This window comes from Carcharodon carcharias, chromosome 3, assembly GCF_017639515.1.
Source record: "Carcharodon carcharias isolate sCarCar2 chromosome 3, sCarCar2.pri, whole genome shotgun sequence".
NCBI lineage: Eukaryota > Metazoa > Chordata > Chondrichthyes > Lamniformes > Lamnidae > Carcharodon > Carcharodon carcharias.
The window spans coordinates 67,775,633-68,929,065 of record NC_054469.1 but is presented as its reverse complement, the minus strand read 5'-3'; the positions used below and the strand labels follow the sequence as shown (position 1 = coordinate 68,929,065).

The window sequence follows — 1,153,433 nt, the reverse complement described above, 5'->3', positions numbered from 1 at the left end:
ATTCAGAACAAAATTAATGGTCACTTGGGCAAATGTGGGTTAATTAAGGAAAGCCAACATGGATTTGTAAATGGCAATTCATGTTTAACTTGAGTTTTCTGCTGAGGAAACAGAGAGGGTTGATGAGGATAATGCCGTTGATGTGGTGTACATAATCTTCCAAAAAAGGCATTTGATAAAGTGTCGCACAACAGACTTGTGAGCAAAGTTATAGCACCTGGAATAAAAGGGAAAGTTGCAACATGGATACAAAATTGGCTGAGTGACAGGAAACAAAGACTAGTGTTTCAGACTGGAGGAAGGTTTGTAGTGGAATTCCCCAGCGATCAGTGTTAGGATCCCTGCTCTTCCTGATAAAAACGAATGACCTAGAGCTTGATGTACGGGGCACAATTTCAAAATTTGTAGATGAAAGGAAACTTCGAAGTATTGAGAACCATTGGGAGGATTAGGTAGAACTTCAAAAGGACATAGGCAGATTGGTGGAATGGGTGGACAAGTGGGCCGTCAAGTGGCAGATGAAATTTAATGCAGAGAAGTGTGAAGTGATGCATTTCGGTAGGAAGAACATGGAGAAACAATATAAAATGAAGCATACATTTCTAAAGGTGGTGTAGTGCAGAGGGACCTGGGTTTATTTGTGCATAAATCATTGTAGATGGTAGGACAGGTTAAGGGAGCAGTTAATAAAGCATATGGCATCCTAGGCTTTATCAATAGGGGCATAAAATACAAAAAAACAAGGGAGTTATGTTACATTTCTTTAAAACAACAGTTTAACCTTAACTGGGGTATTGCATCCATTTCTGGGTGCTACGCTTTAGAAAGGATATGCAGGCATTAGAGAGGCTGCAGAAAAGATTCACAAGCATGGATTGAGGAACTCCAGATACATAGGAAGATATGTTTTTCTTTATTTATGGAACATGCATGTCACTAGCTAGGCCAGCACTTATTACTCTTGAAAACTGAGTGGCTTGCAAGGGCCATTTCAGGGTCAACCACATTGCTGTGGGTCTAGAGCCATGTGTAGACCAGCAGATTTCCTTCCCTAAAGGACATCCATGAACGAGAAGGGTTTTGCTGACAACCATTTCATGGTCATCATTAGACTTTTAATTCCAGATTTTTGGTTTTTCACTGCTGTGTTGGGATTTGAACCCTGGTCCCCAGAATTATCCTAGGTATCTAGAGTACTAGTCCAGTGACAATACCCCTATGCCACCACCTCCCCTTGAAGATGATGGGACCGTTCTGCTTATTGAAGAGAAGGCTGAGAGGAGATCTGGTACAGACATACAAAATCATGAGGGGTCCAGACAGGGTCGATAGAGAGAAATTGATCCCATTGGTAGAAGGATTGAGAACCAGAGGCCACAGATTTAAGATAATTGGCAAAAGAAACAATGGCAACGTGAGGACAACCTTTTTCACTCAGTGAGTGATTAGGATCTGGGATGCAATGCCTGGGCGTGTGATTGAAGCCAGTTCAATTCAGGCTTTCAAAGAGGAGTTTGATCATTACCTGAAAAGGAAACATTTACGGGGATATGGAGAAAAGGCGGAGGAAAGGTGGAGTAAAATCACTAATGTAATCCCACTGTTTAAGAAGGGAGTGAGGCAGAAGATGGGAAATTACAGGCCGATTAGCCTGACCTTGGTGAGATTTTAGAGTTCATTATTAAGGATGAGATTTCAGAATACTTGGAAATGCATGGTAAAATCGGGCAAAGTTAGCATGGTTTCATCAAGGGGAGATCATGCCTGACAAATTTGTTAGAATTCTTTGAGGAGGTAACAAGTATGTTAGACAAAGGAGAGCCAATGGATGTTATGTACTTGGACTTTCAGAAGGCCTTTGACAAGGTGCCACACAGGAGGCTGCTCAGTAAGATAAGAGCCCATGGTGTTAGAGGCAAGGTACTAGCATGGATAGAAGATTGGCTGTCTGGCAGGAGGCAGAGAGTGGAGATAAGGGGGTCCTTCTCAGGATAGCGGCTGATGACTAGTGGAGTTCTGCAGGGGTCAGTTTTGGGACCACAACTTTTCACTTTATACATTAATGATCTAGATGAAGGAACTGAGGGCATCCTGGCTAAGTATGCAGATGATACAAAGATACGTGGAGGGACAGGTAGTATTGAGGAGGCAGGGAGGCTGCAGAAGGATTTGGACAGGTTAGGAGAATGGGCAAAGAAGTGGCACATGGAATACAACGAGGGGAAGTGTGACGTCGTGCACTTCGGTAGGAAGAATAGAGGCATAGACTATTTTCTAAATGGGGAGAGAATTCAGAAATCTGGAGTGCAAAGGGACTTGAGAGTCCTAGTCCAGGATTCTCTTAAGGTTAACTTGCAGGTTGAGTCGGTAGTTAGGAAGGCAAATGCAATTTTGGCATTTATTTCGAGAGGACCAGAATTTAAAAGCAGGGATGTGCTGCTGAGGCTTTATAAGGCTCTGATCAGACCACATTTAGAATATTGTGAGCAATTTTGGGCCCCGTATCTCAGGAAGGATGTGCTGGCCCTGGAGAGGGTCCAGAGGAGGTTCACGAGAATGATCCTAGGGATGAAAGGCTTAACATATGAGGAACGTTTGAGCACTCTGGGTCTATACTCGATGGAGTTTAGAAGGATGAGGGGGGAACCCGAATGAAACTTACAGAATACTGAAAGGCCTGGATAGAGTGGACGTGGGGAAGATGTTTCCATTAGTAGGAGAGACTAGGACCCGAGGGCACAGCCTCAGAGTAAAGGGAAGACCTTTTAGAACAGAGATGAGGAGAAACTTCTTTAGCCAGAGAGTGGTGAATCTATGGAATTCATTGCCACAGAAGGCTGTGGAGGCCAGGTCATTGAGTGTATTTAAGACGGAGATAGATAGGTTCTTGATTGGTAAGGGGATCAAAGGTCATGGGGAGAAGGCAGGAAAATGGGGTTGAAAAAATTATCAGCCATGATTGAATGGCGGAGCAGACTCGATGGGCCGAATGGCCTGATTTCTACTCCTATGTCGTATGGTCTTATGGTCTTATGGACTGGCAGTAGGTGAATTGCTTCTTCAGAGAGCCAGCACAGGCATGATGGGCTGAAAGGTCTCTTTCTGTGCTGTAATCATTCTATGATTCAATGAAGATTTTTAAAAAACTTATAATTTGTCATTTTCAGCACCCCAAAGACAAATCACAACCTTAAGAAACAAGACTCCAAAATTATAATTGTTCACTTTCTTGGCAAGCGAGGTTGATTTGACAGTCATTAACAATTATCAAGTTATTTAAAGAGTCCTTGAACTGTTAATCAATTGACTTAATTTTTTGTGGTGAGTTTAATGGGTAGTTAATATACAAATGCAGCATCTTCATGAAAATTAGATGGGAGGTTTACTTGTTAAACAAATAGCAGATTAGCGCAAATCAACCAGCAATTTGAGGTGGTTTGCAATTCACAAGGTATCTCTTTCTTGCAATAGGTTGCTGGCAAATTTGCCCATCAATAACAGTGTGTTTCATTCATTCACCATTGTTTCTTCATTAAATTCTGCAGTCCTCCGCTGTAGTAATAAATTGCCTTACAATGCAAATTGCTTTACCTACATTAGCATTTGCTACAACATTTCAGCCAGAAGTGCCGAATGGATGATCCATCTCGGCCTCCTCCCTAGCAAAACTGAAGTCGATGGGAGTCAAGGGGAAAACTCTCCACTGCTTGGAGTCATACCTAGCACAAAGGAAGATAGTCATGATTGTTGGAGGTCAGTCATCTCAGCTCCATGACATCACTGCAAGTGTTCCTAAGGGTAGTGTCATCAGCCCAACCATCATCAGCTGCTTCTTCAGTGACCTTCCTTCCATCATAAGGTCAGAAGTGGGGATGTTCACTGATGATTGCACAATGTTCAGCACCATTCAAGACTCCTCAGATACTGAAGCAGTTCATGTCCAAATGCAGAAAGACCTAGACAATATCCAGGGCTGACAAGTGGCAAGTAACACACGTGCCACACAAGTGTCAGGCAATGACCATCTCCAACAAGAGAGAATCTAACCATCACCCCTAGAGGTTCAATGGCATTACCATCACCAAATCCCCCACCATCAACTTCCTGGGGGTTACCATTGACTAGTACTGAACTGGACTAGCCATATAAATATTGTGGCTACAAGAGCAGGACAGATGTTAGGAATCATGTGACGAGTAACTCACCTCCTGACACCCCAAAGCACAAGTCAGGAGTGTGATGGAATGCCTGGATGAATGCAGCTCCAACAATACTCAAGAAGCTTGACACCATCCAGGGCAAAGCAGCCCGCTTGATTGGCACCACATCCACAAACATTCACTCCGTCCACCACCGATGCACAGTAGCAGCAGCGTGTACCACTTACAAGATGCACTGTAGGAGTTCACCAAGGCTCCTTAGACAGCACCTCCAAACCCGCGATCACTACCATCTAGAAGGACAAGGGCAGCAGATAGATGGGAACACCACCATCTAGAAGATCCCCTCCAAATCACTCACCAGCCTGACTTGGAAATATATCACCGTTCCTTCACTGTCGCTGGGTCAAAATCCTGGAACATCCTCTCGAACAGCACTGTGAGTGTACCTACACCACATGGGACTGTAGCGGTTCAAGAAGGCAGCTCATCACCACCTTCTCAAGGACAACTAGGAATGAGCAATAAATGCTGGCCTAGCCAGCGAAACCCACATCCTGTGAATGAGTAAAAAAAATCCTGGCTAAAAAACAAAGTTCAAATGACAATATTTGCCAAATGATGACTCACAAAGAGTGATATTCAGTTAAGTGAGGTTTGCATCAGTTTTTAACTGACCACTAGGGATATCTGGCTATTGCAGAGCACCAGCGTAAAGCCGATTTAGTACTTTTCAGGGTTGTTGAGTATTTTTGCATATAAAATATTTTAGGACTAAGATAGAGAGGCATAAAGTTAGTCAGCTGGTTATTTTTTCAAAAAAAATTATTTTCCTCCATCGGAACAAGCAGACAGTGACTGAAAAGTATCTGGGTAGTAGACATAGCTGCAGATAGTGACAGATAAACTCTACTTAAGACTCAGATTGATAAGCATGAATGAAACAAATTGATAAGTTATTTATTTATATAGATATTTTGGAAAGAGTTAGGTGGAATTAATAAGTTAGTTCTTTGCAACATTATGTCCACTTCCCTCCTTCTTACCTGAAGGTATTGATTCATTCCTGGGGTATGATTCCTCCAGGCATTAAGTGCAGGATCAAGTTTGCTAAAGTTGCTCCATGGCTCGTAACTCCTCAGGCACTGAAGCAGTTTGTGGCCATATGCAGCAAGACTTGGACAATATTCAGGCTTGGGCTGATAAGTGGTGAGTAACATTCGTGCCACAAAAGTGCCAGGCCAACATTTCCAACAAGAGGGAATCTAACCATCTCCTCTTAACATTCAATGTCATTACCACTGCTGAAACCCTGACTATCAACATCATGGACACTAGCAGAAGTGTGTACCATCTACAAGATGCACTGCAGGAATTCACCAAGGCTCCTTAGACAGCACCTTACAAACCCATGACCACTACCATCTGGAAGAACAAGAGCAGCAGAAGTTCTCTTCCAAGTCACTTGCCATCCTGACTTGGAAATATATTACCGTTCCTTCACTGTCGCTGGGTCCAAATCCTGGAACTATCTCTCTAACAGCACTGTGGGTGTACCTACACCACATGGACTGCAGCAGTTCAAGAAGGCAGCTCATCACCACCTTCTCAAGGGCAACTAGGGATGGGTGGCAAATGCAGGTCTAGCCAGTGGTGCCCAGATGTAAATGGATAAAAAAAAACAAACAGCTTATATTTGGGGAAGCTCTTTCAGTCAAATTGCCAGGTATAAAATTTCTCAGCACAAACATTAAGCAGGTTGCTAATTCTATTTAAGTATAGATGGCAAACATTTGTAAAATGATAGACTAAGATAAAACCAGAGAGTCAATCTTTTATACGATATAAAATAAAAACTGAAATTGCTGTAAATACTCTTCAGATTTGGCAGTAGCTGAAGAGAAAAACAAAAGTTAACATTTGGGATTGCTGAAGAGTGGTCAACCTGACTCAGCCTGTAATGTTAATTTGGTTTCTCTCCACAGATGCTGATCTGCTGGGTACTTTTTTTATTCATTTATGGGATTTGAGCATTGCTGGCTAGGCCAGCATTTAATGCCCATCCTTAATTGCCCTTGAGAAGATGGTGGTGAGCTGCTTTCTTGAACCGCTGCAGTCCATGTGGTATAGTGGTGTAGGTACACCCACAATGCTATTAAGGAGGGAATTCCAGGATTTTGACCCAGCAACAATGAAGGCACAGTGATATAATTCTAAGTCAGGATGATGAGTGGCTTGGAGGGGAACTTCCAAGTGATGCTGTTCCCAGGTATCTGCTGCCCTTGTCTTCTAGATGGTAGTGGTTGTGGGATTGGTAGGTGCTGCCTAAGGAGCCTTGATGAGTTTCTGCAGTGCATCTTGTAGATGGGACATACTGCTGCTACTGTGCGTGGTGGTTGAAGGAGTGAATGTTTGTGGAATGGGTGCCAATCAAGTGGGCTGCTTTGTACTGGATGCTGTCAAGCTTCTTGAGTATTGTTGAAGCTACACTCATCCAGGTAAGTGGAAAGTATTCCATCAAACTCCTTAATTGTGCCTTGCAGATAGAGGACAGGCTTTGGGCGAGTCAGAATTGTAGGATTCCTAGCTTCTGACCGGCTTTTGTAGCCACAGTAATTAATGGTTAGTCCAGTTCAGTTCCTGGTCAATGGTAACCCCCAGGATGTTGATTGTTGGGGATTCAGTGATCGTAATGTCATGGGGCAAAGGTTAGATTCTCTCTTGTTGGTGATGGCCATTGCCTGGCACTTGTGTGGCACAAATGTTATTTGCCTCTTGTCAGCCCAAGCCTGGATATTGTCCAGGTCTTGCTGCATTTTGACATGGATTCTTTCAGTACATGAGGAGTCGCGAATGGTGCTGAACATTGTGCAATCATCAGCGAACATCCCCACTTCTCACCTTATGATGGATGGAAGGTCATTGATGAAGCAGCTGAAGATGTTGGGCCTAGGTCACTACTTTGAGGAACTCCTGCAGTATGTCCTGGAACTGAGATGATTGACCCCCAACAACCACAACCATCTTCCTTTGTGTTAGGTATGGCTCCAACACTTCCTGTTTTTATTTCAGATTTTCAGCATCTTCAGTGTTTGGCTTTTGAGTTAGCAATTTTTTACCCTTATGAACATTTTTGGCAAAATGATTAACTAGGATTTAACAATATTTTAAGCAGCATTTTATATCTGATACAAAAGTAGGAAGTCTAGTAACATGGGCCATCATTTTAAAATCTAGTCTGAATATGAAGTTTTTCTCACAGGAAGATTTGTTTAGTCATAGAGCCATAGAAGTCTACAGCACAGAAAAAGGCCCATTACCCCATCGAGTCTGCGCTGGTCAAACAAGTACCTAACTATTCTAATCCCATTTTCTAGCACTAGGTCCATAGCCTTGTATGCCATGGCATCACAAGTGCACGTCCAAATACTTCTTAAATGTTATGAGGGTTTCTGCCCCTACCACCCTTTCAGGCAGTGAGTTCCAGATTCCCCCACCCTCTGGGTGAAAAAATTCTTCCTCACATCCCCTCTAAACCTCCTGCCCCTTATCTTAAATCTATGCCCCCTGGTTATTGATCCCTCTACCAATGGAAAAGTTCCTTCCTGTGTACCCTATCTATGCCCCTCATAATTTTATATACCTCAATCATGCCTCCCCTCAATCTCCTCTGCTCCAGGGAAAATAACCCCAATCTATCCAATCTCTCCTCATAACTAAAACCCTCCAGCCCAGGCAACATCCTGCTAAATCTCCTCTGCACTCTCTCTAGTGCAATCACATCCTTCCTATAATGCGAATTCCAGAACTGCATGCAATACTCTAGCTATGGTCTAACCAGCATTTTATACAGTTCCAGCATAATCTCCCTGCTCTAATATTCTATGCCTCGGCTAATAAAGGCAAGTATCTCATATGCTTTCTTAACCACCTTATCTACCTGTCCCGCTACCTTAAGGGACCAGTGGACATGCACACCAAGTCCCTCCGATCCTCGGTACTTCCCAGGGTCCTACCATTCATCGTATATTCCCATGCCTTGTTTGTGCTGTGCAAGTGCATCAGCTCACTCTTATCCAGATTAATTCCATTTGCCACTGATCAGCCCATCTGACCAGCCCGTCTATATCCTCCTGTAATCTAAGGCTATCCTCCTCACTATTTACCACCCCAATAATTTTCATGTCATCCGCAAATTTAGTGATCAACCCTCCTACATTCAAGTCTAAATCGTTTATATATACCACAAACAGCAAGGGACTCAACACCGATCCCTATGGAACCCCAATGGACACAGTCATCCAGTTACAAAAACACCCTTCGACCATCACCCCCTGCTTCCTGCCACTCATCCAATTCTGGATCTAATTTGCCAAATTGCCTTGGATCCCATGGGCTCTTACCTTCGTTATCAGTCTCTCTTGTGGGACCTTATCAAAAGCCTTGCTGAAGTCCATGTAGACCACGTCAAATGCATCAAATGCTTCAAAACAGATTAAATGTAGCTTGATCTTACAAAGCAAACTGAGGGTTGAGGAAAATCCTGAAATAAAAATTTGTTGTATTATTAACAATCAGTTGATCCCTTGGGGCTTGTTACTATGTTAAAGATGCCATTTAAATGCAAGTTGTTATTGTTGTCTAAACTTTTACCTCAACATTTGTGGCTCAGTTGTAGCACACTCCCCTCTGAGTCAGAAGACTGTGGATTCAAGCTAAAGCAAAATACTGCAGATGGTGGAAATCTGAAATAAAAGCCAAAAATGCTGGAAATACTCAGCAGGTCAGGCAGCATCTGGGGATAGAAAAATTGGAACATTCGAATTAGGTGCAGGAACAGGCCATTCAGCCTCTCGAGCTTGCTCCCTCATTCAATACGATCATAGCTGATCTGATTGTGACCCCAACTCCACATTCCTACCTACCCCTGATAACCTTTGAGTCCTTTGTTAGTCAATAATCCATCAACATCTACCTTAAAAATATTCAATGACCTTGCCTCTACCATTCTCTGGGGAAGAGAGTTCCAAAGACTCACAACTCTCTGAGGGAAAAAAATCTCTCCTCATTTCCGTCTTAAATGGGAGGCCCCTTATTTTTAAACTGTGTCCCCTAGTTAGTCTCTCCCACAAGGGAAAACATTCTTTCAGCATCCACCCTGTCAACTACCCTCAAGGATCTTATATGTTTCATTGAGATCACTTCTAATTTTTCGAAACTCCAATGGATATCTGCCTAACCTTTCCTCATAAGATTAACCCCCATCCCCCATCCCAGGTATCAGTCAAGTAAACCTCTGAATTGCTTCTAATGCATTTATATCCTTTTTTAATAAGGAGACCTAAACTATACAATACTCCAGATGTGGTCTCACCAATGCACTATGCAACTGTAGCAAAACGGCTACTCTTATATTCCATTCCCCTTGCAATAAATGTCAATATTCATGATTAATTATTATTTATTATTAATTATTATTCACAATTAATTATTTGATATTGAATAATATTTATTAAACATTATTGAATATTAATAAATAACACAACAAAATTATAATTATTAATTATTCAATGTTAACAACAAGTAGAGTTAACGGCCTTGATCTTTCAGTCAGCAGCAACGTTGGGGCATTGTCACTGTTCACAAAGTTTTCTGTGCCCCAACAATATTGGACATTTTCAGCCAGGACCTCAAATGCAGAAATTGGCCAGCACAGACTTTCCAGGGCAAGACCAGTGAGCATAAGAGAAGTTGGAGGAAGGGAGGACACGGTCCTTTTAAGGGCATTAGCTGCTGTATTCAGGTAAGTTCGTAAAGCTTTCAAGTCTTTCAGTGTGTTAGTGAGTAGATGAGTGAGCGACTGGGTGAGTAGGTGAGTGAGGGATTAGTGAGTGAATGGGAGAGTGGGTGAACGTGTGAGCAGGTGGGTGAATGAGTGAGTGAGTGAGTGAGAAAGTGGGTGGGTGAGTAAGTGGGTGACTAAGTGGGTGAGTGGGTGACTAAATGGGCAAGTGAATGAAAAGGAATTCGGTCAGGAAAGTAATCAGGTTTGTGAGTAGTCGGGTAGAGAGGGTATTCTGGGTTGGGTGGGTAGTCAGATCGGGGTGATAGTTGGGTTGGGGGGGGTAGTCAGGTCATGTGGGTGATCGGGTTGAGGGGATGGTTGAGTTGGGGATTGGTGGAAAGAGAATCAGGTTGGGTCAGGAGGCTGATTGGGGGGTGGAGTCGGATGTGGTACTCAGTTCAGTTATGTCAGCTAATCACTGAGTTATGCCAAGTTCCAGGTTTAGTATATCTCGCATATCTAGTCCAAGGGGAATTTTACACTGGCTGGATTTTACGGTCCTGCTAAAGTCAATGGAGTTTAGAATGGCTTGCTGCATATTAAGGCCCCATTGCCGCTGTAAAATCCTGGCCCAAGTCTCTGATACTGAAATCAGTATCAAAGACTTTTGCAGAAGCTCCAGGGTAGCACAAATCAGCCCATCGGAAGCTTAAACTTCCCGTGCGATTACAGCACATGTGAATGCACCAGGACTTTGCCGGATCACAATGCCCAAGAGCAACTGAGGTCCAGATTTTACTGTCCTGGACATTGGAAGATTCGGGCCACTGTTTCAGGTCTGTGACTTTTCAACGTGATGAAAGTCCCACTCCAGACCTTCAGCACACAAATCAAGCTGATACCTGTTCTGAGGAAGTGCTGCACTGTTGGAGGTGCTGCTTTTTGGATGCACTGTTAAATTGAGGTACTGTCTGCCCTCTCAAGTGGATGTAAAGGATCCATGGCACTGTTTCATAAAGTGGCGGGGCCAATATTTATCTCCCAATCAACATTACAAAAATAAATTATCTGGTCATTATTACATTGCTGTTTTTGAGAGCTCACTATGTGCAAAATCAGCTGCCATGTTTCCCACATTACATGAAGCGACTACACTTTGAAAATGCTTAATTGACTATAAAGCACTTTGGGACATCCTGTGGTTGTGAAAGGCACTTTCTACATGCGAGCCTTTCTTTATAAAGCATGTGCGCTCAATTCATGATGCGATAAATTACTTTAAAGTGCAGTGACTGTTGTTACGTAAAGAAACATGGTAGCCATTTTGTGGTGTTGGTTGAGGCTAGGGTCCCTAATCCTCCCAGAACAGGAAGGTTCCCCCACTAAGCACTGCCTCCAGCAATCTGGGAGATAGGAGGTTTAAACTTCCCACTGCAGCACACCCACCACCTGGCTCCATTAAGTCATCTGCAGAGAACCAGGATTACATGTACTGCAGTTGGGATGGGGCAGGAAAGTCGGGATTCGGAAGGCCTTGGGATTCGCAGCTGGCAGCAATCCTGTTTCAGCAATCAGGGAATCTCGGTGTGACCCACAGTGTCAACTCATTGTTGTGTCTAAGGAACTTGAACAGCTGTCTCCCATTAAAGCAATGTTATTATAGAGTTCTTAAAGAGTGGACTGCCATGTGTGGATGAACTGCACTGGAGTGCTGCTTTGGGCTGCAGTAGAGTGCTTAAGTTGGAGGTTGGTGACTGAAGGAGTTCGTTGAGGAGGGAACGAGGTGATCCTTTGAGTACCGTGAATATGGTCGGTTAAGTATTTACTATTTTTATCATTTGTAGCTATTAAGGTCTTATTTTGTGGTTCATTGGGAAGTGTCTCCAGCTGCAGCTCCTGGAAGCCCGGGTTTCAGAGCTGGAGCGGCAGCAGGGGACACTGTGGAACATCCGTGAATCAGAAAGTATTGTGGATAGCACGTATAGAGAGGTGGTCACACCACAGGCTAAGGGTCCACAGGCAGGAAGGGAATGGGTGACCACCAGGCAGAGCAAGAGGACCAGGCAGGCAATGCAGGAGTCTCCTGTGGCTATTCCCCTGTAAAACAGATATACCCTTTGGATACTGTTGAGGGGAATGGCCTCTCAGGGGAAAGCAGCAACAGTTAAATTTGTTGCACCATGGTTGGCTCTGCTGCACTGGGGAGGAGTAAAAAGTGTGAGAATGCAATGGTAATAGGGAATTCAATTGTAAGGGAAATAGATAGGTGTTTCTGTGGCCGCAGATGAGACTCCAGGATGGTATGTTGCCTCCCTGGTGCTAGGGTCAAGGATGCCTCAGGGTGGCTACAGGACATTCTGAAGGGGGATGGTCAACAGCCAGTGGTCATGGTACACATTGGTACAAATGACATTGGTTAAAAAAAAGGGATGAGGTTCAAAAAGTAGAATATAGTGAGTTAGGAAGTAAGTTGAAACCTCAAAGGTAGTGATCTCAGGATTACTACCAGTGCCACGTGCTAGTCAGGGTGGAGATAGCAGGATATATCAGATGAATATGTGGCTGAAGAGATGGTGTGAGGGGGAGGGTTTCAGATTCCTGGGACATTGGGACTGGTTCTGGGGGAGGTGGGACCAGTACAAACTGGATGGGTTACACCTGGGCAGGACTGGGACTGATGTCCTAGGGGTTGCTAGAGTGGTTGGGGAGGGTTTAAACTAAAATGGCAGGGGGATGGGAGCCTATGCAAGGAGTCAGAGGAGGGGGAATCAAGGACAAGAAAAAAGACATAAAGGGGAATAAGATAAGTGATAGGCAGAGAAATCAAGCCAAGAATCAAACAGGGCTGCAGTGGAAAAATAGTGGGAACGGGACAAGTAATGTTAAAATGACAAGCCTTAAGGCTTTGTGCCTTAACACAAGGAGCATTTGCAATAAGCTGGATTAATTAACCACACAAGTAGATGTAAACAGGAATGATATAATCGGGATTATGGAGACATGGCTGCAGGGTGACCAGGGGTAGGAACTGAATATCCAGGGGTATTCAGTATTTAGGAAGGACAGACAAAAAGGAAAAGGCGGTGGAATTGCATTGCTGGTGAAAGAGGAAATTAACACAATAGCGAGGAAAGGTATTAGCTCTGACGATGTGGAATCTTTTTGGGTAGAGCTGAGAAACACTAAGAGGCAAAAAACATTAGTGGGGGTTGTATATAGAACCCCAAACATGTAGGGAATGGCATTAAACAGAAAATTAGACATGCATGCATTAAAAGAACATCTGTAATTATGGGTGACTTTAATCTGCATATAGATTGGGCAAATCAAATTAATAACAATACTGTAGAGAAGGAATTCCTGGAGTGTATACGGGATGGTTTTCTGGATAATACATTGAGGAACCAGCTAGAGAACAGGCCATCCTAGACTGGGCATTGTGTAATGAGAAAGGAATGATTGGCAGTCTAGTTGTGCGAGGCCAGTTGGAGATGAGTGGCCATAATATGATAGAATTCTTCATCAAGATGGAGAGTGATGTAGTTGATTCTGAGACTAGGGTCCTGAATCTTAATAAAGAAAGCTATGATGATATGAGGCGCGAGTTGGCTATGATGGATTGAGAAACGTTACTTAAAGAGATGACAGTGGATAGGCAATGGCAAACATTCAAAGAGCGCATGGGTGAGCTGTAACAATTGCTTATTCCTGTCTGGCGCAAAAATAAGACAGGAAAGGTGGTCAAATCATGGCTTACAAGGGAAATTAGAGATAGTATTAGATCCAAGGAAGAGGCATACAAATTGGCCAGAAAAAAACAACAGACCTGAGGATTCGGAGCAGTTTAGAATTTAGCAAAGGAGGATCAAGGGATTGATTAAAAAGGGGAAAATAGAGTACGCAAGTAAGCTTGCAGAAAACATAAAAACTGACTGTAAAAGTTTCTATAGGTATGTGAAGAGAAAAAGATTGGTGAAGACAAATGTAGGTCCCTTACAGTCAAAAACAGGGGAATTTATAATGGGGAACAAAGAAATGGCTAACCAACTAAATATACACTTTGGTTCTGTCTTCACAAAGGAAGACAAAAAAACATACCAGAAATGTTGGGGAACACAGGGTTTATTGAGAGGGAGGAACTGAAAGAAATCAGTATTAGTAGGGAAATGGTGTTGGGGAAATTCATGGGATTGAAGGCCGATAAATCCCCAGGGTCTGATAATCTACATCCCAGAGTACTTAAGAAAGTGGCCCTCAAAATAGTGAATGCATTGGTGGTCATCTTCCAAAATTATATAGACTCCAAAACAGTTCCTACAGATTAGAGGGTAGCTAATGTAACCCCACTATTTAAAAAGGGAGGTAGAGAGAAAACAGGGAATTATAGACCAGTCAGCCTGACGTCGGTAGTGGGGAAAATTCTAGAGTCCATTATAAAAGATTTAATAGCTGAGCACCTGGAAGACAGTGGCAGAATCAGACTGAGTCAGCATGGATTTATGAAAGGGGAATCATGCTTGACAAATCTACTGGAATTTTGCGAGGATGTATCTAGTAGAGTTGATGAGGGGGAGCCAGTGGATTTGGTTTATTTGGACTTTCAGAAGGCTTTCGACAAAGTCCCACATAAGAGATTAGCGTGTAAATTAAAGCTCATGGGATTGGGGGTAGTGTATTGAGATGGATAGAAAACTGGTTGGTAGACAGGGAACAAAGAGTAGGAATAAATGGGTCTTTCTCCAAATGGCAGGCATTGACTAGTGGAGTACCGCAGGGATCGGTGCTGGGACCCCAAGTATTCACAATATATATTAATGATTTAAATGAGGGAACTAAATGTAATATCTCCAAATTTGCAGATGACACAAAGCTGAGTGGGAGGGTGAACTGTGAGGAGGATGCAGAGATGCTTTAGTGTGATTTGGACAAACTGAGTGAGTGGGCAAATGCATGGCAGATGCAGTATAATGTGAATAAATGTGAGGTTACCACTTTGGTAACAAAAACAGGAAGGTAGATTATTAACTGAATGGCTATAAATTGAGAGAAGGGAATGTGCAATGAGACCTGGGTGTCCTCGTACACCAGTCGCTGAAGGTAAGCATGCAGGTGCAGCAGGAGGTAAAGAAGGCAAGTGGTGCGTTGGCCTTCATAGTGAGAGGATTCAAGTACAGGAGCAGGGATGTCTTGCTGCAATTATACAGGGCCTTGGTGAGACCATACCTGGAATATTGTATGCAGTTTTGGTCTCCTTTTCTGAAGAAGGATGTTCTTGCTATAGAGGGAGTGCAGCGAAGGTTTACCAGGCTGATTCCTGGGATGGCAGGACTGACATATGAGGAGAGATTGAGTCGGTTAGGGTTATATTCGCTGGAGTTCAGAAGAATGAGGGGGGATCTCATAGAAACCTATAAAATTCTAACAGGACCAGACGGTAGATGCAGAAAGGATGTTCCCGACGGTGAGGGAGTCCAGAACCAGGGGTCACAGTCTGAGGATACAGGGTAGACCATTTAGGACTGAGATGAGGAGAAATTTCTTCACCCAGATAGTGGTAAACCTGTGGAATTTGCTACCACAGAAAGTAGTTGAAGCCAATACATTGTACGCTTTCAAGAAGGAGTTAGATATAACTCTTGGGGTGAAAGGGATCAAAGGATATAAGGAGAAAGCTGGAGCAGGCTGTTGAGCTGGATGATCAGCCATGTTCATAACGAATGGCGGAGCAGGCTCGAAGGGCTGAATGGCCTACTCCTGCTCCTATTTTCTATGTTTCTATTTTTCTATAGCTCACTGAGATTGAAACATTAGACTCTCCTCTAAAAGTTTCCTATTGGGTCAGGTCAGCAACTGTGAGCTTTTGGACCAGACTTCTGCTTTTTGTAATCATGGCTTGGAATTATCTTAAATGCAAATCAGATAGCCAACGGGTCACAGCTTGATGTGATATCCTAATATGTCTTAGTGGCTCTCTCTGTAATATTCTGTTGCATCCCCGACGTCACTTGTGACTCTTAAATGGAGAGGGAGAGGGAGCTCTCTGAAACGGGGATCTGAATAAAGAGGGGTTCCTCACTTTCCCATCTTCCCAATTTCCTGTCTTCCCCACCCTCTGTATCCCTTTCCCCAATTTCTCTCCTTCCTTGATCTCGGTTTAACCTCCTCTTTGATCTTGGTTTCCCTTATTCGCATGCTTCCGGGTGGCCTCCTGTTTCTTGGGATTTGTCACCTATCTACTGCTGGTACAAAATCACAAGCAAAAATACTCAACCTCAGGCTTCCATCCTTTTTAAGATAATTGCAATAACGTTTTTAGAAATCATGTGATTAATATTGTCTGATAAGACATCACATGGACAAAAGTGGAAAAGCCTCTTGTGTATATTTGTATATAAATCAAAACTGAAATAAACCAGTTCAGTTGGGTACTTGATTTCTATGCAGCACAGTCTCTTTTGTCCTGCAAAGATATCACAGGCCAGAATTTTCCCGTCGGTGATTTGGGGGTGGGGCCCACTCACCGATGGGAAAATGACATGGAATGACCTAAGGAGGAACCCCCAACGTCAGCCCGGTCCCTTTAAATTTTTAGGAAGGCGGGTGGACAGCGAAATGAGCTGTCCGCCTGCCGTCCTGTCAATGGCCCAGCGGGCTCCTGATAATACATGAAACCTCATCCGCTGGCAGGATGAGGTTTCATGTCCATTTTTAAAAAGTTTAATAAAGTTTATGTCATTTTTATTAACATGTCCCATCTCGTGTGACATTGTCACGCCCACTCAAAATGGTGGCGAGCCCCGTTTCGGCGGCAGGGGTCAGCTGTCCGCCCACCGCCAAACCAGTGGGGCCTGCACGCCCACCAAGGGCAAAATTCTGCCCACAGACTGGTGATGAGAATAGGATTATGGATTCTCTAGCTAAACAAATTTGGCTAGGGAACAGTGAAGTTTTTTTTGCTGAGAAATGGGCTTAAAAAAATCAGTCTAAGAGAAAAGGCTGTTTGTACTCATGGGTGGATTAAACTTTGAAGATGGCTGCATCAACAGATATTATTACATGACAGGGAGATTACAGCCATGCCTGTGCAGTGGCTCAAGATGTTTCTCACTGCTAATAATATCCCCAAATATCCTGATAATCCAACTGTTAATCAGGTGGTGAGGGACAGAAAAAAGGCAATATTTTTGACTGAAGCAGGCCCACAAGTGAATGAAATGCCCAAGAATTTGCTCACCCCAGTAAAGCCAAAAGACATGCTGCTGTCAGACATTTTGGATAAACTTGAACAGCACTACAGTCCCAAGCCATTGGAGATTGCTGAAAGCCATCGCGTTGGAACAAGGAATCAGTTGCCCAGTGAGGACATTGCAGAATTTATTGTGGCTTTGAAGAGCTGTCCATTCATTGTAATTTTGGATAATTTCGAGAGAGCATTGCTTAGCAGATTTGTGTGCTGTTTAAAAAGTTAATGCATTCGCAATAAGTTGCTGACATTGCCAAAGGTAACTTTCAACATAGCTTGCCAAACATCATTGTCCGTGGACATAGCAGAAGTTGACAGGAGAGAAATCAGAGTTAACAACCACCAGTCATCTGCTGAAGTAAATAAGCTGCAGCTTGATAGGCAGAAGACCTCAATGACAGCAGTTAGTAGTAGCAGAGGTAGGAAAAAGCCCTGTTACCAGTGTTCAGACCAACATTGGGCACCGTTGCATGCAGAAGAGTCATTTTGCTAAGGTATGTCGAAAAAATGTAAATAGAGAAAATGCTTGTTAGAACAAATGGCAATCACTTGTTATGAACAATGTATCATTTTAATTATAATTTTATATATATATTTGTGTGTTAAGAAAGGTAAAAATGGTTTCAGTTTCACTTAGGTTGTTTGTGAGCCTTTGTGCCTGGGAGTCTGGAGAAACTCTTCACTAAAAGTCAGATCTTTTGAGTCTGTTTGAACACATACACTTTTAGTGAGGTTTTGCAGCCTCTGAAGTTAAAGAGATGGGTTAAAAAGGGTCAAAAGTTCAGTAAAAAGGAGGAAAATAGAAAAGCTTTACTGTTGCCCAGCAGTGACACAGACACAGAAAAAACAGGAGTAGAGAGAGAGTATTCAGTGCGTGTGTCAGAGAGAGAAGCTCTCTGAGGAGAAATACTGTAAAGGTAGTGCAACAGTAGTTAACAGAATAATCAGTTATAAGACTCAGTAAAGTGATTAGTTTAGCAGAGGTGCTACCAGAAGTCTAAGTTAAGGGAACATATTTGTTTCCTCTGCAGATGAAGAAACAGTATTATTTTTGGGTGCCTTGGGGACAGATATGAGTTGGATGAGAAGCATTAAGTGAATGCTCAGGAATTCACTAGAAGAAAACCATTTGAACTGTGCCAGTCCCAAGTGAGAAGCCTTTGTGTTAAGCTAAAGGTAACTCTTCACTGGTTTCTGGGTATGTGAAGATATTGCTGGGGTAAAGGAGTAGTGGGAATTTGAATCATCTTTTTGTGTTTGTATTGAGATCTTTCCAACCTTTTTGTCCAGTGTAATGTAGTTCATTTTTCTTGTTTAATAAATATTTTATTCTCTGTGTTAAAAGTTCATCAGTGGACTCCTGTGAATTTGTTCAAGAACTTTCCTCCACAGTTTCTAAAAAAGAAGGTTAGGATCTATCAAGCCAGGTTTCACTTTGGGATCTGACTTGTTAACATTTATTAACATGTATTAACAGCAGCTGGGATCGTAACACACTGTATATAGTTGTCAAACAGCATCAGGTTGGTGAGGAATTGGTTGAATCCCATAAGACCATAAGACATAGGAGCAGAAATAGGCCATTCAGCCCATCTAGTATGCTCTGCCATTCAATGGGATCATGGTTGATCTGATAATCTTCAACTCCGATTTCCTGCTTTTTCTCCATAACCCTTGACTCCCTTACTGATTAAAAATCTGTCTGTCTCAGCCTTGAATATACGTAACAACCCAGCCTCTACAGCCCTCTGCGGTAAAGAATTCCACAGATTGACTACCCTCTGAGACAAGAAAATCCTCCTCATCTCTGTTTTATTCTGAAATTATGCCCTCTAGTCCCAAACTCTCCCACAAGGGGAAACAACCTCTCAGTATTTACCATGTCAAGTTCCCTAAGAATCTTATATGTTTCAATAAAGTCACCTCTCATTCTTCTAAACTCCAAATGAGTACAGGCCCAACCTACTCAACCTCTCCTCATAAGACAATCCCTCCATCCCCAGGATCAATGTGATCTAGTGAACCTTCTCTGGACTGCCTCCAATGCCAGTATATCGTTCCTTAGATAAAGGGACTAAAACCTTTCACATTATTCTAAATGTGGCCTAAATAGTGCCTTGTATAGTTTTAGCAAGGCTTCCCTATTCTTATACTCCATTCCCTTTGAAACAAAGGCCAACATTCTACTTGCCTTCTCTATTACCTGTTGAACTTGTATGCTGGCTTTTTGTGATTCATGGATGAAGATCCCCAAATCCCTCTGTGCTGCAGCTTTCTGCAGTCTTTCTCTATTTAAATAGTATTCAGCTCCTCTATTCTTCCTGCCAAAGTGCATAACCTCACACTTTTCCACACTATATTCCATCTGCCATGTTCTTGCCCACTCACTTAACATGTCTATGTCCCTCGGTAGACTTTTTGTGTCATCCTCACCACTTGCCTTCCCACCTATTTTTGTGTCATCCACAAACTTGGCAACAGTAAATTCATTTCCTGCATTCAAGTCATTAATATACATTGTAAGTAGTTGTGGCCCCAGCGCTGATCCCTGTGGCACTCCACTAGTCATAGGTTGCCATCCTGAAAATGCCCCCTGTATCCGAACTCTCTGGCTTCTATTAGTTAGCTAGTCCTCTATCCATGCTAATATACTACCCCCAACACCATGGGCTCTTATCTTATTAAGTAGCCTTTTGTGTAGTACCTTATCAAACGTCTTTATCTATCCTGCTTTTTACCTCCTCAAAGAATTCTAATAAATTTGTCAGGCATGATTTCCCTTACATAAGGTCACCTCTCATTCTTCTAAACTCCAATGAGTACAGGCCCAACCTACTCAACCTCTCCTCATAAGAAAATCCCTCCATCCCCAGGATCAATGTGATCTAGTGAACCTTCTCTGGATTTCTCCTTCATTCCCCTTTACCCTCTGGGTAAAAAAGTTTTTCTTCACATCCCCACTAAACCTCCTGCCCCTCACCTTGAACTTGTGTCCCCTCGTGACTGACCCTTCAACTAAGGGGAACATGCTGACTCTGCTCGATTAGATTATGCATTTCTAAATGCTCTGCTATTACATCCTTTATAATAGACTCCAACATTTTCCCAATGATAGATGTTAAGCTAACTGGCCTATATTTACCTGTTTTTTGTCTCCCTCCCTTTTTGAATAAGGATGTTACATTGGCAGTTTTCCAATCCTCTGAAACTTTTCCAGAATTTAAGGATTCTTGGAAGATTACTACCAGTGCATCCACTATCTCTGCAGCTATTTCCTTTATTATCCTAGGATGCAACCCATCAGGTCCAGGTGACTCATCAGCCTTTAGTCCCATTAGTTTCCCTAGTACTTTTTCTCTAGTGATAGTTATTGTATTTATTTCCGCCCCCAACCACCACCCCCCAACCTTTGCCCCATGATTATTTAATATTTTTGGTATGCTATTAGTGTCTTCTACCATGCGGACTGATGCAAAGTATTTATTCAACTCCTCTGCCATTTCATAGAATCACAGAATCACACAGTGCAGAAGAGGCCCTTCGGCCCATCGAGTCTGCACCGACACATGAAAAACACCTGACCTACCTACCTAATCCCATCTATTAGCACTTGGCTCATAGCCTTGAATGTTATGACATGCCAAGTTCTCATCCAGGTACTTTTTAAAGGATGTGAGGCAACCCATCTCCATCACCCTCCCAGGAAGTGCATTCCAGACCGTCACCACCCTCTGGGTAAAAAAGTTTTCCCTCACATCCCCCCTAAACCTCCTGCCCCTCACCTTGAACTTTTGTCCCCTCGTGACTGACCTTTCAACTAAGGAGAACAGCTGCTCCCTATCCACCCTGTCCATGCCCCTCATAATCTTGTACACCTCGATCAGATCGCCCCTCAGTCTTCTCTGCTCCAACGAAAACAACCCAAGTCTATCCAACCTCTCTTCATAACTTAAATGTTTCATCCCAGGCAACATCCTGGTGAATCTCCTCTGCACCCTTCTCCAGTGCAATCACATCCTTCCTGTAATGTGGTGACCAGAACTGCACACAGTACTCCCGCTGTGGCCTTACCAAGGTTCTGTGCAACATGACCTCCCTACTTTTGTAATCTATGCCTCGATTGATAAAGGCAAGTGTCCCATATGCCTTTTTCACTACCCCACTAACATGCCCCTCTGCCTTCAGAGATCTATGGACACACACGCCAAGGTCCCTTTGTTCCTCAGAACTTCCTAGTGTCATGCCGTTCATTAAATACTTCCTTATCAAATAACTCCTTCCAAAGTGTATCACCTCACACTTTTCAGGGTTAAATTCCATCTGCCACTTATCTGCCCATTTTACCATCCAATCTATATCTTCCTATAGCCCATTCTGGTTCCCCATTATTATTTCCCCAGCCTCATTCTCGAAGGGGCCTATATTGACTTTAGCCTCTCTCTTCCATTTTATATGTTTAAATAAACTCTTATTCCATTTTTATATTACTTGCTAGTTTACACTCAAATTTTATTTTCTCCCTCATTATTATGTTTTTGGTCATCTTCTGTTCATTTTTAAATCTTTCCCAATCCTCTGGCTTACTACTAATTTTTGCCACATTGTATGTTTTTTCTTTCACTTTGATGCTATCGTTAACTTCCTTGGTTAACCATGGTTGGTTTATCCCCTTCCTACAATCCTTCTTCCTCACTGGGATACATCTTTGTTGTGAGTCCTGAACTATTTTCTTAAACATTTGCCATTGTTCATCAGCCATCTTTTCTGCTAAACTCCTTTCCCTGTCCACTCCAGCCAATTCTCCCTCATTCCTTTGTAATTACCCTTAGGGCAGAATTTTCCTGTCAGCGAGCAGGGGGCAGGGCCTAGTTGCCGATGCGTAAAATGGCACATGGTGATGTCGGGCGAGCACCCCAACGTCACCGCATGTAATTTAGATTTTCAGTTCAGCGGGCACACAGCTGAGTTGGCTGAGCGCCCGCCGAACTGTCAAAGGCCTATTGAAGCCATTTAAAACCCAATTAACTCAATTTAATGAGCTGCCTGTCCAACCTTAATGTTGGTGGGCAGGCGACGAGCCCAGGCAACTTTCACATTTTTCATGAAACCTCAACCATGGACGGGATGCGTTTTCATGAACTGGTTTAAAATCTAATAAAAATTTATACATTTATTATTTATTCTTTGACATGTCCCAGCTCATGTGATAGTGTCACATGAGGGGACATGTTTTAAAAGTTTAAAAATCCTTTATGTAAAAGTAACACTGAAACAAATCTCCCTGAGGCACCACTCTGCCTCAAGGAGATCTCTGTGCTCTTTCACGCACATGCGCGAAAGAGCACAGGGAACAACTCAGGGAATGTACCCCTGCCAGCACAGGGAGAGCACAGCGCATCTAGGCGTGCATCACAATGGGCGGGCATTATTTGGCCTGCCCATGTAAAATGGCGGTGCGGACCCGATCAGGGGTGCCAATCAGATTCATGCCCACCCCTGCCCGCCCCCATACAAGCCCCCTTGATGGGGGGAAATTTCTGGCCTTATTTAAGTTTAGCACAGATACTTCTGAACTAATTTCTCACTCTCAAACTGAATGCTAAATTCCACCATGTTATGGTTACTGTTTCCTAGGGGATCTTTTACTCTGAGATCATTTATTAAACCTGTCTCATTACATATTACCAGATCCAAAATAGCCTGATCCCTGGTTGGACCCCAATATATTATTCTAGGAAACTGTCCCGAATATAATCTATGAATTCTTGCTCGTGGCTATCTCTGCCAATTTGATTTTCCCAATCTACATAGAGATTAAAGTCATCCATGATTAACATACTGCCTTTTTTACATGCCCTCATTATTTCCTGATGCATTCTCTGTCCGACAGCTTAGCTACTGGTAGGGGGCTATAGACTACTCCCGCCAGTATCTTCTTACTTCTGTTATTTTTCACATCAACCCATATGGATTCCATATCTTCCGATCCAAGATCATTTCTTGCTATTGTACTTATTACATCTTTTACTAACAAAGCTACCCCAACACCCTTTCCTTCTTGCCCATTCTTTTGAAAAGTCAAATACCCCTCAATATTTAGTTCCCAGCTTTGATTTTCTTATAACCATGTCTCCGTAATGGCTATAAGATCATAGCCATTCATCTCTATTTGTGCCGTTAATTCATTTTTTTGTTCCGAATACTACATGCATTTAAGTAAAGAGCCATTAACTGTGCCTTTTTTACCATTTTCCCCACTTTGACCCTATTTGCTGCTGTTTTTTATGTGTGTACATTCTGTCCCATCCTGTCACACTCTGGGTATCATTACCTAAGTAGCCACCTGGCAATGCTGCCATATCCTTTTGCTTTGTAAGCCCATGTATCCCCTCTCCAGAACCACAACCCCCCTATTTATTTTAAAGCCCTCTCTACATCCCTAGTTATTTGATTCACCAGGATACTGGTCCCAGCATGGTTCAAATGAAGCCCATCTGACCAGAACAGCTCCCTTCTACCCCAGTACAGATGCCAGTGCCCCATGAACTGAAACCCATTCCTCCCACATCAATCTTTGAGCCAGGCATTTAACTCCTTGACATTATTTATCCTATGCCAATTTTCTCTGGTTCAGGTTGTAATCTCGAGATTATTACCTTGGAGGTTCTGCTTTTTAATTTAGCTCCCAACTGTTCAAATTCTTTCAGCAGAATCTCCTTTCTAGTCCTATCAACGTTGTTGGTACCAATGCAGACGACAACAACTGGATCCCTGCCCTCCCACTCCAAATTCCTCTCCAGCCCTGAGCAGATGTCCTTAACCCTGGCCTTGGGGACTCATGCTCATGGCTGCAGAGAACAGTATCTACCTCCCTAATTATACTGTCCCCCACCACTACTACATTCCTATTTCCTCCCTCCACTTGAATGGCTCCCTGTATCACAATGCTGTGGTCAGTTCGTTCATCGTCCTTCCAGTCTCTGCACTTGTGCACACAGCTTGCAAGAACCTCGTAACTGTTGGACAATTTCAGAGGCTGAGGCTCCTTGAACGCTAACCCCTGGGCCCCGTACCTGTCTCACCTGCAGTCACACCCTCCTGCCCCGATCACTGACCAAATTCGAATTATCTAACCTATGGGGTGTGACTGCCTCCTGGACCAAAGTGTCCAGGTAACTTTCCCGCTCCCTGGTGTGGCACAATGTCTGCAACTCAGAGTCCATCTCCTTAACTCGGATCCAAAGTTCCTCGAGCTGCAAACACTTACTACAGATTTGTTTGCTCTGGATCACTTTGCTGTCCAGCAGCTCCCACAAGCTGCAGCAGCAACACATCGCCCATCCTGCCATCGCTATCTTATTTTATTATATTTATTAATTAATTACTTTAGTATCCCTGCTCTTTACACTTTATTGAAATTAATTATTTACACCAGTATCGACTTATACTTAATGAGCTAATTTTAAGAAAGAGAAAATAAAGACCAGAGATCTAAGCACTAAATATTGACTGTAATTTTAATCTAAAGACTAGAAATGCTCACCAATCCAACTTACCAATCAACTGCTCTCCATGCTCTATTTAAATGAAGTCTCCCTGCTCTCTCACCCTCTGTTTTAAATAAAGTCCACAGCTCACCCACTCTCTGTTTTAAATAAGGTACAATCCAAAGCACAAAGATTTTCAGTACAAAAATAGGGAAGTCTTGCTAAAACTATACAAGGCACTAATTAGACCACACCAAGAATACTGTGAACAGTTTTGGTCCCCTTATCTAAGGAAAAATATACTGGCATTGCAGACAGTCCAGAGAATGTTCATTAGGTTGATCCTGGGTATGGAAGGATTTTCTTCAGAGAAGAGTTTGAATAGGTTGGGCCTGTACTCACTGGAGTTTAGAAGAATGAGAGGCGACCTTATTGAAACATATAAGATTCTTAGGGGGCTTGACAGGGTAGATAGTGAGAGGTTGTTTCCCCTTGTGGGAGAGTATAGGACCAGAAGGCATAATCTCACAGTAAGGGGTCACCCACTTAAGGTGGAGATGAGGAGGTATTTCTTGCCTATCTGCAACTTGAGTTAGACAATAAGTCTAAGTCAGGCTTGTCCAATGTACAGCCTGTGGGCCAGATGCGGCCCTCCCAGGGCATTTTGACCCAGTCCACCACGTCTTTGGACTTAACTGTTAAACACTTAATGGACGGAAGTTTGAAAAATGCTTTGAACCTGCTCAGCCAATGGCAGGCTGCGGGGTTTCTCCATGCATTGGCTGGTGATAGGCTACTGGTGATTGGTCGAGTGCCACAGTAAGGTTGCCAGGTAAATTTGAAACTTCAGTTTCTGCCAGCAGAGCTCAGGGCAATTGCTAAGTATAGCAGGGATTGGAGCAGCTGCAGTGATCCCGGTGGGGGGTTGTGGTGGGGGGGGTAGGTGGGAGTGGGGGTAGGGGGGAGTCACAACACCGCAGCCTGGCGTGGTCTGACCCCCCCCCCCACCCCATCTGAAAATGAGTAAAAGGCCACCTGAGGCCTCCCAAGGTCCAGCCCAATGCAGTCCGACCCCAATCCCACCCCCCTCCAACTGGCTGAAAATGAGTAAGAGGCCGCCTGAGCCCCTCAGGACACCCTATGGGCAAGAAAAGGAGAATTGACTTGAAAGGCCAAGCCTCCAAAGCCCCCTGGATTGATGACTTCTTTGCAATTGAGCACAGCATGTCCATAATGTGCCTGATATGTCAAGAGAAGGTAGCCATTTTCAAAGAGTGCAATATCAAGCAACATTATCTTACAAAACATGCTGGCAGATTTGACAGCCTCAGAGGTCAGGTGAGAACGGACCAAGGAAAATCACTGAAGCAAAATATTATCGGGCAGCAATTTCTCTTCAAGACTGCAATCTAGAATTCTAAGGCAGTGACCAAGGTCAGTTTCTTGATTGCCAAAGTGATAGCCAAGAGAGGGAAACCATTGTCCGATGAGAAATTTGTAAAAGACTGCTTGCACCTGTTTGTGTTGTGGTAAGGCCTGATAAACAGTTGATGACAGAGAGAACTAGACTTTCACACCAGACCATTGCTAGAAAGTGTGGATGACCCAGCAGCCAACATTCAGAGTTACCTAATCAAAAGACTCAACGCATGTAAATTTTACAGCCTGGGACACGATGACAGACGGATGTGAGTGATACAGCTCTATTTGCAATCTTTGCAAGAGGAGTCACAAAAGCTTTCAAAGTTGCTGAGGAGCTGCTGGACGACCTCTGTCCAATGAAAGGCACAACAACAGGGGAAGACATTTTCAATGAAGTATGATGTGTCTTGGTGAAATTCAGTCTTCCAGAGGACAAACTTTGTGGCCTGACAACTGATGGAGCTCCTTCTATGACAAGCAAGCACAATAGATTCATCAGCCTGATGCTCAAATCAGTGCTTCAGGAAGTCATCACACATCATTGCACCATCCATTAAGAGCAGCTACATGCAAATACCCTGAAAATGAATTTTGAAATGGAGAAGGCTCTCTTTCAAAGAACAAAGAACAAAGAAAAGTACAGCACAGGAAAAGGCCTTTCGGCCCTCCAAGCCTGCGCCAATCATATTGCCTGTCAACTAAAACATTTTGCACTTCCAGAGTCCATATCCCTCTATTCCCATCCTATTCATATATTTGTCAAGCTGCCTCTTAAACACCACTATCGTATCGGCTTCCACCACCTCCTCTGGCAGCGAATTCCAGACACTCACTACCCTCTGTGTAAAAAACTTGCCCCGCATATCTCCTCTATAGTTTTCTCCTCTCACCTTAAATCTATGTGCCCTAGTAATTGACTCTTCCACCCTGGGAAAAAGCTTCTGACCATCTACTTTGTCCATGCCACTCACAATGTTGTAAACTTCTATCAAGTCACCCCTCAATCTCTGTCGCTCTAGTGAGAACAATCCAAGTTTCTCCAACCTCTCCTCATAGCTAATAACCTCCAGACCAGGCAGCATCTTAGTAAACCTCTTCTGCACCCTCTCCAATGCCTCCATATCCTTCTGGTAATGTGGTGACCAGAATTGCACGCAATATTCCAAGAGTGGCCTAACCAAGGTTCTATACAGCTGCAGCATGACTTCCCAGCTTTTATACTCAATACCCCTGCCGATGAAGGCAAGCATGCCATATGCCTTCCTGACTACCTTTCATAAGGTCCAAAGGGCTTAATCACAAGCAGTTCTGAGCCTTTCTCACAGGGGTAGGCTCACAGCATGAGGACGTCATTTATTTCAGCTAGGTTCGCTGGCTCAGCAAGGCGGCCACACTGGCCAGATTCTGAGCACTACTTGAAGAGATAAAAACCTTCATGGCTGGCAAAGGAAAAGATATGAGTTTTATGGATGATAATGAGTGGCTGAGTGACTTGGCTTTCCTAGCTATCATCATTAAGCTTCTTGCGGACTTGATTTTGAAACTGCAAGGAAAGGATCAGTTCATCAATAGACTGTATGAGCATGTCCATGTGTTCTTTTAGAAGTTGGAATTGCTTCAGATACAGCAAACATGAAGAAAGTTGTCCATCTCACAACACTCTCCGCAAGGCATGCTGAGACAGTGGACCATGAGAAGTATGCTGCCCTGATCAGCGGCTTGAGAGGTGAATTCATGCACAGAATTGCAGATTTCAGGGGGCACTGCGAATGAGATGAAGCTGTTTGCACATTCAATTGGAACTGCATGCCACTGATGCCCCGGATGCGTTCCAGGTGGAGCTAGTTGAAATGCAGAATGACAGTGCCTGGGCATCATGATGCCTCTCATTCATATCCAAACCTGTCAAGACAGGCCCATCGTTTCATTGCATTGTTTGGTAGCGCATAATGCTACCTGCAGCTATTCTCCATAATGAAAAGCATCAAGTCCAAATCAAGATCACTGCTGACAGACATCTATCTGGAATACTCTGTATCAGCATCTCAAGTGTGCAGGCGGACATTGACTTCTTGTACAAGCAAAAGCAATGCCAGGTGCCTCACTGAATCCGCACTTACTGTGGTGTGGAGAGCGTAAGGCAACAAATGAGTCTTCTCACGTAACCCTCGCTTAAAAAGATGCAAATTTCATTTGTTCAATATAAAATCCAAATTATCTGGTTGTTTTCCTTCCCTCCAAGGTTTTGTGCATGGGGACCCCTGTAAGCGAGGAGAGAATGGAAATGTGGTTGCTCATGCAAAGAGGCTGGCCAAGAATACAAAATCGGGATCACTCCTGATGGACGGGCATCAGGTCTGGGACACTCCATGGCGCTACATCAAGTGCATAGGCTGGAAAAACAAGGGCAGATGCCTCAATGAATTAGTGCCCAATGGGCAGAGAAGGGAAGGTGGCAAATTAGTCTTCTCATCTGAAGCCTATTCATAAAGGTGCAGATTTTTATTTGGATACACAGCAGGATATGTAATGCCACTCATTTGATTCTATTACCCTTTCTTCCCAAAACGTACATACTGATCCCTGCAAGTGAAGAAAGAATGGAAATGTAGTCACTGATGTGAGAAGATTGTCTTGCTCAGAAGCTTTCTTGTTCAGGAATACAAAATCAGAATCACTCCTGCCGAGATGGGCATCAGGTTTGGGATACTCCTGGGTGCTGTATCAAGTGAATACAAGTTGTCTCACTGAATCAGTGCTCAGATGCAGAGAAGGTAAGGAGATAAGTTTGACTTCTCATCTACAGCTTGTTTATAGTGGTGAAGGTATGTGCTATTCACACAGCAAGTTCAATTTCCATTCCCCGAGTCTGTTCCCAGAACTTGTACATTGCCCACCACCCCCCCCCCCACCCCCCCAAGTGAGAGAAAATTTAAAATGTGCCCCGCCAAGTGAAAAGGCTGGACAAGCCTGACTAAGTCATATTTGACTATTAATACACAAGTGGGTCTATTTCAGTTTCATAGGTTGCTGTCACAACAGTGCTTTCATGACAGTGTTATGAATTTCAAAAGAACTGTATTTTAAAGTTACCTTTAAAAAACCTTGTTGTTTTTAAAAAAAAGTCTGAAACAAAATAGATTCTGATGATCACATAACTTTTCTTGTGGATTTGACTCTTACCAACCAGATGTGGACAAACTATGTTTACCTTACGAGGATTCACCAAAGACATTTGGAATTCAATGGTTCTCAAACAGACAATGGCTAAGGTAGGCCTCAGGCCTGGGTTAACCAGTTTCCGTACATAATTCAGTATTGTTGAGACAGTGGGCTTCAAAAGGCAGATCCATCATGAACCACCCTGAAAACAGCTCAGTGCAGCAGAAAAGAAACGGCTTGCAACAGGGACAGAGAAGGCATCCAGAAATAACCAAGTGGTTCTACCGTAAAGTATCGAGGCAGCTAAGAGCGCTACGTCTGCAGAACGAGAAGCAAAGAATCTTCTCTCCTCTCTGTAAACCTGATTCTACCTTTCAAGCTTACCTGTTAAAGCAACCTCCAGCAGTTCGATTGTGGAAGCCATCGCAGTGGCAGAGACAATTCTACAACCTCAAAACCTTCATTTCAGAAAATGCAACCTCCCTACTTCAAATGTCTGTGTGTGTATGTGTTGGTAACTTTATCTTTTCTTAGGTAACTTCCAGAGCAATAGCGTGAAATAAGCTGACCTTTACCTTTTAAGTAAAAAGGCTTTGCTGCTGGATTATGTTAAATTGAATTTCTCACTCCACAGTAAGAAAAAATACACACAAATATAAATGCATTGTTCACTGCGACTTTGGGGAAACACCCTTTTAAAGCCATTTGGTGTTTCTTCAGCCCCCAGAATTTCTCAAAATGTAAAATTTTGCAAGGAATTCAGGGAGTAGTGCGCTATTTGGATGACATACTTAATTCATCTCCAAACAGGCTGATCCATGATGACATACTGAAAAAACTGCTCCAACATTTGGAATGGAGGTCGGGCGAAGGCACACAAATATAAAATGTTTCAAAACTCTGCAAGGTATTTGGGTCAGAGAGTAGACAGAGATGGGTTACATCCTACCATGAATAAGCTTCAAGACATAAGAAATGAGCCACATCCACAAAATATCTCTGAGCTCAGATCTTCTTTGGGTTTAGTGAAATATTAGGCAGAATCACCGCGCGTCATTCCTACCTTTCGTACTGCGGGCGTGCACCAGAGTCGGCTGTGCGCCTACTGAACTGTCAAAGGCCTGTTAAGGCCATTAATAAATAAATTAAGCTATTTGACAGGGCTGCCCATCCAACCTTAAGGTTGGGCGAAGAGCCCAGGCAGCCTTTGGATTTTTCATGAAACTTCATCCACGGGCAGGATGAGGTTTCATAAAAATTTTATTAATTAAATAAAAAATTTTATGAGGGGACATGTCCGAATAATTTTACTTTCTCTTTTTTTTTCCAACTTTTCAACATTTACTTAATCTCCCTGAGGCAACTCCATGCCTCAGGGAGATTTCTGCACTCTTTCGCGCGCATCCGACTCTCCCTCCTCCCCCCGCCCGCACAGGTAGCAATGAGTGCTACTGGCCTTAATTGCCCCCCACCCCACGTAAAATGGCAGCGCGCAGCCAATCGTGGGCGGCAATTGGCTCCGCGCCCCCAACCTGCTCCCAACTGGCCCGCCTGATAGGGAGGAAATTCTCCCCATTAAATTCATACCAACATTTGCAACCTTATTGCACCCATCAGGTGAACTCTTGAGCAAGGATCTTCTGTAGAATTGGACGGGGCGTGTGATAAGGCATTTCAGTTGTGGAAAAGTAAATTAGTAGTTGGTACAATTGTACATTACAATGTGTCCAAAAAGATTAAGCTAGAATGTGATGCCTCTCCAAGTGGAGTAGGTGCTGTGACCTCTCATGTGTTGGATAATGATGAGCATTTGCCTCACGCACCCTCAGTGCCAGTGAGCAAAATTGTGTTCAGATAGAACATGAAGCATTACCTTCGATTTTTGGAATAAGAATTCGTAAATTCGTAAATATGGTAGTTGTTTCATAATTGAAACTGATCATAAGCTACTGATGGCTGTTTTGAATCTAAAGTCTCCAGTACCCACTTTAGCTGCAGCCTAAATGCAGAGATATGTTTTGATTATGGCTGCTTATTAGTACAACATTAAGAACAGATGATTGGAAGATCATCGTAATGCTGATGCAATATCTAGATTACCCTCGCTATCAGAGGTAGACCCAATAGAGAAGATTTTTTTTCCACACATAAATGAGTTGTAAGTCACAGCAGATGGCATTGGTAGAACAACTCACAGGGACTCTGCATTGGCAAGGATATATGACTATATCACAAATGTGGCCAATGCAGATACTGGATTTAGAAATCAGACCATTTTTTATGTGTAAGAATGAGTTGTCAGTTAATAAAGGTTGTGTTATGTGGAGAGCCACAGTTGTAATTCTTGAAAGGTACAGATCATAATTGCTTTGTGATCTTTATGATCAACACTTAGGAATGAGTTTGACAAAGATTCTAGTAAGAGAATAGTTTTAGTGGCCAGGGTTAGATAAGGACATAGAAGACACAATGAAACATTGTGGAGCTTGTCAAGCAGTAGAAAAGCCACCACTGGTGCCTTTGCAACCATGGAAATTACCAACAGAGTGTGGCAGAGGCTGCATATAAATTTAACAGAATTTGAAGTACAACAATGAAGTATTCATTGTGATAGATAGCCATTCGAAGTGGGTTGAGGGGTTTCCAATGAATCAAGCAACTTGCAAAACTCTAGATATTTTGCATAATTTGCTTGCTGTTTATGGGTTCCCTGAGGAAATTGTGTCTGACAATGGACCTCAGCTTTGTTCGGAATAATACGTAAAGTCGGTAAGAATGAATGGGGTAAAATATATCAGAGTTCCACCATATCACCCTGCTTCAAACGGAGCAGCAGAGCACACTGTATCAATTGCTCACTGTGCTCTTGTTAAACAAATGCTAGATACAAATCGGAAGAACCGTCTGTTGTCACTAAATAACAAGCTGGCAATTTTTGTTTATTTTTCATGACACACCTCACATGACTACTGTCAGAACACCAGCTGAGTTATTACTTAGAAGACAACCTAGAATGAGGTTTTCATTTCTAAAGCCACATTTAGCACAGTTAGTGGAAGAAAAAGAATCCAGGCAGAAAAAGAGTCAGAGAGGCAGAGTGAGAGAAAGAACCAGAAGGTTAAGATAAAAGAGTATTACCATAAGTGGTTAAAGTGATTACGAGAGCCAGAAACTTGCCTGTATCAGGCAGGCTGAGCTGGAGCAGGCAGGGGCAGGTGTGGAGCCGCAATTGGCTGCGCGCCATCATTTTACATGATCAGGTCAATTAGGGCCCACTCAGCCTGACGCACGGCTGGTAGCTGCCTAAGGGAGGCCAAGTACATAATAAAAGTTTATAAATAATAAAGGTAAAAATTCTTTAGACATGTCCCCTCGTGTGACTGTGTCACATGAGCTGGGACATGTTTATGAATTATGCAAAAAATAATTAATAATTTTTTAGATCCTTCAGGAAACCTCATCCCGCCCGTGGATGAGGTTTCCTGAAAAAGGTGAAGGCCACTTGGGCTCCTCGTCTGCCCATCAATGTTAAGGTTGACGGGCAGCGCTGTTAATTATCTAAATTACTTCCCTAATGGCCTTAGCAGGCCTTTGACAGTTCGGTGGGCACGCACCCACCAAAGAAAAGATCTAAATGACATGCGATGACGTTGGGATACGTGCTCGACATCATCTCACGTCATTTTGCGCATCGGTGTGTCAGGTCCGTCCCTGCACGCCGACGGCAATATTCAGGCCAAGGAAGAATCTTCGAAATATTTGATCTGTGCATATGTTTGGTCAAGATGTTTGGTAATAGAAAGATTAGATTTTTAAATACAGATCATCTTTTACCTTCAGGTGTTCATGATAAAAAAAGGGAGTTGGGAAGAATCAAGTGAGTCTGATGAATTGTATAGTTAGGGTATGAATACAGTACCGATAGCTACTCCACCATAAATTATGCCTGAAACCAGTTCTAATCCAAGTCAGAGTCAGACATACATGTCTGATGAAGTGGAAGATTCAATTGAAGGTCAAGATCAACATTTGTCTTGTTTCTCTGACTCAGGTCCAAATTGGTCAAGGTCCTTACTGCAGTTTTGAAAGTTTGGGTCAAGAAAGGAAGTATCGTCTTAGGAATTGGAAACCAGTGGTTAATTTAGATTTGTAAATAATTGAAAAACAAGTAATATATATAAGTTGTGTGGATTTTGAACTTTGTGTGTCTTCTTTATGTATGTTTGTGTATGAATCAAAACTGGAATAAACCAGTTCAGTTGGGTACTTAACTTCTATGTGGCACAAAATCTCTTTTGTCCTACTAGGATATTTCAAAAATGAATGTGGTCAGAATGTCATATGATCAAAGCTCTAGTATTACCTCCAACCTGAGTTGGCGACTCTAGTTGAAGTAGCATCATTGGTTGGGCTAGAGGCAGAACACCATGCTTTTCAACTAGTGCCATAGAATTTTTAAGGAATATTTGTTTCTTTAAATTAGTGCTTTAAATTTGGAGCTTCAGCTGCCACGAGCACACAGGAGCAGAACCTTATGGCCCTGTTTCAGCGGGGATGGGGCCGTAAAATGTGGCGAGCCGTTATAAATCCCATTGACATCAGCAGGAATGTAAAATCCCACTGCTGTAAAATTCTGCCCCATGAATTTGGAGGCAGAATTAATTAGGCCCAGGAGGTTTTTGAACATGGCAAAATTGCACCTTAATATCTACCTGAGCAGGCAAACAGGAAAGCTGCTCTAACAGTGCAGCACCATGTGTCAACCGAGTTTATGGGCTGAAGTCCTGGAGTGAGGCTTTAACTCACAACCTAGTGATAAGAGTTAGAAAGAGTCAGACTGTCAACTAACAATGCCAATGTCCTGTTAAGGTTGCACTGAATCACTCTGGCAGATCAGAGTAAAGGGTACTTTTCTATCAAATCTGCACTGCATCTCATCCAGAAATGATTGATGCAATGGAAAAGATTTAATTGCCCAACAAGACTTTTCCTGAACTTCCTGAAAACTAAATGTCTAAAGACAAATTTTTTAAAGCACAGGGAAATGCTTCCTGGGTCAAAAAGGTAAAGTTATTACTCATGTAATTTTTAACTTATTTCTCCTGATAGATTTGTTGTCAGTTTACAGCAGCTTCTGCCAAATCACATGTCTATTCTGTAATTTAAATTTCATTATCTGCCAGTTTGTAAATCAGGGACCTAAGTATGTATAAATCCCCTGGGACTGTTGGACTCTTAAAGCTTAATATGCTCATGACATTCCTATTACATTTCTCATCCTCTGTCGATTTGCCAGCCAATAAAGATCACTGGATTCAAATAGTTGAAAGATCCTTGACTGATTGTGTGTGGTTTTAGATACTTGTGTCCCTTATAGAGGGCCATATTTTCAATGTTGAATACAAACTCAGATTATGGCCTAAGATTTAGATTCACTAAAAGTAAAAGTTTGTTCATAGTTTTAATTTTCCCACAGTTTGTGAAAAATATTGCTTATCCTGAAAATATTGCAGCAGATATCAGTTTAATCCACATCATATAATCATACAACATTTGCCTGTGCTGACTTATCCCGACAGCCCTGCAATTTTTTCATGGGCAGAATCTTCTGTTTGGTGAGCGAGGGGCGGGACCCTCTCGCTGACGTGTAAAATGATGCGGGGTGACCCCTCGTCATTTAAATTTTCAGTTCGGAACCGCCGAACTGTCAAAGGCCTATTAAGGCCATTAATAAAGTTAAGGTTGGCGGGCAGGCCGGGAGACCAGGCTTCTGAAAAACATGAAACCTAATGTGCATAGTGCTTCCTGGCGGACGTCACACTGGGCGGGTCTTAATTGGCCCACCCATGTAAAATGGTGGCGCGCCCCCAACTGGGGTCGCCGATCAGGAACCCGCCTGCTTCCGCACATCTCCCCCCCCAATGGGGGAAAGTGTTGCCCCATGTGTACATTCAATTTTCTTTTGAAAATTACTACTAAATCTGCTTTCACCACTGGAATGTAGCGTATTCCAGTTCCTAAGAACTAACTGTGTGAAAAAAAATCATCTCTCCACCTGGTTCTTTTGCCAATTATCTTAAATCTGTGTCTTCTGATTACCAGTCCTCTTATCAGTGGAAACAGTTTCTCTTTATTTACTCTACCAAAACCTTCCATAATTTTGGACAGCCCTATTAAATCTCCCTTTAACCTTCTTTGCTCTAAGGAGAACAATCTCAACTTCTCTTGTCTTTCTAGTTAAGTGAAGTCCTTTTCCCTCATCCCTGGTATCTTTCTCTTTAATCTCCTCTGTACCAACTTCAAGGCCTTGACAGTACTATAGTTTAAAGCATTTAAAAATTCTGTTGGTTTACAATGTTTATTCAGCTCTAAATCTGGTGCTACCTGAGTTGCTTCACTATTTTCTACATTAATGCATGCACAATGATACACTCACAATTATGCTAGCGCAAAATATTATGGTTGTTGTTGTCGCATCTCTTTCAGTCTTAAACAGCTGCATCCTTGCAAATGTTAAATTTGAACACAATTCCTTTTGGATTCAGTACTGCATTAGTTGAATTCTAAGTACAAATAACTACCTGGAACCTAACTTGAACACAGTGCTGGATTCATTAAAATGCTGCCAAATATGATCAGTCCATTCTCCTATTATCAGCGGAACTCACTGAGATTGTTTTGAAGAAGGTAACCAACTTTCTTCCAATCTAACAAACAAAATATAAGTACAGATCCCCTTATTTCAATAATTTTACAATCTGCTTTTTGGTTTCTTTTTCAAAATCTCATGGTTGATGGTTAAAGGCACTTGCTTTTCAAATGATTTAATAGTTACTGTAGCATTCCACTAATCCAGTTGGTTTGGCCAATGTTAATTTAGCCAGTGACAACTATAATGTACGTCACTTTTGCTGACAGGAAAATGGGATAATTAGCTAGAGTTTAACAACTATATTAAATCCCTTGGCCTAGAGTTTTCATTGGTTTGCGCAATTCATTTGTTTGGTTTGACCAGTACAATCCAGCTGCAATTGGCCAAACTTGTATTAAAAAAATCACGGAATTTTAAACAAAAGTTACATCAAGTGTAATTCAGGATTCCACAATCTTTAAGCAAAATGGATGCAGTCATCCAATCTGCTTTTGGTTTCCCCAGTGCAAAGGAGATCGCATTGTGAGCGGCGAATACTATAAACTAAATTGAAAGAATATATGTAAATTGGTTCTTCACTTAGGAAGGATGTTTGGGGCCTTGGACTGTGAGGAGAGAGGGAGTAAAAAGGCAGGTGTTTCAAATCTTGCGCTTGCATAGAAAGGTGCCATGAAAAGGGGTCGGGTATGTAAGGGTGACTGAAGAGTGGGCCAGCTAGGATGTTGCCCAGGGAACAGTCCCTTCTGGATGCTGAAAGGGGAAAGGAAGTGCAGATGTATTTAGTGGTGGCATCACAATAGAGTTGGCAGAACTGGTGGAGGGTGATCTGTTGATTATGGAGGCTGATAAGATGGAAGGTGAAGACTTCCATTTGAGGACGCTCTTCAAGTTGAAATAGTTTTTCATTTTAGGCACCTAAGCACTATTAAGCATGTTTCAAATATTGAAAGAAATAATTTACTGACTAGTGTACAACAATGAAATATTAGTTCAGCATAGTTTTCTAAAGTTGTTTTCAGTGACTTAAAAACAGGTTTCTCACAGGTAGAGGAGTAGACAATCTTTTTAAAAATGCTTATTTTTTTGTGATAAATCGATTTTCAGCTGTATTAATAAAACTGCAGCAGGTTACCACTCTTAATTCATGAATGAACATTTTTAATGCCAAGGGAAGAAAAACAGTGATGCCCTATTAGGCTGCCCAATTGAGCTGGCTCATGGAAAATTTTACATTTGTGGTTATGTAAAACAGTTTGAGTGGAAACATTACTTCACTTCAGAAAAGCAGCATAATTTCAGGTGCAATTTGATGATTGCACCAAAAGCATAACCTCGATCCATGTGCCTATAGTAGAAGAGATACCATGCTTGAAATTATTACTTTGAACCATTTTCAGTTATACTTTTGCTTGACAATTTGTTTGATGATAGAACTGGATGATTATTAATTCTATCAGCAACAATAACAATTATAGCATGTAGCTCCTCATAAGTGTGAGGGAGGGGTTATTATTGATTATAAAATCTCAACATTTTGCAATTCATACAGCGCTTTACATTGGAATGAAATGTAACATAAAATGCTAAATCTAATCTCTAATGACAAGATCCATGAAAGAAAACTAGCCTAAAATGTTTCCTTCCCCTTTGGCCTACTGCTTAACTTGGCTCAAATGTAAAAATGTCAAAATCAAAGCCTCAGTTGATCAAACGTGCATTGTTCTGCAGAATCTCAGCGGATGAAATTATACGAGAGATCTGAATGTTCCAGCGATTGCTTGACCCTCTGTGCTATGCAACTGCTTGTAGAAAGGTGCAGAGTAATCAAAACCATATGACAGTCTCAAACAATCCATGAAATATAAGTGTTCCAGAGAAAAAGTAAATCACTTTAAAGGACATGTGTTTTTGCATACCTGATGCAAGAATGTAAAGCTTGTGGGGCTTTTTTCCTTCCTGAAAACAACATTTGGAGAGAAGCTGGAAAATGTCACAAGATGGTTTTGTAATCAATTAGGGGTATCACAGAAACAGACTTCTCCTGTGTAGCTGTGGTTACAGTACAATGCGTACAGTGCCAGATTTAATATACCTTGTCTATGTTTCTGTTTTTATTTCATTCTCAGGATGTGGCCAGCATTTAATGGCCATCCTAAAAAACTCTTGAGGACATGATGGTGAGCCACCTTCTTGAAGACAACTGAGTGGCTTGTTGGACCATATCAGAGGCCAGTTAAAAGTAAACCCTATTGCAGTGGGTCTGGAGTCACATGTAGGCCAGACCAGTTAAGGACAGCAGATTTCTTTCCCTAAAGGACCTTAGTGAACCAGATGAACTTGTACATCAATTCAGTAGTTTCATGGTCACCATTACTTACACCAGTTTTTTTTTTAATCCCAGATGTATTTAATTTAAATTTCCTAGCTGCTGGGAGTGATTTGAACTCCTGTTTCCAGATTATAAGCCCAGGATACTGGATTACTAGTCCAGTAAAATAGCCACTATGCTTTTATACCCTAACCAAGTAGCTGTTTGGAATATTCAGGTGTTAACGCCAATTCAACACAGTACAGTTTGTTTTTTGTCCTTTTTGATGTGTAATTGTATGCTTATAAAACTGATGTAACCTCTAGCATCTGTTACTAATTTCTGCTGGCTTTTGCTAGCATAAACTTTCTCGAATCCATGTAGTTTTATGTGCATCTTTTAATGTGACATTGTACTCATTTTAAAACATTGCAAGATATTTTACCATAAAGAGCATTGTAGTGACTTGCCTTGGAAATAGGATTGAACTTTAGTACAATCAGAGTCAATAAGGTGAAATCATGTGTTTTAAAACTGGTATCTCTAGATTCCAGGAAGTCTTGAGTTTAAGTCTCTCCATGGCTTTACCTCTCCCCATCTCTGTAACCTCTTTGCACACCTTTCTGCCTTCATTCCAACTTTGACAGCTGTGCCTTCAACTGCCTAGGCCCCATGATTCCTTCCCTAATTCCCTCGGCCTTTCCAACTCTGTCTCTTCCTTTAAGCTCCACCTTAACACCTAGTACCCCTACTAACACCTCCTTCTTTGGCTCAGACTAGTCTTTGAGAAGCACATCGAATGATTTCCTACATTAAAGGTACCATATAAAGGTAGCTTGTAGCTGTGATGACAGATGATCCATTGTGTCATCCAATTTCTTGATCATTTACCAACAGATTTTTTAAACTTTCCTATATTTGTTAATTTGTTAGCTTATTATTCTGGTTGTTGTATTGTTAGAAAATGCTCAATACAATGTTGTCACTATTTTGCTTTGGGTGGCTGATAGTGTCTTTCAAAGGTCAGGGCAGGAGGTCATTGGGAATAGATGGATTGATGGCACAGACAAAAATAAATGGGTATGATCTGATAGCCATTCCGGAGACGTGGTTGCTAGATGGCCAAGGCTGGGAACTGAATATTCAGGGTACGTGACATTACAGAAGAATAGGAAGGAAGGAAAAGGAGTTGCAGCAGATTTTTGTGATCAAGATGTAGAATCAGTTTGTGTTGTAGAGTGGCCGAGTTGGTACTAGTGATAAAGTTAACCCACAGATACTTTTTGGGTGGAAACTTTAAGTTTATTTACAAGGTACTCAGCAGCGACTACACATGTATCTCTATACTACTAACTACTAAGGTAGCCTGCACTACTCTCCTATTGGTTACTAAAGATCATGTGATCATCCTTAACAAGCATTATTCTTAAAAGTATATTGCAAACTAAATAAAACCATAATTACTACAGTTTGGGTTTAGAACTTTGAGTTCTTTGAGGATGTAGTCTAGAGGCCCCCCTAACACTAGACAGAGTATAACTCAAGAAATAACGAGGGTTTGTGAAAAAGGATACTACAGTAACTTCAATCTTCATATAGATTGGGAAAATCACATTGACAAAGGTAGCTCTAAGAATGAGCTCAAAGAGTGTTTTTGGGATAGTTTCTGAGAACAATACATCCTGGAACCAACCAGGGAACAGGCTAATTTTGACCTGGTAATGTGTATTTTTAAAATTCTTTTGTAAGATATGGGCATCGCTGACTTGACCAGTATTTGTTGCCCATCTCTAATTGCCCTCGAGAAGATGGCAGTGAGCTGCCTCATTGAACTGCTGCAGTCCATGTGGTGTAGGTACACCCACTGTGCTGTTAGGGAGGAACAGGGTTAATTAATTATCTCATTGTAAAGGATCCTCTAGAGAAGAGTGATCATGGTATCATGGAATTTCATATTCAGTTTAAGGGTGAAAAACTTGGGTATGAAACCTGTTTTTTAAACTTAAATAAAGACAATTACAAAGGTATGAAAACAGATTTGGCTAAAGCATACTGGAAAAATAGATTAAATAGATAAGCAGTGGCAGACATTTAAAGATTCATTTCAGAATTCTCAACAAAGATGTATTCCATTAAGGAAGGAGTTTGAACCATCTGTGGCTAACTAAAGAAGTTAAGGATGGTATCATGTTGAAAGAAAAAGCATACAATGTTTCAAAGGTTAGTGGTAGGCTAGAAGATGGTGAAAATATTAGAAACCAGAAGAGGATGACTAAAGAAGTAATAAAGAGGGAGAAAATAGATTATGAAACCAACAAGAAATATAAAAACAGACGAGAGTTTCTAGAAGTATAGAAAAAGCAAGAGAATAACATGAGTAAACATTGGTTCCTTAGAGGATGAGACTGGGGAATTAATAATGGGAAACAAGGAAATGGCAGAGACTTTGAAAAAATATTTTGTATCTGACTTCAGGATAGAAGGGATTTAAAACATTCCAATAACAGCAGAAAGTCAAGGGGCAAAAGGTAAGGAGAAACTTAAAACAATCATGACCACTAGAGAAAAGGTACTAGGCAAACAAATGGGACTAAAGGCTGACAATTCTCCTTGACCTGCTGGCCTGCATCCTAGAGTTTTAAAAGGAATGGTGGAAGAGATAGTGGATGCATTGGTTGTAATCTCCCAAAATTCCCTAGATTCTGGAAAGGTCCCAGTGGATTGAAAAACCGTAAATGTGATGCCGTTATTCAAGAAGGGAGGTAAACATAAAGCAGGAAACTATAGGCCAGTTAGCCTAACATCTGTCATTGGGAAACTGCTGGAATCCATTATGAAGGAAGTAGTAGCAGGACAATTAGAAAATCATAACATAATCAAGCAGAGTCAGCATGGATTTAAGAAAATAAAATTGTCTTCAAAAAATTGATTAGATTTCTTTGAGGATGTAAAAAGTAAGCTGGATAAAGGGGAACCAGTAGATGTAGTATGTTTGGATTTCCAAAAATGATTCAATAAAATGTCACAGAAAAGGTAAAGTGATTGTAGGTATAACCTTTCCTACTGCCTTTAGCGGTTATGTGGTTGTTCTGACAAATGAGTGCTAAGCGTGGGTAGTCTTAGGAGCGGAGCTTTCTAGTCATGGACCTGGTTCAAGCATGAAGCTTCTAAAAGAGCTCTGCAACAACTTTATTTGTTTCAAGTAAAAATCTTGTCCGGTACATCAAGTTCATTACATTTGGCAACGAGAATAAATAGTTCCGATACTGCACCTCACCTCGAGAATGTGAGTACATCAGTTCTTAAGGAAAGAAAGAAAAGTATACTCACCAGTCATGCCACTTTTCAGCAGAATTGACACTTATGACTCATCCATGGAAGACTGGAGCCAGTACATAGAGCACTTAGGCTTTTATTTTGTGGCGAATAAAATAACAGCAGAGGAGAAGCAGAATATATTCTTTTAAGTGTCCATGGTAGTGTGGTAGCAAGACATATAACCTCATCCATAGTCTGACAGCCCTGAATGCATCCAATTCTAAATCTTTTAACAAGTTGGTAAACCTTGTGAAAATGCATTTTCAGCCGAAGCCATCGGTAATTATGCAGGGATTTAAGTTCAACTCCAGGGTAAGGGCCCCGGGAGAGTCCATCAGAACTTATTTAGCCAAGCTGAAGCAGTTGACTGAGTACTGCGACTTTGGAGATACACTTAGCAACATGTTGCAGGACTGGTTAGTATGTGGTGTTTACGACAACACCATTCAGCACCGTTTGCTTGCAGAAGTTACCATTGACCTGAAGCACGCCATGGAAATAGCGCCAGCAATGGAGAGTGCTGAGAGGGACCGCAGACTTTACAAAGTGTGCAACATGGCGCCGTTCTTCAGTTGGGGTGGGAACCTACTGCTGGGCATGACACGAAAACCAGAGAGACAGCTACGAAGTGAGAGACAGTCTCTGCTGCTCAAAAAGAAAAAGGCATAGTGGAAGCATTTCAGCAGCGATTCAGAAGTCAGTCTGTTACAGATGTGGGGGTAACTATGTACCAGAAACCTACTGATATAAGGAGGCAGAATGCCAATACTGCCACAAAAAAGGGCACATAATAAAGCAGTGCAGGGTGAAATTGAGACAGCTAATCAGCAGCAGACAAAGATGATTGAAGTGTACAATATAACAGAACCAGAAGCTGCTGATACTGATATCTATTCCCTATACAATGTCAAAGCAGTAAAAACTGAACCAATAACTGTCACCCTTCAAATGAATGGGAAGCCTCTGGTCATGGAGGCAGACAAAGGAGCCTCAACCACTGTGGTGGGAGAACACACATTTAAATACATAAATGAAGATACCCAGCCACTGAATCTGGAGCAAATCATGGCTCAACTGAAGACATACACTGGAGAGTCAATACAGGTAAAGGGCATCACTACAGTACCTGTGTCCTACTGGCAACACACAGCTCAGTTTCCAGTGATAATAGTAACAGGTGAAGGACCTAGTCTTCTGGGCCACAATTGGTTACAAAAAATTAAGCTCAACTAGTCAAAAATCTTTCAAGTGAGAAGAAGAGGAATTCCTGAGCTGTTAAGGAAGTACAGCAGCGTATTTTGTGATGAATTGGGAAAGATAAAGAGATTACAAGCAAATTGATATTTAGATTCGGAGGTGACACCCTGGTTGTTTTAGGCCAGACCTGTGCCTTATGCCCTAAAGGAGAAGGTGGATGCAGAATTGTGCCACTTAGAGAAGACAGGCATAATCCAGCCAGTCCAATTTTCAGAATGGGCAGTGCCTATAGTCCCTATGATGAAACCAGATCAAACTTTTCACAATTGTGGAGACTACAAATTAACAGTGAACAAGGTTGCTAAAATAGATAAATATCCTACCCCGAAGATAGAAGACATGTACACTAAACTGGTGGAGCAAAATCCTACACCAGATTGGACATAAGCCATGCATGCCAACAGCTAGATCTGGACAGCACATCCAGAGGCTTTGTAACCATCAGCACGCACAAGGTCCTAGGCCAATATACACACCTACATTTTGGTAATCATCTTCATCTGTAATCTTCCAAAGATCATGCAAAGCCTTTTGCAAGGATTTCCCTGAGTAATAGTATACCTGGATGATGCCCTGATCAAAGGATCAATGGAAGACAAACATTTGGCTAACCTAGAAGAGATTTTAAGAAGATTTTTGGAAACTGGTGTATGATTGAAGAAAGGGAAATGTACATTCTAAGCAACAGAAGTCACTTACTTGGGTCACTGAGTGGTTGCCAAAGGATTGCATCCAGTAGGGGAGAAAGTCAGGGAAATCAAAGAGGTCTCCTACTAGTGTCACTGATCTCAACTCTTTTTTGGGCATGATAAGTTATTATAATCGCTTCTTGCCAAACTTGTCAACAGTGTTAGCACTTCTACACTTATCATTGAAAAAGAACCATCGTTGGTCATGGAATGCACAGCAAGAAGAAGCCTTTGTAAAAGTCATGAAACTATTACATTCAGCATGTCTGCTATTACATTATAACCCATCCAAAGAATTAATATTAACCTGTGATGCATCCCATTATGGTGTGGGAGTTGTGTTGTCACACAGGATGGAAGATGGCTCCAAAAGGCCAATAGGCTATGTCTCCAGATCCCTTTCTGCAGCCGAGGAAGGTTACTCACAACTAGAAAAGGAAGGTTTGTCAGTAATATTTGGAGTGAAGAAATTCCATCAGTATCTGCATGGATGGCCATAAACCACTAATGGGTTTATTTAGCAAGGATAAAGCCATTCCGCCCATAGCCTCAGCAAGAATTTAATTTTGGGCTTTGATTTTATCAGTGTGTGAGTACAGCTTTATGCCCCGTCCTGGTGTGCATATTGCAAACTTAGACACACTCACTTGTCTACTGTTACTAGATAACATTGTACATGCTTCAGTGCCACAACAAGTTGTGCTTGTGTTGAATTTCTTGGCCTCTTTGCCAGTCTGTGCAACACAGATAGGGAATTGGACAAACAGGGATCCAATTTTGTCAAAAGATTGAGACCAGGTATTACAAGGATGGTCAAATTCACCAGTGTTTGAAGAGAGAAGACATTCTATGCCCATAAAACAGAGTTACGTTGTCAAGATGGAATCTTGTTGTGGGGATTAAGAGTCATCCTCCATTCACAAGGAGGAGAACCACTCTTGACAAAGCTTCACAGTGCGCATCTAGGCATTTTGAAGATAAAGATGCTTGTGCAAAACTATATCTGATGGCCAGGCATAGACAGTGACATTGAAAGCATGGTCAAGCACTGTCTCCAGTGTCAGCAACAACAAAAGTTGCCCCTTTCAGCTCCACTGCATGTGGGAGTGGCCTGGTTGACACTGAGTTAGACTACATGTAGACTATATAGGTCTATTTTTAGTTACCATGTTTTTATTGAGCATCAATTCACATTCTAAGTGGATGTTTGAAGTTAGATCACTGACATAGTGTGCAACTATTGAAAAGCTGTGCCAATGTTTTAGTATACATGGCCTATTGCAAGTCATTGTTTCGGATAATGATACTGTCTTCACTAGAACGGAATTTCAGAGATTCATGAGTTTAAATGGAATTAAGCATATTAAAACAGCACCATGTCATCCCTCATCAAATGGGTTAGCTGAAAGAGCAATGCAAACCTTCAAATTAGGAATGAAGAAGTTATCCGAAGGTACTTTAGAAACTCGCCTTTCACATTTTCTTCTCAATTATTGTATGACTCCTCATGCAACTACGGGTTCAACACTGTCTGAATTACTGATGAAACGTTCCCTTTGTACAAGGTTAAGTCTGGTGTTTCCAAATTTTGAGGGGAAGGTAGAGAAGAATCAGAGTAGTCAGAAATTGAATCACGATACTCATAGCAAAGTTCAAAGATTTACTGTAGGATATAGAGTTTTTGTGTGGAATTTTGGAAATGGTCCTAGTTGGGTTCCTGAGGAAATATTTTCCGGTAGGTGAGGGTCCATGGGGGCAGGGCCTGTTCACCGACACGCAGTGACGTCAGGTGGGCGTCCAGGCGTCACCAAGTTGGCTGCACACCCGCCGAACTGTCAAAGGCCTATTAAGGCCTATAAAAAAAACTAATTAAAACAGTTAAAAGAGCTGCCCATCCAACCTTAAAGTTGGCGGGTGAGTGAATAGGCCAGGTGGCCTTTGCATTCTTCATGAACCCTCATCCATGGGTGGCATGAAGTTTCATGAAATGTTTTAAAATTCAATAAACATTACTTTAAAAATTCATTGACATGTCCCAGCTCATGTGACATTATCACATAAGGGGACATGTTTTAAAAGTTTTTTTTTCCTTTATTTAAAATTTAGAACCTTAAACTGATCTCCCTGGAGCACCTCTATGCCTCAGGGAGATTTCTACGCTCTTTCACACTTGCACCAAGAGCGCAGGTCCCAACTCAGGGAATCCTCCTCTGCCCGCACAAGGAGCGCTCAGCGCTTCTGGGAAAGCATCACGCTGGGCAGGCCTTAATTGATCCTTCCACGTAAAATGGCTGTGCGGATGCGATTGGGGGCGCCAATCAGGTTCATGCTTGCTCCCGCCTGCCCCCACACAACCCCCCTAACGGGGGGAAAATTCAGCCCCTGGTATAATTGTCTCTGAAACTGGATCCTTTTCATTCTAAGTGGAAGTGGAAGACCGAATTGTTTGAAAACATGTAAGAAGTAGAGAAACATTCCAGCAACCAGCTATTCTGTCTATAATTGATGTTGAACCTTTAATCCCTGAGGTGACAGATCAACCTAGAATAGACATACCTGATGTCTCTGTTAAATTAACTAATCCTGAACTGCCATTGTCCAAGGATATCCCTGATGCTCCAGTTCCTGATCATATCAATCCAGTGGGAGAATCTCATGTGGTAGAGCTATGCCGCTGTAGCCTAATTAGAAAACCACCTCAGAGACTTAATCTTTAATCACATGACCTGTATATATATATTTATATGTTGTGGATTAAAACATTCTTTATAAATAGTAAATGTAAAATAAAGCTAAAGGGGGAGGAAGTGTAGTGATTGTATGTATAACCTTTTCTACTGCCTTTAGGGATCACATGATTGTTATGACAAATGAGTCCTAATGATGGGTAATCTTAGGGGCGGAATTTTCTAGTCGTGGACCTGGTTCAAGCATGTAGCTTTTAAAAGAGTTCTGTAATAAAGTTATCTGTTTCAAGTAAGAAACATGTCCAGTACCTCAAGTTCATTACAAAAGGTTGATATGTAAGATAAAAACTCACGGTGTTGGGGGTAATATATTAATTGGATAGAGGATTGGCTAACTAATAGAAACAGAGAGCTGGAATAAATGGATCATTTCTAGGTAGGCAAACTAACTAGTGGGGTGCCACAGGGATCAATGCTGGAGTCTATTTACAATCCATATTAATGACTTCGATGAAGTCATAGAGTGCATAGTGGCCAAATTTGCTGATGATACAAAGAGAAGTGGGATGACAAGGTGTGAGGAGGACACAAAGAGTCTTCAAATGGACTGAGATAGGCTAAGTGAGTGGGCAAAAATTTGGCAGATGGAGTATAATGTAGGAAAATGTGAGGTTATCCACTTTTGAAGAATAGGAAGGAAAATAGAAAAGCAAAATATTATTTAAAGGAGAGAGACTACAGAATGCTATGGTACACAGGGATCTGGGTGCCCTTATACATGAAACAGAAAAGGTTATCATGGAGGTATGGTAAGCATTTGGAAGGCATGTGGAATGTTGGCCTTTATTGCAAGGGGGATGGGACACAACAGTAAGGAAGTCTTGCTACAACTGTACAAGGTGTTGGTGAGACCACATCTGGAGCTCTATGTGTAGCTTTGGTCTCCTTAATTAAGGAGGGATATACTTGCATTAGAGGCAGTTGAGAGAAGGTTCACTAGGTTGATTCCTGGGATGAAGGTGTTGTCTATAAAAGGTTGGGCAGGTTGGGCCTTTGCTCATTGAAGTTTAGAAGAATGAGAAGTATGATCTTCTTGAAACATGTAAGATTTTCACAGGTCTTGACAGGATAGATGCTGAGAGGATGTTTCTCATGGTGGGGGGCGGGGGCTCTAGAACTAAGGGGCAACATTTCAGAATATGGGATCTCCCATTTAGGTTGGAGATTAGGAGGAATTTCTTCTCTCAGAGGGTCATTGGTCTTTGAAGTTCTCTTCTAAAGACAGCAGTGGAGGCTAGGTTATTGAATGTTCTTAAGGCTGAGTTACACATATTCTTGACCTATCGGGGAGCAAAGGATGAGGAACAGGCAGGAAAGTAGAATGGAGGCCAAGTCAGGTCAGCCCTGATCTTATTGGCTGGCAGACGTCAAAGGGCCATAAAAATTAGGAGCAGAGTAGGATACATATTCTTATTTGTCAGTATTTGCAGGCCTCTCCTCAAACAGAGAGGTTGGAAAAGCATTGGGTTAAGTAGATATATGTGAGTCTTGATTGGGTATCAGGGAGAAACATTGCAGAACTTCTTACCAGTGAATTGCATGATCTAAATGTATGAGTGATAAAATGGTCAAATGGTCCTAATGGGCACTTCAATAAAATATGCTAATGACTTGGGACTACCATTACAAAGCTTTGAGTGCCTTTTACCCTCTTTCTTTCAGCTGCAGACAGCTTCAAAGGCAGATAGCAGCCCTTCAAGAGCTGCTGACTCACTGCTGCTTGATGATATGCCCCTTGATCCAATATTCCTAAACTATGTGACTCCCTTCCTAATTTTTTCTGCCTCTCTACCTCTCTTTCCTCCTTTAAAACATCCCTTAAAACCTTCCTATTTGACCAAGCTTTTGGGCATCTTCCCTAATATTGTTAATTGTATATTAATTGTCTGCAGGTAGTGGGCATTAACTGAAGATTCACTTAAGTTCATAAATAGAAATAGACAGAAACTCTGGTTGTTGGGTTAGGAGGTATGTGCTTGTAAGGTAAAACTCTATTAAAATGCTTATAAAAGTGTCTAAAGATTGGCTCCAGTTCTATCCTTCAACTGGTTTTCTGGAATACTAACAAATATCTCCTAATGTGGCTCAGTGTTAAATTTTGTTTGATAATGTTCCTGTGCCTTGGAATGTTTTACTGTGCTAAAGGTGCTGAGTAAATGCAAGTTATTGGTGCTGGTGCGTGGAGCGGGTTGTGGGCTGGATGGTTACAGCACAAAGTATTGTATCATGAAGTCAACAGGAAACACAGGCTGCACTGTACCTGCATTATCAACCATATTACTTTGTAAACTTTTAAGATAGGTGCTCATTTTAACATCACATCTAAAAGATGGCACCTCTAATAGTACAGCACTCCCTCAGTGTCAGCAGGGTTTATGAACTCAAATCTCTGGAATGGGTTTTAAACCCATAACTTTCTGATTCAGATGCAAGATGCGACTATTGAGCCATTGCTGTCTTCTTGCAGGCAACTCTGGAAGTTTCTACTATGCACACTTGGGTAACCCAAACACTAACAGATTTAATACAGGGTAGGTTGGTATTTAAAATCGTAGTCCATCAGTTGAGACATTCCTAACTGATTACATCAATACTGCAGCAAAGAAGAGATTGAAATGTTGGGGGTTATCATGCTGCTGGTTACTGCAAAGTCATCGGACCTCACCACAGGTAAAACACGGTCAACTATGCCATCATGTAGTAGGCACAGGATTTTGACAAATTGTTCAGATGTCCTAGCTTGGAGAGCAAATGCCATAGACTGGTCAATTCAGGCAGTCAAAAGCTTCACTTAGGTCCATTAACCAGATATATAAATCCTGATGTTGCTCTCTGCACTTTTCTTGCAGATGTCTTGCTGTAAATACCATTTTGGCTGTCCTATGGTTAGCCCTAAAATCACATTGTGATTGTGGGAGAGCAGCATCTACGAGGCTGTCTAGTAGAAGGCTTAATAGGATCTTTATAAGGATCTTTTCTGTAACTGAGACACTTATTCCTCACTAGTTGCCATGCACATTTTATTAGATCCTTTCCACGCCCAGATGCTGACTATGATGGCATCCTTGTGATGCTGTGGAACTTTCTCCTGATCCCAGATACTTTTGATATTGGCTGTAAGCTTGTTAACAAACTCCATGGGCTTAACTTTCCCACCATCAGGGGGGAAGTTGATGGGCGGGTGCATGCGGGTGCTCTTCCAATTGGTTCCCCCGATCGGAGGCACGGCGCCATTTTATGTTGGCCCGCCCAGAGTGATATCCACACAGAAGCGCTATGTGCTCCCTGTGCAGGCAGGGGGAATCCCAAAATCAAGAGTGCGCTCTTTTGCGAATGTGCATGAAAGACCGCATTCATCTCCCTGAGGCTAAGTGCAGCCTCAGGGAGATTGGCTGTAAATGTAAAAAAAGACAAAAATAGAATAGTAAAATTTCCTTTACATGTCCCCTCATGTGACAATGTCACGTGTTGGGACATGTCCATAATTTTTACAAAATCTTTATTAAAAATTTTTAAAGCCTACATGAAACCTCATCCCGCTCGTGGATGAGGTTTCATGTTTTTTCTAGTTCCGCCGGGGCCCAACCTTAAGGTTGGACAGGCAGGTCCTTTAATTACATAATTGATCCTGTCAATGGCCTCAATTTGCCATTGACAGGTCGGCGGGCACACAGTTGATTTGGCTGCACTTCCACCTTCCTGAAAATTTCAATCAGGTGCGGTGACATCGGGAGATCCCCAATGCCCCCCACCGACATCACCTCGCATCCCTGCTCACCAACTCGTAAAATTCTGCCCCATACTATTACAGTCTCAAATCTCTGCTAAAATGCCATCTGAGAGGGGCGTTGCCTTGTTCGATTGATTTGATTGCCTTTGTAACCTCTTTAGTGGAATGAGGAAGATACAGACTTTCTTTTTCCGACATCTACTGAAGTCTTCAGGATCTGATTACAGAGCTGTTTCAGTTTCTACATCACTTGGGGGAGGGAGATCAAACTGCAGAGTGGTGTCAAGTTGTGTAGCAAGGTTTAAGATAATAGTAGGGCTCTTGCGCAGTTTGGCATTTAACTTTTGCCATGCCTGGCAAGATGATATGCTTCTTGGCTGGATTTTTAAACAACATACCCCACAGCACAATGACATGTTAGGTACAAATAGAGTTTTAAATTATTGGCTCTGGTGTGTGGTGTGTGGTAACAATTAAGTAGTGATTAGTTAATCAATGATTAAATTAGACAGCTTTTGCTGGAAAGCAGACCTACTGCCTCCACACAATGTTTTCTGCAATTCTATGGGGATTTTGGATGAAGTGAAATAAAAGTATTAATTAGGTTTACAATAGTTGCACTGATTTCTTTTTCCTTTTTATGCTTGTTTATAACAATTTTCCAGAAATTAAACCGTAATAACATGCAGATGGCAAAGGCCAATCATTGCAAATAAACAACTTAAACAATCCAAACAGGAAAAATAATCAAAATATAACAAATAGAAAGCCTGCAGAAGGCAGGCAACAAATAAGCGACATCTAAACCCCTGAAATTGGCAAGCAAAGGGGAAATCAATGTACAAAAGCAAAATACAGCGGATACTGGAAATCCAACATAAGAACAGAAAATGCTGGAAATACTCAGCAGGTCAGGCAGCATCTGTGGAAAGAGAAACAGAGTTAATGGGCAGAATTGTTGGGGCCGCCCAAGGTTGGGAATAGAGGCGGACAGGGCCTGAAAATACACGTGCCAGCCAGTGTGCTGGTTTCCCAAGTCCATTCCTGGCACCAGCCATTTTAGGGGAGGTGGGATGGGGGCCTGACAGGACTGCCCATTCCCATAAGGCAGGCAGCCAATTCAGCTTATCTTAAGGGCAGTTAAAGGAGGTTGATTTGATTTTTCCAGTTGCTTACTCGGTGCCTTTCATCAGTGCTGGCAAAAGTTGGGGATGTGACAGGTTTACAGCAAGTATAGAGGTGGAAAAACAGGGAGGGGAGGATGGGGCAAAGGGAAGGTTTATAATAGGACGAAAGATGTTGTAAGGCAGTAGGGGGTGACATTAGGACAAGTAATCAAACAAAATATGTGTTTTGAGAAGGTGTAAACGAAAAGCAGAACCATTACCAATAACTGCCATCCAAAAGCAAAAAAAAACAAAATGGAAGCAAAGGTTATGGTCTGAAATTGTTGAATTCAGGAGTCCTGAAGGCCGTAAAGTTTCTAATTGAAAGATAAGGCGCCGTTCCTCAAGCTTATGTTGAGTTTCATTGGAACAATTTAGGAGACCATGGACAAAGAGGTCAGAGTGGGACTGAAACTGAAGGTTTCTGCCTCTACCACCCTTTCAGGCAATGTGACCATCATCACCCTCATCGTACTTACAAACACTGGATACGCATTCAGGTGCTGTAACCTATGGGGCTACAACCAAAAGCTGGAAAGTGGGATTAGACTAGTTAGTTCTTTGTAAGCCAGTATGTACATGATGGCTGAATGACCTTCCTTCTATGTCATAAATCTTTCTATATTTCTATGTTTCAGTTACATTGTGAATGGCAAATACAGTATACTTAATTGAAAGAAGTGCAAGTAAATTGTTTTTCACTGGGAAGGTGTGTTTGGGTCCTTCAACAGTGAGAAGGGAAGCAGCAAAAGGGCTGATGTTGCATCTCCTGTGCTTGAATGTGAAGGTGCTGTGAGAAGGGAAAGGAGTGTTGGGGGCAATTGAGGAATGGACCAGGGTGTCAGGAGGGAACAGTCCCTTTGGAATGCTGAAAGGAGAGGGGAAGAAAAGACCTATTTGGTAGTGCCATCAGCTGGAGGTGCTTGAAATGGTAATGGATGATGCTTTGAATGTGGAGGCTGGTGGTGTGGGAAATGAGGACAAGGGGAATCCCTAGCATTATTTTGGGGAAGGAGAAAGGGTAGAAGTACAAGAAATGGAATAAACATAGTTGAAGGCCCTGTCAACCATAATAGGGGTAATAAAAGGAAAGACATACAGGAAATACTAGTATGGAAGATTGCATTACCAGAACAGTTGTGAGAGAGATGGAGAAACTGAGAGAATGGAATGGTGTCCTTACAGAAGCAGAGCGTGAGGAAATGTAGTTGAGGTAGCTGTGGGTTTATAGTGGATATTGGTCAATAGGCTATCTCCAAAAATAGTGGCAGAAAAGTCAAGTAAGTGAAGAGTCAGAGATGGACTGTGTGAAGACAAGGAAAGGGTGAAAAGTTGGGGCAAAGTCGATCAAATTTTCTAGTTCAGAACCATATAGGCTTTTTTTTGGAGGAAGTGAGTTGAGTTAAAGGAGAAGTTGTTTAATATGAAAACAAGTTCAGCCAGGCAGAAGAGGGTGGTGGTAGATCAGAATTGTTTGGGTCTCCATTCAAGCAAGAAACATCCTGCTAGGGGCGAGAGGTGAATGGAACAGAACACTGCAGTCATCAGTTCAGGGCTGTCACTTTCACCTCACCTCTGGAATTCAGCTCTTTTGTCCATGTTTGGACCAAAGGTGTAATATGATCTGGAGCCAGCAGTCCTGGCAGAACCCAAACTGAGCAGTCATTTATTATGCCATCTCAATGACAACACTGACTTAGTACTGCACTGGACTGTCAGCTTAGATTACATGGTTAAATTCACCGATGAGCTTAAAAGCCAGTATTACTTGGCTGAAATGGGAGTTGTGCGGCACGGATGTGATTATTACTTGACATATGTGATGAGCCACAGAGCAAATGCATTTCTAAGATAACAATGCAGGGTGCCCTGGCAAAACACAGTCATAGCTATAAATTTTGAAAGTGCATGATGCGTATTTTCCTTTTGATTCTACTTAAAGCTGTTATGGTACCTTGTAATTATTAAGCTAAGTGCAAGGAACATATTGTGGAATCTTACTGTGACCAGCTTCCACCACCACCAACCAACCACCCACCCCGCCCCCCCCCCCCCCCCCCCCACCCCCCACCCCCACCCCCACCCCCACTTCATTTGCTATCTATTTTAAAGCACAGAGGTAAGATAACATTCACTCCTTCAGTCACTTCCATCCAAGTTTTCCTATCTCTGCCCTTCATGGTCTGCGACTCTAAACCAGACTACTCTTGTTCAAAAGACCCCTTTCCAAAGCTGCTTCATTAAATTATGCAATTCTGCCATGTGCATTTGCAGCCCTCTCTCTTCAAGAGCCAGCTAAATTTAATAGTGACCAGCTGCCCTTTAAAAGCTTTTATATAAAAGTGTGAAATGAAAGACAAGAATAAATGCTACTAAATCCCAGGGGAGTTGATGTTTTTAATGTTGAACTGGAAGATGAATACTCTTCATCATTAATTAGCTATAAACTGTTTTGATTGCATTCTATTTTATCTGCAAACAACAAACTGTTAATTGAGTTTTTTAACAGCAGGTGGCACTACATATTCATTCACTTTAAGGTTAAGCCCACTTGTATAGTTTCACTCAAAGTCCACCTTTCTTCCTGGAAACAGTTGGAAACAGCTCCATTCTTAACACCCTCATGATTAAATGATTCTGCTTAGATTGACCAATTAAAACAAGTATTTAATTGCCACTTTATAGTTGATGGCAAGGCAATCATTTTAGTTGTGAACAAGTTGAAGGTCTTGAAATAATCAGAAGTCACTTTTGGATGACACAATGCATCATGTACTTACCGGGTGCAGGCTATAACTGAAGAATCTTAAGAGCCCTAGATGTATCTTTTAAACAATGTTGAGTGGTGCATTACATCCCTTACCCAACTTATGTTCTGAGTTCATGATTTAAACAAGCTTATTTCTTCACGGGCAGGCGGGGGTGGGGGTATGAATTTCCCTCTCCCTCTCCCTCTCCATTCCCACCTTCAGCTCATCTGCTGCTGAAAAACTTCTCCATTCTTCCCTCACTCCAGACTTGACTACTTCAATGTTCTGCTGCCCAGCCTTCCACCTTCTATATATTTGAACTCATCCAAAACTTTGTTCCTCATATCCTAATTTATTCATCACTCCTGTGCCCATTGGCCTATATTGGCAAAATATATTGGCAAAGAAACAAGGGACGGCTGCCTGCCCCACCCCCACACCCACCCTCCTCCCTATATGGCAAAACCATGATTTTAAAATGCTCATCCTTGTTTACAGAACCCTCCATGGCTTTGCACCTCCCTATCTCTGTAATTCCCTCCAATCTTACACCCCTCCAAGATCTCTGCACTTTTCCAGATTTGTCCTCTTGCACTTCCCCAGTTTTAATCACTGCACCAGTGACAACCTTCAGCCTTAGCCAGTCTCTGCCAGAGACTTCCTATCTCTTTCAAATGTGTTCTTGATGATTGGTGAAGTTGCACTAATTATTTCAACGTAAAGTGGAACATCGGATCATGTAATCAAAATTATGTGTATTTGTTGGTGCCAAAACTGGTGAGAAAAAATATTTTAAAGAACTAAGAATTGCTGAATTCCTAACATCGCTAAATGCCTCAGTGATTAAACTGATCCATCACAATATTGGTGAATGTTTGCTAATGCACAGAATCTCTGAGGTATTGACTGAGCTCCAGTTGAACACCTTAAAATGTGATTATTTTGTCTTCATATTACAATATGCTTTGAAGAAAATAAAATGCCATACTACACATATAGATATTACCACACAATTCCTGCTCGGTCATTTTTGGTAGGGATCTGCTCATTTAATAATCCTTTCAAGAATTCCCTTGATTGTTTTTTATTAGGTATCTATAGTGGGCCATGTATTCTTATATTTTATTTATTTCACCAGTTTGGAAACCTTGAAATAATTTCATTTCAGATAAAATGTTTGTGCGGGATTTTGTACCTACATCCCCGGTACATAATTAAGCCAGTGGAACTTTTGGTTTCAGAATGGGAATTTGTATTTCCTTTTGTTATTTTTATTGTTCAAAACATATTTTGTACAGTTGCATATAATAATTGAAATGAAGACTTGCTATGGTATTCGTGAAATGGTAAACATTCTGTAAAATAACATGGTGCTCTAGTAGTTAACAACTAACTGAATTTGGCAAGTCCTACATATGAGTTACAGCAGTGTTAATCCAGTTGCTAAGTAGAGTGCAATGAAGAACTAGGGTGATTCATTTCCAGGCAGAGGAAAATAGACTTGTCCTTCAGCTTGATCTTCTTTATTATGAAAAAGCAAAGAAGATTTTTTAGTACTTTATCTAGTAAAACATACTGCTCTAGGAAGATTTTCACCATCATAATTTAAAGGTAAACATTTCCCTTCATAGAATCATAGATGGAAGTTTATTGCAGCAGACCCACCCGAGGGGGACATGGTGACAGGGAGCGAGTTGGGAACCCATTTATTTTAGAAGTGGCCTTAACTCAGCCATGCCATTAGCCTCCGGCTCCTGTGTTTCCCGACTGATCACAAAGTGCGGGTGTGATCACTACCTGCACCTGTCAGTGAAAAGCTTTCTATTTAAAGAGACCCCCAGGGAAAGCCAGAATGGCTGCATCCTGTATTCTTTGTGAAGGCAGAAGGAAGAAGAATTTTGGCAAAGAAACAAGAGAAGGCTGCCTGCGCCACACCCCCCCATCCCCCCTCCCACCCCCAACTCCCACTGGGTTCTTTGACTATTCCCTGAAGGTGATGCTAGAGATGGGGAGGGACAGAAAGGAAGTGTTGTTTCCTACAGATGGGAGGAAGAGATCAGCCACTGGGACCAAACAGACATGGCTGAAGTTCGCAGAAGTAGTGAGCAGCAGGAGTGTGGTCCCTTGCAGCTGGATGCATTGTCGCAAAAGGTTCAATGACCTAATAAGGGAAGGAAAGGTGAATGGCCTAAAAAGTGCCAAACCCCATACTCTGGCTTCACCAGCATTCTCCTGCACAGCATTCCTCAGATCAACACACCTTGCAGCTCTACTCATCTCTTTCCCTCAAGGTGTCTCCACACATCCCCATCTGAACAGTGAACCCTTAGTCATTCTCACCCTATTGCCCTCTCACACCCATCCCACACAGACACCCTCCACAAATGTTATCATTTAATCCTCTCCACTCATTTCACTTCTCATGCTCATAACACAAAGAATTGGGAGAAACAGATAGCACTAGAGTAAGAAGTAGGAAACAAGAAGAAATGCAATAAGGTCTAAATTAGGTTTACTGAGCATGTATATGAATACATGGAGAGTGGTAAATAAGGTTGGTGAGCTACAGGCACAGGCAGCCATGAGAACATAATGGTGACCTGGCTTAAAAGGGGCAGGATTAGGGACTAAATATTCCTAAATACAAGGTGTTCAGGAAAGATAGGGAAGGAATGAAAAGTAGCTGTAGCAATATTGATTAAGGAGAACATGATAGTGCTGCAGAACAATATGTCCCAGAGGGCAAAGACAGAATCTATTTGATCAGAGCTAAGAAACAGTAGAAGTGCCATTGCACTACTGGGTGTATTCTATAGGTCAGCAACTAGTAGGAAAGATATAAAGGAATAAATTTGCATGGATATTACGGAGAGGTGCAAAAACTATAGTCTAGTTATAATGGGGAATTTTAATTATCCTCATCTAGACTGGGATAATAGTCTAAAGGACAGAGAGGATCAAAAGTTTCTGAAGTGTGTTCAGGAGAATTTTCTACATCAGTAAGTTTTCAGGCCAATGAGGAATGCGGCATTGCTGGATCTGATTCTGGGGAATGGGTCAAGTGGTTAAATGCTCAGTCAAGGAACATTTAAGGGACAGTGATCACAGTACCATAAGGTTTAGGTTAGCTATAGAAAAGGACAAGGAGTAATCCAGGGTGAAATTAGGGGAAGGGTCAATTTCAGTGTGGGTGAGAATGGATCTGGCTCAGGTAAACTGGAATCATAGATTGGCAGACAAAGGTTGTGGTGATTACAGTCGAGGTACATTCCCATGAGGGGGAAAGGTAGGACAAACAAAGCCAGGGTTCCATGGATGACAAAAGAAGTAAAGAGTAAGATGAAGCAGAACATACATATGACAGATATTAGGTTGATAATACAAATGAGAACCAGCCTGAAGATAGAAAATTCAGAGGGGAAGTGAAAAAAGAAATAAGAGAAACAAAAAAAAAATGAAGAGAGACTGGCAATTAACATAAACGGGAATCCAGAGGTCTTATGTAACTCTTTCGAGTAAACACGTTTCCATGTGTTCCTATTCAGATGAAGTTACATTGTTTCATAGTTTGCCATTGTGAGATTTGAACTCTTGATCTTGGGGTTGTAAGCCCAGTACCATAACCACTTGGCTATTTAGGCCAAACCAGAGGTCTTATGTAGGTGTATAAATAGTAAAAGGGTAGTAATTAGAGGAGTGGGGCCAATTAGTGACCAAAAAGGTGATGGAGGAAGTGGACCTGGCTGAGGTATTAAATCAGTACCCTGCATCTGTCTTTATCAAGGAAGAAGATGCTGCCCAAAGTGTAGTGAAAGAGGAAGTAGTTAAGGCACTGGATGGGATAAAATTTATAAAGAGAATGTATTAGAAAGGCTGGCTGCACTTAAAAGTTTATAAATCACCAGGACTGGATGGGATGCATCCGAGGACGTTGAGGGAATTAAGGATGGAAACTTGCAGAAATACTAGTGATAATTTTCCAATCCTCCTTAGATGCAAGTGTTGTACCAGGGGACTAGAGAGTTGAAAGTATTAAATACTTGTTCCTAAAAGGGTGCAAAGATAAGGCTAGCAATGTGCCAGTCAGTTTAATTTGAGTTCTGAAGAAGTCATATTGGACTTGAAACGTTAATTCTGTTTCTCTCTCCACTGATGATGCCAGGCTTTCTGAGTTGTTCCAGTACTTTCAGCTTATATTTCATATTTCCAGCATCAGCAGTATTTTGCATTTAATTTAATTTAAGTGGTGGGAAAACCTTCAAAATGATAATCTGGGACAAAATAACAATCACTTGGACAAACATGGATTAATTTAGGAAATCCAGCATGGATTTATCAAGGGAAAATTGTGTTTAAATAACTTGATTGGGATTTTTGTCAGAAAGGGTTGATAATGTAGTTGAAGTGGCATACATGGACTTTCAAAAGGTAATTGATAAAGGTTTATAAGCAAAGTTAAAGCCTATGGAATAAAAGGTATAGTCACAGCATGGATAAGAAGTTGGTTTAATGACAGGAAGCAAAGAGTAGAGTGAATGGTTGTTTCTCATACAGGAGGAAGATATATAGTGGGGTTTCCCAGGGGTCGGTACCAGGACCACTGCTTTTCTTCATCTGCATCAATGACCTACAATGAGTGCACAGAGCAGAATTTTAAAATTTGCAGATGATACAAAACCTGGAATTATTGTGAACTGCAAGTAGGACAGTGATAAACTTCAAGAGGACAATGACAGGCTAGTGGATGTAGGAGGATGTATATAGTTGGGATAAAGTCTTGGGCAGAGATGTAGAGTGAAGAGTTAACATCAGGAGCACCTGATACTGATGTAACTAATGATATAAAGATGATGCAATGTCATATGACTAAAAGACTGAGATCTGGTGGAAAGCAAAAGTACAATCTCACGTAGATCTGTAAATAAACAAGACCCACAGCAATGTGGTTGACTCTTAACTGCCCTCTGAAATGGCCTAGCAAGCCACATAGTTCAAGGGCAATTAGAGATGGGCAACAAATGCTGGCCTTTTAAACGATGCCTACATTACATGAAAGAATAAATAATAAAAAAACACAAAGGAGAGATAGAGACTGGGAGTAAAGAAATTCAGGGCTTTAAAATATATTTTATGCATAAAACTTGTGAAAGTGTATTTCAAAACATTCCGACTTCAAAATGACAGCAAATGCATTAAAAATCAACTTTTCTGCAAAGCATGTTAATGTGATGATTATGGTGAATTTGAACAGACTTTCAACGGCCAGAAAGCCCATCCCCTATCCACGCGCAATGTATGCCCACCTGGCCCTCTTGGAAGGGGGAAAAGGGTTTTGAATCCATTGAGCAAGGGGATCAACCTTTGTTCAATGAGGAGTGCAGGTAGCATGCAAGGAGTAGCATCAGGCATACATAAAAGTGAAGTGCCAATCCAGTGAAGCTACATGCTAAACAGCGGAAGCAACATGTGATAGATAGAACAAAGTGATCCCACGACCAACAGATCAGATGAACCCTTTGCAGGCCTGCCACATCCAATCATGAATGGCAATGGACAATTAAACATCTAACTGGAGGAGGAGACTCTTCAAACTTGGCAATCATAAGAACATAAGAAACAGGAGCAGGAGTAGGCCATATGGCCCATCGAGTCGGTTCCACCATTCAATATGATCATGGCTGATCTTTTGCCTTAACTCCTTGTTCCCATCAGCTCTCAATATCCCTTGAGACCAAAAATTTGTCTATCTCAGACTTAACTATACTCAACAATGGAGCATCCACAACCCTCTGGCTTAGAGAATTCCAAAGATTCATAACCCTTTGAGTACAGAAATTTCAGCACATCTCAGTCCTCAATGATCAGCCCTTACCCTGAAACTTTCCCCATGTGTTCTAGATTTCCCATCCAAGAGAAACAACCTTTCAGTGTCTACCCTGGCAAGCCCTTCAGAATCTTGTATGTTTCAATGACATCACTTCTCATTCTTCTGAACTCCAGAGAGTATAGGCCCAACTTACTCAGCCTGTCATCATAGGACAATCTCGCCTCCTAGGAACCAATCTAGTGAATCTGCTGTACTGCCTCCAATGCGAAAATATCCTTCCTTCTATTGAGAGAACAAAACTGCATGCAGTACTCCAGGTGTAATCTCACCAAAGCCCTGTACAATTGTAGCAATATTTCCTTATACTTGTACTCCAATTCCCTTGCAATAAAGGCCAACATGCCATTTGCCTTCCTAATTGCTTGCTGGTCCAGTATGCTCACATACAATGTTCCTTGTATGAGTACATCTTCAAAGGCTCTTTGAGCATCAATATTTACAAGTTTAGTGCCTCATAAAAATCTTTGCTGCTAATTCAATGTTCTCATTCTGCAGCAATGATCTGTCACCTCCCTGGAAAATATGCAACACAAATGTTCCGTGATTACTTTGTTGTACTTTATGAGCAACTCTATCAAATCCAGGAAGTTCCTATTGTTCGCTGCAAAGAGCCTGTCGAATGAATCTTGGAAAGCAATGTTATTTTTGGAAGGATAAAGTGTTATTGTCAGGAACTTCTCTAGAGCATTCTGCCATTGTTTTGTCTCTTGGTTGATCACAGGTTGAAGCTCCGTGTCAAGGTATGTACAATGTCCTGCTTTGCTCCGCTTCAACCCATATTCAGGAGGAATTGAAATAACTAGCTGACTTTTCATGAGGCACAAGAATCTTTGACGTGATTCCAATCATTCGACCCTTCAAATCCTAGAGATGATTTTGAATTCAAGTCAAAGAGCTTACAGTGGCAACAGAAAAACCTTGTCAGTGGGTTCCAAGTAAAGCACCCAGTGTCACCCCAGGACTTTGCTGTTTTTAAGCTTTCTGTATAAAAGTGTTAAGAAATGGTAATTCTGCTCATCCAGAGGAAAATCCATTTGCTTTACTTTTGGCCACTGTTGATCACTAGCGGATCTTGAAATGTGAGCGTTAGATTGGGCCATAAATCAGGTTCAGAAATTGCATTACCAATGCCTATGAGAATCATGGAGGTCTTGTCATGCAATGAGCAATATCCCTACCTCTGAGCCAGAAGCTCCATGGGTTTGAGTCCCATCTGAGGACTTGATGGCCAAGGAAAATGTGTTCATAATACAGCCAAACAGGTTAACGTCAACCTGGAAATCCTTCCAACACATGTCAATGGCAGATGGTAAGAGTGGGTGAGATTCCTTGTCAGCCTTCACTATCCATAGCTCCGGGCTACAACATGCATATAAAAGTACATGTTACCACAGCAACATGGACTCCCTGAGTGAACTGTAGCACACCATTACCATAATGGGAATTGTTTAATCTCTATCACTGGTGACATGGCCCTTGCTCTGGCCCAGGTGAAGGGGTCTCTTTGTTCTCCTTGGAATGATTCTTGGAAGTCATCATCTATGTAGTTTTCCTCTGATGTTTCTAATGTGACTGCTTTGAAAAAAATGTTCATGGGATCTGGGCATTGCAGGCAAGGCCAGCATTTATTATCCATCTTTAATTGCTCCTGAGAAAGTGGGTAGTGACTGCAATCCATGTTGTGTTGATACACCCATGGTGCTGTTAGGAAGTAAGTTCCAGGATTTTGACCCAACGAAAGTTAAGGAATGGTGATATAGTTCCAAGTCAGGATAGTGAGTGATTTGAAGGGGAACTTGCAGGTGGTGGTGTTCCCATGCACCTGCTGCCCCTGTCCTTCTAGGTGGTAGAGGTTGTGGAAGTTTGTTGTTAACAGATTACAAGTATATTTGCATCATGTCTGCCCCTTTCTTTGGCAGGTCCTGTAGTCACAAAAGACACACTATAAATGCTCGTCTTCCAAGAAAAACTAATTGCACAACTCATTCAAAAATAGAAATGAAAACAGAAAATGCTGGAAAAATTCAGCAGGCAGAGAAACGGAGTTAACGTTTCAACTCCAATAGTCGATCGAGTCCAGTTCCATAATGGACTCGAAAGGTTAACTCTGCTTCTCTCTCCACAGATGCTGCCAGCGTCTTTTCAGCATTTAATGTTTTTAATTTCAGGTTTCCAGCATCTGCAATATTTTGTTTTTATTCTTTCAAAGACAGAATGGGCCGGATGGCCTTCTGTGCTGGGTTCCGTGATAATAAATCGTGCTCCCTGTGACTTGTGGTGTCATGAAGTACGGAGGGCTCGGCATCAGAGTGTGTCCAAGCCCGTCTTTCCCTCTCTCACTCCCAAGCCCGGCTCCTTGTGCAGGGAAAGTGCAGAATGACCTGTGGATGGCGCCACAACTCAAGCAGCTGAGCCTGACCGCGCTTCTCGGGGCGGAGGTGGGAGACGGACAGGAAAGGGTTAAAGCGCTGGGGAAGCTGGTTTGAATCGGGCTGAGGCTGGAGCTTCGTGCAGGCGGCAGCTGGAGATGTAGAGCGCGGGGCAGCAGCAGCAGCGTTAAATATGGACGGCCTGTCGGTTGGACTGGTCTTGGCGTCCGCCTCGTCTCACTGAGAAATTCAGTAAATGATGAGCCAGTTTTCCCGGTCCGCCGCTCTCCTGCTCTGCTTACTCGGCTGTAATGTGTGGAAAGCGGTTACTAAAACCTTACGCGAGCAACGTGCACAAGGTAAGTGGTGCCAGAGGGAGTGAGGGAGGGAGGGAGAGAGAGGAAAATAACTCGCTGTGTTTTTCTAGCGGGTTTGGCGAGTCCTTTTATTGTCATTTTAAACAAAAAGCCCCGGGAGGAGGAGGAGGAGGATCGGGTGAGGTGGGAACAATAAGCATCGTTTCTCCCTGTCTGTTAGCGGGTTGTTGTCGGTAGCTGAACCTTTTAAAATGTTCGTATTCAACCCCTTTTCCCCTCAAAAACACGAAGGGTTTTTTTATGAAGTTGCAGCAAAAGCGCTGAAATATGAGAGATTAGGATGCTGCAGGGATTCGCTTCACTCCGGGAAGTCACTCAGTTGGTACAACCATTTCACCTTTTAAAAAAAATTGTATCATTCGTTTCTTTTAAAGGGCGGTGTGAGGAATATTTCTAAGAGATCAAGCATTGTGAATTATATTTAGGGGAATCCAAATGTGCAATTTTGTAAATTCTTGATGTATATGGTAAAAGACAGCAATTGCTGGATGTTAACGGAGGATCACAGCCGCATTTCCTGAGCCTCCGTGCAGCAGCTTTCATCTTTTAAATCCTAATCTCCAGCGCCTTGTTAACACCATTGATTCCTGATCTTCTAACACGTCTTGTGTCGGAATGGAAAACAGCCACAGACCAATATAATTTTTTAGAAGAAGTTTGTGCTTGTTTTGTTTCTGGCTTTGCTGTGAAGCTTTTTGACAAGGATACGGATGGGGGAATCCAGCCACACTGTCATAAATGTGATGTGTTCTTCCACACATGCAATAGCAGAAGAATACTGTACATGAAATATATAAATCAAATCGGTTTAAACTAAAGTATTTATGTATTCGAGACATCCTGTGTCTTTTATTGTATGTAGAAGTTAGACACTGGCAAATATACATCTGAAAATTAAAAATGAATGTCTTTGACTTTGAAAAGATATTTAGGGCCTAGCATTGTTTGGTTTTCCTGCATCATGATGGATACTGGTGAGATTGTATCCCTGGGTCTTATGACGTGTCTTCTGCAGGTGAATCTTGAGAATTTCTTAGTATCAGTTATGAATTTATTATACAGTATGTGTATTGAAAAGATGAATGTTAGTCTAAGTTAGTTTATTCTGCTGCTGGTATTTATCCCGCATTATATATTCTCCAGAGTAACAAGTTAATGGCAGGACAGCAAATTCCAATATAAGACCCATTTTGGTTTTTCGCTATCCCTTTTAGCTAAATTATTGTTGTAAATGAATTTGCAGAAAATTTGTGGAAAAGTACTATTTCAAAATGTTTAATTTCTTTGACATGCATGCCATTGGGAGTGACAAACCTGTCATGGGTAATGAAATATAAAACAATTAAATATTTAACAGTCTTCATAAAGACAGGGATGAATCATAGCCTATAGCAAGAAGACATATTGTTGGTCATTTGCTGAACATTTTAGGCATTAATGCCCATAAATGGCTAACAGCTGGGCCAGTTATGCAGGTAGAACATATGCAAAGCTCTCTGGTACTTTCCATTTCAGCAGTCCGTTATTGAATGGAGTCTGTTTCTTAAATTTGTTCTTGGGAGGCAGCAAATGTTTATTGTCCATTGCTGAAATGTTATTGCCAAACTATAATTGCTTTTGATAGGCCTCCTGGAACTGCTGTTGGTGTTAGTAAGAGAATACTGTGACATTACAATGAAAGGTCAGTGGTATCTGGCCAAGTCAAATGATGATGCTTGACTTGGAGAGAAACTTGGTGGTGATGGTTTTCCATTGGTGGTGTTCTTCCAGGTTGTGGATCTAATTAAGCTTGGTGGATGGTAGCAGTGTATCCTGTTTATTACCTACAGCAGCCACAGTGTGCTGCTGATAGGGGTGGATTTAAAAAAATTCATTCACGGGATGTGGGCTTTTCTGGCTGTGCCAGCATTTATTGCCCATCCCTAGTTGCCTTGAGAAGGTGATGAAGGGCTGCCTTCATGAATCGCTGCAGCCCATGTGGTGTAGGTACAGTCCAGTGTCCAGTCAGGGGAAACACTGTGTATGATAATTGCACAATCTGAAGTGAGGGACCATGAAGTGAAGTGAGGCTCTTGGGCATGAGCCCAAAGTCAATAAATATAACACGTATCTTTCCCATTGCGTTTCCTGGGAGCAGGCCACCATTAAAACAAACCAAGTAACCTAGTCAATTAAAAGCGCATGCAAATGTTAAGGAGTAATTCCCATTGTCTCATCAATGATGAGAATGACCTGTGGTGCCCACCAATTGTTGAAGGTTTGGATTGTATATTGGCAAATTAAGTCAAGGGGAATTTTAAAATAATGGATAAATAAAAGTTCTCGTTCCAAGAACTGTTTGAATTTCCCTGGTTGACTGTAGAGCATAGTGCAATTTTCTTGGAGAATGAGTAAAATACTTCCACTCCCCACCCTCAAACATCATGCAGATAAGTGGTTGATGATAGCATATAGAGAACTGCGAGTCTGAATCTATATCCTCTAACTGTGTCACTCCCCTAAATCCCTTTTTCTCTTCTAAAGTGGAATGAGGTTTCCTCTGAAGCTCCCAAACACTGTGATATTTTTAAAATGGCTTCCTTTTAAGATAATATTCATGATAATGTAAGAAACTCTATTTTATTATCCACTTACTAAATACTTTGTGAGATCTTGGTGCAATTCTTGTCAGGCAATAGTTTGAAATGGATGATAATGAATCAGAAGGCCATTTTACACTCCACATGCTTTTCTTTTCCATTCACTTGAAGACAAATTTCACCTCACTGTAGGGTTGAAAATAAATGGGGACGGTGGAAGAATTCATCCTCGAAAGCCTCCAAAGGGCCAGTGAAAAATCAGTGACAGGAGCAACAAATGAGAGAAAATTTGCCCCCTCCCTCTCCACACATGGGAGGGACATAATGCTGCATGTGTGAGACCCAGCTCCTGGCACATGTGGCAACCTCACAGCACTGGCAGCTTGAGTCTGAGTTCAAGCTGCTGCCATTATGTCCAGGAAGGAACTCCATCGTGCTGTCTTGATAAGTGCCCTATTTCTATAAAACAACTATTTTTAAACTCACCATGAACATTTTTTTTATTCATTCACTGGATGTGGGCTTTGCTGGCTGGGCCAGCATTTATTGCCCATCCCTAGTTACCCTTGAGAAGGTGCTGGTGAGTTGCCTTCTTGAACTGCTGCAGCCCATGTGGTGTAGGTACACCCACAGTGCTGTTAGGAAGGGAGTCCCAGGATTTTGACCAAGTGACAGTAAAGGAACGGCAGTATATTTCCAAGTCAGGATGGTGAGTGACTTGGAGGGGAACGTCTAGCTGGTGGTATTCCCATGTGTCTACTGTCCTTGCCCTTCTAGATGGTAGTGGTTGTAGGTTTGGAAGGTGCTGTCTAAGAAGCCTTGGTGAATATTGCTATGACAGAATGAAACAAAATCAAAAATAAGCTGGAAGCAAAGAATAGGTTAGTCATGATTATTTGGAGAGAACAAACAATTCAACTTTTCAGTTGGGTCTTCCTTCACGGCTGAGAAATAAGTGACAAACAAGCATATTAACAGTATCAGAAAGGAAGTGAAGTTCAAGGGAGAAAAAGAAACGTAAGAACACAGAAGTATAATATAAAAAGAGAATCAGAGAGGGATTAGGAGTGGAAAGATGTAATAGGCTATACTAGATCTGGTACTGTGCAATGAGACAGTGAAGGATGCAGTGATCATAATATGATCGAATTTCACGTTCTGTTTGAGGGAGAGAAGGGTGAATCTAAAACTAGTATTTTAAATTTAAGTAAGGACAATTATGAGGGCACAAAGGCAGAGCTGGCTAAAGTAAACTGCCAAACCGGTTAAGGGATAGGTCAATAGAGATGCAGTGACAGACTTTTAAGGAGATCTTTCAGAATACTCAAAAGACACATTCCAGTGAGAAACAAAGATTAAGGGAAGGATGCTTCATCCATGGCTTAACGGAACTTAAAGATGGTGTCAAATTGAAAGAAAAAGCATATAATTCCACAAAGATTTCAAGCGGCAGGTCAGAAGATTGGGCAGAACATAAAGAACAGCAAAGAATGACCAAAAGATTAATAAGATGGGAGAAATTAGAGATTGAGCAAAAGCTAGCTAGAAATATAAAACAGATTGTAATAGTTTCTACAGGTATTTAAAAAGAAAAAGAGTAAGTAAAGTGAGTGTTGGTCCTCTAGAGAGAGTCTGGGGAGTTAATAATGGTAAGGCGGTTGCGCAGTGTTATTGTCACTGGACTAGTAATCCAGAGACCCAAGGTAATGCTCTGAAGTCCTGGGTTTGAATCCCACCATGGCAGAATTTGAATTCAATGAAGATCTGGAATTAAAAGCCTGATGACCATAAAGCCATTGCGGATTGTTGTAAATATCTATCTGGTTCATTAATGTCCTTTTTAGGGAAGGGAATCTTCCATCCTTACCTGGTCTGGCCTACATGTGACTCCAGACTCACAGCAATGTGGTTGACTCTTAATTGCCTTTGTTCAGAGGACATTTAGGGATGGGCAATAAATGCTGTCCTAGCCAGTGATGTCCACATGCCATGAAGGAATTAAAAAGTAAGGAAATGGCAGATGAATTGAACAGTTATTTTGCATCCGTCTTCACTTTAGAGGACACAAATAACATGCCAGAAATAATGGTGAATTGGGAGGTGAAAGGAAAGAAGGAACTTAAAACAATCGCAATCACCAGGCAAAGGGTACTGAAAAGATTATTAGAACTGAAAGCTGACAAGCCCCCAGGTCCTAATGAATTTCAACCTAGGGTCTTAAAAGCACCCTGGTCCACTCCTCCATCACCCCCTACTCCTCAACCCCCTCCTATGGCACCACCCCATGCCCACGCAAAAGATGCAACACCTGCCCCTTCACTTCCTCTCTCCTCACCGTCCAAGGACCCAAACACTCCTTTCAAGTGAAGCAGCATTTCACTTGCATTTCCCCCAACTTAGTCTACTGCATTCGTTGCTCCCAATGTGGTCTCCTCTACATTGGAGAGACCAAACGTAAACTGGGCGACCGCTTTGCAGAACACCTGCGGTCTGTCCGCAAGAATGACCCAAACCTCCCTGTCGCTTGCCATTTTAACACTCCACCCTGCTCTCTTGCCCACATGTCTGTCCTTGGCTTGCTGCATTGTTCCAGTGAAGCCCAACGCAAACTGGAGGAAGAACACCTCATCTTCCGACTAGGGACTTTACAGCCTTCCGGACTGAATATTGAATTCAACAACTTTAGGTCGTAAGCTCCCTCCCCCATCCCCACCCCCTTTCTGTTTCCCCCTTCCCTTTTTTTTCCAATAAATTATAAAGATTTTCCTTTTCCCACCTATTTCCATTATATAAAAAAAAAACCCCACTAGAGCTATACCTTGAGTGCCCTACCATCCATTCTTAATTAGCACATTCGTTTAGATAATATCACCAACTTTAATTTTAACACCTATGTGTTCTATTGTACTATTGTCGTTGACATCTTTTGATGATCTGCTTCTATCACTGCTTGTTTGTCCCTATAACCACACCCCCCCCCCTCCACCTCTTTGTCTCTCTATCTCTCCGCCCCCCACACACACACACCTTAAACCAGCTTATATTTCAACTCTTTCTTGGACTCGAACGCAAGTTCTGTCGAAGGGTCATGAGGACTCGAAACGTCAACTCTTTTCTTCTCCGCCGATGCTGCCAGACCTGCTGAGTTTTTCCAGGTAATTCTGTTTTTGTCTTAAAAGAAGTGGCTGCTGAAATAGTAGATGCATTGGTTTTAATTTTCCAAAATTCCCTAGATTCTGGGAGGGTACCATCATATTGGAAAATAGTGAATGTGACTCATCTATTCAAGAAAGGAGGGAGACAGAAAGCAGGAAGCTACAACCAGTTAGCTTAACATCTGTCATAGGGAAAATGCAGGAATCTGTTATTAAGGAGGTTATAGCAGGGTACTTAGAAAATCTCAATACAATCAGGCAGAATCAAAGTGATTTTATGAGAGGAAAATCATTTTTGACTATTGGAGTTCTTTGTTCCTTCCTCAAACGATGTGGTTGAAAGGAGACCTGTGGATATGCTATACTTGGGTTTCCAGAAGTCATTTGATAAGGTGCTACATCATAGTTTACTATGCAAAATAGGAGCTCATGGTGTTGGGGGTAACATACTAGCATGGATAGCGAAATGTTAGCTAACAGGAAACAGTGTAGGTATAAGTGGGTCATTTTTAGGCTGGCAAGATGTAACGAGTGGAGTGCCACAGGGATCAGTGGTAGGACCTCAACTATTTACAATTTATATCAATGACTTGGATGGAGGGACTGAATGTATGGTTGCTGAATTTGCTGATGACACAAAGGTAGGGAAGTAAGTTGTGAGGAGGTCGTAACCTATGTCCCTTTGCAGACCGTTTAAGTGAGTGGGCAAAATTTTTGCAGAGGGAGTATGATATGGGAAAATGTGAACTTTTCCACTTTGGCAGGGAGCACAGAAAAGCAGCATATTATTTAAATAGAGAGATTGCAGAACTGTGTACAGAGGGGTCTGAGTGTCCTGGTACATGGATCTCAAAAAGTTAGAATGCAGGTACAGCAAGTGATCAGGAAGGCAAACGGAATGTTGTTGTGTATTGCAAGAGCATGGAATATAGAAGTAGAGATGTTTTGCTACAGGATGTTGGTGAGACCACATCTGGAGTACTTAAGAAAGGATATAAATACATTGAGAGGCAATTCAGAGAAGGTTCACTTAATTGATACCTGGGATGGGTTGGACAGGCAGGGCCTGTAGCCATTTGAAGTTTAGGCGATCCTATCAAAACATATAAAATCCTGATGGGGACTTGACAGAGTGGATGCTGAAAGGACGTTTCCCCTTGTGGGAGAGACTAGAACCAGGGTACACAGTTTAAAAATAAATAAGAGGTCACCCATTTAAGATGGAGATGAGAATTATTTTCTGAAGGTTGAGTGTCTTTGAATCTCTCTCCCTCAGAGAGCAGTGGAAGCAGGGTCATTGAATATTTTTAACACAGAGGTAGATGAATTCTTGACTAACAAAGGAGTCAAGGGATAGGTGGGAGTTGAGGCCACAATCAGATCAGCCATGATCTTATGAAATGGCGGACCAGGCTCGAAGGGGCTGAATGGCCTACTTCTCCTAATTCATGAGCAGAATTTCCCCCCCGTTAGGAGGGATGTTCAAGAGCGGGCGTGTGGAGGCGTGCCTCTGATCGGTGCCCTCAATTGACCCGCCATTTTATGTGGGCGGGTCAATTAAGGCCTGCCCAGCATGACGTCCGCAAGGAAGCACTATGCACTCCCTGTGCGGGTGGGGAGAGGATTCCCTGAGCCGAGAGTGCGCTCTTTCACGCATGGGCACAAAAGCGTGCACTCATCTCCCTGAGGCAAAGTGCTGCCTTAGGGAGATTGGCTACACATTAAGAAATTTTGAAAACAGAAGAAACAAAATTTCCCTGAAATGTCCCCTCATGACACTGTCACATGAATTGGGACATGTCCATCACTTTCAGTTTCACTTTTATTAAAAATTTATGAACATACATGAAACCTCATCCCACCCGTGGATGAGGTTTCATGCTTTTTTCAATGCCCACTGGGCTCCTGGCCTGCCTGCCAACCTTAAGGAAGGTCCACTAATTGCATGAATTACTTTGTCAATGGCCTCAATTGGCCATTGACAGGTCGGCGGGCGCGCAGCTGTTTCGGCTGAGCCCCCGCCTACCTGAAAATTAAAATGGGGTGGGGTCATCCCACTTCATTTTACGCGGTGAGCGGGCCCCGCCCCCCCCGTTCGCCAACTGGGAAATCCTGGCCCATACGTTTGTAATAGATAATCTCAGTTAAATAATAAACAGAAATATTAAGACATTAAAAAAATTGTTTTAACTTGTTTTAAATGTCAGATTGTATGGGGTTAATTGCTTTAAACTTGCCAAATAGGATTGAATTGTAAAATTGTACTTTTTAACACATAAGAGAGATACCAGAAATAGCTATTTTATTTAAGTGCTTTATTCTGAGTAATTCAGTTACTGCAGTAGTCAGATTGAGCCTTTTCTTTGTACTTCAGAGTGCCTCCACCATCTTGTGATAATTAAAATTATTTTTCTTTAAAGGTGGTAAATTGAAATTTAACAGTGTAAAATCTCATGCCATGTAACAGATAACAAACTTGTTTTTAAAGCTTTAAAATCAGATGTGAGTTGAAATGGATTTGAGAATGAGGGTGTTGCTGAAGTCTAAAGTTATTTGGGCCAAAGGGTTGCAGGATGCCTGGCAGAGAGATGAGACATATTGTCCTTGAAGTTCAAAGTGAGCTTTAAACTTTTAAGAAAGAATAAGGAACTTCTCTGTGTCCGGACTATTATTTGTACCTCGATCAATACGACTGCAATAGATTAGATTAGATTAGCTCGTTTTTCTTAGTCTTTGGCACTTGTGCTACCTTATCTATCTGAAGAAGAAAATCCTTTTAAAAGTTTGACACGTATGGAAGGTAATGCCATTACATGATTGCATCAGGTGATAAAGGAGTTAGTGAGAATTAAAATGGAGCCCCTGAAAATCAAAGCGTAGCCCTCGAGAAAATCTCAAAAGAGACCTCTATGGGAGGATGAGTTGGGGGAATTATTTTGACCGCTGCCCCAATACTCTTCTCAGAAGCAAAAGCCCAATGAAAATGCTGGCTTGTATGATGGTTGGTTCTTCCATGATTGTTTCCACACTATATCCAATTGCGTGAGCTGTGTTATTAGTTTTGCTGCTACTTATTGTTACCTTGGTTATCTTGTACGTGTATATTTTTCCCTGTTGTATAAAAAACTTTTTCCCTAATTGAAGCCAAGAGGGAAGCAAACAGGACAAAGGGTGCGGATTGTTGCAAATATTTAAAAACAGAAAGTCAAAGAAAGCTGTAAGGGGCTAAAGAGAAACAGCTAAATGACGTGTGATGAATTGGAAGGAGAGGATCAGAAGGACAGTATACAGAAACCTTTCCAAACAGTTCAATCAATTACATGAAAGTTTCAACCTCACCTGCATTGCATTGTCAGCTTCTGGCAAGAATGAAACAGGTGAAGAAAATTGCTGCACGATGGCATGCACACTGAGTACCTTGGTGAGTTGGAATTTAAAGACCAAGTTGAAAATGAGCCTCTTCCACTTGGAGCTGAGGTACAGCAAGCAATTGATCAGATGGTCAGCCACAATGCCACAGACCCGGCTGACATACTGGCAGAATTACTTAAGGGAGGGGAATGCATAGTGGACAGGATGTATAGAATATGTGCAGCACTGTGGGAGACTAGCGATTAGCTGGAGGACTGGACTTGACTCTACCTTTATCCCTCTTCTGAAAAAAGATGATCTAAAACAATGCACAAATTATAAATCAGTTGCTTTGATCTCCCACGCTAGTAAAATCTTGCTCGGGATCATCCTGGAATGGTTCCGGAAAAAGACAGTGAGATTGCTGATGAGTAAGCTGGATTTTGACTTGGAAGAGGAACCCAAAATAAAGTGACTAATCTTAGAGTCACAATGCGCGAAGTCCAAGAACATCCACAACCAATACGCATGTGTTCATTGATTTTGAAGAGAAATTCGATTTGGTCAGAGTCTCTTGTGTGGGACCATGTTAGACATGGGATATCCACCACATTTAATTGACTTGATAACCAAGCTTTACCGTAAGCAATGAGCTAGGATCAGAGTTGCCAGCATTCCCTCAGAATGGTTCAGAGTCAAACAAGGGTTTTTATTACTTATTCAACATTCTAACAGAAATGGTTATAAGAGATGGATACAAAGATTGGCTACCGATTGGCGGGTGATGAGTTTCGAATCTTTGATATGCTGATGACATTATCCTGCTCCCTAACTCAGTGGAGGAGCGACAGATGTTGGTGGATTGGCTTGATCAATTTAACCGGAAATAGTTTCCTGATCAATGTCAAAAAGACAAAGGCAATGGCAATGGGTGGAAAGGTCTGCAAGATTCTTATTGGGTCACTCATCACGGAAGATGCAGAGTCTACCAAAGAAATTCCAGCTAGACTTAACAAGGGTCATGGCGTTGTGAACTTCAAAGAGTATGGACTAACCACAGCATCTCACTCTCAATGAGAATTTGTCTTCTGAAAGCCCTTATGTGGCCAGCGACAATGTACGGCTGTGAAAGTTGAACCATCAAGAAGAGTGACGAAGCTTGAATAAGAGTATTTGAAATGAAAGGACTCAGGCTGATGTTATGTGTGTCATGGATGGCCAAGCAGACAAATGAGTGGAAGCTTGAGAAAGCTGGTGTTAAAAGGAACTTGTTTGAGGCAGTGATATCAAGGAAGCTCACATATTTTGGACATGTGATACAAACAGGAGGGGAGTATTTGGAAAAAGAGGTAATGTAAGGAAAAACACCTGGAAAACGTGCACAAGGAAGACCCAAGATGGCATGATTGGATAATATCAAAACATGACTGGCCTCTATGGGACAGTCAGTGAGGGCAGCAGAGGATAGAAATCAGTGGAGAAAGATTATTTACAGTGCAACTAACCCCGAAACAAGGACAGATGAAAGGCAAGTATAAAGACAGTTCTATTTAGTTCAATTTTACAAGATGCACCTCAACCGCTTTTAGTAAATTTGGGTAGTCTTAAAAAAAAAATCACTTTTTTTAAAACTATCAGTTAATAACAACTAGGAATGGTTACTGTTTCAGAATTAAGTGGTGGTAACAGTTACAGTTCTCACATTTTGGCTAGAGTAATGATGATATGGTTGGAAGTTGAAAGTCATGCGCTATTTCAGATAGAGACCTTCTGAGAACGTTTGTTTCCTATTGGTGTGCAAAACCATTTTGTGTGTTAATAAATAGGAACGGCAGTCGCACCAAATTGCTGCTTATCTAGGATGTATGCAATGTGCCTTACAGCTTTGCAGTGAATTTCAGCACAATCTACAGTGGCCATTTTATCACTACTGTGGTACCAGATATTCATCCACTATGCAAGAGGTGGACAGGATCATTCAACAGCTAGAAAATTGATAGCACAATAAGATTGTATGAGAGGAGAATGTTTTAAATTTGCCAAATAGTTTTGAATTGTTAAATTTGTGCTTTTTAGCGTGCAAGAACAATACCACAAATGGCTGTTTCAGTTAGTTAAGTTCAATTACTGCAGTGGTCAGATTGAGCCTATTGTCTGTACTTCAAAGGGCTTCCACCATCTCATTCTAATTAATATTGCCTTTTAGCAGTGTAAAGAAAGATAGTTTACCACCTTTAAAATCTTATGCCCTGTAACAGATAACAAACTTGTGCCTCTGGGGTGCTGTTTATATGAAGTATATAGTGTGATGTCAGAAAGGAATGTAATCTCCCAATGGTGTTTTGTGATCAAAATGTCTAGTAGTTGTGTGTGGAAAGTTGATTCTAGTGACTTCCTACAATAAAATGCCTCTCCAATGCATCATAGACGGATGATATTGTTTTAAGATGTCTATGTATGGACATTAGTGAAATTCGTTTCTACATCAAAAACCTAAGGGTATAAAAGCAGTGAATCGTACTGTTATTTTTCCAGGTCTTCTAGAGGACGTTCAAATTAAAAAAAAAACATGCCTTTCACAGCCTTAGGATGCTGTGAAGCTCCTTATAGCCATTAAAGTGCAGTCACTAATGTGGCGACCAATTTGTGCACATCAAGTTCTCGAACAACGTTGAGATAAATGACCACGTAATCAGTTTTAATGATGTTGATTTAGGGATAATATTGATCACAACACAGGGAGAACTACCCCTGTTTTCCTTTGAATAGTACCATAGGAACTCTTTTATTCACCAACAGAAAATATTCTATTGGTGCCTGAACTCGTATCTGCCAGACAGTGACTTTTTAAAAAAAAAGAAATAGCATTTTGTGACACTCCCTTCATGACCTCACGGTGCCACACAGTATTTGCAATCCAGATTAACCTTTAAAATACAGACATTGGGCAGAATTGTCCCAGATTCGAGCGAAGTGTGGCACGGGCCAGTAAAACGGCATTTTATCCACTGGCTGCAATGGTGGGTTTTCACGCCGTATCATCCCAAACCCGCCACATTAGTTATGCATTCCTGGGAATCATGCCATTTCAATGGTGCACGAGCTCTAATTTGCCCGCCATGCCATCACCTCACTGCTTCATCAAGCTGGACGCCATATTTAAAGTCCAGACGCATGCACACATCTCAGTGCTTCCAGCCCACGACTACTGCAGGGAAGATGTCCACGAAAGGCAAAAAGACTGCAGCCCCCAGGTTTAGTGACACTTCAATGGAATGCCCTTTGGATGCTGTGGAGGCCCGCCGCGATGTCCTCTACCCTCGCTCTGGCCACAGGATGGGCAGTGGCGTGGCCAACCAGGCTTGGTAGGCAATGGCAGTGGTGATCAGAGCCAATACTGCAGAGAAGACATTAACCATCCAATGCAGATAGAGGATGAATGGCCATCCAATGCAGATAGATGATGAATGATCTCATCCATGCTGCCAGGGTAAGGCAACCTCTCATCACTCTAAATTCACACACTCAAGCCCATCACACATTCACTGGCATCTCTCACTGTCAGCTCAAGGGACATCACCACCCATACCCTTTCATGTCCATCTGGCCTTATCTCCTCTGGAGACTGCCTCCTGAGGCCACTTGCACAGATCAATATGTGCCCCCAACACACCCTGGGATACCCTCCTTCCCCAGCACAGCCCTCATCCTGCAGCCTCTTCCCTTGCCTGAGGCCACTTCTCCCCCTTCGCCAAGCGAGCCCTAGCCCTGCAGCTATTGAAAAGCCAACCACGTATGGCTGGTCTGCTAGGTAGACACCCACCCGTGAGCCCTGCTAAAAGTGATGTGGTGCTGTATGTGAAGCCTGGTGCTGATGACTGCAAGTGCTGACTAAGTAAAGTAGGCAAATAAACCTTGAAGTCCTGAGTGAAGTGCAGCCTGTCAAGTGCATGTTGCTTATGTGCTTTTGTGACACACGTCGGTGTGTTTTCCCACCAACATAGATGTAGGAGACAATTTGGGCTGGCAGGCCTAATAATGATATGCTGATATATTATAATGAGGTTCCTGACGTCCGATGGCAGAGAACACAGCCCGCCATTGGCACGCTGAGGAGATGATTGCAAAATGGTTTCATGCCGTCATGAAACTGATCACGCCATATTGTCTGCTCATGCCACCGAGCGCGCTCGACACCTCTGTGGGCGTGGAAAATCCCAGCCATTGTTATGTAGGCAGATGTGGAATCAATTTATGTACAGCATAATTCTGCAAACTGCAATAAGATAAATGACTAGTTAATTTGTTTTATGGTGTAGGTTGATGATTATTGTTGGTTCAGAGGATACTGGGAAAACTGCTCTTTAAATAGTGCTATGGAATCGATTACATACATCTGAGCAGGCAGATGGCATCTCTGTTTCAAATAGAATTACAGTAGTATATGCGACACCAAAACGGGCCATTCAGCCTAACCAGTCCATGCTGGTGCTCCACTTGAGCTTCTTCCCATTTTTCCTCGTCCAAATCTACCGTTGTAACTCTGTTCCCTTCTTCCTCATATTGTTGAGCATACCCTTAAATTCATTTCAGCCGCTCTCTTTGGTAGTGAGTTCTACATTCCCAACACTCCTTTTTGGGTAAAGAAATTTCTTCTGAATTCCATATTTGGATTTCTTGGTGACTTTCTTATACTTCTGGGGAGAGCATAACTAAAGACCACAAGAGGAAAGATTCTGCCTATATTCACTCTCTCAAAACCTTTTTCATTAATTTTAAAGACCTCTATTAGGTCACTCCTCAGCCTTCTCTCGAAAAAAGAGAACCCAGCCTTTCCTGATATGTATACCCACAGGTTTCTTGTATCATCCTTGTAAATCTTCTCTACACGCTCTCCACTGCCTTCATAACCTTTTTACAATATGGCGACCAGAACTGCATGCAGTACTTGAGTGTCATCAAGCCAATGTATGATACAGGTTTAGCATCATTTCCCCACTTTTCAATTCTATCCCTATAGAATTAAAGCCTTGTGCTTGGTTTTTCTTTTTATGGCCTTGTTAACATGTGACCCCACCTTTAGTGATTTGGCGTATTTATACTCATTCTTTTGCTCCTCTTCCCTACCTAGATTTGTACCTTCCAATTAGTAAATGGCGCCTCTTTTTTTCTAACAATGCACCACCTCATATTTATCTGTGTTGAACTTCATTTGTCAATTATTTGCCCGTTCACCAAGTTTACTCATGGGAAGAATCCACCCCCCCCCCCCCCCCCCCCCCCCCCCAGGGGTGGGGGGAGTGCAGGAGCGGGTGTGCTGCCATTTTAGGTGGGCGGGCCAATTAAGGCCTGCCCAGCGTGATGTCCGCCTGTGCGGGCAGGGAGGAATTCCCTCAGCCAAGAGTGCGCTTTGTCGCGCGTGCGCACGAAAGAGCGCACTGATCTCCCTGAGGCAAAGTGCTGCCTCAGGGAGAACAGCTCCAAATTTAAAAATGTTAAAGAGATGAAAACAAAATTTCCCTGACATGTCCCCACATGTCACATGAGTTGGGATATATCCATCACTTTCAGTGAAACCGTTATTAAATATTTGAAAACCCTAATGAAACCTCATCCTGCCCGTGGATGAGGTTTCATGCTTTTTCTTAAGCCTGCCAGGGCTCCCGGCCTGTCCACCAACCTTAAGGTTGGACGGGCAGGTCCATTAATTATGTTAAGTACTTTTTAAATGGCCTCCATAGGTTGGTGGGTGCACAGCTGATTTGGCTACACCCCTGCCGATCTGAAAATGGAAATGACACGGGTTGATGTCGGGAGTTCCGCCTGACGTCATCCCATGTCATTTTACACGTCGGTGAGTGGGCCCCGCCCCCTGCTCGCCGACCTAAAGACCCTGCCCCATGTTTTTCTGTGATTTGTTGATGTACTCCTCAGTATTGAATATCCTCCTCACCCGCCCCCCCCGCCAACCTAAGAATGTGTTTTTAAAACCTGTTTAATTGTGAAAACTGTTTAATAATGAAAATTGTTTCAGTACTTACTTAATTTTGCTGATTGATTTTAAGCTGGAATGCATATTACTGCCTGGATTCTATTGACAAGAAAACTCCCTGTTTCAGCCCTTGAAGTTGGATAGGCACTATAGTTGGCCTTACTGTCCATGGGTTAGGGGATTAAAAAAAATGATTGGTTTCTTGGTTCTACTTTTTATGGAAAGTGCATATGTGAATGTTAGGGGAGGAAAAGTTGGGAAAATAAAATTCTATTCTATAGATGTAGAAAAAAAATGAACAGGGACTGGGGAAGTGTGAAATGTGGCAAAACCCTACATCAGCAATGTTTTTGCTTCCTAAACCCACGTGTAAGACTAAAAACTTAGGCCATTGGGAATCAAAAGTACTGGAGCTCATCTAGTCATTGTGATGGAAAGTATTGTAACTCTGGGAGTACTTTATCTGCTCTGGTCTTGTCCCACTTTCCTACCTATTTGAAATATTCCATCCAGCTCAAGGCTATCTGGCAACCAGTCTGCTGCTCACTATCTACTTGCATTAAAATCGAATGTCTAGTTCTTTGGGAAGCTGTAGTGGCTGATGATCATCTTGTATGTAGGTTATGGACTTCTTTTCTTGTGTTTGAGATGTAAGGGGTCAGCCTTATAAAGGATTTTACGTGGTGGCTAAGAGAATTTAACAATTTTCCTTTTAATTATAATGTCAAAATGATTACTTTTCTGTTCATGCTGATCTTTGATCCCAAAGCCGATAACTTTTATTAGTACCTAAATTTTGACAAATTATTTTTAAACTATTATGAAATGGGGGGAGAGGAGTGTTAATGAAACTTAATTGCTTTTGACTTGAATCTACTTGACTTATGGGGTTAATGACAATGAAAACTCTATCCATGATGTGAAGTAGTTCGGTATCTTAAGCTTTACTGTCTTGAGGAATGAACTTGTAATTATTTGACAAGTTGTGCTTAAAGTGTAGTTACTGAAAACTAATAGGCTTTTCTAATCATGCAATGTCTGTTTCACTGTTCTGGAAATCTAGATCCAAGAACTAGTTCATCTGCTCTCAGAATGGAAGTTTATTTGTTTTTGCATATTTGCATTGTGTACAATGTTTAATGAAGACAGTTATGATATTTGGTAGACAATCAGTTACTTGATTTAGCTGCATATTTAAATGGTAAGATCTGATTTTTGAATGTTGTGGGGAGTGACCAAAAGCAAACTACTGCAGATGCTAGAAATCCAAAATTAAACAGAAAATGCTACAAAAAAAACCTCAGGTTTGGCAATATCTGTGAAGAGAGAAACAGTTGGCATCTCAGGTCAATAACCTTTCCACAACTGAGTCTGAAATGTTAACACTTTCTTTCTCCACAGATGCTAGCAGACCTGCTGAGCATTTCTATAATTTTCTGTTTATATTTCTCCTTTAGCAAGTTGTTTGACTTAAAGCTGGAAGCAACAACTTAGCTTAGTTAATAGTTCAACTGGATTCCAATTTAAATTGTATTCTCAACACTAATTCAAGTAAATTCTATTCTATTCTAAAGAACTCACTGTTATTTCATTTTACTTTTTGTTAATTGTCTGTTTGTAGCTGTGTTCTTTAGTTTAAAAGAAAATATTATTCAGGTAAATAAACTGGAACGAATGCTCTCAAAATGTTTCTATCCCATGTAGAAAGGGAAAAAAAATACATTTATGTAGTGCCTTTTATCTCTTCAGTATCTGCCAGATTTCTTTATAGCCAGTTAATTACTATAATGCGGCTGTATTAAAAGCTATGGTTTTAAAGGAATATATGTATGTATCTGAAAGTATTTTTGATCATTATCTTAAAAACTGCACTTTTGTTTAACCCTACTAGTTTTAGAATTAGTAGGCAAATCAATATTATCCATGTATAGGTTATGTACACAACTTGGATGGGTGGTCAGTGCTAGAAAATTACAAGGAAATAACAAATGTAAAATATCATTTTGTTCATTTTGATGTCATGAGGGTCTTTAACAATTTTTCATTCTGAATGGAAATTGGAGTTCACTATAGGAAAATTCTATTTCACTGACCTGCTGAGGAAAATTCTATTTCACTGACCTGCTGAAGTGCAGTCACTATCCCAGCACGTCAGTTTACAATTTGATTGTTTTGTTGTCTTTGGAAACCGTGGGTGAGGTTTGCAATCCACTCCAGTAACAGGAGCTGTAGAAAATATAGTTACTTTTGAACTAGTGGTAAATCCAAGAATAACTCTGAGGAGCTGCCCTATCCCTATATAGGTTCACAATCTTATTGAATGCAACAAAGGAACATAAAAGTCCTTTCTCTCTGCTGATCTGTATACTTTGTTTCCAAGTATAATGTTTGAAGATTTATTTTGTGTGTTTGTCATAAGCACTCTTTGAAAAAGGGCTAAATTATTGAATGGCAAACTGGATCTATCCTTCCAAACTTTCTGATTCAGTCCTTCTCCACATCTTCATTTCACTTCAGTTAGGAAGTTGCAACAATCACTTCAAAACAGATTACATGATGTAAAGAAGCTGCAAGTACTTGAAAGCTGAAATCTACACAGCCTGTTTGTCACAACTGGCCCAATTTCTGTTTAAGTTTAGCACTAGAAAAGCTACTTCAGTTCTCCTGGGGTGCAAAAAAAATTTAAACCAGATTAGGATAGGAAGGAGTAAGAAGCCCAGAGAACCATGAATGACCAGAGATATTCACGATATGATGAGAAGGAAAAGAAAGGCTTTTAGTAAGTACAAGGGGAGCAAATCAGTGGAGGCATTAGTGGAGTACAGAAAGTGCAGTGTGGAGCTAAGTAAGCAATAAGGAGAGCAAAGAGGGGATATGAGAGAGCTCTGGCTGGTAAAAGTAGGGAAAATCCCAAGATATTCTATAAGTATATCAATGGGAAGAGGATAACCAGGGAAAGAGTAGGGCCCATTAAGGGACCAAGGGGGTAATCTGTGTGTGGTGCCAAAGGATATCGCTAGAGTGTTGAATGAATACGTCACATCCATCTTCACTCAAGAGAATGAGGATGAAGGTATCGAACTCAGGGAGAGAGACTGCGAGGTTCTTGAGCAAATTGATATAGGGAGTGGCAAGATATTGGAGGTGTTGGCAGGCTTAAAAGTGGATAAATCTCCAGGTCTAGAGGATTTGTGTCCCACACTGCTGAGGGAGGCAAGGGAGGAGATCGCAGGGGCTCTGACCCAAAGTTTAAATCTTCTGTAGCCATGGGGGAGGTGCCGGAGGACTGGAGAACAGCTAATATGGTTCTGCTATTTAAGAAGGGTTGTAGAGATAGCCCAGTGAGTCTCAGGTCAGTGGTAGGGAAACTGTTGAAGAAAATTTTAAAGCAGAGCATCTATCTCCACTTGGAGAGGCATGGTTTGATCAGGGATAGTCAGCATGACTTTGTCAGAGGGAGGTCATGCCTAACAAATCTGATTGAATTTTTTGTGGTGGTGACCAGGTGTGTAGATGAGGGTATTGTAGTTGATGTAGTTTATATGGATTTCAGCAAAGCCTTTGACAAGGTCCCACATGGGAGACTTATAAAGAAGGCAAATGAACATGGGATACAGGGTAAATTGATAAAATGGATTCAAAATTGGCTTAGTTGTAGGAAACAGAGGGTGATGACAGAAGGATGTATTAGTGACTGGAAGCCAGTGTCCAATGGCGTACCACAGGGATCTGTGCTGGGTCCCCTGTTATTTGTCATTTATATAAACGACATAAATGACTATGTAGGGCATAGGATTAGTAAGTTTGCAGATGACACAAAGATTAGCCATGTGGTTAACAGTGAGATTGAGTGTCTTGGGCTACAGGAAGATATAGCCAGAATGGTCAAATGGCAGATAAATGGCAGATGGAATTTAACCCTGGAAAGTATGAAGTCATACACTTTGGAAGGAGTAATTTGACAAGGAAGTATTCAATGAATGGCATGACACTAGGAAGTTCTGAGGAACAAAGGGACCTTGGCGTGTTGTCCATAGATCTCTGAAGGCGGAGGGGCATGTTAGTGGGGTGGTGAAAAACGCATATGGGACCCTTGCCTTTATCAAGCGAGACATAGATTACAAAAGTAGGGGGATCATGTTGGAGCTGTATAGAACCTTGGTGAGGCCACAGGAAGGATGTGATTGCATTGGAGGGGGTTGCAGAGGAGATTCAACAGGATGTTGCCTGGGATGAAACATTTAAGTTATGAAGAGAGGTTGGATAGACTTGGGTTGTTTTCATTGGAGCAGAGAAGACTGAGGGGCGACCTGATCGAGGTGTACAAGATTGAGGGGCATGGACAGGGTGGATAGGGAGCAGCTGTTCCCCTTAGTTGAAGGGTCAGTCACGAGGAGACACAGGTTCAAGGTGAGACGCAGGAGGTTTATGGGGGGATGAGGGGAAAAACTTTTTTACTCAGAGGGTGGTGACGGTCTGGAATGCGCTGCCTGGGAGGGTGGTGGAGGTGGGTTGACTCACATCCTTTAAAAAGTACCTGGATGAGTACTTGGCATGTCATAACATTCAAGGCTATGGGCCAAGTGCTGGTAAATGGGATTAGGTAGGTAGGTCAAGTGTTTCTCACGTGTCGATGCAGACTCGATGGGCCGAAGGGCCTCTTCTGCACTCTGCGATTCTGTGATTACACACTTTTTTAACATAAGTGAATAATTGATCAACATTATGACTGTACTGAGAAGATGCTGCTGTTGGGAGTGGGTAATTGAGCATACTGCACAGGTTGACATTTGGCTCAGTAATGGAACCAAGGAGAATTTTCTTGGCAGAGGAGATTGCGTTCCTTTTTTCACCCTCCTATCTTTGCAAAACTGTTCATGCAGTATTTTTAATGTTTTTGTGCTGTGGCAGCCAGCACAAATTGGTTTGTGGTGACTGAATCATATTTTTGCTTCAAGCTGCTGATCCTGCCCCATAATCCTGAATTCAGCAATATTAGCTTTCTGCTCTGACCCCATCATTCTCAGAGAAATAAGTGTGCCCTGCCACTTGAACGAGCCACAACCAACCAACCAACGAGACTTGAGTTGTTTGGATGTTGAGTAACCTCAACCTCAGCTAGACGCCTTACCAACATAATAAAAATTCTAGTGATGCAATGGGTATGTTTTGCTATTGTGTAAAAGACCCCCTAAGGTGGTACCTTGGGAATGTCACACTGATGACTTTCTCTTGCCTATTCAGTCTTTTAGATATATCACCATTTCCACCATTTTCTTGTTTGTTAATACAGCACTGGTGGCATAAGAAATTTAATGTATTGGTTACATTGATCTAGATACTATAATCCAATTTTAAATTTCAGTTATGTTGATGTTGCTGATATGAATTTGATCTGTTTGGCGTCCAAGACCATGGGGAAATTAGACTTGTTCCTTTGATCTTGAGGGATTTGAATGTAATCAAGCATACAATCCCAGAGTCAGTGACCTAGTTACGACAAGCTCAATAGAACATGTAAGCAGTAATTCCTTGGGCGTATGTAAAGGTTGCTAATTATCACATTGTCTACGCCCTAATTTTACGTACTGGACAATGAATGCTAGAGTATTAAACATCTATGAAGGACCAATGATGAATTTATATGAGACCTTAGTCCAAAATTAGAGTATTGTGTGCAGTTTTGGTCACCCCATTATAGAAAGCATACATATCAGATTGCGCAGGGATAAGAAACATTGGAGCAGAGAAGGCCAAGGGATTTAATAGAAGTTTCTTAAATGGGAGGGGAAAAGTAGACTATTCCTAGAATTGGGTAGTCCATGATGAAATGTCATTAATTTTAATATAGGTATCACTGAATTTGAGGCAAAAAGTTTGAAATTTCTTGTACAGGGTATTGGAAACTTTTGTTACAGGGAGTGGTTACAGATTCCTTCAGTGTTTTTAAACTACTACGGCTTTGTGTATGGAAATCAAACTAATTGTGGTGGTGAGAGTTGTAATAACAATGGAAGCAATATTGGAGAACAATGATAAAGAACAGCAATGAAACATTTAAAACAGTATAAAACAGAGCAAAGACATTAGGAGAGAAATTTTAAAAAAACATTAGGAAGGCAAAGAGAAACATGAAATTAACAAAGAACATGAAACAAAATAGTGAAATATTTCACAGGCACACTTTTTTTAAAAAGGTGGAAGGCAGTTGGGCAACTAAGAACCAGAGAGGGTAACATCATGATAGTGATAGCAAAATGGCATAAAGATTAATTATTTTGCATCAGTATTTACTAAGGAGATGGATCAGGTTGACATGACCATTAGAAGATGAGATTAGAAATGATATATGCATCGAAAGTAAGGAGGAAGGATAGTAAATAAGCTAATCAAACTCAGGATAAACCTCTTGATCCATTTGGATCGCTTTCTTGCATTTAAAAGGAATTAAGGAAGAGATAGCAATGTTATAACATTTAGAAACCTGTGGAGCAACAGAGAACTAGCAGTTAGCGAATGGTATCTCTATATTTCAGGGAATAGAACATGTGTAGGGAACTATAGACCAGTTAGCTTAATATTAGTGATAAGATAGATTATGGAATCCCTATAAAAAGAAAAAAATAGGAAAACACCTAAAAACCACAAATATAATAATGAACAGTCAGCATGGATTTCTAAAGGGAAAATCTTGCTATATCAACCTCATTGAATTCTTTCACCAAGTACTGTAGTAGATGTAGTTTAGTTTCCCAAAAGACCTTGATAAAGTACCACAATAGACTAATGAATAAGGTTAGAATATGTGAAGTCAGTGGACAAGCAGCAGAGTGAATGGCTATGTTAATTGTATATCAGTTGGGTGTTTAATTGTATTCGGGTGGTGAGCATTAATTGGAGTATTTGGAGGCTTGCTTTTGTCTGTTTATGTATAAACAGACTGAAACTGTGGCTATTGAGTTGGAGGTGCATGATATGTACATCTCTCACTTTAGGCTTTGACACTGCATCTACACAACTGCAGGACCTGCTCCTAGTGTTGTAGCAAAAATAGTCTATTATTAAAAGAATATAGAGACACTGAGAAGATTTATAAGAATTATAAATTCTGGAGGAGGGTGACCAGCCAGAGACCATGGTTCGCATTGGTACCAATGACTTGGGTAGGAAGGGGGATGTAGTCCTGCAATCGGAATTTAGGGAGCTAGGTAGAAAATTAGCAAGCAGGACCTCAAATGTAGTAATCTCCAGATTACTCCCAATACCACATGCCAATGAGTACAGAAATAGGAGCACAAGGCAGATGAATGTGTGGCTGGAAAGATGATGCGGGAGGGAGGGCTTTAGATTCCTGGGATACTGAGACTGGCTCTGGGGGAAGATGGCACCTGTACAAGCTGGACTGGTTGCACCTGAACAGAGCTGGGACTGAGTTCCTTGCGGGGTGTTTTGCTAGTGCTGTTGGGAAGGCTTTAAACTAACTCGGCAGGGGTGTGGAACCAAGAGAAAATATTAGAGAGGGATACCAGGGTGCACAAAATACCGGGAGGGACAGATAGCACTTATACAGAGATTAGTAAGTTAATAGGTAAAGTTGAGGCAAGGGAGAAAATAACAAAATCTAAATAAGAGCTATGATGCATGTATGTGAATGTACGGAGTATAATAAATAAGATTGGGGAATTACAGGTGCAGACTACCATGTGGAAATATGATGATGTGGCGATAGCAGAGAATCTGGCTGGCAGAACTGGGTGTTAAGTATTCCGGGGTGAAGGTTTTCAGCAGAGAAAGGAGGGGTGACAGTATTGGTTAAGGAGAGCATTGCAGTGCTGAAGAAAGAGGAGGTCCTAGAGGGTTCAAGGACAGAATCAATTTGGCTAGAGCTAAGGAACAAAAAGGGTGCAATTACATTGCTCGGTGTATTCTATAGACTGCCAACTAGTGAGAAGGGTGTAGAAGAACAAATCTGCAGGGAAATTGCAGAGATGCAAGCATTATACAGTAGTTATAATTGATGACTTTAATTACCCAAATGTAGACTGGGACAGTGGTAGTGTAAAAGGTGGGGAGGGGCAAAAGTTCCTAGATTGTGTTCAGGAGAATTTTCTACAGCAGTATGTGTCCAATCCAACAAGAAAAGATGCACTGTTGGAACTGGTTTTGGAAATGAGGTGGGCCAAGTAGGTCAAGTGTCAGTAGGGGAGCATTTAGGAGACAGTAATCATTGTATTGTATATTTTAGGATGATGATAGAAAAGGACAACAGGCAATCCAGAGTAAGAATAATTAACTGGACGAGAGCCGACTTTGAATGGGCAAGAACAGAGCTGGGCCAGATAGACTGGAATGAAAGATTGGCGGGAAAAACTGTAATTGAACAATGGGCTACCTTCAAAAAAAGAATTGGCTCAGGCACAGTCAAGGTGTATTCCATCAAAAAGGAAATGTAAGCTAAATAAATCCAGAGCTCCCTGGATGAAAAAGGAGATTGAAATTAAGATAAAGAAGATAAAATGTACTTATGACAGGTGTCAGGTAGAAAATACAACTGAGAATCAAGAAGAATGCAGAAGATTCAGAGGGGAGGTGAAAAAGCATATTAGAGAAGCAAAGAGGGACAATGAGAAAAGACTGGCGGCCAGCATAAATAGGAATCCCAAAGTCTTCTATAGGCATATAAATAGTAAAAGGGTGGTAAAAGGAGGAGTAAGGCCGATTAGGGACCTTAAATGGAATTTACACATGGATGAAGGGGCCATGGCTGAGGTGTTAAAATGAATACTTTGCATCCATCTTTGCCAAGGAGGTAGATGCTATCCAGGCCCATGGCGACAGACAAGGAAACTCTTGTCACTAGAAGAGTTCAAAATTGACAAGGAGGAAGTGTTGAATAGACTGTTGGTACTTAAATTTGACGAGGCACCGGGACCAAATGAGTTTTTTTATTCATTCATGAGATGTGGAATTCACTGGCTGGGCCAGCATTTATTGTCCATCCCTAGTTGCCCTTGAGAAGGTGGTGGTGAGCTGCCTTCTTGAATCACTGCAGTCCATGTGATGTAGGCACACCCACAATGCTGTTCGGAAGGGAGATCCAGGATTTAGGAACAGCAATATATTTCCAAGTCAGGATGGTGAATGACTTGGATGGGAACTTCCAGGTGGTGGTGTTCCCATCTATCTGCTGCTCTTGTCCTTCTAGATGGTAGCAGTCGTGGGTTTGGAAGGTGCTGTCTAAGGAGCCTTGGTGAATTCCTGCAGTGCATCTTGTAGATGGTACACACAGCTGCTACTGTGCGTTGGTGATAGAGAGAGTGAACGTTTGTGGATGTGGTGCCAATCAAGTGGGCTGCTTTGTCCTGTGACTGTGTCAAGCTTCTCGAGTCTTGTGGGAGCTGCACTCATCCAGGCAAATGGGGAATATTCTATCACACCTTGACTTGTGCCTTGTAGATGGTGGACAGGCTTTAGGGAATCAAGAAGTGAGTTTCTCGTCACATGATTCCTAGCCTCTGACCTGCTGTTGTAGCCACAGTATTTATATGGCTAATCCAGTTCAGTTTCTGGTCAATGGTAACCCCCAGGATGTTGATAGTGGGGGATTCAGTGATGGTAATGCCATTGAATGTCAAGGGGCGATGGTTGGATTCTCTCTTGTTGGAGATGGTCATTGCCTGACACTTTTGTGATGCGAATGTTACTTGCCACTTGTCAGCCCAAGCCTGGATATTGTCCAGATCTTGCTGCATTTGGACATGGACTGCTTTAATATCTGAGGAGTTGTGAATGTGCTGAATGTTGTGTAATCATCAGTGAACAACCCCACTTCTGACCTTATGATGGAAGGAAGGTCATTGATGAAGCAGCTGAAGATGGTTGGGCTGAGGACATCCCCTGAGGAACTCCTGCAGTGATGTCATGGAACTGAGATGACCGACCTCCAACAACCACAACCATCTTTTTTTAAAGTTTCATTCAGCGGATGTGGGTACCACTGGCCAGGCCAGCTTTATTGCCTATCCCTAATTAGACCATAAGACATAGGAACAAAAATTAGGCCAATCGGCCTATCGAGTCTGCTCCGCCATTCAATCATGGCTGATAAGTTTCTCAACCTCATTCTCCCGCCTTCTCCCCATAACCTTTGATCCCCTTACCAATCAAGAACCTATTGTATATCTCCAGGGTGGGAGGCCTAACGCCTGATCCCCGGTGGGCGGGTAAGGTGGATTGTTTGTAAATAGGGGTTAAATAAACCTAAGAATTGTCTGGCACGTTGATTAGTTATTCTACTCTGTTTAACCATTTGTTAGTGTTACTTAAGGTTGGTTACAGTTATGTTAACTTAATTACGGCTTTTTCCTTTGTTAATGTAAATAAGTAATTAATAAAGTAACACACATCAGATGATGTAATTCAGGGTAGGTCTTCGGACCACTAACTTTGTGACCGGCTTCCTGGTTTCATCGCTACCTAAGTGGCAAACATCCACGCTTGCCAAATTTTATATTCGGGCTGAAAATCAAGACCAAGTGACCTCGAGCTCCGTTTCCACCCGATCTGCGGCCCTTCTCTCAGTTCCTTCGCCTCCGTCGCATCTGTTCCGATGATGCTACATTCAAAAACAGTTCCTCTGACATGTCCTCCTTCTTCCTTAACCGAGGTTTTCCACCCACGGTCGTTGACAGGGCCCTCAACCATGTCCGGCCCATCTCCCGCGCATCCGCCCTCACTCCTTCTCCTCCCTCCCAGAAACATGATAGGGTCCCCCTTGTCCTCACTTATCACCCCACCAGCCTCCGCATTCAAAGGATCATCCTCCGCCATTTCCGCCAACTCCAGCATGATGCCACTACCAAACACATCTTCCCTTCACCCCCCTTATCGGCATTCCGTAGGGATCGCTCCCTCCGGGACACCCTGGTCCACTCCTCCATCACCCCCTACTCCTCAACCCCCTCCTATGGCACAACCCCTTGCCCACGCAAAAGATGCAACACCTGCCCCTTCACTTCCTCTCTCCTCACCGTCCAAGGACCCAAACACTCCTTTCAAGTGAAGCAGCATTTCACTTGCATTTCCCCCAACTTAGTCTACTGCATTCGTTGCTCCCAATGTGGTCTCCTCTACATTGGAGAGACCAAACGTAAACTGGGCGACCGCTTTGCAGAACACCTGCGGTCTGTCCGCAAGAATGACCCAAACCTCCCTGTCGCTTGCCATTTTAACACTCCACCCTGCTCTCTTGCCCACATGTCTGTCCTTGGCTTGCTGCATTGTTCCAGTGAAGCCCAACGCAAACTGGAGGAACAACACCTCATCTTCCGACTAGGGACTTTACAGCCTTCCGGACTGAATATTGAATTCAACAACTTTAGGTCGTGAGTCCCCTCCCCCATCCCCACCCCCTTTCTGTTTCCCCCTTCTTTTTTTTTTTCCCAATAAATTATAAAGATTTTCCTTTTCCCACCTATTTCCATTATATAAAATAAAAAAAAATAAATAAAAAAAAAATAAATAAAAAAAAAATAAAAAAAAAACCCACTAGAGCTATACCTTGAGTGCCCTACCATCCATTCTTAATTAGCACATTCGTTTAGATATCACCAACTTTAACTTTAACACCTATGTGTTCTATTGTAGTATTGTTGTTGACATCTTTTGATGATCTGCTTCTATCACTGCTTGTTTGTCGCTACAACCACACCAACCCCCTCCACCTCTCTGTCTCTCTATCTCTCCGCCCCCCACACACACACCTTAAACCAGCTTATATTTCAGCTCTTTCCTGGACTCGAACTCAAGTTCTGTCGAAGGGTCATGAGGACTCGAAACGTCAACTCTTTTCTTCTCCGCCGATGCTGCCAGACCTGCTGAGTTTTTCCAGGTAATTCTGTTTTTGTTTTGGATTTCCAGCATCCGCAGTTTTTTTGTTTTTAAGAACCTATCTATCTCCGTCTTAAATACACTCAATGACCTAGCCTCCACGGCCTTCTGTGGCAATGAATTCCATAGATTCACCACTCTCTGGCTAAAGAAGTTTCTCCTCATCTCTGTTCTAAAAGGTCTTCCCTTTACTCTGATGCTGTGCCCTTGGGTCCTAGTCTCTCCTACTAATAGAAACATCTTCCCCACGTTCACTCTATCCAGGTCTTTCAGTATTCTGTAAGTTTCAATTAGATCCCCCCTCATCCTTCTAAACTCCATCGAGTATAGACCCAGAGTCTTCAAACGTTCCTCATATATTAAGCCTTTCATTCCTGGGATCATTCTCGTGAACCTCCTCTGGACCTTCTTCAAGGCCTGTACATCCTTCCTGAGATACAGGGCTCAAAATTGCTCACAATATTCTAAATGTGGTATGACCAGAGCCTTATAAAGCCTCAGCAGCACATCCCTGCTTTTATATTCTAGTCTTCTCAAAATAAATGCCAACATTGCATTTGCCTTCCTAACTACCGACTCAACCTGCAAGTTAACCTTAAGAGAATCCTGGACTAGGACTCCCAAGTCCCTTTACACTCCAGATTTCTGAATTCTCTCCCCATTTAGAAAATAGTCTATGCCTCTATTCTTCCTACCAAAGTGTATGACTTCATACTTCCCCACATTGTATTCCATCTGCCACTTCTTTGCCCATTCTCCTAACCTGTCCAAATCTTTCTGCAGCATCCCCGCCTCCTCAGTACTACCTGTCCCTCCAACTATCTTTGTATCATCTGCAAACTTAGCCAGGATGCCCTCAGTTCCTTCATCTAGATCATTAATGTATAAAGTGAAAAGTTGTGGTCCCAACACTGACCCCTGCAGAACTCCACTAGTCACCGGCCGCCATCCTGAGAGGGACCCCCTTATCCCCACTCTCAGCCTCCTGCCAGACAGCCAATCTTCTATCCATGCTAGTACCTTGCCTCTAACACCATGGGCTCTTATCTTACTGAGCAGCCTCCTGTGCGGCACCTTGTCAAAGGCCTTCTGGAAGTTCAAGTAGATAACATCCATTGGCTCTCCTTTGTCTAATCTACTTGTTACCTCCTCAAAGAATTCTAACAGATTTGTCATGCATTACCTCCCCTTGATGAAACCATGCTGACTTTGTCCTATTTTACCATGCACTTCCAAGTATTCTGAAATCTCATCCTTAACAATGGACTCTAAAATCTTACCAACGACCGGGGTCAGGCTAATCAGCCTGTAATTTCCCATCTTTTGCCTCACTCCCTTCTTAAACAGGGTGGTTACATTAGCAATTTTCCAATCATCTGGGACCCTCCCTGACTCCAGTGATTCCTGAAAGATCATCACTAACGCCTCCACTATCTCTTTAGCTATCTCCTTCAGAACTCTGGGGTGTAATCCATCTGGTCCAGGTGATTTATCCACCTTCAGACCTTTCAGTTTTCCTAGCACCTTCTCCTTGGTAATGGCCAGCATTCTCATCTCTGCCCCCTGACTCTCTTGAACTTTGGGGATGAAGACTGACGCAAAGTACCTATTCAGTTCCTCCGCCATTTCTTTGTTCCCCACTACTACTTCTGCAGCGTCATTTTCCAGCGGCCCAATGCCCACTTTTGCCTCTCTCTTACCCTTTATATATCTAAAAAAACTCTTGCAATCTTCTTTTATATTACTGGCTAGTTTACCCTCATATTTAATCTTCTCCCTCCTTATGTCTTTTTTAGTTTTCCTCTGTTGGTCTTTGTAGGCTTCCCAATCCCCTGGTTTCCCACTGCTCTTCGCCGCATTGTATGTTTTCTCTTTAGCTTTTATGCTGTCCCTGACTTCCTTTGTCAGCCATGGTTGCCTCGTCCTCCCTTCTTCTGAGGGCATTTAAGATTCAATCACATTGCTGTGGGTCTGTAGTCACATGTAGGCCAGATCAGGTAAGGACAGCAGATTTCCTTCCCTAATGGAAGGAAACAGAAAACTAAAGGAACCAGATGGATTTTTGCAACAATTGACAATGGCTTCATGGTCATCATCAAACTTTTAATTCCAGATTGTTATTGAATTCAAATTCCACCATCTGCTGTGGTGGGATTCGAATGCAGTTCCCCAGAGCATTACCCTGGGTCTCTGGATTACTTGTCCAGCGACAATACCTCTACACCATCTCCTCCCCCTCTTCCTTTGTGCTAGGTATGACTCCAACCAGCGGCAAGTTTTCCTTCTGATTCCCATTGACTCCAGTCTTGCTAGGGCTCCTTGATGCCACATTCGGTCAAATGCTGCCTTGATGTCAAGGGCAATCACTCTCACCTCTGGGGTTCAGCTCTTTTGTCCATGTTTGAACCATGGCAGTAATGAGATCAGAAGCTGAGTGCCCCTGGCGGAATCCAAACTGGGCGTCAGTGAGCAGGTTGTTCCTAAGCAAGTGCCACTTGATAGCACTAGTGTTGACCCCTTCCATTACTTTACAGATGATCAAGAGCAGACTGATGGGGAGGTAATTGACGAGGTTGGATTTTTCCGGCTTTTTGTGTACAGGACATACCTGGGCAATTTTCCACATAGCTGGGTAGATGCAGGATCAATGCATCCATAGGTAGGTGCATCCAAGGATATCGAAAGATGTGAGTAGAAATTACAGGGGCATTGGCCATTATCTCTGTCTTGCCTGGACTTGGATGGTGCCGGGGACGGGAGAATTGCAAACATTATGCCTTTGTTCAAAAAAGGTTGTAAGGATAAGCCCAGCTATTACAGACCAGTCAGCCTGTAACTTCAGTGGTGAGCAAGATTCTAGAAAAAAATATTTGGGATAGAATTAATGGTAACATGGAAAAATATGGGTTGATGAGGAAAAACCAGCCAGGATTTCTAAAGGGGAAATCGTGTCTATCTAACAAGCTGGAATTTTTTGAAGAGGTAACAGAACAGGTCGATGAGGGTAATGCTGTTGATGTGGTGTACATGACTTTCAAAAGGCATTTGATACAGTGCCACACAACAGATTTGTGAGAAAAGTTATTGCTCATGGAATAAAAGGGACTGTCGCAACATGGACACAAAATTGGCTGAAAAATAGGAAGCAGAGTGTTATGGTCAATGGATATTTTTCGGGCTGGAGGAAGGCTTGTAGTGGAGATCCCCAGGGGCAGGGAATGGTACCCTTGCTTTTCCTGATCAAATTAATGACCTAGATCTTGGTGTTCAGGGGACAATTTCCAAATTTGCGGATGATACGAAGCTTGGGAGTGTTGTGAACTGTGTGGAGGATTGTGTAGAACTTCAAGAGAACATAGACAAGCTGGTGGAGTGGGCAGATGGGTGGCAGATGAAGTTCAATGCGCAGAAGTGTGAGGTGATGCATTTTGCTCATGATGCTCATTTGGAGAGCCAGTGCAGACATGATGGGCCGAATGGCCTCCGGTGCCATTAAAATTCTGTGATTCTATACTGGAGCTGCAAAGTTGTACATATCAGGAATAAATGAACAGGCTGGGGGTCTCTGTTTTCTCTTCAAAGAGAAGACTGAGAGGTGACCTATTCGTGGTTGTTAAAATTATGAAAGATTTTTGATAGAAAAGGTACAGAGAGAGTATTTCTATTTTTGGGATAGGGCAATACTGGAGGCTATCTATATAAGTGACCACCAAAAAATCAAATGTGATAGTTACCAAGAGAGGGGTGGGAAGATGGAAGCCACTACCACAGGGAGCGGTTGAGACAAATAATATAGATGCATTAAAGTGGAGGTTAGATAAGTCTGTGAGGGAGGAAAAAATAGAAGGTAATGCTGAGAGTTAGATGAGGAAGGATGAGAGGAGGAGTGAGTGGAGCATAAAAGCCAGCATGGATTGGTTGAGCTGAATATCCTGTTTCTGTGCTGTATATTCTGTGCATTTTTCTGTAATACAATTCTTTGGATTCCAAGTTAAGCCTGCATAAAGATATAGGTGCATCAGATTTTTCAGAACCTGTTTATGGAAAGGGTGGATCACATTATAAGATTATAATATGCATTTGTGTTGACAGTGATAAATCAGAACTGCATCCATTAATTACATTTTGTAACCTATGCACTTTCTGATCTTGAAACCGTGGTTCTTAATGAAGAGCGGGGCTTGTTTAATCAGAATATAAAATGATGTAGTGAAGTTGTTGAAGAATCTCTAGATAATCTGCCAGTAACTTAGTTACAGTATTTGGTTCAGCTTACTAACTCTAAAACGGTGAGCTCCCTTACACTCAAATCCTTTCAGGCGGAAAGAAGTCTAATTTCCCTGTAGTTCTGGAGGTCAGAAGCTCCATATTTACATAATTCAGCATGGAATTTAGCATTTAATTATTCACTGCACAATAGCTGCTCCAAGAAAATCACTTTTAGCTATTACCATAGGGGAAACAATCTTCTATAATGTTCCACAGGGACTGGAAAACTTGAGGCCCAGCAACATCATCTGTTGTAGGCTGTTATCTACTCACTTGATCTGTTTGTATCCACAGCTCCCTTCTGTCAAAAAATCCAGAGATAAATGCAGGTAGCAGTCATTTCTAGTTGTCAGATATAAGGTTGTTTTCTATTTGGTTTATAATCACCTTGAACTCTGGATTGGGGGAGGGCATTTTTTTTGTTGTTGTTTTGTGTTGAACATCTCTCTCCCTGCCTCCACCCAATCATTCTGGAGAGAAAAAAAATCATGGTCACATGCTTATAAAGCTTGCATCCTATCTGAGGTAGGTTGTTCGTTGTTTGATCATTAACTTGTTTTCTTTGTTGACCATTTGTGATTTACTAATACCTCAGACACTCTGAGAAATATGCAGCCGGTGTATGATGAGAAAAATAAAGTCCTTGGTCTACCAGCTATTATGTCATTGTCTTTTTGTTAATTAAAACTTCCTCAAAATGTTTCCAGGTCTTTTTGACTTGAGGGTCTAAAGAAAAGATTGGTGCAGACGGCTGTCCACTCACTTGGCAGCTGTAGTATTTATCTTATTTTTGTTTCTCCCCAAATAATGATATTGATTATGGTTTCTTGCTTGTTTTCTATGTCTCCTGAAATTTCCATTCTTATCTGCCCATCCATATTTTGAGTTTGCATAGTTTGGACCTACTTGGAATAACATTAAGATTGCAACAGAGGATGAGGTTCACATTGGTCTTTATCCTCCATGCAATCAGTACTCCTAATCTTGTATTCCGACATCTCCCATATGGTCTCTAAATGACGACACAAAGATTGCAAACACAGTTGTGAAGAGGACATAAGGAGGCCACAAAGGAACAGAGATAGGTAATTGTGTTGTCAATGATCTGGCAAATGGAATATAATGTGGGAAAATGTGAAATTGTCCATTTTGGCATGAAGAATAAAAAAGAAGCATATTATCTAAAGGTGAGAGATTGCAGAGCTCTGAGATGCAGAGGGATCTGGGTGTCTTAGTGCATGAATCTCAAAAGGCTAATATGCAGGTACAGCATGTAACTAAGAAAGCTAATAGAATGTTACCATTTATTGCAAGGGAAATTGAATACAAAAGTAGGGAGGTTATGCTTCAGTCGTACAGCACCCTGGTGAGATCACATTTGGAGTACTGTGTACAGTATTGGTCACTGTATTTAAGGAAGGATGTAAATGCGTTGCAAGCATTTCAAAGAAGGCTTATCAGACTAACATCTGGAATGAAAAGGTTGGACAGACTAGGCCTGTATTCGCTGGAGGCAACTTGATTGAAACATATAAGATCCTGAGGGGTCTTGACAGGATGGATGTGGAGAGGATGTTTCCTTTTGTGGGAGATTCAAGAACATGGGGTCACTGTTTAAAAAATAAGGGGTCATCCATTTAAAACAGATGAGATGATTTTTTTTTCACTCGGAGGGTCATGAGTCTTTGGAACTGTTCTGAAAAAGTGGTGGAAGCAGAGTCTCTGAAAATTTTTAAGGCGGAGGTGGATAGCTTCTTGGTAAACAAGGGTGTGATAGCTTGATAGTTTATCGGGATAGGTGGGATGCAGATTTCAGGTTACTATCTGATCAGCCATGATTTTATTAAATGACAGAGCAGCTTTGAGGGGCTGAATGGCCTACTCCTGCTCCTTGTTCATATTCATACCTGAACCCATAAATTCTGCTGCTCTTCCTCATCACCCAAATTTCCTCATTTAAAAGTGAGTATTTTTTAATCAAATAACCTTGCAGTTAATGCCACATGCTATTTTCACTATCTCCTCACAGTTTCCTTTGCCCTTGACATTATTTACAGTGCCTGCTATTGTAGTAACATATTAATTGAATATTTGGACAACACTGCCTTTAATCATTCAGCCATATCTCATTTGATTTACACAGTGAACAGAAACAGTCCCAGAATAGACATCAATAGCAATTTCCAAGTAACTCTGAAACTCTCCTTAACTGCTAATCAATTTATAATCCAATTTGCTCTACCCTTCACTAATTTCATACCTTTTAACCTTTTCCAATAATGTTGTATATCAAATCATGGTAAAAGTGTTCTGAGAGTCCATGTACACCACATCCACTACATTTTCTTTCCCTATCCAAAGTATCTGTCAATTCCTTCCTGAAATCTATGTTGTTGCCTTCTAATTATGTTCTTCTCGTATAGAAATGTACTCCTTCAATTAGACAGTACAAACTTTTCACACCACAGAGATTAAACTAAATTATTCTGTTGTTACTCCCTTCTTGAAAATGGGGGAAAAATTGGTCCCTCTCCAGTCCATTAACACTCTCAATCCAACCCTGAAATTAACTTATTCCACAATCCCTCTGGAGTCTTGGGTGTAATGCAGGCTTGTCTAACCTTTTTTGCATGGGGGACCATATTTCCACTTTTTTTCCTCTCTCAAGGGAGAGAGAGGGAGAAGAGAGCAAATTTTAGAAAGGTAAGGCACAACATTAAACATGAATTGCAAAACAAAATTGAGATATGAACAGTGTCCAAGCAATAAATTGATAATTAAAGAAGTAATTAATGTAGATAACCTTTTAGAGTGAGAAAAAGTGAGTGTGTGCGTGTGCATGTGTCTCACACTTGGGCTCGGGGGCTCACTCGCTCATCTTCACCCACTGAGAGAATGGGTGTGAGCATGTATTGGTATTTGGAGATGAGGGTCAATGAGAATCCTCAGACTGGGAGTGACTCAGACATACACTCTCATTCTTTCACAAAAACACACTCTCTCTCACACACTCTCTCTCTCTTCCCCTCGCTCTCAGAGACACATATACACTTTCTCTCTCCCCCCCCCTCACATATACTCTCTCTCTCTCTCTCTCTTTCCCCCCCTCTCAGAGACACACACACACTTTCTCTTCCCCCCCCTCTCTCATATATACTCCCTCACTCCCCCACTCTCTCTCTCCTTCTCTCTCTCCTTCTCTCTCTCCTTCTCTCTCTTTCTCTCTCTCTTTCTCTCTCTCTCTTTCTCTCTCTCTCTCTCTTACTCTCTCTCTTACTCTCTCTCTTACTCTCTCTCTTACTCTCTCTCTTACTCTCTCTCTTACTCTCTCTCTTACTCTCTCTCTTACTCTCTCTCTTACTCTCTCTCTTTCTCTCTTTCTTACTTTCTCTCTTTCTCTCTCTCTTACTCTCTCTCTTTCTCTCTTTCTCTCTTTCTCTCTCTCTTTCTCTCTCTCTTACTCTCTCTCTTACTCTCCCTCTTACTCTCCCTCTTACTCTCCCTCTTACTCTCTCTCTTACTCTCTCTCTTACTCTCTCTCTTACTCTCTCTCTTACTCTCTCTCTTACTCTCCCTCTTACTCTCCCTCTTACTCTCTCTCTTACTCTCTCTCTTGCTCTCTCTCTTGCTCTCTCTCTTGCTCTCTCTCTTGCTCTCTCTCTTGCTCTCTCTCTTGCTCTCTCTCTTGCTCTCTCTCTTGCTCTCTCTCTTGCTCTCTTTCTCTTTCTCTCGCTCTTTCTCTTTCTCTCGCTCTTTCTCTTTCTCTCGCTCTTTCTCTTTCTCTCGCTCTTTCTCTTTCTCTCTCTCGCTTTCTCTCTCTCTTACTCTCTCTCTTACTCTCTCTCTTACTCTCTCTCTTACTCTCTCTCTTACTCTCTCTCTTACTCTCTCTCTTACTCTCTCTCTTACTCTCCCTCTTACTCTCCCTCTTTCTCTCTTACTCTCTCTCTTACTCTCCCTCTTACTCTCCCTCTTACTCTCCCTCTTACTCTCCCTCTTACTCTCCCTCTTACTCTCCCTCTTACTCTCCCTCTTACTCTCCCTCTTACTCTCCCTCTTACTCTCCCTCTTACTCTCCCTCTTACTCTCCCTCTTACTCTCCCTCTTACTCTCCCTCTTACTCTCCCTCTTACTCTCCCTCTTACTCTCCCTCTTACTCTCCCTCTTACTCTCCCTCTTACTCTCCCTCTTACTCTCCCTCTTGCTCTCTCTCTTACTCTCTCTCTTACTCTCTCTCTTACTCTCTCTCTTACTCTCTCTCTTACTCTCTCTCTTACTCTCTCTCTTACTCTCTCTCTTACTCTCTCTTACTCTCTCTTGCTCTCTCTCTTGCTCTCTCTCTTGCTCTCTCTCTTGCTCTCTCTCTTGCTCTCTCTCTTGCTCTCTCTCTTGCTCTCTCTCTTGCTCTCTCTCTTGCTCTCTCTCTTGCTCTCTCTCTTGCTCTCTCTCTTGCTCTCTCTCTTGCTCTCTCTCTTGCTCTCTCTCTTGCTCTCTCTCTTGCTCTCTCTCTTGCTCTCTCTCTTGCTCTCTTTCTTTCTCTTGCTCTCTTTCTTTCTCTCGCTCTTTCTCTTTCTCTCGCTCTTTCTCTTTCTCTCGCTCTTTCTCTTTCTCTCGCTCTTTCTCTTTCTCTCGCTCTTTCTCTTTCTCTCGCTCTTTCTCTTTCTCTCGCTCTTTCTCTTTCTCTCGCTCTTACTCTCTCTTACTCTCTCTCTCTTTCTCTCCCTCTCTCTTTTTCTCTCTCTCTCTCAACCCTCTTCACGCTCCCAACGCCGGTCCCTCAACCAGTTGCTTCGCCCCTGCCCCCTCCTCAATGGGCCCGGCAGCGTGTCTCTGTCCATCCTTTCCTTTTCCCTCAATAACAGACTGTTTCTCTCCCATCTACCACTGACTCGTTAGTGCTCACCAGTCAGCACTAATCAGCAAATGCAGGGGAGGAGCAGCCTCTTGCAGAATCTTCAATTTCACTTACCCATCTTACTGGCATTTTGAACAATGGCTCTGGGGGCCACATAGAATTGCTTTGGGGGCCACAATCTGCACCCCCCACCCCCACCCCACCCCCACCTCTTGCAGGCTGTGGATTAGACAAGCCTGGTGTAATGCATCAGGCCCTGACATTTTGAGCTCCTTTAACTTGATTAAATTCTCCAATAGTTCCCATTTTATTTATAGTGCTCATATTTATGTGTAGTGTTGTTTATAAACACTTGATATAGTATGGCTTATCTCCATTTCATCAATTCATTTTTCCCTCCTCCCTAATATTGTCTTTTGTAAATAATGAAGTGAAATATGTCTTAAACATCCTTGCTGGTTTCCATGTATCCTCATTATTTTTCTCCTGAGGTTCCATCTAACAATTCCTTTTTCCTGATGTATTTGTAGAACACTTTACCTTTTCCTCAATTCTATCCTTGTAGTCTCACCTTGCTTTTCTTGTCCTTCACTCAACCTCATGTTTTTTTTCTTCTTTTTATCATACCCGTTAAGCCCTATGTCCTGTTCTTTCCACATGTATGCTGATGACACCCATCTCTACCTCACCTACCCTTCTCGACCCCCTTCATAATCTCTAAATTGCCTGTCTGTTTGTCCAACATCGAACACTGGATGAGCAGCAATTTCCTCCCAACTAAATCTGGGAAGACCAGTCACTGGGTGGAATCTTTTGCCTTCCCCTTGGTGAATTTGATGGTGAGGGGGGCATTTAGTCAGGTGCGAGTGGGGACCCCACCATCTTCCCATCTCCACCCCCCCTTGAGTGTGTACTAGGAAGGCCCGTAAGCAGCCATCTACTGACTCCATCCCTCTCCCTAGCAACTATGAGGTTGAACCAGCATGTTCGCAACCTGCAACCTTGGGTGTCATATTTGACCCTGAGCTGAGCTTCTGATCACATGCTGTACCATCAATAACCTATTTCCACCTTTTCCCCATTTTGCTGTGCTTAAGACTTTTTACAAAAATTATAGAAATTAAAGCCTGTGACCTTGCTTAGACCTCACTACTGAACTTAATTCAGAATGGAATGGGCATTTCTTATCTTTCACTCAGTCACATAATAGACCTGCTGCAGCGCTGTGCTGAAACCACTTATGGTAGGGAAGAGGAAGCATAAACCTACTCTGTTAAAATTAGGAGGAAAGATTCCATTAATGTATAGTGTTTTATAAGGAAAATAGATTAACAATTTAAAAAAATTAAATGAAACAGATAATTTTGCAAGTACAGTATACTTAGTGACTCCTAGCTTTAGCTCAGCCAGAAGCTTCAGTACATGAGTTGAGGAAATTTGTTTAAGTTTGAATTGCACATAATGCTGAGCTATCATCTCAGTGGCTAGCAAGACAGAGCAAAACTGGAACGTTTCCATAGCAGCCTTCCAGCTAATGTTAATGTGAAGTGTGTTTTTCAAGGAACAAAATCAGCCTGTGCTGAATTCCAGATGATCTTTTTAGGTTTTATGATGGGATGTATTTTTCTTGCAACGGCTGAATGATCTGAGCTGCACTTAACAGGAGGTGCAATGATTGAAAACACAAAATGTTATTGTTTAGGGATCGTTGATAACTGCCTGCAGATGACCTTCTCTCCTTTTCAGTTCAGCATCCAATTCTATGACTAACCTGACATCATCATAATCAGCTGTATCTGTGTCACAAATTGCTAAATATGTAAGCTCCAAAGGGAACAAATACTTTACCATTTGACTTTCAAGAAGAAAGACAGAATCATTCTAATTCTTCACAACAAATACTAAGAAGTGTCCTTGATATAATGGGCTCATGCTTTCTATTTTGACTGTTACATTAGCTTTTTAGAACAGGAGTGGGAGATTCTCATTCCTGACAATGGAGCAGTAAAGCATTTTTTCATTGTGTGAAATGAGCATGAGTATAAATGATACTAGATGTAATTTCTAGGCTTTTGTTCTGCAGAGCTGTTATCCAATTGACAATCACGTGCAGAAGTCTGATTCAGGTGCCCATATGATTAGAATCTGTACAATTCAATATAGAAGGTAGATTTGGTGAAATTCACGTGCACTGGAAGTTCCTTGAACTCTATTGCTCTAAGAACAACTTGAATTTTATACAGCCCCCTGTTGTACCTTGAATACATCCTAATATTTGCAGTGAGGAATTAGAATGACCCTCTCTGTTACTTTTAATGACAAAGCATTTGCTCTGTTTGGAAGGCTACACATCATGGGATCTTGCATATTTAGTAATTCTTCATAAATACAGCTGCACTGGAGATGTTAGATTGGTCATAAAGTTGGATGCTGTGTTAAAAGCTGAGGGGGTCATCTGCAGTCATTTACTAGCTAGTCATGACCTATAGCATTTTGTGCTTTCCTCTATTCATCATGACCCCCTTAGGACCACCTCCAATTCAAATCAGCTTTTGTCACTATGCATACAAGAAGCTGAACTGTGGTATAAATAAATTCTAAGGATCTTTTGTTCTCTCCAACTCCCTTCTCTAATCCAAAAAAAATAACAAATTGACCTGATTTGTGCGATGTAATTGATAGGGCATCTAGGTGGCCCTGTGAGCACTAATCAGCAATGATTCAGGCTTTCAGGCTTGTGCAACAATTTTGTGGAGCATTCGCACATTTAAAGTGTTGGACATCAGAGTTTCACAGGTGTTTCACAGTGGATTCTTGTGTTTTTTGACTTAATTTCCCCATTGGTCAAATGGAATGTTATAATAAATGTGAATTACTTTTTTTTATCATTGGGGAGACAGTGGAGTAGTTAGTGGTAATGTCACTGACTAGTAATCTAGAGGTCCAGGTTAATGTGGGACATGGGTTCAATTCCCACATGGTAGCTGGTGGAATTCAAATTTAGTTAATAAATCTGGAATATAAAGCTGGTCTCAACTTCATGGTCACCCATTACTGTCATAAAAACCCATCTGGTTCATTCATGTCCCTCTAGGGAAGGAACTCTGCCATCCTTACCTGATCTGGCCTACATGTGAACTCTGGGATGACTCTGAAATGGTCTAGCAAGCCACTTATTTCAAGGGCAATTAGGGATGAGCAACAAATGCTTGCCTTGCCACATCCCATGGTAGAATAAAAACTGAGACAGTAAATAATAATGGTTCCAATTCTAAGGAAAGATTTTCAATGTTTTCTATTTACCGTTACAATTTTTGTATAAATATTAAACCCAGAATATTTCCTGGTCCTTCTGATTTTATTTTGTGGACTGGCATTTAAACATCAGTAGCAGTTGCTTTTGCAAAGCCTGTGTTCCTCATAGCTGTAAAATTTGTGCTATCCCTAGAATAGTTGAGTGGAAAGCCGGGAGAATAGAAACAATCTCAGTCCAAGTCCAAACCATTTTTTACAGTTATTATGACTGCTTCAGTGTGAAGAAAGATACTTCACATCTTTACACTGGAGCCAGCCTTCCAGCACCAATGTATGTGACAATTAATTACACATGCAAAGCTGTGACGATAATGCTTCCTGTGTACATGGCTGAGTGCTCTCCTCAGTGTAACATCAGTCTGCAATGACCCAGTTGAAACAGATGACCAGTAAAAACATTGAACTATTCTACTTCTTGCTGGATTAGATTTGTGGTATTTTCTTTGCGATCTAATTCTTTGTGCAATCATGACTTTCGCACTCTGTTTGCCAGGTTACAAAGATAAAACTTTTTTGGTTTGGTTGTTAAATTCAGATCTGAGGTAAAATATACAGTAGCTTTTTATATTTCAACTTGTTATATAAATGTTTTTAACCAAATTGTAACTAACTGAATACTATTATTGTACAAATTTTCCTGCAATTTCATTTTGTTTTATAGCTTATTTTATAAGACAATATTTTATTGTCTTTCTAGATATACAATTTATAGGTATGCTGGTGGTTAAAGAATTAAAGAAAAATTGGGTGCAAAATATTCCAGCACTAAATAGGAAGCTTTAGTGATGCAGATGTTAAATGTTGAAGATGAGTTAAATCCAGACCATTACTTCAAACTATGTCAAGAAATTAGAAGCAAAAATTATAATGAAACTGATCAATTCTAAGTTTACAATGATTGCTAAAGTTTTAGGACTCTGTGACAATGAACTTTCCCATGAGTGAGGATTAGCTCCCACAAAGCAAACTGTGATATTATGCAAACACTATCTGGTAATGTTTTATTGCCTGGGGTTGGACAGAATATTCTTGTTACTGTAATTCACTCATCAGGATTGACACAAGCGCTCTTGTGTTTTCATAGCTTTCAGATAGTGAAAGAATGTACAATCTGTTGGGTAGTTTGACTTGAGCTATAAACTATGAATCAGGTTTACTGAAAATTAAACAGAAAATCAATGCAGGAGATTTTCTCAATTACGGAACCTGTAATGCACCTTAGGTGCAAGAAATAATATAGCAAGTGACACTTCAATAACCCTTCTAATCATGCCAAACCTCAGCTGACAACTGAACCATCAATTTATTGAAGAGGTCAGTTAGCCCCCTCGGAGTCTTGTGGTGTTTCACCCCATATCATTGGAACCAAAGGAATAGAGATCTTGTTGAATGGGGTCTGATATGCCCCTGTCCCCTTTGTAGTTCAAACTGGGACAAAAGGCAATAAATGAGCAGCATTCACCATTTAAATATCTGTAGCATTTAAAGGATGTAGTTGCATCCACTGATGAGTTCACAGAAGAATTGATTAGCTTATCTCCTTCATTTGAACAGGTTTAAATTTCTGACACTTGGATGAACTACGAGACTTTTCCTCATGCGGTGAATAATATATCTTGATTTAATTTCAAAATAAATTAAGTAGTCTGTCTCGATAGGTCTACAGGAAGGCTGGAATCGGAGGATTGAATGTGAATTCAGTCTGCAGTAAAATGAAGTCATTGCACCTAAAGGTATTGGTGCAGACCCTTGCACTTGCTGTGCCACTGTCCTGCACTCCTGACCTTGCTGAAGTATTCAAAGCCAGGGCGAGGTCAACTATTTTAAGTATTTCCCAGGCATCTATGCCAGTATAAACACAAAAATATGTATCCCCTACTGGGTTGGTGGAGGGGGGTTGGGGGTTAGAGGAAGATGTGGCACTGATGAGCTGTTTGTGGACACAAGCCAGTGCAACTGATTCTCAAATATTTTATAGTGTTGCCAATCAGCCAGCTTTCAGTGGACTGTTTTTCTTGATGTTGCAAACAACCTTGGTTACTTGGGCACCCAAGTGGTCTTCCCACGCCTCTGCGTGGACCTTGCCAATGTCCAGATTGCTGAATGCCTATGAGATGAAAGCTGTGAGAATTCCAGTGAGGAAAGCCTTTCCACTGGCCTTATCCCCTTCTGTCAGTGGTGGCTCAGTTGGTAGCATGCTCGCCTTTGACTCACAAGATTCAAGACCCAGCAGGGTTTGAGCATGAAAATCAAGGCTGACTCTCCAGTCCTGAGGAAACATTGCACTGCCATCTTTTGGGTGAGACATTAAAACCGAGGTTCCATCTGCTTGCCCAGATGGATGTATAAAATCCTATGGCAGGGAGTGAACCCAGTGTCCTGACCAATATTTATGCCTCAATCACCTTCACAAAAAGCAAATAGCCTGGTCGTTATCACATTGCTGTTTCTGGGAGTTTGCTGAGTGCAAGTTAGCTGCTATGTTTTTCTGCATTACAACAGTGGCAAACACTTCAAAGGTGCATCATTGGCTGTGGCTGTAAAGCTCTTTGAGACATTGAGTGGCCATGAAAAGCGCTACATAAATGCAAGTCATTTTTTTCTCTTTGATAATGTGGCCCTTTTATGAGATAGAGATAGATGTTTTCTAAGTCTTGCCCATTTGTCCTGCTTGGTCTCTTCCATCCCTTTTTAACACTTCATTGCACTTCAAACTTTTTGATATTTGCTATCAGAGCTTTTTGTTTAGAGACAGTTTGTTAATCTGCTATGGTAAATTAAGAGGAAAGGAATCCATCTATGATAAATGTTGAAATCGGCTATGAAGGCTAAAACATTAGGAATATTATTGATTGGGACAATTATGTTTGAGTTGGATTTGATGGGCTAAATGACTTTTTGACATCCCAGAAACCCTCAATGCCCCATGAGACAAAATTTGAGAGATTCTGGGCTGAAACTGTTGCCTTGCCTGTTTTGGTTTTTCGATGCCAGACTTTTTAAACTAAAAATATTTTCCATTTAAGTAACTACTTGCGTGTTTACTCCAAGATATTATAGTTTTGTAAGTTTTTTGAGCTTTCTTACCTTGGTTGAGAGAAGTTTTACCTCTGAGGCTGGTGAAGCTAATACTGTTTTATATGCAAGCTGCAGTAATTGTGGGGTTGTCTTCTGATTTAAACTCTAAATCTGTGGAGATAAAAACAAAACCAGGACTTTTATTTAAGTGTAAAAATTGTGAAATCTGTTGTAAGCTTAATTTTATGTTTAATGTGCATTGTTTTCAAATGATGAGTTAGACCACAGCTGTCATCTTGATCTGGTAGTTCAGTTAACGCTCAAGACCCCATGGCACTATTCCCAAAGGAGTATAGAGCTTTCCTGCTGTCCTGGGCAGCATTCCACCCTTGACTGTCTAAAATAGATATTCTAGTCATTCATTCAAAAGCTTTTTGTGAGCCTTTGCTTAGCTTATGTTGACTGCCATGTTTGATTATTTACTAAGATTATAAACATATTAGTTTTCTTGTAAAACTGAATACTTGTATGATCTGCCCCCAGACAACATTTTAAAAACGGCAGAGGTTCCATTTCATTCATTCAGTAATTATAAATGAGTAGGTCTGGTAATACGTTGTGTAGTACAAGGCATAGCATCTCTATTCCTATAAAGTCACACACTTGATTACTTAATCTATTTATGAATTTTTTAATAGCCACACTGCAATTCAGCATTTGGGCTGCAAACATATTTCAAGCAACATGTATAAAGGGGAACCTGTGGATCTGCTATACTTAGTTTTCCAGAAGGCATTTGACAAGGTACCACATCAAAGGTGACTACGTAAAATAAGAGCTCATTGTGTAGGGGGTAACATACTAGCATAGATAGCAGATTGGTTAGCTAACCGGAAACAGTAGGCATAAATGGGTCATTTCCAGGCTGGCAAGATATAACGAGTGGAGTGCCACAGGGATCAGTGTTGGGGCCTCAACTATTTACAATTTATATCAATTAATTGGATGAAGGGACTGAATGTATGGTTGCTGAATTTGCTGATGTCACAAAGGTAGGAAAGTAAGTTGTGAAGGAGACATATGGTGTCTGCAAAGGGACATAGGTAAGTGAGTGGGCAAAAATGTGGCAGATGGCGTGTAATATAGGAAAATGTGAACATGTCCACTTCGGCAGGAAGAATAGAAAAGCTGCATATTATTTAAGTGGGGAGAGATTGCAGAACTCTTGAGGTACAGAAGGATCTTGTGTCCTGGTACATGAATCAGGAAAAGTTAGTATGCAGGTACAACGAGCAATTAGGAAGGCAAATTGAATGTTTTTTGTTTATTGTAAGGGAGATGGAATATAAAAGTAGGAATGTTTTGCTATGATTGTACAGGGTGGTGGTGAGAACACATCGAGAGTATTTTGTACAGTTTTGGTCTCCATCTTGTAAAAAGAGAGGCATAAATATGTTGTTAATTCAGAGAAGGTTCATTCAGCTGATACCTGGAATGGGGTGCTGGTTAGGGGGCATGGGGGTAGGGGTGGGTGCTGGTTGTTGGGGGGTGTGGGAGTAGGGGTGGGTGCTGGTTGTTGGGAGGGTGGGGGTAGGGGTGGGTGCTGGTTGGGGGTAGGGGTGGGTAGTGGTTAGAGGAGTAGGGGTGGGTGCTTTTTGTGGGGGGGTAGGGGTAGCAGTTTATTTTATGAGGAAAGGTTGGACAAGCTGGGCCTGTATCCATTGCAGTTTAGAAGATTGAGCAGTGATCTTATTGGAACATAAGATCCTGAGGGGAATTGACAACTTAAACTATGTTTCCCCTTGTTGGAAAGACTAGGACTAGGGTACATGGTTTAAAAATAAGTGGTCCCCCATTTAAGACTGAGATGAGAGAAATGACCATCTCCAACAAAAGAGAATCTAATACCTCCCTTAAACGTTTGATGGCATTATCATCACTGAATCCCCCATTATCATAGTCCTGGAGGTTGCCATTGACCAGAAACTGAACTGAACTTCTATATACATACCGTGGCTGCAAGAACAGGTTAGAGGCTCTGAATTCTGCAGCTAGTAATGCCTCCTGACTTCCCAAAGCCTGAACACCATCTACAAGATACATGTTGGGAGTGTGAGGGGATATTCTCCACTTGCCTGGATGAATGCAACTCCAATAACACTCGAAGCTCAGCACCATCCAGGACAAAGCAGCCTGCTTGATCACCCCATCCACCAATACTTGATCCACCACTGGTACATAGTGGCAGCAGAGTGAACCATATAAAAGATGCATTGCAGCAACTCACCTAGCTCCTTCAGGACCTTCGAAACCCACGACCTCCACCACCTAGAAGCATAGTGCAGCAGATACATGGAAACAATACCAACTGCAAGTTCCCCTGTAAGCCAATCACCTTCCTGACTTGGAACCTTCACTGTCATTGGGCACATTGACCCGCAGGACTCACCACCCCCCTCCCCTCAAAACCTTCAAAGTGGCTGGATTGTTAAACCTACCTGGTTTACGGCAGCTAGTGCCATTAAAAAGGAGCTGCGACCTTCTTGCAGCCAACTTTGAATCCCTCAACTGAGGGCCTCAGGAGCGTGCTGCCCTGCACATTCTCTCTTGGCTTCAGTCAGAAGGTTGGGCGCGAAAGTATCAACGGTATTCGGTTTAAAAAACAGTGGCGATCTGATTTCGATTGCCACACTGTGAACTTCAGGCGTCATTATGTTTGGACAGACCTTATCCGCTCTTAAAGCATGTTTATGTTTTGTCCATAAATTTGTGACCCTCACGTTATAGTTTAAGACCTGTGAAACAGCAAAAATGGGGTCTGTTTGACCTTGCTACTAATTTCAAATGGCCATGCTGAGTTTGGGTTCCCGCCTGTGTCTTTCATGCCCCCCCCGCCGCCCGCCCCGCCAGCAAAAGTAGAATCAGTTGGAAATGGGAGGTGGGCCTCCTGCAACCAGATTTCGCCTGCCATTTTTTTAAAGGTGTCCGATGTTGGCTCAACTCTGCAAATATTTGGTCTGAAATCTTTCCCATGAACTCTCTCAAATACTGCTTTGCGTTGTACCTCCATTTTTACTGTTAAAAGACTTTCATTCTATTAAATGCTCTCTTAATGGTACAATGGTATGTTATTCTAATACTTCCAATTAGTTGGATTGGTGCTAGACTTAATTTATTCTGCAATCAATCATCTGAAGCATGATCCTTTTTAATTTTTCTTTTATTGTTGGGCCATCTCCCTATTGGGTCACACTGTTTAAATAATAAAGTTTGTTTCTTTAGTTTGTGAATAGTATTGAAGATGCTTTTTGAGGACATTGGACAACTGTGCTGACGACTAATTTAAGTTTCAATTGGGCTCGCAATGTGGCGCATTTGTGTGTACTGGAAACTATGTATATTAATACACTGGGCCCTGTTCTTTGCAGACAGAAGGAACATGTACATACATTGTGCCTGTTTCAGCTAAACAAAATAAGTGATAGCCATCCACTGACTCATTGGTCAAGGCATTGCCCTGAGCAATCAGGGTCAAGCTGCCCGGTGTAAATTTCAGACAGTCTTTGGCAGTTAACTGCCAGTCACCATCAGTGGTGTATTCTGCATGACGATGCCACTTGCCAATCGATCAGCACTCTCTTCACATACAGTATTAATTGTTGTTTTCCCCTTTATAATAGTATTCCTGCAAGTGTCCTGATGACTGCAAGACGAAAAGCTTAGACATGTCTCTTTTTATTTCAGCAATACTTAGTGAAGATGTAGATCTGGATCCTAGAAATTTTTAAAGGAGCCATCAAATTGGGTGATTGGCGGATTGATTTTTTTTAGAATGCTATGGAATTTGTCACAGCTGACAAAGTGTGAGCAGAAATTTCAGAGCAGCTTGTTGGATGGTAGAATGGCCTGAAGCCTCCTCAGTGAGATAGAGGCTCTTTAATAAAAATATTTATTTTTTTCAGCTTTGTAGTTAGAGTATCAACCAAGCAGGAAAAAACCTCAAGGAAGAACTTTGCAATTGTAATAATATTGAATTAACACAGCATAGCAGGGGTATGTGCTCTACTGAGTGGCCTCTTCACTTGTTTAAGCAGTTCTTTTTGTATGGATCTTTTCTGCACCATTCTGTGCTTTTTTTTAATCATATTAATTGATTACTTGTTAAGCATTATCTTTTATATTATACCTTGCATGACATTATACAGCTTCTCCTGTGATCAACCATGAGAAATGTTACAAGATGTCCATTTACTTTGTGTCCAGTGTCGATCTCTTCAGGCTGTGTGTGGCTTGGGATACAACTCTTCTATTATGCTTCAGTGGTTTGACAAACTGGAGACACTACAGTCACTTTGTGGCCTCCACAATCTTACTGATGCTGCATTTTTGGTAGAGGGTGCTTGTTTTTTTGTTTATTGTACCCTTCTATCCACCCTAAACTGGATAAAGATAGTAAAAGTTCATTTTACAAGGATCCTTGAAATCAAGAAATATCGTAGTGAATCTGCATAATACCTGCTCTAAAGCTTCGAAGGAACTCATGCCTTGATCTTTCCATTGTCTCTAAATTGTCAGCCTGCTTCTTCAACATCCACTACTAGGATGAACAGACATTTCCTCCAATTAAATATTGGGAAGACTAAAGCCATTGTCTTCAGTCCCTACCACAAACTCCATTATCTAGTCACCAACTATGTTCCTTTCCTGGGCAGCTCTCCTAGGCTGAGCCAGACTGTTCGTAGACCTTAGTGTTGCGTTTGTCCCTGAGATGAACTTCTGACCACGTCTCACCATCGCAAGACTGCCTGAATCAGCTCAACTGCTGCTGAAACCCTCATCCACGCGTTTATTACCTCAAGATCTCCATGGGTATTCCAACATCCTCTATCCTCCATCCTCCACATTGCATAAACTTGAGCTCATCCAAAACTCAATGGCCCATATCCTAAATCGCAACAAGTCCTCTTCACCCCATGCCCTGTTGACCTACATTGGCTTCAGTTTAGTAATAACATGATTTTGTTCTTAATTTGCATTCTTGTTTTGGAATCCCTTTATGGTCTCATTCCTTCCTACTTCTGTAAGCTCTTCCAGCCCTACAGCTGCCCAAGATCTCTGTGCACCTCCGCTAATCTCCTTGTGTGGCTCGAAGTCAAATTTTGTTTGATAACACTTCTATGTAGTGTTAAGGGATGTTTGACTCTGTTCAGAGTGATATATGAATGCTTGTAGTTGTTGGAGGAGGAGGAAGGCATTATGTATCATGATGTTTAACTGCATCAGGGATGAGTGCAGCAATTTTTTTTCACATCTATTTTCTTACATTCGCATGTAAATGCGTGTTCTGCAAAAGTAACTTTCAAGTAGTTACTTTCTTAAACTGATCAAAATTTTGAGCTTTTAAGAAAAGGCCACAGTACATTTTGAGAAATCACTTTAATCTGAAACATTTGGATTACACATTTTACACAACTTTTGAGTCTAAATATCCCATTATTAGAATATTTAAAAGGTGAATTATCCTAATTCACCACAACGGTGATATATTGACTTTGTCTAACCCTATATTTTTAAGTAGAATGAGAGGAAGTAGAGAGGCTTTCAGTAATCTTTCCTTCAACTGTTTCTGCCAACTACTGTTAAGCAATTTTTCTGTACACTTTGCCAATTTTTCATTTAGATTTAAAACTTTGCTCATTTTAGCTCATAGCTAAATGGCTGAGTGACAGCTTTACATTGTAACTAGCACATGACAAACCATGTACCTAAGGAAATGGCCCAATAGCAAAATCCATCCTTTCTGTCTGGAGGCTGGTATGCCCTGTGGAAAAGCTGCTGACAGGTTACATGTGGAGAAAATTCAATATTCAGTAACTGTTGGCCAGCTGGCGTGTAGCCGACACTAGCAAAGTTTTACCAGTGAAATCAAATCTTTGGCAGTCTGCTTCAGCTGTAAATTGAACCAACTGTATTGCAAAAATGGTTTCTAGTTGACATCATGCACATTTTGTTTTTCTTTCCTGCTCCCTGGATCCAGTTTCAGATACCAACTCCTGCACATTTAATATTCATGGAAGAATCCAGTTTACCATTATATGAGGCAAATCTTTTGTCTCCTGACTTATTTCTGAAAGTGATATCCCATGTGAAGAATGAGTGAAATTTAATAGTGCAGTGAATGATTCTGAAGTACAGGATCAGTTTCTACTTTCCTTGTTATGTAGTTGAAGTGATAATTTGTTTTTTGACTTGGGATTGTTTTTTTAAAAAAAATAATTGCTGCAGCTCAAGCATTTTAAACACTGTTTCTATTGTGATAGTTTTATCTGTCTCACTGCTGATCAGGTAGGGAATGTGCTGCGTTGCAGAGCCCAGAGTTAACATTTACCCTCCTAGTAGCAACATTGCAAAGGAACTTAAGTGATATTTTCAGTGTTTCTGGTCAATTTTTAAAAAAGCATTGAAGCACTAAACCCACTCCATCCAAATTAAGGTAACTAATCTAATTTCTTTGTTTTTCTTAAAGCAAGGATATTGGACAAGATCCACATGGAGTCAGTTTACCCATTTCAGGCTTGAAATGCCCCTCAGTTGAGCCAATAACTGATTACCAGCCACGTCTTTATCTCCGAAGCCTCTCCATGAGGATAGTATTTGTTGTGGAGTTTCTTTATTTGCATACACTCAGACTGAGAAGGTGAACTGGTGAACAATGAAAAGGATGCTGTTCCCTTCTAAGAAAGAATTACCCATCAATCTTGGTTAAAATAGGTACCAAAGCAACAATGTTGTTCAGTAGCTATGCTACAATTAGAGATTTTCATATCTCCCATAGATTAGAATACAGCTGACTGCTATAGAACATTAATTTACAATATATCACATGGAGAATAAATGTCAGGTCAGGATAGTTGGGTTGGGTGGCCTGTTTATCTGCTCTATATTGTATATAATAACAGCTCAACTTGCAGTGGAGTTGCCACAGTGGTGGTGTGTTGGAGTGTATCATTTGCATTTTAAATTGAATTGAGCAACTTGGAATTAAGAATAGGATTCAAAGTTCCAAGGGGTTTTGATAATAGATAGGAACAAGATTTTTCTTTCTATTTGCAGGAGAATCAGTAACCACAGATTTAAGATAAATGCAAATAAAATAAGTGGATGAGGAGAAAATTGTTACAATCTGGAGTGTGTTGCCTAAAAGGGTAGTAGAAGCAGGTTCAATCACAGCTTTCAAAGGGGAAGTGGATATATACTGGAAACATCCACTTAGTGGTACTAAAAAGCTGGTACAATTTTGATGGGAGAAAAGGCCTCAGTTTGTGCTTTTTAATTCTGGGAGTAAACTCTATTGGGTTATTTGAGGCCCCTGGCTAGGCTCTATCCAATGATCTCCAGCATTCAGTCCATTGTGCCAGTGCTGTCTCCTCACAAGAATTTCTCTTCAGAGAAATATGGTTAGAGCAGACAGTTTCTAGGTGGGGTAAAGATACATACAGGCCTGTGCATGATACCACCTCAGGTTGAATAGCCTTCTGATGCTCTTGGTGTTGTGGCTCATGTGTGGAGCTACCTAGCAAGAAAATGGAGAAATACATGTACTTGCCCTTTCTATGCTGACTGATTTTTTTTTCAAAAATTATTTGTTAGCTCTACTTTTGAAAGGTAAGCACATTAATGTTTCAGTGATGAGGGACCTTTTGAACATTGGGTGGTGGGTGCTTGCAAACTGTCCTGCCTATTGAGTATGATCCACTTAGTTGGGAGGGGGCAAATGTTTTGGCAATTGGATGTTTATTGTGCGAGTCAAAATTTTTGCGAAGGCCATTGAGAAAGACCGGAAATTGGAATACCACAATGCCTGTGGGGAACTAATGGATGAATTTTCTTCTTTCTTTTAATGCCTACTCCATAGGTTGTCATGGACATTCCTTAAGCATTGTTTGAACATTAGTTTAAGATAGAAATGAGGCTCAGTGCATTTCAGTCACAATTGTACTATGCAATCTTTCAACACGTTTCATTATGATTTTGAGTGGGAAGAACCTCATTTTTAATTCGTAAAGTGAAAAATGCTTTGCCTGATGTTTGGTTGAGTCTATGGATTGCTGTTGCCTTAATGGAGATTAGTTTGGGAATTTGTTAAAAGTTATGATAGTTGTAATTTGTAGCCATGTGTATACATTTTAACCTGTGTAAATTAATAAAATGTTTCATTTAGTTTAATGTAAAACCTCGAACTAGCGGTCTGATTCCTGAGTTTAGAGTCGCATCTCAAACTTAACACTTTAAACAACTGTCATAATCAATGATTTTAAGTTTCCCACTGGGAAATAACTCGCTTTACCAACTGCATCGGTCATAACAATTGTTAACAGTAACTTAGTGGTAGACCCTGTGGGTACAATAGCTTTGAGTTCTTTGGTATTGTAGAGCACTGAGGGCATGTGATTTCCTCATATGCTGATCCCATTATTATTTCTGAGGAGGATCTATGGGAAAACCTAAAGACAATGAAACTGGATTACTTTCTTGTCTTTGAAATATTCGCACAACAGTCTTGGTTTACAGCAAAAAAATTTTGAAAGCCTGGGATAAGGTGTGACATTAAGTGAGCTCATTAAGGCCATTTCTGCCAGCGGTATTCTGAATTGGGCTGCTAGGATGCGCACGAGTGCATGTGCCTTTTTTAATCATGGCAATCCACATCTCTGCATTGTGTGCCAATCGGTCTTCTTTCACTAATTAGATGAATCTATTAGTGCATTGAATGTTTACTTTTGTTACAGAAATATCTAACTGTCCCATTCCTTTCCTCGAGAGATTATTTCATTATTATTTAGACTAAAGAAAGAGGTGTATAATTTTAAATGCGGTTTACTGCTGGAAAGATACAAGGCAGACCAACAAGGTGATTTTAAAATGGTTTTTGCTGTACCAGCATGTAGACAGATAGTGAAGATGACTACTGATTGTAATGAAACATGCCTTTGTTCTATATGATATGATGTGATTTTGATTTTTCAATTCTATTATGCAATAGGACCTAATATTATTTATTAACTGGCCAAAGGCTTTTAATTGAGGGAGAGTTTTAATTTAATTCCAAAACATTATTGACTGACTGGAATTGAGAGCTGAAAGTTTATTGAGAGACTAACAGGGTTACTTGAACCGTTTCTATTTGCCAGCTTACTCTTTAATTTGAGCTACTGAAAATGAACTGCTAACAAAGCTAATGCCACTAAACAGAAGAAAAATCTGTGCAAAGCAATAAAGACGTAATTAATGAATAATGTAAAGCATGAGAATCAATTACTTTCAACGAAGATTAAGCCCCTCCTTAAGCATAAAATGCAGGGTAGTAGCTCACCAGGAGTAGTAATGTTGAGCTTATTAACATATCAAGGGCACTGATACAGAAAAGAGTTATGGATCTCACTCACTTGGTTTATCAAGTAACTCATTAGTTCCTTTCCTTTCTCTTTTTTATTGGATTATTATATCCACAATGCAGCCTGGGGAGAAAGGGGTCCTGCATACTTGCTGGTGGCCATGTTCATTGTGATCATTGCCAGTCCTGGCAGGTGGGATAGGTGATGTGCTGGAAAGGGTATGCTACGTATTTCTGCTGTGTGCAGTGTGTTACATTTTTAGCAGGAAAGCCAATTTTTGATCATGTAGTTTTGCTGTACTAGATGCACAATCCTAAGATTTATTTCTTGAGTTCAGGGAAAGCAGCAGTATGTAGCTTAGTAGAGACGGATGCAGTGGTGGGAAATAATATAAAATACATATAATTAAAAGGATCAAGTGAGGTTACAGAAAACCTAATTCTGAAGTTTGACTCCAGATCCTGATATAAAATTTATTTTTTATTTCTCGTAGTTGTGCTGCACATTGTTAATTTGAATTTTTGTATTGACCACTTGAAAGATTTGGTTTTAGAAATCAAGTACTGGATGTGAACTGGAGTCTGACTAACACAAAATTAATCTTTATTGTGATTTTAAAAACTTGGGCGGTTTGTCAAAATTCCAAAATAAATGAGCTGACAGAATACCCTCTTCTCTTCTAATATTCAGTATGTCACAAACACAAGTAGGGAGCAAATCCTCAAGAAGTGGTTTGAGTACAAAAGCAAAGTGCCTTATCTTTCCCCAGGCTAGTAGAGGTGTATGTGTTAACTCAGTGATACCTGCTCACCAATAATGGTGGCATTATCATTCTCATTCTGATATGCACAAGATATTTTGCTGAGCGGCAGTGAAGTAGGGAAGATATTTTGCTCAGTCCCTCTGGACTACTTGCTGAATACCAGCCTCTGCTGGTAGTAGCAAGAAAAAAAAAGTTGATTAAATCCATAACTGTGGAGTAACATGTGGTTAATTTTTCAAAAGCTTTTTATTTTATTCTTTATTTTTGTAGTATTTTGATGGTTTTGTTGGTGTCTCTGTTGATATGAATTTTGAATTCGTCTTGAATGTATTTCTTTCTCTATTCTGCTGGCTCTTCGGAGAATTTGGAATTTACGTCTTAATCCAGTTGTCCTTGCCAGGAGTTATTGATTTGTACCATTGTTATTAACTGCTAGTAATAATTCATTAGGATCTTGTACTGTGCATTGGTAAGTATTAATGCAGAGCTACTTTGCTCAACAAACATTTTATGGAGGCTTGATGACGGATAGTGCATAGGTTTCCTGCTGTGTTTTGAAATGGAAACTAGTCTGAACACGCACTGTAATGGGAGAGTGTTGTTCATTCAAATTGAAATTTGCGACCCCCTTTTTTATCTTTTATGGTGATTTTGATTTATAGGGACCATTTTAACTGAACCCGTCTGGTGGGAAACTGATACAATTAGATCAATCATCCGTTTTACACCCCATTCAATTTTACTTTCCCGTGACTTCCATCAGCTGGTGTGTAAAACAGGTGGCAGTCCAATTGCCTGGTGAGAAACTGAGGCAGAATAAATTCAAACAACCTCATCTATTCTTATTTAGTTGTTCAGTCTTGATTGAAATTGTTTTTTTTTTTAAAATAAACAACTCTCATTGGTTAGCTTGAATTAAAACTCACACCATAAGTAAGTCATAACCAGAGAAATCAGCTGATGATTCAAGCAGACTAGAGAAGCGAACCAACCTCGTCTTACCAGAGAAGGCAAGTTAAATTTACTGCATAATTGGGAATTGACCCTACTTCTGCATTGTAAATCTGCCTTGCAGAAAAGCCGAAGTCCACAGATAGGGAGGTAAGCAAAATTGCCATAAGAAGCTTTGGGTGTGTACACATTCAATGCCACATTATTTTTACCTTCAGTGATCCTATATGTAACACCAAGGAGCTTATTCTTCTTTTCTAATTTCTTTCCTACCTTTTAAAAATTCTAGATTTCTCTCTCCCTCTATCTTGTTGCAAATCTTGTCATTCAGGACCTATTTCTTTGGAATATTATTTTCCACAAGGTATATCACTTCACATTTCTCTGCATTGAACTGTATCTGCCCACTCTACTACTTTTGCATTCTTCTGCACTGTTTGCCATGCCCCCAGTTTGACTTTTTAAGCATAGAATGGGGAGTGATTTCCAATCCTGTACATTTGTGGTTCATCTAGCCAGTCCAGATGCCACAAAACATAATCTTGTAGAAGACCTCTGCTTATTGTTTTTTTTTTGTCTCTAGGTATTTATCTAAATCCCTTGCATTTGCAGATGCAATCAGTCTCTGTTGGCAGCCTTTTCTAAGCTAGAGCCTATGGCTGCTTGGCGTAGTTATCATTCTTCTTATCCCTATCTAAATTATTATTTATATAAATTGAAAGAGCTCCAACAGAGATCCCTGGGGCACACGACTGACTATATGCCTACTGATCCAAAAACATCCATTTACTGTACCCCATCATGTTTGCCATATGATTCCCCTCTCTCTCTCTATACAGTGACATCCCACCTAATACCTTTGATTTCATAATACATCTCCTGTGGCACTTTATTAAATGCCTCTTTTAAAAAATATATAGCAATATATATAAAATAACTCTTAAGTTGCTGAGATAGGACAGGTGAATGGGATTAGAATAGGCAGTTCCAGTTTAAGAGCTTGTGGCAGCAAAGGCACAATGGATCGCATGACCTCTTTCTGTGCTGGAAATTCTATAAGAACATTGACTGCATTCTTTTTACTTATACATCCTTTGTGGTTTCCTCAAAATCAATTAAGTAATTGAGCATGACTTGCCCTTTTACATATCTGACCCAAATTTTCCTCTGCCTTTCTAAATGTTCATTAATTTCATCCTGTTTTGTGGACTTTAGTTCTCCCGCAATTGAGATGTGGTTATATAGCCTTTATTTTCAAACAATTATTGACTTTTTTTTAGTAACTGGAAATAATGCTAATAAAAATATGAGATTCTGTTGATGTTAATATTTCCATTCTGATAACTTTTTAATAAAATGTTTTCATATATATTAATTCCTAGATTGGTCAAAAATCTTACATTAAAAAAAATTACCTTAAATTTATTTTGTTCATTAACTGAACAAAAGCATATGTTCTTGAGCAGCCAGGCAAATGACATAATGAGAGACTCAATGCACTGGTGTTAAATCTGAGATGACTGGGTTTCAAATTGAGCAAGCTCTCCAATGTTCTTGGTAGCTTTTGCAAAGGGCAGTTAAAAGAGTAGATGTGTATTGTACTCCAATCCAATCCATAAAAGGGAATGCTGTAATATTTGGCCTGAAACAATATTTGATCTGTTCTTCATCTGAGATAGTAAACTAAGGCCACATCTGCCTCTTCCAGTGGTTCAGCCAAAGATTAACAAAAATTTTATGGCACTTTTTAAAGACGAATAGGGTGTTAGCTGTGACCTGCAAATATTCCTGTCTTGGTGAACTCTTTTAAACATAAAATTATTTCTCATAACTGTCACAGAATAGTCACTGTTTGCCTAAACAATTCATTGCACTCCTAGCAAGTCATTGTGTGAGATACTTTGAGATATTTTAATGTGATGAAACTTGAAAGCAGGATTTGTTTTGGGAGAAGGTTGTGGAGATGCCTAGCTTCACGGCATCTGGATCAATTTAGTACATTTGCTATTATCATCAAATTTGGTTATAAATTTTACTAAGTTAGCACAAGGAATTGAAAGATTGTTTTCTTGACAGAAATTGTGAAGTTAACACTCCTGTAATGCAGGCTAAAATAGATTATTTCATAAATCTTTAGGTTATGCAAATTTTTATTCTGAAAGCTAGTGTGTGTTGTATTGGTGCTGCTTTGTTGTTTGGAAATCATGCAAAAATGAGGGGTTGTAATTTTTTTTGTATGTTGTTCAGGCCAAGGTTGAGGAGAAATTTCATGCCTGCCTACGTCGTAATGAAGCTCATTCTCCATATGTCATGTCAGCATGGCAGACTGGATTGAATGAACGTGTGTTTAAGTATGGAAAGTGTATCCTATTACAATACATGGGTGAAGTATCACCATCTGTGCCTCTTTTGAAAACAATGCAGGATGTGCGTTTTGATGTTTTGAATATTTTTGCCTGACCAACTTGGACTCTGTTTCAACAAGCAAGCTCTGGAGTTAATATGTTGCTGGTAAGAGGAAGCTGAAAATCAACAGTGAATTGTTATTAATGACAGAATTGGTAAAGCACAGAAGGAGGCCATTTTGGTATCTCCGCTGGCTCTTCGAATGAGCAAGTCAGCTACGGCTATTCCCCTGCCTTCTCCCTAATGTGCTAATTAACAAATTCATGCTAGCTTTTCTGAAGGGCAAATCATATTTAACTAACTTGGGAGTGTTTTTTTGGGGATAACCCTGCATATTCTTCCTTTTTCAGATAATCCAATTCCGTTTGGAATGCCTCATTTGAATCTGCCTCCACCACAGTCTCAGGCAGCGCATTCCAGACCTTAACCACTCGCTGTGTGAAAATGTTTCTCCTCGTGTCCCCATGGCTTCTCTTGCCAATTACCTTAAATCTGTGCCCTCGTGTTCTCGATCCTTTCAGCAGTGGGAATGGTATCTCCCTATTTACTCTGTACCAACCCTTTGATTTTGAATACCTCTGTAAAATCTCCTCTCAAGCTTTCTTCTCCAAGGAAAACATTCCCAACTTCTCCAATCTATCTTCATAACTGAAGTTTCTTATTCCTGGAACCATTCTCGTGAATCTTTCCTGCACTCTCTCTGATGCCTTCACATCTTATTCTCTCATAGGGAGACAGCGGCATATCAGTAATATCACTAGACAAATAATCCAGAGGCCCAGGCTCTGGGTGGCACAGGTTTAAATGTTCCCACAGTAACTGCTGGACTTAAGTTCAATTAACAAAAAAAAATTAAATTTAGAAGAAAATCTACAATTGAAAGCTAGTCTTTGTAATCCTTTCTTGGTACTCGAGTCACAGAAAGTTAATATGCAGGTCAGCAAGTGATCATGGGATTGGGGGGGGGCGGTGTTCTCTTATGAGGAAAGATTGAAGAGGTTGGGCTTGTACTCATTAGTGTTTATAAGAATGAGAGATGATCTTATTGAAACATATAAGATCCTGAGGGGATTTCTTAGGATAGATACCTCAAGGATGTTTCCTCCTTTCGGGAAACTAGAACTAGGGAGCACAATTTAAGAATAAGGGGTCTCCCTTTTAAGACTAAGATTAGGAGAATTTTTTTCTCTGAGGGTTTTTCGTCTGTGAAGTTTTCTTCCCCAGAAAGCATTGGAGGCTGAGTGATTGGATTTATTCAAGGCTGGGTTAAATTGATTTTTATAGTCAAGGGTTGTTTGGGCTGGGGTGGGGGGAGACGACGACGAGGAGGACGACGACGACGACGAAAAGCAGCATTAAGATCACAACCAGATTAGCCATAATTTTATCGAATGGTTTTGTAGGTTCAAAGGGCCGAATGGCCTACTCCTGGTCCCAAATCCTATATGTTCCTATCTTCCTAAAGTGTGGAGCCCAGAACTGGATGCAATACTCCAATTATGGCCAAACCAGTGTTTTATACTGTTTTAGCATAAACCTCCTTTCTCTTGTACTCTATTCCCCTATTAGCAAAGGCTGTAATACTGTTTGCTTTTAACTGTGTGCTCAACCTGTCCTGCCACCTTCAATGATTTATGTAAGTAGACATGCAAGTCTCTCAGCTCCATGTTCTTCTATCAAAATGAATCAGTTTGCACTTCACTGCATTGAATTTCATCTGCCACTTGTTTGCCCATTCTGCCAACTTGTCTATGTCCATTTGAAGTTCTACACTGTCCTCCTCACAGTTCATAATGCTTCCAAACCTTGTTTTTTATGCACGAATGTTGAAGTTGTACTCTGTACACAAAGCTCTAGGTCATTATATATCAGGAAAAGCAAGGGTTGCAGCACTAACCCCTGCGAACTCCACTACAAACCTTTCTCCAGTCTGAAAAACATCCATTAACCGCTACTCCTATTTCCTATCACTCAGCCAATTTTGTATACATGTTGCTACCATTTTTTTATTCCATAAGCTATAACATCCTTCACAAGCCTGTTGTGCGACACTGTATCAAACGCCTTTTGGAAGTCCATGTACACCACATCAATGGCTTTACTCTCACCAGCAAGCTCAAAAAAACCTCCCAAGTTAGTTAAATATGATTTGCCCTTCAGGAAAGCTAGCATGAATTTGTTAATTAGTACAGTAGACGACATTGACTTGCAATTTCAAATAGAGGAACTGCAAATGTCTAATCTAGAAATGCTGGAAATACACAATAGCTTCAGCATTGGTGAAGTGAGGAGTATGGCCTCCTCAAAACTGGAAAATAAGTGAATTGTTTCAAGCAAATCAATTAAGCAAAGGAGGGTGAAAGGGATAGACATAATAGCTGAAAAATTGTGCTGGAAACTGACACGAAATAAGCAATGTGCCTGGAAAATGTGTCTAGGGCTTGCTGGAAATTGGGCCTTAAGCCTCACCTGTATAAAATCAGTGAGCTCTGGGTACACCAGACATGTTGATGCAGCCATGAAACCCAGCAGCTAGGCCCTGAGAGGGAGAAGCAGGTATCCCATCTGGGTTCATGCCCAGGCTGCCAGCATCTTGCAGTATTCTTTGGTACCAAAATGACTGGTTTTGAGTAGTTCTGTTCCTACTGGCTCCACATGTGTTAGCCCTGGCTTAGCAGTTAGTACTTTTGCCTCTGAGTCAGAAGGTTGAACGTTCAAGTATAGGCTGAAACTCCAGCGTTGCTAGTCCTCAATTTATCCTCCTGTTTCAACCCATATGCTCTGTTGGACTCTTGAACAGTCTGTTCCTCCCTCTACTCTCTTGTCTTGTGTCTTCCACCATAATCAAATATCTACAGCAAACTTCTCCTTTCACCCTGCCTAATCAGATGTCATAAAGCCATGAAAAATTATAATTTAACATCTCCAAGGCAATTTTAAACTGAGATTTGTGAAATTTCCAAAAAAACCAATACTCCATTTTTCTTTGGAGCTGACCATTCTAAATTAACTTTAGTAATCTCAGGAAAACAACAATGCACTTCTCCAAATTAGTGTATATGTCCATTAGCTTCCCTCCATTTATGGCCTCTAGACCTTACTATTCTCTCCTGGTTCAAATAGCTTATCCAAGTCTAATCCTTTCACTTTTAAAGACCTCATTCAAGATTCCTTGAAGTTTATAATTTTTTTAAAAGTTAAATGTGTCTGCTCTTTTAGCCTATTGAGGTGTCTAAAGGGTCTTATACCAGGTTTCAATTTAGTCCATTCCTGAACATTTTCCAAGTATTATATCTCCCAGCATGTAAGGTTACCAAAACCTGATTTCACGTATTAGCTGACCATGGCCTTGTATAGGGAATAAATTCCATAATTTTAATATTTACTATGATCATTTTATTTCCTTTTATTCTGAAAAATGTTTACTGTTTTGGTAACCATCCTAATAATTCTCATCTGACTTTTACTCAGAACTGAGGGGCCATCTGACTGCTGACTCTACTGACGGCTGCTTTGTCATCCGCCAACTCTGGGTGTGATGACAGTTAATTCTTTCCCAGAGGGGAAGCATTTACAATGAGTCATTCCACCAGCACACTGCATATAAACATAACTCATTAAAATTGAGACTGGCAGGTCATGTAACTTTTGTATTTGAGCCCAGAATATAGTGTGGGTACCCCGAGACCCTCTTACCCAGCCAGTGGGAGAGCTTGGCAAGATCAACATTGGAAGTAAAGACTTTCAAGATGCTAAGTGTCCTTGTGTTCCAAAGAACAAAACAATTTAAATGCTTTAAAACTGCTTTTTGAGAACTGCAGTGGCATAATTTTACACCACCTGCCCCCGCCCCAGAAAATAAGTTTCAAAATTACTGTAAATTTAGAAATTTGCTTCAGCTCTGTGATGGCTGTATGCATTCAAATTGGAAATGGTGTTTCCCAAAGTGTTAAATGCCAATTGTATTGTACTCTGTGCTATCAAGTTAAACGCTTGGGTTGTCCACTGTCTTTTTCCCTATGGGAACTGTAACAGCTTGTTAAGATTTGTGTACAGAGCTTTTTTTGTCGAAAGCACAGTCCAATAGTCAAGCTAAAACAAAGTTATGCATAGTTCCACAATACAGCATTGTCTCATTTTCCTGAGAATGTAAGTGATTAGTGGCTAGAAATGAGATGATAGGATATTTAATGCTGCAGTGAAATTATATTTCATGGAACCCATCAAACTGAGCAGGCTCAGAAAAGTCTGATGTGTTGTTAAATGAATGTTGGTGCACTTTTGAGACTTATCATTTAGTAAGGTTTATATTTCATTAGTAATCCTTGATAGTCAAGAAAAGCAAAATTGTTAAGTGGAATTTCACAACTGACATAGGAATAGAGAAAGTTGCCAAACTCCAATATCTTAATTCACGAAACAGCAGAGGGCCTACATCGCTACAAATAACGAAAGATCACTGATAATTATAAAATGGCTAGATGCTCTTAAAATGGACTATGTGTTTGCTCCAGTCACCATCTACCAATGACATAAGGGAGATGGAGAGTGAAATCAGTGACTCTTTGACATGCTTTTTTAAAGTTGCTACATTTAATAGGTGTGGAATGGAAACTAGTTATTGTAACCCCATTTATAAAGATATTAAAACAAAAATCACTATACTTGGATGAGCATGGAGGAGCACAACCAATTACTGGGTGCTTATTCTGATTTGTGCTTCTTTCAGTGGAGCACCAGTAATCCCTGCTGGGCAGTAGTTCTGATGTATAGCCATTGACCTGAAATGTTGACTCTCTTTCCCTCCCCACAGATACTGCTGGGCATGCTGCATATTTCTCGCATTTTCTGTTTTTGATTTCCAGCATCTGCAGTATTTTGCTCTCATTTTAACTCTTTTCTTTAAGGAAGATGTTGAAACATAATTGGTTGTTCTTTAATCATGTTAATGAGTATCGTACTAAAGATAGACACTTTTAGTCCCTTTTAAAAAAGAAATGCCAGTCTTCCACTTTTAATTCCTTAGAAAATGGGAATAGAATCCTATTTGGAAACCAATCAACTTGAACTTTTTGGCAAGCGTATTTGCAGTAAAACAAATATCTTAACTAATTGGGCACATGTTTGCAGCATTGCTAGATGAATATAATCAGTTGACAGTACATTTGCATCAAGGTGCTGGTTTATTTAAATAGTCATAACTTAATGCATCTATTTTTCAAAATCCAGTAGCTACAAAGCATAGTCAAACTTAAAAAAACCACAAACTCCTACATGCACTCATGCATATTAATATCATTTCCACATGTTTTGAAAAGGATCCCTATCAGGCCTCCAAAAGCTTATTTGTTTGGAATGAGACCCACTTTGTGTGATTTAGAAATGTAACTTTTCAGAATTCATGTTAATATAAATTAACAATCTGCCATATATTGAGACAAAAACAAAAAATGCTATAAAAAATCAGTAGGTCTGTCAGCATCTGTGGAGAGAAAGACCGTTAACGTTTTGAGTCCATATAGCTTCTTCAGAGCTAAGGGGAGTAGAAAAGTGGTGAAATATATACTGTTTAAGGGGGGTGGAACAGGTGAAGCTGGATAAAAGGCCAGTGATAGGTGGAGGCAAGGGAGAGATTGCGAAAGATGTCATAAACAAAAGGTGAAAGGGTGGTGCTAGCTAAGGGAGGTGCTAATGGTGACATTAAGAGTGGAAAGCAGAATGTGATAATGGCAGGACCAGGGTAAGCACTCTGGAAAGTGACAGATGGCCCTATTGGGGGGGGAGGGGACGGTGGTGGGAAAAAATTGAAAAGGCTAAATGCTGGGATAAGACAACGAGTAAAAATGGAAATATGTTTTAAAAATAATGAAAATAAGTGGGAAAAGGAATAAATAAATAAAAATGAAAAATATTTAAGGAAAAAAGGGGTGGGGTCAAAAAGGGGTGGCGATGGAGGAGAGAGTCTGAAGTTGTTGAACTCAATGTTAAGTCTGGAAGACTGTAAAGTGCCTAATCAGAAGATGAGATGCTGTTCCTCAGTTTGAGTTGAGCTTCACTGGAACATTGCTGCAGGCCAAGGACGGACATGTGGGCATGAGAGCAGAGTGGTGTGTTGAAATGGCAAGCGACAGGGAGGTCTGTGTCATGCTTGCATATAGACCAAAGGTATCTCCAATGTAGAGGAGACTGCATTGGGAGCAGCAAATGCAGTAGACCAAATTGAAGGAAATGCAAGTCACTTGAAAGGAGTGTTTGGGTCCTTGGATGGTGAGGAGGGGGGAAGTAAAGGGGCAGGTGTTGCACCTTCTGTGATTGCATAGGAAAGTGCCGTGGGAGGGGGTTGAGGTGTTAGGGGTGATGGAGTGGATCAGGGCATCATATATTGAAATGGTTTTGAACTCTGCCTTGCTTATATTGATTATAAATCTTACTCCCTGATATGGTAGATATCTCAGGTGGCAGCATCGTGAGAGATCATTCTGGTGGGCAGGGACATGGTGGTAGAAAGAGTGATCAATGTTAGAGAGAAAGGAATGAGAGTGAAGGGTTTGTATAAGCACCTGGGGGTGAAGGAGGTGCTAAGGCAAGTGAATAAAGATCTGGAATTGTTTTGTATACTATGAGGAGCCATTGGACTTTTGCTAGATATGGGATGAAGAAGATACAAGCTTTTGAGCAGTTTAAGGACACGAGCTACAACAGTGAAGATGGGTTGTAGCTTATGGAGGGTAGAAATAGGGAGACAGGCTCTGACCAGGAGAAATTGAATATTAGAGTCTTGGTCAAGGTGGATTTTTTAATTGTGAAGTTGGTATTCGTGATGGTATAGATGTGGGGGAGTAGACTCTCAGCTTGAGTTGAGTATCATGCTGAAGTCTTACGTGATCAAAGTTAACCTGAAGTGAGTGTTGAAGTGATTGGTGAAAACAGTAGCTGGTAGTTGTGGTGCCCAGAGATATTGAGTTCAAATCCCACCATGACAAGTTGTGAAATTGAAAGCCATTAATCTGGTAATTAGTGGGATAACACCAGAAAATAGCCATGAGAGCTGCTGGGTTGTTACAGAAACCCAAATACTTCCCACATCCTTTAGAAAAAGAAACCTGTGATCCATGTAAAACTTAATTCTCAGGATATGGGTCCACGTTTATTGTGCGCACTAGTTGCATTTGAAGCAGTGGGCTGCTCTCTTGAACTGTTGCAGTTTATTTGGTAGGTATGACACATTGCTATTAGATAAGGAGTTCCAGGAGCTGGACCCAGTAATGTGACTCCAGTTTCGCACTTCACAGTTGGCTCCTAAAGCTTTCGGGGCAACTTCCAGTACTGCTCATCAGCGTTGACCACGTCCCAATGAGAATTTTTTTTTAAAAATGCTAAAGGGATCAGGTTGCAGAAATTGAGCTAAAAGTTTAAGTTTTGTATACGCCAACTTGTAGGAAATTTTGATTCATCAAACACAAAGGTGGGAGTTTTAACTCTGAGGTGGGAAGCAGCCTAGCAAGTGGTTGGCATGTCTAGGACCAGCAGCAGGAGGCTCAGCTGATTTTAACAGACAGGCCTCATTAACCTGTCACTGGTCAACTTCGCAACTGAAACATTGACTCGATCAGATCAGGAGCTGATTTTTCTAGAATGCCCAATTTTACTTCTGATTTGACTTACTTTTTTGTTTACAAAAAGTTATACTTTACTCACAACATATGTTAATATACATTATGTGACAGTTCCAATTTGACATCGCCACAGAGAAACATAGAAAGTAAGAGCAAACGTAGGTCATTCGAACCTTCAAGCCTGTCCATTCATTATGATCATTGCTGATCCTCTATCTCAATGTCACAATCCTACTCTCTCCCCATGCCCCTTGATGCCTTTGGAGTCTAGAAATCTATCTATTTCCTCCTTAAATATATTAGTGACTTGGCCTCCGCATCCTTCTGTGGAAGAGAATTTTACATGTTCAACACCCTCTGAGTAAAGAGGTTTCTCCTCATCTCAGTCCTAATGGCCTACCCTGTATGCTGAGACTGTGACCCCTTGTTTTAGACCCCCTCCCACCCCTTAGCCAGAGGAAACATTGCCCCTGCATCTAGTCCGCCCAGCCCTTTCAAAGTTTTATATGTTTCAATGAGATCCCCTCTCATTCTCCTAAACTCCAGTGAATACAAGCCTAGTCAACACAATCTCTCCTCATATGGCAGTCCTGCCATCCCAGGAATCAAACTGGTGAACCTTCGGTGCACTCCAAGGCCCTGCACAACTGCAGTAGGACATTCTTGCTCAAGTCCTTTCGCAGTGAAGACCAACATACCATTTGCCACCTTAATTGCTTGGTGCACCTGCATGCTTACTTTCAGTGATTGGTGTACAAGGACATCTAGGCCCCTTTGCACATCAACATTTTCCAATTTATCACCATTTAAATAATGCTCTGCCATTCTGTTTTTCCTACCAAAGTGGAGAACTTCATACTTATGCATGTTATACTGCAACTCCCATGTCTTTGCCCACTCTCTTAACTTATCTAAATCATCTTGAAGCTTCTTAACGTCCTCTTTGCCACTCACACATTCCCACCAAGTTTCATGTCATCAGCAAACTTGGAAATATTACGTTTGGTTCCCTCATCCAAATCATTGATATATACTATGAATAGCTGGGGCCAAAACACTGATCCCTGCAGTACCCCACTAGTCACCGCCTGCCACTCTGAAAAAGACCATTTATTCCTACTCTGTTTCCTGTCTGCAGACCAATTCTCAATTCATGCCAGTATATTACCCCCAATTCCATGTGTATTAATTTTGCTTACTAGCCTTTAATGCGGGACTTTATCCAAAGCTTTCTAAAAATTGAAATACACGCATCCATTATTTCCATAGCTACCTCCTTTATTACACTGGGATGTAGGTTATCAGGGCTTGGGGATTTATCAGCTTTCACTCCCATTAATTTCTCCAGCACTTTTTTTTTGGTAATACTGAGTTCCTTCAATTCCTCCTTCTCACTAGATCCTTGGTTTCCTAGCATTCCTGGGAAATTATTTGTGGTGTCCTCTGTGAAGGCAGACAAAAGTACTTGTAATTGCTCTGCCATTTTCCTGTTCTCTATTATAAATTCTCCCATTTCAGACTATAAGGGACCTACATTTGTCTTCACTAATCTTTTTCTTTTTACATACTTATAGAATTATGCAGACTTTTACAGTCTGCTTTTATGTGCCTTGCAAGTGTACTCTCATACCCTATTTTTTCCCTCTTAATTAATCTCTTGGTCCTCCTTTGCTGAATTGTAAACTGCCCCCAGTCGTCAGGCTTGCTACTTTTTCTAGCAACTTTATATGGCTCTTCTTTGGATCTAATCTTATTATTATTTTGTTAGCCATGGTTGGGCCGTTTTTCCTGTTGTGTTTTTGCAGTGCATACATTCGTTCCTTAGATATTAGCCATTGTCTATCCATTGTCATGCCGTTTAATTAAGTTCCCCAATCTATCTTAGCCAACTCACGCCTCATACCTTAATAGTTTCCTTTGTTTAGAGTTAGGACCCTAGTTTTGGATTGGACCACTACACTTTCCATCCTAATGGGCAATTATATCATGTTATGGTCACTGTTCCCTAAAAGTATATATGTAAGTGCAAGGAGCATAATAAATGAAGCCGATGAGCTGAGGGCACAGATAGACATATGACAGCATGATATCACCACCATAATGGAAACTTGGATTAAGGAGGGGCAAAAATGGCAGCTCAACATCCCTGGATATAGAGTTTTCAGGCAGGATAGGAAAAGGGATAAAAACATGGGGGTATAGCAGTATTGGTTGAAGAATCAATTACAGCTGTGAGGAGGGGCGACATACTAAATGAAGCATCAAATGAGGCCATATGGATTGAGCTCAGAAATAAAAAAGGGGCAGCCACACTGCCAGGAGTGTACTACAGACCGCCAAATAGTGGAAGGGAGTTAGGAAGAGCAAATATGTAGACAGATTTCTGAATATAAAAACAATAGAGCAGTAATCATTGGAGCCTTCAACTACACTAATATAAATTGGGATACAAACAGTGTGAAGGGCACAGCAGGTGGAAAATTCTTAAAGCGCATTTAAGAGAACTTTTTCATCCAACACACAACAAGCCCAACCAGAGGGGACACAGTTCTAGATTTAGTCTTACAAAGTGAAGCTGGGCAAATGGATGAAGTAGCAGTGGGGCACTGTTTTGGAGATAGTGACCATAATATTGTTGGATTTAGCATCATTATGAAAAAGGACAAAGATAGAATCAGAGTAAAAGTTCTAAATTGGGGAAAGACAACATTTACAAAGCTGAGAGGTGAGCTGGTGAGAGTGGACTGGATACAACTATTATAAGGAAAAACTGTCAAATCAGTGGGAGGCATTCAAAGGCAAGATTCTACAGGGACAGTGTAGACATGTCCCCACAAAGAAAAATGGTAGTACTGCCAAATCTAGAGCCAAGATAAAGCAGAAAAAGAAAGCTTATGGCAGTCACAAAAGACTTAATACTGTAGAAAGCATAGAGGAGTACAGAAGGTACAGGGGTGAAGTAAAAATGGAAGTTAAGAAAGCAAAGAGAGGATATGACAAAATATTGGCAGGTAAAATCAAATAAAATCCTAAGAATTTTACTAGTACATTAAGAGCAAGAGAATAACTAAGAAAAAACTAGGGCCTATCAGAGATGTACATGATAACTTGTGGGTTGATGCAGAAGATGTGGGCAGGGTTCTCAATGAGTACTTTATCTGTCTTCACTAAGGAGAGGGATGATGCAGACATTCTAGTTAAAGAGGAGTTGAATATTACATACCATAGCATAGCAAGAGAGGAAGTACTGCAGGGACTAGCATCCTTGAAAGTGAATAAATCATGATGGATTGTTTCCCAGGCTATTGAAGGAAGCCAGGGAGGAAATAACGGATGCCCTGAGGATCATTTGGGAAATTTGCAGATGACGCAAAAATTGGCTGTGTAGTTGATAGTGAAGTGGTTAACTGTTGACTCCCCAGAATGATATCCACGGCATGGTTGAATAGGCAGAGAAGTAGCAAATGGAATTCAGTACCAAAAAGTGAGGGGTAATGCATTTGGGGAGGGCAAACAACGCAAGGGAATATTCAATAAATGGGAAGTTGTTGAGAGGGTTTGAAGAAGTGAGACACCTTGGAGTGCATGTCCTTGAATGTGGCAGGACAAGGTGGTCAAGAAAGCATATGGAATGCTTTCCTTCATTTGATGAGGTATTGATTAAAAAAGCAGGGATGTATGATGGAAGTGTAGAAAGTGCTGGTTAGGCCTCGGCTGAAATTGTGTACACAGTTCTGGTCACCACATTATAGGAAGGACATAATTGCTCTGGAGAGAGTGCAGAGGAGATTTACAAGAATGCTGCCAGCGCTTGAAAATTGCAGCTATAAGGAGAGCTTGGATAGGCTAGGGTTGTTTTCCTTAGAACAGAGGACGCTAAGGGGTAACTTAGTTGAGGTGTACAAAATTGAGTGGCCTGGTTAGGGTCAACAGGAAAGACTTGTTTCCCCACCTGAAGGGTCAATTACCAGGGGGCATGGATTTAAGGTGATTGGTAGAAGGCTTAGAGGGGACATGAAAAACATTTTCACCTAGGCGGTGGTGGGTGTCTAAGTTGGGGGTTGAGGCTGAAACATTCAATCCATTTAAAAGGTACCTGAATCTACATCCGAAGTGCTGTAACCTGCAAGGCTATAACCAGCTGTTGAAAGTGGGATTAAAATGAGCGGCTAGTTTCTTTGTTTCTCTTTTTGGCTGACACAGACACAATGGGTTGAATGGCCACTTTCTGCACCATAACTGTTCTATGGTTTTAGGACCCCACACAAGATTATTAGTTAAATTAAAATAAAAGCAAAATACTGTGGATGCTGGAAATTTGAAACAAAAACCGAAAATGCTGGAAAAACTCAGCAGGTCTGGCAGCATCTGTGGAGAGAGAAACAGAGTTAACGTTTTGAGTCTGAAGAAAGATTATTAATTAACCCCTTCTAAGTGCACAATACCAAATCTAGGATAGCCTGATCCCTAGTTGGCTCCTTGACATTCTGGTCTAAAAGAAACTCATACACACCCCAGGAATTAATCCACCGCAGTATTAGTGCGAATTTGCTTTGCCCAGTCTGTATGTAGATTAAAGTCACCCATGATTACTGTAGCATCCTTATTACATGCATCTCTAATTTCATTTTTAATGCTGTCCCCTACCTTACCACTACTCCTTGAAGGCTTATAGACAGCTCCCACTAATGTTTTCTGCCCCTTATTGCTTCTTAACTCCACCCACACTGATTCTACATCTAGTTTTTCTGATCCAATATCCTCTCTCTATTGAACTGATTTCATCCTTAACTAACAATGCCACTCCACCTCCTTTTCTTTTTTGCCTAAATATCGAGTCCTTCCCAAATATTGAGTACCCTTGGATATTCAATTCCCAGTCTTGGTCACCCTGCAACTATGTCTCCTTAATCGCAATCATATCGTGCCCATTTACATCTGTTTGCACTGTTAATTCACCTACCTTATTTCGAATGCTCCGTGCATTCAGATACAATGCCTTTAAATTTGTCTTTTTAACATTTTTACACATGTTATTTGTACTATGGCCCTATTTGTTTCCTCTGCCTTCCACTTTGTTTTCTACTTTTTTGTCTTTCATTCCAACTTTGTTCCCCTCTTTTGTGTCTCCCCGCTCAAGTTCCATCGCCCTGACACTCTAGTTTCAACCCTCCCCCACAGCACTAGCGAATACCCCGGGGAGGATATTGGTCCCGGTCCTGCTGGAGTGCAACCCGTCCAGCTTGTACAGGTCCCATCTTCCCCTGAATCGGTCCCAATGCCTCAGGAAGCTGAATCCCTCTCTGCTACACCATGTCTCCAGCCAGGCATTCAACTGGTCTGTTCTCTTATTCCTGGTCTCGCTAGCATGTCACACTGGGAGCAATCGTGAGGTTACCATCTTTCAGGTCCAGCTTTTTAATTTATTTCATAGCTCCCTATATTCTGCTTTCAGGACCTCATCTCTCTTACCTATGTCATTGGTACCAATATGGACCACAGCCTCTGGCTGTTCACCTTCCCCCTTCAGAATGTCCTGCCTGCAGTCACTCAGTGACACCCTTGACCCTGGCACCAGGGAGGCAACATACCATCCCGGTGTCATGTCTGTGACTGCAGGAATGTCTATCTGTTCCCCTTACAATAGAATCCCCTATCACTGTAGCTCCCGCACGCTTTTATTCTTTTTTTCTTCTCTCTCTTTCTCTCTTTCTTTCTCTCTCTCTCTCGCTCCCCCCCCCCCCCCATGCAGCTGAGCCACTCATGGTGCCATGGACTTGACTGTTGCTGCATTCCGCTGAGAAACCATCTCCCCCAGCAGTATCCAAAATGGAAAACCTGCTAGCGAGGGAGATGGAGCCAGGGGACTCCTGCACTTACCTGCCTAGTGATTTTCCTCTGTCTGGCAGTCACCCATTCCCTTTCTGCCTGTGTACTTTTTACCTGTAGTGTGACCACCTCACCCCACATGCTATCCACAAAAATCTCACCTTTGCAGATGTTCCACAGTGACACTAGCTGCAACTCCAGCTCTGAAATGTGGATTTCGAGAGCTGCAGCTGGGGACGCTGGAAGGGTCTCTGACTTCCCACATTGTACAGGAGGAGCATTCCATGTGGCCGAGCTGCCATGACTTACACTTAAGTTACTCCCTTTACTTCCTATAGTTTAGAGAACATTAAGAACAGTAGAAATACTCAATAAGCCCTACTTACCAAGGCCATCGCTCTTTTTTTCTGAAGAAAGGTAGAAAAAGAAAGGATCACCTCCTTCCCTCTTCATCTAAACTACTCACTCAAACTCCAACTTAAGCACTCTGATGCAGCCCAAAGCAGCACTCTAGGACAGACAAAGCAGCACTGTAGATGGCCTGCTTTTATGCTCTTTGTATCTAGCTTCTGAAAAACTGTTTAAGCCAGTTATCTAATTAACTAGCTGCAGCTTCATGCGGAGCTGTATAACTCCGGTTTTAAAGCTGTACTAAAACTTACTTTTTCTGAACCCAAAGAGCAACTTTTAGTTAATTGCTAAATTAAAGAAAGACTGGAAAGTCCCTCACTCATCAAACTCCAACTTAAGCACTGTAACACAGCCCAAAGCAGCACTCCAGTTCAGTTTCTTCTAATACAGTATGAGGCACTCTTGAGGTATTTCAGTACACTTGCATATTAGATTTACAATTTTCATTTCATTTCAAACATTGTACTGTGTTTGGGGAAAAAAAATGACACAACAGAAAATGATGCAAGGGGAAAATGCACAAATACTGAGGGAAACCAGATACACAGCAGCAGCAGCATGAATGCCAGTCTCACTCACCTGTACAGGTACAAAAATCTACGCTCTCTCTCCACCACTTTGTCCCCAGGGCAGTAGGTGTTTCATACTGGGCAGTCACAGCCTGCGCTGAAGGGGAGTCTCTCAATTTTACTTTTGATTTGACTTCACTGGCAAGGTCGTCATGTCACTGTGTGCGCGATTACTATTGATTCCAGGTAGCTCTACAAATCAGTAGCTTGACTTGCAAGGTAGTCCTAGCTAAACAGAGAGCATGAAACTCCCTGCTTGCGGCTGGTGAGGTCCACTGTTTCAAGCTGTTCAGACTCTGGAGAGCGTTGAATATTGATGATAGCTTCACATCAACAGAAGACATTCAATAGCTAGTGAATATGGCTTAATATTCAGTGAAACATACTTTACTATTGATTGCTGGATTTTATAAGTAACTGCTGCATCAGGTCAAACTCTATTTGGCTGCATAAATTAAGGAATTCTCAGTAAATTTTTAACCTTTCCCTACTCCTTTCCCATGCACTTCCAGAACAGTGTTTTAATCAGCAGAGAGTCCATATTCATTTTAATGGAAGATTTTTTTCTTATCATTCAAGTATGATGTGTGTTTATCCTGAAAACATGGTACATGTCATCCTCAACTGAAGCCGTGGTGCATTGCAACTCATTATAATGCACTTCATTTGCTACTGATATTTAACATATCCATAGTGAAAATTCTATCATGCATCATAACATACACATCTCCAATCTGACTTTGGCTTGGCTCAATCTGATGGAGTTCAGATTCTGTCGCTAAAACCAAACATGCAAATCCATGTATCTGTTTTAATTTCTTTTAACCATAGTGATGATTAGTAGGAAGGGGAAACGGTGGAGAAAAAGTGCTAGTTTGTTTTCAATAATTCATTGCTGATCCAACTTTCTCCATAAAACCGTAAGAGCAAAAGTGGGCCAACCGGCCCATCGAGTCTGCTCCACCATTCAATGTGATCATGGCTGATCTGATAATCTGCAACTCCACTTTCCTGCCTTTTCCCCATAACCCTTGGTTCCCTTACTAGTTAAAAATCTGTCTGTCACAGCCTTGAATATACTTAATGACCCAGCCTCAGAATCCCACAGATTGACTACTCTCCGAGAGAAGAAATTCCTCCCCTGTTTTAAATGGGCACCCCCTTACTCTGAGATTATGCCCTCTGGTCCTAGATTCTCCCACAAGGGGAAACAACCTCTCAGCATCTACCCTGTCAAGCCCCCTAAGAATCTTGTTCCAATAAGGTCACCTCTCATTCTTCTAAACTCCAATGAGTACAAACCCAACCTACTCAACCTCTCCTCATAAGAAAATCCCTCTGTACCCGGAATCAACCAAGTGAACCTTCTCTGGACTGCCTCCAATGCCAGTATATCTTTCCTTAGATAAGGGGACCAAAACTGTTCACAATATGCTAGGTGTGGTCTAACTAGTGATTTGTATAGTTTTAGCAAGACTTCCCTATTTTTATACTCCATTCCCTTTGCAATAAAGGCCAACATTCCATTTGCCTTCCCTATTACCTGTTGAACGTGTGTTAGGTTTTTGGGATTCATGCATAAAGACTCCCAAATCCCTCTGTGCTGCAGCCTTTTGCAGTCTTTCTCCATTTAAGTAATATTCAGTCCCTCTTCTTCCTGCCAAAGTGCATAATCCCGCATTTTCCCACATTATGTTCCATCTGCCAAGTTTTTGCCCACTCTCTTAACCTGTCTATATCCCTCTGTAGACTCCTTGTGCCATCTTCACCATTCACCTTCCCACCTATCCTTGTGTCACCCGGAAACTTGGCGATAGTACATTCACTACCCTCTTCTAATTCATTAATATATATTGTAAATAATTGTGGCCCCAGCACTGATCCATGTGGCACTTCATTAGTTACAGACTGCCATCCCAAAAATGGGATAAGGGAGGCATTTTCGGCAATTTCTGCTTTGTTACCTGAATATTTTTTTTGTTTTAAATCTAGGTCTTATGTTTCATTTCATCTTCCGCACATACCAGAACTATATGCTTTCCATATCCATTTAACTGTGCTATCCTTCAATTTAAAAATGTACCAAATTTGTTCCTCCATCCTATAAAAACATCTAGTCAATGGGAAATGACCTAAGCAAATTCAAATTATCTCAACTTTTAGATCTGAACCCATATTGAACTGAACCTCTCGGTAACCCTAGAAAAGTGTAGTCAAAAAGTGAATAACTCAATGACTTGTAATAGACTAACAGTTAATTACTACATCAATCTGAATTTTCTTTTTTTGCAAGGTATTTATTTATGGCTAGCAGTAAATCAATTAGACATGAATCAATTGAATTCACACGGCCAGTCATTAACATGAACCATATCCAAATTGCTTTTTCTACAGGGGAAAGGATATACAAATATGGTGGGCTGAATTTTCTGGGGGCCCTTGAAGCCCTGCTGCCAGGGTTGAAAGCAGGAGTCAGCCCTGCTCCAGTGGGCTGAGAGACTGTAGGGCAGCATTTAGTCAGAGGGAGCCAATAAACAAGTTCTCTCTAGGGCTCCTATCCAATTGAGGGCAGTGGCTCACCCTCAAGAGCTGCTGGCCTAATCAAGAGGGCCAGCGGATCAGCAGCATTACCCATTAGCAGTGGCCAGTGCTGTGCTTGCATCACCATGGAGAGGGTACCTCAATGACTGGCTGCCCTTAAAGAAAAGGTGACATTTTATGGGAAAGCTGGGGCCAGATAGGCAGGCCCAGGTGATGTGAGGGGGTCATGCTGCCAGAGGGGTCCCTTTGTGGGCCATGGAGTGCCCAAAGAGGAGGCCTTCCATAGGAACCTGCCTGGAGGCTGCCAGGGTTTATTTGACAATCTCCCCTCACAGCGATGGGCTCTCCTAAAGTGGTCAAAATGCCCATGGAGGCAGGACGTGATCATTAATTGGCTATTTAAGTGGCTCAGGCGGCCAAGCCACCAAGCTTTCTGCTACTGGCAATATGCCTTGTTGGCGGGAAAGCATCATGCTCCTATCCCAGCCTGACATCTTCCCTTTCTGTTTTGCCAACCCTCCTGCCTCCCAGCTCATCGCCAATAGGCTGGGAAAATTCAGCCCAGTATTTTCTGACCCTTTTAAGTAATAGTTCACAATTTTGACTATGCTGACAAGGACTATGAGAGTGGCTAGACATTTCCCTTGGTTTAAGCATTGGCAGGCTTCCAGCAGGTCACCTTACCAGCAATTGGGCTTGGGAATTCTTCACTTAAGAAATACAACATCCCTAGGGTTAGTTATTAATTGGCGAGTAGAGAATTAGCTATGTTTTTGTTGCAGCAATTGTGAAAATTATTCTCTCTCCCTCCCTTATCAGTATCCCCAAATTATCCTAACTCATTCCCTAACTTGACCCTCGTTGCTGAGCTCACTTCCTGCACTTTGATGCTATTGAGATCAAACTATGCTGCACATGGGCAGGATTTACCAAATCAGGTAAGATTAGGTGTTCACGATCACAGCGTGCAGTCCATCTTGACTTTCTCAAGTGGAAACAATAAGTATCTGTAATGGCGATCGAGATGTGAATTGAGGTCGAATTATTCTCTGAACCAGGAAAGTAGGGAAAGTGGGATTAGTGTTCTGCTACATTGGTATATTAATTTATTTTGGCATTATATTATTTCTGTGTCACTCAAACTCTGACCATCAATCATATAGAACTTATATGTAGGTTACTAATGTAATATTTAACCTCAAGTCATATATTACGGCCATTTGTAGGTGGTGTTAAGTCTGTTTTTGTAATGTAACTTTGTTTTAAATTTTTACCAATTTTAACTATTGACTTAAACTACATATGGAATTGGGAAAATGCTGAATACAGACAAACTCAGTCATGAATGGATTTTGTTGATTTATGAACATAACCGAAAAGGGTCTGTATTTTCACCCCTTTCAATACCAGCTTCCGTTTTTATAAAATCTCTTAATGTATGAATCACAAAGTTTCACAAATCATCAGGGAGAATGTCAGAAAGGGAGAGGGTAGAAATTAATGTTAATTGGAGGTGTGGGAAGACTTTTAAAGCTGTAGAGAGAGTTGAAGGTGTGAAGATCCTTTTATTGAGGGAATGCACAGAAGATCAGAAACAGAAGCATTGGGGACTGGGGTAATGGTATACTGGGAGCAATGGAATATATGTCTGGAGGAGATTGTGGATATGAGGTGAAAGCAAATAAATGTGGTGCCAGTGTAGATCAGCAAGGGCAGGGATATAGGGCAAGTGGGACAGGATACTTGTGGCAGAGTTTAGCACAAGTGGAATGTTATGGGTGGAGCGAGGGAGGCCAGCAAAAATAATAGCCAAATCCAGAGGTGCTGAAAGCATGTATGGTAGGAAGATTTCTCCAGTAAAGGGCTCAGAGGTGGAGGTAGAGGTGCAGAATGTGGAAGTGCTGTTACTAACTTATTTGCTATTCAGTACTTTTTTTTTGTAGCATCTGTGCTCATTTATTTCTCTCTCTCCCTCTTCTTTCAAGAAAAGTGGCTGATGTTACATCAGTACGCTCCTTGGTGAGTCTGTTGATGAACACTAACAAGTGTCAGTGAAGTAAGAGGAATGTCGCAAATGCAAAATGGAAGGAAAATTTGCATATAAGTTTTAAGGATGTGCCTGGAAGGGATATGAAACTGAAAATTGCACGTGCTTTACGTTATAATGCAGTGTCTTCTAAAGAAGGGATTTACGTAATAAATATTTTATGAACACTTTAAATTAGCAGGATATATTGGATGCCAAGAGTTAAATCAATGGTTAGAATATTTTGTTGACTCTTAGTACCTCAACATAAACCTGCGATTAGACCTCGAATAATACCTTTAGGTCTGGGATATTTCTTAGCACGTTACTATTAATCCAGGTAATTATGTACGTATTTGCTTCATGTCGATCATTGGATACATAAAGGATACTTCATTGACTCCACTGCCACAGTATATTTCGACAGCTTGACAACATAACCACTTATTTGTTATGTATAGAAATAGAGCTCTCTCTTTTATATTCGTGTAAGTCATTGCAGATTAGATACAGCATTTGCTCACAGTCATGCGACTGCAGTTGTTTTGCTGCCAGTTAAGATTTTTGAGCTGTAAGGATGTTGCGCAGTTTGTGGAACTGGCGAGCCTAAAACCTGGGGCTGGATTTTATTTTAAATCTTCCTGTAGTCAGGGCAAGCTAGCATTAAGGTTGGAAAGGGACATTATTATTTGAATTATTGAAGCTATAAAAACAGTTTGGCAACAAATTGATGGCAATAAAGCTACAGATGTATATTCAATGTAAAATTGACTTTTAAAGCTGGGAGGATGTAGCTCAGTAGAAATGACCTTGCTTCTGTTCTCAAACATAATTTTTGCATAGGACTGATATGCTGGATTAATGCTGTTCTCTGTCTAACAGAGTTCTTAATTTTAGTTGTCCCTCATTCCATAAATTCCATTTCTTATCAAGAGTCCTCTGTCCATCAGAAACAGTGTGATCTTTCCCTCTGACTTGTTGACTTATCTTAGAATTTTGACACATGGTAAAAGGACAATCTTTTATATCTTTATATCAAGTCGCCTTTGTCATGTTAGCCAATCTGAATGATATCTTATTGCAAGGATCCTTGGAGTCAATACTGTATCATGTTTTAATTACTTGATAAAAACTGAGTTTAGTCATTAGTTCCTTCAACTTCTTTTTTGTTTTAAATAACCATGCTAAGACAATCATGATAACCACTGGTTCTTCTCGGTATCCTTATCTCATCAACAGAACGTGACCAAACATTCAACCTTGACAACAAGCCTGGGTGTACTTGGCTCCAGCCACTAATTGGAAGCAGATGCTAACTGTGAAAGATCATTTTTCTTCACCGTGCTGTCTGGAAGCACCCATAATTCTTAGCGTTAGTTCCTTTTTGTTTTCCCGAAGTCCAATAAGATGTTGAAAACACATACAAGTGACACTTTGGGACACTTTAGCACCTTGTACTGCTGCTAATTTCCACTTGTGACTTTGTGCCACATGTAATGTTTGCATCGAATATTGTTGTGGAGAACAGGCTAAGGGAAGCCCAGCAACCAGTTATAACATGAAAACAATTCTGTACAATAATACCAGATGTTCTGCAAAGGCTTTTAATGGTCGGGAAAGACAGTAAGGTAACATGGTTAGGGAGCGATTTTTCAGAATGAATGAAGGCCCTGGCACTGATGGAGCTGAGGCTGGGGAGTGTAGAGTAGAACTGAAGATGTGTACAAGACCGTAGAACTTAATATTGCAAAGATAGTCTGCTATCTGGCTTCAGAGGAGGAAGATAAGGGAGAGCATTTTAAAGTCAATATTCCGGTTGATGTGAAGGTAACTAAGGACAGCGAATGTAGATATGCAGGGTAGGATCCAGACTGCAGACTTGTGGGCGAGGATGTGTGTAGGGTAGAGTTAAGAAGGCCAGAAAGAAAATCAAAGCAGAAATTGAACCTTATGATGATTTTAACAACAGATGGTGAGAGATTAAGGGTATAGGTTGGGAATGTTCTCTAGTTCGCAACAAGCGGTATTTAAATAAACTGGACTTGGGGTTGCAAGCACAGCTGAGGGTTATAAGCACAGTTCCTGTGTTTCTTATGATCAAGCAACCAGGCAAGGAGATGGAGAGAGGTGCCAAGTTTCAGTTGAAAACCAAACAGGATAAGTTTTGCTTGTGCCAAACATTAGGTTACTAAATGTGGTCAGGTTGAAAATCTTTTTTACATTGAATTTATTTTAGTTAATGTAGTTGAATTTATTTTAGTTAATGTAGTTATTTATGTATCCTGGTAAACCATGGAATGCAGAAGAAATCTCTCTGAACATAGCCACTCATATCTTTGTCATTTATGAATTATCAATGTAGCCTGTCTGTGCTTTTTGAATGGTCTTCCTCCCAGTTCCTGGTCATGTATCCTGTTACTCTTTATTGCCTGGCACTGTGCATTTCCTTTGTACAATTTCAGCACATCACAGTTGAGATCTGTTTAAATCTGAAAAGTAGAACCAGAACTATAGGGGTCTTGTTCCATATTTACAGGTCTAGTATTCACTATCTTGTTTTAGGTCCATTCTATCATGTTGAGCATTTTTTGTTCATTCTTGAGATGAGAACATTGTTGCCCAATTCAGCATTTATTGCACACCCCTAATTGCCTTGAGAAGGTAATGTTGAGCTGCAGCTTTGAACTGCTGCAGTCCATGTGTTGTAGGTACATCCACAGTGTTTTTAGGAGTTGGGGAGTTCCACAATTTGGACCCAGTGATGATGAAGGAATGGTGAAGTAGTTCCACGTAGAATTGCAAATGACTTGGAGGGGAACTTACAGCTGATGGTATTCCCATACATCTGTCCTCGTCATCCTAGGTAGTAGAGGTCCCAGGATGGAAGGTGCTGTTGGAGGATGTTTAGTGAGTTGCTGCAGTTTATCTTGCAGATGGTACATGCTGCTGCCACTGTGTGCTGGTTAGGGACAGAGTGAATGTTTAAGTTGGTGATTGGTGCTGATCAAGTGGGCTGCTTTGTCTTGGATGCTGTTGAGCTTCTTGAGTGTTATTGGAGCTGCACTTCATCCAGGCAAGTGGAGAATATTCCATCATGCTCCTAACTTGTGCCTTGTAGATGGGGGACAGGCTACATGCTGAGTATTTGCAGCATTTTCTGTTTTCATTTGTCTTCAAATAATAAGTCTACATTTGTTGCCTACCCATTTGTTGTACTGCCAATACAAAGTTGAATAGAATTTCCTCTATATGAATAAGTATCTTAAGTCGAAACATGGGATCCTATCTGCATATCCAGCGAGAAGAAATTTTTCAAAGAAGAAGCTCCTAGGGTCAGGGTACGTTAAGTACTTGCCTCCCCATGCTCTATATAAATTGTACTAATGAAGACCTTGTTCCTTCGCTTCACTACAGTTGTTTAAGTGAATCCCTTCATGAGTTTTTGTTTTGTCGTTCCTTATGTGAGAAAATAATTCCTAGCACAATAGGAGCTTTACCTTTTTTATTTTTGGGTTTACTTCTCATTTATAGTTCTGCTGAGAATGTGATTCCATTCATTAACACAGCTTAAGCTTCTTGTCACTGAAGTGTGTTTTCTTTGTTCCCATAAATAAGACAGGTCTTAGATAAGATTGACTTTTAAAAAAAAACGCAAGTTATTAAAGGGTTGTATGAATTCTACTGATTGCTTGGTGGCCAAATGGATTATGCATGATATCAAGCCATGCAGGTTGAGAAGTTCTCTTGGTCTGTACTGAGTTACCTGATTTCCACTGGATGACAGTTTGGGCACTACTGTTGGATGTAACCGGGGGTGGAGGGGGGGAAGCAGTATTTGCACCCTGATCACATTTCAGTGACTTGTTTTTTTTAAAAGTCCATAAGTGCGGGTGAGGATGGGATCAACCTTCACTAATACCTATCTCACCACAGTTGAGACCCAGCTAAAACCTATTCTCTAGCCTCAGTCAAAAGAATGGCATTCAGTACATGATAGGTGTTAGTACTCATGGAAATCTGTTCCAGATTAGCCCCCAACTTCACAGAATTATTCAGTGGTAAAGCAAGAGAGGCCAACCTCCAATGTGACTTTTGCAACATTGAATGGAATATGATGTTAGAGGTCCACTGATGGCTGCTAAGACTTTCATAGTTTGTTCCCTCATGTTTTGACTTAATCTAGTTTGATAGTCAAGGTTTGCTTTTGTCAAACACTTCCCACCCTCTTGTGCACCTAATTTATTATGGTGTTGTATAGTTTTAACAGCAATACTAGGAACTGAGATTGAAGTTCAGATATCAGTTGAGGTCCAGCAGTGAAGTCCAATGCTCCTTTCATAGCCTGAATTCTACTTGAGATGTCTTCATATATTCCTTGCACTAGCCGAATTCAAATTATGATTAAACACAAGCTCCCTGTTTGTATCAGCATGGTCAAAAACTTTAAAGCTTTTGTCACAACTGAAGCAGTAGTGGGGTGGAAAGATATTGGGGTTCTTATCCAGAGATTTAATGTTAAAAACTTGCTCTGTCTCTGAGGAAAAAAATAATATTTTGAGTTCTAGATTTGGCTGTGATGCTTATTTTTGGCTTTAAGTATTAGTTCTCTTCATTTGACAGTGTGGTAATGGAATGTTCAGACCCAAATATTTTTTCCATATGAAGACGAAATGCTTGTAACTGGAAGAGAAATCTCTGCCTTATTGTCCCAAGATTGTAATTCTGGCAGACATTATATTTAATTGACTCTAGTGACACAGAACTTGACCTTTTTTTTCAAAAGTGACTTGGGTTTGGCACCAACACCATTATTGGTTTAGGATTGGTTCATCCAAAATGATGGAAGGTGTCGTCGACTGCGCTATCAAGCGGCACTTACTCAACAAAGCCTGCTCATTGACGCTCAGTTTGGGTTCTGCCAGGGTCACTCAACTCCTAACCTCATTACAGCCTTGGTTCAAACATGGACAAAAGAGCTGAACTCAAGAGGGGAGGTAAGACTGAGCACCCTTGACATCAAGGCAGCATTTGACTGACTATGGCAACAAGGAACCCAAACATACTGAAGTCAATGGGAATCAGGGGGAGAAAACTCCATTGGAGTCATACCTAGCACAAAGGAAGACGGTTGTGGTTGTTGGAGATCAATCATCTCCATCCCAGGACATAATTGCAGGAGTTCCTCAAGGTATTGTCCTAGACCCAATCACCTTCAGATGCTTCATCAGTGGCCTTCCCTCCATCATAAAGTCAGAAGTGGGGATGCTCGCTGATGATTGCACAATGTTCAGCACCATTTATGATTCTTCAGATCCTGAAGCAGTCCAAGTCCAAATGTAGCAAGAACTGAACAACATTCAGGCTTGTGTTGAGAAATGGCGAGTAACATCTCTAACGAGAGAAACTATCCTCCCCTTGACATTCAATGACATTACCATCACTGAATCCCAATTATTAACACACTGGAGGTTACCATTGACTAGGAACTGAACTGGACCAGCCATATAAATACTGTGGCTACAAGAGCAGGCTGGGAAGTCTGCAGAGAGTAACTCACCTCCTAACTCCCCAAAGCCTGTCCGCCATCTACAAGGCACAAGTCAGGAGTGTGATAGAATGCTCTCCACTTGCCTGGATGAGTGCAGTTCCAACAACAATCAAGAAGCTTAACACCACCCAGGACACAGCAGCCTGCTTGATTGGCACTAACACTAGCACTACCACTTTAAACATTCACTCCCACCACCACCAATGCACAGTGGCAGCAGCATGTACCATCTATAAGATGCACTGTAGCAACTCACCAAGGCTCTTTCAACGGCATCTTTTCAAACCCACAACCTCTTCCACCTAGAAAGACAAGAGCGGCAGATGCATGGGAACACCATTACCTGCAAGTTCCCCTCCAAACCATGTACTATCCTAAATTAGCACTAAATATTGCCATTCTTTCACTGCCACTGGCTCAAAATCCTGGAACTCCTTTCCTAAAAGCACTACCTACACCACATGGACTGCAACAGTTCAAGAGGCAGCTCACCACCACTTTTTCCCAAAGTCAATTAGGGATAGGCAATAAATATTGGCCTAGCCAGTGATGCTCTCGTTCCATGAAAGAATGAATAAATAAAGACGCCCAGAGATCCAAGATGGTTATGTTGTTTAACGATACTATAAAAGCAAAATAAAGTGCTGGAAAATTCAGCAGATCTGGCAGAATCTGTGGAGAGAGAAACAGAGCCCAATATGATTCTTTGGAACTCAAGAGTGCTGTTTAGCTATAGCTCTCACCTCCATCACACTGTGGAGTGGAATGCCTTTGTATAAATCTGTTCTTGTAGATGCCTATTTGGAGATTTGTTGATATACTGTTAAAATTACGATCCTCGTTAAACATATGGTTGAAAATGCCTTTTACAAAAGACTTACTCATGTGAATTTGTTGATTTGCTCTGAATACTTTTTAAAATTCTCATTTTGCAACTTTGGTCTACCTGTTCTGATATGTGATGAGGCTAAGGGTAGTGACCAGGGAACAATTTAGCAATGACTCCTAATCTGGTTTTTGAAGAGAGTAGTCAGTAATTAAGATGTGGCAGATACAAAGATTTAATCCTTCAACAAACAGTTAGAGGTTGTAAGAATGCAGCTGCCCTGGGCAGATTCACCTGATGGATCCCCAAAGACATGGCATCTGCTTTTTTGATTGAGACAGTTAGCGAACAAAGTGATGCAAATCTGCCAGAATGTGTCAACTGCAAGTTTTTAAATAACAGCATTGAGAATTGCAAAGGTTAGTAATCTCCATATCCTGTATTTAACTTTGAGTGGTAGCAACGATCCTGTTAAAGTCTACGACATTTCAGTGCAACGACTCTCAGCTCTGTATTTCATTGTAGCATCTTTGGATTTATCAAATATTAATCCACAAATGCCACTCAAAGTAGTTTCAAGTACCATTCAAAGCGGAATAACATTGTGAGATGGGCGATGGTTGTCATGGTTTGTTCTGCAACCTCCCCTTCCCTCTTTGTCACTTGAGTGCACTTGATTTCATGAGCAATCTGCTCAGTTGTCAACCTGATATTCACTGACCTACAAATGGAGCTCCTTTTATTCGAACTTTATTTACAGATGTGAAGTTTTTTTTTCCTTTTGATCCATTTTGCTGAGCAGCAGACTGCAAAGAAAAGAACACTGATTTTGACAGTTCCAAACAAAATTCTGTTCCACTATTAAACTTACATGTCTGGAATGCAGATCATGTCAAACGAAAGAGTAATGTTTGAGTGGTTTGTTAGCACTCTGTGAACTGAGAGATTGTTCTGAAAATTTTTATTTATATAACATATCACTTCTGGTCATTTTTGTACTTGCAAGCTGTTTTCGGGGCTGTGCATGTCACACAAGTTGCTGCAGGCAAAGCGTTTTTACAGTTCTGATGTCAAGAAGAAACTATGCTCACACTATAGAAGTGAAAAAGATCGAAAAATGTGAGTCAAGACGACAATTAGATGATGACCAGTGGAAAGTTGTAAAATTGAGGAAAGACTCTGAAGATAAGGATTTCTAGTTTTGATACCTGGGGTAAAGAATTAATTAAGGGTGTATTGTGTTCCTAAGTATAAAACCCAGAACCTCCCTTTTTATTTATCATGACTCTTATTTTATTTGCATTCTTACCAAGAGCTGTATGTGGGCATCACTAGCCTTCCCTCCGCTCCACTCTGAAAGTCTTGCGCCCAGATTTTTAACCCATGGTGAGAGCTATGCAGGCAGAGCTGGCCTTGAGCATCAAAGCTTTTGGAGCAACCCATTGACGTTCCTCTCCACAAAACAATCTTGTGTGTAGAGAATTAAGTGCATTTAGAGATTGAGAAGGATTAACCAAATTGAGCATCAAAACATTCAGGCAGATATTGAAAATTAATTTTTCTTTTGTTTTAATGATATTTCTCAAACTTCCACAACGGTTTAAATTAATTCTGACTCGTGTTTATTGTTGTCATTGGAAAGACTGTAGGAAACATACTGGGATTAGTTGTGCTCGTTAATGGATCAAGATGATGTGACAGATGCTCATGCAGCTAAATTTGGAATGAGGCCGAAAGTGGGATGTGGCTGATCTCCATATGAATGAATGCGCCAGATGTGTCTCGAGTTTAAAAAAAAATTATTGAAGGCTGTTAATCTAACCAAAAATGCTGTAGATAAACAAGAGTTAGCTGCAAATCGCGTTTAAAAAGAAAAAAACTAAGCTGATACTGCCAACCTGGTTTCTATTCTTGCAACACAGTGGCTCACTCTGACTTCAGTAGATGTGGTATTTTTGTAATTATTAATGTACTCCCTCATTAGGGTGAAATTCCTCTAACAAAGCACAAGATTGCTTGATGCCTATAATTAAAGATTTGCTAGTTATATGAACTTGTGATTTCAAAACACATAATTAATAACTGGATAATGAAATTGAGGAAATAGTTATTCTCTTTTATTCCAAAAGAGGAATTTCACACTTACGCATCAAAATGCATCAAAACAAGTAATTGCCACTTATAGAATAGTTGGTAATTTGAAGTGGGGAAAAAGGAACATGAAACTTAACAATGCACCAGGGAAAATGTTAATGCATCCTTTACATTGAGTAATGGAGTGGGGGGGTGCGGTGGTGGGATGCAGAAAGAATAAAAGAAAATAGACTTTAGATTTGCTGTATGTCTTATTTATCTAACTATGTACTTCCATCCTTCAAGGGTGCATTAAATTAAACTCATTTTAGCTGGTATGCCTGTAACCCTGTAAGTCCCAGCTCTCAAAATTGAATGAAGTGACAACTGTGATTGTGAGGCTGTTGCTTTTCTTTGGGTTGTGGATGGAATAGTCTTTTTCTGTGGCTGGTGGGATTGCTCAGCAGCATCAAGTTAGCCAGATTTCAAATGTAGCTTTTGCAGTGTAACCTGTAGCCTGTAACCTCAATATTATATTGCCATTTGAACAGTGTTTAAAGTGTTCATAAATAAAACAGACAATGGAAAAGCAGTTTTAGGAACATAGGATCAGGAGTAGGCCATTTGGCCCCTCTAACCAGCTCTGCCATTTAACCAGATCATGCCTGATCTTCTGCCTCAACACTATCTTCCTGCACTATCCCCCTATACTTGATGTCATTGGAATCTAGAAATCTATTGACCTCTGCTTTGAACATACTCAGTGACTGAGCCTCCACAGCCCTCTGGGGTAGAGAATTCCAATGCTTTACCAACCTCTGAAGAAATTCCTCCTCGTCCCGGTCCTCTAAATGGCTTACCTCTTATTCTGAGACCACCATTGAAGTGAACTTGTGAATCAACAAGCTATCTGTCTTTATTCTGTGTCCTGCATGCATCATGTAACCCAGATGGCTGTTCCAACAAAACCACATATTGAGAACAGATAGTAGAATGGTGTCATGGTGTTACACTAGTGTGGCATTGGATCTCACTCTTAATATTAAGAAAACACTAGAAACTATTTGATTTGCATAATGAGAGGAATTTTATCCTAATGAGAGAATGCATTGATAGATTTGTTTAATTTTCCTCCAGTTATCAATTCTTTCTCTTCATGTCTGTCTTATTGTCAGTAAGAATTTGGAACCGTGGTTGTAGTCTATTTACAGGGCTCTATGTCAATCTTGTCTTGCTTCCAGTCCTGTGAAATTCCCCACAATATTAAAGGTGCTATATAAATTGAAGTTGTTCCAGGTAGGAATAAACAAACAAGTGAAAATACTGTTCTATGGGAAAGTTGGAGAAAATACTGAAACCACCTTTTTTAAAAATTCATTCATGGGATGTGGGTATCACTGGCTAGGCCAGCATTTATTGCCCATCCCTAGGACATTGATCCAGTGACAGTGAACAAATGGCGATATATTTCCAAGTGAGGATGGTGTGTGTGGCTTGGAGGAGAGTTTCAGGGTAGTGGTGTTCCCATTGTCTGTTGCCCTTGTCCTTCTAGATGGTAGCGGTGGTGGATTTGGAAGGTGCTGTCTAAGGAGCCCTGGTGAGTTCCTGCAGCGCATCTTGTAGATGGTACACACTGCTGCCAGTGTGTGTCGATGATGGAGTGAATGTTTGTGGATGAGTTGCCAGTCAAACAGGCTGCTTTGTCCTGGATGGTGTCAAGCTTCTTGAGTGCTCTTGAGTGTTGAGCTGCACTCATCCAGGCAAGTGGAGGGTATTCCATCGTGCTCCTGACTTGTACCTCGTAGGTGGTGGGCAGGCTTTGGGGACTCAGGAGGTGAATTACTCGCCACAGGATTCCTAGCCTCTGACCTGCTCTTGCAGCCACAGTATTTATATGGCTGGTCCAGTTCAATTTCTGGTCAATGGTAACCTCCAGGATGTTGATAGTGGGGGACTCAGTGATGGTAATGCCATTGAATGTCAAGGGGTGATGGTTAGATTCTCTTTTGTTGGAGATGGTCATTGCTTGGCACCTGTGAATGTTACTTGTCAGCCCAATCCTGAATATTGTCCAGGTCTTGTTGCATTTGGACATGGACAGTCTCCGAAGAGCCACAAATGGTGCTGAAAATTGTGCAATCATCAGCAAACATCCAAAATTCTGACCTTATGACGGAAGGAAGGCCATTAATGAAGCATCTGAAGATGGTTGCGCTGACCCTGAGGAACAACTGCAGTGATATCCTGGAGCTGAGATGATTGACGTCCAACAAGCAAAACCTTTGTGCTAGGCATGACTCCAACAGATGGATAATTTTCCCCCTTTATTCCCATTGACTCCAGTTTTGCTAGGGCACTTTGATGCCACACTGTCAAATGCTGCCTTGATGTCAAGGGCAGTCATGCTCTCTTCATCTCTGGAGTTCAGCTCTTTTGTCCATGTTTGAACTAAGTCTGTAATGAGATCAATATCTCAGCGATCCTGGTGGAACCCAAACTGAGGGTCAGTGAGCAGGTCATTTCTAAGCAAGTGTCACTTGCTAGCACTGTTAATGACCCTTTCCAACACTTTTACTGATGATCGAGAGTATACTGATGGGGCAGTAATGGGCCGGGTTGGATTTGCCCTCTTTTTGTGGATGGGATATACCTGGGCAATTTTCCACATTGTCGGGTGGATGCCTGTTTTGTAGCTGTACTGGAACAACTTGAATAGGGGCGCAGCAAGTTCTGGAACACAAGTCTTTGGTACTTTGCTGGAATATTGTCAGGGCTCATAGCTTTTACTGTATACAGTGCCTTCAGTCGTTTCTTGATATCATATGGAGTGAATTGAATTGACTGACAACTTACATCTGTGATTCTGGGGACTTCGGGAGGAGGTTGAGATGCATCATCCACTCTGCATTTGTGGCTGAAGATTCTTGCAAATGCTTCAGCCTTATATTTTGCACTGATGAGCTGGGCTCCCCCATCATTGAGGATGGGGATATTTGTGGAGCCTCCAATCCAGTGAGTTGTTTAATTGTCCACCACCATTCACAACTGGATGTGGCAGGACTGCAGAGCTGGGATCTGATCCGTTAGTTGTGGGATCGGTTAGCTCTGCCTATTGCATGCTGCTCACATTGTTTGGTACGCAGCTGGTCCTGAGTTGTAGCTTCACTAGGTTGACACCTCATTTTTAGGTATGCCTGGTGCTGCTCCTGGCATGCCCTCCTGCACTCTTCTTTGAACCAGGGTTGATCCCCTGGCTTGATAATGGTAGAGTGGGGGAAATGCTGGGCCATTAGGTTACAGATTGCAGTTGTGTATAACTCTGCTGGTGATGATGACCCATAGCACCTTATGGATGCCCAGTCTCAAGTTGCTAGATCTGTTCAAAATCTCTCTCACTTAGCATGGTGGTAAGCCACACAACACGATGGAGGGTATACTCAATGTGAAGATAGGACTTCGTCCCCACAAAGACTGTGCTGTGGTTACTCCTACTAATACTGTCATGGACAGATGCATCTGCGACAGTAGATTGGTGAGGATGAGGCCAAGTATGTTTTTACCTCTTGCTCGTTCCCTCACCACCTGCTGCAGACACAGTCTAGCAGCTATGTCATTTAGGGCTAGGCCAGCTCGGTCTGTGGTGGTGCTCTCGAACCCCTCTTGTTGATTACGTTGAAGACCCCAATCAAAGCACATTCGGCGCCCTTGCTACCCTTGGTACTTCCTCCAAGTGGCATTCAACATGGAGGATTACTGATTCATTAGTTGCGGGGGTGGGGGAGGCGGGGCGGTACATGGTAATCAGCAGGAGGTTTCCTTGCCCATGTTTGACCTGATGCCATGAGACTACATGAGGTCCGGAGTCGACGTTAAGGACTCCCAGGGCAACTCCCTCCCAACTGTATACTAATGTGCCGCCATCTCTGCTGGTCTGTCCTGTCAGTAGAACAGGACATACCCAAGGATGGTAAAGGTGGTGTCTGGGACATTATCTATACGGTTTGATTCTGTAAGTATGACTATGTCAGGCTGTTGCTTGACTGGCCCATGAGACAGCTCTCCCAATTTTGGCACTAGACCCCAGATGCTAGTGAGGAAGACTTTGTAAGGTTGACGGGGCTGAGTTTGCTGTTGTCGTTTCCGTTGCCTCGCTTGATTCTATAAGGAAAAGTGCAGTGGAAGGCATGCAGGTTCTCCTTTTTTAAAGGGAATCTTGTCTGGTCCCTCTTATTGCCAGTGGTAACAAATATAAATAATGGTCATCGATGGCATCAAGGTAGATCCATCATTTAGGTTTACCTACGGGTTGACTGAGAAATCTGATGGACCAGCACTGAAAGCAAATACTGAATGGGCCTTCCAGTAGCACTAAGGTTGCAGTTAAAAGATACAAATGGAAATTCACATTAACTGCACATGCAGACTTATCCACATATTTACAATAACAGCACATGCAAAGCTAGATGCAAAGGTCTGCCCTACAGACTCTTGACCAATTTGCAGTCAGAGGAATAACATGTACTGCAGCGGTTCTGTAATATGAAGGGGAATTACAATGCAGCAAAACAGAGGAATCTGAACGAAACCTCCCTGTTTGCCTGACTATATTGCAATTCACAACAGCCTTGTTTCCTCAACAGAGAATGTAATTTACAATAAATCTACATTCCCAACTAGAAAATAATATTGTCATTGTGCAATACAAAGTAAATGGAACTGCTTGATTTCCTATTTCTTGTTTGGTACCTTATATATTTGTCAGGTTACTGTTATCACAAGGCTATGCCTCTTTATTTTTGAAAATATGGCTGTCCCACTTCCAGCTGACTGGAAATTTCACAATTTGAAATAAGAGAACAATCTACTTAGTGCAAGGCTACCTTCCAAGGTGAAGGTGAAAAAGCAAACAAGACACCCTCAGGAGTGTGAAGAGAGGGACGTTTCCTAAAACTCTGAGACCACAAAACTTATCACTAAGGAAGGGAAATTAATTTTTAATGCGGGTGTTGCTGGCTAGGCCAGCATTTATTACCCATCCCATGAGAAGGTGGTGATGAGCTGCCTCTTTGAACCACTGCTGTTCCTGTGGCGTAGGTACACCCAGGGTGCTGTTGGGGAGGAAGTTCCAGGATTTTGACCCAGCAACATTGATGGAACAGTGATATATTTCCAAGTCAGAATGATGAGAGGTTTGGAGGGGAACTTCCAGGTGGTGGTGTTCCTATGTATCTGCTGCTCTTGTCCTTCTAGATGGTAGTGGTCATGGGTTTGGAAGGTGCTGCCTAAGGAGCCTTGCTGAGTTTCTGCAGTGCATTTTGTAGATGGTACACAATGCTATCACTGTTTGTTGTTGATGGAGGGAGTAAATGTTTGTAGAAGGATTGCCAATCAAGCAGGCTGCTTTGTCCTGGATGGTGTCAAGCTGCTTGAGTGCTGTTGGAGTTGCACTCATCCAGGCAGCTGGAGAGTGTTCCATCACACTCCTGACTTGTGCCTTGTAGATGATGGACAGGCTTTGGGGAGTCAGGAGGTGAGTTGCTTGCCGCAAGATTCCTAGCCTCTGACCTTCTCTTATAGCCACAGTATTTATGCAGCTAATCCAGTTCAATTTCTGGTCAATGGTAATCTCCAGAATATTGATAGTGGGGGATTCAGTGCTGGTAATGCTATTGAATGTCAAAGTGATGGTTAGAATCTCTTGTTGGAAGTGGTCATTGCCTGACACTTGTGTGGTGTGAATGTTACTCACCACTTGTCAGCCTAGGCCTGGATATTGTCCAGGTCTAGCTGCATTTGGACATGGACTGCTTCAGTATCTGAGGAGTCGTGAATGGTGCTGAACATTGTGCAAATCATCAGCAAACATCCCCACTTCTGACCTTAAGATGGACGGAAGGTCATTGATGAAACAGCTAAAGATGATTGGGCCTAGGACACTACCTTGTGGAACTCTTGCAGTGATGTCCTGGGACAGAGATGATTGATCTCCAACAGCTACAGCCATCTTCCTTTATGCTAGGTATGACTCCAATCAGTGGAGAATTTTCTCCCTGATTCCCATTGAATCCAGTTTTGCTAGGGCTCATTGATGCCACGCTTGGTCAAATGCTGCCTTGATGTCATTGGCAATCACTCTTGCCTCATCTCTGGAGTTCAGCTCTTTTGTCTATGTTTGAACCAAGGCTATAATGAGGTGAGAAGCTGAGTGATCCTGGTGGAGCTCAAACCATCAGTGATTGGTTTGGATTTGTCCTGCTTTTTGTGCATAGGACATACCTGGTCAATTTTCCACATTGTCGGAAAGATGCAAAGTGCTGAATATTGAAACAATGGCCATTACAGACCGACCTACCCAAAACCCCTTAGAAATACAGAATGGGTGAAGTATAACAGGTCAGGCTGCATCCACTGCAGAGAGATTGCAAGAAAGACTGGAACAGAAGAGACAGACTGAAAGCGCTCTCCTGCTCTACCTCTCTTTTGAAACAAGTGTATTACCCAGTTCAGAAGGCAACCTTACTAGAAATCTACCAGCGAACCAAGATCTCATAACAATTGCAACATCATCTACATCTGACCGTATCCACGAAATCTACTGATCCAAATCTGCCGCAATGTTTAAAATTCTATGCCTGAACAACAATCAAAGGACGTTTAACTATATATTCTTTTAACTTTTTATTCGACTCTAACTTCCCTTAGCTGTGATGAATGTGTGTCTGTCTGTGTGCGCCAAATGCTTGATGTTGCGTTTTTATTATTTTTCCTAGGGTTTAGCAGTTAATAAACTTGCACTTTCATTAACTCAAGAAAACCTTGTTTGATTGGCAGCTCATTGCTCGCTACATAAATGGTTAAATACTAAATAAATTCTGAATTGAAAAAGGCATATCTTCATGAAAAAGACCTTTTTGTTGTGACCAACCGAGAAGGTTGAATAGAGGGAAGCTATTTCAACCCTTCTCTCCTGCTCATACCAATTATCTTATATGTCTGATTTATCTCAGAGCAAGGCAGAGATGGTACTAGTTCCAAATCTACAGCAGGTTCATATACAATACTTCAAAACATCTCAGAACATGCAGGGTTTTATACAAACACATACATGGTCACAGCCAGAACCCAGGTTTTTTCTGGAATCTTCTCAAGTTTGCTTAGCTCTCTTGCTGCACCCACAGGCTTAAACAATCAAGTACAGTTACATAGATCAGTTACCAGAATAACATAATCAAACAGAGATCAATGGTTTGATCGACTGCTACATCTCTCCCCCCCCACCACCCCACCTTTTTAATTAAAGGCATTAGTTTCAATTAAATCATTTCTTAAAGGAAAACAGACAAGCTGAACTCTAAGTACAGAAATAGTTCTTGACATATGAAGGTCTCTTTGATCTGCAATTATATCTAAGAATTTGATGTTGTGGTTGTGTGTGATCCATCTCATGAGGCAAGAGATCAACTTCACTCATAGGAAAAGGAAATGTATCCTCAGTTGCTGTCCTTTGAATATCCTGGTGTGCTCATGAGCAAGCATCTTGTGTTCCACTTAGTATTGTCATCCAACAGATAAGCATTGGTATGAACAAGCACTTGATCTGCTTTGGATGTGATAACAATTGATGCAAATTTGTGGTTGTGATTTTGGCCATTTTATTTGAACCTAATCTCCAACCTAGTGGTTCCTTTGAGCCTGTTTGTTAAAGTATGCTTTTGCTTCATCTTGTCACTTTGCAATTTCATCTGCTTTCGCTTTGACATTCGCACGAACTAGTTTTGATGGCCTAAGAATGGTCAGTGGCATGTGAAAGGAGCGACCTATCATAAGTTTGACTGGTGTCTTTCCAGTCCAGTATGTGGAGTGGATCAATGTGTGTCAATCAAGGTCTAAATGGATTGTTCAAATGTTTTTGCTCCATCATTCCAGCACACAGACTGTCCTTGATCACCCTATTGAATCATTCAAATATCATCATTTGATTGCAAATTGTAACGCGATGTCAGATGCCGGTAAATTAACAACATGCGGATAACTTTTATGGGCAAGATGCAATACGGCTCAAGTTACGTGTACAATATAGTCATTACCAAAAACGCAAATTCATTGCATACTCTGTAGTATGGGATCAGTTCTTCCCCTGTTTCACAAGGCCACTCAGTTTTTAGGTACTGGCTTTCTGCTGTAATCTGTTGACTGCTGATTCTGCTGCCAGATCCTCACACAACGGGATCCGTAGTCGCGCACAAATTCACCACCACCACATAGTCTTCAATGTCATAAGTTGCTTCACTATCACTGATGCTGCCTGCGATAGTAGTACAGCTCAGCACTGCAGCTACTTCGTTGTGTGAACCTGCAAGATACTAATGAAGACAATTTGACCATCTGTAGATGACCTTATCCTAATGTAGCTAACAATGCAGTCAGTGCTTGGTGATTGGCAGGGAAAGTAAACTTATTACTATAAAGATAAATGTGCCAATGTTCACAAGCATAGATGCGGATTAATGCTTCTCACTCTTTTTTGAAGAGCATTTCCATTCAGTTTCTGACAACGGGCATGACACAAGTGATTGGTCATTCCAGTCATGTTTCCTGACACCATCTGTTGCGACATACATTTCCGCTTGTGGACTGAAATGCGCTAGGACTCATGGAGATGCTTTCTTCACCTTACCATTTCAAATGCTGTTTACTGTGTGATTATCCATTCCCGTTGTGCATCTTTGCGCTGTAGCTTCCAAAGAGGCTTTACGATCTCGCGCACTTAAAAAGTTGGTAAAACTGAGGATTTATGCTTACTTTTTTGCATTAGACAGTGTTGTTATTGCATGAATGGCTCTGACAATATCATGTGTAGGCTTTACTCCAGCTGATGTCAGTTTGTACCCTAGAAAATCAATCTTGGATTCCATGAATGTGCATTTGCCTTTGTTGAGTATCAAATTGTGTTTTGCGAGTTGTATGAAAATTGCTGATAAAGGTTGATCTGGTTCTGCTTGTTCCCTTCCATGGAAAACAATGTCATCAATTAGGTTGAACGTCACTTCAACACCTGTCAAGAATGAAGAAACTATCTTCTGTAATGCTGAACTTAGTCCACATGGTGTCCTGTGGTACTGCAACATACCTTCCTAAGTAATAAAAGCTATAAGATATTGGCTTTGCCTTCTGTAGGTATCTGAAGATAGCTCCATTGCATGTCAAGCTTTATTAAGACCTTGAAGTCATGAAATGATGCTGATAGTTCTTGGATTGTTGGAAGTGGATACTTGTCTGGAATGATAGCTTTGTTGACGGCCTTAAGGCTGATGCATTGTCTAAGTTCGCCATTTTTTAATTGTGCTATGACTAAATTTGATATCCTTATTGAGGAGCCGAAAAGCTCAATGATTCTGTCTGCTTCTAATCATTTCAGCTCCTCTCACACTTCATAATGGATTGCAAATGGCTACCGTTTCATGTTTGGTGGAATTGACGTGCCAAGGCGATGAGCATAACAATACCCCTTAATCTCTCCAAATTCAGTAAATAGGGAAGTATACTGCTATGTATAGTCTGGGCCATCAGTCAAATTAATGTGTGCTCCAATAAGGTCTGTGATTGCTCCCAAAACTGGAATGATAGAGTCGCATAAGCTTGGAGTGTCTGTCACAGGTATGAGTGAGAATTGTGAAAAATATTGTTGATGGAGTTTGTCAGTTTGATACTTTCATGCCAATGTTGCTAAGTGTCACCTGAGATGCCCGTGATCTTAACTGAGCACTCCTTGAAGTGACCTGGTGCTTTACCTTTTGTAATGATTTATACATGTCATAACTTGCTCTCGGAAAGGGACTCTTCTACATGTCTCTGATCTGCACATCTTTGCAAAATGTTCCACTTAAACAGAGAGTTGCAAAGTTTCCCTTGAGCTTGACATGGTGTTGTGACCCACTGAGCCTGCCACAATTTGGGCACAGTTTTGAAGGTATCTGACTGTCATGGGGCACATGTTGATGAGATTACTGAGATATCCTTGTCCATAATCCTCCGACCCTGAGCCTAAGGGTGCGTTGCTGTGTAACCTTTTCAAATCTAACATGGCAAATTCGATTTAAACAGCCAGGGGCAAGGCTTTTTCCAAGGCTAAGTCATCATTCTCCATGAAGAGATGTTCCTTAATCTGTGGATTTAAGTATTTTCAATTAATTGGTCATGAATTAGTTCATTGCTTAGTGTACCAAGTTTACATGTAGAAGCCAGTTGCCACAATGCTGCCACCTATTGTTTGATGGAATCAGCATTTTCCTGGCATCTCTGACAGAATGTATATCGTTTGATCATCATACTTTTTGGCCTGAAGTATTTTTCAAGAACACTTATTGCTGTATAAGATGTAAGCCTATCTTTTGTGAGCTGCTCAAATATTCACTGGTCTTCTGCTGTAAGACAGTGTACAAGTATTGCCTTCTTACAGAAAGCTGTTACATCCAGACTGTCCATACCCATAGCAAACAAGTCGGTCTTGAATCTTGAAATCCATTGCTTCCACGATATGGGAGGATTTCCTGGCATGAAAGAAGTGGTTCTGGAGCTGGTAGAATTAAACTTTTACCAACCATCCTTAATGCCAGTTTTGTTATTTATTCACCAGGTTGTGGGTTAAAACATCTCTGGACTTGCAGGATTTTGAGGGACAGCCTGCCTGTGGGGTCTGTACGAGTAAGCGGAGCTGTGTTGCCAGAGCTGTGGGAGGGTGGGGGGTTGCTGCCAGAGCTGAGAGCAAGTATTGCACATGCTCAAAATTTAAAGGTCCAAATTACAGGACAAATAGCACCCAGATACCATGCAGCATGGGACAGTGGACTCGGACATGGGACAATGCCGTAAAATAAGGGATGGTTGGGCACTGTGTTGTATATGCACATGGTCTCAACCAGAACCCAGGTCTTTTCTGGAATCTTTTCAGTTTGCTAGACTGTCCAGCTCCACCCATAGGGTTAAGCAATCAAGTATAGTTGCCTAGATCAGTAATCAGGTTACCAGACTAATATAATCAAACAAAGATCAATCAAACCATTGAACACTGTAGTAACTGTTTTGATTTAATTGCAATGTGATGAGAAGATATGTAATTTGATGGAGAATTTTAACTAAATTGGTAATTCACTATTACTGCCTAAGGTATCTCGCTTCTTTTGGTCTGAAATGAATGTATTTAACTAGTGCTTAAAACTTTTCTGCCTCCCCTATCAATAAAGGAAAAATGGCTTATGGCAACTTGTTCACAGTTGACATGATTTTAAATTGCTGTAACTTTTTAGCATTAACAATGTGGTTTCAAAGCAACTATTTAGTCCAATTAGCTTCCATCAAAAACTCTTCTAACATCCAAGGATTTCCTTTTTCACAAGTTTAGTTCTCGGTCAACAATTTAATTTGATGCAGCCAACAGTATAATGGACAAAAAGGAGAAATTCAGTTTACTCCTTTGTTTAGGGTGAGGATTTTTGTATGTTTTTTTGATATGGGAAACTTGCCTGAGTATTTTTAAACCATATCAGTAATTAGTTGCTGTTTTCATTAAATAAACCTTTTAATGGAAGGGGCACTACACACGAGCAACTTCACTGGCTGCGTTTGCCTCGCCCTTGCTGATGATCATGGGTGAACCAGGAATAGAGACAAAACTGTGACTTTCTGCACTTCGTTTTATTAGAAATCTCACCGGAAACAGGAAAATTACCAGCCTAATAACTGGAAATTAGCTACTGAACGAGTGTGACCAGTGTTGCACAATGTCCCTGGAAAATGGAATGGAAAACTAAACTTGTTAAACAATGTTTTTCACAGTAGGTAACTTATTACACCTTTTTTTAATCAATAAAGCACATTTTAAGTTACAACACGTTATATATTTCTGCAGTGTTGTGGAGTATCTAAAGACACTCAACATGAGTCAACTGTAAGATGAAACAAGCAGCAGTTTATTGATCAGTACAAATATGCATACAGGAGACATAGCCCTCAGAATACTCCGAAGCACCCCAGCAATACAAGTTTTCTCTCATGCATTTATAATATTCTTGTGGCATTACAACATTAATCACATACCCTTGTTTATACTTTCAGTTCTGCACATACATGACTATGTAGATATAATTCACACCTGGACCACCTTCCTCTATTATTCTCCTCCTCCTCACGTCAAGAACATCCTGTCCCTTGCTCTGACTTTCTCAACTTTCCATTTCCCTCTTTTTGGCTCTCTTATCAAGAATCAACAATCTATGAAAAGTAGCAATGTCCTAATCCATCTAACTTTATAACCTTTATTTTCAGCAAAATTATCTTCCCAATGTCATCTTCTGACAGCTGCATCCAGTTACTCATACCCTAATTATTCTGTTGTTCCTAAATTGTTTCTGCAAGTTCAGCAAATATGTAATCTTGTGCATATGTGTAATCTTGTGCATTGGCCCCTTCAGCGAAGTATTGTGGATCAAAATTGGATTAAGACTAGTAAAAGGGCAGAAAGAGATAAAGGGTTGCAATGGAATCTATAGATTGAGAAGAAAGCTCAAAGGTAAGAGTGTGATACCTTAGAAAAATAGCTGGAGAAGGGAAGTTGTTGCTTCAACAGTGTGAGAGGAGTAACTTTATCTACTGATTCTGGGAGTCCAATAAATTTATTGCAGCATTTTAAAATTGCCAAAGATGGGCTAATTCTGCCATGTGTATTTTGAGGTTAGATTGAGAACTTTCTGAAGCAACTGATGCTGAGTACAAGAATAAAAATTAGGTTAAGGTATAACTCATCAGGTTTAGAAAAAAAATCCTGTACATAAGTGGATTTATACTTGATGGAAATTGCTTTTGCTCTCAACAGTTCTGTCTGTTATTAATTGTACTTAACACGTGCATTTGAAAAGAAATCTAGATTAATGGGTTCAGTGTGAAATTTTGCACCATTGTGTTATCTAGGTCCTAATGCACAATTAATGAGATGCTAATACTATAATGCCACATCAATGTGACTCAATCACGGCAAACGTTTGGAAGACAACATTTACATTGAAGCCTTCCATCAACTGAACACCTTTGTGTAGAAGAACTGGTATCCAGGAAATTGATTGCATCATCAGCCCATGAAAATCTGGTTTACATCTTGCCCTCTGTTCCTCTAAAGTAAAGGTAGAAAGCTTGTACCTTACACTAGCTCTACATATTATCAGTAGCGTCCAGCAGTGCAGAAGGAATGCATAAATGGCAAATATTCTTCTAAGACCAAGCAATTTTTTTTTAAAGTATTGTAAAAGTGCCTTTCTATTTGCATTCAAGTTTTGTGATCTAACTCTGCAGATGGTGGCAGTATTTGAAGTAGCAGAGCTTGGCAGTTATAAGTTGCTGTAGTTGGCAGCCGTCTAAAGGTAAAGCTGTTGATTGAACACCAGAGTAGACCCATAATGTACATCTTGCTTTCTGCCATTGCTACGAAAACCCTGCGTAAGCTTGTTGAGTTTGCCATGATGCAAAATTATGTTATGATGTGAGCTCGCATGAGATTGAGAGCCGGCTGGCTTTTTACTCTCGTGACTCATCTCACATGGAAGAATAATTCTGTTTTAAAATAGAATTACATTGCAAGTATCTGCAAAAAGAAAAAAACATAGAAATACAACATGGAAATAAGCCATTGGCCATTCCATGTTGGCATTTATCTTCCATGTGAGTCTAATCACATTTTCTGTCCCATCCCTATGTTACTTCAGTGCATTTTCCATCATCTGCAAGTCTAACCTAATCTTGACATTAGAATTTCTGCCTCAACCACAAACACTGGAAATGAATTCCATAGCATGACAACCTTGTTATTCATTCATGGGATATGAACATTGCTAGTAAGGCCAGCGTTTATTGCCCATCCCTAATTGCATTTATTGTGTAAAGATGTATCTATGTAAAAGCTGCATTTTATGTTCAATTATGGATTCCACACTTTAGAAAGGATGTCAAATTCATAAGACGTAAAGGATATTTGCTAGGATAGTGTGGATGCAGGACAGTTAAGTGCTAAGAATGTAGAAGCTGGTGTTGTTCAGCTTAGAGCAGCGAAGGTTAAGGGAGATTAATAGAGGTGTTCAAAAATCATGAATGGCATTGATAGAGTAAATAAGGAGAAACTGTTTCCAGCAGCAGAAGAGCCGGTAACCAGAGGACACAAATTTAAGCTCAGTAGCAAAAGAACCAGGAGCAAGATGAGATTTTTTTTCTACAAAGTGATTTAGAAACATAGAAAGTAAAAGCAGGAGTCGGTCATTCAGCCCTTTGAGCCTGCTCTGCCACTCAATATAATCATGGCTGATCCTCTATCTCAACACCATACTCCCGCTCTCTCCCCATACCTCTTGGTACCTTTTAGAGCCCAGAAATCTATCTACCTCCTCCTTAAATTTATTCAATGACTTCTGTGTTGGAGAATTTCACAGGTTCACCATCCTCTGAGTGAAAATGTTTCTCCTCATCTCAGTCCTAAATGGCCTACCCTGTATCCTGTGACCCCTTGTTCTAGACCCACCCAGCCAGAGGAAACATCACCCCTGCATCCAGTCTGTGCATCACTGTCAGGATTTTATACGTTTCAGAAAGGTTCCCTCTCATTCACCCAAACTCAATACAGGCCAAGTCAGCCCAGTCTCTCCTCATACAACAATCCTGCCATCCCAGAAATCAGTCTGGTGAACCTTCGCTGCACTCCCTCTATGGCAAGTATATCTTTTTTTAATTCATCCATGAGACCTTTTTTTTTATTCATCCAGCATTTATTGCCCATCCCTAGTTGCCCTTCAGAAGGTGATGGTGAGCTGCCTTCTTAAACCACTGCGCTCATGTGTTGTAGGTACACTCACAGTGCTGTTGGGAAGGGGCTTCCAGGATTTTGACCCAGCGACAGTGAAGGAATGGCGATATATTTCCAAGTCAAGATGGTGAGTGACTTGGAGGCGAGCTTGCAGGTGGAGGCGTTCCCATCTATCTGCTACTCTTGTCCATCTAGATGGTAGTAGTCATGGGTTTGGAAGATGCTGTCGAATGAGCCTTGTTGAATCTGTTCTTGGGTAAGGAGACCAAAACTGCGCGCACTACTCCCAGGTGTGATCTCACCAAGGCGCTCTACAGCTGCAGTAAGACATCTTTGCTCCTGTATTCAAGTTCTTTTGCAATGAAAGCCAACATACCATTTGCCCCAACTGCTTGGTGCACCTGATGCTTACTTTCAGGGATTGGTATACAAGGACACCCAGGTCCCTTAGTACGTCAGCATTTCCCAATCTATCACCATTTCAATAATACTCTACCATTCTGTTTTTCCTACTGAAGTGGATAACTGCACACTTAGCCATGTATTTGCCCACTCACTCAACCTGTCTAAATTGCCTTGAAGCCTCTTCATCCTCCTCATCACTCATATTCTCACCAAGCTTTGTGTCGTTAGCAAACTTGGAAATATTACATTTGGTTCCCTCATCCAAATGATTGATATATATTGAGAATAGATGCGGCCCCAAGCACTGATCCCTGTGGTACTCTACTAGTCACCACCTGTCAAAAAGATCCATTTATTCCTATCCTCTGTTTCCTGTCTGCTAACCAATTCTCAATCCATGTCAATATATTACTCCCAATCCCATATGCTTTAATTTTACGCACTAACCTCTTATGTGGGACTTAATCAAAAGTTTTCCGTAAATCCAAATACACCACGTCCACTGGTTTTCCCTTATCCCATAGAACCATAGAAAAGTTACAGCACAGAAGGAGGCCATTTGGCCCATCTTGTCCATGCCAGCCTGAGGACACCGAGGTGCCCTTTCTAATCCTACCTTCCTGCACCCGGCCCATAGCCCTGCAGTTTACAGCACTTAAGATGCAGATCCAGGTACTTTTTAAAAGCGGTTAGAGTTTCTGCCTCAAGCACCAACTTGGGCAGTGAATTCCAGACACCCACTACCCTCTGTGTAAAAAAAGTTCTTCCTCATGACCCCCTACACCTTCTGCAACTTATGTTGAATCTATGTCCCCTGGTTCTAGAATTCTCCACCAAGGGAAACAATTTTATCCTGTCCACTCCATCTATTCCCCTCATAATTTTGTACACCTCAATCAAGTCACCTCTCAGCCTTTGTTCTAAGGAACATAACCCCAACCTATCCAATCTCTCCTCGTAGATACACTTTTCTAACCCTGGCAACATTCTTGTAAACCTCCTCTGCATTCTCTCCAAAGCTATTATGTCCTTCCTGTAATGTGGTGACTAGAACTGCACACACTACTCCAATTGTGGCCTCACCAGTGTTTTATACAAGTCCAACATTATATCCTTACTTTCATATTCTATAACTCTGCCAATGAAGAAGAACATAACATATGCCTTCTTTACAACCTTGTCTACTTGAACTGCTGCCTTCAGGAACCTGTGTACTTGTACACCAAGATATCTCACTTCATCTACCCCTCTCAGTATATTCCTATTTATTTTGTAATCCCTGTAACTGTTTGACCTCCCTAAATGTATGACCTCTCACTTCTCTATGCTAAAATCCATCTGCCACTTTGCCACCCACTCCACCAACCCATCTATATCGTTTTGGAGATTATGGCTATCCTCTACACTATCCACTACTTGGCCAATCTTTGTGTCATCTGCAAATTTCCAAGTCGTGCCCCCCCACGTTCACATCCAAATCGTTAATATGTAACGCAAACAGCAAGGGTCCCAACACCGAGCCCTGTGCAACACCACTTGAGACAACTTTCCATTCGCAAGGGCATTCATCGACCATTACCCTTTGTTTCCTATTACAAAGCCAACCTTTTATCCAGTTTGCCACATTACCATGAATCCCATGGGCTTTTACTTTCTTGACCAATCTGCCATGTGGGACTTTGTCAAATGCCTTGCTAAAATCCATGTACACAACATCCACTGCACCACCTTCATCAACCCTTCTTGTCACTTCCTCAAAGAATTCAATCAAATTTGTGAGGCAAGACCTTCCTTTAACAAATCCATGCTGACCATCCCTGACTAGTCCATGCCTTTCCACATGACAGTCAATCCTATCACTCAGGATTGATTCTACTAATTTGCTCACCACTGATGTAAGACTAACTGGCCTATAGTTGTTTGACATTTCCTTTGATATCTTTTTAAACAATGGAACTGCGTTTGCATTTCTCCAGTCTTCCGGTACCTCCCCTGTATCTAGTGAAGATTGGAAAATCATCCTCAGAGAATCTGCTATCTCCTCCCTGACTTCCTTCAGCAGCCTCGGAAACAATCCATCTGGCCCCGGTGACTTATCAACTTTCAAGGATTTCAACCCTTCGAGTACTTCCTCTCTCTTTATGACTATCCTGTCCAATATCTCGCAATGTTCCTCCTGGACTACTATATCTACATCCTCCCTTTCCTTTGTAAACACGGAGACAAAATATTCATTCAAAACCCTTCCCACAGCCTCTGCATCTACACGCAAGTTTCCATCTTCATCTCTGATAGGTCCCACTTTTTCCTTAACTAACCTTTTAGCATTAATGTATTGGTAAAACATCTTTGGGTTATCTTTAACTTTACTTGCTAATCTTTTTTCATGCCCTCTCTTTGATTTCCTTTTTTACTTTGTCCCTGCACTTCCTATATTCGTCTAGGCTATCTGCCGTGCTTAGTTCTTTGTGCCCATCGTATGCTTTCTTTTTCTGTTTGATCTTCCCCTGTATTCCTCTAGACAACCAGGGAGGTCTAGATTTGGCAGTACCATTCTTTTATTTTTGTAGGGGACATGTCTACTTTGTACAATTAGGATCTCACTTTTTAGTGCTTCCCACTGGTTTTCCACTGTTTTATCCTCCAGCAGTGCTGTCCAGTCCACCTCAGCCAAGTCCCTTCTCATTTCTGCAATATTTGCCTTCCCCCAGTTCAAGACTTTCACTCCTGCCTTATCTCTGTCCTTTTCCATGGTAATGCTAAATCTAACTGAATTGTGATCACTGTCCCCAATATGGTCGCCAACTGTCACTTCACCCACTTGCCCTTCTTCGTTCCCCAAGACTAGGTCTAGAATTGCATCTCCTCTCATTGGGTTTGTCACTAATTGGTTGAAAAAATTTCCCTGGACACACTGCATGAATTTTTCTCCCTCAGTGCCCCTTATATTTTTTTGAATCCCAGCTGATATTAGGATAGTTGATTCTGATGGTTACATCCTCAAAAGACTCAAGTAGGTTTGTCAAACATGATTTCCCTTTCATAAATCCATGTTAACCTTCTCTAAAACAAAAACAGAATTACCTGGAAAAACTCAGCAGGTCTCAGCAACAACAACACTCCCCCCTCCACTTCTCCCCCCACCCCCCTCCCCACAACCTTAAACCAGCTTATATTTCACGCCTCTCCTTGTAAAGAAAAATCAGTTCTGTTGAAGGGTCATGAGGACTCAAAATGTCAACTCTTTTCTTCTCCGCCGATGCTGCCAGACCTACTGAGTTTTTCCAGGTAATTCTGTTTTTGTTTTGGATTTCCAGCATCTGCAGTTTTTTGTTTTTAACTTTATCTAATCCCTTTGATACTTTCTAAGTGCTGTGTTATCACAGAGAAGAAAAGAGTTGACGTTTCGAGTCCTCATGACCCTTCAACAGAACTGAGTGAGAGGGGTGAAATATAAGCTGGTTTAAGGTTGGGGGTGGGGGGGGGGGTAGAACGGGGGTGGGGAGGGGGTGCGGGTGTGGTTTGTTGTGGGGACAAGCTTTTCTCAACTCTTTTCTTCTCTGCCGATGCTGCCAGACCTGCTTGTCCATACAACAACACTCCCCCCTCCACTTCTCCCCCCACCCCCCTCCCCACAACCTTAAACCAGCTTATATTTCACGCCTCTCCTTGTAAAGAAAAATCAGTTCTGTTGAAGGGTCATGAGGACTCAAAATGTCAACTCTTTTCTTCTCCGCCGATGCTGCCAGACCTACTGAGTTTTTCCAGGTAATTCTGTTTTTGTTTTGGATTTCCAGCATCTGCAGTTTTTTGTTTTTAACTTTATCTAATCCCTTTGATACTTTCTAAGTGCTGTGTTATCACATCCTGGACGCTAGCATTTTCCCTACTACCGAGGTTAGGCTAACTGGTCTGTAACTCGCTGTTTTCTCACTCCTTTTAAATAATGGGGTAACATTTGCCCCATCCAATCTCCGAGGTGTACATTATCAGGCCCTGGGGATTTATCGGCTTTCAGTCCCAATAATTTCTCCAGCACTATTTTTTTAGTAATACTAATTTCCTTCATTTACTCCATCTCACTTAGACCCTTGGTTCCCTAGCATTTCTGGGAAGTTATTTCTGCCTTCCCCATGAAGACAGAACTAAAGTAGTTGTTTAATTGCTCTGCCATTTCCTGGTTCTCTATTATAAATTCTCCCTTGTTATAATCTGAATTAATCTACCTGAAAGGACAAAAGAAATTGGATAAATAGTTGAAGGAAGAAATTTGCAAGACCATTGGGAAAGAGCAGAAGAGTGGGACCAATTGGCTAGCTCTTCCAAAGAGCCGGCACAGTCACAATAGGCCAAATAGCCATCTTCAGTGCTATATCATTCTAGTCTATGATCCCATAAGTTTCTCTTGCTCAATCTTCTAAATCTTCCATGTTCAATCTTTTACATAGCTCTTGGTCTAAATTGCCACAAATACTGGAAACCTTCTGCTTCTAACTACCCATTCCACTCTTTTTAATTTTTAATATAATTGAAGTGTTTACTTATATGCATTCCAAAAAAAGGCCCTAACTGGACAAGTCCTTCTTCAATGAGAAAAGTTAACATTTTGAGCATGTGTCTTCCGTATGTTTTCATTTTTTTGGTTATAATTTGACACCTTTTGAGTTTTTTCAAAGAGCCCTTTGGAAGAAAAAAGGAAGGTGTCCTTCTCATGCTGCCTACAATAGCTACTTGTGTTATCTATTTCTCCTGCCCTTTACCTGCACCCTCAAATTTTATTTTGCAATTACTTATCGTTATAGTTGTGGCATTGGAGGCTAATCTTGTTCATTATCTATTTGCCATTGCTATCCTGCAACAGCTAATCAGTTTGCAATATGGAGATCTGATCTCCTATGCATGCTTCTTTTTCCCAAATGGACCTCCAGCTGCTAAGAGAGTGGGGGCAAAGTATAATGCAAATACAAGGGAACAGTCCACAGAAGTTAGATTAACATTGCACTTTTGTAATCAACGTTTCATGTAAAAGGGCCTGCAAATCGTTATAGCCCTGTCTACAGTACATAAATGAGTCTATAAAGCTTCAATGTCAACTCCTGACCTTCATAGTCAAGACCCTTTCGGTGCCACTATATTGCTGTGCTGGCCTTTTGTTTATATGTGATCACTGAAGCAAAATTAAATTACTGTTGTGAGGGGATTGAGCTTCGCAGGAAACAGGCTTTGAAACTTTTATGTTAAGCTTTGTGATGAACTTCTAATTGAGAATAGCTACAAATTCCAACTACTTACTCTCCACTGAATTAACTGTGCCAAATGGACCCTTGTTCTTTTTGGACTTTTAAAAAATTCATTCACGGGATGTGAGCTTCGATGGCTGGGCCAGCATTTATTTCCTGTTCCTTGTATCCCTTGAGAAGGTGAGCTGCCTTCTTGAACCACTGCAGTCCAAAGGTACACCCACAGTGCTGTTAGAAAGGGAGTTCCAGGATTTTGATCCAGCGACAGTGAAGGAACAGTGATATATTTCCAAGTCAGGATGGTGAGTGACTTGGAGGGGAATTTCCAGGTGGTGGTGTTCCCATCTATCTACTGTCCTTGTCCTTCTAGATGGTAGTGGTTGTGGATCTGGAAGATGCTGTCTAAGCAACGATGGTGAATTCGTGTAGTGCGTCTTGTAGATGGTACACACTGCTGCCACTGCCGTTGGTGGTCGAGGGAATGAATGTTTGTGGATGTGTGCCAATCGAGTGGGCTGCTTTGTCCTGGATGATGTCCAGCTTCTTGAGTGTTGTGGGAGCTGGTCTCATCCAAGCAAATGGGGAGTATTCCATCACACTCTTGACTTGTGCTTTGTAGATGGGGGGAAAGGCTTTGGGGAGTTACTCATCACAGAATTCTTAACCTATGACCTGCTCTTGTAGCCACATTTATATGGCTAGTCCAGTTCAGTCTGTGGTCAATGGTAACCTCCAGGATATTGGAAGTGGGGAAGTCAGTGATGGTAATGCCATTGAACATCAAGGGGTGATGGTTGGATTCTCTCTTGTTGGAGATGGTCATTGCCTGACACTTGTGTGGCGCAAATGTTACTTGCCACTTGTCAGCCCAAACCTGGATATTGTCTAGGCCTTTCTGCACTTGGACATGGACTGCACCAGTATCTGAGGAGTCACGAACTGAGAAGTTGTGGAAATGCACGAAGATCAATTAAAATTCATGCCTGGAAGAAACACTAATGGTGCTATTTTTGTTTTGAGACAAGTGATGGTGAAATATTGGTAAGGCCAATGGAACATGAACCTTGTATTCATTGATCCAGAGAAGACTGTGTGCCTGAGGAAGAAATCTGAAGATGTGATGGAATTCTTGGAGACCCTGAGAAGTATGTGTGACTATTAAAGGACATGTACAAGGAGTAGTATCAGACAAAAGTAAGGAGCAGTGTAGTGGAGCGTGAGCATTTTGAATTCAAGGTTAGATTGCACAAATATCGGCCCAGAGCCTGCTCTTCTTCCTAATTCTCATGGATGTTCTCACTGAACAAGTGAGATGGGAAGTGCCGTGGTCAATGATGTTTGCAGATGACATTGAACTATGGTGGGGATGGTGAGGACATGACCGAGTATCCAGAGAACTGGAGAGAAACACTGACAGACAGGAGTATGAAAAGACCCAATTTATGGACAGTCCGTTTGAGCCTAAATAAGAGGGTCAGAGTGAATGACGATTATGGGTGAAGGCTCGGAGAAACTGAGTAGTCTCAATTACCTGGAGGGGAGTCAGTGATGGCAGAAGATGGGATTTTGGAAGTGGAAATTAAGGAATGGATTAGCTCTGGTTGAAGTAATTGAAGGAAGTGCAGTGGAGTGTTATGTAAGAAAATATTGCTGAAGCTGAAAGGAAGACTCTACAAGACGCTCATGAAACTAGCCTCTGCTATGTATTGCAGAAACTTGAGCAATATCAAGGAGAGGAACAGCGGCTGGATACTAATGAACCGCGGATGCTGAGATGGATGCATGGAGTACTGAGAAAGGACAAAATCAGGAACCAGCACATCAGGGGTTTAAGGAAGATTGTCAGAGCATTGAAGAAAGTAGCCGTGAAGAGATTTAAATGGTATGGTTATCTGTTGTGGAGAGAGGGAGGAAATATGGTGAGATGGGGCTGCCAGAAAGAAGAAGAGGGCCAAAAATCAGGTGGAGAATGCGGAGGCAAGAGATTTAATCACAGTTGGAATGGAAGAGAAATGGGTGATCGATAGGAGGAGATGAAGAAAAGGTTGATCAACCAGCATTGTGGTGACCCCAGGTAAAGTGAGAAGCCTAAAGAAGACGATGGAAGCCGCTAGCAGTAATGCCGATCATTGCTTTGTTTCTGTTCCTTTTCAGACTTTGAAGGTAGAAACTTGAATACATAGGCATGTGAAGACTGATGTTCTGATTTTGATTAATTCAGCCTCTAGAATCAGTGAGTGCAATTGTTTCTTCACTAAATACATTGGTTGATTGTTGGTTTTAATATTGCCCCCTGTAATTTGTCTCCAATGGTTGCAACATCAAAATGTTATTTTTCTTAATTCTGTAAAGTAACTATTCTTGCACTCTGAGCTACCTAGTTTATATTAGTGCTAGACTTGTGGGTTGCCATAGAATAAAAATCAGTTTTTTAATTTAGCTTATGAAAGCAGCTTTTTTTACTGCCAGTATTACAATGGTGATACAGTACAAGTTCATTGATATGAAGGATGGGACAGGCTAGATGGAAGCAGGGGAAACAACCGATCCATGTCTACCCTATCAAGCCCCTTCAGAATCTTGTATATTTCAGTATCACCCCTCATTCTTCTAAAATCCAGAGAATATAAACCCAATTTACTCAGTCCTCATCCTAGAAAAACCCTCTCATCCCAGGAACCAGACTAGTGAAACTTCGTTGTACCTCCTTCCTTAAATATGGAAGCCAAAGCTGCTCACGGTGCTGCATGTGCAGCCTCACCAAAGCCCCTACAATTGTAACGAGGCTTCCTTCTTCTTGTACTCCAATCCCTTTGCCAAAAAGGCCAACATACCATTTGTCGTCTTAATTGCTTGCTGTAACTGTATGCTAACATTGCGTTCCTTGTATGAATCCCTCCAAGTCCAGTTAAAAGTTTCACACCTTTCTTTAAAAAAAAAAGTCCTTTTTTATTCTCACATCCAAAGTGAATAACCTCACATTTCCCCACATTAAAGTCTATCTGTCACCTTGTTGCCCACTTACTGAACCTTTCTATATAGCAGCTGCTTTGTGTCCTCCTCGCAGCTTACATCCCCACCAAGCTTTGTATGGTAGCAAACTAAGTTACATTACTCTCGGTCTCTTTGTCTAAGTCATTAATGTAGATTGTGACCAGCTGAGGCTAAAGCACTGATTCTTGTGGTATTCTACTAAACATAGCCTGCCAACTTAAAAATGCTCTGTTTATCCCTACTCTGTTTCCTGTCCGTGATCCAATCCTCCATCCATTCTGACGTAGCATCCCTAACTTCAAGCCCTTATCTTGCATATTAACCTTTTGTGTGGTTCCTTATTGAATGCATTTTGGAAAACCAAGCATACTACATCTACTGGTTCACCTTTGTCTACCCTACTAATTTAAAAAAACTCTCAAACACAAAAAACTTTAAATTTGTCAAACACTATTTCCCTTTCATACAACTGTGTTGTTGTTGTCTGACCACACCATGATGATAGTATGATTCCGTGATAATAGATTCCTCCATTTTCCCCAACTGATATTAGGCTAACTGACATGCAATTCCCTCCTTTCATGAATAGCAATGTTGCGTTAACTTCCAATTTGCTGGGACTGTTCTAGGATCTGGGGAGCTTTTGAAAATCACAAGCAGTGCATTCACTATCTCTGCAGTGACATCTTTTTGAACCCTAGGATCTAGGTCATTAGGTCCTGGGCATTTGTCAGCTTTTAGTCCCTTAAATTTCTCTCATACTTTGCTGATATTAATTCAAGTTCTTCACCCTTGGTTACCGTCTATTTATCTTTGCTGTGGTTAAAGTATACATAGGTCTGAAATTTTGTCTTGGGGATAGCAGCAAGTTCACTAAACATTATTGCAATGGTTTCTTTCCACATACTTTCTACATAATTTGATGCAACTTCTAAACCACAGTGAATGTCTGTTTTTCAGGAATGTGGTTAAGCTCACCTTCTTCTCCAGGCACACACAAGTTAGCAGATTGTGCCCACATATGTAGGAGCCCCCTTCCTCTCTATGAGAAGCACAAGGCCAACCAGTGAGGAAATGTTTCTTCCACTTGCCTTTTTTTTCTTAAGGCAGTGACTTATGTTAGGATTAAACAGTTGTTAACAACTCTCAGATTCTTTGCTTAGGAAGTCATCCTTTTGCATAATTTTGGAGTTTTTGTCTGTGGGAGGACCATCAACAGTTAAATCTGATCTTGCTATTGCCTCGCACGCATGAACTCGACTTATTTATCAGCAATCATTGAATAATTATCAGGATTATTTTTGTTGTTTTTTGCCTACCGTGAGAATTTTGCTGTCCTTTAAGAGATCAGCTCATTCAGCAAGGGTTTAGGATCAAACTCAGATGCATATGGCATAGTGCAACATTGTGGGCCATCAGGATAGTTTCCATAGAAATACTAAGTCTCACAGCAGTTTCCTTTACTCACTGTTAGATGTCATCATATCTTTGTGCTACCTATATGTGTCACACAAATGAGGTGACGCTCCCCCCTTTGGAGTTGAGGCCGAAATGAGATCAGCCATGATTGTCATGAATGGTAGGGCAGGCTCAAAGGGCTGAATTGCCTACTCCTGCTCCTAGTTCTTATGTTCTAAATGCAACTGGAAAATTTATGCTTGCTATCTCATAACCATTGATTAAAGAGAAAACCACTCCACATTTTCAATCTTCAGGAGCCTGCACATAAAGTTGCCTTAGCAGACAGACAGCTGTGTTAGAGCATTTTTACCCAGATTAATAAACTAACAGGAAACAAACATGACATTAGAACCTTAACATATCCCAACTATAGTTCATAATTTCACACTGAATTTATTTCAAGGTGTTGATTACAAAACTTGCTGCCAATTCACAGACGCTTTGTAGATGCTGTCTTGAGATCTATGCTGCTTAATTCAATAGCTGGTATTTAGAAAGTTACAATCTGAAGGCTAGGTGATCATGGTCAAATAGCTATAATACAAATGATATTTAGATATATGGTGTAGTAGGCCATTTCCTCCCCCCCACCCCCTGCCCTTGAGCCTGCTCTGCCATTTAATAAGATCATGTCTGATCTGATAGTAACCTGAAATCTGCATCCCACCAACCCCCGATAACCTATCACCCCTTTGCTTACCAAGAATCTATCCATCTCTGCCTTAAAAATATTCAAAGGCTCTGCTTCAACCACTTTTTCAGGGAGAGTTCCAAAGACTCTGAACCCTCTAAGTGAAAAAATTTCACCTCATCTGTTTTAAATGGGTGATCCCTAGTTCTTGATTCTGCCATGAGGAAACATCCTCTCCACATCTACCCTGTCAAAACCCCTCAGGATCTTGTATGTTTCAATTAAGTTGCCTCTTACTCTTCTAAACTCCAGCGGATACAAGCCTAGTCTGTCCAACCTTTCCTCATAAGACGACCCATTCATTCCGGGCATTAGTCTGGTAAACCTTTGCTGAACTGCTTCCAATACGTTTACATCCTTCCTTAAATAAGGTGACCAATACAGTGCACAGTACTCCAAATGTGGTCTTACTAGTGCCCTGTACAAATGAAGCATAACCTCCCTAAATACTTTTGTATTCAATTCCTTTGCAATAAATTAGCTTTCTTAATTACTTGTTGTACTTGCATACTGGCCTTTTGTGATTTATGTGCTAAGACTCCCAGATCTCTTTGCACCTCAGAGCTCTGCAATCTCTCACCATTTAGATAATATGCTTCTTTTTTATTCTTCCTGCCAAAATGGACAATTTCACATTTTCCCACATTATATATATATCCATCTGCTGGATCTTTGCCCACCTATTTATATCTGTTTGTAGCCTCCTAATGTCCTCGTCACAATTTAGTTTCATGCCTATCTTTGTGTCATCAGTAAATTTGGCAACCATCCCATCAATCCCTTCATCCGAGTTATTTATATAAATTGTAAACAGTTGAGGACCCAGCACTGATCCCTGTGGCACACCACGCGTCACATCTTGCCAACCTGAAAAAGACTCATTTATGCCTACTCTCTGCTTCCTGTTAGTCAGCCAATCTTCTATCCATGCCAATATGTTACCCCCTATAACATGAGCTTTTATTTTCCACAATAACCCTTGATGTGGCACTTTATCAAATACCTTCTGGAACAGCGTAACTCATTGATGTTACCTGGGACCCTTGCACAATATATGTGGAAAGTCTTTGAGTTGCCTTGGTATAGCACTAATTGCATTGTAAGAGAATAAAGATGTGTGAGGCAAAGTTGTATTGACTGTAATGAGGTAAGAGGTAAGAGCAAAATAGTCTCGAATGTTTCAAGCAAATCATAGCATTTACAGTTCAGTGAGTTGTTATGAAATAGAACTAGTTCTTATGTCGCTTGGCTTGGTTGCAATTCACTGCAGAGAATGTTATTGTAGACTAAAGACTATACCCAAGGTTGATGTTCAAAATAACTTGCTAATTGGACTATTGGTGTTTCCTTTTCTACAAGTATATAAGATTCTAAATATGCTGTTATTTTTAATTCTTGTATATAAGTGTGCTTTGCATTAACTATGCAGAGTACTGCACCTGTACAAACAAAATAAATACTGCTATTGATTCTTTGAGATTGAATACACTATTTCCACAGGATGTAGAACAGGATAATAGGATTTGGCAGACCTACACTCTGATTGTTAGTGTTTTATTTATATTAGCTGGGTGTGTTCAATTGTGCAGTGTTTATAATTAAGCTAACTGATGCGGGGTTGAAGGTTAATTGCACTACACTTTCAAATGATTCTAAGTATCTTGTACTACATCTATTATATTACACTGTAAATGCTTATTTGACTCTTGCTTTTGATACTAATTTTATCAGAATAATTGATAGAAGCAGATTACATTTTTGTAGCCCAGTTTGGACCTGTTGAGGTAGTAGATTTGAAGGTCCCATATAATACTACATTGTTCAAATCTTCATAAATCATTTTGGTTTCTGTGCAGCGATGTATTGTGCCACACAGTAGATTTGCCCCTTGATTCTATAAATCACAAGTTTGAGATCCTGACTCTCAGCCAAAGAAGGTACTAAGCATGGTCCAGGCTGTCCCTCTTCAGGACAAAGGGGAAATTGGAGTGAGAATTATCTCAGGCTGTTTTTACAAATGCCAAAAGCAGCTGGAAATAGACTTTCTCCCCACCCCTCTCATGGAGAATGATGTATGCCACAGGTGGGGAGGGAGGATTTTATGAAGAGGGAGGCAAAATTTGAATTGTTTTCCATGCCCAGAGGCATAGAAGCCAACTGTAATACCCTACTGACACTCAGCTAAGATCAACTGACACAGATGGGAAATCAAACTAAGGACATTCCTGTTGTTATAAGCTCAGTGCCACAGCAGATGGTGTATTTTCCAATCAAATCATTGGGGAAGAATTTTGTTTTCCCATTTTATTCCCAATCAGGTTGTATAAGTGTCACAATCAATTGAAACTTGGTGGTTTAACTGTCATTCATCAGTTAGAGCTCTACAAATCTGGTCTAAAGTGCACACTGGATATGGCTGGGAAGTTTTATAATGAATAGTAATCAACTATTTTTGGTATTTATAAACTAATTGCTGGAACAAAGGTAGAAGCATAGATTTATGGCACAGAAGGAAGTTGTGCGGCCCATCGCATCTGTGCTGGACAATATCAATCTATCCAGTCTAATCCCACCTTCCAGCTCTTCATCCATAACCCGTGGGTTACGGCATCTCAAGTTCCTATCCAAGTTTTTTTTTAAATGTAATGAGGGTTTGTGCCCCTCAGGCAGTGAGTTTCAGACTTCCTCCACCCTCTGAATGAAAAAAATTACTTAACTCCACTCTAATCCTTCCACCAATTACTTTAAATCTGTAATCTGTCATTTGTAATTAGCCATAGTCCATAACGAATCATAGGCATCTCTTACCTTTGGAGAGCGACAGTTGGTTCTATATAGCTTGAGGGACACTACTCCTCAAGCGTGGGCCAAGGTAAGGAGGCAGCCCCCCTTGAACCACTACAGCCGGATTGAACCTACACCCTTGGCATTATTCTGCATCACACTCTAGCCAACTGAGATAACCAACTCTTGTTATCGGTCCTTCCTCTCCCCTCTTGTCTAGGCTCCTCCATAATTTTATACATTTCAATTAAATATCCCCTAGCCACCTCTGTTCAAAAGACAACAACCCCAGACTGTCCAACTTTCCTCATAGCTAAAATTACCTATTTATGGCAATATCCATGTAAATCTCTTCTGCAACCTCTCTTATGTGATCACGTCCTTTCTGTAATGCGGTGACCAGAACTGTAATGCTGTACTCTAGCTATGGTCAAGCTAGTGATTTATACAATTATAGTATAACCTCCCTGCTCTTGTACACTGGGCAGAATTTTACAGGTGGCAGAATTTCCCACCCCGTCAACTGAAGAGTCAGTGATGTTGGCTACTTGGCAGCTACTTAATGCTCCATGAAGCATTAGTTGGCCAAAGTCTGATTTCCTCCTCTCACTTGTGAGGAAGACCTGTCTCAGAGAGCTGCCATCAATCTGATTGACCAGCAGCGCCGTTGGGAGTGGTGGCCACTGCTGAGGCTGTAAGTCCCCAGGTTCTACGTCCCAGAGCCAGGATGATGGTAAGTGTGCAGGGTCTCGTGGCAGGGATAGGAGGGGAGGCCTGGGGTGATGGGAGGAAGGGTGGGGAGGCAGCACCTGGTGACTGAGGGGGGTTAGGAGGGAGGGCAGACCTTGTTGGCGGCGGGGTGTTGGGGTGGGGGGGGGGGGGGGGGGGGGGGGGGACAATGGGGGTGAGCACCCGATCTGGGAAGGAATCCAGCTACTGAGGTGCCCACCAACCTTCCTGTCCAAGGCCTGAGCAGGGCGACACACCCACCACCTTCGACCACCCCCCCCCCACCCCAAACACCACCACCACCTTCGACCCCCCCCCCCCACTTTAAAAACTCCTCTTGCCAGCTGAGAAATTGTGGTTGAGTGGGAATTGGCCCTTAAGTGTGCAATAATTATCCCCAGGCCCAGCTCACCCCTCTGTAAAATTGTGGAGGCAGGCAGAAAGGTGATGTGAAGGTCGCCAGGGGAAGTTTACATTCCTGCTGCTGAGGAACCATAAAATTCTGCCCAATGTCTCTGTCAGTAAAGTTAAGAATTTCATCCGCCACCTTGACTACCTTATTGACTTGACCTGCCACTGTCCAAGGTCCCTCTGTTCCACTACATTTCTTAGAATGCAACCATTTCTTGTATATTCCCCTTTGTCCTCCTCAAATGTACTAGTTCATATTTCTCCTGATGGCATTACATTTGCCCACCTTGCCAGTCCATTGATACCTTCCTGCAGTTCTGCAGCATTCTTCCTCACTATCAACCATATGGATAACTTTCATTTTATCTGAAACCACCTTAATCATGCCCCCTAAATTTAAGCCTAAATCATTGAAATGTACCACAGCATATGTAAACAGCAGGGATCTACAGGGCCTGGGGAATGCCATTGGAAACGGCCTTCTAGTAATAAAAGCACCTGTCGACAATTACCCTTTGCATCCTGTCACTGAGCCAATTTTGGATTCACCTTGCAACTTTCTCTTGGATTCCTTGAGCTTTTCATTTTCTGACCAGTCTGCCATGTGGGACCTTGTCAAAAGCCTTATTAAAATGCATGCAGACCACATCAAATGTGTTATCCTCACTGACACTCGTTGCTACTCAAAAAATCCAATCAAGTTAATCAGGCATGACCTCTTAACAAATCCATGCTGACTGTCCTTGTTTAATTTGTGCCTCTTTAAATGATTTATACTGTTTCTCAGAACTTCTTCCAATAATTTGTCCATTACTGAGGTTAGGCTGACTGACCTGTAATTACTTGGGCTATCCTTTCTTCCCTTTTTTTAAACAGTGGTATAGCATTAATACTCTTCCATTTCTTCAGCCTATAACTGGAGAGAGTTGAAACATGATGATCAGAGCCCCTGCTATTTCTGTCCTTGCTGTGGTAGAAGTGTGGCTGAATTTTTTATAAGTAACTTTGTAAAGCTTTTCGCAGTATTAGTGTGGACTGTGACCTTTATCAGCTGATGGTGCTGCTCATTTCTTCAAAGTCAGCAGTGTTTTGCCATCAGTATGTTGCACTAACCTCCAAACTTGCATTGTTTTCAAACCCTGCTTAGGCATTAGTAGGTCAGGGTTTTTTGTGTTATGCTGCATCTTCACAGCCTCAATTGTAGTGAATGTTTCCCCACTGTCAGTTTTTCTTTGCTCAGTGTTTCTCTGCAGGCTTTCCCTTTGTTCTAGTGGCAATCTGTCATCTTGCAGCTCCTATTACAGCTCCTGCTTTGTACTTTGTGATAATTAACCTTTATGTTGCTATGGTTATAATAACCCCCCCTCCCTTGAGTGTAATCTGGCCTCAGCATATCGAATGGAGAAGGGTAAGTTGAGTGGAGCCACCCTGGTTATGTTGCATGTGTTCTCCATGGGGTCTTTTTCATTCACACTTCCATATTCCAAGAGTGTTGCCATGGTTACACCAATTTTGTCTGTAAGCGCTGCTAAAATTTATTTGCAAATATTGAATGGATTAGATGGGAAGACCGGGGTACAGTTATAATTTACGAATTACATTTAATTGTCAAATCAGCAACCTGTATTTTTCCCCTTATAGCAATGTGCATAGCGAATGGGTTGGTAGAAGCCAAACAAAGCCAAGGAGATAAAAACAAAAAAAAACTGCAGATGCTGGAAATCCAAAACAAAAACAGAATTACCTGGAAAAACTCAGCAGGTCTGGCAGCATCGGCGGAGAAGAAAAGAGTTGACATTTCGAGTCCTCATGACCCTTCGACAGAACTTGCCAAAGTTCTGTCGAAGAGTCATGAGGACTCGAAACGTCAACTCTTTTCTTCTCCGCCGATGCTGCCAAAGCCAAGGAGATTGGCTGGAGGAAACTACATGATTTGAAAGGAGAAGCTTTTTTTTTAGGTTCGATGAAGGATGCACCGTTGGGAAGAAAGTACAACAACATTAGATATCCTGACCTGCATGACCTCCTGGTCTATCAGCCCTCTCTCTTTGTCACCCGACATCGATTACTGACTCCTAATGCATCGAACATAAAAGTTTCATCCTTCGGTTTTAAACTCTTCACCCCCACCGCCAACCCCCGAAACACTGCCAACCTCTGCCACCTCCTGTTCTTGTACCTCCTTGTTGCCTCGCTGCAGTCATTTAACTCTTTTTTTATGCACCCCCTCTCCCCTTTTCCTAACATTGGTAGCAAAGCTTTCAGCTGCACTGGCCCTGTTCCATCACTATATTACTCTTCTCACTTCATCTTTAGTCCATAGCCAAATCCACAGTCTGAGTGTATGTTTTCTCATCTTCTATAATTACTGAAATCGAATCAGAATGTGTGCATGTCTAATAAGTCGGAATAAACTAAGCTATACTAAAATTTCCTAATTCGCTTGACTCTTTGGCTCCTACATTTACCCAGATAGTCAGAAAGTACAGGCTCATTTACCGGGCTGATGCTGAACCTGGGGAAAATATCTAGTATAAAAGCCCAAATTAACAACCAGTGTCCTAAGTGTGGTTCAGGGATGGTGCAGTGAGGAATACAAGAGAGACAGGTCGATGTTCTTGATTTTAAATATGAAGGAGTCAATGAACTCTTCAATTCTGTAATGGTGGTGGTGTGAAGGGGAAACAGATTGCTCATGCGAGCAATAATAAGGATGGGATTTGCCTTTTCTTTCAAGAATAATGAAGTAATGGGGTTTCGTATGATTGTTTAAAGTGGTCAATAAGATGAGGCAACGACTGTCAGGCCACTTTTATACCACGTGTGCTCCAGTCCCCATTGTAAGACTTGAGACCACTGATCTGCCTGTTGCTGATCTGCCTGTTACATGATTTGAATATTGGAGACCTCTGAATGTTGCTGAGAGGGGTATCAAAAAAAGAGGCAAATCATTTAGTGCCCTGATACCATTGTGGAGACTGGTCAGAGGAGAGAGTTGGAGAAGTTTCTGGAGATGACGTTTGTTTCCTTCCATGACCACCCTGCCCCCAAAAGCCAGAGGTATCAGGTAGGCTGGGGATGTGTGCAGCAGAAGTGATTGTGACCTCGGAGTGGTTTGTATGCCCATGCCAAGCAGGTGGAAGAATATGTTGTGAAGAGTGGGGCTAGGGAAAAAAAAGCAGGTCAAAGAAATATGGAAAATGGGCAAGTTGAGATTTATAGAGGATGAATAATCATTTGGTGCCTCCCTTGCCAAAATCACCTTTGTGTGTCTTTTCTCACCTTTCATTGAGCTGACAGGATTCAGGATTATTTTCAGATTTTTGGCATAAATAAAAAAAATGCATCCAAAAATACTTAATATGCTGCTGTAGAGGAAGAATATCTCAGGCTGTGAGGTTACAGGTTGTGGCAAAATGCAAATCTTCTGGTAGCAAATAGTGCCTCATGGATGTCCAGCGTTGAGCTGCGAGATTGTTCTGATTCTGTCCCATTTAGCATGGTGTAGTGCCACACAACACAATGGAGGGTGTCCTTATTGTGAAGATGGGGCTTGTCTCCACAAGGGTTACTCCTCCCAGTCATGTTGCAGTCATTATTGTGATACAGGGCACAACATTAGTGCTGAACTATGGAATATTCCTATGCTGTGGACTCTTAGCCATTAGGAACTAGGAACATAAGATACATATCTGCAATATAGCCTTATATCTCTATTGTGACTTAGCAGACTAAAAAAATATTTTTCAAATTTATTTTACATTGGCCATCCTGGAAGGAACAAAAATGTTCATCAGCTGGGAAATTTCCATTGGTTGGATTCATCCTAGCACAAAGGAAGATGTTTGTGGTTGTTGGAGGCCAGTCATCTCGGCTCCAGGACATCACTGCAGGAGTTCCTCAGGGTAGTGTCCCCGGCTCAACCATTTTCAGCTGCTTTGTTAATTACCTTCCTTCCATCATAGGGTCAGAAGTGGGGATATTCAATAATGATTGCACAACGTTCAGCACCATTCGTGACAACTCGGATACTGATGCAGTCCATGTCCAAGTGCAGAAAGGCCTAGACAATATCCAGATTTGGGCTGACAAGTGGCAAGTAACATTCGTGCCACACAAGTGCCAGGCAATGACCATCTCCAACAAGAGAGAATCCAACCATTGTCCCTTGATGTTCAATGGCATTACCATCACTGACTCCCCCACTATCAACATCCTGGGGGTTACTATTGACCAGAAACTCAACTGGACTATATATACTTACATACACACACACACACACACACACACACACACACACACACACACACACACACACACACACACACACACACGCTACAAGAGCAGATCAAAGGCTCAGGGTCGTGTGATGAGTAACTCACCTTATGACTCTCCAAAGCCTGTCCACCATCTACAAGGCACAAGTCAGGAGTGTGATGGAATACTCTCCCCTGCCTGGGTGAGTGCAGCTCCCACAACTCTCAAGAAGCTTGACACTATCCAGGACAAACAGCCTGCTTGATTGACATCACATCCACAAACATTCACTCCCTCCACCACTGATGCATAGTAGCAGCAGTGTGTGCCATCAAAGATGCACTGCAAGGATTTGCCAAGGGTCCTTCAACAGTATCTTCCAAACCCACAGCCACTACCATCTAGAAGGACAAGGGAAGCAAAAAGATGGGAACACCACCAGGAAGTTCCCCTCCAAGTCATTCACTATCCTGACTTGGAAATATATCGCCGTTCCTTCACTGTCACTGAGTCAAAATCTTGGAACTCTCTTCCTAACAGCACTGTAGGTGTACCTACACCACATGGACTGCAGTGGTTCAAGAAGGCAGCTCACCACCACCTTCTCAAGGGCAGCTAGGGATGGATAATAAAGGCTGACCCAGCCAGCAAAGCCCACATCGGTGAATGAATAAAAGTTTCTAAAAATTAAAATTGCAATTGTTTATGGCCTCAGTATGCATCTTGTATATTTGCCATTTTCTTCATAGGTGTCTGTTTTTGGGGACTGTCTCCTTTACAGATTTCACTGTACATGCAATAAAATCAGATTTGATAAAAATGAATGCTGAAATTTCAGTGAAAGTTGTATTCAGACTTTTTACACTTATTTTATGAATCACAAAAATGCAGAAAATGCACCAAAAATAACTACAATGGTACAGCTACAGAGTTCAAATTTAAGTCTGTTGGACCTCAGGCAGTAAGACCAACGGTTTAAAGAAAAAAGTAATTGAAACAGAAAGTAGTTGAAAATAGAAGACATTTAGGAATGTGCAGTAAGTGCTGGACTAGCCAGCAATTCCCACATCCGGTGAACAAGAATAAATAAAAAAGAACTTGGTGCACTTGATACAATGTGGCTGAACTGCACGAATTTTTGCTCTTGACTAAATAAACCGACCAGTTGTTTAGCATGGATGGTTATTCCAAAAACTAGCAAGAAATAGCAGTAGATTGTGTTAGGAAATGAAGAGAGATTAAGTAAGTTATATTGGTATTTGTTAGGAATAAGCTTTAGCTTTAATATTTAAGTTTGATATGTATTTCTGTGTCTGTGTGCTAAGAAAGGTCAAATTGAGTTTTATTTTCACTTTAAAAGGTGCCTGCATTTCTAACGAGAGGTTTATGACTGTTGCAGCTAAGTTTAACACACAACTGTAGAGAAACTAGGCTGTTGCCTAGCAACAGGGATCAAGAGAAGCAGGTCTCCCCCCCACCCACACACACACACACACACACACACACACACACACACACACACACACACACGTCCTAAAACTACAGAAACAGCAGTTTTAAGTTCAGTTTGAAGCCAGGACTCCAGAGAGACTGGGCACTGGGAGTGGGAACTGCAGGGTGAGAGCAGATTTCCCCAAAAAAAACAAAATGTTGCAAGATCAAAGGAGTGAGACAGAAACAGGGGAAAGCCCCAAACAGACATTCTAGTCCAAGGGAAGGACAGGAACCAGGAAATGGTCCTGTTAAGAGTGAGGGGCAGAGAGAAAGGCTCCAAGCTTCAGATTTAAAGAGACAAAAGCTGCAGAAAGCAGATTTAAAGTGAGAACAGCTTGCATGAGGCAAGAAGGTCCAAAGAGACGGCTGAAGGTAGCACTTTGCCATGGGTATGTGAAACAGTGGTGTACTGCTAACAGCTGAGTTGGTGAGAGAGCGTGCGTGGAAGACAGCATGAATGCATGTGGTGACCCAGGGGAGAGGAATATTTGAAGGAGAGCTGGAAACCCTGGAGGTGAACCCTCATGAAAGGTGTCTGAGCGAAAGTGTCGGTTTGGGAGAGGATTCCAAAGCGAATCCTTGGAGAGTGGAGATTGGAAACCCTCATGTGAAAGACCGAGTTCAGTGAGACTGGTTGGCTCACAGTGTGACAAGCATCTGAAAGTAGTTGAGGAGAGATCCATAGCATCTGGTTGAGGTAACATCTGTCACTTGGTTTCAGAGTGTAGGGTGTCTGACCACAGGGTACCATAGGTTTACATGGATTGTGTACTTACTATGAACATTAAACTATAAGATAGCTTTTGTAACTTTTGTTATCCTTACAAATCTGTATATATCTGTAAAGGTATAGTTGTGGGTGAAGGAGTATTGCAATATAGTTCACCTTTTCTTGTTTAATAAGTGTTTTATTCTTTTGTTAAAAGTTCATTAGCTGACTCTGATGACTCTGTTCAGTGGCCACACTCCACATATCTAAGCAAACAAATTAAAAGTTAGGATATATCAAGCTTGGTTCCACTTTGGGATCAGGCTTGTCCAGGGTGACCTCAGCTGGGACCATAACAATTGCCAGAGCATAAAGTGCAGGGACACTGCCCCTTTGAATGTAGTAATACTGTTTAAACTTTCTGTTATTATAGGTATATTATTATCGCATGTAGTGTTTTCATTATTGCACCCTTTTAAGAAAAGCACACTAATTGCTGTCTCACTTATGCTGTGTTACACATCATATTTCTGAGCACCATAATAGTAAGCAGGTACAAGTTGTGCCTCTGGCCTACAACATGTTATAAGCTAAAGTGGATAATTAATGTTTTGTAATAAAAACAAAAATGCCTTTGCAATCTAAATTTTTGGTGATGAGTGCTTTCTGACTCTATCCTCTCTTTTATTTTCAGAGGTGACATTAAAAGTCCATGTGAGTGATTCCAGTACACATCAGCCTTTGGGTAAAGCCTTCATTGAGATTTTTACCAACCAGACCTCATTTGCCTCAGGATATTCAGAAGCAGACGGGGTAGCCTTCATCACGTTCCACTACACACTTGGAGTTCAACTGCTTATTGCTGCAACAAAACGTGGTTACATCCCAAATTCCTCACCATGGCTAGCCACCAAACTGCCCTGTAAGTTTGATATTGGTATTCTCAATAATTGTAAAAAGGCCCTTGTATACATTTCTCTCCCCCTTTGTGAATAAGGAAAGGCCAAAGAGGAGGGACAGTGCATTATTGAAAAGAGTTGCTTCAATTTGCTCATGCTTTTCAGTCTCTGCATGATGTAGATGCAACCATCGTAAAATCTGATGTATACCAGCAAGATTTATACAATATCCAAACAATGCACACATCTCTGGATAGGTTAAATAGTGAGCAGGAAATTGTTGTGTTCTCAACCTGATTTTACTTTACAGAAAAAGTGGTTTTGATACTGTTGTTGATTTAAAATTTACCACTTTTTAAAATGTAAAAATTCCCTACTACTTTATTGATTCACGTAGCCATAATGAGCTCTGTGGAATTTTGCATCACTGCTGCCTTCAAGAATAATAAACGCAAGCCTTGGCATTTGTTCTCTCACAACATGACAAACTTACAGTAAGGGATCACTCATTTAAGATGATGAGGAGGAATTTCTTCTCAGAGGGTCATTTTTGTAGTGTACTAAGACATAATTAATGCTGAACACCCTCTCCTGCCCTGAAAAACTAATTTTATAAGTGTGGAGTCACATTGCCTCAGAAGAACCTTTTTTAAAAATTCAGGATTTTAATTTATTTTCAAAAAAATTTTTGTTCTGTGATTTGCATTTTTTTCTTAATCTCACGTGTATCCCACTGTCAACTTTCTGGGAGTTACCAAGTGACCAGAACTAGACTAGCCATATAAATACTGGTTATAAGACCAGGTCAGAGGCTGGGAATTCTGCAGAGGGTAACTCAGCTCCTGACTCCCCAAAGCCTATCCACCACACAAGGCACAAGTCAGAAGTGTGATGGAATACTCTCCACTTGCCTTGATGAGTGCAGCTCCAAGAACGCTTGACACCATTCAGCCCTTTTTGATTGGCACCCCATCCACCACCCTAAACGTTCATTCCTGCCACCACTGATGCACAGTGGCAGCAGTATTGCATTTTAGATATTGATATGTCTCTTTTCAGCAACATGCTGACTACTAGGCAAATGGTGGATCCCAAATGAGAGTCAGGAGTAGCAATTCTTGTCTATGGAAATTCATGCCCATGACTCCACCCCTTGCCTATAAAGAATGGATGGAACTTTTGCTTCTGTAAATAGCTCAGTTCAAGCATAACCAGATTTCCTAGGGGTTCTCTCGGTTTCCCACCAGTGTTGTGGCAGGAAATTGAATGAATTTTTAGGCCTGTGTAATTTTTAAACTACACAATTTTAAACTGGTTGAAAGTCTGATTGATCTGGCATTGACGATCTGAATCTGCACTACTTAAATTTTTTTTAAAGAAATGTTGCAGAATTGATTCTGCACCAGCAATCTCTTTTTTGCGATGTGGAAGGGGGAACATTTACAATATCAATTGCCAAGGACTTTTCTGTTGGCACTGATGAGATCTATATTTGAATGAGTGACAAGAAATCCAGGCTTCTTTTCCATTTTTGAATCTTCTGCTGAAGGTCATGTAGAAATTTGTAAATCCCATTCTCAAAACTCTTGAACAAAATAAATTGTACAACAAGTTTTTTAATCTGCCTTTTGAGCAAAATTTAGCATTGCTGGGTTAGTGTAACATCTTTTTGGGACATTCATTTTCTTTGGCTGCTATACTAGCTTGAAATGTCTGGAGGGATTGATGCTTCTCTCTCTCCTTTTTTGGAAGGCGCTGCTCAGCATGTCTCAGCAAAAGAGAACACTCAGCAATTTTGCATACACCATCTATATTTATAAGTTAGTAATTAATATATAAACTATAGCAAATTTGGCACAAGAGCAGCCAGTTGCTAATGAATTTGGCGAGAAGCATAACATTTGATTCATTCATGTACTTGTATCATGAACTTGACCTTGAATGCCTTGGGTTATATTGGTTTAACTCTACTCAGTCTTTTGTTTTGATAATCAGAATTGTAATGCAAAGGAAAATACAAGTGCAAATGAGGTTAACTTTAGTAAACAGAAGAGCTGATTTTATTTCTGCCTGAAGATATGGTATCCATGATGTCTTTGTTTCGCTGCATGGTGTTGCAAGCTGTGCTTTCACCTGTTGGGACAGTTTCAAAAGAATTGTAGCAGATACTGGTGATAGTCCTTTGCTTCTCCATTGCTCTGCTAAATATACTTAAGCACCAATTTCATTTTATTTTTGTTTTCATCAAGTTAAAAATTAATTTAACACTCTAGCACAGGACGATCAATAAGAGTGTCTTCTCCAAATCATGACACTGAATGCCTGAAGGTACTACACTTATGTGTAATTATGTTGTATAAGCTACAGTTATTCTTTAAGGTATTCTAAATGGAGAATAATTCCATGCTGTCCCCTGGCAATGTACCTTCAGTGTAGAATGATCTTGTTTTTAATATTAACAGTAACTTTTGTTTAACATCTGCAACATACAGGAAATTCACCAATAATTAGCACCACCGTCCCAACTTCCCTCCACAAGTCAAATAATTTACTCTATTTTTTGCATCATTATTATATTAAAATAGTAAGCTTTTAATATTTAAAATGTTAACCATTGGAACCAAATGTTTATAAGACATCTTTGATAGACTGCAGAGGTCTATCCCTCTCAGACTGTAAATAACATAAATCCCTCTTTAGCTCTGAAGAAGTCATATGGACTCAAAACGTTAACTTTTTTTTTCTCTCTTCAGATGCTGTTAGACCTGCTGAGTTTTTCCAGCATTTTCTATTATTGTAATATAACCCCCTTGCTACTTGACAAAACTTACTGATGTGCATAAAATGCACTATAAGAAGCAGCTTCTTAGATTATAACAGTGCATAGTCAATTACTTTATAATTAAATATAGTGCTTCCACAAAAGTCTGAAAGGCTATCTATGAGTAGTGGCTATTTATCAAAATAAATTTATTAGTACACTGTCAGGCTCTAACGCTATGTAAGTAACATTTTGGAATCATATATCTAGAGTAAATTGCAAACCTACTGTGCTGTTGGAATGATGATTGTCTGGATTGTTCAACTTGTATTAATGTTGCATTTTCCACCCTTTCCCAGTCACAATAGCTTAAAAATGCTCATTCACCAATTCCCAAAATTGTTTTAGTCTACTTCTAACACTTATGCCAAATTATTTAGAACCAATCCCCTGATATTTACACATCTTCAAGTAAAGAAGAAAAGAAATATTTGCATTTATATAGTGCCTTCCACAATCGCAGGATATCCCAAAGTGCTTTATAGTCAATGAAGTGTAATCGCAGTGGAATGCTGGCCTTTATAGCTAGAGTACAAGGGAGTAGAAGTTATGCTACAGCTATACAAAGTCCTGGTCCCACCACACTTGGAGTGCTGTGAACTATCCTTGGCACACCTGAGGAAAGATATATTGGGTTCTGTTGAAGGGTCATGAGGACTCGAAACGTCAACTGTACTCTTCTCCGCCGATGCTGCCAGGTCTGAGTTTTTCCAGGTTTTTTTTTTATTTTTGTTTTTTATTTTTTTGTTTTGGATTTCCAGCATCCGCAGTTTTTTTGCTTTTATAAGGATATACTGGTCTTGGGAGTGCAGTTTGAGTTTACTAAAATGAGACCTGGATTCCAAAGGTTAGATTATAAGATTAAATTGCGCAAGCTAGGGTTGTATACCTTGGAATTTACAAAATTGGTGCTGATTTCATTGACGTTCTTAAGATATTAAAACGAAACCGATAGAGGAAACTCTATTTCTGCTGATTGTGGAGTCAAGGACTGGGAGCATGGTCTAAACATTAGAACCAGAGTTTTTCAGGTGTGAAATTAGGTAACACTTCAACATGAAAAAGGTGAATGAAGTTTGGAAACCTCTTCTACAAATGGTAATTGACGTTTTGACCAATTGTTAATTTTAAAACTAAGACTGATAGATTTTTGTTAACAGAGATACTATGGAATATGAAGCAAAGGTGGGTATTTGAAGTCAGGCCACAGACCAACCGTGATCTCATTAAATGGTGGAACAGGCTCAAGGTAAATGGCCTACTCCTGTTTCTATTTTCCTGTTTGATGTAGGAATCTTGGTTTTCTTGTTGGCAGTTAATTTATCAGTTGTTTCACTCGCATTTATTCACTTATTACACTTGCTTCAGAACCCAATCAACTGTAAATGAGATGGTAAAATACTGCACCCCCCCCCCACCCCCGACCTTTAATTATCTTAAGCATCAAATGTTAAAACAGTAATTATTTATCTTTTTGCATAATGTTTAAAATCAAAAGAAGTATCCTTTCAATTTTATGAGGTGTTGAATGCCAGGCACCGAAGTCTAACCAACTGTTAACAAATTTTGGAGCAGTGGGAATTTCAGGGGGCAGGGTTGGTAGTGTTTAGAATATAATGAAAACTTCTAGTAAAGAACTTGAAAAAGTATAGAGTGATCCAACAAAAAGCAACTATTGCTAAGTGCTGAAGCGAGAATATATAAGCAGGCCAGTGTGGTAGTGAATTTAAGGTTGGCAGCTCTGCTGAGTTCGCTGATGGTAGAGGCTGTTGATAGGATCATTGGAAATTGGTTCAAATTGGCTTTGTTCACCTCTGTGAATCCATTGTTAGCTTTGGGAGAGTGTTTTTGACTAGCTCATTTGGATGTATGACTGTTCCAGCAACACAAATTGCAGGCAGGTTCATGGGGCAGCTGGGAGATCAGTTGATTTGATCAGCTCTGAAAAAGAGTCATACGGACTCCAAACCTTAACTCTGTTTCTCTCATCGCAGATGCTGCCAGACCTGCTGAGTTTTTCCAGCATTTTCTGTTTTTATTTCCAATTCCCAGTGTCTGCAGTATTTTGTTTTTATGATGGGGGAGGCGATGGCATAGTGGTGTTGTCGCTGGACTAGCAATCCAGGGATTTAGGGGAATGCTGTGGGGACCTGGGTTTGAATCCCACCACGGCAGATGGTGGAATTTGAATTCAATAAAAAACCAGGCATTAAAAGCCTAATGGTGACCACGAAACCATTGCCGATTCACTAATGTCCTTTAGGGAAGGAAATCTGCCGTCCTTACCTGGTCTGGCCTTGGTATGATTGCAGACCCATAGCAATGTGTTTGGCTCTTAAATGCCCTCTGAATAAGGACATTTAGGGATGGACAATAAATATTGGCTTAGCTAGTGATGCCCGCATCCAATGAATATATAAAAAAATTGTTCTTCAAGCTCATCTTGCTGACAAGCTTAACTGATGTGCTTCTGTAGTTACCTCTCAATATTTTACCGCTGTTTTTGTTTTATGGAGATGGCGGAAGGAGACAAATACTTTTCAAACCCCATCTCTTGTAGGGATATAGGCTTATGCTTCCTGTTAGAGTAATTGGCATGGTTTAAATTTTCTTGCTGTCATTTAACTACATTTTTTTTATTATTCACTCATAGGATGTGGGCGTCACTGACTAAGCCAGCATTTATTGCCCATCCCTACTTGCCCTTGAAAAGGTGGTGGTGAGCTGCCTTCTTGAACTGCTGCAGTCCATGTGGTGCAGGTACACCCACAGTGCTTTTAGGGAGGGAGTTCCAGGATTTTGAACCAGCAACAGTGGAGGAATGGCGATATATTTCTAAGTCAGGATGGTGAGTGGCTTGGAGGGGAACTTCCAGGTGGTGGTGTTCCCATGCATCTGCTGCCTTTGTCCTTCTAAATGGTAGTTGTTGTGGGTTTGGAAGTTGCAAGCTCAGGAGCCTCGGTGCGTTCCCGCAGTGCACCTTGTTTATGGAAACACACTGCTGCTACTGTGCATTGGTGGTAGAAGGGGTGCCAATCAAGCAGGCTGCTTTGCCTTGGATGGTGTCAAGCTTCTTGAGTGTTGTTGGAGCTGCACTCATCCAGGCAAATGGGGAGTATTCCATCACACGGAAGACTTGTGCCTTTAGATGGTGGACAAGCTTTGGGAAGTCAGGAGATGAGTTACTCGCTGCAGGATTCCTAGCCTCTGACCTGCTCTTGTAGCCACAGTATTTATATGGATAATCCAGTTCAGTTTTTGGTCAATGATAACCCCCAGGATGTTGATAGTGGGGGATTCAGTGATGGTAATGCCATTGAATGTCAAGGGGTGATGATCAGATTCTGTCTTGTTGGAGATGGTCATTACCTGGCACTTGTGTGGCATGAATGTTACTTGCCACCTGTCAGCCCAAGCCTGGATATTGTCCAGGTCTTGATGCATTTGAACATGGACTGCATCTACATTTCAAAAGTAATCGGTTGTGAAACACTTTGGTACTTCTGAAGATGTGACAAGAAGCTAGATTTATACAGGTTCTTTCAATTTTTACTTGGTTATAACAGCTGGTGCTCACTGGCTTTCAGAGTTTGTATATGTCACTAGTCTTTCCCTTTGTGCTATTGATAGTCAAGGTAAATCATCATTTTTCAATGCTCCTGGAGCTAAATTAAAATCATTGGATGGAAAATATAGGCCACGTGCTCAAGTTTTTAAATAAAAACAAAGTTCTGGAAAAATTCAGCAGGTTTGGAAGCATCTGTGAAGAGAAGTAGAGTTAACATTTCAAGCCCAATATGACTTCTCTTCAGAACTTTATTTTAGTGGTCAAGTTCTTGAACTGTGCTCTGCAGCAGAGGACCTGAAGATGAAAAATTGTTACCAGCAATATTTTCTCTTCTTCAAATAGTGCCAGTGTATTTTCTTTATGCCCATCTGACCCGCAGACTGAGCCTCTGTGACGTTAGTTCATCATTTGGAAGATGGCACATTTGACAGAGCAGCAGTCCATCACCTTAGATTATGAGTTGAAATCTGATTATGTGGTTTAAATCAGCAAGTGTCTGACCGAGAGATGAGTATGCAGCTAACTGAGCCAAGCTGACCTTGGAGACTGTGCTGTCAAAAGATTGAGTAGACAGCTGCTAGGAGATCCAGCTTGTGATCAGTGAAGGATGACTTCATGATCAATGAGGGATAAGTATGAATAAGCTTCTAACCCAGTAGGTGAGCCTGGAAGTCTTGGCACTTGAAAGTATTTAACTTGGTGAAAGTGCTCAATACTGTTGCAATTCATTTTGACCGTTGACCATCTGTGACGTTTTTTCTTACAGGTTATAATCTTGTTATAAAACTTTGTTAAATAAAATAATGGTTTACAATTTATCTTTTATCTCTGATCATTCTTTCACCATCTTCAGTGCACCATCCTTAGCAGAGATCATCCTTCTCTGGTAATGCTCAGCAAAAACTAATTTTTATGAGGGTAACCTGTTCTCCAAAATGCTCACAAGCATCTAATTATATCGTTACATTCCTGTCCCTGGTGAAGTATCTCATGAATATATGGACCTATAGAACTGAAGCAGAGCTGTGCCCCCCTCACCACCTGTTCAATCCATTTCTGCCAGTATACGAGCACAGCACTGTACTGGCTTTCTCATTTCGCCAATGCATTTGGGAACATTGGAACTTAGAACTGTTGACTAGATCAACTTGCTGCAGCCTGGCAATGAAATACATCACCTGAACTTAAATTAACATTAAGCTAATTGAAAGACAGGCTCTGAAAACCATGCATCTGTGTCAACTTTTGTACCTTACTTGCCAGCACCTATTGTTATAGTATATCTGCCAAATGCATGTTGAACACTTTCCCTCACTTATCGGATAGTGCTGCGACTTTTAATACCTCAGTGTAATAGGATATGGGTTCTTTCTCATAATTTTCCATATAGGTGTACCCAAACTCAATCAAGTTGACAAAGGAGAAGCTGAGTGCTTTTGAGTAAAGATTGGGGGTGGATGGGGAGATTATTTTTGGCTGCATGATTCTTCTCTCATTTTGGCACTTGTTCTCATTCTCACACAGGTTCTTGCTCTCTCACAATCTCTCTTCCTCTCTTTTTCTATCTGGCTCTCTCTTTTTTCTGTCTGACATTAGTGATTTCTTTTCCATGTCAATCTTGAATGAGGTATGACTTAAGGAGATCTTAAGAGATGTGAATGTAGTGGTCTAATTTATGATTGGCAAAACCTAACTTTATAGTGATGCTGATCTTCCTTGAGCAGAGATCAATCCACAAAATCATAGAAAGCAGCCATCAAACTAAGTTGATATAAATGCTGACCATCTAACAATATAAGTTTCAAATGACATGTAAATTGAGAATCTAGACAATCCCTGAAATCTGGACAAGCTTGGCTTATGAGCAAGCTCAGTTGGCAAAGACTCCCCTGTTTCAATTTTATATAAATACTATCGGCCAACAAGTGTTTAAAATTTTGGAAGGTTGGGTGGAGGTAAGAGCAAATTGAGTCATTCCAAGATGCCTTCTGTCGGTAAGAATATTGGCACTATTTGCAGCCCTTGCTGCTGTTGACAATACTCTTCAAAGTTTTCCATTAGGCACACTAGCTTTACATATTAAACAGCTGCAGCTGGAATAATACAAACCTAAAACATTTCTCTGCTAAGCAAGACCAGATTTTGTGACTTTTTAAAGGAAAATTCCAGAAATTGAGAGAATAATATTGGCATAGCAAATGTATTAATTAGATGGAACAACTTATGTACCATTTCAGTTTCACCCTTGAATTAGAGAGAGTGTGTGGTGATGATTACCTTGGGAGTGGGGAAAACTGGGAATAATTAAAGGTGATCCTGAACTTATTTTGAAGCAAATTTCAATAAGGACTTTAGGAACAACTGTTTTTCATGTCATTTTAAGAATTATTTTTGAAATACTGCATATTTTCTCAAGGAAAAAAATTGTCAGTTGCTGGTTATCTCTTGCATTATATTATCCCAGGAGGGGGATATCAGATTTAGAGAGTGCATTGTAATCTTTTTCATTTTGTGATTTTATATTTGCAAAATGTTGGTCAGGTAGATCCATTATACCAAAGATAGCCTGGAGTCTACAAAACAATGGCTTTATAGCCTGTTTCATTAAAAATTAATTGACTGGAAAACATTAATTCACGGGCTGAAAAGAGCTTGTCTAGAGTCACTGTTCTAAGAATGGTTATTCATACAATTATGAGTTGCCAATTGTCCATGATGCTGTCATGCCCTACAGTTGTAAATTGCAAGATTGTGTGAAACACTTCCCTAGACTGCAGTCTGATCATTTAGGCACCTATTTACCATCCAATTTAATAACCATTCTAAAATTAATGAGCTAGAAGTTTGTAAATTATAACGACGCAGCTTTTGCAAAATAGATATTTTTTAAAGGTCTGTACTTTCTAATTTCTCGCAAAACAGCGAGGACCCAATTAATATACATATCTTTTTAAATTTATTTCTTTATCAGTGTTCTCATCTGTGAGCCTGCTTCTACATCCTGAACGGTCAGCAACCCTAATGGTGTATGAAGACGTTGTTCAGATTGTCTCAGGATTTCAGGGTATGTACAAGAGGAAAATGACAAATAATTTCAAATGATTTCTTAAACATTAGTATTATCAAAGTCATGCCTGCACAACGGAGATGATTTCAAATGACTTATATCCTATTAGAGTTTGCTTTCAAGTTTGAAAGCTATTTGGGATTTTAAAAATATATTGTGTAAAGGCACCTTATTCCCTTGCATTTTTTAATAAATGACATCCTTATAAACTGAAATTTATGATGTAAAAACAGATATCATAGTTCAGATCTTGTGGCAGTAATGATGGTGAAACTGTTAGAGTTCACCATTGTTACTCCTCTGAAACTGATGATAAATTCTTGAGTCCACACATGCGTTGTTAAATACAGAAATTCAGAAGTACTGCCAGTGATTTTATGCTTCACTGTAGCTTGCATTGTTGAAGCCTTCATAGACTGCAATAAATTAGAAATTATTGTACTGACGAGAATTTCCACCCTTGTGCTGTAATACCACTGTCAAAAACATCCCTGAAAAGGTTACATGTGTTAATGAGGTGTAACTGGGTTTTTATTAGCTTACTTAGTCATAACTACAGAAGACAGAAAGCGCTGAAAATACTCAGCAGGTCTTGCAGCATCTGTGGAGAAAGAAACAGGGTTAACGTTTCAAGTCTAATATGACTTCTTCGGAGAGTTTTTTCAGCATTTTCTGTTTTCATTTCAAATCTCCAGCGTCTGCAGTATTTTGCTTTTGCATAACTGCAGAAGAATCCCTCTGGCCCAGGAAATCCAATTTCAGAATAGTGTAATGTCAAATTTTTCATTTTGATAATTCTAAGCTTAATATCTTTTAAAAGTTTGATAGTTAAGCTTCTAATATCTATGTCCTAATCATTTATTTTAATCTCTATAAAATGTGAAGGATGAACTATGCAATTTACTTCCTGGTTGCTGTCCCTGAGAATACTTAAATGTGATTGGCTGCTTACCCTGCTTGATGATATTACTGTTGCTGTACACTGGGAAATCCCTTTGAGGGCGAATGCCATTGCTGACCACAAAATCTTTGTTTTCCTCTAGTTTTATACTTCCAAATTGTAATCCATGGTGTTTTTCCCTCTGAAATCATATTTTCTGAAACCATGTCACTGTTCCTTCTTAGCTGAGTGGGTCAACATAGTCTGATGACATCCATTGTGGAAGATCATCTGTTTATTTGGCATATGCACATTATGGATGTTTTTGTAGTTGCAGGTGAGTTAGACATATTGTGGGAGAGGGCGTTCCTCTAATTTTGGATTGCATGTGCACACGTGTCACATTAGTACCAAATTGTTTTTGAGCTGCATCGAATTGAACTGCAACAAAGATGCTACAAGTCATTTTAATATCTCTTCAAATGTCTTAAGACTTTGATATTCTTTTGTTACATTTATAAAATAATGCAATATACTTGTAACATATATATGGTCGAACTTTGTATCTAAAATTAATTCTGAGGTGTGTAAAATAAAATTCAAAATACAGTAAAATTGGGAACATCTAGAGATATATTCCATAATGCTAAAAGTGGATTTTGTTTCAACTGCTTCATGGTCTCCAGGAAAGTTCCTTCATTTGCTCATTTTGGATTTCAGATGCCTGAAAAGAGTTCTCAAAGACAAATTCAAGCTGTTCACGATTCAAGGGTTTTTCCACAATTTGAGCTACCAGCCATTAGGGCATTCATGGTTCATATTTTTGTTTGGCTTCACTTCTCCAATAATCTTCATTAGATGATTCATGTACTTATTTATCCAAGGAATGGGTGATGATGGAGGACAGAAGAGCTTTGGACCTGGATTTGCAAAAAAAAAATACTGATTGGTGAAATTAGGCTTTCTTGTAGCCAATACGCTGTGTGCCTATATCTCCATTTAGGGACTTCAATGTCTGCAGTACCAATTTAGACCACTCTTTTTACACCTTTTAAGAAAGACCTGGATCAATAACTCTTTAGAAGTAGGATTGAGTGTTATAGTAAAAGCTGATAACACTGCTTGTTTTTCTTCGGGGTCAATCAAGGAAGGAAATTAATCTCCCTTAAAGTAGGGATTGGTGGTAGTGAGAGGGGGAAGTCAATGATAGCAATTGTACCTCAACTCTGTATGAACTAGGTTTGATGAGCCAAATAACCTATTCGCAGTGTGGGTTTTCTTTATAGATTAGTATTTACCCAATTGTGTGTGCTTTTTATTTCCATGGTATTTCACACGTTTGGTTTTGATTATGCATTTACTGTACATTGTAATACGCTGTGCAGTTTTGGTCACTTTATTTTGGGGAGGATGAAACAGATGTGCATTTAGGCTTCTTTGATTCTTGCGTTGATTTTAAAGTAATGTTCACTTAACTTGCCCTGATGTATTTATTCCTTACGCTTGTCTCCAAATGCAAAATTCACTAAGGACTTTCACTGCAGTCAAGGTGAGATGGAAAACTAGCAAGTGAGTCAACTCCTCTCTCCACCCTGCCCCCTGCCAACCCTTGGCACCACACCCCTCCCATCCCTCTCCTTCAGGAGCAGCTCATCTGTCCATCATGAATGATGCTTTAGTAGGAAGAGAAAACTCCTTTTTAAAAAAAAAAGTAAATTTTGTTGCCTCCTGAAATGCTATATAGTTCTTGCTTCTATTTACAAGGTCGAGGCACTAAACGTACCCTTGCACAATTAGCAGTGACATGTTGATTAGCAGCAATTTTCGTGGTGGCATACACGTAGTCTCCATGTACCCACTTCCACTGAAAATGTGGAATGTGCTGTCTGACCCACAACAACACGTTTTCAGATGTTATGGGTTTGAGGGCGAAGGTGCACATCATCTCAAGTCTGGCACTGGAGGTCCTGGTGAAGGAGGTTCAGAGGAGGAGGGATGTCTTCTACCCTTAGGAGAGAAGATGTCCACTTCACCCATGTGACCATCTCTCCAGTAGCAGGAGCTGCTACTGCTTGGCCTCATTTCCTCCTCCAAACCAAAGGGGACCTAGCATGATGCTCATGTCCAAGCACTCCCTTTCTCCGGTTGATGTAGGGTAGCATAGCCACTCGCTGTCTTTCAATAAAGTACTTGGAAGTCCTGGAATAAATGTTGATAGCATGTTGAAGTCTTGACAAGTGTGCCAGAAAGTATCTCTATGAACATCAAAACCTCCAGCAGCAATTGAACAGTGAAAGCTAAGTGTACCTTTATGTAATTCTGGAAATCCTCAACAACAACTTGTTTATTCCTGTTCAGCTGGTTGCTGTTGGAAGAGTGCGTTAGTTGAACACTAGCATCCATGCTGCCTCTTTAATCAGCGCTAGCATGTAATTTAATTGTCAATCAGATCCTTAAATCTCCTCCAAGCTGCCATTCCAAGCACATGCTTCAGCTGCTTTATCAAGATGCTATCTTATGCTAAAAGTGGGCTAAGCCAGCATTGAAGCTGAAGTCCCCATCTTGGACACCTTGGAGGCTCTTTAAGCACCTAATTTATCCAAGGAAAATCGCCCCATTATATTTTTAAGTACAGTAATTTTTGTCGACAGAAACTTCTCACACCTGAACTTGAACTCTTCAAGTAGAGAAAGAAATGGCAACCCAGCCCAATTAACAATTAAATGGCAGAATTCTCATTATTGTCCTGAGCATTATTGAATTTTAGGCATTATTGAACTGTCAGTAAGGTTAGGAAGTACAGTATACATTATAAGTATACACAAATTTCTGTGAAAGACTTCCCCAAGTGAAGGGGATTTTGTATCTTGCCTTGTGTTAGGAAATAGAGACAGTTTAATGAGTTATATTTATATTTTTTGAGTGTTAGGAATGAGTTTTAGCTTTGGTGTTTGAGTTTGATTTGCATTTCTGTAGTGTATTAAGAAAGGGCAAATTTAGTTTTAGTTTTGCTTTAAAAGGGTGCTTGCATTTTTAGTGAGGTTTTTTAGGACTGTAAGCTAAGTTAAGCAAACAAGAGTAGAAGAATTGGGCTGTTGCCTAGCAACAGGGGTCCAGAGAGATAGGTCTCTCCCACAGACACATATACAAGAGAAACAGTAGTTTTGATTTGGAAGCTGTGGAGCTCAGCTAGTTTTGAAGTTGCTGCCAGGAGAAACTGGAGCAAAGGGGACATATAGCCAGTCCCAAGCTAATGATAAATCCCAAAAATCCAGGGGGGTGGAAGAGGGGAAAGTCCAAAGAAGACCTCCTCATCGAAGAAAGGACAGGAACCTGGAAAAGATTCCATTAAGTGAAGTAAAGAGTGAGGGGCAGAGAGATAGACTCCAAGCTTCAGATTTAAAGAGGCAAAAACTGCAGAAAGCAGATTTAAAGAGACACCTGAAGGTCTGTAACTCTTTGCTATGTGCACATGAAGCAGTGGTACTGTTGATGGCTGAGTAAGTGAGAGAGTGTGTGTGGAAGACAGTTTGAATGCATGTGGTGTTCCAGGGGAGAAGAACAATGAAAGTAGAGTTAGAAGCCCTGGAGATGAACCCTTACAGAAGGTGTCTGAGAGAAAGCATCTGTTTGGGAGAAGATTCTAAAGCGAGGCCTTGGAAAGTGGAGATTGGAAACCCTCATGTGAAAGACCAAGCTCAGTGAGACTGGTTGATTCACGGTGTGACAAGTGTCTGGGGGAGTTGAGGAGAGATCCATAGCATCTGGTTTAGGTGGCATCTGTCACTTGGTTTCAGAGTGAGGTGTGTCTGACCACAGGGTGCCATAGATTTACAGGGACTGTGTATTTACTGTGAACATAAAGTATAAGATAGCTTTTTAACTTGTGTCATCCTTACAAATCTGTATATGTCTGTAAATGTATACTTGTGGGTGAAGGAGTATTGTAATATAGTTAATCTTCTCTCATTTAATAAATGTTTTATTCTTTTGTTAAAAGTTCATTAGCTGCCTCTGGTGACTTTGTTCAGTGGCCATTCTCCATGTATCTAAACAAACAAATAAAAGTTAGGATCCATTGAGCTGGGTTCCTTTCTGGGATCAGGATTGTCCAGGAGTAACCTCGGCGGGGATTGTAACACTTGAAATACCAAAGTTAAACTCATTGGATTTGATAATGCCAAATGCCTCTTTTAGCTGGTTTTAAGGGTGCAATTTGGCGATAGCGTGGATGTGGTTTTAATGCCTCCAGCTATTGTATCAGTTCTTCTAAACGTTGCAGCTGGGCCAGAAGGCACATAAGATTGGGGTGAAATTTAGCAGGGATGCCATTTTTTTTTGACTTTGAAGGGCATTACATGCAGTCATTGGAAAAAAATATTTTTGTGCAAATGGTGGTATATGCATGTTTTGAAGGACGGTCCTGCCTGCAGCTGCATTAAAATACTTCAAAGGAACAAAAATGAAAACATTAAATGAGTAGCATTTGAGATAGGTTACTTATTTACTTTGTTGCCAACTGTTACAACCACAGCTGATGGTCTGGCTTGCACAGCAATAACCAGAGTGGTCTGCTTCACTGATCATAAACTTTTTTTTTATTGTGAAAACGGGGAGGAAGAGCTACTGGCCTCAAAAGCATAGAACTCCAGTAACACCTTCAGATTTTTAAAATTTAAAATATTTATTAAAAGGGAAACAAGAAAACTTAAGCACATAAGATAAAAGTTACACACAATTGAAACAGGCTCACAGAACAACCCCCAAAAAACATGCTTGGACATAAGTACACAAACTCCTTTCTGGCAACAACCTCTTATAAAAATCCAGTTAATATTACCCAAATCAAGGAATTGTTGTTCCTTTAATAAAGGTACACCTCACAACTTTTCAGACATTTCCGCCCTGATGTGGAATTCAAAAAGAAGGTTCAGAAACAAATTGTTTCCTAAAACAAAGACTTGCTTAACATTGGGTGGCTGCTTTCAATTCAAAACTTTCACAGCTTCTCAACACCCCACACACAAAGTTGGCCTTCTTGGGTTCCCTCACAGCCACTCCCAACAGTTAAACATCCCTTTCCTTAAACATCTTTTTCCCCTTACATCTCAGGTTCCGTTGTCCTCGAACCTCTTTGAAAATTGGATTCTTCAAATATAAAAATCTTTCTTGTTTTCTATTTTGCCGCTGCTTTCAGGTCAATAAAATTTAATATACCTTCCCTGTTTACTCATGGAACCCTTGTAAGGTGAAAATGTTCCTTGTCATCTCTGAACTCCATTTTGAAATTCAACAGCTGAAAAATCCAATTTCTAAACTTATCTGAAAATGCAAATTCCAGATTCAATCTATTGTAATTCAAACCCACTATAACCTCTCACTACAAATGCACAAACCTAACAGCTTTAACCTTTCACCCCTTGGACTTCACAGACAACCTATCTCTAGTAACCTTCCTCCTGTTTAATTAACCCTGGACACACACATACAGCTCCCACAGCTTTCTACACAGACAGCATAGCCATAAAAATATGTCTCTCTCATCACAAGCTGCAGAAAATTCTCTAGGATATGGCTCAACTACTACGTTGTCACCTGTGTCAGCAGCATGAAGCAGGTGGCCCTTGGGATCAGATTTAGCCTGCAAATTTCTTTAAACCAGCCCATGGATTCCTTAATTCCTTTGCACATTTTAATTGTAACATTGCAAATTGTACATTAGGAAGACTTGCTGAGTTTTAGTATAAACTTGTCCCTGATTGGTTCAAAAATGCTGCCTTTTCATTGGGTCATTTAAAATCAATCGGGAAACAGCCTCAGGTCCAGGAGGCTTAAAAGGCTTGAGGAATATATGTGGTGAATTTTAATTCTAGGCTACATTTCCCATAAAATTTTGTTGTGCACAGCCAGCTTTTTCAATGCCAACTTTCTTTGTTTTTTTTTGCACAGCTGTACATGCACTGTATTTTACATGGAAGAAGGTCTGCATGGTGCCTCCCAGGCTATTGCATGACCATGCACACATGCAGCTTACGGGAATGTTGATTCCAGCTTAAGCTTTTGACTTCTTTTATGGCTGGGAAAGAAAATTAATCTGAATTAGTATTTTTTAGAACAGGTAGAGAGGTAGACGACTCTTGGGGCAGAATTTTCTCCCCATTGGGGGGAAAGTTGATGGGCTGGTGCATGCGGGCGCACTTCCGATCGGTGCCCGGCGCCATTATATGTGGGTGGGCCAATTAGGGCCCGCCCAGCGTGATGTCCACAGGGAAGCGCTGTGTGCTCCCTGTGCACGCAGGGGGAAACCCCTAAAACTGAGAGTGCACTTTTCCGCGCATGCGCACAAAAGAGCGCACTCATCTCCCTCAGGCTAAGTGCGGCCTCAGGGAGATCACCTCTACTTTCAACATTAAAAATAGAAAAAAAAATGTCCTTACATGTCCCTTCATGTGACAGCGACACATGAGTTGGGACATGTTCATAATTTCCAATAACAACTTTATTAAAATTTTTAAAACCCTGCATGAAACCTCATCCCGTCGGTGGATGAGGTTTCATGTTTTTTCTAGTTCCCGCCGGGGCTCCTGGCCTGTCCACCAACCTTAAGGTTGGACGGCAGGTCCTTTAATTACTGAATTGATCCTGTCAATGGCCTCAATTGGCCATTGACAGTTGGCGGGCACGCAGCTGAATTTGCTGCGCCCCCACCTTCCTGAAAATTTAAATGGGGCGGGGTGACGTGGTGAGTTCTACCTGACGTCATCCCGCGTCATTTTACGTGTTGGCGAGTGGGCCCCGCCCTCTGCTCGCCGACAGCAAAATCCTGCCCTTGGTTTCTCTTTAGGGATGTGGCAAATTCAGGTTTGAGGCACGACCACGTGTGACCTGCAATAAGAAAAATCAGTACCAGTCTGTTTGAGGATTGCCAACCTAAGTTAATTTAGCCCAGAAACAGGAATAGAATGGCTTAATGTTTTTGATTTTGATTAACGATATGAAAGAAGGAAAACTTGCTTTGAAAATGGTATTCTGCTTGTGTTTTTCACATGAATTGAACGAGGTGGTATGCCAAATGCATATGGGAAGAGTACAAAATCACAGTATCCAGCCCACACGCTGAGTTCTTGCAGCCTCTAGGTTACCCTATGGTAAAACTCGATATAGTTTTGGACTTTAAAGGTATATTCCTGAAATAAAAGCAGAAAACGCTGGGAGTACTGAGTAGCTCAAGCAGCATCTGTGGAGAGAGAAACAGAATTAGCATTTCAGTTCATGACCTTTCATCAGAACCTGGTGATCCCACTGAAACCTGTAAGGTTCTGAAGGAGTTTGATGGGGTAGGAGCTGAAAAATTGTTTCTGTTGGCCAGGGAATCTAAAACGTGGGCACCGTCTCTCAGGATAAGGGCCGACTATTTAGGACTGAGATGAGAAAATATTTCATTGAAAGGATTGTGAATCTTTGGAACACTACCCTGGAGGGTTGTGGATGCTCATCATTGAATACATTCCAGACTAAGACAGACCAATTTTTTGGCTTCAGGGAATCGAGGGATATAGGGAATGGGCAGGAAATTTATTCTTCTGAAGAGTCCGCAGATGCTGTCAGACCTGCTGATTATTTCAAACACTTTGTTTTTATTTCAAATTTACAGCATCTGCAGCATTTTGCTTTTTATTTTTAAATAAATTCCAATTGTTTTATATTTCATTGTTTTAACTTGAAATTTAATGCTTACACGATGATCACTTATGATAAATGATTGATAAATCCTAACTTGTTTTAATCCATAGGTACATTAATTCAGCCTAGAATCCAGTTCCAGAGAAGGTCTCTCAACTTGCCAAAGAATGCAACCTATAGAAACCTGATAGCTTTTCTTACTGTAGCTGTCACCCCTTGGGAAGTCGGCAATTTCCCATATTTGCAAGGAATTGATGTAAATCGAACAGGTAAGGCACAGAGATTAGGCAATGCAAACTCTATGTAGAGTTAAAATGCAGTGGGTCGTCTTAATATTGCTCCCTTTAAATTTAACCTCTCCCACTTCACAAATAGTGCTGTTATGCCTGCCAAGTACTTTGTTGCTCTATACTGCTGTTATGATTTTAGTTAGGATGATCATAATATATTTGTAAGCTTCCTCAGTAAAGATTCTAAACTACCTTCACTTTGGTGTTCCCATGAATGAAAATAATATGAAAATAATTAAGATGCCAAAGTGAACAAGTAATATAATCCCTGATACTCAATGGGGACATTTTATTTCTCACTTGTAAGACTATCGGTATGCAATCATGGCTGCTCCTTGTGGTATAAATTCATATTCCGGTCTTCCCCATTTTGTGGTTTGTAATATCAGCCATGAAGATTTAGAGCAGTGGTATTCACTATAAAAATAGTGAGGGCCAATTAGGATGTTGAAAATTTAAACCAGGCTAAAAGTAGAATTGTAAAGAATACAACTAGTGGCGGGCAGGGCAACTGTCACATGGGGAACTGAAAAAGCAAAGCCCTGCTGTGTTTGTTTGTGGGCTCCCAGAGCGTACCTGGTTGTCTGACACCCGGTACCTGATCAAGGAACCTTGCATCAGGAGGCGGTTGGCGGGATGGAGGGTTCCTGCTAGAGCCAAACCCTGCCCTTTCTTTTGACTCCCCTTCCCCATCCCCATAACTCTTATCCCTCCCTCAGTAATTGGTGACCTGGCCCTTGACTGATCCTGGGCCTCTGATGGGTGCATTATCGGCAGTGGACCTGATGGCAATGACGCACTAATCCCCTTTGATTGACCGTCAGCTTTCGGAGGATGGGATTTGCGCCTTTGGGATCTTTGATCCAGAAAAAGCCCACCGCTAGCCATTAAAGTGCCTGGCTGGCATCTAATGCACCAGACCATTCCCAAAAGAGGCAACATGTGTCTCTCGCCAGCTTGCCAGGTGGTGGGCAAGACCCGCGTCACCTGGATTTTTTTTTTTCTCCTCTCTTCCAGGCCACAGGAATGACACGTGTCTGAGGGCCCCATAGTGATATCACTGATTTAGAGATTATACCCAACACTAGTAAAATGCTTATTAGCTAAGCATCTGTTTTAATATATCGCAGAATATAAGTTAATTGATACTGTGCATGTTCTGCTAAATAGTTCGAGGTAAACAGGTCAATATGTAACTCTGTCCTTTCTTGTCTTGCCTAAATTGCCAATATTGTGAAAAAGGGCAACAGTGAGAATATTTCTCTGCACCACATAGTTGAATAAAAATGCATTTTGCATAAATAATATTGTAAACTGTGGGCAGAATTTTACATCCTGTGGGTGGGCGCATGCCTGAGCCAATCAGGCGTAAAATAATGCACGATGATGTCGGGTGAGCGCCCTGATGTCACGACGCATTCACGTGATATTTCGGTCGGTGGGCGTGCTCAAGAGTCAGCGTGCCCGCCGACAATTAAGAGGCCTATTAAGGTCATTTAATGTAGTAATTGATCTGGATTTTTCACTGCCCGTTCAACGTTATGGTTGGCGGTAGGGCGAATCGGCCAGGAGGCCTTTGGAGTTTTGAGGAAATTTCATCCAACGTTGAGATGAGGCTTCCGATATTAATTAAAAGAAAATAAAAATGTTTGGGCAGAATTTTTATCATCAGTATGTTTAGGTGAGTGATTCTTATGGGTGGAAATTTCTTTTTGGAATTTCATAATCTTTATTTTTGGCTTTATAATTCTTCAGCTCCCTGAAGCAGCTCCCTGCCTTCAGGGAGCTTTCATTGCGCACTGCCCCGTGCCCGCGCCGACTTCAGCGCTCGGCCTCTTCCTGCCCCCACCCCGGCAGTGCTGAGCCTTTCAGCGCGCCTTTCACGCTGGCTGGCCGTTAATAGGCCAATCAGCGTGAAATCGCGGTCGGGGGCTGATCACGAGCAGCGGCCTATAACCCGGATGCTCCTGGGCCCGCCCACCACACCTGCCTGACAACCCGAAAACCCTGCTCTGTGTTAGTTCAACATAATCACAGCTTTGCATTTATAATTTAAATTGGATTACAAAGCTAGTTAGCGTTGTTATACTGGGTCTGTGATGTGTTTAAGAGGCAAAGCCTACATTGATGCATTTTTGAGAGTGCACATTCTTTGGTTGCTGTGGCATTCATTTGGCTGCAACTCAGCCTTGTGACCATTTACGTCACTAGTAAAATCAAGCAGCGGCCACCTATAACTGCCATAAGCAAAACTGGATGAACAAGTGTTCGAGGTTATGTAATTTAAAAAGGAACATTTATTTTTCTTTTTGAGGGGAGTGGGGTGGGGGCAAGGTAAAACTCTTTTTGGGCTTGCGAGCAAAAGCTCTGCAGGGGCACTCCAAAGAGCATTACCAGGTTCTCATTGGTTAGCTGGAATGTAGAAATCAGTGGCCATTTTTTATTTCTCTGAACGATTCTTAGCAGACAAGCTCTTTTGAAGCCAGCAACTTCAAACTTATTAGATAGGAAGTCTATGAATTTCCTTGCAGAATTTGCCTTCTCATACTGTAAACTAGTTGGAACTTCATGAGAATCTAGAATGGTCTTATCTTCCTGTTCCTGCTGTGATTGTTTGGGTAATAAACAGCTTCAGAACTACTACAAAAGAAAAATTCTGTGGATGCTGGCAATCCAAAATAAAAACCAAAAATGCTGGATACACTCAACTTATCAGGCAGCATGTGTGAAGAGAGAAACAGTAAAGGTTTCAGGCAGATGACTTTTTGTCAGATGAAAGGCCATCAGTCTGAAACATTGAGATGAATTTTAGTTTGAACGCCTTATCCTATTGCTGTACCGAATTCCGGGTCGCAAACCCAAAAGTGTCCATGGCAGAACCCTGGAGGAGATTTTCCAAAGAGGTGACCAATTAAGAACCCCATCCAATTAGGTTGGGAATTCCAATGAGAGGGCCCGAAGCTGTGGGTGGCTGCCAGCCCCACTAGGAGAGCTGGGCTCTGTTGCTGTAGGTTGGTGAGCAAAAGGGTGTCCCAAACTAAAGGTGCCGTCTGAAGCTTTGTAAATGATACAAAATATATTGTGGCCAGAGCTGCCAAGCCATCATTGCAGAGGAGAAACCCCTTCACAGGATGGTTTGCGAACACTGCTGTGACCCTCACGCCCCAGCGGATCCATGCTGGGTTGCTTTTGAGGGTGTTCCTCTCGTCTCCCCTGGCCTGCTGCCAGGAAACCACCACTATTCAATCGAATGGGCCCAACCATGTCTGGTGGGAATGGGGGGCACCGTGGAAAGTTCAGATGGCGTGTGAAGTTCCCTCAGTTGACACTTAATTGGCTACACATCAAGCCTGCATCCCTGGAAAGAGGCCGGAGGCAGGAACACACCAGTAGACTGGCATGCTGGCTGATAGCAAGAAATTGCCTGCATACCTCCATCACTGAATGAAAATTCAAGCCATTAACTCTGTTTATCTCTCTGCAGATGCTATTTGATCTGCTGAGCATTTCCAGCATTTTCTTTGGGCAGCATTTTCTGCTGGCGGGCAGGCCTGGCCCAATCTCCAGCAGGTGGGGAGCCGATCCCCGCCAGTGAAGCGGGCTGCACCGCCATTTTACGTGGGCAGGCCAATTACGGCCCACCAAGCGTAACGTCCAGCTATGCGTCCCTGTGCAGGTGGGGCGGGGATTCCCTAAAAGCGAGAGTGCGCTCTTTCGTGCATGTGCACGAGTGCTGCCTCAGGGAGATCGTCTCGACTTTTAAAATTATTAAAAATAGAGAAAAGAAAAATCCCTTACATGTCCCCTCATGTGACAATGTCACATGAGTTGGGACATGTTCATAACTTACTGAACAACTTTATTACAATTTTTAAATCCCTACATGAAACCTCATCCCACTGGTGGATGAACTTTCATGTTTTTTCTATTTGCCTCCGGGGCTCCTGGCCTGCCCACCAACCTTAGGTTGGATGGGCAGGTCCTTTAATTGGTTAATTGATCCTGTCAATGGCCTCAATTGGCCATTGACAGGTCAGCGGGCATGCAGCTGATTCTGCTGCGCCTTCCTGAAAATTTAAGTGGGGCGCGGTGACGTCGGGGGCTCCACCCACCGTCATCCCGCGTCATTTTATGCATCGGCAAGCAGGCCCCGCCCCCTGCTTGCTGACGGTAAAATTCTGCCCAATGTCTTTACAATTGAGAAACACCTCTGATATATGGATTATTTTTTGTCAGTTAGTAGATGGCATGCAAGAATGCCTATAACTGATGGTGGCACAACTTTAATCAAAAACATTACACTTTTAAGTGGTTGACAAAGATGGAAAAATTGTTAACTCCACAGTGCCCCGTGTAAGAACAGTTGACATACTAGTGCCAATTAAATAACCACATAAATAATTGTGACTATGTTATGTTGTGGTAGGATGAAAAACAAGAGAATTCATTGCAACGAAAATTAGTACATGGCTGATATCCAGTAGACCATGTAAGAATATGTATTCATAAATCATAAACTGCTCAGTTTGGAAAAAAAAAATCCCTGGATTTCAATTCTAAAGTATTTTAAGTAATGGCTTGGTGCATGATCAGCACTTGCAGAATCCTCTGCTGATTCAATGTGGATTTTAAAGCATTTAAAATGCTGCCAAAAGTGAAACAAATACACTAAGATCACCTAAGTTGCTCCTCCTTAATAGGCTATGCTCCTTTATTTCGGAAAATATGATTTTTCAACTTTGAACTGACTGGAAATGTTTCAATTTGAACTGAGACAGTGCAAACTGGAGACATGTTCAAATTCCAGATATTTGAATTGTTGGAGACAGCCCATGCACAATGGACAGCAATGGATAAGGTCATGGATGTTCACCTGGTTAACTGCAAGTTGTTAAGAGAAATTGTAGACAGCAGGTTTTCTGTTGTGAATAAAAGCAACCAAAAGATAGAAGGAGAGAAGACATTTAATGCAATAAATCTAGATTTTAGTAAAGCCATGTTATTTTCTTGGTGAATAAAACAGTAAGAAATTTTAAAGAGTCCCACTAGAAAGTTATCCTTGAGAATTGAATGAGTTGCGCACACACATGTAACAGTTTCTACTTGAGTTTGAACTTGAGAGATAATGAATTATTGAAAAAGGCCAGATATAATGGGCAGAATGGCTTCATTATTTGCTGTATGATGCTGTGTATTTTCCTGGGTCAGTTTTGACAATTACTTCTGTCACCTTCAAAGTTTCATTAGATAATCTTTAAAACCTCTTCCAAAAAAAAGCACACTTTCCTCACCTTTGCTCATAATTTAAAATTTCTGATCCCAGAATTATCCTCGGTCCCAGGGGTAATTTTTTTTTATTCGTACATGGGATGTGAGTGTCACTGGCTAGGCCAGCATTTATTGCCCATCCCTAATTGCCCTTGTTCAGAGGGCATTTAAGAATCAACCGCATAGATGTGGGTCTGGAGTCGCATGCAGGCCAGACCAGGTAAGGACGGCAGAACATTAGTGAACCTGATGGGCTTTTACAACAATTGGCAACAATAATATTCGTGATATGCTTAAATAATACACACAAGGCAATATTAGGACAGATGGCTAAAAGCTTGTTGAGAAAGGTAGGCTTTTAGGAGCACCTTAAAGGAGGATAGAGAGAGAGACCGAGAGATTTAGGGAGGATAGCCTAGAGCTTAGGGTCTAAATAGCTGAAGGCACGGCCACTAATGGTGGAGTAATTAAAATCAGTTTTGTTGAAGAGGCCAGAATTAGATGAGTGCAGATATTTCAAAGGGCTGTGGGGTTGGAGAAGATTACCATGATGGGGAAGGGTGAGGCCATGGAGGGATTTGAAAATAAGGATGAAAATTTTAAAATCGAGGTATTGGATGACCAGGAAGGAATGTAGACCGGCATTCATTAGGGTAATGGGTAAAGGTTATTTGAACAAAGAGTGCAACCTTTTTCTTAATTTACATTCTGTCCCTCTGCTGATCCAAACCAGTCTCTTATTGCCTTTTATATTACAGCTAAGCATAGTGATCCTCAAGAACAATTCTTTTCCTGATCAGCATGCTGTTCCATTTAGCACAAACTTCCTTCTTTTTGTTCTTGGTTCCTGTACTCAAATCTTTTACACGTACCCATGTTCATTATATACAATCTAGTGTAGTTGGCCTCACAGTGTGGATGAGAGTAGCTGAGGATCTGAGATTGTAAGTTTTTAACTAGTATTCTACAATGAAGTCTCGCTCTGCCCTTAAGCTCTTTGTTCTTTCTTTGACCTTTTATTTTCTATCCTAACCTTCATATTCTACCCTATCAAGTTCCAGCATGATTTATAACAAGGAAACCTGCCAATTTTGCAAAAAGAACCAATCCTTTATTAAGACAAGTAATTATAGTTTAATTTGCAAATCACTTTTAACTGACATTTTTAACCTGATGCCCACTGTTATTGAGTACTACTTTCTCCCCACAGCAGGGTATACATCTTCAAATTTGAAGAGATACAGCATGTACTATTGGAACGTTAGCATGGCTGTGTTAACATTGCCCAATTTATTTTTCATGTTAACAAATGTTAGCATACTGGTTTAAAACTGTTTGCTTGTTAACATTGAGCAAAAAATATGTGCAAGCATTTGCTGCAGTTGATAGTGGAACTTTGCTTTTCTTAAGATGAAATTAAATCAAGACTGTGTTGTCTCCTCCTTATGGCTTGAATTGTCTTTTTTGTAATTTAGTCTTTCATGGGGTGTGGGCATTGCTGGCTAGGCCAGCGTTTATTGTCCATCCCTAATTACCCTTGCGAAGATGTTGGTGAGCTGCTGCCTTGAAATGATGCAGTCCATGTGGCATAGGTACACCCACAGTGCTTTTAGGGAAGGAGTTCCAGGATTTTGACCCTGCAACAGTGAAGAAACATCAATACGTTTCCAAGTATGTGGAATGTGGCTTGGATGGGAACTTCCAGGTGTTTCCATGCATCATGCACTGTACTTTCTTCCTACTCAGGAATGATAATTCTTCAAATTGTAGGAGAGAGAATTTGCATTTCTATCACATCTTTCACAATGTCAGAAGTTCCCAAAGCACTTTACAACTAAAGATGTGTCTTTGACGTGTAGTCGCTATTGTAATATAGGAACTACTGTAGCTAATTTGCAAACAGCAATGTTCCACAAACAGCAATGAGCTAATACTGAGAGTCTGTTTTAGTGATGGTTGAGGGATATCTACTGGCCAGGACAAGCACCTTGTAAAGTATGCACCTTGTTCATTTATTTATTTTCAGTATTTGATTTGCAAGAACCATAAGGGCTACCAGCAACTGTCCAACTGGAACTTGTGATCCAAGCAATGCCCACTTGGATGATGGCTGCCAGTTTAATTGCAAATCCTAACATCGCTACTATATCCTTAATTACTTAGAATTGAAGAGTGAATTATTTCTTTCTGTTTAAAATATGCATGAAATTGTGTAAATGTGCAGTTTTTGGTATGTACACTGTGCTATTAATACAATGCTGTCAAGTTTTTGTAATTTGGTATTTTTTTGACTACCACAGCAGTTGCGCAACTTAATGTGGTATTGAATTCACGGGTAAATTCTCTTCAGATTTTACTTGTTATTTCTCTCATGGTTGTATGGTACTATTTTTCTTTATTTCAGGAGTTGTACTATAGAAAATAGATAGATCTGTAAGTTAAATTTAGCAGTTTATTTCAGCATCAGTACTGATTACCTTTCATCATCAATGGGCCATTTGCTTTTTGTTCCAATATGGATCTAATTTGTATAAAACAGCAAGCGATTTTTTTTTTTAATTGGTCCGATCAATGAAATGGGAGATTTGATTTGACTGTATTTACAGGTGGGGATCCTCCATAATCTTTTTGAATGTTAATTTTCAGCTAACTGAAAATGTTAACGCTGTTGCAATTTAAGTTTGTAAATAATGTCTATATTGATCACATGCATCTGGTTTAGTGAGTTAGTCATACATCCACTGCAGAGTGGAGCATTATTGAGATCTGCAGCATTGTACAAATTTACGTTGTGTGTCTTATGAACAGTATCTTCGTCTGGCAGAATTTTATTTTTAGTTTCAAGTAGAGAAGATGGATAATGAAAACTAGTACTTGTTATCCATATTCTGATCATTGAAGGTGACTTGCTTCCCTAATCCTACAAACAGTTTGCCTGATCAATGCTAAGATAACAAAACGTTATAGCTACACCGATTTTCTTTATTTTTCCATTTTGTACTATGATACGTTTGATCTTTTTATTACTGCTAATGCTTTCTTCCATTTTACAGGAAACAGCAGCAGGTTACAGCTGACCCCTGTCACGGCAGTGAGTGTACATCTGTTGGATAGTGATGGAACTGAAATCCAAGTGAATGGTCCTATCTGTGTGACCATTCCCCTGCCAAACAAAAATTCCTTGAAGCATAATGATGCTCTTCCAGCATGGAAGTTTGATAAGAAAATTGGTAAGCGTTCCGGATGATTTGTCAAAATTTGGAAAACTGAACAGGAGAGCTAACTGTTTGTCTAATCTCCAACTGCAGTGCCAGGATATTATAGAAGCTTATACATTTGTTTTTCTTATTAAGAATTTTTCTTGGCAAGTAGAAAACAAATCCTCTTTTTGGCCTTCCTGCAAGTTTACTTGTTTCCATTGTCATATGCATTGTTCTTCCTCTTGGTTCTGCTTATTTTTGTCCTATTTTCCAAAGACCATTACCTGTGTTTTCCAATTAGTACAATTTGTTTATAAATTTGTCCATGAATACTTGTATCCTCAAATACTTTTTTCCCTAGTTAATGCAGCTTTAACAGTGACTGTGAAACCTTATCACCTACTTGGGGCTGCTCTCTATGAAAAATAATCTTGGTCATAGGAACAGGAGTAGACCATTTAGCCCCTTGAACCTGTTCCGCCATTCAGTGATCATGGCTGTTCTATGATCTGACTCCATATACCCGCCTTTACCCCATTCCCTTTCCATTGATTAATCAAAATCCATCAAACTCAGATTTACAGCTAATGGTTACTCTTGTATCAATTAAGAAAGTTCAAAGCTTTGTGTGTTTTCATGCCTGACAGACCTGACTCTAATTTTTAGATTATGCTCCTGAGTCCTAGACTCACCACTCAGCACTCTCCTTAAATCTTGAAATCGTCAATCAAATCACCCCTTAATATTCTAAATTCCAGGGAATGCAGCCTTATTGTGCAATCTCTTCTTGTAATTTAACTCCTGGGATCCAGGTATCATTCTGGTAAACCTGTGCTGCATTCCTTCCCAGGTCAATATATCCTTCCTAAGATGTGATGCCCAGAACTTCTTACAGCCCTCCAGGTGTGCCCAACCAGGGCTTTATAAAGCTGATGCTTGACTTGTATCTCCTTGTGTTCTAGTCCCTTCTAGATCTCGCGTTCCATTAGATTTTTGACTGTTTTGTACCTGTTCATGACATTTTAATGCTCTCTGTGCCTGAACTCCCCAGGTTTCTTTGGACCTCCACTGCTTTTAGCCTTTCACCATTTAGAAAGTAGCTTGTCCTATCCTTTTAAGGTCCAAAGTAGATGACTTCAGATTTGCATATCTTGAAATCCATTTGCCACAGTTTTGCCCATTCTCTTAATCTATCAATATCTATCAATTGTATAGCAAGATGCCTCACCCAGGAGGTGAAACACCAACTACTACTCCCTCTCCATCAAGCATATCTCATCGTGGGATATTTCAATGATATTGCTGATAGTTACAAAGGATTGCATTCTCCGGACTGTCTCACTCGCTCTACTTTCTGAAGGAGACTACAAGAGGGCATATTAACGAAAGAAAAGGAAAAAGATGGAATTGAAAGTGCAGTTTGTTTGAGGCATGTCCTATAATTCTTTCTTACTGAACAAATGCTTCTAGGTGTTCTTGGCAACTAAATTGTGCTGCACTTTTCCTAAAATCTAAAGATCAACAAGCCTAAAACCTTGCCTAACATTAACTTGGAGATTTCCATTTCCTCATGATATTTGGTTGTCCCAGTATTCTTATTTTTTATGCTGTAGCATAAGCTAGAATGTCAAGATTCACATTATTTTAAATGGTAAAAAAAGTGCCAGCGATGCTTAACATGCTAGTAATTTTAAACAGCATCATTATGTGTTTGCAAGTTTGGAATTAAGCTGGGGTAGGCATAAATATGCAGTTGACTGTGAAGTAATTCAGCTTCAGTGCATGCTGTACCTAAAGGTAACAGCATTTAGTTGTACCCAAAGGTTGTTTATATCTCAGTTCCATATTGTTGTACTTCACATTTTGACCAGATGCATTAGATGCTGTTTGGGTGTCAGTAAAATGGTGCATTATAATGAGGGTCCAATTAATCATTGCACCACCTTCATACGGAATATACTACAGACTCTCCCTGGGACCATAATTTCATCAGCTCTTGTCCCTTTAGTTGTAGGAATCTATATGATGCTGAGGTTTTTTTTAAGAAGGAAGCTTTTCTTGGTGCCCCAATTAAATGTTTAAATATGGTTGCTATTTTTGTATACTTTTATTCTTTCAATAGTTGCTACTTCTGGTATTTTCTATCTTTTCAGTCATTCCGATTGCTCTGTTTTCTAGTAAGCATTGTTTCTTGCTTGTTTCTGTTCTTGGTGTTTTTCCTTTCTGCCCAGCCCTTCCATAGCTAACTCCAGTAAATTGCCAACTTTCCATTTGAAATTGCCAGATGAAGTGAGATTAATTAATTGGTTATGTCACTAAGGATGTGATTTTGAATGCCCTTTTGAATAATGTGAAGAACAGGAAATGTCGAGCAAAAGTGTTTTCAAGTACAACAATAGAAAATAGTGTATATTACATTTCAAGCCAAGCTAAACAGCTTGCTAAGTAAAGGTTGCACTGGTAAAAGATCAGTGTTAATATGTGCAATTAGATTTCCACCGTTCTGTTGAGTTTAATTGCATCGTAACTGAAGGTGAAAAAAACTACTGTCACTCTAAGCATTTGTAACTTAACTTCTGTTAGGGAATTGATTATAGTAAGCATAGAATTCAAAGAGTACTTTTTTTTTCTTGCTCCTGAGCTTATTTTGCACCTAAAGGGAAACAAGGAAGCCAGTAGATGCTGCATTGCATCCAGAGTTGCAGAATATTTTGGCTATAGTGCAGCATTTGCTTGCTTCCAGTCTTAAGAACTGACAAATCAGAGCAGAAATTGGATGATTGTTTTTCCACTGCAGTAAGCTGCCCATTTAAGCTGACTTGTAACCTTGAGATAAAAACAAAAAAACTGCGGATGCTGGAAATCCAAAACAAAAACAGAATTACCTGGAAAAACTCAGCAGGTCTGGCAGCATCGGCGGAGAAGAAAAGAGTTGACGTTTCGAGTCCTCATGACCCTTCGACAGAACTTGAGTTCGAGTCCAGGAAAGAGCTGAAATATAAGCTGGTTTAAGGTGTGTGTGTGGGGGGCGGAGAGATAGAGAGACAGAGAGGTGGAGGGGGGGGGTGTGGTTGTAGGGACAAACAAGCAGTGATAGAAGCAGATCATCAAAAGATGTCAACGACAATAGTACAATAGAACACATAGGTGTTAAAGTTAAAGTTGGTGATATTATCTAAACGAATGTGCTAATTAAGAATGGATGGTAGGGCACTCAAGGTATAGCTTTAGTGGGGTTTTTTTTATAATGGAAATAAGTGGGAAAAGGAAAATCTTTATAATTTATTGGAAAAAAAAAGGAAGGGGGAAACAGAAAGGGGGTGGGGATGGGGGAGGAAGCTCACGACCTAAAGTTGTTGAATTCAATATTCAGTCCAGAAGGCTGTAAAGTCCCTAGTCGGAAGATGAGGTGTTGTTCCTCCAGTTTGCGTTGGGCTTCACTGGAACAATGCAGCAAGCCAAGGACAGACATATGGGCAAGAGAGCAGGGTGGAGTGTTAAAATGGCAAGCGACAGGGAGGTTTGGGTCATTCTTGCGGACAGACCGCAGGTGTTCTGCAAAGCGGTCGCCCAGTTTACGTTTGGTCTCTCCAATGTAGAGGAGACCACATTGGGAGCAACGAATGCAGTAGACTAAGTTGGGGGAAATGCAAGTGAAATGCTGCTTCACTTGAAAGGAGTGTTTGGGTCCTTGGACGGTGAGGAGAGAGGAAGTGAAGGGGCAGGTGTTGCATCTTTTGCGTGGGCATGGGGTTGTGCCATAGGAGGGGGTTGAGGAGTAGGGGGTGATGGAGGAGTGGACCAGGGTGTCCCGGAGGGAGCGATCCCTACGGAATGCCGATAAGGGGGGTGAAGGGAAGATGTGTTTGGTGGTGGCATCATGCTGGAGTTGGCGGAAATGGCGGAGGATGATCCTTTGAATGCGGAGGCTGGTGGGGTGATAAGTGAGGACAAGGGGGACCCTATCATGTTTCTGGGAGGGAGGAGAAGGCGTGAGGGCGGATGCGCGGGAGATGGGCCGGACACGGTTGAGGGCCCTGTCAACGACCGTGGGTGGAAAACCTCGGTTAAGGAAGAAGGAGGACATGTCAGAGGAACTGTTTTTGAATGTAGCATCATCGGAACAGATGCGACGGAGGCAAAGGAACTGAGAGAATGGGATGGAGTCCTTACAGGAAGCGGGGTGTGAGGAGCTGTAGTCGAGATAGCTGTGGGAGTCGGTGGGTTTGTAATGGATATTGGTGGACAGTCTATCACCAGAGATTGAGACAGAGAGGTCAAGGAAGGGAAGGGAAGTGTCAGAGATGGACCACGTGAAAATGATGGAGGGGTGGAGATTGGAAGCAAAATTAATGAATTTTTCCAAGTCCTGACGAGAGCATGGAGCGGCACCGAAGTAATCATCGATGTACCGGAGAAAGAGTTGTGGAAGGGGGCCGGAGTAGGACTGCAACAAATTATAAAGATTTTCCTTTTCCCACCAATTTCCATTATAAAAAAAACCCCACTAGAGCTATACCTTGAGTGCCCTACCATCCATTCTTAATTAGCACATTCGTTTAGATAATATCACCAACTTTAACTTTAACACCTATGTGTTCTATTGTACTATTGTCTTGACATCTTTTGATGATCTGCTTCTATCACTGCTTGTTTGTCCCTACAACCACACCCCCCCTCCACCTCTCTGTCTCTCTATCTCTCCGCCCCCCACACACACACCTTAAACCAGCTTATATTTCAGCTCTTTCCTGGACTCGAACTCAAGTTCTGTCGAAGGGCCATGAGGACTCGAAACGTCAACTCTTTTCTTCTCCGCCGATGCTGCCAGACCTGCTGAGTTTTTCCAGGTAATTCTGTTTTTTTTTTTTGACTTGTAACCTTGTTGGCTTTAGTTTCAAGATGTCACCTAATACATGTTGGGTATGCCACCTGCTCAGTTGCCTGATGACTTAAAGTTCAAAACCCAATGGAGTAGCCATGGATGATTGACTGGTGAGGTTACATTTTTTTTCACTTCATATTCCTCTATCATGGGAATTTAGACAACGTTGATTGGTTCTGGTTATACCTTGTCCTGCAAACGCCATTTAAAAATTAGAAACCAGTTTATTTTCAAACCGATTTTATTCTAAAATCTCTCCCAATTCCAAAACAAATCCTTCGTGGCCTGAGAGGATGGTCGGAAGGAATCATAGATTATGGCATATATGGTGATTCAAAGAATTCCAAAGATGTTAAAGGGTAGGTAGGTAACCTTGCTTTCTTTGTCACATATTCTAGGAGCCATGCCAGAATAATAAAATTTAGAAAAAGGGAGGTCCTAGGAGTGATGTTTCAACCCCTGCCAAGCCATATCTGTTGAAAACATTGTCCTGGATACTGGCCACATTTAAACAATAATGCCTGCGAAACATACAAGTATTATTCCAAGTAGCAGCCTTGCTGGCATTGTTAATGGATACCTAACTGAAGTAGGCATAAGAAGTAGTCGCAAAATGATTAGAATGGCCCTTAACTACCACTAGAAAAGTTCCTAGTGGAATAACAAGAATGGAGAATATAGGCCAGGAGACCGGGAATTTTTTTAGAAACCAGCAAAGGATGGCAAAAAAAAGAGGGAAAAATTAGAGCATGAGAGAAAACTAGCAAGAAATATAAAAACAAATAGTTAAAGCTTCTATGAACATGATAAGGAAAAGAATAGCCTTAAGTAAATGTTGCTCCCTAGCAGGATGAGACCAGAGAATTAATAACTGGAAACAAGGAAATGACAGAGTTTGAAGACGTATTTTGAATCTATCTTCAAAGTGGAAGGCACAAAAAACAGTCCAAAAATAGTCAGTCAACAGGCAAAAGGGTGGGAGGAACTTAAAACAATCACGATCACAAAAGAAAAAGTACTGGGAAAGCCCTTGGGACTAAAGGCTGACAAGTCCTCTGTACATGATGGCCTGTGTCCTAGGGCTTTTAATGGCAGCATAGATAGTATGATAATCTTCCAAAATTCTGTCGATTCTGGAAAGGCCCCAGCTGATTGGAAAATCACAAACATAACACTTCAATTTAAGAAAGGAGGGAGACAGAAAGCAGGAAACTGCAGGCCAGTTAGCCTAAGGTTTGTCATTGAGAAAATGCTAGAACTCATTATTCAGGAAGTGGTAGCAGGACATTTAGAAAATCATAATACAGTCAGGCAGAGTCATCATGGTTTTATGAAAGGATGTAACAAGCAGGAGCCAGGTTGTAACGAGCAGGAACAAAGGGGAACCAGTGGATCTGATGTATTTGGATTTCCAAAAGGCATCTGATAAGGTGCTGCAAAAGGTTACTGCAGAGGATAAGAGCTCATGGTGTTGGGAGTAATTTATTAGTGTGGGTAGAAGATAGCTGCAAGAAGCGGAGACACAATATAAATGGATCATTTTCAACTTGGCAAACCGTAACTAATGGATCAGTGAATATTTGGGTCCTCATCTATTTATGATCTGTATCAATGACTTGGATGAAGGATTCAAAAGTAATCCTAGTGTATCATAGCCAAATTTGCTGGCAATTTAAAAATAGGTAGGGAAGCAAGTTGAGGATGATACAAAGTCCGCAAAGTGATATAGATAGGTTAAGTGAGTGGGCAAAAATTTGGCAATACTATAATATGGGAAAATGTGAGGTTGTCCACTTTGGCAGGAAAAATAGAAAAGCAGAATATTATTTAAATGGAGAGAGACCACAGAATGCTGCAGTAGAGGGATCTGGGTGACCTTGTACACAATTCACAAGAAGTTAACATGCAGATACAGCAAGTAATTAGGAAGGCAAATGCAACATTAGCCTTTATCCCAAAGATGGAAGGAGTATAAGAGTAAGGGAGTCTTGCAACAACTTAGCAGGGTATTGGTGAGACCACACCTAGAGTATTGTGTGCAGTTTTAGTCTCCTTACTTAAGGAAGGATATACTTGCATTGGAAGCAGTTCAGAGAAGTTCACTCAGTTGATTTCTGGGATAAAGGGGTTGCCTTATGAGGAAAGGTTGACCAAGTTGGGACATACTCATTGGAGTTTAGAAGAATGAGAGGTTATCTTATTGAAACACGCAAGATTCTGAGGGCGCTTGAAAGGGTAGATGCCAAGATAATGTTTCATCTCCAGGGTGAGCGGAGATCTAGACGGCACAGTTTAAAAGCGAGATGCGTTGAGGAGAATTTTTTTTCTGAGGGTTGTTAGTCTTTGGAGTTCTCTTTTCCAGAGAGCAGCAGAGGCATCATCTAACTCGGCCTTGAATATATTCAGATTTCTGATCAACAAGGGAGTTGAAGGCTATAGAGGGCAGGCAGAAAAATGGTGTTACAGCCACAGTTCAATCAGCTTTTGAATGGTGCAGCAGGCCTGGAGCAATACAAATAACCTATTCCTGCTCCTATTTCTTATGTTCTTATTCCATTATACTATATGCTGCTTAGTCATCATCAACTGTCCCTCAATTTGAGAATGAGGTCTACTCGATCGTGAGTTTCCGCCATGGGTCTTCATGTGACTGAGGGGATATGTGTGTGTATGTAGTTACATTCTCCGTTGAGATTGATGACTTTTAAAAAGAGATTTGAACTTGCAGTTACTAGCCGAAAGAATGACATGACTTTACATTTTAAACTTTTACTGAAACAAATGACTAAAACCACTATTGATTGATGCTATTTTCTTTTTGTAGGCAATTTGCATTTCAAACTACAGAAAGGAATGTTCACCGTTTATACTTGTCACACATTGTGCTTCCTGCTGAATTATACTCCTTATAACAAAATGGGCTTCATCCTATGGTCCTAAAAGAAGTGACTGCGGAGATGGTAGATGCATTGGTTTTAATTTTCCAAAATTCCCTTGATTCTGGAAAGCTTCCATCAAATTGAAAAATAACAAATGTAATTGTATTCAAGAAAGGAAGGAGACAGAAAGTAGGTAACTACTGGCCAGTTAACCTAACATCTGTCCTAGGGAAAAATGTTAGAATCTATTATTTAGGAGGTTATAGCAAGATACTTAGAAAATCTTAATGCAATTAGGCAGAGTCAATATGATTTTGTAAAGGGGAAGTCATGTTTGACTGATTTATTAGCATTCTTTGAGAAAGTAACAAGTAATGTGGATGAGGGGGGGACCTGTATCCATAGTGTACTTATATTTCCAGAAGGTGGTTGATAAGGTGCCATTTTAAAGATTGTTACAAAAGATGTACTCCAGATGTGGTCTCACTGACACCCTCTAAAACTGTAACAAAACACCTCTACTTCTATATTCCATTTCCTTTGCAATAAACAACAACGTTCCATTTGTGTTATGGCACAGCCGATGGTAAATGCTGAGTTGTTCAAATCCCAGGTGGAAACTTGAAACAACTGCCACAATTTGTTTTGCAATTTGTATAATTTTCAAGATGTGTGTCTTAAATTCAGCAGTAATAAGACCCCCAAGTCTTATAGGTTTTTATAAAACTGCATTAAGCATTTATTAACAAGAAAAATGATTTTTTAGCACATACATAGCTATACAAATTACCACTGATAATTTTGAAATCCCCTAACCAAACTAACTCGCAGTTATATTTTCGTTAAGGCAGCAGTAAGACATACAGATTTTAAAAGGCCCCGGCAAAGAAACATGATAGCCTGAAAAAGTCGAATTCAAAGTGAGTTTTCTTAACTTCAGGTCTGTGAAGACAACAGCTTGAGGCATAGATGCTGAAGGCTTTCACACTTGTTAATCTTAAAAATAACTACCCTTACACATAGCCTTTACTCTATATATATTTTCCCTTTTGAATGCAAATTCCCATTGTTTATCCATGTCTTTGGGCATAATGGGCAGAATTTTCTGCCTGCTGGGCAGGCAGGCCCGACCCAATCTCCGGCGGGCAGGGAGCCAATCCCCGCCAGAGAAGTGAGCCCAGCCGCCATTTTAAGTGGGCGGGCCAATTAAGGCCAGCCCAGCGTGATGTCTGCTGGGAAAAGCTATGTGCTTCCTGTGCGGGGGGGGTCCCCAAAAGCGAGAGTGCGCTCTTTCGCGAATGTGCACGAAAGAGCGCACATCTCCCTGAGGCTAAGTGCCGCCTCAGGGAGATCGCTGACAGCTGTATACACGTTAAAAATAGGAAAAAAAATCCTTTAACATGTCCCCCTCAAGTGACAATGTCACATGAGATGGGACATGTTCATAAATTACACTAAAACTTTATTAAACTTTTTAAATCCCCACATGAAACCTCATCCCGCTGGTGGATGAGGTTTCATGTTTTTTCTATTGCCAGCCAGGGCTCCTGGCCAACCCGCCAACCTTAAGGTTGGACAGGCAGGTCCTTTAATTGTTTCAATGACCCTGTCAATGGCCTCAGTTGATGATATCGGGGGTTCCGCCCGACGTCATCCTGCATCATTTTACACGTCGGCGAACAGGCCCTGTCCCCTGCTCGACGACAGCAAAATTCAGCCCAATATTTCTGATAGTCTCTGATAGCACTACGTTTTACCAGTGAACTTTGGGAAAAATACACATACTGGGCAGGATCTTTCGAGCGGGGAGCGTGGCCCACTCACCGATGCGTAAAATGACGCGAGATGATGTCGGGCGAAACTCCCGACGTCATCCTGCGTCATCTCTATTTTCAGGTCGGGGGGGCACAGCCAAATCAGCTGTGCATCCGCTGACTTGGCTATTGAGGCCATTGACAAAGTCATTAACCTAATTAATGGACTTGCCTGTCCAAACCTAGGCCGGGAGCCCTGGCGGGCTTCAGAAAAAGCATGAAACCTCATCCACGGGCGGGATGAGGTTTCATGAGGGTTTTAAAATTTTTGTTAAAGGTCAGGGAAATTTTAAAATGTTTATGTTAAAAGTTTTAATTCTGAGCCGATCTCCCTGGGGCAGCACTTAGCCTCAGGAAGATCAGTGTGCTCTTTCGTGCATGTGCACAAAAAAGTACACTGCCAGCTGAGGGAATCCACCCCCCCCCCCGCCGGCGGACGTCACACTGGGCGGACCTCAATTGGCCTGTCCATGTAAAATGGCAGCGTGCCCTGATCAGAGGCACGCCTGCTCCTGCACTCCCTCTCTCTCTCCCCCCGCCACCCCACCACAAACAGGGGGAAAATTCTTCCCACTGTTTCTAAACTTCACCAGGCTAGATGACACATTTCACTGCTTCTTTTGAGAACAATCTAGTTTATTTAAAAATGCAAATGTCATTTTACACTTTATATTCTAAACTTCCCCCATGTTTACCACGTTTACTTCAAATCCTTCAGACCAGCTGCCTTTTAATGCATTTTAGTCTCACTCACATGCACACACACACAGATGCCACTATTTTTACAGTAGATTCCAATAACTTTAAGAATTATTATATCTTCCTGACATTTGCCTTCCCATTCACTTGCTATATCTGCATATTAACATTTTGTGATTCGTGTACCAGGACACCCAGATCCCTCTGTACATTGGAGTTCTGCAGTCTCTCTCCATTTCAATAATATTCTGCATTTCTATTCTTCCGGCCATAATAGATAAGTTCACATTTTCCCACATTATACTCCATCTGCCAAATTTTTGCCCACTCACTTAACCTATCTATATCCCTTTGCAGGCTCCTTATATCCTCGTCACAACTTACTTCCTTACCTATCTTTGTGTTATCAGCAAATTTAGCAGCCATACATTTGGTCCCATCATCCAGGTCCTTGATATAAATTGTAAATAGTTGAGGCCCCAGTACTGATCCCTGTTGCACTCTACTTGTTACATCTTGTCAAGGCAAAAATGACCCATTTATGCCTACTCTCTCTTTCCTGTTAGCTAACCAATCCTCTGTTCATGATATTATGTTACCCTCTACACCATGAGATCTTATTTTGCACAGTAATCTTTGATGTGAAGTTGTCAAATGCCTTCTGGAAATCTAAGTACAGCAGACCCACACACCCTTTATCCGTGTTGCTTGTTACTTCTTCGAAGAATTCCAGTAAATTAGTCAAACATGCTTTCCCTTCCACCAAAACCAAGTTGATTCCACTTGATTGCATTGAGATTTTCTAAGTGCCCTGCTATAACCTCCATAATAATAGGTCCAAGCATTTTCCCAATGACAGATGTTAAACTAACTGGCTTGCAGTTTCCCTCCTTTCTTGAATAGCGGGTTACCTTCACTACTTTCCAATCTGATGGAATGTTTCCAGAATCTAGGGAATTTTGGGAAATTAAAAACAATTCATCTACTATTTCAGCAGCCACTTCTTTTAAGACCTTAGGATGAAGCCCATCAGGATCTGGGGACTTGTCAGCTTTTAGTTCTAACAATTTTCTCAGTACCCTTTCTGTGGTGAACATAATTGTTTTAATTTCCTCCCTGCCTTTCACCTCCTGATTTAAATTATTTCTGGGACATCATATGTATCTTCTACAGTGAAGACAGATGCAAAATATCTGTTCAATTCATCTGCCATTTCCATATTTTCTATTAATTCCCAGGATTCTCTCTCTCTCGAGCTCCTTTCACTTACTCTTTCCCTGTTTTCTTTTACTACCTGTAGGAACTCTTACAATCTGTTTTTAACTAGCTTTCTCTTGTGCTCTAATTCCTCCCTCCTTATTAATCTTTTGATCATTCTTTGCAGCTCTTTATATTCTGTCTAGTCTTCAGATCTGCCACTCATCTTGCAGAAGTTTTTTCTTTCAATTTGGTACTATCTGTAACTTAGTTAGCCACAGACAGTGAGCCCTTCCCTTAGAATCTTTTTCTTCTCACTGGAATGTATATTTTCTGAATATTCTGAAATATCTCCTTTAATGTCTGCCAATGCATCTCTACTGACCTACCCCTTAACTTAATTTTCCAGTTCACTTTAGCTAGCTCTGTCTTCATGCTCTCATAATTACCCTTATTTAAGTTTAAAACACTGTCTTAGGTCTACTCTTCTCGCCCTCAAATTCACTCGCAGTCACACCCTCCTGTCCATGACCACTGACCAAATCAGAAGACTCTATTGTAAGGTGTGTGACCGCCTGGAACAAAGTGTTCAGGTAACTTTCCCCCTCCTTGATGCAGTGTTTGCAGCTTGGCCTCCAGCTCAATGATTCTGAGCCAGAAATCCTCGAGCCACAGACACTTAACTGCAGATGTGTTTTCCATAGACCTCACAGGCATCCAGAAGCTCCCACATTCTGTGCTTGCAACAGATCACCTGCCCTGCCATCTTTATTACGTGTTAACTAATTTATTTTTCTTAATTTATAGTTAATAAACCCAACTACTTCTGATAAGCTTCATTAACACTAGTAAAGTTTACTAATTTATTAGAGGGGAGGCAATGGCACTGGACAAGTAATCCAGACACTCAGCTTAATGCTCTGGAGACTCTGGGTAGAATCCCACAATCTGGAATTAAAAGTCTAATGATGACCATGGAACCATTGTCGATTGTTGTAAAAACCCATCTGGTTAGGGAAGGAAATCTGTCATCCTTACCTGGTCTGGCCTACATGTGACTCCAGACCCACAGCAATGTGGTTCACTCTTAAATGCCCCCTCTGCAATGGCTAGTGCCAAAATTGGGGAGCTGTCTCACAGACTAGTCAAGGAACAGCCTGACATAGTCATCCTCACGGAATCATACCTTACAAATAACGTCCGACCATCATCATCCCTGGGTATGGCTCATGGCATCAGGTCAAACATGGGCAAGGAAACCTCCTGATTACCATGTACCCCCCCCCCCCCCCCCCCCCCCCCCCCCCCCCCCACTACAGCTGATGAATCAGTGCTCCTCCACGTTGAACAAGACTTGGAGAAAGCATTGAGGGTGGCAAGGGCGCAGAATGTACTCTGGGTGGGGGACTTCAATGTCCATCACCAAGAGTGGCTCGGTAGCACCACTACTGACCAAGCTGGCCGAGTCCTAATGGACATAGCTGCTAGACTGGATCTGCGGCAGGTGGTGAGGGAAAAAACATCCCATCCTCATCCTCACCAACCTGCCTGCCGCAGATGCGTCTGTCTATGACCGTATTAGTCGGAGTGACCACCACACAGTCATTTTGGAAAAGAAGCCCAGCCTTCACATTGAGGATACCCTCCATTGTGTTGTGTTACCACCATGTTAAATGGGATAGATTTTGAACAGATCTAGCAACTGAGCATCCATGAGGTGCTGTGGGCCATCAGCAGCAGCATAACTTTACTCGAAAACAATCTGTAACATCGTTGCCTGGAATATCCCCCACTCTACCATTACCATCAAGCCAGGGGATCAACCTTGGTTCAATGAAGAGTGCAGGAGGGCATGCCAGGATCAGCACCAGGCATACCTAAAATTGAGGTGTCAACCTGGTGAAGCTATAACAGAGGACTACATGCGTGCCTAACAGCAACTGATAGACAGAGCTAAGTGATCCTACAACCAATGAATCAGACCTAAGCTCTGCAGTCCTGCCACATCCAATCGTGAATGGTGGTGGAGAAGTAAACTCACTGGAAGAGGATGCTCCACAAATATCCCCATCCTCAATGATGGAGGAGCCCAGCACAGCAGTGCAACAGATAAGGCTGAAGCATTCGCAACAATCTTCAGCCAGAAGTGCCAAGTGGATGATCAATTTCGGTCTCCTCTGGAGGTTCCATCATTACAGATGCCAGTCTTCAGCCGATTTGATTCACTCCACGTGATAACAAGAAACGGCTCACCAAGGTCCCTTAGACAGCACCTTCCAAATCCATGACCATTACCACCTAGAAGGACAAGGGTAACAGATACATGGGAACACCACCACCTGGAAGTTCCCCTCCAAGTCACTCACCATACTGACTTGGAAATATATCACCATTCCTTCACTGTCTCTGGGCCAAAATCCTGGAACTCCCTTCCTAACAGCATTGTGGGTGTATCTGCATCACATGGACTGCAGCGGTTCAAGAAGGCAGCTCACCACCACCTTCTCAAGGGCAATTAGGCATGGGCAATAAAATGCTGGCCCAGCCAGCCAAACGCTCATCCCATGAATGAATTTTTTATAAATTATGAATAAAACCTTACAATTACAAATAAATTACATGAGTTTTGAAAGAGAAATGAGCAAAAGTACTTACCAGCCAATCACTTAACAGTTTCCCCTGTGATGTTACTTTATATTTTTTCTCCGAATGCGGTTGCTCCACAGGCTGGACTGGATTGGATAGCTTGGGTCTCTCTATAGTCTCTTTCCTCTCAGTGCCTCTCCTGCTCTTTTAGCCTCTCATCGAGTTTCTCAAGTGTAACTCGAGTGACTGTCTCAAGGTTCTTTCCTCATTTTTCAGAACTTCCTAAATCCACCACCAGCAGTTGAAGCCTGTTCCATTGATTCTTCTGCTGCTGTCTTTCAGCTGTGGTAGCTCACAAAGCCAAGCAGCTTTTTCTCTCATGACCACAGAACTGATCTCTGCCTGAGATATTCATTGATTTGTCGGGAAGCCTTTAACCTGATCTCAAAATGGCTTCCTCTGCCCTCTTCCCCATGGCAACATGAAGCACATTAACATTCTGTCCATTCTAATTAGCTGTGCTTGACCCCAGCTCGCTTTCATCTTAGATGTAAATGGACAGTTTACAGCATAACATGTTTACAACACAGCACCTTCAATACTGTACCTTTCTAGGATCTTGGAAGCCTCAGTGTCTACCCATTTTAAACTCAAAGAATGCTGACATTCTGTCCAAGCAAGTATTTACCCTGCATTTATTTCGCAGTTTTAAAAAAAAATCTGAGCCTTCCTTTGATTTCTAACAATCAAACCTGATTTCAGAACAAGTCACGTGACCCCCTTAATTTACCCTAAATTTAAAGTTAGTCCCAAAGCACAATCTTATAAACCTCATAATTGTAACTGTGTGTGTGTGTCTAACCTTTGGTTTGACCCCTTTCTCTGAGGTATTGCCTCTCTATTTCATTTCAATTTTAAAGGAGACTGAAATATCTAAATATGTATATTAGCACTAATGGTATTATTTCTTTGCCCTCCGTAGTTTGAGGTAGTGAATTGGAACTTCAAGGTTTCCCAAGTGGTTTGTTGAAAATCAGCACTAGATTTTGTATCCTGTAGCCCAGTACAATGACTTTATTTATGGAACTCCTAAATATTAAGTCGAGTTTCACGGACCTCCTCATTCAATTGTTTTGTATCCTGATTGTGTTCAGTATGATTATGGTCTGTGTTGTTATATTTACAAAGAATGCGATAACTGTATATACTGTGTAAAAGTCTTGTTTTTAGACCAATGTTTTAGGCAGAAAGCAGGAGGTTGATTTATATATGTGTAATATATTCGAGGGGTTAAAATCCATGCATGTTGGAAGAAACTGGTGTCTTAAAACGTGAAAAATACCAATCACCGGTATGCCATGCTATGCTTTCAGTAGACGAAGCAACAGTCGCCATAGCCTAGATTTCTTCTTGGGTTTGATGTGTGCAAAACCACACTCAAACACCAAAGTGCATTTTAAATCTACAAATAAAGATTGACCTCACACTTTAATTTATGTAAATTGTAGTGTCATCCTGTCCCATCATCTGGCCAATTAACTCTTTACAATAGTATGTTAACTGATTGTAGGTTTGCCAGGTGGAAGACTGTTCAGATCAACACTTCCCATACCAGCCCCTGCACCCACCACCAACACCCCCCCTGCCCCGCATTCCCCAAAACGAGCCAAAAAGTACTTGATGCATTTTGCCGCTTCATTTTCCAACTGCTGCCTCTTGCTAGACTTTCCTCAGTTTTCACATTTATTGTTGGGCATCTGCCTAAATTCCGTAGAGAGCTTCCTCCAAACTCTAATGTTCTTCTCCGATATCTTGAACTCTCTAGCTACTGCACAATTATTTTTTATGCTCTGCAAACTCAATGACTTTAATTTTGAACTGGGCTATGTATCTGCTGTTCCTCCTTTTCAGAAAATATGGACCTGTATTTATACAGTTAACAGCACTTAGGGTGGCATGTACATGCCTTGTTCATGACTGGCAGCAGTTGCCAGTTTCTAGATTTCCCAGTTCAATTTTCAAGTTTTCTCCCCCTCAACAGTTTTAAAGGAACAAATCATTGTAGCAGAGGAAAATGTACATAATCCAAAAGAATTAGTAAATAGGACCATAATATCAAGAAATCAAAATTACCGGTAGTAACAGGTTATGTGTCATAGCATCATCTGGTTTGATGAGCAGGATTGGTGGAATGCAGTTTCCGACCTCACTTGGTAGCATCTTTTGTTGGTTTGATGGCAGGCCATCTCTGAATGAATTCATAACTGACGGTATTTCTCATCTCAAATAGCTTTATAAGATAAAAAAAATGGAGCATGGAGCCAGAGGATATTGTGATCAAAGTGTAGGTAATTTAATAGTATTGGTAGAATGACTATAACATCAGGAAATGATAATTTCCTAGTAGTAACTTGTGTTTTCGTTATTTTGGTGTAACGTTGCTAGAACTACACTGTAGAATTACACTAGGTTGTTATGGTAAGATGTTCATTATTTAATTCCATCCTCTTCTGTCATGAGATTGCTAGACAACCTGTTCTCACACGCCTTTGTTAACAGTGCTGTATAAATGACTAGTAAAAAGTACACAGCAGAATTTCTGAAAATGGCTTGGCCCCCGAGATTAGTTACCCAGCCACTGGGGTTAGTGAGCAAGAGCGTGATGGAATATGTTGGTGCAGCAGCATGCTGGAACCACGATTTTTACATCTATTTTAAAAAAGCCTGTTTTTACAACTAAACATTGAAGATTAAAATCAGAAGGATGCTCTGCGTTTTAAACTTCATCTTAGGTGTACTGTGAAAATAAAAAGGGAAGAAAGTTCTTTGCAAGAGCTGGCACAGGTCTGATGTGTCGAATGACCTGTGATATGAGAGTCTATAATTCTAATCTAAATTTGCATCACAAGTTTTGTGTAAATTGGTCTAAATTTAGATTATGAAATATAAAATATTTTTCACATGCCTGAATAACTCAACTATGCTTTTATGCTGAAATAATGTACATTGACTCTGTGTAATTTATATTATTAATAGATTCCTTGCCAAATGCTCTAAAGCGCGGCATTAACATATCTGTTTCTAAACTGTTTTAATATCCAGATCAAGCATTCCTTTTAGGATTTGTGCGCTTTATTAGGCCAACTTGTTCAAAAATCAATGTTATTCCCATTTATTTAAAAAGAAATGGTTTATTGACAGAATTGTCTTTGATACTGCAATGTCTAAAGTAGTTACAAAACAAAAGGAATGCACCTTTAGTTGCTTTACTGAAAAACTGTTTAAATTTTTGCGTCCTATGCCGAGTCCGATTTCCAATTGGGGACATGATATATGGAGCTATAAATTAGTTGACACAGCACCACTGACCTCAATCAGTAGTGCCTTGTGAGATCAATGGTGTGTTAAAATTGATGAGCATTTTGGGGGCAGGTTTGGAGACCAAAGTAATTTGGTTGAGTGTTTGGAAACACAAAGCAAAAACATGTAGCAGAAGGGACCAAGAAAAGTGGAGATAGTATGGGGTGTTTTCCACATTCTCTGGGATTGAACACTGCCCAGCTGTCACAGACAGCAGTTTGCATGCCACCATAGATGCTGCATAGAACAATCTCCATTGCATAAATGCAAAGAACTGCCAGTCTGGAGGAAGAGAGTAGGAATTGAGGACCTTGAAATTACAGAATGGGAGCAGCCATAGCATGAACTGGGGGTGGGGTGGGGTGGGGGCTTGAGTAGGAGGAAGGCTCAAGCTGGGCGAGAAGTAACTGAAGGATGAGGCGGGGGGGCCAAACATTGATACTGGGAATTTGTGTGAAGAGAAAAGTTTCTCCATTATCCCCAACCCCCACCCCCAAATCCCCTGTTTCTCCTCTTTGCCTGCTTTGGGGTAGTCTCATGGTCTTGGGAACTTCCATGCAATACCTGTTGACACAAAGCCACAAATAAAGATTTTCAACTACGGTGAACCCATTTTTATGTGATCCAATAACAATTGTATATGACAAGCACATGTTCAGTTGTATATGACAAGCACATGTTCAGGTGTCTTGTGATCAGACCATCACACGGTCAAACCTTCAAGAACACTTCCAACCAGAGTTGATGACTATGTTGCACCAGTATGTTTGCTACTGCTGTAGAACTAGAAGCCTCTGCCCACTCATTAGGACTTGAGACATGAGAAGTTGCAGCATGTAGAGAAAAGGTCTGGTTGGGAATCTGCAAGACATTTAATCCCACATGCCCCACCTCCCTCAATTGGACTGCAATCTGCCAGTCACTCTGGCCCTACAGCAACCATCTTGCCTAGTAAATGATGCCAATATAGCAGATCCCAGGATCAAAACATCCTTACAAAAGCAAAACACTGCAAATGCTGGAAGTCTGAAATAAAAACAGAAAATGCTGAAAATGTGCAATGGGTGAGGCAGCAATTAAGGAGAGAGATCGATGTGAAATGTGAACCCAGGATATCCTTCCCTCATTGGAAAAAGACCAGGAGATAGCAATGAACTGGGAAAGTCAGCAAAAAAAAACTGGAATCATATCCTGGCAGGGGTCCAAAATTAGCCACAATTTCAAGTGAAAGTGAAAAAGAAGCTGGAAACCTGCAGAAGATGTAACCAGCCTTGAATATTTGACTCATCCAGTTTTCTGCACATAGAATGTCTATTTGGAAAAATAAGGACACCTTCAAGTAAAAGACACCGGATGCAGGACCTTTAGCTATCCCTAATTTGCAGGTGTAATTTTACTTGCCCTCCTTTGTGTGCTGATTTCCTCTTTTTTAAAACATGATCTCTTTCAGACAACTTCTAACTGCAAAAACTGACCAACCAGATTTGGGTCAAAGGCTGTGTGTCACAGGCTTCGGAATCCTGTCCTACCCCTGTGTTGTTTTGTTCATTTTCTCACTGTTAGTTATGACTCTCGGGGTTGGATTTAATGCAGCCCAGCCTGGTAGTAAATATGGCGACTTAATTGTGGCCCATGTCAGTCTCCCCACGGCGGCAAAACTTCCGCTAATTAAGTTGGAGGGTGGAATGCGCTGACAGAGATTTCCAGCTGCTGCTGGTGAAATGTTATTTGCCTCATTAATGAGACAATTGATACCCATTATCCCTGAGCGCACCGCGATTTGGTGATGACCACAAGATTAAATGGGTGCCGCATGGATTTCCCATGCCACCTGAAGGCCACCCTGACTCTGTTGGGTGTGCTAGCGGCCTCTTGACAGAGTTCCTCGTAGACAGGCACTCCGTGCCTGATCAATGGATCTAAAAGCCGCCTTCCTGCCCTTACCTCTGACATGCCTCTTACATCCCCCACCCCCTCTCCCTCCTGAGACCCACACCCTACCATTCCTATCCCACCCTCACATACCTTTTGGCCTGAGATCCCTCAGCAATCCTGGAACTCTGGCATGTGCATTGCTGGTAGCTGTTACCGCTCCTGCTGGTGCTTGTGGAATGAAGAGCTGCTGGCCTCTGATTTGGTTGGCGGCTCTCTGTGGAGGGGACTTCAGTTGCTGGAGACCTTGATCACTGAGAAGGCCTGACAGTGGTCGCTTAAGGGCATGAGGGGCACTTGATTCCATCGAGCCTCCCTGTGGAACTGAAATAGGTTCCTCAAGGATTCTCAGACTGGTGGGCGAGACCTCCATCGGCCTGACAGAATCCCGGCCTAGGAAGCAGAGGGGCAGCATCTCCAAAGTAGTCCCATGCTGGTATTTTCCAGTAGGTCTTTGAACCAAAATGACTATCCTCCCTCCCAGGAGTATACTTTCCACAACACCTATTGTACCACATACAGAATTATCCTCACCACAATGGATGTGAATATTTGGCCACCTGAAATGATATGACAAATTGCTTAACTCCACTGTTCATTACTGAATCTGGGAAGAAGCAATAGCCCTTGTTGTATCCATTTGAAATGGGCTGAGAGTTGTGACATCACTCAAGTGACTTCAGTACACATTTACAATACCTCTAATCTTTCTCTTTTTAAATTTGTGTTAAATCACTTCATGTTAGAACATAACTCAACTCCAGAACCCTCCCTGTTGAACGGAAAAAGAAATCTTCCAAAATCTTGAAACAACAATTTTCTGTGCCCATGGAGCTTCCCTTGTTCCCATTCCAAATGGTCATCAAAAACTGCACAACTACTACTGACAAAAGCAAAAAAGTGCAGGTGCTACAAATCTGAAATAACAGCAGAAAATGCTGGAACCTCATGGCAGGTCAGGCAGCATCTTTGGAGAAACCGATTTAACATATTTCAATTCTGAACTGTGCTGGGTGTTCATTTGCATTAAGTCTGGTGCCAAAGTGAGACTGATGGAGAAAATGGGTGCAAGTGCTTAAGCTTAGCAAGAATGGAACACAGAGGGTGAACAACAATGAAATTGGCACAGGGCATGAGCTAAAAATTTCTGGGCAAGTTGTCCATGTGGTCTCCCAGTGCACATGATCATAGAATAAGACCTAATAGCCCATTTAACTGAATGATCTGGGTGGGTGATAGCTAATCTGGGTTCAAGAGTGGGTGCATTGCCCAGAGCTATCCCACCCAGATTGAGTGGGTGTAGAATCCACAATGGGATATATGTTACATGTGATCACATGTGCCATGTGATAGTCCAAATGAGCTTTTCTTATTTCATGTCATCATTATGCAATATCTAGAAAAGCACAGATGTTTGGTGAATTTTCCCATGACTACATAAAATAGTTCATAGCAAAGACCTACTGACACAGTATGTTGTGAACATATTTAACAATTTGTTAAGACACTGGGTCTCAGCTGCACCTCCATCTGATGGTCACAGAAAGGGATTGTTGAGGCCTGAAACTAGGTTGTCCTAGTTACGCTGTTGCCCACAGAGTTGTCAGTGATGGGGGAGAAGAGAGAACCTAGAGAAATTAATAAAAGTTGCACTTCTCCCTCCTCCTCACCTTAGGGGGAAGAAAGACATGAAGAAGGAATAACTGAACAAAAATAGAGCTTTAGAATGGAGATGTAAATACAGTTTGAAATAGCTGAGTCAGAGAAATTTTAATTACTCTACGTAACTGTTCATAAACTAATTAAAAGGAGATGGACTCTGTTCTGGACTTGTAGGTTCTCTCAAGGCATTTTTTTTAAAGCAGTGTCTGATTAAGACGTTATGAAGAGACTATATTTTATATTACAGAACTGTTGTGAAGAATTGCTATAAAAAGAAAAGTGAATGCCTGAGTTCAATGCAGTATCCTATGGACAAGACAGCCCTCTGTTTACATGACAGTCAACAAATTTTGCTTTATGCTAACATTTACCAAGACTTTTCTTAAATTTGTTTTCACAAGGTGGGAGTAGACTGTTGAAATCTGTTTTTTCGTGCCATGTTAAAATATTTAACAAATTTCAGTATTCTTACAGCTTTACTAGCAGGTTTCGATAAGATTGGTTCAAAATTAAACCATTTCTTGAAAACAAAACCATGTTAGTGTGTGAATAGGGTGGTAATCATTCTGGAATAATTGTGAAATTGCAAATGCCCCAATCTCGCCTACATCTGGTTAAACATGCTTTATAAATAAACTTATGGCTCTCCCTGAAATTCATGTCTGATGCCTGCAAACGCTTTCCTGATTTATATCCAAATGAAACCAGGCATAGTGATTCATGTAACTCCTGGGATCAGTAATTTGAGTTAAGCAGGAAGCCATCTGTGACCAGAACCTAGGAGAATCATTGAGATGCAGTGAGCAGTCTGTCGTAAATGACGTTGCCTGAGGTATGAACAAGTACTTCGAAGTAAAGCGGCATTCATTAAAGGTAACACTTAAATTACACCGCTCCAGTCTCAAAATAAGCATGGTTTAGAATTTTTTTGAAAACTCATGGTAAATTGTTTTGTAGATTTTTTTTTGCTTGTTATTGTATATTGGCCATTAATTTTCTTCTGTCAATTGTTCAGAAAACTCTTTGTAAAAGTGATCAACTTCCTAAAGAATTAAATTCAAAGTTGCTAAAGATGTTTTTTTTTTAATAAGTTTTTGGGACTAAGTTGTTAAGGGACAGACCAGTGAATTCTCAATTTCGTTTGAATTGCAGGATTTAGTCAAAATTTAAGTGCTACAGCAAGTACTTAAGAGGAGCTTGATGGTTTTTCAGTTAGCTTTGCATTTTCACGAAAGTCAGTACTGGCACCAGTACAGAGTGGAAATTGTGAATCTATTTCACTGTGGTAAATGTGTACCTGACTGCCCAGAAAAGAGTCACATGTTTACCTCTTGGCCTGCATGATTGCTAAATTCTGGAGTTGTGTATCATGAAAAGTGATTTCCTAGGATATTATCAAGGATGAGAGAGGGCAATTAATTAGAGAGAGATGAATAGAGCTTTTTGCATTTGAGCTGACAATGTTGACAGGTGGGCTAACTTGGGTCTTCAGATTAATGAAAGGTTATATTACAACACAGGAGGTCATTCTCATTTTCTTCAGTCGAAAAATCCAAATCTAACCCCATCCTCTGCTCTCAAGGAGTCATTTATGGCCCAGAAGGAAGCCATTCAACCCATCGAGTGTATGCTGGATCTCTGTAGAGCACTCCTCTGCTGTATCCCCATAGCCCTGCAAGATTATTTCCTTTAAGTGCCCATCCAGTTTTCTTTTGAAATCATTGAACATCTCTACTTTCACCATCTTCATGGGCAGCGACTACCTTCTCCCCATTTGTTTCCATACTAAACAATTTTTCTGCTGAAATATGCATTGGTCTCTGTTCTAACAATTCAGTGCCATAAGAAAGTTTTCCTAAAAGCTCCTTCCTCTCTTTCTGACAGTTTTAAATTGATGGCCCCTTCTTGGGCCCAGTCATAAGAAATAGGCTCTTCCAATTCACTACAAAAATCTCTATCAAATGAGCCAGCGGGCAACATGTGGAAAAAGTCTTTCTTGATTTATTCACAATGTGGGAGGAGCTGTCGAAGAAGCTTTGGTGAGCTGCTGCAGTGCGTTGTCCAGATTAGGCTTCTCCCGCGGGCAGCCAGATTGTGGCCCGCAAAGGCACGGATCAAAATGCCAGTAAGATCGGTCAGTGAAATTAAAGGTTTCTGCGAGGGGTGCTCCTCTAATCACGGGTTATTCCTCTCCTGTGTTTGCTGCTGATAGGCTCACTTATCAGCAGGAAACATGAGAGAGAAACTGGCTGTGATTAGAGGAGCAACGAACACCGCAGCTGCAGATATGTTGAGTGAGGCGCCCCATCTCTTTCTCCCCACCCCCCGCCAACTCCGCTTTCCCACGGCTTTCAGTTTCCACCCGCTTTCAGGCACTTCTAGACCTTGGGCCTTGCTCCAGGTCTCTCTCCTTCCCCTCTTATCACACCACCACCCCGAGCCACGCCACCAGTTTAAGTGAGGGAGGGTGGCTGGCTTACGTACACACACGCAAACACACAATGCCCCTGAACCATGCAGTGGATGGATTTTCAACACAATCCAGTTTGTCTTAGCAAAACTGTCATGCTGAATATCAGTCCAGATACCTGACATATCTAATGTTATGGCCCATCCAAATACAGGACTGACCACTCTTAGAATGTTAATTGTCTGTGTGTGAGAGGGGGCTGTGTGTGAGGGGTGGGGGAGGGGGTGCTGGGGGGTGAGAGAGTGAGGGGGGTATGTGGGTGAGGGGGGGCGTTATGGGGTGCGTGTGTGAGCAAGGGTGCGCGCAAGGTGTGTATATGCCTTTATTTGTTACGTTTTTTAATTTATCAATTTATTGTTTTGACTTTTTTTGCTCAGCAAATTGTTTCTTTTCGTATGTTTGCTTTTTTTTTTGGAAATTCATACTTAAAGTGCCAATCCTTATATTTTCGAAATTTGCTCATTGGCCCCTTGAGTGCATAAAAAAAATTGAAATTTACCCCAACCCCAGCATGAAAAGATAAAAACAAAAAACTGCGGATGCTGGAAATCCAAAACAAAAACAGAACTACCTGGAAAAACTCAGCAGGTCTGGCAGCATCGGCGGAGAAGAAAAGAGTTGACGTTTCGAGTCCTCATGACCCTTCGACAGAACTGGTTCTGTCGAAGGGTCATGAGGACTCAAAACGTCAACTCTTTTCTTCTCCGCCGATGCTGCCAGGCCAGCTGAGTTTTTCCAACATGTAAAGGTTGGACAAGCCTGGTGTCTCTGATACTGGCAGTGGAGGGACTGAATGTTTGAGGTGGTGGATGTGGTTTCAAACAAGCGGGCTGCTTTTTCCTGGAAGATGTCGAGCTTCTTGTGCAGTGTTGGAGCTGCGCTTGTCCAGGCAGCTGGGAGGTTATTCTATCACACGCCTGACTTGTCTTTGTAGATGGTGGAAAGATTTTGGGGAGTCAGGCAGGAAGCAAGCTACTCACAACAGAACATACTGCCTCTGGCCTACTCTTGTAGCCACAGTATTAATGTGTCTGGTCTAGTTAAGTTTCAGGTCAATGACAACCCCCAGGATGATGATGGTGGGGGAATTCAATGATGGTGATACAATTGAATGTCAAAGGGAGTTGGTTAGACTCTTTTTGGAGATGGTCACTGCCTGCCGAATATATTTCTTATCACTTATCAGCCCAAGCCTGAATGTTGTCCAGGTTATGCTTAATGCGGACATGGACTGCTTCAGTATCTGAGCAGTTATAAATGGTACTGAATATTTAAGCAAACCTCCCCACTTCTGATCTTACAATAGAGGAAAGTTCATTGATAAAGCAGATGAAGAAGGTTGGTTAGCCCTTGGCCACTGCTTCTGAGGAACTCCAGATGCAACATTCTAGGGCCAAGATGATTAGCCTTCAATAACCACAACCATCTTCCTTTGTATTAGGTATTACTCCTGCCAGTGGAATGTTTTCCCTGATTTCCATTGACTCCAGTTTTGCTAGTATTCCTTGATGCTACACTCGGGCAAATGATGCCTTGGGCAGTCACTCTCATCTCACCTCTGGAATTCAGCCCTTTGTCCAAGTTTGGACCAAAGCTGTAATGAAGTCTGAACTGAGTGCTGAGTGGTCCTGGGATGAAAAAATGTCTCTTGATAGCATTGTTAATGACACCTTCCACTACTTTGGTGATTGAGGCTAGACTGATGTGATAGTAATTGACCGGATTGGACTTGTCCTGTTTTTGTGGACAGGACATATCTGGACAACTGCACTGGGATGGCTTTGCTAGAGGCATGGTTAGTTCCAGAGCACACTCTTCAGCTCTACAGCCAGGTTGTTGTCAGGGCCCATCATCTTTGCTGTATCCATTGCACTGAGCCATTTCTTTCCCAATGGTGTGAACTGATTTGGCTGAAGGCTAGCATTTGTGATGATTTTTGGAGGAGGCTAAAATGGATTATCCTTTAGATCCTTATGGCTGCAGATTGTTACAATCAGCCTTGTCTTTTACACTCACCTGCTGAGCTCACCACCATTGAGGATGGGAATGTTCATGGGAATGTTGGGGAGGCGGTGGCATAGTGGTATTGTCACTGGACTGGTAGTCCAGAGATCTAGGGTAATGCTCTGGGGACCTGGGTTCAAATCCCACCAAGGCAGATGGTGGAATTTAAATTCAATAAATATCATCGAATGATGACCACAAAATCATTGTTGATTGTCGTAAAAACTCATCTGGCTCACTAATTCCCTTTAGGGAGGGAAATCTGCTTTAGGGAGGGAAACCTACATGTGACTCCAGACCCACACCAATATGGTTGACTCTTCAAAATTCCCTCTGAACAAGGGCAATTAGGGATGGGCAAAAAATGCTAGACTAGCCAGCGACACCCATGTCCCACAAATGAATAATTTTTAAAAAAATGTAGCCTCCTGCTCCCATTATTTGTTCAGTTGTTGACCACAATTTGCTGACCACTGAATGTGGCAGGACTGCAAAACTTTGATTTGATCCATTGATGATGGAATGGCTTAGTTCAGTCTTCTGTTGTTTAGCATGCATGTGATCCTGTGTTGTAGCTTCAACGGTTCACACTTCATTTTCAGGCGCACCTGGTGCTGGCATGTTCTCCTACGTGTCCCTTGTCTACCCATTTTTAGGCAACAAGTTATTTTTAATTCATACATGGGATGTCGGTATTGCTGGCTAGGCCAGTATTTATTACTTATCCCTAATTTCCCTTGAGAAGATGGTGGTGTGCTTCCTTCTTGAACCTCTGCAGCCCATGTGGTGTAGGAACACCCAAAGTGCTGTTTGGGAGGGAGCTCCTAGTGACAGTGAGGAACAGTGATATATATTCACATCCGGACGGTGTGTGGTTTGAAGGGGTGATGTTCCCATGTGTCTGTTGCCCTTGTTCTTCTAGATGGTAGCGGCTGTGGGTTTGGAAGATGCTGTCTAAGGAGCAAGTTGTGGCAATCTGGGGTGCACTGCCTGAAGGGATGTTGGAGGTAGGATCTCTAAAATGAGAAATTGATAAATACTTCAGGGGAAAAAGTTTAAAAAGCTATGGGGGCAGAGCAGAGGAATGAGAATAATTGGAAAGTTGTACCAAGGCTCAGGATGATGAACCAAATGGCCTCTCTCTGTGCTGATATTATGATGCTCTAATAAATCTCCTCCTAGACTTCTGTACGCCAATGGAAATATTCCCTTCATTTCCTCATAACTATATAATTTGTTATGCTGACTTCATTCTGGGGAACTTATGCTACACATTCTATAATCTGAATGACCTTTCAATATTAGGGCATCCAAAACTACATACAGTACCTAACTGTATTCTTGGTGCTGCCTTGTGAAAATTTATCATAAGACCAAAAAAATGCTTTGATCCTTTACTTAACCTATAATTGCAGTTTCAGGGAATTATGCATCAGAACCTCAAGTCTCTGTTATTAAATGAATACTCAAATTCCTGGTTTTTCCTTCAAAATGAATTGCCCAACACTTCTCCATATTAACTTGATTTACCCCTTGTCTGCCCATTCCATGATCATTTCCATGTCCTCCTGATCACCTCCCCTCTGAAGCCTTTATTTTCTTGGAATCCTCTTCAATTATTTTCATTTCTGCCTACCTGAACATAGCCATGACATTTTCAACAACTCCTTTCCATACCTCCAGAGACTCCATGATTTTTCCTTCACCCCCTCCTCTTCCTCATTTACATGCAACTTTGCTGTGACCTCAGCAGATACATTTATGCCAAAGATGCCCAAATCTCCCATCTTCCTTGATCACCTCTGTGTTGTCAATCTTCTTTTCCAACATATAATTCTGGATAAATCTAAACTTCAGCATGTTTAACATGGAATAAATAAATACATCTTCTTGAGCTCCTGCCACAATGTCTGTTCATTTGCCACTTGTTCCATTCCCCTCCCCCAGCCATTATTTCAGGCTAAAGCAGACTGGAACTTCAAAGTCCTATTTGATCCTGATCTGAATTTCAAACCACACAGCTTCTTTATCAAACACTGCCTACACCCAGTAATACAACACTGCTGACCTCTTTGCCACCTCTACCTGCTGCCACTCAAACCTTTACACTTGCCTCCAGAACTAACTACTACAACACTCTCTGTTGACCTCACATCCTCAGCTTTCCATAAAAATACATGGTTATCCTAAATTCTGTTGCACGCGTTCAACTCCACACTAATCTCCAATCACCCATCAATCCTTGTATGTTTCCCTGTTCTTCATCTCCTCGCTGTTAACAATAAAGCCTCCAGTTACATTGGTTTGCATCTTGGAAATTCTCTTGCCAAGTCTTCACTCTCTACTTTTTTCTCCTACTTTGAAAGTCCCCTGTGTGTTTTCTTTTTATGATTGGCCATCAGCCCTATGCCAGAACACGTTAGTGTTCCAGCGCCCCATCCTACACTAATATGCAAGGTACACCTCCAACTCTGGTACCCACCAAATAGATTCAAAGTCTTTGCTATAACTCAGCAGGACTGATGCTGCATAATGAAGCCATCTCTGTACAGCCAGGTGAGAGGAAATCAAGCTATACTTCATGAAACATTACAATTCCTGGCTTTTGTTTAACTATAAGTGTAATAGCATACTATAATATCTTAAACTCTTGCCCATCAAAACGATGTAATCCTTCACTAGCGGATTTCCTACAAGTTGGTGAAACAGAAATAAATTTAATTGAGTTTCTGGTGTTCACTTACTGCATTTATAAAAAGAAGCACATCTGCGTCCCTGATGTGGCCTACTTCAAATGTGAATGTTACATGCTTGTGTTTCACATAGGGACAAAAAATCCAGGAAGGGATGATTACTTAAATGGAAGGAAAATAATGTGTATGGAAAATGAATGCAGTCTGAGGCCCCTGATTGACAGTAAATTGAAGCTATGGCAACAATGTTCAATGGCAGTGGGTAAAACAAATCAGATGTTGCGATGTATTAAAGGTGAATATTGAGCCAAAATTGTGAGGTAATCCTACCACTTCATAAATCATTGGTACAGCTGCACTTAAAATACTGTGTACAGTTATTGCCACAATACAAAAAGGATATTACAGCTATTGAAAGAATATAGAACAGAGCCAGCATGTTCTCATTGGAAAATCGAGAAAATTGAGAGGTGATATGATTGCTATTTTAGGATTCCAAAGGATTAGACAATATGGGCCATGATGAACTGCTTCATTTTGTACAGAGTAGTAGATTCAGAAGACTCTGCTTGAAGGGAGCAAATTCAAAACTAATCTGCAAAAACACTGGTCCTGAATTTATTGGAGTGGATTATCTTGTCATGAGCTCCATGAGTTGGATTTTTTTCCCTTTATCTTCAGTTCTAATTTTCCCAATTGCTAAAAATGCAAATATATTAAAGGCACAGTGAATGCAGCAGCCTATCTGGGACCTTGGTGAATGATGTGACTCCAAATGTCTATCTCCTTAACCAGTGAAATTTTCAGGATTCAAAAACAAAAAAATGCTGGAAAAACTTAGCAGGTCTAAACAGCATCTGTGGAGAGAAAAAATACCAGAGTTAATGTTTCAAGTCCTTATGACCCTTCTTCAAAGCTAAAGAGAAGTATAAATGTAATGAAATGTATACTGTTTAAGGTGGAGCAGGTGAAGCTGGATAGAAGGCCAGTGATAGGTGGAAAGGCAAAGGAGAGATTGCCAGAGATGTCATGGACAAAGGGGTGTTAATGATAGTGGTACTGGCTAAAGGAGGTGCTGATGGTGGCATTAAGATCAGAAAGCAGAATGTAATAATGCGATAAGGACAAGAGTAAGCACTCTGGAAAGAACAACATGAACAAGTGACAGATGGTCCTTGTGGGGGGTGGGGTAGGAGGAGGGGACGATGGTGGAAAAAAGACTGAAAATGAGATAAAAGGTGGGGATAAAACAATGAATAAAAATGAAAATAAAAATAAGTGGATAAAAAATAAAAATTAAGAAATGAGAATGAATATTTGAAAAAAGAGGAAAGAAAGGGGGTGAGGATGGAGGAGAGAGTGCATGATCTAAAGTTGTTGAGCTCAAAGTTAAGTCCGGAAGGCTGTAAGGTGCCTAATTGGAAGATGAGGTGCTGTTCCTCCAGTTTGCGTTGGGCTTCACTGGAACACTGCAGCAGGCCAAGGACGGACATGTGGGCATGAGAGCAGGATGGGGTATTGAAATGGCAAGCGACAGCAAGGTCTGGATCATGCTTGCGGACAGACCGAAGGTGTTCACCTGAAAGGCTTGAACATCTGATTATTAAATAAAAGTTCATGAAAATATCACTGAATTAAATGCAGTTCTAAGTATTTTTGCCTGTGGACCAGTGCACACAGCCTTCTCCCAGGGTGCAGATTGTTTGTCCTTTAATTGATGAAATTAAGGAGTATTTATGAAACAGTGATACCAAAATACTAACTGGAGGAGCACTAATTTCAGTGAACTAATAAAAAGAACCTGACCCAGGTGGACTGGAATCAAAGATTGTCAGAGTTAAGTACAAATTAGACCCATTGCCTCAAGGAGGAACAGAAGGGCATTCAAAGCTAGCGCACCCCTGGATGACTGAAGCTATAAAGATTAAAATAAAACAGAAAAGCAAGGCTTCTGATAAATGCTAGACTCTTAGTTCAATAGAGAGTGCAAAGGAGAACTGAGAAATGAAATAAGGGGGGCATCAAGGCATGTAAGAATAGATTGGGTGACAGAAAAGGAAAATTCAAAGTATTTTTTATCAACCTATAACTAGTAAAAGGAAAAGTGGGGTCAGTTGGGTATCCTAAAGGTGATCGTCTTGTGGAGATAGAGGACATGGTTGAGGTACTAAGTGAATACTTGGCATCTGTTTTCACTAAAGCAGACGATGCTGCCAATGACGCATTAGAGGCATAGGAAGTAGAGATGTTGGATAATGTTGCAAATATTTAGTTCATGATTGAAGTGTTTTAGAATATAATTTTTAGTTTTATGAATTAGAGTTTAACTGAAAAAAATGGGATAAATGCAATTAAAGCAAACTTGAAGCCTACTACGCTTCAAAGGTTGGGAAACATCTTGCCTTAAGAGGTTAAGAGCTAGAAATTAAAATGCTGGGTTTTAGAGATTGCCAAAAAACCTCAATGGCAGTTCAAAAGGTGACCCATGTTTGCTTAATGATGTCAGAAAAGAGAGAGTGCTATTAACCAGGAGGTGGGCTTACTTAGCTAAAGAGCTGGAGATGTGATGTCTGCAAAGCTTGCAGCATTGGTACCCTCTGGTGTTTTTGTTTTAGGACTTGGCTCTAAATCAATTTAAAAGAATTGAATAAACCCTGAAAGGTGGTTTTTAAAAAAAAGTTTATCAGATCAGCGAAGCAATTGTAAATGAGGGACAATTAACTTAGAGGTTGATTTTAAGACAGTCCAGAGCAGTCTATGTCATTATGCAGGTGGATGGGGCTTAGGAAGGTTCTCTGATTTCAATTTACCTGGATGTTTGCTGAGAGAGTTTCTAGTTGCAGTTGGTCCTTGTACAGTTTGCAGCTCACTGAGAGAAGTTAACTTGAATAAATGACAGTTCGGTAGACCTGCACTGTAAGCAGAGTAAATAACTAACATCATCATTGACCATATGGAATGTGAGTGAGACTTAACCTCAGTCTGAATTTTTGTGAGCAACAGAAGCTGAAATATTGTCTTGTTTGAAGCTAGTGGAAGAATCTGCAGTGGTCTCATAGAGTCTTGTGAAATAGAAAGTAACCAGTTAAATTAACTGGGAAATATTGGAAAATTAAGCAGAACAAGGGACTAGGGTATCTAAAGTCAGGGGATGGTAAATAAAAGTTTTACTTATGAGAATAGCTGGAGCTGAGGTGAATTCTCCAGAGCCTCTACCAAAGTATATAACTTCAAGATTGATGTGTATTATAAGAGAATTCTTGAGGAAGTAAGAAGTAAACCTGAATGCATAACACACCATGTTGTTAAATTAATAATGGTTGTTTCATTTAATTTTTTTATATACAATGAATTTTGTTTCTTAAAAAAATGAAATCTTGTGGCGTAGTTCTGTTGATTAAAACGAGGTATTCGGATTTCTTTTTTAATGTTAACGGTCCCTAACCAGGTCGTAATAATAATAAGAATAAGGCGGGGTTACTTAAAAGGTTGACAATGCTCCAAGTAGAAAAATCACCAGGTCCAGGTAGTGCGATTGATGTTGTACACATGGATTTTCAAAAGGCATATGATAAAGTTCATTCATTCACATGTGCTCTGTTCGAAGGTAGGTCCTTGGCTTATTGTCTGCTGATGTTTCATTCTATGCCATTTCCTTGGCAGATTTTGTCAGTGGTGGTTTTCCATTGCCTTCCACTCTTAGGCAGGGCAAGGAGGCAGGTCCCAAGTCTATCTCAGCCAGAATGGGAATCAAAACTGTGCTGATAGCGTTAATCTGAACCACAAGCTGGCTGTCTAGCAACCTGGCCCCCACAGTAAGTCTGTGAGGTTAAAATCATAGAGGTTGTGTTGATAAAATGTTTGCTAAAGAGAATAGTGCTAAATGGTTGTTTTCCAGATTGGGAATAAGTTTAGTGGTCAGTGTTGGGACCATATATTATATATATTGAACTATTCCTGCATATACAGGGCATAATTTCAAAGTTTGCAGATGACATGAAATTTGGCAGTGTAGTAAACAGTGAAGAGGATAGTAGCAGATTTCAGGAGAGCATAGACTGCTGAAATGGCAGACACATGGCAGATGAAATTTAATGCAGAGAAGTGTGAAATGATTCATTTTGGTTGGGAGAATGAGAGGGCAATATAAGCTAGATAGTACAATTGAAAGAGTTGCAGGAGCAAAGATACCTGTTAAGAATGTTTTAAATAGGATATGAGATTCGTGGTTTTATAAATAGATGCATAGAATATAAAGCAAGGAAGCTGGGCTAATTCTTGATAAAACAACAGTTAAGCCCAGGTTGGAGTATTGTGGCCAATTCTGGGCACCACATTTAAGGATGTCAAAGCTTTCAAGAGGTTACTAGAACGGAAACTGGGATGTAGGACTTCAGTGATATGGAGAGACAAGAAGAGCTGGGATTGTTCTCCCAATGCAGAAAAGCTCGAGGAGAGATGAAATATAAACATCCAAAATCTACAAGGTTTCGATAGTAAATTACAGAATTGGTAAAGCCCAAAAGCAGGCAGTTTGACCTGTCATGTCTGTGTCAGCTGGATAGGAACAATTTACCTAGTGCCTTCTCCCTATAACCCTGCACAGCCTTCCTTTCCAGATAATAATCTGATTCCCTCTCAAATGCCTTGATTGAACCTGCCTCCACCACACACTAAGGCGGTGTATTCCAGGTCCTAACCACTCGCTGCGTGAAAAAAGCTTTTCCTCGTGTTACCGTTGCTGCTTTTGCCAATTATCTTAAATCTGTGCCCTCTTGTTCTCGATCCTTCCACCAGTGGGAACAGTTTCTCCCTATCTACTTTGTCCAGACCCTTCATGATTTTGTATACCTCTATCAAATCTCTCAACCTTCTTTTCTCCAAGGAAGTCAGCTCCAATCTATCTATGTAACTGAAGTTCCTCATTCCTGGGACCACTCTCATGAATCTTTTCTGCACTCTCTTTAATGCCTTCACACCCTTCCCTAAAGTATGATGGCCAGAACTGGATGCAGTACTCCAGTTGAGGTTGAACCAGTGTTCTATACAAGTTTAACTTAACTTCCTTGCTTTTGTACTCTGTGCCCCTGGTATACTGTGTGCCTTATTAACCACCCTCTCAATCTGTTCTGCCACCGTCACTGATTTATACATCTATACATCCAGGTCCCCCTGCTTTTGCACTCCCTTTGGAATTTTACCCTTTATTTTATATTGTTGTCTCCATGTTCTTACTACCAAAATGATTCGCTTCACACTTGTGTGTGTTAAATTTCATTTGTCACTTGTCTACCCATCACACCAACCTGATATGCCCCTTTGAAGTTCTAAACTGCTCTCCTCACAGTTCACAATACTTCAGTTTTCGTATCATCCACAGATTTTGAAATAAGGAGAACCTGTTCCCAGTAGCAGAAGTGTCAGTAACCAGAGGATATGGATTTAAGGTAATTGACAAAAGAACCAGATGAAAAATAAATTACATGGCAAATTATGATGGTCTTTCACACACTACTTGTAAGGGCAGTGGAAGCAGATGTAATAATAGCTTTCAAAAGGAATTGCATAAATACGAATGGAATAAAAGTGATAGGACTATGCAGAAAGAGCAGAGGAGTGGGATTAATTGAACAGTTCTTAGAACCGGCATTGGCACAGTGGGCCCAATGGCCGCCTCCAGAACTGAATCATTCAATGATTCTATGAACTGAAGGCAGCTGCTGCCAACTTGTGAAAGCTATATACTTTATAGCAATTGACAACAAATCAAATTTGATGATTTCCTCTGATTTAGAAACATGTCTTACTTTACCAGCCAGTTACTGGTCCATGTATTTTCAAACAGCAACATTCCCGTTCAGCAAAGCACTTTCCAATCTGTGCGTTCTTATTTTCCTTTCAGTTCTATAATTTATTTGTATTTCTTAACACATTTTTCACTGTGTAGGATTTGTTCGTCATAATTTCTCCAAATTTAATTTGTATCCAGTTATGTACTTTATGTGAAGAAAATTATTTAATTACTAACTTGTATTAATTTGTTAATGGGATGTGGATGTTGCAGGCAAAGCTCATATTTATGGCCCACCCCTAATTGCCCTTGTGAAAGCTGTGGTAAGCTGACTTGTCAATTGCAGTCAGTCACCACCCCTTGGGAATTGAGCTCCTTTGTCCATAATTCGACCAAAGCTGTAATGAGTTCTGGGGCTGAAGAATCCAAAATGAGCATGGGTGAGCAGGTTATTGGCGTGAAAGTGCCACATGATAGCACTGTCAGCAACATCTTCCATCCTTTTGCTGATGGCAAAGTATCAGCATGGCATTAGATAACATCAGTTTACTGATGGGACACTAATTAGCTGGAATGGATTTGCCCTGCTTTTTGTCAAGATGTTCCTGGTCAATTTTTCACATTGTTTTGATAGGTGCCAACATAGTAGCTGCACTGAACAATTTTGCTAAAGGCGCTCTTGTTCCAGAGCCCAAGTTTTCAACACTATAGCCAAGATGCTATCACGGCTCATAACCATTACTGTATCCATTCATTTCTTGATGACATGCTCTACTTGGCACTTCTGGCTGATAGTGGTTGCAAATGCCTCGGCTTTGACTATTCCATTTGTACTTGGCCCCACCATTGTTAAGAATGGGAACATTCATGGTACCTCCTCTGTCCATTAGTTATTTACTTGTCCGGCACTTTTCATGTCTGGATGTGGCAACTCTGCGGAACACTGATCTGACCCATTGACTGTAGAATCATTTGGCTCTGTCTATAACAAGCTGCATCTGCTGTTTTAGCACGTGTGTAGCCTGTGTTGTAGCTTCACCTGGTTGGTTGCATTATATGCCTGGTGCTGGTCCTGGCACGCTCTCCTGAGCTCTCCTTGAACCAGGGTTGATTGTAATTTTGGAGTGAGATGTGCTGGGCCACAAAGTTAAAAACTTAAATACAATTCTACTGTTGCTGATGACCCACAGCACCTCATGGATGCCCAATTTTGAGATGTTGGATCAGTTCTGAATCTATTTCATTTAGCATGATAGTAGTGCCACACAACACAATGAAGCATGTCCTCAGTGTTAAGACAGGAATTTGTCTCCACAAGGACTCTGCTATGATCACCACTACAAATACAATACCTATGCATCTATTAGGTTGGTGAAAACAAGGTTAAGTAGGATTTTTTCTTCATATTGGTTCTTTCACCACCTGCTGCCTTCCAAGTCTGGCAGCTATGTCCTTCACAGCTTGGTCAATAATGGTGCTACCAAGCCACTCTTGGTGATGGACAATGAAGTTTCCCACCCAAAGTTCATTGTGCCCTTGTTACCCTCAGCCCATCTTCCAAGTGATGTTCAACTTGAAAGAGTGCTGATTTATCAGCATGCAGCAGAGCAGTAGATGGTAATTAACAGGAGTTTTTTTGGCCCATATTTGACCTGTTGCATTGAGACTTCATGGGGTTCAGAGTCAATATTGAGGACCCCCAGGGCCACTCCTTCCTAACTGTTTACCACTGTATTGTCACCCCTGGTTGGGCTAACGGACTGTTGGAATAGGGCATACCCAGGGATGGTGACAGATGAGTCTGGGACATTGTCTGAAATGTATGATTCTGAGTATGGATATGTCAGGCTGTTGCATGACTGGTCTGTGGGACAGCTCTCCCAAGTTTAGTACAAGTCCATAGACTGGAGAAAAAATGGCAGACTTGGTTAACTAGCAATGACAAAAACAATCATATTATCATCACGCAGCCAGCTAACTGTACACCCTTAGAGAAACGAAGAAAGTCGGTCTTTTAGAATTCAAGAGCAGTGCCAAGTTCAAGATTCATGAAAAGGCACAACTTGGCCTTCCATCAGAAAATGAAAATTTCAGCGCCTGATACCTGAACTCAATGATAATCTCACCAATTTCCACTAATTTGTCATCTGAAATCCAGGGAAGAATGTGTATTGATTGGCCTGCATTGGAAATACGGATGAAACACCAAACAACTTTAGTGTGCCATCAAACAAGACTGTTCAAAACTTTTTATCTTGTACACAGCAGGACAGATTCACAAGAATGCCAAATATCCAAGGAAACACAATTTATACTGATGAGAAGAGGGTGCTGATTGGTTGACAAGTGGATTCTGATAGAGGTGTTTCCCTGGAGAATGCGTTAGGGAACAGTTAACTGCTCAGCTTTTGTTTAAATTCAAACCAGGTTGGTCAACTCTGATCAAGACATTGCCAAGGGAATGAATCAGGGGATGGCTGTCCGCCAAGTACTGCAAGCTCAACTGATAATATCAAATTGGTTGTCAGTATATTTCTTAACAAAATAAGGATTGTTTAACGTTGTCCAATTGCAGAATCATATCTAATGTTGGACACCATTTTAAGTTTTGCAAGCATGATCTAGTTTAGTATAATCAGTGCTTTGTCTGTTGCAAGCATTAAGGAACATGCTGTTTAATACGATCCCCAGTTGTTTGGATATATACAGCCTACATACATGGCATTACACCGGCATTGAGATTTATATATGACAATACTCATTTGTGTGGTAGGCAGAACAATTTTTCGGCTTGCTGGCAACATCCTGCTATTGGAGGATATCACTCACATTGCTACTGCATAGTAGCATTGTGAAATGGCTAGCTTCCCTATTGCTCAAATTCTTAAGATACCTTTCTCTTCCGGGGTAATCTGAGGTAGACTGGGCACTTTTCAGGAATGAAAGTGACAGCCTTAGGTCCATTCATGAGTTTGCGTGATATATGGCGAGCAATGATCTGATTGGGGTAGCCATTATCCCTATTTGTGACGTGCCCTATTTCAGCATCAAGCTTGCATGGTGAGCAAATGACTCGAGCCTATTTATGAGATTGCCGATAAGGCCAGTTTTATAGCACTTTGGACTATAGGAATCCCAAAGCATATATTAACCAGTGGGCTACCAGTAGACAGTAGTAGAGAACCCATTGACAGATTTCTCAACTAGCATGTTGAGGAATTAAGAATTGTAAGAATTTCCTTACTCACCTTAATTGGCTCCATCCTGCACTCAAATTCACCTTTTGAAAAGGAGAAGTCAAATGAGCTCCCTTTCCTTGATGTGCTAGTATTCAGGCTTACACGGTGAGAAAATGGCTTGGGCCCTATTTAGGAGGTTACCGATAAAGTCAATCTCATAGCACTTGGAACTGTAGGAATCCCAATGCATATATTAGCCAGTTTTTGGCAGTCAAGCCAAAAAGGTCTTCTGCCAACCACACAATGAATAATGTTATATCTGAATTTCAATGCTGGCGTGATGTCAGGTATGTCAGTTGTATATGTCCCAATGAAGGGGACTCGCATCAAATGGCACCTTCATGTTCACAACAGGCTAGTTTTCTCAACTAGCACATTGAGGAATTAAGAATGGTAAGAATTTCCTTACTCACAATGGGCTCCATCCTGCACTCAAATTCACCTTCGAAATGGAGCAGTCAAATCAGCTCCTTTTCCTTGATATGCTAGTTGAAAAATCTGCCAATGGGTTGTTGTCTACTGTTTACTGCAAGCCCACTTTCACTGGTTAATATACGTATTGGGATTCCTACAGCTCCACGTGCTATAAGATTGGCCTTATTGGCAACCTCCTAAATAGGGCCCGAGCCATTTTCTCATTGTGCAAGCTTGATGTCGAAATAGACACACCAAAGCATCCTGCAGGACATTGGGTACTCCAATCAGATCATTGTTTGCTGTATATCGCATAAACTCACAAAAGGACCTAAGGCTGCTGCTTCTGATCCTGAATAGTGCCCAATCTACCTCAGAATACCCTGGTAAAGGCAAAGTGTCTTAAAAAACTTGAGCAACAGGTGAAACTAGCCATTTCATGTTGCTACTATGCAGTAGCAATGCGAGCAGTATTATCCACTAATACGATGTGCTGCCTTCAAGCCAAAAAGACATTTCTGCCTACCAAACAAATGAATGAAGTGATATATAATTTTCAATGTTGATGTGATGCCAGGTATGTAGGCCTTATGTCCCAATGATTGGGGATAGTATCAAATAGAATGTCTCATCATCTGTTTGCAACATGCAAAGTACTGATCATACTCAACCACTCCGTGCTTGCAAAACTCCAAACATAAGTGTTCAACATTAGATGTGATTCTGTGATTAGACAACACTTGTTAAAGAGTCCTGGCTGTGCTAAGAATTAAACTGGCAACCAATTTAAAATTATCAGTCAGGTTCGCAATGTGGCTCACTAATGCATGCGAGAAGCTACATATGTTCACAAACAGGGCCCTGTCCTTTGCAAGCAGAAAGCATATTTCCATGCTTTGCACCTTTTTCAACTAAAGTTTGGGAAACAGCTATTCACTAATTCATTCGCCATGGCAATGCTTTGACCAATCAAAGTTAACCTGCCTGGTTTGAATTTAAGCAAAAGCTTGGCAGTTAACTTTTCCCTGTTGCATTCTCCAGGGCAATGCCTCTACCAATCAGCGCCCACTTGTCAACCAACCAGCACCCTCATGCAGTGCGAATTGTTGTTCCCTTTGATATTTGGTATTCTTGCGAATCTATCCTGATGTGTGCAAGATGAAAAGATTTGACAGCATGTCTTTCTTTTTCAGCAATACTCAAGTTCTATACTACCAAACAACTATTTTACTTAAATCAGTTTAAGTATAATAAAGCTAATTTTTTTCATTGTTAAAATCAAGAAAACCTGTCCAGTTTGGTTCTTTTATGAACACCGTGCATAAACAATTCAACACTGACTGAATTGGCAAATATATCCTTAAAAAAAAACTGATGCAGTTAAACGAGGAGAGGGCAAAGAGGGGAGCCATTTAACCCCCCTCACCTGATCATAACATCTTGTATGACGGATGGCATAAAATTCAAGCTCATCATGATATTCAAGTGGAAAAATCTGGAAGAGGAATTTCAGAAAGGTGTGTCGTCATCCATGTTTACGAGGAAGGCTGGATGGATGAAGGCAGTTGCAAGAAATGGATCAAAGAATTGTGGAATTTGAGACCAGGAGGACTGCACACACGAAAAAGATTGTATGTCTGGTACATATTCAAATTCTGCCTTGTTAACAACGTAGTCCGTGATATGAGCTCAACCAACACAGATGTTATTCCAAGCCATTCTGCGAGTGTTATTCAGCCCTTGGATGTGTGTATAAAGAAATCTCTCAAGGCCAGTATTTGAAAGATGTGGAGCATTTGGATGCTGGAAGGTGAAAAATCATTCACTAAAGTTGGAAGTACGCGAGCAGCCTCACTAGCAACATTGTGTCAATGGGCCATAGGCAAGTGAAATAAATTTGATCCCAATATTGTCAAAAAAATCATTTCCTAATGTGGGATATACAACGTGCACAGCAGTATAGAAGATGTTTGCTTGTGGAATGATGCCAATGTTATTATCAATGATTATGAAGACAGAAGGTCCATGTGAAGATGTTATACAACCAGGTGATTGAGATAAATTGTCTGGCAATTCAGATGGTGATTAGAATGTTTTGAAGGATTTCAGCATGCAGTGTTAATTAATAACTAATTTGTTTATATTGCATTGAATGAAATATGTATAATTCCTAATGTTATAAAATGTATATTGATTTCACTTGGGCCCAAGTCAAGCGCATGTGTCAACCACTCAAACATTACCCATGTAAAAGTCGATCCCAAAAAATTGGTCTCAAAAATTCAACTTTTACATGATGTATATCCAGAAACATCTACACCATATCCATATTTCTAAGTGGAAAGCCTTTGGAAACATGAATTACCCCACTAACTGGTTTGTTACACCCCATAATAATAGCCTTAATTTTATGAAGTGTATACAAGGACAAGAATTTTAAATACAATGCTTTGGCAGATTTCCATAGTCCATTGGTTATCACTTGGCTACTTCTCAGAAGGGATTCTCATGATTCTCAAAACATCAAGGAACAAATGCTTAAGATAGATCAAAATACCTTCATCAACATCACAGACGAGGGAACTGTGTGAGGATCTTCTGGGTCTTCTAAGAAGGGAAATTACAGGCCGATTAGCCTGACCTCGTCGTTGGTAAGATTTTAGAGTCCATTATTAAGGATGAGATTTCAGAATACTTGGAAGTGCATGGTAAAATAGGGCAAAGTCAGCATGGTTTCATCAAGGGGAGGTCATGCCTAACAAATCTGTTAGAATTCTTTGAGGAGGTAATAGGCAGGTTAGACAAAGGAGAGCCAATGGATGTTATCTACTTGGACTTCCAGAAGGCCTTTGACAAGGTGCCACACAGGAGGCTGCTCAGTAAGATAAGAGCCCATGGTGTTAGAGGCAAGGTACTAGCATGGATAGAAGATTGGCTGTCTGGCAGGAGGCTGAGAGTGGGGGTAAGGGGGTCCTTCTCAGGATGGCAAGCGGTGACTAGTGGAGTTCTGCAAGGGTCAGTGTTGGAACCACAATTTTTCACTTTATACATTAATGATCCAGATGAAGGAACTGAGGGCATCCTGGCTGAGTTTGCAGATGAGACAAAGATAGGTGGAGGGACGTAATATTGAGGAGGCAGGGAGGCTGCAGAAGGATTTGGACAGGTTAGGAGAATGGACAAAAATGTGGCAGATGGAATACAATGTGGGGAAGTGTGAGGTCATGCACTTTGGTAGGAAGAATAGAGGCATAGACTATTTTCCAAATGGGGAGAGAATTCAGAAATCTGGAGTGCAAAGGGACTTGGGAGTCCTAGTCCAGAATTCTCTTAACCTTAACTTGCAAGTTGAGTCGGTAGTTAGGAAGGCAAATGCAATGTTGGCATTTATTTTGAAAGGACTAGAATATAAAAGCAGGTATGTGATGCAGAGGATTTATAAGGCTCTGATCAGTCCACGCTTAGAATATTGTGAGCGATTTTGGGCCCCGTATCTCAGGAAGGATGTGCTGGCCTTGGAGAGGGTCCGGAGGAGGTTCACGGGAACGATCCCAGGAATGAAAGGCTTAACATATGAGGAACGTTTGAAGGCTCTGGGTCTATATTCGATGGAGTTTAGAAGGATGAGCGTGGATCTGATTGAAACTTACAGAATACTGAAAGGCCTGGATAGAGTGGACGTAGGGAAGATGTTTCCATTAGTAGGAGAGACTAGGACCCAAGGGCACAGCCTCAGAGTAAAGGGAAGACCTGTTAGAACAGAGATGAGGAGAAACTTCTTTAGCCAGAGAGTGGTGAATCTATGGAATTCATTGCCACAGAAAGCTGTGGAGACCAGGTCATTGAGTGTATTTAAGACCAAGATCGATAGGTTCTTGATTGGTATGGGGATCAAAGGTTACGGGGAGAAGGCGGGAGAATGGGGTTGAGAAATTTAACAGCCATGATTGAATGGCAGAGCAAACTCTGGGCTGAATAGCCTAATTTCTGCTCTTATCTTATGGTCTATAACCTACACCCACACAATGTATTATATTCATAGATTCAGCTAATAATTGGAGCCTGATGTTCTGAATCATAAATTTATCATCTACACATTGGATTAACTTGGAATTTTGAATACATATCTCTTATTTCTCCACGTTGTTTTAAAGTTGGTGTCAATGATTTTGATTGGAATTTAAAGTCCTTTTCTGTTCACCAATTTATATGCTGATTACGCCTGGTTCAGAAAATTGCTGATTAGTAAAAGTAAACTTTCATAATTGGCCAGGAATTTTTATTCAAAAGCAATATCATAGCTGTTGGCTAGCAATTTTACTCGTTATTTTTGCAGTCTCTCAAGCTTTTCTGGAAGAGATTACAGTGTTTGCTTTTTTGGAAAATAAATAAGCTTCAATTATTCTGTGAAGGCCTTATCAGAAAAGATGTCAATACTGTGTGCAAGAAACCAAATTTTCTGATAGATGTGGGCCCAGGTATACACCGTGAAGAGAATTGCATAGAGTGAATAAATTTATAGGACAAACAACCTGGCTTGGTCTGATTGCCAATTTATCTCCAGGTTCCATCTCAAAGTTGAGCAAGGGAGGTTAGCTTCTATCTTAACCTCTGATTCATTTTCTGCATTGTCCAAACTCAGATGCAGAGACAAAAGGACTTATTTAAGCTACTATAGGCTGAATCTAATTCATAACTCGCATTTACAGTGTCTTTCTAAAGTCATAGAATTATACAGGGCAAAAACAGGCCCTTTTGGCCTATCATGTCCATGCTGGCCATCAAGCACCTACCTATTCTAATCCCGTTTTCCAACATTTGGCAGTAGTCCTGTATGCTATCGCGTTTCAAGTGCTCATCTAAGTGCTTCTTAAATGTTGTGAGCGTTCCACCCTCTACCACTCCCTCTGGCAGTGTGTTCCAGATTCCAAGCACCCTCTAGGTGAAATAAACTTTTCCTCAAAACCCCTCTAAACCTTCTGTCCCTTAGTGCAGGTGTCAATAACCAGAGGGCATTGATTTAAGCTAAGGAGAAAAGTTTCTTCCTATTTCCTGATCTATGCCCCTCATAATTTTGTATCCCTCTTATCAGGTCCCCCTCAGCCTTCTCTGCTCTAAGGAAAACAACCCTAGCTTATCCAGTCTCTCTCCATAGCTGAAACGCTCTAGCCCAGGCAACATCCTTGTGAATCTTCTCTGCACCCTCTCCAGTGCAGTCACATCCTTCCTATAGCGTAGCGACCAGAACTGCACGCAGTACTCCAGCTGTGGCCTAACTAGCATTTTATACAGCTCCAACATAACCTCCCTGCTCTTATATTCTATGCCCCAGCTAATAAAGACAAGTATCCCATGTGGGGGAGGTGGTGGCATAGCGGTATTGTCGCTGGACCAGGGTAATGCTCTGGAGACTCGGGTTCGAATCCCACCACGTCAGCTGGTTCAATAAACATCTGGAATTAAAAGTCTAACGATGACCATGGAACCATTGTCGATCAATGTAAAACCCTAGTTCACTAATGTCCTATAGGGAGGGAAATCTGTCATCTGTCATCCTTATCAGGCCCAGCAGAGGTGGTGGCACAGTGGTATACAGTTGCCCTGGGAGTCCTTAAATTTCACTCCAGACCCCATGAAGTCTCATGGCATCAGGTCAAACATGGGCAAGGAAACCTCCTGCTGATTAGCACATACCACCTGCCCTCAGCTAATGAATCATTGCTCCTCCATGTTGAAGACTACTTGGAGGAAGCACTGAGGTGGCAAGGGCACAGAATGTACTCTGGATGGAGACTTCAATGCCCATCACCATGAGTAGCTCAGTAGCACCACTACTGACAGTATATGAAATAAGGTAAATGAGCTTGTGGCGCAGATTGAAATTGGCAGGTATGATGTGGTGGGCATCACGGAGACATGGCTGCAAGGGGATCAGGACTGGGAGTTAAATATCCAAGGATATACATCCTATCGAAAAGATAGCCAGGTTGGCAGAGGGTGTGGGGTTGCTTTGTTAGTAAGAAATGAAATTAAGTCGATAGCAAGAAATGACATAGGGTCAGATGATGTAGAATCTGTGTGGGTAGAGTTGAGGAACCGCAAAGGTAAAAAAAAACATAATGGGAGTTACGTACAGGCCTCCGAACGGTAGTCAGGATGTGGAGCACAAGATACACCAGGAGATAGAAAAGGCGTGTAAGAAAGGCAAGGTTACAGTGATCATGGGGGATTTCAATATGCAGGTAGACTGGGAAAATCGGGTTGGCAATGGATCCCAAGAAAAGGAATTTGTGGAATGTCCACGAGATGGCTTTTTGGAGCAGCTTGTGGTGGAGCCCACTAGGGAACAGGCAATTCTAGATTTAGTAATGTGTAATGAGGCAAATTTGATAAGGGAGCTTAAGGTGAAGGAACCCTTAGGAGGAAGTGACCATAATATGATAGAATTTACCCTGCAATTTGAGAGGGAAAAGCGGGAATCAGATGTAACGGTATTACCATTGAATAAAGGCAACTACAGAGGCATGAGGGAGGAGCTGGCCAGAATTGACTGGGAGATGAGCCTAGCAGGAAAGACAGTGGAACAGCAATGGCAGGAGTTTCTGGGAGTAATTTGGGAGACACAGCAAAAATTCATCCCTAGGAAGAAGAAGCATACTAAAGGGAGGCCGAGGCAACCATGGCTGACAAGGAAAGTCAGGGACAGCATAAAAGCTGAAGAGAAAGCTTTAAGGAAGCTAAAAGAAAGCTAAAGGAAACCAGGGGATTGGGAAGCCTACAAAGACCAACAGAGGACAACTAAAAAAGAAATAAGGAGGGAGAAGATTAAATATGAGGGTAAACTAGCCAGTAATATAAAAGAAGATTGCAAGAGTTTTTATTAGATATATAAAGGGTGAGGGAGAGGCAAAAGTGGACATTGGGCTGCTGGAAACTGACGTTGGAAAAGTAGTAGTGGGGAACAAAGGGATGGCGGAGGAACTGAATAGGTACTTTGCGTCAGTCTTCACAGTGGAAGACACGAGTAACATACCCAAAGTTCAAGAGAGTCGGAGGGCAGAGGTAAGTATGGTGGCCATTACCAAGGAGAAGGTGCTAGGAAAACTGAAAGGTCTGAAGGTGGATAAATCACCTGGGCCAGATGGATTACACCCCAGAGTTCTGAAGGAGATAGCTGAAGAGATAGTGGAGGCGTTAGTGGTGATTTTTCAGGAATCACTGGAGTCAGGGAGGATCCCAGAGGACTGGAAAATCGCTAATGTAACCCCCCATTTAAGAAGGGATTGAGGCATAAGACAGGAAATTACAGGCCAATTAGCCTGACCTCGGTCATTGGTAAGATTTTAGAGTCCATTATTAAAGATGAGATTTCAGAATAGTTGGAAGTGCATGATAAAATAGGGCAAAGTCAGCATGGTTTCATCAAGGGGAGGTCATACCTGACAAATCTGTTAGAATTCTTTGAGGAGGTAACGAGTAGGTTAGACAAAGGAGAGCCAATGGATGTTATCTACTTGGACTTCCAGAAGGCCTTTGACAAGGTGCCGCACAGGAGGCTGCTCAGTAAGATAAGAGCCCATGGTGTTAGAGGCAAGGTACTAGCATGGATAGAAGATTGGCTGTCTGGCAGGAGGCTGAGAGTGGGAATAAGGGGGTCCTTCTCAGGATGGCGAGCGGTGACTAGTGGAGTTCTGCAAGGGTCAGTGTTGGGACCACAATTTTTCACTTTATACATTAATGATCCAGATGAAGGAACTGAGGGCATCCTGGCTAAGCTTGCAGATGAGACAAAGATAGGTGGAGGGACAGGTAGTATTGAGGAGGCAGGGAGGCTGCAGAAGGATTTGGACAGGTTAGGAGAATGGGCAAAGAAGTGACAGATGGAATACAGTGTGGGGCAGTGTGAGGTCATGCACTTTGATAGGAAGAATAGAGGCATAGACTATTCTCTAAATGGGGAGAGAATTCAGAAATCTGGAGTGCAAAGGGACTTGGGAGTCCTAGTCCAGGATTATCTTAAGGTTAACTTGCAGGTTGAGTTGGTAGTTAGGAAGGCAAATGCAATGTTGGCATTTATCTTGAGAGGACTAGAATATAAAAGCAGGGATGTGCTGCTGAGGCTTTATATGGTCAGACCATATTTAGAATATTGTGAGCAATTTTGGGCCCCGTATCTCAGGAAGGATGTGTTGGCCTTGGAGTGGGTCCAGAGGAGGTTTGGGCATGGACTGCTTCAGCATCTGAAGAGTCATGAATGGTGTTGAACATTGTGCAATCATCAGCAAACATCCCCATTTCTGATCTTATAATAGAAGGAAGGTCATTGATGAAACAGCTGAAGATAGTTGGGCCTCGGACACTACCCTGAGGAACACCTCCAGTGATTTCCTGGAGCTGAGATGACTGGCCTCCAACAACCACAACCATGTTTCTTTCTGCCAGGTTTGACTTCAACCAGCGGAGAGTTTTCCCCGATTCCTATTGACTCCAGTTTTGCTAGGGCTCCGTGTTGCCACACTCGGTCAAGGGCAGTCACACTCACCTCACCTCTGGAGTTCAGCTCTTTTGTCTGTGTTTGAACCAAGGCTGTAATGGCGTCATGAGCTGAGTGGCCCTGCTGGGACTCAAATTGAGCATCACAATGCATGTATTTTTGCTGCCTCTAGCTTGTAATGGAGGTTCTTTTTTTGGTCATGTGCGTTTTAATAAGGCAGCAATGGATTCATTGATAACTGAGCAGTAAGTGCCTTCATTTGTAGTTAATATCGAGGCAGGTAGATCAAGTCGGAAAAGTTATCCACTCCACAGACCTACCTGGGTTTAAAGGGCTTTGTTAGATTAAATTTTTCACTCCAGGGAGCCAGAAGTGGGATCGAGTCATACCGGACAACCCTGGAAGCAGGTCCTGAGCGACCAAGGGGTTGGGTGAGTGTTGAAGCAGGCTGGTTAGGTGTCCCACTTCCGTTCTCTGGGACCTTGTCCCAGTTGTTTTAGAAGTGGTTAGACCCTCTAGCCCTGACCCCTCACACTCTGTCACACCCCATGCCATCCCACTGTGGCCCCTGCATGCCAACTCATCACCCACCCACCCCTATGACACTCGTAACCCCATACTACCTCCATGTCAACCCATGCCCCCCTCATATACCCCATATATCCAACCTTACCCAGTATCCACTATGGGCAGAACTGTGGAGCCATGCAGAGATGAAAAAAAACTAACAGTTAAATACAGATCTCACTCATACAAATAACTCTAAATCGTGCAACCCATTCAAATGTTTTAAATCTCCTCAAGTGGTTAATCTCTTATTTTTAAAAAAAGCAAACTTCTGATCAAAGTCCACAACAAAGACAGCTAATCCTTTCATCGCCTCTTTAAACAGTGGATCAAACTGCGAACCCGAAATCCCCTGCTGAGATAATTGTAGCCTCTGAAACTCGGCCAAACATTCATAATGAACTAATAACCCTCTGGGAAATATCAATTAGGACAGCTATTGAAATGGCATTACCAAATGGCCTATTAATCAAAGCAGTCCAGCTGGGTTTGTTTAAACTCACTGACAGCTTGAACTTGTACTTTTCATGTTGAAGGAGCATAGGATTTAAAAAAAACTTCAGACCACAGCACTTAAGCAGATCTTATATGTCTTTCAAGAGAATTTACGCCTGCTCCATCAATTTGTGACTCCCATGCTATGATTTAAGATAAACAGCAAAACTGGGATCTGTGAGATCTTAGCCCTAAGTCCAAATGGCCCTGCTGTGTTCAGGTTTCCCTCCTGTGTGAATCATACCCCTTTCCCCTGCCCACAAAAATGTGATCTTATGGAAATGGGGGTGAGACTTCTGCATCTGGGTCCCACCCAGTATTTTTAAAGGTCCTCAATTGTTTCTGTCCAGATGGTACAGTCTTCTTCAAATAATTTAGTAATGGAGAAGGGGATGCGGAGTAATGAATGAATGATTTCAAGGCATGAGCGTTTGCTATTTTAGTAACTTTGTAACATGAAAACAGTCCTGTAACATAAATCCAGAACAAAGCAAAATTAATTACCCTTGTGTTCAAGTATCACTGACAAGGATATGTTTTCATAGAATTAATTCATGTCGTCCTCTATAATTAATGCATTTTGAGCAACTAATCAAACTGACAAATCAGTCACAATGGACAATCGATCGATCACTAAGAATGACACCTGTATTCCAAACATTCATAGCTATGGGTTTATATATGCTGCATCATAAGGTATTGCATTACAAAATTAAAGATAAATATATTGAGAAAGGTCACACTTATTTATGGAAATGCTATATAATGCATTGGTGAGAGTTATATTGCAATCTGATGTTGGAGCTGTGGCCTCCTGATATTTACCTTGTATAAACCTGTTAAACGTACAATTGAGAGCAAATTTTAATATCGGTAGGTGGCTGTGCTTATTTCATGGAAGGGCTAGGAAGAAGACTGGCAAGGTACCCTTTGTCAAGCTTGGTTTGTCTTGTTGACTGCGTGCATCGCCCATACACCCTTTGCTCACTTGAGAATATCTTGTGGTTTTGAATGTTGAATAAACGGTTGTGCAGCTACCTTGATTTGGTATTTGGCCTTAATTATCAAGAAATGCGAACAATACATTCTTGTTCTTTTATACAGTGTATGTACTATGCATATGTGCCATCTAGTGATTGGTGAGAGGTTTGCACAAAAGTGAAGCATTTTTGAACAATTGAGATTGGCAAATATAAATGATGAGAAATAATCTATGAAGTATTCATTTCAGTTACAAAATAGATGTTGAATTGCCTTTATTTAATGATTTATGTTAAGCTGGATCTCACACAGACCATAATGCCATATCTGAAGAGAAGAAGCTGCAGAGAAGACAAATTTTCAAAATACTGTTTTCCACCCACCTTTTCAGTGCCGCTAAAAACAACATTGGTTCCTTTTAAATTATTAGAGCAAATTGGGTGTGTTTCTTTACAAGGGTGCCCAATTTTCAAGTATTAGCTTAATAAAGTAAATTATTTTTGGAATAAATGTGACTATAATTTGAATCAAAGTTTCCTTTTTGATTACTGTTTCTTTAGGTGCTTGGTTAAAGAGTGGATTGGGCCTTGTACAAAGAGAAGGGGACTATCTCACTTGGACATACTTCGCTCCACAGTTGGGTTACTGGGTTGCAGCCATGTCCCCTCAAAGCCCAGGTAAATCATTTGGGAGAATTGTAGCCAAGTTTGAGGATAAAAATAGATGTTGGAGGTTGAAAATAATGGACTAGAACACTGAAGTACTGTATTGACATTTGAACGATATTGAAAATGAAGATGGTTGATAAATATCGGTGCTACTTTCCTAAGTACTCTATAGTGAATAGACTTTTTTTAAAATTTTACATATACAGTAGAAAGGGCATGCTGTCTCCTTCATAAATGTACTCTGGTGATGTTTGCTAAATTATGCATCTCAACCAAAATAAGAAGCTATTTGATATGATTTAATTTGCGTATTTCAGGTAATATGGGTCCTGTTGGAGCCAGTGACTTCTCTGTCTATCATACAGCCTTCCTGTTGGCCATCCTTGGAGGGATGACTGTCATTCTGCTGGTCCTGCTTTGCTTACTCATCTATTATTGCAGGTAACCTTTCAAAGGAAAATATTTTCCAAAACTAAAGCAGAGCACCTCAAAATAATCCATTTCCAAAGGATGAGGTTTTTTTTATTATCTAAAGAATTTTTAGTCTTCAGTTATATTAATGTATTTTATCCAATATGTTATACCACAATTTAGTAGGAAATTGCTCCATGCTGTGACTCTTCATTGAGTTCCCAATCTCAGCCATGCTCTCAAGGAAGCATCTGTTGGTTGAGAAACTGTGTTTGGATTGGGAAATTAAAATACATAGTGGAGAAACAATGATAATTTTTTTTGTACCAAAAAAGCTTTATTGAAACATGTTTATTCATTATAGTAAACACAGTTGATGTGAAAATTTTAGCATTAATACAAAAATCTCAATTATAATTAAAAAGGAAAACTATTGGGAGCATTTTACAGCCCTGGAGATGTTCTTTGAGAGATTTTTTTAAAGAAAACGTGTGGAACTTTTTTGCATTGTCTGTTGCAACAAATGTTTTTGTGATGATTGGGATTTGTTTACTTACCAAGTATATCTCTTTAATGCTATTAGATTTGTGTTTGCGAAGTATAAAGAGCTAAAATAACAGCCATTGCAAGTGAGTTTATTTAAGTAATCACTAGTTGCTTTTTAAATTGCCAGGTAACTTTTCAAGGAAAACCTTTGATGTATTTAGTTTATTCTTAAACATATTTCAGATTAAACTTTATTTTTGTTATGTAAAGTTATTGCCAATACAACCTGAAATATTGTTTCCTTTCCACCCCACTCATTTTTCTTACAGGAGGAAATGCTTAAAACCCCGTCAACACCATAGGAAAATTCAGCTGCCTTCTGCATTAGACAGTTCTAAGAAGGACCAAGCAACTTCCATGTCTCACCTCAATTTAATTAGTGCAGTCCACATGGAACTGGTATCAGCCAATGGAGAGGCAGATGTTCATACACCAATGCTGAAACCCTCATATAGTACTTCACGAGAATTCAGTTCTAGAGAAGAATTAATTTTACATAAAGACCCATCTTTGAGAGAGACCTTAAAGGAAGACTATTGTAGGTCCCCTCCTAATAACTATCACCTCAAAAAGACTAGATCAATTGATGCTTCTGAGGATTTTGAATCTCCTATGAGAGAAGACTATAGAAAAAGCTACAATTCAATTGCTTCCCAGCCATTACTGGATAAAAGAGATAAAGAAGTTCAGGCTTCAATAAGCCTTCTTACCACTGACAGTAAAAGTAGTATCCGAGAACCAGATTATCAACTGACATATGTTCCTGACAAAGCACAAAAAGTGGATAGAAAAACAACTGATTACATGATGTCCCGGTCAGTTGACCATCTTGAAAGACCAACCTCTTTTCCTCAGCCAGGCCAGTTGCTCTGTTGCAGTTCAGCAGATGAGGTGAATGACAATGTTTATAGAAAAGTGCTACCTACATTGGTCATTCCTGCCCATTATATGAAGTTGCCTTTGGATTATCCGTCCTTGGGGCAGCCTTTGACGGCACCAGCAGAACAACAGCTAGAGTTGGAAAGGTTACAGGCAGAGCTTTCTATTTCTCAACAACAGGTGCACCCACATTCTCAACAGCAACAGCAAGTGACACCACAAACTTTATCACAGCAGCAGCTTCAGGAAACAGAAGGTGGAGATTGGAGTCCACAATCATCCACCATGTCAGAATCAGTATCCATCCCAGCATCACTAAGTGAAGCTGCAATGGCTCAGATGAATGGAGAAGTTCAACTCTTTACAGAAAAAGCACTGCTGGAACTAGCTGGAGGGAAGCCTCTCCCTCACCCTCGAGCTTGGTTTGTTTCCCTAGATGGCCGGGCAAACGCCCAGGTTAGACATTCTTACATTGACTTACAGAAAGCTGGAAAAAATGGGAGCAATGATGCAAGTTTGGATTCTGGTGTGGACATGAATGAACCAAAACCTTCCCGAAAGGGAAAAGAAGCACGAGAACGGAATCTTTCTGGCAGTATGACGTACACAAGGCTGGTATACGTGGATGACATGGAGCAGAGTGGTAGTGAAAGTGGGACAGCTGTCTGCAGCCCAGAGGACGCTTCGATGAAGCCGCTAGTGGATGGATCAGCTGAAAGAGATAGTGGCACAACTGTAGGATTACAGAATGAAAACATACAGAGAATTGAAGAAATTGAGGAGTGTCTTCCAACTAATCCACAACACACAGAGAATGCTGATACTGATGATAAAATGATGAATAATGAAAATGACCGTATTAATGACAATGATCAAATCAATGAGAATGATGACAATGACAGCACTGAAGACCAAGACGAGGATAAAAAAAGCCCTTGGCAGAAACGGGAGGAAAGACCTTTAATGGCTTTTAATTTGAAATGATCACTTACAAGTTTACTCTCACTGGAGTAAAAAATAGATTGCCAAATATTTTATGAACGTGCTTGTTCAGTTGTGAAAATTTGAGATATTTGAAAGAGGAAAAATCATGAATATATTTCAAAGGAACTGTGAATGCTGTGCTGGTCTTTCAGATATTATTGGAAAAAATTCAGAGAGTTTTCCAAGCTTTTGTTGCTCAAATGAAGGCCTATGAGACAGCCAGATGATTATAGAAAGACAATAACTTCAAATTTATTTTTGCCATAAATGACCTATTGTATGAAATAATCAATTTCATGCCAGATATTTTACCTGAATATCCCAGTAGTGGTGGCAGTTGATGGGTTTCAACTTATTTGCCAGAATTATACTGTAATAGTGTGTTAAAGGGAAACATACTGTGTCCACAATTATAGAATATTTGAAAGAAAGGCTATGCATTGCTGCTTTTAAAATTATGTTGCTTAACTTACTTGTCACGTCTAATATTTGTTGTAAACTATTTTCTTTAAGATTGTTTATTCCATTAGACTTAATATTGTTAGAGCATTTAGCTACCAGTATGCTGTGAATGACCATACTCAGTGATGGCACAAGCCACTGATTAAAACCAAACTCCTCTTTTTTTAAAAAAAAAATCTGGTCCGGTATTCTCCAAGTGCCTTCATGTTTTCCACTAAACAAACCCTATTTCAATAGTTCTTGTCTCTGGACCCTTGAAATCCTGCTTTTCATAATTGTCAGTTTTTTGACAGTTCCTTATTGACTTGCATGCAATTATCAACCAGTTGTGCTTTTTTGACATGCTTAAAATACAACAGTATACTGTAGTTAGTAACGTGTATTGTATTACTGGTTTTGCTGTTGAACTACAGGTAGATTAGAGAACTTTTACAGAGACATGAAGAAAGTAGCCATGACTGGATGTTCTGTATATATTGTATGTTTGGCTGCAGTTAAATATTTTAATTGCTAGCATTCCCAATGTCTTTCCAATCTGGGATAATTAAGTGGTCAAGACTGAGTGATCAATGTGTTTAAGCCAACATTTTATCCTTCTGTATCATTTTACAGTGCCAGGATTCCTTTTCTGTACAACCTTTTGGATTGGTTGCTTGTTTCTATAAAGCTGATTATTCGAAATAAATCTTGGGTAAAAGCTGAACTTTGTTGTATTTATTTTTTGAAAAGTTTCCCAGTTAGTCTTTTTTTAGTCCTTTTATATACCTTTCATTAAATACATAGGGCAGAATTTTGCATTTGATGGGTGGGCGGGTCTTGTCTCCGGAGGACGGGAAGAGGAGGGCCCCCCCCACGTCACCAGGCAGGAGTGGCAGGAGGTGGCGGAGGCTGTAAGCTCCCATGATGCTGTACGCACACCAGAACGCAGTGCCACAAGCGCTTCAATGATTTGTTGCGCTCTGGAAGAGTGAGTACCATGCCAGCCTTGGCCATTTGACCCAGCAGGTAGCCTTAGCCTTTGAGCCCCCCCAATCCCCGCAACCCTCCCCCACGCTTTTGTGTCGTTACTGCACTGCGCATTTGGAGCAGGCTGGGTGGGCAAATAGATAGTGACCATGCTTACATCAGCCTTAGTGGTTGAGGAGAAGATGGGTTCTCCCTACAGCATATGTTGGTGTTTGTCGCATTTGAATAGTCTGGGGGCAACCTGCAGGGGAGGCAGCCAGACACATACTCAGAACTCCAACACGTCTTATTGATGGTGTTGAGATGGTGGAAGGGGAGCCTCAAGGTGTCGTGGCCAAGAGCCATCTCCTGGCCTCAGCGCCGCACCTAGTTGCGCCTCCTTGCCATGGGCGCTAAGACCCGTGTGTTATTCAAAGTGATGGACGCCAAATGTGTCCAAGGTGGCCGTTGTGGGAGAGGGTTGGGACCAGCCATACTATCTTCTGGGGACTGATTACCAGTAGTGTGGACAGGAGCTGCTGGAGGCCTCAGATAGGCCACTGTGGTTGGGGTGTGGCGTGCGTGTGCAGAGTACATGAGCGATCAACCCCAATAAATGCTCTTCTCTGTTCTGCAGGCAAAAACTGAGAGCAATATGCGGGAACGTCAGTGGACTGGTGGTGGGCACACCGTGTTGCAGCGCCTCGCCACGTATGAGGAGCAGGCCATGGAGCTGGGGAGGAGGCACGCAGCCAGGTATTTGAGGGCCACAGTCACATCCACTCTGTCTCCCCACCATCCAAAGCACTGATAGTTGCTGCAATTGTTAATGCAGCAACACTGCTCATTCACAGACTGATACAGTCAGACGTGTGCGTCATACACAAAGGTCCCTCGGCCCCTTGAGGATGCGCGTCTCTAGCACCTTCCAAAGTCGCCTTATCCCATTTCTGACCACTATCCCCACGGCCTTAAATGCCATGGCATCGCTGCTGCACATCCAAATACTTATTGCATCTTAGGAGGGTTTGTACCTCCACCACCCTTTCAGCCAGTGCGTCCCACATTACTCTGTCCGAAAGGTCCTCAGCACCTCACCTGTCAACCTCATGGCCCTCAACTTAAATAAATGCCACCACGTTAGTCATCCATATGCCAAGGGTAAATGTTGCCTTCTGTCCACCCATTCTATGCCCCTCATAACGGTATGAAGATCAATAATGTGACCTGTCGATCTCCTGTGCTCCTCATCAATGTCTCCTCATCACTCCAACTCTCCAGGCCAGCATGCATCCAGGTCAGGTACCTCTGCACTCTCCCCACTCCAGTGCCATCCCACCCATGAAGCGCAGGTCACAACTCAACGCAGAAGTGTAGATGTGGCCTCGACAGCGTTTTCTGCACTTGCAACATGACCTCCCTTTTCCTACATTCTATTCCTCGGCTAATGAAGGCAAGTCTGGCTTCGACCTTGTTAAACGCCTTATGTTCCTGTTCTGCTACCTTAACGGGTCTGCCCAGCAAGGTCCCTGTAATCGTCGTGACTTCCCACGGTCCTACCATTACTCATGTATTCCTGTACCTTGCTTGTCTTGCCCAAGTGCTTAACCGAACGCTTATCCACATAACTTTCCATGTGACATTCCTTAGGCCATCTGACCCGCCTGTCTGTATGCGCATGTAATGTCTGGGCGTCCTCTTGACTATTTACCATCCCACCAATGTTCGTCTCCTTAGGTTCTTGAAGGGTGAGCAACTTATGAGGTTTGGGGGGGGGGAAGGGATGAAAGGTGTTATTGACTGAATGCTAACTGATGCTTGTCCTTGTTAATTTCAGTATCACACCACATGGCTGCCCCCAACACGTCCGGAGCCCCCCCCCTTCATACCTGAGGGCCAAGACTTGCAACTTGCGTCACATCCTTTCAGCCAGCCAGGTACCAGCGCAGCAACAAACACGTCGGTGGGGATTATGACGTCGGCTAGTGTCCCGGGGCACAGTGGATAGGGCCCTTCACAATCGCTGGAGGAGATGGCACAGACAGAGAGTGCCGATGGCGCCAGCAGCCGGAGGACTGCAGGGGACCAGGCACATACTGACTCCGGCAGTGATGATGTGCCTCTGGAGATGTCACCAATGCAGCAGCTGCATGACAAGCCACAGGGTGCGCGGGAGCATCTGGCAGGGTTGCATGAGGGTGTGTTGGTCTCTGTGGTGGAGGAATCCAGGCAGAGTGTCAGTGATGGCATGAACCTCAGGACTGAGCTTCAGGCTTCCTCCATTGAGAGATTGGCGACTCTCATGGAAAAGGGCTTCCAGCAGATTGAGACTCTTCTGACTGGGTTATGCTCTGACCTGCAACTCCTCACAGGTGGTCATTCGCAATGTGGGAGATGTTCTGGGCACCAAGTGTCGCTACTCGGTGCCCATCCATCTGTGGTGAGCAGGGAGATCCAATGTGACCTCACATTGGAGCAGCAGCTGCCAGTCGTCGCTGTGAGCTCCTTTCAGGGTGCTCTGTATGAGGGCAGCAGTTCCTATGCCCCTCTGCCAGTGACGTTGCATCCATTGAGACTGCGACAATTGGGGAAGTGCCAGTTCTGGAACTAGCCACCCCCTCCCAGGTGGGGCCAGCACAGGCTCCACAGGCCAGAGGGTGGCCGCTAAGGTCAGAGGCCAACAGGACAGCAGAGTCAGTAGGCTGTCTCACAAGCCACTTCGAGCGATGGGGCGGCACCTAGATGTAGCAACCACAAACAAAAGCATAAGGCACATTAGGCACTCACCGGGTTTGTCACTGGTGATTTTGTGTTGGCCCTAGATTAGGGAATATATCATTATGTATGTCAGAGCGATGTTTGTGGTTTATTTTGGTGGGAATAAAGTCCACTTTTCTGACCATGGCTGAGGGTGTTTCCTTTGTGCTGCATTTGTATGCTTCACAGACATCTCAAGAGTGTTTGAGTGGACATTAATGTTTCTGTACTAAGCCCTTAGTTGCAGCTGATGAGGTGGAAGATATAGCACCTAAGTGCCACGTGTGGAAGCGCCAGGCAATGCTGGTCCTGCTGATCCATGTGTGTGGAGCTAGCTGAAGGTTCGTTGGATTAAATTGTCCCGGGTGTCCCTGCCTCCTTGGTGTAGTAATGGGTCAGCGTGCTGCCCCTCATCATTGCCCTGTGCTTCCTCATCCTCTGAACCACTGCTGGATTCATCATGTGCAGCCTCATCCACTGCGTCAAGGTCTTCACCGTCAACTGCATCCCCCCTTTCCAGCGCAAATCGTGCAGATCGCAGCATGCTACCACTATCACAGAGATACGATCTGGGGGGTTTTGGAGTGTGCCCCCTGAGTGGTCCAGGCAACGGAAGCGCATCTTGAGAAGACCAATGGCTGTCTCCACCACAACCCTTGTGGTGCCGTGGCTTCTATTGTACCGCTACTCAGCTTCTGTTCTTGGATGGCGGAGAAGAATCATGAGCCACCTTCTGATGGGATAGCCCTTGTCACCCAGCAGCCATCCATCCAGCCGGGCTGGAGCACTGAAGAGCCTCGGCACCTGAGAGTTTCTGAGGATCTAGGCGTCGTGGGAGCTGCCTGGGTACCTTGCAGAATCTGCATCCTGTGATCACACACTATCTGCACGTTCATGCAGTGGAAGCCCTTCCTGTTGACGAAGGCACCGGGCTCACCTGCTGGCGCCTTGATGGCCACGTGTGTGCAGTCTATTGCACCCTGGACGCGGGGGAAGCCAGCAATGGCCACGAAGCCTCTGGCACACTGTGTCTGGCTTGCCTGGTCACAGCAAAATTGGATGAAGGTCAAAGCCCATCTGAACAGAGCATCTGTAACCTGCTTGTCACAAGTGTGGACAGCTGACTGGGAGACACCGCAAAGATCACCCACTCAGCCCTGGAAGAAACCAGATGCATAGAAGTGGAGGGCAACTGTGACCTTCAGAGTCGCTGGCATGGGGTGTCCACCCACGCAGTTAGGGGACATCTCATGGCCCATCATCTGACGGATATAGTTGACTGCTTCCCTTGACAGATGGAGCCTCCTTCGGCACTGCACCTCAGTCATATTGAGGTAGCTGCTTCATCGCCTGTCTACCCTGGCAGTGGGATAGTGGCATCCTCTGTGGCCCCTTCCACCTTGGACAACCTCTTGGCCTTGTGCCTGCGCCTGGCCTCCCAAAGGTGGCTCCCCTGGAGGCTGATTGTCCAGTCCTGGCCTCCTCCTTATTCTATCCCTCCCTTCCTCCTCAGAGGAGCTGCCTCCAATGGAGATGTCAGAACCCATACCCTGGCTAAATGGAGGCCTCCGGAAAGCTGCAGGCCTGATAAAGATTACTGTCTGCAGACTGCTGAGCTGAAGCTTCAAAGTACAGAGAAAGCTATTGGAAATCGATCTGAACTGGTAACAATCACTAGGCAAGTTTAAAACACTTCCTGCATTAAATACTTCAGAACAAACATTAACAACCCCTCTGAACCCACATATCTCCCCCCCCCCACCCCCGTGGATGAGGTTTGTTAAAGAATCAGTTACCCCCCCTGCCCATTGGGCCTGTGCGCCAAGGCCAACATCGCACGGGCTCCTCAAAATAGACTTCAATTACTGAGTTAAGGGCCTTAACAAGGCCTTTAATTAATGGCGGGCACACGTCGTGCTGCATAGCACGGCCGCCCACCTCAATATCGCGATGCCGCGCACTGACGTTGGGACACACCCTCTGCCATCCACACGTCAGCCATGAAATTCTGGCCATAGAAACCAATTTCTATGTGGGTTTTTTTTTTTGTCCTTCATCTGCAGGTTGAATGAGAAGTTTTGTTGAACATTTGCTTACTCAGTGACCACATTAACCTTTTTAAAAGATTATAATAAATTAACATCTGATTTATGTTCTCCTTTGTCTCACTGAAATCAATAGTTGTTTAAAATATTGTGATTTCTGCATTATATGGATTGTCGGTTAATACATGTGTAAAGGTAGCTACCCACATGGAAAAAGCTGAAAGTGTCATGGTTACTCGACTCTTCAGGCAGCAATCCTGGTGACAAATATGCCAAATGGCTTCCAAGCACTGATTCTGCCAGAATAGGCAGGGTCATCAGGACCCTTAAGTGGCATGACAGGCATCACAGCATGAAAGTGTATCTTGAATGTTTGCCAGCTCCCACAACCTGGAACGTCTGGGGTCTGCTGTTATTTGGAGGTGGCATTGCCAGTCTCTTTCCACACTATCCCAGAAAGAATATTCTTAGAGATTTCCATCCCTTTTATAATGGAGTCAGTAACAGAAAATTGGTTGGCTTGTCTTCAGAGTTCCAAGTCATGGTGCAAGCCTGCCTAGTGAGGTGAGCTGTACTTCAGATGGGCCTATATACCATTTCTCACTGGGCATATTGACCATAACTTCAACCCAAGACTGGGGCCTGGGATATCCCCAACTAGGGCGTCCCTGCTCTCTTTTCTACATGCCATCCCCTCTGACCCCAAAATGGGTGACTATATAAGAAACATCCTTTATATGGACCTATGAATACTGGCAACACACATCTGAGCTTGATACATTCACTTCTCAGCCTATTTTCTGGTCCTTTTAGCTCAGTACTGGAGATATACCTGCAATGTGGCAAATTTATATTTAATAAAATTTACAGTCTGCTGCTGGAGCATTGCTCCTTTCTCTCAAATGTATAGAACTTTAATAACACATGTTATCTGACAGTTATAAAACACGGAAGCCATAGTTCCCTGCTTGTATAACATGTGTTTAAATTTATACACAAAAAAGCTAGACACTAAATTACCTATTTTGTCGTTCATGGTAATTTGTGATCTCTTGCATCATTACTAATGTATGTTTCTGTTACTAGGGAAAAATAGCTGAAAAAGATATTTCCCTAGCTGCTATTGGTTAAGTAATACACAAAAATTTGTAGTTGCTATGTTTATCAGCCAGTCTCACCACCACAAATTGTTAGACATAAAGCAATTGTTAAAATGTATTGATATAAAGGCATAGTCAAAAACCACTGTCCTATAAGCATATCGCAGTTCAAATGAATGATACACCCATATCATTCATTTCATAGAATCATAGAATGGTTACAGTATGGCAGGAGGTCATTTGGCCCATCACGTCATCATCTCTGTGCCAGCTGTCTGCAAGAGTAACTCAACTGGTCCCACAAGCCTGCCCTTTCCCCATAGTCCTGCAAAATTTCTTCAGGTGCTTCCTGAATCCAATCCCCATTTGAAAGCCACAATTGAATCTGCTTCTACCCCACACTCGAGCATTGTATTTCAGATCCTAACCACTTGCTGCCCAAAAGAAGGGGCAGAATTTTGCCCTTGGTGGGCGTGCGGGCCCCACCGGCTCAGCAGCGGGTGGGCAGCCGACCCCTGCCACTGAAATGGGGCCCGCTGCCATTTTGAGTGGGCGGGCCAATTAAGGCCCCGCCCAGCAGCCTGCCCGACAGGAAGCGCTTCCTGTGAGGAAGGGAAGGGAATCCCCAGTTGTCTAAGTGCTGTCTCAGGGAGATTACTGACAGTCCAAAAAACTTTAAAAATAGAAAAATTTTTAAATTGTTAACACACGAGATGGGACATATTAATAAATATCACATAAAATGTATTAAAGTTTTTAAAAACGGACATGAAACCTCATCCCACCAGTAGATTAATCGGTCATTGACAGCTGATTTCGCTGTCCGCCCGCCTTCCTAAAAATTTAAAGGGACCGGGATGTCGTTGGGGGTTCCTCCTGACGTCATCCAGCGTCATTTTCCCATCGGCGAGTGGGCCCCGCCCCCAAATCGTCGACTGGAAAATTCAGGCCAAGGTTTTCCCTCGTGTTTCCATTTGTTCTGCCAGACGTCTTAAATCGGCAATCTCTGGTTCTTGACCCTTCCACCTACGAGAACAGTTTCCCTCTATCTAAGATCTGGACCCCTCATGATTTTGAACACCTCTATCAAGTATCTTCTTAACTTTCTATTTTCTAAGGAGAACAGCCCCAACTTGTCCAATCTATCCACATCTTTTCTGTACCCCCTCTGAAGCCTTCAGACCCTTCCTAAAGTGCAGTGCCCAGAACTAGACGCAATATTCCAGTTGAGGCCAAACTGGTGTTCTATAAACGTTTGCCCTTTCTCTGTACAGATCCTGACTTGCCTGCTGTGCATTTCCTGTTAGCAAGATCCTTTAACAGTACAATATTCTTTACATGGTTGTCTAAGGTGTCAGCTGTGACCCAGTGGTAGCACTTTTGTCTGAGTCAGAAGGTTGTAGGTTCAAGTCCCACATCAGAGACATGGGGCAGAATTTTCCCCCCGTTGGGGGGGAAGTTGATGGGCGGGCGCGTACAGGCACGCTTCTGATCGGAGGTGCAGCACCATTTTAGGTGGGCGGACCAATTAAGGCCCGCCCAGCGTGACGTCCACAGGGATCGCTATGTGCTCCCTGTGTGGGCAGGGTGGGAAATCCCTAAAATCGAGAGTGCACTATTGTGTGCATGCGCATGAAAGAGCGTACTCATCTCCCTGAGGCTAAGTGCTGCCTCAGGGAGATCAGCTCTCCTGTCAACAATATTAAAAATAGAAAAAAAAATGCCCTTACATATCCCCTCATGTGACAATGTGACATGAGTTGGGATATGTTCAGAATTTCCATAACAACTTTATTAAAATTTTTAAAACCCAACATGAAACCTCATCCCCGTATGAAAAGAAATGAACAAGTTATAATGTATGAACAGACCTGCAGGTGTGAGTGTACTGCTGAGGATTGTCTTTTGAATCTTTGATGTTATCATCACTTGAGTTTGCTAAGACCTGTTGAATGCAGTCAATGAGACAGGACTGTGCATTCAGTGCTCAAATTAGTCATTGCTGCAAACCATCCAGTAACAGGTTCCCCCCCTTCCACTCTTGCCACTCTTGCAATTTTGATAAAGTTAATCTACAAGCACATTTCTAGTATGTGTACTTTTTAAGAATGCTGTAGATATGGTTTGACACTTTGTCAAATGCGTATTAAAAGTTCAAATAAAATGTCACATGAAAGACCTATTGTGAGAACTCCTTTCATGACATTATGGCCAGCAGATGGGCAAAACATTCATCGCAAATCTGGGCAGAATTTGAAACCAGGCTCCAAAGGTGAAAGACAACAGTTATTCTTTCACAACAAAAACAGAATTACCTGGAAAAACTCCACTGTTGCCATTCTTCCAGAGACAGAATCTATGATTGGAGGAGCAGCCAGGGGAGGAAGGAGGAAGCCTGTGATTAGAGGAGCTGGAGCAGTTGCTCTGGCAATTCCTACTGGCCACCATGCAGGAATTTTCCAGTTGCGCTAACCAATTTATGACAACATCTTTCGGAAGGTCAAAGGGAAAAAAACAGAAAATGCAAGTTCTCTCAGGTCACGGTAGGATCACATATAGGGTGCACACAAACTAACATCGCACAATATTGTTGCTGCTCTTAATATTAAAGACCCATGCTGCATATATATCAGATGATATTTGGAATCAGATGCCAACAATGCGCCTTATAATTTTACTCAGACTTTTCTATGATTCTTTGGTGAATTGATTGGTGAACCTTGAAAGGGGAAAATAATAACATGCATGATTGAGGGGTGGGGGAATAAGGGGCCCAGAAACAGGAGAAGCATCAAGGTCCATGAATCCTGTCCCTGGTCCTGCTTGTATATACTTATTATAAATAATATGGAGTTCAATCTTACCCCATATTTGCTGTCTTACAAGAAATAGAATTCCTTTTTACAAAGTGTAAGGAAGGTGAAAGAATAACTTTTGTCTTTCACCTTTGGAGTCTGGTTTCAAATTTTGTCCAGACTTGTGATGAGTGTTTTGCCCATCTGCTGGCCATAATGTCATGAAAGGAGTTCTCACAATAGGTCTTTCATGTGACACTTTGTCAAATGCTTATTAAAAGTTCAAATAAACCATATCCACAGCATTCTTAATATGTACACATACTGGAAATGTGCTTGCAATTTTGATAAAGTTAATCAGTGACCTACCTCTTATGCATTGCCCTGTTATAAGTCTCTGGGAATGATTAACATATACCCTTCTGTAATTTTTTATATACTTTCACAAATGTGGGAGTCGCTAGCTAGGTCAGTATTTGTTGCCCATCCTTAATTGCCCTTGGGAAGATGGTGATGAGCCACCTTTGTGGAACCACTGTAGTCCATCTGATGCATGTATACCCACGGTGCCATTAGGCAGGGTGTACCAGGATTCTGACCCAGGGACTGTGCAGGAACAGCGATTATAGTTCCAGTTCAGGATGGTGCATGGCATTGAGGGGAACTTGCAGGTTCCTATGCATCTGTTCCCTTTATCCTTCCAGATGGTAGAGGTTGCAGGCTTGGAAAGTGCTCCCAAAGGAGCCTTGGTGAATTCCTGCAGTGCATCTTGCAGATGGGGTACACTGCTGCCACTGTGCATTGTGGTGAAGGGAGTGAATGTTTGAGGTGGTGGATGGGGTGCCAATCAAGCAGGCCATTTTCTCCTGGAAGATGTGGAGCTTCTTGAGTATTGTTGGAGCTGCACTCATCCAGGCAAGTGGAGAGTATTCCAGCATATTCCAGACTTGTGCCTTGGACAGGCTGTGGGGAGTCAGGAGGTGAGTTACTCACCGCAGAATTCCTAGCCTCTGACTTCTTCTAGCCACAGTATTTACATGGCTAGTCCAGTTTCTGGTCAATGTTAACCCCCAGGATGTTGATTGTGTAGGATTCAGAGATGGTAGTGTCTTTGAATTTCATTGAATATTGGCGATGGTCGTTGCCCAACACTTGTGTAGCACAAATATCATTTGGCACTTATCAGTCAAAGTCTGAATGTTGTCCAAGCCTTGCTGCATATGGGCATGGACTGTTTCAGAATCTGAGGAGTCGTGAATGGCACAATCATCAGCAAACGTCTCCACTTCTGACCTCACGATGCAGGGAAGATCATTGAAGCAGCTGAAGATGATTAGACCTAGGACCCTACTCTGGGGATCTCCTCAAGCGATGTCCTGGAACTGCAATGATTGACCTCTAACAACCACAACCTTATTCCTTTGTATGAGGTGGGACTTCAACCCATGGAGAGTTTTCCCCTGATTCCCATTGACTTCAGTTTTGCTCGGGCTCCTTGATGCCATATTCGGTGAAATGCTGCCTTGATGTCTCGCCTCATTTCTCAAGTTCAGCTCTTTTGTGCAAGTTTGGACCGGCTGTAATGAGGTCAGGAGCTGAGTGGCCCTGGTGGAACCCAAATTGAGCATCAATGAGCAGCTTATTGCTGAATAAGTGCCGCTTGATAGCACTGTTGATGACATCTTCCATTACTTTGTTAATGACCAAGAACAAACTGATGAGCTGGTTGGATTTGTCCTTTTTGTGAAAATGACATACCTGGTCAATTTCCCAACATTGTTGGGTGGAATTCAGTGTTGTAGCTGCAGTGGAACAGCTTGGCTAGGGGCATAGAAAGTTCTGGTGCACAAGTCTTCAGCACTGCTGCTGGAATGTTGTCAGGGCCTATAGCTTTTGCAGTATCCAATTTCTTGAGCTATTTCTTGATATCATTGAGTGAATCGAATTGGTTAGAGACTGGCATCTGTGATGCTGCGGATCTTGGGAGTAAGCTGCTTTGGATCATCCATTCGGCACTTCTGGCTGAAGATGGTTGCAAATGTTTCAGCCTTGCCTTTTGCACTGAAGTGCAGGGCTTCCCCATTCTTCAGGATGGGGATATTTGTGGACCCTCCTCCAGTTGGTTGTTCCTTGTCCACCACTATTCATGACTGAATTTGGCAGGACTGCAGAACTTAGATCCGATTCGTTCGCTGTGTGTTCGCTTAAATTTTTCTGAGTGGCAGGCAGTGGGGTACCGTGAGTTGGCTATGATGGATTGGGAAACATTACTTAAAGGGATGACGGTGGATAGGCAATGGCAAACATTCAAAGAGCGCATGGGTGAACTGCAACAATTGTTTGTTCCTGTCTGGCACAAAAGTAAAACAGGAAAGCTGGCCACACCATGGCTTACAAGAGAAATTAGAGATAGTATTAGATGCAAGGAAGAGGTATACAAATTGGCCAGAAAAAACAACAGCCCTGAGAATTGGGAGCAGTTTAGAATTCAGCAAAGGAGGACCAAGAGATTGATTAAGAAGGGGAAAATAGAGTACGAGAGTAAGCTTGCAGGGAACATAAAAAATGACTAAAAGCTTCTATAGGTATGTGAGGAGAAAAAGATTGGTGAAGACAAATAAGGGCCCTTACAGTCAGAAACAGGGGAATTTATAATGGGGAACAAAGAAATTGCTGACAAACTAAATACATACTTTGGTTCTGTCTTCACAAAGGAGGACACTGATAACATACCAGAAATGTTGGGAAACACAGGGTTTAGTGAGAGGGAGGAACTGAAAGAAATCAGTATTAGTAGGGAAATGGTGTTGGGGAAATTGATAAATCAGGTCGATAAATCCCCGGGGCCTGATAGTCTACATCCCAGAGTACTTAAGGAAGTGGCCCTAGAAATAGTGGATGCATTGGTGGTCATCTTCTGAGATTCTATAGACTCTGGAACAGTTCCTAAAGATTGGAGGGTAGCTAATGTAACCCCACTATTTAAAAAGAGAGGCAGAGAGAAAACAGGGAATTATAGACCAGTCAGCCTGATGTCAGTAGTGGGGAAAATTCTAGAGTCCATTATAAAAGATTTAATAGCTGAGCACTTGGAAAACAGTGACAGAATCGAACAGAGTCAGCATGGATTTATGAAAGGGAAATCATGCTTGACAAATCTACTGGAATTTTTCGAGGATGTAACTAGTAGAGTTAATGGGGGGAGCCAGTGGATGTGGTTTATTTGGACTTTCAGAAGGCTTTCGACAAAGTCCCACATAAGAGATTGGCATGTAAAATTAAAGCTCATGGAATTGGGGGTAGTGTATTGAGATGGATAAAAAAACTGGTTTGCAGACAGGAAACAAAGAGGTCTTTTTCCAAATGGCAGGCAGTGACTAGTGGGGTACCGCAGGGATCAGTGCTGGGACCCCAGTTATTCATAATATATATTAATGATTTAGATGTGGGAATTAAATGTAATATCTCCAAATTTGCAGATGACACAAAGCTGGGTGGGAGGGTGAGCTGTGAGGAGGTGCAGAGATGCTTCAGTGTGATTTGGACAAGCTGAGTGGGTAGGCAAATGCATGACAGGTGCAGTATAGTGTGAATAAATGTGACATTATCAGTTTTGGTAGCAAAAACAGGAAGGCAGATTATTATATAAAAACAAAAAACTGCAGATGCTGGAAATACAAAACGAAAACAGAATTACCTGGAAAAACTCAGCAGGTCTGGCAGCATCAGTGGAGAACAAAAGAGTTGATGTTTCGATTCCTCGTGACCCTTCAACAGAACTGAGTGAATATAAGGAGAGGGGTGAAATATAAGCTGGTTTAAGGTTGGGGGGGGCGGTAGGGTTAGGGGAGAGAAGTCGGGGGGGGATGGTGTGGTTGTAGGGACTAGCAAGCAGTGATAGGAGCAGATAATCAAAAGATGTCACAGACAAAAGAACAAAATTGTAAAGTGCCTAGTCGGAAGATGAGGTGCTGTTCCTCCAGTTTGCGTTGGGCTTCAGTTGAACAATGCAGCAAGCCAAGGACAGACATGTGGGCAAGAGAGCAGGGTGGAGTGTTAAAATGGCAAGCGACAGGGAGGTTTGGGTCATTCTTGCGGACAGACCGCAGGTGTTTTGCAAAGCGGTCGCCCAGTTTACGTTTGGTCTCTCCAATGTAGAGGAGACCGCATGGGGAGCAACGAATGCAGTAGACTAAGTTGGGGGAAATGCAAGTGAAATGCTGCTTCACTTGAAAGGAGTGTTTGGGCCCTTGGACGGTGAGGAGAGAGGAAGTGAAGGGGCAGGTGTTGCATCTTTTGCGTGGGCATGGGGAGGTGCTATAGGTGGGGGTTGAGGAGTAGCGGCGATGGAGGAGTGGACCAGGGAGTCCCAGAGGGAACGATCCCTACGGAATGCCGCCGGGGGGGTGAAGGGAAGATGTGTTTGGTGGTGGCATCATGCTGGAGTTGGCGGAAATGGTGGAGGAAGATCCTTTGAATGCGGAGGCTGGTGGGGTGATAAGTGAGGACAAGGAGGACCCTATCATGTTTCTGGGAGGGAGAAGAAGGCGTGAAGGCAGATGCGTGGGAGATGGACCGGACACGGTTGAGGGCCCTGTCAGCGACCGTAGGTGGAAAAGCTCAGTTAAGGAAGAAGGAGGACATGTCAGAGGAACTGTTTTTGAAGGTAGCATCATCAGAACAGATGCGATGGAGGCAAAGGAACTGAGAGAATGGGATGGAGTCCTTACAGGAAGCGGGGTGTGAGGAGCTGTAGTCGAGATGGCTGTGGGAGTCGGTAGGCTTGTAATGGATATTGGTGGACTATCACCAGAGATTGAGACAGAGAGGTCAAGGAAGGGAAGAGAAGTGTCAGAGATGGACCATGTGAAAATGATGGAGGGGTGGAGATTGGAAGCAAAATTAATAAATTTTTCCAAGTACCGACGAGAGCATGAAGCAGCACCGAAGTAATCATCGGAGAAATAGTTGTGGAGGGGGCTGGCGTAGGACTGGAACAAAGAATGTTCCACATACCCCATAAAGAGACAGGCATAGCTGGGGCCCATGCAGGTACCCATAGCCACACCTTTTATTCGGAGGAAGTGAGAGGAGTTGAAGGAGAAATTATTCAGTATGAGAACAAGTTCAGCAGACTGAGGAGAGTAGTGGTGGATGGGGATTGTTCGGGCCTCTGTTCAAGGAAGAAGCTAAGGGTCCTCAGACCATCCTGGTGGGGGATGGAGGTGTAGAGGGATTGGACGTCCATGGTGAAGAGGAAGCGTTTGGGGCCAGGGAACTGGAAATTTTTGATGTGACGTAAGGTGTCAAAGGAATCACGGATGTAGGTGGGAAGGGACTGGACAAGGGGAGAGAGAAGAGAGTCAAGAAGAAATAAGTTCCGTGGGGCAGGAGCAGTCTGACACAATCGGTCTGCTGGGACAGTTCTGTTTGTGGATTTTGGGTAGGAGGTAGAAGCGGGCCGTCCGAGGTTGGGCGACTATCAGGTTAGAAGCTGTGGGAGGAAGATCTCCAGAGGAGATGAGGTCAGTGACAGTCCTGGAAACAATGGCTTGATGTTCAGTGGTGGGGTCATGGTCTAGGGAGAGGTAGGAGACAGTGTCTGCGAGTTGACGCTCAGCCTCTGCAAGGTAGAGGTCAGTGCGCCAGACAGCAACAGCACCACCCTTGTCAGTGGGTTTGATGACAATGTTGGGGTTGGACCTGAGAGAACGGAGTGCAGTAAGTTCAGAGAGAGACAGATTAGAATGGGTGAGAGGAGCAGAGAAATTGAGACGACTAATGTCACGCCGACAGTTCTCAATGAAAAGATCAAGAGAAGGTAAGAATCCAGAGGGAGGGGTCCAGGTGGAGGGAGAATATTGGAGGTCGGTAAAAGGATCCGTTGAACAGGGAGAGGACTCCTGCCCAAAGAAGTAAGCACGGAGACGAAAACGGCGGAAGTAGAGTTCAGCATCATGCCGAGCCCAAAATTCATTGAGATGAGGGCGTAAGGGTATGAAACTAAGTCCTTTGCTGAGCACTGAACGTTCAGCGTTGGAGAGGGGAAGTTCAGGGGGTATAGTGAATACACGGCCGGGGCTGGGATTGGAAGATGGGGTGGGGACGGAGGGACAGGCAGGAGTGGAGGGTCCTAGATGGGTGTTGGTGTCGATGAGTTGTTGGAGCTTGCATTCCTTAGCACTCGAGAGAAAGAGAAAAAGTTTCTTGTTGAGGCGTCAGATGAGACGAAGAATAAAATGAAACTGGGGGCAAGCGCAACTTTGAAAAAGGGTGCGGCGGTGCTGCTGGTGGGAGAGGTCGAGTGTGTTCATATGGCAGAGCATGGTACTGAGTGTGGATCTCAGAATGTGATGGGATGCTATAGAGGGAGTGCAACGAAGATTTACCCGACTGACTCCTGGGATGGCGGGACTGACATATGAGGATAGATTGAGTTGATTAGGATTATATTCACTGGAGCTCAGAAGAATGAGGGGGGTTCTCATAGAAACCTATAAAATTCTAACAGGACCAGGCAGGGTAGATGCAGGAAGGATGTTCCCGATGGTGGGGGAGTCCGGAACCAGGGGTCACAGTCTGAGGATATGGGGTAGACAATTTAGGACTGAGATGAGGAGAAATTTCTTCACCCAGAGAGGTGAGCCTGTGGAATTTGTTACCTCAGAAAGTAGTTGAGACCAAAACTTTGTATGTTTTCAAGAAGGAGTTAGATATAGCTCTTAGGCCGAAAGGAATCAAAGGGTATGGGGAGAAAGCGGGAGCAGGCTATTGAGTTGGATGATCGGCCATGATCATAATAAATGGCGGAACAGGCTCGAAGGGCCAAATGGCCTCCTCCTATTTTCTATAATGCTGTCTATCACTTGCTGCTTTCGCTGTTTGGCATGCAAGAAGTCCTGTGTTGTAGCTTCACCAGGTTGACATCTCATTTTTAGGTATGCCTGGTGCTGCTCCTGGCATGGCCTCCTGCACTTGGCATCAAACCAAGATTGATTTCTCAAACTGGTAATGGTAGCGTGAGCAATATGCCAGGCATGAGGTTACAGATTCTGGTTGAATACAATCCTACTGCCAATGGCCCACAGCACCTCATGTTTATCCAGTCTTGATTGACTAGATCTGCTCTAAATCTACCTTATTTAGCATGGTGATCATGCCAGACAACACAATGGAGGGCATCCTCTATATGAAGATGGACTTAGTTTCCGCAAGACTGTGCAGTGATCACTCCTACTAATACTTTCATGGACAGATTAATCAGCAACAAGTAGATTGAGGATGAGGTCACGTAAGTTCTTCCCTCTTTTTGGTTCCCTTACCACCTGCCACATACCCAGTCAAACAACTATGTCATTTAGTGTGGTGGCATTATTTAGATGGCGTAGTGGTATTGTTGCTGGACTAGTAATCCTGAGATCCAGGGTAATGCTCTGGGGATCCAGGTTTGAATCCCACCACAGCAGATGGTGGAATTTGAATTCAATAGAAATCTGGAATTAAAAGTCTAATGATGACCATGGAATCATTGTAGATTGTTGCAAAAACCCATCTGGTTCACTAATGTCCTTTAGGGAGGGAAATCTGTTGTCCTTACCTGGTCTGGCCTACATGTAATTCCAGACCCACAGCAATGTGGTTGACTCTTAAATCCCCTCGGAATGGCCTAGCAAGCCACTCAGTTGTAACAAACTGCTACAAAGTCACAAAAAAGGAATGAAACTGAATGGACCACCTGGCACCGACCTAGGCACTGGAAACGACTGCAGCAATCTCGGCCCTGCAAAATCGTCCTCCCTAATCTCTGGGGGCTAATGCCAAAATGGAGAGAGCTGTCTCACAGACTAGTCAAGCAACAGCCTGCCATAGTCATACTCATGGAATCATACCACAAAGATAATGTCCCAGATACCACCATCACCATCCCTGGGTATGTCCTGTCCCACTGGCAGGACAGACCCAGCAAAGGTGGGGGCACAGTGGTTTACAGACAGAAGGGAGGTGCCCTGGGAGTCTTCAACATTGACTCCGGACCCCATGAAGTCTCAGGGCATCAAGTCAAACATAGGTAAGGAAACCTCCTGCCAATTACAATGTACCACCTCCCTCAGCTGATGAATCAGTGCTCCTCCATGTGGAATGCCACTTGGAGGAAGCACTGAGGGTGGTAAGGGTGCAGAATGTACTCTGGATGGGGGGCTTCAATGTCCTTCACCAAGAGTGGCTCAGTAGCACCACTACTGACCAAGCTGGCTGAGTCCTAAATGACATAGCTGCTAGACTGGGTCTTTGGCAGGTGGTGAGGGAACCAGCAAGAGGGAAGAACATATTTGACCTCATCCTCACCAATCTGCCTGCTGCAGATGCATCTGTCCATTTCACTGTTGGTAGGAGTGACTGCTGCACAGTCATTGTGGACACAAAGTCCCGCTTTCATATTGAGGATACCCTCCATCGCGGCACTACCACCATGTTAAATGGAAAGACTTTGAACAGATCTAGCAACTCAAGACTGGGCATCCATGAGGCACTGCGGGCCATCAGCAGCATCAGAATTGTACTCAAACACAAGCTCCTCAAGTGTTGTAGGAGCTGCGCTCATCCAGGCAAGTGGAGAGTATTCCATCACACTCCTGACTTGTGCCTTGTAGATGGTGGACAGGCTCTGGGGAGTCAGGAGATGCGTTATTCATTGCAGGATTCCTATCCTCTAACCTGCTCTTGTAGCCATAGTACTTATATGGCTAATCTAGTTCAGTTTCTGGTCAATGGTAACCTCCAGGATATTGATAGTGGGGGATTCAGTGATGGTAATGCCATTGCACATCAAGAGGCGATGGTTAGATTCTCTCTTGTTGGAGATGGTCATTGCCTGGCACTTGTGTGGCGTGAATTTTACTTGCCACTTGTCAGCCCAAACCTGGATATTGTCCAGGTCTTTAGCATTTGGACATGGACAGCTTCAATATCTGAGTTGTTGTGAATTGTGCTGAACGTTTTGCAATCATCAGTGAACATTCTCGCCTCTGACCTTCTCATGGAAGAAAGATCATTGATGAAGCAGCTGAAGATAGTTGGGCCTAGGACACTAACCTAAGGAATTCCTGCAGTGATGTCCTGGAACTGAGATGATTGACCTCCAACAACCACAGCCATGTTCCTTTGTGCTAGGTATGACTCCAACCAGCGGAGAATTTTCCCCCTGATTCCCATTGAACCCAGTTTTGCTAGGGCTCCTGGATGCCACACTCAGTTAAAAGCTGCATTGATGTCAAGGGTAGTCACTCTAACCTGACGGCTGAAGTTCAAGCCCAGTCTTGAGTTGCTAGATCTGTTCAAAATCTATCCATTTAACATGGTGATAGTGCCACGATGGAGGGTATCCTCAATGTGAAAGCGGGACTTTGTGTCCACAATGACTATGCAGCGGTCACTCCCTCCAACACTGTTATGGACAGATGCATCTGCGGCAGGCAGATTGGTGAGGATGAGGTCAAATATGTTCTGTGTTTGAACCAAGGCTGCAATGAGGTCACAAGCTAAATGACCCTGGCAGAACCCAAGAGCAGGTTGTTGCTAAGAAAATGCTGCTTGATTTCACTGTTAATGACCTTTTCCATCATTTTACTGATGATTGAGAGTAGACTGATGGGCCAGTAATTGGCCTGGTTGGATTTGTTCTTTTTGTGTACAGGACATAGCTGGGCAATTTTCCACATAGCTGGGTAGATGCCAGTGTTGTAGCTGTATTGAAACAGCTTGGCTAGGATCACAGCAAGTTCTGGAGCACAAGTCTTCAGTGCTGTTGACAGAATATTGTCAGGGCCCATAGCCTTTGCATTATCCAATGCCTTGAGCTGCTTCTTTATCACATGGACTGAATCTAATTGGCTGAATATTGGCATCTGTGACGCTGGCGACGTCCGGAGGAGGCCGAGATAGATCACCAGCCCTTCTGGTGAAGATTGTTGCAAATGCTTCAACCTTGTCTTTTGCACTGATGTGCTGGGCTCCTCCATCATTGAGGATGGGGATATTTGTGGAGCCTCTTCCTCCAGTGAGGTGTTTAATCATCCCTCACCCTTCACGACTGGATGTGGTAGGACTTCAGAACTTAGATCTGATTCATTGATTGTGTAATCGCTTCGCTCTGTCTACCACTTGCCATTTATGCTATTTGGCACGCAGCTTCATTAGGTTGACATCTCATTTTTAGATATGCCTGCTGCTGTTCCTGGCATGCCCTCCTGTACTCTTCATTGAACCAGGGTTGATCCCCTGGCTTGGAGGTAATGATAGACTGGGGGATATGCCAGGCCATGAAGTTACAGATTATGGTTGAGTATAATTCTGCTGCAGATGGCCCACAGAGCCTCATGGTTTCCTAGTCTTGAGTTGCTAGATCTGTTTGAAATCTATCCCATTTAGCATGGTGGTATTGCCACACAATGCAGTGGAGCTTTTCCTCAATGTGAAGATGGGACTTCGTCTCCACAAGGACTGTGCGTTGGTCACTCCTACCAATACTATCATTGACAGATGCATCTGCAGCAGGCAGGTTGGTGAGGATGATGTCAAGTATGTTTTTCTGTCTTATTGTTTCCCTCACCATCTGGCACAGACCCACTCTAACAGCTATGTTCTTTAAGGTTTGGCCAGCTCAGTCTATTGTTGTGCTACCGAGCCAATCTTGGTGATGGAAGTTGAAATTCCCCACTTGGAGTACATTCTGCACCCTTGCTGCCCTCATTGCTTTCTCCAAGTGGTGTTGAACATGGAGGAGCACTGATTTATCAGCTGAAGGGGTGGTGGCACGTGGTACTCAGCAGGAGGTTTCCTTGCCCATGTTTGACCTGATGCCACTTCATGGGGGCCGGAGTCAGGCCAGACTCCCAGGGCAACTCCCTCCTGACTGTATACCACTGTGCTACCACCTCTACTGGGTCTGCCAGTGGACAGGACATATCCATGAACAGTGATGGTGGTGTCTGGGCCATTATCTCTAAGGCATGATTTTGTGAGGATGACTATGTCAGGCTGTTGCTTGACTAGTTTGTGAGACAGCTCTCCCAATTTTGGCACAAGCCCCCAGATGCATGGTCTGAGTTTGCCGTTGTCATTTCCAATGCCTAGGTCGATGCTGGAGGGTCCGTCTAGTTTCATTCTCCGTTGGTTTTTTTAATGGTTTGATACAACTGAGTGGCTTGTCAACCATATTGCTATCACATGTAGGCCACAGGTCCAGATTTTTACTGAATTCAAATTTCACCATCTGCTGTGATGGGATTCGAACCTGGGTCCCCAGAGCATTAGCCTGGGCCTCTGGATTTCTAGTCCAATGACAATACCACTATCTCCTGCTATGTCTGAAGAGCATCTAGCTTCATGAAAGGATGGACACAGGACATCCATCTTGAAGCTGCTGCTGCATAGTAGGCTTACTCATTACTAATTGCTTATTCCAGTTCTTCCTATAAGAGGCTTCGCCAAAAAGACAGGTACAAAGTCATTTCAGAGCTTAGTCTTGAATTCAAGATGGATATGCAAGTTGTCCTGTGTCAATTCTTTCAGCATGCTAAAGTCAAATGTTCATCAGACTTTACTGGAAAGTCTGTTCTGTGCCACTTTATCAGACTTTTTGGAAGTCCATATATACCTCATCAACTGCATTACCCTCATCAACAATCTGTTATTTCTTCAAAACTCAATCAAATTAGACAAACATGCTTTGCCTTTAACAAATATGTGCTGGTTTTTCCTGATCATTTTTTATTAATGATTAATTAATATTTTGAATCCCTTTCTTTCTCTCCCCACCACCACCCCCCCCCCCCCCACCCCCCACTGTCCTTTTTCTCTCTCTTTCTCTCTCTCTCTCTCGCTCTCTCTATTCCCTCCACCCTCCCTCTGCCCTCTCTCTCAACACTTTCTCTCTCTCCTCTTGCCCCAGTCTCTAATCCTCCTCTCTCTCTCCCCCCTCACTCCAGCCCTTTTTCTCTCCCTCCTCTCTCTACCCATCTCTCATTTTCTGCCCCTTCTCTCATTCTCTATCCCTTCTCTCTACCCCGTCCCCCTTCTCTGACCCCCTCACTAACACCCCCAGTCTAACATCCACTCCTCTCTGACATGTCCTACCTGCCGTCTGACTTCCCCCTCTTTGACACCTCCCTCTCCCTCTCTATGAACACCCCCTCTCTGAACCCCAACCCCCCACCCTCATGTCCCTCTCCCAGTCTTGTCCCCTCTCTCTACTCCCCTCCTATGCAATCCTCCACCCCCAGCTCTTGCCCTCTCATCCCCTCCCTCCACGTCCCCTCCTCTGCAACCCTCTGCCCCTCTCCTCTCTTGTCCCTCTCCCGATCTTATCCCCTCCCTCTACGTCCCCTCTCTTTACGTCCCCTCCTCTGCACCCCTCCACCCCTCCCAACCCCCCAGGTCCTCTTCTGGTCTCATCTCTTCTCTCTACATCCCCTCCTCTGTGCCACTCCGCACCTTCCTTCCCGCTATTCCTTTCACCGCTCTTCCTTTCCCCCCTTCCCCTCCCCTGTCGCCCCTGTGCCCCTTCCCCTCTCTACAGCTAGTGTGTTTTACACTAGACTGCTTGAAAACCGAACCACTCACAAGAATCTATTGTCCCTGTAATTAACTTCTTTTCACCTCTTTGCTTTACAGTTATTTATCTCCCAAGCTGCTTAGTCGCATGTTCAGTTACTGGGAGCAAGTTTTTTTTAAAAAAATCATCTTCCATCAACTTCAACACTCCATTGACTTAGGTGAGACTGAACATTCCACCAGCAGAAAATCCATAAAATTCTGCCCTGAGTTTTAAAGGGGCCACCACCTGACATAACATATAATTTCTTTTCCTAAAAGCACATGGTCATCACAATTTACAGATGCAGTCTGACCTGCTTCAGTATTTCCTGTTATATCAGATTTCTAGCAGCTGCAATATTTTGCTTTTCTCCTATTTTTATTAATTTACTGGTTTTATTACTCATTTCTTAATTGCTGCTAATTGTTTGGAAAGCTGGAGAGGTGACAGTAATTGTTGTTTTCAAGATATGGATGTTAATGCAAATTTTCATGCATTTTTCTTTAAGCTCTTTAGCAGGCCCCTGGTCTTTGAAACAACCACCTTAGCAGGGTGGCAAAATACAATGTGTTATAATCTAACTATGCCCAATTGCAAACCAGTCATACTCACTGGCCTTTTCAAATGTTATATCAAATGTTACATCATATAACTGCCATGCTGCCTTCTAAAAAAATATAATGTCATGCTATCTTTCCTTGGGTTTTTTTTTGGAAATTGAAGATTGGCCTGGACAATAATCCCTATCAGAAATAGCATTAGTTGAAGGAATGAATGCAAATGTGAAATAATTCATTCTAATACAAATATACAATTTTAAGCTAAATTAAGTACAAATAGAGTAGCATGAAGCATAACTAATGCTAATGGTTATTGCAATGAATAATGGAATGCAAATCATACACTTATGAATCCATTCAAAAATAGCATCCAAAACAACATATGATTAAGTACAAGTAGATAGATAGCAGGCAGCATGTTTTGGTGATCTGTTAATCAATCCTCAATGCTATCATTGTTCTTGTACTTTGAATATTCTTCTTTGTCTAAACCCTTGTATTTGATGTTATAAGATGTCTTAGCAAAACAGAATGCAGTCAGTCACATTCAAGAGATGTGCTTGACATAGACCACTGGCATCTGGATGAAAAATGAACATTAGTTAAATATTCTCTGCCCTTGGTCAAGATTTTGTAAAAAGAAGAATTAAATGTGTAGAGTCTTGTTTGATTAGAATGAGATAAGTTGACAATTTAGGCAAAAAAATTGGCAAGATGTGCCTTATCCTGACAAACTCTGCAATGTTTTGCATTCACCGCAAGTAATGAAATTTGCTACCTGATTACCCTCAATTTTGCCTTAAAAGTATGAACGCGTCAGGTTCCATACAACATCACATCACTTGCTCTTACTGCACTGTTCTACAATTTTTTCCACAGTTCATTATAAATTAATCTCAATTGTAAAGCATCTATTCACTTCAATGGAAATGGACTGGTTTTGATCATTTAAACCACTATCATTACATATGCATCTGAAAGTCTAACACCATTAATAAGAATTTCAATACTAGATCGCCTCATCAGACTTCAAAAAATAAAATGAAAGATGTTTTAAACTCGAACTACATTGATTCATGCCTATCAAAAAACATAACTGTTTCAATTTACCAAATAAGTTATTTTATACAAGTCAATAATTTAAGTGATAATCTGTCAACATAAAGATGTAAAAATGCAACGTTTATTTTACTTTAGTAAATTCATAACATTTATTGATCATCACTGATATTTTACAATGAATTTGGTATATTTCAGTGCTACATGCACCTTTCCTGCAGTAGTGCCTTGGAGTCAGAGATGTTGTGTATGCAGAAACATAGGAACAGGAATAGGCACGACATACATGCCAAGCAAGGTATATATATAACCAGTACATTTTAAAAAGAACGACCCCTAACTATATCAAATAGCATGTTTTGAATGCTGGATGTATAATTTATTTTAAACCAGCAAGCTAATGGCCCAATCTATTCAAAATGATGCAACATAAATTTGAAAATGCTGAATGGATGGTAATTCATATTTTAGCAAGCAGTGTGACACTATAAGGAAATCAATTTGGTCGCAGTATATTATCACTACAAACCACTTTTAATGTTAAGCAAACAGTCTGTCAGATCTTCAACAATATGAGATTCAAATGTCATTCACAAGATGTTGCCTTTTCTAACTAGGTAGTGTTGGAGTATGCATGGCACATCCAGTTGTGAATGGGAAATTAATTAAAGAGCTAACGAGAGAAGGTGGCTCCACAAACATCCCCATCCTCAATGTTCAGGGAACAGGCGGAAGCATTTGCAACCATCTTCAGCCAGAAGTGCCAAGTGGATGATTTATCTCAGTCTCCTGCTGAAGCCCTTTGCATCACAGATGCCAGTCTTCAACCAATTCAATACACTCCATGATATAAAAAATTGGCTGAAGGCTCTGGATACAACAAAGGCTGTGGGGCTTGATAACGTCACAGCAGTGGTACTGAACAATTGTGCTTCACAATGAGCTGTGACCCTAGCCAAGGACTAGCCAAGGATTCTGTAACATGTTAGACAATAGGATTTTCCAAAAGAAACAATTATTTAAGATTTTTCATTTTTAAATAAATTTCCAATGTTTAAAATCCACACTTGTAAACATTAATTTTTGGTGCCATTCTGGTTGTTTGGCAGTAATTAAGATTTATCATGGGCTGAATGCTATGCCCTGGCGCGGTGCATGGGCTGTGCACCTGGAAGCGGCTGGCATTCAGACTTCTGAGTCCACTGCCCAAAGATGCCAAATAAAGCATCAGTTGGGCCAATTAAGAGTAGTGGGCGGGTTCCGGGGCCACAGGCTGAGAGTATCCCAGCCAATCAGAGCAGTACAGTGGGATATCCTGTGTCGGAACTTGTTGCTCATGACCCGAATCGAAGATACAGCCCATAATTTAAAGGGCCACTCTGGTCTCTTTTGCAGTGTAATGCAGAAATGGACCTCTCTGCATGAGGTCTCAGGTTCCTAAATCATGAATTTAAGTCAGTATACGCCTACTTTTCCACGAGGCACTTGCAACGGCCAAAAAACACCGATCAGCCAAAATTTAATTCTGCCCTCAGACAACCCACCATTATAGCCTGCCTGATGAAAAGAACAGGATATACGACTGGTGTAAATCCCACTCAGAAAGCGTTTTATCCTGATATTGCAGTCGATTAACTTTTCAATGAGCACAACTAGCCTATTACTTTCAATTTGCATAGCGTAAGCCGGCTCCTGATTTCCAGACCCACCCACTAACAATATTATCCCATGCTGGGGTGATGACACCAGGAAAACGACCCGATATCTTTGTGCCCAATAATACGTTGGTACATGGGCATTTCACTCCCGTTTTTGGAGTGTGTCATCCAGGCCCATGTTATTTAAAAAATAGTACTGAAATGAGGAAGTCCTAACTTTTTGTGGCATATTTAGTCAACATCTATCATGCAAGCTACAACACTGGCATCTACCCAACAATATGAGTAGATTGTCCAAGTATGCCTTGTTTACAAAAAGCAGGACAAATCCAATCTGGCCAATTAATACCTATCAGTCTACTTCTACACATTAATAAAATCATGTTATCAACAGTGCTATCACCAATAACCTGCTTACTGGTGCTTAGATTAGGCCAGGACCACTCGACCTCATTACAGTCTTGGTCCAAACATAGATGAAAGAGCTGTAGTGTAGAGATGATTTGAGGCATCGAGACAGCATTTGACTGAGTATGGCTTTAATGAGCCCTAGCAAAATTGAAGTCAAAGGAAATTGTGGGGGAATGGCAGAGTGGAAAACTTCCTACTGGCTGATTGTGGTTGTTGGAGGCTAATCATCCCAGTCCAAGGATATTGCTGCACGAGTTCCTCAGGGTAGCGTCCGAGGCACAACCATCTTCAGCTGTTTTATCAATGACCTGCTTTTCATCATTAAGTCAAAAATGGGGATGTTCACTGAGTGTTCAGTTCCATTCACAATGTCTCAGGTAATGAAGCATGTCCCCATTCAACAAGACCTAGACAACATTCAGGCTTGGGCTGATATTCGTAAGTAACATTTATGCCACACAAGTGCCAGGCAATGATCATCTCCAACTAGACAAAGTCTTTCCTCTTGACACTCAAAGGAATTACCATCACCAAATCCAGAAACTTAACTGGACCAACCATAAAAATACTGTGGCCACAAGAGCAGGTCAGTGGCTGGGAGTTTGCAATGAGTAACTCACCTCCTGACTCCCCAAAGCCTATCCACCATCTACAAATCTCAAGTCAGGAGTGTGATGGAATACTCCCCACTTGCCTGGATGAGTGCAGCTCCAATAACACTCGAAGCATCCAGGACAAAACCTGCTTGATTGGAACACCATCCAGCACCGACACACGGTGGCAGCAGTGTATACAATCTACAAGATGCACTGCAGCAACTCACCAAGCCTCCTTCAACAGCGCATTCCAAACTAGGGCCTCTATCACCAAGAAGGACAAGGGCAGCAGATGCATTGGAACATCTCAAAGAGACTTTCACCTCAGTCCCTGGACATCACTGCTGGAGTAATCATCTCAGTGCCAAGACATCTCTGCACGAGTGTCTCAGGGTATTGTCTTAGGCCCAACTATCTTCTGCTGCTTCATCAATGACCTTCCCTCCATCATAAGGTCAGAAGTGGTGATATTCGCTGATGATTGCTCAATGTCCAGCACATTCACGACTCTTTCGATATTTGAAATAGTCTGTGCCCCATTAGCAGCAAGCAGACTTGAGCTGATAATTGGCAAGTAACATTCATGCCGCACAAGTGCTAGTGTGATGATACGTGTATATTTTTGTGTTTACATATATATTGTCTAGGTAAGGGCAGATCTGTGTCTTGTTTGTGTCCAGGGTTAATCAAAGGCGAGATTGTTGGAGTTATATTGACCATGGAATCTAAGGGATGAAAGACTAAAGATGTCACCTTCTTGCATTTTGTGAGAGACTTATGTGGGTCTTAACTTACAAGTAAACAGAGTAGATCTGAAATTTGCATTTGGGGATGTGTTGAAATTGATGTGCAGCTGTTGCATTTCAAAAAACCCTCAAAGGTAAAAAAGAACAGCCACATTTTACAGGAGATTCATCAGCAAACAGAGGCAGGCTTTTTAAATTTTATTGACCTGGAATAGAGGAAAATTAGGAAGACTTTAAATTTGGGAATCTGAGTTTTCAAAGGGATATTTGAAGACAATGGAGAACTAAGATGAAATGAGTGAGAAGGGTATTTATGAAAATGGGTTTTCAGCTGCAGTCAGTTGCTGTGGGGGGAAGTCCTGCTGAAGGCCAATTCCTGTGTGTTTGGAGTGTGCTGGAAAAGTCTTTTAATTGGAAAAAGCAACTCAGTTTTGGAACAGGAGACTTCAGCCTGCGAGAGTTTTTTTTTAACGTCCCTTTGAAAAACCACACCAGTGTGGAGTTGTTCCATGAAGCCATGCAAGTCATGAAAGCAAACTCTCAGTTTGGGTCATACTTCCTGGATTTTATGGTTAAGACTCTGTAAGGGCTGTTGAGAAAAAGATAGTTTATTGTATACCTTTGATAAAGTATTTTAGGAGTTATTTTTGTCAGGTTTTTCTAACCATGCATCTTTTATCTTGTGTGTGTTTATGTTTTACCTTTTCTTTCTCTTAAAATTTGATGAATGAAATGTTTATTAAAAGTTATCACTGGAATCCTGCACTTATGTGTTCAGTGGCTTTCCCTCCTTAACTACAATGCAAAAAAGATTATAATCAGAAGAGGCGGATTTCAATCTGAGATCTGGCTTGTTCAGCTTCATCAGCTGCAGTCATAACACTAGACAATGACCATCTCCAACAAGAGAGAATCCAACCACTTTCTCTTAAAATACATTGGCATTACCATCACTGAATCCCCCTTTATCAACATCCTGGAGGTTATCATTGACCAGAAACTGAACTGGACCCACCATATAAATACTGTGACTACAAGAGCAGGTCAGAGACCAGGAATCCCAAGGCATGTAACTCAGCTTCTGATTAGCCAAAGCCTGTCCACCATCTACAAGGCACATGTCAGGAGCGTGATGGAATACTCTCCTCTTGACTTGATGGGTGCAGCTCCAATACCACTCCAGTAGCTCAACACTGTCCAAGACAAAGTAGCCCACTTAATTGGCATCCCACCCACCACCTTAAACATTCACTCTCTCCAGCACCAGCGCACAGTGCCTGCAGTGTTTGCCATCTACAAGATTCACAGCTACAAATCACCAAAGTTCCTGCAATGGCATCTTCCAAATTTGTGACTTCTACTACTTAGAAGGATAAAGGGTGGCAAGTACTGGGAACAACACTACCTGCAATTTCCCCTCCAAGTCACACACAAACCCAATGCGGACGTATATATTGCTATACCTTCATCATTGCTGTTTTGAAAACCTGGTCTACCACCCTAAAAGCACTGTCAATGCACCTACACAATATGGACTGCAATGGTTCAAGAAGGTGGCTCACCATGACATTCTGAAAAATAATAAAGGATGGGCATTAAATTTTGTCCTTGCCAGCAATCCCCGCATCCAATAAATGAATAAAAATATGTAAAATGACCACACAACTTAATGTATTTCAATGTCAAGTTTCTCAGCGAGATACTAGTGTAGTGCAGTTTCTGTGTGTGTGTGAAATAGTTAAGTGTAAAAAAAAATGCTGATAATTCTTAAATTAACCTTTCCTTTAGACTTTCTCGGCCAACCTTTAATAAAAAATGGTCCTTTTCATTTGCTGCTCATCATGCTGCTGGGCAGGGTGATGGCTAGGTATGGGAGGTTGGCACTCTAGTATTCCCCTCCTGCTGACATACCAGGCACCCATGCTTGTTGAATTGCCAGTGTGTGAACACGGATCACCGTAGATGGACAATTAAGTACTCAATACTTGCAAAGTGGTAGTACATACTCATTGAAATATGTTGACAGCTCACTTTGTCTAACTCTTTTCAGGCTTTCAGCAGTATGAATGAAAGCATAAATTACTGAAGGGACAATATCAGCTTGGCTGAAGAATGGAGAAAGCATTAAAAGAGAACCACACGTGCACACAAGACAGAAAGATTGAAAATGTAGGATAGGAATAGAACAAATAGAGAATTTAGAAAAAATGAGATGGGCACAAACTGAAAATTCAAGGCAAATAAAACAGACAAAATTAGAGCTAACAATATATAGAAAAAATATATAAGGAAAAATAATATAAGGGAAAGAAAAATTGTAATCAAGCTCTCCAGAGAAACCCTCTGACTGTGGCTTCGTCAGGAGACAATTGATGAACTTTGGCACCTCGAACAGGACAAGAAGCAGGGTCCGAATGTGGGTTTACAAATGGTAGGAAAGTAGCAGGTGAATTTAAATTGATACGTTTAATATATGCAGCAAAGGAAATGTGTTCCCAATATTATGCTGCAGCAAGGATGAACGGTCAGTCATATTGGTAGGATATATAAAGTAATGGAATATATTACATAGTATTACAAAGGATATACAGCATAGAAACAGGCCATTCAGCTTAACCAGTCCATGCTAGTATTTATGTTCCACTCAAGCCTCCTCCCATCTTTTTTCATCTAAATCTATCACCATAGCCATCTATTCCCTTTTCCCTCAAACACTGTCTAGCTTCCCCTTAAATGCCTTTACACTATTCGCTTCAACAATTCCCTTTGGCAGCAAGTTGCACATTCTCATCACTCTTTTGGTAAATAAGTTTCTTCTGAATTCCCTATTGGATTTCTTGGTGACTATCTTATATTGATGGCCTCTAGTTATGCTCTTCCCCACAGAAGGAAAGACTCTATCTATATTCACTCTATCAAAACTTTTCATATTTTAAAGATTTCTATTAGGTCACCCCTCAGCTTTCTTTATTGAAAGGAAAAGAAACTCAACCTCTCAATCCTTGTGTGATTTGTATATCCACACATTTCTGGTATCTTCCTTGTAAATCTTCTCTATACCCTCTCCAGTGCCTCTATATCCTTCTTATAATGTGGCAAACAGAACTGCATGCAGTGCTCTAAGTGTGATCTAACCAAAGTTCGATACAGGTTTAACCTAGCTTTCCTACTTTTCAATTCTATCCTCTGGAAATAAAGCCTAGTGCTTGGTTTCCTATATTTTTTTATGGCTTTGCTAACCTGAGGGGCAAGTTTTAGTGTTTGATGTATTTGTTCTCCGAAATCCTCTTCTTCCTCTACCCCAACTAGGCTTGCACCTTCCAAGTGATAAGTGACCTCCCTATTCTTCCTCCCAAAATTAACTGCCTCACATTTATCTGTGTTGAGCTTCATTTGCCAACTATTTTCCCATTGCACAGTTTATTAATGTCCTTCTGTAACTTGTTGCAGCCCTCTTGGTTGTGACTATCCCCCTGCCCTCAATTTGGTGTTAACTACAAATTTTAAGTGTTTTTGATTCCAAAGTCCAAATCATTAATGTAAATTGTAAACGACAGTGGTCCCAGCACTGATCCTTGTTGAATCCTACTTCGCACCATCTGCCACTCTGAATAACTCTCACTTACTCCCACTCTCTGCTTTCTGTCCTGAAGCCAGTTAGCAATCCATTCTACCACTTGTTCCCTGACTCCACATTCTCTGACTTTATTCATTAGTATATTATGGGGAAACTTATCAAAAACCTTTTGAAAGTGCAGATAAATGACATCTACTGCATTACCATTGTCCCTCTCTGTTCTGTCCTCAAAAAAATTCAATAATGTGTTCAAACAAGATTTTCCCTTTTAAAAGCCATGCTGGCTATTCATTGTTATATTTTTCATTTCTAGATGATCTTCTAGAGGTTCTTCTGGAAGAGCAATAGTGATAGGGTGTTCGATAGTTAGGAGAACAGACTGGCATTTCTACAGCTGTAGATGTGACTCCGGGATGGTATGTTGCCTCCATGGTGCCAGGGTGAAGGATATCACTGGACAGCGGCAGGGCATTTATTTTTATGGGGGACAGTGAACAGCCAGAGGTCATGGTCCACATCGGCACCAACAACATAGGTAGAAAGAGGGATGAGGTCCTGAAAGCAGATTTTAAAGAGCTGGGAAAAAGATTAAAAAGCAGGACTTCTAAGGCAGTAATCTCAGGATTACTCCTAGTGGCACATGCTAGTGAGTACAGAAAGAGACGATAGAGCAAATGAACTTATGACTAGAGAGATGCTGCAGCTGGGAGGGCTTTAGATTTTAGACATTGGGATAGGTTCTGAGGCAGTTGGAACCTGTACAAGGAGTATGGGCTACACCTTTGCAGGACCAGGACAAATATCCTCGCAGGGAGATTTGCTAGTGCTGTTAGGGAGAGTTTAAGTTAGCATGGCAAGAGGCTGGAAACCTGAGAGGGAAGTCAGATAGGAAAGAAACAAAGCTTGTAATGGTAGGAAAAAAAGTAATAAGTGAAATTGGAAGGCATCAGAAACAAAGGCCAGCATCAACTATGGCCAAAATATGGAAAAATGTTAAAAAGGCAAAATTAAATGCACTCTATCAGAGTGCACACAGTATTCGCAAATAAGTAGATGAATTGACCGCAGGTATGATCTGATTGTCATTACTGAGAGGTGGCTGTAGGGTGACCAAGGCTGGGAACTGAATATTTGACATTTAGGAAGGATAGGTAGAAAAGAAAAGGAGGTCAAATAGTGCTGTTAGTAAAGGATAAGATCAGTACATTAGTGAGAGAGGATTTAGATGAGAAGATCAAGATGGAAAATCAGTTTGGCTGGAGCTAAGAAACAGCAAGAGGCAGCAAACATTAGTGGGCCACTAACCAGTGGTGGTAATGCTGGGCATGATATAAATCAGCAAATTAGAGGTACATAGATAGCCGTTTGTTAGTACAGAACTTGAGTATTGCTGAAAGAAGAAACATGTCAAAGCTTTTCATCTTACTCTCATCAGGACATCTGCAAGAATACTAAATGTAAAGGGAACAACAATTTATGCTTCATGAGAAGAGACCACTGAGGTTGACAAGTGGACTCTGATTGGTAGAGGCGTTGCCATGATAACTGATGACTGACAGTTAACTGTCAGTTTGTTTAAATTCAAACCAAATAGGTTGATTCTTATTGGTCAAGGCATTGCCCTGGGGAATGAATCAAAGTTGAAACAGGCACAACATGTGCACATGTTCTTTTTGTTTGTAAAGAACATGCCTTAAATGTGGAGATGATAACAAGCTGCAGGGAGGTATGAAAGCCTATGCTACTCAATGATGAATACCAGTTCTTCCAAAAACTCACTCTCATAATATAAACAGCATTGCAAGTTACGCTTTGGAGCAATTTCTATAACATTCATTGTGAAAAATGCTTGTGCCATAAACAAACAACAAATATCAGTGCAACAACAACAGGATAACCACTAACCTGGATGAGCAATTCTCCTGAGCCCAAGTAATGGCTGCCTGAGATTTAAGGTTCCCAGGTGTATTATCCCACCATTATTGTCACATTTGCCCATCCCTAGTTGCCCTTGAGAAGGTGGTGGTGGGCTGCCTTCTTGAACCGCTGCAGTCCGTGTGGTGTAGGTACACCCACAGTGCAGTTGGGAAGGGAGTTCCAGGATTTTGACCCAGTGACAGTGAAGGGAACATCCAGATGGTGGCATTCCCATCTATCTGCTGCCCTTGTCCTTCTGGATGGTAGTGATCATCAGTTGGAAGGTGCTGTCAAAGGAACCTTGTGAATTCCTGCAGTGCATCTTGTAGATAGTACACACTGCAGCTACTGTGCATCGGTGGTGGAGGGAGTGGGTGTTTGTGGTTGTCAAGCTTCTTGAGTGTTGTGGGAGTTATCATTTATTGCGAGGGGAATTGAATACAAAAGTAGGGAGGTTATGCTTCAGTTGTACGGGGCACTAGGAAGACGTGGGTACAGTATTGGTCATCTTATTTAAGGAAGGATGTAAATGTGTTGGAAGCAATTCAGAAATGGTTTACCAGACTAATACCTGGAATGGGTGGGTTGTCTTCTCATGAGGAAAGGTTGGACAGACTAGGTTTGTAACCACTGGAGCTTGAAGAGTAAGAGGGGTCTTGATTGAAACATATAAGATCCTGTGGGGTCTTGACAGGGTGGATGTGGAGAGGATGTTTTCTCATGTGAAAGAATCTAGAACTAGGGGTCACTGTTTCAAAATAAGGTGTTGCCCATTTAAAACAGAGATGAGGCAAATTTTTTTCACTCAGTAGGTCGTGAGTCTTTGGAACTTTCTTCCTGAAAAGGTGGTGGAAGCAGAGTCTTTGAACATTTTTAAGGCAGAGGTGGATAGATTCTTGGTAAGCAAGAGGGTGATAGGTTATTGGGGGCAGATGGGATGCAGATTTTAGGTTACTATCAGATCAGCCTTGATCTTATTAAATGGCAGAGCAGGCTCAAGGAGCTGAATGGCCTACTTCTGCTCCTTGTTCATACATTTTATGTCGGAAGTGCTGTTTTGAAAGGTAGCATTGTCAGAACAGATGCGACAGAGGCAGAGGGACTGAGAGAATGGAATGGAGTCTTTACAGAAAGCAGGGTTTGAGGAGCTGCAGTTGAGGTAGCTGTGGGCGTTTTTGGGCGGGTAATGAATATTGGTAGACAGTCTATCACCAGAAATGTAGACAGAGAGGTCAAGGAAGGAAAGTGTCGGAGATGGACCATGTGAAGGTAATAGAGGGGTGGAAATTGGAAGCAAAATTGATAAACCTTTCCAGGTCCAGATGAAAGCATGTACCAATAAAAGAGTTGTGGGAGGTGGCCTGACTAGGACTGGAATGAAAGAATGTTCCACATATCTCAGAAAAAGACAGATATAACTGAGGCCCATGCAGGCACCCATAGCCACACCTTTTATTTGAAGGAAGTGAGACAAGTTAAAGGAAAAATTGTTCAGTAAGAGAACAAGTTCAGCCAGAGTGATGGTAGATGATGATTGTTTGGGCCTCTGTCTAAGGAAGAAGCAGAGAGCCCTCAGATCATCCTGGTGGGGGATGGAGGTGTAGAGGGATTGGGCGTTCATGGTGAAGAGGAGGCAGTTAGGGCCATGAAACTGGAAATTGTTGATATGATGTAGAGCATCAGTGGAATCACGAATGTAGGCGGGAAGAGACTGGACAAAGGGAGAGAAAATGGAGTCAAGACTGGAAGAAATTAGTTACATGGGGCAGGAACAGGCTGACACAATGTGCCTACCAGGACAGTCCTGTTTGTGGGTTTTGGGAGACAGGCTCCAGAGGAAATGAGGTCAGTGACAGTCCTGGAAACAAATGCTTGATGTTCAGTGGTGGGGTCATGTTCCACGGAAGGTAGGAGCAAGTGTCTGAAAGTTGGCACAGGACTCTGTAAGGTAGAGGCCAGTATGCCAGACAACAACTGCACTACCCTTATCGGCTGGTTTGATAACAAAGTCAGGTTGAGAGAACAGAGTGCAGCAAGTTCAGAAGAAGACAGGTTAGAGTGGATGAGAGTAGCAGAGAAATTAAGATGGCCGATGTCATGCCAACAGTTCTCAATGAAAAGATCAAGAGCAGGTAAGAGGACAAAGGGAAGGGTCCAGGTGGAGGGAGAATACTGGAGGCGGATGAAAGGACCTGCTGAACAGAGGGAGGACCCTGCCCAAAGAAGTGAGTATGGAGACGAAGGCGGCAGAAGAAGAATTCAGCATCGTGCCGAGCCCAAAATTCATTGAGGTAAGGGCATTAAGGGGATGAAACTTAATCCTTTGCTGAGTACAGAATGTTCAGCATTAGAGAGGGGAAGATCAGAGGGTATGGTGAATACATGGCAAGGGCTGGGGATAGAGGAAGGGGTGGGCTCAGAGGGATGGAAAGGGGTGGAGGATCCCGGACGGGCGTTGGTATCAATAAGTTGTTGGAGTTCCTTAACACCTGAAAGGAAGAGAAAAAGTTTCTTGTTAAAGTATCAGTTGAAACGATGAATAAAAAGAAACTGGGGACAAGGGCAGCTTTGAGTTAAGGTGAATCAGTGCTGCTGGAGGGAGAGGTTGAGTGTGTTCATATGGTGGTGCACCGCACTGAGAGTGAATCTCTGGATGCAGCATGAACAACAGCCCAAAGAATGTCGTATGTCCCAGAGATACCTCTAATTCTGGGTAGATTTGAAACATGAGGGATGGAACTTCAGTTGGAATCCACGTGGGGTAAGTTGTAGATGGAGACAATCACTGAGGAAGGAAATATGGCTGTGGAACTGAGTTTTGGTAAACACCTTGTCAAACACCGGGAGGGAATTGGAAAGCAATGAAAGTGAACAGGGTGAAAGAGACAAATGGAAATCCTGTCAGAGAGAAGAGCAGTATTTCTTCAAGGTAGGCATTGCTGGAAAAGAAGTGGCAGTGAATTAAACACTAAGATGAAAGCAAAATACTGCAGATGCTGGAAATCTGAAATAAAAACAAAAAATGCTGGAAAAACCCAGCAGGCCTGGCAGCAACATGGAGAGAGAAACTGAGTTAACGTTTCAAGTCTGTATGACACTTCTTCAGAGCTAAAGAGAAGTGGAAATATGATGGATTTTATACTGGTTAAGGGGGGGGTGGAGCAGGTGAAGCAAAATAGAAGATCAGGGATAGGTGGGAGCTAAGGAGAGATTGACAAAAGGAATGCTAATGGTAGCGGTGAAGACTAAAGAAGGCATTGATAATGGCAGAATGTGTTAATAGCAAAACCAGGGTGAGCGGTCTGTGAAAGCATAACATAGAAACAAGTGACAGATGACCCTGTGTGGATGGGGGATTGGTTGGGGGAAAAAGAATTTAAAAAAATTAATGAATAAATAAAAATAAATTAATAAAAATTAAAAATGAAACAATTTTGAATTTAAAAAAATTAACATTGAAATTAAAATAAAACAATAAAAAAATTGGATTAAAAAAGGAATAGAGATGGTGGAGAGAGTTCATGGCCTGAAGTTGTTGAGCTCAATATAAAGTCCAGAAGGATGTAAAGTGCCTAATTGGACAATGAGGTGCTGTTCCTCCAGTTTGCCTTGGGCTTCACTAGAACATTGCAGCAGGCCAAGGATGGACATGTGGGCATAAGCAAGATGGTGTGTTGAAATGGCAAACGACAGGAAGGTCTGGTAGAAAAATATGTTGGTAGGTAGGTTGTCACGCTCCTAGCCAAGCTGTTCCAGTACAGCTACAACACTGGCATCTACCTGGCTATGTGGAAAATTGCCCAGATATGTACAGTATACAAAAAACAGGACTAATCCAACCAGGCCAATTACTGCCCCATCAGTCTACTTTCCATCATCAGTAAAGAAATGGAAGGGGTTTTCAACAGTGCTATCAAGCGGCACTTGTTCACCAATAACCTACTCACTGATGCCCAGATTGGGTTCTGCCAGGGCCACTCAGCTCCTGACCTCATTACAGCCATGGTTCAAACATGGACATAAGAGCTGAACTTCCTGAGGTGAGGCAAGAGTGACTGCCTTTGACATCAAGGCAGCATTTGAACGAGTGTGGCATCAAGCTGCCTGAGCAAAACTGGAGACAATGGGAATTAGAGGAAAACTCCAGTGGTTGGAGTCATACCTAGCACAAATGAAGAGGGTTGTGGTTGTTGGAGGTCAGTCATCTCAGCTCCAGGACATCACTGCAGGAGTTCCTCAGGATAGTGTCCTAGGCCCAACTATCTTCAGCTGCTTCATCAATGACCTTCCTTCCATCATAAGGTCAGAAGTGGGCATGTTCACTGATGATTACACAATGTTCAGTACCATCCACGACGACTCAGATACTGAAGTAATCCGTGTCCAAATTCAGCAAGACCTGGACAATATCCTGGCTTGGGCTGACAAGTGGCAAATAACATTCGCACCACACAAGTGCCAGGCAATGACCATCTCCAACAAGAGAAAATCTAACCATCGCACCCTGACATTCAATGGCATTACCATCACTAAATCTCCCACTATCAACATCCTGGGGGTTACCATTGACCAGAAACTGAACTGGACTAGCCATATAAATACTGTGGCTACAAGAACAGGTCAGAGGCTAGGAATTGTGTGACGAGCAACCCACCTCCTGAATCCCCAAAGCCTGTCCGCCATCTACAAGGCACAAGTCAGGAATATGGCCCACTTGCCTGGATGAGTGCAGCTGCCACAACACTCAAGAAACTTGACACCATTCAGGACAAAGCAGCCTGCTTGATTGGCACCGCATCCACAAACATTCATTCCCTCCACCACCGATGCACTGTAGCAGCAGTGTGTATCATCTTCAAGATGCACTGCATGAATTCACCAAGGCTCCTTCAACAGCACATTCCAAACCCACGACCACTACCATCTAGAAAGACAAGGGCAGTAGATAGATGGGAACACTACCACCTGGAACTTCCCCTCCAAGTCACTTACCATCCTGACTTGGAAATATATCACCGTTCCCTCACTGTCGCTGGGTCAAAATCCTGGAACAGTACTGTAGGTGTACCTACACCACGTGGGCTGCAGTGGTTCAAGAAGGCAGCTCACCACCACCTTCTCAAGGGTAATTTGGGATGGGCAATAAATGATGGCCCAGCCAGCGAAGCCCATATCCCATGAATGAATTTTAAAAAAAGGTAGGAAAGTATATTGTAAGAAGGACATAAGGAGGTTGCGGATGGATATAGATGGGTTGAGTGAGTGAGCAAAAATCTAGTAGATGGCGTAAAATTTAGGAAAATGTGAAGTTGTTGGAAGAACAAAAAGGCAGAGTACTACTCAAACAGAGAACGGCTGCAGAATCCCAAGGTACAAAGAACCTAGTTCATGAGTCACAAAACGTTAGTATACAGGTATAGCAAGTAATTAAGAAGGCTGATGGAATACTACCCTGTATTACACGAGGAATTGAACATAAAAGTAAGGATGTTATGCTTCAGCTATCCAGGGCATGGGTGACACCACATATCAAATACTGTGTGCGTTTTGATCTCCTTATTCAAGGAAGGATGTAAATGCGTTGGAGGCAGATCATAGGATGTTTACTAGGTTGATGCCTGGAATGAGTGGGTTGTCTCATGAGGAAAGGTTAGACAGATTGGGCTGGAATTTAGAAGCGTAAGGGGTGACTTGATTGAAGTTTATAAGATTCTAAACAGTCTCAACAAGGTGGAGGTGGAAAGGATGTTTTCTCTTGTGGGTGAGTCCGGAACTAGGGGGCACTGTTTTCAAATTTTTCCTTTTAGGACAGAGATGAGGAGAATATTTTTTCTCACAGAAGGTTGTGCGACTTTGGAACTCTGTTCCTCAGAAGGTGGTGAAGGTTATTAAATGCTTTTAAGGCAGAGGTAGATAGATTCTTGTTAGGTAAGGGAATCAAAGGTTATCAGGGGTAGATGGGAATGTGGAATTTGAAGCACAAACAAATCAACCGTGATCTTATTGAATGGCGGAGCATGGCTCAAGGGGCCAAATGGCCTACTTCTGCTCCTAGTTCGTATGTTCATATGTCCTTAACTCTGGGGGTCTCCCCTCTGATCTTGGATCTCTCCCTTTTGTTATGGGAGATCTCGTCCTTGCATAAAGACAAATGGATTGACTGTGAGTGCTATGAATGAAAGAGCAGTTCAGAGACATGCATGTCTGTTGTGAATGCTGAGCCTTCCCCAGTAAGGAATTCAGATGCCATCTGTGCAGGATCTTACATGAGATTGTGACCTTAAAGTGGCTGGTAGGCATTCAGTGCCGATGTCCTATCTTCACATAGTGTGTGACATTCCTGTGGACTCTAACCCTTACACTGCCTCATCCCCTTATGAGAGTGTGAGTTTGGAGTTAGTACAAGTTTCACTTACCCTGGCCAGCATGCATCAGATCCTTTTTTGGCATAGCAGAACAGTTCTTTTTTTGTTTTCCATGAGTGCTAACCTCCTTGTCAGCCTCCTCCTAGGTCAGAGTAGTCAGATGTTGGGACCTCCTGCTCCCATCCTGAGGGAAGAGGACCTCCTGCCTCTCCTGGATGGCCTGGAGGAGAATCCCCAAGGAGGCTTTGCTGAAACTTCATGCTGACTATTTGGATCTTCTCAGTGCTATGGATTACCTGTGTGACAGAAGACCAGGGTTGCAGGGAGTGAATGGCTGTATGGGTGCTGTTTAAATATGGCGCCAGGAACTTAGAGCCCATGAGGGAATGGCATTGCGGACAAACCTCTGCCCTCCCGCCACAAAATTTGCCGAGCTCCTTGCCGATATGTAATTAATAAGCTGAAAAACAGAAGACTGCACCTATTCAGTAGACCCACCGCCTAGCTGGAATCATGCCGACTTTGCCACCCTCCACCACACTTAGTCTTAATAGGAAATTCTACCCTTTGTGTGTGGTTACTGTTGCAGTAACTCTTCACTAACATTTAAAGTATAACATTCATACAGCAGATTACCCAAGATCATTTTAAATTTCTAAATTTAACAAAATGTCTTTTAACCAATTGCTGTTATAGACCAGTGCAAAACCCAAGTCATGAGACTATCTCCTCAAAGTGTTGTAGTGACTGCAAAAACTGAAACACACACAGCACTTCAACTCTTAGTAATAAATTTAACATTTTCTGTTGGCAAAGTTTACAAAATGGACCTCCTTTTTCTAAGTTTTTACTATTGACCATTATGGGCAGCAAAATGAAGAGACCGCTTCTCTAGACAATTATACTCATTGTCCAAAATCAAATGATAGGAGAGGTGAGAAAACTGGACAAAACAGGGAGAGAGGTAATAACTGAGGTATCTTTTTGTATCCTAGTCCTGCAATATAACTTAGTTCCCCTTGTACATTCCCTACATTTTATACCTTGGCTCATTTCCAACAAGATAACTGCACATATTTGAACTTCAGCAGACACAGTTGCCAAACTCATGACTGAAAATTTGAGCTAGAATTCCATGCCATTTTTGGTATATTTCCCATGCATAATTGAAAGAAGGAATTTACTTTAGTTACAAAATGGAGCAAAAGCCATTTAGAATTATAGAAACTTAAAGCACAGAAAAAGGCCATTTGGCCCATCATGCTTATGCTGGCCCTTTGAAAGAGCAGCCATGCTTAGTCTCACATTTCCTCATTTTATCCATAACCCTGTTAAGTTTCTCATCTTCAAACATCTGTCCAACTCCCTTTTAAAATTACTTTTAGAATCAGCAACAACCACCTTTTCAGATTCCTATAACTCTCTTAAGTGATAAAAATCCTCCTCATCTCCCCTCTAGATCTTTTTCTAATAATTTTGAATCTATAACCCACTCACCAGCGGAAATATTTTTTCTCTACCTAATCTATCAAAGACTCTCATCATCATCTTGAAAACCTCATTGGGTCAGCTCTTAACCTTCTCAGTTCCAAGGAGAAAACTCCTATTTTTTTCCACCTTTCTCTGGCTTTCTGATTTCCCAACCCACTATTTCCCTGATACTTTTAATCTCTTGCTTACTGAATGGACTAATTTGCATATATTAAAAGGATAGTCAGTATTGCTATAGCTCTGATTTTACACTATCAAAGTAATCAGGGGAAATTAGGCTCAGAATTATATGGTGCAGCTGTTGACATGTTGAACTGAGACAGACCAAAGTGAGGGGTTTATGAGCCTGAAGAGAGTGAAGTGTTTCATAATGATTTCTGCAGCTATGAACAGCATTTTACAGATATTCTGGCAATGCAAGATATCCATAAGATTTTCGCACATTCCGATCCCCAACTCACAGTGAGGGCTTCTCAGAAGGTCAGAATATATTTCTTATGAACTTATGCCTATCTTTATATGATATTATAATGGGGAAGGAGGAAGGAAGAAGAGGTTTTTTTATTCTTTCACAGGAAATGGGCATCATTGGCTAGGCCAACATTTGTTGCCCATCCCTAGTTGCCCTTGAGAAGGTGGTGGGGAATGGGGAAGCATTAGTTTTGAGTTGGGAAGCATTTAAGGATGAGTGACTCCTCCCGATATTACCCCTCTTCCAAAGCATATATAATCAACATCACGGTCATGTGAAGACCTGAATGAAGAGATTTATATAGAAACATAGAAAATAGGAGCAGGGGTAGGCCATTCGGCCCTTCAAGCCTGCTCCGTCATTCATTATGATCATGGCTGATCATCTAACTCAGTAGCCTGCTCGCGCTTTCTCCCAATATCCATTGACTACTTTCACCCCAAGAGCTATACCTAACTCCTTCTTGAAAACATACAATGTTTTGGCCTCAAATACTTTCTGTGGTCGCAAATTCCACAGGTTCACCACTCTCTGGGTGAAGAAATTTCTCCTCATCTTAGTCCTAAATGGTCTACCCCGTATCCTCAGACTGTGACCCCTGGTTCTGGACTCCCCCACCATTGGGAACATCCTTAGAAGAAGTAACTACACCGTACAGGCCATCAGACAGTTCTACGGATCTGAATGAGGATCTGCAGCTACAGTTATCTGCCTGCACTGCTTTCTGAAAGAAAGATTTGCATACCCATTACAGATTTCAAAACCTCAGGAGAGCCCAAAGCAGGTCCAATGTTATTTTGATCCTTTTAGCGCTGAACAATATTTCTGTTGTTTTTTTTTATTTTTGGTTCACATATTTCTCGTGTGTGCAGAAATTGCAGCATGACCGGCTTAATTGAATCAATTGAACTGGCATTTTACCAATTACTTCAGAAACCTATTTCTGACATCGGGTACAAGTTTCCATTACTAGTTTTCAATGTACAAACATGTAATTCTGCAGCTTCCTCCAGGGCTCACCCCACCGTCAGAAAATTCAACTCCAATATAACTTACACTTGTGCATCAGCATGGGGAAAGAAAGGACAGTTGAGGAAACCGATTCCATTTCTTGACAACCATGTTGCCATCTATGCTTTCAACTGAAGCACAGAAAAACTGAGGACTGAAGACAAAAAATACAGAGCATCTGAGTTTAATATTTAGCACCCACTGCTGGCCCTGATATGGACATTGAATAACAGTGCAGAACTGAAATACAAGCACCCTCTACTGGTTGAAGATAGAAAAGAGCATGAAGCAAAAAAAACATTCCAGGCTATGAAAAATTACATTTAACACATAAAGCTGTAATACCTAGTCCTTAGCTATATTTCCTTTAGAAATATTTATTCTTTACCATTCTCAGAATTTCAAGGTTCATGATCTTACATTAGAACTGAGGTGATGATGTAAAATGAATGATTTTAGGGTCAGTTGCCCATTTACTGTAATGGTCAGTTAATTAGATGTTGCCTGTTTTACACCATTGCCCAAAGTTATAATTATCTCTAAAGTCTATAAAGGTAAATAACATAAGCCAAAAGCCTTTGACTATTGAAGCTACAGAGATACTCAAGTATTGGTGGTTGGATATTTAAGGGTAATTTCCTTCTGGACCTGGAAATAAGCATTGTGCAAAAGGTCCAGGGTGAAAATACCCCCCCCCCCCCCCCCCACTTAGGAGAGTCTCTCTGACTAATTGGCCATGTTCTAATCTCAGAGGCAGCCTGGTGACCACAATGATGAACTATTCACTGGAAGCCTTCTCTAGTTGCTGGGCACAGTGGGATAACAATTGTTTAATGACAAAACTAGCTAAAATTGTTACTTAAGGCTATTATCACATATTTTTACTTTTGACAGGCTGTCTGTTCTTTATTGATAATGTCCCCTTTCTTGGGGGGGACACTTGTAGTGGTTCTGGTGATAATAACACGTGCCCAAAGGCACTATCAACTCTAATAAAAATATTTTATTTAAGGACAATAATGATTAAGCACACTTTTGAACAAATTGTTGTTAACCAGTATTATAAACATATTAGCAAAATCATAATGACAAAGTTTAAATATGTGTTGTCAATTTATTAATTTTTTATTGCTTATTCCACCTAATTAATTGCAATCAGATATCTATGGGAGGCACTAAGATCTTGTTTTTCATAGCATTCAATGGCGTGATAAATATTAACTTGATGCAGAATAACATAATAACAAGAAATATAACCCTGGGTTATATGGACATAAAGGAAATTATGATGTTTATGATAAGTTACAACCTAAAACAATGAAATGGCTGAAAAATTTAAGGTCAAAATTGCGGAGTCTAGAGTTACGATAATATATATAATATGCATTGATTTTTGAAATTCCCAAGAAAAACAATTTAATAGTGCATTTCCTGTCATTTTTACAGTTTATAATAACTACATAAATAGCAATAAAGTACTATCAAATTTACAAGTAGTTTGCTACTTTGAGAAATTTTGTAGGGTTCTCACCACTTGGATGACCAACACTTACTTAACTTAAGATTATTTCAAATTGACATTTCTGATTATATCACTATGCTAAAGAGTAGATTGTGGGATGGACTTCGGAAAGGATGAGGATTTATAGCAAATAGCTGAACTTCCACAGAGTGCCAATCAGAGTTGGATTGCCAGTCTGCTCCTAGTTACTTACCTGGAAATCCAATTGCTTCTTTCTCGCTCAACCTTCCAACAAGCGAGAACTGTGCAAGGCGGTGAACTCATAAGACCTTCAGTCGAAGGCGGAACAGTTGGAGGTAAGGAAGCTACGCACTCTTATTTGGCAGCAATAGCTGCCTTAAAGAAGCTATGTTTAAAGCTCCAGCCACTTTCAGACGTGAATGCGTGGGGGTCCGGTGGGTCAGTAGGGGTCGGGTGGTCGGTGGAGGTTGGGGTCAGGTGGTCAGGTGGGTGGTCAGTGGGGGGGTTCAGTGGTCAGTCATGGGGTCCGTGGGGATGTGGAGGTCCGGGGTTGGTCAGTTGGAGGGTGTTCAGAGTGGGTCCAATGGAGGGGTTGGGGGTTGTCCTGTCGGGGGCACTCACTACTATAGATACTCAGGAATTATAAGTGATTTTAATTCTTCTAACTTTTCCTGGGTAACTATTCTGGTAAGACAGCTGGGACCATCCAAAGTTTGCAATTTAATTTGTGCTTTTAGATGGTTCCCATTGCAGGGAAACTACCCAATGGAAATTTGAATGTCCCAGGTAATTGCTGGGCAATCTTCACCTGGAACTTCCGTAAGGGGGTTCCCCAGCACATCTTTGGAGTATCCCCCAGTAATGACACCCCAGTAGCTCAGAAGTTACGGGCTATAATATTTTTGTATACCCTAAGTTAAACATAGTATATATTTGATCACTTCATTTCACTGCAAGGGAACATAAGGGAAGCTTGATTGGCATAAGGATCTCCAAAGCTTATCCACCATCTTCAAGGCACAAGTCAGTAGTATGCTGAAATACCCTCCACTTGCCTGGATCAGTGCAGCTCCAACACACTCAAGAAGCTTGACAGTTTGACACCATCCAGGACAAAGCAGCCCGCTTGATTGGCACCACATCCACAAACATTCACTCCCTCCACCACCAATGCACAGTAGCAGCAGTGTGTACCATCTACAAGATGCACTGCAGGAACTCACCAAGGTTCCTTAAAGAGCACCTTCCAAACCCACGACCACTACCAACTAGAAGGACAAGGGCAGTAGATAGATGGGAACAGCACCACCTGGAAGTTCCCCTCTAAGCTACTCACCATCCTGACTTGGAAATATATCACTGTTCCTTCATTGTTGCTGGGTCAAGATCTTGGAACTCCCTCCCTAACAGCACTGTGGGTGTACCTACACCACATAGGCTGCAGCGGTTCAAGAAGACAGCTCACCACCACCTTCTCAAGGGCAATTAGGTATAGGCAATAAATGCTGGCCCAGCCAGCGCAATCCAAATCTCGTGAATGAATTAAAAAAAGGGGATGGGTGCCGACGGTGAGAAGTTTCATTGCATTCTATTCGTCTGTCACCACCCAACTCAAACTGGGCAGCTCTCTGTCAATAATGTACTGAACCACCAATATCTTCCTTTTCTCTATGGCCACATGAAGATTCGGGATCCTATCTTGACAAGCAAATGGTAAGTGGGTACCCAAGAACAAAACGTGAAGATTCTCTCAAGACTTAACTCAAGACAGTTGGTGGAGTTACAGAAAGAAGATTTGCAAATAACATTTACATCAGACAGCTTACTCAGAAACAGAGGCAAAATGTATTCCCAAATGTTTTTACCTTAAGGATAATGTTTTAATGAGAAAATGGAGGCCTTATCATGTTTCAGCAAATGAAAGCTGGAGGGAGGTACTCAGATTGCTATCCCAGTTAGATATAGAAATGATATTCTGAGGATAGCTCATGAAATTCCAATGGGGGGGACATTTAGGAATTAGAAAGACACAGGTGAAGATACAAAAACATTTTTATTGGCCTGTATTTCATAGGGATGTAGTCAAATTCTGCAGAACACATCATACATGTCAGGTGATAGGGAAACCACAAGCAGTGATTAAGCCAGAACATTTAATTCCAATTCCAGCATTTGACAAACCTTTTACTAGGGTCATTATTGATTGTGTAGGACCCCTCCCTAAGACTAAAAGTAGAAATCAGTACTTACTAACAATAATGGATGTGTCAACTAGGTTTCCTGAAGCGATATCTTTGAGAAATATTACAACAAAGAAGATTGTGGGAGAGTTAACTACATTTTTTACATTTTAAGTGGGCGGGTCAATTAAGGCCTACGCAGTGTGACGCACGGCCAGTAGCACTCAGCTGTGTGGGTGGGGGAAGGAGGGAGAGTCGGTCCTGCGACTCTTTCACGCACGATAAAGTGCAGAAATCTCCCTGAGGCATGGAGCTTTATGGAGTAAGTTCCGTTTCAAAGTTTAAAATAAAGACAGTTAAAAATCATTTACACATGTCCCCTCATGTGACAGCATCACATGAGCTGGGACATGTTTATGAAATGTTTAAAAAATATTTATTATTTTAATAAACCCTTCATGAAACCTCATTCCGCCCATGGATGAGGTTCCATGAAAAATGTGATGGCCACCTGGGCTCTTTGCCTCCCACCAACCTTCAGGTTGGACATTAAGGCCCGCCCCCACACGCCAAGCAGAAAATGCTGCCCTATGTGTCTTACTGTTGCCTTAACGAAAGCATAACTGGGAGTTAGATTGATTAGGGGATTTAGAAGTTATTATCGTAGTAATCTGTAGGTCTATGTGTTTAAAGTCATTTCTATAATTAATAAATGTTTAATCTAGTTTTGTAAAATCTATAAGACATGGTGGTCTTATTACTATTGAATTCAAGGCAGGCATTTCAAAATTTATTCAAACCGCAAAACAAGTTGTGGCAGTTGTTTCAAGTTTCCCTTTGGGATTTGAACAACTCAGCATTTACCATCAGCTGTGCCATAAAACAATGCCAAAGATAAAGATCACTTCTATGGCAATCTAGATGATATTCTGGAGCATCTGCCACATGGAGAAAAGTAATTCTCCTGAGGGACTTTAATGCAAGAGTTGGATCAGACAGAGTTTGATCCAGTGGCCAGTAGAATTTCATGTAGAGCATGGACTTTGCATTAGCAACACTTTTGTCCAGGGTGGACATCAGCACTGCAATGATACCATCTGAGATCTGACCACTGGCATCAGCTTGACCTGATAATCACCAGAAGATGTGATCTGTCGAGGGGTCTTCACACCTACACATATCACTGCAGATTGTGATACTGATCACTCACTTATCAATAGTTGGGTGAAGATGCAACCACGGAAAATACACAAGTCCAAACACTATGGCATACCACACATCCAAATTCCATGCAGGAGGGATGATGACAGCTGTCATAAGTTTTCAGAAGCTCTCAGGCAGTCCCTTCCATCTGAGGGCTAACCAGAAAACACTGATGAAGCATGTAAGTCTCTGTAGGCAATCTTCTATGAAGCTGCAGTAACCATGCTTTTCAAAGGAAGGACAAGAGCAAAAATTGGTTCAAGACCCACCTATGACTGCTGTCATTGAAACAAAGAGTGCGGCTCACCTTTTTTACAATATGCCTCCTTACTTAAAGCATGTGACAATCTCATGTTAACCAAAGCAGTTTTGCAGAAGACAGTGATGTACTGTGCAAACAAGTATTGGACCAAAACAAAAACAGAATTACCTGGAAAAACTCAGCAGGTCTGACAGAAACGAGAAATGAGTTCTGTGGGGCAAGAGCAAGCTGACATGATCGGTCTACCGGGACAGTTCTGTTTGTGGATTTTGGGTAGGAGGTAGAAGCGGGCCGTCCGAGGTTGGGCGACTATCAGGTTGGAAGCTGTGGGAGGAAGATCCCCAGAGGAGATGAGGTCAGTGACAGTCCTGGAAACAATGGCTTGATGTTCAGTGGTGGGGTCATGGTCCAGGGACAGGTAGGAGGAAGTGTCTGCGAATTGACGCTCAGCCTCCGTGAGGTAGATGTCAGTGCGCCAGACAACAACAGCACCACCCTTGTCAGCAGGTTTGATGACAATGTCGGGGTTGGACCTGAGAGAATGGAGTGCAGTAAGTTCAGAGAGAAAGAGATTAGAATGGGTGAGAGGAGCAGATAAATTGAGAAGACTAATGTCGTGCCGACAGTTCTCAATGAAAAGATCAAGAGAAAGTATTGGACCAATCTATGTAAAGAAATACAAACTGTTAGTGACAATGGTAACAATGATAACCTTTGTGCTATGTATGATGGTATCAAAAGAGCTCTCGGCCCCATCATTACCTAAGTTACTACTTTGAAATTTGCAGATATGGCAGTACTCACTGACAGGAACAAACGAATGGCCTGTTGGATAGGATGCTACTCCAAGCTACGCTCATGTGAAACCAATATCTCTTTGCGTGTGCTTGATGATTTTCTGCAGCTACCCATCATGTATAAGCTGGATGCAGAACCCTTAGCTTGAAAAGGCCACTGATTCACTAGGAGTAAGGAAAATATCTGGAAAGGATAGAAAACCAGCTAAAGTACTCAATAATGGAAAGCCCCACCTGCTGCTATACATTCATGACCTCTTCCTCCTTTGCTGGAGAGAAGGCACTGTCCCACAGGGTATGTGTGACTTAAACACCAGCACTTTATACAAGAACAAAGGTGATTGAGGGGATTGCAACAACTACCATCTCACTTTCAGCACATCAGAGCCACAATGTTACTTCAGAATAGGCAGTCCAGGTAATTCTGTTTTTGTTTTGGATTTCCAGCATCCGCAGTTTTTTGTTTTTAGATCTACGTAGATGTCATCTTCTCATCATGTCAGCTTCAAGAGAAGTGCAGAGAGCAGCAATACCACTCAACCTTGCTTTTGTGGATCACACAAAAGCATTTGACACGAGAGAAAATCAGCTGTCCTCCCAAGCTTCTCAGCTTCATATAGTTCTTCCATAATAACATGCATGGCACCATTCAGTCCAGCAGTTTCATGGCTGATAGTTTTGAAAATATTAACGTATATAATATTTTGCAAAATATTTTTCTTTTAAAATAGAGGTTTAATCTGCAGGTGTATCTTAATTGGATTAAAGCCAGCTAGCCTGGGTGCTTTGATGGGTACTAGTTTTGATATGGAAGAGAGATAGCATGCATTTGCATTTTTTGAATGAGCATTCAAGAAGTGGGGTGAAAACTTAACACCTATCCAGCAGATACCAAGCCATATGTTTTTATTACTAATAAAAATGGTACTATGAAAGGGGTTTCATTGTTAAAAGGTGAAGTTCAAAGAGGCTGGTGAGACAATGAGAATTTGAATTAAATCAGTGGTGGTAGGTATAACTTTAGCAGTTTTCAGGTGTGCAGAGCAGAGGCAATGTGAGATCAAAAGACAGCTGTAAGCCTCCAATTGGCTCCAAATGAACCAAAGTGAAAGAACCTCATTTTGAATTCATAAGGTGAAAATGCTTTGCCTGGCATTTGGTTAAGTTTATGGGTTGCTATTGCCTTAATGGAGATTAGTTTGGGAATTTGTTAAAAGTTATGATAGTAGTAATTTGTAGCCATGTGTATATATATTTTTAACCTGTGTAAATTAATAAAATATTTCAATTAGTTTAATGTAAAACCTCAAGAACTGATGGTCTGATTCCTGAATTTAGAATCACAATTCAAACAGAAGACATAAACTTATAAGTTATGGCAGTTGTTTAAAGTTTCCCTCTGGGATTTTTAAATAACTCCACTTTACCAACTGCATTGGTCATAACAACTGGGGGCTGTGCCAGGATAAATCATACTTCTAATTCCTTGATTGGTTTGGAATTGGTGAATCTTAAGCTTACGAGTACGAGAGGCACTTTGAATTCAGGAGTTGGTGAGGTATTTTAGAAGTGGTGAGACTGCAAGATGTTTTTGGCCATTGAGCTTGAAAGCATAAAACAAAGTAATTTAGACCGGTGGATATGGGTGTTAAAAATAGAGACAACCTATGCAGCTCTTAGGAGAGTTATTCTTTTGGAAGAATTTAAAGATTCAGTTCTTTTGGTAGTGAGAACTCATATGAAGGAACAGAGGGTTGATTCTGTAAGACAAGCAGCTCAGATAGCTGATGCTTATGAGTTAGTTCATAGAGCTAAACCTTTTTCCTGTCACCCTTTCAATTTGGAAAAGGATAAAAAGTGTGAAGGTGAAAGGAAGGTAGGTAGGCAGGGAAGAGAAGGAATAGCTGGAAGTTCCCAGGAAGTTATTTCTCAGAATAAAAAGGCAGGTGCTGAAGGTAGAAATGACATTCGAAAATTGAAGTGTTTTCATTGTAATAAAGTGGGGCACATGAAGTCAGTGTGTTGGAGGTTGCAGGAAAAATCTGCAGGAATTATTGGGGTACAGGGAAAAGCTCTGGTAGTAAAAGTAATGTGGGTTGGGTTCTGTGGTTCAAGCACGGAGAAACCAATGGTTTGTGTACAGGTGAAACAAGGAGAATCAGTGAAAGGTAAAGAAGTGAGAATGTGTTCACAGTTTACTGAAGAGAATTTTGAGGAGCAGGTTGCAGAAATGTTTAAACACTTTGCATGTGAAGGGAAAGTCTTTCCATGTGTACAGGATTGAGTAGGTAAAGATGTTAAAATTTTAAGAGACACGGGGGCTAGTCAATCCTTAATGTTGTGGGATAGTGATATTTGTTGTTCAGAAGGAGTGTTACAGGAGAAGGTAATAATAAGTAGGGTTCATGGAGATGCTAAATCTATTCCATCGTGGAAGGTAAAATTAAAGATGGGAGACTGGTGAAGTTATAGTTGGATTGGTGGAAAGATTGCCCATTGCAGGGGTTCAATTTATTCTGGGTAATGATATAGCTAGTTCACAAATGTGGGTGACGCCTATGGTAGTTGAGCAGCTTGTATAAGTGTTTTCCACAGAAGTGCTACAGAAGGAATATCCTGGATTGTTTCCTGATTGTGTTATAACAAGATAAAAAGCCCATAGGGAAGACCAAAATAAACAACATAAGCAGGCAGTTCAAAGGCAAGAAGAAGGTGTCGAAATCCAATTAGCTGGCATTGTATTTGATAACATTGATCAGGAGGAAGGAACAGTTCAGTTGAAGTGTTTAATTCAAAAGAGTTTAGTGGAGTTACAGAAAAATCATTTGCAATTAAAACAGTTATATCAGAAAGCTTATTCAGAAACCAAAGCAAAATGTATTCCAGTATCTTCGAGGGAATATATTAATGAGAAAGTGGCAGTCAGATTACGTCTCAGCAAATGAAAGCTGGAGGGAGGTGCATCAGATTGTTATCCCATTAGGTCATAGAAATGAAATTCTGAGGATTGCTCATGAAATTCCAATGGGAGAACATTTAGGAATTAGGAAAACACAGGAAAAGATACGACGTTTTTTTTTGGCCAGGATTGCATTGGGATGTAGTCAAATTCTGTAGAATCTGTCATATATGTCAAGTAACAGGAAAATCACAAGCAGTGATTAAATCGGCATCTTTAATCCCAATACCAGCATTTGAAGAACCTTTCACCAGGGTCATGATTGATTGTGTAGGACCCCTCCCTGAGACTAAAAGTGGATATCAGTATTTATTGACAATAATGGATGTGTCTACTAGGTTTCCTGAAGTGATACCTTTAAGAAATATTACAACTAAGAAGATTGTGGAGGAGTTAATGAAATTTTTCACAAGATATGGTTTACCTAAGGAAATACAATCAAATTGCATGTCACAGCTGTTTAAGGAAGTAATGAACAGTTTGGGATAAAACAGTTTAAGTCAACAGTTTATTAACCAGAGTCACAAGGAGTTTTGGAAAACTTTAAAAACTATGATAAGAGCATAGTGTCAGAATTATGCACAGGATTGGGATACAGGAATTCCATTTTTGTTATTTGCTATTAGATATGCTCCTAATACATTGACTAGTTTTAGCCCTTTTGAACTCGTTTATGGTCATGAGGTAAGGGGACTCGTGAGGTAAGGGGACCACAGAAATTGATTCATGAGAAATTGGTGGGTCAAAATTCAGAAACTGTTCTCCTGGATTATGTATCAAATTTCAGGAAAAGATTGAACAGAGCATGTGTGTTGGCTAGGGAACGTTTAGAGATTTCAGAACAAGTGATGAAAGTGAAAGCAGATAAGAAGGTTAAAATCCATAGTTTTGTTTCTGGAGAGAAAGTATTAGTTTTGTTACCAGTATTAGCGGATTCATTAAATGCAAGATTTAATGGGCCTTACAGGATTGAAAATAAATTGAGTGAAGTAAATTATTTAATAAATACTCCATATAGAAGAAAGAAGCAGAGGTTGTCTCATGTAAATATGCTTAAAAGTACTTTGACGGGAAGAGGAACAAAAAGAGGTGTTAGTGATGGTAGATGATGAGAAAGAGGTAGAAGTGCAGGACTCTGAAATTGATTTCCCTCTAATCAAATTAGATAATGAGGGATGCTTGAAAATTTAAATGCAATATTAAGTTATCTTCCAAGCAAGTGTCAAAGTGATTTGGAAAAGCTATTGCAGTCACACAAACCTATTTGTGGAAATAAGTTGGGAAAGACACATTTAGCTTTACATCATGAATGTATAGAAATGTCATTTTCATTGCGACAACAACCATATAGATTAAATCCAGCAAAGTTATCACAAGTACAAAAAGAAATTGATTTCTTGCTTCAAAATGATATTGAGTCTAGTTGCAGTAACTGGAGTTCGCCTGTTCCACTGGTACCGAAACCGGATGGAACACATTAGAATTTTGCGTTTGTCGGTCGGGCAGGATCGACCGACTCGGGAGCAGGCAGGCAGCCGATTGCCTCTGGAGAAATGGGCTGCGCCGACATTTTCTGCAGGCAAGCCAATTAAGGCCTGCCCAGCGGGTAAACGACTCCCGTGGAGAACGGGGAAATAGTCGCGGGGGCGGGCGTGTTCAGACCGCCGGTTCCACTGGGGAACCAGCAGCCTGTATAAAGAGTAGCCAGGCAGCCTGCTTGAGGCAGTGCGCCATGGCCACTCATAGAGAAGGATATGCTGGATTGAGGGCAGAGGAGGAGGAGGAGGAAGGGGGCAGACTGCAGGACAGGCCAGCGGGGGGCCACTGTGCTCCCCGGTTTTCAGATGCATGCCTTGCTGTCCTCCTGCAAGAGGTGGCTATCCGTCGGCACATTCTGTATCCTGAGGATGGGAGGAGGGACCCCATGTCACCAGCCAGGTATGGGAGGAGGTGAGTGACACTGTAAGCGTTCATGATGATGTGCGGCGCACTGGCACCCAGTGCAGGAAAAGATTCAATGATTTGCTGCACTCTGGGTGAGTGAGTACCATGTCTGTCTTGGCCATTTGACCCAGAAGGCAGCCTTAACCTTTGAGCACCCCCACCATGTATTGCTTTCGTTACTGCATAGGGCATCTGTCACACACTTGGTGGGCAAATGGGTACTGTCCATGCTTACACCAGCCTTAGTGGTTAAGGAGAAGAAGGGTTCTTCCCGCAGCATATGTTGGTGTTTGTGGCAGTTGAGTAGTCTGGGGGGCAACCTGCTGGGGAGGCGGCCAGACACATACTCAGAACTCCAACACACATCATATTGATAGTATTGAGATGGTGCAAGGGGTGCCTCAAGGTGTTTTGGGCAAGTGCCATCTGCTGGCATCGGCGCTGCACCTAGTTGCGCCTCCTTGTCATGTGCGCTTAGACCCATGTGCTATTCAAAGTCATGGACGCCGAATGTGTCCAAGGTGGCCAATTGGGGAGTGGTTTGGGACCAGCTGTACCATCTTCTGGGGACTGATCACCAGTAGTGTGGACAGGAGCCGCTGGAAGCCTCAGTTGGGCCACTGTGATTGGGGTGCAGCGTGCACATGCAGAATACATGGGCGAGCAGCCCCAATAAATCCTCTTCTCTGTTTTGCAGGCAAGAGAGTCACCACAATGCCCTGGAGCACCAGAGGACTGGAGGTGGGCACGCCCTCCTCCAGCGCCTCCCACCCTTTGAAGAGCAGGCCATGGAGCTGGGCAACAGTCAGGAGGCCAGAGCGGCCGGGGGCAGCGAGGCTGGGGTCAGGCGGGCAGGTATTTGAGGTCCATAGTCCCATCCACTCTGTGTGCCTACCATCCAAACCACTGATGGTTGCTGCAATTGTTAATGCTGAAACAATGCTCATTCACAGACTGAGACACTCTGACGTGTGGGTCATACAGAAGAGACCCTCATCCCCTTGAGGAATCGCGTCTCCACCACCTTCCAAAGTCACCTTATATCATTTGTGACCATTATCATCATGGTCTAACGTACCATTGGATCGCTGCTGCACGGCCAAAGACTTATTCCATCTAAGGGGGTTTGGGACCTCCAGCACCCTTTCAGCCAGTGCGCCCCATGTTACTTTGTCCAGAAGGTCCTCAGTACCTCAGCTGTGAACATCATGGCACTCAACTTAGATGAATACCACCACGTTACTCATCCCTGCGCCAAGGGGAAACGTTGCCTTCTGCCCACCTGGTCTATGCCCCTCCTTACGGAATGAAGGCCAATAATGTGACCTCTCAATCTCCTATGATCGACGGCAAATGTCACTACTGTTTGCGATGTTTCCTCAGCCCCGCAACTTTCCAGGCCACAATGCATCCAGGTCAGGTACGTCTGCACTCTCCCCACTCCTTTGGTTTATAACATGCCATGTGGTATTCCTGAGGCCATCTGACCAGCCTGTCTGCATGTGCGTTTAATGGTTGGGGCTCATCTTGACTCATTTCCACCTCACCAATGTTCTTCTCCTTAGGGTCTTGAAGGGTGAGCGACATATGAGGCTAGGGGGGAAAGGGATGAAAGGTTGAATTGAATGAACGCTAACTGATGCACTGTCCTTGTTGTTAATTTCAGCATCACCACCAAACCGACCTGCACGTCGACACCGCAGCCCCCACTCCACACCTGAGGGCCAACATGTGCAACTTGCAGCACATCATTTCAGCCAGCCAGGCACCAGCACAGACACACACAACTGGGTGGAGACTTTACCGTCGGCTAGTGTCCTGGATCACAGTGGAGAGGGCACATCACAATCGCTGGAGGAGATGGTAGGGACAGAGAGTGCTGATGGCGCCAGCAGCTGGAGGGCTGCAGGGGACCAGGCACATGCTGAGTCAGGCACAGATGACGTGCCTCTGGAGTTGTCACCAGTGCAGCAGCTGCAGGACAAGCAGCAGGAAGTGCGTTTGCATCTGGTAGGGTTGCATGAGGGAATGGTTCAGTTGCTCTCTGCGATGGAGTCTAGGCAGAGGCACGTGAAGTTTTGGCCCTCTGGGCAGAGCGTCAGGTTTCCTTCAATGAGAGATTGGTGACTGTCATAGAGAGGGGCTTCAATTGAATGGAACATTTTATGATTGGGATATGCTCTGACCTCTGACCTTACAGCAGTACTGACCATGGGTGGTCTTTCCCAATGTGGGAGATATTATGGACACCAAGGGTCGGCACTCGGTGCCCATGCATCTGCGGTGAGCAGGGAGATTGAAAGGGACCTCACATTGGTGCAGCAGCTGGCTGTCGTCGCTGCGATCTCCTCTTAGGGTGCTCCGGATGAGGGCAGCAGCTCCTCTGCCCGTCCACCAGTCAGTTTCTTCCATTGAGGCTGCGACAACTGGAGAGGGGCCAGTTCAGGAACTGGCCACTCCTTCCCAGGTGGGGCCAGCACAGAGGACGCCCGCAAAAGTCATCGATGCCAACAGGACAGCAGAGTCAGTACGCTGTCTCACAAGCCAATCCAAGCGATGGGGCAGCACCTAGACGTAGCACCCAAAAATATAAGCATAAGGCACTTTAGGCATTCCCCGGGTATGTCACTGGTGATTTTGTGTTGGCCTTAGAATAGGGACCCATATTTTTCTTATCGCAAAAAAGTGCTGTGTGCTTTTCTTTTGAACAGAATAAAGTCCACCTTTGTTCCCATGGCTGAGGGTCTTTTGTTTGTGGTGCATTTTTCTTTTTCACATATTTATCATGAGTGTTCGAGTGGACATTGATGTTTCTGTACTAAGCCCTTATTTGCACCTGAACAGGTGGAAGATGTGGCACCTAAGTGCCACGTGTGGAAGTTCCAGGCAATGCTGGTCCTGCTGATCCATGTGTGTGGAGCTGGCTGAAGATTCTTTGGATTAAATGTCTGAGGATGTAGGCGTCGTGGAAGCTGCCTGGGTACCTTGCACAGACTTGCAGAATCTGCATCCTGTGATCACACACTATCTGCACGTTCATGGAGTGGAAGCCCTTCCTGTTGACGAAGGCACCGGGCTCACCTGCTGGCGCCTTGATGGCCACATGTGTGCAGTCTATTGCACCCTGGATGCGGGGGAAGCCAGCAATGGCTGCACAGCCTCAGGTTCGCTGTGCCTGACTTGCCTGGTCACAGCGGAAGTGGATGAAGGTGGATACCCGTCTGAACAGAGCGTCTGTAACCTGCTTGACACAAGTGTGGACGGCTGATTGGGAGACACCGCAAAGATCACCCACTGAGCCCAGGAAGGAGCCAGAGGCATAGAAGTGGAGGGCAACTGGGAGCTTCAGAGTCGCTGGCATGGGGTGTTCTCCCACATAGTTAGGGGAGATCTCAGGGCCAATCATCTGACAAATATAGTTGACTGTCTCCCTTGAGAGTCGGAGCCTCCTTCGGCACTGCACCTCAGTCATATTGAGGTAGCTGCTTCGCTGCCTGTATACACTGGCAGCAAGATAGTGGCATCTTCTACGGCCCCTTGCACCTTGGACAACCTCTTGGCCAAGAGCCGCTTGTGCCTGCACCTGGCCTCCCAAAGGTGGCTCTCCTGGAGACTGATTGTCCAGTCCTGGCCTCCTCCTTATTCTATCCCTCCCTTCCTCCTCAGGGGAGCTGCATCCAGTGGAGAGGTCAGAACCCATACCCCCAGGCTAAATGGAGGCCTCTGGAAAGCTGCAGGCCCGAGAAAGATTACTGGTCTGCAGACTGGTTTCAAAGTACACAAGAAGCTCTTGGAAATCGATGAGAACTGCTAACAATCACACAGGCAACTTTTAAACACTTTCAGCAATTAAAACTTCGTGTAAAACATGAGCAACCCCTCTGAGTCCACATATCCCGAAGTTGCATGAGTTTTCTTAAAATATCTCCTACCTGACTGCCCATTGAGCCTGTGCTCCGACCCGAAGTTCACATGGGCCCCTCAAAATCCAAGACAATTGGGAAGTTGAGGGCCTTAACGAGGCCTTCAGTTAACGGCAGGTGAATGCCCCGCTGCTAAGCGCATCCGCCAACCAAAATATCGTGTGACATTTTAAGCGCTGATGTGTGGGCTCCGCCACCCGCACGTCAGCCAGAAAATTCTGGCCTGTGTCTGGACTATTGAAAGGTGAATGCGGTGGCAAAAGTGGATTCACATCCCATATCACGGGTGGAGAATTGCATTGAGAAAGTGGGACAGTCAAAATTTATCACAAAGGTTGACTTGCTAAAAGGATATTGGCAGGTACTATTGTCAGAGACGGCAATGGAGATATCAGCTTTTCTAACATCGGGTGGACTATATCAGTTTAAAGTCATGTCATTTGGTATGAAGAATGCACCTGAGACATTTCAAAGACCGACAAACAAAGTAATTGTGGGTCTAAGCATTTGTGCGGTTTATATTGATGACCTAATCGTTTTCAATCAGACATGGGAGGAACATTTACAGCATCTGGAAGAATTATTTACTCGACTACGAGAAGCTAATTTGGTGATGAACTTGGCTAAAAGTGAATTTGCAAAAACGCAAGTTACGTATCTAGGCCATACCATTGGACATGGTAAGGTGGCTCCGAGAGATGCAAAAGTCAAGACTATCGTGGATTTTCCAGTGCCTACATCAAAATGAGAAGTTTTGAGATTTCTGGGCGTATGTGGGTTTTACCGGAAATTTGTACCAAATTTTAGCCAAGTGGTTGCTCCACTGACTGAACTACTAAAAAAGAACAAGAAGTTTCAATGGACACTGGAGTGTCAGAAGTCATTTGATAATTTGAAAGGTGTATTAACTATGACACCCAGTGTTGGCAGTACCCAATTATGCCAAGCAATTCAAGTTGGCTGTTGATGCAAGCAACATAGGCATCGGGGCTATATTGTTACAAGAAGATGACACTCGAATTGAAAAACAGATAGGGTATTTTTCACAGAAGCTGAATGTACAACAGAGAAGATATTCAATGATCAAAAAAGAGATTTTGAGTTTGGTGTTAGTATTGCAGCATTTTGAAATTTATGTTGCAAACAATTGAACAGAAACAATCGTTTATACAGACCATAATCCTTTGATGTTTTTGGACAAATTTCGAGACAAAATTGCAAGGCTTTTCAGATGGAGTCTTTTATTATAACCATTTAATCTACATTTTATACATATTGCTGGAAGACAAAATCTGTTTGTAGAGGCACCATCAAGAGTTTGAAGCTTAAAGGAAATTGGGACATTAAAAAAAACCTGGATGCTGAACTAGAGTGATTTCTAGTGATCCCAAGGGCTTGTATATATATTTATGCTAATGCATACATCTGATGATGTAATAGTCTAATAAGTATAGGAGATGGAGAGAAATAGGTTGTTAAAATGAAGCCATCTTCTAGGATTATGATGATTCATTTTTTGATAAGGAGGGGAATGTCATTAAGCTACTACTGTATATAATGTTTTGCAAAATATTTTTCTTTTAAAATAGAGGTTTAGTCTGCAGTTATGTCTTAATTGGATTAAAGCCATCTAGTCTGGTTGCTTTGATGGGTACTAGTTTAGATATGGAAGAGAGATAGCGTGCATTTGCATTTTTGAATAGAGCATTCAAGAAGTGGGGTGAAAAACTGACACCGATCTAGCAGATACCAAGCCATATGTTTATATTAATAATAAAATTGGTACTATGAAAGAGGTTTCATTATTAAAAGATGTAGTTCAAAGAGGCTGGTGAGACAATGAGAATTTGAATTAAATCAGCGGTGGTAGGTATAACTTCAGCAGTTTTCAGGTGTACAGAGCAGAGGCAAGCCGGGAGGTTCAGAGCTATGTCACGAAAATTTAATAATTCTCATAATATTATTGTGATTTATTGTAAAAGTAGATTAATAGTGGTTTTTGGATAGTTTCTGTGTGTGTGTATGAGATTTAATTGAATTGGAGGTAGCTGGCCTGGAGGCTTTGACTCAGCAAAAGAAGCTAGATTTGAAATGCTAAATAGGTAAGCATGGCTGAAGTTTTACAATATGAGGTGAGGAGAATTTGCATCTTTAGATAAATCAGGGTAGTTTGAATTTCAAAGGGATGGTAGGATGTTACACCTAGCCAGAGAAGCTAGGCCAAGCAGTGTGATTGTTTTTCCCAAAGGTTATTGATAATATTAGCACCCATATGCAATGGTTTACATTATGAGAAAAGTAAAGTTCCAAAAACATGGGAACAATGGAATTTGCATTCAAAGGGAGAAACATGTATAAAGGGAAATGAGGCTATGTGTTGGAAGGTGTTGTGAGATCTATTATAATTGTGAAAAGCCTCTAGTAGTTGTGTATTAAGCTGTTGTCTACAGAAACTGAGGGCAGAATTTCTGGGCCAATTAAGGCCCGCTCAGCGTGACATGCAACTGGAAGCAGTGTGTGCTCCTTGTGTGGGCAGGGGGAGTAGGCTAAGTCGGGGCCTGCGCTCTTTCACACGGAAATCTCCCTGAGGCACAGAGCTGCCTCAGGAAATTAGTTTGATTTTTAAAAACTTTAATAAAGAAAAAAAAAATTAAGAGATGTCCCCTCATGTGACAGTGTCACATGAGCTGGGACATGTCAATGAATTTTATAAAAATTTTTTATTAAAAACCTTCATGAAACCTCATCCCGCCTGTAGATGAGGTTTCATGATAAATGCGAAGGCTGCCTGGGCTCTTTGCATGCCCACCAACCTGAAGGTTGGACGGGGAGCTCAGTTAATTAGTTTAATTGCTGTTTAAATGGTCTTAATAGACCTTTGACAGTTCATCAGGTGTGCAGCCAACTCTGGTGCATCCCCGCCAAACTCAAGATCTGAATGACGAGTGGTTATGTCGGGACGCACGCCCGACGTCACTGCGCGTCATTTTACATGTCAGCGAGTGGGCCCCGCCCCCCCTTGCCGACCTGTAGATTTTGGCCTGAAGTTGGGTAAAGCCACTTTGAATTCTACTGTCCAGGGTACTGTGTTGACTTGCCTGGATCTGTTTAAATCTATTTTTTAACCGTTCTCTTAACAAGGGTGTAACTGGAAGGCAGATTAATTAGGCGTTTTAGGAGTTATTGTAGTAGTAATTTGTAGCCTTATGCATGTGCTTGGAATCTTTTCTTTTGTTAATAAATGTTTAATTTAGTTCTGTAAACAAAAATCTCTAGAGTCTTGGTGGACTTATTACTACTAAATTCAGGGCATTCATCCTTAAATAAACTACAAAATCATTGTGATCACATGATTGTTCCGTTGTGGGTTTGATCCGCCTGGCACACATCATCTGCCATGTCATTACAGCTAGGAGCACTGATTTTTTGATATATGTCAAAATTTCAAAATTTGCTGTTTTGAAATTTCAAAATTTGGAGGTGTGGCAGACAGTAAGGGTAATAGCAATCGAGTGCAACAAGACAGATAGGCTAGCAGAATGCGCAGACAAGTGGCAGATGGAATTTAATATAGAGAAGTGTGATGTGATACATTTTGGCAGAAATAGAAATAAAGGTGGTGGGTACGGGGCCAATCCAGCAAGCTGCATTGTCCTGGATGGTGTCAAGCATCTTGAGTGTTGTTGCAATTGCATTCATCCAGGCAAGTAGAGAGTACTCCAATACATTCCTGACTTGTGCCTTGTAGATGGTGGACAGGCTTTGGGGAGTCAGGAAGTGAGTTACTTGTTACAGAATTCCCAACCTCTGACTCACTCTTGTAGCCACATGTATTTATATGTCTGGTCCAGTTGAATTTTTGGTCAGTACAAGAGAGTATCAACATATCAAGAATAGTTAGCAAAGCATATTGGATTTTGGGCTTCAAGAAAGAGATATTGAGTACAAAAGCAGGGAAGTTATGTTGAACCTTTAGCTTTGGCTAAATAAGCGCTAAATAAAGTATTCCATTCCATTCTGGCCACTTTAGAATGGATGTGAGGGTCCTTGCGAAGGAGGAGATTTACCAGAATGGTCACAAGGTTAGGTTGAAGAAGCTGGGGTTGTTCTCCTTGGAGAAAAGGAGATTGAAAACAATAGAACATAAGAAATAGGTGCAGAAATAGGCCATTCGGTCCCTCAAGCCTGCTCCACTATTCAATAAGATCTGATTACAGCCTTAGCTTCCCATTCCTGCCTGTTCCCCATAAGCCTTGACTTCCTTGTAGGTCAAAATTCTGTTGAACTCAGACTTGAATATATTCAATAACACAGCCTCCAATGCACTCTAGTACAGAATTCCAAAGATTAACAACCTTCTGAGAGTAGAACTTCTCCCTTATCTCTGTTATAAATGGGAGACCCATATTTTGAAAAATTTGAGATTTGATAGAAGTGTACAAGATAATGATAGGTTTAGATAAGATAAACTAAGAAAAGCTGTTCCCGTTAGTTGATGGTACAAGGACCATCCGTAAAACAATCCAATTAGTCCCATTCCACTGCTCTACCCCTGCAGGCAACAGGGGTAGAGCAGTGGAATGGGACTAATTGGATTGTTTTACGGACAGCCGACATTGACTTGATGGGCCAAAAGGCCTCATTTGTGCCGTAATGACTCTATGACTCTAGAAGGTTGTGGCTTGAAATACTACTTTTGAGACTCAAGTACAAAATCTAGGTTGATAATATTCTCACTTTGGGAATGAGGGAGTGCTGAACTGATAGAGGCATACCTTTCAGTTGAGAGGTTAAACCTGGGTTGATTTCCAAGCCAGTATTTATCCCTCAACCAACATCACTAAATTCAATGATCTGATCATAAACACATTGCTGTTTGTGAGTGCCTGCTGTGCAGAAATTGGCTGCTGTCTTTCCTACATTAAAACAGTGACTACATTTCAAAAATACTTCATTGGTTGTAAAGCACTTTGGGACATCTTGAGTTGTAAAAAGTGCAATGTAAGCACATTGATTTCCCTCAAAATTTGATGGCTCTCCTCAATTATCCGCCCTCATTTGGTTCCACCCTTACCTATCTGATTGTCCCTAGTACATCTCCAATAATGGAGCCATAGCCTCCCTCACACCACCTGCCTCATCTCCCACAGTCACCTCCCTCGCCTTCCACACTCCACCTCCCTTGCCTCCCACTTTGTTACCTCTGGACTTCCAAAAGAATCTATGATTGGCCGTCTTCCTTTTCCTTGTTTAAATGCTGTTGCTTGGCAAAATTACCCTCAGACATGGGATCAGCTCCACATGTATGCTGATATCACCACCTCCCCTCTAATTTTCCACTTTCTTGACCTCTTCACTATTGATATGTTATTATATTGCATGTCTAACATTCAGTCTTGGATGATCTGCAATTTCCACCAGATTAACATTGGTAAGACTAAAGCTATTCCCATATAATTTGCTGTCAAAATAATGGCGCTCTCCATAATTTATGCACAAATGTTTCAGTCACTTTAGGCGAGAGACAGATGCAGAACTCTAAAAGTCGCTGTCTGAGATATGCCATTCTGTTGTTAGCCTCACAGAAGTGGTATCTCACTGTCCAGCTCACCATTGAATGCACTGAATGGCATTAAGTTGTTGTACATGAACTAAATACCTCACAAAAAGTTAGAGTTGATCCGAAGAGATGTGTGGCGCCTCTTTCAGAACTATTTAAGGTCCATGTGTCTTTAATTAAGCCTGGATTAGTTGTTAGAGATGCTTTTAATTACGTGCTCATTGATAATTATTGCCAATTATTCTTTCTGGCATGGACTGATTGGGCCAAATGGTGAGCATATGCTATGCTCTGAAAATGAACTATTATACGTGTTGAATCTCCTTTCTTGAGGATTCAAGTGTTGTTAGATATTTTTAAAATGTGAAATGTGAAAGTAAAAACTTTGTGCCATAACTTTTGAGCTCCAGGGCAGTGTACCTGACCGGAGACCACAAAGATGCACCGGGGAACCCTCCTCCCCACTAGAGGTTCCCAGGTAAGGTTTACATGGCAATTGCTTGGGAAGTGCAAACCTCCCCTGGGTAATTGTCCTGCACTAGGAACCATCCAAAAATTGTGATTTAAATCGCAAACTTCGAATGTCCAGACTGTGTTACATCAATAGTTACCCATAGAAGATTGAAAGAATTAAAACCACTTCTAGCTTCTCGGCAACTATTGTACAGACCCAACCAACATCCCCCACCCCCACACCAACAGGAATCCCCTCACTTCCCTGAACCCCCGGCTACTTCCCCAACCCCCCGAGTACTCAACCCCCATGGGCCCCTCTAAGCCCCACCACAGCCCGCCCCCCCCCCCAACCCGGGTCTCCCCCAGTTGCCCCCATGGGTCACATCCCCACCTGGACTCTCCCCCCGCCAATTCCATGGGCTCCCCCCGGCCCCCACAGAACTTTCCCCAACACCCGATTACACCCCAGGCCCGACCTGACCACCCCCCCGAGACCTGGCCTGACCTGACCACAGCCCCCCCACTCCGCCCAAGGCCGGGCCTGAATCAACCAGACATCCCACATCCCCCCCATCCCCACAAGGCCTGATCCAACCAGATCCCTCCCCCCGCCATAAGGCTTGACCTGATCCCCCCTCCCCTAAAGTCCTATCTATATACTTTATACACTTAGCTTGTCAAAGACCTTTAATCCTAGCTGGACCTTTAAACTTACCTGCCTTATAACAGCTAGTGCCGTACAAAAGGGGGCATGGCTTGTTTAACTACAGCTGAGCCACCCTCGAAGCTAGGCTTCAGGGATGCGCTGTACTGCCCAGAGCTCACCCAGCCTGAATTGGAAGGTTCGGCAACATAGGATGGGTTGGTTTTTCAGGTAAGAACTTTCGAGCAGAGTGCCACTCCATCAGCAGTTACGGCCCTTTTTCTTTTACATTTCCCTTCTGTTACTTTTTCTCTCACTCTCTCTCAATCCAATCTTTCTTTCATTCTCTTTTTTTCCTTTCTGTACTTTATTTGACATTGAATCCACCTATTCTGATTTACAATTTCTTCTCACACCATACGCTATTAATTTTACTATTCTTCAATCTTATTGGTTAAGGAGATACACAGTTACTTGCCCTATTCATTCAAGTCTAAGATATCCAGTTTCCTTTGCTTGAGTTTTTCATCTCACACTTTCAGCAATTTACAGTGCAAAGTATTGTCAAGATTAAACAGACAAAGGCAAGTCTACTAATGGTAGATACAGTAGATTCACTCCTACAGCAAATATAACCTACTGTCTACACTGCCTGCCACAAATTCTGTACCCTTAATGATTCCATCTCCCTCCATGGCCACAATCTCCAGCTGCAGCAGGCTGTTGATATTCTCAGCAATTTGACTAAGATGAAATTCCAACCAAATATTCATGACATGATAAAGACCACGTACTTCCACCACTTTCCTTCACCCGTACCTCAATCCATCTGCAGCTGAAATGCATGTTTGTCACTTCAGACTTGACAATTCCAATGATCTCCTGGCTGACCTCTCATCCTCCATCCACTGTAATCTGCAACTCATCAAAAACTGTGCTACCCATATCAAATCACATGTTTTCCTTATCACAATTGTTACAATTATCAGGTTTATAAGATTGTTATGTTTTTAGACTGTGTCTTTAATCTAGGGTAAAATGAAAGGAGTCATGTGACCTGTTCTGAAGTTTGATAACAGACCTTGGAGATGTGTCTATTAAAGATTAAAGTGAGGCCCGGGTTGTTTTGCTGGGAAGAAGGTATAAGGTGCTCATACTTGTATAGACAATGGCAGCAGCATCTGCTTATAGTGGTTAGATCAATGGTCTCCAGAGTTCCAGGAAGGTGTTGCGAGTGTCAGGTTGTAAAGAGTTATGATTTAAACTGTCCATTTATTTCCAAGATAAAAGAGAGTTGGGATCTCATGGACAACTAATTAGCATTTCTGGCTGGATACAAGGCCCATGTGATTCATGTTGCCATGGAGACAGCTTTGAGAGGGGAAAGCTTTCTAAGATATCTCTGAAACTCTCAGGCAGCCAGTCTGCTGGGATCCAGGAGATAATGAGCAGCTAGAGGCTGGAAGTCTCTATGGTTCATTGAGCAGCAATGCGGGTGGTAGCTTGTACACGGATAGGAACAGAAGAGTAGAGCAGATGGATGCATGGCTGGAGAGATGGAGCAAGAGGGAGGGCTTTAGATTCCTGGGGCATTGGGACCATTTCTGGGGGAGGTGGGACCTGTACCAGTTGGACAGATTACATCTGAACAGGAACAGGACCAACATCCTCGCAGGGAGGTTTGCCAATGCTGGTGGGGATGGATTTAAACAAAATTGGCAGGGGGATGGGATCCTGAAAAGTAGTTCAGAGGGGAGAGAAGCTGAGATGGAATTAGAAGTTAAAATGCGAGTAAGTGAGTCTGGAAGGCAGAGAAAACATAAGCTAGACAAGAAAGAAGTGAGTTTAGCAAGGCTAAATGGAATATATTTTAATGCAAGGAGCCTGAGGAATGAGACAGATGAGCTGAGGGCACAGATAGGCACGTGGGAGTATGACATCATAGCTATGACTGAGACTTAGCTAGAAGAAGGGCAGGATTGGCAGCTCAACATTCCTGGTTATAAGGTATTCAGATGAGATAGAAGGGGGATAGAAGTGGAGCGGATGGGTTGCAATATTGCTCAAGGAATAAATTATAGCAGTGAGGAGGGATAATATCTTGGGAGGATCATCAAATGAAGCCATATGAGTAGAAATAAAAAACACAAAAGGGGCAAACACACTGTTGTGTGTGTACTATAGGCCCCCAAACACTCAGGAAGAGATAGAGTATCAAATATGTAATCAAAATTCAGAGAAGTATAAGAATAATAGGGCAGTAATATTAAAGGGATTTTAACGACCCAAATATTAACTGTTTTAGTGTGCAAGGTAGGGAGGGAGCAAAATTCTTAAGTTGCATCCAGAACTTTTTTAGACAGTATGTAGAAAGGCCAACAAGGGAGGGGGCAGTTCTGGACTTAATATTTGGAAATGAGCCCAGGCAGGTAGAAGGCATATCAGTAGGGAAGCATTTTGGAGATAGTGACCATGACTCAGTTAGATTTAGGATAGTTATGGAAAAGGATAAGGTTGGGCTGGGAATAAAAGTTCTAAACTCGGGAAAGGCTAATGTTATTATGGTGAGATACAATTTGACCCCAGTGGACTGGAAGCAGCTACTTGCAGATAAAACTGTGTCAGAGCAGTGGGAGGCATTCAAGGAGGAAATAGCAAGAGTACAGGGCAAATGGGGCCAAGTCCAGAGAACCCTGGATGTCAAGGGTCATAAGGTTTAGGATTAAGAAATAAAGAAAATCTTATGGCAGGTGCCAAGGGCTCAATACGGCAGAGTCCTTAGAGGAGTATAAAAAGTGCAGGGGGGAACCTAAAAAAGAAATTAGGAAAGCTAAGAGAGTACATGAGAAAGCATTGGTGCATAGAATAAAGGTAAACCCAAAGGGTTTTTTTAAATATATAAAGAGCAAGAGAATAACTAGGGAAAGAGTAGGACCGATTAGGGATCATAGAGGTGACCTGTGTGTGGATCCGGAAGACGTGGGTGCATTCCTCAATGAATATTTTGTGTCAGTCTTCACAATGGAAAAGGATGATGCAGGGTTATATACATCACGGTGGAGGACTGTGAAATAGTGGAAATTAACATAGAGAGAGAGGAGGTACGAGTGGGTTTAGTGGCCTTAAAAGTGGATAAATCTGCAGGCCCAGATGAGGTGTACCCCAGGCTGTTGAGGGAGGCAAGGGAAGGGATAGCAGGGGCCCTGGCAGTAATTTTCAAATTCTCTCTGGCCACAGGTGAGGTGTCAGAGGACTGGAGTACTGCTAACTTTGTCCCATTAGTAAAAAAGGGAGGAAGGGATAGACCAGGAAATTACAGGCCAGTAGGTCTAACCTTGGTGGTGGTTAAGTTGCTTGAAAGAATTCTTAGGGACAGAATATATCTGCACTTGGAGAGACATGGATTAATCAAGGAAAATTAGCATGGATGTGCTCAGGGAAGGTTCTGTTTGACAAATTTGATTGAATATTTTGAGGAGTTAACCAGGAATGTTGATGAGGGCAAGGCATTTGATGTGGTCCACATGGGCTTTAGCAAGGCTTTTGCTAAGGTCCCTCATGGCAGACTGATCAAGAAAGTAAAAGCCCATGGGATCCAAGGCAAAGTGGCACGTTGGATCCAAAATTGGCTGAGAGGCAGGAAGCAAAGGGTGATGGTAGAGGGACATTTCTGTGATTGTAAGACTGTTTCCAGTTGGGTTCCGCAGGGCTCGGCGCTGGGGCTCTTGCAGTTTGCGGTGTACATAAATGATTTGGACTTGAATGTAAGGGGTATGATCAGGAAGTTTGCGAATGACACAAAAATTGGTAGGGTGGTAAATAGTGAGGAGAATAGCCATGAACTGCAGGAGGATATCAATGGTCTGGTCAGGTGGGCAGATCAGTGGCAAATGGAATTCAACCCAGAAAAGTGTGAGGTAATACACTTGGGGAAGGCTAACAAGACAAGGGATTACACTATGAATGGTAGGGCCCTGGAAAGTACTGAAGATCAGAAGGACCTCGGTGTGCATATCCACAAATCCCTGAAGGTAGCAGGGCAGGTGGATATGGTGGTTAAAAAGGCATATGGGTTACTTGCCTTTATTAGCCGAGGCATAGAATACAAGAGCAGGGAGGTTATGCTGGAACTGTATAAAATGCTTGTTAGGCCACAACTGGAGTACTGTGTGCAATTCTGGTCACTACACTATAGGAAGGATGTGATAAAAGCAAAATATTGAAGGATGTGATTGCACTGGAGAGACTGCAGAGGAGATTTACCAGGATTCTACCTGGGCTAGAGGGTCTGAGCTATGAGGAGAGATTGGATAGGCTGGTGTTGTTTTCCTTGGAGCAGTGAAGATTGAGAGGGGATCTGATATAGGTGTATAAGATTATGAGGGGCATAGATAGGGTAGATAGGAAGGCACTTTTTCCATTAGTAGAGGGCTTAATAACCAGGGGGCACAGACATAAGGTAAGAGGTAGAAGGCTAAGAGGGGAGCTGAGGAGAAATTTTCTCACCCAGAGGTGAAAATAGTGCTTGTAGTCTGGTTGTTACAATGAAAGTGTTAAAGCATGAAATCTTGTCATGTCATGCTTTCAGCTGGAGGTTCTAATTTATTTTTAAAAGTTAATGGTCTCTACAGAAATAATAACACATTTCCTGTCTGTCTTCTCTAGCCTATGTTGGCTCCCCAATGCCTCAAACTTAAAATTCTCATCTTTGCATGTGACTCCCTTCATGACCTCCCTTCCTCCACCACCTACCCCCACACCCTTCTCTCGCTCAACAATTTGTTCTGTGTTCTCCAGAGCTCTCCATTCTTCTGACTCTGATAGCTTGTACTTTAGCAACATAGCAACTGGATTAGGCCATTCAGCCTGTCAAACCTCTTCCACCATTGAATCGTACCTTGACTGTTACGTGTCTCTACTTAATTTATCTTTCATTGTTCCATAATCACATGATAGCACCTGATAGTCACCTGACCAATAAAAATTTATCAATTTCAGTCTTGAAAATTTCAATTGATGTTACATCCAAACAGTTTTGGGGAATCAGCTCCAGATTCTCACTACCCTTTACTTGAAAAAGTGCTTCCTGATTTCACTCAGAAATGGCCTCACTCTAATTTTAAGATTATGCCCCCTGATCTGGATTCTACTAATTGAAAATATAGTTTCTATCCACTTGTCACATCTTGTCAATCAGAATAGGTTCGGTTACACTGATTCTCTGAATCTGGCCTCTCACCAATTACCAACCAGGGCCCAAGATTGTCTCCAAGTCTTTGTGCTTTCATTTTCGTCAATAAGGCCTGGTGCAGAATCCTATCAAATGCCTTCTGGAAATTCATACAGAGAACATCCATAGATACTCCATTACAATGGTTAGTGCCTCAAAAAAAAATTAAACTAGATTAGTCAGACATGGGCTACCCTTCAAACATTCATGCTGACTCTCCTTCATCAGTTTACATTTGTCCAAGACCTCAGTTACTCTTACCCCTTACGGCAAATTCCTGTAATTTCCCCATAACCGATGCTAGACTGGATAGGTCTGTCATCACATATTGGGCTGGATTTTATATTCCTGTATTCCATGATCTGGCCCCCCACCCCCACCAACACCCAGCTAAAATCAGGTGGGAGTTGAGTCCAGATTATTTGTGATTTGGGTGCAGATTATTTGCGGGTCAAATCCAGATTATTGGAGGATCCTTTATGAGTCTCTTCTGGATTATTGGTGAATTAGTGTGGGTCTGATCTGGATTATTTATGGATTGGGTCCAGATTACTTGTGGGTCAGGTCTGGATTATTTATGGTTCTTTTAGTCCGGATTATTTAGGCATTATTTGCAGATTATTTTATTGGTCAGTTATTTAAGGATTTTTTGCGGATCAGATCTGGATTATTTGCGGGCCAGGCCCGGATTTTTTGGGGGTGGACTCTGGGTTATTTGTGGGTTCTTTTGCAGGTCGGCTCCAGTTTATTTGGTCTGGATTATTTGCAGGTCGGGTCCGGATTATTTGCGGGTTAATCGCGGTTCGAGTCTGGATTATTTGCGAGTCGGGACCGGGTTGTTTGAGGGTCTGGTCCGTGTTATTTGTGTCTTCACTTGCGGGTCAGATCCGGATTATGTGCGATTTGTCTGCGGCTCCGGTCCAGGTTATCTGCGGGTCGAGTGCGGGAGCTGTGCCAGCCGGGTGGGGGCGCTGTTTGCGGCTCCCTCCCTCCCTCGCTCGGTGGCGGGCGGGCGGTTCAATGATGGCGGAGGACAGCGAGTCGGCGGCCAGTCAACAGAGTCTGGAGCTGGACGATCACGACACCTGCGGCATCGACGGAGACAACGAGGAGGAAAATGAACAAACGCACAGGTAGCGACCGGGAGGGGAGCGGCCCGGCCCGGTGCAGCCCCCGCCACCAACGCCCCCCTAACTGGGCAGAGGGATGATCTCTGCTTGGGGGGCCAGGGCCTGGCCGGCAGGCAGGCAGGCAGCAAGCCGGGGTTATTGGGGGGGAGAGGGAACTCCTTAATCCTGGGGGTGGGGGGGGGGCGAAGCGGTGAGACTCACCAGGCCAAAGCTGCGAGTGAGGATCACCGGGGCAGCGCTGGAGCCTGCAGCCCAGGCAGGGGGCCGAGCCCCTGGACCAGGCAGGTTCACAGGGAAATGTGGAGAGAGCTGGAAGGGGTCCTCGGACCCTATATTATTCAATAGACGGGGGATCATTGCTTTTGAGCCTAGCAGGTTTGACAGGTCAATTGCATAGCTAGGTCAATCACCTACCCCTTAGATGGGTACATCAGGAGGAGAGTCAATTCCCTGCACCGTGCAAGATTGGTAGGCAAATCACAAGGAATTGACCCCCTGCACCATGTACCCTTGGCAAGTAAATGGGGATTGGTACCTGTCTGAGGATTGAAACCCTGGGCTGTGTAAATTGGCAGGTACAACCCCCTGTAGGTTTGGTAAGTAAAGGTGGAGGGGATGCTTGGTGGAGTGAGGTCAGGGGATCAGGCCCTTGCACTTGCACAGTTTCTCTGAAAGCTTGCAAGGAAAGAACATTAATATAGCTTTTCTTATCAAGACGGTAGTGTAAATGCACCTTCCTCTTCTGTCACAGCTTCTGCCTCCAGTCTGTTGTTCATATCATGAAAGTGATCATGAGGCAAGTTAACTGGGATGTAACTAGAAGTTGACCCCACAAATGCAGATGATGTTGCCAAAGGGCAAGCAGATGAGGAGGTGGAAGGGGTCAAGAACAGATCCTTGAGAGGTAATCCAGAGGTAACAGTGCAGACTCTGGAAGAGAAGCTACTGCTGGAGATGCTCTGGTTATGATAGGTGAAGAGTGCATCCAAACGAGGGATGTTTCCATTGAGCTGATATGTGGAAGAAGATAACAGATCCCAGTTAGATACTGTCATTGGAATCACTGTATCTGGTCCGGCTCTACTAAAATATATTTAGATTTACAACAGCAACAATTTATAATTGCATTGTATTAGCTATCATTTGAATTGTATAAGTAAAAATATTACTTTTTCATTTTGTACAGAACTTGAGTAATGCTGAAAATAGAGACATGCTATCAAAGCTTTTCTTGCACTCATCAGTATAGCACACAAGAAATTACCAAACTGTAATGGGGGAACAAAAATTTATACTGCATGAGAAGAGAGTGCTGATTGGTTGGCAAGTGGACTCTGATTGGTGGAGGTGTTGCCATGGAAAATGCAGCATGCAGTAGTTAGCTGCCCAGCTTTGTTCAAATTCAAAACTGGGCAAAAACAGAATTACCTGGAAAAACTCAGCAGTCTGGCAGCATCGGCGGAGAAGAAAAGAGTTGACGTTTCGAGTCCTCATGACCCTTCCACAGAACTCAGTGGAAGGGTCATGAGGACTCGAAATGTCAACTCTTTTCTTCTCCACCAATGCTGCCAGACCTGCTGAGCTTTTCCAGGTAATTCTGTTTTTGTTTTGGATTTCCAGCATCCGCAGTTTTTTGTTTTTATCAAAACTGGGCAAGTTGACTCTGGCCAAGGCATCGCTCTAGGGAATGAACCAGGGAATGACTGTTCCCTAATCTTTTGTTTAGATGACAAAGGTGCAAAGTATGTGCATGTTCTTTTTGTCTGCAAAGAGTAGTGCCCTGTGTATGAATATATGTGGCTTCTAGCATGTGTAAATACTGTGAGCCTGACTGACGATCTTAAATTGGTTGTCTGTGTAATTCTTAGTACAATCAGGATTGTTTAGCAAGTGTTGACCAATTGCGGAAGCACATCTAATGTTGGACATTATATTTAGAGTTTTGCAGGCACAGGCTGGTTGGGTACAATCAGTACTTTGCCTGTTGTGAACAACTAAAGGGACGTGCTGTTTGATACAATCCGCCAAGCGAACAACTAAAGAGACGTGCTGTTTGATACAATCCGCTAATTGTTGGGGTGTACGGCCTATATACCTGGCTACACTCCGACATTGAAAATCATGGGGTGAGTTGATATAGAGTGGGAGGGTGGGAAGGGCCATGCTGGAGTGCAGGTGGTGACGGGGGAGGGGGTGTTCCAGGTGGTTATGCAGGTGATATTGGGCATGGAGGGGAACTGAGGCGTGGACGGTCATGGGGGAGTAGAGGGGAAAGGGGTTCAGAGGCAGGAGTCTGCAGAGTCAGTGGAAGACTTTTGGGCGGATACTCAGGGTACTGGTGATAGGACGGGATGGTGATGATTAAAGGGGGCAGTGGGAACCAGTAGGGTGGGAGGATGAGGCACCAGGATGGCCGGTGAAGCCGCGCTGAGGGTTGTTGGAGGGGATGTGGAAGATGATGTGGATTCTGGGGGTCAGCAGGATGAGGGGAGCATATCAATTATAATGGGGGAATTATATCTTCGGGAAGGTAGGGAACTTCTACATTTATTTGCATGCGATGGAAGGTGATAGGGGAGGGTTGAAGGGTGATGGTGGGCAGGTTAATTGTAACACCTGGGGTGGTCAATGGTTATGGTGGGTGTGGGTGATGGGGGGAGTGGAAAAGGTATTAGGCTCCACTTCAAATGTTACTTGCACCATGGCTGCTTGTAACTGTGCAGGGCCTCATGGTGGAGATCTTGAAATGCTATATGGGAGCTGGGTCATCAGGGGTGGGGAGATGCAGATCAACTCAGTTGGAGAACTGAAGGGGAACCCCAGCATGTAGCACTGACAATGCTAGTATTACACCCAGGATGGGAAGAGTGCGTAGTTGATCTAGTCCCACCACTGCACAGGCCGTACCATTAGTTTAAAAGTTTCATGTACTCACCAATGCGGCCAATTGTTTACCTTCACTACTGACACTCAGAATAAAAGAGACTTTAACCAGGCTTCTTTCAATAAACAGCAAACTTATTAGTTTATTATAAAACCAATCTTAACTAACAGAAAGGCAGAGTTTATCAACATACAGTATGGAATATGAAATTATACTAAATACTCTTTTGAGATGCCCTTGGCATCTCTCTCTCTCTCTCTCACTCTCTTATACATACACGCACACACACACACCCACACACAAAAACTGTGGAATATAAATAAAAAAGGTGGAATTTGGCCACAGGTTAAAAGTCAATGGTTCAAAGGCAAAGGATAGATGATGGAATTCTTGAAATGGCATGTGTTTTACGGTTGATGTCTCAGCACTGATCCGTGAAACAGTCAATGACTCTGGCGTTGCTTTTCAAACAGATTAATGGAACACTCGAGGGTACTCTAAGCTGCTCTACATGCTGTACATATGTACACTTCTGGCTGTGGACTGCAAAAAGGCTGCTGTCTTCCTTCTCAAGCAATTGGTCCTTCTTTTCTCAAAGCAAAACCGAAGCCCACTTTTTAAATTACAGTCTTCCAGGCATGGCTTTTTTTCCAGAGCCATAAAACCCATGAGACCGCCCCCCCACCACCTTTTGTACAGAGTGCCCCAGGGCCAAGAGGTTGACAGTTTTTTTTCAACTGCTCAATTACCTTTTTTTGTAAAAGGATGCTTTTCCCAGAAATAGCATTTGGAATCCTGCATTAACCCGTTAAGGGATGGTGTCTTTTAAAACACAAATTCTTCCAGAATGTCCTAAGTCTCTGTTCATGACATTTCCTGCCTTGGAGAAATGAAGCACCATATTTATATGCATTTCATTACAGAGTGTAATAAAACATAAACAAAAAATACTAAAAAACACACTCTCATCCATTCACTTTTTATACAAAGCTATCATTTTGGCCTTTAGCAAATTTAAGGCAAAGTTAAATTCTAAACAAAGTGCCAGAAATTACATTGTTTTTCCCTGCAATGTGGACAATCTGGTATCTCACTGGCCTTTCTGTGCCCAGTTCATCATCTTGTAACAGCTACCCTCAGGTCACTAGCATCAATTGCTACTTTGAAGGGTTTAGTGAAAGTTGGAGCAGTTAACACTTGTTCATTGATCAAAATTACTTTCAGTCTTTCAAAAGATGTTTTGCACTCTTTCGTCCACACTACCTTGGCTTTCTTTTCTAACAAATCCATCAGGGGATCAGCTGTAGTACTGAAATTTGGCACAAATTTTTGGTAAAACCCACACATCCCCAAAATCCTCATGATCTCCTGTATAGTTTTAGGGGCAGGGAACTCCACCAATGCCTGTTTTTTTTTGCTGTTCTTGGCAGCACTTGTCCTTGCCCGACCTTATGCTCTAGATAAGTTGCTCGAACTTTTGTGAGTCCACTTTTGGCAAAGTTTATTACCAAATCAGCTGACTGTAGTTTTTTAAACAGGGCTTCTAGCTGTTTCAAGTGATGTTTCCAAGTGTCACTATATATCAGTACATCATCAAGTTAAACCACACAGTTGGGAACACCAGCCACCAATTGGCTCATTAGCCTCTGAAAAGTTGCTGGGGTGGCTTTTGGTCCGATCGTCATCACTCAGCATTGGAAAAGACCGTCTGGCATGACAACGGCTCTTATTTCTTTAGCTTGGGGTGTTCAAGGAACCTGCCAATATCCCGTTAACAAATCTATTTTGTTAAGAAACAGCACTGGCAACTCTGTCAATACATTAATACATTGGATAGGAATCTGCTTTTGTTACCACAACGACCTTTCTGTAGTCTATACAGAATCTAGTCGAACCATCTGGTTTAGACACAAACACAACAAGGGAACTCCAGCTGCTTTGGCTGTGTTCAATGAGGTGATTTTCTAACATGTACTAGATCTTTGCTTTCACCTGAGCCTGTTTCTCTGGCCCTAAGCAAGAAGGATGCTGTTTCACAGGAGGGGGGAATTCCCCTACATCCACATCATGTATGGCTAAGGTTGTACATCCTGTCTTCTGCCTACAGATCTCTTTAGATTCTGTAAGTAACCTCACTAGTTCCTCTCGTTGTCCTGCCTCTAAATATGAAATATGGTGACTAACTGTCCTAAAATTTCAGTGTTCGCTAACCGGATAGTAGGAGGTTCAATTTGGGAACTTTCCAAGTCTCCTTCTGCCTCACTCTCACTGTCTCTTCCATCCTCCACTGTGTTTACTACTTGACATACCTGCTCCTTTTTATCCTCCTCCCTACAATGGTATTTTTCAAAATATTGATATGACACAGCCGATTCTTTTTCCTACGATCTGGTTTGTCTATCCAACAATTTATTTTACCAACCCACTTAACTACCTTGCATTAACCACTGAAACCGTGCTTTCAGAGGTTCCCCCTGTTAAGACAATAACACTAACACTTCATCCCCTGGTTGTGATGTTCGGGTCATAACTTGCTTATCAGCCCATTCTTTCATCTTTGTTTGAGAAACTTTAAGATGTTCTTGAGCCACTTTGCAGGCTTCTGTGAGCTGTTCCTAGAACACAGACATGTAATCTAACATAGAGGATTTTCTTGGATTCATTTCTGAGGACCTCTTATCTCATGTCCATAAATTAATTCAAAAAGGCTAAAATCAAATTCATTTGGTGGATCTAGGGTAGCAAATAAAAGAAAATCCAGTCCTTTGTTCCAATCATGGGGATGTTCATGACAATATGCTTTAATCATTGTTTTGAGAGTTTGATGGTACCTCTCTAAAGTTCCCTGTGTCTGTGGATGATATACTGTGAACTTTGACAGTTTTATATCGAAACTACTCATTATGTTTTGAAAAATTTTAGACATAAAATTGGAACCTTGATCTGACTGGATCTCCACCGGTTATCCATATCAAGTAAAAATATTGGGTTAACCTCTCTACTATTACTTTAGCTGCAATTATTCTTAAAGGGATGGCCTCTGGAACTCGAGCTGTCATATCCATAATAGTAAGGATATACTGGTGTGCTGCTTTTGTTTTTTGGCAACGGTCCCATACAGTGTACTAACACTCTACTAAATGGCTCCTCAAAACCTGATTTGGGAATTAAGGGTGCCAGTTTGATTGTATGTTGTAGTTTCCCCACATTCTGGCACATATGCATGTTTTGCAAAACTGCACCATGTCCTTATGAAGACCTCGCCAGTAAAACTGTTGGTTTATCCGCTCTTGAATTTTCCGTATCCCTATATGCCCTTTCATTGGAATTTCATGTGCTATCCATAATATCTCTTTGTGATATTTAGGTGGTACCATTATTTGATGAACAACCATCCACTCTTCATCTGCAGGACTGTGAGGAGGTCTCCGCTTCCTCATTAGAATTCCATTTTTATTATAATAACATTCTGGAGCTTCCTCAGTTTCAGCTTGGGCTGATTCTGCTACGTTACTGAACTCCAGATCAATTTGCAGTGCCTCAACTAAAGAAGATTTATTCAAAATCTCTTTTGGATTATCTAAGTCTTTAAAGAAAGTTTCAGCTAGCCAAGTATCTGTCTGCGGTATCACTTTAACTTCCGATGATGGACTTTGCTTCAGCCATTGCACACAAAGGAAAATTCCCGGAACCTTTTCCTCTAACTGTTCAGTTTCTTTAACCTCACTTGAGCTTTCTGTAATTATGGGAGAAGCTACTGCCTTCACTCTGGCTGAATCGTTTCCCAAGAGTAAATCAATTCCTTCTATGGGTAATTTCTAAACAATCCCTACCATCACTGGCCCAGATATTAAGTCACACTCTGAATGCGCCTGGTACAAAGGTATGGGCATATACTCCCCACCAATACCATTTATTAAAACTTTGGCATTTAATATGCTTTCTGGTAGATAAGTTATGCCTTTCCCCAGCAAAATTGTTTGAGTGGCTCCCATGTCTCTTAATATGATTATAGATTTAGCTGTCTCATTTAAGGGATAAGGAGTTACTTTTCCTCTTGATAAGAATTCTTCATGGCTCTCATATTTCATTCACCTCTCCTGAATTCACAGCAGTGTTTATCCTTGGTTTCACAGCTGTAGTTAACACTACAACTTGATCAGTTGTATTTTCAGTCAGGGCCCATTCCCTGAATCACCCTTATGTACCCCAATAAGTCCCATGGATTTCCTGCACAACTTCCAGAAATCTGTATGAACATGTCCTACTTTGTTACAATGGAAAAACTTAGGCCTCCGAATATCACTTCCACCTTCAGCACCTTCCTTTCTAGTCTGAGGAGTTGGTTCTGGGGAATTCCCAACTGCCCCTTCTCTTCCCTGGCTACTTGCCTTCCTGTCACCTTCCCACCTTCTATCCTTCTCGGGTTTGCGGGCGTGACAGAAAAAGGGTTTAGATTTATGGACCATCTCATAATTGTCAGCCATCTCCGCTGCCTGTCTAGCTGTTGCAACCCTCTGGTCTCCAACATGTGTTCTAACTACTGGAGAGAGTGAATTTTTAAATTCTTCTAGGAGAATTACTTCCCTAAGTGCCTCATGTGTTATCTCTACCTTTAATGCCCATTTCCCACAGTCAAAATGACTTTGCTTTCCCCTCTCAAATTCAATATAGATCTGCCCAGGCTGTTTCCTTACATTTCAAAATTTCTGCCTGTAAGTCTCAGCGACCAACTCACTTGCACTAAGGGTAGCCTATATTACTGCACGATACTCCATAGAAAAGTCTTCTGTAAGTGATGCATAAACGTCATGAGCTCGACCCACCAATCTACTCTGTAAGAGCAATGTCCGGACTTGTTTTGGCACTTCATTTGCTTAGCCATCTTTTCAAAAGAAATAAAAAATGCCTCTACATCCCTTTCCTCAAACTTTGGGAGGGCTGTTGCAAATTTAAACATCTCCCCACTGGGCTTTGGGTTGGAAGTGTTTTTTTCATCATCAGAACCTTCCTCAGCATCTGAGGCCTCTCCTAATTTCAGCCTTTTAAGCCAGTATTCCCTTTCTCATTCCTGCTCCCTTTCCTCCATTGTTAACTTCTCTCTCTGGAGGTCAACTTTTTGCATTTCAAATTCTCTTTCTCTTTTCTTTTCTAATTCAAACTTTTTCATTTTTTTTTTGCTTCCAATTCAAGTTTCTTTCAATTGCAACTGAATCTTAGCCAGTTCAATTGACTCACCCCCTGGAGAACGTGGTCTCTCTGGGATCCCTTCCACTTTCAAGTGCCGCCCTATAACCTCAGCTATTATCTGCCTTCCTCGCCCCCTAAGGTTAATTCTAACTCCAACTAATCCATCAATTCCATTAGTTTAGTCTTGGTTACTTTATGTAAACCAGTCAGTTGAATCTTATATCTCTAGAAAAGTCTTTGCAACTTCCAAAGCCATTTTGGTTTACTAATGTATAAGAAACCTGGCATTTGTCCTTTTATCATTTTTTACCGATTATTATTATTCCATGTCCAGTCACCTGTTGTCCATGTTTCAAATCCTGCAAAAGCTCCCAATCTATGTTATGGAGGGATGGGAGGAGTGTGCAGTAGATCTAGCCCCACTACTCCACAGCCCTACTTTTAGTTTAAAAGTTTCATGTACTCAGCAATGTGGCCAATTGTTTACCTTCATTACTGGTACCCAGAATAAAAGAGACTTTAACCAGGCATCTTTCAATAAATAACAAACTTATTAGTTTATTATAAAACCAATCTTGTCGAATAGAAAGGTAAAGCTTATCAACCTAGAGTATGGAATATGAAATTATACTAATTATTCTTTTGAGATACCCCAGGGGGGTCTCACACACAAAAACAATGAAATGAAAATAGAAATGGAGGAATTCGGCCAAAGGTTAAAAGTCAATGGTTCAAAGGCAAAGGAGAGACGGTGGAGTTCATGAAATGGCGTCCGCGTTACACGGCTGGTCTCTCAGCACTGATCCACGAAACAATCAGTGACTCTGGCACAGCTTTTCAGGCAGACTCATCGAATACTCGAGGGTACTCCATTGCAGCATGTAGAGCATCTCAGGAGCAGTTTATATTCACTTCCGACTGTGAACTGGCTCTGGACTGCAAAAGGCTGCTGCCTTCCTTCTCTAGCAGTTGGTTTTGCTTTGAGAAGAGAAGGACCAAAACCAAAGCCCACTTTTTCAAACACAGCCTTCCAGGCATGGTATTTTTTCAGAGCCATGAAACCCATGTGACCCTCTTTGTACACAATGCCCCAGGGTCAAGAGGTTGACAGTCTTTTTCAACTGCTTAGTTACCCTTGTAAAAGGATGCTTTTTCAAGGAATAGCAGTTGGAGTCCTGCATTAACCCTTTAAGGGTCAGTGTCTTTTAAAACACAAATTCTTCCAGAATGTCCTAAGTCCTTGAAGATGAACCATTTTCTATGATTAAAGTGTTAGTGACATTAGGGCCTAAGGACAGAAGAGTGCATGAAGGGCAAAGGCTCAGCTTGCGCAGGAGACTTCTTGCACATGGCTTGTAAGGGCCCTGGCAAAGATCTTTGCCTCCTTGCACATTCCTGATTTGGAGGGGGCATGGGATGTCCCTTGGAAGATGGTGGGGTAGGTGCGCACAGGTTTAGGGACTATTCAAATAAACCACATCAGACATGATTAAAGTGCAAGTGAACCATATTTACAAAAGTGTGATAAGTGTAACAATCATAGTGTACCTGTGTAACCGTTTGTGAATTTAGAACTTCTTAATTTTTCTTTCGCTGACATTTCTTCTAAGTGCCCCCTTTCATGCAGCCACTGCAAAAGCTCACCCATGGCTAAAGCAATGGAGTGCAGATCTGCGCGCATCTCCAGCAGAATCTGCTGGACCAGGTTCTCCATGGAGTCCACCACCCTCCCCATGGAGACCTTTATGTGTGCACAGGTCAGCAGATCTTCATCAGCCAGTAGGTGGACAGGCTCCACCTCATGTGCCACTCTGTTGAGAGCCTCTGACACCTCTGCCTGATTTTCCCCCATCTCTTGCTGCATCTCCAGCTTCTCTTGGAAGGCCGATTCCAGAGGCCCGTCACCAGGTGCGAACCTTGCAGATACCCCTTCCCCACAAGTGCCCATGAGCTTGGCTGACCCTGTCTGCGCCTGCTGTGGGCACATGTCTGTGCAGTGACCACCAGAATGTGAGACCCTTCCTAAACTAAATCTAATACCCACAGTTTTGTCTCTGGGCTCGTGGAGGGTGCAGATGTCTGCTGTGATGCCTCTACAGGGGATGGGGCACCTGGAAGGAGGTCCGCGATGTCCTCGCTTGTCTGCTGTCTTGTCCGAGTACTTGACAGAGCTTCATGACTTTCGGCTTCGCCCTCTTCCTGGTGGCACCTGTACGTGAGGGAGGAAAGAGCGACTGACTGCATGAGCTGCCTCCAACATGATTCTGAGCCAGCAACCTTCAGAGCAGTGAGCCATGTAGATCTAAGGTTAAGGCTGAGGGAGACATGTCATTAGCAGTGCTTGCTGGTGCCCTCAATGCTTAAGCCCACCCCCCCATTCCCCCGCATCCCAGACAGCATTTGAGCTCTCTGTGTGGAAGGGTGAGGGACCCACAGTGGCCTCTCTACCTGCAGACAATATGGACTGCAGTGGGGCTATGAGAAATCACCTTATCAAGTTACCACTGAGGCCCATGTCCCCTGTACAATTCAGTGAGGTGAGTGTGAGCAGTTGAGGGTTCACTTATCCTGGTGGTGTGGATGAGCTCATTCATCCTTTTTTTGGCATTGGAAGGTAATCCTCTGCTGGAAGCCATGGGCACTGTCTGCCTGGAGACTTGCTCCCATGCATGGTTCGTTTCCCTGCTCGGCTGCCTCCTCTCATCTGGTGGATAGAGGACATCCCTTCTGGCCTCCACTTGGTTGAGCAAGATACCCAGGGAGATGGCGTTGAATTTGGGTGCCAAGGCTCTCTGTCCTCTTCTGGCCATCTCTTCAATCAGCATTTTGTAGGCTATTTTAAATACGGCGCCTGGATATGATAGTAGGGTGCATGCCATCCTGCTCACCCTGCCACGCAAAATGTTGGCAAACCCCTGACTGCATAATTAATGAGGCTGGATCGCACAATACTGCGTGAATTCCCAGTGGCCTCCTGAGGTGGAAAACAATCCCTGACCCCATCCACGCCATGGGGCTTAGCTCTGGAAGTGAAAATTCTGCCCATAATGTCCAAAGTTAGATGTGATTTCATGATTGGACAACACCTGATAAACAATCCTGATTGTGCTAAGAATTACACTGAAAACCAGATTCAGATTGTCAGCCAGGATCACAGTGTGGCCCATTTATACATGTCAGAATCTGTATATGTTCACACACAAAGCCCTATAATACACAGGCCATGTTCTTTACAGACAGAAAGAACATGTACGCTCAGTGCACCTGTTACAGCTAAATAAAATAAGTGATAGTTGTTCACTGGTTCATTCTTCAGGGTAATACCTTGACCAATCAGAGTCAAGCTGCCAAGTTTAAATTTCAAACAATGCTTAGCAGTTAACTGTCATTCACCATTAACTGGTGCATTCTCCGTGGCAACGTCTCTACCAATCAATCAGCACTATCTTCTCATCCAGAGTAAAGTTGTTGCTTCCCCTGACGTCAGTACTCTTGCAATTGTCCTGATGAGTGCAAGATGAAAAGCTTTGACAACATGTCTTTTTTCAGCAATAATTGAGTTCTGTACTACCAAAAGACTAAATATTTACCTGAGTCATAAATCAGTAATAAAACATTATAAAGCAGAAATAAAAAATGTTTTACCTATCCAAATACAATATATTGTTTTTGCTCCACAAATTACTGTACTAAAATGATGCCGGTGACATCGAGGGAACTGCTTCGGTCTGCACAAAGAATTTCTGGACAACTGGATATTTCCGAACAAATAATTTCTGGACTAGAGAGATTACAGAAACATTATTTTATGTTGGTAAAACTCTTAATAGAAATTGAGCTTACATTTTTAAAAGTCTACAGTAGCATGCTAACCGTGTATATTTATTTCATACGTACATACAAACATATGAATTAGGAACTGGATTAGACCACTTGGCCCCTCAAGCCTGCTTCGCTATTCAATAAGATCATGATTGTAACTTCCACTGCACATTCCTGCCTACCCCCGATAACCTTTCACCCCCTTGTTAATCAAGAATCTATCTAGCTCTGCCTTAAAAATATTCAAAGACTCTGCTCCAGTTGCCTTTTGAGGAAGAGAGTTCCAGAGACTTCTGAGAGAAAAAAAATTCTCCTAATCTCTGCTGTAAGTGGATGAACTGTGATCTCTAGTTCTAGATTCTCCCGCAAGAGGGAACATCCTTTCCACATCCACCCTATCAAGACCCCTCAGGATCTTAAAGGTTTCAATCAAGTCATCTCTAACTCTTCGAAAAGCCAACCCACCCATCCCTGGTATTAGTCTAGTACACTTTCTCTGAACTGCTCCTAATGCATTTACATCCTTAAATAACGAGACCAATACTGTACACAGTATTCCAGATGTGGTCTCACCAGTGTTCTGTATAACTGAAGCATAATCCCTCGATTCCCCTCACAATAAACAACATTCTATTAGCTTTCATAATTACTTGCTGTACCTGCATACTAGTCTTTTGTGAGTCATATACTAGGACACCCAGATCCCTCTGATTCACATAGCTCTGTAACCTCTCACCATTTAAATAATGTTTTTTTTATTTTTCCTGCCAAAATGGACAATTTCACATTTGCCCACATTATACTCCATTTGCCAGATCTTTGCCCACTTAATTAACTTATCTATTTCACTTTGTAGCCTGTTTACATCCTCATCACAGCTTACTTTCTCTTACTCTTTGTGACGTCAACAACTTAGCAACCATACCTTTGGTCCCTTCATCCAAGTCATTTATATACATTGTAAAACATTGAGACCCCAGCACTGATCCCTGTGGCACACTACTCGTTACACCCTGCCAACCAGAAAAAGACCCATTTATGGCTACCTGTTTCCTTATAGCTAGTCAATCTTCTATCCATGCCAATATGTTACCCTCTACATCATGAGTTTTTATTTTCTAACTGTAGCCAAACATATGGTTAACTTCGTATTTTGTAGAGAGCTTTGGTCAAAAGTTACAACTGAATTACATGACCTAGTTATCTGCATGCCAAATGCAAGATGAAAATCTTTCAGCCACGATTGTAAAGAGATCTAGAGAAGTACAGAATAATAAAAATGCCGGGTTCTGTTGTTTCATGCAGGTGAGAAGAACAGGGGTTTGAGAAAGTATGTTTGAAATACTAGATTGTTAGAAGTAAGTAGAGCAATAATCTAATCAAGAAGTTTAGGTAATGTAATAACCTACAACAAATAATTCTGTCATTCAGGTGGCAGTTAAATTCTTGGTTTGAAATTGGCCCTGTGTGTTGTGTTTTAGTTTATATCATTAACATGTTATGGAGTGATTGTTTTTACTTTTGTGTTTACTTTTGTGAAGATTGTCTGTTCCGTCTGATTATGATGTAGAAGGATTCTTATTCCACAGATCACTAGCTTAACAAGAAATAATTTGCAGTTGATTGCCAAGTTAGCTATGACCAATTGATTGACTTCTTTGTCACAAGAATTCAGACCACCCTTTGAGCTCCTCCACTGCTTACCTTTTCCCACCAAATCAAACCTTGCCGTAGGCATTCCTTAGACCCATGCTTTTTCTATTATCTCTCCAATCTTCCATTCCTTCTTTGAGTTGAGCTCTGCCATGAAACCCATCTCCTGTTTCCTTGAACAGTTGCTGCTAAACTGCTGACCACCAAACTTACTTTCCTGGTCTTCATGCCAGCTGACATCCTAAAGGGTCCCCTCTCAACTCTTCTCCCCCACCCTTTCAAAACAACTATCAGCACTTCATCCTCAAAAATATAACATTCTTGACCCTTCTGTTCTTGCAGACTGCCCTCCCATTTCCGTCTTCCCTTTCCTCTCCAGAGTCCTTAAACATGTCACTTTCCAAATCCATATCTGAACTCCATGTTTGAATCTTGCCAGTTTCTGCCCATGTTGCAGCATTGAAATGGCTCTAATCAAACTCATACTCTCTGACCTTGGTTGTGATGCAAAAGGCTAGTATGCAGGTACAGCAAGTAATTAGGAAAGCTAATAGAATGTTATCGTTCATTGTCAATTCCAGTGCACTCTTGGCTGGTTGCCCACATTCTACCCTCCGAAAACTTGAGGTCATCCAAATCTCTGCTGCCCGTATCCTAATAATTCTCACCAAGTCCCGTTCACCTTTCACCACTGTGCTCACTGACCTGCATTGGCTCCTGGTCCAGCAATATCTTGGTTTTAAAATTTTCATACTTGTTTTCAAATCTCTTTCTAGTCTCACCTCTCTCTATCCCTTTAATATCTTCCAGCCTTACCACTCTCTGAGGTATCTCTGTCTATCTAATTCTGACCTCTTGTTCATCTAGTTTTAATGGCTCTATCTTTAGTGGCTGTGCCTTCAGTTGCCCAGGCCTTAACCTCTGAAATTCCCCCCCTTTTGTCTCTCTGCCTTTTTACATTGCTTTCCTCCTTTAAGATGCTCTTTAAAACGCACCTATTTGACCAAGCTTCATTATGTTACTCCTGTGAAGAGCCTTGGAACATTTTATTACATTAAATATAAATTGTTCTATCAACCGAAAGGTATTAAACTTTATACCAGTGCTTCAATAATTCTTTGAAAAACTCAAATCTTCTGGCTGTGGGCTTTGTTCAAATGGGAGAAAACATAAGAAATAGGAGCAGGAGTAGGCCATTTGGCCCCTCAAGCCTGCACCACCATTCAATAAGATCAGGGCTGATCTGCCCCAGGCCTCAACTCCTCTTTCGTGCCAGCTCCTAATAGCCCACAACTTCCCAATATTTAAAAAATCTATCTACTTCCTCTTTAAATACTTTCATTGATCTAACCTCCACAACTCTCTGGGGTAGAAAATTCCAGACCATCACTACCCTCTGAGAGAAGAAACTTCTTCGCATCTCAGTTTTAAATGAGTGTCCCCTTATTCTGTAATCATGTCCCCTAGTTCGAGATTCCCCCACTAGTGGAAACGTCTTCTCAACTTTGACCCTGTCAAGCCCCCTCAGAATCTTGTATGTTTCAATAAGATCACCCCTCATTCTTCTACACTCTAATGAATAAATGCCTAACCTACTTAGCCATTCTTGATAAGTCAACCTCTTCATCCCTGGAATCAGCCTAGTGAGTCTTTTTTGAACTGCCTCCAATGCCAGTATATCCATCCTTAAATACGGAGACCAAAACTGCCAGTATTCCAGGTGCGGCCTCACCAACACCCTGTGCAGTTGTAAAAAGACTTCCCTATTTTTAAGCTCCAACTGCCTAGCAATACAGGCCATTTTTTTTTTGCCTTCTTAATTACTTGCTGCACCTGCATGCTAACTTTTTGTGTTCCATGCACAAGAACACCCAGATCCCTCTGTGAGTTCTTGTGCATGAAGCATAAAAAGGTTAGAAGAGGTTGCAGTGGTAGGGTGGGGTGTGGCAATGGAGGAATTTGTAAACAAGGTTAAGTAGGTGACTGACTGCAAATCTTAGAGGACAAGTTTTTAAGGTAAATGGGATGAAATACTTGTTAAAATGCAGGGGGGAAGAGCTTGAACAAGTTGGTTTGTATTGGGTGAAGTTGACAAGGCGAATGTTAAATAAATGAAGCCTGGAAATGAAGAAGATCCAGATAAGTTTCAGTTGCTGCATGGTGGAATTAGGATAAGTTAAAATAGATGGAGAAGGAAAGGATGTGGGATTGGAGCTCAGATGATTGTTATTTGCTTATAAGGTGTGTTAATTGATTAGGTGTGAGATTTCTGGCAGAAGCTGAGAGGCTGGTTTTGGTTTTGTTAATATTAAACATATTAAGAATGTTTTCGCCCAACTGAAAATTAATGTCAGGCAGCTTAGTAGCAAGGGAACTAATGGACCAAGTTGAATATCATCATCATACACATGGGGTCGTTGAGGTGAAATAATCCTTTTGATCTCTGCTCCTTACCTATAGGAAATACAAGATGTTAAGTTAGAGATTTGATGTTGCCATGCTGAACCTTAATTATATTTCAGAGGGTCTGTTGATAGTGCGAATACTGTGAACCACAAAGACCAATTTCAACCTATAAATACTGAATGATTGATTCTCTTGATAAGTTTGGGGTAGTCGGAAGTTAATCCTAGTCATCAATACTCCCGTTTCCTTTGAAACTTGAAGTGGTGCAGTAGTGCTATTCAGTTTTAGAAGATATTACATTGGCTAATGTGTGAAACCTCTTTGAGTGAAATATCTTAAGTCTAACCTCTGATGAGTAGACCGACAGTAATATAGTAACAGTTTCAGGCAGGAGAAAACCTTTGGCAATCTAGCCCATATATCCACAGTATCCCTATGGTGCATTAATGATAAAAGCAAAATACTGCAAATGTTAGAGTTCTGAAATAAAAACAGAAAGTGCTGGAAAAACTCAGGTCTGGCAGCATCCGTGGAGAGAGAAACTGAGTTTACATTTCGAAACCAATATGACTCTTCTTTGGACTTTATGATATACAATTTATATTGGTGACTTGGCTTGGATGAAGGGACTGAGTGTGTTGTAGCCAAATTTGCTGATGATAAAAAAGACAAGTGGAAAGCTAGTTTTGAGGTGAGCACAAAGTGTCTGCAAAGGGATGTAGATAGGTTAAGTGAGTGAGCAAATATTTGGCCAGGTGGAGCATAATGTGGGAAAATGTGAAATAGAATAATAATTAAATGAGAGAGACTGCAGAATGCTGTGGTACAGAAGGATTTGGGTATCCTTGTACATGATACCCAGATCCCTCTGTACCATAGCATTTTGCAGTTACTCTCCATTTAAATGATAATGTATGTTGCTTCTAGTAGGCATAAGTGAGCCACGTTAAGACCTCAGCTGATTATCTTAAATTGGTAAAAACAAAAAAACTGCGGATGCTGGAAACCCAAAACAAAAACAGAATTACCTGGAAAAACTCAGTAGGTCTGGCAGCATCGGCGGAGAAGAAAAGAGTTGACGTTTCGAGTCCTCATGACCCTTCGACAGAACTTGAGTGAATCCAAGAAAGGGTTGACTTGTCACCCCTTTCTTGGATTCACTCAAGTTCTGTCGAAGGGTCATGAGGACTCGAAACGTCAACTCTTTCCTTCTCCGCCGATGCTGCCAGACTTGCTGAGTTTTTCCAGGTAATTCTGTTTTTATCTTAAATTGGTTGTTGGTGTGGTGCACTCAGGATTGTTCAGCAAATACTGCCCAAAAGTGGAATCACAGCTAACATTAGATGTTTTGTTTTGGGTTTTGCAGGCATGGGCTGGCTGAGTGGTCTGCACGTGCTTGCAAAATGCGGGCCTTAGTGGACAGGTCACTAAAATCATCACAATGTTCCCATTGCTAAAAAGCAAACAATGTTGGGATGCGTAGCAAGAGGTCTAACATATAAATACGGTTGTAAAACTATCATAGAATGATAGAAACCTACAGCACAGAGGGAGGCCATTCAGCCAGTCATGCCTGTGCTGGCTCTTTGAAAGAGCAGTTATGCTTGGTCCAATGCATTTTCTGCATAATCATCTAATATTCAACTCCCTTTTAACAGCACAAGAAATAGGAGCAGAATTATGTCATTGGCTCCTTGAGCCTGTCCCATCATTCAATATGATCATAGATTCCCCATAACCATTGACTTCCTTGTAGATCAAAAATCTGTCCAACACAGCCTTGAACATATTCAATAAGCCAGCCTCCACTGTCCGCTTGGGAAGAGAATTCCAAAGATTAACGACCCCTGTGAGAGGAAATTTCACCTCATCTCCCTTCTAAATGGGAGATCCCTTCTTGTTAAACTGTAGCCCCTAGTTCTAGATAGAGGGGAAACATCCTCTCAACATCTACCCTGTCACCCTGCCTCAGAATCTTAAATATCTCCATAAGACCACCTCTCATTCTTCTAAACGCCAATGAGTAGAGACCCAACCTGCTCAGCCTTTCCTCATGAGACAACGCCATCATCCCAGGAATCAAACTGATTTATTCTCTGAAATGCCTCCTATGCAAGTATACATGTGCGCAGTTCTCTAGGTGCAATCTCACCAATGCACTGTACAGTTGTAGCAAGACTTCCCTACTTTTATACTATATCCTCTTACAATAAAGGCCAACATTCCATTTGCCTTCCTAATTTCTTGCTGTACTTCTTGTGATTCATGTACAACCAACACCCGGACCTCTCTACAGCAGAATCTCCATTTAAATAATCATCTTCTATTTCATTGTTTCTGCCAAAGTGGACCCATTCTCTGCAAACAAAAAGACTATGTTCAAGTCATATGTGTTTTTTGAATTATCCGAGAGCATGAGGAACCTATAGTTCTCTGTCACTTTCTCCATGGCAATGCCTTGGTCAGTCAGCGTTGACTTGCCAGCCAATCAGCACCCCTTCTCTCCTATGGTACAAATTGTTGTGAATCATGTGAAATTTGGCATTCTTGCCAAATTGTCTGAGTGCAAGATGAAAAACTTCGACGACATGTTTCTCTTTTCAGCAATGTTCAAGTTTTATACTACCAAATGACTGTGTGTTATAAGGACTATTTTCCCCTTGTGTTTTTTAAACTTGCAGAAGTCCTGGAGGAGATACTGGAGCCAGAAAGAAGAAAAAAAAACAGAAAAAGAAGAAAGAGAAGCCTAGTTCTGCTAGCACCAAGTCAGACTCTGCCTCAGATTCACAGGAAATCAAAGTTCAACAGCCTCCTTCAAAAGTGATTTTTTTTTAAGATGTTATTAATTTGTTTACAATATCTGCAGGGTAAAAAAGAAAAACTCAAACACTTGATTCCTTAAGTAAAAGTTCCTATAAGTATGTTTTAACATAAACACAGCTTGCAAAACTTCAAACAGACCAGTGCTTAGAATTGAGATAATTTACCTGCTATTTTACTCCTGACTAGTAAGTGAGATGACTGCTAGCGCAGATGCTGTACGCATCAATAGCAATGTTCTCTTGACAGCATGATTTGGTGTTAACCTAATACAGGCTTTTTTTTAGTTAGATTCACTGCCTAGACTCAACCATTATTTTCCAATTTCATTCAGTTGTGTACCAAATAAAATATGTAGGTTAAATGCAAGCAATATTGGGATTATTTTGCAGTCCTTATCTGTCAGAGTGCTATTTGATGTAGAATTTGACAGTTTCTTTTAAAAATGCCGCTTTTGTTTTATATCAGTTGTTGTGCTGTGTGGGTTAGGAGATGCACCATTTCAGCAACAAATCCAATTTAATTTTCTTGAACTGCATGTAACTCCAGGCAAGCTCTTTAAGCCTCAAGGGATACCAAGTGATTATTTTTTCTTCAATTTTTAAAGTAACCATATTTACAGATGATTTTGCTGAAGCTCCGTATATTTCCATTTCCACTGTTGAACTATGCCACGTACACACTGGGATGACTGCCTTTGGGCTTGGCCAGTTCTTTTTAAATGCAGACTTGAGCTGGTTTTTATTTTACCTCCACTGGATTTTGAATATAGCCACTTGCTAGATGATGTTAAGAGTTTTTTTTCACCTTTCCTTTTCGTTCAGCAAGAAACTCTTTTTTTAAACTCTCCTTCAAAATCTATTTCTAAGAAATCATTTCCTTGTTGAAATTTTCAGTTTGCTGGTTGTAACAAGCAAAGCAACCTGTTAAGAAAAGGTTGTTGAGCAGTGCTGTACCTGAATCAATGCAGGAAAGTACAAAATTATATGGACAAGTTATGTTTAATTTACTGGACTAAGAAGTCCACGTTGTAACTTTTTAAAAAAAAAGTCAGAATTCCAAACTCTTAATTAGGTGACTTGCTAATCACTTTCAAACTGTGAAAATGACAGTGATTGCTGGGAGAGTGGAAATTCTTTAAAAAGTTTGTCCATTTGATCACAATCAGCGCCTTTTATTCCTAGCCCACCCCTTTCTTTCTTCCTCTTTTGATTAATGCTGTGCATGGTTTCACGGGTTCTCGAAGCTCATGGCTACCCCAGTGTTATGCTTACTCTGGATGTGAGAGTTTAAGTAGCGAATCCTAGGAGCCTATTTCCATGGGGTATGCCTCAACCGTGCACAACCCTTTCCCATCTGGTTTGATTAAAGTTTGCCCACCCCATTCGTCTATAACATCACTTATGTAGTCTGGCTTGGCAGAGTTAAGGCCAGAAGAACACCACAGTGGTTGGCACCTAAGACAGGTCCTGAGTTTTCATGATTATGTCAATAACACATGCCACTGGAGCCACAATCCAGCATTCTATATCAATATAAAATCTCATTGGTTACATTGTTTAAGACAGCTTTACTCTGACAGTATCATCACTCTGGAAAGGTTAAATTGTAGAATGTTAATTTTTGCGCTTATGTCTGACTAACATGATTGAATTGTTTGAGGAGGTGGCAAGTAGGGTTGATGGCCAGACTGCATTTTGAATACTGTATCTGTTTCTGGTTTTTGAGACACAAAAGAGGACCTTCAGGTGCTGGAAGTAAGGCAGAGAAAAGTTTAAAAAAAAAGGCTGACCTGAATGATAAGGCAAGACAGAAATGTAAGCTATTCATTCTGTGAATAATAGTCAGGGAAATAATCTTAGAGGTACATATGATGGTTATGAGAATGGAAATGATAAATCCAGAATAATACTTCAAATTTGAGTTAAATTGCCACAGTAGGACAATGGGGCACTGGTTCAAACTAAAAATTTAGGATTGGAAATTCTTCACACAAAATTGTCGTGTTAAATGGACTTTCATGTGGTGTACTGGAGGTAAAAATGCCAGTAACATTTAAGAAGCTATTAGATGCTGTAATGGCAGATGTTAGGATCCATCTGGATGAATGAACCTACATGGACTGAATGGGTTTCATCATCTTTAACTGTCCTGTTGTGTTATGGGGCAATCTATTCTACTCCCCAGATTCATGAAATACATATGTTAAATCCTGCAGCCTGACCCTGATGTGCTACGGCCTGCTGCAATGATTTTCCTTCTCCGCTGAAGCAGGTTCTCCAAGCTGGAATCCCACCAGGAGCCTAGTGATATTATTTTATGAATTGTACACTGGAAAGTTAAGTCAAATGTAGATCATTAGAGAGGATAGAACTCGCACTTCACCAAAGATATGCTAAAGTTCAGCAAGGTGATAACTTAATGTGTTCTTTACAGGGAGTCACCTAGAAATGGATTTGCTGATAAGAGTTTGATATTATTAGCCTCTTAATCCAATGAGCTTTATTTCTCTATAACTTTATAACACTGGACCTGTTTGCGTATTTTGAAAAACGTGTAGTGGCTAGAAGTGAGTAATTGTAGAATATTTAAAACCTTTTGCTGCAACGATTGATATATTACCTTGGAGAGCTTGATGTTACTGGAAATCAAGCAGGCAAATGTTCCAAACCTAATACATACCAAATTTTGTTCAATTTTGGCCAAGCTTGATAAGGAATTTATTCGTATTTGTTCTCTTTAGAAAACAGAAGCTCTGTATATTCACATACACTGATGTGTCATTTCAGTATGTCAAAATTCTTTATTAGATTTTAAATTGAATAGAAGAAAAAAGAAAGTCATTGTCAAAGTGGTGCTGATTTTCTTTTTCATTTGTTCATGGGATTTAGGTGTCGTTGGCAGCACCGGCATTTATTGCTCATCTCTAATTGCCTTTGAGAAGGTGGTGAGCTGCCTACTTAGAGCTGCTGTAGTCTGTGTGGTGTCGATACACCCACAGTGCTGTTAGGTAGGAAGTTCCAGGCTTTTGATCAGTGACTGTGAAGGAACGGCAATATATTTCCAAGTCAGGATGGTGTATGAGTTGAAGGGGAACTTGCAGGTGGTATCGTCCTGGTTTGGAAGGTATTGGCAAGTTGCTGCAGTGCATTTTGTCGATAGTACATACAGCAGCCATGGCGCATCAGTGATGGGGGGGAGTGTATGTTTACGATGATGACACATTAAACAAACATAAGGTGATTAAACCAATGTTATTCGTTATCCCAAATTTTCTGTGTGCAGTGACAAAATATTCCAGCACAGATCGGAATATTTTGGGTACATCGTTCAGTCACTGAAAGACTTTAGAGTTACATTCATTTTTGATTTTCCTTTTGAAAGCCTAAATTTAGTGCTTTTAAACTTGTAGTTGTTCAAAACCTATTTTAGTAGATTCCTAATCCTGGGTTTGGCATTGTAGTAGCTTTTCAGGAGCAAGTTAAGTCCCAAGTTCCAAAGTATATAACCACTAGCATCCTCAACGTTCTGTCTTATCCCCTTTCCCAACACAGAGTTAACCTTGCTTTGAATGGACATCAGCTGCTGAAATTTGCATATATGAACACAATGTATGATATCCCTTCTTCAGTTTTACAACTTTCCTCCTCTTACTCTCCTTTGAATGGAGCAGATTTATGTTAAGAGTGGTTTCACAGACAACAGTGATCTCAACTTTGCTGATGTGTTCATTCCTCATAAATGAACTTACCGATAATGGGACTAAAGTAGTTACACCTGACCATAATTTCAGCTAACATCTGGATGCGCACTTTAGTGAAGGAAGGGAATAGAGAGAACTTGTTGGATTGTGATCATGAACATCCCATGGTTGCTGAGGTTAATTATAGAATTCCATTTCTGTTCAGGCAACGACCACCTAATTCATATAGAAATTGAATTTTATAGCCTCCCAGATTATTTGTGCCAGTAGAGGATGGTCATTATGGGAGTGGATCTGAATGGGATCTGGTCAAAGTGGATTCTGTACTACTCTATGTTGGCTTCATTGCTGTTTATTATTTTCATTCATGATTTGAATTAAGACATTAATGGAGCTTTTTGTAAATTTGCAGATAACATGTAAATGTTTGCATAAAGAAGTTAATATAGACAAAATAAGTAGATTGAAGGATTATTTAGACAAAACGTTGCATTTATATAGTGCCATGAATATAGGAAATTGTCCCAAGGCACCCAACTCTTTTTAAACATCTATTGGTTTTAAACTGATGTTTTTTCTCATTAGAATCCCACCGTTCCAATGCAAAAACTACAGGACATACAAAGAGCCATGGAATTGCTGACAGCATGCCAAGGCCCTGGCAAGAGCCTGGAGGAGGCAAGCCAACACAGATACCACTTCTGGGACACCCAACCGGTACCCAAACTTAGTACGTTTAACACATATTCTGACTGACTACAGTACATGTAGGAGTCTTCTGTTGTCATGAAGGGTGCAGTTTTAGCTCACACACTTTTTTAGTAAAGGGAGGATTCCTAAGCAAGTATCACAGAACAGGTCTAATGTTTGTTGGTTAAGACAGTTTATTAACAACGTAAAGTTACTGGATTAGGAATTCAGAGAAGAATTTAAAACCCACCATGACAGTTTGAGAATTTAAATTCTGAAAATCAAAAGCTTGTGCCAGTAAAAGTGACAGTGAAGCTGTTGGATTGTTGTAAAAGGTTTATTGAAGTCCTTTAGGGAAGAGAACCTGCCTGCTTTGGATTGTATGTAATTTTAGTCTCACCAAGGTGGTTGACCCTTAACTACTCTCTGAAATGGCATAACAAGATACTCTGTTACCACCACCACCACCTCAGAGCAACTGGGCAGTAAATGCTGGTATTGCTGATGATGGCCACATCTTGAGAATGATTTTGTTTTACTAAAAAGAGTGGCATCAAAATAACAATTATCCCGAAAATAGATTGATGTAGTCATATGTTCCTAAAAAGTATGTTTTTTTCTAACATATCGAAGCAAGTTTCTACCTTATTAATGCATCTACTACATTTTTATATTAAAATGGTTTCACGAGAGGTAAAACTCATTGTTTAGGGAAGCACAAAAAATAGTGGACTTCTGTAGCGTTAATATGATTACTCTCATGACTAGAACTTAATCTCAAAATGCTTTTATTAAACTTAAAGCTGTTTTTGTTCAAGTATGTTGATATTCATAATGCATACAGAATATTGAAACTAGCATAATCTAACTGATAGGCTAATGACAGGTTAAAAGACTCCTTGATTTGCTATGTTATTATAAGACTGATTCTAGAACATATGTAACTTGGCGTTAGCGAGAGAAACTAATAATGAAACTACATCAACTGAATAGCAATTAGTTCCATATCTCATTATCTCAAAACTTTCCTCAGAAATGCCATCTTAATTACAATTTTCTAATTTGAACTGATGTTTTAGTCCTGTTTACTCTATATTCTGCCTTTCCATCAATTTTCAACTCTTGTCAAAGTTTATAGGGAAGAAAAGCAACCATTCAAGCAGTTGAGTCTATGCTTTTTTTTCCAGCGAATTTCAGTACCAGGGGAGCACTGCTTTCTCCCCATATCCTGTATCCTCCCTATTTAAATACGTAATCTGGTTTTTTAAAAGGTACATGGTTACTGCCTCAATCATGCACTGTGGCAAAGCATTCAATGTTCCAATGATCCATTTAAGCAACAGAATTTGTTTCAAGATCTTTTTCTGACTTTCTTAGTGACTATTTTAAACTAATGGCCTTTCATCACAGACTCCCAACTAAAGGAAATTGTCTTTGTCTATTCAATCTGTCAAAACTCTTCATAATTTTAAAAATCTTCATTAAATCTTTTCTCAGCCTTCTGTGCAACAGTAGAAAAAAGCCTCTATATTTCAAGACCCTCATAAATGTAATTATAGTTCCCCGTCTCTGGGATCATTCTGGCAAATTTGCATTATAAATTCTCCATATCTTTAATGCCCTATCTACAATACTGTGCCAACTAAAGTATTGTACCCGTCTAACTTTGAGTCCACCACTGTAGCTGTATTTGGAATTCAGATTTTTTTTCCTCTGGTGCTTGCTTCCTTGATTTTCAAACGTATTGGTCGTTTTTATTTAGAGATAAAAACAACAAAAACTCATTACACTCCAACAGTTGAATGACTGAACTAACTTGCTTAGAATTTAGTGCAGTGCTGCTATTAATGCAGCTTAGTACTTGATTTCCTTTGTTAACTACTATTTTGCACCCTTTGGGTTTTAAGGACTGGTTTGTTACCATTCTTGCATTGTATTGTCAATCCTTACACTTAACATATGACAATATCAAACATAGTTATTTTATTTTTATGATTCAATCTTCGTGTACCAAGTTCGGAAAAGTACAATATATACATTTAAATACTGTAAGCCTATTATAGGTAAAGTGCAAACACTCCATATTTTTTCTACACAGGATTATTTGTTATTGGTGAATTAATTTTTAATTTATCATTTCAGTTTTCCACAGCTTCATGATCTATAAAGTGTTGAACATATAAATGGTTATTTACAGTGCTGTATATTCCCATGAAGAAAATAGTGGAACTGACTTTTGAAACTTCTGCAAAAGGAAAATCATGTCTGCACACTGACTCCCTTATGTTTCTTACATTACTAAAATGGCTGCCTTGATAGCAGTATTGTAGACTGAAACAAAATGGGATTTGTCATTTAATCATTTGGTTAAGGGAGCTAATTTTAATACTAAACAAGATGGGGAAAAGAAGAGAACGCCATTTGAGTGCCACTCTCTCTCTCTCTCTCTCTCTCTGAAATACAGAAGCACAGAGTGTAAAGAGTTCATAAAAACTTGCAGATGCTATCAAATTGAACATTCTACTTTTACAAGTAGAATAAGATTAAAAGCCTGTTGATTGGAAGATTTAATTGTGTAAAATAACTTGTCCAAATTTAATTCTATGATTTAACAACTTGTCAGGAAAATTGCTGTTTATTTACTCTCCTTTACATCTCTATCTAAGCACAGTTGATTTATGTTAACATCTACATTAAATTGCTGATACATTGTGTTTGCAGTGAATTTATGAAAGAATTCTCTGTTTTGGTCCCTATAGATGAAGTTGTGACAACTCATGGTTCTATTGAACCAGATAAAGAGAATATCCGTCAAGAGCCATATTCTTTGCCTCAAGGCTTCATGTGGGATACTCTGGATATGGGCAGTTCTGAAGAGGTTTGTAATTCAAACATTTTAAATTTTTACTAGGTCACTGCTGGTTTGCTTTCTTCTTTAAAATATGATCATTCTATCCAAAATTCTGTTTATAATTTATTGGTACGTTATCCTCTCCCCTTGTTGCAAGCTGAGAGAATAAGATAATGTGGGTAATTTGCTTTACCAGCCTTCATCAGCTGGGAGGGGCATGGGGCTTGATATTGTAGTGGACTAGTTTGGGAGGAGGTGTGGAGCACAATTTGAATCTAATCCCAACTTGAGATGAAAGGCTTTTCTTTCTGCCTGGAAAAGTCCTGTTGAAATGAGTCTGAGAATTGCTCCAACAACTCATTGACACCAACACCCATCTAGGACCCTCCACCCCTGCCTGTCCCTCCGTCCCTACCCCATCTTCCAATCCCAGCCCTGGCCATGTATTCACTATACCCCTTGATCTTCCCCTCTCCGACGCTGAACGTTCAGTGCTCAGCAAAGGAATTAGTTTCATACCCTTATGCCCTCATCTCAATGAATTTCGAGCTCAGCACGATGCTGAACTCTACTTCCGCCGTCTTCGTCTCCTTTGGGCAGGTGTCCTCTCTCTGTTCAGCAGATCCTTTTACCCACCTCCAATATTCTCCCTGCACCTGGACCCCTCGCTCTGGATTCTTACCTTCTCTTGATCTTTTCATTGAGATCTGTCGGTGTGACATTAGTCGTCCCAATTTCTCTGCTCCTCTCACCCATTCTAATCTGTCTCTCTCTGAACTTACTGCATTCCGTTCTCTCAAGTCCAACCCCAACATTGTCATCAAACCCGCTGACAAGGGTGGTGCTGTTGTTGTCTGGCGCACTGACCTTTACCTCGTGGAGGCTGAGCATCAACTTGCTGACACTTCCTCCTACTTCTCCCTGGACCATGACCCCACCACTGAACATTAAGCCATTGTTTTCAGGACTGTCACTGACCTCATCTCCTCTGGAGATCTTCCTCCCACAGCTTCCAACCTGATAGTCGCCCAACCTCGGATGGCCCGCTTCTACCTCCTACCCAAAATCCACAAACAGAACTGTCCCGGTACACCGATTGTGTCAGCCTGTTCCTGCCCCACAGAACTCATTTCTCGTTATCTTGACTCCCTTCTCTCTCCCCTTGTCCAGTCCCTTCCCATCTACATCCGTGATTCCTCTGACACCTTACATCACATCAACAATTTCCAGTTCACTGGTCCCAACCGCTTCCTCTTCACCATGGACGTCCAATCCCTCTACACCTCCATCCCCCACCAGGATGGTCTGAGGGCCCTTAGCTTCTTCCTCATCAGAAGCCTGAACAATCCCTGTCCACCACTACTCTCCTCCGTCTGGCTGAACTTGTTCTCACACTGAACAATTTCTCCTTGAACTCCTCTCACTTCCTCCAAATAAAAGGTGTGGCTATGGGTACCCGCATGGTCCCCAGCTATGCCTGTCTCTTTATGGGGTACGTGGAACATTCCTTGTTCCAGTCCTACTCCGGCCCCCTTCCACAACTCTTTCTCCGATACATCGATGATTACTTCGGTGATGCTTCATGCTCTTGTCGGGACTTGGAAAAATTTATTAATTTTGCTTCCAATCTCCACCCCTCCATCATTTTCACATGGTCTATCTCTGACACTTCCCTTCCCTTCCTTGACCTCTCTGTCTCAATCTCTGGTGTTAGACTGTCCACCAATATCCATTACAAGCCTACCAACTCCCACGGCTACCTCGACTACAGCTCCTCACACCCTGCTTCCTGTAAGGACTCCATCCCATTCTCTCAGTTCCTTCGCCTCCGTCGTATCTGTTCTGTTGATGCTACCTTCAAAAACAGTTCCTCTGTCATGTCCTCCTTCTTCCTTAACCGAGTTTTCCACCCATGGTGGTTGACAGGGCCCTCAACCGTGTCTGGCCCATCTCCCGCGCATCCGCCCTCATGCCTTCTCCTCCCTCCCAGAAACATGATAGGGTCCCCCTTGTCCTCACTTATCACCCCACCAGCCTCCGCATTCAAAGGATCATCCTCCGCCATTTCCGCCAACTCCAGCATGATGCCACCACCAAACACATCTTCCCTTCACCGCCCACGGCGGCATTCCGTAGGGATCATTCCCTCTGGGACACCCTGGTCCACTCCTCCATCCCCCCCTACTCCTCAACCCCCACCTATGGCATCTCCCCATGCCCACACAAAAGATGCAACACCTGCCTCTTCACTTCCTCTCTCCTCACCGTCCAAGGGCCCAAACACTCCTTTCAAGTGAAGCAGCATTTCACTTGCATTTCCCCCAACTGAGTCTACTGCATTTGTTGCTTCCAATGCGGTCTCTTCTACATTGGAGAGACCAAATGTAAACTGGGCGACCACTTTGCAGCAGAACATCTGCGGTCTGTCCACAAGAATGACCCCAACCTCCCTGTTGCTTGCCATTTTAACACTCCACCCTGCTCTCTTGCCCACATGTCTGTCCTTGGCTTGCTGCATTGTTCCACTGAAGCCCAACGCAAACTGGAGGAGCAGCACCTCATCTTCCGACTAGGCACTTTACAGCCTTCTGTACTGAATATTGAATTCAACAACTTTAGGTCTTGAACTCCCTCCTCCATCACCAGCCCCTTTCCGTTTCTTCCCCCTTCCTTTTGTTTTTTCCAATAATTTATATGGATTTTTCTTTTCCCACCTTTTTCCATTATTTTTAAATCTCTTATGCCCTGCAAGTCTTTCCACCCGACCCCCACTAGAGCTGTACCTTGAGTGCCCTACCATCCATTCTTAATTAGCACATTCGTTTAGATAATATCACCACCTTCAACATCTGTGTTCTTTTGTCTGTGACATCTTTTGATGATCTGCTCCCCAATCACTGCTTGCTTGTCCCTATAACCACACCCCCTCCCCCCCGCCACCCCACCATTCTCCCCACCCACCTTAAACCAGCTTATATTTCACCCCTCTCCTAATATTCACTCAGTTCTTTTGAAGGGTCATGAGGACTTGAAACGTCAACTCTTTTCTTCTCTGCTGATACTGCCAGACCTGCTGAGTTTTTCCAGGTAATTCTGTTTTTGTTGAGAATTCACAACCTGTGTCCCAGAAGATATGAGCCTACCACTAAATTGAAGGTGCCATTGGGACAATTGATGTGGGAAATTGAAATACAACACTTGTGAAATTGTGTAAGTGAAGTTGGATCAGGATTTGCCATTTATGTTTAGGGGTGTCTGCAATGGTACCTAAAGTGGCTTTATAAATTATTTCAAGGAATTGTAATAGCCAATATAACGTAGGACTACTGAATTACATCTGTCCCCTCCATAATTATCCTTCAAACAGTACCACTGAAAGATTATCTGATCATTAATCTTTTTGCTGTTTGTGGAACTTTGCTGTAAGCAAATTGACTGCTGCACTTCCTTATACTATAACAGTAATTCCCTTCGAAATACTTCATTGGGTACTACGTTCTAACAAAATTAAAGCAATCTGCGATAGTGGTAATGACTTGAAACTTATAGCTGATGAGGGTAGTGGAAGCAGAGACGACCAATGATTTTAAAAGGAAAGTTGATGGGCATTTGAAGGAAATTAACTTGCAAGGTTACAGGGATAGAGTGGAGGAATGGGACTGGCTGGCTTCCTCTAGAGATCCAGCGTGAATTCAGTGGGCTGAATGGCCTTCTATTTCGTAAATTAGTCTATGACTATAATCTGACCAATTGCACCAAATAAATCCAATTCTAGTGGATTGTTTGAGGTATAGTTCATTTTATAAACATGTTCTGAAAACATGGCTGCAGAATTAATTTCATCTGCATAAACCTACCACCAATGCTTTTGAGTGCATGAGTAGGAAGGTATGCCATTGCTAATAAATTTTGTCTCAAAGATTTTAATAGACAATGTTATTAGCCAAATGCTCAATCAGCAATATCTTGTTATTGTGTAAATAGCAACTGAAGGAATTTGAAATGATTCATCCTTTAATGTGAATTTCTTCCTACGATTTTATGATTGGGCAGTGAAGGGAGTTTTATCTGTACCATGCCTGACATTGTTTGATCCTTGTATTAGTGCACAAAGTAGAAATTGTGAGTTTCAAGCACCAGGATTCCTTGTTGATTATAGCATTCATACCGATTTTTATAAAAATGAACAAGACCATCTGTAATAGCTCAAACATCAGTAATAATCTATAATAAAAACTGATTTGGCATTTCCTTTCTCTACAGGACTCAGTAGTAGTGAACATGACCCATATGCAACTTTTTTGTCATGAGCTAACATAATTATGCCTTTCAACTGCCATCATGGAAACTATTTATCCATTTCACTTTAAATGAAACCTGGACTTGCCCCACAGCTTCTGACTAGTGTTATAAGATTGTTGGATCTGAACATTTTTCATAAATTAAAAAAATTGAACATTCAGTGACTGATATGAAGCATAAATAATTGTTTCTGTTTTTGAATCAAGCTTTACCCAGCTGTTTTTGCTTGCAGCTGAAAGAATTGTATACATTGTTAAATGAAAATTATGTGGAAGATGATGACAATATGTTTAGATTTGATTACTCTCCTCAGTTTTTACAGTGGTGAGTACACAATTCTACTTAATGCTGTCTTTTAGAATTTTTATTTTAATTTGGGATTAGTTAGGATTGTTTATCTAAAAGATGCATATTCTTTCAGGGCTCTTCGTCCTCCAGGCTGGTTACCACAGTGGCACTGTGGAGTTCGTGTATCTTCAAACAGAAAATTAGTGGGGTTTATTAGTGCCATTCCTGCCAATATTCGTATTTATGAAATGTAGGTTCTCATTTTATTGCATTTGTTTCAAATATCCTTTAATTGTTTCACAGGCTATTTTATTTGTGAAAGCATCTTCTTACAATTGAACAAAAAATTGATTGCTACAAAATTGCCATCATTTGTTTATTGTTATGACATGGCAGATGATGTGTGCCAGCTGGACTAAATCCACAAGGGAAACTTGGCCACACTATCACAACGGCTTTGCAATTTGTATTTATTACGAGATGTGTGCACTGAATTCAGAAGCAATGAATCCACTATGACCTTTAGAGATTTTAAAAATTAAGTTAAAATATTTAAAAACAAAAGAAAAGATTTCAAGCACATACATAAGACTACAATTGCTTACTACTATAACAAATCCTAAAATTCCTAATTAACCTGACTCCCAGTTACACACCCCCTTTAAGGCAACAATCCAAAATAGATTTTAAATCAAAAATAAAACAAGCTAGCAAGTTACCACAGTATCTACTTGACAGTGGAATTCCAAAAGCTTGCCTCCAACTTTAGTTCTTGGACATGTACAAATGGCTGGAGGCTTTCCGAAGGCTGCTTCATACACTCCTGTTAGATCTTAAATGGCTCTCCAACATAGCCATACCTTCTCCTTTATTTATCTTTCTCTCTCTTTAAAATGTAAATTCCATTGTTCGCTATGTCTTTGAAACTTTACCGTTCCCATAATATAAAAATCTTTCATGTTGCCAATATTGTCAGTAACCTTTGGGAAAAGTAAACACACTGCTTAGCCTTGCTTATCTGGCTAATTGTAAACATCCTAACACCTCTTTGAAATCCAAACAACCCCTTCACTTATCTAAAAATGCAAATGCCTTCACACTTTACATGCTAAGACCCCATTCATGTTTACTCATTAGCATTCCAACTACATTTCTACACCTAACTTTTTTGATAATTTCAAGCTTAGAGCCTACCTGACTCCAAATGTAATTAAATCACACAGACTGAACTATCTACACTCACATCCATAAACCTACTTTACAATAAACCAGAATAATATGAAAATTATTATACTTTGTAATATTATCAAATTCTTTTTAATTTTTCTTTGCCTTTTGAGAGATGAAATAAGTTGTTTGTTTGAAATTTTTGTAATGTGTGTTTATGTTTAAGGCCTCATACAAGCTGGGGTTGTTATTTTACTTTCCTGTTACAGAATATTTCCTAATATAACTATTTTCCATATGCATGAGCATTTGATACTGCTACTAAAACAATTACCAATTGCCAGCATGCATTTCAAATCATCTGTAACTGTAGATTATGCAGATCACTTTAATTCAGTGGAAATAATGCTTTGATAAATTGATTGTTTAAAATGCTTATCTGTACAATATCTATAAATTGGTTTTCATTGGCAGTACAGTTGCCTGGCTGGTGCTCATGTAGCGAGATTTACACTGTTTTCAGTTTTCTTTGAAAGAGCACATGAAATGAATGTCTTAATTCCATAATACTAATATAATCCTATTTTTAGATATTTACTAGCAGAGTCACGCAAAACATTTGCAGTGGAGTATCTCTGTTGCAAGCTTCTTTAAAACACTTCCCATGTCATCCTTCACTTTCCATGCCCATCCCATTATTTTCAGCCCACTAATATCATTTCCATTCCACCTCTTCTTCATACAAAATCGTCATCCCTCATTCCATACCTCCCACACATTCCGCTCTTCACATGCTGTCCCCTGCCCCCCCCACCCCCACCAGTTCCATTCCAATACTCTCATCCTCTGACGCTGTCTGCGTCCCTCCCTCCCCAACACACCTAAGAAGGGTATATTGCATTGCTCCTTTTCAATGCGCCTCCGCCATCCTGCTGCCATTGGCAGCCGCATGTGTCTCACACCCTCCAGTTGACACCACGCCAGAGCAGCTGTGTCTCAAAGTAGCAACCACTAACTAAAGATCATAAAAAAGTAAAATTCTTTGTATGAGGGGGGTGTTAAAAAAACATTTGGACAGACATAGCTTTGAACTCCGCTTCACATATTTTCTGATCTTTCAGCTCACGTTTGTGGGAAGAAGTTGAAATGTCTCCCATTTGTGGGTGGTTGGGGTGGGGTGGGGAAGTAAAGCATCAGAGCTCTGATGGAAGATCAGGCTCTGGCCTTTCTTGGCTGCAGGGGCTTTGGTAATGGCTAGGTTGCCAGTTTGAGGCCTGCCTGGCCTGTCAGCTGAGAAAGAGACGGAATTATTCAAAACAATGGGGCAGTTTCACAATGTCTGAATTTAGCTGCTTCTGTTAATTAATACAATACCTGCCTCACGCACTCCACTCCTTTGCTCGCCCACATGCAAGGGGCTCCATCCACCAAATCAACCCACTGACCAATCAGAAAATCCAAGAAGTTATTTTTTTATTATTAATATTGATTCATCATTAGAAAGTGCTTAATTGCATTTATTTAAAGTTGATTCATTTGATAAGCTAAAAATTGATAACGAGGAGGTATTAGATAAGCTTGGTGTGCTTAAGGTTGTTAAGTCACCTGGATCAGTTGACAAGCATCCAAGGATACTGAGGGAAGTAAAGGTGGAAATTGTGGCGCTATTAGCCATAATTTTCCATCCTTATTCAATGCAAGGGTTATACCAGAGGATTGAGAATTGCAAATCCTTGTTGAGAAAGGATGTAAAGCCAACAAATTCAGCCAATCAGTTTAGCCTCAGCGGTGGGGAAGCTTTTAGAAATGATAATTCAGGACATTATTAACAATCATTTAGGCAAATGCAAATTAACTAAGGAAAGCCAATGCGGATATATGAAGGGCAAATTGTGTTTAACAAATATGCTTGAATATTTCAGGTAACAGAGAAGGTGGATGAGGGTAGTGCATTGATGTGGTGTATGTGAACTTCCAAAAGGCATTTGATAAAGTACCACATAACAGACCTGTGAGCAAAGTTACAGCTCATAGAACAAAAAAGACAGTAGCAACATGGAAACAAAATTGGCTAAGTGATGGGCAAAAGAGAGCAGTGGTGAATGGTTGTTTTTCAGACTGGAGGAGTGTTTATGGTGGAGTTTCTCAAGGGTTGGTGTTTGGACCCCTGCTTTATTTGAGATATATTGATGACCTAAATTTGGCTGTAGAGGGCACAGGACCATAATATGTTGTGCCTTTTATTGGAATATTTAAGATTACTGTGGTGAAGGCAACTAGAATTTTATGGTCAGTTTCCTAATACTTTTCACATCAAATGCATAATTTAATGTTTTCTAATTATTTCTGTCAGCGAGAAGAAGATGGTAGAAATCAATTTTCTTTGTGTGCACAAGAAACTGCGATCGAAACGTGTTGCACCAGTTTTGATCCGTGAAATTACACGAAGGGTGAATTTGGAAGGGATCTTCCAGGCAGTGTACACAGCAGGAGTGGTTCTTCCGAAGCCTGTAGCTACGTGCAGGTAGCATATCATTTTTGTTAATCTAAATTGTACTTGATAACAAAATGGTATGTAAGCATATTTGTTAGATTTAGAGCTAACGTTACTGATTGTTCCTTAAACTTCTTTGTCTGTATGGAAGTATCTGATTTTATTTTCAATATTTAATGTGAGTATTGCTGAAAAAAGAGACGTCGCAGCTTTTTGTCTTGCACTCCTCAGGATACTTTGCAAGAATGCCAATATAAGGGGAAAACAACAGTTTATACTGCATGAGAAGAGAGTACTGATTGGTTGGCAAGTGGACTCTGGTAGTTGCCATGGAAAATGCACCAATTGATGGTGACTGACAGTTAACTGCCAAGCATTGTTTAAAATTTAAACCAGGCAGCTTGACCCTGATTGATGAAGACATTGCTCTGAGGAATAAGTCAGCAAATGGCTGCCACTTATTTTGTTTAGCTGAAACAAGTACAATGTGTATCCATGTTCTTTCTGTCTGCAAAGAACAAGGCCGTGTATTTTATTATATGTATCTTCCAGTGTACGCAGATGTGCCACTGTGAGTCTGACTGACAATCTTAAATTGGTTGTCAGCGTAATTCTTAGCACACTGAGGATTATTTAGTAAATAAAAACAAAAACAAAAAACAAAAAACAAAAACAAAAAAAAACAAAAACAAAAAACAAAAAAGTTCTGTCGAAGGGTCATGAGGACTCGAAACGTCAACTCTTTTCTTCTCCGTCGATGCTGCCAGACTTGCTGAGTTTTTCCAGGTAATTCTGTTTTTATTATTTAGTAAATGTTGTCCAATCGTGGAATCACATCTATTGTTGGCCAACCAATCAGCACTTTTCTCATGCAGTATAAATTATTGTTTTCCCCTTATATTGGTATTCTTGCGAAGTGTCCTGACGAGTGCAAGATGAGAAGCTTCAACATGTCTCTTTTTTTCAGCAGTACTCAAGTTCTGTACTACCAAATGACTTTTATTAATTAGTAGTGGATTTAACTTCAAAGCATTTTCAAGTGAATTACTTTCTGATGTGCAGGAATTGCTGTGTCGATAAATGCATCTATTCTTCACCAGCAGTCCCATGAATAGATATGAAGTGAATAAACCAATTTATTTCTAAATACAAAGGTTAATTGGTCCATCTATCTTTAAGTTATTGAGATAGGTGTACTCCATACTCTTCTTTGGCACCATAAGACCTTTAATGATCACCAGAACAGACAATGGTACCTATATTTAATATTTGTCTGAAAGATGGCACCTCTGACAATGTAGCATTCCCTCAGTACTGCATTAGAGTGTCAGTCTAGATGGTTTAATTGGAAATAAGTAATTTAGATTGAAGGTTTTTGGAAAAAAGCGACATTCAACCAATAACTCTTTTTGCTTCTTTGATTTCAGCATTTGACTTGCTTGTTACTAGATTTGTGTACCTTGATTATAAATGCTTATATCATAAAACAACAACTTGTATTTATATAATGCCTTTCATGTAGAAAAATGTCCCAACACACTTCACAGAAGCATAGTCAGCAAGAATCAAAACCAAGCCAAAGAGGGAGATATTAGGATGGGTGACGAAAATTTTGGTGAAAGTGGTGGATTTTGAAGAAGACCTCAAAGGAAAAGAAGGAAGTGGACATTTCAGGGTGGGCTTCCAGAACTTGGGGCCGAGATGGCTGAAGATATGGCTGCCAATGGTGAGGCAAGGAGAGAAAGAGTTGCACAAGAGGCCCGAGTTTGAAGAACACAGTTCTTGAGGGTTGTAGAGCTGGAGATGATTACAGAGAAAGGAAAGGGTGAGGGCTTGAATGGCTTTAAATGTGAGGATAAGAATTTTAAATTTGAGGTATTGGATAATCAACCTTTCAATATATAGTCAGTGAGCACAAGGTGAGTGGGATTTGGTGCAGGACAGGATATGGATAGTTTTGAATGAGCTGAAGTTTATTGAAGATGGAAGGACAGCAGGAGAGCATTGGGATAGCTGAATCCGAAGGTGACAAAGGGTTTCAGCAGCAAGTGGGCTGAGACTGGTGCAATGGCAGGCAGTTTTGTAGAGGTGCAAGTTGGAACTGTTTAGTGTTGGGAAATGAAGCTGGAAGCTCAGTTCGGGATCAAATTGGATGCCAAGATTACAAACGGTAGTTTCTATCTGAGATCGTAGTTGGGGAATGGATTGGAATTGGTGGCAAAAGTATGAATTTGGGGTGGAACCAAAAGGCTCATCAGGACAATAAAGGGGGCTGGTACGATCAACATATCATCAAGAGCTGCAGAGAACTCAAAATGATGGCAAGGGATAGTGCACCACAGTCACAGAGGATGCTATTCGTGACTTTAATTGGGATTATTTCAATGCTGTGGCAGGGTGGAAAATGAAGTTTGGAGATGACAATTTATTCAAGAATTTTGGAGAGGAAAGGGAGATTGGACAATCAAGTGACAGTTGTAAAGACAGAAGGGTTGAGGGGGGGGATTTGAGGAGGAGTGGGATGACTGGCTTTGTAATGGAATGGGCCAGTGCCAGAGGAGACTGAAATATTTGCAGCATGGGGGTCAGGAAGGGATGATGGATTGTCAGTTTATTAAGAATAGAGTTAAGAGAGCAGGAAATGGGCCTCAGGGACAAGATAAGCTGAGAGAGTGCATGTGGGAGATAGCAGAGAAATTGGAGAAGTATGGTGGTTGAGGACTGCAGTGTTGGTGGGGGGGTGGGCAGGGAGCGATAGTGGAAACCTTGGAGGAGGCATGCTAGGAGAGGAGGATATGACAGAGGCAGTTGGGCAGATGTTTTTAGTGTTACACACAACGCCATGCATCTTCACACTTGTTTTTGCAGGTTATAGTGGAGGAGATAGGGGATGGTAGAAGCAGTTGGTAGAGGAGAAAAGAAACTGGGATTATCTTTGCTTTTTCGGACGATCCTGAAGTAGAGAGTGGTTTTGATAGAGGAGAGCAAGGCCTTATGGTGCTTAATGTGAATCAACCAGAAGTGCCGACAGATGTCTAAATCAGTCGTTTGCCAGATATTACCAAGATTGCATCCTTGGAAAAGAGGGAACAAAGATTGGTGGTTATATCACCTGAGAAATTAGCCAACATGGAAGAGAGTTAACATTAAGGTGGAGGTTAGAGAACAATTGAGCAGATTGACAACAGCAAAGGATGGGAGCTAAATAGATGGGAGTTTGTAAGTGGCTTGTGGGGAGAGTTTATTCCTGGGAGAAATTATTTCAGGGCAGATACAGAAGGAAGTGGGGTTGGAAGGGGTTAACTGAATATGGATGAGGAGAGATACAGGGAAGCGGTTGGAGATGTTCTTGCCTAAGACTCAAAGTTCAACCAAGTGGCTTGGGTGTCTTGGCCTACAATTTATGATGGAGTGCTTGAAAATCACTCAACTTCTTTCTGAGGCCAAGTTCATATGCATGATTAGAAACTCTCATCCTACCATTCTGGCATAGAACCAGGCTATATTTACTTTGCTACTAATACGCTTGGATCCAAGTGCATTGATGTTAGAATATCACAGATTTTTATTTGGTTTAAATTTAATAGTGCTGTTGTGTTCCAAGGTATTGGCATCGATCTCTGAACCCCAGAAAGCTGGTGGAAGTGAAGTTCTCTCATCTCAGCAGAAACATGACTTTACAGAGAACTATGAAGCTCTACAGGTTACCAGATGTAAGCAGCTCAAACCATTTGCTTCCTAAAATAAAACTATGGAAGTCGTGAAGCCTTTTCTAATTGGTTTCTTGTCACTTTCCTACAGTATTTGTTTCAGTGAGGGAAGAATTGAATGGTTTCAGGTCAATAATATTTTGCAATTTTGTTCATCTTAAATTGTATTGTACACTGCAATACCTGTTACATCCTTGTGCTAAAATAATCCTCTTTTAAAAAATATTCTGTGGTGCAATTGTTGGAAAGTCAGTATTTGTGCATTTTAATTAAATATCAGAATTATGCTTATTGCAGTTAGTGGCTATGCTTATATTCCCGTGGGTTCAAATAAAGGTATGTTATGGAGCAGCAGATGATGTGTGCCAGGCGGATCAAATCCACAAGGGAAACTTGATCATGCAGTCGTAACTGTTTTACAATTTGTATTTTATTTCGAGATTCATTCCTGAATTCAGAAGTAACGAGACTACCAAGACTCCAGAGGTTTTTTAGAAAACTAAATTAAACAATTATTAACAAAAAAAAAATTTCCAACATATACATAGGTCTGCAAATTACTACTATAATAACTCTGAAAACCCCTAATTAATCTGACTCCCACTTACACCTCCGTTAAGGCAACAGTAAAAACAAATATATTTAAACCGACCTGGGCAAAGCCTGGATAGTCAAATTCAAAGTGAGTTTACTCGACTTTGGTTCCTGTGGACAGCAACTTGATGTGCTGAAGCTGGAGGCTTTTCACACTTGTGTTAGATCTTAGAATTCCTTCTTCTCTGACACAGCCTCACCTCTCCTTTATACGTGTTTCTCCATTTTTAGTGCAAATTCCATTGTTCCCATATGTTTTTGCAACTTTATTTCTCTCATAATATAAATCTTTTCATAGTACTAATTTTATCAGTAATCTTTGGGAAAAATAAACACACTATTTGGCCTGGCTTCTTCTGGCTAGGTGCAACATCTTTGAAATTCAAACTAACCTAATTTATCTAAAAATGTAAATGTTCGTTACACCTCACATTCTAACACTTCAACCATGTTTACGTATTTAGCATTTCAAACCTAGCTTCGCTTTTGTAACTCAGCCTCTGGATTAGCTGTCTCCAATTCAATTAAATCCCACTATTAACTCACTTTTCAATAAATCACAATATTATGAGAATTATTATATTTTCATGACAGGTATAACATAGACTGATGGTAAGAAAGGAGGCTAAACTGTATTTTAGTTAGAAGTGGCAATACCAAATTCTGTTTATCTCAATGATAATTCCATTATATTTCTTTTCTGCTAGACCCCCAAGACAACAGGTTTGAGGCCAATGGAGCAAAAGGATATAAAAAGAGTACAAGAGCTGCTCTTTAATTATCTAAAGCAGTTTGAGCTTGCTCCAGTGATGAGTGAAGAAGAAGTGGTCCACTGGTTATTGCCCCGTGAAAACATTATTGACACTTATGTGGTAGAGGTAATGCAATGCTGTTGTGTGCCTGTATGCATAATGACATTCTGTTTTGAAAAAAAATTATAACAAAACTTTTCAACTACCCCTCCATCCCTTGACAGTCACCTAGGCTGAACATGAAAAATAGCCACTTGAGTGAGAGTTGGAGGCCTTTTATCACTTGTGAAATGTTATCCTAGCACCAGTCATGGTCTTTTTTGGGGAAAGGAAAGAAAAGTTTTACGAAGGCTAATCAGAATTTTTTGTTGAAATAGGTACTGACTTTTGTTTTTGAAAATTGTAAGTTATACGCTTAAAAAGAAGAATGGCTCATAAAGCAATCTTATTGTGCTTCACAGGTAATGTTTAAAATACAATCAATTACTCAGAATTTGTTTCAAAAACTTAGCCACTGCTGAAACTCATGCTGAGAATATTTGCAGGAAATCAAGTTATGTTGTCAGTGTACCATATAGAGCATGCAAGAGTATTTTCAAGTAAGTTTTTGCAACATGTTTTAAAACAGTTTGATAGAGAACATGGGATATTTTTAGCATTTGCTGTTTTTCCCTATCTTATGCTGGTATGTTAACAATATTGAAATGAAGTGAGTAATAAATTGTATATTAATGGGTTAGGAATTTCTGCACAAGAATGGAAAGTACTAGAATTTTATGTACCTCAAATATTTTAAATGGTGCCTCTAACATGCAGGAAAAGAATATTGCAGATTCACTGTACTTCTGTAAAATGTATTCTTTGAAAGAGGAAATGGACTTTCCATCTTCATTAGTTTAATAGTATAACCCAGTAAATCGGATTAGGAAATTTAAGAACCTTTTAAACTATTTTTTTGTAATTAAGAATATTAATTAAAGCTTAGTTTTATCTTTCTGTTAAGTATCTCCATATTGAACATAGCAAAACTAATTGTTATTAAGAAATGAACTCAAGATATTGGGTTGTTTTTGTCCATCAATGGCAGATTATAAGGAGGGGCGCAGGACAAATGAGATGGCTGCCTACCGCAGTTAGTGGGGAGCTGTCATCGATTCTGCTTTATCTTTCATTTGCACAGTTGAAATGAGCTATTAGTATGAAAAATGCTTCCCATAGACAATATGCCAAATAGGGGATTGGAAATCAGGTGCTGCTGCATAATTTAACCCTCAATACTTGTTCTTGTGAATCTGCACTGCACCCCTTCCAAGGTCTTTTTGATTATCTTTGTACCTGTCTGCTGGCTATTAATGTTTTGTGTGCTTGACTCTCAAATCTCTTTGTTCTTTTACAGTTACAGTTTTCCCACTATTTAGCAAATACTCCAATTTACCTTTCTGGGGTCCAGAGTGCATGACCTCACACTTGAACTCTATCTGTCCACTCACTTAATCTATCTATGCGCCTTTGTAACTCTGTGCCCCCATCTGCAGTATTTACTGCCCCTCTTAACTTAGTGACATCTGAAAACTATCAACATCCTGGGGTGACCATTGACCAGAAACTGAACTGGACTAGCCATATAAGTACTGTGGCTACAAGAGCAGGTCAGAGGCTAGGAGAATTGTGGCAAGCAAATCACATCCTGACCCTCCAAAGCTTGTCCACCATCTACAAAGCACAAGTCAAGAGTGTGATGGAATAACCTCCACTCGCCTGGTTGAGTGCAGCTCCAACAACACTCATGAAGCTTGACACCATCTAGGACAAAGCAGCCCATTTGATTAGCACCCTACCCACAAACATTCACTCCCTCCACCACCGACACACAGTGGCAGCAGTGTGCACCATCTACAAGATGCACTGCAGAAGCTCACCAAGGCTTCTTAGGCAGTACCTTACAAATCCACGATCACTGAAGGACAATAGCAGCGGACACATAGGAACACCACCATCTGGAAGTTCCCCTCCAAGCCACTCACCATCCTGATTTGGAAATATGTTGCCATTCACCATCCTGACTTGGAAATATATCACCGTTCCTTCACTGTTGCTGGGTCAAAATCGTGGAACTCCCTCCCTAATAGCACTGTGGGTGTACCTACACCACATAGACTGCAGCAGTTCAAGAATGCAGCTCAAGGGCAATTAGGGATGGGCAATATATGCTGGCCTAGCCAGCAATGCCCATATCCCGTAAATGAATTTTTAAAAACTTGGACAAACAACACTTTATTCCTTCATCCAAGTCATTAATAAATAGTGCAGAATTGAGACGTCAGGCCAGACTCCTGAGGAGCACCCCTTGTCACTCCCACCAATTAGAGTACAAATGCTTTATCCCCACTCTTTGCTTCCTCTCTCCCAACCAACTTCGACAACAGAATAGTGAAATATTGGGGAAAATTAAAAAGTTTCTTTTTAGAAGTCAAGTTAGCTTATAAAAAGCACAGCATGAATGCTTCACTGCTGTCTGAGTATCAGAATCCACTGTCCTGAAAACACTGGATAGTGATGTTTAAATGTTAATATTTTCTTCCATATTTCAATATTCTGCACCCTGGCTAAGAATGCAAGTTCCTGACCAGCTCTGTTGTCTATCAGCATTACTTTTGAAGCACTATGAAGACAGTTTAAGTTTACTTACTGAGCTTCTTTCCCTCCGCCTGCTAATAGCTAGTTGGAAATTAAGAACCAAGGTAAGTGATTCTCCAGGAAAATAATTTGGGAGTGATTATTGATCATACTCCGAAATGAGTATAACATAATGCAGAAACACAATAAAAGGGTGATCTGTCTCTTTAAGTATCTTGGCTTCTTACACAGGCATTTTGACTAAGAAACTTGTAGGTGGCAAATCACACCTAGTTCACATGCAGTTTTACATCTCTGAGCTAGAAGCTATTGAACATGCGTGGAGTTGACTCAACTTTCTATCAGCCTGTTATCTATCCTTCTACAAATCTCTCCATACCATTGTTTAATTGAGTTTTAATGCGATTTTAGCCAGATATGAGATGAGAAGAATTGTTTTACTCATAGGAGGTCGTGAATCTTTGGAACTCTCTTCCCCAGAGAGCGGTGGAGGCAGAGTCGATGAATATTTTTAAGACAGAGGTAGATAGATTCTTGATTACCAAGGACGTCAAAGATTATTGGAGGCAGGCGGAATGTGGCGTTGAGGCTACAATCAGATCAGCCATGATCTTAGTGAATAGTGAAGCAAGCTCGAAGGGCCAAATGACCTGACATTGCTCCTAATTCCTATGGAGATATAAATATCTTCAAGCTTTAGAGAGTGCAGGTGGAATTTGTCTCCTAAAAATGTTGTTGAGGTTGAGAATTGAATCTTTTGGCTGCATTTGGGTGCTATTTCTTTAGAATACCGGAGTTAGCATTCTACATTTTAATCCTTGTTCACCTTTCTAACAAGGAGACAGAGGTTCAAACTAGTGAAAGGGAAATCTATGGATGACATCAGGAAATTCTTCACGCAGAGTGATCATTGTATAGAATAGACTACCAGACAAATAGCAGAGGTGAAAATCCTGGAAGCATTTAAGGTATAATTGGATACTGCAATGTGGAGATGGTAGCATCTTTTTAGAAGGCTGAATTTGAATGGACTGTATGGATGGGTTTTACGTGTCTGCATGTTGCAACTGTTTGAAAGCATCTGGTCAAGTAAGTTAGGTACTGGGTGGACATTGGGACTGAAGTCAAGCCAAGTTATACTGACATCGCACGCTCAATGGTGAGGCCAATTCTGGAATACGGGGCGTAGCTGTGGTTGGACTAGCTCAATATATAGATGCTTTAAAGTGGTTCAGAGAACTGCCCAGGATATTTCCAGGCTTTGAAGGGGCTAATTTATAAAAAGAAGCTGAAGCAACCAAACTTAAGTTTCACTTGAAAAAAAGACTGAGAGGAGACATATATAGGCCTTCCAAATAATAAAAAGTATAGTTGAGGTGGAATTAAACAAATTACTTACCTTGGATAATGAATATAGAACAAGAATACACTACTATTTGTATGTTATATAGTCTCAATTTGGTTCAAATTACTTTGGTTATATCAAACTATTTTATATTTTTCTCTTTGTTTTCTTTGAAATATTCCATTAAAATTTGCCTTTAGAAAATTGGGTTATGTTAGACTGTTTAATCTGCTATGGAAATAGGAAGGTTTTCCAGAAATTGGCAAGAAAATTAATATGCCCACAACTTGAGACAAAATGGTCTGGCAAATTTTCAGTCTGAAAAACAAAAAGTAAAAACAATCAATTTTGGAAATGCAAAATTTAAAAAATGGGCTACAAAATACTAAAAGCGATAAGATGGGTTATGATGTTGCAGCTGTATAACCCAAAGAAATCCTTCATCAGAATTGTGATTTTAATGAAAGCTTATAACACCTAATATATGAATAATTAATTGTTCCTCTTCATGGAAATTGACCTACTTCCAGATATTTGAATGTGTTTTAATTTAATTGTGGAAACATCTTTTTTTCTTTGACATTATGTTGTTGCTAAAATATGCCCATTACAGAACAGATAATGGTTGGTATATTTATAAGGTTGGCATATTTATAAATTACTGCCTAATAGCTAAATTCATATCCATGTTTCAAATCTATTTTGTCTAGTTCTTTGTAGCCCAATAGCACAAAAATTGTCTTAAAAATCTTTTCTTGCCTCGAAGCACTAACACTTCTGGTTCGGTTTTGTTCTTTTCATATGTTATTTTTTAAATTCACTCACAGGATGTGGGCTTCACTAGCTGGACAGCATTTATTGCCCATCCCTAGTTGCCCTTGAGAAGGTGGTGATGAGTTGCCTTCTTGAACCGCTACAGTCCATGTGGTGCAGGTATACCCACAGTGCTGTTAGGAAGGGAGTTCCAGGATTTTGACCCAGTGACAGTGAAGGAATGGCAATATATTTCCAAGTCAGAATGGTGAGTGACTTGGAGGGGAACTTCCAGTTGGTGGTATTCCCATCTATCTGCTGCTCTTGTCCTTCTAGATAGTAGTGGTCGTGGGTTTGGAAGATGCTGTTGAAGGACTCTTGGTGAATTCCTGCCATGCATCTTGTAGATGGTACACACTGCTGCTACTGTGCGTTGAAGGTGGAGGGAGTGAATGTTTGTGGATGTGGTGCCAATCAAGCTTTGCCTTGGACGTTGTCGAACTTTGAGTGTTGTGGGAGCTGCACTCATCCAGGCAAGTGGGGAGTATTTCACACGCCTGACTTGTGCTTTGTAGATGGTGGACGGTCTTTGGTGAGTCAGGAGGTGAGTTTGTCGCTGGATTTCTAGCCTCTGCCCTGCTGATGTAGCCACAATATTTATATGGCCAGTCCAGTTCAGTTTCCAGTCAATGGTATCCCCCCCAGGATGTTCATAGTGGGGAGATTCAGTGATGGTAATGGACATCAAGGGACGACGGTTGAATTTTCTCTTGTTGGAGATGATCATTACATGACACTTGTGTGGTGCGAATGCTACTTGCCACTTGTCAGCCCAAGCCTGGATATTGTCCAGGTCTTGCTGCATTTGGACATGGACTGGTTCAGTATCTGAGGAGACATGAATGGTGTTGAACATCATGCAATCATCCCCCCTTCTGACCTTATGATGGAAGGAAGGTCATTGATGAAGCAGCCGAAGATGGTTGGTCTGAGGACGCTATCCTGAGGAACTCCTGCAGTGATGTCCTGGAGCTGAGATGACTGACCTCCAATAACCACAATCATCTTCCTTTGTGCTAGGTATTTCTCCAACCAGAGGAGAGTTTTCCCCCTGATTCCCATTGACTTCAGTTTTGCTAGGGCTTCTTGATGTCACACTTCGTCAAATGCTGCTTTGATGTCAAAGGCAGTCACTCTCACCTCACCTCAGGAGTTCAGCTCTTTTGTTCATGTTTGAACCAAGGCTGTAATGAGGTCAGGAGCTGAGTGGCCCTGGCGGAACCCAAACTGGGCATCAGTGAGCAGGTTATTGCTAAGCAAGTGCCGCTTGATAGCATTGTTGATGACCCCTTCCATTACTTTACTGATGATGGAGAGTAGATTGATGGGGCAGTAATTGACCAGGTTGGATTTGTCCTGGGTTTTTGTTGTGTACACAACATATCTGGGCAATTTCCACATAGCCGGGTAGATGCCAGTGTTGTAGCTGTGCTGGAACAGTTTGGCTTTGGGTGTGGCAAGTTCTGGAGCATAAGTCTTCAGTGCTATTGCCGGAATATTGTCAGGGCCCATAGCCTTTGCTGTATTCAGTGCCTTCAGCCGTTTCTTGATATCATGTGGAGTGAATCGAATTGGCTGAAGACCAATTGTGATGCTGGAGCCTCCAGACGAGACCGAAATGGATCATCCACTTGGCACTTCTGGCTGAAGATTGTAGCAAATACTTCAACCTTATCTTTCACACTAATGTGCTGGGCTCCTCAATCATTGAGGATGGGGATATTTGTGGATCCGCCGCCTCCAGTGTGTTGTTTAATTGTCCACCCCGTTCACGACTGGATTTGGCAGGACTGCAGAGCTTAGATCTGATACTTTGGTTGTGGGATCGCTTAGCTCTGTCTATCACTTGCTTCCTAAGCTGTTTGGCAAGCCCTGTGCTGTAGCTTCACCAGGTTGACACCTTATTTTCAGGAATGCCTGGTGCTCCCCCTGGAATGCCCTCCTGCACTGTTCATTGAACCAGGGTTGATCCCCTGGCTTGATGGTCATGGTAGAGTGTGGAGTATGCTGGGCCATGAGGTTACAGATTGTGGTCAATTCCACTCTGCTGCTGCTGATGGCCCACAACGCCTCATGGACGCCAAGTCTTGAGTTGCTAGATATTTTTGAAACCGATCCATTTACCACGGTGGTAGTGCTACACAACACGATGAAGGTATTCTCAATGTATCTCAATGTAAAGGCGGGACTTCGTCTCCACAATGACTGTGCGGTGGTCTCTCCGACCGTTACTGTCATGGACAGACCCATCTGCAGCAGGCAGGTTGGTGAGGATGAGTTCAAGTGTTTTTCCCTCTTGTTGGTTCCCTCACCACCTGCTGCTGACCCAGTTTAGCAGTTGTGTCATTTAGGACTCTGCCAGTTCGGTCAGTAGTGGTGCTACCGAGCCACTCTTGGTGATGGACATTGAAGTCCCCAACCCAGAGTACATTCTGCACCTTTGCCACCCTCAGTGCGTCCTCCAAGTGGTGTTCAACATGGAGGAGCACTGATTCATCAGCTGAGGGACGGCTGTACGTGGTAATCAGCAGGAGGTTTCCTTGCCCATGTTTGACCTAATGCCATGAGACTTCATGGGGTCAAGAGTCGATGTTGAGGACTCCTAATGCAACTCCCTCCCGACTGTATACCACTGTGCCGCCACCACTGCTGGGTCTGTCCTGTTGATGGGACAGGACATACCCAGGGATGGTGATGGTGGTGCCTGGGTTGTTATCTGTAAGATTTGATTCCATGAGAATGATTATGTCTGGCTGTTGCTTGATTACTCTGTGAGACAGCTCTCCCAATTTTGGCATTAGCCCCTAGGTGTTAGTAAAGAGGAGTTTGCAGGGTTGTGGCTGTGATACCATTGTTGTTTCCGGTGCCTAGTTCAATGCTGGATGGTCCATCTGGTTTCATTCCTTTTTTGTGACTTTGTAGCAGTTTGATACAACTGAGTGGCTTGCTAGGCCATTTCAGAGGGCATTTAAGAGCCGACCACATTGCACTGGGTCTGGAGTCACATGTAGGCCAGACCAGGTAAGGACGGCAGATTTCCTTCCCTAAAGAACATTAGCGAACCAGATGGGCTTTTACAACAATCTGCAATGGTTTCATGGTCATCATTAGACTTTTAATTCCAGATTTTTTTGAATTCAAATTCCACCATCTGTTGTGGTGGGATTCAAACCTAGAACCCCAGGGCATTACCCAGGGTCTCTGGATTACTAGGAAAGTAGTCTTTCTGAACTTGATTTTATCTGTTATAAAATTTGTGTTAGGAATACCTCTGTGCTACTAAAAGCATTGTGGATTTCATTTCAAAAGTTGCTAGTTTTAAATATACCCTATGTGGAATTCTGATTCCCCAGGGGAAAATAAATGCTTTTTATGTCCAGTTTTTGAGTGTTCTGGAGAAACGTCTTATGGGTAGAAAGGGAGAGGACTTGTAGAGTGGGTGTTTTTTTGTTTCTATATTAGCCAGAAGTAACTTACAAAACTTGGTTTCATGGGCATGATATGTAAATATCCTAGTACACTTTTGTACATTGCTTTGTACTATAGGATGTAGTTTAAATTACAAAACGACCAATTCTCTCAACATTAAGCATGCCTTTGACAAAGAATTATGCCTAATTAACCATTTTCCATTTTGATTTTCAAATATTTTTATTTTAAATATTAATTAACAATTCATCTTTGGAAAAATGACTGAGTAATATAACTTATTCAACAATCATATATTTGTGTAAATTAATTCAGCTTTCTTATGACATCAGTTACAGTGACATTATGACATATATGTTCCCCTTCCCTCTACCCTCTGAGGTTTAAACTCATTTGCAATTATACTTTTAATTTGTATTAGTTAGCTATTGTATTTGTTGTCAGTTTTCAATTGTCCTTATATTTGTGGACAGGTTTTGCCTTCAACTTTGATATTTAAAGATGTTCAAAATGCTTTTTAACTTTTCTTCAATTAACTCTTTGAAACAACTATTTATTTTCTTTCAGGGTCCTGATGGTGAGCTGACAGACTTTGTGAGCTTCTACACTTTACCTTCTACGGTTATGCATCACCCCATTCATAAGAACCTTAAGGCTGCCTATTCCTTTTATAATGTCCACACTGAAACCCCACTCATTGATCTTATGAATGATGCACTAATAATTGCAAAATCGGTAAACTTTTCATTATGTAATCTCTTGAAGTGTAAGGTCTAGTGTAACATGTATAACAGTTACAGCATAATAAAATTATTCATGGTTAACTGAGTTACAAAAATGTTTTGAGGACAATACAGCAGTTATAGCATGAATTGTTCATGTAAACTGTATAGGACTGAACACCGTTAGATTAACAGCGCTTGTTTCTAGAATAAATGAGTTGAAATATGTATCAGAATTAACTACCACTGAACAAAGGGTCTCAAATTGCCAGCTACAGTTTGCTGAAAGTGCAACTCTGTGTGCACTGCAACTCTGTGTGCACTGCTAGCTCATGCATGGCTGGAACTTTGAATTGTTCTCTTTAGGAGCGAGCTCTTTACATACCTCGATAGATGAAGGAGTAGAGCCAAAAATTTAACATTTAAATATTTAGAGAAGCGTAGTGAGGGGCAAAGAACGTGCCAGTGCATCCTAAAGTAGACATGATTTGGTTTTCCATTTTAGACTTACTTGAGACAACACTTGTTCTGACTACAAGGATTTGGAGATACCTGTATGTTTGCATTTATTGCTAATATGCATCTGTTGACCTATCATAAATTTCTTGTTATGGAAATTGGTACCTATGGTTAGGGAAGGAGCATTAAAAGCAGTTTTTTTTAAAAAATCGCAAACTCCTGGTACTACATTTTGCAATGCCAGTGGCCAGGCCACAATTATAAAATTTTACAGATTTTATAGAATCATAAAAGGTTTATGGCACAGCAAGAGGCCTCTTGGCCCCTCGTGTTTGCACCAGCTAAAAAATGAGCCACCCAGCCTAATCTCACTTTCCAGCATTCGGTCCATAGCCCTGCAGGCTATGACACTTGAGTTGCAAATCCAGACTTCTTTTAAATGGGTGAAAAAACTTTTCCTCATCTCCCCTCTAATCCCTTAACCAATCACTTTAAATCTAAGCTCCCTAGCCACTGACCTCTCTGCTAAAGTAAATAGGTCCTTCCAATCAACTCCCGTACATCTCCATCAAATCTCCCTTCACCCTCCTCTGTTTCAAGGAGAACAACCCCAGTCTATTCAATCTTTCCTCATAGCTGTAATTTTCCAGTCCAGGCAACATCCTTGTAAATCTCCTCTGTATTCTTTCTAATACAATTATATCCCTCCTGTATTGAGGTGACCAGAACTTCACACATTACTCAAGTTGCAGCCTAACTAAATAACGTTTTATATAGTTCCATCATAACCTCCCTGCTCTTATATTCTATGCCTTGGCTAATGAATGAAATATGCCGTCTTAACCACCTTACCACCTGTCCTGCTATCTTCAGGGACCTGTGGACATTCACTTCAAAGCCCCATACTCCCTCTACACCTCTCAGTATCCTCACATTCATTGTGTATTCTCTTGCCTTATTTGACCTTCCAAAATACATCACCTCACACTTCTCTAGGTGCCACTTTCCTGCCCACCTGACCAGTCCATTGATATCCTCTGAAAGTGCTAACCATTTCAGACGAGCATGAGCCTGCTGAAGCGTGGTGGGAATCTTAACAGAGACAATGCATTTATATGAGATTAGATGAAGGCACAATTAGGCTCAACCATTAATTAGTAGCCTGTTGGCAACCACTGTCTGGATAAACTCACAGAAAGAAAAGCTACTTGGGTGAGCTACTAGGGAATAGCAAATGGTTGGCACATAAAACTGTACCCTGGCAACAGTGAGCATTTTCAGGACAAGAGTATAACTATAACACTTATAAAATATTTTTCTTAATTAAACTTCACAATACAGTACAGTATTTAATTTCAGTAACTATGTCAACTTACCACTTAGAATAACCATTGTAAAGCAGAACAAAAGTGCTCTGTTTATGTAAAAGGAGTTAGAAAATTCCTCTCTCAGCTACACAAGGCTGAGATATTTTCAAGCTTAAGTTAAAAAGTAGAAACTCACTAGGCTTTAAGTAGTTTCAAGTGCTAGGTTTCAGGTGCAGTGTCCCAAATCCAGCACCCTTGGGACTGAGACCTTGCCAGATTTCGGATTTTTCCAATTTTTATAACTAACTCCTTCACACAGGCTGTTTCTGTAGCGCACTCTGTGCTGATCGTTAATGTCATAAAAATAACTAGGCTGTAGATCATGGAAAGAAGAGTGATCATAAGATATAAAGAAATTTGAATTGAAGATTTTATTTGAAGATTTAAAAGTTTGATTGGACAATTTAAAAAAAAATCTATTAATCTCTCAGTGGAGTGACAGCATTTGCTTGGCCTACAATAACTGGAATAGAGAAATGCTGATTTCTGATCCTCTCACCTGAAAGTGACCAGGAGTGTTGAAATCAGAATGTTCCCACTGGTGGAACAGACAGCTTTGCACCCAGAAAATAGGGAGGGCTGGGGGGAGGCTGTTTTTAAAGGGCTTTAATGAACTCAGGTCCTGTGTGTAGGCAACTGTCGCTAATTCCACCCTCTGGGTTCAGCCTGTGAATGGCTTCTTTATTGCTGAGTTTACTCCATTCCAGGAGTGGCACCCGAAAGAAAAATGTCCAGTTTTTGAACAATTCCGGCTTTGGGATAGCCAGATTTGAGAGACTGTACCTGTATCACTATCATGTTTATTCCCCGATCTTCAGTCCTTCATTTTTTTTCTGCTTTCTTTCTACAGTTGATTCTTGTGGACTGTTGCAGGTATCATTTACCCGCTAAATAGTTACTCATCAATATCTAAAAAATATTGTAGTATTCTTGTAACCCCAAATAAACATTTGGTAAGTGAGATTAGTCAGACAAAGTGCAAGAAAAGCCCTTGGCATATGAGGAAATAATTTCTAAAGGTTTTATTTTTCTGGCACTGTCAACTCTCATTTTCCTAATAAATATTTTATTTTCCCTTCACAGAAAGGATTTGATGTCTTGAATGCACTCGATCTGATGGAAAACAAAACATTCCTAGAAAAATTAAAATTTGGTATAGGTGATGGCAACTTACAGTACTATCTGTACAATTGGAGGTGCCCAGATATGGAACCTGAAAAGGTGAGAAACATTTGATATCTTTATTGTAAATGCTGAGGCCACAAATTTTTGGGCCTGTTCTAAGCTTGCTAGAAAATTCAGTTAGGGTGGGCTCTGCTATTTTAGATACCTCCAGTCAGTATGAGTGCCAATATGGGTGTAACTTAGGCAGGAGAGGTGGATGGCATTAGGTGGAAGGAGGGGAGAGCACACAAGCCAGTTATGTTGGTTTAAAGGTCTTTTCCGATCATTACCAACACCTACTCCCCTGTGTAAGAAGGTTGATTTTCCCGATAATGCCATCAGTCTTCTAAGTTATCGAGGCCGCACCCCAGTTTGCCGGTTGTACCCTTCCAAAGATTTGGATGGCCAAGGCCATCCAATTTTCTGCTGCTTTTATGCCAGCAGTGTGCTTCAGACCCTGGGGACACAAGCACACAATATGTGCATTAATATTTAGTTTGTCACAGCCATTGCCTCTGTCTTTGCTGATGGATGTTGGCTTCCAGTCCTACAGTGTCTCAAATTTAAAATTCTCATATTCATGTTGCGTTCCCTTCAAGGCCTTGACCTCCGATCTCTAACCTGCAGCTCTATAACACTCCTCTCTATTCCTTTGAGTCTGGTCTATTTTGCATTCCCCTCCATTCACACCACCATTGGTGTCTATGCCTTCACCCATCTAGGCCATATGCTCTGGAATTCCCTCCAAAACCAGTGCTATCCACCTTCTTCTCCTTCCAAGCTCTTATTAAAATACAACACTTTTGCCAAACTTCTGACACCTTTCCTAACATTTCCTTTACCTTGGCATTTATTTTCATCTGATTACTCTTGTGTAGCACTTTGGGATGCTTTCCTATCTTAAAAGTGCTATATAAATCAAAGTTATTGTTGATAGAAGAACAAGTAATTTTTTCAGTAACATTGAGTATTACTGACCAAATATTTATTGAGATATTTCGCTGGTAATTTTTCATAAAAATTGTCTGGGGATCTGACTTTTAAGGGAAAATAATTTGTTAAAGCAGTTTAAAATAAGCCTCCCCTACTCAATTTGAATTTGATGGTGAAGGGCATTCAGCCCATCTTACAATATCCGTACAAAAAGGTCTTTAAGCTCATCACTGTCCTATTTGTAACATTGAAGTTTTTGAGGTGGACAGAATTAGGTAACCAGTTAATCTTCTGCATTAAGCTAGTAATAGTTAATTTTTTTTGCTAAACCTGAATAATATGGCAACATGATTGAAGATGGCAACACAGATCTTCTCCAACTTCATACTTACTTTGGGTAGCCCATAGGTACATATTTTGAAACATGATAGTTATGGATATATAATAATGGAAACAATAGTTTTTCTAGTTTTACAGTATCCAGCAGTAACACTAGTTCTAGACTTAACATTTAAGTTCCTAACTGTAAATGTTTATTAATTAAATAAATAAATAAACCACAGTTATATAGGGAGGGCAGTGAAAGTCTTGTGCCACAGCTACAGCATGTGGGAGTTTGGAGAGCGTAGTAATCCCGGACAACAATGTTTGCAATAAGTGTCTGCAACTTGCGGAACTTCAGCTCAGAGTTGTTGAGCTGTGGTCTGAGGCACTAATATTGCTGGGCATCAGAGAAAGGGAGAGTTCCCTGGGCACTTGATCCAGGAACCTGGAACCTGTGTGGGAGACAGGGATTTTGATTTATGGGCACTGGTACCAGTACTGGGAAAGAGGGATGGACTCTATTTAAACCAGGCTGAGAACAAAATTGGTAAATTGAATATCGAGGGCTGTGGCTAGGGCTTTAAACTAATGAAGCAGTGGGGCAGGAGAATTCAGGAAAGAGTAATTTCAAAAGCATTAAGAGAAATGTTAAGGATGTAAAGCAGATCAGCAATTTGGGTAAATAACCACAAGAGTGGGTCAAACAGGGACAGAAAGCTTAACAAAGGTAATGGAGTAATAATGACTAGAATGGCATCAGTGGAAAAGATAAAATAAAGCTAAAGGCATTATTTTTGAACGCTAGATGCAATCACAACAAAATCAATGAATTAATAGAACAGATGAATGGGTTTGATATAATAGCCATTGAGGAAATGTTGCAGTGTGACCAAGGTTTGGAATTAAATATTCTAGGATCCTTGACCTTTAGAAGAGTTAAGCAAAATGCGAAAAGTGAAGGGATTGCCCTGATAATAAAGATGGGATAAAGACAGTGTAGGATCTTAGTTCAGAAAATCAAGATGTAGAATAAGTTTGGGTAGAGCTAAAAAACAGTGGGTGTAGTTTACAGGTCCCCTGAGAGTAGTTGTAGTGTAGGGCCAAGTGTAAATCAGGAAATTAGAAGGTGCATGCAACAAGGGTAATATAATAATTAGATTGGGAAGTGGGGGGAGTGTTTAATTTTCTTATAGACCGGGCAAACCAAATTTGCTGTAATGGTGTTGGGGACAAGTTCATTGAAAGCATTCACAGTTTACTTGATCAGTTATCTAATTTGTAAAATGAGACAGGATTATTTAATAACCCTGTAGTAAGGGAAAGATTGATCATAACATAACAGAATTTTATATTGAGTTTTAGTGTGATCTAATTAAGTACAAAACTAGGGTCTTAAATCTGAACAAAGCAAACCATGAGGGTCTGAGGGGTGGGTTGGTTAAAGTAGATTGGGAAACTAGGTTAAAAGATACGATGACAAATAGGCGATGGTAAACATTTAAAGAATTAATTCATAGTTTGCAACAGGTATACATTCCCTTAAGGAATAAAATGCCACTGGTAGAGTGAAGAAGGCAGCTCACTACCAACTTCTCATGGGCAATTAGGGATGGGCAATAAATGCTGGTCTAGCCAGCGACGCTCACATCCTGTAAATGAATTTTAAAAAGGAAGAGGCTTATAATGCTGCCAAACAGAGTTGTAAACCTGAGGATTGGGGGGATTTTAAAATTCAGCAAAGGCTGACAAAAAATGAGAAATGAGAGTAAACTAACTAAAGACTTTAAAACGCATTGTAAACATTGTAATGGGTATGTAAAAAAAAAAGGGAAGTGATTAATGAAAGTAAGTGTGAGCCTATTAGAGGCAGAGACAGGAAAAATTATCATGGGGAATAAGGAAAAGGCAGACGTTAAACAAATAGTTTGTATCTGTTGACATGGTGGATAAAATAATCTCAAAGTAATGAAAACCAAGGATCTAATGAAAATGAGGAACTTAGTATTAGTAAAGAAATAGTAGTAGAAAAATTAATGGAGCTGAAAGCTGACAAATGCTTGGGACTGATGGCCTACACCCTAGAGATTTTAAAATGGCCACGGAAGTAGTGGTTGCATTGGTTTTGATCTTACAAAGTTCTTTAAATTCTAAACTGATTCCTCTGTTTTGGGAGATAACAAACATAATGCTATTCATTTGAGAAAGGAAGGAGAGAATAAACAGGGAACCATAGCTCATTTAGCCTGACATCAGAGGTAGGGAAAATACTAGAATTATTACAGGCGTGATAACTGGGCACTAAAAAAAATATCAATATGATTAGGCAGAGTCAACACAGAATACTGAAAAGAGTATCATGTTTGATAATCCCTGGATTTTTTTTGAGGATATAACTAGTCGTTTAGATAAGAGGGAGTATAGGAATATAGGAGTTGGAGTAGGCCATTCAGCCCATCGAGCCTACTCCACCATTCAATATAATCATGGCTGATCATTCATTTTAGTGCCTTTTTCCCACATTATACAAATATCCCTTTATGTTATTGGTATTTTGAAATTTGTCAATCTCTGCTTTAAACATACTCAGTGACTGGAATTCTCCACCCCAGAGGGCTTTGGAAGCTTAAAGATTTACAGCCCTCTTGAGTAAAAAAAAATTCTCCTCATCTCGGTCCTAAATGGCTTCCCCCTTATTTTGAAATTGTGTCCCTTGGTTCTAGACTCCCCAGCCAGGGGAAACATCTTACCTGCATCCACCCTGTCCATCCCTTTTAAGTATTTTGTAGGTTTTAATTGAGATCACCTCTCATTCTTCGAAACTCTAGAGAATACAGACCCGGTTTCCCCAATTTCTCTTTACAGAACAGTCCCACCATCCCGGGAACAAGTCTGGTGAACCTTTGTTGCACTCCCTCTATAGCAATAATATCCTTCCTAAGGTAAGGGGACTAAAGCTGCACACATTACTCCAGGTGTGGTCTAACCAAGGTTCTATACAATTGAAGCAAGACTTTGCTACTCCTGTACTCAAATCCTGTTGCAATAAAGGCTAACATACCATTAGCCATTCCTAATTGCTTACCGCAGTGGAACCATGGATATAGTCTGCTTTAATTTCCAAAAAGCATTTGATAAAAGGTTATTATATAAAACTTGGGTTTGGGGTTAATATACTAGCATGGATTTGAGGAAATCAGAGTAAGAATACCGGATCATTTTCAGGCTGGCAGGGCGCTGCAACGATCGGTGATTGGGCCTCAGCTACGTACAAGCTATATTGATGACTTAGATAAGGGGATTGAATGTAATGTATTCCATGATTGCTGATGATACAAAATTAGGTGGGAAAGTAAGCTCTGAAGAGGATACAAAGAGGCTGCAAAAATAATTAGGTTAAATGAGAGGGCAAGAATGTGGCAGATGTAATATAATGTAGAGAAATGAGAAGTTTTTCATTTTGGTGGGAAGAATAGAAAGGCAGAATAGTTTTTTAAATAGTGAGACTGGGAAATGGTAGTCAGAGGTATCTGGATATTCTTGCAACACATCACGGAAAGTTAGCATACGGTACAGCAAGCAATTCAGAAGACAAATGGAATGATAGCCTTTATTTCAAAAGGATTGGAGTATAAAGAAGCCTTACTGCAATTTTATAGGGTGTTGGCGAAACCACACCTGGAGTACTTTGTGTAGCTTTGGTCTCTTTACTTAAGGAAGAAAATACTAGCCTCAGAGGGAGTGCAAAAAAGGTTTACTAGACTGACTCCTGGGATGAGGAGATTGTCCTGTGAGGAGACGAGGCCTGTATTCCCTAGAATTTAGAAGAATGAGAAAAGATGTCATTAAAATGTATAAAATTCTTAAGGAACTTGACTTGTAGGTGCTGGGAGGATGTTTCTCCTGACCTGGGAGTTTAGAACATGGGGATACAAAATAAGGGATCTTTAGGACCGATGTGAGAAATTTTTCATTCAATGGTTTATGAAACTTTGCAGTTCTCGACTCCAAGGAACTGTGGATGCTCTGTCTTTAAGTATGTTCAAGTCAGAGATCAGCATGTTTTTGGATGGTAAGGAAATCAAGGGAAAATGTGGGAAGATGTAGCTGAGGTACAGGATCTGCCATGATCTGATTCCGTGGCAGAGCAGGCTTGAGAGGCCAAACTACCTACTTCTCCTATCATGTTTTTATGCTCTTAACTATGAGAACTTCAGATGTCAGTTCTGGTGTGACAATTCATTACAACTGGAGCAAGTAGCTGAAATATTTGAGCAGTTTCAGATGGTCACCTTGTGACTTACTGAAATTCAACAAATCTTAAAATTCAGAACAATGTTAATTTAGTTTAAAAGCAAAAAACTGCGGATGCTGGAAATCCAAATCAAAAACAAAAATACCTGGAAAAACTCAGCAGGTCTGGCAGCATCTGTGGAGAGGAGCACAGTTAACGTTTCAAGTCCGAATGACCCTTCAACAGAACTAAGTAAAAATAGAAAAGTGGTGAAATATAAGTTAGTTTGGCCGGGCGGGGTGGGACACAAGAAGAGCTGGATAGAGGGCCAGTGATAGGTGGAGATAACCAAAAGATGTCACAGACAAAAGGACAAAGAGGTGTTGAAGGTGGTGATATTATCTAAAGGAATGTGCTAATTAAAGGTAGAAAGCAGGACGAGCAAGGTACAGATAGCCCTAGTGTGGGTGGAGTTAAAGTTTCAAGTCCGAATGCCCCTTCAACTCCACCCCCACTACGGCTGTCTGTACCTTGTCTGTCCTGATTTCTACCCTTAATTAGCACATTCCTTTAGATAATATCACCACCTTCAACACCTCTTTGTCCTTTTGTCTGTGACATCTTTTGGTTATCTCCACCTATCACTGGCCCTCTATCCAGCTCTTCTTGCCCCATCCCCCCTTAAACCAACTTATATTTCACCTCTTTTGTATATTTACTTAGTCCTGTTGAAGGGTCATTTGGACTCGAAACGTTAACTGTGTTCCTCTCCACAGATGCTGCCAGACCTGCTGAGTTTTTCCAGGTATTTTTGTTTTTGTTAACTTAGTTTACTTGTTTTGCAACATTGATGGCTTTTGGTGATATTTAAAACTAATTGGGAAAGAGTTTACACAATAATTCTGAGTTTACAAATGTAATTTCATGGCAATCTGGGATGAGTTGTTGGAGTCAATCTTGTAAATACTGGTGAATAGCTGGAACGATAAATTTCATGAATATATAAGTTCAAGCTCAGGTGATTGCTCTCCGTTTTAGTATCTATCTGCAGTGAAACCCTCATTGAAGTGTTTTGGCACTGCCACCACGCCTAGCAAATTATTCTAAATATTTACCACTATATTAAGTATAGAATAACATATAAAATGCACTTCCTGACCTTTTTAAAATACTGTGGATGTATTTCATGCCATTTAATACTGTTAAATATTTCAATGATGTCCTCAATTATTGCATTTTAAAATTTCTATAGCCTTATCCATCAAAACTTATCCATGTTCCCCCCACTTTCACTGAAAGTCTTGATTTCTTTTTCTTTAGGTTGGTCTCGTGCTACAGTAAAATGGTCTACTACTGCTGTAGAATCCTCTTCATTGAAGCCCAGGGTCCAATATCATGCCTTTGTTCAGTGACAAGAATCTACCAGCTCAACACAGAATTCTGTAAAAGGAGCTAGTAGTTCCAACCACATTTTGTTTTCATCAGAATGGAGACGATTGATTCTTTGCTAGGATTTGATTTTATTGTGCAGAAAAGTGTTCCATAATTCTGTGTTATTTGTTGGGAATTTAAATCACTATGAACTTTGTCTTCTAACTATTTGCAACCTGAATGAGAATTCTCATCAATGCCTAAGATGATTTTGAATGCACTTTTGTTAGTTTCAAGAGGCAAATCTACATTTAGACATTCATGAAGAATGTTACTGCTACGTTAGGTAGTGAGGAACTGGAGGCTTTTTTTGCAGAATGACAACTCAGTCTTTTGTACAAATGAGGTACAGTAGTAAATTGTGTGAAGAAGAAAATTGTTACCGTTATATCTAGTGGGTGGTCTTGTACTGCCAGACAGATTTCTATTTATTGACCAGTGTTTTTTTAAGTGTTCGCTATGGGAACATTGAAGGACCTATGGTACAAACTAATTTTTACCCATTTGCGCCATGTTTGTAACAGAATGTGGGAATTTTTGCAATAATGCTTTAGTGTAAATTCCAGAATTTCCGGCAATGCAGATAAATTGGAAAATGTCCCACTCTATTCATATGCACCCGCAATGTCAACAATGCAATCTGGCTGCTCATAGGTAGTGTTCATGGCTTATTTGTGAAAGAGGCTACATTCCCCACATGTTTTTTATGTAAGGCTGGGGCAAGGCTTTATTTGTCACTTGTTAGTTTTTAAGCTTTTTTTAAAAGCCACCTGGTGTGGCCCAATCAGTGGAGTCAGTGGTAAAAGTGCTTGCTTTACAATTCATAGATCAGGGATTGAAATCCTGGAGCTGCTTGACATTTGAGATGTGAGCCTGGTTTGTGACTAATTTTCAGGTCTTTGGGCAAGCCATAACAGGAGTAGCTGAGTTGGTGATGATTAAAGAACACAGCTGAAGGCTACATGTAGAGGCAACCACACATATACATGTAGATTTAAAATATTTTAAAAATCATGATGGATTAGCATCTTTCTCCTGCCAAATCTTTTTTCATTCTCTACACATGAAAATTTGGGTATTTCTTTTTTTCTCCAGATACCTGGATATGGAGTCAGATATGTATGTTTTTTTTTTCAGCATAAACTGCACGTGAATACCTGACAAAACTAAATCAAAGGGAAATAGTTTTTTTTAAAAAAGAGTGAAAACTGAAAGCTTTGTTCTATGTTGTGTTTTGCACAAATTATGTTAAAAGGAAGGATTTGGGCCTTGTTTGTTAAAGCATGTTTAGCTGTTCAGCAGCTTAAAACTTTGCCTGGTCAAGTGGCGGGTTATGTACAGTTTACTATTATCGCTATGCATGCTTCACTGAAAAGGTCCCACACTAGAAAATGTGCGAGAAAAATTACCTATTCATAAATCGGTCCGGGAATGGTTTAAATGTTGCCAGAGGAAGAATATACTTTTTGATTTCAGTAATGTTTTAAGGTCACCAGCATGACTGTTTGATGTCTGAATTAATAAAAGTCATTACAACTTTGCTATTATTTGTGCATGCTTTGATTCTTTCAATTAGTGTAAGCTTTGAATATGTTTAATGATGTCACTTAGAATATATAAACTTTAGAGTTTAATACCGTAGTCATCCTATAAGCCTAACATCATTTGTATGTATTTCCAAATGGATGTTTTTCTTTTGTTGCTTTTTTTTCTCTAGATCTCCCTTCACAATTAACTAGCCTTGCTGAGAGAACAAATTGCTCTGCGTGGACTGATTTTTAAGCAGTTTGGGGTCAATTGTCCTCCAATTTTTCATTTATCTTGATGGTAATTGGTCTATTTCTGCCAGACATCATGGCTGTGATATGAATGAGTTTTGAAAATTGAGAGTAATTATGGATGTAAACCTGCAACATCTCCATGTTCTATTTGCTATTCGGTAAAATCTGCTAGAAAATTATGTTCTAGAGGTTAGAATAAGGGCATTAGACATAAATCCCATCCCTTTAATGAATAAGTTGGTAAAAATCTTAGTTCATGTATGTAAACTGTCTACCTCAGTGAGATGCTAGGAACCAGAAACCAGTAAAGAGCTACTGGCTGCAAAAATTTTTGGAAGAATGGGGTAGGAAATAGAATGGAAAACGAAGGAATAGTTTTACAGAGGGGATATTTTCAGATCCATAAAAGAGGTGGGAGAAACTAGAGCCAAGTGTCTGGGTACTGATTTTTATTGAGGTTTTTAGTGGTGGAGAGGAACTGTTTCTTGAGTATTTACTTTTTATTGTAGAATACTTTGTTGGTGTGCAAGTTGAAGTTACGTAAAATATTTTATGCAATTTGGTGCTTTATGAAATTAGAAAATAATATTTCAGACAAGATCTTCAACGAAAGCAGGAAATTGATTCTCAGTGATGATCAGAGGCTGAGAAATTTTTGAAAACTTGGAACTGGTGCTTCTGAACTTTGGTTTCTATAACCCACACTTGGTGCTTCTGAACTTCGCTTTCTTATAGTCTACACTTTGTGAATTTTGAAAGATCTTACATTAAGTTATTAAAAGTCAATCATTGTTGAACAGCTGCCACGTATTTTATTCACATAACAAAACATACAAATTATAAATTTAAAATGGAACGAATATTATTTCCTAAAGCAGTTCTTATTTGATTTCCATTGAAACAACAGAATCTTATTTTACAAAACTGATAAAACAGCAAGAATCTAGATTTGATTTCCAGTATTTGTATTTTTTTCACTTTCTATAAGAACTTGCTAGAAAAGTTCAACTTTATAATGTGGATAATGTTACTTCTCCTCCTGCTCCAGAAATGCCATAAATTGGTCCCTTCACATGCTTGTTTTACTAAAATCTTTCTTAGAATATGGCCTAGTTATCTGATTTTAACTCTTTCTAGTATGTCCTTTCTTCTGGATATGTTACCTAGGTGTTCGTGCACTACAACCACAGAAAGTAACAACATTGTTCTTTAAGCTGTATGTTGATACATACACAATTTAAAATCATGTACCAGTATTTGTGCATGTAATGAATAATGTGCAGAATAATGGTGTGAATTTAACGCGTGCAGTTCTAAATGAAGTTTCTGTCATTCGTATGTTATTAAGTCCTGATCTCCCTCTGTTACATATATTGTTACAGTATGTTACCAATACTGACTTACTTGTTTTTTTTTTGTTTATGTACAGGGTTACCTGTTAGAGTGAGAAGTGCCCATTACACTAAATGGCCCAACAGCTGTGCTGAAGGGGTGTGAGGGATTCTGGAGGTGCAAAGTTACAGGTAAATGCAGACATTATAACACATGTAGACTTACACAACATCTAATTTTAATAAGCAGCTAGATATGTAGGTGGTATTTAAGCATAATATCAATAGTGCCATGATGTCAGATTTAACTGTTGCTATGTATCTGGCTACTTAGGTATGGTAGAGTGTGGTTCTGAAATAGTAACCTTGTTTTAAGTTCAAATCATTATCATGGAAAGTTGGTGATCGACTAGACACTTGGGGAGGACAAAAATTGGATAAGACCAGAAAATGGGCCCAGGAATCACTATGGGTCAATTACTCATTCATGTTGATGCAAAATGTGTGCAGCCCAACACTAGGTAGGAAGAGCAAGATCCTTTTCCTTTAGGAGGCCTGCCAGCCACTACAAAGGCATTGCGCGACTTCACCCCTGCCTCAGCTCATCTGCTGCTGAAACCCTCATTCATGCTTTTGTTAACCTTAGACTCAATTATTCGAACATGCAACTGGTTGGTCTCCCACATTCTACCTTCTATAAAGTTGAGGTCATCCAAAACACTGCTGTCCCATCTTAACTTGCACCAAGTCCCTTTCACCTATCACCCTGTGTTTGCTGACCTGAAGTGGTTCACGGTCAAGCAATTGTATTTCATTTTAAAATTCTCATTATTGTTTTCAAATCCCTCCATGGCTTCACCCCTTCTTGTGTAATTTCCTCCAACTCTGAGATACCTATGCTGCTCTGATTCTGGCCTCTTATGCATCCATGATTTTAATCACTCCATCATTGGTGGCTGCACCTTCAGTTACCTAGGTTCTTAGTTCTAAAATATCCTCCCTGCACACCTCTGCCTTGCTTTCCTCGTTTAAAACACTCAACTTTTTGACCAAGCATTTGGTCATCTGATCTAAAATCTCCTTGCTGAGGTCAGTGTCTTTTTTTATTCTTTCATGGGATATGGGCATCACTGGCAAGGCCAACATTTACTGCCCTTGAGAAGAAGGTGGTGAGTCACCTTCTCAAACCACTGCTGTCCATCTGGTGCAGGTACACCTAGAACAATGTTAGGAAGGGAGTTCAGGATTTTGATCCAGTCACAGTGAAGAAACAGTGGTATAGTGCCAAGTCAGGATGGTGTGTGGCTTGGAGGGGAACTTGCAGTTGGTGGTTTTCCATAATCTGCCCTTGTTCTTCTAGATGGTAGAAGTTTAAAATAACAAAACAGGGGCATTATACAAGGCACTATATAAATAGAAGTTGTTGTTGGCAGGTCTGACAATGCACCAAACAAGAGGCCTGATGTCATTGTCACGCAATATGGAGGAGTCTAGCTCCAACTTGGCAGAGGGCTTTGCGTAGAGCTTGGATTCCATCCTTTCCAGAGTAGAAGTGATTGTGATTCCGATTCCATGAGACCCTTGGAGATTCAACCGTAATGCAATGTCTGATGTCTCAGTTTCAGCAGCAGAAGGCACCCAATACCTGGGTCTACAATGGAAGACCAGACTGAGGTCATGAATTCTTAGCTTGTTGCTATGCAAGCTCAGGCTGCTGCTATTGTGGCTCAAAGGGGCTTTCAGGGTTTTTCAGCAGTCCAGCAATCTGTGCTCCAGCAAATTATTAGTATCGCTGAGGTAAAGTCCCAGGGAAGTGGCAGTGGCTCTGCAAAGCACAAATCTGCTCTTCTCTCAGGATGACAGCATTCTCACCCAGCACAGCTCCACTGTCAGCCAACCCAGACTACTGCCACCCATGTTCAGGTTTTGCAATCCAAAGCCGGGCAGCTGCTCCAGAGCAACCTATGAGACCATTTGCAGCCTCCCCTACAGAATCAGCAGCCTCCCACCACACATGCTGCAGCCACTGAGGTGGCACTTCCTAGAAGCACCATGACACACACAGGCACCCACAAGACAGGTACTAAGGGCATATACAAGGGTGAATAAGTTTACTTTTGTATGAAATATTGAATGGGTTTCTTGGATAAAGTTGGTATATGTTGGCTTTTATGCCAGCATTGTGGGCAACAGGGTACTGGGATGGACCACAACAGATGGGAAGGTGAAGTAAAATGAGAACTTGAGGTTGCGTGTGGGGGACTGGGGTTGAATGATTTGATCTCACAGACAATTTACAAAAGGGAATTTACTGGTTGTTTACTTCTCCCGAGATGCTTTCCACATTCCTGCTGATGAGGGCTGTGCCAGATTGTGGAATGCCACGAATCAGGCCCTACCACTCCAGCTCATACCACAGGGCTCCACCAGAGCAGTCCAATCAGCAGAACCATTACTTCAACTAGTCTGAACAATGAAGCTCCATATGTAAAATGAGAGCCATGATGACATATATTGGCCATGTGTGGTTGGGTTGTGAAGCAAAATCAGACCACATCTTAAGCAGATAACCCTTGGTGCCTAGGAGCCACCCTCGAGTTTGGCTGAGGGAATGGCAGACTGGTGCAAAATGCTTTTAGGATAGCATGCATTCACCATGATGTGGTGAGCATAGTCAAGTACCCACTACAGATCAGGTGATAGATCAGTATTTAGATGCAGCACCCACAAAGCGATGCGTGCGCAGCCTACACCATGGAGCCTGTAATACAGCAGAGCCATACCCAGACTCTGCCTGCTTGTGTCTGGTCAGCAAGAACACAATGAGATGTAAATGGTAACTTGTACATTGATGCTGAAGATGTGGGCAGAGTTCTCAATGAGTACTTTGGCTTTACTAAGGAGACGGATGACGCAGACATTTTAGTTAAAGAGGAGTGTGAAATATTAGATACCATAAGCATAAATGAGAGAAATGCTGGAGGGATGACATCCTTGAAGATTTATAAATCACCAGGCCATTAAAGGAAGCCAGGGAGAAAATAGCATATGCTCTGATCATTTTCTAGATATAGATACTAGACACTAGATACAGATGAGGTACCAGAGGATTGGAGGTCTGCGCACATTGTACCATTATTTAAAAAGGGCGTGAAGGATAGGCCAGAAAATTATAGGCTGGTCAGTCTGACTTCGGTCGAATCAATTCTGAGACACAGGATAAATTTGTCACTTAGAAAGCACAAATTGATCAGGGATAGTCAGCGTGGTTTTGTTAGGGGAAGATCATCTCTTATTAACTTAATTTTTTTTGAGGAAGTAACGAGGAGGATTGATGAGGGCACTGAAGTGGGTGTTGTCTATATGGATTTCAGTAAGGTATTTGACAAAGTTCCACATGGCAAACTGGTCAGGAAAATGAGATCTCATGGGATACAGGGGAAGTTGGATCCAAAAATGGCTCAGTGATAGGAGACAAAGAGTAATGGCTGTTGGATGTTTTTGCGAATGGAAAGTGGTTTCCAGTGGCATTCCACAGGGCTCAGTGTTGGGGCCCTTGCTATTTTGTGTATATTACTTTGTGGGAGGCATGATTGGGAAATTTGCAGATGATACAAAAATTGGCCGTGTAGTTGATAGTGAAGAGGATAGCTGTCGACTCCAGAATTATATCAATGATTTGGTTGTGTGGGCAGAGAGTGACAAATGGAATTCAATATGGAAAAGTGCAAGGTAACGCAGTTGGGAGGGCAAGCAAAGCAAGGGAATACTCAATTAATGGGAGGATATTGAGATGGGTTAAGGGAGTACATGTCCACAGGTCCCGGAAGGTGGTAAAGCAAGCACATGGAATGCTTTCCATTATTGGACGAGGTATTGAATATAAAAGCAGGGATAAAACATTAGTCAAGTCACAGCTGAAGGAAGGACACAATTACTCACTCTCTCGTGTAGAGGAGATTTACGAGAATGTTGCCAGGGCTTGAAAGTTACAGCTATGAAGAAAGATTGAATAAGCTAGGGTTGTTTTCTATAGAACACACATACGCCCCCTCCTGGCTCAGATGAAGGCAAGAGAAAAGCTCTTGAAAGAACCTAGATGGATAAAGTCTCCTGCTGAAAGCCATTCTCCTCCTGCTCCTGCCGGCAGCAGCATGCCCTCCTCTTTCCCCTACTACAAGCCTAGAGGAATAGTAACGATAGCACCCATGATCAGGAGTTAAGTGGTCTGACCAAAACGCTTGAAATCACAACCAAGACCTTCTCCATGTGCTGCACCACTGCCTGTCAACTTCAACCAACTGCATGAAGCACTTCCACAAACTTAAACAGAGCCTGTAGAAAGTAATCAGCAACTAACCTGCAATTTATTGATGACCCTTTAAATGGGGCAAGGGGTGTCCTTCCATAAGCTAAGCACACTGCGTGTTTTACAAAGGGCAGATTTGAAATTCAATCTTTCCTTTTCATGGGACGTGAGCATCGTTGACAAGGCCAGCACTTGATGCCCACTTCTGGTTGTCTTGAGAAGGTGACAGTGAGCTGCCTTTTTAAACCACTGCAATCCACCTGGTATAGCCACAGTGCTGTTAGGGAGGTAGTTACAGGATTTTGACCCAGCAATCCTATCTCTGTAGTGGATGATTTTAAAACTTGTGCTCAGTGATTCTATTACATACTGTTTAGTAACATTTTTTTGACACTGCCCTGATGTCAAAATGGCAGTGCTAGCATCAAATCAGTGTTACACGCTGACTGACGTCACAATCTGCCTTTCTGCAGACTTCCAACATACACTTGAAGATGGTGACCAGCATAAATCACACCGACGCTGTGCGCATCTATCGCATAAAACATTTTGATAACTAAGATAAAACATCCAAAGATACTTTAGAGAACAGTAGTAATAGAAGCTTAGGATGAGACACAGAGGACTGATCCAAACCAGAGTAGAGGCGCAGCAGGGTTGAGAAGGAATTCCAGAGAGCAGGGCCTAGGTGGCTAAGAGCTCTGCCACCAATTTTGGAGAATGGAGGATGCACAGGAACCTAGAATGAAAAATACAAGAAGGAAATTCTGGAAGAGGATGCTGCTAGGCCCTGGAGGGATTTGCATCAACTTTAAATTGCAGGTTTGAGAGGATGAGTGTGATAAGTGAATGGACAGGATAGGGACATAGTTGAGGGGAGTGGGAATCCATGGGGCAGGAGTTAAGTTTCATAAAAGATGAGGAATGTGGGAAAAAGGCAGGCAAAACAGTAAAGTGATCAGATCAGGGCTGGGGCTGATAAAGAAGGAAACAGATGCACAGATGCTCATTCAAATAATCTTTTTAAAATTGATTAGTTCCTCACAATTCGTATTAGAGGGAACGTTGGAAGGAACAGAAGAGGGATGTTTGAGGAAATTCAAAAACTACTAAATTTAATTCTTGTTAAAAACTGTTCCAACATGGTGAAAAATTTGAAAACCAAGCAACCCGTTGTGATGTAAAACATGACATTGACAGAATTACATTACTAACACAAGAAAGCCACTCCTCACATCAGAGCAGTTTCATTCACCAAATTTATCATGCTTAAGAATTACCCTCACTAAAAAGGAAAAAAAATCTAATCTTTTGCATGACTCGGTTTTCCACACACTGTGGTGATGTCTGTGCTACTAAGCAAATACAGCAGAAACAAATATAGCATCCTTTAAAAAATGCAACAGTTGGAAAACCATGTAAGTAATAGTGTCACAGCAAATAATTTTAAAATCCAATCCATCCACGATTGATGAGTCAAAATCCTGTAACTCCTTCCTGCCAGAACTATGGGTGTACCTATACCAGATGGACTGCAGCGGTTCAGGAAAGCAGCTGACCACCACCTTTTCAAGGATACTAAGGGTTGGGCAATAAATGTTGGCCTCGTCACCGATGCTCACATCCCATTAAAGAATGAAAAATGTCAAATTTGCATGGTTTAAAAAAAAGCACTTACATGAAATATTTAGTTAAAAAACAATTTCATAAAGTACTGTCAAAGTATTTTCCCCTCCTCTTTGTCTTCCTTCTGTTTCTTTTTATAGCGCTCAATTTAGTTTTGGTTTTTGTTCCAAGTTTCCAGCATCCGATGTTTATTTATTTTTCTTATTCTTTTTTGGCTTCCGAATTTTATTTGGATTTGGAACTACCTTCTTTATTTTTAAAGGAAGCAATGTCACCCCTGTCTTTTTGCTTTTATCACTATCTAATTCTAAGGAAAAGTCACTTGATGTTACTTCACAGAATTTACGCTTCTGACTTGGTGGAAACACAGCCTCCGCTAATTCAGGCTTTGGCATGTCACTAGTGCTATCTTGCTCCCTTGTCTCCAATCCTTCAGCATTCTCAATCATCTTACTTTGACGTATCCAGGAAACATTTAAAGGAGGTATTTGTGGAGTAATGGCATTAACTGTCTCACCAAAAGCCTCTGAATTCTTTTTAAATCCCAGTGCGAGTGTAGATTTTAATCCCAGCACCGGTGCCACAGTTTCACTTAGACGGGGAACTTGACATGCAGGCACCTCCCGACTCTTACTCAGTTGAATGAGATGTTGAGCCATCAAAGAAGGCTTCACCGACTTACACACCAGAACCAAACACAATGTGTTTTTCTCCAAAGCCCGAGTGACCTCGTTGATTCCAATGGCCAACTGTTTCCTAAGTTCCACATTAGTCCATCCTTGTTTAAATTCTTGAATCCTGTTCATCATATGGTCTTCCTTCATTTCTTTGACCGCCTCAGACTTCTGTTGGTCTTCTTCGATTTCTTTGATATTCCCTTCCCTATTCCTCTTTTCTTGACCTTTTGGTCCCTTAGAAGCTCTCGGTTTCCTGGGCCTTAAAGTAGGTTCTATTTTACACAAGCCAGTCTGTTGAAAAGTTTGCTTTAACTTCTCCAGGATGAATGTCATGCTTTCCCCATCCAAACGAATCCATCCTATCGTATAAGGATTGTTGAAGGAAGTTTTAGTAGGCGGAGGTCTCGCTTTCCGTACCCCTCCTCCTTTTACAACTTGTGCTGGACTTTCCATGTTTTGATTTATGTACGATATACAAAACTTGTCAACCTGTAACAAAAAAAAGTGCATTAGAGAAGCAAGCAAACCCACAGACTAATATTTTGATTTTAGCAAACTGAAATCAAAGATTAGGCAACAATAGGATTATTATCCTGCATTTTATAACAGCATTTCACTCAATCATAGCTATGAGAGCTATGCTTAAGTGTAAAATGTGTCACAAAACACCTCTACCATTGTAGCAGTTAATATTTTCTTACACAATTTGAGTTTTTGCCTCGGATTATAGTCTCTCTGATCACTCTAAAGAATTTCCTAATGTATGCTCTAAATTAACCCTTGGTTAGTTTAAACTTGTGTCTCCTACTTTTAGTCCCGCAGTTTAATTTAACACAAGCCTTTTCTATATTCTTAATAATCTTATATATCTCCAAGATCATCATTCTGCTATAAATCCTCCATCTATAAATCAGCTACAAATCCTCCAGCATTTCTTCATAGCTCATACCTGTCAGTGGGCATCAGCCCCTCAACTCCTCTGTTTTTAGAATCTCTCTCTCATTTCTTGACAACTAGAATTAGATGCACTATTCAAGTACTAAAGAATGTGATGACTACCTCTTCTAATGTATCCCTGTACAGTTCAGCATGAGCTTTGTTAATTATTGCTCTGCACTGGTTGGATATATTTAGCATTAAGTTCACTAAAACTCAACATAATTCATATTGAATCTCCTCTTTCCTGCATGTCGCGCTTTACACTTAACCACATAAATTTAATCTGCCACTTACATGTCTTGTTCAATTAATTTCTGAGCTGCTTTTTCCAATTCCATCCAAGATTGGTATCATCTGCAAATCTGATCAATTTGCATCAAGTTTCTGAATTAGAAATAGTAATGGAGCCAGCAGTGAGCCGAGGCATTCCACTCAGTATTTCCATTGCCAGCCATTCCAACATGGCTCCTTTAGCCGGAGTACCTAGTAACCTCCAGACAGTTTCCTATCCATTCCCAGGAATTTACCTCGAATCTCCACAGCTTTGAATTTAATTAATAGCCTTTTGTGAGGAACTTTGTTAAATGCCTTTTAGAAAACAAGATAACCACATTATTGGGCTTACCACAAACTACTTGGGCCATCAGCTCCAGGGTCAAACAGAATCCTCACCTTCAACAACAATGTTATCTTTGTCTTAATTGTAGATGTTCATTTGATTCAGTCTTGATAATAGATTCCATTTTACATTGAATAAGAGTAAAATTAATGGGCCTGCAGTTGTCAGTGTCTGTTTTGTCCTCATTTTTGAATGCTCCACATTATACCCATATTAGCCAATCTTCTGGAACCACCCCAGTATTTAATGACTCCCTCATAATCATACTACATGTATCACAAATTTCCACCCCCCCAAAAAAAACCTTTTCAACACTAAATTCCCTGGGGGTTTCTGTTTTGATCTAGATTAAGTACCTTAATTAGAACAGTCGTTAATTTTACTTGTTATATTTTTGTCTGACAACAGCATATTGCTCATGTGTTCACTAGTGACTACATGGCAGTAGTTATTCCAAATACTTACAATTTTATGCTCAACCTCAATGTCAAGCTTATTTGCATTTTTAGGATTTTCACATCTTCCATGTTTGCCCTCTCGCTATTGGGTACTGTTATCCTTAGCTGCAACTGTTATTTCTTTTGCAGATCTTCCTTTACTGCTTTGATCACATCTTTTAAGAGTCTTGGCTTGGCTTAATAATTAACAGCAGGCTCACCTCTGAGACAGTGTCATGGGTTCAAGTCTCACTTGAGTCTTGAACACAATCTAGGCTAACACTTCAGTACAGCACTGCTTCTTTTGAACCAGGCATTAAAGTTCATATGATCATAAGAACACAAGAAATAGAAGCGGGAGTAGAACATTTGGCTGTTCGAGCCCGTTCCACAATTCGATAAGATCATGACTGATATGTTTGTGGTCTTAACTCCACTTTCCTGCCAACCCCCAATAACCTCAACTCCCTTGTAGATCAAAAATCCGTCTAACTCAGCATTGATCCTATTCAATGATCGCAGCCTCCATTGCTGTCTGGAGAAAAGAATTCCATAGACTAAGGACCACCCGAGAGAAGAAATTCCTCCTCATTCTGTCTTCAATGGGAAGCCACATGTTTTAAACTGTGCTCCGTAGTTCTAGATTCTCTGATGAGCAGAAACATCCTCTCAGCAACTACCCTGTCAAGTCCCCTCAGAATCCTGTATGTTTCAATAAGTCCACCATTCGTTCTTCTAAATTCAAATGAGTATAAGGCCAACCTGCTCAACCTTTCCTGATGAGACCACCCCTTCATCCCCGGTTTCAGTCAAATGAGACTGATATCCAATGCAAGTATATCCCTGCCAAGTAAGGAGACTAAAACTGGACACAGTACTCTAGGTGTGGTCTCACCAATGCCTTGTACAGTTGTAGCAAGGCTTCCCTACTTTCATACTCCATACCCCTTTACAAAAAAGGCTGACATTTCATTTGCCTTCCTAATTATTTGCAATAACTGCATACCAGCTTTGAGAGTCATGAACAAAGACACCTGGATCCCTCTGTACTGCAGTATTCTGCAGTCTCTCTCCGTTTCAATAATTTTCTATTCTTCCTTTCTAAGTGAGCAATTTCTTATTTTTCTACATTATACACCATCTGCTAAATATTTGTGCATTCACTTATCTTGCCTATAATCCCCGTGTCCTCTTCACAACTTGCTTTCCTGCCTATGTATCAGCAGCAAATTTGGCTACAATACAGTTGGTCCCTTCATATAAGTCATTGATGTAGACTGTAAATAGTTGAGGCCCCAGCACTGATTCCTTTGGCACCCCACCAGCTAGTGTGCCAACCTGAAAATGACCCATTTATCCCAACTCTGCTTCCTGTTAGTCAATCCTCTACCAGTGCTAATATTTTACCCCAATGTCATGAGCTCTTATCTTGTGCAGTAACCTTTTAAATGACACCTTATTGAATGGCTTTTGGAAATCCAAATACACTACATTTACTGGTTCCCCTTTATCCAACCTCCTTGTTACACCCTGAAAGAACTCTAATAAATTTGTCAAACATAATTTCCCTTTCATAAAACCATATTGATGCTACTTGATAGTATTATGGTTTTTTTTAAAACATCCTCATGCTACTCCTTTAATAATGGATTCCAGCATTTTCCCAATGACAGATGTTGAGCTAACTGGCCTTTAGTTTCTTGTTTTCCCTCCTTTCTTGAGTAGTGGTGTTACATTTGTGGTTTTCCAATCCACTGGGACATTTCCAGGATCTAGGGATTTTTGGAAAGTTATAACTAATGCATTTACCTTTATCTGCAGTCACTTTTTTTACGATCTTTGGTTGCAGGCCATTGGGTCCAGGGGTCTTGTCAGCCTTTAGGCCCATTAGTTTGCCTGGTACTTTTTAATCTAATGGTTGTTTTAAGTTCCACCCTCCCTTTTGCCTCTTGATTTTCTACTAATCTTGGGATGTTTCTTGTGTATTCCACTGTGAAGACAGATACAAAATACTTGTTCAAAGTCTCTACCATTTTCTCATTTCCCATAATTTCCCAGTCTCACCTCTAAGGGACCAATGTTTACTTTAGCTACTCCATTTTTATATACTATTCATTTTATATGGTATAAGCTTTGACTAGTTTTATATTTCTTGCTATTTACTCTCCTATTCTAATTTCTCCTTCTTTGTTTTTTTTAAAGTCATCTTTTGCTGGTTTCTAAAATTTTCCCAAACTTCTGGCCTACCATACTCTTTGGAGCACTGTAAGCTTTTTTAAAAATTTGATACCATCCTTAATATGCTTAGTTAGCCACAGATGGTGCATTCTTCTCATATGGTCTTTCTTTCTCAAATGGAATATATTTTTTTTTATTCATTCACGGGATGTCGGCTTCACTGGCTGGGCCAGCATTTATTGCCCATCCCTAGTTGCCCTTGAGAAGGTGGTGGTGAGCTGCCTTCTTGAACAGCTGCAGTCCATGTGGTGTAGGTACACCCACAGTGCTGTTAGGGAGAGAGTTCCAGGATTTTGACCCAGCAACAGTGAAGGAACGGCAATATATTTCCAAGTCAGGATGGTGAGTGACTTGGAGGGGGAACTTCCAAGTGGTGGTGTTCCCATCTGTCTGCTGCCTTTGTCCTTCTAGATGGTAGTGGCCATGTGTTTGAAAGGTGCTGTCTAAGGAGCCATGGTGAATTCCTGCAGTGCATCTTGTATATGGTACACACTGCTGCTACTGTGCGTCAGTGATGGAGGGATTGAATGTTTGTGGATGTGGTGCCAATCCAGCAGGCTGCTTTGTCCTGGACGATGTCAAGCTTCTGGGGGATTGTGGGAGCTGCACTCATCTAGGCAAGTGGGGCGTATTTCATCACACTCCTGACTTGTGCCTGTAGGTAGTGGACAGGATTTGGGGAGTCAGGAGATAAGTTCCTCATCGCAGGATTCCTAGTCTCTAATCTGCTCTTGTAGCCATAGTACTTATATGGCTAGTCTGGTTCAGTTTCTGGACAATGGTAACCTCCCCCCCGCCCCCCCCAGGATGTTGATGGTGCCATTGAACGTCAAGGGGCAATGGTTAGATTCTTTTGTTGGAGATGGTCATTGCCTGACACTTGTATGGCACGAATGTTACTTGTCCAGGTCTTGCTGCATTTGGACATGGACTGCTTCAGTATCCAAGGAGTTGCAAATGGTGAACATTGTGCAATCATCAGTGAACATCTCCACTTCTGACCTTATGATGGAAAGAAGACAAAGCAGGTGAAGATGGTTGGGCTAAGGACACTACCCTGAGGAACTCCCGCAGTAACATCGTGGAGTTGAGATGACTAACCTCCAACAACCACAACCATCTCCCTTTGGATTCATACCTAGTACAACCAGCAGAGTTTTCCCTGATTCCCACTGACTCAGTTTTGCAAGGGCCCCTTGATGCCACACTCAGTCAAAAGGAGCCGAGTGGCCCTGACGGAACCCAAACTGGGTGCCAGCGAGCAAGCTATTGCTAAGCAAGCGAAACAGCGAGAGAAGAGCGAGGATTTTCACAGTTTAAAACAGCAGGAGGAGAGTCAGGAGCACACGGAGAGCAGCTGCGTGAGAAGGGCAGCGGTGGCGGGAGATAAAAACTGACAGCAGAAAGCTCCTTCAACCTGTTAGGGCCAAAGTGTGACGTCACAGGAAAACAGGTAAGCAATTGGTGGGTATCTCTTCCGTTTCTCTCTTGATTATTTAAGTGGTTTAAATCAGGAGATGTTATTACAGCTGAAGAGTACAGTTAAGAAATTCACATTTAAAATATTTAACATCCAAATTAATTAATTAAATGGAATAGAGATGGCTGGGCAGGTGATAAGTTGCAGCTGTAGCATGCGAGAACTGTTGGACACCAGTGCGATCCACGGTGACCACATCTGCAGCAAGTGTTGGCTGCTCAGGGAACTTCAGCTCAGAGTTGATGAGCTGGAGTCCGAGCTGTGGACACTGCGGCACATCAGGGAAGGGGGGGAGTTACCTGGACACTGTTTCAGGAGGTAGTCATACCCCTTAGATTAATTATATAAAATTTGGTCTGTAGTCAGGGATAGGAGGGTGTGACTGCAAATGAGGCAGGTATGGGGATCCAGAATTTAGATTTGGAGGAGCCTCAGTCAGTGCCCTTGTCCAATAGGTACAAAGTTCTTGCTCCTGGTGTGAACAAGGGCACAGACTGCATGGAAGATGAGCAAACTGACCAGAGCACCATGGTACAGAGCACCATTCAAGTAGGGGGAGAAAAGAGAAATGTAGTAGTAATAGGGGGCAGCATGGTTAGGGGAATAGATACTGTTCTCTGCAGCAAAGACAGAGTTCTGAAGGCTGTGTTGCCTACCTGGTGCCAAGGTTAAGGACATCTCTTCTGGGCTGGAGAGGAAGTTGGAATGGGAGGGGGAGGATCAAGTTGCCATGGTCCACGAAGGTACCAATGACATAGACAGGACTAGGAAATAGGTTCTGCTGAGGGAATACGAGCAGCTCGGCTAAATTAAAAAGCAGAACCACAAAGACAGTAATCTCCGTATTACTGCCTGAGCCACGTGCAAACTGGTGTAGGGTAAATAAGATTAGCAAGGTAAGGATGAAAGATTGGTGTGTGAGAAATGGGTTCCGATTCATGAGGCACTGGCACCAGCACTGGGGAAGGAGGGAGCTGTTCCGTTGGGATGGGCTTCATTTGAACCATGCTGGGAGCAGTGTCCTGGCGAATCGTATAACTAGGGTTGTAGATAGGGCTTTATACTAATAAGTGGGGGGAGGGGTTCAGTTGAAGGGAAATTTAGAAAATCAAAAATAAATTGAGAGCAGAGGTGCAGGGTAATGAAGAGGCAAACAATAAGCAAAGCGTGACAGGAAGGGGCAGAAAATATAAGCAGAAGAATGTAACAGAAATTAGAACCAGATAGAGTAATAATGGTAAAAAGTCAAAGCTTAAGACTCTCTATCTGAACGCACGTAGCATTTGTAACAAGATAGATGAGTTGATGGCACAAATAGAAAAGAAATGGATATGACTTGATAGCTATTACAGAGACGTGGTCGCAGCGTAACCAAGATTGGGAAATCAATATTCAAGGGTATTCAATGTTTCGGAAAATAGGCAAAAAGGAAAAGGTGGTGGGGTAGCTTTGTTAATAAAGGAAGGTATCGGTGCAGTGGTGAGTAGCGATATAGGTGCAATAGATCGTGATGTGGAATTAGTTTGGGTGGAAATAAGGAATAGCAAGGGGAAGAAGTCACAGGTGGGAGTCATCTATAGGTGACCGAAGAGTTGCCTCACTGTAGGACAAAGTACAAATTGGGAAATAACACAGGGGTGTAAGAAGGGCGCTACAATTGTCATGGGTGATTTTAATCTGCATATTGACTGGACAAATCAGATTAGTAGGGGTAACATGGAAAATGAATCTGTAGAGTGCCTCAGGGATTGTTTCTTAGAGCAATATGTTGCAGAACCTACCAGGGAACAGGCTATTTTAGATCTAGTAATGTGTAACGAGGCAGGATTAATAAGAGATCTCGCAGTTAAGAATCCTCTAGGGGGTAATGATCACAACATGGTAGAATTTCAAAGTCAGTTTGAAGGCGAGAAATTCAGATCTCAAACTAGTGTCCTCAGCTTAAATAAGGGCAATTACAGAGGTATGAAGAAAGAGTTGTCTAAAGTGGGCTGGGAAAACAGACTAAGGGGAAGGTCAGTGGATGAGCAGATATTTCATAATGCTCAGCAAAAATTTATCCCAGTCAAAAAGAAGGATGAACCACCCGTGGTTAACAAAAGGTGGTCAAGGAGAATATCCAATCTAAAACTAAAGCATACAAAGCAGCAAAAACTAGTGGTAAGCCAGAGGATTAGGAATTTTTAGGAACCAGCAGCGGATGACTATAAAGCTAATAAAGAAGGAGAAAATTGATTATGAAAGTAAATTGGCAAGAAATATAAAAACAAACAAGAACTTCTATGGGTATATGAGAGAAAAGCTAAAATGAGCATGGGATCCTTGGAGGATTGTGACTGGAGAATTGATAACAGGGAACAGGGAAATGGCAGATAATTTAAATCAATATTTTGCATCGGTCTTCATGGTGGAGGACACTATAAACATCCAAAGATATCAGATAAGCTAGGAGCTAATGGGAGGAAAGATACTGTAACAGTCTCTCACAAGGGACAAAGTATTTGAGAATGGGACGAAAGGCAGACAAGTCACTGGGATCTGATGGCCTGCGTCCAAGGGTTTTAAAGGAAGTGGCTGTAGAGATGGTGGAGGCATTGGTCAAAATATTCCAGAACTCGCTGGATTCCAGGAGGGTCCAAGTGGATTGGAAAACCGCGAGTGTGACGCCCCTGTTCAAGAAGGGAGGGAGATAAAAAAGCAAGAAACTATAGGCCAGTCAGCCTAACCATAAGACCATAGGAGCAGAAATTAGGCCATTTGGCCCATCGAGTCTGCTCTGGCATTCAATCATGGCTGATAAGTTTCTCAACCCCATTCTCCTGCCTTCTCCCTGTAACCTTTGATCCCCTTCCCAATCAAGAACCTATCTATCTCGGTCTTAAATACACTCAATGACCTGGCCTCCACAGCCTTCTGTGGCAATGAATTCCATAGATTCATCACTCTCTGGCTAAAGAGGTTTTTCCTCATATCTGTTCTAAAAGGTCTTCCCTTTACTCTGAGGCTGTGCCCTCAGGTCCTAGTCTCTCCTACTAATGGAAACATCTTCCCCACGTCCACTCTATCCAGGCCTTTCAGTATTCTGTAAGTTTCAATCAGATCCCTAACATCTGTTGTTGGGAAAATGCTAGAGTCCATTATTAAAGAAGAAATAGCAAGACATTTGGAAAAGCTTAACGCAATCAAACAGAGTCAACATGGTTTTGTGAAAGGGAAATCATGTTTGACAAATTTGCTAGAGTTCTCTGAGGATATAACAAGCAGAGTTGATAAAGGGGAACTGGTAGATGTAGTGTATTTGGATTTCCAGAAGACATTTGACAAAGTGCCACATTAAAGGTTATTGCACAAGATAGGAGCTCACAGTATTGGGGATAATGTATTAGCATGGATTGGGAATTGGTTAACACACAAAAGACAAAGTCGGGATTAATGGATCTTTTCCAGGTTGGAAAGACGTAACTAGTGGAGTCACTGAGGGAGGCAAGGGAGTGATCACAGGGGCTCTGACCCAATTTTTTAATTCCTCTCTGGCCACAGGGCAGGTGCCAGAGGACTGGAGAACAGCTAATGTGGTTCCACTATTTAAGAAGGGTTGTAGCGATAAGCCAGGGAACTACAGGCCAGTGAGTCTCACGTCAGTGGTAGGGAAACTATTGGAGAAAATTCAGAAGGAGAGAATCTATCTCCACTTGGAGAGGCAAGGTTTGATCAGGGATAGTCAGCATGGCTTTGTCAGAGGGAGGTCGTGCCTAACAAATTTGACTGAACTTTTTGAGGAGGTGACCAGGTGTGTACATGAGGGTAGTGCAGTTGGTATAGTTTATATGGATTTCAGCAAAGCCTTTGACAAGGCCCCTCATCTTATGGGAAACTTATAAAGAAGGTAAATGCACATGGGATACAGGGTAATTTGATCAGGTGGATTCAAAATTGACTTAGTTGTAGGGGACAGAGGGTGATGACAGAGGCTGCTTTAGTGACTGGAAGCCAGTGTCCAGTGGCGTACCACAGGGATCTGTGCTCGGTCCCCTATTATTTGACATTTATATAAACGACATAGATGACTATGTAGGAGGTAGGATTAGTAAGTTTGCGGATGACACAAAGATTGGCCAGGTGGTTAACACTGAGGTTGAGTGTCCTGGGCTACAGGAAAATATAGACGGGATGATCAAATGGGCAGATAAGTGGCAGATGGAATTTAACCCTGAAAAGTGTGAGGCGATACACTTTGGAAGGAGGAATTTGAGAAGGAAGTATTCAATGAACGGCATGACACTAGGAAGTTCTGAGGAACAAAGGGACCTTGGCGTTTGCGTACGTAGATCTCTGAAGGCGGAGGCATGTTAGTGGGGTGGTGAAAAAGGCACTTGCCTTTATCAATTGAGGCATAGATTACAAAATTAGGGAGGTCATGTTGGAGTTACATAGAACCTTAGGTGAGGCCACAGCTGGAGTACTGTGTGCAGTTCTGGTCGCCACATTGTAGGAAGGATGTGATTGCACTGGAGAGAGTGCAGAGGAGATTCACCAGGATGTTGCCTGGGATGAAACATTTTAAGTTATGAAGAGAGGTTGGATAGACTTGGGTTGTTTTCGTTGGAGCAGAGAAGACAGAGGGGCGACCTGATCGAGGTGTACAAGATTATGAGGGGCATGGACAGAATGGATAGGGAGCAGCTGTTCCCCTTAGTTTAAGGGTCAGTCAGGAGGGGAGATAAGTTCAAGGTGAGGGGCAGGAGGTTTAGTGGGGATGTGAGGACAAACCTTTTTACCCAGAGGGTGGTGACGGTCTGGAATGCGCTGCCTGGGAGGGTGGTGGTGGAGGCGGGTTACCTCACATCCTTTAAAAAGTACCTGGATGAGCACTTGGCATGTCATAACATTCAAGGCTATGGGCCAAGTGCTGGTAAATGGGATTAGATAGGTAGGTAAGGTGTTTTTCACATGTCGGTGCAGACTCGATGGGCTGAAGGGCCTCTTCTGCACTCTGATTGCCACAAGGATCAGGTCTGGGGCCTCAATTATTTACTACCTATATTAATGACTTGGAGGAGGGGGCAGAATGTAATGTATCCAAATTTGCTGACGAAATAGGTGGGAGGGTATGTGGTGATGAGGACATAAGGAATCTGCAAGGGGATATAGATAGGTTGAGTGAGTGGGCAAAAAACTTGACAGATGGGGTTTAATGTAGGAAAGTGTGAGGTCGTGCACTTTGGTAGGAAAAAAATCAAAAGGCAGACTATTATTTAAATGGAGAGAGACTCCAAAAAAGTGCAGCACAGAGGATCTGGTAATTCTTCTACATGAAACACAAAAAGTTAGCATGCAGGTGTAGCAAGTAATTAGGAAGACAAATGGAATTTTGGTCTGTATAGCTAGGGGGGTTGGAGTTTAAAAATAGGGAAGTCTTGTTACAACTGTACAGGGTGTTGGTGAGGCCGCACATGGAGTACTGTGTAGTTTTAGTCCCCATATTTAAGAAACACTAGCATGGGAGGCAGTTCAAAAGAGATTCACTCAGCTGATTTCTGGGATGAAGGGGTTGACTTATCAAGAATGGCTAAACAGGTTAGGCTTTTATTCATTAGAGTTTAGAAGAATGAGGGGTGATCTTATTGAAACGTACAAGATTCTGAGGGGGCTTGACTGATTAGATGTTGAGAAGATGTTTCCAATAGTGGGGGAATCTTGAACTAGTGGACATACAGAATAAGGGGGCAGTCATTTAAAACTGAGATGTGAAGGAATTTCTTCTCAGAATATAGTGAATGTCTGGAATGCTCTACCCCCCCAGAGAGTTGAGGAGGCTAGATCACTGAAAGTATTTAAAGAGGAGGTAGATAGATTTTTGAAATATTGGGGAGTTGAGAGCTATGAGGAGCTTGAAAGAGCAGTTGAGGCCTGGGGCAGATCAGCTATGATCTTATTGAATGGCAGGGCAGGCTCAAGGGGCCAAATGGCCTACTCCTCCTATTTCTTATGTAAGTGCCGCTTGAGAGCGCTGTTGACAACTCCTTCCATTAATTTACTGCTAATCAAGAGAAGACTGATGGGGCGGTAATCGGCCAGGTTGGATTTGTCCTACTTTTTCTGTACAGGACATATCTGGGCAATTTTCCACATAGCCAGATAATTGCCAGTGTGTTGCAGCTATACTGGAATAGCTTACCTAGGGGTTCAGCAAGTTCTGAAGCACAAGTCTTCAGTACAAGTCTTAAGTACTATTGCTGGAATATTGTCAGGGCCTATAGCCTTTGCATTATCCAGTGCCTTCAGCCGTTTCTTGATATCAAGTGGAGTGAATCAAATTTGCTGAAGACTGGCAACTGTGATGCTGGGGACCTCTGGAGGAGACCAAGATGGATCGTCCACTCATTGCTTCTGGCTGAAGATTATAGCAAATCTTTCAGCCTTATCTTTTGCACTGACGTGCTGGGCTCCCCCATCATTGAAAATGGGGATATTTGTGGAGCCTCCTCCTCATCCAGTGAGTTGTTTAATTGTCCACCACCGTTCACGACTGGATGTGGCAGGACTGCAGTACTTACATCTGATCCACTGGTTGTGGGATTCCTTAACCCGGTCTATCACTTGCTGTTTAGGACTATTTGTGTGCCAAACAGCATGTGTTCTAGCTTCACCAGGTTGACACCTCATTTTTAGGTATGCCTGGTGCTGCTCCTGGCATGCCCTCCTGCACTCTTCATTGAACCAGAGTTGATTATCCAATTTGATGGTACTGGTAGAGTAGGGAGATATGCCAGGCCATGAGGTTACTACTGATTGCCCACAGCACCTCATGGATGCCCAACCTTGAGTTGCTACATCTGTTCAAAATCTATCCCATTTAGCATAGTGGTAGTGCCACACAACATGATGGAGGGTATCCTCAATGTGAAGGTGGGACTTCATCTCCACAACGACTGTGTGGTGGTCACTCCTACGATACTGTCATGGACAGATGCATCTGCGGCAGGCGGGTTGGTGAGGATGAGGTCAAGTAAATTTTTCCCCCTTGTTGCTTCCCTCACCACCCGCTGCAGACCCAGGCTAGCAGCTATATCATTTAGGACTGGGCCAGCTTGGTCAGTAGTGGTGCTACCCTCTTGGTGATGGACATTGAAGCCCCCATCCAGGGTACATTCTGCACCTTGCCACCCTCAGTGCTTCCTCTTTTCCAGATGAGAGGAGCACGGATTTATCAGCTGAGTGTGGGGTGAGGAGGTGGGGGGGGGAGATGCACAGCGGTACGTGGTAATCAGCAGGGGGTTTCCCTGCCCATGTTTGACCTGATGCCATGAAACTTCATGGGGTCCAGAGTCTTTGTTAAGGACACCCAGGGCAACTCTCTCCCAACCATATACCACTGTGTCACCACCTCTGCTGGGTCTGTCCTGCCAATGGGACAGGACATCTATTTACCTATAAGTCCGAGACGCATGGCTCTGAGTGTGGCCATTGTTTCCAGGACTGACACTGACCTCATCTCCTCTGGGGATCTTCCTCCCACAGCTGCCAACCTGATAGTCACCCAACCTCGGACAGCCCGCTTCTACCTCCTACCCAAAATCCACAAACAGAACTGTCCCTGTAGACCGATCGTGTCAGCTCGCTCCTGCCCCACGGAACTCATTTCTCGTTATCTTGACTCCCTTCTCTCTCCCCTTGTCCAGTCCCTTCCCACCTACATCCGTGATTCCTCTGACACCTTACGCCACATCAACAATTTCCAGTTCCCTGGCCCCAACCGCTTCCTCTTCACCATGGACGTCCAATCCCTCTACACCTCCATCCCCCACCAGGATGGTCTGAGGGCCCTTAGCTTCTTCCTCGAACAGAGGCCCGAACAATCCCCATCCACCACTACTCTCCTCCGTCTGGCTGAACTTGTTCTCACACTGAACAATTTCTCCTTCAACTCCTCTCACTTCCTCCAAATAAAAGGTGTGGCTATGGGTACCCACATGGGCCCCAGCTATGCTTGTCTCTTTATGGGGTATGTGGAACATTCCTTGTTCCAGTCCTACTCCGGCCCCCTTCCACAACTCTTTCTCCGGTTCATCGATGATTACTTCGGTGCTGCTTCATGCTGTCATCGGGACTTGGAAAAATTTATTAATTTTGCTTCCAATCTCCACCCCTCCATCATTTTCACGTGGTCCATCTCTGACACTTCCCTTCCCTTCCTTGACCTCTCTGTCTCAATCTCTGGTGTTAGACTGTCCAGCAATATCCATTACATGCCTACCGACTCTCACAGCTACCTCGACTACAGCTCCTCACACCCCGCTTCCTGTAAGGACTCCATCCCATTCTCTCAGTTCCTTCGCCTCCGTCGCATCTGTTCCGATGATGCTACCTTCAAAAAAAGTTCCTCTGACATGTCCTCCTTCTTCCTTAACCGAGGTTTTCCACCCACAGTCGTTGACAGGGCCCTCAACCGTGTCCGGCCCATCTCCCGCGCATCCGCCTTTACGCCTTCTCCTCCCTCCCAGAAACATGATAGGGTCCCCCTTGTCCTCACTTATCACCCCACCAGCCTCCGCATTCAAAGGATCATCCTCCGCCAACTCCAGCATGATGCCATCACCAAACACATCTTCCCTTCACACCCCTGTTGGCATTCCGTAGGGATCGTTCCCTCCGGGACACCCTGGTCCACTCCTCCATCACCCCCTACTCCTCAACCCCCTCCTATGGCACCTCCCCATGCCCACGCAAAAGATGCAACACCTGCCCCTTCACTTCCTCTTTCCTCACCGTCCAAGGGCCCAAACACTCCTTTCAAGTGAAGCAGCATTTCACTTGCATTTCCCCCAACTTAGTCTACTGTATTCGTTGCTCCCAATGCGATCTCCTCTACATTGGAGAGACCAAACGTAAACTGGGCGACCGCTTTGCAGAACACTGCGGTCTGCCCGCAAGAATGACCCAAACCTCCCTGTCGCTTGCCATTTTAACACTCCACCCTGCTCTCTTGCCCACATGTCTATCCTTGGCTTGCTGCATTGTTCCAGTGAAGCCCAACGCAAACTGGAGGAACAGCACCTCATCTTCCGACTAGGCACTTTACAGCCTTCCGGACTGAATACTGAATTCAACAACTTTAGGTCTTGAGCTCCCTCCTCCATCCGCACCCCTTTCTGTTTCTTCCCCCTTCCTTTTGTTTTTTTCCAATAATTTATATAGACTTTTCTTTTCCCACCTATTTCCATTATTTTTAAATCTTTTATGCTCCTCCCACCCCCGCTAGAGCTATACCTTGAGTGCCCTACCATCCATTCTTAATTAGCACATTCATTTAGATAATATCACCAACTTCAACACCTCTGTGTCCTTTTGTTCTTTTGTCTGTGACATCTTTTGATTATCTGCTCCTATCACTGCTTGCTTGTCCCTACAACCACACCACCCTCCTCCACTTCTCCACCCTCCTCCACTTCTCCCCCCCCCCACCTTACACCTTGAACCAGCATATATTTCACTCCTCTCCTTGGATTCACCTAGTTCTGTTGAAGGGTCATGAGAACTTGAAACGTCAACTCTGTTCTTCTCCGCCGATGCTGCCAGACCTGCTGAGTTTTTCCAGGTAATTCTGTTTTTGTTTTTTTTTTCCATCTATTTACCCAGTCCACTTTAGCCAACTCTGCCTTCATACCTTTTATTTAAGCTAGTATCTTGGGTGAATATAAAACTTCCAATGGCTCAATTCCAAGCAGGGAATTCTTATTATGTCCTGGCCTAAATTATCCCTGGACCTTGTTGTAGTTATCAGAAAGATTTTGCTGTGTTTCTCTAGATTACTTGGACTTCCAAAAGGCCTTTGACAAGGTGCCGCACAGGAGGCTGCTCAGTAAGATAAGAGCCCATCGTGTCAGAGGCAAGGTTCTAGCATGGATAGAAGATTGGCTGTCTGGCAGGAGGCAGAGAGTGGAGATAAGGGGGTCCTTCTCAGGATGGTGGCCGGTGACTAGTGGAGTTCTGCATGGGGTCAATGTTGGGACCACAACTTTTCACTTTATACATTAATGATCTAGATGAAGGAACTGAAGGCATCCTGGCTAAGTTTGCAGATGATACAAAGATAGCTGGAGGGACAGGTAGTATTGAAGAGGTGGGGAGGCTGCAGAAGGATTTGGACAGGTTAGGAGAATGGGCAAAGGAGTGGCAGAAGGAATACAACGTGGGGAAGTGTGAAGTCTTGCACTTTGGTAGGAAGAATAGAGGCATAGACTATTTTCTAAATGGGGAGAAAATCTGGAGTGCAAAGGGACTTGGGAGTCCTAGTCCATGATTCTCTTAAGGTTAATGCGGTGGTAAGGAAGGCAAATGCAATGTTGGCATTTATTTTGAGAGGACTAGAATATAAAAGCAGGGATGTGCTGCTGAGGCTTTATAAGGCTCTGGTCAGACCACATTTAGAATATTGTGAGCAATTTTGGGCCCCGTATCTCAGGAAGGATGTGCTGGCCCTGGAGAGGGTCCAGAGGAGGTTCACGAGAACGATCCCAGGAATGAAAGGCTTAACATATGAGGAATTTTTGAGGACTCTGGGTCTATACTCGATGGAGTTTAGAAGGATGAGGGAGGATCTGATTGAAACTTACAGAATACTGAAAGACCTGGATAGAGTGGACGTGGGGTAGATGTTTCTATTAGTAGGAGAGACTAGGACCCGAGGGCACAGCCTCAGAGTAAAGGGAAGACATTTTAGAACAGAGATGAGGAGAAACTTCTTTAGCCAGAGAGTGGTAAATCTGTGGAATTCATTGCCACAGAAGGCTGTGGAGGCCAGGTCATTGAGTGTATTTAAGACTGAGATAGATAGGTTCTTGATTGGTAAGGGGAGAAGGCAAGAGAATGGGGTTGAGAAAGTGATCAGCCATGATTGAATGGCAGAGCAGACTCAATGGGCCGAATGGCCTAATTTCTGCTCCTATGTCTTACGGTCTTATTACAACAGTAACTTCTAATTGTTATATGCTTGTAACCTGTAATACAATTCATGTCCATAAGACATAGGAGCAGAAGTAGGCCATTCAGCCCATCAAGTCTGCTCCGCCATTCAATGAGATCATGGCTGATCTGATCACCCTCAACTCCACTTTCCTGCCTTTCCCCCATAACCCTTGATTCCCTTACTGATTAAAAATCTCTCTATCTCAACCTTGAATATACTTAACGACCCAATCTCCACAGCCCTCTGCGGTAAAGAATTTCAGAGATTGACTACCTTCTGAGAGAAGAAATTCCTCCTGTTCTCGGTTTTAAATGGGCGACCCCATACTCTGAGATTATGCACTCTGGTCCTAGACTCTCCCACAAGGGGAAACAACCTCTCAGCATCTACCCTGTCAAGCCCCCGAGACTCTTATGTTTCAAAACGGTTGCCTCTCATTCTTCTAAACTGCAATAACTACAGGCCCAACCTACTCAATCTCTCCTCATAAGAAAATCCCTCCATACCCAAGGTCAACCTAGTGAGCCTCCTCTGGGCTGCCTCTAATGCCAGTATATCTTTCCTTAGATAAGGGATCAAAATTGTTCACAGTGTTCTAGGTGTGGTCTAACTAATGCCCTGTATCGTTTTAGCAAGACTTCCCTATTTTTATACTCCATTCCCTTTGAAATGAAAGCCAACATTCCATTTGCCTCCCCTATTACCTGTTGAACGTGTATGTTAGCTTTTGAGATTCATGCACCAGAACTCCCAAATCCCTCTATGCTGCATGCCTTTCTCCATTTAAATAACATTCAGCTCCTCTATTCTTCCTGAAGTGCATGACCTCACATTTTCCCACATTATATTCCAGCTGCCACTCTTTGCCCACTCACTTAACCTGTCTATATCCCTCTGTAGACTCCTTGTGTCACCTTCACCACTTGCCTTCCAACCTATTTTGTCATCCGCTAATTTGCAATAGTACATTCACTTCCCTCATCTAAGTCATTAATACATATTGTAAATAATCAAGGCCCAGCACTGATCCCTGTGGCACTCCACAGGTTGCCATCCTGAAATGCCCCCCTTATCCCAACTCTGTCTTCTGTTAGTTAGCCAATCTTCTATCCATTTTAATATGTTACCCCCAACACCATGGGCTCTTAAACAAAAACAGAATTACCTGGAAAAACTCAGCAGGTCTGGCAGCATCGGCGGAGAAGAAAAGAGTTGACGTTTCGAGTCCTCATGACCCTTCGACAGAACTGACAGTTCTATCGAAGGGTCATGAGGACTCGAAACGTCAACTCTTTTCTTCTCCGCCGATGCTGCCAGACCTGCTGAGTTTTTCCAGATAATTCTGTTTTTGTTTTGGATTTCCAGCATCCGCAGTTTTTTTGTTTTTATAACCATGGGCTCTTATCTTATTAAGTAGTCTTACATGGTTCAGTTCAGCTGTGGTTCAGTTGGTAGCACTCTCGCCTGACACAGAAGGTTATGGGTTTAAGTCACACTCCAGGACTTTAGCACAAAAATCAAGATTAACATTCATAGTGCTGAGTGACTGCCACACTGTTTGAAAGGCTGTTTCTCCAATGAGACATTAAATCAAGGCCCCATATGCCCTCTCAGGTGGATGTTAAAGATTTTATGGCACTGTTTCTATTCCTAAAGGGAGTAGGGAAGCAATCCCTGGTGACCTGGCCCATACATACCCCTCAATCAACATCACTAAAGTATTATCACACTACTGTTTATGGGAGCTTATGGCTGCCACCGGACTGGGTTTCCAACATTACAGCAGTGACTAGGCTTCAAAAAAAGTACTTCATCCGCAGCAAAACACTTTGGGCCTTCTGGTGGGTGGTCATGAAAGGCGCTATATAAATGTAAGTCTATAGCCTATCTCAAGTACCGACTTCGATTTTTTTAAAATTGCTGATGTCCAGCCACAGTGGTCCATTTTAATTTTGCAATCTTATCTACCAGACCCCGCTATGCCTTTCTCAACCGGCCATTTAGAGACAAACACCATGGCAATTGTTGAGGGCCAAGGTGTTCTCGGCTGAGTAATAGTGAAGGTGCGAGAGAGGGGAGAAAGGGAGCCGTCCCTCAGTCTGACTGGGTCTCGACAAGCCGGCGTTGCCAAGAAAAAGCGATGCATTTCCATTGTAAAGATACAAATTAACCGCAAATCAACGACCACGGGTCCAATTTTCCCCATCCCCTTCTTACACGATTTGAACTGCAGTAATGCAAATTATGTTAAAAAAAAGTCTGAGACGGTCGATTAGATATTAATAGGAAAGCACAGTCACCAAATTCAAAACGCAGATTTCCAAGTCTCCTGATAATTAACGACACCAAGATTACCCCTAAAGCACCAAATGTTCTTTACCGCACCGTGCAGTATTAGTTATAAAGAACGTGTGGCTACTGCCCATTACTCACCCTGCAGCACCTCTTCCGGCCTCAGGGACACGCAATCCGGCTGACACAACGTTCCATCCGGAGGCCGACACATACTCACAGCGACCACTCAGCACATCGCAATTATAATCAGGAGCGCAAGTCCCGCCTCCTGCCTCCTTTTCAACAAACCAGAGAACAAAAAAAGAGCGGCGTGCGAGCGTACGGAGATTTACTAATCTGAAATTAAAGCTCAGCCGCTGGAAACGTGCAGCAGCTCAATGGGCAGTGACTCTTCTGCTCAGAGTCGGATTGTGCCACACCACCTGACCCCCACGGAAAAAATTGTGCAGAAAAACATCTTTGACCACCAGTCCAGTGGTCCACATGTAATATGTTCCTTGAGACCCAGCGGGAAAAGGAGATGGTGGATCCTGTCGGATGGTTCCCGAGAAGAGTGCTGAAGTCATTTTGCAGAATGCCTCATTGCCAGAACTTTCAAACCAGCACCAAGACATAAACAATAAATTATAAAGATTTTCCTTTTCCCACCTATTTCCATTATATAAAAAACACCCCACTAGAGCTATACCTTGAGTGCCCTACCATCCATTCTTAATTAGCACATTCGTTTAGATAATATCACCAACTTTAATTTTAACACCTATGTGTTCTATTGTACTATTGTCATTGACATCTTTTGATGATCTGCTTCTATCACTGCTTGTTTGTCCCTACAACCACACCCCCCCCCCCACCTCTTTGTCTCTCTATCTCTCCGCCCCCCACACACACACCTTAAACCAGCTTATATTTCAACTCTTTCTTGGACTCGAACGCAAGTTCTGTCGAAGGGTCATGAGGACTCGAAACGTCAACTCTTTTCTTCTCCGCCAATGCTGCCAGACCTGCTGAGTTTTTCCAGGTAATTCTGTTTTTGACCAAGACATAACATGGCTGGTGGTGAGAAGGGCCCTTCCGATCAGATCCTTCCTGCACACAGAGTCTCAAGGTGCATGAGTCCTCACAATGCCCAACTCCTTCTGGAATGTGTGTTTGCAAAGCACATCTGGAAAAAGATGCATTTTAAAAAATTCGTTCACAGGGTGCAGGCATCACTGGCTAGGCCAGCAGTCCATGTGGTGCAGAGGACCCAGAGTAATCTGGGGGAGGGAGTTCCAGTATTTTGACCCAGTGACACTGAAGGAACAGCAATATAGTCCAAGTAAGGTTGGTACGTATGGTTTGGAGGGGAACTTGCATGTGATGTTTTTCCATGCACCTTCTGCCCTTGTTCTTCTACATGGTAGAGGTGCAGTTTGGAAGGTGCTGTCGAAGGAGCCTTGGTTTGAGTTGCTGCAGTGCAACTTTGTAGATGGTACACACTGCTGCCACTATGCGTTGGTGGTGGAGAGAATTTTTAAGGTGGTGGATGGGGTGCCAATCAAGAAGGCTGTTTTGTCCTAGATAGTGACAAGCTTCTTGAGTGCTGTTGGAGCTGCACTAATCCAGAGAGATAGAGTGTTCCATCACACTCCTGACTTGTGCCTTGTAGATGGTGGATAGGCTTTTGAGAGTCAGGAGGTGAGTTACTTGCCACAGAATTTCCAGACTGGCATACTCCCAAGTTCCCGGACTATATGCTGAAGAAGATCGGAACAGCCAAGTGGGGAACTAAAAGAATAGTCACCTGCTTCTGGAATTCTTTCAGTGACAGGTTTTGAAATACAAAAAAAAAGCTCTTTCAGTTTAAATAGATTTTGAATTGTAAGTTAGATGTGTTTTTACTGCAGTGATTATTATAGGGCTCTATCCCTTGTTGACCCGTAATAGACTTGAGATCCCAAGCAGTGTTTTCTCCAGTTTTGAATGTATAAGAGCACTTATGCATTCAAAACTGAAAAATACATTGATATCTCCAATGTTATCATCTGAAGTGAGTTAAATGCCCAGAGCCCTTTAAAAATGAAATAAAACCTTCAGCAGCTTTCATTTAAAGCCTCCACCTGCTCCTGGATTGCTTTGATTGTGAGGACATTTGATGTAGCTTAGAAAAAAAAAGGCCATTTGCTTTTTCTGTTTCAATTAACTTTATTGTTTATAGTTCCCAGGATTTGTTATTATAGCTGAGCCCATTATGAATCCTTGGCTAAATTTCAAAAGGTTCAGAACTACTTCTCAGCAGAGGCCTGTGTTCACATTTTGACTCATAGTTTTAAGGGTTATTAAAGGATTATGTGTCTTTGATGTAGTTAGTGAATTAGATGTTTGTTTTTGCAACAGATTGACCACCTGAGGGGATTTAAATTTTTGAATGGGTTTTAGCAATGGGATTTTTTTCAGTTTCAAGTCTGGTTGAGTGAAAGCTGTACTAGATTGTTATAATTGTTTGTTCATCTTCACCTAGCTCCTGAGGTCTGTCCATAGTGTATACTTGCTGAGTGGCTATGGACGATGCATGGGACCACAGAGATGACATGGGGAATTTCAGGAGGCATGGGGGTTTAAAGGGGCATGGGGAATATAAGGGGGCATAGAAGGGGCATGGGGAATATGAGGAGGCATGAGGAGATAAGGGTGGTGGGGGTTGAGGGCCTGACATTAATCATTAAAACTGTATTGATAGCCCAATGAAGAGAGACCGACATTACAACTTACTGATCTGGCCATCCACCTACCTCCATTGTCACCTTGAGCCTGCCTCTGAAAGCGGCGGTCCCAACATCATCTCACTCCGCCTCTCCAAAATGAAGACAATGGCATTTTTAAAGGAGATGTGTCTGCCAAGTTGGGAAGTTGCCTAACTTGACCTTCCTGTTTCCTCCATGAAAATCCGGCCACAAGTGTCTCTGCTGCAGTTACTTTAAATTTTCCATGACTTTGCATGAACTCCAGGAATTGGATAGTTGCTACTATGCTTCCTAGTAAAGGCTGTTACAAATTAGGCTTTTTCTGAAGTACACTATTCAGTTTTTTATAAGCAGGCCTGTGCTTACTATGATCTGAAAAGAATCAGCAAATTCACACAGAGAATAGAATAAATGGAAGTTGCCTGTGATATTCAATATGAGTATTAGGAATGTGAATTTTGTAATTTGTAATAACAGGGCAAAAGATTACAGCCCTGTGCTAATATTTCAAGAATGAATTCAACATGCTTAAAGATGTACTGAAGGTCAAATGAACTTGATCATATTCACAACTAACACCTGAGATTACAAAGGATGCTTTGCCACAAAAGATAGCATAGAGTCAGATGAGTTCAACTCCTTCTGGATTTTGTGTTAGCAAAGCACTTCTGGAAAAAGTTGCATTTTTAAAATATTCCTTCACAGGGTGCAGGCGTCACTGGCTAGGCCAGCACTTATTGCCCATCCCTAATTGCCCTTAAAAAAGTGATGATGAGCCGCCTCCTTGAACCACTGCAGCCCTCCTTCTTCACCTCCCAACCTATGGTTATGATATCATTTCATTTATACAGTTTCTAGCTGCACCACTCCAAAGGCATTTGCATACCATAACTCTTTACCCATTCTCAATCCTGCCGGCTTGTGGTCTTGAGTCTTAAACGTCAGTGTTTAAGATCAGAATGACGCAAAAGGAGACATTTGCCAAGACAAAGATATGAGTCTACAGTTTAGAGTGATGAAGAAATCTAAATGTAAACATGTGTCTGCTGGTCCTCAACAATGCTTCAAGCATAGATATTATACTGTTAGTTGCTTTTGAAGACTTTCATTCTAATATTTGACCACAGAATATAAAATGGAACCTATCACAAGTGATTCTTTCACTTATGGTCTCCCTTACTACTTCTCAATCTTAATCTCTAGCACAGAACTTCTGACGACTTCAGTAGGTGGAAAACGTCACAATGTCTGATCATATTGTTCATGTTGAATTTTACTCATTGGACTTATTTCCAGAACGAAGTTCACATAGAGCAAAAGTGTGTGCAGAATAATAATGTTAGACTTACACACACAACTTACATCCATAGTTGAAAAATAAATAGTGAGGCCTGCTATTCGTTAGAACGTTTCTTGAACTAATTCTAGTGCAGCAGTCTCTCTTGCTGTATTGCTAGTTTGACAGTTAATTCCTCACCACCTTATCTTCTGCCCTTCCACATCTTTCCCAACCAAATTATTCAAGCTCTCTGGTGAGGTCTTTTTTCACAGTGAAGCTATGAAGAATACAGTAAATGGCAATTATTTGTGAGATCTTGTAGTGTCAATCCTTCTCTTTTGTTTGGCATATTGGAAGAACACCCTGTTTTAAGATCGCAGTGGTATGTCTGATGATTCTGATTGTCAAGTTTGTTTCATTGCATCTGCACTTTGTTTCTGTCAGTGATTGGTGCTGAACCATGGCTGCATAGGGCCTCCCATGAGCCAAACTTCTACTCTTGCTTCTCTTTCAGATAAGGGTTGTACAGCTGAATGTCTTAGAATGAGGTCAAGACTAGAACTGCCTGAGTAGCATGTATTTAACAGCCAATGTTAATGCTGGTAGACACTAGGTGGAAATTGAGACTTTACTTCATATCAAACAAAACTGTTCACAACCTTGACATCCTGTCGGCCCTGAGCTGAATGCCTGATTCAACGTCCTTTCTATCTCAACATACATCTTAGATAAAAGCAAAAAACTGCGGATGCTGGAAATCCAAAACAAAAACAAAAATACCTGGAAAAACTCAACAGGTCTGACAGCATCTGCAGAGAGAAATACAGTTAACGTTTCAAGTCTGTATGACTCTTCAAAAAAACTAAGGAAAAATAGAAGAGAGGTGAAATATAAACTGGTTTAAGGAGGGGTGGGACAGGTAGAGCTGGATAGAGGGCCAGGTGGAATTGCCAAAAGATGTCATAGACAAAAGGACAAAGAGGTGTTGACGGTGGTGATATTAGCTAAGAAATGTGCTAATAGGTGACATTAAGGGTAGAAAGCAGGACAAGTAAGTTACAGATAGCCCTAGTTGGGGTGGGCAACTCTACCTGTCCCAGCCCCCTTTAAACCAGTTTATATTTCACATCTCTTCTATTTTTCCTTAGTTCTGTTGAAGAGTCATATGGACTCGAAACGTTAACTGTATTTCTCTCTGCAGATGCTGTCAGACCTGCTGAGTTTTTCCAGGTATTTTTATTTTTGTTTTTGTTTTGGATTTCCAGCATCTGCAGTTTTTTGCTTTTATCTAAGATGTATGTTGAGATAGAAATGACATTGAATCAGGCATTCAGCTCAGGGCCGACAGGATGTCAAGGTTGTGAACAGTTTTGTTTGATATGAAGTAAAGTCTCAATTTCCACCTAGTGTCTACCAGCATTAACATTGGCTGTTAAATACATGCTACTCAGGCAGGTCTAGTCTTGACCTCATTCTAAGACATTCAGCTGTACAACCCTTATCTGAAAGAGAAGCAAGAGTAGAAGTTTGGCTCATGGGAGGCCCTATGCTGCCATGGTTCAGCACCAATCACTGACAGAAACAAAGTGCAGATGCAATGAAACAAACATGACAATCAGAATCATCAGATATTTTTATTTTTGTTTTTGTTCAACATACAACTTCCTCTGTAACATCAGCTGTTTCCGTCCCTACCTCAGCCCATCTGCTGCTGAAACCCTCATTCAGGTCATTGTCACATCCAGCCGGGGCATTCCAAAAATGACCAAGCTGTTTTTCCATCCCGCTCTCCATAAACTTCAACTCATCCAACATTCTGCCACTCATACCTTATGACACATCAAGTAACATTTACCCATCACAGCCATCCTGCCTGATGGACATTGGCTTCCAGCTGCCCAGTCTCTCAAATTTAAAATTTGAATCCTTGTGTTAAAATCCCACCATGGCCTTATCTCTCCATACTTCTGCAATCTCCTCCAGCCCTGCAACCTTGTCCCAAACCCTCAGTGGCTCTTGTGCATTCGCTCCCTACTGAGACAGAAGGCTGTGTGTTCAGGTATTACTTCAGAGACAAGCATGAAATGCAGGCTTACACCCCAGGGCAGTGCAAAGGGAGTGATGAACTTCCAGCGAAGACATTAAAACCAAATCTATCCTCTCAAAAGAGCAGAGCAATTCTTCCTGGTGCACTGAACATTTATTCCTCAACGCAGAACTACTTGTGTGCCAAACAGCATAAGCAGCAAGTCATAGACAGGGCTAAGTGATCTCACAACCAACGGATCAGATCTAAGCTCTGCAGTACTGCCACATCCAGTCGTGAATGGTGGTGGACAATGGAGGCTCCACAAATATTCCCATCCTCAACGATGAAGAAGCCCAACACATCAGTGCAAAAGACAAGGCTGAAGCATTTGCTACAATCTTCAGCCAAAAGTGCCGAATGGATGATCCATCTCGGCCTCCTCCAGAGGTCCCCAGCATCACAGGTGCCGATCTTCAGCCAATTCGATACACTCCACTGATGTCAATAAACAGCTGAAGGCACTGGATACTGCAAAGGCTATGGGCCCTGACAATATTTTGGCAATAGTACTGAAGACTTGTGCTCCAGAATCTGCCATGCCCCTAGCCAAGCTCTTCCAGTACAGCTACAGCACTGGCATTTACCCGGCAATGTGGAAAATTGCCCAGTTATGTCCTGTACACAAAAAGCAGGACAAATCCAACCTAGCCAATTACCGCCCCATCAGTTTACTCTCCATCATCAGTAAAGTAATGGAAGGGTTCATTAACAGTGCTATCAAGCGGCACATGCTTAGCAATAATCTGCTCACTGATGCCCAGTTTGGGTTCTGCCAAGGCCACTCGGCTCCTGACCTCATCACTGCCTTGGTTCAAACATGGACTAAAGAGCTGAACTCCCAGGGTGAGGTGAGAGTGACTCCCCTTGACATCAAGGTAGCATTTGACCGAGTGTGGCATCAATGATCCCCAGCTAAACTAGAGTCAATGGGAATCAGGGAAAACTCTCTGCTGGCTGGAGTCATACCTAGCACAAAGGAAGACAGTTGTGTTTGTTGGAGATCAGTCATCTCAACTCCAGGACATCACTGCAGGAATTCCTCAGGGTAGTGTCCTCAGCCCAACCATCTTCAGCTGCTTCATCAATGACCTTCTTTCCATCTTAAGGTTAAAAATGGGGATGTTCACTGATGATTGCACAATGTGCAGCACCACTCGCGACTCAGATACTGAAGCAGTCCATGTCCAAATGCAGCAGGACCTGGACAACATCCAGGCTTGGGCTGACAAGTGTCAGGCAATGACCATCTCCAACAAGAGAGAATCCAACCATCACCCCTTCATGTTCAATGACATTACCATCACTGAACCCCCACTATCAACATCCTGGAGTTACCATTGACCAGAAACTTAATTGGACAAGCCGTATATATACTGTGGCTACAAGATCAGGTCAGACAAGTAACCCACCTCCTGACTCTCCAAAGCCTGTCCACCATCTACAAGGCGCAAGTCAGGAGTGTGATGGAATACTCCTCACTTGCCTGGATGAGTGCAGTTCCCACAACACTCAAGAAGCTTGACAGTGTCCAGGACAAAGCAGCCCGCTTGATTGGCACCACATCCACAGACATTCACTCCCTCCATCATCGAGCAGCAGTGTGTACCATCTACAAGATGCACTGCAGAAATTCACCAAGGCTGCTTCGACAGCACCTTCCAAATCCAGGACTACTACCATCTAGAAGGACAATGGCAGCAGATAGATGGGAACACCACCACCTGGAAGTTCCCCTCCAAGTTACTCACCATCCTGACTTGGAAATATATCCCTGTTCCTTCACTGTCGCTGGGTCAAAATCCTGGACCTCCCTTCCTAACAGCACTGTGGGTATACCCATGGACTGCACTGGTTCAAGAAGGCAGCTCATCACCACCTTCTCAAGGGCAACTAGGGATGGACAATAAATGCTGGCCCAACCAGCGAAGCCCACATCCCATGAATGAATTAAAAAACCAACATCACCAAACTAGATTGTCTGGTCATTATCTCATTCCTATTTGTGGGATATTACCATGTGTAAATTGGCTACTATGTTTCTCATATTACAGCAGTGACTTCACAAGTATTTCAGTACCACTATGGTACAAAACACAGCTATAAGTGTTGAGTTTTTATTTAAATTAGTCAAGATCCTGGTGTTTTAAAGCCTCTTGGTTACTGGAGCTCCAGAAGATTTTTCAGACTCAGAACTTATGTTCTATTAGACACAGCTTCCTTAAAGTTTCTAGCCATGGATCATGGATTTCAGATTTTACATAATCATAGAATTATTATGGTGCAGAAGGAGACTGTTCAGCTCATTGTGTCTGCACCAGCTCTCTGAATGAGCATTATGACTTGGTGCTATTCTCTTGCCTTTTCCCCATAACCCTGCACACTGTTTCTATTTAAATAATCATCTAATGCCCTCTTGAATGCCTCGATTGAACCTGCCTCCACCAGACTTCCAGGCAGTGCATTGCAGACTCGAACCACTCGCTGTGTGAAAGTTTTTTCTCATTTGCTTCTTTTGCAAATCACTTTGAATCTGTGCCTTCTCATTCTTGATCCTTTTACCAGGGGGACCATTTCACCCTATCTACTCTGTCCAGCCCCCTCATGATTTTGAACACGTCTATCAAATTTCCTCTTAGCCTTCACCTCTCCAAGGAGAACAGTCCCAACCTCTCCAATCTATCTTTATAACTAAAGATTTTCTTTCCTGGAACCATTTTTGTAAACCTCTTCTGCACTGTCTCCAATGCGTTCACATCCTTCCTAAAGTGTGGCACCCAGCACTGTACACAATACTCCTGCTAAGGTCTAACTTATGTCCTATACAAGTTCAGCATAACATCCTTGCTATTGTACCCTACGCCCCTATTAATAAAGCCTAGGATACTGTATGCTTTATTAACTGCCATTTCCACCTGTCCTGCCACCTTGAATGACTTATGCACATATACACCCAGGTCCTTCTGCTCCTGTACATCCTTTAGAGTTGAACCCCTTATTTTATACTGTACCTCCATGTTCTTCCAATCAAAATGAATCACCTCACACTTCTCTGCATTGAACTTCATCTGTCACCTATTTGCCCACTTCACTAATTTGTCTATGTCCTTTTGAATTTCTACACTGTCTTCCTCACAGTTTACAATACTTTCAAGTTTTATAACATCTCCAAACTTTGAAATTGTCCCCTGCATTACAAGATCTAGTTCATTAATATATATCAGGAAACTGAAGGGTCCTCATACCAACCCCCGAGGAACTCCATTACAAACCTTCCTCCAGCCCGAAAAATATCCATTAACCATTACTCGCTGTTTCCTATTACTCAGCCAATTTTGTATCCACATTGCTACTGTCCCATTTATTCCACGAGCTATAACTTTTCTTACTAGTCTGTTGTGCAGCATTTGTATCAAATGCCTTTTGGAAGTCCATGTACACCACATCAACAGCATTACTCTCATCACTCCTGTTACCTCCTCAAAAAACTCTAGCAAGTTAGTTAAACACGATTTCCCTTAAGAAATTCATGCTGGTTCTTCCTAATCAACTCATATTTTTCCACGTGATTATTAATTCTATCTCGAATAATTGTTTCTAGAAGCTCCCCCACCACTGAAATTAAACTGGTCTGTGATTGCTGGGATTATCCTTACAACCTTTTTTGAACAAGGGCATAATGTTTGCAATTCTCCAGTCCTTTGGCACCTCCCCTGAGTCTAGGGAAGACTGAAAGATTATGGCCAGTGCCCCTGCAATTTTTACTCACTTCCTTCAATATCCTTGGATGCATCTCATCCAGTCCCGGTGCCCTGTTAATCAGCAGCTTGTCCAATACTCCCTCCTTATCAATTTTGAACCCTTCTAGTGAATGAGTCTTCTCATCTGTCACAAAGACCTGGTCAGCATCGGCTTCCTTGGTAAAGAAAGATGCAAAGTATTCATTTAACACCTCAGCCATATCCCCTGCCTCCATGTGTAAATCCCCTTATTGGTCTCTAATTGGCCCTGCTCTCCCTTATCCTCACCCTTTTACCATTTATGTGCCGACAGAAGACTTTGGGATTCCCCTTTATGTTGGCTGCCAGTCATAATCCCTCTTCACTTCTCTTATTTGCTCCTTCCCCTCTCCTCTGAACCTTCTGTTCTGCTGAAGTGTCATATGGACTCAAAACGTTAACTGTATTCCTCTCCGCAGATGTTGTCAGGCCTGCTGAGTTTTTCCAGGTATTTTTATTTTTGTTTTGAATTTCCACATCCGCAGTTTTTTTGCTTTTATCTTCTGTAATCAGCTTGGTTCTCAATTGTATTTTCTACTTGACACCTGTCGTAAGCACACTTTTTCTTCTTTATCTTAATTTCTATCTTTTTCATCCAGGGAGCTCTGGATTTGTTTGTCCTACCTTTCCTTTTTCAGGGAATATACCTTGACTGTGCCCGAACCATTTCTTCTTTGAAGGTAGCCCATTGTTCAGATACAGTTTTTCCCACCAGCCTTTGGTTCCAGTCTATCTGGCCCAGCTCCGTTCTTGCCCCATTGAAGTCAGCTCTCCCCCAGTTAATTATTCTTACTCTAGATTGCCCATTGTCCTTTTCTACCATCATCCTAAACCTTATGATACAATGATCACTGTCCCCTAAATGTTCTCCCACTGACACTTGAGCTACCTGGCCCATCTCATTTCCAAGAACCAGGTCTAGCAGTGCCTCCTTTCCTGTTGGACTGGACACATACTGCTGGAGAATATTCTCCTGAACACATTTTACAAACTCTTGTCCCTCTCTGTCCTTTACACGATCACTATTCCAGTCTATATTCAGGTAATTAAAGTCCCCCATTATAACTACTTTGTAATGTTTGCACCTCTCTGTAATTCCCCTGAAGGTTTGTTCCTCTACATCATTCCCACTAGTTAGACCACACAGAGCAATGTAATTGCACCCTTTTTGTTCCTTAGCTCAAGCCAAATTGATTCTGTCCTTGAACCTTCTGGGACATCCTCTTTCTCCAGCACTGCAATGCTCTCCTTAACCACTACAGCCACCCCCCCTCCTCTTTGTCTGCCCAATCTTTCCTGGACCCCTTGTGCCCAGGAATATTTAACACCCAGTCCTGCTCTTCCTTGAGCCAGGTCTCTGTTATCACCTCAACATCATAATTCCGCATGGCAATCTGCGCCTGTAACTCACAAATTTTATTTACTATACTCCGTGAACTCTCATACACGCAGTATAACCCCAATTTAGACTTCATTACTTTTTCCCTTACTTTGACTCCATTTATTAAATTACTATTCTCTATTCTAGTGCTATCTGTCTCTCCTAGTACTTTGTGCACCTTGTTAGTACTCTCCACTATTCTCTCCTTGTTCCCACACCCTTTCCAAGTTAGTTTAAAGCCCTTCAACAGCACCAGCAAAACACCTTGCAAGTCCCAGCTCTGTTCAGATACAACCCATCGACTTGTACAGGTACCATCTCCCCAGAGCCAGTCCCAGTGTCCCAGGAACCTAAAACCCTCCCTCTTGCCAGCCGCACATTCATCTGCCTTATCCTCCTATTTCTGTACTCACTTCCATGTGGCACTGGGAGTAATCCGGAGATTAATATTTTTGAAGCCCTGCTTGCTAATTTTCTACCTAGCTCCCTAAATTCTGTCTGCAGGACAACATCCCCCTTCCTACCTAAGTCATTGGTACTAACACGGACCACGACCTCTGGTTGTTCACCCTCCCCCAGAAGAATGTCCTGCAGCTGCTCCACAACATCCTTTTGACCCTGGCACCAGGGAGGCAACATACCATCCTGGGGTCACGTCTATGGCCACAGAAACAACGACTTGAACCAATTGCTTTTAGGTGGTTGACAGATAACTGCCACTCCAGGCAGTTCTCTGCTTAACAAGCTAACTTAACATACTTATGTCAGATCTTGATTCTTAATCTACTTTTTAAAAAATAATACGCCTTACCAATGTACTATGATTTCAAACTCAATAAGATAATTAAGTTTCACTGAATATGCATGATTTAAAGTGTAAATCGTGCTGTGCACAAATTAATTGCTGTTTCCTATATTACAGTAGTGGCTACACTTTAACACTACTTCTTGAGCTGTAAAGTGTTTTAGGCTGCCCTGGTGTTATAAAATATGTTATATAAATGCAAGCCTTTCATTAAAAAGTGAAATTTTTTTTAGACAAAATCAATTTTGATTTTACTCCATGCCTGCAATGATTATCTTCACTGCATCAATGGATACTGAGTCATGCAGAGCAGGAATGTTCCTGATTTGATTCCTGGTCTGTTCTACATTAGCAAATCACAGTTGGGGTATTACCATTGGCTTCTATTCTTGGCTTGGAGGGGAAGGAAAAGCTCCCATGTTCACTGACTACTATTTCATGGGACGTACTTGAATGGGTATATGAGGTCAAAGCTGCAGCATGTTGGAGCTCCTGGATAACGTTGTGATCCAAGGCAAACAAGTCTGCAGTGTTTGATGCTTGAGAAACTTTGGCTCAGAATCATTGAGCTGGAGACTGAGCTGCAGACTCTGCGACACATCAGGGAGGGGGAAAGTTACTTGGATGCTTTGTACCGGGAGGCAGTCACGCCACTTAGGATAAGGTCTTATGATTTGGTCAGTGGTCAGGGACAGGAGGGTGTGACTGCGAGTGAGGCAGGTGTGGAGGGCAGGAGTGTGAGCCTCTGCAATTATCCAACAGGTTTGAAGCTTTTTCAGCCTGTTTCGATGAGAATGGGAGCTACAGAGTGGATGAGCGAACTGACCATGGCATCGTGGTACAGGAAGCCATTCAAGTGGGAGGAGCAAAAAGGAACGTAGTGGTAGTAGGGGTTAGTATAGTGAGGGGGTTAACACTATTCTCTGTAGCAAAGAGTGAGGGTCTGTGTTGCCTGCCCAATGCCAGGGTTCAGGACATCTGGTCAGGGCTGGAGAAGAACGTGCAGTGGGAGGGGGAGGATCTGGTTGTCATGCTCCATGAAGGTACCAATGACATAGGTAGAACTAGGAAAGAGGTTCTGCATAGAGAGTATGAGGAGCTAGGCACTAAACTGAAATGCAGAACCTCAAAGGTAATAATCTCTGGATTATTACCTGAGCCACATGCAAATTGGCATAGGGTACATAAAATTAGAGAAATGAATATGTGGCTCAAAGACTGGTGTGGGAGAAGTGGATTCTGGTTTATGGGGCACTGACTCCAGTACTGGGGAAAGTGGGGGCTGTACCATAGGGATGGCCTACACCTGAATCATGCTGGGACCAGTGTTCTTGCGAACCACATAACTAGGGAAGTAGAGCGGGTTTAAAACTAAATAGTAGGATCAAGGGATCAAATGTGTAAGGATGTGGTATATCAAAGAGTAGAGACAAGGTGAGAGAAAAAAATAGTAATATGGGAAATGAGGGTCAGAGAATGCCAGGAAAGGACAGAGAGAAAAAAAATCCTAAGAATGCACAAAGAATCAAGACTTGATGTCACAAAGATAACAAAAAGATTAAAGTAAAGGCTCTGTATCTGAATGTACATAATATTCATAACAAAGTAAATTAATTGATAGTGCACATTGAAGTAAATAAATATGATCTGATAGCTGTTACGGAGACCTGGCTGCAAGATATCAAGGATTTGGTCCTGAATTTTGAGGGGCATATGACCTCCAAGAAGAATAGGAAGCTAAGTAAAGGTTGAGGGGTAGCACTGTTAATCAAGGATAGTATTTGTGGCAATAGCTAGAGATGAACTTGGCTCAGGAGATCAGGTTGCAGAACCAGTTTGGGATACGAGGAATAGTAGGGGAGAGAAGCCACTACTGGGAGTGGTCTACAGGCCCCCTAACAGTAACCACAATGTAGGACAAAGTATACAAGAAAAAAATATTGTGTGCTTGTGAGAAAGGGATGCCAATAATCGTTGGTGACTTTAATCTACATATAAACTGGAAAAACCAGATTGGCAGTAGTAGCCTGGATAAGGATTTCGTAGAATGCTTTCAGATAGTTTGCTTAGAGCAACACATTCTGGAACCAGTTAGAGAGCAGGTTATTATATTTGGTATTGTGTAATGTGACAAGATTAATTAATTACCTCAGAGTAAAGGCACTCCTGGGTAGCAGTGACCACAATATGATTGAACTTTACATCCAGTTTGAAAGGGAGAAGAGTTGGTCTAAGATTAGTATTTTAAACTTAAAATCAGGGTAACTATGTGGGCATGAAAGCTAAGCTAGCTGAAGTGAATTGTAATACTAGGCTAGGCAATAGATCAACAGAGAAGCAGTGGCAGACACTTAAGGGAGTTTTTCAGAATACGCATATTCTGACTGTAAGCAAAAATTCTAATGGGAGGACCCACTATCCATGGTTAACTAAAGAAGTTAGGAAAAGCATCAAACTTAAGGAAAAAGCAATAAACTGTGCAGAGATGAGTGGCAGTTCAGACAATTCGTCAGAATATAAAGAACAACAGAAAATGACCACAAGGTTAATCAGGAGAAGGAAATTAGAGTATGAGAGGAAGCTATCTAGAAATGTAAAAATGGATCACAAGAGTTTCTACAAGTATTTAAGTAGGAAAGGAGCAGGTAAAGTGAGTGTTGGTCCTCTAGAAAGTGAGAATAGGGAGTTAATAAGGAAATGGCTGATGAAATGAACAAATATTTTGCTTCTGTCTTCACTACAGAAGATACAAAAAACATTCCAGTAATAGCTGTAAATCGGGGGAAAGAGGAATTTGGTGAAATTACAATCACTAGGGAAGCGGTACTGAGCAAACTGATGGAGCTGCGGGCTGACAAGTCTTCGGTCCAGGTGGACTTCAGCCTAGGATCTCCAAAGAGGTGGCTAATGAGGTAGTAGATGCGTTGGTTTTAATTTTCCAAAGTGCCCTAGATGCTGGAAAGGTTCCATCAGACTGGAAAGTAGCAAATATAACTCCTCTATTCAAGAAGGGAAGGAGGCAGAAAACAGGAAACTATAGGTCAGTTAGCTTGACTTCTATCGTGGGAAAGGTGTTAGAGTCGATCATTAAAGAGGCTATAACTGGGCACTTAGAGAAACTCAAGGTAATCGGGAAAAGTCAGCATTATTTTATGAAATTAAAATCATGTTTAACCAATTTATTAGAGTTCTTTGAAATAGTAACATGTGTGGTGGATAGAGGGGAGCCTGCAGATGTGCTGTATTTGGATTTCCGGAAAGCATTTGATAAAGTGCAACATCAAAGATTATTGTGGAAAAATAAAAGCCCATTGTGTATGGGGTAAAATATTAGCCTGGAAGGAAGATTGGCTGGCTGGCAGAAAACAGAAGGTATGCATAAATGGGTCTATGTCTGATTGGCAGGATGTGACAAGTGGAGTCCTGTAGGGCTCTGTTCTGGGGCTCAACTTTTTACAATTTACATCATTAGATGAGGGGAGCAAAGACCTGGTGGCTAAATTTGTAGGCAACACAAGGATAAGTAGGAAAGTATGTTGTGAAGAAGATGTAAGGAGTTTGCAGATGGATATGGATAAGTTGAGTGTGGGCAAAAATCTGGCAGCTGGAGTATAACATGGAACAACGTGAAGTTGTTCACTTTGGCAGGAAGAATTAAAAAGCAGAGTATTACTTAAACAGAGAACAACTACAGAATTCCAAGGTGCAGAAGGATCTAGGTGTTCTCGTGCACAAGTCACAAAAAGTTTGTATGCAAATACAGCATATAATCAAGAAGGCTAATGGAATGCTATCCTTTATTACGAGAGGAACTGAACATAAAAGTAAGGATGTTATGCTTCAGTTATACAGAGTATTGGTGAGACCGCATCTCAAATACTGTGTGCAGTTTTGGTCTCCTTTTTTAAAGAAGGATGTAAATGCGTTGGAGGTGGTTCAGAGGAAGTTTACTAGATTGATACCGGAAATGAGCGGGTTGACTTATGAGGAAAGGTTGGACAGGCTGGGCTTGTTTCCACTGGAGTTTAGAACAATGAGGGATGACTTGATTGATGTATATAAGATCCTGAATGGTCTTGACAAGAGGATGTCTCCTCTTGTAAGTGAGTCCAGGGGACACTGTTTAAAAATTAAGGGTCGTCCTTATAGGACACAGAGGATAATTTTTTTCTCTGAGGGTTGTGCAACTTTGGAATACTCTGCCTCAGAAGGCAGTGGAGGCAGGGTCACTGAATATTTTTAAGACAGAGGTAGATAGATTCTTGTTAGGCAAGGGAATCAAATGTTATTCGGGGAGGTAGGTGGGAATGTGGAACTTGAAACACGAACGGATCGGTCAAGACCTTATTGAATGGTGGAACAGACTAGAGCAGCCAAATGGCCTACTTCTGCTCCTATTTTGTATGTTTGCATGTTTGTAGGTCATTGGCTGAGATGGGGTTGAGTGTCTGTGTTCCCATTTTTGATTGCTATCTAGTTGCACATGTTCAATTGTGTACATGTGGATGCCTGGCATAGATGGACTGATTGTGCATCAAGGAATCACCATTTGGATGAGGTTCTAGAGGGCTACAGCTCATTAAACCGTATTTTACTTTGAATTAATTCCTACAAGAGAGAACAAAATTAGAAAAAAGTCTAATTAGGGGGAGGTAGTGGCATAGTAATAATATCACTGGACTAGTAATCCAGAGGCTCAAGGTAATGCTACAGGGACATGGGTTCAAATCCCACCATGGCAGCATGTGAAATTTAAATTCAATTACTAAATCTGGAATTAAAACCTAGTCTAATGGTGACAACTAAATCTTTGTCATAAAAGCCCATCTGATTCACTCATACCCTTTAGGAAAGGAAATCTGTCATCCTTACCTGGTCTGGCCTACATTTGACTCCAGACCCACAACAATGTGGTTGACTATTATATGCCCTCTGAAATGGCCAATCCTATAAGGAATGAATGGATGGACCATCCAACATCAACCTAATCACCGGCACCAGAAACAACAATGTCACACCCAGTCCTGTTGAACCTGCAAAGTCTTCCTTACTAACATCTGGGGGCTTGCGCCAAAATTGGGAGAGCTGTTTCAGAGACTAGTAAACAATAGCCTGCCAGTCACAATCATGGAATCATACCCTCCAGACACCATCACGATCCCTGGATATGTCCTGTTCTACCAACAGGAGAGACCCACCTTGGTGGCGGCACATTGGTATACAGTTGGGAGTTGCCCTGGGTCCGGTTCATGAAATTTCATGGCATCAGGTCAAACATAGGCAAGGAAACATTCTGCTGGGTACCACCAGCCGACTGACACCCCCAGGCCCCCCCCAGCTGATGAATCAGTGCTCCTCCATGTAGAACACCACTTGGAGGAAGCACTGATAGTGCCAAGGGCACAGAATGTGCTCTGGGCAGGGGATTTCAATATCTATCACCATGAGTAGCTCAGTAGCACCACTACTGAATATGCGTTTTGCGGCCTTGTGGAGTCTATGGCCCATGTTTATGTTTCATGTTGCAGACTGCAACCCCTTTTTGGTTATTTAAAATTTATTTTACTTTTTTGCACTTGTTTGCACTTCAGCCCCACACTACTGATCATCAGACACCCGGTGCAGAGAGGGGCAGGGAGGAGGACCTCCTCGTGAACCTGCTTCTGGGCCTGGCCAGGCTGGCCTTCAACAGGTCCAGACAGCAGGTGATTAAGGGTCGTCTGGCCTGACTGTCTGCCCCTCTTCCATGGCTATGTTCACAACTGGGTATCCCTGGAGAGGGAGCACGCGGTGTCCACTGGCACAATAGAGGCCTTCCGTGCTTGGTGGGCACTGAGGGGACTGGGGTGTTTTACTGACCCCTTTAATCCCATTTTGGTTTAATGTTTGTAAGTTTCCTTTACACTTTGTCTTTGCAGTTTCCCTTTAAGGGGCTGCATTTTAATTTGTCCCTGATTTTGTTAATTTAGTTTATTTGGTTTGACTCAAAAGAATTACTGATTGAGCCGGTTGAGTCCTAAAGGACATAGCTGCTAGACAGCGTCTTTGACAGGTGGTGAGGGAACCAACAAGCACCGCCAACTATTAAGAGGCCTGTTAAGACCCTTGTGCGAGTAATTCATTTGTATTTTTCACTGCCCATCCAACCTTACAGTTGGTGAGCAGGCAAATAGGCCAGGCACCCTTTGCATTTTTATGAAACCTCATCCAAGGGTGGGATGGAGTTTCCAAGAGTAATTTAAAAAAAATTAAACATAATTTTTTTTACTATGTCCCTGTTCATGTGACTGAGTCACATGTGGGGACATGTTTCTCTTATTTTTAAAATCTTTATTTTTGATTGTAAAATTCTTCTCTGTGCCTTCAGGAAGCATTCATTGCATGCTTCCCAGCACATGCACAGACTTCAGCACTCACGCTCCTCCCACCCCCAACCTAGCAGCGCTGAGGTTCTCAGCATGCATTTCACTTTGGCTGGCTGTTAATTGGCGGTCGATGCCCGATCACGGGCAGGTGTCCGGTTCATGGCCGCTCCTGGGCCTGCCTGCCGCGCCGGCCAGATGAAGGGAAAATCCTGCCCCATGAATTGGTGGTGAAGGTGCAACTTGAAGTCCAGAAGGAATTACATTTTGTAACATTTCTCCAAATCAGTTCCATAAATACTAAGATTGATTCTTTGAGACTCAAATCAACATTGCCCACTCCTGGAATTTGAACTTGGACCCTGACTTCAACACAAAGGTCCAAAGTACACCGAGGAATCTCAGTCCCATTGAAAATAGGAGACATGTGGCAATTAGGAAAAAAAATAAAGTTATTACATTTCAAGGCAAAACTCCAAATTGCACTTCACCGCCAACTAATGATGTCCTCTAGAATTGTTTGCGTAATGTGCTTTGTTGAGTCAATCAATGTTAATAATTCCAATCATCTTATGTTTGAGTGTTTCAACATATTGTTGATAGTTTTCAGGAATCGTAATGTTCAGACTGATTAAGGGCAACATTTTCCCTCCATCGGGGGGGTGGGGGATGGGGGGAGGGTGAATGTGCGGGAGTGGGAGGGTTCCCGATCAGCTCCCCTGGTCGGGGGTGTGCAACTATTTTACTTGGGCAGGCCTTGGCCCACCCAGCGTGATGTCCGCTCAGAAGCTTGCGCCTCCTGTGTGGGGATATTCCCTGAGCCGTGAGCGTATGAAAGATTGCACAGATCTCCCTGAGGCAAAATGCCGTCTCAGGGAGATCACTGGAAGTCGCAAAAATTTTTGGAAGTATAAAAAAAAAATCCTGACACCCCTCATGTGACACTGTTAAATGAGCTAGGACATGTCAATTTCTTCTATTTCAACATTTTATAAACATTTTAAATCCCTCATGAAACCTCACCCCGCCATGGATGAGGTTTCATGTTTTTTCAGAAGCCCGCCTGGGCTCCCAGCCTGCCCGCCAACCTTAATGTTGGACAGGCAGGTCCATTGCTTAGTTGAATTACTTTATTAATGGCCTTAAGTGGCTGTTGACAGGTCGGTGGGCGCGCAGCTGACTTGGCTCCACACCCACTGACCTGAAAATGTAAATGACACAGGTGACATCGGAATGCCCGCTCGACTTCACCCCGTGTCATTTTACACATTGGTGAATGGGCCCTGCCTGCCGACCGGAAGTTGCAGCCTTAAGTGTAGGAGTGTACCGCTGAATAACTGTTTTATGACCAGTCTGTTAAAATTCCATTTGCTGCTCCTTTGAAGGTGATTCAAGGGAAAAAATCTCATCCTCTCAGTCTCAGCAGTATAATATGTTAAAATAGTACTTCAGCTTCCAAGGATTTTCATAGTGCAATAACAGCAGGTGGAAAATATTATGCATGCATTGAAGGAACATGCCAATATTAGTCTATAACCTTGTTTTAAAACATTGCTCAGTTTTACTTCATCTTTATATATTTGCTACCAGTATGAAAACTGCAGTAATTTTTTTCACATCAGGCGCACTTGTACATTATCTTGATCTCCATGTTTATCCAACTCCTCTGTACCCATTTTTGAAACAATAACAATTTCAGAGAATGCTGGTGAGATTCAGGAGGGAAGGAATCTACTGTTGTTGAACAGCTTCCACGCAAGGAGCAGAGTTCACATTGTTTTAGTGACATTAAGATCCCATGATCCTGCATGCTCCACACAATCTTCTCTGAGTCACAATAAGTATGCCAGGAGAAAGCAGACAAGGGAGATATTAATTACTTAAGGCAGATGCAGACCATTCGATATCCACAGCTTTATGGAGGACATGAGCCTGATTAAACAGGTCATTGATAATGTCCATGTCAACTGTCGTGATAATAGTCTAATGTTTTCAGTTAGGTGTACTCAGTTGGCAGAACAGATGGGCTCTCTAATTAACCTTCTCATTGAACTAGCACAGAAGTAGCAATCCTCATCATTCACTCTGCCTCATGATTAGTTGATCACAGTTTCCATAAGCTATCTGAAGATCTTTCAGCAGGGATTCAGGTACCATTACTTTCTAGCAGCTGAGATGGTCATTGTATCCAGAGATTCATCCAGTGTGCAGCATCCTTGAATTAAAGGGAACCTCTCAATATCAACTTGCCAAAATAGAAATGTAAAACCATATTTTAGCTCTGGCACCATCGGTGTGACAATACTCTTCATTGTATTATTTATCTAATTGTTGAAGTCTTACCTAGTATTCCAGATGTTGCAGTGGGAAGCTTATCTTTCTACATCATTCAATTATTTAGTTACTACCTAGGTTGCAACAAAATTAAATAGTTTCTCATTTATAATTTTTATACTTTACATTTCTGTGTAATCATTTTTGTGAAATAAAGTAATTTGTTTTTCTCCAGTGTTTTCCTTTAACATACATGCCAGTCTTTGGTTCACAGTTCAAGTATAGATAGGGCCCAATAGCATGCTGGCTTTTTAACTCCTTAATGTAACTGTAACTGGTTCCTAAACAGTTGGCTCTTAATTGTCCTCTGAAATGGCCTAGCAAGCCAATCAATTGAATGCCACCTTTTCCCTTTTCAAGGCAACTAGGGATGGGCAATAAATGACAGCCTTACCAACATCCCCAAGAACGAATTTTAAAACTATTTAGTAGAATTATTCAGCTTGTGACTTTGTAATTTTTATGCTAACTCTAAATAAGTTTTCTTACAGCTATAAAAACATGTAGATTTTCCACAAATGTCATGCTAAGACTTTCTTTTGGAGATTTGTCATGCTGAAAAGGAGACTTCAGAAATATGGAGAACATCACTTCATTTTCAATAAAATGATTCAGCTTCAATGTTACTTTCATCTTTTTTTGATACAGATTATTACTACAGACTTGACACTATGTTTGATACCTTCTACGGGACATGCTTAAAAAATGAAGGTGTTATTCTTTTCTTTGCAGGTATGAATAACAAGATTCCATGAAAACTTATTTTAATGGGATTCTAAAGAAATACAGGAAATTAAACAGCATTATGGATTAAGTAAACACCTTGGTCCCAAAATCCGTGAAGGGTGGAATGGTGGTGTAGCATCCAGTGAGGGAGCTGCAACCTGGTGCAGAACATGAATCTCCCATGCTTTCACTTAACATGTCCTGGGAGTTGAACCATAGAGAGGACAGTCTTCTGCCTTAACCCTTATGCCTAAGGACACCTATGATGGTATGCCTGGGGGAATTCCTGCATTCCCATGGCGGAATTCTGCCCAGCTTGTCACCTGACAGGCACAGCTTGTGCTAAAAATAACAAATGAAGGAATTTCTTCTGAACCTATTAATTAGGCCTTCATATGGTACTGTCCCCAGGTGTAGTTTCAAGTTCACAGTGCTTAAATGTGGAACAAGAACACATTATAGTAAGTTTACAAAAAGGCAAAAAAAACTTTGTTAAACTTGATACAATATTATAGACGTTCCTAATGCTGAAATGAAATCCTTCTGCAATGTTCAGTGTTATGTCTATACAGATTGGTTGCAAGATATACGGAATTAAAATTCAAACAGCTGATGCACTCATTAAAAAAAACATTTAGTTATGGTGTCATCTGTTCAACATTACTTTGAAAACATTGCATTTCAAAGCTGCCTCCATTTTCTATCCTGTTGATGCATTTCATTTTCTTCGAAAAATATTGTAAAGGGAACTGAAACTTTAATATTAATGAAACATCTGAGTTCGAGTTAAAAGTTTTACAGTTGTAGGCAGCACAATGATTCTGCATCAACTCCCCAAGTTATAAGCTCCCTATCACGTAGGGTGAACATTCAGAATTTACTCAATCCAAAGCTATCTGGCCTTTAAAGATAGTGGACATCCGCTGTTTCTAAATGCTTTGTAATGTAAGTTACTAAAAACTTTTCATTATCTGGCTCTTTGAGGTAAAAATGGCCTCCAGGAAGCTTGTGGATGGTAAATTCTCCACTTGTTAAGTCGTTCCAGGCTGCAGGATTAAAACAAGAAATAATTTTAATCCTTTCACCATTGTAGAATTTAATTACAAAACACAAAATATAATTTGAATCCTCATTTCTTTGCTGAATTTTCATTAAAACTGAACTGCCTTCCTGAATGCTCTTCAGGAAAAAGAAAATGCCACTCCATTTGCTCAGGCCTACATATGATTCAAGTCCCATATTATGCAGTTGACTCATGGGGAGTATTTTTAACCCCTAAGTACAAGTGGATTTGGGTCAGGTACAAGGTTAAAATTTCAAACTGGACCCCAACCTGTCCACTTCCAGTTTTAACAGAAGTGGGGCAGCCAACCAATCTGCTCTCAGGATGTCAAGGCAGTCTTGCTCTCCTAATCTTTGGAATTCAGCTCTTTTGTCCATGTTTAGACCAAGGCTATAATGAGATCTGAAGCTGAGTGGTTGTGGTGGATCCCAAACTGAGCATTGATCTGATAAGTGCCACTTGATAGCACTGTCAACGATACCTTCCATCACTTTGCTGATGATTGAGAGTAGACTGATGGGGCAGCAATTGATTAGATTTATCTTATTTTTTATGGATAGGACATACCAGGATAATTTTGCCATTTGTCATGTAGTTGCCAGCTAATGTGGCTAGCTCTGGAGCATGTCCTCAGCACTAAGGTCACTGCTGTTCCCTGCCACCTGTTAGCCAGGCTTTTCACCCAGTTGCCTTTAGGTTTGGTAGCACCTCTGCATCTCTGGCCTAGCCAGTCTTCTGCCTCACCTAATATCCTCCCAGTAAATATTGAGGCCTTTATTTCTAAGACATCAGGCGGCTAGTGATTTATACTGATATATACAGTTAAGACTAATAAAATTTGATGCATGTATGAACAAAACAGAAATATTTTGAGAGAAAGTAGGTTTAATGCTGGAACATTATTGAAATTAATCTCACCTCCAAGGTCATGTGGTACATCCTCTTTTCCATCAAAGCTGCTGATAGGACAAGAGAAGAGCTTGTTCTGAGGTTTTTCGTATCTGTATCAGAAGCAAACTCACTTCAAAATCATTCAAAAGTCATTAACTTCACATTAAACAAGAATAACTTGCATTTTTATAATGCCTTCAACATAATAAAATGTTTCAAGATGCTTCACAAGAGTGAAATGAGACAAAAATTGACACCTCTCATCGGAAAAAATACATCAGCAGTGTCAATGCTTCATGTTTCTTAAAGAAAGTAAAAAAAACAATTTAATTCTGCCCTCTCTTCAGTTCTACATTACACATGATATTTTACAGACATGGGGATGATTGGCTACTAAGCTGTCTTGAGGATAGCCTATAGGAATTGCACAAGGGAAGCTTGGCATCCATCAGTTATGGAATTCCTCTTCTACAAAGTCAACGCCTCCCTGAAGGAACAAAGAGGTCTGCAAACCCATCAAATGGCATAGTGCTGAAATTGCTCCATGGATTTTATTCCCTTATTTTCTTTAACTCTAAAACTGAAGTTCGTTACTACATAAATATTTTTGACAATGTTGCTCATTTACCTTGTCTGAAAGAATGCTGTCTGTAGTTTACCTACTGTAAAATGACAGCTGAAGACAAGAAGAGTTTAATCCAGCTGGATTCTTCCATGTTTACAACATGAACTACACTGTTATAATGTTGCAGCCAAACGATAACACCAAAAAGGATCGTATGAATATCAATTTGAGTGTGAAAAACAAATCAAAAATTATAATCCTAATCTTATATATTATTTAGATTTACCTAATTAATTCCACAAGTCTAAGATCTGCTTTTAAAACTGGGACAAACAGTTGCAGAATGTCTTTATTGGCAAGAATTTCAGATGGGGTACCACCAATGGATGTCATCCAGGCCAAGAATTCAGCATCTGGGAGCTCTGATCTCTTCTGAATGGGGTAGCGAGCTGCTGACTAAATTGTAGAAAAATTGTGAAACCATTATTTAGTCTCATTTCAACAATTACACTTTATTACAAAAGACTAAAGTTGGGTAAAAACAGTCCAAATTCATTTCTGTACTTTGCATTTTTTATGGTTGTGTGTGTAGTGGAGCTCCCCAGGTGCTTTTTGGAGTCGTTTCTTGATATCATGTGGAGTGAATCAAATTGGCTGAAGACTGGCACCTGTGATTCTGGGGACCTCCAGAAGAGGCAAGATGGATCTTCCATTCAGCAGTTATGGCTGAAGATTGTAGCAAATGCTCTAGCCTTATCTTTTGCACTGATGAGCTGGGCTCCCCCATCACAGATTTTTGTGGAGCCTCCTCCTCCTTGTGAGTTGTTTAATTGTCCACCATCATTCACGACTGGATGTGGCAGGACTGCAGAGTTTAGATCTGGCCTATTGGTTGTTGGGTCACTTAGCTCTGTTTATCACTTGCTGCTTATGCTGTTTGGCATGCAAGCAGTCCTGTAATATAGCGTCACCAGGTTGGCACCTCATTTTTAGGTATGCCTGGTGCTGATCCTGGCATGCCCTCCTTCACTCTTCATTGAACCAGGGTTGATCCCCTGGCTTGATGATAATGGTAGAGTGGGGATATGCCAGGCCATGATGTTACAGATTGTATTCGAGTACAATTCTGCTGCTGCTGATGGCGTACAGTGCCTCATGGATGCCCAGTCTTAAGTTGCTAGATCTGTTCAAAATCTATCTCATTTGTCATGGTGGTAGTGCCACACACGATGGAGGGTATCCTCAATGTGAAGGTGGGCCTCGTGTCCACAACGACTGTGCGGTAGACTCTCCTACCAATACTGTCATGGACAGATGCACCTGCGACAGGCAGGTTGATGAGGATGAGGTCAAGTATGCTTTTCCCTCTTGTTGGTTCCCTCACTACCTGCCGCTATGTCCTTTAGGATTCAGCCAGCTCGGTTACTAGTAGTGCTGCCGAGCCACTCTTGGTGATGGGCATTGAAGTCCCCCATTAGAGTACAATCCGTGCCCTTGCCACCCTCAGTGATTCCTCCAAGTGTTGCTCAACATGGAGGCTAAGGCAGGCCCTATAGAAGGCCTGCCTTGGTTCTCCAACACAGTATCCCAGCTCCCAATAGAGGTTAAAGGCCCCCTAAACCTCACCCAACCCCTGCCCCCTTGCTCTCACCCAACCTGCCAGGCCAGCCCATGCCTCTTCATATTGCCCATGTTGCTCCATGCCATCTCTATGCCCATGTATCCTCCATGCCTCCTTGGATCACCCATGCCACCTCGATGCTCCCCATGTATCCTCCATAGCCAGCCACCCACCCACTATGCACAATGTACAGGCCTCAGATTACATGCAATATCAATGGAAAATATTTTACATTCCTTAGGGAAAAAATAAACCTCTCACCATTGAATAAAAGCCTCTATAACATTGATACTGAGAGAATAATGCATTCCGCCACGTGAAAAAATATTGTAATACTTGTAATCCTATTAGCTTCTGTCAACAAACCAGAAACCACATCAAAGGGACAAACTATTATTAAAATTTCTTGAAACTGTCATTTATTTTCAGATGAATTGAACACCTATTATGTTAATATCCATTAGCATTTGAAATTCAGCCAAACTGAATGGCTAGAATGGCCACAGCTGTCCAAAAAATTTCTATAGGAAAGAAAGAACAGAAGGTGCTCATTTCAATTTCAAAGCAGAGTGCTTGTCAATCAATGAAAGGGACCTGGTAGTTAGATTTTTTCCAAGTGTAAATCTATTTTTCAAGTGTCAAAACCATTTTATTTTTAAATCAGCCAAAACCATTTAAATCACAGTAGAGAAGTTCACAGCACAGGCTGACAGGACATTGTGCAACATTTTTACTGCGTTATGGTGCTTTCTTCAATGTAACAATTCTATGATTCTGCTTTTCCAAAGCAGAAGGCGACCATTTGGCCCAGTGCGTCTTCACCGGTTCGCTGAATGAGCAACTCAACTTGTGTCACTCCTCCATAGTGGTATTGTCACTGGACTAGTAATCCAGAGGCCCAGGCTAATGCTCTGGGGACATGGGTTAAAATCCTACCAATGCAACTGATGGAATTTAAATTCAATTAATAAATTTGGAATTGAAAGCTAGTCTCAGTAATGGTGACCATGATAACTATCATCGATTATCGTAAAAACCTACCTAGTTCACTATTATCCTTTAGGAAAGGAAATCTGCCATCCTTAGCTGGTTTGGCCACAGCAATATGATTCTTAGCTGCCCCTCTGAAATGGCCTAATAAGCCTTTCAGTTCAAGGGCAATTAGGGATGGGAAACAAATACCGACCTTGCCAGTGACACCCATGTCCCCCATGAAAGTCTAAATTAGAAAAAAAGATAACAGTATAATACCCCTTTGAATGCCCCGATTGAACCTGCCCCCACCATAGTCACAGGCAGTGCATTCCAGATCTTAACCACTCGCTGTGTGAAAATGTTTTATTATAGACTCTATAAGAGATTAAAATTGATAAGGTCATATTGGATAGGCTGCCTGCACTTAAAATAGATAAGCCAACAGGACCAGATGAGATGCATTCAATGACTTATACACATATATATCCATGTCCCTCTGTTCCTGCGCCCCCTTTAAGGTTGTACTTTTATTTCATATTGTCACTCCATGTTCTCCCGAACAAAATGAATCACTTCACATTTCGCCGCATTGAGCTTCATCTGCCACTTGTCCATCCACTCCAACAACTTGTCCATGTCCTTTAGAAGTTCTACACTATGCTCATCACAGTTCACAATGCTTCCAAGTTTTGTATTATCTGCAAATTTAGAAATTGTGCCCGTACACCAAGGTCTAGGTCATTTATATATATATCAGGAAGAGCAAGGGTCGCAACTGATCCCTGGGGAACTCTACTACAAACCTTCCCACAGCCTGAAAAACATCCATTAACCACTACGCTGTTTCTTGCCACTCAACCAATTTCATATCCATGTTGCTACTGTCCCATTTATTCAATGGGCTATAACTTTGCCCTCAAGTTTGTTGTCTGGGACTATATTGGGTGCCTTTTGGAAGTCTGGGTACACCACATCAACTGTATTGCTCTCATCAACCATCTGTGTTACCCCATCAACAAACTCAAGCAAGTCAGTTAAACAAGATTTTCCCTTAGCAAACCTCTTTCCTTAATTAACCCACATTTGTCCAAGTGACTATTAATTTTGGTTCCTAGAAGTTTACTCATGACTGAAGTTAAACTGACTAACCTGTAGTTGCTGGGCTTATCTTTACATCTTTTGAACAAGGATGTAAAGTTTGCAATTTTCCAATCCTTTGGCACTACCACAATTTCCACTCTCACTTCCCTCGGCACACTTCGATGCATCTCATCCAGTCCTGGTTCCTTATGAGCTTTTAAGTACAGATAGCCTATCCAATACCACCTCCTTATCAATTTTAAACCCTTCTAATGTCTGAATTACCTCCTCTTTCATCATGGCCTGGGTAGCATCTTCTTCCTTAATAAAGACAGATACAAAGTATTCATTTACTACCTCAGCTATGGCCTCTGCCTCCAAGTGTAAATCCCTTTTTTTGATCCCTAATCAGACATACTCCTCTTACCACCCTTTTACTATTTATATGTCTCTTGAGATTCCCTTTTATGTTGACTGCCAGTCTCTTTTCTTACTCCCTGTTTGCTTCTCTTTGTTACTTTCTCACCTCCCCTCTGAACCTTCTATATTCAGCCTGGTCTCCACCCCTCCACCACCCCCCCCCCCCCCCCCGCCCCCAACCTCCACCCCCCCAGCCCATGCAGCTGAGCCACTCACAGTACCATTAGCGTGGCTGCACTCCCCAGAGGGACCGTCACGCTCACCGTTTTCCAATACAGAAAAACAATTCTCGAGCAAGATGCATCCTGGGGATTTCCTGACTATCTGTCTGACATCTTTCTTCTGACTGAAGGTCACCCATTCCCTCTCTGTCTGCACTTCCATACACTGTGGGGTGAACATGTCTAAAAACGTTTTATTTATGAAGCTTTCTGCCTCGCGGATGCACCTCAGCGCCTCCATCTACTGCTCAAGCTCCGAAACCCGGAGCCAAGTAGCTGCAGCTGGTGGCACTTCCTACACACGTGGTCGGTCAGAGCGCAAGGAATGTCCAGGACTTCCCGTATGCTGCAGGCGGTACATAACACAGGACTGAGCTGCCCTGCCATGCCTCTAGTTGAAAAAAATTCCTTACTTTAAGTTAAATACAGTAAAAAAAAGTTAAATTATTTATGTGCTTTAAGTAAAAACTAGAACTCGTACCTTTCCTTAATTTAATCTATTTTAAACTGGAGAAAAACACTTACCCACTATTCACCAATCAGCTCTCACCTTTGTGCTAATGTCACTTTTTGAAGCTTCCCCACACTTGCGCTGGTTCTGATCTCTCCGCCGCTGTATCGCGTTGTCTTGTGATGTCACTCTTGTTATTTTCAACAAGAACTGACTGCAGGACACTCTTCCCAGACTGCTTCACCACGATGCTGACTACAGGACGCCCTTCCCAGGCTGCTTCACCGCGATGCTGACTGCGGGATGCTCTTCCCAGACTGATTCACTGCAATGCTGACTGCAGGACACTCTTCCCAGACTGCTTCACCGCGATGCTAACTGCAGGACACTCTTCCCAGACTGCTTCACCGTGATGCTAACTGCAGGACACTCTTCCCAGACTGTTTAACTGCGATGCTGACTGTAGGATATTTTTCCCAGACCTGTGGTGCTGCTGAGCACAAGGGCTGCCCTGCCCCCAAGGTCTTGATTCCAAGGGAAGGCCCACCAGTAGCCTTGCCACTATCTGATTGCCATGTGCTTTGGAAGGCCTTCCCAAAAAGATGCGTCACAGGTTTCTCGCTGGCTCTCCAGCCGCCAGGCAAGACCCCCGATTCTGTCCTAAGTGTGGCCATAAGAAGAATAAAAAAATGCTGGAAAATCTCAGCAGGTCTGGCAGCATCTGTGAAGAGAAACAGAATTAACATTTCAGGTCAATGGCCTTTCATAAGAACAGATGCTGCCTGACCTGCTGAGTTTTTCCAGCACTTTTTGTTCTGATTTCAGGTTTCCAGCATCCACAGGGTTTCCCTTTTGTACTAAATGTGGCCACTAGTGGAACAGAAACAAATTCAGCCCCTTGTATTCAAGGATATTTAGTACCCAGCCCTGCCTGCTTTGAGCCAGGTTTGTGTTACTGCCACATCATCATATTTCCACATGGCTATTTGTGTCTGCAGTTCAGCAATCTTATTTACCATGTTTCATGTGTTTACACCTAAGAACTGTAATCTAATTTAGAGTTTATTGCATTCTGACCCACCTAATACCATCTTATTCTTACTTTAGTGCTATCTGCTTTTCCCAATCCTTTGTGCACCATGCTCATCCTTCCTAATACTACATCCTGGTTCCCAAGCCCTGCCAAGTTAGTTAAACCTTTCCCAGCAGCACAACAAACTGCCCTGCAAGAACATTGATCCCAGCTCTGTTTAGGTGCAACCCTGTATAGGTTTCACCTCCCCCAGAACCGGTCCCAATGTGGCAGGAGTCCAAAGCGCTTGCTCCTGCACCAGCTCTCCAGCCACACATCTGCTCTATCATCTATCTGCTCTATCCACCTATTTCTGTACTCATTAGCATGTGGCATTGGAAGTAATCAGGAGATTACCACTTTTGAGGTCCTGCTTGCTAGTCTCTTTCTTAGCTCCCTAAATCTGATTGCAGAACCTCACCTTTCTACCATTGGTTCCATCGGGAACATGACTGCTGGCTGCTCACCCTCCCGTTAGAGCGGCCTGCAACTACTCAGTGGCAACCCTGACTCCAGGACCAAGAAGGCAACATACGATCCTGGATTCACATCTTCGGCCGCAGAAAAGCCTGTCTTGTTCCCCCTAGTTATGGAGTCCACTATCACTATTGCTTTCCTAATCTTTCTCTTGCCCTTTTGTTCACTGAGCAGCCCCTGGTGCTGTGGGCTTGGCTCCATCTGCACTCTCCAGATGAACCATTATGCTCACCAATATTCAGACCGGAATACTGATTGGAGAGCAAGAGGCACTGAGGGGACTCCTGCACTATTTTCCTCGTGCAGTTTAATTACCTGGCAGTCACCCATTCCCTTTCTGCCTGCACACCCGTAAGCTGTAGGATGACCAGATCCAGAGGCATGCTATCCAGATGGCTCTCAGCTTTCCAGATGCACCTCAGTGAGACCAGCTGCTGTTTGAACTCCAAATCCCGGAGCTCCTCCAGCTGATGACACTTCCTGCAAATGTGGTTATCCAGGACACGAGAAGTGTCCAGGAGTTCACACCTGGAAAATGATGTACACTCCATGAGACTGAGGTGCCCTGCATGCCTCTATTTATTAAAATAACTAAACTTAACAGAAATAAACTAAAGACATTTTACAGCCTTATTAAAGGAAGAAGACAACACACAACTAAAACTGCTACAATGTGAAAGCATCAGGGAAAACATATCTTTCCCCAACAGCAGTTAGTGTGATGATGATTTGGGATCACTAGCTGCCATGAGTTTTTTTTGTTGTGAGGCAGATTAAAGTGGTTAGTGAGAGATCCTGATTTTACGCTCAGTGATCTAATACTTTATTGGATGAGCTATTGATTATATAACATAAAGAGGATGATTCTGAAGTTTACACAATCCTAAAACCATGTTTGCAAGTCATTTAAGTAACGGCAACAGCTGTGTCAACCACAGTCAAGGTTCTTGGGTTACTCAGTTGGAGAATACAAGAATAAAACAGAGACCCACCCAGTTGCTCCTTCCAAAGCAGCATACAGACATTCATTGCTAATGAAAAACAAATATACTGTTCAGATAAAGTAGATATCTTCAATAAGTTACATAAACTTCCTTTCTCCAAATAAAATATAGCAGAGAGGCAATGAAAGACAAACAACTGCATAAAAATCAAGGACCCAATTGAAGTGAAGAGGCAAGTCAAGCAACACTCTTCTTTCAATATCTTTCAAAACCTGGTGCCTTACTGAACCTACTAGGTAACAGCTGTGAAAACTGTAAGTATCACAGGGTCTTCAGACTTACATTATGATGTCCACACGCATTAGGTATCTGTACCCCATAGTACAAAGGAGTCAGTGCCCAAGGGGCATAGAAATTCATATGGTCAATCTCTAAATAATCAAGTATGTACAGACTGCTTTATTTCTAAATTATTTTACAGAAAATTCCATTGTGATAATTTCATGGTGAGTCTTCCTCCAAGCTGCCCTAGATGGAATTGTTTAACCTCCATTCATTGTCACCTCATCATGTCATGGCGTAGGTCAGGAATTCATTATTTGCAAACTGCTAGCACAAATCTGCCTCTGACCACACCATGACACATCATGAGTTAGTGCTTTTTAGGTTCCCATTACCCAATGGTTGTACAGAGCTCCATATGTTTGTTCAGCTCAGTCAGATTAAGAAATGAGGTTGGGAGCGCACCATTTAAAACTGAAGAAATAGGCAGTATACTCCATAGCATATTTTCTAGCATAAATGTTTTGATAAAAGATAACTTTAAAAATTTTAATCTATTTTACTTACATGTGGTGCTGAAGCACCTGATACAAAAAGGTGCACAGGCTCCAAACCGTGATTTCTTTTTATGTACTCTGCTGTAGCAAAGCTGAGATATGCTCCAAAACTGTAGAGGAAAACATCTGGTTAAGCCGTTTTTAGCCTAGATCTTGTATTACTGATCCTGCACTGATTTCTTGTAAAATCTGTATCAGTGTTATTATTGTCCATTATGGATCAAGCTGGTATATTTACTCAGATGATTTATTTAACACCATAATTACTTCTGCACACCCAGCATATATATTCTGCCTACTGCCAGTGTAACTGTTAGAAACGTGAATTTAGAGATCAAACACAAGGCAAAAGAAGATAAACTGATTTTGCAGAAGCCTACAAACAAGACAGAACCTCAAAGGCAGTAGATGCAATTCAGAAGATTTGGTGTTCAGCTTCATGTGACTGGCTTGCAGGGTTCCCAATTTTTCAATGGGATAACTTGGGAGTTATCTTATTTCAGCATTTAAGTCCCCTCATTAAGTGTCCCTCACAAATTTTCTGTCTCAGGGCCAGATTCTGGCCAAGACACACACACTCTTGTATGTAAAATCTAGGTGCAGGTGGGTTACAGGAGCTGCCTGCTCAAATAGGCCTCTTAGGCTGAATAGAGAAGGTTCAGAGGGGAAATGAAAAAGCAAACAAGAGAAGCAAAGAGGGAGTATGAAAAGAGACAGGCAGCTAACATAAAGGGAATCCCAAGAGGCATATAAATTGTAAAAGAGTGATAAAAGGGCTGATTAAGGATCAAAAAGGGATTTACGCTTGGAGGCAGAGGCCATAGCTGAGGTATTAAATGAATACTTTGCATCTGTCTTTATTAAGGAAGAAGATGCTATCCAAGCCATGATGAAAAAGGAGGTAATTCAGGCAGAAGAAGGGTTCAAAATTGATAAGGAGGTAGCATTGGATAGTATATCTGTACTTGAAGTTCAAAAGGAACTTATGGACATAAGGACCTGATGAGATGCATCCAAGGATACTGAGGGAAGTGAGAATGGAAATTGCAGAGATACTGGCCATAATTTTTCAGTCTTTCTTAGACTCAGGTGTGGTGCCAGAGGACTGGAATTTTCAAATGTCACACCCTTGTTTAAAAAAGGGTATAAAGATAAGCCTATCAACTACAGGCCAGTCAGTTTATCTTCGGTGGGGATGGTGGGTGGGGGGGCAGAGAAACTTCTAGAAACAATAATTAATAGTCACTTGGACAAATGGAGGTTAATTAAGGAAAGCCAGCATGGACTTTTTAAGGGAAAATCGTGTTTAACTAACTTGGGAGTTTTGTTTTTGAAGTGGTGACAAAGGGGGTTGATGAGGGTAGTGTTGTTGAGATGGTGTACATGGATTTCCAAAAGGCATTTGATACAATGTCGCACTACAGACCTGTGAGCAAAGGAATAAAAGGGATAGTAGCAACATCAATACAGAATTGGTTCAGTGACAGGAAACAAGTGGTTAATGGACGTTTTTTGGGCTGGACGAAGGCTTGACCTGGAGTTCCTCAGGGGTCAGTGTTGGGACACCAGCAACATCAGTCAATCCACAGTGCATAGATGCATCAAGAATCTTATTGACAAGTTTTTCACCAGAGCAAATAAGTTTACAATTCTCCTTAGAAACATGGAGAAAAAGAGGGCTCTACAATTTTCTCTCAATGTATATCTTAAATCTGGGATTTATTTATGCATTTGTGCTCACCTCAGCCTTTTATACACAGTCATTTGGCTTTCATACAGTACATGGAATTCCACTCCATCATCAGGTGTAGTGCTTCAGATGCCTGGACAGATAAACTGCTTTATATTACAGGCCCTGCATGATCTCCTAGATTATCACATTATCAACATATGTGCTACATAGATAGGACTAGTTATGGTGGAAGAAGAGGAGAGTCATTTGCAAACAATGATGAAGCAAAATAATGAGGTAAAGCCAGAAAATATCACTATTTCAAACCTGTTGTACATAACAAAGCAAATGCAGGATCTCATACAGCTAAATGACACCATTGCCCAATGCAATCAATCCTCCCACACATATGCCAATACGGTGATTCAAAACTTCTTCAGCAACATCGGCTTTAGCCTTGTCTCAACCAGCCTGCATACCAATCTTTTAATCTGTAAAACCTGTTCTATGCTATATTCAAGAATACTGGTGAAATTAATTAGTGAATGTGGCTGGTATTTCCATTCCCTCTCATCCCTAGCAGTCCCCTTGGTGATAGTGTGTGCTTTATATTCTGATCTTGTGCTCCTACTATGTGTCTACAGTTTGAACAATAGTAAGTAAGTTGGCTGACTGCTGAGTGCGAATCAACTCCTGGGTTTGAGGTGACCATTTTTGTGTTAGGACATGGCGTGGCTCTGTAATTTCTGCTACCACGTCTGATGATGCTTGTTGGCCCTAAATGCTTTATACCACATCTGCCATTAAAGAGCTGGTAGAGGTGGAGGGGTGGTAAACTGGATAGACTTGAAGTGGACGACAGTGCACTACTCGTTCTTATCACACCCAGAAAGCCCAATTCAGACCAGGGGTTTTCTATATGCTGTTAACAAGACAGATCTTGCAAAAGAACGCTAACAAAATTGCTATAACCAAATAACCAAACTGCTCCTACATCAGTACCAGAAAATATCCCTAAGAAGTCAAATGCACAACTGGAGTTTTAACATATCACATTAAAACAATTAAACAAATAAAAGTGTAAATCATTACTTTTGTGTTGTTATTTCAGAATTACCACAGAATAGTTAATGCAATTTTACTAAATAATACAAATGAAGAAAGCAATAAACCTGTTTATGGGATTAGGTTCTTGTTAAAACGTTAAGCTTTAAGGCTGAGATGTGCATTTATTTAAACATTTACTATTTTTTATAATTGATGACTGCATCGTAAAATTTCAAGCTCCATTTATGGCAACATCCATTAAAAGAATGTCAATATTTAACTGCAGTACCTATTATAACTGTTGATTAATGCTGCAATAGGGTTTCTTAATGTTAAATCTAAGGCAACATTAGCTGCAAAACCAATAGTTGCTACATTGGATAACACACCTGTGTTGAGCAGCGAAACTGTTCGACTAACACTATTAACTATTCAGACATCCTCCACCCCTCCTCCCACTGTAGAGTCATAGAGGTCTACACCACAGAAAAAGGCCCTTTGGCCCATTGAGTCTGTGCCGGTCAAACAAGTACCTAACTATTCTAATCCCATTTTCCAGCACTAGGCCCATAGCCTTGTATGCCATGGCATCACAAGTGCACATCCAAATATTTCTTAAATGTTATGAGGGTTTCTGCCTCCACCACCCTTTCAGGCAGCGAGTTCCAGATTCCCACCACTCTCTGGATGAAAAAATTCTTCCTCACATCCCCTCCAAACCTCCTGCCCCTTACCTTAAATCTATGCCCTCTGGTTATTGATCACTCTACCAAGGGGAAAAGTTCCTTCCTGTCTACCCTATCTATGCCCCTCATAATTTTATACACCTCAATCATGTCCCCCCTCAATCTCCTCTGCTCCAGGGAAAATAACCCCAGTCTATCCAATCTCTCATAACTAAAACTCTCCAGCCCAGGCAACATCCTGGTAAATCTCCTCTTTACTCTCTCTAGTGCAATCACTTCCTTCCTATAATGCGAACTCCAGAACTGCACGCAATACTCTAGCTGCGGCCTAACTAGTGTTTTATACAGTTCCAGAATAACCTCCCTGCTCTTATATTCTATGCCTCGGCTAATAAAGGCAAGTATCCTACATGCCTTCTAAAGCACCTTAAGGGACTGGTGGATATGCACACCAAGGTCCCTCTGATACTTGGTACTTCCCAGTGTCACCATTCATCGTGTATTCCCGTGCCTTGTTTGTCCTGCTCCAGTGCATCACCTCACACTTATCCGGATTAAATTCTATTTGCCACCGATCAGCCCATCTGACCAGCCCGTCTATATCCTCCTGTAATCTAAGGCTATCCTCCTCACTATTTATCATCCCACAAATTTTCATGTCATCTGCTAACTTACTGATCAACCCTCCTACATTCAAGTCTATTTCGTTTATATATACCACAAACAGCAAAGGACCCAACACCGATCCCTGTGGAACCCCACTGGACACAGGCATCCAGTCGCAAAAACACCCCTCGACCATCGCCCTCTGCATCCTGCCACTCAGCCAATTCTGGATTCAATGTGCCAAATTGCCTTGGATCCCATGGGCTCTTAGCTTCATTATCAGTCTCCCATGCAGGACCTTATCAAACGCCTTGCTGAAGTCCAAGTAGACTACATCAAATGCATTGCTCTCATCTACGCAGCTGGTCACCTCTTCGAAAAATTCAATCAAATTGGTCAGATATGACCTCCCTTTAACAAAACCATGCTGACTGTCCTTGATTAATCCCTGCCTCTCCAAGTGTAGATTAATTTTGTCCCTCAGAATTGCTCCCAATCGTTTCCCCACCACTGAGGTAAGACTGACTGGCCTGTAGTTCCCTGGTTTATCCTTTCCTCCTTTCTTGAATACTTTTCTGTTCTTTTCTCTTTTGGCATCTTCTTTGTCTATGTCTCCCCTTCCTCTCCCCATCTTCCTCCAGCCAATTTGCTTTCCATGTCCCCCATTTTCTCTTATCCCTCTTCCACATACTCCTCTCCCTCCAACCTTGTCCTCCTCTATCTCCTCTTCCTGCTGATCCTTTCTTTCTTCAATTACTCCCCATTCACCACCCAAACCTAAAAACATTTTGATTCACCTATTTACTGCCCATTTTTCTCAATGCAAGGGTGATTTAACTAGCAAAGGAACAGTTTGAGACTGACATTTGTTCACTTCTTAAACAAGCAATAATTTTTATATTAAATAATCCTAATTTTTTCCCTTGGAATAAGCAATGCTGTGGCTCAAGTTGAAGCTGCAATGGGTGAACTCGAATAGACAGGCACTAGCATCTTAAAATTGGCATTTTCATGAATATCAGCTAAAAAATTTAAATGCTGTTTATGTAAACTATCTAACAACATTAAAAAAATTCTCCTTGTCCGAAATATTTTTGGTTCTTTGCAACCCAACATAATCCAGACTTATCTTCCATACCTGTGACCAAAAAATGCAAAGGGCTTCTCTTTAAGGCTAGGCAGCAAGGTGCTGGAAATTTCCTCAATAAGTTGCTGAAGGTTCTGTGTAATAGGTTCCTTAGAACGAGTTTCTCTTCCAGGAAGACGTATAGAGTAAACTGAAATTGAAAGAGCTTGATTAATCGTGTCAGTCTCTCTTCAAATTCCAGAATCTGGGATAATTTTATTTATAACAGATAAGCTGTCAGAATGAAATTAGCTAAACATTTCATACTGCCCTTCCATACAAAAGGGATATTATCAGACATTCCTTCTTTATCTCAGGTACCACTGTCATTCCTCTCATGGTCAACCCTGGGGCATGGGGAAAGGAAATCAGACAGGTTTCCAATCCCACCTCCCTCCCTTTATCCACATGTGGCAAAGTGGTGACAAGACTGCTATGTCTTCCAGGTGAGTGGAGGAGGAGGAAAATAAAGGTCAGACAGGAATGTGATAGTAGGCTTCACCACCAATGTTCCTGCCAATTTAGCCCCTGATTAGGGGCGGTATTGCAAAGGAAAGTCCAGGCCCAGTTCTCTGTCAGCATGGTCATAGAAACATCCCTGTAAGTATGCAGATACACAGAATCAGCTATCTTTCCATTCTGATATTGAACACTCAATGTTCAATGAATTCATGGAGCTCAAGGCAGCTTTAAGTTTGAAACTCTTCCTGTTACAGGTGGACAGTTTCACTTCCCTTGAATTACTGAGAGTTCAGACTTTCCTAGAGTAGAATTTGTTGCTGTTTTATTGAAAGTCCAGTTAACAAGCAGGTAACACTACTGTTCTGTCACCTAAGGAAATGATGTCAGCATTCTACTCATTTATACATGCGCAGCTGTAAATAAAAATCAATGATTTTCTGGTCCACATGAAAAATAGCCTCCAAAAGACCTTTGCTTGGAAAAGCACTACTAACTGGGGCAAATAAGTGGGCAGTTCTCTCTTTCAATGCTGCTTTCTGAGGCTCCCAACTTGAGGGTCTTGGATAAAAACAGAAAATGCTGGTAAACTCAGAGTTCTGGCAGCATCTGGAAGAGAGAAAGACAGAGTTAATGCTTCGAGTCCAATATGATTCTTCTTCAGGCTTCCGAAGAGGAGGCATATTGGACTTGAAATATTAACTCTGTTTCTCTCTCCACAGATGTTACCAGCTGCCAGACTTCTGAGTTTTTCCAGCACTTTTTGTTATTTCAGATTTCCAGCATCTGCAGTATTTTCCTTTCACTTGAATGTCTTGGGTGTATCCTCTTGTAATTCAATAAGCATTGAGGCAAATAATTGGCATAGTAACTGGTTTCAGGCAGGAATGCAGTACCTGTAACACAATTGCCTTCAATCTTCTCCTGGCCAAAGAGGGATAGAAAACGATTAGCCAGAGCTCAAGTTCCTTATTGCTATGCAATGGTCCAAACTGTAAAATGTCTGTGTATGCTTATCTAATAAGGACTGAATTGAGATCAGTTGTGAGCATATATTGTCAAATCGCCTACAGACAATCACACGAACATACCAAATTACTACTAGCAACGATGAGGGCAATTTAGGGCAATTCTCTGACAGGTGCTGCAGTGTCGCAGGCCTATGTCCAACCTATCTTCCCTGGGAGCACAAGATCATGAAATTATTGCTTCAATCCTTAGCATGAGTCACTGGGCAAGATTTTTGGGCCCCAACAAGGTTGGGAATGAAGGTGGACGGGACCTGACAATACCGGCACCAGCTGGCATGCTGGTTTCCTGACCACACCAGGGGGCAGCCATTAAGAGTCTTGGTAAGGCTGTTAAATGAGGCCAACAGGGATTTTTCAGTCATCCTCCAGTTTCCATGTATGACAGAGTGGAGGTTTGGGGTAGCAATTCAACTACCTAGAGACAGACATCCAGTGGTAGGTGGGGTGCCAGTGCTCCAGGCAGGCCTAGAGGCCCTCCCTGTGCAGCCAAAGGCCACCATCTAAAGGGGTTTCCATGTTGAAGTGCCCTCTCACTTAACCAACATTCATTTCAGCCTACTGCTCCTCAAGCCGAAAGGCCCTCCTGCTTCGAGAGCCTGCCCACAACCTTTAATTGGACAGGAATGTGTCTCTAAGTCAATTAAAGGGTCATCCAGTCAAAATCCTAAAGAGTGACTGTTTCCTCATGGGGTCAGGTCTGGGACCAGGAAACAGGCTTGGCTCCTGTTTCCCACCTCCAAAGCAAAAATTCGGCCCATTGCCTCAAAGTACAGGAAAACAGGAAGAAAATTAGAAGAAAAATCACCATGAGATTGAATTGCTGAAAAGTACTTTCAATAGTTTTCAGCATTCTATGGATTAAAATTATACACAAGCACATGCGTACCCACTAGGAAACAACAAATGGAGGAGAATTCAAAGTGTGACACAAATAAAAACAAATCCCTTCATTCAAAGGCTCAGACACCAGTATCTGGGCTAAGCTAATGCTCTTAGCTGACGCCAAATGGACTTTTGTTCTATTGTGGAATTTGGAAAACTGCCAAAATATTTATCTGACTTTTGCTCACTGTTGCTTCAGGGGATTTTTAAAATCTAAACGCTAGGTGGCTCCATGCCCCCAAGTAACGCAAGTATATTTTAAAATAAAAATAAAAATACCTGGAAACACTCAGCAGGTCTGACAGCATCTGCGGAGAGGAACACAGTTAACGTTTCGAGTCCGTATGACTCTTCAACAGAACTAAGGAAAAATAGAAGAGAGGTGAAATATAAGCTGGTTTAAGGTGGGGTGGGACAGGTAGAGCTGGATAGAGGTGGAGTTAGCTCTACCTATCCCACCCCCCCCTTAACCCAGCTTATACTTCACCTCTCTTCTATTTTTCCTTAGTTCTGTTGAAGAGTCATACGGACTTGAAACGTTAACTGTGTTCCTCTCCGCAGATGCTGTCAGACCTGCTGAGTTTTTCCAGGTATTTTTATGTTTGTTTTGGATTTCAGCATCCACAGTTTTTTGCTTTTGTCTCTATACTTTAAAAAGGTTGGTTCCTAATTTAGATTATGTGAGTCACCATTCTAAAAATGAGAAACATGTTGTGCATTTCCTCTCTCATCATCCAAAAGTTTCTTTCAAAGTTTACTAAATGACTTCAAAATCAAAATGTTAAAGCTGCATGGAGAGGGATAGATTGCTCTGGTCATTATGTAGAGTGACCTTAGGAACCAGTTTTAATAGAAAGTATCCCAACAACGCAAGGCAAAGTGCATTCTGTTTTCAGAAAGATGGCCAGAATATTTTTTTTAAATTCAGGTTCGGTTCTAAATTATATCTTAAAAGTTGTACTTCTCTGAAGCCAGAGCATGACAAAACATTCCAATCAAATTAGCACTAGTTTGGACACCCACAATTCACAATCTGGCTGCCAGTTCCTATATGAACTGCAAAATAAAGCAATGCAGAATAGCAAAGTTTCTGTTCTCAGGAATAAGAAAATATTTTAAATCAGTTCCTTTCATTTTGTAGGCCCAGCCTTTCAAACACAATTTTGTAGCCAGGGAGACGGAATTAATTTCTACCCAAATTTGTCAATGCTTTGATGCATCCAACTTCAATTATTCAAATGCTCTGCTGGCCAGTCTACCATTTTCCACCCAGCGCCAATCAAAATCCCTGCTGCCCATATCCCATTTTATGCAGTCACTGACCTAGGTTGGTTTTGGATCTAGAAATGAATTGATTTTAAATTTCTCATCCTGGTGCAATCTTCAGCCAATTTGATTCACTCCACATATCATCAAGAAATGGCTGTGAAGGCACTGGGCCCTGACAACATTCAGCAATAATGCTGAGGACTTATGCTCCAGAACTAGCTGCACTCCTAGACATGCTGTTCCAGTACAGCTACAACACTGGCATCTACCTGGCTTTGTGGAAAATTGCCCAGGTATGTCCTGTCCACAAAAAGGAGGATAAATCCAATCCGGCCAATACCGCCCCATCAGTCTAATCTCGATCATCAGCAAAGTGATGGAAGGTGTCATCAACAATATTACCAAACAGCACTTACACAGCACAACCTGCTCACTGATGATCAGTTTGGGTTCCACCAGGGCCACTCAGTTCCTGACCTTATTGGTACAAATGTGGACAAAAGAGCTGAACGCAAGAGGTGAGGTGAAAGTAATTTCCCTTGACATACAGGCACCATTTGACTGCATGTGACATCAAGGACCCCTGGCAAAATTGAAGACAATGGGAAGCAGGAGGAAAACTCTCCATTGGTTGGAGTCATACTTAACACAAAGGAAGATGGTTGTGATGTTGAAGGCCAATCCTCTCAGTCCAAGAACATCACTGCAGGAGTTCCTCAGGGTAGTGCGCTAGGCCTAACCATCTTCAGCTGTTTCATCAATAACCTTCCTTCTATCATAAGGTCAGAAGTGGGGATGTTTGTTGATGATTGAGGAGGATTGATGAGGGTTCTAGAAAGACTTTTGACAAGGTGCCACATAGCAAACTGGTTAAAAAATAAAAGCCCATGGGATCCAGGGAACGTAGCAAGCTGGAAACAAAATTGGCTTAGTGGCAGGAAACAAAGCGTGGTTGTTGATGGGTGTTTTTGTGACTGGAAGGCTGTTTCCAGTGGGGTTCTGCAGGGATCAGTCCCAGGTCCCCTGCTTTTTGCAATACATATTAATGATTTTGGATGTAAGTGTAGGAGGAATGATCAAGAAGTTTGATTGAGGTGTACAAGGTTCTGAGGGGCCTGGATAGAGTGGATGAGGAGAAGGACCTATTTCCCTTAGCAGAGAGGTCAGTGATTGGTGGGCATAGATTTAAAGTGTTTGGAAGAAAGAATAGAGGACAGATGAGGAAAACTCTTTTCACCCAGAGGGCAGTAGGGGTCTAGAGCTCACCGCCTGAAAGGGTAATAGAACCAGAAACCCTAAACTCATTTAAAAGCTATCTGGATATGCACCTGATGTCCCGTATCTTCCAGGGCTATGGGCAAAAGTGCTGGAAAGTGGGATGAGGCTGGGTGGCTCATTTTTCAGCCAGGACTGACATGATGAGCAGAGTGGCCTCCTTCTGTACCATACATTTTTCTATATTTTCTAAATTTTCCAAGTATCTGAAAGGAGGAATATGCAGGGATGTGGGAGGAGGGCAGTGGAGTGGCAGAACATGAATTCCTCTTTAGGAGAGACACCACGGACACGATGGGTCGAATGGCCGCCTTCTGTGTTGTAATGATTTTATAATTCTATTCTCTTCTGTGATTGCTGAATGCCCAGTGCCATTTGCAATTCCTCAGGTACTGAAATAGTCCGTGCTAACATGTAGCAAGATCTTGACAACATTCAGCCTTGGGCTTTCTTACTTTCTTTCACAGGGTGTGGGTATCGCTGGCCACACCAGCATTTTTATTGCCCTAGAGAAGATGCAGCCCATGTGGTTTAGGTACACCCACAGTGCTGTTTAGGAGGGAATTCCAGGATTTTGACCCTGAAGCAGTAAAGGAACGGTGATATAATTTCAAGTCAGGATGGGGTGTGGCTTGGAGGGAAATTGCAGGTGGTGGTGTTCCCATGCATATGCTGCCCTTGTCCTTCTAGGTGGTAGAAATCACTGGTTTGGAAGGCGCTATCAAAGGAGCCTTGGTGAGTTGCTGCCGTGCATCTATTTATGGTCCACACTGCTGCCATTGTGTGTTGATGGTAGAGGGAATGAATGTTGGAGATGGTGGATGAGATGCCAATCAAGTGGTTGCTTTGTCCTAGATGGTGTTCTTGATTGTTGTCAAAGCTGCACTCATCCAGGCAAGTGGAGAGTATTCCATCACATTCCTGACTTGTGCCTTGTAGATGGTGGACAGGCCTTGGGGAGTCAGGAGGTGAGTTACTTGCTGTAGAATTTCCAGCCTCTGACCTAGTTTTGTATCCACTGTATTTATATGGCTGATCCACCACCCCCCCCCCCCACCCCCCCCAAAAAGTATGTTGATAATGGGGGATTCAGAGGTGGTAAAGCCATTGAATGTCAAGGGGAAATGGTTGGATTCCCTCTTGTTGGGAGATGATCATTGCCTGGCACTTGTGTGGCACAAATGTTACTTTCCACTTGTCAGCCCAAGCCTGGATGTTGTCCAAGTCTGGCTGCAAATGGGCACAGACTGCTTCAGTTCTGAGGAGTTGCAAATGGTGGCGAACGCTGTGCAAACATCAGCGAACATCGCCACTTCTGATCTTATGATGAAGGGAATGTCACCGATGAAGTAACTGAAAATGGTTGGGTCTAGGACACTACCCTGAGGAACTCCTGCAGTGAAGTACTGCAGCAGGGATGATTGACCTCCAACAACTACAACCATCTTCCTTTGTGCTAGGTATGACTTCAACCAGTAAAGAGTTTTCCCCCTGATTCCCATTGAATTCAGTTTTGCAAGGGCTCCTTGATGCCACACTCGGTCAAATGCAGGTATGATGTCATGGGCAGTCACTCTTACCTCAACTCTGGAGGTCAGCTCTTTTGGCAATGTTTGAACTATGGCTGAGAAGAGGTCAGGAGCTGATTGGCCTTGGCGGACCTCAAACTGAGCATCAGTGAACAGATTCTTTCAGTAAGTGCTGTTTGATAGCATTGTGTCCATGAACGCTTCCATCACTTTGCAGATGATTGAGCATAGGCTGATGGGGCGGTAATTGACTGTGTTGGATTTTTCCTGCTTTTAGTGGACAGGATATATCTGGCAGTTTCCCACATTGCTGGGGAGATGCCAGTGTTGTAGTTGTATTGCAATAGCTCGGCTAAGAGCGCAGCTAGTCCTGGAGCACAAGTCTTCAGTGTTATTGCTGCAATATTGTCAGGGCCCATCATCTTTGCAGTTCATAGCTATTTCTTGATATCATGTGGAGTGAATCAATTTGGCTGAAGACTGGCAGCTGTGATGCTGGGAACCTCAGGAGGAGGCCAAGATGGATCATCCACACAGCACTTCTGGCTGAAGATTGTTGCAAACGCTTCAGCTTTGTCTTTTGCAGTGATATGCTGGGCTCACCCATATTTAGGATGGGGATATTTGTGGAGCCTCCTCCTCCAGTGAGTTGTTTTATCATCCACCATCATTCACAGCTGGATGTGGCAGGACTGCAGAGCTTAGATCTGATCTGTTGTTTGCGAGATCGCTTAGCTCTGTCTATCGCATGCTGCTTTTGGTTGTTTGGCGCGCAAGTAGTCCTGTGTTATAGCTTCACCAGGTTGACAACTCATTTCCTGGCATACTTTCCTTCACTCTTCATTGAACTAGTTTGAACCTGATTATCCAGTTTGATGGTAATGGTAGAGTGGGGGATATGCTGGGTTATAAAGTTACAGATTGTGGTTGTATACAATTCTACTGTTGCTGATGGCCCACAGCACCTCACGGATGCCCAATTTTGAGTTCCTAGATCTGTTCGAAATCTATCCCACTTAGACTGGTGGTAGTGCCGCAAAGTACGCTGGAGGATATGAATGTGGGAGTTTGTCTCCACAAGGACTGTGTGGTGGTCACTCCTTCCAAGACTGTAATGGGCAGATGCATCTGAAACAGGTAGATTGGTGAGCATGAACTCAAGCAATTTTTCCCTCTTGTTGGTTCCCTCACCACCTGCCGCAGATCCAGTCTAGCAGCTATGTCCTTTAGGACCCAGCCAGCTCTGTCAGAAGTGGTGCTACTGAGCCACTCTTGATGATGGACATTGAAGTCCCACACCCAGAGTCCATTTGTTGCCCTAGCCACCCTCAGTGCTTCCTTCAAGTGGTGTTCAACATGGAGGAGCACTGATTCACCAGCTAAAGGAGGCCGGTGGGTGGTAATCAGCAGGAGGTTTCCTTGCCCTTGTTTGACCTGATGCCATGAGACTTCATAGGATCCAGAGTCAATGTTGAGATTTCCCAGGACAAATCCCTCCTGACTGTATACCATTGTGCTGCCACCTCTGCAGGGATGGTGGTGTCTGGGACATCACAGGTATGATTCTGTGAGTATGACTAAGTCAGGCTGTTACTTCACTAATCTTTGGGACAGCTCTCCAAATTTTGGCACAAGCTCCCAGATGTTAGTGAGGGCAACTTTGCAGGGTCAACAGGGCTGAGTTTGCCGTTGTCTCTGGTGATTAGGTCGATGCCGTGTTATCCATCCGGTTTCATTCCTTGTTGATATGTTTTTAGTAGTTTGATACAACTGAGTGGTTTGCTCGGCCATTTCAGATGGCATTTAGGATTCATGTTGTTGTGGGTTTGGAGTCACATGTAGACCAGACTGGATAAGGACAGCAGAATTCCTTCCCTAAAGGACATTAATGAACCAGATGGGTTTTTACAACAATCGACAATGGTTTCATGGTCATTAGTACTGAGACTAGCCTCTTAATTTTAAATTTATTAACTAAATTTAAATTCCACCAGGTGCTGTGGTGGGATTCGTACCCTGGACCTCTGGATTACTAGTCCAGTGACATTAACATTGCGTCGCCACCTCCCCCTTATAAGTGGCAAGTAACATTCTCGCCACACAGGTGCCAGGCAATTATCACCTCCATCAAGAGAGGATCTAACCATCTCCCCTTGGAGTTCAATGGCATTACCATCACTGAATCCTCCACTATTAACATGCTGGGGGTTGCCATTGACCCTAAACTGAACTGACCAGCCATATAAATACTGTGACTACAATAGCAGGTCAGAGGCTTGGAATCCTGAGGCAAATAACTCACCTTTTGACTCCCTATCTAAAAGGCACAAGTCAGGAATGTGATAGAATATACTCCACTTGCCTGGACAAGTGCAGTGCCAACAACACTCAAGAAGCTTGACACCATCCAGGACAAAGCAGCCCATTTGATTGCCAACCCATCCACCAATTTAAACATTCACTCCCTCCATCATAAACAAGATGCACTGCAGCAACTCACCAAGGCTCCTTCGACAGCATCTCCAAACCCACGACCTCTACCACCTGGAAGGACAAGGGCAGCAAACACTGGGAAAACCACCACCTGCAAGTTCCCCTCCAAACCACACACCATCCTGACTTGGAAATATATCACTGTTCCTTCACTATCATGGGATCAAAAGCCTAGAACTCCCTTCCCAGCAGCACTGTTGATGTCCCTGCACCAGGTGGACTTCAGTGGTTCAAGAAAGCAGTTCACCGCTACCTACTCAAGGGCAATTAAGGATGGGCAACAAATACTGGCCTTGCCAACCATGTCCACATCCCATGAAAGAACATTAAAAAAATCCCTCCATGGCCTCACCCTTCTGTACCTCTGTGCTCTAGCTCTATGACCCTCTGAGATCTTTGCGCTCCTCCAATCCTGGCTTATTGCAAATCTCTGATTTTATTTATTCCACTGTTGGCCATACCTTTAGTTGCTTGGGGACCCTAAACTCCAGAGTTCCCTCGCTAAACATCTCCATTTCTCTACCTCTTCCAAAATCCTTATTTAAGATATTTCTATTCATGAACTATAATTGACTGGGCATCACTAAGCAGTTAATAAGGGAAAGGAGAGAGAGAGATGGGGTAAAACATATAAACCCATATAGATTTGGTGGTATTAATAATATTTATAAAACTATAAAAAATGCTATAGTCTCATGTGGAATCCATTAGCAAGTTGAAAAAAAAATGCTTCAAAGGCATTCTGAAGTTCCCTTGAAACATGGCAGAATTGACTTTAATGCCTGCTCGGCTCTTACTACCAATCATAAAGAATGGCAACAGCTTGTCCATCATGCTTTGACTTCCAAAGCCTTAATGTTGAAGCAGAGTGATGGCAGAGATGGAAAGAAAAGGAAACAAATCCTGCACTCTGTATCCCACTACCTTGTCAGAGATCCTACCCCATGTGCCCAAAGATCTGCGAACTGGCTTGTTCAGTTATCCCCGAATCAAGGGTGGGCGGGCGGGCGGGCACTCACTCACTCACTTTATATTTAACAGAAAAGATATATCGCAACATTGATAGATATTACCTTCTACTGAATTGTTGAAGTGATTTCCCCACTGGGCATAATGAATGGATCCACCTCCAGCCCAGGGAAAGCAGATAAGTCTGTAAAGAGCTTCAGGTCTTTTATATAGGCAGTTCACTACTTTATCCATTTCTGCAACATAATACACAATTTTCAAAATAAAGATCTGATTATCCCATAAAATGCGATCATTACATTTCAACTTTAGATATTTTAGCAGTATGCTAAAACATTGCTCTTTTTATTTTGGGCATCTGAGCTCAAATCATATTACGCATTATGAATTCAGGGTTGGATAGTCAAGAAACATTGGGTAAAACCTCCATATATAATTAAAAGCAGGGAATGGTACTACTACTGGACTTGTAATCCAGATGCCTGGAATAATGCTCTGGACAGGTGAGTTCAAAACCCACCACAGTAGCTAGGGGAATTTAAATTCATTTTGTTGAATAATTTTTCAATAAAAAGCTAATCAGGATATCAATCTACCACTCCCTGTTTACACAGGATGCCATTCAGCCCATTGTGCACACACCTTATCCCTGTAACCCTGCACATCCTTCTTTTTCATTTTTCATGTCCAATTCCCTTCTGAATGTCTCAATTGAATCTGCCTCTGCCACATTCTCAGATGCTGCATTCCAGACCTTAATGACTCACCCTGTGTAAAAGTTTTTCCTCATATTGCTTTTGCTTCTTTTGCCAATTACTTTAAACCTGTGTGTGCCCGCTCATTCTCAATTCTTTCACAAGTGGGAACAGTTTCTCACTGTCTACTCTGTATAGATACCTAATGATTTTGAATGCCTCTATCACATCTCCTCTCAGCCTTCTCTTCTCCAAGGAAATCAGTCCCAACTTCTCCAATCTATCTTCATAACTTAAGTTCCTCATGCCTGGAACCATTCTTGTGAATCATTTCTGGACTCTTTCCAATGCATTCACATCCTTCCTGAAACGCAGTGCACAAAACTGTACGCAATACTCCAACCGAGGCTGAACTAGTGTTTCATACAAGTTCAACATAACCTCCTTGCTCTTGTGCTCTTATACAACTACTAATAAAGCCTCGGAGACTGTGTGCTTTGTTAATCATGCTCTCAATCTGTCTTGCCACTTTCAATGATTTATGCACATATACAGCCAGGTCCCCCTGCTCCTGCACTCCCTTTAGAGTTGTGCCCTTTATTTTATATTGTCTCTTCATGTTTTTTCTACCAAAATGAATCACTGCACGTTTCTCCGCATTGAACTTCATCTGCCACTTGTCCGCCCATTCCACCAACTTGCCTATCCAACTACACCCAACTGCATTTTGAAAACTGCTAATATTCATGCCTCTATTATGTTACCTGCCAGATTATTCCATAAATTTGTCATAATTTTTTCCTAATCATTTGCAAACTCACGAATATAATTTTACATCCTGCAGTCCTACCAGCCTGTTATATTTTGCATAATGTCCAAGTTTTCTAATTCATCACATATTTCCTCATTGACCAAACCACTTGCATTTGGGATCATTCTTATAATGAACATGCCTAACAATATTATGGCTGTAATATCCATACTAACATATAACAAAAACACAAATGTTGGAAATATCTTTGTAGACAACAGAAAAGTTAACAATTTCAGCACACCCGAAACAATGTTCTGATGAAAGGGTCTATGCCTGACACCTTAACTTTTGTTCTTGCTACAGAGGCTTATGTGACCTACTAAGCATTTACTGCATACGGTATCCTATTGTGGCTGCACAATTTTATTTTTTCACATTTTCCCTTGTGGCATCATCACGTTTGTCATTTAATCTTTCCTGCACTCCACCTGAACACAGACCTTCCTCTTTCTTTCTTCCTTCCTTGGAAACAAACTTCTTCCTTGGCTCTGCACTTGTTTAAGGACCATTCACAGAATCAAAGAATTTTACAACACCGAGGGAGGACTGTATACTCAAGTCCAGGTCATTCATATACGGAATATGAAAAAAAGCTGCAGTTCCAAATACCAACCTCTAAGAAACAATACTGTATATTTTCCCTTCAGTCTGAAAAAGATCCATTCACCACATTTTTTTGTAAACTTAACCAAAATTTTGGGTTCTCATTTTTAATCCCGGCTTCAATTTTGCTAACAAAATATCATAAGTCATGGCACTTTATCTTTTAGAGTCCACATACACAATATCAACCAGACCACCCTCATTAATCCTCTAGATACTTCTAGCCCTGATGAAATTCATCAACTTGAAAAGTTAACTGTGTTTTCTCTCTGCAGGTGCTGCCTGATCGCCAGCATTCCCTGTTTTCATGCCACCATATCCTGCCAGTTTTTTTTTTTGCTTTTTTTTTTGATCACACCGCTTCTCACATTTACTCGTACAACTTTTAGCAGCAACTTTAAGACAATACATATAACATATTGGAAACATTTACACGATACAATTAGGCATTGTGTGAATACTAGTCTTTCAGGAAATAGACGGACTTGCAGGTGCTATTAGTAACATTGTACATGAGCAGTCCCCCATACAGCTGAACAACTCTCAGGAGAGCGGGTATATAAAACCACGGCAACACAAAAATAAAAATAGCTGGAAAAACTCAGCAGGTCTGACAGCATCTGCAGAGAGGAACACAGTTAACGTTTCGAGTCCGTATGACTCTAACAGAAATAAGGAAAAGTAGAAAAGAGGTGAAATGTAAGCTGGTTTAAGGGGGATGGGACAGGTAGAGCTGGATAAAGGGTCAGTGATAGGTGGAGATAGCCAAAAGATGTCACAGACAAAAGGACAGAGGTGCTGAAGTTGGTGATATTATCTAAGAAATGCGCTAATAGGTGACATTAAAGGTAGAAAGCAGGACGAGCAAGGTACAGATAGCCCTAGTGGGGATGGGGGTGGGGATGTGGGGAAGGGATCAAAATAGGCTAAAAGTTAGAGATAAAACAATGGATGGAAATACATTTAAAAATAATGGAAATAGGTGGGAAAAGAAAAATCTATCTAAATTATTGGAAAAAAGGGGGATCGGAAAGGGGGTGGGGATGGAGGATCTAAAATTGTTGAACTCAATATTCAGTCCGGAAGGCTGTAAACTCCCTAGTTGGAAGATGAGGTGCTGTTCCTCCAGTTTGCATTGAGCTTCACTGGAACAATGCTGCAGGCCAAGGACAGACATGTAGGCATGAGAGCAGGGTGGAGTGTTGAAATGGCAAGTGACAGGGAGGTCCGGGTCATGCTTGCGGACAGACCGAAGGTGTTCCGCAAAGCGGTCACCCAGTCTGCATTTGGTGTCTCCAATGTAGAGGAAACCACATTGGGAGCAGCGAATGCAGTAGACTAAATTGAGGGAAGTGCAAGTGAAATGCTGCTTCACTTGAAAGCAGTGATGTGTTTGGTGGTGGCATCATGCTGGAGTTGGCGGAAATGGCAGAGGATGATCCTTTGAATGCGGAGGCTGGTGGGGTGATAAGTGAGGACAAGGGGGACCCTATCATGGTTCTGGGAGGGAGAGGAAGGTGTGAGGGCGGATGCGCGGGAGATGGACCGGACACGGTTGAGAGCCCTGTCAACCACTGTGGGTGGAAAGCCTCGGTTAAGGAAGAAGGAAGACATGTCAGAGGAACTGTTTTTGAAAGTGGCATCATCAGAACAGATGCGATGGAGGCGAAGGAACTGAGAGAATGGGATGGAGTCCTTACAGGAAGTGGGATGTGAGGAGCTATAGTCGAGGTAGCTGTGGGAGTCGGTAGGCTTATAATGAATATTGGTGGACAGTCTATTACTAGAAATTGAGTCATAGAGGTCAAGGAAGGGAAGGGAAATGTCAGAGATGGACCATGTGAAAATGATGGAGGGGTGGAAATTGGAAGTAAAATTAATAAATTTTTCCAGGTCCAGACACGAGCATGAAGCAGCACCGAAGCAATCATCGATGTACCGGAAAAAGAGTTGTGGGAGGGGGCCGGAGTAGGACTGGAACAAGGAATGTTCCACATACTCCATAAAGAGATAGGCATAACTGGATCCCATACGGGTACCCATAGCCACACCTTTTATTTGGAGGAAGTGAGAGGAGTTTAAGGAGAAATTGTTCAGTGAAAGAACAAGTTCAGCTGGAAGGAGGAGAGTAGTGGTGGATGGGGATTGTTTGGGCCTCTTCAAGAAAGAAGCGGAGAGCCATCAGACCATCCCGGTGGAGGATGGAGGTATAGAGGGATTGGACGTCCATGGTGAAGAGGAGGCAGTTGGGGCCAGGGAACTGGAAATTGTTGATATGATGTAGGGTGTCAGAGGAATCACCGATGTAGGTGGAAAGGGACTGGACAAGGGGAGAGAGAATGGAGTCAAGATAGCAACAAATTAGTTCCATGGGGCAGGAACAGGCTGACCTGATCGGTCTGCCAGGACAGTCCTATTTGTGGATTTTGGGTAGGAGGTAGAAGCGAGCCGTCCGAGGTTGGGCGACAATGAGGTTGGAAGCTGTGGAAGGAAGATCCTCAGAGGAGATAAGGTTAGTAACAGTCCTGGAAAAAATGGCTTGATGTTCAGTGGTGGGGTCATGGTCCAGGGGGAGGTAAGAGGAAGTGTATGCGAGTTGACGCTCAGCCTCTGCGAGGTAGAGGCCAGTGCGCCAGACAACAACAGCACCACCCTTGTCAGCGGGTTTGATGACAATGTCAGGGCTGGACCTGAGAGAACCGAGTGCAGCAAGTTCAGAGAGAAACAGGTTAGAGTGGGTGAGAGGAGCAGAGAAATTGAGACACTGATGTAGGACAGTTCTCAATGAAAAGTGCAAGGGAAGGCAAGAATCCAGAGGTACAGGTGGAGGGAGAATGCTGGAGGAGGATAAAAGGATCCGTTGAACGGGGAGAGGACTCCTGCATAAAACCACGGGTTGTTAAGCGATGGAGGTAATCGGACTGTTAGCCTTTCGGAGCTGAACTAAGTGCAAGGTGGACGATTAGAAGCGCCGATCGCTGACCTGCCTCAGCCGCCCTGAGCTCTTCCTCTTCTGGACTAGGAGAGCATGTGCGGCGGACAGATCAGAAGCCGGATTTCCAAAGACCAGGAAAATATTCCCCAAAGAGTCAAGAAATCACAAATCAAACGGAAATCCCGAACCAGACAAAAAATACATAACGAGAAACAGACATTCCTTTTGGTAAAAACAAACTAAGAATGCACAAGGAAATAAAAGAAAATTACACCCATAACTGCAAACTATCCGGCCCCCCAGAACTGACCAAATTATAATTGAGGTTTATTTTACCATGAGAAGGCCAAACATGAACTGTTGCAAACATTTGGAGCTGCGTTTATCATTAAACGGATTTATATTCATTATAACGCCTTTAATGTAAAATAACTACAAATAGACAAGGGTGTGAACACCGAGCCAAGAGCCCAGGTTAAAGAGGGTTTAAAATTCATCAAAATAGGCGATATTTTTTAAGCAGTGTGAATGTGGTGATCGCTCCACCTCCCTGTTGCTGCTGGTTCGTACATTTACCTAGGCGCCTGAAATGAGTTACGAGTGTTTTCCTTGCATTTGCTGCTGTGGCGATCTGAGCCCCCAGCGCTCGCTTTCTCCGCTAAAACCCTGCCACCGTCCGCGGTGCGAGAGTGGGGGTGGCCCGCTGCCACCCGGCCTGCGGGCCGGAAGTGGCGAGAGTGGGGGACGGGGGGGGGGGTAAAGGGCCGCTGCCACCCGGCCTGCGCACAGGAAGTGGCGAGAGCGGGGGATTTGGTGGGGGGGGGTAAAGGGCCGCTGCCACCCGGCCTGCGGGCCGGAAGTGGCGAGAGTGGGGGACGGGGGGGGGGGGGGGTAAAGGGCCGCTGCCACCCCGGCCTGCGGACCGGAAGTGGCGAGAGTGGGGGATTGGGGGGGGTAAAGTGCCGCTGCCACCTGGCCTGCGGGGCGGAAGTGGCGAGAGTGGGGGATTGGGGATGGGCCGCTGGCACCCGGCCTGCGGGGCGGACGTGCGGACAGTGGGGGAAAGTTCACCATCACCGCGGAGGGGGAAAACATTGGAGAAACAGCAACTGCTCCTGATCGGAACAATCCTGTTGTCACCAAAAGGAAACGAATCATTCATAAGGGAAATTAGACCAGGAAATCACCGAGTAAGTGACTAATCTGAGAGCATTGAGACAAGAGTCGCTGTTCTTTATTATTGCTGATGTGCTTTGTGCTTCTCGGGCAGTGGTTAAATACATTAGCTCTTAAAATCTTGTGCATGGGTATATTTTCTGTTGTCACCATTTTGTACTCGCGTTTGTGTTATAATGAAAAGGGAACTCCTGGATGCAGACAGGCCCCTGCAATTGTCGGCTGCAGCCAGAAAGTTGTGGGTTCAAGCCCCACTCTACAGGTTTGCGCACACAATCAGGGCTCACACTTCAGTGCATCACTGAGGGAGTGCTGCATTGTCTGAGGTATCGTGTTTCTTTGAGACATTACACTGAGGTCTGCCCTCTAAGGTAAACGATCAGGAGAGTTCGGCCCGGTGTCCTGGCCAATATTCATTCTTCATCCGTCATCTAAAAACAGACATTTGTTTAATTGCCGCTGGTGAAGCTTTTTGCTGTGTTTCCTCCAGTTCAGCACCTTAAACGTACATCACTGATCAAGTACTTTGGGATGCCCGGAGGCTGAGAAAGTACTGTATAAATGCGAGTTTATTCTTCATTTATGAACCCAATCTTCAAGACTGAGATGTGTTACTAGTAGCATTGATAAATTTGTAAAACTTCCGTTACTGCTCAGAAATAAGTGACAACTTCATGGACTTACATAAATACAAATATAGAAAAGAATAATTCTTGTGATGTAAATGCTTCTGCTCTGCTGCACTTCCTACTGCAACTAAACTGAATGCACGCGCTGACTGAACATTATAACACTTTCTCCAAAAGGCCATTGAATACAGCACAATAGTCACAAAATATTTACACAACTTGGGCAAGTGACGGGGAGCAAAGTTTAGTTGAAGATGATGCCAATACTGAATGACTATCTCTACTATGTGACCTGTGTTAGCCTTGAACTCTTTCTGAATTCCCTTTTCTGGCTACCAGCAAACATAGGTCAATCTTAGAAATTTTGGTATTGCTTTTCTCTTTTGATCTCGAGTTCGGCCGCCGATTTTCTAATAGATCTTATTCCTCCAATTCCTCCTTTGCCATGAATTAAGTTTCTTCTACCTTTCCCCTGTTAGGGAACCTTCTGCCAATTCAATCCATCAACAACAGCTTGCATCTGTACAGCACCCTTTTAACATAAAAAAGGCACAAGGCACTTAACAGAGGAGAAACAAATGCTGAGTGGTATTGAGAGAGTTTGGGTTAATGACCAAATGCATAGATGAAAAGATAGTTTGAAGAGACTTTTAAAGGAGGAGAAAAAAAAATCATGCTAGACCACTTTAGGGAGTGAATGGCAGAAGGCAGAGCCAAATGGTTGAAGTTGTTACAACTGATTGTAAAGTAGTGTGTGGGAGGCCAGAGTTGGAGGTCCAAATGGCATGGCTGAAACATAAGGATGGAGGAGGTTGCAAAGGTAACATGGAATGAAATTTTGGAGGGATTTGTAAATGAGGGGAAGGATTTTGAATTTGCTGCACCTGGACGGGGTAGGGATTGTAGGGTTGTGTGTGAGGTGTGGGTGGGGGAGGGGGTGCTTAGGTTGCACAGAGAATCCATGGGAGTAATGAGAGAGAAAGGCTTTATGTAAGAAAACATGGATGAGAGCCTTGCACTCGTTGTTGCATGAGGAGGGTAGAGCTTAGGAATCTGATAAATAGGACATTAGAAAAATTGAGTCTCATAGTAAGAAAAGTGTGGGTAAGGGTTTCAGTGCTGTGCGAATGAACTATTGACAGACCTGTGATGCACAAATAGAAGTATGCAACCTTGGTCTCCTCACAAGGTGAGGGATCTTTAGGCTGTGGAAAGGGTTCAGAGGAGGGCTCCAAGATAAATTCCCAGTTTAAAATTCCTCAGTTTCCCAGATAGGCTCAACAAGCTAGATTTCTATACTTTAAAGAAGCATGTATTCAGTCATTTTGATTAAGGTTTATAAAGTAGTGAGGGACTGGGTTGTGTTTATATAGACAGATATTTCAGCCGAATAGGCTAGGGAGGACTATATGTCATGGTCACAAGTTATATACAAGCAGACATTGATCAGATGTTAGGAGATTCATTCCTAAAGAGAGAGACCCAAACCTGTTTCTGGATTAGGTAGGTCAGTTCATATCATAGTATTGCACAATGTTCAGCACCATTCGTGACTCCTCAGATACTGAAGCAGTCCACGTCCAAATGCAGCAAGACCGGCACAATATCCAGGCTTAGGCTGACAAGTGGCATGTAACATTCACACCACACAAGTACCAGGCAATGACCATCTACAACAAGAGAGAATCCAATCATCGCCCCTTGATGTTCAATGTCATTATCATCACTGTATCCCCCACTATTAACATCCTGGGGGTTACCATTGACCGAAAACTGAACTGGACTAGCCATATAAAAACTGTGGCTACAAGAGCAGGTCAAAGGCTAGGAATCGTGTGATGAGTAGCTCACTTCCTGACTCCCCAAAGCCTGTCCATCATCTACAAGGCAGAAGTCAGGAGTCTGATGGAATACTCCCCATTTGCCTGGATGAGTGCAGCTCCAACAACACTCAAGAAGCTTGACACCATCCAGGACAAAGCAGCCCGCTTGATTGAGACCACATCTACAAACATTCACTCCCTCTACCACTGACACACAGTAGCAGCAGTGTGTACCATCTACAAGATGCACTGCAGGAATTCACCAAGGCTCCTTTGACAGCACCTTCCAAACCCACAACTGCTACCATCTAGAAGGACAAGGGCAGCAGATAGATGGAGACACCACCACCTACAAGTTCCCCTCCAAGTCACTCACCATCCTGACTTGGAAATATATTGCCGTTCCTTCACTGTCGCTGGGTCAAAATCCTGGAACTCCCTGGAACTGTGGGTGTTACAACACCACATGGACTTGCAGTGGTTCAAGAAGGCAGCTCACCACTACCTTGTCAAGGGCAACTAGGAAGGGCAATAAATGCTGGTCCAGCCAGCGAAGCCTACATCTCAAGAATGAATAAAAATAAATTAATAAAAGAGGTAAGTGTGCTATACCATAAATCAGGGTTGATGTGATTTACAGGATTAGTTTTGATCACCTAAAGGGATCAGACTGGAAATTTACTGTTTTCTCCCTTCTAGTTGGTCTATGGTTTTATCTGGCTTTTAGCCAGTCTAGAAGATTACATGGCTTTAGGTGGACTGGGGATTGTGGGCAAAGATATTACATCTGTGCGAGATAGGCTGGAAGGACCGGTAGGTCTTTTCCTGACCCTTCTATTTGTATGTTTCTACTGGCTTTATATCATAATATTAACTTCTGAAAGGAAGAGGAAATAATCAGGGAAGAGTGTTCCGTGCACTTTGAATGAGGGCGAAATGGAGGTTTGGGGGGGAAGTGAAAGATGCAGCAACCTGGGCCATTTAAAGTGAGTAGTTCTTATCTACTTCTGTTTGGAAATATAGAATTCCTATTGGAATGCCTGTCCTTTTCAAACTGCCCTTTGAGAAATTTCTGACCTGGATCACAGGTCAGAAATATGTGCATCTATATATTTAACTATATTCCTTAGTATTCATTGTTTCATTTCCCAAATAGTATGTTACAAATGTATAAACTGTAAAGCCTATTACTTGAACTGAGAATGCTTCATGAGAATGGCCTGTGAGAGAGATGCTTTTGTTGTGTCTTGCACTTGTAACTGAGCTGTACTGAGATTTTTTTTCCCTCTCATGTCTTTGGTGCTCAGCACAATGAATGGCTAAGTCTGTTCATGTGATCCACTAGTTGCCTTTGTGTGGCCTAGTTTGTCACATGATAACAAATTGTCTTTGTACTTCCACCAGTAGTTTCCCTATTCAGCAGGCTTTCTGTTTTTATTCACCAAATTTAGTGTTTTGTAAAATGTTAGTGTCATGAAGGTATTAATGTATTTAATGTTATTGGAAATTACTTTAAATTGGACTTGTAGTAGGGTCTGTGTCTGTGGCTGTGAGTGTTTGTGTTAGTTGGATTAAAGCCAGCTAGTCTGGGTGCTTTGATGTATTACAGTTTTGAGATGTTAAACAGTAAAGCAGAGGGTACATTTGCATGTTGTTGAATAAATCATTCAAAGACAGGGGGTGAAATCTTGCACCTAGCTAGGAGACACCAAGCAATATGTTTATATTACTAATAAAATTGGTACTATGAAAGGGGTTTTATTGTTAAAAGAGGTGGAGTTCAAATGGCCTGGTGATACAATGAGAATTTGCATTCAAAAGGAAGGCAAGGTATATACAGGGAAGAGTTTTGTGTGTGTGGGTCAGAGGCATGTAATATCTAAGCAGCCTGTAGGCTCTACAACTGTCTGCAAAGGAAACAAATTGCAAGGGACCTCATCTTGAATTCGTAAGATAAAACGTGCTTCGCCTGGTGTCTTTTTAAAGTGTATGGGTTGTTGTGCCTTGCTGAAGATTAACCTAGGAGTGCTTAATTTGGGGGTTTGTTTAAAAGTTATTGTAGTAATTTGAATACATATCTATGTGTTTAATTCCTTGTTAAATTAATAAATGTTTAATTTATCTAAAAAATCTCTGGAGGCTTGGTGGTTTCATTTCTGAATTCAGAGCTGCACTTCAAACATATCAATTGAAAATATAGGTTATGAAAATTGTTTAAAGTTTCCCTGTGGGATTTTAAATAACTCAGCTTTTACCAACTGTGTCATAACAGTTAGTAAAAATGAATGTAACATTGGGTAACAATATGATGTGATTCACCAAGAAAAGGGAATGAGAGCATCTTGAACCATTAGGTCATAAGTTTGATGATTGTGATTGTGTGGGAAGGAATTGCAAAATCAGGCTGATTGTTCCTCATAAGTCAATGAGAGTACCATAGATCGCGGCATATAAGTTGACCTTTGAATCTTCAAAAAATCCTTCCCAAAACAGGGATTGACTATTATGTCAAGTATAAAACCTGAACTGCTGATGTTGGTGCAGGAGAACCCATTTATGTTTGTCAGTAGCCATTTGCAGTCTACTCTCTGTGGCCTGTCTCCTGCTTATCTTCCTGGCAACACGGCCTCTATCACCTGCTTCATCCCATGCGCCAACTTGTAAGGCAAGTATAAATTTAAACATGTTAACTCTGAGCTGGAAAATTGATGCCAACTCCTAATGTGAGTATAGCTTTAAAAAATGCATGTATTAGCTAAAAGGTGGGGTGTTAGGGTGGGCGACTTATACGCTGATTATAGGCCTATCCATGCACTTCGGTGCTGAAAAAAATGGGGTTGTCTGATACATCGTACTTATGTGCTGTGAACTATAGTATTTTGTTCCAGTGCATATTCAACAGAACTTTCTAGCTTTGAAAAAATTTAAGTGGTGTTTTGTCAAGTAAGCCATGAATCTGGGAATTGTGTATATCGTCAAAACTCTTTTTAAAAAAATGTTAACAATAGTAAAACAATGGGATTTATAGGCCAATAAATTTTCACAAATTTCTCATTGCACTTAGGCTAGCTATTAGAATAAAAGCAAAATACTGCGGATGCTGGAAATCTGAAATAAAAACAGAAAATGCTGGAAGTACTCAACAAGGCAGGCAACATCTGCGGAGAAATAATCAGTTAACATTTCAACCAAACTGTTTGTGTAATAGAATGGCTTGGTTGTCATACCCCAGCTTTCATTTACTCATCCAGTGTAAGGTTTATACTTACAAGAAGAATGGCCTGCAATATCTCCTTTTACTTACAAATAACTTGTGGGGAAAGGGTTACCTTTATTAGAATTTTGTATGAATACTTCATTTGCTGCTATAAATATGTAGATTTGTGCTTGTACTTTTCGTAGCAAATACTAAATAGAATTCAGGCATGTCTTGCTCGCAGATGAGAGGGATGTTAACATGGTATTATAAGACTTTTGTAATACAATCATACCTGAGGAACACAATACTGAACAAGGATAGAAAGATCTATTTACATTCAGTGTATCAGTACTAAAGATCAAAGACTTTCTGTCCTATTTTACCCTTCTCATGTTTGAGAATAACTTACTCACCACTGTTGCAACTTTATTACATTTTCCATTTCTTCTTGTGTAGATTTTTTAAAAAATTCTTTCATGGGAAATGAGCACTGCTGGCTATGCCAGCATTTGTTGCCCTTAAGAACGTGGTGGTGAGCCATCTTCAGGAACTGTAGCAATCTGTCAGGTGTAAGTACACCCACAGTGCTATTAGGATATTTCACCATTCCATACAGGAGAAAAGTGTAATTTGTGTGCCTTTTACAATTCAAGCTTGAATTCATGCTCACTTTTCTCATAGCTGGTTAAACTAGAGAAAAGCGTTGATATTATCTACATCTGCTAAGTTAGGATCATGTCTAAACCATTGATTTCCCACTGTAAGCCTCCCCAAGTATCCTGATCTTCTCATAATACTGATGCCCAGACTCAATTATCAACCAAATTATCTATACTTTACACTGATTTCCCCCTTCAAAGCTGGAGCAAACGATTATTTCATATAAGCTAATTATTATTTTCTAGGATTTGAGCCTAAGCCTTGAGCTATATGTCTTAAAATGTATCTTTAAGGTCCTGTAACAAGTAAAGTACCTATTTACTGACTTAACAGTATTAAAATGGAGCATAAAATAATAAAATGTAGATTAATTTAAATATAACCATTGGACCATAAGCTTTTAACAATTTATAGACCATATGATTATTTACATTTATTGCATCACCTTTATCCTTGTTTTCATTCTGACTTATGCATTCTTGCTGGGTCATTGCACTTGCTTGATACCAGCCACTCTTTGTGAATATGTACCCAATGTACTGAGACCAAAGGATTTCATTGTAATATTCTCCCACTTAAAAAAGTGGAAACCTGCCCATGACGTTTTTTTTTCCTTCAGAAGTTCAATTCTTTGACTGTTCGTTAAACATTAGCAATTTAACTGCATCAGCAGCCAGATATACTGATAAAGTTCCATTTAATGTTTTGTGGTTCTCAAACAAAAACTGAAAATTGTATTGGCGAGAATAGAATGAAACACCATGGGAAGTGCAGAATAGAATGTTTTGCATATCAGTCTTTTTTAAACTAGCTCGCTGGAATTTTCTGTTAGAATTTATGAACAAACATTTCCCCAGCATCCCTTGCAAACTCCCCAATACATGATCTTTCAAAATACTAGGTAAATAGAACTTCAAAATCAGTTCTTCGTTTTTAAAGTTCTGGCTGCACTGCAAAAGCTAGAAATATCAATATGTAACAGGAGGTTATTTTAACATTTTATCAGAAGTAGAATACTCCGTATTGCACACTGTGAGGGGACTAAGACATCACACTGGATACTTTTATAATATAAATTATTCTCATGGCTAATTTATAAAATTTTAAAAACTGGGCAAAGATTTTTTAAATGGCTGAAGCCTTGTCTGTCTGTGACCCTGAACAAAAGGAGCTCTCAGGGGTAGTGTCAGAGAAGTTTTCACCTTGTTATCTCTGAAGAGACCCTAATAACCAACACCCCACCCCCCCCCCCGCCCAAGTTAATTTTCGTGAAGGGGATGCAGTATGTGTGAGGATGAGGACATAAATAGTGGATGCACAGCAGTCATTGGGGGAGGAGGAGCAAGAAATGAGGAAAGGAACCAAAGCAGAAAAGTGGGGGGGTGCGGAATAGCTTGGTCTCAATCAACAAGGATAATGTGCAAACAGAGGGGAAACCAGCAACCGTTACAATATTGACAACAATTTAACTATTTGAGAAGTACTGACTGAATTAAAATTGATTTACAGTTGACTGAGTGACTGACACCTCCCTCCCCATCTCCCCTTCCCTCCATTATAATTCCTGAAAGTATGTTGCTTCACTCCAAAAGAGTATAATTTGTTTTGACTTGTTCTAGCTAAAGACTTTTCGGTTTTCAAGCTCAATCCCACTGACAACTTGCATTTAAGTAGCACCTTTAACATAGGAAAATATCCTTAGGTGTTTCACAAGGACATGAGAGTGGAACTGAGCAGGCTGAAGATGCTGTGACAGATTGGAGGTGGTGGTGGTGGTGGGGGTGGTGGGGGTGGGGGGGGCATAGATGCACAGAGTCCAGAGTAAGAGGAAAGGAGAGTTTGGGAGCTGGTGTAGGACTTGTGGATGAACAAGGCCATAAAAGGATTGAATCCTTTCTCTGACAGGATTTCCATTTGTCACATTTCCATTTCTCTTCAACTCTGAAGAAGGGTCATACGGATCAAAACGTTAACTGATGCTACCAGACCTGCTGAATTTTTCCAGCATTTTCTGCCATTGTTTCAGATTTCCAGCATCTGCAGTATTTTGCTTTTAACCAATATGTATAGGCCTAACTTGCTCAACCTTCCCTTATAAGACAACCCCTTCATCCCAGGAATCAGTCGAGTGAACATTCTCTGAACTGCTTCCTATGCAAGTTTACCCTTATTTAAGTAAGGAGACCAAAACTGTACACAATACTCCAGGTATGGTCTCACCAGTGTGCAGTACATTGTAACAAGACTTACCTACTTTTATACACCATCTCCTTTGCAATAAAGGCCAACATTTCATTTGTCTTCTTAATTACTTGCTATACCTACATGCAAACTTCTTGTGATTCATGTACAAGGACACCCAGTCCCTCTGTACTGCATCATTCTGCAGACTCTCTCCATTTGAATAATATTTTGCTTTTCTATTCTTCCTGTCAATGTGGACAACTTCACATTTTCCCACATTATACTCCATCTCCAAATTTTTACCCTATCTATATCCCTTTGCAGACTCTTTATATTTCCCTCACAACTTGCTTTCCTACCTATCTTTTTATCATCAGCGAAGTTGGCTACAGTACAGTGGGCAAATGGTCTCCCATTGCAGTATTCCCCTCCCACCCCTAACCTCATCTTTCTTAAATAACAAAGTGACATTTGTCAATTTGGCTTCAATACAGTTGATTCATTCATCCAAGTCATTAATATAGATCATAAATAGCTGAGGCCACAGCACTGGTCCCTGTGGCACTCCATTAGTTATGGTTTGCCAACCTGAAAATGATCCATTTATCCTGACTCTTTGTTTCCTGTTAATTAGCCAATCCAATTTACACTTCTATATTTCATAGAAACTAGGAGCAGGAGTAGGCCATTCAGCCCTTGGAGCCTCCTCTGCCATTCAGTATGATCATGGCTGATCCTTTATCTCAATGCCATATTCCCATTTTCTCTCCATATCCCTTGATGCCCCCAATATCCAAAAAATTGTCAATTTTTTTCTTGACTATATTCAGTGACTTGGCCTCCACAGCCTTCTTTGGTAGAAAATTCCATAGGTTTACCACTCTCTAAGCGAAGACATTTTTTTCTCATCTCAGTTCTAAATGGCCTGCCCCATATCCTGAGGCTGTGGCCCCTGGTTCTGGACTCCCCAACCAGGGGAAACATCCTCCCTGCATCTAGTCTGTCTAGTCAGATTCCATCTCATTCTTCTAAACTCTAGTTAAGACAGGCCCAGTCAAACCAACCTCTCCTCATACGAAAGTCCTGCCATCCCCGGTATCAGCCTAGTGAACCTTTGCTGCACTCCCTCTGTGGAAAGTATATCCTTTCTTAGGGAGGGAGACCAAAACTGCATGCAGTAATCCAGGTGTGGTCTCACTAATGCCCTGTATAACCGCAGTAAGACATCCCTACTTCTGAACTCAAACCCTCTTGCAATGAAGGCCAATATACCATATGCCTTCCTAATTGCTTGTTGCACCTGCCTGTTCACTTTCATTGACTGGTGTCAATATTCCTTTTGTATATCCACATTTCCCAATAAACCATCATTTAAATAATACTCTGCCTTTCTGTTTTTCATATCGTAGCATATAATTTCACATTTTTCCATGTTATACTGCATCTTCCATGTATTTGATCACACACACAACTTGTTTAAATCACCCTGAAGTCTCCTTAGACCATAAGACATAGGAGCAGAAGTAGGCCATTCAACCCATCGAGTCTGCTCTGCCATTCAATAAGATCATGGCTGATCTGATAATCCTCAACTCCACTTTCCTGCCTTTTCCCCATAACCCTTAATTCCCTGACTGATTAAACATCTATCTCAGCCTTGAATATGCTAAACGACTGAGCCTCTACAGCCCTCTGTGGTAAAGAATTCCACATATTGATTACCCTCTGAGAGAAGAAATTCCTCCTCATCTCTGTTTTAAATGGGTGCCCTCTTATTCTGAGATTATGCCCTCTGGTCCTAAACTCTCCCACAATCTCTCAGCATCTACCCTGTCAAGCTCCCTAAGAATCTTACATGTTTCAGTAAGGTTGTCTTTCATTCTTCTAAACTCCAATGAGCACAGGCCCAACCGACTCAACCTCTCCTCATAAGAAAATCCCTCCATGCCCAGGATTAACCTAATGAACCTTCCCTGGAATGCCTCCAAAGCCCTTGCACCCTCCTCACAACGCACAACCCTGCTCAGTTTTCTGTCGTCAGCAAACTTGGGAATATTGCATTTGGTTTCCTCATCCAAGTCATTTATATATATTGTGATTAGCTGGGACCCAAGTGCTCATCCCTGCGGTTCACCACTCGTCACCTCCTGCTATCCAGAAAAAAAACCCATTTATTCCCACTCTCTGTTTCCGTTCTGTCAACTAATTCTCAATCCATGCCAGTATATTACCCCCAATCCCATGTGCGTTAATTTTGCCCACTAGCCTTTTATCTGTGACCTTATCAAAAGCCTTCTTGAAATCTGAATACACCATATCCACTGGTTACCCCTTATCTATTCTACTAGTTACATCCTCAAAAAAACTTCAGTAGATTAGTTAAGCATGATTTCCCTTTCACAAACCCATGCTGACTTTGTCTAATCCTGTTAATGCTTTCCAAGTGCTCTGTGTTTCTCTCCTTCCTTTTTTAAATAGTGGGGTTACATCTGCCACCCTCCAATCTGTAGGAACTGCTCCAGAGTCTATAGAATTTTGGAAGATGACCACTAATGCATCCAATATTTCCAGGGCCACTTCTTTTAGTACTCTGGGATGTAGATTATCAGGCCCTGGGGATTTTTCAGCCTTTAACCATATTAATTTCTCTAGCACCATTTTTTACTAATACAGATTTTCTTCAATTCCTCCCTCTCACTAGAGCCTTGGTTCCCTAGCATTTCTGGGAAATTATGTGTGTCCTCTTTTGTGAAGACAGAACCAAAACGTGTTGAATTCTTCTGTCTTTTTTTTGTTCCTCATTATGATTTCCCCTGTTTCTGACTGTAAGGGACCTACATTTGCCTTTGCTAATCTTTTTCTCTTCACATATTTATGGAAGTGTTTACTATCAGTTTTTATGTTCCCTGCAAGTTTACTCTCATATTCCATTTTCCCCTTCTTGATCAATCTTTTTGTCCACTTTTGCTGAATTCTAAACTGCTCCCAATCCTCAGGCTTGCTGCTTTTTCTGGTAATTTTATATGTTTCCTCTTTGGATCTAATACTATCCCTAATTTCTTTTGTAATCCATGGATGAGCCACCTTTCCTGTTTTATTTTTGTGCCAGACAGGAATGAATAATTGGAAAAACTCAGCAGGTCTGGCAGCATCGGCGGAGGAGAAAAGCGTTGAAGTTTCGAGTCCTCATGACCCTTCGACAGAAGGGTCAAGTTCTGTCGAAGGGTCATGAGGACTTGAAACTTCAACTCTTTTCTTCTCCGCCGATGCTGCCAGACCTGCTGAGTTTTTCCAGGTAATTCTGTTTTTGTTTTGGATTTCCAGCATCCGCAGTTTTTTTGTTTTTATAGGAATGAATAATTGTTGTAATTCAGGCATACCTTCCTTAAATACTAGCCATTGCCTATCCACCATCAACCCTTTTAGTCAGGTTCCCCAATCCATCAGTGCCAACTCGCACCTCATACCCTCGTAGTTCCCTTTATTTAGAGTCAGGACTCTAGGGCAGAATTTTGCCGTCAGTGTGCAGGGGTGGCCCTGACACGCTGACGCGTAAAATGATGCGCAACGATGTCGGATGTGCGTCCGGACGTCATTGTGCGTCATTTTGATATTTCACTCGGCGGGTGCGTGCGAGGTGGCTGGGTGCCTGCTGAACTGTCAACGGCTGTTAAGTCCATTAATTAAAGTAATTAAATTTGTTAACAAGGCTGCCTGTCCAACCTTAAGGTTGGTGGGCAGGCAAAGAGCCCAAGCGGCCTTCGTGTTTTTCAGGAAACCTTATCCATGGGCAGGATGAGGTTTCCTGAAGCTTTCATAAAATGAATAAATAAATTTTCCAAACTTCACAAACATGTCGCAGCTCATATGACATTGTTTCATGAGGGGACATGTTTAAATAAATTTTAACTTTATTTATTAAAAAGTTTTGTAACCCATTCAATCTCCCGAAGGCAGCTTTGTGCCTCAGGAAGATTGTTGCGCTCTTTCATGCGCGAAAGAGCGCAGGTCCCGACTCTCCCTCCTCCGCCCGCCTGCACAGGTAGCGCTGAATGCTACTGGCCGCGCGTTACACTGGGCGGGCCTTAATTGGCCCACCCATGTAAAATGGCGGCGTGTAACTGATTGCGGTTGGCGAACAGCTCCCCGCCCGCTCCCGCCTGGCCCACCCGCCATAGGAAAAATTCTCCCCTAGTTTCGGGTTCAACTTCTTCATTTTCCATCTTAATGAACAATTCTATGATTTTATGGTCACTCTTCTCCGAGGGACCCCGCACAACAAGATTGTTAATTAATCCTTTCTCATTGCACAATACCCAGCCTACGATAGCCGGTCTCTAGTTGGTTCCTTAATGTATTGGTCTAAAAAACCATCACGTACACGATCCAGGAAATCCTCCTCCACAGTATTATCGCTAGTTTTGTTTGTCCAATCTATATGTAGATTAAAGTCACCCATGATTACAGTTGTACCCTTATTGCGTCTCTAATTTTCTGTTTAATGCCTTCCCTTACATCTCTGTTACTGTTTGGGGGCCTATAGACAATCCCCGCCAATGTTTTCTGCCTCTTGGTGTTTCTTATCTCCGCCCAAATAGATTCCATTTCATGATTTTCCGAGCCAATATCCTTCCTCACTATTACATTGATTTCCTGCTTTACTAACAGTGCTACCCCAACTTCTTTCCTTATTTGTCAGTCCTTCCTAAATATTGAATACCCCTAGATGTTCAGTTCCACCCTTGGTCACCCTGCAGCCATGTCTCTATAATTGCAACCATATCATAACCGTTTATATCTATTTGCGCTGTTAATTCACCTACCTTATTGCGAATGCTCCACGCATTAAGATACAATGCCTTTAGTCTTGTCTTTTTAACTTTGTTAGTCATCTTAGCTTTATTTTACACTATGACACCATTTGTTTCTCGCTGTTGCTTTTTCTGCTTTCCACTTTTGCTTCTTACTTTTCTGTCTTTTGTTTCTAACCTTGTTTCCCCCTCCTCTGTCTCCCTGCTCAGGTTTCCATCCCCCTGCCATTCTAGTTGAAACCCTCCCCGACAGCACTAGCAAACACTCCCTCCACCAAGGACATTAGTCCTGGTCCTGCCCAGATGCAACCCATCCTGTTTGTACTAGTCCCACTTTCCCCAGAACTGTCCCCAATGTCCCAGGAATCTGAATCCCTCCCCTTCACACCATTTCTTCAGTCACATATTCATCCAATATATTCTACTATTTCTACTCCCACTAGAACATGATACTGGTAGTAATCCTGAGATTACTACCTTTAAGGTCCTACTTTTTAATTTACGTTCTAACTCCCTCTTTTCAGCTTGTAGGACCTCATCCTTTTTTTTACCTATGTTGTTGGTACCGATATGTAACACGGCCACTGGCTGTTCACCCTCCCCCTTCAGAATACCGTGCAGACTCTCTGAGACATCCTTGACCCTGGCACCAGGGAGGCAACATACCATCCTGGAGTCTCTTTTGCAGCACAGAAACGCCTGTCTGTTCCCCTTACTATTGAATTCCGCATCACCACAGCCCTGCCACTCTTCTTCCTCCCCTCTGGTGCAGCAGAGCGACCCATGGTGCCATGGATTTGGCTCCTGCTGCTTTCCCCTGAGAAATCATCGCCCCCCCCTTCCCAAACAGTATCCAAAATGATATATCTGTTAGAGAGGGGGATGGCCACAGGGGACTTCTGCACAACCTGCCTTTCTCTACTCTGCTTGGTGGTCACCCATCCCCTTTCCGCCTGTTCAGTCTTTACCTGCGGTGTGACCACCTCACTGAATGTGCTGTCCACAAAAATCTCAACATCGCATATGCTCCAGAGTGAAACCATCTGCAGCTCCAGCACCAAAATATGGTTAGCCAGTAGCTGCAGCTGGACACACTTCCTGCACACATGGTCGCAAAGGATACTGGAAGTGTCCATGACTTCCCGCATAGCACAGGAGGAGCATATCATGGGTGCAAGCTCTGCTGCCATGACTCCCCTTTAGATTAAGCTTGTTACTTACTCCGTTTTAAGAATACTAACTATGCTAGGGGCCTTATTCTACTCTAAACACTCCCACTACAGTCTGAAGCTCTCACCTTATTTTGTTCAAGCTAATGGACTGCAGCAGTTTAATTAGTCGAAAAAATAAAAGTAGAAGTGCTCAACTGACCCTACTTACCAATCAGCTGCCTCCCCTGCATCTCATCGCTTTTTGAATCGTGACATCACTTCGAACTCCACTGCCTGTAGGTCTTGAGGGTGCGCCTCTCCTCTCCGGTCTTGGCCTCTGTGTTTTGCGCCCTTTTATACTGATCTCACTAGCCTCTCCTCTACGGACTAAAACTCACCTTCTTCCAACCCTAACAAGAACTTTTAGTTAACTGCTAAGTGAAAGAAAGACTAGACTTTAGGTAGAATTTAACTCTTAACTCCCTCAGTCGTCAATCTCCAACTGAAGCTCTTTACTGCAGCCAAACACGGCACTATAAGATAGCCCACTTTTATACTCTCTGAACTTAGCCTTTGAGAACCTGATTGAGCCAGTTATCTAATTAACTAGTTACAGTTGCAAGCAGAGCCCTGTTTTAAGGCAGGACTAAAACTCACCTTCCAACCCTAACAGCAACTTTTAGTTAATGCTAAATTAAAGAAAGACTAGACTTTAGATAGAATTTAACCCTTATTTTAACACTTAAACTCCCTCAGTCACCAATCTCCAACTGAAGCTCTCTACTGCAGCCAAACACAGCATTCCAGTGCAGACGTTGATCATCAACAGAATTGTAGATCAGCTTTTGCTGGGTATAATCTGCTGCCTGCTGGTTCTTTTGCTAATTACCTTTGTTGTGAGATTGTGTATTTTGAAGATATGATTTCTATTTTTTTTTTATTGGCTAGATTTTAAACCGGAACCCTGTACAGACAATTGTGTTCTTTTAAGAAAGAAACAGCCCAGACAGACTGAGCTGCTACAAAACACAATTTCGTATTCCGCAAAGTTGGAATGAAGACAAACACTCAGCCCCTGAGGAGCACGAAAGACCCCATCTCCTGACTATTCACACCACGCTGAGACTTTGCAAATATTTCTGAGATGAGACATCAAAATTCAGTTACCTGTTCTGAAGCCATAACTGCAGCAGACATGAACTAATCAAACTCCTCTGGAATATACAACCAGCAAATTATTTCAAGGGAAACTCTGTTGAGCAAGAGAGAGGAAGTGAAAAGGACAATGTTCTACTGAATTTCTCTCTCTCTCACTCTCTAGAAGTATTGTGTCTGGTTTGTAAAGTGACTACCCTGAGAAGAAAACAACCACTAACCGCTAATCTTTTAAATTAAAATGTGCAAATCTGCTCTGTATAACTGCATCCAGGAGAATAATTAAACTAAACAGCCACAACATTGAATCGCCGCATCGAGGAACAGATAACTGTATACTCCACTTTTTCTTTCATGGAATGTAACATCCTTTATAAGCCTATCGTCTGCGATCTGTTCTTGTGCGTGTGTAGGCCCAGACGAATGTGTGTGACTGTATGAATAATGTCATGTTTTTCTTTTTTAGCTCAGGAATAATTTCAAAAAATTTACCGCATTCCTGTTTAACTTAAGTCAACCTGTCTGACTAATCCTCTACAACCTTGACACGTAAATAGTGGGACACTTACAGAATTGGCAAAGCACATTCTATCTAAATCCTTAGAAAAGAAAAAAAACAAACCCTGTTATGGTCAAATGAGGAGTGGGAGGACAGTGAAGTCATTTCACCCTTCCTCACTCGGTCATAACACCTTAAACGTGTGTCCTCTGGTTACTGACTGTTCTGCCGACAGAAACAGATTTTCCTTTTCTGTCGAAGGGTCATGAGGACTCGAAACGTCAACTCTTTTCTTCTCCGCCGATGCTGCCAGACCTGCTGAGTTTTTCCAGGTAATTCTGTTTTTGTTACAGATTTTCCTTGTTTACCTAATTAATGCTCATCATGATTTTCAACATTTTTGTGAAATGCTAACGTTACAAATGCATTGCTTTATAAGATTATGTTTCCAGATTGTGTCTTTAATTTTGGATAAAATGGAGAAAGTTATATGATCAGTTCTGAATAATGCTGACAACAAACCTGGATGGCTTGGGTCTTAAAGATTAAAGGGGAGCCCAGTTTGTTTTACTGGGAAGAAGATGCAAGGTGTTTACGCCTGAAAACAATGACCAAAACATCTGTGCTGATAGTGGATAGACTGTTAGTCTAAAAAGTCCCAGAAAGGTGTTAAGAATGCCAGGTTTTTAAACAGTTATACTTTAAGTTGCCTATTTACTTCAAGATAGAATTAAGTTGGGAGTTTAAAAGATAACAAATTAGCATTTCTACTTTGATATGAGGCCTGTGTGATTCACACTGCCATGGAAATGGGTCTTGAAAGGGAGAGAGTCAATAGGAAGTCATTGTAGGATCAGCTTACATGGTGTTTTCTTAAAATACCACTGAACCTCACAGACAGGATCAGTCTGCCAAAATCTGAGAGAGAGCTGAGAAGTAGAGGCAGCAAGTCTCTATGGTTCACCACCCAAGAAGATTCCACATCTGTGGTGCTGTTATAAATGTGGCTATCGGAATTTATAATGTAAAATGTTGATAGAATGTACAAACAGATGCAAAATTTTTAATAGATCATAGATATATAACCTGTTATGAATATCTAGCTCATAATTCATATGTTTTGGAATATGACTTTTAGATTTAGAGGTTAATGCTTTAACTGTAGAAAATGGGGTATCTGGAGCATCCTGAGGGGTCTTGACAAGGTGGATATGAAGAGGATGTTTCCTCTTCTGGGAGAATCTAGAACTAGGGGTCGCTGTTTAAAAATAAGGGGTCACCCATTTAAGACAGAGCTGAGGAGGAATTTTTTCCCTTGACAGTCATGAGTCTTTGGAACTCTTTTCCTCAAAAGGCAGTAGAAGCAGAGTTTTTGAATATTTTTAAGGCAGAGCTAGACAGTTTCCTGCTAAGCACGGGGGTGAAAGGTTATAGGGGAGGCGGGAATGTGGAGTTAAGGTTACAATCAGATCAGCCATGATCTTATTGAATGGCAGAGCAAGCACGAGGGACCGAGTGGCCTACTCCTGCTCCTAATTCATATGTTCGTATGTCCAGCCTCTGATCATTGGCCAACTCCAACTTGCCTTGAAGTACCGACATTGGAATCCCCTGATACAGCCGAGAGCTGGATAAGAAGCTCCCGCAGGCATGTTACGTCCCACGGGCCATAGTCTGCCCAGATCTGCGCAAGTGCCTTTTTCAATAGCCTCCAATACTCAGCTAATCTACGATTATGCAATCCTAGTCCTCTCTGAACAAAGGCCCCACTTTTCACCATCACCCTACCATAGCTGACTCCCTATGCACCAGTAAATTGTCTTAATTTTGAATTCCATCTTTGGCTTTGACTTTTTAGTGAACTTTTTTTCAGCTATAGATTCTAGTGCGAACCCTTTAGACTGAGGATTACTGCTTGCCCTCTATTTCCTACACTGTACTGGCAATTGATGATTTTCAGCCCCCTTTGGTTCTCTTCAAAACCATTTTTTCCTTGTAATTTCTCCTGCTTATTTTCTGCCTTTGAAACCTTGTTCACTATGCCTTCATGTACTCTTCCACCCCCACCTATATATTTTGGGAGATAAAGAGGGTCAAAATTCTGCACCTGAAGCATTCTTTTAAGCAAGTAGTACAATATAAATCTATATTGTTGCAGTAGAGTGTACTTCATCTGTGGAAGGGGAGGTCTTTATAGGCTTTTTTTCTAATTCCATGTTTTCTTGTGTTCTTATTAGAAATAAAGTGAAACTTTGATTAAAAAAAAATGGAACATCAAATGTTTGAGTCAAAAGAAGAGTGTACTTTCCAGTACCAGGACTCATTACCACCACTACCTGTTCCCCCTCTTGAGGAATCATTGATGAAATATTTAGATGCAGGTACAGTATCATCATCATAGTTTACTTAGAGATTTGTGCCTGTCTATCTACTGCAGTTGAGTCTCTTTTGTGGTCAAAAAAGGAACTATCTTTTCATATAGACATAGACCAGACTCATTAAAATTGTCGGGAGTGTGGCAGTAACTCAGCATGCTGGTCTTAATATTGATGCAAAGATCTAGTTGGATTTAATATTTTTGGGTAAATTTATTTTTGTTAATTTATTTTGGTTTTTTATAGTTTGTATCGATCAGGTTTTGATTTTTGTTTCCAAGCATAGGATTTTAATCTTCTCCTGCCCTCTGTTTTTTGTCACAACAATACTGACTCTTGCTGGTGTCTAATTCCACAGATGCCTGTAGTTTTTGGATATCGTCATTTTTTTCTATAAAAGTATAGATAGTGAGTGTTATCAGGTTGTTTCACCACATTCATGACCCTATTTAACGCTTTCTTTGCTTAATTAATTCAAGTGGACTTGGATAAGAAGGGTTACTGGTCTTTACCCTCACCAGAAACTGTTGATTACTTTTGAACTGGATTTCTCCCATGGCAGTTCCACTCTGTATTGCCAGAGTCTTGAGTCTCATATGAGACCCATGTCCTTCCTGATGCCTGATTCCCTGCAATACAAACATTTATTTTTTGCATTATCCTGTAGGTGAATAGGGAGTAGAAAAGCCCTGTGATCTTCTGCAAGATTTCGAACAGATCTAGCAACTCAAGACTGGACATCCATGAGGCGCTGTGGGCCATCAGCAGCAGCAGAATTGTATTCGAACACAATCTGCAACCCCATGGCCTGGCATATCTACCAGTCTACCATCACCATCAAGCCAGGGGATCAACCCTGGTTTAATGAAGAGTGCAGGAGGGCATGCCAGGAGCAGCAATAGGCATACCTAAAAATGAGGTGTCAACCTGGTAAAGCTACAACATAGGACTACTTGCATGCCAAACAGCATAAGCCGCAAGTGATAGACAGGGTTAAACGATCCCACAACCAACGGATCAGATCTAAGCTCTGCAGTCCTACCACATCCAATTGTGAATGGTGATGGACAATTTAAACAACTCACTGGAGGAGGAGGCTCCACAAATATCCCCATCCTCAATAATGGAGGAACCCAGCACCTCGGTGCAAAAGATAAAGCTGAAGCATTTGCTACAAACTTTAGTCAGAAGTGCTGAGTGGATGATCTATCTTGGCCTCCCTCTGAAGGTCCCCAGCATCATAGGTACCAATCTTCAGCCAATTCAATTACTCCACGTGATATCAAGAAACGGCTAAAGGCACTGGGTACTGCAAAGGCTATGGGCCCTGACAATATTCTGGCAATAGTACTGAAGATTTGTGCTCCAGAACTTTCCGCGTCCCTAGCCAAGCTGTTCCAGTACAGCTACAACATTGGCACCTACCCGGCCTTGTGGAAAATTGCCCAGGTGTGTCCTGTACAAAAAAAGCAGGACAAATCCAACGCAGCCAATTACCGCCCCATCAGTCTACTCTCCACCATCAGTAAAGTAATGGAAGGGGTCATTAACAGTGCTATCAAGCGGCACTTGCTTAGCAATAACCTGCTCACTGACGCCCAATTTGGGTTCTGCCAGGCACTCAGCTCCTGACTTCATTACAGCCTTGGTTCAAACATGGACCAAAGAACTGAACTCCCGAGGTGAGGTGAGAGTGACTGCCCTTGACATCAAGGCCACATTTAACCAAATGTGGCATCAAGGAGCCCTAGGAGAATTGGAGTCAATGGGAATCGAGGGGAAAACTCTCCGCTGGTTGGAGTCATACCTAGCACAAAGGAAGATGGTTGTGCTTGTTGGAGATCAGTCATCTCAGCTCCAGGATATCACCGCAGGAGTCCCTCAGGGTAGTGTCCTCGGCCCAACCATCTTCAGCTGCTTCGTCAATGACCTTCCTCCCATCATAAGGTGAGAAGTGGGGATGTTCGCTGATGATTGCACGATGTTCAGCACCATTGGCGATTCCTCAGAAACTAAAGTAGTCCATGTCCAAATGCAGCAAGACCTGGACAACATCCAGGTTTGGGCTGACAAGCAGCAAGTGACATTTGCGCCAGACAAATGTCAGGCAAAGACCATCTCCAACAAGAGAGAATCCAATCATTGCCCTTGATGATCAATGGCATTACTATTACTGAATCCCCCACTATTAACATCCTGGAGGTTACCATTGACCAGAAACTGAACTGAACTAACCATATAAATACAATGGCTACAAGAACTGGTCAGAGGCTAGGAATCGTGCAACAAATAACCCACCTCCTGACTCCCCAAAGCCTGTCCACCATCTACAAGGCACAAGTCAAGAGTGTGATGGAATACTCCCCACTTGCCTGGATGAGTGCAGCTCTCACAACACTCAAGAAGCTTGACACCATCCAGGATAAAACAGTCCGCCTGTTTGGCATCACCTGCAAACATTCACTCCCTCCACCACTGACACACAGTAGCAGCAGTGTTTGCCATCTACAAGATGCACTGCAGGAATTCACCACTGTCACTACTATCTAATTTACTTACTGGTTGTCTGTCTACATATTTTTATCTGAACGTAGTTGCTTTGCTCACATTTTTGAAAGGTTTTCTCCTTCGACATCCTCCAAACCCATGACCACTACCATCTAGAAGGACAAGGACAGCAGATAGATGGGAACACCACCACATCCCATGAATGAATTAAAAAAAGAGAGATAATGAGAAGGCATGTCATTAAGCCAGGGAGTGGGATGGAAATTTTGACGTCAATTTCAACATATATAACACATAGTAAATTGTTATTTGGTTCCTACCAAAGATTTCAATTGTTTAGAAACAAAACTTGATTGAAGTATTTAAGATCCTGAATGGTTTTGACAAGGTGGATTTGGATGAGTCTAGAACTCGTGGGGCACAGTTTTAAAATTACGGGTCGCCCTTATAGGACATTGCTGAGGAGATTTTTTTTCTCTCAGAGGGTTGTGTGACTTTGTAGCTCTCTGCCTTAGAAGACGATGGAAGCGGGGTCATTGAATATTTTTACAGCAGAGGAAGATTCTTGTTAGACAAAGGAATCAAAGGTTATCGGGGTAGGTGGGAATGTGGAACTCAAAACACTGATGTAGCCATGATCTTATTGAATGGCGGAGCAGGCTCGAGGGGCTGAATGGCCTACCTCTGCTCCTATTTCATATGTTCGTATGTACCTAAATATTTTCAGATTGTGTTGTTATGATTGTACATTGCAATGTTTAATTTGGTGTTGAGACGCTCCTTCAAGCGGCAATAATATCTTGCTGCCTTGGATTCTTTGTTTTTGGCATATGAGAGATGTGGACAGTTGTACATTCTTGAATTTTATCATGTTTTGATTAATTGTATAGACAGTGGCATAGAGTGATCATACAGAATAGGGCATTGCCATAGACTGTTGCACAGTTTTTGAACCCTAGTGAGTTTATTTCTCCAATTTTGCTTTTTGATTTGTATTATTAGAACTGGTGTGTTCTATCTTTAAAATTTAATCCTTTTGTTTTAATATTCATCTGTGCGAAACTAGATATTGATACAACCCTAAAAATTCTGTGCCAGATACTGATTATTACGTGTAAACTTTCATTCAACCATTTTTACTTCCTCCAGACATCTATCTGTCATTCACTAAGATAAAAGCAAAAAACTGCGGATGCTGGAAATCCAAAACAAAAATAAAAATAAAAATACCTGGAAAAACTCAGCAGGTCTGGCAGCATCTGCAGAGAGGAGCACAGTTAACGTTTTGATGCCGTATGACTGTTCAACAGAACTAAGTAAAAATAGAAGAGAGGTGAAATATAAGCTGGTTTAAGGGGGGTTGGGACAAGTAGAGCTGGATAGAGGGCCAGTGACAGGTGGAGATAGCCAAAAGATGTCACAGACAAAAGGACAAAGAGGTGTTGAAGGTGGTGATATTATCTAAGGAATGTGCTAATTAAGGGTAGAAAGCAGGACAAGCAAGGTACAGATAGCCCCCAACGCAGATGCTGCCAGACCTGCTGAGTTTTTCCAGGTATTGTTATTTTTATTTTTGTTTTTTTTTTATCTATCATTCACATTGTGCCATATTTGACATACGGTGACAGTGTTTGATTATAAAATAGTTTTTTAGATCTCTAGGGTCCTTCAGAATTCAGCCTTGTATGTTTATAGTTGCACTATCCCCATAATTCTCAAGATGTTACATTTTATGCTGTGAAATCAGTGAAAACCTGTTATAGTAGGCTTGTCAATATTGTTTAGTTGTAATTATACAGTTGAATTTTTTAAAAATTATTTTAGTGAAGCCATTTTTGAATGAAGAAGAACTGCAAAGAAGTACAGAAATTGTTAAAACATTTGGACAAGGGATTGGTAAACAGCTGCATCAAAAACTTCTGGAGAGGGCCAAAGTTAGGAGAAACTGGGTAAGCAGGAGCACAGATGCTGTTGGTATTAACATAATAATGAAGTAGTGTAGTTGGTTGGTTTCAACTAATTTACTTATTGGTTATCTGTCTACATATTTTTACCTGAACGTAGTTGCTTTGCTTTCATTTTTGAAAGGTTTCTATTTTAATTCTTGCATTTTTTTGCATTTAAAAGGCATTTTCTGTCCATTCCATCTGTCTGTTTTCATTTCTAGCCCCTTGCACCATCTACACCTGAAAAGGTGGCTGATCCTCCAGGGTTAGAGTCATAGATGTCTGCAGCACAGAAAAAGGCCCTTCGGCCCATCAAGTCTGCGCCAGTCAAACAAGTACCTAACTATTCTAATCCCATTTTTCAGCACTAGGGCCCCTAGCCTTGTATGCCATGGCATCGCAAGTGCTATACCCATGTTTTTCAGAAGGATTGCTAGGAAGCATATGAGATCAGCCCAAGTGTTGACTCTTCCTCTTTTTGATATGATATGATTGAGATTATGAACTTGGCTATATGGAGGAATAAAGATCCACCTCCTTTCTGTGGGCTTACTCTGTACCATCACATTGCTATAAATATTTTATTTCACCAAATTCTACGTGACTTCATTTTTATTTCAAAACCTCCCTTTTTTGCATGCCAAGAATGGGATTGCTACAAGATTGTTCTTATACTATGAGTTGATAGAAGTCTGTGCTCATACTGCAGCTGACCACAATTATTTGAAAATAATTTTGCCCAGGAATTTCACAAGGAGGCTATGCACTTCTGTCGTTATCACTCTGCTGCATGGGGACAAGTGATGTTTGGTGGTGTTAAGCCCAAACCTGAAATCTTTGTCATCCATAATTATGGAACCACACCTCGTGCCATCTTTATTTGCCCAGAAATAAAGCCTTAGAGAAAGTGGTATTAAAGTGACATTGAAGTAGTTGTTTAATTATAATAGTCAATATTATATGGTATTATGTTATAATTGCCAGTATTTCGTCCATTATCCTTTTTATTTGCTGGGGAATACTTGACTGTGATGCAAGGTGGACTTTAAAACTCTGAGAAGCATTGTAATGTATTGAACTGGTGCTTTGAAGCACAAGAATTTGATTAATTTACAATTAACTATGACTTCTGGATAAAATGCTGTGACATTCCTTCAGATGCCTGTACAGTTTCAGAACATTTCAATGTAATCTGTTTCTTGTGTGAATGTATTACTTTTTTTTAAAACGATCATAACTACTATTGTTCTGTGTCTTTTGATCAGCTTGAGGAATGGTGGCTGATGAGTGCCTATCTGGATGTTCGGATGCCATCAATGTTGAATGTAAACTTTGGAGGTCCTGGTCCCTACTTAGAACATTATTGGCCACCAAAAGAAGGCACACAGCTTGAACGTACTGCTATGGCTGTATTCTTCATGCTACAATTTTGGAGACTACTTAGAAAGTAAGGTGAATTATATGTAGTGGAAAAATTGTAAAACATATTTTCCTGAAATTAAATAAGGAAAATAATGTATAATCCCATTTCTGATAGGATAGTAGAAAGTTTGGGGTAGATGGGAGAATTTAGTTGAGAATCATTTACAACATTTTTCAGTGCCAAGGCGCTCCTTAAACAGTGACATTGTATTGATGAATGGCTTGTAGAAATTGCATCCAAATTAAACCTTTTGGATTTTGGTGGCCTTGATTTGGAATCAGTTTTTCCATTTGTACCTGAACTAGTCCATCATTCTAAAGCTTACAATATGTACTCTCTGCACCGAAAGCACAAAGTGCATGTTCAATATTTTTATGAGATTTAGTGCAAGTTCATCCAACTTCCTAATTTTGATCCCACACACTGCTCTGAGTACCTTTAGACATTATAGAAATTATAAGACCATAAGGCATAGGAGCAGAAGTAGGCCATCCGTCCTATCAAACCTGCTCTGCCATTCAATGAGATCATGGCTGATCTGATAATCCTCAACTTCACTTTCCTGCCTTTTCCCCATAACCTTTGATTCCTTTACTGATTAAAAATCTGTCTATCTTAACCTTGAATATACTTAACGACCCAGCCTCTTCATCCCTCTGTGGTAAAGAATTCCACAGATTCACTACCCTCTCAGAGAAGAAGTTCCTCCTCGTCTCTGTCTTAAGTGGGCGACCCCTTACTCTGCGATTATGCCCTCTGGTCCTAGACTCTCCCACAAAGGGAAACAACGTCTTAGCATCTACCCTGTCAAGCCCCCTAAGAATCTTATATGTTTCAATAGGTCGCCTCTCATTCTTCTACACTCCAATGAGTACAGGCCCAACTTACTTAACCTCTTCTCATAAGAAAATCCCTCCGTACCCAAGATCAACCTAGTGAAACCTTCTCTGGACTCCAATGCCAGTATATCTTCCCTTAGATGGGTGAACAAAACTGTTCGCAGTATTGTAGGTGTGGTCTAACAAGTTGCCTTCCCTATTACCTGTTGAACTTGTATGTTAGCTTTTTGGGTTTCGTGCACGAGGACCCCCAAATCCCTCTGTGCTGCAGCTTTCTGCAGTCTTTCTCCATTTAAATAATATTCAGCTCTGTTCTTCCTGCCAAAGTGTGTAACTTTACATTTTCCCACGTTATGTTCCATCTACCAATTTTTTGCCCACTCACTTAACCTGTCTATATCCCCCTGTAGACCCTTTGTGTCATCCTCACCACTTGTCATCCCAATTATTTTTGCGTCATCCGCAAACTTGGTGAAATTATCAAGGAATAGCTTATATTAGATTTGTCAAAAGCACATTGCCAGTCCATGAAAGTTCAGGCCAATCAGTTGTAGCACTTTAAGTTTGAAAAATCAGATGCTTCTTGCTTGCTGGAATAGCTATTATATTCCACCCTTTTTCTTTATGTGTGTGGGGAGTCCCCTGGTGGGTTCAGGGGTTGGGGGGGTGGGGGAGTCCCATCGGGGTAGGGTAGTCGGGGATGTTGGGTAGAGTTCCCACAGGGGGTTGGGGGACATGTGGGGAGTCCCATGGGGTTTGATGTAGGTCTGTACAATAGTTACCCAGAAGCTAGAAGTGGTTTTAATTCTTCTAACTTTTCTGGGTAACTTGGTGTAAAGACAGTCAGAACCATCTGAAATTCGTGACTTAAATCACATTTTTGGTTGGTTCCCAATGCAGGACAATTGTCCATCGTAAGTTTGAACTTCCCGGGCAATTGCCATGCAAACCTTATCTGGGAACCTCTGGTGTGGTGTGGTGGGGTGGGGTGGGTGGGGATCCCCAGAGCATCTCTGAGATACCCCCCAGTTACACTGCCCTGCAGCTCAAAGTTAAGGCCCATAATTTCAAACTAGTTTATTACTAAATAATGTAATTTATATTTTGTTAAATGTCTATCCTAGGACAAAAATGTATGCTTACAGTAAAAATTAGTAAATGGAGAAATGATAAAGTGGCTTTTGTGAAATGAAATGGCACAGCATATATTGATTTGGGCACCACAAGATATGCTGATGATCTGATGTAGAGGTTTTTTGTTAACTGTTTAGTGCTGGCCACCAGTCTTATAATGTTGACTTTTTTGTCAATGCACATGCTAGGTGAGAAAAACAATCCTCATTTTTGTTTTTTTTCTCGTAGACAGCGCTTGGCTGTACACAAAGCTGGTAGTGTGCCATTAGACATGGACCAGTTTCGTGCATTGTACTGTACCTGTAAAATACCTGGAGTAACCAGAGATTCCCTTGTCAGCTACTTTAAGACAGGTAATTATTTTGTTGAAAGCAACTGTTACAAAAACAGTAAGGATCAGATTCTATCCATTATACATACAAAAAACAGTGAGTGGCCAAAAGTACTGTGCCTGTAGATGGCATTATGAATGTATTGTCACATGACAAATACAGAACAATAAGGCGCCACCTAAGGTTAAATGCCAAATGCAAAAACTGAACTTATCATAATGTTCATGTCCTGTACTCTGTTCCAAAGATAATAACTATTCTCAGGAACCGGTCAGATTATCTGTGAATTTTGGGTAGGCAGTTTTGGAAATCAGTGGTAATGAAAACCCTAGTACAAACATGCCAATTTTTTCTCACAGTGAAACATGAGAAAAGATGAAAGACTATTCAGAAGCAGCATATTGGATAGCAGAGTGAACACAAAATTTACCTGAGCCCCTTCCCTCACTGAGCACTTCAAACTCCCAATAGCTCCTCAAAAGCATCCCCAATCTCAGCAGTAGATTTGTTGAGCAGGGACAAAGCCTGTCATGCCAACGTTCCATTCAGTATCCACCAAATCAGAGAAGATCCTGGCCAGATCAATCATCTGTGAGACAGAACAAGGATTTTTTTGGAATTATTTAAGAAAGATTCTGGCCTATCTGAAAAGTTTTAATCGGGAATAAGACAACTTGGAACAGAGTGATCAGCCCAACACAAAGATTGCCAGTAGGTAGAAACTGGAGAAAGTATGGGAAATGGACCAGAATCCAACTTTGAAAAGTTGAGACTGGTGGTGAGCCTGATGGTAATAAAGCTTATTTTAAGTTCAGATGGAAATAGTTACATTGTGTATTAAATCTGGCGTTCTGAATTTGTCTTTTTAATGCAAAATATTGTTAGGACATTGGATGGTCTATCAGAAATAGTGATGGAAACAGAGTTCATGCAACCTTTATAAAGGGTTGTGTGTAAATATTTGAAAGAGACAATTTTAGTAGGAATGGAGAAAGGGCAGGAATTGATAAATGGATACCTTTCTCTGAGCTGTGAAAAGGGCCAGATGGTCTCCTTCTGTACTCCAAAATTCTATGATTCTAATTCTATTGCAGGACAGAGTTTGTGGCAGCAACACTGAGGCAACTGCACATCTGCAGCTTGTGGCCCGTTCACAGTTGTTGCTAAATTATTTTTACAAGTTGAAATTTCTAGCTGTGGAGTGTTATTTTTATGAAAGCAGTCATGCTTTTTTTGATTTTTTTTAAGATTGACGAATGAATGACTGATACATGACATGTTCCGTTTAATCTCTCTCTAGAAGCTGAAGGGCCGTGCCCCTCCCATTTAGTGGTTCTCTGTCATGGGCGAATATTTATCTTTGATACCATGTATGAGCATCATATCTTAACGCCACCAGAGCTTTGCAGGTTTTTGTTTGCTTTATCTTATTACACTATAGATGTGGTTTAATGGAGATGTCACAAACTGTCCTTTCAACTTTTAAAACGTACATATTAAATTGTGCATGTGCAAGTTCACAGGATTAATACTCAGAAGAAAGACAGTGAAAGATCTGCAACACAGGCTTTTGTTTACAATATTACTAGAAGATGTGAAAATTTTGATTTTTAAAAATATTCCCTACTTTCACTATTTAACACGATCTGCTTTTTTTATTCTTTCACAGGATGTGGGTGTCACTGGCTAGGCCAGCATTTGTTGTCATCCCTAGTTGGCCTTGAGTGGGTGGTGGTGAGCAGCTTTCTTGAACCACTGCAATCTATGTGGTGTAGATACACCCATAGTGCTGTTAGGGAGGGAGTTGTAAGATTTTGATTCAGTGAAGGAATGGGGTATAATTCTAAATCAGGATAATGTGTGGCTTGGAGGGGGTGCTTGCAGGTGGTGGACGTGCTTTGCGTCTGCTGTCCTTGTCCTTCCAAGTGGTAGAGGTCACAGATTTGGAAGGTGCTGTCGAAGAAACCTTGGTGAGTTGCTGCTGTGCATCTTGTAGATGGTACGTGTTATGGGATGATGGCATGTATCTTTATGGCAAGCATATCTTAAACTACTGTCAATCATTACACACCTCAACAGGAGGTGATGTATTAGTCCCATGACTTGTTGTAGAGATCAGATGTATCATACTTTGTCTCCCAGTTAACTATTTGTACATAGTCTTATCCTCAAATAAAGAACCTGCATTATTGTTTCACCAATCCTTGTGAATGATTGGTATGGTTGTCTCAAAGAGAAGAGGAGCGTAACTGTACACACTGCTGCCACTGTGTCTCGGTGGTGGAGGGGGTGTGTGTTTATGGGGTGGCAATCAAGCAGACTCCTTTGGCCTGGATGTTGTTGAGCTTCCTGTGTGTTGTTGGAGTTGCATTCTTCCAGGCAAGTGGGGAGTATTCCATCACACTCCTGACCTGTGCCTTGTAGATGGTGGACAGGCTTTGGGGAGTCAGGAGGTGAGGTACTCATTGCAGAATTCCCAGCCCCTGAACTGCCCTTGTAGCTGCAGTATTTATATGGCTAGTCCAGTTCAGTTTCTGATCAATGGTAACCCCCAGGATATTGATAGTGGTGGACTTTTTGGTGCTAATTTTTTTTCTTTATTCTTTAATGGGATGTGGGCATCTCTGGCAAAGCCTGCATTTGTCACCAATCCCTAATTGCCCTTGAGTTGATTGGTTTGCTAGGCCATTTCAGAGGGTAGTTAAGAGTGAACCACATTGCTGTGGGCCTAGAGTCGCATTTAGGTGAGACAAGGTAAGGATGGCAGATTTCCTTTCCTAAAGGACATTAGTGAACTAGGTGAATTTTTATGACAATTGATGATAGTTGTCATGATCACTGTTACTGAGACTAGCTTTCCATTCCAGACTTATTAATTAAATTTTACTTCCACTACCTGCCATGTGGCATTTGAAGCCTCTGAATTGCTAATCAAGTGACATTATCACTACATCACCATCTCCCCTCAAATGATAATGCCATTGATTGTCAAAGGGAGATGGTTCGATGCTCTCTTGGTGGAGATGGTCATTGCCTGGCACTTGTTTGGCACAAATGTTGCTTGACATTTATCAGCCTAAGCCTGAATGTTGTCCAGCTCTTGCTGCATATTGACAGGGACTGCTTTAGTATCTGAGGAGTTGCAAATGGTGCTGAACATTGTGCAATCATCAGCGAACATCCTGACTTCTGACCTTATGATGGAAGGAAGGTCATTGATGAAGCAGCTGAAGATGGTTGGGCGCTACCCTGAGTAGTGCAGCGATATCCTGGGACTGAGATGATTGACCTCCAACAACCATCATCCTTTCTTTTTTTGCTTTATCCTTTTATGGGATGTGGGTCACCAGCAAGGCCAGCATTTGTTGCCCATTCCTGAGTGGCTTGCTAGGCCATTTCAAAAGGTAGTTAAGAGTCACTGTGGGTGTACCTACACCACATGGACTGCAGCGGTTCAAGAAGACGGCTCACCACTGCCTTCTCAAGGGCAAGTAGGGATAGGCAATAAATGCTGACCCAGCCAGCGAAGCCCACATCCCGTGAATGAATAAAATAAAATATATTGTAGATCTGGAGTAGGCCAGTTGGCAGATTTGCTTCCCTAAAAAGCATTAGTGAACTAGGTTTTTATGACAATTGCTGATAGTTTCATGGTCACTATTACTGAGACTATTCCAGATTTTTCTTTTAATTAATTGAATTTAAATTCCACATGTCGCTATAACGGGATTTGAACCCGTGACCCCAGAGCATTAGGCTGGGCCTCTGGATTATTAGCCCAGTGACGTTAGCACTATGCCACCATCTCCCCTTTTGTTACCCCTATGTCTTTGTGTTAGGTATAACTGCAGCCCATGGAGAATTTTCCCACTGATTCCCATTGATTTAAACTTTGCTAGAGCTCCTTGAATGATATGTGAACAAACAATGTTCTGTATCATTCGTAACTCTTCAGATACTGAAGCAGGCCATGTCCATATGCAGCAAGACCTGGACAACATTCAGGCTTGAGCTGATAAGTGGCAAGAGACATTTGCACCACATAAGTGTCAGGCAATTACCATCTCCAACAAGAGAGAATCTAACCATCTCCCTTGACATTCTGTAGCATTACCATCGCTGAATTCCCCTAACAGCAACATTCTGGAATTACATTTGACCAGAAACTGAACTCAGTCAGCTATATAAATACTGTGGCTGCAAGAGCAGCTCAGTGGCTGGGAATTCGGCGCATAACCCACCTCCTGACTCCCAAGCCTGCCCACCATCTACAAGGTTCAAGGCGGGAAAAAGATGGAATACTCTCCACTTGCTTGGATGAGTGCAGCTCCAACAGCAGTTGACACCTTTCAGGAAAAAGCAGCCCACTTGATCGGCACTCCATCCACCACTTAAACATTCACTCCCTCCACCAGTGGCAGTTGATGACTGCAGAGTGTACCATCTACAAGATGCTCAGCAGCGACTTAACAAGACTCCTTTGACAGCACCTTCTTAAGCCACGACCTCTACCAACTAGAAAGTTAGCAGGCACATGGGAACACCACCACCTGCAATTTACCTTCCAAGTCATGCACCATCCTGACTTCATAATCATAGAATGGTTAAATCACAGAAGGAGGCCATTTGGCCCATCATGCCCGTGTTGGTTCTTTGCATGAGCAATTCGCCTACTCCCACTCATCTACCTTTTTCCCATAGCCTTGTAATTTTTTTTCTGCTCCAGATAATTGTCCAATTCTCCTCTGAAGGCTTAGAATCATATGATTGCTCCTATACTGTCCCTGGGTCAAAATTCTGGAATTCCCTCTTTAACAATACTGTGAATGTTAATGGACTGCAGTGATCCAAACAGGTGGCTCACCATCACCTTTTAGAGGCAATTAGGGATGGGCAATAAATATAGGCCTTGTCAGTGGTGCTCACACCTCATGGATAAATTTTTAAAAAAGGACTGGGAAGGAAGTGCAATTTAAGCTGTGTGAATGCAATATTGAATCTGGTACAGAAAGAGAAATAAAGACTACCGTTAGCCTGAATGTTATTTTGAAAGCTAATTATAGGCCATTAGATATCAAATTTGCAACTCAATAGAAACTACAAAGAAATACATAGATATTACAATATAGAAACTGGCCCAACCTGTGTGTTGGCATTTACCCGCCATCTGAGAAAATAGTCTTCTTCATAGTTAATTGCTATGTTCACATATCCTTTTGTCCACCTTCCTTCATCTCGCTGTCCAAACTAATGGTGACATTGTAGTGTTAGCTGTTATTTAGTGGTAGCACTTTAATCTGAGTCAGAAAGTTGTGGGTTCAAGTCCCAACCCAGAGACTCAAGCACATAATCCAGGCTGTACTTTTGGAGGTGCTGTCTTTCGGATGAAGTCCTGACTGCCCCCTTGACTGGATGTAAAAATCCATTTATATGTTTTGTGGAATAAATTGAGGTAACCATGGTTACTGTAGTATAAGGATCTGGCACTTACAGAGTTAATGTAGGACTGCCTACAGTATTGACCACACAGTGATGTAAGAAGGCACAAGACCTAGACCTAGGGTCAGTGTGATGATGAACAGGGACGTGTTAAGACTTAGACATGGAGATAGCTTCTTGCCTGTACCCTTTAGTGTATATATGTATATAGTTACAAGTAGTTAAAAAAGACTTGCTGTTAACATACAGAAGACTGCAAACACTTCCTTAATAACATGTTCTGTAACCAACACCATCCCAACAGTTACCATGAAATAAATCAACTGTTAGAGTTCTGCAGTTTACATTTTTAGTTTTAGCTTCTCAATGGTAACAAAAATTCTGTTTAATATTTGTTTAAAAAAATTATTTTCTGGCACAACCCAAAAGAACCATAGTACTGTTAGTAATGTCAGTGTTAATTGTACTTGTATAAAAACAAAAAACTGCGGATGCTGGAAATCCAAAACAAAAACAGAATTACCTGGAAAAACTCAGCAGGTCTGGCAGCATCGGCAGAGAAGAAAAGAGTTGACGTTTCGAGTCCTCATGACCCTTCGACAGAACAGTTCTGTCGAAGGGTCATGAGGACTCGAAACGTCAACTCTTTTCTTCCCTGCCGATGCTGCCAGACCTGCTGAGTTTTTCCAGGTAATTCTGTTTTTGTGTTGTTAATTGTACTTGCGTTCTGAGAGTACTTTATGAATGGAATGTGCACTTGTAGAAATAATTGTCAATTTGAAAAATACACTAGATTTTGCTGGCTGTATGGCATGCATTGGTTATTTGCTTCCATCAGAATACTTGTAGTATCTTACATGTATCATCGAGGCTGCAAGGCAACTCAAAGCAACATATTTGAATATTTGCAACTTCCATATTTTTTAAATGATATAATAAAAAAGCAGTGGAATTGGATATAAACCCCCATGCGTGAATGAATATAGCTTTTTATTCCCTTTAATCATTTGGTATTCTGCCCCTTCTCTGTGCCACCCCCGCCCCTCCTCCACCCTTAGCTATGCATTTGTGACCTGCCAGAATCACTATCCATCGTTCTCTTAGCTAACTACCAGGAAACTATTGAAAGTGGCTTATTGGAACCTGATCCTCTTTTCTCTCTCTTTCTCCTCCCACCATGAGGAGATGCCTCTTCTATACTCAGCATCTCCCTGCAGCAGAGCAGGTGAGATAAAGCAGAAGAATTAAACTTGTGCCCATGACACCTAAATTTCTCAAGCTTTCCCGATAGTGTTAAGTTGTCTTCCATCCTGTTTCACACTTGTTACTATGTTAAATTATACTATTAAAATACTTAATTGAGCTGAATGTTTAAAGTACTTTCTGGTGGCTAACTTGTGTAAGATGACTATTAGCAGCTCCTGTTTATTTTTGCCCTGTCTGTGTAGACAGTTGACTTACATCCGAGAAAGATGCAACAGTGAACCCGAAGGACCAGGTGTGTCAGCATTAACTGCTGAAGAAAGAACACGTTGGGCAAAGGTAGGTTGTACAGATTTCAGTTATTATTAGTAGCAGTAAACTCCTTGTTGTTCAAGTCAATCCAAGCTGGCGGTGATTTCATTATCTTCCGTGGGTTCTCTCATGACTAAAGAGTGAGATGTAAGAATCAGCATGGACATCCACAGAACCGGTTCATGTTACTGTTGATGGTGCTGGAGGAAACGTCTGCAACTGCGCCACCTGTTGCCTTCCTCTGGGCACGTTGCAAGTTTGGCATAGGTGGTCCTCGAAATATGCTCAACCAAATTTCAGTACTTGCCTCTACATGAGCCGGTTAGTTGCAGTGCTCTCCCATGGGAAGTAGTCTGCAATGCAGAAGTTTGTAAGGCTCTTTTATAGGCTTTTCTTGTATTGGTTATACTAACCACCTGATGTTGTTTGCCCTGAGGAAATTCCCCATATAAGATCTGCTTAGGGATTCTATAGTTATTCAGGCGAGACACATGGCCTACCCATATAAGTTGAATTTTCTGGAGTGTTGTCTCCATGCTGTTGAGCCCAACACATGAAGGACTTCGTTGTTTGGGTTTTTGTCCTGCTATCGAATTCTCATGATGGATATTGTTGGTAACAGTAACTTTTTTCAGAGGTAAACAGGTTGGGGATTCAGTTTGTAATTGGTTTATAATCCAAAGTTACAATATTAGACTTTTAACTTGTAGTAGGAATTGTGAGGTCCACTGAAATACCTACGTATTGCACATTCTTTTTTATGGTATGGCATGTGTGCTCTGCCCGAAGGCAGGTCCTAGGCTCATTGTCTGCTGATGCATTTATCTTCTGAGCTATTATCTTCTTTCAGTGGTGGTTTGTCATTGCATTCCACTCTCAGGGGCAGGGCAAGGAGGTAGGTCCCAAGTTTACCTCTGCCAGGCATAGAATTCAACATTATCGTATACATTGGCATTATTTTGAACAATGTGGTAGCTATTTAGTCAACTAAGCTAACTGTGCCCCCTGTTCTTTTATGTGTTTATGGTTTATCTTTTGCTTGTTCTTGGATATGGATGAGACTCGTACAACACTCAAAAAGCTTGACAACATTCAGGACAAAGCAGTCCACTTGGTTGGCACCCCATTCACCAATTTAAAAATTCACTCCCTCCACCATTGATGCACAGTGGTAGCAGTGTGTACCATCTACAAGATGCACCACAGCACTCACCGAGACTCCTTCAACAGCACCTTCCAAACCTGTGACTTCTAGAAGAACAAGGGCAGCAGATGCATGGGAACGCCACTACCCCCAAGTCACACACCATCCTGACTTAGAACTATATTGCTGTTCCTTCACTGGATCATAATCCTGGAACTCTCTTGCTAACAGCACTGTGGGTGTACCAGCACCATATGGACTGCAGCGGTTCAAGAAGGCAACTCACCACTAGCTTCATATTTTGCAGCAATACAGATTTAATGCATTAATAATAAGCAGTTAGATTAATACCCTAAAATTAATCATCTGATACAGATTTATGCTTGCAACAAAAGGTAAATGGATTAGAATGGTTTGGCAACAACCTGAAGGCGTGCAAATAAATGTTCATTACAAAGCTCAAACAGGTGAAAATGTAGTGAAACTAAAAGAGTAGGTATGTCCTAATGAAGCTAAGGGATGCCAGTGCTGGCGAATGGAACAATTTCCTTTATAGATGGCCATTGTCAGTATCAAGCATCCCTGTGGCTGAACAAAGCTCACATGACTCAGCCCCAATAATGTGGCTTAGCCTCAGCCTCAGAGGAGCACTCCTTTTGTCCTGTCTGCATGGTACAGGCACTGGATCCCCTATTCGGGAAGCTCTTTACCGGTTGTGTGCTGGATTTGGGGATTTTGCAGATTTTGGGTTCTAGGCCTAGCATGTACACTGTACTTATAATACATAAAATAAAGCATGAAAAATAAAGAATAAAAGGATTTTATTTTACTTACCAAATCATCATCCGTTTTTCCACTTCCAAATGAAGGCCTGTTGGATTTTTTTTTAAAATAACTTCTTTGGATGAGATGTAATCATCAGAAGGAATGCCTGGTGTACTAGCTGGTGTAGAGACACAGGCTGAGGTAGTTGAAGGCTGAAGTTCTGTTGTAATTCTTTTAAACCTGCTAGGTTGTTTCAAATATTTGGGCTTTTCTTTCAGGGACAGCTCTTGTATGTTGTAACCACATAATATACTGCTTTGATGGAGCTCTTCTGCTCCATCCCAAAAATCAGTTCCTCTATAATGCTTATGCACCTGTCAATGGACACTTTTTCCTGTTCATCCAACGCACCATTTTCATCATCATCATTATCACTCTCATTCTCTTTATTCTTGTTCATGATCATGTTGCATATTTCACTGTCTGTGAGTTGGAGGTGAACCAGAGCATCATTGTCAATATTCAGACAACCCTCAACAGCTTCTTTGTCCAACAACTTGGCTTCATCACATGTGTGAGAGGACTAAGACCTCTCCCTTTATATTTTTTTAATGAAACATATAAAGAAGTATGCTCATTGCTATCTCTAAAAAGTTAAAACTGGACAAAGACCTTTGAATGACAATCTATGTGTGTCTGTAAGCCCTGGATAAAAGGAGCTACCTAGCAATATCGGAGAAAATCACACCTCATTATCTCTGAAGAGCTACTAACGACACATTGTGGGCTGCACAGACCAAATTCAAAGAAAGCTATACAAAGGCCATCTGCATTTCATAACCCAGGTTGGTTAATCAGAGTCTACTCATCTGCTAGGACTAAGGGCCCTGCAACCTTACTTTCAATTCTTAATGGTTGAGAATGGTTAACAATCTTGGGGGCCCAGACAAGAGACACACACTCTATGTCAAAGACATTGTGAAGAGGTGGGAGTCATGTGATATGGGCTTCTAGTTTGTGGAACCAGTAATATTGCCTTGTGGAACTGCAGTCAGCCCCCATCCTACAAGCAGCCTCACAGAAAAGGACCTCAGGCCCAGGTTTGGACATCGGGTCCCATCTACACTGCTTCTGCTGGAACTTCTGTACCATTGCCTACAAGACTGATTTTTCTCTGCCTATTTCATCACGTGAAGTTAACACCACTGGAAAAGTAACCAGCATTGGCTTTCAGAGTACAGACTTCCATGAAGAAATACCTCACTGGGCTTTGATTCTGGACTCTGGAACCAAGGTGAAACACTATTTCTTTTCTCTGTGGTTATTGCACTGTAAATTTTTCTTTTCTCTATCACGGTATGAATGTAAGGAGGCAACGTTGCGACCCTTCTCCTCCCACATTTTGAGTGTGTACAAATAAACACACCCTTTGAGTTCACCCTATCTTGAGTTTGCTTCGGGATTATTAATAGAAATTGGATCACGCAAAACCAAGGGGTTGGGAAATACGCCACCATTTATAAAGGGGGAAGGAAATCAAAAACGTCTTTCTGTTTACGGACAGGTGGTGAGAGGAAAAATTAGTGCTGTTTAAGTTAACCGCTTGCCCCTCCCTTTCCATAACAATAACAAACTTTCGCATATGCCAATAATTTTCAACAGCTTTTTTCTCCTTAGACACACGAAAACCAACAAAATTAGACCCAATTTCATCTTCTCCATTTAGGAATGTGGTAAATAACTACAAGTTGTCCAATCCATTTATCAAAATACTTTGGCATACATTGGCCCAGGCCTTAGCAGCACTCCAGAATGCATCTTATACATTAAATTCTTTTTGGAATTCCTTAAATCCCAAGCCTCTTTTACATGCAGTGAGCATTTTGCGCATGAATTCAGTCTTGTACCTGGTCTTGAATGCCCACAGAATGCCTTGGTCCATGGGCTGGACGAGGGATGTACAGTTTGGGGGTAGATAAACACTTAAAAGATTGACTTTGATGAGGAGTTCTGCATCTGGGTGTGCAGTACAATTACCAAGGAGTAACATAATTTTTCAGTCCCTGGGAAGACCCACAGACCGACAATGAGCATTGGCTTCGGGTACAAAATGGTTATTGCACCAATCAAGGAAAATTTGTCTGGCCACCCATGCACACTTATTGGCCTTATAAACAACAGGAAAAACACTGATCCCCTTGAAAGCCCTAGGATTCTGGCTTTTACCAATAACAAGCAATTTATACGTTTGTGTACTTGCTGCACTTGAACATCTGAGTACAGTAAGCCGTTCCTTAGAATCTTTCAATCCCGTTGATGCTGCCTCATCCACTGTTACATAGCTTTCCCTGGTAGCATACCTGCGATATAATGAAGTCTCATCAGCATTGTACACTTGCTTCACTGCTAAACCTATGGGGTGCTGGGGTGAAGTGCCACCCTGCCACAGATGTGACTGTTGTTGGGGGAGGGGGTTGTCTGGGGGCAACTGCTGCCCAGCCTTGGAGGCGACTGTTGCTGTTGTTGGCGGGGTGGGGGGGGTGCAATTGCTCCAAGGCATTGGATCCCGCGCTCAAGAACTCGAAGTGGGGGCAGGGTAGGTGAGGGAAGTGGCCATGCATTAGGGACACCTGTATAAACTGACCATTCCTCTGCAACTGAGACAGATCAGGTGCAGCCACAGTGACATGATTGGGATCAAGCTCTTAGCCTGCCCGCCCATGCAAAACAATGCGGAGGTGCCAAAGTGCCACCAAGGGCTCCAGTTTTAGCAAACCCCCCCCCCCCCTCCACCAGTTCCTTACCTGCTGCCCCCCCAACCCCCACCCTGACACAGACTGCAAGCCTGCAACCACTTTTCTGGACTGCAGAGCAGTTGGGCTGCACATGTTGTGCAATCTCCTCACCAACACTGGCCATGTAGCAGCCACTGCTGGAGGCACTCACAGCCCCTTACAATCTCAGCGATCCCATTAGGAGCTGTCTCCCCGATGTCGCAGGCTGACAGGGCAGCCAGGCAGCACACTCACCTATTGCTATCCGAGGGGTGGCCGACACTCTCTGGGAAGCGTTAGGGGGGCGTCACACAGGGCTAGGTGCTAACCATGTCTCTCTCTCTTTCACGGAGGACCACATCAGAGCATGGAGCTTGGTGACCTAGCTGTATGCGTGATGGCCTACAGAGAGTGGAGAAGATGGAGGAGAGATTGACTGAGGCTCCTGGCCGTGCAAAGGCAGGAACAGCAACGCAGGAAGAAGGGGCTTCTGGGGTTCTCGCATATGCTGCCCAGGAGCGACAGTGAGCTGTGGCTGGTCAGCACCTAGTGACAGCCAGGGTCTACGGATGCCGCCTGTCATTCCTGCAGACGACCAAGAACCAGTGTTGTCGCCGACTGCGCATATCTAGGGACCTGGTTGCTTGCATGTGCCACTTACTGCAGGACTTTGTGCCAAGGGGACATGGAAGCCATCCAGTGCCAGTAGCTGTGAAAGTGACTGTGGTGCTCAATTTCTATGCCAGTGGCTCCTTTCAGGGTACCACAGGTGACCTCTGTGGGATTTCACAATCCACCTCCCACAAATGCATCCATGAGGTCAAGGATGCCATCTTCTCCATGGCTCACAACTTAGTGCATTTTACCCGGGACCGGGACAGCCGGGATGCAAGGGCCATTGGATTTGCCCTAATCTGAGGATTCCCACAAGTACAGAATGTGATCGACTGCACCCATGTGGTGCTCAGGTCTCCGTCACTGCACAAGGTGGACTACATCAAGTGTTAGGGCTTTCACTCACTGAACCCACTAGAAACAAATCCTGCAGGCGTGCACATATTTTCCAGGGAGTATGCACGACACCTACATACTTAGTCGGTCACAGATCCCCTGAGTCTTCCAGGGTCCACAGAACCTGAGGCGATGTTTCCTCGGAGACAAGGGCCACCCACAGAGGCTGTGCCTGATCACATCCATGCAGTAGCCTCAGACTGCAGCAGAGCGACGTTATAATGAGGCTCATGCTGCAGCTCGCACAACTTGGTGGAGCAGAACATCGGGATACTGAAGGTGAGGTTCCGGTGTCTGGACTGGTCTGATGGAGCCATGCAATACAGTCCGCAGAGGGTGTCACGCATCATCATCCGCTGCGCCCTTTACAACCTGGCACTGCAATGGGGAGACGAGCTGGCTGAGGAGCTGAAGGAGTTGCACATCTCTTCCAATGAGGAGGACACATGAGGGTGAGGAGGTCCTTGGAGGCAACAATGATGGGGATGAGGCCCTTGCATTGGCTAGATGAGGCAGGCATGCTTGGGAGGCCCTCATAACTGCTAGATTTGTGGAGGATGGTAACGGCTTGCAGTGAGGTGACCCCATAGATCCTCACAGCACAGTTGTGAACATTTGACTCCAGTCTGGCTTATGGCAGCGCAAATACCCTCTGAGAGAATGCTCCTGTCATGGAGTGAAGGTCCTAATAGTCACTACATTGCAGGAGGATGACGACGACATGTAGTGAGGACACTTCATAAATCTTCACATAGCCTCTGAGAATGTCTGACTCTTATCATAGCGATGTGGCCAAGAAACATTACAAGCATCTGATGCTTTGTCTGCCTTCAGCACCTGAGCCCTTCAGGAGCTGGAAGCTGGAGCACAGCATTAATGGTCACAGATGCTGAAGAGATGGGGGCCAGCCCCACCTTAAAGGCGCTGAGAGCACATCGAGAGAATGAGAGAACTCTGTGGCACCTACCCACTACATTCTGGCAGCAATGACCAGCACAGCCCGGTTGCAGGCAACAGTAATGTTTCCATCACTTTGGCCTGAAGGCCGCACGGAAAACCGGGAAGTGGCCCTGAACTGAGACACCTGCCTTTATCTTGTGCAGAAAGTTTTCACATCTGAGTGACACGAACACTGCTCATCAGAACAAAAAGCCATAGACAGGGAGACATTCTTAGGAGTTTATTGACGATAGTGAACAGTATGTACAAGTGATACCCATGCCCGGGCTGCGCAACTAATTCTCCTTAACTTTCCTAACCCTGCCTGTATGCTTAGCGCTCCCCGGACATCCACAGCAAAGGTGGACACAGCCTGCTGGCTGCGACGCCCTGGTGTGATGACTTTGGCAGGCGTCCTCTGGAGGGCTGAGATTTAGAGGGCCCTGGACTGCTTTCAGGGTTCTGCTGTGTGACAGTGGCACCCTCCTCAGCCTGTGAATCTGGAGCTGCTGAGGTTACAGGAACAGGAGATTCGGAAGAGCTGGTCACTCCCAGAGTCACCTGGGTGGATGGCCCCAGAGTGTGCACCTAATGATGCTCCTCCCGATGGGTGCCCGCAGGCCCCTGGCTGACTCCTTGAGGGGAAGGGGTAGCTGGAGTGAGACCAAGCTGCCCTGCACCCCTCTCGCATACACTCTTTTCTAGGCAAACTATGGCATCAGTGATGAAATTGAGCCCATGCAGCAGTGCAGGAGCGACGTCCTGGACCAAGGTCTCCATGGCAGCTGCTATGCTACTAGTGTTGACCTTGGTGCATTGCAATGTCGGCACGAGCACCTCAGCCTGAAGGTGGACAGACTCCTCCATTGTGCCTTGCAATCTGAGGAATGCAGCGGACATCCCTTCCTGATTTTCCCTAGCTTGCCTTTGCAGCTCCAGCAACAGTGACATGACTAAGTCCAGAGGCTTGTCATCTGACACAGACTCAGCAGATTTCTAGCCTCCAGCAGCCCTCCGAATGCCAGACACCTGGGAAGTCCCTGCCTGCTGCCTGCTGTAGATCAGACAGTGTGATGTGCTCACCAGATTGTGATCCTGTGTCTACTCCAAAGCTAGGTCCCACTGGGGTGTGTGTATCTGTGCTGGTGGAGGGTGTGGGTGAGCACTGTGACGGAACTTTGAGGAGGGTTCCTTCAGATTCCTCTTCAGAGGTTTCTTCGGGGCTTGATTGGAGGCCCTGGGTCATGAACTCTGTTGCTGTTTGGCAGATGCGCCTGCGAAAGCAAGGGGAGATAATTAGTGCATGGCAGTGGCCTGTGAAAGAGGACACATCACTCATGGCATGGTTGTCTGATGGATGTTGCACCGCTGAATCTTCACTTGGTAGAGCAGCGCCAACCTCAATGTCAGCACAGGACTGGTCCAGGTCCTCGCAGGTCAGCTGGATGGCTTTGTTTTCAAAGTCTGTGAGACCCTGATTTCAGGCATTCAGGCATTCCGCCACCGGTCTGTGACCTCTGTCTTGCTGTGTGCCAGCTTGTCCTGCACGGATAGAGATGGAGAAAGTATAAACAGGACGTCTGCCGGATGATAAATGTGAATGGACGGGTCGTGAGCGGTCCCATGGATGGGCTGTGAGGGAGTGAATGTGATGTCATTTTAACTGGCAGTGAATGAGGGCCCTGTGCTGGGTTTGTGAGTGTGTGAGTTAAGAGTGATAAAAAGAGTGACTTACCCTGGCCAAACGGAGGAGATCATTCATCCTCTTGCAGCACAGGGTGGCTGTCCTCTCCTGAGGGACATTGGCACTGACCACCACTGCCACCGCTTCCCAAGCCGGGTTGGTCACGTTGCTGCCCATCCTGCAGCCAGAGTGGGGGTGAAGGAGACCCCACGGCATCCAACAGTCGCTCAAGGGACCCATCATTTAACTGAAGGGCTGCGGTCTTTTTTCCTTTGCTGGCCATGTCTCCCGGGCAGTGGTGGCGAGCTGGCGGCTGCCTTTTAAACATGGCAGCTGGCGTGATGCAACAGCGGGGTGATGGAGGGAGGGTGAATGAGGAGTGCATAAATAATGAGGCGGGTTTGGGATGTTTCGGCATGAAAACCGGAAAATTCTGACCATTGCTTTGTTCATTCGTCTATCTATTAGAATATTAAGTATGTTGCAGCCTAAGCCACAGTCTAGTGAAGTATTATTCTAATCGCTTCCACGATATAACCAGTAGTTGAAATATATTAACGAAAGGCTTTTGCTCAATCACTGGGGCAGCGGTGGGAACTGGACTGGCCACAATGTTTTTTCAGTATCAACTTTTACATGGCATTTTGGTGTTGATCATCTGTGGAGTCTCTCTATAACTAGTTACCGTTCTTTGATTACATCAAACGGACAACATATTTTTTACAAAACAGAAAAATACTTTCTCCTTCACTTGATCATTTTTAATTAAACTTAATTATCTGTCTTTCAAACTCAAAGCGTAACCAATCACAAATATGCGCAAGCAAAATTCAGACAAGGCTTTTTCCAGTTGTTTGGCTTGCCGTGAGTGTACCTGACTTGTACCATGACAGAAAGAAAAGAAAGCAAAACCATGATTCATTATTGAGATAACTGCTACATTTTTGTCATAGGGATTTTTTGAAGCGGAGGCATTTTCATTTCTGTCAGGATAATTTTCTTTTCAACATTTTGGTGTAGATACGGGAATATCTAATTGACTTGGATCCCAAGAATTTGACTATATTGGAACAAATTCAGAGCTCCTTGTTCATACTATCATTGGATGATGCCAGTCCCCATGGAACGCCTGAAGATTACTCTCAAGTGAGTAGGTGAACCATCTATCTATATAGAAAAACAAATCATACATATATAGGAGCTTCTAAATGAAAACCGACTGAATTCTTTGGGATTTGTGCATGCAGCCGATACAGAAATAGAAAATCAGAGTCACTTGTGCTATCCATGGTTTCTCCCTTTATTCGCTCTGTAATTTCTTTGACAGCACCTTCCAAACCTGCAACCTCTGCCACCTAGAAGGACAAGGACAGCAGCTGCGTGGGAACACCACCACCTGCAAATTCCCCTCCAAGCCACGCACCATCCTGACTTGGAGCTATATCACAGTTTGTGCAGTGTCGCTGGGACAAAATCCTGTTCCTAACACCACTGTAACTCTTTCGAGTACAAACACGTTTCCATCTATTCCTATTCAGATGAAATTACATTGTTTCATAATTGCCATGGTGAGATTTGAACTCTTGATCTTGGGGTTACAAGCCCAGTACCATAACCACTTGGCTAGGTGCACCTATATCAGATGCACTCCAGCAGTTCAAGAAGGCGGCTCAACACCACCTTCCCAAGGACAATTAGGGATAGGCAACATATGCTGGCCTGGCCAGCGACACCCAAATCCCATGAATGAATAAAAAGAAATCTCCTCCAGCCCCACAATCCTCCAAGGTATCTGTGCACCTCGAATTCTGATCTCTTCCACTCCCAATTTTAATTGCTCTGCCATCAGTGACCATGCCTTCATCATTCTTAGCCTGAAGTTCTGGAATTCCCACACTAAACCTTGCTGCCTCTACCTCTCTTTTTCTCCTTCGACATGCTCCTTAAAACCTACTGTTTTGATCAAGCTTTTGGTAAGCTGTCCTAATATCTCCCTATGCGGTACTGTGCCCTATCTTGTTTTACAATGTTCCTGTTTTTGTTGTCTTAGATTAGTTGCCATTTTCCTGTGATTTCAGTGTGCCACTAAAGTATAAGCTCATATTGAAAAATAGTGGCTTTACGTTGATTTAGCAGATATAATATTTGGATACATTGTGTATGCATAAAGAAGCATCCAATATTGTGTTTTGGTTACTGCTTTCAGATATGTTTATCGGCACTAACTGGAAACCCAACTGTCCGATGGGGTGACAAGTCATACAATTGCCTCAGTTTCTCCAATGGAACTTTTGGTTCAAACTGTGATGTAAGTGAATCAGAAAAAAGATGCCTACATCTTAGGTAGGGAGTTCCAAGATTTTCATCCTGAGGCAATGAAGGAACGGTGATATATTTCTAACTTGGGATGCTTTGTGACTTGGAGGGGACTCTGCAGCTGATGGTGTTCCCATTTTGCCTGCTATCTTCACTTTTTTTTTGGTGGTAGAGGTCACAGGTTTGGAAAATGCTGTCAGAGAAATCATTGGTATCTAGTACAATTTACTAATCAGACAGCTTCAGAGCCTCAATCAGACAGCTTCAGAGACTCAGCCCTTTTCAAATTAGTAGTATTTGGCTTTGTTGCTGGACCAGTAATTTAGGGGGCTGGACTAATGATCTGGAAATAGGAGTTCAAATGCCAAATGGCAGCTGGGAAATTTACATTCAGTTAATTAAATAAATCAGGAATAAAAAGCTGGCTTAATAACAGTGACCACGAAACTACCAGATTGTTGTCAAAGCCTGCCCAGGGAAGGTAACCTATGGTCCTGACCTGGTCTGGCCTGCATATGATTCTTAACTGCCTCTGAAAAGACCTATCAAGCAACAGCGTTGTATCAAAATCCACTACAAAAAAAAGAGTAAAACTGATGGACCACCAGGCGTTGACCTAAGCACTTGTTTGATTTGATTTGCCAATTGTTGGGATGGATGGCCTATGTACCTGGCATTGCACTGCCACTGAAATTCATACATGTCTTTGCTCAGTTGTGTGGTAGGCAAGATGTCCTTTTGGATAATCAAATCAACAACATGTTCCCCTCTCTGTTCATAATAGGCACAGCATAGCCTACACTTGCAAAACCCAATACAAAATGTCTACTATTAGATGTGATACTGTGATGGGGCAGCACTTGCTGAACAATCCTGAGTGCACTAATAGCTACACTAATGGCTAATTTAAGATAATCAGTCAAGCTTGCAATATGGCTCATTTACACTTGCTAGAAGCGATACACATTCATACTCGGGGACTCGTTCTCTGCAAACAAAAGGAATATGTCCAAGCATTGTGGTTTTTTTCAAATTACCCTTGAGCTTGGGGAGCCTATTGTTCCCCATTGCTTTCTCTAAAGCAATGCTTCGGCCAACCAGAATCGACTTGCCAACCAATCCTGTATTAGAAATTGTTGTGATCTTTGGAAATTTGGCATCCTTGCATTTGTCCTGATGCGTGCAAGATAAAGAGCTTCGGCAACACATCTCTCTCTTCAGCAATATTCAAAAAAATCTCTAGTGATGTCAAATAACCCGAAAATTATTGTGTTAAAACAGATAATGTATTTGGTTCTGTTTTGTCTCAGCATTCTCCTTACGATGCCATGGTCATGGTTTCCATGTGTTATTACCTTGATCAGACTATCAAGTCGGTGGAAGGCAAATGGAAGGTAAGAAAACAATACATGCCTTTCATCAAAAGCAAAATATTGCTGATCCTGGAAACCTGAAATAAAAACCAAAAATGCTGGAGATATTCAGCAGATCAGGTCACATTTGTGGAGCGAGAAACAGGTAACACTTCAGGTCGATGACCTTTCATCTATTCTGACACCATTTATCAGCTTGAAACATTAACTCTGTTCGTCTTTCCAGAGATGGTGCCTGACCTTCTCAGTATCTCCAGCCTTTCTGTTTTTATTTGACTGTCACCAGCAGTACTTGGTTTAATACAAAGTTAAATATTTTGTGTCTGTAACAGCGATGATTCGTGTGACAGTTTTTGCCAATTCGATATAACTACGTTTTATGACGTATTAAAGCTTTTATAGTAAAGTTTTTCCTCAACACTCCATTTATTTAGGAAAAATCAGTGATGATAATGTGAGAGATGTTACATGACTGTACCGTGGGCATGACACTGTAGATTATTTTTCTCTGTCGTTTGGTTGCTCATCACGTTTGAATACCACTGTCAAGGCAGTAGCTTAAATGTATTTTATATTTTAAGCAAATAGAATATAAAAAAAAAACCTGGCATCCTGTTATTAAACTCAATTTCCTTCTTATCTGGAACTGCTGAGAAGTAATTGCAGGTGTATAATATACATAAACACTGAATTTTCATCATCTTAACCTGAATCACCTTCAGTCTACATTCTTCTCATATATTGGGTTTTCAGCCTTCCTCTCTAGGGAAGATGGTGGCATAATGGTATTGTCACTGGGCTAGCAATCCAGAGGCCCAGATTAATGCTTTAGGAACATGGGTTCAAATTCTGGAATTAGAAGCTAGTCTCAGTAATGGTGACCATGAAACTATCATTGATTGTTATAAGAATCTATCTGCTTCACTAATATCCTTTAGAGATCAAAATCTACCATCCTTACCTAGTCTGGCCGACATGTGACTCCAAACCCACAGCAATGTGGCCCTCTGAAATGGCCTAGCAAGGCACTCAGTTCAAGGGCAATTAGGGATGGGCAACAAATGCTGGCCTTGCCAGCAATGCCCACATCCCATGAAAGGATAAAAATAAAACTACAGGCTGGTCATGCATGTGAAAATGTTGCAGATGATTGGTTTTCTATCCCAGCATCATATAATGACCCAAGCATGGTGACCCTAGCTAAATATCTTTGCCTCTTAAGTTGGACCCTTTTTTGCCAAAGAGTCAGGCCTCCTACATGAGTAGGTTAGGTTGGATAAATATCACAAACTAATCTATTGGGGAAACAAATCTTTATTAGTCTGAAGTAGTTATTAGAATAATATTTGTGTTCTATAATAGTTTTTAAGAAGTTGAGGCATACTTGCTTATAAACTAAGGGGATAAAATTGAATTTTACTTCGTAGATAGCCACTAAGGGTTGACTACATACCTTCTAATTTGAAGCCATAATTTACCACTTTTCTCTCAGGGATCGACTGCAGTACGTGACCTGGCTTTGCCAGAGGAGCTGGTTTTTGCGTTGGATCAGAGGGTTCTAAATGACATAGATCAAGCTAAGCAGCAGTATTACAAGCAGGTAAGAGTCAGTTCTGTAAAGATAAGTGAGCTACACCTATATCCTAATAAGCACATAGCTACTTTTCCAATAAATGTAGGGGCCAATAATGCAATGTTTATCTGATATGTCTTTGACAACTTTGTGCCTCTTCATGATTCAGGAGAGTCATCAGCCATAGAATTGGCCCCCACTAAGATCCAGAAAATAGATTTTCTCATCCCTATATTATGATCTCATCCTGGTCTTACCCTTCCCTACTACTGTAACCTCCTCAAGCTGTATAGTCTACCATAATCTCTGCACTCCTGTAGCCTAAATATTCCCAATTTTCATCACGCCACCATTGGCAGCTATGTGTTCAGCTTCCTAGACTTTAAACCCTGGAATTCCCACTCTAAATCTCTCTCCTCCTTTAAAATCATTCCTTAAAATCTACCTCTTTGACCAAACCTTTGGTCATGCCTTGATATCACTGTGGTGCCAGATTTGTCTGATAACACTTTTGGGACTTTTTGCTATGTTAAAGTTGCCCTATAAATGCAAGTTATTAAACCAATTATTCATTGCAGAAAGGAATTTTATTTTGGTGTCATATGGGTTAATTAGTTGGCATAGTTGTTCTCTTCCAATGTGCCAGTTTAGCTAGTATTCACACTTTGTTGCAGAATGTTGCAAATGAAAATATGTTTGTTGAATTAGGAGTGTGCTCACTGATTCAACCTAATTTACATTATGAACCCTATTTCAATAGATCATAACAGCTGCACTCACAGTCCTCTCGCATTTAAAAATCCCTATCACGGAAGTTTGGAAGGAGGCCTGTTCTGTTTCCATTTGAATAAATATTTAATTGTTAGTAGAACCACAGCATTAGTTACACCATCATATATGCCACTTAAACCTAAAAGACTTGTATCAAGCCCTCTGATTAACAAGACTGTCTCACTTGTTATTTCTGATCATATTCCAACCAATGTCAGAAGATGTACACTTATGTAAAGTATCTGGCTTTTAGTTTATAGTTGTATTTGATCATCCAGGACCACACAAACATGGCTAATTTGGATACTTGCTGTCATTTTTGTAGGAGATTAAACTGGTTTCATAGAAAAATGATCTTACCAGGGTGAAATTCTAAAGGATGGCTGTGCTGTGTTGTATTTTCTAACAAGTTGATTATTATACATTTGAGCATACATTTCTGGCCAGCATGAAGTTGCACTTTGAGTTAAAGAACAGTTAGCATTGATTGAAAATACTCCGATTTTTTTTATTTTACCCCTCGGTCTAGGGCTAAATAACCGATCAAGAGGTGAAGAAGACCTCCTCTGTGCGCTATGTAAAATAAGTTTGGGCAGTCTCCATCCAATTCCTCATTGACATTGCCTTAAAATTTCAACACTAATGGAAGCAGATGTTGCACCACTGCAGGAGAACGTGCTTTTGTAAAGTTGGAGCTAAGTTCCATCGGGCAGGATTTTCCGCACCCACCCGCTGTTGGGATCTTCCGGTCCTGCCACAAGTCAGTGGACTTCTGGCTGAGGCGCTGCCTTGTCCGCAACAGGTCCCACCTGTGATGGAGCCAGAAAATCCTGGCCATTGTTGGGCAGAGTGGAGGAAGCATTATTCTGAATCTAGCTGTACTATATCTGACCCAGGAATGAGTGCTTTTGCTAATATGGGATGTCCACAATCAGAAGACTTCTTTAGTACTATCCTCCCTCATCTTGATGAGCACATTGAAAACAAAAAAAAAATCCTTTCTCATGGTGTTGTGATAGATAGCCTGCTGAATTGAAGTACTTGGAGGTGGAGGAAAAGCTACATGTATAAATTACAGTAATTACCTTTGGAATGAAAACATAAATCTATTTATGGTATAATTTTAAACCTTATGTAATAAATTATGTAATAATTTTCCATGATTTTAGTAACTCGTTTGGTTTTCCAGGCATTGGATGTCCAAATTGTCAGTTATGCCTTCACTGCATTTGGAAAATCTCTAATCAAAAGCAAGAAGCTTCACCCAGACATCTTTGTACAACTTGCACTTCAGTTAGCCTACTACAGGTTTCATCGACGGTAAGCATCACGACCTGGTATAAAGCAAATATCATATTTCTTCCACAGCCACACTTCCACTGCAAGGCACTGAGTTATTAAACTGAAAACAACTATCACATAATAGTAAAAAACTGCAGATGCTGGAAATCCAAAACAAGAACAAAAATACCTGGAAAAACTCAGCAGGTCTGGCAGCATCTGTGGAGAGGAGCACAGTTAACGTTTCAAGTCCGAACGACCCTTCAACAGAACTAAGTAAAAATAGAAGAGAGGTGAAATATAAGCTGGTTTAAAGGGGATGGGACAGGTAGAGCTGGATAGAAGGCCAGTGATAGGTGGAGATAACCAACAGATGTCAAAAACAAAAGGACAAAGAGGTGTTAAAGGTGGTGATTCGGACTCGAAACGTTAATTGTGCTTCTGTCCGCAGATGCTGCCAGACCTGCTGCGTTTTTCCAGGTATTTTTGTTTTTGTATCACATAATAGTCACTGACATTAAATAATATTAGATAATCTGAATGTAAGTTCTTTGGTTTTACTTTCTTCTGTTTTGTTCAAGTAAGGCAGATGTGGTTCAGTGATAGCATTCTTGCCTCTGAACCAGAAGATTGCAGTTTCAAGACACCACTCCAGAGTGTATATTTCAGCACAAAATCTAGGCTAATGTGCCAAATGCAGTACTGAGGGAGAGCTGTAAAGTCGGTGGTGCCAGATCTCAGATTTCAATCAAAGCTCTATCGGGTTGATGAAAAATATCAAAGAGCGGGGAAGTTTTTCTCAATGTCCTGGTCAATACTTACCCCTTTATTAACATCAGTAAAATACATTATCTGGTAATTTGTCTCATTGCTGTTTATGGGACCTTGCTGCATGCTATTTGACTGCTGTTCTCTGAAATTAGAACTGTAGCTGCATTGAGTGGGGTTGTGAACTATATTATATAAATGTAACTTCTTTCCTTCAACAGTAATGTTTTGTTAACCACCCTGTTTTAAAAGGAAAATATTTAAGGTGGAAGATTTTTATTAACTTTGTAAACATTCTTTTGTATGATGAGCAGATTGGTACATCAAACAAACTTTTATTGTGGGCTGAAATTCCATTTACTCATCGACAAACGTAAACTGCAGCTGCACTCAGACTGAGGGGTTATAATGTTGCAGGATTCCATTTGTCATGTATTGGCATTTTCTCAAAGTCCAGGTTTAATGAAACACTTTGAAGCACTAGTCAATTAAGGTCCCATTCTTACCTCTTTCAAGAGTACAAAACTGATTAGCTCCAAATCCTGCCATTGTCGAGCTCCAAGGATTAGTGGGAAAACTACATTCATTGTCAAACATGTTCTGTTGGAAAAGATTTTTACAGACTATGGGCTGAATATTATAGTGGGTGCGGACGACTTGTCCCCAGAAGCAGTCGGCATAGAGCCAACCTGCTCCATTCTGGTTCGCCCCACAGTCATAATGCACCAGTGGGCTAAACAAGGGCCAGTGGGACTTCCGACCCTCACTGGGGAGGTAATCTCACCCTTGGGAGTTGCCGGCCAATCAGATTGCTCGGCAGCTCCATCGTTCCTGCAGCACCAAAAGCATGTTAGTGGGTGCTGCCGGGACTGCAGGAGGAGGAGGAAGGAGGCCCAGGGACCTATGGAAACAGGTTAAGTCCAGGTACTTGGACAAGGAGAGTTTGGGCAGGTCAGGGAGGAGGTGTGGGGACCGGTGAGTTTAAAGCTGCAGGTGGCTAGGAAGAAAGGGAGGGGGTTTCTATCTTTGGGGGCTGCCCCCCGATCGGCAAAGGGCAGCCCCTGAAGTTAGAACCCCCTTTCCTTCCCACCTTTGGAAGAGATTATTTTTAAAAATCAGGTTGCCCATTCCTGCCTGACTGCCCAAGCCAAACGTTTTACGGTGTGGGCTGCATATTATCAGGGTCAATTGGATATTATCAATTGATAATAAGCCTAATTGACCCTTGATTACCTATTTAATTATGGTAGGCAGGTTGCTGATTTTGGAGCCCAAAAACATCCACCTTCGCCACCTCTGTATTATGGGGGTGAATTCTGGGGTGGGTGGGTGGGAAGGTGGTGGGGTGGACAAATGCCAAAAACACACCTGGCCAGGGCAGATAAAATGCAGCCCTCTGTCTGTGCAGTGAAGCTACATCCAGAATTGCTATTGGCATTAATAATCCAAATGCAAATTCGCAAACAAGAAACGTCAATATTATTTTCAGAAGCTTGATCTTTGGAAAGCTCCTAGCCAAGCAGCTTAGTTTTTGGAAGTCATATCCAGGATTTTGCCTTCTTCAGCTATTTCAAATTCTCTTTTGAAGAGAACACTAAGCATTGCCCCCATCTACAGGATGATGTCACAAGCGCTGCCACCAGCATACGCATTGTTAGTTACCTTACCTGACGGAAACCATAGTTGATGTAAAGCTTTTGCATTGAGTAAATGATACTTTAAGAGTGATGCTGGAAATACTCAGCAGGCCAGGCACAATCTGTGAAGAGTAACAGAGTTAACATTTCAGTTCACGATGACCTTTCGTCAGCACTTATCTCAACCTGAAAATATTTACTCTTTTTCTCTGCACAGATGCTGTGTGACCCCCTGAATATTGCCAGCATTTTTTGTTTTGTTTTAGTTTTCAGGCATCTGCAGTATTTTGCTTTTTTATTAAGGATATGACACCACTGGTTTTAGTGTAGTAGACTCATCTTCTCGAGAAACAGGCAGCAGTTTTGAGTCCAGCCAGGGTGTTTGAAGTTTACTTTACAATCTTCACTGTTGTTTTAATTTCCGTTAATATTGTCAGGTTTAACTAGTCTTTTTCTGGTCCGCTGGATGGACTATAAAGGCAGAATCACTGTCTCAGAGAAACATTATTGGTTTAAAAATACTGGAAGGTTAGCGAGTTCCTGCACCATTCTCTCTCTCCAATTAATTTCTTGTTATTTTGTCATATATAACCTCACTTCAATTTCAATTTATGTTTCAAAAGTTTGCAACTAAAGAGGTTTGCTATAACTTTAGTCTAAAAGCCAATGAGTTGTAACCATCAGGTAACACAGTGTTTGCCATTCTATTTTTGCATGCCTTTAATTTCAGCTGCATGGTTTAGGCAAGAGGAGTGGTGGAACATGCATTTGTGAAATATTGCAGTATACCAGTGTTTCTACATTGCACTTTTCTTTTTAATCCAAGGGAAAAATTTTCCCCCCGTTGGTGGGGGAAGTGCAGGAGCAAGTGCGGGCAGGCACACCTCCGATTGGTGCCCCCAATTGGGGACGCACTGCCATTGTACATGGCCGGGCCAATTAAGGCCCACCCAGCGTGATGTCCGCTCGAAAGTGCTATGCGCTCCCTCTGCGGGCGGGGGCGATTCCCTCAACCGGGAGTGCGGACTGATCTCCCTGAGGCTAAGCACTGCCTCAGGGAGATTGGCTCAGAATTAAAATTTGTCATACAAATGATAATGCTGTCACATGAGTTGGGACATGTCCATAACTTTTATTGAAACCTTTAATAAAATTTAAATACCCTCATGAAACCTCATCCCGCCCGTGGATTAGGTTTCATGCTTTTTACGAAGCATGCCAGGGCTCCCGGCCTGCCCGCCAACCTTAAGGTTGGACGGGCAGGTCCATTAGTGACCTTAATTGGTTTTCCAATGGCCTCAATAGGCTGTTGTTAGGTCGGTGGGTGCGCACCTGACTTGGCTGCGACCCCACCGACCTGAAAATGGAAATGATGCGGGGTGACGTCGGGAGTTCCGCCCCCGCTCGCTGACTGGAAGATCCTGCCCCAAGAGTGTGGGCTCACCTGACAATATCTGAGATGTTTATAATTTTTTAATAACTACGCCAAGTAACATGCCTCTCCAAATCAATTCTTCACAGACCTGGCTGCTGTTACGAGACTGCAACAACGAGACGATTTTATCATGGCCGAACTGAGACAATGAGGCCCTGCACTGTTGAGGCTGTGGAATGGTGTAGTGCAATGCTGGATCCAGCAGCTTCTGTAGGTGTTCAATTAATTAAACAATACTTTATAATTAAATATATAATTAAATAATATAATTAAACACAAACTAGCAGAAAGGTGCTCAACTCAGCAAACCTCCTTAGACGCCATTTTCCAAACCTATCACCACTACCACCTAGAAGGACATAAGTAGTAGACACATGGGAACACCACCACCTGGAAGTTCCCCTCCAAGTCACTCACCACCCCGAGTTGGAAAAAAATCACTGTTCCTTCACTGTAGCTGGGTCAAAACCCTGGAACTCACTCCCTAACAGCACTGTGGGTGTATCTACACCACATGGACTGCAGCGATTCAAGAAGGCAGCTCACCATCCACCTTCTCAATGGCAAATAGGAATGAGCAATAAATGCTGGCCTAGCCAGCGATGCTCACATCTCATAACTGCATTAAAAAAAACTGTTAGATAATCTGTCCAAACTGGATTCATTAAAGGTGGCATTAGATGTGTGGTGCAAAGTTGATAGCAACTATACACATATATACATGATAATTTTATGCAATGTCTAAAGTTACTTCATTGGGTTGACTGACAGCTGTTCTCTTTATTGTGCGTTGTTATTTGGGAAAATATTTCTTGTGCTCCAGCTGAAGTTTAATTTTCAAAACTAACATTGTGACATGAAAATGTAATTCCTGATATATTTTATAAAGCATAATTCCAATCATGAGGTTCAGGTGATATCCTGAACAGGAGCAAATGGTTTATCTTCCTCTTCTGAAGCCTGAAGTTGAGTTGCCGTTTTAAATTCATTGTTAGTTAACCTTTGTATGTAACCTATACCATTACAGTTCATCTTTAAAAGTAATTTTCCTGATATAGTAATTATATGAAACTGAGCTAGGAATGTTCATTTTATACCTGAAGGTGAATTGGATTTGTGTCGTAGGATTTTTTTTTAACCAGCTGATTTTTTTTTTACAAAGTTAATCTCTGGAGTGCATGCTGATTGCCTGTGGATTGCCCTTGTTGTGAATGTTATGTCTAAAATCATAAAATGATGTGTAACATAGAAGGAGGCCATTCGGCCCAACATACTCAAACCAGTCCTTTAGTTGACCTATCCAATTAGTCCTAATCTCCAGCTATTTCCCCATAATAAAGTAATACATACATTAAGATTTGAACTTTGTTAAAAATTATAATCATTGTGTAATCACCGAAGTTCAAGATACAGTGTTTGTAAACTGGGGCTCCAGCACTACTGAACAGCTGTGGGTAGAGCTAGATTGCTCTCATTTTACCAGCACAATTTGTCTGAAACTGCCCAAAGAGCATAAAAGATCAGGAAAGTTTAAGCACAAGTTAGGTCGTGCCTAAGTTGAGTTTCTGTGATCATTACCGCTGGTTTAAAAAAAAACATTGTTCCTCCCACAAAACTGGCCATGCCCCCAGAACAAAATAATGAGCATGGCAAGATTCTGCTGATTACTTCCATTTGAGGAGGCTCTCCTAATTTAACTTTTTAAGCAGATTTTGAACTTCTTTAAGTATTAAGGAATACATAATTTACTAAGAAATTGTCTAATGTACACTAGTAATTTTTTATAGCTTATAACTTTATTTAGTCATTTTCAGTTATTTGAAATCAAGTTACTCAGGTGAGACACTCTTAAAAATGCTTATTTTTGTGATATTCCCAATGCATTAGATTAGTGCGTTAAATACACCAATAAATATTTTTTGATGCAGGGCAAAAAAAAATTGTGCTACCCAATTGCATCAGTTCACAGAAGATTTTACATTTGTGATTATGCCAAAAGGTTTGAGCGGAAGCTTGAATCATAACTCTACTTTGGAAAACCAGCACAATTTGAGCCCAGGTTGCTGATTCCTCTCAAAGTACAAATTGATGTTGGTACCTTGGCAAAAAAGATGGGCAGCAGGTCAAAGCTGCCACCCACAGGAATATGGGTATACTGCAGCTGTTTATTCACAAATTCTACTGAACCCACTCATTTGCCTTGAGGAAGAGGCCTAACAGAATTCAAATTGCAAATAAAGCTCTGCTAAATTTTTTCCTGTCCAAAAAGAATAATTAAGCAGAATATCAAGATATCAGTCCAACCTTGCATTTCATATTATTCAACACTCACCAGTTACATCTCATAAGTGATGTATTCGTTATTCCAGTGGCATAAATATTCCTCGGAGTATTGAATGATCTGTTTCAGTCCTTTTCTATATAACCTTCAGTCTCTTTCAAGATACTTATTCAGTTTCATTTTTGAAATGAGTAATTGGCATGACATTAACTGCTACAGTTGGGAATGTATTTCACAAATTTCCTAGGAAGGAGTTTCCTTCAAATCTTAAGACTCATTTGAGGCTGATTGTTGGACTACAGTCCTTCAATTCTACAATTGTAGTAAGCTTATATAGAATGGTACAACAGAAGAGGAAGCCATTCAGCCCATCATGTCTGGTGAGCTATCCCAATTAATTCCATTTCCTGATAACTCTAATTTTAATGAATTTGATTTGGTCATCTTGTCACTCCTTTTTTTTTCAATAAAAGTACCTTCAGCTTTGCAACCTGCTTTAGCTTTACCTCCTGGAGCCCTCCCTGTTTCTTTTCTTTAAACTGTACCACTGCTTGCTAATAGCAGTTTCGTGCCGTGTTGAACCTTTAAACGTTTAATTCATTCTTCCTACCCTTTGGTCAGAAGTAACCAATTCTTATCTATGTTTATTATGTGTTTTAAATGATTCCTAACTACTAAGGCTTTGTGCCTTATTTCTTCATCTGGTACTTGCAGTCCAATTTTCCTAACCCTTATATCTGAGTTCATTACTTATTTACTAAATCATTTCAGTCATGTATGCATTTAAATGTCAATCATTAAAGTCAATGACCCTGCATTTTCTTTTTATGTGCCTAGATAATACAGATACTATAATATCTAAAATCTTTACTTTAAACTTTTGGGGTACATTTTAATCTGTTCATTAATACTAATGTAAAAAAAATCAGTGTGAATGTAAGGCAGACATCACCATTTTATATTCACAATATTTTGCTAAAACAAATAGATGAAAATATACACCTTTGTATCGTTATTGCTTCTTCAGCTCAGTCAGGCCTTTAATCAAAGGTATTATTTGTTCTCCTTCGTTAACTGCTAATTTTAAACTATTTAGAAGTTGAATTTAATGACCACGTAATATGTACTGAATTTTAAAAAGGCTTCCTTCTGAACGGATGTAAATGAGTAATTTGTAAATTTACTTTGATACATATGTGTGGGTTTAAATTGGCAAGAAGTATAGCCACGGGAACTAAGATTGCACCAAATTATTCTTTCCAAACTATGCTAAAATAAGGATAAGACTATGGGTTCTTCAATTGTAAATGTTTTTCTTTAATCTGTTTCCAACTCACAATGTTGAGAAACCTTTTGTGCTTTAATTACTTAATGCTCCATCCTAGAATATGAAACGTCAACAGCTGATGATGAAATCTTTTGCAAAGCATTACAAACTGATGAATGACTGCCAGAATGGCAGGGGTAAGTAGCTTGGTTTCATTGATTTGGTATTTACTGAGTTTCTAAATTAATACTTGCAGATTTTATGTATAATTAATTAAATGCTCCAATTACATTAATACTTTAGGTTTTGACCGACATCTGCTGGGTCTGCTGCTTGTAGCTAAACAGGAAGGTCTTCCTGTGCCAGAGCTCTATTCAGATCCTGCCTTTACTAAAAGGTAATTCTTGTTCCCTGTTTCACAGATTACAATAAAAATAACATGACCTGTTACAGGTAAGATGTGGGTTAGCTCACTGTATGCTTTCATGACAATTTGCCATTAAGTTGCTTTCTTTGTTTCTTTTGTTTTAACAGTGGTGGTGGAGGAAACTTTGTTCTTTCAACTAGCCTTGTTGGATATACTACAATCTTGGGTGCTGTCCTTCCTATGGTCCACAACGGCTATGGATTTTTCTACCGTATCCGAGATGACAGGTGATTGTCATAGTGCATATTCAGGGTATCTGTAGAATATAAGAAATGTGGCAATAAAATGCATGGGAGAAATCTTTATTCAGTGACGATCAGATTCTACTGACATACTTGAGCACCCCAGTTTTCATTGCCCCACCATGGTGATTGTGCCTTCAGCTACGTAGGCCGTAAACTCTAGAATTCCCTCCTTAGGCCATCTGGCCTAATATTGCCTTATTTGGCTCAGTGTCTTAATTGTGTTTTATAATGTTCCTGTCAAGTGCCTTGGGACATTTTGTTATATGAAAGTCATTAAATACAGGTTGTTGTGTAGAGATTTTTGTTATGCTTTCTTTTTTAGTTCCCATGAGAATGACAAATAAATGTTGTACGGTATTCAGAAGACATATACATTGTAGTAAAAGCAAGCAATGTAATAACTCAATCCTTGAATTCCATACATGTAGATAAATATACGACTGTGCAACTTTTCCAAGGGCGAAATTTTCCGTGCCTGCTGGCAGCAGGAATGATAGGTGGCGTGTGCGGACAATATGGCGCGATTAGTTTCACAACGGTGGGAACGCAAGTCACAACCTCCCGCTCAGCTCGCCAGTGGTGGAATGTGTTTCCCGCCAACAGTCATCGGGGAGCCCATTGTAATACATCAGCATATCATTGAAAGGCCATCCCGCCAGGTTCCTGGACCCCACCGGACTGTCCATCCACGTCAGCGGGAAAGCAGGTCGGCATGTTTCACAACAGCACACAGGTGACGTGCACTTGGCGGCCTTCACTTTGGGGGAAACTGAGGTGAGTGAACAGCATCATTTCCCACAGCTCGCCAGGGTCTTCTGTTGCTTTGCAGGCTTCAAAGGCACCAGGGGGCCTGGGTGAAGTGCCGCCCTGCCACAGAGGCGACTGTTGCTGTTGCCAGAGGGGTTGGAGGGGGGCAACTATTGTCCAGACTCGGAGGCAACTGTTGCTGTTGTTGGAAGGAAAGGTGCTAAGTACACCCATGCTAACCACATCTTTCTTTCTTTCTTTTATGTAGGAGGACCACATCAGGATCATGGAGCCTGGTGACCTAGCTGTATGCCTGATGGCCTACAGAGAGTGAAGAAGACGAAGGAGAGAATGACTGAGGCTCCTAGCCGTGTAAAGGCAGGAGCAGCAACGCAGGAAGAAGGGACTGCTGGGGCTCCCACACACGCTGCCCAGGAGCCACAGTGAAACGTGCTGGTCGGCGCCTAGTGACACCCAGGGTCTACGGACGCCACCTGCCATTCCTGCAGATAACCGGGAACCAGTGTCACCAATGGCTGCTCATGTCACTCACATGGTGGCTCACATCTGCCACTTGCTGCAGGACTTGGCGCCAAGAGGACATGGAGGGCATCCACTGCCAGTGGCTGTGAAAGTGACTGCGGCGCTCAATTTCTATGTTAGTGGCTCCTTTCACGGCTCCATAGGTGACCTCTGTGGGATTTCACAAACCGCCACCCACAAATGCATCCATGAGGTCACGGATGCCATCTTCTCCATGGCACACAACTTTGTGCATTTCGCCTAGGACCGGGACAGCCAGAATGCAATTGGATTAGCCCTGATCTCTGGATTCCCACAGGTGCAGGGTGCGATTGACTGCACTCATGTGGCGCTCAGGTCTCCGTCGCTACACACAGTGGACTTCATCAACCACAAGGGATTCCACTTACTGAATGTGTGACCACCAGAAACACATCCTGCAGGTGTGCACACGGTTTCCAGGGAGTGTGCATGACGCCTACATCCTCAGTCGGTCACAGATTCTTGGAGTCTTTCAGGGTCCACAGAAGTTGCAGGGATGGCTCCTTGGGGACAGAATATGATTGATGACACCCGTGGGGCGGCCTCAGACTGCAGCAGAGCGATGCTATAACGAGGCTCATGTTGCAACTTGCAACTTGGTGGAGCAGATCATCAGGATGCTGAAGATGAGATTCCGGTGTCTGAACCAGTCAGGTGGAGCCATGCAATACAGTCCGCATAGAGCGTTACGCATCATCGTCGTCATCTGCGCCCTTTACAACCTGGCACCCCAAAGGGGAGATGAACTAGCTGAGGAGGAGATGGAGGAGCTACACATCTCCTCCAATGAGGAGGACGCCGATAGGGATGAGGGTGAGGAGGTCTTTGGAGTTGACAATGACTGGGATGAGGCTCACGCACTGGCTAGACAAGGCAGGCACGCTCGTGAGGCCCTCATAGCTGCTAGATAAGTGGAGGTTGACTCCAGTCTGGCTTATGCGCGAATACCCTCTGTGAGAATGCTCCTGTCATGAAGATGCAGTGGAGGCCCTAATAGTTGCTCGATTGCAGGAGGATGATGACAACATCTAGTGATGACACTCCATAAATCTTCACATAGCCTCTGAGAATGTCTGACTCCTATCTGGCCAAGGGCAGCTCGCTTGCACTCCTTGATCCGGGCCACATCATAGAGACGCGGCCAAGAAACTTTAAAAGCATCTGATGCTTTTTCTGCCTTCAGCACCTGAGCCCTTCAGGAGCTGGAGCACAGCACCAGTGGTCACAGATGCTGAAGAGACGGGGGCCAGCTCCTCCTTAAAGGTGCTGAGAACACAGCGAGAGAATGAGAGAGCTCTGTGGTGCTTGCCCACTATATTCTGGCAGTAATGACCTGCACTGCTGAGTTGTAAGCATCAGTAATGTTTCCAGGGTGTGTGAGGCTGGACCATCACTTTGGTCTGAAGGCTGCACAGAGAACAGGGAAGAGGCCCTGGACTGAAACACCTGCCTTTATCTTGTTCAGAACGTTTCCAAATCTGAATGACAAGAGCATTGCTCATCAGAACAAGGAGCCATAGGCAGGGAGACATTCTTGAGAGCTTATTGACAATAGTGAACAGTATGTACAAGTGATTAACACCCGTGCCCAGGCTGTGAACCAATTCTCCTTAACTTCTGTTAATTTAGTTTATTTGGTTGACTCCAAAAGAGTTCATTCTCCTTAACTTTTGTTAATTTAGTTTATTTGGTTGACTCCAAAAGAGTTCATTCTCCTTAACTTTCTTAACACTACCTCTAAGTCTTGGTGCTCCCTAGACATCCACAGCAGAAGTGGAAGCGGCCTGCTGAGTGCGACACCCTGTCCATGATGCCTTTGGTGGACGTCGTCTGGACGGCCGAGAGTTAGTGGGCCCCGTACTGCTTTCGGTTCCTGCTGTGTGGCAGTGGCATCCTCCTCGGCCTGTGGAGCTGCAGCTGCTGAGGTCACAGGAAGAGGGGATTTGGATGGGCCTATCATTCCCGGAGTCACCTGAATGGATGGGCCCGGAGTGCACACCTGCTGATCCTCCTCCCTATGGGTGCCCAATTGCCCCTGGCTGACTCCTTGAGGGGAAGGAGTAGCTGGAGTGAGACTGAGCTGCTTAGCACCCCTCTCGCGTACACACTGTTGGAGGCCAACTATGCTGTCAGTGATGAAGTTGAGCCCACACAGCAATGCAGGGGCAACATCCTGGACCAAGGTCTCTATGGAGGCTGCATTCCTACTAGTGTTGACCTCAGCGCATTGGCATGCCGGCACTATCACCTCAGCCTGAAGGCGGGCAGACTCCTCCATTGTTCCTTGCAATCTGAGGCATGCAGCAGACATCCCTTCTTGATGGTCCCGGGCTTGCCTTTGCAACTCCAGCAACTGTGACATGACCGAGTCCAGAGGCTTGTCATCTGACTCGGACTCAGCAGATTCTGGCCTCCAGCAGTCCCCTGAGTGCCTAGGACCTGGGAGGTATCTGCCTCCGCCTGCTGTGGATCAGACAGTGTGATGTGCTCACCAGATTGTGATCCCATGTCTATTCTAAAGCTAGGTCCCACCGAAGTGTGTGTCTCTGTGCTGGTGGAGGGTGTGGGTGAGAGCTGTGACAGAACTTCGAGGAGGGTGCCTTCAGATTCCTTTTCAGAAGTTTCTTTGGGGCTTGATCAGATGCCCTGATCATATACTTTGTCGGCTGCTTGGCAGCTGTGCCTGCGGAAGCAAGGGTAGATAATTAGTGCAGTGGTTTATGAACACATCACTCACAGCATGGTTATCTGATGGATGTTGCACTGCTGGATTCTCACATGGTAAAGCAGCGCCAACCTCACCACCAGCATAGGACCGGTCCCAGTCATTGCCGGCCAGCTGGATGTCTCTGTTTTCAAAGTCCGTGAGGACCTTGATTTCAGGCATTCCGCCACCGGTCTGTGACCTCTTCCTCTTGTGTGCCAGCTTATCCTGCATGGATAGAGATGGAGAAAGTGTAAGCAGGACATCTGCCAGGCCAGATGATAGATGTGCCTGGCCTGTGCGGGTGGTGAGTGGTCCCATGGATGGGCTGAGGACAATGAAGTTGTGGAAAAGAGGGAGTGAATGGTGATGTCCCTTAAACTGGCAGTGAGTGAGGGCCCTGTGGATGTGTGCTGGGTTTGTGAGTGTGAGAGTTGAGAGTGATGAAAAGAGTGACTTACCTTGGTGGAACAGGAGACATAATTCATCCTTTTGCGGCACTAAGTGGCTGTCCTCTTCTGAAGGGCATTGGTGCTGACCACCGCTGCCACCACCTCCCAAGCCCGATTGGCCACATTGCCACCCCTCCTGCAGCCAGAGCAGGGGTACAGAACATATCGGCAGGCCTCCATGGCATCGAACAGTCACTCGAGGAATGCGTCATTAAACTGCGGGGTCTGTGGTCCTTTTTCCTTTGCCGTCCATCTCTATCGGGCAGCGGTGGTGAGCTCATAGTGATGAGTGGCGTGCTGGCAGCTGCCTTTTAAACATGGCGGCCAGCGTGATACAGTGGCGGGGTAATAGTGGGAGGAAATGGCGTGTTTCCCAGGAATGCATAAATAGTGTGGCGGGTTTGGGATGAAATGGCGTGAAAATCCACCATCGCCGTCGGCGGGTAGGACGCTATTTTGCCCACCCGCTACTGCACTTAGTGCATATTTGGGAAAATTCCGCCCCAAGTCTTCAATACAAGTTCAGATTCAGGATGTTAATTTTAAAATATGTTTTATTTCTGGGTTTAAAAATCATTTGATGTCTTGAGCAGTGGAGTTCTAGGTAATGAAGTCAATTTAGGTGTAAGGCTCTTGATGCCCACTGAGTATCTGGAAAAGACACCATTATTTTCACAATGCCCAGAAAAGGTTGCATAACTCATGGAATAACACAGATAAGAAAAACCATGTAACAAGTCTTTCAGCATCTGCAATTGATAAAAGGTTACCCTTTCATTGTTTAAATTATTAACCACTTCTTTCAGTTGCAAAAAGGCCAGCTATGCCTTTCTATAATTAATTATATTTATATGGTATGTTATGATCTGGCAGGTGGCATTTGCCAGGCTGGCCAAAACCACAAGGGAAACCTGGCCAAGCTATCACAAAGATTTTGCAATTCACGTTGATTTCGAGAAGGCTTGTGCACTGAAGTCAGAAGTAATGAGTCCGCTGCCATCTTTAGAGATTTTAACGATTAAATTAAAACATTTGTTAACAAAAAACTTAAACACACACAGGATTACAGTTACACGGTTATAATAGTTCCCAAAATTTCTACTTAACCAGACTGTCAAGCACACACCTCCTTTAAGGCAACAGTCCAATTAGATTCCAAATTTATAAAGTCATCCAGCAATATTACCACAAGCACCCACTGGACAATGGACTTCCAAAGGCTTTTAACACAACTTTGGTTACTGGAAAGCAAACTTCTTCAGGGTGGCTCAAGGCTTTTTCCCCAAGCCTGTTTCACACAATCACCTTTCCAGATCTCACACGGCCAACCCTCACATAACCTTCCATCCTTCATTAAATATATTTCTCCCTTTTTGATCTGTAAATTCCATTGTTTCAACCTTTAGAAGTTACTTTTTCCAGAATATAAAATCTTTCATGTTCTCATTATGGCCAGCACTTTTGGGAAAAAAAATCAAAGTAATAACTTCGCCTTATTTATCTTGCCAGTTGTAAACATTTTCTATGTCCCTTTGCCAATCAAACACTTCTCCACTTATCTAAAAATGCTAATTCCATTCACACCGTATCTGCTGAGAACTCACCCCTAGCTTACTCATCTCCATTTCAAATGCTGATTTTACACCTCACTTCTTTGATAATTTAAACCATGCAGTCTACCGTTTCTAGTTAGCCACAGGGATGGAACCAAACACATACCCGAATAAAAAACAAAAACAGAATTACCTGGAAAAACTCAGCAGGTCTGGCAGCATCGGCGGAGAAGAAAAGAGTTGACGTTTCGAGTCCTCATGACCCTTCGACAGAACTTGAGTTCGAGTCCAAGAAAGAGTTGAAATATAAGCTGGTTTAAGGTGTGTGTGTAGGGGGCGGAGAGATAGAGAGACAGAGAGGTGGGGGGGGGGTGGTGTGGTTGTAAGGACAAACAAGTAGTGATAGAAGCAGATCATCAAAAGATGTCAACGACAATAGCACAATAGAACACATAGGTGTTAGAGTTAAAGTTGGTGATATTATCTAAACGAATGTGCTAATTAAGATTGGATGGTAGGGCACTCAAGGTATAGCTCTAGTGGGGTTTTTTATTATATAATGGAAATAGGTGGGAAAAGGAAAATCTTTATAATTTATTGGGAAAAAAAAAGGGAAGGGGTAAACAGAAAGGGGGTGGGGATGGAGGAGGGAGCTCACGACCTAAAGTTGTTGAATTCAATATTCAGTCTGGAAGGCTGTGAAGTCCCTAGTCGGAAGATGAGGTGTTGTTCCTCCAGTTTGCGTTGGGCTTCACTGGAACAATGCAGCAAGCCAAGGACAGACAGACATACTAGGGACTTTACAGCCTTCCGGACTGAATATTGAATTCAACAACTTTAGGTCGTGAGCTCCCTCCCCCATCCCCACCCCCTTTCTGTTACCCCCTTCCCTTTTTTCCCCCAATAAATTATAAAGATTTTCCTTTTCCCACCTATTTTCATTATATAATAAAAAAAAAACCCCACTAGAGCTATACCTTGAGTGCCCTACCATCCATTCTTAATTAGCACATTCGTTTAGATAATATCACCAACTTTAACTCTAACACCTATGTGTTCTATTGTGCTATTGTCGTTGACATCTTTTGATGATCTGCTTCTATCACTGCTTGTTTGTCCTTACAACCACACCACCCCCCCTCCACCTCTCTGTCTCTCTATCTCTCCGCCCCCCACACACACACCTTAAACCAGCTTATATTTCAACTCTTTCTTGGACTCGAACTCAAGTTCTGTCGAAGGGTCATGAGGACTCGAAACGTCAACTCTTTTCTTCTCCGCCGATGCTGCCAGACCTGCTGAGTTTTTCCAGGTAATTCTGTTTTTGTTTTGGATTTCCAGCATCCGCAGTTTTTTTGTTTTTATACATACCCGAATAAAGCCTGTTTTAAAGTATCCCACAGTAATATTAGGAAAAATATGATAGTTCCTTGACACACAATAAGATACTTGGATTGGCATGAATTCCTGGTTGCGTTGCATTCAACTCAGGATTTTAATATATTCTAATCATGCTATTGTTTGGATCTCCATCTTGGACATACTGCAGTTAGTCAGCAGAAACAGTCACTTTTTGACATGAGTCACCACCTACCTTTAGAAATGTATTTAAACATTTGTCCCACTATAATTTTCTCTTACAGTTCTGAAGTGGCTAATTGCACATAGTTCAAACTGACTTTTTAAAATCTAGGATTCCTTTCAGAAACATTGATATTCACTAGTATAACTAGTCCTTTTGCCAGCTCTCTGAAAGCTTTTGTCTCCTCCCAACCCCTAAACAAATCTTAATCTATGCCTTACAGTCAGCTCATTAACAAAGTAAGTTACTCAGCGTGAGAGATTTTGCCCACTAAATGCCTAAATCTCATCTATGTTGCATAAAAATTGAATAGTACACTAGGAATAATTATGTTTTTGAAATAACAAGTATTAATTTACATTTTGAGAGGCATAACATGTATGTGCAGGTTCAATTTTCTACATTTTTGTGGATAAAAATTATGAATGAAAGGTGGCATAATGGAATAGTGTGTTAGAAATGCTGGCACCGTGTTATGAAATTGCACAATGCAGCCATGTATTCATAGCACCTTACATGCTGACTCCTTGCTGAAAGAGAGGCTAATCTTAAATTCTAAAGGTGGGGCAGAACTTTGGTACATCATACCATAAAATGTTTCCTGAATCATCTAGATTAAAAAACCTTTAACTAAATCGCCACTCTCCTTTAGTGTGGCGGGGGTGGGGATGGTAGTGGTTGTGGTGGGACATCACAATGTTGTGTGGCTTTTTTATGTGATTGCTTCATGATGAAAATAATATTCCATTCTTCTCACTCCAGGCATGAACATGGTGTTGTTTTTGAAAAGTGAAGACAGTAATGTTCTTATAACAGTGCAGAATTTTGTCCTTTGCCCTAACAGGATTGTCGTAGCTTGTTCCGCCTGGAAGTCGTGTCCAGAGACTGATGCAGAGGAACTGTACAAGGGGCTAGTTCAGTCCTTTCATGAAATGATCAAGTTAACAATAGCGGCCCAGCTTTAAGCAATACCAAAAAGGAGTAAATGCTGCTAAAATGTTCTGAAATGCTAATTCTTTACATATTTGCATTAATATGGTAGTAATTAATGTATGATCTCCTATGAAGTCTATGTTACAAAATTTTACTTGAAGTAACAATGTTTTTTGAATCATTACTTTGCAATATCAATGCAATATTTTTGAAACTATGCACAGTACAATGCAAAAAATGCAGACCTTTAAACCACAGAAGTAAAAATAGAATAATTACAAGGCAATTTTCACATTGTATTTTTAGATTCAGCTTTTAATTGTGTTGTAAAGGAAAACGTCACAAATAATTATTCATTTTAATTAATCCTTGACAGAACTAGTCTGTTTATTTCATAGAAACATTTTTTGGCTCTAGGATTCTGAAAGTAGGAGTGAGATTCTTAATGTCTAGAATTTAAAAAATGTTTTTAAGATATGTAAATATGAAGTAAGGATTTGTTTAATGTTTAGTATGTAAAGTAGAACATCAATATTGGACTAATCTTTGAATTGTATCACTAGGATGCAAAATTTGGGCATCTTTTGCTTAACTCTGTAGTATCCATTGGATAATTGCCAAGGTGAAACATTGGCAAGAAGCTGACTATAGTGATTGCTGCCCATTCTAAAGAAATAGTTTCTCTCTCAACAGATTGAAATGTGTCGAGGGTCTGCATGGTTGTTAGTCGCCAATTGGTACGGGTTGAACATGCAAGCAGAATTAGCAAAATAACTTTGTGCATACTAATCAAATGTGATTTTTTTTCAAAACTGAAATATACTAGCTTGCAGTACCTGTGAAAGATTGTCTTAATCCACGATGGATAATAGGCTCTTGTGATAACTGAAGTGCTAATTGGATAACTGGTGAATTTTGTTTAGCGTCAATTTTATTTTCCCATTTACCACAGTTCAAATTTAAGTGTATCAAATGTTTTACTTAATTTCTACCTCTCGTACCTCACTGCACATATTGTCCATTGGAAGTGGAGAAGTTATTTTTAAAAAGGATTTAGCAGCCAGTGAGAGAGCCCCAAATTCTGCAGGTTAGCTGCATTGCTTCCTATGTTAATACTTAGCGCTGCCAAATGAACTCATCTGGGTCCCTGCAGTTTATTTTTTTGTTTGTATTTAGCACTATTCCTTTTCCCTTTGATTTTTTTCCCGAGCTAATGCCTTGTTCTGCTTATACCTGGTCAATTTGAGTTTTCTCTTTCATTCCCTTCATTCCTTTTCGCAAGATTTTCTTGTGTGCGTTTGCCTCATCTATTTTTCCCTTTTCTTCTGGTTTTTATTTGCTTGCATTTCTTTGGAACCCCTTCCTTCCCAGTTTAAATGATTTATCCCTATTTACCCATCATTCCAGTTCATTAGTATTCTTCCTGTTGGCAAGTAACCTGTTGCATTAGAGTTCCTTCTTCCCTGGAATTAGTGCGAGGGTCCTCTGAAACACTTACTTGCACCTTTGAATGAAGTGTTAAGCTTTCTAACCTTCTTATCCTTCCCCATTCTAGCATGTAGCAAGGGAGCAATCTAAAGATGTTCACCTTTTGAAGTCCTGCACCTAAATCTGTTTTGTAATCCCCTTTTTTGGGTCTTTCCTATATCTTTGGCTCCACTTACATAATCTGCATACTCTCCAAAATGCCCTTTCCCTACCACTTGGGAGACAAAAGACCTGGGGCTCTTCTCTAGACTGTGAAAAAGAACGGCACCTTCTCCCTAACCATTAGTACTCTTTTATTGGTGTTGCACTTCTAATAGACTTACTAATCTTTCTCTCTCTACATTTAAAAAATAAGACTATAGGATTGAAGCCTCTTCATTACTTACTGAAATTAAATGCATGCATTCTGCTCCTGGAGAAATACTGCTGTACTTGAACAATGTGGAAATAGACAATAATTATTCATGAAGAATAAATTGACCTTTAACAATAGGAGATCTCCAGTGGTATTGCTTACAGTATAAGGCCATGCTAATTTGCAAATAATGCTTGTTTAGTTACAGGATAAAACGGATCACCTGCAGCAGTGGTCACAGAGTTGTATACATGGGTGTTACCCAAGGTGGGGTTGGAGGTTTACTGTTCAGTGAAGGTTGTACAAGATTGTAATTGTGGAATGAATAAATAAGTGATAAAGCAAGAATGCTTTGGAAAGAAAGAAAATGCTGTATACAGGCTTGCAGCGACAAATGGATAGGAATAGCTAAGGGAAGGTAATTAGCAAAAAGATCGAAGGATTGGTGGAGGCAAAAGTAAGAAACAACATGGGCTTCATTATTAAAGAGCAGTACTCTTTTGACAGTTAATCATTGCAAGTTCCTCTCCAAGTTATGCCCCAACTGACTTGGAACTAAAGCGCCGTTCCTTCACTGTCACTGGGTCAAAATCCTGAAACTCCCTTCCTAACAGCACTATGGACTGCAGCTGCTCAAGAAGGCAGCTCACTACCACCTTCTCAAGAGCAGTTAAAGATGGGCAATAAATGTTTGCTTGGCCAGCAATGTTGATAACCCAAGAACAAATATTTGAATAAGTACCCAGCAACAGTGGTGTAAAGAGTTGGTGAAGTAAAGAGAGATAGAAATTGCTGAAAAATAGAGACATGCTATCTAAACTTTTCGTGTCTCACTCATCAGGATAGCTCACAAGAAATTACCAAAATGTAATGGGAGAACAACAATTTATACTTCATGAGAAGAGAGTGCTGATTGGTTGGCAAGTGGACCACAGGACTTGCATATCGATAGCAATGCTGTGTCCACGTGCTCGTTTGACATTGCTAATTTGTTCACCAATGTACCATTCAAAGAAGCCATAGACATTTGCACCTTGTCACTATACCAAGGCGATCTAGACACCACCAATATCTGAATGTATATTCATTGAACTTATGAATTCAGCAACTCATGTGGTGGAGTTCAGTTTTAATAACAGCATATATGCCTAAATAGATGGTGTTGCCATGGGATCCCGTCTAGGCCCAGCTCTCGCAAACATCTTCATCGGTTTCCATGAGAAACACATCTTTGATAGAATGACCCCTAACCTCCTATCCTTTGCATATTTCTAATACGTAGGTGATATGTTTGCTATATATGAATCTGCAGCTGAATTTTCTTACACACCTTTGTGGGCTTCATCATGTGCTCAAATTAACCTTTGATATGAAGCAGTCAAACGAGCTCCCTTTCCTCGTTGTTTCAGTTGAGAAATCTGCTAATGGGTTCTCTATTACTATCTGCCATTAGCCTACTTCACTGGTCAATATACTCGTTGGAGTTCCTACAATTCCACGAGCAATTAGACTGGCTTTATCAGCAACATTGTACGTTGGGCCTGAGCCATTTGCTCACCATGCAAACTTGATGCTGAAAATAGGGCACATTAAAACCATCGTGTGGGATAATGGCTACCCTGATCAGGTCATCACTTTCTGTATATCATGCAAACTCATGAATGGGCTTAAGGCTTTCTCTCCTCTCCTTTCTCTCTTGAAGAGTTCTCAGTCTACCTCAGATTACCCTGGAAGGGTAAGATGCCTCAAATATTTCAGCAACATGTGACATAGAAAATAGGAGCAGGAGTAGGCCATTCAGCCCTTCACCCCTGCACCGCCATTCATTATGATCATGGCTGATCATCCAACTCAATAGCCTGCTCCTGCTTTCTCCCCATATTCTTTGATCCCTTTTGCCCCAAGAGCTATATCTAACTCCTCCTTGAAAACATGCAATGCATTGGCCTCAACTGCTTTCTGTGGTAGCAACCTCCACAGCCTCACCACTCTCTGGGTAAAGAAATTTCTCCTCATCTCAGTCCTAAATATATCTTCAGACTGTGACCCCTGGTTCTGGACTCCCCCACCATCGGGAACATCCTGCATCTACCCTGTCTAGTCCTGTTAGAATTTTATAGGTTTCTGTGAGATGCCCCCTCATTCTTCTCAACTCCAGCAAATATAATCCTAACCGACTCAATCTCTCCTCATATGTCAGTCCCGCCATCCCAGGAATCAGTCTGGTGAAGTTAGCCATTGCACGCTGGTACTAAACAGGAGCAATATGAATGGTGTTTTCCACTAACTGGATGCTGCCATCGAGCCAAAAGGATGTTCTGCCTATCACACAAATAAACCATGTGATATATAAATTTCAGTGCTGGTGTGAAGCCAGGTATATAGGCCGTACATCTCAAAGATTGGCATATCGTATCAAACTGCAGTCCCTTCAGCTGTTTGCAATAGTACTGACCATGCCCAACCAGCCTGTGCTTGCAAAACTCAAAACATAGTGTGTAACATTATATGTAATTCCACAATTGGACAACACCTAAACAATCCTGATTGTACTAAGAATTGCACTGAAGACCAATTTAAGATTGTCAGTCGGGCTAGCAGTGTGGCTCACTTATGCATGCTAGAAGCCACATATATTCACACACAGGACCCTGTCCTTTGCCGACAGAGGAACACGTATAAAGAAATTTCTAAACTGTAATGGGTGAACATATATACTGCATGAGAAGAGAGTGCTGATTGGTTGGCAAGTAACCTCTGATTGGGGAAGGCATTTCCATGGAGAATGAAGCATGGAGCAGTTAGCTGCCCAACTTTGGTCAAATTCAAACCAGGCAGGTCGACTCTGATTGGTCAAGGCATTGCCCTGAGGAATGAACCAGAGAATGATTGTATCCCTAACCTTTGTTTAGATGAAAAAGCTACAAGGTGTAAACATGTTCCTCTGTCTGCAAAGGGTCCTGTGTGTGAATATATGTGGATTCTAGCATGCATAAGTGAGCCACACTGCTAGCCCGACTGACAATCTTAAATTGGTCTTCAGTGTAATTCTTAGAACAATCAGGATTGTTTCGCAGGTGTTGTCCAATTGTGGAATTACATCTAATGTTACACACTATGTTTTGAGATTTGCAAGCACAGGCTGGTTGGCATGGTCAGTACTATTGCAAACAGCTGAAGGGACTGCAGTTTGATACGATATGCCAATCTTTGAGATGTACGGCCTATATACCTGGCTTCACACCAGCACTGAAATTTATATATCACGTGGTTTATTTGAGTGATAGGCAGAACATCTTTTTGGCTCGATGGCAGCATCCAGTTAGTGGAAAACACCATTCATATTGCTCCTGTATAGTAACAGCGTGCAATGGCTAACTTCACCAGACTGATTCCTGGGATGGTGGAACTGACATATGAGGAGAGATTGAGCCAGTTAGGATTATTTTTGCTGGAGTTGAGAAGAATGAGGGGGCATCTCATAGAAACCTATAAAATTCCAACAGAACTAGACAAGGTAGATGCAGGATTTTCCCGATGGTGGGGGAGTCCGGAACCAGGGGTCACAGTCTGAGGATATATTTAGGACTGAGATGAGGAGAAATTTCTTCACCCAGAGATTGGTGTTTGCTACCACAGAAAACCCCACCCCAGGCACTTAAGCACAAAATCAAGGTTGGTGCTCCAGTCTAATACTAATGGAGTGTTGCACCGTCAGAGATGCAGTCTTATGAGATGTAAAACTTTTTCCCTCTTGGGTGCATGTAAAAGATCCCATCGCACTACTTCAAAGAAGATGGGGACGCGATGCACCAAATGGCCTCCTCCTATGCTGGAAATTTCTTTGTTTCTAGTTTTTTTCTCTGGAGTCCTGGCTGATATTTATCTCTCAACCAGAATCATTAAAAGTAAATTACCTGGTCATTATCACATTGCTGTGTGTGGAACCTTGTGTACAAATTAGCTGTTACGTTACACCAGTGACAACATTTCAAATGTACTTCATTGTGCAGTGCTTTGGGACATCCCCAGGTCGTGAAAATCCCTATATACACACGCAAATCTCTATTTCTTTAAGCCCACCCTTCAATCAAGAAACTTAAAGAGAAATCCCCTTCCTAAATATACGCAACAGCAACTTTTGCAGGCAAATGAGAGCTTTAATTTTTCTAACTTCACCCTTCAGTTCTGAATAAGTCATATATGACTTAAAATATTAACTCTGTTTCACTCTTCACAGATGCTGCCGGCCCTGCTGAGTATTTCCAGCAGTTTGTTTTTATTTCAGATTTCTGACAAATGCAGTATTTTGCTTTTGGATCTGGGTGTTGCTGCCATTTGTTGCCCATTACAAGTTGCCCTTGAGAAGGTGATGGTGATGTGTGTTAATCTAGGTTGCTCAGAAATGTACCAATTCTAACTGGGCACTAGGGTACATTAACAGTAACCTTTTAAATAACTAATTTTAGGCTCTACGTCATATCCGTATTAGTTTTTCTATAATTAGTTTATTGAGCATCAGTGAAGGGATAGGGGCAATAGGTGAGCTTAATACTGTTGTGAAATATTACCAAAGTGGCTTCACAGGATGCAGTCCGATTCAGAAAACATGAAAGAAGGGGTAAAGAGAAACATTTATATTACCACCATTGTACTAAAGTTAAGATTCTTCATAACAAAAACAGAATTACCTGGAAAAATTCAGCAGGTCTGGCAGCATCGGCGGAGAAGAAAAGAGTTGACGTTTCGAGTCCTCATGACCCTTCGACAGAACTTGAGTTCGAGTCCAGGAAAGAGCTGAAATATAAGCTGGTTTAAGGTGTGTGTGTGGGGGGCGGAGAGATAGAGAGACAGAGAGGTGGAGGGGGGGGTGTGGTTGTAGGGACAAACAAGCAGTGATAGAAGCAGATCATCAAAAGATGTCAATGACAATAGTACAATAGAACACATAGGTGTTAAAGTTAAAATTGGTGATATTACCTAAACGAATGTGCTAATTAAGAATGGATGGTAGGGCACTCAAGGTATAGCTCTAGTGGGGTTTTTTTTATAATGGAAATAGGTGGGAAAAGGAAAATCTTTATAATTTATTGGAAAAAAAAAAGGAAGGGGGAAACAGAAAGGGGGTGGGGATGGGGGAGGGAGCTCACGACCTAAAGTTGTTGAATTCAATATTCAGTCCGGAAGGCTGTAAAGTCCCTAGTCGGAAGATGAGGTGTTGTTCCTCCAGTTTGTGTTGGGCTTCACTGGAACAATGCAGCAAGCCAAGGGCAGACATGTGGGCAAGAGAGCAGGGTGGAGTGTTAAAATGGCAAGCGACAGGGAGGTTTGGGTCATTCTTGCGGACAGACCGCAGGTGTTCTGCAAAGCGGTCGCCCAGTTTACGTTTGGTCTCTCCAATGTAGAGGAGACCACATTGGGAGCAACGAATGCAGTAGACTAAGTTGGGGGAAATGCAAGTGAAATGCTGCTTCACTTGAAAGGAGTGTTTGGGTCCTTGGACGGTGAGGAGAGAGGAAGTGAAGGGGCAGGTGTTGCATCTTTTGCGTGGGCATGGGGTTGTGCCATAGGAGGGGGTTGAGGAGTAGGGGGTGATGGAGGAGTGGACCAGGGTGTCCCGGAGGGAGCGATCCCTACGGAATGCTGATAAGGGGGGTGAAGGGAAGATGTGTTTGGTGGTGGCATCATGCTGGAGTTGGCGGAAATGGCGGAGGATGATCCTTTGAATGCGGAGGCTGGTGGGGTGATAAGTGAGGACAAGGGGGACCCTATCATGTTTCTGGGAGGGAGGAGAAGGCATGAGGGCGGATGCGCGGGAGAGGGGCCGGACACGGTTGAGTGCCCTGTCAACAACCGTGGGTGGAAAACCTCGGTTAAGGAAGAAGGAGGACATGTCAGAGGAACTGTTTTTGAATGTAGCATCATCGGAACAGATGCGACGGAGGCCAAGGAACTGAGAGAATGGGATGGAGTCCTTACAGGAAGCGGGGTGTGAGGAGCTGTAGTCGAGATAGCTGTGGGCGTCAGTGGGTTTGTAATGGATATTGGTGGACAGTCTATCACCAGAGATTGAGACAGGGAGGTCAAGGAAGGGAAGGGAAGTGTCAGAGATGGACCATGTGAAAAGATTCTTCATATCTGTTCACCCAGCTTGGATGTGTATTTAGTCACATCCACTTATTCCACTCAGAGCTGATGTGTATATGTTCTAAACCTGTATATGTTTCAAGCACGATCAACTTTACAGAGCTCACCTATATCCAGAAGGCATTTGATAAGGTGCCACATCAAAGGTTATTGCAGAAAATAAAAGCTCATGGTGTAGAGGGAAACATAGCAGCATGGATAGAAGATTGGCTAACTAACAGGAAACAGAGTGGGCATAAATGGGTCTTTTTCTGGTTGGCAGGAAGTGGTGAGTGGTGTGCCACAGGGATCGGTTCTGGGGCCTCAACATTTTACAATTTACATAAATGATTTTGATGAAGGGACCAAAGGTATGGTTGTTAAATTTGCTGATGACCCAAAGATAGAAAAGTAAGTTGTGAAGAGGACATGAGGAGACTACAAAGGGGCATAGGTAGGTTAAGTGACCGGGCAAAGATCTAGCAAATGGAGTATAATGTGGGCAAATGTGAAATTGTCCATTTTGGCAGGAAGAACAAAAAAAAGCATAATATCTAAATGGTAGGAGGTTGCAGAGCTCTGAGATTCAGAGGAAACTGTGTGTCCTAGTGCATGAATTACAAAAGGCTAGTATGCAGGTACAGCAAGTAATTAGGAAAGCTAATAGAATGTTATCGTTTATTGAGAGGGGAATTGATTACAAAATTAGGGAGGTTATGCTTCAGTTGTACAGGGCACCGGTGAGACCACATCTAGAACTGTGTACAGTATTGGTATCCTTATTTAAGGAAAGATGTAAATGCATTGGAAGCAGTTCAGAGAAGGTTTACTAGACTAAAACCAGGAATGGGCAGGTTGTCTTATGAGGAAAGGTTGGACAGGTTAGGCTTGTATCCACTGGAGTTTGGAAGAATAAGAGGCAACTTGATTAAAACCTTTAAGATCCTGAGGGATCTTGACAGGGTGGATGTGGAGAGGATTTTTCCTCTTGTGGGAGAATCTAGAACTAGGTGTCACTGTTTAAAATTAAGGTGTCACTCATTTAAGGCAGAGATGAGCAGAATTTTTTTCTCTCAGAGGATCGTGAGTCTTTGGAACTCTCTTCCTCAAAAGGCAGTAGAAGCAGAGTCTTTGAATATTTTTACGGCAGAGCTAGATAGATTCTTGATTAAAAAGAGGTGAAAGGTTTTTGGGGGTAGGCAGGAATGTGGAGTTGAGGTTACAATCAGATCAGCCATGGTTTTATTGAATGGTGAAGCAGGCTCGAAGGCCCGAGTGGCCTACTCCTAATTTGTATGTTCATACATATCCCCACGTTCAGGTCTTTCCATGGCATCTTCCCACCATATCTTAGTGATTCTCTTCTCATATATTCTTTCATGCATCTGCTTTATTCCACATTCCCCATTTCTCCATCAGCCACCATGGCCCCAATATGGGAGTATTGAGGTTTGTGGGGGGAGGTTAAGTATCCCATGAACAACTAAGAAGCACGTTTAGTGCAACTGTCAGTGTCACTTCAACTCAGCCATCTTGTATAATTTTACTTCTGGTTTTCAGTTCAATCCCCGGTAGTGCATGTGAGGAGGACTCATGTGCTATGACCTTAGCGCCAGTATTTAAAGGGACAATGCAAAGATGCAATTTAGAGGAGTTGGAAATGGGAAGAGGAAGTTCTAGAATGGAATTATGATGTTCAAAGGCTGCACCCCAGTTCATTGCTCCCTTCCTTGATGCAATACCGGGGGGCTGTGAGGTGCTGAAGGGATATACTATTTCTTAACAATAAGAGGGATCCAGTGACAGAAACAACAGAGGCATGGTTGGATGTTGCCCAGGAGGTCTGCAACAGGAGCATACTGTCACTGTCCTGGATACAGTGCAAGGAGTGGTTTAATGATCTGACAAGATTATGAAAAGTGTGTACCATGCACATAGACTAAAGTCAATGGGAACAGTGAAAACTGTCCACTGGCTGGAGTCATACCAAGCAAAAAAGAAGCTGGTTGTTGTTGTTAAAGGCTAATCATCTCAGCCCCAGGACATTGCTGTAGGAGTTCCTCAAGTAATGTCCTAGGCCCAGCTGCTTCATCAATGACTATCCTCCATCTTAAGGTCAGAAGTAAATAATATTGCATAGTAATCAGCACCATTAGTGACTTCTCAGATACCAAAGCAGTCTGTGGACATATGCAGCAAGACCTGGACAACATTCAGGCATAGGCTGATAAGTATCAAGTAACATCTGTGTCACACAAGTGCCAGACAATGACCATCTCCCCTTGAGATTTATCAGCATTACCATCACTGAATCCCCTACTATCTTGAGGTTTACCACTGACTAGATACAGAACTGGACCAGCCATATAAATACTATGGTTACACAAGGTCAGAGGCTGGGAATCCTTTAACTCGCCTTCTGACTCCCCAAAGACTGTCCAGCTTCTACAAGGCACAAGTTAGGAGTGTGAGGGAATACTCTTCACTTCACTGGACCTAACAACACTAAAAAAGCTCCACACCATTCAGGACAAAGCAGCCCATTTGAATGACACTCCATCTAACACCTGCAATGTGCACTCCCTCCACTGCTGATGCACAGTGGCAGCAATGTGTGCCACATACAAGATGCACTGCAGGAACTCGCCAAGGCTCCTTCAACAGCATCATCCAAACCCGCAGCCTCTACTGCCTAAAAGCACGAGGGCATCAGGCTCATGGGAACACCACCAGGTGTTCCACTCAAGTCACATATTTCTTGAATTGGAACTTTATCACTGTTCCTTTACTGTCATTGAGTCAAAAACATGGAACTCTCTTTCTAACAGCACTGTGAGTGTACCATCAACAGATGAACTGCAGCATTTCAAGAAGGCAATTCACCACGATCTTCTCAAGGACAATTACAAATAGGCGGGTAATTCTTGCCAGCAACGATCCCATGAAAGAATACAAAAAGTCCTGTGTGCATCACTTCAATCCCCTCACTTTGCCTTCTCCAACTACTTGTCACATCGCTCCTTACGCACACTTACCTTGCAGGTAAACCTATCCTTTTCTGTCTAGATTGGGCCCTGAAATGAGAGAGTTGTGTTATGAGAGATAATGTGGGCCTATATTCTCTGGAGTTTAGTAGAATGAGAGGTGATCTCATTGAAACATACAAGATTTTGAAAGGGCTTAACAGGATAGGCACTGGGGTCATTTCCCCTGGCTGGGAATCTAGAACACAGGGGCTATGTCTCAGAATAAGGCACTGATTATTTGTGACTGAGATGAGGAGAAATTACTTCACTCAAAGCGTTGTGAATCTTTTAAATGCTCTATCCCAGAGGGTTGTGGATGCTGCCTCCCTCTCTCTGCTTCTCCCCTCTCTCTGCTGCTCCCCTCTCCCTCCCGCTCCTGCTCCTATCTCTCTGCTGTTCCCTTCTCTGCTGCTCTCCCCTCTGATGCTCCCTTCATCAAATTTGGAAATATTACAATTGATCCCCACATCCAAATCATTTATATAGATTATGAACAGCTGTGGACCTAGCACTGATCCTTGCGGTACCTCACTAGTAACAGTCTGCCATCTGTTCATTCCTACTCTCTGTTTACTGTCTGTTAACCAATTCTCAATCCAAACTAGTAAATAACCCCCAATCCCACATGGTCTAATTTTGTTTACTAACCTCCTATGTGGGAGTTATCAAAAGCCTTTTGAAAATCCAAATGTGCCACATCCACTGATTCTCCTTCATCTATGCTATAAGTACCTTCTCAAAAAACTTCAACAAGTTTTCCAAGCACGATTTCCCTTTTATAAATCCTTGGTGACTCTGTCCAATTTTACCATTCTTTTCTAAATGTCCAGTTATCATATCCTTTATAACAGATTCTAACATTTTCCCTACTAATGATGTCAGACTACATGTCTCTGGTTCTCCATTCTCCCTCTTCCTCCCTTCTTAGGTTACATTTGCTACTTTCCAGTCCACAGGAACCTTTCCAGAATCTATAGAATTTTGAGAGATAACCACCAATACATCCATTATCTCTCTAGCCATCTCTTTCAACACTCTGGAATGAAGCTCATCTAGTTACTTGAAGGAATGACAGTGGATAGGCAATGGCAAACGTTCAAATAGTGCATGGGTGAACTGCAACAAATATTTATTCCTGTCTGGCACAAAAGTAAAACAGGAAAGGTGGCCAACCATGGCTTACAAGGGAAATTAGAGATAGTATTAGATGCAAGGAAGAGGCATACAAATTGGCCAGAAAAAACAACAGACCTGAGGATTGGGAGCAGTTTAGAATTCAGCAAAGGAGGACCAAGGGATTGATTAAGAAGGGGAAAATAGAGTACGAGAGTAAGCTTGCATGGAACATAAAAACTGACTCTAAAAGTTTCTATAGGCATGTGAAGAGAAAAAGATTGGTGAAGACAAATGTAGGTCCCTTACAGTCAGAAACAGGGGAATTTATAATGGGGAACAAAGAAGTGGCTGACCAACTAAATACATACTTTGATTCTGTCTTCACAAAAGAGGACAAAAATAACATACCAGAAATGTTGGAGAACACAGGGTTTAGTGAGAAGGAGGAACTGAAAGAAATCAGTATTAGTAAGGAAATGGTGTTGGGGAATTTGATGGGATTGAAGGCCAATAAATCCCCAGGGCCTGATAATCTACATCCCAGAGTACTTAAGGAAGTGGCCCTAGAAATAGTGGATGCATTAGTGGTCATCTGAGATTCTATAGACTCTGGAACAGTTCCTACAGATTGGAGGGTAGCTAATGTAACCCCACTATTTAAAAAGAGAGGCAGAGAGAAAACAGGTAATTATAGACCAGGCAGCTTGACGTCAGTAGTGGGGAAAATTCTAGAGTCTATTATAAAAGATTTAATAGCTGAGCACTTGGAAAACAGTGACAGAATCGGACAGAGCCAGCATGGATTTATGAAAGGGAAATCATGCTTGACAAATCTACTGGAATTTTTCGAGGATGTAACTAGTAGAGTTGATGAGGGGGAGCCAGTGGATGTGGTTTATTTGGACTTTCAGAAGGCTTTCGGCAAAGTCCCACATAAGAGATTAGCATGTAAAATTAAAGCTCATGGGATTGAGGCTAGTTTATTGAGATGGATAGAAAACTGATTGGCAGACAGGAAACAAAGAGTAGGAATAAACGGGTCATTTTTCGAATGGCAGGCAGTAACTAGTGGGGTACCGCAGGGATCAGTGCTGGGACCCGTTATTCACAATATATATTAACGATTTAGGTGAGGGAATTAAATGTAATATCTCCAAATTTGCAGATGACACAAAGCTGAGTGGGAGGGTGAGCTGTGAGGAGGATGCAAAGATGCTTCAGTGTGGTTTGGACAAATTGAGTGAATGGGCAAATGCATGGCAGATGCAGGATAATGTGGATAAATGTGAGGTTATCCATTTTGGTAGCAAAAACAGGAAGGCAAATTATTATCTGAATGGCTATAAATTGAGAGAGGGGAATGTGCAATGAGACCTGGGTGTCCTTGTATACCAGTTGCTGAAGGTAAGCATGCAGGTGCAGCAGGTGGTAAAGAAGGCAAATAGTATGTTGGCCTTCATAGCCAGAGGATTTGAGTACAGGAACGGGGATGTCTTGCTGTAATTATACAGGGCCTTGATGAGACCACACCTGGAATATCGTGTGCAGTTTTGGTCTCCTTATCTGAGGAAGGATGTACTTGCTATAGAGGGAGTGCAGCGAAGATTTACCCAACTGATTCCTGGGATGGCGGGACTGACATACGAGGAGAGATTGAGTGGATTAGGATTATATTCTCTGGAGTTCAGAAGAATGAGGGAGGATCTCATAGAAACCTATAAAATTCTAATAGGACTAGACAGGGTAGATGCAGGAAGGATGTTCCCGATGGTGGGGGAGTCCAGAACCAGGGGTCACAATCTGAGGATATGGGGTAGACCATTTAGGACTAAGATGACGAGAAATTTCTTCACCCAAAATGGTGAGCCTGTGGAATTCGTTACCACAGAAAGTAGTTGAGAACAAACCATTGTATGTTTTCAAGAAGGAGTTAGATATAACTCTTGGGGCGAAAGGGATCAAAGAGTATGGGGAGAAAGCGGGAGCAGGCTATTGAGTTGGATGATCAGCCATGATCATAATGAATGGCGGAGCAGGCTCAAAGGGCCGAAAGGCCTACTCCTGCTTCTAGTGTCTATGTTTCTATGTCCAGGGGATTTATCAATCTTCAGTCCAGTTAACTTTTCAATTATACCTCTTCACTAATACTAGTTCATCTTAGTTCCTCAGTTTAACAAGTCCTTTGGTTGCCTAGTATTTCTGGGAGATTTTCTTCCATGAAGACAGAGCAAAGGAACTAAAACAAAAACAGAAAAAGAAATAACTGGAAAAACTCAGGCGGTCTGGCAGCATCGGTGGAGAAGAGCACAGTTGACGTTTCGAGTCCTCATGATCTGTTGAAGGGTTTTTCTGTTTCTGTTTTTGTTTTGGATTTCCAGCATCCGCAATTTTTCGTTTTTATCTCTGAGCAAAGTAACTGTTTAGTTTCTCCACCATTTCCCGTTCTTCTCTAAAAACTCTCCCATCCCCACCTGTAGAGGGCCCACATTTGTCCTAGCTAATCTTTTCCTTTCCACATACCTAAAGAAGCTTTTACAGTCCGCCTTTATGTTTCTCACTAGTTTGCATTCATATTCTCTTTTCCCTTTCTTGGTCCTCCTTTGCTGGGTTCTAAACGGCTCCCAGTCCTCAGGCTTACCATTTTCTCTGGCATCCTTATAAGCCAATTCCTTTGATTTAATGCAATCTTTAACTTCTTTCGTTAACCACGGTTGATTTAACTTTCCCTTCAGCTGTTTGTGCATTAGAGGAATGTTATCTTGTAGACTGTGTAGTATTTTTAAAAAATACTAGTCATTGCCTGTGTACCATCAAATCTTTGTGTATTTTCCCAATCCACCATAGCCAACTAGTCCCTCATACCGTCATAATTTCCTTTCTTCAGATTTAAGATCCTAGTTTGAGAATTAACTATATCACATTCAAACTTAATGAAAAATTCTATCATATTATGGTCACTATTTCCCAAAGGCTCTTTTACAGCAAGGTTATTAATTAACCCTTTCTCATTATATAGCACGAAATCTGAAATAGCCCAATCCCTAGCCAGCTCCTAAACATACTGTTCCAGAAACCCATCTCGTACACATTCCGGGAATTCCTCCTCCCCAGCATGAGTGCTGATTTGGTTAACCCAGTCTATGTGTAAATTGAACTCGCCAATTATTGCTGTATTACCCACATTACATACACCTCTAATTCCTGATTTATATCATGCCCAACATCACCACTACAATTTGGCAGCCTAAAAACATCTCCCACCAATGTTTGTTGCCCCTTGCTGTTTTATTTCTTAGCTCCCCCAAAGCGATTCTACATTTCCATCTAAGATTCTGACTTACCAATGCACTGATCTTTTCCCTTAATAAGAGTACTACCCCATCTCCTTTTTACCTATCCCCACTGAATGCTGAATATCCTTAGATATTCAATTTCCAATCTTGGTCACCATGTAGCCATCCGTAATGGCATTTAAATCAAACCCATTTTCCTCAATTTGTGCATTCAAAGCATCAGCTTTTTTGTGAATGCTATGTGCATTCAGTTAGGGTACCTTTAATTTTTTTTTAAACTTTATTTTCTACTCTGACCCTATTTAATGTTTGCCTATGCTTTTTCTGTCCTCTATTTTTGCTTTCTACTTTTCTACTGCCTTTTACCAGTTTTGCTTCCCTCGAATCTGAAATCCTACTTGGGTTCCTATCCCCCTGCAAATCTAAACCCTCAAGTTTAAACCCTCCCTAGCAGCACTAGCGAATCTTCCTGCGAGGATGTTAGTCCCCATCCTGCTAAGATGCAGCCTGTTCATTTTGTACAGATCCCACCTGCCCCAGAGCCAATCCCAATGCCTCAGAAATCTCATGCCCCCCCTCCAGCCATGTGTTCAATTGGTCAATTTTCCTACTTCTATGCTTACTAGCATGTGGGACTGGAAGTAATCTTGAGATTACTGCTTTAGAGGTCCTGCTTTTCAAACTCCTTTCTAGCTCCCTGAAATAGGTGTTCAGGATCTCATCCCCCTTCCTATCTAAGTCATTGGTACCAGCATTAACCATGACCTCTGGCTATTCACCCTCCCTCAGAAGAGTGTCCTGCAGCTGCTCCATGACTTCCTTGACCCTGGCACTAGGGAGGCAACATACCATCCTGGAGTCACGTCCACAACCACAGAAATGCTTGCCTGTTCCCCTAATGAATGCCCTATCAAAACTGCTCCCATCCTCTTCTTCCCTTCTCTACAGCTGAGTCGCCCCTGTGCCATGAACTTGGCTCTGACTGCACTTCTCCAAGGAATCAATGCCCTCACCAGCATCCAAAATGGAAAACTGCTTAGTTAATTGGGCCTCAGGGGACTCCTACACTACTTACCTGGTTCTCTTGGACTGCCTGGTGGTCGCCTATCCCTTTTCTGCCACCATGCTGTCCACGTAGTTCTCAGCCTCGCAGATGCCCCACAGTGACTCCAGCTGCCGCCCAAGCTCTGAAACCCAGAGCTCAAGTTTCTGTAGCTGGTGACACTTCCTGAATATGTGGTCATCTAGGTCACTGGTAGCATCCACAACTTCCCACATATTACAGGACATGCATTCAATGCGACTGAGCTGCCCTGCCATGCCCATACCTTAACTTTACTTCAGTTACATTAACTTCATTTGACTTTGGTTTACTTATATTTACTTTATTTTACCTGGCCTTAACTTAATAAACCTTACAACTTTGATAAACCTTACTGGTACTGATAAATCCAACTAATACTGAACACACTTTAGCTAAATAACAATTATTTAAAACATTACATTTTTCTAATTTGCAGCAATTTCCACATCCTCCCTAAGAGCAGTTACTCACCAGCCAATCAGCTTATGGTTTTCCTGTGACATTACTATTTACTTTTCTTTCAAACTCAGTGTGCTTCCGGACTCTAGGGAGCTCCTCTCCCTGCTCCGTATCTCCCACAGGTCTGCCTCTCCATTCCTCTTCCTGAAGGTGCTTCACTGATGCTTCCCTCTCTCTGCCACTTCCCTATCTCCCAGAGGAAGCCACACTTGTGCAGTTCAGAGAATTTATGCTTCAGTTTGATTCTGCTCTCCTCAAACATGCAACACCTGCTGTGAGTGCTGGACTGTTGAATTTACTCTACCTACCTAGGATATTTGAGAGTAAGCAATCTTCACTTTGTTGTTTTTCACCCACGATATCTCACATTTTCTAACATAAGAAATAGGAGGAGCAGGCCATTTGGCCCCCTCAAGCTTGCCCTGCCATTCAATAAGATCATGGTTCATCTGCCCCAGGTCTCAACTTCTCTTTCATGCCAGCTCCTCATAGCCCTTAACATCCCGATATTTCAAAAATCTATCTAACTCCTCTATGAATACTTTCAGTGATCTAGCCTCCACAACTCTCTGAGGTAGAGAATCCAGACATTCACTACCCTCTGAGAGAAGAAATTCCTTTGCAACTCAGTTTTAAATGAGTGCCGCTTATTCTGTAATGATGTGCCCTAGTTTGAGATTCCCCCACTAGTGGAAATATCTTCTCAACATCTACCCTGTCAAGCCCCCTCAAAATCTTGTACGTTTCAATCAGATCACCCCTCATTTTTCTAAACTCTAATTAATTAAAGCCTAACCTTTTTAGCCGTTCTTGATAAGTCAACCCTTTCATCCCAGGAATCAGCCTGGTGAATCTCTTTTGAACTACTTCCATCTTTTCTTAAATATGAGGATCAAAACTGTACACAATTCTCCAGGTGTGGCCTCACCAACGTCCTGTGCAGTTGTAACAAGACTTCCCTATTTTTAAACTACAAAACCCTAGTAATACAGGCCAAAATTCCATTTGCCTTCTTAATTACTTGCTGCATCTGCATGCTAACTTTTTGTGTTTCATGCAGAAGAACATCCAGATCCCTCTGTGTTGCACTTTTTTGGAGTCTCTCTCCATTTAAACAACAGTATTCCTTTTGATTTTTCCTACCAAAGTGCATAACCTCACACTTTCCTACATTAAACTCCATCTGCCAAGTTTTTGCCCAGTCACTCAACCTTTCTATATCCCCTTGCAGATTCCTTATGTCCTCATCACAGCATGCCCTCCCACCTAATTTTATATCATCAGCAAATTTGAATACATTACACTCTGCCCTCTCCTCCAAGTCATTAATATATATAGTAAATAATTGAGGCCCTAAGACTGATCCTTGTGGCACTCCAATAGTTATGTCTTTCCAACCTGAAAAAGACCCATTAATCCCAACTCGCTGTCTTCTATGTGTTACCCAATGCTCAATCCACGCTGATAGTTACCCCAATTCCATGAGCTCCTATCCTGTGCAATAACATTTTATGTAGTGCTCTATTGAATGCCTTCTGGAAATCCAAATACACTACATCTACCAGTCCCCCTTTATCAACCCTGCTTGTTATATCCTCAAAGAGTTCTAGCAAATTTGTCAAACATGATTTCCCTTTCACAAAACCATGTTGATTCTGTTTGATTGCGTTAAGCTTTTCTAAATGTTCTGCTATTTCTTCTTTAATAATGGATGAACAACCAGGAAACCATGTTCACTCCATTACTTTGGTATAAATGCAATTTGGGATAGAAATCTGTATTTAAACGAATGTCCAATTAGCTGAAATCCTTTTAGGACATTCTTGCTATGTTAAAAGCACTATATAAATAAAATATGGTGTTGTTCCATGGGTTTATTTTTATTGGTATTTAACAGAAATTACAATGAAACTACAAATGATACTTTTTGAATAATTGCATTGGTGGTTATTTCATATTCTATTACTTTCCTTAAGTCACTCAGTTTCGTCCCATTTGTGCCATCACTAGACTGTGATAAAGAGCCTGGTTAGCAATAAGTTGATGGTGAGTTCCTTCTTCTGCAATCCGGCCGTTATTAAGCACTGCTATTTTATTGGCATTTTGGATGGTGGACAGGCGATGAGCTATTACAATGCAGGTACGACCCTCTCTTGCTTTGTCCAGTGCCTCTTGAACAACCTGTTAAATTGGATGAAGTGATAAAAGTTTGATGAATGATTTTGACCATGTTGAGATTTTTCAAAATATAGCTGACCAATGTTTGTTAAAATTGATAGCTTTGCAATTATATATTTGGATGGAATGCACACAGGCTATTTACTAAGGAAAATGAGATCACATTTGCAGCATTACTATCAAAAGCTGGAAAAGAGTTATGCCCAACATCCACTTTGCTGCCTCTGTGAACTTCACTCAACCCAAATCCCAATTCCAAAAAACTACTACTGACATCCTAATCTGCAGTAAGTCCTTCTTGCCCATTACCTCTATCTTCACTAAACTCCACCGACTCCTTGCCAAAATGGAATTGAAAATCCTTATCCTTGTTTACAAGTGCCACTATGATCTTGCCCTACATTACTTGTACAGCCATTTCCAACTCTACATTCCAACCTATCACTTTCTGTCCTCTGAGTTCTTGTACATTCACTCTTCTTCCAATCAGCAATCAACTAACTTGGCCCTACTTTGGAATCTTCCTCCGTACTGAATTTAAATGAAGTTAATGACATAGGTATGAGAGATGAGCTGGCGAAGGTAAATTAGATTAAAATATATTATGGCAGAAAAATGATGGTGAATATTTAAAAAAACGTATCATAATTATCAATGAGTCTTCAGTCCATTGAGAAATAAAAACGCTATAAGAGATCTGTCCACGGGTACCTAAGAGTTTAAAGATAGTATCAGATTAAAATAAGTGTAGAAAGCCTGAGGACTTGGAGAACTTTAGATATCAGCAAAGGATCACCCAAAAATTGATAAAGGGGAGAAAACAGAATATGAGAGTAAACAAGCCAGAAATATTTTTTTATATTGTAAGATAAGAGTTTCTACAAATATCTAAAAGGAAAAGGATAAGAAAAGTAAACATGGGTCCCTTAGAGACTGAGACAGGAAAAATTACAATGGATCTAAGGGAATGGCAGAAATGTTAGATTTTATATCTGCCTTCAGAGTAAAAGAAATAACACTTCAGAGTAAATGGGAAACTGAGGGTCTAATGAACAGGAGAAACTTAAGGTAATTAATATCAGTGTAGAAAAAGTAATGGACAAGTTAATGGTGCTTAAAACTTACAAATCCTGACAGTCTGATGCCCTACATCTTTGAGTTCTAAAAGGTGGCTGCAGAGATGCAATGGCTGTGATCTTCCAAAAGTTCCTAGTTCTGGAACCGTTCAAGTAGATTGAAAGGTAGCAAATATAGCACTGCTATTCAAGAAGGGAGGGGCAGGGAACTACAGAGCAAAAATAGATATGATCTTATTAAAAAGTGAAGCAAGTTTGAAGGTGTCCTGACCGCTTATGTTCTTATGAGAGGGTCAAATTTTCTTGCCCCCTTGACAGGATATCAAATGTGTTGGCAGAGGAGCAGAATATCATAGGCACAAAGCAAATTGTGAAGAAAGGTTAAGAAAATTCAGAAAGACAACCAGAAAGCACAAAAAACACTCAGCAGGTCAGATAGCATCTGAGGACAGAACAGACAAGAAGTGTTTTCTATGACCCTTCTTATGAACTAAGAAAATTGAATTTAAGAAAACTGGGCTTATACTGGCTGGAAAAGACATTCTGGGCTGGATTTTATGGGCCCAGGCAGCAGGTTTACAGATAGGGGGCCCATAAAATACCATGGGCATCTTGCCTGCTGCCTATACACCCGCCCCTTTTCCTGCTGCAGTTTTACCTGTTTGTGCCCCATTCACTCATGGGCCAATTTAGGTCCTTAAGTAAATGCAGGTCTATATGCAGCCTAACAGGCTATTTCCGAAAAGCCACTGGTAGTCGTTTGGTAATACTGAACCTGAGTACTGCTTAAAAAAGAGACATGTCTAAGCTTTTTGTCTTGCGCTCATCAAGGCACTTGTAAGAATGCCAATATAAGGGGGAAAATAACAATTTATACTAGATGTGAAGTAAGTGCTGATTGGTTGGCAAGTGGCGTTGCCATGGAGAATGCACCACTGATGGTGACTGAGTGTTAAGCATTGTTTGAAATTTAAACCAGGCAGCTTGACCCTATTTTGTTTAACTGAAACAGGCGCAATGTACGTACATGTTCTTTCTGTCTGCAATGAAAAGGGCCCTGTGTATTAATATACGCAGCTTCCAGTACACACAAATGCGTCACATTGTGAGCCTAACTGACAATCTTAAATTGGTTGCCAGTGTAATTCTTAGCACATTGAGGATTATTTAGCAAATGTTGTCCAATCGCGGAATCACATCTAATGTTGGACACTGTGTTTTGAGTTTTGCAAGCATGGACTGGTTGGGTAAGGTCTGTACCCTGCCCATTGTGAACAACGGCTGGGACATGCTGTTTGATACAATTGCCAGTCTTTGGGACATACGGCCTACATAGCTAGCATCACACTGGCACTGAGTTCATATACCACAAGACTCATTTGTGTGACGGCCCAGCTCTCACAAACATCTTTGTTGGGTTCCATGAGAAACGTGTCTTCGATGGAATGTCACCTAACATTCTACCTCTCGCATATTTCTGATATGTGGGTGAGATGTTTGCTATATTTAAATTCGCAGCTGCATGTAACAATTTTCTTACATGTCCTATTGGGCCCCATCCTGTGCTCAAATTCACCAAGAAATGGCAGTTAACTGTCAGCCACCATCAGTGGTGCATTCTCCATGGCAATGCTACTTGCCAACCAATCAGCATTCTCTTCACATACAGTATAAATTGTTGTTCTCCCCTTTATATTAGCATTCTTGCGAGTGTCCTGATGAGTGCAAGATGAAAAGCATGTCTCGTTTTTTCAGCAATGATAAAATTATCTGACATTAAAATCATGTACCATTGCCATCCACTGCTCAATTCTCAATTTGATTGTGACCTCAAAGCCTCCCCCAACCACTGCCAGCAACACCCTGCCCTGTTCTGGTTACTGCTACCTTCCAAGATTCTGGCCCGCGATAAATTCCCAGTCTTGGATGCTGCTACCCCACCTTTCCCCGATCACAACCCTTCCTCCCCTCCGCCCTTGCAAAAGACAATACAAACAACAGTTGCAGCCTTACCATTTCACTTTCTGCATCAAGTGCTGAAGTAGCTTCATCTAGGAGAAGGATCCTGGGGTTTCGGACTAATGCTCGGGCAATGGCAACACGCTGTTTCTGACCCCCAGATAGCTGGGCACCCTTATCTCCTACACATGTATCATATTTCTAAATAAATTTAGTGAAAGAAACAAAATTAGTATTTTAGCATTTATACAAATAATACAAATGCTGCATTTTATGCTATTTGCATAGATACTTCATTTGCAGCTTCTGTGTCTAGATTAACAGCAATCTAGTACTTTTTGACAGTAATTTAATAGCTTCAGGATGAGTAGTACTGACTTTCAAAATTGAGAATAACTTCATTTTTGCACGTATAAAGTGTCACTACTTCAGAAAAGACTAATCTACTAAATACTGTGGCAATACAGAGGGTGACAACCTGTTTTACAGCACCTGGCATGTTATAGCCAGTAACATAACGTAGTATAAGGGGAAAGAATAAAGTTCCTTCCCTCTCTCCTTATAGGGCAGCATTTTCCCAATCCCATAGAGATAGGTCAGGAGGCGGAACCAGGAAACAAAGTTGCAAATAGCAGGTCATGTTCCTGACATGTTCCTATCTCAAGAGGAATTGTGCTGGAGGCAGGGTCAATGTGGCAATGTCTACCCGGTAGTGGAGGATAACCAATTAAGACCATTAATGGGTCAAATGGGGAGGCATTTTTGTGTTGCCGGGATATTCCTAATGATGGATGACCCACCTCCACCTCCCCACCGCTGAAGTCAGAGCCCAGCAGACAAACGGAAGTGGCTTCCTGGCGGCAGGCAGGGGATGGGGTGGGATAGGGTGGGCGGTTGCATCTCAATCACCCCAGAATGGACTCGCTGGGATGCGGCCAAAAGCCATCCTGTGGAGGTGTTTCTGCCCCCACACGGATTGCCTGACAACGGTGGTGATGCGTGATTTTTTTTAAGTTTTCAGAATATTGCAGAGAATGCCTCTATTTTGACTCACCCTTGCAGCCTCCTGTCTGCCTCAGCAGTGCTCACATCTCCTGGTGGGGCTGCTGGCTGGACATCACTGTAAATCTTTCAACTTGGCACCCTACTTCCCTGGCCCGCCCACCTTCCATCATTGGTCAGTAGCTGCTTAATTGATCACATTCGAGAAGATTGTGATCAATGCTTTCCATGGCTACTTCCGGGTTCCCAGCCTTGAATTGAAGCCAACATTGGGATTATGACCCAAATGGGAGAATTCAATCCATAAGGTGTGCAAAACTATTGGAAAACAATAAAATAAGGAAATACACATAATGCTTCAGATTGTGGATATCATTTACCCCAATGAATGAATATACTTTATTTTTTTGCTTGGTCCCTAATCTCATAGAAGAAGCTACCAACCTCTACAATAAGCAGCTGGTCTTATAGTCAACATGTGCTTCTCTCACCAGAACTGTATGGTAAACAAGCTGTTCTTACTGAGCTACTGCATGATTATATTGAGTGCCACCATGCAGAAACTTACCTGCGGGAGTCTTTCAACAAAGGAATGTATGTTTGCTGCTCTGGCTGCAGCCTCTATCTCCTCCTGGGACACAACCCTACTGTTGTCTCCATAGGCAATGTTCTCAGCAATACTGTAGGCAAACAAAACAGGTTCTTGGGACACAATACCAATCTGTGCCCGAGTCCACTGGATATTGAGGTCCTTCAAATTGTGCTCATCTAAAAGCTGGAGAAAAATTATTTCAATAAGCAATGCTTTAATTTGTGCCATTGAAGTAGATTTACATTGTAGATTGGATGCAGGAGGATCAAAAGATGATCATGGGTCTAGCTAACAAGCTAAGCATCTACAGTTATTGCATAGCAAAATGCAGGATTCCTACATAACAATATCATGGGTGCATATGACAAAATGATTATTAATGCCTATCACATTCACATGACAACAACAAGAAAGGCTATTAATGGTTGAGTCCTGCAACAATATTAACAGACACTGTTAATATTAATATTAATTCAGGCACCAGGTCTGAATTATACCGTGGCAAATATTGACTGATCATACTTCAATGCAGTGTATTGATTGTTGCATTTTTATATACTCTTTGTAAATAAACATTTGTTTTCATATTATCCTCATTGAGAAAGCAGAAGATAATGCACCATGTGGGCAACTATGTGGATGCTGTCAGGCTCTATGAACGATGAGCCAGGGCCATTGACTTCAAGTAACTGAAAATAACACATTCTGTTTCACACACATAGGACTGAATTGTGTACTTCAGTAAATTTGTCTGTGGGAGAATAAAATCCATGATCTCACCCATGCTGTAATTAAACTGTATAACTATTGACATTTCCTTAAGAAATAGAATTTTAAGAAATAAATGTAAAAGAAAATTCTTTCAAATCATTTGAGAAATTGCAGATGCCTTTGAGATGTGTCTATCTAGTGCTGTAATGTGTAGTTTGCAATTTTGTAAGATATGCTATTTTGAAAAAAAAACATGATTTTCTAAGTGTGAGAACAAATATGTTCAAATGTCAGGGGAAAAGGAGGAGGGACATCATTACCTCCTCCTTTGTATAATGTATAAACACTCCCCCACCCCTGCTCATTTCCTGGGTTATTTTGTTTATCAGCTTCAAAGTGTGGTATTGTTAACATGCACAAGCACCTGCTAGCAGTGTTTCGCAAACATCAGCATTAACTCTCAAAAGCTTTTCACATTTCTAATGCATCAGTTTGAATTGCATGAAGCACTACATCTCAGGTGAAAAACATCAATGTTAAAAATCTAATTCTTTCCACCATGCATTCCATGATGAGTATTCTCAAGAATATGAAAAATACTTAAAAAAAACAGGCACAACTGTAAGATTATAACTTCAAATGCATGGATTCAAGCACTATTTGATGTGTACTTTGGATGGGGGACTTCCATGTCCATTACCAAGTGTGGTTGGTAGCACCACTACTGACTGCTTGAGTCCTGGAGGACAGGTCTCCCTCATTGAGTGTGCAGGAGTTGGTGAAAAAACAAAGGAAAAACCTGCTTGACCTGCTTCTCACCAATCTGCCTCTTGCAGATGCACCTGTCTATGATGGTGTTGGTAGGAGTGATCACAACACAATCCTTATGGAAGCTAAGTCCAGTCTTCACAATGAGGACACGCTTGTTTGTGTTGTATGGCACTGCCACTGTGTTAAATAGATAGATTCAGAATAGATCTAGCAGCTCAAAACTGCATCCATGAGGAACTGTGGGCCATCAGCATCACAGAATTACATTCCACCACAATGTGTAACACCATGGCTTTGCATATCCCCCACTTCTACCATTACCGTCTAGCCAGGGCACTAATCTTGATTCAATAAGGAGTGTAGAAGAGCATGCCAGGCACACCTAAAAATGACGCACCAACTTGGGGAAACTACAAACCAGGACTACGTGAATGCTATAAACAAAGCTAAGCGATCCCGCAAACGATGGATTAGATCAAAGATCTGCAGCTCTGTCACATCCAGTTGTGAATTGTGGTGGACAATTAAACAGCTAACCAAAGGACGAGACTCCATGAACCTCCCCATCCTCAATGGCTAAGCCCAGCCTGAGAGTGCAAAAGACAAGGATGAAGCATTTGCAACTATCATCAGCCAAATGGATGAAATATTTTGGCGTCCTCCTGAGATTCCCACCTTCACAGAATGTAATCTTCAGCTAACTTAATTTTCTTCATGTGATATCAAGACACAGCTGAGTGCACTGAATACAGAAAACACCATGGATCCTGACAACATCCTAGCTGTAGTGCTGAAAATTTGTGCTCCAGAACTAGCTACATTGTGAGCAAAGCTGTTCCAGTACAGCTACAATACCGGTATCTAGCTGACAATTTGCAAAATTGCACAGGTATATCCTGTCCAAAAAAAGGACTAATTTAATCCAGCAAATTACTGTCCCATCAGTCTACTCAATCATCAACGAAGTGATGGAAGATGTTGACTTCAGTGCTATCAAGTGGCACTTACACAGCAATAAGCTGCTCACTGACGCTCAGTTTGGGTTCTGCCAGGACCACTTAACGTGATCTCATTCCAGCCCCAATCCAGACATGAACAAAGAGCTGAACTCAAGTGGTGAGGTGGGAGAAACTGCCCTTGACATCAAAGCAGCATTTGCTGATGTGTGGCATCAAGGAATGCTAGCAAAATTGAAGTCAATGGGAATTAGAGGGAAAATTCTCCACTGCTGGGAGTCATACCTAGCACAAAGGAAGGTAACACCTTCAAAACCTGCAACCTTGGCCAGAGAGCAGAACAGGCACACAGAAACACCTTCAAGTTCCCCTCCAACTCATGTGTCGCACTGACTTGGAAATAACTCACAGTTCCTTTATTGTCACTGGCTCAAAATCCTGGAACTCCCTCCCAATCAGCACTGTGGGAGTACCAACACCACATGGACTGCAGAGGTTCAAGAAGGCAGCTCACCACCTCCTTCTCAAGAGATTGGCAAGAAATGCTGACCTGGCTAGTGGAGCCAGGTTCCATGGAGGAATTTAGAAAAATAGAATTCACTTGCAAAGTTACTTGATAAAGTGAATAGGATTAATTAACCTGTAGACACAGGGCTGGGTTTTCTTGAGATTGGAGGGTTAGTGGCAGAGCTTCATCCTGCCTACATGACTTTCAGTTTTTCCACTTGGGGCCCTAATTATGTTTGTAGATTGGGCTAGGAGTGGTAATACCTTCGTGTCACTGCTGCATGGAGGAAGGAAAATAGAGTGGTACAGCAGTGTCTAAAACATTGTAGGGTCTAATTCCCAAGGGAATAGCAAGCTGAAGGGAATTCAAGAGGCTTCAGTAAGGACTAGAAGGAAAAGCCTTTTGGAGACTGAGGGCAGCTCCTTTGGAAGGAAGTTCCTGAAGCAGTTAGTGTGGTTTTCACCACCCCAGGATTCAACAAATAGTGCAGAGGAGGTTTAATGACTTCGCAATAGATTGGTCAAGGTGCCAAGACATTAAACATAAGAATGCAAGAAATAGGAACAGGAGTAGACCACATGCCCATTGAGCCTGCTCTGCCATTCAATATGACCACGGCTGACCTTGGGCTTCAACTCCATTTTCCTACCCGCTCTTCACATCCCTTAATTTCCTGAGAGACCAAAACTCTGTCTATTCCCAGCCTTAAATGTATTCAACAATGGAGCATCCATAACCCTCTGGGGTTAGAGAATCTTTGAGTGAAGTAATTTCTCTGCATCTTAGTCTTAAATGATTGTCCCCTTATCCTGAGACTGTGCCTGTGTTTTAGATTTCCCGACCAATGGAACCAACCTCTCAGCATCAATGAAATTGCCTCTCCTTCTTCTAAACTTCACAGAATATAAGCCCAATTTACTCAGCTCCTCATCATAGGACATCCCCTCATCACAGGTACTGCCTCCAATGCAAGTATATCCTTTCTTAAATGTGGAGACCAAACCTGCATACAGTATTCCAAATGTGGTCTCACCAAAACCATGTACAACTGTAGCAAGACTTCTTTATTCTTGCACTCTAATAAAAACTAACATGCCATTTGCCTTCCTAATTTGCTGCACCTGCATGCTAATTATTCACTGCCTGCCAACTTGCAAAAGCCCCATTTATGCCCACTCTGTTTTCTATCCATTAACCATTCCTCTATCCATGCTAATATATCACTCCCAACTCCATGAGCCCTTATCTTAACTATTTACCTTTTGTGTGGCACCTTATCAAATGCCTTTTGGAAATCCAGGTAAACTACATCTACTGATTCCCTTCCATTTACCCTAGATACATCCTGAAAAAGCTCTAATAAATTTGTCAAACAAGATTTCCCTTTAGTAAAACCATGTTGACTAGTTCTAGTCATACTATGCTTTCTAAGTAAAGGCAAAATGCTGCTGATGCTGGAAATCTGAAACAAAAACAAAAAGTGCTGGAAAAACTCAATGCACTTAGAAAGCATGAAACAAAAACAAAAAGCGCTGGAAAAACTCAACAGGTCTGACAGCATCTGTGGAGAGAAAGACAGAGTTAACGTTTCGAGTCCGCGTGACTCTTCTTTTGCAATGACATCTTTTGCAATCTCTCCTTTGCCTTCTATCCAGCCTTCATCTATCCCACTCCCCCCCCACCTTAAATAAATTTCACTGTATTTTTACTTCTCTTTAGTTCTGAAGAAGAGTCATACGGACTCAAAACATTAACTCTGTCTTTCTCTCTAGAGATGCTGTCAAACCTGTTGAGTTTTTCCAGCGCTTTTTGTTTTTGTTTCATGCTTTCTAAGTGCATTGTTAAGACCTTCTTAATAATAGATTCCAGCATTTTACCAATAACTGTTGTTAGACTAACTGACCTGTAGTTTACTGTTTTCTTGCTCCCTCCTTTCTTGAAAAGCAGTGCAAGGTCAAACAACTTTCAACCTAGTCAGAGTGTTTCTGAATCTGAGGAATTTTGGAAAATCATAGCTAGCACAACCACTATCTCTGCAACTTTCTCTTTTAGAATCTTAGGACGTATAACAGTTAGGTCCCGGGAATTTGTCATATTTTAGTCCTGTAAGTTTCTCCAATACTTTATCTCTGCTGATATTAATTTCCCTAATTATTATCTATATCTGGTATTGAACATGTGTCTTCTATTGTGAAGACAAGCACAAAATATTTGTTCAATGCCTCTGCCATTTCCTTATTTCCCATGAAAATTTCTTCTGCCTCTGCTTCTACGGGACCAATGTTTACTTTAACTACTCTCTTACTTTTTATATACTTATAAAAGCTCTCACAATCTGTTTTTATGTTCCTGGCTAGTTTACTCCCATATTCTATTTTTTTCCCTTTTTATCAACATTTTGGTGGCCTTTTAATGGTTCCTAAAACACTCCCAATCCTCAGACTTTCTACTGTTTTTGCAACATTGTAGGCCTCTTCTTTTACTCTAATACTATCCTTAACCTACTGAGTGGATAGTTCACTGGGGACAGTTTTAGTGTCTGAAGTTCTTTGGGTTGATTATTTCGACAGGAGGAGGCTTCCATTAATTTTCCTGCTCAGGCCTCATTCGAATACTTTCATCAAAATCCCTGCAAATGCAATAACTCTTTTCAAGAAAGGAAAGAAACTGAAAACAGAAAACCATATGCCAGTTAGCCTAACTTCTGACATGGGAAAAATGCTAGAATTCATTATTAAGGAGATAATAGCAGCAGGATAATGAGAAAATCATAATACAATCAGGCAGAGTCAACATGGTTTTGTGAAAGGGAAATTGTGTTTGATTAATTTATTAGAGCTCTTTGAGGAAGGTGGATAAAGGCAAACCATGGCATATACTTAGATTTCCAAAAGGCAATTGTTAAGGTATCATATAAAATGTTACTACATAAAATAAGAGCTCATGGTATAGATGGTAACATATTAACATGGATAGAGGATTGATTAGCTAACAGGAATCAGAGATTAGGATAAGTTGGTAATTTTTGGGTTGGCGAGCTGTAACTAGCGAAGTGCCACATTGAATTAATGCTGTGGCCTCAACTATTTACAATCAATATCAAAGACTTGGATGAAAGGACTGAATGAATGGTAGTTAAGTTTGCTGACATGAAGGTAGGAAAGTAAGTTGTCAAGAGACATAAAGAGCCTACAAAGGGATTTAGATCGGTTAAGTGAATGGGCAAAAATTTGGCAGATGGATGTGAGAAAATGTGAACTTGTCTACTTTGGTAGGAAGAATAAAAAAGCAGTATGTTATTTCAATGGAGAGAGACTACAATACAGTACACAGGGATCTGGATGGCCTGATAAATTAATCACAAAAATTAGTATGCTGGTACAGCTAGTGATTAGGAAGGCAAATGGTATTGAGTGTAAAAGTAGCGAAGTGTTATTACAGCTGTCCAGGGCCTTAGTGAGATCACATCTGGAGTATTATGTACAGTTCTGGTTTCCTTACTTAAGAAAGGATATAACTGAAGTAGGCAGAGTAGGATCATTCGACTGATTCCTGGGATGAAGGGGCTATCTTATGAGGAAAGGTTGAGCATGTTGGGCTTATACATTAGAATTTAGAAGAATGAGAGGTGATCTTTTTGAAACACATAAGGTCCTGAGGGCGCTGATATGGTGGATGCTGAGAGGATGTCTCTCCTTGTGGGGGGCTCTAGAACTAGGGAACATGGTTTAAAAAGTAGGGATCTCCCATTTAAGACAGAAATTAGAAGGGTTTTTTTCTCTCAGGAATTCTCTTTCCCAGAGAGCAGTGGAGACTGGCTCACTGAATATATTCAAGGCTGAGTTAGAAAAATTTTACCTGACAAGGGAGTCAAGGGTTATGGGGTCCAGACAGGAAAGTGGAGTTAAGGCCACAATCAGATCAGCCATGATCTTGTCGAACGGCAGAGCAGTTTTAATAGCCAACTCCTGCTCCTAACTCTTGTGTTTCTGTGTGTTCTTGTGTCCCTGCAATGAATCAGCACTGACAGATATCTCACCAATTGAGGAAATTCTCATATGAAGCTTTGAATGTCACATATGTTTCTCATTGCCCCTGTGGGAACCCTCTTAGTCAGTAAAACTTTATTAATCTGGTTCCATTGAGAAGAAATAGTTGCATGGTCCATTAATTGCAGCATCAGTGGCTTTCCCCATACAATCATCAGGTGCTGCGTGACTACTATATGAAAGGTCATCAGATGCTACCTGGTAGGAGGTAATTTCAAAGAAATTCAGGGCAGTGATGACTTTGGTTCAGACAATACTTGTTCTCCTGGTGGAAATGGGTTGCAGGCCTTCAGCCAGCAGCTAGTAAATATCCTCAGTTATCTCTGGGAGGAACAGAGAGCTTTCACGGGCAATGAATGCAGAGAAATCTAAGTAAGGACTATTTATGCTGCAAACCCTTGACAACTGACCACCATCTTCTCAAGGGCAACACACGCTGGCCTTGCTAGTGACGCTCACATCCCATGAAAGAATGACAAAAAAAGATCAGGTGTGTAGGATGCAAACATGTTCCATGATTTCTCACATTAAGTGCCTCTTCCATATCTCCATTCTGCATGTCCCTAGCATGAAACTGTACTTTCTGCAGAGCAGACTAAATAAGGCAGAAAAAGTGCTAACAGCACCTCCAAAGTTTTATTTTTTTTTATTTATTCACAGGATGTGGGCTTCGTTGGCTGGGCCAGCATTTATTGCCCATCCCTAGTTGCCCTTCAGAAGGTGGTGGTTGAGCTGCTTTCTTGAGCTGCTGTAGTCCATGTAGTGTAAGTACACCCACAGTGCTGTTAGGGCTTTTGACAGTGAAGGAACAGTGATACATTTCCAAGTTAGGATGGTGAGTGACTTGGAGGGGAACTTCCAGGTGTTGGATTTCCCAGGCAAAGCAACACAAACCTCCAGCTCCAGCAAACAAAATGACCTCCTTAATGCAGTTACCAATGCAGGGATACCACTCTGCTGCTCATTCAGCTACACACACAGTGGTGGTATTACGTTGGTTCGGAGATTCAGTGGTGAAATTGGGCACACCCACCCAAAATCGTTTAATATGATTCAAGTGTTAAATGGGAATGGCTAGACTCTAGGAAGGAAAATCCCAATGAAATTTTGGGGGGCCGAATTTGAGGTGATGGGTCTGCCAATACATTTTACTGTGTAGAGCACAAAAACTGCCTACAAACGAATGGAAATTCTAAGAAGAATTCAGACCAAAGTTTCCAATGTCAGGACTTTCCTTCATAAAAGATGGTTCAGCAAAATATGTTTCAAAATACTGATCCAATTAAAAAGCAGTAAATCACCTACCACTTTTCCATATAGAGGGTCGTAGTACCTCTCCAGCAGCTGAACAGTGGTGCTTTTCCCACAGCCACTACTGCCCACTAGAGCCAAGGTTTGTCCCTTTTCAATTGAAACTGTCAAACCTTGCAACACAGTCACATCAGGGCGAGTAGGATAATTAAAGCCAACACCTTCAAACTTGACTACTCCATCAAATGAACTCTGAAAAAAAAAATAAGAATAATATTTAATACCATTTTAAGATGAACACTTCCTGAATTATTTATGCAAAGGTATATTTTTCAGGTGTTCTGGTATCTATTTACAGTCTTAGAAAGCAAACAGGGATGTACAATGCAAAAATTTACATTCTGTAATATAAACATTTTATCAGAACATTTATGCTCACATTTGTGAGATAAAATGTCAGAACCTACTTTTATCCCTCAGGTGTTAACTATGAAGAATTTTGCAGATTCTGCAATGGCATTCCTTGGTTGAAGATCTATGAACAAGAACTGGTTAAGTTGTCATTTTAAAAAAAATTCAATCTTGGGAAGTGGATGTTACTGGTAGTGCTTTAATAGAACTGAAGAGGGGAATTAAGAATCAACTATCCATGTGGCAAGGGAGTCAGAAAATGGCCAGACCGGGTCAGGATAACAGGTTTCCTCCCCTAAAAGACGCTCATGAACCAGTTGGGTTTCTTTCGACAATCCAACAACTTCAATTTAAAGATGCCAGCTTTTGTTTCCCAGATTTTTAATTGACTTCAAATACACTATTTTCCTTGGTAGGATTTGGGCTTGTGTTTTCTGGGTTATTAGCTGGTCCTCTAGAAAACTAGTCCAGTAAAATAACCACTATGCTAATGTTGCCTGGTCAAATAAACAATAATCCATCACCAGAGATCATGATCCCAATATTTTCAGGAGATAATCTTTTGTATCTGACCCAATACTAACTGTCAAGTAAAAACTGATAATTCTTCGGAGAAACAATTTCATTAATTTAAAGGCTGCAGCTGAAATATAAATGTCCACAATCCAGTAAAAAAAATTCCAGCTTTTTGACCACAAGGAAAGGAAACACCCTATAAGAATGGACCAGGATCAGTGAAAGGCAACACACTGCAACCTTGAGGAACCCCATTGTTGCTCAATGTTGGAAGGACTTCTCCAATCTTTCTAGGGCAACCAATATTGCAACAAGCTTTCTCACTTTGTAATAACGTGTTGTAAAAATCATACTTGCCACCTGCACCTATTTTGCCCTCACAGTTATGTGCACCTCCACCGCAATGCTGAACAGACAGTACAGTACATTTCACACCACCTTCTTTCTATTGCAAGCATTCATTTACAGCTGAACACACAGCAACAGTAGAAGACCACTGAAAGGTATTTCATTGTCATTATCTGTTTTCACCTCCATTGAGGAATCCTTTTTGCCTCCTAGGTTTTGTCACCCCCATTTTATGGAGCATAGAAGGCCTCCACTTACTCTTCTGCTAGCCAAGGAAGTGGCACTTTCTACACAAAGCAGAGAACCTATGACAATGATATTCATGATCTGGGCTTTCAAAATACCGTACGCTCAGGCAACCGCAGTTTCATTATGTGTAGAAACCCACATGATGTGGCTCTGGTAGCTTTTATGCAGGAATTGCAAAATCAGCCCTATTTTACCTAACTCCTGGTGCTGATGGGATTACCCACATCTTCCTTTGTGGATTCAGGAAAGTTGCTACTCATTCATGCTTTCAGTAGCAATACGAGACGTTGGATTAAGATTTGGAGACTCTAAATCTTAGAGTTACTAAACCCAAAGAGAAGATTTCTGAATGTTCACCCTGATAAATTATCAGGATAAAGTCTACTTTACAAAAATAATTTCAGCAGATTAGACTAGAAATCCATTAACCCCTCTTTTAAGTCTCTAGTGAAAAATAAAGATTTCCATAATATAAAACGAAAATGCTGGAAATACTCAGCAGGTCTGGCAGTATCTGTGGAGAGAGAAACAGAGTTATTGGGCTCAATTTTACAAAGGGTCAGGAGAGGGTGAATTGCTCCCAACAACCCCCCCCCTCCCGACCCCAGAACAAATGTCAGCTGGCAGCCGATGTACCCAAAAGAAGCCTACAACCATAATATGCTGTGGGTGGGCTACACAAGGAAAGAATGGGACTTTGGTCCCTCAGTGGGAGAAAGTTCTGCCCTTGCGAGCTGCCAGCCTATCTGATTGGCTGGCAGTTCCAGCTGTCCCAGCAGCGCCAGAAAATGGTAGTGGGTGCTGCTGGGACTGCAAGCAAGCCCATTAGGAAGAGAAGATGAATGCCGGAGCCAGGTAAGTTGGACCTTTTTGCAAGGGGATGGATCGGGCAGCTTAGGATTGTTTGCAGGGGGGCAGTGGGGTGGGCGCTGGCTTTGAGACCAGGCGGGAAGTTACAAAGTGGGGGTGACATCTTGGGGCAGGGTGGGGGAGTTGCCCCTGGTGCACACAGGGCAAAACCCAAATGATGTGCCCCCTTTCCTTCACACCTTTTTTCAACTTGGGCTCAAAAAACAGACTGCCCACCCCACCTGCTTATTATGTCGTGAGCATTGGAATATCCCAGTCAATTGGCTTGGTGGCAAGCTCAATTAACCATTAATTATTTATTTAAGAATGGCGGGCGGGGTGCCAGCCCTGCCCACCTACCGTATTATGGGGATGGCTTGGGGGTGAGTGGGAAGGGGCGGGGCTGGGCATTTTACATGCCGCGCCCCCACTGCCAAAAAGCACGCCCGCAGAGTGCCATAAAATCCAATGTTTCAGGTTGGTGATCTTGCATCAGAATGTGAAAGCATTACTGATGTAACAAGCTTAAGCATGTTAGGACATTGACTTGCTTTGTGAAAACTGTTTTACTTCCTCCACAGATGCAGCGTGAAAATATTGAGCATATCCAACACATCTGTTTATATTTCAGATTTCCAGCAGCCAAAGTATTTTGCCTTTGAAAACATATCCATTGTTCATGTTATACATTTGTCTCAATTCTTGGAATCTTACAAACATTTCTGACCTTATTATCCAAACAGATGAATGTTTGTTTCATAGTTTTGTGCAAACTGTTTGGCGGGAAACGGCTTCTGAGTAGCCCAAGATTAAAGCATTTCACAGACTTACATTTCCTAATTTACTACTTAACAAGACAGTCAAATACTTACGGGAACACTACCAGCATCACTATAGCTGTCTATAGAAGGCATTTGCTCAAGTAGCATCCTGATGTGGGCTGCTGACATCTTGGCCTTTGCATAGTCAGGTGCAAACGAGCTGGTCTGTCCCAAAGCCATAGCTCCAAATACAATTGCTGAAAATACGCTGGAAAAGTTACAAATAAAATTAAGCAACCTACAGTCTTACCTTTAATAACATGTTATTGCGTAAATATTGATCATTCAAAAAGGAATTTATCAAAATCTTCATACAGTACATAAACATTTAATTCCTTCATCTTAAATTATTGTATTACATGTCAGGTGTAAATATATTGCAAAGCAACATAGAGCAGAATTTTGCCTTGTTGGGCGGGCTCAACTGGGGCAAGCGGGAGCGTTCAGGAAGCCAACCGCTGCCCATGATTGGACTGTGACTGTCATTTCATGCTGGCGGGCCAATTAGGACCCGCCCAGCGTGAAACGCATGCTGCAGTGCTTGGTGCTGCCTGTGTGAGGGGGGAAGGGAGGAGGGCGAGCAGGAAACTTTGCACATGTGCGCAAGTGCATGCCGGAAAAGCTCCCTGAGGCACAGAGCTGCCTCAGGGAGCTGAAGATTTTAAAAATTAAAAATATAGCATTTAAAAACATTAAAAAATATGTCCCCTGATGTGACTCTGTCACATGTGCAGGGACGTGTTATTCATGAAATGTTACAATTAAAAAAAAATTTAAGTTGCTGTTGGAAACCTCATCCCGCCCGTGGATGAAGTTTCCTAAAAAATCCAAAGGCCACTTGGCCTTTTCACCTGCCCACCAACCAAAAGGGGAGACAGGCAGGGAAAAATTTATTTTAATTATGGCCTTAATAGGCCTTTTAATTGTTGGTGGGCACTCTACCGACTCCCATGTGCACCCGAAATATCACGCGAGGGATGCTTGCCTGGCGTAATCGTGCATCATTTTACGCTCGTTTGGGTCAGGCGCGTACATGCCCGCCCAACGAGCGAAAAATTCTGGCCATAGTCTCTTTTAACAAAATACATTTAATAGGTGTGACATTGGCACCAAAGGGCTACTTGTTACAAACTTATTTAAAAGCAGAAAGGTGCTAATCATACCAGTGTACAGAGACAGCCAGGCAGTATTCAGAAAGCCTCCACCAATAGTGTCCTTTGGCAGTCACCCAGGAAGAACATTACAACTGTCCGAGTATATTTTTTCCTGAACTCAGCTCAGGAAATGGCAGTGGGGGAAAGAGAACCTGAGTCTTTCTTCTCTGTGATGAGCCACACCACCAAACAGTGAGAGAGATGGAAACAAACAGAAAATATAGATGGGAAAAGCATAAAATCATGTTCGAAAGAAAACATATAGAAGATAGACAGAGGAATAGATAGACACTTTGAGGAAAAGACGGAAAGAAGACTAGAAAATATCGGAGACACTCATTAGTTTGAAATTGTAATGTGGAAACAGACCATTCAGCCCAACCAGTCCATTTTGGTGTTTAACCTCCACATAAGCAATTCCTTATGCTCACCCTACTTCCATTTCCCTTCACTATCATTTTCTTCAACCACCTGTATAACTGATTCTTAAATTTTGATAAGGCCTCTGCTTCAATCACTGTGGTAGTACAGGTACTGGACCCTTTATCTGAGAAGCTCGGGAGCAGACGTATACTGGGTCCTGTGGTGGAGAGGTGGGAGAAGCTGTCAATCTGTTTTTCTCTGAACTGTCTTTTACTGAGTAGTGTTTACGTAATTTAACATCTTTACTCCTCGATGGCTGGTGTATCTGTTAGTGGTCTCCTCACTGCTCACCATTTTTTCTTGCATATTCCAACTGTATTAAAATACAAAAGCAAGATATTGTACATGTTTTCTCATAATCATCAGTTTCCAGCACAGGACCCGGTTTTCAACTTTCCGGAATTTGGGACACCGGACAAGGGGTCCGATACCTGTATACATTTCACAGCCTCGCAACCGTTTCTCCTGCTCTCTGTTCTAAATCTCTGTTTAATTTTAATTCAATGTCTTCTCATTCTAGACTCCACAATCACTGAAAGTGGTCTATTTCTCTCTACCCTGTTCCATTCTGTCATAATTTTAGCCCATTGTCAAATCCCCATATTCTACTCTGCTGCAATAAAAACAGCCGCAATTTTTAAAAAAAATTTTGTTTTTGAATTTCATCATTTGCAGCAGCATTCTAGTGAAACTGCACAGTCCCATCTCTATTGCCTCAACATCTTTCCCATAATATGAAACCCCAAACTGCACCAAAGTATCCCAATTGTGGTCTTACTAAGGTTTTATCTAGATGCGTATTATATCTTAAAATTATTAACAGATTTATGTCTGGAGCGGTAATTTTTCTTCTCACAGATACAGGTTGAGTTGTTGAGTGTTTCTAACATTTTCTGTCTTAATTTCTTGGGGGAGCTGCTACTATAATTCACTGAGAAACATAATAACATGCTTCAAGGAAACTCCCCAGGAAGAGAATGAAGGGGGCTAGATGAGGTGTACAGGCAGGTTGAGTCTCTGTGTTGTTGTCCCACAGAGGGTTTGGGACTATATTGACTCCATTTGAGTATTTTACACAGTTCAAGCAGTTATCTCAGCAATGACTTACTCTAATTATCACATTGTAAAAGTATTGAGCAAAATTTTCCCAGAAAGGTCTGAGTTCTCACAGCGATTGGAAGTGCATGTTGGTAACATGACAGACTCCTTGATTTTACAAGCGGCACCTCCTGAATAAGCTGCCATTGGGGTTGCCGCCCTGTGCAGGGTGGCTGCCTGTCCGCTACAGCTGCCAGTCCAAAAAGAGGGCTCACAGCTTAGCAGCACCAGCAGGAATGGTGTGAAAAAACTTAAAAATTTTGTTGATAGAGGAGAAGCCCCTCTGAGGTAATCGTTGGGGCTGCGAGGACTGCCTTTCCTGCCCGCAGCACCCTCTTTGAATAAAAAAAACTTCATCCTCAGGCTACTGCTGGAAGGCTGCCTGCGCTCAGCTGGCTGCCTCCCCACCTATCGGGGTGTCAATCCACTGTTGACAAAAAGGGCCTGGTTAAAATGGCCCTTCATGAGACATTTGAATATTTAAATTTGCCTCCAAAGCCAGTGCTGCTGTCGGTAAAATTCCCTGTAGGCAGGACATAGATAGGAGCCAGCCCTCCATGGATACTGAATGTTTGCAACAATCATTTATACTTACAGCATAACATCCCGGAAAACCATATGATTATTTGTGACCAGCCAGGCCCCAAACTGAAAACATGCTGCATAAGCGAAGTATAGAATTGCTTGTGAAAGTGCAAAGGTGATTCCATAAATGTGAGCCTTCTTTTTTGCATTCCTTGGAAAATAAGAAGGAAATTACATGACAATCCTGCTGCCTCACACAAAACATTACAGGCGCAATTTTAAAGCAATACACCTGGTGGGAATAAGGGTGGACAGTGCAGGGGACATAGTCGCTATATTAACTATGCAGTTTTTTTAAGAACATAAGAAATGGAAGCAGGAGAATACCATATGGCCCGTCCAGCTTGCTCCACCATTCAAGCTGTTCTTGGGCTTAACTCCATATTCTTGCCCACTCCCCATACCCCTTAATTCCCTGAGAGACCAAATATTTGTCTATCTTAGCCTTAAGTAGCACATCCACAATCCTCTGGGGTACAGAATTTGAAAGATCACAACCCTTTGGGTAAAGAAATTGCTTCTCGTCTCAGTCCTAAATGATCGGTCCCTTATCCTGAGACTATGCCCCCCATGTTTTACATTCCCCGATCAGCAGAAACAATCTCTCAGCATTTCTCAGTGAATGGGCAACAAGGTGGCAGGTGCAGTATACAGCGGGGAAGTGTGAGATTCTTCAGTTTGATCACAAGAATAGAAAAGAAGAATATCTTTTACAAGGAATGAAACATGTAAAGTTTGATGTTCAGGGAAACTTGGGTGTACTCATACACGCAACATAAAACATTAGCATGCAATTCGGAAAGCACAGGATCACAGAATTGTTACCATGCAGAAGGAGGCCAATTGGCCTATTGTGTTTGCACCAGCAATTAACTTCGTGCCATTCTCTAGCCTTCTCTCTGTAACCCTGCACATTCCTCCTTTTCAGATACAGTCTAATTCCCTGTTGAATGCTTCGATTGAACCTCCTCAGGCAGTGCATTCCAGACCTTAACTATTCGTTTTCCCTCATATTGCTTTTGCTTCTTTAGCCAATTACTTTAAACCTGTGCCCTCTTGTTCTCAATCCTTTCACGAGTGGGAAAAGTCTTTCCCTATCTACTCTGTCAAGACCCCTCATGATTTTGAATATTTCATTAAATATCCTCTCAGCCTTCATTTCTCCTAGGAAAACAGTCCCAGCTTCTCCAGTCTATCTTCATAACTTATGTTCCTCATCCTTGGAACCATTCTCATGAATCTTTTCTACACTCTCTCCAATGCCTGCATATCCTTCCAAATGGCAAATGGCATATGGCCTTTATTTAGAAGTCTTGCTACAATTGTAGAAAGCTTTGGTGAAGCAACACCTGGAGTACTATATGCAATTTTGGTCTCCATAATTAAGGAAGGATATACTTGTATTGGAGTCAGCACAGCAAATGATCACTGGATTGATCCCTGGGATGAGAAGATTGCCTTATGCCTGAATAAATTGGGTCTATACTCTCTGGAAGTTAGAAGAACAGGAGGTGACCTCACTGAAACATTCAAGATTATGAAGGGTTTTGACAGGATAGATAGTGAGGAGAAATTGCTTCACTCAAAGGGATGAGCATCTTTGGAATTCTCTACCCCAGAAGGTTGTGGATGCTTCATCATTGGATACATTTAAGGATGGGATAGACAGATTTTTGGTTTCTCAAGGAATTAAGGGATACGGGGAGTGGGCAGGAAAATTGAGCTGAAGCCCCAGTTCAACCATGATCGTATGGAACGGCAGAGCAGACTCGATGGACCATGTGGATTACTCCTGCTCTGATTTCATGTGTTCACTTAACCTGCTTATATCTTTTTGCAGCCTATTTATGTCCTCCTCATGGCTTGCAAAGCCTAGCTAGCTTTATATCATCAGTAAATTTAGGTATATTATTTTCTGGGCAGGGATTACCGGCCCCACCCGCCGCCAAAATTGTCTGATCCCGTCAAAAGTCAATGGACTTTTGGCTGGGCCGCCAAATTTCCCACGGCGGATCCCACCACAATGCGGCCAGAGAGTCCCAGCCTCTGCCCCTTCACCTAAGTCATTAATATGGGGTGTAAATAGCTGAGCCCCCAGAACTGATCCTTGCAGCACTCCACAAGTCACAGCCCGGCAACTTGAAAATGCCCCATTTATCTTGATTCTCTGCTTCCTGTCAATTAACCATTCCTCTATCTATGCTAATATATCACTTCCAATCCCATGAGTCCTTATCTTGTGTAAAGGCCTCCAACCCTCTTGGTTAGGCCACAGCTAGAGTAGAGAGGCAGATTAGTGACAAGTAAGTGAAGTTTAAAAGTAGATACATTAAAAAGATATTAACATGTCCCCCGCATGTGACAATGTCACATGAGATGGGACATGTTAAACCAAAACACATCAACTTTATTAATTTTTCAAAAATCGGTCATGAAACTTCATCTCGCCAGTAGATGAAGTTTCATCAATAATCTGGAGCCTGCTGGGGCTCCTGGCCTACCTACAAGCCTTAAGGTTGACTGGGCAGGTCTTTAATGACTTTAATTAGCCTGTCAATAGCTTCAATTGGCCATTGACAGGTCGGTGGGCGGACAGCTGATTTCGCTGTCTGCCCGCCTGCCTAAAAATTTAAAGAGACCGGGATGACGTCAGGGGCTCCTTCTGACGTCATCCCGCTTCATTTTCCCCTTGGCAAGCGGGCCCCGCTCCCAAATTGCTGAGGGGAAAATCCTGGCCACAATAACATGTACTATCTACAAGTTACACTGCAGCAATTCGCCTAGTCTCCTTCGAAAGCACCTTTTAAACCTGCGACCTCTTTAATTGGTTTAATTGGCCATCCGTTCCTGCCCCTGGAAATATCCCCGGCAACGGAAACAAATCAGGCTTCCCTCCCAATACCTTTTGCCACCATGTTACCATCCCTCCTGCCTCCCAGCTCATCTCCAAAGCCCTGAGAAAATCCTAGCCCTGCTTTCCAGAACACTGGTTAAAATCCCTGAATTTGTCTTATTCAGCCCTAGTAAAGATCCTTTCACTGTTAACCAGAAGCCACTGTCAACTAGGGAAGTCTGACTGTCATTACCTGCTAGGAACTTGCAAGCTTTCTTCATACATTTGTTCAAACCTCCTTTCTCTTGTTAGAGCTACAACTGTTCGAATGTTTTCAACTGCCTCTGTAGCAATCTGTTTAAAATGGAGAAAACAACATTGTTAAATAGAGCAGAATTAAGCGAGCTCTTGCAAAACAATGAGGAAATTTTTAGTGATGGGTTTCAAAGCCCCAATCTTGAAACTCAACTTTTCCCATCAATTGAGTTTGATAAACTTGACCTGGTTGTCTAGGCAACCTAAAAAGCAGTAACATCTATGAAGATTTTAAAAATAAGTTATTTTATCATTCCAACACAGCCTATGGCACTGCTCAGTTTTCCAAGACTTGATTTTTGCAACAGTCCAGCATACCCATGTTATTTGAAGGAAAAGAGAAACTAGTTGGTTGGCTGCTGCAAGACCAGGCACCTTCATCCATTGCAAACCTCAGAACAGTTGCTGAATAGAAACGCAAAGCATGTTTTTCAGCCAGAATTAATCCTGAGCACAATATCTGAATGTTTGAGCATTTGTATATGGGAGCTCATTAGTCCTCTGGGGCTTCCTTTGAGATCTCCATTAAATTGCCACACTTGAAAGTGCACTGCACTTTTGTGTAGAAATGTCAGAAGTACACTGCTATGGACTCTGTGATAACCCTTGTAATGTGCTCTGCACATTTTCAAATGACATCATGAATGCATTTATTCATTTCTCCTGAAGGCACGACCAGTGGGGATCAATTTGGGGAGATGGGAGGCCTAGACAGAGGGGATCGCAGGTCCCTATCGGGTATGGGGGAGGTTGGAGATCAGTAAGGGATGATGGGCTGTCCAATTTTGAGGAGTTGGCTAAGCAGGAATGTTGGATCCTGCAGCGAAGAGAAGAGGCACTTACCTTCTGAACCAGCAGTCTCTTGTCTCGTTTATCTGGTGAGCTTTCCCAGGCCCAGGGAACCCTACCAACCAGGTTTAAATTTCAAGTGGTGAACACAAACAAGGCACACAGTCTCATTATAATATTTGAAGTGTCAACCTGTCTCTGGGAATTGGTTGGTCACCAACCTGACCTTGGTCCCAGCTCCATAAAAACCAAAAGTGGATGGGTGGAGATCAGGATTTTATAACACTTTAATTCCCATCCCCACCTGACCCAAGCTGCCCATTATTTTTAATTTAATATCCCCCTCTGTTTGTTTGTGTGCACTAGCATAAAAGTGATTGCAACAGTCTCCTGTGATTAACTTTTCATCAAGAAACAATATGTTATTTATAACTCTTGCTGTAAAAGCAAACATCTAAGAGATCTTTTTACAGTTAAAGCCCAACTTTCCAGAGCACATTGAGCTTATACTCCTCCCAAAAAGAACGTGCTCCACGTAGTTTTAAAGATAACTTATCCAAACCTTAGAAATTTGCTCAAACTGTCCCCATAACTTTTAGGAAGCAAATGATGAAGAAGCATACTGAATGAATTCTCCTTATTATAATAATTGGTGTAATCATGAACTTTTTTGAATGTTCTCCTTGTAAAAGAAACATCCCTCAATGAAGAAGAACATGAAAGCTAAATTTGCAGCAAGCTGAGAGTGCAAAGTGTTAGGACAAAGATTACATAGGAGAGGCAGAGGTACTTATCGCTTTCTAACATTCTACAGAACCAGAAGACGAGATGGGGAAAAAGTGCAAAATAAGGAACTATTTTGGTGAATGGACATGCAATAAGACATTGCCTTGGCTCTTGTATGGTTATGTATCTCCCAATGGGATATTAATCAATGCTCAACTGTGTAAGCTGAGAAAACAAAACCAGTGCTCTCAGTCTTGAACAGAGGAACTTCCTGCCAATCTGAAACACAGGAGAGGCCTCAGGATCACAAAGGATCTGAAGCTTTGGATCTAACCACCTTTGACAGTAGGACAGTAGCATCAAGATAGCAAAAGGTTTACGTGGGCTGTGCACATGTGTAGTTAACAGGAAGGTTGTTAACCTATTCAAAAGGTCTTTCAAACTGGTAGTAAATGGGATGCCAGCTGGCACACACCATGGAGATCATTTTAACCCCCCCAAACTGAGAAGGTTTGGGTTGGGTGGGAAGTGTTTGCTCCAGGATCAACAAAGTACCCTGGATCTCTGAGTCCATGAGATTACTGACCTCCCTCCCATTCCATCATCCTTGACCCCAACACCCCTTTCCATCTATGATCTGTTCAAATCCCACCACCTCTAACCTCTACCATCTCCACCTCTGATTTTTCCTGAGCACCCATGCATTCCAACACTTGATCTCCACCCTGAAGTACCACTCCCTGGTATCACCATCCCTCTCCCTCAAACCCTCCCCCTCTCACCACAGTTACACATACCTGCTCTTCAGGCTGTAACCTTTACCACCTGAGGGGCAATCAGGCTATCAATCAGTCTAGTTGTTGGTTGGGGAACCTGGAAAAGCCGGGTTCCCTGTCCAAGATTCCGCCCACACACCACCCCCATCCTCAACCTCCCTATGAATGCATGCTTCAGTAAATAGCCGTGTCTGTGCATTGTTTGCAGGCCTACGGAGTGCACAGGTAAACCATCCATTGTGTATAGCAGCAAATTGCATAGTACCAATGCATCTGCTATAAATGGTGGGGGCTTAGTGTATGTATTTTGCTACATAACAATCCTATTCTCTATCTGCTCCACCCTATCCCCAAAATTTCCATCCTCTCCAATGATATAAAAATAAAGATCTGGATTATTTTTAGGGGCTGAATTATAGGAGCCAATGTGGTCCCCACCACACAATCCACCCAGGCTAAAAGGTTAGCAGAGAGGTGGGGGGTGGGGGGCTGGGGGTGGGGGGTTGCGAGCCTACACGTGTGAGGAATGGCTGCTCGTAGTCATTTAACAGCCAATTGGCTGTTAATAGGTTGGAGGTGGGATTTCAACCCTTAGGGACAGGGAGTCCCACCTCAGAGAACTTTTGGCCAGTCAGAGGGAATGGTGGCCACTGTCAATACTGCACTTGGGCCATGAGGAGGTGGAATTGGAACATTGTAAGTGTTTGGGTGTTGGTGACGGGAGTTGGCAAGGGTGGTGGGGCCGAGGTTTCAGATGCCATGGGAAGATGGCAACCCAGGGATGCCCTCCAATGGGTACAGTGAGGGTCAGCTCACCACCACCTTCTCAAGGGCAATTAGGGATGGGCCTAGCCAGCAACACCAACATCCCATGATAAATAAAAAAGAGTTAGGTAGGGCCCCCCCACACCCACCATCAGCCCACTCTGGGAAACCTGCCAGACTGGTCATTTGGTGTGGGCCTCTCCCACAGCTGGTTAAATGCTGGCGGCAATGAGATGAGGCCTTTAAGTGGGCATTACTTGCTACTTTAGGGCTTCAATTGGCCCATCGGCAGGTGGCCCACCAGATGCCACCCAGCAAATTGCGTAAGTGCACTCGGGGCAGCAGCAGGCAGGTAGGTGGTGGGCCTGCCCAATGGATTAAACATGCCTCCCCACATTCAAACCCACCAGCAGGAGAGCATTAAATCTCATTCTAGAAGTTCAAATTAAAATGCCATTGCACCACCCCCCAACCTTCTAAATCACCCACCTTTCCAGATTTCTCGAGTTCTTCCTTGTCCTTGCTGGCATGTCCAGTGAGCATCCTCATTTGTATCAATCCTGCTACTGCCAGGACTGGCACAATGGCCAAGATCAATAGTGTCAGCTGCCAGCCATAGATGAAAGCAATAATAATTGCACATCCAAGATTAGCTATATTCTGTGCCATCAAGCCAAGTCTGACACCAGTAGCCTACAGCAAAGACATGAATTGAGGAAATTGTTCATCAAAAATCAACCTTATAAAAAAATCTATCTATTCTCTTTTGTGGTTCAATTTAGGTTAATTGCCTGACTTTCAACAAACTTATTATATCTTTCTGAGAATTAGTTTTACAGTTTATGTGAGACTTGATGTGTATTGTCTAGAGTGCTTTAGTTGATCTGAAATAAATTGAAAATACAGTTACACTACACTTGACATCTATGTGAAAATCCTATAAGTCACTCAGCCTAGTGGTATTAGATCAGGAACTGCACAAGGAGCAATATTAATATTCTACACAATAACCTGATATATGTTAGCTACTTTTATTATCAAGAAATTAATCCTTTGTCCTAACCAGACCATCAACAAGCCCAGAGTCAAAGTGAGCATTTGCCAGAGAGATATGATTTATGAATTAAGATGTTGTCATTGCTTCTTAAGACATTTCAAATAAGTGTTTAATTACAATATAATAATTATCTAAAAGATCACATTACCTTCCCTTTAAATATTCACGTAGGCTATCTGATCATCTAACTGTACAGCATTTGATATCTCCAAACATGCTTTTCTAACAATTACAAACAGGATTACATAGAATCCTTTGTCTCTTAAATTATTGAAATAACACAATATTTATTTGATTAAAAAACTAAATGAAAGACATTTTTCTCCTTCAAGTACTTGAAAGAGAAAAAATGAAGGGATAAGGGGAAATAGCAAGGGGGTAACTGGATTGAATTTTGTAAGAGCCAGCACAGACTAGATGGACCACATGGCCTTGTTCTGTGCTGCACTATTCTATGAATCCAACATTAACTTTAGAACAATTCCATTAGATTTCATTACAATTTTTCACTCCTATGGCAGCTAGGTCAACTTCTGTAGATACTTACCCCCTTAACTTGAGACGCATCAGTAGACAGTCTGGTAGTCAATGCTCCAGTGTTGTTCTTAGAATCATCAAACCAGCTGATATCCTAAAAAAATATATAAAAATGAACTTAGGATGAGAAAAGGCTCTTTGGCTGGGCTTGAATTGTATGCAATGTATTTTGGAGCATTTTTTTATTCATTCATGGGATATGGGCATCGCTGGCTAGGCCAGCATTTATTGCCCATTCCTAATTGCCTTTGAGAAGGTGGTGGCTGCCTTTTTGACTGCTGCAGACCATGTGATGTAGGTTCTGGGCATTTAAGAGTCAACCCCATTTCTGTGTCTGGAGTCACATGTAGGCCAAACCAGGTAAGGAGAGCAGATTTCTATCCCTAAAGGGCATTAATGGACCAGGTAGGTTTTTACAATAATCCACAATGGTTTCATGGTCATCATTAGACTTTTAATCCCAGAGCATTACCCTGGGTCTCTGGATTATTAGTGCAGTGACAATGCCACTATGCCACTACCTCCCCCTATGGTGTCAATCTTCTTGAGTGTTCTTGGAGTTGCACTCATCCAGGCAAGTGAAGAGCATTCCATCGCACTCCTGACTTGTGCCTTGGAGCTGGTGGACAGGCTTTAGGAGTTAGGAGTCACTGCAGGATTCCTTGCCTCTCACTTGCTCTTGTAGCCACAGTATTTACATGGCTAGTCCAGTTCAGTTTCTGGTCAATGGTAAGCCCCAAAATGTTGATAGAGATGGTAATGTCATTGAATGACAAGGGGCAATGGTTAGATTCTCTCTTGTTGGAGATGGTCAATGCCTGGCATCTTTGTGGTATGAATATTACTTGCCACTCATCAGCCCAAGCCTGGATATTGTTTTGCTGCATTTGGACATGGACTGCTTTAGTATCTGAGGAGTCACGAATGGTGAACATTGTGCAATCATCAGCAAACATCCCACTTCTGATGGAGGGAAGGTCACTGATGAAGCAGTTAAAGATGGCTGGGGCGAGGACATGACCCTATTGTTAGAATGTTAAATGAGAAGAGTTCATTAATTGCTGAATGGATACAGAATATTACTATATCTGAAAACCAATGGAAAGATTTGCTGGAGTTGAATTGTGGTGGGTACACCTTATAATTAATATCAATTAACTATTTTCTTATAAATTATTCCTGCAGGAATTACCCCCTTTATTTGTAATTAGTGCAGAATCAGATTCCTATCCCAGTACATTGGTAAATCAGGCCACTTTGACGAACAAGTCCAGTCTTTACTGACAGTCTAGGGGATTCATACAACCTATTTTATGGCAGGTACATCAATTAACCTGAGAGTTATTGGTCATACTCTTTGCAGTCCAACAGCTATTTATTGTCTCCCTTGATCCCATTGCCACTAAATTGCTGTCCACCCAACTCCGTTTCCTGGTTCTCATACCAGGTGACAACGTCAATGATTCTCTCTCCTCAGGCATCATCCTTTTCAAAACAACCATCATTATCACCCTCCTTAAAAAAATCTCAGCCGTGACCCTTCTTGAAAACTACCCATCCACAACCTCCCTTTACTGTGAAAAGTCCTTGAACAGGTCAGCATCTCCACATCATTGCCAATCTTTCCCACAACTCCATGTTTGAATCTGTCAAATCTGAATGCCCACCCCTCCACAGTACAGAACTGACTAATCAAAATTACAAATGAGTGCTTTATGGGTGGTATCGGCCATGATGGCGGGTTTTCACGTCGTATTGCCCAAAAGCCCACCTCATTATTTATGCATTCCCGGCAAACATGCCGTTTCTAAGGTGGGTGGGCTCCGATTCGCCTGCCACACCGTCACCTTGCTGCTTCATCATGCCAGGCACCACATTTGAAGTACAGCTACGCTCAGTGCTTCCAGCCCAGGACTGCAGCAAAAAAGATGTGTTCCCGAAAGGCAAGAAGACTTCAGCCCTCGAACGCCCTTTGGACTCTGTGGAGGCCCGCTGTGATGTCCTCGACCCCCACTCTGGGCACAGGAGGGGCAGCAACATTACCACTCCGGCTTGATATGTGAGGGCAATGGTGATCAGTACAAATGCAGTAGAAAAGAGGTAGGCAACCCAATGCAGATGGAGGGTGAATGATTTCATTCGTGCAGCCAGGGTAAGGCAACCATTTCAGCACTTTAAACACACACAAGCCCATCATCGAGCCCATCACACATTCACTGGCATCTCACTCACTGCCAGCTCAAGGGACATCACCACTCATTCTCACACAAACACCCTCTCATGTCCATCTGGCCTCATCTCTGGAGACTGCCTCCTCAGACATTACCATCTTGAGGCCACTTGCACAGATCAACATGTACCCCACATACACTCTGATACCCTCCTTCCCCAGTACAGCCCTTGTCCTGCAGCCTCTTCCCTTGCCTGGGGCCACTTCTCCCCCTCTTTAATAGACTTAGTAGGCCTTTAATTGTCTGCGGGCGTGCTGCCAACTCCGGCGTGCGTCCGTTGATCGAAATATCACGCGAGTGCACGATGATGTCAAGACGCTCGCCCAATGTCATCGTGCGTCATTTTAAGTTTGGTTGGGTTGGGCCCACGCCTGCCCGCTGAGCTAAAAGTTCAGCCCTAAGTCCCAGAAAGATGTAAAAGGTTGTAAACAGGTTGTAAGATTGTAAACAGTTCTGCTGTAAACTGTAAACATTTACTTTTCAGATAAAAGAGAGTTGGGATCAAGGATAATTAATTAGCATTTGTACTTAGATACAAGATCAATGAGTTTCACGTTGCCATGGGAAAGAGGGCAGAGGAAGCCATGTTTTGATCAGGTTAGAATCCCCACAGATCAGTGAATATTGCAAACAGACAGCAGTTCTGTATGGCTACCAGGGAAAAGTGGCTGCTTGGCTTTGAGATACCACAGCCAGATACAGGAGGGAGGTGGTCTCTAGTCGAAGAGTTGCATCCTGCAACCGTCTAAGGATTTCAGAAGATTTGCTCTGGCATGGCCAGTTGGAAGAAGAATTATTGGAACAGGCTTTCCTGCTGGTGGTGGATTTAAGAAATTCTTGAAAATCTGAGTAAAGTGCCTGGAGACGGTCACTTGAAGTTATTACTCAGCAAAGCAGGGAAACAGGAGCCCAATGAAAGCTGTGAGCAACTCTGGACTGTTTGCCAAAAAGACTGCAATTCCCTGGGGATATCATGTATGATAAGCGTAATATGGGAATGCGCTCTACAGTTTAAAGTACAAGTTGCCTACAAAAAGAAAATAGTGTTTAGTCAATAGTGCTTTTAAAACATGAAATTTTGCCATGTCACTGGAACTGCAAGCAAATTAAGATTTTAGCTGTAAAATAGTTACAAACATATTACTACTGATTTGACTGAATCCAGTGATTTTTTTTTCTTTCTGTACAGGGTTTAGTGAGTACAAAGTAAATATAACTAATTAAATTTGTAAAGTATTTAATCATACATTACAAAATAACAAAGAAACAAAACCAAATATTAATATACATGGTTCTTACCTGTCTCATCATTGTCTTAAAAGCCATGTATCGTAATCTCATTGTCAGTATCTCTCCAGATTTGCCAAATGTGAAACCCTAAGGAAAAGTAATGATATTATGTAATGGGCATTACATAAAGAATAGCATAACCACACAAATCAATTTTGAAGAGTTAAAATAATGTAGAGTTTTTATTGAATAAATGTTCCATACAAAAACTTGGACTCATCGTCCGATTTTTTAAAAACTTGGATACAGCTGTGTAGAACTTCCTTTTGTTAAAGTCCAGGAACACACACCTTAAAGCAGCTTTATTCCTGTCTGTGCTATTTTTATGTAGGCATTGTCCTAAGTGGGTTCAAAGCTGCAAACACAAAAAGCAGCACGTAGAGGATTCTATAATGAATATGTTAAGCATTCTTCAAAATGCCAAATTGATTCCCAAATTCAATTGAGCAAAACTCCAAGAAATCACCCAGAGCTGCATGAGTCCTTCTGTAAAGCACCAAACCTTTAGGAAGTAAAATGATGGGTGAAATGGCAGCGTGGATGCTTGTAATGTGCCCTAGCATGTACCAGCAGCTTGTTCTGTTCATTTGGATAACTCAGTTCCAGGCCTGTTTATGTGGGAACATTATGGTTTCCACTCTATCATTCCTCCAGCAGAGCAGCTCTGTAGGAATTTCAGGACCATATAGTGTTCTTCAGGGTCTCTCAAAATTTCCCATTTACAGAATTACTCAAAAAAGGAGAGAAACCTTTTGGATGCTATGCTATGATAGTTTTTCATTCCCTCTCTTCTTTATTCTCCCCCTTCCCATCCCACCATCTTATAAACTTCTGACATAGAAGTGTCACTATTTATTCATGTGTCATTTCTTCAGCAACCTCCAGCTGTTTTTTTTATATCTCAAATACTTATCCTTCTCTTTCTTATGAGCTCTTTTCTCTATTCCCAGAGCTCCTTTGTTTATTTATTTATCCTTTTGTAATGGTTTTAGACCACCACACCTTTATGGGGCTTTATTTTGATTTTTTTATCCGCTGACTAACCAAGTACACTGATCAAATGCCCATTCCACTGGTGAGGAGCCCCGGACAATTTTGATTTAAAATAAGCAGTACTAATACTGGAGATTAGTACCTCCCCGGTTTGGGGTCCTTACTTCTCCATTAACACCAGGTGAAGGCAATGATGTTTCAGTGCTGTTTGCTTGTGTGGTTTTCCTTGATAACAAACTATATAAGGTATGAGCCAAGTTTTTGCTTGGCTTTGCTCCTTTGGTATATAATGCTATCTGAACCCCTCAGTTGGATTACTTTAATGCAATCCTGTCCAGTATCCTATTTATTCAAAGATTTCAGTAAACCTTACCTGGATAAAAAGTGCGATGAAGGTGATACCTCCAAGTGCCAAAAATAACAGAGAAAAAAGTGTACTCTGATGGCGAACATAACCCTTGTCCCTATTAGCAAAAACCTGTATTGGGTAGAAAAAATCCAATTGTAACTATTGTACAACAACAAATTTAGTAAATTTACTATTGCAAGATAAGAAAGAAGACATTCATGATTGCGATAAAAAAACAACTCTTACTTTATTAGGAAATGCATTTTGGTTTTATAATAGGGTAAATTTTCAGCTTGCTGCCTGTATGTAAAACAGGTGTCGCAGATTTGCCACCCATTGTAGAAACTATTTGCATTGAAATCAATTGAGATACAAATTGAGCTGTTTCTGTAAAAGGTAGTCAAGCCACAATGTTTGCTTTACACCTGGGTGGCAAATCTCATTCGCTGTGGTAATAAATCCTCTTCTTGCTATGTGTAAGCACATAAGGCTTTTGTGAAGACTTCTGCAATTTTGCTAAACATAACAGAAAATGTTTATACATCATACATACAGTGTTAGCACATCTGCCTCTGAGTGAGAAGCTTTTGGGTTCAAATCTCACTCCAGAATCTAGAGTACACAATTTAGGATGACACTTCAGTGCAAAATGGAGGCAGTGTTTGCTGTGAGAAATGACGTCTCTTGGATGAGATGTTCAACCAAGGCTCTATCTGCACTCTTCATTTAGATGTTAAAAAATGCTCATGGCATGACCGAAGAGGGCAGAGGGGTTCTCCCAGTGTTCTGCCAAACTAAGGAAGCTATTAGATCAGCTCAAAGGTTATTGGAAAAGAGAAGTGTGGGTAACCATGGTAGTAATGGGAAAATCTTCAGCTATATCAAACATCAGAAGACATAGACTTTATTGGGCCATTGAACGGTGTTCAAAAACAGACTGTAGCAAGGGATAGTAAAAAAAAAATTTAAATTGGTTTTCCTGTTGAAAATGAAGCTCAATTGACAGTATTAAGTGATGCTGTTATGATTAAAATTATTAACATTAAGATAGATGTCAATATCACCTTGGAATGAAACACCTTAAAATATATCAAGCTGCTGCCCATGATGATATCAACCCAAAGGTCCTGAAGTGAATAGGATGGGTGTTATACAAGTCGCTTGCCCAATAGCTTTCTGGAGTCTAGAACTGTTCCCCTAGGTTGGAAGAATGCTAATGTAATTTCAATTTTTCAAAAGGCTGACAAAGTACAAGCGGATAAACGATGGCCAACTAGCTTGACTTTATTAATGAGTAAGATGCTGGAAAGAATAACTATTATATAGTGCTTTTAATGTAATGAAATGTCAGAAGGCACTTTACAGGAGCATTATAAAGCAGGTTGGCAATGTTTACTTGGACATTCAGAAAACTTTTGATAAAAAGAAGCCTCTGGTGCTGTACTTATGGTAAAATCTTATGGAATTAATGGTAACCTGGAGGACAAAGTAGCTTGTCGCTTTACCTTACTGGACTTGTCATCCAGAGCCCTGGATTAATCATCCAGAGTTATGGGGCAGAATTTTTACTGAGCTGACTCATAGACAGTGGTCAGTCAGAAAGTCAGGCATATCCATCATTCAGATTCCCTCACGTACTGTGGAAGTATTGGTTCCCTGTCTGGAGGCGCAGCCTGATCTAGTTTGGGGAGTGGTGTTGGGTGTTGAGATGATGTCAGAGGCCTCGGGGTAGTGGGATTGGAAAGTGGTGGGGGGGTGAGAAAAGATCATGGAGGGGTACCCAGATGCAGAGGCTTCACAGGCAGGTACCTGGATTCAGCAGGTGGGTGCGACAGCATTTACCTCCTGAATCCACCAAGTCCTTGCCTTGAGGAAGCTGCTGGCTTCCCAGGCCAAACAAAACCAAGTCACCCGTTGTTAAAATTGAAAAATAGAACGACAATGAGGCTCGCAGTCTCATTAGCATATTTAAAGTTCTAATGTGCCTCCTTGGATTGAATTGGCTGCCCATTCACCTTTTGGCCTCAAAGTCACATAGGTTAAAGGCAGGTCTGGGCCAGGAAACAGATTTCTGAGATGTTAACCGTACCTCCCCCATAACCGACCCAAACCTTCCATTCTTTTTTAAGTTAAAATTCGACCCATGATTTCAAATCCCACCATGGAAGTTGGGGAATTTAAATTTGATGAATTAAATAAACGTGGAATAAAAACTAGGGCCAGATTTTGCCATCCCTATGTGGGCAATGCCACTTTGGGCAGAGGGAAAAAACAGGCGGGCAGGGCCCAATTCCGTAATGGTATCCTGTAGATTTTTTTTAAAGGGTATGGGATAAGGGTGCAGGTTGTAAGTTCCTAACGCTGACAGCTCCATTGAGGGGATGATATCAGATCCCTGCAATTTTCATGGAGTTGGACAAGCTTCTGAAAGAGACATAGACCATGCTAGCTTTGAGGTGTCATATACTATGGGTGAAGATTTTTCTGTACTTGGGAACCTTTTGACCAATAAGTTTAAAAGGTGTTGTTAACTTCACATGTCATAATGTAATGCTGTTATAAGCTAAGTATGTTTTTAATGCAGTGATTGATAACGGGGCTTTGTTTAGAAAAGGTAATTGACTATTAAATTTATCAGCACTGTGGAAGTGGAAAAGTCTTCAGATGTATTGGGTTAATTTATCTGTGGATAAAGTGCTGTTCTGCATTGAACAGTACTGAGATTCAGACTTTGCTATGTCAATTGTACTCCGTGCTTTGATCTTTTTATTGATTGAAAGATCAGCCATCTGTTCAGTCTTTGAAGCAGTGGATTCACAAATAGATTCAGCTCAGCAGGGGTTGTTGATACAGCTGTCAAGGTAACTTTGAACTTGTTTAGATTGACAGTTTTATGAGCTCCTGAGGGGGTTTTTTTGAAGTGGTTTCTGAATGGCTATTTGTTTATTTTGACAGTGTTATGATCACTTAGTATGGTTAAGGTTTATTCAAGTGGTGTTGCAATGGCTGTTTGTTTATTTTGACAGTTTCATGAGCATCTCAAAGAAATCCCAATATTATTTTAAGGCTCATGAGTTCCATAGAGGATATTGGGTGAATAGGCATGGGTAGATATGGGGGTATGGAGGGAGTGGAGGTGTGAGGGGGTTAGGTGGGTATGGGGGAGGGTGGAGATTGTGAGCTGTGAAGGCTAGGGTGCCTAACCCTCATGTACAGGACTGGACTCTGTTTACCCCCTCTGGCCTACTTCCAGAAGCAGTTGCCCTGTCTCCAGCCTGTCCCCATCACCCCACCATGAATATAGGTGGGCAGGCACTGCAGGGGAGGAGGTGGGAACACAACAAAGGGAAATCTCCTAGCTTGCAATTTCTGCCTCAGAGGAGAAAATCCGGCCCCTGGTATTCATAATGGTGTGCGTGAGACTAACAGATAATCGCAAAGACCCATCTGATTCACTAATGTTCTTTAGGCAAGGAAATCTGCTGTCCTTACCCAGTCTGGCTTACGTGCAACCCACAGCAATGTGGTTGACTTTGAACTGCCCTTTGAAATGGGCTAGTAAGCTACTGAGGCTCACCACCACATTCTCTAGGCAATGTGGGATGGGCAATAAATGCCAGCCTTACCAGCGATGCCCACATCCCATAAATTAAGAAACTATTGCAGTGGGAATTAGGAATAAATTAAATACATATAGTCATAAAATTGTAACCCATATAATCGTATTTACTTGGAGACCAATTATCAATAGTATCCTGCAGGGATTGGTTTTCCGACATTTGCTGTTTTCATTAATGATTTTGATATAGATGTTGCAGAAAGATCTGCAAGTTTATGGATAATATGTATGAGTATTAGTACTGTTGAGGATACCCAACTTCTGCAATTAGATCTTGGTGTGTTGGAAAAATTGACTTGAGCTTGGTGAATGATGTTTAACTTTAACTTAGAAAAGCATAGTGCTTTGCATGTAGGAAGATCATGTGCTGAGTATTCTTACACCCCACAGGGCACTGATTTAATGCCAGTGCTGAAAATAAAAGATCTAAATGCTTTAGTGCACCCCTCTCTAAAGGTACCATGCCATGACATGAAGCTATAGTTAAAGCAAACAGAGATGTAGGTTGTATCCACTACAAAACAAAACATAGTATTTTGGCCTTCCCAAGACTCTGGTTAGGGCTTAGCTAAAACACTGTGTCCAGTTTTGGTTTCCTTGCATCTTGGAGGCTATGGAGGTTCTGGAAGGAGTGTAGAGGAGATCCTTAAGGTTAATAAGTTTAAAACACCTTAGTTACCTCAGATAGGCTCAAAAATTTGGGTCTGTATAACGCTAGAAAACCATGGAGATGGGAAATTTGAGGTTTATATGTGGACCAAATATTTCAATAGGTTAGGGAGGACCAGGGATCATGCTTTTAAGTTGCATATTGGCAGAAATAAGTTGGATGTTAGACGGTCCTTCCTTTCTCAGAGAATAACAGATCTTTCGACAGGTTGCCAGCTTATGCAATGAATTTCTGATTCACTGTAGAGCTTCATGTAAGAGCTGGACTCGTTTCTGATTTCAGCGTACAAGAGTTTGGATTCCTAGAATATAAATCAGGGCCTTATGAACTCTATGCTTCTAAATCTTTATGGGCTGCTTAATACTTTCTGGTCCCTGGGTCTTTATGTACTGGCTATGAAGGATTATAGAATTGCCATTAATTCTTCTTCCAAGTGAGTATTTTAAAAATGCAGTTTCTTAAAAACATTTATTTCATCATGTGACCAAAATATAAATGAAAATTTAAAACTTACTGCTATAATTTCTGAAAATATCACAGCAAAGGCTGGCTGCAGGAGACCATTTATAAGAGAACAGAAAGTTCCCACAAGTATATAAGGCCATTCAGTCTTGTTCATCTTAAGGATATGCAAAAAGGACATGTTGGGAAGTTTTTCATTCTGAAAAATAGAATGTAATGGTAACATGGAATGTTCTTATCAAATCTGTAATCTGCATATGATGGAACTTCACTCTTTTCACCTGTTGAAACCTAAAAAAAGCTAAGGAAAGGCATTTACATTAAAAAAAAGAAAATGCTGGTAATACTTAGGAGCCCTGTGAGCGTCTGTGGGGAGAGAAACAGAGTTAATGTTCGATGACCCTTAATCAGAAGGGTCAGAAACACTGGGCAGAATGTTAAATGAGCTGATCCGCTCATAGTGGAGGTCCTAGCAGCCCAGTTTGGCTTGGAGCATTTGGAGTAGAGCATTTGCCATGGCTGTTATATTAACATTCCGTTTCCGGGTTTTTCCAACCAACCACACATTGTGGGTGCGGTGATGACCCACGCCAATTAATTGAAGGATTTCTATTCTAAGGGACACAGCAAGGTCAGATGGCTCCATTACAGAATTATTAATGAGGCTTCAGCAAACCAAAAAATGGAAGTGGCATGTAGGAAGCCTGCCCTACCCCACCATCCCCTCTAACCCTGGGTTCTCTAATTCCTTGGAGGTCCTGCTGTGGGCTCGGAGGGCCCGCAGAGACGCATTGCTCCCTGCGGAACAATGGGAAGAAGAGGTCAGCCTCACAAACCAAGCAGGTGTGGCTGGAAATGCCTGATAAGGTGAGCAGCAGGAATGTGGTCCCTCACAACTGCATTCAATGACCTCATTGAAAGGTGAGTGTCAACTCAAATTCAGGTGCCAAGCCCCACACTCTGACTTGCCAGCATTCTCCTGCACAACTCCAAATTCAATACACGTTATCACTCTGCTCAGTCCCTCCTCTTGAGGTACCTCCACACCCCCATCTGAACAGCCAACCCTGTTGCTCACCTTCATATCACACGCATCCCTCTGTCACCCTCCATAAATGTTGTCATTCCATTTTCTCCACAAAATCTATTTCTCACACTCATAAATCTCTACTTTCTCTCCTTGCAAAAGAACTGCATAACTTCAGGGAGAGATAGACTAACAGTGGTGGCCCTTGATTGATACCTGGCCCTGACCATTGCAGAGGAGGAGGCCATGGAGATCAGCAAGATGGGAGAATGCATGGCCATTGGCAATGGAGAGATGGTGTGCTCCTAGAGACAGAGAATTACATACCGTACTGCCACATGGCACACAGCACTCATGTTGAATTGTCATCACCACTAATTTAAATATAAGCACCTACACCATGACTGTGAACGCTTTCCCCATGTCAGTAGTAATTCATGCCTTTTATCTCCCTCAAGTGTGATCTAGGAGCTGGATTTGTTGCCTGTCACTATTTTTGCGTCATATGACTTCACATACACAGGTTATCAAACCGTGCCTGGATAAATCCATTGTGGGCTTCTTTGGCAGCTAGATGAGTGGTTCCAGACACCCTGCCACACCAGGTTCCTGCTCATTCTCAAACCTCCTCATCCTCAGAGAATGCAGAGTACTCCCCACTTTCCTCTTCCTGCAACTCCAATCCTCTCTATAGCGCAATGTTGGAGAACGTATAGCAGACCACTGCCATTTGGCACACCCTTGCTGGTAAATACAGAAAGGTGCATCTTCAACAATCCAATGTTTTGCTTAATGAGCAACCTTGTGCATGTGGCTCCAGTTGTATCTTTCCTCTGCAGCAGTGGTAGGGCTCCTCACTGGTCTCATCAGCCATGTCCTTAAAGGATAACCCCTTGTCTCTAAAGAGGCACCCACTGACTCTGTTTGAGCAGGAAGACCTCTGGGAGATGTGACTGCGTCCTAATGAAGGCATCATAGCAGCTTCCAGGATATCTTACATAGATATGAATGAGAACCTCTGGCAGTCACATACCAGCTGAACATTAATGAAATGGAATCCATTTTATTTGACAAAGACTGCTGCTTGATCGGTGAGCATCTTATTGCCCCATGTGTGCAGTCCATAACTGCCTGTAACTGTGCGAATTCAGCTACTGCAGCAAACGCTAGAGCCCTTTAGTTCCAGCTGGCCTCATGCTATCAAAGTGGATGTAACTAGCAGGCATTATAAACATGACATCGGGCACCTGGCCGATGCATTTGTGGGCAGCAGTTTGTGCAATTCTGCAGATGTCACCAGCCTGGAAGGAGCTAGAGGCAACAGAATTCATGGCTGTGGTGACCCTGCTGACCACTGACAATGCATGCACATTTAATCCACTGGGAAGGGGGTCTTGTTTTAAGAAGGGCTGCAGATGTCAGCAATGGCCTGCCATGGAAGTCTGAACATTCTGAGACACTTTTGTTTCATTATGTCCAGAAAGGTGATCCTCTGCTGTATCCTTCAGTTGGACCTCTGTGCCCATCCTCTCTGTCTTGTGGAGCGGCATGTGGCTGTGGAGAGGGCTGCTGCTGTGTTGCTCCTGCTGTTGCTGCTCCTCCTCAGAGGTCCAAGGTAGAGCTGCATAAGCTGCTCCCATGATGCAGTAAAGGCTGATAGCAGGGATGTGCAAATCAAGGTTAGTAAAGTCCAAGGTAGCAGAAATGACTTTGAAAGTGTTGGAAATCAACTGTAAAACTGAAAAATTCCTGTGAGGAAAAGCTTTTTACTTAGGCAAAGAAGCAGCTGTGCAGTTTCAGTCTTTATAGGCTTTTTAGCCTGTCAATTTCACAGATCCATCAATCCCGAATGTGTTTTTGCTCGTTGACCCTGGCAAGTTTCAGACAGCTCGGGAAACTCATACATTGGCTATTAAAGCCAGAATGCTGGATTAAATTTCAATTTAATATCTTCTTAACACATGAAAATAACAGACCTGACATCTTCACTGGGATTTACTGTGAACTCCTAAACACAGGCCAGTTAAAGGGGAATTGAATGGGATCGTGCCAGGTTTCCGAACACTGGCATTTTTTAATGAGTTGATCCCTCGCACCAAGCCTGCACTAGCACCTGAGTCCCACATCCTGCTCTCCCCACTCTTGCATGTTAAAATTCTGCCCATTAACTCTGTTTTTCTCAAACAGAAGCTGCCAATCCTTCTGAGTGTTTCTAGCATTTTCTGTTTTCATTTCAGATTTCCAGCATCTGCAATATTTTGCTTTTGCAATTTGTTTTAAACTTCAAAATTGATTTCAGATCGTAGAATGACAATGGATACAATTAAAATAATTCAGATTAATTACTTCAATAACTAACAGTTGAATTATTTGGCAGACATTTTAAAATGAATAAGATAATTCAAAAACAGCATTTCCCACATGGTGGCCTCTTAAATCTGTTAAGCCATTGCAACACCATCATAGTTTTGTGCTCTGCAATTGTGCAGGAACTGGATCTAATTCTAAAGTTGCCTAATTCTATTCTCCTATGACTCTTATAGTCAGCAGGGAACACATTTTCATCTCACTGGTTAGAGGTGAATTTGAACCCAAATCCCCCTGAGAAAAGTAGTGTTCTAACTCCTTGTGTCACCACTCTAGGTTATGTGGATAATAGACACTTTACATGAATATAAACATTTGAAACCCATATTATATAGTCAGCCTAAATATCACTGAACTGAATCAGCAAAGAAACATATTAAACTCATTTCTCATTTATCTGTGAATTATTAACTTTTAAACAAGGGTAGAAACACAATACAAGATGAAGATAAGATTTATATACCACACAAAAGCTGACAAGAGAGATCTTATCTATAAAATTTAGTGTCATATTATTGGTGCACTATTTAAAACAAGATTGAATAAAGCACAAAGTGTATTTTTCTTGACTAAACTGAAGCAACTTATACCTGCTGAATGACATCGGTGTCCTTTTTGTCTGTAGCTGTTTCTGTCTTTTTCATGCTAACTCGTGTTGACTGCCTTCGCAGTGGCTTCGTGGTTCTAATGATCTCAAGTTCAGGTTCATTATTCTCAATAATCAATTCATTTTCCCCATCAAACAACTCATTGTCTTCACTCTTAAATGTCTGCAAGAAAACAAATTCATATTTTCAGTTTTGCTTTTAAACAAATTAAATGTACATGTATGCATTTATTGATCCTAAACTTCAAAATCTTATAAATTTTAATCAATGGTTAAAGTCATCTATGAGTTAAAAAAAGGTAATTGGCTCCCAAGAAATACCTGCAAGGTGACTAATGCATAATAAATTCCCTTTGCCTCCATCAGTTCTTCATTGGTTCCTATCTCTGCAATTACACCATCCTGCAATGCTGCAATGATGTCTGCATTTTGGACTGTTGACAGACGGTGAGCAATAACTATAGTAGTGCGGCCTTTCCGTACCTTTGAGAAAATACAGAGAGTATGTTTAGATTGGGCACATGTCCACATTCAAGCTTCCACCCCAGTGTCTGTGTAGTTTCCTTTGAGAAAGAAATATACTTCAGTATATTAACTTCCTGAAAATCTTTGCAATAACTTAGTAGCATGCCTACCTCCAGGTTTGAAGATGGTAAATTTGAGCCCCACACCAGGAGCTGAGCTGATAGTGTAGTAGGAAATGTCTTGACAGCGTTCACAGAATTATAAAATCATACAGCTTAAAAGGAGTATATCTGGCCCACGAATGTCAACTCTGTCAAATAGCTGTCCAATTTTTCCCGTGCCCCAATTCTTCCACTATAACCCTTCAATTATATGGTCTGAATTTTTAGTCTGTCAGGCACGTGCGATCGGCAGGACTGGAAGCAGATGTGAAATCCGCTCCCACCTGCAATTGGCTCCTGACGTCAATTTCATGCTGGCTGGCCAATGAACTGCCAGCCAGCATGAAACGTGCGCTGAAACAGGCTCAATGCTGCCAGCGGAGGTGGGAAGTGGGCGGGCACCAGGAGCAGTAAGGGTGTGGGCAGGGGATTTAAAGGAGCTCCCTGAAGGCTGGAAGTCTGCGCTCAAAAGCCTCAGGGAGCTGCTTTGGAAATCACATTTTTTGACACATCACTTGAGTTACAGTGTTGCTACTGTCTCCAGGATGCCATTGTTTCCTGGAACCCATGTCAGGTGTGACTGAAATGCCCAAAGCCAGTCTGCCCGTTTTTCCAATAAGTGCCTTAGGGTTTTGCTGGAGGCAGTTAGTGATCAACGCAGCATCTTGCTGCCCCAATACAGTAAAAGGAGACTACCTCAGGTGATGAAGGAGGCTTGGACAGAGGTGGCAGGCCTGATCAGTGGCCATGATGTCACTCGCAGAACCTGAATCCAGCGCAGGAAAAGGTTCAATGACCTTCTGCGCTCTGACAGGGTCAATACCGATTCCAAATGAAACCTTGGATAGATGTTTTTGTGGATGGCAGTACTTGTTGGTGCTCACGGGTGTGACACACCGAGTGTAATGTGCACTTATTAATGTGTCTTGAAAGACCATGGCGGGTATGCATGTCAGGCTGAGGTGCAACATTGTGAAGGGCAACTGAACCTGCATCTTTGAGGGGAGGCTGGGTTTATCTGGTATGTAGGGGGGAAACTAATTAAAGCATTTTTGTCCTTACAGGAGGAGAGAAGTCACAATGCGCAGGAATGAGGATGGGTCGTGGGATCCCAAACCCTCTTTTCCTAATTCACGCAGAGGAGCAAGCATTGAGAATGCCCTGTGACTGTGGAGCCAGGTCCACTGGTCGCGGAGAGGCAGGGGTGTCGGATGAGGGAAGAGATTGGTAGAGCGTAAGCAAGATGTAGGGCAGCAGTTGTAAGACTGACATGTGAAATCCACTTATCCCTGTTGCTCATCCATTCAGAAGTTTTTACTCAGCTAGATATCTATTCTGAGAAGCAACTGGACTGCATGCACTCTGAGTTTGTAATGATGTTCGAGACTGACGCTTTTTCTTCCTCCCTCAGATGCAACATCATCACATCCCCAGAAGGACCCCTAGAACACTCCCTTGACCTCCGAGGATGGCCAGCTGCAAGATGCACCTGTATCACATCCTCCCTCTTCACCATGCACCAAAGCAGATACAGGCACGTCCTGGGGTATATCTGTACCCGAGCAGATGGTAGTGCACAGTGGTGAAGACACGTCACACACGCCTGAGGAGCTGGCAGAGGCAGCTGGCGGAGGCGGGTCCCCAGAGCACCAGAAGCCGGAGAATTGCGGGATTCCAGGACGGTGTTGAGCCCAAGGCAGATGACGAATCTCTGGAGTTGTCTATCGGGCAGCAGATGTGAAGATCTGGCAGAGGTCTCTGAGGTTCTGGGTGCCATGACCTTTAGTGTTGAAAGAGTCAGTGTGGAGCATGGGCATTACGATGGCCAGAGCTCAGAACACATAGCCTCCTCCATAGAGAGGGTGGCGACTCTCATGGAGAGGTAGCTCCAGTAACTTAATCAGGGGTTTCTGAGGTTGTATTTCGACCTGAGAGCCCACACACTGGCAGTGACCTCACAGGTCACTGCCAGTGTGAGAGATGGATGAGGCACCTAGCGACTCTGCTAGCTGCCCGTCCATCTATAGTGAGCAGCGAGGTTCAAATCAACCTCATGTTGGCAGATGACCCGATGCTCTCATCTGGGGGCTCCTCTCAGGACACTCCTGATGATGGCAGCAGATTCTCTGTCCCTCTGCCAGTGACCATCGCATCTGAGGAGATCACAAAGACTGAGGAGTGCCCAGCCATGGCACTGGACTCTCCTGCCCAGTCGGTGTCCACACAGGCTCCGGTGACTACAGGACGGCTGCCAAAGTCATCAAGGCCAAAGAGGCACCAGAGTTAGCAGCCTGAATCCAATGCAGCTACCAGTGACGGTGAAGCACCAAGTCAGCAATCGCAAATGGAAAATTAAGTCACAATGGTCACATAAGGGGTCTCACGGATATATATATATAGGGTGGCAGGATGGCCTCATCAGCACCAATCAGTAAGGTGGCATTTCCCTTGCCATCACCTTGACTCCTTGTTTTGGATTCCTTACTGAAAATCCCCTGAATCAAGGCCTCCCCAGTTTCCCTGCCTCCCCTAAGGATCCTCACATCGGGATCCTGCTTTTTACCCGGCGGGGGGGGGTCCTCTGGCTCCTCCTCAGACTCGGCACTTGAATCATCCTCTGCAACCTCTGGAACAGCATCACTGTCTTCATCTTGACAGAGCAAGATTGTATAGTGCAGACCAGACAACAATGATAAGGGAGGTGCGCTCAGGAGGATATTGATGTGACCCCTCCTGAGCGGTCCAGGCAGCAAAACCTCATCTTGAGTAGGCCTATGTTCCTCACAGTTATTGCCCTTGTGGAGGCACGGCTGTGGTTGCAGATCTCCTTGCTTGCAGTCCTTGGGTGTCTCAGCGGCTTCATCAACCAATTTTCAGTGGATAGCCTTTGACCCCCAGGAGCCAGCCATCGAAGCATGTTGGAGCACTGAACAGCCTTGGCCCTTGAGAGTGACGTGGGAGGTAGGCCTCTGGCGAAATTTTCCATGCTCGCTGGCGTCAGGCGTCATGGTGGGCGTGAGCGGAAGGGCAAAAATCGGTTTTGTGAAACTATTTTGCAATCGTCCGCTCCAACCATCAATGGCAAGCCACATTTCCTGTCATCGGGAACGTCATTGTAATACAGCTGCATATCATTATAAGCCCAGCTCACCGGAATCATCCCCCCACGCTGGATCATCCAGGCATCACGCTGACAAGTTTCACAACTGTACATATGCAACGTGCACCTGGCAAGCTGCACTTCACTCGGGACTTCGAGGTTTGTTTTACCTTGTTTCGGGCAGCACTCACAGTCATCAGCACCAGACTTCACATACAGCACCATCACTTTTAGCGGGGTTCACAAACAGGTCTCTACCTACCAGACCAGCAGTAAGGCTTTTCAAGGTCCAGGGCTTCTTCGAGGAAGGGGGAAAAAGTGGCCTCAGGTAAGGGAAGAGGCTGCAGGGTGAGGGCTGTACTGGGGAAGGGGGGGTATCCCATGGTGTGTGTGGGGGGGGGCACATGTTGATCTGTGCAAGCGGTCTCAAGATAGTGAGGGTTGGGGAAGCAGCCTCCAGAGGAGATGAGGCCAGATGGAGACGTGAGGGTGTGCGGCAGATTGAGTGGTGATGCCCCTTGAACTGGCAGTGACTGAGGTGCCGGTGAACGTGTGATGGCCATGTGAATGAGTCTAGAGTGATGAGATGGCTGACTTACCCTGGTGGCACAGATGAGATCATTTGTCCTCTTTCTGCACTGGATGGCCAACCTCTTCTGTGCAGCATTGGCACTGACCACCACTGCCACTGCCATCAAGCCAGAGTGGTGAGAGTGATGGACCTCGTGTGGCCAAAGCAAGGGTAGAGGGCATCATGGCGGGCCTCCGAAGGGCATTCCAGTGACGGGTCATAACTCTTTTTGGCTTTAAGGACCATGTCTTCACTGGACCATTGAGAACTGCAGGTGCATATCTAAACCGCAGCTGCACAGAGAGAGAGGAAATGGCGAGGTAATGGCGTGACGGCTACTCAGAGGCCACCCGCCAGCGTAAAATGTCTTTTTCCCGTCTGCTACCGCACAGTGCAAATCTGGGACAATTCCTCCCATCACGGCAGCTTCCTGGATGCCTGGCACAAACATGCAGGATCTGGCTCTTGTGGTCACACACAGCCTGGACGTTGAGAGAATGGAAGCCCTTTCTATTTACAAAGACATCCGACTCCCCCGCTGGTACTTTTATGGGCACCTGCATGCAGTCAATGGCTTCCTGAATGCAGGCAAATCCTGCGATTGCAGCCAAGCCTCTGGCTCGCTCGACCTGGCTGGCCTCGTTACTGAAGGTACTGACCCTTTAGAACAAGGCGTCAGTGACCAGCTGGATGCAGCTGTGGGGGGCTGACTGGGAGATGCCACCCACTGACCCCCTGGAAAGAACCTGAGGCATAAAAGTTCAGGACAGCTGTCACCTTCAGGGCCATTGGCATAGGGTGGCCACCTGCACAGCTGGAGGCTATTTTGGGCTGATCATTTTGCATATAGAGGTGACGGTGTTCCTGGGGAAGTGGCGACTTGTCTGGCACTGAACCTCAGGCATGACCAGGTGGCATGATCGCTGCCTGTACGCTCTGCCTGCTGGGTAATGGCACCTTCTCCGGACCCTTCTGCCTTGCACTTCCTGTTGGCCCTGCACCCCTTCTGGCTGCGCCTCTCGGTCCATAGGGCTGACTCTGGGACAGTGCCTGTGGGTAACTGTCCTCTTCTCCCTTCTGGCCCACTCCTCCTCAGGAGTGGAGGTCCCTCCAGCAGAGTGCACAATCCCCATTTCTGTACAGGTGATTGCACAAGTTCCTGCAGAGAAGGAGCCTCTTAGCAGAAAGCCTCTGCAAATTCTTAAAAATCAGAGAGTTAGCCTAAACACAAAAAAAATGCCAGACACGATCTATAAACTAATTCCGGACAACTAACAGCCAAACCCCTAACTTCTCACCTTACCAACATCCTGAGGGCCTTTTATCTGGACATAGAATGTATGAATAACCCAAACGCAGCCTGGCCGAGGGGCCCACGCGCCGAGTGTAAAAGCGCACAGGCCACTCAAAATTGCTGTCAATTGCTCTTTTAAGGGGCTTAATTGGCCCTTTATCTGTCGGTGAGTGCGGTTCCAACTTCTGCACGTGCCTGCCGACTGAAATATCGTGAGCGGCGCGATGACATTGGGACATCCTCCCAATGTCATCGCACCCCATTAACTGGTCGTTCATCTCATTGCTATTTGTGAGATATTACTGCGTGCAAAATGGCTAGCATATTTGCCTATATAACAATAGTCACTGTACTTCAAAATAATATATTTTTAATTCTTTCATGGGATGCAAGTGTCACTGACAACATCAGCATCTGTTGCTGAACCCTAATTGCCCTTGAGAATGTGGTGGTTAGCTGCAGTCTATGTGGTCTTGGGAAGGGAGTTCCAGGTTTTTGATTCAGTGACACTGAAGGAATAATGATATAGTTCCAAGTCAGGATGATGCTACATACTGCTGTCACTGTGATGGAGGAAATGCCAATCAAGTGGGCTGCTTTGTCCTGAACGGTGTGAAGCTTCTTGAGTGTTGGTGGAGCTGCGCTTATCCAGGTAAGTGGAGAGTATCCCGTCACACTCCTGACTTCTGCCTTGTAGATGGTGGATAGGCTTTGGGGAATCAGGAGGTGAGTTACTCGTCGCAGGATTCCCAGCATCTGACCTGCTCTTGTACCCACAGTATTTATATGGCTAACCCAGTTCAGTTTCTGGTCAATGGTAATGCCCAAGAAGTTGATGGAAGGGTATTTAGCGATGCTAATACTGTTAAATGTCAAGGGGAGGTTGGATTCTCTCTTGTTGGAGGTAGTCATTGCCTGGCGCTTGCGTGGTGAAAATGTTATTTGCCACTTATCAGCCCAAACCTGAATATTGTCCAGGTCTTGTTGTAAATGGACATGGACTGTTTCAGCATCTGAGGTGTTGCAAACGGTACTGGACACAGTGAAAACATCAGTGTACATCCCCACTTCTGACCTTATGGTGGAGGAAGGGTCATTGATGAAACAGCTTAAGATGGTTAAGATGGAACTTCTGCAATGATGTCCTGGAGCTGATACGTTTGGCCACCAACAATTACAAATATCTTCCTTTGTGCCAATGGAGAATTTACCCCCACTACCACCCCCTCACCCTCCCTCCCCTACCCCAATTCCTATCGTCTTCAATTTTGCTTGGGCTTCTGAACGTCACACTCAGTTAAATGCTCTGATGTCAACAGCAGTCACTCTCACCTCATCTCTTGAATTCAGCTCCTTCGTCCATGTTTGGGCCAAGGCTGTAATAAGTCTGGAGCTGGTTGGCCCTGGAGGAACCCAAACTGAGTGTCAGTGAGCAGGATAAATTGCTGAATAAGTGCCATTTGGTAACACTGTTGACAACACCTTCCATATCTTTGCTGATGACGGAGAGTCTTCTGATGGCCATTTATTTGTCAGGTTGGATTTGTCCTGTTTTTTGTGTTAGGACATACCTGGGCAATTTTCCACATAGCCGGGTAGATGCCAATATTGTAGCTATACTGAAACAGTTTGGCTAGGGGCGCAGCTAGTTCTGGAACACAAGTCTTCAGTTTTACTACTGTATGTCATCAGGGCCCATAGTTTTTGCTGTATCCAGTGCAGTCAGTCATTTCTTGATATCACATGCAGAGAATCGAACTGACTGAAGGATGGGATCTGTGATGCTGGGGACCTCAAAAGGAGGTCGAGAGGTATCATCCACTCTGCACTTCCGGCTAAAAAAAAGTTGCAAATGCTTAAGCCTTATCTTTTGTGCTGACCTGGTGAGTTCTCCTGTCTTTGAGGATGGAGATGTTTGTGGAGCCACCTCCTCTGGCTGATTAATTGTCCACTATCATTCACAACTGGATGTGGCAGTGCTGCATAATTTTGATCTGATCCCTTGATTCCGTGATCAATTAGCTCCGATTATTGTATGCAGCTTCTATTGTTTAGTATGCAAGTAGTCCTGTGATGTAGCTTCACCAAGTTGGGATCTCATTTTTAGGTATGCCTGGTGCTGCTCCTGGCATACTGTCCTGCACTCCTCATTGAAACAGGGTTGATACCCCGGCTTATGGTAATGGTAGAGTGAGGGAAATGACAGTTCTGCTGCTGGTCATAGGCCTAAGTGCCTAATGGATGCCCAGCTTTGAGCTGCTAAATCTGTTCTGAATCCATTTAGTATGGTGGTGGCACCACACAACACAATGGAGGTATCCTCAGTGGGAAGATGGGCCTTTAACTGCACAAGGACTGTGTGGTGGTCACTCATACCAATATTGTCATGGAAAGATGCATCTGCATCAGGTAGATTGATAAGGACAAGGTCAAACAGGTTTTTTCTGATTATTGGTTCCCTCACCATATCACACAGGCCCAGTCTTCCAGATATGTCCTTCAGAACTAGGCCAGTTCAGTCAGTACTGGTACTACCAATGGTACTTGGTGATGGGTATTGAAGGCCCCCACTCAGAGTACATTCTGTGACACTGCCACCCTCAGTGCTTCTTCCGAGTGGTGTTCAACATAGAGGAGTACTGATTCATCAGCTGAGGGAGGGAAGTCAGTGGTAATCAGCAAGAGGTTTCCTTGCACATGTTTGGCCATAAGACTTTATGTAGTCCAGAGTCAATGTTGTGAATTCCCAGGGCAGTTCCCTGATATGGTGAGGGAACCAATAATCAGGAAAAACGTGTTTGACCTTGTCCTTATCAACTGTAAAACACCGTTCCACAACCTTTGGTGGATCTTTCTTGTCAAAGGGACAGGACATACCTAAGGGAGGTGATGGAAGAGTCTAGGAAGTTGTAAGGTATGATTCAGTGAGCATGGTTATGTCAGCTGTTAGTTGACTAGTCTATGGGACAGCTCAACCCAGCCCAGCTTCTACAAGAGACACAGGCTCCTGGTATCACCTGAGCTGCAAAGAAGCCACATGCAATTGAATTTTCCGCTTAGTGCATTATTCATTTCTCTCCCAATTTTGACACAAGTCCCTCGTTAGTAAAAATGACTGCAGGGTCGACTGGGCAGGATGTACGGTTGTTTTCAGTGTCTAGCTCGATGTTGGGTGATCATCCGGTTCTATCCCTTTTTGACTTCTTTGTAGCAGTTTGGTACAACTGAGTGGCTTGCTAGGCCATTTCAGAGGGTAGTTAAGAGTCAACCACATTGCTGTGGGTCTGGAGTCACATATAGGCCTGACTGGGTAAGGCTGGCAGATTTCCATCCCTAAAGAACATTTATGACCAGATCTGGTAGTTTCATGGTCACCATTACTGAGACTAGCTTTTAATTCTAGAGTTATTAATGAATTAATTTTAAATTCTACCAGCTTTCATGGTGGGATTTGAACTTAAGCACATTGTGACGTGCAGTGCTTTAAGATATTGTTGAAAGGCATGATTAGTTCCATCAATGGCAGTTTATCTTGGAATAATTTCCTTTTGTAGTTATGTGATTGTTCAAAGATAATGCAAAGTTCTCAAAAACGTTCCTAGTTATTAAATATGAACCTTTCCATAATTCACTTGAGATGTCACTTCCTGAAAGATATCAATAAGGTTGCCAGGCAAAAATCTCCCCCTTTTAAAGCCTTATTGGGTTCTATTTAACAAGGTGGTTTCATACATTGGTTATAATTATAATTTTGCTTTGCATAAATATTGACAAACAATATTTGGATCTGGTGTGCGGAGCCAGTGGGCAGGTGATTGGGCTCAGTTGCCAAATCCTGCCACAGAAATTTCAATTTTAAATCAGCCCCAGTGGAAACAGTACAGGTGGTGGGGCCAGGAAAAGAAAGCATTTTCTTTTTGTTTTCAGTTAAAACGTGAATCCCTATCTACTATTTTGCTACAGCAATGAATAGAGCAAATCTCAGTCCTCACTATTCCCAAGCCATTAGCTGAAGAGCACTTCATCACAAAATCTACAAGTTGGGCAATACTTCGCAACTAAAAAATCCTCCTTATTGCAGCAACATCACTAAATTAACGCAGATGATTTCACTAAATAAAAACAATCATTACCTTATCAAGAGCAACTTGAACAGTAGCTTCACTCTCAGCATCTAATGCAGACGTAGCTTCATCCAGCAGCAGAATCTTGGGATTGCGTACCAGAGCACGTGCAATGGCAATTCTTTGCTTCTGACCTCCGCTTAGTTGTGTGCCTCTTTCCCCAACTAATGTTTCAAATTTCTACAGTAAAACAATCAGGATTAGAGTTAGTGATATGTTGAAGCTGTCTATTTTTTTAAAAAAAATCCAATAAATTAGCCTCTTTTAATGATGACTGGACACCCCCACCATTCATAGTAATCAGGTAAGTAATGCCCACACTCTGCATATTGACAATTTTAAGAGATTATGAAAGGATTATCTGTCTTTGATGTGATAAGTGAATAATTGTTTGTTCGTTTTTGCAACAGATTGACCACTGGGGGGAATTTTTTCAATGACTTTTGTGAACAACTGCATTTTTCATTATGAAGTATGCTTGAATGACAGCTCTATTAGATTGTTGGAAGTTTATTTTTTTAATGTCCATTTCAAAGACATCCCAAGATCTGCCCATAGAAATATTAGTGAGTAGCTATGGAGGACACCCGGGAGGCATGGAGGGACATGGGGGTATGAGGGGCAATGGGGAGTATGAGGGAGCATGGGAAGGTTATGAGCTGGTATGGAGGGGGTATGGTTGGAGAATGCATTGGGTGGCTTGGGGGATATGAGGGTGGCTTGGAGGGGGCATGGGGTCAGCTGGGAGAGTGAGGGTTGAGTTTTAGCGAGCTTAAGATCAGTTGAGAGCTGGACTGTTGTCGCCGAAAACTAAGCTAATTCTTCTAAGCACCCACACTCCTCCCACATTGCATTACAGCTCACAAAACCCAAACCCCTCCATGCCCACATCTCTCAGAGACAAAAATATGGCATGTATGTTGTTAGGAGGCCGGCTCAGGTTTTGGAAGCTGGGAACAGGCCAGACTAGCGTTTCCCAGCCCAAAACAGAAATCTGAGCTCATATATTGATATGCATTTTATTTTGAATATACCTGACATCAACTGAGCTTCATGTTGCTGAATAGATCCAATGCCACATTTACATGCAGCTAGGAGATGACTGAAGCCTAGCCAGTCACAGCCAGGATGAGGTCCATCCACTCACATAGTTGTACGATTCTGATTCTACAGTGGAGCCAATGTGATTAACTGTATTATCATCGACGTACCTTTACCACTAACCTTTCTGATGATGTACTTAAACAATAATGGCAAACAAGAGACCGGTCCTAGTTAAAAGATTAGGTCCTCATTCTACTGAAAGCTACTTAACAGGTGAGGGCAGGGAAGGTACTAAGCTTAGCAGCAATTTCACTCCTTTCTCACTACAACAAAACTGCCTGTGCTGCACTTACTACACAGGCTCATACATAAAGAATGCCTGCTTAAGTGAGGTACAGAAAGCCTTCTGGTGTCTGTGGAACTGCACTCATGCCCAAGACAATACCTTTGAACTGAGAGAGAAAGCGCAGCGGGAGTGGGTTAGTAGAAAACATAGTGACATCACTTTAGGTGTGTCACTTGTAATGACCTTTGACCCAAAAGCAGTACAACAAGAACAATTTGTACTTTCTTTAAAAAGTCTGTCGAATTTGTTTTTAAGAATATTTGAAAGACTTTTAAGAATTTACATCAGTTGTAAAGGGATAAATTATAATTTGCATGGATAATAAAAAAACATTGGCCCATGTGAGCTGGTGAGCCTTGGCCTGGAAGCAGTACCAGCCTAAAGTTAAGAAAAAAGCTGAATGGTGGGCAGACACAAAGGAGAGCTCCACGTGCAAAGGAGAACTACAAACAGAGGAGCTGGAGGGTGAAGGCACAGATGCAGTCACAGAGAAAAGCTGACAGAGACAAAAAAGGGAACACAGAATTCTTGTGAGGAGAAGAAGCAAATCACTCTCAGGAAAAGATTTTTTTTTGGTTTGGCAGAAAAGGAGACAAGAGCTCTTGGAGATGCTGTGCAAGCTGGCTAAAAAGACCAAAAACCTGGAAAGCTGCGCTTCCGGAGACACCAAAGAGCTGGGTGTTCTTCCAGAAGTGGCCAAACCATGAACCAGGATATTATTGGTTCATTGAAAAGGAACTCTGGAAAGCTACACCACCAGGACTGGCACAGAAGAAGAAAGTAATACTGTTCCGTTCCCAATATAATAAATAGAAGACCACAGGCTGTAACCTCCGACTAGTGTCAGAAAGCGCTGGCTCGCAGAATTTGGAAGAAATAAATGCACACTTATCTGGTCCTGAAAATTGCGTGGCCACTTCCATTTGCTGGAGCTGCTTGGGGCCTGCATTAAAAAACTCCTCGCAGGCCCCAGCGAATTCTAGGTCCAACATATTCAAGGAGGCTCCGCCCCCTTTTTAACGCACTTGCTTCCGTAAAGCAGGTAAGTTTAAACAGCCAGGGAAATTGACAGGCCAGGGAAAAGTTAAGTGTCTAAGGTGTCTAGCTAGGTGGGATTTGGGGGTTGGGGGTGTCCAGAGGTTGGGGGGCCTGGGTCCAGAGGTCAGGGAGGAGGGGGGAAATGGGAGGGTCCGGAATTCATTGAGGGGGAGGGAAACGGAGGTCTGTGGGGGGTCCAAGGTCTGGGTGGGGGTCCAAGGTCAGTAGGGGGGTGGTGCAAATGGGGTTATCAGAGGTTGGGGAGGGGGATGGGGGTTCCTGTGTGGGGCATGGTTGGGTGGGGGGGGGAGGTGAGGTGGTAGGAGAGTCCTGTGGGGTCAGTCTTGGTCTTTACAATAACTATCCAGAAGTTAGAAGAGGTTTTAATTCTTCTAACTTCTTCTGGGTAACTTTTAGTATAATCCCAGCAGAACCATCCGAAGTTTGTGATTTAAATCACATTTTCAGATGGTTCCCAGCCCAAGTGCAATTGTCCAGGTGAAGTTAGCACTTCTGGGCAACTGCCGTGCAAACGCTTACATGGGAACTTGCCAGAGGGATTCCCTAGTGCATCTTTCGGGTACCCCCCAGATCCGACGCTGGGGAGTGTGGAAATTACAGGCCAAACAGTCTCACAGGGAAACGGAGGTGAGCTTATCAAAGCAGTAATCAAGCTTTGAGAATCCAGTTATCCATAAAGTAATTCCATTAGTTCAAAAGCAAAGAAGGTCAGTACTTACTTTTGGCAATTTCATAATGAAATCATAGGCATTAGCTTCCTTGGTAGCTTCTTCAATCTCCGTCATGCTGACATCTTCACGACCATAGCGAATGTTTTCAGCTATCGTGGTAGCAAAGAGGATAGGTTCCTGGTTCACGACCCCAATCATTTCCCTGAGATGCATAACATTCAACGTTCGGATATCGTGTCCATCAAGCAGAATCTGTTGAAAAAATTATACATTTAAGCCAATAAAAATGCTATCACAGATTTTGAAGTACTGTGTGTGAAAACCATTGCCATAAAAAGCTGTGTGAACTTCACAGCAGAGCAAATTTGTCAATGATGACACATAATGTTCAGATGAATCAAAATGCATGAAGAGGTAGGAATTAAAAATAACAAGAATCTCTAGTTGTGTATACCAAGACAACAAGCATAAACCTCAAAAAACCTGACCCAGGCCATAATATAAGGACAGGCAGATTGTGAATTTGTGTTGGTTCTGGTACTTTTCCCCAGTACTGTTAGGTCCAGTGTTCATCTGTGACCTATACCCTATAGTGTGGGAAATGCTAATCCTCTCCAACCAGCAGATGGGAAGGCAGCTACAATGGGGACTTACCCACTCAGATCCACATAAATATAACCAATTCCAATTCTAAATAGATTCACTCTGGCTAAACAACTACGACTTTTCAATCAATCCATATGCCACATCCTTTTTGCCTTCATTGCTCCGATGGACATGGTGTCTGTATCACAAATGTCTCCCCATAACTATAGTTTCAATCTTTGGCATTATCCTGATGAACTTACACTGTTTACTCTCTGAAACTTTATTGCCTTTTCCACAATGGAGCAACCAAATTTGCCCACAATATTCTAACCAATATTATGTACATGTTTTATCATTACTTCTTTACTCCTATACTCTAGGCCCCTATTTATAAAACTCAAGATGCTGTTAGGCTTTTTAAAAAATTTGCAGTTTCAGAAATTTCCACATTCATCCAAACAATCCGGGGTGGGTGTGTGGGGCAGGGAGTTCAATCCCTAGTAATTTTAGTGAAAAAGCAAATACAAGCATGGTATGGTAAAACAGAACATTCTAATTCATATCACCTACAAAATACAGTTTAAAAACTGATATTATTATAATAATTTGTTATATTAAATAAAAACCTGAGGTTTCCAATTGCCAAGTGAATGTTCCCTGACTCTTGCAGAATCTGAGTGGTTTCTGTTTCAATTTGTGGGCAGGTAATTCCACAGACTAAGCATTCTCTTTGTGAAGAAGCTTTTTATAAAATCCTTTTTTTTCTGGTTACTTTAAGTATGTATCCTTCTGTCACTGTCTCACTGATAGTGGAAATAATTCATCACTGTACAATCTATCATAACTCTTTACAATCTTGTACACCTCTATGAGGTCATCGCTTAATCTTTCAGATTCAGCAAAAGAAAGTCCTAACTACGTGCAGTTTTTCCATTGTTTTTTCTGTTCTTCCTACAATGGGCTTCACAGTATTGTATGTAATAATCTAACAGTTAGCAACAAAGGTTTTGTATAAGTTCAACATTATCTCCTTTTTTATTCTATGTCTCCAGATACAAAACCAATGATTATGACTTTTCTACTTGCACTGCCACCTTTAATAGCTTGTGTAACTTTTTTATAGAGGATTCTACTTTCAGAATTTTTTTTTTCTTTCACGGGACATGGACGTCGCTGGCTAGGCCAGCATTTATTGCCCATCCCTAACTGCCCTCGAGAAGATGGTGGTGAGCTGCCTTCTTCAACCACTGCAGTCCATGTGGTGTATGTACACCCACAGTGCTTATGGGGAGGGAGTTCCAGGAATTTGACCCAGTAACAGTGAAGGAATTACAATATAGTTCCAAGTCAGGATGGTGTGTGGTTTGGAAGGGAACTTGCAGGTGGCGGTGTTCCCATGCATCTGCTGCTCTTGTCCTTCTGGGTGGTAGAGATTGTGAGTTTGGAAGGCACTGTCGAAGAAGCCCTGGGCTGTTGCTGCAATGCATCTTGGAGATGGTACCCACTGCTGCCACTGTGCGTCGGTGGTGTAAGAAGAATTGGATACAAATGCTCTTTTCTATTTAAAATATTACCATTTAAGGTATATTATTTCATCCCTAATTTTCACTTCATATTTTCTATGTGGAGCTGCAAGAGCTTATCCTGTAGCCTTTCTCAATCCTTGTTATAATTTGTTATACACCAATCTAAACTTTGACATTGTTCCCTCAATTCCTATGACCAGATCATTTCTGTATTATGTCTTACTGCAATCATATATAGCCTTAGTGAAACTGCACCTGGAGTATTGTGTGCAGTTTTTGTCTCCTTACCTAAGAAAAGATATACCTGCCATAGAGGGAGTGCAATGAAGGTTCACTAAACTAATTCCTGGGATGGAGGGATTGTCCTATGAGGAAAGATGAAATAGACTGGGCCTTTATTCTCTGAAGTTTAGAAGAATGAGAGGTGATCTCATTCAAACACACAACATTGTTACAGGGCTCGACACGGTAGGTGCAGGAAGGGTGTTTCCCTTGGCTGGGGAGGGAGTGGGGCTGGTCTAGAACCAGGGAACAAGTCTCAGAATAAGGTGCTGGCCATTTATGACTGAGGTGAGGAGAAATTTCTTCACTTGGAGGGTGGGGAATCTTTGGAATTCTCTACCCCAGGTGGCTAAGGAGGCTCAGTCATTGAGTATGTTCAAGACTGAGGTCAATAGATTTCAACATAATAAAAACATCAAAGGATACAGGTGCAGGGATGGTGCAGGAAAATGGTGTTGAAGCAGATGATCAGCCATGATTTCATTGAAAGGTGGACCGGGCTCGAAGGGTTGAATGGCCTACTATAGCTCCAATTTCTTATGTCTTACGTATACTATATGTCACTCTTGACGTATTATCTCAATACCCTTTGCTTTCCTTCCATGTTCATTTGTTTCAAATCATGCCCTTGCACTTCATCTTATGGATGCACAGGAACTGTACACTATTTTCTGCATGCGGGAGTTTGTCTGTAGACCTGCAGCTCTTACCTCAATCATCAGACAAAAAGAATGCTGTCCCATGACTTGTCCCACCCATAAGTTCAAATTGTCATGTTCTCGTTCTCCTATGGCCAGAGGGTAAGTTACCCACCACCATGGTTTCCTGTTGGAAACTTGCTGCACATTAAAATCTGTTTGCTAAGAATACCATGGTTTTGGAGCCCCTAGGTTTTGCTGCTAAAGCCCATTTGGCGGTTTAGCTACTTTATTTTCACAGTATGTTGTCAAATTCTTTACCATTCCATCTGCAGGGTCATAGAATCTCTGTAGAAGCTGGATGGTGGTGCTCTTTCCACAGCCACTGCTGCCAACTAGAGCAATTGTTTGCCCGCTTTTCAACTTCAGGTGCAGTCCTTTCAATATCTGCCATAAAACAATAGAGAAGGAAAAAGAAATAAGGTACCATTTGGTTTTAACATTTAAAGGTTTGTGTAACAATATTTTATTTCTGTTCTGAAAATTAAGGAGTAGTTAGACAGGACTGTGCAATTTTTTTCAGTCAAGGGGAAAAGGTCACGAACTTAAGGCTGATAGCAGAGTACCAATGTACTTTAACCAGAAATAAAAACAGAAAACATTAGAGATACACAGCAGGTCAGCCAGCATCTGTAAAAAGAGGAACAGAGTTACTGGGTTAAATTTTCCTGAGGTGTCAGGAGTCCTGTAGTTATGGCTGAAAGTAGGAGGCGGCTCTGTTTGTCTTCATCCAGTGGCAGGATGAAGGGCTGTATTTTGCTGGCAGCGATTAATTAAAGTGGCCTCAACCCAATCAAGGGCGTTTGACTGCCCCCAAGAGCTGCCGGCCAGCAGTGCTACCACTAGCAGTGGCCATTGTTGAGGCTGCAGCTGCAGGCAGAAGCTGCCTCAATGACTGGATGCCCTCAAAGAGAGTTAAATATTGTTGGTGGAAGCTGGGGCCAGGCAAGGATCACAGAATCACAGAATCTTAATGGCACAGAAGGAGGCCATTTGGCTCATTGTATCTACAGTGGCTCTCCGAAGGAGCATTATGACCTAGTGGCATTGCTCAGCTTTTACCCCGTACCCCTGCACGTTGTTTCTATTCAAATAATCATCTAATCCCCTCTTGAATGCCTCGATTGAACCTGCTTCCACCACACTTACAGGCAGTGCATTCCAGACTCAAACCACTCGTGGACCTAGCAATTGAGGGGATGTCCTGGGAATTTGGGAATGGGGGCAGCCAGTGATACTGGGAGGCACCTTCATGGGCCAGGATTGATGATATAGGATGGTCCCCCCAACCTGCCCCACCACCCCGAGAGCCCACTGGTCTCCCCAGAAGGCTCTCCTGGCTTAGGCAAAATGTCCAGAGAGGAAGGAAGTGACCCTTAATTAGCCACTTGAGTGGCTAAGTCCTGACAGGCATCAAAACCGCCAACCTTCCCGCTGCTGGCAACATGGCATGGCAGTGGGAAGATATCAGGAAGCACCCCACCACCACCCACCCTCCCAAAACCCAGGCATCTTCCTGCGCCATTTTGCCGGCCCTCCCGACTCCCAGCCCATCGCCAATCAGGGCCAACACCTTTCATAAGAAATCTTTGCAAAGTGCTTTAAGATTTTCATAGATGTAATATTACTTAATGTAAATGCAAGTATCCTTTTAATGGGTTAATTTGAGTAAATTGAGTAAAAACTCTTAATACATAAAAAACAAAGCACTGCAATCTTTGTATCTGAAGAATTAGAATGAGTCCTACCTCAACATCGGGCTGTGAAGGGTATTTGAAGTGCACATTTATAAATTCCACATCTCCTTTAATTTGACTAGGTTTATGTCCATTTGCTGAAAAACTATCAATTAATGGTTCCTGTAGTATGATAAAGAAAAATCAGCAAAATTAAATAAGATCATATTGTCCCATATAAAATTGCCAGTAGTAGCTGAGTAAATGCCAAAAAGTTGCATTTACACAGTATATAGAAATATAGAAAAGCGTCCCAAGAAGGTTCACAGAGGCATAAAGAAAATCCACATTGAAGCAAGGAAGTGGAGATTAAGAAGGGAAAGGAGAGAATCACAAAGAACAGGGGGGATTTAGGTATGAAACTAAGCAATTGAAGTTATGACTGTTAATAGTGGGACAAAGGGAGGGATGGATGCGTAGAGGGGCTAGATTCCTAGAAATTGCAAAATTTGGTGGGGGAGGAAGAATTGTAAGGCTGAGGCATTTATAAAGATAGTTAAAGATTAAGGCCATGGAATTAAATGCTATGATGAAAATGAGTAATTTCAGAGAAGGCAAAATACAGCATGTAACTGCATATAGCAGGTAAAATACAGAGGGCTAGATTTTGTGGACATTAATTAAGGATGGCATCCTGTCCCAAGAGATGCTGGCCCAATCAGAGGGCTTGCAGCTCAGCAGCCTCAGCAATGCTGTACTGACTAACTGGTTTGCCATAGTCATGTGACTCTGCCATCAGGCACTCTGCCTCTGGGGGCAGACATCTTAGGCCAGTTCAATAAAAACTCTCACAAGTACATGCTGAGGAAGTACAGCTGTCATTACACATGAAACATGGTGTCAGAGGTGAAGCAAAAATAGATTTGTGAGCCCTGCAAAATGAGCAGAGAAGACACTGAGAACCCAGGAACACAAAGGAGAGAATTTTCTCTTCGGCATGCGTTAGCGGGCCCCGCACGCCGACATGTACAATGACGTGCAGTGACGTCAAGCGTGTGTCCCGAAGTCACCACGCGTCATTCCGATCTTCCATTCAGCGGGCATGCACCGGAGTCGGCTGTGCGCCCACCAAACTGTCAAAGGCCTGTTAAGGCCATTAATCAACCAATTAAACATATTGACAGGGCTGCCATCCAACCTTAAGTTTGGCGGGCAGGCGAAGAGCCCAAGCGGCCTTCGCATTTTGCATGAAACCTCATCCACAGGCAGGTTAACGTTTCATGGTTTTATTAATTAAATATAAAATTTTTTGAAAATTCATAAACATGTCACATGAGGGGACATGTTTGAATAATTTTATTTTTTCTTTTTTTCCAACCTTACAACTGCACTTAATCTCCTTGAGGCAGAAAATTCTCCCCAGAAAGGTTCAAGTCTGCAAAAAAGCTGCTGAAAAGAACAAAATAAAACAGACCAAGGCTGCAAGTGAGACTGCTCAGAAAGGCACACAGGACAGCACAAATCTGCAAAAAGCTGCTGAGAAAGGGACAGAAGAAAAGCACACACCGGCTGCAAGTGAAAACTGGCTGCAGAGAAAAAGGACAAAGGAAATACAGAGAGAGGCTGCAAGTAAATTACTGAGTGAGTAAAAATGGCTGCAGTAAATTTTCCAATCCCATCTCCAATCCAATTGGAAAAAATAAGGCATGGCAAAACCGGTAGTTTTTCCACTTACAATGTAAGGAGAATACTAGGGGACAGGTGGTGGCATAGTGGTATTGTAACTGGACTAGTATTTCAGAGACCCAGGGTATTGCTCTGGGGACAAAAACAAAAAGCACTGAAAAAAACTCAGCAGGTCTGACAGCATCTGTGGAGAGAAAGACAGAGTTTCAACTTGAAACGTTAACTCTGTCTTTCTCTCCACAGATGCTATCAGACCTGCTGAGTTTGTCCAGCATTTTTTGTTTTTGTTTCAGATTTCCAGCATCCGCAGTATTTTGCTTTTATCTTATTGCTCTAGGGACCCGGGTTTAAATTCATGGCAGATGGTGAAATTTGAATTCAATAAAAATCTGGAATTAAAAGTCTGATAATGACCACAAAACCATTGCCGATTATCGTAAAAATCCATCTGGCTCACAAACGTCCTTTAGGGAAGGAAACCTGCCATCCTTACCTGGTTTGGCCCACATGTGACTCCAGACACACAACAATGTGGTTGACTCTTAAATGCCCTCTAAACAAGAGCAATTAGGGATGGGCAATAAATGCTAACCTAGCCAGCGACACCCACATCCCATGAATGAATTTTAAAAATGGCGTCATTATATGATTGCAATAGGCTTAGTTAACACGCCTGAACTGATAAGAGTAGCCACACTCCTAACACTGCTGGGGAGGGACTGCTACAAAGTGTATGCCACCCTCAACCTAACAGATGAGCAAAGAAAAAACAGAGGTTTTGAAAGTGTTGATTGCACATTTTGAACCCCAAGTGAATGTTACATATGAACATTATGTATTCAACACTAGAGTGAAAACGGGACCATTGAATGGTATGTCACGGCAGTAACGCAGCTAGCAGAATCACGTGAATTCAGACAGCTAAAAGATGATCTGATTAAAGATAGATTGGTCTTAGGTGTGAGAGACCCCTCAGTGAGAGCAAGTCTGCTGAAAGATGAGAAACTGACGCTGAAGAAAGCGATAGACGTATGTTGAAATGCAGAAGTTGTGAAAAAACAGCTAGAGCATATGTATGGTAGAGCAGATTAGAAGATAAATTATGCTGAACGACAGTTCAAGCCAAAAGAGCTGACAAAGGGCAGGATGCAAATACTGCAGAGGACAGCATGCGTGGAAAAAGAAGAATTGCCCAGCATGGGGAAAGCAGTGTTTAACTGCAAGAAGCAAAATCATTTTGCACACAAGTGTTTAACCAGGAGAAATTAAAAACAAGCCTATACAGATGGCCACTGGAGAGATATCAGCAGACGAGTCTGAAGAAGAACTATACACTATACAACATGTTGGTTCAGTCAAGCCCATAGTTGACAAATGGTTTGTGACTGTTACAATGATGACCCCAGAGGGAAAGTATCAAGGAAACAAGAAGTATCAGATAGACAGAGGTGCATCATGCAACATTATGACCTTCACAGACCTGTGCAAAGTGGCTCAACATGGCGATCCAAAAATGAAGCCCTTGAAAGTAAGACTGATGCTATAGGATGGCACAAAACTGATACCAAGAGGACAAATTAGTCTGACAGCCCAATGCAATGACAAGAAGGAAGATCTGGAGTTCCACATCCTAGATGGGACGCAACAGCCACTGATCTCAGCTGGAGCAAATCTAAAGCTTGGGTTGGTAACCCTGCATGTGCCAACAAAGAAAGTGCAACAAAAGAATCCAGAGCGAGGGAGACAGAAGACCCCAAAGAATGGGAGACAATATTCAAGTGAACCGCAAAACGGTTGCCAACCATGTCTGTGTAATGAAATGCATGAGCTGAAGGTAAATGAAGCAGCTCTACAGGAAAGTTGTCCTATCTAGGTGAGTGAAAAAATCAAGGTGAAATGACAGAAAGCCAAATTTCATTTTGACAAGACTGCCAAATCAATCACCAGAGCTGAGCACTGGAGAGCTAATCAGGGAGCAAACCTTCAACGCTCTCAACAGGAGTCAGCCCACATGAAAACTTGGTACACGAGTAGAGAAATTGTCACCTTGGTCATACGTGGTGGAAGTGAACGAATGAATATACTAGCACAACAGCAGGCATATCAGGACAACTAACAAAGTGTTGCTTCACAGCAATTGGGCAACAGGAAGAAGGGATTTCATCAGCTGTACTGAGTACAGACTATCATCAATCCCAAAGTCTATGAATCTCCAATAACAGCAATGGAACACCAACAGTCACCAAGGCAACAAGTTTCACAGGAACGACACTCTCCAGATAAGGAACATCACCCAGACAGCCAATGTCAATGTGCACGTGTTCCATTAAGAGTCCTGCATGGTTTAAAGACTATGGGTGGGATTTTTGCATCCCGCCCGTTTCATGGCAGGCAGGAGCAGAGTGTCCAGCGGCAGACAAGAAGTCAGAATTCTGCTGGCGTAAAAACAGCTTCCAAATCTCCTGATGGTGGGATTATGGTAGGTCAGTTATCCCTCCGATTAGTGCCATTTGCATTCATTAACATCTCATGAATGCTCATTAAAACAGCTGCTTGCTAGAATCTTGCCAGGCCTTCCAATCTTGCGTCATGCCAGCGGAAAATTACATCAGCCTCAAACCCGTTTGAAAAGGGGTGGTGTGAACACATCAGACCTCAATTCACTGGTAACTTTGAGGTGAGTGGAACATACCTAGCCTACCTGCCATAGCCCTGCACTGGTCGTTTGCGATGAATGCCACTCTGTTGGGGCTGTAGGGTTGATCTGCTCCTACTCTTTACCTACACTGTCCCGAAGAACACTGCTGTGCTGTGGCACTCATGCAGGCCTCCACTTTCAGAAACTTCAACCAGGGGTGGGCTGTGAGGCGAGAGTGGGGTAAATGTAGGCACAGTGCTGTTGAAGAGGGAGTTCCAGGATTTTGACTCAGCGACAGTGAAGGAACGACGATATAATTCCAAGTCAGGATGGTGAGTGGCTTAGAGGGGAACTTCCAGGTGCTGGTGTTCCATGTGTCTGCTGTGAGTGGATGCCCTTTGGCTCATTAGGAATGTCAAATCTGGTGAACATTGACCACCTTGAAAACACAAGGTGGTCAATGGGGAAGGAAGGTTGTGTAATGGCAGTGAGGGGGAAGGGAAAAACAAGGGGGCCTTTTTGGGCTCACCCCCTAACTTCTTGTTTCCAGGAGTGAACAGGAGTCAGCTTAGAAAGAATGGAGTAAGACCTCCATGCAATGAAATCCACTGAAACCCATGGCTTCATTAGCATTGTTAAAGGGCTACTCAGAATTCAATGACTTCACATCACAGTCACTGTATTTCAAGAGTAACACACAGGAAATAGAATTTAGGAATGCATAGTGATGGAGGCACAACTTTATCATATATGACATTTCATCAATGAAGGCCTGTCACCTGTTCACCAGATTTGACATTCCTAATGAGCCATAGGGCATCCACTCACAGCAGACACATGGAACACCAGCACCTGGAAGTTCCCCTCCAAGCCACTCACCATCCTGACTTGGAAGTATATCGCCGTTCCTTCACTGTCGCTGGGTCAAAATCCTGGAACTCCCTCTCCAACAGCACTGTGGGTGTACCTACACCACAGATACTGCAGCAGTTCAAGAAGGCAGCTCACCACCACTTTCTCAAGGGCAATTAGGGATGGGCAATAAATGTTGGGCTAGCCAACGATGCCCACATCCATAAATTAATTTTAAAAAATGATTGCTAATTAATATGCCACATCATGATTGGAGCACAGAGCGAGGTTGGGTCACTCATCTCAATTAAACTTTAGCAATCCGCGCAGGGCTCAAGATGTTACATTTCTGCAATACTACCTTGGTCACCTCAATGTGTGTGCTAGTGCCTCAGGGACAAGCTGGCATCAGCCACCATGCAAGTAGGGCAGGAAAATCTATAGACCCCTAAAGTTTCCATATGCTTCATCTTATGAGCTTCACTTTCTTGCCCCTTGAATCATTAATGTCTTCAATGTTTCCTTTCAGAGCGAAGGCAAAAGCACATATGGATCCAGTGCTCAATGCTGCCTTTATCAGGGTCCTAATGCAATGGAAGAGGTAAAGGAGGGAGAGATGACTCCACACAGCTCCAGCAAGAGTGACATGAGAGGCGGAGCCACAGAATGAACAGGAAGGTCAGGAGGAGAAACCCAGACAATGGGAGCGATTCAGCAGACCTAGGGTTTATTTCCTAATTACAAATGAGTGAGAGGCAATGCTGTGCATATCTGCGCTTGTACTGAGCTCTGGTACATCACATATGCCACGTTCTTTGTGAAGATCTGATACCACATGGAGTTGGAGGGTATCCACTGCCAGTGGCTTTGAAGGTGATCGCAGCGCTACATTTATTTGCCTCCAGGTCTTTCCACGGATCGACGAGTGACCTGTGTGGTATCTCTCAGTCCACAGATGCCCTTTACAGGAAGGCCCATCATTATGTCAGGTTTGCTCTGGATGAAGATTGCCAGGCTGCAAGATTCACCGGCTTTGCTGCCATCTCAGGCTTCCAAAAAGAGTGGAAGATGCAATAGACTGCACCCATGTGACTATACGGGCTCCATGGCAGCAGCCCCTAATGTTTATAAACCACAAGGGCTATCATTCCATCAATGTACAATTGGTGTGTGATCATTAGAAGCACATAATGAATATTTGTGCACGGTACCCTGGGTTTTGTCATGACTTTTACATCCTGAGTCACTCCCAGGTGCCTGAGATTTTCGAGGGGCCATTATGTCTGCAGGGATGGTGCTTGGGGATGAGGGGTACCCACTGAATTGCTGGCTGATGACACCGGTGTATCACCCTCAGAGCCTTCCGAGGATAGGTACAATGCTACTCACAGCTCCACACGCTCCCTTATAGAACAGACCATAGGGCTTCTGAAGACACACTTCAGATGCCTGGACTGTTCAGGTGGCTCACTCCAATACCCTCCCGATAGGGTTTCCCACATAATCCCAGTGTGTTGCGCCCTTCACAACCTGGCTATGCAAAGGGGTGCTAGAGGATGAACTGGTGGAGGATAAGAGCTCATTGGACAATGAAGATCCGGAGGCCCAGGAACCTGAAGAGGCTGCCGAGGGTCAGTATGAGCATGATCAGGCCATGGAGGAAGGACGACATGCCCGTGATACACTAATTGCTGACAGGTTCCAGGAAGAGTAATGTTAAGTGAGGGCATATGGCCACATCTCTCCTAGCCCTCAATTCCATTTACTTTCATCTCAGGGGAAGTCCACCCATTTGCAGCTGGAATGAGTCCCGGATTCACAGCTGCTCGTCCTGGTCTCATGAACCACCAGGTCATGATCTTTGCTTTGGTCCATGGGGCCCTGTGGGTGAGCTCACTCTGGGAACTGAGAACCCACTTAGGAACAAGAACGATGTGAGGGAAGACTTGAAGCCTTCGCCGCTATCCAATGATGCAAACAGTGCTGTGACTGAGGTGTGGACATGCCAAGGGATCTCCTCCTCCCATGCGTGTCTTTTTTTCTGCCACTACCACTTAGGAGGCACAAATGCTGCTAGAATATCAATGCTGTTGAGCTGCCCTCACTCCATGGTGTTCCTTGAGGAAGATGGGTAAGAAATGCTTACATCACACATTTCCAATAAAGATTTAAACACATCTCCCTGACATCATGCAAGGGTGTGGAGACTATTTAGCTGAGGTTGACATCACAGGAATGTGAATCTCACAGTGGGACACTGAGTGGGAGGAAGGCTAAACCGCAAAATAAGAGGATTCCAAAGAACAAAATCATAGCACCCTCAGTTGCCCAAAATATTCACATAACCATCAAATGTATTAACAAAAGTGCAAGTTCTTTACATGTCTAGCACAGCCATGACCCAAAAGTGACATCAATTTTTAACTTTTCTCACTCTTCCACTACACTGGATGCAGCCCCGACATCCGCAGCAGAGGTGGAGGCAGCCTGCTGACTGCTATATCCTGATGTCTATGTCTGTGATGACCTTGGCAGACATCCTCTGGTGACCTGAGGCCTGGAGGGCCCAGGCCTGATATGGGTCGCTTACTCAGGGGCAGAAGCACCCTCGGCGGCCTGAAAAGCTGGAGTGGATGGGGTCACAGGCAGAGGGGGCTGTGAGTGGCTGCACACCTTTGGAGTGTCCTGAGAGGAGGCCACCGGGGCGTCCGGCTGATGCTCATCTTCCCTGTGGGTGCCTGAGGGCCCCACCCTGATTCCTGCAGGAGATGGTGCCCCTGGAGGGAGGTCAAGGTGTTTCGCCCCGATGTAGCCTACATCCTGATGGTGCCCAGCAGGGAGTGTGGTCATGGAGTGCAGGGTCGAACTGAAATCCGGCAAGGCCTGTGGGAAAAAAGTCTCCATGGCGGTTGCCAGCCTTCCCATGGTGACCATGAGGTGCTCGCATGTCAGCGCCACCACATCAGACAGAACCTGACGGACTCCTCCAGCATTCACTCTAGTCTGCTGAGTGACTGTAAAATCTCTGCCTGATGTTCTGCCACCTGTTGTTGCATCTCCAGCATTGATTTATTGGTCGCTTCCAGAGGGTCATCATCCAATTCGGACTGAGCGGGTAGCTGGTCTCCAGCAGCCCTCCAAGTGCCGGAGACCTGCGCTGTCACTGCCTCCGACTGCTGCAGGGACGTGATAGTGAGGTGTTCCCCAGAAAGTGAGTCCGAGCCTAATATACATCTGTGCTTCACCAACGTGTATCTCTCTGAGCTGGTGGAGGATGAGTGGGAACACTGTGATGGTTCTTCCAGAGCTTCCTCTTCAGATGTGGTCTGGGGGCTTGGACTGGTGCTCGACTGGCTTAGGGGCCTCAGTCTTCCTGTGCTTAGAAAATAGAAAATAAAGTTTCAGTCAATGAGCATGAGCTATTTAAGACTGCATGTGACGCACTGTGAATGTCAGGATTTGAAGAGGTGATTGATCAGTAATCGATTCCAGGTTGCTGGGAGAGGCCGATCTCCCCTTCCCCACAGGAGTGATCCCTGTCCTCCCCGGCCAGCTTGGCTGCAGCCTCCTCAAACTCAGTGAGGGCAATGATGTTGGCCGCCCCTTCCCCGGCCTGTGCTCTCTCGTGCCTGTTGTGCGCTAGCTTGGCCTGTATGAAGACTAAAGGCATGTGATGAGAAGGGATGGAGCAGAGGCTGGATGAGATGCATGTCCCCTGTGTGTAGTGAGTCCTCCCCAAAAGGGCCAGAGGATGGAGTGTGAGCAACATGATAGATGGGATGGGGGTGATGTGAAAATCTCGGTGAGAGAATGAGTGTTGATATGTGTCCCCCGCTAATGGTTGCATGAGACCCCTGAAGAGAGTAGCTGTTAGAATGCATGATGTCATGATGAGAGTTTGATATGGAAGGGAGTTGAAGGATGACTTACACTGGTGGAGCGGATGAGATCATTCATCCTCTTCCTGCACTGGATGGCATTTCGGGCATGGTTGCCAGCCAGGCTGATCTGCTCCCCGACAGCCCCCCAGGCCAGAAAAGTGAGGCTGCTGCTCTTTCTGCAGCCATCCCTGGAATACAGAACTTGCCTGTGCACCTGCAACCTTCTGATCAAGACCTGGAGGGCCTGGTGGGTGAAGCAGGGTGTTGCCTTCTTCTTGAGGCCTTCAGCCTTCTTCTTCTGGCTGCAAGACAGATAGGCTGAAGAGAGTGAGATTATGTGTTGGACCAGCCTTTAAATGTGTGGCCCGGACCTTTGACCCTGCCAGCGTACTTTTTATTCATTCACGGGATGAGGACTTCGCTGGCTGGGCCAGCATTTATTGTCCAACCCTAGTTGCCCTTCAGAAGCTGGTGCTGAGCTGACTTCTTGAACCGCTGCAGTCCACGTGGTGTAGGTACACCCACAGTACTCTTCGGAAGGGAGTTCCAGAATTTTGATCCAGCGATTGTGAAGGAACAGCGATATATTTCCAAGTCAGGATGGTGAGTGACCTGGAGGGGAACTTCCAGGTGGTGTTCTCATGTATCAGTTGCCCTTGTCCTTCTCGATGGTAGTGGTTGTGGGTTTGGAAGATGCTGTCTAAGGAGCCTTGGTGAGTTTCTGCAGTGCATCTTGTAGATGGTACACACTGCTGCTACTGTGGGTCAGTGGTGGAGGGAGTGAATGTTTGTGGATGTGGTGCCAATCAAGTGGGCAGCTTTGTCCTGGATGGTGTCAAACCTCTTGAGTGTTGTGGGAGCTGCACTCGTCCAGGCAAGAGAGGAGTATTCCAACACACTCCTGACTTGTGCCTTGCAGATGGTGCTCAGGGGTTGGGGAGTCTGCTGACAGCAGGTGGACGAATCAGCTCCCAGCCCACCAGTTGATTTGACCTGATACTCGCCTGTAAATAATTAATGATCCTCCAAGTGTGGAATCAGGCATGAGTTCCCGCCATTCCAGCCAGCGGGATGGGCGCTACCGAAACTGCCCGTCACTGCACTTAGTCTCATAAATGGAAAATTCTGCCCCATGTTTGCAATGCATGTGCAGAGTCTGACCAGTAGACCAAACAGTCATTAGTGCAAGAGAACGGACAGTATATAGTGGGTAATTTGGGCAATTCACATTCACACATGATTGCGCAGGCAAATGTGTCTTCTGTTCACTGGGAAAAATGATGTTCTATCTTCCTTTTAATATGAAAAAGGGGATTTTTTTAATATGAAAAGGGCTGTGCATGTTATTTTTCTGTGAAAAGGGGGATGTTTGGGTTTTGGAAATGCAATGCTGTATTGACTAGCTGGCTTGCTGTAGTGATGTGATTCTACCATGAGGCACTCTGCCTCTGAGGGCAGACATCTTAGGTCAGTTAAATAAAAGCTCTCACTGAGTACACACTGAAGTATTACAGCTGGCCTTGAACATGAAACAGCCCCAGAGGTGGCCATTGCTGAGGCTGCAACTGTAAAGAGAGGGCAGCTCAATGCTCAGGCGCCCTCGAAGACAGCTAAGTGGGATTGGGAACATTGGGACAAAGTAGGAAGGCCCTGGCGATCAGGAGAGGGGGAGCATCCCTGAGCGCTGGTGGCGACATTTCCATGAGAGGCAGCCATTGCTGCCAGGAGAACCCTCCAGGGTCACAGAGTACGAGTAAAGAGTCCCTCGCACTGGAGCCCACTTGGACACAAGGTTTCCCCACATAATGGCAGCCCCCCCAACACAGTCAAAAACCCTATGGAGGTGGGAAGGGGCCCTTAATCATCCGTGGCTCAAAAAGTTTCTTGGTGGGTGGCTCATCTGCCAACTTCTATGCCGTTGGCAAAATGGCAAGGTGGCAAGAAGACATCAGACCCCCCCCAACACTTTCCAGTGCCATTTTGCCAACCTTTGTGCCTCACAGCCCAGCACCAAAGTGCCTAGAAAATTTCAGCCAGAATATCTCAACAATATCTACTGTTTATTATTAAACATTCAGATTAGGTGGTTTAGATATTTCCAAAAAGGTAAATAGTTCATAAAATTATGATTATTAAAAATTAATGTTTCTTAAGCTTCTTTATTTTGTGATAAGGAGGTATTAGTTAATGCAATTTTGGAATTATTAAGCCTTTAAATAACTTTTCATTACATCTCTATTTCATCCCTTCTATGTGTATTTGGTTTTTGAACAGATCTTTGTGTTTACTCAGCAGAAGTAGTTATTTGTATTTCCCTTATTTAGAAATTATTTTGCAAGAAATACATTGTGAATTGAAGTATTCCCACAAAAAAATAAAATTACTACAAATATTATTTTCCAAAATTTAATGCCCCTGTAGGGTGAGCTGCACGTGGAGACATTGCAGGTGCCCTGAATCTTTAGATGAGGTCTGAAGCCCAAATTTAGGCTGGCTTCGGGCCTCTCTCTTCCTGCACGCACTGCTCATCCAAAAATGGGCCTAGGCTAATTTCAACCCTAAAATTTTTAAAGAACATTAAGAACAATAGTTAAATGATAAAATTCAGTTCAGGAACAGACAAATAGCAGGGAAGGGCCAGCAACTGCACTTGGGGCCTAGCAGCCACCACAGGTCTGAAAGGAAGGCGCGTCCCTCACGTGACCCTTGGGGCCCCTCTCCCCCTCTCCAGGTCAATGTAAGTTGCCCACATTGCTGACTGAAAATGCCAGTTGGCACAGGAATGAGGCCTTAATGGGCCCCTTAAATTCCATCGATAAAAGCAAAATACTGCGGATGCTGGAAATCTGAAATAAAAGCAAAAATAGCTGGAAAAGCTCAGCAGCTCTGACAGATCTGTGGAGAGGAAGACAGAGTTAACGTTTCGAGTCTGTATGACTCTTCATCAGAATTACAGAACCCTTAATATTCCACAGTTGGCTTCACTGGCTGCCCATCGATTGCTGTCCATGATTCACTCTCATTCAAACTGGCTCAGGGCGGGGTTTCTGGTAGAAACCAGCATGGAGGTGGCAGTGCCAAATTACGCACCCGCCCAACTCCAGCCTGGACCGTAAGCCTTTTAAGAATCCTGCACTTAATTGTGAACAGTGCTGGTGAACAGAACACTATTACTAAAGGCACCAACTGGTTACTCTATAACTGGTTTCAAACTTTGTCCACAGGCAAGGCCATCTAGAAGAAACAGAGCACTTGTCCTTGACAACACTGTTGATTAAGATGAGCAGAGAAGCTGACAGGTGCAACGGAGTCTAATAGGGCAATTTTAATTTCACTATAATTTTCATCCATCCAGGGATCTAGGGGCTTAAATGTACAAAATAAATCTTTACATTCTGGATTCCTGGCCACGCAAAATATATTGTGCATGTAAATTTGATGCTTGATGACCTTTCTCTCAGGCTCTCATTCCAGTTAGTGTTTATCAGTGTACAATAGTTTACATGTGCTGTGATGAAATGATAAGGTCACCTGATCCATGATTTGGAAGACCACATATGCTGCTCCTCTTGCACTGGCGAGTGCTTCAATGTTTGGTGAAGTCTGGCCAATGGCAAATGCGCCAATCAGGATTGAAAAGAACACCTGAAGATTTAAAAATAAGCATGGAAATTAAAAAAAGGCTGCTGCTACTGGCAAAAGAATGCTAGCATTGCTATTTGTTTGTTCCTGGTCTGAATTTCATCATCTAATTATTGTTCTTTAAAAATCTTAGGGTTGAAATCAGTCTAGGCCCATTTTTGGATGAGCAGTGCATGCCTGAGTCCAGCCTAAATTTGAGCTTCACACCTCATCTAAATATTCAGGGCACCTGCAATGCCTCCACAGGCAGCTCAGCCTACGGGCCATTACATTTTGGGCCAACTGCCTCACCAACAGTGAATTCCGGATTTGTGCTCTTGGCACTGGAACTCTCAATTTATACAGAGGTCAGTGCTGGAAGCACTACATTGTAAAACTTTACACCACCAAAAACTCTGAACAGCACAAATAATACAACCCCTGGCTGGTAGCTCCTTGGCTAATACACTCACTTGAAAAGAACATAGGAAAGGAGGAAATAGGAGCAAGAGAAGGCCATTCAGCCCCTTGAATCTGCTCTGCCATTCAGTTAGGTTATAGCTGATCTTCTACCACAATAACATTTTCCCATATCCCTTGATATCTTTAGTAGCTAGAAATTTATTGATCATTGTCTTGAAGATACTCAGTGACTAAGCGTTCGCAGCCCCCTGGGGTAGAGAATTCCAATGATTTACCACCCATTGAGTGATGAAATTCCTCCTCATCCCAGTCCTAAATGGCCTTCCCCTTATTCTGAGACTGTATCCCGTTGGATATAGCCCCCCCACCCCCTACAGCCAGAGGAAACATCCTTCCTGCATCTAGCCTGTTGAGCCCTTCAAGAATTTTGTATGCTTCAGTAAGATCACCTCTCATTCTTCTAAACTCTACTGAATACATGCCAAGTCTCCTCAATCTCTCCTCATAAGACAATCCGGCCATTCCAAGAATCAGTTTCTAGTGAACCTTCATTGTACTCCCTCTATGGCAAGTATATCCTTCCTTAGGTAAGAAGATTATTCCACTGATATTAATAAGATTAATTTGTAAGTAGGGAGGCTGGTTAGCTTAGTTGGCTGGATATCTAACGTGTGGTTTAGAATAATGCCGACAGCGTGGGTTTGATTCCCACTCTAGCTGAGGTAGCCTTGAGACCTGCCTCCCCGCTCTGCTCCCGAGAGCAGAAGGAAATGCCAAACTACCACTGCCAAGAAAATGGCAGAGGATGAAGCATCAGCAGGCAATGAGCCAAGGACCTGCTTTTAGGCAGAGCACAAATTACTGACTGATAACTAAATTTGTAAGTATTCAGAAACGTAAGCCTAAAAGTTCTAGAGGTAGATTTTATAACATAATGATTCTGGGATAAAGCTTTCTGTGGTAGGCTCCCATAGTAGGAAATCTGGAGCTAAATCTGGGTTTCCGATTCACTATTAGGGTAATTTTCCATTCATTAATTTTAGTGGATGAGAAGTTTGTGGGCTGCAGCTCAGGTGTACTTATCTTGTTCCTGAATTTCTGATTTTAATTCCCAGTGTGTGAAGCTATATGCAGTGAGTTTCAAACCATAAAATTTACTGAGAATTTAACCTGGGAGCTGTGAATCATCACAGCATGATGGATGATTTGCTCCACCATTAGTTTCACAAAAATGGCATCACACACTTAATATCTGCATGATATTTCATGAAGTTACTGCATTTGCACATTAATTGACCACAGAAAGTCAAGTTTAGTAATTATAAGTGTTTGTGCTCTTTTAATTACAATGGTAATGATAAATGATTAACAATTAATCCCCCTTGCCTAAGAAAGTCTAATTCCTTCAGGTTTTAATTGTTGTTGGAGATTTTAAAAATGTTGCATTTTATCTTTGGTGTTAAATGAGATGTCCACTCTGGCAAGATGTAACCCATATTGATATTTGTATCCATAATTCTCTACACATGGGGTCCAATCTCAGCCAGGATATCAGGAGAAATTCACAAGTGGACATGAGGCACTAACACACAGGCAGAAAAAGTAAATCATAGGTAAAGTTAATTGGGACCATTTTCCTCCACATCCTTGTCGACAGTTAGGTCAACAGATATAGGGGCTACATGCTGTTCATACTCTCAGACAAATAAAAATGGTACAAATCATTAAGCACTGCACTTGTCTTTTGGACATAAATTGGTTGCACAACAGCCTAATTTAGCCCTGGGATGGTTTGCACCAAATCTTTGCTGGTGTTGGTGCCACTGCTACATTTGCGAGGCACACATTGTAGCCACTCCCAGACAAACACCAAAAACAGCTGAATGTGTTAATTAAGCACTTAATGTCTTCTGAAGATCGAACTCCTTTACAGAATTAGCTCTTGATGAGCAGGCTTTGGGTATGTCCTCTCAGAATTCTTCAATGGCCCCTGTGGCTGTTGTGAACATTTGAGAAAGAACCCTTCAGTTAGGAGGAGCAGGAGTGATCACCAAATTCACAGGCATCGTGATCACCCACCCCAACCCAGTAGTTACAATCTCTTCGCCTGGGACTTAGCAGATGATCACTAACATCAAGGCAGGCAATGCTAAATTGCTTCTTTCCATCTTGATTTGCTTGTGGAGGTATGACCAATAACAGCATCTGCCCTGAGGAACAAAATAAATTAGTCCTTGGATTTCCTATTTTGGACATGTGTTGCTCATGCAGCAATGAGTCCAAATTGGTGCAGACTAATTTGTATCCCATGAGGCTGAAACAGGCAGGCAAACTAAAGAATCAGAAACAGGATAAGGAACTTTAAGGAATTTTTTTTAGCACTTCTTAGTGTTTAACATAATATAAAATGTCACTTACTGTTAGCATTTTTCCAATGGTGTACTCTTTATTCAATATGAGGGTACTTCCATACCAGAATGCCAGAGCATATGATGCATAGATCATTAAGAAGGTGAAACCCACTGCTACACTCATTACAATAGACTTGTTGATTCCAATGTCTTTAGCATCAAATAAATGTTTTTGATACCTTCAAAAAAGGTGAATATAATTAGGTACTGGAAAAATAATCCAACCACCATACCACTTTGGTTCATCTTTACAATATGACGAACAGAGAACTCTTCTAACCAACCACCTTCATTCTGGTCGAAATGAGACATAGGCAGCATTTTCTGGTCAGCAAGTAGGGGCGGGGCCCACTGGCTAATGCGGGGTGACGTCAGGCGGGTGTACCGACCTCACCCATGCCATTTACAATTTCCATTCGGTGGGCGCAAAACAGTACACAGACCCACTCAGGGAATCCCCCCCGCCTGCACAGGAAGGGCTCAGCGCTTCCGGGCGGACGTCACGCTGGGCGGGCCTTAATTGCCCCGCCCACGTAAAATGGCAGCATGCCCCCAACCGGGGGTGCCAATTGGGAACCCGCTTGCTCACGCCTGCTCCCGCACAATCCCCCCCCCCCCGCAACGAGGGGAAAATGCTGCCCATAAAGTCAGAAAAAACACATTTAGAGACATGGTGGGAGGTGTTTCAAACAGGAAATCCGGAAGTCCGGATAAAATCTGTAGTCAGGCTGATTGACAACGTTTGGCCTCTAGTCAGCCAGTGATGACTCTGGATAGGTGCAAGAGCTTGTAGGAAAGGTGCGGGGCATCCAATCCTTGATCCTGGGGTGTAGTCTGATCCCTGACCTCATGAGCCTTTGAATGGATGGGAGTTAAATTAGATGCAGACAGCCTCAGTAAAATATTTAAATTACCAACTCCCAAATCCTGGGGCTGAGACTGTCCTGTCTCCTTTGACTCAGGAATTGGACAGGTTGGAGCTGAGTTGATAGGGATTTGGGATTTAAAAATAAATTAGCATCCCATCCACCCTGACCCACCCATTCTTTGAGATTAAGATTGACCCCAAAGAGTGGCAAGCTAACAGTAGCCTACACTTTGCCTACTTTTAAAATATGTCCTTATGATGATTGCCAACAAATGCTCATTTCGCCAGCTGCTTCACTCAAAAAGGCATGTAAAACACTCAACTGGGTGATATATGTCCACTCATGTTGTTCCGGGCCCATTTTGTTGCTACCACCCAAATTTGCTTCTAAAGTTGTAATAAATGTAAGATTGTCAATCCTAACCTATATATTTTCGATTTGCATACAGGAAAGCACTGTATCTAACAAATGGAAACATGCAGAGTGTGGTGGGACTCCATATGATAAGTAAAACTTTCCATTCAGATTTTGCAATATTGGTTACCAGTTGCCTCTCACTCATATGTATTCATGTGTACTGGAGAGATGACACACAAAAAGACAGCAAATGATTAGCATAAAGGTGGCAAAATAATTGAAATACTGTTCCATCTTTCAAGGTTTGGGATAGAGTTAAGTTTGTAAAATCAATGTCCTGCATTTAGACATGGTGCCTAAGCAGGCGCTGTACAATACCAATAAATTCCATTGCAAAAGCACAACTATAGGGCCATCAAACACGCCCCGCTGTCATCAATTCTTGGGAAAATAAATAAAAATTCCAACCTGTCAACTTCCTTCTTTTGTCCCCCAAAAGCTACCACAGTTCTGAAACTTGACAATGCCTCCTCTGCCACTGCTCCAGCTTTTGCATAGGCATTTTGTTCTTGTTTTGTGAATGAAGTCAGCAGCTGAATCATTCAAAAAAAGGAAAAATGTATGATCCACATCCATTGATGCATTATAAATATTACAAGTCATGCGAACATCATTAAAAAACAAGAAAATGTTATTTGATTGACTTGAAGTTCATCCCAACAGTAACTGTTAATCTCATGCATGAATCTGAAAGCTATTTAACCATGGGGGGATGGAGGAGGGCAGAGAGGGAAACTTTCTCACCAAGCAGGATCCTGTCCCACTCATCCGCCACACAATCAAACCATTCAGTCACTGTATACCTTTCCCTGCTTCTTATTAAAGAATGACTGGCTCAAGGCTCTTCCAACTTCAAGCGTTAAAGAAGCCTCTAAAATATGCGGAGCTATATAAAAAATGCACAACAGCTGACATTGGGGGCGGGAAATTGAATTTGTCAAACAAACCACAAACATTTGCAACTTGCATTTCTAATCAAAAATTCCCCTTGATTATCAAAAATCACTTCCATTACTAATTGATCATCAGAACTGATACACAAGAAAACCTCAACACAAAAAGACCTCAGAGGGAACATTAAATTAACAATGTGCTTGTGGGATAAAAAACAAGCATGCACATGCCCAGAAAATAATTCTGTGTACATCACAGAAGCAGCACAATACCACATATGTTCAAGCAGGAGAATCTCTCCCCTTTAATAAAAACAAGCAAGTGCTGGGAAAACTCAGTGGGCAGGATTTTCCAGCCCCATTTGAGGCGGGCGCCATGGTGGGCGGGAGCAGAGAATATCATGAGAAGACCAAAAATCAGTTTTACAGCGTCGATTGTGCGCTCAGCCGTCATTTCCCACATCGCAGCTCATCGGGAACACCATTTTAATGTTTTTGCATGTCATTATGAGGTAACCTCACCAGAATCATCCCCCACACTGGATCATCCAGTTACATCAGCATGCAGTTAGAACAACGAGCTTTACAACAGTATATAAGTGACGTGCACCTAGCACCTGCACTTTGCTCGTGACTTCGAGGTTAGTTTGCCTACCTTGCATCACGCAGCACTTGTGGGAATCAGCACCAGGCTTTGCAGGCAGCACCACTTGCCTCTCAGCTGGTTGTTACAGGCAAGTCTGTATCTACCAGACCAGTGGTAAGGCAGAAGTGGGTTTGCATTAGCTGCAGGGCAAGGCCTGTACTGGGCAAGTGGACTCAGGCAGGAGAAGGGGCTGCAGGGCTAGGCCCATATTGGAGAAGTGGAGGGCAAGTGGCCTCAGGCAGCAGAAGGGGTTGCAGGGCCAGGCCTATGCTGGGGGTTACAAGTGGGGAAAGTTGCACTCAGACACATGACTGGGAGGAGAGTGCAGCAGGTATATGTTGAACAGAATAAGTGGCCTCAAATTGGGAATTGGTGAGGTCCACGTGGGCCACAGGCACATCCACTTCACAATATTCAGGGGCTAACAAACAGACCTGCTCCAGAAGGGCGACAGAACCAAGGGAAACAAGGGGTGAATAGAAAGGTTTGTGAGGGAGAGAAATCTGAACTTCAAGCTCCTTTGGGACAATTGGTGAGGTTTCCATACTTACAGGGAGGGTCCAAGCTGGCCTAGCATTGAAAGCTCAGTGCCACCATCTTTCAACCTGCAGCGATGGTGCAACACAAAATTAAAATGAGGAGAAGCTGTGCTGGTGAGGGCTGTGCAGCCGGATTGGAGGGCAGCTGCATGTACTTGGGGAGGGGGAGCTGATTCAATTGGCATGCGACTGAGCTGTGATATTCCCAAATGAGGAGACAGGCACCACTGAGGCATTTTAAGAGCCTTTCAATGACAGTGCAGGGAATCAGGAAAGTCAAGCAATGATGCCCATTCATGCAAGATTAGTCCTGCAAAGTGGCACTAATCAATCTCCTTGTTTTAACCCCTTGTTCACAGCATAGAAATTCCCCAGTAATAAGAAACTCCATAACAACTGGGTGAAAGGACAAACTCCAGAAGCCTGTTGGAAAGTTTGTGTTGGGCGGGTCACTGTATAGAAACCTCAGGAGCCCTCGAATAATCTAATTTCATGAATCTCGACATTTATCCTCATGTTGATTGCAAAGAGTGTAGTATTAGAGTGCAGTGAGTGAAGCTCCCAGCACCTGGGCAGAAAGCAGTGCATCCAGGCACCTGGCCAAAGCAACGTCACAGCAGCTGGTCATGTTGTGGGCAGTGGAAGCCTTGATACACACTCCATACAGGCTATCATTTCAGGGGCGAGTACATTTTGAAGTGGGAACAAAGCCCTGGAACCCACATTCACTGATGAGTCATTAACAGAAAGAGGACGCTTGGAGACTAATGTTGATGCTTGTCTCTTTTTCATTGATACTGCAGAGAGGAGACCATCAGGAAGATGGGGCCTGGATTTATTGCTGCCTGAATTATCACTTAAAGACAGGAGAAAAGAAAGAACAGACTGCGACAGAGGCACATGGATCACCAAAAGGAGGAGCAGCACCCTCAAAACTAAGGGCCTCCTATAGACACAGGGGATGAGGCTCACAGAGATGTCATGTGTAGGTGGCTCACAAGACCCGGGGTCTGCAGAACCCACATCTCTTATCTGCAGCTGAGCGAGAACCAGTGTCGCCGATGGCTCCGCATGTCCAAGGATCTGGTGACTCACAATTGCCATATTCTCCTGGAATTTGTGCCACGGGGTCGCAGGAGGGCATCCATTGCTGGTGGCTGTAAAAGTAATGGCTGCTCTGAACTTCTACGTCAGTGGCTCCTTCCAGGGCTCCACTTGGGACCTCTGTGGGATCTCTCAAGCGTCTATGCACAAATACATTCATGAGGTCACAGACGCCCTTTTTGCCAAGGCCCACAATTATATCAACTTCAACAGGGATCAAGAAAGCTAGGACACCAAAGCACTGGACTTTGCTGAGATTTCCGGATTCCCACAGGTGCAGGGTGCTATTGACTGCACTCATGTGGCTGTAAAAGCTCCCTGGCAACAGGCATTCCAATAACTAAACTGAAAAGGCTACCATTCGTTCAATGTACGGCTGATTTGCAACCATAACAGACCTGATGATGCAGGTTTGCGTGGGATACCAAGGAAGTGTCCATGACTCATACGTTTTGAGTAGGTCGCAGATATTTTCGAGGGACCAAACAGAACCCAGGGCTGGCTCCTTGGGGACCAAAGGATACCCGCAAAAGAAGCAGCTGATGACACCCATGAGGCAGCCTGAGACGTCTGCAGAGGGAAGGTGCGAGGCTCATACCACTAGCCGAGCATTGGTGGAGCACAGCATAGAAATCCTAAAGATGTGATTCAGTTGCCAGGACTGATCTGGCGGAGCACTCCAGAACAATCCCCACAGGGTCTCATGGATCATGATGGTTTGCTGCACACTGCACAACCTGGCACAGCTAAGGCGGGAGGACTCGCCAGATGATGAGATGGAACAGCTGCATGTCTCCCTTATGAGGAGGACCTCGAAGAGGATGAGGGTGATGAGTTCATGGAAACCGAGGCTGCAGGGTAACAGGCCTTGCATGGGTGGCCCAAGGAAGGCATGTGTGTGAGGCCCTGATAGCCACCAGAAGAATGACAAGTTGTAGTGAATACCCTCTTGGACAAGTGCCCTCCATCATGGGCCAGCATGAGCACCAGCATTGTTATTCCTCACATTTTGCCCATGCACTTCAATATGAGAGTGAATAGTTACACATTGGGCTCACATTGTCCTGATCCTTGGAAGGATGGCGAACCCTCGGCAGCATGTGTCCTTGTTTAGACAAGGTGCTAACAGGAGAAGGGTGTCCTGGCATCAGATGTCAGAAGGTGCTGCCTTTGCAAGTGTATCTCCAGCATCCTAGTTGCAACAGCAGCTCTACAAGAGGCAGGAGCTCTCGGTCGATCCTCAGTGGTCTCGTAGCTGTAGGCCTTCACTGTGACAAGGCTCCTCATGGAGATCCAACTCAGACAACAGATCAATACATTCTGTGTCACATCGATGGTGAATAAAAAATCGCACTTGGGACAAGGCAGCTGGTGACATCCTGCTACAGTGAATCCATTTAGAAATGACTCCGTTGTCTGCTGTGCATTCTTCTAAATCACACTGACATCCTTAGTTTTGGCATGCTGGCCTGCATTTATCCTCACCTTAATATGGATGTGGACTGCCTGAACATGACAACAGGGCACAGCAGCCAGCAGACTGCCACCACTACTGGTGTAGATGTTGGGCTGCATCAAGATGTAATGATAGAATAAGAAAAATTATGAAGTTCTGAATACAGAATAGTGGCATGGGTTTTCAATCACTGTATATACTTTTCACCTTTATAAATATATTTTGCTTTTATCCCTCAAAGATGCAGGTACAGAATGGCTTATCGATGTGATGCACTGTCCTGCGTTCATTCAAGGGGATCAAATAGCTCCCAACCCCAATTATCTCTCATCTTGTCTCTCAAGCTCCATGTCGTCTCACTCAATCTCATCTCAGTCAATCATCTTTAGTTCCACATCAGCGACATGAACAAAGGAACTTCCTATCTGAAAATGATAGTTGGACAATGTACATGTAAGCCTTGCATCTGAGGATCACATTATGTAACCTCATGAGAATTGTTCTTGGAAAGTTAGTGATTAACCTGATGTTACAGCACCAAGGTCTGTTCTTCATGCATCGGCAGCCACGTAGGAGTCTCTTCACCCAAGTGCACTTGGCAATGACCTTCATTTTATGTCTGTGAGGCTTGGTTAAGTATTAATTGTCATTGAACACCATAGCCTTTCATACCTCCCTGCAGTGTTATTTTGTTTACTCTTTTCAGACTGAACAAGATTCCTTTCTTAGTTCCCACTCTCCCCATGCATGACACTGGAAGTTGTTTCCGCTCAGTGATATTTGAAATGTCTGCTAAAGTGTGTGATGTCAGAGGTGTGCACTCATTCAGGTGCTGCTGAATAATGACATCTGAGGATGTTGCTTTGCTCCTCAAAGGATGCCTAGTGCTGCTTGACGGAATCCCTATGTTAGGTTACAGAATGCCAATCGATATGGATTTCATTACATGACTATGCAATCAGTGTCTCGGAGTTCATAGGAAGTATTGAACTTTGTGAAATGGAAAATGTGGAGGACTATAATGGTATGAAAGTGATGCTCAGCCACATCTCCTGAGTGCTCATCAGTATCTACAATGGGACAAAGTTAGAATTGAATGCTGTATCAAAACTGACTGGGCCACATCTCTCCTGGATACCATGGCAATGCAGGGCATAAACTTGGGATGCTTCCAATGAATGCGGGGTAATGAGTATTTGTCAATTATGACACGATGGTACTGCTGAATCACTCCCTGCGAGTACAATGCTAATGTTAGTGTCCATGCTGTCATGTAACAGATCACTGTGTCCTAATGTCCGATGGCATCCTAGTGCTCAGTATCAAGATGCGGCCTCTGCATTAATCATGCATGAGAGCTGGCACTTGGAAAGGCGGTGCTGTCCAGATGTAGCCCCATCTTCAGACAGACAAGCGATAACAATTGACGGATGTTTTCCCTCTTCAAGCTGCCTTGCTAAACTCCTGTCACACAGGCATGAGTGCTTTGATGCATGCAGTCGCGTTTATGCCTCTTGAAGGCTGCCATGGCCAGTGACTTCTTCGCACCATGGTTGAAAGGGCTGCACTACATGTAGTTGTTTACATTCAGTGCTGGTGCAGTGCTGGAGCATCCATGTGCTCCCTATAGTACTGCAGCTTCCAAGGATGATCCCATCTTTAGGGTTGAAGGTAACTTATGCTTCCTTCATTCTCATTTTGAGATTGATGACCTTTTGAGATGTTGAAAATGACAGTGAAGGTCTTACTGTTTCTCTTGCATCAACGCCTCAGGGGAACTGCACTTGTAGCAGCTTGCCTTCACCTTATTTCTTCTGGAATCTTGTTGTTATGAGATTATCACGGGCACGTTTTCCATGTCATGCCCATGCAGTGGCATCCTCATTTGGCTCATTTGAATCCTTGCCCTCTTCAAATTTATCCCCTTTAACATCCTCCTCATCCAAGGAGACATGTAGCTCATCCATGTCTCCATGTGGCAATTCATCCCCCTATGTAGCATAAGGTTGTGCAGGGTGCAGCAACCAATGATGATGTAGGACACCCTCCATGCTGAGTACTGGACATAACCATCTGATCGGTCCAAATATCTGAAGTGCATCTTTAAGAGGCTAATAGTCTGCTCTATTAAGGGCCTTGTGGCTGAATGTGCTGCATTGTATCTCTCACCAGATGCAATCTGTGGACAATCAATGAGCATCATTAGCCACGTCTTTAGGGGCTACCCATGTCACCAAGGATCCAACCATCTATGCACTGAGAGCCCTCAAAGATCTGTGGCATCTGGGAGTGACTCAAGATGAAAGAATTATGGGAACCTAGCACAATCATGCATGATCTGCTTTCTGTGATCACAGATCAGCTGGACATTTAGAGGGTGAAAACCTCTTCTATTAAGGTATTGCACTGGCTGCTGCCAGGGAGCTCTCAAGGCCACATGCGTGCAGTCAATGGTGCCCTGTACTTGCAGGAAGCCTGAGAATGCAGTAAATTCCACAGCTCTGGCAGCCTGGCTTGCTTCATCCACACTGAACTACACGCAACGATGAGCTTTATAGAAAAGGGCATCAGTCACCTCCCTTTTGCATTTGTGTGTCGCCAATTGTCGAGATTTCTGTGGAGGTCCCCAGTGGAACCCTGGAAGAACCCATTGGCAAAAAGTTGAGTGTGGCAGTAACCTTAAGAACAACTGGCATTGGACGGCCTCCAAGTCCACGCAGCATCAGATCCTCATGGAGAATGTGGCAACCATGAGACAACACATCCCCAGACAAGCAAAGGTGTCTGTGGCACTGTCTTTCACTCATCTCCATGTATGAGTTGCATCTTCTGTAGACCCTTGGTCACGCCAAATATCTCCATGGATGTGGATCCTCCTCATCAGCATCTGGGTCTTCCCAGGGTCCTGCTGGCTTTTGTTCCTCAGGTCAACAGTGCTCCCTGAGCAGTGCCAAACAGCAATGGGCCCTCCTTCTCCTCACTCATATCAACGCTATCAAGAAGGCAACATTGCCTGCAGCCTGCAATCAGTCCACTCTTCCTTGTGCCTGTGAACGAATAGATGTGAGACATCATTGCATGTTCCCCTTGAATGCCCACCTTCCATCTCCAAGCCAGGAAGCCAGTGTAAAGCCCTTGGCCTGCCCTCAGTGTAGACATGGCATTCCCAGGCCACCCCTTGCAACTGAAGCACATCCTGGGGGTTCACAAGTGGCTGTGAACAGCCCTTTGACATGACTATACATTAACAAAGAGGGTTTTGATCAGAATGAGTTCATCATGTGCTATAACCCTCAGTCAGGCTATTGTCAGCTTGCCTACATTAGTCTAAACACTACCCTAGCCTTGTTATAATGTCGTGGCCTAAGCCGTAACCATTAAACTGAGAATATTAAATCTTGTAGTGCTCATGTAGCTTCTGTCTAGCAGCCATACAATCAAACATTGATTGTTTGATCCTCATTCTCTTTTTACATGCCTCTGTCAGGTACAGAGAGCCAATCAGACCAACTCAAGTGAAGCCCCAAAACTTAATGGATTCTCACATGAATGTGCACCAAAAGGTGCAATACTCCATCAATGGGCATTTGATCCATGAGAGAAGTACTCAGCTGAGCCTTGTTCTCCATGTCTTGAGCAGATAATTAAGAGGATGCCCCTTCAATCAGCTCAAAATATAAATCCTCCCCCCGGTGTCTTTTTTTCAAACTTGTCCACATCCCCTGAAAGAAAAAAAGTATGTGTTGGAAAGTCTACCTGTAATTAATCCATTGAGAACTGCAGTTTCTAAACAAAATCACTTTTGATTTGAATATTTCTGCAAATGGAGAAAGCACTATGAACTTAGGAATGTTCTGTGTGTTTTTATTTATCCAATACTTGATCATATTTTAAAATATTTAGGAGTTATAAGGTTAATTGCGGGTGGCACGGTGGCGCAGCGGCTAGCGCTGATGCCTCACAGCTCCAGGGACCTGGGTTTGATCCTGACCTCGGGTGTCTGTCTGTGTAGAATTTGCACATTCTCCCTGTGTCCGCATGGGTTTCCACCACATGCCCCAGTTTCCTCCCACTGTCCAAAGATGTGCTGGTTAGGTGGATTGGTTATGGTAAATTGCCCCGAGTGTGTCTGTGTGATTGTGTGCCGCGTAATGGATTGGCGTCCTGTCCTGGGTGTACCCCACCCAGTGCCATTGCCTGTCAGCATAGGCTCTGACTCCTTACAACCCTGAATTGGATGAAGCAGTTCTGGGAAAGTGAGCGAGGGTTAATTGTTGTGTTTGAAAATTACGAGATGTTTGAGATAGCCTTATTGACAAAAGCGTTTTCCTTTCCAACCTGTTTCAAAGTTCAGCCAAACCCAAAGCAAAGATATCAGCTCATCAGACGATACCACATAAGGCTATCAGGATGGAATTTATGCAGCACATTGTTATGTTTATTTGTCTACATTTGTATGAAAAACAGGGAAAGATCTGCCAGGATGCAAAGGATATGAGGTCATTGACCTCATGGACACATAAAAACAAACCGAGCACAAACTGGCTGGAAATCTGCTGAGAGGGTCACACGATTACAATGGGCGACTTCAGTGTCAACTTACGCCATTAAATTTTAAAATTCTGTAAATATTTCAAATTTCTCTTAACAAAATGTATTTATTTTCAGACACCTTATTCTATGCTCTAAAAATCCAGCTGAACAGATTACAATCTGGAGCTCATTATGTGAGACTCTAGCATCTCATACATTCCTCATGAAGTTGGAAACTATGGGAATATAAAACAAAACCATAGAATTTATCATGGATCTGTACACCAGGTCTAAGAGCTGTGCTATATTAGACAAAAGACTCAGTATGAAAGAGGAGTGATGCAAGGTTCTCCACTGTAGCCCAACCTAGTCAACATCTTTATCAATGATATATTGATTTATCAATGACATTGTAAGGCAATCCCTCAAAATGTCTATTCCAGTAATTTATGAAAGTTATTGCTCCTTTTTCTGGATAATATTGTGCTGGCAGATTCAACCATGGATCTAGATACTGAAAATCCACAGACCAGCGATCCCAGCAGCAAGGTTAGGACTGCACCCATGGAACATTCATCAAAAGTTCCAGGAAACTTTCCATGCTTGCAAGGGGCCCCTAATTTACCTGAAAACGGCAGGCAACTGCATCACAAAGGCCACATCTAGGTGCCCACATTAAGAACGTTCAGCATAGCTGCCTGCAGCAGCACCCTTTCAAAATCAGATGCACAATTGCACATATCCCAGTATCCAATGAAGCCTGGCATGTGGAACCTTTAACATTCAGAAACCCTCCACCTCACTCCCTCCTATGCTAATAGTCACATTTGGGGAACAAAAACCCTATAGTTGGGTGTAGATTTCTCAACAACTTGAATTGAAGACCTAAGGACATGGTTATGAGCTTCCACTTGTCAAATGGTTGACAAAAAAAGGAACCACAGGTGCAGCACTATGTCTCAGTGCTCTGCAGTGACCATTCTTGAAATTAAGATGATGGTTGGGTTTGTGATTCTTGACAAAAGTTATTACTGATTGGTTCAAGGCAGCATCAACTGAGTCCATGGAATGAGTTTCTGCCCATGCTGTAAAAGCTGGGAAAAGCCACAGGATAAACATGGGGATAGCAATTAGGGCATAATAATTATTTGTTTTTACAAATAATGAAAATTCAAAATGTTTTAGGTAACCACAATTCTGTTATAAATAAAACACACAACCAACCACACTAACCTTGGACCAGAGTGCTGCAGAAATTCCCAGAACTGGGCTCACAGCCAGAATCACCAGTGCTAGCTTCCATCCGTTCACAAAGCCAACCACAAAACCACCTACAAAGGAGGCCAACGATTGTATGAGCAGGCCTATTTTATCACCAATTCCTTCACTTATTTTCGAGATATCACTGAAAAACAAACAGATTGTAACTCAACATCAACATCTGCTAAAATGTCAGTCACAGTGAGGCAAGCTTTGCTGTGCAACTCTTAAATTTTATAATCTGGTCTGTTGAACCCATCCCTTCTCTGGCTTGTATCATAAACAGAATTCTGCTGCTTTCCACACCATCATCGTAGGCTTCCTATCTAAATGGATGATGGCACACTCCCTATTTCCAGGAATTTACAAACATTGTCTGGTCATTATCAAAATGTTGTTTGTTGCAGTTTGATTTTTCAAATTGGCTGCTGTGTTTCTTGCATTACAACAGTGACTACACTTCTACAGAACTTATTTGACGGTAAGGTGCTTTGGGATGTCATGGAAGGTGCCATATAATGCAAGTCTTTTTTAAAATAAATTTTATTCACAAGGATTTTCATATAAAACAATAAAGTTTGTGTTGGATACACAAGGACCATTCTTAAGTCAGACTAGGAGAAGTTAGAAATATAATAGTTTTTATTCCTCTCATTTAGGCGTAACAGCAAAATGCACGTTATCTGTACCATTTTGGAATAAACAGGACTCAAACTTTGAAGCATGATGTTCTAACCCAGGGTACCACTTGTAATTCCTTCCTGTCAACATTAATGCTACCACAAATAAAATCCTTATGTTAAAGTAAACGCCTTGAAAAGTGTTATCATTGGAAGGAAAAATCAGTAAAGCTTGGAAATGAAGGGGACCAGTAAACCTTGTCTGAACTGGTCTTGTATACCTTAAAATGGAACTCCAGTGTTACTGGTGCCGGTATCACTGATTTTTACTGAGATCTGAACATTTTGAACTGGATTTTCCTTCTAGAATCTAAAGCCTCAACTGAGCTCTGACTCTCATTCAAAATTTGTTGCTGAGAATCGTAGTTACTATCCTGGACATCAAATACAAGCATACAAACAATGATAGACAGGAAAAGATCTACTGGTCCATCCTGTCCCACACAAGTGCAATGCCTTGTCCATCACAATGTATACAATTCCCACCTCACCCTAAAGTCCTTCAATTGCCCACGAGAGGCAAAAAGGCAGATAAAAACTCAGGCCAATTATGTAACAGAAAACTTGGAAAAGTCCTCTCGATGACCTTTTTAGGTGGTTGAAACTAGTCCAGGAGGTCACTTTGGACCTAGGTTTGAGAGGGAAGAAGAAGAAAAGGGAAGGTTTGTGAAAGGCTGGAGAGCAGGAGCGAATAAATGACAAAATGCTGTAAGGCCAAAAAGATTGTAATGGGACAAAAAAAGAAGCAAAATGTGCACCTAGGAGGAAGTGTGAATGGCAGGATAGCTGCCATCTGAACATAAAGTGATGGAAATTGGAGAATTAAAAAGGAGAAAAAAAACTAGTAACTTTCCAAATTCTCCTAGTTCTGATGAAAGGTCACAGGCCTGAATGTTGGGCTGGAATGGAAATTAGAGCTCGTGCTCAAAGGCCAGAGGGCAACATGCCATTCAGTCAGGGACAGTGACCAGGCCACCAGCACTCAGTGATCAGCCAACGTACTGGCCAAAGTGGGAGCTTCATGTCTGAGCATGGAAACTGTGAGGGAGAAGGTCAGGTAAGTTTATTTTGAATTTTTACAATGCTGCAGCTGCCTGGCCATGATACTGGAGGGGCAACCCCTGCTGGAAACAGCTAAGGGCCACAGCTGTGACCCAGTGGCCGTTTTGAGCCGGAGGGCCCCTCAAATGATATTAGTAGATGTTGTAATTGAAAATAATTGGCCTTTATTGGGCCTCCCACAGCTTCCAACTACTCAGCCGATCAGCTGACCTGAGTCACTCTTTGAAAATAACTTGGTGGCAGGATCATTGCAATGAACAGCACTGAGGCTGGTGGCACAAATTTGCACGGTCACCTGCCTCCAATCCTGGACCATTTAAAAATCCAGCCCAATTACTCTGTTTCTCTCTCCACAGATGCTGCCTGACTTGCTGAGTATTTCCAGAATTTCTGTGTCTATTTCAGATTTCCAGCATCTGCAGTATCTTACTTCTGCTTGATTTTCAATTGCTTTTTGCCAAAAAAATAGACAATATAATTACATTGAATCCTACGGAATTAGCAGGCAGATTTTGAGTTGATAAAGAATTTGACATAAGTTTGCTACTAAACATTAACTACTGGAAACCTGCAGGGATTGAAGTTAGGACAATTTCTTCACTATTGTCATTAATGATCTAGATGAAGATGTCGGGAAAGCTGGCTGTAAATTCACAGACGATACAGAGGTAAGTCTGCATGCTAGCATATTCATTGAGTAAAATAGAATACAAATTGATGCGGTGGGGGAAATGGGCCTCCATCTGATAAATGCGACTTAATGCAGGTGAATATAGCACTCTGCACACAGGTAGGGCGAATGCCTAGCACATACAAGCATGTGCACAGCATGCAGAACTATGTGTTGAAAGCTGTCAAGAAGGATAGAGAGCTGAGTTTTATTTATTCACGGGATGTGGGATTTGCTGACTAGGCCAGCATTTATAGCCCATCCCTAATTGCTTTTGAGAAGGTGGTGGTGAGCTGCCTTCTTGAACTGCTGCAGTCCATGTGGTGTAGCTATACTCACAGTGCTGTTAGGGAGGGAATGCCAGGATTTTGACCAGCGACAGTGAAGGAATGGCGATATATTTCCAAGTCAAGATGGTGCATGGCTTGGAGGGGAGTTTCCAGGTGGTGGTGTAGCTATGTATCTGCTGCCCTTGTTTTTCATGATGGTGGTGATTGTGGGTTTGGAAGGTGCTGTCTAAGGAGCCTTGGTGAGCTTCTGCAGTTCATCTTGTAGATGGTACACACTGCTGCCACTGTTCATCGGTGGTGGAGAGAGTGGAATGTTTGTGGATGTGGTGCCAATCAAGCGGGCTGCTTTGTCCCAGATGGTGTCAAGCTTCTTGAGTGTGGTTGGAGCCGCACTCATCCAGGCAAGGAAAGTGTATTCCATCACACTCCTGACTTGTGCCTTGTATATTGTGGACAGGCTTTGGGGAGTCAGGAGGCGAGTTACTTGCTGGATTCCTAGCTTCTGACCGCTCTTGTAGCCACAGTATTTATATGGCTAATCCAATTCAGTTTCTGGTCAATGGTAACCCCCAGGATGTTGATAGTGGTCAATTTAGTGATGGTAATGCCATGGAATGTTAAGGGGTGATGGTTGGATTCTCTCTTGTTGGAGATGGTCATTGCCTGGCACTTGTGTGGTGCGAATGTTACTTGCCACTCGTCAGCCCAAGCCTGGATATTGTCCAGGTCTTGCTGCATTTGGACATAGACTGCTTCAGTATCTGAGGAGTCACGAATGGTGTTGAACATCGTGCAATCATCAGTGAACATCCCCACTTCTGATCTTATGACGGAAGAAAGATTATTGATAAAACAGCTGAAGATGGTTGAGCTGAGGACACTACCCTGAGAAACTCCTGCAGTGATGTCCTGGAGCTGAGATGACTGACCTCCAACAACCACAACCATCTTCCTTTGTGCTAGGTATGATTCCAACCAGCGGAGAGTTTATTCCCATTGACTTCAGTTTTGTTATTTGGTGATCCACGTGCGAGCACACAAGTTCAGCAGGTAATCGGGAAGGCAAATAGAATGTTGGCCTTTATTTCAAAGGGAATGGAGTATAAAAATAGGGAAGTCTTATTAGAATAATACAAGGCACTAGTTGGACCACACATAGAATACTGTGAACAGTTTTGGACCCCTTATCTATGGAAAGATATACTGGCATTGGAGACAATCCAGAGAAGGTTCACTTTGTTGACCCCAGGTATGGAGGGATTTTCTTATGAGGAGAGGTTGAGTAGGTTGGGCTTGTACTCATTGAAGCTTAGAAGAATGAGAGGCAACCTTATTGAAACATATGAGATTCTTAGGGGGCTTGACAGGGTAGATGCTGAGAGTTTGTTTCCCCTTGTGGGAGAGTCTAGGACCAGAGGGCATAATCTCAGAGTAAGGGGGTGCCCATTTAAGACAGAGATGAGGAGGAATTTCTTCTCTCAGAGGGTAGTAAATCTTTAGAATTCTTTACCACAGTAGGCTGTAGAGGCTGGGTCATTAAGTATATTCAACGCTGAGACAGATTTTTAATCAGTAAGGGTATCATAGGTTAGGGGGAAAAGGCAGGAAAGTGGAGTTGAGGATTATCAGATCGGCCATGATCTCATTGAATGGCGGAGCAGACCCGATGGGCCAAATGGCCTACTGCTGCTTCTACATTTTATGGTTTTAAGGTCTAATTCAAGCATTTGAGGAACCTTTTACTAGGGTCATGATTGATTGTGTAGGACCCCTCCCTAAGACTAAAAGTGGAAATCAGCATTTGCTGACAATAATGGATGTGTCTGCAAGGTTTCCTGAAGCAATATCTTTGAGAAATATTACAACAAAGAGAATTATGAAAGAGTTGACCTTTTTTTTTTAAACAGGATATGGTTTAACAAAAGAAATACAATCAGATCAAGGTTCAAATTTCATGACACAGCTGTTTAAGGAAGTAATGAACAGTCGGGAAATAAAACAGTTTAAGTCAACAGCTTGCCATCCTGAGTCACAAAGGGCTTTGGAAAGATGGCATCAAACTTTGAAAACAATGATGCGGGCGTACCGTCAGGACTATCCACAGGATTGAGATGGGGAATTCCATTCTTGTTATTTGGTATTATGGATGCTCCTAATGCATCAACTGGATTTAATCCATTTGAATTAGTCATGGGGTAAGGGGACCACTAAAGTTGATTGATGAGAAATTGGTGGGTTAAAATTGGGAAACTACTCTCCTGGATTATGTATCAAACTTCAGAGAAAGATTGAACAGAGCATGTGAGTTAGATAGGGAACATTTTAAAAAATCACAGCAAGTGATGAAAGTGAAGACAGATAGGAGAGCTACAGCTTGCAGTTTTGTTGCTGGAGGAGAAGTGTTAGTTTTGTTACCAGTTTTGGGTGAATTGTTAAAGGCAAGATTTAGTAGGCCTTACAAGGTTGAAGAGAAACTGAGTGAAGTAAATTATTTAATAAATACTCCAGATACAAGAAAGAAGCCGAGGGTGCATCATGTAAATATGCTTAAAAAGTACTTTGACAGGGAAGAGGACCAAAAGGTGGTTATAGTGGTGGTAGATAAAGAGAAAGAGGTAGAAATGAAGGATTCTAAAATCGATTCTCCTCTCGTCAAATTGGATAATGAGGGGATACTTAAAAATGTAAATGTAATATTGAGTTACCTTCCAGGCAAGTGCCAAAGTGATTTGGAGAAGCTGTTGCAGTCACACAAAGCTATTTGTGGGAATAAGCTGGGAAGGACAACGTTAGCTGCACACGATGTAAACGTGAAAGGTTCAGATTCCATAAGGCAACGTTATCACAAGTACAAAAGAAGTTGAATTTATGCTTCAAAATGACAACATTGAGTCTGGTTGCAGTAACTGGAGGTCGCCTATGGTGCTGGTACCGAAACCGGATGGAACACAAAGACTGTGTGTGGATTATCGAAAAGTGAATGCAGTGACAAAAGTGGATTCATATCCTATACCACGCTTGGAAGACTGCATTGAGAAAGTGGGACAATCAAAGTTTATCACAAAGATTGACTTGCTGAGAGGAAACTGGCAAGTAAATTATCAGAGAGAGCAAAGGAGATATCGGCTTTTATGATGCCAGATGGACTATATCCATTCAAACTCATGCCACTTGGTATGAAAAATACACCAGCAACATTTCAAAGATTGACAAAGTAATTGCAGAACGGAGCAATTGTGCTGTTTATACTGACAACTTGATAGTTTTCAGTCAAACAATGGGAGGAGCATTTACAACATCTGGAAAAATTATTGAATCAACTACAAGAAGTTAATTTGGTGATGAGCTTGGCTAAAAGTGAATTTGCAAAAGCGTAAATTACATATCTAGGCCATAGCATTGAACATGATAAGGCGGCTCTGAGAGATGTGAAAGTCAGAGCTCTCGTGGATTTCCCAGTGCCTACAACAAAATGGGGAGTTTTGAGATTTCTGGGCATGAGTGGGTTTTACCGGAAATTTGTACCAAATTTTAGCAGTGTGGTTGCTCCATTGACTGAACTGTAAAAAAAAAAAGACAAGAAGTTTCAATGGGCACAGTAGTGTCAGAAGGCATTTGACAGTTTAAAAACTGTATTGACTATGACAGCAGTTTTGGCAGTACCCAACTATGCCAAGCAATTTAAGTTGGCCGTTGATGCGAGTGATTTAGGCATTGGGGTTGTACTGAGTTTAAAGCAACTGTGTTGGCTGGATCTTCAAATTGCTATCATGACACCACAATTTATGTGTATATTAATCCATCTGGGAAGCAATTAGATTGAAGGTAGAGTGAACTGACTGAGACAAGATAGAGAGAAACATAAGGGAGAAAATGAAATGTAATTGAGAAACCGATAGGGTATTTTTCACAAAGGAAGTTGAATGTATAACCAAGAAAATACTCAACGATCAAAAAGAAGACTCTGGTGTTAGCTTTGCAGCATTTCGAGGTTCCTGTTGCAAACAATTTGTCAGAAACAATTGTTTATACAGACCACAATCCTTTAAAACTTCTGGACAGATTTTGAGACCGAAGTGCAAGGCTGTTCAGATGGAGTTTATTACTGCAACCATTTAATCTACAGATTAGACATGTGGCTGGAAGAGAAAATCTAACTGCAGATATATTGACGAGAGTTTAAAGCTCAAAGGAAAATTGGACATTTAAAACCTGGACACTGCACTGAAATGATTTCAGTTGACACCAAAGACTGTATATATCCATCTATTGTTATGTTAATGCATGCACCTGGTAATACTGTGGGCATTTGGGAAGGTAGCATAAGATGGGTTAAGAAAATGAAGCAGTCTTTTTAAATAATGACTTAGTTTTCTTTTAAGGAGAGGGGTGTTATGAAAGTATAATAATTTTCATATTATTATTGTGATATATTGTATAAGTAGGTTAATAGTGGGGTTTAGATAGCTTCTGTGTGTGGGAATTAATTGCATTGGAAACAGCTGGTCTGGAGGGTTGGAAATATCAAAACAAGTTAGGTACAGAGAGGTTTGGAATGCTAAATACATAAACATGGCTGAAGTCTTAGAATAAAAGGTGTGAGGAGAATTTGAATTTTTAGATAAATCAGGACAGTTTGAATTTCAAAGAGATAGTAGGATATTTACATCTAACAAGAGAAGCTAGGCCAAGCAGTGTGTTTGTTGTTCCCAAAGGTTACTGACAATATTAGCACCATAAAAAGTTTTATATTATGGGAAAATACATTTTCAAAGACATATGGGACAATGGAATTTGCAGATTAAAGAGAGAAAACGTATATAAGGGAGAATGAAAGGCTATGTTGGGAGAGGCCCTGTGACATCTAGCAAAAGCTTGTGAAACAGCCTCCAGCCATGTTTGCATGAATTTGCTGCATCCAGCCCTCAAAGGTGATAGTTGTGCTGACCTGGTTTGCTAACTTTAAAATCTATTTTTGAACTGTTGACTTACAAGGGGGTGCACTTGGGAGTCAGGTTAGGTAGAAATTTTAGTATTTACTATAGTATTAAGTAACAGGAATCTTATGTATATTTTTGACTTCTTTTCTTTTGTTAATAAATATTTTAATTTAGTTGTTTTTATTAAAACAACCTCTAAAGGTCTTGGTGGACTTATCACTTCTGGATTCAATGCACGCATCTTGAAATGAAAACAAATTGCAAAACCATTGTGATAGCAGGATCAAGATTCCCTCGTGGATTTGATCCGCCTGCACATGTCATCTGCCACGTCATAACAGCATAAAACTTTAGTTAGAATATGTAAGTTTTGATCCATTTACATTTTGGAGAGTAGAGAGGCCCTGGAAAAGGTTCAGAGTGGGCCATTATTTTGACACATAATTTAAAGGCCCTTAGTTACCAGAATAGGCTTAAAGAACCAGGGCACTTTACTCTAGAAAAGCATGAACTTCAGGAATTTTGATTGAGGTCTTTAAAATAGTGAAAGAATTAAGTTTAGTTTAAATTGAAAGATTAATTGAAGTAGATGGATCTGGAAGCTCCTAACATATCTAACTTCCTTTTACTGATGGCTATGGTATTCACCTCAATTACACCACGTGCTGGATTTTATGGGGTCCCCACAACTAAAAGGTCGAGGGCAAGCCCACCCATGATCCTAATGACTGTCCCGAGCTATTTAATGCTGGGAGTAGCATTAATTGCTTTAAGGTGAGGCTTCCGCCCCTGATTCGATAGGAAGTTCCACCTTATAGAGCTGCCAGCTAATTGGATTGGCCAGCAGCTCTTTAGTCAAGCAGTGCCAGCTGGGCGTGATGGCTGCTGCTGGGACTACAGGCAGTTCCACCACTCTAAGGAGCCCAGGTGAGTTGGAGGTGGCATCTCAGTGAGAGGGATGGGGGAGGTCCATGTTCAAGAGGTTGGGGAAAGGTTGAAGAGGGGGGATTGATCCTGGGGGAGGGGCACCTCCAATGGGCAAAGGAATCGCTCAAAGGAGGTCTCCCCCCATCCTTGCCCAATACCAGACCATGCAACAAAAGCTGCCAGGCTTCTCACATGGCACGGCCTCCGCATTGTGGGTAAAATACCTATGGAGGTAGGGAGAGGCCTTAAATGGACATTAATTGTCCACTCAAGTACTACAATAGGTCCAAAGGCTCCCCCACACCCCATAAAATTTCAGACAGGTCAGAGGTAGGTGAATAGGCAGTGGGAAAGCTACCAACTGGATTTTACACAGCCACCCACCTTCAAACCCACAGGTGGGGGTGGGTAACATCTAGCCCCGTATGATAGCAAGTTCCATATTCTGACCATTCTCTCGGTAAATAAGCTTCTCCCGATTTCTTTACTGGATTATTAATAACTGTATCATTTTGGCTACCTCATATTTATGATATGTGATTTTCTTATATATATGGCCCCTATTTTTGAACTCGTCCACAAGTGCACATCTGTTCTATTGGCAGAATCTTCCAATCGGCGTGCAGGGCGGGCCCGACACACCAGCGCATGTATCCCAACGTCATCACGCATCATTATGATATTTCATTCAGCAGGCGCGCATCAGAGTTGGCTGCGCGCCCGCCAAAATATTAAGGGCTGATTAAGGCCATTAAGAAATTAATTTAGGATTGCTGCCCGTCCAACCTTAAGGTTGGCTGGCAAGCGAAAAACCCAAGTGGCCTTCGCATTTTTTAGGAAACCTCATCCACTGAAGCTTTTATAAAACAAATAAATAAATTTTCCCACCTTTACAAACATGTCCCAACTCATGTGACATTGTCACATGAGGGGACATGTTTTAATAAATTTTTACATAATTTATTAACCTGTTTTATCATCCATTCAATCTCCCTGAGGCAGCACCGTGCCTCAAGGAAATTGCTGTGCTCCTTCACGCACAGGCATGGAAGAGCGCAGGCCCTGACTCTCCCTCCTCCCTCGAGCCCACTACCGGCCACACATGATGATGGGTGGGCCTTAATTGGCCTGCCCACGTAAAATGGCGGTGCAGAGCCAATCGCAGGAGGCGATCAGCTCCACGCCCGCCCCCACCCGTCATAGGAAATTTCCTGGTTTATGTTTATCAAGCCCTTTCACAATTTTAAAGACCTCTACTGTGTGACCCGTCATCCTTCTATTTTCTGGAAAAAGGAACTCCAGCTTATTCAGTCTTTCTTGATATTTATAACCCCCCTCAGTTCTGGTATCATCCAAGTAATTTTTTCCACCTTCCCCTATATCTCTATCTTATTTTTGTAAAATGGAGCCCAGAACTGTATTCCACAGTAACAAAGATTCTATAAAAATTTAACACAGCTTCCCTACTTCTCAATTCTACTTTCTCCTGCAATCTATTTAAGACTCTTCTCTCTTCTAATGAGGATGTTGATTCCTTATTCCTTCTACCATAATGCACCTTCTCCCTTATCTATATTAAAATTAATTTTAGGTGCAGTGGAGGGGGGGGGGGGGGGTGGTTATGTAAAATGCAACTGGTAGCCTTCCTGTGGCCTACTTGCCCGGCCCCAACTTGTCTGAAATTTTACAGAGAGTGGGGAGGTGTCAAACGGCCTAGCTACCCTTGAGCTTATTGAGCCCTTTAAATGGCCAATTAATTGTCATCTAATGGCCTCCTGCCCCCACCAGTATATTACTCATGGCAGGAGAAGGCCATGTGGGAAGCCTGGCAGCTTTATTCTGCAAGTTTACTAATGGACAGAATCGTCCCAGATTTGCACTAAGTATGGCAATGGGCAGGTAAAATGACATTTTACCTGCCGGCCACAATGGTGGCTTTTCATGCTGTATTGTCCCAAACCCATAGCATTAATTATGCATTCCCAAGAAACACGCCATTTCCATGGCGGGCGGCCTCTCATTCACCACCAAGCCATCACCTCACTTTTTCATCTCAACAGGTGCCATATTTAAAGTCCAGCTGCACGTACACCTCTCAGTGCTTCCAACCCACAAATGCTGCAAAGGAGACAGGATGTCCCAAAAAGCAAAAAGACTGCTGCCCCAGGTCCCTCCAGCACCTTTTGGATGCAGTAGAAGATCACCGTGATGTCCTCTACCCCCGAACTGGCCGCAGGATAGGCAGCAACCTCACTAATCCGGCTTGGGAGGTGGTGGCAGCACCAATGCCCTGCAAAAGAGGGCAGTGACCCAATGGTCTCATCTGTTCTGCCAATGTAATTCACTCTTCTCATCACTCTGAACTCACACATCCACAGGGATCTCACAACTCAAGGGGCAACACTTTTAACTCTTGCACACCCTCACATCCCTGTCAGGCTCATACCCTCTTGAGCTCATGTACTCATCCTGTCCATGGCTCCTCTCACCACACAAACATTCCACACAGTATCATGCATCCTGCTCACACTTTCTCCATCTGTTTCATGCAGGAGAAGCTGGCTCACAATAGGAGGGAGAGGTGCCAGACCAGGGGTGGAGTGGCCCACATTAGGCCCCTCACTCACTTTGAGGATGTGGGCCCTGATTGCAGAGATGGTCAGGTCAGCAGCAAACATCTTCTTAGGGATCCCCGGAGCATTAGCCTGAGCCTTGAGCCCATGACCCCACAGCATTAGCCTGGGCTTCTGGATTAGTAGTCCAGTGGGTTTACCACTACGCCACCATCTCCCCCTCCTCTTTGTTTTCTGTTTCAAAGCCAGTTAGCTAACCATGCTGCTACTGGCCTTAGCCATGAGCCAATTATGTGGTAACTATCAAAGGCCCTTTGAAAATCCAAATCTGTCACAGCTGCTGTATTAACCTGGACCACTCTTTCTGTTATTCTTCAAATAATTCAGTAAGGTTGCTAAAGCATGGCCTTCCCTTTTGAAATCCATGTTAACTTTCTTTACTGTATTTTCAGTTTCTAATGTTTTTCTATTATATCCTTGAGTAATGATTCTATTATCGTTCCTGCCACTAACATTGGGTTATCTATCTCGCTTTTTAAATATGGAAATATTATTAGCTCTCCTCCGGTCCTCTGGCATGATACCGTTTTCTAATGATTTTTTATAAATATACCATAGTGCCTCTATTTACTCCTTTAGTCTGCACGGATGTAATCCAGCTGGATCATTAGTCTTATCATCTCTAAGTTTAACTACTTTATCAATTATCCTTCTATCTTTTTATCTGATATATTTTGATCTCTTCTAATATATCTTTGTTAAATACTGAGGCAAAGTAGTTATTCAATATTTCAGCAAATAACAATGGTATGTAAGCATAGAACAAGATTAGATATCAGGAGGCACTTCTGTTCACAGAGAGTTGGGACTTGTGAAACAAGTTGCTTGTGTGTGTAATGGGCATAGATCCAATGCAACCAAAACAGAAAATGCTGGAAAAACTCAGCAGGTCTAGCACTATCTGTGGAGAGAGAAACAGAGTTAACATTTTGAGTCTGTATTCAGAGGGTCATACAGACTCAAAACGTCAACTCTGTTCCTCTCTCCACAGATACTGCTAGACATGCTGAGTTTTTCCAGCATTTTCTGTTTTTGTTTCAGACTTCCAGCATCCACAGTATCTTGCTTTTATCATAGATTCAATGTAGACGTTCAAAAGGGAACTGAATGTGATCCTGAGAGTGGCATAACCACATTTAGAAGGGAGTTAGGAATTGGGTATATGCCTCCCACTCACCTTAAGTCTCCCAGATTATTTGATCACCATCAGGGGTCAAAGAAAACTATTCCAGAATATTTTGCTAAATTAATTTAAGTTTTTATTTTGGCTGTCCCAGGAGATTGCATGGCTAGTGTGTGGGTGGAGAAGTGCAGTGGGGATGAAGGTGTGCGCAAGTTGCAACTTGACTGTATGGGAGAGGTGTGATGGATCAGCTGGTGTTTTCCTCTTCTTTGTTTTTGTATGCTTTGTATTTGACTTAAACATTGCGTGTGGAGCTGGAAGACACAGTTGAGTTGAACGAATCTCAATTGAAGCTTGAGATTAGAAGATACAAAGTTGTTTAATGCCTTTAAAATGTTGGATAAATATTTATGGTGAAAAGGATTTCCAGCTAAATACAGACCTGATTGATAAAGTAGCCTCTGCAACACAAACTTTGCATGCTACTGGGAATCAAGAAAGGGTGTTGTCTCACTGCCATGTTTAAGAGTCTGCAATATAGATACTGAGGTATCTTTAGCCACCTGCAGGGTTTCTGTTTGCCCAATATGGATGTACACTTTTTCCTGCTAGGAACATATCCCACTTTCTAAGAGGTGACTGCTTGACAGAGCCAAATCTTAAGGACTCCCAAATGTGTACAGGAGTACAGCTGGATTTTAATCAGCTAAAAGTGTGCAGCTTCTTCAGCTATTTATGCATCCAAGAGAACAGGATTAAATAGCAAAAATGTGACGATGAATAAAACAATTGGGGAACTGGGGGCATTTGTCCATAAACTTTCCTTAAGAGGTTAATTTGTTTGAGTAGAATCCATACTAAAGACAATTATACATGATCTGTAGAATTGTGCTTGGTGGACATAATGGCCTTTTTTTGTTCATGCTCCCCAATCATTCTTAACTGAGAGGTAGCACTGATAGGATCAGTGGAACTAGACCTGACTGAAATATCCCATTCTCTAGAAAAAAGGGGAATAGTAGACTGTGGAAACAAAATATTTAACTTGGTAAGGCAGGAGGATGGAAAGAGGAAAGAAAAGAAGAAAAATGTTACAGTCAAAGAATTGCTTGAACACTACATGGTTAAATGAGTTAGCTAGAATGGTTTTGCATTCAGCCCAGAAAGAAGGGATGAAAATTTATTGTATACTAGCTGTAAAACCAAAAACATTTTATCTCACCCCAGTTCCTAGTAAATGTGGGTAGCACAGATTATCCAGAATTCAGTCAAAGTCAGAAATCTAACTCAAAGACCTCAAGAGAAAGTGTGATTTTCTATCTTTGAAGCCAAAAAGTATTGTTGGAACAAAAATAGGAAGGCCTTGCTCTGAATCTAGCTGTACCATACTGCAGCAGGCAGAGCTTAATGCTGTCCTTTACTACTCAAAGTAGAAAAGAATTCCATCCATCAGCACTAATTTACCTTACTGAGTGTAAAAAATTGATTAATTAGAATAATGATTTATTTCAATGTTTATAAATTCATGGCACAATGACTCCATAATTTAGGTTGTCATTGCAAAATTAAAAATTTAGGTTGTCATTAGGTGTGCATCTAATGGAGCACAGATAACATATAAATAAGGCAAATGATAGCACATATAGATTTAGTTACACACCTGTATGTATTAAATATTAAATAGTTACACACCTGTGTATTAAAGTCTGTATTTGTGATCACTTACTCTGTTAGACGAGTGTTGAGCTCTCCAATCTGACTGACATCAAACCATCCTATTTCCTGACGTAATATTGCATGAAAAAAAGCCTTTCTTATCTTCTTTGTCTGCCTTGCTGCAGCCAGTGACCAGAAAGAAATCTGGATATAGGCAGCAACCAGTACAGCAGCCCCAATTCCTACATAATAATAGGAAAATCTGCAAATAAGAGAAATAAGCTTTCTTGAAATTGAACATTTGGCTTTAAGCATATAGTCAGAAGGAGGCATTTCAAAACAGTCAAATGTTAAGTAATTATTCATCATTTCTATTCTTCATTTCACCTGGAAGGGTGGTGGAGGCGGGTTGCCTCACATCCTTTAAAAAGTACCTGGATGAGCAGTTGGCACGTCATAACATTCAAGGCTATGGGCCAAGTTCTGGTAAATGGGTTAATGATAGATAGGTCAGGTATTTCTCACGTGTCGGTGCAGACTTGATGGGCCGAAGGGCCTCTTCTACACTGTGTGATTTTCAACCTCCACCATCTACAACCCTGCACCCATCACACCCCACACCCAACCCCATCCCTCCACTAGATCCTGGTGGTAATTCCAAAGATGCTAGCAGTAATTTCCAATCTTGCTGCCTGTGTGGTAACTTGGCAGCATATTCTAGTAGGAATCACCAGAAAGTATTTAGGAGCAGGAGTGATGGCTCCTTTTCCCTATTTCAGAGGTCATGTAGCCAACTACGAACAATGAAAATCACCGATTAACTATTATGATTTATTTGCATGTTACTTTATCGCAAGATTTAAAATTGGTAGAAAGTAAATTAAAAAGTTTTCTTCATTCAAAACTAAATCTAAACAGAATCCAAAATAATTCAATCAAAAGGAACATGTCCAGGTATTGCGCCTTTTTTGAATCAAATAAAGGCATGGGGGACAGTAGCTCCCTGGTACATTCTCCATGGTAATGCCTCAACCAATCAGAGTCAACTTGCCAACCAATCTCATGCAGTATAAATTGTTGCTCCCTTTGAAATTTGACATTCTTGCATCTGTCCTGATTAAGTGCAAGACAAAAAGCTTCGATAGCATGCCTCATTTTTCAGCAAAATCAATTTTTCTTTCCATATGTGTCATTTGACTTTAGTCCAAATTGTACCCAGTTAATAATAGATCATTCTAAAAAATATTTTTACTAACTATGGGCAGAATTTTCTGCCTGTCGGGTGGGTGGGCCTGACTCAATCTCCGGCGGGCAGGGAGCCAATCCCCGCCAGCGAAGAGGGCCGCGCCGCCATTTTACATGGGCGGGCCAATTAAGGCCCACCCAGCATGACGTCAGGTGGGAAGCATGCGCTTCCTGTACGGGCGGGCGGGATTCCCTAAAAGTGAGAGTGTGCTCTTTCGCGCATGCGCACGATAGAGCGCACATCTCCCTGAGGCTAAGCACAGCCTCAGGGAGATTGCCTGGACTTTGAAAAATATTAAAAATAGAGAAAAAAAATCCCTTACATGTCCCCCTCATGTGACAATGTCACATGAGATGGGGAATGTTCATAATTTACAGAATAACTTTATTAAAAATTTTAAAACCCTGCATGAAACCTCATCCCACCGCTGGAAGAGATTTCATGTTTTCTCTATTTGCCGCCGGGGTTCCTGGCCTGCCCGCCAACCTTAAAGTTTGGGTGGACAGGTCCTCTAATTGTGATTGACGGAGTGCAGCTGATTTTGCTGCGCCCCCGCCTTCCTGAAAAGTTAAATGGGGCGGGATGACGCTGGGGGTTCCGCCCCCTGCTCGCCGACGGCAAAATTCTGCCCTATTAATTTTACAGATGATGGTGTACTTGAAAATTTCAGGAATAAGTTAATTTCAGTTCCTTACAGTCCTGAAGTAATAAATAGAAAAGCTGGATAAAGTCACTTGCAGCCAAATACAGGTCACAGCAGCAATTAATACAAGTGCAATCACTTCTATACCTTGTCATCTGCTCCTCCAATGTATTTGAAGCACCGGTGGTTATATTCATAGTTGAATTTTCTGGAAAACAGTAAGTTCTAGTTAATAGTAGAGTTGGAAGTGATCATCAAATAAATGTCAAGGTTATAGCCCTTAGAAAAAGTAAAGTACAGAGGCAAGCAATAACTTATCTATTTTTTAAACAACTTTACACACACATACGGCTGGATTTACAGGGTTGGGGGGAGACATACTGCTCACCCCTTCTGTCTAAAAGATTGGTCAGAAGCCGACCGATGAAAAAGAGTCTGCCCCACAGCCGCCCCACCACCCCCCACCAACCACCAACCAAAAATGTACCCTGCGAGGGGCTGGGAAATCCAACCCATAGCTAACATTAACATCAATCTTTAAGTTGAGTGGGAAGTGATTGGACCTTGATCTAGATATCAGTGGATTCCAGAAGCCAACAGTATCGCAAAATAGGGACACCAACTGTGCTGTTAGGGAGGGAATTCCAGGATTTTGATCCAGTGACAGTGAAGGAACAGCGATATATTTCCAAGTCAAGATGGTGAGTGGTTTGGAAGGGAACTTCCAGGTGGTGGTGTTGCCATGTATCTGCTGCCCTTGTCCTTCTAGATGGTAGTGATCACGGGTTTGGCAGGTGCTGCCTAAGGAGCCTTGGTGAATTCCTGCAACGTGTCTTGAAGATGGTACACACTGCTGCTACTGTGTGTCGGTGGTGGAGGGAGTGAATGTTTGTGGAGTGGGTGCCAATCAAGCGGGCTGCTTTGTCCTTGATGGTGTCAAGCTTCTTGTGTGTTTTTGGAGCTGCACTCAATGAGGCAGGCGGAGAGTATTCTATCACACCCCTGACTTGTGCCCTGTAGATAGTGGACAGGCTTTGCAAGTCAGGAGGTGAGTTACTTGCTGCAGGATTCCTAGCCTCTTCCCTGCTCTTGTAGCCACAGTATTTATATGGCTAGTCCAGTTCAGTTTCTGGTCAAGGTAACCCCTAGGATGTTGATTGTGGGGGATTCAGTGATGGTAATGCCATTGAACATCAAGGTCTGATGGTTAGATTCTCTCTTGTTGGAGATGGTCATTGCCTGGCACTTGTGTGGGTGTGTATGTTACTTGCCACTTGTCAACTCAAGCCTGAATGTTGTCCAGGTGTTGCTGAATTTGGACCTGGACTGCTTCAGTATCGGAGAAGTCGCAAGTGGTGCTGAACATTGTGCAATCATCAGCGAACATCCTCACTTCTGACCTTATGATGGAAAGAAGGTCATTAATGAAGCAGCTAAAGCTGGTTAGGCCGAGGACACTATCCTGAGGAACTCCTGCAGTGATGTCCTGGAACATAGATGATTGACCTCCAACAACCACAACCATCTTCCTTTGTGCTAGGTATGACTCCAACCAGCGGAGAGCTTTTCCCCCCCCCCCGATTTCTACTGACTCCAGTTTTGTTAGGGCTCCTTGACGCCTCACTCAGTCAAATGCTGCCTTGATGTCAAGGGCAGTCACTCTCACCTCAACTCTGGAGTTCAGCTCTTTAGTCCATGTTTGAAACAAGGTTGTAATGAGATCAGAAGCTGAGTGACACTGACAGAACCCAAACTGAGAGTCAGTTATCAGGTTATTGCTAAGCAAGTGCCACTTGATAGCACTGTTAAGGACGCCTTCCATCACTTTACTGATGATGGGAGTAGACTGATGGGGTGGTAATTGGCCTGATTGGATTTGTCCACTCTCTGTGTACAGGACATACCTGGGCAATTTTCCACAGAGCCGGCTAGATGCCTGTGTTGTAGCTGTCTACGAGTGTGGGAAGTTCTGGAGCACAAGTCTTCAGTACTATTGCAGGAATATTGTCAGGGCCCATAGTCTGTGCACTATCCATGCCTTCACTTATTTCTTGATATCACGTGGAGTGAATCGAATTGAGTGAAGACTGGCATCTGTGATGCTAGGGGCCTCTGGAGGAGGCTGAGATGGATCATCCACTCGACATTTCTGGCTGAAGATTGTAGCAAATGCTTCAGCCTTATCTTTTGCACTGATGTGCCGGGCTCCCCCAACATTGAGGATGGGGATATTTGTGGACCCTCCAGCTCCACTGAGTTGTTTAATTGTCCACCACTATTCAAGACTGGATGTGGCAGGACCGCAGAGCTTAGATCTGATCCGTTGGTGGTGGAATTGCTAAGCTCTGTCTGTCACTTGCTGCTTATGCAGTTTGGCACACAAGTAGTCCTGTGTTAAAGCTTCACCATGTTAACACCTCATTTTAGGTATGACTGGCGCTAATCCTGGCATGTACTCCTGCACTCTTCAATGAGCCAGGGTTGATCCCCTTGCTTGGTGGCAATGGTAGGGTGGGGGATATGCCGTGCTATGAGATTACAGATTATGGTTGCGTACAATTCTGCGGCTGCTGATGGCCCCACGGTGCCTCATGGTTGCCTAGTTTTGAGTTACTAGATCTGTTCGAAATCTATCCCATTTAGCATGGTGATAGTGCCACACAACACGAGTGTATCCTCAATGTGAAGATGAGACTTAGTCTCCACAAGGACTGTGCGGTGGTCACTTCTGCTGATCCTGTCATGGACAGATGCATCTGCGGCAGGCAGGTTAGTGAGGATGGGGTCAAGTACGTTTTTTCTTCTTGTTGGTTCCCTCACCATCTGCTGCAGTCCCAGTCTAGCAGCTACGTATTTTGGGCTCAGCCAGCTCAGTCTGTGGTGGTGCTACCAAGCCACTGATGGCTATTGAAGTCCCCCACCCAGATTATATTCTGCACCCTTGACACTCTGTGCTTCTTCCAAGTCATGTTCAACATGGAGAAGCACTGATTCATCAGCTGATGGGGGTGTGGGGGGAGGGGGGGGGGGCAGGGGTACATGGTAATCAGCAGGAGGTTTCCTTTCCCATGTTTGACCTGATGCCATGAGACTTCATGGGGGTGGACTCAATGTTGAGGACTCCCAGGGCAACTCGCTCCCGACTGTACACCACAGTGCTGCCATCTCTGCTGGGTCTGTCCTGCCAGTGGGACAGGCACACCCAGGGATGGTGATGGTAGAGTCTGCGACCGATTCTGTGAGTATGACTATGTCAGGCTATTGCTTGACTAGTCCGTGAGACAGTTCTTCCAATTTTGGCACAAACCCCAGATGTTATTAAGGAGAAATTTGCAGGGTTGGGTTTGCCTTTGTCATTTCTGGTGCCTAGGCCATTGCTGGGTGCTAGGCCATTTCAAAGGGCATTTAAAAGTCAACCACATTACTGCAGATCTGGAGTCACATGTAGGCAGGGCCAGCAGAGGACAGCAGATTTCCTTCCCTAAAAGACATTAGTGAACCACATGGGTTTTTACAACAATTGACAATGGTTTCATGGTCATCAACAGACTTTCAATCCTAGACTTTTCGACCCCGGGTCTCTGGATTACCAGTACAGTGACAAAAAAAACACCACCTCCTCCCCACAAGAGACAGCAGTGTAGTGGTGATGCCACTACACTACTAATCCAGAAACCCAGTCTAATGCTCCAGTGACATGGGTTCAAACCCCACCACAGCAGCTGGCTGAATTTAAATTCAATTAATAAATCTGGAATTCAAAGCTAGTCTCCGTAACGTGAAACTATCTGGTTCACTAAAATCCCTAATCTGCCATCTTTACCTGCATGAGACTGAAGACCCACAGCAATGTGGTTGACTCTTAACTTCCCTTTGAAATGGTGTAGTGAGCCACTCAGTTCAAGGGCAATTAGGGATGGGCAACAAATGCTGGCCTTGCCAGTGACAACCACACCCATGAGAATGACAAGAAGTGACAAGGAGAAGACAAATTGTTCAGAATAATACAGGCAATAATCACAGTTGTTGTTGTTGTTAACATAACACAGGTGATAAAGCAGGTGAGCTAGTTGGAGCTGTTCTGTCAACAGGATAAATGATAAACAGGTGAGCTAACTGAAGGGAATATTTGAAACTGTTGGCGTGAAAATTCAACAAATTTGCTTGTTGTTGTTAAATTAACTCAATTGTGATAAGGAAAAGCACTCTATCCCCAAAATCCACAGGCCATGATTGCCACGTGTACACCTGCATGGTACTCTCCACTTGCTATGGTTTGAGGAGTCAGTGGGCAAACACCAAATTGTCCTTTGAGCCACCACAGACACATCTCTGGCCCTTGTCTTCCCCATCCAGTGCCAAGATGTCTGTTGGGTGGTGGGGATAGGGTGAGGATGCCCAGACCCCACCACAACCACCCTAGAGGCGATCCTCAGTCCAAGGGTTCAATCCTTTTTTCTTAACTTTTCAGGGATCCAGGTCAGGAAAGTAGGCAATCACCAATGCAGCAATAGAGGGCTGGATTTTACAGCCACCCTCCGGGCCTGTTTTTGGTGGTGGGGTGCGGTGGCACATAAAAAACAAGCAGTGGCAAACCCACCGCCTTCCCACTCACCCCCAACCCGCTCCCCAAAATCGGCAACCCACCCACCATTTTAAAAATATAATTAACAAACAATTAAACCCGTTCCCAAGCCAGTGGTGGACAGGTTCAAGGGGCCAAATGGCTTACTTCAGGACCATTACCACCTAGAAGGACAAGGGCAGCAGATACATGGCAACACCACTACCTGGAAATTCCCCTTCAAGTCATTCACCATCCTGACTTGGAAATATATCACTGTTCCTTCACCATCACAACTAGGGCAACAAGGGCAACTAGGGATGGACATTAAATGCTGGCCTAGCCAGCGAAGCCCACATCCTGTAAATGAATAATAATATTTTTTAAAATTAACCCGTATTTCATGCTGCCAATGTCATAAAATGGTTAATGTGAGCAGGTATTTGGGAAAGGGGAGCCTGCTTTTGAAAACATTTTTGGCACGACGGGAAGGGGGCAATCTGATTGGCCAACACTACTCGAGGGCAGCACTTCCTCCCACTGAGGGGAGGAAGTCCCACTCTCAGCCTGTTTAGCCTGCTGCAGCGCATCATCACTTGCTGCAGGGCAGGCTTTTTTTTAGGTCTGTTGGCTGCCAACCAACATTTATGGGGGCAGCGAGCGATACACCCCCGACATGAAATTCAGCCCAGAGTTTTCATCCTCTTTTGGCTGTTCAGAAGATGCCAGAAATAATGAAGGCCCGATATAACTGAGACACTACACTTTCTGTTGGGTTTCACTGGACCTCTTGCTGACTTACCCCAAAGGAATTTTAGGGCTTCCTGTTCTTACAACGGCACAAGAATTAAACACAGGCGTAGGCCAATTGGCCCCTCGAATTTGTCCACCATTCGATGTCATGGCTGATCTGATTGTGGCCTCAACTCCACTTTCCAGCCTGCGCCCCCCCCCCCCCCATAACATTTGACTCCCATGTTGAGCAAAAATCTAAGTCAGCCTTGAATTTTTTGTATTCATTTGCAGGATATGGGCGTTGCTGGCTAGGCCAGCATTTATTGCCCATACCTAATTGCCCTTGAGAAGGTGATAGTGAGCTGCCTTCTTGAACCGCTGCAGTCCCTATGGTGTAGGTACACCCACAGTGCTGTTAGGGAGGGAGTTCCAGGAGTTTGACCCAGCGACAGTGAAGGAACGGCGATATATTTCCAAGTCAGGATGGTGAGTGACTTGGAGGGGAACTTCCAGCTGGTGGTGTACCCATGTATCTGTTGCTCTTGTCTTTCTAGATGGTCGTGGTCATGTATTTGGAAGACGCTACCTAAGGAACCTTGGTGAGTTTCTGCAGTGCATCTTATAGATGGTACACACTGCTGCCACTGTTCGTTGGGGGTGGAAGGAGTCAATATTTGTGGAAAAGGTTCCAATCACTCAGACTGCTTTGTCCTGGATGATGTCAAGCTTCTTGAGTGTCGTTGGAGCCACACTCATCCAGCTAAGTGGAGAGTATTCCATTAAACTCCTGACTTGTGCCTTGTAGATGGTGGACAGGCTTTGGGGAGTCAGGAGGTGAGTCACTTGCCACAGGATTCCTTGCCTGTGACCTGCTCTTGTAGCCATAGTATTTATGTGGCTAGTCCACTTTAGTTTCTGGTTAATGGTAACCTCCAGGATGTTGATAGTGGAGGAGCCAGAAATGGTAATGCCATTGAATGTCAAGGGGTCATGGTTAGATTCTCTCTTGGTGGAGATGGTCATTGCCTGACACTTGTGTGGCATGAATGTTACTTGCCATTTGTCAGCCCAAGCCTAGATATTGTCCATGTCTTGCTGAATTTGAATAGGGACTGCTTTGGTATCTGAGGAGTTGCAAATAGTGCTGAACATTGTGCAAACATCAGCAAACATTTCCACTTCTGACCTTATGACGGAAGGAAGGTCATTGATGAAGCAGCTGAAGATGGTTGGGCTGAGGACACCACCCTGAGGAACTCCTGCAGTGATGTCCTGGGACTGAGATGACTGACCTTTAACCTCCAGAACCATCTTCCTTTGTGCTAGGTATGACTCAGTAGAGAATTCCACAAACTAATGACCTCAGAGAAAAAATATTCTCCTCACCCTAATCATTGCAGTCTTTTTCTGAACTGAATACATTTTTTGAAGTTTAAAGAACAGATACAATCATCAATAGTCTTTCTTCTTCTCCTCTCTCTCGCTTCCCCCCCCCTTTCTCCTTTCCACCACACACACACAAAATCTGATGTTCTGGCTTGCTAGGCGCAGCAGCTTGTTCAGGCAGGCCATATGGAATGACAAAAAAGGGAACTTAAATTTTATTTGGCCATTTATGAGCAGTTTTGAATATTTAGTCTTTTTTTTTTGTCCTGCTGTCAATTAGGCCTTCATTAACCTTTGTGCTAGCTGTTAAACATAGTGTAGGTGTGGTGGAGGCTCCTCTAATTCTTATATGTGAATGCCTAACCATTGGATGATTCTTCAGAAATATTCAAATCATTGTATGATGAGCTTTTTGTGATATTGCATGAATGAAGGCAACGGGAGGTAATGCAGAGCCAGCACCGTTGACTGACCATATTTACCAAGATGCCAGCAATCATTAACAACTGAACTCCAGTTCTGGAATATCAGAGGTTGCCATGGCAGTCTGGCTAGCGATAGACTGAAATTTGACAACGCTCCTTACAGGCATTTCACAAAATCATCGAATTGTTACACCACAGAAGGAGGCCATTCAGCCCATTGTGTCTGCACCAGCTCTCCAAATGAGCATAATAACTTGGTGCCATTCTCCTGCCTTATCACCGTACCTGCACATTGTTTCTATTCAGATAAACATCCAATGCCCTCTTGAATGCCTCAATTGAATTTGCTTCCACTACATAGTCAGGCAGTGCATTCCAGACTCGAACCACTCCCTGAGTGAAAAAGTTTTTCATCATATCACACTTGCTTCTTTTTCAAATCACTTTAAATCTGTGCCTTCTCATTCTTGATCCCTTTATGAGCAGGAACAGTTTCTCCCTATCTACTCTATTCAGCCCCCTCATGATTTTGAACACCTTTATCAAATCTCCTCTTAGCCTTTTCCTCTTCAAGGAGAACAGTCCCAACCACTCCAATCTATCTTCATAACTGAAGTTTCTCATCTCTGGAACCATGAGAATGATCTGTGCGGGAAAAAATAAATAGCAATAGATTGCCTCAAAATGATGGTGAGATGGTAACAAGAAGGCAAAAATTTACAATAATCACAAAAAAATTAAAAAATAATACAGAAAAAATCTCTGTGCACTGATGATAGTCCGATTATGGAATTCACAGCCACAAGTCATGGTTGAAAACTCTGCAAACTGAATGCTGTATTTGCTGAAAAAAGAGACATGTCGACACTTTTCACCTTGCACTCATCAGGTCATTTTACAAGAATACCAATTAGAGGAGAAAACAACAATTTATACAGCATGAGAAAAGTGCTGATTGGTCGGCACTCTCTTCTCCTACAGTATAAATTGTTGTTTCTCCTTGAAGTGTCCTGATGAGTGCAGGACAAAAAGCGTCAACATGTCTCTTTATTCCAGCAATACTCAAGTCCTGTACTATCAATTGCTATATTTCCTATGTAACAATGATGCCCACAGTTCAAAAGTACTTCCTTGGCTGTAAAGCACTGTGGGATGTCCAGTGATCATGAAGGACGCAATATAAAGAGCAAGTCTTCCTATTTTTCCTTTGAAGCAGAGACCATAGATTCTTTTTAAGAGAATTGGTGCAGTTCTTTCCCTGAGGGCTCCAGCACCCCAACGTTGGGGTCAACTGGGGGTCACAAACCTGTACCGTGTGGGGAACAGCCCAGTGGTGATCTTCCCCAAATTGGCCAATTAATGGCCAGAGAGTGGGCCCACTGCCCAATTAAGGACAGAAGACAGGCTCTCAAAGGTGGAGAGTGAATCAGACACCTTCAAGATCAGAAGATGCAGCAGGCTGCCTTTTCACTTAAGAGAAAGAGGATACATCAAGATGGAGGTGCCCTCTCTCTCCAACATTTAAATAAAAACTGCCAGGCCACCACTGTGGCAAGGGAGTCCCTCCACAGGGTGGCCTGTGGCCGCAGCTTTAACTAGGCCACAAGGATGGCTTGGAGCACTGACCTCTGGTCTGCCACTGGGAGGCCAGCTTTAGGCAATTGACTTCATCCCTGACACATCTGGGAGCCTGGAAAAGTTCCTCCAACTGAAAAATTCCTCCAACAATAGGCCTTAATTGGCCTTTAATTCATTTTTATTGGGTAACCACCACATGTGGGCAGGCAATCCTGCCGCACCCCTCTCATCCCACCTCCAGGGATATGGCCCAAGGGGAGAATGGAGCCAGCAATGCTTAACACGTGTGTGCACCTATTGGGATCTAAAATTCCTGCTCTTGGAAAGTTACTCAAAAAAGAAAAAATGTTAAGAATAAATATACATTTATTTGGCAACTTTAATGTTGTAAAGTATACCAAGCCATTTAGGTTATAGGGTTATTACTTATTACAGTTAGGATATCAGGTGTTACACCAACTACTGTCAGTTAAAAATAAATTAGTTACTGAATTACTGTTGGTAATGAGAGGAATTCGAGTTACCAGTATTACAACAGGCTATTAATGCACTTACAATGAGTTACTATTAGTTACTGGTGGAATCAGACTTCCTCTCAATTCTGGTTTCCCCCATCGCAAACCATTCTCCACCTTTTGTTTTCCCTCTTCCCTGTCCTCAGGCTTTGCCTGTTCAAGGGTGGCCTCCTGGATCTAGTGCTTTCTTGCACAACAGCATGTGCAAAACCACAAGCAAAGATAAACAACTGCAAATGGCCCAATCTTTATAAGATAAATGCATTAAAATTGGAAGCTATCACATGATCAGACAGAATGGGCAGGGCTCCAGCAATACTGTTGGCAAACCTCCATTAGATTCTTAGACTAACCTTTTCCGTAATGTGACACCAAATATTAAATCCTGTTCTGTCCATATAGAAGCAAATCATTTCATAATCTTCTATGACACTGGAGATGTGCACCCCATACATCCCAGTGTATTAACTTTGCTTGATAATGATAGGGTCAGCTCATTTATATATGTTTGCGTCATTTTGACATGCAGGGCACAACATGCTATTAGCATCCTGTTGGTTGAGGTAAGAGTGGTTTTAATGGGGGATTTTAACTTTCATATAGATTGGCAAGATTAGTACATGTCAGAAATATGCGGTTCTTGAGTGTGTCTGGGATAGTTTTCCTACAGCCGACAGGGGTTAGCTATATTAGAATTAGTAATGAGTAATGCACCAGATCTAATAGTGATCATAATATGATTAATATTACAGTGTTTGATGGGGAGAAAGGTGAAACAGCTACCAAAGTTTTAGATTTAGGTAAGGCTGACTTCTACAGGGTGAGATGGAGACTGCTCACATTAAACGGGGCAAACCTGTTAATGGGTAAAATGATGGATCAGTGGAATGTTCAAAAAATAATTTACTATGATATCAAAGCAGTGTAAACAAGTAGTAAGAGCTGTTAGGAAACAGAGATAGTTTAAGTAAGTTATATTTGTATTTGGGTATGTTAAGAATATGGTATATCTTCAATGTTCAAGTTTAATTTATATTTCTGTATTTGTGTGCTAAGAAAAGGAGTCGTGTTTTAGCTTCACTTTAAAAGATGTCTGCATTTTAAATGAAGATTTAATGACTCGAAGGGGAATTAAAGCAAACAAGGTTAGAAAAATAACTGCCGTTGCCTAGCAACAGGGGTGCAGAGAAGGACGCCCCACAGAACCAGAAAAGTAGTTTCAGTTCAGCTGAAAACAGTTTGAGTTCAGTTGGAAGCAGTTGCCAACAGGAGCAGCCTGAAAGGGGCAGATAGCCAGTCCCAAACCAAAGTTCAGTTGAAGCCAGGATTCCAGAGAGGCTGGACAGAAGGGCAGACAGCAAGTCCAAAACTAAAGTTGAAGACAGCTGCCAGGAGAAGCAGGATAGTAGGAGGAACTGCAGAAGCAGGTTCCAGAAACTACAGAAGAAAGGCCCCAAATCCAGGGGAGTGGAACAGAAAAGGTCCCAAGAGGATAGTCTAGTCAAAGGACAATGACAGGAATCTGGAAAAGGTCCTGTTCTGTGGAATTGAAAGTAAGGAGCAGAGAGGAAGCTCAAAACTTCAAGTTTAAAGGAGGAAAGCTGCAGGATGCAGATTTAAAGTAATATAGGCATGCGAGAAGCCATAAGAACCAGGGGGACAGTTGAAGATCCATAACACTTTACTCTGGGCATGTGAAGCAGTGGTGTTCTGTTGGCATAGCTGAGTATATGAGAGACAGTGCATTAGAAGGAGGCTTGAATGCACATCGAAGATCCAGGGGAGAGAAACAACGTAAGGAGAGTTTGAAACCGTGGAGGTGGATCCTTGCGGAAGGCATCTGAGAGAAAGTGTTGGCTTGGGAGAAGATTCCAAAGTGAACTCTTGGAGAGTGGAGATGGGAAACCCCCATGTGAAAGACGGAGTTCAGTGAGACCAGTTGGCTCACAATGTAACAAGCATCTTTGGCAGGGGGGGCTTGGAAATGAGGAGAGATCCATAGCATTTGTTTGAGGTGGCATCTGTCACTTGATTTCAGAATGTGGTGTGTCTGACACTGGTCATCTATTGGTTTACATGGACTCCGTATTTAATGTGAACATTAGAGTATAAGATCGCTTTTGTAACTTGTGTTATCCTTGCAAACCTGTATATCTCTATAAAGGCATAATTGTGCATAAAGGAGTATAATATAGTTCATCTTTTCTTGTTTAATAAATGTTTTATTCTTTTGTTAAAAGTTCATCATGTGACTGTTCAGTAGCCATTCTCCATGTATCTAAACAAAAAATAAAAGTTAGGGTCTATCAAGCTAGGTTCCACCCTGAGATCTGGCTTGTCCAGTAGTAATGCCAGCTGGGATCATAACGGAGCTCTATTTGCCAAAAAACACAGCCTTTGACAACCAAAGAGCTAACGAAAAATATAAAACAAAAAGATAAAGCATGTTGAAATGCAAAAAAATTGCACAGATCCTGCTGACTGGGAAAGATACAAAGAACAGCAAATGATGAGAAAACAGGTAGGAAGAACTACAAAAAAGGAAATATGAAAAGAAACTTGCAGGAGATATCAAAATCAACACTAAAATCTTTTAGTTACATAAACTGCAATGTAGGCCCCTTGAAAACTGGTAACAGTGATATTGTCAATGAAATAGCAGACATGCTGAATAATTAACTTGTGTCAGTATTTACAGCAGAGGAAGAGGTAGGCATGCCAGACATCCTAAAGAAACTAATACTGAGTCAGGAACATTCACTAAAATGAATGTAAGCAAATAATGGAAATTAAGAAAATAATGGCAATAAGGAGTCATACATCTCCAGGACCAGATAGCTTCCATCCAGGGTTTTAAAGGAAATTACTGAAAACATTGCGGATTCCAAATTATAATCTTCATTCGGGAACGGTTCCTTTAGGTTGGAAAATTATGCACATCACCCGGCTATTTCAAGACAGCTGACTGAGGGAAACAAGGTAATAATAGGTCAGTTAGTCGAATTAGTCGAACATCTGTTGTCGGAAAATTACCAGAGTATATGTAAAGGATAAGGTGACGGAACACCTCGAAGATTTTCAGCTGATCAGAGAGCCAGCATGGTTTCAGAAAGCTTTGATCATGCTTGATAAAGCTGACTAAACTTTTTTAAAAGGTCATTACAGTAATGGATATTGTTTATATGGGCATCCAGAAGGCATTTGATAAAGTCCCTCACAAAGCTAGCTAAAGTTGAAGCTTATGAAATTGAAGGCAAATTGTTGACCCAATCATAAAATTGGCAGAGTGGCTGGAGACAGAGGGCGGAATTGTCCCAGACTTGCACAAAGTGCGGTAGTGGGCAAGAAAAATGTTGTTTTACCCGCCAGCAGAAATTTCAGTTTTTCGTGCCATATCATCGCATTCCTGCCTCACTAATTATGCAGCTACAGCAGACACACTGTCTTGCTGATGGGCGGCCTCCAATTTGCCCACCAAACCGTTACCTTGCCACTTCCTCACGCAGGGTGCCATATTCAAACTGCAGTCACACACAAACTTCTCAATGCTTACAGCTCAGGGCTGCTCTTGTGAAGACATGGCCCCAAAAGCCAAGAAGAGTGCACAGAGTGCCCCTGCCCAATTCAGCGATACATCCTTGGGATGCCTTCTGGGCACCACAGAGGCCCAAGGCAATGTCTTCTACCCTCTGCTCTGGCTCCTGGAGGCCCATCAGTCTCACCACTCTGGTTTGGGAGGTGATGGCAGAGGTGGCCAGTGCCAATGCTGCACACAGAGGTCAACCGTCCAATACAGAAAACAGATGAATGATCTTCTCCATGCTGCCAGGGTAAGGCAACCATCTCATCACTAAACTCACACACTCAAAAGGCCATCACACATTCACTGGCATCTCAATCACTGCCAACTCAAGGGACATCACCACTCACTCTCTCACACACACCCTCACATCTCCATCTGGCCTCATCTCCTCCGGAGACTGTGTCCTCAGCCTTCACTATCTTGAGACCACCTGCACAGATCAATACATGCCCCACACACACACCCTGGGAAACGCCCCTTTCTGAATGCAGCCCTCATCCTGCAGCCTCTTCTCTTGCCTGAAGCCACTTCTCCCCCTTCCCCAAACAAGACCTAGTCCTATAGCCATTGAAAAGCCACCCCAGCCTTACTGCTGGTCTGGTTGGTAGAGACCTGCCCGTGAGCCCCTCTAAAAGTGATGCGATGCTGCCTGCAAAGCCTGGCACCGATGACTACAAGTGCTGCCTGAAGCAAGGTTGGCAAACAAACCTTGAAGTCCCGAGCGAAGTGCAGCTCACCAGGTGCATGTCGCTTATGTACAGTTGTGAAACATGTCAATGTGCAATCACGCTGATGTGCCCAGATGATCCACCGGGAGGGATAATTCTGGCGAGCAGGGCTCATAATGAGATGCTAAAGTATTGAAATTAGGTTCCCGACATTCGGTGGCAGGAAAGACGTCCGCTATTGACTGGTGGAGCGGATGATCGTAAACGTGGAACCAATCTTCAACCTTCTTGCCATATTGCTCCCCCCCACCGCCTGCCCTGACGTTGACGCCAACGGGGTCAGAAAGTTCCGGTCAGAGTTAGGAAAAATGGGCAACTCAAATTGGCAGGAGGTGATAAGTGTCCTAAGGATCTTTGTTGGGATCTCAATTATTTCCTGAATTTATTAAACTTAGATGATGGTACAGAAACCCCATATCCAAATTTGCCAATGACACAAAGATAGGCGGAGCTGTATGCAATGTAGATGGAAGCACAAAATTACAAAGAGATACTAATAGGTTAAGTGAATAGGGAAAAAAAAACCCTGTGGCAAATAGATTGAATGCAGGCAAATACTGGGGGTAAAAAGAGTACTTTCTAAATGGTGAAAAGCTAGAAACAGTGGCGGTTCAAAGAGACTTAAGGGCCCAGGTACATAGATCATTAAAATGTGATGAAAAGGCACAAAGAACAATCAAGAAGTCTCATAGAATGTTGGCCATTGTACAAAGGGGTAAAAGTCATGCTTCCAGCTATTCAATGCCCTGGTTAAACCACACCTGGAGCTCTGGGCACCCAAGGATAAACCGACTTTGGAGGGAGTATAGTGTAGGTTTATCAGAATTATATCTGGACTCTAAGGTTAAATTACAAAGATAGGTTACACAAACTAGGATTGTATTCCTGTAATTTCGAAGGTTGAGGGGTGATATAATTGAAGCATTCAAGATATTATGGGAACAGATAGAGTAGATAGAGAAAAACTCTTTCTGCTGGTTGGGGAGGCGAGGACTAGAGGGCATAAAAATTAAAGCCTGATCTTTCAGGAGTGAAATTGGATGTAGTTTCCATGCAATCGGTGGTAGCATTTTTGAACTCTCTTTCACAATCAACAATTGCTGCTAGATCAATTGTTCATTTTAAAACTGAGATTAATAGATTTTTGTTAACCAAAGATGTTAAGGGATATGGAATAAAGGCGGTTATATGAAGTTAGGTCACAGGTCATTTACATTGAACAAGGGGACAGCATCAAAGGGCTAAATGGCCTACTCCTGTTCCGACGTTCCTAAATGGCAGGCATCTATAATCAGTGAAGAGTTAATTTTTCAAAAATTCTTTCACGGGTTTGGGCATACTGGCCAGGCCAGCATTTATTGCCCATCCATAACTACACTTGAGAAGGTGGCAGTGAGCCGCCTTCTTCAACCACTGTAGTCCATCCAGTTTAGGTACACTCACAGTACTGTTAGGAAGGGAATTCCAGAATTTTGACCCAGCAACATTGAAGGAATGCCAATATAGTTCCAAGTCAGGATGGTATGTGGCTTGGAGAGGACCTTGCAGATGGTGCTGTTCCCATTTGTCTGCTGCCCTTGTCTTTCAAGTTAGAAGAGGTCACAAGTTTCGAAGGTGCTGTTGAAGGAGCCTTGGTGAGTTACTGCAGTGCACACTGCTGCCACTATGCTTTGATGGTGGAGGGAGTGAACGTTTAAGATGATGAATAGGGTGCCAGTCAAGCAAGCTGCTTTGTGCTGGATGGTGTTGAACTTCTTGAGTATTGTTGGAGCTATATTCATCCAGGCAATGAGGACTATTCCTCCTGACTTAAACCTTGTAGGTGTTGGACAGGCTTTAGGGAGTCAGGGGGTGAGTTACTTGCCACATAATTCCCAGCCTCTGACCTGCTCCTGTAACCACAGTATTTATCTGGCTGATCCAGTTCAGTTTCTGGTCAATGGTAACTCCCGGATGTTGATAGTGGGGGATTCAACGATGTTAATGCCACTGAATGTCACGGGGAGGTGGTTAGACTCTCTCTTGTTGGAGATGGTCAATGCCTCGTCCTTGTGTGGTGCATATATAACTTGCCACTTATCAACTCAAGCCTGAATGTTGTCCAGGTCTTGCTGCATATAGGCACGGACTGCCTTAGTAACTGAAGAGTCATCAGTGGTGCTGAATATTGAGGCAATCATCAGGGAACATCCGTATGATGGAGGGAAGGTCATTGATGAAGCAGCTGAAGATGGTTGGGCCTAGGACATTACCCTGAGGAACTCCTGTAGTGATGTCCTGGGACTGAGATGATTGACTTTCAACAACTACAGCCACCTCCTTTGTGCTAGGTATGACTTCAACCAGTGGAGAGTTTTCCCCCTGATTCCCACTGACTTCTGTTTTGCTAGGGCTCCTTGATGCCACACTCGTCAAATGCTGCCTTAATGAGGTCAGGAGCTGAGTGGCCTGGTAGAACCCAAACTAGCGTCAGTGAGCAGATCACTGCTGAATAAATGCTGCTTGATAGCACTGTCAACAACATCTTCCATCACCTTGCTGTTAATGGATGTCCTGGAGTACTCACCTTTCTTCCTTAGATCCCTATGCAAGCCTCCACTAAAATTCACATTGGAAACCGATGCATTGCCCTTAGAGCATCACCCAGGCAAAATCAGCTGTAGGCCCGCCGACTTGTCAATGGCCAATTGAGGCCATTGACAGGATCATTTAAACAATCAAATGACCTGCCCGTCCAACCTTAAGGTTAGCAGGCAGGCCAGGAGCCCCGGCGGCAAATAAAGAAAACATGAAACTCATCCAGTGGCAGGTTTTAAAAACATTAATAAAGTTTTTCTGTAAGTTATGAACATGTCCCATCTCATGTGACATTGTCAAATGAGGGGACACATCAGGGAAATTTTGTTTTTGTACCTTTACCATTTTTACATTTGGAGCCGATCTCCCTGAGGCAGCATTTAGCCTCAGGGAGATGTACACTTTTTCATGCGCATGTGCGAAAGAGCGCGCACTCGGTTCTAGGGAATTCCCCTGCACCCGCACAGGGAGTGCATAGCACTTCCTACCAGACATCACGCTGGGCGGGCCTTAATTGGCCCGCCCACATAAAATGGCAGTGCAGCCCGCTTCGCTGGAGGAGATCAGCTCCTCGCCAATTCTGCCCGTGGTCTCACCAGTGATGTGTACAACTGAAGCATGACCTGCCTATTTTTCAATTTCCCTAGCGATAAATAATAACATTCTACCAGCTTTCCTCATTACTTGCAGTATCTGCTTACTAGCCTTTTGTGATTCACGCACGAGAAAAGCCAGGTCTCTTTGAGACTCAGAGCTCTGCAATCTCTCATCATTTAGATAACATGCCTTTTTATTCTTCATGCCAAAATAGATGACTTCACATTTTCCCACCTTATACTCCATTCGTCAGGTCTTTGTTCACTCACTTAACCTATCAATGTCCCTTTGTAACCTCCTTACGTCCTCTTTATAAGCTGAATTTACAGTCCCTTTTTATCTGGCTAATGGAGCTAATTCATTCTCTCACCATTTGCTGTTTCAAATCCATCAATAATGTTGAACACTTCTATCAGATTTTCACTTTGCTAACATGGTTCTGCTTTGCTTTGCCATCAAAACGGTAAATTTTCACCTTTACCAACTGCCATAGCAGATGACCTGCCCTCTATAGAATATGCCAATTTTAGCCCCATTTAAATCATTGGAATTCACATTAGTTGTACCTATAGATGGATGGGGGTTCATTGCGTTAGATTACTGCTTAGATGGTCAATATCAAAATCTAGCCCTGTATTTTCCTATCACCTGATGTCATGCTTGTGAAAACATACTGTACCTTTCTCACGGCTTCCACATCCAAGCCACATGTTTTTCTTGTTCCAAAGGTATGACAGAGCAGCAATTCAGTGCTGTGAACTGATGCTGACTCTGTGGATTTCTCCAGATCAACATGACTGAATTATTTTAGGTGAGTGTTTGGCAGTGTATCCTCATGTGATCTTGGGAACTTCCCGTAGAGAAGTGGAAGTAGAATGGTTGCTGAAGCAGCAGGTTACATATTCTTCCTCCTTCTAGCCCTAACTCTTTCTAACTAGCAATTCTGACTCCTCTACCATCACCCTGACTGAAATGAGTTACCCTAGTATAGATTGGGGTTTGAAACCTGGGATCTTCATTATTATTCTAAACAAGCTAAGCTCCTGAGCACTGAGGCAGCTCATTTCAGTTTTAGTGTGCATGTTGTGTAATTTTATAAGGAGAACGTAGACTCATAAAAATCAAATCACATTATTTCCTGTCACCTTTGCACACGCACAAGTCAAAGTTATGACATAATTAGTTAGTTAAGACACATCTAAGTTTAACCACCTTGTACAAACCTTTTCCCTACTCTGTAATATATGCAATCTTGCTCTTACCTGTCCTGGGAGTGTTTGATGGGGGCGGTGTAGAGGGAGCTTTAAAAAAAAATTATCACAAAGGAAGATGATTGTGGCTATTGAAGGCCAATCATCTCAAGCCTAGGAAATCACTGCAATAATTCTTTAGGATATTGTAAGTCCAGTCATCTTCAGCTGCTTCATCTATGACCTTCCCACCATCAAAGGTCAAAATTGGGATGTTCACTGATGATTGCAATGTTCAGTCCTACTTGCAGCTCCTCAAGTAATGAGACAGCCTATTCCAACATGCAGCAAGAGCTAGGCATCAGGAAATACAAGAGCAGCAGGTACATGAGAATATCTCCACCCGCAAGATTCCCCTTTAAATTTCACAACATCTTGGTTTAGAAATATATCATCATTCTTTCATCATCGCTGAGTCAAAATCCTGGAGCTCCCTTCCTAAAAGCACTGTGGGTTTACCTATACCTCATGGACAGCAGCAGTTCAACACATTTGCAAGAGCAATTACAATGGACAATAAATGTTGGTCTTGTCAGTGATACCAATATTGCATGAACAAATAAATAAAAGAAAAATTAAATGACTCACTAAATTTAATTGTTTTATGCCTGTTTTTAGACCTGAGTTCCATGCTTGAAGTCTTCACCCTACCTGGGTGGTCCAAGGCACAAGAATTAGGTCTTGTGCCTCATTAATGTTACTTGGGTTAGCTGCCAGTGCCTATTAAGTCTCCATAGGCAACTTGCCAATTTAAGGAAAATAATGTCAGGCCACTTGTCTTGCTTGTGCTATTCATGGTCCAAAGTAAGTCCTAGGAATAGGGGAATTGACTGCCAACAGAGGTGAGTGGGAATACAATGGAATCATGGAAGCTAGAGAAGCCGCGAGAGAATCCTAAACAGAACAAGCCTAGTTCTGACCCCATTTATCAATATCCAGTTTCACAGAGTACCTAAAACAGCCATCAGGCCTCTCATTTACAAATGAATAAAGATTAACACCTTTTTCAGGAAGCCAAACGGGGACCTAAATAATGGCCTGAATAATTATCAGGCCAAACGTCTTTTCGACATACTTTGGGTAAGGAAGAAGAATAGCCCTTATTCTGCCTGTTTTCTGCCTGCAAAATGAGCACATTGAGTTCCAAATCCTGCTCCACAGTCTGTGATGATCTTTTATTTTTGGAATAACATATAATGGGGCGATTTAATCAAAGGTATTTTAAATTATTAAAGGATGGGATACGATAGATAGAAATCAAGAGCAGAGACCCATAGACGCAAGCATAAATGTAAGGGATTTAGAATCGGGGGCAAAAGACGTTGATTCACACAGAGAACTGAGTCTGTCAAATGCACTTCAAGGTTAGTGGTTGAGGCAGGAACTTTGTCAAAATTCCAGGTGACATTGGTAAGGTGGATGAAGGAAAAAAGGCTTTGAAGGTATATGGGAACAGAGTGAATAAATGTGATTAGAGCCATTGGTTGACATTGAAGCTAACACAGGTTGATTGGGCTGAATGTCTTGTTTTTCTGCTTTAACATCTATGTATTTAATCCAGGTGACCGGGGGTCTCACCTGCCAGCTGGAGGACCAACGAAAGCCCTGCTTTGCATCCTTTCGGGAATGCCCACTATTAAGCGTAAGTCAGCCCTTCCCCAGGATTAAGGGCCTCAGTGGCGGAAATCCCCAAGAATTGCCGGACCTTCCTAACTGTCATCTAAAAATATCTAGAAATATCTGATAGGTTTATGTTGAGAAAGCAGACAAAAAATAAAAGTGACTATTAGCTTGTGTGTGTGCAATGAAACCAACATTACCATTGCTATGTTAATGCATCTTCTGATGCATATTTATATATCAAAACAAGAAGTTGCACCAAATATTTTCCAAATTAATTATTAATTGCACAGAGTAACAGAATGTCTAGATAAATAAAGTGGTTCTAGGAATGCACTAGGGTTAAATTATACTAGGCTCAATTTTAAGTAGCAGTGTGGAACCTCTGTAATCAGCAACATTACACTGTTAGGAAACCTTTCATTCGATACAAAAAAACTCCATTCTGTCATTTCCTCTGTTCCATATAGAAAGCCTGGAAAAAGGTTGCTAAATATTTACATAAAGGAACAAGAAAAGTAATCAGATCCAGTAAAGTTGTGCACTTACTCATGTTTTCCGAAATTTCATTCTGGATAAAGCTGTCAGTCATCTCTCCAAATACTATGACCATGAGAGGGAAGCCAGCTCCATGAATTAAAGCAGCTAAACTGCCAAGCACCATCAGCAGTTTGTCTACACAAGCTGCATAGCGAAACTAAATAAAAATAATACAATAATATATAAATCTTATTATCCTTTTTCAAGGCAAAATTACAGTAGTACACATACATTATTACTTTTATCATCAGATAGGTGTATATTCAAATCCTAAGGCAGCCTATTTCTCAAAACTCACCTGTCACAGTTGAGATGACTTTCATTAAAGAATTGATTATTAATCATATCATAATTTCTTTGCCAATTCTAAAGTTTGCCTTGTCTGTTATTCATATGTTAAATTTGGGGGGATAATTAGAGGAGGGAAAATTTTAAGTCTGAATATCTTAAACAATAAAGAACTATATTATTATGGAAATGCACAGCAGAAAGTTAATGTTTAACAGAACCACAATGCTTACACTAGAGAAGCCCAGTATCTTCTTTAAATTAAAAAATTGTTACAGGTACATAGGCAACATTGGCAAGGTAATATTTACTGCCCTAGTTGGCCTAAAGGGCAGTAAGCATCAACTGCACATTGTGGAGCTGGAGTCACATGTAGCCCGTAAAGAGTGGGAATAGCAGTCTCCCTTCCTGAAGGATGTTAGTAAACCAGTTGAGTTTTAAAGACATTCCAGCGGCTTTCTTGGGGCTGAATTTTGCCCTTGTTGGGCAGGCGTGGCGGACAGGCCTGGGAGCGGCCACAAAACCAACTGCCGCCCGTGATTGGGCCCCTACAGTGATTTCATGCTGGCGAGACAATTAAAACCCGCCCAGGTCAAACGCAGCTCCACGCTTGTCGAGAAGGGCCAAGGGGGGCGGGGGCCTGTCGGTTGCCGGGTTCAATGCCGACACAGCAGCCTGTCTAAAAACAGCCCAGGCAGCCCCTGGAAGGCTGCCGCGGAAGGACATCTGTTCCGTGGTCTCAATATCAACGTTATGGAGTTGGGTGCGGCTGGATGTGGCAGGCGGGAGGGCGGGTTGGGTGGGCACTTGGCCCCCCGCTTTTCCCATGAGTGCCTCGCTGTCCTGCTGGAGGAGGTGGCTGCCAGGAGGGACACCCTCTTCCCTAGAGATAGAAGGAAGAGGCCACCGCTCCTCACCGAGAGGGCGTGGGAGGAGGTGGCAGCCTGGATAAGCAGCCATGATGTGGTGCGGTGCACATGGGTGCAATGCCGGAAGCGCTTCAATGACCTGCTGTGTTCAGTAAGGGTGAGTATCGTGTTGGCATGGGTTAGTGTACAGAAGCGTTAAAGTGTGACCATCCCCCCCGTGGACCTCAGGGCTGTTAGAGTCTGAGTGCCAACTGTCAATGACGCTGGAGCTGGCTAAAGGGATGAGTCCTTACTGCTTGTACTGAGTGCCTTGTGGCTCAAAGCCCATGACTCGGATGTGCCCTGCGAGATGTTCCTCAGCTGGGGTTTTCCAGGCTGTAATGGCACTGCAGGTAGAGAGTGGACTAAATCAATGCTCCTCTGTCCTTTCAGGAGAAGAAAAGCCATAACCGAGCAGAGAGGTCACGTACAGGCAGAGGCCCATCTAACCTGCTGCTGCTCTCTCGGTTTGAGCAAGACGCCCTTGAGCTGGAGAGCCAGCACACTCTCCATGCAACCGGGCATGGAGAGGAGGGGGTGCCAGGCAGAGGTAAGAGCGCATTGCACAGAGTTGGGACTCTCAGACCATACAACCATTCTAGAGCAGTCTCCTCATTGATGTAGCCTTGAACCTGGCGTCCGCATTGATCACTGGAAGACGATGGCACCATGATGCAGATCTCCATTGTCTCACCAGGATCCCTGGTATGCACAGTGACAGTGTAATGACTTTAACTAACGACAGTCCTTCTTCTCCCTTTTAGGTTCGCCAGCAGGCGTTCCATCTGCAGGTCCCTAAAGGTCACCCTGACGCAGAAGATGACTGGGTGTCACTCTCACCTGCATCACACCCGCTTTCTGGAGCAGGCACCAGTGCAGATACCAGCACCTCAGTGGGCATTAGTTCGGTGGCTAATATCACAGTGCACATTGGTGAAGACCTAATTCACACTCGCTTGAGGTGGAGGTGCCAGGGCACCAGCAGTTGGAGGACGACTGGAGACCAGGACAATGCTCAGTCGAAGGCTGATGAGCCTCTGGGATCTTCCATTATGCAGCAGATGCTGGATTTCCAGTGGGATGTGCGGGGGGATCTGGTGGAGATCCATGAGGGTCTGCGTGCCATGGTCTCTGTTGTGGAGGAGTCCAGGCGGAGCATGAGCACTGCGCTGAGCACACTACCTCCTCCATTGACAGAATGGCAACTCTCATGGAGAGACAACTCTAGGGACAGAATGAGGTGTTCCTGGGGTTGCACTCGGACCTGCAAGCCCTCACATCAGCACTGAGCTCAGGTGGTCATTGTCAGTGGGAGTTGGATGAGGCACCCAGTATCCCAGCTAGGTTCCCGTCCATCAATGGTGAGCAGGGAGGTCCACAGTGACTTTACTTTGGCGCATGAGTTGCCTGTCGTCTCTGTGGGCTCCTCTCAGGGTGCTCTGGATGACAGCAGCAGCTCCTCCGTCCCTCTGCCAGTGACTGTGGCATCTGATGAGGCTGTGATGACTGGGGAGATGCCAGCCATGGCACTGACCGCTCCCTCCCAGGCGGAGCCAGCACAGGCTCCATGGGCCAGAGGACGACTGCCAAGGTCATCAAGGCCAACAAGACAGCAGAGTCAGCAGGCTGTCTCCAATGTTGGTGCCAGCGAGGGGTGAGTGGGGTGGGGGGTGGCATCTAGACATAGCACTTAAAAGCATAAAAGTTAAAGGCACCATGAGCACAAGAGGGACTGGTCATGGGTTATTTTATGTTCATTTATGTTTAGTTAATGTATACTGGTCTGGGGCTTCAAACCAGTGAGGTTGATCTAAATCGCCTGTTCTTGTCAAAATGATATAAATCTGATTTTGTCATCATGGCCTGAGTATGCTTCACCTTTTTATTTCATTGGTGCAGGGTACACCAGTATGTAATGCTGGACGTGAGTGGCTCTGAACTTTATTGCACAGATACTGAGTTTTCTTTGGGTTCAAATGAAAGGGTCCTTTCAGATATCTGGGATGGAGGCAGCAGCCCTGACATGCATTTGAAGCTGATCTCTGGTAGCCTAGTTGAAGAAGTGTTGGATCATGGTGTCCCTGGTGCCCCTGCCTCCCTGGAGGTTACCGAGGTCTGGCTCCATACCCTCAGCACTCCCTTCACCGTGTTCATCTTCCGACTCACTACTAGATTCATCATCTGTGGCCTCTGCAGCTGGGTCAAGATTCACTTCCTCTAGTGGGACCCCCCTTGCCAGTCCCAGATTGTGGAGAGCGCAGCATGCAACCATGGTCAGTGATGCCTGCTCTGTGGGGTATTGCAGCACGCCCCCGAATGGACCAGGCATCAGAAATTCATCTTGAGAAGACCTATGCCCTCTCTACCAATGCCCTTGTGGAGGCGTGGCTCCTATTGTAATGCTGCTCTGACCCTGTTCTTGGATGGCGGAGAGGCATCATGAGCCATCTCTTCAATGGATAGCCCTCTTCATCCAGCAGCCATCCATCCAGGCGGGCTGGAGCACTGAAGGAGGTACCTAGGAGTGTCTGAAGATGTACGCATCATGGGAGCTGCCAGCGTACCTTGCATACACTTGCAGAATCTGCATCCTGTGGTCACACACTATCTGCACGTTCATAGAGTGGAATCCCTTCCTGTTGACGAAGGCACCCGGCTGACCGACTGGCGCCTTGATGGTCACGTGTGCAGTTGATGGCCCCCTGGATGTGGGGGAAGCCAGCAATTGCTGCAAAGCCTCTGGCTCGTTCAGCCTGGCTGGACTCGTCCGCACGGTAGAGAATAAAGGTCAGTACCTGCCTGAACAGAGCTTCTGTCACTAGCTTGACGCAACTGTGGACAGCTGATTGGGAGACTCCACAAAGATCCCCCACTGAGCCCTGGAAAGAGTCGGAGGCATAGAAGTTGAGGGCCACTGTGACATTCAGAGCCACTGGCATGGGGTGTCCACCCACACAGTCGGAGCTGATCTCAAGACCGATCATCTGGCAAATGGAGCTGACAGTCTCCCTTGAGAGGCAAAGCCTCCTTCAGCATTGCACATCAGACATATTGAGATAACTGCATCGCCACCTCTAAACCCTGGCAACAGGATAGAGGTGTCTTCTGCAGCCTCTTCCGCCTCGGACTACCTTCTGGCCCTGTGCCCCTTGTGCCTGTGCCTCTCCTCCCACAGGTCCCTCCCCTGGACACAGCACGGGTACATGTGGCCTCCTCTCCCTCTGTCCCTCTCTTCCACCTCAGAGGAGGTGCCACTAGCTGAGACCACGATCCCCATTACCATTGCTGTCTGATACCTCAAAGGGTCCACACGGTTTGAATCCTTCAGGGGCCTGGCAGACAGCTGCTAAGAATGAAGGCCCGAACAGAGATGACGCTGCCAAATAGCAACCAGCTGCAAGCTGTCTCCAAAACTCCGCACTACTCACACTGGCAATGCTGCTGACCCCTTTTATCCCGCCCTTGGATGAGGTTTGAGGAAATGCCAGCTAGCTGTCTGCCCGCTTCTCCCATGCGATGAGCAGGAAAATCACACAGGCAATGAAAAATCTGACAATTGCATTGTTAAAAGCCTTAAGTGGCCTGTTAATTAAAGGTGGGCCTTGATCTGGCACCCATGCATGCCCGCCGAGTGAAAGCTTATGAGAGTGTGCGAAGACATCAGAATGCTCGCCCGGTGTCATCGCACACTATTTTACTCTTGCTCGGGTTGGGTGCACACCTGCCCGACGAGGGAAAAACTCCGCCCTTGGTTATTTTCTTGGTGCAAGCCCACAATTTACCAGATTTATCCAATCAATTTCACAACTTACCATGGCCAGAATTATTTTTTATATTTTGTTCAGCCAATGTGGCTGATGCATGCATCCATACATGCATTACCATGTCCAATATCGTTAATTCAGGTTACTAATTCAAGTTATTCATAAACTGCACCCACCTCCAGAGTTTTTGCTCAAGTGAGAGTGCACACTTTCTGTATGGGCACATCTTACTTAGATAAGCCAGGAAACTTACATGCAGATTGACATAACCAAGGTTTAAGAACATAAGAAATAGGAGCAGGAATAGACCATATCGAACGTCGAGCATGTATGTACTGTGACAGGGAAAAATAAGCAAATAACATGATACATCAGTTTTGTCTCCATCCTAGCTGCCAAGTAGCAGGAACATTAACCAGTTATTTACTCTGATGAGTTGTATGATTTTAGCTAGTTAAGCTCCAGCAATACACCTGCACACAATTTGATGACCCCGAAGCATTGTGTTGATTCAACACAGTCATGGCTGATCTTCAGCTTCAAATCCACTTTTCTGATCGCTCCCCATATCCATTGATTCCCTGAAAGACCAAACATCTGTCTATTTCAGCCTTAAATATATTCAACAATGGAGCATCCTCAATCTTGTAGGGTAGAGAAACCCAAGGATTTATAAACATTTGAGCAAAGAAATTTCTCCTCATCTCAGTCCTAAATGATTGGCCCCTTATCCAGAGACTGTGCCCCAGTGTTCTAGATCCCCAGCCAGGGAAAACAGCCTGTCAGCGTCTACCCTGTCAAGCCCCTTCAGAATATTGTATGTTTCAATGAGATCATCTCACATCCTTCTGATCTACGGAGGACATATATCCAATTTACTCAGCCTCTCATCATAGGGCAACCCTCCCATCCCAGGAACCAATTTAGTGACCATTTGGTGTACCACCTCCAATGGGCTTCCAAAGAATAAAACAAACACAGTTTGGGAGGGGTTGGGGGTGGAGATCACTTTTGCAACATGCTGACGATCCAGGAAACTTCACATGAATGCGGCATCAGGGCAGACCTTCAAGTGGGAGGGTCTTTAAAAGGCTCACAGATGTAAAAAGCAATTCTGTTGAGGTCTTTATTAAATGTCTCTTGTTAACATTTTATTTTGCTGGCACTTAGGCTTTCATGAACATTTGTGCCAATTGGGGGTGACCTCTTTAACTCTAGCTCCCTTTAATGGTACAAGGAGGCATTCCATCAAATTGTCGAAGATGACATTTTAGGAGAAACAAGATGATGCTACAGAAAGTTACCAGGCAAGTCGGGATGCCAAAGAGGTTTGCCACGCTCATCGGCTGGCATGAACATTTTCAAGGTGAAATAACTTTGCTTTGACAGATGTAGTTCATAGTGCATTTTACCAAAGAAAATTATGCCAGCAGACACCAGTGACATCGCTATGGGATGCTACATACTGAAACAGTCCAATTACAACATATCATGGTTTGCATGAAGACAAATGGTCAAGGACCAGCACTGCTTGATTATCACACATGACAAGATGCCAACCAATTCTGTAGGCTCTGGCACACCAAATCTTAAAATGACATAGAAGCCAAGCAAAACCCTTCTTATAACCAACTTATGCAGCATTACTTTCACTTCACCATGGAAAGCATAGCACAGAAAGACCATTCAACACATTGCACCTGTTCTAAAACTTTGCTAGAGCAATCTAATATGAGCTCCAATACCCTGGTCTTGCCATTTGCATGCACCTGCCTCTGTTTCAAATATTTATCCATTTCCTTTAAAAAATAACAAATGGTCTCTACTGCAACCCCCGTAGCAAAGCATTCCATGCTCCAATAACACTTTGTGTATACTTCTCCAAATTGTTTCACTCTCAGTGACAATTTTAATTGCTACTGAATCCAAACCAAAGATATATGAGAGAATTTTCCCTGAATTGCATTAAGTGCGGTGGTGGGTGGAAAAAGACCTATTTCCCAATAACCACAAAGGTGGGTTTTTACGCCGTGTCATCTGCTTCCTGCCTCATTAATTATGCAGCCACAGGAAACACACTGTATTACTGTCAGGCAGCCTCTGAAACACCTGTGACGCTGCTATCTCACATTTCCTCACTCCAGGTGCCATATCTAAACCGCAGCCATGCACACAAAGTTCTCAATGCTTGCAATCCAGGACAGCTCCAGTGAAGACATGACCCTGAAAGCCAAGAAGGGTTCAGTGACCCATCAATGGAAGGCCTTTTGGAGGCCCACTGTGATATCCTCCACCCGCGCTGTGGCCACAGGAGGTCCAGCAATCTCACCACTCTGGCTTGGGAGGCAGTGGCAGCAGTGGTCAGTGCCAACACTACACAGGAGAGATTGGCCATCCAGTGCAGAAAGAGGATGAATGTTCTCATCCATGCCAGCAGGATAAGGCAACTTTCTCATCACTCTAAACTCACATGTTCACAAGACCATCACATATTCCCTGGCATCTCACTCGCTGCCAGCTCAAAGGACATCATCACTCACTCTTTCACACATACCCTCACATCTCCATTTGGCCTCATCTACTCTGGAGACAGCCTCCTCAGCCTTCGCCATCTTGAGGCCACTTGCACAGATCAACATGTGCCCCCGCACACTCCCTGGGATACCGCCCCCCCAGTCCTCCCCTTCCTCAGTACAGCCCTCGCCCTGCAGCCTCTTCTATTGCCTGAGGACACTTCTCCCCCTTCCCCAAGCAAGCCCTAGCGCTGCAGCCATTGAAAAGCCAACTCCACCTTATGGCTGGTCTGGTAGGTAGAGATTTGACCATGAGCACCCCGCTAAAAGTGATGTGGTGCTGCCTGTGAAACCTGGTGCTGATGCCCACGAGTGCTGCCCAAAGCCAGGTAGGCAAAAAATCTCAGTCCCAAGCAAAATGCAGCTCGCCAGGTACATGGTGCTTATGTACCGTTGTGAAGCACATTAGCATGCAATCACGCCGATGTGAGCTCATGATTCAATACGGAGGGATGATTTGGAAAGCAGGGCTTATAATCAGGTTTAATGTATTGAAATTAGTTTTCTGATGTGCGTTGGCGGAAAACGCAGCCCACTATTGACAGGTGAAGCAGACGATTGCAAACTGTTTTTACATCGACACAAAACCCATTTTGTGATCTTTCGATATTTTCTGCTCCTGCCCGTTATGATACCCACTGCAAACGGGAGCAGGAATCCCAGTCACGGTACTTAGGTGTTCACTCTACAAACCTTCTATTACAGTTATTCTTGGCCTTCTTTGTTCAATGAAAATATTTCCATTATCTCAAGTTTCCCTTCAGATCTTTAATTTCCACCCCAGAATCATACTGATAAACCTATGATATATACTCTCTAACGTTTTAATATCCTTGCTATAATCTACAGCAACTATGCTCTAGCCATTACTCTGTATAAATTCACATTACATTTTCACTCTTGTGCTCTATGTCCCAAATTATAAAATCCAAAATGCAGTTGGCCTTTAAATGGCTTCACTTACCACTGATACTTTCAGGGAATTATGTAGTTCAATTGCTAGGTCATCCATGTGCTTCAGCATCTTTCTATTAAATATATCTTTGCATTCATTGTTTTCCTTCCAAAATGTATAACCTTGCACTTAAGTACATCAAATTGCATCTTCCACTTGTCTGCCTACTCCACTGACTGATCAAAATTTTTGACAGTCTTTCTTGCTATTTGTCAAACTCCCTATTTTTTTGTTACATGAAAATCTCTGTTATCCAACATGCATCATGAATGGGAGGTGCCGGTCAATCAGACATGATGGTTAACTGAGATATAAGGTCACTTCCGTGTTTTCATCTAATGTGGGTGTTGAGGTCTCTAGAGGTGCGGGAGTGCCTAAATCAAGTGACAGTGCCAAGGGGAGATGGTGCTGCAGAGCAGTGGAAAGCTGAGACCGGAGCAAGGACAGGCCGTCAATAACTATTATCAGTGAGATATCTCCAATCAAAAAACAGACCCAACCTCAGAACTCCAGCTAATAGAGAATTCCAGTTAGTCGAGTGCCAGATAGCAGAAATTTGACTAAATCAGCAAATGTCAAGGTTTTTTTCCTTAAGCCCAAGTCCAAATCATCTGAACATCCATCTTTCTATCCATGTTGTTACATTTTCTCTTAAACCACATGTCTGAATTTTACAAACATGCCTCTTGTGAACTCTACAATTCACTATCTTCTAAATATCTATGCACATCCCATCTGCTGAATTCCCTTTTCTTGATCTAAATCATTCACTTCTGCAACTTTATGGCAGCTGTAGAGGTAGGTGATGTTACAGAGGTGAAAGTAGGTGCTTTTTTTTAACTGGAGAGGATATGGGGTTAGAAGTTTAGTTTGGAGTTGCAAATAGTCTGGTTCAATCTGTGGAAGCAGAGAGAATGAATGGTGAGATATGGAAGCAGATGATGTCACCAAGGAGCATTATGTTGATGAAAGAAAAAATGAAGCCATGGAGCCAATAGATCCTTAGGGACTCCAGTGGTAATGGTATTGGCTGGAAAATAATCTATTGCTGTTGATGCTCTGGCTATAATTGGATAGGTAAGAATGAGGGCTATCCTACTGAGCTGGACAACAAAGGAGAGACATTGGAGCAAGACAGCATGGTCAACTATATCAAAGGCTAAGAAAGAGGCAAGGAAGGGTAATGCACTACATGCATAGTTATACATAGGGTATCACTTGCGACTTTGACCAGGACCGTTTCAGTGCTGTGCAGAGCAAGATTGTTTGGAGATTCAAATATGCAGTTGTGAAAAAGATGGACATAGATTTGGGACTTGACAATTCATTCAAGAACTCTGGTATTTGTTCCCTAGCATTCTCTAGGTACCCTATTTGTCAGTAGAAGGAGGCACCTTAACTCTGCTTCTATATTAGCAGGTTCTGGCTTCCAAATTCACAGAGTCAATAGTGCACATATTTCACTTCCTTTTATGTTGGTACCACTTCTTGTTTCTGATCATGATCCGCATCATTCAGCCCAACAAGCACTTCCTCCAGATTTTCTAAGCTCCTCATGAAATCTCTGAAATTCGTCCTAAGCTAGAGAAACTCTGAAGGATATTTACAGCCACCTGCATTTAGTAAAAAAAGGATTTCCTAACAAGTTAACAAGAGACTTCTACATGATTACTATGTAGATAAAACTTTGGGACCAATTTGAATGTGCAAGATACATTCCAGCTTGCCTCCTCCTAGAAAGCGTTCTCACACTTGGTTTTGTGAATTTCAGAGGAACATCAATTATAACAGTCTCATAATTCAATGTCACTCGTTATATATGTGGAAAAATCCAGTGCCTTTAACAAACTTGCTTTACTTCATCACTGTTTAAAGCTCAATGCTGTATTTCTTATTGGCCTCGAGGCTTCCATCACTGACCTTTCTTATCACCACAGCATAATTGCTCGTGCATTGAACAGCTGCAGTGAAATGGAAAAATTCTAAAGCGTTCTACCACACTACCACTTTATCACCAAACAAATCTGTAGCATTCATTAACTTATAGGTAGAACATTGACTGTAGCACTACTGTCCAGTTGCTTTATTATATCCAGGTTGTGTGATAACTGAGAAACCTGGACATAGAGTATAGTAAAGTGAGGGAGACTCTTTGGGATAGCTGGTTTCACTCTCCTGCCATACAGACTATTGTCCACTGATGAGGGAGTGTCTCCACAAAAAGACTAGTAGGGATGAATGCAGCATGTTGTGAGGAGCCTGTATGCAAGTCCATGGACTGAATCTATTACGGCCAAAGTGACCACATCTTAATGCCAGACCTGCAATATTAGACCTGATTTGCAATAGTTCTGCAACATCTTTACATCGCTATGCACCAATTGGTCAGAGACATGGGCCTGAATTTCACACTTGGCATGTGCACCAGGTCGACAGGTGCGGAAGCAGATGTAGAATCCGCTACTGGCCACAGTCGCGTTGCAAACACAATTTCACGCTGGATGGCCAAGTAAGGTCCGCCCAGTGTGAAACAAGCTCTCTCAATGGTTGGGAAAGGCCAGGCAGGGGCAGGAGTCTGTCAGGCTGGTTCAATTACGGCCTGGTGGGTGCTTTTAAACCAGCAGAGGCAGCTCCCCGAAGGATGCCGGGGAGAATCTTCAGAGTCTGTCCAGGAGACTGGAACAATGGCCTTACCAGAGGGTAGGAACATCAGGCGGGAGGGCACTTCGGGTGGGCACTCGACCCCCCCCATTTCTCAGACGAGTACCTCGCGATCCTTATGGGGGAGGTCGGTGTCAGGCAGAACACTTTAACACCCAGGGATGGCAGGAGGAAGTCACTGCCCCTGACCAAAAAGGCCTGGGAGGAGGTGACAGCCAAGGTCAGCAGCCACGACGTTGTACAGCACATACGGGTGCAATGTCGCAAAAGTGTTGCAACAATCTGCTGCGCTCGGCAAGGGTGAGTACCAAGTTGGCATGGATCAGTGTGGGGAAGTGTTAAGGGCTGGCTGTCTCCCGTGAAGCTCAGGGCTGTTAGAATCTGAGTGCCAACTGTCACTGACACTGGAGCTGGCCAAGGAGGTGAGCCCTGGCTGCTTGGCCTGAGTGCCTTGCGGGTCGAGGGCCATGACTCGGATGTGCCTTGCAAGGCGTTCCTCAGGTGGAGTTCGCCAGGCTGCAATAGCATTGCAGGTAGAGAGTGGACTAATCAATGCTCCTCTGTCCTTTCAGGATAAGTGAAGCCATAACACCATTGAGAGGTCAAGGACAGGTGGAGTGCCCAAAACCTCTTTATCCTGACAAGGTACGAGATGGGCACTTTGGAGCTGGAGAGCCTCCACCCACCTCATTCAGCTGGTTGCGGAGAGGCATGGACTTGCATCCTGGCTCCTCACAACATGCTGCATTTATCCATACTTGTGGAGGCACTCCCTCATCAGTGGACAATAGTCTGTATGGCAGGAGAGTGAAATCAGACAAAGATAAGAGTGCAATGCACAGAGGTGAGAGTGTTGGATTGTGCAAACATTCTTGTGTAGTCTCATCATTAATATGAGCCTCAAACCTGGAGACCCCATCGATTATTGAAAAACGATGGCACTATAATGCAGATCACCCTTGTCTCACCTTTTGTCTGGCATGCATAGTGACAGTGTGATGACTTAAACTAATGACATGTCGTTGTTCTCCCCTAGAATCACCAGGTCACACTCAAATGCAGGACCCTGAAGAGCCACCCCTGACGCCAGAGGACCACTAGGCTTTAGATGCACCTGCTCTCGTGAGGCCCACTCTCTGAACCAGGCACCAGTGCAACTACGAGCACCTCGGTGGGCATTAGATCATCGGCTAGAATGTCGGTGCACAGCGGTAAGAGCACTTCACACTCGCTTGAGGAACAGGCAAAGATAGAGGGTACCCGGGGCGCTGGCAGCCGGAGGACTGCTGGAGACCAGGACGCTGCTCAGTCGAAGGCAGGTGATGAGCCTCTGGAGTTGTCCATTAGGCGGCAGATGCTGGATGTCCAGCAGAATGTGCAGGAGGGTCTGACAGAGATCCGTGATGGTATGCGTGTCATGGTCTCTGTTCTGAAGGAGTCCATGCAGAGCATGAGCTCTGAGTTGACACATCATGGCCTCCTCCATTGGGAGAGTGGCGACTCTCATGCAGAGGCAACTCCAGGGACAGAATCAGGGGTTCCTGGGGTTGCACTCGGACCTGCAGTCCCTCACACAGGCAATGACCTTAGGATGTCAATGCCAGTGTGGGAGATGGATGAGGCACTCAGTATCCCAGGTAGGTGGCGCCCGTCCACCCATGGTGTGCAGGGAGGTCCAAAGTGACTTTACGTTGGGAGGGTGGCAACAAGACGCAGTACTCACAAATGAAAGTTTATGGAAGCTTCTGTTCTGCCATTTTTGTTAATCTGTTTACTGGTGTGACCATTAACACCATATACTGTCATGTTCATCTGATTTGCTGCCAACATGATATATATTTTGCTTTTGTCTTAATGGCCTGAGTATGCCTCACTTATTTTGTAGGTGCAGGGTATGCCAGTATGTAATGCTGGACATGAGTAGTCTAAGCTTTATTGCACAAGAACTGAGTGCACTTTGGGTTCAAAGGAAAGGGTCATTTCAAACATTTGGGTTGAAGGCGGCACCCCTGTCATGAGGTGGAAGCAGATCTTTGGCAGCCCAGCTGAAGAAGCGCTGGATCAAGGCGTCCCTGGTGTCCTCGCCTCCTTGAGGGATAGAGAGATCTGCCTCCAAGTCCTCACCATTCTTCTCACTGTGCTCCTCTTCTGACTTATCGCTGGATTCATCCTCTGTGGCCTGTGCAGCTGTGTCAAGACCCTCTTCCTCAAGTGAGTCACCCTTTGCCAGTGCCAGATTCTGGAGAGCACAGCATGCAACCACTATCAGTGACACCCACTCTGGGAGTATTGTAGTGCTCCCCCCTCCTCCATCATTGGAAGCACATATTCAGAAGACCTATGGTCCTCACTATAACCACCCTTGTGGAGGCATGACTCCTATTATAACATTGCTCTGCCTCTGCTCTTGGGTGGCGGAGAGGCGTCATAAGCCACCTTTTCGACGGATCATCCTTGTCTCCCAGCAGCCATCCACCCAGCCGGGCTGGAGCACTGAAGAGCCTCGGCACCTGTGAATATCGGAAGATGTAAGCATCTTGGGAGCTGCCAGGGTACCTTGCACAGACTTGTAGAATCTGCATCTTGTGGTCACAAACTATCTGGACGTTCATCGAGTGGAATCCCTTCCTGTTGACAAAGGCACCCGACTGACCCACTGGCACCTTGATGGCCACATGTGTGCAGTCGATGGCACCCTGGATGCAGGGGAAACCTGTGCAATCAGCTTGCCTGGCCACGTCCACACAGAAATGAATAAATGTCATTATCCGCCTGAATAGAGCAAATGTTAACCAGTTTGATGCAACTGTGGACAGCTGATTGGGACACTCCACAAAGATGCCCCACTGACCCCTGGAAGGAGCTGGAGGCATAGAAGTTGAGAGCCACTGTGACCTTCAGAGCCACTGGCATGGGGCATCCATCCGTACAGTTGGAGGTGATCTCGGGCCCAATCATCTGACAAATGGAGGTCACTGTCTCCCTGGAGAGATGGAACCTTTTTCGCCATTGCATCTCTAACATATTGAGGTAGCTGCATCGTTGCCTGTAAACCTTGGCAGCAGGAGAGTGGCGTCTTCTGCGGCTTCGTCTGCCTTGGACTACCTGCCGGCCCTGCACCCCTTGTGTCTGTGCCTCTCCTCCCACAGGTCACTCCCCTGGAAGCTGCATTGGGATACCTGGCCTCCTTTCCCTTCGGCCCTTCTCTTCCTCCTCAGGGGAGGTGCCACCAGCAGAGACCTCAATCCCTATTACCAGGGTAACAGAAGGCAGTCTGATACCTGGAAGGGTCCACACGATCAAAATCCTCTGGAGTCCTTAGAGACACCAATGAGTCCTGAAATGAAGCCTGGAAATGCTAAGAATGAAGCTTAGAACAGAGATGAAGCTGTCAAGTTCAAATAAGCAACCAGCAGCAAACTATCTCCTAAACTCCTCACTACTCACACTGGCAATGCTGCTGACCCTTATTATCCTGCCCTTGGATGAGGTTTCAATAAAAGTGGGCTGCCTGCCTGCCCATTTTGCCTGTGCGATGAGCGCGAAATTGTGTAGGCAACATAAAATCGAGTACAATTGTTTTTTTAATGGCCTTAAGTGGCACTTTAATTGTTGGTGGGCATGGCTCCGACATCTGTGCAAGCCTGCCAACCTGAAGATTACTCACATGTAGGATGAAATCGGGACACTATTTCATGTACTATTTCATGTCCGTTTGGGTCGGGCGCGGGCCCGCTTGCGAGATGTAAAATTCTGGCCATGGAATAGTGAAGGATCTGGTTGCCTTCTAATGATGCCCAACAATGACTAAAAGAATATGAAACACTTCTTAGACAAGTTTTGGTGTGCAGCAAAAACCTTGAGTGAAGATGGCAGTTAGTTGCTAACTGATCTAAGAGAAATCTTGGAACACTGGGCCATCTATTCCAATCAAGTCTTCAACTGTGTCTGCTGGCATGGTAAACATCATACTGCAACTATCTATGCAAGATGGGCTTGCCTTCTGACCTGATATTGTGGACATCCAACCCATGATCAAGCTAATGTTGTATGGAAAAAAAAGCATTTACAGACATTATCAATGGAGTAGGCCACAAGCACAGGGGCTTAAGAAGAGATGCCTTGCTCACTACAATAACAGCTGAAAACATGAAACTGGACCACAAGACTTTAAAGACATTGTGTCTCAACAAGTGCAAAGGTCATGTCAAAAGCAAAGTTGCAGGGTCACTATTGCTGTATGTGCAATCATCTTTGTATTTGAAAAGATTCACAATGGCGGCATCTCTAATGTCTTGTGGTGCTGTTAAAGGTAATCAGCTACACATGATAGTCACTGCAGAACTTTTCATCTGTTGGTAGTAGGTAAAATTACTGTCTACATCACAGTCTGCTAAGTAAACAAAAAATTGCAGCAAAACTTCTCCCAGAGAGCCAATGCAGCAATTGGGTTGATTGCAGAATATCTGGCACAATTATTTCAGCACACCAGTTGCAGAAAAAGTACAGGGAAGTGCAGCAAAATCTCTATATGGCTCCTGCTAACCTGACGAAGGCATTCAATTTTGTGAATCATGGTGCACTGTAACGTTTGGATGCCCTGGTAATTTATGAAAATTGGTCAGTAATTGCATGTTGGTATGACAGCTTGATTGACAGACTGTCTGTTTTCACCATTCATGGTCATCAATATGTCAAATATGTTTCAACCCTGTTCTGCAGTATTGCTCGAAGCATTCAGTCACTGTGATAAGGGGGTCTGTATTTGATACCATACAGACAGCGGCATCTTTAACCTTCATTGGCTGCACACAAACACAAAAGATAACTGTTCGGTACTTATTTTCTTGCTTCATGCCAATGATTTATTTGAGGACATTCAACCACTTTTCTTGGATGCAGTGTTTAGGCATTATAATCAACTTCAAACAGACTGAAATCATGATCCAGCCTATGCCTGGTCATCCAGTCACACCTCATGGCTACATTTAAGTCCCACTCAAGGTTGCAGAAAAATTATAATATTCCAGTAACATTCTTTCATAACAGACCACAATGGGTGGCAATATGACTTACTGGATTGGCAGGCAGGAATGAGGGTTTAGTCTGTTAATACAAGTCACTGTAACAACCTGTGTCCTCACCATATGTTATATACTATATATACTATATAGATTAGAGTTATGGATCTGCTACTGTTATTACAACCAGCAACGTGGCCATTTCCACTTGAGCTATCAATGACGTATCATTGACATAAAGTGGTAGAAAAACATTTGCCAAAACATTTGCCAAAGCTGGAATTGAGGCTACAATCAAGAAAGTTCAATTGTTTTGGCCTAGACATGCCATTCACATGTCTAATTAGAGAATTCCCAAAACCAACTCCTACAGTGTGCGGTAGTCCAAATATTGCAACAGAAAGGGACAGATGAAACGCTATAGAGACACATTGAAACTTATATTGATATCCTGCAATATTAACCCCAACACCTGGAAAAATATAGCCATGGACAAACCACAATGACTTCATGCCTACCTGGTCAGTCTGAATGAATTTGAGGCTGTGAGGTTGCAAGGTTTGGCTGCCTCATGAAGCAACTTTATCTATCCAAGTCATCTGTCTTTCAATACAATATGTATGGCCATACATGTACATCTAGCAACAGACTTTTCTCAAATTATTGCACCCTTCATAACTGAGGCACATCCAGCCATTCAATGGTAGACTCCATCACTGTCTTGTTGAAATCTGCCTGTTATTTATGAGAATGTTGAAATATACTCCAGTATGTTTTTATTGAAGAAAAGTTGTTCTATCGCTTTCAATTAAATGGTGACAGATTAAAAACACAATAAATATGAGTTAAAGCCAGCTGAGCTTATGAAACTGGAAGGGAACATATAAAGGTGAAAACAATGGTCAGAATTATTTGAATGCAATGCAAACTGAAGCAAAAGTCACCAAAGGTGCTTTGCAATAAATTACTTGCAGAATATTGAAAAGAAAAATTTGGAGCACACAGTATATTTAAGTTTGGCTTGAAGGAAAACAGGCAAGTTTAGCTTCCTTGTGGTGCTACATTAAGTGCTCCTCCTGAGAATAATAATTCAAGTCATATAATGCTTCAGGGCTCTTAATAATTTAGTGCACATGTCTAACAAAACAGAAGTGAAGCCCCTGGGGAAACATATCCAAAAACAATAGGAAGTACAGCATCAATCTGAAGGTGCTAAAAAATAAAAATAAAGATCATTCCATGTCACAGTAAAATATAACGCATCAAAAATATGTTTATATTACTGTTGTAGGGTGTTGGTTACAGTTCATTAGGTCTGAAGATGTCTTTGTAGTCATACGTAGGTTAATTGTAAGTCTTTATTGACTCTTAGAACTATTTGCAATTACACAGCAAAGGGTACAAACTAACAGCTGTCTTCACACTTGCTGGTACACATGGCTCTGTCCAACACTAAACTGACCCTGGGTTTGGGTCGTGTTCTCTCTTACGTCACTGTGTGGGCAGTATTGTATTCGGTCCCACATTAACCCAATATGTGCCAGACCCTTAAACTGTAATTACATGATTCAAAAGCCAAAACAGGCAAAAGAAAAATAGGTCTGCATTGCAGGAAGCAAGTAAGAAGCTGTGAAGAAAACATTGACCTTCAAAAGGCAATAGTCATTTGTTATGCTACAGTGAATCATAAAACTGAATTAGTGAAGTTAGTAACTGGATCTACTAAGAGGAAAACTGTAAATATAATAAGAAAAAAGAGTGGAGGCAAAATATGCAGCAAAACAAAGCACAGCTAAATTGTTGGAAAAGTGAATATCAATGACTGTGGAAAAAGGTAATACAGGCTACTCTAAAGTAGAAAGAAAACATTAAAATGTAAGTTATACCTGGGGCTGGGGGTCAGAAACCAGTATTGGGCAGACAGCTAGGAACTGAAGTTTTTGAAATCTGTGTTCAGCCCAAAGGCTGAATAAGTTTGTGCTGCAGTTTCTTATGATAACAGAAAAACAACAATGAAATGAAATGTAAGAATGGGGTGAGGGTGTAAAAAATTGGCTGCCCACCAAAGCTCCTTAGTCTCATCCGTTCCTTTCATGACAAAAATGCACTGTAGTGTGGAGTTTGACAGCACCACCTACAGCAATTTCAGGATGAAGAATAGAGGAAAACAGGGTTGTAACTTGGTCCCTACTTTGTTTGGTATTTTCTTCTCCATACCCAAGATCTTTGCCTTCCCTGCTGATATGGAAAGAGTTTACTTGCATACAAGGTCCAACGGAAAGCTCTATAATCTGTCCTGACTGAAAGCGAAGACAAAAATATAACACATCTTTATCAGAGAAGTCCTCTACACTGACGATGTTCTGCTAGTTGTTCACACGGGAACTTAGCTACAAAGACATGCACTGTCTCTCCCATCCCTGCAACTTGTTCTCCTTTACCATTATGAAAACTGATTATAGGACAGAGTGTCACATCTGCACCCTTGATCACACTAAAAAAACATCCCATTGGAACTAGTTAGCAAATTCTGGTACCTTGAGTCCATGGTGATGGGGAATCTGATCTCTGATGTAGAGTTTGATGCACCTATAGGAAAACAGCTACCACCTTTGACCAACCCACGAAAGGTGCATGGAAAAGCAACAAGCTGACTCTTAGAATCAACATGCTGATTATAAAGCATGGGTTCTCAATACATTATTGTACAATGGTGAAGCATGGATGACTTGCAACTAACAAGAAAGGAAGCTCAATAATTTTCATCCTCAATTTTTGTGGTGCATTCCCATGCAAGGGCAAAATCATGAACATGGCAGACATCACAAAGGAAAATCTCCCAAACATGCTAGGACTCATCAAGCAGAAGCAACTTCACTGGCTCGGGCACTTTTGCAGGATGGAAGACAGATGCATTCCCAAGGATGTTCTGCATGGCAGGATAGCTGGGGCCAGAAGACCCAGGATGCTAAATAATCCACGTCAAGTTTGATATGAAGGTCCTAAACATCAATTTTCACACATGAGAGGCACTAGCCAACAACAGAGGGAAATGGCAACATCACATGTGGTCCAGCATGTGCCATCATGACAATCAGTGGCTACTGTGGCTTGAGAACAGTGGCCAATGCCATAAACAACAATCCATAACAACACCAGATAACCACCTAAAATGCAGTGCTTATTGCAGAACCTGCCTCTCATGGATTGGTCTCTCAGGTATCAGCAAAAGTACATCAATTGAAACTACCCTATCATGAATGGATTTACTGCACGTCCATCATCTCACGTAGATATAGGATGCCAATGTTAGTTTCTTTTGTTAATAGAGAAACAATGGAATGATTACTGTCAGAATGGGGTGAGGGTGGAAGTGACAAGCCACAGGAAGTTCAGGGATCATGCTTACTGATAAAACAAAAATGATTCCCTAAATAGTTACCCAATGTGTGTTTAGTTTCCCAAATATGAAAGCGACTTCACCTAGACATCTAATGGTGTGAAGTGACAATGCATGTAGCACATTTTTATCCAAAAGAGTTAAAGGACACACAAGCGGTAACATTTTAATGTAAATGTTGCAGTAAGTACACAAATATAATCTGGTTTTACACTTCATGAAAAATGTATTTTGGCTCTTTTAGTAATGTCCACCTTATCAAGTGTTATAAACACTTTGGGCAGAAATTTATGGCCCCATCACGGCAGGGATGGAGCCATAAAATGCAGCAAGCCATTCAAAAGTCCATTGAATTTGGCAGGACTATAAAATCCCACCAGCATAACATTTGCTCTTTGTGTTGGGAAATAAACCAATTGCAAGTTATTTCATATAAATCATGAAAATGTCTTACCAAAGCCACTAGGCTGACCTTTTCAAGCTTTTTTCCCTTCTCCTTCTCTTTTGATTTACTGTAAGTTTACAAAGTATAGTAATTAGACTTTGTGAGAAACTTACCGTTTTTGCTTCTCCAAATATTATAGTATAAGAATAAGCATTATACAATTTTCTGAAATCAGCTACAACCACACATTTTTAGAAAATGTTTTAGAAAAAAGGAGGCTAAGATAATGCAAAAGCTTAGGCACTTTTTTGTTTCATAATTATAATTTGGCATAATTAACCTCAAATTTACAATTTTACCAGAATTATTTTCAACAGCGATCACAATATAATTAAACCTAATCTTATTAGCTAATCAAAAGCTACTTGCACCTTATAATGCTGGCTCCTGTTTCAAGAGAGCTAATTTAACAAAAATACATTTGAAAAAAGTTAAATGAAGCAAATGGCTGAGAAGATAATTTTATACAGAATAAGTTTGAGAATCATGGTTGTTTAGGGCAGGCTGAGTTGTGCAGATGGTCTTTACCTGCCTACTATTTCTGTATATGTATTGTTATGCAATTATATTGTCAAACTAAACAGTAATCAGGTACACTTAATCAAGATATAATTTTTATGGGAAATGATGTTTCAATAAAAATTGAATGAATCAGTGAATTGGTTAATTGAATGCTTTTTCACGCAATCAAAATAGTAAATAAAATGCAGATTTCATAACTAGATGTGATTTATATAACAGTATAATTGATTAAATTACTTTCAATTATTTCTCCACAATTTTTCTTATAAAGTTTCTCACCTCTCTGTCTCACATTTTTCATCAGTAGAAGCATTATTTTCACATTTGTCAGCCTCATCAGTATTTCCTTTCACATATTGGCTTGACATCTCTTCACCTGTTGTAGAAATATAACTGTCTCATGATTGAAGAAGTTTGAGTCTCAAACAACTTGAAATATATTAGTGTACAATTAAAGAATGAATAGATATAATGAAAGAGAGTTTGCAAAACAATATAGCAGATCCATTTGTTTCTTAGCAAATCCAGTTTGCATCTCACAGGATCCACTCTCTACCCCCTAACAGATTTAGCATGTGCCTTATAAGTTCCAGCCTGCGCACCATACACATCCAACACCGGTAGGAATTCTTTAATAACTAAATTTCAAATGCAAACTTCCAATATTTAAAGCTTATAGCCAAGGCCATTGGAATGTAAACTTAGACAACAAAGTCTGGCTGTACTGACTCACCTTCTGCTCGTGCTACTCAGTAGCCAAAGATGCTCCCGCGTTGCCCAGTTTTCCCCTCCTGTTTGGGAGTGGCTTCTATGTGTAAAACTCCTCTTTTACCTGCATGTAAATTACAGTATGCTTTACCATGAATGCATAGACTTAGTTGTTATTGTTAGGAGAAATGTGGAGCAGTAACTACCCCCACCGATTTTACTCTGTTTGAATTAGCTTGTAGGTACCTAGTGCTGGGTCCGCTGAAACTAATCAAGGAGAGGCTTTCAGAACAGGAGGACATCTCCATGTTAGACTACGTAACACTGTTCCAGGAACAACTCATGAAAGCCTGTGAAGTGGCCCAAGGGTACTTAATAAGCTCCCAGAGCAGCTTGGTTGCTGTTAGCAATTTGGGAACTAACAGTCAGTTAAAACACCCAAACCTCATTGATGATATTTAATCCACCATTACAGCAAGGGGCTAACACAGGGCTACTGATCATAAGGATTACCACTAGAAACATGGTAATTTCTAAACCTTGATACCAAGCTAATCTGTAAACGAATGTAACCAACTACCTGAACAAAATAGAGATTATTGCATAAAGGAGGATTCATCCAGCTCCCATTAGCTGCACTTCTTAAAGGTTAAAATATAGATGGTGCATTGGAAATAGGCAAGGTTGCTCACAACTGGTGTGTATTCTGAACATTTACTTGTAAATCCATAAACATCACTTATCGCCTGATTATTTCACTGAACTTTTCAAGTGAGATCAAGTGCCATAAGATGTTTTATGACACTAAAGTATAAGAGCAAGTTGTTGTTAACTAAATTCACAGCGTTTCATTTTATTCATTTATGGTATTTGAACTACGCTGGCAAGGAAGGCATTTATTGCCCATCCTTAAATGCCCTTGAGAAGGTGGTGATGAACCACCTTCCTGAACTGCTGTAGTCTATATGCTGTAGGTATCCACACAATGCAGTTAATGAGGGAGGGCCAGGGTTTTTACCAGGCAACAGCGAAGGAACGACTATATAGTTTCAAGTCAAGATGACGTGGGGAGAGAGAGAGGTCCGTCTACTTATTCTTCTAGATGGTAGAGGGTGTGGGTTTGTAACATGTTGTTGAAGGAGCCTTAGCGAGTTGTTGTAGTGCATCTTGTAGATGGTACACGCTGCTACTACTATATGCCAATGGTGGAGGGGGTGAATATTAAGGTGGTAGGTGGGGTGCCAATCTAACAGGCTGTATGATGTTCAGCTTCTTAAGTGTTGCTGGAGTTGCACATATCCAGGCAGCATTGCACCACAGTCCATCATCTCACACTCAATTTTACATTCATCATAAGCTACTGAGATTGGCCGGGCATTTCAGTCCAGTCCACAGGCAGAGCAGATAGGGAATGGGCACAATTTCAGATGCGCAGCTCCACGGGTATTTCCAACGCATACTTTATTCCTATCAATTCTATGCCATACCAGATTATTGTGCCTAAAAACAGTTAAGCCTATCAAGTGACCAATATCAGATCCAAGCTGTACTCCACTAGAATTAGGCAAGTCATTAACGCAGTTTCAATAATTCTTCAAAAGCTGCACATTGCCCCCAAACTTTCCAATTAAATAAGATTTTTAAAATGCAGGAACTTATGCAAAATTTATCAACGACATCAGGCTAATCATATTTTTGCTTTTTATCAGGCTAATCATATTCCTTAGCTAATTATTGCCCTGCAAAAATGAAACTTACCCTTTTTCCCGACAAGGAATACAGGATGGACGAACCCTAGCGGGATAAAAAAAAAATCCACCGTGCCGGGTCTCTGAGCTGTTCTGGAGGGATTATAAGGATAAAAATAGGCGCATTCCTCAAGAACAATGAACTTTGAATGTTTCTGATTACGGTGCAATGTCTAATAACAAAGGTAGCTTGGCCGCTCATCTAAAGAAAATCCTGTCGCGGAAGATGTGTTTGCTAATTGATGGATTCTGCACGAATCAACTCACAGACTCATTTTGGGAGGCTGAGTTAAAGGCATCATCGGTAAATCTGATTGGCTCTAGTGTTGTCAGTCCTGTCAATGTGTGGGATCAACAGTGTTGGTTTATTCTAAAATGATTTCCTCGAATTCGGTATTAACAGATAAGTATAAACCACTATATCTGGCGCTGAATTTGGAGTTGTTAGGAAGCATCTCTTCACACAAAGGGTACTAGTGCTGGAACTCTCTCCCCAAGCTGTTCAGGCTGGGGATCAATTAGAAATTGCAAAGCTAAGTTGATAGAGTTGTTTTATTTATTATTGATAGATTTTTGTTAGGTAAGGAAGGGTATTACAGGATTTGGAACCAAGGTGAGTAAGTGGAATTAATATGCACATCAGGTAAACAATATCAAGGAATAATTTGGGGGGACTGCCACCTTGACTCGGGCCAGGGTTTTACATTTGGCGTGCAGGGCAGGCCCGACACACCGGAACGTAAAATGAAACACAGTAATGTTGAGCGTGCGTCCCGATGTCATCACACTGTCTCACAACATTTCGCTCGGTGGGCACGCGCCGGAGTCAGCTGCACGCCTGCCGATAATTTAAAGGCCTATTAAAACCATTAACAACCACATTAACTTGAAATTTACGCTGCCCATCCAGCCTAATGGTTGGCAGGCAGGCGGAAAGGCCAAGCGGCCTTTCCACGAGCGGGATCAGGTTTCCTAAAGCTTTTACAAATTGAATAATAACTTCTTTTGAAAAATAAAAACAGGTCTCATCTCATGTCACATGAGGGGACATGTTTCATCAAATTTTTAATGTTTTTAATAATTTCTTTAAACAGCACTTCAGTCTAGTAATTTTTTTCAGCACCTTCTCCAAGGCCCTGACAATCTTCTTACAGTGTGGTGCCCGTAATTCTCCAGCTGAGATGTTTTATAAAAGTTTATTGTAACTTCCTTTCCGTTGTAATTGGCAACTATATTCATAAAGCATAGGACCCCTTATGCTTTTTTAATAGCTTTTTTTAAACTTGTCACCTTAAGTGAGTCCTTCAGGATTTGATTCGTATGAGTATTCTTACATTCCAACTTCTGGTTACTCTGGTCCTGTATCCACTTCAAAATTATACCATTTAGTTTGATATAATTGAGTGGTGGAACAGACTCAAAGGGCCTATTCCTGTATCTATATCGCACAAACTTAAGGTATACCTACATGAAATGAACTTAGTGAGTGTTAGTGAACAGGGGTTCAGAAGGGTTTCCATATTGACTGACCGAGATCTTTAATTTTTTAAGAATTTTCTTTCATTATTTTAGAAGAAGTGACATTTCTAACAGAAGTTGGAAACCTCCAATTGCAGTAAAACCATAATTCTAAAAAGCTGTCAATGTAGTTCCACAAGAAAGGCTGCAAGGCATGCTGAAGGAGTGGGTAGCCTGCAGGAATAATGAATTGGTTGAAAAAGATGAAGCAACAAGTATTAGTTAGGAGACATTTGTCAGGCTAGGGAAATGTACTGAGTATAGTGCTGCAGTCCCTACTTTTCTGGTCTATATAAGCTACCCAGATTTGGGAACACAGGATGGAATTTTATATAAGCTGAACACTTGGAGGTGGTGGGGTAGAGGTGAGTGCTGGAAGTGGGTCGGGAACCTATTTGTTTTGTTAGCGAGCTGTCCCTGTCAATTTAAAGCTACCCCAACAAAGATCAGAACAGTTACAGGCAAGCTTTACTTTTAAGGCACATGCCAGTGCAGAAATGGAAGGAAAAGTGGGAAGGCTGTCCCCTGGTTCTCTGACTCTTCCCTCTAGGTCATTCTAGAGGTGGTGATGGCACATAGGGACATGCTGTTTCCTCAGGATAGGAGAAAGATGAAACACATGTGGCTGGAAATAGCTGAGGCTATAAGCGGTAGGAATGTGGTGCCGAGGATCTGGATACGGAGTCGGAAAAGGTTTAAAGACCTTATTAGGTCAGCAAAGTTGAGTGCCAGACCACTTTCAGGTGTTACCCATCACATTTTGACTTCTCTTGCACAGCACTCCTCTGATCAAAACACCTAGCAGTTATGAACATTTCTTTTTCTCCAGACATCTCCTCACATCACAATCTGAACAGCCAACACTCACACTCACCCTCATCCTATTGCTTTCTCACACCCATATCTTGCAGTCACCCTCCACAAATATTCTTGTTCTTTCCTCTCCACACATTCCATTTCACACATTCCTGACTCTCTGCTTTCTCTCATTGCAGGAGAAGAGAGGCCACAATTCCAGGGGAGAAGCTGAGAACTTGGGTAGATTTTATAGGAATTTGAACTCTATACTAAACACCAGAAATTTCTTTTTGAGCAATAACCATATTGGCAAAAACCACAATCACACACTTAGAAGACAAATTAACAATGTTACCTCGCAGAGGCTGAGCGTCAACTCGCAGACAATACCTCCTACCTCCCCATGGACCATGACCCCACCACTGAACATCAAGCCATTGTTTCCAGGACTGTTACTGACCTCATCTCCTCTGGAGATCTTCCTTCCACAGCTTCCAACCTCATAGTCTCCCAACCTCAGATAGCTCGCTTCTACCTACTACCCAAAATTCACAAACAGGACTGTCCCGGCAGACTGATTGTGTCAACCTGTTCCTGCCCTATGGAACTAATTTCATGCTATCTTGACTCCATTCTCTCTCCGCTTGTCCAGTCCATTCCCACCTACATCGGTGATTCCTCTGACACCCTACATCATATCAACAATTTCCAGTTCCGTGGCCCCAACCGCTTCCTCTTCACCATGGACGTCCAATCCCTCTACACCTCCATCCCCCACCAGGATGGTCTGATGGCTCTCCACTTCTTCCTCGAACAGAGGCCTGAACAATCCCCATCCACCACTACTCTCCTCCGTCTGGCTGAACTTGTTCTCACACTGAACAATTTCTCCTTCAACTCCTCTCACTTCCTCCAAATAAAAGGTGTGGCTATGGGCACCCACATGGGCCCCAGTTATGCCTGTTTCTTTATGAGGTATGTGGAACATTTCTTGTTACAGTCCTACCACACCCCCCCCACCCCGACACCCCCCCACCCCGCATCAACATTTTCTCCGGTACATCAATGATTGCTTCAGTGCTGCTTCATGCTCTCCTCTGGACCTGGAAAAATTAATTTTGCTTCCAATTTCCACCCCTCCATCACTTTCACATTGTCCATTTCTGACACTTCGCTTCCCTTCCCTGACCTCTCTGTCTCAATTTCTGGTGATAGACTGTCCACCAATATTCATCACAAGCCCACTGACTCCCACAGCTACCTCGACTACAGCTCCTCACAACCCACTTTCTATAAGGACTCCATCCCATTCTCTCAGTTCCTTTGCCTCCATCGCATCTGTTCTGATGATGCCACTTTCAAAAACAGTTCCTCTGACATGTCTTCCTTCTTCCTTAACCAAGGTTTTCCACCGACAGTGGTTGACAGGGCCCTCAACCGTGTCCGGCCCATCTCCCGCGCATCCACCCTCACACCTTCCTCTCCCTCCCAGAACCATGATAGGGTCCCCCTTGCCCTCACTTATCACCCCACCAGCCTCCATATTCAAAGGATCATCCTCCGCCATTTCCTCCAACTCCAGCATGATGCCACCACCAAACACATCTTCCCTTCACTCCCCCTGGCGGCATTCCGCAGGGATCATTCCCTCCGTGACACCCTGGTCCACTCCTCCATCACCCCCTACACCTCAACCCCCTCCCACAGCACCTTCCCATGCAACCGCAGAAGGTGCAACACCTGCCCCTTTACTTCCCATCTCCTCACCATCCAAGGGCCCATACACTCCTTACAAGTGAAGCAGCATTTTACTTGCACTTCCCTCAATTTAGTCTACTGCATTCGTTGCTCCCCATGCAGTTTCCTCTACATTGGAGAGACCAAACGCAGACTGGATGACCGCTTTGCAGAACACCTTCAGTCTGTCCACAAGCATGACCCAGACCTCCCTGACACTTGCCATTTCAACACTCCATCCTGCTCTCATGCCCACATGTCTATCCTTGACCTGCTGCATTGTTCCAGTGAAGCTCAATGCAAACTGGAGGAACAGCACTTCATCTTCCAATTAGGCACTTTACAGCCTTCTGGACTGAATATTGAGTTCAACAATTTTAGATCATGAACTCTCTCCTCCATTCCCACCCCCTTTCCAATCCCCCTTTTTTCCCCCAATGATTTATATAGATTTTTCTTTTCCCTCCTATTTCCTTTATTTTTAAATGTATTTCCATCCATTGTTTTATCTCTGCCTTTTTCCCTATTTCGATCCCTTCCCTTCACCCCATCCCACCCTCACTAGGGCTATCTGTACCCTGCTTGTCCTGCTTTCTATCCTTAATTAGCACATTCCTTAGATAATATCACCACCTTTAACATCTCTTTTTCCTTTTGTCTGTGACATCCTTTGGATATCTCCACCTATCACTGGCCCTCTATCCAGCTCTACCTGTCCCCCTCCTCCCTTAAACCAGCTTAAATTTCACCTCTTTTTTATTTTTACTTAGTTCTGTTGAAGAGTCATACAGACTCGAAACATTAACTGTGTTCCTCTCTGCAGATGCTGGCAGACCTGCTGAGTTTTTCCAGGTATTTTTATTTTTGTTTTGGATTTCCAGCATCCGCAGTTTTTTGTTTTTAACTAACAATGTTTATTGGAAAATAAAGATGGATACTCAACATTCCATTAATCGAGGCATGGCATGATACACTTGCTCAACGCACGTCAGTCTATCTCTCCCATGGATCCCAGGACTCCTCTTCTTGATTCCTTGAACCTGATCTCTTGGCTCTTGATATCCTTCGAGACTTTAGCTTAGTCAACTTAACGCTAACATACATACAAATCCCTTTGCAGCTTTAAGACTTCAACCCTAGTTTCTCAGTCTACCTTAATTACTATAGCTTCCGGTCAGCCTTATCTACTATAGCACACACTTCACGGCTGCCTGCCGAATGTTTCTCTCTCTCTCTCTTTCTCAGGTAGGGACAGTTTTCCAACAAAGACTATTCACTTTCACTTAAGTCAAGAGAATCGGTGATACTGGATTCTACTACGGATCTCCATAATGGATTCTTACAGCAATCCTCAGCCCGGTGACAATTACTTTAGCTGCTAATAGTAAGCTAAAATATTGGGGTCTTAAGGCAACCCCTCAGCCCTTGACAAATACCTGCCGGCTGGGAATGTCCTATAAAAATGCCTCCCAGCGAGTGCATTGTAACAAATGCTAACCCTTGGCAAGCGCAGAGGTCTCGGTGATGCACACTTATTTTTATACCCATTTTGCAGGTAACTTTGCAACCTTTATCCCAAATATGTGCACTCAGACCAAGACAGCTAACAACTTCTAACCCAATATTTGCAACTTTTGACCAAAAGGACCAGTGTTCCTGACTTCCTTACAAGAAACTGACTGTAGTTTTTATCCTGACCAGCGGTCTTTGGAGCATCCAGTCCTCAAGACCATTCTTCTAGCCAATCTGTTTTGCAGTCTTGGTTTCCCTTCTAACTGCTATACTATAACTTGTATCTTTGCTGGAACTCAGGTCAAATTCCAGGCTAAACATTGTTGCAGATTTGGCATTTGTTTACTAATAAGGTAGATTTGCTGAAGCCCAAATGTGCAAATATACCTTAGCTATAACTCCACATGTTCGTTCTTAAAGCTACATTACAGCATTTGACGCTTAAAGAAATGCCACCTTTAAGGCTTTCTTAACAACATGCCAATAATACAATAATACATAACACAATAATACATCTTCTTCTGATGAAGAGTCATACGAACTCGAAACATTAACTCTGTCTTCCTCTCCACAGATGCTGTCAGACCTGCTGAGTTTTTACAGCTATTTTTGTTTTTGTTTCGGATTTCCAGCATCCACAGTATTTTGCTTTTACAACAATAATACATACTGTCAAGTCCCTAAGACATGAAAAAGATCATAAGCCGTCGAAATCAAACCTTTTTGTTTATTTAAAAAGTGGGCTTTACTGTACCAAAAGATAGCTGCTACAAATGACAGAATTAACAAAAACAAAAGTACCTGGAAAAACCCAGCAGGTCTGACAGCATCTGCGGAGAGGAGCACAGTTAACGTTTTGAGTCCATTTGACTCTTCAACAGAACTAAGGAACAATAGAAAAGAGGTGAAATATAAGCTGGTTTAAGGGAGTGGTGGGACAAGAAGAGCTGGATAGAGGGCCAGTGATAGGTGGAGATAAACAAAAGATGTCACAGACAAAAGGACAAAGAGATATTATCAAAAGGAATGTGCTGATTAAGGGTAGAAAGCAGGACGAGCAAGGTACAGATAGTCCAGCATCCGCAGTTTTTTGCTTTTACGACGGAATTAACCAGTTGGCTGCAGTTTCTGAAAATTTCCAACAATAGTTTCAGGACAAATGCTCAACCCTTTTCCTTGTGGAAACTGACACATCCTATTGTTGTTGGTTTGCTTTCTAAATTAGTGATTGCAATTAACGAAACCAGTGACCAGCAGATAATGTTTCTCTTCCCACTTGGTCCCATGACAAAACTCGTTATACCTGCAGAACTGCTAAGTCACCATCTATCTCCCAAGAACAAAGGATTTTTATCAGGGGCATTGAAACTGCATGTTAACCTGCAGCTGACTTATTAATGGGAAACATCACATGACCTAAGCTTCTGGCTTTTGGAAAGTATTAATATTACATTTCTAGACTCACAATTCTGTCTGCTGTTTTACCTCCAGCCTGCAAACACCACAGCAGGACTCCAGGCTGACCAATAGCCTGCATCAAGTCTAGGCCTCCTCAAAGATTGTTTCTCTGGAAGATTCCTGCCATCGTCTGCCAAGCAGGCCAAGTCCCTGCATACTAAGATAAAAGCAAAAAACTGTGGATGCTGGAAATTCAAAACAAAAACAAAAATAAAAATACCTGGAAAAACTCAGCAGGTCTGACAGCATTTGTGGAAAGGAACACAGTTAATGTTTCGAGTCCGTATGACTCTTAAACAGGACTAAGGAAAAATAGAAGCGAAGTGAAATATAAGCTGGTTTAAGGGGGGTGGGGTGGGACAAGTAGAGCTGGATAGAAGACCAGTGATAGGTGGAGATTGCTAAAAGATGTCATAGACAAAAGGACAAAGAGGTGCAACACCTGCCCTTTACTTCCCCTCTCCTCACTGTCCAAGGGCCCAAACACTCCTTACAAGTGAAGCAGAATTTCGTATGCAGTTCCTTCAATTTAGTCTACTGCATTCGTTGCTCCCAATGCGGTTTCCTCTACATTGGAGAGACCAAATGCAAACTGGGTGACCGCTTTGCGGAACACCTTTGGTCTGTCCGCAAGCATGACCCAGACCTCCCTGTCACTTGCCATTTCAACACTCCACCCTGCTCTCATGCCCACATGTCCATCCTTGGCCTGCTGCAATGTTCTAGTGAAGCTCAACGCAAACTGGAGGAACAGCTCATCTTCCAACTAGACACTTTACAGCCTTCCGGACTGAATATTGAGTTCAATAATTTTAGATCATGAACTCTCTCCTCCATCCCCACCCCCTTTCCGATCCCCCTTTTTTTCCAATAATTTATATAGATTTTTCTTTTCCCACCTATTTCCATTATTTTAAATGTATTTCCATCCATTGTTTTATCTCTACCTTTTAGCCTTTTTCGATTCCTTCACCCCACCCCACCCCCACGAGGGCTATCTGTACCTTGCTCGTCCTGCTTTCCACCCTTAATTAGCACATTCCTTTAGATAACATCACCACCTTCAACACCTCTTTGTCCTTTTGTCTGTGACATCTTTTGTTTATCTCCACCTATCACTGGCCCTCTATCCAGCTCTTCTTGTCCCATCCACCCCCCCGCCATCCCTCAAAACCAGCTTATATTTCACTTCGCTTCTATTGTTCCTTAGTTCTGTTGAAGAGTTATAAGGACTAGAAACGTTAACTGTGTTCCTCTCCACAGATGCTGTCAGACCTGCTGCGTTTTTCCAGGTATTTTTATTTTTGTTTTTGTTTTGGATTTCCAGCATCCACAGTTTTTTGCTTTTATCTTAATATGCAGGGACTTGGCCTGCTTGGCAGACGATGGCAGGAATCCAGAGAAACAATCTTTGAGGAGGTCTAGACTTGATGCAGGCTATTGGTCAGCCTAGAGTCCTGCTGTGGTGTTTGCAGGCTGGAGGTTAAACAGCTGACAGAATTGTGAGTCTAGAAATGTAATATTAAAACTTTCCAAAGGCCAGAAGCTTAGGTCATGTGATGTTTCCCATTAATGAGTCAGTTGCAGGTTAACATGCAGTTTCAATGCCCCTGATAAAAATCCTTTGTTCTTGGGAGATAGATAGTGACGTAGCAGTTCTGCAGGTATAATGAGTTTTGTCATGGGACCAAGTGGGAGGAGAAACATTATCTGCTGGTCGCTGGTTTCGTTGATTGCAATCACTAATTTAGAAAGCAAACCAACAACAATAGGATGTGTCAGTTTCCACAAGGAAAAGGGTTGAGCATTTGTCCTGTAACTATTGTTGGAAATCTTTTGTTTATCTCCACCTATCACTGGCCCTCTATCCAGCTCTTCTTGTCCCACAACCCCCTTAATCCAGTTTATATTTCACATATTTTCTATTGTCCCTTAGTTCTGTTGAAGAGTCATACGGACTCAAAACGTTAACTGTGCTCCTCTCTGCAGATGCTGCCAGACCTGCTGGGTTTTTTCCAGGTATTTTTGTTTTTGTTTTGGATTTCCAGCATTGCAGTTTTTTGCTTTTACGACGGAATTAACCAGTTGACTGAAGTTTCTGAAAATTTCCAACAATAGTTACAGGACAAATGCTCAACCCTTTTCCTTGTGGAAACTCACACATCCTATTGTTGGTTTGCTTTCTAAATTAGTGATTGCAATCAACGAAACCAGCTACCAGCAGATAATGTTTCTCCTCCCACTTGGTCCCATGACAAAACTCATTATACCTGCAGAACTGCTGAGTCACCATCTATCTCCCAAGAACAAAGGATTTTTATCAGGGGCATTGAAACTGCATGTTAACCTGCAACTGACTCATTAATGGGAAACATCACATGACCTAAGCTTCTGGCTTTTGGAAAGTATTAATATTACATTTCTAGACCCACAATTCTGTCTGCTGTTTAACCTCCAGCCTGCAAACATCACAGCAGGACTCCAGGCTGACCAATAGCCTGCATCAAGTCTAGGCCTCCTCAATGATTGTTTCTCTGGAAGATTCCTGCCATCGTCTGCCAAGCAGGCCAAGTCCCTGTATACTAAGATAAAAGCAAAAAACTGTGGATGCTGGAAATCCAAAACAAAAACAAAAATAAAAATACCTGGAAAAACTCAGCAGGTCTGACAGCATCTGTGGAGTGGAACACAGTTAACGTTTCGAGTCCGTATGACTCTTAAACAGAACTAAGGAAAAATAGAAGTGAAGTGAAATATAAGCTGGTTTAAGGGAAGTGGGGTGGGACAAGTAGAGCTGGATAGAGGGCCAGTGATAGGTGGAGATTGCTAAAAGATGTCATAGACAAAAGGACAAAGAGGTGCAACACCTGCCCCTTTACTTCCCCTCTCCTCACTGTCCAAGGGCCCAAACACTCCTTACAAGTGAAGCAGTATTTCACTTGCACTTCCTTCATTTTAGTCTACTGCATTCGTTGCTCCCAATGTGGTTTCCTCTACATTGGAGAGACCAAATGCAGACTGGGTGACCACTTTGCGGAATACCTTCAGTCTGTCCGCAAGCATAACCCAGACCTCCCTGTTGCTTGCCATTTCAACACTCCACCCTGCTCTCATGCCCACATGTCCATCCTTGGCCTGCTGCAATGTTCTAGTGAAGCTCAACGCAAACTGGAGGAACAGCACCTCATCTTCCGACTAGACACTTTACAGCCTTCCAGACTGAATATTGAGTTCAACAATTTTAGATCATGAACTCTCTCCTCCATCCCCACCCCCTTTCCGATCCCCCTTTTTTTCCAATAATTTATATAGATTTTTCTTTTCCCACCTATTTCTATTATTTTTAAATGTATTTCCATCCATTGTTTTATCTCTACCTTTTAGCCTTTTTTGATCCCTTCCCCCCACCCACCCCCACTAGGGCTATCTATACCTTGCAGCATCGGCGGAGAAGAAAAGAGTTGACGTTTCGAGTCCTCAAATGGTCATGAGGATTCGAAACGTCAACTCTTTTCTTCTCCGCCGATGCTGCCAGACCTGCTGAGTTTTTCCAGGTAATTCTGTTTTTGTTTTGGATTTCCAGCATCCGCAGTTTTTTGTTTTTATCTATCTGTACCTTGCTTGTCCTACTTTCTACCCTTAATTAGCACATTCCTTAGATAATATCACCACCATTAACACCTCTTTGTCCTTTTATTTTTATTTTTGTTTTTGTTCCCTGTATACTAACCTCATCTCACCGCGTCACCATCAACTTTAAAGGAATTCTTCAACTCCTGCTTCAGCTGGCTGAAACTACCTGAACTGTAACTCCTCCATGAAGGAACCCTCATTGGATTCTGCAATCATGTGAACTGAAATCCATATCCATGGTTCTTTTTCTTTTAAGTTATTCCTAGTTGTAAAAATTTCCTCTTTACTATCTTCTTATTGTGTGCTTGTGTGTGTGTATGAAGTCGTGACCATCCCCCGGGTTTGAAAGTACAAATAAACAATACTTCTGATTTAGCCCTAAAGAAAGTTTGCTGTGTGTCACTTTAAAATTGACATCATAAACAGGGTTTTGGGGAACACACCACAGCCTGTGTCAAAAATTAAAGCACCTCTGCTTACGGACATACAGCAAGGAAATAAAGAAGTTCAGATTTGCCTCTCTCCCCTGTCTATAACAATACAAATTAAGACTTTTCATCACTAATTTTATATACAATACAATTTGATAATTTAAGCCTTATTAATTACACAAATATTCCAATGAGGTGAAGCCTAACAATCTACAGCCAAAGCAACCCTGACTGCAGTGGAGGAGCATGCATGGGAGATCTGTAAGGTGGCACAGATAATAGGGTTTAGTGTTGGAGGAATTGGGGTGACCCATTGAACTGGTGATAGCATTAGATGTCACAGTACAACCAGTACTTCACAGTCACTTATGCTGAATTGATGTCACTTATGCTGAATTGATGTCACCACTAACTAAAGTGGATATGCACTAACAAGGGCTTGAAAACCTTCCCCATGTCAGCACTAAATCATATACTTTAATGGCCTTCAAGGTGGTGGTGAAGCTACAGTGGGAGGGGGTCAAGGAGTGTCAGAAGAGAATATGCACTCTGAGGATGTATTGCCAAATGACTCCACCAGCACAGACATACACTCCTTGATGGATACTGCAGTAGAGATAGTTAGGTTGTCATATTTTTTTAATTCATTCATGGGCATCACTGGCTAGCCCAGCATTTATTGCCCACCTCTAATTGCCCTTGTTCAGAGGGCATTTACAAGTCAACCACATTGCTGTGTGTCTGGAGTCACATGTAGGGCCAGACCAGGTAAGGATGGCAGATTTCCTTCCCTAAAGATTACAACAATTGTTTTATGATCATCATTAGACTTTTAATTCCAGATTTTTATTTAATTCAAATTCTAGAATCTGCCATGGCAGGATTTGAACCTGGGTCTCCGAAGCATTACCCTGGGTCTCTGGATTACTCATCCAGAAATAATATCAATATGCTATCACTTCCCCCAATGATAAGTCACACATCACATGTGAAGAGGCACAGGTGCTGGAGACAGGGACAGTAGTAGAGTGTCTCCATTAGAGGGCACTCCAAGCTTTGCTCAACTGAACATAGGTGCTGAGCCTTGGGGGTCATCCACAACAAAGGAATTCATGGAGCAGCAACAGGTAATAATTAGGGGATGGGAGAATAGTGGAAATTTACTGAATTAGCAATCCAGCGCAATCAAACCTAATGATCCAAAGACATAAGTTCAAATCTCACCGCAGCAGCTGGTGGATTTTAAGTTACATTAATTACATAAATCTGGAATAAAGAAAAAGCTTGTATCAGTTATGATGATCGTGAAACTTCTGGACTGCTGTAAAAACCCATCTGATTTACTAATGTCCTTCATGAAAGGGAATTTGTTGTCCTTACTAGGTCTGGCATACAGGCAACTCCAGACCACCAGCAATATGGTTGACTCTTAACTGCTGTCTGAAATGGTCCACTACAGAAAAGAAGAATAAAACTGGACAGAACACCCGGCATCAATCTAGGAACTGGAAACAACAAGGCACACACTGTAAAGTCCTCCTCAGTAACAATTGGGGATTTGTGCCAAAATTGGGAGAACTGTCCCAAGCTTCTCCATCACCATCCCTGGGTATGTCCTGTTCCACCTGCATTGATGGCAGCACAAGTATAGTGCAGTGAGGCAGTATAGTGTCATGAGGGAGTGGTGCTGGGAGTCCTCAGCATTGACTCCAGACCCTTGAAGTCTCATGGCATCAGGTCAAACATCGGCAAGGAAATATTCAGCTGATTACTACCTACTGCCCTCTGTTAGCTGATAAATCAGTGCTGCCCATGTTGAACATCACTTGGAGGAAGCATTGAGCATAATAAGGGCACAGAATGTGCTCTGGATAAGGGGCTACAATCCCCATCATCGAGTGTCTCAGCAACACACTACTGACTGAGCTGGCCAAGTTCTGAAGGCCTTACCTCCCAGACTGGGCCTGCAGCAGGTGGTGAGGAACCAACAAGTGGGAAAAGCCAACTTGGCCTTACCCCCACCAACCTAACTATCGCAGATGCATTTGTTCATGACATTTCTTGTTGGAGTGACCTTCATACAGTCCTTGTGGAGATGAAATTCTGTCATTATACTAACGATGCCCTCCAGTGTGTAGTGTGACACTATCACCATTCTAAATGGAATAGATTCAGATCTAGCAGCTCAAATCAGGGCATCCATTGAGCTGCTGTGGGCCATCAGAAGCAGCAGAATTGTATTCAACCACAATCTATACCCTCCCGGCCTTGCATATCCTTCACTCTCACAGTTACCAACAAGCCCTGCTTCCATGAAGATTGTAAGAGAGCAGGCCAGGAGAGCACCAGGCAGGCCTAACACTGAGGTACCAACACTGGTGAAGCTACAACAATAACTTATATTTATATAACACCTTTAAAGTCCCAAGGCACTTAACGGGAGCATACTAAAACAAAATATGATACTGAGTCACATGAGGAGATATTAGGTCGGATGACCAAAATTTTGGTCAAAGAGGTGGGTTTTAAGAATTGTTTTAAAGGGGAAAAGATAGTGAGGTGGAGAGGTATAGTGAGGGAATTCTAGAACTTAGGACCTAGGAACAGAAGACATGGTCACCAGTGGTGGAGCAATTATAATTGGGAATGCACAAGGGGCCAGAATTAGAGCAACACAGATATCTCAGAGGATTGTGAGGATAGAGAAGGTGCTGGCTTACCCATAATTGCAGATGGGGATATTTGTGGAGCTACCTCCTCTGGTTAGTTGCTGAATTGTGCACCATCATTCATGACTGGATGAGGCAGGACTGCAGAACTTTGATCTGATCTGTTGGTTGTGGGATCGCTTAGCTCTGTCTGTCACAAGCTGCTTCCATTGTTTGGCATGAAAGTAGTCCTGTATTTTAGCTTCAACAGGTTGACACCTCACTTTCAGGTATGCCTGGTGCTGCTCATGGTGGCTGCTCCTGCACCCTTGATTCCCCCAGCTTGATGATAATGCTAGAGTAAAGGATATGCTGAGCCTGAATATTTCAGGTTGTGGTTGAATAAAATTCTCCTGCTGAAGGTGACCCTCAGCACTTCATGGATGCCCAGTTTTGAGCTGCTACATCTGTTCTGAATCTAGTCCATTTAGTATGGTGGCAGTGGCACAGAACATGATGGAAGGTATCTTCAGTGTGAAGATGGGACTTCATCTCCACGAGGACTATGCTTTGGTCACTCCTACCAATGCTGCCATGGACAGAGGCATCTGCAACAGATAGATTGGTGAGGGCAAGGTCTAATAGGTTTTTTCCCTCTTTTGGTTTCCTCAACACATGCCGTAGGCTCAGTTTGGCATATATGTCCTTCAGGACCTGGCCAGCTCAGTCAGTAATGGTGCTACTGAGCCACTCTTGGTGCTGGGCATTGAAGTCCCCTACTCAGAGCACATTTTGTACCCTTGCTACCCTCAGTGCTCCTTGTATGTGGTGTTTAACAAGGAGGCTTTCTGCACAAGATAAGGGCTCACAGTGTTGTGAGTGAGATATTAGCATGGATTCTTGTTAGAAACAGTAAAATTTATTTACAGACTCCAGATCAGGCTATATGCTTTTCCAAGACCAAGGCTAAAAAGCTCCGCTGCTAAGATTCCCCATGCTTAGGGCTGATTCGTCCATACAGTCACATGATCCCCATAACAGTAAGAAATGGTTTAACTTACAATCAATACAGTTCTCCCTCTTTAGTTTTGTTTTATGCTCTTACTTACAAAATCATCTTAACCCATATTATATACATTAATATACAGTTCATGCCATTACAAATTTAGTCATAAGACCACAAAACATAGGAGCAGAAATTAGGCTATTCGGCCCATCAAGTCTGCTCCGCCATTCAATCATGGGTGATAAGTTTCTCAACTCCATTCTCCCGCCTTCTCCCCGTAACCTATGATCCCCTTACCAATCAAGAACCTATCTATCTCAGTCTTAGTCTTTGAGGAGATTTTTGGATTTGGGTAGAGCGTTGCAACTTTACAACTGGAGGTTCTTCCATTGGATCGACTTGACCAGGAACAGCAGCTTTAGGGACCTCCTTAGACAATAGCAGTTCAGAATTATTTACTTCAGCAGAGACATCGGGCATGTCTATTCTTTGTCGACCTGGCACCTCAGGGGTCGAAGTTTTGACTTCGATTTTAGATGGATTAACTGGTTGTTGGATGGTTTCCCGACTCCTGAGATGATCCAAATGTTTCCTAACAATCCTGTTTTCCACTTCCACTTGATAAGATAAAAGTCCTGTTTCAGAGACGAATGGACCAGGGACCCATGTCAGTCCAGTTGCAAAATTTCATACAAAAACTGTATCTCCCACAACAAATTCTTAACCTTTACTGTGAATATCCTGATTCGCTTTCTGACTACCTGGTCTCTCTCCACCTTCCCTTCTAAATTAGGGAATACTAGACTCAATCTTGTGTGAAGTCGACACTTCATTAACAATTCTGAAGGTGTTAAACCAATGGTCACATGAAGAGTTGTGCAATAGCTGAACAGAAACCTTGAAATTTACGTCTCCAAAGGTTTGTACTGCTCTTTCTGCTAACCCATTGGCCAAGGGCTGATATGATGCTGTTCTGATGTGTTTAATCCCATTTAGGTTCACGAATCTTTGGAATTCAGTGCTAGTAAAAGGCGTACCATTATCTGACACAATAACTTTGGGTAAACCATGAACACTGAAACTCTGGTGCAGTTTTTCAATGGTTGCAGATGAAGTGGGTGATCTCACTTCAAACACGTCCATCCGTTTTGTATGTGCATCGATAATCACGAGAAACATAGTGCCTAGAAATGGACCTACATAGTCTACAGAGTCGACCTGGTCACTCCCACAGATGCAGTGGAGCTGAAATGGGCAACTTCTGTTGTTGCTGGCACTGGAGACAGTGTTTCACCACTTTTTCTATAACACTGTCTATACCTGGCTACCAGGTATCATTTCATGCAAGCATCTTCAATTTTCAAAATACCAGGATGCACGCTATGAAATTCTTCTAATAATGGTTCTCTTCCTTGGACAGGGATAATGACTCTTGCTCCCCATAATTAGATACCATCTTGACAACTCAGTTCAGATCTACGTACAAAGAATGGTTTTAAGTCTTCAGAGATTGTGCATTTGACCATCTTTGCAATACTTGTGCATGGACTCTTGCTAAAATTGGATCCCAATTCATCCATTTCATTATCTGTCTCACACAGACTGGTGAGGAGTCCAGGAAATTTAATGCAAGTACTATCTCTTGAGGTACTGGAGGTTGTATACTACCTGGCAAAGGAAGACGACTGAGGGCAACTGCATTTGCTATATGCATACCTGGATGGTGCATAAAAGTGTACTCGTATGCCAACAAAATTAAAGCCCTTATTTGAATTCTAGCAAAAGCTATCAGTGGGATTGCCTTATCTTCACTAAACAACCCTAACAGTGGTTTGTGATCTGACACTATGGTGAAATGTCGACCATGTAAATATTGATGGAACATTTTTACTCCAAATACGATAGGTAAGCCCACTTTTCCGATTTGTGAGCAACATTTCTCGGCTGCAGACAGGGTTCTGGATAAATTTCCTATCGGTCTTTCAGATCCATCCTCCATCTTGTGTGACAATACTGCTCCCACTACATAGGCAGATGCATAATAAGTGATTATCAATTTCTTAGGTGGGTCTTAGCGCACTAGCAGACATGACAAGCATAGAAGTTACTTGGCTCTTGTGAAGCCTTCCTCTTGCTTGCCTTCCAGGACCATCTGTGGTTCTTCTTCATTAATAAGCGTAAAGGGGTTAACACAGTAGATAAATTAGGAAAGGATTGACCGTAATAGTTTACCATGCCCAAAAATGACTTGATCTCCATGACGTTGGTAGGAGAGGGCGCTTCCTTGATTGCCCTGACTTTCTCCTCTACTGGATACAACCCTTGGGTATCCACTTGATGACCCAGATACATAATTTCCTTTGCTTGGAAGGTGTACTTTTCTTTTATCAAACAAACTCCAGCCTCTAAAAATCTCTTCAGAACCTCTTCCAGATTTGCCGCATGTTCTGCTTCTGTGGATCCTGTGATTAGGAGGTTGTCCAAGTACACTATAACTCAGGGCAATCCTTACAGTAATCTTTCCATGGTTCTTTGGAAAATCGCACAGACGGATGACACACCAAGGGTTGGTGTGTAGATTGATACAGGGCCTTGTGCGTGTTTAAGGTGACATAACTACTCGATGTGTTGTCCAGCTCGAGCTGTTGATACACATGACTCATGTCCAGTTGAGTGTAGGATCTTCCTCCTGAAAGTTTAGCGTACAGATCTTCAATCTTTGGGTTTGGGTATTTGTCCAATTTCGCAACCTTGTTTACCATTAATTTATAATCCCTGCAGTTGCAAATGATTTGGTCTGGTTTTATCACAGGGACTGTTGCTGCTACCCCTTCTGAAAATTGGACTGGCTGAGTTATTCCTAGCTTCTCCACAGCTATCTTTTCTTTTAGAGTGTACAGCACAGATCTTAATTCAGGGATGCTTCAGGGCCCATGTATTGTTTAGCTTGTAGACCTTTGATTTTCCCCAATTCATCTTGGAATACTCTGTTATACTTTTTCAGCAACTCAGGGATTCCTCCTGTCCTGACATTAAGACTTTCTGACCAGTTTAGTTTGATTTCTTTCAACCAGAAGGCTAGGTTCTTCTCCTGTTACCGGGAGTTGAAGAGAAACATGAGAGGAGAAGGGTTTTGCAAAGGATCGCAAGAGGAGTCAGCAGTTGAAGAGGAGCGTAAGAGGAGTTGGGAGTTGAAGAAGAGCACTAGAGGAGTTGGTATTTGAAAAGTAATGCGAGAGGAATCAGGAATTGAAGAGAAGCACGAGAGGGGCTGGGAGTTGAAAGGAAGCGTGAGAGGAGCCGGGAGTTGAAGAAAAGCGCGAGAGGAGTCGGGGGTTAAAGAGAAGCGCGAGAGGAGTTGGGAGTTGAAGAGAAGCACGAAAGGTTCCGGGAGTTGAAGAGAAGTATGAGAGGAGCCGGGAGTTGAAGAGAAGTGCAAGAGGATCCAGGAGCTGAAACGGAGCGTGAGAGGAGTCGGGAGTTGAAGAAAAGCACAAGAGGAGTCGGGAGTTGAAGAGAAGCGAAAGAGGAGCCGGGAGTTGAAGAGAAGCGGAAGAGGAGTCGGGAGATGAAAAGGAGCGTGAGAGGTTCGGGAGTTGAAGAGAAGCATGAGAGGAGCCTCGAGTTGAAAAGGAGTGCAAGAGGAGTCAGGAGTCGAAGAGGAGCACAATAGGAGCCGGGAGTTGAAGAGAAGTGTGAGAGGATTCGGGAATTGAAGAAAAGAGCGAGAGGAGTCGTGAGTTGAAGAGAAGCGCAAGATGAGTCGGGAGTTGAAGAGAAGCGCGAGAGGAGCCGGGAGTTGAAAAGGAGCGTGAGAGGAATCAGGAGTTGAAGAGAAGTGCAATAGGAACCAGAAGTTGAAGAGAAGCATGAGAGGAGTCGGGAGTTGAAAAGGAGCGTGAGAGGATTCGGGAGTTGAAGAGAAGCGCGAGAGGAGTCATGAGTTGAACAAAAGCGTGAGATGAGTCGGGAGTTGAAGAGAAGCGCGAGAGGAGCCGGGAGTTGAAGAGAAGCATGAGAGGAGCCGGGAGTTGAAGAGAAGCGCAAGAGGAGCCGGGAGTTGAAGAGAAGCATGAGAGGAGCCGGGAGTTGAAGAGAAGCGCAAGAGGAGCCAGGAGTTGAAGTGAAGCGCGAGAGGAGCCGGGAGCTGAAGAGAAGCACGAGAGGAGCCGGGAGTTGAAGAGAAACGGGGAGTTGAAAAGGAGCGTGAGAGGATTCAGGAGTTGAAGAGAAGTGCAATAGGAGCCGGGAGTTGAAGAGAAGCGTGAGAGGAGCCAGGAGTTGAAGAGAAGCGGAAGAGGAACCAGGAGTTGAAGAGAAGCATGAGAGGAGTTGGGAGTTGAAAAGGAGCGTGAGATGAGTCGGGAGTTGAAGAGAAGCGCGAGAGGAGCCGGGAGTTGAAGAGAAGCATGAGAGGAGCCGAGAGTTGAAGAGAAGCGCAAGAGGAGCCGGGAGTTGAAGAGAAGCACGAGAGGAGCCGGGAGTTGAAGAGAAGCGCAAGAGGAGCCAGGAGTTGAAGTGAAGCGCGAGAGGAGCCGGGAGCTGAAGAGAAGCACGAGAGGAGCCGGGAGTTGAAGAGAAACGGGGAGTTGAAAAGGAGCGTGAGAGGATTCAGGAGTTGAAGAGAAGTGCAATAGGAGCCGGCAGTTGAAGAGAAGCGTGAGAGGAGCCAGGAGTTGAAGAGAAGCGGAAGAGGAACCAGGAGTTGAAGAGAAGCATGAGAGGAGTTGGGAGTTGAAAAGGAGCGTGAGATGAGTCGGGAGTTGAAGAGAAGCGCGAGAGGAGCCGGGAGTTGAAGAGAAGCATGAGAGGAGCCGAGAGTAGAAGAGAAGCGCAAGAGGAGCCGGGAGTTGAAGAGAAGCACGAGAGGAGCCTGGAGTTGAAGAGAAGCGCGAGAGGAGTCGGGAGTTGAAAAGGAGTGCAAGAGGATTTGTGAGTTCAAGAGAAGTGCGAGATGAGTCGGGGGTTGAAAAGGAACTGGGTATGCAGTGGGAGTTGAAGAGAAGCACAGCAGGAGTCATGAGTTGAAGAGAAATGCAAGAGGAGCCGGGAGTTGAAGAGAAGCACGAGAGGAGCCGGGAGTTGAAGAGAAGCGCGAGAGGAGTCAGGAGTTGAAAAGGAGTGCAAGAGGATTTGTGAGTTCAAGAGAAGTGTGAGATGAGTCGGGGGTTGAAAAGGAACTGGGAATAGAGTGGGAGTTGAAGAGAAGCACAGGAGGAGTCGACAGTTGAAGAGAAATGCGAGAGGAGTCGGGAGTTGAAAAGGAGCGTGAGAGGAATCGGGAGTTGAAGAGAAGCGCGAGAGGAGCCAAGAGTTGAAAGGAAGCGCGAGAGGAGTCGGGAGTTGGAGAGAAGGGCGAGAGGAGTCGGGAGTTGAAGAGAAGCACGAGAGGAGCCAGGAGTTGAAGAGAAGGGAAAGAGGAGCCGGGAGTTGAAGAGAAGCGGAAGAGGAGTCGGGAGTTGAAAAGGAGCGTGAGAGGATTCGGGAGTTGAAGAGAAGAACGAGAGGAGCCTCGAGTTGAAAAGGAGTGCAAGAGGAGTCAGCAGTCGAGGAGGAGTGCAATAGGAGCCGGGAGTTGAAGAGAAGCGGAAGAGGAGTCGGGAGTTGAAAAGGAGTGTGAGAAGATTCGGGAGTTGAAGAGCAGCGCGAGAGGAGTCGTGAGTTGAAGAGAAGCGTGAGAGGAGTCGGGAGTTGAAGAGAAGTGCAAGAGGAGCCGGGAGTTGAAGAGAAGCACGATAGGAGTCGTGAGTTGAAGAGAAGTGCAAGAGGAGCCGGGAGTTGAAGAGAAGCACGAGAGAAGCTGGGTTTTGGAAAGGAGTGCAAGATGAGTCGGCAGTTGAAGAGGTGCGCAAGAGGAGCCGGGATTTGAAGAAAAGCACAAGAGTGGTTGGGAGTTGAAGAGAAGCTCGAGAAGGGTTGGGAGTTGAAAAAGAGCATGAGAGGAGTCAGGAGTTGAAGAGGATCACTAGAGGAGTTGAGATTTGAAGAGGAACGTGAGAGGAATTGGGAGTTGAAGAGAAGCGCGAGAGAGGCCAGGAGTTGAAAGGAAGCATGAGAGGAGCCGGGAGTTGAAGAAAAGTACGAGAGGAGTCATGAGTTGAAGAGAATTGCAAGAGGAGCCGGGAGTTGAAGAAAAGCGCGAGAAAGGTTGGGAGTTGAGAAGGAGCATGAGAGGAGTCGGGAGTTGAAGAGGAACACTAGAGGAGTTGGGATTTGAAAAGGAATGCGAGAGGAATCGGGAGTTGAAGAGAAGCGCGAGAGGGGCCAGGAGTTGAAAGGAAGCGCGAGAGGAGCCGGGAGTTGAAGAAAAGCGTGAGAGGAGTCGGGAGTTGAAGAGAAGCATGAGAGGATCCGGGAGTTGAAGAAAAGTACGAGAGGAGCCGGGAGTTGAAGAGAAGCGCAAGAGGATCCTGGAGCTGAAAAGAAGCGTGAGAGGAGTCGGGAGTTGAAGAGAATTGCGAGGGGAATCGGGAGTTGAAGAGAAGCGCGAGAGGAGTCGGGACTTAAAGAGAAGCGCGAGAGGAATTGGGAGTTGAAGAGAAGCACGAGAGGATCTGGGAGTTGAAGAGAAGTACGAGAGGAGCCAGGAGTTGAAGAGAAGTGCGAGAGGAGCCGGGAGTTCAGGAGAAGCGAAAGAGGAGCCAGGCGTTGAAAATGAGCGTGAGAGGAGTCGGGAGTTGAAGAGTAGTGCGAGGGGAGTCATGAGTTGAAGAGAAGCGCAAGAGGAGCCGGGTGTTGAAGAGAAGCACAAGAGGAGCCGGGAGTTGAAGAAAAGCACGAGAGGAGCCTCGAGTTGAAAAGGAGTGCAAGAGGAGTCGGCAGTCGAAGAGGAGCGCAATAGGAGCCGGGAGTTGAAGAGAAGTGTGAGAAGAGCCAGGAGTTGAAGAGAAGCGGAAGAGGAGTCGGGAGTTGAAAAGGAGTGTGAGAGGATTCGGGAGTTGAAGGGAAGTGCGAGAGGATTCATGAGTTGAAGAGAAGCGCGAGACGAGTCGGGAGTTGAAGAGAAGCGAGAGAGGATTCGGGAATTGAAGAAAAGCGCCGAGGAGCCAGGAGTTGAAGAGCAGCATGAGAGGAGCCAGGAGTTGAAGAGAAGCGCGAGAGGAGCCGGGAGTTGACGAGAAGTGTGAGAGGAGCCAGGAGTTGAAGAGAAGCGCAAGTGGAGCCGGGAGTTGAAAAGAAGCGTGAGAGGAGTCGGGTGTTGAAGAGAAGCGCGATAGGAGTCGTGAGTTGAAGAGAAGAGTGAGAGGAGTCGGGTGTTGAAGAGAAGTGCAAGAGAAGCCGGGAGTTGAAGAGAAACACGAGAGAAGCTGGGTTTTGGAAAGGAGTGCAAGATGAGTCGGCAGTTGAAGAGGTGCGCAAGAGGAGCCGGGATTTGAAGAAAAGCACAAGAGTGGTTGGGAGTTGAAGAGAAGCTGGAGAAGGGTTGGGAGTTGAAAAAGAGCATGAGAGGAGTCAGGAGTTGAAGAGGATCACTAGAGGAGTTGAGATTTGAAGAGGAACGTGAGAGGAATTGGGAGTTGAAGAGAAGCGCGAGAGAGGCCAGGAGTTGAAAGGAAGCATGAGAGGAGCCGGGAGTTGAAGAAAAGTACGAGAGGAGTCATGAGTTGAAGAGAAGCGCGAGAGGAATCGGGAGTTGAAGAGAAGCGCGAGAGGAGCCGGGAGTTGAAGAGAAGCATGAGAGGAGCCGAGAGTTGAAGAGAAGCGCAAGAGCAGCCGGGAGTTGAAGAGAAGCACGAGAGGAGCCGGGAGTTGAAGAGAAGCGCGAGAGGAGTCGGGAGTTGAAAAGGAGTGCAAGAGGATTTGTGAGTTCAAGAGAAGTGTGAGATGAGTCGGGGGTTGAAAAGGAACTGGGTATGCAGTGGGAGTTGAAGAGAAGCACAGCAGGAGTCATGAGTTGAAGAGAAATGCAAGAGGAGCCGGGAGTTGAAGAGAAGCACGAGAGGAGTCAGGAGTTGAAAAGGAGTGCAAGAGGATTTGTGAGTTCAAGAGAAGTGTGAGATGAGTCGGGGGTTGAAAAGGAACTGGGAATAGAGTGGGAGTTGAAGAGAAGCACAGGAGGAGTCGACAGTTGAAGAGAAATGCGAGAGGAGTCGGGAGTTGAAAAGGAGCGTGAGAGGAATCGGGAGTTGAAGAGAAGCGCGAGAGGAGCCAAGAGTTGAAAGGAAGCGCGAGAGGAGTCGGGAGTTGAAGAGAAGCGCAAGAGGAGTCGGGAGTTGAAGAGAAGCACGAGAGGAGCCAGGAGTTGAAGAGAAGGGAAAGAGGAGCCGGGAGTTGAAGAGAAGCGGAAGAGGAGTCGGGAGTTGAAAAGGAGCGTGAGAGGATTCGGGAGTTGAAGAGAAGAACGAGAGGAGCCTCGAGTTGAAAAGGAGTGCAAGAGGAGTCAGCAGTCGAGGAGGAGTGCAATAGGAGCCGGGAGTTGAAGAGAAGCGGAAGAGGAGTCGGGAGTTGAAAAGGAGTGTGAGAAGATTCGGGAGTTGAAGAGCAGCGCGAGAGGAGTCGTGAGTTGAAGAGAAGCGCGAGACGAGTCGGGAGTTGAAGAGAAGCGCGAGAGGAGCCGGGAGTTGAAGAGAAGCGCGAGTGGAGCCGGGAGTTGAAAAGGAGTGCGAGAGGAGTCGGGTGTTGAAGAGAAGCACGATAGGAGTCGTGAGTTGAAGAGAAGCGTGAGAGGAGTCGGGAGTTGAAGAGAAGTGCAAGAGGAGCCGGGAGTTGAAGAGAAGCACGAGAGAAGCTGGGTTTTTGAAAGGAGTGCAAGATGAGTCGGCAGTTGAAGAGGTGCGCAAGAGGAGCCGGGATTTGAAGAAAAGCACAAGAGTGGTTGGGAGTTGAGGAGAAGCTCGAGAAGGGTTGGGAGTTGAAAAAGAGCATGAGAGGAGTCAGGAGTTGAAGAGGATCACTAGAGGAGTTGAGATTTGAAGAGGAACGTGAGAGGAATTGGGAGTTGAAGGGAAGCGCGAGAGAGGCCAGGAGTTGAAAGGAAGCATGAGAGGAGCCGGGAGTTGAAGAAAAGTACGAGAGGAGTCATGAGTTGAAGAGAAGTGCAAGAGGAGCCGGGAGTTGAAGAAAAGCGCGAGACGAGTCAGGAGTTGAAGAGAAGCACGAGAGGAGCCGGGAGTTGAAGAAAAGTGCGAGAAAGGTTGGGAGTTGAGAAGGAGCATGAGAGGAGTCGGGAGTTGAAGAGGAACACTAGAGGAGTTGGGATTTGAAAAGGAACGCGAGAGGAATCGGGAGTTGAAGAGAAGCGCGAGAGGGGCCGGGAGTTGAATTGAAGCGCGAGAGGAGCCGGGAGTTGAAGAAAAGCGTGAGAGGAGTCGGGAGTTGAAGAGAAGCATGAGAGGATCCGGGAGTTGAAGAAAAGTACGAGAGGAGCCGGGAGTTGAAGAGAAGCGCAAGAGGATCCTGGAGCTGAAAAGAAGCGTGAGAGGAGTCGGGAGTTGAGGAGAATTGCGAGGGGAATCGGGAGTTGAAGAGAAGCGCGAGAGGAGTCGGGACTTAAAGAGAAGCGCGAGAGGAATTGGGAGTTGAAGAGAAGCACGAGAGGATCTGGGAGTTGAAGAGAAGTACGAGAGGAGCCAGGAGTTGAAGAGAAGTGCGAGAGGAGCCGGGAGTTCAGGAGAAGCGAAAGAGGAGCCAGGCGTTGAAAATGAGCGTGAGAGGAGTCGGGAGTTGAAGAGTAGTGCGAGGGGAGTCATGAGTTGAAGAGAAGCGCAAGAGGAGCCGGGTGTTGAAGAGAAGCACAAGAGGAGCCGGGAGTTGAAGAAAAGCATGAGAGGAGCCTCGAGTTGAAAAGGAGTGCAAAAGGAGTCGGCAGTCGAAGAGGAGCGCAATAGGAGCCGGGAGTTGAAGAGAAGTGTGAGAAGAGCCAGGAGTTGAAGAGAAGCGGAAGAGGAGTCGGGAGTTGAAAAGGAGTGTGAGAGGATTCGGGAGTTGAACGGAAGTGCGAGAGGATTCATGAGTTGAAGAGAAGCGCGAGACGAGTCGGGAGTTGAAGAGAAGCGAGAGAGGATTCGGGAATTGAAGAAAAGCGCCGAGGAGCCAGGAGTTGAAGAGCAGCATGAGAGGAGCCAGGAGTTGAAGAGAAGCGCGAGAGGAGCCGGGAGTTGACGAGAAGTGTGAGAGGAGCCAGGAGTTGAAGAGAAGCGCAAGTGGAGCCGGGAGTTGAAAAGAAGCGTGAGAGGAGTCGGGTGTTGAAGAGAAGCGCGATAGGAGTCGTGAGTTGAAGAGAAGAGTGAGAGGAGTCGGGTGTTGAAGAGAAGTGCAAGAGAAGCCGGGAGTTGAAGAGAAACACGAGAGAAGCTGGGTTTTGGAAAGGAGTGCAAGATGAGTCGGCAGTTGAAGAGGTGCGCAAGAGGAGCCGGGATTTGAAGAAAAGCACAAGAGTGGTTGGGAGTTGAAGAGAAGCTGGAGAAGGGTTGGGAGTTGAAAAAGAGCATGAGAGGAGTCAGGAGTTGAAGAGGATCACTAGAGGAGTTGAGATTTGAAGAGGAACGTGAGAGGAATTGGGAGTTGAAGAGAAGCGCGAGAGAGGCCAGGAGTTGAAAGGAAGCATGAGAGGAGCCGGGAGTTGAAGAAAAGTACGAGAGGAGTCATGAGTTGAAGAGAAGCGCGAGAGGAATCGGGAGTTGAAGAGAAGCGCGAGAGGGGCCGGGAGTTGAAAGGAAGCGCGAGAGGAGCCGGGAGTTGAAGAAAAGCGTGAGAGGAGTCGGGAGTTGAAGAGAAGCATGAGAGGAATCGGGGCTTGAAGAGAAGCGCGAGAGGGGCCGGGACTTGAAAGGAAGCGCAAGAGGAGCCGGGAGTTGAAGAAAAGCGTGAGAGGAGTCGGGAGTTGAAGAGAAGCATGAGAGGAGTCGGGAGTTGAAGAGGAACACTAGAGGAGTTGGGATTTGAAAAGGAACGCGAGAGGAATTGGGAGTTGAAAGGAAGCACGAGAGGATTTGGTATTTGAAAAGGAATGAGAGAGGAGCCGGGTTTGGAAAGGAGTGCAAGATGGGTCGGCAGTTGAAGAGGAGCCAAGAGTTGAAAAGGAGCGCAAGAGGAGCTGGGAACTGAAGAGAAGCACGAGAGTAGACGGGGCTTGAAGAGAAGCGCGAGAGGATCCAGGAGCTGAAAAGGAGTGTGAGAGGAGTCGTGAGTTGAAGAGAAGAGGGAGTGGAGTCGGGAGTTGAAGAGAAGCGCAATAGGGGTCGGGAGTTGAAGAGAAGCGCAAGAGGAGCCGGGAGTTGAAAAAAACCACAAGAGGAGTCTGGAGTTGAAGAGATGCGAGAAGGGTTGGGGGTTGAGAAAGAGCATGAGAGGAGTCGGGAGTTGAAGAGGAGCACTAGAGGAGTTAGGATTTGAAAAGGAATGCGAGAGAAATTGGGAGTTGAAGAGAAGCGCGAGAGGGGCCAGGAGTTGAAAGGAAGCACGAGAGGAGCCGGGAGTTAAAGAAAAGTGCGAGAGGAGTCATGAGTTGAAGAGAAGCGCAAGAGGAGCCGGGAGTTGAAGAGAAGCGCGAGACGAGTCAGGAGTTGAAGAGAAGCATGAGAGGAGTTGGGTGCTGAAGAGAAGCACGAGAGGATCCGGGAGTTGAAGAGAAGTACGAGAGGAGCCTGGAGTTGAAGAGAAATGCAAGAGGATCCAGGAGCTGAAAAGGAGCGTGAGAGGAGTCGGGAGTTCAAGAGACGTGCCAGAGGACTCGGGAGTTGAAGAGAAGCGCGAGAGGAATCGGGATTTGAAGAGAAGCGCGAGAGGAGTCGGGTGTTGAAGAGAAGCGCGAAAGGAGTCGGGACTTAAAGAGAAGCGCGAGAGGAATTGGGAGTTGAAGAGAAGCATGAGAGGATCTGGGAGTTGAAGAGAAGTACGAGAGGAGCCAGGAGTTGAAGAGAAGTGCGAGAGGAGCCGGGAGTTCAGGAGAAGCGAAAGAGGAGCCAGGCGTTGAAAATGAGCGTGAGAGGAGTCGGGAGTTGAAGAGTAGTGCGAGGGGAGTCATGAGTTGAAAAGGAGTGCAAGAGGAGTCGGCAGTCGAAGAGGAGCGCAATAGGAGCCGGGAGTTGAAGAGAAGCGCGAGACGAGTCAGGAGTTGAAGAGAAGCATGAGAGGAGTTGGGTGCTGAAGAGAAGCACGAGAGGATCCGGGAGTTGAAGAGAAGTACGAGAGGAGCCTGGAGTTGAAGAGAAATGCAAGAGGATCCAGGAGCTGAAAAGGAGCGTGAGAGGAGTCGGGAGTTCAAGAGACGTGCCAGAGGACTCGGGAGTTGAAGAGAAGCGCGAGAGGAATCGGGATTTGAAGAGAAGCGCGAGAGGAGTCGGGTGTTGAAGAGAAGCGCGAAAGGAGTCGGGACTTAAAGAGAAGCGCGAGAGGAATTGGGAGTTGAAGAGAAGCATGAGAGGATCTGGGAGTTGAAGAGAAGTACGAGAGGAGCCAGGAGTTGAAGAGAAGTGCGAGAGGAGCCGGGAGTTCAGGAGAAGCGAAAGAGGAGCCAGGCGTTGAAAATGAGCGTGAGAGGAGTCGGGAGTTGAAGAGTAGTGCGAGGGGAGTCATGAGTTGAAAAGGAGTGCAAGAGGAGTCGGCAGTCGAAGAGGAGCGCAATAGGAGCCGGGAGTTGAAGAGAAGTGTGAGAAGAGCCAGGAGTTGAAGAGAAGCGGAAGAGGAGTCGGGAGTTGAAAAGGAGTGTGAGAGGATTCGGGAGTTGAAGGGAAGTGCGAGAGGATTCATGAGTTGAAGAGAAGCGCGAGACGAGTCGGGAGTTGAAGAGAAGCATGAGAGGAGTCGGGAGTTGAAGAGGAACACTAGAGGAGTTGGGATTTGAAAAGGAACGCGAGAGGAATTGGGAGTTGAAAGGAAGCACGAGAGGATTTGGTATTTGAAAAGGAACGAGAGAGGAGCCGGGTTTGGAAAGGAGTGCAAGATGGGTCGGCAGTTGAAGACGAGCCAAGAGTTGAAAAGGAGCGCAAGAGGAGCTGGGAACTGAAGAGAAGCACGAGAGTAGACGGGGCTTGAAGAGAAGCGCGAGAGGATCCAGGAGTTGAAAAGGAGTGTGAGAGGAGTCGTGAGTTGAAGAGAAGAGGGAGTGGAGTCGGGAGTTGAAGAGAAGCGCAATAGGGGTCGGGAGTTGAAGAGAAGCGCAAGAGGAGCCGGGAGTTGAAAAAAACCACAAGAGGAGTCTGGAGTTGAAGAGATGCGAGAAGGGTTGGGGGTTGAGAAAGAGCATGAGAGGAGTCGGGAGTTGAAGAGGAGCACTAGAGGAGTTAGGATTTGAAAAGGAATGCGAGAGAAATTGGGAGTTGAAGAGAAGCGCGAGAGGGGCCAGGAGTTGAAAGGAAGCACGAGAGGAGCCGGGAGTTAAAGAAAAGTGCGAGAGGAGTCATGAGTTGAAGAGAAGCGCAAGAGGAGCCGGGAGTTGAAGAGAAGCGCGAGACGAGTCAGGAGTTGAAGAGAAGCATGAGAGGAGTTGGGTGCTGAAGAGAAGCACGAGAGGATCCGGGAGTTGAAGAGAAGTACGAGAGGAATCGGGATTTGAAGAGAAGCGCGAGAGGAGTTGGGTGTTGAAGAGAAGCGCGAAAGGAGCCGAGAGTTGAAGAGAAGCACGAGAGGAGCCGGGAGTTGAAGAGAAGCGCGAGAGGAGTCGGGAGTTGAAAAGGAGCGCAAGAGGATTTGTGAGTTCAAGAGGATTGCGAGATGAGTTGGGGGTTGAAGAGGAGCTGGGAATGGAGTCGGGAGTTGAAGAGAAGCACAGGAGGAGTCGGCAGTTGAAGACAAATGCGAGAGGAGTCGGGAGTTGAAAAGGAGCGTGAGAGGAATCGGGAGTTGAAGAGAAGCGCGAGAGGGGCCAGGAATTGAAAGGAAGCGCAAGAGGAGTCGGGAGTTGAAGAGAACTTAAGAGGAGTCGGGAGTTGAAGAGAAGCAGAGAGGAGCCGGGACTTGAAGAGAAACACGAGAGAAGCTGGGTTTTGGAAAGGTGTGCAAGATGAGTTGGCAGTTGAAGAGGAGCGCGAGAGGAGCCGGGAGTTGAAGAGAAGCACGAGAGGATCCGGGAGTTGAAGAGAAGCGCGAGAGGAGTTGGGTGTTGAAGAAAAGCACGAGAGGATCCGGGAGTTGAAGAGAAGTATGAGAGGAGCCCAGAGTTGAGGAGAAGCGCAAGAGGATCCAGGAGCTGAAAAGGTGCGTGAGAGGAGTCGGGAATTCAAGAGAAGTGCCAGGGGAGTCAGGAGTTGAAGAGAAGCACGAGAGAAGCTGGGCTTTGGAAAGGTGTGCACGATGAGTCGGCAGTTGAAGAGGAGCGCGAGAGGAGTCGGGAGTTAAAGAGAAGCCCGAGAGGAGTCGGGAGTTGAAGAAAAGCGCGAGAGGAGCCAGGAGTTGAAGAGGAGCGCAAGAGGAGCCGGGAGTTGAAGAGAAGCATGAGAGGAGCCAGGAGTTGAAAAGGAGCGCAAGAGCAGCTGGGAGCTGAAGAGAAGCACGAGAGTAGTCGGGGCTTGAAGAGAAGCGTGAGAGGAGGCAGGAGTTGAAGAGGAACGCATGAGGCGTCGGGAGTTGAAAAAGAGCATGGCAGGAGTCGGGAGTTGAAGAGGAGCACGAGAGGATTTGATATTTGAAAAGGAACGAGAGAGGAGCCGGGTTATTGAAAGGAGTGCAAGATGGGTCGGCAGTTGAAGAGGAGCATGAGAGGAGCCAAGAGTTGAAAAGGAGCACAAGAGGTGGTGGGAGCTGAAGAGAAGCACGAGAGCAGTCGGGGCTTGAAGAGAAGCGTGAGAGGATCCAGGAGTTGAAAAGGAGTGTGAGAGGAGTCGTGAGTTGAAGAGAAGTGGGAGGGGAGTCGGGAGTTGAAGAGAAGCGCAATAGGGGTCGGGAGTTGAAGAGAAGCGCAAGAGGAGCCGGGAGTTGAAAAAAACCACAAGAGGAGTCTGGAGTTGAAGAGATGCGAGAAGGGTTGGGAGTTGAGAAAGAGCATGAGAGGAGTCGGGAGTTGAAGAGGAGCACTAGAGGAGTTAGGATTTGAAAAGGATGCGAGAGGAATTGGGAGTTGAAGAGAAGCGCGAGAGGGGCCAGGAGTTGAAAGGAAGCACGAGAGGAGCCGGGAGTTAAAGAAAAGTGCGAGAGGAGTCATGCATTGAAGAGAAGCGCGAGAGGAGCCAGGAGTTGAAAAGGAGCGCAAGAGCAGCTGGGAGCTGAAGAGAAGCACGAGAGTAGTTGGGGCTTGAAGAGAAGCATGAGAGGAGCCAGGAGTTGAAAAGGAGTGTGAGAGGAGTCGTGAGTTGAAGAGAAGTGGGAGGGGAGTCGGGAGTTGAAGAGAAGCGCAATAGGGGTCGGGAGTTGAAGAGAAGCACGAGAAAGGTTGGGAGTTGAGAAGGAGCATGAGAGGAGTCGGTAGTTGAAGAGGAACACTAGAGGAGTTGGGATTTGAAAAGGAACGCGAGAGGAATGGGGAGTTGAAGAGAAGCGCGAGAGGAGCCGGGAGTTGAAGAGAAGCACGAGAGGATCCAGGAGTTGAAGAGAAGCGCGAGAGGAGTTGGGTGTTGAAGAAAAGCACGAGAGGATCCGGGAGTTGAAGAGAAGTACGAGAGGAGCCTGGAGTTGAAGAGAAGCGCAAGAGGATCCAGGAGCTGAAAAGGAGCGTGATAGGATTCGGGAATTCAAGAGAAGTGCCAGGGTAGTCAGGAGTTGAAGAGAAGCGCGAGAGGAGTCAGGAGTTAAAGAGAAGCCCGAGAGGAGTCGGGAGTTGAAGAAAAGCGCGAGAGGAGCCAGGAGTTGAAAAGGAGCGCAAAAATAGCTGGGAGTTGAAGTGAAGCGCGAGAGGAGTCGGAAGTTGAAGAAAAGCGCAAGAGGAACTGGGAGTTGAAAGGAAGTGCAAGAAGAGCCGGGAGTTGAAGAGAAGCACGAGAGAAGCTGGGTTTTGGAAAGGAGTGCAAGATGAGTCGGCAGTTGAAGAGGAACGCAAGAGGAGCCGGGAGTTGAAAAGGAGCTCAAGCGCAGCTAGGAGCTGAAGAGAAGCACGAGAGTAGTCGGAGCTTGAAGAGAAGCGTGAGAGGAGCCAGGAGTTGAAAAGGAGCGCAAGAGGAGCTGGGAGCTGAAGAGAAGCACGAGAGTAGCCGGGGCTTGAAGAGAAGCGTGAGAGGAGGCAGGAGTTGAAGAGGAACGCAAGAGGCGTCGGGAGTTGAAAAAGAGCTTGGGAGGAGTCGGGTGTTGAACAGAAACGCGAGAGGAGTCGGGAGTTGAAGAGAAGGGCGAAAGGAGTCGGGAGTTGAAGAGAAGCGCGAGAGGAGTTGGGTGTTGAAGAGAAGCGCGAGAGGAGTTGGGAGTTGAAGAGAAGCGCGAGAGGAGCCGGGTGTTGAAAAGGAGCGCAAGAGGAGCTGGGAGCTGAACAGATGCACGAGAGTAGCCGGGGCTTGAAGAGAAGCGTGAGAGGAGGCAGGAGCTGAAGAGGAACGCAAGAGGCGTCAGGAGTTGAAACAGAGCTTGGGAGGAGTCGGGTGTTGAAGAGAAACGCGAGAGGAGTCGGGAGTTGAAGAGAAGCGCGAGAGGAGTCGGGAGTTGAAACAGAGCTTGGGAGGAGTCGGGTGTTGAAGAGAAACGCGAGAGGAGTCGGGAGTTGAAGAGAAGCGCGAGAGGAGTCGGGAGTTGAAGAGAAGCGCCAGAGGAGTCGGGTGTTGAAGAGAAGCGCGAGAGGAGTCGGGAGTTGAAGAGAAGTGCGAGAGGAGCTGGGAGTTGAAGAAAAGCGCGAGACGAGTCAGGAGTTGAAGAGAAGCACGAGAGGAGTTGGGTGTCGAAGAGAAGCACGAGAGGATCCGGGAGTTGAAGAGAAGTACGAGAGGAGCCCGGAGTTGAAGAGAAACGCAAGAGGATCCAGGAGCTGAAAAGGAGCGTGAGAGGAGTCGGGAGTTCAAGAGAAGTGCGAGAGGAGTCAGGTGTTGAAGAGAAGCGCGAAAGGAGCCGAGAGTTGAAGAGAAGCACGAGAGGAGCCGAGAATTGAAGAGAAGCGCAAGAGGAGCCGGGAGTTGAAGAGAAGCGCAAGAGGAGTCGGGAGTTGAAAAGGAGCGCAAGAGGATTTGTGAGTTCAAGAGGAGTGCGAGATGAGTCGGGGGTTGAAAAGGAGCTGGGAATGGAGTCGGGAGTTGAAGAGAAGCACAGGAGGAGTCGGCAGTTGAAGACAAATGCGAGAGGAGTCGGGAGTTGAAAAGGAGCGTGAGAGGAATCGGGAGTTGAAGAGAAGGGCGAGAGGGGCCAGGAGTTGAAAGGAAGCGCGAGAGGAGTCGGGAGTTGAAGAGAAGTTAAGAGGAGTCGGGAGTTGAAGAGAAGCACGAGACGAGCCGGGAGTTGAAGAGAAGCGCAAGAGGATCCAGGAGTTGAAAAGGAGCGTGAGAGGAGTCGTGAGTTGAAGATAGGTGCGAGGGGAGTCGGGAGTTGAAGAGAAGTGCAAGAGGAGCCGGGAGATGAAGAAAAGTGCGAGAGGAGTCATGAGTTGAAGAGAAGCGCGTGAGGAGCCGTGAGTTGAAGAGAAGCGCGAGACGAGTCGGGAGTTGAAAAGGAGCGCAAGAAGAGCCGGGATTTGAAGTGAAGTGCGAGGGGAGTCGGGTTTGAAGAGAAGCGCAAGAGGAGTTGGGAGTTGAAGAGAAGCACGAGAGGATCTGGGAGTTAAAGAGAAGTACGAGAGGAGCCGGGAGTTAAAGAGAAGCGCAAGAGGATCCAGGAGTTGAAAAGGAGCGTGAGAGGAGTCGTGAGTTGAAGAGAAGTGGGAGGTGAGTTGGGAGTTGAAGAGAAGCGCAATAGATGTTGGGAGTTGAAGAGAAGCGCAAGAGGAGCCGGGAGTTGAAGAAAAGCGCGAGAAATGTTGGGAGTTGAGAAGGAGCATGAGAGGAGTCGGGAGTTGAAGAGGAACACTAGGGGAGTTGGGATTTGAAAAGGAACGCGAGAGGAATGGGGAGTTGAAGAGAAGTGCGAGAGGGGCCGGGAGTTGAAAGGAAGCGCGAGAGGAGCCGGGAGTTGAAGAAAAGTGCGAGAGGAGCTGGGAGTTGAAGAGAAGCACGAGAGGATCCGGGAGTTGAAGAGAAGCGCGAGAGGAGTTGGGTGTTGAAGAAAAGCACGAGAGGATCCGGGAGTTGAAGAGAAGTACGAGAGGAGCCCGGAGTTGAAGAGAAGCACAAGAGGATCCAGGAGCTGAAAAGGAGCGTGATAGGAGTCGGGAATTCAAGAGAAGTGCCAGGGTAGTCGGGAGTTGAAGAGAAGCGCGAGAGGAGTCAGGAGTTAAAGAGAAGCCCGAGAGGAGTCGGGAGTTGAAGAAAAGCACGAGAGGAGCCAGGAGTTGAAAAGGAGCGCAAAAATAACTGGGAGTTGAAGTGAAGCGCGAGAGGAGTCGGAAGTTGAAGAAAAGCGCAAGAGGAACTGGGAGTTGAAAGGAAGTGCAAGAAGAGCCGGGAGTTGAAGAGAAGCACGAGAGAAGCTGGGTTTTGGAAAGGTGTGCAAGATGAGTCGGCAGTTGAAGAGGAGCGCAAGAGGAGCCGGGAGTTGAAAAGGAGCTCAAGCGCAGCTAGGAGCTGAAGAGAAGCACGAGAGTAGTCGGAGCTTGAAGAGAAGCGTGAGAGGAGCCAGGAGTTGAAAAGGAGCGCAAGAGGAGCAGGGAGCTGAAGAGAAGCACGAGAGTAGCCGGGGCTTGAAGAGAAGCGTGAGAGGAGGCAGGAGTTGAAGAGGAACGCATGAGGCGTCGGGAGTTGAAAAAGAGCTTGGGAGGAGTCGGGTGTTGAAGAGAAACGCGAGAGGAGTCGGGAGTTGAAGAGAAGCGCGAGAGGAGTCGGGAGTTGAAGAGAAGCGCGAGAGGAGTTGGGGGTTGAAGAGAAGCGCGAGAGGAGTTGGGAGTTGAAGAGAAGCGCGAGAGGAGCCGGGTGTTGAAAAGGAGCGCAAGAGGAGCTGGGAGCTGAACAGATGCACGAGAGTAGCCGGGGCTTGAAGAGAAGCGTGAGAGGAGGCAGGAGTTGAAGAGGAACGCAAGAGGCGTCGGGAGTTGAAACAGAGCTTGGGAGGAGTCGGGTGTTGAAGAGAAACGCGAGAGGAGTCGGGTGTTGAAGAGAAGCGCCAGAGGAGTCGGGTGTTGAAGAGAAGCGCGAGAGGAGTCGGGAGTTGAAGAGAAGTGCGAGAGGAGCTGGGAGTTGAAGAAAAGCGCGAGACGAGTCAGGAGTTGAAGAGAAGCACGAGAGGAGTTGGGTGTTGAAGAGAAGCACGAGTGGAGCCTGGAGTTGAAGAGAAGCGCAAGAGGATCCAGGAGCTGAAAAGGAGCCAGGAGCTGAAAAGGAAAAGCACGAGAGGAGCCGGGAGTTGAAGAAAAGTGCGAGAAAGGTTGGGAGTTGAGAAGGAGCATGAGAGGAGTCGGGAGTTGAAGAGGAACACTAGAGGAGTTGGGATTTGAAAAGGAACGCGAGAGGAATGGGGAGTTGAAGAGAAGCGCGAGAGGAGCCGGGAGTTGAAGAGAAGCACGAGAGGATCCGGGAGTTGAAGAGAAGCGCGAGACGAGTTGGGTGTTGAAGAAAAGCACGAGAGGATCCGGGAGTTGAAGAGAAGTACGAGAGGAGCCTGGAGTTGAAGAGAAGCGCAAGAGGATCCAGGAGCTGAAAAGGAGCCAGGAGCTGAAAAGGAGTCAGGAATTGAAGAGAAGTGCGAGAGTAGATGGGAGATGAAGATAAGCGCAAGGGGGGCCAGGAGTTGAAGGGAAGTGCGAAAGGAGCCGGGAGGTGAAGAAAAGCGCGAGAGGAGTCGGGAGTTGAAAAGGAGCGCAAGAAGAGCCGGGAGTTGAAGTGAAGTGCGAGAGAAGTCGGGAGTTGAAAAGGAGCGTGAGAGGATTCAGGAGTTGAAGAGAAGCGCGAGAGGAGTCGTGAGTTGAAGAGAAGCGCGAGACGAGTCGGGAGTTGAAAAGGAGTGCAAGAAGAGCCGGGATTTGAAGTGAAGTGCGAGGGGAGTCGGGTTTGAAGAGAAGCGCAAGAGGGGTTGGGAGTTGAAGTGAAGCGCGAGAGGAGTCGGAAGTTGAAGAAAAGCGTAAGAGGAACTGGGAGTTGAAAGGAAGTGCAAGAAGAGCCGGGAGTTGAAGAGAAGCACGAGAGAAGCTGGGTTTTGGAAAGGAGTGCAAGATGAGTCGGCAGTTGAAGAGGAGCGCAAGAGTAGCCGGGAGTTGAAGAGAAGCGTGAGAGGAGCCGGGAGTTGAAAAGGAGCGCAAAAAGGGCTGGGAGTTGAAGTGAAGCACGAGAGGAGTCGGAAGTTGAAGAAAAGCGCAAGAGGAACTGGGAGTTGAAAGGAAGTGCAAGAAGAGCCGGGAGTTGAAGAGAAGCACGAGAGAAGCTGGGTTTTGGAAAGGTGTGCAAGATGAGTCGGCAGTTGAAGAGAAGCGCAAGAGGATCCAGGAGTTGAAAAGGAGCGTGAGAGGAGTCGTGAGTTGAAGAGAGGTGCGAGGGGAGTCGGGAGTTGAAGAGAAGTGCAAGAGGAGCCGGGAGATGAAGAAAAGTGCGAGAGGAGTCATGAGTTGAAGAGAAGCGCGAGACAAGTCGGGAGTTGAAAAGGAGCGCAAGAAGAGCCGGGATTTGAAGTGAAGTGCGAGGGGAGTCGGGTTTGAAGAGAAGCGCAAGAGGATTTGGGAGTTGAAGAGAAGCACGAGAGGATCTGGGAGTTAAAGAGAAGTACGAGAGGAGCCGGGAGTTAAAGAGAAGCGCAAGAGGATCCAGGAGTTGAAAAGGAACGTGAGAGGAGTCGTGAGTTGAAGAGAAGTGGGAGGTGAGTTGGGAGTTGAAGAGAAGCGCAATAGGGGTCGGGAGTTGAAGAGAAGCGCAAGAGGAGCCGGGAGTTGAAGAAAAGCGTGAGAAAGGTTGGGAGTTGAGAAGGAGCATGAGAGGAGTCGGGAGTTGAAGAGGAACACTAGAGGAGTTGGGATTTGAAAAGGAACGCGAGAGGAATGGGGAGTTGAAGAGAAGCGCGAGAGGGGCCGGGAGTTGAAAGGAAGCGCGAGAGGAGCCGGGAGTTGAAGAAAAGTGCGAGAGGAGTCATGAGTTGAAGAGAAGCGCGAGAGGAGCCGGGAGTTGAAGAGAAGCGCGAGAGGAGTTGGGTGTTGAAGAAAAGCATGAGAGGATCCTGGAGTTGAAGAGAAGTACGAGAGGAGCCCGGAGTTGAAGAGAAACGCAAGAGGATCCAGGAGCTGAAAAGGAGTGTGATAGGAGTCGGGAATTCAAAAGAAGTGCCAGGGTAGTCGGGAGTTGAAGAGAAGCGCGAGAGGAGTCAGGAGTTAAAGAGAAGCCCGAGAGGAGTCGGGAGTTGAAAAGGAACGCAAAAAGAGCTGGGAGTCGAAGTGAAGCGCGAGAGGAGTCGGAAGTTGAAGAAAAGCGCAAGAGGAACTGGGAGTTGAAAGGAAGTGCAAGAAGAGCCGGGAGTTGAAGAGAAGCACGAGAGAAGCTGGGTTTTGGAAAGGAGTGCAAGATGGGTCGGCAGTTGAAGAGGAGCGCAAGAGGAGCCGGGAGTTGAAGAGAAGCCTGAGAGGAGCCGGGAGTTGAAAAGGAGCGCAAAAAGAGCTGGGAGTTGAAGTGAAGCGCGAGAGGAGTCAGGAGTTGAAAAGGAGTGTGAGAGGAGTCGTGAGTTGAAGAGAAGTGGGAGGGGAGTCGGGAGTTGAAGAGAAGCGCAATAGGGGTCAGGAGTTGAAGAGAAGCGCAAGAGGAGCCGGGAGTTGAAAAAAACCACAAGAGGAGTCTGGAGTTGAAGAGATGCGAGAAGGGTTGGGAGTTGAGAAAGAGCATGAGAGGAGTTGGGAGTTGAAGAGGAGCACTAGAGGAGTTAGGATTTGAAAAGGAATGCGAGAGGAATTGGGAGTTGAAGAGAAGCGCGAGAGGGGCCAGGAGTTGAAAGGAAGCACGAGAGGAGCCGGGAGTTAAAGAAAAGTGCGAGAGGAGTCATGAGTTGAAAAGAAGTGCAAGAGGAGCCGGGAGTTGAAGAAAAGCGCGAGACGAGTCAGGAGTTGAAGAGAAGCACGAGAGGAGTTGGGTGTTGAAGAGAAGCACGAGAGGATCCTGGAGTTGAAGAGAAGTACGAGAGGAGCCTGGAGTTGAAGAGAAACGCAAGAGGATCCAGGAGCTGAAAAGGAGCGTGAGAGGAGTCGGGAGTTCAAGAGAAGTGGGAGGTGAGTTGGGAGTTGAAGAGAAGCGCAATAGGGGTCGGGAGTTGAAGAGAAGCGCAAGAGGAGCCGGGAGTTGAAGAAAAGCGTGAGAAAGGTTGGGAGTTGAGAAGGAGCATGAGAGGAGTCGGGAGTTGAAGAGGAACACTAGAGGAGTTGGGATTTGAAAAGAAACGCGAGAGGAATGGGGAGTTGAAGAGAAGCGCGAGAGGGGCCGGGAGTTGAAAGGAAGCGCGAGAGGAGCCGGGAGTTGAAGAAAAGTGCGAGAGGAGTCATGAGTTGAAGAGAAGCGCGAGAGGAGCCGGGAGTTGAAGAGAAGCGCGAGAGGAGTTGGGTGTTGAAGAAAAGCATGAGAGGATCCTGGAGTTGAAGAGAAGTACGAGAGGAGCCCGGAGTTGAAGAGAAACGCAAGAGGATCCAGGAGCTGAAAAGGAGTGTGATAGGAGTCGGGAATTCAAAAGAAGTGCCAGGGTAGTCGGGAGTTGAAGAGAAGTGCAAGAGGAGCTGGGAGTTGAAGAGAAGCGTGAGAGGAGCCAGGAGTTGAAGAGAAGCGGAAGAGGAACCAGGAGTTGAAGAGAAGCACGAGAGGAGTCGGAAGTTGAAAAGGAGCGTGAGAGGATTCGGGAGTTGAAGAGAAGCGCGAGAGGAGTCGTGAGTTGAAGAGAAGCGTGAGATGAGTCGGGAGTTGAAGAGAAGCGCAAGAGGAGCCGGGAGTTGAAGAGAAGCGTGAGAGGAGTCGGGAGTTGAAAAGGAGTGCAAGAGGATTTGTGAGTTCAAGAGGAGTGCGAGATGAGTCGGGGTTGAAGAGGAGCTGGGAATGGAATCGGGAGTTGAAGAGAAGCACAGGAGGAGTCGGCAGTTGAAGACAAATGCGAGAGGAGTCGGGAGTTGAAAAGGATCATGAGAGGAATCGGGAGTTGAAGAGAAGCGCGAGAGGATCCGGGAGCTGAAAAGAAGCGTGAGAAGAGTCGGGAGTTGAAGAGAATTGCGAGGGGAATCGGAAGTTGAAGCGAAGCGCGAGAGGAGACGGGACATAAAGAGAAGCGCGAGAGGAATTGGGAGTTGAAGAGAAGCACGAGAGGATCTGGGAGTTGAAGAGAAGTATGAGAGGAGCCAAGAGTTGAAGAGAAGTGCGAGAGGAGCCGGGAGCTGAAAAGAAGCGTGAGAAGAGTCGGGAGTTGAAGAGAATTGCGAGGGGAATCGGGAGTTGAAGAGAAGCGCGAGAGGAGTCGGGACTTAAAGAGAAGCGCGAGAGGAATTGGGAGTTGAAGAGAAGCACGAGAGGATCTGGGAGTTGAAGAGAAGTGCGAGAGGAGCCGGGAGTTCAGGAGAAGCGAAAGAGGAGCCAGGCATTGAAAATGAGTGTGAGAGGAGTCGGGAGTTGAAGAGAGGTGCGAGGGGTGTCGGGTTTGAAGAGAAGCGCAAGAGGAGTTGGGAGTTGAAGAGAAGCACGAGAGGATCTGGGAGTTAAAGAGAAGTACGAGAGGAGCCGGGAGTTAAAGAGAAGCGCAAGAGGATCCAGGAGTTGAAAAGGAGCGTGAGAGGAGTCGTGAGTTGAAGAGAAGTGGGAGGTGAGTCGGGAGTTGAAGAGAAGCGCAATAGGGGTCGGTAGTTGAAGAGAAGCGCAAGAGGAGCCGGGAGTTGAAGAAAAGCACGAGAAAGGTTGGGAGTTGAGAAGGAGCATGAGAGGAGTCGGGAGTTGAAGAGGAACACTAGAGGAGTTGGGATTTGAAAAGGAACGCGAGAGGAATGGGGAGTTGAAGAGAAGCGCGAGAGGGGCCGGGAGTTGAAAGGAAGCGCAAGAGGAGCCGGGAGTTGAAGAAAAGTGCGAGAGGAGTCATGAGTTGGAGAGAAGCGCGAGAGGAGCCGGGAGTTGAAGAGAAGCACGAGAGGAGTCGGGAGTTGAAGAGAAGCGCGAGAGGAGTCTGGAGTTGAAGAGAAGCACGAGAGGATCCGGAGTTGAAGAGAAGCGCAAGAGGATCCAGGAGCTGAAAAGGAGCGTGATAGGAGTCGGGAATTCAAAAGAAGTGCCAGGGCAGTCGGGAGTTGAAGAGAAGCGCGAGAGGAGTCAGGAGTTAAAGAGAAGCCCGAGAGGAGTCGGGAGTTGAAGAAAAGCGCGAGAGGAGCCAGGAGTTGAAAAGGAGCGCAAAAAGAGCTGGGAGTTGAAGTGAAGTGCGAGAGGAGTCGGAAGTTGGAGAAAAGCGCAAGAGGAACTGGGAGTTGAAAGGAAGTGCAAGAAGAGCCGGGAGTTGAAGAGAAGCACGAGAGAAGCTGGGTTTTGGAAAGGTGTGCAAGATGAGTCGGCAGTTGAAGAGGAGCGCAAGAGGAGCCGGGAGTTGAAAAGGAGCTCAAGCGCAGCTAGGAGCTGAAGAGAAGCACGAGAGTAGTCGGAGCTTGAAGAGAAGCGTGAGAGGAGCCAGGAGTTGAAATGGAGCGCAAGAGGAGCTGGGAGCTGAAGAGAAGCACGAGAGTAGCCGGGGCTTGAAGAGAAGCGCAAGAGGAACTGGGAGTTGAAAGGAAGTGCAAGAAGAGCCGGGAGTTGAAGAGAAGCACGAGAGAAGCTGGGTTTTGGAAAGGTGTGCAAGATGAGTCGGCAGTTGAAGAGAAGCGCAAGAGGATCCAGGAGTTGAAAAGGAGCGTGAGAGGAGTCGTGAGTTGAAGAGAGGTGCGAGGGGAGTCGGGAGTTGAAGAGAAGTGCAAGAGGAGCCGGGAGATGAAGAAAAGTGCGAGAGGAGTCATGAGTTGAAGAGAAGCGCGAGACAAGTCGGGAGTTGAAAAGGAGCGCAAGAAGAGCCGGGATTTGAAGTGAAGTGCGAGGGGAGTCGGGTTTGAAGAGAAGCGCAAGAGGATTTGGGAGTTGAAGAGAAGCACGAGAGGATCTGGGAGTTAAAGAGAAGTACGAGAGGAGCCGGGAGTTAAAGAGAAGCGCAAGAGGATCCAGGAGTTGAAAAGGAACGTGAGAGGAGTCGTGAGTTGAAGAGAAGTGGGAGGTGAGTCGGGAGTTGAAGAGAAGCGCAATAGGGGTCGGTAGTTGAAGAGAAGCGCAAGAGGAGCCGGGAGTTGAAGAAAAGCACGAGAAAGGTTGGGAGTTGAGAAGGAGCATGAGAGGAGTCGGGAGTTGAAGAGGAACACTAGAGGAGTTGGGATTTGAAAATGAACGCGAGAGGAATGGGGAGTTGAAGAGAAGCGCGAGAGGGGCCGGGAGTTGAAAGGAAGCGCAAGAGGAGCCGGGAGTTGAAGAAAAGTGCGAGAGGAGTCATGAGTTGAGAGAAGCGCGAGAGGAGCCGGGAGTTGAAGAGAAGCACGAGAGGATCCGGGAGTTGAAGAGAAGCGCGAGAGGAGTCTGGTGTTGAAGAAAAGCACGAGAGGATCCGGGAGTTGAAGAGAAGCGCAAGAGGATCCAGGAGCTGAAAAGGAGCGTGATAGGAGTCGGGAATTCAAAAGAAGTGCCAGGGCAGTCGGGAGTTGAAGAGAAGCGCGAGAGGAGTCAGGAGTTAAAGAGAAGCCCGAGAGGAGTCGGGAGTTGAAGAAAAGCGCGAGAGGAGCCAGGAGTTGAAAAGGAGCGCAAAAAGAGCTGGGAGTTGAAGTGAAGTGCGAGAGGAGTCGGAAGTTGGAGAAAAGCGCAAGAGGAACTGGGAGTTGAAAGGAAGTGCAAGAAGAGCCGGGAGTTGAAGAGAAGCACGAGAGAAGCTGGGTTTTGGAAAGGTGTGCAAGATGAGTCGGCAGTTGAAGAGGAGCGCAAGAGGAGCCGGGAGTTGAAATGGAGCGCAAGAGGAGCTGGGAGCTGAAGAGAAGCACGAGAGTAGCCGGGGCTTGAAGAGAAGCGTGAGAGGAGGCAGGAGTTGAAGAGGAACGCAAGAGGCGTCGGGAGTTGAAAAAGAGCTTGGGAGGAGTCGGGTGTTGAACAGAAATGCGAGAGGAGTCGGGAGTTGAAGAGAAGCGCGAGAGGAGTCGGGAGTTGAAGAGAAGCGCGAGAGGAGTTGGGTGTTGAAGAAAAGCGTAAGAGGATCCAGGAGCTGAAAAGGTGCGTGAGAGGAGTCGGGAATTCAAGAGAAGTGCCGGGGAGTCGGGAGTTGAAGAGAAGCACGAGAGAAGCTGGGCTTTGGAAAGGTGTGCAAGATGAGTCGGCAGTTGAAGAGGAGCGCGAGAGGAGTCGGGAGTTAAAGAGAAACCCGAGAGGAGTCGGGAGTTGAAGAAAAGCGCGAGAGGAGCCGGGAGTTGAAGAGGAGCGCGAGAGGAGCCGGGAGTTGAAGAGAAGCGTGAGAGGAGCCAGGAGTTGAAAAGGAGCGCAAGAGCAGCTGGGAGCTGAAGAGAAGCACGAGGGTAGTCGGGGCTTGAAGAGAAGCGTGAGAGGAGCCAGGAGTTGAAAAGGAGCGCAAGAGGAGCTGGGAGCTGAAGAGAAGCACAAGAGTAGTCGAGGCTTGAAGAGAAGCGTGAGAGGAGGCAGGAGTTGAAGAGGAACGCATGAGGCGTCGGGAGTTGAAAAAGAGCATGGCAGGAGTCAGGAGTTGAAGAGGAGCACGAGAGGATTTGGTATTTGAAAAGGAACGAGAGAGGAGCCGGGTTATTGAAAGGAGTGCAAGATGGGTCGGCAGTTGAAGAGGAGCATGAGAGGAGCCAAGAGTTGAAAAGGAGCGCAAGAGGAGCTGGGAGCTGAAGAGAAGCACGAGAGCAGTCGGGGCTTGAAGAGAAGCGTGAGAGGATCCAGGAGTTGAAAAGGAGTGTGAGAGGAGTCGTGAGTTGAAGAGAAGTGGGAGGGGAGTCGGGAGTTGAAGAGAAGCGCAATAGGGGTCGGGAGTTGAAGAGAAGCGCAAGAGGAGCCGGGAGTTGAAAAAAACCACAAGAGGAGTCTGGAGTTGAAGAGATGCGAGAAGGGTTGGGAGTTGAGAAAGAGCATGAGAGGAGTCGGGAGTTGAAGAGGAGCACTAGAGGAGTTAGGATTTGAAAAGGATGCGAGAGGAATTGGGAGTTGAAGAGAAGCGCGAGAGGGGCCAGGAGTTGAAGAGAAGCGCGAGAGGAGCCGGGAGTTAAAGAAAAGTGCGAGAGGAGTCATGAGTTGAAGAGAAGCGTGAGAGGAGCCGGGAGTTGAAGATAAGCGTGAGAGGAGCCAGGAGTTGAAAAGGAGTGCAAGAGCAGCTGGGAGCTGAAGAGAAGCACGAGAGTAGTCGGGGCTTGAAGAGAAGCGTGAGAGGAGCCAGGAGTTGAAACGGAGCGCAAGAGGAGCTGGGAGCTGAAGAGAAGCACAAGAGTAGTCGGGGCTTGAAGAGAAGCGTGAGAGGAGGCAGGAGTTGAAGAGGAACGCATGAGGCATCGGGAGTTGAAAAAGAGCATGGGAGGAGTCGGAAGTTGAAGAAGAGCACGAGAGGATTTGGTATTTGAAAAGGAACGAGAGAGGAGCCGGGTTTGGAAAGGAGTGCAAGATGGGTCGGCAGTTGAAGAGGAGCCAAGAGTTGAAAAGGAGCGCAAGAGGAGCTGGGAACTGAAGAGAAGCACGAGAATAGTCGGGGCTTGAAGAGAAGCGTGAGAGGATCCAGGAGTTGAAAAGGAGTGTGAGAGGAGTCATGAGTTGAAGAGAAGTGGGAGGGGAGTTGGGAGTTGAAGAGAAGCGCAATAGGGGTCAGGAGTTGAAGAGAAGCGCAAGAGGAGCCAGGAGTTGAAAAAAACCACAAGAGGAGTCTGGAGTTGAAGAGATGCGAGAAGGGTTGGGAGTTGAGAAAGAGCATGAGAGGAGTCGGGAGTTGAAGAGGAGCACTAGAGGAGTTAGGATTTGAAAAGGAATGCGAGAGGAATTGGGATTTGAAGAGAAGCGCGAGAGGGGCCAGGAGTTGAAAGGAAGCACGAGAGGAGCCGGGAGTTAAAGAAAAGTGCGAGAGGAGTCATGAGTTGAAGAGAAGCGCAAGAGGAGCTGGGAGTTGAAGAAAAGCGCGAGACGAGTCATGAGTTGAAGAGAAGCGCGAGAGGAGTCGTGAGTTGAAGAGAAGTGCGAGACGAGTCGGGAGTTGAAAAGGAGCGCAAGAAGAGCCGGGATTTGAAGTGAAGTGCGAGGGGAGTCGGGTTTGAAGAGAAGCGCAAGAGGAGTTGGGAGCTGAAGAGAAGCACGAGAGGATCTGGGAGTTAAAGAGAAGTACGAGAGGAGCCGGGAGTTAAAGAGAAGCGCAAGAAGATCCAGGAGTTGAAAAGGAGCGTGAGAGGAGTCGTGAGTTGAAGAGAAGTGGGAGGTGAGTTGGGAGTTGAAGAGAAGCGCAATAGGGGTCGGGAGTTGAAGAGAAGCGCAAGAGGAGCCGGGAGTTGAAGAAAAGCGCGAGAAAGGTTGGGAGTTGAGAAGGAGCATGAGAGGAGTCGGGAGTTGAAGAGGAACACTAGAGGAGTTGGGATTTGAAAAGGAACGCGAGAGGAATGGGGAGTTGAAGAGAAGCGCGAGAGGGGCCGGGAGTTGAAAGGAAGCGCGAGAGGAGTCGTGAGTTGAAGAGAAGTGCGAGACGAGTCGGGAGTTGAAAAGGAGCGCAAGAAGAGCCGGGATTTGAAGTGAAGTGCGAGGGGAGTCGGGTTTGAAGAGAAGCGCAAGAGGAGTTGGGAGCTGAAGAGAAGCACGAGAGGATCCGGGAGTTGAAGAGAAGTAGGAGAGGAGCCCGGAGTTGAAGAGAAGCGCAAGAGGATCCAGGAGCTGAAAAGGAGCATGTTTGGAGTCGGGAATTCAAGAGAAGTGCCAGGGTAGTCGGGAGTTGAAGAGGAGCGCGAGAGGAGTCAGGAGTTAAAGAGAAGCCCGAGAGGAGTCGTGAGTTGAAGAGAAACGCGAGAGGAGTTGGGTGTTGAAGAGAAGCGCGAGAGGAGTCGGGAGTTGAAAAGGAGCGCAAGAGGAGCTGGGAGCTGAAGAGAAGCACGAGAGTAGCCGGGGCTTGAAGAGAAGCGTGAGAGGAGGCAGGAGTTGAAGAGAAGCGCGAAAGGAGCCGGGAGTTGTAGAGAAGCACGAGAGAAGCTGGGTTTTGGAAAGGAGTGCAAGAGGAGTCGGCATTCGAAGAGAAGCGAAATAGGAGCCGGGAGTTGAAGAGAAGCGTGAGAGGAGCCGGGAGTTGAAGAGAAGCGGAAGAGGAGTCGGGAGTTGAAAATGAGTGTGAGAGGATTCGGGAGTTGAAGGGAAGTGCGAGAGGATTCATGAGTTGAAGAGAAGCGCGAGACGAGTCGGCAGTTGAAGAGAAGCGAGAGAGGATTCGGAGTTGAAGAGAAGCATGAGAGGAGCCGGGAGTTGAAGAGAAGCACGAGAGGAGGCGGGAGTTGAAGAGAAGCGCGAGAGGAGCCGGGAGTTGACGAGAAGCGTGAGAGGAGCCAGGAGTTGAAGAGAAGCGCGAGAGGAGTCAGGAGTTGAAAAGGAGCGTGAGAGGAGTCGGGTGTTGAAGAGAAGTGTAAGAGGAGCCGGGAGTTGAAGAGAAGCACTAGAGAAGCTGGGTTTTGGAAAGGAGTGCAAGATGAGTCGGCAGTTGAAGAGGTGCGCAAGAGGAGCTGGGATTTGAAGAAAAGCACAAGAGGAGTCGGGAGATGAAGAGAAGCTCGAGAAGGGTTGGGAGTTGAAAAAGAGCATGAGAGGAGTCAGGAGTTGAAGAGGATCATTAGAGGAGTTGAGATTTGAAGAGGAATGCGAGAGGAATTGGGAGTTGAAGAGAAGCGCGAGAGGGGCCAGGAGTTGAAAGGAAGCACGAGAGGAGCCGAGAGTTGAAGAAAAGTGCGAGAGGAGTCATGAGTTGAAGAGAAGCGCGAGAGGAGCCAGGAGTTGAAGAAAAGCGTGAGACGAGTCAGGAGTTGAAGAGAAGCACGAGAGGAGTCAGGAGTTGAAAAGGAGCGTGAGAGGAGTCAGGAGTTGAAGAGGATCATTAGAGGAGTTGAGATTTGAAGAGGAATGCGAGAGGAATTGGGAGTTGAAGAGAAGCGCGAGAGGGGCCAGCATTTGAAAGGAAGCACGAGAGGAGCCGAGAGTTGAAGAAAAGTGCGAGAGGAGTCATGAGTTGAAGAGAAGTGCGAGAGGAGCCGGGAGTTGAAGAAAAGTGCGAGACGAGTCAGGAGTTGAAGAGAAGCACGAGAGGAGTTTTGTGTTGAAGAGAAGCACAAGAGGATCCAGGAGTTGAAGAGAAGTACGAGAGGAGCCCGGAGTTGAAGAGAAACGCAAGAGGATCCAGGAGCTGAAAAGGACCGTGATAGCAATCAGGAATTCAAGAGAAGTGCCAGGGGATTCGGGAGTTGAAGGGAAGCGCGAGAGAAGTCGGGAATTCAAGAGAAGCCCGAGAGGAGTCGGGAGTTGAAGAAAAGCGCGAGAGGAGCCGGGAGTTGACGAGAAGCGTGAGAGGAGCCAGGAGTTGAAGAGAAGCGCGAGAGGAGTCGGGAGTTGAAAAGGAGCGCGAGGGGAGTCGGGTGTTGAAGAGAAGCGCGATAGGAGTCGGATGTTGAAGAGAAATGCAAGAGGAGCCGGGAGTTGAAGAGAAACGCAAGAGGAGCCGGGAGTTGAAGAGAAGCACGAGAGGAGCCTGGAGTTGAAAAGGAGTGCAAGAGGAGTCGGCATTCGAAGAGGAGCGCAATAGGAGCCGGGAGTTGAAGAGAAGCGTGAGAGGAGCCGGGAGTTAAAGAAAAGTGCGAGAGGAGTCATGAGTTGAAGAGAAGCGTGAGAGGAGCCAGGAGTTGAAAAGGAGTGCAAGAGCAGCTGGGAGCTGAAGAGCAGCACGAGGGTAGTCGGGGCTTGAAGAGAAGCGTGAGAGGAGGCAGGAGTTGAAGAGGAACGCATGAGGCATCGGGAGTTGAAAAAGAGCATGGGAGGAGTCGGAAGTTGAAGAAGAGCACGAGAGGATTTGGTATTTGAAAAGGAACGAGAGAGGAGCCGGGTTTGGAAAGGAGTGCAAGATGGGTCGGCAGTTGAAGAGGAGCCAAGAGTTGAAAAGGAGCGCAAGAGGAGCTGGGAACTGAAGGGAAGCACGAGAGTAGTCGGGGCTTGAAGAGAAGCGTGAGAGGATCCAGGAGTTGAAAAGGAGTGTGAGAGGAGTCGTGAGTTGAAGAGAAGTGGGAGGGGAGTTGAGAGTTGAAGTGAAGCGCAATAGGGGTCAGGAGTTGAAGAGAAGCGCAAGAGGAGCCAGGAGTTGAAAAAAACCACAAGTGGAGTCTGGAGTTGAAGAGATGCGAGAAGGGTTGGGATTTGAGAAAGAGCATGAGAGGAGTCGGGAGTTGAAGAGGAGCGCTAGAGGAGTTAGGATTTGAAAAGGAATGCGAGAGGAATTGGGATTTGAAGAGAAGCGCGAGAGGGGCCAGGAGTTGAAAGGAAGCACGAGAGGAGCCGGGAGTTAAAGAAAAGTGCGAGAGGAGTCATGAGTTGAAGAGAAGCGCAAGAGGAGCTGGGAGTTGAAGAAAAGCGCGAGACGAGTCAGGAGTTGAAGAGAAGCACGAGAGGAGTTGGGTGTTGAAGAGAAGCACGAGAGGATCTGGGAGTTGAAGAGAAGTACGAGAGGAGCCCGGAGTTGAAGAGAAACGCAAGAGGATCCAGGAGCTGAAAAGGAGCGTGAGAGGAGTCGGGAGTTCAAGAGAAGTGCGAGAGGAGCCGGTTGTTGAAGAGAAGCGCGAAAGGAGCCGAGAGTTGAAGAGAAGCACGAGAGGAGCCGAGAATTGAAGAGAAGCACAAGAGGAGCCGGGAGTTGAAGAGAAGCGCGAGAGGAGTCGGGAGTTGAAGAGAAGCACGAGAGGAGCCGAGAATTGAAGAGAAGCGCAAGAGGAGCCGGGAGTTGAAGAGAAGCGCGAGAGGAGTCGGGAGTTGAAAAGGAGCGCAAGAGGATTTGTGAGTTCAAGAGGAGTGCGAGATGAGTCGGAGGTTGAAGAGGAGCTGGGAATGGAGTCGGGAGTTGAAGAGAAGCACAGGAGGAGTCGGCAGTTGAAGACAAATGCGAGAGGAGTCGGGAGTTGAAAAGGAGCGTGGGAGGAATCGGGAATTGAAGAGAAGCACGAGAGGGGCCAGGAGTTGAAAGGAAGCGCGAGAGGAGTCGGGAGTTGAAGAGAAGTTAAGAGGAGTCGGGAGTTGAAGAGAAGCACGAGACGAGCCGGGAGTTGAAGAGAAGCGCAAGAGGATCCAGGAGTTGAAAAGCAGCGTGAGAGGTGTCGTGAGTTGAAGAGAGGTGCGAGGGGAGTCGGGAGTTGAAGAGAAGTGCAAGAGGAGCCGGGAGATGAAGAAAAGTGCGAGAGGAGTCATGAGTTGAAGAGAAGCGCGAGAGGAGTCGTGAGTTGAAGAGAAGCGCGAGATGAGTCGGGAGTTGAAGAGAAGCACGAGACAAGCCGGGAGTTGAAGAGAAGCGCAAGAGGATCCAGGAGTTGAAAAGGAGCGTGAGAGGAGTCGTGAGTTGATGAGAGGTGCGAGGGGAGTCGGGAGTTGAAGAGAAGTGCAAGAGGAGCCAGGAGATGAAGAGACGAGTCGGGAGTTGAAGATAAGTGGGAGACGAGTCGGGAGTTGAAGTGAAGCGCGAGAGGAGTCAGGAGTTGAAGAGAAGTGCGAGAGGAGACGGGAGATGAAGATAAGCGCAAGGGGGGCCAGGAGTTGAAGGGAAGTGCGAAAGGAGCCGGGAGGTGAAGAAAAGCACGAGAGGAGTCGGGAGTTGAAAAGGAGTGCAAGAAGAGCCGGGAGTTGAAGTGAAATGCGAGTGAAGTCGAGAGTTGAAAAGGAGTGTGAGAGGATTCAGGAGTTGAAGCGAAGTGCGAGGGGAGTCGGGTTTGAAGAGAAGCGCAAGAGGCGTTGGGAGTTGAAGAGAAGCACGAGAGGATCTGGGAGTTAAAGAGAAGTACGAGAGGAGCCGGGAGTTAAAGAGAAGTGCAAGAGGATCCAGGAGTTGAAAAGGAGCGTGAGAGGAGTCGTGAGTTGAAGAGAAGTGGGAGGTGAGTCGGATGTTGAAGAGAAGCGCAATAGGGGTCGGGAGTTGAAGAGAAGCGCAAGAGGAGCCGGGAGTTGAAGAAAAGCGCGAGAAAGGTTGGGAGTTGAGAAGGAGCATGAGAGGAGTCGGGAGTTGAAGAGGAACACTAGAAGAGTTGGGATTTGAAAAGGAACGCGAGAGGAATGGGGAGTTGAAGAGAAGCGCGAGAGGGGCCAAGAGTTGAAAGGAAGCGCGAGAGGAGCCGGGAGTTGAAGAAAAGTGCGAGAGGAGTCATGAGTTGAAGAGAAGCGCGAGAGGAGCCGGGAGTTGAAGAGAAGCGCGAGACATGTCGGCAGTTGAAGAGAAGCGAGAGAGGATTCGGGAGTTGAAGAAAAGCGCGCGAGGAGCCAGGAGTTGAAGAGAAGCGCGAGAGGAGCCGGGAGTTGACGAGAAGTGTGAGAGGAGCCAGGAGTTGAAGAGAAGCGCGAGTGGAGCCAGGAGTTGAAAAGAAGCGCGAGAGGAGTTGGGTGTTGAAGAGAAGCGCGATAGGAGTCGTGAGTTGAAGAGAACCGTGAGAGGAGTCGGGTGTTGAAGAGAAGTGCAAGAGGAGCCGGGAGTTGAAGGGAAGCACGAGAGAAGCTGGGTTTTGGAAAGGAGTGCAAGAGGAGTCGGCATTCGAAGACGAGCGAAATAGGAGCCGGGAGTTGAAGAGAAGCGTGAGAGGAGCCGGGAGTTGAAAAAAACCACAAGAGGAGTCTGGAGTTGAAGAGATGCGAGAAGGGTTGGGAGTTGAGAAAGAGCATGAGAGGAGTCGGGAGTTGAAGAGGAGCACTAGAGGAGTTAGGATTTGAAAAGGATGCGAGAGGAATTGGGAGTTGAAGAGAAGCGCGAGAGGGGCCAGGAGTTGAAGAGAAGCGCGAGAGGAGCCGGGAGTTAAAGAAAAGTGCGAGAGGAGTCATGAGTTGAAGAGAAGCGTGAGAGGAGCCAGGAGTTGAAAAGGAGTGCAAGAGCAGCTGGGAGCTGAAGAGCAGCACGAGAGTAGTCGGGGCTTGAAGAGAAGCGTGAGAGGAGCCAGGAGTTGAAAAGGAGCGCAAGAGGAGCTGGGAGCTGAAGAGAAGCACGAGAGTAGTCGGGGCTTGAAGAGAAGCGTGAGAGGAGGCAGGAGTTGAAGAGGAACGCATGAGGCATCGGGAGTTGAAAAAGAGCATGGGAGGAGTCGGAAGTTGATGAAGAGCACGAGAGGATTTGGTATTTGAAAAGGAACGAGAGAGGAGCCGGGTTTGGAAAGGAGTGCAAGATGGGTCGGCAGTTGAAGAGGAGCCAAGAGTTGAAAAGGAGCGCAAGAGGAGCTGGGAACTGAAGGGAAGCACGAGAGTAGTCGGGGCTTGAAGAGAAGCGTGAGAGGATCCAGGAGTTGAAAAGGAGTGTGAGAGGAGTCGTGAGTTGAAGAGAAGTGGGAGGGGAGTTGAGAGTTGAAGTGAAGCGCAATAGGGGTCAGGAGTTGAAGAGAAGCGCAAGAGGAGCCAGGAGTTGAAAAAAACCACAAGTGGAGTCTGGAGTTGAAGAGATGCGAGAAGGGTTGGGATTTGAGAAAGAGCATGAGAGGAGTCGGGAGTTGAAGAGGAGCGCTAGAGGAGTTAGGATTTGAAAAGGAATGCGAGAGGAATTGGGATTTGAAGAGAAGCGCGAGAGGGGCCAGGAGTTGAAAGGAAGCACGAGAGGAGCCGGGAGTTAAAGAAAAGTGCGAGAGGAGTCATGAGTTGAAGAGAAGCGCAAGAGGAGCTGGGAGTTGAAGAAAAGCGCGAGACGAGTCAGGAGTTGAAGAGAAGCACGAGAGGAGTTGGGTGTTGAAGAGAAGCACGAGAGGATCTGGGAGTTGAAGAGAAGTACGAGAGGAGCCCGGAGTTGAAGAGAAACGCAAGAGGATCCAGGAGCTGAAAAGGAGCGTGAGAGGAGTCGGGAGTTCAAGAGAAGTGCGAGAGGAGCCGGTTGTTGAAGAGAAGCGCGAAAGGAGCCGAGAGTTGAAGAGAAGCACGAGAGGAGCCGAGAATTGAAGAGAAGCACAAGAGGAGCCGGGAGTTGAAGAGAAGCGCGAGAGGAGTCGGGAGTTGAAGAGAAGCACGAGAGGAGCCGAGAATTGAAGAGAAGCGCAAGAGGAGCCGGGAGTTGAAGAGAAGCGCGAGAGGAGTCGGGAGTTGAAAAGGAGCGCAAGAGGATTTGTGAGTTCAAGAGGAGTGCGAGATGAGTCGGGGGTTGAAGAGGAGCTGGGAATGGAGTCGGGAGTTGAAGAGAAGCACAGGAGGAGTCGGCAGTTGAAGACAAATGCGAGAGGAGTCGGGAGTTGAAAAGGAGCGTGAGAGGAATCGGGAGTTGAAGAGAAGCGCGAGAGGGGCCAGGAGTTGAAAGGAAGCGCGAGAGGAGTCGGGAGTTGAAGAGAAGTTAAGAGGAGTCGGGAGTTGAAGAGAAGCACGAGACGAGCCGGGAGTTGAAGAGAAGCGCAAGAGGATCCAGGAGTTGAAAAGCAGCGTGAGAGGAGTCGTGAGTTGAAGAGAGGTGCGAGGGGAGTCGGGAGTTGAAGAGAAGTGCAAGAGGAGCCGGGAGATGAAGAAAAGTGCGAGAGGAGTCATGAGTTGAAGAGAAGCGCGAGAGGAGTCGTGAGTTGAAGAGAAGCGCGAGACGAGTCGGGAGTTGAAGAGAAGCACGAGACAAGCCGGGAGTTGAAGAGAAGCGCAAGAGGATCCAGGAGTTGAAAAGGAGCGTGAGAGGAGTCGTGAGTTGATGAGAGGTGCGAGGGGAGTCGGGAGTTGAAGAGAAGTGCAAGAGGAGCCAGGAGATGAAGAGACGAGTCGGGAGTTGAAGATAAGTGGGAGACGAGTCGGGAGTTGAAGTGAAGCGCGAGAGGAGTCAGGAGTTGAAGAGGAGCGCAAGAAGAGCCGGGAGTTGAAGTGAAGTGCGAGAGAAGTCGGGAGTTGAAAAGGAGCGTGAGAGGATTCAGGAGTTGAAGAGAAGCGCGAGAGGAGTCGTGAGTTGAAGAGAAGCGCGAGACGAGTCGGGAGTTGAAAAGGAGTGCAAGAAGAGCCGGGATTTGAAGTGAAGTGCGAGGGGAGTCGGGTTTGAAGAGAAGCGCAAGAGGGGTTGGGAGTTGAAGTGAAGCGCGAGAGGAGTCGGAAGTTGAAGAAATGCATAAGAGGAACTGGGAGTTGAAAGGAAGTGCAAGAAGAGCCGGGAGTTGAAGAGAAGCACGAGAGAAGCTGGGTTTTGGAAAGGAGTGCAAGATGAGTCGGCAGTTGAAGAGGAGCGCAAGAGTAGCCGGGAGTTGAAGAGAAGCGTGAGAGGAGCCGGGAGTTGAAAAGGAGCGCAAAAAGGGCTGGGAGTTGAAGTGAAGCACGAGAGGAGTCGGAAGTTGAAGAAAAGCGCAAGAGGAACTGGGAGTTGAAAGGAAGTGCAAGAAGAGCCGGGAGTTGAAGAGAAGCACGAGAGAAGCTGGGTTTTGGAAAGGTGTGCAAGATGAGTCGGCAGTTGAAGAGAAGCGCAAGAGGATCCAGGAGTTGAAAAGGAGCGTGAGAGGAGTCGTGAGTTGAAGAGAGGTGCGAGGGGAGTCGGGAGTTGAAGAGAAGTGCAAGAGGAGCCGGGAGATGAAGAAAAGTGCGAGAGGAGTCATGAGTTGAAGAGAAGCGCGAGACGAGTCGGGAGTTGAAAAGGAGCGCAAGAAGAGCCGGGATTTGAAGTGAAGTGCGAGGGGAGTCGGGTTTGAAGAGAAGCGCAAGAGGATTTGGGAGTTGAAGAGAAGCACGAGAGGATCTGGGAGTTAAAGAGAAGTACGAGAGGAGCCGGGAGTTAAAGAGAAGCGCAAGAGGATCCAGGAGTTGAAAAGGAACGTGAGAGGAGTCGTGAGTTGAAGAGAAGTGGGAGGTGAGTTGGGAGTTGAAGAGAAGCGCAATAGGGGTCGGGAGTTGAAGAGAAGCGCAAGAGGAGCCGGGAGTTGAAGAAAAGCGTGAGAAAGGTTGGGAGTTGAGAAGGAGCATGAGAGGAGTCGGGAGTTGAAGAGGAACACTAGAGGAGTTGGGATTTGAAAAGGAACGCGAGAGGAATGGGGAGTTGAAGAGAAGCGCGAGAGGGGCCGGGAGTTGAAAGGAAGCGCGAGAGGAGCCGGGAGTTGAAGAAAAGTGCGAGAGGAGTCATGAGTTGAAGAGAAGCGCGAGAGGAGCCGGGAGTTGAAGAGAAGCGCGAGAGGAGTTGGGTGTTGAAGAAAAGCACGAGAGGATCCTGGAGTTGAAGAGAAGTACGAGAGGAGCCCGGAGTTGAAGAGAAGCGCAAGAGGATCCAGGAGCTGAAAAGGAGTGTGATAGGAGTCGGGAATTCAAAAGAAGTGCCAGGGTAGTCGGGAGTTGAAGAGAAGCGCGAGAGGAGTCAGGAGTTAAAGAGAAGCCCGAGAGGAGTCGGGAGTTGAAAAGGAACGCAAAAAGAGCTGGGAGTCGAAGTGAAGCGCGAGAGGAGTCGGAAGTTGAAGAAAAGCGCAAGAGGAACTGGGAGTTGAAAGGAAGTGCAAGAAGAGCCGGGAGTTGAAGAGAAGCACGAGAGAAGCTGGGTTTTGGAAAGGAGTGCAAGATGGGTCGGCAGTTGAAGAGGAGCGCAAGAGGAGCCGGGAGTTGAAGAGAAGCCTGAGAGGAGCCGGGAGTTGAAAAGGAGCGCAAAAAGAGCTGGGAGTTGAAGTGAAGCGCGAGAGGAGTCAGGAGTTGAAAAGGAGTGTGAGAGGAGTCGTGAGTTGAAGAGAAGTGGGAGGGGAGTCGGGAGTTGAAGAGAAGCGCAATAGGGGTCAGGAGTTGAAGAGAAGCGCAAGAGGAGCCGGGAGTTGAAAAAAACCACAAGAGGAGTCTGGAGTTGAAGAGATGCGAGAAGGGTTGGGAGTTGAGAAAGAGCATGAGAGGAGTTGGGAGTTGAAGAGGAGCACTAGAGGAGTTAGGATTTGAAAAGGAATGCGAGAGGAATTGGGAGTTGAAGAGAAGCGCGAGAGGGGCCAGGAGTTGAAAGGAAGCACGAGAGGAGCCGGGAGTTAAAGAAAAGTGCGAGAGGAGTCATGAGTTGAAAAGAAGTGCAAGAGGAGCCGGGAGTTGAAGAAAAGCGCGAGACGAGTCAGGAGTTGAAGAGAAGCACGAGAGGAGTTGGGTGTTGAAGAGAAGCACGAGAGGATCCTGGAGTTGAAGAGAAGTACGAGAGGAGCCTGGAGTTGAAGAGAAACGCAAGAGGATCCAGGAGCTGAAAAGGAGCGTGAGAGGAGTCGGGAGTTCAAGAGAAGTGCCAGAGGGCTCGGGAGTTGAAGAGAAACGCGAGAGGAATCGGGATTTGAAGAGAAGCGCGAGAGGAGTCGGGTGTTGAAGAGAAGCGCGATAGCCGGTAGGAAGAGAAGCGCGAGAGGAGCCGGAGTTGAAGAGAAGCACGAGAGGAGCCGGGAGTTGACGAGAAGCGTGAGAGAGCAGGAGTTGAAGAGAAAGCGCGAGAGGAGTCAGGAGTTGAAAAGGAGCGTGAGAGGAGTCGGGTGAGTTGAAGAGAGAAGTGTAAGAGGAGCCGGGAGTTGAAGAGAAGCACTAGAGAAGCTGGGTTTTGGAAAGGAGTGCAAGATGAGTCGGCAGTTGAAGAGGTGCGCAAGAGGAGCTGGGATTTGAAGAAAAGCACAAGAGGAGTTGGGAGATGAAGAGAAGCTCGAGAAGGGTTGGGAGTTGAAAAAGAGCATGAGAGGAGTCAGGAGTTGAAGAGGATCATTAGAGGAGTTGAGATTTGAAGAGGAATGCGAGAGGAATTGGGAGTTGAAGAGAAGCGCGAGAGGGGCCAGGAGTTGAAAGGAAGCACGAGAGGAGCCGAGAGTTGAAGAAAAGTGCGAGAGGAGTCATGAGTTGAAGAGAAGCGCGAGAGGAGCCAGGAGTTGAAGAAAAGCGTGAGACGAGTCAGGAGTTGAAGAGAAGCACGAGAGGAGTCAGGAGTTGAAAAGGAGCGTGAGAGGAGTCAGGAGTTGAAGAGGATCATTAGAGGAGTTGAGATTTGAAGAGGAATGCGAGAGGAATTGGGAGTTGAAGAGAAGCGCGAGAGGGGCCAGCATTTGAAAGGAAGCACGAGAGGAGCCGAGAGTTGAAGAAAAGTGCGAGAGGAGTCATGAGTTGAAGAGAAGTGCGAGAGGAGCCGGGAGTTGAAGAAAAGTGCGAGACGAGTCAGGAGTTGAAGAGAAGCACGAGAGGAGTTTTGTGTTGAAGAGAAGCACAAGAGGATCCAGGAGTTGAAGAGAAGTACGAGAGGAGCCCGGAGTTGAAGAGAAACGCAAGAGGATCCAGGAGCTGAAAAGGACCGTGATAGCAATCGGGAATTCAAGAGAAGTGCCAGGGGATTCGGGAGTTGAAGGGAAGCGCGAGAGAAGTCGGGAATTCAAGAGAAGCCCGAGAGGAGTCGGGAGTTGAAGAAAAGCGCGAGAGGAGCCGGGAGTTGACGAGAAGCGTGAGAGGAGCCAGGAGTTGAAGAGAAGCGCGAGAGGAGTCGGGAGTTGAAAAGGAGCGCGAGGGGAGTCGGGTGTTGAAGAGAAGCGCGATAGGAGTCGGATGTTGAAGAGAAATGCAAGAGGAGCCGGGAGTTGAAGAGAAACGCAAGAGGAGCCGGGAGTTGAAGAGAAGCACGAGAGGAGCCTGGAGTTGAAAAGGAGTGCAAGAGGAGTCGGCATTCGAAGAGGAGCGCAATAGGAGCCGGGAGTTGAAGAGAAGCGTGAGAGGAGCCGGGAGTTAAAGAAAAGTGCGAGAGGAGTCATGAGTTGAAGAGAAGCGTGAGAGGAGCCAGGAGTTGAAAAGGAGTGCAAGAGCAGCTGGGAGCTGAAGAGCAGCACGAGGGTAGTCGGGGCTTGAAGAGAAGCGTGAGAGGAGGCAGGAGTTGAAGAGGAACGCATGAGGCATCGGGAGTTGAAAAAGAGCATGGGAGGAGTCGGAAGTTGAAGAAGAGCACGAGAGGATTTGGTATTTGAAAAGGAACGAGAGAGGAGCCGGGTTTGGAAAGGAGTGCAAGATGGGTCGGCAGTTGAAGAGGAGCCAAGAGTTGAAAAGGAGCGCAAGAGGAGCTGGGAACTGAAGGGAAGCACGAGAGTAGTCGGGGCTTGAAGAGAAGCGTGAGAGGATCCAGGAGTTGAAAAGGAGTGTGAGAGGAGTCGTGAGTTGAAGAGAAGTGGGAGGGGAGTTGAGAGTTGAAGTGAAGCGCAATAGGGGTCAGGAGTTGAAGAGAAGCGCAAGAGGAGCCAGGAGTTGAAAAAAACCACAAGTGGAGTCTGGAGTTGAAGAGATGCGAGAAGGGTTGGGATTTGAGAAAGAGCATGAGAGGAGTCGGGAGTTGAAGAGGAGCGCTAGAGGAGTTAGGATTTGAAAAGGAATGCGAGAGGAATTGGGATTTGAAGAGAAGCGCGAGAGGGGCCAGGAGTTGAAAGGAAGCACGAGAGGAGCCGGGAGTTAAAGAAAAGTGCGAGAGGAGTCATGAGTTGAAGAGAAGCGCAAGAGGAGCTGGGAGTTGAAGAAAAGCGCGAGACGAGTCAGGAGTTGAAGAGAAGCACGAGAGGAGTTGGGTGTTGAAGAGAAGCACGAGAGGATCTGGGAGTTGAAGAGAAGTACGAGAGGAGCCCGGAGTTGAAGAGAAACGCAAGAGGATCCAGGAGCTGAAAAGGAGCGTGAGAGGAGTCGGGAGTTCAAGAGAAGTGCGAGAGGAGCCGGTTGTTGAAGAGAAGCGCGAAAGGAGCCGAGAGTTGAAGAGAAGCACGAGAGGAGCCGAGAATTGAAGAGAAGCACAAGAGGAGCCGGGAGTTGAAGAGAAGCGCGAGAGGAGTCGGGAGTTGAAGAGAAGCACGAGAGGAGCCGAGAATTGAAGAGAAGCGCAAGAGGAGCCGGGAGTTGAAGAGAAGCGCGAGAGGAGTCGGGAGTTGAAAAGGAGCGCAAGAGGATTTGTGAGTTCAAGAGGAGTGCGAGATGAGTCGGGGGTTGAAGAGGAGCTGGGAATGGAGTCGGGAGTTGAAGAGAAGCACAGGAGGAGTCGGCAGTTGAAGACAAATGCGAGAGGAGTCGGGAGTTGAAAAGGAGCGTGGGAGGAATCGGGAATTGAAGAGAAGCACGAGAGGGGCCAGGAGTTGAAAGGAAGCGCGAGAGGAGTCGGGAGTTGAAGAGAAGTTAAGAGGAGTCGGGAGTTGAAGAGAAGCACGAGACGAGCCGGGAGTTGAAGAGAAGCGCAAGAGGATCCAGGAGTTGAAAAGCAGCGTGAGAGGAGTCGTGAGTTGAAGAGAGGTGCGAGGGGAGTCGGGAGTTGAAGAGAAGTGCAAGAGGAGCCGGGAGATGAAGAAAAGTGCGAGAGGAGTCATGAGTTGAAGAGAAGCGCGAGAGGAGTCGTGAGTTGAAGAGAAGCGCGAGACGAGTCGGGAGTTGAAGAGAAGCACGAGACAAGCCGGGAGTTGAAGAGAAGCGCAAGAGGATCCAGGAGTTGAAAAGGAGCGTGAGAGGAGTCGTGAGTTGATGAGAGGTGCGAGGGGAGTCGGGAGTTGAAGAGAAGTGCAAGAGGAGCCAGGAGATGAAGAGACGAGTCGGGAGTTGAAGATAAGTGGGAGACGAGTCGGGAGTTGAAGTGAAGCGCGAGAGGAGTCAGGAGTTGAAGAGAAGTGCGAGAGGAGACGGGAGATGAAGATAAGCGCAAGGGGGGCCAGGAGTTGAAGGGAAGTGCGAAAGGAGCCGGGAGGTGAAGAAAAGCACGAGAGGAGTCGGGAGTTGAAAAGGAGTGCAAGAAGAGCCGGGAGTTGAAGTGAAATGCGAGTGAAGTCGGGAGTTGAAAAGGAGTGTGAGAGGATTCAGGAGTTGAAGTGAAGTGCGAGGGGAGTCGGGTTTGAAGAGAAGCGCAAGAGGCGTTGGGAGTTGAAGAGAAGCACGAGAGGATCTGGGAGTTAAAGAGAAGTACGAGAGGAGCCGGGAGTTAAAGAGAAGTGCAAGAGGATCCAGGAGTTGAAAAGGAGCGTGAGAGGAGTCGTGAGTTGAAGAGAAGTGGGAGGTGAGTCGGATGTTGAAGAGAAGCGCAATAGGGGTCGGGAGTTGAAGAGAAGCGCAAGAGGAGCCGGGAGTTGAAGAAAAGCGCGAGAAAGGTTGGGAGTTGAGAAGGAGCATGAGAGGAGTCGGGAGTTGAAGAGGAACACTAGAGGAGTTGGGATTTGAAAAGGAACGCGAGAGGAATGGGGAGTTGAAGAGAAGCGCGAGAGGGGCCAAGTGTTGAAAGGAAGCGCGAGAGGAGCCGGGAGTTGAAGAAAAGTGCGAGAGGAGTCATGAGTTGAAGAGAAGCGCGAGAGGAGCCGGGAGTTGAAGAGAAGCGCGAGACATGTCGGCAGTTGAAGAGAAGCGAGAGAGGATTCGGGAGTTGAAGAAAAGCGCGCGAGGAGCCAGGAGTTGAAGAGAAGCACGAGAGGAGCCGGGAGTTGAAGAGAAGCGCGAGAGGAGCCGGGAGTTGACGAGAAGTGTGAGAGGAGCCAGGAGTTGAAGAGAAGCGCGAGTGGAGCCAGGAGTTGAAAAGAAGCGCGAGAGGAGTTGGGTGTTGAAGAGAAGCGCGATAGGAGTCGTGAGTTGAAGAGAACCGTGAGAGGAGTCGGGTGTTGAAGAGAAGTGCAAGAGGAGCCGGGAGTTGAAGAGAAGCACGAGAGAAGCTGGGTTTTGGAAAGGAGTGCAAGAGGAGTCGGCATTCGAAGACGAGCGAAATAGGAGCCGGGAGTTGAAGAGAAGCGTGAGAGGAGCCGGGAGTTGAAAAAAACCACAAGAGGAGTCTGGAGTTGAAGAGATGCGAGAAGGGTTGGGAGTTGAGAAAGAGCATGAGAGGAGTCGGGAGTTGAAGAGGAGCACTAGAGGAGTTAGGATTTGAAAAGGATGCGAGAGGAATTGGGAGTTGAAGAGAAGCGCGAGAGGGGCCAGGAGTTGAAGAGAAGCGCGAGAGGAGCCGGGAGTTAAAGAAAAGTGCGAGAGGAGTCATGAGTTGAAGAGAAGCGTGAGAGGAGCCAGGAGTTGAAAAGGAGTGCAAGAGCAGCTGGGAGCTGAAGAGCAGCACGAGAGTAGTCGGGGCTTGAAGAGAAGCGTGAGAGGAGCCAGGAGTTGAAAAGGAGCGCAAGAGGAGCTGGGAGCTGAAGAGAAGCACGAGAGTAGTCGGGGCTTGAAGAGAAGCGTGAGAGGAGGCAGGAGTTGAAGAGGAACGCATGAGGCATCGGGAGTTGAAAAAGAGCATGGGAGGAGTCGGAAGTTGATGAAGAGCACGAGAGGATTTGGTATTTGAAAAGGAACGAGAGAGGAGCCGGGTTTGGAAAGGAGTGCAAGATGGGTCGGCAGTTGAAGAGGAGCCAAGAGTTGAAAAGGAGCGCAAGAGGAGCTGGGAACTGAAGGGAAGCACGAGAGTAGTCGGGGCTTGAAGAGAAGCGTGAGAGGATCCAGGAGTTGAAAAGGAGTGTGAGAGGAGTCGTGAGTTGAAGAGAAGTGGGAGGGGAGTTGAGAGTTGAAGTGAAGCGCAATAGGGGTCAGGAGTTGAAGAGAAGCGCAAGAGGAGCCAGGAGTTGAAAAAAACCACAAGTGGAGTCTGGAGTTGAAGAGATGCGAGAAGGGTTGGGATTTGAGAAAGAGCATGAGAGGAGTCGGGAGTTGAAGAGGAGCGCTAGAGGAGTTAGGATTTGAAAAGGAATGCGAGAGGAATTGGGATTTGAAGAGAAGCGCGAGAGGGGCCAGGAGTTGAAAGGAAGCACGAGAGGAGCCGGGAGTTAAAGAAAAGTGCGAGAGGAGTCATGAGTTGAAGAGAAGCGCAAGAGGAGCTGGGAGTTGAAGAAAAGCGCGAGACGAGTCAGGAGTTGAAGAGAAGCACGAGAGGAGTTGGGTGTTGAAGAGAAGCACGAGAGGATCTGGGAGTTGAAGAGAAGTACGAGAGGAGCCCGGAGTTGAAGAGAAACGCAAGAGGATCCAGGAGCTGAAAAGGAGCGTGAGAGGAGTCGGGAGTTCAAGAGAAGTGCGAGAGGAGCCGGTTGTTGAAGAGAAGCGCGAAAGGAGCCGAGAGTTGAAGAGAAGCACGAGAGGAGCCGAGAATTGAAGAGAAGCACAAGAGGAGCCGGGAGTTGAAGAGAAGCGCGAGAGGAGTCGGGAGTTGAAGAGAAGCACGAGAGGAGCCGAGAATTGAAGAGAAGCGCAAGAGGAGCCGGGAGTTGAAGAGAAGCGCGAGAGGAGTCGGGAGTTGAAAAGGAGCGCAAGAGGATTTGTGAGTTCAAGAGGAGTGCGAGATGAGTCGGGGGTTGAAGAGGAGCTGGGAATGGAGTCGGGAGTTGAAGAGAAGCACAGGAGGAGTCGGCAGTTGAAGACAAATGCGAGAGGAGTCGGGAGTTGAAAAGGAGCGTGAGAGGAATCGGGAGTTGAAGAGAAGCGCGAGAGGGGCCAGGAGTTGAAAGGAAGCGCGAGAGGAGTCGGGAGTTGAAGAGAAGTTAAGAGGAGTCGGGAGTTGAAGAGAAGCACGAGACGAGCCGGGAGTTGAAGAGAAGCGCAAGAGGATCCAGGAGTTGAAAAGCAGCGTGAGAGGAGTCGTGAGTTGAAGAGAGGTGCGAGGGGAGTCGGGAGTTGAAGAGAAGTGCAAGAGGAGCCGGGAGATGAAGAAAAGTGCGAGAGGAGTCATGAGTTGAAGAGAAGCGCGAGAGGAGTCGTGAGTTGAAGAGAAGCGCGAGACGAGTCGGGAGTTGAAGAGAAGCACGAGACAAGCCGGGAGTTGAAGAGAAGCGCAAGAGGATCCAGGAGTTGAAAAGGAGCGTGAGAGGAGTCGTGAGTTGATGAGAGGTGCGAGGGGAGTCGGGAGTTGAAGAGAAGTGCAAGAGGAGCCAGGAGATGAAGAGACGAGTCGGGAGTTGAAGATAAGTGGGAGACGAGTCGGGAGTTGAAGTGAAGCGCGAGAGGAGTCAGGAGTTGAAGAGAAGTGCGAGAGGAGACGGGAGATGAAGATAAGCGCAAGGGGGGCCAGGAGTTGAAGGGAAGTGCGAAAGGAGCCGGGAGGTGAAGAAAAGCGCGAGAGGAGTCGGGAGTTGAAAAGGAGTGCAAGAAGAGCCGGGAGTTGAAGTGAAATGCGAGTGAAGTCGGGAGTTGAAAAGGAGTGTGAGAGGATTCAGGAGTTGAAGTGAAGTGCGAGGGGAGTCGGGTTTGAAGAGAAGCGCAAGAGGCGTTGGGAGTTGAAGAGAAGCACGAGAGGATCTGGGAGTTAAAGAGAAGTACGAGAGGAGCCGGGAGTTAAAGAGAAGTGCAAGAGGATCCAGGAGTTGAAAAGGAGCGTGAGAGGAGTCGTGAGTTGAAGAGAAGTGGGAGGTGAGTCGGATGTTGAAGAGAAGCGCAATAGGGGTCGGGAATTGAAGAGAAGCGCAAGAGGAGCCGGGAGTTGAAGAAAAGCGCGAGAAAGGTTGGGAGTTGAGAAGGAGCATGAGAGGAGTCGGGAGTTGAAGAGGAACACTAGAGGAGTTGGGATTTGAAAAGGAACGCGAGAGGAATGGGGAGTTGAAGAGAAGCGCGAGAGGGGCCAAGAGTTGAAAGGAAGCGCGAGAGGAGCCGGGAGTTGAAGAAAAGTGCGAGAGGAGTCATGAGTTGAAGAGAAGCGCGAGAGGAGCCGGGAGTTGAAGAGAAGCGCAAGACATGTCGGCAGTTGAAGAGAAGCGAGAGAGGATTCGGGAGTTGAAGAAAAGCGCGCGAGGAGCCAGGAGTTGAAGAGAAGCACGAGAGGAGCCGGGAGTTGAAGAGAAGCGCGAGAGGAGCCGGGAGTTGACGAGAAGTGTGAGAGGAGCCAGGAGTTGAAGAGAAGCGCGAGTGGAGCCAGGAGTTGAAAAGAAGCGCGAGAGGAGTTGGGTGTTGAAGAGAAGCGCGATAGGAGTCGTGAGTTGAAGAGAACCGTGAGAGGAATCGGGTGTTGAAGAGAAGTGCAAGAGGAGCCGGGAGTTGAAGAGAAGCACGAGAGAAGCTGGGTTTTGGAAAGGAGTGCAAGAGGAGTCGGCATTCGAAGACGAGCGAAATAGGAGCCGGGAGTTGAAGAGAAGCGTGAGAGGAGCCGGGAGTTGAAGAGAAGCGGAAGAGGAGTCGGGAGTTGAAAAGGTGTGTGAGAGGATTCAGGAGTTGAAGGGAAGTGCGAGAGGATTCATGAGTTGAAGAGAAGCGCGAGACGAGTCGGCAGTTGAAGAGAAGCGAGAGAGGATTCGGGAGTTGAAGAGAAGCATGAGAGGAGCCGGGAGTTGAAGAGAAGCACGAGAGGAGCCGGGAGTTGAAGAGAAGCGCGAGAGGAGCCAGGAGTTGAAGAGAAGCGCGAGAGGAGTCAGGAGTTGAAAAGGAGCGTGAGAGGAGTCAGGAGTTGAAGAGGATCATTAGAGGAGTTGAGATTTGAAGAGGAATGCGAGAGGAATTGGGAGTTGAAGAGAAGCGCGAGAGGGGCCAGCATTTGAAAGGAAGCATGAGAGGAGCCGAGAGTTGAAGGAAAGTGCGAGAGGAGTCATGAGTTGAAGAGAAGCGCGAGAGGAGCCGGGAGTTGAAGAAAAGTGCGAGACGAGTCAGGAGTTGAAGAGAAGCATGAGAGGAGTTTTGTGTTGAAGAGTAGCACAAGAGGATCCAGGAGTTGAAGAGAAGTACGAGAGGAGCCCGGAGTTGAAGAGAAACGCAAGAGGATCCAGGAGCTGAAAAGGACCGTGATAGCATTCGGGAATTCAAGAGAAGTGCCAGGGGAGTCGGGAGTTGAAGAGAAGCGCGAGAGAAGTCGGGAATTAAAGAGAAGCCCGAGAGGAGTCGCGAGTTGAAGAAAAGCGCGAGAGGAGCCGGGAGTTGACGAGAAGCGTGAGAGGAGCCAGGAGTTGAAGAGAAGAGCGAGAGGAGTCGGGAGTTGAAAAGGAGCGCGAGGTGAGTCGGGTGTTGAAGAGAAGCGCGATAGGAGTCGGATGATGAAGAGAAATGCAAGAGGAGCCGGGGGTTGAAGAGAAACGCAAGAGGAGCCGGGAGTTGAAGAGAAGCACGAGAGGAGCCTGGAGTTGAAAAGGAGTGCAAGAGGAGTCGGCTTTCGAAGAGGAGCGCAATAGGAGCCGGGAGTTGAAGAGAAGCGGAAGAGGAGTCGGGAGTTGAAAAGGAGCGTGAGAGGATTCGGGAGTTGAAGGGAAGTGCGAGCGGATTCATGAGTTGAAGAGAAGCGCGAGACGAGGCGGCAGTTGAAGAGAAGCGAGAGAGGATTCGGGAGTTGAAGAGAAGCGCGAGAGGAGCCGGGAGTTGAAGAGAAGCACGAGAGGAGCCGGGAGTTGAAGAGAAGCGCGAGAGGAGCCGGGAGTTGACGAGAAGCGTGAGAGGAGCCAGGAGTTGAAGAGAAGCGCGAGAGGAGTCAGGAGTTGAAAAGGAGCGCGAGAGGAGTCGGGTGTTGAAGAGAAGTGCAAGAGGAGCCGGGAGTTGAAGAGAAGCACGAGAGAAGTTGGGTTTTGGAAAGGGCTGCAAGATGAGTCGGCAGTTGAAGAGGTGCGCAAGAGGAGCCGGGAGTTGAAGAAAAGCACAAGAGGAGTCGGGAGTTGAAGAGAAGCTCGAGAAGGGTTGGGAGTTGAAAAAGAGCATGAGAGGAGTCAGGAGTTGAAGAGGATCACTAGAGGAGTTGAGATTTGAAGAGGAACGCGAGAGGAATTGGGAGTTGAAGAGAAGCGCGAGAGGGGCCAGGAGTTGAAAGGAAGCACGAGAGGAGCCGGGAGTTGAAGAAAAGTACGAGAGGAGCCCGGAGTTGAAGAGAAGCGGAAGCGGATCCAGGAGCTGAAAAGGAGCGTGATAGGAGTCGGGAATTCAAGAGAAGTGCCAGGGGAGTCGGGAGTTGAAGAGAAGCGCGAGAGGAGTCGGGAGTTGAAAAGGAGCGCAAGAGCAGCTGGGAGCTGAAGAGAAGCACGAGAGTAGTCGGGGCTTGAAGAGAAGCGTGAGAGGAGGCAAGAGTTGAAGGGGAACGCATGAGGCGTCAGGAGTTGAAAAAGAGCATGGGAGGAGTCAGGAGTTGAGGAGGAGCACGAGAGGATTTGGTATTTGAAAAGGAACGAGAGAGGAGCCGGGTTATTAAAAGGAGTGCAAGATGGGTCGGCAGTTGAAGAGGAGCATGAGAGGAGCCAAGAGTTGAAAAGGAGCGCAAGAGGAGCTGGGAGCTGAAGAGAAACACGAGAGTAGTCGGGGCTTGAAGAGAAGCGTGAGAGGATCCAGGAGTTGAAAAGGAGTGTGAGAGGAGTCGTGAGTTGAAGAGAAGTGGGAGGGGAGTCGGGAGTTGAAGAGAAGCGCAATAGGGGTCGGGAGTTGAAGAGAAGCGCAAGAGGAGCCGGGAGTTGAAAAAAACCACAAGAGGAGTCTGGAGTTGAAGAGATGCGAGAAGGGTTGGGAGTTGAGAAAGAGCATGAGAGGAGTCGGGAGTTGAAGAGGAGCACTAGAGGAGTTAGGATTTGAAAAGGATGCGAGAGGAATTGGGAGTTGAAGAGAAGCGCGAGAGGGGCCAGGAGTTGAAGAGAAGCGCGAGAGGAGCCGGGAGTTAAAGAAAAGTGCAAGAGGAGTCATGAGTTGAAGAGAAGCGAGAGAGGAGCCGGGAGTTGAAGAGAAGCGTGAGAGGAGCCAGGAGTTGAAAAGGAGTGCAAGAGCAGCTGGGAGCTGAAGAGAAGCACGAGAGTAGTCGGGGCTTGAAGAGAAGAGTGAGAGGAGCCAGGACTTGAACAGGAGCGCAAGAGGATCTGGGAGCTGAAGAGAAGCACGAGAGTAGTCGGGGCTTGAAGAGAAGCGTGAGAGGAGGCAGGAGTTGAAGAGGAACGCATGAGGCATCGGGAGTTGAAAAAGAGCATGGGAGGAGTCGGAAGTTGAAGAAGAGCACGAGAGGATTTGGTATTTGAAAAGGAACGAGAGAGGAGCCGGGTTTGGAAAGGAGTGCAAGATGGGTCGGCAGTTGAAGAGGAGCCAAGAGTTGAAAAGGAGCGCAAGAGGAGCTGGGAACTGAAGAGAAGCACGAGAGTAGTCGGGGCTTGAAGAGAAGCGTGAGAGGATCCAGGAGTTGAAAAGGAGTGTGAGAGGAGTCGTGAGTTGAAGAGAAGTGGGGGGGGAGTTGGGAGTTAAAGAGAAGTGCAATAGGGGTCAGGAGTTGAAGAGAAGCGAAGAGGAGCCGGGAGTTGAATAAAACCACAAGAGCAGTCTGGAGTTGAAGAGATGCGAGAAGGGCTGGGAGTTGAGAAAGAGCATGAGAGGAGTCGGGAGTTGAAGAGGAGCACTAGAGGAGTTAGGATTTGAAAAGGAATGCGAGAGGAATTGGGAGTTGAAGAGAAGTGCGAGAGGGGCCAGGAGTTGAAAGGAAGCACGAGAGGAACCGGGAGTTAAAGAAAAGTGCGAGAGGAGTCATGAGTTGAAGAGAAGCGCAAGAGGAGCTGGGAGTTGAAGAAAAGCGTGAGACGAGTCAGGAGTTGAAGAGAAGCACGAGAGGAGTTGGGTGTTGAAGAGAAGCACGAGAGGATCCGGGAGTTGAAGAGAAGTACGAGAGGAGCCCGGAGTTGAAGAGAAACGCAAGAGGATCCAGGAGCTGAAAAGGAGCGTGAGAGGAGTCGGGAGTTCAAGAGAAGTGCCAGAGGGCTCGGGAGTTGAAGAGAAACGCGAGAGGAATCGGGATTTGAAGAGAAGCGCGAGAGGAGTCGGGTGTTGAAGAGAAGCGCGAAAGGAGCCAGGAGTTGAAGAGAAGCACGAGAGGATCCAGGAGTTGAAGAGAAGTAGGAGAGGAGCCCGGAGTTGAAGAGAAGCGCAAGAGGATCCAGGAGCTGAAAAGGAGCATGATAGGAGTTGGGAATTCAAGAGAAGTGCCAGGGTAGTCGGGAGTTGAAGAGAAGCGCGAGAGGAGTCAGGAGTTAAAGAGAAGCCCGAGAGGAGTCGTGAGTTGAAGAGAAGCGCGAGAGGAGTTGGGTGTTGAAGAGAAGCGCGAGAGGAGTCGGGAGTTGAAAAGGAGCGCAAGAGGCGTCGGGAGCTGAAAAAGAGCTTGGGAGGAGTCGGGTGTTGACGAGAAACGCGAGAGGAGTCGGGAGTTGAAGAGAAGCGCGAGAGGAGTCGGGAGTTGAAGAGAAGCACGAGAGGATCCGGGAGGTGAAGAGAAGCGCGAGAGGAGTTGGGTGTTGAAGAAAAGCACAAGAGGAACTGGGAGTTGAAAGGAAGTGCAAGAAGAGCTGGGAGTTGAAGAGAAGCAAGAGAGAAGCTGGGTTTTGGAAAGGTGTGCAAGATGAGTCGGCAGTTGAAGAGGAGCGCGAGAGGAGCCGGGAGTTGAAGAGAAGCACGAGAGGATCCGGGAGGTGAAGAGAAGCGCGAGAGGAGTTGGGTGTTGAAGAAAAGCACAAGAGGATCCGGGAGTTGAAGAGAAGTATGCGAGGAGCCCAGAGTTGAAGAGAAGCGCAAGAGGATCCAGGAGCTGAAAAGGTGCGTGAGAGGAGTCGGGAATTCAAGAGAAGTGCCAGGGGAGTCGGGAGTTGAAGAGAAGCACGAGAGAAGTTGGGCTTTGGAAAGGTGTGCAAGATGAGTCGGCAGTTGAAGAGGAGCGCGAGAGGAGTCGGGAGTTAGCGAGAAGCCCGAGAGGAGTCGGGAGTTGACGAAAAGCGCGAGAGGAGCCGGGAGTTGAAGAGGAGCGCAAGAGGAGCCGGGAGTTGAAGAGAAGCATGAGAGGAGCCAGGAGTTGAAAAGGAGCGCAAGAGCAGCTGGGAGCTGAAGAGAAGCACGAGAGTAGTCGGGGCTTGAAGAGAAGCGTGAGAGGAGCCTGGAGTTGAAAAGGAGCGCAAGAGGAGCTGGGAGCTGAAGAGAAGCACGAGAGTAGTCGGGGCTTGAAGCGAAGCGTGAGAGGAGGCAGGAGTTGAAGAGGAACTCATGAGGCGTCGGGAGTTGAAAAAGAGCATGGCAGGAGTCGGGAGTTGAAGAGGAGCACGAGAGGATTTGGTATTTCAAAAGGAACGAGAGAGGAGCCGGGTTATTGAAAGTAGTGCAAGATGGGTCGGCAGTTGAAGAGGAGCATGAGAGGAGCCAAGAGTTGAAAAGGAGCGCAAGAGGAGCTGGGAGCTGAAGAGAAGCACGAGAGTAGTCGGGGCTTGAAGAGAAGCGTGAGAGGATCCAGGAGTTGAAAAGGAGTGTGAGAGGAGTCATGAGTTGAAGAGAAGTGGGAGGGGAGTCGAGTGTTGAAGAGAAGCGCAATAGGGGTCGGGAGTTGAAGAGAAGCGCAAGAGGAGCCAGGAGTTGAAAAAAACCACAAGAGGAGTCTGGAGTTGAAGAGATGCGAGAAGGGTTGGGAGTTGAGAAAGAGCATGAGAGGAGTCGGGAGTTGAAGAGGAGCACTAGAGGAGTTAGGATTTGAAAAGGAATGCGAGTGGAATTGGGAGTTGAAGAGAAGCGCTAGAGGGGCCAGGATTTGAAAGGAAGCACGAGAGGAGCCGGGAGTTAAAGAAAAGTGCGAGAGGAGTCATGAGTTGAAGAGAAGTGCAAGAGGAGCCGGGAGTTGAAGATAAGCACGAGACGAGTCAAGAGTTGAAGAGAAGCACGAGAGGAGTTGGGTGTTGAAGAGTAGCACGAGAGGATCCGGGAGTTGAAGAGAAGTACGAGAGGAGCCCGGAGTTGAAGAGAAACGCAAGAGGATCCAGGAGCTGAAAAGGAGCGTGAGAGGAGTCGGGAGTTCAAGAGAAGTGCCACAGGGCTCGGGAGTTGAAGAGAAGCGCGAGAGGAATCGGGATTTGAAGAGAAGCGCGAGAGGAGTCGGGTGTTGAAGAGAAGCGCGAAAGGAGCCGGGAGTTGAAGAGAAGCACGAGAGGAGCCGGGAGTTGAAGAGAAGCGCGAGAGGAGCCGGGAGTTGACGAGAAGCGTGAGAGGAGCCAGGAGTTGAAGAGAAGCGCGAGAGGAGTCAGGAGTTGAAAAGGAGCGCGAGAGGAGTCGGGTGTTGAAGAGAAGTGCAAGAGGAGCCGGGAGTTGAAGAGAAGCACGAGAGAAGTTGGGTTTTGGAAAGGGCTGCAAGATGAGTCGGCAGTTGAAGAGGTGCGCAAGAGGAGCCGGGAGTTGAAGAAAAGCACAAGAGGAGTCGGGAGTTGAAGAGAAGCTCGAGAAGGGTTGGGAGTTGAAAAAGAGCATGAGAGGAGTCAGGAGTTGAAGAGGATCACTAGAGGAGTTGAGATTTGAAGAGGAACGCAAGAGGAATTGGGAGTTGAAGAGAAGTGCGAGAGGGGCCAGGAGTTGAAAGGAAGCATGAGAGGAGCCGGGAGTTGAAGAAAAGTACGAGAGGAGCCCGGAGTTGAAGAGAAGCGGAAGCGGATCCAGGAGCTGAAAAGGAGCGTGATAGGAGTCGGGAATTCAAGAGAAGTGCCAGGGGAGTCGGGAGTTGAAGAGAAGCGCGAGAGGAGTCGGGAGTTGAAAAGGAGCGCAAGAGCAGCTGGGAGCTGAAGAGAAGCACGAGAGTAGTCGGGGCTTGAAGAGAAGCGTGAGAGGAGGCAGGAGTTGAAGGGGAACGCATGAGGCGTCAGGAGTTGAAAAAGTGCATGGGAGGAGTCAGGAGTTGAGGAGGAGCACGAGAGGATTTGGTATTTGAAAAGGAACGAGAGAGGACCCGGGTTATTGAAAGGAGTGCAAGATGGGTCGGCAGTTGAAGAGGAGCATGAGAGGAGCCAAGAGTTGAAAAGGAGCGCAAGAGGAGCTGGGAGCTGAAGAGAAGCACGAGAGTAGTCGGGGCTTGAAGAGAAGCGTGAGAGGATCCAGGAGTTGAAAAGGAGTGTGAGAGGAGTCGTGAGTTGAAGAGAAGTGGGAGGGGAGTCGGGAGTTGAAGAGAAGCGCAATAGGGGTCAGGAGTTGAAGAGAAGCGCAAGAGGAGCCGGGAGTTGAATAAAACCACAAGAGCAGTCTGGAGTTGAAGAGATGCGAGAAGGGCTGGGAGTTGAGAAAGAGCATGAGAGGAGTCGGGAGTTGAAGAGGAGCACTAGAGGAGTTAGGATTTGAAAAGGAATGCGAGAGGAATTGGGAGTTGAAGAGAAGTGCGAGAGGGGCCAGGAGTTGAAAGGAAGCACGAGAGGAACCGGGAGTTAAAGAAAAGTGTGAGAGGAGTCATGAGTTGAAGAGAAGCGCAAGAGGAGCTGGGAGTTGAAGAAAAGCGTGAGACGAGTCAGGAGTTGAAGAGAAGCACGAGAGGAGTTGGGTGTTGAAGAGAAGCACGAGAGGATCCGGGAGTTGAAGAGAAGTACGAGAGGAGCCCGGAGTTGAAGAGAAACGCAAGAGGATCCAGGAGCTGAAAAGGAGCGTGAGAGGAGTCGGGAGTTCAAGAGAAGTGCCAGAGGGCTCGGGAGTTGAAGAGAAACGCGAGAGGAATCGGGATTTGAAGAGAAGCGCGAGAGGAGTCGGGTGTTGAAGAGAAGCGCGAAAGGAGCCAGGAGTTGAAGAGAAGCACGAGAGGATCCAGGAGTTGAAGAGAAGTAGGAGAGGAGCCCGGAGTTGAAGAGAAGCGCAAGAGGATCCAGGAGCTGAAAAGGAGCATGATAGGAGTTGGGAATTCAAGAGAAGTGCCAGGGTAGTCGGGAGTTGAAGAGAAGCGCGAGAGGAGTCAGGAGTTAAAGAGAAGCCCGAGAGGAGTCGTGAGTTGAAGAGAAGCGCGAGAGGAGTTGGGTGTTGAAGAGAAGCGCGAGAGGAGTCGGGAGTTGAAAAGGAGCGCAAGAGGCGTCGGGAGCTGAAAAAGAGCTTGGGAGGAGTCGGGTGTTGACGAGAAACGCGAGAGGAGTCGGGAGTTGAAGAGAAGCGCGAGAGGAGTCGGGAGTTGAAGAGAAGCACGAGAGGATCCGGGAGGTGAAGAGAAGCGCGAGAGGAGTTGGGTGTTGAAGAAAAGCACAAGAGGAACTGGGAGTTGAAAGGAAGTGCAAGAAGAGCTGGGAGTTGAAGAGAAGCAAGAGAGAAGCTGGGTTTTGGAAAGGTGTGCAAGATGAGTCGGCAGTTGAAGAGGAGCGCGAGAGGAGCCGGGAGTTGAAGAGAAGCACGAGAGGATCCGGGAGGTGAAGAGAAGCGCGAGAGGAGTTGGGTGTTGAAGAAAAGCACAAGAGGATCCGGGAGTTGAAGAGAAGTATGCGAGGAGCCCAGAGTTGAAGAGAAGCGCAAGAGGATCCAGGAGCTGAAAAGGTGCGTGAGAGGAGTCGGGAATTCAAGAGAAGTGCCAGGGGAGTCGGGAGTTGAAGAGAAGCACGAGAGAAGCTGGGCTTTGGAAAGGTGTGCAAGATGAGTCGGCAGTTGAAGAGGAGCGCAAGAGGAGCCGGGAGTTGAAGAGAAGCATGAGAGGAGCCAGGAGTTGAAAAGGAGCGCAAAAAGAGCTGGGAGTTGAAGTGAAGCGCGAGAGGAGTCAGGAGTTGAAAAGGAGTGTGAGAGGAGTCGTGAGTTGAAGAGAAGTGGGAGGGGAGTCGGGAGTTGAAGAGAAGCGCAATAGGGGTCAGGAGTTGAAGAGAAGCGCAAGAGGAGCCGGGAGTTGAAAAAAACCACAAGAGGAGTCTGGAGTTGAAGAGATGCGAGAAGGGTTGGGAGTTGAGAAAGAGCATGAGAGGAGTTGGGAGTTGAAGAGGAGCACTAGAGGAGTTAGGATTTGAAAAGGAATGCGAGAGGAATTGGGAGTTGAAGAGAAGCGCGAGAGGGGCCAGGAGTTGAAAGGAAGCACGAGAGGAGCCGGGAGTTAAAGAAAAGTGCGAGAGGAGTCATGAGTTGAAAAGAAGTGCAAGAGGAGCCGGGAGTTGAAGAAAAGCGCGAGACGAGTCAGGAGTTGAAGAGAAGCACGAGAGGAGTTGGGTGTTGAAGAGAAGCACGAGAGGATCCTGGAGTTGAAGAGAAGTACGAGAGGAGCCTGGAGTTGAAGAGAAACGCAAGAGGATCCAGGAGCTGAAAAGGAGCGTGAGAGGAGTCGGGAGTTCAAGAGAAGTGCCAGAGGGCTCGGGAGTTGAAGAGAAACGCGAGAGGAATCGGGATTTGAAGAGAAGCGCGAGAGGAGTCGGGTGTTGAAGAGAAGCGCGAAAGGAGCCGGGAGTGGAAGAGAAGCGCGAGAGGAGCCGGGAGTTGAAAAGGAGCGCAAAAAGAGCCAGGAGTTGAATTGAAGCGCAAGAGGAACTAGAAGTTGAAGAAAAGCACGAGGGGAGTCGGGAGTTGAAGAGAAGCGCAAGAGGAAATGGGAGTTGAAAGGAAGTGCAAGAGGAGCCGGGAGTTGAAGAGAAGCACGAGAGAAGCTGGGTTTTGGAAAGGAGTGCAAGATGAGTCGGCAGTTTAAGAGAAGCGTTGAGGAGCCAGGAGTTGAAGAAGAACGCAAGAGGAGTCGGGAGTTGAGAAAGAGCACGGGAGGAGTCGGGAGTTGAAGAGGAGCATGAGAGGATTTGGTATTTCAAAAGGAACAAGAGAGGAGCCGGGAGTTGAAGAGAAGTGCAAGAGGAGCTGGGAGTTGAAGAGAAGCGTGAGAGGAGCCAGGAGTTGAAGAGAAGCGGAAGAGGAACCAGGAGTTGAAGAGAAGCACGAGAGGAGTCGGAAGTTGAAAAGGAGCGTGAGAGGATTCGGGAGTTGAAGAGAAGCGCGAGAGGAGTCGTGAGTTGAAGAGAAGCGTGAGATGAGTCGGGAGTTGAAGAGAAGCGCAAGAGGAGCCGGGAGTTGAAGAGAAGCGTGAGAGGAGTCGGGAGTTGAAAAGGAGTGCAAGAGGATTTGTGAGTTCAAGAGGAGTGCGAGATGAGTCGGGGTTGAAGAGGAGCTGGGAATGGAATCGGGAGTTGAAGAGAAGCACAGGAGGAGTCGGCAGTTGAAGACAAATGCGAGAGGAGTTGGGAGTTGAAAAGGATCATGAGAGGAATCGGGAGTTGAAGAGAAGCGCGAGAGGATCCGGGAGCTGAAAAGAAGCGTGAGAAGAGTCGGGAGTTGAAGAGAATTGCGAGGGGAATCGGGAGTTGAAGCGAAGCGCGAGAGGAGACGGGACATAAAGAGAAGCGCGAGAGGAATTGGGAGTTGAAGAGAAGCACGAGAGGATCTGGGAGTTGAAGAGAAGTATGAGAGGAGCCAAGAGTTGAAGAGAAGTGCGAGAGGAGCCGGGAGCTGAAAAGAAGCGTGAGAAGAGTCGGGAGTTGAAGAGAATTGCGAGGGGAATCGGGAGTTGAAGAGAAGCGCGAGAGGAGTCGGGACTTAAAGAGAAGCGCGAGAGGAATTGGGAGTTGAAGAGAAGCACGAGAGGATCTGGGAGTTGAAGAGAAGTGCGAGAGGAGCCGGGAGTTCAGGAGAAGCGAAAGAGGAGCCAGGCATTGAAAATGAGTGTGAGAGGAGTCGGGAGTTGAAGAGAGGTGCGAGGGGTGTCGGGTTTGAAGAGAAGCGCAAGAGGAGTTGGGAGTTGAAGAGAAGCACGAGAGGATCTGGGAGTTAAAGAGAAGTACGAGAGGAGCCGGGAGTTAAAGAGAAGCGCAAGAGGATCCAGGAGTTGAAAAGGAGCGTGAGAGGAGTCGTGAGTTGAAGAGAAGTGGGAGGTGAGTCGGGAGTTGAAGAGAAGCGCAATAGGGGTCGGTAGTTGAAGAGAAGCGCAAGAGGAGCCGGGAGTTGAAGAAAAGCACGAGAAAGGTTGGGAGTTGAGAAGGAGCATGAGAGGAGTCGGGAGTTGAAGAGGAACACTAGAGGAGTTGGGATTTGAAAATGAACGCGAGAGGAATGGGGAGTTGAAGAGAAGCGCGAGAGGGGCCGGGAGTTGAAAGGAAGCGCAAGAGGAGCCGGGAGTTGAAGAAAAGTGCGAGAGGAGTCATGAGTTGGAGAGAAGCGCGAGAGGAGCCGGGAGTTGAAGAGAAGCACGAGAGGATCCGGGAGTTGAAGAGAAGCGCGAGAGGAGTTGGCTGTTGAAGAAAAGCACGAGAGGATCCGGGAGTTGAAGAGAAGCGCAAGAGGATCCAGGAGCTGAAAAGGAGCGTGATAGGAGTCGGGAATTCAAAAGAAGTGCCAGGGCAGTCGGGAGTTGAAGAGAAGCGCGAGAGGAGTCAGGAGTTAAAGAGAAACCCGAGAGGAGTCGGGAGTTGAAGAAAAGCGCGAGAGGAGCCAGGAGTTGAAAAGGAGCGCAAAAAGAGCTGGGAGTTGAAGTGAAGTGCGAGAGGAGTCGGAAGTTGGAGAAAAGCGCAAGAGGAACTGGGAGTTGAAAGGAAGTGCAAGAAGAGCCGGGAGTTGAAGAGAAGCACGAGAGAAGCTGGGTTTTGGAAAGGTGTGCAAGATGAGTCGGCAGTTGAAGAGGAGCGCAAGAGGAGCCGGGAGTTGAAAAGGAGCTCAAGCGCAGCTAGGAGCTGAAGAGAAGCACGAGAGTAGTCGGAGCTTGAAGAGAAGCGTGAGAGGAGCCAGGAGTTGAAATGGAGCGCAAGAGGAGCTGGGAGCTGAAGAGAAGCACGAGAGTAGCCGGGGCTTGAAGAGAAGCGTGAGAGGAGGCAGGAGTTGAAGAGGAACGCAAGAGGCGTCGGGAGTTGAAAAAGAGCTTGGGAGGAGTCGGGTGTTGAACAGAAATGCGAGAGGAGTCGGGAGTTGAAGAGAAGCGCGAGAGGAGTCGGGAGTTGAAGAGAAGCGCGAGAGGAGTTGGGTGTTGAAGAAAAGCGTAAGAGGATCCAGGAGCTGAAAAGGTGCGTGAGAGGAGTCGGGAATTCAAGAGAAGTGCCGGGGAGTCGGGAGTTGAAGAGAAGCACGAGAGAAGCTGGGCTTTGGAAAGGTGTGCAAGATGAGTCGGCAGTTGAAGAGGAGCGCGAGAGGAGTCGGGAGTTAAAGAGAAACCCGAGAGGAGTCGGGAGTTGAAGAAAAGCGCGAGAGGAGCCGGGAGTTGAAGAGGAGCGCGAGAGGAGCCGGGAGTTGAAGAGAAGCGTGAGAGGAGCCAGGAGTTGAAAAGGAGCGCAAGAGCAGCTGGGAGCTGAAGAGAAGCACGAGGGTAGTCGGGGCTTGAAGAGAAGCGTGAGAGGAGCCAGGAGTTGAAAAGGAGCGCAAGAGGAGCTGGGAGCTGAAGAGAAGCACAAGAGTAGTCGAGGCTTGAAGAGAAGCGTGAGAGGAGGCAGGAGTTGAAGAGGAACGCATGAGGCGTCGGGAGTTGAAAAAGAGCATGGCAGGAGTCAGGAGTTGAAGAGGAGCACGAGAGGATTTGGTATTTGAAAAGGAACGAGAGAGGAGCCGGGTTATTGAAAGGAGTGCAAGATGGGTCGGCAGTTGAAGAGGAGCATGAGAGGAGCCAAGAGTTGAAAAGGAGCGCAAGAGGAGCTGGGAGCTGAAGAGAAGCACGAGAGCAGTCGGGGCTTGAAGAGAAGCGTGAGAGGATCCAGGAGTTGAAAAGGAGTGTGAGAGGAGTCGTGAGTTGAAGAGAAGTGGGAGGGGAGTCGGGAGTTGAAGAGAAGCGCAATAGGGGTCGGGAGTTGAAGAGAAGCGCAAGAGGAGCCGGGAGTTGAAAAAAACCACAAGAGGAGTCTGGAGTTGAAGAGATGCGAGAAGGGTTGGGAGTTGAGAAAGAGCATGAGAGGTGTCGGGAGTTGAAGAGGAGCACTAGAGGAGTTAGGATTTGAAAAGGATGCGAGAGCAATTGGGAGTTGAAGAGAAGCGCGAGAGGGGCCAGGAGTTGAAGAGAAGCGCGAGAGGAGCCGGGAGTTAAAGAAAAGTGCGAGAGGAGTCATGAGTTGAAGAGAAGCGTGAGAGGAGCCGGGAGTTGAAGAGAAGCGTGAGAGGAGCCAGGAGTTGAAAAGGAGTGCAAGAGCAGCTGGGAGCTGAAGAGAAGCACGAGAGTAGTCGGGGCTTGAAGAGAAGCGTGAGAGGAGCCAGGAGTTGAAAAGGAGCGCAAGAGGAGCTGGGAGCTGAAGAGAAGCACGAGAGTAGTCGGGGCTTGAAGAGAAGCGTGAGAGGAGGCAGGAGTTGAAGAGGAACGCATGAGGCATCGGGAGTTGAAAAAGAGCATGGGAGGAGTCGGAAGTTGAAGAAGAGCACGAGAGGATTTGGTATTTGAAAAGGAACGAGAGAGGAGCCGGGTTTGGAAAGGAGTGCAAGATGGGTCGGCAGTTGAAGAGGAGCCAAGAGTTGAAAAGGAGCGCAAGAGGAGCTGGGAACTGAAGAGAAGCACGAGAGTAGTCGGGGCTTGAAGAGAAGCGTGAGAGGATCCAGGAGTTGAAAAGGAGTGTGAGAGGAGTCGTGAGTTGAAGAGAAGTGGGAGGGGAGTCGGGAGTTGAAGAGAAGCGCAATAGGGGTCGGGAGTTGAAGAGAAGCGCAAGAGGAGCCGGGAGTTGAAAAAAACCACAAGAGGAGTCTGGAGTTGAAGAGATGCGAGAAGGGTTGGGAGTTGAGAAAGAGCATGAGAGGAGTCGGGAGTTGAAGAGGAGCACTAGAGGAGTTAGGATTTGAAAAGGATGCGAGAGGAATTGGGAGTTGAAGAGAAGCGCGAGAGGGGCCAGGAGTTGAAGAGAAGCGCGAGAGGAGCCGGGAGTTAAAGAAAAGTGCGAGAGGAGTCATGAGTTGAAGAGAAGCGTGAGAGGAGCCGGGAGTTGAAGATAAGCGTGAGAGGAGCCAGGAGTTGAAAAGGAGTGCAAGAGCAGCTGGGAGCTGAAGAGAAGCACGAGAGTAGTCGGGGCTTGAAGAGAAGCGTGAGAGGAGCCAGGAGTTGAAACGGAGCGCAAGAGGAGCTGGGAGCTGAAGAGAAGCACAAGAGTAGTCGGGGCTTGAAGAGAAGCGTGAGAGGAGGCAGGAGTTGAAGAGGAACGCATGAGGCATCGGGAGTTGAAAAAGAGCATGGGAGGAGTCGGAAGTTGAAGAAGAGCACGAGAGGATTTGGTATTTGAAAAGGAACGAGAGAGGAGCCGGGTTTGGAAAGGAGTGCAAGATGGGTCGGCAGTTGAAGAGGAGCCAAGAGTTGAAAAGGAGCGCAAGAGGAGCTGGGAACTGAAGAGAAGCACGAGAGTAGTCGGGGCTTGAAGAGAAGCGTGAGAGGATCCAGGAGTTGAAAAGGAGTGTGAGAGGAGTCATGAGTTGAAGAGAAGTGGGAGGGGAGTTGGGAGTTGAAGAGAAGCGCAATAGGGGTCAGGAGTTGAAGAGAAGCGCAAGAGGAGCCAGGAGTTGAAAAAAACCACAAGAGGAGTCTGGAGTTGAAGAGATGCGAGAAGGGTTGGGAGTTGAGAAAGAGCATGAGAGGAGTCGGGAGTTGAAGAGGAGCACTAGAGGAGTTAGGATTTGAAAAGGAATGCGAGAGGAATTGGGATTTGAAGAGAAGCGCGAGAGGGGCCAGGAGTTGAAAGGAAGCACGAGAGGAGCCGGAGTTAAAGAAAAGTGCGAGAGGAGTCATGAGTTGAAGAGAAGCGCAAGAGGAGCTGGGAGTTGAAGAAAAGCGCGAGACGAGTCATGAGTTGAAGAGAAGCGCGAGAGGAGTCGTGAGTTGAAGAGAAGTGCGAGACGAGTCGGGAGTTGAAAAGGAGCGCAAGAAGAGCCGGGATTTGAAGTGAAGTGCGAGGGGAGTCGGGTTTGAAGAGAAGCGCAAGAGGAGTTGGGAGCTGAAGAGAAGCACGAGAGGATCTGGGAGTTAAAGAGAAGTACGAGAGGAGCCGGGAGTTAAAGAGAAGCGCAAGAGGATCCAGGAGTTGAAAAGGAGCGTGAGAGGTGTCGTGAGTTGAAGAGAAGTGGGAGGTGAGTTGGGAGTTGAAGAGAAGCGCAATAGGGGTCGGGAGTTGAAGAGAAGCGCAAGAGGAGCCGGGAGTTGAAGAAAAGCGCGAGAAAGGTTGGGAGTTGAGAAGGAGCATGAGAGGAGTCGGGAGTTGAAGAGGAACACTAGAGGAGTTGGGAATTGAAAAGGAACGCGAGAGGAATGGGGAGTTGAAGAGAAGCGCGAGAGGGGCCGGGAGTTGAAAGGAAGCGCGAGAGGAGTCGTGAGTTGAAGAGAAGTGCGAGACGAGTCGGGAGTTGAAAAGGAGCGCAAGAAGAGCCGGGATTTGAAGTGAAGTGCGAGGGGAGTCGGGTTTGAAGAGAAGCGCAAGAGGAGTTGGGAGCTGAAGAGAAGCACGAGAGGATCCGGGAGTTGAAGAGAAGTAGGAGAGGAGCCCGGAGTTGAAGAGAAGCGCAAGAGGATCCAGGAGCTGAAAAGGAGCATGTTTGGAGTCGGGAATTCAAGAGAAGTGCCAGGGTAGTCGGGAGTTGAAGAGGAGCGCGAGAGGAGTCAGGAGTTAAAGAGAAGCCCGAGAGGAGTCGTGAGTTGAAGAGAAACGCGAGAGGAGTTGGGTGTTGAAGAGAAGCGCGAGAGGAGTCGGGAGTTGAAAAGGAGCGCAAGAGGAGCTGGGAGCTGAAGAGAAGCACGAGAGTAGCCGGGGCTTGAAGAGAAGCGTGAGAGGAGGCAGGAGTTGAAGAGAAGCGCGAAAGGAGCCGGGAGTTGTAGAGAAGCACGAGAGAAGCTGGGTTTTGGAAAGGAGTGCAAGAGGAGTCGGCATTCGAAGAGAAGCGAAATAGGAGCCGGGAGTTGAAGAGAAGCGTGAGAGGAGCCGGGAGTTGAAGAGAAGCGGAAGAGGAGTCGGGAGTTGAAAATGAGTGTGAGAGGATTCGGGAGTTGAAGGGAAGTGCGAGAGGATTCATGAGTTGAAGAGAAGCGCGAGACGAGTCGGCAGTTGAAGAGAAGCGAGAGAGGATTCGGAGTTGAAGAGAAGCATGAGAGGAGCCGGGAGTTGAAGAGAAGCACGAGAGGAGCCGGGAGTTGAAGAGAAGCGCGAGAGGAGCCGGGAGTTGACGAGAAGCGTGAGAGGAGCCAGGAGTTGAAGAGAAGCGCGAGAGGAGTCAGGAGTTGAAAAGGAGCGTGAGAGGAGTCGGGTGTTGAAGAGAAGTGTAAGAGGAGCCGGGAGTTGAAGAGAAGCACTAGAGAAGCTGGGTTTTGGAAAGGAGTGCAAGATGAGTCGGCAGTTGAAGAGGTGCGCAAGAGGAGCTGGGATTTGAAGAAAAGCACAAGAGGAGTCGGGAGATGAAGAGAAGCTCGAGAAGGGTTGGGAGTTGAAAAAGAGCATGAGAGGAGTCAGGAGTTGAAGAGGATCATTAGAGGAGTTGAGATTTGAAGAGGAATGCGAGAGGAATTGGGAGTTGAAGAGAAGCGCGAGAGGGGCCAGGAGTTGAAAGGAAGCACGAGAGGAGCCGAGAGTTGAAGAAAAGTGCGAGAGGAGTCATGAGTTGAAGAGAAGCGCGAGAGGAGCCAGGAGTTGAAGAAAAGCGTGAGACGAGTCAGGAGTTGAAGAGAAGCACGAGAGGAGTCAGGAGTTGAAAAGGAGCGTGAGAGGAGTCAGGAGTTGAAGAGGATCATTAGAGGAGTTGAGATTTGAAGAGGAATGCGAGAGGAATTGGGAGTTGAAGAGAAGCGCGAGAGGGGCCAGCATTTGAAAGGAAGCACGAGAGGAGCCGAGAGTTGAAGAAAAGTGCGAGAGGAGTCATGAGTTGAAGAGAAGTGCGAGAGGAGCCGGGAGTTGAAGAAAAGTGCGAGACGAGTCAGGAGTTGAAGAGAAGCACGAGAGGAGTTTTGTGTTGAAGAGAAGCACAAGAGGATCCAGGAGTTGAAGAGAAGTACGAGAGGAGCCCGGAGTTGAAGAGAAACGCAAGAGGATCCAGGAGCTGAAAAGGACCGTGATAGCAATCGGGAATTCAAGAGAAGTGCCAGGGGATTCGGGAGTTGAAGGGAAGCGCGAGAGAAGTCGGGAATTCAAGAGAAGCCCGAGAGGAGTCGGGAGTTGAAGAAAAGCGCGAGAGGAGCCGGGAGTTGACGAGAAGCGTGAGAGGAGCCAGGAGTTGAAGAGAAGCGCGAGAGGAGTCGGGAGTTGAAAAGGAGCGCGAGGGGAGTCGGGTGTTGAAGAGAAGCGCGATAGGAGTCGGATGTTGAAGAGAAATGCAAGAGGAGCCGGGAGTTGAAGAGAAACGCAAGAGGAGCCGGGAGTTGAAGAGAAGCACGAGAGGAGCCTGGAGTTGAAAAGGAGTGCAAGAGGAGTCGGCATTCGAAGAGGAGCGCAATAGGAGCCGGGAGTTGAAGAGAAGCGTGAGAGGAGCCGGGAGTTAAAGAAAAGTGCGAGAGGAGTCATGAGTTGAAGAGAAGCGTGAGAGGAGCCAGGAGTTGAAAAGGAGTGCAAGAGCAGCTGGGAGCTGAAGAGCAGCACGAGGGTAGTCGGGGCTTGAAGAGAAGCGTGAGAGGAGGCAGGAGTTGAAGAGGAACGCATGAGGCATCGGGAGTTGAAAAAGAGCATGGGAGGAGTCGGAAGTTGAAGAAGAGCACGAGAGGATTTGGTATTTGAAAAGGAACGAGAGAGGAGCCGGGTTTGGAAAGGAGTGCAAGATGGGTCGGCAGTTGAAGAGGAGCCAAGAGTTGAAAAGGAGCGCAAGAGGAGCTGGGAACTGAAGGGAAGCACGAGAGTAGTCGGGGCTTGAAGAGAAGCGTGAGAGGATCCAGGAGTTGAAAAGGAGTGTGAGAGGAGTCGTGAGTTGAAGAGAAGTGGGAGGGGAGTTGAGAGTTGAAGTGAAGCGCAATAGGGGTCAGGAGTTGAAGAGAAGCGCAAGAGGAGCCAGGAGTTGAAAAAAACCACAAGTGGAGTCTGGAGTTGAAGAGATGCGAGAAGGGTTGGGATTTGAGAAAGAGCATGAGAGGAGTCGGGAGTTGAAGAGGAGCGCTAGAGGAGTTAGGATTTGAAAAGGAATGCGAGAGGAATTGGGATTTGAAGAGAAGCGCGAGAGGGGCCAGGAGTTGAAAGGAAGCACGAGAGGAGCCGGGAGTTAAAGAAAAGTGCGAGAGGAGTCATGAGTTGAAGAGAAGCGCAAGAGGAGCTGGGAGTTGAAGAAAAGCGCGAGACGAGTCAGGAGTTGAAGAGAAGCACGAGAGGAGTTGGGTGTTGAAGAGAAGCACGAGAGGATCTGGGAGTTGAAGAGAAGTACGAGAGGAGCCCGGAGTTGAAGAGAAACGCAAGAGGATCCAGGAGCTGAAAAGGAGCGTGAGAGGAGTCGGGAGTTCAAGAGAAGTGCGAGAGGAGCCGGTTGTTGAAGAGAAGCGCGAAAGGAGCCGAGAGGTGAAGAGAAGCACGAGAGGAGCCGAGAATTGAAGAGAAGCACAAGAGGAGCCGGGAGTTGAAGAGAAGCGCGAGAGGAGTCGGGAGTTGAAGAGAAGCACGAGAGGAGCCGAGAATTGAAGAGAAGCGCAAGAGGAGCCGGGAGTTGAAGAGAAGCGCGAGAGGAGTCGGGAGTTGAAAAGGAGCGCAAGAGGATTTGTGAGTTCAAGAGGAGTGTGAGATGAGTCGGGGGTTGAAGAGGAGCTGGGAATGGAGTCGGGAGTTGAAGAGAAGCACAGGAGGAGTCGGCAGTTGAAGACAAATGCGAGAGGAGTCGGGAGTTGAAAAGGAGCGTGGGAGGAATCGGGAATTGAAGAGAAGCACGAGAGGGGCCAGGAGTTGAAAGGAAGCGCGAGAGGAGTCGGGAGTTGAAGAGAAGTTAAGAGGAGTCGGGAGTTGAAGAGAAGCACGAGACGAGCCGGGAGTTGAAGAGAAGCGCAAGAGGATCCAGGAGTTGAAAAGCAGCGTGAGAGGAGTCGTGAGTTGAAGAGAGGTGCGAGGGGAGTCGGGAGTTGAAGAGAAGTGCAAGAGGAGCCGGGAGATGAAGAAAAGTGCGAGAGGAGTCATGAGTTGAAGAGAAGCGCGAGAGGAGTCGTGAGTTGAAGAGAAGCGCGAGACGAGTCGGGAGTTGAAGAGAAGCACGAGACAAGCCGGGAGTTGAAGAGAAGCGCAAGAGGATCCAGGAGTTGAAAAGGAGCGTGAGAGGAGTCGTGAGTTGATGAGAGGTGCGAGGGGAGTCGGGAGTTGAAGAGAAGTGCAAGAGGAGCCAGGAGATGAAGAGACGAGTCGGGAGTTGAAGATAAGTGGGAGACGAGTCGGGAGTTGAAGTGAAGCGCGAGAGGAGTCAGGAGTTGAAGAGAAGTGCGAGAGGAGACGGGAGATGAAGATAAGCGCAAGGGGGGCCAGGAGTTGAAGGGAAGTGCGAAAGGAGCCGGGAGGTGAAGAAAAGCACGAGAGGAGTCGGGAGTTGAAAAGGAGTGCAAGAAGAGCCGGGAGTTGAAGTGAAATGCGAGTGAAGTCGGGAGTTGAAAAGGAGTGTGAGAGGATTCAGGAGTTGAAGTGAAGTGCGAGGGGAGTCGGGTTTGAAGAGAAGCGCAAGAGGCGTTGGGAGTTGAAGAGAAGCACGAGAGGATCTGGGAGTTAAAGAGAAGTACGAGAGGAGCCGGGAGTTAAAGAGAAGTGCAAGAGGATCCAGGAGTTGAAAAGGAGCGTGAGAGGAGTCGTGAGTTGAAGAGAAGTGGGAGGTGAGTCGGATGTTGAAGAGAAGCGCAATAGGGGTCGGGAGTTGAAGAGAAGCGCAAGAGGAGCCGGGAGTTGAAGAAAAGCGCGAGAAAGGTTGGGAGTTGAGAAGGAGCATGAGAGGAGTCGGGAGTTGAAGAGGAACACTAGAGGAGTTGGGATTTGAAAAGGAACGCGAGAGGAATGGGGAGTTGAAGAGAAGCGCGAGAGGGGCCAAGAGTTGAAAGGAAGCGCGAGAGGAGCCGGGAGTTGAAGAAAAGTGCGAGAGGAGTCATGAGTTGAAGAGAAGCGCGAGAGGAGCCGGGAGTTGAAGAGAAGCGCGAGACATGTCGGCAGTTGAAGAGAAGCGAGAGAGGATTCGGGAGTTGAAGAAAAGCGCGCGAGGAGCCAGGAGTTGAAGAGAAGCACGAGAGGAGCCGGGAGTTGAAGAGAAGCGCGAGAGGAGCCGGGAGTTGACGAGAAGTGTGAGAGGAGCCAGGAGTTGAAGAGAAGCGCGAGTGGAGCCAGGAGTTGAAAAGAAGCGCGAGAGGAGTTGGGTGTTGAAGAGAAGCGCGATAGGAGTCGTGAGTTGAAGAGAACCGTGAGAGGAGTCGGGTGTTGAAGAGAAGTGCAAGAGGAGCCGGGAGTTGAAGAGAAGCACGAGAGAAGCTGGGTTTTGGAAAGGAGTGCAAGAGGAGTCGGCATTCGAAGACGAGCGAAATAGGAGCCGGGAGTTGAAGAGAAGCGTGAGAGGAGCCGGGAGTTGAAAAAAACCACAAGAGGAGTCTGGAGTTGAAGAGATGCGAGAAGGGTTGGGAGTTGAGAAAGAGCATGAGAGGAGTCGGGAGTTGAAGAGGAGCACTAGAGGAGTTAGGATTTGAAAAGGATGCGAGAGGAATTGGGAGTTGAAGAGAAGCGCGAGAGGGGCCAGGAGTTGAAGAGAAGCGCGAGAGGAGCCGGGAGTTAAAGAAAAGTGCGAGAGGAGTCATGAGTTGAAGAGAAGCGTGAGAGGAGCCAGGAGTTGAAAAGGAGTGCAAGAGCAGCTGGGAGCTGAAGAGCAGCACGAGAGTAGTCGGGGCTTGAAGAGAAGCGTGAGAGGAGCCAGGAGTTGAAAAGGAGCGCAAGAGGAGCTGGGAGCTGAAGAGAAGCACGAGAGTAGTCGGGGCTTGAAGAGAAGCGTGAGAGGAGGCAGGAGTTGAAGAGGAACGCATGAGGCATCGGGAGTTGAAAAAGAGCATGGGAGGAGTCGGAAGTTGATGAAGAGCACGAGAGGATTTGGTATTTGAAAAGGAACGAGAGAGGAGCCGGGTTTGGAAAGGAGTGCAAGATGGGTCGGCAGTTGAAGAGGAGCCAAGAGTTGAAAAGGAGCGCAAGAGGAGCTGGGAACTGAAGGGAAGCACGAGAGTAGTCGGGGCTTGAAGAGAAGCGTGAGAGGATCCAGGAGTTGAAAAGGAGTGTGAGAGGAGTCGTGAGTTGAAGAGAAGTGGGAGGGGAGTTGAGAGTTGAAGTGAAGCGCAATAGGGGTCAGGAGTTGAAGAGAAGCGCAAGAGGAGCCAGGAGTTGAAAAAAACCACAAGTGGAGTCTGGAGTTGAAGAGATGCGAGAAGGGTTGGGATTTGAGAAAGAGCATGAGAGGAGTCGGGAGTTGAAGAGGAGCGCTAGAGGAGTTAGGATTTGAAAAGGAATGCGAGAGGAATTGGGATTTGAAGAGAAGCGCGAGAGGGGCCAGGAGTTGAAAGGAAGCACGAGAGGAGCCGGGAGTTAAAGAAAAGTGCGAGAGGAGTCATGAGTTGAAGAGAAGCGCAAGAGGAGCTGGGAGTTGAAGAAAAGCGCGAGACGAGTCAGGAGTTGAAGAGAAGCACGAGAGGAGTTGGGTGTTGAAGAGAAGCACGAGAGGATCTGGGAGTTGAAGAGAAGTACGAGAGGAGCCCGGAGTTGAAGAGAAACGCAAGAGGATCCAGGAGCTGAAAAGGAGCGTGAGAGGAGTCGGGAGTTCAAGAGAAGTGCGAGAGGAGCCGGTTGTTGAAGAGAAGCGCGAAAGGAGCCGAGAGTTGAAGAGAAGCACGAGAGGAGCCGAGAATTGAAGAGAAGCACAAGAGGAGCCGGGAGTTGAAGAGAAGCGCGAGAGGAGTCGGGAGTTGAAGAGAAGCACGAGAGGAGCCGAGAATTGAAGAGAAGCGCAAGAGGAGCCGGGAGTTGAAGAGAAGTGCGAGAGGAGCCGGTTGTTGAAGAGAAGCGCGAAAGGAGCCGAGAGTTGAAGAGAAGCACGAGAGGAGCCGAGAATTGAAGAGAAGCACAAGAGGAGCCGGGAGTTGAAGAGAAGCGCGAGAGGAGTCGGGAGTTGAAGAGAAGCACGAGAGGAGCCGAGAATTGAAGAGAAGCGCAAGAGGAGCCGGGAGTTGAAGAGAAGCGCGAGAGGAGTCGGGAGTTGAAAAGGAGCGCAAGAGGATTTGTGAGTTCAAGAGGAGTGCGAGATGAGTCGGGGGTTGAAGAGGAGCTGGGAATGGAGTCGGGAGTTGAAGAGAAGCACAGGAGGAGTCGGCAGTTGAAGACAAATGCGAGAGGAGTCGGGAGTTGAAAAGGAGCGTGAGAGGAATCGGGAGTTGAAGAGAAGCGCGAGAGGGGCCAGGAGTTGAAAGGAAGCGCGAGAGGAGTCGGGAGTTGAAGAGAAGTTAAGAGGAGTCGGGAGTTGAAGAGAAGCACGAGACGAGCCGGGAGTTGAAGAGAAGCGCAAGAGGATCCAGGAGTTGAAAAGCAGCGTGAGAGGAGTCGTGAGTTGAAGAGAGGTGCGAGGGGAGTCGGGAGTTGAAGAGAAGTGCAAGAGGAGCCGGGAGATGAAGAAAAGTGCGAGAGGAGTCATGAGTTGAAGAGAAGCGCGAGAGGAGTCGTGAGTTGAAGAGAAGCGCGAGACGAGTCGGGAGTTGAAGAGAAGCACGAGACAAGCCGGGAGTTGAAGAGAAGCGCAAGAGGATCCAGGAGTTGAAAAGGAGCGTGAGAGGAGTCGTGAGTTGATGAGAGGTGCGAGGGGAGTCGGGAGTTGAAGAGAAGTGCAAGAGGAGCCAGGAGATGAAGAGACGAGTCGGGAGTTGAAGATAAGTGGGAGACGAGTCGGGAGTTGAAGTGAAGCGCGAGAGGAGTCAGGAGTTGAAGAGAAGTGCGAGAGGAGACGGGAGATGAAGATAAGCGCAAGGGGGGCCAGGAGTTGAAGGGAAGTGCGAAAGGAGCCGGGAGGTGAAGAAAAGCGCGAGAGGAGTCGGGAGTTGAAAAGGAGTGCAAGAAGAGCCGGGAGTTGAAGTGAAATGCGAGTGAAGTCGGGAGTTGAAAAGGAGTGTGAGAGGATTCAGGAGTTGAAGTGAAGTGCGAGGGGAGTCGGGTTTGAAGAGAAGCGCAAGAGGCGTTGGGAGTTGAAGAGAAGCACGAGAGGATCTGGGAGTTAAAGAGAAGTACGAGAGGAGCCGGGAGTTAAAGAGAAGTGCAAGAGGATCCAGGAGTTGAAAAGGAGCGTGAGAGGAGTCGTGAGTTGAAGAGAAGTGGGAGGTGAGTCGGATGTTGAAGAGAAGCGCAATAGGGGTCGGGAATTGAAGAGAAGCGCAAGAGGAGCCGGGAGTTGAAGAAAAGCGCGAGAAAGGTTGGGAGTTGAGAAGGAGCATGAGAGGAGTCGGGAGTTGAAGAGGAACACTAGAGGAGTTGGGATTTGAAAAGGAACGCGAGAGGAATGGGGAGTTGAAGAGAAGCGCGAGAGGGGCCAAGAGTTGAAAGGAAGCGCGAGAGGAGCCGGGAGTTGAAGAAAAGTGCGAGAGGAGTCATGAGTTGAAGAGAAGCGCGAGAGGAGCCGGGAGTTGAAGAGAAGCGCAAGACATGTCGGCAGTTGAAGAGAAGCGAGAGAGGATTCGGGAGTTGAAGAAAAGCGCGCGAGGAGCCAGGAGTTGAAGAGAAGCACGAGAGGAGCCGGGAGTTGAAGAGAAGCGCGAGAGGAGCCGGGAGTTGACGAGAAGTGTGAGAGGAGCCAGGAGTTGAAGAGAAGCGCGAGTGGAGCCAGGAGTTGAAAAGAAGCGCGAGAGGAGTTGGGTGTTGAAGAGAAGCGCGATAGGAGTCGTGAGTTGAAGAGAACCGTGAGAGGAGTCGGGTGTTGAAGAGAAGTGCAAGAGGAGCCGGGAGTTGAAGAGAAGCACGAGAGAAGCTGGGTTTTGGAAAGGAGTGCAAGAGGAGTCGGCATTCGAAGACGAGCGAAATAGGAGCCGGGAGTTGAAGAGAAGCGTGAGAGGAGCCGGGAGTTGAAGAGAAGCGGAAGAGGAGTCGGGAGTTGAAAAGGTGTGTGAGAGGATTCAGGAGTTGAAGGGAAGTGCGAGAGGATTCATGAGTTGAAGAGAAGCGCGAGACGAGTCGGCAGTTGAAGAGAAGCGAGAGAGGATTCGGGAGTTGAAGAGAAGCATGAGAGGAGCCGGGAGTTGAAGAGAAGCACGAGAGGAGCCGGGAGTTGAAGAGAAGCGCGAGAGGAGCCAGGAGTTGAAGAGAAGCGCGAGAGGAGTCAGGAGTTGAAAAGGAGCGTGAGAGGAGTCAGGAGTTGAAGAGGATCATTAGAGGAGTTGAGATTTGAAGAGGAATGCGAGAGGAATTGGGAGTTGAAGAGAAGCGCGAGAGGGGCCAGCATTTGAAAGGAAGCATGAGAGGAGCCGAGAGTTGAAGGAAAGTGCGAGAGGAGTCATGAGTTGAAGAGAAGCGCGAGAGGAGCCGGGAGTTGAAGAAAAGTGCGAGACGAGTCAGGAGTTGAAGAGAAGCATGAGAGGAGTTTTGTGTTGAAGAGTAGCACAAGAGGATCCAGGAGTTGAAGAGAAGTACGAGAGGAGCCCGGAGTTGAAGAGAAACGCAAGAGGATCCAGGAGCTGAAAAGGACCGTGATAGCATTCGGGAATTCAAGAGAAGTGCCAGGGGAGTCGGGAGTTGAAGAGAAGCGCGAGAGAAGTCGGGAATTAAAGAGAAGCCCGAGAGGAGTCGCGAGTTGAAGAAAAGCGCGAGAGGAGCCGGGAGTTGACGAGAAGCGTGAGAGGAGCCAGGAGTTGAAGAGAAGAGCGAGAGGAGTCGGGAGTTGAAAAGGAGCGCGAGGTGAGTCGGGTGTTGAAGAGAAGCGCGATAGGAGTCGGATGATGAAGAGAAATGCAAGAGGAGCCGGGGGTTGAAGAGAAACGCAAGAGGAGCCGGGAGTTGAAGAGAAGCACGAGAGGAGCCTGGAGTTGAAAAGGAGTGCAAGAGAAGTCGGCTTTCGAAGAGGAGTGCAATAGGAGCCGGGAGTTGAAGAGAAGCGGAAGAGGAGTCGGGAGTTGAAAAGGAGCGTGAGAGGATTCGGGAGTTGAAGGGAAGTGCGAGCGGATTCATGAGTTGAAGAGAAGCGCGAGACGAGACGGCAGTTGAAGAGAAGCGAGAGAGGATTCGGGAGTTGAAGAGAAGCGCGAGAGGAGCCGGGAGTTGAAGAGAAGCACGAGAGGAGCCGGGAGTTGAAGAGAAGCGCGAGAGGAGCCGGGAGTTGACGAGAAGCGTGAGAGGAGCCAGGAGTTGAAGAGAAGCGCGAGAGGAGTCAGGAGTTGAAAAGGAGCGCGAGAGGAGTCGGGTGTTGAAGAGAAGTGCAAGAGGAGCCGGGAGTTGAAGAGAAGCACGAGAGAAGTTGGGTTTTGGAAAGGGCTGCAAGATGAGTCGGCAGTTGAAGAGGTGCGCAAGAGGAGCCGGGAGTTGAAGAAAAGCACAAGAGGAGTCGGGAGTTGAAGAGAAGCTCGAGAAGGGTTGGGAGTTGAAAAAGAGCATGAGAGGAGTCAGGAGTTGAAGAGGATCACTAGAGGAGTTGAGATTTGAAGAGGAACGCGAGAGGAATTGGGAGTTGAAGAGAAGCGCGAGAGGGGCCAGGAGTTGAAAGGAAGCACGAGAGGAGCCGGGAGTTGAAGAAAAGTACGAGAGGAGCCCGGAGTTGAAGAGAAGCGGAAGCGGATCCAGGAGCTGAAAAGGAGCGTGATAGGAGTCGGGAATTCAAGAGAAGTGCCAGGGGAGTCGGGAGTTGAAGAGAAGCGCGAGAGGAGTCGGGAGTTGAAAAGGAGCGCAAGAGCAGCTGGGAGCTGAAGAGAAGCACGAGAGTAGTCGGGGCTTGAAGAGAAGCGTGAGAGGAGGCAGGAGTTGAAGGGGAACGCATGAGGCGTCAGGAGTTGAAAAAGAGCATGGGAGGAGTCAGGAGTTGAGGAGGAGCACGAGAGGATTTGGTATTTGAAAAGGAATGAGAGAGGAGCCGGGTTATTAAAAGGAGTGCAAGATGGGTCGGCAGTTGAAGAGGAGCATGAGAGGAGCCAAGAGTTGAAAAGGAGCGCAAGAGGAGCTGGGAGCTGAAGAGAAGCACGAGAGTAGTCGGGGCTTGAAGAGAAGCGTGAGAGGATCCAGGAGTTGAAAAGGAGTGTGAGAGGAGTCGTGAGTTGAAGAGAAGTGGGAGGGGAGTCGGGAGTTGAAGAGAAGCGCAATAGGGGTCGGGAGTTGAAGAGAAGCGCAAGAGGAGCCGGGAGTTGAAAAAAACCACAAGAGGAGTCTGGAGTTGAAGAGATGCGAGAAGGGTTGGGAGTTGAGAAAGAGCATGAGAGGAGTCGGGAGTTGAAGAGGAGCACTAGAGGAGTTAGGATTTGAAAAGGATGCGAGAGGAATTGGGAGTTGAAGAGAAGCGCGAGAGGGGCCAGGAGTTGAAGAGAAGCGCGAGAGGAGCCGGGAGTTAAAGAAAAGTGCGAGAGGCGTCATGAGTTGAAGAGAAGCGCGAGAGGAGTCGGGAGTTGAAAAGGAGCGCAAGAGGATTTGTGAGTTCAAGAGGAGTGCGAGATGAGTCGGGGGTTGAAGAGGAGCTGGGAATGGAGTCGGGAGTTGAAGAGAAGCACAGGAGGAGTCGGCAGTTGAAGACAAATGCGAGAGGAGTCGGGAGTTGAAAAGGAGCGTGAGAGGAATCGGGAGTTGAAGAGAAGCGCGAGAGGGGCCAGGAGTTGAAAGGAAGCGCGAGAGGAGTCGGGAGTTGAAGAGAGGCGCGAGGGGAGTCGGGAGTTGAAGAGAAGTGCAAGAGGAGCCGGGAGATGAAGAAAAGTGCGAGAGGAGTCATGAGTTGAAGAGAAGCGCGAGAGGAGTCGTGAGTTGAAGAGAAGCGCGAGACGAGTCGGGAGTTGAAAAGGAGCGCAAGAAGAGCCGGGATTTGAAGTGAAGTGCGAGGGGAGTCGGGTTTGAAGAGAAGCGCAAGAGGAGTTGGGAGCTGAAGAGAAGCACGAGAGGATCTGGGAGTTAAAGAGAAGTACGAGAGGAGCCGGGAGTTAAAGAGAAGCGCAAGAGGATCCAGGAGTTGAAAAGGAGCGTGAGAGGAGTCGTGAGTTGAAGAGAGGTGCGAGGGGAGTCGGGAGTTGAAGAGAAGTGCAAGAGGAGCCGGGAGATGAAGAAAAGTGCGAGAGGAGTCATGAGTTGAAGAGAAGCGCGAGACGAGTCAGGAGTTGAAAAGGAGCGCAAGAAGAGCCGGGATTTGAAGTGAAGTGCGAGGGGAGTCGGGTTTGAAGAGAAGCGCAAGAGGAGTTGGGAGTTGAAGAGAAGCACGAGAGGATATGGGAGTTAAAGAGAAGTAGGAGAGGAGCCGGGAGTTAAAGAGAAGCGCAAGAGGATCCAGGAGTTGAAAAGGAACGTGAGAGGAGTCGTGAGTTGAAGAGAAGTGGGAGGTGAGTTGGGAGTTGAAGAGAAGCGCAATAGGGGTCGGGAGTTGAAGAGAAGCGCAAGAGGAGCCGGGAGTTGAAGAAAAGCGTGAGAAAGGTTGGGAGTTGAGAAGGAGCATGAGAGGAGTCAGGAGTTGAAGAGGAACACTAGAGGAGTTGGGATTTGAAAAGGAACGCGAGAGGAATGGGGAGTTGAAGGGAAGCGCGAGAGGGGCCGGGAGTTGAAAGGAAGCGCGAGAGGAGCCGAGAGTTGAAGAAAAGTGCGAGAGGAGTCATGAGTTGAAGAGAAGCGCGAGAGGAGTTGGGTGTTGAAGAAAAGCACGAGAGGATCCTGGAGTTGAAGAGAAGTACGAGAGGAGCCCGGAGTTGAAGAGAAGCGCAAGAGGATCCAGGAGCTGAAAAGGAGTGTGATAGGAGTCGGGAATTCAAAAGAAGTGCCAGGGTAGTCAGGAGTTGAAGAGAAGCGCGAGAGGAGTCAGGAGTTAAAGAGAAGCCCGAGAGGAGTCGGGAGTTGAAGAAAAGCGCGAGAGGAGCCAGGAGTTGAAAAGGAATGCAAAAAGAGCTGGGAGTCGAAGTGAAGCGCGAGAGGAGTCGGAAGTTGAAGAAAAGCGCAAGAGGAACTGGGAGTTGACAGGAAGTGCAAGAAGAGCCGGGAGTTGAAGAGAAGCACGAGAGAAGCTGGGTTTTGGAAAGGAGTGCAAGATGAGTCGGCAGTTGAAGAGGAGCGCAAGAGGAGCCGGGAGTTGAAGAGAAGCCTGAGAGGAGCCGGGAGTTGAAAAGGAGCGCAAAAAGAGCTGGGAGTTGAAGTGAAGCGCGAGAGGAGTCAGGAGTTGAAAAGGAGTGTGAGAGGAGTCGTGGGTTGAAGAGAAGTGGGAGGGGAGTTGGGAGTTGAAGAGAAGCGCAATAGGGGTCAGGAGTTGAAGAGAAGCACAAGAGGAGCCGGGAGTTGAAAAAAACCACAAGAGGAGTCTGGAGTTGAAGAGATGCGAGAAGGGTTGGGAGTTGAGAAAGAGCATGAGAGGAGTTGGGAGTTGAAGAGGAGCACTAGAGGATTTAGGATTTGAAAAGGAATGCGAGAGGAATTGGGAGTTGAAGAGAAGCGCGAGCGGGGCCAGGAGTTGAAAGGAAGCACGAGAGGAGCCGGGAGTTAAAGAAAAGTGCGAGAGGAGTCATGAGTTGAAGAGAAGTACAAGAGGAGCCGGGAGTTGAAGAAAAGCGCGAGACGAGTCAGGAGTTGAAGAGAAGCACGAGAGGAGTTGGGTGTTGAAGAGAAGCACGAGAGGATCCTGGAGTTGAAGAGAAGTACGAGAGGAGCCCGGAGTTGAAGAGAAATGCAAGAGGATGCAGGAGCTGAAAAGGAGCGTGAGAGGAGTCGGGAGTTCAAGAGAAGTGCCAGAGGACTCGGGAGTTGAAGAGAAGCGCGAGAGGAATCGGGATTTGAAGAGAAGCGCGAGAGGAGTCGGGTGTTGAAGAGAAGCGCGAAAGGAGCCGGGAGTTGAAGAGAAGCGCGAGAGGAGCCAGGAGTTGAAAAGGAGCGCAAAAAAGAGCCGGGAGTTGAATTGGAGCGCAAGAGGAACTAGAAGTTGAAGAAAAGCACGAGGGGAGTCGGGAGTTGAAGAGAAGCGCAAGAGGAAATGGGAGTTGAAAGGAAGTGCAAGAGGAGCCGGGAGTTGAAGAGAAGCACGAGAGAAGCTGGGTTTTGGAAAGGAGTGCAAGATGAGTCGGCAGTTTAAGAGAAGCGTTGAGGAGCCAGGAGTTGAAGAAGAACGCAAGAGGAGTCGGGAGTTGAGAAAGAGCACGGGAGGAGTCGGGAGTTGAAGAGGAGCATGAGAGGATTTGGTATTTCAAAAGGAACAAGAGAGGAGCCGGGAGTTGAAGAGAAGTGCAAGAGGAGCTGGGAGTTGAAGAGAAGCGTGAGAGGAGCCAGGAGTTGAAGAGAAGCGGAAGAGGAACCAGGAGTTGAAGAGAAGCACGAGAGGAGTCAGAAGTTGAAAAGGAGCGTGAGAGGATTCGGGAGTTGAAGAGAAGCGCGAGAGGAGTCGTGAGTTGAAGAGAAGCGTGAGATGAGTCGGGAGTTGAAGAGAAGCGCAAGAGGAGCCGGGAGTTGAAGAGAAGCGCGAGAGGAGTCGGGAGTTGAAAAGGAGTGCAAGAGGATTTGTGAGTTCAAGAGGAGTGCGAGATGAGTCGGGGTTGAAGAGGAGCTGGGAATGGAGTCGGGAGTTGAAGAGAAGCACAGGAGGAGTCGGCAGTTGAAGACAAATGCGAGAGGAGTCGGGAGTTGAAAAGGATCATGAGAGGAATCGGGAGTTGAAGAGAAGCGCGAGAGGGGCCAGGAGTTGAAAGGAAGCGCGAGAGGAGTCGGAAGTTGAAGAGAAGCGCAAGAGGAGTCGGGAGTTGAAGAGAAGCACGAGACAAGTCGGGAGTTGAAGAGAAGCGCAAGAGGAGCTGGGAGCTGAAGAGAAGCACGAGAGTAGTCGGGGCTTGAAGAGAAGCGTGAGAGGAGGCAGGAGTTGAAGAGGAACGCATGAGGCATCGGGAGTTGAAAAAGAGCATGGGAGGAGTCAGAAGTTGAAGAAGAGCACGAGAGGATTTGGTATTTGAAAAGGAACGAGAGAGGAGCCGGGTTATTGAAAGGAGTGCAAGATGGGTCGGCAGTTGAAGAGGAGCATGAGAGGAGCCAAGAGTTGAAAAGGAGCGCAAGAGGAGCTGGGAGCTGAAGAGAAGCACGAGAGTAGTCGGGGCTTGAAGAGAAGCGTGAGAGGATCCAGGAGTTGAAAAGGAGTGTGAGAGGAGTCGTGAGTTGAAGAGAAGTGGGAGGGGAGTCGGGAGTTGAAGAGAAGCGCAATAGGGGTCAGGGAGTTGAAGAGAAGCGCAAGAGGAGCCGGGAGTTGAAAAAAACCACAAGAGGAGTCTGGAGTTGAAGAGATGCGAGAAGGGTTGGGAGTTGAGAAAGAGCATGAGAGGAGTCGGGAGTTGAAGAGGATCACTAGAGGAGTTAGGATTTGAAAAGGAATGCGAGAGGAATTGGGAGTTGAAGAGAAGCGCGAGAGGGGCCAGGAGTTGAAAGGAAGCACGAGAGGAGCCGGGAGTTAAAGAAAAGTGCGAGAGGAGTCATGAGTTGAAGAGAAGCGCAAGAGGAGCTGAGAGTTGAAGAAAAGCGCGAGACGAGTCAGGAGTTGAAGAGAAGCACGAGAGGAGTTGGGTGTTGAAGAGAAGCATGAGAGGATCCGGGAGTTGAAGAGAAGTACGAGAGGAGCCCGGAGTTGAAGAGAAACGCAAGAGGATCCAGGAGCTGAAAAGGAGCGTGAGAGGAGTCGGGAGTTCAAGAGAAGTGCGAGAGGAGTCGGGTGTTGAAGAGAAGCGCGAAAGGAGCCGAGAGTTGAAGAGAAGCACGAGAGGAGCCGAGAATTGAAGAGAAGCGCAAGAGGAGCCGGGAGTTGAAGAGAAGCGCGAGAGGAGTCGGGAGTTGAAAAGGAGCGCAAGAGGATTTGTGAGTTCAAGAGGAGTGCGAGATGAGTCGGGGGTTGAAGAGGAGCTGGGAATGGAGTCGGGAGTTGAAGAGAAGCACAGGAGGAGTCGGCAGTTGAAGACAAATGCAAGAGGAGTCGGGAGTTGAAAAGGAGCGTGAGAGGAATCGGGAGTTGTAGAGAAGCGCGAGAGGGGCCAGGAGTTGAAAGGAAGCGCGAGAGGAGTCGGGAGTTGAAGAGAAGTTAAGAGGAGTCGGGAGTTGAAGAGAAGCACGAGATGAGCCGGGAGTTGAAGAGAAGCGCAAGAGGATCCAGGAGTTGAAAAGGAGCGTGAGAGGAGTCGTGAGTTGAAGAGAGTTGCGAGGGGAGTCGGGAGTTGAAGAGAAGTGCAAGAGGAGCCGGGAGATGAAGAAAAGTGCGAGAGGAGTCATGAGTTGAAGAGAAGCGCGAGAGGAGTCGTGAGTTGAAGAGAAGCGCGAGACGAGTCGGGAGTTGAAAAGGAGCGCAAGAAGAGCCGGGATTTGAAGTGAAGTGCGAGGGGAGTCGGGTTTGAAGGGAAGCGCAAGAGGAGTTGGGAGTTGAAGAGAAGCACGAGAGGATTTGGGAGTTAAAGAGAAGTACGAGAGGAGCCGGGAGTTAAAGCGAAGCGCAAGAGGATCCAGGAGTTGAAAAGGAGCGTGAGAGGAGTCGTGAGTTGAAGAGAAGTGGGAGGTGAGTTGGGAGTTGAAGAGAAGCGCAATAGGGGTCGGGAGTTGAAGAGAAGCGCAAGAGGAGCCGGGAGTTGAAGAAAAGCGCGAGAAAGGTTGGGAGTTGAGAAGGAGCATGAGAGGAGTCGGGAGTTGAAGAGGAACACTAGAGGAGTTGGGATTTGAAAAGGAACGCGAGAGGAATCGGGAGTTGAAGGGAAGCGCGAGAGGGGCCGGGAGTTGAAAGGAAGCGCAAGAGGAGCCGGGAGTTGAAGAAAAGCGTGAGAGGAGTCGGGAGTTGAAGAGAAGCAGGAGAGGATCCGGGAGTTGAAGAAAAGTACGAGAGGAGCCGGAAGTTGAAGAGAAGCGCAAGAGGATCCGGGAGCTGAAAAGAAGCGTGAGAAGAGTCAGGAGTTGAAGAGAATTGCGAGGGGAATCGGGAGTTGAAGAGAAGCGCGAGAGGAGTCGGGACATAAAGAGAAGCGCGAGAGGAATTGGGAGTTGAAGAGAAGCACGAGAGGATCTGGGAGTTGAAGAGAAGTATGAGAGGAGCCAGGAGTTGAAAGGAAGCGCGAGAGGAGTCGGGAGTTGAAGAGAAGTTAAGAGGAGTCGGGAGTTGAAGAGAAGTGCGAGAGGAGCCGGGAGTTCAGGAGAAGCGAAAGAGGAGCCAGGCATTGAAAATGAGTGTGAGAGGAGTCGGGAGTTGAAGAGAGGTGCGAGGGGAGTCGGGAGTTGAAGAGACGTGCAAGAGGAGCCGGGAGATGAAGAGAAATGCGAGACGAGTCGGGAGTTGAAGAGAAGCGGGAGATGAGTCGGGAGTTGAAGTGAAGCGCGAGAGGAGTCAGGAGTTGAAGAGAAGTGCGAGAGGAGACGGGAGATGAAGATAAGCGCAAGGGGGGCCAGGAGTTGAAGGGAAGTGCGAAAGGAGCCGGGAGGTGAAGAAATGCGCGAGAGCAGTCGGGAGTTGAAAAGGAGTGCAAGAAGAGCCGGGAGTTGAAGTGAAGTGCGAGAGAAGTCGGGAGTTGAAAAGGAGTGTGAGAGGATTCAGGAGTTGAAGTGAAGTGCGAGGGGAGTCGGGTTTGAAGAGAAGCGCAAGAGGAGTTGGGAGTTGAAGAGAAGCACGAGAGGATCTGGGAGTTAAAGAGAAGTACGAGAGGAGCCGGGAGTTAAAGAGAAGCGCAAGAGGATCCAGGAGTTGAAAAGGAGCGTGAGAGGAGTCGTGAGTTGAAGAGAAGTGGGAGGTGAGTCGGGAGTTGAAAAGAAGCGCAATAGGGGTCGGGAGTTGAAGAGAAGCGCAAGAGGAGCCAGGAGTTGAAGAAAAGTGCGAGAAAGGTTGGCAGTTGAGAAGGAGCATGAGAGGAGTCGGGAGTTGAAGAGGAACACTAGAGGAGTTGGGATTTGAAAAGGAACGCGAGAGGAATGGGGAGTTGAAGAGAAGCACGAGAGGGGCCGGGAGTTGAAAGGAAGGGCGAGAGGAGCCGGGAGTTGAAGAAAAGTGCGAGAGGAGCCGGGAGTTGAAGAGAAGCGCTAGACGAGTCGGCAGTTGAAGAGAAGCGAGAGAGGAGCCAGGAGTTGAAGAGGAGCACGAGAGTAGTTGGGGCTTGAAGAGAAGCATGAGAGGAGTCGGGAGTTGAAGAGGAGCATGAGAGGATTTGGTATTTGAAAAGGAACGAGAGAGGAGCCGGGTTTTGGAAAGGAGTGCAAGATGGGTCGGCAGTTGAAGAGGAGCATGAGAGGAGCCAAGAGTTGAAAGGAAGTACAAGAGTAGATGGCAGTTGAAGTAAAGCACGAGACGAATCGATATTTGAAAAGGAGCGTAGAATAGCCGGGAGTTGAAGTGAAGTGCGAGAGAAGTCGGGAGTTGAAGAGAAGTGCGAAGGGAATCGGGAGTTGAAGAGGAGCACTAGAGGAGTTGGGATTTGAAAAGTAACGCGAGAGGGGGCCAGGAGTTGAAAGCAAACGCGAGAGGAGCCGGGAGTTGAAGAGAAGCGGAAGAGGAGTCGGAGTTGAAAAGGGGAGCGGTGAGAGGATTTGGGGAGTTGAAGGGAAGTGCAAGAGGATTCATGAGTTGAAGAGAAGCGCGAGACGAGTCGGCAGTTGAAGAGAAGCGAGAGAGGATTCGGAGATGAAGAGAAGCGCGAGAGGAGCCGGGAGTTGACCAAGAAGCGTGAGAGGAGCCAGGAGTTGAAGAGAAGCGCGAGAGAGTCGGGAGTTGAAAAGGAGAGTGAGGGGAGTCGGGTGTTGAAGAGAAGCGCGATAGGAGTCGTGAGTTGAAGAGAAGCGTGAGAGGAGTCGGGTGTTGAAGAGAAGTGCAAGAGGAGCCGGGAGTTGAAGAGAAGCACGAGAGAAGCTGGTTTTGAAAGGAGTGCAAGAGGAGCCGGGAGTTGAAGAAAAGTACAAGAGGAAGTCGGGAGTTGAAGAGAAGCTCGAGAAGGGTTGGGAGTTGAAAAAGAGCATGAGAGGAGTCAGGAGTTGAAGAGGATCACTAGAGGAGTTGAGAATTGAAGAGGAACGCGAGAGGAATTGGGAGTTGAAGAGAAGCGCGAGAGGGGCCAGGAGTTGAAAGGAAGCACGAGAGGAGCCGGGAGTTGAAGAGAAGCACGAGAGTAGTCGGGGCTTGAAGAGAAGTGTGAGAGGATCCAGGAGTTGAAAAGGAGTGTGAGAGGAGTCCTGAGTTGAAGAGAAGTGGGAGGGGAGTCGGGATTTGAAGAGAAGCGCAATAGGTGTCGGTAGTTGAAGAGAAGCGCAAGAGGAGCCGGGAGTTGAAAAAAACCACAAGAGGAGTCAGGAGTTGAAGAGATGCGAGAAGGGTTGAGAAAGAGCATGAGAGGAGTCGGGAGTTGAAGAGGAGCACTAGAGGAGTTAGGATTTGAAAAGGAATGCGAGAGGAATCGTGAGTTGAAGAGAAGCACGAGAGGGGTCGGGAGTTGAAAGGAAGCGCAAAAAGAGCTGGGAGTTGAAGTGAAGCGCGAGAGGAGTCGGAAGTTGAAGAAAAGCGCAAGAGGAACTGGGAGTTGAAAGGAAGTGCAAGAAGAGCTGGGAGTTGAAGAGAAGCAAGAGAGAAGCTGGGTTTTGGAAAGGTGTGCAAGATGAGTCGGCAGTTGAAGAGGAGCGCGAGAGGAGCCGGGAGTTGAAGAGAAGCACGAGAGGATCCGGGAGGTGAAGAGAAGCGCGAGAGGAGTTGGGTGTTGAAGAAAAGCACAAGAGGATCCGGGAGTTGAAGAGAAGTATGCGAGGAGCCCAGAGTTGAAGAGAAGCGCAAGAGGATCCAGGAGCTGAAAAGGTGCGTGAGAGGAGTCGGGAATTCAAGAGAAGTGCCAGGGGAGTCGGGAGTTGAAGAGAAGCACGAGAGAAGCTGGGCTTTGGAAAGGTGTGCAAGATGAGTCGGCAGTTGAAGAGGAGCGCAAGAGGAGCCGGGAGTTGAAGAGAAGCGTGAGAGGAGCCAGGAGTTGAAAAGGAGCGCAAGAGCAGCTGGGAGCTGAAGAGAAGCACGAGAGTAGTCGGGGCTTGAAGAGAAGCGTGAGAGGAGCCTGGAGTTGAAAAGGAGCGCAAGAGGAGCTGGGAGCTGAAGAGAAGCACGAGAGTAGTCGGGGCTTGAAGAGAAGCGTGAGAGGAGGCAGGAGTTGAAGAGGAACTCATGAGGCGTCGGGAGTTGAAAAAGAGCATGGCAGGAGTCGGGAGTTGAAGAGGAGCACGAGAGGATTTGGTATTTCGAAAGGAACGAGAGAGGAGCCGGGTTATTGAAAGTAGTGCAAGATGGGTCGGCAGTTGAAGAGGAGCATGAGAGGAGCCAAGAGTTGAAAAGGAGCGCAAGAGGAGCTGGGAGCTGAAGAGAAGCACGAGAGTAGTCGGGGCTTGAAGAGAAGCGTGAGAGGATCCAGGAGTTGAAAAGGAGTGTGAGAGGAGTCGTGAGTTGAAGAGAAGTGGGAGGGGAGTCGAGTGTTGAAGAGAAGCGCAATAGGGGTCGGGAGTTGAAGAGAAGCGCAAGAGGAGCCAGGAGTTGAAAAAAACCACAAGAGGAGTCTGGAGTTGAAGAGATGCGAGAAGGGTTGGGAGTTGAGAAAGAGCATGAGAGGAGTCGGGAGTTGAAGAGGAGCACTAGAGGAGTTAGGATTTGAAAAGGAATGCCAGTGGAATTGGGAGTTGAAGAGAAGCGCTAGAGGGGCCAGGAGTTGAAAGGAAGCACGAGAGGAGCCAGGGAGTTAAAGAAAAGTGCGAGAGGATTCATGAGTTGAAGAGAAGTGCAAGAGGAGCCGGGAGTTGAAGATAAGCACGAGACGAGTCAAGAGTTGAAGAGAAGCACGAGAGGAGTTGGGTGTTGAAGAGTAGCACGAGAGGATCCGGGAGTTGAAGAGAAGTACGAGAGGAGCCCGGAGTTGAAGAGAAACGCAAGAGGATCCAGGAGCTGAAAAGGAGCGTGAGAGGAGTCGGGAGTTCAAGAGAAGTGCCACAGGGCTCGGGAGTTGAAGAGAAGCGCGAGAGGAATCGGGATTTGAAGAGAAGCGCGACAGGAGTCGGGTGTTGAAGAGAAGCGCGAAAGGAGCCGGGAGTTGAAGAGAAGCGCGAGAGGAGTCGGGTGTTGAAGAGAAGCGCGAAAGGAGCCGGGAGTTGAAGAGAAGCACGAGAGAAGCTGGGTTTTGGAAAGGAGTGCAAGAGGAGTCGGCATTCGAAGAGAAGCGAAATAGGAGCCGGGAGTTGAAGAGAAGCGTGAGAGGAGCCGGGAGTTGAAGAGAAGCGGAAGAGGAGTCGGGAGTCGAAAAGGAGTGTGAGAGGATTCGGGAGTTGAAGGGAAGTGCGAGAGGATTCATGAGTTGAAGAGAAGCGCGAGACGAGTCGGCAGTTGAAGAGAAGCGAGAGAGGATTCGGGAGTTGAAGAGAAGCATGAGAGGAGCCGGGAGTTGAAGAGAAGCACGAGAGGAGCCGGGAGTTGAAGAGTAGCGCGAGAGGAGTCAGGAGTTGAAAAGGAGCGTGAGAGGAGTCGGGTGTTGAAGAGAAGTGTAAGAGGAGCCGGGAGTTGAAGAGAAGCACGAGAGAAGCTGGGTTTTGGAAAGGGCTGCAAGATTAGTCGGCAGTTGAAGAGGTGCGCAAGAGGAGCCGGGATTTGAAGAAAAGCACAAGAGGAGTCGGGAGTTGAAGAGAAGCTCGAGAAGGGTTGGGAGTTGAAAAAGAGCATGAGAGGAGTCAGGAGTTGAAGAGGATCATTAGAGGAGTTGAGATTTGAAGAGGAATGCGAGAGGAATTGGGAGTTGAAGAGAAGCGCGAGAGGGGCCAGGAGTTGAAAGGAAGCACGAGAGGAGCTGAGAGTTGAAGAAAAGTGCGAGAGGAGTCATGAGTTGAAGAGAAGCGCGAGAGGAGCCGGGAGTTGGAAAAGCGTGAGACGAGTCAGGAGTTGAAGAGAAGCACGAGAGGAGTCAGGAGTTGAAAAGGAGCGTGAGAGGAGTCAGGAGTTGAAGAGGATCATTAGAGGAGTTGAGATTTGAAGAGGAATGCGAGAGGAATTGGGAGTTGAAGAGAAGCGCGAGAGGGGCCAGGAGTTGAAAGGAAGCACGAGAGGAGCCGAGAGTTGAAGAAAAGTGCGAGAGGAGTCATGAGTTGAAGAGAAGTGCGAGAGGAGCCGGGAGTTGAAGAAAAGTGCGAGACGAGTCAGGAGTTGAAGAGAAGCACGAGAGGAGTTTTGTGTTGAAGAGAAGCACAAGAGGATCCAGGAGTTGAAGAGAAGTACGAGAGGAGCCCGGAGTTGAAGAGAAACGCAAGAGGATCCAGGAGCTGAAAAGGACCGTGATAGCATTCGGGAATTCAAGAGAAGTGCCAGGGGAATCGGGAGTTGAAGAGAAGCGCGAGAGAAGTCGGGAATTAAAGAGAAGCCCGAGAGGAGTCGGGAGTTGAAGAAAAGCGCGAGAGGAGCCGGGAGTTGACGAGAAGCGTGAGAGGAGCCAGGAGTTGAAGAGAAGCGCGAGAGGAGTCGGGAGTTGAAAAGGAGCGCGAGGGGAGTCGGGTGTTGAAGAGAAGCGCGATAGGAGTCGGATGTTGAAGAGAAATGCAAGAGGAGCCGGGAGTTGAAGAGAAACGCAAGAGGAGCCGGGAGTTGAAGAGAAGCACGAGAGGAGCCTGGAGTTGAAAAGGAGTGCAAGAGGAGTCGGCATTCGAAGAGGAGCGCAATAGGAGCCGGGAGTTGAAGAGAAGCGTGAGAGGAGCCGGGAGTTGAAGAGAAGCGGAAGAGGAGTCGGGAGTTGAAAAGGAGCGTGAGAGGATTCGGGAGTTGAAGGGAAGTGCGAGCGGATTCATGAGTTGAAGAGAAGCGCGAGACGAGACGGCAGTTGAAGAGAAGCGAGAGAGGATTCGGGAGTTGAAGAGAAGCGCGAGAGGAGCTGGGAGTTGAAGAGAAGCACGAGAGGAGCCGGGAGTTGAAGAGAAGCGCGAGAGGAGCCGGGAGTTGACGAGAAGCGTGAGAGGAGCCAGGAGTTGAAGAGAAGCGCGAGAGGAGTCAGGAGTTGAAAAGGAGCGCGAGAGGAGTCGGGTGTTGAAGAGAAGTGCAAGAGGAGCCGGGAGTTGAAGAGAAGCATGAGAGAAGTTGGGTTTTGGAAAGGGCTGCAAGATGAGTCGGCAGTTGAAGAGGTGCGCAAGAGGAGCCGGGAGTTGAAGAAAAGCACAAGAGGAGTCGGGAGTTGAAGAGAAGCTCGAGAAGGGTTGGGAGTTGAAAAAGAGCATGAGAGGAGTCAGGAGTTGAAGAGGATCACTAGAGGAGTTGAGATTTGAAGAGGAACGCGAGAGGAATTGGGAGTTGAAGAGAAGTGCGAGAGGGGCCAGGAGTTGAAAGGAAGCATGAGAGGAGCCGGGAGTTGAAGAAAAGTACGAGAGGAGCCCGGAGTTGAAGAGAAGCGGAAGCGGATCCAGGAGCTGAAAAGGAGCGTGATAGGAGTCGGGAATTCAAGAGAAGTGCCAGGGGAGTCGGGAGTTGAAGAGAAGCGCGAGAGGAGTTGGGAGTTGAAGAAAAGCGTGAGAGGCGCCGGGAGTTGAAAAGGAGCGCAAAAAGAGCTGGGAGTTGAAGTGAAACGCGAGAGGAGTCGGAAGTTGAAGAAAAGCGCAAGAGGAACTGGGAGTTGAAAGGAAGTGCAAGAAGAGCCAGGAGTTGAAGAGAAGCACGAGAGAAGCTGGGTTGTGGAAAGGTGTGCAAGATGAGTCGGCAGTTGAAGAGGAGCGAGAGAGGAGCCGGGAGTTGAAGAGAAGCACGAGAGGATCCGGGAGTTGAAGAGAAGCGCGAGAGGAGTTGGGTGTTGAAGAAAAGCACGAGAGGATCCAGGAGTTGAAGAGAAGTATGAGAGGAGCCCAGAGTTGAAGAGAAGCGCGAGAGCAGCTGGGAGCTGAAGAGAAGCACGAGAGTAGTCGGGGCTTGAAGAGAAGCGTGAGAGGAGGCAGGAGTTGAAGAGGAACGCATGAGGCGTCAGGAGTTGAAAAGGTGCGTGAGCGGAGTCGGGAATTCAAGAGAAGTGCCAGGGGAGTCGGGAGTTGAAGGGAAGCACGAGAGAAGCTGGGCTTTGGAAAGGTGTGCAAGATGAGTCGGGAGTTGAAGAGGAGCGCGAGAGGAGTCGGGAGTTAAAGAGAAGCCCGAGAGGAGTCGGGAGTTGAAGAAAAGCGCGAGAGGAGCTGGGAGTTGAAGAGGAGCGCAAGAGGAGCCGGGAGTTGAAGAGAAGCGTGAGAGGAGCCAGGAGTTGAAAAGGAGCGCAAGAGCAGCTGGGAGCTGAAGAGAAGCACGAGAGTAGTCGGGGCTTGAAGAGAAGCGTGAGAGGAGGCAGGAGTTGAAGAGGAACGCATGAGGCGTCAGGAGTTGAAAAAGAGCATGGGAGGAGTCAGGAGTTGAGGAGGAGCATGAGAGGATTTGGTATTTGAAAAGGAACGAGAGAGGAGCCGTGTTATTGAAAGGAGTGCAAGATGGGTCGGCAGTTGAAGAGGAGCAAGAGAGGAGCCAAGAGTTGAAAAGGAGCGCAAGAGGAGCTGGGAGCTGAAGAGAAGCACGAGAGTAGTCGGGGCTTGAAGAGAAGCGTGAGAGGATCCAGGAGTTGAAAAGGAGTGTGAGAGGAGTCGTGAGTTGAAGAGAAGTGGGAGGGGAGTCGGGAGTTGAAGAGAAGCGCAATAGGGGTCGGGAGTTGAAGAGAAGCGCAAGAGGAGCCGGGAGTTGAAAAAAACCACAAGAGGAGTCTGGAGTTGAAGAGATGCGAGAAGGGTTGGGAGTTGAGAAAGAGCATGAGAGGAGTCGGGAGTTGAAGAGGAGCACTAGAGGAGTTAGGATTTGAAAAGGATGCGAGAGGAATTGGGAGTTGAAGAGAAGCGCGAGAGGGGCCAGGAGTTGAAGAGAAGCGCGAGAGGAGCCGGGAGTTAAAGAAAAGTGCGAGAGGAGTCATGAGTTGAAGAGAAGCGCGAGAGGAGCCGGGAGTTGAAGATAAGCGTGAGAGGAGCCAGGAGTTGAAAAGGATTGCAAGAGCAGCTGGGAGCTGAAGAGAAGCACGAGAGTAGTCGGGGCTTTAAGAGAAGCGTGAGAGGAGCCAGGAGTTGAAAAGGAGCGCAAGAGGAGCTGGGAGCTGAAGAGAAGCACGAGAGTAGTCGGGGCTTGAAGAGAAGCGTGAGAGGAGGCAGGAGTTGAAGAGGAACGCATGAGGCATCGGGAGTTGAAAAAGAGCATGGGAGGAGTCGGAAGTTGAAGAAGAGCACGAGAGGATTTGGTATTTGAAAAGGAACGAGAGAGGAGCCGGGTTTGGAAAGGAGTGCAAGATGGGTCGGCAGTTGAAGAGGAGCCAAGAGTTGAAAAGGAGCGCAAGAGGAGCTGGGAACTGAAGAGAAGCACGAGAGTAGTCGGGGCTTGAAGAGAAGCGTGAGAGGATCCAGGAGTTGAAAAGGAGTGTGAGAGGAGTCGTGAGTTGAAGAGAAGTGGGAGGGGAGTTGGGAGTTAAAGAAAAGTGCGAGAGGAGTCATGAGTTGAAGAGAAGCGCGAGAGGAGCCGGGAGTTGAAGATAAGCGTGAGCGGAGCCAGGAGTTGAAAAGGATTGCAAGAGCAGCTGGGAGCTGAAGAGAAGCACGAGAGTAGTTGGGGCTTTAAGAGAAGCGTGAGAGGAGCCAGGAGTTGAAAAGGAGCGCAAGAGGAGCTGGGAGCTGAAGAGAAGCACGAGAGTAGTCGGGGCTTGAAGAGAAGCGTGAGAGGAGGCAGGAGTTGAAGAGGAACGCATGAGGCATCGGGAGTTGAAAAAGAGCATGGGAGGAGTCGGAAGTTGAAGAAGAGCACGAGAGGATTTGGTATTTGAAAAGGAACGAGAGAGGAGCCGGGTTTGGAAAGGAGTGCAAGATGGGTCGGCAGTTGAAGAGGAGCCAAGAGTTGAAAAGGAGCGCAAGAGGAGCTGGGAACTGAAGAGAAGCACGAGAGTAGTCGGGGCTTGAAGAGAAGCGTGAGAGGATCCAGGAGTTGAAAAGGAGTGTGAGAGGATTCGTGAGTTGAAGAGAAGTGGGAGGGGAGTTGGGAGTTGAAGAGAAGCGCAATAGGGGTCAGGAGTTGAAGAGAAGCGCAAGAGGAGCCAGGAGTTGAAAAAAACCACAAGTGGAGTCTGGAGTTGAAGAGATGCGAGAAGGGTTGGGAGTTGAGAAAGAGCATGAGAGGAGTCGGGAGTTGAAGAGGAGCGCTAGAGGAGTTAGGATTTGAAAAGGAATGCGAGAGGAATTGGGAGTTGAAGAGAAGCGCGAGAGGGGCCAGGAGTTGAAAGGAAGCACGAGAGGAGCCGGGAGTTAAAGAAAAGTGCGAGAGGAGTCATGAGTTGAAGAGAAGCGCAAGAGGAGCTGAGAGTTGAAGAAAAGCGCGAGACGAGTCAGGAGTTGAAGAGAAGCACGAGAGGAGTTGGGTGTTGAAGAGAAGCACGAGAGGATCTGGGAGTTGAAGAGAAGTACGAGAGGAGCCCGGAGTTGAAGAGAAACGCAAGAGGATCCAGGAGCTGAAAAGGAGCGTGAGAGGAGTCGGGAGTTCAAGAGAAGTGCGAGAGGAGTCGGGTGTTGAAGAGAAGCGTGAAAGGAGCCGAGAGTTGAAGAGAAGCATGAGAGAAGCTGGGTTTTGGAAAGGAGTGCAAGAGGAGTCGGCATTCGAAGACGAGCGAAATAGGAGCCGGGAGTTGAAGAGAAGCGTGAGAGGAGCCGGGAGTTGAAGAGAAGCGGAAGAGGAGTCGGGAGTTGAAAAGGTGTGTGAGAGGATTCGGGAGTTGAAGGGAAGTGCGAGAGGATTCATGAGTTGAAGAGAAGCGCGAGATGAGTCGGCAGTTGAAGAGAAGCGAGAGAGGATTCGGGAGTTGAAGAGAAGCATGAGAGGAGTCGGGAGTTGAAAAGGAGCGCAAGAGCAGCTGGGAGCTGAAGAGAAGCACGAGAGTAGTCGGGGCTTGAAGAGAAGCGTGAGAGGAGGCAGGAGTTGAAGGGGAACGCATGAGGCGTCAGGAGTTGAAAAAGTGCATGGGAGGAGTCAGGAGTTGAGGAGGAGCACGAGAGGATTTGGTATTTGAAAAGGAACGAGAGAGGACCCGGGTTATTGAAAGGAGTGCAAGATGGGTCGGCAGTTGAAGAGGAGCATGAGAGGAGCCAAGAGTTGAAAAGGAGCGCAAGAGGAGCTGGGAGCTGAAGAGAAGCACGAGAATAGTCGGGGCTTGAAGAGAAGCGTGAGAGGATCCAGGAGTTGAAAAGGAGTGTGAGAGGAGTCGTGAGTTGAAGAGAAGTGGGAGGGGAGTCGGGAGTTGAAGAGAAGCGCAATAGGGGTCGGGAGTTGAAGAGAAGCGCAAGAGGAGCCGGGAGTTGAAAAAAACCACAAGAGGAGTCTGGAGTTGAAGAGATGCGAGAAGGGTTGGGAGTTGAGAAAGAGCATGAGAGGAGTCGGGAGTTGAAGAGGAGCACTAGAGGAGTTAGGATTTGAAAAGGATGCGAGAGGAATTGGGAGTTGAAGAGAAGCGCGAGAGGGGCCAGGAGTTGAAGAGAAGCGCGAAAGGAGCCGGGAGTTAAAGAAAAGTGCAAGAGGCGTCATGAGTTGAAGAGAAGCGCGAGAGGAGCCGGGAGTTGAAGAGAAGCGTGAGAGGAGCCAGGAGTTGAAAAGGAGTGCAAGAGCAGCTGGGAGCTGAAGAGAGCACGAGAGTAGTCGGGGCTTGAAGAGAAGCGTGAGAGGAGCCAGGAGTTGAAAAGGAGTGCAAGAGGAGCTGGGAGCTGAAGAGAAGCACGAGAGTAGTCGGGGCTTGAAGAGAAGCGTGAGAGGAGGCAGGAGTTGAAGAGGAACGCATGAGGCATCGGGAGTTGAAAAAGAGCATGGGAGGAGTCGGAAGTTGAAGAAGAGCACGAGAGGATTTGGTATTTGAAAAGGAATGAGAGAGGAGCCGGGTTTGGAAAGGAGTGCAAGATGGGTCGGGAGTTGAAGAGGAGCCAAGAGTTGAAAAGGAGCGCAAGAGGAGCTGGGAACTGAAGAGAAGCACGAGAGTAGTCGGGGCTTGAAGAGAAGCGTGAGAGGATCCAGGAGTTGAAAAGGAGTGTGAGAGGAGTCGTGAGTTGAAGAGAAGTGGGGGGGGAGTTGGGAGTTAAAGAGAAGCGCAATAGGGGTCAGGAGTTGAAGAGAAGCGAAGAGGAGCCGGGAGTTGAATAAAACCACAAGAGCAGTCTGGAGTTGAAGAGATGCGAGAAGGGCTGGGAGTTGAGAAAGAGCATGAGAGGAGTCGGGAGTTGAAGAGGAGCACTAGAGGAGTTAGGATTTGAAAAGGAATGCGAGAGGAATTGGGAGTTGAAGAGAAGCGCGAGAGGGGCCAGGAGTTGAAAGGAAGCACGAGAGGAACCGGGAGTTAAAGAAAAGTGCGAGAGGAGTCATGAGTTGAAGAGAAGCGCAAGAGGAGCTGGGAGTTGAAGAAAAGCGTGAGACGAGTCAGGAGTTGAAGAGAAGCACGAGAGGAGTTGGGTGTTGAAGAGAAGCACGAGAGGATCCGGGAGTTGAAGAGAAGTACGAGAGGAGCCCGGAGTTGAAGAGAAACGCAAGAGGATCCAGGAGCTGAAAAGGAGCGTGAGAGGAGTCGGGAGTTCAAGAGAAGTGCCAGAGGGCTCGGGAGTTGAAGAGAAACGCGAGAGGAATCGGGATTTGAAGAGAGGCGCGAGAGGAGTCGGGTGTTGAAGAGAAGCGCGAAAGGAGCCGGGAGTTGAAGAGAAGCACGAGAGGATCCAGGAGTTGAAGAGAAGTAGGAGAGGAGCCCGGAGTTGAAGAGAAGCGCAAGAGGATCCAGGAGCTGAAAAGGAGCATGATAGGAGTTGGGAATTCAAGAGAAGTGCCAGGGTAGTCGGGAGTTGAAGAGAAGCGCGAGAGGAGTCAGGAGTTAAAGAGAAGCCCGAGAGGAGTCGTGAGTTGAAGAGAAGCGCGAGAGGAGTTGGGTGTTGAAGAGAAGCGCGAGAGGAGTCGGGAGTTGAAAAGGAGCGCAAGAGGAGCTGGGAGCTGAAGAGAAGCACGAGAGTAGCCGGGGCTTGAAGAGAAGCGTGAGAGGAGGCAGGAGTTGAAGAGGAACGCAAGAGGCGTCGGGAGTTGAAAAAGAGCTTGGGAGGAGTCGGGTGTTGACGAGAAACGCGAGAGGAGTCGGGAGTTGAAGAGAAGCGCGAGAGGAGTCGGGAGTTGAAGAGAAGTGCCAGAGGAGTCGGGTGTTGAAGAGAAGCGCGAGAGGAGTCGGGAGTTGAAGAGAAGCGCGAGAGGAGCCGTGTTTTGAAAAGGCGCGCAAAAAGAGCTGGGAGTTGAAGTGAAGCGCGAGAGGAGTCGGAAGTTGAAGAAAAGCGCAAGAGGAACTGGGAGTTGAAAGGAAGTGCAAGAAGAGCTGGGAGTTGAAGAGAAGCAAGAGAGAAGCTGGGTTTTGGAAAGGTGTGCAAGATGAGTCGGCAGTTGAAGAGGAGCGCGAGAGGAGCCGGGAGTTGAAGAGAAGCACGAGAGGATCCGGGAGGTGAAGAGAAGCGCGAGAGGAGTTGGGTGTTGAAGAAAAGCACAAGAGGATCCGGGAGTTGAAGAGAAGTATGCGAGGAGCCCAGAGTTGAAGAGAAGCGCAAGAGGATCCAGGAGCTGAAAAGGTGCGTGAGAGGAGTCGGGAATTCAAGAGAAGTGCCAGGGGAGTCGGGAGTTGAAGAGAAGCACGAGAGAAGCTGGGCTTTGGAAAGGTGTGCAAGATGAGTCGGCAGTTGAAGAGGAGCGCTAGAGGAGCCGGGAGTTGAAGAGAAGCGTGAGAGGAGCCAGGAGTTGAAAAGGAGCGCAAGAGCAGCTGGGAGCTGAAGAGAAGCACGAGAGTAGTCGGGGCTTGAAGAGAAGCGTGAGAGGAGCCTGGAGTTGAAAAGGAGCGCAAGAGGAGCTGGGAGCTGAAGAGAAGCACGAGAGTAGTCGGGGCTTGAAGAGAAGCGTGAGAGGAGGCAGGAGTTGAAGAGGAACTCATGAGGCGTCGGGAGTTGAAAAAGAGCATGGCAGGAGTCGGGAGTTGAAGAGGAGCACGAGAGGATTTGGTATTTCGAAAGGAACGAGAGAGGAGCCGGGTTATTGAAAGTAGTGCAAGATGGGTCGGCAGTTGAAGAGGAGCATGAGAGGAGCCAAGAGTTGAAAAGGAGCGCAAGAGGAGCTGGGAGCTGAAGAGAAGCACGAGAGTAGTCGGGGCTTGAAGAGAAGCGTGAGAGGATCCAGGAGTTGAAAAGGAGTGTGAGAGGAGTCGTGAGTTGAAGAGAAGTGGGAGGGGAGTCGAGTGTTGAAGAGAAGCGCAATAGGGGTCGGGAGTTGAAGAGAAGCGCAAGAGGAGCCAGGAGTTGAAAAAAACCACAAGAGGAGTCTGGAGTTGAAGAGATGCGAGAAGGGTTGGGAGTTGAGAAAGAGCATGAGAGGAGTCGGGAGTTGAAGAGGAGCACTAGAGGAGTTAGGATTTGAAAAGGAATGCCAGTGGAATTGGGAGTTGAAGAGAAGCGCTAGAGGGGCCAGGAGTTGAAAGGAAGCACGAGAGGAGCCGGGAGTTAAAGAAAAGTGCGAGAGGATTCATGAGTTGAAGAGAAGTGCAAGAGGAGCCGGGAGTTGAAGATAAGCACGAGACGAGTCAAGAGTTGAAGAGAAGCACGAGAGGAGTTGGGTGTTGAAGAGTAGCACGAGAGGATCCGGGAGTTGAAGAGAAGTACGAGAGGAGCCCGGAGTTGAAGAGAAACGCAAGAGGATCCAGGAGCTGAAAAGGAGCGTGAGAGGAGTCGGGAGTTCAAGAGAAGTGCCACAGGGCTCGGGAGTTGAAGAGAAGCGCGAGAGGAATCGGGATTTGAAGAGAAGCGCGACAGGAGTCGGGTGTTGAAGAGAAGCGCGAAAGGAGCCGGGAGTTGAAGAGAAGCGCGAGAGGAGTCGGGTGTTGAAGAGAAGCGCGAAAGGAGCCGGGAGTTGAAGAGAAGCACGAGAGAAGCTGGGTTTTGGAAAGGAGTGCAAGAGGAGTCGGCATTCGAAGAGAAGCGAAATAGGAGCCGGGAGTTGAAGAGAAGCGTGAGAGGAGCCGGGAGTTGAAGAGAAGCGGAAGAGGAGTCAGGAGTCGAAAAGGAGTGTGAGAGGATTCGGGAGTTGAAGGGAAGTGCGAGAGGATTCATGAGTTGAAGAGAAGCGCGAGACGAGTCGGCAGTTGAAGAGAAGCGAGAGAGGATTCGGGAGTTGAAGAGAAGCATGAGAGGAGCCGGGAGTTGAAGAGAAGCACGAGAGGAGCCGGGAGTTGAAGAGTAGCGCGAGAGGAGTCAGGAGTTGAAAAGGAGCGTGAGAGGAGTCGGGTGTTGAAGAGAAGTGTAAGAGGAGCCGGGAGTTGAAGAGAAGCACGAGAGAAGCTGGGTTTTGGAAAGGGCTGCAAGATTAGTCGGCAGTTGAAGAGGTGCGCAAGAGGAGCCGGGATTTGAAGAAAAGCACAAGAGGAGTCGGGAGTTGAAGAGAAGCTCGAGAAGGGTTGGGAGTTGAAAAAGAGCATGAGAGGAGTCAGGAGTTGAAGAGGATCATTAGAGGAGTTGAGATTTGAAGAGGAATGCGAGAGGAATTGGGAGTTGAAGAGAAGCGCGAGAGGGGCCAGGAGTTGAAAGGAAGCACGAGAGGAGCTGAGAGTTGAAGAAAAGTGCGAGAGGAGTCATGAGTTGAAGAGAAGCGCGAGAGGAGCCGGGAGTTGAAGAAAAGCGTGAGACGAGTCAGGAGTTGAAGAGAAGCACGAGAGGAGTCAGGAGTTGAAAAGGAGCGTGAGAGGAGTCAGGAGTTGAAGAGGATCATTAGAGGAGTTGAGATTTGAAGAGGAATGCGAGAGGAATTGGGAGTTGAAGAGAAGCGCGAGAGGGGCCAGGAGTTGAAAGGAAGCACGAGAGGAGCCGAGAGTTGAAGAAAAGTGCGAGAGGAGTCATGAGTTGAAGAGAAGTGCGAGAGGAGCCGGGAGTTGAAGAAAAGTGCGAGACGAGTCAGGAGTTGAAGAGAAGCACGAGAGGAGTTTTGTGTTGAAGAGAAGCACAAGAGGATCCAGGAGTTGAAGAGAAGTACGAGAGGAGCCCGGAGTTGAAGAGAAACGCAAGAGGATCCAGGAGCTGAAAAGGACCGTGATAGCATTCGGGAATTCAAGAGAAGTGCCAGGGGAATCGGGAGTTGAAGAGAAGCGCGAGAGAAGTCGGGAATTAAAGAGAAGCCCGAGAGGAGTCGGGAGTTGAAGAAAAGCGCGAGAGGAGCCGGGAGTTGACGAGAAGCGTGAGAGGAGCCAGGAGTTGAAGAGAAGCGCGAGAGGAGTCGGGAGTTGAAAAGGAGCGCGAGGGGAGTCGGGTGTTGAAGAGAAGCGCGATAGGAGTCGGATGTTGAAGAGAAATGCAAGAGGAGCCGGGAGTTGAAGAGAAACGCAAGAGGAGCCGGGAGTTGAAGAGAAGCACGAGAGGAGCCTGGAGTTGAAAAGGAGTGCAAGAGGAGTCGGCATTCGAAGAGGAGCGCAATAGGAGCCGGGAGTTGAAGAGAAGCGTGAGAGGAGCCGGGAGTTGAAGAGAAGCGGAAGAGGAGTCGGGAGTTGAAAAGGAGCGTGAGAGGATTCGGGAGTTGAAGGGAAGTGCGAGCGGATTCATGAGTTGAAGAGAAGCGCGAGACGAGACGGCAGTTGAAGAGAAGCGAGAGAGGATTCGGGAGTTGAAGAGAAGCGCGAGAGGAGCTGGGAGTTGAAGAGAAGCACGAGAGGAGCCGGGAGTTGAAGAGAAGCGCGAGAGGAGCCGGGAGTTGACGAGAAGCGTGAGAGGAGCCAGGAGTTGAAGAGAAGCGCGAGAGGAGTCAGGAGTTGAAAAGGAGCGCGAGAGGAGTCGGGTGTTGAAGAGAAGTGCAAGAGGAGCCGGGAGTTGAAGAGAAGCATGAGAGAAGTTGGGTTTTGGAAAGGGCTGCAAGATGAGTCGGCAGTTGAAGAGGTGCGCAAGAGGAGCCGGGAGTTGAAGAAAAGCACAAGAGGAGTCGGGAGTTGAAGAGAAGCTCGAGAAGGGTTGGGAGTTGAAAAAGAGCATGAGAGGAGTCAGGAGTTGAAGAGGATCACTAGAGGAGTTGAGATTTGAAGAGGAACGCGAGAGGAATTGGGAGTTGAAGAGAAGTGCGAGAGGGGCCAGGAGTTGAAAGGAAGCATGAGAGGAGCCGGGAGTTGAAGAAAAGTACGAGAGGAGCCCGGAGTTGAAGAGAAGCGGAAGCGGATCCAGGAGCTGAAAAGGAGCGTGATAGGAGTCGGGAATTCAAGAGAAGTGCCAGGGGAGTCGGGAGTTGAAGAGAAGCGCGAGAGGAGTTGGGAGTTGAAGAAAAGCGTGAGAGGCGCCGGGAGTTGAAAAGGAGCGCAAAAAGAGCTGGGAGTTGAAGTGAAACGCGAGAGGAGTCGGAAGTTGAAGAAAAGCGCAAGAGGAACTGGGAGTTGAAAGGAAGTGCAAGAAGAGCCAGGAGTTGAAGAGAAGCACGAGAGAAGCTGGGTTGTGGAAAGGTGTGCAAGATGAGTCGGCAGTTGAAGAGGAGCGCGAGAGGAGCCGGGAGTTGAAGAGAAGCACGAGAGGATCCGGGAGTTGAAGAGAAGCGCGAGAGGAGTTGGGTGTTGAAGAAAAGCACGAGAGGATCCGGGAGTTGAAGAGAAGTATGAGAGGAGCCCAGAGTTGAAGAGAAGCGCGAGAGCAGCTGGGAGCTGAAGAGAAGCACGAGAGTAGTCGGGGCTTGAAGAGAAGCGTGAGAGGAGGCAGGAGTTGAAGAGGAACGCATGAGGCGTCAGGAGTTGAAAAGGTGCGTGAGCGGAGTCGGGAATTCAAGAGAAGTGCCAGGGGAGTCGGGAGTTGAAGGGAAGCACGAGAGAAGCTGGGCTTTGGAAAGGTGTGCAAGATGAGTCGGGAGTTGAAGAGGAGCGCGAGAGGAGTCGGGAGTTAAAGAGAAGCCCGAGAGGAGTCGGGAGTTGAAGAAAAGCGCGAGAGGAGCTGGGAGTTGAAGAGGAGCGCAAGAGGAGCCGGGAGTTGAAGAGAAGCGTGAGAGGAGCCAGGAGTTGAAAAGGAGCGCAAGAGCAGCTGGGAGCTGAAGAGAAGCACGAGAGTAGTCGGGGCTTGAAGAGAAGCGTGAGAGGAGGCAGGAGTTGAAGAGGAACGCATGAGGCGTCAGGAGTTGAAAAAGAGCATGGGAGGAGTCAGGAGTTGAGGAGGAGCATGAGAGGATTTGGTATTTGAAAAGGAACGAGAGAGGAGCCGTGTTATTGAAAGGAGTGCAAGATGGGTCGGCAGTTGAAGAGGAGCAAGAGAGGAGCCAAGAGTTGAAAAGGAGCGCAAGAGGAGCTGGGAGCTGAAGAGAAGCACGAGAGTAGTCGGGGCTTGAAGAGAAGCGTGAGAGGATCCAGGAGTTGAAAAGGAGTGTGAGAGGAGTCGTGAGTTGAAGAGAAGTGGGAGGGGAGTCGGGAGTTGAAGAGAAGCGCAATAGGGGTCGGGAGTTGAAGAGAAGCGCAAGAGGAGCCGGGAGTTGAAAAAAACCACAAGAGGAGTCTGGAGTTGAAGAGATGCGAGAAGGGTTGGGAGTTGAGAAAGAGCATGAGAGGAGTCGGGAGTTGAAGAGGAGCACTAGAGGAGTTAGGATTTGAAAAGGATGCGAGAGGAATTGGGAGTTGAAGAGAAGCGCGAGAGGGGCCAGGAGTTGAAGAGAAGCGCGAGAGGAGCCGGGAGTTAAAGAAAAGTGCGAGAGGAGTCATGAGTTGAAGAGAAGCGCGAGAGGAGCCGGGAGTTGAAGATAAGCGTGAGAGGAGCCAGGAGTTGAAAAGGATTGCAAGAGCAGCTGGGAGCTGAAGAGAAGCACGAGAGTAGTCGGGGCTTTAAGAGAAGCGTGAGAGGAGCCAGGAGTTGAAAAGGAGCGCAAGAGGAGCTGGGAGCTGAAGAGAAGCACGAGAGTAGTCGGGGCTTGAAGAGAAGCGTGAGAGGAGGCAGGAGTTGAAGAGGAACGCATGAGGCATCGGGAGTTGAAAAAGAGCATGGGAGGAGTCGGAAGTTGAAGAAGAGCACGAGAGGATTTGGTATTTGAAAAGGAACGAGAGAGGAGCCGGGTTTGGAAAGGAGTGCAAGATGGGTCGGCAGTTGAAGAGGAGCCAAGAGTTGAAAAGGAGCGCAAGAGGAGCTGGGAACTGAAGAGAAGCACGAGAGTAGTCGGGGCTTGAAGAGAAGCGTGAGAGGATCCAGGAGTTGAAAAGGAGTGTGAGAGGAGTCGTGAGTTGAAGAGAAGTGGGAGGGGAGTTGGGAGTTAAAGAAAAGTGCGAGAGGAGTCATGAGTTGAAGAGAAGCGCGAGAGGAGCCGGGAGTTGAAGATAAGCGTGAGCGGAGCCAGGAGTTGAAAAGGATTGCAAGAGCAGCTGGGAGCTGAAGAGAAGCACGAGAGTAGTTGGGGCTTTAAGAGAAGCGTGAGAGGAGCCAGGAGTTGAAAAGGAGCGCAAGAGGAGCTGGGAGCTGAAGAGAAGCACGAGAGTAGTCGGGGCTTGAAGAGAAGCGTGAGAGGAGGCAGGAGTTGAAGAGGAACGCATGAGGCATCGGGAGTTGAAAAAGAGCATGGGAGGAGTCGGAAGTTGAAGAAGAGCACGAGAGGATTTGGTATTTGAAAAGGAACGAGAGAGGAGCCGGGTTTGGAAAGGAGTGCAAGATGGGTCGGCAGTTGAAGAGGAGCCAAGAGTTGAAAAGGAGCGCAAGAGGAGCTGGGAACTGAAGAGAAGCACGAGAGTAGTCGGGGCTTGAAGAGAAGCGTGAGAGGATCCAGGAGTTGAAAAGGAGTGTGAGAGGATTCGTGAGTTGAAGAGAAGTGGGAGGGGAGTTGGGAGTTGAAGAGAAGCGCAATAGGGGTCAGGAGTTGAAGAGAAGCGCAAGAGGAGCCAGGAGTTGAAAAAAACCACAAGTGGAGTCTGGAGTTGAAGAGATGCGAGAAGGGTTGGGAGTTGAGAAAGAGCATGAGAGGAGTCGGGAGTTGAAGAGGAGCGCTAGAGGAGTTAGGATTTGAAAAGGAATGCGAGAGGAATTGGGAGTTGAAGAGAAGCGCGAGAGGGGCCAGGAGTTGAAAGGAAGCACGAGAGGAGCCGGGAGTTAAAGAAAAGTGCGAGAGGAGTCATGAGTTGAAGAGAAGCGCTAGAGGAGCTGAGAGTTGAAGAAAAGCGCGAGACGAGTCAGGAGTTGAAGAGAAGCACGAGAGGAGTTGGGTGTTGAAGAGAAGCACGAGAGGATCTGGGAGTTGAAGAGAAGTACGAGAGGAGCCCGGAGTTGAAGAGAAACGCAAGAGGATCCAGGAGCTGAAAAGGAGCGTGAGAGGAGTCGGGAGTTCAAGAGAAGTGCGAGAGGAGTCGGGTGTTGAAGAGAAGCGTGAAAGGAGCCGAGAGTTGAAGAGAAGCATGAGAGAAGCTGGGTTTTGGAAAGGAGTGCAAGAGGAGTCGGCATTCGAAGACGAGCGAAATAGGAGCCGGGAGTTGAAGAGAAGCGTGAGAGGAGCCGGGAGTTGAAGAGAAGCGGAAGAGGAGTCGGGAGTTGAAAAGGTGTGTGAGAGGATTCGGGAGTTGAAGGGAAGTGCGAGAGGATTCATGAGTTGAAGAGAAGCGCGAGACGAGTCGGCAGTTGAAGAGAAGCGAGAGAGGATTCGGGAGTTGAAGAGAAGCATGAGAGGAGCCAGGAGTTGAAGAGAAGCACGAGAGGAGCCGGGAGTTGAAGAGAAGCGCGAGAGGAGCCGGGAGTTGACGAGAAGCGTGAGAGGAGCCAGGAGTTGAAGAGAAGCGCGAGAGGAGTCAGGAGTTGAAAAGGAGCGTGAGAGGAGTCAGGAGTTGAAGAGGATCATTAGAGGAGTTGAGATTTGAAGAGGAATGCGAGAGGAATTGGGAGTTGAAGAGAAGCGCGAGAGGGGCCAGGAGTTGAAAGGAAGCACGAGAGGAGCCGAGAGTTGAAGAAAAGTGCGAGAGGAGTCATGAGTTGAAGAGAAGCGTGAGAGGAGCCGGGAGTTGAAGAAAAGTGCGAGACGAGTCAGGAGTTGAAGAGAAGCATGAGAGGAGTTTTGTGTTGAAGAGAAGCACAAGAGGATCCAGGAGTTGAAGAGAAGTACGAGAGGAGCCCAGAGTTGAAGAGAAACGCAAGAGGATCCAGGAGCTGAAAAGGACCGTGATAGCATTCGGGAATTCAAGAGAAGTGCCAGGGGAGTTGGGAGTTGAAGAGAAGCGCGAGAGAAGTCGGGAATTAAAGAGAAGCCCGAGAGGAGTCGGGAGTTGAAGAAAAGCGCGAGAGGAGCCGGGAGTTGACGAGAAGCGTGAGAGGAGCCAGGAGTTGAAGAGAAGCGCGAGAGGAGTCGGGAGTTGAAAAGGAGCGCGAGGGGAGTCGGGTGTTGAAGAGAAGCGCGATAGGAGTCGGATGTTGAAGAGAAATGCAAGAGGAGCCGGGAGTTGAAGAGAAACGCAAGAGGAGCCGGGAGTTGAAGAGAAGCACGAGAGGAGCCTGGAGTTGAAAAGGAGTGCAAGAGGAGTCGGCTTTCGAAGAGGAGCGCAATAGGAGCCGGGAGTTGAAGAGAAGCGTGAGAGGAGCCGGGAGTTGAAGAGAAATGGAAGAGGAGTCGGGAGTTGAAAAGGAGCGTGAGAGGATTCGGGAGTTGAAGGGAAGTGCGAGCGGATTCATGAGTTGAAGAGAAGCGCGAGACGAGACGGCAGTTGAAGAGAAGCGAGAGAGGATTCGGGAGTTGAAGAGAAGCACGAGAGGAGCCGGGTGTTGAAGAGAAGCACGAGAGGAGCCGGGAGTTGAAGAGAAGCGCGAGAGGAGCCGGGAGTTGACGAGAAGCGTGAGAGGAGCCAGGAGTTGAAGAGAAGCGTGAGAGGAGTCAGGATTTGAAAAGGAGCGCGAGAGGAGTCGGGTGTTGAAGAGAAGTGCAAGAGGAGCCGGGAGTTGAAGAGAAGCACGAGAGAAGTTGGGTTTTGGAAAGGGCTGCAAGATGAGTCGGCAGTTGAAGAGGTGCGCAAGAGGAGCCGGGAGTTGAAGAAAAGCACAAGAGGAGTCGGGAGTTGAAGAGAAGCTCGAGAAGGGTTGGGAGTTGAAAAAGAGCATGAGAGGAGTCAGGAGTTGAAGAGGATCACTAGAGGAGTTGAGATTTGAAGAGGAACGCGAGAGGAATTGGGAGTTGAAGAGAAGTGCGAGAGGGGCCAGGAGTTGAAAGGAAGCATGAGAGGAGCCGGGAGTTGAAGAAAAGTACGAGAGGAGCCCGGAGTTGAAGAGAAGCGGAAGCGGATCCAGGAGCTGAAAAGGAGCGTGATAGGAGTCGGGAATTCAAGAGAAGTGCCAGGGGAGTCGGGAGTTGAAGAGAAGCGCGAGAGGAGTCGGGAGTTGAAAAAAACCACAAGAGGAGTCTGGAGTTGAAGAGATGCGAGAAGGGTTGGGAGTGGAGAAAGAGCATGAGAGGAACCAGGAGTTGAAGAAAAGTGCGAGAGGAGCCGGGAGTTGAAAAGGAGCGCAAAAAGAGCTGGGAGTTGAAGTGAAACGCGAGAGGAGTCGGAAGTTGAAGAAAAGCGCAAGAGGAACTGGGATTTGAAAGGAAGTGCAAGAAGAGCCAGGAGTTGAAGAGAAGCACGAGAGAAGCTGGGTTGTGGAAAGGTGTGCAAGATGAGTCGGCAGTTGAAGAGGAGCGCGAGAGGAGCCGGGAGTTGAAGAGAAGCATGAGAGGATCCGGGAGTTGAAGAGAAGCGCGAGAGGAGTTGGGTGTTGAAGAAAAGCACGAGAGGATCCGGGAGCTGAAGAGAAGTATGAGAGGAGCCCAGAGTTGAAGAGAAGCGCAAGAGGATCCAGGAGCTGAAAAGGTGCGTGAGCGGAGTCGGGAATTCAAAAGAAGTGCCAGGAGAGTCGGGAGTTGAAGGGAAGCACGAGAGAAGCTGGGCTTTGGAAAGGTGTGCAAGATGAGTCGGCAGTTGAAGCGGAGCGCGAGAGGAGTCAGGAGTTAAAGAGAAGCCCGAGAGGAGTCGGGAGTTGAAGAAAAGCGCGAGAGGAGCTGGGAGTTGAAGAGGAGCGCAAGAGGAGCCGGAAGTTGAAGAGAAGCGTGAGAGGAGCCAGGAGTTGAAAAGGAGCGCAAGAGCAGCTGGGAGCTGAAGAGAAGCACGAGAGTAGTCGGGGCTTGAAGAGAAGCGTGAGAGGAGGCAGGAGTTGAAGGGGAACACATGAGGCGTCAGGAGTTGAAAAAGAGCATGGGAGGAGTCAGGAGTTGAGGAGGAGCACGAGAGGATTTGGTATTTGAAAAGGAACGAGAGAGAAGCCGGGTTATTGAAAGGAGTGCAAGATGGGTCGGCAGTTGAAGAGGAGCATGAGAGGAGCCAAGAGTTGAAAAGGAGCGCAAGAGGAGCTGGGAGCTGAAGAGAAGCACGAGAGTAGTCGGGGCTTGAAGAGAACCGTGAGAGGATCCAGGAGTTGAAAAGGAGTGTGAGAGGAGTCGTGAGTTGAAGAGAAGTGGGAGGGGAGTCGGGAGTTGAAGAGAAGCGCAATAGGGGTCGGGAGTTGAAGAGAAGCGCAAGAGGAGCCGGGAGTTGAAAAAAACCACAAGAGGAGTCTGGAGTTGAAGAGATGCGAGAAGGGTTGGGAGTTGAGAAAGAGCATGAGAGGAGTCAGGAGTTGAAGAGGAGCACTAGAGGAGTTAGGATTTGAAAAGGATGCGAGAGGAATTGGGAGTTGAAGAGAAGCGCGAGAGGGGCCAGGAGTTGAAGAGAAGCGCGAGAGGAGCCGGGAGTTAAAGAAAAGTGCGAGAGGAGTCATGAGTTGAAGAGAAGCGCGAGAGGAGCCGGGAGTTGAAGAGAAGCGTGAGAGGAGCCAGGAGTTGAAAAGGAGTGCAAGAGCAGCTGGGAGCTGAAGGGAAGCACGAGAGTAGTCGGGGCTTGATGAGAAGCGTGAGAGGAGCCAGGAGTTGAACAGGAGCGCAAGAGGAGCTGGGAGCTGAAGAGAAGCACGAGAGTAGTCGGGGCTTGAAGAGAAGCGTGAGAGGAGGCAGGAGTTGAAGAGGAACGCATGAGGCATCGGGAGTTGAAAAAGAGCATGGGAGGAGTCGGAAGTTGAAGAAGAGCACGAGAGGATTTGGTATTTGAAAAGGAACGAGAGAGGAGCCGGGTTTGGAAAGGAGTGCAAGATGGGTCGGCAGTTGAAGAGGAGCGAAGAGTTGAAAAGGAGCGCAAGAGGAGCTGGGAACTGAAGAGAAGCACGAGAGTAGTCGGGGCTTGAAGAGAAGCGTGAGAGGATCCAGGAGTTGAAAAGGAGTGTGAGAGGAGTCGTGAGTTGAAGAGAAGTGGGGGGGGAGTTGGGAGTTAAAGAGAAGCGCTATAGGGGTCAGGAGTTGAAGAGAAGCGAAGAGGAGCCGGGAGTTGGAAAAAACCACAAGAGCAGTCTGGAGTTGAAGAGATGCGAGAAGGGTTGGGAGTTGAGAAAGAGCATGAGAGGAGTCGGGAGTTGAAGAGGAGCACTAGAGGAGTTAGGATTTGAAAAGGATGCGAGAGGAATTGGGAGTTGAAGAGAAGCGCGAGAGGGGCCAGGAGTTGAAGACAAGCGCGAGAGGAGCCGGGAGTTAAAGAAAAGTGCGAGAGGAGTCATGAGTTGAAGAGAAGCGCGAGAGGAGCCGGGAGTTGAAGAGAAGCGTGAGAGGAGCCAGGAGTTGAAAAGGAGCGCAAGAGCAGCTGGGAGCTGAAGAGAAGCACGAGAGTAGTCGGGGCTTGAAGAGAAGCGTGAAAGGAGCCAGGAGTTCAACAGGAGCGCAAGAGGAGCTGGGAGCTGAAGAGAAGCACGAGAGTAGTCAGGGCTTGAAGAGAAGCGTGAGAGGAGGCAGGAGTTGAAGAGGAACGCATGAGGCATCGGGAGTTGAAAAAGAGCATGGGAGGAGTCGGAAGTTGAAGAAGAGCACGAGAGGATTTGGTATTTGAAAAGGAACGAGAGAGGAGCCGGGTTTGGAAAGGAGTGCAAGATGGGTCGGCAGTTGAAGAGGAGCGAAGAGTTGAAAAGGAGCGCAAGAGGAGCTGGGAACTGAAGAGAAGCACGAGAGTAGTCGGGGCTTGAAGAGAAGCGTGAGAGGATCCAGGAGTTGAAAAGGAGTGTGAGAGGAGTCGTGAGTTGAAGAGAAGTGGGGGGGGAGTTGGGAGTTAAAGAGAAGCGCTATAGGGGTCAGGAGTTGAAGAGAAGCACGAGAGGAGTTGGGTGTTGAAGAGAAGCACGAGAGGATCCGGGAGTTGAAGAGAAGTACGAGAGGAGCCCGGAGTTGAAGAGAAACGCAAGAGGATCCAGGAGCTGAAAAGGAGCGTGAGAGGAGTCGGGAGTTCAAGAGATGTGCGAGAGGAGTCGGGTGTTGAAGAGAAGCGTGAAAGGAGCCGAGAGTTGAAGAGAAGCACGAGAGGAGCTGAGAATTGAAGAGAAGCGCAAGAGGAGCCGGGAGTTGAAGAGAAGCGCGAGAGGAGTCGGGAGTTGAAAAGGAGCGCAAGAGGATTTGTGAGTTCAAGAGGAGTGCGAGATGAGTCGGGGGTTGAAGAGGAGCTGGGAATGGAGTCGGGAGTTGAAGAGAAGCACAGGAGGAGTCGGCAGTTGAAGACAAATGCGAGAGGAGTCGGGAGTTGAAAAGGAGCGTGAGAGGAATCGGGAGTTGAAGAGAAGCGCGAGAGGGGCCAGGAGTTGAAAGGAAGCGCGAGAGGAGTCGGGAGTTGAAGAGAGGCGCGAGGGGAGTCGGGAGTTGAAGAGAAGTGCAAGAGGAGCCGGGAGATGAAGAAAAGTGCGAGAGGAGTCATGAGTTGAAGAGAAGCGCGAGAGGAGTCGTGAGTTGAAGAGAAGCGCGAGACGAGTCGGGAGTTGAAAAGGAGCGCAAGAAGAGCCGGGATTTGAAGTGAAGTGCGAGGGGAGTCGGGTTTGAAGAGAAGCGCAAGAGGAGTTGGGAGCTGAAGAGAAGCACGAGAGGATCTGGGAGTTAAAGAGAAGTACGAGAGGAGCCGGGAGTTAAAGAGAAGCGCAAGAGGATCCAGGAGTTGAAAAGGAGCGTGAGAGGAGTCGTGAGTTGAAGAGAGGTGCGAGGGGAGTCGGGAGTTGAAGAGAAGTGCAAGAGGAGCCGGGAGATGAAGAAAAGTGCGAGAGGAGTCATGAGTTGAAGAGAAGCGCGAGACGAGTCAGGAGTTGAAAAGGAGCGCAAGAAGAGCCGGGATTTGAAGTGAAGTGCGAGGGGAGTCGGGTTTGAAGAGAAGCGCAAGAGGAGTTGGGAGTTGAAGAGAAGCACGAGAGGATATGGGAGTTAAAGAGAAGTAGGAGAGGAGCCGGGAGTTAAAGAGAAGCGCAAGAGGATCCAGGAGTTGAAAAGGAACGTGAGAGGAGTCGTGAGTTGAAGAGAAGTGGGAGGTGAGTTGGGAGTTGAAGAGAAGCGCAATAGGGGTCGGGAGTTGAAGAGAAGCGCAAGAGGAGCCGGGAGTTGAAGAAAAGCGTGAGAAAGGTTGGGAGTTGAGAAGGAGCATGAGAGGAGTCAGGAGTTGAAGAGGAACACTAGAGGAGTTGGGATTTGAAAAGGAACGCGAGAGGAATGGGGAGTTGAAGGGAAGCGCGAGAGGGGCCGGGAGTTGAAAGGAAGCGCGAGAGGAGCCGAGAGTTGAAGAAAAGTGCGAGAGGAGTCATGAGTTGAAGAGAAGCGCGAGAGGAGTTGGGTGTTGAAGAAAAGCACGAGAGGATCCTGGAGTTGAAGAGAAGTACGAGAGGAGCCCGGAGTTGAAGAGAAGCGCAAGAGGATCCAGGAGCTGAAAAGGAGTGTGATAGGAGTCGGGAATTCAAAAGAAGTGCCAGGGTAGTCAGGAGTTGAAGAGAAGCGCGAGAGGAGTCAGGAGTTAAAGAGAAGCCCGAGAGGAGTCGGGAGTTGAAGAAAAGCGCGAGAGGAGCCAGGAGTTGAAAAGGAATGCAAAAAGAGCTGGGAGTCGAAGTGAAGCGCGAGAGGAGTCGGAAGTTGAAGAAAAGCGCAAGAGGAACTGGGAGTTGACAGGAAGTGCAAGAAGAGCCGGGAGTTGAAGAGAAGCACGAGAGAAGCTGGGTTTTGGAAAGGAGTGCAAGATGAGTCGGCAGTTGAAGAGGAGCGCAAGAGGAGCCGGGAGTTGAAGAGAAGCCTGAGAGGAGCCGGGAGTTGAAAAGGAGCGCAAAAAGAGCTGGGAGTTGAAGTGAAGCGCGAGAGGAGTCAGGAGTTGAAAAGGAGTGTGAGAGGAGTCGTGGGTTGAAGAGAAGTGGGAGGGGAGTTGGGAGTTGAAGAGAAGCGCAATAGGGGTCAGGAGTTGAAGAGAAGCACAAGAGGAGCCGGGAGTTGAAAAAAACCACAAGAGGAGTCTGGAGTTGAAGAGATGCGAGAAGGGTTGGGAGTTGAGGAAGAGCATGAGAGGAGTTGGGAGTTGAAGAGGAGCACTAGAGGATTTAGGATTTGAAAAGGAATGCGAGAGGAATTGGGAGTTGAAGAGAAGCGCGAGCGGGGCCAGGAGTTGAAAGGAAGCACGAGAGGAGCCGGGAGTTAAAGAAAAGTGCGAGAGGAGTCATGAGTTGAAGAGAAGTACAAGAGGAGCCGGGAGTTGAAGAAAAGCGCGAGACGAGTCAGGAGTTGAAGAGAAGCACGAGAGGAGTTGGGTGTTGAAGAGAAGCACGAGAGGATCCTGGAGTTGAAGAGAAGTACGAGAGGAGCCCGGAGTTGAAGAGAAATGCAAGAGGATGCAGGAGCTGAAAAGGAGCGTGAGAGGAGTCGGGAGTTCAAGAGAAGTGCCAGAGGACTCGGGAGTTGAAGAGAAGCGCGAGAGGAATCGGGATTTGAAGAGAAGCGCGAGAGGAGTCGGGTGTTGAAGAGAAGCGCGAAAGGAGCCGGGAGTTGAAGAGAAGCGCGAGAGGAGCCAGGAGTTGAAAAGGAGCGCAAAAAGAGCCGGGAGTTGAATTGGAGCGCAAGAGGAACTAGAAGTTGAAGAAAAGCACGAGGGGAGTCGGGAGTTGAAGAGAAGCGCAAGAGGAAATGGGAGTTGAAAGGAAGTGCAAGAGGAGCCGGGAGTTGAAGAGAAGCACGAGAGAAGCTGGGTTTTGGAAAGGAGTGCAAGATGAGTCGGCAGTTTAAGAGAAGCGTTGAGGAGCCAGGAGTTGAAGAAGAACGCAAGAGGAGTCGGGAGTTGAGAAAGAGCACGGGAGGAGTCGGGAGTTGAAGAGGAGCATGAGAGGATTTGGTATTTCAAAAGGAACAAGAGAGGAGCCGGGAGTTGAAGAGAAGTGCAAGAGGAGCTGGGAGTTGAAGAGAAGCGTGAGAGGAGCCAGGAGTTGAAGAGAAGCGGAAGAGGAACCAGGAGTTGAAGAGAAGCACGAGAGGAGTCAGAAGTTGAAAAGGAGCGTGAGAGGATTCGGGAGTTGAAGAGAAGCGCGAGAGGAGTCGTGAGTTGAAGAGAAGCGTGAGATGAGTCGGGAGTTGAAGAGAAGCGCAAGAGGAGCCGGGAGTTGAAGAGAAGCGCGAGAGGAGTCGGGAGTTGAAAAGGAGTGCAAGAGGATTTGTGAGTTCAAGAGGAGTGCGAGATGAGTCGGGGTTGAAGAGGAGCTGGGAATGGAGTCGGGAGTTGAAGAGAAGCACAGGAGGAGTCGGCAGTTGAAGACAAATGCGAGAGGAGTCGGGAGTTGAAAAGGATCATGAGAGGAATCGGGAGTTGAAGAGAAGCGCGAGAGGGGCCAGGAGTTGAAAGGAAGCGCGAGAGGAGTCGGAAGTTGAAGAGAAGCGCAAGAGGAGTCGGGAGTTGAAGAGAAGCACGAGACAAGTCGGGAGTTGAAGAGAAGCGCAAGAGGAGCTGGGAGCTGAAGAGAAGCACGAGAGTAGTCGGGGCTTGAAGAGAAGCGTGAGAGGAGGCAGGAGTTGAAGAGGAACGCATGAGGCATCGGGAGTTGAAAAAGAGCATGGGAGGAGTCAGAAGTTGAAGAAGAGCACGAGAGGATTTGCTATTTGAAAAGGAACGAGAGAGGAGCCGGGTTTGGAAAGGAGTGCAAGATGGGTCGGCAGTTGAAGAGGAGCCAAGAGTTGAAAAGGAGCGCAAGAGGAGCTGGGAACTGAAGAGAAGCACGAGAGTAGTCGGGGCTTGAAGAGAAGCGTGAGAGGATCCAGGAGTTGAAAAGGAGTGTGAGAGGAGTCGTGAGTTGAAGAGAAGTGGGAGGGGAGTTGGGAGTTGAAGAGAAGCGCAATAGGGGTCAGGAGTTGAAGAGAAGCACAAGAGGAGCCGGGAGTTGAAAAAAACCACAAGAGGAGTCTGGAGTTGAAGAGATGTGAGAAGGGTTGGGAGTTGAGAAAGAGCATGAGAGGAGTCGGGAGTTGAAGAGGAGCACTAGAGGAGTTAGGATTTGAAAAGGAATGCGAGAGGACTTGGGAGTTGAAGAGAAGCGCGAGAGGGGCCAGGAGTTGAAAGGAAGCACGAGAGGAGCCGGGAGTTAAAGAAAAGTGCGAGAGGAGTCATGAGTTGAAGAGAAGCGCAAGAGGAGCTGAGAGTTGAAGAAAAGCGCGAGACGAGTCAGGAGTTGAAGAGAAGCACGAGAGGAGTTGGGTGTTGAAGAGAAGCATGAGAGGATCCGGGAGTTGAAGAGAAGTACGAGAGGAGCCCGGAGTTGAAGAGAAACGCAAGAGGATCCAGGAGCTGAAAAGGAGCGTGAGAGGAGTCGGGAGTTCAAGAGAAGTGCGAGAGGAGTCGGGTGTTGAAGAGAAGCGCGAAAGGAGCCGAGAGTTGAAGAGAAGCACGAGAGGAGCCGAGAATTGAAGAGAAGCGCAAGAGGAGCCGGGAGTTGAAGAGAAGCGCGAGAGGAGTCGGGAGTTGAAAAGGAGCGCAAGAGGATTTGTGAGTTCAAGAGGAGTGCGAGATGAGTCGGGGGTTGAAGAGGAGCTGGGAATGGAGTCGGGAGTTGAAGAGAAGCACAGGAGGAGTCGGCAGTTGAAGACAAATGCAAGAGGAGTCGGGAGTTGAAAAGGAGCGTGAGAGGAATCGGGAGTTGTAGAGAAGCGCGAGAGGGGCCAGGAGTTGAAAGGAAGCGCGAGAGGAGTCGGGAGTTGAAGAGAAGTTAAGAGGAGTCGGGAGTTGAAGAGAAGCACGAGATGAGCCGGGAGTTGAAGAGAAGCGCAAGAGGATCCAGGAGTTGAAAAGGAGCGTGAGAGGAGTCGTGAGTTGAAGAGAGTTGCGAGGGGAGTCGGGAGTTGAAGAGAAGTGCAAGAGGAGCCGGGAGATGAAGAAAAGTGCGAGAGGAGTCATGAGTTGAAGAGAAGCGCGAGAGGAGTCGTGAGTTGAAGAGAAGCGCGAGACGAGTCGGGAGTTGAAAAGGAGCGCAAGAAGAGCCGGGATTTGAAGTGAAGTGCGAGGGGAGTCGGGTTTGAAGGGAAGCGCAAGAGGAGTTGGGAGTTGAAGAGAAGCACGAGAGGATTTGGGAGTTAAAGAGAAGTACGAGAGGAGCCGGGAGTTAAAGCGAAGCGCAAGAGGATCCAGGAGTTGAAAAGGAGCGTGAGAGGAGTCGTGAGTTGAAGAGAAGTGGGAGGTGAGTTGGGAGTTGAAGAGAAGCGCAATAGGGGTCGGGAGTTGAAGAGAAGCGCAAGAGGAGCCGGGAGTTGAAGAAAAGCGCGAGAAAGGTTGGGAGTTGAGAAGGAGCATGAGAGGAGTCGGGAGTTGAAGAGGAACACTAGAGGAGTTGGGATTTGAAAAGGAACGCGAGAGGAATCGGGAGTTGAAGGGAAGCGCGAGAGGGGCCGGGAGTTGAAAGGAAGCGCAAGAGGAGCCGGGAGTTGAAGAAAAGCGTGAGAGGAGTCGGGAGTTGAAGAGAAGCAGGAGAGGATCCGGGAGTTGAAGAAAAGTACGAGAGGAGCCGGAAGTTGAAGAGAAGCGCAAGAGGATCCGGGAGCTGAAAAGAAGCGTGAGAAGAGTCAGGAGTTGAAGAGAATTGCGAGGGGAATCGGGAGTTGAAGAGAAGCGCGAGAGGAGTCGGGACATAAAGAGAAGCGCGAGAGGAATTGGGAGTTGAAGAGAAGCACGAGAGGATCTGGGAGTTGAAGAGAAGTATGAGAGGAGCCAGGAGTTGAAAGGAAGCGCGAGAGGAGTCGGGAGTTGAAGAGAAGTTAAGAGGAGTCGGGAGTTGAAGAGAAGTGCGAGAGGAGCCGGGAGTTCAGGAGAAGCGAAAGAGGAGCCAGGCATTGAAAATGAGTGTGAGAGGAGTCGGGAGTTGAAGAGAGGTGCGAGGGGAGTCGGGAGTTGAAGAGACGTGCAAGAGGAGCCGGGAGATGAAGAGAAATGCGAGACGAGTCGGGAGTTGAAGAGAAGCGGGAGATGAGTCGGGAGTTGAAGTGAAGCGCGAGAGGAGTCAGGAGTTGAAGAGAAGTGCGAGAGGAGACGGGAGATGAAGATAAGCGCAAGGGGGGCCAGGAGTTGAAGGGAAGTGCGAAAGGAGCCGGGAGGTGAAGAAATGCGCGAGAGCAGTCGGGAGTTGAAAAGGAGTGCAAGAAGAGCCGGGAGTTGAAGTGAAGTGCGAGAGAAGTCGGGAGTTGAAAAGGAGTGTGAGAGGATTCAGGAGTTGAAGTGAAGTGCGAGGGGAGTCGGGTTTGAAGAGAAGCGCAAGAGGAGTTGGGAGTTGAAGAGAAGCACGAGAGGATCTGGGAGTTAAAGAGAAGTACGAGAGGAGCCGGGAGTTAAAGAGAAGCGCAAGAGGATCCAGGAGTTGAAAAGGAGCGTGAGAGGAGTCGTGAGTTGAAGAGAAGTGGGAGGTGAGTCGGGAGTTGAAAAGAAGCGCAATAGGGGTCGGGAGTTGAAGAGAAGCGCAAGAGGAGCCAGGAGTTGAAGAAAAGTGCGAGAAAGGTTGGCAGTTGAGAAGGAGCATGAGAGGAGTCGGGAGTTGAAGAGGAACACTAGAGGAGTTGGGATTTGAAAAGGAACGCGAGAGGAATGGGGAGTTGAAGAGAAGCACGAGAGGGGCCGGGAGTTGAAAGGAAGGGCGAGAGGAGCCGGGAGTTGAAGAAAAGTGCGAGAGGAGCCGGGAGTTGAAGAGAAGCGCTAGACGAGTCGGCAGTTGAAGAGAAGCGAGAGAGGAGCCAGGAGTTGAAGAGGAGCACGAGAGTAGTTGGGGCTTGAAGAGAAGCATGAGAGGAGTCGGGAGTTGAAGAGGAGCATGAGAGGATTTGGTATTTGAAAAGGAACGAGAGAGGAGCCGGGTTTTGGAAAGGAGTGCAAGATGGGTCGGCAGTTGAAGAGGAGCATGAGAGGAGCCAAGAGTTGAAAGGAAGTACAAGAGTAGATGGCAGTTGAAGTAAAGCACGAGACGAATCGATATTTGAAAAGGAGCGTAGAATAGCCGGGAGTTGAAGTGAAGTGCGAGAGAAGTCGGGAGTTGAAGAGAAGTGCGAAGGGAATCGGGAGTTGAAGAGGAGCACTAGAGGAGTTGGGATTTGAAAAGTAACGCGAGAGGGGCCAGGAGTTGAAAGCAAACGCGAGAGGAGCCGGGAGTTGAAGAGAAGCGGAAGAGGAGTCGGGAGTTGAAAGGGAGCGTGAGAGGATTTGGGAGTTGAAGGGAAGTGCAAGAGGATTCATGAGTTGAAGAGAAGCGCGAGACGAGTCGGCAGTTGAAGAGAAGCGAGAGAGGATTCGGGAGATGAAGAGAAGCGCGAGAGGAGCCGGGAGTTGACAAGAAGCGTGAGAGGAGCCAGGAGTTGAAGAGAAGCGCGAGAGGAGTCGGGAGTTGAAAAGGAGAGTGAGGGGAGTCGGGTGTTGAAGAGAAGCGCGATAGGAGTCGTGAGTTGAAGAGAAGCGTGAGAGGAGTCGGGTGTTGAAGAGAAGTGCAAGAGGAGCCGGGAGTTGAAGAGAAGCACGAGAGAAGCTGGGTTTTGGAAAGGAGTGCAAGAGGAGCCGGGAGTTGAAGAAAAGTACAAGAGGAGTCGGGAGTTGAAGAGAAGCTCGAGAAGGGTTGGGAGTTGAAAAAGAGCATGAGAGGAGTCAGGAGTTGAAGAGGATCACTAGAGGAGTTGAGAATTGAAGAGGAACGCGAGAGGAATTGGGAGTTGAAGAGAAGCGCGAGAGGGGCCAGGAGTTGAAAGGAAGCACGAGAGGAGCCGGGAGTTGAAGAGAAGCACGAGAGTAGTCGGGGCTTGAAGAGAAGTGTGAGAGGATCCAGGAGTTGAAAAGGAGTGTGAGAGGAGTCCTGAGTTGAAGAGAAGTGGGAGGGGAGTCGGGATTTGAAGAGAAGCGCAATAGGTGTCGGTAGTTGAAGAGAAGCGCAAGAGGAGCCGGGAGTTGAAAAAAACCACAAGAGGAGTCAGGAGTTGAAGAGATGCGAGAAGGGTTGAGAAAGAGCATGAGAGGAGTCGGGAGTTGAAGAGGAGCACTAGAGGAGTTAGGATTTGAAAAGGAATGCGAGAGGAATCGTGAGTTGAAGAGAAGCACGAGAGGGGTCGGGAGTTGAAAGGAAGCGCGAGAGGAGCCGGTAGTTGAAGAAAAGCGCGAGAGGAGTCGGGAGTTGAAGAGAAGTGCGAGAGGAGTTGGGAGTTGAAGAGAAGCATGAGAGGATCCGGGAGTTGAAGAGAAGTACGAGAGGAGCCGGGAGTTGAAGAGAATCGCAAGAGGGGTCGGGAGTTGAAGAGAAGCGCAAGAGGATCCGGGAGCTGAAAAGAAGCGTGAGAGGAGTCGGGAGTTGAAGAGAAGTGTGAGGGGAATCGGGAGTTGAAGAGAAGCGCAAGAGGATCGGGGAACTGAAAAGAAGCGTGAGAGGAGTCGGGAGTTGAAGAGAAGTGCGAGGGGAATCGGGAGTTGAAGAGAAGTGCGAGAGGAGTTGGGACTTAAAGAGAAGCGCGAGAGGAGTTGGGAGTTGAAGAGAAGTACGAGAGGAGCCAGGAGTTGAAGAGAAGTGCGAGAGGAGCCAGGAGTTCAAGAGAAGCGAAAGAGGAGCCGGGAGTTGAAGAGAAGCACGAGAGGAGCCGGGAGCTGAAGAGAAGCACGAGAGGCGCCTTGAGTTGAAAAGGTGTGCAAGAGGAGTCGGGAGTTGAAAAGGAGCGTGAGAGGATTCGGGAGTTGAAGGGAAGTGAGAGAGGATTCATGAGTTGAAGAGAAGCGCGAGACGAGTCGGCAGTTGAAGAGAAGCGAGAGAGGATTCGGGAGTTGAAGAGAAGCGCGAGAGGAGCCAGGAGTTGAAGAGAAGCACAAGAGGAGCCGGGAGTTAAAGAGAAGCACGAGAGGAGTTGTGTGTTGAAGAAAAGCGTGAGAGGAGCTGGGAGTTGAAAAGGAGCGCAAAAAGAGCTGGGAGTTGAAGTGAAGCGCGAGAGGAGTCGGAAGTTGAAGAAAAGCGCAAGAGGAACTGGGAGTTGAAAGGAAGTGCAAGAAGAGCCGGGAGTTGAAGAGAAGCATGAGAGAAGCTGGGTTTTGGAAAGGAGTGCAAGATGAATCGGCAGTTGAAGAGGAGTGCAAGAGGAGCCGGGAGTTGAAGAGAAGCGTGAGAGGAGCCGGGAGTTGAAAAGGAGCGCAAAAAGAGCTGGGAGTTGAAGTGAAGAGCGAGAGGAGTCAGAAGTTGAAGAAAAGCGCAAGAGGAACTGGGAGTTGTAAGGAAGTGCAAGAAGAGCCGGGAGTTGAAGAGAAGCACGAGAGAAGCTGGGTTTTGGAAAGGAGTGCAAGATGGGTCGGCAGTTGAAGAGGAGCATGAGAGGAGCCAAGAGTTGAAAAGGAGCGCAAGAGGAGGTGGGAGCTGAAGAGAAGCACGAGAGTAGTCGGGGCTTGAAGAGAAGCGTGAGAGGATCCAGGAGTTGAAAAGGAGCGTGAGAGCAGTCATGAGTTGAAGAGAAGTGGGAGGGGAGTCGGGTGTTGAAGAGAAGCGCGATAGGAGTCGTGAGTTGAAGAGAAGCGTGAGAGGAGTTGGGTGTTGAAGAGAAGCAAGAGAGGATTTGGGAGTTGAAGAGAAGCGCGAGAGGAGCCGGGAGTTGAAGAGAAGCACGAGAGGAGCCGAGAGTTGAAGAGAAGCGCGAGAGGAGCCGGGAGTTGACGAGAAGCATGAGAGGAGCCAGGAGTTGAAGAGAAGCGCGAGAGGAGTCAGGAGTTGAAAAGGAGCGCGAGAGGAGTCGGGTGTTGAAGAGAAGTGCAAGAGGAGCCGGGAGTTGAAGAGAAGCACGAGAGAAGCTGGGTTTTGGAAAGGAGTGCAAGATGAGTCGGCAGTTGAAGAAGTGCGCAAGAGGAGCCGGGAGTTGAAGAAAAGCACAAGAGGAGTCGGGAGTTGGGAAGGGTTGGGAGTTGAAAAAGAGCATGAGAGGAGTCAGGAGTTGAAGAGGATCACTAGAGGAGTTGAGATTTGAAGAGGAACGCGAGAGGAATTGGGAGTTGATGAGAAGCGCAAGAGGGGCCTGGAGTTGAAAGGAAGCACGAGAGGAGCCGGGATTGAAGAAAAGTGCGAGAGGAGTCATGAGTTGAAGAGAAGCGCGAGAGGAGCCGGGAGTTGAAGAGAAGCACGAGAGGATCCGGGAGTTGAAGAGAAGCGCGAGAGGAGTTGGGTGTTGAAGAAAAGCACGAGAGGATCCGGGAGTTGAAGAGAAGTACGAGAGGAGCCCGGAGTTGAAGAGAAGCGCAAGAGTATCCAGGAGCTGAAAAGGAGTGTGATAGGAGTCGGGAATTCAAGAGAAGTGCCACGGTAGTCGGGAGTTGAAGAGAAGCGCGAGAGGAGTCAGGAGTTAAAGAGAAGCCCGAGAGGAGTCGGGAGTTGAAGAAAAGCGCGAGAGGAGCCAGGAGTTGAAAAGGAACGCAAAAAGAGCTGGGAGTTGAAGTGAAGCGTGAGAGGAGTCGGAAGTTGAAGAAAAGCGCAAGAGGAACTGGGAGTTGAAAGGAAGTGCAAGAAGAGCCGGGAGTTGAAGAGCAGCACGAGAGAAGCTGGGTTTTGGAAAGGAGTGCAAGATGAGTCGGCAGTTGAAGAGGAGCGCAAGAGGAGCCGGGAGTTGAAGAGAAGCGTGAGAGGAGCCGGGAGTTGAAAAGGAGCGCAAAAAGAGCTGGGAGTTGAAGTGAAGCGCGAGAGGAGTCGGAAGTTGAAGAAAAGCGCAAGAGGAACTGGGAGTTGAAAGGAATTGCAAGAAGAGCCGGGAGTTGAAGAGAAGCACGAGAGAAGCTGGGTTTTGGAAAGGTGTGCAAGATGAGTCGGCAGTTGAAGAGGAGCGCAAGAGGAGCCGGGAGTTGAAAAGGAGCTCAAGCGCAGCTAGGAGCTGAAGAGAAGCACGAGAGTAGTCGGAGCTTGAAGAGAAGCGTGAGAGGAGCCAGGAGTTGAAAAGGAGCGCAAGAGGAGCTGGGAGCTGAAGAGAAGCGCGAGAGTAGCCGGGGCTTGAAGAGAAGCGTGAGAGGAGGCAGGAGTTGAAGAGGAACGCAAGAGGCGTCGGGTGTTGAAAAAGAGCTTGGGAGGAGTCGGGTGTTGAACAGAAACGCAAGAGGAGTCGGGAGTTGAAGAGAAGCACGAAAGGAGTCGGGAGTTGAAGAGAAGCGCGAGAGGAGTTGGGTGTTGAAGAGAAGCGCGAGAGGAGTCGGGAGTTGAAAAGGAGCGCAAGAGGAGCTGGGAGCTGAAGAGAAGCACGAGAGTAGCCGGGGCTTGAAGAGAAGCGTGAGAGGAGGCAGGAGTTGAAGAGGAACGCAAGAGGCGTCGGGAGTTGAAAAAGAGCTTGGGAGGATTCGGGTGTTGAAGAGAAACGCGAGAGGAGTCGGGAGTTGAAGAGAAGCGCGAGAGGAGTCGGGAGTTGAAGAGAAGCGCCAGAGGAGTCGGGTGTTGAAGAGAAGCGCGAGAGGAGTCGGGAGTTGAAGAGAAGCGCGAGAGGAGCCGGGTGTTGAAAAGGCTCGCAAAAAGAGCTGGGAGTTGAAGTGAAGCGTGAGAGGAGTCGGAAGTTGAAGAAAAGCGCAAGGGGAACTGGGAGTTGAAAGGAAGTGCAAGAAGAGCCGGGAGTTGAAGAGAAGCACGAGAGAAGCTGGGTTTTGGAAAGGTGTGCAAGATGAGTCGGCAGTTGAAGAGGAGCGCGAGAGGAGCCGGGAGTTGAAGAGAAGCACGAGAGGATCCGGGAGTTGAAGAGAAGCGCGAGAGGAGTTGGGTGTTGAAGAAAAGCACGAGAGGATCTGGGAGTTGAAGAGAAGTATGAGAGGAGCCCAGAGTTGAAGCGAAGCGCAAGAGGATCCAGGAGCTGAAAAGGTGCGTGAGAGGAGTTGGGAATTCAAGAGATGTGCCAGGGGAGTCGGGAGTTGAAGTGAAGCACGAGAGAAGCTGGGCTTTGGAAAGGTGTGCAAGATGAGTCGGCAGTTGAAGAGGAGCGCGAGAGGAGTCGGGAGTTGAAGAGGAGCGCAAGAGGAGCCGGGAGTTGAAGAGAAGCGTGAGAGGAGCCAGGAGTTGAAAAGGAGCGCAAGAGCAGCTGGGAGCTGAAGAGAAGCACGAGAGTAGTCGGGGCTTGAAGAGAAGCGTGAGAGGAGGCAGGAGTTGAAGAGGAATGCATGAGGCATCGGGAGTTGAAAAAGAGCATGGCAGGAGTCGGGAGTTGAAGAGGAGCACGAGAGGATTTGGTATTTCAAAAGGAACGAGAGAGGAGCCGGGTTATTGAAAGGAGTGCAAGATGGGTCGGCAGTTGAAGAGGAGCATGAGAGGAGCGAAGAGTTGAAAAGGAGCGCAAGAGGAGCTGGGAGCTGAAGAGAAGCACGAGAGTAGTCGGGGCTTGAAGAGAAGCGTGAGAGGATCCAGGAGTTGAAAAGGAGTGTGAGAGGAGTCGTGAGTTGAAGAGAAGTGGGAGGGGAGTCGGGAGTTGAAGAGAAGCGCAATAGGGGTCGGGAGTTGAAGAGAAGCGCAAGAGGAGCCAGGAGTTGAAAAAAACCACAAGAGGAGTCTGGAGTTGAAGAGATGCGAGAAGTGTTGGGAGTTGAGAAAGAGCATGAGAGGAGTCGGGAGTTAAAGAGGAGCACTAGAGGAGTTAGGATTTGAAAAGGAATGCGAGAGGAATTGGGAGTTGAAGAGAAGCGCGAGAGGGGCCAGGAGTTGAAAGGAAGCACGAGAGGAGCCGGGAGTTAAAGAAAAGTGCGAGAGGAGTCATGAGTTGAAGAGAAGTGCAAGAGGAGCTGGGAGTTGAAGAGAAGCACAAGAGAAGCTGGGTTTTGGAAAGGAGTGCAAGATGAGTCGGCAGTTTAAGAGAAGCGTTGAGGAGCCAGGAGTTGAAGAGGAACGCAAGAGGATTCGGGAGTTGAGAAAGAGCACGGGAGGAGTCGGGAGTTGAAGAGGAGCATGAGAGGATTTGGTATTTCAAAAGGAACAAGAGAGGAGCCGGGAGTTGAAGAGAAGTGCAAGAGGAGCTGGGAGTTGAAGAGAAGCGTGAGAGGAGCCAGGGGTTGAAGAGAAGCGGAAGAGGAACCAGGAGTTGAAGAGAAGCACGAGAGGAGTCGGAAGTTGAAAAGGAGCGTGAGAGGATTCGGGAGTTGAAGAGAAGCGCGAGAGGAGTCGTGAGTTGAAGAGAAGCGTGAGATGAGTCGGGAGTTGAAGAGAAGCGCGAGAGGAGTCGGGAGTTGAAAAGGAGTGCAAGAGGATTTGTGAGTTCAAGAGGAGTGCGAGGTGAGTCGGGGTTGAAGAGGAGCTGGGAATGGAGTCGGGAGTTGAAGAGAAGCACAGGAGGAGTCGGCAGTTGAAGAGAAATGCGAGAGGAGTCGGGAGTTGAAAAGGATCATGAGAGGAATCGGGAGTTGAAGAGAAGCGCGAGAGGGGCCAGGAGTTGAAAGGAAGCGCGAGAGGAGTCGGAAGTTGAAGAGAAGCGCGAGAGGAGTCAGGAGTTGAAGAGAAGCGCAAGAGGAGTCGGGAGTTGAAGAGAAGCACGAGACAAGCCGGGAGTTGAAGAGAAGCGCAAGAGGATCCAGGAGTTGAAAAGGAGCGTGAGAGGAGTCATGAGTTGAAGAGAGGTGCGAGGGGAGTCGGGAGTTGAAGAGAAGTGCAAGAGGAGCCGGGAGATGAAGAGAAATGCGAGACGAGTCGGGAGTTGAAGAGAAGCGGGAGACGAGTCGGGAGTTGAAGTGAAGCGCGAGAGGAGTCAGGAGTTGAAGAGAAGTGCGAGAGGAGACGGGAGATGAAGATAAGCGCAAGGGGGGCCAGGAGTTGAAGGGAAGTGCGAAAGGAGCCGGGAGGTGAAGAAAAGCGCGAGAGGAGTCGGGAGTTGAAAAGGAGTGCAAGAAGAGCCGGGAGTTGAAGTGAAGTGCGAGAGAAGTCGGGAGTTGAAAAGGAGTGTGAGAGGATTCAGGAGTTGAAGTGAAGTGCGAGGGGAGTCGGGTTTGAAGAGAAGCGCAAGAGGAGCTGGGAGTTGAAGAGAAGCACGAGAGGATCTGGGAGTTAAAGAGAAGTACGAGAGGAGCCGGGAGTTAAAGAGAAGCGCAAGAGGATCCAGGAGTTGAAAAGGAGCGTGAGAGGAGTCGTGAGTTGAAGAGAGGTGGGAGGTGAGTCGGGAGTTGAAGAGAAGCGCAATAGGGGTCAGGAGTTGAAGAGAAGCGCAAGAGGAGCCGGGAGTTGAAGAAAAGCGCGAGAAAGGTTGGGAGTTGAGAAGGAGCATGAGAGGAGTCGGGAGTTGAAGAGGAACACTAGAGGAGTTGGGATTTGAAAAGGAACGCGAGAGGAATCGGGAGTTGAAGGGAAGCGCGAGAGGGGCCGGGAGTTGAAAGGAAGCGCAAGCGGAGCCGGGAGTTGAAGAAAAGCGTGAGAGGAGTCGGGAGTTGAAGAGAAGCAGGAGAGGATCCGGGAGTTGAAGAAAAGTACGAGAGGAGCCGGAAGTTGAAGAGAAGCGCAAGAGGATCCGGGAGCTGAAAAGAAGCGTGAGAAGAGTCGGGCGTTGAAGAGAATTGCGAGGGGAATCGGGAGTTGAAGAGAAGCAGGAGAGGATCCGGGAGTTGAAGAAAAGTACGAGAGGAGCCGGAAGTTGAAGAGAAGCGCGAGAGGAGTCGGGACTTAAAGAGAAGCGCGAGAGGAATTGGGAGTTGAAGAGAAGCACGAGAGGATCTGGGAGTTGAAGAGAAGTATGAGTGGAGCCAGGAGTTGAAGAGAAGTGCGAGAGGAGCCGGGAGTTGAAGAGAAGCGCAAGAGGATCCGGGAGCTGAAAAGAAGCGTGAGAAGAGTCGGGAGTTGAAGAGAATTGCGAGGGGAATCGGGAGTTGAAGAGAAGCGCGAGAGGAGTCGGGACTTAAAGAGAAGCGCGAGAGGAATTGGGAGTTGAAGAGAAGCACGAGAGGATCTGGGAGTTGACGAGAAGTGCGAGAGGAGCCGGGAGTTCAGGAGAAGCGAAAGAGGAGCCAGGCATTGAAAATGAGTGTGAGAGGAGTCGGGAGTTGAAGAAAGGTGCGAGGGGAGTCGGGAGTTGAAGAGAAGTGCAAGAGGAGCCGGGAGATGAAGAGAAATGCGAGACGAGTCGGGAGTTGAAGAGAAGCGGGAGACGAGTCGGGAGTTGAAGTGAAGTGCGAGAGGAGTCAGGAGTTGAAAAGGAGTGTGAGAGGATTCAGGAGTTGAAGTGAAGTGCGAGAGAAGTCAGGAGTTGAAAAGGAGTGTGAGAGGATTCAGGAGTTGAAGTGAAGTGCGAGGGGAGTCGGGTTTGAAGAGAAGCGCAAGAGGAGTTGGGAGTTGAAGAGAAGCACGAGAGGATCTGGGAGTTAAAGAGAAGTACGAGAGGAGCCGGGAGTTAAAGAGAAGCGCAAGAGGATCCAGGAGTTGAAAAGGAGCGTGAGAGGAGTCGTGAGTTGAAGAGAAGTGGGAGGTGAGTCGGGAGTTGAAAAGAATCGCAATAGGGGTCGGGAGTTGAAGAGAAGCGCAAGAGGAGCCAGGAGTTGAAGAAAAGCGCGAGAAAGGTTGGGAGTTGAGAAGGAGCATGAGAGGAGTCGGGAGTTGAAGAGGAACACTAGAGGAGTTGGGATTTGAAAAGGAACGCGAGAGGAATGGGGAGTTGAAGAGAAGCGCGAGAGGGGCCGAGAGTTGAAAGGAAGGGCGAGAGGAGCCGGGAGTTGAAGAAAAGTGCGAGAGGAGCCGGGAGTTGAAGAGAAGCGCGAGACGAGTCGGCAGTTGAAGAGAAGTGAGAGAGGATTCGGAGTTGTGAGTTGAAGAGAAGCGCGAGACGAATCGGGAGTTAAAAAGGAGCGCAAGAAGAGCTGGAAGTTGAAGTGAAGTGCGAGAGGAGCGGTAGTTGAGGAGAAGCGCGAGAGAAGTCGGGAGTTGAAAGGGAGTGTGAGAGGATTCAGGAGTTGAAGAGAACTGCAAGAGGATTTGGAAGTTCAAGAGAAGCGTGAGATGAGTCGGGAGTTGAAGAGGAGCGGGGAAAGGAGTCGGGAGTTGAAGAGAAGCACAGGAGGAGTCGGGAGTTGAAGAGAAACGCGAGAGCAGTCGGAAGTTGAAGTGAAGCGCAAGAGGAGTTGGGATTTGAAGAGAAGTACGAGAAGAGTTGGGACTTGAAAAGGAGCGTGAGAGGAGTTAGGAGTTGAAAAGGAGCACAAGAGGAATCGGGAGTTGAAGAGAAGCGCAAGAGGAGTCAGAAGTTGAAAATGAGCTGAGAGAGGAGTTGGGAGTTGAAGAGAAGCACGAGAGGAGCCTCGAGTTGAAAAGGAGTGCAAGAGGAGTCAGCAGTCGAAGAGGAGCGCAATAGGAGCCGGGAGTCGAAGAGAAGCGTGAGAGGAGCCAGGAGTTGAAGAGAAGCGGACGAGGAGTCGGGAGTTGAAAAGGAGTGTGAGAGGATCCGGGAGTTGAAGAGAAGCGCGAGAGGAGTCGTGAGTTGAAGAGAAGCGCGAGACGAGTCGGGAGTTGAAGAGAAGCGCGAGAGGAGCCAGGAGTTGAAGAGAAGCATGAGAGGAGCCGGGAGTTGAAGAGAAGCACGAGAGGAGCCAGGAGTTGAAGAGAAGCGCGAGAGGAGCCCGGAGTTGAAAAGGAGCGTGAGAGGATTCAGGAGTTGAAGAGAAGCGGAAGAGGAACCAGGTGTTGAAGAGAAGCACGAGAGGAGTCAGGCGTTGAAAAGGAGCATGAGAGGATTCGGGAGTTGAAGATAAGCGTGAGAGGAGCGTGAGTTGAAGAGAAGTGTGAGATGAGTCGGGAGTTGAAGAGAAGCGCAAGAGGAGCCGGGAGTTGAAGAGAAGCGCAAGAGGAGCCAGGAGTATAAGAGAAGTGCGAGAGGAGTCGTGAGTTGAAAAGGAGTGCAAGAGGATTTGTGAGTTCAAGAGAAGTGCGAGATGAGTCGGGGGTTGAAGAGGAGCTGGGAATGGAGTCGGGAGTTGAAGAGAAGCACAGGAGGATTCGGCAGTTGAAGAGAAATGCGAGAGGAGTCGGGAGTTGAAAAGGAGCGTGAGAGGAATCGGGAGTTGAAGAGAAGCACGAGAGGGGCCAGGAGTTGAAAGGACGCGCGAGGGGCATCGGGAGTTGAAGAGAAGCGCGAGAGGAGTCGGGAGTTGAAGAGAAGCGCGAGTGGAGTCGAGAGTTGAAGAGAAGCACGAGAGGATCCGGGAGTTGAAGAGAAGTACGAGAGGAGCCGGGAGTTGAAGAGAAGCGCGAGAGGGGTCGTGAGTTGAAGAGAAGTGCAAGAGGGGTTGGGAGTTGAAGAGAAGCACAAGAGGAGCCGGGAGTTGAAGAGAAGTGCGAGAGGGGTCGGGTGTTGAAGAGAAGCGCAAGAGGAGCCGGGAGTCGAAGAGAAGTGCGAGAGGGGTCAGGTGTTGAAGAGAAGCGCAAGAGGAGCCGGGAGTTGAAGGGAAGCGTGTGACGTGTCGGGAGTTGAAGTGAAGTGTGAGAGGAGTCAGGAGTTGAAGAGAAGTGTGAGAGGAGCCGGGAGATGAAGAGAAGCGCAAGAGGGGCCAGGAGTTGAGGGGAAGTGCGAGAGGAGCCGGGAGGTGAAGAAAAGTGTGAGAGGAGTTGTGAGTTGAGGAGAAGCGCGAGACGAATCGGGAGTTAAAAAGTAGCGCAAGAAGAGCCGGGAGTTGAAGTGAAGTGCGAGAGGAGTCGGGAGTTGAGGAGAAGCGCGAGAGAAGTCGGGAGTTGAAAAGGAGTGTGAGAGGATTCGGGAGTTGAAGAGAACTGCAAGAGGATTTGGAAGTTCAAAAGAAGCGTGAGATGAGCCGGGGGTTGAAGAGGAGTGGGGAAAGGAGTCGGGAGTTGAAGAGAAACGCGAGAGCAGTCGGAAGTTGAAGTGAAGCGCAAGAGGAGTTGGGAATTGAAGAGAAGTACGAGAAGAGTTGGGACTTGAAAAGGAGCGTGAGAGGAGTTAGGAGTTGAAAAGGAGCGCGAGAGGAATCGGGAGTTGAAGAGAAGCGCAAGAGGAGTCGGAAGTTGAAAATGAGCTGAGAGAGGAGTCAGGAGGTAAAGAGAAACTGGGAGAGCAGAGGTGACTGAGGGAGTTCAGTGAGCTGGGAACAAGGCGATCCTTTGAGTACCGTGAGTATGGTTGGGTAAGTATAATTTTTAAGTTCTTATTTTGTGGTTCATTGTTTGTTAGGTTTTTGTTCTGTAACAATGAGGAACAGGGAAGAAGGGCCCTAGAGTAATTGATATTATTTAACATTAAGTATCTTCCAAAAGGCTTAATTTAATTTAAAGTGGTAATTCATGGCAGGAGAGCTCAAAGCCATGGTGTGCTCCTCCTTCTCTCTATGGGAAGCCAGGTACATTTCCAGTGCCTGGGGCCAGCATGTGTGCGGGAAGTGTCTCCAGCTGCAGCTCAGGAAGCCCAGGTTTCGGAACTGGAGTGGCATCTGGCAACATTGTGGAGCATCCGCGAGGCGGAGAGCATTGTGGATAGCACATATAGAGAGGTGGTCACACCGCAGTCTACGAATCCACAGGCAGGAAGGGAATGGGTGACCACCAGGCAGAGCAAGGGAACTAGGCAGGCAGAGCAGGAATCTTCTGTGGCTATTCCCCTGCAAAGCTGATAAACCACTTTTGATACTGTTGGGAGGAATGGCCCCTCAGGGGAAAGCAGCAACAGCCAAATTCATTACACCATGGCTGGCTCTGCTGCACATGGGAGGAGTAAAAAGTGTGGAAATGCAATAGTTATAGGGAATTCAATTGTAAGGGGAAAAAATAGGCGTTTCCGTGGCCTCAATCGAGACTTCAGGGTGGTATGTTGCCTCCCTGGTGCTAGGGTCAAGGATGTCTCAGAGCGACTACAGGACATTCTGAAGGGGGAGGGTGAACAGCCAACGGTCATGGTACACATTGGTACAAACAACATAGGTAAAAAAAGAGATGAGGTCCTAAAAGCAGAATATAGGGAGTTAAGAAGTAAGTTGAAAAGTAGGACCTCAAATGTAGTGATTTCAGGATTACTACCAGTGCCACATGCTAGTCAGAGTAGAAATCGCAGGGTATATCAGATGAATACGTGGCAGATGAGATGGTGTGAGGGGGAGGGTTTCAGATTCCTGGGACATTGGGACCGGTTCTGGGGGAGGTGGGACTAGTACAAACTGGACGGGTTACACCTGGGCAGGACCGGGGCTGATGTCCTAGGGGGAATATTTGCTAGAGTGGTTGGGGAGGGTTGAAGCTAAAATGGCAGGGGGATGGGAACCTATACAACGAGTCAAGGGAGGGGGAATCAAGGAGAAGAACAAAAGACAGAAAGGGGAATAAGACAAGTGATAGTCAGAGAAATCAAGGGCAAGAATAAAACAGGGCGTCAGTGAAAAATGATGGGAACGGGACAAGTTATGTTAAAAAGACAAGCCTTAAGGCTTTGTGCCTTAGCGCAAGGAACATTCACAATAAAGTGGATAAATTAACCGTGCAAATGACATGGCTGCAGGGTGACCAGGGATGGGAACTGAATGCAATAGCGAGGAAAGATATTAGCTCCAACAATGTGGAATCTGTATGGGTAAAGCTGAAAAACACTAAGGGGCAAAAACACTAGTGGGTGTTGTATACAGACCTGCAAACTGTAGTGGTGATGTTGGGAATGGCATTAAACAGGAAATTAAACACACATGCAATAAAGGAACATCTGTAATTATGGGTGACTTTAATCTGCAGATAGATTGATCAAATCAAATTAGTAACAATATCATACAGGAAGAATTCCTGGCGTGTAAACAGGATGGTTTTCTGGACCAATACGTTGAGGAATCAACTAGAGAACAGGCCATCCTAGACTGGGTATTGTGTTATAAGAAAGGAATAATTGGCAATCCAGTTATGGATGAGCGACCATAATATGATAGAATTCTTCATCAAGATGGAGAGTGACACAGTTGACTCTGAGACTATTGTCCTGAATCTTAATAAACAGAACTACGATAGTATGAGGCACGAGTTGGCTATGATGGAGTGGGAAACATTACTTCAAGGGATGAAGGTGGATAGATAATGGCAAACGTTCAAAGAGCACAAGGGTGAACTGCAACAATTGTTTATTCTTGTCTAGCGCAAAAGTAAAATAGGAAACCATGGCTTACCAGGGAAATTAGAGATAGCATTAGATCCAAGGAAGAGGCATCTAAATTGGCCAGAAAAAACAACTGACCTGAGGATTGGGAGCACTTTAGAATTCAGCAAAGGAGGACCAAAGGATTGATTAAGAAGGGGAAAATAGAGTATTAGAGTAAGCTTGCAGGGAACATAAAAACTGACTGTAAAAGTTTCTATAGGTATGTGAAAAGAAAAAGAATGGTGAAGACAAATTTAGGTCTCTTACAGTCAGAAACAGGGAAATTTATAATGGGGAACAAAGAAATGGCTGATCAACTAAATACATACTTTGGTTCTGTCTTCACAAAGGAGAACACAAATAACATGTCAGAAATGTTGGGGAACACAGGGTTTAGTGAGAGGGAGGATCTGAAAGAAATCAGTGCTAGTAGGGAAATGGTGTTGGAGAAATTGATGAGATTGAAGGCTGATAAATCCCCAGGGCCTGATAATCTACATCCCAGAGTGCTTAAGGAAGTGGCCCTAGAAATAGTGGTCAACCTCCGAGATTCTTTAGACTCTGGAACAGTTCCTACAGATTGGAGGGTAGCTAATGTAACCCCACTATTTAAAAAGAGAGGTAGAGAGAAAACAGGGAATTATAGACCAGTCAGCCTTACGTCGGTAGTGGGGAAAATTCTAGGGTCCATTGTAAAAGATTTAATAGCTGAGCACTTGGAAAACAGTGACAGAATCAGACAGAGTCAGCGTGGATTTACGAAAAGGAAATCATGCTTGACAAATCTACTGGAATTTTGAGAGAATGTAACTAGTACAGTAGATGAGGAGGAGCCAGTGGATATGATTTATTTGGACTTTCAGAAGGCTTTTGACAAAGTCCCACATAAGAGATTAGCATGTAAAATTAAAGCCCATGGGATTGGGGGTAGTGTATTGAGATGGATAGAAAACTGGTTGGCAGACAGGAAACAAAGAGTAGGAATAAACGGGTCTTTTTCCGAATGGCAGGCAGTGACTAATGGGGTACTGCAGGGATCAGTGCTGGGACCCCAGCTATTCACAATATGTATTAATGATTTAGATGAGGGAACTAAATGTAATATCTCCAAATTTGCAGATGACACAAAGCTGGGTGGGAGGGTGAGCTGTGAGGAGGATGCAGAGATGCTTCAATGTGATTTGAACAAGCTGAGTGAGTGGGCAAATGCATGGCAGATGCAGTATAATGTGGATAAATGTGAGGTTATCCACTTTGGTAGCAAAAACAGGAAGGCAGATTATTATCCGAATGGCTATAAATTGAGAGAGAGGAATGTGCAACGAGATTCTATAGAAGACCTGGGTGTCCTCGTACACCTGTCGCTGAAAGTAAGCATGTAGGTGCAGCAGGAAGTAAAGAAGGCAAATATTTTGTTGGCCTTCATAGCAAGAGGATTCGAGTACAGGAGTAGGGATGTCTTGCTGCAATTATGCAGGGCTTTGGTGAGACCACATCTGGAATATTGTGTGGAAGTTTTGGTCTCCTTATCTGAGGAAGGATGTACTTGCTATAGAGGGAGTGCAGCGAAGGTTTACCAGACTGATCCCTGGGATGGCAGGACTGACATGTGAGGAGAGATTGAGTCGATTAGGATTATATTCTCTGGAATTCAGAAGAATGAGGGTGGATCTCATAGAAACCTACAAAATTCTAACAGGACTAGACAGAGTAGATGCAGGAAGGATGTTCCCGATGGTGGGGGAGTCCAGAACCAGGCGTCACAGTCTGAGGATATGGGGTAGACCATTTAGGACTGAGATGAGGAGAAATTTCTTCACCCAGAGAGTGGTAAGCCTGTGGAATTCGTTACCACAGAAATTGGTTGAGGTCAAAACATTGTATGTTTTCAAGAAGGAGTTAGATATAGTTCTTGGGGCAAATAGGATCAAAGGATAGGGGGAGAAAGCGGGAGCAGACTATTGAGATGGATGATCAGCCATGATCATAATGAATGACGGAGCAGGCTCGAAGGGCCGAATGGCCTACTCCTGCTCCTATTTTCTATGTTTCTATGTTTCACTACTCATAATGGAAAGACCTATGCACTTTCTTTAAAATAACTATTTTTGCTGGGTTTAATGACAACCTAGACAATCTTGTGGTTTTGCAATGAAATTCAGTATACTCAACAACTAGGTCATGCCTTTGTGAATTGCAATTATCCAATTGTTTGAATTAAGCACCATAAATGAGACAGCAAAGTGCAAGAGAAGTAATGTTTAAGAAATCAGAATGATCAGATAATTTAAATTAAGGGACTTGAATTAAGATTATATTGTGGTGTCACTCTTTCTTTAACCACGGGAGGTGCTGGCACTGTACTCTTGGATTAGTTCTGGACAGTTCTGTGTGGTTTTTTAGTTGAAGGGTAAAATTCATCTTTGCCTGTTTTCAGGCCCAGAATTGGCGCTGCACAGGCAGAGGCATCCCAAACAGGAGTCCGAGGCCTTAAGTCTCATTTAATGTTTGGCGAGCAGCTAAAACCTGACTATCCTCCACTGGCACCTTGTTCATTTCGAATTAGAAAAGCAAAAAGACGGCAGAGAAAAATATCAGCAAGTAAAATCAAGGAAATCTGAAAGATGTTTTACAAATACATAAAGGGCAAGAGAATAATTAAGGGAAGAGTAGGGCCAATTAGAGACCAAAAGATAACTTGTGTAGAGGTGAAGTCATGCACATGGTTCTTAAGAATTTTTCTTTGCTTCTGTCTTCACAAAAGAGGGAAACAATACAGATATTGTAATTAAGAAGAAGTGTGAAATATTGGATGGGATAAACGCAATATCTTTGAAAGTAGATACATTGCCAGACCCAGATGAAATATATGCCATCCTACTAAGATAATCAATGTAGAAAAAAATGGAGACCCTGACCATCATTTCCAATCCTCTGTGGCTACAGTCATGGTGCCAGAGGAAAAGAGGGTTGCTAATGTTGTCCTGCTGTTTAAAAAGAGAGGAATGAACAGACTGAGTAATCAGTCAATCAGTGAGCCTAACCTCAGTTCTTGGAAAATTATTTTAAAAATTCTGAGAGATCATATAAATTGTCATTTAGAAAGGCACGATTTGTTAAAGGAAGGTCATTAACTTATGGAGTAATTAACAAGGATGGCTGATGAGGGTAGCATGTTTGATATGGTCTATATGGATTTTATCAAAGATTTTGACAAGTCCCACATGGCAGACTGGTTTGAAAAGTAAGAGCCTATGGTAATGCTTTTCAAACTATTTTCCAATGTTTAATGGAAAATGTTTAACACTTGAAATTAAATGTGACCCCAGGTGCCAGTAGAAGTAAAGCAGCGTATTAACATTTAGTACATTATTAAGGTTCACATATCATACATCGACATGTATAAATGTATACATTAAATAAATTTAAAAATCTGTATTTTTTGATGTAGTTTGTAAAAATGTTATTATTTTATTTACTCAGGTAGGTCTTGCCCCTGCTGAAGGAAGACTTAGTGAGGCCCCTCTTCCTCCATCCCCAAATACACATTATAATCACCCCTACGGACCATTCCCTTGAGTACCTGGAAACATTCTCCTTCCTGCTTGCCAGATCTGATGTTAATCCTGCTGGATCCGTGCGGGAGACAGATATGAAGAATTTAAAATTAAGCCTGTAGTTAAAAAATCAGTTACTTCATGGTTACTTCCATTTGCACTGCCCACATGGTGACTCGCATCTATTGATCGCACTCCAAGTTAAAATGTTTCAACCACACTTTCCCACAGCATAACAGACTTCGACTTAGGACGCTTTGCAGGGGATGGGGTCGGGGGGGTGGGGGGGCGGTGGTTATACTTAACAATAGATGATTGAAAATAAAATATTTAAGCAAGGAAGAATTCTTCTTTACTTGATTATTGCACCTATATAATGCTAGGGTTTCTTCAGCATTTATGAATATCTGCAAGCTTCAAAATAGGATTGGAGCCAAACAAAATACTTTCAGCTGTTTGTTTGACCAGCTATACAAATTTGTCTGCCCTTGTCCAAAGATGAGGGAAGGGTTCAAAGCAGATTTTGCCTACATCATTATCATACAGTGCCAATAATCTGTAAAGAGTGCATGTGCTAGTGTAAATTGATTGGCTAATTTCTTCGGTTATAGAAGATTGGAGTAAATTGACCAATTTATATTACTCAAGACTGCCTTCAGAACTTCATGACAGTATCACTCCATGTCATATGCGTTAACCAAGAAAGCTGGTAAAAACTGACCAACAGCTTTAAAAAAGTTGGCAAGCCACAAAAAGCTGACAGCTCAAGAACAACCCTGACACATAAAATCCAGTAGTTCTGTGAGTTTTGTAATTTAAGCTGGAGGTATACATTCCTTGCTTGCATTGGAGAAACATGAGTATATATAAGCCTGAAAGTGAAATCCAAATATTAAAGGGGGAAATTGGTGGTGCATCTCTGGGGTGATCTGGGGTGCATGCTACCTGTAAATTTTGAATTTTGACATTACAAAAGATGTTCATTTTTCTGCCATGATTCTTTTGTAATAAATTAGTCCACAGTGGCAGTGCTGTTTCAAAACAAAAGCCAACTGTCTGGTTAGATCCTAAGCGATAAAGACTATCTGCTGTTGTGATTCCCCAGAACACAAACAACTACAATACAATGAGGTCCATTCTGCCCCCCGAGTTATAATAGAGCACATGATTGGAATACTGAAGGCATGCTGCCCATGTTTTGGTTGGTCTGGTGTTAAGGATAGTGGGAGTGCGCTGTATGTGATACAAGTTTGTCTTGGATTTAGATGACTCATTTGGGAGGTAAATGAAGGGTATAAAGCAGATGAAGATGCACAACAACACCAAAACAAGGCTGTCCTGAGGAATCCTGTATCATACTGGAAGCCATTCAGAAACTCTGCACATCTTATCTTGAGAACCACATTTCCCCATTGCAGTCAACATTGCCCCCATTCTGTCTTTGATGGTCCACATGTCCAGAATATTTGCTTTCTCCTTTAACCACATAGATCATATTCATGAAACATACCTCAGCCACAAATTGTTCCAAAAGCACTGCAAACCAAAATCTAAACTGTACAAACTTCCAAACGTTTATTTTGTCCTCTCATGCGCAGCAGCAATATTTTTACCTTTGCATAATAATACTTCTCCCTCATGCGATTATGCCTCTACTGCAGCTCTTCCTAATGTTATCAATGGGGTATGTGAGGTGACTCCCTCAACCTATCAGCTGCTGAAATGCTTGTCCATTTGCTACCTCCAAATTAGCTTATTCCAATGTTCTCCTTCCATCATCCACCCTCCGTAATCTTAAGCTCATGTAAAACTCTGCTGCCCATATCTTGACTTCCACCAAGTGTTTGTTGACCTACAGTGGACTCTCCCAGTGCCTGAACATATCCATTTTAAAAATCTCATCCCTGTGTTCATATCTCTCCATGACCTCACCCCTCCTTATCTACAGAACCAGCTCCACTACAACCCTCTGAGGGTCCTGCACTCCTCCAACACTAGCCGCACATCCATTTCACAATTACTTCATCCAACATTGGTATCCACCTCTACAATTTTCTAGAAAGAAAGAAAAACTTGCATTTATGTAGCACCTTTCAGGACCTCAGAATGTTCCAAAGCACTGTACTGATAATTAAGTACTTTTGAAGTATAAACTCTGCTATAATCTAGGCCCTTAAATCTGACATTCCCTCTATTAATTTTGTTGCCTCTCTCTCTCCTCCTTTAAGATGCTCAGTTAAACTTACCTCTCTGGTCAAGTTTTTGGCCACCTCTCTTTAAGTTTCCTTCTTTGACTCGGTATCAGTTTTTGTCTGATTGTATTCCTGTAAAGCACCTTATGATGTACTACCATGGTAAAAGAGCTATATAAATGCAAGTTGTTGTTGTTGTTGTTTTCTCTATGAGGCAATGCCTCTTAGGATAAAAACAAAAAACTGCGGATGCTGGAAATCCAAAACAAAAACAGAATTACCTGGAAAAACTCAGCAGGTCTGGCAGCATCGGCAGAGAAGAAAAGAGTTGACGTTTCGAGTCCTCATGACCCTTCAACAGAACTGAGTGAATCTAAGGAGAGGGGTGAAATATAAGCTGGTTTAATGTGGGGAGGGGGGTGGTTGGGTGGGGGGAGAGAAGTGGGGATGTGATATGGTTGTAGGGACAAGCAAGCAGTGATAGGAGCAGATAATCAAAAGACGTCACAGACAAAAGAACAAAACACAGCCATTGAAGGTGGTGATATTATCTAAACGAATGTGCTAATTAAGAATGGATGGTAGGGCACTCAAGGTACAGCTCTAGTAGGGGTGGGGTGGAAAGGCTAGCAGGGCATAAAAGATTTAAAAATAATGGAAATAGGTGGGAAAAGAAAAATCTGTATAAATTATTGGAAAAAACAAAAGGAAGGGGGAAGAAACAGAAAGGGGGTGGGGATGGAGGAGGGAGTTCAAGATCTAAAGTTGTTGAATTCAATATTCAGTCCGGAAGGCTGTAAAGTGCCTAGTCAGACGATGAGGTGCTGTTCCTCCAGTTTGCATTGGGCTTCACTGCAACAATGCAGCAAGCCAAGGACAGACATGTGGGCAAGAGAGCAGGGTGGAGTGTTAAAATGGCAAGCGGCAGGGAGGTTTGGGTCATTCTTGCGGACAGAACTCAGGTGTTCTGCAAAGCGGTTGCCCAGTTTAAGTTTGGTCTCTCCAATGTAGAAGAGACCTCATTGGGAGCAACGAATACAGTAGACTAAGTTGGGGGAAATGCAAGTGAAATGCTGCTTCACTTGAAAGGAGTGTTTGGACGGTGAGGAGAGAGGAAGTGAAGGGGCAGGTGTTGCATCTTTTGCATGGGCATGGGGAGGTGCCATAGGTGGGGGTTGAGGCGTAGGGGGTGATGGAGGAGTGGACCAGGGTGTCCCGGAGGGAACAATCCCTACGGAATGCCGCCGGGGTGGGGGGTGAAGGGAAGATGTGTTTGGTGGTGGCATCATGCTGGAGTTGGTGGAAATGGTGGAGGATGATCCTTTGAATGCGGAGGCTGGTGGGGTGATAAGTGAGGACAAAGGGGACCCTATCATGTTTCTGGGAGGGAGGAGAAGGCGTGAGGGCGGATGCGCGGGAGATCGGCCGGACAGGGTTGAGGGCCCTGGCAACGACCGTGGGTGGAAAACCTCGGTTAAGGAAGAAGGAGGACATGTCAGAGGAACTGTTTTTGAAGGTAGCATCATCAGAACAGATGCGACGGAGGCGAAGGAACTGAGAGAATGGGATGGAGTCTTTACAGGAAGTGGGGTGTGAGGAGCTGTAGTCGAGGTAGCTGTGGGAGTCGGTAGGCTTGTAATGGATATTGGTGGACAGTCCATCACCAGAGATTGAGACAGAGATGTCAAGGAAGGGAAGGAAAGTGACTTAGGAATCTGCTAGTTATTAATCCCTGCACCTATGTCCTGAGGGGAAAAAAAAACAGCTTGCTGATGTGTGGGCAGCATTCTTTAAATGAGTTTTATTTAAATGAACTGAGCCTAGATAATGGGACAGGATCAATGGCATGCACATGGGATGACTGAGTCCGAGTTTCACTATGCTGTAATCCTAAAATTATGGTCAAACAGAATATGCTAACCGATATTGCTTACAGTAGTCTGAACAGCAAGTGAAAAAGTATCAGAAAGTGTTTCCTTGTATATTTCTTTGCTTTTTTTCAGCAGAACTTTATCTCCATTTTACAAAAGAAGCCAATCTATTAGCATACTTAGGAAATAATTGGATGTAACAATTATGTGTATCAACTGCCCATATTGATATAGATCTTCAGTGCTTTGGAGAACTGATTTTGAATCCAAAGTTAGCACCAATCTTGGACCAATGCCACTCTGAGACCTCGACATTCCCCTCCAAGTCACACAGCATCCTGACTTGGAATGCAGTCTTTCACTCATTGCTGTTGAGTCAAAATCCTGGCAATCCTTCTTAACTGCATCATCACCACTAGCACTGTAGTAGTCAAGGAGGTGGCCCAAACCACCTATTACAGGCAACAGGGGGATCATTCTTCTTCCTTTAGAAACTATAGCGGAATTCCCTTGGGAATGAATATAATTTTTGAAAGATTCAACTGATGACTACAGTTCACTCAGCCAGCTCTCAGGGCAGAATCATCTGTTCTTAGGTTATAATCATGAATCAGGTGAATCTTTTTGGGGTCTCAACCCCACTCTGACTGTCAGGGCACCAACCTAGGGGATCTTCCCAGAGGCAGCCAATTAAAAGACCACCTCCAGCTTCCCCATCCAGTTAAGGGCAGTGGACGGGTCCCTGAGACTGCAAGACCAAGTGGAATGATGGCAGCCTCGCCACCAGAGGTGGGCGCTGCAACTGGGGTAGGTGGAACGCGAGGTCACCTCCATCTTGAGGTGATCTCTGAAGAGGCTTGAACGTTAATCAAATAAAATGTGGCCACAGCTGCAAGGCCACTAGCTTGGCAGAAAAACCCCTCATCAGAATAGTCGATGGATGCAACTGTGGCCCCCTGATGCCTGGGGCTCCAGCAGTGGGGAGTGACTATAGGACGCCTCGTGAGACCCCCTAAGCAGCTGCCAACAACACGTCTCCAGGCACCTGCCTGACTTGGCCTTCAGTTGCGGGTCTGTCTTCCGCTTGAAAGATCCCATTGACTGCCCCAATCAACCCACTAATGGACAGTTAATTATGCAGTTTAGCTACTTGTTGCTGCCATATTGGTAGCCTCTGGCAGTGATGACCCACTTCCTGGAAGAATGCCAGAGTCAGGAGTCAATACATCTTTTTTTTCTGAAATCCCTCTCGGCCCTACCTTGAAGCCTGCTCCTGCAGGCCTAGGAAGACTCCTCCCAATATTCTCTCAAACCTTCTGCAGGTAAAGTACTTGACAATCGGTAAAATTGAGGGGAACTCTTCTTCTATGGTCATCCAGTGTGTGTCCAACAGTAGCAGTACAAGATTTCGATTGCATCTAGGAAACCCAGCTACCAGCCTGCCTCCTAGCCATGCTGTGCATTAAATAATTTCAGAGGAAATTGGAATGGCAGATTCTTGCATCATCTTTCAATGGGTTGCGACACCAAACTGAAGGAAAAATGAGGGAGGAAGACAGGGATATCTCTTCCCAATTCTTTTGAGGTATCATCTCTACCCCAACCAAGAACTGGTTTTGCTTCCTTTTGAAGGCATGTAGAGACTCAGCACACATTGCACAAGCCTTTTTTAAAGGCCTTCACAGCACCACTGCAACGGGCCTGCAAAAATTAGCCTGTTATTTATTTACTTCACCTACGAGGTCATAATTCAGAACTTGTTGTGCAAGCTCCCTATGGCTCACTGTCCAGCCAATCAGCTGGGGAAAGTGTGTTACTATAATATAAGTAATGTGTATAATGAAGACATGGCGTGCATGTTATTGCCAAGTACAAGTGCAGCAGGACAGCTCTAATCATGTGTAGCAATGTGGGTTATTAATTTATGAGTAATGTAGCCAAGCAGGGCTGTTCCTATAGTGGTACTTAACACCCTGGCTGCTGAAATGAAAAAAGTGGGTAGAAATTATGCCAAAATTATTGATGAAGCCTACACGTAGCCCAGAACAGCACCTATTTCAGCTTTTTACAGGTGTAAGTACCACTAGCCCTAACACCTCCAAATCTTGGAAAATATCCAGGTTACCTCAGAAATACCCACCCCCAGACACAGCCCCAAAATACATTAGGGACATGGGGTAGAGGTAGGTAGAAGAAGTATTTGCCTGTCCCTCGAATTTCATGGTGCAGCATCAATATAACAGGAACACAATGACACTGGGTTCTGACCCAAATAATTCCTCCACTCAAAGTCCACCCCAGATGTAACAGGACTTCTGAGCTACAAACATAAGCCTACATAAATAGATCCAATGAAGGTGTAAAATAACTTGTATTGGGGAACCATTGAAATCAAGCATGCTAAATAAAATGACATCATTAAAAACTGCTTGATAAACCATTTTGGTTTATTTGTCAATATCTTCCCACATTGAACCTTTCTTTTATCTTTAAGAATACTGAACATCTGCTGAGGGCAGTAGGTGGTAATCAGCAGAAGGTTTCCTTGCTCTTGTTTGACCTGATATCATGAGACTTCTTGGGGTCCGAAGTCAAATGTTGAGGACTCCCAGGGCAATACCCTCCTAACTGTAAATGACTGTGTCACCACCTCTGGTGGGTCTATCTTGCTTGTGGAGCAGGACATATCCAGGGGTGGTGATGGTGATGTCTTGGACATTGTAAGGTATGATTCTGTGAGTATGACTATGTCAGGCTGTTGCTTGACTAGTCCGTAGGACAGCTCTCCCAATTTTGGCACAAACCTACCAGATGTTAGTAAGGAGGAATTTACAAGGTTGACAGGAATGCTGTTGTCACTTCCGTGCCTAGGTCTATGCTGGGTAGTCCACCAATTTTATGCCTTTCGACAGTGGTCAGGACAACTGAGTGGCTTACTAGGTCACTTCATAGGTCCGTTAAGAGCAACCACATCGCCATGTGTCTGGAATCATATGTAGATTTCCTTTCCTAATGCAATTAGGAAACCTGGATATGCAGTCTTTTTTAACCTCTTAACTTCCAAAGCCAAGGGACAATAATTCCCCTTTTCACCGATCAGAAATATTGGGCGGAATTTTCCCAAATTTGCAGTAAGTGCGGTAGCGGGCGGGTAAAACGGTGTGCTGTTTACCGACGGCAATGGTGGGTTTTCACACCATATCGTCCCGAGCCCACCTTATCATTTTATGCACTCCCAATTTCCATATCAGGAGGGCTCCTTATTCGCTCACCCGCCCGTCATCAACCCACTGTTGCATAACGCCGGGCCTCATGTTTAAAGGCCAGCTGCAAGCACAGCGCTCATTGCTTCCAACTCACCACTGCTGTCTGGGAGAAGTGGTCCTCAAAGGCAAGAAGACTGCAGCACCCCCCCTGCAGTTTAATGACGAGTCCCTCGAGCAACTGCTAGATGCAGCAAAACCCACTGGGATGTCCTGTACCTCAGCTCTGGCTGCAGGATGAGCAGAAACATGACCAATCCAGCTTAGAAGGTGGTGGCAGCTGTGGTCACCACCAATGCCCTTCAGAAGAGGACAGCCACCCAGTGCTGCAAAAGGATGAATGATCTCTTCCATTCTGCCAGGGTAGGTCACTCTTTCCATCACCTCAATGCACAAAATCACAAACCTGTCACATATCCACAGGGCCTTCACTCACTGCCAGTTCAAAGAACATCAGCATTCACTCTCTCATATTCACTGTCATTGTCCTCCACTCTTCTCCACTGCCTCTCTTTCTTGATGCATCTCCAAAACCTTGTCCCTGTTTGGTTCCACTCCTATCTATTCCAGCATAGCCCTCATGTCCCCAGAAATGCCTTTTCCCAATCTCGCACTGTGACCTCCAGAATACCCCTAAATATTTACCCTTCCATTTAAAATAGTGAATGTAACTCCTTTATTCAACAAGGGAGGAAGACCAAAAGCAGGAAACAAATGTCATAGGGAAAATGCTAGAAGCTATTAGTAAAGAGGTTAAAATAGCTGGGCACTTAGATAAATTCAAGGTAATCAGGCAGAGTCAACATGGTTTTGTGAAAGGGAAATCATGTTTAACCAATTTATTGGAGTTTCCTGAAGAAGTAAGATGTGCTGTGGATATAGAGAAACCGGTGGATGTACTGTACTTAGATTTCCAGAAGGCATTTGATAAGGTGCCACATCAAAGGTTATTGCAGAAAATAAAAGCTCATGGTTAAGTGGGTAACATATAGGCATGGAAAGAAGATTGGCTAGCTAACAGGAAACAGAGTAGCCACAAATGGGTCATTTCTGGTTGATAAGATGTAACAAGTGGTGTGCCACAGGGACCAGTGCTGATATTCAATTTTTTTACAATTTATATAAATGGCTTGGATGAAGGGATTGCTAAATTTGCTGATGACACAAAGATGGGTAGGGAATTAAGTTGTGAAGAGGACATAAGAGGGATATAAATAAGTGGAGTGGGAAAAGATTTGCTAAATGGAGTATAGTGCAGGAAATTTGTGAAATTGTCCATTTTGATAGGAAGAATAAAAAAGAAACTTATTACCTAAATGATGACAAACTGCAGACCTCTGGGATGCTGAGGGTACAACAAGTAATTAGGAAAGCTAATAGCATGTTATTGTTTACTGTGAGGGGAATACAAAAGTAGAGAGGTTATGCTTCAACTATATAGGGCACTGGTAAGACCACATCTCGAGTACTGTGTTCAGTATTGATCTCTTTATTTAATGAATAATGGGCTGAACTTTCCCCCCATCAGGGCGGGGGGCGGGGGGGGGGGGGGGGGGGGGGGGGGGTGTTGCTGTGTGGGGGCGGGCAGGAGAGAGCACGAACCCGATTGGCGCCCCCGGTCAGATCCATGCCACCATTTTACATGGGCGGTCCAATTATTGGTGCTTTATCAGCAACCTACAGAACGTCTTCCTTATTTTGGAGTTTGATACCTTTGTGAGCTACTTTGTTTTTTGATTGTAGAATTCTACTGCCATTTAGCCTTGCCTCAGCCTTCACTGCTGTTTTAACTCTTGGTGGTCTGCTTTGCTTAGTGCTAGTTACAGTTTAAATTCTATAAACTCTATGCTCTACTTCCGACTGTGGAAATACATTAATGTGACCAGGAAAGAGGTGATGGCTAATTTAAATAGATTACTTTGTCTGCTTTCAGAATTCTCATTATTATCATTATTTTCTTTGACAAAAGGTTATGTGAAGTCATAAGCTGAATAATTCTAAACACACCAGTATTTATGTGTAGGAATAGGAAGTGGCACAGTGCCACTTGGGATGGGCTATAAATGCTGGCCCAGCCAGCAAAACCCACATCCCATGAATGAATAAAAAATGTGATGGCTGGAAATGCAATGTGGAATGTACCTTGATTCTGTGCAGTTATAATCAAGTTCTATTAAATTCTATTAAGTGCTAACAACTTAAGACAGAATCTGGCCAAAGTGGACAGGGAGCAGCTACATATAGGAAAGTCTACATCAGACCAGTGGGAGTCATTCAAAAAGGAAATAATGAGAATTCAGGGCCAACATGTTCCCATAAAGGTGAAGAGTAGGGCCAACAAGTCCAGGGATGTCAAGCGATATAGAGGATTAGATAAGGTAAAAAAAGGAGGCTTATGGCAGATGCAGAAGGCTGAAAACAGTGGAAGCCCTAGAGGAGTATAGAAAGTGTAGGGGGGTAAAAAAAGTAATTAGGAGAGCGAAGAGGGGGCATGAAAAAACACTGGTGGGCAAGAGAAAGGAAAACCCCAAAGCATTTTATAAATATATTAAGGGAAAGAGTAGGGCCCAACAGGGATCAAAGTGGCAACCTGTGCATGGAGCTAGAGGACTTAAGTGAGGTTTTGGATGATTACTTTTCATCTGTGTTCACTATGTAGGTGTCAAAATCAGGGAGAGGGCCTGTGATATACTTGAACAAATTAGCATTGAAAGGGAAGATGTATTAGCAGTTTTAGCGAGCTTAAAAGTGGATAAATCCCCAGGCCCAGATGAGATGTGTCTCAGGCTGCTATGTGATGCAAGGGAGGAGATTGCAGAGGCTCTGACACTAATTTTCAAGTCCTCTCTGGTCACAGGAGGACAGGAGGATAGCGAATGTGGTACCATTATTCAAGAAGAGTGGTAGGTAATTACAGGCCAGTGGGTCTAACATCATTGGAAGGGAAACTATTGGAAAATATTCTGAGGGACAGGATTAATTGCCACTTGGAGAGGCAGGGATTAATCAGGGATAGTCAGCATGGCTTTGTCAGAGGGATATCATGCCTAACAGATTTGATTGAATTTTTTGAGGAGGTGACTAGTTGTATAGATGAAGGTAGTGCAGTGGATGTAGTCTACACGGACTTCAGTAAGGCTTTTGACAAGGCCTCGCATGGGAGATTGGTCAAGAAGGTAAGAGCCCATGGGATTCAGGGCAATTTGGCAAATTGGATCCAAAATTGGCTTAGTAACAGGAGGCAGAGGGTGATGGTCGATGGTTGTTTTTGAGATTGGAAGCCTGCGACGAGTGGTGTACCACAGGGATCAGTACAGGAATCATTGCTGTTTGTAGTGTACATTAATGATTTAGGCATGAATATAGGAGGCTTGATCAGTAAGTTTAGAGATGTCACAAAAGTTGGTGGTGTCTTAAATAGCAAGGAGGAAAGCCTTAGATTACAGGGTGATATAGATGTGTTGATAAGATGGGCAGAGCAGTGGCAAATGGAATTTAATCCTGAGAAGTGTGAGGTGATGCATTTTGGAAAGACTAACATGGCAAGGGAATACACAATGAATGGTAGGACCCTAGGAAGTACAAATGATCAGAGGGACCTTGATGTACATGTCCATAGATCCATGAAGGCAGCAGCCCAGGTAGATAAGGTGGTTAAGAAAGCATATGGAATGCTTGCCTTTATTGGCTGAGGCATAGAATATAAGAGCAGAGAGGTTATGTTGGAGCTGTATAAAACGCTAGTTAGGCCACAACTGTACCATGTGCAGCTCTGGTTGCCACACTATAGGAAGGATGTGATTGCACTGGAGAGGGTGCAGTGGAGATTCACCATGATGTTGCCTGGGCTGGAGCGTTTCAGCTATGAAGAGAGACTGGATAGGCAAGGGTTGTTTTCCTCTGAGCAGAGAAGGCTGAGAGGGTACCTGATGGAGGTATACAAAATTATGAGATACGGTAGATAGGAAGAAACATTTCCCCTTAACTGAGGTGTCAATAATCAGGGTACATAGTTTTAAGGTAAGGGGCAGGAGGTTTAGAGGGGATTTGAGGTAAAATGTTTTCACTCAGAGTGCAGTTGAAATCTGGAACACACTGCCTGAGGGGGTGTTAGAGGCAGGAATCCTCACAACTTTTAAGAAGTACTTAAATGAGAACTTGAAATGCTATAGCAAACAGGGCTATGGGCCAAGTGCTGGAAAATGGGATTGAATAGATAGGTGCTTGATGGCCAGCATAGACACGATAGGCTGAAGGACCTGTTTCTGTGCTGCATAACTCTATGAGTCTATAAATCACTGGGATCAGTGAATAGCATCGGACAGTAACATTTATCAAAGCGTGCCAAATTAATTCTTTATTCCTTCACTTGACCTCATCAAAGAACAGTCTGGGGTTTATTACCCAGTCTTCCCCAGGAAGGAGTGATAACTAATTGTAGCTCACCAAACCATCAGTTCAAATTATATTAATCTTTATACGCCCAAGCTCCCATTAGGATACACATAAACACACAAGCTAGGTAAATGAATTGATCCTTTCACACCAAATTATCAAAAAAGCCAGACCATAAGGTCATAATCTGACTTTGTTTTTATTAACTTATGATCATAATTAGCAGAATTTAAATTTTAAAAGTCTGATTATTTAGTGGGTAGGATCAACCACTGAAATGAATAATGGAGTTACAAAAGCTGTTTGTAGGTTAGTAATTCAGTGCTAATTAGATTGCTGATTATAAATTTATAGCTAAAGGTCAGTGTCTAAAATTGATATAAATTGGTCAGATTAGTTTATGATTAGACTCCTTATGTAGCTGAGAACTTAATGGCATAATAATAATTCTATTGAATATATAAAAGTCCAATGAGTTCAGCTTATTCCTGATTGGCTTCCAGTTAGTTATAATCCAAGAATTTATACAACCCCATTCTTTGGATTTGGCATGATGGAATTGATTGCTTTGCATTCTTCTGAGCTGATAATGACACCCTTTTGGAACATCAGACTGATGAACCTCTTGTCTGTTGAAGTAGTGCATGTTCCCACTTGAAGTCTCTGCTTCTGGACGCTCTATCTGTTGGTAGCTGCATCTGAACAAGTTAGCTAAAATCTCATTCTGGAGTCTCGAAAACATCTCATACATCCAAGTGACACACATACTGTCTGCCAATATTAGGTTGGTAGAGACATGATTTTTTTAAACTCCTGTAATCACTCACTCCTGCCCTTTCAGAGATGCATTTTTCACCCTTTTTACAAAGACAGTTTGTGTACAACAATATTGAGAATATTACAATATGACAATCTAAGGATTTTAAATTCTAACCTAATCATTTTTCATTAAGTATCATCGTATATACCCTTGATTCTCAAATAAATATCGGTTTTATTAACCAACCTGAGTCATATTTGCATTGTAGGAGTTCATTAGATGTCAATCACCTTAAACAGTCTTTTACAAAATTGTGATAACTTCAAGTTAAGCTGTATGTAAGAAACAGACTTCATGTAGCAATTTCATTTTCATTGCTTTGTAACAATCTTGTCAACAAAGAAAAGACACAAATTCAGACATAAAGTAACAACTCTCTGGTCTCACAATACAGCATCACTGTACTGTGGCATTGACAGTCTGTTGTACGAGTATCCACAATTCTATGTAGTATTGTATTAGCTTTTCATTTCCAGAATTTAGCTTGACTGGACTAGAATGAACCTAAGGACACAGTTAAGGCACACTTTCCCGATAGCTTCACTGTATACTGGGTGGGAGATTCCATTTTCAGCCTATTTGAAGTGCATGTTATGTGGAAAAAGGAGCAGAGATCTGGCACTGCAGGATGTTAATAGCATGAAATTCAGCTCCTCTCATGCAAAATCCGAAAGCCGTGTTTGATGTGGAACTTAATCATCTACAAACAAAGTGCTCTTAGTAAAGCCTGATTTCCTTCTACTGAGAACTGCATTTTCTGTGTGATGTCCAACATCTGTTTAAGCTACTGCTGCCATTCTTATTGGGGTTGTTAAATCATTTATTAGGTAGGGAAAAGCCTTAATGGAGTGATTTAGTTGTTCCATCATGCTGTTTCATGGTTACTAATTGTTTAATTCATTACCAGTATAATCTAACGCAGCAGTATAAATCCCTAATCTCCTGAAGGAGAAGGGTTAAGATAATTTGCCCATTCTCTCTCATGTCCTTTGTAGGCTGCTTCTATTCTATGTATTCGATGCACATTTATCAGTTTCTTAAAAAGGTACATTAGATAATAAAGAGGTAAATGCTGACACTGTGAAGACATGCCTTCTCAATTAAACTGGAGGAATAAGCAAGCATAAATTTTATCTGATCTGACAGCCTAACTAAAGTGATGACATGACTAAATTATGATAAAAATTCAGATTGAATTTTCTACCCTTGAGAATGACCCTGATCTGTACTTTAGATTGTACAGTCTGAATGGCTTGGTCATGAGTTTTTTCCAGGCCTCCTTTTATTTCCCAGAGAGTGAGGTTTTTCACATTTATTACATTATGTACCAGTTTAAATCTGTTTTTCATCCTTAATCACTTAGTTGTTCTTAACTTCCCTGGTGTCTCAATTTTAATCAGCTTGCTTTTTCCTCAACTTTGTTGTTCTGCCTTCAGCTTTCTTTTCCCACTCACTTCTTCCTTCAGCTTCTCTACTTCCAAATCTCACTTCATCCTGCACCTTTTTCCCCTTCACACATGAAACAGGCATTCATTCAGCCACAGTGCTCTGGGGATTGTCAAGTTGATGACAAATGGTTAACAATTATTTTCTATAATGAAAACAAGAGAATGAGGATGAAGGTATCAAACTTGGCAAGAGAGACTGCAAGGTTCTTAAGCAATTTGCTATAGGGAGTGACAAGGTATTGGAGGATTGGCAGGCTTAAAAGTGGACAAATATCCAGGTCCGGATGATTGGTGTCCCAGATTGCTAAGGGTAGCAAGGGAGGAGATCGCAGGGGCTCTAACCCAAGTTTGTTTAATTCCTCTCTGGCCACGGGGGAGGTGCCAGAGGACTGGAGAATATCTAATGTGGTTCTGCTATTTAAGAAGGGTTGTAGAGATAAGCCACAGGCCGGTGAGTCTCACGTCAGTGGTAGGGAAACTATTGGAGAAAATTCAGAAGGAAAGAATCTATCTCCACTTGGAGAGGCAAGGTTTGATCAGGGATAGACAGCATGGCTTTGTCAGAGGGAGGTAATGCTTAACAAGTTTGATTGAATTTTTGAGGAGGTGACCTGGTGTGTAGATGAGGGTAGTGCTATTGATGTAGTTTATATGGATTTCAGAAAACCCTTTGACAAGGTCCCACATGGGAGACTTATAAAGGCAGCAAATGCACATGGGATACAGTGTAATTTGATAAGGTAGATTCAAAATTGGCTTAGTTGTAGGAGACAGAGAGTGATGACAGAAGGATGCTTTAGTGACTGGAAGCCAGTGTCCAGTGGCATACCACAGGGATCTGTGCTGGGTCCCCTATTATTTGTCATTTATATAAATGACATGGATGACTATGTGGGGGGTAGGATTAGGAAGTTTGCAGATGACACAAAGATTGGCCGGGTGGTTAATAGTGAGGTTGAGTGTCTTGGGCTACAGGAAGATATAGACGGATGGTCAAATGGGCAGATAAGTGGCAGATGGAATTTAACCTTGAAAAGTGTGAGGTGATACACTTTGGAAGAAGTAATTTGACAAGGAAGTATTCAATGAATGGCATGACACTAGGAAGTTCTAAGGAACAAAGGGACCTTGGCGTTTGTGTCCATAGATCTCTGAAGGCGGAGGGGCATGTTAGTGGGGTGGTGAAAGAGGCATATGGGACTCTTGCCTTTATCAATCGAGGCATAAATTACAAAAGTACGGAGGTCATGTTGGAGTTGTATAGAACCTTGGTGAGGCCACAGTTGGAGTACTGTGTGCAGTTCTGGTTGCCACATTATAGGAAGGATGTGATTGCACTGGAGGGGGTGCAGAGGAGATGCACCAGAATGTTGCCTGGGATGATACATTTAAGTTATGAAGAGAGATTGGATAGACTTGGGTTGTTTTCGTTGAAGCAGAGAAGACTAAGGGGCGACCTGATCGAGGTGTACAAGATTATGAGGGGCATGGACAGGGTGGATAGGGAGCAGCTGTTCCCGTTAGTTGAAGGGTCAGTCACAAGGGGACATAAGTTCAACGTGGGGGACAGGAGGTTTAGGGGGGGATGTGAGGAAAAACTTTTTTAACCCCAAGGATGGTGATGGTCTGGAATGCACTGCCTGGGAGGGTGGTGGAGGCAGGTCATCTCACATCCTTTAAAAAGTACCTGGATGAGCACTTGGCACATCATAACACTCAAGGCTATGGGCCAAGTGCTGGTAAATGGGATTAGGTAGGTAGGTCAGGTGTTTCTCACATGTTGGTGCAGACTCGATGGCTGAAGGGCCTCATCTGCACTTTGTGATTCTATGAAAACAAGTGCATTTACTGTCATGAATTGTGACTGGAGATGATACTTCCTTCATGCTTTGAACCTCATGTTCATCCTACTATTATTAATTGATTATGAGAAGACTGTGATGGGTTGAAAACTGAGTTGTGGACAAGATTTTTTTTCAAATCAGTGTTGTCTGATGGCAGCTCCTTCTGAAAGGCAATATTCTAAGTGCTGTGTTTTAGCTTGGGGTAATGGTGTATACTATCCATTGTTAGGATTCAATTTTCTCTGATCAAGTCAAAAACTTTGCTTATTACTTGGTAAGTCTTTATATAACGTACAGCTCCACTGTACTTTTTGGGTATAATGAATAGAAACCAAAAAGTAAATTGGCCTGCAGAGTATTTCACCACTTTGTTTTTATACCAGGAATAATAATCTGATTTGTTATTTTTTCTTTTATTTCATTGAGGTTTGGAGTTCAATGTTTGAGCCCTTTTAAAAATGGACGCGTTTGTTAATTTGATTTTTGATGATGTAATCGTCATCCGGACTGATTTTTTTACATCGGAGTTCCCTGCAACCTCCTCCAACCCTCCGATCCTGAGATTCCCGCTTTCTTCTAGCTCCTTTGTGGTAGATCAATGATCTAATTTCTGAGGTAATTATGAGGAACAATGTTTTCACGCTGATTCCTTGCATTGTACAGTTAGGACCTTTAGAAAAAAGCATTTAAATCAAAATAAAAGAAAAGGAAGGGCATCCAGTGCTCAATTTACAGTTTCATATGAAATAAACAAAGTGGAACAAAAGATGGATTCAGTCGAAGTATGTTGGGTTTACGAGGTATTGGTGTTAAGGGCAACGTAACCAGTTTGACATAGGGGAATTATTTCACATCAGGAGTAAAACACAGTGGTTTCTAAACCGAAAATGCTGGAAATGCTCAGGTCAAGCCAATTCTCACCTGAGACCGTATAACCTGCTGAGCATTCCCATGATTTTCTGATCATGATTTCCAGCACTCGCAGTATTGTTGCCATTGCAACACAACAATGTATTTGTGGGCCAAACAAATCCAGTATAACAAAGACGGTTTATTTTTAATTTTTTTTTGGCTTTCGTCAGGAGTTACGAATTTGTTCAAATGTAGAGACACAGTAGCTGGGAGTATATGCATGTGGACCCCCAGCTTTCCATGGATGAGGTCATGGTGCCGGTGTCCCTTTAAAGGCAATTCAAGCTGTAAACTTCCGGTCCCGTGGTGTGACAGAAGGAAACTAGATGGAGATCAGCTTATTTCCATGTTGTCAGCGGGAGAAAGGGGTTGTGCGAGTCGGGAGAATGAAGCAATGGACATGAACTGCACCGGGTTTCACTGCTTACGCTTGCTCTGTAATTAAAGACAATACGAGCCTCGCAAGTGTCGAAGGAAAGCAGGATTAACACCTTAAAAAAAAGACGGGCAACAAGATTGTTAGCTGTGAATCACCAAGATCGCTATAATGTGCAAAGCTAACATTTGCAGACCTAGTGGAAATATTCCAGCACAAAGCTATTCTATAATGTTTTCATCTTGATGCACAAGTGCCTCTTTACAGCTCAGCTGGCAATTTTGTTGGCAAGCTCAAATCATTTCCTTCCTTGCTGACTGGCGTTTTTTTTCATAGTCAATGGTCCTCATGTTTTATTTTGTTCGAATCTCGGCTGAATTGTGGCTGAACCCTGCCCAGAGTTGCACGAATGAGCAGTGATCCTGATCCCCATCCCGATCCCAAACGGCACCTGGAGTATCGTGTACCACAGATTCCTTCCCAACCCCCCCCCCCCCCCCACCCACCCCCCAATCCAACCATCATTCCCAAAGGCGCCTCCGCCTCTCCAGTACTACAACTCCTCCAATAGTTCACTTTTTCTAATACATATTTAAAAAGAGAGAATGGCTTCTCTCAGCCTGGGACTAAATTTCTCACGAAAGAAGAGCCTGGCGAGAAACGCTGCAGTGGAGCGGAAAAACCTCATCACCGTCTGCAGGTAAATCGAGGCTTCGTGTACGTGTTGGTGACACAGACGTGAGCTCTTTGTGTCTCCTTAATTACGCTGGGCTTCCAGCAGCTCCGGCTTGAATAATTCCCAGTAACTAAATGCTAAAATATACATTTCTCCATTTCAATTCCCGCCCGTTAGCATTGGTTTTGTGGCCGTTCATGTGCGTCATTATAAATTGCATCGTTTGATTTTCAAGGGTTCTTTGGGTCAAATATAAAGAATACCGAGTAAAAGTATTGGGCTGTATGCGGCTTGGGTTCAGTTACATTCTGATCTGTAGGAGTGCATTGTATTCAGTCCCGGCTGAACGAGGAAGGGAATGAACCTTTAGCAGACACGGGATAGAAATGACTTCCCACTCTCGCTCTTGTTTCATACTTGAGAGTTTAATACATGCATATTTGCCAACTTGTATTATTAATTTGAGATGGTGGGGGGGCATCCCGCAGCCCAGCTCCTTCACTCCCCCACTTTCAGGATTACTGTATCTAAGTGGACGGGGTAGGAGGGAGTATGCTGGAATTGGGACAAAATGGGAGTTCTCTTTCCCCAGAGAGTGGGCCATTGAATATATTCAAGGCTGAGTTAGATTTTTGAAGGCGAGGGTTATTTGAGGGGGTGGTGGGCAAACAGGAAAGTGGAGTTGATACCACCGCCAGATTAGCCATTATTTTATGGAATGGAATGGCCAAATGGCTTATTCCTACTTGGAGTGATCAGCAGATATTGGGACTTCAGAACTTCAGCTTGCTTGCTGGTTTGGGTCGCTTGTAACGAACGAATTGACAAAATTTTGTTTGAAAAACGTATTCAATTACTGTTTAATCTGGTTAGAATCATTGTGATTAACTAAATGAAATAATGCTAGATAGACACTCAGAGATGCATTCTCTCCCTTGTGCATCATTTTCCAGCCAAGGAAATATGCAAGTGAGCTGCTTCCAGGCACTTTGCTGATATGGGTGTAAAATTGACCACTAGGAGGTGTAAGTGACCGACTGGGGTGAATCGTCATCCTCCGTTGAGTGGAACACCCGGCCTCCGCTCTTTATCCCTCCGCTGACTACTGGCCAAGATCGGACAGCACTTTGGGTTGGGTTGGGCGGGGGTAATCGTGCATGTAAACTGCAGCTGTCATTCCATGGTCCGACGTACATTTGTTGTTACCGTAAACCTTTTTAGGAATTCTCCTCTTAGAGTTCATTCATTTCATGGGGAACTGTGAAATATCTTTGTCCAGTTTCATACAAAATGCACAAATATTCAAAGAGGCTGCTGCACGAGTATTCACTTCCTTCTGTCCACACTCAGTGACTAATCGATAATGCTTAACGGCGAATAATTAGTGGTATAGGAATTGCTTATTAGACTGGGCAATTTCTTTTCCAGTGAAAGGAGAGATTGAAATGCTTTTTGTTGTTGAGAATTGTACTTCCGAATGAAATATTTAACCCAACAAAATATTTCATCCGGAAGAAAGATTTTCAGCCTTTAGCCATTCATTCTGTCTAAATTTCTGTTCACCCAAAACTCCGTTGACTGTATCCTAAACTACACCAAGTCCTGCCCACCTGTATGCTTGGTGACTCATGTTAGCTCTTGGTCAACCAGTGCCTCCATTTAAAAATCTCATCCTTGTGCTCAAATCCAGTAATAACCTTACTCCTTCCTATTTCTCTAACTTCATCTGGTCCTAAAACCTTCTGGGAACTCTGCGTTCCTCCAGTTTTGGCCTCTTATACATTCGCTTCAGATCACCATTGGTGGATGTGTCTAACATTATCCAGACACTGAGCTCTGAACTTCCCTCTCCACCTCTCCTGCCTTTAAGACCTTTTGCTGAAACCTGCCTTTAAACAAGAATTTAGTCACCCACCCTGACATCATCTGCTTCTGGCTTGGTATCAATTGTCTGATTATAACAGCCTGATTATATAGCACCGTTAATATATTAAGATGCCCAAGGTACTTAAAGCAGGAGCTTTATCAAACAAAATTTGACACTGAGTCGAAATTTGATCTCACGCTGAATTGTATTGGAATCACAATGCAGAAGAGGCCCTTTGGCTCACTGAGTCTGCATCGAAACGTGAGAAACACCTGACCTACCTACCTACCTAATCCCATTTACCAGCACTTGGCCCATAGCCTTGAATGTTATGACATGCCAAGTGTTCATCCAGGTACTTTTTAAAAGATGTGAGGCAACCCGCCTCCATCACCCTCCCAGGCAGTGCATTCCAGACTGTCACCACCCTCTGGGTAAAAAAGTTTTTCCTCACATCCCCCCTAAACCTCCTGTCCCTCACCTTGACTGACCCTTCAACTAAGGGGAACAGCTGCTCCCTATCCACCCTGTCCATGCCCCTCATAATCTTGTACACCTTGATCAGGTCGCCCCTCAGTCTTCTCTGCTCTAATGAAAACAACCCAAGTCTATCCAACCTCTCTTCATAACTTAAATGTTTCATCCCAGGCAACATTGACATGTGAGAAACACCTGACCTACCTACCTACCTAATCCCATTTACCAGCACTTGGCCCATAGCTTTGAATGTTATGACGTGCCAAGTTCCAACATCCTGCTGGATCTCCACTGTACCCCCTCCACTGCAATCACATCCTTCCTATAATGTGGCGACCAGAACTGCGCGCAGTACTCCAGCTGTAGCCTCACCAAGATTCTATACAACTCAAACATGATCTCCCTACTTTTGTAATTTATGCCTCGATTGATAAAGGCAAGTGTCCCATATGCGTTTTTCACCATCCCACTAACATGCCCCTCTGCCTTCAGAGATCTATGGACACACATACCAAGGTCCCTTTGTTCCTCAGAACTTCCTGGTGTCATGCCATTCATTGAATACTTCCTTATCAAATTACTCCTTCCAATGTTTTCCTGTGTTAAAGGAGCAATATAAACACAAATTATTGACTATAAAGGAATGTCCTCATCTAATATCGTACAGTGATACGTAATATTCATTACCTTAAAAATATCACCTTGCATGGCTTTGTCAAATTTTGCTGCACAATGCTCCTGTGAGGTGCCTTGAGATGTTTTATTTCATTAAATGTGCTCTATACATTGTTTACCTTTTATTGGGATCACTCCAAATTATAAAGCAGCAGAAAAAGTGGTTAGGGCTATTAAAACTGAGCTCCTACAACGGCTACATGGCGAGGTGATTCATTAACCTGTACAGATCAGGAAGGCCTCAGATTTGATGTTTTGCCTGAGCTGAGATGGCTGATCTCATCTGGGATGGCTGCTAAGGTCCTACAACTTGCAACAAGTGTATCATATTCTGTATTACAATTCAGTGACTGGTGCTGGAAATTGCACATGTGCAGGTAATGGGTGAGAAGAAGGCTTCCCTCACTTTTGACTGTCCAAGTAACATACTCTGTTATTGCTCAGTGATAGAGAAGGCTTTGGGATAAAGTGGCAGAAGGTTGGCAGTGGCTAAGGAACCACACCATGAGTCAGCGCTTTCAGGTTAGCAGGATAAAATGGGGACAAAAAGTTCCAGCTGCCTTAAATTTAGTCCAAGCTTAAAACCATCACATTTGAAGACACTAAATGAAATTCCATCATTTATTTTGAAACATTGAAAACCAATTAAAATAAACAAACCATTGGACTGCTCCAAACCTACTTTCACTTCTTTAAAACCTGTTGTTGTTTGCATAACAGCAATTAACAGCGATCAGAAATGGGAAGTAAAATATGCTTAAATTTCATCATATGGTGCAAATATTACCCAGTCTTCTCTGTGTGACTTGTTTAAACATAATGTAAAAATAGATCAGAATCACTGTAAATATATTTTCCTATTGCATGTCCCACTTCACTGAAGCCCAGTGATTTGGCATTAAATCATAGAGGACACTGATCATCCAATACAAAGTATCTGAAGTGATGGCTCTGTCAAAAATCTGCATCAAAGATTGATTGCCATTTTACCCAGCTGATCAGATGTGTCATGATGTAACAGTCTTGGGTGGATGTGGTTAGAGTGGGTTCCTCAGTCATGTGCCTTGAGTGTCACTTAGTTCCAATTTTTATGCTATCCAGACCTTTATGGAACCTCCTGAGGCTGCTGCAACAAACTCGCAAAATGGGGAAAACTGCAGAAAAATCTGTTTGGTATTGGGAGCTTTCTATAACCTCCTGCAGGATCTTCAGCAGAAGCAATCAATCTGCCTCTCGTCAATGGCACCCTGGGATCTCTTTCCGTATCTTCACAAGTACTTAGCCTCCAGAGCTACAACAGCAACTTGCACTTATATAGTGTCTTTAATGTGTTCAAATATTCCAAGGCACTTCACTGAAGCATAATAAGATGCAAAATTAACACTCAACCAATGATGATGACATTTGGACAGGTGACCAAACACTTTTGTCAGAATTTTTACAGAGGAAAGGTGGAGAGACAGAGGTTTAGGAAGGTAGTGCCAGAGCTTGAGGCCTAGATTATTAAAGGCATAGCCAGCAATGGCATTATGAAGGACATGTACAAGAGGCTAGAATTGAAGGAACACCGAGTTCTTGGGGGATTGTGTGCCTTTACATAGATGGGGAGGAGTGCGGCTGAGGAAGGATTTGAACATAAACTGTCAACATTGTGCAAATCGAAGCTGAAATTTTCAGTCATGAGTCATTTGTGTACCTGAGGCAATCTCCCTTGCCAAAATGTAAATGTAATTTAAAACCAGGCTGTATCCACCATATTGGCCACACCTCATCTACATATTAAGCATGTATGCTCTGTTCAATGATCATTAAATGGCTTGGTTGTGTACCCTGGTAACTAGAGGAAAAATTGTACTTGCAGTGGAAATTGCTTTGTGCATGCATTTGAGTGTGCATTATTCATACCTCAAGGTGTAATGTGGCATCAAAATATTATTTTGCTCTCATGTTTTCTCTCTATCATTTCATTGCTTTTGGAATTTGAGAATTTTTTCTGTTTTTCACATTGAAGATAAAGCAAAAACAAGAGACCATAGGAACAGGCCATTCAGCCCCTTCGGCCTGTTCCGTCATTCAATTAAATTGTGGGGTTCTGTATCTTGACTCCATTTACTAACCTTTTGATTCGTATTGCTCTGACCCTTACGTACATATGAACATACAAGTTAAGAGCAGGAGTAGGCCACTGTGCCACTTGAGCTTGCTCTATCATTCAGTAAGATCATGGCTGATCTGATTGTAACCACATTCCGCCTACCCCTGAAAACCTTTTAGCCCCTTTCTTGCCAAGAATCTATCTAGCTCTGCCTTAAAAATATTCAAAGACTCTGCTTCCACTGCTTTATGAGGAAGAGAGTTTCAAAGCTTCAAAAGCATCGGAGAAAAAAAAATTCTCCTCATCTGTCTTAAATTAACGACCCCTTATTTTTAAACAGTGAGCCCTAGTTATACATTCTCCCACAAGAGGAAACATCCTCTTCATATCCACCCTGTTAAGGCCCCTCAGGATCTTAAAGGTTTCAATCAAGTTGTCTCTTACGCTTCTAAACTCCAGCAGATACAAGCCTCCCTTGTCCAATCTTTCATCATAAGACAACCCGCCCATTCCTGGTATTACTCTAGTAAACCTTCTCTGAAATGCTTCCAACGCATTACCTATTACAATTCTACCAATCTCAATGCTGCAAATTTCAATTGACTTAGTATCCCTGGTTTCTTAGGGAAAAGAGTTACAGTTTCCATGGCTAGGGTTCTGTCAGGCCAGTGGGCCTCAGCAATTGGTCGAAGAAATTGCTGGGAAACCCCATCAATTCCATGGGGGAATCAAATGCCGGACAAAATGATAGAATCAAATGCCTTTCATGCACTTAAATAACCACTATTGAGCCTTACCCATGATTGAGGTGGTGGAATGGAGAGCTGTCAGCCAATCCCCAGGCTTTTTAAAAGACTCGTTTATGGGATCTATTCAGTTTTTTTATTCACTTATGGGATCTGGGCATTGCTGGCTAGGCCAGCATTTATTGACCATCCCTAATTGGGCATTTAAGAGTCAACATGTAGGCCACAACAGGTAAGGACAGCAGATTTCCTTCCCTAAAGGACATTAGTGAACCAGATGGGTTTTTACAACAATCGACAATGGTTTTATAGTCTTCATCACAGTTTTAATTCCAGAGTTTCTTTTATTGAATTTGAATGGGATTCGAACCTGGGTCCCCAGAACATTACCCCGGTCTCTGGAATACCACTATGCCACCAGCTCCTCATACTGCTGGCACCAATGGGAGCAGTGGCAGCTGGTGACAATGCATCCAGGATCATCCTGGGATCCCAGACCAAAGGTGAATGAAGGCAGGATGGATTGTTGGGGAGAGCAGGATCATCTCTGCCTGATGCCGGAACACTCATTTGGTCACAGGGTGCCCGATAGTGAGCCCCTCCCCCGCCCCCAGGAGGCTTCTGGCAAACCCAACAGGGTTTGTGTGGGCAGCCTTTTGAGGGCATGGGGAAGACATGCCGTCTCCACTTAACCCCTGAGCCACCTCTGAATTGCAATGGACTCCGGGATAATGGGTGTCAGTTGGCTCATTAATGTTTTTTTTATTCATGGGATGTGGGCATCGCTGGCCGGGCCAGCATTTATTGCCCATCCCTTATTGCCTTTGAGAAGGTGGTGGTGAGCTGCCTTCCTGAATTGCTGCAGTCCATGTGGTGTAGCTACACCCACAGTGCTGTTAGGGAGGGAGTTCCAGGATTTTGACCCAGCAACAGTGAAGGAACGGCGATATATTTCCAAGTCAGGATGGTGCGTGATTTAGAGGGGAACTTCCAGTGATGGTGTTCCATCTATCTGCTACTCTTGTCCTTCTAGATGGTAATGGCCATGGGTTTGGAAGGTGCTGTCTAAAGAGCTTTGGTGAATTCCTGCAGTGCATCTTAATTGAATCAAAATGAAAATCTTAATTAAAATGATCCTAATTGACATCCCACCGGCAGTGGCTGGGAATTCCACATCAGTCCTTTCTGCTGTCCGACTTAATTGGAGGAGGTTTTCCCACCAACGGGAGGCCGATGTGGGACTTCTCCTGTGATTAAGTGGGCCTGGCTACCGTGGGTCCTGCCAAAATAGGCTGCATTGAATCCTGCCCCCTGACTCCTTGGTGTGAAAATGTATTTCCTAATGTTACATCTAAATGGCTAGCTCTAATTTTCAGAGTATGCTTCTTTGTTTTGATTTTACTACCAGAGGAAATAGTTTCCATCTACCCTCTCGATCGTTTGTTAGACCTCAATTAGACCACCAGTCAACCTTTTAAATTCAAGGGAATAAATACAAGTTTACATTTTTTAAATTTCTACTTATAATGTAAATGAGCAAAGTTAGCATTTTAGTGCTCATCCTTGCTTACCTTGAGAAGGCGATGGGCATTAAATGCAGCTGAATAGCTTAATATGCACTTAAGAGTCCACCACATTGATGTGGGACTGGGATCACATTTAGGCCAGTGACGTTTCCTAAAAGGTTGTTACAACAATCTGACAGCTTAATTTTTTTTAAAAATGAGTTCAAATTCTCAAACTACGGTGTTGGGATTGAATTCATTGTCCCTTATATTGACAGTGGTGGATTTGTCAAGCTGGGATTGCAGAGTTTCAGTTAAGAAGCTCAGCAGTCTGGGCTTCCCTGCATGCTATGGAGTTTTAATTCCACACTGTGCTTTTCTAACTGCATCCCTGCTAAGAAACTAGACTGATTGACAGGCTTGGCTCACAGTTGAATGGGGGATACTCTAGGAGACTGGCGTGACAGGTACAGGTAAGCCTATGCTGTTTTCATGGGAACGTGAGGACTGACTGATCCCTAACCCTATGGCAATGTTGGGGCGATGTAGGATGTCTTTGATTCCATGGGGTCTAATCACTGACCCAGGGAGGAGGCGGGAGGATCTTTGGATGGGATTGGGGGGAGAAGGCCATACTAGGAAAATAGGTAAATTTGAGGAGGCAGGGAGCATCACTGCTCCTTCTGGTGCACAAGCAATGTTGTTAAGGCACTTGCCTTTTCCACAAAGCTGCTGTTTTCTTCCTCAGGAAGCCAGCCCAGGCAGGGCTGAACTTGTAAGACATGAGGCTCACAGCCCCATTATAATACGTAAATAGCCAACATGCCTGTTGGGAGCAGATTGGTTACTTTCCCCTGCCCTGTCTCCATTAAACTCTGAAGTGGGCAGTTTGAGGTCAGGTTTAAGATTGTTAAAATTTTTGCCACTCTAACCCCAACCCATTCTTTATTTATCCCCATGTTCTCCAGATTTTCTGTCCATGCCTCTGAATTACAAGTTCAAATAGTTGTTTGGTAGTACAGAACTTGAGTATTGCTGGAAAAAAGAGACATGTTGAAGCTTTCCATCTTGCACTCATCAGGACACTTCACAAGAATACCAATATAAGGAGAAAACAATTTTACTGTATATACAGAGAGTGCTGATTTGTTGGCAAGTGGACCCCGATTGGTAGAGGTGTTTTCCTAAATAAATAATAAGACATAATTTGTATAATTACACAGGCCTTGAGAGTCCATTCACTTTGCGAAAATTACATGTAAATTCAGTGATGGTTTCTGGTTTGAATCTAATGGAATTCCAAGTATTTCAGTTTTGTAATAGAATGCTTTTACATGCAATGTTACGGTGCAGTTTTAATGTGGCTTTATCATATCTCTTGTGCCAACTCCAGCCATGTGACATTTATTGCTTTTTGAAGTAATGTTGGCAATATATTGTGAATTACCACTTTTAGAAGGCAATTTTTGTGCACTTAAATAAATAAGTATTCAAATGGCTCATCATTTTCTACATTTAAAGAATCATTGCTTTAAAAAAATCTGTAGTGATTTCTCTTTTTTTAAAAAAAAATGCTTTCACCATGAAAAGTTGGTTTTGGCACAACTTACTTGAAAATGTAGAATTTAATGATTTATCCTTGGATTGATTTTTTTAATTTCAGTGTGACACTAGTTTTAAGCTCCAACTGTATTATTTAACATGATTTTATTCAATTAACTCATTTTAACTCTGCGCATAGTATATTTCAAAGAGAAATTGTGCATTTGATGGCCTTTCTTACCTTCTGGAAATAACTCCATCAGAATTTTATCCTGTTCAATGCCTTTCTGAGCATAATACTTTCAAATAAGTTTAGAAATTAAAAGTTACAGTGACTTGAGATCACAATGAAGCAGTGAGGTACTTATTGTGATTCTTCGATTTTAAGTACAGTTAAAAATGTATGTACCCCACCCAGTGCAGACAATGGCTTCTGTTATGTCACCACATCCATTGCACTCATAAGCCAAAGAATAGAAATTGGACCATGTGTCCAATTTTATGGGCGTAAAATGAGGCAGAATTTTGGGGACTCAATGGCTTGGCCCAAATTGAGCTCAAGAATATCTGACACAAAATTGGGCTGGATAGTTTTTCAGGTATTTGGGATGGTCGCCAAGAATAGGCATTGGGCCCATTGGATGTACTAACAAAGGGCTTAGTGCCTGTTTTTGGACCCCAGTGCCAGTTGAACCGCCCTGAGTGGAGCAGGCGTCAGGTCTAGGCTTTCCAGACTGAGATGTGGCGGAGCTAGTAGCAGCCGCTGAAAAGCAAAAATAATGTGCTCCTGCTTGTTACAACCTTTCTGAACCCCTTCATGCTATTATTCTCTCTGTAAAGACCTGCCTGATGAGGATTACTTCCAACCAGATAGGTGATTTGAAATTGAAATCTTCGTCTAGAGAGCAGCTGTTGGTAGTGCAGGGATAAGACCTGTTATTACAGTGTTCAGGCTTTTGTCTTTTGGCATGGTAATCAATGCCTGTTGTTATGACGTGGCAGGTGATATGTGCCAGGTGGACCAAATCCACAAGGGAAACTTGGCCACACTATCACAATGGTTTTGCAATTTGTATTTATTACGAGAAGATTTGTGCACTGAAGTCAGAAGTAGTAAGCCCACCAATACCTTGAGTGATTTTAAAAATGAAACCAAGACATTTATTAACAATATAAAATAACTCAAACACAGACATAAGATTAGTTACTTGATATTATAATAAATCCCAAAATTCCTAATTAACCTGACTCCCAACTATGCACCCCCTTTAATGCAACAGTCCAAAATAGATTTTGAATTTAATTTAGCAATCCAGCAAGATTACCACAGCAGTCACTCAACAGTGGAATTCCAAAGGCTTTTAACACAACTTTAGCTACTGGACATAGCAGACTTCTGCAAAAGTGACTAGAAGCCCCCCCTCCAACCCCCCTCCCACCCAAGTCTCTTCCCACGGTGTACCTTTCAAGATGTTACATGGCCAACCCCCACATAACCTTCCATCACAGAATCTCAGAGTGCAGAAGAGGCCGTTTGGCCCATTGAGTCTGCACTGACACGTGAGAAACATCTGACCTACTTACCTAATCCCATTTACCAGCACTTGGCCCATAGCCTTGAATGTTATGACATGCCAAGTGCTCATCCAGCTACTTTTTAAAGGATGTGAGGCAACCCGCCTCCACCACCCGCCCAGGCAGTGCATTCCAGACCGTCAACACCCTCTGGGTAAAGAAGGTTTTTCCTCTCACCCCCCCTAAACCTCCTGCCCCTCACCTTGAACTTGTGTCCCTTCATGACTGACCCTTCAACTAAGGGGAACAGCTGCTCCCTATCCACCCTGTCCATGCCCCTCATAATCTTATATACCTCAATTAGGTTGCCCCTCAGGCTTCTCTGCTCCAATGAAAACAATCCAAGTCTATCCAACCTTTCTTCATAACTTAAATGTTTCATCTCAGGCAACATCCTGGTGAATCTCCTCTGCACCCCCTCCAGTGCAATCACATCCTTCCTATAATGTGGCGACCAGAACCGCACATAGTAATCTAGCTATGGCCTCACCAAGGTTCTATACAACTCCAACATGGTCTCCCTGCTTTTGTAATCTATGCCTCGATTGATAAAGGCAAATGTCCCATATGCCTTTTTCGCCACCCCACTTAACAAGCCCCTCGCCTTCGGAGATCTATGGACACACACGCCAAGGTCCCTTTGTTCCTCAGAACTTCCTGATGTCATCCTTCCTTATATATGGTTCTCTCTCTTTAATGTGTAAAATCTCATTGCACTACACGTCTTCGGAAATTTACTTTTCCTATAATATAAAAATCTTTCATGTTGTCAATATGGCTTCTTTCCTTTTGGGAAAAAGAAATATAATAATCTTGCCCTCTTTATCTTGTTAGTTGTAAATATCCTACCATCCCTTTGAAAATCAAACAACCCCTTCACTTATCTAAAAATGCAAATTTTCTTAACACCTTATCTGTGGAATCCTCATCCTCACTTGTCCATCTGCATTTCAAAAGTCTGCTTTATACCTAACACTTTTAAGGTAGATCTATAAATAAAACTTTAAAATAATAAACCAAAATTTGAAATCTTTAAAATTAAAATCAACCAATAAAGTTTTAAAAAAAACAATAAAAATAAAGTAATTTAAACAAACATCTAAAACACATACCTTGTAGTTAAGAAGCACATAACCTTTAGTTGTCAGTGGTACTAGCATTCAATAAACACAGTAAATTGTAGCATACATAGGAAGAAAGTAATTAAGGTAAATTAACTAAATAACATAACACCTGTCTCACCATTCTAACTTATGTTGCAGCCGTGGGATGTGGGAGCTTTTGGACATCAAGGCAATCCATGACAAACAGGTCTAGAGGAAGTGTAAGCAGCTTGAAGGATTCTGGATCAGGATTATTGATCTGGAAGCCGAAATGCAGACACTGCTTAAGGGAGGGGAAGAAATACTTGGAAAGTTTGTTCCAGAAAAGGGTCACCTGAAGTGGTCAGCAGTGAGGAACAGGAGGATGTGACAGTCAGTGAGGCAGGAAATGGGGCTGAGTTGTAGGGGAGGAGCCTCAGGCTTTTCAATTGTCAACCAGGTTTGAGTTGCTCACAACCTGTGTGGATGAAAGCAAGGTCTGCAAGGTGGATAAGCTGACTGGCCATGGCACTGTGGTACAGGAAGCCATTCAAGTGGGGAGAGCAAAAAGGAACGTAGTGGTAGTAGGGGATAGTATAGTGAGGTGGATTGACACTGTTCTCTGCAGCGAAGAGCGTGAGCCCAGGTGGCTATGTTGCCTGCTGGGTGCCAGGATTCAGGACATCTGCTCAGGACTGGAGAGGAACTTGCAGTGGGAGAGGGAGGATCTGGCTGTTGTGGTCCATGTAGGTAACAATGACATGGGTAGAACTAGGAAAGAGGTTCTGCAAAGTCAGTATGAGGAGCTAGGTACCAAATTAAAAAGCAGAACCTCAAAGGTAAAAGTCTCTGGATTATTAGCTGAGCCACATGCAAATTGGCATAGGGCAAATAAGATTAGAGAGACGAATGCGTGGCTCAAAGACTGGTGTGGGAGAAGTGGGTTCCGGTTTGTGGGGCATTGGCAGCAGCACTGGGGAAAGTGGGGGCTGTACAATTGGGACGGTCTACACCTGAAACATGCTGAGACGAGTGTCTTCGCAAATCACAAAACAAGCAAAGTAGAGAGGGCTTTAAAATAAACAAGAGGGACGAGCGATCAAGCTTGGCTAGAGGTAGCAATTCAAGGTGTAGAGTCAAGGCAGGAGAGCAAAATAGTAATATGAGAAATGAGGGTCAGAGAATGGCAGGAAGGGACTGAGAGAAAAAAACCTAAGAATACTTCAGACAAAACTCGATGTTACAAGGGTAACAAAAAGATGAAACTGAAGGCCCTTTATCTGAATGCATATAGTATTCATAAAGTAAATTAATTGATGACCCACATTGAAGTAAATAAATATGATCTGATAGCAATTATGGAGACGTGGCTGCAGGACAACAAAGACAGGGTTCTTAATATTGAAGGGTACATGACTTTCAAAAAGAATAGGAAGGTAGGTAAAGGTGGAGGGGTAGCACTGTTAATCAAAGAGGGCATGGTGCAATAGTTAGAGATGACCTTGGTTCAGGAGATCAGGATGTAGAATCAGTTTGGGTGGAGATGAGGAATAGTAGTGGAAATAAGTAATTAGTGGGAATGGTCTACACACTCCCTAACAGTAGCCACAGTATGGGACAAAGTATTCAAGAGAAAATATTGTGTGCTTGTGATAAAAGGGATGGCAATAATCATGGATGATTTTAATCTACACAAACTGGAAAAATCAGTATGAGCTCGGATGAGGAGTTCTTAGAATGCTTTTGAGAAAGATTCTTAGAGCAGCATGTTCTGGAACCAACCAGAGAGCAGGTTATATTAGACTTGGTATTGTGTAACATGACAGGATTAATTAATGACCTCAGAGTAAAGGCACCCCTCAGTAGCAGCGACCACAATATGATTGAATTTTACATCCAGTTTGAAAGGGAGAAGTGGGTCTAAGACTAGTACCTTAATCTTAAATAAGGGCAACCAAGTGGGGATGAAATCTGAGCTAGCTAAAGTGAACTGGGAAACTAGGCTAGCGGATAGATCAAAAGAGAAGCAGTGGCAGACATTTAAAGGGATATATCAGAGTATTCAGAATAAGTACATCCCTACTATAAAAAAAATTCTATCCATGGTTAACTAAAGATTTTAAGGAGAGCGTCAAACTTAAGGAAAAAGCATACAACTCTGCAAAAATGAGTGGCAAGACAGATGATTGGACAGAATATAAAGAACGGCAGAGAAAGACTAAAAAGTTCATCAGGAGAAAGAAGGAATGAGAGGAAGCTAGCTAAAAATGTAACATCGGATAGCAAGAGTTTCTAAAAGTGTTTAAAAAGGAAAAGAGTACGTAAAGTGAGTGTTGGTCCTCTAGAGAGTGACAGTTGGAAGTTAATAGCAGATAATAAGGAAATGGCAGAAGAAATGAACAAATATTTTGCTTCTGTACTCACCATAGAGGATACAAGAAACATTCCAGGAGGTGAATGGGAGAGGGGAACTTGGTGAAATTGAAATCACTAGGGAAACGGTACTGAGAAAATTGATGGAGCTGCATGCATGCAGGCTGGCATGTCTCCGGCTCCTGACAGACTACATCCTTGGGTCTTAAAAGAGGTGGCTAATGAGGTAGTCAATGCGCTGGTGTTAATATTCCAAAATTTGCTAGATTCTAGCAAGGTTCCATCAGATTGGAAAGTAGCAATTATAACTCCTGTATTCAAGAAGGGAGGGAGGCAGAAAACAGGAAACTATAGGCCAGTTAGCTTGACATCTGTCATAGGGAAGTTATTAGATTCGATCATTAAGAAAGTTATAGCTGGGCACTTAGAAGAGCTCAAGGCAATAGGGAAGAGTCATGGTTTTGTGAAAGAAAAATCAATTTTTACCACTTTATTGGAGTTTTTTGAAGGAGTAACATGCACTGTGGATAAAGGGGAGCCTGTAGACGTACTGTACTTGGATTTCCAGAAGGCATTTGATAAGGTGCCACATTAAAGATTATTACAAAAAATAAAAGTGCATGGTGTAGGGGGTTTCTTATTAAAATGGATAGAAGATTGGCTGGCTGGCAGAAAGCAGAGAGTACGCATAAATGGGTCTTTTTCGGATTGGCAAGATGTGACGAGTGGAGTTCCACAGGGTCTGCACTGGGGCTTCGACATTTTACGATTTACATTGATGACTTAGATGTGGGGAGTGAAGACATGGTAGCTAAATTTGCAGATGACACAAAGATAGGCAGGAAAGTATGTTGTGAAGAGGACATGAGGTTGCAGATGGATATAGATAGGTTGAGTGAGTGTCCTCCCCCAATTTTAAGCTTTTACTCTTGTTTTATCTTTGTACTTTTCTATAATGATGCTAAATCTAACTATATTATGGTCACTATCTCTAAAATGATCCCCTACTGCTACTTCATCCACTTGCTCAGCTTCATTTCCTAAGACTAAATCTAGAATTGTGCCCCCCATTGTTGGGCTTGTTAAGTGTTGGCTAAAAAAGTTATCTTGAATGCAGTAAATCATCTTCCAATACCCCCTTCCATCCTAAAAGTCTGTTGAAAATGTATCCTTTCATCTGTGTCTACAATTAAGGGTAATGTACTTTAGTGCAGAATTAATGTATTTGCTTTCTTGGGAGTATTTTAAGTGCAAATTATAGTTTATCTAGTATCAGTGGATAGATTAGGCCAGTCAATACAAATTACAGATCTACATGAATTTAGCTGAACACCCTCTTGGAGACAAAAACAACATGGCTGCCCTGTAGGTTACCATATCTATTCTCCATCTATTTTGGGTCTCTTGGATCTGTACTGGGGCTGGGGTTTGTGGAAAAGTGGCAATGCTAATGATCCAGCCACATGGCTTGATGTGATCTTGAATTAGAGTACCTATTACAATCCAGGAGTGATTATAAACAAGATTTACTCTTTTCACAGGATAAACAAACTAAATCACAGAAGGCAATCCCCAGAACATTGACAAAAATCCCACGTAATTAAAATGGAATTAACTTATTCAACCATTGTAAACTCCTCATATTGATTGTATGTTTGTGATTAATGAATCATAACAACTAATGTTACCTCAATCCATTGATACCATTCTGTGGAAGCATTTTTAATGCATTTGGGATTATTTCCTCTGAAAATTGGCTGTCAGCACAGATGCCTGTGGATGATACATGCTGATATGTATGATTCCCACAAAAAAAATTTAATGAATATGATAAACTTTTAATGACTATATTGATAATCTTGTGATTAATTTTTTGGAAATAATACGGCCTGTATATAGTTGTGTTCTGAATGGAGGTGATCCACCACTGAAATTGATTGTGCTACACTTTCAAGTGTAAAAAATAGTTGTGTTAATGATTTTAAATATGCATGACTTGTACTTCAAGGGGAACTTTCACAAGTGGCGGTTACTTAAGGGAAAACACACAATAGGAGAGAAGCTTTTATTTCAAGCTTGAACTACTAATTGAGTCAGAGGCACTCTTGCATGGGCAAGAGAATAATGCAACAAACAGTTTTGTTATTTTTTCAAAGGTGGGGGGATGCATTAGCACAAATAATGAATAGCTCATTTTGAAAATGAGGTGCTTAAATCTGTTGGAAGAAAGTGCACAAGCATAATTATCTCATAGTATTCCTTTGTCATTTTGATAGGCCATTTATAGTGACTTCAGTTGTTGCTCTGAACTGGGAGGCCTTGATCAATTCTGAGTGGTTGATGGCATTTGAAACGTGATTTCTCACTTAACTGAGTGGCCTGTGTGAAGGCTGCCATCTTTCATTCTGATCCCCTTTAATTGACAATCTCCAATCTTCAGAACAACAACTCAAACCACCATAATGGCCTTCTTCAGGGCCAAGCAACTCGCCTGGCAAGTTCTGGAACAAGTATGCTCCACCTCAATATTGGGGAATATTTCTTGGGTGAAATAAGAGTATTTTGTCAAGGTTTCGAAGGTGCTTAACGTCATCATCTTTGTGCAGCAAGAAACCCATGTCTCCAATGACAAACAGGCCAGCTAGACCATGTCCGTGGATACAACCTAATGAGTAGCCACTACCTCCTGAATTATGGCCTGACCATATCCGTGAAGAACCTCTACAGATTTTGACACTATCTTCTCCCAACTGAAGCAGAAGTACCTACACCACCACCGTTAAGACAAGGGAACAAAGCCTCTAGTTCAAAGTGGTTGAAGCCTGGTGACTTCAACCCTGATGAAAGATGGAAAGCCAAATGAATTTCACAAAATGCTATGAACAAACACCTTGTGAAAAATTCAACACAGAAGAATCTTCACCAAAGTTCATGAGCAAATCTAAACTGCACCTGCACAAACTATGGAAGGTGTGAATTTTTATTGCAAAACAAAAAATTAAAAACTCTTCAGCATATGACTATGGTCGCCAGAACATATAACAACTCAATGCCTGATTCACACTTATAAAGGAGGCATCACAATGATACGCACTTTTCTACTCTTGACAGAATAATCTGGCTTAACCACCTGAATTTAAAATTATTGTTCTCCATCTACATCAGCTGTAAGAAAGAAGAATTCTAATGCCTTGTTCAAGGATACCAAGATACACAGTTGCACTTGTCCAAATTCACTTCTTTCTGCCATACTCCCTCATTTAGGAATGAGTCTTCCTCTTATACCAGACGTGTGGCTTGGTATGTGCTGTGTGGCTCGGTGATTATGAACTCCCAGTAAGTAACAAAGGCAGCAAGGATAATGAATGGGAAAGAAGGTTATGAAATGATAGTTTTGATTTTCAATCATGGCCTCTGCTAGGTATGGGAGATTCAGGGAACTTACGAACTAGTAACAGGAGAATCACTCGACCCTTCAAGCCTGCTCCGCCATTCAATAAGAACATGGCTGATGTGATTGTAACCTCCTGCCTACCCCTGATAACATTTCACCCCTCCTGTTAATCAAGAATCTATCTAGCTCTGCCTTAAGAATATTCAAAAACCCTGCTTCCATTGCCTTTTGAGGAAGAGAGTTCCAAAGACTCACGATTTTCAGACAAATTTCTCCTCCTCTGTCTTAAATGAGCAACCCCTTATTTTTTAAACTGTGACACCTAGGGCAGGTTTCTCCGGCCCTGGCCACTGCCAGGATCGTCTGGTCCTGCTAAAAATCAACAGACATTTGGCTGGGCCGCCAAATCTACCATGGCGGGGCCAGAAAATCCCGGCCCTAGTTCTAGATCCCCCTCCCCCCAAGAGGAAACATCAGGCCCTAACCTCCGACTAGCGTCGGAAAGTGCTGGCCCACAGAAATTAGAAGGAATAAATACCTACTTACCTGGTCTTGAAAATTATGTTGACACTTCCGTTCGCTGGAGCTGCTTGGGGTCTGCATCGAAAGACTCCTCACAGCCCCAGCAAAGTCGAGCTCCAGTATATTCAAGAGGCCACGTCCCCCTTTTTTACAGCACTTGCTGCTGTAAAGCAAATTGACAGGCCAAGGGAAGGTAAGTGTCTAAGGTAAGTGGTTAAGATTTGGGGGTTGGGGGTTTCCGAGCATTTAGTGGTGGGGGAGGGGGGGTCCGAGTGTTTGGGGGGGATGGGTATCCAATTGTTAGAGCCATAAAGTCATGGAGTTATACAGCACATAAACAGACCCTTTGGCCCATCGTGTCTGTGCTGGCCATCAAGCACCTATCTATTCTAATCCCATTTTCCAGCACTTAGCCCGTAGCCCTGTATGCTATGGCATTTCAAGTGCTCATCTAAATGCTTCTTGAGTGTTGCGAGGGTTCCTGCCTCTACCACCACCTCAAGCAGTGGGTTCCAGATTCCAACCACCTGGGTGAAAAAGAATTTCCTCAAATCCGCTCTAAACCTCATGCCTCTTACCTTAGACCTATGAACCCTGGTTATTGACACCTCTGCTAAGGGGTAAAATTTCTTCCTATCTATGCCCCTCATAATTTTGTATATCTCTATTGGGTACCCCCTTAGCCTTCTCTGCTCTAAGGAAAACAACCCTAGCCTATCCAGTCTCTCTTCATAGCTGAAACGCTCCAGCCCAGGCAACTTCCTGGCGAATCTCCTCTGCACCCTGTCCGGTGTAATCACAAGCTTCCTATAGTGTGGTGACCAGAACTGCACACAGTACACCAGCTGTGTGTGTGTGTGTGTGTGGGGGGGGGGGTGGGGAGGGGGGGTGGAAAGAGAATGTGTCCAAGTGTTTTGGGGGGGTGGGGGGAGGTTGTCCAAGTGGTTCGGGTGTGTCCAAGGTCCAGGTATTGGAAGTGTGTTCCGGGGGTTGGTGGGGAGGGGAAGCAGTTCAGAGGTCTAGTCGGGGGGTTAGAAGATCCAGGGTTTGGTTGGGGGAGGGGTTGGTGGGGTTCAAGGTTGGCAGAGGTTTGGTGCGGTCTGAGGTCAGGGCTGAGTGGGGGGGGGCGGAATTGATTGGGTCTGAGGTCATGGGGGTTGAAGCTCAGGGGGTTGGTTGGGGTGTCCAAGGTCAGGGGGTGGGGAGATGTTGGGTGCCAGAGACCGGGGGGTGTCCTGTAGGGGGAAGGGGAGAAAGGAGTGCGAGTGGGAGTGGGGGGGCGGGCGTGATGGGGGTGGGTGGGGGGGGTGGGGGGGTGGGAGTTGGGGGGGGTGGGGTGCAGTCCTGTGGGGTCAGTCTGGGTCCTTACAATAGTTACCCAGAAGTTAGAAGAGGTTTTAATCCTTTTAACTTTTTATGGGTAACCATTGATATAACCCCAGTGGAACCATCTGAAGTTTGCGATTTAAATCACATTTTCGAACGATTCCTAGTGCAGCACACTTGTCCAGGGGAAGTGTGACTTCTGGGCAATTGCTGTGCAAACCCTTACTTGGAAACCTCCCAGAGGGATTCCCCAGTTCATTTTTGGGGTACCTCCCCTAAATCTAACACTGGGGAGCACAGAAGTTATGGGTCATCATCCTTACATCCACCCTGTCAAGACCCCTCAGGATCTTAAAGGTTTCGATCAAATCATCTCTTACCCTTCTAAATTGCAGTGAACAGAAGCCTAACCTGTCCAATCTTTCCTCTTAAGACCACCCGTCCATTCCTGGCGTTAGTCTGGTAAACCTTCTCTGAACTGCTTCTAACACATTTACATCTTTCCTTAAAATAAAGAGAACAATACTGCACACAGTACTCCAGATGTGGTCTCACAGTGCCCAGTACAACTGAAGCATAACCTCCCTATTTTTGTATTCAATTCCTCTTGCAATAAATGATAACATTCTATTAGCTTTCCTAATTACCTGCTGTACCTGCATACCAGTCTTTTGTGATTCACGCACTAGGACAACCAGATTCCTCTGCATCTGAGTTCTGCAATCTCTCACCAACTAGATAATGATTCTTTTTTTTATTCTTCCTGCCAAAATGGACAATTTCACATTTGCCCACATTATACTCCATTTGCTGGGTCTTTGCTCACTCAAGTATAGCCTCCTTATATCCTCTTCACAGCTTACTTTTCTATCTATAATCGGCAAATTTAGCAACCATATCATTTGTCCTTTCATCCAAGTCATTTTTATAAATTGTAAGAAGTTAAGGCCCCAGCACTGATCCCTGTGGCACATCACTCATTACATCCCACCAATCAGAAAAAAGATCCATTTATGCCTACTCTATTAGCTGTTCCTGTAAGTTAGCCAATCTTTTATCCATGCCAATATGTTACCCCTACACCATGAGTTTTCGTTTTCCATAATAACCTTTGGTGTGCACTTTATCAAATGCCTTCTGAAAGTACAGGACATCCATTGGTGCCCTGTTAGCCACAGCACATGTGACTCCTTCAAAGAACTCCAATAAATTGGATGATTTCCCTTTCACAAAAGCCATGTTGAATCTGTCTGATTGTCTTAAACATTTCTAAGTGCCCCACTATAACATCTTTAATAGCTTCTAACATTTTCCCTATGATGGATGTTAAGCTAACTGGCCTGTAGTTTCCTGCTTTCTGTTTTCCTATCTTTTTGAATAAAGGAGTTACATTTATTCCTTTCCAATCCAATGGAACCTTCCCCAACTCTAGGCAATTTTGGAAAATTAAAACCAACACATTAACTATTTCCCTAGCTACTTTTAAGACCCTAGGATAAAATCCATCAGGACCTGGGGATTTGTCAGCCTGCAGCTCCAAAAATGTGCTCAGTGCCACTTCTCAGGTGATTGTAATTTTCCCCGAGTTCCTCCCTTCGATTTCCTGATTTACAGCCATTTCAGAGATGCTACTCGTATCCTCTATAGTGAAGACTAATGCAAAATGCCTGGTTAATTCATTTGCCATCTCCTTGCTTACCAATAATTCCCCAGACTCATTTTCTGTAGGACTTACTTTGTTAACTCTTCTCTTATTTAAATATTTAAGAAACTCTTACTATTCATCTTTATATTTCCAGCTACCTATCTCTTGTACTCTAATTTTCCATCCTTATTAATCTTTTTGTCATTCTTTGCTGTTCTTTATATTCAGTCCAACCTTCTGACCTGCCACCCGTCTTTGCGCAATTATATGCTTTTCTTTAAGTTTGATACTGTCTTTAACTTTTTTAGTTAACCATGTATGGTGGGTTCTCCTCTTGGAAGCTTTCCTTCTCATTGCAATGCATCTATCTTCTGTATTCTGAAATAGCCCTTTAGCGATGCAGTGGCAGACTTTTATGGACCTATCCCTTAACCTCATTTGTCAGTTCACTCTCGCTCTGCTTTCATGCCCTAGTAATTGCCCTTTTTAAGCTTAAAATACTAGTCTTGGACCCACTCCTCTCTCCCTCAGACTGAATGTAAAATTCAATCACCTTATAATCGCTGCTACCTAGGGGTACCTTCACTATGAGGTTATTAATTAATCCCATCTCTTTGCACAGTACCAGATCTAGTACAGCCTGCAGTCTGGTTAGCTCCAGAATGTACTGTTCCAAAAATTTTCTATGACATCCTCATCTGGATTACCTTTGTCCATCTGATTTTTCCAGTCAATCTGTAGATTGAAATCCCCCATGATTATCGCTGTACCTTTTTGACAAACTCCTATTATCTCTTCCTTCATACTCTGTCCTATTGTGTAGTTACAATTAGGAGGTCTGTACACCACTCCCACAAGTGACTTTTTGCTTTTATCATTTCTCATATCAACCCAAATTGCTTTTACATTCTGGTTTCCTGGACTTAAGTCATCCCTGTCTAATGCGCTAATACCATCATTTATTATCAGAGCCATCCCTCCACCTTTTCCTAGCTTCCTGTCCTTCCTAAACGTCACATACCCTTCGATATTCAGGTCTCAATCTATGCCATCCTGCAGCCATGTCACTGTAATGGCTTTCAGATCATATTTATTTGTGCTATCTGTTCATCTGTTTTGTTTCAAATGCTACGTGTATTTAGATACAGAGCCTTTAATGTTGCCCTTTTATTCTTTTTGTAACGTCTGACCTTAACTGCTGATTTCCTCTTAGATTTGTACTCTCTGTTCCTTCCTGTCATGTTCTGTTTATCATTTTCCACAATAGTACCTTTCTCTCTTGCCTTGTCTCTACCCCTCGGTTTAACACATCTTTCCAAATATGATTCCTTGTCCCTGCTATTTAGTTTAAAGCCCTCTCCACTTCCCTAGTTATGCAGCTTGCTAGAACATCAGTCCCAGGTGTAGACCATACCAATGGTACAGTCTCCACTTTCCCCACTATTGGTGCCAGTGCACACCATGCATTTATGTCTCTTAATCTTATTTGCCCAATGCCAATTTGCACGCGGCTCAGGTAATAACCCAGAGATTGTTACCTTTGAGGTTGTGCTTCTTAATTTGGTGCCTAGCTCCCCACACCGCCTATGCAGAACCTCCTTCCTTGTCCTGTCAATGTCATTGGTACCTCCCCCTCCTACTGCAAGTTCCTCTCCAGCCATGAGCAAATGTCTTGAACCCTCGCACCAGGCAGGCAACATGGCCACCTGGACTCTCTCTCTCTCTTGCTGCAAAGAACAGTGTCAATCCCTCTCACTATGCTGTCCCCTACTACCACAACATTCCTTTTTGCTCCCCCCATTTGAATGGCTCCCTGTATCACAATGCCATGGTCAGTAAGATCATCCACCCTGCAGTCCCCACTCCCATCCAAACAAGCTGAGAGAACCACAGACCTGTTGGTAAATTGCAGAGGCTGACACCCCTGCTTCACTTGCAGTCACAGCCTTCTTTCCCTGGCCACCTTCCAAAGCAGAAGATCCTATCCTAAGGGGTGTGTCTGCCTTCTCGTACAAAGTGTTTGGGTAACCCTCCCCTTCCCTGATCTGCCGCAGTGTCTGCAGCTCAGCCTCTAGCATGATGACTCAGAGCTTCAGCTCCTTAAGGCGCAGACACTTGCTGCAGACGTGTTTGCATCCAGGAGCTCCTACATGCTACAGCCATGATATAACATCTGTCCTGCCATCTTTATGTGCTTTAATTAACTACTTAATTATTTTATTCAATTATTTATTTTCTTTTATGCATTTTATAATCATACCACAAATTCCTGTACTATTTTAAATCTTAGGAATAGAATAGACACATCTGCTTACCAGATATTTACCAAACAGCTAGCTTCTTCCCTGTAGTAGACCAGGAACCAATTACTGCAGAGTGAAAACAAAGCAGGGGTACTTCCCTCCCCTCCTCATTGAACTCCTACAGCTCACCAAACTCTCTCACTCCATTAAAGTTGCACTCAGTGCTGGTCACACTGAGAATTTCTGAATTTGTATGTTCTGAAACAAAGGGACTGAGTAAGGTACAGAACAAACCAGTATAAGCTAGTTTCCTTAATTAACTATTTCAGCTGCTGCCAATGGATAGCTTTGTTCATCCTGTTTAAGCCCTTGGATGAGACTTGAATTTAAACAGCACTTGCAGTTAAATGTTTAAATCTATACTATATTAGATTTTTTCGAAGAGATTTATTATTCTCTCAACTCACCAATACTCTCTCACTCTGTTTTTCCCTCATTAATATAAGGGTTGGATTTAGATTTGGCTTTAGGTTGAGTGACTTTTTAATTGGGAGCAACAGCTTTATTTTTTTCAAGAAGTGAAAACTTTATTTTGAAAAATTGCATTTGTTGATTCGACATGTAGTTGGTGGATATAGTCTAAGATACATGCAATCTTCCCATGCAGTCAGATTTGAATACAAAGACATTTTTAATACTAGTCCACATCAAAACACATATGGATATTTTAGTGGCAAGTGAAATAATCTAGGTAAGAGGTAGGAATTTAATTTGTTAGCTTTAGGTATAGGGCGGAATTTTCCCAAACCTGCCTCCTCATTGTTTATGCACTTCTGGGAAGCGCACCATTTCCATGGTGGGCAGGCTCCTCATTTGTCTGCCCACCATCGCCCTGCCGTTGTACCATGCTGGGCGCCACATTTAAAGGCCAGCACTGCCTGGGAGACATGGCCCTCAAAGGCAAGAAGACTGCAGCCACCCTGGTTGAATAACGGGTTCCTCAAGATACTGCTGGACTCCGTGGAGGCCCGCCAGGATGACCTGTACCCCCACTCTGGCCGCAGGGTGGGCAGCGACAATCAGGCATGGGAGGCGGTGGTCAGCGCCAAAGTCCTGCAAAAGAGGACAGCCACCCAGTGCCACAAGAGGATGAATGATCTCCTCCATTCTGCCGGGACAAGTCACTCTTTTCATCACTCTCAACACACACACTCGTAAGCCCAGCACTCATCCACAGGGCCCTCACTCACTGCCAGTTCAAGTGACATCATCATTTCACTCTCTCTCACTCACTGTCATTGTCCCACCAGTGGGACCACTCACTATCCACAGTGGCCAGGCAGATTTATCATCTGGCCCGGCAGGCATCCTGCTTACGCTTTCTCCATCTCTATCCATGCAATACAAGCTGGCACGCAACGAGAGAGAGAGGTCACAGACTGGTGGAGGAATGCCTAAAATGAAGGTCCTCACAGACTTTGAATACAGAGCCATCCAGCTGCCTGGTGATGATCTGGACCAGTCCTGTGCTGATGGTGAGGTTGGCGCTGCTCTACCAAGTGAGGGTCCAGCAGTGCAACTTCCATCAGACAACCATGCCATGAGTGATGTGTCCTCTTGCACCGCCACTACCATGCACTAATTATCTCTCCTTGCTTTCGCAGGCACACCTAAACAGCTGACAAGAGTCCATGACCCAGGGCCACCAATCAAGTATGGAAGAAACCTCTGGAGAGGAATCTGGAGGCACCCTCCCTGAAAACGTGTCACAGCGCTCACCCACACCCTCCACCATTGCAGAGGCACACACCTCGGTGGGACCTAACTTTAGAGTAGCCCCAGGATCACAATCTGGTGAGCACATCACACTTTCTGATCCACAGAAGGCAGAGGCAGGGACTTCTCAGGTCCCTGGCACTCGGAGGACTGCCAAAGGTCAGAACGTTGCTGAGTCCAAGTCAGATGATGAGCCTCTAGACTCGGTCAAGCCACAGTTGCTGGAACTGCAAAGCAAGCTCGGGAACAGCAGAAAGGGATATCCGCTGCACACCTCAGATTGCAAGGCATACTGGAGGACTCCGTCCACGTTCGGTCTGAGGTGCTAGCGCTGAAATGCCAACACACCGAGGCCAACATTGGTACAACAGCAGCCTCCGTGGAGACCTTGGTCCAGGACATTGCTCCTGCACTGCTGCAGAGGCTCAGCTCCATCACTAATGCCCTAGTTGTCCTCCAATGGTGTGTACACAAGAGGGGTGCTGGGCAGCTTGATCTCACTCCAGCTACCCCTTCTTGTCATGGAGTCAGCCTGGGGCCCCTGGGCACCCAAAGAGAGGAAGATCCGCAGGTGCTCACTCCGGCCCATCCATCCAGGTGACCCTGAGAGTGTCAGTCCCATCCGACTCCCGTCTTCCTGTGACCTCAGCAGCTCCAGCTCCACAGGCTGAGGAGGGTGCCACTGCCATACAGCAGGACCATGTAAACAGGTCGGGACCCTCCAAGTCTCAGCCCTCCAGATGACACCGGCCAAAGTCACCACAGACAGCATTTCAGTCAGCAGGCTGCCTCCACCTCCTCTGTGGATGATTGGGGAGCACCAAGACATAGGGTTAGGGCAGTTAAGGAAAATTGGTTGCACAGCCTGGGCATGGGTGTTAATCACTTGTACGTACTGTTCACTGTTGTCAATAAACTCCCAAGAATGTCTCCTTGCCTATGGCTTCTTGTTCTGTTGAGCAGTGTTCTTGTCACTCAGATGTGAAACCTTTCTGCACAAGATAAAAGGCAGGCGTCTCAGTCCAAAGCCTCTTCCCTGTGCTCTGTGCAGCCTAGAGATCAAAGTGATCCGGCCTCTCACTCTCTGGGGACATTACTGATGCCTGCACTTCATTGCTGCCAGAATGTAGTGGGCAGGCGAGTTCTCTCATTCTCTAGATGTGCTCTCAGCACCTCCTAAGGAGGGGCTGGATCCTATCTCTTCAGCATCTGTGACCACTGATGTGTGCTCCAGCATCTGAAGGGGGTCAGGTGCTGATGGCGGACAAAGCATCAGATGCTTCTAAAGTTTCATGGCTGCGTCCCTAAGATATGACCTGATCATGGAGCACAAAGGAGCTGCCCTCGGCCAGACAGGAGTTAGACATTCTCAGAGGCTGTGAGAAGATTTATGGAATGTCCTCACTGCATGTTGTCATCATCCGTCTGCAATTGAGTGATTATTAGGGCCTCCACCGTGTCTCGATGACAGGAGCATTCTCACAGAGAGTGTTCATGCTGCAATAAGCCAGACTAGAGTCAAACTTTTACAAATACGAAGTGAGCAACTATGTGGTCACCTCAGTGCATGTCGTCATCATCATCCACCAATCTAGCAGCTATGAGGGTCTCCCAAGCATGCCTGCCTCGTCTAGTCAGTGCAAAGGAAGGCCTCATCCCCATCATCATTGCCTCCGACGACTTCCTCAGCCTCCTCCCATCAGCATTGTCCTCATCAGAGGAGATGTGCAGCTCCTCCATCTCCTCCTCAGCCAGCTCTTCTCCCCGTTGGAGTGTCAGGTTGTAAAGGGCACAGCAGGTGACGATGATGCGTGACACCCTCTGCGGACTATATTGCAGGGTTTCACCAGACCGGTCCAGGCACAGGAACCTCATCTTCAGCATCCCGATGGTCTGCTCCATCAAGTTGCGAGCTGCAGCATGAGCCTCATTATAGCATCGCTCTGCTGTAGTCTGAGGCTGCCGCATGGGTTTCATCAGCCACAGCCTCTGTGGGTAGCTCTTGTCTCTGAGGTGCCATCGCTGCAGCTTATGTGGACCCTAGAAGACTCTAGGTACTTGTGACTGACAGAGATGTAGGCATCGTGCACATGCCCTGGAAACCGTGCACACACCTGCAGGATGCATTTCTGGTGATCGCACAAAAGCTGCACGTTCAGCGAATGGAAGCCTTTGCGGTTTATGTAGTCCACATGAGCGCAGTCAAATGCACCTTGCATCTGTGGGAAACCCAAGATTTGGGCGAATCCAATCGCTCTTGCATCCTGGCTATCCTGGTTCGGGGTAAAATGCACAAAGTTGTGTGCCCTTGCAAGGATGGCATCCATGACCTCATAGATTCATTTGTGGGTGGAGGCTTGTGATATCCCACAGAGGTCACCTGTGGAGCCCTGAAAGGAGCCACTGGAGTAGAAATTGAGCACTGTGGCCACTTTCACAGCCACTGGCAGAGGATGCCCTCCATGTCCCCTGGCACCATATCCTGCAGTAACTGGCAGATGTGAGCGACGAGTTCCCAAGACATTTGCACTCTTTGGTGACACTGGTCCTTGGCCATCTGCAGGAATGAAAGGTGGTGTCTTTAGACCCTGGGTGTCACTAGGTGCTGACTGGTGACAGCTTGCTGTGGCTCTTGGGCAGCGTGTGCGGGAGCCCCAGCCGGTCCTTCTTCCTGAGGTTGCTTCTCCTGCCTCTGCACAGCCAGGAGCCTCAGTCACTCTCTCCTCTGTCTTTCTCACTCTCTGTAGGCCATCAAGCATACAGCAAATTCACTAGGCTCCATGATCCTGATGTGCTCCTCCTGCGGGATGAAAGGGAGAGAGAGACATGTGGTTAGCATGGGTGTACTAAGAACCTGTCCTGGTTAAGTGTGACAGCTGCTTAACGCTTCCCAGAGAGTGCTGGCCACCACTTAGACATTAGTGCACTGTATGGCTGCCCTGTTAGCTTGAACCATGGGGGAGACTGGTCCAAACCGAGTTGGTGACATTGCAAGAGCACCTCCAGAAGTGACTGCTCCATGGCCAGCTTTAGCAGTCTTCTAGCTGTTTTGCAGTCTACTAAAGTGCTCATGGATTTGCAGTCTGGGCTGGGGTTGTGGGGGAGGGGAGGGGGTGTGGTGGTGGGTGTGGAGGTGGGCAGTTTGACGGAGGGGGTCGAGAGAGCTCTGCAGAACTTGGTGGCACTTCAATGCCTCTTGAGTGGGCAGTAAGCTCATAGCCCGACCCCCTGTCGCTCCTGAAGCCTGCAAAACAACAGGTGATCCGGACATGTTCTGCAGAGCGTTGCTGTGTACTCACTTTCAGTTCACCTAAAGTGCAGGCTGCCAAGTGCACATCCCCTCTGTTCTGTTCTGAAACACGTCGGCGTGCTTTCCCACCAATGTGGACGAATAATCCAGCAGGGGTGCAAGAGCCTGGTGGGATGGTCTGACAATTACAATGAGGTTCCCCACAACTGATGGCGGGCAATGCAGCCCTCTGTCGGCAGGCTGAGTGGACAATCGCAACCTGCCTTCCTGCTGTCATAAAACCAATCGCGCCATATTTTCCACTCACGCTACCTATCACGCCCGCTGCCAGTGGGCACAGAAAATTTCGCATATAGAGCGAGTTTTTATGTGTAAAGGTGGCTGTAACTGGTCACAAACGTTCCATGTAGACAATAACATTGGTATTCATTGCTGTCAGACACATCTATTGCTTTCTTTCCCCATTGTATTATGTGTAATTTTCTGATTTTTAGATGTGTTTCAGGACTAGAATTTCTTGAGCTTTCCCCCATTGTGAACGATCAGAGCTAATCCACATGCAAATGAGTTTATTAGATATTTATTAAAGGTAGACTTGATTTCCCTGTCTGAAGATTCTGCTGGGAATGGTCTTCAGAACTCCAATCAAATCAGTTCAGTTCAAAAGACCACTAGGCAAGTGCAATCATGATTGAGGAGGTGAAAGCAGATTGTCCCGAGACAGGTCATGACATGCACTTGCCTAGGTAGAAAAATTAACCTCTAACTTGAGAGAAACATTTACTCTGCTGCTTTTACATATTTCCTGCCTAAAATTAGAGTTACACAACTAGTTTGAAACCACAATGGATTCTGTATCTATACAAATAGCTTTTTCTAAGCTACGTTAGAAACTGGACACATTCTCTAGAAGGGTTAATTATTGCCAGAATGATATTGGAATCTGTACACATTGCAAAATTACTACTACTCTGACCATTTCATTGGCCTCTATGTTTCAGTTGTATTAATATTGAAACTAGAACTGGGCATAACACTGCACAGTTAGTAATACCGGCACTTGGGTGAGAAGTTAGATTGTTGCATGTTCAATAATTAGGTTACTATCCACTCTCGAAGGGCTTGAAAGCGTTTGATTGGTATTTCAATTGTGAAAACAATGGAGTGGAGTGTATTATAAATTTACCAGAGAAAGTCACAAATATCCACTTCTAATACTGAGTGATTCATATATCCTAAAGCTTATTTCTTTAACCTGCAGTTGACGAATTAATAGACTGAATCACGTATTTTTACAGAAGAATAAAAATGCCAGCCAGCCTTTTTTAACATCCCAATGCAACAATTTTGTGCATGCAGTGTGTGACCATGGATGTAATGTCCTGAAATACAAATTTTCAGAACTGCTATTTTAAAATCTTAGTCTATAAAGTCATAATTTTATTTAGAAATGTTATTTTTTCTTCTCCAATCCTTCTATATAATTGCTCCATTTTCTTTTCCTTTTTCATTTGTGGAGGTTGGTGCCAATGGCACAGAAATCTTTTCTGTTTCCATTTTATTTTACTTCATGTTAACAAATGTGCTCATGGTGCAGATGAAAGAGGATTTTTTTCTTGTCTCTGAGATTAACTTTCCCAATGCCCAGGATCTGGCATTAAATAGTGCCTTTTGGAACTTATCCATAAACCTCCTAACTTTAGGATTATAGAAAGAACTGGCATTTAACTATTGCCTTTTGGGTAGATTTTTGCCTCATTTACTTTCTGTCCTTTGGCAGATTTAGGATGGTTGGAATGGGAAAATGGGCTGGTGGGGACCAGTCCTGAAGCCCTGCTGTTTTATAAGGTAAACCCTGTTGACATTTATGTCTGGCTATGATCCTGCCTACCTCACATAAAATGATTTAATTTGCTCTTTACACTAAAATGTTCTATGAGCCTTTTTTAATGCCAGTGGCCCACCTCTCTGAATTACTGACTCTAAAAGCAGTGTCGCTTGCTGGATGATGTAGCCAAGTGAAAGTGTAGTTAAAGGCCACCAAGGGAGAACTTCTTGATAAAACTCTCCTCCCTTAGGACTTGCTCCTTTTTGCAGCTCAAAATTGCCGATTCATTCAGTATTGGTTCCAATACTTAGTGCCTTCACTTCTTTTCCATTCTGTGGTATATGCACCACAGGGGCTATTATTTCCCGTACTGCTATTATGAGGAGGAACATGGAGGGAAAATGGGCTAATTGGGTGCCATTTGCAACATGTGACAACCACTTGCTGAGCAGGATCTAGTAGAATTTCAGGGAAACAGTAGATGCTGCTCAACATAGAGAAGGCAAGACAGGTGGGGAAAATGAAATATTCTCCGCTTAGCTGATCTTCCCCAGCTTGAGTCCTCATATAAATGCTCAGGACTGCCTTCTAGAAACATAGAAACTAGGAGCAGGAGTAGGCCAATCGGCCCTTCAAGCCTGCTCCGCTATTCATCATGATCATGGCTGATCATCCAACTCAGTGGCCTGCTCCCGCTTTCTCTCCATACTCTTTGATCCCTTTCACCCCAAGAGCTATGTCTAATTCCTTCTTGAAAGCATACAATGTTTTGGTCTCAACTACCTTCTGTGGTAACAAATTCCACAGGCTCACCACTCTCTGGGTGAAGAAATTTCTCCTCATCTCAGTCCTAAATGGTCTATCCCATATCCTCAGACTGTGACCCCTGGTTCTGGACTCTCCGAGCATCGGGAATAACCTTCCTACATTTACCCTGTCTAGTCCTGTTAGCATTTTATAGGTTTCTATGAGATCCCCCCTCATTCTTCTGAACTCCAGCAAATATAATCCTAATCGACTCAATCTCTCCTCATATGTCAGTGCCACCATCCCAGGAATCAGTCTGGTAAACCTTCACTGCACTCCCCCTATAGCAAGTACATCCTTCCTCAGATAAGGAGACCAAAACAGCACACAATATTCCAGGTGTGGTCTCACCAAGGCCCTGTACAATTGCAGCAAGATATTCCTGTTCCTGTACTCAAATTCTCTGGCTATGAAGGCCAACATACCATTTGCTTTCTTTACCGCCTGCTGCACCTGCATGCTTACCTTCAGTGACTGGTGTACAAGGACACCCAGGTCTCGTTGCACATTCCCCTCTCTCAACTTATAGCCATTCAGATAATAATCTGCCTTCCTGTTTTTGCTACCAAAATGGATAACCTCACATTTATCCATATTATACTGCATCTGCCATGCATTCACTCAGCCTCTCCTACCAAACAAAGCATTTGAGAGAATTTTGCTTAAGCAGTGAAGAAAGACTTGGTATAGCCAGTCTGTGTTCTATTTGGTGTGAAAGAAAGTGGAAAGAATGCAAATCATTTTGAGGAGTTGAGTGGGTGAAAAAACATGCAACTGTTCTGTGAAAGAAAGCCTTTCTCTTTGCTTGCCACCAAGTTGGAGTTGCCGCTTCACTGGGATCATAGATCGTGCAGTGTGAGATATGAAGAGTGGGCATGTTGCTTTGCATGCTACATTACTGATGTGGGAGTATGCCAGAGGCTGTATGACTAATATAAATGCAGAATAGACATGTCTTTTCTTTCAGTGGGCAATACTTATTAACTCCTTTATGACACCCTTCTTCAGTCATGAGAATACTTTGTGTATTTCCTCTAATGGACAATTCAGTGTTTTCCACCTCTTGCCATGTCTGCTTCATGGTTGTTTTATTACAAAGACTTCCATCAGCTCAAACATAGCCACTTTCCTGATCTCCACTACCTCTAGGCTCTCAATTATAGGGAAGTTCTTACAGTTCTTGAAACCTTTGCACAGTAGTCAGTCTTCAGCAGAGTTGCCCTCAAAAGTAAAGCAGCCCTTTAAGAGGGTTCTTCAGGCTATTTAGGGGATCATGCCTTATTAATAAACTATTTGGCTAAACATTATGTTTTTGTCTAAATTTGATGCAAAAATTCAGTTAGGCTGGCCGAGGATGCCATTAGTTCAATGAGAATGCCAAAAGCATAGACCAATTTTTGGCTAAATGGGGAAATTAGCGATTTGGGGTGGTCCCTGCAGATGCTCATTATTGCATCTTCCCCCTGTACTGACTGGTTGCTCCAGTCATTTGCAGAATGCTGAACCAAGTTCCATAGGAAGCAAGTCACAAATGATATGTGGCAACTCCTTTATTGTATTTTGTAAAGATAGTTGTGAGCATTTCTTATTTACTTTGTTTTACTCACTTTACAGGAAGGTGGTGGGATAGTGGTATTGTTGCTGGACTAGTGATCCAGAGACCCAGGGTAATGCTCTGGGAACCCAGGTTTGAATCCCATTATGGCAAATGGTAGAATTTGAATTCAATAAAAATCTGGAATTAAAAATCTAATGATTACTATGAAACCATCTTGATTGTCATAAAACCCATCTGGTTCACTAATCCTCTTTAAGGAAGGAAATCTGCCTTTACCTGTGGCCTTCATGTGACTCTTAAATGCTCTCTTAACGAGAACAATTAGCCTAGCCAGCGATGCCCACATCTCACGAATGAATAAAAAATAAATAAATCTAATAAGGATTTCAAGAAATTTATTTACCCAGAGTGTGATTAGAATGTTGAACTTGGAGTAGGGTGAGATAAGGTATTTGGGGCAAATAGCCTTGTCTATGTTACAATTTTTATGTAAACCCAATTTTTTTCCTTTCCAAGCATTTGGTTTTATTTTTGATTCGATGTGTTATTTGCTTGCAGCTGATTTTACATGGGCCTAGAATTTTCTGGGGCAGTGAAACTTGTGGCATGCTCCATGCGTTGAATATTTTTTTCTTCACCTGTAAGTTTGAAAATATTTTGTTCTTCAACATGCTGGAAGTGCGAATTGATGAAGGTGTAGTGAGGTCAATGGGCATCTAGGACCTCAGTGAGCAATGGGACCAGGAGTCTATCTTCTTAACCAATGAAATTTAAGGATAGAGAAAGAAATGGCAAGGACTGAGAAGGGAAAAAAGGTGAATTAAAGTTAAATTAAATGCAGAGAAGTAGAGACAGGAAATGTAGGTTAGGAGAAAACAGGGAAAAATGCAGAAACAAAACGTAAGAAAAATATAGCATTTTAAAAATCTTTAGAAACAATTTATTACAAGCAGGAGTGAGACTCCACTGTTTCAATTGTTTCCATTTTGGACCTCCCAAGGTTGAGTATATTGCAGGAGTATAAATCTTGTAATTAAATAGGTCTTTACGTTGTGAAATACCAGCCCTAACTTTACAGGTTTAATTTGTATTTATGGTGTACATTGACATTCATGGGGAAGTTGGCAATGAAATCCAATCTTTTGAGTTTAACAGCAGAAAAATGTAAATCTTCCAGCATTTTGTATACTTTGCAACTCAAACCATAACTTTAACTTGCTAAAAAACCCTCAATTTTTTTTTTGGATGCAAAAAAGAGCATGTGCCTTTAACTCGCTGTTATTTTGATTGCAAATTTTGGTCCAGCTTGGAATGAATTCAGGAAAAGAAAGCAAATTTTAAAATCTCAAAGCCTGGTTATCGGGTAGGAGCCATGCCTCCTTTTTGCTCCCAAGGTCAACACTGAAATAAACAAAATTAGTATCCCTGGCTTTAACTATGCGCTTTTGCCGTTTCCAGTCCATTCATCTTGTATTGCTGAATTACGCATTACCTGCAGAATTACTGGATACATCACATCCTATGTTAATGTTTTTCAATTATGTTCCCTTTATTCCTCCATGGGAGTTAGCCATTTTTTCTTGATAAGGAAGAGCGAGGTCACACAACAACATGGCAGAGCGAAATTAAGGCAATATGCTTGATTTTCCATCAGCCGATCAGTAATTGCTTCTTTCTTGCTGCATTATGGAAGCTACATATAGCCTTTAAATTGCACCTGATATTAGTACGGTCTTGTCCACATTAAGGAGACCACATGGATGATAACTTTAAGAACTTGTCCATTCAGCCTGTCAGCGTACCTAGAGCTCCTGGCTGCCATTTTAATCCTCTGCCCCACTCCCACTTTGATCTTTTTGTCTTCAGCCTCCTGCACTATTCCAATGAAGCTCAACAAAAGCTCTAAAAATAGCTTTTGCTTAGGTAATTTGTGGCTTTCCAGACTTAATGAATTCAATCATTTCAAATCAAAGGAACATAAGTAATAGAAGCTGCAGTAAACCACTTGACCCTTTGAGCCTGCTCAGCCATTCGTCAAGATCATGGCTGATCTTTCTACCTCAACTCTACCTTCCTGACCTCTATCTTGAATATACTCAACGACAGACGTTTGTAACCCTCTGGGATAGAAAATTCCAAAGGTTCACAACTCTTTGGGTGAAGAAATATCTCCTCACCCCAGTTCTAAAGGACCAATCCCTTATTGTGAGACTGTGACCCTGTGTATTGCTTAACCTTTTCTCAGCATCTAGCCTGTCAAATCCCTTGAGAATTTTATATGGTTTCAAAGTGATCATTTCTCATTCTTCTAAACTCCAGGGGATATAGATCTTACCCCATCCCCGTTTTTCAAATAGCAGCTTTTGGTGTTGAATCTGCTATTCCCATTTACACCTCCAGACCTATCATTTGTTTCTTTACTTTCCCATTACCAACTCCTTTGATTTTTGCACCATCATCCCTTTTGATATATAATCTCCCCTGCCTGCAATCCTGTCACAGCTCTTCTTTTTTCCTCACTATCCCCTTTCATTGCATCTGGACTTGCTTAAATCCTACATTTCCAACCTTTCCCCAGTTCTAACAAAAGGTCAAACGTTAACACAGTTTCTCTCTCCACAGATGCTGCCTAACCTGAGTATTCCCAGCATTTTTTATTTTTATTTCAGATTTCCAGCATCTGCAGTATTTTGCTTTTGCCTTATTTTAGTAGTTTGTTTAGCCCATCATGTTTGTGTTGTCTGGTTCTGCCAATATAGCAGTAATATTGTTCACATTCTCTTCCAGTTTTCACCCCGTGCCCCCACTTTCTCTCAACACCCACTCCCACTATCTTGATAAACAAGTACCTGTGCAATTATCCTTTTGTCATTTTGGATATTGCGAGGCATTATTGTAAATCCTAGAGAAATTTGTTTGGAATTTCCAATCATTTCATTACTGCTTTGATTCTTGGCTAGCCCTGTATTCTTGAGCTGGATTATCTTTATCTAAAATTTATGAATATTTATTTGGTAAATTGTCTAGAATTGGGCAATCTTGTTGTTTGTAGCTTTCAGCGCATCTGGAATCTCAAAAATAGGAGTTTTTTTTTAAAAAATCCAATGAACTAAAAACAGACCGTTCAGCCACTGTAAATCAGTGGCCCTGATAATGACCATTTTAAAAGGGGATATAAAAGCTATTTACTGCGGATGCTGGAAATCTGAAACAAAAACAAAAATAGTTGGAAAAACTATGATGAAGAGTCATTCGGACTTGAATTGTTAACTGTGTTCCTCTCGGCAGATGCTGTCAGACCTGCAGAGTTTTCCAGCTATTTTTGTTTTTATTTTAAAGGGAATGTTTATTTCCCTGACGAGATCACTTTGTATAATTTGTGGGAGATCCTCCTTTTCAGTGCTTGTTGCATTCTATGTACTTGTTGCAGAAATCACTCGTTGAAACAAAATCTAGAGATGATCTAATACTAACTCTTGCCGCTGTTTCACATTGATAGAATGCTGGGAACAAAACCCAGACCCGGCAAAGAAGACAACAGGAAAGTTTTATTTGGCCGTAGACATAGGATTTCTCTTATTACTCTTAGCTTGACCTTTACTCGAGAAAATTCCTGGGCTCTTTGGTTTTGCTTTCCTTTTCTCACCCCCAATTTTCTCCACTCTTGAATGTGTTGAAAGCTGAAACTGTGACTCTCAAACCATTAAGTCTTTTTAAAAATGCTTCTTCCTGTTTCCTCCATTCAGAACCAAGGTAGGCAGAAGAAATGTCTAGTCTTGGCAGACTCTAGTCCCACTTTCTAATTGATCTGCGTGTCTGATACTTGCGATCTCCAATTCCACTAATTTTTTTTCTTTCGCTAATGAACTGCTAAGCAGCTGAGTGTCAGCTTAAACACCCAGCTGTTGGGATATGTCACCCTTTGTTGTTACTTTGAGCACTTTTATCTTTTCACAGCTGCTGTATTTGAATCTTTTCCTGATGCATGTTTTTACCTGTGTTCTTTTTATTTTACAGGTTTTCTGTAAAGACACTAATTGACCGCTCCTGCTTTGAGACCATTGACGACTCATGTTCGGAATTTACAAATTTTGCAGCTATTCTGGAACAAGTCCTGAGTCATCGTCTCAAAGGTAGCCTTATCTGCTCTGTGCACAGATGGCGAAATACCCTGCTAGGTCACACTTGTTTATCAAATTCATGATGAACACCTGAGGTGTGATCGGGTGTGGGGATTAATAGATTTATGACGTTTACTAGTTGTTGGAATGGGCACCTAAGTAAAAATTCAGGTACTTTTATTTTGAGCCGTTGGTAACATATTGCAATGTTCTGACATTTCACAATGTTTGTAAATTTGAGTAATCTTGAACTTGAATCAAACCCATTACTTTTGTGAATTTCCGTGATGGCATATAAGAAATGACAAATTCTAGGCGATGGGTAGCACATGAAACAAACAGTTACACTGACTAATGCCCAATGTTCCATTTCCAGCTGGTGCAAGCAGGAAATGGAAGCAAAATATTTTGGAAGTTATTCTGCAAGGCAAGTTGTAGGTTTTGTCAAAATTGGACAGATTTTTTCTGTTCTGATTTAGATGTATTGCCCTTGCCCACCAACTTTCATATTTCCTCTAAAGTCCAGAGTGTAACTGTTTGTGCCTCTGTATCTGCTGATGCCTGTGTGTACTTTGAGTTATGGATGTACCTATGACAGTCCCAAGTTTTGGAGGGAATCAGAACGCTCAGTGTGAATGTAGGAAAAGGAATGCTAGAGCAATTGCTGAGCTTTACATGTGCTGGCCAGAAAAGTACAGCAAGATGAGACTACTTGCCTGAAACTAGTTTTAAATGTGCTCAAGCTAACAGCACAGTAACTTGGAATTTAACTTCATTCCTGACAGTAACATGTTTGCTGTCGTCTTATTAGTCAAGTTTCTTTATCCAGTAATGTTTGGGGGGAAACAAAACATGCCTGACAATAACCCTTTTCCTTCTAAGTGTCTTTATTTCCTCATGCAGAAGGGGAATGGGTGCATTCCATCTATAGGATGAAAACAGATTTCGGAAGCTGATGGTGCTTCTCAGTGCTGAGATGTACTTGATAATGTTGCCAGTGAACAACTCAACAAATGCCGCATGTTGATATTACTCATTAATGTTTTTTTTAAACAATTTATTTGAGTGTTTGCAATTTGAAAAGTGAAATAGGCTGAAGATATGTAAACGTTTACATATAAGCTCATTTCTAGTGTAGGATGCTAAACTGTAATTGTCTCGGATGCCTCTCTTTTACATTACTTCTGAGGCTGGATTTTCTGACTAGATCTACCTGTGTGAATCATAGCAAGCTCCCTTCTAAGCTTGCTCATATGGCTGAATGGTTGCTGGACCAGGCTGCCTTTAAGGCAGTACAGGTACAATGTGTTAAAACTGGCAACCTTGGGACAGTCTGTGCCAGATTTCAGATCTCGCCAGTTTCTGGTCGGGTAGTGTCAAGGGTGGCTTGGACCACTCAGAGTGTGGGAAAAGACCAGTGTGCGAAGCCGATAACTAGTCTGGCATGCTGATGCAGCACCTACATGAGCAAGCCGGTAAGTTATATTACTCATTTGATAAGAAGTAAAATTCATGCATGGCAGCTTATTAAAATGTCTGGTTTTCGGGTATCTCCGGTTTTCAGATGGCCAGTTTTGAGACGCTGCACCTCTATAGAAGTAACTACTCTGTTGCTGTAGGGCAACTAAACACTAAAATAGCATTGCTACAGACTGGGCTTCTTATACTGCTGCGTGTGCAGTACAATCTATTGACTATTGTGCCTTCATGGGCAGGTTTTGGAGGAGGCTAGAGAAGGGTTTGTATATGCTGCCATCATGAGATACTGCACCAACATACATGGCCATTACTGCCACCCCACCAAAATAAGGCACTAGTTCAACATAACTACTGATCTGCAGGATAGCGGGCCTAACAGTCCAAATGAGATAATTTGATGCTTGCTTTCAATCCATTCCCAGTTGACTGGAGGAGACAGCACTCTCCTATCTGGCATCCCACTCTGGCAGCAGTGAGAGCATCCTGGAAACAAGTACAGTCTGGCTTTTGCCATGGGTCCTCTACTGGTGCTGTCACATGATCAAGATGGATTACAAAGCGGCCTTCAAAGCTGTGCTTGTGCTGTTAGTGGACTACTCCACCCAAGCTATCATCTGCCTGACACCAAATATGCTCAATGCCTGTGCAAATATTCAATTCTTTCAAAACCAGACAAGATCCAGATCCAAAAAATGTTCAGCTGAATGGCAATGATTCTTGACCTTCCATCAATGACACCGAGCTCTCTCTCTCCTCCTTTAGCCAGTGAAAGATCTCCATGCTTGCTTACACATGCATCTAGGACTTCCCCTCACCTATACCTTAGCAATCTCTAGACACATGGCACTGCATTCACTCTTGACCTAAGATGCCGAAGAATTCCAAGTTCTTTGTTCCCCTGTCCACCTTTTGTTGGCTGCTTCTAATGTCCCTACCATCTGGTGTGCTCTCTCTCTCTCTCTCAACTACTTTTCTGCTTGACCACACTTGGTCTTGTTTTCCTTGCATACATGGTAGCTGCTAGCTGCTGTTTATCCATTGCCCTGCAAAACACTGAGATATCTGACCACAGGAGGCATGCTATAAAAATACAAATTGTTTCCCAATGTTCTGTCCTGAACATTAAAACTGTAGTGAAACTGCCAACATTTGGTTTACCTTTTACCTTTTCACATCCTTTTTGTTATTGGATTCAAGCTTTGTAAATTTATACTTTTCACTCACAGAAAGGAAAAAAAAACAACAAAAACTGGGAAATAAGAATACTGGTCCAAACTGGTCTTGTATACCTTAAAATGGAACACCAGTAAAAACAGGAAAATAAGAGTACTGGTCCGAACCATTTTTTCCCTCTGTTTCATTTGCTTTGTTTCATAACTTCCTTCATTCTTTTCTTAAATTTAATTTCCCTACTTTTCATGTCTTTAGATTTTCAAGGTTTACAGTTAGCAACAGATGCTAAATTTGTGAGAGAAAATGAGGAAGTAGCAATAATGTCTGCTTGCTGCATCCATAAAAATGACTTCAAGGCTGTGCAAAAGGCTAACATGTTTTCATGACAGGATGATCGTGGCCTGTTTTAAAAAGAACGTATAAAATAAATACCTTGCTGATGAAGGAATGTATGCTGAATCTAAACGGGTTTCAATAATGGTTGATTTATTAAATATCTCAATTTCAAGCCAGAAATGGAAGATGCTTATTACATATTAATAGCAATGTTCTATATACTATAAATAACACACTTTTTCTTTCATTCACGGGATGAGAGTATCACTGGCTAAGCCAGCATTTGTTGAACTTCCCTAATTGTCCTTAAAGTGGTGGTGAGCTGCCCTCTTGAACCACTGCAGTCCATCTGACGCAGGTACACACAGTTATAAATGGAGATCCAGGATTTTCATCTAGCGACAGTAAAGGAACGGTGATATAGTTCCAAGTCAAGACTGTGTGTAACTTGGGGATCTTGAAGGTGGTGTTGTCCTCAATCACACTCTTGGCCTCAGAAGTCATGGTTTTGGAAGGTGCTGTTGAAGGAGCCTTGGTGAGTTGCTGCAGTGGTCATAAGATCATAAGAAATAGGAGCAGGAGTAGGCCATTTGGCCCATTGAGCCGGCCCTGCCATTTAATAAGATCCTGGTTGATCCGACTGTGGCCTTAACTCCACTCCACTCTCACAGCTGCCTCCCTTCATCCTCGACTCCCTCATCGATCATAAATCTGTCTAGCTCAGCCTTGAATATGTTCAATGACCCAGCCTCCACTGCTCTCTGTGGAAGAGAATTCCAAAGACTAGCAACCCTCCTCAAAGAAATTCCTCCCCATCTGTATTAAATGGAAAACCCCTCATTTTTCAATTGTGCCCCTTAGTTCTAGATTCCCCCACAGAGGGAAACATCCCTCATTATGTATCCTGTCAAACCCCTTCAGAATCTTAAATGTTTCATTAAGATCATCTCTCATTCTTCTGAGCTCCAATGAGTATAAGTTCAATTTGTTCAACTTTTTCTCATAAGGCAACCCGTTCATCCCAGGAATTGGCATAGTCAAACTTCTGAACTGCTTCCAATGCAAAGTATATCCTTCCTTAAGTAAGAAGAGAAAAGCTGTGTACACGGTTCTCCAGGCCTGGTCTCACCAATGGGGAGAAAACAAAGGAGAGAAAAGCTGTGTACACAGCACTCCAGGTGTGGGCTCACCAATGCCCTGTACAGTTGAAGCAAGACTTCACCACTTTTATACTTCGACCCTTTACAATAAGGACCAATATTCTATTTGCCTTCCTAATTATGTGCTGTATCTTTGTTAACTTTTTTGTGATTCATGCATGAGGACACCCAGATCCCTCTGTACCACAGCATTCTGTAGTCTTTCTCCATTTAAATAACATTCTGCTTTATTTGCTTCTGCCAAAATGGGCAACGTCACATTTTTGTGATGGGGAGTACTTGTGCCTTGTAGATGGTGAATAAGCTTTGGGGAGTCAGGAGGTGAGTTACTTGTCGCAAGATTTATTTTTCTTTCATTCATGGGATGTGAGCTTTGCTGCCTGGGCCAGCATTTATTGCCCATCCCTAATTGCTGTTGAGAAGGTGGTGGTGAGCTGCCTTCTTGAACCAGTGCAACCCATGTGGTGCAGGTGCACCCACAGTGCTGTTAGGAAGGGAGTTCCAGGATTTTGACCCAGCAACAGTGAAGGAATGACAATATATTTCCAAGTCAGGACGGTGAATGACTTGGAGGGGAACTTACAGATGGTGGTGTTCCCATCTATCTGCTGCCCTTGTCCTTCTAGGTGGTAGTGGTCATGGGTTTGGAAGGTGCTTTCTAAGGACTGTTGGTGAAATCCTGCAATGCATCTTGTAGATGGTACATACCGTTGCTACAGTTCATCAGTGGTGGAGGGAGTGAATGTTTGTGGATGTGGTGCCAATCAAGCGGGCTGCTTTGTCCTGGGCGGTGTCAAGCTTCTTGAGTGTTGTGGAAGCTGCACTCATCCAGGCAAATGGGGAGCATTCCATCACACTCCTGACTTGTGCCTTGCAGATAGTGACAGGTTTTGGGGAGTCAGGAGGTCAGTTACTTGTCACATGATTCCTAGCCTCTGACCTGCTCTTGCAGTCACAGTATTTATATGGCCAGTCCAGTTCAGTTTCTGATCAATGGTAACCCCCAGGACGTTGATAGTGGGGGATTCAGTGATGGTAATGCCATTGAATATAAAGAGGTGATGGTTGGATTCTCTCTTGTCAGATATGGTCATTGCCTGACACTTGTGTGGTGCAAATGTTGCTTGCCACTTATCAGCCCAAGCCTGGATATTGCTGCATTTGAACATGGACTGCTTCAGTATCTGAGGAGTCGCGAATGGTGCTGAACATTGTGCAATCATCAGCGAACCTCCCCACTTCTGACCTTATGATGGAAGGAAGGTCATTGAAGCAGCTGAAGATGGTTGGGCCAAGGACAGTACCCTGAGGAACTCCTGCAGTGATGTCCTGGAGCTGATATGACTGACCTCCGACAGCCACAACCATCTTCCTTTGTGCTAGGTTTGACTCCAATCAGTGGAGAGTTTTCCCCCTGATTCCCATTGACTCCAGTTTTGCTAGGGCTCCTTTATGTCACACTCGGTCAAATGCAGCCATGATGTCAAAGGCAGTCACTTTCACCTCACTTTGGGAGTTCAGCTGTTTTGCCCACGTTTGAACCAAGGCTGTAATGATTCCTAGCCTCTGACCTGGTCTTGTAGCCACAGTATTTATATGGCTAGTCCAGTTCAGTTTCTGGTTAATGGTAAACTCCAGGATGATATTAGTGTGGGACTCAGCAATGGTACTGCCATTGAATGCCATAGGTAGATAGTTATATTTGTTCTTGTTGGGGATGGTCATTTCTAGACACTTGAGTGGCACGAATGTTACTTGCCATTTAACAGCCCAAGTCTGGATATTGTCCAGGTCTTGCTGCATTTGGACATGGACTGCTTCAGTACCTGAGAGTCGCAAATGGTGCTGAACATTGTGAAATCATCAGTGAACACCCCCACTTCTGAGCTTACGATGGAAGGGAGGTCATTGATGAAGCAGCTGAAGGTGGTTAGGCCTAAGGTGCTACCCTGAGGAACTCTTGCAGTGATGTCTTGGCACTAGGCTGATTGACCTTCAAAAACCACATCCATCTCCCTTTGTGCTAGGTATGACTCCAACCAGTGGGGAGTTTTCCCCTATTTTCCTTTAAGATCACAAGGAATAGGAACAGGAGCATATCATTTGGCTCATTGAGCTTGTTCCACCTTTCAATAAGATCATGGCTGAGCTTCTTGTGTGTCAATTTCCACATTTCCATCTAACCTTTGATTCCCTTGCTTAGCAAAAATCTATCTACCTCTGCCTTAAAAATATTCAATGGCCCTGCCTCCTCCACTTTGAGGCAGAGCGTTCCAAAGTCGTACAACCCTCTGAGAGAAAAAAATTCTCACCTCTGTCCTAAAAGGGCAACTCCGAATTTTAAAACCATGGTCCCTACTTCTGGACTCACCCACAAGAGGAAACATCCTTTTGACATGCACCTTGTCAAGGTCGTTCAGGATCTTGTATATGTCAATCAATCACCCCTCACTCTTCTAAACTCCAGTGGAAACAAGCCCAGTCTGACAAACCTTTCCTCATGAGATAACCCACTCATTCCAGGCTCAACTTTCTCTAAGTCTGTAATGAGGTCAGGAGCTAAGTGGGCCTGGTGGAACCCAAACTGAGCATCAATGAACAGGCTATTGCTGAGTATGTGTCACTTGATAGCACTGTAGATGGCACCTTCCATCACTTTGCTGATGGTCAAGAGTAGACTGATGCGATGATAATTGGCTGGGTTGGATTTGTCCTGCTTTTTGTGGGAGAGAGGTACCTGGGCAATATTCCACATTGCCAGATAGATGTCAGTGCTGTAACTGCACTGGAACAGCATGGTTAAGGGCATGGCAAGTTCTGGAGCACAAGTCTTCATTATTGCTGTAATGCTGTCAGGGCCTGTAGCCTTTGCAGCATCCAGTGCCTTCAGCCGTTTCTTGATGCCACATAGAGTGAATTCGATTGGCTGAAGACTGGCATCTGTGATGCTGGGTACCTCAGGAGGAGGCCAAGATGGATCATCCACTCGCATTTCTGGCTGAATATTATTGCAAATCCTTTAATCTTGTCTTTTGCACTGCTGTGCTGGGCTCCCCCATCATTAAGGATGGGGATATTCGTGGAGCCCCCATCTCCAGTGAGTTTTTTAATTGACCACTGTTATTCATGACTGGATGAGACAGGACTGCAGAGCTTTAGATCTAATCTGTTGGTTGTGGGATCACTTAGCTTTGTCTATCACGTGTTGTTTCCACTTTTTGGCACGCAAGTAGTCACGTGCTGTAGCTTCACTAGGTTGACACCTCATTTTTAGGTATGCCTGGTGTTGCTCCTGGCATGCCCTCCTGCACTCTTCATTGAACCAGGGTTGATCCCTGGTTTGATGGTAATAGTAGAGCGGGGGATATGTCTGGCCATGAGGTTACAGATGGTGGTTGTATACAGTTCTGCTGATGGCTCACAGCGCATCATGGATGCCCAGTTTTGAGTTGCCAGATCTGTTCAATATTTATCCCGTTTAGAACAGTGGTAGTGCCAGACAACATGATTGAGGGTGTCCTCAATGTGAAGACTGACTTCCTCTCCTCAGTGACTGTGCGGTGCTCACTCCGACCAATACTGTCATGGACAGATGCATCTGTGGCAGAGATTGGCGAGGACCAGGTCACGTTGGTTTTTCCCCTGTTGTTCATCTCCCTCAAAACCTATCACAGACCCATTATAGCAGCTATGCTATTTAGGGCTTGGTCAGTAGTGCTGCCACTGATCCACTTTTGGTGGTGGACATTGAAGTCCCCCATTGAGAGTACATTCTGTGCTCTTGCCAGCCTCAGTACTTCATCCAAGTGGTATCCAACGTAGAGGAGCACTGATTCATCAGCTCAGGGAACTGTCCTCACCTTTCATGGTCGTGTCTTGTGTAATTGACATAGCAGTAGGTCTTTTCGGGGTCTGTGTGTTACTAAGCAATGCTTCTGTTCAAATCCATGAAAGTCTGCCTCTGGTGACTTTTACTTTGACTGCACACTAACAGGTGGGGAGTGGGGGTGGTGGAGAGTTTGGGAAAACACATCAACTTTATTAAAATTAAACTACACTGATTATCGTCAGAAGGGAATGAGAATTAGGGGTTTCAGTCTATCTCTTCCCCCGTCTGTAACATCACTCTTATCTCAACATATATACAGAATTAAGCCTCGAATTGAAATAAAGATTTCGCAAATTCAAATATTCAAAAAATTACTTTTGTATCTTCAGCAGAGATTAGCTCTGTTGTGCAGAAATAGCCAGCAATTGTTCAAAATAACACAATCTTGGCAATCTTCTGCAAAGTTTTCCTGAGCAACGTGTTCTGTTGTATTGAAACTAGTAACCAGGGATGAGCAATAAACACTGGCCTTGCCAGCATCATCCCGCAAATGAATATTTTATGTTTATTGAAAGCCACACAGCAAAGGTGTGCCCTTACAATGTGCCTTAATTGAATCTACAGGAAAAGTATTTGCTGCACAGTGTGTTTTTTTCAGTTTCTACAGCAGCAATGTTATGACCAATGTAATTGCCGGTTTGTTAAATCAGGGGTAGTTTTTTTATTGTGACATGGACTCTTGCCTATTGGAAATGGAATTGAACTTGCCCAAACATACTTTATATAGGAACCTTATAGCTGTTGGAAAGATGAGCCCATCTCATCAGACTGGGCTAGATTTAGGTCAATGTCTATCCATTGAGTTATCCAGTCCTTAAAATATTTTTAATATACTTTTCTTTAAAACATGAACATAATTTTATATTTACAGATGCTTCTTTTGTAAGAACTTGGTGTAAGCTATAGCCTCTGATGACTAATGGCCTAACACTTTGTTTTAAACATTTGATTTGCTGATCAACAATTTGGACTTCTCTCTAAAAGACTTTTAATGTTGATCAAAGACAGTGTTTTGCATTTAATGAAATAGAGCTCCCAGTTCATTAGTAAAATAAAATCTTAATCTATAAATCAATGTAGTTTTTAACTGAATTTTAAAACTATGGTAGCTTACATATAAGATTTTATTTCCATGATTAATGTGTCTTCAAACTTGTTTAATTAAAATAGGAGGCTTGGATCATTAGTCATCTTTAACCATACATGTGAACAATATTTCCTGGCATGGTATTCACATATCATCAGTTTATATAATCCAGGTTAGGAGTAGGTGAATCCATAACAAGGTCAGAGGACTCCTCTGGAACTCCTCAGTACTCCTCCTCCTCTGGAAAATATAAGAAAAAGTTATTTTTTGGGCCTCTTTTGTCCTTGATCATCTTCCCTGCTGTCTTCATCTAACAGGAAACTAACTGGGGCTTTCCGTTCAGGCTGTTGAGCCAAAGTTGTATATCCATCATTGCCATCATAAAAACAAGATTATGTTTGTGCTGATTTTCTGATTCTGATTTTAAGCAACAATGTGTTTACTGCCCATGGTGTCACTTGAATCTGGTATCCATATGTAAAAAGGGAGCTTGCTGGCTTTAGATGAGTGTTCTTATTGCCTGCTCAGTTGAGCAACTTAAAAATGGGAATTCTCAGCTCCTGGATCTCCAGGAACTAACCTGGGTAATTTTAGCTGCCCAGTTTTTGCTGGGTGGGTAGAGTTAAAATTGGCACCTGCAACTTGAAATGGTTGAAGTTAATTGCTGTGTGCTAAATGTGGGTGTTTTAACCCCCACCTGCAAACTCTATTTTGTGTGCCTGCTTTACAATGCTTGGTTGACTGATGTGAAATTATTTCTGCTCATCTCTGTCATTTAATTGCCTTTCTCAAGATGCATGCCTGATTTTCTTCTCTCTGCCAGTTAAATGCTGGCACAACAGAATGTAAACTTCCTCTAATTTTATTTGAACTCTGTTTCCTTATAGCCCCAATATTTACTGGGGCAGGGTTTCACTGTGGATGGCGGGGGCTGTTGGTTGCGAGGAGATTGCAAGTCTCTGCTAAATGTGTTTCTGTGTTAGCTAATGATGGTGCAACACCTGCTTCAAATGTGGAACCAGCTTTGTTACTGTTATTAATATCTTTGGATAATGAATTGGACTTTTGTACTAAGTATTCACAGCAATAATGTTCTGATTAAGATTAATGTGGTGTAGCCAGCTGTGGTAAATCTAGATGAGCTCACGACAGCAGGATACCATAAACAATATGATATTCCATTTTGATAATGAAAATTCTACTACTCTCCCATATGGAATAGCAATGATTTTGTTACCCAAGCAAGATTACTTTTTTTTTCAAAACTGTAGCTTCCTTTCCATCCTGTTTGGTACAGTTGCTTCTTTGTATTTATCTTTCAGGTGAGAGGACAGATGAATTGCTGTATGTACTGGTAACTTTTTAGTCAGCTGCCAAGGCAAGATGATTTTCCCCAACCCTGGCTTCCAATAGGCCCTCAAGGAACTGATTGCCATGTATATGTTAGTGTAATTGAGAGAGACCATCACTTGAAATTAAACATGGCCAACCCTGCTTCATGATGCAAACTGGGAAATGTGGAGCTCAACAAGTCTGGCACTATGATCAATGCGCCTTTTCACAGCAGGCAGCGATTGATCAGGTATAAAGGTGTGAAAACCTTCATTACACTCAACAAAATCCAGTTCATTTTCACAGGCTGAAAATTGAATTGCACATGATTTTCCCCACAGCAAAGATGAATTGAATTCTGGTATATTGAAAATATAACAGCAGAATTCAGCAAACTGAAGAAGCTTGACACCGTCCAAGACAAAGCAGCCTGCTTGATTGGCACCATATCCACAAACATTCACTCCCTCCACCACTGACGCACAGTAACAGTAGCGTGTACCATCTACAAGATGCACTGCAGGAATTCACCAAGGCTCCTTTGACAGCACCTTCCAAACCCACGACCACAACCATCTAGAAGGACAAGGGCAGCAGATAGATGGGAACACCACCACCTACAAGTTCCCTTCCAAGCCACTCACCATCTGGCTTGGAAATATTTCGTCGTTCCTTCATTGTCCCTGGGTCAAAAGCCTGGAAGTCCACATGGACTGCAGTGGTTCAAGGAGGCAGCTCACCACCACCACCTCAAAGGCAATTAAGGATGGGCAATGAATGTTGGCCTAGCCAGTGATGTCTGCATCCCGTGAGTGAATAAAAAAAAGTGCAATTAAATCATGCCATTGCTCAATGCACAATGTCAATTTATGAACATAATGAAAAGTCTAATCCTCTTTGTGGCCATATGCTGCTCAGCTATGCCAGCTACTGCCACCTACCCACAGGAACACACTGGGCATATGATGGGCCTTTTCCAAATTGAGTTATGAAAATACGTTGCTCGTTCACACACACACACTCCTCACTTCATACTGATTAAACGTCCCATTCTCGCCGGGTGCCTATAATTCCTGTAATAAATGGGTGGCTGAAATATGTGAAATTAAAATACACCTTTCAAGAGGCTGCTTGGTTGGAGCTCAGTGGTTCTATTGGTTTAAAAAATAGAAGCCTCAGACCTGCGAGATCACATAAGTGGTTTCTGCCACCTCCAGCATGATGTCACTACCAAACACATCTTCCCCTCCCCTCCCATTGCAGCACTCCGAAGGTACCGTTCCCTCCATGGTACCCTGGTCCACTCCTCAGTTACCCCCAACACCCTTGACCCTTCCAACAGCACCTTTTCATACAACCACAGGAGATGTAACACCCGCCCTTTCACCTCCTCTCTCTTCATTGTTTTAGGCCCCAAGCACTTCTTCCAGGTGAAGCAGTGATTTATGTGTACCACTTTCAATCCATTCTACTGTATTTGCTGCTCCCAATGTGGTGGTCTCTACACTGGGGAGACCAGACACAGATTGGGTGATCATTTTGCTGAACACCTCCGTCTAGTTTGCAAGTATGGCCCCAAGCCTCCAGTGGTTTATCATTTGTCTCACACTGACATTTTCTGTCCTCGGTCTACTTCACTCTTCCAGTGAAGCTCAAGGTAAGCTTGAGGAACAGCACCTGATCTTTCAATTAGGTACTTTATAGCTTGTGGACTTAACATTGAGTTCAACAATTTCAGACCGTAATCTTTGCCCCACTTTTTGTTTCCTTTTCTTTGCATGTTTTGGTTTTTGCTTGTTTTTGCTTTCAGACAGCAGCAATCCTGGCCTAGGTAGACCTTTTGTTTCTTTCTTTCCTTGCCTCATCATCACTTCCTTTAGCCCTGGAAGACTAACTCTTCTTCATTTAATCACTCCTGACTTTCATCCACAGACCTTCCTTTTGTCCTTGCCCCACCCCCGCACTCAAAACCTATTTCATGTCTAATTTTTCCCAGTTCTGATGAAATGTCATTGATCTGCAACATTAACTCTGTTTCTGTCTCCACAGATGCTGCTTGACCTGACATTTCCATATTTTCTGTTTTTATTTCAGATTTCCAGCATCTACAGTGTTCTGCCTTTCGATAGCATTCCCCTCTATTGCTCTTCTGATGAAATAATCTGAAATAATCTGATGAATGATCCTGTAGGTCTGTGCACCTTCCACTCTGGCCCCAGGGGTACCTAGCAAAAATGCTGCCCTGGATATGGTGATGAGTGCCAATCACAGCATGCGTTCCAGCGATCCCAGTGACGGATCCCAGTAGAGCTGCTAACTATCTGACGTCCCCATCTAGTGTATTCAATATATGTTTCCTTTACTGCCAAATAAGTGTATTTAAACAATTGATTCTGAAGTCAGAAGTTCCATTAACATCATTCAGTAGAGGCTTTTGGTAGGACCCAAGTGAGTGTGTACTGATATGTTTGACAGCATGCTTGATTGCTCAGCAATAACCAGTTGACTAGCCAGCAGGGGCAGGCCAAGGAAGGCAGTAAAGGCAGGCTGAGAGAAATTGTGGCGCTCAACTTCTGTTGGTGTCATTTGTTGTGAAAATCTCATGCATTTGAAAATGCACATAATGGGGCACATTAACTGGGTTGTACCCAACTACAGGGTGTAAGGAGGGCGTAGTACCTCTCACAGGCAGGCACACTGCACTCTTAAAAGGTTCATCCTGAATTGGTCTTCACCTTTACCCAGCTCTCACCTGTGGCTCCAACCATTTGTGAGCATGAAACACTCCCCAGTAAACCACTTTGACGGGCGGGATAAACCGGGTGATGGTAGCTGTCAGGTCTTCTACTGTGGCGACTTGGGGATTTATCTACCCTGGCACATGAAGACTGATTCCAGTTGACTGGGCAGATGAGAGCAATCTAAGGTCTAACTGCCTTGAAGGTGGGTCAGCACCATGTTGTGGAGCATGTAGAGCTCAACAAGACATAGAAGACATCCTGGTCACCCACTGCGTTCGGATCTATCTCCAGCCATCTAGACTTATCTTGCCACTGGACAGAGATAGGTCAGGACGAGAGAGTGAGGCTGATGATGTGCAACTTTCCCTCACTATAATCCAATTCACATGCTAGTCATGTTCATCACCTTTCCATCATCTGTCACGAGTCTTGTGGCAATGGGCGAGTGACGTAGCCGCAGATGTGGATTCATTGGGAGCTGTAGTTATGAACCTGCACGCAGGCAGCTCAGGCCAGAGTGTTATTTTTTTTCACTGGAAGGAAGCAGAAGTGGAACTCGATAGCTCCTTGAGCGACTGAGCAACCCTTTTCAGGACCACACTGCTCACCTCCCTACTATGGAGAAGGCGCTAGAAAAGATGTCTTGAGCAAAGTAAAGATGACCTTAAAGCTGAAGCTGTGTGCTGAGCATGAGCTCTTTATCGCCAACACAATTTTCTGCCTCCCTAATTAGATATCTTGGATCCACCCCCGTTCTATGCATTGGCATCTAACTGACAATGTCATCACTAGATAGAAGGACAGACAGGATTTGCATGTAATGAAAGCCATGTGCAGCTCTGACTGTTGGACTGACCACTGTCTTATCGTTCTAGAGGTGGACATCACAATCTATCTCCTGAGACGTCCCCTTGGTATAAAGTTCCAGAAGCAATCAATGCCTCAAGGCTCAAACAGGCAATCATGAAAGAATCTCTCAGAGAAACTCCAAAGTCACCATGTACAGAGAAAATGGACACGGAAACATACAGCAATGAAGATGACTGGGTAACCTCAGGGGTATAGTGTACTCCACTGTTCATGATTGGTTCAATGAAAACTGAGGTAATCCAGAAACTACTGGAAGAGGATCATCGCCTCTATGGGGTTCACCTCAATGACAAGTCATCACTATCCAAGCATGATGCCTACTGAAACATCTGCAGGACTGTCCAGTACAAGCAAAGAGAGACGCAAGATATTTCGCTGAATTAGAAAGCAAATGAAGTTCAGTCATAAGCAGACCACAAGACTGGAAGAGATTCTGTGATGTTTCTGAATTCTGTCCACGAGTTCGAGTCTACAGGTTTTTCATCATCATCCTCGGTGTGGATGGTAATGCTCACAGAAAAACCCCAAATTCTAGAAAGATGGGAAGTGCACTTTTAATCACATCCTCAATCAGCCTTCATCCATCAATGCAGAAGCGATCAACAGGCTGCCACAGGTTGTCATCAGTTGCTCTCTTGATGACCCTCCTATGCTGTTAGAAATAATGAATGCAGTCAAATTCCTGTCTAGTAGCAAAGCTCCAGGAACTAATGCAATCCCAGCTAAGATCTACAAAGTTGAAGATCAATGCCTGGTCAAGAAACTCACTGAACTCTTTCAGCCTGTGTAGGCTGAAGGAACCATCCCGCAAGAATACAAAAATGGCTCCATTGTCCACCTGTACAAGCAGAAAGGAGCTTGCCAATCTTCAAACAATCTTAGAGGAATTTCTCTCCTCTCCGTTGCCAGCAAAATCTTTGAGAGAAATTCGCACAATGGTTCAGTAGTTACAAGCTGGCATGCTTGCTTGTGTTGTGGATGATTGGGAGTCTTCTGACCCATTCTCAGTCACTAATGAAGCTAAACAGGGCTCTGTGCTAGCGTCAGCTGTCTTAATGTTTTTTCCCCTCCATACTCACTACTGCCTTCCATGATGGTGATCCCAGCATTGAAATCAGATACTGTATCACATGGGCTGCTCAATCTGAGATGACTCCAGTCAAAAGCCAAGGTCTGCAAGGACATACTTTATGATTTCCTGTTTGCTGATGACTCTGGACTAGCTGCCGGTTCTGAGCTGGACATGCAACAAGTTGGGCTTGTTGTCCAGTGCATGCAACAATTTCAGCTTTATGATTAGAAAGAAAATTGAACTAATGTACCAACCTGCTCCAGGAAAGCCCTATCTCGAGTCGAGATTTCAGTCCATGACCACAACCTGTCAGCAGTGGATAAGTTTTCGGCAGCACACTGGAGAGCTTTCTATATCGATGACAAAACATGTGCAAGAAATACCAAAGCAAGTGTAGCCTTTGGCCAACTTCGAACATTAGTCTATGAATAAAGAGAATTCTGCCTAACAAACTGAAATCCTATTGAACAATAATCCTGCTCACTCTCTGCTCTACACATGTGAGATTTGGGCTGCCAGTGATATACCAAGAAGCTCAACCAGCTTCTTGAGCTACCTTCAGAGGCTTCTAGGGCAAAATACCAGACACCGAGGTGTTCACCTGAACTGGCATGCCAAGTATCCACATGGTAGTTAAAGGAAGTGCTACAAGCACTGAAAATTAGTGTGGCCTCCTTTGAAAGCAAGTGCATATCAGAGACAAAGAGGACACAAGAAGAGGAAATCCTAAGCCAGCAACTCGTCCAAAACTCAGTTGTCTGCAGTGGCATGTCCTGTTTTGAGCAGAGCCTTGTGGGCGCAAAGCAGCCTTAGTAGTCATGCATGTAGTCAACTGGAACCCCACCATACACCCCAGACGATGAATATAGTCACCCTCGCCTCAAAGGATGAACAAGAAGAAAGACTGTACTCCTAATAATGATGCCATGTTACTCAGTTTATTCAGTATTGCTGAATCTTGGCCTTCAAATAAAGCAAACAGCAAAACAAGTGGGATAGTGGGCAGGAAGGCCCTATTTCCCTTGGTTGAGTTCATACATAGGGGACATAGATTTAGGGTAAATAGTAGGAAGTTTAGAGGAATCCGAGGGAATATTTTTTCACCCGGAGGGTGATGGGTGTCTGGAACTCACTGCTTGAGAGGGTGGTAGAGGTAGAAACCTTCATAATATTTAAAAAGTACTTGGAATATGCACTTGTAGATTTCAGCAGTCTATGGACAAGAGCTGGGAAGTGGGATTAGACCAGATAGCTACTTTTTGGCTGGCACAGAGATGATGGTCCAAATGACTTCCTTCCATGCTGTAATTTTCTATGATTCTAATAAGAAACAGAACCACGAACTGAAAACAGTCATTAAAACAAAAGCATTCTAATTGAACTGCAGACTAGCTTTTAGCTCTGAAGAAGGGTCATACAGATTCAGAACGTTAACTCCGTTTCTCTCCCCACAGATGCTGTCAGACCTGCTGAGTTTTTCCAGCATTTTCTGTTTTTATATCAAAGAACTCCTTACTGATTTTCTGGAAAAGTCAACGAAAACTGCCAGTGAAGGGTGTCTGTGCCATTAGTTTTAACCGATATTTCTCGATCGCTGCCCCTCATGTTGAACCCTTACCTACGTTTGAGCATTTCTAATGCAAAACAACCAGTCCTGGATTCTCCTACAAGTATCCTTGCAGGGTGAGCGTTCTGCTCTCTGCCTCTGACATCGCTGGACCACCTGAAGAGCTACAAGCTATTTAAGGTAACAGTGGAGCCTCGAAGATCAAGGAGTTGGCAGCCCTGTCGGCCTTGTGTTCTGAAAGGCACTCTCTCCTCATTTTTACAGTTTAATCATCGTAGTTATTTCCTGGAGCCTACTGTCCTCATGGAAAAATTAGTTGTAACCGGTCCAAATTTAAATGGGAATTGGAACTGATCCCAGTTGAACTACTCCCAGTCAGTTGCCATCTTCCATGTGACAGTGTTGGTAAGTTGTTGGAACATGATTAATATCAGGACAAACCTGTGCCCTCGTGTATGTTGTGGGCAACCATTGGTGTTTTGGGAAGGGAACTTGAGGTTGGGGGCGATAAGACAGCACCCCTTACCACCAAATTTTCTTTCTCTTCCCCATTGCTATCCCAATTTTGAACAGGCTAACAGAGAAAAATCTAGCTACTTTAAGCTGATTGTCATTTCACGCAGTAAACTTTTTATTTTTCTTGGGTTTGATTTGTAACTGGCAATGGATTGGCTCATTAGGAAAATCGAATTTCATTCTTTTTCCTCTAGACCTCTAGGCCTTATTGCCTTTAAATGGACAGATGTCTGGCTTTAGAAATTGATGTATTCTTCATTAAGCTTGCATGTATCCTTGGAGACTGAGTGACTAGCTCAGTAATGAGAGGGTTCTGGCTGACTGTTCAGACAATCTCTCAGTTGGGTTCTATTCGATGGCTTTGAACCTGGATAGTTACACTTAGTGATGGATCAATGTATGCATTTCCTGTTGATTTAAAAGATGTTTAAATTTTAAAATAGTTATGCTAATTTATGTAATAAAACTTAATCTGCTTAACTCTAACTGTAGAAGCAAACCCCTCTGCAGCCGAAGATTGGGGTTATATGCTACTCATACTACAACAACTGCTGAAGTATTATGAGCAGCTTTAATTAAAAATATAGTTATGTTAAGAAGCTGGGGAAATAAGATATCAATGCATATGTATGGAGATCTGCGCACTAGCTATAAAGATTCACGACACATTCGGTAGACTATTTACTGCACAGTCTCTTCTCCAGGTAAGAATTTTTACCATAAGATGGGTTGACCAGTATGACTTGAGATTTGGAATTTTAGTTTTGTTTGAAGTCACCAGGTTCTCCAATGTAGCTCTGCCTAAAATTATGAATCTGGTTGTCCAACACTCTCTGCTCACTCTTCGAATGAATAAGGTCTTATTACACATTCAAGCTGACACCAGAAATGGAAAATATAGAAGAGACACTCGAGTTATTAGCATGACTGGCCTCGAACCTAATAGCTTTCTTTCCTCTGAATCAGTAGGTTGTAGCTTCAATCCCACTCCTTGAGCAGATATTCTTGACTGATGTCTTGTTGCAGTACTAAGGAGCCATTGCACTGTTGGAGCTGCCGACTTTCAGATGCGGTATTTAATTAAGGTCCTGTCTGCCATCAGATGGATGTAAAAGATCTTGTGGCATTATTTGCAGAAAAGTACGGAAATTCTTCCCTATGCCCTGGCCAACATTTACCTCTCAACCAGCATCACTAAAACACTGGCTCTAAAGAAGGGTCATACGGACTTGGAACGTTAACTCTGTTTCTCTCTCCACAAGTGCTGCTAGACCTGCTGAGTTTTTCCAGCATTTTCTGTTCTTGTTTCACTAAAACACTTACCTGGTCATTTAGATCTTTGCTGTTTTTGGGACCTGCCTGTGCAAAAATTGGGCAACATATTTCCCCCTACATTACAAAAGTGGCTACAGTAAAATTGGCCTTCATTAGCTGTGGAGTTCTTTGGGACATCCTCAGGTCATGAAAGGTGTTATTTAAATGTAAGTTCCTTTTCCTAGAAATACAAGTCTTTATCTTCATGGAGTAAATTAGATGAAATTTAATTTAAATTTTTAGCATTATGATAGGTTTTGCTGGAATGCCTAAGGAAAGATTGTTTCTGGAGTGCATAGGAAAAATTGGGAGCCAATGCTGAGGGGTCACCGATTTACGTTAGCCACTGAGGAGAGTGGTCAGTGAATGTTCTTTCAAATGACTAGATATAATTTGGCAGGTTGGCACAACAGGCAGGGTGAGGCAAAAAAAGGTAATTGGTGAAATGTGGAAAGGAGTTCAAAATCAAATGCCCAAGGCTGAGATGGGGAAAAAAAGATGGAAAGATAGAGTGGATAAGAATCTTCAGGAGAGAAGAAAAAACATGACAGAGAGCTTGCTTTTGCGGAAAAAGGAGCAAGGAGCAGGATCGGTAGGGCCTTGATATGTACCAGTTTGGATATGGTTGACTGACAGTAAGATATTCCTTTAATGTGGTTTGCATTTGAGATGCATTGGATAAGCAAGCGGATCAAATGTGGCAGTAGTCCATGACGGTGTTAACACCACCCATAAAGCAACCCAGCTGCATGCTGTGAGTGAGTGGAGGGAGGAGGATTAGGCATTCACCCTGCAGGTTGGATGAATACATGTGGTTGATGCTGGAAATGGGGTCCAGCAGTCTTTTTATTGGTAGAATGGCTCAGCTGAATCTCTGTACTAATGTCACACTGTTGAGAAGCAGACCTTGGGCTCAGCAATGTGGTGGACACACTGTGATGTGAAAGTGGGGAGGTTGACAAGGGAAATGTGGGAGCACTTGGCACATCATAAAATTCCAGGCTTTGGGCCAAGAGCTGGTAAATGGGATTAAGTAGGTAGGTCAGGTGTTTCTCATGTGTCAGTGCAGACTTGATGGACCGAAGGGCCTCTTCTGCACTGAGATTCTGTAATTCTGTGAAGATGCATCAGCCTTGTGTGTAACAATCTTTATCCACCAATAAAGCAGTCAGCCAGCAACTAACTAATGATAAGTATATATTCAAAATAAAAAGTGAAAAATTAATGACTTGCCTAAGAACAGGAAACACATGCAAGGGAGCTGTTGAAATTATCTGCTGTCGTTTCAAGAACTTCCACAGTCAAAAATTCCAAGCACTCTCTTCTGTCAGGTATAAATGGCTGAATTTTAAGTGAAAGAGCACATGAAACAGTGTGTGGCTGGATGTCTAAAACTGGCAAAATTCAGTGAGCCGAGAAGCTGGTTGCAACCTGCTGACTTCCCACTTGACATTAGTGTATGAGTTTACACGTGCACAATCCCCTCAGGAGAGAGGCAGATTGTATGTTAATGACTCAATTACAGCGACATTGACAGATTTTTCACTTTAACATTGGGTCCATGTGTTTCCCAAGCTTCCTGAAACTTGTCAGTGAATCCAGGCAAGTGCTCAGTGGTAATTGCGGGGTTGAAGTTTTCTCAGGCAATGACGCCAATAAATAATCAATATTCACAGCTGCTTTCTTGCACACTGATGAGAAAAGGATTCTTCACACAATTTTTCTGATTGTGCTGGCTACTCTATCCATGGCAGAACATACCATTTCAGTGGTCCGTGACATCACCTCCTCCTCACCCCACACTTGAGTTGGATTCTTCCAGTCTCTCTACAATTGTGGTGAGTCCATTCTGAAGGCCTGCTAGTACATCACACATTGTCAGCTACTGCTTAATGATTCTGTTCAATGGCAGCCTCCATGATACAGCATCTATACCCAACTAAGCAGAACTTGGACTGTACCCTTCAGGCTCAGACTATCCACTGCTCTCCCTGTCTCCATCATCTGCTCTTACTCACTTGTAAAATGTGAGTCACCAGGTGAAAACCCAATGATCTGCCTTAGTGGTCCCACCAAAGCGCAAGTATCTGAGCTTGTACACAGTCTGCATGATTCCTGTGATGGTGCTATGGACAATTGAGCTCCTCTGAGGAGTTGTCGTCAGTGACTGACTCTTGATGCACCAGTGAAGAACCTGTTGGAGATAAAATATGTGAATTAGTCCTGGCAAGGTGTTTTTTTTTATTCTGGGATGTGGGTGTCGCTGGCTAGGCCCATGTTTTTATTGCTCTTGAGAAGGTGGTGGTGAGCTGCCTTTTTGAACTGCTGCAGTCTGTGATGTAGCTTCACCTACAGTGCTGTTAGGAAGGGAGTTCCAGGATTTTGACCCAGCAACAGTGAAGACATGGTGTCCAACTCAGGACAGTGAGTGGCTTGTGGGTGGAACTTGCAGGTGGTGGTGTTCCCATGCATCTGCTGCCTTTATCGTTCCAGCTGGTAGAGGTCGCAAGTTTGGAAAGTTGCAAATTATCATCTGAGTTAAAGTCAACTGAGTACTGTATGAGGTATGGTTGTAAGGGTGGCCAAGTTGCTACTATTGTTGATCGAGTTGATCAGCAGACACTTCTTGGGTGGAAGCATTAAGTTCATTTACAATATACTGAGCAGCAGCTACACGTGTGCTTTCAACTCCAACTCTATCTCTACATTGTCTGCTGATGTAGCCTGCGCTACTCTCCTATTGGTTACTACAGATCATGTGATCTTTAAGTATTATTCTTAAAGGTACATTACACATTAAATAAAACCATAATTGCTACCTTCCTCCCCCTTTAACTCAGCCACACATTATATTTACAAGTACATATTTTTCAAGACAACATAATGTTTACATTGGGTAAGGAATTTACAAGTTCAGACTTTCAGGTGGTCTCCTGGAACTTGTGGAATGTTGCAGCTCTACAACTTCAGATTCTTTGTCAGGAACCTCCTTTTTGGGAGTTTCCTGAACATCAAGTACTTTGGACACTAGCAGTTCTGTATCTTCAACATTTACAGAAACATCAGACATATCTGTCCTGGATTGAGTATCCTCAACAGGAAACTCAGACCCATTCATGATCAGTGGTGGAAACAAATCTTGGTGATCTGTCTCTCTCCTCCTTAAAAGGTCCACATGATTATGGATGATCCGGCCTTCCACCTCCACGTGGTAAGATAGAGGTTAGGTCACTGCACTTATTTCACCTGGTAATCACTTTGGTCCTTCCTTGAAGTTCTTCACATATACCGTGACTCACATGGTAAATTTCCTCTTGTGACTCTGCCAGTCATGTTTAGTTTTCTGGCTTCCCTAACTCCTTTCTATCTTCCCCTCTAAATTCGGCATTATTAAGCTCAACCTTGCCCTGAGATGGCATTACAAGAATAACTCCACAGTTTTGACACCTGTTGTGTGAGGGGTAGTCCTATAATGAAAAAGAAAGCATGCTAGCTTGGTTGCCAAGGAATCGCCAGTTAGCTTTTTCATGCCTCCCTTGAACATTTGAACCGCCCTTTCACCTAGTCATTTGAGCAAGGTTGCTACGGTGCAGTTTTTACATGAGTGACACTGTTGAGGCTGATAAATCATTGAAACTCAGCACTCGTAAATCTGTGCCATTATTGGAAACAACTACTTCTGGTAGTCCGTGAGTGGCAAAACTTTGACACGGTTTTTCAATTGTAGCGGCCGACATTGGTGACTTCACATCATGTACGTCCAACCGTTTTGAATGGGCATCAACAATGAGCAGAAAAATTGTCCCCAGGAAAGGTCAACATAGTCAATGTGTAATCGCACCCAGGGTCTACCTGGCCACTCCGATGAGCATAATGGAGCTGTCACAGGCAACTTTTGCAGTTGCTGACATTACACACAGTGCTTTACTAAACTCTCTATTCCACCATCCATCCCAGGCCACCATAGATAGCTGGTCTTCATTTGGGAAATTCCTGGATGGGCACTGTGTAGTTCAATTAACAGTGGCCCCCATCCCTTTGGAGGAACTATCATTCTTGCTCCCTATAATAAGATGCATTCCTGGCTGGTTATTTCATGTCTTCTGTTGATGTACGGTTTCATTTAATCAGATATAGGCTCCTGTGACCAACCATGTAGCATTTGTTCTCATACTTGAAATAGGACTGAGCCCCAAGTTGTCCAGTCTGTGATCTGTCGAGCACATACTGGCGAGGCATCTAAGAATCTAAGAGCATTTCCCTGGGTCTCTAGATTACTAATGTAGTGACAATAGCACTACACCATTGCCTCCCCAGTTGCCACTGTATTCACCTTTGCTGGCCTGTTGAGATCATTAAAACATTTTTTGTGCTAATTCCAGGCCTCCTTGGCCTCAGCTGCAGATATCTGCCTCCCAATGGTTAGAAAGAATATCAGCAATAGTAATGGCAACATTTACTTCTGTGATTATTGAGCATAATAAAATGCCCCAAGGCCCTTCACAGGGGTGTTGGAAAACAAAACATGACACTGAGTCACATTGGGGCAGATAACCAAAAGCTTTGAGCAGCATCTGAAAGGAGGAAATTGAGTTAGAAAAGTTTAAGAATGGAATTCTAGAGCTTATGGCCCAGACAGTTGAAGGCACAGCCACCAATGGGTGCAGTGATTAAAATAGAGGATGTTCAAAGGGCAGGAATTATAGAAACACAGATGATATCTCAGGGTTGTGGGGTGGGAGGAGATTACAGAGATATGGAAGAGGAGGCCCACAATGGAGGGATTTAAAACCTAGGATGAGAATATTAAAATGGAGGTGATACTTAACCGGGAGCCAGTGTAGATCAGCAAATGCACGAGTGAGTGGTGAATGGGATTTGGTTGAGTTAGGACTTGGGCAGCAGAATTCTGAATGGCTTCCAGTTTAGGAGGGTAGAACATGGGAGGCAAGCCCAGAGTGTGTTAGAATAGTCAAACAGAGAGGTAACAAAGACATGGGTGAGGGTTTCAACAGCAGATGAGCTGAAGCAAAGATGGAGTCGGGCATTGTTACAGAGCTGGAAATAGGCAGTCTATGTGATGGCATGGGTATATGATTGGAAGCTCAACTCGGGGTCAAATATGGCACCGTGTTTGTAAGCAATCTGATTCAGAAAGTGAGTTTGAGCCAGTAGCAAGCGAGCAGAGTTTGTGGTGAGGCTGAAGACAATGGCTTTTTAATGTTTGTGAAGTAAATTTCTGCTCATCCAGTACTGGATTTCGGACGAATAATTTAGCAACGCTGGAGAGGTCCGGAGAGGCGACAGTGAGGTAGGCTGGGTGCCACTTGTGTTCATGTGGAAACTGTTGTTATGAATCTTGTTGACATCGCCATGGGTAGCATGCAGATGAGAAATAGGAGTGAGCAAAGGATCCATGGAGGGGGCGGGGTGGATCCAGACATAACTGGGACTGGCAGAGAAGCCATTCCAAGTGATTTTCTGGCTCGTCCAGATAGATAAGAGTGTAACCAGGTGCTTGCAGTTCCACCCAGCTGGAGAATGGTGGAGAGGTGGATGGAATGATTAACCATGTCAAAGGTTGAAGAAAGACCGAGATGGAGGAGGGATAGTTTATATTTCCCATTTACATAGGATGTAATTTGTAACTTTAAGTTGAGCCGTTGCAGCAGAGACAGATATCTGATTGGAGGGATTCAAGCACGGAGCTCCAGGAAGTTTCTCTCCCTGATTCCTCATAGCCGCCAACTCAACAAGGGAGACATCACTGAAGCAAAGTGCAGCCTTTGTCCAAAATGTGGGTCCATGTCATGTCCGCTGTTGCCAATTGGCTGCGGAACCTGCAAGTAGAGTTTTAACGAGGTGGCTGAATTGAAAGGCCACTTTCAGACATGTTGCACTTACTTTCAGGTTTTCTGCTTGCTGTTGGACCCCTTGCCCCAGCCCTCAGCCTATCATGGAATGAAAATCATGGTGAAAGTTCTTTTAACCTCTGATTGATATGAACCTGAACAGAGATTTCTGTATCTGTGACCTCATGTACTAATGCATTTGTCTCTATGAACATAATTTTTGAATAATTTATTAATATTGAATTTTCTATGAAATCTTGTTTCACTTCACAGTGAGGTATAGCAAATGTGTCAATTTGTAAGGAAGAAAAGGAAATGGGTACAAAAATAAAGAGAAGATTCTTTCCTCAGTGAAAAATGTTTCAAATAGGGTAATAGAAGCAAAAAACATTGCATGTTCCGAGGGAACCTCGTTTTACTAGACTTTTGTCATTCCTGGAACATCTTATGTTTTCATGAAGAAAGCATATTCTGATGTTCGCTTTTATCACAATTTTGACCTTTCTGTTTCAAGGGAGGTCAAAACTGAAGGAGTCTGACACAGCATGAATCCTCAGATGACTAAAAACCAGCTTTCACAATGAACTTTCCAATAATTGCTTAAATCTTATTTCAAACATTAGGCTCTGACAGTATTGCCTTTGATTCTGTTAACTGTATACACATTATCTCCTGTATACTGATAATAGTGATAATATCTATTTAAAAAAAACACAAGGCATAAAGGACATCAAATACTGCCTGAGGAAATGAAATCAACTGTTATCCTCATCTAATCTAATTGACACACAGTTGAATTTCCATTGTCGCCTGTAATGTCCTGGCATAAGTTGGTTCTGTTGCATGCAAATGTAACTTTGAACAGCTTGCAAATGTAACTTTGAACAGCTTGCTGCTGTCCATCTTAACTTAGTCATGTGATCAAATTCCAGTGTTGAATCTCAGAATCACAGTGCAGAAAAGGCCCTTCGGCCCATCAAGTCTGCACTGACACGTGAGAAACACCTGACCTACCTACCTAATCCCATTTACCAGCACTTGGCCCATAGCCTTCAATGTTATGACGTGCCAAGTGCTCATCCAGGTACTTTTTAAAGGATGTGAGACAACCCACCTTCACCACCCAGGCAGTGCATTCCAGACCATCACCACCCTCTGGCTAAAAAAGATTTTCCTCACACCCCCCTAAACCTCCTGCCCCTCACCTTGAACTTATGCCCCCTTGTGACTGACCCTTCAACTAAGGGGAACAGCTGCTCCCTATCCACCCTCATAAACCTCTTATCAGGTCGCCCCTCAGTTTTCTCTGCTCCAACGAAAACAACACAGGTCTATCCAACCTCTCTTCATAACTTAAATGTTTCATTCCAGGCAACATCCTGGTGAATCTCCTCTGTACCTCCTCCAGTGCAATCACATCCTTCCTATAATGTGGCGACCAGAAATGTACACAGTACTCCAGCTGTGGCCTCACCAAGGTTCCATACAACTCCAACATGACCACCTACTTTTGTAATCTATGCCTTGATTGATAAAAGTAGGTGTCCCATATGCCTTTTTCACCACTCCACTAACATGCCCCTCTGCCTTCAGAGATCTATGGACACACACGTCAAGGTCCCTTCGTTCTTCAGAACTTCCTAGTGCCATGCCATTCATTGAATACTTCCTTGTCAAATTACTCCTTCCAAAGTGTATCACCTCACACTTTTCACGGTTAAATTCCATCTGCCACTTATCTGCCCATTTGACCATCCCGTCTATACCTTCCTGTAGCCCTAGACACTCAACCTCACTGTTAACCATCCGGCCAACCTTTGTGTCATCCGCAAACTTACTAACCCTACCCCCCACATGGTCATCTATGTTGTTTATATAAATGACAAATAATAGGGGACCCAGCACAGACACTGGCTTCCAGGCACTAAGGCATCCTTCTGTCATCACCCTCTGCCTCCTACAACTAAGCCAATTTTGAATCCATCTTATTAAATTACCCTGTATCCCACATGCATTTGCCTTCTTTATAAGTCTCCCATGTGGGACCTTGTCAAAGGCTTTGCTGAAATCCATATAAACTATATCAACTGCACTACCCTCATCTACACACCTGGTCACCTCCTCAAAAAATTCAGTCAAATGTGTTAGGCATGACCTCCCTCTGACAAAGCCATGCTGACTATCCCTGATAAAACATTGCCTCTCCAAGTGGAGATAGTTACTCTCTTTCAGAACTTTCTCCAATAGTTTCCCTACCACTAACGTGAGACTCGCTGGCCTATAGTTCCCTAGCTTATCTCTACAACCCTTCTTAAATAGTGGAACCACATTAACTGTTCTCCATTCCTCTGGTACCTTCCCTGTGGCCAGAGAGGAATTAAAAATTCGGGTCAGAGCCCCTTGGATCTCCTCCCTTGCCTCCCTCAGCAGTCTGGGGCACAAATCATCCTGGAGATTTGTCCACTTTTAAGCCTGCCAACAACTTGTCACTCCCTATATCAATTTGCTTAAGAACCTCGCAGTCTCTCTTCCCCGAGTTCAATACCTTCATCCTCATTCTCTTGGGTGAAGACGGATGTGCCTTATTCATTCAACACTCTAGCGATGTCCTCTGGCACCATCCATAGATTGCCCCTTTGGTCCCTTATGGGCCCTACTCTTTCCCTTAGACAGCAGCTTCCAAACCCACAACCATTACCATCTAGAAGGACATGGGCAGCATACACTCGGAAACACCACCATCTGCAAGCCCCCACCCCCCACAAACCATTCTGACCTGGAAATATATAGCCGTTCCTTCACTGTGTCAAAATCTTGGAACTTCCCTAACAGCACTGTGGGTGTACCTACATCACATGGACTGCAGCCATTCAAGTTGGCTCTCACCACCACCTGTTCAAGGGTAATTAGGGATGGGAAATAAATGCTGACCTAGCCTGCGACCCCCACATCCCATGAACGAATAAACAAAATCGAAAAGGTTAACCCCTCTATTCCCTCTCTCCATAGAAATTGCCTGACCGAAGTCTTTGCATCTTTTTAAATCTCAAATTTTCAGCTTTCCTACAGTGTTCTGTATGATTAAACAGCGCTTTTGTAATTAAAAAGTCAGTAGAACGCTTCACTTCCTCGCCCAAATGACAAAAAAGCCCCCAACCACCATGAAATGAAAAACAAAGCAGCTTGAGAAACGTTTCTACAAAACTTTATTTGCAAACGGTTCCTTCGGCTATCACGATACTACCGTATTTTAGATCGGATTTTGTCCTCCTCCTATCTCTCAGCGTTACCTGTGCTGCAGTGCCACCAGCCCCTGGGCGATAACATGAGGGACATCCAAGTGAATCGGCCACTCGCCGGTAGCAACGCAGCCGAACACGCCGCACTCCTCCCTGATCCTTGACTTTTCAAACTCCATGGCTCCACAGGTTCTCAACACCACCTACTTCAACTGTAACTAAGAGAAGGGAGGAAAGAATAAACACCCAAATCACCCACTATTCCGCTCGAAACGTTAAAATAAATTTGCCCCAGCCTCTGACTCTCCCCGCCATCCACCCCGCCCCCCCGAATCCTGAGTTAAAGATGTTAACTGTACCATTTTCCCTTTTTGTGCTGCAAGCCTTTGTACTTTTCTCCCTAGATTATTTTCCCTTTATTATTATAACTTGAATTAGTATCTGAGCCTTTTTGGTGAGTTCAAGGATGTAGGAGGGAACGGCAACATTTTGATTCAGTTTTGTGATGCTCAGATGAATGATCTCTATTCATCCAGATATATGATGGGGCATCAATGAATGAACATCTTAGGATTTTGTCTGAAATTCCTCTCCATTCTGTTATCAGAGACATCAACTTATTTTAAATTAAGGCTTAAAGATATCAGATAGAGAGTTCCAGAAGAATGATTAAGCAATTGTATGCCAGTAACCCATTGCATAATGTCAGTACCTTCATCTTAAACTTAATTTCGTTTTGACCTTCTTTGAGTGAAGTCAGTCAGTTGGAAATATAGCAATTGCAATCATAGCGTTACAGTAATCAATCAGTTGTCATGGTTTGAACTGAAGGAGAATGTTTTCCGATTGATTGCTATGATGCTGGTTTAATGCTTGTGTTGCAATTTCATTCCAATTTGCCTGGTCCCTTTGAAAAAATACATTACACTATTCTGTATTTGTTATGGAATGTGTTTTTATTCTTTTGTTTTGATCCAGTGTCAGGATCAAGGACTCATTCATGATCCTTTGATACATTTCACCCCTTCATGGATGAGGAACTTCATAAATGTTTTGAACTCTTTACTAAATTTCTGGGAAAGGAGCTTTAGTTCACTTAAGATGTTGAGTAAAGGTTGTACTGCTCTGAAAAAAAAACCATTGAGTTTTTCCATTCAGCTTAACAGTTATAATTAATTTTAACATGATTGTCTTATATGACCCCTTTCCCAACCATTCAGCAATTGCTTTGTTTTTAAGTGTTCTACTAACAGCCTTTTTACTTACGGCAGTATCCTGATGTTCTTTTCTATTCTTTCATGATGCCTTTAGCTGGTTCACTAAACTACATTTATTGCCTTGAATGTTGCCATCTGTCTGTTTACAATGCTTCCATTAACGTAAGAGAGACAAATTTTAGGGAAATGCTTGCTGATATCCACAACATAATTTCACGATCAATGAGATTAAAGGCAGTTTGAAGAAGCGAATCAGGGTAATATTTAGTGAAAGTCCAAATCTGCCTGTGCAGAGCATGTTCAGAGTGGAAGAGAATAAATAGAATAAATATTCTATTGCAAGCTCAATAGGTAACATTGGTTATTTATGGAATTGCATTCCAGCTAATGCACCTTTGCTTGGGTGAAACCAGCCCTGCAACAGTATTGTACATCACTCTGCAGCCCTTCTGGTGGAAAGTGTGAGGACTATAACTTATGTGGCTATTGGAGAATGCCATAATGTTACTATTTATAGTCCAGGTTGTCCAGCTTCTGCTGTGTATGATTTTCAAATGATTTGGTAAAATTCATTTTTGAATTTGTATTTTTTGGGACTAGACATAAATGGGTTGGGACAAGACAAATTGGTTTTACTACCACCACTCTCCTTGGACTTACCAACAATTACCTACTTCCTCTGACTCTTGAGTGATTTATTTTGTTTAAGCCCAGGTAATTAATATTGGCAGTAATCTGCGGTTGTGGGGGTGGGGGTTGGTGGGTGGGGGTTGGTGGCACAGATCAGAGGACCTCCTCGTGGGTCTACTCCTGGGTCTGGCCAAGGTGGCCATTAAGAGGTCCCGGCAGCAGGTTGTGGAGGTTGTTGATCAGCCTGTCTGCCTGTCCTCTGTGGCTATGCTCGTGCTCGGGTGCCCTTGGAGAGGGAGCATGCAGTGTCAGCTGGTAAACTTGAGGCTTTCCACCACTGGTGGGTGCCACAGACGCTGGAATGCATCGTCAGTCCCAGGAATTAAATTAAGTTTTTTGTTTAAAGTTTTTTGTATTTTTGTTACGGAGCCCCTTTAAGGGACTGTTAATTTGTTTATTAGTTAATTTGCTAACTTTTGGGTTCTTAAAAAGTGTATGAAGAGACACTTAATGACGCTGGTGGATTGTAGAGTTAGGAGTTATATTTGTGTAATGTCTCATTTTGTAAATAAACCTAAAACTGAGTAAAGACTGACTTCTGATCTCCTTCACCAACTGGTTATAAGAAGCTTAACACTGGAAGACATAGGCCTGGATTTTCATGGAGTCAGGCTGAATTGGGAGGCCTTTAAAAATGGCAGATAGGACCGAGTTCCGGGATTCCCACCCGCATTGCCATTCCTATCAATTTCACTGGCACAGGATAAAGATGTCGGTACTGAGACAGAGGCAACACTCCTGCCCTTGCCAACATCATTCGGTGGGTGGCCATTTCAGACCCTCGCAACTTTGATGAAGTCGTCCCTGTTCTGTTAGGATGTGGGGTTCACCTCGGAGGAATTCTGAACAACGGGGGATTCTTAATCCTATGTCGAGAACCAAAGACGCAGCAAGGCGTGTGTCAGAAAATCCTTTCGAGGAAAATAACACACATGTTTTAGCAACGTGTTGGAGGGCAGTCGAGTTGTACTATTATTAGAGTTGAACTGCAGGGTCTTATTAAGTGGAAACATAAATTTTTTTTTAACAATATACTCAGCAGCAATAAGTTTGCTTTTAACTCCAACTCTATCTCTACACTATCTGCTGAGGTAGCCTGTGCTACTCACCTATTGGTTACTAGAGATCATGTGATCTTTCCCAATAATTATTATTCTTAAAGGTACATTACACACTAAATAAAACCATAATTACTACAATCCTCCTCCTTTAATTCGGCTGGTCATGTTATATTTACAAGTATATATTTTTCAAGACAACAAAATATTTACACTTGGTAAGGAATTTACAAGTTCAGTCTTTCAAGTGGTTTCCTGCATGTGGAATGTGTAGCTCCACAGCTTCAGGTTCTTTGTCAGGAACCCTCTTTTCTGGAGTTGACTGAACATCAGGTGGGCACATGTAGTTCTGTATCCTCAACTCTTACAGGCACATCAGGCATATCAGTCCTGGGGTGAATATCTTCAACAGGAAACACTGACCCGGCCATGGTCACTGGTGGAAACTAATCTTGGTGATTTGTCTCCCGAAGGTTTTCATGTATGCCGGCTCTCCCAAGATAAATTCCCTCTCGTGACTCTGCCAGTCGTGTCTCGTTTTCTGGCTTCCCTGACTCCTTTCCATCTTTCCCTCTAAATTCAGCATTTTTAAGCTCAATCTCATCCTGAGATGGCATTTCAACAATAACTCCGCAGGTGTTACACCTGTTGTTGTGTGAGAAGTAGTCCTGTAATGAAAAAGAAAGCATGCTGGCTTGTTTTCCAAGGAATCACCAGTTAGCTTTTTCATGCCTATCTTGAATATTTGAACTGCCCTTTCAGCCAGTCCGTTTGAGGAAGGGTGCTATGATGCAGTTACTACATGAGTGATAATACTGAGGCTGATAAACCGTTGAAACTCAGCACTCGTGAATGCTGAGCCGTTATTGGAAAAGGCTACTTCTGATAGTCCATGAATGGCAAAACACTGACGTAGTTTCTCAATTGTAGTGCCCGATATTGGTGACTTCACCTCATATACGTCCAACCATTTTGAATGGACGTCGACAATGAGCAGGAACATTGCCTAAGTCGGACCTTTCCTGGGAACAATGTGTAACCGCACCCAGAGTCTACCTGGCCACTCCCATGGGTGTAATGGAGCTGTCACTGACAACTTTTGCAGTTGATGACATCGCCGACAATGCTTTACCAAAGTCCCTATTTCACCATCCATCCCTGGCCACCATAAATAGCTGCATGTTATGGTCTTCATTCAGGAAATTCCTGGATGGGGACAGTGTAGTTCAACTAAAAGTGGCTCCCTTCCCTTTGGAGGAACTAATGCTCATGCACCCCACAATAAAATGCCATCCTGACTGGTTATTTCATGCTGATGTACACTTTTATTTAATCAGATATGGGCTCCTGTGACCAACCATGTAGCATTTGTTCTCGTACTTGAAATAGGACTGGGTCCTGACTTGTCCAGTACCTGATCTGTCGGGCACATACCGGTGAGGAATCGAAGAAATTTAACAGTAAAACAAGTTCCTGTGGAACTGGGACATGCTCATAGTTTTCTTGTAAAAGTTAATGACTAAGGGCATTGGGGTTTGCGATTTGATTACCAGGCCTATGTACGAAAGTGTATTCATATGCTGCCAGAATTAAATCCCATTGTTGTATTCTTGCTGAGGCTATGGGTGGTATATCCTTTTCCTCACTTAACAAACCTAGCAGTAGTTTGTGGTCTCAAACTATTTAAAATGGCAGCTGTGTACATACTGGTGAAATTTCTTGACACCAAAGATGATGGCCAGACCTCCTTTTCTACTTCTGAGTATCCCTTTTCTGTGGTAAGCATCTTTGATCCATAACCTATTGGCCATTCCATGCTGTTGTCCATCCAATGAGAGAGCACTGCTCACACTCCATAGGGAGATGCGTCACATGTCAGCACCAGTTCTTTCGTCTGGTCATAATGCACCAATAGATTGGACAAGTGCGACAATTGTTTCACCTTTATGAAAGCTTCTTTCTGGAGCACCTCCCAAAACCAACGTTGGTTCTTTTTGATTAGAGCATGCAATGGGGGGCCAGCACTGTGGACAAATTGGGTAAGAATCGCCCATAATAGTTGATCATTCTTCGGAATGATTTGAACTCTGAGGAATTCTTTGGTGCAGGTGCCTCTCTTATGGCTCTCCCTTGCTCCTCAACTGCGTGGAGGCCCTGTGAACCTACCTGGTGACCCAAATAGATTATCTCCCTTGCTTGGAATGTGCACTCTTTTTATTAGATGCACTCCACTTGCAAAAAGCATTTTAAGACTTCTCTTAAGTTTGCCAAATGCTCTTTGTCAGTGAATCTTCACCAAATACATTGTCTAAATGGGCTACAACCTAGGGACGTCCCTGCAGTAAGCTTTCCATTGTTCCCTGAAAGATGACACAAGCTGAGAAGACACCAAAAGGCAATCAGTTATATAGGTATACCCTTTGTGGGTATTAATTGTGACAAATTCCCAGGAGGCGTTATCCAATTCTAGTTGATAAGCATGACTCATGTGAAGTTTTCTGTACGTTGTCCCTCCTGCCAGCTTGACATACAGGTCTTCAATTATTGGAATGGGATGCCTGTCCAGCTTGGCTATTTTATTAACCGTCAGTTTGTAGTCCCCACAAATTTGGATGCTTTGGTCAGGCTTAAGGATGGGGACTATGGGTGCTGCCCATTCTCAGAACTGCACAGGTTGTATAATGCCCAGTTTCTCTAGTCTGTTCAGCTTAGTGTTGACTTTTTCTCGCAGGGCATATGGCACTGGTCTTGCCTTCGTGAAGTGAGGGGTTGCTTCTGGATCCACACACATCTTGGCCTGCAGGCCAAGTTCCCAGTTCATCCTTGAAGATATTGGCGTACTTTCTAAGTAACTCTGGTAGCCCACTTGCTCTCAACTGGAAAATTTCAGACTATTCTAACTTAATCTTTTTTAACCAATTTCGCCCCAGGAGGCTTGGCCCTTCTCCTGCTACCACTATCATGAGTAGCTCTGCTGATTGGCTTCCATTATGGACAGTTACTCTGCTTATGCCTTTTACTTGAATGTTTTCACCCATATATGTTTTTTGCTTGGCAGCTGTTTTTTCTAAAATGAATTGGTGCTCACCATTATTCAACTGTCTGAAGGTATGTTCTCCAATTATTGTAGTGGAAGCTCCCATATCTACTTCTATTTTAATAGGTTTGCCACTTACTTTCGCTGTGACAAATATTGGTTCTGTCTTTCCAACTTTCAGATTAAACAATGAGTAAATGTTTGAATTTGTTGTTTCAGGCTCTCCAACATTGTAGATTTCATTAGGATTCTTCGTTTTACAAGCCTGCTTGAATCTTTCCTTGCACTGCCTCATTATATGTCCATTTCTGTGACAATAGTAGCATTTGATTTTTTTAGACTGTCAATCGCTAAAAGACTGTTTCCACCTCTTGAAATTATTTTTCGATTTCACTGCTAAGTTATTTTCTTTATTTATTGGCTAGCTTCTTGGCAGAGTCTCACTTTTTTGCACCACTTTTGCTTGAGGTTTCCCACCTGATGCGGAGGATGGCGCCATTGTGTGCACCCTGTATTGCTTGTGAATCACAGTGCTTTCCATGGACAGTGCTATCTTTACTGCCTCCTTGAAATCCAGATTCATTTTGCACAATAATCTTTTCTGAATAGTGTCCTCTTTCACATGATGCACTAAATGACCTCTGAGGATGTCATTCGCAGTCATACCAAACTCGATGTTCTGTTAGCTGCTTCAGATTTGCCACATAGCATGCAATTGTCTCACCCGGGGCTCTATTTCACGAATTAAACCTGAACCTCTGCATCATGACTGAGGGCTTCAGTTGAAAGTGACCCTTCACGAGGTCCACCAATTCATTGAAATTCTTCGAATCTGGGGCACTGTGTGCCGTCAAACTTTAAATCAAACCTTAGGTTTTGCTCCCACATGTACTCCAGAGGGTCGCTTGCCTCTTCTCTTCCCCCGTTACTTCGATCATTTGAAAAAAGAACGTGAGGCGTTCTATGTGTTGAGGCCAATTGTTGTGACTGGTTCAAAAGGATCAATTCTCCCAAATTGTGGCATTTTGGGAGAGGAAAATTTCTTCAATTCTAAGGGAGCTTGCTACTTACAATCACTGGGTGAGATACAGTGCTGATTTCTTTTTTAACTTAGTTTCTTATGTTCAATCCTGTTTTATTCTCATCGCCAGTTTGTTGTAGAGTGGCTGAGTTGTACTGTTAATAATAGAGTTGAACTGCAGACACTTCTTAAGTGAAAACATTAAGTTTATTTACAGTATACTCAGCAACAACTGCACATGTGTTTTCAACTCCAGCTCTATCTCTACACTGTCAGCTGAGGTAGCCCGCATTATTCTCCTATTGGTTACTACAGATCATGTGATTTTCCTAACAAGTGTTATTCTTAAAGGTACATTACACACTAAATTAAACCATAACTATTTTCCAAAGGCTCCATTGTAGCAGTTTATTTCTTTATATATAATTTATTTGTGAACAATATTAAGTAAATGTATCTTTGAACCATGATGCTCAGCTTAAAAACCTTTCTGCCTCAAGGTTTTGTGAATTCAGCAATGGGAGATAAGTTCATTTTAAAAGCCTTAAATTCCATAAGCCAACTGGTTCATCCATATTGCCAAACTCTATTTTTAAAAAAGCTTCTTAATGTACTGCTAACAAAGTGTTGAAAGATTGGTATGGGTTTGGAAATTGTTAAGTAGGGTTGTGATTAAATGTATTCCTGGAGGTTTCATCACATGACACGCCTTCACACTCCAGCCATTAGTCAGCCAACACATCTATCCTTGGCCTTCCTATGCCAATTAGAAAACAAAAAGATTAATTGCCCAATTAGATGATGCTTGACTGTCAGCCAAACAGCCTTTTTCCCCTGTTTTCGATATTTTTATATTTGGTAAAATGAAATGTTCAAAGAAAATGATTAAAATAAAAAAGATATTTCTTAATGTCCCTGTGATTTTATTCTCCAAGGTTGCACACACGAGTTCTGGGGATTGATCTTCAATTCCTAGAGAGTCCAGGCCAATCCTGCAGGGTTGGCAACACTAATGATAAGTGTTGTGCCCAACCTTGGGGTATAATAGCTGCACAAAGCAAATTAATTTAGCAGTAGAATGGCCTGCACACAATCTACACGAACATGGGCTCACATCACAGCTGTTGCAGTCAGACACCTAAAATAGGAATTAAGCCTCTTAATTTTAGAATTTTTAAGGGTCCAAAACCCTTTGAAGGCCCACATTGGAAAAATTGATCAATAATGTGGTGTGGTACATGTCGAGCCTGCCCCATTCAGGATTCTTAAGTGTCCTGATGGCACCAACTGGAGATATGTTAAATGTTTTTGTGGAGCCACATTGAATACCTTCCCCTGCCCTGGGCTTTACTATGCAGCTACCAGTGAGGCAGGAACCCTCATATTCATGTCTTCACTTAGGGGAGCTGCTTACAAAGACATGACCAATGCCAACAGCCTCCACTAAATGGATTAATAAGGTCCGAGGACCAATCTTTATTGATGATCACGCTTCTTGACTTGGCTACATGCTGGCCATGCAATGCTGAGTCGGAGCCTGAAAACAGCACAGACTAACTTCTAGACCACTGACTGGCAACTTGAAAAGCTGATAGTTGGCATTTTGAAATCTGGGCGAATTCCACCAAGTCATTCTTGGTGTATAAAACAAGAATAACTTGGAGAGTGGGAATTTATTTTTGAGTAACATCTCTTATTTTGAAATCTTCAGTTATATACTATTGTCTGGAACTTTGTCTTTTGCATGAGGGAATTTTGAGTAGGGAAAACATTTATGAGTATACTTTCAGACATGGAGAAATTGTTCTGCATATTTATAAGCCACAGATTATCTTAATTTTTTCTTTGCTCTCGGCAACCATTATTGAAAATTTGATGAAATATCAGAAGTCGTTGCAGTTTCTGTAGCTGTGTTCTATATTTGGAATAAAAGTGCATTAACATTCAAGTGCTCACTGTGTTCATTATTCAGTGTTCATTATTCAGACTGTCAGGCTGAAAGTATCAAGTATATTGATACTTTGCGAATGCCATAAAGGCTGAGAACGTTAATGGAAATGTGCTGACCCAAGGATGACCCAATGCTCAAAATGTCAAAAGACTGTTGAGTGTGATCAGCCATGATTCTATTGAATGGCGTAACAGGCTCAGGGGCCATATGGTCTGCAAAAGTAAAATACTGCAGATGCTGGAATCTGAAATAAAAACAGAAAATGCTGTGTGTATCCAGCAGGGTCAGGCAGCATCTGTGGAGAGAAATAGAGTTACTGCTTCAATTTGATGGTTACCCTTCATGCAGAACTGAAGAAAAATGATAATATAATTGGTATTAATTGCTCACTATTCAAGATTTTGAATCTGCCTTCAAAAATCTTTCAAGCACTCAAGTTTTGTTTGGGAGTGAAGTTATTAATTTTGTGAATCATTATTTTTATTTGTCCTTGGTCTCCCATTTCTGTGCTACAGGTCAAATAAATTGGTTTGGTTATGAAAGCCATCGAAGCTTCTGGGACTTCATCCGTGTGGCGTGCAGTAAGGTTCCCCATAACTGCATCAGTAGCATTGAAAACATGGAGAATGCAAGCTCGTCAAGAGCAAAGGTTAGAAACTGGTTACATTGTGATATTCTGCTCTATTGTCTGCAAACATTAACCTAGGGCATGTTTGGAGAGCTGTTTTTATACTCTATTAGACTCATGGTATGCTGTTCCGATGAGTAAGTTTCACACAGCCAGTGGCAATCCAAAAGTGCCAAGGATGAGGCCCTGAAAGGATTTGAAGATGAGAACAAGGATTTTTGCCTCAGTTTTAATCTAGGTCATGTTTTGTATGTGTAAGATGGGTGAGTCTGTTCTGAGTTTGTCCAGACTATTTTAATTCCCAGAACTATGTTTAATATTTGAGACTTGTGTCCTGCCTAAAGCAGATGGAAACAATGTATGGGCTGGTGGGAGCAGGCATAGGAAGAAGAGCCAAACACCTTTGGGGATCCAAGCAAATGTTCACTGGTATTTTGAGGGCCATCTCTAATCTGAAATTAAAATTGTATTGCGACACCAAAGTCTTTGGTCTGTGACTTTTACATTTTAAATTGCCCTTATCTGCTTGTGGCAGGTGACCACTGTGCAACTAGAATTGTGCCAGCTAAAATGATAACGTGCATAAAACAGTCGACAATGTGGTGCAGATCCCTGGTTGCCACTTTAAGCACCCGCTTATCTTGTTCATGCTGGGTGGCCTGAGTTAAAATCGGGCCTTTTAAATTTAATGTAGTGGGGGATTTGGAACCGGTGTAGGTCGGCTGGTATGGGGATGATGGGCGTGTGGGATTTAATGCAGGACAACATAGATATGGTTACATTATGGTCCAGTTGGAGTTTATAAAAGTGGAAAGATGGGGGCCCAGGAAGGAGGGCATGAGAGAATTTATATCTCATGATGGAAAAAGCCTGGATAAAATTTTCAGTGGCGGAAGGACTGAGGTGGAGTGGGCAACGTTTGCAGGTGGAAAGAAGTTGTATTGGTAGTAGATAAAGAAGCTCAATTCTGGGTTGAACAGGGCGCCAAGGTTTTACCTAGTCTCTTCCACCTGAGTGATCGCCTGGGGAGCGGGAAAGAATCGGTGGTAAGAAAATGAATTTTACAGTGGGTGTAGGTAAAAATGGCTTATTTCATCTCTCTGATATTCGCTTGGAGGACGTTGTGACTCATCCATGATTTAATGATTGCTAAGCAGCTTGATGAAATGAATGTGATCATGATGTTGACAGAAATGGTTTGTGAGTAGAACTGGGAGCATTTTAAATATGGAAACTATTTTGTACCTGCAGATTTCTCTTCTCTCTACCACTAACAATCATCTTAAACCACCCTCCCATGCCTCTTCTTCCCTCACCTCCAACAATTAGTACAATGAGCTCATAGTCTTTTTTGATACAAAGATCGAGACCATCTGATCAGCTGCCTCCTCCTTCCCTTCCTTCCTCTTGCTCACTAGGCCTAGCTTCTTTTAAGATTCCCCTTGCACTATCTCTGAATTCAACTCTCTTTCTAGTTTGTTTCCTATCTCCCCTCATGCACACTCCAAGCTCATCTTGTTGGAGGGATCCACCTCTTACTCTCTAGATTGTATTCCTACTAAATTGCTGACACTCAGCTTCTCCTCCTGGCTCCCATGTTAACTGACATTGTTAATGGTTCTCTCTCCTCCAGGTTCTGTACCCCTCCTCTTCAAAAATCATCATCACCACTCCCTCAAAAACACCAAAGCTTGACTCCCACCATCTTTGTAAACTACCACCCCATTTCAAACCTCCCTCTTCTCTTTGAAGTCCTCGAATGCGTTGTCACCTTCCAATTTTTTTTTGTATTTTTTCACGGGATATGTGCATTGCTGGCTAGGCAAGAGAAGATGGTGGTGAGCTGTCTTCTTGAATCACTGCAGTCCATGTGGCATTGGTACACTCACAGTGCTGTTCCAGGATTTTGACCTAGTGACAGTGAAGGAACGGCTTTATAGCTTCAAGTCAGGATGGTGTGCGGCTTGGAGGGGAACTTGCAGGTGGGAATGTTCCCTTGTCCTTCTAAATGGTAAAGATCACAGGTTTGGAAGCTGCTGTTGAAGAAGCCTAGCTAAGTTGGTGCATTGTATCTTGTAGATGGTACACTGCTGCCACTGTATGTCAGTGGTGGAAAGAGTGAAGGTGGTGGATGTGGTGCCGATCAAGCAATCTGCTTGTCCTGGATGGTATCAAGTCTCCTGAGTGTAGTTGGAGCTGCACTCTTCCAGGCAATTGGAGAATATCCCATCACATTCCTGACCTGAACCTTGTAAATGGAGAATAGAGTTTGGGGAGTCAAGAGATGAATTACTCTCCACAAGATTCCCAGCCTCTGACCTGCTCTTGTAGCCACAGTGTTTATATAGCTGGTCCAGATCAATTTCTGGTCAACCCCCAGGATGTTGTTAGTTGGGGAATTCAGTGAATGTCAAAGGAGATGGTTGGATTCTCTCTTGTTGGAGATGATCATTGCCTGGCACTTGTGTGGTGCAAATGTCACTTGCCGCTTATCAGCCCAAGCCTGAGTGTTGTCCTGGTCTTGCTGCGTATGGGCAGGGACTGTTTCAGTAACTGAAGAGTTGCGATTAGTGCTGAATGTTGTGCAATCATCAGTGAACATCCCCACTTCTGACCTTATGATGGAGGTGAGGTCATAGATGAAGCAGCTGAAGATGGTTGGGCCTGGGACACGATCCTGAGGAACTCCGTCAGTGATGCCCTGAAGCTGAGATAATTGACCTCCTACAACCACAACGATCTTCCTTTGTGCTAGGTATAACTCCAACCAGTTGAGAGTTTTCCTCTGATTCCCATTGACACCAGTGTTGCTTGGGCTCCATGATGCCACACAGTCAAATGCTACCTTGATGTCAAGAGCAGTCACCCTCACCCCACCTTTTCTGTCCATGTTTGGACCAAGGCTGCAATGAGATCAGGAACTGAGTGGCCCTGGTGGAAACTGAACTGAGTGTCAGTGAGCAGGTTTTTGCTGAATAAGTGTTACTTGATAACATTGACAGCTCCTTCCGTCACTTCGCTGATGATGGAAAGTAGACTGATGGGGCAGTCATTGGCCGGGTTGGATTTGTCCTGTTTTTTGTGTACAGGACATACCTGGGCAGTTTTCCACATGACTGGGTAGATGCCAGTCTTTTATTTGTACTGGAACAGCTTGGCTAAGGGCACAGCTAGTTCAGGAATATAAGTCTTCGGTACTATTGCCAGAATAGTCAGGGCCCATAGACTTTTCAGTATCCAATGTCTTCAGCCGTTTCTTGATATCACATGGAGTGAATCGAACTGGCTGAAGACTCTGCCTATCTTTCTTGCAGCTACTTGTTTGAATACCTCCATTAGGTTTACAACCCTGTCGTAGTATCAAGACTGTTTTTAGCAAAGTTACAAATAACACCTCAGTTGACTGTGACAACGGTAAACTATCCCTCATTGACCTATCTGCAGCATTTGACACAATTGCCCACAAAATTCTGCTCCAATGCCTCTCCATCATCATCCAGTTTGGCAGGACTGCACTTGCCTGGTTTTTATTCATATTAATCTTGTCATAGCCAGAGAATCAGCAGCAATGGCTTCTCTCCCTCCTCTCACAACTTTATCTCCAGTGCTATATAAGGATATATCCTTGGCTCCCTCCTTTTTCTCATCCATGTGTTGTCCCTCAGCAACATCATCCAAAATCATGTTCCCCTATGTACACTGACAATACTCACCTCTACCTCTCCTCACCCTCTCTTGACTCCTGTTCTGCCTCTAAATTGTCGTACTGCTTGTCTGACATTCAATATTGAATGAGCAGAAATTTCCTCCAATTAACTACTTGATCCCCGTCACAAACTCTGTTCCCTCACTACTGACTCTATCCTCATCTGACACTGAACCAGACTGTTTGTAAATTTGGTGCTTTACTTGAGCTCAATATGAGCTTCTGAGAACACATCTGTGCCATCACTAAGGCTGCCTATTTCCTCTGCTGCAATATTGTCCAACTGCGACCTTGCCTCAGGTGGTCTGCTGATACCTACTCATAACAAATTCAACACACTCTGAGCATCCTCCCATGTTCTACCAGCCGTAAACTTGATGTAATTCAAAACCCTGTTCTCCTGACCAGACTCGCACCAAGTCCCACTTACTGATATCCCCTGTGATTGTCTACATCAGCCCCCAGTCAGGCTTTGCTTCAATTTTAAAAATCTCTCCCTAGTTTTCAAATCATTTCATGGCCTCCCCCCTCCCTATCTCTGTAATCTCCTTCAGCCTTTCTCTGTTCCTCTAATTCTGGTCTATTAAGCATTCCTGATTTTAATCACTCAGCATTAAAAGTCATGTCTTCAGCTGCCTAGGCCTTAAGCTTTGAAAGGCCGACATTTATTGCCCATCCCTAATTCCCCTGGAGAAGGTGGTAGTGAGCCCCTCTCTTGAGTCACTGCCGCCCATGTAGTGTCATTCCACTATTTCTGATTTGTCATGCTGCTTGTCCAACATCCAGGATTGCATGAGCAGAAGTTTCCTCCAATTAAGTATTGGGAAGAGTGAAGGCATGGTTTTCAGTCTTTGTCACAAATTCCATTCCTTTGCCACTCCTTTCATCCCTTCCCCTGCAGTTGCCTGAGGCTGTCCCAGACAGTTCACAACTTGACCTCAGGATGAGCTTCTGACCATGTATGTACTCCTTGGACAAAACATTTACTTCCACCTCCGTAACATTGCCTGCCCCTGCAGCTCACCTATTCCTGAAATACTCATTAATGCCTTTTATCATCTCTAGACTCGACTGTTGCAATACACTCCTGGCCAGCCTATCATCTTCCACTCTCTGTAAACCTGAGCTCATCCAGAGCCCAGCTGCTGATGTTCATACTCACACCAAGTCCTATTTTCCAATCACCCCTATGCTTGATGGTCTATCGGCTCCAATTTCAACAACGCTTTGATTTTAAAATTCTCATTCTTGTTTTCAAATCCCTCCATAGATATTGAGTCCCTTCCCTAAACTCCTCAGTTTCACTCCTCCTCTCACCTCCTTTGAGTGCTCCTTAAAACCAACCTCTTTGACCAAGATTTTGGTCATCTGCCCTAATACTTCCTTATGTGGCTTGTTGTCAAATTTTGTTTGGGTAATGTTCGTGTGAAACATGGTGCGATGTTTTACTCCATTTAAAAGTGCTATGTAAATGCAAGTTGTTTTCACAAATTGGTAACATGAACACTTCATCTGTTTCATTTTAAAATCTCTTGCTGACAGTTGAATTTAGTGTTAAAATGAGCTTTTGTGGGCATTTTTCTGCATCAGCCTGAGTGTCTACAGGAGGTCAGCAAGACTGACATAAGATGTCCCTTTTCATATAACGAGTGCAACTGTGCAATGATGAGTATTTATTTCTTTACAGCTATGATTATATGTTTTATTGTCAACAAGTTGTTGCAAATGTTGCTCAAATGGTACGTAAAACATTGGCTCCCACGTGGCTGATGTGGATGTGCCTTGTCTTGTTATCATATTCAGCTGTCAGCACAGTGAGCAAAAGAATAATGTAGCTGTTTGCTCTATGCATTTTAATTCTGTTATGCTTCTGTTCTGTCTCTTGTAACTTGACAGGGCAGAGCATGGATCCGAGTCGCACTCATGGAGAAGCGTCTGTCTGAGTATATCTCTACTTCCCTAAGGGACATCAAAACAACCAGGTCTTTACAAATTATCCATGTAATTTGACACCTACAATATAACAACAGAAACTAATGAATTTGAACTTGGCTTGTCTTTGTAAAATGAATTAAAAAATACAGTCTGCAGCCTCTTACTGATAACGTATGCAAAAACTTATTTTTTTGTTTCATGAACCAGAAGAATATTGAGAAGATGCAGAAAGCGTTTTTTTGTCCTCTGATTTGTTTGGCCAGAGACACAGCTGGTTTATTTGATATGTAGCATTAACACTGATTGAGATGATACCTTAAGCCATCTGTTCCCTAAATATGATTGAGGCTCTGAAAAACTTCTGTTAAAATTCCTCTATCAGGAGATATTATGAAGACGGAGCAATTGTACTAGGAGAAGAAGCAAACATGCTTGCTGGCATGCTGCTTGGACTCAATGCTATTGATTTCAGGTAATTGATCTGATTTCTTTCTATGACTAATGTTAGATTAATGAGTACGTTCTGTTATTTTGTAAAAGGCACTGGTTTTAGACAGTTATATTTCAAGGTTGGGTTGACCCAAGCTATATGCATTGCCTTCTGGCTGAGAAAATACACACACAAGCACACAGTTCTGCTCGCTGTTCTTTAAGTGCATATGAAACTTTAATGCTAACAAACAAACAGCCGGACAATCCATTTTCTGCTAACACTCTACAGATTAAAAATTAAGTCTTAAAAGATCCTCAGCAATTATGAGGAAGTGTTCATCCGCATCCAAAGGTGCAGGCTAATAGAACAACGGGGAATAGATACTGGTCACTAGAAATGTTTCTGCTAGGCTCCATGTGTGTCTGGCCATGCAGCAGCCTGGAAGCCCTGTTCCAGGTTAAATAATGCACACGCATGGCCACATGAAAAATTTAAATGTACTGTGCAATGAAAAAAATTGGCTGCACACCAAAGAAAATTTAATCAAAACAGCTAGGGGTTTACGGTTTCAACATAGGGGAGTCCATCAGGGTGGAGAAACAGTTGTCCTGCGGCATTTGTGATCTTTCAGAACACTCCAGTAAGTTAACAATAAGAAAAATTTTTGATGTAAATGGAGTGAGGTTGAAATAAAAAGCAAGGAAGTTATGCTAAACCTGTAAAGATCACTAGTGAGGCCTCAGAACACTGTATAGGAAATAAGAGCAGGAGCAGGCCATCTGAACCTATGAAAATGCTGCAACTCTCAATAAGATGATGGCTGAGCATCTGCAACAACTCTACTTTCCTGCCTTATCCCCGAATCCCTGGATTCCCTCCGTGCCCAAAATCTAGCTGATCTCAGTATTTTTTTATTCTTCATGGGTTGTAGGCATCACTGGCAAGACCAACATCCGTTTCCCTTAAGATGGTAGTGAGCTGCCTCTTAAACCTTCTCAGTTCATCTGGTGCAGGTATACTCAGGCCTGATCTTCTGGTCAGCGTGCGGGGCAGGCTGCACTCGCCAGTGCATAAAATGATGCACAGTGACATTGGGCGTGTGTCCTGTCGTCACCGCGCATCATTCTGATGTTCAGTTCGACAGGCAAGCACCGGAGTTGGCTGTGCACCCGCTGAACTGACAAAAGCCTGTTAAGGCCATTTAAATACCAATTGAAATGACCAGCAGAGCTGCCCGTCTAACTTTAAGGTTGGTGAGCAGGTGAAGAGCCCAGGCATTTATCATGAAACCTCATCCATGGGCGGGATGAGGTTTCATGAAGGGTTTATAAGTTTAATAATATAAGTATAATAATACAAGTAATAATAATATATAATTTAATAAAATTTTTTATTAAAATTCATTCCCATGTCCTAGCTCATGTGACACGGTTACATGAGGGACATGTCTGAATAATTTTTTAAATTCTTTACTTCAAGTTTTCATAATCAAAGTAATCTTCCTGAGGCAGGTCTGTGCCTCAGGGAGATTTCTGCGCTCTTTCGCGTGCACGCACAGGGAATGTGGGCCTTAATTGGCCCACCCACATAAAATGGCACATAGCCAATTGCAGGCGGTGATCAGCCGCGTGCCTGCCTGTGCCTGCTCCCACCCAGAAAATTCTCCCCTCAGTGCTGCTGGAAAGGAAGTTCCAGGATTTTGATCCCGTGACAATGAAGGAATGGCATTGCTGCAATTTCAAGTCAGAGTGGTGTGTAGCTTAAAGGGGAATTTGAGGGTGGTGATGCTCCCATGCACCTGGTAGAGGTTGTGGGTTTAAAGGTTTTGTCAAAGGAGCCTTATTGATTGTATTTTGTACATAGTACACACTCCTGAAACTTGATGGTGGAGAGTGTGAATGTTTAAGTTGTTAGATGAGGTGCCAGTCAAGCTGGCTGCTTTGTCCTGAATGGGATTGAGTTTCTTGAGTGTTGCTGGAACCACATTCATCCAGGCAAGTGGAGAGTATTACATCATACTCCTGATTTGTGCCTTGTAGATGGTGGACAGGATTTGGGGAGTCACGAGGTGAGTTACTCACCTCAGAATTCCCAGCCTTTGACTTGCTCTTGTAGCCACAGTATTTGTATGGCTGGTCCAGTTCAGTTTCTAGTAACTCCCGGGATGTTGAGAGTGGGGGATTGAGTGATGATAATACCATTGAATATCAAGGAGAGATGATTAAATTCTGTCTTGTTGAAGATGGTTATTGCCTGGCACTTGTGTGGCATGAATGTTGCTTGACACTTATCAGCCCAAGCCTGAATGTTGTTCAGGTCTTGCTGCGTATGGACATGAACTGCTTCTGAAAAGTTGAAAACATTGGTACTGAACATTGTGCAATCATCAGTAAACATTCCTGCTCCTGATTTTATGATAAGCAAACGTCATCAATGAAACGGATGAAGATGGTTGGACCAAGGACACGACTCTGAGTAACTCCTGCATCAATGTTCCTGGACTGAAATGATTGGCCCCCCAACAACCATAACTGTTTTCCTTTGTACTAGGCATGACTCCAAACAGTGGAGCATTTCCCCTCTAATGCCCATTGACTTCACTTTTGCTAGGGCTCCTTGATGTTGCACGCAGTCAATGCTGCCTTGATGTCAAGGCCAGTGACTCTTCTCTTGACATCAGCTCTTTTACTCATGTTTTGGACCAAGTCTGTAATGAGGTCAGGAGCTGAATGGCCCTGGTGGAACCCAAATTGAGCATGGGGAGGTTTTGATATAGTGGTCATGTCATTGACAAGTATTCCAGAGGCTCAGGCTTATGCTCCCTTGGGATACTGGTTCAAATCCCATCATGGCAGCTGGTGGAATTTAAATGCAATTTAATAATTCAATTGATTAAAATAAAATTGGAATCGAAAGCTAGGGCCTTTGGAGGTTGTCCGGGAGTGGGTGGGTTCCCGATCGGCGCCCCCACTTGGGGGCACACCGTCATTTTACGTGGGCAGGCCAATTAAGGCCTGCCCAGCGTGACATCCACCCGGAAGCGCTGTCCGCTCCCTGCGCATATGCACAAAAGAGCGCACTCATCTCCCTGAGGCAAAGTGCTGCCTCAGGGAGATCATTTAACTTTTAAAAAGGATGGGAAAAAGTTTACTGACATGTGACACTGTCACATGAGCTGGGACATGTCAATTACTTATGTTAAAAATGTGACACAAATTTTAAATCCGTCATGAAACCTCATCCCGCCCGTGGATGAGGTTTATGTTTTTTCTGAAAGCCACCTGGGCGCTTCGCCTGCCCACCAACCTTAAGGTTGGACGTGCCTGTCCATTAATCATTTTAATTACTTTTATAATGGCCTTAATAGGCCGTTGACTGGCTGACTGCACACCCGCCAAGCTGAAAATCTAAATGACACGTGGTGACGTCGGGACGCCGTGAAACTATCATCGATTGTTGTAAAAGCCCATCTGGTTCACTAATGTTGTTTAGCTTAGCAAATCTGTCATCCCTACCTGGTCTGACCTACATATGATTCCGGACCCACAGCAATGTCATTGACTTTTAACTGTCCTCTGAGATGGCCTAGCAAGCCTCTCAGCTGTGCTAACCACCACAGAAACTTCAGCCTTGAATATGCTCAACTACTAAGCATCCACAACCCTTGGGTGGAGAATCACAACTTTTTCAGTGAAGAAAATTTCTTCACATCTCAGTCCTAAATTACCTATCTCTTACCTTGACACTATGGCCTCCTAGTTCTACACTCTTCAGCCTGAGGAAACAGCCTCTCACATTTATCCTATCAAATGCTCTCGGAATTTTATATATTTCAATGAGACCACCTCTCATTCATATCGCCAGAGAATATAGATCCATTCTACTTAATCTCTCCTCATAGGACAGTCCTCTCGTCCCTGGAATCAATCTAATGAACTTTTGTTGCACCAAGGCAAGTATATCCTTCCTGAGGTAAGGAGACCAAAACTGTACACAGTTTCCTTGTCTCACTAAATCCCTGCATAATTGCAGCAAGACGTCCTTGACCTTTGCTCCAATCCCCTTACAATAAAGGCTAACATACTAATTTCGTTCCTACCTGCATGTTAACTTTCTATGATTCCTGTGCAAGAGCACCCAAATTCCTCTGCCAACATTTATTAGCCTCTTACCTTTTTTTAAAAAAAAACCTGCTTTTCCATTTTTCCTGCTAAAGTGAAAAATTTCACTTTTCCCCACACATACTCCACTACCAATTACTTATGTATCCTTTTCAAAGATTACTTTGTCACCTCAGCAAACTTGGATATACTACACTTGGTCCCCTCATCTGAGTCATTGAATTATGAATTCTGAATAGCTGAAGCACTGATCCTTCCGGTACATGTGCCTTTCACAGCCTTGGTATTCCATAGGGTTTTACTGCCAATCAGTTACTTTAGAAGTCTAGTTACTGTTGCAATGTAGGAAATGCAGCAGCCAATTTGTGCACTGCAAGTTCCCACAAACATCAGTGAGTTAATGACCAGATAATCTGTTTTGGTGATACTGGTTGAGGAATAAATATTGGTCGGGACACTAAGGGAAACTTCCCTACTACTCTTCGCTTGTGCAATGGGATCTTTTATGTCCTGAGAGGGCAGATGGGACCTTGGTTTAATGCTTCATTTGAAAGATGGCATCTCTGACAGTTTTGACACTCCTTCAATATTGCCTTGGAGTGTGAGCCTAGATTATATGTTTAAAACTCTTTCAACTACCTTCAATTCGCATGTCCCCACTGCACACAAGCTAATTTCTCTCAGTGCAGTTCTCGAATTACTCCAACTTCATCTATTCTGTTCTTCAATGGGAACATTTAAAATCTTTATTCTATCAGTTCCTCAGAGACAGTTTATTTAGTTATTTATCTCTCTCTCTCTAATCGAGTCCAACCAAAAACTGCCACCTTTTGTGACTTCACCTTCGGCCTTCATCTATTGACTTTATTGGCTTCTACTTACCCAATTCCTCCTTCAAATCAAACATGGACTTACCCTCCCCTCCCCAACTCCATGTTACAGCATCCAGCTACCTTTATAATGACTCCATAACTTTTCCCTTCACCACTCTGAGTGTTGTTTCAGGTTTTCTTGGTAACAGCTGTAAGGATACCTTTTGCAAGTTTGGGTCAATGTCTCTTTGGTCTGTAGTCATAGTCTAACTTGATGAAAATACTCTGGATTCTAGTGTGTACCAATCCCACAAATTATTTTTTGAGGTGGCACCGTGGGCCATTTGAGCATTGTCATCTCTAGCTTTATTCTTCTGAAGGAGTTCCAATTATTTTCTAGTGAAAGTGTTGTTAAGCATCTTCCTCCAATCTATTGGTTTTAAATCTTCACTCATAACTTTTGCATTTAGTCATTGCTCATGGTCTTGGCTTTAATTGGGTCACAGTCCATGTTAAGCGTCATTTTTCTGAGGTTACTGGACCTCAGTGAGGAAAAAAAAAGTCTTGCATTTATGTAGCACCTTTCACAGCTGTTGGATTGTCTGTTTATTGTAGAACCTTGCCATGTATAAATTAACTGCTGTGGTTGACTACATTGCAATGGCTGACTACGCCTGAAATTGATTCATTGGTTATGAAATGCTTTAGGATATTCTTACAGCGTGAGAGGCACTATATTTTTTTCCTTAGTAATTTGTATACCAATATAAGGTTCCCCCTCATTAGTCTTCCTTCAAGGATCTTTCATGTCAAACATCAGAATTTACTAATCATCTGATGATAAGTATTTGCCTTGAGTGTGTTAGAAGGATCTATGCAGGAGAAATTATGATATGCAACTCAACTTAATGTTCAAGTAGCCCAAATGCAAAGCTGTGTACTAGGCTTGCAAGCCACAGGCTTTTGAATCCAGATCCTCTTGTGAAGGACTTTTCCAAAGAGACATATTCACTGTGAGGCTGTCTTCCCCTCTTGGCTGTTGAGTATCACTTATAGGCCAAAGGTCTCCCTGCCTGCAACTATTTCTCCTCCTTGCTGCAAATGAATCTCACATTTTGGTTCTCGCATATCACATGCACGTTGTTATCCCCAACTCCCAAATTTTGTATTTCTGCATGTTTAATTTGTGAATATTAAGGAAAAGCAAACATTTTTGAAATTGTACCATATATTGTGCAAAATATGTGGGTGAAGTTTCAAAGGATTCCTTGAAATGCAATCTGTTAAGTAACTGGCTTGAATGTGATGAATAAATTATTTACCTTATTTTCTTTCAGCTTCTGTTTAAAGGGTGAGAGTTTGGATGGCAATTGTCCTGCTGTTATAGACTACACCCCCTATCTGAAGTTCACGCAAAGGTAGATTCATTCTAATTTGTGTATTCTTTTCTTCAGCGCGCTTAAAATGTGGATGCTTTACATTATAGGGCATGAGACTTTAAGGTATAACTTTTCTGTAAACCTAAAAGGAAAAGTTTTTACTGTCCTTGGTTTATAGCTGGACTGTTTAACTTTGCACTTGGAGGAGGACTACCCTTGTTTTTCATTTTAGTTATTTTGAGAATTCCTTGAACCCAGAATTACAGTAACTAAAATCTCATTTGATACAAGGTTACACTCTGCTCCTTTGTTATTGATTCCAGCCCCTTGCCTCTACATTTGCTCAGGCTGAATCAAGCTGCCCAAATCCTTGGCTTCTGTTCGATGCTGAACTGAGCTTGAAACCCCACGTGTATTATTGCAGTTTCCACCAATGCAGCATCATTTGCCTTCATTCCTACCTGAGCTACTCCACTACCAAAGCCCTTAATAAGCTGTAATCAACTCCACATTTAATAATTTCAGTATCCCCTTTGCTTGCTTTCCACCTTTTACAGACTCTTGTTCAAAACGCACCTGCCCACATCATATCCTGCATGAAGCCCTGACTGTCCATGACTCCTATTCCTGTCAACCTACATTTGTTTTCTGTCTGCCAAAGTTACATTTGTGACCCTCCATCATCTCCAAAACCCTTCATGGCCTTGGAGTGCCTGATTTCCACATCAATGTAATCTCTTGCACTCTCTCCACTTGCTTCACAACTCTTCCCCTCATCTCCCCCCCTGCCCCCCCCCCCTCCCCCCGACACAACCCACCTGCTCAGTTCTCTTGCACCAGCTTTTGTGCATATCCTCTGTCTTTTGTCCCATCATTGATGTCATGGTCTTCAGCTGTTTAGCCTTTCTCCCAGGAACTACTTCCCTAAGCCCTTCCAACTGTATACTGCTCTCTCCTCTAGAGCAAGCTTTCAGTACCTCTCAGTTTTGCTCTACGAGGGTCAGCATCCATTTCCCCATCTACCAATATTTGAGAAACATGTAATTTTTTACAGCAGTGGCAATGCACGTAAATGCAAATGTAAATTCATGGCAACTTTAACGTAGCCTGCCTGGCAGGAATGGGGCGGGCATGCTGTTAAAATAGTTCTGCAAAGCTTTGCTGCTTGATTCCCAATCAGTTCCCACCTGCCACCATCTTGACTTGACTCAGATGAAAGTCTCAATAATATATATGCTAGTCTGGATCCTATAGAATCGTAGAATTATGGAATTGTTACAGCACAGAAGGAGGCCATTCACCCCTTCATGTCTATTCCTGCTCTCTGCAAGAGCAATGCATGTAGCCTTGCAATTTTTCCCTCTTCAGTGAATAATCCGAGTCTCTTTCAAAAGCAATGATTGAATCTGCCTCCACCACACTCTTGGGCACTGCATTCCAGATCCGAATGAATCATTGTGTAAAGGGGTTTTTCCTTATGTTGCTCTCCGTGAAATAATGACTTCCAAATAGTTGCTCCAGCTTCCCAACTGAAAACAAAACATTTTAAAGTTCATGTGTTCTATTTTGACATTTTTAAAACAAAACAAAATATTAAATGGATGGCCACATTTGTTTAATTTTGACTATTGCAGCTTGCTCACAACTGCAGTTTATTGTCAGCCTTGTTCCTGGTGTTGGGGGTAAGGAGCTGGAAATGTTTTTGAGCATCCATATGAACTCTCCACGAAACCAAGTTATAACCATTGAGCTGAGAGGTAACGTTAAACCTAACCAATCAAAAATAATTACATGCAATAATATGGCGGCCCTACTGGAGTATGTCATGCATTCCAACATCCCACTACATAAAATCAAACAAGTCCAACAGATTATTCTCTGTTAAAGCTCTCTAATTTGATGCACGAGTCATACAGTTTTATAGGAAGGCTCCAAGTTCAAGAATCGTAGAATAGTTACAGCACAGAAGAAGGTAATTTGACCTGTCATGTATGTGCTGGCTCATTGAAGAAGTAATTAACCTGGTGCTACTCCCCCTGCCTTCTCCCTGTAGCCCTGTAGCCCTGTACATTCTTCCTTTTCAGATAATAATCCTATTCCCTCTTGAATACCTCAGTTGAATCTGCCTCCACCACACACTCAGGCAGTGCATTCCAGATCCTAACCGCTTGCTGCAAAAATAAAGTTTTCCTCATGTCACCATTGCTTCTTTTGCCAATTACCTTTAAATCTGTGCTCCCTGGTTCTCAATTGTTCCACCAAGGGGAATAGTTTCTCCCCATTGTCCAGACCCCTCATGGTTTTGAATACCTCTATCAAATTTCCTCTCAACCTTCTCTTCTCCAAGGAGAAGAGTTCAAACTTCTCCAATCTATCTATCTAACTGAAGTTCCTCATCCCTGGAACCATTCTCATGAATCTTCTCTCAAATGCCTTCACATCCGAAGTGCAGTGCCCAGAACAGGATGCAATACACCAGTTAAGTCCAAACCAGTGCTTTATACAGGGCCAGGATTTTCTGGTCAGTGAGCAGGTGGTGGGGCCCGCTCGCCAACGCATAAAATGATGTGGGACGATGTCAGGCGGAACTCCCAACATCACCGCTCCCCATTTAAATTTTCAGGTAGGCGGGGGCTCAGCAGAATCAGCTATGTCCCCGCTGACCTGTCAATGTCCAACTGAGGCCACTGACAGAGTCATTGAAGTAATTAATGGACCTGGCCATCCAACCTCAAGGTTGACGGGCAGGCCAGGAGCCCTGGAGGGCATTAGAAAAAGCATGAACCTTAACCACCGGCGGGATGAGGTTTCATGTAGATTTTAAAAAGTGTAATTAAACTGAATTTAAAAGTGATGGACATGTCCCAACTCATGTGACAGTGCCGCATGAAGGGACATGTCAGGGAAATTTTTTCTTTCTATTTTAACATTTTTTACTGTAGAGTCAATCTCCCTGAGGCAGCACTTAGCCTCGGGGAGATGAGTGCACTCTTTCGTGCGCATGCGTGAAAGAGCACACTCTCGGCTTAGGGAATTCCCCCTGCCTGCATAGGGAACGCTTCCGTGCGGACATCACGCTGGGTGGGCCTTAATTGGCCCACCCATGTAAAATGGTGGCGCGCCCCCAATCAGGGGTGCTGATCGGAGGTGCGCCTCCGCGCGTCCGCTCTTCAACTTCCCACCTGATGGGGGGAAAATTCTGCCCCAGGTTTAACATAACTTCCTTGCTTTTGTACTCTACACCCCTTTTGATAAAGCCCAGATGCCGTATACTTACCACTCTCTCAACCTATCCTGCCACCTTTAGTGATTTATGCACATACACATTAGGTCTCTCTGCTTCAGCACCACTTTAGAATTGTACTCTTAAATTTATATTATATATATTAAGTTTTCTGTCACTGTGCTGATAGCTTCAGCTAAACCTAATTCATGAAATGTCATGTTCTTGGCAAAAGCTCTGAGAGTATCAGCAGTGATGAGGAGGAGTTGCGGACTCTGGGAAGCAGCGGCAGTGAAGGGAGCACACCCGAAAACATTGGTCCACCTTTCATTACCGATGAACACAGTTGGTACAACAAGTGCAAGCGAGTGGAGCAGAAGTTCAGGCTGGCATTGGAGCAGAAGGTAATTCTCATTGTTGATGTGGATATCTGGGCTTTTTATTGATGGGGAATAGTCACCCTAGTTCTCCATTGTTCAGTTCTTGATATAGACTGTTACCTTTAAGGGGGACAAGCACTTTCTCCATTCTCTGTGGTGCAGAGATGGAATCAGAAGGCACAGCACAAACATGTTGACTCTCACCTGAGTAATAGTGTGCATTTCCCCAGGATCCATGGTGTAGAATTTGTCTTCCAGTTGGAACTTATATAGAGAGAATAAAAGAAAAGGAATTGATGTTTTGGATATAAGCCTTCTTCAGAAGTCTAATTGGAAAGATAAACAAATACCTTCTGCCGTGAAAGAGGGATTAACAAAGAAGGAAAACAGACAACAGGTGCTCTGACCACTAAGAAGAAATTGAAGACTTGAATGAGCTACAGACTATTAGAGAAAACAAGCCAACACTCCAGGCTCAGAACTCCAACCAGAGTTGTGTTTTGAAAATGGATCCATATTGTAAGATCAAAGCCCCTCCCCTGAATGATGATAGACCTCCTCAACATTCCTTTCACCCTTTACTAAATAAAAAGAATGGAGATTATATCCATCTGAAATGCCTAAAGATGAAGTTTAAATGAGAGGAATATCTAGGTTTCCGAAGGTTCCATTTGAACTTTTTTGGAGCAATGGAGAAATTCAAAGGTGCGATGCCCTTGATATCAGCCTGTTGGGAGAACACATGTGAATGTTACAGGTGCAGACCCTTTGTCAGAACCAGAAGAAATTACAAATGAACAGTGTTTAAAATGGACACAGCAAGTGGTTTGAGGAAGAAAAACTAGAGATGGGTAAATGGATGAAATGGATGAAACATGAGATAATGGCAATTAGAATGTGAGAAATGAAAGATGGTTGATACAGTGATGATAAGTTGGTTAAAAATGGTAGCACAAACAACTGTCAAAATGTTCCTTTAGTTCACCATCAAAGAATAAGAATTCAAAGGCAAGCTTGTACAGTGAGAGCAAAAGATAGCCACACCTTTCTGGCTAAACTCTGGTGGAGGAATCTACAGGTCATTTTATATGGCTAAGACTCAAATAATAAGGAACAGTATGTTTATGCTTTTATTATTATGCTTTTCTGTGCCACACTTTCTTGACACTAATGTATAGTAATTACTTTCGAGTCCTGCACAACTTTTTTGAGTGATTATATATTTTCAGGCTTCAGATTTGATATATTTGAAAAATTATCTGGTGTAATGATCTTGAGCTTCCAATGTATTGGAACTATTCTCTCTGTCCCTTCTTCAGAGCTATCTTAGCTATGCTCACATCTGAGACAATTCTGGCTGAGATCAGAGATGAACTCCAGAGGTAGGGGGTTACTCCTTTTTATTTTCTTGGTGTCTTTCACATTTCATGTTGTGTGGAAAGATCCAACCGTTCCTTTCCTCAGCCATTTCCTGCACCTTATACTGATCTAAGCTAATAATTGATCTACAGCCACTGTTTTATGTGACTAAATAAGTCAAATTCTGATTTCATTACGTGAGATTACAGGAATGTTTAACACTGACTTGGGGATTGCTTTTGTGATCTTGACTATTTATTGTCGTTGGCATTTGAGACCTGAGTAACTCAAATTATTATTGTGGGATTTATGCCAGTTTTGAGGTCTGCATTCTACAATTACATGTGTCTTCCCGTGACCTTGCTCATATGCAAAGCACAATGCTTCAGTGAAGCTCTCTTCTGCGTGTGTGTGTGTGTGTGTGTGTGTGTGTGTGTGTGTTTGTGTGAGTCCTCTTCCATTGGGATCCTGCAAAGCTCCCAGTAGCTACAAATATATTTGCACATATCCATTGTTGTCGCAGGGAATTATTGCAATTGGGATTTATTTTAATTTGAGTAACTATGGTTTGTAAAACTTTTATAGCTGTGCAATGAATCCTATATACCAGCATTGGTGCAGTATCTTCCCCTATTGAATCATTGCATTTTTGTGACCTATATAATCAACAATGCCCTGTTTATTTCAGTAAAAATCTCTAATTTCAATAAGCACTTGGAATTTTTTGCTTTCAGTATAGATCTCTCATGCGTTTGTCAGTCTTTGGATAAACATTTCACTAGTGAGGAGGATTTGTAGTGAAATAGCCTCGCACTAAGGAGCTGAACTTTCAAAGTTACATTAATGTTTATCTGCTTAACTCATTTTCAAATCACTTTCCACTTTTACACTGGATGAAGGATATAAGCATAGCATCTTTCAGAACTTCTAAAAGTGCTGTACCAACTTTTTGGAGGGTAGTTCAGCTTAATTCCACAAGCAATTGGAAGTCTGTATTGAATACTGACATAGGTCTAGCTTCTGTCTGGATTATTATTTTCAATATTTGCCGTGAAAAAATATTTTTCTAAGCTTGGTCTGGAGATGTGAGTGGGCCCCTTCATCTTGAATTGTCATTATTTACTTTTTTCTAGGGCTACCTGGAGGAGTTGGTACGTTTGCGAGAAGCTCAACTTGCAGAATCAGTTGCTCAAAACAAACTTGTTCTACAAAGGATGGAAGAGGCTGACCTGAACCACAAATTGGAGAAGGAACAACTGGAGTTCATCATCCTGGAACTGCAGGATCAGCTGTAAGAAATATAATTGTGCGGCGCTGCTCAAGTCCCATTTATTGACTATAGTGAGGCACCTCTTTATATCCTTTTTAATGTAGCATTTATCAGAAGCATCGGAGGCAGTGCAAAGAGACAAGAGATTTGTCCCTAGTGTTGGGACTCTTAATTATGAGGATAGACTGGAGAGAGTTGGAGCTGCCGGAACACGGGCATTTGGGAGGTGAAGCTGTAGAGATTGACTTTTAGAGCTGTACAAGAAAGTTAAGGGGAAAAAGGTAAATCCAGAATACTATTTTATAATTAAATTATGAAAGAGGGTAAGGGGACAGAAGCTCAAAACAATTAAAGATAGATTTATGATTAAAAAGCATGAACTTCCAAATAAAGTAGTAGAATAATTTGAAGGAACAACTAGATTTAATGGGGAGTGGGTGGGGACATGGACTATAGTTCCTTTCTGGACAGAATAATTTAGATGGGTTGAATGGCCTTCCTGGTATGTATCTCATAATCTTGATCAAATAGAACATCTTGAAAGGATTTTTCAAAATAATTTGTAGAATAAGGTTCCTTTTGCTTTGCTAACTTAACTCTTTGAAGCTAGCTAACAATAACTAATATTTGGCATTTACACAAATGGAGAAAGGAGTGGGGGAGGAGTAGCAAAAAAACAAGATCCTACTTGACAAGCAATGTGCCACTGAGTAGTAACCAAAGATAAGCAGTGATTTAAAGAATGAGACAACAGGTTGAATCCCTCATTATTCCCGTATCCACATTTCCATGCAATATGAGAAGAAAAGCCGGTTACTGCTATTTCTTGCCATGTTTATTCAGCAACTTATTGATTAATACTAAAACACTACATATTATGTCCAGGGTTCTGGATTGGTATGAAAGCATTGCCCCTTTTATCACCCTGAAAAAGTTGCAATTTTTAAAACTCAGTGTATCATTGTTTATGTCTATAATGCACACCAGCTGTTGAACGCATGGAAATCCTTTTTTAACATTTTCATCCCCAACTCATTTATTTCCTTTTTGCCCCCTCTCCTAAGGGTTTTGACTTCTGGTTCCATGAGAACTACCAGCCAGCTGTTCATTCTGCATGGCTGACCTTAGATAAGGGGGCTGGATTTTACCTTTGGCAAACGGGGTAGGGGGGTGGGGCCTGTTCGCCGAGGTGTAAAATGATGCATGGTGACGTCAGACGGAACTCCCGACATCACCCCGCCCCATTTAAATTTTCAGGTAGGCAGGGGCGCAGCAAAATCAGCTGCGTGTCCGCCGACCTGTCAATGGGCAATTGAAGCCATTGACAGATCAATTAAAGTAATTACAGGACCTGCCCGGTCAGGCCAGGAGCCCTGGCGGAAAGTAGAAAAAACATGAAACCTCATCCACAGGTGTTGAGGTTTCATGTAGGGTTTTTAAAATTTTAATAAAGTTTTTTTGGAAATTATGAACATGCCCCAACTCATGTGACATTGTCACATGAGGGGACACGTAAGGGAAATTTTTTTTCTATTAATATTTTTGAAAGTAGAGGCAATCTCCCTGAGGCAGTACTTAGCCTCAGGGCGATGAGTGCGCTCTTTCGTGCATCCCCCCACCCCACCGCACAGGGAGCACATAGCGCTTCCATGCGGACGTCACGCTGGGCAGGCCTTAATTGGCCCGCCCATGTAAAATGGCGCTGTGTCTCCGATCGGCGCGATCTGAAGCGCGCCTGCCCCTCAACTTCCCCCTCAACAAGGGGAAAATTCAGCCCAGGGAGTGCTGCAGATATTCAGTTGTGAGGTGGTCTTGTCATTAAACAAAGATCATATTAGTATTTTTCAGCCACTAAATAGATACCAGGAACATGAAGGCTGACATCCTCCCATTACCCCAAGAATGCTGAGATCAATTGAATTATTCCTGGCACTGGCCTAGATGAGATCAGTAAACGGTTGTACAATTTTAATAGTATTTTTAAAACACTTTCAACGTGATTTAGAAAATGACTGAGGAATAGTTCAGGATAGGCAGCACATCTACAGCTTGAGGTATCAAGCCCTGTATGTATGGGTCAAGATTGGCAGCAAAAGGCACTCAAACAATTATACTTATTGTTGTTGAGGTCATTTATTTAAAAAAAAACTCTTAGATCTGAAAAGTGCAAAACTAACATCACCCCACAGAAGAAAATATTTTCTAATTGATTACAGGAATCACAATAACAAAATGGAATCCATACTAACTTATTAGTCTGAAAATTTGCCAAGAACAGTTAGTTTTATATCAAACTAGAAAGGCACAGCAACTGAACTTTCTGGGCTTCAAAGGACATAAACGTGGCCTTAGCATCAGAATAATGGTTTGGATATTATGTGAATTATTGGTTAGAATAATGTGATCAACTTAGCACCACACTTCTAATGGATGTCAAGGCCCAGGAGAGGGTGCAGAGGAGATTTACCAGAATGATACCAGGGATCAAAGACTATCTTTAGAGTAGAGCTGGTTAAGAAGAGATTTAAGAGAGGTGCTCACCATTATGAGGATTAAAGAGGAATTGTTTCCAGTGATGGGCTGGATGGTAACTAGAAGACACAGATTTAAGATAATTAGCAAAAGAACCAGAGAGCTGATGAGATTTTTTTGCACAGTGAGTTATTACAATCTGAAATCCATTGCCTGAAAGGATGGTGGAAGCAGATTCAATAAAGTAATTTTAAAAGGCAATTGTATATATATCTGAAAGGAAAAATTGTAGGCCTATGGAGAAAGTGGATGAGAGGGGAACTAATTGGGTAGCTCTTTCAAAGAACCATCACAGGGTCAATGGACCCTATGGCCTCCCTCTAAACCATACTATTTTAATGTTTATGCTAATATGCTAGCTTACCCTCCAATTTATCTGTGAACAGTGCCACAGGAGGTCTGCCGCGTAAGCTTTGCAGTGCCATAATTGCTACTTTATTGATTTATTTCAGAACTTTTTGCTGCCATAACATTGATTTTGGCATTGTTGGGTCTTCTGAAGACGAATATAGCAATGGTACATTAATTGAAATAAAGAATTGCATATAGAGTTGCTTGCCATGCACATTTTTCTGGTGATGTGACAGCTGGTTTTGTGCCATTGGAACAAAACCTTTTGGGGGCAGGGAGGAGACTGCAAGCTCCATTTGTCATGGTGTTAACTAAGTTGAGTGAGCATTATATAATTACGTAATTAAAAATGCAGTAACATATTCAGTGCACTAACTCAGAAGACATACTAGAAATTGCAGTATGGCACTCACTGCAAAGGCCTCTTATTTTAAAATTCTGTAACCCTTTTCAATACTAGATTTTTAAACGATGTTTAATTAAGTGTGATGTGTGAATAGGAGAGTACAGTTTTTTGAAATTCATAATTTTAATCTGTACTGACAGAAAAGCAGGCCTATACACACCTACCCACTAAATTCCTGTCCATCTAGGTAAATGATCATTATATCAAGAACTGCTAATCTTGTATTACTGTGTAGTAGATGCAGTCATAGCTGTTCATTTACAAAATACTACCTAACCGCAATTCCAGTTTTAATGTAACTAATTCTAAAATTCCATTCCCCTCCAACCACCATGACCCTGCCCCCCCATCCAACCATGCTTCTAGTAATGAAAAATTTGCTTTATTGCAGTTCAATGTTCCATAATCCTATAGGCAAGTGTGGAGCACAGAAATCCCACTTTAACGAGGCTCATCACCTTTGAACCAAAAACTTTCAGTTCTCCATCTGGTTGGGTTCACTGGTCAGTGCGCTTTCCTGGTTTGTCCTGGCTGACAACAGGCTATTAGTGTTGTTTGGGTGTGAGAGAAATGGAAGTCAATTTTCCAGATAGCTAAACAAAAAAAACAGTTATTGCTGTGTGAGCGAATGGCTACTTTGAACAGTTTGAAGGAACTGAGGATTCAAAAACTAGTCGAACAGAAGAAAGGCATTTCTCAATCTTTGGTCTCTAGAATTCTCAAAAGAAAAGTGGTATCATGAAGGATTAGGATAGAAATGAGAACTGTTTAGGAAATAGAAGCAAGAAAGTAGGTTGGCTAATATTGATGAAATGGGACTTGATGACAAAAAGAGCTCAGAAAATCTCACCTGATAGTGATCCGAAAAACTAAAGATATTGAGTATGACAAAGAACTTGGTATGGAAAGCTGTGAAGCATCAAATACATTCCTATACTGCTTAAAAGTGAAACACAACCTTGTTTATAAAGAGTTGTCTTGTGATAAAAGCAGTGATAAACCTGCTAGGGCTGCATTGGTCTGCTGGATTTGTTAACAATGTATCAGCTCTACTACATTTTAAAAAATTCAATCATGGGATGTTGGCTTCGCTGGCTGGGCCAGCATTTATTGCCTATCCCCACTTGCCCTTGAGAAGATGGTGGTAAGCTGCTTCCTTGAACCGCTGCAGTCCATGTGGTGTAAGTACATCCACAGTGCTGTTAGGAAGGGGGTTCCAGGATTTTGCCCCAGTGACAGTGAAGGAATGGTGATATATTTCCAAATCAGATGGTGAATGACTTGGAGGGGAACTTCCAGGTGGTAGTATTCCCATCTATCTGCTGCCCTTGTCCTTCTAGATGTTGTGGCCATGGGTTTGGAAGGTGCTGCCTATGGAGCCTTGGTGAATTCCTGCAGGCATATTGGAGGCGGTACACACTGCTGATACTGTGCCTCAGTGGTGTAGGGAGTGAATGTTTGTGGATGGGGTGCCAATCAAGCAGGCTGGTTGACCTGGACAGTGTTAAGCTTCTTGAGTGTTGTGGGAGTTGCACTCATCTAGGCAAGTTGAGGGGTATTCCATCACACTCCTGACTTGAGCCTTGTGAATGGTGGAAGGCTTTGGGGAGTCAAGAGGTGAGGTACTCGTTGCAGGATTCATAGCCTCAGACCTGCTCTTGTAGCCACAGTATTTATATGGCTAGTCCAGTTCAGTTTCTGGTCAATGGTAACCCCCAGGATGTTGATAGTGGGGGATTCAGTGATAGTAATGCCATTGAACATCAAGGGGTAATAGTTAAATTCTCTTATTGGAGATGGTCATTGCCTGACACTTGTGTGGTGTGAATGTTACTTGCCACTTGTCAGCCCAAGTCTGGATATTGACTAGGTCTTGCTGCTTTTGGACATGGACTGCTTCAGTACCTGAGGAGTCACGAATGGTGCTGAAAATTGTGCAACCATCAGTGACCCTCCCCACTTCTGACCTTATGATGGAAGGAAGATCATTGATGAAGCAGCTGAAGGTGGTTGGGCAGAGGACACTACCCTGAGGAACTCCTGCTGCGATATTCTGGAGCTGAGATGACTGACCTCCAAGGACCACAGCCAGCTTCCTTTGTGCTAGATATGACTCCAACCAGCGGAGAGTTTTCCCCCTGATTCCCATTGACTCCAGTTTTGCTAGGGCTCCTTGATGCCACACTCAGTAAAATGTGGCCTTGATGTCACGGGCAGTCACTCTCAACTCACTTCTCTGGAGGTAGTTGCAATGCCTGACTTACTTTACAATGTCACCAAGGTTGAAGCTGTTTTTAGTAATTGTGGAGTGATTTAAAGGGAACATAACAGTTACAATGCCTCTAGCAATGTGAGTTTATCTTTGCTAACTTAAGGTTGGTTGAAAATTAATTCTTTTTCTGGAAGATGTCAGAGATTTGAACCATGAATTAAAAATGATTAGAGTTAGAGGGTAAAAGAATTGCATTACTAGAAATGAATTGCAGTAGCAATGTGACTGACAATTATAGATGTGTATTACAACCATTAAAAAGGTAGTGTTTTCCTTCTCCTCGGGTTGCAAAAGTGAGATTACAGTCACACTTTAGAAAGTAAATAAATATTGTGTTGAAAAGTAGCAGCTCTAAATATAACGTGTTTGTACAGGTGAGCATTAACTACTGCTCAGTAATTTTGGGAAAACTTAGAGATTAGCTTTCTTCCTACAATCATATTGAAACTTGAAACATTATTTCTTACAGGGCGGTGTTAAAAAATAATGATTTGAGATCAAGACAAGAATTAACTGCACATCTCACCAATCAGTGGCCCTCCCCAGGAGCACTAGATGCAGATGCTGTCGCTTTGGATACACTTCTGTACAGAAAACAGTGTGGACAATGGGATGAGTATGTTCACATTTTATTTTAACACTTCAGCTTTGTTCTTTTTTAAGTTGTGATTATTCTAACTTAAGAATGATTTAGCTTTTCAACCTACCTTGCTCAAGTTAACTTTCTAATGCTCTACCAATGCTGCTTAAAATAGCCACCAGCAATTACAACAGTGTGTACTACACACATCACCATTCATTTTTATCATTGGCTCTATTGATATGAAATATAAAGGTTTTAGTTAATTACTAGTTGGCAACAAATGCTATTCTCGATTTGTATTGGAGTCAAAATATGGATCGTTGGTGGAAATGAGAAAATTTGATGACTATTTTCCATTGTCCAAATCTGGTGAGTTACTTTGTGACTTCTAACCCATTGTTAATGCAAAAAGCCATTTTCTATTCACAACTTATTTTTCACTATTTCACTGTTTTTCAGAAATTTTGATAATTCACAACTCTTCAATCTTGATTACATCGTCACCTGCTATTACATTGCATAGTTTAGTCATCACCAATAAAATAAATGGACATAATTTACAACACAACTGTGTAAAAGGCTGGGTGGAGGCGTGGTGACTGGGGGGAGGGTGGGGCTAGGGATGCTGAGAGGGTCCATAGTATTTGAAGCATTGCCAACAAATGAAAGTAAATCCAAACTAATGCGAACATTTTAGGAGGAGACTACTGTTTTTAAATTGATGCTGTAGTTCAGTAAATCTTGCACAGTCATTAGATAATGCAGTAATAAAATGTGGAAAGGAAACACTGTTATGGTTGAGGAGATAAGTAGTCTGCAATGCTTGTAGTTTAAAGGCATGACTGTTTAAAATTTACTTTCACACTATCTTGGCAAGCTTCCAAGGCATCATTGTGATTTGTTTTTTCAGACATAGTTTTCAAAGTTTGGAGCAACTCTCAGCAGAAATCAGTCTTTCTTCAACTTCATTAGATCCATTGCATCCACAGAAAGAAGGGGTAGGAAGGCATGGAAACTCAAAAAATGATGGTAAGATTTGAGAATAAAAATGATGGCATTGATGTCCTGACCTATGATCAGCACTGCATTAAATACTTTCAAGTGCATTACTTCTGTGGACAAAGGCTTGCTAGCATTCACAATGCACTGGATGTCATCTGTCCAGTGTGTATGACCTAAGGTGCATACTATAAAGTTATTGCATTTACATACCCCATTAAGCCAAACACAAACTGAAGCATTTATGTTTATTTATGAATAACTACAGCTAGACTAGCTGATTTTAGTGTCAACTATAGTTCACTTGTTAGCATTCTTGCCTTCGAGTCAGAAGGTCTAAATACAACTACAGATACTGAAGGACAAAAATCTAGACTGATACTTTAGTATAGGGAGTGCTGCACTGTTGGAGGTGCTGTATTTTTGATCAGACGTTAACCAGAAGCTCTGTCTGCTCTCTCAGCTGGCTATAAAAGATCAGATGGCACTATTTCAAAGAAGAACAGGGGAATTGTGCCTGACATCCTGGCCGATATTTGTCCCTCGAGTAACTGAAAACAGATTATCTGTACATTGCTGTTTATGGGAGCTTGCTGGGCACACACTGGCTGCCGTGTTTCTAACATTACAATAGTGACTACACTTCAAAAGTGCTTCATTGCCTGTAAAGCTCTTTGGAACATCCTGAAGCTGTAAAAGGCAAGTCTTTTCTTTGTGTGACAATCTCCAAGTTCACATATTCACTTCATCATCCCTGAAAGGGGAAGGTAAGGAAAGGAATGTTTGCTGCCACCTCCAGCATGATTCAACAATGGCGGAGGATGATCCTTTGAGTGTGGAGGCTGGTGGGGTGGAAGATGATTACTCCATGGATCGTGGAGGCTTGTGGAGAGGTTTTCATCTTCTGCTATTTTCGCCACCTCCATCATGAGACCACAACATCTTTGCCCCTTCCCTCTCAACATTCTGAAGGAACTGTTGCAGGTGAACCACCCTGGTCTACTTCTCAATCACCTCGAACACACCCTCCTTTTCCCATAGCACCTATTCTGCAAGCACAGAAGATGCAATACCTTCCTTTTTACATTCTCCTCATCCAGGGCCCCAAACATTTCTTTCAGGTGAAACAACGATTTATTGTAACAATTTCACTTTAATATATTATATTCACTGTTCATGATGTCGTCTCCTCCACATTGAGGAGACTAAACTCTGATTGGGTGGGCACTTTGTGGAACAACTCCATTCACTCTGCAAACTTGATCCTGAACTTCTGGCCGCCTGTCATTTTAATTTCCCGCCTCACTCCCATTCTATCCTTGGCTTCTTAGCTGCTTCGGTGAAGCTGTACCTAAGTTCAGGGAACAGCACCTCATCTTTTGATTAGGCACTTTCCAGTCTTACGGACTCAAAACATTGAGTTCAGCAATTTTAGATCATAACCTCTACTCCGTTTTTTCAGACAGAAGCATTTGATGATTCTGCTATTCCCAGCTGTGCCTCATTTAATTGTTTACTTGTCCTGTTTTGCTTTGCACCAACATCCATTTTTTTATTCACTCTTTTGTGCCTTCCACCCTATCACAGACCTTCCCTTTTGTTCTTCCCCTCACCCCTTTCCCTGCCTCAGTACTTGCTTAAAACCTGTCACGTCTTTTAAATCTTTCTAGTTCTGATGACGGATTGTTGACCTGAAATGTTAACTCAAGGCGGAATCGTCCCAGATTTGCACAAAGTGCGGTAGCAGACAGGAAACAGGACGTTTTATCCGCCGGCTGCAATGATGGGTTTTTGCACTGTATCATCGTATTCCCAGTGCATCCCGCCTCATTAATAAAGCATTCCCTGGAAACACGCCGAGTCGCTGGTGGGGCAGCCTCTGATTCGTCACCTCAGGCCTTCAGTATTCCGGGCGTCATATTTAAAGGGTGCCCCTGCACAGACCTAGGACACATTCTAAGGCATCTGAAGCTGTTGCAAAGTCATGGCTGGCAAAGGGAGAAAACATGCTGCCCCCAAATTTAGTGCATCTCCCTTGGGCACCTACTGGATGCTGAGGCCTGCTGTAAAGTCCTCTACTTTCGCTCTGGGCAAAGACCAGTAAGCAAGGTCACCAATCCTGCATGGGAGGTAGTGGCAGCGGTGGCCAGCGCCAACGCCCTGCGAAATAGGACAGACACCCAGTGCCGAAAGAGGATGAATAATCTCCTCTGTTCCACCAGGCTAAGTCACCCTTCTCATCATTCTCAACTCCACACTCAAATCCATCACTCAGCCACAGGGATCACATTCACTGCCAGTTCAAGGGGCATCATCATTCACCCTCTCTCACACACCTTCATCTGTCCTATGGATCGTGTCCTCATCCCGTCCATGGCACCACTCACAATCTACACTTGCCAGGCATCCTTATCATTTGGCCTGGCAGGTATCCTGCTTACGCTCTCGCCATCTGTATTCATTCAGGACAAGCTGGCAGACAACAAAAGGGAGAGGTTGCAGACTGTTGGAGGAATGCCCGACATCAAGGTCTTCACAGACTTCAAAAATAGAGTCATCCAGCTAGCCGGCGATGACCTGGCCTGTTCCTGTGCTGACGATGATGTCAGCTGTGTTCAATCAAATGAGGATCCAGCAGTGCAACATCAATCAGACTATGCTGTGAGTCACTTCCCCTGTTCTGCAGTCCCCTGCCAAACACTAATTATCTCTCCTTGCCTTCGCAGGCGTATCTGGGAAGTAGCCAAGGGGGGTGCACAACCCAGGTCCTCGACTCAAACCCTGAAGACACTTCAGAAGAAGAATCTGATGACACACTAATCAAAGACCTGTCACAGCGCTCACCCACACCCTCCACCAGTGCAGTGACACAGAGCTTGGTGGGACCTAGCTCCAGGGCAGCTTTGGGGATCACAATCTGGTGAGTACATCGCACTGTCTGATCCACAACAGATGGCAGCAGGGACTTTCCAGGTTTCTGGCACTCAGAGGACTGATGGAGGTCAGAAGTCTGCTGAGTCTGAATCAGGTGATGAGCCTCTGGACTTGGTCATACCTCAGTTGCTACAGCTGCAAAGGCAAGCTCGGGAACATCCGGGAGGGATGTCCACTTCACTCCTCAGATTGCAATGTACAATGCACTTTCAGGCTGAGGTGATGGCGCTGGCATGCCAACACACTGAGGTCAACACTGGTAGGATAGCGGCTGCCATGGAGACCTTGGTCTAGGACATTGGTCCTGCACTGCTGCATGGGCTGAACTGCATCCACTGATGTCACAGTTGGCCTCCAATGGTGTCAACACGAGGGGTCTGGGGCAGCTCAAGGTCACGCCAGCTTCCCTTTCTCCTCAAGGAGTCAGCCAGGGGTCCTCAGGCACACATAGGGAGGAGGATCTGCAGGTGCACACTCCAGGGCCATCCACCCAGGTGACTCCAGGAGTGTCCGGTCCATTGAATCCCCAATTCCTGTGACCCCAGCAGTTCCAATGCCACTGCCACACAGCAGGCCTGAAAGCAGGCTGGGGCCTTCCAGGCAGGGTTAGGAAAGTTAAGATGTTGTTGCACAGCCTGGGCATGTGTGTTAATCACTTGTATGAAATGTTCACTATTGTAAATAAACTCCAAGAATGTCTCCTTGCCCATGGCTCCTTGTTATGATGAGCAGTGTTCGTGTCACTCATGTGAAAGATGATGTGAAACCTTAGTTCCTGCACAAAATAAAGGCAGCATAACCTTCAGACCAAAGTGATGGTCTGGTTTAATACTCACTGGACACATTAGTGATGCCTGCACCTCGATGGTGCTTGTCATTGCTACCAGAATGTTGTGGGCACATGTCACAGAGTTCTGGCATTCCCTCTGTGTGCTCTCAGCACCTTTGAGGTGGGGCTGCCCCTCATCTCTTCAGCATCTGTGAGCGGTGATGCTGTGTTCCTGAAGGGGTCAGGTGCTGAAAGCTGACAAAGGATCAGATGCATTTAAAGTTTCACTGCTGCGTCTCCATGATATGACCCTGATCACAGAGTGCAAACAAGCTGCCCTCAGCCAGACAGTTGTCACACATTCACGGAGCCAATGTGAAGAAGTGTGGAGTATCCTTGCTGCATGTTGTCATCATCCTCCTGGAATCTAGTGACTATTAGAGCCTCCACTGCGTCTCTATGTTATGATCCTGAGCACTGAGGGTATGTGCACTGCCATCAACCACTAAGGAGTCAAACATTCACAAACATAAGGTGAGGATGTCAGGACTGTCCTCACTGCATTTCGTCATCATCCTCCAAGAATCTTGGAGCTATGATGGCTTCTCGTCTGGCCATTGGGATGGCCTCATTGCCAGCATCCTCGCCTTCAAGGACCTCATCATTACCGTCATCCCCTTCGATGTCTTTCCCATCAGAGGATAAGTGCAACTCCTCCATCTCCTCAGCCAAGTCCTCCCCCCACTTTGTAGTGCCAGTTGGTGGAGTGCACAGCAAAGTACAATGATGCATGACACCCTCTGTGAACTGTATTGCAAAGATCACCTGTGGAACCCTGAATGGAGTCACTGGCGTCAAAATTCAGCGTCACAGTCATTCTCACAGCCATTGGCAGTGGATGCCCTCCATGTCCCCGTAGCACCAAATCCAGCAGCAGCTGATTGACCATGCGCAGTCTTTCGCAACATCTGCAGGGATGACAGGCGTCGTCTATAGACCCTGGGTCTAGTGAGATGCCTAGAAGCGTCGGCTCACTGGATCTTAACCTACATGTGCAGCAGGCCCTGCGACCCCTTCACCTTGAGGGAGGTGCTCCTCCTTTTGCCGAGCCAGGCGCCTCTGCCGCTCTCCTCCTCTTCTCTGGTCTCTAAGCCATGAAGCATACCACTAAATCACCAGGCTCCATGATCCAGATGTTGTCCTCCTGCAGGATCAAAGAGACAGACATGTGGGTTAGCACGGGTGTACTAAGAACCTCTCTTGGTTAAGTTTGAAGGCCCCTTCATGCGTGCAGAAAAGTGCTGGCCACCACTTGAATGGCCAGTATGTAGTGCACTCATTGGCTGTCTGAAAACCCGCCCAGCTCCGCTTGACCGATTGGCAACAGCTTTGCCCACTGGACTGCTTGCAGTGTTCTCAGCTCAGGCGCAGGCATTCTCCTAACCCACACTGCAAAGCATAATGGATACTCATCCAAACCTGAATAAAGATATTGCCAGGGGCTGTGAGCACCTCCATCAGTGACTGCACCATGGCCACCTTTTGCAAGGAGATTCTACAACTTGTGCAGTCGGCCAATTGTTCGGCTGCCCCCTAAAACACACATTAATTTTCAGTCTGTGCCTAAGGATGAAAAGTTCTGGAGCATTTGGTGACACTTTCATGCTTTTACATTGTTTAGATGGGTAGAAAAGCTTCAGAGGCTCAACTCCAAGCTGGTCAATAGAGCCGCAGCTAAATAGCCTCAGCTGCAGAAGAATGCTCACTGTTGACAAGGTTTTCCAAGTGCTTGGCCGCTTATCTCACCACCCCTATTCAGCCACCAACACCACCACCCCCTCCCCCCCCCATCATGTGCTTGAATGTTTCCTTCAGTCTGTCTGTGCTGCTTGGCCCACCCACCCAATGGGCTGACCTACACTGGAGCCCTGCCTTGCGCAAGACCAATTTATTTTGGCCGCCTCGCCATATTGTCCACCCCGCCCAATGCCAATGGGGCCGGAAAATTCCAGCCTCTGTTTCTGTATCCGCAGATGCTGCACGGCTTGCTGAATATTCCTAGCATCTTCTGTTTTTATTTCAGATCAAAAGCATTCAGAGTTTTTTGCTTTTGTATCAGAGAAGAAGTTTGAGATTTGGGCAGGTGGAGTGGGTTGTGGGGTGAGAGCTGGACTCAGATTTGAAGACAAGTGTGGGAATTTAAATATTATTTAATACACTGAGAGATAGAGAGGTAATGTAGGTTACGTTGGCAGAAAAGGTAATCTGTCTGCATACAGGATTTAGTGCCATCAAACCTTTACTGAGTTTTATAACTAATTTCATTCTGTACTGTTTAGTTGTGATTTGTCTATTTTACATATATAAGGAAACTGATTTCATTTCCTTTACAGCTAATCAATTATGTGCTTGAGTTTTATACCAATTGAAAGTAAAGATTTTGTTTATTTATAGGAAAGGAGGACACTCCCTCATTACTTGGTCTATGTGGATCCTTGACCTCCATGACAAGCTACAAGTCTCTTACAAGCCTCAAGTCAAGTGAATGTCTTGCAAGTCCCAATGCTGAAATTACAAGCCCAGGGCTCACCCCATCTTAGTAACATTTGTGATTAGCAAAGCAAGGATGAAGCTGTCATCTTGTGCACTAAAGTGACATTCCAATCATTCAACAAATCCTGAAAAGCATGGAAACTTGACTTAATAAATCCAATCTGATTTTATTTAACCAGAAAACCGACCGAAAATGCACTTGCTACTCTGCGGTATATTTAATGTTCGCAGAAGGCTTTGGCCAGTCGTGTAGGGTGCTTTACTTGAATGTGTTTACTTTGGGAATTATTCCATATGTGCAAATGTCAGTCATGACAGCTTGGGTTGAGATTTCTTTCCCATAAAATGTCTGCTTTAAGATGTCCTTCTACTTATAAAAGAAAGCATTATAATTCTCATTGCTTTTGCTGCTGGTGTTACTTTGCAGAAGCCTGTACTCTGGGTTTGTGAATTTCTGGAGCTAAAAAGTTGTCAAATGTGCAATTAAATTCATTGCTTAAAAAGAGAAGCTGCTACTTTTCCTGGAGAATTGAAATGCAAGTGTTGCAGACTTCTATATGTATTTCATTAGCTATTGTATTTACTTTTTTTTGAGAATTTCCATCTAGCTTTACATCCTGACTGCTTGGAACAAAGCCATTTTCCACAGACCTGTAAGTGAAGGTGATACCTAGTTTTTGTTGTTTTTGCATTATTTGACTAACTTGATACAAGATGCCTTTAACATTCTGACAGGGTTTAGGTATGTGAAGGTGTAGACTGGATTTATTCACTAAAGCTTTAAGTACCTGCCTGTTACATGTGAATGTAAATGACAACAAGCACATTTAGTGTTAATTTAAATGCAGTTGCCAGAAGGCTTTGTGCACTCACAATGTTATTGATCTCAAATCTAGAACAAGCACTGTAACCCAGCCAGTCCTGCACTGGTTTGAATACTGCTCCATATTGTAATTGTTTAATTTCAGTGCAACTATGTCAACAAAATGATGAAAATTGTAACATTCTCCTGCCCTAATGAAGAAAAGTGAACCAACTGTGAATGTTTTGCTCAACAATAACAAATCACTAATTAAATACATTGAGGGATGATGGGTAAAAATCTTGTTAATGACGCATTTAAACATGTTGCAGAGAACCTTGCCACAGATGTATGCACACTTTAAGTTATAAATTGTGAAAACGTTTAAATAGTTTTGTTAATTGTAACTAACTAGGTATGAATTTTTCTAATACTTGTAAATTGCATTTAAGTCTTTGACCTTGGGTTACATGTATGTTTGTAACTTTGTCAATGTGTGATGTTTTACTCTAAATGGCTTAAAGTAACAGCGATTCCTCACTTTACTTCCTGTTACTTTTAGCTGTTTATACACAAGAATAATTAATCACAATGGGTCTTAGTATAGGGTCTTTTATGATATCTATTATTTAAAAACTATTGGTATAATTGTCTCACCCTATTTTTAGTGATTACTTTTAAATACCATCCCACTGTATCAGTAAACATTTTATTCTGTATTAAACTAACACTAAGTTGCTGCTGAAATGTACATAATGCATGATGAATCTGTTTCCTTTTGGCACCAATGGGTGTTCACAGGGCTTTTACTTTGTTCAGTCTTATTTAAATGAGAAGGGCAATGTAAAATTTTACTTGTGTATGCTTTCTTAATTTTTGTCTTGATAATTTGTGAGGTCTTAATGAACTGCATGTATAATAAAGTGAAACCAATAGCCTTTGCAGTTTGGGAATTTATAATTTGTAACCCTTTTGGCTTCAGCTATAACATGAAGATTATCTATCTTTCACTCATTTTAATACCTTAAGTACTGCATGGCGGACTGAATGTCCTGGATTTTGCAGTCAGCAACAAAGGAGCAACACTCACTGTTCATTAAGCTTACAGCTGCCCATGGACGCTTCATAGGCTTTTCTACATTACAACTGTGGCCATGTTTCATAAGTATTTCATCAGCTTTAAAGTGCTTTGAGATGTCTGGCAGTCATGAAAAGCACTATATAAATGCAAGTTTGTTTTTTTTAAATGTGAAAACTTACAGTAATTAGAGGTCTTTTTCCGTGCTGCCCTTTACAGAGAAACTGTAGTGTATAAGCAAGGCTGTTTATGGGAGCTTGCTAGGCACACACTGGCTGCTGTTGTTTCTAACATTACAACAGCAACTATACTTCAAAAATACTATTGTCCATAAAGCTCTTTGGAACATCCTGAGGTCATGAAAGGCATCCTTTTTTTTATTGGACCCACGTGTGATAGTCTCAACATTCACACATTCAGTTCCATTCACAGCACAATCCCTTTGAGATTTGGTATTTTTATGTTTGTCTTGACGAGTGCAAGATGAAAATCTTTGACAGCATGTCTCTCTTTTCAGCAATTAAAAAGTTGCTTACACCTGATGCACAAACCCTAATATTTTTCTGCATGTTTAATAGCTAACAAATGGTTAAGTACAGCAGTTTCCCACCCTTATGTTGATTCCAATGGTGAGTCACTTGGTGAAGTACCAGCGTAGCTTAGCTTGTGCAAGAGCAGAGCAAATTAAACAGCAAACTTCCTAATTCCTGCATCTAATAGTGCACTTGCAGATGTCGGAAGTGGCAGTCTGATTTATTCCTTTAAAAAGGGTGATTGATGACAGCCTCACCCTTATTATGTACTCATAATCGGGCAACTGAATGAACGAGTTTTTGGTCTCTGTTGAGAGTATTCCGTATATGCAGCCCAAATTTAAATGGCACAGCTACTTTAGCTGCTTTTAAACTGCTGGCAGTTCAAAGAAAGAATGTGCCTTTGCTTACTTAATAGTTAGTGCAAATCCCAGAAAAATGCAAGGAACAGCACCTACATGGTCTTTTTCAATCTGATGGAAGTCTTTGACTGTCAACTGTGAAGGCTTATGGAGTATCCTCCTTAAATTTGGCTGCCCTCAGAAAGTTGTCACCATCCATTGCCTACTCCATGACAGGGTGGCCAACCATCCCAGACTGTCCCATCTGGGACTGTCCCATCGTTTGGAATTTTGTCCCACGTCAGGCCTTCCAGGGCTGTGTTTTGTCCTGAATTTCTCTGCACGCTGTGGCAGTTTGGTGTTTTGATCATGCTTATTCAGTGGATGATTCTATCTTGCCCCTAATCCTGACAGCACCCCCTGCAGCCCACCAACAGCAACCACCCCCCCCACCCCCCCACCACCAAACCATGGTGAAATAACCTTTTCACCCAGGGTTGGTGACCCTCCTCCACAATGATGTGCAAGCAATGATCCTCATCAGTGAAACCACCACTGAGACCCTATCTCAGTGAAGACTGGAATCAAACAAGGCTATGTCATTGTACCAACCCTCATCTTCATTTTCCTCACTGCACATCACCTCCAGCAAATCACCCACAGGCATTGAGATAATTTACAGAACACTTAGGAAACTGTCCAACCTACACTGATTTCAATCCAAAACTAAAATCACTTTAGCTTCAGTCATTGAGCTTCAGCGTGTAGATGACACCTGCGTGCACTTACTCAGAAACTGAGCTCCAGGTCATTGTTGACTCCTCCGCCCGAAGCATATGTGAAAATAGTCCTTTCACTAAACACCTGGAAAGCTAAGGTCCTCTTCCAACCAGCTCCCACAGCATTACATCTCCCCTCATAGGTGAGATCAACAGTGAGATCCTGGAAAACGTGGACCATTTCCCATATCTTGGGAGCTTTCTCTCAACGAAGGTAGATGTAGATGACAAAATTCATCATTGCCTCCAAAGTGCCAGCTCAGCCTTTGGCCAACTGAGTATTTGAGGACCAGGATCTAAAGCCCAAGACTAAGATCATGGTTTATCAGGCAACAGTGACCCCCATGCTCCTATTTGCTTTGGAGGCTTGGACAACCTACAGTGGGTGTGTCAAAGCACTGGAGAAGTACAGCCACCAGTGCCTTTGCAATATCCTCCAAATCTGGTGACAAGAAAGGTGGTCCAATAGCAGTGTTCTCCCCAAAGCCAATATGCCCTTAGTGGCAGGAGCCAAAAAATCAGTTTCTAGCCTGCAAAAAATGGCGGCGGGAATGTGTGCTCCTGCCCTTCATGGTGGGTCACCATTCCTGCTCGAGGCTGGTGTGCAGCTATTTTGCATCTCGTGAATGAGATGTAGATGAAGGCCCAACCCGAATCCAGGAGGTGGATCTACAAACTGCAGGTGGACCACTGCATGGGGTACTGTTGGGCGGTGATGGTCTGTGCTGGTTATTGATGGGGGAAGGAAGCGAGATTAGACTGGGAGGAGAGGAATGAAGAGCAGGGCAGTGTAGGGGCCTAGTGGGAAGCGGGGGAGGTTGGGGTGGTAGGGGAAGAGACAGGTGCTGTGGGGTCATCAGATGGGTGAGCTGATATGGAGTGGGAGGGTGGGGAGGGTGGGAAGGGCCATAATGGAGTGCAGGTAAGGGGAGGGTTTTGCAGGTGCGAATGAGTGTGCAGGTGTGAATGGGATATCGGGGGGGGGGTGGGGTGTACAAGTGTGGATGGGCAATTTGTTGGTGGGGGGAGGGGAAGGCGGTTCAGAGGGAGGGATCTATAGTGTCAATTGAGGAGTCCTGAGGGCCATACTCAGGGAACTGATAATAGGAAAGGATGGTGAGGGTTAAAGGTGGCAATGCGAGCTGGGAGGGTGAGGTTTGGCGATGGTGAATGAAGGGGCACTGAGGGTTGTTGGAGGGGGTGCGGAAGGAGATGTGGATTCTGAGGACCAGCAGAATGAAGGGGGGCAAATCTACAGTCACCAGGGTGGGCTCCTCAGGAAGATAGGAGACATGAACATTCACCTGCAGGCTGAATAGGGGAGTGTGAAGGGTAACCCTAGGAAGGTTTAATGTTGCACCTGGCAGGGGGGGGGTCAGTGGTTATGGGGGAGGGTGTGGGTGACAGGGTGAGGGTTAAAGGTATTCGACTTGACAGTGAAGATCACGACAACTATGGCTGTTCCAAACTATGCAGAGCCTCGTGGTGATCTTGAGATGCTGAATGGGAGCTGGGACGTTGGGGGTGGCAGAGATGCAGGTCATCTCAACTGGACAACTGAATGGGAACCACAGCATGTAGTACTAACAATGCTAGGGCATTGGGACAAATGAGAGTGTGAAGGGCAAAGGCTCACCGCCTGCTGACCTCTCAATCTCCGCAGACTCGGTCTGGTTCCACCCCAGCCATCTAGGCAGCCCACTCCTTGAGTTCAATGAGGTTCTTGAGGTCAGGTCGGCCCCCTTCTGTCTCCTCTCTACCCCCACTATTGTACCTTAACATTTCCTGCACAGAGAGAAGGTGGAGTTGAGAACAATTGGATTTTATCTATCTTTCTCATGCTTCCAGTCTTACAAATAACCCACTGGATTGTGTGCCATCTAATTGATGCACAGCAGGTTGTCCATAAGTGTTCTGGGGCAGCAGCATCCAGAGCAATGAGCTCATGCAGATAGTGGGACAAGACTCACAGAAGCATTTCATTAGTGGTGTTTGCTGGTGCTCTCAACACCTAACTCCCTTCCTCCCCACCCTCTCCACCCCATCCCAGACAGCATCTGAACTCTGTGTGTGGAAGGGTCAGAGACTCAATGGCCTCTACACCTGCAGGCTAGATGGACAGCAGTGGGGCTATGAGGCATCACCTTATCACATTGAGTAGCTTTTATGCATGGGCCACATGGATGGTGCCCTTGCCACTGAAGCCCATATCCACTGTACAATTCAGTGAGATGAGTATGTGCAGTTGAGGGTTCACTTACCCTGGCAGAGTGGATGATAGCATTCATGTGTTTGCAGAATTGCAGGGCAGTCCTGGTGGAGGCCCTGACCTCCCTGGAGACTCTGGAGGATCAATAACCAGGGGGCACAGGTTTAAAGTAAGGGGCAGGAGGTTTTGAGGGGATGTGAGGAAGATTTTTTTCACCCAGAGGGTGTTGGGAATCTGGAACTCACTGCCTGAGGCAAAAACCCTCATAACATTTAAGAAGTATTTGGATGTGCACTTGTGATGCCATGGCATACAAGACTATGGGCCTACTGCTGGAAAATGGGATTAGGATAGTTAGGTACTTGTTTGACCGGCACAGACTCAATGGGCTGAAGGACCTATTTCTGTGCTGTAGACCTCTATGACTTCCTCCCATGCTGGGTTGGTCTGATGACTCAGCCTCCTCTTTCCATTCTTTGGGTAGAGGACGGCCCTCCTGGCCTCCACTGCATTGAGAAGGACCTCCAGGGACACACCACTGAATTTGAGGGTTGGAGGTCCCTGTGATTGGCAGGCCATCTCCTCCTTCAATGGTGGGTAAGTGTGATGTCCTGGCTTTTAAATATGGCACCTGGATATGACAGCAGTGAATGTGCCATCCAGCCCGCCCCACTGTGAGAAATGGGAAATCCTCAACTGCATAATTAATGAGGCTGGCATCGCATGGTTCCATGCAAATTCCCACTGACCTCCACAGCAGGAAACAGTCCTGGTTCCCACTCCTGCCACAGGACTTGGTCCTGGAATGGAAAATGGAACCATTCCATTTCAAATCTCTCAAACTTCACCTTGTGTTCCTTGTTGGGCCCTACATTATCCAGCTTCACAATTACTAATTGTCTTCCATCCGCTTCATTCTATCGCCTTCATTTTACCATTAGGCTTATCTTTATACCATTGCAATGTGCCCTATAAAGCCTCCTGAAAACCCATCATGGACCATGATTTTGGTCATGGTTATTGGTCAATATGTGACTTCCCTCATATGCTCATGCATCTCACTATTGTAAATGATCAAGTACTTGTTAACCAACATTGAGATCCTAATGCCTTGTAGACTATAGTAGCTTTAACAAGTCAGTTGGTGGAGTGGCAATCATGAAGCAGGCTTCCCCTCAGACTTCTAAAGCCTTTAATCCCCTCCCTAACGAAGATGCAGCACTTAATATCCTAAATTCTTATCAAATTATGAATTATCTGGTTCAACGATATACCGTTTCTATCCCATAATAAATATGAGGTGCAAGGTCAGAAAATTCTCTTGGTTAACGGAAGTTTTAAAAAGACATGCTTGATCAGACCTGTTTCCTACGGATGTAATTGCAAGGGTATTTGTGCTCAATCTATAAATTAATAATTTGTTTAAATCTTTTAAAAATTAGCAGACTAAATGTGGAAACCAACGTTTCAAGTCTGTGTGTAAAAATGGTCAAAAGCATATCGGCTGCCTGTTAAAATTTACCAAGCCTCCTTAGGGAGCACCCTCCATACCAATGACCACTACTGCCTAAAAGGACTAGGGCAGCAGGCATATGGGAACACCACCACCTGCAAGCCACTCACCATTCTGACTTGGAAAAAAATCGCCGGTCCTTCACTGTCGCTGGGTCAAAATCCTGGAATTCCCTCCCCAGCAGCATTGTGGGTGTACCTACACCATGTGGACTGCGGCAGTTCAAGGCAGCAGCTCACCAGCACCTTCTCAAGGGAAATTAGGTACAGACAATAAATGCTGGTCTAGCCAGTGATGCCCACGTTCCATGAATGAATGAAAAAAAAAATGTCTGGCTCTAATGGTACAAATGAACATCTCTTAATGGGACACAAATGCGAAGTTAAATTGTCCTGTTTACCACAATGGGGAAAACGCAATCATATTTCATTAGCAGTGCATTAATCTTAAAGCAGGACTCCCATCTGTTAAAACGAGGTTAAGATTACATCCTATCAGAAAGCAATGAGATTGGACGGAGTAAGTCACTTCCTTGATTCTTACATGCCTGCCTGTTTTTAGCTGGGTGAAAAATTAAGCCTTGGGTTTGAGCTGTACGTATTTGTTACTTTGGCGTAAAGCACACTTTTGCTATATTGTAGATACAGAATAATAAGAGAAAATGACTAGTCCACTGATTTTAGATCATCATGCAGGCCCGGACTGCTTCAGTATCTGAGGAGTTGTGAACGGTGCACATCCCCGTTTCTGATGGAGGGAAGGTCATTGATGAGACAGCTGAAGATGATTGGGCCTCGGATGTTACCCAGAAGAACTCCATCAACTGTAAGATTTTGATAATACAATCAATTTTTAGGGTTTGTTGTTGATTTGCAACATCTCTGGATTTTATTCTTTAACCACTTTTTAAATTAAATAGTTCAGTTTGAATTTCTGTTAGTGAGGCAATGGGCAGGCAAGGCAATTGGGATACTTTACAGGATGGCAGCTGTTGTTTGTGCGAAACTACATTTAATGATTTTATGACTTTAAATTGCCTGGGAGTTTGGATTGAGCATCTCTATGTTTGAAGAAATGGTTAAAGAGTAGTTTGAATTTAGGATGACCCATGCATTGATTTAATTGATTATCTATATTTGTAAGGCAGAACATCTGTATTAGAGGGAAACTTTTCTTTCTTTTCTGACATTATAATAGGAAGTGTTTTTAAAGTTTGTTCTGAATGCCTCTGTATCTAAAGGAAATGTTATTTGTTTGCAGTGGTATGTAAACTCTGGAGGTCTAGAAAACAAGGAATGGACATTTGTCTTTAGTCTACATGATGCTAGTTACAGAGATGAAGTGACATGAGATGATGAGAAGTAGGGGATAGTATAATGAGGGGGATTGACATGTTCTCTGAAGCAAAGAGTGAGACTCCAGACGGCTATGTTGCCTGCCTGGTGCCAGGGTTCGGGACATCTGCTCAGGGCTGGAAAGGAACTTGCAGTGGGAGGGGAAGGATCCAGTTGCCGTGGTCCATGTAGGTACCAATGACATAGGTAGAACTAAGAAAGAGGTTCTGCAAATCAGTAAGAGGAGCTAGGTAACAAATTAAGAAGCAGAACCTCAAAGGTTATAATCTCTGGATTATTACCTGAGCCATGTGCAAATTGGCATAGGGAAAATAAGATTAGAGATGAATGCATGGCTCAAAGACTGGTGTGGGAGAAGCGGGTTCCAGTTTGTGGGGTACTGGGGAAAGTGGGGGCTGTAGCGTTGGGACGGTTTACACCTGAACTGTGCGGGGGCGAGTCTCCTCGTAAATTGCATAACTAGAGAAGCAGAGAGGGCTTTATGCTAAACAAGCGGGGTCAGGGATCAAGCTTGGGTGGAGGTAGCAATTCAAGGTTTATAGAGTCAAGACAGGTGAGCAAAGTAGTAATATGAGAAATGAGGGTCAGAGATTGGCAGGAAGGGACAGAGAGAAAAAAACCTAAGAATATATCAACAGTCAAGGATAGATGTTACAAAGATAAAAAGACAAAACTGAATGCTCTCTATCTAAATGCACGTAGCATTCATAACAAAGTAAATGAATTGATGGCCCACATCGAAGTAAATAAATATGATCTGATAGCATTTACGGAGATGTGGCAGCAGGACGACAAAGATTAGGTCCTTAATATTAATATTAAGGGATACATGACATTCAAGAAGAATAGGAAAGTAGGTAAAGGTGGAGGGGTAGCACTATTAATCAAAGAGGGCATTGGTGCAATAGTTAGAGATGACTTTGGTTCAGGAGATCAGGATGTAGAATCAGTTTGGGTAGAGATGAGGAATAGTAGGGGAAAAATAGTCATTAGTGGGAGTGGCCTAAATGCTCCTTAACAGTAGCCAGAGTGTAGGACAAAGTATTCAAGAGAAAATATTGTGTGCTTGTGATAAAGGGACAGCAATAATCATGGGTAATTTTAATCTACCCAAACTGGAAAATATCAGATCGGCAGTATGAGCTTGGATGAGGAGTTCATAGAATGCTTTTGAGATAGTTTCTTAGAACAGCATGTTCTGGAAGCAACCAGAGAGCATGTTATATTAGGCTTGGTATTGTGTAGCGTGACAGGATTAATTAATAACCTCAGAGTAAAGGCACCCCTTAGGTAGCAGCGACCACACTATGATTAAAAGGGAGAAGGGGGGAGGGGGTCTAAGACTAGTATCTTAAACTTAAATAAGGGCAACTACGGGGATGAAAGCTGAGCTAGCTGAAGTGAACTGGGAAATTAGATTAGAGGGTAGATCACTAGAGAAACAATGGCAAACATTTAAGGGGATATTTCAGTGTATTCAGAATAAGTACATTCCTATTATAAAGAAAAATTCTAAGGGGAACACCCACCATCCGTGGTTAACTAAAGAAGTTAAGGAAAGCATTAAACTTAAGGAGAGCACATACAACTCCGCAAAGATGAGTAGCAGGACAGATAATTGGACAAAGTATAACTAATCAGGAGAAAGAAGGAATGAGATGAAGCTAGCTAGAAATGTAAAAATGGATAGCAAGAGTTTCTACAGGTGTTTAAAAAAGGAAAAGAATAAGTAAAGTGAGTGTTGGTCCTCTAGAGAGTGACAGTGGGGAGTTAATAGTAGATAATAAGGAAATGGCAGAAGAAATGAACAAATATTTTGCTTCAAAAACAAAAAATGCTGGAAAAACTCAGCAGGTCTGACAGCATCTGTGGCAAGAAAGACAGAGTTAATGTTTTGAGTCCTTATGACTTTTCTTCAGAGCTAAGAGAAGTAAAAATGTGGTGAAATTTATACTGTTTAAGAGGGATGGAGCAGGTGAAGCTGGATAGAAGGCCAGCGATAGGTAGAGGCAAAGGAGAGATTGCCAAAGATGTCATAAACAAAAGGTCAAAGCAGTGTTGATGGTGGTTCTGGCTATAGGAGCTGCTAATGGTGACATTAAGGGTAGAAAGCAGAATGTGATAATAGCTGGACAAGGGTGAGCACTCTGGAAAGAACAACACGAGCAAGTGACAGATGGCCCTTGTGGGGGTGGGGGGAGGGGACAGTGGTGGGAAAAAAGATAGAAAATAGGCCAAAAGGTGGGGATAAAACAAACAATGAATAAAAATGAAAATGAATTAAAAAAATAAAAATAAATGGAAAAAAAAATTAAAATAAAAATGAATATTGAAAAAAAGGGGATAAAAGACGGGTGAGGATGGAGGGGACTGTTCATGGTCTGAAGTTGTTGAACTCAATGTTAAGTCTGGAAGGCTGTAAAGTGCCTAATTGGAAGATGAAGTGCTGTTCCTCCAGTTTGTGTTGAACTTCACTGGAATGTTGCAGCAGGCCAAGGATGGACATGTGGGCATGAGTTTTCATGTTAAGGCATTGGATGAGATTAAGAATAAAATGAAACTGGGGGCAAGGATAGCTTTGAGATCGGGTGAGTTGGTGCTGCTGGAGGGAAAGTCAGAGATATTTTGCTTCTGCGTTCACTATAGAGGATACAAAAACATTCCAGTAATAGCTGTAAATTGGAGATGAAAGGGAGAGAGGAACTTGGTGAAATTGAAATCACTGGGGAAACGGTATTGAGCAAATTGATGAAGCTGCAGGCTGGCAAGTTTCCAGGTCCCGATGGACTACACCCTAGGGTCTTAAAAGAGGTGGCTAATGAGGTAGTGATGCACTAGTGCTAATTTTCCAAAATTCACTAGATTCTGGAAAGTAGCAAATATAACCCCTCTATTCAAGAAGGGAGACAGGCAGAAAACAGGAAACTATAGACTAGTTAGCTAGACATCTGTCATGGGGAAGTTGTTAGAATTGATCATTAAGGAGGTTATAACTGGGCACTTAGAAGAGCTCAAGGCAACCGGAAAAAGTCAGCATGGCTTAATGAAAGGAAAATGATATTTAACCAATTTATTGGGGTTTTTCGAAGGAATAATATGAATAGTGGATAAAGAGGAGCCTGTAGATGTATTGTACTTGGATTTCCAGAAGGCATTTGGTAAGGTGCCCCATCAAAGGTTATTACAGAAAATAAAACAGCATGGTGTAGGGGGTAACATATTAGCATGCATAGAAGATTAACTGCTTGCAGAAAGCAGGGAATATGCATAAATGGGTCTTTATTGGAATGGCAGGATGTGATGAATAGAGTCCCAGAGGGGTCTGTTCTGGGGCCTCAACTTTTTACGATTTACATCAGTGATTTAGATGGAGTGAAGACACGGTAGCTAAATTTGCAGATGACAATGATAGGTAAGAAAATATGTTGTAAAGAGGACATGAAGAGGTTGCCGATCGATATAGATGGGTTGAGTGAGTGGACAAAGGTCTGGCAAATGGAGTTTAATGTGGGGAAAATGTGAAGTTGATCACTTTGGCAGGAAATACAAAAAAGAGAATGGCTGCAAAATTCTGAGGTGCAGAGGGATCTAGGTGTTCTAGTACATGAGTTACAAAAAGTTAATATGCAGATACAGCATGTAATTAAGAAGGCTAATAGAATGCTATCCTTTATTACAAGAAGGATTGAACATAAAATTAAGGATGTTATGCTTCAGTTATACTTATGCATTGGTGAGACCGCACATTGAATACTGTGCGTAGTTTTGGGCTCCTTATTTAAGGAGGGATGTAAATGCACTGGAGGGGGTTCAAAGGGGGTTTACTAGATTGATACCTGGAATGAGTGGGCTGACTTATGAAGAAAGGTTGGGCAGACTGGGCTTGTTTCCACTGGAGTTTAGAAGAGTAAGGGGTGATTTGATTGAAGTATACAAGATCCTGAACGGCCTTGACAAGGTGCACGTTGAAAGGAAATTTCCTCTTGTGGTTGAGTCCAGAACTAGGGGGCACTGTTTTAAAATTCAGAGTTGCCCTTTAAGGATGGAGATGTGGAGAAATTTTTTCTCAGAGGGTTGTGTGACTTTGAAACTCTGCCTCAGCAGGTGGTGGAGATGTCATTGAATATTTTTAAGGCAGAGGTAGATAGATTCTTGTCATGCAAGAAAATCATAGGTTATCGGGGTTAGATGGCATTGTGGAAATCAAAACACAAGATCATCAGCCATGATCATATTAAATGGCAGAGCAGGCTTGAGGGGCTGAATGGTTTACTCCTGTTCCTATTTCTTACACTCTTATGACTTGCACCCTAAGCCAATGGAAGAGGTGAATTTGGACTGCTTCCAAAAACAGGATTCAGGAATAATAAGTGGGGGTAAAAGTTGAAAAATCGGATTCTTTAATGGCACCGTGTTACCGTGGTTTTTGTGGTATAACTCTTCTGGATACTGTTCAATATTACTTCAGAGACAGAAGGGAAGGACATCACCTGTGCTGACAATGAGGGATGAGAATCTTTAATGTTGTCTTTGCTGTTTTTTGTTAAGTAAATGTATAATCTTGCTTAATAAATTCTACTTGATTCATAAATACCAGTTATTTGTATCTTGTTAGGTCAGGCACAACTGTGGACCGCAATGTTATAAATTAAGAATTCAGAACTTAGAGACTTTAATTAGGATTTCGAGGTATAAAACCCTTGTAATATCTTACACAGTGATGTCCTGGGATTAAGATGATTATTGTCCAACAACCAGAATCATCTTCCTTTTGTGCTAGATGACTCTAACCAATGGAGAATTCTTCCCCCGGATTCCCAATGACTTCATTTTTGCAAGAGCTCCTTGATGCCACACTTGGTCAAATGCTGCCCTTATGTCAAAAGCAGTGACTCTCAACTCATCTCTGGAATTCAACTCTTTTGTGCATGTTCAGACCAAGGCTGTAATGAGGTCTGAAGCAGAGTGGCCCTGGCAGAGCCCAAACTGAGCTTCAGTAAACAGCTTATTGCTGAGTAGGTACTGCTTGGCAGCACTGTCAACTAAATCTTCCATCACAAATTTCAATAGTAAATTTTTCCTTTTAATATTCTAGTTTGCAGCAGGATACCAGCCTCCATTAAGACTAGGAAATCTACCTTCCAAGGCGTTGCTGCAGGCATTCAAACCTCTGCGCTTTAAAACCACAGAATAAATCTTGCAATAGTTATTAGGATTATCACTTCAGGTTAACCCCAGCTATAAGAACACAGTTACTCTTTTCCCATCCCCTCACTGACAACTCAATTAAAAGAACATCACACACACAGCTGTTCACTACTCTTATCGGTCTTTCTTCTGGAAAAAGAATAAATTTTACATGCTAATAATTGTTCTTTTAGCTAGAATGAACTGCTTTTAGGAAGAGGAGAAAAGATAAATCACTAGAGTAGAAATGAACAGATAAAAGTAACAAATACCCTGAAACAAATACTTGAACTCAGTACTCCACAGAACATCACTAAACCCAAAAAATCTGTTAATAAGATGTGCAGTGTTTGTTTATTTAAAAAAAAAGCAGACATATATCAGACACCAACAAATCACATTTCTCAACATAAACAAAATTTCACAAATTAATATTTACTGGACTCTGTTTTCAGAAAATAATCTTCATTGCAATAAACTGACTGTTCAAATGAAATAATCACAACAATCTCACCAGCCCATTTTTCATCATCGTTTGCTCTGGCAGTGGATTTCATTGTTTACATATATCTAGTAGTAGGATAGGTTATTTTCTATGTTAGTATTGCACTTCAAATTTCTACAATGGTATTTTAAACATCTGATTATGACAAGATACAACTTTAATATCCATTTCTTACCTCCCGAGGTTGTGAATCTTCACTGACATAGAGCTATTAATTTTACAATACTAAACAGGTAAACTGTTCCCATTGTTTTTCCTTCACGTAAATCTCATTATTTCTATACCTTTGGAATTTGAGCCACAATGGCAAACACATTTTACAGTGACTTTAGACACTGGAAACAGAGTCAGAAAAAGTGTTCTACAAGTAATTCCTGTCCATTCATGAAATGTTTGATGTTCCAAGGTCTCCCTGTCTATAATAATGAGTAGGCTACGTTTGAAAATTTTGTCTATAACTTAGGTACAAAATTTGGCCAGAAATGAGTCTCCACGTTTGATTTCTTCTTCAAACTCGACTGTGTGGATTTTCTCAGCTGATGTCCGACTTTCAGCCTGTTTTTAGCTCCCGTTCTCTGTTTAATTTACGAAAAAAGGATTTGCCATATTCATAGGAACTGATCATAATAGCACAAGCTGGTGCTACCTTCATTAATCGAGGCAACAAACCTAGAGGAAGACAGATAATTATCTACTATTCTATGCACATTCTCAAGAAATAAATCTTCGCTAATTTAGTTTGAAGTTGTAGCAGCAAATAAATGTACTATTTAATCAGGCTAATAATAATCCTAAAACTAAATTTTCAAATTTACAACTCTACATGACAAGAGAATTTTAAAGGCATTGGTGATTAGCATATACAAGTGTCAGCTTGTATTCAGTTGATTCTTCTTACTAGTACATGTGGGTTTGAGCAGATGCCATTTTTAACTGGATCAATTTTTTGGGAATTGCTGTTTTAGAAAAGCAGGGATGTGCTGCTGAGGCTTTATAAGGCTCTGGTCAGACCACATTTAGAATATTGTGAGCAATTTTGGACCCCATATCTCAGGAAGGATGTGCTGGCCCTGGAGAGGGTCCAGAGGAGGTTCACGAGAATGATCCCAGGAATGAAAGGCTTAACATATGAGGAACGTTTGAGGACACTGGGTCTATACTCGATGGAGTTTAGAAGGATGAGGGGGGATCTGATTGAAACTTACAGAATATTGAAAGGCCTGGATAGAGTGGACGTGGGGAAGATGTTTCCATTAATAGGAGAGACTAGGACCTGAGGGCACAGCCTCAGAGTAAAGGGAAAACCTTTTAGAACTGAGATGAGGAGTGGTGAATCTATGGAATTCATTGTCACAGAAAGTCGTGGAGGCCAGGTCATTGAATGTATTTAAGACTGAGATAGATAAGTTCTTGATTGGTAAGGGGATCAAAGGTTACAGGGAGAAGGTGAGAGAATGGGGTTGAGAAACTTATCAGCCATGATTGAATGGCACAGCAGACTTGATGGGCCGAATGGCCTGATTTCTGCTCCTACGTCTTATGGACTTATGGGAATGTGGTGAGAATGGACAAAGACGACTTTGGTTTGGAACTGGTAATAAGGGCTTCCTTCACATGTATAAAATGCAGGAGTATTTTGGAGGGGTAAACTGGGGAAACAAAGGGGAAATTGTTGCAAGGAATACAGGTTCTAGCCTAGACCGATATGTTAATTTAGCATCCTGAAGAAGCTGCTGGCTTCAAAGTAGGTTTGTCTCAGTTAGTGATGAGTAAGCCTGGTCTGTGGCAATTGGGAATGAACGCTTAGAACATCAAGGCAGCCGACATGCAAAACTGCCTAGTCTTTTCCACTCTGCTGGAGGAAGATAAGACTGAAGGAAATTAGTGCTGAGAAATGATATAGAGAAGATGGATAACCAAACATGAATATTGAATTTTGTGCCCATTTTGATTGGGTTTCAGAGAGGCAAGCATTTGCTGCTGGACAGCATAGAAAATGCATAATGTCATTAAATGAGACTGGTTCAAGTTATTGCACAAAATTGACAGACAACAAAAAATTAAAAAACAGCTCATGAAAACAATACAGAAAATTAGAAGTCACTTTCCTACCAAAAACAAAATACACGACAGGAAGTTATCTTCCAATGCTGAAATGTACCACAAAGTCACAGTGCAAGCTGATAATTCATCAATACAAAATTCTAGTTTGTTCTGTGCTAAATCTGTAGATACTTACCAACAAATAAACCTCCAAAACCTGACTCACGAACAATGCCTTCCATTATTTTCCAGGTGGAGGTTAAGGCTTTTCGAGGCTCTGGAAAAGAAAATTTATAATCACAGAAACTCTTGATTCAGCTGCATCAATTTGAGAGTTATTTCTCCCTGCTACAGGATACAAATTTGATATTTTATAGTTAGGAAAATTATGATGTCCATTTTAGAAGACAACAGAAACCTAACATTATTGGATTTTTTGAAAGCGATCTGCTAATGGAGTCTCCATCTACGAGGTTGAAGGATTTAGCCAATAAGCACATCACCTTGATTCAGTTCATAGCACACCAATAGGTTAGATGATGGATTTCAAACCTCACTCTACAGCTTGATTTTATTATTTAGAATGACAAAATGCAGTACTGAAAGAGAACGTTATGGTAAGAAGTGTTGTCCTTTGATGAAATATTGAACTAAAATTCTAACTACCTGTTCTTGTGATTCAGGTTGATTGGGGCTATTTTGAAAAATAACTGGAGTTTCCACTTATGTCCTAACCAACATTCCTTTCTGACCCCAAAGAAAGTCGCTTGGCGGCCGATTCAAAAGTGGCTTCGGCAGCCCCTGGAACAGTGCCATGGAAGGACGCTGAATTCTGCATAATGGAATCCGTTGCGGCTGGACATGGCAGGCGGGAGGTCAGTTCAGCAGGGCAGTTGGCCCCACATTTCTCGGGTGAGTGCCTCTCAGTCCTCCTGGAGGAGGTGGTAGCCAGGAGAGAAACCCTTGTCCCCAGAGACGGGAGGTGGAGGCCCCTCTACCTCATCAAAAAGTCCTGAGAGGAAGTGCATCCGGGGTCAGAGCCACAACGCAGTGAGGCGCACAAGGGTGCCGTGCCGGAAGCATTTCAACAATTGCCTGCAATCGATAAGGGTCAGTACAGTGGTGGCGTGGGTCACGTTGCAGAACAGTTAAGAGCTGCCCATCCCACCGTGGACCTCAGAGGTGTGAAGAGCATGAGTAACATGTTAATGAGGCATCATCTGGCCAAGACGGTGAGCCCGGGCTGCTTGGATTGAGTGCCTTGTGGCTCCAGGGTCATGAATCGGCTAAGCCCTGCGAGGTGTTCCTCAGGTGATGCTGGCCAGGCTGCACTGGCGCTGCAGGTAGAGAGTGGACTAATCAATGCTTCTCCATCCTTTCAGGAGATAACATCTCATAACAATACTGAAAGATTGCAGACTGGTGTGGGACCCCGACACCTCCTCGTGGTACGAACAGGAGGCCCTGGAGCTGGTGAGGTGCCATGTACCTTGGTCAAGCAGCTGCGGTGAGGTTGGGGTGCCAGAGGAAGGTAAGAGTGCAGTATACTGAGGTGACAATGTCGGTTTTGCAACCATTCCAGTGTAGTCTCTATATTGATGTGAGTCTCGAACCTGAAATCCTCATTGATAATCGAAAGATAAGGGCACCATGATGCATATCTCTGTCCCATCAGGGTGCCAGGCAAGCACAGTGACAGTGTCATGACTTAAACTAATCACATGTCCTCCTTCTGCGTTTTAGGGTCACCAGCAGGGCGTTGTCATGAGGAGCCTGAAGGCCCACCCCTGACCCGAGGACCACCATGCTCACTGCGCACCAATGTCACACCCTCTCAGCCAGGCAGGCACCAGTGCAGATCAGCACCTCGATGGGCATTAGATCACTGTGTAGTCTATCATGCACATTGATGAGGGCACTTCACACTCATTTGAGGTGCAAGCGGAGGCAGAGAGTGCCCAGGGCGCCGGCAGTTGGAGGACTGCTGGGGATCACGGTAATGGTCAGTCGATGGCTGATGATGGGCCTTTGGAGTTGTCCATGAGGCAGCAGATGTTGGATGTCCAGCAGGGTGTGTGGGAGGATCTGGTGGAGATACATGAGGGAATGCATGCCATGGTGTCCATTGTGGAGGAGTCCCTGCAGAGCATGAGCACAGCGATGACCCTCATGGCCGAGCGCAATGCCTCCTCCATGGGGAGGGTGGCGACTCTAGTGGAGAGGCAGCTCCAGGGACTCAACCAGGAGTTCCTGGGGATGCACTCGGACCTGCAAGCCCTCACACCGGCAATTACTTCAGCTGGTCAGTGTCAGTATGGGAGATGGATTGGGCACCCAGTATCTCAGCTAGGTGCCTGTCCATCAATTGTGAGCAGGGAGGTCCAATGTGACCTCACATTGGCGCACGAGCTGCCTGTCATCTCTGAGTTCCTCTCAGGGTGGTCCGGATGACAGCAGCAGCTTCTCCGCCCCTCTGCCACTGTGTGTGGTATCTGATGAGGCTGCTGCAACTGGTAAGATGCCAGCCGTGGCTCTGGCTGCTCCCTTCCAGGCAGGGCTAGCACAAGCTCCACAGGCCAGAGGACGCCCACTGAGGTCATCAAGGCCAACAAGACAGCAGAGTGTGCAGGCTGTCTCCAATGCTGGTGTCAGCAGGTGGGGAACACCTAGACGTAGCGCCTGCAAATGAAAACTTAAAGCACCTTAAGCATAACACGGGCTTATCACGGGCAATATTTTGTTCCCCCATTTCTCTTTACATTTTTTCATGGTGTGATTGAAAACACCAGTTAATGTTAATTTCAACAATGTTTCACATTCACAGGTAAATGAGATGTCATTTTGTGAAACTGGCTTCTGTATGCTTCATTTGCTCTGTAGGTGCAGGGTAGGCCATGATGTTATGATGGACGTGTGCCTCTTGAAACTTTGTTGCAAAGGCACACAGTTTATATTGTTGACCAAAGAAATGGTCCTGTCAGGGATCGAGTATGGAGCTTGCAGCCCTGGCATGTGGTGGTGGTTCTTACTTGGTAGGTGGCTGAAGGAGCGTTGGATCAAAGCATCCCGGGTGTCTCTGCCACCGTGGAGGTTACCCAAGTCAGGATCTATGCGTTCTCCTCACCGTGCTCACCCTTGGACTCACTACTGGACTCATCATCTGTTGCCTGTGCAGCTGTGTCTTCCTCCACTGCGTCCCCCCCCTTGCCAGTGCCAGATTGTGGAGTGCAACATGCAACCACTATCAGTGACACACGCTGTGGAGGGTATTGGGAGTGCGCCCCCTGAACGGTCCAGGCATTGGAAGCACATCTTGAGAAGACCTATGGTTCCCTCTGCCACCACCCTGTGGAGGCATGGCTCCTATTGTACCACTGCTTGGCATCTGCTCTTGGGTGGCAGAGAGACGCCATGAGCCACCGTTTGACGGGGTAGCCCTGGTCACCCAACAGCCATCCATTCAGTCAGGCTGGGGCAGTGAAGAGCCTTGGCACCTGGGAGTGCCTCAGGATGTAAATGTCATGGGAGCTGCCAGGGTGCTTGTACACACTTGCAGAATCTGCATTTTGTGATCATACACTATCTGCACGTTCATGGAGTGGAATCCCTTCCTGTTGACGAAGGCACCTTGCTCACCCGCTGGCACCTTGATGACGCCACGTGTGCAGTTGATTACACCCTGGATGCGGGGGAACCTTCTGGCTCACTCTGCCTGACTGGCCTTGTCTGTATGGTAATGAATGAAAGTCAATGCACACCAGAACAGAGCTTCTGTCACCAGCTTGACGCAACTGTGGACAGCTGATTGAGAGACTCCACACAGATCCCCCACTGACCCCTGGAAAGAGCCGGTGGCATAGAAGTTGAGGGCCACTGTGGCCTACAGTGCCACTGGCATGGGATGTCCACCTATACAGTCGGAGCTGATCTCAGGGCCAATCCTCTGAGAGATGGAGGTCACTGTGTCACTTGAGAGACAAAGTCTACTTCGGCATTGCACCTCGGATATATTGAGGTAGCTGCATTATTGCCTGTAAACACTGGCAGCAGGATAGTAGCATCTTCTGCGGACCCTTCCGCCTTGGACTTCCTGTTGGCCCTGACTCCCTTTTGCCTGCACGTCTCCTCCCACAGGTCGTTCCCTTGGAAGCTACTTTGGGACACCTGGCCTCCTCCCCCTTCTGGTCCTCTCTTCCTCCTCAGAGGAGGTGCCTCCAGCAGAGACCACAATTCCCATTACCAGGGTAAGGGAAGGCACTCTGATACCTGGAAGGGCCCAGGCAGTATGAATCCTCCGGGGGCCTGGAAAACAATGCTGAGTCCTGAACTGAGCCTCAAGATTCTCTGAACGCAGCTCTGAAGTGAAATGAAGCTGTTCTGTTCACATAAGCAACCAGCAGTAAGTGATATCCTAAACTCTTTACTAATCGCATTGATAAGGCCACTGACCCCTCTTATACCGCCTGTGGATGAGGTTTTGCTAATTGTGGCCTGCCTGCCTGTCCATGCGACGGCCTAAAAATCACATGAGCTACGTACAATTGGTGTCTCAAGGGCCTTAACTGGCCATTTAATTAATGGCAGGCGTGCCTCCGTCCCCATCGCGCACCCGCCTAGTGAAATATAATGAGACTGCGCGTTGATGTCGGCACTCTCGGGCGATGTCAACGGCTTTATTTAACGCTCCAGTGGGTCGGATGTGTGCCTGCCTACCAAACTAAAAATTCTGCACCATGATTACTAAACTGGTGAAGGCTGTCATGAAGTCTAACCTTAGATGTGAAATGTCGGTGAGTGCTTAGCATATACATTCACAAATCAGGGTCACTGTATAGTTTGAAACAAAACTCTAAAAATTACATACTCAACATGCTCAGCTCTCCAAGTTCAATCTGTCTGCGAGTTTTCACCACATCAAATGGTAAAGTCAATACAGCTGCAATCTGAAAGAAATGATCAAGTAATGGCAACATACATCTCTATTTTCATACAGTTCAGCAAGCAATATTTAAATTAGTTTAATGAGAAAAAGACATCAGGTTGTAATTGATTGTTTCTCATTACTCATAAATGATAAAAGAAAATGTGCTGGAAATACATAATTTGCTGCAAGGTGCCTATTCCCATCCCTCTACATACACCACTCTATAGCTCGCCGCTATAAGATGCACTAATAGGCACAGTAATGGCTTTCCTATGGCCTTCATGAGAAAGGTTTTGTGCACCAAACTAAGAGGCATGGGTGTCCAATTTATATCCCATCACCATTGTGGAGCATTACTGTGGTTCTGCCACGTTGTTAGAAAATGGTGGCACAAATGTAAAAGCTTGATTGGCCACCTGTGCTGGAAAATACTCAGTTCCAGCGCCATTGCTGCATCAAATGTTCATCCGCACTAACCGAGAACAGGATTTCCTTAGCATTGGCAGATGTAGTAGATGTCAATCCCAGCATATTTACGAAAAATAGAAATGAGCACTAGAAGGTCATGAAGCTGGTGAATTAGATGGCAGCTGCAATCTGTCAAGCGGCAGGTCAGAGTAGGTTTTGGGCTTTGCAAAATGGTCCATGCCAGAAAATTAAAAAGGCATCTTTTCTCACATGTGTATCCTATTTGAGGCATGCTATACTTAAGACTTACACCAAGGAAACTTTACCACATGGTCTTTAGCGCTGTAAATACCATGCAGCATAGGCTGTACACGAAACTATCTGGCAATTTTAGAAAACTAATGGCAATCTCTAATGGTCTCACTTCCTCCTTCCCATTTATGAATAGTCCATTTCTTTCCGCTTTATTGTGAAAATGTTATCAGGCTTGGATTTGTATCATCTTTGTAATGCACCAAGAAATGCAATATCAGAATGGTTTTATCTGTTTTATAATGATATAAGCAAAGAGCCAATTTTTTTTTGCAAAAATATACTTTATTCATAAAAAATCTTCAACAACATTTCAAACCATTTCAAAATCACCATTGCTAAAATACAATCACGTTCAACTTTTACAACATGTATCACAAGGTGAATATTACAAACAGTGAATATTACAATCATTTTCAGACATTCATTTTGAGCTGTACAGCCCGAGGAGCTCTACACAGTTCCCAGCCCCTCGGTGCACTGTGACAGAAAGGTCTTAGGCAGTGACCCTTCCTCATTGCACCTTTGCGACAGCTGCCCCAAGCTTTAGTGCGTCCCTCAGCACGTAGTCCTGGACTTTGGAATGTGCCAGTCTGCAACACTCGGTCGGGGACAACTCTTTGCGCTGGAAGACCAACAAGTTTCGGGCAGACCAAAGAGCGTCGTTCACCGAGTTGATGATCCTCCAGCTGCAGTTGATGTTTGTCTTGGTGTGTGTCCCTGGGAACAGCCCGTAGAGCACAGAGTCCTCTGTCACAGAACTGCTTGGGATGAACCTCGATAGAAACCACTGCATCTCTCTCCAGACCTTCTTTGCAAAGGCACAATCTACAAGGAGGTGAACAACGGTCTCTTCCCCACCACAGCCACCTCAAGGGCAACGTGCCAAGGGGGTGAGACTCCTGGTGCGTAGGCAGGATCTGACGGGGAGGGCTTTTCTCACCACCAGCCAAGCTACGTCTTGGTGCTTGCTGGAAAGTTCTGGTGATGAAGCATTCTGCCAAATGACTTTGACAGACTGCTCGGGGAACCATCCCACCGGATCCACTCTCTCCTTTTCCCTCAGGGCCTCTAAGACGTTACGTGCCGATCACTGCCTGATGGACTTGTGGTCAAAGGTGTTTCTCTGCATAAATTTTCCCACAAGGGACAGGTGGTATGATGGCACGGTCCAACTACTTGGAGCGTTCAGTGGCAGCGTGGCCAGACCCATCCTTCGCAACACCGGGGACAGGTAGAACCTCAGCATGTAGTGACACTTGGTGTTTGCATACTGAGGGTCTACGCACCGCTTGATGCAGCCACACACAAAGGTGGCCATCAATATGAGGGTGATGTTGGGCGTGTTTTCTCCCCCTTTATCTAGTCTTGTACATCGCGTCCCTGCGGACACGATCCATTTTCGACCTCCAGATAAAGTGGAAGATGGCCCGGGTGATCGCCACCACGCAGGAGTGTGGAATGGGCCAGACCTGCGCCACGTACAGCAACAGCGAGAGTGCCTCACACCTGATGACCAGGTTCTTACCCGCAATGGAGAAGGAGCGTCGCTCCCACATGCCCAGTTTCGTTTTCACCATAGACACTCGCTCCTTCCAGTTTCTAACGCATGCCCTGGTCCCTCCGAACCATATCCCCAGCACCTTCAGGTCGTCAGCCCTGACAGTGAAGGGGACAAAGGATCGGTCAGCCCAGTTCCCGAAGAACATGGCCTCGCTCTTCCCACGATTTACCTTGGCTCCCGAGGCCAGTTCGAACTGGTCACAGATATGGATCAGTCTGTGCACCGACAGTGGATCCGAGCAGAAGACGGCGACATTGTCCATCTACAGGGAGGCTTTGATCTGAGTGCCTCCACTGCCTGGGATAGTCACTCCTCTTATGCCCGGATCCTTCCTGATGGACTCAGCAAAGGGTTCTATGCAACACACAAAAAGAACAGGCGAGAGAGGACAGCCCTGACTCACTCCAGATTTAATTGGAAAGCTATCTGATTCCCACCCATTGATTGAGACTGCGCTACTGATGTTAGTGTAGAACAGTTGGATCCAATTGCGAATTCCCTCCCCAAACCCCATTTTGGAGAGCACATCCACCATGTAGGTGTGTAATATTCTGTCAAAGGCCTTCTCCTGATCCAGGCTGCTGAGGCAAGTATCCACACCCCTGTCCTGCACATAGGCAATCGTATCTCTGAGCAGCGCGAGGCTGTCCGAGATCTTCCTGCCCGGCACAGTGCAGGTCTGGTCAGGGTGGATCACCAATTCCAATGCGGATTTGACCTGATTGGCAATGACCTTGGACAGAATCTTATAGTCCACATTCAACAGTGAAATGGGTCACCAATTTCTAATTTCCTCCCTTTCCCCCTTGTGCTTGTAGATGAGGGTGATGATGCCTTTCCTCATGGATTCTGACATTCTCTCGTACACTTCTAGCAGGTCTGGGCCGATCCAGTCCCACAGAGCCAAATACAACTCAGTCGGCAAGCCGTCGCTTTTGGGAGTTTTACTCTTCTCGAGGGACTCGAGGGCCTTAGTCAGTTTGTCAGGAGTTAGCAGTTTGTCCAGGCTCTCCCGTGTACTGTTGTCTAAGACCTCCGTGATAGAGGACAGGAAGGACTGGGAGGCCGTGCTGTCTGTGGGCTTCGCGTCATACAATCCGGCATAAAAGGATTTGCTGATCCTCAAAATGTCGGACTGTGATGACTTTACTGAGCCATCTTCTTCCTTCAGGCTGTTGATTACAGAGCTCTCTCTGTGTACCTTTTGGAAGAAGAAACGTGAGCACGTCTCATCCTGCTCCACAGAGCAGACTCTGGAACGGAAGATGATCTTGGAGGCCTCCGAGGCAAAGAGCGAGGCTTGCTGGCTCTTCACCTCTTGGAGTTCCTCCTTGACATCGACCCCCATCAACTGCAGCTGAAGCAGATTCTGCATGTTTTTCTGGAGTTGGGACATTTCCCTCTGTTCCTTTCTAGCTTTCTGGGTGTCTTTGAGGATGAAAAACCTCTTGATGTTTCCCTTGATCCCTTCCCGCCAGTGTGTCAGCGACTCAAAGAGGGGTTTCACGGTTCTCCAACCTTTGTAATCCCTCTTGAGCTCCTCAATGTTTTCTGCGGTCAGCAATTGCACATTTAGCTTCCATGCCCTCCTGCCCACCCTCTGGTCCTTATCTAAGTGGCAGTCAGCCAGTAGGAGGCAGGGGTCAGAGAAAAAACACCGGCTTGACGTCAGTGGATCTGACTGCAAATGCACGGGACACAAACAGGAAGTCTATCCTGGAACGGCTGGACCCGTCTGGCCGTGGCCAGGTCTATCTACACTGCGCTCCGTCTGCAGGGTTGCTGAAGCTTGGCATCCTTAACTGTTTCCATCAGGGATCTGGACGTAGCATCCAATCTGCTGTTGGCCCTGCTGGATCGTCCAGCCACATCAATGATGCAGTTGAAGTCACCGCCCAGAATGACCGGCCTGGAGGTCGCCAGCAGCAGTGGGAGCTGCTGAAAAACCTCCAGCTGCTCGGCCTCTTGTGACGGGGCGGACACGTTAATTAACCGGAGTGGAGCATTCTTGTACATTACGTCTGCTATGAGGAGGTGCCCGCCCACCACCCCCTTAACCTGGGAGACGGTGAAGTTGCCTCCCCGCAGCAGAATACCCAGGCCGGAGGAATGAGAGTTGTTTCCTCCCGACCAGATCGATGGCCCATGGGACCACCATCGTGACCATTGCCTGTAGGAGCTGAGGTGCGGTATCGCACACTCCTGCAGAAACAACAGGTCAGCTTTGACCTTGGCAAGGTAGTCCATAATCACAACACATCGCGTAGTAGATTTAATGCTACGCACATTTGTGGATACAATCTTTAAACCCATTTTAAAGCATTTATTCTCTTACCAAACCTGTTGTCTCTGGGAGTCCCAGACCTTTAGTCGGTTCCTTCATACCCGTAGTGTGCTCAAATTGCCTCACTTTGGATGGACTGAGGAAACTGCCCTGAAACTCCCCATTGGCAGTGTTCTGCTCGGGCGGCATCTGGGGGTCCGTGCAGAGAGCGGGGTTTGAAATGACCGTTGTTGGAGAAGCTTCTCCAATCCTCTCCCCTTCTGGGGCTTGGTGCTCCCAGCTTCCCGGAGCTGGGGTACGCTGAGCGTCTCACTGCTCCCAGATTCCTGGGGCTCTGGTGCGCTGGCCTCTTCGGGTTGTGGGCAAAGTTGGGGTGTGCTGGTCTCCTCATTGTCTCCAATGTTCTGGAGCTCAGGCGTCTTGTCCTTCAGAGCTTTGCCGCTTCTTCTGTCGGTGCCACCCTGGCCCTTCGTCTGAAGAGCTGCTGCCCTTGTCATCCGTGTCGGATGGGAGATGCCTCTTGCCACTTGTCTGGGAAATGGCTTGGTTCCTTCTTAGCCCCTTCTTCTTTTTGGCTCTCTTCACCATCTGCCACTCCCCCTGCTGCTTTTCCACTGCTGCCTCCTCCTCCTCCATTGATTCGCTCTCCTGAGGAGTGGGAGGTTCAGGGGGCAGTGCTGTTGATTGGCTGTCTGTTGCCTCAATCTTTTCCTCCACCTTATCTCTCTCTGTGTCCTCCTTTGTCCCGTTGTTCTCCCTGGGGGCCTTGGTGGTTGGAGTGACACGAAGCATTTCTTCTGCTTCCCCCTTGTTGGCTTTGGCTGCCTGTGCGTAAGTACGGCAGCATTTGGGGCAGGTCCTATAGAGGTGACCTGCCTCGCCACACAGGTTGCAGCACTTCGCCTGTTTGCAGTCTTGTATCTGGTGCCCTTCCTGTTTGTAGTTCTTGCAGAGGACGGCGCTGCAGTTGGCCACACATGACCAGCCTTGCCGCATGAGCGACAAAGTTTGGGTTGCCCAGTGTAGGCAAGGTAGCCACGGCTTCCCCCAATAGCGAATCTGGAAGGAGGGTGGAAGATGGCTCCCTTACTGTCGGTCTTGAGCGTGACCCTAACCTGGCGTTTGCATGTCCAGATCCCCAAATCGTCTCTAACTGCGGTGTAGCTCCCAACCTTATTGAAATACCTGGTGAGGAAGGTGAGCACGTCAGTGACAGGGACAAAGGGGTTGTAAAGATGCACTGTCACCACCCAGTCCCGTTGCAACGGCAGAGCAAAGAGCGGCTCCACCGTCAGGATCTTCATCTCCGGCAGGTCTCTCTTCTCGAAAACCTTCAGGAGCTTGATGCAGGCTGCCACTCGCTTGAACATCACATCAAAATATCCAGCGCTGGGCAAGTCCTGCAGGCAGGAAATCTCCGCAGCTTCAAAACCACACACCTTCAACAGGATCCTCTTGGTGAAGAAGGCCCGATCCATAGGTGCTCCTTCTTAGTGCCTTTCACCATGACTCGGATGGTGTTAGGTACCCCATAGTATGGGGTTTGATTGGTTATAGCCATTGCTTGATGACCTTTCCCTGGCAGAAGCGTGATCAAGGTCTCTTTTAACCACCCCTTAGCACTGCTCTGAAGATACATAAGTTAAAACGTAGCACGCATACCTAAAGCTACAGACTTTGAGCTACTGCTCAGTGTACAGTAATGTGACTTTTAAAGGGTGAAATTTGGTCAGCAGTTTTAAATCAGACTGCACCTTCTGATGTCAGATTGGTGCCTAGGAAATGGTACAAGTATTAAAAATGCAATATAAAGCATATCAACTCCAGCCTCTTTAGGGTTAATTAAGTGGCAACAATTGGTACAGATTTTCAAAAGATTTACATCTCAAGGGTATTTGATTAGAAGTAGGCTCAATGGCTTGGATTTTGTAGCCATTGGTAAAGTGGTGGCATTCAGAGCTGACCTTGAAGAAAATTGACCAGAACAATCAGAATTCTCAGTGGCATGGATTTTATCTGCCCCAATATTAAGTTTAATTCGGGCGCTAACTATAGAAAATGATGTCATCAAGCAGCCAATCACATTGAAGAATTCTTACAGATAGCAAACCAGGAACTAAAATGCACTGATCATTCTTCATTTTTAAAATAATTTTACAGTGTAAAATTAAGATCGGCACACACACATGGGATTAAGGTAGTTAAAATATAAACAAACTTAAAGATTACATTATGATGGGGAAATGTGGCATTCCACAAATATAAAATCAAGTTTTAAAGGGACAGAAAGGATATTCAGCAGTAATTATAACTTGGAACACCATTAAAAATTCAGTTATACCTACTCAACAAGATGCAACATTTGAGGGGGTTTTAGCAGCAAAATAAGAGTATAAAAGGTAGGGCTCTATGTCGATCCAAGTGATTCACATGTGTGGCTACTTCAACAGTACAGCCTGTGGGAGAGCATGGAATAACTGATAGATTTCCATGTCAACTTCATGATTGTAATGGTGGCAAATACTGAATTTTGCTATCACTACAACTGAAAAATCTGTGCCAATGTTTTTACATTTTATATTTATAGATGGCGAGACCATATTTGTAAAATAGAGTGCAATTTTGGATATCCTTGTGTGGCATTTCCAATTTTCCGCTGCACCTTCAGCAGAAACACTGGAGAAAGAGTGTAAAACATCGCTTCCACCGTTTCTCCAGGGGTTACAGCTGTCACAATCAAGCAAATCTTCATAAAAATTCCAGGTGCCTATCATTAAGAAGGGCATTAATTTCATATTGGGGGTGGGGGGGGGGCAATCATAGAAGAGCAAGAAAGATGTTTCTGGGATCTTGAGTATGTTGTGAAGATGTACAAAGCCAAAACATTTACACCAGAGATAAAAAGATCAAGTTGAAAATGGTGATGGCACAATAGCAAATTTATCTGTGGAAAATTATCAGTTATAACTGAAAAATGATTTTGTGGACACTCTCCCAAGCAACTTCAGGGTTCAGAGAAATTTTGTATAACTTTTCTTCAGAACATGCCAGGCTTTCAATATTCATGGTAATACGCAAAGTTAATAAACTCTTAGAATTTCAATACTAAAACAAACTGATAAGGCTATGAAGTACTAATGTAAATTGGCAAGTAAAATGTTTTAAAGAATTAGTTATAATTTATTGTGATTTAATATTTTGACAAGTACATAATTTTGTTCATGCTCAAATATTTAAGGTTAGCCACTTACAGTAAAAAAAAATCACTATTCAACACTTTAAAGATAAATTTAAAGATTTTTGTCAATCCAGATTTATGGAGAAAAACAATTGATTTCAATGCTCTACCTAAAATCATCTATTATACCCATCAGCATGTTTACATAACTAGAGTCAGACTTACTGCGCCTGATGATGCTCCTGAGGAAAAACTGATCGTTAGTGTAGGTTCACTGACATTGTATTTCTTGCATAACTGCCTCTTCATCAGTTCATAATTAAACCAGTAAATTGCTGTGGGGACACATAGTTGAATTAAAACTCTATTGCAAAACTCTCCATTTCCTGGCATCACACCTTCTCATTATAAACCAATTACACCTCTAAACAAAGTACAAGTAGAATAACGTGCAAATCCATCAATTATTTCTGATTCATTTTCAGGCAAAAGCTCAGTATGATTTAATTGTCAAAAAGGAAATTAAAACACCTGTGTATTTAATTTTTTAGAAGCGACTAACATTTAGTTACTTACACTGCATTACTAGTCTAATCCAAGCCATAACTTAGAAAGCATCTCAGATAACACAACCAATGCTGCCATTTCTCTTAGCAGAAATCAAGTCTACATCCTCCTGCTGCAAACTGTCAAATTTTCTTATTGTAAGAAGCACTTAAGAGACTTAGAGTGATACTGTAGATGAATCAAAGTTAGGGCAATGAGAAATAAGACACAAAACAGAAATTAGAAGATTCTGCCCAGAGAGGAAAATAATAAGAAAATAAACATCTTTCCATGTATCTTCCAAGTGCCAGATCATAAGCGATAAATGAAATGTCCAAAAAGACTGCTGTCCCATTGAATTCAATCTATTGCCTAGACCGTCCTGACCACACCCCAATAACAAGCTTGCCATTTCAACACACCACCCTGTTCTCATGCCCACATGTCCGTCCTTGGCCTGCTGCAATGTTCCAGTGAAGCTCTACGCAAACTGGAGGAACAGCAGCTCATCTTTCGACTAGGCACTTTCCAGCCTTCCAGACTGAATATTGAGTTCAACAACTTTAGATCATGAACTCTCTCCTCCATCCCCACCCCCTTTCCGATCCCCCCTTTTCCAATAATTTATATAAATTTTTCTTTTCCCACCTATTTCCATTATTTTTAAATGTATTTCCATCCATTGTTTTATCTCTACCTTTTAGCCTATTTCGATCCCTTTCCCCCAGCCCACCCCCACTAGGGCTATCTGTAAATTGCTCGTCCTGCTTTCTACCCTTAATGTCACCATTAGCACATTTCTTAGCTAATATCACCATCGTCAACATCTCTTTGTCCTTTTGTCTATGACATTTTTTTGGCAATCTCCTCCCATCACTGGTCCTCTATCCAGCTCTACCTGTGTTCCGCACCCACCCCCCCCACCCCCCGCCCGCCAAACCAGCTTATATTTCACCTCTTTTGTATTTTTCCTTAGTTCTGGTGAAGAGTCATATGGACTCGAAATGTTAACTGTATGCCTCTCCGCAGATGCTGTCAGACCTGCTGAGTTTTTCCAGGTATTTTTGTTTTTGACCCCAATAACAAGTGTCACTTTCACACCGAGAACCATCAATAAGGGGTTAAGGGATGTTGCCATTAAGATTTCATTTAAACAATTTCACTGCAGAAGTTTTAAAAAGTTCTTGACCCAGAAGTAATCTTTTTAGAAGGTGAGTGAAACATGTAATTAGTTAATTCACAATACCCCGTTTTCCTTTAAGTGATTAATGTGAGCATTTCCCCATGTATGACAACTTCCAGATACAGGCCTACATTTAATAATGAAAATGCACAGCCTATTTTAGAATTAACAGATAGAAAGGGATTTCATTTTTAAATTTTGTTTATTGGGATGAAGTGGATATGAACAAAAAAGAAACATTTTTGCCCTTTTTAAATTTATTTTTCAGAATTTAACTCGTCACCATGGAATACATTGGTTTCTGCATGCTATGGAAATATAAATTGTATCCTGGGAACAAAAGCATCATTTGAAATGCCTGATTCCTGAGAAGCACTTCCTGACACAATGGACAGGATTTGGTTTTTAAGTCAGGATCATTTGGGGGCCCTGACCTGCACTGTGTGGGGAACAGCCACCTGCCAGTGATTTTCCATGAATTGGCCAAATAGTGGTTAGAAGAAGTATGCATCATTCTAATAGGAGGCCCTCCAGTAGGAAGAAGCTGCACCTGTATCACATGAGAGAGAGAGAGAGAGAGAGAGAGCATCTCCATTTTGAGGCACCCTCTCAGTACTTTTAAAATGTTTAATTAAAAAATGGTTGTAGCAGCTGGGCTTCCACAGTGTGGTCTATGGCCAGGTAAGCAGGAAGGGCTTCAAAGCCTGCCTGGAGTGCTGGCTCCCTGGTCTGCAGCGAGGAACCTGCTTCCATGCAGCTAGCCTGTTTCCCATGCTGCAGGGGGTCTGCAGGCCAACTGGAAAATTCTAGTTGCCCTCTGATAATTGGCCTATTACTGACATTATTTGGCTACCCACTGCTTGCAAGCGAGTAGCTCTTCCCTGCCTTTGGTGGAATGGTCCTGGGACAGGATGGTGCTGTCAAAACCAGCATGCCAACAGAAATTTTTGCACTGCCTGCCTCCATACTTTATGGGGGTGAAAATCCTGCTTCATGTTGTTTTTATATAATTGTTTTCAATTTACTTGATTTGAAATTTTGGTACAAAAGAAATAGAAAGATGTTTTTCTACTTGATTTGTGTGGGCAAACATTCTATGTAATCGATCTAATGTAATACTGTTGCTTATCTTGTTTCAACATATTTTAAAAGGATATCCATGACTGACTTCTACTAGTGATCAGGCAGTCTAAAGCTAGCACAGTATTTGAGATAAACCTGGCTTCAATGGTAGCATATTCCCACATAAGTGAGCAACTACATCTCAAAGATTAGTTTTAGGTTAAAAAGTAGAGCAAGAAAATAAAGTTTTTTGTTCTTCACAATGGGGATAACAAAGTTTTTAAGTTACTGTAATTAAACTTGGAAGTACTGATGATTATTAAATTATTAATTTAATATTAAATAAACTTGTCTATTGAGTAGTGCCCCGATAGGAATGTACATTTTGTGCCTAGTGAAGATGAAGGGATTGTGTAATGGCATATATTTTCAAGTAACTGAGAACAAAATAACAAAAGTTATGTTTAAACTCTGTGCCTTATTACATTTATATAAATTTTGGGTGCATAAAAATACTGGTTTGTGGCTTGTGTGAGGTCAGATCACAGGAATGGCCTATAATTTTTTTCATATGTTCATGCTCAGTCCAAGAAAGCCCAAAAACAGAAGAGACATCCAATTTCTGTTGCATTACACACTTTTCCAACAGCCCTCTGCACTTCTGTAATAAAAGCAAATGATTGCAGATGCTGGAAATCAGAAAGAAAAATAGAAAATGCTGGAAAAATGTAGCAGGTCTGACAGCATCTGTGGTGAGAAAAACAGAGTTGACATTTTGAGTCCGTATGACCCTTCTAAAGATTTAAATATTTGCCATCACAAGTCACCACAGATTTGGAATTTGACTATGGGCTTGTTTGTTTTCCTTTTGACAGTTTTTTTTCTCTCTTCCTGAAGTTGGCTGTTGTTGGGCAGCAACTCCATAAGCACTAGCTGCCCTCATCTATGTTTCTAATCTTTAATCTACCATTAGAATAGCCTAAGTACCACAATAATTTAGTTCAATTTTAATCTGATTATTTGGAGGAGACATTAAACCAAGGTCCAATTGGATGTAAAACATTCCATCCCCATTCAAAAAAAACAAGTTTTCTTGGTGACCTAGTCAACATCCATTTCTTAACCAATGTTACCAAAACAGATTTTCTGATCATTTATTTAAGTTTCTCTTTGTGGGTCTTTTCTGTAATTACTACTATTGGAGAATCTAGCTTGGAGCTGTTGTCTCGGTCAGGAATTAAAGCTCCAAATGCAGTGGGCAGAATTTTGCGGCCCCGTTTCAGCGGGGATGGGGCCGTAAAATGCGGCGAGACATTCTAAACCTCATTGGCTTTGGTGGGAACGTAAAATCCCGCTGCCATAAAATTTTGCCCAGTGTCTTGGTTTTAAATATTTTAAGAGGGAATAGGCAGTACACACAATATGAAGGTTGCGGGAGATCTCAAGTTATAGTTGCTGAAATCTTCCACTTCCCACACCCTTCCTGGTCTTCAATAACTTTTTTTCTCTTCAGCTAAAAGGCATTGTATCACCTCCTCCATGGTTTTACAGCTAACTTAAATCACTAAGTCAGAATTTCAGTATGGCCTAGAAATCATATCAGTCTTGAAAATGAACGCAAGAAAAATAGAATGACGACCCTTATTTTGCCTGTGCAGCCAGCGAGCCCATGTTATTCATTGATTATGTACCTATCGGGTTAGAGGAATCAAGAGCACTACCTAAGACAGCAAGGAAGGAAATGGCTGAAGGAGGGAATAAGCAAGCTGACACCAAAGTTCTCTGATGCTGCACTGGAGGACTTGGAACAGGCAATGGAGGCTGTTGAGTCAATGCCAGGAGCACCAGGAACATGGCTGCAATATAAGGAATGAAATTTAATGATTTAACTAAAGTTATTGAGGAAAGAAAATCTCTAAAGTGGGCAATTACTTTGTTACAGATTTCCTCTGAAATAGTAATGCTCTGAACACATTTTTAAAAAAAATGTTATGCACGCACATACACACCCTTCACCAGACTAACCTGAGAATGGCACATCTCTGAGTACTGTGGGACCCCAGCCCCTCCAGAGGGACAGCCAGCCATCTTGCGCTACTGCAATCCGAACAACACTACCCAGCTCGTTATATGTCAGCCTACGAGACTGACTCTTTGTTCTGATTAGTTCCAAGGGGCTTATGACAGTAACTGCACCCACTAAAACACAAGAAAACACTGAAAGGTTATGCAAATTAAGTCTACATGCTATACAAAACTAATAGTAGTATCTCAGAACCATTCCAAATCTTTTTCAATTCCAAGGTTTTGATTATAATACTGTAAATATTAAATATTTTCTTCTCCACTGTTTTTTACATGAATCTGAGTTAAATCATACCCATTTACTTGTAAAAACAAACTCTCATTTATTATGCAACATTCCTATGTAGGTATACAGAATTGTTGTAGCTATAAACACACATTTCATCAGTTCAGCTGTGATCCCCAATATCAAAACTATTAAAAAAAGTAAATAAACATAACTGAATGAGACAGTAAAATTATGGCAGATATCAGCAACAAAGTATATATGTTAGAAACAGCATTATTAAAAATGCTATTCCTCACTGAAGTGAATACAGATTAAATACGACAGGCACCTGAATTTAGCAGCAAAATCACTTAAAATGGTCCAATAACTTCAAGTTTGGAACATAGTAGTTATGTCAGCTGAAATATATACTTTATAAGAGCAACAGAAGCTTTTGATGCATTAGTTAGGATTAACAACCTTCACCTTGTTATGATGAAACAGTTTCAAAGCTTATATATGTCTTTCCCCAGGCTGGGGGAGGGGAAGCAGGAAGTGGGGCGGGATGGGGTGGGGGGGCTGGTGAGGTTCACTGGGTTTCCTGGCTTGTACATCAGACTTCTAAGAAATCAGCCTCTGGTTTAGGTTGCTAAGGAAACAGAAGCAGATTGGAAAAAAAAGCAAACACCAGGTTAGGAGGTCAAATTTGAACCAGTGGTCAGAACAACACAGAGGCTGCGACTAGCTGTGTGAGTAGTCCAGCCACATTGAGGACCCAGGTGTTTTTTTTAAAACTAAAGCCAACCATTTCATGTTCTAAGGTATTATTGAGTGGTTGGATGTGGGTGATTCTGGGGAAGCTACACCTTTAGGACTGTCTTGAACCAAGTGAAGGATGTTCTGCAGAAGTGTGATAATCTTATCCGTGGAACTCAGATGGAGTAATGTTGTTGTCTACTTGATGATCAAATCCTGGTGATGAACAGCAGAGTAGGCAAAAGCAATTTTTAAAATAACTCTGTTTCTAACATATGTACTATGTTGCTGGTATCTGCAGTGACTTTACTGTCTCATTCATTTACTGTCGCATTTGCTTTTTTCAGTAGTTTTGATATTGGGTCACAGCTGAACTGATGTAATGTGCATTTATAGTTACAACTCTGCATACTTACCTAATATCTGAGAGTTTATGTTGTGAGAATAGGGTTTGATTTAACACACTGATTCACATTAAAACCAGTGGAAAAAATATTTAATATTTACAGTAACTGTAACTACTCGGAAGGTAGAGTTTTGAAGGACTTTGGGGATTGGCCACGGTGCCATAAGTGATGGGGAAATAGCCAGATAACTTATCTTTGTTATATCAACTATTTATAGCTTCTATTGAATACAATTTGCCTGTTAGTTCAAATTTAATTTAAGCTGAATTTGGTTTGATTGTAAAAGTAATAATAAAAACAAAGTGAAATCTTCTCCATCAGTTTCTTCCTTGGGTTTGTTTGGAAACCTTGGTTCTTTGACATAATTGGTTTCCACTGGTATCATAGTACTGTTTTTATTAAAATCATGGTTAATGTTATAGCGAGGCCTCTACAATAAAAAAAATCAACTTCCTGCTATGAAGGTCTACTAAGACACGAATACTCCCAATAACCATTAAATAACTTCTAAAACCTTTTATAGAAAAGCAGAACACATTAATTTCTCAACTTGGGGGGGGGCAGATCTCAACTTTGTAAGATAGACCAAAATGCGTAACAGCAAGTCAGCAGCCCATTTACTGACTACCCATTTTATATCTGCACGCAAGTTGATGACCAAAGTTTGTTAATACTGCCATCCTGTGGCATTTTCATAGTCCAACGTCCACTTCACTTCTTCGAAGCTAAATCCTGGTCTCTCCAGATCGCACACCAACCGTTTGGAGAACTGCTAATAAAAGGCTCGGTGCAAACAATGTTCCAGCCATCAACACGGGAATAAGAAAGAACAGCCTAGGGACTACTGTCCCTCCAGATTTCATTTTCTCAAGCATACAGCATCAGGCAGGAATATCATACTTCCAAGAAATCATATTTTTGTCACTGGGTTAATTGAATGTCATTTAAATGAGCTGACATACACATACTCCTTGCTTTACTTCTTTTAAAAACAGCAACAGGCACACATTTAAAAAATTAATTATTAATTGCCTACCAACTGTCCTTACCAAACACTACAGTATGATTTGTAATTGCAGACCATAATATCCTGACAAAACGCCAAAATATTAGAGTATATTCTAAACATCAGTGGGCCTACTGGCGGAACACACCAGTCAGCCCTCTGACAGTTATAACATGTCCGTGTCTAGGGACAGACTTCAATAATGCATATATGATTCTTTCTTTGTTCTTTTCATGGGGTGAGTGTTGCTAGCAAGTTGCCAATCCCCAACTGCCCTTGAGAAGATGGTGGTGAGCTGCCTTCTTAAATCGCTGCATTCCATCTGGTGTAGGTAAACCCACAATGCTGTTAGGAAGGGAGTTGCAGGTTTCTGACCCTGTGACAGTGAAGGAATGGTGATATAGTCCCAAGTCAGGTTATTGTGTGGCTTGGAAGGAAACTTGCAGCAGGTAGTGTTCACATGTGTCTGCCTGCTCTTGTCCTTCCACGTGGTAGAGCTCGTAGGGTTGGAATATACAGCAAACAAGTATCCCAATACAGTTTACCAGCTCTAGGCTAGGAAAATATAGGTTTGCAGTGTCAATCTTGCTCCTCCTGGGCCCAAAGTATAATTTTAATACTTACCTGTGGTGTACCTGACTGAGTGAAGCAACCATAGCAGACCCTTAGCTCAGTAGGCAGTTTACTTGACAGTTGGGTCTTAAATATAATCAAAGGACCTTAATCTGCATAGATTAACAAGGCACCAACCACCACCTTCATTTTATCTCCAGCTATGGCTCTATAAGAACACACACACTGATGTTAGCATCTTACTTTAACTGCCCTTTGCAGAGCTGTAGTATAGTTAAATAATCCAAGGATTTCAAAATTAATAACAATCTGCAATAAATAGACTTATCTAAGACTGACCTTGGGTTGTAAAGGTATTGCTTTGTGCTGGGGTACAGTTGCAGATTCCAGGATCACTCAGTGATTTGTTCAAATTTCTATTCTTTGTGTGTGAACCAAGTTGTGAAGATCAACAGACAACTTGTAGGAGGTATAATGTTAAGTCTGAATCAATCTTTATGGGAGTGGGAGAGATCAGGTCAGCAGCTGGAATCCTTAGCTCATTTTCTCTCTCCAAGCAGAGTACTTTTGTCACTTGAGTTCAAGCCAGACTTTCATCTCCCAATGGAGGAAGGAATGGGGTTGGGAAACCTGAAATCTTGAAGTTTTTGACAACAAAAACAAATTTCCTCTCCTTTACCAATCTGCACTATTTTTGTGTAGCCTTTTTGTGGGTTGGGAAGGCCTTGGGTTATGATTCCGCATGCACCTCTTCTGAGGTCAGGGTCGCCATGGTGAGCCCCACAGAAAACTTGAATTTTCTTTCCCCTGCTATTTTCCTGTGCTGGTGTGGGTTTTGGATTGTTTGTGATCACTGCTGAGGATTCAGGAACATTGGTAAGTGATAAAAGTTTTAATAATTTCAAATATTATCATTAGATGCTGTATTGTTATGTAGATGTGCTTTAACCATCCAGGACAAAGCAGCTCGCTTGACTGGCACCACATCCACAAACATTCACTTCCTCCACCACCAATGCACAGTAGCAACAGTGTGTACCATCTACAAGGTGCACTGCAGGAATTCGCCAAGGCTCCTTTGATAGCACCTTCCAAACTCATGACTACTAACATCCAGGACAAGTGCAGCAGATACATGGGAATACCACCACCTGGAAGCTCCCCAAGTCACTCACCATCTTGACTTGGAAATACATTGCTGTTCCCTCACTGTCGCTTGGTCAAAATCCTGGAACTCCCTTCCCATCAGCACTATGGGTGTACCTACACCACATGGACTGCAGCAGTACAAGAAGGCAGCTCGCCACCACCTTCTCAAGGGGATCTAGGGATGGACAATAAATGCTGGCCCATCCAGCAAAGCCCATATCCTATGAATGAATAAAAAAAACCCCACAGTGATTCATCATAGGGCTCTGTCCTGAAATGGTAAGTCGACCAGCATTATTTAAATGTTGAAATGTCTTAGAGCACTTTTCCCTGAGAAAAAAAATACTCTTATGCATTCAAAACTGAAGAAAACATGGGTTTTAGGATCCCTGGTATAATAATCTGAAGTGATTTAAATGCCCAGGGGTCTTTAAATAGAAAAGAAACTTTCAGCAGCTTTAACTTAGAGGAAGAAAAAACCAACTGCTCCTGCACTGCTTTTATTGACAGGACATCTAGCGTAGCTTAAAAAGACAAAGCCATATGTCTTTTGCGCTTTCAATAGACTCCATTGTTTAGATTTCCAAGGGTTTATTTTGACAGCTGACTCCATTATGAATTCTTGACTGAGTTCCAAAAGCAAGAGGCTGTGTTCCCAATTTGATTGACAGTTTTAAGTGTTTGTTAAAGGGTTATCTGTATTTGATGTTGTAAGTGAATAAGTATTTGTTTGCTTTTCCATCAGATTGACCACTTGAGGGGATTTAGCATTTTTGAATGAATGTTTCTTTGCAGTATGAAGTGTGTTTGAATGACAGCACTATTAGTTTTTTTTAAGAAGTTCACTGTTATAAGAATTTTTCATTTTTGGGGAATATTATGTTATTTTGTAGAAACGGTTGTGTACACCTGTGTGGATGTATGATTTAATTAAGCTGGGCAGAGACTAAGAGAAGACATGTTGTCTGGGGGAAGGGGGATTTAAAACATGAAAAGGATAGAGGTGTTAGGTTGAGGTGTAAGTAAATAGGTTAGATCTAACATTTGCATTTTTCGATAAGTTGAGAGTTTGTTTGAATTTCAAAGGAGAGTCAGAGATGACGAATCATATTTGCATCTTGCAGGAGTTCCATAGGTAAATAGATGGGAGGGATATTATATTTTATCGATCCAAAGCAAAGACAAGATGGAAACGTGAAAGATTTTATATTTGGAAGGGTTTGAGTTTCAAAGAGGTGTAGAAATAGTGGAACCTAAGATGAAAGGGGAAAAAAGGTATTTTAGAGTTACTCTTGAGCTGGGGATATATCTGTTTGAACTGTTGAGGTAGCATCTGGAGCTGAGCTGAGTTGGGCTGGGAGGAGATGCTGTTGAACCAGCCATCCAGTCAAGCCAGAAAAGTCTTGGGCTGCACAAAGCAGTTATATTCTGAAGTTTGGTTTTCCACAGCAGAGTGGAAGCAAACTACAGATCATGTGGTATGCCTTTATTGAAGCTACAGCAGTCTGCTTTGGGTAATATTACCGGATCTTTTATAATTACACATCTACAAGGGAGTGTGCCTATAAGGTGTTTATTTGTGGGTCTGACCAAGTAGAAAGTCTTTTTTGGGGGAATGTTTGTAAGATTAACCTTAATTGTGCAAATGTAATCTTGTGTGCTTAAGTTTTCTTTTATTCTTGTTAATTAATAAAACTTCTACTTTTAGTTTTAAAAAATCCCCAAAAATGTTACTGGACCTCTTACTGCTGAGATCGGTATGTCTTCTTTTTGTTTTCAGAACAAACAAAAAAGGGTATGGCCCGTAAGCCAGGTTTCCCTCTGGGGTTTGGCTTACCCAGCAATTTAGAACGGCTGTGGGCATAACACTGTTTTAATCTCCATTTCAAAGTAGTTTTGAAGTCTGGACGAATGGTTATGGAGAATACCTGAGGGGCATAGGGAATATGAGGCGGTGAGGAGAGCCTTCTAACCAGCCCATACTTCTTCCACACTGCATAGTGGCTTGCAAAATCTGACCCCTTCCTGCCCACATCTCTTAACAGTCAAAAATATGGGAGGAATGGTGTTTGAAGGTGGGCTTATAATTCGGAAGCTGCAAAAGGGCTCATCTTGCATTTTCCCATCCCTTCATGAAAATTCAGCCTGAGGCATTGAATCTGCAACCTGCTGATTCATTTAGAACATTGCTGCAGCATATTTTGCATACAATCACTGAGCCATTAGAAGAGAGAGCTTTCATAAGTCTTTCAAAAGTCACAGGAGAGTTCTGTATTCCATTTCTCAGATTATAGGTTTACAGAATAGTATTTATCTTGCTTTAGCTGAGCTTACAATCTCCATGTAGAGGTCCACCACATCAGCAGTTTTTCTATTTATTCATTCACGGTATGTGGGCACCGCTGGCTAGGCCACCATTTATTGCCCAACTCTAATTGCCCTTGAAAAAGTGGTGGTGATCTGTCTTCTTGAACCTTGTGTTTGCAGCAGATAAGTTGGCAAAGGCATAATGGGTAGCTTCTGTTTGTAAATACATGGGTTAAATTGGACCTTGTTGCACCAGTTTTCTGAATGTAAAACTACAGCATGGAGGTTCAATTTAGAAGGCTAACCTCCTGCACCAGAACAGCATCAGAAACATGCACGATGCCTCATTATTTCAGGCACTCTAGAGGCTTTCCTGCTGTCAGCATAAAATAAGCGCCATGACCCCTGAATAATGCCTCTTATTAAATGCCTATTATTAAAGGCCTCTTATTAGGCCTAATACCCATTTCAAAATATCTTTCACAAATTGGTCAAAAGGAATAGGCAGAGCTTGTACCATGAACTCTGATCAGTTTCTTCAGTTCTGCAGTAGTCTTAAAAGGGACTGCTGGAGGCTGCCAAAGACTAGGCCAGTTTCAAACCTCATAAAACGTATTGAGTGTGGAGCCAAAAGAAGTAGGAGTTCCCCTATTGATTGCTTTCAATCAAGACCCACCTGGGGACTTGCCAGCTTCACAACAACCTGAAATTCATCTGTGCTTCACTGCAAGTGACCTGTTGACAGAGTAGGCATCTGTAACTGTCTGGACTTAATGAGGCCAGATACCAAATGTCAGTCATGCCTTGAGCCTACCTATTTTGCGACAGGAGTCACTCTATGCATCCAGTTCATATTGGCCAAGCATTGTGCAGAGATTTCTACCCCATGACATTTCTGACAATAAAAAAGTACATAAATCATGTCCACTTCTGGACAAGGAAACGTCTGGCACTAGTTGAGCACTCCCGTCAGGTTTCATGTGAGGAGTGAAAATTTGCTCTGTCCCAGCAGAAGTAATCCTAATGCCAGTTAATTTATAGAGCAACGTGGATACCAAACGCAATGCCAGAGTCAGACCTATGCCAATCATTTCCCTGTTATCTTTAGTAGAATACTAATGGAGGTTAACAAAAGTTCAGTAACACTCAGAATTAAAACTTACCACGAGCTGAAGCTCCGGCTATCAATGGAATATAGATGCCATCATATTCTAGCTGGTACTTCAAAAAGGCCCGTAATTGATCATAACAAGTGAAATAAATTACTGTTGCAGGCACTGCCATTATTCTGTAAGATAATTAAATATTGTAAAAAAGAATTAATTAGGCTGATTTTAAGTGTGCTAATGTAATATTGCTATTCTTTTTTATTTATATTGTGGTAATCTTAACTTTTAACTTTTGTTAAATATAGAAGTATGGTATCTTAAAATAACTATAACGGACATTTCCAAGGTAATGACCACTAAAGTTTTTGTACAGATACTGACCCTTACAATGCTGTCATATTTGAATATAGAAGTAACCACCTGCTAAATGAGAGATGCTAATAGGAGTCAACAGCTGGAAAGAACACCATAGCACATCACAGACAGAAAGGTTCTCTCCCAATGCATCAAAGAAAAAGAGATTTGTGGGATCTATCCGCAAGACTGGTAACCCTGAATGGGAAAACAGGTAAAATATGCCTTAAACTTTTGCCGCATTAAAAGCGACATCAACAAAGATGTTTGAAGGATGAGTTAATTTCACTTATATCAATCATCACACTATGGATCTATAGACACAGGATAGGATAACATGCCAGTGCAACAAACAATTAGGAAGGCTAATGCAATGTAAGCCTTTATCACAAGAAAATGGGAGTACAGGAGTAGCAAAGTCTTGCTTCAATTGTATAGAACCTTGGTTAGACTGCAACTGGAGTATTGTGTGTAGTTTTGGTCCCCTTATCTTAGAAAGGATATTATTGTCATTGGGGGAGTGCAACAAAAGTTCACCAGACTTGTTCCTGGGAAGGGCAGAAACTGTCCTATGAAGAAAGATTAGGGAAACTGAGCCTGTATTCTCTAGAGTTTCAAAGAATGACAGGTGACCTCATTGAAGCCTACAAAATACTTAAAGAGATAGACAGGGTAGATGCAGGCAAGATGATCCCCTGGTTGGGGAGTCTAGAGCCAGGGGACACAATTTTAAAATAAGGGGGAAGCTACTTAGGACCGAGGTGAGGAGAAATTGTTTTTCTCAGAGGATTGTGAATCTTTGGAATTCTCTAACCCAGAGGGCTGTGAAAGCTCAGTCATCAAGTATGACATATTTCTAAATATCAATGCTGTAAAGGAATATGGGGATAGTGTAGGGAAAAGGCATTTAAGTGGATGATCAGCCAGGATCGAACTGAATGGCGGAGCAGACTCGACGGGCTGAATGGCCTACTTCTGCTTGGTGAGACCATACCTGGAGTTGTGCGCACAGTTTTGGTCTCCTTACCTAAGAAAGGATATACATGCCAAAGAGGAAGCGCAGCGAAGATTCACCAAGCTGATTGATTCCTGGCATGGCAGGATTGTCATATGAGGAGAAATTGGGCCGACTAGGCCTGTATTCCCTGGAGTTTAGAAGAATGAGAAGGGACCTCATTGAAACATATAAAATTCTGGCAGGGCTGGACAGACTGGATGCAAAGTTGATGTTTCTTCTCGCTGGGGGTGGGGGTCTAGAACAAGGGGTCACAATCTCTGGATACAGGGAAGCAATTTAGGACTGAGATGAGGAGAAACTTCTTCACTCAGAGGGTGGTGAACCTGTAGAATTCTCCACCAGAGGGCTGTGGAGGCCAAGTCACTGAATTTAAGAAGGATATAGATAGAGTTCTAGACTCTAAAGGTGTCAAGGGGTATGGGGAGAGAACGGGAATATGGTGTTGAGATAAAGGATCAGCCATGATCATATCAATTGGCGGAGCAGGCTCGAAGGGTCAAATGACTTACTCCTGCTCCTATTTTCTATGTTTCTATGTTACTGCTATGTTCCTATGACACAAGTACAGAACATCCATGTAAAAGACATTTTTATTAGCAGCTTAGAATCAAATCAGTGAATTATATATAATTAAAGACAGTTTCACTTGGTGAAACGTAATGTAACTGGAAATTAATGTGGATAAGAAAACAGAAGTAGGAGGTATTCCTGTGACAGCAATAATACTATTGCTACCTCCCAATAAACTGGTGGGAGTTTTTAAAGTGGAACTAATATACTTGTTGAAAAATGATAAATACAAGGATACTAGGGAATGACTGAGTCTGCATTGCACCAGGTACTTATTGCTTTCCTGGATAAGTGGTGCCTGCAATGTGGCTGTGATGTATTGCAGAGTTCACAGTCGGAAAGTGGTTTCACCATGGAGAATCATCCAACTGCAAAATATGACTGAATTTGGGGATAAGACACTGGTATCTGGGCTAAAATTAAAAGGTTACCCTCTAGACTGAAGCCTTATGGTTATAAATTTCAGCCATAAAACAATCCTTTGTATTTAAACGATTAAGTCAGTAAATTTAAAAAAACAAATTATTTACAATTTGCTACATAATAAATGATATAAAGGGGGATACAGGTATTAGGAGCTCATTCTTGTTGGCAAAACACACCCAAAGCAGGAGAATCACCTTGGGTGAGGTTGTTGTCTCATGTGTCCCTCACATGGTAGCAATTGTAGCACTGCTGATTAGTGTTTGGCAGGTTTGTAGATTACAGAGAAGTTTAAAACTCCAGAACGAATATTAGAAATGGAGGAGTTTGTTGAATCACAAGTGAAGGATCAAAAAGTGATTTCTTCACTTTTAAATGGTGGCACTTTAGGATTAGGATTATTCTCATGATGAAGTTTTTTGCTTTCTTCTTACTTATAGATTTTTACTGTAGCTAGAAAAGCTGTGCTATATAATGTTCTGCCAAGCAGCAGAATGTGTGATTTGTGCTTGTTTACTGTGAAACAAGATAGCCTTGATAAAAGGAATTGAACAATGGGCCAAAATGATTAGTTGTGTTCTTAATGGGAAACAGATAAGATATCTGGAAGTTTTATAGAATCCACCTCACTTCTGGGGGCCTAATTCACAATAACATTTTGCATGCCAAAGTATGTATAACTGGGGCTATAAAAATCTTGAGCTTTCCTTCACAATTTGTAGACAGAACCAGGATTGAAAAGATTAATGAAGGATACCTCTCTACTCAGAGGGCAACCGGATCCTACTCTCATCAGCTAAAACTGCCCACTAATGCAAAGATAACCCCAGCTTCTTTGTTCAACTGCAGACCTTCTTCCTAAATCTCCTTCCCCGTCCCCTCTATCCTCACCTCCAACAAATGCGAAGAGCTTATAGACTTCTTTGTCATTAAAATTGAAACAATCTGATCAGCTGCTTCTGCCACATCCCTCCCTTCCACTAGCTTGCTTGGCCAAACATTCTTTAATGCTCCTCTTTGCCCTAGCACTGAACTCGCAACTTTCTCTACTTTTTCTCCTATCTCCCCTTATGCCCTCTGAGTTCATCTTGTCCATGAGACCCACATCCTGTTCCCTCAACCCCATTTCCATTAAACTGCCAATCACCCAACATTCCCATGGCCCCAATGTTAGTTGATATTTTAAACAGTTCGGTCTTCAGGTTGTCTGTCTCTCCTTTAAATCTGCTGTCATCACCCCGTCTCCCCAAAAAAAATCAACACTTGCCCTCCTCCATCCTTGCAAACTACCGTCTCATCTCCAAACTCGCTTTCCTCTCCAAAGTCCTTGAACATGTTGTCACCTCCCAAACCTGTTCCCATCTTTAGTGGAACTCCGTGGGCAGAATCTTCCAGTTGGCATGTGGGGTCGGGCCTGACACGCTGACGCGTAAAATGACGTGTGATGACGTTGGGTGTGCGTCCTGACGTCATCGCGATATTTCACTTGGTGGGCGTGCGCTGAAGTCGGCTGCACATCCACCAAAATGTCAATGGCCTACTAAGACAATTAAGAAAGCAATTACAGCAGTTAAGAACGCTGCCCATCCATGGGCGGGAAGAGGTTTCCTGAAGCTTTTATAAAATCATTAAATTAATTTTCCCACCTTAACATACATGTTCCAACTCATGTGACACTGTCACGTGAGGGGACATGTTTGAATAAATTTTTACATCATTTATTGAACTTTTTAATTGTCTATTCAATCTCCCTGAGGCAGCTCAGTGCCTAAGGGAGATTGCTGCGCTCTTTCGCATGCATGCACAAAAGAGCGCAGGCCCGGACTCTCCCTCCTCCCCCCGACCGCACAGGCAGTGCTGCGCACTACCGGCTGCGCTTTATGTTGGGCAGGCCTTAATTGGTCCGCCTGTGTAATATGGCGGTGCGCAGCCGATCGCACGCAGCGATTGGCTCCACGCCCGCCCCTGCCCAGCCCACCCACCATAGGAAAAATCCAGACCCATGTTTGAATCCCTCCAATCAGGCTACATTATCAGACTGGTCATCCAAAATCCAGTACTGGATGAGCAGAAATTTTCTCCAATTGATTACTGGGAAGACTGAAGCCAATGTTTCAGTCCTCACTTCAAACTCTGTTCCCTAACTATAGAGTCCATGTCTCTTCCTGGCAGCAGTCTGTGATTAAGCCAGTCTGTGTCACATTTGATCCTAGATGAGCTTCCGACCTCATTCTTACTGTCTCTAAGACCGCCTATTTCCACCTCCGTAGCATCATCTGACTTAGTCCTTGTCCTACTTCATCCACTGGTGACACCCTTATCCATGCCTTCATTTCCTCTAGAGTCGACTATTACAGTGCACTTCAGGTGATCTTCCACTAAAAATAAGGTCATCCACAATTTGGCGCATGCCTGTGCCTTCAGTTGCCCAGGCTCCAAGCTCTAGAATTCCCTTTCTTCAGCTCTCTGCCTCTCTTCTCTTTGGCCAAGCCTTTAGTCATCTGACCTAATGGGCTGGCTTTTTGACAAATCAGGATGACTCAAGGGACCTTTAAAAATGGTGAGGGGAGGGTGGGTCCTGATTTTGGTCTGGGCCCCACTCCCCCCATGGGCCCCTCATGCCATGGTATGCCCCCCCAAACAACCCCTATGGCCCCTCATGCATAAAGTTAAGGCACTTCCATGTCCATTCACTCACTATACACTGTAGAGAACCAACAAACCTTAGTGGAAAGTAGGATGTGTAAAAAAAGCTTTAAAAAGTAATTTCTTCATAACTTTGCACTTTCTTAAAAAAAACTTTTTACTACATCCCAATAAAGGTGTCAATCATTCAGACCCTTTAAAGTATCAATAGCAGAAACTACAACCACATAAAACTTCCATCTTGTGTAAATCAACATTGTGAAATTGACAGCATAGATCAGAGACCCAGAACTGTCAATCGTGTAATGTTTTTCCCTGGGGCTCAGGTGTTTCAACAGTCTAATAGATTTCTTGGCCTTCTGCCAAGCCTCATTATACATTCTGGGATGGGTGGGGGGCATGAGTGGCCATAGGGTTTGTTTGGGGGGGGCATACCTTGGCATGGGGGTCATGAGGTGCCATAGGGATTATTTGGGCAGCTTAGCTTGGCATAGGGCTTGAGGTAACATGGATGGGGAGCTTGTGGGGGAGAGGGTCTTTCTGGTTTTAGCATAATTGGGACCAATCCCGCAGCGCCAAGGCAAGCCTTTTAAAAGCCCACCTCCCCACCAGGCAGCCCCTGCGGCTAACTCCAAATTTTTTCCCAGGTCAGCTGGTGCAACTACAGTCCTTACCTGCTCCCCCACAATGCAAATCCCTCTTTGTGGGCATTTTCTAGGAAGACAGGTAGGCCGAGCCAGGTATTTTCCCCGACTACTATTACCTGTCTTGAGGATGAAAATCTAGCCCAATATATCTTTACGTGGCTTTGTATCATACATTGTTTATAAGGTTCCTGTGAATCACCTTGGAACATTTCATTATGTTAAAGGAGCAATATGAATATATGTTATTGTTGTTGTCAACGCTGTTTATTTTTCTGTATCCTATTACTTAGAGGCGTTGGACTGGATTTTCACTCCTAGGCCAATAGCGTACACCAGGAAATAGTGCCCCATCAGAACTCAGTTTCACTCCGTGAGTTTGGGGGAAGGGTTGGGTGTGGCATGGAGCCCCCAAGTGTAAAACAGAGGGACTGCTGAGTGCCGAGGTGGGCTGTTTAAAAGGCCCACCTCAGTTCTTTGAGACTTTGTCCTGGTTGTTTTGTTAAATATTAGATCCTCTAGATCTCAAAACATCACCCCTCAACCCATTCCCCATCCATACCAACTCATGCCCCCGCCCATCCCCATCAGTATCCACCATGGGCAGACCTCAGGAGCCTGTTGAGATGAAATAAAAAATAGGTCTAAATATCAATTACAGCCTTTACTATAATTAAATAAAAGTCACATTCATGAAAACCCACTCAAACTTTAAAAGTCTCATGTATTTAATCTCTTATAAAAACAGACTTGTATTCATAACCCCACATCAAAGACAGCTAATCCTTTAATATCGTCTGCACTGTAAATCAAAACTGTAAACTTACAAGCCCTCACTGGGATAATTGTGGAAAGTAGCTGAGCATTAATAATGATAGCCCTAAAGGTAATTAATGTCAGCTATTTTGTAACTGCTACAACTACTTTGTTCCAACTCTCACTGGCACGGCAGGCTTTTTTTTTTAAAGACAGGGCTGGGAATTTACATAACTTTATAGCTTGACAGTTCCACAGACCTTATTTGCCCTTTTTGAACCTTTATGTCTTCCATAAATGTGTGACTCCACACTATGGAATAGCCCCTTGCTACAATGAAAATGGGTCTATTTGAACTCAGCACTGAATCCAAATGGCCAGCCGAGTGCGGGTTTCTCTCATGTGAGTCATGCCTCATCCCCTTTCCCTACCAGCGAAAATGGGATCTGTTTGAAGTGGGGACAGGATGTCTGAATTAGAGTCCTACCTACCATTTTTGAAGGTCTGAGGAGTCTCCATGACTGCAAAAGTCCTGCCTATTTTGTGTCAAAATTTTAATGTGTTCAACAAAATTTAAGTTGCAAACATTATTGAGTGTCAGATTCAAATTCTCTGTCAAGGTGATTAGTTACTCCTTATATGGAATTATCACATTTTAATATAACAAGGTAATGTAGAGACATGCTGATAGTCACGTAGAAGAAGAAAGAAAAAAGCATGTAAGTGACAAATCGTAACAATGAAATTGAGGTTTGAGGGTTTCACTAACCTGAATGTTGAGCTCAGAACTCTCCCAACATTAGCTGGGGTTGTAAATATCATATTTTGTGTATGGTGAAGTACTATTGCACATAGCGTATGCTTAATAAAATTAAGAACAGCTGATCTCAATGTTTCAAGGACCTAATTGATTTTGAGGAATAGGTAGAACACCTAATCATAAATAAAAACTATCCGCTAACAGTGCAATTTATTGCAAGTACTTAAGAAACATAGCAAATATATTAAAATAGCAAAAGACATTCCTCTAAAGTCAAAGCAACTTAAATTTCATATATTTTTGGGACCAGAAATTATCAATTGAATGTGCCAGGCACATTCCACAAACATATTAGTGAATTAAAATTACCTTTAAAAATCCACTTTATTAAATACTTTTCATTTTAAACAATAAAAATCAAATTATTAGTCATTACTACAAAGATGTAAAATTATATTTCACAATTCACTGCAGACTTTTAGATCTGAAATCATTAAAATAATTGTTAATGATTTAAACTGGTTGTAGAGAATCTAAAAAACTGAAAGAACAAAGCTATAAATAGCTGATTGTACAACACATTTTCAAAGAGTAAATAGTTGTTGAAGTCATCAGAACTTGATTAAAGGAAAAGCACAGTAAAGTTTTTTTTTTACTTTTAAACCTATGAATTTGAAATGCTGCAAGTTGTTTAGGTTGATTTTTAGAATGCACAGAAAATAAAGCATTTTGTCCGCCAGGCCAAGAAAATGAAAAGGACTTATGTGAGAGCCACTGGAGTCGAGGTGGTTACCAGGATCATGCAGAGACCAACCTAACTGGAAGGCAGTGGAATTTACCCAAGTAACTGAGAGGTTGGGAACTGCATTGACTGGAAGAAAGCATGGGTGGTGTACTAGAGATTGATGTATACAGTGAAGGTAGGATGCAGAACAGAAGTGGGGTAGAAGAGGCTGGGATACAAGTTCTGCTACCACAAAGTAAGAAGAAGGAAGGTGGTGGACTTGAATGTGGAAGAACTATTGGAAAGGTGGGGAAAAGGAGCACTTGAGAATACTGGGAAGGTCTAGTATTGGGCAGTTAGAGGTTGATACTACCAGTATAAGGAGCTCTGGGATGAGCCTGCAGAACTTGAGCCACAGAAGATGCTGAAAACCATGGTGGGCAGACACAGTAGCTATAACTGGAGCAACTAGCTGCATAGGAGCAAATTATGATTGCATTATAAACATGAACAACTTCTACCTTTCTCTCGGTGGATCAGAATGGGCAACAGAGCAAGTGCAGCTGCATTTCTGAACAATGTGTCAGGAAAGCTGCAAAACTTGGAAGGCAAAACTTATTGGATGGATTACCAAAGGAACGGAATTAATTTAAAATTATTTATCAATTGGTTAACAAACTGTTTTTAAGAAAACAGTTGGTTAGCTGAACAAACAATGTGGTGGCCAAAAGAAATCTTTAAAAATGTTGGGAAAATGGATTGGTTAGTTTGACTGAAGTGAGAGCAGGCCACTAATGCCACAGCAGGTCCAAGGTAAGCAGACCCACAGCAATGCAGCAATGTGGTTGACTCTTAACTGCCCTCTGAAATGGCCTAGCAAGCCACTCAGTTGTATCAAACCACTAAAAAGTCTAAAAGAAATGGACCTACACCAAAATAGACTGCAGAGGTTCATGAAGGCAGCTCACCGCCACCTTATCAGGGGCATTCAGGGACAGACAATAAATGCTGGCCTAGTCAGTGATGCCCACATCCCATAAACAAATTTTTAAAAATAGGCAAAAAGGGTAGAAACACAGACCAGGGATGGCTTGAGGAATTTGAGAGCCTATGGCGGGTGTGAGCAATAAGTCCCAGCTGCTGCTGCTGCCTAGATACAATTTTTGAGGAATGATTAGAGTTAAAAGGATTGTTTCTTTGACAATGGAAGACATTTGGGGAGTATTATTCGCATTCAGAGAAGGCAGCCAAAAATATTAATAGATGAAGAAAGGACAGAAACATGAAGATCCTGTTGCTGAAGTACAAGAAGAAAAATGCTTGGATTTATATAACACTTTTCAGTACTTTGAAGACAATAATGTACTTTTGAACTGTAGTCACTACTGTGATATGTGACGAAAGTATAATAATTCTCATGATACTGTGATTTATTGTAAAAGTAGGTTAATAGTGGGGTTTGGAGTGTGTGTGTGTGTGTGTGTGTGTGTGTGTCTGTGTATGAATTGGGGACAGCTGGTCTGGAGGCTTTGACTCATCAAAAGCTAGGTTTGAAATGCAAACCCAGAATTTGCATTTTTAGATAAATCAGGGTAATTTGAATTTCAAAGAGTTGTAAGATGTTACACTGAGCCAGAGAAGCTAGGCCAAGCAGTATGTTTATCTTCCCAAAGGTGACTGGTAATATGAGTGCCATGAAATGATTTATATTATGAGAAAGTTAAAGTTCCAAAGACATATGGGAACAATAAGATTTACATTAAAAGGGAGAAAGGAGGATGAGGCTATGTGAGAGGGAAGTCATTATAAGATCTATCAGAAGTGTGAAAAGCCTCCAGTATTAAGCTGCTGTTTACAGAAACCGAAGATGGGAAAAGCCATTATGAATTCTATCATCTAGAGTATTGTGGTAACTTGCTGGCATCTGTTTAAAATCTTTTCTTTTCTCACTGTTGCCTTAACAGAGGTGTAATTGGAAGCCAGATTAATTAAGGGTTCTGGGAGTTTTTATAATAGTAATTTGTAGACCTATGTATGTGTTTAAAATCTTTTCTTCTGTTAATAAATGTTTAATTTAGTTTTCTAAAAAAATCGCTAAAGTCTTGATGGGCTTATTACTACTGAATTCAGGGCATGCATCTCAAAATAAATACAAATTGCAAAACCATTGTGACTGTGTTATCAAGTTTCCCACATGGATTTGATCTGCCTGGCACAATCATCTGCCTCGTCCTAACAGATATAGGAGATGCCATTTCTACAAAGGCAGACTCCTAGGAAACGCTAAGAGTTAAATAGGAAAAAGACTCTTAAGACGATTCATCAATTACAGCCCAGGTGGACCTACTTGTGAGGAAACTATTATCGTAACTTTAATGGGAAACAATGTAATGGTAGCTTAGAATGCACAGTTTCAATCTCTGTGAAAAGTTTTGGAGATGTCTAATGCAGTTATAAAGAGTGGAATTTCTGAAGTATGCAACATAAGCACCAGCATTAGCCATAATTATGAATTAAGCCAGACCTTAAGACTTTTCGAAAAGATGTTAACATGCAATTTAAGAGGCATGAGGATTCTCTTTTTTTAAGAGATAGAATGAATACAGGTTAAGATTTTAAGAGAAAGAAAGATAGGCAAAGGAGAAATTAAAAAAACAACCCAGGTGAAGTGCAAATAGGGTGACATTGAAGATGATGGCAGAAATATTAATTAGAGTCAGTAGTCTTACTGGAGCCAAGAGAGAGAATGAACAGGTATGGTAGAGGTAAAAATGGCTGAACAGAAAGTAATAGAAATAGATTCCCTGTTAAAGTAATAAAAATTAGAATCAGAAGAGAAACACCAACCAAAAATAACTTTCTCTTTAACACAACAGACAATTTTATAAATACTATTAAGAAGAGGTTGGATAAGTAGAAGTTAAGACAGACACTTTTGGACAAGGATCAGGTACACCTTGGAGAAGATGACAGCTTTACTCAATAAGATTATTTTAGCCAGCTCTAATGCTGGATATACAAAGATTATGAGAGAACACAAAGCTAATGCCAATGTCTTAAGACTGATTAAGGCAGCAGCTTTGAACACAGGTACATAATTAAACTGATCCAAGATACAGCAAACTTATCTTTGATTGAACCACAACAAAACTATCAACAACCGAAGTCAAATAAAACTGCTTTCTCAAGCATTTGCCTTCATAGAATCATGGTATAGCATAGCACAGAGGGCACATTCAGCCCATTGGGTCTGCTTGGCAGTTTTGAAAGGCAATCTAGTTAGTCATGATCTTCCCTCTCTTTCGCTATGTTCCTCATTTTTTTCCCCTCAAGTATTTATCCAATCCCCTTTTGAAAGCTATTATTACTTCAGCTTCACCACACTATCAGGCAATGCATTCCAAATCTGAACACTTACTGCATAAAATAATGGTCCTTTTGCCAATCTCCTTAAATCTGTTAACATCTGGTCACCAAACCTCCAGCCACTGGAAACAATTTTTCTATGTAAATCCTTCACGATCTTAAACAATTTGATTAAATTTCCTCCTAGCCTACTCTGCTCTAAGAACAAAAACACCCACCTTCCCCAGTCCAAGTAACTGTAATCCCTGGAACCATTCTCGTAAACCTATTGTGTGTGCCTTCATATCCATCCTACAGTATTGTGTCTAGAATTGGACACAATACTCCAGCTGATGTTGAACTAGTGTTTTATGCAAATATACCAAAACTTTCTGGCTTTTGTATACAATAGGTGGAATTTAGTTTTGGTGACAGGGTCCAGCCCATTGGTTGGAGAACCGATGGGAGCCCCATGTCATCTTTCCACAGGAAGCATGATGCTATTTTAGTGCAAACTCAGGCCTCCAACTGAATTAAGAATGCAACAGGATAGATATCCTGCTTCTGAGAGCTGCTGGGCAATAAGAGGTCAGTAGCTCTGCAGTACTGGCAGTGGTGGCCACTGCCAGGATTGCACTGGGGCTTACGCAGAGGATTGGCGATGGATCCTCTACAGTCAGCTAAGTTGGGCAAGATGGGTTTTCAGGGAAGGGGGGCGCTGACCTGGGGGTGGGTGGGGGTTGACAACAAGGACAGAGGGTGGTTTCCTATGGGAAACTTCCCACTTCCTGATGTCGGGTTTTTCACTCAGGCACAGAATGCAAGAGAATTGAGGGACCTCTCCTCAAAACTCCCCAAGATTGAGACTCTGCAGTTGAATACTAGTGACGGCAGAATGAGGCCCTTAAGGGCCTCAATTGGCTCCAAGCAGGAACACTGCCTGCAAGCCTTCCCGTCCCAGACTTCTTCAGAGGAAAGGCAGCAGGATTTTCACCCCATAAGTCTCCCACCCACCCAATCATGGCCCCCACGCCCCCGCCTCTGAACTTGCCTCTAGGAGGGGGAGGCATTTAATTCTAACCATATCTCTGTTTATATTGCCTAGGATCGTTTTATTAGCTGCTTTGTTAATCTGTAATGTTGCCAGGTCTCTGTTCTTGCTATAGAATTATACCACTTAGATTGTATTCTCCACATTCTGCCCACCAAAATGTCTGGTCTCACACTTGTGTGTGTTGATTTTTACCTGCCATATATCCTCCCTTTCCACTAGCCCAACTCTGTGCTCTTAAAGTCTGTTACCACTTCCCAAAATAATACCAAATTAAAATCACTCCAACTTCGGTCTCTGAGCTCCTGTGTGCAGATAACACGTGCCAGTGTGTTCACTCAGAAACTGAGCTCAAGTTCATTGTTAACACCGGCTCCAAAGCATATGAGAAGACAGGCCTTTCGCTACGGTTTCCACAGCACAACACCTCCCCACAACGATTAAGATCAACAGCAAGATCCTGGAAAACGTGGACCATTTTCCAAATCTTGGGAGCCTCCTTTTGTGCAAGGCAGGCATAGATGGCGAAGTTCATCATCACTCCAATGTGACAGCTCAGCTTCCAACCAAGGGAGGAAAAGAGTATTTTTTTCTTAATATTCTTTCATGGGATGTGGGCATTGCTGGCAAGACCAACATTTGTTGCCCATCTCTAATTGCCACTCAAATTGAGTGTCAAAAACACTGTAAAAATTCCCCAGTGGTACCTTCGCAAAATCCTCCAAATCCAGTGGCAAGAAAGACAGTTCAACAACGGAGTCCTCTCCCTAGCCAACGTGCTCAACATTGAGGCGCTGATCACTTAAAACCAGCTTTATTGGGCAGGGCAAGTCATTTGTTTGCCTGACACCAGACTCCAGAAGCAACAGCTCTACCTGGAACCTGGTTGGGTCAGGAGACTCCCAAGACAACCACAGGGATGCTTTGAGGACATTCCTAAAGAGGGCAATCTCTGGATTATGACCACCCAAAATGAAGACGGTTGATTTGGGAAGGCACAGAACACATTGAGCGACTTCATTGGGAACATGCAGAAGCAAAGCGTAATGTACAAACTTCCCAACAACTCATCTACTTGACCTTCCAAGTGCCACCTGTTTCGCATGTGGCAGAGTCTGCAGGTCTCGTATTGGATTTATCAGAGATTGGATTTATTAGAGAACCCACTGCGCCGGAGTGGAAACAAGTCGTCATTGATCCCAAAGGACTGCCTAAGAAAAAAAAGTCCATCTTCCCACTGTTAATTACACTTCCAAGTTTGTCTCATCTCTAAATTTCAAACATGAGCCCTGTACCCCAAGTCATTCATGTATATCAAATACAGCTGTGGTCCTAGTGCTGAGTCTTGGAGAATACTGTATACCTTCTGCCAGTCCCAAAAAATGTCATTTGCCACAACTATGTTTTCTATCCCTTGTAACCAGTTTGGTGTCCATACTGCTACTGCCCCTTTTATCCCAAGAGTTTTAAATTTTTGCTAACAAGCCTATTAGGTAGCACTTCATCAAACAGCATTTGAAAATCTGTATACACAAAGACTGATGTGCCTTATATAACCCTTGCACTACCTCATTAAACAACTCAAATCAAGATGGTCAAACATGATTTATCCTGAAAAAAAATCCATATTGGCTCTCCCTTATTCGTCCATTCTTGTCCAAGAGGCTGTTAACTTTCTCCCAGATTATTATTTCAGAATCAAACTGACAGATCTGTAATTGTCAGGTTTAGCCAGATTTATTGTAGCATTATCTTGAAAACATAGCTATCTAAAGTGGGGTGGGCGAAGGCAGATTAATGGAGTACCTCCATCTAAAATGCTATAGAGTATAAGTATTGTTATCTCCCAGCTGAGCTGCTCTTTCCCTTCTTTATACTAGTGGACACCTGCTATACTTTATTCCATCTGATGAGGTGAAACTTTTAATAACAACTTATATTTATATATCTCCTTGAACAGGAGCATTTTGAAACAAAGGGTGTGATACAAGCCACAGAAGGAAAAATTAGGTCAGACAACCAAAAGCTTGGTCAAAGGGGTAGGTTTTAAGGAGCATCATAAAGGAGACACAGAGGCAAACAGAGGCAAAAGGTTATTCAAGGGCTTGGATCTAGGCAACTGATGACAGCCACCAATGGTAAAGTGATTAAAATTGGAGATGCTCAATAGGCTAGAATTTGAGGAGCGCAGATATCTTGGAGCATTGTGGAGATGGAGGAGATTACAGAGATAAGGAGGGGCAAGGCCATGGAGGGAACTGAAAACAGATGAAAATTTCAAAATCAAGAAGTTGCTTGATCAGGAGCCAATGTAGCTCAGCAAGCACAGGATGAGAGGGGAACAGGACTTGCTGTGAGTTAAGACATGGGCAGCAGAGTTTTAAATGACCTCAACTTTATAAACAGCAGAACGAGGGCACTTTATTCAAATTTCCTTATCACTGAAGTTGTGGCAAGTGTATACAGAGCAGCCGCTCCAGTACCACGGGTTTTATATTCCCCTGAAGCTGAAATTTTTAACGTTTTTCCTCCCCGACAATTTCAATTTCATACTTGATCCCCAGGCTTTTCATGCTTGCATTTATTTCTTATATTTTCTTCAGGGAACTCAGTTCCTTATTATTCAATTTCTTCACTATTTCTGCATGCTTTACTTGATTAAAATTATGCTATATACTTTTCTGATTGTATTAATATGCTGCTTATTTTTCAGTTTTAATAAAGAGTACCTCTTGAAGCATATCTCTCCAAATATACCAATTATACACAGAAGTTAACACACAGAGACAGGCTGTACAGGCCAACTAGTGCATGTTGGTGGTTACTCTGAGAAAATAATACTGATCACATTTAGCCACCCTGTTCCCAAGCCCTCCAATCCTCTACCTTCATTTGTCTATCCAATTTAAATTGCAATACTGGTAGAGTTTTTGCCTTAACCATTAACTCTGGACATTAATTCCTCAGCCTCATAACTCTGTGTACAGAAGTTTGCCTTCTATTCTAAATCTCTGACATTTCATCTTGTATCTCTGGCCTCTTGTTCCTGACCCTCAACTACCAGAAAGTCTGCTATCCCATGTCATGATTTTAATCACTTCTACTATATTGCCCCATAATCTGCATTGGTTGGTCTAATAAAGACACATTTTAAAGAAATCTCTCACTTTGGCATTTTCTCAGATAAAATTCTAGTCATCCTGCAATTACCCTCTCTAAAAGTCTCGATATCCTTACTATATAGTGTGGAGCTCAATACTGCACACAGCACTCTAATTGAGTCATACTAAGATTGTATAAGGAATCATTACCTCTTAGCTTTTGTATTCTATACTCCTGGAGATCGAATTTATTTTAACTTCGAACCTGAGGCGTTGCCTTTTTCTGTAAATCAGTAACTGCTTACTGTTTCTAGCTTTTTCTGTTTTTGCTTTAGCAATTTTAAAAGTTTGTTATTAAACAAACATCTGCCAAAAGCTTCCAAGGCAGGATACAGTTTAGTTCCTGACTAATTGTGACTTTTTATGACAAAGCTGAAGCACAGTTAAATGTTCTGTTGCTTTTTAAAAATGCAACTTTTCAGGTCAAGTTTCTAACCTTATGACAGCATTATTTAAATAACCTTACAATGTTGGAGGAAGTCCACTCCAGAGTGACTTTAGTCCCTCATTACGAACAATTTGAACAAATGCATCCTAGAACACAGAAATGGAAAACATTCTTACGTTATGCCAAATAATGATTTAAAATAAAGCACATTCAAAGACAAATCTGTCACCACATCTGGTAAGACATGTTGACTGCTTTTTCATTCAAAAAACTAAAATTAAAGTGGACATCTGGTTCTGTTGTTAAATAATGCAGTAGCTACCAGGCCTAAATCAGTGCTCCATTTGAAATGCAACATCAATAGTATAATGGAATGAAGTGTTACATGAAGTGTCAGTCTGAGAATAAATGCATACATATGCAAACACATATTATAGATACAATGGCTCAATTTGCTATGGCACAAATATCAACAGTGTCTGCCATGAGGTAAACTTGCCCTTGCACGTTTAGGTTCTTTAACATTGTGTGCCATTTTGCCAAGAATGCAATCTGAACATATTTTATAGAGAGAATCCGACATCTGGGATCTGTGTGAACAGGGTAAGCAAGTGTGCATCTCAATAATTAATCAGAGTCAAGTATTGAAACATTAACGGAATAAAGATTGAGAAGGAAGCGTAAAGTAGACTGGGCAATTTCAATGATAAATCAGGTAAAAAGAGAAATAAAATGAGGGAAAGAAAGATTAGTTTGAGAGAATAAAGAGATACAAAAAGGATGAGTCAAAACAAAATTTAAATTTTACATATTTAACTCCAACAACAATTAAAACTTGAAGAAATGAGACACACACTTATGGTAGTTAGTTTTCACTGCCAGGGAAGTTACTTGGAAATAATTAACATTTATTACATCATTAAAAGGGTACTTAGACTGTAACAGACAACTTTAGGTAGCGAACTTAGTTTATATCTACTGTACAAATACAGCAAATTCCTACCACTCAAAGCATTTCCAATGGTGAGTCAATCAGCAAGAAGCCACATTCATGAAGCCAACAGCAATTTGTGGATTTCCATGTTTAACCACATCTGTGCTTCCCTGAAGCTGCTGTAGCATTTGTGCATAAATAATGGAGAGTGCCATTAGCCTGTTATTTTGACAGCAAATTATGGGCCATCATAATTTATATTAATATATATTTTTGTATGAAGTATTTCATATAATTCATATAGGGTATTTGTACACAAACAACCTAGAGGTTTAGGTTGACTATGGAAAAGGGCAAAGAACAATCCAAAGTAAGAATAATTAACTGGGGAAAAGTCAACTTCAATAGGATAAGAAAGGGCAGAATTTTCCCAGAACTGCACTAAATGTGGTAGCAGGTGGGTAAAATGGAGCCGACAAAAATGGTGGGTTTTCACGTCATATCGTCCTGAGCCTGCCTCATTATTTACTCACTCCAGTGAAACACGGTGTTTCTATGGTGAGCGGGCTATCATTCCCCCATCTTTAAAAAGCAGCCGCCAGCAAAGCGTTTGTCGCCAACAGCTCGCCACCACTGCCTGGGAGACATGGCCAGCCAAGGAAAAAAGGACTACAGCCCCACGCTTCAATGACGGGTCCCTTGAGCGACTGCTGGATGCCTTGGAGACTTGCCTGGATATGCTCCACCCCCGTTCTGGCCACTGGATGGGCAAAGTCACCAACCTGTCTTGGAAGGCGGTGGCGGTCAGCGCAAACACCCTGCAGAGGAGGACAGCGACCCAGTGCTGCAAAACGATCTCCTCCGTTCCGCCATGGTCAGTCACTCTTTTCATCACTCCCAACTCACACTCACAAACTCATCACACATCCACAGGGTCCTCACTCAGTGCCAGTGCAAGGGACTTCACCATTCACCACTCTTCACACACAATGTCATTGTCCTCATCCCGTCCATGGGACCACCCACCACCCACACAGGCCAGGTGTACTCATCATCTGGCCTGGCAGGCGATCTGATACACTTTATCCATGCAGGGCATACTGGCACACAACAGGAGGGAAAGGACCCAGACAGGTGGAGGGATGCTGGAATTCAAAGTTCTCACAAAATTCAAAAACAAAGCCATCCAGCAGGCCGGCGATGACCGGGACCGGTCCTGTGCTGATGGTGAGGTTGGCGCTGCTCTACCAAGTGAGGATCCAACAGTGCAACATCCATTAGGCAACCATGCTGTGAGTGATGTATCCTCTTTCACAGGCCACTGCCATGCACTAATTACCTTCCCTTGCTTCGCAGGCACATCTGCCAAACAGCCGACAGAGTCCATGACCCAGGGCATCCAATCAACCTCTAAAGAGGAATTTGAAGGCACCCTCTCTGAAGTCCTGTCGCAGCGCTCATCCACACCCTCCACCAGCGCAGCGACACACATCTCGGTGGGACCTAGCTTTAGAATAGCCTTGGGATCAAAATTTGGTGAGCAGATCACACTTTCTGATCCACAGCAGCCGGAGGCAGGGACTTCCCAGATCCCTGGCACAGGGAGGATTGCTGGAGGCCAGAACATTGCGGATTTTGAGTCAAATGACAAGCCTCTGGACTTAGTAATGTCATAGTTGCTGGAGCTGCAAAGGCAAGCTAGGGAACAACAGCAAAGGATGTCCGTTGCACTCCTCAGATTGCAAGGCACGATGGAGGAGTCTGTCTGCCTTCAGGATGAGGTGATAGCGCTGGCATTGCAATGCACCAAGGTCAGCACTGGCAGGATGGCGGCTGCCATGGAGACTTTGGTCCAGGATATCAATCCTGCACTGCTGCGCGGGTTTGACTCCATCGCTGGTGCCATAGTTGGCCTCCAATATGGTGTACATGAGAGGGATGTTGGGCACCTCGATCTCACTCCAGCTACCCCTTCCGCTCACGGAGTCAGCGAGGGACCCTTGGGCACAACAGGGAGGAAGATTAGCAGGTGCATGCTCCGGGGCCATTCACCCAGGTGACTCTGGGAGTGACCGGCCCATCCGAATCTCATCTTCCTTTGACCTCCGCAGTTCCAATTTCACAGGCCAAGGAGGGAGCCACTGCCACAAAGCAGGGCCCTGAAAGCAGGCCGGGGCCCTCCAAGTCTCAGCCCTCCAAAGTTATCATAGACAGGGTGTCACAGTCAGCAGACTGCCTCCATCTCTGCTGTGGATGCCCGGGGAGCACCATGATGTGGCAGCAGGGTTAGGAAAATTAGGTAAAAGTAGTTGCAAGCCGGGGCACGGGTGCTGATCACTTGTACACACTGTTGACTATTGTCAATAAACTCCTAAGAATTTCACCCTGCCTGTGGCTCCTTGTTCTGATGCTAAGACATGAAACCTTTCTACACAGATAAATGGCAGGTGTCTCAATCCAAGGCCTCTTCCCTAATCTCTGTGGTCTTAAGGCTGCACAGTGATGGTCCAGGCTCACACTCCCTGGAAACATTACTGATACCTGCACCTCGGCAGTGCTGATCACTGCTGCCAGAAAGTAGTGGGCAGGTGCCAGAGTTCTTTCATTCTCTCTGTGTGTTCTCAGCATCTTTAAGGTATGGCTGGCCTCCATCACACCAGCACCTGTGACCAGTGATGCTGTGCACCAGCTCCTGAAGGGCTGAGGTGCTGAAGGTGGACACAGCATCAGATGTGTCTAAAGTTTCATGGCTGTGTCTCTGAGATGGCCCTGATCATGGAGCGTAAGCGAGCTGCACTTGGTCAGACAGGAGTCTCTCAGAGGCTGTGAAGATCTATGGAGTGTGCTCACTGCATGTTGTCATCATCCTCCTGCAATCGAGCGATTATTAGGGCCTCCACTGCACCTCCATGACAGGAGCAATCTCACAGAGGCTACTGGCACTGCCATAAGCCAAACATTCACAACTGCGATGTGAGGATCTATGGGGACACCTCACTGCGTGTCATCATCCTCCACAAATCTGGCAGCAACAAGGGCTTCCCGAGTACACCTGCTTCATCTAGGCAGTGCGAGAGCCTCATCCCCGTCATCGGCACCACCGAAGACTCCTTCGGCCTCATCCCCATCGGAGATGTGCATTTCCCCCTTCTCCTGCTCAGCCAGCTTCTCTCCCCGTTACAACCTGGTAAAGGGCGCAGTAGACGACGACGATGCGTGATACCCTCTGCAGACTGTATTGCATGGCTCCACCAGGCTGGTCCAGGCACCGGAGCTGCATCTTCAGCATCGTGATGGTCTGCTCCACCAAGTTGCGAGCTGCTGCATGAGCCTCATTATAGCGTTGCTCTGCTGCAGTCTGAGGCTGCTGCATGGGTGTCATCAGCTACAGCCTCTGTGGGTAACCCTTGTTCCCAAGGAGCCAACCCTGCAGCCTCTGTGGACCCTGGAAGACTGCCAGGATTTGTGAGTGGCTCAGGATGTAGACGATGTGCACACTTCCTAGAAACCGTGCGCACACCTGCAGGATGCGTATCAGCTGCACGTTCAGTGAGTGGAAGCCCTTGCAGTTGATGAATTCCACCGAGTGCAGCGATGGAGACCTGAGCGCCACATGAGTGCAGTCAATCGCATCCTGCACCAGTGGGAATCCTGAGATCAGGGCAAATACAATGGCCCTTGCATCCTGGCTGTCCCAGTCCCGGGCAAAATGCTCAAAACTCTGTGCCGTGGAGAAGATGGCATCTGTTAGCTCTTGGATGCATTTGTGGGTTGGGGATTGTGAAATCCCACAGAGGTCACCTGTGGAGCCCTGAAAAGAGCCAATGGCATAGAAATTGAGCACTGCGGTCACTTTCACAGCCACTGGCATTGGATGCCCCCCATGTCACAAAGTCCTGCAGTAAGTGGCAGATGTGAGCCATCAGGTCCTTAGACAAGCGCAGTCGTCGGCAACGTTGGTTCTCAGTCACCTGCAGGAATGGCAGGCGGTGTCTGTAGACCCTGGCTGTCGTTAGGTGCTGACCAGCCATGGCTCACATCGCTCCTGGGCAGTGTGTGTGGGAGCCCCTGCTGCCCCTTCTTCATGAGGTTGCTGCTCCTGCCTTTGTATGGCTATGCACCTCATTCGCACTCTCCTCCATCTTCTACAGTCTCTGTAGGCCATCAGGCGTACAGCAAGGTCACCAGGATCCATGATCCTGATGTGGTCCTCCTGCAGCATGAAAGAGAGAGAGAGAGATATGGTTATGATGGCTGTACATAGCACTTTTCCTGGCCCTGTGTGACTGCCCCTTAATGCTTCCCCGAGAGTGCTGGTCACCCCTTGGATGGCCAGAGATGAGTGCGCTGCATGGCTGCCCTGTCAACCTGTGACATGGAGGACACTGGTACAAATCAGGTTGCTGAGATGGCAAGGGGCTATGAGCGCCTCCAGCAGTGACTGCTACATGGCCAGCGTTGGTGAAGATTGTACAATGTGTGCAGCCCAACTGCTCCGCGGTCCAATAGAGTAGTGGTGGATTCGAAGTCTGTGCTGGGATGGTGGGGGGAGCAGGGGGTAAGGTATGGAACTGTTGACAGCCCTTTGGTGCCTCTGTGTGGCTTGCATGGGTGGGCAGAGCCTGACCCCAATCATATTACTGTGGCTGGGCCTGATCTGTCTCAGTTGCAGAGGCATGGTCAGTTTATATAGGTGTCCCTATTGAGTGGCCACTTTCCTCGCTTACCCTGCCCCCCAACCCGATTGCATGTGTGTGGGATGCAGCGCCAGGGCAGCACTTGACCACTTGCCCCTCCCCCACCGACAAAAGTTGCCTCTTAGGCTTGCTAGCACTTGCACCCCAAGACACTGCACCCCCCCCCCCCCCCCGCCCCCCTCCGCCCCCGCCCAGCAGTCACCTCGGAGGCTGGTCAGCACTTGCCCCCCCTGACATCCCCCACCCCAACAGTCGCCTCCAGAACCAGGCATCAGTTCCTCCTCCACCACCCTGGCTCACCTGTGGCCTGTAAACAACAGGTGAGCTGTGGAGAATGCTGCTGCTCACTCACCTCAGTTCCCCCAAAATGAAGGCCGCCAAGTGCATGTCGCCTGCGTACTATTGTGAAACACGTCGCCGTGCTTTCCCGCCAATGTGTATGGACAATATGGCGGGATGACCTTTTAATTACATGCTGACGTATTGCAATTAGCTCCCCGCCAACAGGAATGATGGCCCGCCGATGGTGGGCTGAGCGGACAATCGCGACCTGCCTTCTTGCTGTCGTGAAGCAGGTTGCGCCATATTTTCTGCGCATGGCACCTATCACGCTCGCCACCAACAGGCTCAGAAAATTCCACCCAGGTAAATTGGAAACAAATGACGGCAGGTAAAACAGTAACAGAACAATAGGCTACAATTAAAGAAAACTAGTTTGAACACAGTCAAGGAATATTCCCACAAATGGGAAAGGTAGGGGAAACAAATCCAGAGCTCCAAGGATGACAAAAGAGATAAGAGATTATGATGAAGTAGAATAAGTGTGGCAATGGAAGATGTCAGGTGGATTGTACAACCAAGAACCAGGCTGAATTTAGAAGATTCAGCAGGGAAGTGAAAGAGCAAATAGGAGAAGCAAAAAGAGAGTATGAAAAGAGACTGGCAGCTAAATTATAAAGGTAATCCCAAAAGTCTTCTATAGGCATATAAATAATAAAAAGGTATGAAAAGGAGTAGGACAGATTAGGGACCAAAAAGTGGATTTACGCAAGGAAGCAGGGGGCATAGATGAAATGAATACTTTGCATCTATCTTTACTAAGGAAGAAGATGCTCTCCAGGTCATGGTGAAAGAAGAGGTATTTTAGATACTAGAAGGGTTTAAAATTGATAAGGAGGTGGTATTGGATAGGATGTCTGTGCTTAAAAGTTGATAAGGCACCGGGACTACATCAGATTCATCCAATGGGGGAAGTGAGAGAGTGCAATCTGCAGAGACACTGGCCATAATTTTCCCAGTCTTCAATTGACTCAGCACTGGTGCCAGAGAACTGGAGATTTGCAAATGTCACACTGTTGTTCAAAAAGATTGTAAAAATAAGCCCAGCAACTACACGACAGTGTTTAACTTTGGTGGCGGGGAAGCTTCTAGAATCAACATTACAGGACAAAATTAATACTCACTTGGGCAAATGCAGGTTAGTTAAGGAAAGCCAATATGGATTTGATAAGTGTAGATCGTGTTTAACTAACTTGAGTTTTTTGAAGAGGTAACAGAGAGGGTTGATGAGGGTAATGCTGTTGCCGTGGTGTATATGGCCTTCCAGAAAGCATTTGATATAGTGCTGTACAACAGACTTGTGAGCAAAATGGAATATAAGGGAAAGTAGCAACATGGATACAAAATTGGCTGAGTGACAGGAAACAAAGAATAGTGGTTCATGGATGATTTTTGGATTGGAGGAAGGTTTGTAAAAGAGATCCCCAGGGGTCGGTGTTGGGACCCTTGCTCTTCCTGATATACATTAATGACCTAGACCTTGGTGTACAGGGTACAATTTCAAGAAGCACTGTGAACCACGGAGGGTATAATTAAGTTGGTGGAAGCTAATGCAGGGAAGTAATTAATTTTGGTAGGAAGAACACAGAGACATTATAAAATAAAATAAGTTCTAAACTGAGTGCAGGAGCAGAGGGACCTTGGTGTGTATGTGCATAAAAGTCATTAAAAGTGGGAGGACAGGTTGAGAGCATGGTTAATAAAGCCTACATTGTATTAATAAGGGCATAAGAGTGCAAGGGCATGGAGATTATGTTAAACTTGCATAAAACACTAATTTAATTTTAACTGCAGTGTTGCACCCAGGACATCAAATTTTAGGGAAGATGTGACAGCATCAGTGAGAGTGTAGAAAAGATTCACGAGAATGGTTCCAGGGATGAGGAACTTCCGGTATGTAGATAGATTGGAGAAGTTGGGACTCTTTTGCTTGGAAAAGGTTGAAAGGAGATTTGATAGAGGTACTCAAAATCATGAGGGGTCCAGAAAGGAAAAGACTGTTCCCACTGGTGGAAGGATCGAGAACAACAAGGCATAGATTTAAGGTAATTGGCAAAAGAAGCAATGGGGACAGGAAGGTAAACTTTTTCACGCAGGTAATGGTTAAGATCTGGAATGCATTACCTGAGTGTAGTGGAAGCAGGTTCAATTGAGGCATACAAGAGGGAATTGAATTATTATCTGAAAAGTAAGAATAGAGAGCTACAGGGAGTCGGTAAGGGAATGGCATAGGTAAATCGTTCATATGGAGAACTGGTGCAGACATAGTAGGCCGAATGGCCTCCTCTGTACTGTAACAATTCTGTGAGGTATATCATTTTGTGAATGCAATCAAGTAAGGATGAACAGAAGAGAAGGCTGAGGGGTGACTCCCTTCAACCCTCATCGCGCATAACCCCCAACCCCTCTCCCTCCATCTCTCCCTGTACAGGCTGAGTCCCGGAGAGCAGGTCAGCTCGTGGGGAAGAAAGTCGTTTGTTTTCAAGCCGGGGTAGGAGGAGGAGGAGGGACTGCATTAAGGCCAGGGCTCAACAAATAGTGGTCTTTAACATTATGAAAGGGTTTGATAGAACAGACATAAAAAGAGAATTAGCAGAATTTGATACACTTCCCTATGGTGAATTTGGTGGCTGGCGGGGGACGGGGGCATTTAATCAGGTGGGAGATTGATGGGTGGGGACCCCGCTTCCTTCCAATCTCTATCCTGATTGAATCCATGGTGGGAAAGTTCCAGGGCAGCCTTCCCGGCCCACTGCCAATTGAAGTCCTTAAGTGGGCAATTAATGCTCACTTAATGGCCTCATCTCGCTGCTGCTGGTATTAACCCAGTGATGGTCAGGGGGATTTGCCATGCAGGGAACATGACAAGCAAACCCGTGCGAGGTTGCAGGCTCCTAGGGGGGGTCTCCCTCGTTCAAAGGCACTCAGTGCCTGATCGAGAGACCCTGCATTGGGAAGGAGGGGCCCACTGAAAACCATTCTCCATTCTTGCTGCCAACTTCCCTTCTCTGTAACCCCCACCCTGCGACCTCCCTGCTGCCATCACTCACCAGTAGCTTGGGATCCAGCGTCTCAGATGTATGTCACACCAGCAACAGCCACTGCCTCTCCAGTGGTGCCGCTCTCAGCGGGTAGAACTTCCTCCCAGGATCCTTGATCCTGGGGAAGGCTCGCTACTGTCCAGTTAAGTACCTAAACGACACTTAATACGGCGGGCCTTTCCTAAAAGAGGCGACATGAGGCTCTCCAGCTAGCAGGTGAGACTCCCAGTGCCTCCATTAAATACCACCCAGTGTTACCACTTATAGCAAAGAACAAACCTAGAGGGCATCAATGTAAGATAGTCAACAACAAAAAAATCAAAATAGGGAATTCAGAAGAAACTTCTTTACCTAGAGAGTGGTGAAAATATGATGTCACTACCAGAGGGAGTAGTTAAAGCAACTTGCATAGATGCATTTAAGGGGAAAGCTAGATAAGCATATGATGGAGAAGTTAATAGACTTAACTGAGGAAGGAGGCTGAAGTGTAGCATAAATGACAGCATGCAATAGTTGGGCCAAATAGCCTGTTTCTGTGTTGCATGTTCCAAGTAATTCCATGTAGTGTTTCACACTGCCACTTTGTTTTTGTAGAGTACAGAAGTTGTGTTTAAGTAATTGAATGGCCAATAAAGGGCATCAATAGTAGGAAGCAACTTTTAATATATTTACACACGAAAGCAGAAATAGCTGGAAAAACTCAGTCCGTATGACTCTTCATCAGAACTTATCAGTATGCTTAGTCATATGAACTCGAAACATTAACGCTGTCTTCCTCTCCACAGATGCTGTCAGACCTGCTGAACTTTTCCAGCTATTTTTGTTTTTGTTTCAAGATTTCCAGCATCTGCAGTATTTTATTTTTATTTTAATATATTTATTTTGCAACTCTTTCATAGTATTGCTCATGGTTAATCAGCGGATGTGTTTTTATAAAAAGAGAAGTGGCATTCACAAACTGCAAAAGAGATAGTGTGAGGCAGCTATATGCAAGACTTTTCATAGATGCTCGGTGCAACTAATTACCCATTAGGTAAAATTAATTACCCTTAAGTAAAAAAAAATGCTCACTGGGTAGGGAAGTAGAATGAAAGGGAGAACTAAATAGGAATAAGTATAGGAGAATATAAAAAGGAAGTAAATGCAGGATGCTACAGTTTACAGGAATGAGGAAAGAGTGCAATTTAAAGTCAGGAATAATGTAGCAAGTGATCATTCTGAAAGTCAAAACTGTCTTCACACAGGCAAAATTAATTAAATAGATAAGCAGGGTTGATAAAAGCATTATTACAGAATGGAAGAGCAACAGCAATATATACATTTACTGAACACATTATAAAATTTGGTATGAAAGTGTAATAAGTAAATAAATATAAGGGCTTTGTGGCTAAAAAGCTGCTTTAGAGAGAATGGAAAGGTAGCAGAAAGGCAGTCAGGAAATTAAATTAAATGTAGGTAATTTGACACAGAAGTTGGAGAAATGAATTAATTAAACAGCAGCAATTAATTTATTGTAGGTTGACTGTATTTAAGATAATCAGTCTAGCTCAATGAGGCTCACTTATGCTCGCCAGAAGCGACATACGTTCCTATGCAAGGACTCATTCTTGCACCTTTTTAAAATTACCCAGAAGCATGGGGTACCTATAGTTCCCCATTACTTTCTTCAGGGTAATGCCTCAGCCAATCGGAATCGACTTATCTCAGCACCCTTTTCTCCTGAAGTGTAAATTATGGTGAAATTTAGCATTCTTGCATTGGTCCTGATGAGTTCAAGACAAAAAGCTTCAGCAACATGTCTCATTTCAGCAATATAGTTCTATATTGCTAGCTCTAGTTCTGCTACATCGTTACTAAATTCAGAAACAAATTTTGATAAATTACATTCTCTTAAATTTGTTCTCAGAATGTGGTCAATGTTGTGAAGGCCACATAGATTGTCCACTTCTAGTTACACTGATAAGGTGGTGGTGGGCCTCTTCCTTGACCTGCGGAAGTCCTTCTGTTCAGCAGGGAATTCCAGGGTACAGACTAAGCTATGATGAAAGAATATTGATGCATGTCTGTTTCAAGATGGTATGGGATTTGGAAGTGAAGACTCTACTGTTCTTGTCCTTCTTAGCGGTAGAGTTTGCAGAGCTGGGTTCTGTTGTTAAAGTGCCTGCAATCAGTGAGCCTGATGAGGTATCAATCAAGTCCTGTTTTGGATGGTATTGAGCTTTTTAAGTACTGTTGCATCCACCCGGGTAAATGATAAGTACTCCATCACATGTCGGACCTGAACCTTGCAGAGACTATGAAGGCTCAAGAATTAAACCTTTTGCCTCTGTGCTGCACAGCCGCAGAGTGCAGATATAGCTACAGAAGCTACAGAGTGCAGATATAGCTTCTGATCATGATTATGATGAAAGATATTGATGACGGGGAACTTGGTGATGGTGCCATTATAGGTCCATATGGTTAGAGCTTTTGTCGAAGGCATTCATTACTTGGTAATGTTATCAGCAATTTATCAAGAAAATGTAAATCAGGAGCCATTGCCTGATGGAAGATTTTTAGACAACTTCTGAATAGGATATACTTTTAAATAGAACATCAGTACCAGATGAACCAGGCAGTAGAGTGGGCCAAATTTTAGCAGTGGCCATAGCTGGGTACCAACTGTGGTTTGTGGGAGAGGCAGAGGGGGTGAAGCAGTCAACAATGGAGGCTGGAAAATTAAAAGCAGCTTTAAAATCAGCTTGCGTGGGGGGGGGGGGGAAGGAGGAGGAGGAGGAGGAGGAGGAGGAGGAGGAGGAGGAGGAGGATCGGTCGGTGTTAGATAATAAGCAAAGGATAAGGGCCACTGGAGGCCACAGGGAGATCAGGTAGGAACATGGACTGCGACATAGGCAATGGCTGCAGGCCTTGGGAAGGAGTGAAAGGGACCTAGAAGCCATGGAGAAAGACGGCCATTAACCTAAAGCAGCTGTAGGAACTGGTAGAGGGATCATGCCTCTGGACCTAGGTAAAAAGACAATAGAATTTTTGACCATAAGACATAGGAGCAGAAATTAGGCCATTCGGCCCATCGAGTCTGCTCTGCCATTCAATCATGGCTGATAAGTTTTTCAACCCCATTCTCCCGCCTTCTCCCCGTAACCTTTGATCCCCATACCAATCACGAACCCATCTATCTTGGACTTAAATACATTCAATGACCTGGCCTCCATAGCCTTCTGTAGCAATGAATTCCATAGATTCACCACTCTCTGGCTAAAGAAGTTTCTCCTTATCTCTGTTCTAAAAGGTCTTCCCTTTACTCTGAGGCTGTGCCTTCGGGTCCTTTTAGACATGGAAAATAAATCCAAGACCATTGGGACAAAACAGAGAAACTCATGTTTGGAGGTGTGGAAGGAGCAACACAGATGAAGCAGTACAAAGGGATTGGGAAGTTCTACACTACCACCTGGTGATGTGACAGGACAATTGGAACAAGTAAATCTTGACATTCTAACATTGCAATTCCCATGACAAATGACCTGCTGAACATCTCCAGCATTATCTGTTTTTATTTCAGATTTCCAGCATCTGCATTAGTTTGCTTTAATAAAAGACCTGGATTGATCATTTGCCATACCTACTAGTGACCCTAACAACTATATACAGCTTCTGGGAAAGCAGATAACATTTGTACAAGCACATATAAAATTACTGTTTCTAATTATCCATGCAGAATTATTCCTGTATTTGCAAGATATGTTGAACTTGCATTATAATGGTTAGCAAATGGAGACATTACATAAAATTTCTTTAGAAGAATATTTTCTCAAGAGTATTTGAATCTTGCTTGGGAATGCATTCCATAAAGAAACTAGTAAGCTTACCAATGTTCCTCTGAATTGTCCTGGTGCTTTATACCAAGCGATGTTATTTCCATTCTCACAGACACATAAATGGTCCATCAGGCCATTGCAGTACAGGAAGCATTTTCCTATGATTAAAAATATATATACTGAAAATAAGGACAAGTGTACATATTACTGCCATACACAAAAGGTTGATGTACAATACAACATGAAAAATACAAGGATGAGAAACAGTAGTAACACAGAAAAAAAATCAATTTCAAGACGGGTGTAACTCACTTCTATCTATTTTACTGGCATACATGTTAAATTGCTAGACACAACTGTAAACGCTATAGTTTCAAACTACTTGTAGCAGTCTTGGCAATTATTTTGGTAGCTAAACAGTCCCTGAAACATGGAAAGCTGTTACTCTAGTTTGTCTGCACTGGAGCGCTGCTTGAGGCTACAGTAGAGTGCTTAAGTTAGTTTGCTGACTGAGGGAATTTAAGGGTTAATTTCTATCTAAAGTCTAGTTTTTCTTTAATTTAGTAATTAACTAAAAGTTGCTGTTTGGGTTGGAAGGTGGTGAGTTTTAGGCCAGCTTTAAAACAGGGTTTATACAGGCTCTGCTTGCAGCTACAACTAGTTAATTAGATAACTGGCTTAAACAGGTTTTCAGAGGCTAAGTTCAGATAGTATAAAAACAGTCTATCTTACAGTGCAGACTTTGAGCTGCAGTAGAGTGCTTAAGTTGGGGTTTGGTGACTGAGGGAGTTGGTGAGGAGGGAACGAGATGATCCGTTGAGTGCCGTGAGTATGGTCGGGTAAGTATTTACTACTTTTATCGCTTAGTTTTTACAGTCTTGTTTTGTGGTTCATCATTTGTAAGGGCTATATTCTGTAACAACAAGGAGCAGGGAAGAAGGGCCCTAGAGTAATTGATATTATTTGATGTTAAGTATCTTCCAAAAGGTTTAATTTAATTTAAAGGGGTAAGTCATGACAGGAGAGCTCAAAGCCGTGGTGTGCTCCTCCTGCTCCACGTGGGAAGCTAGGAACATTTCCAGTGCCTAGGGGCCAGCATGTGTGTGGGAAGTGTCTCCAGCTGCAGCTTCTGGAAGCCCAGGTTTTGGAGCTGGAGCAGCAGCTGGGGACACTGTGGCGCATATGCAAGGTGGAGAGTATCATGGATAGCATGTATAGAGAGGTGGTCACACCGTAGGCTAACAGTCCACAGGCAAGAAGGGAATGGGTGACCACCAGGCAGAGCAAGAGGACTAGATAGGCGGTGCAGGAATCTCCTGTGGCTATTCCCCTGCAAAACAGATATACTGCTTTGGATACTGCTGAGGGGAATGGCCTCTCAGGGGAAAGAAACAGCAGCCAAATTCGGTTGGCTCTGCTGCACAGGGGAGGAGTAAAAAGTGTGGGAATGCAATAGTTATAGGGGATTCAATTGTAAGGCTAATAAATAGGCTTTTCTGTGGCCGCAAACAAGACTCCAGGGTGGTATGTTGCCTCCCTGGTGCTAGGGTCAAGGACGGCTAGAGGACATTCTGAAGGGGGAGGGTGAACAGCCAGTGGTCGTGGTACACATTGGTACAAACGACATAGGTAAAAAAAGAGATGAGGTCCTAAAAGCAGAATAGTAGAGAGTTAGGAATAAGTTGAAAATTGGACCTCAAAGCTAGTAATCTCAGGATTACTATCAGTGCCACGTGCTAAGAAATGATGTGAGGGGGAGGATTCAGATTCCTGGGACATTGGGACCGGTTCTGGGGCAGGTGGGACCAGTACAAACTAGATGGGTTACACCTGGGCAGGACCGGGGCTGATGTCCTAGGGGGAATATTTACTAGAGTGGTTGGGGAGGGTTTAAACTAAAATGGCAGGGGGATGAGAACCTATGCAAGGAGTCAGAGGAGGGGGAATCAAGGACAAGAACAAGAGACAGAAAGGAGAATAAGTGATAGGCAGAGAAATCAAGGGCAAGAATCAAACAGGGCCTCAGTGAAAAATAGTGGGAACAGGACAAGTAATGTTAAAAAGACAAGCCTTAAGGCTTTGAGCCTTAACGTGAGGAGCATTCGCAACAAAGTGGATGAATTAACCACGCAAGTAGATGTAAACAGGTATGATGTAGTTGGGATTACGGAGACATGGCTGCAGGGTGACCAGGGATGGGAACTGAACATCCAGGGTATTCAGTATTTAGGAAGAATAGACAAAAAGGAAAAGGCAGTGGAGTTGCATTGCTGGTTAAAGAGGAAATTAGCGCAATAGTGAGGAAAGAGATCAGCTCCGATGATGTAGAATCTGTATGGATAGAGCTGAGAAACACTTAGGGGCAAAAAATGTTAGTGGAGATTGTATATAGACCCCCAAACTGCAGAGGTGATGTTGGGAGTGGCATTAGACAGGAAATTAAGATGCATGCAATAAAGGAACATCTGTAATTATGGGTGACTTTAATCTGCATATAGATTGGGCAAATCAAATTAGTAACAATACCATACAGGAGGAATTCCTGGAGTGCATATAGGATGGTTTTCTGGACCAATACGTTGAGGAACCAACTAGAGAACAGGCCATCCTAGACTGGATATTGTGGAATGAGAAAGGAATAATTGGCAATCTAGTAGTGCGAGGCCCCTTCGGGATGAGCCACCATAATATGATAGAATTCTTCATCAAGATGGAGAGTGACGTAGTTGATTCTGAGACTAGGGTCCCGAATCTTAATAAAGGAAACTACCTTGGTATGAGGTGCGAGTTGGCTATGATGGATTGGGAAACGTTACTTAAAGGGATGGTTGTGGATAAGCAATGGCAAACATTCAAAGAGCGAATGGGTGAACTGCAACAATTGTTTATTCCTGTCTGGCACAAAAGTAAAACAGGAAAGGTGGCCAAACCATGGCATACAAGGGAAATTAGAGATAGTACTAGATCCAAGGAAGAGGCTTACAAATTGGCCAGAAAAAAACAACAGCCCTGAGAATTGGGAGCAGTTTAGAATTCAGAAAAGGAGGACCAAGGGATTGATTAAGAAGGGGAAAAAAGATAGTACGAGAGTAAGCTTGCAGGAAACATAAAAACTGACTGTAAAAGTTTCTATAGGTATGTGAAGACAAATGTAGGTCCCTTAAAGTCAGAATTTACAATGGGGAACAAAGAAATGGCTGTCCAACTAAATACATACTTTGGTTCTGCCTTCACAAATAACATACGAGAAATGTTGGGGAACACAGGGTTTAGTGAGAGGGAGGAACTGAAAGAAATCAGTATTAGTAGGGAAATGGTGTTGGGGAAATTGATGGGATTGAAGGCCGATAAAATCCCCAGGGTCTGATAATCTACATCCCAGAGTACTTAAGGAAGTGGCCCTAGAAATAGTGGATGCATTGGTTGTCATCTTCCGAGATTCTGTAGACTCTGGAACAGTTCCTACAGATTGGAGGAAAGCTAATGTAACCCCACTATTTAAAAAGGGAGGCAGAGAGAAAACAGGGAATTATAGACCAGTCAGCCTGATGTCGGTAGTGGGAAAAATTCTAGAGTCCATTATAAAAGACTTAATAGCTGAGCACTTGGAAAACAGTGGCAGAATTGGACGGAGACAGCATAGATTTACAAAAGGGGAATCATGCTTGACAAATCTACTGGAATTTTTCGAGGATGTAACTAGTAGAGTTGATAAGGGGAAGCCAGTGGATGTGGTTTATTTCGACTTTCAGAAGGCTTTCAACAAAGTCCCACATAAGAGATTAGTGTGTAAAAGTAAAGCGCATGGGATTGGGGGTAGTGTATTGAGATGGATAGAAAACTGGTTGGCAGACAGGAAACAAAGAGTAGGAATAAATGGGTCTTTTTTCCGAATGGCAGGCAGTGACTAGTGGGGTACTGCAGGGATTGGTGCTGGGACCCCAGCTATTCACAATATATATTAATGATTTAGATGAGGGAACTAAATGTATTATCTCTACATTTGTAGATGACACAAAGCTAGTTGGGAGGGTGAGCCGTGAGGAGGATGCAGAGCTGCTTCAGTGTAATTTGGACAAGCTGAGTGAGTGGGCAAATGCATGGCAGATGCAATATAATGTGGATAAATATGAGGTTATCCACTTTGGTAGCAAAAACAGGAAGGCAGATTATTATCTGAATGGCTATAAAGTGAGAGGGGGAGAATGTGCAACGAGATCTAGGTGTCCTCGTACACCAATCGCTGAAGGTAAGCATAGAGGTGCAGCAGGCTGTAAAGAAGGCAAATGGTATATTGGCACTCAGCGCGCGGATTCAAGTACAGGAGCAGGGATGTCTTGCTGCAATTATACAGGGCCTAGGTGAGACCACACTTGGAATATTGTGTGCAGTTTTGGTCTCCTTATCTGAGGAAGGATGTTCTTGCTATAGAGGGAGTGCAGCGAAGGTTTACCCGACCGATTCCTGGGATGGCAGGACTGACATGTAAGGAGAGATTGAGTCGGTTAGGATTATATTCGCCAGAATTCAGAATGAATGAGGGGGCTTTCATGGAAACCTATAAACTTCTAACAGGACTAGACAGGATAGATGCAGGAAAAATGTTCCTGATGGTGGGTGGGGATCCAGAACCAGGGGTCACAGTCTGAGGATATGGGGTAGACCATTTAGGACTGAGCTGAGGAGAAATTTCTTCACCCAGAGAGTGGTGAGCCTGTGGAATTCGCTACCAGTGAAAGTAGTTGAGGCCAAAACATTGTGTTTTCAAGGAGTTAGATATAGCTCTTGGGGCGAAAGGGATCAAAGGATATGGTGGGAAAGTGGGAACAGGTATTGAGTTGGATGATCAGCCAAGATCATAATGGCAGAGCAGGCTCAAAGGGCTGAAAGGCCTACTCCTGCTCCTATTTTCTATGTTTCTATTAAATATTTTTCCTTGTACTTATTTTTGCCGTTACCTTTATGAAATGGAGTTCTCTGTGCTTGCAGCCGTATTTTTATAACATCAAATGGAGTAACTGAAAAGAAAGTATTTTAAAAAGACTGTTTTGGTAATGTTTGGTAAAAAATTATGGTCCATTCTCAACAGATATTGAGTACAACATTACATACAAAGTTATGACCTGATTCTCAACAGTCCCAATTACACATTGCATTTAAAAAAGGTAGAAATACAGCTAAATTGAACCGATTATTTGGCAGTGAATCATGCTTACACAATACCATTAAGAAATATATATATAAAAAAATATATATATATATATTATTTATATTACTTTGACATTAAAAACAATTTCTAAAAACTGCAGTCTGTGATTTGGAAAAAGAAATACTGTTGAGAGAGTTATCACATACTGTGTCTTACATCAGCTTAAGGAGACCGACATCTTCAATTCAAGCCAAACAAAGTTTTTGAGGAACAAATGGACCACGGACAATTTGCTACGACTATAAGAGCACACCTTCCAAGCTTTTATCCAAAAAGAATACACGCTGGAAGTTGTCTTGAAAGTGGAAAAGACTTTGAAAATGTACATCTTTTGCAAACTTTCATAATATATTTGTTATAATCTACCTTTCTCCAAGTTGGTTTCAGCAGTAAATTTCAATCCCATTCTGTCAATTTCCATGTCCAAGTTCATACAGACCCATTTTACAATTGAATTGAAATGTTAAGTACAAATGCTTATATTTTAAACAAAAATTCCTAAAAAATATAAAAAGTAAATGTTTCTTAAGTAAAAAGTTTCTTACCAATGAATGAAGTCATTAAAGCACCAGAACATGAAGCTATCATTTGTTGGATCGGTGTGATTCCATTTGTACCAAGGTCTGATTGATGGGCAACCATTTTGCCTTATTCTATTGTACAGAAAAAAGAAAGCATGACATGAGATAACGATTCTAAAATTAAAAAGTAGTCCAGGTAATTCCAGATTTTTTACATTACTATTAAAAATTCTATTTAGTACTGGTCACAATCTCCACATTGCTCTACCTACCTCTTTCACTAAGCTTTTGATCACTGTCCTAATATCTCCTTATGTCTCTAGGTGTGAATCTGTGTTTAATAATTCTACTGTGAAGCACCTTGAGGTATTTTACTTTGTTAAACACAGCATCTCTTGCAAATTTGCCAGTTGTTTTTGAAATTCAAATTTTGGATAATGTTTACACATGAAGAGTTGAACTGGTTTCAAAGTCATAAAATCATTAGTTTAATAGAAGGGATGGAGAGAGACTTATAATTTTTTTTTTTTACTAAGTGTTCTTTTGCCAATAAAAATGGTAAACATTTATAAACAAGTGTAGTCATTTGCCAGTATTAGGAACATGCTCAGAAGGAACTGGATTGGAAAATTTTCAAATTCAATTCCTGTAGGACCATTACAGGTAAAAGGGTATTTCATATCATCTGGGCTGGATTTGAACCCTGGTCCTAGAACTGAAAAGCTAATACTAATCCATTGCAAAACCCAGTTCTGCAAATTCTCTCAATTAACCTTGTTGTAAAAATGGCAAGTCAAAATTAGTCAATTAGCATATAGCACCACAGATCAGAGCAATATGTCTTTTCCTTAAAAAGCAGGGCAAATCCAAGCCAGTTAATTACTATCCAAAAATCATCAGCAAAGGTGATGGAAAGAATCGCCCAAAATTATAAGAGTGGAAAATACTCAAGCAATAACCAGTTCCTAAATATCCATTCCCTCCATCATTGGTACACTGTGCTCACAATGTATTCTATTTACAGGGTACAATTTTGCAAACGTCACTCTCCCATACATCACTAACTGACGAAAGCCCAAAAGCTGGTTGAAATCAACCGTGCTGCACCTCATTTACCACTCCATGATGACCTATTCAACCCACCAACTACCTGCCTTCTATTTCCACGCTCCATATGCAGCAACCTTCCTAAGCAAGAGATACCAGCTACCAGCAGGTTAGATGGTCAAAAATTAGGTTTAAGAAGTTGGTCTTAAGGAGCATTTTAAAAGCATAGAGAGAATTAGAGAGGTTTAGGGTGAGAATTCCAGAGCTTAGGACCTAGGCAGCTGAAAGCACGACTGCCAACGGTGTTGCAGAGTGATGATCACATTCATACAGGGTATCATCGGTGCTCAATGCAGTGTTAATACTGTGGTGGGACAGAAGCACTGAATGAGGAATTTCATCTACAAGAAAATACAAGGCAGACTTTTTGTATTTTATTCTTACTGTTGAAGCTTGCAGCTGTTTAACAATTAAGTTTACCAGTGCCCAGCTTTACAGAAATCATTGAAAGTCTTGACTGAAGTGGCCAGGTACTACAAATAGATCTCAGAACACAATCGCTGAAACAATGTGGTAATGTCATTAGACAAGTAATCCAAAATCCCAGGCTAATGCTCTGGGGGCAAGGGTTCAAATCCTACCATGGCAGCTGGTGGAATTTAAATTTAATTGATATAAAAATTTGGAATTGAATTGGAATGGTGACCATGAATTGGCCCGTTTGCTGTTCCCTCCTTTATCAAATAGAGGAGTTACATTTGCTATTTCCCAATCTGATGGGACCTTTCCAGAATTTACGGACTTTTGGCCCAGTGCATTTGTTATCTCCATAGCCACTGCTTTTAGGGTACTAGATGAAAGTCCATTAAGTCCTGGTGTCTTGTTAAATTTTAGTTCAAATGATTTTCTCAGTATCCTTTCCCTGGTGATTGTAATTGTATTAAGTTCCCCCTTCCCTTTCACCTCTTGATTTACAAATATTTCTGGAATGTTGTTATTTGTTTGCTAGAGAGAAGGCAGAGACAGAATATCTGTTCAATGCTTCCACCATTTCCTTATTTCTCATTATTAATTCCTCAGACTCTCTCTCTCTCGAGGACCCACATTCAATTTAGTTATCCTTTTCCTTTCAAAATACTTCTGGAAATTTGCACCATTTGTTTTTATTTGTTTTCATACTCCAACTTCTCCCTCCTTATTACTCTTTTAGTCATTCTTTGCTGCCGAACAGCGGAAGTAGCATGCAATTGACAGAGCTAAGCAATCCCACAACCAAAGCTCTGCAGTCCTGCCACATCTAGTCGTGAATGGCAACGAGCAGCTAAGTGACTAAATGGAGGAGGCGGCTCCACAAATATCCCCACTGTCAAATGATGGGGGAGCCCAGCCTAGTACATCAGTGCATAAGACGAGGCTAAAGCATTTATAAACATTTTCAGCCAGAAGTGCCAAGTGAATGATCTATTTCGGCCTTCTCCTGAGGTCCCCAGCATTACAAGCTGCCGGTCTTCAACCTATTCGATTCACTCCATGTGAATACAAGTATGGTTGCAGGCACTGGATTCTGCAAAGACTATAGGCCCTGGCAAAATTGTTTCAGTACAACCACAACGGTAGCATCCACCTGACAATGTGGAAAATTGCTGTAACCACAAAAAGCAGGATAAAAATCAATCACCGCCCCAGTCTACTCTTGATCATCATTAAAGTGATGGAAGATGTCATTGACATCACCATCAAGCAGCGCCTTACACAGCAATAACCTGCTCAGTGATGATCAGTTTGGTTCTGCCATAACACTCAGCTCCTAACCTCATTACAGCCTTCATCCAATAAGGATAAAATAACTGAATTCAAGCGGTGAGGCAAGAGTGACTGCCCTTGACATCAAGACAGCATTTGACCGAATATGGCATCAAGGAGCCCGAGCAAAACTGAAGTCAATAGGAATCGGGGGAAAACTCTCCACTGGTTGGAGTCATAACGAGCACAAAGAAAAATGGTTGTGGTTGTTGGAGGTCAATCATTTCAGTCCCAGATATTGCTGCAGGAGCTCCTCAGGGTAGTGTCTTAGTCACAGCCATATTCAGCTGCTTCATTAATGACCTCTATCGTAAGGTCAGAACTGGGTTGTTTGCTGATGATTGCACAATGATTAGTACCATTTGCAATGCCTCAGATTCTGAAGCAATCTGTGTCCATATGCAGCAAGACCTTGACAACATTCAGTCTTGGGCTGATAGGAGGCATGTAACATTCGTGTCACACAAGTGCCAGACAATGACAATTCCCATAAAGAGAATTTAACGATCTCCCCTTGACATTTAATGGTATTACCATTGCTGAATGAAAGTCCTGGGGATTACTATTGTCCAGAAACTGAATTGGATTAGCCATATAACTACTACGACTACAACAGTAGGTCAGAGGCTGGGAATTCTGTGGTGAGTAACTCACTTCCTGATTCCCCAAAGTCTGTCTGCCATCTACAGGTGCAACTGAGGAGTGTGATGGAATATTCTCCACTTGCCTGGATGAATGCAATTCCGACAACATTCAAGAAGATCGATACCATCCAGACAAAGCAGCCCGTTTGATTGGCATCGAATTCATCACCTTCAACATTCACTCCCTCCACCACCAAAGCACAGTGGCAGCAATGTGTACTATCCACAGATGCACTGCAGCAAATCACCCATGATCCTTCAACAGCACCTTTCCAAACCGACCACCCCCACTTTGAAGGGCAAGGGCAGCAGGTGCATGGAACAACATCACCTGCAAGTTCCCACCCAAGCCAGACACCACCTTGACTTGGAACTATATAATCGTTCCTTCGCTGTTGTTGGATGAAAATCTCAAACACCCTTCCTTAAGCACTATGGATGTACCTCCACCAGGTGGACTGCTGCAATTCAAGAAGGCAGCTCACCACCACCTTCTCAATGGCAATTATGGACGCACAACAAATGCTAGCCTTGCCAGTCACACCCAAATCCCGTGAAAAGAGTAATTAAAAAACAATCAGGTGTGGCGCAGCTGCAGTCATTGCCGGGACCTTAAAGCTAAAGTGACAATCAACTATCTTGGAATGAAAGATTTCAAATACTATTGTGTTTTGTGAGGGGTAAAACTGAGGGAAGCAGTTTACCACATGATATAATATGAAACAGAACAAGATCAAAGTCTCAAAGTCACTTCAAACCTTGCAGTCTAATCAGGAAAGTTTGTTGGTTGGAACAGATTCAACATTTGAATTGGATTAATCTCTTCTTATAACAAACATTCAACAGACTTGAAACAAAGCAAAACTCTTGCTTAGTGCCAGAATCAACATTCCACTTCCTTAAAAAGGAGATCCTCACTGAAAAAACAGGTATTCAAATCCCTGATGAAAAGCTATCTGTATTTTGGTCAAAAATCAACCTACATTACGCTGCACTGAAGTACGAACTCTTCACAAACTTAAGAGTTGCCATACAGATAACATATGGCTGGGAAAGATAAATGAAGATCCACCTACTCCTGCCTGAAAGGCGTGTCTTTTTGTTTAACAGCATGGTGTCATTCTGAGTTTAATTTGTGCCACACAATGTAAAAGCAAACCACAGTGACCTTGCTGATAGGGAACTATCTGTATCATGCCATGTGCATGCTTTGAAAGCCTCCCTAGTGGCTTTGTGCAGCTGTAGTAATTTTTCAGAGAATTAGTGAGAGTGTTCTGTTAACAAAACCAATGAACTTAGCATAGGTTTTACAATCACAGAACAGACTGAAGTTGGACTATGGTTTGCTTATTAGCCATTCAGGTTTGTGTGTCCTCAGCTGACTCAGCAGGCCAATCCTGGAGCCACATGTCTTGGGGCTGAGAGGCTAAGGGATGCCCTAGCAAGGTGGGTTCTCAAGCCAGGGCTCTACTCTCTCCTATATAAAAGCAAAATACTGTGGATGCTGGAAATCTGAAACAAAAACAAAAATACCTGGAAAAACTCAGCAGGTCTGACAGCATCTGCGGCCAGGAATACAGTTAACGTTTCAAGTCCGTATGACTCTTCATCAGAACTGAGGGAATAAGAAATGAGGTGAAATGTAAGCTGGTTGAGAGGGGTGGGACAGGTAGAGCTGGGTAGAGGGCCAGTGATAGGTGGAGGCAAAGCCTTCCGCTTTCATCACTTCTCAGCAATAGAGTGTATGCAGTCAGTTTCCGAATGTGTTGAGGATTGTTGGATGGAGGTACCTTCCACACACTGACGGACACACAAATCATGAAGCCTGAGAGATGTCATCCTCATTTCAAGGGACTGATGACAAAATTTCCTAGTTTAATAATCTAAAGAAAATAGTACTTAGAACATTGTTTTTTAAAAATTAAAACATTTAAGTTTATCAAGGGCAGCAACGTCAGTATTGAGGAACTGGATAGCACTTTGGCATCCACTATCTACATGCAATCCTAAATCAGACATAGCACACTCCTGCTTGGCAGGCAGTGATATTCCTGACCCCAGAAATGCTGGAGCCAGCTCAGAGACAAAGCGAGCTGCAAAACAGACAGAATAATCTTCCTATATCTATTTCCACTTTTAAGTGCTTATGTAAGGTAGATGCAATGTAACATACAAGGTACTATATTTTGAACACAATAAAATATCTGAAAAAGTAGGAGTGATGGTACAGAACAAATTTTTTTTTTAACTGTGTTAAGGCCAGAAGCCTGTAAAATGTTCCACTGAATGATGGGATGCTGTTCCTCTAGCTTGCGTGGAGCATCACTGGAACAACATTAAAGCGGGATGGAGAATTAAAATGACAAAACTAAATCTAAACTGTTCCTTATAGAAGTTTAATAAAATCAAGTACAATGTAATGCCTCAAGAATAATTTTAAGCCAAGTGCACCTCAAGGTTGAATTCCTAGTACTGAACTCCAAATTCTTCTGATCTTTCGCACTTCACTGGCCTCTTCAAATCAGCACACATTTAGGCTGATGTAACATTACGCAACAATACAATTGTCACATGGAAAAAATGGATAGGAAAAAATTAATCATGCCATGTATTAATTCCAGTTTATGATTAAGGCATCAAATACATTTAAACATGTCAATTGTAAATGCTTACTGCAATTACTGTCAGGTAAAACATTGAGGCGTTTCTGAAAGAAGTGATAAACACTTTGTGAATGAAGTTATCACCAACACTACAGTGCTCAAAACTTGCTGCAGAAATTCCAAGACAGAATCAGTAGCCATTGTACAGTAAAAAAGAACGGCCACAGCAATGAAATACATGCTAAAAATGCATATGGCAGGCACCTTACCACTCTCGATGAGTTGGATAACAAAAAAGCTAGTATATTTCATTATCAGAATGCATTCATAAATCATACACCCAATATTGTATCGCTAAGTATTCCAGTTTCAATGTATTAAACGTGGTAAATGTGGGCTCACTCTTAGGTTTTAAGAATAAATTGGATAGATACACGGATGGGAGAGGTCTGGAGGGTTATGAACTAGGTGCAGGTCAATAGGACTAGCGAAATAATATTTCGGCACAGACTAGAAGGGCCGAATGGCCTGTTTTCTGTGCTGTAGTGTTCTATGGTTCTAGGATTAAAATCATACCATTAATGCAATTGCAGATCTATATAAATAAAATGAAAATGATCGCCAAATTTAGGAGGGGAATATATTCAAATCTGTGAAGGAGTACATTTTAATCTAAGCGTTCGCCTTAGGTTAATACACCTAATTTTAATACAATTTATTTACTTAAAATTGCTATATACAGCATTCCTGTACAGCAAGAGAAAACCCTGTTATTTTATATTAGACATTATTCAGATTTCTGCAATTGGAAAGTAGATTAAAAAAACATAGACGTGTGATGTCTTTTTGAAGACGAATACTCTTGTCCTGAAGACTAGGAACTATTTCACCATATTCACTTTCAGCGACAGCTGTCAGTCTGAAAAGATACTTAAATAAAACACACAAGGAATAAAATACCGTCTCAACTTTCTTTCCTTTCACGCAGTTAAAATGTATGATAACATAAGGAGTTGCTTACCCTCTAACGTGATCACCAAACTGGGTGTATTTTTTTTGGCGGTGTGACTGGATCGACTGGGAAAGTCGAAGTGGTGCTGATGCGTTGCAGTCACTCCGGAGTGGACTGTGCATCCCCGCCTCCTGACCCAGGCTCACAGCCGTGCCTTCGCTTCACAGCCCCCTCACCCGCTCGCACACACGCTCAAAAACTGTCAACGGAGCAGACAGGCCTTGATCCCTGTTCATTGTCGCAGCCCTGAGACCAGGCCAGGCCGGGCTGAGCTGAGTGGCTGTTGCCGAAGTGACCGCCCCCCCCCAGGCCAGCGGCACATTCGACATTTGCTTCACTTAGGTCAACCCGCCGATAAATCCGCTCAATATTTATCCCTTCCCCTACTTCTTTTTCTTTTAGTTCGCGAAGAAGAAGAAGGAGGTGGAGAGTGGCATTTCATCGATCGTTTTTTTTTCTCTCTCTCCCCCGAATCTGACGCACGTGGTGCGTGTGGAAAGTGCGGAATGTAAAGCGGATGGTTTTTACCTACATCGGTGCGATTGCGCGAGCGGCGGGAAAAAGGAAAAAAAAACGGGAGAGAAAACAGAACGCTGGAGGGATAGAGGGAGTGAGTCTGAGAGACAGAGAGGAGCGGGAGGAAGCGCTGCCGGTGAGTCTGGGCCGGGCTGGAGGGGCTTCGGGTTGTTTAAACTGCGAGGGGCCGTTTAAAGGAGATGGCGGCGGCCCGTTTATCCGAGACTCGCGCTCTCTCCAGCCACACTGACCCCACATTTCATCTAGGATTTAAAGTTTCCCCTCCCCCGGTATTTCCTTGTCTGTACTTCTTTGCGGGGTGACGGCGGCGTCGTCTTTGACAAGGAGGCCACTTGACCCGTCGGCTGTTTGGGAGAGCTCGCCAATTTACACCTCTGTTCTTTCCCCAGAGCCCTTCCCAAGCATTTGTCCGAAATTTTTTTTTAAGAAGGAGGATCTGGATGAGATGCTAAATCCAATCCCAGTCTGCTGTCTCAAATGGACTTAAAAGATCCCCTGGCACTATTTCGAAGGGGGCAAAATAACTACCCCTTGTGTCCTGGCCAATATCTAACCTTCAACGTCACAAAAAGATTTTATCTGGTTATAATCATATTTTTGTTTGTGAGAGCTTGCTGTGCAGAAATTGGCTGCTGAATTTCCTGCATTGCAGCAGTGACTGCATTTCAAAAGTATCAAGTTGTCTGTAAAGTGCTTTCTGATGCCTGATGGTTGTGAAAAATGCTATATAAATGTAATTTTATCATTGTGATATCACTAATAAAAAGTCGGATTATTCCTAAATATCTGCTAATTTGCCCAAATAAAGCCTTCAAAAATCTCATAAAAGGAAGATGTTGCCTCCTTTTGAGAGTAAATTTAAATGCTTCTGGTCGGTTTTTAAATTCTCTTTCTTGGACTGTAACATTTTGTTAAAATATTGTTCATTGTAAAGTATATGCAGTGGATTTTTTTTAAATGTGAGGTTTTAACTGACAATTTGTCAACTGTTGAGTGCAGAAAAATAGCTCACTAAATTGACTAACCGTACATACTTGTATACTGTGAAGTCTGTGACAGGATTAACTATGCTCTGTTCACTGAATTTTAACAGTGTACCAGAATAATGTAAAATAAAAAAAAACCTGAAGTCACTGGAAATCTAAAATAAAAACTGAAAATGCTGGATATACTCAGATCAGACAGCATCTGTGGACAGAAAAACTGAGTTGATGTTTTAGATAAATAACCTTTTGTTAAGTGAGTATGCTACATTTTAGTCAATATTGGTTGTTGGTATTTGGTGGAAGTTATCGGTATAATCAGTGTACACTTGCTGGACTTCCATAAATTCAACCTTCTGTGGCTGTGCACTGGTATCCGCTAAAATGGAGAGGATATAATCTGGTATACAGTGCATTCTGCCTAATATCATAGACTAAATGGATCCTATTAAGATTGGGCTAGGGAGGATCCTGTTCGGAGGAAGACCAATGCAAATGAAGCGAGACAATTGCTGTTTGGCTGCAAGTGATGAACTGCTTATGCAATAGATATTTCTCCTGCTTAGCCAGCAGCTGTTCCTAGGAGATGAATAACAGTTTCTGAGAGAGCAATTTAGAAACTCTAACCTAATCCTTTTAACATATTAAACTCCTTGATCAGATCATCTTTCCATCTTCTATGCCCATGGGAATACAATTTAGATTTATGCAACTTACCGATGCTTAGAGAGTTAAACTATGAAGGCATCATTCTGTTGAATTTGCACTGCACCCTCTTTGAGGTTAATATATCCTTCCTGAAGTGCATTGCCTAATATTAAATGCAGTACCCCAGTTGGCATCTGACCAAGGATTTATGGGTTAGGCAGATTACTTTCTGCCTCCCTCCTCCTTTATAATGCAGCCTCCTTGACAGAGCGGGCAGGGTTCCATTTACACTCCTTTTAATTGCTTTTTGTAACTGTGATTAACTTCTAACATGAACTCTAATTTTTAGTGATTTCTGCTCCTCCACAATTCCTAGTTTCTCATCATTTAGCAGGTACTCATCTTTTTTAGGTCCAAAGTCACTTTTGTTCGCAAACTCCATCAGTGAAGTTTTGCCCTCTCACTTACTTAATTTGTGTTTATCATTTGCCCCTGTTCCCACCTGCAGTATGTAGTTAACAAAAGCCAGGCCATGTTGGTTCTCTCTAATAACCTTGTATTGCTCATGCACATGGTCTCTCTTTCCTTGGTTAGTTATAATGTAGTGTAGCTAGCTGCAAAGTTAGTAGTCCTTGAACATATCCTGGAAGCTTTGAGTAGTTTGGATTTTACCTTGCTTATTATCAAACTAAGATAAAAGCAAAATACTGCTGGAAACCTGAAATAAAAACAGAAAATGCTGGAAAAACTCAGCAGGTCTGACAGCATTGGCGGAGAAGAAAAGAGTTGACGTTTCGAGTCCTCATGACCCTTCGACAGAACTTGAGTTTGAGTCCAAGAAAGAGTTGAAATATAAGCTGGTTTTAAGGTGTGTGGGCGGGGGAGAGAGAGAGAGAAGTGGAGGGGGTTGGTGTGGTTGTAGGGACAAACAAGCAGTGATAGAAGCAGATCATCAAAAGATGTCACAAACAACAGAACAAAAGAACACAGGTGTTAAAGTTGGTGATGTTATCTAAACGAATGTGCTAATTAAGAATGGATGGTAGGGCACTCAAGGTATAGCTCTAGTGGAGGTGGGGAGAGCATAAAAGATTTAAAAATAATGGAAATAGGTGGGAAAAGAAAAATCTATATAATTTATTGGAAAAAAACAAAAGGAAGAGGGAAACAGGGGGTGGGGATGGAGGAGGGAGCTCAAGACCTAAAGTTGTTGAATTCAATATTCAGTCCGGAAGGCTGTAAAGTGCCTAGTCAGAAGATGAGGTGTTGTTCCTCCAGTTTGTGTTGGGCTTCACTGGAACAATGCAGCAAGCCAAGGACAGACATGTGGGCAAGAGAGCAGGGTGGAGTGTTAAAATGGCAAGCGACAGGGAGGTTTGGGTCATTCTTGCGGACAGACCGCAGGTGTTCTGCAAAGCAGTCGCCCAGTTTACATTTGGTCTCTCCAATGTAGAGGAGACCACATTGGGAGCAACGAATGCAGTAGACTAAGTTGGGGGAAATGCAAGTGAAATGCTGCTTCACTTGAAAGGAGTGTTTGGGCCCTTGGACGGTGAGGAGAGAGGAAGTGAAGGGGCAGGTGTTGCATCTTTTGCGTGGGCTTGGGGTGGTGCCATAGGAGGGGGTTGAGGAGTAGGGGGTGATGGAGGAGTGAACCAGGGTGTCCCGGAGAGAGCGATCCCTACGGAATGCCGATAGGGGGGGTGAAGGGAAGATGTGTTTGGTGGTGGCATCATGCTGGAGTTGGCGGAAATGGCGGAGGATGATCCTTTGAATGCGGAGGCTGGTGGGGTGATAAGTGAGGACAAGGGGGACCCTATCATGTTTCTGGGAGGGAGGAGAAGGCGTGAGGGCGGATGCACGGGAGATGGGCTGGACACGGTTGAGGGCCCTGTCAACGACCGTGGGTGGAAAACCTCGGTTAAGGAAGAAGGAGGACATGTCAGAGGAACTGTTTTTGAAGGTAGCATCATCGGAACAGATGCGACGGAGGCAAAGAAACTGAGAGAATGGGATGGAGTCCTTACAGGAAGCGGGGTGTGAGGAGCTGTAGTCGAGGTAGCTGTGGGAGTCGGTGGGTTTGTAATGGATATTGGTGGACAGTCTATCACCAGAGATTGAGACAGAGAGATCAAGGAAGGGAAGGGAAGTGTCAGAGATGGACCACGTGAAAATGATGGAGGGGTGGAGATTGGAAGCAAAATTAATACATTTTTCCAAGTCCCTACGAGAGCATGAAGCAGCACCAAAGTAATCATTGATGTACCGGAGAAAGAGTTGTGGAAAGGGGCCGGAGTAGGACTGGAACAAGGAATGTTCCACATACCCCATAAAGAGACAGGCGTAGCTGGGGCCCATGCGGGTACCCATAGCCACACCTTTTATTTGGAGGAAGTGAGAGGAGTTGAAGGAGAAATTGTTCAGTGTGAGGACAAGTTCAGCCAGACGGAGGAGAGTAGTGGTGGATGGGGATTGTTCGGGCCTCTGTTCGAGGAAGAAGCTAAGGGCCCTCAGACCATCCTGTGGGGGATGGAGGTGTAGAGGGATTGGACGTCCATGGCCCCAACCGCTTCCTCTTCACCATGGACGTCCAATCCCTCTACACCTCCATCCCCCACAGGATGGTCTGAAGGCCCTTAGCTTCTTCCTCGAACAGAGGCCCGAACAATCCCCATCACCACTACTCTCCTCCGTCTGGCTGAACTTGTTCTCACACTGAACAATTTCTCCTTAACTCCTCTCACTTCCTCCAAATAAAAGGTGCAGCTATGGGTACCCGCATGGGCCCCAGCTACGCCTGTCTCTTTATGGGGTATGTGGAACATTCCTTGTTGCAGTCCTACTCCGGCCCCCTTCCACAACTCTTTCTCCGGTACATTGATGATTACTTCGGTGCTGCTTCATGCTCTCGTCGGGACTTGGAAAAATGTATTAATTTTGCTTCCAATCTCCACCCCTCCATCATTTTCACGTGGTCCATCTCTGACACTTCCCTTCCCTTCCTTGACCTCTCTGTCTCAATCTCTGGTGATAGACTGTCCACCAATATCCATTACAAACCCACCGACTCCCACAGCTACCTCGACTACAGCTCCTCACACCCCGCTTCCTGTAAGGACTCCATCCCATTCTCACAGTTCCTTCGCCTCCGTCGCATCTGTTCCGATGATGCAACCTTCAAAAACAGTTCCTCTGACATGTCCTCCTTCTTCCTTATCCGAGGTTTTCCACCCACGGTCGTTGACAGGGCCCTCAACCGTGTCCGGCCCATCTCCCGCGCATCTGCCCTCACGCCTTCTCCTCCCTCCCAGAAACATGATAGGGTCCCCCTTGTCCTCACTTATCACCCCACCAGCCTCTGCATTCAAAGGATCATCCTCCGCCATTTCTGCCAACTCCAGCATGATGCCACCACCAAACACATCTTCCCTTCACCCCCCCTATCGGCATTCCGTAGGGATCGCTCTCTCCGGGACACCCTGGTTCACTCCTCCATCACCCCCTACTCCTCAACCCCCTCCTATGGCACCAACCCATGCCCACACAAAAGATGCAACACCTGCCCCTTCACTTCCTCTCTCCTCACCGTCCAAGGGCCCAAACACTCCTTTCAAGTGAAGCAGCATTTCACTTGCATTTCCCCCAACTTAGTCTACTGCATTCGTTGCTCCCAATGTGGTCTCCTCTACATTGGAGAGACCAAATGTAAACTGGGCGACTGCTTTGCAGAACACCTGCGGTCTGTCTGCAAGAATGACCCAAACCTCCCTGTCGCTTGCCATTTTAACACTCCACCCTGCTCTCTTGCCCACATGTCTGTCCTTGGCTTGCTGCATTGTTCCAGTGAAGCCCAACACAAACTGGAGGAACAACACCTCATCTTCTGACTAGGCACTTTACAGCCTTCCGGACTGAATATTGAATTCAACAACTTTAGGTCTTGAACTCCCTCCTCCATCCCCACCCCCTTTCTTTCCCCCTTCCTTTTGTTTTTTTTCCAATAAATTATATAGATTTTTTTTTCCCACCTATTTCCATTATTTTTAAATCTTTTATGCTCTCCCCACCCCCACTAGAGCTATACCTTGAGTGCCCTACCATCCATTCTTAATTAGCACATTCGTTTAGATAAGATCACCAACTTTAACACCTATGTGTTCTTTTGTTCTGTTGTTTGTGACATCTTTTGATGATCTGCTTCTATCACTGCTTGTTTGTCCCTACAACCACACCAACCCTCTCCACTTTTCTCTCTCTCTCTCTCTCTCTCTCTTCCCATCCCCCCCCCAACACCTTAAACCAGCTTATATTTCAACTCTTTCTTGGACTCAAACTCAAGTTCTGTCGAAGGGTCATGAGGACTCGAAACATCAACTCTTTTCTTCTCCGCCGATACTGCCAGACCTGCTGAGTTTTTCCAGGTAATTCTGTTTTTGTTTTTTATTACCATTACCTGTTTATTATAGGCACCAAACAACACAACTCCCGGTAATGGCAGTAGAAGGCAAAGGACGAAGACTTCTGGGTAGTGATTGGTTGAAAGAAATTAAACTAAATTGATCTGAAATTTTCCAGCTACGAGCAGGAGGACTGCCAGAGCTGCTAAAGAAATATGACAAGGTTTTTTGAGATAACTGGGGAGCATCAAAGGCCTACGGGCTAAGATCCACGTTGACTTGGAAGCAACTCCTTGTTTTTTTTAAAGCAAGGCTGGTGCCACATTCTCTGAGGGAGAAGATTTACACCGAATTGAACTGTTTAAAGAGACTGGGAGTCATACAGTCAGTTCAATTCTGCGTGGGCGGCACCCATAGTCCCTATCTTAAAACTGGATCAGACCATCCGGATCTGTGGGGACACTAAGCTAAAAGTAAACAAAGCTGCCAAATTGGATAGGTACCCAAACCCCAAGTTTGAGGATCTCCATGCTAAATTAGCAGGAGGGACAACTTATACTAAACTAGATATGAATCACTCATATCAGCAGCTGGAACCAAATGACACTTCCAGAGAGTTTGCGACCATAAATGCCCACAAAGGTTTATATCAATAGACATGTCTGCCCTTTGGTGTTTCTTCGGCCTGCATGATTTTCCAGAGGACGATGGAGAGCTTGCTACAAGGACTACCTCAAGTTGTGGTCTACCTGAACAACGTCCTAATAACAGGGTTCACGGCTGAACACTTGGCTAATTTGGCCGACGTCTTGAAACGATTTTTGGAAACGGGCATGCTTGAAAAAAGAACAGTGTACCTTTCCAGGCATGCAGTTGTTTATTTGGGCCACTGGGTGGATGCCCATACGTTATACCCAGTACAAGAAAAAATTAAAGCTGTTAAGGAGGCACCTTTGCTAAAAATGTTCTGAACTCAAGTCATTCTTAGGTATGGTTAATTAGTATGGTCCTACTCAACTTACCAACGGCCTTAGCCCCTCTACACTCATTATTAAGGAAAAACCAGGGTTGGGTTTGGAAGTCACCCCAGGAAGAAGCCTTCACGAAAGCTAAACTCTTGCACTCTTCAAACAACGACCTGACAAAGGAACTGGTACTAACCTGCGATGGGTCCCCCTTTGGCATGGGAGCGGTACTATTGCACAAGATGAACAACGGTTCAGAAAGGCCAATAGGCTACTTGTCCAGGACCCTTTCCTCGCTGAAAAAGGGTATTCTCAAATTGAGAAAAGATTATCGATTATTCTCAGTCAAAAAATTCCGTAATTACATAGATGGCCGACACTTTACGTAGTGTCTGACCACAAACCGCTCTAGGGTCTGTTCAGTGAAGAAATACCTATCCCTCCCATAGCTTCTGCATGAATTCAAAGATGGGCTCTAATTTTATCCACATATGAATAACTTTGGCACATAGACCAGGGATGCATATAGCCAATGCTCATGTCCTAAGTCGCCTTCCTTTGCAGGAGAGCAATGAACATGCCCCAATTCCTCAAGAGACCGTATTAATGATGAATTTCCAGGATCCCTTGCCAGCCTATGCAAGACCGATAAGAAATTGGATGAATCGTGATCCAATCCTGTCTAGAGTGAGAGACAAAAGTGTTGAAAGGATGGTCCCAGGAACCAGTTCCTGACAAATCGAAGCCATTCTTCATTTGCAGGAATGAATTGAGCACTCAAGCTGGTTCCCAGTTATGGGGTACACAAGTAGTTGTTCCTTCACAAGGAAGGGAACCACTCTTAGTGGAGTTGCAAAGCGCACACCCGGGAATCTCAAGAATGAAGATATCATGCGAGGTTACATTTGGTGGCCAGTCATGGACGGTGATATCGAGAAGGTGGTTAAACACTGTATACAATACCAGCACCTACAGAAGTTACCTGCTGCGGCCCCACTACACCTGTGGGAATGGCCTGGTAGGCCCTGCGATTACGTTGGTCCTTTTCTAAGCACCATGTTCCTACTAATAATTGACACACATTCCAAATAGCTGGATGTTTACGTGGTTAGGCCGCCAACGTCGGGTGCAACAATAGAAAAGTTATGTCAAAGCTTTTCTATACATGGATTGCCAGAAGTAATCGTCTCGGACAATGGTACCGCATTTACTGGTGCTGAATTTCAAACATTTGTGAGCCTAAATGATATCAAACACGTAAAGACAACACCGTATCATCGGTCATCTAACAGATTAGCTCAAAGAGCAGTACAGACCTTTTTAAAGCTGGGACGAAAAAGTTATCAGGAGGATCATTAGAGACTAAACTTTCACATTTCCTGTTTCACTATAGAATAACCCTCCACACTCCTACAGGTTCAACACCTTCAGAGTTACTTATGAAGCGACACCTTCGAATGAGATTAAGCTTGATGCTTCCCAATTTGGAGGGGAAGGTGGAGAAAAGTCAAGGGAATCAAAAAGCGACTCATGATTTGCATAGTCGAGAGTGAGAATTTACTGTTGGCAAAGCAATATACATGTGAAGCTTCGGTGATGGATCAAGTTGGTTACCTGCTGTAGCAGTTTCTGTGACTGAACCCTTGTCATACCATGTTGAAGTGGAGGGCCAGATCACCCGCAAACACATGGATCATTTGAGAAGGGAGATACCCCAACAAAGTGATGTTCCACCTATAACCATTGAGGAACCTGTTGCCTCTGTTGAAATTGTTCAACCAAGGACAGACGTATCAGATGTTTCTGTCGAGTAGAAAACACTGAACTGCCTGTGCCTAAAGACACACCTGATTCCAGGTAATGTGGATCCTGAAGGAGATTCAAAAGTTGTGGAGCTACGATATTCCATCCGGATCAGGGAACCACCTGAGAGACTGAAGTTATGACTCCATGACCCGTGTATATATTTGTAATGTCATGAATGTAGATGTTCTTGTAAATACAAACTGTACAAAAAATTTAAAGTGAGAGGAATGTAGTTATTGTAGCTTTTTGGATTGTAGTGACGTAGCTTTAAGACTTATTGTGTTGTACAGTACTATCTGACAGTGTGAACGAATCAGCTTTAAACGTGGGGAACCTTCGAGTGGAAGTTCTTCTTTTAGTTGTGGAGCTTGATGGAAGCATGTAACCGCTGCTGCAGCCTGTACAAAAAAAAGTTCGATGTTTTGAAACCTGTCTGGAAAATCAAGCCCACAACAGAAAGCATATGGAATGCTTTCCTTCATTGGGTGAGGTATTGAATCCAAAAGCAGAGATGAAATGATGGAACTGTTTGCAATACCAGTTAGGCCACAGCTGGAATTTTGTGTATAGTTCTGGTCACCACATTACAGGAAGGGCACAATTGCTGTGGAGAGGGTGCAGGGGAGATTCACAAGAATGTTGCCAGGACTTGAAAATTGCAGTTATGAGGAAAGATTTGAAAGGCTCGGGTTGTTTTCCTTAGAACAGAGGAGGCTAAGGGGTGACCTAATTGAGGGGCCTAGATAGGGTAGACAGGAAAGACTTGTTTCCCCTTGCTGAGGGGTCAGTTATGGTGGGCATAGATTTAAGTCGATTGGTAGAAGGATTAGAGGGGACATGAGGAAAAACCTTTTCACCCAGAGGTTGGTGGGCTTTTGGGATTCACTGCCTAAGTTGCTGGTTGAGGCTGAAACGCTCGATTCGTTTAAGAGGTACCTGGATCTGCATCTGAAGTGCTGTAATCTGCAAGGTTCCAGGTGCTGGAGAGTGGAATTAAAATGGGCAGCTTGTTTCTTTTTTCTCTTTTTGGCCGGAGCAGACACGATGGGCTGAATGGCCCCTTTCTGTACCATAACGTTTCTATGATTCTATTTATTAACAAGGGGTTAAAGCTACAGCACACAAGATTAAAATTACATGGCTAGTCTTACAAAACATTCCAAGAAAAAAACCTGGTCAAAACACACAAGTAAACTACTAATAGAGTAAACTAATAGATTTTTAACCATAAAAATCTGGTAACATTTCCCAAGGCAAAACTACTGTTCCTTTAGTAAGACTTTAGTAAGACTTCTCAATCTCTTGCACTCTTCTGTGGAAATCCACAAAAGCTCAGAAGCAGACTGCTTTCTGAAAACAAAGACTCTTCTAGCTTGAAACTGGATGGCTACTTCAAATTCACAACTTTTCTCAGCACAGAGCTGGTGTCAGGACATTTCTGGCTCACAGCCACCACAACTCAACTAAATATCTCTCCTTAAATATCTTTTTTTTCCTTTCACCTTAGACACATTGTCCTAAGCACCTCTTTGAACTCAACTTTTCCGAAATATAAAAACCTACTATGTCTTCCTATTGCCTCCACTTTCATGTCAAATTAAATTTAATAACCTTTGCTTTTTTACTTAAGAGACTTTGACAACTTACAATGGTTTCATGTCACTTTTAAACTACCCTTTGAAATGTTCAGCTGAAAAGTCAAATCTCTACCTATCACCTAATGCAAAACTTAAAATCCAACCTATTTACTCGTAATTCCAACTTCACCATAGCCTCTCATTATGTATGCATCCAGCACCTTTACCTTTCATCTCTCAGTTCCCTGTCTTTACTAACCTCCCCCTGGTTTAATTAGTCATGGATGCACTCACACACACACACCCATCTTTAAAGAATATCACCATATTTTCAAAAATATTAAAATAACATTCATCCTCACAAGCAGAGTATTACTGCAGAATTCCAAGGTGCAGATGGATCTAGGTGTTCCAGTGCATGAGTAACAAAAAGTATGCAGGTGCAGCAAGTAATTAAGAAGGCTAATGGAATGCTATTCTTTCTAACAAGAGGAGTTGAATAAAAAAGTAAGGAAATTATGCTTCAGTTATATAGGGGATTGGTGAGACTGCATCTCAAAAACTGTGTACAGGTTTGGCCTCTTTATTTAAGGAAGGACATAAAGGTATTGGAGGCAGTTCAGGGGAGTGTTACTAGATTGATACCTGGAACGAGCAGGAAACGTTGGATGGACTGCGCTTGTTACAGCTGAAGTTTAGAAGAGTGAAGGGGTGACTTGATTGAATATATAAGATCCTAAACGGACTCAACAAGGTGGACTTGGAAAGGATGTTTCCTCTTGTGGGTGAGTCCAGAACCTCAGGGTTACTGTTTTAAAATTAGGGTTGCCATTTTAGGACAGGGAAGAGGAGAATTTTTTTCTGAGGGTTGTGCGACTTTGGAACCCTCTGCCTCAGAAGGCAGTGGAGGCAGGGTCATTGAATATTTTCAATGTGGAGGCAGATTGTTGTTAGGCAAGGGAATCAACGGTGATCGGGAGTAGATGGGAATGTGGAATTTGAAACACAAACAGATCAGCTGTGATCTTATTGAATGGCAGAGCAGGTTTGATGGGCCTAATGGCCTACTGTGCTCCTATTTCATATGTGTGTATGTAAATTGGGTTGTTGTAGGTTGGTTAACACCTTAAGGAGGAGCAAAGGAAATCAGTGGGAGAGAAGAAAGGAGTGCTTTTTATTTCCTCTTGGTTAGGTTTTTCTCCTCTTCCACATTAGGTATATATAGGCCAGAATTTTTCACTTGATGTGCAGGCGTGCGTGCGACCGACACGCTTAAGCTTAAAATAGCGTGCGATGATGTCGGGTGAGTGTCCCGATGTCATCGCGCACTCGTGTGATGTTGCAAGCAGGAGTTGGAGCTCCACCCACCATCAATTACAAGGCCAGTTAAGGCCATTAAAAAGGCAATTAAGTTGTGTTTATATGTTGTCTGTGCAATTTCGTGCTGGTCCCATAGGCAAAATGGGCAGGCAGGCCAGCCAGCCAACAGTTTCAAAAATCTCATCCAAGGGTGGGATAATAAGGGTCAGCAGTGTTGCCAGTGTGAGTAGTGAGGAATTTTGGAGATAGTTTGCTGCCGGTTGCTTATTGGGACTTGGCAGCTTCTTCCCTGTTCGATTCTTCATTCTTAGATTATCCAGGCTTCATTTCAGGACTTATTGGTGTCTGCAAGGCCCCTGGAGGATTTAGACTGAGTGGACTCTTCCAGAAATCAGACAACCTTCCGTGACCCTGGTGATGGGGATTGTGGTCTCTGCTGCTGGACCGTCCTTTGAGGAGGAAGAAAGGGACAGAAGGGAGAGGAGGCCAGATGTCCCAATATAGCCTCCAGGGGAGGGACCTTTGGGAGGAGAAGCGCAGGCACAAGGGCTCAGGGCCAGCTGGAAGTCTGAGGTGGAAGGGGCCACAGAAGATGCCACTATTCTGCTGCAAGGGTTTATAGGCAGCAGTGCAGCAATCTCAATATGTCTGAGGTGCAACGCTTAAGGAGGCTCCGTCTCTTGAGGGAGACTGTGACCTCCGTTTGTCAGATGATTGCCCCTGAGATCAGCTCCAACTATGTGGGTGGACGTCCCATGCCAGTGGCTTTGAAGGTCACCGTGGCCCTCAACTTCAATGCCTCCGGCTCTTTCCAGAGGTCAGTGGGGGATCTGTGTGGAATCTCCCAATCAGCTGTCAACAGTTGCATCAAACTAATGACAGAAGCTCTGTTTAGGTGGGTACCGACCTTTATCCTTTACTGTACAGATGAGACCAGTCAGGCTGAGCGAGCCAGAGGCTTTGCAGTGATTGTTCGGTTCCCATGCATCCAGGGTGCCGTCGACTGTAGACGTGGCCATCGCGGCGCCAGCAGGTCTGCCGGGTGCCTTTGTCATCGGGAAGGGATTCCACTCCATGACCGTCCAGATAGTGTATGACCACAGGAACCCTGGCAGCTCCCATGATGCATACATGCTGAGACACTCCCAGGTGCTGTGGGTCTTCAGTGCTCCAGCCTGACTGGATGGATGGCTGCCAGGTGACGAGGGCTATCCATTGAAGAGGTGCCTTATGACGCCTCTCCGCCAACCAAGAACAGGGTCAGAGCAGCATTACAATAGAAGACCACAGGGTGGTGGTAGAGATGACCACAGGTCTTCTCAAGATGACCCTGATGTCTGGACCGTTCAGAGACAGGACTACAATAACCGCCCCCTCAGAGTAGGTGTCACTGATGGTGGTTACACGCTGCGCTCTCCACAATCTAGCAGTGGCATGGGGGTGCCCACTGGAAGAAGAGGATCTTTAACACAGCTACAGAGGCCACAGAGGATGAATTCTGTGGTGAGTCAGGAAAGGAGTACAATGAAGAGAGCACTGAAGGCCTGGAGGCAGACCTCGGTAAACTCCCGGGAGGCAGGGACACCTTGATCCAATGCTCCTCCAGCTGGGCTACCAAAGATCTGCTTCTACCTCATGCCAAGGCTGCCGCCTCCATCCCAGATGTCTGGAATGACCCTGTCATTTGCACCCAAAGACCACTCAGTGCCTCTGCAATAAAGTTTCGAGCCACTCATGTCCAGCATTACACACCGGTGTACCCTGCACCAGAAAGAAAAAAGGTGAAGCATACTCAGGCCATCAGAACCAAAGCAAATTTTAATGTTATTGTACATTGAATGCGTGGCATTACCAATACTGGTGTTGATGTCCACAAGAGCAGACATATAAACCAAACGTAATTGAACAGAAAATCATCCTTGATCACCTCTTGTTCTCATGGTTCCTTTAACTTAGGTTTCTAAGTGCTATGTCTTGGTTCTCCCCCCTCGCTGGCACCAGCATTGGAGACAGCCTGCTGACTCTGCTGTCTTGTTGGTCTTAATGACCTTGGTGGCCGACTTCTGGCCAGTGGAGCCAGTGTGGGAGGAATGGCCAGTGCCACGGCTGACATGTCCCTAGTCATCGCAGCAACAGTCACTGGTGGAAAGGCAGAGGAGCTGCTGCCATCATCCACAGTGCCCTAACAGGAGCCCATAGACGAGCAGGTCATGCGCCAAGGTGAGGTCCCTCTGGACCTCCCTGCTCACCATTGATGGACGGGCCTCTAGCTGGAATACTGGATGCATCATCCATCTCCCACACTGGCACTGACCACCTGAAGTCATTGCCTGTGTGAGAGCTTGCAGGACCAAGCGCAACCCCAGGAATCCCTGATTCCGCCCCTGGAGCTGCCTCTCCATGAGAGTCACCACTCTCTTAATGGAGTTGGCAGTGCCTGTCGGTTGCTAGGTCCAGTGGCGACCTGGCAGCTGATTTGAACGCAGACCATGACGTGTAGACACTCGTGGATTTCCACCAGATCCTCTCAGACAACTCCAGAGGCTCATCATCTGCCTCTGCCTACACCTCCAAGATGGGTGTGAATTTCCCTCACCAATGTGCATTGACATTCTCGCCGCTAATCTAATACCCACAGAGGTGCTGGTAGCTGCGCTAGTGCCTGGTTCAGAGAGCGGGTGTGACGCAGGTGCAAATGAAGCCTGATAGTCCTCCTTCATCAGGGGTAGCTCTTCAGGGTCCAGAGGGTGAGTGCGTGCTGGCGAATCTAAAAGGGAGAAGAAAGACATGTCATTAGTGAAAGTCATCACACTGTCACTGTGCATGCCAGGCACCCTGGTGAGACAATGGAGATCTATATCACGGTGCCATCGCTTTCAAAGATCAATGAGGACTCCAAGTTTGAGGATCCCATCAATGAAGAAACTACACTAGAATGGTTGCAGAATCTGAAACCCTCACCTCTGTGCATTGAGCTCTTACCTTCCTCTGGCACTCCCCGCCTCTCCACGCCCAGTTGCACATGGAGCATGCTCAAGGGCATCCTGCTCGAGCATATTGAACAGCAGCAGGTTGGATTCAGACTCTAGCACCCGAGGTCCACGGAGGTGTGGCTACACCTTAACACTTCTGCACACTGACCCATGCCAACAGGACGCTCACCCTTCCTGAGCGCAGCAGGTCATTGAACCTCTTCCAGCACTGAACCCATGTGCATAGCACCATGCCATGGCTGCTAACCAGCGCTGCAACCTCCTCCCATGCCCTCTTTGTAAGGTGCGGTGGCCCCCTCTTCCCATCTCTGGGGGCAAGGGTGTCCCTCCTGGCAGCCACCACCTCCAGGAGGACCGCGGGGCACTCACCTGAAAAGCAGGGGGCTGAGTACCCTCCCGCCTGCTGTGTCCAGCGGCATTCGACTCCATAATTTGAATGTTGAAGACGCAGAGGAGATGTTCTTCCATGGCAGTCTTCCGGGGCTGCCTGGGCCGTTTTCAAATCAGCTGCCAGGTTGCCATTGGACCCAGCAACCGACAGGCACCCGCCCCTTCCTGCCCAATGAGGGCCTTAATTGGCCCGCCAGCATGAAATCGCGGTCAAGGTCTGATCACAGGCAGCAGACCATTTCCTGGCCGCTCCCGGGCTCGCCAACCTTGAAATTCTGGTCATAATCTTTGATGGAATGGCCACAGTCAGCTAAAAATAGGTACGCAGAACTACATAGTGTAATACAGTACAGAAAGCAGTCATGTGACCCAGCCAGTCTGCACTGGAGTTTATACTCCACCCAAGTCTCTTCCTATTGCATTTACCTCATCCCTGTCTGTTAGCATATCTTTCTGTTCCTTTTTCTCTCATGTATTCATTTACTTCCCTTTTGAAAGTATTTAAGCTCTTTTTCTCAACTGGTTTAAGTTCCACATTCTGACCACTCGGAGTAAAGATGTTTCTTCTTATTTACCTGCAGGATTTATTAGCAACCAACTTGCATTTTTGCCCTTACTTTTGCATTATTTCACAAGTGTAAGCACTTTCTTCACATCTACCCTGTCCAGCCCAGTAATAATTTTAAAGACCTCTATCAGGTCTCTGCTAAGTCTACTGTTTTCTAAAGGAAAATAGCTCCAACCTGTTCAGTCTTTTGAGATAGCTGAAATCTCTTAGCTCTGGTATCATCATTATAATTCTTCATTGCACTTTCTTCAGTGCTTCCATGGCCTTTTTATAGAATGGAGACCATGCTGGAACTGTTTAGGGCAGCCTGACTAGAGTTATGGCAATTTGAAGGCTAATCCCAATTTCCAGTTCTTGGTCTATAGGCTTGGAGGTTACAGAGCTTCAAGTGCATATTCATGTGCTTTTTAAATGTGATGAGGGCTTGGTCTGTACCAACCTTTTGTGCAGTGAACTTCAGACCCCCACCACTCTCTGGATGGAAATAACTTCTCCTAAATTTCTTGCTCATCCTTCTACCAATTACTTTATACATCCCTGGTTATTGGCCTCTCTACTAAGATAATAGGGTCATCTTATCCACTCTATATAAGTAATTTTATATACCTCGATTTTATCTCTCTTCAGCATCCTCTTTTCCAAAGAAAACAACCCCAATCTATCCAATCTTCCTTTTAAATAAAAAAGGGCAGCACCCTCATATAGCGTCTTTGTACCTTTTCTCGTGCAATCATATACTTCCTGTAATGCAGTGGCCGGAACTCTGCGTGGTACTCTAGTTTTGCCTAACCAGTGTTTTATGCAGTTCTAGCATAATGTCCTTTTTTTTTTTAACTCTGTGCCTTGGCTAATAAAGGAGATTATCACACATGCCTTCTTAAATGCCTTGTTTTTTGTTTTTATGCCGCCTTAAATGCCTTGTCTACCTGCTTGATACCTTCAGGACATGCTCTCCAAGGTCCCTGTGCTCCTCTACACTTCCCAGTATCCTACTATTTATTGTGTATTCCCTTTCTTTGTTTGCACTCACCAAATACATTACCTCATACTTTTCCAAATTGAATTTGTTTTTCCATTTTTCTACCCAAGCCATATGTACATTTATGTCTTCCTGCAATTTACAGTTTTCTTCCTCACTACCAGCCACATGGCTGCGTGTATACAAGTTTAAGATAACTTCATTACTTTAGAATTCTTAAACCCCTAGAAATAAATCTTGGTATGTTGTCAGTATTTTTAATTGTTTTGCTGACCTGCAGCACTGATTTTTTAATGATTTGTTCATTTCTGGATCATTTTGCTCTTCTACCCTACTTTCCTCCTCGTTTCAGCTTCTTCCATTTTACTTAGGCTCGCCAAAATGCCGGTTGATCACCCTTTTCCATCTCCTCTTGTCAGTTAAGCATTTTTCTTCCAATCCTGCTGCATTTGTCTTTCGCCAGTGCATCCCTCCATCTGTCCTTAGGCCTTCCTCTGCTTTATCTTGGCAGTCTCATCTCCATCACTCACCTCAGCACAAGTCCCCTTTTGCTCTCCCCAACAGATGCCCATACCATTTCAATCTCTTCTCAGCTACTTTCTTAGATGTTTCCACAATTTTTACTGACCCCCTGATGTACTGGTTCCTGATTGTGTCCTTTCTTATCACTCCACGCATATCTGCATTTCATCAGTATCCAATTGTTGTTCTCCTCTTGATGTTGCCCAAGATTCTGCACTATACCAAAAGGCCAGTCATGCAACTGTCTTGTAGATTCTTTCCTTCAGTTTCAGCGATATTTTTCTATCGTACAACACTCCATTGTACTTCTTCCAATTACTCTAGCCAGAGGTAATCCATTGCTTAATTTCCATTTCCATACTTTCCTCTTCTGCCACCACTGACCTCAGATGCTTGAAACTACTCATTTTCTCCAGGTATTCTTCCATAATCTTTACACCTTCACTCTGATCCTCTTCCTTTGACTTAAACTGACTTCTACCCCGTTCAGGTTATTTTCTATGGTGTAAATACACCACAGGTGCAATCCGTTGTTTCCCGAGATGGACCGATGTCTACTACCACAGCGACCACTACTAAGTGACTAAGGTGGAACTGTGACCCTTTACAGCTTCTAAGAATCCCATGTTAGGTGTAAAACAGACAAATGAAGGTTTAAGCTCCCTTTATTCTGACCCAATGATGCGTCTTGGCCCCATTCTCAAAACAGTTTTGTGCAGTAGGACTGTGTTTACTAGGACTGGATTGGCACTCCCCGAATTCATTTCACTTATGACTTTTAAAGCCTGAACACACACAAGAGTTTCAACCCCATGACTCTAGACTGCATTTGAATCTAGATCTCAAAGGTGAACCGTCAGCCCTTGACGCCAGTCAGTCTTCCCCTGTTCCAGTATGTTTTTGTTAAAAAAAATCTTGCCTTTTTTAAAAAAAAAAGACTTGTCAAATTTAAGGCCGTGGAACTGCCACATTTGATCACTATGGTAATGTAATGTACACCCTGTGGTCTCTTCATTGTAGCAGGTTTCATAATTTGAGATTGGTCCTGAGCAAATATGCCACTGGTTGAGTATGCAGCTTACATAGTTGTTATCATAAACTTCAGCTTTACACTTATACAAAATTCTAACTGCCTTTTGTATAATGAACGTACTGCTGAATATTTTCTGTAGTAATGCGAGTAGTTCAATCTTTCATTCTCTATATCTTATTTATTAAAATTAAATGTGTACTAATCCCAAGAATTTATTCTTCTAGGTGTAGCCTTGTCTCAGTGATACCACTCTTGCCTTTGAATTAGATAGTAATGCTGTACTAGAAATTAGAAAGCTCTACTCCAGAAACTTCTGCACTCTCTGAAGGAGTTTTGCACAGTTTGAGGTGACGGATTTCAGATGAGTTATTAAACTGAGGTCCAGTCTGCCCTCTTGGGTAGATGTAAAAAGATATTATGATACTACTCAAAGAAGCAATAGGAGTTCTTGATATTCTGGCTAACATTTAACCCTTAATCACTATCAGTAACATGATTATCTGGGCATTGATGTCATTGGCTATTGTGGGACCTTACTGTGTACAAATTGATTGCCACATTTTCCTACATTTCACAACCCCAGTATACAGTTGTAATGCACAATTTAAATACAAGTTATTTTTGAGTGATCTATCAATGATTGAACCAGCCCTATGCACATCTGAAATTATCTGGGACAGAATTGTCTAAAGTATATGCTTTTTTTTAAAAATCGGGCCTGTGAGGTCATACCAGGTAATCGGAGACCGCCCTGATGTTATCTTATTTCTGAATTTTACTGTTTGTTGCCTTACAAGTATGTAATTTTTTAAAATGTTAATATAAACATTTTTTGCAATAATTCCTGTTTCTTTTAGGCCTCTGGCACCTTTTTTCAGAAGTTAAGATGACAATTATAGGACTGTCAGTATTTGCCACAGAAAAATGTGAAAACTTTTAATTTTGCTTGAGATGTGGGTAGTCTGAGCAAGGCAGTATTTATTGCCCATCCCTAGTTGCTCTCTAGGTGGCAGGTTCCCTATCCTATAAGATATTTGTGACCCGGTTATAGGTATCATTTTTACCTTAGCTCACAGTGATTTGTTGAATTCAGTTTTGCAGTGTGCCATCCATGGATTTGCACTCAGTCTACATACTGCTAATCCAGTATTATAACCCCTACACTGCTGTCTACAGTGTATAGCTTGAAATACTTTCTCCTATTCAACTTCATCAATCCATCACAAAATATGTTCTCTCCTACGGAATGTTTTAGGGAATGAATGATGGCCCACATAGTCCATTAGATTTTACCTACTGTCTTCTAGATTTTTTCCACTCTTTTTATAGCCACCAGCCATTGTCATCCTGATCTATACAAACAATCATTTACTTTATATTAATTAGTTTTGTCACTTTTCTTAAGTTCAGATATAGAGACCTGCAACTGAGCAATTGGCTTTAATATTTTTTCTCTCCCTATTATCTATTTAGCAACTGGGATGATCTGGAAAAAAAATAAACACTGGAGCATAATGAAATTCACAATCCCTTCCATTAAGTGTAGCAAATTTACTTTTAGCAATTGCTTGCTCTCCTGAAAAATAAACATGGGTGTGAGGAAATTCACCCAACCATAATTGGCCATTAGTTAATTATTAACTTTTATCTTGATCCCATGTTTGACTAGATATCAAATGCAAGATTTTCAAAAATTAATTCTTGGGTATGGACGTTGCATTGCCCATTCTTAGTTCCCGGAGAAGATGGTGCTGAACCATCTTTTTGAAGTGGTTGGCTAGGCCACGACTGTGTGCAATTAAGGGACATGTTAGCCAAACAGTTATTTTTTCCTTAAAGACTATTAGTGAGTCAATTGGGTTTTTACAACCAGTAACTTAGCGATCGCTACTTTTGCTGTTAACAGCTTTTTATTTCCATTTTTTAGAAACTGAATTCACATTCCCAAACTGCTGTGGTTGGTTTTAAACTTGTTGTCAGGATTACTAGTTCAGGATTAAGAGTCTAATAATATAATCATTATGTAAAGCTATCGAATTTGTGTATTATATAACTCTTTTAGTCCAAAGCTTTTGTATTTAGCTCTGAATCTTGAAGAAAGCCAGGGTTCAGATGCCCAAAATTTGTTGTGTTTTAGTGATAACCGGCATTGGCATTATCATCTGGTGACGTTCAGCATAGGTAGGTGATGGCTGGCTTTCCTTGTTAGACACATCTCGTCTCTACCTTGTCATAATCATTGTAATCTAGAGAAGTGTTACCTTTTTTAAAGAAAAAACTAATTATGTCATCCATCAGTGGTGTGCATACTTTCCTAGCATTACCTAAGCAAAGATGGGGGAAAAAATGCTAAATTTCAATCCTCAAAAAAATCTTGCTTTATTTTGTAGTTACAGCCCCAATAATTTTGAATGCTGTATGTATTTCGCCATGAATTCTGTGAAATGCATAGGGGCGGTTTACCAACTCAATGGTATTATATAAGTACAAATGATTGTTGTTAGAACCAGATGAATATTTGGAAAAGAACACATGAGCACAAGAGAAATGGGATTAGAAAAGATGGTTTTGGTGAAGGAGGTGCAACAGACCCGACGGCTTCTTTCTGCATTAAAGTGCCTGCGATTTTTATTAGACCGTAAAATCCTATTTAGTGTTGCATATTATATTAGCATCTAGCCAAATTTACAGCTAACGATGATGATGAGACTCTTAATTATTCACTATATTTGTCACAAAATAATTTCTGATTACAATACATATGTTTCATATTGTACCTAATATTTTCTGAAACCATAGCATGAATTCTAGTATGGGATGTATAAACAGCTCTTAATCAGGTAGCCATGAACGGAGGATACATATTGAGGACAGCTAGAAACAAATAATATATTTGTCTAGATTGGGGAAGGATTGTCAGTGATGCATTCTTGGTGTAAATATAAATGATTTAAATTCATCAGAGGAACATGATATTGAAATTTTCTGACTGCTCAAGTAGGAAGTGTACTACAAGAGAAGTGTAAAAGGCTTCAGCATGATAGGGACAAGTTATCAAAATTGGCAGATACAATTTAAGGAGGAGAAGTTTGAGGTAATACATTTTAAGAGGGAAACTATGGAATCAGAGTTTTCTTAAAATCATTCTTTTGGATTTAGCTGGCACTGGAGTGGCCAGGTGATCGTCAGCAGCCTTCTTGAACCATTGCAGTTCAAGTGTTGAAAGAACTTCTGCAATTTTGCTAGATAAGAAATTTCACCATTTTAACAAACCAACAATGCAGGAAAAGTGATATGTACCAAGTCAGGCGGTGTCATTTGGAGGTGATGTTCCCCTGCATATGCTACATTGTTAGGTAGTGGATGTTGTGAGTTTGGGTGGTGCCAATCAAAAAACAGCGAAGGCTATGAATGAACAGTGAGACCTGGGAAGCCACAAAAATGGTACTGGCCTTTTTGGTAAAAAGTGACATAGAACACAAGTAACTTTGCACAAGTCAATAATTCAGTCACTAGTTATTGTGAAGCATAGGTTCACCAGAATAATGCTCAGGATGAGAATTGTAATTATAAGACTAAACTTAAGATGCAGGGACTACTTCCACTGGAGATGCAAAGGTTGAGAGGAGGTTTAGTGAAGGTTTTTAGTATTATAAAGGATTGTGAAAGACTGAATATAAAAAGACTATTTCATCAGGCTGGGGAATCAGTGACAAGAGATGGTCAATGCAAAATTATAGCACATTGATTAGGGAGGCTATGAGTGATACCTTTATGTAGAGGTATTAAAGTTTGAAATGCTTTGCTGCAGAGATCATTGTGTCTTAAAGGTTAAAGTAGATAACTCTATGGCAGTGTAAGGGATAGAGCTATTGAGACAGTAAGTCAGTAGAATTGTAAGTCAGCAAGGAGCTAATGCACGTGTGAAGTGTAAAATGGTGATCTTCTATACTATAAACTCATGCAGTTTCATGATTTTTCTTAAGTTCAGAATCTTAGTGTTAGCTTGTTCTAAAACAGGTTTGTATTTGAATTGGCAAGTAAATGAGTCACTACCCTGTGATCACACTGAAGGAATAACAAATGTGATGTAATCATTGCATAGTGCATGTTTGTAAAGTGATCTGCAGCCTATTGTATATATCATAATATTTATCTGGTTAACCTTTTTCAGGTACTTCATAAACAGAAATGGTGTAGAAAGATTGTGACTTTACTTGAAAATGAAACCTCGCACTAATACTGTAGATAGCAAATTACTGCCAAGTCGTAAGTATATAGTTTTGATACTGAATCAAAAGTTTTTGTCTGCAAAATTATGAAATAATTGTGTAAAAGGAATGCAATTTTGTTTTTTAAGAAACCAGATAAGCAGAAAAAACCTATTGTGATGCTTAGATAGACATTAACATTACAATTAATAGTCACTGTTTATTTCATCATCCTTTTTCATGTTTTTTCATTATTACTTACAGGGTTATTATCAGACTAGCAGGACAAATACAGAAGCTAGTGCACTTCAATCCTGTCCTATGTACTTCACCTTTGATACTCCTATATGTCTCAATGCTCCCTCCAGCTGCAATTCAACTTTGAAGAGCAAAATTTGTAGGGTGGTTTTAGATGTTTTTGTGAAGGTCACAAAGGCATGCCATTATTTTTTACCTGTCCACCTAGTGGCATCACTCGCTCCCTAAGCAGATCCCCTGTTCCTTATATACCAGAACTGATTCACAGTGACCAATTTTTACTCTCATGTAAACAAACCTTACCAAGTGCACAAGACCAAGGATTTCCCAATGCAATGAATATGAGGCATTTAGTGAATATTGAGACATGATAACAAATTCAGTGCTTGGAGAATCTGCTTCAATGCCTATTTCATTGGCAATTTATTGATCTTTCATCTCATTTTTTTGACCATTCAGGTCATGAACTCTCTCCTCCATCCCCACCCCCTTTCCTTTCCCCCTTTTTCCAATAATTTATCTTTTTTTACAACTATTTTTTTCTCTTCCCTAATTTATTATTTCGATCTATTGTTTCATCTCCACCTTTTAGCCTATTTTGATCCCTTCCCCCCACCCCACCCGCACTAGGGCCATCTGCCACTAGTTTGCTTCCCTTAATGTCCCCATTAACACATCTTTTAGATAATATCACCACCGTCAACACTTCTTTGTCTTTTTGTCTATGACATCTTTGGCAGTCTCTTCTTGGCCTCCACCTATCTCTGGCCCCCAATCGACCTGTCCCACTCCCTTCTACTAGCTTATATTTCATCTCATGTCTATATGTCTTAGTTCTGATGAAGGGTCATCTGGACTCGAAGAGTCAACTGTATCCCTCTCCGCAGATGCTGTCAGACTTGCTGAGTTTTTCCAGGTTTTTCCCAGAGCATCAACCTGGATCTCTGGATTACTAGTCTAGTGGCATTGCCACTACACCATCACCACCCATTCTTTCATATAAAATCTTTCTTCATATGTCAGGTGTCTTGTTTTGGTTGCCATCTAATGTAGGGAATCATGGCATAGATCTACATTCTGTCACTCTCTATTGATTCCATTTAATTTTATGGTTTTTTTTAAAGCTGTGCGTTTTCTATTAAAATGGTTTAATTAATAATCTTTATTATAGGATTAACAACAGTACATGGAAAATCTGGAAGAGGTAAAGGACCACTGAAGACGTTACAGAGAGGAGCTAATAAAGCAGCAGATATCAAATTAAAGCCGTTTACTGGAAAAGTCTTTTACCTTGACCTGCCTTCCAATAAACATGCTGAAAGCTTGGAGAAGGACTTACAAAATCTAGGAGGAGTATGTTCACAATTACAAGAATAATCAATTTTATCCTTTAACAAACTGAGGAATGCAATCTCCTGTTTGTATTTCAGAATAATCACTTTCTTTTAAAGTGTTACTTTAGATATTTAAGTATTAGTAAATTAGTTAATTGACCTTTATTTTAAATTGTAAAGTTCAACCCTTTAACGCTTCATTAGTTTTGCAATTAAACCTGTTAAGTACGGAGTTGGGGACGGGGAAGCATTATGATATTTACATAACTCAGCAGCTGGATACTTCAGTTGTGCTGATATGAATTTTTTATGATAAAACACAAAAGACTGGTTTTTGCCATCCTGATGAGAGGGTCAGCTATCTGTTCCACCTTTGAAGCATCTGTTCCACTATTGTATCCGTCTGTGGAGGCTTTGTTGACACAGTTGTGCAATGGAGTCTTATTGAATGTTTAGTTGAGCTCCAAACTCCAATAATGGATTCAGCTCAGCAGGGGTTGTTGATACAGCTGTCAAGGGCACTGTGAGCTTTGTTTAGATTGACAGTTTTATGAGCCCCTAAGATTTCAAGTGGTGTTTGAATAGCTGTTTGTTTAGTTTGACACTTTCACAAGAATCTCAGAGATTTCCCAGTGATATTGTAGGGCTTATGAGTTCTGGATTATGAATACTGGATGAGTTCTCATGGAGGTTTTTCAGGGGGGTGGGGGCAGGCAGGTGGGTGAGTAGGGGGGGGGTGAGGGCGAAGCTACATAACACATGTCCAGAACTAAGTTGATGCCTTTGTGAATGAAGGCAGGCCTTCTAACCTGCCCACCTTGGCATCCGCCTGCTTGGGAAGCAGCAGCCCCAATTCGAAACCTGCTCCCTCTACCCCGCCATGGAAATAGCATTGGTGGGTGAATTCTGCCTGAAAGGGGAATGTCCAACCTCAAGTCTTTGTGTTAATTTTGTTAGTATCATAAAATGACCTTCTAACTTGAATAACAAATGGCTTTCGTGTGCAGACACATAATTCAGGACTATTATATGTTATGGTCAGTTGGGAGGGCTGGCTGTTGCATGTATGCAATAGTAGAAATTAACACTCCTCAGATTTCAATGCTAAAATTTAATTGGATTGCAATAATTTACTAGTTTCCAAATGGTCAGTCCACTATTACACTTTTCGTGACATTATGGGGTAGAAATTGGTATACATCTCATGCCTATAAAGGGGGCCATAGCAGTGCAATACCTGCACCTGATCTGCATGGACATTTAAGCCACTGCTATATTTGTCTTCCATCCAACTTGTGCTTGCTAACCTTCACTGGTTCCTGATCTAACAATACCTCAATTTTAAAATGGTCATCCTTATTTTCAAATTCCTCCATAGCTTTGCCCCTTCCTATCTCTGTAACTTCTTCTAACCCTACAAACCTGAGTGATTTCTGCACTCTTCCAAACCTGGCCTCTTGCACCTCCTGATTTTATTTAGTCCATCATTGGCAGCTATGCTTTCTACTGCCTTGGCCCTGAGCCCCGATATTCTCTACTAAGCTTTGCTGTCTTTCTACCTTCTGTTAAAAAAACCCATCTTAAAACCTATTAAACCCTTTAAAACCAATCTCTCAAATCACGTGTTCTGGCTTTCATGTGGCTTGGTGTTTTTAAGCACCTTGGGACATTTTACTGCATTAATTGCGCTACGTAAATGCAAATTGCTGTTTAACTCGGAACCAGGTGCTGATTATACAATGATTTACGTAGAGCTGGAAAATGTTTTGTCTGCATGATTTTTTTTCAAAAGTCCTTTCTAATCAATTTTTCTTTTGTGGTTTATTTTAATACAGACAATTGAAAAGTTTCTCAGCAAAGATATTAATTACATCATTTCTAATAGAAGTGAGGCCAAATTTGTCCAGACTACAGGGAAAAACTCCCCTGTACCAAGCCCAGATTCTGTTCAGAATCCTGGGAACACATCTCCCCATCTGAGCAGTCGAAGAGAAAGCCATGAAGGAAGCCCACATAGAGCTTTGGAGATGGTATGTTTCAGGCTATATGACCATGCAAATACTGCAAAAATTTACTGAACTTGAAATACTTCAACTTTTGTTATCTTCAAAATAACTTTCGATAACTTTATTGCTTGTGCTTTTTTGAGTAATAATATGTAATTCCAATTTATTTTATTTGTGATTAATCTGTTGATGAATGTCATTATACTGGAACAGTAAGCTAAATATCAAAACTTAGGGAAGGTAAAGTGGAATTATACTCTTTATTAAAAGGGGAAGGAAAGTCTAGGTGTTAGCCTGGATTTTGTGGGTGACTGGCGAAATAACAGTACCAGTCATTCATTAGATATGCGTACAGACTTTCTATGGGCTTTTGTACTGGAATGTACAGTGATTAAAATCCATTTTAATGTGACAGACAAATAATTTTGTATCCTTAAAAATCAGATTGAAGAATTCTTAATGAAGAAAACAGGGTTTGAAACAAGAAGAGTAAACTAGGAGAGTTAAATCCACACCAAATGATATATAGAAATTGAAATTGAAAGAGAAAGAAATAATGGGATTAAGAAAGGGGGATAGGAGACGAAGAAGACGTTTTTTAAAATTACATTTTTATTCATAAAATTGCAAATAATAATTAAAACCTGAAGGCACTGGTTTAAATTAATTGGCAAAAGTGACACAAGGAAAACCTTTTCATGCAGCACGTGATTAGGGTCTGGAATGCACTGCCTGAATGTGGTGGAGGCAAGTTCAATTGAGGCTTTCAAAAATGAATTAGACTGTTACCTGAAAAGCAGGAAGGTGGGGTAATGGCACTAGGTGAATTGCTCAGAGAGCCAGTGTAAACATGATGGGCCGAATGGCCTCATGCGCTGTAACAATTCTGTCATTCTGAATGAAACTCCACATTTGTAAAAATTAGTTTTAATTGCTAGAGAGATTGTGTGGCAATAATTAAGACTTATTACAGTATTTTTTTAAAAATAGCTACAGTGGAATGGAAAGACTGGAACTTTTTTGGATAACTTAGCAGGTATCTATCACCTTCCATGTAGTTCAATGCCGATTCTCTTGACGCAATATTATAGTGCAGCTTCTGGACTAGCCGGGGAACTCATAGTGAACAGTGTTCTGATTTCCGCATTTAACTGCGCATGTGTGGCTTGTGCATGTGTGGTCATTGGAAGTTGCTGTCCCAATTTATTTTTTTTTAATTCATTATTGATAAAATTATTTTTACAGCAAAATCTAGGCAAATATTCTTGTTCAAAATAATCCCACATTATTGTAGGAAATGATTGACAAGATTGTTTCACTTGAAATTTTTCTTTTAAAAGTCAGTGTGGAAACCCTATAGCTTGGTCTTCCTTTCTGCTGGCCTGCTCTTCAGCACTAATGGGGATAGGCACCTGCTTCAGAGCAATGCTATTGAAAATAGCAAGTGTGTTGATTTTGACTGGCCTTAAAATTGCACTGACAGGAAAGGATGTGCTAAACAAGGAGTAAAACTTATGTTGCCTTTGCATAAGTTACAAGATCTTCAATTCTGGATTTTTGTAATTGTTGTCTCCCCCTGCAGATTTTTAAGCCAACTCAGTTCTAGTATCTGAAACTTACTACATATGTTTCAGCACCTTTTGTGTGTGTTTGCAGACCTTCTCAAAATCCAAATTTTTTGACTGCGCTTGGTCACCTCGTGATAACTTGATGTCCACTCCTTTTATTTCTGTTGTCTCTATTTTTTCTTTTCCTTCTCCCTCCCAATATAAATTGTTTTAGGATATTTTCTGGATCAATGGAACTACATAAACGCAAGTTGTTTTTATTTTGATGCAGAAATGCTCTTGAATTTGTATTGAAGCCAAATTAGCCTGAATTTAAATCACCAATTAAATGAATTGATCCTTTTCTCATTGAATCTGACACTTTCTTAGTGAGTCATCAAAAATGCAAAATCCTATGCTTCCAAAAATGTTGATATAATGGGTTTTTTTACTTAACAGATAAGCAGAGGAAAAAGTTTCGTCAAAAAGGTTATTAAGGAACAGGTAAGCTGTTGATCAAGAAAACACACTCAAAAAAACCGAACATTCTTAATTCTATTTAATGCTGGAAGTGACTTAATTTTAACTAATAGTTTACAGTTACTTTTGATTAATTTTAAATCTGCTCTCATAATTCAGCTCTGGTACTGTCAACAATAGTAGGGGACCAAGTGCAACTTGATGTAACGAAGTCAGTCTCTTTGTCAAGCAATGTGCTAAAACAAACAAGAAAATGCCTATAAATCATTTTGAATAACATATAATCACTGATTACAAACATCTGAAGTTGGAAGAAATTAAGTTTAATGTAAAGTTGGAACACTCAGGGACACGATTTAAATTCAAACGAAAGTAATCCAGCACGACATCCCAGAATAATTTAAAGATAAAACAGCTTAGAAGAGTTGGTACAGGCCCTCAGAAACCTGTAAACCAAAGAACTGCATTGATTATAAGCCTAAGCCCTATGAAAATGAGTACAGTCTCCTCCACTTATAGTGGGTGCATTTGTCTGAATCCAATTTGCCTACTATAAGTGATAGTGGATCAAATGTGGTAGCTAAAGAGGCCTGCAGACACCTGCAGACAGTAGCAGTAAGATTTTCCTTTGGCTTTGGCTCTAAGTTATTTTGTAATAGATCAGGTAACTTGGTTTGATTGGATATTTGTGTTTGACTGGTTTTGCATAAGAATATATACTCTTAGAGTACGCTGCTAACCCTAGACTTGACCAGGGACTCTGAGATCCATAGTGCCAACTTTATGGAAGTGCTTAGGTATCTTCATGCAAGCCGATAAATGATTTCACTAGCCCACTAGATGCCTTTGATCCGGGGCCAAAACAATTCAACGCATTCTGTTCTTCGTAACACTGGAACTTTGTATAATTCATAAGAATATAACAAGAATTTTGTTAACCAAGTCTTTGAGCTAACTAGTGAGTAAGCACAAAACAAAAACAGAATTACCTGGAAAAACTCAGCAGGTCTGGCAGCATCGGCGGAGAAGAAAAGAGTTGACGTTTCGAGTCCTCATGACCCTTCGACAGAACTTGAGGCTCAAGTTCTGTCGAAGGGTCATGAGGACTCGAAACGTCAACTCTTTTCTTCTCCGCCGATGCTGCCAGACCTGCTGAGTTTTTCCAGGTAATTCTGTTTTTGTTTTGGATTTCCAGCATCCGCAGTTTTTTTGTTTTTATATTAGTGAGTAAGCACAGCTGTTTCTGCCCAAAACATGCAGAGCACTTATGATGCGATAACCACAGACTTTGAAATTGAAATTTTGGCCGATACAAGCGACTGTCTTTTTAAATGTTAACGCTTTATTTGGCGGCGACTGTAGTTCCTGTGAACTTGGAATTTAAGTTGTAAGTTCCCAACACCCATTCACATGGTGCGGGTGGAGGAATGGATGTTGCTGTGAGGGAGAAAAACACAAGCATGTGAAAAAGAATTGAGCTGTTAGAGGTAGTGCAATTTGTGTTTCTAAACATGCTCCCATGAAAAATAGATTTTATACAGTAGAAATAATACATTTTGGTTCATTTTAAGTACATTTGCAATTATAAATTTTGAATCTTAAAGGAAAAGCATTTGGATTTTAAACAGATCAATTGTTGAAATGTTATCTCAATAGTCAACCCCACAAAACAAAAACACTGATTTACTAGCAGAGACCCTGAATATAACCCCCCTATTCTTTCACAGACATGCTCTTTTCGAATCTTCCAGTTTGCACTCTTCTTGCTCATTTCAGCATGGCAGCCTTTCCACCTCCCCCAACCCCTCAGTTAACGTCAAGCACCAACTTTCCAGTCGTCTCATCAGTTAAAGAGAAAAATGACTTGCATTTATATAGCACCTTTCATAACCTCAGGACATCCAAAGTGCTTTACGCCCAACTAAATATTTTTTCAGAAACAAAATACTGCCAATGCTGGGAGCTGAAATAAAAACAAAACATATTGCAAATACACAGCAGGCCAGGCAGCATCTTGGTCACAGACCAAAAACATTAACACTTTTTTCTCTTCACAGATGCTGCCTGACCTACTGAGTGTTTCCCGCATTTTTTGTTTAAAATACTTTTTTCAAGTATAGACGCTGGGTCACACCAACAACAATGAGCCCAGCAACTAAAAACCCAGTAAGCTTAACCTCAGTGGTGGGGAAGCTTTTAGAAACCATCATTTGGGACAAAATTAATTGCCACTTGGGCAAATGCAGGTTATTGAAGGAAATCTAGTATGGATTTGTTAAGGGCAAATTGTGTTTTAATTAACTTGCTGGAGTTTTTTTTGAGGTTACAGAGAAGGCTGTGTTACAACCGGTCCCTGGACGATGTCCCCCAATTTGTTAACTTCCTGAACAGGACCCCAATTTTGTTGTGCTCCCGGGTGAGGAGGAATGACCTGGCTCCTCTTTATTCAACCCCTTGGTTGGTCGCAACAAGGTTGATTTAAAAGCCATCCCTTCCCATGTGGATACCTTTTCCCAATCCAAATGTATTTTTTTTTTTAGAAGGAGCCAATTTAATCGGGCTTTCTTGAGTCAAAGAAAGACTAAGTTTATTAGTTACTAAAACCCGAGAAAAATAATAAAAACACACATACACACAGATCCAAAATGAGAAGTTGAGAGTCCAAATAAAACTTTTTAAAAATACGAATGGGATTTTGGCTTGTCCGTGAGGCATAGTTGGCAGTGCATTGCAGCTGTTAAGTTAGGCGATTTTGGTAGAGCTGAGGTTGGCAGATTCGCAGTCAGTTTGGAGACACTTGGTCCTGCAGGGTGGCTGAAAGCCCTGTCCCATTTCCTTTAGATTGTGGGTGTGTGGCGGGGGTGGGGACTGACTGACTGGCTTGTTCTTCTGCTTGCTGTCACATACAGGCACACACCACACCAGCTTTTTCACTGATTTTTTTTCCCTGTGTTCTGGAAGGGGAAAAAAAAACTATGACTTGCACTCAGAGTCCATGCTTTTTTCATCTCAGATATAAATCAATAGGGGATGGATTTCATAAGTCTGCTGAGATGTGCAAGTCAGTCTTTTGTCTCTGCAACTGTAGGAGATTAAAGTTCAGTCTTTTGCATCTTTCCTATCTCCCTTTCAAGTGTCTCTGTTTGAAGAAGGACATGACACCTTTCAGGTACGCCATTCCAGTCCTCACTGGAACTTCAGTTACTTAGATTGGAGAGTTTGGGATTGTCCTCCTTGAAGAAAAGATTGAGAGGAGATATGATAGAAGTATTCAAATATCATGAGGGGTCTGAATAGAGTAAATAGGGAGAAACTCTTCCTATTGGTGATGAACCGAGAACCAGAAGGCGCAGATTTAAGATAATTGGCATAAGAGACAATGGCGACATGAAAAACTTTTTCATGCAGAGTATGATTAGGATTTGGAATGTGCCACCTGAGAGTTTGGTGGAAGCAGGATCAATTAAGGCTGTCATTATCTAGAAAGGGAAAAAAAACTGTTGGGCTATGGGGATAAGGCATGGGAGTGGCAGGTGAATTGCTCCATCAGAGGGCCAGCATAAAGATGATGGCTGAAAGGTGTCCTGTACTGTAATCATTCTATAATTCCACGATGACTATAAAATCTGTTTTGTGTTGATTGTAGTTGAAGGATAAATTTTGGCCAGGATACCAGGAAGAACTCGTTTGCTCTTCTTGGAATAGTGTTATGGGATCTTTCACATTCACCTGACAGCACATGCAGGTCTTAAGTCTAATGTCGCTGACAGTATAGCATTGAATTGTCAGCTTAGATTATGTGGGGCTTGAACCCATAACCTTCTGACTCGGGCATGATTGCTACAACTGAGCCACAGCTGAGTTAATTAAAGCACTCTCTTTCTTCATCCATACAGGGATGAGAAATTTCTACCATTTGGTGGCATTCCGACATTTAGGTAATGGAATTCTGCTCTTCTAATTTTTTTTTACAACCTGCGCCAGTTACAAGGCTGGGGGCAGGACTTGGAGAAGCTGCCACTCAGCCTTGTGCTGGCCTGGACTTGCCTCAATCCCACCGGTAGGTGTGCTCTGCTGCTGGCCACTTGGTGGAGCTGCAGGATTCAACAGGCTTGGGTGGGGAAGTGGATGTAAGGAGCAGCGGTACCTGAACCTGAGCCTGTGTAGGCATTGGTAGGCCTCGGAGGGGTGGAGAAAAATGCGGAAACTGGGACTCTGCGGGGCTTGGCAGGCCCAGGAGGGTGGAGGAAACGAGTCCCAGACTCTGTGGGTTTTGTTAGGCCCAGGAGGGAGCTGCAGAGCCTAAGACTTTGCGGGGCTTGCCAGAGATGTGGGGGGTGGAAACAGGGAACAAACTCTGAGAGGTTTGACAGGCCTGGAGAGGCAAGGGAGCAGCAGAGCCTGGGTTTGGCAGACCTAAGGGTGGGGAGGAGCAGCATTATTGAGTCAGGATTTTATTATGTGAGTTGCAACTTTTTTAAAGAATCAGCGTTGTGCTCCAGTGGATAGAAATATATCTGGTTAGAGGTCTAATGTTGACTTTTTCAGGAGACGCTGAATATCGATGACCTTGAATAAGTAGTTGTCACTTGTCACTTGCAGTCATTTTAGTTAAGTCCCCTGCCATTTACGTCAGCATAAGATTTTGCTGCCAGTATGTAGTGCACTGTATAGTATCACTATAGTCCCTGTTAGTGATGCGTACAGGAACAAGTCTCTGGAAACCTGTCCAGGCCTGATAGCCCCTTGGTGGTTTCATATACTGCTGACAGAGCCAGGTGCGAATTTGCTATAATCTTGGTGTCCTTCAGCACCTCAGCAGCACAATTTACTTGGATCCATCTTTGGCTGCAGGTGGTAAGCTCCCAGCCAGGGATGTACTGAAATTAGCTGATGAAAGTTTATGCAAAAGAGGCAGCCGGGGAAAGTCTGGGCTGGGCCGCACTGTCGAGTTTGAATATAGTTGCCTTAATTTCACGGGCATAAAACCCCATTGTAAGCTACCAGGGTACAAACCACACCTTCCTGAGGACGTGGTACTTAGTTCTGTGACTTGGAACTGCACTAATGTTAGAAGCTAATATTAAAGACGTAATAAGGCAATCAGGCAGAGTGCACATGGTTTTGTAAAGGGAAGTCATGTTTAACCAATTTATTGGAGTTCTTTGAAATAGTAATATGTGCTGTTGATAAGATGCCTCATCAAAAGCTATTGTAGAAAAAGCTTATGATGTAGGGGGTAACATTGGCATGGATAGAAGTTTGGCTAGCTAACAGGAAACAGCGGGTAGGCATAAATGGGTCATTTTCTGGTTGGCAAGATGTAACGAGTGGTGTGCCATAGGGATCAGTGCAGTACTTAGCTTCTTACAATTTATATAAATGACTTGGATGGAGGGACTGAAGGTATAAGGTTGTAAAGAGGCTACAAAGGGATGTAGATAGGTGAAGTGAGTGGGCAAAGATCTGGCAAACGGAGTATAATGTAGGAAAATGTGGAATTGTCCATTTTGGCAGGAAGAATAAAAAAGAAGTATATTATGCAAATGGTGAAAGATTACAGAACTCTGAAATGCAGAGGGATCTGAGTGTCCTAGTGCATTAAACGCACAAGGTTAGTGTGCAGGTACAGCAAGTAATTCGGAAAGCTCATCAAATGCTATCATTTATTGCGAGGGGAATTGAATACAAGATAGGTTATGCTTCACTTATACAGAGCATTGGTGAGACCACATCTGGATATGCATTGGTGGGACCACATCTAAGTAAGGGAGCAGTATTGGTCTCCTTATTTAAAGAAGGATGTAAATGCATTGGAAGCAGCTGAGAAAAGGTTTACTAGGCTACTACCTGGAATAAGCAGGTTGTCTTATGAGGAAAGGTTGGAACAGGCTAGCTTTGTATCCACTGGAGTTTAGAGAGTAAGAGGTGACTTGGTTCTATAAAATCCTGAGGGGTCTTGACAGGGTGTATGTAGAAAGGATGTTTCATGTTTAAAAATAACGGTAACCCATTTAAGACAGATGAGAATTTTTTTCCCTGAGGGTCGTGAATCTTTGGAACACTACCTCAAACGGTGGCGGGAGCAGAGTCTTTGAATATTTTAAGGCAGGGGGTAAGCAATGGTAGTGGTATTGTCACTGGACTAGTAATCCAGAGACCCAGGATAATGCTCTGGGGACCCGGGTTTGAATCCCACCACGACAAATGGTGGAATTTGAATTCAAGAAAAATCTGGAATTAAAAGTCTAATGATGACCATGAAACCATTGTCGATTGTTGTAAAAACCCATCTGATTTACTAATATCCTTTAGGGAAATCTGTCGTCCCACATGTGTCTGGCCTACATGTGTCTCCAGACCCACAGCAATGTGCTTGACTCTTAAATGCCCTCTGAAATGGCCTAGCAAACCACTCAGTTGTATCAAACCACCATAAAGACTCAAAAAAGGAATGAAACTGGACAGACTACCTGGCATCAACCTAGGTACCAGAAATGGCAATGGCAATTACAGCCCTGTTGACCCTGCAAGGTCCTCCTTAAAAACATCTGGGGGTTAGTGCCAAAATTGGGAGAGCTGCCCTACAGACTAGTCAAGCAACAGCCTGTCATAGTCATCCTCACGGAATCATATCTTACAGATTATGTCCTAGACGCCACCATCACCATCCCTGGGTATGTCCTGTCCCACCAGCAGGACAGGCCCGGCAGAGGTGGCAGCAGAGTGGTATAAAGTCAGGAGAGAATTGATTTGGGAGTGCTCAACATTGACTCCAGACCCCATGAAGTCTCATGGCATCAGCTCACAGAGGGGTAAGGAAACCTCCTGCTGATTACCAAGTACTGCCCTCCCTCAGCTGATGAATCAGTGCCCCTCCATGTTGAACACCACTTGAAGGAAGCACTGAGGGTGGCAAGGGCGCAGAATATGCTCTGTGTGGGGGACTTCAATGTCCATCGCCAAGAGTGGCCCAGTAGCACCACTACTGCCCGAGTCCAAAATGACATAGCTGCTAGACTGGGTCTGCGGCAGGTGGTAAGGGAACCAACAAGAGGGAAAAACATACTAGGCTTCATCCTCACCAACCTGCCTGCTGCAGATGCATCTGTCCATGACAGTATCAGTAGGAATGACCACCGCACAGTCATTTTGGAGATAAAGTCCCGCCTTCACATTGCCTCCATCGTGTTGTGTGGCACTACCACTGTGCTAAATGGGATAGATTTCGAACAGATCTAGCAACCCAAGACTGGGCATCCATGAGGCGCTGTGGGTCATCAGCAGCAGCAGAATTGTACTCGAACACAATCTGTAATCTCATGGCCTGGCGTATCCCCTACTTCAGCATTACCATCAAGCCAGGGGATCAACCCTGGTTCAACGAAGAGTGCAGGAGGGCATGCCAGGAGCAGCACCAGGCATACCTAAAAATGAGGTGTCAACCTGGTGAAGCTATAACACAGGACTACTTGCATGCCAAACAGCATAAGCAGCAAATGATAGACAGAGCTAAGCGATCCCACAACCAACGGATCAGAACTCTGCAGTTCTGCCACATCCAGTTGTAAAAAGTGGTGGACAATTAAACAACTCCCTGGAGGAGGAGGCTCCACAAATATCCCCATCCTCATTGATGGAGGAGCCCACCACAGTAGTGCAAAAGATAAGGCTGGAGCATTGGCAACAATCTTCAGCCAGAAGTGCCAAGTGGATGATCTGTCTCGGCCCCCTCCGGAGGTCCGCAACATCACAGATGCCAGTCTTCAGTCAATTCAATTCACTCCACGTGATACCAAGAAATGGCTGAAGGCACTGGATAGGCTATGGGCCCTGCCATTATTCCAGCAATAGTACTGAAGACTTGTACTCCAGAACTTGCCGCGCCCCTGGCCAAGCTGTTCCAGTACAGCTACAACATTGGCATCCACCCGGCTATGTGGAAAATTGCCCAGTATGTCTTGTACACAAAAAGCAGGACAAATCCAACCCAGCCATTTACCACCCCATCAGCCTACTCTCGATCATTAGTAAAGTAATGGAAGGGGTCATCAACAGTGCTATCATGCGGCACTTGCTTAGCAATAACCTCACTAATGCCCAGTTGGGTTCTGCCAGGGCCACTCAGCTCCTGACCTCATTACAACCTTGGTTCAAACATGGACAAAAGAGCTCAACTCCCGAGGTGAGGTGAGAGTGACTGCCTTTGACATCAAGGAAGCGTTTGACCGAGCATGGCATCAAGGAGCCCTAGCAAAACTGGAGTCAGTGGGAATCAGGGGGAAAACTCTCTGCTGTTTGGAGTCATACCTAGCACAAAGGAAGATGCTTGTAGATGTTGGAGGTCAGCCATCTCAGCTCTAGGACATCACTGCAATTCCTCAGGGTAGTGCCCTCAGCTCAACTATCTTCAGCTACTTCATAAATGACCTTCCTTCCATCAGAAGGTCAGAAGTGGGGATGTTCGCTGATGATTGCGTGATGTTCACCATTTGCGACTCCTCAGATACTGAAGCAGTCTATGTCCAAATGCAGCAAGACCTGGACAATATCCAGGCTTGGGCTAACAAGTGGCAAGTAACATTCGTCCCACACAAGTTCCAGGCAATGACCATCTCCAACAAGAGAGAATCCAACCATCGCCCTTGAATTTCAATTGCATTACCATCACTGAATTCCCCCACTATCAACATCCTGGGAGTTACCATTGACCAGAAACTCAACTGGACTAGCCATATAAATACTGTAGCTACAAGAGCAGGTCAGAGGCTAGGAATCGTGTGATGAGTAACTCACCTCCTAACTCCCCAAAGACTGTCCACCATCTACAAGGCACAAGTCAGGAGTGTGATGGAATATTCCCCACTTGCCTGGATGAGTGCAGCTCCAACAGCACTCAAGAAGCTGGACACCGTCCAGGACAAAGCAGCCCACTTGATTGGAACCACATCTACAAACATTCACTCCTTCCATCACCGACGCACTGTAGCAGCAGTGTGTACCATCTACAAGATGTACTGCAGGAATTCTTTGACAGCACCTTCCAAACCCATGACCATTACCACCGAGAAGGACAAGGGTAGCAGACACATGTGAACACAACCACCTTGAAGTTCCCCTCCAAGTAAGTCACTATCCTGAGTTGGAACTATATCGCTGTTCCTTCACTGTCGCTGGGTCAAAATCCTGGAACTCCCTTCCTAACAGCACTGTGGGTGTACCTACATCACATGGACTGCAGCGGTTTGGGAAGGCAGCTCAATACCATCTTCTCAAGGGCAACTAGGGATGGGCAATAAATGCTGGTCCAGCCAGTGAAGCCCACATCCTGTGAATGTATTTAAAAAAAGGTAGATTCTTGATAAGCAAGGAGGTGAAAGGTTATTGGGGTTAGGCAGGAATGTGGAGCTAAGGTTATAATCAGATCAGCTGTGATCTGGACCAAGCTCAAAGGACCAAGTGGCCTACTCCTTTTCCTAATTCGTATGTTCGTACCCACTTGAATCTAATAATTCCACCCATTTGAAGTGGCCTAGCATTTCGTCACAGATCATAAAAAAGCCATAATTACATGATTCCTTATCACATAAAGAAAATCAGACCTTTTTGTGTTCGGCCACCCTCACCCCGTTCATGTTGAGGGATCACTCCAACCATTTTTCTTTCTCCCCCTTCCTGTTCCTTCTCCTCTCTTTTTTCCACTTACTCCTCCCACATTCCTTTCTTCATTACTACCATTGAGACATGTGTTCTATTGGGAGAACAGCGACGTGAATAATTAGGAATAAAACTAAAACTGTTTATTTGAATATTTTTAAACAAATTATCTTCCTCATTTAATGTTTTGTATTTGAAATGATCTCTGAGGTTTATTAGATGAGTTTCATGTCTGTCTTTGTCTTCATATGAGCTGATTCTGACATACTAAAAAGGAGTTATGGCACTGTCTTGACAATTTTGGGTTCAATTTAATAGATGTTTAAAAATAGATGATTATAGTATTCACTTCTATGGTACTGTTTGATGAAGTATTTCTGATTGAAGTTTGATGTACTTTTTTCTTTCAAATCCATTTCTTTCCTTTCCTCCCGATATAGGAATTTGTCCCTGGAAATAACATCCTCTCCAACGCTGTGGCTTGGGGAGTACGGATACTTTACATAGATGGTATCCTTTCATTTTTTTTTTGCACTGTTTGAATTGAAGTTTTAACTTGCATGTCAGCAATGTGAAATTGTAGCTAAACATATGGGAACTGGCTGGATAAAGCATCCCTTACTAGGGTGTGAGTTTATCTCAACCATCAATATTTTTAAATGCTCAATTCAGTTATTGATTATGAATTGAAAAGTCCACTAGCAAAGTATTACTTATATGTTCCCTATATGAATCTGGGATTTTGAACAAAATGTATTTTGCAAACTAATTCTTGGCATATTTATGTTTCTGAATACCTTCTGAATTTCTTCTTGCCAAAAAACTGGTAGCAAATGATTTTACTTGCAAGATGTAGTTTATTCCATCAGGTTGGCTCCTTCTGACAGTCATACAATTTAAACCATGATGCGTTTTGTCCAAAGTGTTTAATTTCGTTGATCACCACATCTAAAGTTTCCAAGAAAAGCAATTTAAGTTCTACTCCAATGACAAAAAAACGTTTTGGTATCATATTAAATCTATAATTTTTAACTTTGACCAATTGCATCCATATGTCCAAAAGTACTTGAAACACAATTTTTAATCATATTTTCTGATTATGAAGCCATAATTATTCTTCTAACCGTCAGACCTCAGAGTACTTGTACAATTGTAAAATATGCTGAAGATCTTATGTGATCATGTGAGGACCTCAGGGGAGATTGATAGCATTTGGAAGAATCTGAATCAAAAATTGTTGAACAATAGGTACAAACAACAAGCCTTTTAACTGTTGAGGATGCTGTTAGTGCTCAGTATAACATGCAAATATGAGGAAATCAAATATTCTACAATGTGAAAAATGATGTGCTGAATTTGCTCTAGTAAAATAGATTAACAAAGTTTTTTGTTTGGCAAGATAATGTTAAGTAAACACTTTCTAGCGCAACTTTTACTCATAAAATTATTTAGTTAAAAACAAAAACAAAAACAGAATTACCTGGAAAAACTCAGCAGGTCTGGCAGCATCGGCGGAGAAGAAAAGAGTTGACGTTTCGAGTCCTCATGACCCTTCGACAGAACTTGAGGTCGAGTCCAAGAAAGAGTTGAAATATAATTATTTAGTTATACTGTGACCAATGTGAAGCTATGCTGTTGACTTTGTAGCTTCTAATATTAGGTGAATACAGATTATCAAGACTACTCTTTCTTATTATTAAAAGTTTGAGTTGAGAGCTGATGTAGTTAAGCATTCATGTAAGATCCTTTGCCTGACTTAAGAGTGAAATAAATTCATGTCCTCTTCATCCACTTCAAAACTAGGTACCTGATGTGTGAGTGTAACACATGGGGCAGGATTTTCAGTTCGCCATGTGGCCACGTGTCTGACTTGCATGAGTGTGAAATAGCGCGCCATGATGTCGGGCATGCATCCTGAATCATTGTACACTTGTGTGATATTTCAGACAGCGGGTGGGCGCGACAGTCAGCATTGTGCCTGCCAACAATTAAGAGATAGTTAAACCCATTAATCAATTAATTAATTTGAATTTTTCGCTGCCTCTCCAGCCTTATGGTCACATGTGGAGACATGTTTCCCTTATTTTCCAAATCTTTATTTTTCATTTCTTAATGAAATCTAAATCTTAATGCCCTGAGGCAACTCTGTGCCTTTAGAGAGCTTTCACTGAGCGCACCCCTGCGCTGAGCAAACTTCAGCACTTTGGCTCCACCCCGGCAGTGCTGAGGCTCTCAGCGCACATTTCACGCTGGCTGGCCATTAATTGCCCGTGAAATCGCAGGCAGCGAATTGTTTTGCGGTTGCTACCGGGCCCACCTGCCACACCCGCCTGATGAGGGGAAAACCCTCCCCATGGAAAACTATAATAATTTTGTTGCAGCATACCAGTATTTTGGCCAGAGCTCATTGCATTTAAAAAATGCATTGGATTGAACTGGTTTTGTATGATGAAACCTTGATCACCAGCATCTCTGTAATCTCATTCCAGTCTTGCCATTCAAGTCTTTTTTTCCATCTTTCTAGTTCTAAATAAATTTGGAACTTTTATGTGACCTTAACATTATTTTTAGATGTGAAAGCTTATATTGCAAGACGGAAGGAGGCATTTGTAACCACAAAATCTGTTGTTGCTGTCAAAGGGGTAAGAGTATAACAATTCTCTACATCCTTGGTTAGACATTTTTTGTTCTTTTTCTTAATTGATAATGATACGAAAGGCATCAAAAGTGAGTTATAAAATAATGCTGTGGGTTAAGATTGCAACTGCTGGCACCTCGGTTTTATTCGCACATTTGTATTTACTGTCAAATTTTGAGTGTTTGAAGAGGCTATTTTCAATAGTTTTGCTTCACTGATGACTGTATCTAAAAGCAGAATTCCAAGGTTTGTTGGTGTCAGAAGATTGAGATATATGGAAATTAATTTGAACATGCATTTAATCTTTATATTACAAACGTGACTATCCATGGCATTTACCTATGGTGCCTGAAAAGATAAGCAGCTTGGAAATTCCTGGGCTGGTGCACTGCCCTTTCACCACCCAGACAATTTTGAGTTTGGAAATGTTTTGAAATTTTGCAAAGCTCAACCCAGTTCTATTAGCCCTAGCACAAACCAAACCACAAATTTGTAATTAAATTGCATTTGTGCTCTCAGGGGGGCCACAACAATGATAATCAAGGGAAGTAGAAGAGTTCAGACTGATATCTTCCTTTTTTAAAAACTTTTAAAAAATATTATTTCTTGCCACAGTTTTATTGAAATAAAAAGTCTGCTGTTCCTTCTCCATATTTCACACATTTATATAATGCCTCCCCTCTGATGCATTTAAAAAAATGTTTGCACTGAGGTGCACTCGTTAACATACAGCATGCTATGCAAAATAATGTGTTAAAGCGGGCTACTGAGAGTGTTCCACCTCTGGTTGAAGGTTGAAATCACTTAAATTACAGGAGGTCTGCAGAACCATAGGGGCTGATTGAACATAGCAGGAGTACCAGAAAGGAAATAATAATTAAGAATTACACTTGCGGTGCGAACAATTGCTTGAACAACCCAAAATAATTGGCACGCTTAATACAGTTTAATTGGTATCTTTGTAATTGACACCTTTGACAGTGCCCACCTGTCTTCTATGGGTGGCTGTCCCAGATAACTAGGGATGTTGTAAGTGGTAGGAGCTGTATGTCGGTTGCTTATCTTTTTGGTTTTACCACCTACTGGGCATAGCAGGCAAGCCTTGTTGACACAAATGTGCCTAATATATTGGGCTTTGGACAGCACTTGAATTGCTACCTCATTCAGCTTTAGAGAACAATATTTATCCATTTTTTTTTGTTTAGGAGAAATGCAATCGAACTGGCCAATCTAATAGTCATAGAGCAAAGGGTAAGTATTTTACACTAAATATTTCTTGTGTAGGCTATATACAGAATTCTTTATCGAGAGGGAAGGAGAAGGGACCGTGAGCATTGTTGAAAAGGCAGTTTGAGACAAAATTGTAGGGGCTTTATAGAATACAAGCAGTAATGCAGGGGAAAGCTGGGCCTTACAGTTAGAAAAGAATGCTCAGGTAAAATGAGTCAAACCGTAGAAGGACTTGAAAAATGGATAAAGAACTTGAAGACATCAGGGAGCCAGTAAAGTTTTACTGAGAAGAAGGCATGAGAAAGAAAAAAAAAGGATAAAAACAAAAAACTGTGGATGCTGGAAATCCAAAACAAAAACAGAATTACCTGGAAAAACTCAGCAGGTCTGGCAGCATCGGCGGAGAAGAAAAGAGTTGACATTTCAAGTCCTCATGACCCTTCAGCAGAACTGGACAGTCGAAACGTCAACTCTTTTCTTCTCCGCCGATGCTGCCAGACCTGCTGAGTTTTTCCAGGTAATTCTGTTTTTGTTTTGGCATGAGAAAGAACCCTGGCTAACGACTTCTGGATTATGAATTATGGCAGCAATGCAAGGTACTCGAGCTAAATCCCACTTGCCACCTTCCCCATAATACCAGGTGCCTATCTCCAAATAGTGCACCTTGTGAACCATCTTGCTTTGTAACCTCAGAATTAATAATGATTGATTTTTTTTAAAAAGTAAAAGGAATATATATGGAAATAAAGTCAATTTTCACAGGATGATGGACACAGTTGTGAAATGAAATCCCAAAAATGCCATATAATGCGAACTGTTTCGTCTTATTCAGTTACTGTTAATGACTTGCCAGGGCTAATTGGTATTCCAGTGACCCAGGGTAATACTTTGGGGACCGGGGTTCGAATCCCACCACGGCAGATGGTGAAGTTTGAATTCAATAAAAAATCTGGAATTAAAAGTCTGTTGATGACCATGAAACCATTGCCAATTGTCATAAAAACCCATCTGGTTTACCAATGTCCTTTAGGGAAGGAAATCTGCTGTCCTTACCTGGTCTGGCCTGCATTTGACTCCAGACCCACAGTAATGTGGTTGACTCTTAAAAAATGCCCTCTGAAAAATTACCTGGAAAAACTCAGCAGGTCTGGCAGCATCGGTGATATGGGGGAATAAATGCTGGCCTAGCCAGTGACACCCACATCCCATGAACAAATATTTTTTAAAAATTTGTCACATTTTTGGTGGCTGTAGCTGTTTATGCACAATGGTACTTTGCTACTGCTGATCCATTAATCTGTTAATTTTTCTGCTTAGTTAATTTGGGCCAGATCCCTTTTAATTTTGCTGAAATGTTTTTTTTGCAAGCCTAGCACACTGACTTATCCTTGTTCTCTCTTCACAACGAATTCAACCATGTTATTGCTGATTATATCCAGTTGTCCCTCTCAGTTATTTATTCCACTTCGTTTTCTAAAATTTGCTCCTAAACAATGTAAATCCATGTGCTAAGAAATCCTTGTATTAGAAACGTACTGACCTGGGAATCTATGCAGTATACATTCTGAAAAGCATTTCACCACATTAATTTTATTTGCCCTACTCTAACTTGGTGTAATTAAAGCCACCCATGCATTAGATGATATGTCATTTTACCTAAAGCAGTTCTCATCTAATTTACCAGGAACAACACTCCAGAACATCCACTAACACTTTTAGATAGTTTGATAACCTAGTGGTTGAATATCACATTTCACATGGATTTTAATATGCTAATTGCTTTGTAAATTGTAGCTCAATGCGTACATATTTCTTAACGTGTGGAAGTTATAAGTTGATATTTGATACAATAGTACTCATGTTGGGGGAAAAATAACCATCGCAAGAATAATTTTATAGTGAAAGGCAGCGTAGAAAAATATGGTAGTAATTCAAATAAAACTGATTAGTTTTGCCTACCAGTTTTTTGTTTAAATACTTTGAGATAATGTCTGACATTTTTGGGTTTATGTTATTGCTCATCTAAAATGTTTTTAATTTAAAAAGCAGGAAAACTGAAAAAACCTTTCATCAAAGTTGAAGCAATAAACCGGTAAGCTAATTGTATCTAGATTAAAATATGTTCCTAATACAAACTCTTCTCAACAGCTGATTGACATAGCAATGGTAGCTTAAACATTTTATTTTACTTTGAAAACTTTTATTGAGTGAATTGAATTTAAGAATTAAATGAATTTCCATATCATGTTAGCAAATTCTAACAAAAATAGTTCACTTAAAGGCAGAATAAACAATGCTACAATAGATATGTAGATTACTGATAAATGAAATATATATGAAGTATACTTGAAAGAAGCTTTACCAAAATCACTCGACCTAGAACCATCTAGAATTATAGGCTTTAATTTTTATGAGGCATTGGGAGGAATTGGAAGTCTGCACACGTGACCAGCAGTGAGTGATTCACCTGGATTGGCCAGGCACGTGGAGGCCCTTCTGAGCAGGGCTTCACTTGAATAAAACTTCCTGGTAATTTGGGTACAGTTGGGTGGGCTCCCGGCAGCCAGTGGCTGAAAGGATTGCAGTGCAGTTGTGTTGAAATTGAGGCGAGGCTTTGAATCCCTTTTTGTGTTGTGGGGTCCAGGGAGAATGCTGGCACTAGGGATGCTCAAGGACTCATTAAGGAATGATTAGGAGCACTTCTACTCCTTCTGGCCCATGAGAAGTTCAAAGAAGGACTTGCATTTATTTAGCACCTTAAACTACCATAGGACATCCCAAAGTGCTTTACAGCCAGTGTAGCCACTGTTGTAATTTGGAAAATCTGGTATCCAATTTGTGCCCAGCAAACTCTCAAACACCAGTAATCTGGGTAATCTGTTTTAGTAATGTTGATTGATGGACAAATATTGTTTAGGACATCTGGGATAATTCCCCTGCCCTTTGAAATATTGCCATGGTATCTTTTCTGTCCATTCGATAGAGCAGATGTTTTGACTTCTCATTAGAAAGTTGACACCTCTGATAGTGTAGTGCTCCTTAGTACAGCCTAGATCTTTGTTTCTTTAGTGGAACTTGAATTCATAACCTTCTGACCCAGAGGTGGGGGGACTACCATTGAGCTAACATTTGAAAGGTAGAACTTTTCTGGTCCTGTTCTGGCCAGTCGGCTCCTCCAACCTTGTTGTTGCTGCCAGGCAGTGCGAAACACCTTATCTGGACCTTTGATGTCATCCGGCCATAATTTTTGAATCTTAGGGGGCCTCGCCTGCTTTTTGTGGGAGTCTAGTCCAGGGCCTGAATTGTCATGGAGTTGGAGGTGGAATTGTGATTTAAAAATTGTAGATTTTTCATCCGAGCTTTCCCTCCCTGTTAAAATCAAGACCACAGCATAAAAGGGATTTTTTTACATGTCTGTTCCGGCTTTTTAAAACAGTTGTCCAAGTAGCCACATAGAGCTGTAAATGTTTCTTTATTCAAATGTATGTTCAACTGTCTTTTGAAAATTGATATTGAATTTATATCCACCACACTTCCAGGCAGTGTGCTGAAGATCATCATAACTTGTTGCAGGAAAACATTCTCCTCTTCTCCCTTGGTTCTTTTGCCAATTATCTTAAACCTGTATCCTCCTAGTTATTAACCCTCCGGCCAATGGAAACAAAATATCAAAATTCTTCATAAATTTGAATACCTCTATTAAATTTCTCCTTGACTTTCTCTATCCTAAGGAGGCCCAAATGTTGGCAAATAAATCAAGGAGTCGGACCCATGAGTTTTTGAAAAGTCTGCTCTAACTACTTGGTCTTTGTGTTAAAAGGGATTTTAAAGCTCTGTGAACTGCTGTCAGTTGCTAATTGTGAAGATGCCAATTATTTTTCATTTCTTAAAAATAAATATTGAGAGTTTCTGCTTTATCCAGCCATTACAGACCATTGTATATACAGTTGGATTGCTACCCAGAGATCAACTACCATGGCCCAAATCCTTGGAGTCCTTTTGATATTGACAAGAAAAGCAAAGCCAATGATAAGCAATATAAAGGAAAGGCGAGGTATGTAGACGTTTTGTTTTCAACTAACTTAATACAAATATATGCAGTAACATAATGGCCTATATCTTCTAAGGAGCAGCAATCACTGTTGGATTGTTCCTCTGCTCCTACTTTTCTGTGCCATGACGGAGCTCTGCATTTCTGGCTGGGCCTTCTGATCCCGGCTTCCTCAGAAATGCAGACCAGTCTTCCATCGAAGTGCTTTCTCGTAGTGCTGGATTGTCGGGGGTGGGGGGAAGACGTTTCCTTTTTATGGCACTAGCTGACGCTTTTCTAGTAAGTGTTCACTAACGCACTGAAAAGCTTTGGGACATTTAAACAGCTTTTCAGTATGTTTGTTTATAGTTAAGTGGATGGATGAGTAAGTGGACAAGGTGGTAGGGTGGCAGCTGGGTTGAGTGGACCAAGGGGTAGTTGGTGCTGAGGGTAGTTGGAGGGTCAGCGGGGAGTCAAGTGGCAGGGGCTGGTCAGGTCAGGACAGGGGAGAAGTTGGGGGTGTGGAGATGATGTCGAGGGGGGAGTTAGACGTGTCAGTTGTATAGTTGCCCAGGATTTAGACTAGGATTTTTCTGTCTTAACATTTCCTGGGTTCAGGTAAGTAAGTCAGAACTATCTGAATTCTCTAACTCTACTTTTCAGAATACCCAGGGGACCAGGGGAATTGCCCTTCAGGAGTTGAAACCTCCTGGGCAATTCCCACAGAGTCATTGTGTCAGGACTTCCACAGGGTCCTGAAGCGCATCATGTGGGGTACATCTGGTTTCTGACAATCCAGAGACCAGAAGATCTAGGCCAATGATTTTAGGCAGATTTTTAATGTACATTCAGGAACATTATTGGTGTTACAGTTTTTATTTCTTGCACTGTTTTCCTCGGTTTCATCAGAAATCTACCTCGTAAGTGAACATGACTTAGGAATATGTGTCTTTCCTTACTCTCTGGGTAATTATAGTGAGCCCAGAAGTCCATGTATTTCAGCGTAAATGTATGTTACATGTCTCAAATTTGGAACATGAAAAGAATAAGAATTACCTGACTATTGATTCAGCTGTAAACTACAATAGAGTTTTATTGAATGTTGAGCATTTTATGACATTATTGAGCATCAATGAAGTCAGATAGTAGATTTATAGTTATTTCAGATTAACTTACTTGAAATTTTGAAAACAAAAAAACTCTTCTGCCCTGTCTGTATGGCAATTTGTTATGCTGGAGTTTCTGGTCTTCTGATCATGATTGGCTTTAGAATGACTTGGGTGAAGCCTCCCAGATAATCTGTTAATTGTATAAATTAAAGTGTATTTAGGTGGGGGTCACTCATTGGATATATAGAGAGAATATATTGTGCACATATAGAGAGACAATTGGGACAGTTCATTAATTGTTTTTAGTTTGCTCAAAAAAAGTATCATGAGATACTTACTGATGGTGATAGTGGGTTGTAGAGTTAGGAACTAGACATTAGTAATGTTTCAATTTGTGAATTAATATAAAACTGAGTAAACACTGACTTCTGATCTCCTTCACCAACTAGCTCTAAGAAATTTAACAATAAGCCTGCTAGTAGTTTTTTGCTACAGAGTTGGGTGTTAAATAGACTACAGTGAATTAGAATTGTACCCCACATGGATGTGATTTGGGTCTTCTCTTGATTCTAAAGGCAAAGCAAATAAAAAATTTTTCCGATACAAATGTAGCTGCCATTTATAATAACATCACTCATTGTGACGTAAAAATTGATGGTTGAATTTTTACCTGTTCGAATTTTTATTGCTGGAAACTGCATATGAGAAGTTAAATTAAAAATATTCAGGATATTGGATCAAAGGAAAATTTGAGCTCAACCATCAGGTGGGCTGGCAGATTTTACAAGATTCAGATTGCTTAAAGGTAGTCTTAAGATCATGCTTGCTATAGTCATACATTCAATATTGGAAAGGAAAATGTAGTCTTTATTTCAATATGGCTTCAAAAAGTGCTGCTAGTTAAACGACTAGCTTCAGCTTTCAGCAGGAAAATTTTGTGTTTAAAATTGTGTTCACCAGCAGAGAGATTAAGTGAGTGTTGAAACTGTAGTATGTTTCATAGCTAAAGAGCTAGACTTCTGTTTCAATTTATGCAAAGATAGAAAATGAAGAGCATTTCCATTTTACATGGAGCGAGAAGTAAAATGTTTGACACTTTTATATTGCATAGTTAAGTGTTTTATTCAAATAAACTGTCTAGTTGAGAGTGTTATTCCTACAGAGGGGTACTCTTGAGGCCTCTGGATCTCACTGCCACTTAGCGAGATATTGGTCAGGAAATGGGACATTATCTTGGGGAGATGGGTTGGGGGAGGAGGTGTTTGTTTTCTCTTGTTTTTTCTACCTTTCTCACTCTGTAGGAATTGGTTCTTACTCTACTACAGGGAAAGTAGCTAGCTGCTTGGTAAGTATCTGGTAAGTGGTTTCGGTCTGCTCCAGTCCCGAGGTTTAAAATAGTGTACAAACTGGTGGTAAAGTTAATGAAATATATAAAAAAGCAACATAAATAGATGAATAGTATACTTAGGTAATTAGTTAAAACACATTAAGGATGGCAGGACAGGTGACGTGTGGATCAAGGTATGATCCAAGGACAAACACATCCGCCGTAAGTGTTTGCGGCTTGAGAAGCTTTGTCTCGGAGTCGTTGAGCTTGAGGCTGAGCTGCAGACACTGTGAGACATCAGAGAAGGAGAACATTACCTGGATGCTTTGCATCAGGCGGCATTGACACCACTTAAAATAGGGTCTTCTGATTTGGTCAGAGACAGGAGGGTATGACTGTGAGTGAGGCAGCTAAGGAGACCCAGAGTGCAGGATTGACAGCCTCTACAATTGTTTATTAGGTTTGAGGTTCTCTCAGCTTGTTTGGATGAGAGTGAGGGCTGCGAGGTGGCTGAGCAAACTGACCATGGCACTGTGCTACAGGAAGCCATTCACGCAAAAAGGAATGTAGTGGTAGTAGGGGACAGTATAGTGAGGGGAATTGACACTGTTCTGTGCAGCAAAGTGAGAGTCCAGACGGCAGTGTTGCCTGCCCAGTGCCAGGGTTCAGGACATCTGCTCAGGGCTGGAGGAGAATTTGTAGTGGGAGGGGGAGGATCCAAATGTCGTTGCCCAAGTAGGTACCAATGACATAGGTAGAACTAAGAAAGATGCTCTGCATGGTGAATATGAGGAGCTAGGCATTAAATTTAAAAAGTAGAACCTCAAAGGTTATAATTTCTGGATTACTACCTGAGCCATGTGCAAATTGGCATAGGGTACATGGCTCAAAGACTGGTGTGGGAGAAGTGTGTTCCAGTTTCAGGGGCACTGGTACCAGTACTGGGGAAAGTTGGGGCTGTACCGTTGGGACGTTCCATGCCTGAACCGTGCTGTATTCTTGTGAACTGCATAACTAGGGAAGTAGAGAGGGTTTTAAACTAAATATTTGGGGCAAGGGATCAAATGTGGGCAGATGTGATATATCAAAGCGTAGAGACAAGAGAAGAGAGGAAGGTATTAATATGAGAAATGATAAACTTAAATTTTAAACTTAAATAAGGACAATTATGAGGGCATGAAAGCAGAGCTGGCGAAAGTGAACTGGCAATTTAGGCTAAAGGATAGGTCAATAGGTATGTAGTGGCAGACATTTAAGGGGACATTTCAGAGTACACAGAATCGATGCATTCCAATGAGAAAGAAAAATTCCAAGGGGCGGACCCACCATCCATGGTTAACTAAAAAAGTTGAAGATAGTATCAAACTTAAAAAGCATATAATTGCGCAAAGATGGGTGGTAGGTCAAAAGATTGGACAGAATATTAAAAGAAACAGCAAAGAATGGTAAAAAAATTGATAAGGGAGGAAAAATTACAGTACCAGAGAAAGCTAACTAGAAACATAAAGACATAGTAAGAGTCTCTATAAGTATTTAAAAAAAAAGATTTCGAATACGGAGCATTGGTCCTATAGAAAGTGAGTCTGGCGATTTAGAATGGAAAATAAAGAGATGGCAGTTGAATTGAACACACACGTTTTGTATCGGTCTTCACTATAGAGGATACAAGTAACATCCCAGAATGGCTGTAGGTCAGGAAATGGAAGGGAGGGAAGGAGGAACTCAGGAAAATTACAATCATCAGGGAAGTGGTACTTTGCAAATTGTGTGGACAAGTCCCCTGGTCCTGATGGCTTTTATCCTAGCGTCTTAAAAGAAGTGGCTGGTGAAACACTTGATGCATTGATTTTAATTTTCCAAAATTTCCTAAATTTGGGGAAAGTTCCATTAGATTTGAATCTAATTTTAGTTAGCTATTTTCATTAACATTAGCTATTTTCCAAAAGGCAGGGAGACAGAAAGCAGGAAACTATGGGCTAGTTAACTTAGCATCTGACATAGGTAAAATGTTAGAAGCTATTATTAAAGGTTATCGGGGTAGGCAGGAATGTGAAGTTGAGGTTAAAATTATTAGATCAGCCATGTCATTATTGAATGGCACAGCAGGCTCGAGGGGCTGAGTGGCCTACTCCTCCTAATTCGTATGTTCGTATAGATGCAAAATCTGCTTGCTGGAGACGAAACAGAAACCAAGAAAATATTTTGTGGAGAAACCCAAAATGTGATGCTGACAGCAATGTATAACTAACCAAATTTAATAAAATGGTACCTAAGCAGATAGATGTCAAGAGGTATTCTCGGAAACAATATCTTATGAAGTATAATCTCTGACTTGCAAAAGTGGTTAGAAATACCTATGTTTTAAATAATTGCCAGAATATGTTCAAAAATATAAAAGTAACAATCTTTTATTATTTGAAAATATGACACAAACTCCCTGTCACATTTAGTTATTTTTATTTGTTTGGAAGCAAAAGTAAAGGCCACAAAATGGCGTTCAGTGAAAAAAACGGCAAAATGGATACAAAAATCATGGAAACTTTGAAAGAGAAGAAAAAGAAGGGTTACTGTGAATGCTGCATGATGAAGTATGAAGATTTAAAAATTGTAAGTGTTAACTCCAAACTATTTTCATTAATTTTGTATACCTTGCTAATCTATTATAATACAAGTTGTGCATCAGTGAGATAAGTAATTGCTAAATAATTCCTGGAAAAAGGAGAGTGAACACGTTAAAAATGGAAAGTAAGGTTAAAAACTAAGTTAAAACTTTTTAACGCATCATCTTTAGAAGTGTCAAAAATAGTGTGGTAATTAAATAATGGCAAAAAAGCAGATCTGCTATAATGGTTATAAATAGCATATTTACAAAATCCCTTTAGACAATTCTTGGTGATAAATAGGTAAAACTACCAAATGCCTGCTCAAAACCAGTCATCTGTTTGTATTCAACTTGGCCACTGAAGGGAACCAGAAAAGCTGAGTAGGTTAATTTTGCTCTTCAGTTATACCTTGTGTTAAAGATATAGTACTAATCTAAATATGAAAACTCAGCTCACTTCTTAACCATCACCTCCAAAGCAATTTGCTATAGAAGTAACAAGGCACAGGAAGATGATGTGAAATTTAATAAATTATTTGAGACAGAAGAAAATTCACCTGGTAATACAGATCTAATTGGGGTAGCCACTATCCTGCAGGATAGCATTGATGCGTCCTATTTTGGCATCAAGCTTGCACGATGAGCAAAAGATTCAGGCCCTATTTTCAGTATTGTCAATAAGGCCAATCTTACAACACGTGGTGCTGTAGGAATCCCAACGCATATATTGACCAGTGAAGATAGGCTTGCAGCAAACAATAGAGAACTCATTAGGGATTTCTCCACTAATGTGTCGAAGATGGGTGCTCGTTAGGCTGCTGCATTTCAAAGGTGAATTTGCGCATGCAATAGAGTACATTAAGGCATGAGGAAATTACTTGTTAAAAGTAACAAGCTGCTTTTTGGCGTATATGATAGGATTCGTCCTCATGGTTCACTACGTCCACATATGTCTGGACTGTTCAAGACATAAAAGTGATGTCCCATTTTGCCCTATCTTATCTATGACATGTTCTGCACAACATGAATTGGCCAAATGGTTGAGTGAGTCACCACAACCAGTTCTGAGTGAGTTTTCCACATACATGGTGAAGGACTCCTTCGCCTTTGCGAAGACTATACACAACCCTGAATATTGATAGCAATACTATGTCTATGTGCTCGTTCAACATTGTGAGCCTATTCACTAATGTGCGTCACTATGTCATAGCAATCTAGATGCACCATTATTTTCTGTATCTGCATTAATTGGATTTATGAACTTAGCAACTTGCACAATTGAGTTCAGCTTTAATGACACAGTGTATGCCCAAAGAGTTGTTGTTGCCATGGGATCCCCTCTCGGCCCAGTTGTCACTAACATTTTTGTTGGCTTCCACATGAAACGTGCTTTCGATAGAATGACCCTTAACCTCCTACCCCTTGCATATTTCCGATAAATAGATTAAACGTTTGCTATATTTGAACGTATGGCTGCATGTTAGAATTTCTTTACACATCTTAATGTGGTCCGTCCTGCACTCAAATTCACCTTCGAAATGGAGCAATCTAATGGGCTCCGTTTCCTCTATGTGCTAGTTGAGAAATCCATTAATGGGTTCCGTACTACTGTCTGCTGCAAGCCTACCTTCACTGGCCAGTATTGGGATTCCTGCTCACCATAGGGCGCATCAAAGCTAAACTGTAGGCTACCCTGATCAGATCATTGCTAGCTGTGTATCACGCATACTCACGAATGGACCTAAGGCAGCCACTTTTGGACCTGAAAAGTACCCGGTCTATCTCAAATTACCCTGGAAAGGTAAGGTAATAGCAAGAGTGGTATTTTCCACTAATGGGATGTTGCTGTAAAACCAAAAAGACTTCTGCCCACCTCACAAATGAGTATGTAGTATGTGCGATGACAGGTACATTGGCTGTACATCCCAGCGACTGTCAGATCTTATCAAACAACATGGCGCTTGGCTGTTCACAATAGGCAGAGTACTGACCATACTCAACCAGCCCATGCTTGCAAAACCAAAACATAATGTCTAACATTAGATGTGATTCCGCAGTTGGACAGTACTTTCTGAACAATCCCGAGTGTACTAAGAATTACACTAACGACGAATTTACGATTCAGTCGGGCTTGCAAAATACCTCACCTACATTTGCCACACGGGGACCTGTCCTCTGCAGGCAAAAAGAACATCTCCAGGTATTGCACTTTTTTTGAATTGAACAAAAGCATGGTGGACAATAGTTCCCTGGTGCATTCTCATGACAATGTCTCAACCAATCAAAGTAGACTTGCCAACCAATCAGTACCCTCTTCTCATGCAGTATAAATTGTTCCTCTTCTGGAAATTTGGCGATCTTGCATCTGTCCTGATGAGTTCCAGGCAAAAAGCTTCGACAACATGTCTGTCTTTTTTCAGCAATACTCAAAAGTCTGTATCTTAAGAACTATTGGAATCACTTGCTTGGTAGTACAGAATTTGAATATTGCTGAAAAAAGAGACGTTACTGAAGCTTTTCATCTTGCACTCATCAGGACAAACACAAGAATGCTAAACTTCAAACAATCACAACAACTTATTCTAGAGGAGGAAAGGGTGCAGCTTGGCAAGTCGGGAACTTTGGGAGCTGATAGTTCCCTGTTGCTTTCTCCAAGACAGCACCTCGGCAGACCCAGAGTCAGCTTTCCAAATCTCTCCCACCCTCTGTTCTATTCCAGACCTTCCCTTTTGTTGTTCCTCCCCAACTGCACCATCCCCCTCCACCTCTCCCAGCTTTTCAATGGCATAATACCCATCACATATCTACTTTCCTTCGGTTCTGAACAAGTTTTATTTGACTTAAAACATTAACTCTGTTTCTCTCTTCACAGATGCTGCCAGAGTTGCTGAGTATTTCCAGCACTTCCTGTTTTTATTTCATATTTCCAGCATCTGCAGTAGTTTGCTTCTACCGTGATTCTTCTGTGTATTTTTTTCAGCATCTGAAAAGTGAACATCATAAGAAGTTTTCGGAGAGCACAGAATTTAATGTTGTGGATAAAATAATTTCCCAGTTTGATTATGACTTTGTTGAATTGCAGAGAGATAAGATGAAAAGGTAAAAATATTAATTTTCCTCTAAATTACTTGAAAGTATGGTATTAATGTCAATCATATTCTTAAAGGTGGCTTCAATCTTAATCATGTTTTTCTAATTTTTCAAATTCATCCTTTTTTGTATAGAGGATTGCACATGCTCTTGCAAATGTGTTCTTACTGCCTTGTAAAATCACAGAATGGTTACAACACAGAAGGAAGCTATTTGACCAATTGAGTCCGTTCCGGATTTCTGCAAAAGCAACTTGGCTAGCCCCCACTGTCCTGTCCTTTCCCCCGAACCCTGCAATGTTTTTTCCCTTTCAGGTGCTTATTTAGTTCACTTTTGAAGGTCAGAATTGCATCAGCCTCCACCACCTTTTCAGGTCGCAACCACTTGCTGCACGTTGCCTTTGATTCTTCAGCCAATTACTTTAAACTGATGTCCTCTGGTTCCTGACCCTTTTGCCAATATTTCCCTAAGTACACTGTCCAGACCTCTCATGATTTTGAACATCTCTATCAAATCTCCTCTTCCTTAAGGAGAACAACCTCAGCTTCACCAATTTATCCAAACCTGAAGTCCTTCGTCTCTGGAGCCATTCTTGTATATGTTTTCTGCACCTTCTCTAAAGCCTTTCCAAACTCCCTGAAGTGCAATGCTGACAATATTCTAACAAATCAGAATTTTGTAAATGTTCATCATAACTTCCTTGCTTCGTACTGTCTGTCTAAAAATCCCAGAAAAGAATGATTTTTTTAACCTCTTTCTCAACCTACCCTGCCACCTTCAACAATTTGTGTACATTTAACGCTCGCCCCCCCAAACCCCACTCCAGGTCTTGCTTTTCCTGCATCCCCTTTAGAAGTTTTTATGCTATTCCTCATTCTTCCACCAAAATGTAAAACTTTGCCCTTCTCTGTGTTAAATTTCATCTGCCACATGCCTGCCTATTTGACCAGACTCTATTTCCTCTTGAAGTCTATAACTATCCTCCTCAGTTCGCAATGCTTCAGGTTTTTTGATTTTTCGTCAGTGTTGGATTAATCCTGTTACTCTTGCAGTGCCTGGATATTTTTAGCGAGTAGTGGCCAATGATCAGACCTAAATCTTCATCCTCTTCTGCTTTTGCTGATGTATATCCAGGCATTTTTGGCCCGCTATGGTATACATCCCTTTGCCTACATCCATATTAAGATCATTTGCTGTTTCTTCATCCTTTATTTGTGCAGATTCCTTGAATACTAAGGACCAATTTGTAAAATGGCAAGAAGTGCTCTCCAATTATTTATAAAATATATATGTCATATCAGAAAAAGAAACAGAAGTTCCCGAGGGTCACTACTCCCAGTAGAACTTTTTCCCCTTTGTTGTTACTGCCTGTTTTCTATTGCTGAGGACATTTCTGAACAGCAAATACACGCTTATCAATCATATTTGGAGCTTTTTTAAAATTCTTTATTAATTGGATTTAAAACAAAATTAAAGGTTATCTAGCGGATTTAATTTATCAGATCTCATTTGAAATTGTGGCTTTGGCACACTATCCTTCTGTTGCGCCACAACATGGCTACCCTCATCACCCTCCACACCACCTCTCCGCTGGACAGCCCTCGTGGTTGCATTCCTACTTGCTCCAATGCAACCTGTATATCACCAGAAATGGCTCCTTCTCTGGCCCAAATGGTCATTGCTTATACTTATGTAGTTCCTATAGTATAGACAATGCCCCATTGCACCTTAGAGAGTAAAAGAACAAATGCTGCGCTAACATGAGTCTCATCGAAGAAAGAACAGGTAGCAGGGAGACTTGATGGGAGACAAACTGTAAAGTAATTGAAAATTAGGACCTGAATGGAAGTGAGACTGAAGAGGGGAGTTCAGGGGTAGTATAGAAGGGAAACAATATAAAGAGATAGACTAGGGGCTTACTCCAAAAGTTCCATTCTTGGGCTCTTCCTCATTTATATGTTAATCACTCTTCAAGATGACCTTTAGGCATAGAGTCAATTTCCAAATGTTTCTGACATCACCCATCTCCCTTCCAATAGCTTCTTGTGGATGACTCAGAAAATTTACTAGACTCTGTATTTGGCTGCTATCAAAACATTGTACCCTTGCCATTAACGCCTCTTCTCCAGGTGTTAACTTGGCTAAACCAGCCAATACATAGCCTCTGCATTTTATTTAAACTGATAGCTAAGATTTAATCTATGACATACCCTTCCAAGACCGCAATATTATCCACCTTTGCTGTTACTTTAATCCGAGCCATTGCATACTTTATCCGCACCTTTGTTACCTTCAGATTTTGTGCATCGCTGTTATGTATATTACCTTAATGATCTTTTAAAAAAATTAATTCTCTGTATGTGGGCATCATTGGTAAAAGCCCATTTTATTGCTGATTCCGAATCGCCCAGAAGAGGTGATTCTGAGCTACCTTCTTGAACTGCTGCACTGTTTCGATTCAAACTGAGTAGTTGGCTAAACTATTCACAGAGCAATTGGTGTGGGTCTTGTCCGATCATAACTCTGCAACCTTCTCCAGCTTTGAGTCCGAGGGCATGCTGTTCAGAACACTGTCACTGGACTTCTCCATACTTCTACTTCATATCAGTGCTGCAACCTGTAAGAAACTTGGCTCTGCTATCTGGAACTCCATCCCGAAACCTCATTGCCTCATTCCTTCTTAGCCTGTGTTTTAAAACTTCCTCTTCGACCCTACTTTTGGCAGAGTTAATTTAGTAATCTCATTGTAAAAGACCCACTGGGAAGTAGTGATTATAGTGTAACTGAATTCCATATGAAGTTTGAAATTGTCATACTCCAATCACAAATAAGAACCTTAAACTTAAAGCCAATTACATAGGTATGAGGGGAGACCTGGCTAAAGTTGATTGGATAAATAGATTAAAAGGTATGGCGGTAAATAAACAATGGGAAATATTTAAAGAAACAATTCAAAATGTTCAACAAAAATGTATTCTATTAAAAAAACAAAAACTTAGCAAGGAAGAACATGGCCTATTAAGGAGAATAAGGGTTAAAAGAAGAGACCATGTTGTAAACAATAGGTTTAAGTCTGAGGATCGGGAACATTTTAGAAAATAGCAAAGGGTCACCAAAAAGTTGCAGTAAAGGGAAAGAATAGAACATGAAAGTAAATTAGCCAGGAATTTAAAAGCAGATTAGAAGAGTATTGCCAAAAAAATACTACTTTGTTGAAGCTTTTCATCTTGCACTCATCAGGACAATTCGCAAGAAAATACCAATGTCAGGGGAAACAACATATTTATACTGAATGAGAAGTGAGTGCTGATTAGTTGGCAAATGGACTCTGGTAGAGGATCTGCCATGGAGACTGCACCAGTTAATGGTGACTGACAGTTAACTGCCAAGCATTGTTTGAAATTTAAACCAGGCAGTGACTCTGGTTGGTCAAGACATTGCCCTGGGGAATGAGCCAGCGAACGGTTATTACTTATTTTGTTTAGCTGAAACAGGCGCAATGTATGAACATATTCTTTCTGTCTGCAAAGAACAAGGTCCTGTGTACTAATATATGTAGATTCCAGTTCATGCAAATGCACCACACTGTGAGCCTGACTGACTATCTTAAATTGTCAGCATAATCTTTAGCACATGGATGGTTATTTAGGTAATGTTGTTCAATCATGGAATCACACCTAATGTTGGACACTGTTTTGAGTTTTGCAAGCATGAGCTGGTTGGGTACAGTCTGTACCTTGCCCGTTGTGAACAGCATAAAGGACATGCTGTTTGATACGATCTGTTAGTCTTTAGAATGTACAACCTACATAGCTAGCATCATACTAGCACTGAAATTCATATACCAAATTACTCATTTGTGTTCTCTATCAGCACCTCTCTTCACGTACAGCATTGTTATTTTCCCCTTAAATTGGTATTCTTGAGAAGTGTCCTGATGAGCAAAGCTGAAAAGCTTTGACATGTCTCTTTTTTCAGCAATACTCATGTTCTGTACTGACAAACGACAATAAGCCATTATGTTCAGTGGTATCCAAATATTCATAATTGGGTATCTTGTTTATGCCAGAAAGAGTATTTGACAGTGGAAACTTAGTTTAACCATTATTTATCTGAAAACCTACATAGCTTTTTAAATGAAATTATGCATTTCACAAATTATGATGACTTATCAAAAGTAGGCTTTTCATAAATTGTAATCTGTCATTTTTTTATGGAATATCATTTTTCACATATTCATTATGGGCCTTCCAAGCCAAGCACTATTAAAGCTAACAGACATCTTCCTCCCATTGTGAATTTACCACTCTGAAATAAACCTGATGCATTGTCCTCCATTCCACTGGTCTTCCCCTCCATCCTAAAATTAGTTAAATACTTACCCTTCCTTCCCCGTGTGCCTTTCACATTGGCATAGCAGAGATCAGTAACTCTGGTTACTGATTTGGTTATAAATCCACATCTTGCCACTTCCTATGAATATTTAATTTGCTGATAAATAATAAAGGAATTGGAAAATTGAAATCTCCTAATTTTAATTAAAGGACTTTGTTTATATTTAGGACAAAGTGCAGTATTGGTGTAAACACCCATGAATTTACCAAAATAAGTATTGCAGGAATACATGAAGAATTTCGAAGACCACCTAAAGAGCACGTGGAAGGAAACAGATCTGCAGTAATGTGGAGCATAAAGAATAATGAACGTGTCAGTGGATGGGAAAATAAACCAAGTAGTTTGTCTTTTCAAGGAAAAGAAATTGTATCTTCAGGCACCCTGAACTCACCTAGCCAGATGTTGCCTTTGTCTACACCAAGTCATGTTAGCATTTCTGAAATGCTACTTTTATCCACTTTTGTTAATAACAAGTCCTGTGGAGAAGGCGTAATTAATTTTGGAAATCCAAAAAAAGACACAACTCTGCATAGTTTATCTTTGTGCCAAGGAGAGGAACGTACATCCATAATTTCAAAGGTCTGTACATCAGAACAGTTGCATCATATTGGAAGATTACCAGTTGAAAGATCTCATTCTTTTGCTGAAGAATCATCACGTAAGCATCTATTTGATGAGGACATGTGTGGAAGTAGGCCACAGCCAGATACTACTGTATGTTCTGACAGTGACGAAAGCAAAACTAGGCTATGTACGTTTCCAAAGAATAATTTACAACAGAAGCGCAAAGAACAGGAAAATACAATCCTTCACGTTCCCAAACATTCTAGGGTAACTGATCATAGTGCACCTGATACTGCAGCAGCTGCTCTTGAAAATCCATGCAGCCCTTTACAGACGCAAATGTTTTTTGGCAAAAGCAAGAGTGAAGAATTGATGCCTGAAAGAATAACACCCTCGTTTAATATCACTGCACACAAAAACACTGAATTGAGTCCAATTCCTCAAACTGTATTTACTTCTTCACCCTGTATGAAACTGCACAGGAAAGTGAGATTTTCTGCTGTATATGGAAGAAATAAAAAGAAGGCTCAGGATCACAGGATGGAAATAAGTATGCTCACAAAGGAAAGATGTTTGACAGGAGAAAGTGAGGCTCCCAGCTTGCCGTTGAAAAATTTGTTGGAGTTATTTCAAACTAGTGAAGATAGTGGTTCAGAGTTTTCCGGTTTTACAGATCTATCTTCACAGAAAATGTCAGAGATGTGGGATAATGATCAGCCAGAGAATATCCTGTCACTGTTTGCTCAAACATCATCATTGTCATCATTCCTTGGTTTCTAGTGTAATGCTTAATTGACAATATTTGTTTAAAGAACATGACATGAAAGGACTGGAATTTTATTTCTGTTTCTGTTTCACCATAGGCCCAGTCTGGTTACAGTTTTTTTTCAAATTGATCACTTTAATGTGACTATTAGGTTTGAGAATGAAAATTAAATGCTGTCTAACCACTGCTTTAAGAACATTGTATGGTGGTGTTCTTTGAGGGAGAGCTGAGAGGCATAGTTGGAGTGGAGCCACCTTTACTCTGTATCTGACCTCGGAATATTAATGGTGACACTGGATCCTTAAAATGGGGATTGATCCTTTTCCCAGTGCTAATATCCCTCATTTGTGAGCACTTAAATAAGAAAATAACTACCATCTAATCCTTTAAAAGAGAAGCGCTGCACAAAATAGCATGAAAAGGACAATGATCAATCATAACTTACATTTATATGCCACCTCTTAACATAATAAAATGTGCCAAGGAGCATTATTAGACAAAATTTGAAGCTGAGCCTCAAAAGGGGATATTAGGATGGGTGACCACAGGGGCTTCTTAGAAAGCAGGGAGATGGAGGATTTTAGGGAGGAAATTTCAGAGTTTAGGGCCTAGACAGCAATATGTAAGCACTGAGCTCCAGAGGCTAGAAGATCCCCAGTTTGGTTCCCATTCTGAATTACCAAATCTCACCTCAGGTATTAACTGGGCCTCTGCCAGGGGAAGGAGAACAAAATCTGCCAGAGTCCCTCCTGGTTACTGTATAGGTAACTTACTGATAAATGTGTGTGAACTGTTTTCTCATTTGGCAGTGCAGCCCTACACAGTTCAGTAGCCTGCTAATACTCAGTTTAAATGCATGTAAAATTAACTGAGCCACCAGAGCTCATGGAACTGTATCCCATCAAGAGTAAAGTGAGAAACTGAGTAAAAGGAGAGGAAAACAAGACAAAAGGATGAGATTGTAGCAGATTAGAAATAACTTTTAATGCTCTAACCTCAGGCTTTAAGTGTATTAGTTTAAATAAACTGAAGTTTCCCTTACATCAATCTGGATTTTAAGTCTACTTTAAGTTTCCTGAGTGTTTTGCATGGCGCTCTTCAATTCCAGAACCAGAGTAGCAAATACCTATATAAAAAGAAAATGCTAGAAAAGCTCAGCAGATCAGGCAGCAGCTATGGAGAGAAACAGAGTTAACCTTTCAGCTGATGAAAGGTCACTCAACCTGAAATGTTAACTCTGTTTCTCTCCACAGGTGCTGCCTGACCTGCTGAACTTCTGCAGCATTTTTGTTTATTTCAGATTTCCAGCATCTGCAATATTTTACTTTTGTAGTAAATTCCTATGGCTTTAACAGAAACATCCATGAGGATGTAACAAAAATTCAAGGTATTTCAAATTATTTTAGCTGTTGCTTCAACCCAGATTAAAATGTGCAATAGCACAAACGCCAATTTGTGCAGTTAAAACAATGGGCAACCAAGCATAATTGTCGCCTGACATCTGTTGAAAGGTGTACGCTATTTACCAGCAGTATTGTATTACATTTGATTTATCTACTTTTTACTTAATATAACTGAATTCATAAAATGGTTATATTAAACATTTTAGTCTCCTGTTTCTTTTAAATTAGAATAAAATATTAGATCTTTTAAAACTAATGCTAAAAGTTTTCACTTCCTTGAACAATTAAATAGGTAACTGACCAGCAGGACTCCTACCCACGTTTAAATATATATTTAAAGCATTGGGTATCTATTGTAAAGGATGGATTTCAAATCTACTTTCAGAAAGCCTAGCATCATCTTCCCCCTTGTTAGCCATTTTCACCAATTTCCCTAAATCTGTAGAAACTGAAATTATTTAGCATGGGATCTATGGAATTTTATTCCATGAGACAAAGTGATGGAAAGAGAAAATGTTAACATTTTATTAACAAATTAGTATTAACAGACTTAAATTACAGAAAAACCCTGTATAATAGTAACTCTTGAACAGTAAGTTCAAGACTCTTAGCATAAAGCGAATGTGGTAATTGGCACTTAACCTCTTTGAGGACTGTGTTCATACAATAACTGTAAAGTAAGTTTTGTTAAAATCATCAAACATCTTCTATGAAGATATCTCCTTTTTATATAATTTTGCATACATTTTGTCCAAGTACAGTAGTTATCAGCATTCCGATTTGTCAACCTATTTACAAGTTCTGTTAATCCTCCAAATAATATTTATAAGTTACATGCATTTGGTTTGCTGTTCATGCAGAAGATTGATTTCTGTTCTAAAACTGAATCAATATTTCTGTTGTGAATTTCTTGCAATTATTTTAATGAAGGCTCCTATTTTGATTTATATCTTTAAAATGTTTAAAAACACATTTTGAGTTGGAAAAAGTAACAAAAAGATGAACTTTTAAATATATATTTGGCATTTTAAACAAAAACAAAAATGCCCTATTTCTTTGGGCACTGACTGTTGATTAGAATTTTCAGAGAACTTTTGATGTATATGTCGGAAGTTTTGTGCACAAAGCTTCAGTGTCAGAATTTAAACAGAAAAACAAATAAACATGAGATGAATTCTGTTCCTAATGAAACTGATATTTATCTCAGTTTAACTAAACCTTGCTGTAGCTTGTATCTTTACTTGAACTTGGGTGGAAGTGTTGATCAAATTGAAAATGTGCAGAATAAAGACCACTACTTCAAAAGTTGCTGTAAATCTAACTATGCTAAACTTCTCTCAATCTTCCTGCTATAATTGAGCTTTTTTCTAACCACATGCTGGAGTTCATGCCACTATATTAAGTGAATTGCATATCCTTCTATTGATAGCTTATATTCTTTGACACTTACTCTGTTCTAGTTTTAACAATCTTATTACACTTATTTTTATGTTTCTTTCAGATAGCATGTTGGAAGACTATTGTTGTTTCTTTGATTCCTTGTTATATGTGTATAAAATGAGAAATTGCCACTTTTTTTTTGCTTCCTTGTACTGTTGCCTTGGAACAGCCCTACTCCTTAGCCCGCATGGATGCTTAGGCCTGAATTTTCATAAAGACGGAGAGCTTCTCCATCTTTGTAAAAATTAGCTCTGGAGGCCGGAATCCAGAAGTCCCATCCCTAGGCATGGCACCTACCGTTTTCATGGGTGGAGTGGTGGCAGTTGGGGGTTCACAGAGGCAACTGTGCATGTTAAAATACAGCTGCCTCAGGCTGATCTGATTTTGGCTAGTGAAATGTCTAAAACATGACGTGCAATTTAGACCAGGCAGGAGAATGCCTAAACTTACTGGAGTCCTTTGGAGAAGTGAGGTGTTCTTTTGAAGAGGTAAGATACCCTTTTGGATATCGTCCCAGGATACTTTTGGGAGAGAGAAGCTGCCCTTTGGGAGACATACGGCGAGATTGTTAAACATAAATACGAATGTGCGTAAAAGGTGCATAAACTCATTGGGGCTGTCAAAAAAAGCTGTCAAGGCATTTAAAACTCCTGACCTTTAAATTATTGACAAAACCTGCAGTAATTTTTAAAAAATCAGTGCTTGCTATTTCACTCTAACCCAAGCCTGAGGATTATAATTACAGGATTAATGCTGCATGACTGATTCACCAGGTTTCATCATCACAAGTGGGGATATTGATCAATACATGGTTTGATTGACAGCTCAAAGTGGTTATAAACATTTCAAAGTGGGACTATGAGTTCCAATACTTGTTTTTATAAGAGATTTTTAAAAAGTTAAATGCAGTGACTGGATTTTTATCAGGGTTTTTTTTTTTGAAACAGTGAATTCATCAGTAGACACAACTTTATTTAATCTCAGCATGGGTCCTGAATACTGGATGAATTGGCATGGTAGGTGTAAGAGCAAAGGGTGGTGACTGGGGGGCATGAGCTGGCACTAAGTTGGCATAAGGGCCATGAGGGGTGGTAAAGGGGCATAGGTTGGAATGGGGGTATGAAGAGTGATGGGTGGATGGGGAAGCATGAATTGGTACAGATGTGGCCTGGGATGTGAGGGTTGTTTTATGTTTAATAGTCTTTTTTAAAACCTCGACACAGTGCTGGTGCATCAAAGCAGCTCTTCCACCCATCAGGCTACTGCACTTGGCAGCCGCACTGGTTCCTGGATGGCCCATCATGACCCCATTTTCACCCACCCCACCCCCTGGGGGAAATTTTGAGCTGCCCCTCCCAGGTAGGGTTTGCGAAGCCAGGTATTATGTTGACTCTGCACTCCTGACCTGGGAGTGAAAATTCAGGCCTTAGTAAGCAGGGAAGACCTGTGAGGCCTATTTGAAAGAGACTGCATGCTCCTGCAAAAGTCCTATCTCCTCATGATAAAAATGAAATTTTGTCTTTGTTTAAAATAATGCCCAAAGTGAAATTTAATGAAATGTTCCACAAATTTTCAATGAACTTCAGGTTGTGGATCATGCACCTCAGTTTTTTTTGTTGTGGTGAAAAGAACTTTAATTGTGTGAATTTTAATTCTTTATTCAGAATATTTTTAGATTCACCTTCCAGATCAGTCACATTGTTCCTATGGAGCCCTAAAGCGTTCTTACTCCCCTGAGCCGAGACTGAAATATAGTAATCCAAATAGGCAAATTCTAGTAGTCAATAAAAGATTAGACTAATTATTTTAGATTTGTAATCAGTTACCCCATCCCATGTTCCCATGCCAATGAAAGCATCACATTAACAGGCTGAAGTCGTTTGGTAGTACAGAACTTGAGTATTGCTGAAAAAAGAGACATATCTAAGCTTTTTGTCTTGCACTCATCAGAACGCTTGCAAGAATGCCAATATAAGGGGAAGGCAACAATTTATGCTGTATGTGAAAAGTACTGATTGGTTTGCAAGTGGTGTTGCCATGCACCACTGATGATTGACAGTTAACTGCCAAGCATTTTAAAATTTAAACCAGGCGGCTTGACCCTGATTGATCAAGGCATTGCCCTGAGGAATGAACCAGCAAATGGTTGTCAGTTATTTAGTTTAGCTAAAACAGGTGCAATGTGTGTAACTGTTCTTTATGTCTGCAAAGAACAGGGCCCTGTGTATTAATAGATGTAGCTTCCAGTACACTCAAATGCACCACACTGTGAGCCCAACTGACAATCTTAAATTAGTTGTCAGCGTAATTCTTAGCACATTGAGGATAATTCAGCAAATGTCCAATCGCAGAATCAGATCTAATGTTGGACACTCTGTTTTGAGTTTTGCAAGCATAGGCTTGTTGGGTATGGTCTGTACTCTGCCCATTGCGAACAGTAGCTGGGACATGCTGTTTGATATCCACCAGTCTTTGGGACATATGGCCTACATACCTGCCATCACACTGGCACTGAAATTCATATACCTTACTCATTTGCGTGATAGGCAGAACATCGTTTTGACTTGATGGCAGCATCCTGTTAGTGGTGAATACACTCGTGCTGCTGCTGCATAGTTGCAGCATGAGACAGCTAGCCTCACCTGTTGCTCAAATTTTGAGATATCTTGCCCTTCCAGGGTAACCTGAGGCAGGCTGGGCACTTTTCAGGGCCAAAAGTGACAACCTTAGACCCGTTCAGGAGCTTGTGTGATACACAGCGCAAAATGATCTGATCAGGGTAGCCATTATCCTGCAGGATGCCTTTGATGCGCCTTATTTCAGCATCAAGCTCGCACAATGAAAAAGTGGCTCGGTCCCTATTTACAAGTTTGCTGATAAGACCACTCTTATAGCGCGTGGAACCGTTAAGAATCCCAACGCGTATATTGATCAGTGAAATCAGGCTTGCGGTAAACCATGGTAGAGAATCACCTGGCAGATTTCTCAACTGGTACATCCAGGAAGGGGAGTTCATTTGACTGCTCCATTCCATAGGTGCATTTGAACGCAGGATGGAACCTGTAAGGAAATTGTTACATGCAGCTGTGGATTTAAATATAGCAAATGTATCATCCACGTATTGGAAATATGCAAGAGGTAAGAGGTTAGCTGTCATTGAACCCAACAAAGATGTTTGCAAGAGTTGGGCCTAGTGGGGATCCCATGGTAACACCATCTTTTTGTGCATACAGGATGTCATTAAAACTGAACTCAACTGCGCAAGTTGACAAGTTCATAAGTTCAATGAATCTTGATTCATGCAATGGTGGTGGGTCTAGATTGCCATGAAATAGTGCTGCAATGCAAATATCTATGGCTTCCTTAAGTGTGACATTGGTGAATAGGCTAACAATGTCAAATGAGCACATCGACATTACTACCAATATGCAAGCCCTGTATGGCCTTCGCGAGTCATTCCCCATGTTTGTGGAAAACTTGGTTAAAAACTGGTTGTAACAATTCACCCAGCCATTTGGCTAATTCATGTTGTGCAGAACTGGCCATTGATAAGATAGGGGTAAACTTGTTTAGAGGGTGCTGCAACATTTTGGATGGTGTGCTTACAAGAACTTCCAGCACAAAAGCCCATAAAATGTCTATGCGCCGGTCTAACAAATGGCTGGCACCCGTTGTTTGCTGCTGACTGAAAAATCTGGCCCAAAGTGTTATTCTTTGGTTTTTTGTACATGTACATTTTTTACTATTGCCCTTAATCAACTTCGCTGTTGACGTGTTTCTCCCTCATTCCTATCTCCAGTAGTCATTTTTTTTTTAAAGTTGGGCTCTACTTTCCATTTTCAGCTGTCTTCTCCGTATTTGTGCTAACTTCTAGTTTCACTCAATGTATTTTTATTTCTGGTTCAAGTCCCTATTTCAGTAATTGTTGTCCTTCTATTTCTGTTTTTTTATCCGTACTGTGTTTGCATTTTTCAAAGCAAGAAACACTTTGTGAAAGACCTGTTTTCCGCAAAGTGCATGGACAACCCCAAATCCGAAATAATGGTAGGTGTGAATACTTGATGCAAAAAAGCATAATTAAAAATTCTCCATTATGCATCCAGAACAGACCTAGTCAATGTTCAATTCACAAATACAAAGGAGGCTTCAGATTTGCAGATAGCATTAGTGCCACACAAGTGCCAAGGAATGACCATCTCGAAAAAGAACTCTAGTCATCTTCCCTTGATATTCAACAGCTGTAAATAGCATTACCATTGTTCAATCCCCCACTGTCAACATCCCGGAGATTACCATTGGCATTAACTTAACTGGACCAGCAACATGAATAGTATTGTGACAAGAACAGGTCAAAGGCTGGATATTCTGCGGTGAATAACTCGGCTCTTGACTCCTCAAAGCTGGTCCATCATTTGCAAGGCAGAAGTTAGGAACAAGCTCTATTCTGTGTCTCAACAATGACAGGCATTGCTAATTTGGTGTTAGGTATTATTAACCTTTCAGGGTCAATTTCAGCCCATTCTGTGAAGAATTTTGATTTGGAAGTTCAGCATGCACTTTTGTTGTCTTTACTGTCCATTACTTTCCATTTGCTTAGTGCAGCTCCAACAACACTCAAGCTTGACACCACCCAGTGAGAAACAGCCTGCTTGATTGGCACACCATTCACCACTTTAAACATTTGCATCCTCCATCTACAGGCACACCTGTAGCTGGCATGTGCACCAAGATGCACTGTCGCCACTCATCAAGGTTACTTTGCCAACACTTTCTAAATCCACGATCTCTACCACTCAAAAGGGGGCCCCAATCAGTCCCAAAGTTAAACTCTTTCTTTTTCCTTCAGTTGTAGGCGTATTTTCATTTTAAAGTTCATTTTCAAACATTGAAATGTTTCTTTTTGAAATAACAAGCTCAGAATAGCATCTTTCTGGGCCAACAACTCGTTCCTTCATTGGTAGGGATCTTTCTTAAAATTTAACTGATTCTTAAAGTAGTTATGTTCAAGCAGAGAAGTTTGATATTCTTGTTTGCGCTGATCTTATCCATCAATTTTTCCTGATCCCGTTCCAAGTGAATTTTATTTAATTCCTTTCGAGCAATATCAACAACTTCATTTTAGATTTGCATTTTTTTCTAATTCTTTTAATCTTCCCCGAAATGCATAAACCACATAATTTAAAAACTAAATGTAATTTGAATAATCTCTTGAACTTTGTCCCGTTGCCTGGGTTTCTGAAGTTCTATTCTATATCTCAACACTGACAGACAATGCTAATTTGATGTCAGGTGTTATTAACCCTTCCGGGTCAATTTTGAGATTTCAATCCTTTCCATGAAGAATTTTGACTTTTGCTGCCTCTATTGTCCATTACTGGGGGTCGATACATATTCGAGCCAGTTCCTTTCTCGACTATATTACAAATAGGTGAGGAGTTTTACTCAGAGGAACCATTCCTGAACTATGACATACCATCACATTCTGCCAGCCTTTGGGCTGTATGGCCTACGTACCTAGTATCACACTGGCACTGAAATTCATTTTCCCATACATTACTCATTTGTGTGATAGACAGGACACCTTTTTGGCTTGACGGCAGCACCCTGTTAGTGGCCAATACCACTCGTGTTGCTACTACTTCATAGCAGTGTGAAACAGCTAGCTTCACCTGTTGCTCAAATTTTTGAGATATCTTGTCCTTCCAACGTAACCTGAGGCAGGCTGGGCACTTTTTAGGGCCAAAAATGATGGCCATGGGCCTGATCATGAGTTTGCATGATATATAGCATGAAATGACCTGATTAGGGTAGCCATTATCTTGCGAGATGCCTTTGATCCACCCCATTTCAGCATCAAGCTTGCATGGCGAGCAAATGATTCATGCCCCATTTATGAGGTTGGCCGCAAGGCCAATACTATAGCGGGTGGAACTGTAAGAGTCCCAACATATGTATTGACCAGTGATGCTAAAATAGGGTGCATCAAAGACATCCTGAAGAATAATGGATACCCTCATCAGATCGTTTCACACTGTATAAGCTAAAAAGACTTTCTTTCACACAAATGAATAATGTGTATGAATTTCAGTGCCACTGTGATACTAGACATGTAGGTCGTACATCCCATAGACTGGCAGATCGTATCAAACAACATGTCCCTTCCGCTGTTCATAACAGGCAGGATACAGACCATACTCAACCAGCCCATGCTTGCAAAATTCAAAACTGTGCCCAATATTAGATGTGATTGGGCAACATTTGCTAAATAATCTACTGTGTGCTAAGAATTACACTGACAACTAATTAAAGATTGCCAGTCGGGTTCACCATGTGGCAAATTTGCCTGTTTTGGAAGCTGCATATATTAATACACAGGGCCCTGTTCTTTGCAGACAGGAAGAACATGTACACACATTGCACCTAAACTAAATAAGTGATAGCTGTTTGCTGGTTCATTCCCCAGGGCAATATCTTGACCAATCAGAGTCAAGCTGCCTGGTTTACATTTCAAACAATGGTTGGCAGTTAACTGTCAGTCACCATCCACTGGTGCATTCTCCATGGCAACACCTCTACTAATCAGAGACTACTTGCCAACCAATCAGTACTCTTCTCATCCAGTATACATGTTGTTTCCCTTGACATTGGTATTTTATTGAGAATTATTCTGATGAGTGGAAGACAAAAAACTTCAACAAAAAATGTTTCTTTTTTTCAGCAATATTCATTTCAATACTACCAAACAACTATTAGTAACAGTTCACCATAAAATCGTGTTACTTTTACTTTAACCAATATTGTTACAAACCAATTAGGGGCCATTAATATTTAAAGAAGAAATCTGAGCATCCAACAATTAATCTACAGAATAACGCCAGAACATATCCTGTTTTTAAACAAAAACAAAGTTTATTGTATATCAAAAAAGAATTACACAAAACAAACAACACTTAACACAAAAGTTAATAAAGACTTATGCTACGTATTCGGTTCTATTTATTACTCCCACTCCCACCGCCCCTGCCCCCCTCCAACAACCCCGACAACATCATCCCACTCCCCGCTCTGCCAAGTGTTCCCATCTTAAAAATTCTTGAAGGTTCATTCAATTTTCCTGGGACCATCCCAAAAGTATTCCAGTTATGCTATTAACTGGAATAGGTATAGGAGTTGGGATGTTATGGTGAGGTTGTATAAGACACTGGTGAGGCCAACTTTGGAGTATTGTGTGCAGTTCTGGTCACCTAACTACAGGAAGGATATCAGTAAGGTTGAAAGAGTGCAGAGAAGATTTACTAGGATGTTGCCAGGTCTTCAGGAGTTGAGTTACAGGGAAAGATTAAACAGGTTAGGACTTTATTCCTTGGGGCGTAGAAGAATGAGGGGAGATTTGAAAGAAGTTTACAAAATTATGAGGGGTATAGACAGAGTAAATGCGAGTAGGCTCTTTCCACTTAGATTAGGAAAGATAAACACAAGAGGACATGGCTTTAGAGTGAAAGGGGAAAGGTTTAGGGGGAACCTCTTCACTCAGAGAGTGGTGGGAGTGCGATACGAGCTGCCACCTGACGTGGTAAATGCGGGCTCACTCTTAAGTTTTAAGAATAAATTGGATAGATATCTGGATGGGAGAGGTCTAGAGGGTTATGGACAGGGTGCAGGTCAATGGGACTAGTGGCACAGACTAGAAGGGCTGAATGGCCTGTTTTTCTGTGCTGTAGTGTTCTATAGTTCTATGGTTCTATTTCACGAGTTACTTGTTACATTGGGATACTTCTGTTAGCTTTTGGTCCAAGTTTCGCGAAAGACCCAATTTTTGTGGACTCTTCAGCTCCTTGTCCTGGCTTCAGACATACATAGAATGTGTTTGCACAATCTGCTCCCACAGCTTCTGTACAGCTCTTTCAAAGCTGATAACTTTCTGCCACAAGCCTCTTTGAGGACCACTTACATTTCTTCCACTAGCTCCAAGATAAGACAAAATTTCCAGCTGCTTTTTCCTCACTAAAACCAAACTGAACTGCCTTCTTCTGTCAACAAACACACAGTAAAAATTAAACAAAGAATGTTCTAACCAACGCTTCAGTTAGCTCAGTTGGTTAGATGGCTAGCATGTGTTTTGGAATAATGCAAACAGCACAGGTTCCATTCTGATTCTGGCTGAGGTAGACTGGGGACCTGCTTCCTTGCATTGCTCTTGAGTGTGAAAGGCAATGGTGAAAAGTGCCAAGAGAAACAGCTTAGCATGAAGCATCAGCAGGCAGTGAGCCAAGAACCTGCCATCAGCAGACTACACGTACCATATGATCTGCATATCAGTCATAAGAAAGAAGATGTACAACTACTGTTTTTCTCTTTTTTCAGTTTGTGTGAGATTGCTCCTGTCTAGCTCTGTTTCTGGTTTTCTTCTTTCTTTACAGTGCAGATGCCATCATGCCCTCTTCTGGGCTCCAGGATCACTCCAATGTCTTCCCTGACTTCAACTTCTAATCATGGCTACCTTCCACCTCAGCCTTGTTCCACTTTCCCCTTCTTATAAACCATCATACCTTCCGCTGGCCCAAGCCCCAGTCCATAAACCTCTATCTCCCAGTATCTAATGCAAGTCAATGCTCCCCCACACCCACCCCTTCATTTTCTACCTTCCCTTGCCTCTCATTTCACGGCTTCCTGTGCTTCATCTGTGCCTATGAACTCCCTGAACTTCTAACCCTGTTCTAGCTGCTCTACGGCTTCTCCTCCCTCTCTACCTTCCTCCTCTGTGCTGTAGGATTGCTGCATTCTCTCAGCTCCAGTCCAATTATCCTCCCACCGTCTAACCTCAATCTGAAGACTACAATCAATCCTTATTCCCCTTTTACAATGATACATTAGATCAACTAGTAATCCACAAATAAGTAGTCACAGTTAATCATTCCAAACTGAGCACTATTATTTTAAGGGAAGATATTTCATTTGCTTTATGGGTTTTTGCCTTCACCTTGTTTCTTGATCATAAATCTAGACGGGGGGGACATATGGGCAAGGGTAGTGTACAAATAAATCACCTCATGCCATTAGGATAACCAATCTGCAATTTGTTATATGTTCCACATGCTGTCAGATATTCAGTTTAGTTATATTTTTCAAAACTGTCATGCCATCGCCATCTGGTGGCCTTTTTGTGTGTGGAATGGTTTTCACATAAACCATTGACAAAGATTAGTTTGAAGTGATGCATCACTATTGTATGCAATATGTTTTGATTAATGCATATTGTTTGTTACAATATGTGGGGAACATGAGTAAAGTTAAGAGTATTGTTATAAATACCTAGTTCACATTCATTGGGCCCTCTGGAATTCTCTCCTTAAGCACCCCAATATCTTGACTCCTCTCTCCTCCTTTAAGAGGCTCCTTAAAACCTGCCACCTCTTTTGACCAAGCTTTTGGTCATCTTTTCCAATATCTGCTAATATGGGTCGATGCCAAATTTTGTTTGGTAACACAACTGTGAAGTTTCACCATGTTTATGCTGTGATATAAATACAGGTTTTTGCTGCAGACCATCATTCTAGCAATGCAGCTATTGCATTTTCATCCGAAAGAAACTGCAGAATGGGCTGAATGCAAAGCTAGCCATTGAAACAATGTTTGTGGTAGAAACCTATATATGCATTGGGAATAATTTAAAATTATGTGTTTCTGGATAATGCCACAAACTTCTAAAATAGAAAAATAAACAGAGCATAATGCATGTTCATTGTTTCTCAAGGGAAGGGAAGTATGCAGTGGTATCACAAGGACTGGGTTGAGACCACTGTTCTTTTTTATATGTACTTAATGACCTCGACTTAGAAACACATCAAAGCTGATTGATTTTGTCCCGGTTCAATGTATCTAAAATTTTACCCACCAGTGACATTCATCTGAATGACCTGCAGTTGCCAGAATTTTCTCTCTCCTTTTTGCAATAATTTTGTAACATTTGCAATCCTCCAGTCCTCTGGGACTATTCCAATATCTAAGGAGGATTGGAAAATTGTGGCTCGAGCATCCACTATTTACTGCTTACTTTTCTTGTCAATCTAAGATGTTTTGCATCCAAATTGGGTGATTTTTCTACTTGAGAGGTGCCAAAATTTTAAGTAATCCTTTATCTATTCTTTTCCTTTCCAGTTTTCCCTCCTCTTACTCATTTACTGTGAAAAAGGCAGCATCCTCTTTAGTGAACACAGATGCAAAGTACTCATTCAATACCTCGACTTCCACAAGAAGATCTCCTTTTAGGTCCATAATCAATCCCACCCTTCCTCAGTTTTCTTCCTGAATTTTACTATTTGGATGTTGATGATTTTGGGTTCCCTTTTCTGTCATCCACTTTCTATTCTCACGTGCTCCCTTTGCCCCTTAATTCCGTTTTTCCTTGTCACTACACTATTTATGTGGCTCGTCCAATTAAATTGCTAGTCAATGGCGATCTCCAGGATGTTAATGGTCGGTTATTCAACAATGATAATTCTATTAAATGCTGCTAAGTGTCAAAGGGAGACAGTTAGACTTTCATCTTTTACACTTCTGTACCACAGCATGTTCCACTCTGAGCTTTGGCTCTTCTCAATTTTTATAAAATTAAAACCACCATTAATTTCCACATGGGATCTCCTCAGCATTTTGAGAGTCAGTTGGCTAGATAGCTAGCCTGTGATGCAAAATTATGCCCATATCACCTGTAGTAATTTATGGAGGCTTACCTTGCCTCATGCTTGTGAAGTGGTACCCCTCAAGCTATATATACAGTAATTGTCTTTCTCTAATAGAGGGATATTCCTATGGTTCTTGTGTCCTTAGTTGAGACTGATCCCATAAGTTATTTTAAAAGCAAATCAGCTGTCTGATGAAGAGGTTTTGTGGTATAAGCTGGAGATTAGGATTAAATTCCTTTGTAGAAAAACACCTGTACAGACTTCATGGCCCAAACGGCTTGTTTTCTTGCTGTGATATTCTTGATTCTGATCTGGAACAGAAGCAAAGCTGTGACTATTCAACAGTAAGTCCTGATTTCCAATTCCCAAGATAGTAGAAATTTAGTGCATAATTCTGGAAGTGGACTCGGTATTGCTGTGATACAAATATAGTCAGATTTCAATATCAAAAGTCCAGATGTGCCAAACATTTCTTACATATTTTGTTACTATTCAATTTGAGGTTTTCACGTAGAATTTTAGCAGAATCAAAAAAGAGCAATGAACAAATGAAATATTTTGGCAGTTACTTCAGTTTGTCAGAACCCAACTACAATATATTCCTATGTATGGAAATTTTATCCAGAATTTCTATTAATATGCATTATACATCTGTATTGTGGTTTAGCAAATAGGAGTGCTTTTCCACCCACACACCTTTACATTCAAACCAATTGATACATGTGTATTAATCTGTGGAGGAAAACTATACAGATGAGAATTTACAGTTAAGCATCTTTGACTGAATATTAATTACAGACATTTGTTCAGATATGTTTACTTTACAAATGAGATATTAACAAAATCATTGAGCAATTTAATCCGCTCTGACTTGATTTTTTAAAAATTCATTCATAGAATGTTGGCATCACTGACAAGGCCAGTAAACATTGCCCATTCCTAATTGAGAAGGTGGTGGAGAGCTGCCTTCTTGAACTGCTGCAGGCTGTCTGTTGTAGGTCCTCCCACATTCCTCCATTAGGTAGGAAGTTCCAGGATTTTGACCAAATGATGATGAAGGACCAGCGATATACTTTCTGGGTGTTGGTTCAACATATTCTAGGGTGGGGTGTGATAACATGAGTGTAATGACACAAAACTGGGTGAGGTTTTGAGTTGTGAGGAGGATGCAAGGAGGCTTCAGGGTGATTTAGACAAGTTGTGTGTGTGGGCAAATACATGGCAGATGTAGTATAACATGGATAAATGTGAAGTTATACACTTCAGTGTGAAAAACAGAAAGGCAGAGTATTATTTAAATGGTGATATATTGGGAAATGTGGATGTACAAAGGGATCTTGATGTCCTTATACACCAGTCAATGAAAGTAAATAGGCAAGTGCAACAAACAGTTAGGAAGGCAAATGGTATGATGGCCTTCATTGCAAGAGGCTTTGAGTTCAGAAGTAGGGATGTCTTACTGCAATTATACAGGGCCTTGGTGTATTACGTGCAGTTTTAGACTCCCTATCTAAGAAAGGATATACTTGCCATAGAGGGAGTGCAGCGAAGGTTCACCAGGCTGATACTGAGGATGGCAGGACTGTCGTATGAGGAGAGATTGGTTCAATTGGGCCTGTGTTCATTAGAGTTTAGAAGAATGAGAGGGAATCTGATTGAAACGTATAAAATTCTAAGAGGACCAGACAGACTGGAATCAGGGGGGATGTTTCCCCTGGTTGGGGAGTCTAGAACCAGGGGCCACAGTCTCAGGTACAGGGCAGGCCATTTAGGACTGAGATGAGGAAAAATGCCTTCACTCAGTGGGTGGTCAACCTGTGGAATTCTCTACCACAGGAGGCTGTGGAGGCCAGGTCACTGAGTATTTTCAAGAAAGAAATTGATAAATCTTTGGATATTAGGGGCATCAAGGGGCATGGAGAGAAAGCGGGAATATGGCGTTGAGATAGAGGATCAGCTATGATCATATTGAATGGCGGAGCTGGCTCGAAGGGCCAAATGGCCTACTCCTGTTCCATTTTCTATGTATTAATGTTTAAGCTCTAGTTTCACTCAGGGCTAGTTAATTGGCAACCTTTGTTCTCTAGTCCTACAGCCAAGGCTCAAACTAAATAAGCTTACTTACTTCTATATTATTCATGCCTAACATGTTAATGATTTGCATTGTATATCTTCAATCATTTTTACCAATAGTGAATATAAGTTCAACTCTGAGTCACTGTTCATAATTCAGAGCTCCAAGTTTTTTCTCAGTGTCCCATCCAATGCATCAATGCAATTGGAAGTTGGTTTATCATTAACTGTCTATAAAATATTCCAATTGTTCTTTACTAGTGGCCAATAAAAGATAAGATTGAGTTTTTAAAATTTGCTTTTATGACAGGAATGATTTTTCCAGTCTACATTTAGTTTGGAAGTTATCATCATGCATAAGTTTAACAGCCAGCATTAGGTATGCAAAGCCTATCTTGATCGCATTGCAATTTTGAGCAGTTATAGCGGAGACAGAATGATCCAAATTCAAAAAATAACATGTAGTTCATTGAGTTTGTATTTGGACGACAGCTCCTTTTAACATCTCAATGGCCAGATACTAAAATTCAGGGGATCTCTATCACTTTTTGAAGATATACAAAAGCTGAAGTCCGTGGAATAATAGAGACATGGATATGAAGTTGGCTGAGTCACAGGCAACGGAGAGTAGAGGCAAGGACAGTACATAGTGGGGTTCCCCAAGAGATTTTTTTGCATACAGAATGATTTTCATACAATAATTAACAGCTAATAAAACTTCTCAGAGAGAAAAATAGTCTTTCAAAGTTCCAACACTTGAATTAATTGAAGACCTGGTGATAAATGCAGGCAGCTTCTGCCGTATTGACACTCACTTTTCAATGCATTTTCTGGGTTTCTAGGTGATGCAGTAGTTTCTGTTCTTGCTTCTCTCTCACTCGTTCCCTGAAGTCTTCCAGCTCTTTCTGATGCATCTTCTCTTCTGGCGGATAGATCTCTCTCTTTTTCTTTTGACTACACATTCTTTGAAGTACTCTGCTTGATTGGAGATCCAAAACACTGTCACAGGGAACGACAGGTAAAGGAACATCCGGAATATCTCCAGCTTCACTCCTCCCATCTTCATTTAGGGTCACTCATATATTTCTTGATTTGTATTAATGACCTAGATTTGGGTGTGCAGGGCATAATTTCAAACTTTACAGATGACACAAAACTTGGAAGCATTGCCACTGTGAGAAGGATTGACTTCAAAAGGACATAGGCTGCTGAAATGGGCACACATTCGAAAGATGAAATTTAATTCAGAGAAGTGTGAAGTGATACATTTTGGGAATGTAAGATTATTAGGCTAATGATAAGGTTACTAACATTTAACTTTATTAGAAATTTAGATTTAACTTCATTAGATATCCTTCTCTGTAGCCTAATATAGGGGGAAAACTTGGAAATAGGACATAGTATAAAAGATGCCAAGATAGAGGGATTCTGGGAGATTTATGTGAGGTTTTAAAAGGCTTACTGCAGCTGGAAACTACAAGGCCTTGAAGACTGTGAAAACTGTTTGTGTAAGTAGAAAAGACTAGAATAGAATGTAGAGACCCCTCTACGAGTTAAGAGACCATTGGATGTAAAAGCCTTGAGATACAATGGTGAATGCGAAAGCCATTATATAAATACATAAGATTAACAACAGCCACACAAGCTATTCCTGGTTGGTCAAGAAAAGCATACTTATGGCATGATCATCATGTGGCTGAAGATGATTGGGGAGAGGGGGGGGGGTGGGGGGGTTAATTGGTTAAGAGCCAGGATAAAGGAGATCCTTCCGAGGAAGGCTGGCCAGGGGAGAAAAAAACAGAATCTGATACACAGCAGAGAGAGAAAAACAGAGAAGAGACCAAAGACCAAACTTTGCAAGAGTTGTCGTGCGCTCTTTGTCCAGGATAATACGGGAAGTATGTAGCTTGTGTTAGACTGTAAATCATTACCTATAGTTTACAGGAAACTTAATAAACTTGTTCAGACTTTATCTCAGTGAAGCAATCTCACCAGTTGGATGCCAGTTTGTTCCCAGAACACTAAAGGGATTCAGGCCCCCTCAGATTACAAGTGGCACCCCAGATGGAACTGGCTAGGTTGTAGATACTTTTTGGGAGAAAGTCAAGTACTCGTAAATTTATTAGTTTTAATTTTCCGAAATTCCATAGATTCTGGAAAAGTCCTGTCAGATTGGAAAATAGTGAATGTAACTCCTCTATTCAAGGTAGAAAGGAGACAGAAAGCAGGGAACCACAGGCCCGTTAGGCTAACATCTGTCATGGGGGAAATGCTGGAATCTATTATTAAGGGCATTTAGAAAATCTCAATGCAATCAGGCAGTGTCAACATGGTTTTGTAAATAGGGAAATCGTGTTTGACTAATTTATTAGAGTTCTTTGAGAAAGTAACAAGCAATGTGGATTAAGGGGAACCTATAGATATGGGGCAGAATTTTATGGTCCCATATTGTCAGAGACAGGGTCATGAAATGCGGGGAACCATTCAAAAGTCCATAAAATTCCGCTGATAGTGTACTTAGATTTCCAGAAGGTATTTGACAACATGTCACGACAAACTTTACTGCAAAAAATAAGAGCTCATGGTGTTGGGGGTTGCATATTAGAATGGATAGAGGATTTGTTAACTAACAGGAAACAGAGAGTAGGCATGAATGGGTCATTTTCAGGTTGGCAAGATGTAGCGGGTGGAGTGCCATAGGAATCAACTGCTTACAATCTATATCAATGACTTGAATGAAGGGACTGAATGTATCATTGCTAAATTTGCTGATGACACAGATAGATAGGAGACTAAGTTGTGAAGAGGGCGTAAGGGGCTGAATAATATGTTTCCGCGCCAATGGTGGGTTCCGCATCTGGAAGTTGGTGGCCTTCTGACTTCCAGTCCGGCCGTTGGAGCACGATAATATGCTAATTTCCACCAATTAGTGGCAAGGGTAGGTTATAGACCTTCATCCCGCCCAATAAGTGCTAGAGAGCGGGATATCTGTTCTTCGAGGCTGTGACCCAGAGCAAGGTCATGGCCAACACCTTAAAGGGCCCGTGGCCTGGATTACTGTCAGGTGATCCATCGTCTGATCTTTCAGGAGGTGAAATTATGAGCAGTGAAGAGTTTTGACTTTTGTAGTCTATCCAGGTAAGTCTACTTTAATTTGTGCTTCTGTCTGCCAAGCATCTGAACCCTCACAATTGGCAAAATGTTAATAAATCAGCAAGTTCAACAGCTTCAGATATTGAGGAGTTGAACATCATTTTAACATTTCTACGCATAGATGTCTGCACCATTAGAGCATGGGGAGAGGCTCTCCAAAAAGGGCAAAGCTGCCCCCAGGTTTAGTAAGGCTGCCTTACTGCCCTCCTCCGTGCAGTTGAGGGGGGAACGTGACAAGCCCATTCTAAGCGCAGGTAAAAGAAGGAAGTCCAGGCAGACTCGTGCTGCGTGGGAGGAGGTGGCCACACATAGTGTGGGTGTGATGAGAAGGACCTGGTCACAGTGCCACAATAGGTTCAAAGACCTTATGAGGTTGGCAAACATGAGTGTGGCATCAGTATGAGCAATATTGGTCCAGTGTGATACAGCTCTAGAAAGTGAATGCAATAGGTATTCGAGATTAACTGCTCATCCAAAGTTATATGTTTCCACAAGTGCATAGCTGTCCTACACCATGCCATTGTGCACTCCAATCAATTATCATTTACAACGGTGGGTGGTTGGCAGCATGACCTTAACATAAGCTTCAGTGGGGCATGTACTTAACTGATAATGGAGTTGAGAAATGACGTGACAGTTTGAGATTGTTCATGAGAATTCTGTGTAAAGTCTTGTCAGGAGAAGAGTGGTAATCTGATGTGTAATATATTTTTAAGAAGGAAGTTATAGTGGAAGATCACAAGATCTTGGTATCCAACTGCAGAGTAGCGCAGGCTATTTCTGTAGTTAGTAGTCTGCAGTCCAGTAGTTAGTAGCAGCAGAGTATAGAGATAGTGTTTGAAGTGTAAGCACATGTTTAGTTGCTGCTGAGTATCTTTGTAAATAAACACAGAGTTTCAACCTATGAAGTGTATGTTACTCAACTCTGCCATAAGTACCAAATTGGCCATCCCTTACAAAAAGTATGCAAACACGATCCAACAAACGGGTAACTAGGATCCAACAAATTAATGATGAGGATTAAACAAGTTAAACGGAATCAAACAAGAAAAAGGAAATCGGCGCTATACCTTGCATAGCAATTCTAAGAAGTTCCGTTCAAATTGTCGAAGTAATTCCCTCATAGCATGCCGCAATTCTGAAGAATTTATCCTTTTGATCCAGCAATGGATGATTGGTCCTGCTATATTGAGGGTCTCATTCTTTTTCCAAGCAAATGAAATTTTGAAGAAGCGGGCGATCCTCTTGAGTATTCGGAGTTTGACGGCACCCAGTGCCCCAGACTCAAGAAATTTTGATGAATTAGTGGATCAGGTGAAGGGCCATTACCAACCAAACTCCTCAGTAATGATGCAAAGGTTCTAGTTTAATTCATGAATTAGCGCCCTGGGAGAGACATGTGGCAAGCTTGAAACAATTAATGGAGCATTGCGAGTTTGGTGCATACTTAAACCATATGTTTAGAGATTATTAGTGTGGTGTGAATGAGGACGGGATTCAGGAGCAATTGTTATCTGAAACAAATTTGGATTTTAAGAAGGTGCTAGAGATCACACTGGCAATGGAAAGTGCAATTAGAGATTCAAAAGCCATATAGGGCACTCAAAATGGCACTGTCCTCCACATTGAGTGAGAAGCCCCAGCCAAAAAAGGCACAAAATGCAATGCTCTACTGAGAGGCATGAAACAGCCCCTGCCAGCAGGAAAATAAGAAAAAAATGACTCAGCAGTGAAAACAAGGAGTAATATCAATAGAGGTGGAAATAAACAATCTTTCAACGATTGGCACTTTAAAAAAATAGAATGATGTTATTGTCATAAAAACGGACACATAATGAGACAGAGTCAAACAGAATTTTAAAGAAAAGAAAAATACCAGTGAGATCTACAATGTAGAAGAGTCTGAAGCAACAGATTCAGATAGTTGTTCATTGGTTCTGTTCCTCTGACCTTCAAGTTATACAATCTATGTAACAGTGAAAGTGAATGGCAGTCCTGTTTGAATGGAAAGTGGACACAGGAGCTTCCACCACAATAACATGGGAACATACCTTCCAATATCTAAGCAATGACAAACATCAAGTAAATTTGAAAGAAACAACTGCCAATTAAAAACATACATGGGTGAAAACATCCAAGTCAAAGGCGTAAGGAAAGTAACTGTTCATTATGGGAGTCAATCGGTAAAGCTACCTCTGATGGTAGTATCAGGCAAGGGGCCAAGCCTCCTAGGGTGAAACTGGCTAAAGGAAATCAAATTGGAATGGGCTGAAATTTTCCAATTAAGAGCAAATGGGTTACCAGAGCTACTTCAAAAGTATGCCACAGTGTTCAGGGATAAACTTGGGAAGATCCAGGGGCTGCAGGAAGAAATTCATGTGGATCCAGAGGCCACCCCCTGATTCATGAAGGCCAGACCAGAACCCTATGTATTGAGAGAGAAGGTTGACAACAAATTGGACAGACTAGAAAAACTGGGCGTTATACATCCTGTGCGGTTCTTGGAATTTGCAGCACCCATAGTCCCTGTCCTTAAACCTGACCAAAGTGTCCAAATTTGTGGACACTACAAGTTGACAGTTAACAAAGTAGCTAAGCTAGACAGACATCTCATACCAAAAACCGAAGACCTGTATGCCAAGCTGGCAGGTGGAACCACCTACGCAAAGCTTGATGTGAGTCATGCTTATCAGCAATTAGAGTTAGATAATGCCTCCTGGAAATTTGTCACAAATAATACCCACAATGTGTTGTACCAGTACACACGATTGCCTTTTGGCGTCTCCTCAGCTTGTGCATTCTTCCAGGGAACAATGGAAAGTTTACTGCAGGGGCTGCCTCAGGTTGTAGTCTATTTGGATGATGTTTTGGTAACAGAGTTCACTGAAAAAGAGCACATGGCAAATTTACAAAAAGTCTTAAAATGTTTCTTGTAGGCTGGAGTGCATTTAAAAAAAAGAAAAGTATACTTTCCAAGCAAGGGAGGTAATCAATTTGGGTCACCGGATATATTCACAGGCTCTCCACCCAGTTGAACAGAATGTGAGAGCCATAAGAGAAGCACCTCCACCAAAATACACTTCAGAACTCAATCAGTCCGAGGAATGATCAATTATTATGGGCGATTCTTGCCCAATTTGTCTACAGAATTGGCGCCCCTCCATTATTTACTCAAAAAGAACCAATGTTGGTCTTGGGAGGCACCCCAGAAAGAAGCTTTCAAGCAGGTCAAACAATTGTTGCACCCAACCTATTACTGCATTATGACCAGGTGAAAGAATTAGTGTTGACTTATGACACATCCCCTTTGGAGTGGGAGCAATGCTCTCCCATTGGATGGACAATGGCACGGAACAGCCTATTGGTTATGTATCAAGAACACGCACCACAGCGGAAAAGGGGTACTTGTAGATAGAAAAAGAAGGCCTGTCAATCAACTTTGGTGTCAAGAAATTTCATCAGTATGTATACGGCTGCCATTTTACTAGTGTTTCAGACCATAAGCCATTGGTAGGATCATTTAACGAGGACAAGGCCATACCACCCATAGCCTCAGCAAGAATACAGTGATGGGCTTTAATCCATGCAGCATACGAGTATACTTTTGTACTTAGGCCTGGTAGCCAATTTGAAAACACTGATTCACTTAGTCGTTTGCCTTTACAAGAAAAGGATGTGGAAGTCCCAGTTCCACAAGGACTTATTTTGTTGTTACATTTCTTAGACTCATCACTGGTATGTGCTCAACAGATCAGAGACTGGACAAGCAGGGAGCCAGTCCTACCACAAGTACGAGAACAACTGCTTCATGGTTGTCACAATAGTATCAGGTAGTGCAGGGGATATAGAGAAGGTGGAACTTAGAACAATCACCATCACTAGAGAAAAAGTACTGAGCAAGCTATGGGGATTAAAGCGTGACAAGTCCCCAGGACCTGATGGCCTACATCCCAGGGTCTTAAAGGAAGTGGCAGCGGAGATAGTGGCTGCATTGGCTATAATATTCCAAAATTCCCTGGATTCTGGAAAGGTTCCAGTGGATTGGAAAAATGGTAATATAATGCCCTTATTCAAAAAGGGGGGGAGGCAGAAAGTAGGAAATCATGGACCAGTTAGTTTAATGTCTGTCGTTGGGAAATTGTTGGAATTCATTATTAAGGGAGTAGTAATGGGGCATTTGGAAAGTCAAAATGTAATCCATCAGAGTCAGCATGGTTTTATGAAGAGTAAATCATGTTTGACTAATTTTCTAGAGTTCTTTGAAGATGTGACAAGCAAAGTGGATAATGGGGATCCTGTAGATGTAGTATATCTGGACTTCCAGAAGGCCTTTGATAAGGTGCCGCACAAAAGATTAATACACAAGATAAGATCACACAGAGTTAGGGGTAATATATTAGCTTGGATAGAGGATTGGCTAACCAATAGAAAGCAGAGAGTCAGGATAAATGGGTCTTTTTCTGGATGGCAAGCTGTAACTAGTGGAGTGCCACAGGGTTCGGTCCTTGGGCCCCAACTATTTACAATCTATATTAATGACTTGGATTCAGGGATAGAAGGTACTATAGCTAAATTTGCAGATGATACCAAAATAGGTGGGAAAGTAAGTTGCAATGAAGAAATAAGAAATTTACAAATGGACATGGACAACTTAGGTGAATGGGCCAAAATTTGGCAGATGGAGTTTAATGTGGATAAGTGTGAGGTTATCCATTTTGGTTGGAAAAATAAAAAGGCTACTTATTATTTAAATGGAGAGAAACTTCAGAATGCTTCAATGCAGAGGGATCTGGGTGTCCTCGTGCATGAATTGCTGAAAGCTAGTATGCAGGTACAGCAGGTAATAAGGAAAGCAAATGGAATTTTGGCATTTATTGCTAAAGGAATAGAGTATAAAAATAGGGAAGTGTTGTTGCAACTGTACAAGTCATTGGTGAGACTGCACCTGGAGTACTGTGCACAGTTTTGGTCCCCTTACTTGAGGAAGGATATAGTTGCACTGGAGGCAGTTCAGAGGAGGTTCACTAGATTGATTCCAGAGATGTGGGGCTTGTCTTATGAGGAGAGATTGAGCAGTTTAGGCCTATACTCGCTAGAGTTTAGAAGGATGAGAGGAGATCTAATTGAGGCATATAAGATGCTAAATGGGATAGACAAAGTAGATGTGGAGTGGATATTTCCCCTTGTGGGGCTTTCTAGAATGAGAGGCCATAGTTTTAGACTAAAGGGTGGTAGATTTAAATCAGAGATGAGGAGGAATTACTTTTCCAAAGGGCCGTGAATCTGTGAAATTCACTACCTCAGAGTGCGGTGGATGCTGGGACGCTGAATAAATTTAAGGAGGAGATAGACAGATTGTTAATTAGTAATGGGTTGAAAGGTTATGGGGAGAGGGCAAGAAATTGGAGTTGAGGCCAAAATGAGATCAGCCATGATTGTAATGAATGGCGGGGCAGGCTTGAGGGGATGAATTGCCTACTCCTGCTCCTAGTTCTTATGTTATTATGAAATGAAACTGTACTTCAACAGAAGGCATGAAATTACCACCCAGGATGGCATCTTATTGTGGGGAGAATGAGTGATAGCATCTCCAAAAGGAACAGAACCATTGCTAATTGAACAACACAGCGCATACCCAGGAATATCCCGAATGCAGACCACAGCATGCAGTTGCCTATAGCAGCCTGGGATGGATGATGAAATAGAGAGTTTAGAGAAGAATTGTGTGGAATGTCACCAACTGCAAAAGTTACCTTCAACAGCTCCATGACACCCTTGGGAATGGCCAGGAAGACCATGGGTGTGATTACACATTGCCTATGTTGGACCTTTCATGGGAACCATGTTTCTGCTCATTGTTGATGCCCACTCAAAATGGATGGACATGTATGCGTTGAAGTCAACAATGTCTTCTGCTACAATTGAGAAGTTACGTTAAAGTTTTGCCATTAACAGACTACCAGAAGTGGTCATTTCTGATAATGGCACAGCATTTACAAATGCTGAGTTTCAGCGGTTTATCAGCCTCAACAGTATCACTCAGGTAAAAACTTCACCGTATCACCCTTCCTCAAATAGACTGGCCGAAAGGGTGGTTCAAACATTCAAGGCTGGTATGAAGAAATTAACTGAAGATTCCTTAACAACCAAGCCAGCTAGCTTTCTTTTCCATTGTAGGACTGCCCCTCACACAACAATAGGTGTCACATATGCGGGGTTATTGTTGAAACGCCGTGTCAGGGCGAGATTGAGCTTAATATTTGGGGGGGAAGGTGGAAAAGAGTCAGGGAAGTCAGAAAACTAAACACGGCTGGCATAGCTGCAAGAGGAAATTTACCATGGGAGGAATGGTATACATGAAGAACTTTGGAGAAGGACCAAAGCGGTTACGGGGTGAAATAAATGCAGTGACTGGACCTCTATCTTATGACATGGAGGTGGAGGGCCGAGCCATTTGGAGACATGTGGATCATCTAAGGAAGAAAGTAGCTATGCACCAAGAAATCTGAAGTACTTGTTGTTCCTTCAAGAGTGGAGGAAACAGCTGCAGAAGCCCACTGAAGCACCTGATGTTCAGACAACTCCGGACAAGGAGGTTCCTGACAAGGCATCTGAAGTTGTAGAGCTCAGATGCTCTACACGCATAAGGAAACCCCCAGAAAATTACGGAATCACAGTGCCGAAGAGGCCCTTTGGCCCATCGAGTCTGCACCGACACATGAGAAACACCTGACCTACCTACCTAATCCCATTTACCAGCACTTGGCCCATAGCCTTGATTGTTATGATGTGCCAAGTGCTCATCCAGGTACTTTTTAAAGGACGTGAGGCAACCCGACTCCACCGCCCTCCCAGGCAGTGCATTCCAGACCGTCACCACCCTCTGGGTAAAAAGTTTTTCCTCAATCCCCTCTAAACATCCTGCCCCTCACCTTGAACTTATGTCCCCTTGTGACTGGCCCTTCAACTAAGGGGAACAGCTGCTCCCTATCCACCCTGTCTATGCCCCTTATTATCTTGTATACCTCGATTAGGCCGCCCCTCAGTCTTCTCTGCTCCAACAAAAACAACCCAAGTCTATCCAACCTCTCTTCATAACTTAAATGTTTCATCCCAGGCAACAACCTGGAGAATCTCCTCTGCACTCCCTCCAGTGCAATCACATCCTTCCTATAATGTGGCGACCAGAACTGCACACAGACCTCCAGCTGTGGCTTTACTAAGGTTCTATACAACTCCAACATGACCTCTCTACTTTTGTAATCTATGCCTCGATTGATAAAGGCAAGTGTCCCATATGCTTTTTTCATCACCCCAGAAAGACTGAATTTGTAAATTACTCATCAGTGTAAATATTTTGAGAAAATTATAATTGTAAATATAAAATATATTCCTGAGTAAAGGGGGAGGGATGTGGTAATCTGATGTTATAATGAATGATCACATGATCTTAATATCCAATAGCAGAGTAGCGCAGGCTACTTCTGTGATTAGTAGTTTGTAGTTAGTAGCAGCAGAGTATAGAGATAAAATTTGAAATGTAAGCACATGTTTAGTTGCTGCTGGAATATCTTTGTAAATAAACACAGAGGTTCTGCCTATGAAGTGTCTGCTACTCAACTCTATCCTAAGTACCAAATCGGCCACCCTTTACAACAAGCTTGTGAACAGGATCCAACAAATGGGTGACTAAGATCCAACAAGAAGCGAGCCCACAACGCCTGACAGTAAACACGTACAGGTGATGGTGTAGCCCGGTTGGATGTCCTGGCTCCTTATGAGTAGCAAGTCCTGCCCCTGATGGAGGCTGAGACAACCAGGCGCATTAGGCAGTGGCAAGATTGAAGGGAGGCATGGTTGTGGTGAGATGGCAAAAGCATCAGACTGGGTAATAAGAGGAGATGGTCAGTTTTGTCGAAAGGAAGATAGGAAATATGTAAGGTGTTTGGTGCCTCAATTTGGAACCTTAACAATTGTTATTGTCAAAAGGTTCACATCTTCGTTCAGGGTCTCATAGTTTCTGCGGGGTTCATTCATGCATGTCATGCTGTGAGAAGATTTATATGATAGGGGTGGTGAGTCAAGTAATTTGATACACATTTACTCCCTTACTGATGTCGCTCTGTTACAGGAAAAGCCTCTTCAGTGCAGGCTCTGCCAGAAGCCATGCAGCAACCTCCCTCCTCCTCCTCCAAGGATCCCTCGGAGGGTGCAGCGTCACATCCTCTCTCTGCACCCAACACCATCACAAATACTGGAACCTCGGCAGGGTTTAGCATGTTGGACAGAGGTCATGCATACACTGGTAAGGACACTTCTCATTTGCAAATGCAGCTGCCAGACAGTGTGGTGGAGCAGTGTCCGGTCAGTCAGGGGAGTGTCTGAGGTGGTCCAGAGACCAATTCCGATTTATATGATGAAGCCCTGGAATCCTCCATAAGACACCAGATGCTGGATGTCCAGCGCAAGGCCTGTGAAGATTTGGCAGGTATATCAGAGGGGTTGTATGCTGTGACACAAACTGTGGAGGTACCAATCCAGGCCATGAGGTCTGCGATCACCCACTTTTCAGTGTGCTAAGCTTCCTCCAAAGATACACTGGTGACTGCAATCTGGTTGGTTTGCCCCTCCAGGACAGATACAATCATTGGTACGTGCTCCAACCTGCTCACTAACACTCTGGCTCTGAGTGCAGTGGAACAGAAGAAGGATGACAGAGGAACTGGAAGTTTGGTGGCCCACCCAGCTCTTGGAACCTTTCCGATTAGCAGGGAGAACCTACCAGTCCTGGTGGCGGCTGATGAGCAGTATTTGCCACCATCTGGAAGTTCCTCTCAAGGCAGCATCTCCTCCATCCATCAGCTCGACCATTGCCATGACGACTGAAGACTCGCATGTATCTCAGCAAGAGTGTCCTGGAATGACCAGTCGCTCAAGCCCTAAGCCGCACAGAGGATGCCCACCAAAGTTATTCAGGGCAAGAGAGATGGCAGATCTAATACCTCTCTCCTGTGCAACCACAAGCGAGAAAGGAACACTGCGCCAGTGTACTCGTAAACATTTTAGTTCATATTCACATTAGTTACTAATAGGGGCACAAGGGTGACATCTCTCTTTAAATATGTTGGTTTGCCTTGAAGGCTTGTGAATAAACTTAAAACTCACATTCCATCATGCTTATGTTCTTTTTGATAGCTGTGTCTGTGTGACTAATAGCTGAAGGTGGAGATAAGATATCAAAGGTTGATGGAGGACTGGAGGAATTGGGCAAATTTGTGGGTAGATGGAGAAGGCTTGCATGCTTGGGCTTCAGGACTTGCTCATTGCAATTGCGAGATGGAGGGACACATTTCAAGAAACCTATTATGTAGCTGTGGCTAGAGGACCTACAAAAAACATTGGTGTATCAAGGCATCCCTGGTGTCACGGCCATCCTTTCCCCCAACCCCCAGTCTTGACCAAGGACATTCCCAGCATCATTGCCGTGTTTCCTGGCTTCATCCTCCCATTGTCCTCAGAGGATTGGTTCCCTTCTAGCCTTCCGTCCTCCTCCAGGGTATTTCCTCTTTGTATGGTGATGTTGTGGAAGACATTGCAGGCCACGACCATGAGGGACACCCGTGAGGGGGAGTACTGCAATGCATCTCCGGAACAGTCCAGGCATTCAGAAGCACATCTTGAGGAGCCCAATTGTATGCTGTACTCTGGCCCCGGTGCTGGCATGGCTCTAATTGTACCTCCTCTCTTCCTCAGATCTTGGGATCCTCAAAGACATCGTGAGCTATTTCCTGAGAGGATAGCCCTTCTCACCTACAAGCCATTCCTCCAATGCACCTGCACCTGTGAAAAGGTGAGGAATTTGAGAATTGCTGAGAATATAGGCTTCATGGCTACTGCCCAGATATCTGGCGCACGCCTGCATGACCTGCCATTTGTGATCGCAGACCAGCTGCACGTTGATTGAGTGGAATTCCTTTCTGTTAATAAACGTGCGAGGCTGTCCCACAGGAGCCTTGATAGCTACGTCTGTACAATCAGTTGCTCCCCAAGGCATTATGAGGAGATCTCCCTGCAACCATCACACAAAAGGATGTAACAGTTGCCCTTGAGAGCCTCAGACATCTTTGGCACCGAGTCTCAGTCATTTGCTGGTAGCTGAAATGGCAGTATAATGTCTTATGCAGCTCCAGTGAGGATCTCGAAGATCCTCCTGAAGACCTATAGCATCCTGAGCCTGCCTCTGATCCCTCAGTCCTCCTCCTAACCCTTCTCACTGGAAGTTGTGTCTCCTACTTAGACCACAATTCTCATCTGTGTCCGAGAGTCGACACCCCTTACCTCTGGGTATTAAATAAAGTTTCCAAAGATCCCTCTCAATGAGAGGAGAATCCTTCTGAAGCGAAAATATCCACAATTCAACTCTGCCCAGTGAAATGAGCAGTCCCCGAAGTCAAAGATTTTTGAACAGCAAGCTGAAACTCTGATCTCAGCTGACGTTTAAAAACTCACCCAAACAAGCTGGCCCTTAAAAAAACAAGTTACCCACTTGACATGAATCTTGCCTTGAAGGCGTAATGTTGCCTTCTGGCCATATTATTTCAGTCAGACTGCTTGTTAATTGCCTCAATAGGCATTTAAATTGATATTTGAATAACGCAGGTGGGTTCCTGACTTTTTGACCCGCCCGTGTATGGTATTATCTGAAACCCGAGTGATGACTAAGGGAATGGCACCTGACATCATCACGCCACATAATACGCTTCACAAAGCAGGAAACGCTCCTAATCGCAAAGTGTATTACTCAGCCCAAGGAGTCTACAAAGCAATTTAGGTTAATTTAGGACAAAAAATTGGCAGATGGAGCATTATGTGGAAAACTGTGATCTCAACCACTTTGTCAGGAAGAATTGAAAAACAGCATATTATTTAGATGGGGAGAGACTGCAGAACTCTGTGGTACAGAGGTAACTGGAAGCCCTTGTACATGAATCAGAAAACATTAGTATGCAGTTACAGCAAGTGATTAGGAAGGCAAATGCAATGCTATCATTTTTTTTTATTCATTCATGGAATGTGGGCTTCGCTGGCTGGGCCAGCTTAGCAATAACCTGCTCACTGACACCCAGTTGGGTTCCGCCAGGGCCACTCAGCTCCTAACCTCATTACAGTCTTGGTTCAAACATAGACAAAAGAGCTGAGCTCCCGCGGTGAGGTGAGAGTGACTGCCCTTGACATCAAGGCAGCATTTGACTGAGTGTGGCATCAAGGAGCCATAGCAAAACTGGAGTCAATGGGAATCAGGGGGATAACTCTCTCCACTGGTTGGAGTCATACCTAGAACAAAGGAAAATGGTTATGGTTGTTGGAGGTCAATCATCTCAGTTCCAGGACATCACTGCAGGTGTTCCTCAGGGTAGTGCAAAACTCGGATCAATGGGAATTAGGGGTAAACCTCTGCTGGTTGGACTCATACCCAGCACAAAGGAAGATGGTTGTGGTTGTTGGGGGTCAGTCATCTCAGCTCCAGGACCTCACCTCAGGGGTGCCTCAGGGTAGTGTCCTCACCCCAACCATCTTCAGCTGCTTCATCAATGACCTTCCTTCCATCATAAGGTCAGAAGTGGGAATGTCCGCTGATGATTGCACAATGTTCAGCACCATTCGCGACTCCTCAGATACTGAAGCAGTCTATGTCCAAATGCAGCAAGGCCTGGACAATATCCAGCCTTGGGCTGACAAGTAGCAAGTAACATTTGCACCACAGAAGTCTCAGGCACTGACCGTCTCCAACAAAAGAGAATCCAACCATTGCCCCTTGATATTCAATGGCATTACCATTACTGAATCCCCCATTATCAACATCCTGGGGATTATCATTGACCAGAAACTGAACTGGACTAGACATATAAATACTGTGGCTACGAGAGCAGGTCAGAGGCAAGGAATAGTACGAAAATAACCCACCTCTTGATTTCCCAAAACCTGTCCACCATCTACAAGGCACAAATCAGGAGTGTGATGGAATACTCCCCACTTGCCTGGATGAGTGCTGCTCCCACAACTCTCAAGAAGCTTGACACTATCCAGGACAAAGCAACCTGCTTGATTGGTACCACATCCACAAACATTCACTCCCTCCACCACCGACACACAGTAGCAGCAGTAAGTACCATCTACAAGATGCACTGCAGGAATTCACCAAGGCTCCTTCAACAGCACCTTCCAAACCCACGACCACTACCATCTAGAAGGACAAGGGCAGCAGATAGATGGGAACACCACCACCTAGAAGTTCCCTTCCAAGTCACTCACCATCCTTACTTGGAAATATATTGGCATTCTTTCACTGTCGCTGGGTCGAAATCCTGGAACTCCCTTCCTAACAGCATGTTGGGTGTACCCATACCACATGGAATGCAGCGGTTTAAGAAGGCAGCTCAATACCACCTTCCCAAGTGCAACTAGGGGTGGGCAATAATTTATTGCAAGGGGAATCGAATATAAAAGTCGGTAAGTTTTGCTACAGTTGTACAGGGCATTTGTGAGACTACATAGAAACTAGGAACAGGAGTAGGCCATTCGGCCCTTCGAGCCTGCTCTGCCATTCATTATGATCATGACTGATCATCCAACTCAATAGCCTGCTCCCGCTTTCTCCCTATACCCGTTGATCCCTTTTGCCTCAAGAGCTATACCTAACTCCTTCTTGAAAGCATACAATGTTTTGGTCTCAACTACTTTCTGTGGTAATGAATTCCACAGGCTCACCACTCTCTGGTTGAAGAAATTTCTCCTCATCTCAGTCCTAAATGGTCCACCCCATATACTCAGTCTGTGACTCCTGGTTCTGGACTCCTCCACCATTAGGAACATCCTTCCTGCGTCTATCCTGTCTAGTCCTGTTAGAATTTTATAGGTTTCTATGAGATCCCCCCTCATTCTTCTGAACTCCAGCGAATATAATCCTAATCGACTCAATCTCTCCTCATATGTCAGTGCCACCATCCCAGGAATCAGTTGGGTAAAACTTCGCTGCACTCCCTCTATAGCAAGTACATCCTTCCTCAGATAAGGAGACCAAAACTGCACACAATATTGCAGGTGTGGTCTCACCAAGACCCTGTACAATTGCAGCAAAACATCCCTGTTCCTGTACTTGAATCCTCTGGTTATGAAGGCCAACATACCATTTGCCTTCTTTACAGCCTGCTGTACCTGCATGCTTACCTTCAGCGACTGGTGTACAAGGACACCCAGGTTTCGTTGCACATTCCCCTCTCTCAATTTACAGCCATTCAGATAATAATCTGCCTTCTTGTTTTTGCTATCAAAATGGATAACCTCACATTTATCCACATTATACTGCATTTGCCATGCATTTGCCCACTCACTCAGCTTGTCCAAATCACACTGAAGCATCTCTGCATCCTCCTCACAGCTCACCCTCCCACCCAGCTTTGTATCATCTGCAAATTTGGAGATATTACATTTAATTCCCTCATCTAAATCATTAATATATATTGTGAATAACTGGGGTTCCAGCACCGATCCCTGCAGTACCCGACTAGTCACTGCCTGCCATTTGGAAAAAGGCCTGTTTATTCCTACTCTTTTTGTTTCCTGTCTGCCAACCAGTTTTCTATCCATCTCAATACACTACCCCCAATCCCATGCACTTTAATTTTACACGCCAATCTCTTACGCGGGACTTTGTTGAAAGCCTTCTGAAAGTCCAAATAAACCACATCCACTGGTTCCCCCTCATCAACTCTACTAGTTACATCCTCAAAAAATTCCAATAGTTTTGTCAAGCATGATTCCCCTTTCATAAATCCATGCTGACTCTGTCCAATTCTGCCACTGTTTTCCACGTGCTCAGCTATTAAATCTTTTATAATGGACTCTAGAATTTTCCCCACCACTGATGTCAGGCTGATTGGTCTATAATTCCCTGTTTTCTCTCTGCCTCCCTTTTTAAATAGTGGGGTTACATTAGCTACCCTCCAATCTGTAGGAACTGTTCCAGAGTCTATAGAATCTCAGAGGATGATCGCCAATGCATCCAGTATTTCTAGGGCCACTTCCTTAAGTACGCTGGGATGTAGATTATCTGGAGTACTCTATACAGTTTTGATCTCCTTATTTAAGAAAGGGCATAATTGCATTATAAGCAGTTCAAAGAAAGTTCACTTGACTGATTCCTGAGATGAAGGGTTGCTTTATGAAGAAAGGTTGGAAAGGTTGGGCCTTTATCATTTGGAAATATGAGAGGTGATCTTATTAAAACATATAAGATCCTGAGGGGACCTGACAGTTTGGAAGCTGAAGGGATTTTTCTCCTTGTGTGAGAGACTAGAACCAGTTTACTATAACAAATTCTAAAATTACTAATTGACCTGACTCCCAATTAAACATCCCCTTTAATGGAACAGTCCAAAATAAATTTTAAATTTGAAAAGCCAGCCAGCAAGTTACCACAGTACCCACTTGACACTGAAGTTCTAAAAGCTTGTCTCCAACTTCAGTTACTGGACATAGCAGACTTATGCACAAATGGCTGGAGGCTTTCCAAAGGTTGTTTCACACTCTTCTGTTAGATCTTACATGGCCCCTCCTTTCATCCCCCTTTATATATGTTTCTCTCTCTTTAATCTGTAAGTTCCATTGTTCCATATGTCTTTGGGAATGCACTTTTCCCATAATATAAAATCTTTCATGTTTCCAAAATTGTCAGTAACCTTTGGGAAAAATAAATACACTGCTTGGCCTTGCTTATCTGGTTAGTTGTAAGCATCTTAACATCCCATTGAAATCCAAACAACTCCTTTCCTTGTCTAAAAATGAAAATTTCCTTCACACCTTATATGCTAAGAGAGTATCCATGTGTACTCATGAGCATTTCAAGTACACTTCTACACCGAACGCCTTTTGATAATTTCAAGCTTGCAGTCCTCCTGACTCCAAATGTAATTAAATCACACAGAAAGAACCATCTATATTCACACTCATAAACCTACCTGACAATAAACCAGCATAATATTTTAAAATTATTATACTTTCGCAACACCGCCCTACCAGTCAATGACGGGCCATGTTTCCCGTCACCGCATATCAGGAACCTAATTTCAGTACCTTAACATTTATTATAATCTCTATTCACCAGAATCATCCCCCAAGGTCAAATTTACCACCCATGTTGGTGTGACTTCAGAACGGCGTGCTTCATGACTGTCTTTAAAAGGCATGCACCTAGTGAGCTGAACTTCGAGCTGAGTGCATACAACCTTGAGCAGCACCCACAAGTATCACCCATAGAACATCAAGGAAGAGGCGCTGAGCACAGGCAAGTCGCTTTTTCCCAGCTGGCTTTCAGTGCAGTGCCGAGATAAGGGCTCTAGTGCAGGTGAGGCCGATGGGGTGGGCGGGGGCAAGGTAGCACTGACTGAAGGAAGTATATAAGCACATGCCAGGGGGTGAGGGAAGTGGCCACGCAATTAGAAAAGCTTGTCAAAAGTGAGAATTCTTCCGCAGCTGAGACCACCAGCAGCAACTCCATTGACATGTTTGGAGTCAGGCCTCTGAAGATTTTCTGCCCAAGAAATGCAAAAGCATGAATTTGCCAACAAATGCTCTCGAGCTTTTCATCCCACGGGCACTGACCACAAATGAATGTGCATTTTAGGGGGCAGCAGAACAATTGGCTGACTAGGCAAGTTGTAGAATCCCCTTGCGAAAGGTGACCATGGCACAGTCACTGGTGGAGTTGCTCACAGCCCCTAGCAATGTCTTTATTAAGGTTTGGAACAGCACCTCTCATGGTTCAAACTAACAGTGCAGCCTTGCAGTGCAGGTTACAGAATGCCTGCACTTGCACAGCAATGTGGCTGAAGCTGCTGCCAATCAGTCGAGTGGAGTGGGGTGGAGGTGTGTGGGGTTTCTGCAGCCATGAAGTGCACTACATACTGGTCACCCAAGTGGTGGCCTGCACTCTCCTGCATGCATGAAGGGGCCTTCGGACTTAACCAAGAGAGGTTCTTAGGACACATATGTTAACTGACACATCTCTCTCTTTGATCCTGCAGGAGGAGAACATCAGGATCATGGAGCCTGGTGATTTAGTGGTATGCCTCATGGCTTACAGGGAGCAGAGAAGAAGAAGAGTGCAGCAAAGGCACCTGGCTCGGCAAAGGGAGGAGCGCCTCCCTCAAGATGAAGGGCAGCCACATATGCCACCTGCTGCAGGGTTTGGCGCATGGGGACATGGATGGCATCCACTGCCAGCAGCCGTGAAAGTGACAGCAGCGCTCAATTTTTACGCCAGCAGCTCTATCCAGGGCTCCACAGGAGACCTATATGGGATGTCACAAGTCTCCACACAAGTGCATCTGGGAGGTCATGGACGCCATCTACACAAAGGCACTGACTTTTGTGCATTTTGTCCGGAATCAGGGAAACCAGGAAGCAAGGGCACTGCGATTTGCGCAGGTTTCTGGTTTTCTACAGGTGCAGGGCACCATTGACTGTACTCATGTGGTGCTTAGATCTCCATGGCAACAAGCAGCCAAACATGTCAACCGCAAGGGCTTCCACTCACTGAATGTTCAGCTGGTGTGCAACCACCACAAACACATCCTATAGGTTTGCGCAAGATTCCCAGGGAGCGTTCACAACTCCTACATCCTTAGCAGGTCTCAGATCCCTGACACCTTCCAGAGTCCACAGATACTGCAGTGTTGGCTCCTTGAGGATGAGGGCTACTCACGGAGGACATGGCTTATGACACCCATGCGGTGGCCTCAGACTGCAGTAGAGTGACGGTGTAATGAGGCTCATGCCGAACTTTGGTAGAGTAAATGTTAGGTATCTTGAAAATGAGGTTCCAGTGCCTTGACACGTCTGGTGGAGCACTACAGTCCCCTGAGGGTGCCGCGATTCATCGTAGCTTGCTGCTCGCTACACAACCTGGCGCTGCAATGTGGGGAGGACCTAGCTGAGGAGGAGATGGAAGAGCAGAACGCCTCCTCCTCCTCCGAGGTCGTCGAAGAGGATGATGTTGATGAGCTTCTCAAAGGCAAGGATGCCAGCAAAGAGGCCATCGCACTGGCCAGACAAAGCAGATGTGCTCAGGAGGCCCTCAAAGCTAGAGGGTTCATGGAGGATGATGACGAGATGCAGTGAGGACAGTCCTGACATCCTCGCCTTGCATCTGTGAATGTTTGACTCCTGTATGGCTGATGGCAGTGCACATACTCTCAGTTCTCAGGCTTATGTCATTGAGACGCAGCAAAGAACCTAATAGTCGATAGATTCCAGGAGGATAATAATGACATACAGTGAGGAACCATAGAACCATAGAAAAGTTACAGCATAGAAGGAGGCCATTCGGCCGATCTTGTCCATGCCAGCCCAAGAACACCCAGGTGCCCTTTCTAATCCCACCTTCCTGCACCCGGCCCATAGCCCTGCAGCTTACAGCACTTTAGGTGCAGATCCAGGTACTTTTTAAAAGAGTTCAGAGTTTCTGCCTCTACCACCAACTTGGGCAGTGAATTCCACACACTCACTACCCTCTGCATAAAAAAGTTCTTCCTCATGTCCCCCTTACACCTTCTGCCACTTATCTTGAATCTATGTCTCCTGGTTCTAGAATTCTCCACCAAGGGAAACAATTTTATCCTGTCCACTCTATCTATTCCCCTCATAATTTTGTACACCTCAATCAAGTCACCTTTCGGCCTTCTTTGTTTTAAGGAAAATAACCCCAACCTATGCAATCTCTCCTCGTAGCTACACTTTTCTAACCCTGGCAACTTTCTTGTAAACCTCCTCTGCACTGTCTCCAAAGCTATTATGTCCTTCCTGTATAGTGACCAGAACTGCACACAATCCTCCAGTTGTGGCCTCAGCAGTGTTTTATACAATTCCAACATTATATCCTTTTATATTCTATACCTCTGCCAATGAAGAAGAGCATAACATATGCCTTCTTTACAACCTTGTCTACTTGAACGGCTGCCTTCAGGGACCTGTGTACTTGTACACCAAGATCTCTCACTTCATCTACCCTTCTTAGTATATTCCCATTTATTGTGTAATCCCTGTAACTGTTTAACCTCCCTAAATGTGTGACCTCACACTTCTCTATGTTAAAATCCATCTGCCACTTTACCGCCCACTCCACCAACCCATCTATATCGTTTTGGAGATTATGGCTATCCTCTACACTATCCACTACTTGGACAATGTTTGTGTCATCTGCAAATTTCCCAATATGGACACGCCATTGATCTTCACATTGCCTCTGTGAATGTCTGACTCCTGTCTGACTGAGAGCAGCTCGCTTGCACTCTGTGATCAGGATCACATCATGGAGATGCAGCCATAAAACTTTAAATGCACTGATCCTTTGTCAGCTTTCTGCACTTGTCCCCTTCAGGAGCACAGTTCACAGATGCTGAAGAGATGGGGGGCCAGCCCCATCTCAAAGGTGCTGAGAGCACACAGAGAGAATGATGGAACTCTGTGAAGCCTGCCCATGACATTCTGGCAGCAATGACAAGCACCACCGAGATGCAGGCATCACTAATGTGTCCAGTGATTGTGAGGCCGGACCATCACTTGTAGGTTACACACTGTTCAGGGAAGAGGCCCTGGGCTGAGACACCTGCCTTTATCTTGTGCAGGAACCAAGGTTTCACTGCTCATCATAACAAGGAGCCATAGGCAAGGAGACATTCTTGGGAGTTTATTTATAATAATGAATATTATGTATGTGATTAATACCCGTGCCCATGCTGTGCAACTACATCTTCTTAACCTTCCTAACCCTGCCTTGGCGCTCCCCCAACATTCATAGCAGAGGTGGAGGCAGCCTGCTGACTGCTATGCCCTGTCTGTGATGGCTTTGGCATGCATCCTGTGGAGGGCTGAGACCTGGAGGCCCTGTCCTTCTTTGGGTGCCCTGCTATGGGCCATGTGCACCCTTGTCAGCCTATTGAGCTGGAGATGATGGAGTCACAGGAAGACAGGATTTGGATTGGCCGGATATTCCTGGAGTCACCTGGATGGATGGCCCCGGTGAATTGAGATGCTGATCCTCCTCCCTATGGGTGCCCGATGGACCCCGACTGACTCCTTGAGGAGAAGGGGAAGCTGGAGTAGGATCAAGCTGCTCTGCACCCCTCTTATGTTGACATTGTTAGGAGCCAACTATGTGTCAGCGATGAAGTTCACCCTGCATAGCAGTGCAGGACCAATGCCCTGGACCAAGGCCTCCATGGCAGCCACCATCCTGCCAGTGTTGAACTCTGTGCATTGGCATGCCAGCACTATCACCTTGGACTGAAGGCAGACGGACTCCTCCATTGTGCTTTGCAATCTGTGGACAGCACCAGACATCCCTTCCTGATGTTCCCTTGGTTGTCTTTGCAGCTCCACCAGCTGATTGAGGACTGAGTCAGAGGCTCATCATCTGGCTCAGACTCAGCAGACTCCTTGCTTCCAGCAGTCCTCTGAGTGCCAGCAACCAAGGATGTCCCTGTCTCCGCCTGCTGTGGAACAGTTGAGTGGTGTGCTTACCAGATTGTGATCCCAAGGCTACTCTACATCTAGCTCCCACCAAGGTGTGTGGGTGGAGGGTGTGGGTGAGCATTGTGACAAGCCTTCAACAGTGCTGCCCTCAGGGTTCTCATCCAAAGTATTCTTAGCACCAGGGCCAGGTCATAGTTGCCTGAGGGTAATGCGTCAGATGTGCCTAGGACAGAAAGTGGAGATTATTAGTGCTTGGCTGCCGTGTTGAATGCAGAATAGTGGACTCAGGGTAGTGTTGAGAGAGGGATCATGTGGTGCTGGATCCTCACGTGGGTGTTCGCCGTAGACTTCACCGTCACCGCAGGAATGGCACACGTCCTCTCCAGTCAGCTCCAACATTCGACTCTGAAACGGATTGAGGACCTTGATGTCAGGCACTCAGCCTGAGACTCTCCCAGTGATTATGAGTGATATTGTCCTGCTTAAAGACAGATGGAAGATGGAAAGAGTGTGAGGAAGGTGTATGCCAGGCCAAATGAGAAGGATGGCAGGCATGCATGTGTGCTGAGTGACGCCATGGACGGATAAGGAGGCTATCTCCAATGGAGATGAGGCCAGATGGAGATGTGAGGGTGTGTAAGAGAGAATGGGTAGTGATGTCCCTTGAGCTGGCAGTGAGTGAGATGCCAGTGAATGTGTAATAGGCTTATGAGTGGATGAGTTAGATTGATGAGATAGTTGACTTACCCTGACGGCATGGATGAGATCATTCATCCCCTTTCTGCACTGGATGGCTGAACTCTTGTGCACAGCTTTGACACTGACCACCTCTGCCACCAACTCCCAAGCTGGAGTGGTGAGACTGATGGGCCTCCTGCAGGCAGAGCAGGGGTATAGGACTTCATGGTGGGCCTCCACGAAGTCCAGATGGCTTCCCAGGGATGCATCACTCAATTGTGGGGCTGCACTCTTCTTGACTTCTTGTCCTCACCAGAGCTGTCCTGAGCTGCAAGTATTTTAAATATGGTGCCCTGGTTAAGGAAACGGCGAGGAAACAGTGTCGTGGGCCAATTGGAGGCCTGCCACCAGCGATCCACCGTGTTTCCAGTGACTGCATAATTTATGAGATGGGAAAGGGACAATATGGCACAAAAACCTGCCATTGCGGTCAGCAGGTAAAACACCGTTTCTCACACTGGCTACTGCACTTATTGCAATTCTGGGATGATTCCGTCCTTTGTCTAAATTGCCAATATTGATAGAGGCAGGTTTTCAGAAGGCAGGGCAGAGTTTTAATCTTCTCTTTGATAAAATCCGTGCCTATTAGTCAGCCTAATTAACAGGCTTAGCTTCTAGTCCTGAACAGGCCACAGATGTGGGTAAGGAGCCTACAGCTGCTATTGAGAATGTGAAGAGAGTCCAATCATGTTTACAGGGCATGGATGGGTAAGGAAACCTCCTGCAGATCACCACCTACCACCCTCCTTTAGCTGATCAATCAATACTCCTTAATACTTAATATCACTTGGAGGATGTAATGGAGGTAGCAAAGGTAACTCCACTGTCCTGTCTTCACACTGAGGATCTTCTCCCTTATGTTGTGTGTGTCATGAAGCTATTAATGTATATATTTTGGAAAATATTTTTCTTTTAAAGTAGAGGTTTGGTCTGTGAGTATGTCTTAATTGGATTAAAGCCAGCTAGCCTGGGTGCTTTGATGTGTACTAGTTTTGATATGTAAGAAATATAGCGTGCATTTGCATTTTTTGAATACAGCATTCACGAAGCAAGGTGAAAACTGATGCCTATCTAGCAGCTACCAAGCAATATGTTTATATTACTAATGATATTGGTACTATGAAAGGGGTTTTATTGGAAAAAGGTGGAATTCAAAGAGGTTGTTGATACAATGAGAATTAACATTCAAGGGGGCAGGTAGGTATAACTTCAGCAGTTTTCTGGTGTGCAAAGAGACAATGTGAGATCAAAACACAGCTGCAAGCCTCCAACTGGTTCCACAGAAACCAAGTGAAAAGAACCTCATTTTGAATTTGTAAAGTGAAAATGCTTTGCCTGGTGTTTGGTTAAGTCTATGGGTTACTGTTGCCTTAGTAGAGATTTGTTTAGGAATTTGTTAAAAGTTATGAATAGAGGTAATTTGAAGCCATGTGCATATATATTTTAACCTGTGTAAATTAATAAAATGTTTCATTTAGTTTAATGTAAAACCTTGAGAACTGGTGGCCCGATTCCTGAATCTAGAGTCACATCTCAAACACAACACTTAAAATTATAGGTTATTACAGTTATTTAAAGTTTCCCTCTGGGATATATCCTTCATTCCTTCAAAATCATCAAGTCTGACCACCTACCCTAGTTCAATGAGGATTATAAGAGAGTATGCCAGAAACAGCACCAGGCATATCAGAAATTGAGGTGCCAACCTTGTGAAGGTATAACGTGGGACTAGATGCATGCTGAACAGCAGAAGCAACATGCTAGGGACAGACTGAAGCGATTCCATGAGCAATGTATTCGGACAAAGCTCTGCAAACGTGAGTGGTGATGGACAATTAAATAATTAATGAGAGGAGAAATCTCCATGAACATCCCCATTTTCAAAGAAGGCAGAGCACAGAGTGAGAGTGCAAGATAAAAAGCTGAAATGTTTGCAACCATCTGCAGCCAAATGCACTGAATGAATAATCCTTCCTGGACTCACAGATGCCAATCTTCAGCTAATTGGATTCACTTTGCATGCCATTAAGTAAGCGCTGGGAGCACTGGATACAGTAAAGGCTATGAGTCCCAACAACATCTGTACTGCAATGCTGAAGACACATGCTCTAGAACTAGCTGTGTCTCTAGCCAAACTGTTCCACCACAGTTACCACACTGGCATCTAACCAATAAAGTGGAAAATTGTCCAGAAATGACCCATCCACAGAAAACAGGACAAATGCAGCCCACCCAACTACCATCCAATCAATCCTCATTACAGCAGTGGTTCAAACATGGACAAAAGAGCTGAATTTCAGAGATCGGGTGAGAGTGACCGCCCTTGATTTAAAGGCAGCATTCAATTAAGTGTACCACCAAGGAACCCCAGTATAACTGATGTCAATGCAGATCATGGGGAAAGGGCTCCAGTGGCTGGAGTCATACCTAGCACAAAGGAAAATGATTCTTGTCATTGAAGGCCAATCAGCTCAAGCTCAGGATATCACTGCACAATTTCCCCAGGGCAGTGAATTAAACCAAAGTGTCTCCAGCTGCTTCGTCAATGACCCTCTCTCAAAAATAAGGGCAGAAATGGGGCTGTTCGCTGATGATTACACATTTTTCAACATGATTTTCAATTCCTCAAGTAATGAAGCAGTTCATGCCTTCATGCAGCAAGATCTAGGCAACACCCAAGCTTGGGTTGATAAAGGGCAAGTAACATTCACATTGCACATATGCCAGGCAATGATCACCTCCAAAATAGAGAGTCTAACCACCTCCCCAAGACGCCAATGGCATGATCATCACTGTATCCCCCAACATTAACATCACAGTGGGAGGTCATCATTAACTCAACTGGACCAGCTTTAAATGCCAGTCAGAGACTGGGTGTTCTGTAGTGCGTGGCTCATCTCCTGATTTCCCAAAGCCTCTATACCACTCACAAAGGCCAGATCAGGATGCTGATGGAATACCTTCCACTTTCGTGGATAGAGTCAGCTGAAACAGTACTCAAGAAACTCTACCTCATTCAGGCCAAAACTGTATGCTTGTTCAGCAACACACCAACTAGCCTAAATATCTATTTCCTCCCACAGAATGTATTGCAAAACAATTAGCCAAGGCTTCTTAGACAGCAACTGCGCACCCCCCCCCCACCCACACTGCCCAGCAAACCCATGGCCTGTAACACCTAAAAGGACAAGGGCAGTAGGCGCATAGGAACACCATCACATCTATTTCACATCCAAGTCACCCACCACCCTAGATTGGACATATAATGTCACTTCTTCATGGTCACTGGGTAGAATTCGGTGTACTCCCTACCTAACAGCTCCATGGAAGTAACATCAACATATTGGTAGCATAAGTTCAAAAACAAGGCCCACCACTACCTTTTCATGACCAATTTGCATTGCATTGAGCAATAAATGCTAGCTCTCTAGTGATGCCCACATCTCAAAAATTGATTTAAAAAATCAATGATGCTTATTATTGCGGTCTGTCCGCAAGAATGACCCAAACCTCCCTGTCGCTTGCCATTTTAACACTCCACCCTGCTCTCTTGCCCACATGTCTGTCCTTGGCTTGCTGCATTGTTCCAGTGAAGCCCAACGCAAACTGGAGGAACAACACCTCATCTTCTGACTAGGCACTTTACAGCCTTCCGGACTGAATATTGAATTCAACAACTTTAGGTCTTGAACTCCCTCCGCCATCCCCACCCTCTTTCTGTTTCTTCCCCCTCCCTTTTGTTTTATCCAATAATTTATATAGATTTTTCTTTTCCCACCTATTTCCATTATTTTTAAATCTTTTATGCCCCCCCACCCCCACTAGAGCAATACCTTGAGTCCCCTACCATCCATTCTTAATTAGCACATTCGTTTAGATAATATCACCAACTTCAACACCTCTGTGTTCTTTTGTCTGTGACATCTTTTGATTATCTGCTCCTATCACTGCTTGCTTGTCCCTACAACTACACCCCCCCTCCACTTCTCTCCCCCCACCCAACCCCCCCACCTTAAACCAGCTTATATTTCACCCCTCTCCTTGGATTCACCTAGTTCTGTTGAAGGGTCATGAGGACTCGAAACATCAACTCTTTTCTTCTCCGCCGATGCTGCCAGACCTTCTGAGTTTCTCCAGGTAATTCTGTTTTTGTTTTGGTTTGGATTTCCAGCATCTGCAGTTTTTTGTATTTATCTCTATGCTTATTATAATATGTCCCTTTATCTCTGTGCTCAACCTTTACTTTGTAGCTTTTCAAAGCTTAAGATGGGACACCAATATACCTGGTTTAATGAATAACTTGTATAAGAGCATTTCATGTGGTTTGGCAGTGATGTGGGATCTCTAGAGGGTCTGATCCTGGAATTTGGCAGAACTGGGTTGGATCGATGGCTGGACTGCGATGGAGATCCAAAGGTTTTGCAGCATGGAGGAGGAAATGGGGGAGGGCAGCAGATCTTAGATTTGGCATCATTTGGTGGAAGTCCTAAAAAATTGAAGCAAAAAGGAAGCTTGGAGTATTTTAGCATGGTTGGAAAGGTCCAGGTTTTTGATATCATTGGTGCACCAGAAGTGAGCGGGTCAGCCTGGAGGCTGAATGTGGTGACATCCTGAGGTTTTGTAGCACAAAGGTGGAAGTCCTAGCTTTTCGTAACCTTGGTTTGAAGTGTACTTGGGTGATCCTGCTGCTTCACAACATTTTGGTTTGGAATACTGAGGCTTGGCAAATGTGCAAAGTTTAACTCCATGCTCCCATTATTTTGTATAGTTGTTAATTTACAGATAGGAGATCCAGTTGTTCTGAATGAGGATCTATGCATTATTGAGATAACAGTGCAAAAATAATCCTTTCCTTATTCCCCAGGTCCAAAAATGAGAAAGGGTAAGGAAGAAAAACAAATTTCCATTAATATCATACCATCAGGACTTCCCAAAGCACTTTATAATCACGAAATATTTTTGTAGGGAAAGACGGCAGCCAACTTGGACACAACATGGTCTGACAAACAACAAAAATTAAATGATCAGATAATCTGCTAGTTAAGGGATAAATGTTGGTCTGGACACCATGCAAAAGAGCTCAATTTTCTAAGCTTCAGTGGCAGGATTGGTAGGGCCTAGAATTGGGAAGTTTGGAAGTGCATGTGGCCCCAAAGTTGCAGGCTTACAGCTAAGCCCTGTTCTCCAGTTGTGCATTGTAAGTGACAAAGTTATATTTATCACTCCTGCTTAACTGATGTTTCTTTTAATTTATACAGTGATTGGAAGATAGGAGCAAGGGTAGGCCCTTCAGCCCCTCAAGCATGCTCTGCCCTCAGTTAGATCATGGCTAATCTGTACCTCACCCCCATTTACTTGCCTTAGTTCCATATCCTTTAACAACCTTAGCTAACAAAAATCTATCAGTCTTAGTTTTACATTTTCAGTTGACCAAACCTCAACAGCTTTTATGGGACAGTGTTCCAGTTTTTCCACAACCCTTTATTGAAGAAGTGCTTCCTGCCATCACTTCTAAACGGCCTAGCTTTAATTTTAAGGTTGTGCCTCCTTGCTCTGGACTCACCACCAGAGGAACTAGATTTCTCTATCTATACCCTTCCAAATTCTTAGATCGTCTTAAACACATCAATGAGAATAAGGGTCATACAGACTCGAAACATTAACTCTGTTTCTCTCTCTCCACGGATACTGTCAGATCTGTGGAGTTTTCCCAGCATTTTCTGTTTTTATTTCGGATTTCCAGCATCTGCAGTATTTTACTTTTATTCAATTAGATAGCTCTCTGCCATTTACATTCAAGGGAACACAGAACTAGTCAATGCAACCCATCCTCATAAAAGCTCTTTTAGTCTTGATATCAATCTTGAATCTGTCCTGCATCCTCTGCAAGGTCAATATATCCTTTCTGAGGTGTGGTGCCCAGACTGATATTACATTTGAGAGGAATTATTGCAGTAACTATAGCTGAATGTGATGGTTGAAGAGTCAACAGTCAGTCATTATGGTCCCATGTATTATTTATATAAACACAATGCATTGTCATCATTATTATTCTTTCAATACAGTCCAGATCAATTTTAATATTTAGGAACTGATGTCAAGAAAGAAAATTATTTTATTGCGAGCGGAACTGTATAAATATATTGCAAAATGTTGTTACATGAATTATTATACACATGCACGTGGCCTACAATCAAACTTGTGTACAACATGATTAGGGAAATCTTTCAAAATCAGAAAAAAAATGACTTTTAATCTGCTCATGTCAAGAGTGTGTACCACGTCAGAATTGGAGATACAATTTTAACTGCCTGCAATGCACTGCAAGCAACACATTTGGCCTTGGAAGTGAATTCACTTTCTCAGTAATTATCTTTCAAAGGGTTCGATGGATTAAAATATTGATACGGGCATGTGATACCCTGTTATATTAGGATTACCTTTTGCTGCAGCCTCCGCGGTTGTCGGAAAGTGCA

General features: G+C 43.4%; 9 protein-coding genes across 32 annotated transcripts; 5 read left to right on the top strand and 4 right to left on the bottom strand.

Annotated features, from left to right (window-relative positions):
* The first annotated feature begins 62,246 nt into the window (after nucleotides 1-62,246).
* fam171a1 (family with sequence similarity 171 member A1) lies at nucleotides 62,247-262,394 on the top strand. Its single transcript, XM_041185103.1, has 8 exons — nucleotides 62,247-62,491; nucleotides 182,598-182,825; nucleotides 192,163-192,255; nucleotides 200,932-201,090; nucleotides 209,433-209,609; nucleotides 258,302-258,418; nucleotides 258,727-258,850; nucleotides 259,636-262,394. Exons 1-8 carry the CDS (start codon nucleotides 62,389-62,391, stop codon nucleotides 261,227-261,229), a joined length of 2,595 nt encoding a protein of 864 aa, XP_041041037.1. The 5' UTR covers nucleotides 62,247-62,388; the 3' UTR covers nucleotides 261,230-262,394.
* Nucleotides 262,395-331,430: 69,036 nt separating this feature from the next.
* On the top strand, nucleotides 331,431-391,574 carry nmt2 (N-myristoyltransferase 2). 3 transcript variants are annotated; one of them, XM_041184680.1, is made up of 12 exons: nucleotides 331,431-331,564; nucleotides 350,198-350,336; nucleotides 354,625-354,769; nucleotides 357,489-357,607; nucleotides 362,115-362,206; nucleotides 362,304-362,420; nucleotides 365,691-365,861; nucleotides 369,436-369,544; nucleotides 370,843-371,013; nucleotides 379,679-379,846; nucleotides 382,743-382,880; nucleotides 391,460-391,574. In XM_041184680.1, exons 1-12 carry the CDS (start codon nucleotides 331,452-331,454, stop codon nucleotides 391,475-391,477), a joined length of 1,500 nt encoding a protein of 499 aa, XP_041040614.1. In that variant the 5' UTR covers nucleotides 331,431-331,451; the 3' UTR covers nucleotides 391,478-391,574. The 3 variants fall into 3 exon arrangements, with proteins under 3 accessions (XP_041040614.1, XP_041040613.1, XP_041040615.1); XM_041184679.1 differs by lacking the exon at nucleotides 391,460-391,574 and adding an exon at nucleotides 389,632-391,283; XM_041184681.1 differs by lacking the exons at nucleotides 331,431-331,564; nucleotides 391,460-391,574 and adding exons at nucleotides 343,346-343,449; nucleotides 389,632-391,283.
* A 6,683-nt stretch (nucleotides 391,575-398,257) lies between these two features.
* Nucleotides 398,258-418,633, bottom strand: rpp38 (ribonuclease P/MRP 38 subunit). Of its 2 annotated transcripts, none has more exons than XM_041183888.1 (2): nucleotides 418,582-418,633; nucleotides 398,258-399,955 (listed from the first exon to the last, which is right to left on the bottom strand). In XM_041183888.1, the coding sequence occupies exon 2, from the start codon at nucleotides 399,917-399,919 to the stop codon at nucleotides 398,978-398,980; it is 942 nt and encodes a 313-aa protein (XP_041039822.1). In that variant the 5' UTR covers nucleotides 399,920-399,955; nucleotides 418,582-418,633; the 3' UTR covers nucleotides 398,258-398,977. The 2 variants fall into 2 exon arrangements, with proteins under 2 accessions (XP_041039822.1, XP_041039821.1); XM_041183887.1 differs by lacking the exon at nucleotides 418,582-418,633 and adding an exon at nucleotides 403,271-403,451.
* Nucleotides 418,634-439,942: 21,309 nt separating this feature from the next.
* olah (oleoyl-ACP hydrolase) lies at nucleotides 439,943-471,382 on the bottom strand. 2 transcript variants are annotated; one of them, XM_041183889.1, is made up of 8 exons: nucleotides 471,208-471,382; nucleotides 465,689-465,820; nucleotides 455,690-455,828; nucleotides 450,551-450,650; nucleotides 446,402-446,437; nucleotides 442,727-442,896; nucleotides 441,903-441,985; nucleotides 439,943-440,967 (listed from the first exon to the last, which is right to left on the bottom strand). In XM_041183889.1, the coding sequence occupies exons 2-8, from the start codon at nucleotides 465,816-465,818 to the stop codon at nucleotides 440,825-440,827; spliced, it is 801 nt and encodes a 266-aa protein (XP_041039823.1). In that variant the 5' UTR covers nucleotides 465,819-465,820; nucleotides 471,208-471,382; the 3' UTR covers nucleotides 439,943-440,824. The 2 variants fall into 2 exon arrangements, with proteins under 2 accessions (XP_041039823.1, XP_041039824.1); XM_041183890.1 differs by lacking the exon at nucleotides 446,402-446,437 and having other exon boundaries at nucleotides 471,208-471,379.
* A 282-nt stretch (nucleotides 471,383-471,664) lies between these two features.
* Nucleotides 471,665-562,276, top strand: crot (carnitine O-octanoyltransferase). 13 transcript variants are annotated; one of them, XR_005942580.1, is made up of 19 exons: nucleotides 471,665-471,821; nucleotides 490,156-490,299; nucleotides 494,626-494,750; nucleotides 496,013-496,194; nucleotides 498,372-498,496; nucleotides 499,776-499,884; nucleotides 505,363-505,456; nucleotides 514,767-514,892; nucleotides 515,953-516,054; nucleotides 517,373-517,456; nucleotides 518,928-519,035; nucleotides 520,969-521,099; nucleotides 524,987-525,110; nucleotides 528,567-528,645; nucleotides 528,752-528,845; nucleotides 528,983-529,102; nucleotides 537,567-537,703; nucleotides 556,579-556,742; nucleotides 561,312-562,276. XR_005942580.1 is itself a non-coding variant. In XM_041183585.1 (18 exons), the coding sequence occupies exons 2-17, from the start codon at nucleotides 490,185-490,187 to the stop codon at nucleotides 537,685-537,687; spliced, it is 1,839 nt and encodes a 612-aa protein (XP_041039519.1). In that variant the 5' UTR covers nucleotides 471,665-471,821; nucleotides 490,156-490,184; the 3' UTR covers nucleotides 537,688-537,703; nucleotides 539,701-540,111. The 13 variants fall into 13 exon arrangements, 11 of the variants coding, with proteins under 11 accessions (XP_041039519.1, XP_041039521.1, XP_041039520.1 ...); XR_005942581.1 differs by lacking the exon at nucleotides 537,567-537,703 and having other exon boundaries at nucleotides 561,248-562,276; XM_041183585.1 differs by lacking the exons at nucleotides 556,579-556,742; nucleotides 561,312-562,276 and adding an exon at nucleotides 539,701-540,111.
* On the bottom strand, nucleotides 556,464-847,033 carry abcb4 (ATP-binding cassette, sub-family B (MDR/TAP), member 4). 2 transcript variants are annotated; one of them, XM_041183581.1, is made up of 29 exons: nucleotides 846,935-847,033; nucleotides 699,595-699,693; nucleotides 699,141-699,237; nucleotides 698,349-698,406; nucleotides 678,334-678,481; nucleotides 658,374-658,434; nucleotides 656,408-656,599; nucleotides 642,330-642,501; nucleotides 632,334-632,458; nucleotides 630,647-630,818; nucleotides 627,716-627,829; nucleotides 615,200-615,310; nucleotides 613,713-613,838; nucleotides 610,406-610,609; nucleotides 607,247-607,417; nucleotides 597,844-598,005; nucleotides 597,506-597,685; nucleotides 593,574-593,720; nucleotides 588,795-588,899; nucleotides 587,438-587,515; nucleotides 583,918-584,001; nucleotides 582,803-583,006; nucleotides 579,196-579,296; nucleotides 576,120-576,260; nucleotides 572,901-573,057; nucleotides 569,710-569,907; nucleotides 561,386-561,592; nucleotides 559,870-560,016; nucleotides 556,464-556,783 (listed from the first exon to the last, which is right to left on the bottom strand). In XM_041183581.1, exons 3-29 carry the CDS (start codon nucleotides 699,227-699,229, stop codon nucleotides 556,583-556,585), a joined length of 3,855 nt encoding a protein of 1,284 aa, XP_041039515.1. In that variant the 5' UTR covers nucleotides 699,230-699,237; nucleotides 699,595-699,693; nucleotides 846,935-847,033; the 3' UTR covers nucleotides 556,464-556,582. The 2 variants fall into 2 exon arrangements, with proteins under 2 accessions (XP_041039515.1, XP_041039516.1); XM_041183582.1 differs by lacking the exons at nucleotides 678,334-678,481; nucleotides 698,349-698,406; nucleotides 699,141-699,237; nucleotides 699,595-699,693; nucleotides 846,935-847,033 and adding an exon at nucleotides 676,177-676,345.
* A 12,220-nt stretch (nucleotides 847,034-859,253) lies between these two features.
* On the top strand, nucleotides 859,254-966,793 carry rundc3b (RUN domain containing 3b). 3 transcript variants are annotated; one of them, XM_041183180.1, is made up of 11 exons: nucleotides 859,254-859,433; nucleotides 895,713-895,828; nucleotides 932,933-933,066; nucleotides 938,648-938,733; nucleotides 939,069-939,158; nucleotides 945,390-945,470; nucleotides 948,890-949,058; nucleotides 951,527-951,684; nucleotides 957,694-957,840; nucleotides 958,718-958,836; nucleotides 964,964-966,793. In XM_041183180.1, exons 1-11 carry the CDS (start codon nucleotides 859,339-859,341, stop codon nucleotides 965,107-965,109), a joined length of 1,341 nt encoding a protein of 446 aa, XP_041039114.1. In that variant the 5' UTR covers nucleotides 859,254-859,338; the 3' UTR covers nucleotides 965,110-966,793. The 3 variants fall into 3 exon arrangements, with proteins under 3 accessions (XP_041039114.1, XP_041039116.1, XP_041039117.1); XM_041183182.1 differs by having other exon boundaries at nucleotides 964,947-965,077; XM_041183183.1 differs by lacking the exon at nucleotides 895,713-895,828 and having other exon boundaries at nucleotides 859,310-859,433.
* Nucleotides 966,794-979,194: 12,401 nt separating this feature from the next.
* On the bottom strand, nucleotides 979,195-1,048,285 carry slc25a40 (solute carrier family 25 member 40). Of its 2 annotated transcripts, XM_041183846.1 has the most exons (12): nucleotides 1,047,983-1,048,273; nucleotides 1,046,810-1,046,895; nucleotides 1,040,889-1,040,996; nucleotides 1,040,093-1,040,152; nucleotides 1,035,186-1,035,292; nucleotides 1,022,387-1,022,454; nucleotides 1,006,523-1,006,647; nucleotides 998,894-999,067; nucleotides 994,303-994,412; nucleotides 986,272-986,350; nucleotides 981,604-981,684; nucleotides 979,195-980,033 (listed from the first exon to the last, which is right to left on the bottom strand). In XM_041183846.1, exons 3-12 carry the CDS (start codon nucleotides 1,040,983-1,040,985, stop codon nucleotides 979,915-979,917), a joined length of 1,020 nt encoding a protein of 339 aa, XP_041039780.1. In that variant the 5' UTR covers nucleotides 1,040,986-1,040,996; nucleotides 1,046,810-1,046,895; nucleotides 1,047,983-1,048,273; the 3' UTR covers nucleotides 979,195-979,914. The 2 variants fall into 2 exon arrangements, with proteins under 2 accessions (XP_041039780.1, XP_041039781.1); XM_041183847.1 differs by lacking the exon at nucleotides 1,046,810-1,046,895 and having other exon boundaries at nucleotides 1,047,983-1,048,285.
* Nucleotides 1,048,286-1,048,447: 162 nt separating this feature from the next.
* Nucleotides 1,048,448-1,108,978, top strand: LOC121275945 (protein DBF4 homolog A-like). Of its 4 annotated transcripts, none has more exons than XM_041183843.1 (13): nucleotides 1,048,448-1,048,625; nucleotides 1,070,866-1,070,960; nucleotides 1,072,332-1,072,513; nucleotides 1,074,330-1,074,524; nucleotides 1,076,507-1,076,551; nucleotides 1,086,625-1,086,694; nucleotides 1,088,756-1,088,826; nucleotides 1,090,028-1,090,073; nucleotides 1,092,102-1,092,144; nucleotides 1,093,975-1,094,106; nucleotides 1,098,969-1,099,125; nucleotides 1,102,101-1,102,219; nucleotides 1,106,773-1,108,978. In XM_041183843.1, the coding sequence occupies exons 2-13, from the start codon at nucleotides 1,070,915-1,070,917 to the stop codon at nucleotides 1,107,947-1,107,949; spliced, it is 2,283 nt and encodes a 760-aa protein (XP_041039777.1). In that variant the 5' UTR covers nucleotides 1,048,448-1,048,625; nucleotides 1,070,866-1,070,914; the 3' UTR covers nucleotides 1,107,950-1,108,978. The 4 variants fall into 4 exon arrangements, with proteins under 4 accessions (XP_041039777.1, XP_041039776.1, XP_041039779.1 ...); XM_041183842.1 differs by having other exon boundaries at nucleotides 1,048,449-1,048,625; nucleotides 1,092,099-1,092,144; XM_041183845.1 differs by having other exon boundaries at nucleotides 1,048,450-1,048,625; nucleotides 1,098,990-1,099,125.
* The last annotated feature ends 44,455 nt before the right edge of the window (nucleotides 1,108,979-1,153,433 follow it).

Bases quoted from the DNA above. Each gene is read 5' to 3' on its own strand.
- fam171a1 (XM_041185103.1), top strand. From the start codon at position 62,389: ATGATGAGCCAGTTTTCCCGGTCCGCCGCTCTCCTGCTCTGCTTACTC. The intron at 209,610-258,301 runs GTAAGCGTTCCG...CTGTTTCTTTAG, and splicing joins GAAGTTTGATAAGAAAATTG to GTGCTTGGTTAAAGAGTGGA. The intron at 258,419-258,726 runs GTAAATCATTTG...TGCGTATTTCAG, and splicing joins CATGTCCCCTCAAAGCCCAG to GTAATATGGGTCCTGTTGGA.
- nmt2 (XM_041184679.1), top strand. From the start codon at position 331,452: ATGATGGCGGAGGACAGCGAGTCGGCGGCCAGTCAACAGAGTCTGGAG. The intron at 350,337-354,624 runs GTGATTTTTTTT...TTTTCTCATTAG, and splicing joins TTCAACAGCCTCCTTCAAAA to AATCCCACCGTTCCAATGCA. The intron at 354,770-357,488 runs GTACGTTTAACA...TGGTCCCTATAG, and splicing joins CCAACCGGTACCCAAACTTA to ATGAAGTTGTGACAACTCAT.
- rpp38 (XM_041183888.1), bottom strand. From the start codon at position 399,919: ATGGAAAGTCCAGCACAAGTTGTAAAAGGAGGAGGGGTACGGAAAGCG.
- olah (XM_041183889.1), bottom strand. From the start codon at position 465,818: ATGGATAAAGTAGTGAACTGCCTATATAAAAGACCTGAAGCTCTTTAC. The intron at 442,897-446,401 runs GTAATTCAGACA...TCTACAATTTAG, and splicing joins AGGCCATGATGAAAGAGGAG to TCAGCAGCTCGCTACCCCAT. The intron at 440,968-441,902 runs GTGAGATTAATT...TTAATCCTGCAG, and splicing joins TGTACCACATGACCTTGGAG to CCTGGAACGACTTAACAAGT.
- crot (XM_041183585.1), top strand. From the start codon at position 490,185: ATGGAACATCAAATGTTTGAGTCAAAAGAAGAGTGTACTTTCCAGTAC. The intron at 496,195-498,371 runs GTAAGGTGAATT...TTTTTCTCGTAG, and splicing joins TTTTGGAGACTACTTAGAAA to ACAGCGCTTGGCTGTACACA. The intron at 528,846-528,982 runs GTAATTCTTGTT...TTGTTTTAACAG, and splicing joins GATCCTGCCTTTACTAAAAG to TGGTGGTGGAGGAAACTTTG.
- abcb4 (XM_041183581.1), bottom strand. From the start codon at position 699,229: ATGTCAAGCCAATATGTGAAAGGAAATACTGATGAGGCTGACAAATGT. The intron at 561,593-569,709 runs GTAGGTGATTTA...ATTTTTCTCCAG, and splicing joins ACCCTCTATATGGAAAAGTG to CTTTTAGATGAGCACAATTT. The intron at 560,017-561,385 runs GTAAGTTTCTGC...AAATTTATTTAG, and splicing joins TTGTTGAAAGACTCCCGCAG to AAATATGATACATGTGTAGG.
- rundc3b (XM_041183180.1), top strand. From the start codon at position 859,339: ATGGCTTCTCTCAGCCTGGGACTAAATTTCTCACGAAAGAAGAGCCTG. The intron at 938,734-939,068 runs GTCTTTACAAAT...TTCCTCTATCAG, and splicing joins AGGGACATCAAAACAACCAG to GAGATATTATGAAGACGGAG. The intron at 939,159-945,389 runs GTAATTGATCTG...ATTTTCTTTCAG, and splicing joins CTCAATGCTATTGATTTCAG to CTTCTGTTTAAAGGGTGAGA.
- slc25a40 (XM_041183847.1), bottom strand. From the start codon at position 1,040,985: ATGGTTGCCCATCAATCAGACCTTGGTACAAATGGAATCACACCGATC. The intron at 1,040,153-1,040,888 runs GTAAGAAACTTT...CTTTCTTTTCAG, and splicing joins TTTAATGACTTCATTCATTG to TTACTCCATTTGATGTTATA. The intron at 999,068-1,006,522 runs GTAAGTTTTAAT...CTTGTGTTTTAG, and splicing joins AGCCGGAGCTTCAGCTCGTG to TGGGTGCAGTTACTGTCATA.
- LOC121275945 (XM_041183842.1), top strand. From the start codon at position 1,070,915: ATGAAACCTCGCACTAATACTGTAGATAGCAAATTACTGCCAAGTC. The intron at 1,090,074-1,092,098 runs GTAAGTATTTTA...TAATTTAAAAAG, and splicing joins TAATAGTCATAGAGCAAAGG to CAGGAAAACTGAAAAAACCT. The intron at 1,092,145-1,093,974 runs GTAAGCTAATTG...TGCTTTATCCAG, and splicing joins AAAGTTGAAGCAATAAACCG to CCATTACAGACCATTGTATA.